Source organism: Triplophysa dalaica, chromosome 15 (genome assembly GCF_015846415.1).
Source record: "Triplophysa dalaica isolate WHDGS20190420 chromosome 15, ASM1584641v1, whole genome shotgun sequence".
Classification (NCBI taxonomy): Eukaryota; Metazoa; Chordata; class Actinopteri; order Cypriniformes; family Nemacheilidae; genus Triplophysa; species Triplophysa dalaica.
Genome location: NC_079556.1, coordinates 7,274,484 through 8,261,711, shown reverse-complemented (window position 1 = coordinate 8,261,711; position 987,228 = coordinate 7,274,484). Strand labels below are relative to the sequence as shown.

At 38.2% G+C, this 987,228-nt stretch overlaps 56 protein-coding genes, 1 long non-coding RNA gene, 5 other non-coding genes and 2 pseudogenes across 104 annotated transcripts; 23 read left to right on the top strand and 41 right to left on the bottom strand.

Annotated features, from left to right (window-relative positions):
* Positions 1–1,326: 1,326 nt before the first annotated feature.
* ccser2a (coiled-coil serine-rich protein 2a) lies at positions 1,327–33,374 on the top strand. 3 transcript variants are annotated; one of them, XM_056767437.1, is made up of 13 exons: positions 1,327–2,365; positions 10,040–11,176; positions 12,289–12,571; positions 12,667–12,875; positions 18,521–18,620; positions 21,249–21,354; positions 22,508–22,676; positions 22,843–22,908; positions 23,340–23,438; positions 23,944–24,054; positions 25,138–25,219; positions 27,131–27,170; positions 29,663–29,857. In XM_056767437.1, the coding sequence occupies exons 2-13, from the start codon at positions 10,082–10,084 to the stop codon at positions 29,721–29,723; spliced, it is 2,421 nt and encodes an 806-aa protein (XP_056623415.1). In that variant the 5' UTR covers positions 1,327–2,365; positions 10,040–10,081; the 3' UTR covers positions 29,724–29,857. The 3 variants fall into 3 exon arrangements, with proteins under 3 accessions (XP_056623415.1, XP_056623416.1, XP_056623414.1); XM_056767438.1 differs by lacking the exon at positions 27,131–27,170 and having other exon boundaries at positions 1,331–2,365; positions 29,663–29,900; XM_056767436.1 differs by lacking the exons at positions 25,138–25,219; positions 27,131–27,170 and having other exon boundaries at positions 1,444–2,365; positions 29,663–33,374.
* Positions 33,375–77,384: 44,010 nt separating this feature from the next.
* grid1a (glutamate receptor, ionotropic, delta 1a) lies at positions 77,385–284,960 on the bottom strand. Of its 3 annotated transcripts, XM_056768187.1 has the most exons (17): positions 284,590–284,960; positions 282,152–282,307; positions 163,031–163,315; positions 144,114–144,319; positions 113,484–113,537; positions 108,851–109,024; positions 102,738–102,899; positions 102,462–102,581; positions 95,237–95,338; positions 94,030–94,227; positions 93,092–93,422; positions 90,831–90,969; positions 85,932–86,127; positions 83,787–83,953; positions 81,868–82,108; positions 80,506–80,641; positions 77,385–78,103 (listed from the first exon to the last, which is right to left on the bottom strand). In XM_056768187.1, exons 1-17 carry the CDS (start codon positions 284,666–284,668, stop codon positions 77,721–77,723), a joined length of 3,129 nt encoding a protein of 1,042 aa, XP_056624165.1. In that variant the 5' UTR covers positions 284,669–284,960; the 3' UTR covers positions 77,385–77,720. The 3 variants fall into 3 exon arrangements, with proteins under 3 accessions (XP_056624165.1, XP_056624167.1, XP_056624166.1); XM_056768189.1 differs by lacking the exon at positions 80,506–80,641; XM_056768188.1 differs by lacking the exon at positions 80,506–80,641 and having other exon boundaries at positions 78,010–78,103; positions 81,724–82,108; positions 284,590–284,805.
* Positions 284,961–317,731: 32,771 nt separating this feature from the next.
* On the bottom strand, positions 317,732–333,373 carry wapla (WAPL cohesin release factor a). The gene is made up of 20 exons (XM_056767119.1): positions 333,161–333,373; positions 332,077–332,510; positions 330,749–331,373; positions 329,694–329,998; positions 329,490–329,596; positions 328,945–329,040; positions 328,682–328,846; positions 328,275–328,411; positions 326,564–326,675; positions 324,625–324,856; positions 324,357–324,467; positions 324,172–324,269; positions 324,010–324,086; positions 323,526–323,689; positions 323,272–323,387; positions 322,956–323,183; positions 322,463–322,670; positions 322,260–322,348; positions 322,040–322,135; positions 317,732–321,932 (listed from the first exon to the last, which is right to left on the bottom strand). Exons 2-20 carry the CDS (start codon positions 332,486–332,488, stop codon positions 321,867–321,869), a joined length of 3,444 nt encoding a protein of 1,147 aa, XP_056623097.1. The 5' UTR covers positions 332,489–332,510; positions 333,161–333,373; the 3' UTR covers positions 317,732–321,866.
* Positions 333,374–335,025: 1,652 nt separating this feature from the next.
* On the bottom strand, positions 335,026–347,613 carry acss1 (acyl-CoA synthetase short chain family member 1). Its single transcript, XM_056767118.1, is given in 15 exon segments — positions 335,026–335,828; positions 336,064–336,185; positions 337,700–337,763; positions 337,880–338,007; positions 338,346–338,472; positions 338,925–339,037; positions 339,131–339,223; positions 339,816–339,953; positions 341,236–341,383; positions 342,335–342,487; positions 344,187–344,362; positions 345,119–345,318; positions 346,899–346,995; positions 347,191–347,214; positions 347,217–347,613. Coding segments are annotated over 15 exon segments (2,061 nt in total). The 5' UTR covers positions 347,518–347,613; the 3' UTR covers positions 335,026–335,651.
* A 4,144-nt stretch (positions 347,614–351,757) lies between these two features.
* Positions 351,758–379,546, top strand: hhat (hedgehog acyltransferase). 3 transcript variants are annotated; one of them, XM_056768407.1, is made up of 12 exons: positions 351,758–351,834; positions 352,617–352,747; positions 354,579–354,646; positions 354,769–354,882; positions 354,973–355,167; positions 357,537–357,797; positions 358,122–358,284; positions 359,684–359,834; positions 367,092–367,127; positions 374,277–374,478; positions 375,985–376,129; positions 378,191–379,546. In XM_056768407.1, exons 2-12 carry the CDS (start codon positions 352,633–352,635, stop codon positions 378,268–378,270), a joined length of 1,530 nt encoding a protein of 509 aa, XP_056624385.1. In that variant the 5' UTR covers positions 351,758–351,834; positions 352,617–352,632; the 3' UTR covers positions 378,271–379,546. The 3 variants fall into 3 exon arrangements, with proteins under 3 accessions (XP_056624385.1, XP_056624384.1, XP_056624386.1); XM_056768406.1 differs by having other exon boundaries at positions 351,761–351,834; positions 352,622–352,747; XM_056768408.1 differs by lacking the exon at positions 374,277–374,478 and having other exon boundaries at positions 351,761–351,834; positions 352,622–352,747.
* A 613-nt stretch (positions 379,547–380,159) lies between these two features.
* Positions 380,160–420,864, bottom strand: kcnh1a (potassium voltage-gated channel, subfamily H (eag-related), member 1a). Of its 2 annotated transcripts, XM_056768764.1 has the most exons (12): positions 420,665–420,864; positions 419,449–419,475; positions 416,090–416,213; positions 415,259–415,365; positions 414,858–414,986; positions 414,535–414,653; positions 413,336–413,728; positions 408,235–408,664; positions 397,823–398,022; positions 395,839–396,091; positions 393,446–393,642; positions 380,160–385,175 (listed from the first exon to the last, which is right to left on the bottom strand). In XM_056768764.1, exons 1-12 carry the CDS (start codon positions 420,735–420,737, stop codon positions 384,321–384,323), a joined length of 2,907 nt encoding a protein of 968 aa, XP_056624742.1. In that variant the 5' UTR covers positions 420,738–420,864; the 3' UTR covers positions 380,160–384,320. The 2 variants fall into 2 exon arrangements, with proteins under 2 accessions (XP_056624742.1, XP_056624743.1); XM_056768765.1 differs by lacking the exon at positions 419,449–419,475.
* A 2,923-nt stretch (positions 420,865–423,787) lies between these two features.
* On the top strand, positions 423,788–437,938 carry plb1 (phospholipase B1). 2 transcript variants are annotated; one of them, XM_056767991.1, is made up of 42 exons: positions 423,788–423,925; positions 424,167–424,223; positions 424,312–424,375; positions 424,909–424,943; positions 426,016–426,067; positions 426,736–426,787; positions 427,169–427,225; positions 427,309–427,377; positions 427,669–427,733; positions 427,825–427,906; positions 428,204–428,308; positions 428,557–428,622; positions 428,860–428,928; positions 429,131–429,223; positions 429,296–429,356; positions 429,449–429,507; positions 429,656–429,729; positions 429,865–429,908; positions 430,350–430,458; positions 430,578–430,629; positions 430,755–430,835; positions 430,955–431,020; positions 431,311–431,411; positions 431,499–431,580; positions 431,755–431,859; positions 431,960–432,055; positions 432,285–432,356; positions 432,452–432,529; positions 432,605–432,665; positions 433,048–433,106; positions 433,185–433,252; positions 433,392–433,435; positions 435,006–435,105; positions 435,182–435,233; positions 435,443–435,523; positions 435,736–435,801; positions 435,948–436,042; positions 436,136–436,217; positions 436,515–436,619; positions 436,840–436,935; positions 437,005–437,079; positions 437,294–437,938. In XM_056767991.1, exons 1-42 carry the CDS (start codon positions 423,847–423,849, stop codon positions 437,564–437,566), a joined length of 3,282 nt encoding a protein of 1,093 aa, XP_056623969.1. In that variant the 5' UTR covers positions 423,788–423,846; the 3' UTR covers positions 437,567–437,938. The 2 variants fall into 2 exon arrangements, with proteins under 2 accessions (XP_056623969.1, XP_056623968.1); XM_056767990.1 differs by having other exon boundaries at positions 428,554–428,622.
* A 733-nt stretch (positions 437,939–438,671) lies between these two features.
* ppp1cb (protein phosphatase 1, catalytic subunit, beta isozyme) lies at positions 438,672–445,984 on the top strand. Its single transcript, XM_056768804.1, has 8 exons — positions 438,672–438,808; positions 441,944–442,075; positions 442,389–442,619; positions 442,792–442,896; positions 443,030–443,101; positions 444,188–444,339; positions 444,452–444,586; positions 444,656–445,984. Exons 1-8 carry the CDS (start codon positions 438,736–438,738, stop codon positions 444,758–444,760), a joined length of 1,005 nt encoding a protein of 334 aa, XP_056624782.1. The 5' UTR covers positions 438,672–438,735; the 3' UTR covers positions 444,761–445,984.
* A 2,318-nt stretch (positions 445,985–448,302) lies between these two features.
* On the top strand, positions 448,303–459,126 carry rab3gap2 (RAB3 GTPase activating protein subunit 2 (non-catalytic)). 3 transcript variants are annotated; one of them, XM_056768802.1, is made up of 35 exons: positions 448,303–448,433; positions 449,233–449,306; positions 449,538–449,658; positions 449,754–449,835; positions 450,116–450,163; positions 450,260–450,335; positions 450,479–450,580; positions 450,697–450,796; positions 450,952–451,050; positions 451,139–451,287; positions 451,370–451,449; positions 451,536–451,625; positions 451,724–451,863; positions 451,991–452,186; positions 452,271–452,414; positions 452,499–452,581; positions 452,698–452,762; positions 452,847–452,937; positions 453,022–453,143; positions 453,446–453,650; positions 453,775–453,872; positions 454,051–454,156; positions 454,232–454,392; positions 454,536–454,710; positions 454,793–454,933; positions 455,021–455,127; positions 455,225–455,291; positions 455,412–455,482; positions 455,550–455,585; positions 455,663–455,725; positions 455,906–456,121; positions 457,166–457,255; positions 457,745–457,945; positions 458,090–458,254; positions 458,331–459,126. In XM_056768802.1, the coding sequence occupies exons 1-35, from the start codon at positions 448,322–448,324 to the stop codon at positions 458,481–458,483; spliced, it is 4,029 nt and encodes a 1,342-aa protein (XP_056624780.1). In that variant the 5' UTR covers positions 448,303–448,321; the 3' UTR covers positions 458,484–459,126. The 3 variants fall into 3 exon arrangements, with proteins under 3 accessions (XP_056624780.1, XP_056624778.1, XP_056624777.1); XM_056768800.1 differs by having other exon boundaries at positions 455,663–455,737; XM_056768799.1 differs by having other exon boundaries at positions 455,663–455,782.
* Positions 459,127–459,662: 536 nt separating this feature from the next.
* iars2 (isoleucyl-tRNA synthetase 2, mitochondrial) lies at positions 459,663–466,914 on the bottom strand. Its single transcript, XM_056768803.1, has 23 exons — positions 466,652–466,914; positions 466,219–466,341; positions 465,987–466,140; positions 465,730–465,878; positions 465,451–465,500; positions 465,238–465,347; positions 465,068–465,158; positions 464,873–464,988; positions 464,629–464,798; positions 464,437–464,527; positions 464,191–464,342; positions 463,122–463,282; positions 462,935–463,037; positions 462,733–462,826; positions 462,530–462,638; positions 462,340–462,442; positions 462,045–462,170; positions 461,766–461,897; positions 461,551–461,657; positions 461,279–461,424; positions 460,974–461,164; positions 460,711–460,855; positions 459,663–460,553 (listed from the first exon to the last, which is right to left on the bottom strand). The coding sequence occupies exons 1-23, from the start codon at positions 466,829–466,831 to the stop codon at positions 460,408–460,410; spliced, it is 2,949 nt and encodes a 982-aa protein (XP_056624781.1). The 5' UTR covers positions 466,832–466,914; the 3' UTR covers positions 459,663–460,407.
* Positions 466,915–467,398: 484 nt separating this feature from the next.
* Positions 467,399–468,668, top strand: LOC130437100 (uncharacterized). The gene is made up of 2 exons (XR_008909136.1): positions 467,399–467,924; positions 468,101–468,668. It is a non-coding gene; the product is annotated as an uncharacterized LOC130437100 (long non-coding RNA).
* A 5,768-nt stretch (positions 468,669–474,436) lies between these two features.
* On the bottom strand, positions 474,437–478,806 carry qrsl1 (glutaminyl-tRNA amidotransferase subunit QRSL1). The gene is made up of 11 exons (XM_056767895.1): positions 478,730–478,806; positions 478,062–478,221; positions 477,884–477,982; positions 477,702–477,798; positions 477,439–477,600; positions 477,011–477,186; positions 476,615–476,727; positions 476,335–476,527; positions 476,135–476,252; positions 475,026–475,231; positions 474,437–474,724 (listed from the first exon to the last, which is right to left on the bottom strand). The coding sequence occupies exons 1-11, from the start codon at positions 478,751–478,753 to the stop codon at positions 474,516–474,518; spliced, it is 1,557 nt and encodes a 518-aa protein (XP_056623873.1). The 5' UTR covers positions 478,754–478,806; the 3' UTR covers positions 474,437–474,515.
* A 77-nt stretch (positions 478,807–478,883) lies between these two features.
* rtn4ip1 (reticulon 4 interacting protein 1) lies at positions 478,884–484,766 on the top strand. The gene is made up of 9 exons (XM_056767256.1): positions 478,884–479,306; positions 480,083–480,234; positions 480,338–480,406; positions 480,515–480,639; positions 480,733–480,781; positions 480,883–481,019; positions 481,249–481,432; positions 482,423–482,515; positions 484,546–484,766. Exons 1-9 carry the CDS (start codon positions 479,063–479,065, stop codon positions 484,666–484,668), a joined length of 1,176 nt encoding a protein of 391 aa, XP_056623234.1. The 5' UTR covers positions 478,884–479,062; the 3' UTR covers positions 484,669–484,766.
* On the bottom strand, positions 484,763–524,976 carry crybg1a (crystallin beta-gamma domain containing 1a). 2 transcript variants are annotated; one of them, XM_056767254.1, is made up of 22 exons: positions 524,626–524,976; positions 510,667–510,814; positions 503,459–504,666; positions 497,136–502,383; positions 495,972–496,010; positions 495,363–495,481; positions 495,096–495,270; positions 494,772–494,911; positions 494,291–494,417; positions 493,370–493,405; positions 492,672–492,853; positions 492,362–492,488; positions 492,040–492,185; positions 490,425–490,551; positions 490,261–490,290; positions 489,592–489,704; positions 488,688–488,820; positions 488,285–488,424; positions 488,003–488,126; positions 487,145–487,303; positions 486,866–487,028; positions 484,763–485,515 (listed from the first exon to the last, which is right to left on the bottom strand). In XM_056767254.1, the coding sequence occupies exons 1-22, from the start codon at positions 524,937–524,939 to the stop codon at positions 485,427–485,429; spliced, it is 9,087 nt and encodes a 3,028-aa protein (XP_056623232.1). In that variant the 5' UTR covers positions 524,940–524,976; the 3' UTR covers positions 484,763–485,426. The 2 variants fall into 2 exon arrangements, with proteins under 2 accessions (XP_056623232.1, XP_056623233.1); XM_056767255.1 differs by lacking the exons at positions 510,667–510,814; positions 524,626–524,976 and adding an exon at positions 506,614–506,748.
* A 998-nt stretch (positions 524,977–525,974) lies between these two features.
* clic4 (chloride intracellular channel 4) lies at positions 525,975–545,483 on the bottom strand. Its single transcript, XM_056767222.1, has 6 exons — positions 545,119–545,483; positions 533,426–533,535; positions 530,727–530,852; positions 530,530–530,636; positions 528,344–528,525; positions 525,975–528,148 (listed from the first exon to the last, which is right to left on the bottom strand). The coding sequence occupies exons 1-6, from the start codon at positions 545,185–545,187 to the stop codon at positions 527,984–527,986; spliced, it is 759 nt and encodes a 252-aa protein (XP_056623200.1). The 5' UTR covers positions 545,188–545,483; the 3' UTR covers positions 525,975–527,983.
* A 941-nt stretch (positions 545,484–546,424) lies between these two features.
* srrm1 (serine/arginine repetitive matrix 1) lies at positions 546,425–555,185 on the bottom strand. 4 transcript variants are annotated; one of them, XM_056767217.1, is made up of 17 exons: positions 555,099–555,185; positions 554,457–554,546; positions 553,717–553,839; positions 551,811–551,981; positions 551,635–551,729; positions 551,315–551,500; positions 550,904–551,095; positions 550,652–550,768; positions 550,387–550,562; positions 550,119–550,199; positions 549,458–549,544; positions 549,148–549,289; positions 548,910–548,999; positions 547,982–548,818; positions 547,668–547,842; positions 547,326–547,502; positions 546,425–547,205 (listed from the first exon to the last, which is right to left on the bottom strand). In XM_056767217.1, exons 1-17 carry the CDS (start codon positions 555,117–555,119, stop codon positions 547,098–547,100), a joined length of 2,868 nt encoding a protein of 955 aa, XP_056623195.1. In that variant the 5' UTR covers positions 555,120–555,185; the 3' UTR covers positions 546,425–547,097. The 4 variants fall into 4 exon arrangements, with proteins under 4 accessions (XP_056623195.1, XP_056623197.1, XP_056623196.1 ...); XM_056767219.1 differs by having other exon boundaries at positions 546,425–547,198; XM_056767218.1 differs by lacking the exon at positions 549,458–549,544.
* A 407-nt stretch (positions 555,186–555,592) lies between these two features.
* On the bottom strand, positions 555,593–559,689 carry tdh2 (L-threonine dehydrogenase 2). Of its 3 annotated transcripts, none has more exons than XM_056768210.1 (9): positions 559,556–559,689; positions 559,261–559,420; positions 558,667–558,709; positions 558,292–558,362; positions 557,910–558,059; positions 557,585–557,757; positions 557,266–557,356; positions 556,884–557,153; positions 555,593–556,706 (listed from the first exon to the last, which is right to left on the bottom strand). In XM_056768210.1, exons 2-9 carry the CDS (start codon positions 559,406–559,408, stop codon positions 556,561–556,563), a joined length of 1,092 nt encoding a protein of 363 aa, XP_056624188.1. In that variant the 5' UTR covers positions 559,409–559,420; positions 559,556–559,689; the 3' UTR covers positions 555,593–556,560. The 3 variants fall into 3 exon arrangements, with proteins under 3 accessions (XP_056624188.1, XP_056624187.1, XP_056624189.1); XM_056768209.1 differs by having other exon boundaries at positions 559,261–559,413; positions 559,556–559,683; XM_056768211.1 differs by having other exon boundaries at positions 555,593–556,703; positions 559,261–559,413; positions 559,556–559,683.
* Positions 559,690–560,016: 327 nt separating this feature from the next.
* Positions 560,017–567,464, bottom strand: zgc:154055 (uncharacterized protein LOC556036 homolog). 3 transcript variants are annotated; one of them, XM_056768559.1, is made up of 11 exons: positions 567,111–567,464; positions 566,834–566,884; positions 566,161–566,269; positions 565,801–565,926; positions 565,066–565,239; positions 562,512–562,729; positions 562,242–562,403; positions 561,978–562,119; positions 561,599–561,819; positions 561,163–561,314; positions 560,018–560,903 (listed from the first exon to the last, which is right to left on the bottom strand). In XM_056768559.1, the coding sequence occupies exons 1-11, from the start codon at positions 567,293–567,295 to the stop codon at positions 560,722–560,724; spliced, it is 1,722 nt and encodes a 573-aa protein (XP_056624537.1). In that variant the 5' UTR covers positions 567,296–567,464; the 3' UTR covers positions 560,018–560,721. The 3 variants fall into 3 exon arrangements, with proteins under 3 accessions (XP_056624538.1, XP_056624537.1, XP_056624539.1); XM_056768561.1 differs by having other exon boundaries at positions 560,024–560,903; positions 567,052–567,252; XM_056768560.1 differs by lacking the exon at positions 566,834–566,884 and having other exon boundaries at positions 560,017–560,903.
* A 1,327-nt stretch (positions 567,465–568,791) lies between these two features.
* On the top strand, positions 568,792–570,787 carry fam167b (family with sequence similarity 167 member B). Its single transcript, XM_056767822.1, has 2 exons — positions 568,792–569,262; positions 569,938–570,787. Exons 1-2 carry the CDS (start codon positions 568,885–568,887, stop codon positions 570,199–570,201), a joined length of 642 nt encoding a protein of 213 aa, XP_056623800.1. The 5' UTR covers positions 568,792–568,884; the 3' UTR covers positions 570,202–570,787.
* A 2,440-nt stretch (positions 570,788–573,227) lies between these two features.
* On the top strand, positions 573,228–589,218 carry lck (LCK proto-oncogene, Src family tyrosine kinase). The gene is made up of 13 exons (XM_056767292.1): positions 573,228–573,433; positions 576,101–576,204; positions 577,208–577,271; positions 577,363–577,453; positions 577,799–577,900; positions 578,645–578,748; positions 579,089–579,238; positions 579,325–579,477; positions 580,707–580,886; positions 584,425–584,501; positions 587,004–587,157; positions 587,757–587,888; positions 588,591–589,218. The coding sequence occupies exons 2-13, from the start codon at positions 576,106–576,108 to the stop codon at positions 588,791–588,793; spliced, it is 1,509 nt and encodes a 502-aa protein (XP_056623270.1). The 5' UTR covers positions 573,228–573,433; positions 576,101–576,105; the 3' UTR covers positions 588,794–589,218.
* Positions 589,219–589,371: 153 nt separating this feature from the next.
* tmem54a (transmembrane protein 54a) lies at positions 589,372–592,150 on the bottom strand. 2 transcript variants are annotated; one of them, XM_056767293.1, is made up of 6 exons: positions 592,031–592,150; positions 591,176–591,375; positions 590,460–590,519; positions 590,186–590,377; positions 589,935–590,069; positions 589,372–589,816 (listed from the first exon to the last, which is right to left on the bottom strand). In XM_056767293.1, the coding sequence occupies exons 1-6, from the start codon at positions 592,080–592,082 to the stop codon at positions 589,694–589,696; spliced, it is 762 nt and encodes a 253-aa protein (XP_056623271.1). In that variant the 5' UTR covers positions 592,083–592,150; the 3' UTR covers positions 589,372–589,693. The 2 variants fall into 2 exon arrangements, with proteins under 2 accessions (XP_056623271.1, XP_056623272.1); XM_056767294.1 differs by having other exon boundaries at positions 591,951–592,090.
* Positions 592,151–592,452: 302 nt separating this feature from the next.
* Positions 592,453–594,926, top strand: zpcx (zona pellucida protein C). The gene is made up of 7 exons (XM_056767643.1): positions 592,453–592,729; positions 592,824–592,995; positions 593,074–593,170; positions 593,278–593,363; positions 593,633–593,718; positions 593,816–594,770; positions 594,852–594,926. The coding sequence occupies exons 1-7, from the start codon at positions 592,453–592,455 to the stop codon at positions 594,865–594,867; spliced, it is 1,689 nt and encodes a 562-aa protein (XP_056623621.1). The 3' UTR covers positions 594,868–594,926.
* Positions 594,927–595,971: 1,045 nt separating this feature from the next.
* Positions 595,972–605,418, top strand: pabpc4 (poly(A) binding protein, cytoplasmic 4 (inducible form)). 2 transcript variants are annotated; one of them, XM_056767291.1, is made up of 14 exons: positions 595,972–596,584; positions 600,330–600,523; positions 600,773–600,888; positions 601,579–601,718; positions 602,023–602,117; positions 602,250–602,387; positions 602,474–602,569; positions 602,671–602,940; positions 603,153–603,351; positions 603,957–604,090; positions 604,336–604,426; positions 604,573–604,703; positions 604,798–604,899; positions 605,038–605,418. In XM_056767291.1, the coding sequence occupies exons 1-13, from the start codon at positions 596,389–596,391 to the stop codon at positions 604,894–604,896; spliced, it is 1,899 nt and encodes a 632-aa protein (XP_056623269.1). In that variant the 5' UTR covers positions 595,972–596,388; the 3' UTR covers positions 604,897–604,899; positions 605,038–605,418. The 2 variants fall into 2 exon arrangements, with proteins under 2 accessions (XP_056623269.1, XP_056623268.1); XM_056767290.1 differs by having other exon boundaries at positions 595,973–596,584; positions 603,153–603,366.
* A 765-nt stretch (positions 605,419–606,183) lies between these two features.
* Positions 606,184–608,614, top strand: ppie (peptidylprolyl isomerase E (cyclophilin E)). The gene is made up of 10 exons (XM_056767687.1): positions 606,184–606,231; positions 606,441–606,539; positions 606,762–606,805; positions 606,962–606,988; positions 607,087–607,168; positions 607,385–607,488; positions 607,581–607,704; positions 607,883–608,068; positions 608,193–608,335; positions 608,462–608,614. Exons 1-10 carry the CDS (start codon positions 606,201–606,203, stop codon positions 608,528–608,530), a joined length of 909 nt encoding a protein of 302 aa, XP_056623665.1. The 5' UTR covers positions 606,184–606,200; the 3' UTR covers positions 608,531–608,614.
* A 432-nt stretch (positions 608,615–609,046) lies between these two features.
* Positions 609,047–614,133, bottom strand: LOC130437386 (kelch repeat and BTB domain-containing protein 11). Its single transcript, XM_056768757.1, has 2 exons — positions 613,649–614,133; positions 609,047–612,917 (listed from the first exon to the last, which is right to left on the bottom strand). The coding sequence occupies exon 2, from the start codon at positions 612,765–612,767 to the stop codon at positions 610,707–610,709; it is 2,061 nt and encodes a 686-aa protein (XP_056624735.1). The 5' UTR covers positions 612,768–612,917; positions 613,649–614,133; the 3' UTR covers positions 609,047–610,706.
* Positions 614,134–614,813: 680 nt separating this feature from the next.
* On the bottom strand, positions 614,814–655,561 carry arhgef10 (Rho guanine nucleotide exchange factor (GEF) 10). 3 transcript variants are annotated; one of them, XM_056767943.1, is made up of 30 exons: positions 655,425–655,561; positions 650,422–650,545; positions 645,760–646,134; positions 644,993–645,295; positions 644,380–644,416; positions 644,143–644,231; positions 643,769–643,825; positions 643,132–643,319; positions 642,413–642,529; positions 641,679–641,790; positions 641,475–641,584; positions 641,293–641,370; positions 640,945–641,124; positions 640,045–640,161; positions 639,218–639,310; positions 638,802–638,972; positions 638,230–638,375; positions 637,950–638,143; positions 635,593–635,708; positions 635,361–635,488; positions 633,619–633,719; positions 633,160–633,281; positions 632,985–633,071; positions 632,016–632,227; positions 631,531–631,688; positions 629,761–629,903; positions 628,489–628,663; positions 617,990–618,112; positions 615,935–616,462; positions 614,814–615,831 (listed from the first exon to the last, which is right to left on the bottom strand). In XM_056767943.1, exons 2-29 carry the CDS (start codon positions 650,480–650,482, stop codon positions 615,969–615,971), a joined length of 4,287 nt encoding a protein of 1,428 aa, XP_056623921.1. In that variant the 5' UTR covers positions 650,483–650,545; positions 655,425–655,561; the 3' UTR covers positions 614,814–615,831; positions 615,935–615,968. The 3 variants fall into 3 exon arrangements, with proteins under 3 accessions (XP_056623921.1, XP_056623922.1, XP_056623923.1); XM_056767944.1 differs by lacking the exon at positions 642,413–642,529; XM_056767945.1 differs by lacking the exon at positions 644,993–645,295.
* Positions 655,562–656,220: 659 nt separating this feature from the next.
* Positions 656,221–660,204, bottom strand: cln8 (CLN8 transmembrane ER and ERGIC protein). Its single transcript, XM_056768825.1, has 4 exons — positions 660,035–660,204; positions 659,462–659,671; positions 659,018–659,377; positions 656,221–658,649 (listed from the first exon to the last, which is right to left on the bottom strand). The coding sequence occupies exons 2-4, from the start codon at positions 659,597–659,599 to the stop codon at positions 658,329–658,331; spliced, it is 819 nt and encodes a 272-aa protein (XP_056624803.1). The 5' UTR covers positions 659,600–659,671; positions 660,035–660,204; the 3' UTR covers positions 656,221–658,328.
* A 1,275-nt stretch (positions 660,205–661,479) lies between these two features.
* dlgap2a (discs, large (Drosophila) homolog-associated protein 2a) lies at positions 661,480–796,592 on the bottom strand. Of its 2 annotated transcripts, XM_056767935.1 has the most exons (16): positions 796,476–796,592; positions 794,778–794,843; positions 786,626–786,680; positions 709,838–710,964; positions 699,544–699,737; positions 692,997–693,065; positions 689,273–689,432; positions 688,133–688,352; positions 677,789–677,848; positions 676,646–676,798; positions 675,477–675,715; positions 669,482–669,567; positions 668,936–669,390; positions 667,217–667,308; positions 666,220–666,372; positions 661,480–665,608 (listed from the first exon to the last, which is right to left on the bottom strand). In XM_056767935.1, the coding sequence occupies exons 1-16, from the start codon at positions 796,491–796,493 to the stop codon at positions 665,408–665,410; spliced, it is 3,348 nt and encodes a 1,115-aa protein (XP_056623913.1). In that variant the 5' UTR covers positions 796,494–796,592; the 3' UTR covers positions 661,480–665,407. The 2 variants fall into 2 exon arrangements, with proteins under 2 accessions (XP_056623913.1, XP_056623914.1); XM_056767936.1 differs by lacking the exons at positions 786,626–786,680; positions 794,778–794,843; positions 796,476–796,592 and adding exons at positions 735,682–735,714; positions 768,338–768,480.
* A 113-nt stretch (positions 796,593–796,705) lies between these two features.
* LOC130436432 (glutamate-rich protein 1) lies at positions 796,706–801,730 on the top strand. Its single transcript, XM_056767077.1, has 6 exons — positions 796,706–796,994; positions 797,183–797,320; positions 798,383–798,523; positions 799,956–800,330; positions 800,460–800,651; positions 801,424–801,730. The coding sequence occupies exons 1-6, from the start codon at positions 796,976–796,978 to the stop codon at positions 801,498–801,500; spliced, it is 942 nt and encodes a 313-aa protein (XP_056623055.1). The 5' UTR covers positions 796,706–796,975; the 3' UTR covers positions 801,501–801,730.
* A 1,482-nt stretch (positions 801,731–803,212) lies between these two features.
* On the top strand, positions 803,213–805,095 carry zgc:193593 (uncharacterized protein LOC564090 homolog). Its single transcript, XM_056768402.1, has 2 exons — positions 803,213–803,674; positions 804,088–805,095. The coding sequence occupies exons 1-2, from the start codon at positions 803,621–803,623 to the stop codon at positions 804,340–804,342; spliced, it is 309 nt and encodes a 102-aa protein (XP_056624380.1). The 5' UTR covers positions 803,213–803,620; the 3' UTR covers positions 804,343–805,095.
* A 207-nt stretch (positions 805,096–805,302) lies between these two features.
* si:ch211-195o20.7 (cytospin-A) lies at positions 805,303–818,675 on the top strand. Its single transcript, XM_056767063.1, has 11 exons — positions 805,303–805,700; positions 806,338–806,399; positions 807,194–807,592; positions 807,679–807,752; positions 812,077–812,486; positions 814,553–814,625; positions 814,808–814,884; positions 815,254–815,359; positions 815,837–815,953; positions 816,056–816,115; positions 816,567–818,675. The coding sequence occupies exons 2-11, from the start codon at positions 806,360–806,362 to the stop codon at positions 816,654–816,656; spliced, it is 1,446 nt and encodes a 481-aa protein (XP_056623041.1). The 5' UTR covers positions 805,303–805,700; positions 806,338–806,359; the 3' UTR covers positions 816,657–818,675.
* A 571-nt stretch (positions 818,676–819,246) lies between these two features.
* On the top strand, positions 819,247–824,634 carry gale (UDP-galactose-4-epimerase). 2 transcript variants are annotated; one of them, XM_056767970.1, is made up of 11 exons: positions 819,247–819,387; positions 819,908–820,036; positions 820,485–820,597; positions 820,869–820,982; positions 821,510–821,686; positions 821,770–821,883; positions 821,971–822,037; positions 823,586–823,671; positions 823,789–823,866; positions 824,026–824,140; positions 824,266–824,634. In XM_056767970.1, exons 2-11 carry the CDS (start codon positions 819,916–819,918, stop codon positions 824,328–824,330), a joined length of 1,050 nt encoding a protein of 349 aa, XP_056623948.1. In that variant the 5' UTR covers positions 819,247–819,387; positions 819,908–819,915; the 3' UTR covers positions 824,331–824,634. The 2 variants fall into 2 exon arrangements, with proteins under 2 accessions (XP_056623948.1, XP_056623946.1); XM_056767968.1 differs by having other exon boundaries at positions 820,482–820,597.
* Positions 824,635–824,896: 262 nt separating this feature from the next.
* On the top strand, positions 824,897–828,716 carry zbtb8a (zinc finger and BTB domain containing 8A). The gene is made up of 4 exons (XM_056768138.1): positions 824,897–825,215; positions 826,150–826,997; positions 827,642–827,811; positions 827,920–828,716. Exons 1-4 carry the CDS (start codon positions 825,151–825,153, stop codon positions 828,229–828,231), a joined length of 1,395 nt encoding a protein of 464 aa, XP_056624116.1. The 5' UTR covers positions 824,897–825,150; the 3' UTR covers positions 828,232–828,716.
* A 301-nt stretch (positions 828,717–829,017) lies between these two features.
* On the top strand, positions 829,018–832,788 carry hmgcl (3-hydroxy-3-methylglutaryl-CoA lyase). Its single transcript, XM_056767871.1, has 8 exons — positions 829,018–829,116; positions 829,226–829,309; positions 829,546–829,653; positions 829,804–829,899; positions 830,165–830,313; positions 830,825–831,077; positions 831,424–831,549; positions 831,763–832,788. The coding sequence occupies exons 1-8, from the start codon at positions 829,018–829,020 to the stop codon at positions 831,862–831,864; spliced, it is 1,017 nt and encodes a 338-aa protein (XP_056623849.1). The 3' UTR covers positions 831,865–832,788.
* Positions 832,789–833,808: 1,020 nt separating this feature from the next.
* gjb3 (gap junction protein beta 3) lies at positions 833,809–836,822 on the bottom strand. The gene is made up of 2 exons (XM_056767707.1): positions 836,322–836,822; positions 833,809–835,808 (listed from the first exon to the last, which is right to left on the bottom strand). The coding sequence occupies exon 2, from the start codon at positions 835,739–835,741 to the stop codon at positions 834,794–834,796; it is 948 nt and encodes a 315-aa protein (XP_056623685.1). The 5' UTR covers positions 835,742–835,808; positions 836,322–836,822; the 3' UTR covers positions 833,809–834,793.
* Positions 836,823–839,004: 2,182 nt separating this feature from the next.
* On the bottom strand, positions 839,005–842,461 carry gjb10 (gap junction protein beta 10). Its single transcript, XM_056768839.1, has 2 exons — positions 842,366–842,461; positions 839,005–841,155 (listed from the first exon to the last, which is right to left on the bottom strand). Exon 2 carries the CDS (start codon positions 841,109–841,111, stop codon positions 840,311–840,313), a length of 801 nt encoding a protein of 266 aa, XP_056624817.1. The 5' UTR covers positions 841,112–841,155; positions 842,366–842,461; the 3' UTR covers positions 839,005–840,310.
* A 1,165-nt stretch (positions 842,462–843,626) lies between these two features.
* wdr43 (WD repeat domain 43) lies at positions 843,627–851,740 on the bottom strand. Its single transcript, XM_056768736.1, has 18 exons — positions 851,511–851,740; positions 850,570–850,704; positions 850,120–850,241; positions 848,114–848,234; positions 847,901–848,019; positions 847,176–847,278; positions 847,023–847,087; positions 846,749–846,911; positions 846,531–846,617; positions 846,276–846,404; positions 846,025–846,168; positions 845,469–845,555; positions 845,357–845,388; positions 845,208–845,271; positions 844,925–845,038; positions 844,777–844,846; positions 844,559–844,617; positions 843,627–844,470 (listed from the first exon to the last, which is right to left on the bottom strand). Exons 1-18 carry the CDS (start codon positions 851,709–851,711, stop codon positions 844,339–844,341), a joined length of 1,947 nt encoding a protein of 648 aa, XP_056624714.1. The 5' UTR covers positions 851,712–851,740; the 3' UTR covers positions 843,627–844,338.
* A 441-nt stretch (positions 851,741–852,181) lies between these two features.
* On the top strand, positions 852,182–854,755 carry trmt61b (tRNA methyltransferase 61B). 2 transcript variants are annotated; one of them, XM_056767057.1, is made up of 7 exons: positions 852,182–853,204; positions 853,268–853,370; positions 853,515–853,705; positions 853,876–853,967; positions 854,061–854,251; positions 854,367–854,432; positions 854,649–854,755. In XM_056767057.1, exons 1-7 carry the CDS (start codon positions 852,491–852,493, stop codon positions 854,681–854,683), a joined length of 1,392 nt encoding a protein of 463 aa, XP_056623035.1. In that variant the 5' UTR covers positions 852,182–852,490; the 3' UTR covers positions 854,684–854,755. The 2 variants fall into 2 exon arrangements, with proteins under 2 accessions (XP_056623035.1, XP_056623033.1); XM_056767055.1 differs by lacking the exon at positions 854,649–854,755 and having other exon boundaries at positions 854,367–854,627.
* Positions 854,756–854,834: 79 nt separating this feature from the next.
* spdya (speedy/RINGO cell cycle regulator family member A) lies at positions 854,835–857,204 on the bottom strand. Of its 5 annotated transcripts, none has more exons than XM_056767060.1 (7): positions 856,984–857,204; positions 856,516–856,756; positions 856,370–856,428; positions 856,174–856,259; positions 855,881–856,052; positions 855,483–855,801; positions 854,835–855,366 (listed from the first exon to the last, which is right to left on the bottom strand). In XM_056767060.1, exons 2-7 carry the CDS (start codon positions 856,718–856,720, stop codon positions 855,308–855,310), a joined length of 900 nt encoding a protein of 299 aa, XP_056623038.1. In that variant the 5' UTR covers positions 856,721–856,756; positions 856,984–857,204; the 3' UTR covers positions 854,835–855,307. The 5 variants fall into 5 exon arrangements, with proteins under 5 accessions (XP_056623038.1, XP_056623039.1, XP_056623036.1 ...); XM_056767061.1 differs by having other exon boundaries at positions 856,516–856,736; XM_056767058.1 differs by having other exon boundaries at positions 856,998–857,204.
* Positions 857,205–863,780: 6,576 nt separating this feature from the next.
* LOC130437286 (antimicrobial peptide NK-lysin-like) lies at positions 863,781–864,901 on the bottom strand. The gene is made up of 4 exons (XM_056768589.1): positions 864,775–864,901; positions 864,435–864,520; positions 864,265–864,336; positions 863,781–864,184 (listed from the first exon to the last, which is right to left on the bottom strand). The coding sequence occupies exons 1-4, from the start codon at positions 864,824–864,826 to the stop codon at positions 863,993–863,995; spliced, it is 402 nt and encodes a 133-aa protein (XP_056624567.1). The 5' UTR covers positions 864,827–864,901; the 3' UTR covers positions 863,781–863,992.
* Positions 864,902–865,353: 452 nt separating this feature from the next.
* Positions 865,354–871,738, bottom strand: LOC130436734 (SH3 and cysteine-rich domain-containing protein-like). Its single transcript, XM_056767677.1, has 7 exons — positions 871,586–871,738; positions 871,314–871,414; positions 870,628–870,714; positions 869,259–869,353; positions 867,527–867,578; positions 867,090–867,227; positions 865,354–866,989 (listed from the first exon to the last, which is right to left on the bottom strand). The coding sequence occupies exons 1-7, from the start codon at positions 871,620–871,622 to the stop codon at positions 866,891–866,893; spliced, it is 609 nt and encodes a 202-aa protein (XP_056623655.1). The 5' UTR covers positions 871,623–871,738; the 3' UTR covers positions 865,354–866,890.
* A 699-nt stretch (positions 871,739–872,437) lies between these two features.
* On the bottom strand, positions 872,438–873,548 carry LOC130436735 (antimicrobial peptide NK-lysin-like). Its single transcript, XM_056767678.1, has 4 exons — positions 873,426–873,548; positions 873,086–873,171; positions 872,916–872,987; positions 872,438–872,836 (listed from the first exon to the last, which is right to left on the bottom strand). The coding sequence occupies exons 1-4, from the start codon at positions 873,475–873,477 to the stop codon at positions 872,645–872,647; spliced, it is 402 nt and encodes a 133-aa protein (XP_056623656.1). The 5' UTR covers positions 873,478–873,548; the 3' UTR covers positions 872,438–872,644.
* Positions 873,549–874,028: 480 nt separating this feature from the next.
* Positions 874,029–895,319, bottom strand: stac (SH3 and cysteine rich domain). 2 transcript variants are annotated; one of them, XM_056767675.1, is made up of 12 exons: positions 895,000–895,319; positions 890,948–891,302; positions 886,784–886,813; positions 885,034–885,134; positions 881,967–882,048; positions 881,774–881,880; positions 880,206–880,287; positions 879,598–879,665; positions 877,935–878,029; positions 876,130–876,181; positions 875,693–875,830; positions 874,029–875,592 (listed from the first exon to the last, which is right to left on the bottom strand). In XM_056767675.1, the coding sequence occupies exons 1-12, from the start codon at positions 895,105–895,107 to the stop codon at positions 875,494–875,496; spliced, it is 1,317 nt and encodes a 438-aa protein (XP_056623653.1). In that variant the 5' UTR covers positions 895,108–895,319; the 3' UTR covers positions 874,029–875,493. The 2 variants fall into 2 exon arrangements, with proteins under 2 accessions (XP_056623653.1, XP_056623654.1); XM_056767676.1 differs by lacking the exon at positions 886,784–886,813.
* Positions 895,320–906,570: 11,251 nt separating this feature from the next.
* mtfr1l (mitochondrial fission regulator 1-like) lies at positions 906,571–910,942 on the bottom strand. 2 transcript variants are annotated; one of them, XM_056767757.1, is made up of 8 exons: positions 910,809–910,942; positions 910,195–910,303; positions 909,998–910,105; positions 909,692–909,801; positions 909,126–909,337; positions 908,596–908,950; positions 908,185–908,319; positions 906,571–908,069 (listed from the first exon to the last, which is right to left on the bottom strand). In XM_056767757.1, the coding sequence occupies exons 2-7, from the start codon at positions 910,207–910,209 to the stop codon at positions 908,208–908,210; spliced, it is 912 nt and encodes a 303-aa protein (XP_056623735.1). In that variant the 5' UTR covers positions 910,210–910,303; positions 910,809–910,942; the 3' UTR covers positions 906,571–908,069; positions 908,185–908,207. The 2 variants fall into 2 exon arrangements, with proteins under 2 accessions (XP_056623735.1, XP_056623734.1); XM_056767756.1 differs by lacking the exon at positions 910,809–910,942 and having other exon boundaries at positions 909,998–910,128.
* Positions 910,943–911,089: 147 nt separating this feature from the next.
* si:ch211-15d5.11 (nuclear receptor coactivator 7) lies at positions 911,090–918,678 on the top strand. Of its 3 annotated transcripts, none has more exons than XM_056768060.1 (15): positions 911,090–911,339; positions 911,915–912,110; positions 912,232–912,395; positions 912,634–912,701; positions 914,714–914,851; positions 915,077–915,208; positions 915,287–915,471; positions 915,574–915,824; positions 915,986–916,130; positions 916,343–916,505; positions 916,620–916,730; positions 916,845–916,997; positions 917,150–917,245; positions 917,334–917,407; positions 917,539–918,678. In XM_056768060.1, the coding sequence occupies exons 2-15, from the start codon at positions 912,049–912,051 to the stop codon at positions 917,672–917,674; spliced, it is 1,878 nt and encodes a 625-aa protein (XP_056624038.1). In that variant the 5' UTR covers positions 911,090–911,339; positions 911,915–912,048; the 3' UTR covers positions 917,675–918,678. The 3 variants fall into 3 exon arrangements, with proteins under 3 accessions (XP_056624038.1, XP_056624036.1, XP_056624037.1); XM_056768058.1 differs by having other exon boundaries at positions 915,574–915,884; XM_056768059.1 differs by lacking the exon at positions 911,090–911,339 and adding an exon at positions 911,353–911,518 and having other exon boundaries at positions 915,574–915,884.
* Position 918,679: 1 nt separating this feature from the next.
* selenon (selenoprotein N) lies at positions 918,680–923,737 on the bottom strand. The gene is made up of 12 exons (XM_056768061.1): positions 923,378–923,737; positions 922,810–922,927; positions 922,553–922,683; positions 922,245–922,457; positions 921,998–922,122; positions 921,638–921,775; positions 921,458–921,539; positions 921,174–921,362; positions 920,827–920,932; positions 920,579–920,691; positions 919,921–920,022; positions 918,680–919,837 (listed from the first exon to the last, which is right to left on the bottom strand). Exons 1-12 carry the CDS (start codon positions 923,567–923,569, stop codon positions 919,673–919,675), a joined length of 1,674 nt encoding a protein of 557 aa, XP_056624039.1. The 5' UTR covers positions 923,570–923,737; the 3' UTR covers positions 918,680–919,672.
* Positions 923,738–924,268: 531 nt separating this feature from the next.
* Positions 924,269–925,613, bottom strand: znf593 (zinc finger protein 593). Its single transcript, XM_056768034.1, has 4 exons — positions 925,508–925,613; positions 925,017–925,228; positions 924,867–924,929; positions 924,269–924,666 (listed from the first exon to the last, which is right to left on the bottom strand). The coding sequence occupies exons 2-4, from the start codon at positions 925,214–925,216 to the stop codon at positions 924,540–924,542; spliced, it is 390 nt and encodes a 129-aa protein (XP_056624012.1). The 5' UTR covers positions 925,217–925,228; positions 925,508–925,613; the 3' UTR covers positions 924,269–924,539.
* morn2 (MORN repeat containing 2) lies at positions 925,568–927,401 on the top strand. 5 transcript variants are annotated; one of them, XM_056768028.1, is made up of 6 exons: positions 925,568–925,667; positions 925,888–925,935; positions 926,032–926,138; positions 926,284–926,420; positions 926,541–926,639; positions 926,887–927,393. In XM_056768028.1, the coding sequence occupies exons 1-6, from the start codon at positions 925,655–925,657 to the stop codon at positions 926,891–926,893; spliced, it is 411 nt and encodes a 136-aa protein (XP_056624006.1). In that variant the 5' UTR covers positions 925,568–925,654; the 3' UTR covers positions 926,894–927,393. The 5 variants fall into 5 exon arrangements, with proteins under 5 accessions (XP_056624006.1, XP_056624007.1, XP_056624008.1 ...); XM_056768030.1 differs by having other exon boundaries at positions 925,612–925,667; positions 926,035–926,138; positions 926,887–927,401; XM_056768031.1 differs by having other exon boundaries at positions 925,629–925,696.
* Positions 927,402–927,756: 355 nt separating this feature from the next.
* arhgef33 (Rho guanine nucleotide exchange factor (GEF) 33) lies at positions 927,757–935,248 on the top strand. 3 transcript variants are annotated; one of them, XM_056768145.1, is made up of 15 exons: positions 927,757–927,883; positions 928,102–928,133; positions 928,554–928,718; positions 928,999–929,096; positions 929,242–929,348; positions 929,456–929,557; positions 930,002–930,128; positions 930,494–930,626; positions 930,807–930,905; positions 931,024–931,116; positions 932,132–932,343; positions 932,575–932,640; positions 932,724–933,339; positions 933,740–933,876; positions 933,966–935,248. In XM_056768145.1, the coding sequence occupies exons 1-15, from the start codon at positions 927,865–927,867 to the stop codon at positions 934,078–934,080; spliced, it is 2,121 nt and encodes a 706-aa protein (XP_056624123.1). In that variant the 5' UTR covers positions 927,757–927,864; the 3' UTR covers positions 934,081–935,248. The 3 variants fall into 3 exon arrangements, with proteins under 3 accessions (XP_056624123.1, XP_056624121.1, XP_056624122.1); XM_056768143.1 differs by having other exon boundaries at positions 930,494–930,905; XM_056768144.1 differs by lacking the exon at positions 929,456–929,557 and having other exon boundaries at positions 930,494–930,905.
* A 949-nt stretch (positions 935,249–936,197) lies between these two features.
* On the bottom strand, positions 936,198–952,518 carry map4k3b (mitogen-activated protein kinase kinase kinase kinase 3b). 4 transcript variants are annotated; one of them, XM_056768304.1, is made up of 33 exons: positions 952,310–952,518; positions 949,811–949,868; positions 949,555–949,645; positions 948,836–948,900; positions 948,662–948,717; positions 948,530–948,577; positions 948,303–948,345; positions 948,144–948,216; positions 947,918–948,049; positions 947,608–947,670; positions 947,402–947,483; positions 947,197–947,313; positions 946,744–946,822; positions 946,584–946,642; positions 946,454–946,494; positions 945,948–945,983; positions 945,714–945,770; positions 944,210–944,264; positions 943,703–943,877; positions 943,168–943,238; positions 943,043–943,084; positions 942,795–942,879; positions 942,638–942,717; positions 942,407–942,467; positions 942,205–942,322; positions 941,939–941,997; positions 941,386–941,489; positions 941,124–941,295; positions 940,935–941,003; positions 940,478–940,570; positions 940,136–940,206; positions 939,669–939,724; positions 936,198–939,594 (listed from the first exon to the last, which is right to left on the bottom strand). In XM_056768304.1, the coding sequence occupies exons 1-33, from the start codon at positions 952,403–952,405 to the stop codon at positions 939,507–939,509; spliced, it is 2,595 nt and encodes an 864-aa protein (XP_056624282.1). In that variant the 5' UTR covers positions 952,406–952,518; the 3' UTR covers positions 936,198–939,506. The 4 variants fall into 4 exon arrangements, with proteins under 4 accessions (XP_056624282.1, XP_056624281.1, XP_056624283.1 ...); XM_056768303.1 differs by having other exon boundaries at positions 936,199–939,594; positions 945,948–945,986; XM_056768305.1 differs by lacking the exon at positions 945,714–945,770 and having other exon boundaries at positions 936,199–939,594; positions 945,948–945,986.
* Positions 952,519–952,881: 363 nt separating this feature from the next.
* Positions 952,882–956,426, bottom strand: thumpd2 (THUMP domain containing 2). Its single transcript, XM_056768307.1, has 10 exons — positions 956,275–956,426; positions 955,762–955,894; positions 955,035–955,303; positions 954,823–954,900; positions 954,397–954,449; positions 954,232–954,319; positions 953,792–953,866; positions 953,595–953,709; positions 953,381–953,501; positions 952,882–953,256 (listed from the first exon to the last, which is right to left on the bottom strand). Exons 1-10 carry the CDS (start codon positions 956,416–956,418, stop codon positions 952,944–952,946), a joined length of 1,389 nt encoding a protein of 462 aa, XP_056624285.1. The 5' UTR covers positions 956,419–956,426; the 3' UTR covers positions 952,882–952,943.
* On the bottom strand, positions 956,166–956,253 carry trnar-ucu (transfer RNA arginine (anticodon UCU)). Its single transcript is given in 2 exon segments — positions 956,166–956,201; positions 956,217–956,253. It is a non-coding gene; the product is annotated as a tRNA-Arg (tRNA).
* A 310-nt stretch (positions 956,427–956,736) lies between the features above and the next one.
* commd9 (COMM domain containing 9) lies at positions 956,737–959,063 on the bottom strand. Its single transcript, XM_056768310.1, has 6 exons — positions 958,963–959,063; positions 958,754–958,879; positions 958,490–958,629; positions 958,368–958,402; positions 958,193–958,296; positions 956,737–957,168 (listed from the first exon to the last, which is right to left on the bottom strand). The coding sequence occupies exons 1-6, from the start codon at positions 959,011–959,013 to the stop codon at positions 957,031–957,033; spliced, it is 594 nt and encodes a 197-aa protein (XP_056624288.1). The 5' UTR covers positions 959,014–959,063; the 3' UTR covers positions 956,737–957,030.
* Positions 959,064–959,234: 171 nt separating this feature from the next.
* Positions 959,235–961,663, bottom strand: LOC130437135 (60S ribosomal protein L13a-like; annotated as a pseudogene).
* LOC130437448 (small nucleolar RNA Z195/SNORD33/SNORD32 family) lies at positions 959,893–959,972 on the bottom strand. The gene has a single exon (XR_008909190.1). It is a non-coding gene; the product is annotated as a small nucleolar RNA Z195/SNORD33/SNORD32 family (small nucleolar RNA).
* Positions 961,583–963,094, bottom strand: LOC130437136 (60S ribosomal protein L13a-like; annotated as a pseudogene).
* LOC130437447 (small nucleolar RNA Z195/SNORD33/SNORD32 family) lies at positions 961,806–961,885 on the bottom strand. The gene has a single exon (XR_008909189.1). It is a non-coding gene; the product is annotated as a small nucleolar RNA Z195/SNORD33/SNORD32 family (small nucleolar RNA).
* A 90-nt stretch (positions 963,095–963,184) lies between the features above and the next one.
* On the bottom strand, positions 963,185–965,358 carry LOC130437133 (60S ribosomal protein L13a). The gene is made up of 7 exons (XM_056768308.1): positions 965,277–965,358; positions 964,616–964,688; positions 964,406–964,471; positions 964,202–964,303; positions 963,923–964,008; positions 963,685–963,744; positions 963,185–963,435 (listed from the first exon to the last, which is right to left on the bottom strand). Exons 1-7 carry the CDS (start codon positions 965,295–965,297, stop codon positions 963,226–963,228), a joined length of 618 nt encoding a protein of 205 aa, XP_056624286.1. The 5' UTR covers positions 965,298–965,358; the 3' UTR covers positions 963,185–963,225.
* On the bottom strand, positions 963,521–963,600 carry LOC130437446 (small nucleolar RNA Z195/SNORD33/SNORD32 family). The gene has a single exon (XR_008909188.1). It is a non-coding gene; the product is annotated as a small nucleolar RNA Z195/SNORD33/SNORD32 family (small nucleolar RNA).
* Positions 964,775–964,860, bottom strand: LOC130437445 (small nucleolar RNA Z195/SNORD33/SNORD32 family). The gene has a single exon (XR_008909187.1). It is a non-coding gene; the product is annotated as a small nucleolar RNA Z195/SNORD33/SNORD32 family (small nucleolar RNA).
* A 618-nt stretch (positions 965,359–965,976) lies between the features above and the next one.
* Positions 965,977–967,689, bottom strand: atp5if1b (ATP synthase inhibitory factor subunit 1b). Its single transcript, XM_056768495.1, has 3 exons — positions 967,548–967,689; positions 966,476–966,588; positions 965,977–966,328 (listed from the first exon to the last, which is right to left on the bottom strand). The coding sequence occupies exons 1-3, from the start codon at positions 967,614–967,616 to the stop codon at positions 966,187–966,189; spliced, it is 324 nt and encodes a 107-aa protein (XP_056624473.1). The 5' UTR covers positions 967,617–967,689; the 3' UTR covers positions 965,977–966,186.
* A 393-nt stretch (positions 967,690–968,082) lies between these two features.
* zmpste24 (zinc metallopeptidase, STE24 homolog) lies at positions 968,083–973,627 on the bottom strand. The gene is made up of 10 exons (XM_056768493.1): positions 973,273–973,627; positions 972,999–973,145; positions 972,628–972,714; positions 972,258–972,374; positions 972,000–972,152; positions 971,468–971,609; positions 971,167–971,345; positions 970,761–970,865; positions 969,630–969,773; positions 968,083–969,468 (listed from the first exon to the last, which is right to left on the bottom strand). Exons 1-10 carry the CDS (start codon positions 973,378–973,380, stop codon positions 969,244–969,246), a joined length of 1,407 nt encoding a protein of 468 aa, XP_056624471.1. The 5' UTR covers positions 973,381–973,627; the 3' UTR covers positions 968,083–969,243.
* Positions 973,628–974,132: 505 nt separating this feature from the next.
* On the top strand, positions 974,133–975,176 carry LOC130436812 (dynein light chain Tctex-type 1-like). Its single transcript, XM_056767775.1, has 5 exons — positions 974,133–974,303; positions 974,455–974,496; positions 974,596–974,719; positions 974,846–974,923; positions 975,044–975,176. The coding sequence occupies exons 1-5, from the start codon at positions 974,277–974,279 to the stop codon at positions 975,112–975,114; spliced, it is 342 nt and encodes a 113-aa protein (XP_056623753.1). The 5' UTR covers positions 974,133–974,276; the 3' UTR covers positions 975,115–975,176.
* An 81-nt stretch (positions 975,177–975,257) lies between these two features.
* Positions 975,258–986,806, bottom strand: rlf (RLF zinc finger). The gene is made up of 8 exons (XM_056767774.1): positions 986,330–986,806; positions 983,127–983,281; positions 982,865–982,946; positions 982,600–982,735; positions 981,473–981,675; positions 980,803–980,939; positions 980,495–980,636; positions 975,258–980,361 (listed from the first exon to the last, which is right to left on the bottom strand). Exons 1-8 carry the CDS (start codon positions 986,540–986,542, stop codon positions 975,442–975,444), a joined length of 5,988 nt encoding a protein of 1,995 aa, XP_056623752.1. The 5' UTR covers positions 986,543–986,806; the 3' UTR covers positions 975,258–975,441.
* Positions 986,807–987,228: the final 422 nt, after the last annotated feature.

Sequence of the window (987,228 nt, the reverse complement as noted above, 5' to 3'; positions counted from 1 at the left end):
GATCTGGGCTATATGATTTTCCAAAACAAAACTCTTCTTTAAACTGGTGTTTTTATTATGTCATAGTTATATACAGATCTTTACACTAAAAGGAAGCAAAAACGTCCTCGAAACATCATTATTTGAATACTTACTGTAGTTTTAAGTGTTTTTCGTGCAGCACATCTGACCTCTGTGCCCTTTGACCCCTGTTGCTACAACATGAAAGAGTTTCACAATACAGTTTCTTTGCCAATCATCCCATTTGCTTTTGTCACATTTGTCTCATCATATGTTATGATTTACGAATTAACCCCCCCACTACACAGGTATATACACATGCGCACACACAAGCACGCTCGCACACATAATGGAAACCATGAATATACTATTCAAGACTAAAGAACAACAATTTTTTTAACAAATTCCATCTTCTACAGCATATTATAATATAAACTGAATTTACAGTAATATTACAGGTATAGAAGACCCAAATTTAGGATGGTTAAAATAGCTGCTGTGTCCCATACACCTATTATCTTCCATCTTTGTTAACATTGTCTAAAGGCTAAAATACACTACAAGACTTTTGCTCAGATTTTCAGTCTGGACTTTTTGCTGAAAGTCTGTGCCAGTCTGTAGATTTGATCATTTAGAGTGTTCTTATCTGAAAATTTCAAAAAGTCTGTTCAGATTTTAAAAGTCTTGTAGTGTATTCCAGCCAAAACATGATTTATTTAACACATACATCCCCACCTGACTTACCACAAAAATGTCTCTGTCAAGCCGTCACAAAGCACTTGTCTCTCCTTAACCGTTGCGGGTGTTCGCCCAACAATGGAAAGGGGATGATTTTAAAACCTTAAAAAGTTGCTATAATAGAATTGTTATGGTTCATTATGGATGAAAGCTGCTGCTATATGTAGAATGTACAGTTTTGTTAAAAGGAAATATTTTGTTTTCTTGTAACATATTGTCCTGAAGATGGCGTTGTTTCATCTAGTCACTGCAATGTATTTTGTAGAACATTATGCATTGGATTTATTCTGTTAAAACATGTTTTAAACCTAACGTTTCATATTCCTTTGTTTGAACAAAGTATTATTAAGTAAATTAACGTAATTAACAATATAAAATAGTTATTTATTGTATTACGAAAGTACCATATACATAAAATATAATGGTCCCTAAGCAAACCAAATGTTTAATGACTACGATTTATACATGGCCTTGAATTAAAACATGACATTAAAAAACAAAACAGCCCTGAAAACATTTAATATGTCCAATATGTCTCTGTACATGTGTCTGTATTTTTTGTCTCCCTTTCTTGTGGCATTAAATAAAAATGTATATATTTAAAAAACATCTGATCCCAGTTGTCAGGTCGAATGTCTAACTACGGTCGTTGGGCTCCGTTTCAGACGTAATTTCCGAGTTTGAGGTAGGAAATACCCTTCGATCACACCTACTTGGCTATGCAGCGACCTCCACTGGGCATGCGCACTTCAAAACCGCATAATGTTTGTAACGCTATCAACAGTTAATTCATATTTGTATTATAACTATAAGCTTAGGGTTGGTGTAGTCATTAGCTAATTTAATTTTTGTTATTTTATGGCAAGATTTCGCCGTAGCTGTATCCCTTCTAGCAACAACCCGCACAACAGGGCTTCATGAATATTCATATTTTCCTCACGGAATGACGTCTTACGTCAGAGTCACACTTTCAACGCGCGTGAGAGAGATCTCGCGAAGGGGGGTCGATAGCTCTGTTGTATCCCGGGGCCAAAAGATGAGAGCACACTTTTCCTATATAGCGAATCAGAATAGAGGCAAACAACCGCCCTGCGTACAAAACGTATGTTTTTGCGTTTTCATACGCGCGTTAACGCAACCACGCGGGTGAAGCGCAGGTGCTGATGGGACACGAAACTGGAATAAACGACGACCATCGTAAACATCACAATGGACTCTGAGTTTACAGCATCACTGTGACATCAACGCTTGTGCTTTTAAACTCATTGCCTTGACCGTAAAGATGCTATATGAAGCTGGATATCGCTCTGCGGCCGTAAACAGCATGCGAACGCTATACTTCTCGATCCTATAATAGGAATGCATTAAAACTTTCGGACTATAGTTTGTGTTGGTAGTAAACAGTCTCAATCAACGTTGTGATATTGGATGCTTTTCTTACATTTCTGGGTTGGTTTAGTGACACGGTTGTTTTGTTACACGAACTTAACTTTAGTGTTTCATAATTTGTGATATTGTGTAATGTGGCTTGTTTAATAAGCATTTAAAGTTGACCGTGAACTCGTCTGAAGCTCCGCATCTCTTGACATTGACCTCATGGGTAGACTCGGCTGATTTCATCTAACAGGTGCGTCAAATCTAATGCATCAATTATTTTTTTATACCGATATGCATTTATTTAGAGCCATATGTTTTCTTTTATATGAACTTTTGTGGTGTAGAATTTATACCATAAGTTGAGTATAAGAACAAAATGATCCTGTATGTTGTTAGTTTTATGTGTGATGCACATGGCACATTGCATTCTTTTCAACTAATTGTAACTTTGAAACCTTCCTCCCAATTCTCGAACTATGTGGGAACATTGATGGAACAGCCACGTTCACTCTGAAGTTCATGTGTTGTTCACTCTCATGATAAGCTGACCTGCTATTTTAAGAACAGACATAACCTTTGCCCCCAGACTGCAACTGCTCTTTTTTTGGCTGATGTCCATCCAAGTTAAAGACAGAAACATGACTTATGCAACACGGAGCCTTCAGGGATATGGAGGATTTACCGGATAAAAGGAAAAAAGTTTAGTCAGAGCAACAACACCCAGTGTGTACATGTGACAAATATCAGCCGCATGCGTATGTAGTCCATGTGATTTAGTACACAGAGGATATTATAGGAAATTGAAGCCTAGAAAAACATAGATCTCTCACATAATGACTTCCTCTGTGTGTATTCCAATAATGCATTAATTCTTCCAGAACCTTACGAGATCTTGTCAGCATTAGGTATAGGAATGAATGCATTAAATATAAGGGTTTCCTGGCACATTTTCACACGTGTAGACTGATTTTAAAGTGAGTATACGCTCATTTATGAGTCATATTGTCATTTGGTGCCGGGGTTAGAACACACACCCAAAACACTTAATACACACACAGTCATTCAGTTGGTTTCTATGGAGCCTGCGTAGCTGTCAGTCACTGGTTATGTTATGTTGGCCATGAACTGTCAGGGATGATTTTGGCTTTACACTGTCTGGTGTGCATTAACTCACCAACTGCCAAAATTAAACTCCTCACTTAACTGTTGATAGACTGCGTGTGTGTCCTCGACAGGTGCGAGGTTCCCCGTGTTTACTGAATTAGTTTGCATGGGTGGCATGGCAAGAGCTGTGGTCTAGCATCTGTCGGGTGTGTGTTCTTATCAAAGAATACTTGCGAGCTCAAAGCCACAGAATATGTGTGGTCATGGTGTACTTTATGTTGTCTGTGTATGTTTCTGAATGAGTGACTACACAACTTACATATGCAATAACAGTGGCACACCTCGATCAAGCTTTCAGATTTTTCTCTTAATGGTTTTTATATCCAGCAGCAGGGGCTATTAGGTGATCATTCTGAACGCTGCTGTCTGCTGATCTAGCTACAGTACCATATTGTATTACAGTGAGTGTAATGTAGTATAATATGAAGGGTCCATGCTATCCTAAGCCCCAGACAGCTGTAATGCGTGGTGTTGGGTTGTGCCTGTGTGTACTTTTATTGTGTGCTAGCTTATATGACCGATATTACATTTGGTTACATGAGTGTGATTATTATTTTTTTTGGACCTGTAACATCATCCTAAATCGTGTTAAGGGTGCTGATGTGTAGTTTGTTCTGCAACAAGATTCTGTGGTTCTGAGTGCAAATGAGTTTTAAGTATGGATATTGTTTAAAGTATGGATATTTTTCCTTGTTTTGTACGATCGGCTGTTATGGCTGCAGTTTTGCCATGAACTATGACTCTTTGATCAATAGGAAGTACTGCTCAATCTAAAATCACTAGGAGATTAAGTTTATGAGTCCTTTATAACGTGCAATTGAAAAAGCAAGACTCGTCAAATATGGAGGACGAGAATTGACTTAAGTGCATTAATACATAAATGAATAATGAATATATTAATACACGCGTAAATAAACAAACAAATAAATAAATACATGCATTAATGCATTAATGCAGGAATAAAGAATTAAAAAAATTAATACATTCATAAATAAATAAAAACATAAATACATGCATAAATGTACAAAAAATTCAATCAATAAATACATAAATGCGTACGTAAATAAATAAAAATATCAACTTTGTACCTTTTTTGTAATTCTACATTTATTTCTGTATATCTAAATTTATTTATAAATTTCTACATTGATTTATACATTTCTACATTTATTTTGTGTCCGTATGTTAATAAGGTAGGCGGTCCTGTTCCTCTCTCAAAACATGATTGTTCTGCTCTAGAAGCGCTGCAGCTACTACTAGCCCTGTTAAAGATGGCGGTGTTTTATGAACGATTGCAAATGATTTAAGATCATTAGTTAATATCAATGATCTTCAACCTAGTGACTACCTTCAGTTTCGTTTGGAACGAATAACAGATGATTAAGTTCAGTAAAGTGATGATATTATCTTTACGAGACAAAGGCAAACAAAGAATGGCTAACAACACCTCTCCCTCAGGTCAAGAAACTCTGCGATAGAGTCATGTTTTCTCAAACGCATTTCCAAATTAATTATCAGAGTAAATATTTCTGCTTCTGTATGAAACATCTCAAATCTGCAACAAAAGTGACTGTTTACTTGCCGCTATCACTGCTTCTTCTTCGGCTCTTGTCTTGTTTACACATGCACCACGTGTGGACACTGACGCCTAGTGGTTATTGCCTGTCGACGCAGACAGTGCCGTAGAAGTATAAATGAAAACCGACATGCAGGCTACGACGTTGGTCCGACGCTCGAGTATAAACTTACCTTGAGTCATGACTGTTCAAAACCTCAGTATGCACAAAACAGTAAGCGAGAAATACCCGGATGGGCTACTGCTTCTGCCGAGTTTGTGATTGTGGATCAGATTGACACTTTTCTATGCCGCAGGAGCTGAGCAACGGTCAAATTTCAAAAGTAATTTGAATAAATAAATCGTGAAACTTTAAGGTGTACGTCCATTTTTAATGTAAAGGCCAATAAATGAATATCTCGTGACTAAATGGTGTATTTATCAACGCTCACGTACAGTTTGTTGTTAATACGTCATAGGTCAAAGAGCATATGGGTCACATGACCATAAAACATGGCGGACGCAGTAAGTCCGAAATGTATTCATACTCGTACTATATACAGTAGAACGTACTGCTTTTAGGTCCGATAGATAGGTACAAATTCAGTTCGTACTGTGACAGAATGTAAATGGTGTAAATGGTACTACTTTTGCTGACCGTATTTGGACCTTCTGTGCAAGAGCAGCGTCTGGATTTTAAGAGGTGATGGCAATTAACTAATTTAATGAGAAACTGTGCATAACAATTGCATGATCTATCGTCCCAGCCCTAGTCTCTCTGCATCTTTATTAACAAACATCTTTGTTTCTGTCAACTTATGTTGCTGTCAAAAGGCGTTTTTACTTAATCTTTAATGATTCTGTTCGTTTGCATCTACTGTCAGTATTCTATTTGTTGTTACATCATCTTGTAGTGTAATAAAAGTTTAATTTATTATTGAACTTAAGTCAGCAGATATAGTAAGTCACTGTTGCTCTGAACAGCTGTAGATTGTTCTGTAGAAAATGTCAAAGTGAGTTTTGGCAGGATTCCTGCTGATTATAGTATTGAACCCTGTGTCAGCGACTTGATCTGTGTGCCTGTGTTTTTTTGTTCTTTTATCTGCTGGGTAGGGGTGGACATGTATTAGGGCATAATAATAAAGCTGTAAATGTTTTTTTTTTGTAAATGTATTAAAGAAGCTGTATATTTGTATGATTAACATAGGGATAATAAAATCAAGACCCATAATTTCAGCTATTAACATATGATTTCCCTTTCTTTTTATCCAGTTGAGAACGATGCAAATCTCCTCTCAGCTGACATGTAAATACTTTTTGCAAATTATGTTTGGCCAGGCTGGGGTTTCCACACTGAACAGATTAGGTTTTTCCCTCGACCGATAGATGAGTAATGTAGTTTCATAACTAATCCTAAAATACATATTTAAATACTTAGTTTAAATGTTGTTATATATGGAAACATACTTTAGCAAGTGGATGGTACAATGTAAAAAGTCCAGTTTTACTAGTCACTTCGATTAGAAAATACAAAAGATAAAAAATCTATATGACCATAAAAATTGTTTCTGCATAAAGGCATACCACTGTCTCTCTCTCTCTATATCTCTTTTTCTATTAGGGACTTAAAAACATTTCTGCTCATAATATAAAGAGGTTGCCGCGGGTCCTTAAAAAGTATTAAATTAAGTTTTACTTATATAAGGCCTTTAAAGTGGAAATGAACTGTCCAGTCAAGTAGACATTATTTATTAAAGAAGTTGCCACTCCAAATCAAAAATGATATAGTAAACCAGATTAATGTCACCATTTAAAAGAAAAAAGGATGCCTTGAAGCAAGGGCGTCACCATCTTGCAGTGCCGCTGATGGGGACGTCACTGGGTTAGTGGCCTGAGACATGTTATGTTAAAGAGACATAGTTAAATACAGGACAATGGAGGACAAATAAGGAAAGATCACCGTGACCGTTCTTTGATTTGATTGGTAACCACAATTGCTCTGAAAACAGTAACTCTCACCTTCTTACATTTGATTGGCCAATGGCCACCTTATTTTGACATTGAGGTCCACTGTTAGACCACGGAGGAAAGTTTGCAGCACCAAAATACAGATGGGCTTTTAGGCATTTATTTCACACATTTTATTACACTCCTCAGAAAAAAATGGCGGGTACGATCCTACGTGAGAGAATGGATGTTTGGCGTGGAAGCGTGAGTAAACAGTCAATTACATGAGTCTCACGTCGAATGCGTGAGAGTTGGTCCCTGTGTGTACACGTTGTGTTTGCTCCTTAGCCCACTGAGATGTGATGTATTTGGAATTAAGTGGTCGGCTTTGAATCTGTTCTTTACTAGTCTGATCCATGATTTTTTGAGTCTCAATGGACGCCACACTTAAGTGGAAACACTTCAGGAGACTTTATGTCATCCTCAGATTAGGTGAATTCTGCAGGATTTCCGGAAGTGTGTAACAGCATTCACCTACTTTTTATATGGAGGATTTTTAACATTCATGCTTAATGTTATATTTGTTTCCCAGTCATTGCTTAGTTCTTTTGCAGGGTAATGTTTTAAGTTATGACCGAAACAAAGAAATTGATGACTAAATTCTAAAACTAGTCCAAGCAGATTATGCACCTGCCCCTAGAAAATGTATAACAGCCTCAGTAGGTGTTTTGTTGAGTTAAAGGGATTTGGCAGCGTGTGCTGTGGTTGACCTGATTTGTCAGAATGAAGAAGATTATAAAGCTCTCCCCTCAATGTGCCTCTCCCTCCCTCTTTCTTTCGATGTCTGTCCGCTTGTCTGGTGTGATTGCTGGTACAGTATAATCTCTATCATAGAATGTGGGTCAGTGTGTGAATAAAGGGTTGCTGTGTTCATATCTGGTTTGCCCTTGTTTCAATGGACGTATTCCCTTTGTTGTTTTGGTTCAAGTCCCTCTGTGGTCTATAATAATAACATTTAAAAGCCTTCTATGAGTGAAAAAGGTTTTTCCTGTGATGATAATTCCTTTATGCCTTAAAAAATCTTGAATGTAACGACATCCCTGTCTCAATAAGTATATCCATGATAATGTGAAATGGTCTCCGTCTCCACTCAATACCCTCGGCTCCAACACTATGCATCAGTGTTAATTTTGACAGCAATTTTTGATTTAGTTTTAGTCATAGTCTTTTGACGAAAATGCAATTTAGTTTTGGTCACATTTTTTTCAACCCCATCGTTTTAGTCGACGAAATATGAAAAACATTTTAGTCTACCTAAATATAAAGGGTTAAGCTTTCCTGTAGCTCAGTTGTAAGAGCATGGCATTAACCATGCCAAGGTAATGGGTTTGATCCCAAGGGATTGCACATACTAAGAAACAAATGTATAGGATATATGCAATGTAAGTTGCTTTGGACAAAAGCGTCTGCCAAATGCTTAAATGTAAATCATTTACTTGGTGTAATTAAATGTTCCATACAAAGATTCAACTATTTTGATATAATTTACTTCACCTTTGAATGAAATAATCCAGTTCATTACCTTTATTTTTCAGGAAAAATCATTAAATAGATATGCATTGTTGGAACACAGAACATTAGACCATGAACGACATGTTCCAGTTCATTCAATCCCATTTGACTCAAATGACTCGATATGTAGGGCGTATTCATGTTCTGAGTGTAATCTGGGCGGAATCTTTGACAAGAACCATTGATTATCTCAGCCGTACAAAATGAAGATGGAAGAATACGGTTTCTTTTGTTTAAAAGCAGAGACTCTGTTCTTTCATTGGATATTGTTTGTCCATATATTCTTTACAGAAACAGTACTGTGAACCACTAAAGTTGGGTGAAAATGTAAAAAAAAACGCTGGCGTAGGCTGGCAACTTTTTTTTAAAAGGCTGGCGAGGAAAGAGTTAAAGAGAGTTGCTTTTAAGAAGACATACATTGTATTACATTTCTTTAGTCATGCAAACAGGTTACATATTTGGTTCGAATGTACAGTTTAACTCACTTTATCACTTCTATAATGAGTAGAGGAGAGTGCTGGTTTTCTTTTGGCTGACTGTTGCATTTAACGTTAATGCAGCAGCTCGTGTTTGCGGATCACATGATCACATGCTACACATGCTGTGTCCCACCTGGAAGACTTCCATCCCTAAAGTTCACGAGGTTTAGTTCGGCTCACTCTGTTGGAGATATCCTGGATTCTCCCCACCCCGTTTTAGCTGTGCTGTCACGTTTCACAGAACTGTCCAATCCGATCACTTGATGGCAGGGGTCCAACTACATTTACTTTGCATTTAGGCATTTAGCTGACGCTTTTATCCAAAGTGATTTACAACAGGCGAGGAAACAACAAAGTGGTAAATCGAAGAGGTAACTATAGAAAAAGAGCTATAATGAGTTACCAGGTTACAAGTTTGCATGCTCCTGTCAAGCGTTGCTGAAAAAGATAACGTTTATATAGGCCATTGCCAAGTGACAACAACAACATTGTTATTGTGAATTCATTTTATTTAAATGCACAAAAGTAACATTATATATGAACAAACCGTCCATGCCATAGGCTTGTCCTTGTGTCTAATGATTGATAATCCAGGGTATAATAATCTAGAATACGTTTTTTTGATGTACAGCTTGAAATCTGGTCTGTGGCCCAAGATGCTGGGATAATCTCCAGTCCACCACGACCCTGCATAGAACACGCAGTACAAGTCGGTTGGATAGATAATCGATTTCTCCGTCTCTCCCTCCCTCTCTCTCGCTCTCTTCCTCTCTCTCTGTATCTCCTATACCCACACACTTTGTGTCTGAGGAACATTGGTTAGGTTTGGTAAAATCTTTGCTTGTTCCTCTTTTTGATAAAAAGCTAAATTAATACATTTAAACTTGAAACGTTACAAAATTATTTTGTTTAATTAGCTGTTATTAAGCTTCTACTAAAAAATTTCATGACAATATTGATCATTTAGACGACTAGTGAGGTGTGAAGAACTGACCCAGTTTCTTGATGTGATGATACAGTAGTTCCATCAGTTGTTGAGTTTTCTATAGGACAGTGTTTTACTAACCTACTAATTAGCATTTATGTTTGGTTGTTATTTGGTTTGAAACTGTGCTAATGGAAAAACAAATTGGTTATGGCTAATAAACAAAGTTTATGGCCAAAAAAATTGACTTTAAATAATCTGTTTTTTGCTGTTTCCCTCTAGGTCTCTGTATATTTGGTCCGTCCACGATTCTGTTATTTGCTGATGGAACAGAAGATTCTCAGCAAGTCTCCCATGGTGTCCAGACTACCAAAATTTGGTGCCCGCCCAGTCAATGGTACCCCCTCACCCCTTCCCAATGGGACAACCCAGACTGCGCCCATACAGGAAGTCAAAAGTCCCCCTGCTAAGCCAAATGGATTCGTCAGAGCCTCTTCCTTTTCTATGAAATGGAGAAAGGAGAGTGGTGGGACAGTGGACCCTAAAAGCCCTGATGAAAGTCGTCCGCCCGAGGAAAAGAGAGACATCCGCTCCCTGCATTCTCCAGCAAACAGGGAGTTAAAAAGCCCTTCTGTTTGCTCAACTAAAATACACAGGTCTGCCTCCTCCATTTCAACTGGAAGCCCCAAACCTGTACCCAAGTCCATTCCAAGTCCTAAATCAAAGCCCCAAAACTCTCGGATCACAACAACCGTCAACACTCAGGACTTAACCCAAAAAATCTCATGCTCCAAGGCAACTCAAAATGGAACATTGCCTGTGGGGTCGACCCCTGGGCGGATGGTTTCTTCAGGGCTCCAGCGACCCAGAGCAAACTCTGGATCTCATGGAAGTAGCTCCAGGGATAGCCTGTCCCATTCTAATGACAGCCTGTCACTGCAGTCTATCGTGCCTGACTATATGGTGCGTTCTCAAAGCTTCACTCATTTTAAGCAGCTACCCTCACCAAGCAATGCACCCATGATACGGTCCTTCTCTTTCAACAAGGCCGTGGAGTTAGCGAAACCACTGGCTAATACACAGCTACGCACTCCACGAACATTTGGTCTCAAATCTCCCCAAAGCCTTAGCAAAGGCAAATTGGCACTCGGTTTCGGGGGCTTGCGGTTTAGAAAGGGGCTTTCAGACCAACTCCCGGCTGCAGCTACTTCGCCAGACAGCTTTACACCCCCTAATGTCATAAAAAGACCTCTTCTATCCAACTCTGTGTTGACAAAGCCCTCATTACAGGCATGCAGGCTTAATCGAACAGTTGCTGCCAAATCACAGTGCTCTCTATTGGTTGGGAGGACACTTATAGAGAATGACGTTATAACGCCTCCACTTACTCCAGAGCTGCCTCACTGTCCAACGAAGAGTGTAAGTATCTTTAATTAACATGTATGATTACCATTTATAATTCAATATTTAGGGGACATTTTTTCAAGAAACATAAAGGTTAAAGGGATTTTTAGATATATTTTGAAGCCTCCTGTCCCTCCGTTTCATGTCATGCCTAACAACACCCTTCACCTGTGATTTATTTACGATAATGCACTAGCTTAGAGTACCTTATTGCTTAAAAAAGAATGCTTAATTCCAGCGCTTGATTTTGATTGGTTAAGTGTACAATTCTGTGCCTCATTGTGCAGCACACTAAACGACATAAATGAAACATTTGTTGCTGTTCACAGTCGATCAGGGACAATTTTTCAATTGGATAGAAGGCTTTATGTGATTTAACTTCATGAACGTTGCATTGATGCATATTTTTTGGCCTTAATATTTGTATTGTGTGGTAACCGTTTTGTAATATTTATTATATCGTTAATACAGTCCTCTTTTAAATTTAAAGGTACAGTGTGTATTTTTTTGGAGGATCTATTGACCGAAATGCAATATAAAATACATAACTTCAGAGGTGTATAAAGACCTTAAATAAGGAAGCGTTATATTTTTATATAACATTAGAACAAACTATTTCTATCTACATAACTCACAGGTCCTCTTGCATGGAATTCCCCATGTTGTTTCTATAGTAGCCCTAAAGGACAAATTGCTCTACAGAATGTGTTTCATAAATACGTTATATCCTCTGGCAAAGAAAGAAAAACTAACAAGAACTTAGCCCTGTGTCAGCCACTGTGGTGCATCGAAAGGGAGGGGTGGAGTGAGCCGTTGGTTGCAATTCGCTACCTTACCACTAGATGCTAGATTTTAAACACTGGGCTTTTGAGTGTTTCTGTTCCAGTTTAAATGATGTCGGTAATCAAAAATGTGTTTATTGTGATATGATTCTTTTATAATTTAACATAATAAAAAGATTATTAGTTGATTAATTGAAAAAGTCTAAATAAAACGGTGTATTGATGGCACCGTGATTAAATTGGAAAAGGTAAATAGTCATTATATTGTGATGAAAAATAGCCGTCACATGGGTACCCTAGAGAAAAGGGAAATTTGCTCTAAAGCTGTATTTTTCTTTTGAAAAGGCATCAACTCATTCAGATTCCCCTGAGGAGGTCTTGATAGAGCAGGGGCTGGATGGGAACCTCCAACGCAAAGTGGAGGGCACAGAGGACATGTCTCTCTCCTCTGCATCCTCTCTGGAGAGGAATGACACCAGTGAGGAGTTCCTTGATGACTTTGACAACATAGGGGACCAATCGCAGAATGGGATCTCGCATAACAAAAGTCTTGGTGTCACATCCACCCAGACACGCCTTCAGAGCTTCTTAACTGAGACCATGGACTGGACTGGGATTGGTCTTGGAGGTATATGCTAGAACTATTGCATTTGTGAAAAGGAGAGAACTAGATGACATATCTTACATATTCTCACCATATGATTCTCCCTTATTTGTTCTCAGGTGGTAAGGCAGATTTTAGGACTGGACCAACGCATGGGCCGTCACTCACATCCCCTGATGGAGATTGTCTCGCAGCTTCTTCTCTGGAGCTGTCACCCTCAAACAGCTCCGGGGGGACGTACATGTGGGATGAGGAGGGAATGGAACCACTGGGACACAACAAGCACATGCACTGTTGCAGCAGCTATGAGTCAGACCTCAACAGCATTGTGAGTACATGCATACTCTTCGCCAAAATGATTATACGTCAAGGTTGACTCCCATTGCTCTCCTACAGAGCAACAGTATGATGGTGGAAGACTCAGACAGTCAAAAATAAATTATAAATTGTTTCTATAATCCGATCTCTCCTTTGCTCCACGAGTTAGCATTTGTGTTACGAATTTGTGTGTGTGCTTTTGCCTTACGACCTTATCCTGCTAATTATTTCCCTGCTTATTATGGAATAGCCTCTATGGTTCTGACCCGTGACTGCAGCGTTCTGACTGCAGAATTTGCCGTTGTGAAGTGAAGTACTGTTTTACCTCAGCTGCTCCAGAGCCCCTTGATCTGGTGCCAGTGCGGAACACTACCGCTTAACATTCCAGCTTCTGATCGGACTAAAACCAGATGGGATATTTTTTATTGAATGATTTCTACTGTATGATTCGATCTATGGAATGAAGAACAGGAATCGTAGAATAAAGAGAAAACACAAACGCCATTCGTTCAAGTTTGCATCATTCCTAAACAGTTTTGACATTGAAATGATTGTGTCTTAAAGGGCAAAAAATAAAACAAAATTCTGTTATTACTTACTCACCTTCAGACTGTTCCAAACCTGTTTACATTTCTTTGTTCTGTTGAACACAAAGACTATATTTGGATGAATGTCAGTAACTAAATAGATCTCATCCCCATTTACTGCCATTGTAGAGAAAATAAATACTATGGGATTTAATGGGGGATGAGATCTGTTTTGTTTACTGACATTTTTCCTAATATCTCTCTTTGTGATTAGCAGAACAAGTAAATGTACACAGGTTTGGAACAATCTAACGGTGAGTAAATGTTGACAGAATTCTCATTTTTAGGTGAACTATCCCTTTAAGTAGTATTATAATAAGTATTCGTAAAGTGCTAGTATAATCTACTGTGCACACTCTTAAATCTGACGTTAACCACAAATCATTGCACAAGTTAAAACTATTGTAAACATCACTTAAGAAATAATGAATGAAGATGTAGCAGAAAGGTGAATAGTTTTTTGTGGTGTCATGTTTGTCAAGTGTAGTCCCAGTATTTGTAGTCCTTTAAGACAGTACATTTGGTGCATTGTACAAGCAGGCGAGCCATGACAAGCATTATGTAATAGGGTTGTGTATAAATTGAAAGTTGTCTGAGTCATTGTTATCATAGTTTTATTGTTTTTTCCACTAATGTAGTTCAACCTAAGTGGCCAGGTTAAACAAGTCTTTGAGTGACATCTAGTGGTGTGCTGACGGTATTGCAAGGAATTAAACATTCTGTCAGTCTGTGTTTTTATGTTAGTATGCTAAACTGCGTTGTAATTATTGTTCATATTTAGGAGTTTGGAATTAAACTCATAATCCCAAGTATTAGAATTAGATTCATAACTAATCCCACAAATTTTGTGTTGTAGAAATGAATGACACCTCAAATAGCTCTGCCTTAGCAACCACCAAAAATACCCAGCAACAGCATAGCAATGTCCTAATAAACTATCACTGACAAACCCTTTTTTAGCTGTGCAACTTTATTCCTGCACCCACTCACAACAGTCAAAGTGTTCTGACAATTTATAATGGAATATATGCTTAAATACATATTATTGTTATGTGAAAAATCATTTTCTGTTACAGAAATAACTATGGCTGCATAATACTCCCTTACATAATATGTCATGTATAATATAGTATTAATATATTGTATAATATACAAAATATTTCCTAACTACACAAGGGGGCTGTATGAACTTTTAAGAGTCCTTCCATGTCTCTTCTTTGTGTGTATTTGTGTGTTTAATCCCTTGGTTGACTTTGACTTCAAAACGCATCCCCTGTTAGGCTCAGTTAAGAGTTGTTTATATATTCTATATATAGTCTGTCTTGCAGGAGGCATTTACAGGCCAATTCATTAGTGAATAAATGAGCTAGGTGCCTAAGCCTTGTGTTCACGACACTAAGTGATTCTGGGACATGGTTTTATCTGCTGCTGTTCCAGCATTAATTAGCTGGGACTTAAAACTCATTGTTTACGCTTTATCATTTACTGACATTGCTTATGCTTCAAGCAGGATTTGAATAATTTCTATAAGTACTTAAGCCCCATAATCACATCCTAATTTATTAGGTTATTGCTTTATTGAGTCTCTTTTATTTTGCTTTAATCTTTTGGAGCCCTACATTTCCTTATGGCCCTTTCAGAGTCCTGTTTTTTTTTTGTGTTTTTTGGATCTCTGGGCGGCAGTGGCAGTTTGAAATTTAATCTATATTGACAGCAAAAGAATATCAAGCGTTAAATGCTGTTTATTCTTAAGGCAGTTATGATGCTTGGCCATTATTGCTTTCTGAGATTTGCTGGTGATGCTGTGAAAGCATTATGCTAAGACACTCTAGACACAATTGTGATATCCTGTAATTGAGAAAAACAAATATGTGTCAAAAATATATGTGTGTGTATGTGAATCTATTTGAGAACGTTTTTGTAATTTTATGCTGAACTGAACTTATCCATAATGCCTACACTTAGTTTTCTGAATAATTTATGGATGACGTAGGTCAGTGACGATGTGAATGAGTGTGGAATGATGGAAGTTGTTGTAAATGAATCTACATGAATCGTAGTTTCTGGAACTGTTTGAATGAAAACAATAACTTAAACTTGATATGCAATGTTTTATTTAAAAAAAGTATTAGATTACTTGATTACAACCTTTTTTGAAAAAAATTCTGTTTAATGATTGAATAATTATTTTCGATCTTGTTCAAATATAATGCTTGATTCCCAAGTGCAGGGCTCAGATCGTGTGAAATGTGATCAGAATTGTGGGCTTGTCTAATAGGACCTTTCTTAAATGTTATCTGAAGTTCTGTCTGTATCAGTCCAGCTCTAAAGGGATCTTTAATCCGATCTGTGCAGGTCTATGTGAAATGAGCTGCGATATGCCTGCTCTTTCTGCGCAGAAGGAGAGGGCTGATGGAGCTTGGGCTGCGTGTCTAAGCTGCCGCCCAGCGCAGTGAAATGTCATTTCCTTTGAAGCAACCTGCCGTGACTAAGCCCCTTTATGGAGAGAGTATGAGATAGTAAGGCCTGGAGACTCTGTGTGTGTGCGTGTAGGTAAAGGGTGTCACATCTTGGTTCTTTAAATGCACTTTGTAGTCACTTTGAGACAAAGAACTGTTGGTTGTGTTGTACATGTGGGTGTTTTTGGGGGCGTGTAGCACCATGTTTTGGCCTGAGGCTTGTTTCTGTTTAAAAAGGTATAAATATGATGGAAGATATTTGAGAACAATGTGTCAGCTTGAAGAGACATTTTGCACATTATCTTTCTGTGAAGGGATAGCATAATTGATCATGTTCTCTGAAGTGTGCTGAGAGCGAATTTGTACCATTGTGCTTTGCCACAGCTGTCCTTTTTACGTGAATATTATGCAAAAAAATCACATTCTGAACAAGAAATCTTCTTGGAGATGTAAATGTGTTTTATGTAGCTCGATAACCTTTATAATGTAACATTCTATATGTGCAGTGCAGATTTAGCTGTTGCATAGGTTAAGGGATAGAAATGCAAAGGTTGTAGCTTTGAACTAAAGGTAGCGCATGAATCATTAACTGGAAGTTTACTGCGACCCATTTGTCAGCATTGTGCCCCTGAGCGGGACACTTACCCCCACATTGATTCATAGGAAATGTCCTTGCAATTAGTGTACCGTTTAAGCATCTGTTAAATGTCAAGTGACCAATTAAAAAAACAAGCCTTTTAAAGGCGTCCTACTTCCACAAAAGGAAGTTCAATTGTTAATGTAAATAAATCAGCAAAACAAGAATGTTGTTTTGTACAAAACTTGGTTAGGAATCTTTACTGAAATAAAACTATATACTAAATGTGCTGGCTTCTGAAGCTTAACAAGGTCAACTTGTAAAAAAAATTGTTGAATGTATGACATTCCTCCGCACCCCCACGCGTCATGCAGCGAGCGAAAGAAAGAGCACGCCCACGCGTCAACCAGCCAGCATGAGAAGGAGTACACCTATCATTGCCACTTCTCTTGGCTGACGGAAGTTCAGCTGTGTTTGTTTTACTCGATGCATTTTGGTGATGAATGTTATATATACGGTGGATATCACGCTGGATTTGGAGATCGAGAAATGGCGCGGTCGCAGCGCTAAAAGATGCCGGACATGACCTGTTTGTCAAAAAGTCATATTTTTGTTCTTTGTTGGCATAATGTAATCAACACAAACTTATAGTGAAACAACAGTTATGCAGGGATAATGCGATGATGTATTGTGTGCTCGTGCTGTAGGTCTGCCTCCCGGAGCTTGACTTTTCCCTGAAACAATCATACAACTATATCGGTCTTTTATAAATTTGATCAAACTAAATAGTCTTCGAAGATACAAAGTATGCAATTCTATGGTATATGTACTAAAGATTACTGAGTGTGTTACGTCATCTTTAATAGCACAGTTTGAAACGACCTCTTTCATAGCAAAAACTCATAGCAAGGTTACAGTATGTTCTAACCTCTGCTCCGCCAGGCGCTCTGCTCACATTACTCCTCTACTGGATGATGTTCACTGGCTACCTGTGACATCATGTATTCACTTTAAGATATTACTGTTATCATTTAAGGCATTGAATGGTCTTGCGCCTCCATATTTGTCTGACCTAGTCTAATCCTACACTACTGCCCGGTCCCTCAGATTAACTGAGCTCGGTCTTTTGTCCATTCCTCGTTTTTGTCTGTCTGCTTTAAGTGGTAGGTAATTTAATGTTAATGCTCCTAAATTATGAAATTTGCTACTCCTTACACTTCATAAGATATAATCTTTGCCTACCCTCAAGACTCAGGTAAAGATGTAGCTTTTCAATATGTATTTTGGATAATGTGGAAATATGTGGCCTTATGTGTCTGTATTATGGATGTGAACGACCTTGAGCTATGGAAAGGTGCTACATAAATAAAATATCTTCTTCTCTTTCATTTTTAATTGAGTTTTATGATTTTCACCTTGACAAGCTTTTGCATTTTCAAATAATCAAATTGCCCCAAAACTCCCGGTTTTGATTTATGAATTAAAATCAAAAACGTAAAGGTCTATTCATGTAGCATTCATCTACTCTCTTTGAGTTATGTCAGCGTACATCTGTGAATTACCATACTGTATTCTTCCCAATATTAGACCGTACTGATTATAACACAACACCCCATTTTCAAGATTTACCTTTTGGAAAAAGCCTTTTTGGAGATAAAATCTTGTGATATATAAAGATAATACATTTATTTTTCACAAAGCATATTTTATTGTAATATGTGTATATTGTATATACTGATAAAACTTTTAAAAACACTATTATAATAGAAATACCATTAGGTGTGACAAAATTTCATTTATATAAAATCTTATTTTAGAGAGAGAAAAACTAAAAAGACTACAAGCTTTTCTATGACTGTTAGCATTTTTAAGCTAATTTTTAAACTAAATGAACAGTAGTTTTACACATATTTTTGAGGATGTATAATTGATGAAATAAAATGTAAAATATTTATAAGAACACTATAGGACTAGATGTTCCCACCACCCAAAACTTACAGCGGTTCTCTGTCTGTCTGTTTGTCATTCTTAGGACATTCTCAACAACTTCGATTACACTGGGTCATGTGACCTGGAGGAAGATGACCTCATGCTTGATGTGGATCTGCCAGAAGACGGGGCCTTGCGCAGTGGTATGTGCTCACAAGCAAGCACACACACACACATACATTCAGTTTTGTAGTTAAACCTGCAATCAACGAACCAAAATTGCCCCTCAAGGTCTAAATGCCTTTCCAAACAACACAACTGTGATTATGGTTACGAAAAGTTTTCTAGAATTACTTTGTAACGATCTTGGTCTGTTTTTTTTTGTGAAGATAGTTACTGAATGACGTCCCCACCATATTTTCTCAAACCTCTGAGTCTGGTTAATAAATGACTGAAATAATGAATCTGATTCTGTTCAGCACTGTTTATCTATATAGCTAGAATAATCCACTTACTAGATTTGTAACCTAATCAACCTTGTGTTGATCTGTCTGTGATCTATTGAATTGCTTTCCAATCGCTTTCTGTTTGCACAGACGTGATAGCTGTTCAGATTTAATCAGCATGCTGATTGATCACAACCAAATGTAATTGTGAATAATGACTGTTCAAATGGAAAGTTTTCTGCAACTTAGTGTCTTTATTTTAAATCATTTGGACATTAATGAAGAATGTTGAGGAGGGATACAGTAACAGAAGATGATGTATTTAATTTCTTATTTCTGTTGTTTGAAAGACATATTGTTTCATTGATCTGACACAGCTGGCTAATACGACAGAGAACAACAGACTTATTTTGCAGCAGCATGTTTATAAGTTTACATGACGGTGGGGAAGGACTTTGCTTATTTTATACCCCATCTGCTGGGTGGGCTTAAAGACTGTAGTGATGCTTTTGTTTGTGGAATTTTTATAAGGGAAAGTGTTTATTTTTGGTGCTGTGACAGATAAAGTATTTTTTATACCATTTTAATCTACTTTTTTTGTGATTTAGCAGGACTACTATGTGTTGAAAATAACATTTTAAAGTTGCTTCTTGAGTTTTATAAACTGTTTTAGTCCCATAAATTGTCTGTTATTGTAACGTTGGGTGTTATAAATAGCAAATGCTTAAATGTTGTACTTTCTGTCTTCACACAGAAGCTATTAAAGACAGTTATTATAATAACTAATGGGGGGAGTTTAGCCAAAATTGTTTCATCCTTTATCCACCCTGTATTTAACTTTTTTTCTGCAGAACAAAAAAGAAGATATTTTGAAGAATGTTGTTATCCATACAACATTGACCCTCTTTGACTTCAATTGAATGAACACAAAATAATTTCTCAAAATCTCTTTTATAATTTTATATGTGAGTCCATTTAAAATGTAATCTGAATCATCTGATTCTCAGTTTTAAGGTTTTAGGCATTGGAGATGTTGTTTTGTGTGGATCATTTCTTGTTCCTGTCAGTCTCTGGGATGTATAACATGTGATGTCATAAGCTTTACAAAGGTTCTGTATTTTCTCAGACACTCTGGTTACGTTCCAATAAATGAGTGCTTCCTCTGTATACAGGAAGGGTGTGGGGCGGTCGCTTCCCACACGGTACTGGTCCACTTGGATCTATCAACAGTTAGTGGTGGATAAAAAAGCTCTTGTTTATTGAGTTTTTTGCTTGTTTTGTGTTTACATTCGGTATTTTGGCAGGCGCAGTCAGAAGGGGAATATAATTCACTCACTTTTACAACACGCGCTGTGCGGTATTTATAGCCCCGGGCGTTTTGCCCCGCAGTCATGTGAGGGGGACAGATTCAGAAAGAGCTTGGAGGAGGGAATATATGACTTGAGGCCCCCTCCCTCTCTGGCTTTCTCCTTCCCTTCTTTATTCCTTCCATGGTCGATCTGCCCTCTTGGCAGGCAGGAAGACCCGCTGTTTTGACGCTGGTTCCCGTGACCAGAGGGAGGCCCTGCCTGAGGGCTGTGTCGACCCTGCCGAAAAACACCACCGTCTTGCCGCCAGCACGTCCAACTCCTCTTCTCTTCTGAAGGAGCTGGGGCTAAGGGATTACAGCTGTGTGTCTGAATGTGTGTCTGATTCTGGTCAGTGTTCCCAGGGAGTTCCCAGAACTCACAAACACACACACACACTCATGTTCCAGCGGGGCGTAAAAGTTATTGGCTCTTCAACTGCTCAGCTGAGAAAGTCGCGAGAAGTTTTACAGGAAAGTTTGCTGCGTACCTTACGAAACACTGGGAATGTTTGTCGAGCTGGATATAATCTTTGTCTTTTGTTAAATTTGAAATGGTGTTTTTCTCTCAATGTGTCATTCAGAATAGACGGCTATTTGTATTCGTGGATGAGTTTTAGGCTGTTTTTTCTGAGGCTTTGGTACGAAGGACAAGTGGAATATAGCAGGTTTGTTTTGAGCTAGTTTAGATTTCTGTTTGTTCTGAGTGCTGTCTTACGTTGTATGTGAGACAGAGAGAGAGATTTAGTTAAAAGAATAGAGTTATACTTTTACAGAGAATATCCAAAGACAGACTGTGTTTTATATGCCTCAGAGTATGTGAATGTTAGTGTGCCCTGGTTTCTCGCCTCAGGCAGTGTAAGTGCTTTGTATCTAAAGTCTAAGACACAGAAAAAAGAACTTTGGATTTGGGATGACGCTGGGCAACCTTTAACACTTTCATTACAAGTGTGTGAGTGTCTGAGTGTAACGGACTGAATGTGTAAATAATATTTTGTTCGTCTGTCATTGACTACTGTTGTTGACCACTCTTAATGCAGATGGAATGGCCCACTTTGAGCGCTCAGAGAGGGGGGGCCGGCCTGCTCACTGGAGGAGGAGACAGCAGAGATGGAGTGGAACGGATCATGCTCAAAATGACAACAGGTGAGTTCTCCAGAACACAAACAACAGGGTGACTGCTTACCTGTCAATGTTATGGCTTTCGAAATACCACATTTTCACTACAGGATTATTGGCCTAAAGACTTCAAGATGATAAGTTAAAAAAATGTATATCTAAACAAAAAAATTGCCCTGACATATCCTAAAATATTGGATTGGAGAGGAAATTTTAATTTCTTAAAGTTTGACATCATCCTCCTCTGTTTAGATCAAGGACAATTAAAATTTCCAGACAGCCCTTTTAATACCAATGCTGTTTCTTCAGGGTTCGTACAAGGTTTTTTAATTTAAGTCCTGGAAAATCCTTGAAACAGCCTAATTAATGAGAAGTTACTTGAAAAGTGCAAAGGGAATATAAATAAAATTACAAAATAATTGTCTCTCTTCAATAAAAAAACTTAAATCCCCATAAAAATAAATTACAGAGTCCCTCTAAATTCAGGCCCTGTTTAGAGGGAAATGCAAAAACAAAAATGGGTTATGTGCCGTTACTACGGAGTTACTTAAAAAAAATAGAAAATTCATGTCCATGTTTAAAAACAGCTTGTAAATAAAAAGCCAATGAGTTTCACTTGTAATAAATGTTTTTATTGATAAATTAGAAAAGGGGGGAGAAATGTATTGAATTGTGGGTCAAGTAAAGATTGACATCTGTACTTTAAATTTTATTGTGGTATACATGTGGTTTTCAATGGTAGGTGTATTGTCTTAATTTTATTAGATGTGGTGATTGATCTGAAAAGTTCAAGACTATTCTTGGACATATGCTTGTTCTTTAAATGGTTAAACTACTAATGTCATTGTAAACTAACTAATTATATTATATATCAAAATAGAAACATAGAAATAACCAAGAATACTTTATTATGACTGAATCTCAGTGGAAACTAAGGTGGCCTTATCTTTTATCAATTTCCAGTTCAATCTGAAAATGTATTGTCTAACGCTACCTTAGTATCCACAGTCATTGTATACTTCATTTACCGCATTTGTTTTATTAGTAAATTTTAAGATCAACAATGAATTTCTTTGATAAATGACATCTCTAGTTGTAGTCCTTCAAAACAAAGAAATGTTCTTGAAAAGTCATGTAGTTTCAGTATACAATATCTGTACGAACTCTTTCTCTCTGTCAGACTGTCTGGATTGCATTACGACGGCTGTCGAACGGTCCACCGGCCTCTGCATCCCTCGATTCAACGCGACGGCCACGCGGCGGCGCTGGACGAGCTCGTTCTCAAACACATGGCTGATGACTGCACTTCTGTCAAATCACAGCTGCTAAAACTTCACAGTCTTCTCCAGGTATCACAAACATTTGAATGTTTCTTGGCAGCTGGGATACACATACGCAGCTGTAGCCCCTGAACTGCTTCGAGTGTGCATGCATGTCACTGTGAAAGACGATGAGATAAAATGAGTTGTAAACAGAAAAGACTCTCTTGAATAGTTTGCGTGTGTGTTTATTTAGATGGATGACGGTGAGATAACACCGGAGATTCTGGACACCAGCGAAGATGAACGTAAAGCCCAGCAGGTCTGTAAAATGGCATGGACAACCTCTTCAGAATTCCACATGTTCACAAATACACATTTAAATACAAATCTGTTATTTATGTGAATGCAAAAGAGCTTTATATTAGGTTGTCGCAACAGCTACAAAAGTGACAGTTGTCAGTGATGAAGAACAAAAATAAAATTAAAATCATTTTGTTGTCTTCTTGTTTTTTTTGTCAATGTTCCTGTTTGATTCATTTTGACAACATGCAGTAATAAACAGCGGCAGGTTTAATGATCAAATCCAGTAATTTGACACGCAGCCTTGTTTAGGTCTCATCTACTTACTTTCACGGCTACGTCAATACATCTCCAAGATTGCATGTTGCTGTGTCTAACAATCATTTGTGTGTATAATTGAGTCCATCTGCATTTGTGTTTCTATATTTTTTGCTTTTGTGTGTTTTTCAGATGGAAGAGATGATGAAGGAGGTGGCGTATCTCAGGGAAGAGCTGAAGAAGAAAGATCAAATCATCACTCAGCTCACGCACCATCAGCAACAGGAATCTGTGAGCCAGCATTCCAGACGCATTTGCGCTCGCCCTCTTTTTGAACATTTTGTATTGATTGATAATACATAATACATGAGAGGCTAATCAAAGCTTTCAGCTTCTGCTAGAAGATACTACAGCCTTGAGCACTCCACGTCTGCCCGTAATCGGGGCGAGCGGTTTCAAAAACACACCCATGCTTGTACTGTTTGTAAGCAGTCCTAAAAACATGCTAAATAGTGCATCAACACATGCCCTTCCACCTTAACTCCGATATAATGTAACTTTTGCTAAGCAATTATATCATTAGTGCTAATGAACTTAAACAGCTTTTATTATGCAACCGGCAGAGCAAAGATGAATGTTAAATGAGATTTCTTTACGTTAGAACAAAATTTCGTGGCAGTTAGGGGTAAAGTAGGTATTAGCAAGCACCACTTTTGCTTATGATCGCGGATAGAGATTTCAACACAAATGCAACCTCTAGTTGTTCTTGCTTTATCTCCTTCTCTTTCTCTCTCAGTTGGTGAGATGTCAGTGTCTTCATCAAAAGTGCGGGGTCAAAGGTGAAAGAAGAACACACCATGATAAATCCACTCAGACGGCGTGGCGGCCGCCCCATCATCACCACACTGTGAGTTCTTTCTCTCTATCCTGCTAGCAGCATGCATGTCAACATGATTGCATCATCACGACTCCCAAAAATTCCCCAAAATGTCAGCGAAGTGAGATGTGCTTATCTGCGTCCTCGCTGAGCTGTCGCTCTCACTCTCATTTCCTGTTCCCCCTAAACCCCTGAAATGTTTTGTAGGTGGTTAGTTGTTTACAAAACGAAGAAGCAAATGTGTTGTCAGGGCTGACAAATCAGACAACACATTCCTTCTGTTCTTTCCCTCTCTTCCGTCCTTCGCTCGCTCGCCTTCGTATTTCACTGCGAAATAGCACGGCGGTCTCGCGGGACGACCGGAGCGGAGTCTAGTTTGCCGAGGTGCCGATTTGGCCAATTTGCTGCTGCTAGGGGAAAGCGGGCATCTACTACAGAGTACAGAATGATTGTCATCTCCTATTTAAGTGAAGCAGCGCGGCACCCACCCAGGTGGCTTAGCTTTCAGAGTTCCAGCCTGGGCTGTTCACGGGGGGACGTGTTCTTATTGAAGACCGGCGCACAATCACTAAAGCTAACAGCACTCGGCGAAAGGCCGGCGTCTGGAGAGATTAGAGAGAGGTGAGATGGGGTAACTCGCTGAGAGGTGGATGAGAAGAATTTCGAAGTGGAAATGAGGGAGGAAGACAAAGTTGTTGTGGAAAAGAAACTGGATGTTTGGTGTGAAGTCATCATGAAGTACTGTTGTTCTTTTTTTGACATCAGCGCATTTAAAAAAATATATACTTCATCACGCTTCAGGTTTAATTTAATCAGCCTATTGTAATAAATCAACGCCTCTGGTTCTCTTTGAAACATTTTTCTCATCCAATGAAAGCAAAAATGCCTCATATCTCCAAAATTGCCACTTCACAGGGAAAAAACATTTGTCATGGTAGTTCTTCTCAGAGAACTGTGTGTGAAATGTGTTTGCCAACAAGTCTCCTGATCTCTGCGTTTGTCTCGGGTTTGCTGGAGTTCTCTCGATCCCCAGCTGTGATTGCCTGTGCACTGTGTGTGTCTCGCAGGGCGGCTGTGTGTGTCATGGTTTTTCTGTGTGTGTGTGTATTGCAGGCTGCATCCACTTCACTCCCCTCTCCCTGGCAGTGCCAGTACCAGGCTGCACCTCGTGCCAGCATGCCTCAACGTCGACAGAGTGAGTCATTAACCCCTGACCTCTGACCCCGTCCCCTTGGCAAACAGTTTAACAGTTAATCACTCTTCTGCTTATCTCTTTCTCTTTTTTTCGTCTTTCGGGGACGCTGTCTCACTGTAGACTTGTAAAAAGGCGGTATATACACAAACAAAACCTCCGTTATATCAAGGGTTGTCAGGCTATGTAAGCATGATATCAGTTCAGTCTATTGAGAGCACGTCAGAGAGATTTCATGTGCGATAGAATGATACTGAAGATGGAAAAGTGAAAGGGAGTATCAAGTTTCTCTAAAGACAATGAAGTGACTCTTTCGGGTCTTGATGGGCTGCCGGCTGGACACACCATCCATTACTCTGCACGTGTATGTGCGTGTGTGAGCGTGCGTGCATGTGTGTAGATGAGCTCTGCTGCTGTGAGGTCTTCAGGTGTGTTTTGTTCAGGGGCTTTGGGTAAACATCTTTGCGCACCAGAGCGGTCAGCCAAAAACTCAACATGTGTTGCTTCAACCAGCTTGACCACACGCAGCTGTTGTAGATTGTGTGTGTGAAAATGGGGATTGGACACAGTTGTACACTCTAACAACACATATGGGGGTAGATTCCCGGACAGGGATTAGATTAAGCCAGGACTAAGCCTTAGTTACATTAGGGCATTAAAAAAGTTTTTACAAACACTCCTTACTAAAAACATTACTTTTTTTAATACTTCCTTGTGTAACATAGAATACGCATTTTAAAACATGGCAGTGCAAACTATTTTCAATTTAGAAAGCGCTTACATTTATTTTAGTCTAGGCCTGGACTTAAACCCTGTACGGGAAACCACCTGCTTGTGTTTAGTTAAGAGCAATATACAAAATCAACTTGTTTGGACCGATTCATTTATTTAATAGGAAAAAATTAACAATATGTTAATATGATTGTTTACAGTGTATTTGCTGTCTTCTCTGAGGTGCGTCCCAAATGAATGTGAACGTTGAAGTGTAATTAGTCTGTTAAAGGAATAGTTCACCCAAAAATGTAAATACTATTATCATTTACTCACCCTAAGATTGTTCCAAACTTGTATAAACTTCATAGTCCATTTACATTTATGCATTTGGCAGATGCTTCTATCCAAAGCGTCTTACATTTTATTAACCTATACATTTATACTTAGCTATTTGGAAGAATGTCACTAACCAAACTAATCTCATTCCCCATTTCCTGCCATAGTGGGAAAATAAATATGGTAGTCAATGGGGATGAGATCTGTTTGGTCAGTGAGATTCTTCCAAGTATCTTACTTTGTGTTCATTAGAAAATAGAAATTGATACGGCTTTGGAACAACTGTAGGGTGAGTAAATGATGACAGAACTCACTATCCCTTTAAAATTGACAATTTTTACAAGAAATGCACTTTATGATAAACCTATTTATTTGAAAAAATGAAGTGTGGAACACATGACATTTCTTGAACTCAACAGTCACAGATACCTTTGAAAATGCATACATCAGATGGTAGAGTACACAGCGCATTGTTTAAGTGCATCGTGTATAGATAGTATGTCATTTGGGACACCACTTGGACTCGATAATGGTTTATGTGAGATTAAGGGATTCATTTAGTTAATCCAGAGGTTTGTGTTATGGCATGAAGCTACTAATAAATTTACAAGTAGTAAGAATATACCTGCCACACAGTTTTCTTTGCGGGATTGTTTTGATATTGTAAACTTTTTTTAGACAGATCTAACTCATTTTCTTCTCTCCCTCCATCTCGGTTTTCACTCATTTCACAAATGTATTCTTTCTATCTTTTCCTCTCATGTTCTTTTTTCAATCTCTTACTTTTTTCCTGCTTCCTAATTGACAACACTGTGCTCTGTGTTGTTTCTCCCCCTCTGCTTATCCCATAATGCCCCTGGACAGGGGTGGAGCATCTTGTACATTACTTCCGTGACACAGCGTGGTACAGTAACGGCTACTAAAAGCCTTTGCATGGTCATTTGACGTGACAGTAATTGACCAGTGCATGCTTGTATTGTTTTCTTTTCGCATGTGCGAATTTGAACAATTCTCATTCACATTCTACACATGCACTCATACACAAATACACACAGCGGACACGACTCTTTCTCTTTTGCCTAGTCCCAGTGTAACTATTCATGTCTTCCTTTGAGGCCTGTGATTGCTGTGGGTATGTTAGATCTGTCTTTGCTTTCACTTAGCTCCAGTGTTTACTGGTGCTTTCTGGGAAAACCACAACTTCTGCCAGCTTGCTTACAGAGACTATCCAAACATTTATCTGTCTGCACAGGTGGACTGGGGCTTAGACATCGAACACACACACACACACACACACACACACTCACACACAAACACACACCTTGGTCCTGTTACTGCCCAGGGACACACAGTTTTAGAGGACAATTAAAATAAAATGATCCGATAAGTCCTGAGGAGTTGGTATTAAAACCTCTTTTTTACAAGCCCAGGATATTAAAAACCCTTCTATTATCGAAATGGCCACATTTTATCACACAGAGCCAACAGTAAGACGAATAACTGAATTAGAGGCAGACTTTATTACAGCTCTTTCTGTTGTAATATTCAGTGAAAGTGTTTCGGAGGTTATCTTGTGAGACATTTCGGAGGTAGTTAATTCTCCCCGCTCGTCTCTGTAGCCTTGGGTGTTGCTCTAGCTAAAACCAAGCTCTGTTGAATAAAGACATATTTGACTCAATTTGACTCTTAATCTCATTATACTGAAAAGATGCTGTTTACCTTATTATTCAGATATTTATAGAGATACTCTTTATAGGGCTCTGTGGAATAACACGTATTGGTGTCCACAAAGGCAGAGCAACTGCCAACGACAAACAGTTTTTCTCTTGTCTGTTTAACATCTTTTTTCTTTTGTTGTTTGGAATGATGCTGCATGTTTGGTTCTGATGATTTCTTAAGCTGCATGAAACAGAAGGCATGTGTTGTGATTTCATACCAACAGCATTTCTTTTGCATAAAACAGCTGTGGCTGTACAGAATTGCAATAGGGTATGTGCACACGGGACGATGACGTTCTTCCGCTAAAATCACTGCCAGCTAGGTCACTTCCACTCTCATAGCACTAAGGGGATTTTTCACCAAATGATAAAGATGTTTTTAGTATGAAACGTTAAAATTTCGGCAAACCGACAGCAATACGGGTGATGATTGTTGTGGTGTTTGAATAATTAGACTCATGTTGTTGATCATAATCCTATGTTCATCCTGAACTAAAACTGCCATTGTTCCCTATGGCTCCGGATGTAACTGGCAGAGATTTTGGCAGAAAGATATCATTGCTCTGTTTGCGTTTATGTGTCATTACATATGTTTAACTTTATCTTGTACAGGCTGTTGAGAGTAATGACTAATGTACTAGTATATATTATTTTTATCAAATTTGTGCAAGATTCCTTTGTAAAAATTCTTAACCTATTGGTTGCTTAAGCAGATGCCCTTCTCTCTCCATCACACAGGGGTCGCTCATGTTATCTGACCTCATTATTAGGCCCTCACAGGGTTTAAAAGTTCACTGTCTATGGGACCTGTCTGTTCTCTCTAAGAGAGAGAGAAACACAAGGATGAATGTATTATGAATGTGTTACCTGCAGGTGTCCGCCTACATCTCACCACCTTAGAGACTTCATGACATCACACACAGAGGAAGTGACTGTCTGTAGCCTTGCGCTTCTGAAGTCCTGGTTGCGTTCCTGGTCGCACACAAGCACTCTGACACACTCACGTACCCCTATCTGCACGTATTATATTCTTATTCAGTTTATGTAAGCGAAGGCCCTGTTCTTCCTGTAGCTATTTTAAAATATAATGCTTTGGTATTTCTTGCTTTTTTCTCTCCGATTGTTGGCTTCTTCACAATGCTGCTTTTTGATGGTATCTGCAGGCAGTATTCACATTACAACGATCACGGACTGCATCGAAATGCTGGATGCAGTATGAAACTAGAGCTGGCCACTAGGGGGTGCTGTGGTCTCAGTACACAGCGCTTTGGTCTTTTTTTAAAGGAAACAATACTTAAGACAGACAGTGAGCGAGAATGAGAGAGCAACAGAAACAAAAACACCTCTTGGCCTGTGTGTCCGGGTGCCCTGATGTATTCATGGTTGAGTGCGTTGCATTTACTCAAACTCGCGAGCATACATGCTCATCCACTCCAAGATTCAGCTTGCACCAGACTTTTGACATCAGAACTGACCTCAATTATGTCATATCCTGTTTGTGTTCACACATCCACAGGAAACAGTTGTCACCCGTGTTTCTGAGTTTTGTGTTTACAAAGTTTAGTTTTCGGAGTGACACATTCACACATTGTTCAAAGTGTCGTATTATATGTTCTCTACTCTAGGATGAAAATCACTTTATTGCTTATTATAATGTTCTGTATTGTGTCTTCTACAGCCTCAAATACTTCAGCCAATCAGCCACATCCCCAACGACTCCCTCATCCAGGGAAGAGTAGCAAGAACAGCCCCCACCGGGGACCGCAGTGATGCCTGCCCTCCACGGGAGAGGACTCCCGTCTACCATTTTCCCGCCCCCTTAACTAGCGTAGTTCCTTCTCCTGCTCCCAGAATGGCTGAAGTCCCTCACAAGCAGTCGAGATCTCAACCTGACCCGGAGGAGCTGAGCCAGTTGCTTAGCACCCACCTACACATCCAAGACAACCGCGAGAGTGACTCACAGCAGAACGGAGAACATATTGTAAGACCAACCCTACATAACCGACACAACCGAGTCCAGAGTATGTCTCTGTCTTTCTTTAGCCCTCGTGTCCTGCAGGGTCCTCGTCTGCACAGGCGGTTCACTCTCTCTGCTCTGCCTCAAGGGGTCACTACAGAGGCAAACCCAAAGCTCGCACCCAATGCGATGAATGCGAAGCAGCTCCCTCCTCCGTCCAGAGGTTTACCGTGCGTCAATTCAGGGAATCGCGATAGGTCTCTGGACGTGTTGTCCCAGCCTAGGCCACCAGTGGTTAGAAGAGAGACTGTCCCCAACCTAGGGGGTGGTAGTGAGGCAAAGCCGGGATCCACGTTGAACCACAGTGCCAAGCCGCTTCCCTCCTCCATCCAGAGGTTTACAGTGTGTCAGTTCAGCTCACAATGAGACTCTGGGTGTGTTGTCCCATGTTAAGAAGAGAGACCCCCAATGAAGGAAACTAGCTCGGTGTCTCTGCAAGACTTGCAAAGCCAAAGATCCACCGAGCGTAAGCTGCAGACACAGATCAGGCTACCTCCCTAAATGCATGCACACAGATGCAGCTTGCACTGGACAGTGTTTTTTTAACGGCTAGGCTCACAGGACAATAATAAATAGATTGTTTAAGCTAAACCAAGCAACTAAGCTATGCATCTAACTATGCAACAAAGCCGTGTCACAATCAGTGCTTCTGTCGCACACAATTGCTCTTTTAGCCAGTGTCCTTATGTTAAGCTGAGGTCATTGATCATCTGTCATTCCTAAACCCCCGAGTAACCTTTGCCACTCACGGCAACTTCATACTGTACGTTTTTTATCCTCTGTTACTCCCGATGGAAAGATTGGAGAAGAATATGAAAGACTCCATGTAATACAGTCAACTTTATTTTTCTGTACATTTAAAAAAAATGTGACATGCGTCCAGTGCTATACTGCCTGTGAAGCTCATTTTAGACCTTCAGTGTCTTGATATTTTCCTCAGTGCTATGTCCTGTGGACACCTGCTGGGATTTGGCTCTCTCATTTAGTGGGTGTTTGTGACATTTACATCACCAAGCTCCCACGTCATTGCCTAGAATACATTATTGTTTCTGTCCGGGAGCTTTTTTGAAGGATGAACAGATTCAGTCTATCACGTCAATCCATTCACGCCTGTTCTTTAGGTACCCCAGCATAATCCGCCAACTTTCAAGTCGTTTTTTTTCACTGTGGTTTGATACATAATCAGCAGATTGTGGTTTTAATTAGACCCATGCCTCCCGTATTGATGAAGTTCTTTTTCTTTATTATGAATTGTGCTCAAGGCATTTTTCCCTAATGCATACATAATAATGCTCCTTAATTATTTAAACATTGTAAAGATGTTTACTGTTCAAATGCCTTTATTAAGCTGCTTCTTTTGCTCCTATACTGCAGGATGCATTTACTGTAAGAAAGATTTTATTCCCTGTTTTGGGGACGAACCTTGAAATATTTATGCTAAGAAAATGTAAGGCACAAAAGACTACAAACATGAGCAAATTCTCAGGTTTTGGTATTTTGAGTTGACCACAGATGCCAAACGTTTGGCTTTGCAAGCGGTAAATTATATTTATTGATGTTGACGGATGAGTGTCAGGGGAAAATTTAATTTATGGTGTAATTTTGAGGCTAATTGGACAGTTTGACCGGTGCCAAACAGGTATAAATACTTGGCTGCTGACCACAGTAGGGGTATTTCAGTGTGAGAAACATTTTCTATATACCATATGTTTTACTTGATCTGGGATGTTGGTTTTGGTTTCACTAAAGAAAGGTTTTCTGTTCCCATTATCATGTCAGATTTCAGAAATGTATCAGCGAGCTATTCTCACGAAGTGGATGGTCAGTACTTCAATGTTTTGTGCTCGCTGCATGTCTTGGCAGACTTCAAATAACATCTTGTTCAGTAATCACACTACAATGCAGAAATATACAGCAAGATCATTTGCATGTAAAAACACGCACGTCTCTACTAATCACACTATTATTTTAAACATAGCAAGAGCCTACGCCTGTATGTTTGTATACTGCAGCCATAGCGTGTGCAGATGTGTCAATATACAGTATAACTCTAACATATATAGTTTAACAGATACTTTACTCTCGACGTGTGAAATAACACCACACCTTGGACATTTAATCTATAGCGAAATTGATTTACTGCCATTTTCCCACAATGCAAGGGGGTCTGAGTGCAGAAACACACCTTGCATGGGCCACATACTTCAAGACACACCCAAAGCCGAAATGGGCAGCCATGTCTAAATCCACCTAAAGAAAATAAATGAAACAAGGATATTTGTGTGTATGCGCTTCTCTCGCACACACCTCTGTGGTTATACTAAGCAGAAAATCAATGCAGGGCTTGTTTTGTAATGCTCTGGAGATGGTTTGTTTGTATTTCTCTCTTTTTCTGTATCTGTGCCGCATGCATGTGCAAGAGTAGAGGTCCTGCGTAATGCAGGGCGGTCTGGCTAATGGAAAGTTGCAGTGAACATCGATTCCGTCTGCTGCGGTCAAAGGTGAATGGCTCGTGTCAATGAAGTGTCTGCTCACAGCTAGTCTGATCTGTCTTCTTTGCCTATTAACACGACACACCTGTAAATGGCTTGAACAGACATCTCATAATTAAAGAGCTAGAGATTTTGAGACACGACAGCCAAGATTGCAAGGAACTGTCCTTGCGTTTCGTGGTATATCAGCGTAGAAGTGTGTTACAAGATCGATATGTTCTAAATGTAAAGTATGTTATGAGTACGTTTTTTGCACTTTTATGTTCAAATATATTGACAGAAACTGAAATGCTGATATTTTTAACACATTGCTGCTCAGTTTCAGTTCTTACACGGAGTTAAGTACAGTTGCCTGGATGAAGAAGATATCATTCAAATAAAAATAATGTACTTCTAGATCCCCAAATCGCAAAAAGAAATATTCTCATACATACTGTTGTGTAATACACTCATGTCTTGCAGCCCATGTCTATGCCTTCCTGTGGATTCTTATCACAAAATAATGTTTAGAGCATGAAATAAAAAGCCCTATTTTTCTATCCATATACTTGTCACGTTGTGTTGTTCACCTGTTGTTATCAAGTGCTGGCGCTATTGTGAGAATGCAACCTTACACGATCTTTGCGAAAACAACAGTTGCCGACTGATTGTGTAGACACAATTTTAACCAACAAAGGAAAGAATTTAAGCACTTTAAATGACCTGTTTCAACCTCCAATATGAGATATTGTTGTCTGTTCTGACCCGGGCGGATGCTGTTTTTTGTAATTTTATTGCGTTTAAATTAATTTTAATTTTTCTCAATTTATGTTTCGATGCTCTGTCCCAGTGTGCTGTCCCGATGAAGGTTTGTGTGACTTTAATAAAGTTCTGAAAAAATATTCATGCGTTTGAAGTGTTTTTTAATGAGTCGTAGATTTTGCCTCCATGTCAAAGACATTTTCTCGCCCCACTTTCCAGCTTTTCCTATAACGTTTTACACACTGCAGTATATCTGTGCAGATTCTAATACATCACTTTCATTATGTTATACCAGATTCCTTGTTTATTATACTATAAATCCACACATTGTTTACAAATTGTGTGACATTCTTAAAGGGTGTCCTGCGAGGGTTTATGAACTGCCTCGCATGTATATATTATACAAATATATTATTTATAGATAGGAGCTGAATATCAGCACTTACTGAAGAAAAGTAATTTCAAGTTTGTTTTTACAACATTATACAGACATCCACTGAAATGAATAGTGTTCCTTTAGGTTTATGGTGTAATTACAGCCAAGGTGCTGAGCTGTAGTATATATTTTGCTACAATGATTTCAATTTAAAAATTTGCATAAAGATGGGGATGAATAGATGGCAAGTCGCTTTGGTTTTCTGGGTGGATGCAGGAGTAATGCTAGGAGGTGGATGGATAAAAACACCGTTGAAGAGGATTTATTCAAATAAACAATATTAAAGAAACAGATCTTTCATTTCAAACCTGTATGACTTTCTTCTGCAGAACACAAAAGATGTTTTGAAGAATGTTGCTATTCGAACTATGGCGTTACCTATTCACTTCTATTAGGTGGACACAAAACCAATGTAAGTGAATGGGAACTGCACTTGTTTGGTTACCGAAATTATAAAATATATTCTTTTGTGTTCTGTGAAGAAATAAACCCATACAGGTTTTAAAGCGGCCCTTACACACAGGGTTTCTGCCAATTTTATATTAATCTTGAGTACCTATTGAGTAGTATTGCATACGTCGTATCTTCAAAGAGTATTTAGTTTGATCACATTTATAAAAGATAGATACAGCTTAACAATTACTTCAGAAATCATATGCTGCGTGTGGGGGGGAGGGGTAGGCTGAACTAAAGCACATTGTCAACAAAACACAGACATCAGTTTCACTCACCGCATGCGGTTCATGTCCGGCATCTTTTAGCGCTGGGACGGCTCCATATATCAGTTTCAAACGATCACCAAATCCAGCGTTATATCCACAGTTTATATAACAATTATCACCCAAATGCAGTGAACAAACAAACAACTGAACTTTGAAAACATATGCTCTCTCTCCTGTACACAAGTGAAAGGGAAGTCTGCGCATTGTCCTTCTCCTGCTATCCATACTGCTGCGTGGGGGTTTCCGGGAGAATTGTCCAATAAAGGACTAAGAAAAATTGTTACAAAACAGTTTTAAATGTTCGAAAACAACTTTCCAAAACCTGTATGATCCCGGGGGAGTGTATTGAGCACAGAAATACTGCGTAATACGCCCAAATCGTTTTTTGACAAGTTGACCATGTTAATTCATGAGAAGACAGCAGGTTTAACATTGTAAAGAAGTCAGAATGCATGACACATCGTTGCAGCACCCCTTTAAATGAGGGGAGTGAGTAAATGATGACTTGTTTTATTCTTTAAAGTTTTAAAGAGCAGTACTTCAGAACAACTGTTTGTCATTCTCAGTTGCATTGCTAAAATTGCTTTTGTCAGCACTCTCTGTGGTCCTGATGATTGTGTGTAGATCCCGAGACGCAGGCTGCTGTGTCCTCTCGTTCCCCCTGTAGCAATACGATATTTGGTAGGGGGCTGTTTCCAACAAACCCCCAAGTCTCTTTTTAAATTCAAGTGATTTTTTTTCGATTGATCTATTGAAACATGTCGGAGGTTAGATTTTGATGCTCGGTCAGCCTGTAGGAGCGTGTACACATGCGTTTGAAGTGTTTTGCTTTGAAGTTCATCGTAGGTAGGTTACCTCCAACAAGGACACTGATTGCTATTGTAACACAGAGTGAAATTGAAAGACTTATTTGGTGGATTGCCAACATAAGTGTTGACCTGTTGACAAGATCATGCTCCGTAATCCAAAGGACAAGACAGTAGATGGGTGCCTTTTTCATTCAGATAGCCTGTTACGGTCTTCTGACTGGGTAAATTGGTGTGCATGTGAGAAAGTGAGACAGACAAAAGAGAATAGAAAATGTGGTCTGAAAGAAATCCGTAATTACATAATTGCATTCTGTGATTATCCAGACCTCGAGTAAGTGTTTGTTTTCCTTATGTTCTTTAGTTTATTTAGACCATAATAGAGGCAATGACAGTCATCTAATTCCCCTGGATTCAACAGAAGGTTCTCATCCAGGCTTGGATTCCCGCACCAGCCCCAATAGAAGTCTGATGTGGCCTAGTAAAGTGTAAATTATAAATCCATTCCTGATATGTGGGAAAACAGTGTTCCAACCCTGCAAACTCAATGTTATGTACAATGGATTTTTAAAATCATTTAAGTAATAGAAAATGTGAAAGCAGATTGTTACGCTGTTGCTTTGAACAATTCTCCAGCAGTGAACTGTTCAGTTGTGTACATTCCTTTCTTTCTTTTCAGCAGTTTTAAGAAAATCATCTGAAACAAAATTCACATTTGAACACTGATGATTCATTTTCCTGTGATGTTACTGCTTAAGCATGTGGTACTTCACAACTGATATTTATCAACATTTATCAAAACCAACATTTGTCTGACTTTATTGATTTATTGGTTAAAGTGTCTTTAAACTTTAAATATTTTGGTAAATATTCGTGCAAAAATTTGGTCCAATATAAAATGAAATGTTTTTAAATGTGAAAATAAAATTTAAATGTTTTATATAAAATACGTTTTCTACCACGTTTCATGTTTATTGAGTTGTTTGGTGCGATTATGGTTAGACGACTTCAAAGATTGTCATGTGATTTTCGGTAAGGGCACATTTTTGCATTGCATTGTGGGAAGTGTTTGGGAACAGACCCGAATGAGACTCAATGAAAATGACTACCTTCAGCTTTCAAAACGTCTATTTCATTACAATTTGTTTTCTTGTAGCTCTGCTGGTAAAGCATGCCGCATGCGAAAGCAAGGTTTGACTTCCATGGACTGAACGTGTATGCCAACTGCATTGAAAGTGGCTTTGGGTAAAAGCTTTTTCCAACAGGTTGCCTTACCCATACCTCTGTACGACAATAGTGTACATTTATTTCTTTATTGGGGAGTCTGTGTTTACTGCAGGGAGATAAGTTGTGCACAGTGATGCAAAAGTTAAAATCACGCTAACTTTATTTTATGGTCCTTATTTTTAACTGAGTTTGACGGTAAAGGTTGGACATTGCTCCAGAGTTTCAAGCTAGTGTAGAATGTATTCAGTTTGATGGATGTAATGACTTCACCTAGGTTTTTGAGATGTTGAGTAGTCTGAAGCAGAATGCAGTGTGATAAATACGCTTTTTCCACAGGGATTGAATGTACAAAAATCTGATGTTTGTGGGCTTGCTTAAGTAAACTCTGGTGAACTCTAAAAAAAGAAAAGAAGAGTTTCACCCACTCAGAAATGCTCACACTTGAACCTTTGGTCTTCATCACGACACAATCATAGAAAAGAGCACTTAAAACCATCATGCATGCAGCACAGAGGTCAGAAAACACTTATGGCTGTTCACTGCCCATTCAAGAAGGTTACTCTGTCCTCGGTAGGAAAAAGATGCTCCGAGATCAGTGGGAGAAGTGTGGGCATTGTGTAGGCCTACTTGTCAAACATTATATTAAATGAAGGACACATAAAAGGGTTAAGGAGACATAAAAAACACCACAAACCGTATTATGGTATACATGTTTCAAAAGAATAATTCTACTTATATTGCAAGTTCGAGCAATTTAAAGGGATAGTTCACACAAAAAATTAAATTCTGTCATCGTTTACTCATCCTCAGGTTGTTTCAAACCTACATACATTTCTTTGTACTGTTAAACACATATAAATATATATTTGTAAGAATGTTAGCAATTTTCAGTTCTTCGATGTCATCCACTATCATAGCCAGAAAACAAATATTGTATATTTTGTTGTTCTGTTGAACACAAAATTTGATATTTTGAAGAATTTAGGGACACAACCAGTTCTGAGGCACCTTTGCCTACCATTTCATTTTCCCTACTATGGCAGTCAATGATGTAACAGAAATGAAAATTGCTAGCATTCCTCCAAATATCTTTAAAAAAAATCTAATAATTCATACAGGTATGAAATGACATGAGGGTGAGAAAACAATGACAGAATATACATTTTTGGGTGAACTATCACTTTAAGCTTTGGTAACAAGTGTTGAATGCAAGTTAAGATAAGTCAACAGAATTTGTAGCACAATGTCAAACTGAACATTACACTGAACCCGAGAAAAAACGTATGTAAATACAGACACAGAAAAGTTGTTAAATGTCCAGTGTATGAAATTTAGTGTATTCTAGTGGTAAGGCTGCGAATGGTAACCAATGGCTCACTCCACCCCTTCCCTTCTTTTTAGAGCACCATGTTGGCTGAAGACATAGTTATGTATATTATATTGCATTTCTGTCAATAGATCCTCCAAAACATTATTTATTTTTTCTTAATTTACCATTTATATAGATATGCGTTTAAGTAAACTGATCATTTTTGTTTCATTCTGTGAACTAGTGATAATTTCTCCCAATTTCCAAATGGAAATATTGATTTTATTTGCAGCAAATTTAAACAGGACAAACTGGTCAAAAGTAACATTTGGAATCTGGAATGCTGCTTGAAGTTCATATTTAAACAACACAATACTATGGTTTTTGTAACGTTGTAGTTATAATCCATCAGTGTTTTACATGTAGCTGACTTGGTAGTTTGCCTGGCTGATGTCATAAATGTTTATAAGAACGCGTGCCTGTCTTGTGTTGCCTGAATGTATTCATCATGTCCAGTGAAGAAAATGTCTGCCTCGACTTGATAAAACCTCTTTTAAAGTACTGACAACACAAACAGACAGTGACAAAAGATTTGGAGATCATCTTGAACAGCAGTCCCACTGCAAAAATAATGATTTAGACAACTGTAGCGTTAAGCTTTAATCATTAGCCAGCCATTACTCCTTTGTCTTGTGCTGCTCTCAGATAGCACAACTGAAGCCAGTAAATTCAATTCAGATCGGTCTCAGTGATCCCAGTCCCAGACTGGCAGGGTGTGTTGATTAAACCCCACTGTTCTACCCATGTGTGCATATTTCTTTCTTTGACAGGATGGCAGTTTGCCAGACGCTTTTGTCTTGTGGATTAGTAACCTCTGCCGTTCTCGACAGATCAGTGCACTTGATGTCTGAAGTATGTAAGTACATGCAGACTGAGTGGTTTTGTTCATTATGAATTCGGTGTCTTGAAGTATTCATGGTTAGATGATTCAAAAGCATTGTGTACCGTAACATCCTACATCAGTTTGGTCTACGGTGCTGGAGTAATGCCATGGACCTCCGCAGTCCAGCTTCACGTAGGTTTCAAAATACATTTGAATGAATTTAAATATTTATGTTGCAAATAAATGCTGGGGATGTGAGAGTAATGTACTCCTTTGTTATCTTTCGTACTTTTTTATTTATTGGTCATTTTTTATTAATGATTATCTCTGCTTTTCTGTTGCATGTATTTTTAATGGGTGTTTAGTCTGATAAATCCTTGTCTAATCAACTGTCATTGTTAAATCGTGTGTCTGCAATGCTGTTTGATTAAACATTAATGATCTTTTGTCCATCCGAAATTCTTAAATTAATATTTTAGTTGTTGTGATCTCGAGTCAATATATTGACTGAGGAATATGGCTGATTATTTCCCCCACGCTTTGTACGTTATGCTTGACAAAACCTATATTTTTTTGGCTGAGGTGGTGTGGGTAGTACTCTTTTAAGGGGATAGTTCACCCAAAAATGAACATTTCATCATTTATTCACCCTCAAGACATTCCAAACCTCTGACTTTCTTTCCTCTGCAGTACACAAAAGGAGACATTTTGACTAACAATGGTTACCTAACAGCACTGGACCCCATTGACTTCCAGTATATTAACACAACCACTGGGACATTTCTTAAAATATCTTTTTATATTCCATGAAAGAAAGAGTCAAATGTAGGTTTTGACATAAAGGTAGATAAATGATAAATAGATTTCATTTTCAAGTGAGGTGTAATAAGAGTTTGCTGTCTATCAGTGTGATCTAAGGCTAAAAATGAATATTTAGTGTGGTATGGACTGGAATACTAATAAAAGCATGTTATTTAAGAAATAATTAATTCATCACCATCTTACTATTAATATTATAATGAGATCAGTGCTGCAGACATCTATTCTTTCTTGCTGATTTTAAGCGTTCTATCACTTTAAGAGCGAGAGCATAACACTCCAACAGTTTGCTAAGGAATGGATACTGCTGTTGGCAAAATAAATAAAACACAAATAAAGTCAGAAAGGTGTAATCTTCTGCCTCTGCTCTCCTCAACCAATATATTTCTACTGGTCTAAATTTGTTTCATTCACTAACCAAGCATGTGGATAAAATGGTTTGGCATATAGGCCTATATGTAGTTTTAATCGAATCTGACGCCCCTGTTTCTATACATCCAACTGCAAAGAATTTCTGATCATATCTGTGTGGTAAATGGCACAAGAAAATGTGATAAAGAAAATAACGGAGTCTGTTTTACCAGAGGTTTTGTAAAATTTAAACTAGTGCACTTGAAATTAAACCTTTTGTCTGGCACTTGAAAGTCGCAGTTCATTTATAGGGATAAACCACCCAATCCACCCAAAAATACAAATTGTGTAATGAATTACTACCCTTACGTTGTTCCAAACCTGTATACATTGAACACAAAGAAAGATATTTGGACAAATGTTAGCAATTGACATTTCTGGGTCATCATTGACTACCATAGTAGGGAAAATGAAAATGGTAGTCAGGGGTTCCCCAGAACTGTTTGCTTTCCTAAATTCTTCAAAATATCAAATTTTCTAATGTAACAGAACAAAAAAAATATTTTTCCTCCTATATAGTAGTCAATATACAGTATAGTCCCATGAATGTCAACTGCTAACATTTTTCCAAATACATTTCTTTGATCTTCAACAGAACAAAGAAATGTATACAGGATTTTAACATCTTGAGGGTGAGTAAATGATGACAGAATTTTCATTTTTGGGTGGATTATCTCTTTAAGGTGTATCAATCAAATCAGCAGCGATCAATCAACAGTTACATGTACAGAGAAAATCACTTAATTCCACTAAAGGGGCTTTGTAATATTTCTGTACTTTTGTTTTAGAATTTTTACAATTTCTCAGATTTGTAATCCACTAACATGTAAATTTTAAATCAATAATCTTTTCCTTTAAAATGTGTGCTCTGTCCTCAGGAGTTTATTGCCTTAGTTTACCAAAGCTATTCTTTACTTATAATTGCTTCTTTCTTTTCTATTTCAAAAGTGCACAGTGAGCGTCTGTTTAATCACAGTGAGCTTGCTCTTGCTAGAGGCAGATTACAAACCCTGTGGCAAAAGCCCCAAAGGACAAAACTTTTTCCTGTTTGTGGATGTTTCCATTCAACACAATCTTGCAGAAATATGTAAATAGTTTATGAGGTAAAGTCATATGAATTCATATGATCAATTTTTCTACTATTTGCTGGGCATGCAGCAGCAGGCAAGTTTGTAGGTATGTTTCCTGGACCATGTTTGTGCTGCATCCACTAACAAAAATAGTTTTGATATCTTTCAGTTGGAAATTTACAAAATATCCTCATGTGACGTAATCTTAACTTAATATCCTAATGATTTTTGCCATAAAAGGAAAATCAATAATTTTGACCCATACAATGTATTGTCGGCTATTGCTTGAAATATACCCTGTGCTACTTATGACTGGTTTGGTTTGTGGTCCAGTATCACATATTTAATCGAAAAATGGCCACTTTTGAACAACGGTATAACCGAGTAGCTACAGCATCTACTGTTTAAACTAAATTAACCTTGAACGAAAAAGTACCAGTTGCAGCCCTCACAGTACAACTAACCTTTAAGACCTATAAAACATGATGTTTTTCTCTTCATGGATTCTAGATTTACTCGCTGGTTTATCCAATTACAGATTATTTTATCCAATCAATAGCAATAAAAGGCTAACTGACTGTTCCAAAACTGGTCAATCTCATTGCACACTGTGTACACCGTACACTCTGTTGCACTTCATAGCCCAGAAATTCCTAGTGCAACTTTTAATGTGTGAGTGGGTTGCTTTTGGATCGAAGATCTGCCGGTTCACTCCCATAAATTTTAAGATCGTTTTTTTCATAAATGCTGATCTCTGACCCCTCTCTCTATTCATGCTTTTTGTACGCGAACACGTTAAACCGTAGGTTTTACTTCCATTCAGAAATCCTGCAATTAAAATACAATAATGTAAGAAATCTTTGCAAAGAGTCTTGTAGCCGTATACAGCAATTGCTCTCAATTCCCAGGATGTTAGCACATCAGTCTGCAAACCCTTTTATCTTGTCTCTCTAAGCGCTGGTAATTTATTAATCCGTCCCATATGTAATAAATACTCATGGCTGTGCAGTCAGAATGACGCTGCTGAGATTGCACTGTGAAGAACCTCATGTTTCAAAAAAATAGACCACAGGTAGTGCCAAAGCTTGTAAACTAACGCTACTGTTTAGCGTGTTGACAAAATGTTTATATGCTCTCCTACTTGTTTGTCGATTTGGATAAAAGTGTCTGCCAAATGAGTAAATGTAAATGCAAAGCCATACAACATTATCCCCCTGAATTTATTTTGCTCTGTGCCCCATACAAATTCAGATAGACATTGCTCATTCTCCAAAGTGCATTTGAATGACTCTCATCCACAAAGCTTTGATGAACTGTCTGTGTTAGGAAGGGTGATGTTGACTCTATCAAAGATATGTAGCAGATTTCCTCCCCCTCAAATAAGCTTCGATAAAAGCACATTTTTACTATTTCAAAGGCTTATAATCTAGATAGTTCATGGTTCCTGTTGACCTGAAGAAGTGGGTGCAGCTTAAGGGTGTCTTTGGGGGAAATCTTCAAACAGCCTTTCAGGACCTCCACGGACTGATAGATCCAGGCACAATAACCGAGGATGCACAACTGCCAAGTGCACTATAAGAATGACCTCCATCGTTTTTATGAACGTCTGAACCTCCCCAACTGCTAATGCGGAGCACAGAAAAACAGAGATAGAGAGAATTCGGCTCTCCCGTCTGAGCCCTCAATGATCGAACGATTGGCCTACTGCAGGATTCAGAGAGCCAGATCAAAGTGCGGACAGCTACCTGTCCCTGAGAGTTTCTAAGGAGATCAATACAAGTTTATAAAAGACTACACACGTGCCGAGTGTGTGATCATGGCAGGCTACTACGTGAATCAGGTACAGATACAGTAGTTCTTTTAAAGATTGACTTTGTCAGTGTCATTCATGTCACAGAAATATCATAGCTCCGCATATCTCATGACCTAGAGGAAGTATAACAGGTTTGGATGTATATAATAAGCACACGACGAAGAGAGTAGAATCCAAAAGGTACTTAAACAACACATAACATAACCAAAGGCAGACAGTGGACTAAGGAACAGACAGGGTTTAAATATACGGAGCTGATGAGCTAACTAGACAAGACACACGTGACCTGAATATGAAATCGCATACTTCCATATTGTATAGTAGACGAAAATGTCATGTCCAAAACCTCAGTAGGCGAGAAATACCCGGAATTGTCTAAAACTTCTGCTGAGATTCGTGAGTGTGAATCGCATGGACACTTTTCTATCCCAGGATGCCATTGGTGCTGAGCAACGTTCAAATTTCAAAATTATATCAAATAAATATATAGGCAGACGTCCGTTTTTAATGTAAGTGCCAATAAATTATGTTTTTATCAACGCTCACGTGTAGGTTGTTGTTAAAACGTCATAGTTCAAAGAGCTTATGGGTCACATGACCATAAAACACGGAGGACGCAGTATGTCCGAAATGTATTCATACTAGTTCCACTCATACCATATAGAACTTACTGTTTTAACGGCCGATAGATAGGTACTTATTCGCAGCACAATGAAACAAACGAGGTAGAACTGAACCAATAAAGACATCAGAACACAATGGACACACCAAATGACAGGAAGAGGTTGCTCTTTCTCAGCAGATTTAGGTTATGTTTTATTTAAGTATCAAAGTCACTTAGTCTCTGGTTAGGGGAAATAAAAATAGATACAAAATAGAAACATTTGAGCTTGTTAAATGAATTTAGAAAAATAATATTTGTATTTGGGTTAGTTTAATAAGACGTGTTTGTTCATATTAAAATCTCAATTCAAATAATGTTGACCGTTGATTGAATCTGAGCAGTTTGTCACATCGTTGAAATCTATTTAGAAAAACTCTAATAGAGACATTTGTGAGATTATTTACTGAAGTCTTTTTCTCTGACATATATTTGGAGATGCAGGAATTATCCATTTGCCAAATCTCTGTGATGTCTAAATTAAATTATTAAAGAGATCTGGTCTGTGATTTTTCTTTTGTAAATGGTCATTGTTTTGAAGAATAATTATAAATCAAAACAAAATTGCAATTTAAGATTAATAGTTTTGACATGCAAAACAAAAATTACAAATACAAGACGTTCTTTGTACATAAAGATCATTCAATAAATCACATAAAAATAAAAACAGTACACAAGAAAACAGAAATCTCACAGAAAATATATATTTTGGCTACCAATTGTACTTTTTGTAGTTAAAATGATATACCTTTTTTGTTTACATATGTAGTGTTAATTCCTTTTTTTATTTCTACACTTCTTTCTGTCACACTTCTTTTTCTATTGCTGATATGGAGATCCTGGGGAATACAACAAACATTCTTAGAATTTGACATGTAATGTTTCCCATTTTTACCATATGAGAAATATTTCCCAGCTCCCAAGTGGAAGGTGTTAAAATGTTTGTGACAGACTTTTACGGTCCATTGAGAGATGCCGTTTTTGGGTCCCTGGGCTGTGATTCAGCTTTCAGATAAACAGCAAGAATAACCGACCGTTGAGCTCTGCTCCTCTCTGAATCGTTTAACACACCCCGAACCCTTGACAGACTGTGAACTTACCACAGACCAAACCCCGTCACCCACTTATGTGTCAAAGCCACCGAGCCTTGTGCTTTGATGAAATAACAACAACTTCCTTCAGCCCTCAGTCAAGAAAGGCCCAGGTGTTGACTGACCCCCGTGAAGTAGTCTCAATTTGGGGATCGGTGAGCAGAAGCAGACAGGTGCAGATACGCCTTCCATATACCCCACACTAAGTCATGACTAATCGATATCGCACTCTGCATGCGGCTGCTACTGTCTGCCAGAATGGCCATTTATAGGTGGTGGGGTCCATCACTAAATCCAGATGGCCCCGGAGCAGACTTGCTGCCAACCGCACACAGCTCTGCGCAGTAAATGTGGCCTTAATGGTGTGGCTGTACTGCTGTGACTGTCATATTTTATAATGAGAACTGGAACTGTCAGGAGACCATAATACTGCAGATGTGACCTGTCATGGCTCTGTCCTATCATAACGAAACTATCCCAAAACAACTTAAATGTCTCAGCAGGTTATATGTTAAATAAACACATATCCTGTGATTTTCTTTCCGTTTATTTTGGTCAATTGTGCATGAAGTTTGCCTGGTCACATATATTTTTCTCCCCTTGTTCTCCATCTTCGAGGAAGGAAAATACCTTCTCTATTCTGCAATTCTGTTGTTTTTGGCATTAAGTGAATGAAAAACGGGTATTTTAAGGGTATTTTCCAGTGACAGAAGCTAAATGTTTGGTTGTTTCATCCTATAATCCAGGGCATTCTGCATGGTTTAAGATATTAGCATAATGAAGAAAAATCCACAATTTAGCAGTTTTTATTATTTTGAAAACCTTTGTTTCCTAAAAAGGCATTCCCTCTTTATTCAAATCCCCTTTACAATACACATTTTTATATAACATTTTAGTATTGTTTATTGTTTTTTAGTGTTTAATCATAATAACATAATATTTCGAGTGAAAGAAAGAAAAAAGGTCACAGCTCACAATTTCAAATCCTCTATTTGATTCCTCCATGTAATTTCCACCACTTTAAAGATCCCCGGTTGTATAACAACTGTTCCAGTAAGCGTATTAATATTTAATGCATCTATAAAGTGGATAAACACCCTTTAATGCTGCAAATTCTTTGCTGAATGCTTAATTTAATAAAGACGCATTGACCAACATTAGGATCTGTATAAAAGTAAAACTCATCGTCTCTTATGGACATTAAACATGTCCTGAAATGCCTTGAATTGAGGCGAACATATGCACAAAATCCCCCATGTGTCCCCACTCTCCAATCCCAGTGGGGTGGATTAGAGTGAATGAATGTGGTGTGAGGTTTGTCTGTCAGATATGAATAAGCGCGGTCCTCCCAGGTGTCATCTCTTCCATCATCACAGCGGAGATCTCCCCTTTCTGGGGCAGTGCTGCTCCAGGGGATGCCCACCTCCCAGGAAAGAAATATAGGATATAGAGAGATGGCCTACCGTGTCGTGCTGGCTCTCTGACAGCATTCAGATTAAAATCTCTCAGACGTTTCCTCCTGGAGTATCAAGGAGTGAGAGATTAAATAGACTCTAAATTTAGCCTCGTTTTTCACTATGCGAAAGCGGGAATGATATATTAGTTTTAACTTAGAGCACTATGGCTCTGGTAACTGTGATGGAAGCATATAGGTCTATTTGCAGCATTGCACATGGATAAACTAAATTGAACTTTGAATTGTTGTTTTGGTGAGTCATGACTGTAGGGAGCGTTCTGCATTGAGGGATCTATTATTTTGGATGGCGGAATTGGGAAGCAAAACAAGTTGTGGGAGATAGTGTAACTTTAACAGTTATTAATATGCATGAAGTTTGCAGTTGATGAATATGCATGTTTCATGTAACATTTTGACTGCTGTTGATGAATATGCATGTTTTAGACCTCTCAGTCACAGTATCATAGCAGTGGGGGCTTTAGGACTTCTTCAGTGAAACAGGTGCTCCTGGGGTGTGCCTGTTGATAGGAAAGCTGATCCAGCCTCTGGCGGTTATTGAGGTCGAAGAACTCTGTAAAACTTCTCTAACCTTGGTTCAGAGCAACAGCCACTTGGTTTTCCAACGACTTTGAACTTAACCTTTCAATGTTCTTTTCATTTTAAGCATTTTCTTTCACATTTTTGGAAATACAAACACAGGGATCGTGTTTTTCATTTGTATCTGTTTTTTATACATTACATTGTTCTGTCTGTTTATAAAATGGTTTAGTTCCATGTTAAAATAAGACTTTTGGTCACACTTTATTTTAAGGTTCAATTATCGCTATAACAAACCATTGACCACGACGTTTGCCTCAATAAACTCGTAATTTGTTGCTTATTAATCGTTAGTAGTTGTTAGTAGGTATTGGGTAGGAGTAGGGATGTGCAATATGTTCATCATGAATATGTGCTTTATAAATACTAATAAACAGCCAATATGCCAACTATACGCATGATAATAAGCAGCTAGTTAATAGTGAGAATTGTTCCCCATACTGAAATGTTTCCAAACATTTTTAGGATGTTGTGAAAAGTCATACAATAACGAAATATTGTAAATATGATTCTGAGATTAAAATCGTAGTATAACTGCTTTTAGACCATTTTAACTTGGCTACTATCGTTATGATTTTTATTGATTTTACATTTATGTTATACAGAAAAATTGATTTATATGGCATCTGATCAAGAGGATTCTGCAACAAGTCAGCCTTCATTTTGCATGCAAACACACATGCATGCACACAGATAGGATGTCTATGATCATGGGCTGGATTCACAAAACATTCTTAAGAAGTAAATTCTGCTTAACTGCCATTTTTTTTCTTAAATCCGATAATTTGAATTCCAGAAAAAAACTTCTTAAAACAGTTCTTACATTTTTCTCAAGATTGATTTTCAAAGAATTTTATTTTATTCTTATGCAAAAATGAAGATCTTCTAAAGAAAATATTTGTACATTTCTTACGACCTTCCATATTTTGTCTAAAGAACTGAGTCCTAAAAAAATATTTTGCATGAAGACTTATTGGTCTAGTTTATACAGTTGGTTGAAGTAATTCCTACTGTATATGCATTTGTGCATAAAGTTGCAGGAAGATTTTAAATGAATACATATGGTCTAACCTGTCTTTATGTGTGGAAAGTAAAAAAAAAAATTCTTGTCATTGTTTAGAATGTCAAACGCAACAGAGGATATGATTTCTCTTTTTACTACGAGATTTTCCCTCAGTATTAAATTCATGGCGCTATATCTATCAATTCCATATGCTTCTTTGCCTCTGCGGTGTAATGGCTTGTACCGTGTCATCGAGTGGTCTGTCATATCTGCAGTGTCCACCTCTTGTATTGATCGGCTATTACTGCAGGCACTAAACGAACACGAGCATTGCTCAGCCACAAGGATTTTATAGCCAAAGTTTTACAAAAATATTGCTACACCTTTTTAGTCTCTTTTCTAGTGTTTTTAAATCCTCTTTTTAACCCTTTGAAAACAACTAAAGCACTATTTGAAGCGGTCTTAAAGAACAATTACGTATATAATTCTAGTGATAATGACAGTTCATACCGCGCGCTCTAAATTAGACAAAATCACTCAAACAATAACTTCTAAACTACACATAATTAGTGAAAATAGCTTGTGTCATATGTTTCTTCTTAAACCATAGGATGTATTTGAACATGCATCTTTAAACATGTCGACCAAAAATGCCTAAAAACACTGACTAAGGATACATTCAGCCAGTGTAGTTAGTACCACCCTAGAGTGAGACAATTGATGAAAGATCAGGGAAAGCTTCACATGTGACGCTGGAGATCGAGTTCCTTTGCGGCTCCAGCTCGGTCCAATTAGGGCACCCATAAGGTGTTATCCTTCAATACTGCTTTCATCTCGCTGAATGAGGTGATGAAGTTAAGCTGGAACGAAAGAAATGCAGTATGTGAGGAAGGTTGATGCTAGTTTAATGAGACAGAAAGTACACATTCAGCGAGGTACTTTGTCGCTAAATATCAGTATATTCTGAATGCGGAGACATGCCTGATGGGAATTCAAACGATGAATTTTATTTATTATGTAAATGGCCAGACATTATCACATACTTTTATAAGATTTTAGGTAAATATTAAATAATCTGTTAATAATTTTCCAAATTGGTTTATATAGACTTCCTAAATTGTGATTGACAGAGATATGCCTTCGGTTGTTTTCCGGGCACTGTTTAGTAGCAGGGGAATTCATTAATTTTATTGAGTTAATTAAGTAGAGGCCAAAGGCACTCAGTATCTGTATCACTGTTACTGCTGCCAGTCTCAATTTCTTTCATCCTCTTTCTTTGCGCTCTGGTGCTCAACTGGGCTAGTTTAACCCCATATAATGTCATCATAATGTAGCCATAAGCTTGCACAAGAAAGCATCTGTTGTTGCATCGACACATGCAATATAGCCATAACCATGATAAAGTAGCCCCTGTTTTTTTTTCATGGCTTGCACAATAATGTACATGAGAAATCCAGTATAAAGTCAAACCAGTTTATTATAATTATCATAATCTGTAAATGTAAATCTGAAAGTTATATTGTTGCTTTCAATAACTTCACTGTAAGATTTAAATGGTTTTAATTTTTTGAGAAGCAATTAAGAACAGTATAGCATCCATGTGCTGTTGTTAAAATATTATTAGCATGTATAAAACTGTATATTAGTTGTATTCTGATGAAGACTTAATGGTCAGGGGCGGACTGACAGGTAGTACATTCTGTCAAAGTCCAGAACAGCCCTCCCACTAACGGCCTACTGCCGTGATCATGGGTGAATTTGCCATCTGGGATAACGTAACTTTTTCCTGTGGGCTACTAATGTATGGGGCCGGAATGGATGCTTGGGCTGGACAGACGGACGTATTATAAACGTGAATGCACGCAACGCGAAGGCATTAGCGAGTCGGACATAAATGCATGTAACCCAATGACATGTTACAACATCCCCCCTGTTGACCAAAGTGGTAGAGTGCTGATGCCATACCCAACACCCCCCCCCCCCCCGTCAACAGAAATGGTGGAGGGCCGAATAATTCAGGGCCGATTTTGCTTCCCAGTCCGCCCCTGCTGATGGTCAAAACAGTGCTGTTGTTTGATAAAATTACCTAGGAGCTGTAAATTCACTGTGCAGACATTATTACTTTTTTAGAAAAAAAAAAACACTTGCATTCAGCCAATGATTGAGCAGCTGTCCTGGAAAATCTATTTTAAATTGATTCATGCTAATGATTGTTTTTGGCAAAGCCGACTTAATTTCAACTAAATCCTCATGTGGTGTCATTGCAAAAATCCCGATAAGTGTGAACAGGATTTCACAGAAGAAGCGAGTTTGAACAGCACAGGCCCCAGATCCCAGAAATCTCCCTTGCTGTTTGTTTTATTTTGAATGAAACAGAATTGCAAACATTTATGGTTCATATCCAGCAAGGCCTACCGCTCCCAGTGGAGCCGGAGTGTCACTAATGGAATATCTCACAGACTGATGCTCTTTTGACGAGCGAGGCTCAGCTGAGAGAATAGTTGATGAGGGTACGTCCATTCCCTTGCTCCTTCTACTCACTGACAGCTTAAGCACACCGAACTAGCTCACTCACTTTGTTACCCTCCATAGGGAGATGAATGTTTTGTGAGGAAAGAATCTGTGCATTGAATATTAGAACATCCCACGTGACAGAGGTGCAGACAGTAGAGAAAATGCATAAAAACATTGAGCTTTGTGGACATCAAAATCACATGAACATCCGAGGATTAAATGTAAGGCTTTGGTTCATTAATACGATAAAAGAAAAATACTAACGCTAATAAACTTAATTTTCATTTGACCTATTTAAGCCAAAACGTACAAAATACTGCAAACAACAATCACATTTTTGTTGGGGGGTATTTCTACCCATCGTTGGGTAAAAATCCAACTGTTGGGTTAAAATAACCAAGAAAATGTTCATATTTGACCCAACAATAAGTTAAAACAACCCAGCATTTATGTTGAAACAACCCTGCGTATAATTTATAACCAAACATTTGGGTTTATCCCTTTTTTTTAATTTATAACCCAATGTTTGGCTTGTCCATTTTTGACCCAACGCTAGGTTGAAATACCCACATTTTTTTGAGTGTAGTAAAGCAAATGGTGCTAGTAATGCTAAATGCAGGAAAAGATGCAGTGGGTTAGCATTACACAACAAGGTAAAAAAAGAATTATCAGCCGTTATTTATTCAGTTGCCAGAGATAAATATGTATAATTTTTCATTCGTGTTTTAAAAGAAAAAAGGAAGTGTTCTCAAGTCTTGTTGCTGGTGCCCATGAATAAAAAGCCGGTAAATTATCTCCTAAGGACCTTAGTGTGCCACAAGGGCTGTTAGAAAAGAACAACTCAACACCCAGCTTGTTTTGTGGCGCAAGGCCATGGATGAGGTTCAAAAGTTAAATTATTAATAATTACATTAAAAATTAATATTTTACACCCCTTGTAACAGTAGTTTTATACTATACGCAGTTAGTGACTGGGCAGTGACTTTGATAGTCTGATATAAGTGTGTGTGTGCCCTTAATGTATCGAATTCACACAAGAGTTGTAGGATTCAGAGCGGTGAGAATTTAATTATACTGGTCTCCAAGTGAATGTATACTACATTTTTAGCATCTCTAATGCTGAGGGACAGAGACTGATATCATTCTGTGTCACATAGTCTCAACCTTAGACATCCCCTCACGGATCGTTCATAATCTGTCCCCTGACCGCTTGATCCATTTTACACTTCGTTTGTCTGCTTTGTATGCAATTTCTTGCAGCCCTGTTGCAATGGGGCCTTTAGATAAAAACTAATTCATCTGGCCTCATTTCAAACATTTTGCAGATTTTACCATCATTTCTCAAAGCGCACATTCATAGAACGAACTGCCTCTCTATCCGATGTGAAATCTATAAATCGCAAATGATTGTGAAATTGTGCGCAGCTGAACTGTTTCAGATCTCCAGCTTTTAATGATATCTAATTAATGTCATTGATACTAAAGAGCGCCTGTCAACGTCCAAATCTTATACAAGCGGCAGGAATGGCTTATTTTTCCAAAAGCCTGTAGCACTCGCAGAAGCAAAAGTGCTTACGTCGGTTTTTCCACGTCAAAGACGTCCAATTTTTATAAATATGAACGTTCACGTGTTTTTTTGCGTATGTAAACTTTACGATCAAATCAGTGCGAACACGCGCTTAATAAATGGATCAGCCAAAATTTTCAATTTGTATCAAATCTTTAAAAGATATTGAAAATGTTAACCAAAGCACTTCTTAGCAAATGAACTAGAATATTATATCAGTATGTGTGTTACCCGTGCTCGAGCCAATGACCTTGGAGTTCCTAAAGCAAATGAACTACCATCTAAGCTACATACTCTGCTTGGTTGTTTATGTCAGTCTTACACTAAATGTTTAAGTGCAGTGGCATTGTTTTTGCAGGCCTGCTTAAATAATTGAACCTCGGTGGTCTAAATTAAAACCAAATTCGTTGTTCTTTTCATTGTTCTTGAGAGTTGTATTCGGCAAAAAAAAACCAAAACTGTTGGAATTGAAGATACAGGGGAGGCTGCTAACTTGAAAACAATCACTTGAAAACAATGTACACCGGACTACGGAGCGCATGAAGGGACAAACATCTTGCGCAGATTTAGGTCAATTTTGGATATGTACGAAGTTGAGGCATTTCTTCTAGCATATTCAGTTAATCCCTAATTATGTATAACCATCAATTACATTGGGAACATGCTAAAGTTAAAAGTTAAAAAGGTCAATAAACATCTAAAAAGATGTGCTAATGTATTTAGGCCATTCTATTTTTAATAAAACTTGATAAGAGGGGAGACTTTCTCGACTTGGCAGTAAACTTTTACTTTTCAATAGTTAAATGTGTAATGTTTTGGACTGCACTCAACAGTGACTCTATTAATGAAACACAATTCAAATAAAATATAGTTCAAATGTCAATTCATGTTTAATGGTAGACTGAGGTGATCTTTTAAAATTTAAGTATATCACAATTCAAACAGAAATGAGATTCAGCTCTTTTTAGCAGATCTTTGCCAAACCCTGGTCCTGCCTTCGCTTAGGTTGTGGGTGGTTACATTTTTAACCTATGATTCTTTGAGCTCTATTAACCTAATATATATATTTAAAGATTAATGAAAGTGTTATGTTTTATTTAGTAAATATTTGAGTTGAGAACTTAAATCAGAATATAAAACTTTTATAGACTAGAATCTTCTTTGTTGAACAAACATAAGTTGGCCAATATGAACATGGAAAAATTATGCTGAGTAAACATATAACTTTAATACTGCTCTGTGGACGGTTCTTGGACAAATTAAGCAGCACTGTCTTTACACATTGAAAGTCTGACTTTGGGAGACCAAGAATGATGGACATGAAATTAGAACACAGTGAATATTTTATCTCATGCAGAACAAGCACATTGTGAATTTTCTTATACATAAAACATATATTTATATATTATTTGGACAGTTCTTCTTACAGCTGTTACTCATTTTTTTCATTTTTATTGGCCACATTCAGAGGCACCATTGGACAAGCACAAATTAAAATCAGATTAAGATTTAAGGTTTTTCAGAAACCTTACACTAATTGAAAGCCAGTCTTGTGTAAAAGCTGAAATTAATTTTATGTGAATTATAGTTTTCTATACCATTTGTAATTTTCTATTTAAAAACTAAATTTGGTCATTCTTTACTTACTGTTTAGTGATAATATTCTCATTAACTTTAGAGCATATCTTAAATGTTTCCCTAAGGATTCATATTTATGTGAGGGAAGTTGATTTGAATCATTGTTGCTGAAACGAAACAGCAAGCCACATTTTTTATGTGCATGTTATTAGTTGTGTTTATTCTATACTGACTACATATTTTTTCAAACACACAATGAATTATCATCACCTTTTCTCCAACAATACCTCAATATTCCAATAGTTCACATAAATCAATGAACCTGCACATACTACCAATCCATAGCAGCGTAGGACCGTCCAGAACATGACCAGACACAATTACAATGACAAAATTTGTTCATGATGGCAAGTAAGTCACGGCCTTTGCCAGGCTGGGAACTATGTCAGAAGTAGTGTGATGGACTTAAGAAGCGTACATGAAATATTCATCATCCTAAACCAGTGTCAAACCTGCCCTCCTCCTCATATGATCTTCAATCAATTGAGTTTCACAGTAAGCATTAAAAATGCCCAGTCTTCTCACAATTTAATATTTATAAAACTGGCCATCCACAGCTATTCTCTGGAGAATTATGGTTGGTCCATCGGGGTGAGCCATTTTTAAACTAAACCAAGGATGACAGAAATTTTTAAGGACAATTTCTCTCTCTCTCTCTCTCTCTGGTCCTCAGTAACAGTGTTTTTTCTAGGACCTGTCTTGTCATTTCTCTGAAGAGAGACATGTCTTCATCAGAGATATGTTGTCATTTCCATCTAACAGGCAAATGACAGAACTTCAGAGTTCATTTCCATATCCCACAATTCCCTTGGGCTGACCCATGTGAGTCTCACAGTTCATGACTGAAACAATTTTCTACTTTTAATTGCTATATTCTATCCTGCATTATTTTTTACATTTTTCATTGAAAGTTATAAGGTAATATCATTAAATGCTATTGGTATTTTAAATATATTAGTATTTGCTTTCAATATACAGAATAGGACGGATCACTTGTTGATCAAATATGTGTGAAAAGAATGACTGTATCGTTGCAGTTAGCTGCAGGGTTTTTATTCTTAATCTTTATTTGGATGTTTTTGTTTACTGCAACACTGAGTCTCAGGCACCTGTCTTTTTTTCTTTTGTTTGGGCTTTCTTAGACACACACATTCTCTCTCAGACCTCTCTTCACACACACAAACACAGGTGAGTGTTTTCAGGCTCAGCAGAGAATTGCCTTTACACTCGGTTGAATTTAGATAGAGAAAACTGGGCTGAACTGATTTTGCTCAAGACACCGGCTATCGGTTCTCCCATTCCATATATTATTATACATTATAATACAATATTAAGTCATGATGGAAGCAATATCGTTTCTGGGTCCAAGCCTCTACTCGTTTTAAGTGAGGTTATTATGTAAACAGCCGTTTATGTGCGCTGTTTATTCATGTCACATGCTAAACCTTTTTTAAACTTGCGGTGCACACTTCAGTCTCTATAGACTAACGGAATCTCCGACATCAGTAATCCCAATAATTAATTGAAAATGAATTGCTTTCTAGCCATCTGGGATTTAGTTTTGAAGATAAAGGTCAGGATCTGTTTTACAGCATGCCATGAGTGTATATTAGCATTTATAGTTGCTAATATATTGGACTCTCACAGTCTGTCTAGACCAGACGCCAGCGGCGCGATGCCATGTGACAAATGCTGTGATCTTAATGGTCTAGTTGTATCGCTTTGCGATGCATCCAGTGTGCACAATGTTACATTATAATAGGTTCTATTGTCTTTTCTCTCATGTCGTGTGCATCCAGTGTAGAAAGGGTGTTAGCGCATTTGGACCCGGTAGCAGTGTGCAAAGTCAGACTTAAAGGCGGCGTGTCTGATTTCCGAAATACGCTTGTTTACACAAAGTCAGGCCGAGTACCAAAACAACCCTTTAGCCAATCAGCAGTAAGGTGCACAGTGCACAGGATGAACATTAGTTGAGCCGAGCGCTGACGAAAGCCAAAGCTTGGGGCAGAAATTACAAAGATCTGACAGGGATTGTTTCCTTTATCTCCTAATGCAGTAAAGCTTTAAATAAGTGTTTATTTATATATAATGTATTTATTGTCCTTGGTGCACTTGCAATTCGCTTTTAATGTGGCTTTGTTAGGTTGTTCCAGGCATCTTGCCAAAAGAAATAAACATCACATATACACATATATAGATTATTCTTTATCTGTCATTGACTTGCTAGAGGATTTCTTTTCTCAGCAGTGTTCACCACAGGAGATTTGTTCTCAGTCTCTGAGTGGAGTTTCGTGAAAGCTGAAGCATATATCTCATTATGCTACATAATTACCTCCATAGGATTATTGGCCTTCTATTATTGGTTTCTGTGAATGTGAGGGGTGGAACGCTCAATGCCACTCAGATATTTTGTGTTTGAGAGTGGATGACAGGTTTTAGTCAAACAATTCAGTTCTTCCTGGAATATACAGTATTTCAACCTGAAAAGTGTGTTGAACTGCAGACAAACATTGTGTAGATTTAAAGAAAAATTGTACGGTTTCATGGAAGCACAACAAAACTATTTTTTACATTTCAAGAAGTTAATATAACACCAATCAACCTTTCATTGTTGCAGATCTTTAATACCCTGTAATAATGGAAATTTTCAGAATCTGTTTTAAAGGCACACATAACAGTTCAGAAAAACTGAAGTATTTTGATGAAATTCAGGAAGGAGCAGCAGTGAAATGTACGTTTGCCGCAATTTTGAAATGCTTGCTCTATGTTGGATTAATTCAACTTAATGATAATTTCTATTTTATATCCATCTGCACCTAGTTTGCACAGAAAGAAAAAGAGCAAAAGCGAGACCATTCAGAAAACATTAAATGCTTTGGAAAATGATCAGATTAAATTAAGGGAAGGTAATGTTCAGAAAACGAATCCAGAGCCCTAAAGTACCTACAGTAGAGATCTTAAATAGAGGATTAATATTATATTACCCTCAGTGATATTACAGTGACTTCATGTGATAAAATGAAGTCTGACAATAACAGTGACAATCGAGTTAAATCCATTTTAAAGCTTTGAAAAATGTTACAAACTAAAGGCTAATGCCACCTTCACATTGTCTATTGTGATCCAGCTCAGCTAACAGTAGAGTTTATATGGGCTTTGAGATAGTGAAGGACTGGGATTGAATGGGAAATATGGTGAGACAAGAGAAAATGGATTTTATGGTGTGTTCCTTCCTCTCTGGCAGATGCTGACAGACCAAACTTCTGAGGTATCAGGAATATAACTGCTAGTGACATTTTAATATAAACAAGCACTACCAGAAATCCGCAGGGAATTGTGTATTTTAGGCAGTCCTCCCATACCTAAAGTCAGTGTCTCTCGAGATTTAAGGTAGTGTTTGACAGGTGCGCGTAAACCATCTACAGTGTCCTTGAGTTTGGAGGAGTTTAAGAGTTTGACGAAAAGATTGTTAAAGGCAACGAAATAAGCACACAGAAAGTGTTATTTCAGATGGATTTGGAAGCTACTGTACACCTGCTTGATATTACACTACCACATATTGACTAGTTTAACTGATTTTTTTACCTAGGGACACATTTTAAACTTTGCCAATTTAAATCTCAAACAAAAAAGCAAACACAATCCATTTTTCAACTTACCAAATGTTCTTCTTCCAAACCCAAATGTTAAAATTCTCATGGAAGATTTTTGTACTAAAGTCAATCTGCCAATAGCAAATCTAACAGATTTAGATTTTATCTCCGAGTGTGACTCTTGTTAACACCGACTGTCAATATTAGCACTGAAGTTAATTAGTTTACCAAAGGGAGCCGTGCACATTGAAATTCTTAATCATGTTGTTTTTAGTAATGTGGGAGAAATAAATAAATGCTATTCATATTTATAATAACTTGTATTATAACTTAATTATCGTGATTGTAAGGTAATTCATTAATCGTTTTCTCAACAGTGTTTTATAAAAATAAATGTAATATACATATTAAAGACTATTTTAACACTTATTAAAATAATAAAAGTAAAATAAGTCTACTCTTTTCTTGTTTAAGGAGAGAAAATAGAGAACATTTTCTTTTGTACCCGCTGAACTGCACCCGCTGTGATTGTATAATAAAGTTCTAATGATCTTTCTCTGGGTTGACTAGACTTTTTTTGACTTGGAAATTTAAATATTTCCTCATTATGAAATAGGCAGTGGAGAATTTTCACTGTGCTTGATGGAATTTAAAAGGTTGCAGAAATGCCAGTGGCTGAATTACACTTCCCCCTTTTAAATAGCCTGCCTTCAATAACTAATGCATGCAAATAGAGACTGAACAAAAAATTACCAACATGTCATTTGGGGTGTCAAACATAAAACTTAAACATTATACCTGGCTTTACACTAACCTTGTAAAGCCTTGTAAAGATATGTGTAGGCCTACTATGACATCAGCTGTCAAATACAAAATGGCTTCCAGGAGCTTCCACATTCCTTGTATGGAAAGTGATTGTTCACCCAATATATATCTGGCAAGCAGAAATCCCTTTGAAACATTCTTATTCACTGATCAAAGAATCTGATCGAAGCATCCACATAGAAGTTTACAAACTGTAGATCAGGCCCAACGACAGAGTGATTTATCAGGACACCTGTAGTTCACTCGTATCTCTCAGGTAACATATTTTGCCATTCAAAAATTGCTTCGAGAAACATTTAAGGAATCAGAAGATGAGAAACTCTTTCTGGCAAGTAATGCATATATTCAACTTTATTGTTGATGTAAAGACACTCAGAAGAACTTATTGAATCAGAAATAATCAAAAGCAATATTAGACATCATCATTCCGGGCTAAGTCGGAGGGATGGGCTTTATTAAAATGTGTGTTTATGCAGGCCACGATCGAAAGACCTTCTGTGATGTAATATGTATTCACAAAGATGTGCGTGTATATATTTGATCATTGGCTGAGAAGTGCTCTCAAACAGCTAAACTTGATCAGCTAAACTTCATGGATCCTGTTCATGGAACTTCATAGATTCATCCTTTACAACATTAGGAAAATTAGACTTATCGTGTCCGAGCGTTCTACGCAACTCCTAGTCCAGACTCTTGTCCTATTATTGCAAAGTGCCATGGCTGGACTCCCAGCTTGGACAGGAAAACCTCTACAGATGATCTAGAATGCAGTGGCAAGATGGTCTTCAATGAACCGAAGAGATATCACGTCACTCCTCTCTTCATTAGGTTACATTGGCAAAGTTCTGCTCTGGGCCTGCAAGACCACCAAAGGTTCGGCACCCCCATATCTTCACTCGCTAACACAGATTTATGTACCCTTCAGATCTCTGGGCTCTGCAACTGAACGTCTTATGGTGCCATCCCAAAAAATGAAAAATAAAATCACTCTTGCGTACCTTCTCTGGATCTGTTCCACATTTGTGGAATGATCTGGCTGCTGCAACAAGATCAGCAGATTCCTTAAAAATCGTCTGAAAGAACATCTCTTCCTTCAACACCTGACCGATTAGTAATGACTTTTGGATAAAGCGTCTGCTAAATGACTGAATGTTATGTGAATGTAAACAAAATTCTTAAGGCAGCTTGACAAAACTTGGAAGGGAAAGTTTTCGGACGAAAGAGTTCTCCTATGAAGTGCAGAATATGATTATTAACCCCTATTATTGAGAGTGTGATTTACACACAGACAATTTATGGACTGATTTATTTTTTATTCTAAATATTTATGTGAGTTTGGGTTATTTAACTGCCATCTGCCTCCTTCCTGTAATCTCGTTGTTGTCATGGGAACTTCATTAATCATCACGTTTTGTAATCTACAGATATGAAGAGGTCAACGCATTAATGAGGTAACAGCATGTGATAAAGATCCGCAGACTTTACCACGCACTTCTGAACGTGTGAAAAGTGCACGCAGAGGTCACAGACTTAAAGAATGACAGATGGCTGGCCTATCTGCTCTTCGAAAGTATGATTATTAAGAGTTATGAGGTCGGAGGTCATGGTCTATCTTCTGCACACGATCCCACCAAAGCTCATTAAGAGGGTCACAGACTTTAGTCTGACCACATTCGATTGAAAAGGTTGATATGTGAAATCTAATGAATAAGTTTAATGAGCCTAATGGAGGGCAGATGCAGAGATCATTAGTTCATAAGTTATTAAAAGTACAAAGTAATAACTTATTTTAGACATGATGTGCTGATTAATTATTTAAAGTTATGGCAAATAATCACATATTACAGATTTTTTTTAAACATTATAAAAAGTGAGTTTGGAAATACATACACATGTTTTTCTGTTTTTTTTTTCATTGGTTTAATGGTTCAATTTAGTTCTCATTATCTATTAGTCATGAGTTTGTCTATCGACTGTGTCTATCTGTAACCTTCACATGTCACGTTGTTGTAATCCGTCTGTGATATTTTTAAGCATATATCTATTCACGCGTCAGAACTGATATATTTGGTCATTGTGTCACATTTCATTGTTCTCCAGCGTTTAGAACCCTGAGGGCCGCACTTTGAAGATGCAACTTTGTGGCATCTTTGCAATCCAGACTCATGTGTGCTGTTTCATTCTGCTTACCGTCTAGTTATTTCTAACAATAATGTGCATTTTATGCTCGATGCGAATTTCTGCCATGGCAAATACAAATTAGTAAATTTCGCGTTTTTCATGTTTACACAAAAAAGTTTAATTTATTAAATAATAATATAGAGGAAAATGAATGAAGCATTTGTACTTATGTGTTCTGTCAGTAGGACAGAAGGAACCCCAATGCAGCATTTTTTTCCTAAATTGTGAGGCCATTTTTGTCTTCATTATGTAGGTCAAACTAATACATTCAAACAGTGTCTGTTTTCTGCCGACATGATTCAGATGGAGGCCCATCCGCCACCTGTATGTGCAGGGCAACAACAAACCTACAACTAAATTGACACATTTGGTTAGAGCCAGATTGAAGAAGAGGCTTTGACATTACAGGCTGCTCTTAGAGGCTTCGCACCGCTTTCCAAAGCGTATTTTTTGTGACAATTTTCTGCATGTCTGAGCCAGGAGTACATGTGAATCTTTGATGCATGTAATATTCTGTTTTCTGTATTCAGGTCGTCCATTGTGGTCTTCTGTTACAACAGAGGCCAGATCTGCTGCAAATGCGTGTGATTTTGTAATAAACTAGATTTCAGAGAATACTTGTGTAAATCAGAGTTTTTCAAGCAATAGTGGGCTGCTTGTTTATTTAACAGAACAGTGGCGGCACGTATTCACTGCTATTGTATATGGAAACAAAACCAATGCAAGTCAATGGGTACCAACATTCTTCAAAATATCTTCTTCTGTGCTATGCAGAAGAAACAAAGTCATACAGGTTTGGAATGACAAGAGCGTGAATAATTGATGACAGAATTTTCATTTTTGGGTGAACTATATCCCTTTACTGGTCAGAATGGTAATAATGTAATCATAGATTCTCCAGTGAAATGCAAAAGGCTGTGCTATAATTTTTCAAGATTTTGTGTCACTAATCAAAACATTTTCATCATCCACCTCATCATAAATTCAGTCCAGTGTTTAAAAAAAATCTTGATTGATTAAATTCCTCCTGTTTCTCTCTATTTCTCTATACTATAGCCTGTCGCCTCAATCAAGCGGATGCTGAGAGTAAGTTTAGTCTTCATTATAAGGCACAGATGAGGCATCTGCGGGGAGATTAGACCTGGTGTGAGATGGCACTTAGTCAAACCCCCTGCTGCTCTCTTCATCAGCTTCTGTTTATGGAAGCAGAGAGCGATGATGGAAGATTCTCTTCTGGCTTCAGGCTCTGCTAATTGTCCAATAGGCCGGAGGTGTATCAGGGGACGGTGTGAAGATATGACACTCCATCTTCATATGGCCTAACTACAGCTTCACACCTGGAGCCATGGATTTGGAGTGATGCTCTCTTTGGCTCTTAGATGCTAGTGTTAATAAAACTTCGAGTTTAGTTTGAGCAACAACATTACATATAAATAAGGTTAGGTTTGAAAAGATAGATGGCTTTATAGCTTATGTTTTCCCTTTACACATTGTCCTCAAAGACTGCCTGCAATTCATCAGTATTTTCTATTAGCATTTTAATGCTATGATGACATGCAGATTTTTTTGTTTTGTTTCAAAGCACCGGGGCTACATATTTTGGTGCACAAATGCATTTTTTAAGTCTTAGTGAAGATTGGATAGCGTAACTGTGTTAAGGTGGATGACCGTTTCACATCAGTTGAAGCATCTTAAGAGAATAATGGAGGAAAAGAAAGAATCACTTTTCACTGTCAGAGATTTACACAAAAGAACCAACATTTTTTCGGCATACTTTTTGCTCGCTGCTTGCGATACACTCTAAGAGATAAAACATTTATTTTACAAATTTAATAAAGACATTTAAGAAAATGAATGTCCTCAAATATGGAATGATCTTTAACTCACATTGTGTACATTGTGCTCCAAACCAATAGTCTAATAAATTGCATATTGTTACATTAATTTCACTCCAAAATGCTACATTCCCAAAGTTGACCAGGTCAAAAGGCTTCAAAAAGACTTACGGATATTTCGTTGTCAGTATAAAAGTTTTTTTGAGAGTAAAGACCACAGACCTTCAGTTTAAGGTCTTTCATTCAGAAAATCTGTAATGTAAGCTTTTAAATTACTAAACCATTTCATTCTTCAAACAGGCTCTTTCAAAATCTATTTCTTGAAAGGCCACTTTCTGAAAGCAACGTTTAAGACAAAATGGCACAAGTATGCTCTTCAAAGAAATGTTTTTTCAGTCTTTCCAAAGGTTTGCCAAAGCAAATGCGGGCTGGACCACAGTATAAAATATCTATTTATAGTTTCAAGACCAATCGATAGTCCATATTTAAATCACAGACACATTTTAGAGCATGCTTGTAAAAGACAGAATTGATAAGAGCAGACAGGTTACACACTTCACTAGACTGCTCTGTGCAGAATCAGCCGCTCTGTGAAACAATACTGTCATTGAACGTTGCAGCAATGACATATTAATTTCAATATTTCAATATGTTTCCATATTTCCTGACTTCTTTACATTATTTGTATTTATTGTTTTTCAGCCAAACATAAAAGTGAATGTCCTGACAGATGCTACTGTATGCTCCATTCACTTCACCCTTGTGGAAATGCAGTCGTTGGAGAGCAAATTCAAACTAAAATTTGCTTCAAGTTTTAAATTGTTAACAGTGTTGAGAGTATGTAGCAAAAATAAGTCACACATTGGCACAAAAGATGGTTGCAGATAATCGAAGTAATCATATTTTGACACTGTTCGGTAGTAGTCCAATAAGTAGAGTTTGTATCATTGCAGGTTCAGTAAAGGGGCACTTGTGACTTCCCTTCAAAATCATTAAACAACAAACCAAAGGCAGGCCTATTCAATAACCTTCAGTTCAGACCATAATCACACACCTATAGCAGAGAATAGAGTTAGAGTTTTAAAAAAATTACTCTTTTTGTTAAGTTTCTGTCTTGGTGTTTTTGTTTAGAAAATGGATGTACTGTATCTGCCGAATAAAGGGAGAGATGGGGAAAACAGCGGCTGATGTTTTTGTTGCCATAGCAACTAGAATAATCAAAGGGCATCTGTGTATTTCCTCTCCAAAAACTCGTATGGATGGAGAAATCAATACATTTGTCTATTCAACTGTTTATTTCTCTTTCACTTCATAATTCCATTTATACATGCATAACGTCTGGTGGGCTGGTAATGTGTATGGCATTCTCTGCTTCATTTCTTTACTAATAATTCTTAACAAAAATTAATGAATAAAGGAGGCATTTCTATAGCGCTTTATTGTGTATTTCTGAACACCCAAAGTGCTTTACAATCATATGAGGAGGATCTCTCCTCACCCACCGCCAGTGTGCAGCATCCACTTGGATGATGCGACGGCAGCCACAGTACAACGGCTGTAGGCGAAGACGAGAGAGAACTAATCAAAAACTAATCAAATGTAGTTTAAGTTAGTAATGAAATTAAAATTTTTATTTAAAGCCTTTCAAGAAGAGATGCTTAAACTCAGATCTCACAAAATGCTCTGAAAGACATGCATTAGCATCCTGCCACCCTGAAAAATGATATATGATTAGCATTTGTACAACATGGCAATAGGCCATGCCGTAACCATTAGTTTGTACAAAGTGCAGACATACAGTTCCTGTTTATGTAATTCAAATCTGTTATTATCATTTTGCATCAATGTCAGGGCATAAATGATTTCAGTGGCTTTTAATAATCATACAGCATGAGTCATGTGAATAGTGATAAAAGCATATGTCTTCATCAAGCCTCAAAACAAATATCTGCAGCCAACAACAGAAGCAGCCAAAGCTTTATTTAATGGGAATATTGCTCTTTTTTAAAGTGTAAATATAAAAGGTCACATCTGGCTTCAAATAATATTATTCACCTTCCTGAGTAGCTCATTTATTTTGTAATATAAAAATTACACGCTATTGGTTGTCATCAATGAAAGTTAACAAGTTAAAATGGCAGGTAAGAAATAAACCCTGACCAGAAAGGAACATGTTATTCATCACAAGCTTAAGTTACACTGTGAACATTCTAAGTAAGGGATGCTTGACACTAATATTCTTGATTACAGAAATATTTTCTTATACAGGTTATCATTTTAGTTTAACATCTAGCTTTGTTTAAAAGCACTAGTTAAAACGCTGAAAGTCAAATGCTTTTACACTGTGTTTCGATGGATCAATGAGCTCTACTGTAGTGGGTACAGAGTGAGCACATTTTGCTTTGATTAAGCTTTAAAAGTGGTATTTCTCCTTTGATATGATGTCGAAAGATTTACTCTGAGTTCATAGTAGTGATCTTTAATAATTATCCTGTCAAAATGTTTACTTTCTTATAAGCATTCAGAGCTCTGAGAATTTCAAAGAGCTCACCAAGAAACTGCGAAGGACGCATAACATAGACAATGTTAACACAACCCTAATATTAAAGAGTTCAGCGTGACATGCAAACATAACAAACAGAACAAAAGCAACCGCAAGCTAAGCTTTTTATTTAATATATGAAATAATCTTCAGATGGAATGCATGTGAAACTACACTCTTAAAAATAAGGGTTTTTCACAATGTCACAGAAGGACCTTTTTACATTTAGTCATTAAGCAGACGCTTTTATCGGAAGCGAGTTACAAATGGAGTTAACAATGGAAGCAATTTGAACAACACAAGGACAAAAAAAACCATAAGTGCAATAAAACTGGTATACATAGCTCAGTTTTTTTTATAGAAAGAGTAGAAAAAAGATAAAAGTTAGAACTGATCGGGCAGGTGCTGACGGAAGAGATGTGTTTTCAGCCGATTCTTTAAAATGCCCACAAAAGCTGATCTTGTAGCGGCGGGCAGATCGTTCCACAAATGTAGAACCCATCCAGAGAAGGAGCATGAGAATGATTTTTCCCTGTCTGGGATGGTTGTAGAGCTAAGGGATCTGGCGGGTCCATAAAACTGCATTAAATGAATGAAGATAAGGGGTTGCCATGCCAGTGGTGGTCTTGTAGGCAAGGAAGAGTGTCTTGAATTGGATGCGAGCGTCCTTTTTTGTCGTAATGTTCCATAAAGAACCTTTACCATTTGAAGAACCTTTGTGCTTCTTTGTGGCGAAATTAAAGTTATTGAGATAATAAAAAGTTAAGACGGACATGTTTCTTTATAGAACCTTTGACTGAATGGTTGTTTGTGGCATCGCTGTGAATTTTTTTTATAATTTATTGTAACAGAGGTTGATCAGGGGAGTAAAGTTGCTTGTTTTTAAACGGTTACAGCCATTATACAAACCAGCAACCTCAGCTAGTAGTTTAATTGATTAGACATTTAGACAGACGTGCGGAAAATGAATATCTGCACATTTATTCATTCTGTTACCCCATGCCGCACAATCTAAAGATGTATGGAGCCATGCAAGGGTCACCAGTGCAGAAATGAGCTGTTGAAAATGATCAAGATAAAAAAATTGAATAAAACAGGCTTGTGCAGCTTAATGTGTAATGATGTTTTGAAAGATTTAGACCAAGACCTCTTCTTTAAGACAGTTGTATAAAGGCAGTACATCTTTGTAAGTGTATTTTGTCTGTCTCACTTAATTTGAGAGACTGATGCTTTCAAATGCACTTATAATCTCCTGCCTTTAAGATTTTATAACAAATTCTAACCTTTTAAATTGAAATTGAAAAACTGAGTGTGACAGACTGTTACGAAGATGTACTGCAAACATCCCTCTTCAAATAAAAAGACACCATTTTCATTCCTTGCTTTGGTGATTTTTTTCCATACCTGTTCAAACAGACTGTTTGCTTGCCTTTCCGGTGATATTCTTTCTGCAATTATGGTTCGGACGGTAACCTGTAATCTGTGGAAAACAGGGAGGGCTGATGCATTTGAAATGTCTGTAACTTTATGTATGAATGTAATTTAAAACACATCATTTTTGTTGACGTGAGCCATGCTCTTTGAAATCATTTTCTGTCTGTTATGTAATTTTCTTTATCAAATGTGTCTCTTCTGCCAGCACCCATATACAGGGCAAATAATGAAGTTGGAGGCCATTTATGCCAACAATACTGTTTAATATGTTGTAATATGCAGCGCGGGGTTTTATAATTGTCTTTTTCAGATAAGCTTTTGGAAAACAGATACAATCATCCCTAAATAGCACTGTAGCTGGTCCAAAACACCGCTTCCCAATGCTTGAGGCATTCTGGGACTTGTACAAAAACCTTATTACTTGACATGCAAGAATTAGACTTTGCCATGTTGCTAAGCTAATGGTGCAATCATCAAATAAACCAGCAAATGTTAGTTCCTCTTGATTTGTTCTCCATACTGTATTTATTTTAATCACTGAGCTCAAACGTAATGCATTATGAGATTGCTTTCTATGCAGACTATAAAAAACAGTATGATGCCACCTTATAATTAGATCAGAATTAGATATCTAAGGAGGATCAATTATTAAGATAATAATTTTTCGTACAGCCTTATATTGAGACCAATGATGCCTAAAAATGCAGCTTCCATAGACAGTTCACTAGGTTTTGGAACTCAACATATGGAAAAGCAATAGATCAATTTCATGGGTTTCTTGTCCTTTCCTAGTTTTAGAAAAAACATTCTGTAGTACTGAGGAAAAAAACAGCAATCTAATGTGACATACCCAGACAGAAGGAAACGCATTCATACAGACACTGTCAGCTGTTTTGACATTGAAGGTTGATAATAGTATCACAGTGATGGGATGTACTTTATATCCCCTGAAAACATTCCTCGCTGTCACCAAAATATTGTATCTGTGTGTGGTTCCATGAGGGTTTGCATAATGTATTTATAATTAAAAGACTAACACTTTGCAATAAGGTTCTATTTGTTAACAGTAAATGCATTAGCTAACATGAACTAAGAATGAGCAATATAGTTTTTAAGCATTTATTCATACTTGTATGTTAATTATTATCAAACAATTATCCATGCCAGCCTTAATGTTTAACATTACAATCTTGTTATAAAGCGTTACCATGGAAATAAAATAATTTGAGGGGTTGGATTGTGTGTACATGCTATCATAGATTCCAGTCTAATTGCGCCATTGAACAAAAGGTAGATTTTCTATTTAATAAAACACACTGAAAAAGACTGCAAAATAGACTCATGAAGGTTTAATGTTGTTCCTGCTCATTTCAAACTGTTTGTGAGAGCTGCTCCATAGTTGGAGTCACTATGACCGAAGGTTAAGATAAATGCACTTATGTAAAAAGGAAAATGGCTTTCAAATAAAAGCTTCCTAATTATTGTCTCTAAATCGTCGCCTTCATTTAATCATTTAAAAAGTTTTACAAAATGTTCCTTTGTGTATCCGAGCATGAAAACAACATCTTTGTCGGGCAACGTGACCTAAAATGACAGGGCAGGTCATTATGTCTACTATATATGGTACAATGAATGTGGCAGTGGGCATATTTTGTTGTTCTGTGTAAATTATAATCTTGCATTGCATTGCATTTGTTGCCTGCTGAGCACATTTGCAGTCTGAACAAGACAAATTTTGGTACCTTACATTGTGGCAAATAATCTTTATGGTTGTAATTGCTTCCCTCTACTGTGCTAAAAGTGTTGCTCTGGTAATTATGGTTAATGAATGTAACTAATGTGGTAATCATACACCTTACATGTTTAAAAGGCTTTCCTTTCAAATACTTAACACTTCACGGGAAGTGGCAAGATTTGATCATGAAGATTTGCTTGAAGATATGGGCACATCATCTATAATCCATATGTCTGTAAACATTCTCATCTGTTTAAACGGCTGTTGCTCGGCTTGTGTGTGACCCCATCTATGCTCATGGGCACATTTTCAGCCAATCAGCTGACACGTAACTTGTCAGGAAAATGACATCTTGACAACGATTCCATGGCACTTAAAGAACATGCTCGGTGCATCCCGATGTAAAGGTTATGCACTTCCAATGCACCTCATGCATCCCAATTCGTTTGCACTATGCTATAAAGTATATACTATATACAAAGTATATACTTTTAGTGTAGTGTGTAGAAAAACGTTACACATTGGGACGAACTGTGACATCTTGGAATTAGTTTAGTGTTCATGGATTTGTACTTTGAATGATTGCCAGTAACGGAAGAACGTCTGGTTTTTTGAGAATAGGCTACTAATTTCAACATGCAAATATTTGGGAAATATTCATGTTATTATAGATTATTTATAGATTTTATAAACCATTTAGGATGGACAGTATGCACATTTGGATGCAGGGACAGTCCTGGGCCTTTCATTAGAAATTGATGTGAGGTTTGAAACCCCCCCAAATAATCAAGTCTCTTGCTTGACAGAAACAGGCACACCTAATGAGATACAGTATGTGCAAATGTACAGTATATTTCAGATTTTATCAAAACACACACACACACACATGTATACATATATATATATATATATATATATATACTTACAACATGTACCAGCAGGGTCTAATTGCAAACCTGATGCCTTTGACTGTCTAAGTAGACATTCATTTTCATGACACTCTGTCATAAAGCTCAATAAATTGCTCACTTCTTGTGTTAACTGGAAAATTACCTTCGATATTCCTGTCATGTCTGTTTCTGTGGCTCCATGGAGACGAGCTAACTATCTGCCAGCAGATTAGCAGGTGCGCTCTCCATCGCCCTCCTTCTCTCTGGGGGGGTAAACACACCAGAGTCACACCATTAACTGCTTATTGGGGCATCATTTCTATCAATTACCTCAGGCCCCGTCCCTCTATGCAAATCAGTCCCCAAGGACATGCTCAGCTGTCACTCTCCGTCAGCCAATCACTGTTTGTGCAATTGATTACCATGGAAATCATCTTAGGAAGGGGAGGGCTCGGAGGTGAGTCTGGTTATTATGACAAACTGAATTCTTATCTCTCCGAAACTTGCAATTTGTCTCCATTTTCTATGTCAGTTCTCTTCTCAAATGTGATGCGTGCTTTTTTAAAGATACATTAGCCTGTCACATAGCTTCTTTATTTAGAATCACCAGTAAAAATAGAAAATTAAAAATGGATGTTCCTTTGAATGTCAAAAGCCTAAGAACTTTCACGGTGGACTGGACTAATCTGACTATGGGGCCGAATCCACCGAGGTTTCTGCAGGCGTACAGGTTTTTTTTTTATTGTTTCCAACAAAACAGATGGCGTTCTTTCACGTAGGCTCACGAGCAGTGCTCAGCATTTTTTTTTCACGCTTATTAACCAATGCACCTCCGCAAAAAAAAGCAGTTTAAGCCGCGTAAAAGCACTTTTGTGGATCTGGAGGCTAATTGTTACTTTTCAAGATTCATTTTACGTAATGCCGTGTTTATACCGGACGCGACGCAACACGACAAAAGACATTAGAAACTCTTTAGAACCGATTTTTATTAAAATTTTGTCGACAATGGATGTGGCGCGGTACGTAAAAAACTATCATCATCTAGTCCTGGAGTTCACAAATGTACTTTCTTCCATTTAAAATACTTTTTGTTTAACTGTCTTTAATCTTTTATATTTGAAAACACAAATATTAACAGGTAAATATAATAAATATTTAATTAATTTTAATTTATTATTAATAAGTTTAAAGGAATAATCTTTTATATTTGAAAACACAAATATTAAAATGTAAATATAATAAATATTTAATTTATTTTAATTTATTATTATTAAGTGTATAGGGACTAAGCACGGTCTGAAAGTAATCTATAAAACAGATAGACAGCTCTTAAAGTCTGTCTAAGAAACATACATTTACGTTTTGTTTGCTTCCTGCAACAAATACGGAGACTTCTTAATGCAGAACCACATTTACGGAGCATTCACCCTTACACAAAGAAACCAATTACTCTGACAAGGTCTACAGAGCACACAGCCTTACCTGCGGTTTTATTGGGCGCCTAACTTAGAGGTGATTTTGTGTATCACTGAGCACCATCTGAAAAGGAGGTTTTTATCAACTGGAACTAAGCACCAGCACAACCCAAAATAAAATGAGAGGGAGGATTTTAAACAGGGTTTAATTCTGAATCTGAAGTTTTTAGATCAGCAGACCTCATCACAAAACAAATGAATTAAGGGGAAAATGGACATAAGAATGAGTTAAAGCTTGAACCGAGAAGCTTGTTAGGAGATTCGTACGTGTCTATTCGACTAAAGCACGACAACTTTGTCCTGAAAGGCGGCCACAGCTGCAGAAGCTTTGTGAGAGAGGAACTGTCACAACACTGAAAGACATAGCAGACAGCTAAAAATGAGGGTCTAAGAGCGGCCACATTATGCTCCTCACTCGACCCCATTCCTAAATGACATTTACTGTCAAAATACAGAATTTGATCTCACTCTTAGGAGATCTACAGTATAACAACACAGATTTAAACTCGTAAAAGCTTATTAAGATGACATTCACTGATTTCTAACTTAAACAGGAAACGCATCATGCTTGCTGGTTGTCTATTCTCTATAGTACCTTTATCATATCAAATTGTTTGTAATTCAATATGCAGAAACATAAGATGCTTGTAAATCACTATTTACGCTAATGCAGAGTTTTAAAAGAAAACAGTGAGATGTGTATGTTTATAGTGCACATTCTGGATTGTTAACTTGCTTCAACCATTTTTCTTTTCAAGATTCATCACTAAGCTGGCAAACGCAGTGACTAGTTCATGCTCCAACATGTAAACATCCAACTGTGGACATCTGTGGTTGGTAGACACATTAAAATTAAAATATCAGATTTCCTGAGGATTCCACTTTTGAACTCTTTTCCAAATTCACATCGATACATACAGACATTTTCCCCAGATACACATTAATCAGAATAGTTGTATCAAACAACAGATTTCATTTGGCGAATTAATAAAGCAAACAGCATTTAAAAATAAAAACGGGTGTTTGAGTCCTGCATAATTTTTCTTCATCAATAGTTGTATTTTTCTGTAAATTATGTTATATTTTAACACTTTATCAAATATAAAAACAGCATTTGTAAGATAGTATATCAGGCATTTCAAAAAGAATCAGGATCACAGTTTGGAATTTTAGAGGACAGCAGGGGTTTATTCTACATCACAATGTCTTACTTCTGCTTTGTTGCCTACTGTTGCGTGCCAACGAGGTTCTGATGCAACTTTAAGGGTAGTGTGACAGCATGTGTGTGACTGCCAGCGTTCTGTGTGTCGAATGACCCCCTGGATATATGTCAGATCGAAAGACATCTATTTTTTTAAATAAAGCTCAGAGAGAGAGAGACATAGGCTTTTATAAATATAGAAGAAGAAAGGACTATGGTATACTAGAACATAGATTACATAATTCTCAAAAAAACACTCTTGGTCGAGCACAAGACCAAAGCAATATGCTCATAATTTAAATAAAACAAAAGATTACATCGGTTCATTAGAGAAAGTGATCTGGCAGCTCACGATAGAGATATCAGAAGCTCGAGTTGAGAGACTGAAGAGCATTTCACAGCTGCCTGTCATCACACAGACAAGACAGAGAATCACACTTAAAAGCTACTAAATTAGAATTCAGTATCAAAGGGTCACAGAAGGTAAAGCTTAGTTAGGTCCGGCTTTTATGTTTGACTACAGAAAGCTTCAAAAGTAAACAGGGCGCTCTGAAGATTAAAACTTACTGTTTGTTGGAACTGCTTCTGGGGACAAATATAAAATATTGTGGCGCTTTTACCAGATTTTCTGTGTAGAATGTAGTTTTTTCCATGGCAACTAATGTTGCCATGTGACTCACAGAGCTGTGTCTGTAATACATTACTGACCAAACGTATTGCTGTGGTTGCCATACTGGTAGCCTTTTTTCTTTTTTCCAAAGGGGATCGTGTGAATTAGGTTTTTCGTTTTATTTTTCAAAACACGACAATAAGGTTCTTCTTTTTAATATTTTTTATGTGAATAAACAAGAAACTTCTACATCCACATAATCTTCTAATAAAAAATTCTAATAAATATTTGAAATAAAACCAGCTAACACAAAAGTACATTAGTATTTGTTCTGGCAAATATAAACAGTAAAAACACATTGATTATTAATTTATGTTAATGGTTATATACAAAGTTAAAAAATGTAACATGTCATCCAGAATGTTACTCAAAGTGTTTCAGTGTGAAGTGATTGGATAAGACAGAAAGGGAGATATAGAACAATAGAGGGACATTTGAAATTCTGCAGGAGTCTGATGCTGTCTTGTTTTACGTTTGAGAGCATAAAACTTTTATTGCTCTGACTCGTGGATTATTTATCAAATGAGGAGCGGCTGTTTATCATAGAGCTAATCCGGTTCAGCACAGGTACAGGTTAACGGCTGTATGCACGCTCATCACCTGCAATAAATCTCTGAGCTCGTGAAGCGCAGCGGGGAGGCAATGTCTCATTCAAAGACGTGTGCTGGGCGGCCCAGAGAGGCAGTGCAGGGGAACGCTCTGTTTGTTCAGGTAGAAAATAATCTGTAACGGTTGCATGCTTGAGAAATCCTAATTTACATGTTATATTAACATGTTATGGTCATCTCAAAAACGTTTTTTTCTCTTTTTTTTCATATTAGTCAATAGGGATGGACCATGACTTGCTGCTTGCCTGTGTGTTGCAAGTAGTAAAATGAGAAGAACGATTCTCATTAAAAGTCCAGTTTGAATGGTCAATTTTTTTTATTGAGCAGGATAAATCATCAATATTTTTGGTCTGTCTGGTTGTCAACTTTTAGGAGTTGCTTTTAGAAATTGTAGGAATCTAGGAATTGGAATAGCTACTTTTAGGAACCTTTAAATATCTGTGATAATTTTACATCTTTGTCTCTTCTGAATGTTTGCTGTATGTCATAAAAACTGCTATAGAACAAAAAAATTTTTTTAATATATTTTGTAAGTATACACTTTTGTAAGAATATTCTGTTATGATTTTATGAGGAAATTTATGAAATTAATTTAAATATCGTAAAAAAAGAAACTCTCTCAAGGTTTGCTCTCAGCAAACTTCTGCAGCCTAAAATTCCATGTGGACCTGTTCACAGATGATCTACATTTATAAAACATACACACTTGTGTCACACTCCTTTTTGTGTTATCAAGTTTATGCTGACCAGTGCTTTAAATAATGCCTCCCAAATGCTATTTATGGTTTCCAAAACACGCACTTGCAGGTTTTTCCACCACCACTTGAAACGTGATGGAGTTTTTAAAAAATGTGATCTGACAGCCGCCATATTTCTTTCTTTCTCCACCTCTCACCTGCGGGCATTGATATTCGCTCCATCTCTTCTGCGCTGCACTGTTCAGCTTGCCTCTCAATCTTTCAGTCTGGCAAATATTGATCTAGCAAAATGACTTCTCAAGGTTAGGGTGCTAGTCTGCGTGCTACAGTAGATAAGGAAGGAGCCGTGTGATTTGCCGCCCTCGTGACTGAAACCTGCTGTTTCACAGGTAGAAGGCCGAAGTTCACCAAAATCAGGTGTATTATATTAACTGATGTAGATAGACATCAAAGGAGGCTTGAACCCCTGGCATATTCATACCACACGTATATAAGTGTCCATAAAAAATCTGAATATCAGGTCGGGAAATGTTAAAAGACTGTAAAGTTCCGCTTCCTTTCTCCCCTCACGTCCCTGTGCAGGTGCGCACGGCGCAAAGCAGTCAGTCAGTGTGTATGATGAAGCACACATGGTATCGCACTGATCGCAGACAGGCACAGCACAGGCAGAGAACCGCAGAAGTGAAGCCCCCTATTCCAGTTGTTTTTGTCTTGGTTTGCGGAGAGTAATGATAAAAAATATTAAGCTACCATTGCCTCGAATTTACAGCTAATTGTCCAAAAGATAAAATCAAATATGAGATATTTGTCTTGACTCATGAGCTACCATGTGATAAGTTAGATAAAGTTAAGCTTATGCAGCCTTACTCAAATCTGATTATGTTTTATTTCGGGTCTAAACTTGGCAGAAAAGGGGATCTCGATTTGAATAACACTGAGCTAAATGCAATATCATGGGCATAAAGGCTAACTTCATCAAAATCGACACATGCATATCATGCAAATCAGGCGTTATGTAATTAAAATGAGATCATTTTCATACATTTCATGCAAGCCACTGCAGATGAATGGATAAACAAAATAACTGAAGCATATCACCACAGAACTTCCAAAGTTATTAGTTAATGACTTATATCAAGAGAATTTTCCCTTTAAACGATGTTTAAATATGCATATAGCTTGTTTTGGTTCATTTGAAAGAAATCTACAGAAACAAACATAAAGTAGGCTTTTAACAAACACCTTAATTTGTAATTTTGCAAAAGAAGAAATGGAAAGTAAATCAATGTAAATAGCCTACCAAAATCTCAAAACACTACAAGTCTCCTGCCTTAAAGGGGTCACATGATTAAAAACATGATTCACTTGTGTTTATGAAAAAAAACACATTTTCTTTTATATACTGTATATGAGTGTAGCTCCTCTATGCCCTGCCTTTCTAAAACGCTTGGATTTTGACAAAACTCATCGCTTTGAAAAGCGCGGTGTGCTAGGATTAGACAGTTGCACAGTTCGTTTCATTGGCTATCGGTTATTGGTTATCTCAAGCGTTTGGAGGAAATGTTACGCCCCCGGACGAGACCGATTGTCAGTGCATCTCTCACTCAGAGACGTCGAAGTGATTATTTTGAAGACATCTGTTGAAAAATGAAACAACATGAAACAATTGGGTGAGGGAATTCAAATAAATTGGTAAGTTAGAGTTGTGTTAATATATATAACATTTTGTTTAAAAAATATGTCAAATAAAACTATCAATAATAAAACATAAATAAATATGTGACTCTGGACAACAAAACCAGTCGCACGGAAACGTTTTTAGTTATCGCCCAAAATACATTGTTGGGGTAAAAATGACTGATTTTTCTTTTTTCCAAAAATCAATAGGATATTATGTAAAGATCATGTTCAATGAAGATATTTAAAAAATTTCTTAACGTAAATATATAAAAACTTTCTTTTTGTGAGTGGGTGGTCTGCTAGAGTGCCTCAGATTAACAACCTCAAAGGCGAGTTTCCCAATATTTAGCTTTTTTGCACCCAGATTCAAGCTTTGTAAACAGTTGTTGTTCCGCCAGATAGTGTCCTATCCCAACAGACACTATATCAATAGAAAGCTTATTTCTTCAGCTTTCAGTTGATGTAAAAATCTCAATTTCAAAATATTGACCCTTAAGACTGGTTTTGTAGTCCAGGGTCACATATGAGAAGTGCCCTTTTATCCACTTGAGCCCCTGCCATTAAAAATGTTTGTGCAAGTCCCTGGTCCTCTGTACTGTATCTTGGTTGAATGTTTTAAAGAAGGAGTGTATTCCTTGTGTTTCTGTTTGCTGTGGAATGGGTGTGTGCGTGCCTGCACTCATTTGTATGACTAATGGCCTCAAATTAGCAAGACTTGAAAGCATCAGTATCATTTTTGGTCATTGAATTGTGTTCACATTCTGCTGCTATAATTAGGAATCTGAAGGAATCTAAAACTATAGAACATTATTGAACATCTTTAAGAGTGAATGGAGATGCAGAAGACTTTTTATCTAAGTGTTTTAAGCCTTATAACGTTTAGGAACAAATGACCTGCTATTTTCATTTGAGCCCTGGATCCCAAGCATTCATCATTCAATTCAGTTTAATATCATTTACATTTGTATTCGCTTGAGTTGTTCATCAGTCCATCACCAACTTTCGATATTAACCTTTTCAGCTGTTGATCACATTAGTTTAAAGATCGGCAGCCATCCGCCTGCATATAAGCATGCTGTTAGCAATGGTTACACATGCCAAGAGAGACCTTTAGAACAAATGTAAATACAAAGGCCTTTTCGCAAATTGGTGTTGACAAAATTTCACGCATCAAGTTTTTGACAGATTTTTTAGTATTTCACGCATGTTGACAGTCATATCACTGTGGCCTTTGAAAGTTTAGTAAATGATGAAAAGGATCACTCAGCCACGAACAAATATCTCTATGAAAACACGGGCTTAATAATATGGTATAAATAAACCTTTTAAGGTTTACAACCAATTTCCTCACTAAGTAACTGTCCTGAAACTATTGACCTTCCCACCTTAGCTACAATATATTAGCCTATCGATATGTGTGTTGAGGTTTTGGAACTGTGAAATGCTTTTTTGTTTACATTTTTCCTTGCAGAACCAATCGTGGCACCTGCCATATATGTGGTGCTCTGGATCTTTTATTATTGACACCTAGCTGGAAAAAGGGTTGAAGAAGTCAATACCGCTCTGGGTCTCTAACAAACAAACAACTCAAAGGGCCCGAGTGCTCGGCTCTGGCTCGAAATCCAGTTTGTTCGTGTAGCCTCAGGGTCAAAAGCAGAAGAGATACAGCCATGTCCATCACTGCGACCTTGTTATTTTGCTTCACGCTTTGGAGAATGGGGTGTTAAGGCCGAGCACCAGTCCTGTGACATACTGAGAGGAGTGGAACAAAGCGAAGTGGAAAAGAGGACAGCGGGTGAACATTGAGAGCAGAATACAGATTTGAAACTTGACAAGTTCGCTGGAGAGGGCCAAAAAGCAGCTGTTTAAAAAATTACAGATGAGCTTAAAGCCGCAGGTTGTATGGTTGTGTTCATTAGTGAAAATAAGCAAGCACTGCTTTTTACAAAATGCATAGCAAGAGGATTTTGCAAATCGATAGTCGTGTAGAGTTTATCTGTAAACAAACTATATAATGAATGCTTTCATTGATTTCCTCCGTAGGGAATGTCATGTGTTGATCATTATTAGTATCTGTGATAGATGGAAAATTAATTGAAGATGAAATATGCGGCTTTATCGCATCAGATATTCCTATTAATAAACACTAAGTGAAAAGTTATTTTTTTAAATTCCTGTGACATTTTCTATTGTACTAAACAGGTTTCTGCAACAAAATAAAAAGGCTTTATATATTTATCTTTATCGTCTTGTGTGGTCATCGATGTAAAAATGCTTACTAGGAGCAACACAAGTCCTCTAACCCAGGAATATTTTGACATTTTCTGTTTCTCTTTCTTGAGCTCTCCAAAAGGATAAAGTTGACCAAATCCAAGTTGGTTTATACTACATTATAAAAAGATTAAGATGAAGTCATATAATGTATGTTCATATAATGTACATATAATGTACATAATGTCTCCCTTTCAGATTTCATATTATATAAAAGATGTGTATCTCTTGTACGAAAACTACGTGCCCTGGGATCAAATACGATGTAATTGTATAAATCCCCCCTCCAACCTTAACAATTAATTTACTTTAAAACTTCTTTTAACATATATTTTTATATAAAAAAACATGCATGAGAAAAAAACTCACTAATTGGTTATTCTGTTTTTTTAGTAAGTTCTTGTCATCTTATATTCTTCAAATGAAAAACAATCTTTAAACGTGGCATTTAGAAAACATCCACAAGGAATTCTCCTTTTTATTTTAGAACAAAATTTACAAAGCCATTCAAACAGTCTGTTTTTATGTAATTACTTTTCTTTTAAACTCAACTTCAAAAAAATCATGAATATTCAAAATACACTTTGACTTCACTGCTGTCTCTCGGTATATACATATATGTACAATCGTGGAAAGTCAGTGTCTCTTTACTCACAGTTTATGTTGTACTGTATCTGTATATGAAATAAAAAGATCTAAATTTCCCTTTCTGTGTATGCAGTTGTATAAATGCATCCAGACCTAATCCAAAATCTGTGATCGGCTGGTTGGCAGTCTTTAGAACGTTGCGATTGGTCAGCTCAAATAGAGGTCCCATGGCTTGAATCAATGGCTTCTGGGATGGGTCCCCTGGGCATTGCATGGTAAGAGATGGGCATTGGAGTCTTTACGGGGCTCTGACGGAAAAGGCCTCCGTTGGGTGCCCGGTGTTTGCAACGCATGGAGGGGGGCAGAGTGGAACTGCTGAGAGGGAGGCTCCGTCCGGGCACGCGCCCGACTCCAGGACCCTCTTGGAGGAAGGAGGTCACGGACAGGGCCCCAGGTGGAAAATCTCTCATTGCTTCCTGAGAGCCCTGCCGTGGCCGCATACTGCCCATGTCCAGGGCAGAGATCTCCAGAGACTGACCTGGTAGCTGTTTGTGTGCTAGATCGTCCTCCATCAGCCCACTCAAACGCTGATGAACCTGCTCCAGATTCATCTCTTTGTCCTGGGAAAGAAAAAAGAAAGATCTAGACTGAGAGAGCGCTGAGCAAAGATTCATGAAAGGATAGGAATTGATTTGTGGGGTGGAAAAAGAAAGAACAAGTGAGACGTGGAAAGGCAAAAAGTGGACAAGGACTCAAGCAAGAAACAGATATGAATGAAATCAAGGAAAAGAAAGTGACACAAGTGAAAGTTCAATCCTCTATAAAATGTTCCAGCGCACTTTTAAGTTTCAAAAATGATATTATTCCAATGTACCATTTAGCAGATCTCTCAGATTTAGCATGACCGCATATCTCGCCATGCGATACCAGATAAGCTAGGGATGCTGTACAGACGTATATCTGATGATTGAGACCCATTACACAATTTACTACTGACACCACAGAATACACTCATAACAATAAAACGAGATCAATGTCTCCAGCAAGTAAAACCTCTGAATATTACCACAGCGCGATATAAAAATTTCTTCGTTCTTTAATTTGCACTGCCGTGAAATAGCCTTGGTTATGCGTCAGTGATGTCATGGCTTGCAGCTTAATAAGAGAATCATGGCAACATTAACAGGGTGCTAACTGCTTCCATTTTCCCCACACACCTCTGATAGTCAATTCTTGTGCAATGCATCATCCATAACTGTCAGTCAACAGTGATAACCATTACATCCATAATTATTCTGTTAATCACTGTGAAGCAGAGAGCATACCATTTGCCTCTTCGTTTGTAAAACACTAATGCCTTAGTAATGCATTCATTCCAGAATAATTCAATAACACAGATCTTCAATGATTTTACTGATACGGTCGATACTGAGAAATCATCTTTGTGTTCTTCTGCTTTGTACCATTTTTTGTTATTAGAAATATCACATTATGAGACTATTTTTCTAAGTCGTGAGATCAATGAAGATATAATTAGATTGCATGAAGCTGTACTGGAAAGCCTTGGTGCGTCTGGATATGTCATCTAATTAAAAATGCATTATTTTGCAATTAAAATACACCCAATTTGGGGCCCTAGCAGCAGTGACAAATAACAAAACTGGAGGCCAATTTCCTTTTTGATTCAAGTCTGTAATATTTTGGGACATCGGTGTGGCCACCGGATAGCCGATCCAATGGATGACAAAACAGATGGATTTGATGAGCATAATGGAGATGCACACAATTAGTGCTTTGGCACAGAGACGCCATGAATAAATCATCATTCTTGTCCGTAAACAGCTAGTACTAAAACATATTAATCCACACAACATGGATAAATAAATCTTTCAGACTCTGCCTGTGTCTCTTCTATCAGTTAGTTCTCCTATGTGATTTTATGCATGGGTAGGTCATAATTGCTCACCACCCACAAGCGCACACATAACCTGATTGATGTAGACATGCAGGCGATCACAGAGCCCTAATCTTTTACAGGAGGATATTTGTCTCTCTCCATAGTTCTGGCATACTGTAGTAAATGATTCTGGCTGAATGTTTCGGCTTATGTTTCTTTGTCTTATGGGGGAGACCAGAGCATGTCGTCACACAAGGAGGTTGTCACAAGGGCTAAATTTAATTAATAAGTCTAATTACACAAATGTCTACGAACTAGTGGTTTTGTATGTTGTGTTCAAACACCTACTGAAGTTTAAACATGTTTCTTAATTATAGACAAATTAATAGTGTTCCCATGAGCGTTGGATATGCATGGAAACAATTTAGTTTTAACTGTTTTGTATTGCATAGGGTATTTTTCATAAATGTCTTAAAGAGATAGTTCACCCAATTTTTTTATTTCCGTCATCATTAACTAATTTATCTAACATGTTCAAAATCAAATGTATAAAATCAAAAAAGAAATTTCTGTCATTTACTAACCCTCTTGTAATTTCAAACATGTATGACTTTCTTTCTTCTGCAGAACGTAAAAGAAAATATTTTGAAGAATGTTGGTAACTGAACAACAGTGGTGTGTCCATAATATAGAAGTCAATGGGTATCGCCGTAGGTATTCAGCTACCAACATTCTTCAAAATATCTTCTTTGGTGTTTCGCAGAAGAAGAAGGTTATAGAAATATATTGAAATGACCAGAGGGTGAGTAAATGACAGAAGTTTTTTTTTCGATTTTATACATTTGATTGTGAACATGTTGGATAAATTAGCCTATATAATTAATAGCCTACAAAGTTAATTGCCATGTTATACCAGATTTCATGGCGACAACTTACAATGTTAACTTTTAGAGCTTGTTGTGTTTAATTGACAACTAAAAAACTCTGGTTAATAACCGTAAATTTGTTCAATAGCCTTTTTATCATCATCAAATTGAAAAGTATGCCGACAAGCCCCGATCTCCCCTACTCTTGACCCTCGTGTTTACCCCGCTGCCAGACATCCCTGCTCAGGTCTCTGCTGACCTGTGTAAAAAGCCTGCGAGTCCTCCCAGTCTCTCTCTCTCTCTGGCCAAACGTCCCGTGCGCATCCTGCAGCAGTCGCAATTTCATTATATGCCAATGACCCAGACGCCATCTCCAGAGCGCAGCCCTTAGTGTCCTGCATGAGACCACAGAGAACCCGTGACTGTCTGGATATTGGCATATAATTGCAATAAGAAGTCACAAGGGAGAATAAAAATGTAAAATATCAATCTGCAGGGTTAGTTATTGTGTGGTTCTTATTGCTTGCCGGAGCAGCGCTGGCTTATATGCATCAATATCTACAGTAAAGCTCTAATCACTTCCCTCATTAAAGCCGTGACAGTACAGCAAGCCATTGAGCTAGGTAATAGGTTTCCCCTTAATAGCTTTTGCATATAAAAAAACATTTCCATTCTGCAGGCGCATGGGGACTTTCTTAAACACCCTAAAGTGAGAACAAGGGGTTGGTGAAAGCAATATCGTCTAAAGGCTGACAGAAGCTACGCTTCTCATTCCTTATCTCCTTGTGCTATTAATTCAAATGCAGTCAAATTTTCAGCAGCTGACAAATGGTAGTCATAATGTGGACCTGTTATCATTATTATTCGATATCTTCAATCGTGTCTTCAGAATTTAATAATGTGGTATCGACAATCCATGTTTCTGAACTATAATATGTGGTTTATGAGCTGCGGCTCTCATCAGTCCACTTGCTTCAGATATCACCAAAGGGAAAAAAGAGAAGGAGAGGAAAACGGTCGGAAGAGTATACTGCAGAACACTTGAACATAAGTCAATAAGTCACTGGCTTTCTCATTGCACACACTTTAGTTTAGGGATCCAGGTACAAGCGTTACTTAAAATCTAGCAGAAGAATCAGTAAATATGTGCTATGCTTTAGCTGCGGGATGATTTTAATAAAAAAATAAAGGTTGCCAATAATAGACCTTTTAAAGGCGAATTCACACTGCCTCAACAAATCCGAACATTTCAATCTACAGTAAAGCTGGCTGTTGGATTTAGAGTCATTTTGTTTTCACACTGACCTACTGTAAGAAACACCCTGATTTGTTGGGGCAGTTTGATCCTTCAGATAGGATTTGATTCAATTATAAATCACTTAATAAATCACTACTCCCTCCCCCTCCACCCTTCCTTCTTGCTTTCTCTTTGGCAACACTAAAGCAAACGGGATTCTGTAAGTTCTTGTTGCCACACCTATAGCTGGGTGTACTGGAGCTCGACTAAATCGGGGCTTGCGTCAGTGGAGTCTGGATCCATAAAGTAGAGTGTGGCAGTGGCTGTACAGTCCTGGGCGCGGTGGGCAGGGGTTGGCCGTAGTTTGGCCGCCTGGGGGGTCACCTCTTTGGGCTGTGCCCGCTGGCAGCGTGGGCCGTTCCACCAAGACTCCAGAGCAGCCACCAGGCAGGCCAGCAGCAGCCCTGCAGCTAAGATGCAAAAGACTCCCGCGAAGCTGTGTAGTCTCAGGGCACGGCCTTCGGGCTGGGTTTCCGCATGCTTGTCCAGGTCGCAGCGACCTTTTCGCGGCCACCATTTCTGCTTGAGAATATCGAGGTCCCCCTTCTCCTGCAGGTCAAGTATCCTGGAGAAGAGAAAAGAAGGGTGGCTCATGGTGAAATCACATAGCCACTATATACATTTTATTACTGAACTCTATAAAAAAATACATCATATCGCTGATGTCCTTCTGAAACAACCTATTTATGAAACCTTTATTTTTTGCCATAAATCATTAATATCAGTCGCTCTTTGTCAATGGGTTTTGCAAATATCTAATCAATAAAAAGTATTAAAAAGTGCTTGTCCACTTTGACAACACAGTATTTAAAGCTACAGTTTGTAAAAAATGCCGCTAGAGGGCGCACGGTTAAAACAACAACAATGCCGTAGCTTGATGACGCTGTGAAGGAGCGTGGAATGATGGGATCTGTTGTCTTCAATTCCACCACTGATGGCCATTTATCAGACGGAACGAGATATCATGGTAGCGGATGAGGTAAAGTTTTATAAATGTTGCATTTGTGGTCCATAAATAAGTGACTGCTCGAAACAAGCTAGTGGCTTGCTAGACGCTAGACACTACTTCCGCATTTGTCCAGGACACTGTTATCATAAAGTTTCTATGTCAGTAAAGGGTAACAAAGGGTAACGCGGATATGACGCCATTGACAGGCGACAGCACAGCCCCGTGTCACTGTTTAGAATGGCAATTTTCTCACGATTTACAACTAGTTGGAAACATTTGAGATATTGTAAGTATTGAACAAAATATATAGCACTAGCTTAGTGGTTTTTGGATAATTTATTGCAAAATTGGACCTTTAACCCTTTGAAAAGCAAACAGTTTTTTTCCATTTCTTTTAACACTGAGTCGAATGATACATGTAATGGTCTACTAACATGACAGTTGCATGTTATCATACAGTACAAGTGGCATTGAACAATTGATCTTTAAAACAACTGTATTAATTGGCTTTCTGTTTATTCGTTGTTTTGTTTGTTTTAAAAAAGCCCCCATACATACATTCTGTCTTTTTAGTATTATTTCATCTCAATGCAGCCGAGATTTAGAAAGTGGATATATTTGTGAAGCATCTAGAAGAAAGGTCAAAAACTAATGATAGAAAAGAAAATGTCAGAGGTTGAAAAAAAATCAACTGTTACATTGTAATCCCCTGGAGTATCAATTTAAACTGCTAGATAAAGAGGAACATCTCATTTTACATGCACAACACATGTAGAGCATGGGCAGGTGATGGGAGAGGATTCTCTATAAAAACGGGTTTAGAAGCCATGATGTTTCTGGGAATATGTGCATTATTAATTGCCTGAGAGTTTTCACCCCTAAAGCATATCTGCGTGTGTAAAGGGTGCGAATATGAAGTACATATGAATGCAAATAACAGTCAAACAAATGAAGAGCTTGAGGGTGGTGTTTCAAAGCCAGCGTATGGAGGAGAACTGAGAGAAATGCACGGAAGAGCAGACACTGGTGACTCAACGCATTGATTCTCCTGCAAGATGTTATGGACGGCATCTGTCAAGCAAATAAATGTGATGTAAATGAGAGAAAGGATGTTTGTTGAAAGGAAATAGGAAGCGACCCATCACGGTCGTGCGCTGCGATGTTTGGGAACCTTGGGAGCTTGTTATTGACTTGAAAATGATGAAAATGATGGTGTCTATCTCTCAGCTGGTTAAAAGACTTGTATCATTCTTCAGGATGGTATTGGGGATACGCTCTGACAGGAGGCACTCACTTCTGAGAGAAGAGGTCTCTGTAGGGGCTGCTGTGCTGCAGAGCCAGGCCATATCCTTTGCTGCTCATGCCGTTTCCTGTGACCACCAGCGTGCAATCGTCATCCGTCAGCGCCGCGTACTCCAGCACCGCCATATCCCACAGCAAGGCGTATGAATCCCGCTTCACCTAAGAGGAGGCACACATACGCACGATAAAATGTTTAATACGGCCATGTGTGGCTGAACATCACAGCGGGTTTTGATGTTTTTGATAAGTGTAACGTAAACACTGCCTGAGGTTTTACTTTCGAGTAACTCGACGCCTGTCAGACGGGTCGCAGTCATCATTCAAAATAAAAGGTGTTTATGTTTTATTGAAAGACAGGAAATGGCTTTGAACCCGTTTCTTCGTTGGAAACTAGCCTTACTTGCTCTCTTTTTCAAGAGATCTGTGTCTCACAAAAAATGACATTTTTTCCCCCACCAATAAAGTGTCTACTCGCATACTCGTCTCATTTCGACTTGGGCTCCATCGCACACACACATATGACAAACTTTCATATGACAAGTAGAAAGGAAAAACATATTATGAGAAAGATGGAATGACAATGGAGCTGGATTCCCCTGACTCTTCCATAAAAACATAACATTTCTCAATGTAAAGTAATTTTATTCTTTTCATACTTTGAAGACAGACATCTATAGAACTGTATATATATTAAAAGTAAACTTGCCAGCGACAACTTGCATGTCTCTCAAACAGGACAAATATGAAAAAATAATTAAAACCTGAAAATATGATATAAAAAATTATAAACCGGATATTGTTCTTCATAAAGAGAAACTGATAAAAATCCTAAAAATAAATAATATCTTAAAAAAAAAAAAAAATATTAATAGAACAATTATTAACATTACTAATGTTGACAATAAATGTAAATGATAATGTTTCTTGACAATGTAAGTGAACTAATAAAAGTGTGAAAATGTGCCCACAGGGTAAAAGTGTCCATAGTTGAAGCAACATCTTTATATGCGAGTCTGCTGGGCAATTAGTGGCAGTTAATCACTTTTGCATAGACGCCCTGACAATAGCATTATTTAACAACGAAAGTGCCAGGGTGCAGCAGCAATTTCTTTCTGTCTTATCTCTTTTCATTATTCTGCTAAGGAAATCAATTCCCACCCTGCTGAATTGTTAGCTTAATAGTCCGTTATGTAACTTGGCTGGAATATGCTCATCGAGATTCATGGTTGTAGTGATATCTCCTGTGAAAAACAGACATCTTCTGAAAAAAAAAGAGTAGGTGTGAAATTACATAGCTGTGAAAGGTATTTGCTTCTTTTAAAAAATCTCATGGCACTGGCAATAGTTTGTATACAAAGTGACTTTGAAAGTTTTACCAAACAAGCAGAAATATATGAAATGTAATTTTCATCACTGTGGGATAGCAGAACATTTTCAGAAGAATAAATATTTATCTAAAGAAGCTGCCTGATTTCTGACAACTTGCATGTTTGGTGAGACATACTGTGGATTACTAAGAAAAATTGATAGCCAATTAGCGTCAACTGCAATGCAAAGCAATGAAAAAGCTCTCAATAACGAAAACAACTTCAGCACCACGGACAGCTCACTTAGTACAGACTACATTCAGTACCATGGACAGCTCTCTTTCAGTGCTACAAAGGAAACATTAGGAACCACAGCTTTCACCACACTGGATTCATTTAGAAACATGGACAGCCCGTTTCAGCATTTCAAGCTCAATTGCATTTCTTTACATCATTTTTTTTCTGCCGATATATAGGAAAGGTAGTCAAAGTTATTTCTTCTTTATATAATCTATTCAAACAGCTATAGGTGCCCAACCAGAATAGGCCAGTCAAGCCAACCTAATACTGTGCCTCATTGTACCATATAAACTAAATTATTATCATCATTTTATTTTTATCTTAATTTTTGCTAGCATGTGATCACAATAAAACAATTCTACCATTCCTTCAGGCAAGGGTCAACTAATGAAAGTCGATTTTAGGAGTACTATGTGTGACCTCTAGCTCCGAGTTCCCCCATAATAATTGAACATTTGCAGGACTCTTATACTGGGCCAGGTAATCTCTGCACCTAATCTTTAAATAAAAGGGTTGTTTGTGTGCGGTACCTTGCGGATTCCTTCAGCGGGAGAGGTCACAGAATTGTCCTGTCCCTGGTTTTTATTGATAGTTCTCCATAGCTCTGCGAAAGTGTTGTCTTGCTCCAGGGGGTTCGTGCCCTTCACCCTGAAGTACTCGTACACGGCTGAATCTCTCACTGTTCCGTAGCTCAAATCCGTCTGCTTGGAAAGGTCTTGGAATGTTCTGGAATTATGGGGGAAAAAATTAAAAGATATATTATAGGTTAAAAAAATGCACACGCAGTAAAAACAGCAAGGGGCAGAAAATCAATTTAGAGAATTAATATATGCTAAGAATTATTGATGCCTGATGTTCAGAACGTGTTTGCTAAATTGCTCCTGTGTTAACAAGCATGTACAGATGGTTTGATTTATTATTTTGGTGGTTAAATAATCTGGAATTCTAGACATGCTTCAAACAACGAAGAGTGTGAAAAGGAGCATCAAACAACAATTAAAATCCCTCTCTCACAGGAAACAAATCACAACACATGGTATGTTTGTATTTACCCACTGGCATAATGTAAAAGGTTATTAAAAGATAATGAAAACAAGGTGCACCAATCAGTGAGGAGTATATTGTAAGATAATATATTGATATCTGAGTCACGCAGTGATCTTTTGCGAGTTTTCAATTCTGATATATTGCAATTCTATTCTTTACTTGTTTCTCTTCGAATCTGCATTTAACATTGAAGCAGTTATGTTGTTAGTTTAACATTTTTGTTTAAATAATGCATATTATTCATTTTCAATAAATTAAAAATGGTTTTAAACTGTTTTGTTTGATTTTTTCATGCTTTCTCAAAATAACAGTATTTTAATGAGGAAATGAATGAACCAAAATTACATGAAAGCAATGTTTATCATGGCACAGCCAGTGTATTATGCACATACAGGCTATAGCATGCTTATATGAATGTCTGTGGTAAGTGTAAAAAAACCTTTCGGCTAATTGGGTGAATTATAACCAGGGCAAACATGTCTGCCATGTCCTTTACTCTTCTAAGACGCTTCACCTCTCAATCATGAATCAAAGTGCTGTGAGGCTGAACCTCTAACACACCGCTTATCGATCTGATAATAATGAGGTTAAAGAAAGACCTTTATCTACGATGGTCATTACTAAAGAACTTTAAATCAGACTGCAGTGCACTAACCAACTGTCTCACCTACTGTCTGAGTTCACATGGGTCTGATATGTGTTACTGCGAAGAAGCTCAGACTCTAGACTCCAGGATTCTGAAGTAAGCCACAATCAATTTGAAAGCAGACTAGGCAACAATAAATATGTCACGAACAATAAACAAATGAGTAAAACTTTGAATTATTTGTGAAAAAAGAACTCCCGTGACAACATAAACTTCTATTTGGTTTGCGTGCAACTACCAGCTGCTCCCCTGCATCTGCAACTTCCAGTTCCACGTACGGTAATGTATTTAGGACAGCCGGCTGCTTTTCCCTCTTGCGTAATGATAGCATGTTGCGTCTCCTTATGATTTTCAGTGGGAAGTGACTTCGTGTTGAGATAAGCATCTTCCATCACCTTTGACAAGGCTATTTAACAGGACTTGTGCAATTATTTGCAGATTCAATGAGTCAGAGAGCGAAGCTTGGGAGAATAATATCAGAACAATTAATCAGGATAATTATAGTGATAGCTTGTCCCACAGCTGGAGGGGAAAATAAAACAAAAGAAATAGTGTGTCATGAAGTTTTATTTATGACTTTGAGTCAACCCTGCTGTGCTGCTTTATAACATATAGATTTCACTCTAATAAAATTTAAATTTTCTTTGTTGGGCAAGTTTGAATAGTATTTGTTCATGTCGTTTAAGACTTTGTTTCAAAAGGATTGCATCATTTGTAATTTATACATTATTTATCTTTATTTAGTTTGAACTTTTTTAGGTTGTTTTATACAGAAACAAAGACAGAATGTGGCTGGCAATGCCAGCTGCCTCATTTAGGACGGAGCGTTTTTGGCCTCAGGCCTAATTTGACTCAAATGTAGACCGACGCACCATGATTTTGCAAAGATGGACCGGACAGAGACATCCCACAGACTAAGAGACAATATTATTCTTTTAACAAAGTTGTCAAATGAACCTTCATAATTCACTACTTTTCCACTTCCGCACTTTAATGTCCTGTTTTTAACTTGTAGAAGGTATCTGGCCTGTCTACTGTGATCTGCCTACTCGAGAACAGAGAGGTGACCATGTTCATTGTGTTACTGTGATTGTTGTGAAAATTGCTCGAACAGCAGACAACTTACATGAGCAGCACAGCTGGGTCAAGCGACCTCGAAGACTACCAGCATAACAAACTTTTGCGTGTATTTAGAAACATGAACATGATAAAAGCATTAAAGATTTATTAAATGAGTTTGCATAGTAACATAAAAGACGTTATGAATATACTTTAGGATGTGTTTTTGTTTGAGAATATTGAACATACTGTACATCCAACAAAGCAAGCAGAATGTTCAGCACCAAGCAAAACTGCATACATTCATTATTAACATAGTGTTGTATTTAAACCCATTCAGGCTGAATCATCCGTTGACTGCAGTGCCCACTGGTCTAAAGCCAAAAAACACTCGATGTTACAGCATCATAAATCATGCAAACTAACCGAGCCACTAAATGCGAATTAAAAATGAGCTATAGCAATAATATTACTATTTTCCCTTAATTTCACAAAAATCTAAATGATAAATGGTATCTCCATGCTTTGCCTGTATGCAAACAATTCTAAAATACACTGTTTTGCAATGTACTATAAATGCAAAATAGTACATTTTACACATTCACTGTATGTTATTGTGAGATCGAACTGAAGCACATCCAGAGCAGCTAATCGGGACAATTTCCGCTGAGTTGCACATCATTTGGACCAGTCGCTGGCTGACAATAGTATATGAAGCATGGCAGTGATGTAAACTTTTGCATGAATTTGAAAATAAGTGTATAATAAATTATTTGTATTGCATAGTGCACGGAGCTAAAAGAAGTGTGACTCTTGAGGCTAGATAAGAATGCTTTTAGTGCTCAATTTTCTCTTAAAATCTTCTCTTCTTTGTTTAGTCAAAAATCTAATAAAATGGAAATTAAATTAATGTTGTACTAATTAACAGTTGTTTTGGCTAATGTCACAGATTGAAGACCTAAAAAGCACAAACGGTTTTAATTGTTTGTTTAAAATGTAGAAGGAAAACAGGTGTGTACAACAGACTGCTGTATCAGGTACATAAGAAAAAATCTTGGTACCAAATAGACTCTCCAGCTCTGTACTGTACAATTAAAACCCCATCAAAATAGCCTTACAGGCGCCCAATTGATTAGCCAATCAACAGCCTTTCCACCAGCCAATCACAGGACACCATTGGGGAACCTTAACCTGAAACCCATTTCACATTTAATGCTGGGGAGTGATATGAAAGATTCCCAGTGGACTCCCAGCTTGCTAATGATCCCATATCATGCACCAGCAGGGCTGCCTGATTTTAATAACAGTTACAAACAAGGTGATTAGCACAACCATAGCAGCTGTGGATGATGCCACTGCGCGGAGAAGAAATAATTCCCTTGGGTCTTTGCACACACACGCACGAATGACAAATGTGATGGTCTGCATTAATGCTCCAAAGCCGAACCCTGGGGAATACTGTGTGAGGCATTTCACTGGTGAACTAACAGGTCTGCCAAAAGTATAAAGTCAGAATTCAGATAGTGAATGTATTAAGCCTCACCTACCTTTCAGCTGGGCTGGTAAACCAAATTCAATGGGCAGGCAGATAACATTTACAGAGTCACGGTGAAACTATTTGCACATCAGGCGGGGCATTATCAGTTTATTTAAGAGCACTCTCTTCGTCAAGAAGGAGGTTTTAAAGCAGAAAGGGAACCTTTATCCTCCTGCAAACAGGTAATTCTCTTTTCTTTAGTGGGGAGAAGGGGAAAAAGTTTCCTAGCGATACCGGGTTTCATTGACTGCAATCTGACGGCTGTGTACCAAAGAAAATCACACTGCGCTGCGGCAGATGAGACTCGGAGACCCGTGTGTTTATAACAACAAGTGCATGAGAATTCTCTGAAGTGGGAGTACCCAAAACACATAAAAGGGGAAATAAAGGTCTGGCATCCACAGAAAGCAAAAGGAAAAAAGGAATTTAATATGGTGCGACCTTTTGTGGAATTTATGGAGAATGTCAGGAGCTGTGAGCTCCACGCTGGGAAGTGAAGGGCCGACAAGATTTCTAAGACACAGCCAGCATGCTGAGACTTCAGTAGAGAGCAGATTTCATTTGGGAAAAAATAGGGCATATTAAGCCAAGTATCATTGTATCCTTGCACTTCTTACGCACATTGAGAATCTGCATTTTAATAGGTGCAAATGACGACATTCGTGATCTGATTTTCTAACCTAGACACAGGTTTAAAAATGTGATAGATCTAATAAAGTACTACAGCACACCATGTGGTCTTTGAACAGCATCTCTTAAACAGGGACCCCAGGGGGTCCTTCTCAAATAGCTAGGGGGTCTGCTTAAAAATCCAGAAAATTTCACCAAAATAGCTCCAAATCGGCGACTATGAAATGAAAAGTAAACTCCTCATTATAAGTATAAGCTATACCTGTAGAAATTGGTTAAAGAAATCTGATTTGCAAAGAGGATTTGTCCCATTTCTATGGTAACAGCGATTTTCTGATTAATTCAAAAGAGTTCTTGACTCAAGAAAAGTTTGAAAAACCCTGGTCTAGAACGCATACAAAAATGCAACGAGTGAGAGTTATTACTGTTCTCCAACCTTACGCATGCATGTGAATGAGCAACTTGCGATGAACTAAGATGCAGAGTTGGACTAGTTAGCATCAGTCTTACCGAACAGCATTGTCCATGCGGGAAACGGTGAGGTAGGCTGCCAGGTTGGCTGTGTAGGATGAACAGACGATTAGGGTGAACAGCCACCAGCTTCCCATGGCAATCCTGAGAGCCACTGAATTCATGAAGGACTCGCCACCTACAAAGACAAGACAGAAGAGAAACATGGCAACGTGTCTGTAATTGTAACTCCGTTACATAAAAACACAATCTTTCTCTTATTTCAAGAATGTTCTTTCCGTTTTATTAAAGATTTTAAAGCTATTTTAACATCATTCGTTTTCTTGAAAAATGCAGACAGGTCTACCACATTTCGTTCCCTAGCACAATTCCTCATTTTTTACTTCATTTTCAAGCTCTTTCACCCATGGCGTTCCACCTCTGTTACCAGGAGAGATCTATAATAACTTAAGATAGCTATCAGCCATCAGTAATACAATGACAATTTGTCAGAACGGCCATCAAAGGAAAAAAGATGCCTTCTGTTCCTAGAAGAGGGTAGTTACAACATCTACCAGCAAGTGTACCGACTGTCCCTTGCAAAGTCTATATCTTAAACCTTTGTGATTTTTCTTGGCGGTGCTTTTTTTGGCAGAGATCGGGTCCTGCATGCAATAAGATTCATTCTTCCATAACAGGATTCCTCAGGAAAGCTCTACACCTTATACCGGTAGAAATGTCAACACAATATTCCTCTCCAGCACACACAGCCTTTATCACTGAAATGTCATCACTGACACCGGGACGGTGAGAAAGAAATGAAAAGATCATGATCACAGCTCATTAGGGATTGAAACTTTTCTTAAGGGACTTTGAGACTAAAATCTATGTCCATTCAGGTCTAAAATGAACTCCACACAGATAGGAAAGGTCAAAGGTTAGGTGGGTCATTCATGGCCATTACTGCTTTGACAGAGCATTAGGGTTTGATATGATGAATGCCCACCCCCAACGACACCTAAATGTGTCAGGTGAGTGAAATCACAGACGAGATTGGAAAAAAATGACCCATCAAATGGGGAAAAAAATCCCAGCATGCGATTTGAACCAATGCAATGTTCCACAACCGCGAGTGAAATAATTTCAGACCGAACTGATTGTGACCAAGGACAAGTAAACAGACTTTGGTCCATGTGCACCTACTTCTAATATGTGTTGAGTTAATGATGTTTTAATGGCTTTCGTCAAGGGTTAGGGGTCCACGATTTCAATTTTCAAGCCCACCTGAAAGCTATCATTTTTGCATCATAAGTGACTAAAATGTTTATTAAAAGAAAGGTGACCCAAATGCAAATATAAGCATCATTTTTTAATTTTGGCTCCAGAGCTTACAAGTACAAAATAACACACAGCCATGGAATAAATCACAGTAAATCTCTTTGTGCAGATGTTGCTATTGCTTGCATCTTGGTTTGACTTGTCACGCACACAATATGCCCCTGCGTGAGATTAACACAAAGGGAATAGTCTCAAAGCCTTTGAATACAAAAACGGCACCTGTTTCAGTCACGTAACAGTTTAAATCTTCTTAAAATGATTTGATGATTCATGAATGGTTTTGAATGTGTGGATCACTTAGCTTAGCTTCAATAAAGTTCAAACTCTGTTAATACTTTGGTTCTCAGCTTTAGTCTTGGTGACCGACAGCACTGCACATTTCACACGCCTCCATAAATTAACACAACTGATTCAATTAAATAAATTGAGGGAGTCATAATCGAGACACGCAATGCCGTTGTTCAGCAGGTAAAAAAGTTGAGAACCAAAGCGGTAATGTAAACACATAACCTTTACAGAATTGTTGGCTTAAGCTTTGAGGCCATGTAAAGATTCAACAGAATAGAAACTTATATTTCATTTGACAAACAACCTCCCAAATGTAGTGCCGACTCCTCGCACGTCACTGCTCTTTATAAGAAGCGTTATTTTCACAGCAGATCCATCTTTCTGACTTTCTGTGCCAAAAGTGCTATTTCATTGTGGGTTGCAAAAATGCTTTAGGATAATTCATTTTGCAAACACAATTCAGACTCCCCAGGGATTGTCTTATAGTGCCTTGACTTTGGAAATTCTATAAATACTATATATGAATTATACAATCCGCTAAAAGAGATCTTAAAAAAAGTATTAAAATGCTGCACAAGCAATACCGCACTAGACGACAACAACGATATCATCTCTCGACTGCACCATCCAGACAGCTACACAGAAATGATACGTCATCCCTCACTTTGATGTTGATAAGACATGACCCAGCTCACCTTGCTGTACAAAAGCTCCGTAGACGATCCAGATGGCACTCTGGAAGGACGTGGTGACAGGAGCAGGCTGGTGGGGCCCAGGAGGATTTTGGGAACGCACAGACTGGATGCGGCGGAGCAGAAAGACCATGACACCCACCACAGGGATGGCAGCGGCTATACAGGCCCAAACGGCCAGGTCAAACGGTGCCAGCAATGAGAAGATACTCAGTCTCTCCTCGGTTTTGCTCATCAGAATTCCCACGGAATAATCCAGATAACGTTTGCTGAAGTCAACCACGTTCTCTCGCTCATGAGTTATGGTGATGGCTGAAATAGCCACATCTGCCCTCTGAAAAGCAATGATTGAATAGCAGGTTATACAGTACTTGTGATATAAGTTACATAATATGTGACCCGGTCAAAATTATAGATTTTTCTTTCATGCCAAAAATCATAAGGATATTAATAAAGATCATGTTCCATGAAGATATTTTGTAAATTTCCTATCTTAAATATATAAAAACTTTATTTTTGTGAGTGGATGGCCTGCCACATTGCCTCTGATTAACAACTTCAAAAGCTGTTTTCTCAATATTTAGATTTTTTTGCACCTTAGATGCCAGAGTTTTAAACGGTTGTATCTCAGCCAGATATTGTCCTATTCTAACAACTCATACATCAATATAAATCTTATTTATTCAGCTTTCAGACTGTGTAAACATCCCAATTTACCCATAAGACTGGTTTTGTTGTACAGGGTCACATATTGTCAAGGCTGGATATTTAATTCACAAGAACCTTCATTTCCACCAATAAAAGGACAGCAGTGTGACGTAATGATACTTATAAAAAAACACATTATTTGAAAACGTATCATACTCTACTTAGAAATCGTAAACAAACAAACATACTGCAACACAATACTACGACTCAATCTTCTTATAAATGAATCTTACCTTCCCAATCAGCTCTCCGATCATTCCGTTCCAAGAACCATTTGCTTGTTGAGATCCGTATTTCGCATCAGCCACTTGATACATCTCATACTTAAAGCCTAGAACTTTGGCCAGGGCGTCCAGGACATCAATAGAAAATCCTTTGTATCTCTTAGGCTGACCAAGAATGTTTTCCGCCACCATTACAAAAGGCTCCTCCTGAAAAAGCAAGCGAAAATTAGGGTCTAATTATAAAGTTACTTACTCATTTATTGATTTTATACTTTAAATGAAAGGGCAGAACACACCTTCTTGTCTTATCTTTACACTTTGCGTTTCACCTCATTGCAATGTTTTAGTTTTTGTAAGTGTTCAAACAATGACTCTTTACAGTGAACTTGAGCTCAACGGACACCATCAAACATGATCGAATCTTTTCATTATTCATTTAAATGAGAAGCGAAGATGACCGCAGAGAAAAGTCTGACATGACATAGCAGCTAATAAGTATGAACATACTTCTGCAAATAAAAGATTTAATATTCATCTCTAAACTTATTTCAGTTTAATAGGTCCGTTCAGGAGGAAACTCGGCTCTCAGATTAGCCCTCTGTCACACACAAAGGTGACGTGAGTTTTATACCGGCGACAGCTGGGACCCTCCAGTCTCAGGTTAATCTAAATGAAGTGTTCTGCAGAACTTTTACACCACGAGCAGTGAAGCGTGCGATGTCTCATCAGACAGAAATTACCTTTTTAAATTCACCTGAGCAAATTGCAGTAAGGAATGTCCCTGCTAAAGACGATTGACTGTTTTTGAAACCAGCCTTAAGACCCAGCCAAATGTAATATCTGAGGAACCCATGAAGGTACTCGTATTTAGAGGGTCCGCAACAGTGATAGACTCAAGAATTAATAAAGAGCAGACTTAATCAATCCCAAGAGGAACCATGAGGAGCGAGCGGGACTACAGCACTGACGCCAGATGATCACGGCACAAACCACGATCAGATTTAGGATCTGTGTTGGAGATTACACACCTTTTTATCAAGCGATCATTCAATCAAGATTTTGGGGGTCAGGTCAATAAACAGTCGACAGGAATGTTGCTCCAGGAGCATGTCTTGCATTTGTAAATCAACTTGTGCTTTATTCGGCTGTGATTCAGAGCTGTCTGTCAATGCGATATCACAGAGACATGACCACAGCGATTTATGGAAATACGTACCAGTAAGGTCACCACTTTCAGAGTTACTCCATGCATGCCTTGCTCAGCCCGGTTCTCCCTCAGACTCCCATTCAGCCCACGATCAGAGTCCCACGTCGCCAGCTGGGAGACGGAGAGAGAAACATTGTGATTGAGTCGAGATCAAGTTTGAACTAATATAAAGTATTGCAAAGAAAAAGCTGATCAAAGTCAGGTGACACGATACAACCCAAGTTCTTCTCTTTAAAATTGCCCTCAAATGCTTATCGGTTTATGATTGATCCATCACCAATGGGTACAAATTCAAGAGTAATCTCGGGCATTTGTGCTACACGGCCAGGTTAAAATGGTCATGTAAGCTTGCTAGGCACTCGTCTAGGCAACAGCTGTCAGCCTGATGACAAATCAGAAGTTCACATTGTTTTCCCCCACTCTTTAAAATAAGACAAAAGGTAAAGTGGAAAATACCCATACACGCACAAACACATATCTTACCTTTATCTATACAGATGGTATTCTTGCTAATATCAACAAAGAAAATAGAACAAAACAAAAACAGCCAAACTTTCCCAAAAGTTTTCTTATTTCCCAAGGCCTCAAAGGTTGAACCCTTGCAACAGAAATAAGAGTTATATTAAAAACTTAATATAAACTGTATTTGCATGTCCGCAAGGAAACACCAAGATTGCTAGGCAGTGAAGAATGTTTCAAGTAAGCTTATAATTTAGGCCTCTGTTCTGTATAAATTATTCATGGCACTCAGCACACATCTTTCTTATGGGTTTGCACAACAATCAACACAATGTAATGCTATACTTGCAGTGTAATAGATGGATGAAGAAAGAATACACAAATCAATATGCAAACAGATATTAGAAAGAAGACAAATCACAATGAGCAAGTATACACTACAATGTCATATGAAAATGTGGCCAAAACATTATAAGTCAGTGTTCACCCAAAGTGGAAATGACAAAGAGAAGTGGAAACTACTTATATTGTCCTTCTACAAGCAATGACATTGCTTATTTCAAAACGTACGGCCATCTCATGAGAAAAGACTTGATCAATTCATCTTCAACTCAAGTCCTATCCATCATAATCCCAATATCCTACGAAATCTGTGATGGATTCAACAGGCTGCAGATCTAATATCTCGGACATGCAGAAACTCTGACCCTGAAATAACACTCGGCTTTCATCTGGCCAGCTTTTGACCCTAAGGTCCTTTTCGAGTGACAATATGACTGAAGCTTTATCATCTGCCCTATGACATATTACTCATTCCTACAGCACACAATCCCTCTCACAGTAACAACAACTCCCCCTCTTTCATTTGTTAAATCCCATTGAGTTCAGAAAGCTTTATTGCCGTTTTGTATATTTAAAAAAAGGAAGCATAATAGAGAAATAAAAATAGACCAGGCTTCAGCTCTGCTGTTTTTCATTTCACATTCTTGAAATTTGTCAATGTTCTGACTGCAAAGGTAAGAAATGTTCTTCTCACATCAGCTAATGTTAATGTAGGTGTTAGAGCCCCCAAAGAATGAATTACAAAAATCACACCAAACAACTTATTTACATCAACATAAATTGATGTTAACTTTATTTATTTGTATTGTGTTTTTTTCTTCTTAAAAAAAACAACTGATTAACCTCATTTAAAGGGACACCCCCCAATGATGTCATCATTTACTCACCCATAGTAGAAAAATTTGGTCCAACAGAACAAAGAAATGTATAATGCAATTTGACTATGGTAGTCAATGGTGACCAAGAGCTGTTTGGTTTCAAGCATTCTTCCAAATATCCTTCTTTGTGTTCATCAGAACAAAGATTTGAAACAACTTGGGGATGAGTAAATGAAGACAAAATCAATTTCACAACTTATCTGTCATAAAATAAGAACAGTTCTTGCATTTTTTTATCCCCATCATCTCAAGAGAGTCTGATGGATTTTCTTTCATGTTTTCCTTACATTTTCCCTTCTAGCTTCTGTCTGTGCTGTTAAATATTTAATCATAAGGGAAGGTGTTGACATAGATAAAAGACAAATGTGGCATGTCCACTTGAGATGTGTCAGAGAGCACTTGAAAGGCAGCATGTGAAAAGCACACATGTGTGTGTTCTACCCTTCAGTTTGTCTGAGTTACAGTATGCGCAAATAACGCAAACCAGCAAATTCCATATTTGTCAAAATAAAAAATGAAAATGTACATTTGACAATTTGCATTTTCTTTTATCCAGTGAATTCGAGGTATGTATTATCATTATGTGTCTTCCCCAAAATTCAAGCCAATGACCTGCTCTACCAATTTAGCCACAGAAACACACTGCACAGGAACACACTGTTACAACATACACCTTCATTTTGAAACATGTCAATCACAAACATCTTGAAATTGAAATGTTGCAACATACAGGGGAATCTTGTAACATACATTACGTCCAATGTGTTTTTGGCGGAATAATATTAACAGCAGCCTCTTCTGCTTTACAGTAACAATACTCTGAATTCTCAACATTACATCGTCTTGTTAAGAGACACAAGGCAAAGAAATTTACACAACACACCCTTGACTGTCTTTTGTCATTTCTCACTGTGTTGGCTTCTTTGTGCCATGATACACAGAGCTGAATTTTGTTGTTTTCAAGCCTCTCTTTTGTTCTCTTCATCTCTAGTTTGTGATATTAGAGCTACAAGCCAACCCGAATCCAGCCTGTGAAGGCACAAACATTTTGTCAAGTAGACTTAAGGGCTATGTGCCAGACTTTCACAAATTGTGTTGTTTGTTACTTTGGGAGTGAACATCTCCACTTGAGCGCACATATTATAGTGGAGAGAGAGAGGAACAGAAAGAGAGACAGAGGATTACAAACAGCCGATAAAGTACAGTAGGTAACAGGATAAGACATAGAGACGTGTGGTGCAAGCGTGAGAGGGGTTTTAAAAGCGCATCGTGAGGGTTGTGTACTGTAAGTTACCGTTTCTCAGCTTGTTTAGAGAGAGATGTGCCTTTTGATCTCTTTATTGAGTCTGTGAGAGAAACTCATTATCGTTCGTCAAATCGAATGAGATTCGCGCTTTGGCGGGTGAAAAATTCACCTCATCGATGCATCTCAAAATACACAGGAACAACTCTGCCACTCTGTATTTAAATCACTGAGGCAATTTGCAGGTCCTTCACAAGATTAGCTGCAAATATTATTGTTAGAAATGTTGGAATCTTCATCATTCTTCGGAGTGGGAGCCTATTTTGGCTGTTTAATGAGATCAATGTAGTTTCAAAAAGGAGAAATAAGATGCCGGTTGAAACTTATTTGGAATAATACATTATATGGAGATATAGAGATTAATATAGAGATTTGTTCAAAGAATTAGAAGACATTTTAATTAGATTAAGCTACATGGGCATGGCTTTCTGTTAAAAAAACTGCAAAAAATGTCAGTTTGTGAGCTGTGGGCTTTGAGATATACAATGATACACAGTGATTTCTTGGAAAAAAGTATTTGAATGAAGAAAAAAAATGTAGGCGCTAGGCTTGTGAGCTGCAAAAGTGAAAAATGTCTCATATGAAATTGGAATATGTATATATTAAGGTTTATAAAAAATACATTATCCTTCCATTTTATATATAAAATTCACAAAAGAATGATGGATGAATTTGTGTAAGCATAAGAAAAATAAGCACTTAGGAAAAAGTCCAGTGTGTGTGTGTGTGTGTGTGTGTGTTTTCTGAAACCAGTGAGGTCCGCTGTATTCTTATTTTCTCCACACCAATTGCTCAGAGAGGTGACAGAGGCTTATTAAGGCTCATTTCATTTCCCCCAGATTCACCTGCAGCCCACATCTCACCCCATCGCCATGGGAACCACTCAGGCAATTGTGCAGAGGTCACCCACGCTTGACTCGCCCAGATGCAAGCATGGTAACTGTGTTCCTGGAGAACTATAGCCTGATGTCACCAGAGTTTCTGAGATCAGCCAGATGATGTATGTTTTTTCATTACATTTACAAAAATGCATTGTAATGCATTTGGCAGATGGTTATATCCAAAGTGACTCAATGTATTCAGGGTTACATTTTTCGTCTTTCCTCGATAACCATATTTATGATGCTACTGCTAGTGCACGCTATTACTTGTAAGACAGTATACACTTTAACATCCTACATGTTTGATTTGTCTGTTTGTTCATTCAACTATAAATACCAACGGGGGTTCTTACTGCTGTCTATTCGAGTCTTAAATTCAACGGATTTATTTTGCTCTGCTTAAAACGTTCTGCTCAATATGCGTAGTTGCTGTCATAAGGCAAGTAACGTAATTACCAAACACACACACACACGCACAAACGCCCACTTTGTCACTCATGCATAAATACAGATTCTATCTCACATCACTGCCACATGACATATCAGTACATCCCCACTAACCAATAATTCTGAGTTTAGTTCACCAACTCTTAAATCTCCATGAGACCATATTTCTTAACACCTGCGCCCTTGTGTGCTTTGTGTTGAATTAAACCGCTTTGATCGGAACTGGGATCCAATCCATCTCGTAAAGATGTTTGGCCCTCCTAGTCCCAGTCCGGATTACAGAATTGACGCTTTAATGAAAAGAGAAGATTAAACGAAAGTGAGAGACACAAGGAATGACACAAAGCGGAACTGGTGAAAGAGACGAAATAACATCTCCATCTTCATTATGGAGCTAGATTTCAGCCGACGTCTGGTGGAAAGATAAATAAATAAATGAAGAGATGGGCGGAAAGAAGAGATAAAAAAGCGGGATGATATGCAGGGGGCCTCTCTACGGGCTTCAGAGGGCCCCGAGGCGGAGACATCATTTTAAAAAACAGATCAGAGTGGAGGAATGCATATTCATGCTGATGGACAGCGGGGCATGTGTGTATGCGTGTATGTGTGTGTTTATTAGCTGTCAATGTTATGAGTGTATTGGACAGTGGGGGTGCTATGTTTGAGCTGGAGGATGTGTGTGTGTGAAGTCATTAGCTCTCAGTGTTTCTCGCCAGAGGGAATGGCCATGTTGACAGTGTTAAACTCACACGCTCACTAACGTTCAGGCAAAAAGATTGAGAGTGTTTGGCACGTTATGGAGCCGCGATAATGACCAGAACCACAACACAAAACACTTCAGCTGCCCTGTCAGCATTTGTGTGTGTGGGTGTACTTGTGCATCAGGGAGGGATAAATGAGAACGAGAGAGAGAGAAATGATAGAATCATCAACAATGACGGGTTTGGTTGAGTGTGTGTGTTGTTGCAGGACGTTACGCAGCTATTTGTATGTCTGTGTTCTATGTCAGTGTATCCAATTTGAAATCACAGCAGGGTCTGTCTCTCTTTCGCTCTGTCCATCTGTTTTCCTCACTTTTCTTTTGCACTCCACTCATCTTTGTCCTCTCAAACATCATTAGCTGTGTGTCATGATTTCTGTTATATACACAACAGACTTTACTTGACCAGAAGGGGGCGCTACTCTGTCCCTGGTAAAATATTACAAAAATTCTATCATTTTCATGCAACACACTCACTGGTGTAAAACATATTCAAACCAGATCTTAAATGTACTGTAGTTTTATTTTAGGACAAGTCACATGGAGGTGTGAAACGTATTTATATGAAAATCTTTAAAAAGGCAAAGACCAAAGAAAGAAGCTTCTAAATAAATCAGTCAAAAAACAGCGATGACAACAAAATCTTGCAACATTTATATATTTTCTTGCCAAAGACAGGTATGATCTTATCTTGCCAACTTTACACTCAATATCACACCTCTGCTTAAAACCTCAGTGAGGGCCCGTTGTGCTTCTAAGAGAACAACAATTTGTCATTATGCCTTAAACGTTTTATGCATTTATAAAGCACATGTACAACTACATAGACAACAAGAAGACAACCACAACTGACACATAAAAACTGAGTTACAATTATATTATTTGTTATTATTATTATCATTTATTAAATTAATGACGTGTGAAGCCTGTTTTCTAAACCAGATATTAAGCTTTGTTACTGGAGCTCTGAGGTCTAAAGGTGCTGAACTAAGGGGGTCATTTTCTTTCAAAGCTTGTTTTTCAGGGCATGGACCCCTTAGAAGAGAGATGCATGGAGCAGGGATCCCCCATACTAAATGTGTAAACAGAGCTATTTAAATAGAAACAACCTTTATTGTCACAGCAATATTATGTTTAGATATTGCATTAGCACTATTATTATTAAAATAGATTGCTTGATTATTTTAAGGGATTTGCAGCATGGACATTTTATCTGTCTTGAATATTAGTTTTTATTAATGCATCTATGAGATGACTGATGTCTTTGGATGCGAAAGAAATCAGATGTGCAGATGTTATGCATTCTATTGTAAAAGCAGGCTGTTTCATTAAGTTTTATCATTTTTTCCGCACACGTACAATAGTTTTTACATCTACATTTAGTCATTTAGCAGACGCTTTTATCCAAAGCGACTTACAAGTTGGGTAAACAATGAAAGCAATTGGGTCAAACATTAGGACAACAAAAAGCATAAGAGAGATAAAATGATCACCCACACACCTACTACAGTGGACAGAGCCAAGTTTAGTTTATCTATGCATGCTTTTTTTTGATATTATAGAAAAGATATAGAAATCAGTTTTGTCAGAGTTTGCAATGCAGAAGCGGTGCGGTGTCATTTTCATGTCAAATTAGTGCTTTACAGATTTAAGAAGTTTAAACAGAAGTTCAGAAATATATGAGACTGCACTTTATTTGCACGCAACTCCTTTCATGCATACTCTGAACTTATCGGAAGGGAGACAATGATGCATATTAATTTTTCTTCTATTGCTTCTGCTCCCTGAATGGATGTCTTTGTCCGTGCACAGGTAGGGGGATCATGTGCAGCATAAAGAGAACGTTGGTTGTGATATTACTGTACTCATGCTTTACATTTTTAACAAAAAGTTGCCTGTGAGTAAACAGTAATTAGCGGACCCCTTTCAATTCCACCGAGGACCCCCTAGAGGCCGCCGACCCCTGGTTGAAGACCCATGCTCTAAAGCAAATATTTAATTTAATCATGTAAAAAACCTGGCAAATTGAACTTTATAATTACAATTTTCTAGAGATACGTTATTTAAAATTAGTTAGGAAATGGAGAAATGCATATTAACACAGGGGCGCCGCCCCCTCTGGCCAGCCGTTAGAACCACCCCTGTCCCCCCAATTTCCACTTACCCGTTTGACGTCTTTCCCAAATGTTTCGCTATAACTGGTTCCCAGGATCTCAAACTGAACGTGGGAGTTTGCTCCATTGCTACGAAAGTCCATTAAACCAGTGAGGCCCGAAATTCGTCCCTGCAGTGAAAGACAAATTAGACTTAGAAACAAATACATTGTTTAAACTAGACCTGTTTTATTGAACTGCACTGAACTTTACTTATGTTGACTTGAGTTGAAGTGCACCAAATCGAATCAGATGCAAGTGACATGAATTGGAAAGTGGCTTCAAACCTTTTGGATGGTATCCAGCATGGACCAGCCTCCGTTCCAGGGCTTGGTTGATTTCCGCATGCAGTTTAAACTAGCCATGCTATGCCATTTTCTGTCCTCTAACTTTCTGTAGAAGGCATTGGCCAACATCAGCACGCTGTCGTACAAGTACAGACTGGAGACCTTGAAACACACATAGGTAAGAAAAAACGGTAAAACCTTATTTAAAGCATATACGTATAATGCATTATAAAAGTCATTTTAATGTATTATTTATGCCTTGATTTGCACCTTATAATGCATTGTAATGTTTCATGTATAATTGTAACTACAGTTATATTATACAATATATAAACACTCATCAATTCATTGTTGCACTTTGCTGTTTTGTGTTTGTTATAATTCTTTACAACATTGAATGTATTACAACACACATTATGAACAATTATAATAGATCACACCCTTTAACAACCCTTTATATGCAAAATACATAAAGGTTATAATTTACTCCAATCTCTTGGTCTTTTTTTATTATATCTAATTGCTAAATTGTGATTGACTTTTTCATTATTTCTCCCTTTACACTTTAAGCATCATCGAGCGTTATGTGTTGATCACACAGCCGTCACACGGAGACTTACACACAGCCGCCTGAACACAAGACACATGCTGAGTATTATGACCATGTCAATTTATTTCATTTACACAAAACTAAAGCTCAAAAAGTAACCTTAAACCATTCATTCCTTGCATGAGCAGTGGTAATTACTTCAAGAAATGCAAATTGAGTTATTTTTCATTACTTTGCTTCAACAGTTCTCTAACTTTCTGAAGGACGGATTGTGTGTATGAATGAGAATGAATCTGGTGTTGCTCTTTGACGGTGAAAAAGAGACAGACAGAGGAAAAGAAAGAGCACTGCAGGAGGTGTTTGCAGGACTCTGTTCCTGCAGAGAGCAGCTATCGTGCTGAGAGACACCACTGTTATCGTCAAGGAGACGGGAGTCTGAGAAGTCGCGCAGCCAAACTTGATGTCCCCCCCTAAAATGTCACTCTGGCACAACCACACACTTCAGAGGAAATCAGCGCACAAAGAGCGACAGCATAGAACGTGACTTACAGAGGAAACCGAGGGATCATCATTGAAAATTACATCTCCATCCACTCTCTTTACAAGCCTTCTACAAGTGAGATGAGAGAGGTTTCACTGCTCTCTCTGCGGGCTTCTTTCGGCAGGGGCCGTGAGACACAGAGTCTCACAGAGACACACCGCCGTCTCACCAAGAAGGAAAAACAAACCCAACAAAGCACAGGCAGGAAGTCGAACAGGGAGGAATTAATCTACCCCTCTATCCTTTCGCCTCATTCCGCTCCAGGTTCATCCATTTTGCATCCCTCCCCAACCCCTCTCATTCACACTGCGTTCACGGTCATCTGGGTTCACAACCAAGCGTGCACAGTGTCAGTCAGATGCCCGGTCTGTTCGCTTGTTTATGCGAAATGCATGCTAATGTGCCTCAGGGCCGCCTCTAAAATTCATGGGGACCTGGACAAAATATTTACAAGTCCAAGGCTCAGTGAATATGTTATAGCTTTGTAGACCGTAGCGGGCACCATACATCACACGGGCTGGAATGACGTTCCCATTGAAGGCGGCCCTGTGCTCTTATGACACAAGGTCAGCAAGTATAGGGTTTCAAAATGCCTCGCTCATCCCATAAGAAGCCCGACCGTTTTTCTTTTAAAGTAAGATGTGCACCCGGTGCCAGCTGTCCGATTCATCCGATGTACCCTTGACATGGATTCAGCTCTGCAAGACTGGAGTTATGAGTCAAAGCATTTTACGCCCGCAAGTGAGACAAAACATGTTATCTGTTTGAACCGCTTCCTATTGCTGTAGAGCTATGACTCACACAGTTACTAAGCAACACAGATAACATGAACCGGTGAATTTACCTTTGTTCATGCTTCTGTGTGACTGTGATCTGGACAGAATACAAATGTTTTAACAGGGCCTTTAATGATTATTGTTATAAACAAATGGCTGTAACTGACAACTTATAATGATGCGTGAAAAAGGCTGTGGTTATGTTTTTGTTAACCAAATAATAACATTTCCTGACGAACATTCTTGATGTAATTGATATGGGAAATCACACCTTTGTGTTTACTTCAAAAAGTGAGCCTGTCATTTTGAATGTTCAGGTTTGCTGCCGTGACATTGGAGGATTACGTTTTGGGGGCGTAAATGTGGTTTTATTGAGGGGTGTACTCAAATTCTAACAAATAATTACAAAACAACTAAATCTGTCTCAGATAATTGGTTCAAATGGTCTATTTCAATTGCTTTGCGAACTGACTTCTGATATAATCTAGTACACTATATATACCATTTCGGAAGATGTAAACAAAGCTGGTCTAACATCGGTCCAGAAGAATAACTTCCTGTTTAAGGTTTTTTAACACTGCACAAATGTTTAAACACAACACAACCAACAGAACATTTAAAACGAAATCCAAATCATAAACAAATATATTTAAGATTTAATTATATATTAAGATTAAAAAATAAAAATGAGATTAAAAGTGCTTATGGACCAGTGACATCTTACAAATTGGTCTATGTACAATGTATTATTATTATGTATAGAAATCATCTGTTCTTTCTTGTCAAACCTTTACATCTTTTTGCCAGAGGATCCGAAACCCCTTATGTACTGTACCACACAAAACATTTCCACCAGTAGACATACAAGGCCACTTAGTTGAATGAAGTCTGTAAAAATGTTACTAAACATCCAGTTGTGAAACATCCAGCGTTGAGCAATTGTTCTGATATCACCAGCTTCAAATCCAAATGAGGAAAACAAAACACCAAAATGAGGCCATCAATTAGATAGATAAAAGCTCAACGCCGCCCACAGAGCTTTTACTCAGCATTCCACAAACTGTCAGCGTGCAGTGCTGAGACCTGTGGCCTGAGGGCTGCGATGCACAATGCCTAAACCTCTCGAGTTAATTAAAACATCCAATCTGTCACAACACTGACTCAATATCTCTCTTCACCCACCACGGTGTCCTTAGCACCGACGGAGGGGGAGGAGCATCCCTGCGGCTGCTAACATCTCAAATATCCCCTCCTTCTTTTGTTACAAGGGACTTAACGCTGCTTTTGTGGTACCGCTATGACATCAGATGGCACAAAACCCTCTTTTCATGAATTATTGAGACAGTAATCCCAAAATAAAATGTACATGGATTCGCAATCTGTTCTTAAAGAGGGAAAAAGACCCAAACAAGGTTTTATTAAAGTCAGAAACAGATCCAGCATTTAAATGTAGTGTTAGTTAGGCGGGGAAAGGTTTCACAATTATAGCCAGCGAATGTGATCTAACAAGATTATATTTGTTAGTGCATAAAAGCATCGGGGCACAGCGGGCTTATCTGGATCAGTGGCGCATGCCCTTGTTTTGAATTAAAATTCTAGAGAAATTAAGTGATACGGCATAAAACAAACATGACACATAGTTACTGCAGTCATTTAACAGTGGCCCGGATACTTTTAATTTAAAGTCACGGCTGTAATAAAAAGACAATTACGAATAAGATTTTAGCCATATGTGTCAGTGAACTAAAGCAGTACTCTTTAGCTTTAGTGAGAAAGAATCTGCCAGGATTTTTAAGGCCACAACTATTAATGCAATACGTATATTTAGAGAATGCAAATTCAAAATGAAGTGTTTTAACTATAAATGACTGTTGTGAGGAAAGTTTATTGTACATACAAAAAAGCAGTGCTTTACATATATATACTGCATAAGTTTGTACCCCTGAAACTATTAAAACCAAACACTGGACCAAACTAAAGGAATAGTTCACCAAAAATGAAAATTCTTCATCATTTACTTCATTACCCAAACTGTCATGATCCTGTCCTAGTAGCTGCTTCTGTTGTTCTGGCTGACGGGATCATAACAGTCCCATGTCTTGTGTCTGTGTTTGGAAGCACATGGCCTTTGTTTGTACCTTTGAGCCATGTGAGTCTTAGCCCCGCCCCCTTGTTTCCTTATTCATTATCCCGTTATCAGGTCAAACCCTTCACCTGCTGTCCTCTGTTATGCCTCTTTTGTTCCTCTCCTATTTAATGCCATAGTGTTTGCTGTCCTGTGCTGGATCGTTTTTCTTCATCCCGTCTTGTCCTGATGCCCCTGGTCTGTCTTTGACTTACCTTGACTTGACTTCCTTACTTTAACTTCCTTAACTTAACTTAACTTAACTTCCTTAACTTAACTTCGTTAACTTTGTTAACTTCACTTACTTCCTTAACTTAACTTCTTTAACTTAACTTAGCTTCCTTAACTTAACTTCCTTGACTTAACTTAACTTAACTTCCTTGACTTAACTTAACTTAACTTAACTTAACTTAGTTAACTTCCTTAACTTAACTTACTTAACTCAACTCAACTCAACTCAACTCAACTCAACTCAACTTAACTTAACTTAACTTCCTTAACTTAACTTAGTTAACTTCCTTAACTTAACTTCACTTACTTCCTTAACTTAACTTCCTTAACTTAACTTAACTTCCTTAACTTAACTTAACTTCCTTAACTTAACTTCCTGAACTTAACTTAACTTAACTTAACTTCCTTAACTTAACTTGACTTAATTTAACTTAACTTCCTTAATTTAACCTAACTTCCTTAACTTAACTTAACTTCCTTAACTTAACCTAACTAGACTTCCTTAACTTAACTTAACTTAACTTAACTTAACTTAGTTAACTTCCTTAACTTAACTTAGTTAACTTCCTTAACTTAACTTCACTTACTTCCTTAACTTAACTTCCTTAACTTAACTTAACTTAACTTCCTTAACTTAACTTCCTGAACTTAACTTAACTTAACTTCCTTAACTTAACTTGACTTAATTTAACTTAACTTCCTTAATTTAACCTAACTTCCTTAACTTAACTTAACTTCCTTAACTTAACCTAACTAGACTTCCTTAACTTAACTTAACTTAACTTAACTTAACTTAACTTAGTTAACTTCCTTAACTTAACTTAGTTAACTTCCTTAACTTAACTTCACTTACTTCCTTAACTTAACTTCCTTAACTTAACTTAACTTCCTTAACTTAACTTCCTGAACTTAACTTAACTTAACTTAACTTCCTTAACTTAACTTGACTTAATTTAACTTAACTTCCTTAATTTAACCTAACTTCCTTAACTTAACTTAACTTCCTTAACTTAACCTAACTAGACTTCCTTAACTTAACTTAACTTCCTTAACTTAACTAACTTAACTTAACCTAACTTAACTTAACTTAACTTAACTTAACTTAACTTAACTTAGCTTAACTTAACTTAACTTAACTTAACTTAACTTAACTTCCTTGACTTAACTTAACCTAACTTCCTTAACTTAACTTAACTTCCTTAACTTAACTTAACTTAACTTAACTTAACTTAACTTAACTTAACTTAACTTAACTTAACTTAACTTCCTTAACTTAACTTCACTTCACTTTATTAACTTCACTTCCTTAACTTAACTTAACTTAACTTCACTTCCTTAACTTCACTTCACTTTCTTAACTTCACTTCACTTCCTAAACTTAACTTAACTTCACTTCACTTCACTTTTATTTTGTTCAAATATATTCTTCTTGTTTTCCCCTCGAGGAATTTTAAATAATGTTTTCTTCAAATAAAAGTATCTTTTTTAAGAGCTTTCTGCACTTGAGTTCTGTTTTCTGTCCGTTTGTTGATAAGAAACTAGCAAAATATTTTAAAGCATTTGATCAGTTTTCAGTTTAGGACATCATTTACTATCTTAGTTTGAAAAATTACAATGATAGTCCAAGGTGTCCCAGAACTGACAATTGGTGATATCCTTCCAAATATCTTTCTTTTTTTTCAACAGAACGAAGAAATGTATACCGGTGTGAAAAAAATAAAATGAGTAAATGGTAACTGAATTTTAATGTTTGGGTGAACTATCCCTTAAAAGTAAATCATAATTTCCTATTTTCGTTGCCAAGTATGACCACTGTCTCACATGCAGATCTTTTTCTGATGAATGAGTCTAATATAACATTGCTTTTGTAAAGGTTGCTAAGATTCACACCTCCAGAGACTGCAGATACCCCTCCTGTGGGTCGCAGAGCAGCGAGGAGATGCGATGGTTGTTCCTCATGCAGCGGACGTTAGTGTCTCTCCAAAGTGGGAAGATCTGCCTGATCACCGTCATTCGGCCCAGAGCACTGTGGACAAGCTCCATGATCTCTGTGTCACTCACCTCCTGCAAAAACACACATGGACATATTAAAACATGTTAATAGAAACAGAATGAGTCCTGGCTTGAATTGCTCTGGGGCAAAAAAATCATAGTTTGGTCCAAATGCATCTGATACCTCTTCTAACGAAATAGATGTAAGGTTTGCTGGTCTTTACTGGTTTAAGATTGTGTCAAGGCCAAGCCAAGAAGATCAATAGTTGGTCATATTGAACTTCCAGTAAAGCTGGTGTTGAGCTGTTTTAGTTGGCTTCCAGTCTTACCAACTAATTCTCAAATTGCTTTAAAATCAGCATAACATATCAGCTATAGGCTAAAATACACAAGACTTTTGCTGCAGATTTGATCAGTTAGTGTATTTCTATCTGAAACTTTCAAAAAGTTTGATGTATGATGTCTAGATTAAAAAATCTATTCAGATTTTAAATCTTGAAGTGTATTCCAGTCATAAGACTAAGAAAAGATGTTCCAAGTACTTTTGTTTTCAGCAACGATATGTCAGAAATAAAGTATTACAAGCATTATGCTGTAAACATGAAGACGATCAGGCACTGCTGCATTATACTTCAGTTAAGGTTTGGTTATGTTTCAAACAGTCTATGAAATGAAATGTGTATTGGATGTAATGCAAGAAGGAAAAACGATAAATAAAAGAACAGCAAAATACTAAAATGTGCAAAATGTCACACAAATGCACTAATACACGGTCCTGCTGGCTAAGGGCGCAGCAGTGAAGTGAGTCTTAGCATCAAAACATATTGATCAAAACTCAGCGGAGCCTAAAATAAACTAAGAAAACAAAAATAAAGACATGAGAAAAATCAAGGTCTGTCTTTTGAAAATATAAAGTCCTTGCATACACTCACACTGTCTAGAGAAAGTAAAGCTGGGAATCCAATTTGAGAAGGCATTTTCCATAATACAGGACTGTGACATAGTACAGGGAATAAACACGAAGAATTTGGCACTAAATTCATTTCTGCCTATACAGATATGTTTATCTGAGACTAGTTTCACCATCTGTTTCTTCATGCTTTCTCTCACCTTTAAATAACCTTATATTAATTTAATCCCCTTTTAGGGATTTCCAATCTATTTTTTAAATTTCAGATAATTAAATCACATAAGGATACCCCAACCAAGAAAATTAATTTTAATTTATTTAGTATGGCATTGGACATCATTGTCCAATTATTTATGAATCATGTTCTCCTTGTGGGTATCTCCACAACTTTGTTTCATCAAGTTTTGCTATTATTGCTTTGTGTACACATCCTCAGGGATTAAGCTCTACCTGAAACGCATGGCAGACACATATTACTGTCTCACCAACTTTAATTAGATTTTTGTATTTAGTATTATTATGATATAACCCTTCAAAGGAACACAACCCCATAGCCATCGTCTCTACTGCATGCTATTACAAAACCACGACCTTATTCATAAACAAATCACGTCTACAGTGTGTCTCTGTGCACCAAGAAAAATCACTGATGTTGTAAATGAGCTTTTGACTAAGTGACCTTCATATCCAGACTTGGTGTTGTTCAGGTCCTATAGTGACTTTGATCTTACAAAATATCTTTCTATGATCCCTGGTAGCAGTCTAATGGAGGGCATTCAGACAAAGAAGCATGACAATATAAGCAAGGAGGACAGTCACAGTGTGGAAAGATGGGAGATCATAGACAACCTCTTAGCATATTAATCAAAACAGCTCTGCCCAACATATACATGATCTCTGGTGCATGTCCCTGTCAGTGCTATTAATTATGCATGTCTATAAGATCTGCACTCATCAACAAGGTGATAACAGACAAAGTCAGGACATCCAATGTCACTATGTAATTAAATCTCTGTGGACATCTGAGCACCTGAACAGGCTGTGTGAAACGTGGATTTTAATTGAAGCTTTGGAGTCTCTAAATATAGCTGTGCCTTACATCTGTATTTGAACATGTGACATCACTGCTAAAACATACAGCACAGGAACCATCTGAAGTGCTTTGTCGAAGTATCTTTAGGGATCGTCATATCTGTGTCTATGCGGTTCATACAAAACCAAGTCCTGGAGCAACCTTAAACACAAAGCTTTAAGGGATAGTTCCTCCAAAGATGAACATTCTGTCATCATTTACTTACCTTCGTGTTGTTCCAAATGTTTATATGTTCTGATGAACACAGAGAAAGATATTTGGAATATTGCTTGTAACCAGACAGATCTCTGTGAAATGCCATTGGCTCTCCTGCTCCGATTGCGTCACACGCTAAACTTGAGCGTATACATCACTGTGTGCGTTCCTTCCAGGAGCGAGCTCGTCTGTGATTAAAACCTGCTGTGCTCACACAATCATGCAGCTATAAAAGACTAGGAATAAAACTTGACCTGTACGTTTTTGTAGTATTTTTGTTCTGTTTTATATATTTTTTCTACAGGTTTTAATAAATGCTGGTAGCTGACTTCTATTTGCTTGTTGCGTGCTTTTTAATTGTGAGGAGGTGGGTAGGTTTAGGGTAGGAGTGGGGTTAAGTGCGCTGAAATATCTATTATTTTATATAAAAGTACAATTAATACGTATGTTTAAAATCGTTTCAGTTTTACAGGTACAAAGAACTGAGGATGTCATGTTCACGGCTAGAAGAGTCTAAGCGTGACACTGACACGCATTTTCGAGTGTACCACAATGTCTGTTACGCAATGGGGGATGAGATTTGTTTGGTTTACAGGAATATCATACTTTGCGTTCAGCAGAACAAAGAAATGTATACAGGTTTGGAACAACCCGAGGGTGAGTTAATGATCACAGAATATTAATTTTGGGCGAACGGCTATCCCTTTAAGAAACAACGTTTATGTCAGAGCTCATAATTGGTTTTGTCTTCCCCATTCAAGGTACAGTAATTAAACTTTTGAATAAAAGTTTTGTATGACTGAAATAGCTGCCTGGAGGCGTTGCAAACATTGCCCTGTCGAGGAGACTTTCCTTAAAGGATCTTAGGTTACACTAACACTACGCAGCATTATTACTTCACAAACTATTGTCCATTTGGCAGACATTGACATACTGTACAATACATCAGGTGTCAGCCGAGTTCAATATTTGGTTAGGATTTGCATTTCTTCAGTTTTGAAACATGTATACTGATAATTTGTTTACAACCAAACTCCCCGTTTCAAGTAATCAAAACAGTGAACTTCAAAAAAATGATATTCAGACTTCAGACATCCTACAATGACCCTGATGGATGAAACCCATTAAGCCTTAATTTGTGAGTTTCATTTCAACTTTGTGTTGAGTCACGGGGAAATTATTCAGCTCAGACTCAATTTCAGAGACTCGGGGATAAACAGAAGCATCACGGTGATGTAATTCAGTTAACATCTAGGCCTACCTCTTCTTTCAAAGCCTAAGGTGATGCGTTGCCTAAGTTTTCTGAATCTCTTGATCTCCCTCTTTTCTCTCACCTTTTTGGATGAGTGCGACTGCTTTAATTTGATCTTGCTGAAACCTGACTACAGTTTGCAAATTAGTAGAGATGAAAAGGGAATTAGGCTCGGTGAAAAATCAAATTACACAACAAAAGTACTATGGAAAAGCTGTATTAACATAGACAGATATAAGGTATATAGTGACTAAGCAATCTAATTTATATTCAGTAAGAACAGCTGACTTCTGACAGCACGCGCCACAGAGAGAGAGAGAACAGTGAATCTGACTTACAGTTGCATACAGAAGGTGATTAGGATCTAGCGACTGTAAGTATTTAAACAAAGGAGTTTTCAAAAAACCATTTTACGTGTGGAAATATTATCTGACACCCCATATTGCAGGATTTCAAGGTAGCAATGAAAGCTAGACAGTGGTGCTACTTCGTAATGTGTGACTGAATCAAAACATAATATATCATATACAGTCTATTATTTTTTTATTATTTATAATAATATACAAATACACAACCCAAAGGACTACACAACCTTAACATTATGCCCAAAAGAACAACCTTAAGCCTGTCAGAAAAATAAACTGTTACCAAGGACACGAGAACAGCACCAAAAGAGCTCGACCAACATCCCCCAAGAAGCTTTGCAAATGATGGAATCAAGACACTGGCTCATGATCTCTATTCTAAGCTCCCAACTTTTATTTAACAAGATGGGAAAAAAGAGAAAAAGAACGAGAGAAAGAGGGAAAGAGAGAGAAAGAATGCAGGGCAAAATGTGGCACTGAGTTTTCTGCCAGTGCAATAATGCACTTTCAGCTTTGCTCTAGCATGGTGACAGCATATCCCATACTGAATGAGATATGTGTCATGCATCAAACGTCGTAAGTTGAAATTGGAATTGATGATGCCAGACTGAATGATTTTGGGCTGTTGGTATCTGAATGGCAAAAGCTTTGAGGTCAACGTATCTTATGAAACAGATAAGAAAGAGTTATGAAACTCATTATGATTGTGTGCTTACCTCATTGGCGTACACCCAGTGACTGTCTTTGGATGCTAGATTCGTTTCCACAGCCTGCAGAAAAGAAAAGGACAAAGGGATACGAAAATTACTGAAATGAATATAAACAGCAATCTTCAGCTCTGCATGCCAAAGTTTTAAGCTTTACTCAAGCTGGCTGCATAACGAGCCAAGGACACAATTGTACAATGTATTTGTAACAATGTATTGTTGTGAAGCACTCAAAGAAACATTGCATATATGTGTTTGATTTTGCACTTCCTAAACGCATTATTTACACATCTCATCAATGATTTTCAAATAGAATGATATAAAAACTGAGATTAGCTCTGCAGGTGGGGGTTCCTGTGGTTCCTGTTAAAACCTTATTCCTTTTTAGATATAGTAAAAAAATTCTGTCATTATTTATTCACAATGATGTAAATTTGTAATTATACATATACTGTATATACATTATTATTATATTATATGTGACCCTGCAAAACCATTCATGAGTAGCACGGGTATATTTGTAGCAGTAGCCAACAATACCTTGTATCGGTCAAAATTACTGATTTTTCTTTTATGCTAAACATCATTAAGATAATAAGCAAAGATCAAGATCAACTGCAGTTTGATTGATTTTAATTGGAATGCACAATAAAAAAACATGTTTTTTTTAAGGAGTCATCTCATTTTGGAAATAATCTCGTAGCAAGTTAACTGTCACCCGTTCCGTATACGGGACACCGAAGTTTGCTTCAATATTGTGCATGTAATTTCTAATTGAATCATGACGAACTATATATCATTGGAAAGGTGTAAGCCTCTAGAATACAGATTTATTTGTTGTTTTTTTAAATAATTTATGTAGGGAGAGTAATTGATTCTTTTTTATAAAGAGTGTGCTTAGATTTTTTGTTATCGTTTTGCGACCCATATTTTTTTAATGTATTTTTTAATCAAAGTAAAACATAATTTATTTTAATTTATTTTTTACAATAATCCTAACAACATACATTTAATTATTTTTTTGTGTATGTGTGATTTTTTTAGCAATAATCAGCTACTTTTCACTTTTCAAACGAGACCAACGGTCTGTATTCCAAAGAATTCATGAGTTACCGCCATTTTAGTTCCAACATGCGTTTTCATGCGTAGGCTCAAAAAGGGCTCCGACAGTTAACAGTAAACTGAATATAAACTCTCTCTCTATATATATTTTAAAGTTGCATGAAAAAAGCATGATATATCGCAATAGTTTCTATTTTCAATTTCTTTTTTAAAACATAATTTACTAAAAAACATTACTGATGTACATACATTTACATAAATGTATTCATTTGGCAGACGCTTATATCCAAAGCGACTTACATGTAGGAGAGCATATGAATATTTTGTCAACACGCTTAACAGTACCGTTAGTTTACAAGGCCATGCTACTAGGAGGATTAAAGCTGGAATGAGTAAAGGAGAGAATGAACAACAATATCTATATTTATTTTGGACAGTCAGAGAGTTATTGCTTAATCAAATAAATGTGGAACGGGTATGTTTTGAGCAGTTTTTTGAAAGTCATGAGAATGCTGTAGTTAAGGTGAAGGCTGGCAGTTCATTCCACCACAGGGGAATGAGTAAAGGTTTTTGCAAGCGATTTGGTGCTTCGATGTGATGGAACAACCAAGTGTCGCTCATTTTCAGACCGAAGATGACGGGGATGTAGACCTGGAGCATTGAGTTAAGGTAAATGGGCGAATTTGCCGTTATTGTTCTGAAGGCCAGTGTCAGAGATCCGGGCGGCAACTGCCAGCCAGTGAAGTTAAATGCACATCTTGAGATAAAACAATCACACTCATATATTTTAAGATATGTCATTGCAAGTTGTTTTACGATCAAGAAAATTCTAAAATTAAAGTTAGTCTAGGACAAGGGTTAAACGCTGTCCGGGAAACGCCCCAGTGAGTATTATTTTACCCAGCATGTGCAGTAGTGTCTGGGAAAACTAGGCATTGTATTCTTTTATCTCAAAGAAAACAAACGTTTTAAAAGTAATACGCTTTTGAGCGTCTCATCACAAGTTTGTTGTCAATCACTCCGGTATGAGCTCCAGAGCTATAAACACAGTGCTCCTCAGGGGCCAGCGCTCACATGGAGTGTCTGTTTACTCACAAACCCTTGCTGATACATACAGAATAGACTGCAACACAACTTGAAAGTAGTTCAACGATTTAAAGTCTGATAAACTTCCACTGTCTCTCTCAAATCAAATAGCGCACCTGTGGTGATTGGTGGATGTCAATAACATGAAATGGCATGGGTTCCAGTGAGTAATGACGTCAAATCAGTATGCTGTTACTGTATTGCAAAATTCATTTATTCATTTTCTATATTATTGGGAAAGATATGCAGTACCGAATTGCAGTTTACAGAATCAGGTTTAGGGAATATATTGGTTGAACAGTAGGCTGCAATATAAAGATACGGTCAAACTGCATAATGGTTCTAATCACCAACTTTTCTGATCAAATATCTGAATTGGGTATACTGAATCTATACTCTATTTATAAAAAGATAGTGAGATTATATTTTCAAACCACACAGAAAGATGAAAAGCAAAACTAATTTTCTTTCATACAGCATTCCCAAGTGGCCATCTCATGCAGGAAAAGATAAAGAAACAGCCGAGGGGCATCTTGGGGGTTTTGTAAATCAACTTGAAAAATATTGATCCAAATCGTATAAACTGCTCTTAGTTATAGTTGCTGCATGTCACATGCTTCTCATGTGATTCAGTGTAGGGAAAGTAAAAAATCATTGCCACGCATGCAATTTGCAAAACAGACCTAATCATCACATCAAGAATAGGTTTGCCATTTAATCACAAAGATTCTCTGCCGATCCTAACATGCAGTATAGAGACCAGGAACACTCTAGATGTCTCACTTGCATGAAATAAATCATATCATCAGGAGATTTAATGACATTCAACCTGTTATTTGGTTAAAAGGAAGAAAATCAAGCCTTCTATATCCAAAAGAAACTCCTGCTTTCGTGAAAAGACAGCTTTTGATCCTGCTATTCCTCATCTCAACCTTCAAAGTCGCTCATGGCCTTTTGTACAGTCACATTTTCAATTGCACAAAACGTAACGTTATTACGCTGAAATTCCTTCCTTCCTGCCTGCTGTTTTATCATGCTTCAGAAAGAGAATATGGCACATGATCTAACTTTAATAAGAATAGGATGGATATATACTGTACCGTCAGCCTATAGGCCTACGTATATTTGCCAACACTGGACGTTCTTTATTTACTGTTTACAGTGGGATCCAAATCTCGAGCTTTAAACAAATGACATTTCAAACCCCAAACTGTTAATATAGTCCCAGACCTTTGAACCCAATACCTTACAAGATCGTTTTGTTTATAGTTCCAACACATGGACATGGATATTAATTTAAGCACTCAAACTTTATCAACAGCCAATCAAATTTATCTCTGGTCTTGTTCAGCAAAGAAAAACCAACAAACAAAAAGACGGACTTAAGACGTCATAAATCAATTCTTTCTGCAAATTGACTAGTTCTTGAGGGATCCACATCTAAGCACAGCCAATGGAAAAACGTAGCCAAAGTCTTGAAAAGATAAATCCTGACCGTTAGTCCGACTGAGTTTAAGCATTGTTGCTTTGCTTTCTTGAGCTCTTGAGCACTGATTGCAGTGTCCAGAGTCTCTTAAGCTGTGGTGAACCTTGTTCAAAATGTTTCAAAAAGGCAAAGGAATTACTTACCGGCCCTTTAACTTCCTCTGCCTTTTAGCTCAACTGGTAGAAAAGAGCACTAAGAACTCCAGGGTCATGAGGCTCGATTCCTCTAAAACGCACACTCAGATAAAATGCCTAGAATAAAAGTGTGCCAAATGCAAACTGTTTTCCTTTAATCAATGCCGTTTTTGCTATGCACAGTTGCTTTCATTAGTGTTTCATTAGTGAAGTTCTAACAAAGAATTACAGTAAGCACTTATCAGCACCCCAGCAATCCCAGCATGCACTGCTAGCAGGAAAACTTGTATGCCTCCCTAAGGCCTGCCCTCTGTAACCTGTGTGCCTCAATGATACATGCCCACCGCAAAGGTGGGTAAAGCCTCTGCTCTGAGGATCTGCTTAGAACTGAGCTGAGATTTGAGATATCCATCATCTTTCTGTTGAATCGCGCTAGAGTTTGGACTTTGAGTTTGCACTGGAGGGTGCACCCAAAGCGGACCACATAAGTGTACCGATACCGAACAGACCCAAATACAAAAAAGTACTGCACTTTTTGGGACTAAACCAGCTGCCATAGTCAGCTGCGCTGTGTATTATGGAATGAGGACAAGTGTTTGTTGACAGTTTGCACTAGCGTGGCAGCTCGCGGACAAACTTGGAGTTGTGAGGAGGTGGGGAGCCTCATAGTAATTTGGTCAGGTGACCATTTTACATCCCAACTTTCAAAAACTCACAAGAACAGCATGATATTTTCATTTTTTAGCAAACAACTCAGGGAAAGGTGGTTTAATAGATCTGTGGAACAATGTCGGGTTAAGGTAAAGAAACTCTGCCAGCAGTACATCCGAGTGCGGGATGTACAAGTTCCCCTGGTACGATGACCTCGATAATATACTTTGGACAAAACCGAAAGATTCTGTGGATGTTGTTGGGATCGCCATCACAGCTTACAATGATGCAACTGATGCTAGCACAGTTGACTGCGATGTTGACGGTGAGTTAATTTCATTTAAAAAGGCAGTTTAGGAAATACGTTCTGTGATGTGGATGTTGTCACGTGACTGCATTTTGGTTTGTTTCAACTGGTTCGGACCAAAACTATTTGTGTGGTTTGAAAATGAACCAACATCGCAGAAAAATGCTACAATGTATAATTTTTTCCATTGGTTCAGACCAAATGAACCGCATTAAAGGTGAGAAAGCACCCTTAGGGTGACCACCACCCAACAAACTAAATGAGGCACACCACTGAAAGGTAGCATGAAACTGGGATACAACAACGGAATGAAACACTTGTATATATTTTTTCTACCTAATATCTCGAAGAAATAATTTGTTATTTGGTTCATTCCAACTAAAACATATTTAAGGCATAGATAAAATGTTATAGAACATAAAGGCCCGGTTTCACAGAAAAGGCTAAAGGGTAGTCACCGGCTAAAATTAATGCTTGAGCTGTATTAAAAGAAAATAACACGCCCAGAAATATCTTTAGATATGTCAGTGCCATTGTTTTGTCTCTCGGTGAACAACAGTAATGTTTTGCGAATGCATTTTATAAATGCGACTTAAATATACTAATTTATCTAAGGCCTAGTCCTGGCTTAAGCTAAGCCTTGTCTTTGAAACCGGGCAAAAAAAAACATTTTAATGCCGATTTCAATTTAAGGTGTCTCTTCAAATTTTGAGCACAGATCAGACTCGGAGACATCATGTTGTGCACATTGAAGATCTTCTCAAAAAGAGAAAAATAAAAAACAAACAGATGACGAAGATGACGTGCAGGACAACACAAAGTGGGATGGGTGGTCACCCTAGAGGAAGTGTGTCTGGAGGGTCAGATTTTGCCTGACAAATATATCCACGAGGGAAACGATCATATTTATGTAATTAATAATCATCTTTACATACTTAAGAAAATTCTAAATAAACCATCAAAAATGTGGAAAGGTTGATGTGAGGGTTTAGCGTGGGGGTTAGAAAGTATCATTAGCTCAATACGAAAACATAAATATATACAATGTTAAAAACCTTGGTGTGAAGGTTAGGTTTAGGAGTATACATTGTCATTACCATTTTAAAAACAATGTTAGTCTATGAAATGTCCTGACTAATATAACATCACATAAATGTGTGTGTGTGAGAGAGTTAAAGAGAGACAAAGAAAATAAATGTGGAGAAAATGGGCAACAGTACCGAAATCAAAGAGAAAGAGGCAAAATTGGATTATTGGGAAGTAACATGCCTAAATTGTCTCAGTAATTTATACACCTATGGCTCAGAAAATAAATATGTGCTTTGTGAGTGAAAGCACGTATATGCTGCTCTCAGATGGCAATAACAAAACACCTCCATAATTCAATTCTCACTGGCAGAAGAACCATAAAAGAGTAAATGCATCAGCTGAAGTGGATCTGCACTTTAAAATGAAAACCACTCTGCAATCTGCTGCTTTTCACTCCAGATTCTCCTCACTACATCACCTGCCTCTTTCTCAGAAACATCTGTTCCATTCCTGCATTGATTTCACCTTTTGCCCTCTTGGCAGAAAATGTCCTACTAGAAACTTATGTGAAAGTGCGAATATTGTGTTTCAATGCCTCAAACAAACTCAACTAACACAAGACAGAGGTTGTACCGGCGATGTTCCCCTTTGCTGTTACCTAATAAAAGTTGTTGATTTTGAGAAATAAACAACCAACAATAAAGGATGCACCCTTAAAAAAATGCTATGCTAAGAGTAGTTTTCAATTTCTCAGCTAGTGGTTCACAAAGGCCAATCACAAAAAAAATCATAGTAAGCCCTGGGAAAATCTAGAGAATCTCATGGTCAATCTTACAAGAAATCCGTCCAATGAAAGTTTGATGTCTAAACACACAGTGAGGTGAAAGCTCCTCACTCAAAAAACGTTTCATCAAAAAAAAGGGTTTAAGGGATGATGACATACAATCCAGGGATACAATACAATTTCATCTGAACGCCAAAAGATTTACTCAATACTTCAAACCCAGGAATGCCTGTCATACAAAACAAACAATGTTTATGAGTTAAAACTAGGGACAACTTAAAATAGAATTCTTTGTGATGTAATATTGCACCATACGGCACAAAGCGATTGGTTAATGGACAGCAATACTGAGCTCCGAGTGGTTCCTTTATTTCTTAAAGACCAAAGAGGATGGAGAAAAATGCACATGGGCACGAACACACATCTCTTCTTTATTGCTGTGAGCACAAGGTGAATGCATTACCATCAAGCCCTATTCGACAGTGTGAGTGTACCCATGACTCAGAAACATATGTCTTCGAAATAATGACCAGCAAAGATTGCAGAAGCAGAATAAAATCAATATGCACTATCCTGGCAAAAGCCCATCTACCAAATTTGGAAAGGAAGAAAGGACACAGGAGCTTAAAAAAGTCATACATCAGAGATGCATGATAACAGACCAAAACTCACCATATGACAATACTGTTTTTATGTGTATTATTAACCCAACAATAGACACTTCCTGTTCTGCATTTTCTTTAAGTATATGGTCGCTTTGTTTTATATAGTATGTACGTTTTTGTTTCATGTCTATTTTACACGCACGATAGCATTCTGACAAAAGCAAAGTTCACTGGCAAGCACCAATAATTCTAAGAGACTACACAGCAAAAGTGCAGCTAGGCATTTTCCATTACTACCTACTGACAGACCAAGTAAATTGCTTTCCACACTAATAGCTGAAGCTTCCCTTTTAAATTAAGCCAGACTACAAACAAAGAAACTCTAAAAATACACAATAGAATTCATTTAAGAACATTGTCACTTTCTGTTTCTTTTTAATGACTTTGGGCCATCCATTAGAGGCAAACATTTGAAAAATGTGTTTCTTTTATCTTCAGGCAAAGAAGAGCCCATAAAAAGAGAAACTGTGAGAAGCTATAGTGTGTCCTTGCATAAAATGTCACTGACAAATCTACAAACAAACAAAAATCTGTAGGGAGATGATACCACCACCCTTTCTGTGTTGTCAGAGCTTTAAGCAGATCCCTTAAGGACAAAGGAAGGAGAGAGAGAGACAGACAGCTCTGTTCTGGTTGTAATATTATACACTGCCACCAGAAACCAATGGTGAGGCTGTATAGATGGTTTCATCGGACACACGCTCACCAGGCCCGGAGTTAACTTCCCATCTGTGTTTGGTTATTAGTCTGGCTAGTGGCTAGTAATATAAAATGTATTTTAGATTTAATTTATATTCATATTCATTTATTATCATGTTTTCCTGTATATTAATTGCTTTTAATGAAATTAAAATTACTCGAGAGTAAATGATGAATTGTGGAGATCTACCGGAAGTTAAGTTTGGGCCACATAACGTTTATGTTGTTGCCTGAGTAACCGTCTATAAAAGCCTGAGTGTGTCTAAAATAAAAGCATTGGATCTTCAAAGTTCAGCAAAACTAAAGCAGATTAACTATATTTTATATTCAAATGTGTTATTCTATAATTTTATAGTAATACTTATTATTATATAATGTTTGCTCTTCTTGAGGCAAAATTTTAAATGTAAATATACTAAATGTATTTATAATGTTATGTTGCTAAAACAAGTGCCTGGCATTTTTTTTTTAATTGATATAAATTTGATCAAGTGACATCTCACTGACTGAAATGAAACCCAGTCTGTTGAATTATGCAAGTACAGTATTATAGCACTAAGCTTCCGACCATCTCATCCTCAGACCTAGGATTAACTCTACGCTCTGGAGCCAGGCAGCGCTCGTAACAACCATACTGTTTAAATTCTCAAACACTAAAAGTTTGAATCATCTTTTCTTGACAGTCATAAACATCTTCTCGCTTTTTATCTCTCTTTCTTTGCCTCTCCGCAGACCCATCGATACGTGCAACAAACAATCAGCTGAAAGCCAATGAGAATTGATTCCCTGACACGGAGATTTGTGGAAGAGCAGGATGTCTTTGATGGGCTAGGATTGAGTTCAGACTCTTGAATCAAACACCTAGTGATTGCTGTCAATCCGCAACAGTATAAACAAGACGGGAACAGAAAGCGATCCATTCCGAATGAGTGGTACAGGTACGTGTACCTTCGACCGTTATGAAATGTGCTTCACTTTGGAAAACAGCTTTTTCTAGGGATATGCAAAACTGCACGTTTTCACTATTTTGGTGGCTAAAGTTTTCCTTATATCACCATCTTTGTTTGAAACATAAAATTGCAGGTTACTTATCTTTATACGAGTTGGAGTCAAATGACGTCAAAAGAGGCCAAATTCCTTTTACATATGAAGAAGACGTCTGTCAGATAACAGCCAGATGGGGCATAAAAAATATATTTACTTCTTTTCAACACTGATGCTATAATATTACAGATAAAACCAAGCATTGAAAAACACAAATCTACATAAACTAATCCATCACATTCAACAAGATGGACGGTTGATCACACTGACCCATGTTAACTTTTCCCTTTTTCATTTTCACGCGCCTATCACTGCACACAGATTCAAAATTTTGTTTCAGCTCTAATTCTGAGCTGGACCTTGTTAAGTGAGAGCCTGTTGCTATGGCAACTCTTATCCAGGCTTCTCACTCAGAGAGTGTTTAATTGAAGATGGAAGGGCTTTAGACAGTAGCACTCCACTCAGGGGGGCATCAGGTATTCATGTGACTGTGAAAATGAACATTAAGAGGGGTGACTATCTATCCACCATTTGAATTAAGAATATGAAATCAATACACTTGAGGCAAAACAAAAGAAAAACAGACATCCTCAGGGAAACCTAAGAAATCTATTAACTTATTTATTACTCTTTCATGTGGTGATATGTTAGGGTCTTTTCTTGCCTGCGGTTATACGCATTTGCATGCATAAACATGTATAAGGTGCAGGATGCACAAGTCAGTCACACATTAATTAAGTCCATGAATCTAAATAAGGCAAACAGGCTCTCCATTTATAACTGACTCCGTCAACTAACAAGGACCTTGATTAAATATTTTATCATTCACAAAGTCCTCCCTGCATTTGCTTACTCTAATACCCGTTGCCATGACGAAAACAATTGACCTCCCTATTTATGTTAATACATGCACTGCCCTGATTCTGAACTGAAGGTTGATGTTGACAGTCTGGAACAAACCAGCACCAACCTCCATTATGTGGAACATCTTGGTTATGTATGTAACCTCAGTTCCCTGATGGAGGGAACGAGACGTTATGTCGAGAACGACAGATGGGGTTCGCCCTTGAGAACCAATCAACTCTGACTACTATAGAAAAGGCCAATGAAATTTGCTGAATGTCCGGTATAAAAGGAAGCCGGCGTGCAGTATTCATTTACCTCTTGTTCTGAAGAGCCTGAGAGCCTCTCATGACTGCAGCTGAATACGATACATGTTTGTGGCATAAGGGACACAACATCTCGTTCCCTCCATCAGGGAAGACGTTCCCTTTTCCTGGGAGTGTCAACTCGAAGCTTTGGCGAAACTGTAACCTTCCAGTGTGGTGGTCGGGGGTTTTCTTTCTAGGATAAAGATGGGTACTGCCCTGACCAGTAACCTTTCACGGACGGAGCCATAGCTCTCTACTGGCAAGAGGCCGTCCGGCTCGGGTTTACACCGGGTAACCGCAACTTCCTTAATCAGGGATGCGCTGCAGAGGCCACCTCCTACCCGTGGGGAGGAATATGGTGGATATAGGTAAGGTCTCGTCCTTGGAGGAGAACGCATGGAACGTGTGGACTGAGTAGTTAACCGCGATGTGGAGGTCCACCTGGGGAAGCTCATGGGTTACCAAGAGTGGGAACCATTCTCATGAGGATATATCAGACGGAACAGACCACGGAGGGGATGTTACAGTGTCAGATAGTACTAGGTCCGGTTAGAGCTATCTGTGATAGTTCATATGGTGTCCCGGCCTAAGGGGGAAGGCTGCTCTGCCCAGCCAACCTCCAGGGGGTGCTTGCTTAGTGATGGATGGAATGCGTGTTCTTCACCAGTGTTTGGGTAAGAAGGAAGGTTGGTGTGGTACCAGTTTCTTAGCCATGCGTTTGGGTAAGAAAAAAGGTAGATAGCACACTGACCCAACCTCTTGGAGGGTGGGAAAGTGCTTTCGCAGGCATACGCCCCCCCCCCCCGATGCCAGTCCTACATGTCGCCACGCAGGTTGTGGGCTGACATCGGGTTTACACGAAGGTTGTTAACCCTAGTGAAGATGTTTGGGCGTAGCCAAACCCGCAGCTCTACAGATGTTTGCTAGAGAGGCGCTTCTGGCCAGTGCCCATGAGGTGGCTATACCCCGTGTGGAGTAAGCCCTCACTGCCAGTGGGCATGGGAGATTCTGAGATCGGAATGCTGTCATAACGGCATCCACGACCCAGTGCGCCAGCCTCTGCTTGGAGACAGCCTTCCTTTCTGCTGTCCTCCAACACAGACAAGGAGCTGGTCAGAGCTACTGAAGCTCTGCGTGCGGTCCAGGACACAACACGGATGGGGTTGGGTCTTCCTCCCAATGAATGCTTGGAGGTCCCCTACCCTCTTGAAGGAAGCGAGCGCCAACAGGAGGGCCGTCTTACTAGTTAGGTTAGGAAGATCGGAACCTCCGAGGGGCTCTTGGACCCACACTAGGGTCTCAAGAGGGTATTGAGCGGAGGTGAGGCGGATTCTGCCCTCTCGCGCCCCTAAGGAAACTTGTGACCAGGACGTGTTGCCCTAGAAACTTTCCATCGACTGAGTCGTGATGAGTGGCGATAGCGACTACATACACATTCAGTGTGGAGGGGAGATGTTGGTCTCCAGTCTCGTAAGAAGGACAACACAATCCTGATAGACCACCTCAGTGGGTCTTTCTCGTTGAGAGAGACACCAGGACGAGAAGAGGAACCGTCTAGATAGTTTTGTACCCGCACAACGTTTTCCCCAAGGGGAGAAAGGGAGGCTTCCACGATCTTCGTGAAGACCCATGGAGATAGGGACAGACCGAAAGGGAGGACTCTGGTTTGATATGCCCGCCCCTCGAACGCGAATCATAGGAACGGCCGGTGTCGAGGGAGGATCGAGACATGAAAGTAAGCGTCCTTCAACTTTCGCCCTCTAGGCGGCCGAGTCGCGGCGCGGTGCTTCTTCACCGTCAAAAACTGCTGGGGGCAGTCCTCGACGGTGTTACCAACAACCCTACCTGCGAGATGGGTGCATCAAGAAAGCGGACTTCCTTGGTGTCACTCTTCTGCACAAGGTATAGCCGGGGGTGTCTCTCCTGGACCACTACCGTGGACATCGTCCGTCCCAGGGCTCGTACCCGGGTCGGCCTCACCCTCATGGAACTCTCTCAACGCCCTGGCCTGGCGGACCTGCAGGATGGCCATGGCCTAGAGAGAGGAGGCAGCCTGGCCCGCAGCAGCGCAAGCTTTCAACACCAGTGATGCCGGAGTCCTACACGCTTTGGACGGCACAGGTGCACCGCAGCCACACGTTCCACCCGGGGGATCTCGACATAGCCTTTGGCTGCCCCACCATCGAGGGAAGTAAGGTAGCCGGAGCTGGTTTGACTGGAGCGGGCCGTGAGGGGAGCGCTCAAAATTTATACAGCTCTTAATGCAATTCCGGGAAATAAATGGCTGCTGGGGTTGGAGCTCTGTTTCGTCAGAGTCGGATGCCAGTCTCCCTCCTAAACTAGCTGCCAGCTATCTAACTCTCACTTAAGCTTAACCTCTGTATTTGGAAAATTCCACACAGAGATTAACCTTTACATAACAAAAATAAAGTTTTGACCAATGGGTTTCAACAATATGGATTGCTCAGTTGTCAATTTTTGGAGATTTAAATACCAGTGTTAAGTCTTCTTCATTGTCAGGTAAGTGTCACATTCTGAAGTCACATCCATAAAAGTCCATACTCTTCATAAATGGGGGCATAAAAATTATAATTTCATGTTCTGTGAAGAGCCAACTCTTCTCAATTTGTTGGGCATTACTGATCCTGGTTTGCACATTTTCATTAACAGAAATCCTACAAGGTATGGGGGGGTGTAGGAAAATATAAACAGACGTTTCAATACAACATTCTCTGAGAGTTTGTGTTTGACTAAAATGTCACATCCATAACGCTGGAATTGCCCATTTGTGTCTGTGTGTGGTAAGGCAGGATAAAAAATAGGTCAAAGGATTAAAACAATAAAAGTAAATGGAGAGTCCTTATAATGCAATTGCAGCTTGTGAATATAATGTATTTGTACTTGAACAAGAAGTGCACAGACCTCCGTTCCTGCAGTGAATTATATTCTGAATTGAATAATTCTAATGAACAGTATTTGTAATTTTAAGATAAAAGATGTAAGGGAATGAAATCACTGACCTTCTGAAAATGTGTGTTCTCAAAAAAACAGTAAAACAAATCTATGTGTCTGTGTGAGTGCATATGTACAAAGGATGCCGTTTGAAGTCTTTGTTACAGCAGCTTTCTATGAGAAAAAAATTAAGGCATTCATGCAACATGACAGACAAATTGCTCATTCTGTGCCCACCTGGACATTAACTTAGTGGGCAGTTAGCGTATAAGTTCTGTTTTCCTTTAAATGCTGCTGTTCGCACTTGACCACACTCTTTGAATCGGCTCCTCCAGAGATTAAGGCTTCTCAATTCACATATGTGCACATGCTTCATTATAAACTCAGATGCTGTCAGTTGAGTTTTATGCCATAACAAGGGCTCTAAATAATTCATAATAAATTCTGCATGTTCAAAGACGCAAAGCGTGTTCATAGCACATGCCGAGGCGGATTCCTCAGACGCTTGACTGTGTTTATGTTGCCCTACACAGCATAGTAAAAGAGGGGAATCTGACCTTCTGCATCTGTGTGATGCTTATTTCGCTCTGATAACAAGCCTGTGGTAGATGGTGATGAGAATTAAGACTATTTAAACTGAAATGTGGTTTTCCAAGCTGGTTTCTGGAATTTATTTTTAAACACGCAACCGATGCTGCCACTGTTTTAAAGAAATGTTTCTTTTTTCACTGACAGCATTATCTTTGGTGGTGCAGAAGTGATCTAATTTACACACTGAGAGATTTATTTAAGAGAAAAAAATGCATAAAGAGAAATTATTCACACGATTTGCTGTTCTCTTGACCTATCGCTTCTGTTTAAGAGGACCCATAAGCAAAGCGCCTTTTATGGGTGCCCTGTTGGCTCCCAAAAGATACATGCAGCGATGCTTTCTCGAAATTGGATAACAGACCTGTGATTATTATGTGAATAATATTTGCAATCAAGATCATTCAATTTAGGAGAGAGTGGGAAAACACATATGCTGAAGATTACTACTAAATGAAGTGTCGATGTGATACAGTGATAGTGCTTATTTGCTGAACAGAACAGTAGCTCACACGCTGCAAGATTCTCCTCACAACCATTTTAATTTCAATAATGGAGAACTTTAGATAAACTGTAAACTGAACAGAATTTTACTATTCTTCAATAGTCAAGGCAACACAAGTGTGAAGCATGGATTATTGTGGATATATAATACTGTGTTTGCTAGGGGTGACTCCGAATAGGTGAAGATTCGATTGGAGGGGCCTGATTCGACTACCGATCTCACAGTCAAACCTTCGCAGAGGTATTATGCAATGGAGATCATGCCATTTTGGTTATATGGGTAGGAACGTAGCAGACGGTCAAGCACTGCGCAGCCAAAAATATGATTTATGATGTAAAGAAATGGGACATTTTAGGGTTGGGTACCGAACCGCCCGGCGCATATGAGCGAGCAAGCACGACGCAGACTTCCGGAACTTGTCATTCTCTGAATTGAAAGCAAGCATGCCCATCAGGAAGACAGAGAAAGAGTGCACAGGGAAAAAGGTGAAAGGGACTTTTTTAACTGTTTAAATGGTAAAATGCTTTATTGCATTCCTCCTTTACATGCGGTAACTTTTTTGGTAGTTCATTTTTAATTGCCATTTGTAAAAAATATTTTATTATTATCAAGTAGTTTAAAAATAGTTTTGAGGCGAGATATAGTCTAGTATTGTATGGCACAGCATTGTTACAATCAGGATGTTTTATTTTCTATTTTACTTCTTCACAAACCATGGTGGTATAACATCTGTACGCTATGCATTGACAATTGACGGTTACATACACTGTAAAACTTTGCTGTAATTGCGCAGCAGGTTTGCCAGTAAATTACTGTAGATTTAATGTACAATTGTGTTTCAAGCATAATCGTAACTAGGCTATATATTTTTATTTCATAAAACAAGACTGGATATCTCGGGTCACTTTTCTTGTTGACCCGAATGTAAATATGTCGTAATTTAAGAAGTTTTTAATATTTCTTCATAAAATAAGAGAAAAATGCTTAGGAAAAATGTTTTTTTTTTGCAGTGTTGCTGTGCTAATGCCTGTCTCTTCTTGCTCATTTTGAATCTCAAAAGTCAAAGTGTTTTAATTTTGGTTAAAGTAGTTGAAAACAGTACTAATTTGATATTAATATTAAGAATATTAAGTAGTAATTTAATCTACAGTAAATTACTGGCAAACCTGCTGCAAAAACGACAGCAAAGTTTTACAGTGTACTGTTTATTTACATCTGGCCCTTTTCCCATTTTTGGATTACAGTCCACACGCTTTAAAACAACTGGAACCGAAAACATATCACAGCATTTCGAAGAAATGATCTTTACCCACCTTGAAACTTTTATTGGCCATTAGTTGCGAATAAAACATTAAAATGCACAAAGTCTTGTTCAGAAAATGAACTCTAAACCTTGGAGTGCCATTTCAGAATCTGAAGAGACAGTGGGTGTGTGAAGCTAATTTGCAGAGGCGTGAATGTTCCTCTGGATAATTTCATTTCCTCTCTTTTTCTCAGACGCTTTGGTGGTAATAACAGGCTTTAGAGAAAAAGAAAAACAACAAAATATAAACAGTGGTTTTAAAATGGCTTAAGCAGATACTCTTGACTGACCAATTTGTGGCACGAACAATTGGAGCCAGCTGTAACGGTGAATAAAACAGCTCTTTATTATTGTTATTGTAAGTCACTTCAACAAAACAAGCTGAAATCTTTCAGTGGGTGGGGCAGATATTCATGCCAATTTTTCACATCAGTTAGAAATGCATACTGAATAGCAAGCTAGCAGTTCTGTACAATAACATCCTTCCATAGATCTCATTAAGTCATTGAAATACTTCTGGGATACTGTTCTTAATCTCAGCAGAAATCAAGAACCTAGTAAAATAACTCAATTTAGCAGTTTACCCACAATTAGGCAAATTGACCCGTCTGAATATGCCTGTTACATTTAATGGGATTGACATATTTAAAGTCAAATTTGACAAAGGAACACCCTCACGCTCTTACAAACACTTATGCACATTATATAAAGTAAAGCGAAGATCGTCCAATCAGCTTCCATTCAGTGTCTGCCTCAATCTCTTTCTCTGTTACATATACTGTAAATAAATTGCAGACACCATTGTCTTCTCACATTTGCTCATGATTATTATTTGTTAGGCTTGAGCAGGTGTTATTAACCTCACTTAGAGGTGTGACATTTTCAATTTTTCGAAAAACTTTGAGCTTTATTGGTACATTAAATACATTGATTTTATAAATAAAACCAATTATGCAGTACAAAATATTAATTGTGTAACATATTAATCATCATATTTGAAATTGGTTTAGAAAAGAGGTTTTAGCTGAGAAGAGCGAGTGAAGAAAATTCAATAAAAATAACCGAAAGGAGCAATAGAATGATTACACGCTGATCATGTAGTTCATATAGTACAACACAAGCTCAAGTGACTATGAGTTTATGGCTTTCTGCTCACCTGCTGTGAAAACTAATTAATTCACCGGTTTTGCGATCAATAAAACCACAGCCTATGCCTGCATTTTGTTTCATAATGCCAACCTGATCTTACAAGAAACTGCCTGGCTAGACCGATCTTTTCAAGGACAAAATCTAAAGATTAAGTCTTTAAATGACACACACATTGACAACTTAAAGAGTTTTTCATGAAAGTCAACCACACTATTTTTGGTAACGTAACAATAAGCTTCCATTCATTTACATTAGTTAAAGCATTAACTAACATCAACTAACAAGCAACATATTTGTTTATCTGTGTTAATGTTTGTTAATACAATGCAATTGGTAATTGTTGCTCTTGTTAGCTCATTGTGCTTTAACTAACATTAACAGATACAAATGTTTAAATGAACATTAGGTATACATGCTTAAGAATTTTTCTTTTCATTGTTAGCTAATGCTGACTAATGTAAAAAGAACAAAATTGTAAGGTGTTACCCTGTTTTTCAGATTGTTGTACACATGCGTCTTTGACTCTTGCCATGTGATATCTCACACCGCTACCCAGTGGTCTCCTAAAGTTTAGATTTCTGTAACAAGAGGAAACTATAGAGTTATATCATTCATTTTGTGTCACACTCATGAGGCTGCCACTTAGTCCCTATCCAGTTCTCTATTCTGGATGATGTCCAAATGGGAAGTAACTACACTTAAAGATCTAGCCATTATTGTACATTTTACATGACACCGATGCAAGATGAAGCTGATTATGTGTGTTTACATACATGGGGTGCTAAAGAGTGATGGGAAAAAGAAGACGACACCATGATCAAAGCCTGTATTTTCCAATCACTCCTTCCTCCATTAGTTTGATGAATGAGGCGAATCCACCCCACAGACAGGGCCAAAGTCCTGAAAAATGATGCAATTACATGTCTTTGAATAGAGGGGGGTGTGTGAAAGAGAAAGAGAGAGAGAAAGAGGTAGGATACGTCTTTGTGGATATTTCCAAAAGAAATAAGAAAGGAACATTCACTCTTTTTCTCTATTAAATGCCCCTGTGCTGGAATCCGTCATACAATCGCTGACCTGGATAAAGCCGTTACGCCACAATAGAAAAACAAACTCACTCGCTATCAAAAAGTGAACAAAATCTTGCTTTATACATAGATGAAGCTGTTTGTTGGCCCACAGTGATCCCGTCTTTTGCGATGTGCACAGATTGATCTTTAATTTGACTTTTAGAGCTGTATGGAAATAAGGTCATTTTGACTTTGTGTTTGTGTAAATTCAACCATTGCTGGGGTGAAGTCTGGCCTGTGAGTAGTTCACTTGTGATCTGCCCATATTGAATACTCTCCATACTTCCTGAATTTTCCTAGCTTCTCATATTGATTAATAACTACAAATAATTACAATAAAGGGTACTAATATATAAATCATCTTAATATCTGAATCGTTTTCTCCTGATGGTACTTTGATGCTCTTAAAGTAATTTTAACACATTGTTACGCGTTTCTTTCAACCTTTTGTATTCAATACTTAAAACTTTCAAAACAGCAGTCACAAACACATTAGTAAAATTATAACAACAGCTGCTCTGATTCTTGTTGACACTGTATATTCCTCATATTACTCAGATGTCTTGAATTTCCACATATTGAGCATTCTTTACATAATAGAGAACATCAGAAAATAATCATGAAGCAACAGCAGTCACATTAACTGTATACAATTCTGATTAATTTGAAGTCAATGACAATATAAGCGTCTAAACAAATTAATTACCAAAAATGTTCTTAATATGCTAATACTTAACCAAACATTATTATTTCAGAAACCAATGAGCTTCATCTATATTTGTAGAACATGACCAAAGGGACATGCTATTAACCACACTATCACATGAAGACTATAAATTAAGTCAAGTATAAAGATAAAATAATGGTAAACTGTTTAACCTTAAGAGATAATTTAAAAAATTCAAAATAGAACTGGAAAAATATATCATTTTCACATGGATATTAAATAAGTTTGACATTGTTCACAACGTTTTGCTTCAACTGCAGGGAATTCGACCTGTCCTTGAAGTTATTTCCAACAAAAATTACATATTTATTATCCCATATTTAGTAAAAGGCTTCTTTTGCTGTCTCATTACCTTTATACTTCCCCTGGTCTGTTTAAAACACTAGACTCTAAATGGCACCAGCGGAGAATATGCAAATCCCACAAAGGACATTTTAATGTCTTTTCAGAGTATACAACGCAGAACTTAGTAGTTTAAGTAGCTTTTAATGACCCTCTAAAACAAAGACAAACCAGCCTAAATATGACTGAAGCTGAAAAGTTTATTTATGCTGTTGCTGCTACAATTTGGCATTTGCTCAACTACAATGCAACACATTGATTTCATTTTTGTTTGACAAAAAAATAATACACTAATAAAACTCTAGCCTCAATGAAATAAAATAACAACAAAATTCTTTGTTGCCACTAAATGGTATAAAATGGATCCAAAGTGAAGAATTAGCTACTATGGATTGTAAAAATGCAACGCATTTGAACTATACATTTCATAAGAAACTTAAATCTCACCAAACGGAACCATCAAAAGCACCAAACTGAACAATCAAAGATTGTCCATAGCACATCATATATCGCCTAAAATGGATGAAACATCTGCATTTGGCAGGCGATTGTCTCCAAAGGGACATTAAAGTTGAGAATTCATGATGAGTAATTGTGAACCATGAGTTAAGTAACATGAAAAGTCTATGTTACCTAGTTCTACAGTGAGCTCGTACAGACATTGTTTATTGAAAAATGCCAGGACTATCAAGGGCTTTTCAAGCACATTTCTGTGACTTATCATCATTCTGAAAACTGATAAAGTCTAAATGCACATTGTTTACCACTGAAATTTTGGGATCCACAGACCACAAAAGAGAAGAGCTTCCAAAAACAACTCTTAATACTTAAGATCAGAAAACCAGGAGACGAACACCATGAGACGAACACCAGGAGACGAACACCAGGAGACGAACACCAGAAGACGAACACCAGGAGACGAACACCAGGAGACGAACACCAGGAGACGAACACCAGGAGACGAACACCAGGAGACGAACACCATGAGACGAACACCAGGAGACGAACACCAGGAGACGAACACCAGGAGACGAACACCAGGAGACGAACACCAGGACACGAACACCAGGACACGAACACCAGGACACGAACACCAGGACACGAACACCAGGACACGAACACCAGGACACAAACACCAGGACACAAACACCAGGACACAAACACCAGATGACTTCCACAGGTAACATAACAAAGACAAGACAACAATGGGAGAACAGAATGAGTATTTATGCAGTCCTGATAACTAGGGGGATGGCTGGCAGGTGAGGCAGATGACTGACACGGAATAGGTGAGTGAGCATGGAGAATGTTGAAGATGTAGTCCAGGGGAAAAACTAGGGAAAACAGGGATGGGTACCTACGAGATTGTGACAATTATTGATTGTTTAAATGTTTCTGTCTTGATAAAATACGTAATTTGTTTGTTAACATTGACATTTTAGTCTTTTGAAGAACAAGCATATATGTGAGATTAGTGGTTCTCCAACTTTTCAGATCAAGTACCACATTTAATAAAATGAGACATTCCAAATACACCTACTCACTGCCATAGAAAATCACTTAAATTATTTTGTAATTTCATTTATAATGCCTTTAATAATTTAGGAAACTTTTCAAGTACCTCTTCATAAATATGGATGTTTTCAAGGGTTTTCCATGACTTGAATTTAAAAAAGGTAAATTCAAGTACTTCGGACCCTGTTTAAAATTGATTTCCAAAACGACCTGTTAAGAATTTTGACAATTTATATCTGCATGTGCCATGCATCAACAGATAAATGGAGTGTAGATTCCACCACATTATGTACACAACATTAGTCTTGGCCTTCTGTCCAGCAGACAATTCATACAGAAGCCTGCAAGGTTTGTTTTGGATTGCTTGCCATGGCATAGTGGAGACCACGACCCCAAGGCCTGCGCTCATGCTGGACCTGCCCTCTGGATCTCATTCATTATTGTGCTGCCATTAGTCTGCAGATACAGGTATCTCCCTCACCACCAACCTCACCATATGTCAGTGCAGTCTACACTAATGATGCCTTTTGTTCCACATCGTTTCTGCTCCACAGCACCACAGATTCACTGCCAATTAATTAGTCCTGTCAATCCAGCTTCTGCAAACCCCCTCCTCCCCAAAAAAACTAGATTTCTTATAATTCATGAATTCAATGTTAATTTGACCTTGTCAGATAGTATGGCTTCGACCGTAAAAGTGTAATGGAGAATGGAGACAACCACAAACAAACTGAGAGGTTAGTTAACTAAAGGTATTTATTTGATGCCGGTTTTTTAAAAGTATGGTTGAAACAAATGATAAAAATAACAAAGCAAATGTTCAACAAACAACTCGTAGTTGAACAATGAAAGAAAAAAAAACTGCTATGAGCAGCAAACCTCACTGACACTAATCAATGTCCTTCAAGTCGTGATTTGACTCGCCCTTTATCACTGACTAACAGGTAAGATTCTACACACACAATTTCAATCCCTAAAATATAACACGAAATCTAATGATTTCAGAAAGCAATGGTTCTTCATAAAGACATAAATAGAGCCGTTTTGTTATCGCGCTCCACTGATGACGTAACTTAACAGTCACGCCATCACAGACCTCAAACTTTGATTTGGAATTTGATCTCAAATGCTGTGTTCCAGTTAGCGTAAGATATATTATGTCAAGGCCTGCACAAATAAAATGAACTTTAACAAAATGAAGTGAAGTGAAATTGATTGCATAAGTACATGCAGAGTTCCTAAAACGACTTTGTAAAAAGCGCATAGTAGTATTATCTTACAAATGATGGCGATCTGTTTCCAAATGGATTTGTATACTGTACATATTCATCAGACAGCTGCCTTTGTCTAAAAAACCCTGGTAAAATATTTATTCAGATCTATCTCCAGGATAGCATTTGAAGAAAAATGCCACATTTACATAACCAAAGCACTTTAAATCTTCTAAGCTCTCTGACTCTGGGGAAGCTGCTTGACTGGAATCTGTATCTTTTCAAGATGCAAACAGCTGCCTTTCAGTGCTTGATGGATATTAAATAACGCACACATAGTATAGATATATATATTTTTAGGGCTGTCAACGTTAACCGTTATGTCATTCACGCAACATCAGTATTTTCTGTCATCATTGTTAAGCATTAGATAATATAATCAAACTTTTATTCATATGAAGGTCTTTAAACTATTCAGGCGCGATTTTAAATGGTTGTATTGAAACGTCCAGTATGGATTGACAGCTTCTGGCTGTGGAACATTGCTCAACGCAACCCGACAGCGGTCCCGTCTGGTGTCAACTTGGGCTTAAGGCTGCATCAGAATCTGTCTCACAGTGCACCAGTTTTAACTTACCTTTCATAGTATTTTTGCAAGCGTAGTCTTCAAGGAGTTAAATAAAATCATAAATGAATTAAAGAGTAGTGAAAATAGGGAAGCGCTTTAGACTTGCTCTGAGCGACAGCTCTTAAGGGGGTCGTGTTCTGAAACCTGTTGGTGGGACTCCTGTCACTAATGTTAATCAACGAACAAAATAAAATAAGAAATCAACGTTATTTTGTAGCTATAATGAGGACTCTTCTGTATTTCATGTATTTAGCAGTTAAGACTGTGTAAAAAAAAATGCTGTGTGTGATTCAGTTGTTATATTCTTTAATCGATCGACAGCACTAAAATAAAAATGTGTGAAACAAAATAAGTAGTGTATGTTTAATTTCTATACGTGTGCGATTAATCGCAGTTATTCACACGAAAAGGGAGTGATAATCGTGATTCATTTTTTATCTATTGACAGCACAAATATATGGTTTCAGACAGATGTGTGATATTATTTTTAGGCAAATAAACAAACTTTCAAAGTATTTGCATTAACATACCTAATACATAAAACCGAGGATGTGACCTAATATTTTTGGGTAAACCTGGGTTTCAATTAACAATTAGACCAACGTAAATGTATATATTTTGATGAGTAAAATAAAATGCTTTTTAAACAAAGTAAAAATGTAATGTTTGTATCATATTGAAAAAAGGATAGGCTGTATTTGCATGTCTTACATGCTATCATGCTAGATCAGTCTATAATAGTTTTCTGATAGCTCTGTCAATCTATTCCTTTACCAAATACAATATAAAAAGTTAGAGAGACGAATGTGGAGGAATGAAAGAGGCACAAAACTCCAACGGATCTAGATCAGTCTATTAAACTACACACATTTGTCATGTCTAATCAGTTTACATCAGAGCTCAGGTCTGCATGTTTCAAAACATCCTACAGCAGAGACACAAATGAGATTTCCCAGAGGTGCAGCAACCAGTGCTGCCAGCTTTTGCAATAGCACAATTACAGTAAAGAGATCTGATTTATGCAATAACTTTTCTCCTGAGCTTTGCACAGAGAGTTGCACACAGTAGGATGGGTCAGATCAATAGATTGTATGCAAAGCAATGCACAGAAGTTCCTTTGTGTAGATTTAACACACAAATCTTTCTTATACAGTATTCTGCGTGATTTATTTACCGTATCCCTGAACTAATCAACAATTATATCCAGATAAATCCAACAATAAAATCCATCTGTACCATATCCAGCAAACGTACTGTGAACGCAATCCCCTGACCTTGAAATATAATATTCATGATTTGCATATGCACTGAATAAACATTTCAAACACAACATTTTTGCATTGACTCCAAATAAAAATAAAAATTGATGATTTGCATTTTGTTTCATTATAACTGTCCAAAATCGAATCTCAGGAAACAATTTCTGAATGGCTCTTAAAATGTCCCCTGACGTTAAGCATAAGCATAAACAAAAGTAGGCTTATAATCATCCATCATGTCAATGAGCTATCAAATGTAACCTTTCTTGATTCTAATCTAGCATCCCGCACATACTGCCACTTTTCATAACTATTTTCCCCTCAGTGCGAAATCTTCAGACTCTGGCTGTGAGCTGGTTGGCTGTTACAACACTTGTTGACGGACACTTTGAAAGAGCCTGCTATCGCAAGAGACAGTTTTATAATGAAGAACGTGAACCCAGCACTCCGGCATATGATTAATTGAGTATGCGATAGCCTTCAGAGGTATCTGCTGAGACACATCGTGTATGAGCTTAGAAACAGCTCGATGAGAGGTTGAGAAACACTGTGAACAAAAACTTTGTCGATGATTAAACTTGCCCCACCTGTGACACGGTGCCGTGAGTTTTGCTGACTCACTAGTGTTTGACAGTAAAAATATTCCCTTTAAAATCTTCTAACAAGAGCCTCTGACACAACAGAGGAGAAGCTTGTAAAATTCTTAATCACATTAACACATTAAGACATTCGCTGGGCGTATATTTGGTAAAAATATGAAATGGCCCGCAAATACAGTTTGAACCTTTAATGCAATATTCAGTGGACTCTTCCATGTAGGTGACGGGTAACTGTGACATTGACGCTTCCTGTTGCTAAGCCCCAAACAATATGCTGTCGGCGCTTTAGCGGCGATGTTGAGAGCAGCAGAGTTTTCAAAGTGATGTCGAAAGCTTCTGAAGCAAGGAAGCCTAGAGGTCAGATTTTTTCTTTACACATTTAAAAACCATCCCCTAACCACATGCAGAAATAGAGCAGGAACTCTGCCTTTGATGTTTTTATCAGGGTTATAGAGATCAAGGGGGAAAAGTGGAAGGATGTTAAAAAAAAGAATAAATGCATTCAGAACTAGAGGAAGATTGAGAGAAGGAGAGACCTAAGAAAGAAAGAGAGAGACTCTTCAGGGTTGATGGAGCATAACTTAAACTGTATAGTCCACACATTTTAAGTACGATTGCAAAGCACCTTAATTAATTTATTTAGCTTTTTATTATATATTTTGTGTATATGGATGATTTGGCAAAATGAAAGGTACAGCAATCATGCCAATAAAGTACTTTCAAAATTGAAATTAAGATAGATGGACCATTCTTCACCAAGCTGAAAGGAGGTGATAGCAGAGTGGAAAAGACAGGCAGAGAAAGAGGGATAGAGTTGAAGAGTATCTTTTAGAGATGAATTAGTTGAAGGGCGATGAGAGATCACGCATCATTTGGAGCATCCAGAGGTGTGTCACGCTGCAACCGGATCTGGAAGCCAAGAACAGGTTCTTATTCAGAACCCGTTCCATTAAGAAACCCGTTTTACATGATTATTTTGATGATGTTTGATTTCATCATTTGCATGATGGATTTGCATCCATTGCGACTGCGTTCTTCATGCTGCGTTTAATGCGGGTGGTCCACATACAGTATGAGACCCTGTCTCTGAAATCCAGGCTCAACACCCTGTCTACACCGGACGCGACGCCATGCGACTTTTGTGTAGTTTTTACATAGTTCTGAAGTAAATGAGGGCAATTACTGACTGACTGTTCATAACAATGACTTTTAATACATTAAAAATGAAACATTACCATTAAGCGCCTTCCAAACCAGAACCGGAGTCATTAAATTCCTCACAATTCCCATCTCTTGTCTTGCCATCTGTGAAAAGGTCATATTGAAGAGCAAATATGTACAGTGTTGACTGACAACCCAAACCGTTAAGCTAAATAAGCAAGGCATCTGCCAGGGTCCAGACATACGCAGGCAGACGCCTGAAAATGATCACTTTTATTTCTAAATTGTGACGGTTAAAGGTATGAGAAGTAACAACAATCAACATCACAGCGAATAGAACAGCGCAATATAGATTCATATAATGAAAGAACTTTCTAGCTGAAACATGTCGTCTGAACGTTTTTACACAAAATACGTAGAAATGTCATTACAAATAAACAAACTGCCATGCTTTTCCATGCCAAGCCTTTCCTATGAAATTGCAATGCTATCGCAGTCTTTTATTTGAATGGTGCTACAGCAGAATGCAAAATTGAATAACCACAGATGTCATCTTGGAGTCTAAGAACAAATCAACCACAAAAAAACATTAGGTTTCCCGAATACCCTGTCATGGTCCAGTAAACTGAGGGCTAAAATTAAATTTCACTTATGATTTGTATATGTTTTCATTAATAACGTCCTGCACACCCACACGTGCACAAAGGATGAAAATATGATTTTACGGCAATATTGCTTTAATTTAAGCAGTCGTAAAGTTATATTTCTGATCTCATTGCATCAGCATATTAGAATGTCATTTCTTTTGTGAATATTATTTCTGCTGAGGCTTTATGGCATCGGAAATTAAATGTGCGGAAGAATCTGCCGAGATAAACAATCGGCTTAGATGAACAGAATAATCAAACAAAAGGCCGCCCTCCAAGGAGTTCCTAATGCACGTGAGGAAAACAGTGAACAATTCAAGGGACTTTCACTTGCTGGCATTCTGTGAACGTTTAATTGGATTCCTCCCAACCCTCCCATTTTAATCAGCACGTCAGAAGCGTTTATTGGCGTTTTAATATTTGAATCCTTGAAACAAAACTGGACACGGGTAATTATCTATAGCATCTCATTACAGCTGCCGCTGAAAGATGGAAAGTGGTTGAGGTATGTGTGTGTGTGTGTGTGCGCATAGAGGAAAAGGAAAACCGCTTACTGTAGCTATGGCATAAGATCAAAATGATAGGCTAAGATTCCAATTGTGTTGTCCACAAATGATCCTTAGTGTTTAGTAGTAAAGATAATAATATCATGAAAAAAACACACCAACACAGTTTTCTAACAGCCGACTAATCATAACATACAAAAGCACGGAAGTCTTAGCAGAGCATTTAATCTTAGCTGTGCATTTAATATTATAATAATTGATTGTGTGGTAATGTATTTAGTATGGCCAGTTGCCAGGGTGATATTACACTATGTGCAATTACAGTTAAATTACTGTTAACTACATGTGTTTACAGTAATATGGGCTAGGGTTAGTTTTATAACTCAACTACTTCAACATAGGTTACAGTACCTGTCAAAAGTTTGAAAACGCTTGACAGAAATCTTCTTTTTTTCTGTATCGTGACGTATATTTGAGTAGAACGGCTTCTGAAATCAGAAAAAAATGAGGGGCGGGGCTTTATTTTACCCTTCCCTTTTTGGGCCTGGAGGGATGGGCTAAAAATGCCTGGCCATCGGACAGTAAGTATAGTAATAACTCTTTTTTGTTGTTGACGTCATTTGAGTTATTGTTAACGTTTTTACAAGTACAGATCAATTAAAAAAGGTGTACACGGATAAATCATATAAAACAATCACTGCAACACTGTGTAAAACACTTAGAATTTTCCTGTTTGATTGCATGTTGACTTTAAATGTTTGAAATGACTTTTGTCAAAACATTATTTTGGAAAGATATACATTTCTTTAATTAGAAAAAAATGCATTCAATTTAAATGGTTGACTTAATAATGAAGAAAAAGCAGTCATTAAGAGCCAATAGAAGAGAACTCGTTCAATAATCTTTGAAAAGCTTGCTCTCCTACTGTACCTATAGTACCTTGATGACTTTACTTATATTCTAAAAGCAGGGAAAAAATATTTCCAGACTTTTTCCATCCGCTTTATGATGCAGCACAAAGTTATTCAGTTCGTCAATAGGACACCACAACTAACCAGGTTGCAAGAACAGAACCACAACTGACACAAATTACTAAATGACAATGCAGGGTTAATGATTCATAAAAAAATCCAAAACAATAGTGTTTATGAAAGGTTGGGTTACGAATTATAGTAGATAAGATTTAAAAAATATTAGGGATGTTTGAATTAGCAAGCAATGCTAAAAATCTGCCTGTTCTGTGTGCATATTCACTTTATAACCTAATATAATGCAGCAGCCCCTATTCAACACCACAAAGGACTTGAAATATAAAACAGAAGTGTGTGCGGAAGCTCCTTCAGGGCCAACAGCAGCCTTTGAGTCTGATGAAACTGTCAAACGGTGACATATTTTTTATTCTTTTCATATCTATCTCCAGTTCGGTCCACCCATCTTTAATACCAATAAATAGAGCTAAAAAACAAAAAAACATTCCTTTGTTATCATGTTACAGAAACAAATAACTACAAAAAAGATTTTTAATTGGAAGATAACAATTAGTATAACATGTCTGTTGTTTGCTGAATTATCCTTCTTTGAGCAGCATAGACTGTGTACCAAAATAGACACACTTCGGCTACATCCAACTAATGGGCTTCTGGCTCTCTGGGATGAACGGGGTCTCGGGGTTGCAGCCCCCAAAACTGTTTTGCTCAGATTTGGATATTTTCATCCAGTTGCTGGTCAATTTTAGAAAGTTTGTGTCCAGGTTCAGCACACACACAAGCGGATGGCTATTAAATGGTAGCGCTATAAATGTGCCTTGTGTCCTTGCTGTTCTTCTCCCGTCTAGCTTCTGGCATGCGGATACACTCGGCCTAATGCACATCAGTGGTAATGGCTGTGCGAATCACACTGAAAGCCGTAGAAGAATCAGAGCACACAAAAAAAAACAGAAAGCAGCTTTCGCTGAACCCAGTTATCTGACCGTGTCTCAGAGCAGCAAATCACGGAGGAAATATACACAAATATAAGACATCCACAAACAAACAAGGTTATTAAGATAAAAGTGAATTACTACCCACAGGGCTTAGAACAAGAGAAAGAATGCAGGACATACTCATCCCCTTCACAACATGGAGTTCCATTTAGACCTTTTAGAAGAACTCACAGGATGCTTTGCTTCTTCTAGAGGACTTTATCTCCTAGCTGTCGCACTGCTAATCACCAGGAGCACAGGGAGGCGATATCAGGGGCAAAACTGACCCCAGATTCCATCTAACTGCAACAATGCGTGCACGGAGAAACACACACACATTTCCGATTTGCTGAATTGCAATATTTGAAGCAAGGTTTTTTTTGAGGTGTAAAAAGTAATCTATTTAGATTAGTGGGACACTTCAAATCCAGCTCAAAATCTGATACACATTGTACATATAACTATTCAATATATACAGCTCCAGTTGTAGTTTAATCAGCATTTATACATGTATTGCGTCCATGCCATTACAGATCATTCCGAAATGACGTGTTATTTACGAATACATTGTTTTATTCTATTCAACATATAATTTGTCATTTTGTGCTAAATAAATGAGTTGTCCTTAACTATACACTTCTCTGTGTTATTTTTGTGAAAACTCGTTTTTGGCGTTATCCCAAAAGCAACACATATTGTGTTGTTTTTAAAAAACATTTTTAGATCGCATAAAGACAGCCAACAGCAATGGCAAGACTCTTTAAAAAGGATCACAGATTTGAAATCAAATCCTCATTTTTGAAATGATCCTAAAATACATATAATAAATATTAGTATTGTGTTTAAAATTATTATAAAAGTTTCTCTTAGAAGTATTCAAGATCAGAGAACATTGCATCTTTCAATTTTGCTGCAAATAAAAAAACTAGTTCACAATTTCAAAGGGTCATATTTCGGTGTCTTTGGCATATTATAAGTTGCCTGTGCATGTATTAGACAAGTAAAATTGCTAAAATTAAAGTGTTGGTACAAAAGATGCATGCTATCACAAAGCAAATGCTTACCCAGACCTGCCTGAAACGGCTCGTGTTACCACACCCCCACAAATCCACATTAGATTTGTGATATGAGTTGACTAAGACTGCCCAAATGTATACGCAAGTAAGATGTGGGTACCGGTCAGTACAATTGCTTTGGAACCTGATGTTCCAAATACAGTTTAAGAAGCGTTACATTTCTGTCACACACTTGCAGTAAAAATCCACGTGTTTTAGAGAGGTAGGGCAAAGAGAAGAAACAGTACAAACATGCACGGTATGTGGAAAATACAGCGTTTTTTTAACCTTAAATCGTGTATACACATTGCATTACATCTAAAGCAATCGATAAAATTTGTTTTAGCAGTATCATATGACTCCTTTAACAACGTTCATGCCAAAGACCTTTTTAAAAAGTATTTAAGGCAAAGAGGTTATGTAAAAACAATAGGTATAATCACAAAATAACATTCTGCAGTAGGTTATAAAACTGTCTTAAAGGGTCTCCAAACATTTTTGCAATAGCTGGAATAATCTTCTGGTTACGTCTCTTGCTTAAGGACCTCGTGGCATTGACCAGTCCAGTGTTAGGGGTTTAGATATAAACCGCCCCCTGCCACTTAATGTGGTTATCCTTTCATATTCCTATCAAGATTCCAACCGACAACCTCCCAAATACTAACACAGCCCTTCATCCCTAAATCACAGCTTTTGCAAATAATTCACACTCCCTTCAATACAATGCATTTGGGAACAGGAATGTTAATATTGTAAGTGCAGACAGGAGTGTTGGGGGGTGCACAAAAAGCAATTGAGTTTAGGCAGCTAATTTCAACACCATTCACTGGTTCTTCAATCATCAAGCGTTTAGATCATTTTACTGAGATTACAGCTTCACAAAATGAAATGTACAGGATGAGCCACTTTAGTTATTTTCCAGTCCATTTGGCACAACAGTCCATGTGCCTTCCTGCCGAAAGCTTCGTTCAAAACTTGTTTTTTTACCAACAAACAATGCTAAATGTCATAGACATGATAAACCACATACACAGTAGCGGTCTTATTTAGCTATCTTTCAGTTCCTGACGTTTTAACTTTAAAACCATGCTTGTACATGTAATGTATTTAGATGAAAGAAGTTACATTTATTACAAATATTATTTATTTCGAGTGACATACCTAAAGACTATTTTTCAGATGAACCTTACTTTTCAAAATATCAGAAAATACAAAGACAGAAACACACATGCAAACACATTAACTCTCTAAAACTCTGGAATCTGTGTGTTTCTATAACCTTATACAATGTGTTTAAATTAATATAGAAATGTTGTCCAAAACCTGCTACACCTGAATTGAGCTGTTGTCATGGCAACCCTCACCTGGTGGATGAAAACCTGGGCAGTGCGGGGACTTAGCAGCAGGATAGCCTTTCTGAGCGTGTCTCGGTACCGATTGAGCTCCTCCATCCTCATGGTGCTGAAGAGGGTGGAGAAGACCATGGTCACGTTCCGGTCAACCTGCTGTAGAGACACGTCCAAACCCATTCGAGATGCCTGGTCCAGAAAGCTCCGTAGGCCACGCACATCTGAAGGAGGGAGAACAAAGGAGAAATCTTGACATTATCCAAAAATATGCAACAGTATTTAAGATGAATAGTATTCAAGAATGAGTTTCATCTGTAACTCGACATTGCAGAATTTATGTTTAAAAGTTGACAGTTCTATCAAATATAAAGCTCTGTCACCATTTACTTACAGTTACAATAAATAATCATTTTTGTGATTAAAAAAGGCTCCATAAAAAGTTCTACTCATGTTATTTGCCAGCAGTGACGCCAAATATCACTGAATATAAACACTATTCATTATCATATATGTGAGAAAAAGGAACCAGTGCCAACATTCTACTAAAGAATAAAAATAATATATCTTTGGAATAACAAGAGGAGTAAATGATGACAGATTTTTTTATCTTTGGGTGAGCTATGTCTTTAAATCTTCAAGACTGCCTCTGTTAGCTGCTGAAGATTGGCCTCAGAGGAACAATAGTGCCATTCGGCGCAAGGCAGCGACACAAGGACAGTTGAGGACGATGAAAAAGGCAAAGAGCCCGGGAGACAGAATCCTGTTTCTTGCCCCTTTGCACATCACGACTGTCACGTCGCGAGAAGGCTGTTTGATGGCTTAATCGTCTTGTAGGGCCTCATGAAACTTTCAAACCATCCTTTTTAACAGAAAGGACACAGAGAAGAACCCTCTTCTAGGACTAAAATAAGATCTATTGTAGCTGTTGTATTAAATAAATGTAATTATGTACGTTTTCTGGTCTTAAGGCTATTATTTTATTTTCACAGCGTGACATTACCGCCAGTTGAAATGTGTAAAGGGCTACACCTTCGTCACTTTTATGCAGCCACGTTTTTTACTCCCCTCACCACAATTCGAGATGTTAATGTGTGTTATTACTAACCACTGACATGTCAAAACCAAAAAAGAATGGTATGGAAAAGATAACAGTAAATGTATAGAGTTTTGGAGAAGCTAAAACGCTAACAGGTCAATTTAAGATGCTGCTCATAGATTATCGCTGCATTTAGCGTTGCTAGCAACGCTTCACTAAATGTGCAGTGAACACAGAATATCCACTACTATTGAGAACTTGTCTTTTAACACAATCATGTCCAGCAGCTGACAGTTGTGTAGAAGCCACAACATATACATTTGACACTTTAAGAGAATGCTAAAGTGCCCTTGAGACAATAACAGGGTGAAATGGATAACGTAGCTTCAGTGCTATTGGCTAAATATCACTCAACCTCCCTGAGAGAAGAAGACTGAACTCTCATCAGGGTCAAAATATCTCTCAAATATCCCCCTCCCGTAAAAACTATTTTATAGCTTTTTCAATAATGAACATAGATCTGTTCTATCCCAGTGAAAATCTATGTTTACGAGCAGCTACAGAAAGGCAACTTTATATTTTTTCTTTTATACTATTTTTATAATTTTATCAGTATCTTGGGTCTGTCAACTTAAAGGAACCAAACAGTACATGTCTGATAAAAATCCTCAATATGAGCAGAAAATGTTTAGCCCATCTGCAGATTTCATGGTGTTCTGACAGCTAATTTTGCTTCACTTGACAACAGTGCAGAATTTACATTTAAAACAGCTTTTCAGTATCAGTCTGGAGAGGTTGCTCAGAGACAGATAGTCTTTGTTGCTTATTCACTTAAATTGTTCATTCAGAGATCTTTAATACAACTTTGGATATAAAACAGTTTTTTAAGGTCAGGGAGTTTTGCTTTACACTTTGTCAATTCATGTTTCTAAAGTCCCAGTGAAATAAAAAATGACAATTCTTGTTATTTTTTCATGAAATGTAACGTTTATAGTAAATAGCTTATCAATGAGTAAATATCTTATCAAATATTTTCTATTTAAAATGAATTTATCCTCATAATCTTCAGATAAAATCTGAAAATGCTCTTCCGCCCAGACATGACTATCCATCTCAAATAATGTAAATTAGATGGCGTGGCCGGAGCATCCGTTAACTCCTCCCCTTCCTTCAACCGTAGGTCTGCTTTTATTTTCGTTTCAAAATCAAGGCACCAGCTGTTTTTACACATCCAAACAATTCGCAGTGAAAAGCGCAAGCCGCGCCAACTAATTCCTTTTCACTCGGAAATGTGTCAGAATAGGCAAGTAAAAACGATCGTAACTTCAGGTTCACTGGGATTTAAAATGTAAACTTTTGAATAGTATCAGCTAAACAGTAAACAGCAAACAGTAGGAACAGTTCAGCAAAAATGTAAATTCTTATGTAATTTTATCATTCTCATGTCAATCCAAACCTGTTTGACATTCATTCTTCTGCAGAACAAAGAATAAGATATTTTAAAGAACACTGAACCCACTTGGCTTCCATTTGAAGACATTTCCCTAAATATCTACTTATGCATTTTAGAAGAAAGAGTCATGGAGGTTTTGATCCAAATACAGTGACGTATTTCTGGTAATCTATCCCTTTAATGAGACACTTCTGTAGAAACTCAAACTGTGTTTCAGCTCAAATCTGCCGCGGTTAATGTCTCTGCCTGTTATAAGCATCATCCCAAAAGCGAACTACAATACATTTGAAAATATCACCGGTATAACAGTTTGGATTTAGAGTATATACGTATTGCAAAATTTTTTTTTTGTTCTATGCGAAAATGAAAAGCACATAACCTCTGTCCTTTCATTTGATAGAGTACTGAGAAATTCTAATGTATATTACTGTCTTTTTCCTGCGGTTTCTCTTTAATTCAATCCTACTGGCACATACATATTTCATTGTCCGAAATCACATATGGTCACATAAAGTCTGAGATAATAAATTGAATGATCAACCATTTTATAAGTTTGTTTGCACGTGTATGCAAGCGCTTGATATTCATGACTGCAACTCATCTTGCGAGCGGACAGAATGCTACAGGCTACAAACTGTTTCCATGACAACTGAAAATTTACCATCAAAACACTCGCTTCAAAAGAGATTACTTGCCCCTCGATGACCTGTAGTGTGTTCTCCAAACAACTTAACAGGTACGAAAGCCCGAGCAGAGCGCATTAACAAACAAATGAAGTACAAGTGGTTCTACAATACACTAATGAAAACCCTTTCAGCATTATTGCCAATGATGTTAGTAGGCCAATATTGGTTTTTGTTATTCTCAATAATCCAAAAGCCTTGATGCATTTTCGCAGGTAAACACGCGCAATATGGAAAACAAAACATTATTGTAAATTATTGAGAAAAACGTATGTTTCATCCACGATGAAAGAACAACATGTCGAAAATGAACAAATCATTAGATGGATAATAATCAAATTCAATTCCTCAGTGTATAATAAAGAATGTAATACTGTAGTTCCATAAAGAGATGAGCATCACGTTGCAAAGGGAATGTTGGTCTTTTGGCATGAAATCATGTCCAGTTCCTGTCAGAAAACATATTTGACAGTTTAAGTGCAGGACTTAACTGTGCTCACTATATTAACAACGTGATCTGAAGAACATCAGATCAGATTTAGCTTTAGTGTTATATGCAGTCGAGCAGGCCAGGTAATGGTATGTCACTCGGCAGTGCTGTAAGTTGATGGGTTAACTCCAGAAAATGAATCTGGGATATATTGAATGTAATTTATTTTAAAGCTGCCAAGCTGTGCCCTTAAATGTATTCTCTCCCTTCAGGAAAGAAAATAATAACATGGTAAATGCTTAATAACATATTCAATAACCCATGGATCATTTATAAACCGCTTGCTGGTTTACACTAGTCAAATCCATGAACATCTGATGTATGAGCCTTTAAGAGTGACCCCACAAACACAACAAATAAAAACACACGCACACAATCGTTTCATTTCCCCAAACTCTCCAGGATTGGTTTCATTGTACCATTGTAAATCAATTATCACAGCCTGAGCTCCAAAACTTAAAGGAAAATGAAAGTCACTCGAGGAAGCCTCAGAAAAGCAGAAATAAACAACATGGAAATTTGCAGAAAGAAAAGACTGAGAGGTCTTTAGAGATATAAATTGGATTTGCTTAAAAAGTGTTATTATATATCTAAATGTCTATTTACTATACAGGGAAAAAAGGTTGGTGCAGGAGATCAATCGAGCTATTTAAATAAAACACTTTGACTTCACTCTGTTTTTTCTGTAATGATGAACATAATGATCTGAAGTCATATTGTGACATAACGACATGTTCTTGGGTTTAATAACTAATAGAGTAGGTGATATATGTTAACATTTACCTTAGTATGCAATTAGCAGGCGCTTTTGCAAAACAATTGAGGGTGCATTCGAGGTATACACACACACGTGCACAGACACTTATATATGCTTCCATTGTTGGATAAAAGCAGCTTGTGTTTAAATAAACCAAGTCTAGATCAAACAACAACTGTTTGTTTATAGAAGCCTCTTAACTTGTAACATGACATAATAAACAGAATATTGATAATGAAACGGCTTCATAACATCCATATAACTTAGTGTTTCATAATGCATCTACATTACAGAAAAGCACATTGTGATTAAAGATCACAGGCCGCTTCATCTTTGCATTAGGGGTCACCGTCAAACCCTTTCCAAAGATCTTTTTAATTGGTTCTACAAAGAGTTAGGAGTTATGAAAGCTCATCGTCTCATCCACCAATAAAAGCTTCTAGACTGTTGCTAGGAGATGGTAAAATCATTTCATGTGTACGTTCTTTTTATGATTCTGCGGTTGCATCTCAACCCACTGCCCTGTCGTACAGAGAGCCGGGGGGCCAGGGTGGGAGTATTGCTCATGCAGACCATGGAGCGTTCTTCCTGGAAAGACTTAGACAGAATACTCATCTTCTATTAAATAAGAGAGGGTTGGCTTGACACACTGTTGATTGGTTCCACGTGACAGCGTTTCAAAATCTACACAGGATCAAAGAGACAGTTGCTCATTTAATCGTCCCTGACATGAATTACCAGAGACACCGTCTGAATCTGAAACAAGGCCACATGTTTCACGTTCTCAGTTATAGATGTGCTCTTCTTTTCTTGAGAAGGCCACATGTTTCACGCTCTAAGTAATAGATGTGCACTTCTTTTCATGAGAAGCCAATTTACAATAGTTCATCATCCTCTTGTTCAAAAACAGGAACTTATGACATGAGCTTTATTATTACACCCAATGTTCTGACGTGAGAGTATCACTTTAATATTAATCACTCATGTTCCAAACAAACATGCATGTCGGCATGCGTGTTCACACAGGCACTCCACACATACAAACCAGTGTAGGGGACCGATCACGTAAAAAGCGTTTATTGCTGTTAGACGCACGTCTTTTTAATTGTTTTCAGTTGGCAGAGAGCGTTTTGCGCGCTGCTTATGCGCGCCGGGCGTCTTTAGTAGTGTTTATTGAATTCTTAAGGGTAAAGAGCATGGATAAAAAGTTGCCAGTACAGCCCGTGGTACAGCCCATGGAGCGAGGGGTTTTGGTTTGCCGACGCAGCACGTCTTTCTATTGGTCTATCTGTGCGGCGACCGGCTGAAAACAGAAGCACATTCAACATACCGAACAAAACGGCTTTTCCAAAGCTCTGTCACTGTTTCAGACTGCCTGGGCATATGAAAATGGATGTAGTTTGTCTGTAAATATTTGCATGGTTTGTTGCCCGGACAGACATTTATGCTACACAATTCACTAAAAGTTACATTGGAGTACTATTTCATAAGCAGAAAATATGTAAATGAGAACGGCTTTTTGAATTGTGTTGTATAAAAATGCAGCACTGTATGTAACAGTTAAGACATTAAACAGAAGTATGACTAGATGACGCCATAAATATGATGATTAACATATGAAGGGTTGATTTGCAAAAATAACTTTTACACAAGATGTTCAAAACAATGTTTTTACTGTGCATTCAAATCAATATCAATGAAACTGCAGTTGGGTTCTTTTCATAAGGTGATATAAAAAATACAGCTAACTATCACAATAAAAATATGATTACATATTTTTTAACAGATTTATCTGTTTTCCAAATAAACTCTTCGTATAGAGTTAAAAAAATATATTTTATGTTCATTAAAAGCAAATTTTGTAATAATAATTTTACCGGACCTTTGACAAGAAATCAGATTCGGACCTTTGAATATAAACATTGAGAACCCCTGCCATAGGGGTTCAGAGGACCCATCACCTCCAGATCATTCAAAATCAAAACAAAACATATTGCTTTCATAAATCCACATAATTTGTGTGATGGTCAAAACGATGTTTAATTATTTAAAAGATTATTAAAATAAAATGTAATCTAAACAAATCTGTTATTTAAATATCATAAATCATCACAGTTTTCGATGTCATCAAAACCACAACAAAAAAGATCCAATGTTTTCAGGTCTTGAATACTACAAATGAATGAAATATAAATACATGCCTTTAAACAACACAATACTACTTATTTTACACAAAAAGCATTTTTGAACAACTCTATCAATAAGTCTACTCGTTATATTTATTTCGTCTCATTAAAGAAATAATGCACATTTGAATAGATTACATTAAAGTATAAATTGTGTTTTACTGATCATTTAATCTGGCCTAGCGGGCCTAGACTAGATTTCCCCACCAACCCATATTACACCTGCCCAAGAAATCTCCCACATAAAGCTATGATTTTAAGATCAAATAGAAGCCTCAGCCAGTTGGTCCCTTTGTGTAAAGTGTTAAGCGAAGTGTTAAGTATTACGGCTAGCACACACTTACCTGCCTAAAAGCAAGGGCTTACTCAGCAGACAAATGACATCTTAATTAATATTGATGAGCCAGTCTAATAACGTGCACCTCCCTCTCCTCATCGTTCAAACATCCCTGATAAATTGCCTGTACGCAGGCAAGGGAGCAAATGAAATTCTCAGAACAGGTGGTGCTTTAGCTTAAAGATGCTATAGTTTTATAGTTCCAGAGTGGTGAGGACATTAGACATTAATCAGTTTTATGTACAAAAAAAAGTTTCTCGTTAACTGAGACCACTCAGCTAAAACTGAATCAATTAAACTGATCACTAAACAACCACTTACAAGCCTGAGGGCTAACTTATTATTGTTAATAAATTACAAAACATGAAAAGTCCCTAACAGTAAGATGCTTTATAGACGTATTTTATAGAGGTTGGTCGTACACAAAAACATGATGATAAAGCAACTCAAGAGAGAATTACTGGACAAGAAAATGACACTCCCAAACTGAAGTTTGTGAACTGATGGCAGAAGGGTTGACAGAGAAAAAAACAAACTTTAACTAAGACTGAAATTGGCATGTTAATATATTGTTCAAATACATTGTTATATAGACATTTTGTGAAAATGTCTCCTTTTTGTTTAAAAGAACTCTGTAATAAATCTCCATAAAATGGAAGGAAGGAGGCGGGAACCGGCAAACATTTAAACATTTAATAACAGAAATAATAAAAGTTATATGCTCCCTATCTCCTACGAGATTCGAGCCCGGTGTGCGCACAGCTGGCGCTAATTCACAATTACTCACCGGACTCGAACCACGGTCTCGCCCCGCCTACTCGACTACAAACTCATTTCGTTTTTAAATGTCATTTTTCAATATAAAATCATTTACATTCTCTTTATTTGACCTGCTAAAAAAATAACAGAATTACCAACTTAATAAACCTGTTAAGATGTTGCTGTAGAGGTATATAAATAGACATAAATAGTGGGAAGATTAGCAATTATTGCAAGTAAAACATATGCTTGACTTCCTGAAGATCAGTAACGTAAAATCAATATATCATACATTCAAAAATATAAAATAAAACAAGCCTTAGAGGGGCTGTGTGTATTTTTGGAGGACCTATTGATATAAAATGACCTTACATGCTACTAGCTTTAACTTAAATACTCTGTTTTTTTTTCCAGCTTCAAGCTTATTAGCGCAGATCTCATAAATTTGGAGGGAGGTGTTTCCAGAAGGCTCAAGGGTGAGAAATGAGAGGAGGTAAGTGAGAAAGACTTATCTTTCTCACTTATCCAACTGAGATTAAACCCTCGAGATCTCTGTAACAACTGATAATTATAAAACTACCACACTGACTTCCGGAACTGATTGCGAATGCATGCACTGCATATGACCTTGTGAGGGCGATGCCAGCTGCTATGCCCTGTGAGTACACAGTGAGCAATTACGTTTGAATGTAAGTTTGAACCAGTTAGAAATACAATTTATTAAATGAAGTACACATACATTTCTAGGAAAATATCCCTTTTTCTACTTACAGAAATATGCTTAAAATGGCCGTAACACACGCAGTTTCTGCCAATCTGATATTTATCTTGAGTACCTATAGAGTAGTTTTGCATACATCGTATCTTCGAAGAGTATTTAGTTTGATCACATTTATAAAAGATAGATACAGATGTAGGATTATTTCTGAAATCATACGGCTCGTGAGGGGGGGAGGGGTAGGCTGAACTAAAGCACATTGGCAACAAAACACAGACATCAGTTTCACCCACCGCATGCGGTTCATGTCCGGCATCTTTTAGCACTGGGACGGCTCCATATATCAGTTTCAAACGATCACCAAATCCAGCGTTATATCCACCGTTTATTTAACATTCATCACCCAAATGCAGTGAACAAACAAACACCTGAACCTCGCGAACGTATGCTCTCTCTCCTGTACACAAGTGAAAGTGACATCTGCGCATGCTCCTTCTCCTGCTCTCCTTGCTGTCGCGTGGGCTTGCCGCATGCTTTTTTCCGGGAGAATTGTCCAATAAGGGACTAAGAAAAATGGTTACAAAACAGTTTTATTTGTGCGCAAAAAACATTCGGAAACATGTACGATCGCTGGGGGAGTGTATCGAGCACAGAAGTACTACGTAATACGGCCAAATCGTTTTTTGACAAGTTGACAATGTTAAGCATGAGAAGATCTTTGCAAATCAACACTTTCATGGCGTCATCTAGTCGTACTTGTGTTTACTGTCTTCTGCTGCATTTTTATATAACAAAATGCGAAAAGCCGTTGTCATTTACATATTTTCGGTTTATGAAATAGTACTTCAATGTAACTTTTAGTAAATCATGCAGCACAAATGTCCATCTGGGCAACAAACTATGCAAATATTTACGGACAAACTACGTTCATGTTCATATGCCCAGGCAGTCTGAAACAGTGACAGAGTTTTGGAATAGGCGTTTGTTCAGTCAGTTGAATGTGCTGCTGTTTTCTGCTGGGCGCTGCACAGATAGACCAAGGGAAAGAAGAGCTGCGTCGGCAAAGCAACACCACGCGCTCGCGGAGCTGCACCGGCAACATTTAATCTACACGCTACACCTGAAGAAGATGATAAACACTACTAAAGGCTGCAAATTTCAACAAATACACGCTTTCTATGTGATCGGCCACGTACACTGGTTTGTGCGCTTGACGTGCCTGTCATACTTTGAAAAGGACTGACATAGAGTATCCTGCGGTTCTAATCTGCACCCATGTTAAAAGAATTGTGACTATCTACAGTAAATAATCTTCTCTCTTTGTCATGGATGATACCAGATTATAAACTCATTTACAGGTTCTCTTCAAATGTCTTTTCTCTAGCCTAAAACCAACTCTATCGCATCTTATTTAAAAAAAAAAGTAGGCATATTTTATAAGGAAATGGCTTTGTCAAAACGCCTAGAAGCCTCTTACCATTCCCAGCAATTCATATCCAATCAAAGCATTCATATCATGAAACACATACAGAGCAACTGTAATCTTTTAGGAGGGTGTGATGTTCAATGCTGATAGCTCTGGACCATCATCAATCATGTTTATGGTCTGGCCTAGGTTTTTCTCTGATCTCAGGGACATTGGCTTTAAAGGGGGGAAACCAGGGGGGTTCGCTCTGAGGAGGCAAGGGGGGCAGTGCATCGCAAAAGCCAAAAAGGACAAGGAAATAATCTGATAAATAAAACAAAAGTAATAGAATAAAAGGACATTGATTTACTTGTTATGAAACAACTCAATTTATTTATAAACTTATAAACTTGAATTGAACTGAATTCAATATTGCTTGTAGATAGATTGTGGTACATCTATCTCCCATATGCCTTTAATTCAAAGGCGGGTAAAATATCCGTAACTTTGCATTGGATTGTAAAAACCCAAATGCAAAAAGGGGACTTTGTCTCCTCATTTCAAAGTCTGCCACCCATCACTGATGTAAACCTATGTCTGCTCCAGGGGTGTTGTGGTCTGACTCATCTCTGCCCATTGTCTAAACCCGCCTGCAGCCCAATTCAGGAGCAGATCCCGCATTAGCTCATAAGCACAAATGCAGAGGCGTTTAAAGCACAGTGCACTTCCATTATTCTGAAATAGATGTAAACCTCATGAACCACAAGGGAGATTTGCCGTGACTGGGGGGACTGAAATGCCCCGTTGTGGCTGTGAGTTACCTTTTTCCACATTTTTTGAATTCGCCCGTTAGCTAAGAAAGAGGTTCACCTCACCTGATCAAAGAGCGAAGAGAAAACTTTGGGCTGACTCTTTTAAAGATAACAAGCCATTGTGGAATGTGAGAAAGAAGTTGTATAATTCAAGGAAATCTTTGTTAAAAGTGCCTGTTTTATAGCCTGCAGCACTGAAGAGGAGGGTGTTATGGTTTAAGTGTTAATTGGTGTCAGAATTAAGTACAAATAATTTTTATGGGAGCGCTTTATGTTTGACCTTCCCCAACATGACCTCCAAATTGATTGTGTTGTTTTCACAGAACAATACATCCGAGAACAAGAGCCATGACACTTCAGCTTGCATAACCAAATTACAGTTAAAGCTTTACTGTATGATTAAAGCTGTATAAATAACACCCTGTATACAGCAAATGCGGTACAAAAAGTAATGTCAGCAGATTCTAAAGGAGGCATTCAAATCCATGAATGCAATTTATTGCCAGACAGGACTAGAAATAGAGATCTGTGATTATCAGCAAATACTGTATGTTCTTAAGGGTACAGGTCAGGATTTGAACACAAAATTTGGGTTCCCACCTGAATCGAATATCTTAGTTACATCTTTGATTTAGCTGATCCAAGCTGGTTATTAGAGGTTATGAAAGCTGGTAAAAAATCCTATTCTTTCATATTCTGTCAAACATAAACATTGAACAAATAAGTGATTTTTAATAAATAACCAAGAAAATAAAAATATAATTATTAAAATGATCATGAATAATAATTATTTAAACAATTGCAATGATTGTAGAGAATACATATAAATATCAGAATTAATTATACTAATGGAATAAATCAATATTGTTTTAATTTTGCATTGTTAGTGTTTCTCTGTTCATTTTAAAATGAGTGGTCATTTTTGGGCTTAGTTTAAATTGTAAATCCAAGAGTTAAGCTTGGTCTGTGCTTCCTTCAAGACAGGACAGGTTCTACTGCAATTCTGAAAACTGTCCATATTTACAAACTTTAGTTTTGTTTCAAACCTGTATGCTGTTATTTTTTCAGTGAAACATCAAATTCATTTGGAGGGATTTCAGTGTCTCTGTTTTCCATACATTTCACACAGCGATGACCAGTCTGACTCCAAAAAGGCAACAAAGGGATCAGGTCAAAAATCATTTAGATAGCTCAATTTAAAAATGAGTCCTATCTTGAAGCGTTAGGTATCGCTGTTAAGTATTAAAGCTGAGCTATAAAAGAAAATTCTGGATTACGATAGCCAAACCTGATTCCCATTGAGCTGAAATGTATTGGTTCAACAAAGGAATGTGGAGGTTATCCAAATCTGTTTTACATCGTTTAAGTTTTATGATTTTCAAAAGAAGACAATACCGGAACTAGTTAACATCTGACAAATTCTGCCTTTTAGCCGGGCAGAGTTCACCTGCTCACATCAAATTTCCAGAACTTAAGAGCCTGAAAGCTGTTGCCTTTGTGCTAGAATGTTTTTTTATTATTATTTTCACTGCTTATGACCAAATCTTTCTAGTCTGAAAAGTTATTGTAAAATGTTGCACTAAAATGCCAGATGAATTCTGTCTTGGTAAGGGATATTTCTTCTTTCACTTCAGTGTAGCTGTGGCCCCTCTGACGCTGCCTGGAGGGGAATAGACGAGACGAGCCATGCCATCACATGCACAGGCCATCAGACCCTGTGTCCCAAATTCAACCGGGGTTCCCTTTCTGTCGGTCTCTCGACGTTGTGTCGAGAACGACAGATGGGGTTCGCCCTTGAGAACCAATCAACTCTGACTACTATAGAAAAGGCCAATGAAATTTGGCGAATGCAATTTGCATGCCGGGCTCCGCCCCCGGAAATCCGGTATAAAAGGAGGCCGGCGTGCAGCATTCACTTACCTTTTGTTCTTCAGAGCCATCGCTCATGAGTACAACTCAGGATTCAATCCTCTACAACTACACGCTGGTGCTACGACGTGTTACAGCGGATCGTCCCTTCCTGCAGCGACCTTCCCCTGGGCGTCTCGGCGGTTCCGGAGGTGTTAGAGATTTTTTCTAAAAGTCCTTTTCAGGACTGACTGAGCATTCTCCAGCGCGGCATGTCCCGCTGTTCTCTTGGGTGCGGCACCCTCATCGAGGAGGGGGATGGACACGATCGCTGCATTAGGTGTCTGGGCGTCCAGCACACTGAAGCAGCGTTCGTTGACACATCTGCCTGCACTGCGGGCAGATTGTCATTCAGAAGTTGCGGTCACGGGTGGCTGTCTTCCTACGGGAACCAGCCACCATTTCGTCTGCTACCCGGGCTGTGACATCTGTGGCTACGGCCCCGATGACCACCCACGTTAGCAGCGTTAGTGATACGGGGAACTCTGCGAACGTAAACCCGCCAGCCAAGTGCTCACGGGCCGATCGCACCCCGATTCGCTCTTCTGAACGTTCCCCAACCGGCGGTGGCATACCGTCCGGATCCTCACGCACACACTCGGAAACGATGTGTGACGTAGATGAGATGTCGCTCGCAGCATCGGAGGGAGACTGGCATCCGACTCTGCCGAATCCAAACTCCACCCCCAGCGGTCGAGTTCAGGAGGAAGCAGAAGTGATGTCATCCGTGCTAACCCGGGGATGCGTGGTTCCCGAGGTCGGTGCGCGGTGCAAACCGCGCCCACCCCGGGTGCCATGTTTTTCCCGGAGGTGCATGAGGAGCTGTGTAAAACTTGGAACGCTCCACTCACGGACCGTTCCAGTGAAACCAGCTCCGGCTCCCTTACTTCCCTCGATGGTGAGGCAGCCAAGGACTGCGTCGAGATCCCCCGGGTGGAACGTCCGCCTGCGGTGCACCTGTGCCGCGGACGGCTACCACCTGGGGGGGGATCGACCACTCCTACCGTCCAAAGCACGTAAGACTTCGGCATCACTGGTGTCGAAAGCTTGCGATGTTGCGGGCCAGGCTGCCTCCTCTCTCTATGCCTTGGCCATCCTGCAGGTCCGCCAGGCCAGGGCGTTGAGAGGGCTCCACGAGGGTAAGGCCGACCCGGGTATAATGCAGGATCTCCGTGCCACCGCTGACAGCGCTCTACGGGCGACTAAGGCGGCGGCACGGGCCCTGGGTCGGACGATGTCCACGGTAGTGGTCCAGGAGAGACACCCCCGGCTATACCTTGTGCAGAAGAGTGACAGCAAGGAAGTCCGCTTTCTTGATGCACTCATCTCGCAGGGTGGGTTGTTGGTAACACCGTCGAGGACTGCGCTCAGCAGTTTTTTGACGGCGAAGCAGACAGTGGCAATTAACCACATTTTTTTCACGCCGCGACTCGGCCGCCTACAGGCCTCCGAGATCTCACGTGACGTCTGCTTCCCTGCAACCCAGGACCCTTTCGGCATCGGCTCCGGTTCCTGTGCCCCCACAGGCGGCACCCCGGAAGCAGAGGTCGAGGGGGAAACCTACACCCCGTCAGCAACCTCCTCGCGAGAAGGGACACTGACGGGAAGACCCCAGGGAGAACAACATCGGGCCCGAACCTTCACAGCCACGGCTCTGATCGGTCGGTACGGGACGACTCCTGCCTCGTCACCAAAGCCGGGCCCTTGTTAGGGCTTGGCGCCCACTTACTCACTGAGTTTTCTGTTCTCCCCGGGTTTACTTGCAGCCGATCGCACACTCCACTGGACTGTGCTCGGCGAACCGACCTCACACCCTGGCGAGGCGTGAGGTCGTACACATACGACAGCCGTCACCACTCTCAAACCGACAGTGCGTGCCGTTGTCCCGCCAGGCAGGTAAGCAGGCGGAGCAAAAACCTTCCCTCCGGGGACTCCCCGCGACATGGTTAGCTCCGCCAGCCGACGAACCACCCCCCGTGGGAATGATGAAGCAGACCGTCCCCTTGGTCACCCTGTCACAGTCCCTGGGAGCTCGAGAGCTGCCCACACTGTCTCGCTGGCTAATGAGGGCGGTCCGTCTTGGTTACTCGATCCAGTTCGCCAGAGACTCACCCAAGTTTCGGGGCATCATCTCTCCCTCTGTCAGAGGCAGGGACGCCTCCGTACTTCGGGTAGAGGTCACCACCCTTCTGGCAAAACAGGCATCGAGTTCGTCCCTCAAAACCAAGATGTTCAGTGGGTCACCACCCGCACTTCATCGTTCCCAAGAAAGACGGCGGGTTGCCCCCAAAGGCTGCGTACCCTGAACAGAGCACCTTCACAAGCTGCCATTCAGGGTGCTCACACAGAGGCGCGTCCTGACATCTATGAGGTGTCAGGATTGGTTCGTGGCAATCGACCTGAAGGACGCTTACTTTCATGTCTCGATCCTCCTCGACACCGGCCGTTCCCACGGTTCGCGTGCGAGAGGCGGGCATATCAGTACAGAGTCCTCCCTTTCGGTCTGTCCCTGACCGCCCTTTCTCCCTGAGAGGAGGAAGGCGAGCGGGTACTAAACTATCTCAGCGACTGGCCTATCTTGGCACACTCGCGAGATCTGTTATGTACACAAAGGGACCTGGTGCTCCGGCACCTAGGTCGATTGGGACTCCAGGTCAACCAAGAGAGGGGCAAGCTCTCCCCAGTGCAGAGCGTCCTCTTTCTCGGTATGGAACTCAACTCTGTCACCATGTCGGCACACCTGTCCGCAGTTGTGCCCAACCAGTGTTGAACTGTCTGAAATGAACATTTTAGGCAGACAGCGGTCCCCCTGAAACAATTCAGAGGCTCCTGGGACACATGGCGTCCTCGCGGGCTAATACCCCTCGAGTTGATGCACATGACACCGCTCCAACACTGGTTTCAGAGTCGAGTTCCGAGGAGAGCGTGGCACACCGGCAGCAGGCGCATGGTGATGCCGCCCTGCTGCCGACGCACCATAACCCCTAGTCTTTATGACTTTTTCGACGGACTCAGGTCCCTCTGAGCAGGTTATGAGGCAGGTCGTGGTGACGACTGAAGTCTCCCTGCAGGGGTGCGGTGTAGTGTGCAACGGGCACGCAGGTGGGGTGTTGGACGAACCCCCGCCTGCGCTGGCATATCAATTGCCAAGAGTTGTGGGCTATGCTACTTGCACTGAGCAGGCTACGGCCTCTCGTGCGAGACATACACGTGCTGTTCCGAGGACAGCACTATAGCTGTAGCGAATACAGATCGTCAGGGTGGCGTTCGCACACAGCAGCTAAACACAACTTGCTCGACGCCTCCTCCGGTGGAGTCAACAGGTGACTCGTTCCCTGCAGGCCACACACCCCGGGCAAACTGAACTAGACAGCCGACGTGCTTTCTCGCCAGTTTATGCCTCGTGGAGAGTGGCGACTCCACCCCCGTGCAGTCCAGCTCATTTGGAGGCTGTTCGGGTAGGCCCAGGTAAAACCTGTTCACCTCCCGTAACACCACCATTTGCCCGCTTGATAGTCCCTGCCCTCGGCACGGATATCCTTGCGCACAGCTGGCCGCGGGATGGGCGGAAGCACACCTTCCCCCCCCAGGAGCCTTCTTGTACAGACTCTGTGCAAGGTCAGGGAGCAGGAGCACCAAGTGTTATTGGTTACACCACACCGGTCTAACCGCACTTGGCCTCAGAGCCGATGCTCTGGATAGCGACTCCCCCTGAACCATTCCCCTGACAGAGGACCTGCTCTCTCAGGGGAAGGACACGTTCTGGCATCCCAGATCAGACCTCTGGAACACCCATGTCTGGTCTCTAGACGGGACGAGAAGATCCTAAGATGGCTACTCCCCCTATACGGCTGAGACCATCACCCAGGCTAGGGCCCCATCTACTAGGCGGTTACACGCCTCTAGACGGTGCCTCTTCTCGTCCTGGTGTCTTTCTCAACGAGAAAGACCCACTGAGGTGCTTGATCAGGATTGTGTTCCCCTCCTCACGAGACTGGAGACTAACATCTCCCTTCCACACTGAAAGTGTATGTAGTCGCTATTGCCACTCATCACGACTCAGTCGGTGGAAAGTTTCTAGGGCAACACGACCTGGTCACCAGGTTCCTAAGCAGCGAGAGGGCGGAATCCGCCTCATCTCCGCTCCATACCCTCTTGGGACCCTAAGTGGTCCTGGGGAGCCTCAGGGCCCCCCAAAGAGCCCCTCGGAGGTTCCGATCTTCCTCATAGAGTAAGACGGCCCTCCTGACGGCGCTCACTTCCTTCAAGAGGGTAGGGGACCACCGAGCATCCTCCGTGTCCCTGGATTGCCTTAAACTCGGCCCTGGAAACTCTCACGTTATCTTGAGACCCAGGCCCGGATGCGTGCCCAAGAAGTTCCCACTACTCCCTCCGGGGCCAAGTGGTGAACTTGCAGGCGCTCCCCATAGGGGAGGAAGACCCAACCCGATTAGTGTTGTGTCCAGTACGTACTGGACCGCACGCAGAGCTCTGAAGCTCTGACCAGCTCCGTGTCTGTTGGAGGACAGCAGAAGGGGAAGGCTGTCTCCAAACAGAGGCTGGCGCACTGGGTCGTGGACGCCGTTACGACGGCATTCCGATCTCAGAATCTCCCATGCCCATTGGCAGTGAGGGCTCACTCCACACGGAGTTTAGCCACCTCCTGGACACTGGCAGAAGCGCCTCTCTAGCAGACATCTGTAGAGCTGCGGGTTGGGCTATGCCCAAACACCTTCGCAAGGGTTAACAACCTTCGCGTAAACCCGGTGTCAGCCCACGTCCTGCGTGGCGACATGTAGGACTGGCATCCGGGGGGGCGTATGCCTGCGAAAGCACCTTTCCACCCTCTAACAGGTTGGGTCAGTGTGCTATTTACCTTTTCTTCTTACCCGAACACATCGCTAAGAAACTGGTACCTCACCAGCCTCCCTTCTTACCCAGACACTGGTTAAGAATAGGCATTCCATCCATCACCAAACAAGCACCCCCTGGGGGCTGGCTGGGCAGAGCAGCCTTTCCCCTTAGGCCGGGATACCATGTGAGCTATCACAGATAGCTCTAACCGGACCTAGTGCTACCGGACGTCTGTAACACCCCCTCCGTGGGCTGTTCCGTCTGATGTATCCTCATGAGAATGGTTCCCACTCCTGGTAACCCATGAGCTTCCCCAGGTGGGCCTCCACCTCGCGGTTAACTACTCAGTCCGCACGTTCCATGCGTTCTCCTCCAAGGACGAGACCATACCTATATCCACCATATTCCTCCCCACGGGTAGGAGGTGGCCTCTGTAGCGCTTCTCTGATTAAGAGTCGCGCTTACCCGGTGTAAACTGATCTGGACGGCCTCTCGCCTATAGAGAGCTAAGGCCCCGTCCGTGAAAGTTACCGGTCAGGGCTGTACCCATCTTTCTCCAAGAAAGCTCTGGAACCCCCCGACCACCACACTGGAAGGTTACAGTCTCACGAAAGCTTCGAGATGACACGCCCAGGCTTGTTACCGTCGCTTCGCTAGAGATTGTGACGCGATACAGCGTTGTGGCGTTTTCCATAGGCAACCCCATCTGTCGTTCTCGACACAACGTCGAGAGACCGACAGAAAGGGAACGTCTTGGTTACGTATGTAACCTCAGTTCCCTGATGGAGGGAACGAGACGTTGTGTCCCTTATGCCACGAACACGTATCGTATTCTGCTGCAGTTTGAGAGGTCTCAGGCTCTTCAGAACAAAGGTAAGTGAATGCTGCACGCCGGCCTCCTTTTATACCGGATTTCCGGGGGCGGAGCCCGGCATGCAAATTGCATTCGCCAAATTTCATTGGCCTTTTCTATAGTAGTCAGAGTTGATTGGTTCTCAAGGGCGAACCCCATCTGTCGTTCTCGACACAACGTCTCGTTCCCTCCATCAGGGAACTGAGGTTACATACGTAACCAAGACGTTGTGTCAGTTCAGTCAGTGCTGTTTTGTTTTGTATTATTTTCTGGATATTCACTTTCTGAATGCTGTCAATCCTGTTGAACTTTATCACAACCCTTTCACAAGCTATTTCTGACCTAAAAGTCTCATTTGTTGCTGGCATACATACAGTATGAAAAATACTCCCTTCACATAATAATAATAATATTTAATAATAACAATAAACTTCAGCTTCGTGTTTCTAAAGTTTAAATCCTTAGCAAGGAATATTCAGACACGCATGTTGAAAGCTATTCTGAAGCTTAGATTCAATAAATGGATTGAATGTTTTGGATCTGGGAGGAAGTTGCAGTATGCTTTCAAAGTACATCAAACTCTTTTATCTCTAAGGATCAAGGAAAACGTGATGTGATTCCTTTGAAATAAAACACACCCAGCGAGTCTGCATTCGTTCACGGCACCTCTGTGCCACTCACCGTACTCGCTGTCATAGAAGATGATAAACTTGTGCCAGCGCAGCTCAGAGATGAGTGTGATCATCACGTCATTTAGACGCACGGGAGGGCGCGCGGCCAGAGTGTAGCGCTCTTCGTCAGGGCTGGGATTGAGCTGACACTCGGCGCGCGGCGTTCCGTCTCCGTTCCTCTGGATGAACAGGTGAGGAATGTGCATGGCATCCGTGAGAGACTGCAGCGCGTTGGCTGCCGCGCAGCCTGTAGACGACACCAGCGCTAGGATCCCTTGATTCATGAGCTCACATGCTGGAGAAATTGACACAAAGAAGAAAGAAACGGAGAAAATGCAGTTAGACAATTATAGTAGACGGAACTCATAGGTATCACTTAAAGTCATGGCACAAAAATGAAAATTCTGTCATCATTTCAAAGCTTTATGACTTTCTTCTGCAGAACACAAAAGCAGATATTTTGATGAATGTGGTGAAATGGCACCCATTGACTTTGACAAAAGAAGTAAATGGGGGCCAGTGCTGTTCGGTCACAAACTTTCTTCAAAATATCTTCTTTTGTGTTCTGCCTAAGAAAGGAAGTCACAAAGCTTTGAAATGACGGGGGGTCAGTAAATGATGACAAAAACATTGGATGAACTTTCACTTTAAAGGAAAGAATTTTGGATAAAAAAATATATTGGTTGATCTTCCATATAATTACAATGAATACTGAATTTAAAATATATAATATAAGTATAATATAAAGGTATACTGTATATGACTAACATTTTTGAATTTGGGTGTACAATCTATATGGATCCTTATGAAACAAATGCTCAATTTTAGTTATCCAGCAGTAATTGATACAGAAAGTCTTAGGGTAATACAATAAAAAACAGATGGCAAAACACATCCAGATTTTAGAGGACAACTGTGATTTTCTTACAATATGCTGGTAATTTATCGCCTTTGTTTAACATAGCTGGTAGATTTCTCAAAGAAATCTTGTTAAAGTGGCCATGAATAATTTATAAGGTAAGACATAGATGTTGCCACCTCGAAGCTGCAGATTGAAAAACATACTCTATAATACATAAAGTAACCCTGAGTTTCAAAAGTGAATTTCAAATCCAAGGCTGTTCCAAGCCGCATACTTGACAATTAATATCTGTATAAAAAGGACATTGTGGCATAGAAAAATTGCATTAATATTAGTAGCTTTTTATGCAGGAACATCTCCTACCCCAGCGTAAGACTGCTTCGGTATTACAACTCTCACAATCTAAACGCATCATGCGTATAATATATGTGACCCTGGATCACAAAACCAGTCTTAAGCAGCACAGGAATATTTGTGGCAAAAGCCAACAATTTATTGTATGGGTCAAAATTATCGATTTTTCTTTCATGCCAAACATTAGATTAGATTAGATTAGATTAGATTAGATTAGATTCAACTTTATTGTCATTACACATATACAAGTATAGTGTAACGAAATGTAGTTTAGGTCTAACCAGAAGTGCAATTAGCAAGTGCAGATATACAGTGTGAATAAATACAGAATACGATATTAGGAAAATAATTTACGATGGGCATGTACTATAAAAATATGACAATCGGTATGTTCTATGAACAATATATACAGAAGGCTATATACTGTGAACATTAATGTACAGGAGGTTATGAACAGATAACAATAAAGACTATACAATAGTGCAAATGACTTGAGTGTGCATTAGTTACAGACATTAGCTACTAAAGTTACAGTGCAGTAGATGAGTTAATGTGGTTATTAAAGGTACGGTGCAATACATGAGTAGATGCAGATATACAGTTACAGTATAAACATAATTAGGATATTAAGTAAAGATCATGTTCCATGAAGATATTTTATAAATTTACTACAATAATTATATAAAAACTTAATTTTTGTGAGTAATAAGCTATGTTAAGGACTTAATTTGGACAACTTTAAAGCAACTTTTAAATTTAGAATTTTTTGCACCCCGAGATTCCAGAGTTTTAAAGTTATATACCGTCAAATCCTAACAAACCATATATCAATGCAAAGCTTATTTATTTAGCTTTTAAATATATTTAAATTCCCACAAAAGACTGGTTTTGATGTCCAGGGTCACATGTGTAAAAAAAATGAAATTCATTTTTCATATATATTAATTTTATCTTTTTGATCTTTATACAAATTCTAATTATTTAGAGCATTTAGTTTTAATTTGCATTGTAATAAATATTTTAGCATAGATCCAAAAAAGAGGGACAGTGCTTATTTTTTCTGTGCAGCAGAAACATTTTTACTGCAAGAGCTAGATAATGTATTATTAATAAAACCAAAACAGCATTTAAAATGCACCAAGCTCATAGTATAGAGAGCAGCTAATGGAGTCTTAATAATATTCCAAGTGAAAAATAATAACGCAGTAAATTGCACACAATAGCCGTTTGTCCATCTGCCCCCATAGAGTCCCTGTGCTCATTCAATTTCAGCAAAGCCTGGATTCAGATTGAATGTGCGCAACTGTTTTAAAGAACAGTAAGATCAATGGATTATAAATTCCTATCAAATAAGAAGACACACAAAGATTTTTACAGCAAATAAACGAAATACTTTTCACCAAGAAACTTGCTTTGGGTCACCAGAGAGATTCCTCATTAAACATCTGAACAAACCCAATTCAGATTGTTATTCCACTGAACCCATCCAGCTATAATTTGATGAGGTACAAAATGCCCTTAAACGCATAATCGACTCTCATAATAGCCTGTAGTATTTTACGATCTTATATTCGATTTTTATGAAAATCAGGTGATTTCAACAATATAAAACGCGTTCGTAAAATCTTAAATGCAACGCAAATACACAATATAATGTTTCAAAGAAAGTAATATGATTCTGATCGGACAGATAAACTTGTCCGTGTGGTTGTCAAGCTTTCTTATCTGTCAATAACTATGCAAATAGAGCTTTTTTATCCTTAAATGATCTGTGAATATAATGGAGCTATGGAAGAATACAGGTGTGAAATACATGAAGGATATTTAAAAGAGCTGATCTGGTGATACACATCACAGAGGGAGAGACAGAGAGAGAGAGAGAGAGAGAGAGAGAGAGAGAGATCCAAGATACGGGTAGTGATAAGGTTAAGGAAGAAAAGCACTGTATTGCAGGTGGAGGAACAGAATACTTTTGCCTCCTATGTAACATTGTCAAGAATGAGTTGAAAGACAATGCAGAAACACAGCAGCAACCCCATCAATCAATCTGACAACATCCACAAACTTCTTTAGAGCGAGATAAACGTGCAAGGCTGCAGAGCACAGTAAAACACAGGACAGCAAACCTGGGCCATGTGAGAAAGGCCATTAAAGCATCTGAGGTGGAAATTCTCAGGCTGTTTCTGTTCGCTGGTCCATGAATGCTACATCGATAGATTCAGAAACTTCCTAGTGATGACAACTAAAAAACTTAGAAAAGGGAAATATTTCTTTTTTTTGCCAAAGGGTTGCCGCTGAGGTTTCTGGGATCCATCTCCATCTATTAGCAATAGAGTTTCCCCTACAGGGTCCACCTCCATCCGTTCACTCCTGGGCCCCCATCACCAAGGTCTGTTTACTCTGTTCCCTCTCCGATGCCCGTTTGTGCCACCTTCACTAAAGTTTGACTAGAATCAGATTAGAACTTTATGGAATAAAGTGGTTACCTCTCTCTCTCTCTCTCCACAAACTGTGTGTATTTTTAATGCAGATTATGCTGTATTATGGACTAATATTCAATTATAGAACAATGGTTTACACTGAGGTTAAACTGCAGCATTCTTTCCCTTTAATCTGATTCTGGGATTTGACGATTGTTTGTCTCTTCAGCCTTGATAGAATGCATTTAAAATGTCTCTGCCATGCAGATTAGAGACCTTTATCACCTGACAGGATTAAGAAACGTATCTCTGCTTTATTTTGAAACGACAAGGCAGATAAGAGAGCTGGAATCGGGCGGCAGGAATAATTCACAATTAGGGATTGCACAAAACCAGCTAAATTAAATAATCCACAGATCATAATCCTCAGAGTCGTTCTGTCATTGTTTCCAGAATCCCCCGCGCCAAAACGTTCACCATATGGCAATAGAGAGGGCAAGATAAGCAGACGAACGATGTTTAATTCCCTTTACAGAAATGACATAAATGGTGGTGTCAGGATGATTTCACACAGGCAGACAGATGTTTTTATTGGTCTTTCAGGAAACAGAGAAGATGTCCTGGACAGCAGGGTGCTGTTTGCCGATAAGGCAACTTTGTCTGTTCAAAAGTCTATATTTGCAGTTCAAGAGTTTGAAAAAGAGAATGACAACCCAGTGTGTGAGGATGTGAATGTGTGTGTTTGCATGTGCGGAAGATGGCATGACCACCGGAGCTTAAAAGATTACCAGACCAAAAACATCAACCCCTACAAAATCCCATAATCCTGCTGGAATTGGCATCGTCAAACTCTTTCAGTGCCCTGAAAGAAAAATTATCCCTCATCTGTTTACGCAAAAGCCTATAATTAGCATTCTATCGGTTCCAAAATAAACTATTTCTGTTGCGAAATGAGCAGGGTTTAGGATTTGAATCATTATGTGTGTCTGAATGCCATTCAAAGAATCAAAAATCATTTTCGAAATGTTTTCGCTAACTTGCTCAGTAGATAAATCCTTTTTGACGTGTCAATTCAAATGGGGGCATTAAAACTAGGCCCTTATTCGTTTTTCAGATTAATCAAACGGCCGTACAATCGTGAAACAAACAAGTGACCTTAAAGACACGTTACAGAAAGATCTAATTCCTAGAAGGTGGTTTAAGATTTATTGTATACATGTAACATACACACGTGTATCGCAACAAATGGAATATGATTATTCAACACTTACAATCCTGATTTCTTAAATGATTTTTCTTTCCATTTATGCGATCATTATGGGATCGCCCTTTACCGCAAAAGATGCACAAAACTGCCCTTTAGAACCTGACTAAATAAGGTTTGATACAGCACAGATCATGTAGGATGCCTATTTTTTTTTAACAGCGTCAGCTTTGAGCAATTACTGTAATGCCCTCAAATGCTGACTCTTAAGATTTTGGGACAATAAAACAGGGACATATATAGAAACGTTCCAATGTCAGCATCATGTCTCATGTGTCGCTCATTTGTAAGGACAAAAAGGATAAGGTCAAGCACCGGATGTGCTCTTTCTTTATTGTTTTTGTGATAATTTGAAAGAACATTCACCTCCATTTATCTTTTGTTACAGTGTGTAAGCAATATAATTCTGAACAATAAAGACTGATCCATTATCAGCACCCAAACAACAGCTTCAAATTACAGCAGAATTAAAAAAATAGATTATTCTTGTCATTTGTGAATAGACGGGTGCTCGAATTTGTTCAAACCTATGATGTTCATAAAAGTTTCAGTTATTCATATTATTATGTTTTCCCTGTAGGTTGGCTAGAGGTTATGAAACAAGTTAATTTACGACTTGAGGTCCCATTTACCTCAAGGGATGAAAAGAAGCACCTTGTTCTCTGTTCGAAAGAGGATGAAGAAGGGGGATGAGAAGGGGGAGGGATGTAAAAGCTTTGCACAGCAAACACATTTTTACAGCAACCCCTTTCTTATACTTGCTACAACCCAGCGCCAACAAAGGACATGCAGTACAGGCTGGAATGAGAGCCTCCCTCAAGCAGACAGCCCGGCACTAAGTCCTTCCTGACTTTGTCAGTGTGAGTTATTCATTTGGCCCGGCCCGTCCTGTGTCCTTCATTAATAGGTAATGCACAGCACCTGCAATTATGCGTAGAAAAGCTATTTAAGGTTTGATGCTCTGAATTACAACAGGCTGTGAAGCAGCCTTGAAAAATATGAGGTTCTTGTCCCAGACGTGTTACATTAAAAATGAGTTATTGACGTTTTGCCTCTGCCCGATATCTGTCTGTTTTCTTTTTCCGGTAAATAGATGTACCGTCTGGATCGCAATTCTATTAATGAAAAATGACGCTTTTTAAACTAATTACAGTTCAAAAAGTTTACTTTTTCTAAAGAAGCACATTTTCAAAGAGAAAGGCTGGAAGAAAAACGCCTCGATATTTCAGCTGAATGAACTGAAGCTTTTTCTGAGGAACTGAAGAATTGAAGGAGGCACTTAAGCGAGACGCTTTTTTTCGACAGGAATCTTCGAAAAACTCCCAATACACCTCACAGTGGAAGTAACAGGACAACTACCTAACATCTTCCACTTGAGTTTTTCTCTCCAGCAATCAATGATGCTACAGCGTCCCACCAGAACAAAGTGCAAAAGTGTTTCAGCAGCGCAACATTGACCGTCCTTGTAAAACTACTAAGATGGGGTCTGCATCGAAAGGGATAGATCAACCAAAATTAAAATTCTTCTGTCATCTCACCATCATGTTGTCCCAAACCAACAGGACTTTTGAAAAATGTTGGTAACCGAACAATATTGTTACACATCAACCTTTATTGTATGAACACAAATTCCTACAATTGAAGTTAGACGGAAGAAAGAAAGTGAAAGAATTAAGAGTGAATAAATGGTGACAGAATTTCGATTTGTTGTTTGAAGTGAAAACTACAGAACCTTGTTGACTGACCTCACTTGTTTGTTTGGAGTTTGCGTGTCTGTTTTTTAAATCGCCACATTGTGGGTTATTTACGTTGTAAATTTTCATTGATAGGCCAGCACAGCTGGATTTTTTTATTGGTCGTCTGGCAGATTTTGTGGTGACGGGACAGTTCTGACTCCTGTAGACGGATCAGCTGAGCAAACTCCCGGTAAAAACCTCTTCAAAACTTCATATTTGTTTTGATTTCATGTTAAAACCACAACCGATTCGAAATTCTAACCATATTTAATAATTTCTGTCTCAGAATCATGTGATAAATCCACAGATTCTCTCTAAAGATTAAGTTCATTAGGAATCTATTTATAAAGCATGTTGGGAGAATAAAACTTTATCTGGTTTATTATATCAATTTATTTTGTATTCATTTACTGTAGCTATTAAACAACGACAATAAGGCTCATACAATACCTTAAAGCTGTGAATGGAAGGAAACATCTCTCAAAAGAAAGATGTTTAATGAAACCTTTGTTCATTAATAAAAAAAGATCTCAATAAACTCAACTGACTTGTGAATATTCTGAATAAAAAATGATTAAGTACTTGACAATATTTATTCCTTAATTGAAAATTCATGGATAACAACAATAATGATAGTTGAGAATTAAGAACTATCCGAGCACATGATAGTGGATTAACCATCACAGAAATATAATGAAATGTAACGTAACTCTACAGTGTTATGATCACAATCATGATCTAATGACAGTTTTACTGAATAAAGTCATGTGAACATAAATAAAGCGAACAGAGACCTAGACATAAAAACATGATAAGGGGAGGGATAGAGAAAACAACAATCACAAAAGGCAGAAATGATGCAGCGGCAATGAGAAAAGATGGCTGTGTGTGAAAAGAACAGAAGATAATGAGAAGTTTTTGTATGATCGATAAATGTCTCAATCAGACCGAAGACCCATAGAAGAAAAGAGCAAAAGATAAATCCTGTTTTGTTTGATTTCAAGTCACTAAAGGCTTGTGTAAACACATCGGTGTTAGAACAAAGATTAGCAATGCCATCTCTCTAATCGATGGCAGAAGACAGTGACATTACAAGTAGTGAAGAGACATCAATAACTACTGTCTGGAGACATACACAATCTTCACACGCTTCAAACATACACACAATAAAAGTAATAATGCATAGAACTATAAAAGCTAATATGTCCAGTGTGAAGAAAGAAAAGTGACTTATGACCTGATGCAGAGAGTTAATATTTAAAATATAAATATATGATATGATATGATATGATATGATATGATATGATATGATAGGATATTGATATCATATGGATATGATAAAACAACAATATATATATAGTGATTTTAGACTCTTTGCAAAACTTATTTTTATTTGTCCTATTATACAAAATTTTATTTCCACCCTTAAAAAATTGTAACAGTTGGCATCCAAATTCTCGAGCGGCAGCGCCAAATGCTTAAAGCATCTACCCAAAATACCACTGTGACATGATCAGGTTTGCTCTTGAGATGTCAAGAGGATTCTCGCTGTCCGTATCTCTTTTAAATGCATGTCATTCCCTATCTCATTCATCTCTGGTGTGACATTAACTTTCAAAAGCTCCAATCCTATCACAGGACGATATGAGGTGTAATGTCACTGAGTGCTGTGATAGAGACCCGTCTTCCATTGTGACAGTAGACAATAGCTCACTCAAAATGCAAATTCCATCATTATTTACTCACGCTCATGCTGTTCCAAACCTACGTTTATTTATTTCCTAGTGGAATACTAGAAATTAGAATGAATCACACATGGCAGGTTTGATATCAATGACATTTGGTTAGAAGACATCGAGTCTGTGTTTGATGATGTCACTGATGTAATCTAACATGATGTGTTGAAAGACACAATTTAAAAAACTACAATTGGGGCCACTGAATAGCTTCTGCTGGAGCTTAACAGACTTGGTCACTATGAACTGTCATGATATGAAAAATAACTGCTTCAAGGTTCATCAGATCAGTGTTCAAAGTCGAAATAACTGCATATGAGTTTGGAACAACACGGTTACAGTAAATAACAAGACAATTAATTTGATTTTAAGTATGTGTTATCACCATCTTTTTTCTGTAATCTTTTTTTAAAAGGATTAAAAGCTTTCATTCGTGTATCTCAATGTTCCTCTCGTTCTGGCCCTGTTTTAAACATTCTTAAAACCCCTTCAGCAGAAGCCTGTGATCAGCAAGACATCTTTTCAGCGAGAAAATCACACTGTGTTCAAAAGACTACCACTAGTGATTTTGAATTGGCCACAGACATTTACAAAAAAGTGTAAAACATCTTATTACAGTTTTTCTCAAATGCTAAAACATAAAAGGCAATCCTCTAAACCAAATGACCAGTTGTCTAAACACAGTTACTAAATCTCGCCATCATTTTCCAATATCATAAACACATTTCACATGAAGACACAATTCACAAAACACAATCCTCCGTTCTCATAAATCTTAACACATTTTTCCTTGCTAAAACACAAGTTGCACTTTGCTCGTATTCTCAAATGAAAGCTCATGTGATGCAAAATGCTTGCCACAGTCAGCAATATTTGAAAACAATGAACACACCTGGCGTCATTCATTACACACAACGCCTCAAAATTGAAGACACTTGTTGCTAATGCTGTGACCACATGTATAAAACCAAGTTCAGAGTGCACAGTTTGTCGAAGATTCCAAACAAACACAATGGATCAAGGCAGAGTCAGGGGAAGAGGAATTCGAGTCAGAGGAGGGAGAAGAGCTGGCCATGGAAGAAGAGGAGCAGGCCAACAAGGGAGAGGAGGAGGCCAACAAGGGAGAGGAGGAGGCCAACAAGGGAGAGAAGGAGGCCAACAAGGGAGAGGAGAAGGTCCAGGAGGGAGAGCAAGACAACCTCGCACCATCATTACGGACGAGATGCGAGCAACAGTCATTGACCTTGTCATTGTCCATGGCATGACAATGGCTGAAGCAGGACTAAGAGTCCATCCAAAACTGAGTAAGTTCACCGTGGCCACCATTATGAGGGCATTCAGACAACACAACAGGTATTGTACTCTTTTGCTTTCTTTGTCACAATACAATTATACAAGCCTGTGAAAGCAGTCTATTGGTTTTAAATGAGTTGTTACTGTATTGTAAAACATGTCAATTGACAACACATGTTTCTTTCTTTAAAGTTGAAAGAATGCCACATAGAGGTGGGAGGTTGCCATATTTACAGCGGCACAAGAAACCCTCATTGTGGATATGGTTCGTGAGAACAACCTCATCAGACTCCGGGAGATCAGAGAAAAAGTCATTGCCGATAATGTCAACTTTGAGAGCATTGATGATGTCAGCTTGGCCACAATAGACCGAGTTCTCCGGCGCCAAAAGATGCAGATGAAACAGGTCTATAGGGTTCCCTTTGAGCGCAACTCCGCGCGTCACAAAGACCTACGTTACGAGTATGTGCAAGTAAGTATACAACTATGTTCACAGTACAGTTAGTGGACATACTGTGTTGCTCAGTGGCCTACAATAGTTTTGGACAATACTGTGCTACCTGATTGACTTACTGCATTTGGTACAAATGTTTGTTTATACATTGTATTAGGTTTTCCATAATGATGATGGGATGGATAAACAAACAATGTCATATTGTATTCTAGCTACTGTCTCCTGGTACCACAACTCTGGTGAGCAAAAACCTCAGCGCTGATCTACTACTTGACTGTTTAATAGACCTAGATACATCCAGTATTAATGCGAGGCATTGTGTTAACTACGACAGCCACACACAAAAATCCTCAATACTGAAAGCAGGAAAATGTGATGTCATGTGAAACGAATATGAATTTATAAGCAATTTTGAGGTATTGTTTTTAAAAATGTTATAATATTGCAGGTAAGCTGCTTAGGAATTAAGGATACTGTAATAAGGTTCAATACAGTTTTTTCCAACTACTTACACACGTTTTCAAAACTATGTCACCTTTTCTCAAAACTCTACACACAATTCCCAAAACTGCACACACAAAATGCAAAATGCCTCATATCTCCTTCAAAATTTAACACTGCATTCAAAATTCCATAAACACATGTCAGGATGAAGCATTTGCAACAAATGGCAAATACTTCTTTCATAAAAGTGAATGTTTCGATATACCAAGTAAACACTGTTGTTCTAAATTTAAAGCTCTTTTGTCTTTCATGTGCTCATATCTACATGTTCTACAGTGAAAGTTATCTGCTGAGGGGAAACAAGTACACTGTAAACACAAATGCAATCTAGATACAGAACATATATATTAGGCCAAACATTACTGTTTATTACAGTAGCATTCAACAAAATCAAAGACATATATAAACCAAAAGTATGTTCTTCAGAATTGTGTGTGTGGGGTCCCGGGGGACAGTCCAGAAATTGGTGGAGGTGCAGCCATCATTGTTGAGCTAAGCTTCATCGCTTCTTTGGGCTGGGGCTGGCCACAATACTTTGTCCACATCACTAGAAACATTTTCTCTTGCCAAACATCGAGGGAAGTATCTCTTAGCATGGCGTATCCAACCTTGGACAGAGGCAAACTCTGTGTCCCCACATGCATCCTCCATTGCCTGGAGAAGCGCCATGCGGGCATAGGGTTGGCGATCATAGACTTTCCAGCGCCTGGCTGAGAAGAATTCCTCTATGGGATTTAGAAAAGGTGAATTTGGGGGTACGTACAAAACTACAAATTGCTGATGGGTGGTAAACCAGTTTTGGACCAGAACAGCACGGTGAAAACTAACATTGTCCCATGTAACCACAAATCTAGCATGCTCCTGATCTGGATCAGGGACAAGCATTGTGTACAAACTGTAGTACAGCATGATAACCAACCTCATTCATTCAAGGCAGTGCAATAAATGGATGGTTTAGAGTTACAAATGTTTTTGCAATACTATGAAGTCATAGGTATTTACTGTACATTACTGTATAGCTAAAATAGTCATTAGATAGTTTCATACCTGTTCTCATTTCTGAAGGTTTGAATTATTGATGCCACTGTAAATCGACTCAAATTGGGCTGGAGTCTCATTCCAGCCTATCTCATGCTCAAACCGTGGTTGATCACAAGATCAACAAGTGTTCCCCTAATCTTATCAGAGATGGCTCTCCTTCCTTCTCTTCTTTGCCCTCGTCCTCTTCTTCCTCTTCCTCCTCTTCCTCCTACTCCTCTTGCTCTCTGTCCATTGTTGGCATGCATTGTTCAAAACAGGTAATCTGACCTTTGATCTATTTATAGGCCAATACTACAGTAAAGCAGTGATTGGATAGTGATCAGTTAAGCAATTAGTGTTTCCACATGTGAGGAGTGTGTGTGTGACCTGGTGAATAAGTGTAGCATTTTGACTGGTTGTGTTTGGAAAAGGAAAGCAAGTCACTTCCTGTTAGATTTTTGTGTTTTAGGTAAATAATTGTGTGTAATGTTTTGAAAAAAGTGTTTTATGCAATGAACGCTGAGTCAAAGGCTGAGAAATAGCTTGTGGTTTTGGAGATTTTGTGTTTAGTTTTGCACTTTGGGTGAGAGGTTTCAAAAAGCATGTGACATGAAAAGATTTTATGTGTAAGCAGTTGGAAAAAACTGTAAAAGGAAAGAGACGGGAACCGGCAAACATTTAAACATTTAATAAAATGACAACAAAGTAAAAAGACAGCCGGCAGCCACTCACGGACGACTGCCGGCGAATTAAACAAACCACTACTCAAATGCAGGCCTGGTCCTCAATCGTTGACGGTCCGGTCGCTCGTCCTCTTATGCTCCCAATCTCCTCCTTGATACGAGTCCGGTGCGCGTACAGCTGACGCTCATATTCACTCACTCGGCGGCCTCGACTCACGGTCTCGTCCCGCCTACTCCACCACAGATACATTTTATTCTTCAAATGTGTATAATTTGCTTTGACAAAAAATGGACCCATAACAAAAATTGTGCACAGTTCAATTGCCAATTGTCAAAAGCCTGAAGCAGACCCAGACAGTCCTGGTAACAGCATGAAAGTATAGTTAGGGAGATGAGTAACGAAAAGAAAGAGACACAGAGTTGTGCTTAGAGGATTGTTGATGGAAACAAAATGCATCAAGGCTCAGAAGTTCTCTACCTTCTCTGCAACTCAAATACGAGTGTTGCATAAGACTGATTCCAGTTGACGTTATGGACTTGAAATCCCCACAGAACAACCTCACTCTGCCGGACAAACACGCCATCTGACATTTAGGCCTGGAGGTAGCAGGAGGCTGCATTTGAAATTATTCATTTTGAGTTTTCCTTAAGACACACAAACTAAAGAACGTAATGTGCTGCTTCCGTTTTGTGCCCCGAGACCCTGTGCCTTGTTATTCCTCTTGATTTCCTTCCGCTTCATATTTCTATGGATTTACAGGCAACATATAGAACGGAAACAAGTTTACTTCATCCTTCATCTGTAATCAATACGATGTGATATAGTGTGTAAAGTGACACCATCTAAAATAAAGGATATCAAACCATATCCACTACATTCTGGGAAAATAATATCATCACGCCTGGATGATTGGCTGACTATTTGGCAGAGTTTAATAAACAACTCCCTGCAGGGGGACGTCTATCTGTGCATCATGATAACTCATGCAACATTATTTTTCTCATTCATTTGCATGTAATAAAGCTTCCAACAGAGATTTAAAAACATTGGAAATGTTATAACATATAAGAGATTCTAAAATAAAACAAACAAACATGAAGTGGTCTATTTGAACGTGCAGAGATTATAATATTACCATAGGTAACATAAATAATTAAGCCAATCAGATTTCCTGAGAAATGTAAACTCTGTGACTTCTGGCTCAACCAATGTCACAAACTTAGACAACCTGTTTGTCCAAATATTAAGAAATGGGATCAGCCAGAGACAATGGTTTGTAGGGAAAAGCATTGCCTTTACAAACATGTTGGTAACCAAACAATGGAGCTACCCGTTCACTTTGTAATAGAAGTGAATGGGAACCGCCTTTGTTCGGTTACCGGCATTCTTCAAAATATCTTCTTTTGTGTTGTGCAGAAGAAAGAAAGTCAAACAGGTTTGATATGACAAGGGGGTGAGTCAATGATGTCAGAAATAACACTTAAAGAAGAGTCAATGTAAACTTTGCTGAGTCAATGTAAACTTTGTTGGCAAACAAGATGTACACTAATTATGAAAATGTAAGTAAATGCATTGAAAAATACACATAAACAAAATAAACAATCATAGGCCAGTAAACTTTGGCTGCAGGCTAAAAGCAGTATGGAATTAAACATGTCAGAAACCAGAATCTATGAAAGACATTAATTGGATGCTGTGAATAATCTCCATTGTCCTTGCCAATAAACGGTCACTTATGTATCCCTACATTAAGACGAACAAATATAGGTTCCCCTAAAATCCTGGCTGCAAAGAACAGCCATATGCTTTCTAAATGTAGATATAATCTAAAGGGACTTCAGCACGGCAAATCAAATTTTAAAGAAGTAAATTAAAACTTTATATATATATTTACTTTATTTAATGTTTTAATAAGCTATGTCAGTAGTGCTCAAAATTGGCTAGAGATGATTTCTTTCACTTCAGAAATGCTTCCTTCTTCGGCAAATAATTATTTTTCACTCCTAAACATTTTTTTACTCCTTTACTTGCCTAAAAAATCCAAAATGGGCACCAAGATTTTGTTTACCCCATCACCCACAAAGATAGCACAGTTAAGAAACAGTAAATGTGATTATGACCGAACATAAAGCGTCTCTTTTCCTTTTTTTGACCCGGCAGATGTGACTCACCTCACCCTCAGTGCAACTTATAAAACATGAATAAGTTTTGATGCGATTATTTATTTCCACCATCCAAAGCCTTAATGGACTTTGTAATAGTGATGGTTGGGCTGATGCCCATTAGTACTGAGGCTTAATGTTTGCTCACAGAAGCATGTGGGCCGCATTTAAAGTCTGGCAGGACGTGAGCGTTGGCTTGACTTTGCTTGGCTAACTGCAGGTACCCCCATTTGAGGCTAATGAATCTTTCTCCCTTATAGCATGTGTGTTTTTTTTTTTAGAGGGCGATGTGGCTTAAAGCAACAGTACTCGGCATCTGTGCACTGTTTTGTGCGTGTGATAATTTATGAAATGATTAAAATCAAATATTAACTTGGGTAAAAACCGCTAACACGTCTGTTAAACTCAGTTAAGATTTAGATACGATTTAAGAGAATCCCCCAAAAAAATTTAACAGCCGGGTAATTCCATGCAAATGTCAACCATAAGATAAAAATATATCTTCAAGCATCTTAAAGTTCTTATATAGCAATTTGGTAGTTGTATTAAAAGCATTGTTTTTTTATAGTCAGTTGTGTGAATTGTCACATCCATAACAGAATAGTTAAATATTCCTTATAGTTTTTCTACATTTTAATTCACTGAAACTCTACAAAGTATGCCTCTCAGAAATGTGCATTATTATTTTCACATCCATAACGCAGGAATCTTTCTCTCTTGGAAAACAGTCAACTTGTGCATTGTCAGATATTTTTTGAATGTCTGGACTCTATCAACAGGGGTTTAGTAAAATCCAAGAGGCTGAAATTGCCAAGCCAATTGTTTTTAAGAATAACATGCATTTTAATCACACAAGCGCTATGTAGATGTCTATAAAAGGTCTTGAACAACCATAATTAATGACACAACGCTACAAAAATAATTTTTCTTACACTCATATAACCAGTATGTCTATCCCCAGTGCTTTGATCAGTCATATGAATATTAATACAATATGTATGACTACTTTGATGAATCTTATATGTCTAAATGGGTATATTTTAAAAGACCACGTGACCTCTTTCACTTGGTACCAGTCTAATTTAAGAAAGCCCTTTCAATGCTCCCCATGGATCTCCATCTCAGGTACTTTTGTTATTGCCAAAACTCATATTTGACCATTAATGTGGCAGTAAGCAGCACTTAGGCGCAGCTTATTAAAGAGTTCAGACCTGATGAGTATAATTAGCTCATCTGTTTACCTCGACAGATGCGCCTGGGACATTAATGCGTCGCTAAAGTCCCTCTTAGATGCGCGCTCATCATTGATTATGACTATATTGTCGTGAACAAATGCAGGCTGCATTTAAACATAAATTAAAGAGGACTCCCTCCATCACCATATTAACAAAGCCGTGAGCTGAGTTAGGACCAAATGACTAAACAGAATTTCATTTATTGCAAACAAAACATCCAACTACGACTTAGAATGACTTGTATTTCAACGCATTTTAATTGTTAGTAATGAGCGCAAACATAAAACAATTATAGTTATCACCCAAATAAATTTAGAAGCTTAGATCTTAATAGGCTCGCTCTGGAATTTCATTAAAAGTGTCGTCATACCAAGCAACATGATGTTTGGTGTGTGTGTGCTTTGGTCTATGTGTGAGCAAAGGAAGCATGAAAAACATAGGGAGAGATGTGGATTCATTCTAACGGCCTGCTGACAGGTGTATCTTATTGGTCTGTTGCGCCTTGTCACTTACTAGTGATCCTAAAACATCACACTTGACTCTTTGGTCACCACCTAAAATTAGAAGCAGAGCTGCTGCTGATCAGGCCACGCTCAGAGCCCAGGCTGATTCATTAAAGAGATGGGTATGCCCTATAGGTCATAGATTCAGACAGAACCCATCACAAAAAACCCCAGAGTCAATGCCTCCATCCTCGCTGCTTCAGAAAATTTAAACACCAAAGATGCATTTCAGAGCAAGGAGAGAATTGAAAGACTTTAATGATTTTGTTGTTGCGGCTTTAGGATTATGCTGACGGCTCTATCAGGGGAGGAGAGCATGGTTGTGAGCTAGCAGCAGTTTTGAGCCTTCTGAAATAGTATTTGATAAGAACAACAACAGCTTTGAACACTATAATCTATAATTCTTTTCAGTGAACTTTTTCGACGTCAGATTATTCATTCATGAATTATTAAATCACAAAGGGAAGGAAGAACAGAAGACTTAATGTTTTTGTCCCGTTCTCAGCTCAGTTGGTAGGTCATAGAACTGGCAAGGTTGTTGGTAACCGAAGAGTTGCGTTTCCCATTCACTTCTATTGAATAGACACAATGCAAGTTAATGGGTGCTGATGTTTTCGGCTACCAACATTCTTAAAAATATCTTCTTTTGCGTTCTGCAGAAGAAATTATGTCATTCAAGTTTCAAATGACCATTCAAAATCCCTTTAGAGTAGAATGGACCATTTAGTCATCCACTAAAAGCTCCCTCACAAACTGGTTGCCCAATAGTTAAACATCTCATGATATATGTGTCGGATGAGACAAGCTTTAAGGATCTCAGTAAAAGAGCAGAACACATTAACCCACTCAATTCATTCAAAAGCATTCCTGCAATTAAGCCTGTGCATTGTACGTCATTTAGGATAAAAGCCTCGGCAAAATGACAAGTAACCATGCAGAAATCAGACAATGGCGCCCTAATTGCAACGCATGTCTCTCATCGCTGGATTGACTGTTGAATGAAACTTTTATGCTTTTACACTTCAGACCTTTCTGTTTGTTCTGTATCATATTGACTCCCGTAGTTAATAAATAGACTGTTTATTACGCTGCATAAACCTTTGGCGTACGAGCATTACTATTGAATTTAATTTGAGTATTACCGAAAGCTTTTAGCATTCTTTGTTAAAACAATAAAATCTGGAGCACTCAGCACATCTCAAATAATCCATCAAAGTAAAACTGCATAGCCAAAGGCCGCCTGATGCCATCATGCCTCTGCTTAAACTCGTCCTGTGGTCACACGCTAAGCTCTCCTTAAAAAAACAGCTCAACTCAGCAAGATACCGACGCTTCTAAACACGCCCGATGAAGACAAATGTTTGCAGGCACCATAAGGTGTCCCTTCATCTCATTTTATTTTTTGGTCAAGCTTAATGCAGCCCAGTGTGATAAATTATTCAAGAGCCAGGAAACAAAATCAAACTGAATCTCCTAAATAAGCTTGTGCGTGGCACTTCAGAAAACAGTTGGGGATTTATGGCATTGAATGGACGCTTACCAGAAGCAGTCTGTCTGGGCATAAAAGGGCAGTGGGCGAGCGCTCATGCAGGAAGGGTAGATTGGAACAATGAAATGGAATTAGAATAAAATAACATTTGAGGGAATGTATAAACAGCACTCGATTCATTTAACCCTTTTACGGTTGTCTCAACGGGTAGATTCCCAGATAAACATTGGGAATCATGCCAATCTGGTTTTCATTATTTATACTTGGGTCAATGAGTCGTAAATGCCACAAATGAACGGAATGCCCCCAAAATTCCAGATAAAAGCTAGGGCAAAAATGGCCATGCAATAAAACTAAACGTATCACAGCTGTCACAATTAAAAGGAATTTTGAGGATGCATTACAGCATTACAGTTTTAATGCAATTAGATCCGATTGCGGTGCATCAGAGATTTATTTTCCATCTTTTACTTGCAGCGTCTTCATTGAGCATTACAACCAATCACAGACGGCGCATGAATGTAATGACCAATCAGAAATTAAAATGAGTCCCCGGCGTACAGAGGTTCTGTTGTGATGCAATACACACTTGCCGACTAAGATAATCGAAAACAACATCCTCATTGGCTCATTTTTTGTGTATTCCCAGTTTGACTAAACATGCTTCATGCCACTAAGAGAAACATACCAAAAATATGTGCACAAGAGTCGTTTTTAACTATGTGTTACTTCTTGAGAATTCGGGATTAAACCAAAAACTCAAAGCAAACGGCCCACAATTAATCTAAGAGAAAGTTGTTCCTCAATAAAACTGTCCAAATCAATCATTGCCAGAGCCCAGATAGGTGTCACAGAGGATGAGGACGCTCCGGCACTCCATTCACCTGAGAATTTTGTCATAACAAACCCCCTCCTTCAAACCTCAGTACTAATTGGGGAATGATTAATGTGCTCATGGGAGAAATGTCCTTGAGTGTGTCTGAGAAAGCCCACGACCGCATTACTCCTCAAAAGAGACTTTGTCATAATAAGGAAAACTGTTTAGAAAGCACAAGTTTAACAGATACAGTTTCAGAAGTGTGCAAATTCAATTTGAGGGAATAACCAATGGCTTTTATGAAAAGAGGGAGGAGCCATTTAATGTGTCGATTCCTAATTTCCTGTTTTAGTGAAAATGACATTAAAGCACCTTAGTGGGTCTTATAATGTAAATGGTTATTTTATGCTGTATTTCAGACAACATAAGGCAATTATTAAAAGCAAAAACAGTTGCAAAACAGGTTGCATTCTTGGTAAATAATTAACCTCATAAATATTCAACAAATGTACAGTGCAAAATCTTAAAAAAATACTACCCAGGATTACAGTACTAACAACCGTAGCCCAGCACAAAATATAATATCTTTTCATTAAACATGCTGTAAACATTTTTCTATGTTCTTTCATTTTGTGATCAATTTCACATCTATTGACTCATCGGAATGTTATTAAAATGTTCTGAACGAGGTCATCTGCATCAGAGCCAGGTGTGTAAAATAATTTCCTAAATATACAGACTTTTAGGGCCGGTAATGGAGTGTTTTTATAGTCTCAGCATGGCACGAATGTGCAGGAGTCACAGTATGAGGATGGAGACAACAGAATGGAAAGGTCACGGTTATAACCGTTATTCGTGACCTTCATCTATTCGTTCTTAACTGCATGTCTCGACTTCATGGACCATAACTCCAGTTTATGGACCACCCGGTCCAGGTCTGATATAATCAAGATGTCCTCACATTCCTGTCCAATATTATAAAGTGGTTCCAACGGACATTAACATTATGGCTATGAAATGATGGGACAGTAAAATATAAATGAAGGAAAATCAAGAATTTATGTGCCATTTATGGACAATTTATTCAATTGGAATTTTATTTTTGGAGGCTCCGGATACACTGGGGATCTACGTGCTTGCGTGCATGTCGAGAGTGCATAAGCAGTTCTGGAGAAACTACACTGCTTCATAAATGCAGGTTGACTACAGGTTACTCATGATTTAAAAGTAATTAAACTACAGTACAAAATGGAGATGAAAACAAACAAATCTAATTATATAATTTGGAGTCGCAATAATGAATAATAAATAAATTAACCGTATTAAAAATAGGGCACTTAGTGTAGTACAGTATGTCTTGTCTACACACTTCACATTTTATCTCGTATTACAAGCTTGGCATTGTACCGAACAGATATTTTTGGCTCCTATGATAAATAGCTTGCGATGTTCCTTGTATCACCAAACAGCTTTGGATAAAAGCATCTGCTAGATGAATAAATGGAAAAAATAAATACAAATTCCCATTTTTACCTTTGAGCTCTTGCCCCTGAGGAACTCTTTGCACATCCCTGATCCATCTAGATGCCTTTGAATCACGCCGTGTCAATCGCATGACTGCTATATTCCAAAAATACTGAATGCTCAACAGCCCTGTAAAAGCCCTACAGTATAAAATTTACAGTTCAAACTCGGTCACAGTCATGTCTTCTACCTCATTCATTCAGAAGATTATCTGTGATATCCTGAGGAACCAGTCAAGAGTGAATATGAATTTAATATTTTAACAAATATATAGATATAGGCCTATGGCCCCAAAGCTTATTATATCAGTCTTCCATAATATCTCATTGCATTAAAATCCGTGATTGTGACCATCTCTCCAGCTGTGTTGTGATTCACAGGGCCTTAACTGCACCTTACTAACTCAGCAGGGGATGTCTGTAAAGTTCACTTGACACAAATTCATTTGGAAATGTCCTGAAATGTCTCTAAACACAGATAACACTTAACTAGGACTGGGCAGAGAATAAAAAAGGAATAAAAACCACCAAACTTTCATAAAGCACAAGTTTAATAGAATGTATTTTTCCACGGGGCTCTGGAATACAGTGTTTGTTTTGTGTCCATTTGATCACACTTATATGATTTCACCTCAGACCTCATTTCATGTCTGTTATGATAAAAAAAACATAAATCCTGCTCACCTGTTGATTATGTGATAAAGAATGGTGACACAAAAATATGTATTTAATAAAAAAAAAATAGAAAGCATCTTATTTGTTTCTTATTGCGTTAACTAAATAAAGCAATGGAAACATAAAACCCACAAAAGTTCTGTAAAAACAAGCCTGGACCAAGCTGGAGTTAAGAGCACGATTAATGTAAAGGACTGAGATTTCACTTGTTTAAGGTCATCCTCACATCGGCCCTACAACCTTTGTGTTAGCGGCTATTATGTTCAACTTCAAAGCTACAACCTGCAGTGCATTCCTTTTACAGTTCTGTGAGTTATCACGTGTCTGTGGAGTACATATTGCACTTAATAGCACTCCTTAGAGAAAGAATCTTAGCTCTGCTTAAGCTAGTGTACCAGTACGATATAACGACCATTACGAAACCTGTTTTAAGCATGTTTTATTCATCAGAGAGCAAAAAGTCAATGCAAACAGGCATCTACACTACAATGTTCTCAAAATACCATAGCAAGAGCTCATAGATTTCTTATTTTTGGGCCATATTGATGAACTGTTATTGTAATCAACTTTATACGATAAAAATAACATAACTGGTATCCACATTTTAATCACATTTTAAGACATTTAATATAAATAGAATAAAAATATCAGTAACACTTAAAACAAAAATGTATAATGCATTATAAAAGCGTTTTAATGTATTAATTATGCATTGTAATGCACCTTATAATGCATTGTTATGTCTTATGAATAATTTTAACTACATATAATACATTATAACACTTATCAAATTATTGTTACATTTTGCATTTTTAATCAGGCTATTACTCTTTACAAGAATATTTAAAGTATTACAACACCAATTATGAACAATTATAATGCATCGTACCCTTCAGTAACCCAATGCATTATGATGTACATAAAGGCTTTAAGTAAAGTGTTTCCAAAATAACATCCACAGGCTCACCTTCCTAAGCCTCAGGTTTGAATGTCCATTTAATGATCTTTGAGACATTTCTTCTAAATATTACTCTGTCACTATTATGTCCTTTAGAAAAGACAGATCCATTAACACATAGGCACAAAACTCGCATGCAATCTATAGTGTCACACGCTTAGAAAATAACACATCTGAACATCTAAAGAGCTCCAACCTGAATATGTCACAAAGGGGATCCAACAATAACAAGCAAAACAGCAGAGAATAAACTGGAAAAAATCTGGTAAAAATAGGTCTAAGGTCATGGTGAAAAGCAGCAAGCTTTCCCGTACTTAACATGTTACACCCTAGACTATGAATGTAACTGTTCTAAACTCTAGTTAAAAACTAAAATATGCCTCAGCTTAAATATGCCTCAGGTTTTATTCTGTGTTATATGTTAGTTGCTTTTATTCTGTAGCAATGTTCATTTTACATGCTTCATTCAGTTTGAGTACAAAATGAAAGGTGTGTTCGAGAGACTGACAAAAGGGTCCAAAATTTACACTCGCCAAGTGCCAAATGAGAGTCAGAATTAGCTGAATTACTCGCCAGCTGGCTGTTCCTGTATTGTAAACAGCAAAATAATACACGGTTTAAAACGAACTGGGAGAATGATAATCACATCTTTACTCACATGAGATTTATTAAATTATCCAGCTTTTCTTTAATGTAAAAAAGGATCATGTCAAATGTTATTCTGTAACGTTATAACCTTTGTGGTTTATCACAAATCCGCCATAAATGCAAAACAACAAAATAATCAATTTTAAGAAGAGAGTTCTGTAATGTATGTTATCTCCAGTAAATAATGAGGAGCTTGTAGTTTAACGCTTCTGCTTCAAAGTAGCTTCACCAACACTGAACATAGTCACCCTGAATGTTAAAGAGATGTACCACACACACAGATACACAACTGCAATAACACATGCTTTACTGCATGTACAGAAATAAATAAAAACAAACAAAAATTGTGAAACAAACTTTATATTCTGGTTCAACAAAAATAGGTAGTTCTCCTCTGCACTCTGGGTATGGATGACAATCAGAATGTCAAAGCATACTGTTTTACATTCACTGCAAAAAAAAAACATCATTGTCATTTCATACATTGTCTTGCTGTAGGAAGCTTGCCTGCTCCTCTTCTCAAAGATCTTTGATGTCTTAGTACAAGTGCAGATACTCAGCTGAGAACAAAATAACCTTCCATCTTTTCTTTTTGCATCACCTTATGTTCAGAATTTCACAAGATTCACTTTTACTCTCAGAAGAACTGTCCCATCTCCGCTGATGCAATCAAAAACATTTTCAAATCAGAAATGAAAGAAAATGCCAAAAAATGAACGATGCTAGAACTTTTTAGAAAAACAGAAAGGTAAATGGGTATGTCGTGGTATGTAAGAAAACAATTTGTGGTGTTTGTGGTGTAATATAATTAAAGTACTTTTATAAAAAAAAAACTCCAAACTTCCAGAAATACGCTCTGGAGAAGCTCAGATACTTTATTGATTGTAGTCAGAATGTAAGCCAGCAGGTAGAAAATAATGACCAATTATTTGCAGGCATGCTTATTTATCACGTTTAATAAAATTATTTATTTAAATGTGTTTATCTCATTCATTTAATCTGCATATACTTTAAAAGTTGAAAAGAACTGTCAACCAGAAATAACATAAGTGTGTAGATTTATATATACATTCGTGGCATAAACGGTCAGTGTCCTCCACCCGATTCTAATCAAGCCGGCGTCTCGTGTTGTATCATGGGAAATAGTGAATGAGATTGGATGTACACTCAAAATCAGAGTGCACTGTGGGTAAAAAAGAGTGAACGAATGTAGGGAATGAAGTAGTTCACTCAGGTGTCAGACACCACTACAAAATAGCGGACGCCAGATATAATGCACTATATTGGAGAAAGGGAGCGGTTTCAGACACAGCTAACTGTATTTGTTCTGTAGGTGTCTCATCAAAATGATGTCACTTCCTAAAGGATGATGTCATGATGGAACAGGCATTTGTCATTTAAAGGGATGCTACACTAACTAGGTAAAAGGTTTCAAGGACAATGAAAAAAAACACAAATTAATTAAAGTAAAAAAAAATTTACATGATAGAAATGTTTGGATTGCAAAAGCGATAACATTAAGAGACAGAAATAGAAAATTGATAGAAAGTTCAGCAAAAAATAACAATTCTGTCATAATTTATATTCACGCTTGTTCCAATTTCTTTGTGCTGATGAACACAGAGAAAGATATTTGGAAGAAACTATTGCAACCAAAAAGTTCTTGGCCACCATTGACTACTATGGTAGTAAAAATTACTATTATAGTCAAAAGTGCCCCAGACTGTTTGCTTTCCTACATTCTCCAAAATGTCTTCTTTAGTGTTCAACAGAACAAATACATTTATAAAGACTTTTAAAAAATATTTTTCCAACTAAAGTAGTCAATGGTAGACAAGAACTGTTTGGTTACAAGCATTCTTCCAAATATCTTTTTTCTGTGTTCATCAGAACAAATACATTTACAGATTTGGAACAACTTGAGAGTGAGAAAATGAGGACAGAATTTCATTTGTGGTTGAACTGTTCCTTTAACTAAAAAATGTTCCTAAGATGTTCTTCAAACCTATGGACAAGGCAAAATGTCTGCATCTAAACCAAACACTTTTAAATAAATCTGTAATAAAAATGTCCTTGAATCTCAGCATAATTATGTCCATACCGTACAGAATTGTCTAAAAAGAAAACTATTTTATCCAATATATTAAGACATATAATGGATGGAGACATAAAAATGTAGACCCAAGAAAGACTCTTTTCTCTTCTCGGGGTTTAATGGCAGTGCCACAGAGATACAGACCAACTTTTTTTTGCTCTTCAGTCATCAATCTTGAACAATCTCTTGAACAACTTAATTACATGCTTTCCCACCAACTGTGCACTATCATATAGATCACAATAAAACAAATTAACAAAGCTGCCAGTCAGAGAACCAGCATCAAATTATAACAAAAGCTTATGAATATTAATGCAAAGCTAAACAGGTGTTTACAACGCAGATATTAGAAGAGATGGGCTTTGATCTCATCCTGAACATAATAAGAACCTGGAAAGGCCAAACAAACAAATGGCCATTATACTGTGACTGATACTTCATCTTTGTAATAACCTTGAGTCGAGACACACCACAATGGAAAAATGCCCTTTTTTATTGAATTTTTCAAACTGCAAAGCCCTGCAGTGTGCACCGGCCCAATTGTGCGGGAACTTCTTGTTTTCCTTTTTCCTCCTCAGTTCTTCCGACATTTTTCTTCCCTCTGGCCAAAAGCCAAATTCTCTTCCCTCCTCCCGTCTTCTCACTCTGCCACACACTCATTCGATTGTAAACTAAAGTTAGTTTCCCCACAAGGAGTCAATTGTGCTGAAACATCTGTTGAAGTGTCGTGAGTATTTTGGAGCTGGTGGATGCGAAACCTCAGGTTTGCATGTGATACAAATAGCAAGTCAAAAATCCCAAGAGTGACCATTTAAATAAAAAAGAACAGCGGAAGAGTGCTTGGCTTGCATTAGGGAGAAATAGAAGGCTCATTTAGGGTGCTATTACTTGAGAAAGACATTTCTCAACAAATTGTCACAGAACAGTTGTAAATCACTGTGTCACACTTGAACTTTATGGGTAAAACATATTGCTGCCTAGAACATCCGTCAAGCACTTAGCGCACATAGCCCTAGCGCAATAATTTATTATAGGGACCAATCTCTGATCATTTCATTCATCAACATTCACCACCAGATCCGTTCTGTATACACTAAAAGCATCAGCTGTCTTTTTTCTATAGACGGTTTCATTTTAACAACGTAAACAAATGTTACTGCGCATTCGCACTTTTGTGACCACAACGTTTTCCGGTACACATTCCTAAACAATAGAGTGCCTGTAGATTATTTCTGATAAGAAGCAAAAGAAGCCGAGAACCGTTAGATAGCTAAACTTGTCTCTCCTATATTTTGGACTTAAGACTGCGATACCAAACTCAAGCGCTAGATGTCAAAGTACCTTACGGTTTGTTTAAATGCGTCAAAACTACAGGACCCATTCACCAAATTATTTATTTGATAAAATAAACTACAACAAGATTCAACAAATCGTTTTCAATACAATTTTTATACAGTAAAATAATAATACAAATTAATATTAACATAAAAATTTAATAAAAATAAAAATAGTTATATTATTCAACACTAGCCAAACACAAAAAAGTTAACTGAGGGTCAGGTGCTCGTTTGTTCGATGAATCGATCTATAGATAATAGTGGATTTACTTTTGGTGTGTCTGATCGGGCCTCTTATTCTGAACCACATGTATCCTCATATGACTTGTCTATAATTACTCCATTTCTTTCTGCCTGGCACAATTATATAGCGCCCAGACCGACATGTCATCCAATGAGCGATCCAATGAGCACACAGCCTGGCTAATTACAACTAATCAATGCTGACCCAACAAAGCTTGCCTTACATTCAACTCTGTGTCTGATCATCAAAAGCATCATCAGTCACATTGATGAAATCTTAAAGCTGAAGCATGTCATTTTATATGTGTTTAAAGGATTGCATGACAACAATAACTCTGTAGAGCTGTCAACATTATTGATCATTGAACACTGGCTGGACCAATGGCAGGGATTTTGAGGCAGTTTGAAAACAGTCATTATTTTTGCAATTCTGTATTGTGACGCTACGGCTGTTAAAATTACATACTTCACCTTTAAAACCAAGAGACTTCAGGAAACATTCACAGAAACAACATTTAAGTTCTAAAACAAAGTGAAAAATGATTGTTCTCTTTTTATAGGACTGCCGTGTTAAAAATTCTTTCATTTGGCTTTTGCAACAACACAGTCAATTTCACATGATTTTAAAGGTCAGGTCAGAAATGAAAGGCCATTGATAAAAGCTGAACGTGAACACTTTTCGGCAACAAATGCCATACTTATTTCAATGCTTATTTTCAAAGACTACTTTTTTGACTATTTTTAAGAGCTATAACAGATAGTTATAGACTCTATAACATAAGTCTCTGCAGGGGCGTAGCACTTTTAGAAACAGGTGATTCTGATCCCCCCACTTTTTTTTTAACCACTGCCTATGTTTCCGCCTTGTGTTTACTGATTTGTTACTTAAAGGCCGCTTACACAAGATCGTTTTCAACTAAAAACGGAAGTCATTTATGCGTTTTGGCTGTTCATTTACATGACAACGGCATTTCAAGGGACTGAAAAGCACAATTTAAAAAAAACGGATCTCAAAGTTGACGTTTTTGCAAACGACCGCATTATCGCCTCCATGTAAAGTCTGAGGTGGAGTTTTTTTCAAAAATGATGATGTGATACGCATGTGTATTACGCATTCAGTCTGTAGGCATTCGCGAGAATTTCCAAAACAATAATGGCGGCTTACATGATGCATTCTTGTACTTCGTGACATTATCATTCCTCCGGCAAAATGTAGATTTGAGGCACCACTACAACCAGCAGAGACACTGTATTTATATACACAAACTATAAAATCACATACATGCCAAGTATATTAAAAGTGTTTTAGCTTAAAACAGGTTTTGCGTATGTGCGCAGGCACGTAGTGTTTCTTTACAGCGCAACATCGCCATGCAATGGCCTGGCATGCATAATACAGAGTTTCTATTTGTTTTACTAGATCCATGTAAATGCGGATCGTTTTGATAATGGTGTCGTGTGTTGTGTACATTAAAAACACAAAGGAAAAACTTTTCCGCTTCTCATTATGTGAACACTCTAAAATTTGAGTGAACTAAAATTCAACCAATCAGAAGCCGAATCATCACTTGGGCGCATCTGCCAAGAGTTTATAATCTACTATTGCTCTTCCGATTTTCTTCATTAACTTTTTTGCTCTTGGTTGTTTTGGGGTAAATTCTTTACTTGTAAGTCACTTTGGATGAAAGCGTCTGAGTCAAATGACCCCTTTGATAGTGACTAATTGCCAATATTTAAAAGAATTAAACATATACTGTATATATTTCATTTTTTGTACAATTTTTTAAATAAAATAGGTGAAATGGTAAAGGATGAGTGATCCATTTGTGTTTCTGTGGTAAATTATTTGCTATTATGACATGTTCCCAAAATTGTCAATAGCATGCTCTAAAATTCCAACTACATGGTATTCCATAAATAATTTATTATATGAACATGTACTTACTTCGTACATTATGTGCATAATTTGTTTGGCCTTTGAGGGTCACATCACCTGACAGCTGTCCCCCCTCATGCCCCTGTAAGTCTGTACTGTATATGAAAGATGAACTTTACACCAGAACTTTGGATATTTCGATATCTAAGGCACTATCCATGCAGACATCAAAGTTATTTTTAAGGTCTGAGGGCTTTTTTAAATTTGAAGGCAAGAAAAAATACATTTCATGAATATCCCTAACACTGTCTTCTTCGTTCATGGAAGGATTAATGGACATGCACACATACTGAATTTTGCATATCATTTTGCACGTGATGAAGAATTTTGCACACATTGTCTAAATAGTAACCAATATGAAACACTGCTGGACCTCAGTATTCAACCCCAGGCTTTAGTTTTTCGATGTCACCCTCCACAAACCCCCTTATTCATGCCACAGGGCCACGTTCATCTTCAACTGGAGTGACAGTGCAAGCTAAAGTCAAGATGAATGCTGCCAAAGATGTTTTCTTGGACTTAAACAGATTACGCGTCTATAAACTTTTAGGTTCGTATTCGTCTTAAGGTTAGAGCTTGTGTCTTCAAGCACTCAGTCTGCAACAAAAGACGGATGAGGTAATGAGAGGAAAAGAAGAAAAGTGTTGTTTTTAACAACGTCTCTGTCTGAAAAATGGTCATTTTGTTCAGACACATCCATCAGTGCCTGCGATTTAGGTGGATGGATCTTGATGAACATGAATGAGGAGATGGTGGAGCATAATGCAGGAGGAACATCATACTATATAAATCTGTAGAATCTGAGATAAATGGTATTGAATAAAATCCACTTTATATATTGACTTATTTCTAAAAGCCATTATGTAAACTTTGTGCATACATGGCATAGAGGTCTAAGAGTGTTCAGAGCGTAACCAGATGTATAAATCCATCATGTGTTGAGACTGCTGAGATGAATCAATATTTCAGCCCCCGGAAAGAAAAATTCTACAACTGGGAGGAATTGAAACACCTAGCTGCATCTCACGAAAACATGCCCAAAAAATATTTCACTCAAGAATCAAAAGACAGAATATAAGAAATTGTATTTTGCCTCTTCTTTAAAACTTAATAATACCAATAAAGACAGGTGACGTCTTATCACACATTAAACTATAGTGCATTTCAAATATTCTAAAACCAAACAATAGATTAATCCAGAAAACAGAATAAAATGTATGTCATTACTTACGGAGTCAAATGTTTTGAAGGAATAGTTCACTTTAAAATTACATAATAATTGACTCACCCATGTCATGCAAGCCGTCCGAGTGTTAATTTCTTCTGTCGAAAACAAATTGAGGATTATGAAAAAAGCTTTCCAGGGTTCTTATCCATATAATGCACTTCAACTGGGGGCTGTTGGTTAAGGTCCAAGCCGTCTATTTATGTATAAAAAGTATACAATTTGTTAGTTTTTTCGGAAAATGTCTAATCGTTTCGACATCACCTTATTCATCGACTAGAGAGTTTTTTAACGCTGAGATGAAACTGAAATTTGGACCTTAACCGACAGCCCCTCGTGAAGTCCATTATATGGATAAGAACCGAAAAAGCTTTCCCTATAAGCCTTCATTTGTTTTCAACAGCAGAAATAAACACACGGACGGCTTGTATGACATGTGGGCGAGTGAATTATTGTGAAATTTAAATTTTAAAGTGATATATTCCTTTAAAACATTTGAATTAACATCTTGGCTTCATTTTTAAAAACAAAGCTTACATCCCATTTATTGTAGAACGTGATATCCTTCGTTTCATAATCCACAGAAAGTCATGCAGGTTTGCGTTAATAACTACAAAATCTTTATTTTTGGAACTATCCCTTTCAATGAATAAAGGCAAACATCTATTATATGAACACACTTGGTATCACAATAGCGCTGTAGGAAAAATCTCCTCTCTTTCTCTACCTCAATCTCTATATGTCCTTTAGAAACACGCACACACTCATAATGGGTGAAGGTCGCAGACAAAGAAGAAAAACATTTGATAACGAAATGTTGTGTTTGTGTAGGTCTGTGTTTTCTGCTGTGACACTGAAGTTCAGTTTTACTTTCTATAAACCGTCTTATTAAAAGCCTCACTATCTGCTCTTGGTAAGGACTTGATTAAAAACCAACAATAAATCTAAACAAAAAAGAGACATGTTACCTTGAAAAACATAAAGGAGTGTTTTTCAGCTCAAATGTTTGAGTCGGGTGCTCATTTTACAAAATATTAAATTTAAATTCCAAGTCTTAATCGAGGTCTAGAGGTATAAGGTTTAAATTGATTAAGTACAGAGGGAAAGGTTATCGGCATTATCAGAAATGTTTTCTAAGTGCATAAGCAAAGTGAACGAGACCTTTTAATTTATTTAGCATACTGTAAGTGAATGACCTGATTTTTTAATCAATTATCAAAAGGAAAGTTATAATTGAGTACACAGATTCAGTCTACACGATTTGTTTGGGAAAACAGATTATTTATCAATTGCAGTAGCTATGCAAACAAATAGTATTTTTTTATTTTGTTTTAGGCTCAAGATATTTAAACACTCTTAAATAAGATACTTACGAGGCCAACAAGATAATAAGAGTGGATTTCAGAGGCTCTACCTTGTTTTAAATGCTTTAATTTAATTGTTAAATTAGTAAGATATATTCTGAAAGAACAAGTTGTTATGTTGAAGTCCTCAACTAACAGCTAACGAATCACTTTTTTATATGTAAAATAGGTTTTGCTGTAGACGTTTGTACTGTGTAATGCAAACAGAGAAAAGTCTTTCATGTAGAGTATTTACACATGTATGCCCTTTTTTTTCTTTTGCTTCTTTTGTTCACCTTATTTGGATGCACACTCAAAAAATTCATTTGTTGAATTTACTTTAAAAAGCTGCATCAAGTGGATAAACGCAACAATATTAAGTATAATTAACACTAGTTGTATGAATAAAATAAATGTACCTTTTTTGAATAAATCCAAACCATTCCGATTGAAGCAGTAATTTTGATCTAATTAAACTCAAAATGTATCCTCTTCAATGGTACTTTTTGTTGTTATATAAATTCTATACAGACTTACTCGTATGAATCAAACCCAATGAGCAAATCAGATTAGAGGCATCTCAGTACTGGCATTAGCACAGTTAAAGCTCATTGAATGATGCAATATACAATCATATAGCGTGCATAAACCTTTCACAGACTAAGCATATGTACTACTCTTCCAAAAATGGCAACCCTAAAACAAAAAAATACGACAAACTCTTTTAAACCAGTCTTACGCAAAACCTGGGAACTGAAAATCCCCCTCAACCAGTCATGTTGAATTAATATTTTTATATTACATAAACTCACCAATAGGTCCAATATTACAGGGTTCTGCGTTTCTACTCAACAATGTTAGGCTGACCAGTCAAACACTTTTTAAGTGAAGCTGACGGATCTAAATTTTTTAGTATAATTAACATAGTCAATTTACGTTAAATTAGTTACCTGCACTCTTTATGTACTGTGAATAAGGATGGGGTAAGTAAAACTAACAGCAACGAGAGTTAATTTTTTTGAGTGAATTGTCTGCTAAATGATTAAATATTTTTTTATAAATCTAATATATGCAATTTCTTTCCCAACTAAACTAATCTTGTGTAAAGGATGTTTAGATTTGTTTGGAATACCTGACAAATCTGAAATAGATTTAACAGATAGAAAAGCTCATTCTCAGGTAAATAAAACATAATACTTCATTATGTAAGGTCTTTAAACACCTCGAAAGACATAGTCATGTTTATTATATTGCATTTCTGTCAACAGATCCTCCAAAAAAATTACACATTGGCCCTTAAATGATTTTTATACTGTGTACAGAGGACCTCTGTTCACTCAAGTCTAACAACCCCAAAGGATGATGGGACTGCATAGGCGACAACCACACAGCAGAAAGATGCCCACAGGGGTTCTTAGGGGGAAAACACTTGCCCCTAAGTGAAATCTGAACCGACAAACCTCTCATTCATGATTCAGGATTCTTGCTCTCTGGGGGACAGCATTGGAGATGTCAGAGGACTCTTATTATGTCCCCGAGCTTTCCAAACTGCGCCAAGAACACTGTTGATGGATGGAGCTTTTGCTCAACACACATACAAACGCAGCTATAATCAATAGCTTTGCTTATATGATAAAGCTATCAAAGGGTCTACATCATAAAACTCACTAGTCCAGCAGGATCTTCTATTTGGTTGCAAAGCAGTAATAAGAACATCAAATAGCCATATCAATCAAAGGATCATCGGCCAGATTCAGGGGAAAAATCTACTCCCTCAGGCAAGCAGTTTGATAGAGAGAACAGATCAAGAGGAAAACGTATAAAGGCAGATTTGAAAAAGAGCAGGTAGAAGACGTGTGTTGGACTGTGATGATGGAAGTTCTGGGCAAGGCAAAAAAACACAGATTCCACTCTACATAAGGGTACAGTAAAACAAAATTAATTTAAGAATTCAATAAAATCCACAGGAATTAAGTCCAGCTGTGAAATGTCACTTTTTGACTAATCGGCAGCAAGAAAGTGACACATTTTTAATATAAGAAATATTGTTCTGGGATGCCCGGTCCCTAGTGAGTCTGAATCTCACATGTTTGTTGGATTTCAATTTGTGAAACACTTAAATCTTAAAGCGACACAAAATAACTTTTGCTCACTGGTTCCACCATGTGGTTAATAACACCAATGGTCTGCTAGCAGTGTTTTAAAGAGTAACCATTAAAACAATGTCATTAAAATTACATTTCCTGCAGTGTGTAAAGTTGCTGTGTGTGAATGTAAGCAGTCTGCCAAGTTGTAAAGCCAAAAGTGAAAGAATAACAAAGTTGGCTTGGGAAAAAAAAGAGTCGACTCTGAATCACGCGAACGAGTCATCTGTCGTTCGAATTTCAGTTCAGGGTCGGATTTGCGTCACTCCGTGTAATGGCCGCCTATGTTTCATTTGCGACACTGCACACGGTAGACCAATCACAGCAGACTAGATCATCTGACCAATCAGATCAGAGTAGGCTGACAGAAAGGAGGGAATTAGAAACATGAATCACCGAACGAATCATTTGAAAGCCAGTCAAGAAGTAAGGTAACAATAACTGCCTTGTATGTACGTAAACTTGTTGTTGGACACTCCATAAACCAAAGTAGGACCATAAAAATGACAAAATATTTACTCTTTAAATAACGTCGATTTGTAAGCTTCCCCGTGGCCAGTGCAATACAAGTGAATTTGTTTACTTAGCTGATGGAATTGGCGAACTGTTTGTTTGAAAACCATGTCAGACTCTTCCGCAGGCAGGGAATGGGCAGGGCTGTGTGCATCGACCCGATCACAGAACTTACCGAGTGTGGATGTTGCCGCTGTGAGGCTGCTCAGGTAGCAAAGGCAGAAGAATTCATCCGTTTTAAGAGTTGTTCTACCACTGAAATAATTTTAGAGAAATAATTTTAGGGTCGAAAAGTGTTGATTTTATTGAATATAGATCTTAATTAAGTGTGAAAGAGCAAAGATTCAAGTGCTGGTGTGCATTTAAAGAGATACACCAACAACAACAAAAAAATTCTGTCATGAATCACGTATCCTCAAGTTGTTTAAAACCTGTATACATTTCTTGGTTCTGTCGAACACAAAGAAAGATTTTTAGACAAATGTTAGCAACTGACATTTCTGGAGCAATATTGACTACCATAGTAATTAAATATTATTGTATCTTTTTCTTTGTTCTGTTGAACACAAAATGCGATATTTGGAGATTTTAGGAAAGCATCAGTTCTGGGGCACCTTTGACTATTATTTACATTCTTTCTACTGGTAGTCAAAGGTGCCCCAGACATGTCAGTTGTAAACGTATTACTAAATATCTTTCTTTGTGTTCAAAAAGAAACAACTTGGGGTGGAGTAATTCATGACAGAATTTTTTTTGTAATTGTTGGAGTATCCCTTTAAGTGTGAAACAGTAGTAACTCAGCATGTCGGTGTTTAGGGCTTAACGTTAAATATTCTACATGTCTTATTATGGAAGATCTTCATGGGCTGCTGTACACAGACTTGTCATTCTTTAAGAATCATTATAAAGTATACTGAAGTAATTTATTACTTAAACAAAGATTTACTGTACATTATGGCTTATCGTGTTTATGACCTGCAGTACGCCAGCTTTAATTAACATTATCTTGTGCTGAATTGCCTGGTTTAATATCCGCAGCACATTCCTAATAGCTTTGTCTGTATCACATTCTATGCAATGCAATAGGGACATAATTAACGCACACAAAACAGTGGCACAGATGTCAAGAAGTCAATCTTTTTTTAACTTTGTTTAACAAAGTTTTGGCACGTAGCCTCTAAACAGAACCTTTTGTCTTCAACATATTCCATTTTATTCTCTATTGGGGTGCGTTGTGTAAAGGGGCCACTTAAGAGTGATTGACATGTCTGGATTATCATAAACTAGCTCCAACCCGGGATCAGTGTAGTCTCTGAGTGGCAAACAGCTTTGTATCTGATACCCAAGGTGTCAAAAAAGTCAAATAAAATAAATAACATTTGACATAATCGTGTTTGGCAGAATTGCATTAAAGCTGTTTAACATGCTCCTGCATGATTCATAAAACAGGGTTAGTGACGGCACAGGAAGGTTCAGATCCTGGTCATCTGAAAGGTGATGGTAAGGTCTCTCTGTTCTGCTTTGTCACGGCTGTACCCCTGAGCAAGACGCTTCATTTCACATTATGTCAGGAGGATGCAAACTTTTGGATTAAATGGCTTAGACATGTTTCAACCTTAGACATGTTTTATGTTAAGGCTGACAAAGCCAGGGGATTTATTAACATTTACTAGTAAGTGCATTGAACCACTGTTCTAATTTCAGATTTCATTTTTTCAAATATATATTTTTTATATAAATATTGGAACACATTCAGAATGCAGCTGAAAATACATAAACTCATTATTTAGATTCTGAAAGGCAAATTCTTACCAAGGTGATCTACAAGAAAGTGGATCCATGAATGGACGCATGTACTGTTCGTATACATTGTATGCGTTTTTGTGGGCGGAGCTCAGGTGGAGGCAGAAAGATCCTCCGACGGCATTGCTAATGCTAGGAAGCATGTTTTGTTTGCTTGGTTTTTGACAATGAGTGGAAAAAAATGTGGTTACTATCTGGTGCAATTCTCACTATTAATTAGTTGTTATTTGCAAGCCTATTATTGGCATGTTGGCTGTTTATTAGTGCTTATGAAGCACTTATTCTGCATGACCGTACATCCCTCATCCTACCCAATAGCTCAACCAAACAACTACCTTACTAACTATTAGTAAGAGTTTATTGGGGAAAAAGTCGTAGTTAATGGTTTGTTAATAGCAAGAATTGCCCCCTATACTGAAGTGTGACCGAATATTGGATACAATTTTAACATTTAAGGTCACTCACTAGGACCGTGATTGTTTTTGAAAAAGTTAACTTTAACGCCAGGAACCTGGCCGACCAGTACGTGCTCACTCAATGAGCCAAAGACGAACTAACAGGGGGATTGCACATACCGATGTACAAATTTATAGGATAATGTAATGTTATGCGCTTTGGATAAAAGCGTCTGACAAATGCATAAATATAAATGTTTGTGGAACATTCTAAAAACATTATCATAAAACTTTATCATTGCATTGTTAATGTAACATTTTCAAAACTTTAACATTATAAACGTTACAATTGCATTGTTAGTGGAGCGTTCTAAAACATTTGCGATAAAAAATTAACATTGCGATGTGAGTGAAACGTTTTAAAACGTTAGCATTAAACATTACCGTAGCATTGTTAGTGGAACATTCTAAAAACGCATAAAAACTTATCTTGAGGTGATATGAAGAAAAGTAAGCAAATTTATGGATGAGTATAATAAAAAATAATAACGCAAATTGAAACAATCTTCGAAACTAGCGTAATTTTTCGGTTCTTGAGGCTGCAAACAAATGTGCTATCAATCAGATAATTAAAACCATTTTAACTTGCAGTGTACTTAAAAGTCACTAGATGAAAATATGAAGTGTCACTTTATTTAACATCGAAGTTTCTTTTGGGCATTTGGGGGATTTGGGCATACGTGAGATATTTTTAGACACATACCCAAATCATAATCCTCTAACAAAGGACAGTAGTTTTTTAACCTTAATTCTTTCCCCGACTTGTCGCGTCACGTTCCCGCCAAAGACGAGTTATTACGGCAATCAGTGATTGTACTGTTATACAGCAGGTGGCGCTGTTACACACCTTTGGAAAAATTACAGAATTTCTGAACCTAGAACGTATATGTTTTATCTGGTTTTAATGATTGTTCTGAGTGTAATCTGGGTGGAGTCTTTGACCTTAAAACGTTAATTATCTCAGCTGTTTAATCCAAGTGGTGGATTTTTGAAGAAACCTACCCACATCTAAGGGGTGATAAAAAAGAACAGAGGGAGATACAAGAATACGGTTTCTTTTGTCTGAAAGCAGATATTCTGTTCTTTCATTTGATATACTGTTTGTCCTTAAATTAATTGCAGAAAATGTACTGTGAGCCATCAATTCTAAGTGCAAATGTTCAAAAACACTGGCGCTGGCTGGCCATTTTTTTATAAAGTCTCGCGGGGAGAGATTTAAGTGTTATGAAGTGAAACGCAAGCTCTTCGCTGATAGTTTCTGTTCAGTCCGCTCGTTTTATTGTGTTTAATTACAGCTGTCGTCAGTGTTCTTGCTTGCCAATGGCAGCAGGTATGTGTCAAAATATGAAATTGGAGACTGTATTCTGTCAATTGTTGCACTAAACAACACAAGATGATATTTTTTTAACTCCGTATGTAGCCGAACCTGTGTTGGTTGGTATTGGTCGCCTCCAGTTTCCCTTTGTTTTGCCTCCAGCTAATGCTGTGACGTAAGCGTGACATTGGCTCAAAAGGGGTCAATGAACAGGTGTATGTACTACAAACAAAGTACAATCCACATCACCAATAGAGCTAAGCATATTATTAAGTGCCTCCCCTGTCAAGACTGGGAAGTAATGTGGTGCCATGGTTCAGATAATGTCAACCTGAGGATTCATGTTTGGCATTTAATTAAGCATCAGGTGGGTGCTGAGAGCAAATTTCTCAGCTTGACCACAAAATGACTTGCCAAGTCAAATTTTGTGGGCACTTTTATGAAGCCTGTATTCAAGCACTGAGAAGTAAATGTTTAAAGCAACTCTGGTCTTGCAAAACTGACTGAGTCTATACAGTGTGGTTTCAAGACCAAGAAGCATCATCCACGCACAAATTGGTATGGAAAAGTACATGGGTAGTTGACAAATATACCGTATGTGTCCTTTGGTGTGACATGGCACATTTAGGGTTTATTAATAATGTAAATGTTCATGTAATATATTCCCACAGTATATCACAAAAAGATCACAAACAGGTTCACACATTCTACAAAATAAGCATTTTTCATATAACAATCTACGAAACACAAACAACTCAAAGTTATGTGTCACACAGAGACATACAGTATAGTACATGGAATACTTCAAAATTTGTGTGTGTGTGTGAGTGTGTGTGTGTGTGTGTGTGTGTGAATGTGAATGAAGCTTGCAGTGGTTTCCAGCTTTGAGTGGCTCAGGATTAAAGGTGGATTAATATAGTTAAGAGCTCTAATCGACCTCAAACCCTCCTGTGTTTTCCCACAAAGCTACACAACACCAAATCCATCACCGTGACTAATGCATCCAATAGAAAATCAAGTATGAGACACATTTACCAACCTATTTTATTATCATGTCGGTTCCAGTGACAGAAAGGAACTTGATATAGGAAACGTTGAAAAAAATGTTTTGCTCTTGCATAATAGATTGCTTGTGATGGAGCCCATTTTTAAGGCGCTTTGTATAAAAGCGCTTTGTAAATGACTAAATGTAAATTTTATTTTGCATGGGGTAGGCTACCGATAAAGAAGGCATTGATCGTTACAGGGTTCCTGTTAGAGAACTCCTACTGTATTTAATGTTAGTGTCGTGGGGTTGTATTTCAATCTGAAAAATTGTGAAATGTTAAAATCCTGCAACTGCTTTAAGGTCGAGGTAAGCGATTTCTAAAAAACAATGCCGATATGTAAAGTTGATAACCACACAAATACACCTCTGCCTACATTGCTCTGCCCTTAAAATAACAAATGCTTGCTTACTTTCTCCCCTATCATGAGTGTATAAGCCTATTGGCTTATGATGCTGTGTGGTGCTCGATTATGGTTATGGTGCTAGGTCTGGTCCATTTACTTTTTTCTCCTGTTTACACACTCAGGACTACATGCAAACACATTGATTGTTTCATACATTGAGAACATATTGATGAAATTGTTTGTTTTGGTGTTAAGCATTCAAGCATTTGTCATAAATAGCCTACTCCGTTTAAGGACCAATGTTGAGATTTATGCGGCATCTAGTGGTGAGGTTGAAAATTGCAACCAATGGTTCACTCCACCATCCCTTTCTTGGGCTGTCATCACATCTTTGCTTCTTTGCCAAAGGAGATAACGTATATACGAAATGCGCTCTGTAGAGCAGTTTGTCTGTTTAGGGCTACTGTAGAAACAACATGGTGAATTCCATGTTAGGAGACCCGCGGTGTATTTAAAAAGAAAAAGCTTATTCTAAGCTAATTAAAACATAACGCTTAATAATGTAAATTCGAAGACATTTATATAATATTACATTTCTGTTAACAGATCCTCCAAAAAATGACAGACAGGATCCTTAAGTGTGAAAATGAATTCTAAGCTGGTCCAGAGACACCAACAGTCTCCCACAAGCCGCAAGCGTAATAATTTACAAACTGCAAAATATGAAATATGAAACCGCAGCATCCGGGCCAAACCATAGGGAAAACAGCCGAATCGAAAAGCAACATTCTAATCCCTCTGTATAGCCCTTAAAGCCATTAAAAAGAACTTCCTCAAGGCATATTTTCAAGGCATGTACATGAGTTTATATTGTGTACAGTAACAAGGGCTTCTGGGTACAGTTTTAGAACTGATCCTACATGCTGGGGCGCTCCTAAAAGTCAACTTTAATTGCCTTTGACCTCATTCATATTCTGCATCTGAAAGCAACACGTCTTTTATTCCAGTTGGTTTGCATTTGCCAAATAAAAGCATTCAAAGTATGTAAAGTTGGTATCTCTGGATTTTGTCTTCCTCTTGGTCTTCTCAGTGGATAATCCCTGACGGGTGAGGGGGGGTGTTAGATAGTGTACTTAGGGGGCTTTTGCTTCACATTCAGCCTGCATAATAAAACAGAGTGGGTCGGAATAGAGTGGCGTGAGATTGAACAGTTCACAGCACCCCAATGCACAAAAGTGAAAGGCTGCTGAGGTTTCTTTTATTGTTTCGAAGAGAGAAATTAGCATCTGCACGCAACCTTTAATTTCCCTCTGACAATTTTACCTTCATTTTAGCATCTCGTCTTTCCATCTTTGAGTCCTAATTTCATCAGCGAGGAGATCCAGCACAGACAGAGGCTCAATTCACACCGCACACCTCATCAAAATGCCCGGCAGGAAGCTGACTGTTGAAAGCCAATCGTCAAAAAGCAAACAATTAATCTTTCTCCACCCTTCAATTGTTTCGCTTTTTCTTCTTTGTTTGTTTGCTGCTTCGAACATTTCATTACACTCGTTCCTCTCAACCACTGTTCCTGTAATCATGTGTCTCTCCTCTCATCCTGGTCTTTATGGGAGGTTTGTGATGTAGTGCCGCTCTGAGTGTCTCCAATTAACAGACAAGGACATGAGGAAAGACCGAAACTTTCATTTCTGCCTCAAGCAATCTTGCATTTAAACCACACCAACGTTAAAATGTGTGTTTGCCACTATATTAAAAAAGACATTTCATAAAATTCATAAAAATTAACGCACAAGCACACTTTTAACCCTCTTGGACACTTCATTGATTTTTGAACGATAAATGTTACAGAAGCCAAGTGTGACCCCTAAATGAGGGGGAAGTCATAGAAGTCGTCAAGTTAACTTAATATGGAGAGTACAAAATATATTTTTGTTTGCATTCCCATTCGCTCAAATAGCAAAGGAAAAACCCCACAACAGTGTTTTCGCGACATTAAATAAAATGAAAAAAACGGCAGTCATAAGAATAATGTCAAATTCACAGACGTTGCATTAGAAACACCCTTACATTAGCGTCAATTAGTATTTTTTTTTGTAATTTGAAACAAAGGTACTATAAAACCAAACGTAGTGTTATCAATATACACGCATTAAAAAAATACAAATATTAAAATCTTTCAAGGGGATTTACGATTCTGTTGACCCTGATCATGTGATAGTATGGGCGTGGTTTTAGAGAGCACGCGTATATCATACAGCTGGAATAATGGATGACTGGTTCAAGCTATAGGGACTTTCAGGTAAACATAGTGAAATTTGTTGATTGAATGAAAAAAAAAAAATTTTCAATGTTGATTAGCTTAATTTTGCAGCAGTTACTATTATTTAAATAAGGTTATTAATCACATGTCACCAGTTTGAGTGCAGCTATGACATGTCAGAGGGGATCTGGCCCTCCCGGTTGAGCCTGGTTTCTCTCGAGGTTTTTTCTCCATTAATCAATCATTGGAGTTTGGGTTCCTCGCCACAGCAGGGCAGTGTTGGCCTGCTCACCGGGAGACTGCATTCATTCATGTATTTATTTAATTAGAAATAAGATATTATTTATTAGAATGATCTTACTTGTTGTATAAATACCATGCACTGTGCTGTGTTTTAACTTTTCTGTTTTTCCTGTTTGCCCCTGTAAAGCTGCTTTGAAACAATACACATTGTGAAAAGCGTTATATAAATAAACTTGAATTGAAAACTTGAATTGAGTTATGATTGGGTTAAAAGTGTACCATAACACCATCGGAGCAAAGAATTTAGCACAACTGCCGCAAACCAGAAAAAGAGTGAAGGCAGATAGAGAGAGAACTAATTAGACTGCCAGCAGAGAGGAGCATTAGAGCTACACTAAGTCCGAATGTAGCACTCCAGGACTTAAAGTTCATGCTATCTGCAAAGCGAGTATAAAAATGCCCCGGTGTGCGAGCGTAAGTGTACCAGAGCAGCGAGAAAGAAGAAAATAACTTGAAGAGAGGACATCAATAAAGCATGCAAAGGTCCATTCTGACTATAGTAATGCAAAGATGTTGGCCTTACAATCTGATCCACGGCTCTTATTATCTCTCAGCTCAATTTCCTTCTGACCTGAAAGCACCTCACTAAAGTGTTGCCACTTCAAAAAGACACAAACCAGGGGGCATTCGTTTTTTTCTAGATTGAGCATTCCTTTTCTATGACAGTTGAACGACATGCCGGTCAGAGCCGTAAAAAGCCCTTACAGCGAGCCTGAAGCTAGAGCAGATTAACAGTGTTTCTTGAATATAGAGATCATCCTCAGAGAGAAACATTTATGAATAAATAAATAACATAAATTGCATGAAGCTGAATTACATCGAAGACTCTTTAGGGAAGTAGTTTCACTCTGCAGCCACATTTGAAATGTTTCAGTCATACAAGCCATATTTTCCTGAAAACTGATGTTTCTGAAATCATAGGCTGAGGCCACAACAAAGTTTACATCAGTAAATAAACATGACATCAACTGTACCATAAAGTTTCTTAACACTTCTTTGTGGAACTTGAGCTTCTGTCACTGAAGTCTCGAAACTAAGGGACGCTTCCCTTGTTTATAGTAAAAACTGCAGCGTCTTGTTAATATTTATTATCATTGTTTACATACTTTTATTTATCCCCGAACAGCCTCTCTCATGCAGAGGAGTTGCTGATGAAGTTATTTTAATGATCCTAGACCGTAACTAAGACATACAGCGAGCAACAATATGAATAAGCCAGCAAATTCCGCTGAGAATTAAGCAAAGTAAAACCAAATTATCTTTGCTCAGACTATTGGTTTAGCTGAGCCAGGTAAAATAAGTTTGACAGAAGTTGGCAGATTTACGTTGGCTTTTTTTTATCTACCTTTAAAAGTACAAAACACTATACTGCTTAATGAAAGTTTAACTCCTATGGAAGGATTACCAAGACTTTTTCAATGTTTATGGTTTACGAGAATCTTCTCGGTGTTTATAATGCAAACAACGATTTTATTATTCGACAGTAAATGTATTTGCAACTATAAGTTTTGGCTAGCCTGTTGTGGTGTTAACACGGTTGGTTGGTTTATTTTCTCCTTTTAGTCTAGTCACATCCCTAGAATCAACATGGTCTTGCTTTTCAAATGTAGCTGCATTTGCTTATTTAAAAGCATTTTGGTCATATTTATCATCATTAAACTGATTAAGGTTGAAACCGAATAATGTTTACGCTCACTTTCTTTTCCTCATATTTCTTTGTCCCTCTATAGCTCACAGCAAGACATCTATTAAGCAGTGAACCTTAGCGACCAACCTAACAAAACAACTAGCATTCTACTGTCCCCACAGTGACACATTTTGTACGAAGCTTTTAAAAATGTTACAGTTAATGCCACACAAACACATAATATATGCCACATTGCTAATATGCTTTTCATCACTTGCACCTCAAGCTAATTTTTGTATAACTTTGGTGCTTTTTGCACACGTAACTTCCTGATTAAAAGTCCCCACAAGACTGGTTTGAGCCGGTAGTTCTGATGTACATTGTTGATCAAGAAACCAGTATTTGCTGGTGACCACCTATGCATGTCTATTCAAAAGAACTATGATGGTTGAATAACAACGGGCTGAACTATGAAAGAACATCATCACAGTGTATTTTTCATTACTGTGCCAGTTCTCTCGATAAACTTCAGGAAAGATCTCAGGGTGAGAGCACAGAGCATAAATGTACCGAAGGCCAGTCTTTGAAATGGCTCTCACATGTCTTTGTTAAACTTCTCTCTGCGTTTGTATTTCTATCTCACAAACCTGTGACCTCTTATCCTGTGCTAACGCTGAAAGCTATTACTCTCTCTTTCTCTCTCTCTCTCACTCTCTCTCTCCTCTTTATCATTAAAGGAATAGTTCATCCAGAAATGTTAATACAGTCCAAACAGTCTGTTCATGACAGAGCAGAGATAATATTGTATAAGTTATGAGAAAACTTATGCAACTGTTATTGAATTAAATAAAGCTATGTCAGGATTCTCTCAAATTCCAAATTATAAACAATATCAGCATATAGGTTAAGAACAACATGTCAGTCCGAATTTTTGTTGTAACTCTAGGTTCACACCCTTTCTATCTGAGGTACATCCTTTTAACTTAAGTGTGACTTTCAGGTATCAGAAATAAACTAAAATCCCTAATCATAAACAGATCCAATAAGTTGTGTGTTGGTGACCTAACTATTTTTCTTCTGGGGAGATCTGTATCATTGCTAGGTGACCTTCTTCTGCCATATTAACATGCACAAATGTTGTTGAGATGCACACTTGAGCACCCACATCCTCTTAACACATACCGGCTTAAATGTTGACTAACCAATTGCACAATTACCTTTTATTCTTGAATTGTGTGGCGTGACGTGTGACCTCTTAGTGTCTAACAAGTTCAGCTGATGTAATTATAGCTTATGTTAGCCTTAAAACACAACCCAATTTAGTTCAGTACACCAAACTTAATGCATCAAACCAAATCAGAAAGAAGTATTAAGTGAGTATTAACGTGTGTAAACTGTTCCTGTATTCTGGAAAAGTTAAAAAGGGGGAAAAAATTCGGAAACATTCCCAAGTCTTGCTGCTTTACAGCGCTAATGTGCTAACAGGCTTCTCCCGCTAGCCTAACACTCATGAAGCGAATACAGTAGCTAAGGTGATACTGAAACAACCAGGAGAAACAAAGGCTTATTTTAGTTTTGAGTCATCACTGTATGTCTTTAATCTGATCCCAGACATGTCCTTTACACAAATATTATTGTTGACATTACAGTTAATAGTTATATATATTCACATGAAATTCATTAGAAAGACTCAAGTGTGTGCATTCAAAGAGTATGCCAATGTAAAAATCATGATACATTAATTATGAAATCTCAGAAATGAATATGAAATGAATATCCTATATTTTGGCTCCAGTGTGGCTCATTTACAGCTCTTTCCATGAGCTTTCTTAAAATATACAGAAAGTATAACACTTGCTCCAAATTCACATTTATAACCAAAATAGTAGTTTAGTTTCTTGCTTTGATTTGTTTGCTTCATTAACTTGTTTTGTACTAGCACAGTGCCATTAGTCTTGGAAGACTTCCTGAGAGGAATTGGTTTCGCAGACCTCGACCACTTTCACAAGCCACTTTAATAGTAAAAGCAAGTGCAGTAGAAAAAAACTGGGAAAAAATAGGATTTATCCATTCACAGCAGAATACCCTAACATTAACACATTTCTTATGTGACCTTATATGACTCGCTTACTAATGTGGTACTGACATTTAAAGAACTTTTATGTGATCACTACAATTATACCAAATAGTGGAGCCAATTCTATGTTTTTTTTTTAAATGAATATATTTGTCACCCAAGCATTTCATAAAATGGTAAGTGTCATTCTAATGCACTTTGGCAATATATCCATTCAAAAGCTCAACATTCTCCGACCTCATTTTTATTGTTATTAGCCTCATAAAAAAGAGAGCTATAAGTGTCCTCATGTCAAAACAAGAGCCATTCTCTCTAATCTTTCGGTCTCAAAAGGGAATTTCTGTACCTCTGATAAATTCAATTCACGGTCTTACGGGAACAATGACATGGTCATCCGGACCTCGATAGATACAGCACCTTTTGTAGAAAATTTATGAAACTACACTGTTCGAAGTCACGTTCAAACACACGGACACACAGCAAACAAGAAAAGAACAGCCAAAGAAAAAGATGCCCTTTAAAGAACAAAATATGTGGCTTGGGTTTTAAATCTGAACGTTTATGGACTCTGATGCCAGCTTTAAATGGACAACGTTTGATATTTCTTTCAGTCATGAGATTTTCTGCACAAATGGTGAATAATTCATTAAATAATATGCACACATCTGTGGGGAAATATCTGCTGCATACCATTTAAACATGTGAACCCAATCAGTTTCACTTCCAGCACCAGAAAATGCCTCACTGGTTAATATATGATGTCTACTGGAGTGAAACAAGACATTGCAATGTGAACCAAATCACCTGCAGATGATAACTGAGTGTTCTAAAACCAGTCTTAAAGAAAATCTTTATTAGAGATTAAATCAGTTATTTGTGAGGATAACATAACAACTAAATGGCCATTTTTCTGAATTCACAGCTCAAAATGACTTGAATGGTCACCTATCGGCACTTTAGTTTAATGTCAAAATATATACTCAACCTGAGACTAAACATATTTTTGACTTTGTATAAAGCATTGCTTCATTCTTCATTGAATTTAAACCCCTGCTTGGCAAGACAATCCAACATTGATCAATGTCAAAAAAGTATTTTTGTATATTGAGCTAATTCAAGTCTATTCCCTGGCAATAAGCTTTTTATTTTTAAATAAACACTGCACATAAAAATGAGCTTGCCTATCCAGAAAATAGCTTTGGTGGGATATAAAAACAATGTATATTGTTAAAACAAAAAGCCTTTCTTGCACTAATGTGATTATTTCTGGAGAAGCTCCGTGCAGGCTGCCAGGACATAGCATTGGTTCCTTTGTTTAAAGTCTCGCTTTTTCATCGTCACCAGTATTACAGAACAGAGTTTAAAAAGGGGTTCGGATGGCTCTTCTCAAGGACAACAAAATCAATCATCACAAAAATCAAGCATGACAGAAACAGAGAGAGAAAGAGAGAGATGATGGAGGAGGAAAGTGGGGGTTAGGGGGCACAAAACGACATGCCCGCAGAGAATGGGACTCCTTAAGGTCACAGCACAGGTGAAAACAATCAATCTGTTTCGATCATAGACAAATGGCCTTTGAGTAGCTTGTGCTCTGCTGATGTGCCACCAGTTCTATTGATGTGTTGTGCTAATGGCCAAAAGGCTTGTGGCTCTACACCAGAAATGAAAGGATTTCTGGTTCAAGTCCCGAACATAACTACCTCCAACTGACTTCAGCTGTTGTGCCCTAAAGCGTGTCACTTTTTACTGTTGGCGGTCCTGTGCATTCCCAGAAATTGTAATGTAAAATTTGAAGGGACCAAGAGATCAAGGTTTGGATGCCATGCATGGTCCAGTTAGCACCTGCTGGTACCTAAAAAGTATGTTTCCCCAATGACATCAATTGTGACCGTGGATCACAAAACCAGTCTTAAGTGGCACGGGAACATTTTTAGTAAAAGACAAAAATACATTGTATGGGTCAAAATTATCGATTTTTCTTTTATGCCAAAAATCACTAGGATATTAAGTAAAGATCATGTTACATGAAGATATTTTGCAAATTTTCTACCTAAAATATATAAAAACTTTATTTTTGTGAGTGGATGGCCTGCCACAGTGGCCCTGATTAACAACTTCAAAGGCAATTTTCTCAATATTTTAATTGTTTTGCACTCTCAGATTCCAGAGTATTAAACGGTTGTATCTCACCCAGACATTGTACTATTCTAACAACTCATACATCAATAGAAATCTTATTTATTCAGCTTTCAGATTATGTAAATATCTCAATTTCGAAAAAATGACCTCTAAGACTTGTTTTGTTGTCAAGGGTCACAATTCATTAAGTAGTCATGAATTGTAACGAAATAAACATGTTAGGCCTTTCCGAGATGAACAGTTGCTGAAAATCTTCTTTTCTTTTACGATCTTCTTTCTAGATCCTTTTTGTTCATGTTCGAACAGACCACATTAGAGAAGTTAAGGTTGTCTTCAAAGAGCCAACGCTCCTGCAGCCCCAAAAAAATAACACGCACACACCTTGAGCCGCCCTCTTGCTGTCCAGTGATTGATAACGCTTGTTGGTTTGATTAGCACGTCTCATAGATTAATTAAAGATAAACGAAAGAGAGCTGTGAGAAATGCCGTCGCTGTTTGCGGAGGAGAGAGGAAGCGTGTAGGTGAGCTGATGGACTGGTGATAGATGAAACCGCAAGATTTAAACTCACTTAATAGCTCACGGAGTCGTGGCAAATTAAAGACCGCAGTTTGTCCGCGTCAGAGCGTCTCACGGCTCGGGACACACTAGCACAAAAAAAAAACAGCATAGTGAACTTTGCTGGAGGTTCAAATTAAATGTAAGTCATTGTTACAGCGTCACTGTTTTGTCTAATATCAAACACTGAATAAAAATGACCAAGCAAGGCAGTTCAGCGGTTTATGTTACATTTGCAAATTAATGCATTATAATCATATCATCATAAAATTGAAAATTTTAGCATTTTGAACCTTGGAGATTACATGTAGTCTAGATATCTACCCATACAGCATATACCCAACTGACATTATAAAGTATGTGGGTAGTGTGGATTAAAGGTTTGAGCACTGCTGCCTGTTGTTACCGAGAAAATTGTCCATTGAAATTCATCAAGTAATAACATCTCCAGGCCAGTGTGTCAAACATAAACAAGGTTAGCTCGCGTACAATCACACACCCGACAGCGCCCTTGATAACTTTTCATTAGATTTATCAAATATCTTCATTTCACGAATGAATACGTGACATGGAAACATACTTACTAATATTACATTCAGTTAACTTCAATTACCGGAATAGCTGCACTATTCCTTTTCCTCGCCATCTCTGTTTGAGACAGATGGTTCCATATTTTTCAAGCGTTTTTGCAAAATCTGACTTGACAGCTCAAACAATAAATCATCACCACAAGCTTACAATTGTTAGGTATTAGGTACAGTGAGAAGACAAGTTTTGAACGCTGACTTTCACTCATCCAAGATCTGTTTTATTGACTAGAAAGCAACACTTGCTGTAAGTAATCTGTGCTAAAATCTGTTTTAGAGCTGAATAGAATGAAAAAATGGCTCGGATGGTGTTGCTGTGACCCCAGACCCTCTTTCACGCTTTAACTTTCCTTGCCTTTTAAAGCAAAAAGTAAATTCAGCCACAGGCAAAGTGAAATCTGAAAACCTTCTTTTAAGCTGTTAGAAGACAAAAACCGACAGACACGGTGACTAATAAAGTTTGAAGTAACAGAATCATTAAGGTGTGATAAGCCCAGTGAATTGTGTGTCTCTTAATTGCCTTTCGCTAATTTTAATTGTCTGTATTTTGTACATAAGCATGAACAGATTTTTATTTTTTGACAGTCAGCCAATTTTTCTTCCACAGTGGATAGCAACATTTGTTTTCTTTTTCTAACCAGTTCCTTGCCATAGAAATGCTTTTCCCTTGAAGAATTGTAGGATGCCTCTAGACCCTCCAAGGGACCCTGGATTTATCCTTTAACATCTTTCAAAGGCCTCTGGACACAGAAGAACATCTGCTCTACAAATCTTTACAATGATCTGTTCAGTACATCTGATAATAAAGCTGACATCTGAGAGATACAACCATTTTTTTAATCATCCATAAACCCAAAGGTTAATGGCATACATGCATAAGAAAGATGCATTTGTGCGTCTTAAAAACAATTATTTCCCTGCATTAAGAAAAATACAACTTATAAGGCACACAATTTATCTATGAAATACAATTGCCACTTTCAATAATTTGAACAATGCTTGTCTGATGTTATGCAACTGTGCAGAAATTACATTCTGAGCGGGTTCGGGGCAAAACAAATACAGCCATAACATACATTAAAGGATCAGATCTCTAATCCTGTACTTAGACAGCGGTTTATCAGCTCTCCCATGCTGTCTCTCCCTACAGCCAGCATGAAGTCAAAACCTAATGAAATAATCCACCGTGCAATTAATATCTTTATGACAGCGCTCTCTAATTAATTGAAATCATCCAGATTAACTCATGCCTTGTAGGGTTACTTTCTCCCTTTCATCCAGACTCGAGAAACAACGCTGTTTACCCTATACAACCGACCCCGCGGTGTGTTGTCAGCTGATCAAAGCAGCCCGGCAGCAGTGCGACTGCACGCAGCACTGACTAACAGTGTCTTCAGGTGGAAGAATGAATCATGTAGTACAGAGGTTTGGTCAGGCAAGAGTCTATTCTGGTCTATCATGAAAAAATTGTGTGGTGAAGCAAGGATTGCGTGAAAAACCAAAAGGATGTCCAAACAAATCAAAAAGTGCAGGTATTCGGCAGCTGGAAGTCAAAGTGAAATGCTTTATTTGAAATTCATTCATCCATCGTTCCGCGCTTGGCAGCATAAACCATCAGTGCAAAAGGTTTTGGCCAGTAAAATTTATGTTTTTCTAACCAAAAATTTGGAACATTTCTTAGTTTTTGCTGGTTGGTTTGGGGGACGGCTATTAAAGGGGTCATATGGTCGGAAATACGTGTTTTTCTGTGTATTTGGTGTGTTATAAGTTGCCCGTGCATGTATTAGACACGAACAGTAAGTGTCGGAACAAAAGTTGCATGCTATCACAAAGCGAATGCTCACCCAGACCTGCCTGAAATGCCTTGTGTAACCACACCCCCTCATGTACGTCACTTTGTGGTATGATTTGACTAAAACCGCCCAAATGTATACGCAAGTAAGGTGGGCAGTCTTGTAAATCTCAATGTACCGTCGACGGTACAGCCTGATGTTCCGAATATGGTAAGAGTCATTACATTTCCCTGCAGTATTCAACCAATCACTACGCACTAGTGAACTGGCCAATCGTAGCACACCTCGCTTTTCAGAGCGATGAGCTTTGTAAAATATCAGCGCGTTTCAGAGAGGCGGAGCAAAGAGGAGATACAAACATGCACGGTATGTGGAAAATACAGCGTTTTTGAACCTTAAATCGTGTATATACATTGTATTACATCTAAAGCTAACAATAATATTCATTTCAAATGACAACTTTAAAAGCATAAAATCATCGTTCTGTAAATGCTATTTTTTTCTTTCATTGATTTACAAAGCAAATGCTTTCAAGTCAGTAACACTTAGGTTTCTCAAGGTGTAATAAACATCCAAATAAACAAATTGCAAACTCAGTACTAAATCCAAGTGCCCGAGCCATAAGTTATACATACTTCATAACACAATCTGGAGAGTTTCATAGAAATGTGGTTCACCACCCCAGGATTCTGAAATAAATATTTGAAAACATGATATGTTGAGACAGACTCTTCTTGTAAAGTGTTAGGTTATGTTTTTCTGCATGGTGAAATCTGCCTGGATATTGTCTGAAAGAAAAATACACACAGAGCCTGGCCGCCTCTGCAGTGGTGTGGTGTCACTCTTTACTAATGGAATGCACACCAGGCAAATGAGATCACGACTTTCTGCAAATGAGGTGTGCAGTAGAGAACAACAGTCTGCTTTAAAGAGCACCGAACAAACCGACCGAACACACACATACACACGCTATCAATACATACAACACCATTCTTCACACACACTTTCAAGCCAGACAAGGCTGTAGGGTCTTAGGCAATAGTAAACAATGCTTTTAATTAAACGTTCAGCATCAGTGGCCCCACCAGTCGGACCACCGCACCTTCTGCTTTCATTTCTCGCTGCCTTTTGTATGTTTGTTGCAGACTAGATATTTGTTTGTTTGTTTTTTCTTTCAGATAACAGACACACTTCAATGCGGCTGTTGAAATGCAATACTCGCTGCTGTGCACGTCACCGATTTGACTGACTTGTGACCAGACAGAACAAAGAGAGAAAGCACACACATGAAAATAGTACATCCAAGACATAAAAACCAATAAATTGAATGAAACATTTTGTCTCTGAATTCTAAAATGTGTATCTTGACCCGTATATGTTCCTCAAGAGTTTAGGAGAGATCTCAACTTTGTCTCCGACTGTGCTCAGATCTGTCAATAAACCAAAATGTGGAATTGAAATATATTTCAATATGAACTCAAACATTCTTCACTCAAAGAATGTTTGTGTGTCACTTGGATTTATTTCTATTTCTCCTATAAGCAATTTCAGACCAAACTGACACTGAAATAACTGAGCTCTCCTCACGTCCCATTCGCTATAAAAAGCAACCTCTGAGAATAGGTTTTATCACAAACTTTTTTAGATTAGATTCAACTTTATTGTCATTACACATATACAAGTACAGTGTAACGAAATGTAAGTTAGTGAGTTTTGTCCACATAATGACAAGCACAGATTACCATGTCCCTAGTGTAGTCATAGATCAGTCATGTTCAATTGAAAAACTACACAAATAACTGTCAAAATATCTGATAAAACTACAGTAATATAATATACGGTTTATGATATAAATATAAAAAGCAGGTGCTAATGATTTGTTTTGTTTAAATGCGTATAACATCATTACCTCACAGGTTTAGAATTTCTCCAAACAGAAACATTAAATATCAATAACTGCTAATGCAATTCATTCATTTATATAACTTAAATGTAACAACAAATCCTTAGTAGTAGAAAAACTGTGAAAGTTATGGTTGCGGAGGTGTGAAATCTGCACCACGCGTATGTAACAAAGCTCAAGTTCTTCATCTCACAAGGTCTGAAGTGTTTTCAGAGTATCTGAATGAATAAATGGCAGATGAGGAGAGGGCACTCGCTCGGCTGCTGCAGAGAACGTAACGCACATACACCAGCTACACATGGGAAATCTGAGTAAAGTGAACAGACTTTGAAGGAATAGATGTATGGCAGAAGATAAATGTGAAGGAGAAGAGCGAGAGAGCAGAGATGAGTAGTCGAGTGGGTCGTGGTCAATTACACGCTCAACTTGCTAAAACAAAATGGCTCCATCTAAGCGTTGTTATGGCAGACTAGATCGCATGGGGTTGGGATCTTTAATGAGCGACTAGTGGTGCGGTGGAAAATCCTCTTCATTGTAAACCCGGAGGAGTTCTCTGGCCAGACTTGAAAGATGTTGTGTAGTGTTTGTGGGTTAAAGGGCAGTTTGGGGTTGGACTGTGCCTGTGTGTTTGTGTTTGAGAGCGTGCTGTCTTGTGCGTAGCTTGCGTTAATGATCCGAAGGCGTTCGCATTTCGTAATGAAGCAATGTTGGTGTCAGACAATGAGAAATCCTTGACCTTTGTTTTTTAAGTGCTGAGTTAGCATTAAGCGTAAACATTCATAGCCTGCATTCTCAGCCTACGCAGGAAAACCAATCTAAACAGCAGAATAAGACGATTCGAATTGCAGCAATGCCCACCAAATGTCCAAGGGCTAGCTTATGCTCACTTGAGATTTCACTGCACTTTCCAGTCTGTCAAACCAACCACTCAGCTAATTTAGACAATTACACAAATTACTGAATATAATTAAGAGAATATCAAGAAAAAGGCTAATGTGTTTTAACGCTGCAGCTGTGGTACCAGGTTTATTCTTGAAATACAGTGCCGTGTTTTGGAAAATTATAGAGATTATAATATTGAAACAGACTATGGCTAAAGTTCAAGGGATTGTTCACCCAAAGAGTTCTGTCATCATTTACACACCCTTGTCACATCAAATCCGTTTGACTTTCTTTCTTCTGAAGAACGCGAAAAGATATTTTGAGGTATGGTGCGGTATTCATGCTCTACCGGATTTTGCCAAGCGGTTGATGTCCTCAGGACAATTTTTTTTTTAAAATAAAACCTAAACCCACACCAAACCCTAACCATAACTTACCCCTGAAATCAGAGGATAGTGATAAGTGAAAAACAATGGTCTAGAAGCACCTAATCCTGTTTGGAAGATTAAACTTAAAATAAACTGTAAATTTATTTCCGAAATCTGATTGGTTGATTTAAATGCTGTCCCAGATCAAACATGATGTTGTCTAAGGATAAAAACCACTTGGCAAAAACAGGAGAGCCCGGTACCCATTGACTTGCATTTGTTTTTGTGTAGAAACAATAGAAGTCAATCGGTGTTGTTCGGTTTCTTCAAAATATCATATTTTGTGTTCTTCAGAAGAAAAAAAGTCAGACAGGTTTGAAATGACAAGAGGCTGCACTCTTAACCCAAATTGTTGACTTTACTAGAAATTTGGGAGGAAACCCATTGCACTTAACCAGGGGTGGGCATGTATTTCAATACATTCATTTTTAACAATTGATATTTGTTTTAATTTAGGTGAAACTCACCATCATGGTGTTCAGTGTTTCCTTGAGGTAGTCTCTCTAGATGTTTAAATGTTGAATTGCTTTTGATATTCTGAAACTGTATGCTATCAAAGTATATTTGTTTTGCCAATGCAAATAAAAATCCAATCAAATGCTGTTGGTTGGAGAAGTAGTTCTCATCTCGTTTAATTCACACATTACATCAGCATTGTGTGCTTATCTTGAAACAACATAATGGTGGTAATATTTTGACATTTGGCATCGCAGCATGAAGTTTTTTGTTAGCATACAGTTACAGAATGCCAAAAGAAAATCAACATTTAAACATCTCGAGTCGAGAGCCTAACTCAAGGAAACACTGATCACAATGATGGTGAGTTTCAAGTAACAAATATTAATTGTTAACCCGCCCACAGGCCCTGTGCATGTTAAGGGTTAAGTATTTTGTATTTGAAAACACATCCCCACCCCTGGTTTAGTGCAACGTGTTTCCACGCAAATTTCTAGTAAAATCAACAATTTGGGTTAAGAGTGTGAGTCTTAGTGACCTGTTGAAATAAACATGTTTATTTATTCTTACGGTCATGCTGAGTATGTTTACATTTACAATATAATATCCCACCCTACCCCACTTCGTGACTACTACCATCTATAATTCAGACATAAAACTCATGCTTCAATCAGCAATAGCTAAACAACATTCAAAATTCTGCCAGAGGCTGTTTGGCAGTAAATTTTATTGCTCTAGAGCTAGATTTTTTTTATGAATCTTTATAGTTATAGTCGTTGTATGAACGTGGTTATACTCTTTAGAACGATTCTTAAAGCTTCATTTTTATAGTTACACTTATCGTCCATAAGGTGAACAGCCTCTAACAATTTCAAATGATGATGATAAAAAGAAATTATCGAAACAGACGTGAAAGAAATGCACTAAAATTTTCCTCCACCAATGGCACACGGCCATTTTAGGTACAACTCAACACACTGGTGGGTAGCCTATAGAAAATAGTGTGTGTTTGATCCATTGAGAGTGAGATCGAGAGTGAGATACAAAGTTGACAAGTGAAAAGATATTTCTCTTTTGGAGTATGTGAAACAGCCCAGCATCTGGTGTAATGCCAGCTTTAGCGTTGCAGTCTCTGACTCTTGGCCGTTCTGACCTGCAGCGTGCTGCTGCCGGCAGATTTCTGACACACTAGACAGCTTCTCTTGCCAAAGTCCTTTGTTAGGTCAGAGAACATCACTGAGATTGCGATTTCATTTTTGGGATGGCGGAGATCCTTCTTGACACGCACACAAACACCTTCATATAGGACGTTTGAGAGAGACGATGCGCTTTTGAAACTGTGACAAATAAAAAGTTGTTGTGCTCAAGAGGTTGCAGATTCGAATCTAGACTGCATTGTTGATCCCATTATCCCTCTCTCCCTTTCCCTATAACTGTATTGTGCATTGTAACGAAAAAATTATTAAAGGGACACTTCACCCAAAAATAAAAATTCGTTCTTCATTTCCAGTTGTTCCAAATCTGTATGAATTTCTTGGTTATAAAATGTTTGCTCATAACAGCATGGTGAACTGTAGCTAAACAACTGACTAGTATACAAGAATAAACCAAGTTTCTCTCCAGTTTGCTGTTTTTAACTTTGTGTCATATAACCATATAATAACCACATGTCATCCATCACAGTATGAATAGATGAATGAGTTTACACCGAGCTCTACCGACATCTTTCTCTCTCTCTTATCCACAAACACACACACACCACAAACGACAGCGACTCATAGTGACAGATAGACACAGATACATGCATTTTTTCACAAACCGAGCTGATACTGCCCAAGGCATCCGCACAAGCCTGAAGGTGTACAGATACGCAGAGCATGTCACCATTTCCTTAATACGACAGTAATGAGAGACATATCACGCGTGTGACGTGAATGTTCAAGCTGACAGACCCTCAGGGCACACTTTCTATGTAAACAATGCGTACAGTGTGTCGCCCAATGCACTGTTCACATAAGCATGACAAAATACACTATGGGTCATAATCTTTATGTGTAATGGATCGAAAGAAAGAAAGAAAGAAAGAAAGAAAGAAAGATGTCATTTTATGTTTGGATGAATGATTTGAAATGCATTGGAAAATAAGACTTGATCTTATCAAATAATTAAGGTTAGATATGTTTGCCAGCCATTCGGCAGGTTATTCTCAATATATTGTTGTATCAAGGATGTAAGCTGCTGTTTTTCCTAACACTAACATCCGAGGCATTTTGAGAAAAAGGGAGTCCATTCCTAAAAAGATTTAAATACGAAAAAAGTAAAAAAATAAAAGATCAATTTCAAAGTAAAACTGTCCAAAAGCAGCAAGGGGCAGCATATCAGTTTCACTTTAGCTTGTTGTTATTCAAGTTTTATGAGAGGAAGCGGCCTGTGATTGACTATCAAAAAACCATCTACTTTATAATGTTCAAACCTGTTTACAGTATGTGGCTGATATCATAATATATTCATACCAAGCACTGTTAAATGTTCTTTCAGGAAAATCTGTAAAAGTCTAATGGATCTGGAACACTGAAGCTTAACCTTTCTGAAAGCTATCAAAACAATGTAGCATACTATAAACATGTTTTTGTTTACATGACTTTATTTAGTCTGAAATGCTTTGAGTATGTATCATGAAGTAGACTATATAGTGGGAAAATGATTAACTGAAATGATCTTCTCATGACTACATTTCTTTTAAATGTCTCAGCTGGGATACAATAAAAAAAAGGAAAACAACCTCTCTTCATTTGTTCACTTGTCACATCGATAATGCCCAACCAAATTTAGCCATGTAGAGAAGAAGATCGGCTGCCCCTGCTTTGGATTTCAGAAAGAAACCTTCTTGACTGATCTTCATATTAAGACTCTGCATAAAATAGCATTTACTAAAATAGAACATCAAGGTTTAGGACCTATTCTGGTTCTGTCAGAGATTCTAGATCCAGACTAGCACCCAGAAGACCTGATCAAACACAGGAATATTTATTATCTCAAGCGGTTCTAGGTCCAAATGTATGGAGTATGCCAAGAGATTAAAGGGCAATAAAAAAGTAGGCCTGTTAATAATTTAGACAGGTCGCCCTGGCACGATCAGAATAGTCTCGAATGGTTAGACCTTTTGTCGGTGACCAGACAAGCCAAACAAAAGGACTAATGCTTTATAAAGCTTACATTGGCCAACAACCGTACATGTAAGAGCATGACTGACTTGTAAAGTGGTTTGCTTTTGCGTGCCATTAAGGGGCAGGGCTACCATAGATTTGTTTCAAAGATATGTTAAAAATGAATCATAAAAAAAAACAGTTGTCAAATATTGAAACAGTAGCAATAGTTAAAGTTGGCGGAATGAAACTGTCCTCGGTAGACTCTCCGCATGTCCATACAGCCTTGCATGGACAGAGTGGGAGCAAAGCAATACATATCGGCCCACCTGGGAAACCAGAACAGTTCATGATGCATAACAGGATTCAATTAAAATGATCCGACAGATGCAGGCAGATATGGAGGAGACGGGGATGGAGGTGGGGTTTGAGTGCTCACAGTAAAGCAGCTGATAAGGAGAAAGAAAGGCCTCTTAAATAGGACGCTGTCTATTATGTGTTGTTTTACTATTGTTTAATGATGCTCCACCTGATCTGATCGGCTGATTCAAGCTTGACTCACGTGACCTGCCAGAACTGACGCTACGCTTGAAACTTGTCCTAAAAAAATCTATAGACATTCATAACTATTTTACAAGGTGGCTAAAACGTATGAATTTTTTGGGAAAAAAACTATGCTCAAGCCCCTCCCCTGACCCCGCCCCTTAACCATAACAGAAATCGTACTAAAACGTGCTAATAAGATTGAACAACTTCATACAAATCAGCCACCTCGTAAAATAGCTTCGAATTCCCGTGAGATTGTGTGGATATGTCTATTGAGTTAAGTAGGTGGGCTGTGGCCGTACAGTCTGAGCATGTGACTAACCCTTAGAAAGTTCAGTTTAAGATGCTGATCTGTAAAACAAACCACAGATCTCTTTCACAAAACTGCTGTCTAAATTTTCTTTCCTTCACCCTGAAACAACTTCACACTGTTATTAAACTGTTGATTGGGCATTTAAAGAAATCAATTAGAGAGCTACAGAGAAGCTTCCCCTCCGGCGTGGATTGGTAGGCGATGTTCTCTTGTATATCAGCAATGGGATCGTCGGATGTCTCGGTGCAGACCTGGCGCGGGTTCACGCTGATCGTTTTCAATTAGAACATATACATCTCCCCTTGGTCTCCCTATCTCCTTGTTCTCATATTTAATTCACAACTATATCAGTCCCTAAAGTCTCCGTTGAGGTTCTGTTAAGATGCATACAAACCAATCGCAGGAGCATCTGCAGATGGGTGTTTAAGGAAATTACAACAAGTATCGACAGGGTTGATTGATGTAAACGCAATGAGCATTCAATTACAGTAGAAGGATTCAGTCTTGGCGAACGAAATGCTTTATGCTTTTCCTTAGCTTATGAATGAGCCACATCTGTCACAATGAGTAAATGATACGAACTGAATTAATGCAACGTTGTCTTACCTGAATTGCAGATGTTGTCCATGGAAAAAGCATGAAAAAGAGAAAGAAAACATCTGTGAGCAAAAATGTCTGGGACGTAGTGTATACATGTAGTGTGTATGAACCCAGGCTGTAAAAACAGCAAACAAAGTTAACACAAGTTAGATGACATAATTTTAGTGATTTATTCAAGCAGTTCAGATTTTTTGAACCATAACAATAGTGCGCTGTCAAAGCAAGCCATCAGGTTTACTTAAATACTTAAAGGAAATCAACAACCGCAATTTCCTTTGAATGTCAAACTTATTTCACTTAAAACTACATTATTGTGCAATGGATTAAAATGCTGTAAAATAAGGACGCTGTCTGCACTGTTTTTGAAACCGATTCACAAAAGGAATGATGCAAATCAGGTGTAAAATGTGTAAACATCCCAAAATGTAGTGCTGAATGCAATTTGCATGGTGTGACTGCAAATCTCGAGCGTGGGTTTTAAGTTTTAGAATGTGTAGGATCTAGCAGACTATTGCAATATTGTGTTTTGGGACAGTACAGCATCCAATGAACTGATTATTACAGGAGCTTAAATTTGCTATTATTTGAATCATTTATAAGTGACATTATCAATAGAGAATGTAAACAAATTTAGAAACGGGAAGTTTCATGGAATTTGCACATTTCACATGTGATCATGTTTTTTGCACATGTGACTTGTCTGTAAGGGATCCAATTTTTCATGAATTTTATTTCGCAAGTGATGCTGTTATTTGCATGTTGTAAAATGTTGGTTTTGCGAATAAGTCAAAAAAACACAATAAGATGAAATTACGTCAATAAGAAAGCAAAACATTGTACTGGGAAGTATGAAATACTCTCAACCATGAGAGGACGAAACATAATTAAATAAATGAGAGAAACAGAATGAGGCCATTATGTTGGTTGGACTCAAACCTGCATTTCTTCATGGCTCAATGTGTTTGCAGCACGTGTTAAGCACTTGGCCACAGCATCAACTTCCCTTCCAGTTTTTCACTTCGTAAGGCTGTCTGTGTATTTCAGTCCATTTCTCCTTCTGTTTTGGGACTGTGATAAAGATGGCCGAGCCATTACATTTATCTTTTTCTCTCTTTCTTTGGCATTATCACTCTATTTCATCAGACGTCTTTAGAGATTTTTCCACTCTCCCCTTTTCTCCAGTGTCTCTCTCGTCGCTGTCAATCTAATCTCCTCGGCTTCTGCAAAGGACAGGCAGGAACACACACAAGCAGCCACTCGCACACTCCATCAAAGACTAAAGCTGCAGGTTTGAGTCTATGATATCATCTAGGCTGTCAGGACACTGTTGAGATCTCTCTTTCCATCTTTCCCTCAACCTCTCTCCATCATTTCTCTCACATAAACATAAACATTTACACAAGCACAGACACATAATTGACACCACTTCTTTCATTCTTGAAAAGAATGCTACTTCTAAATGACTCCATCAGTGAGATCCTCTAATACAGTACTCGGAGCATGTGACGGGGGTCATGAACCGTGTGCCCGCTGGCACATGGGTGAAACAGTCATATTAGGCAGTCCGCGACTGGCGTCATTCGATGAAATACGAGCACGGTCCTTAGCGGGCGGTGGGAGGTACCAAAGGGCATAGCTGGCATAAAGGATTATGTAGGGGGTTGGCCAGCTGGTACTGCTGAATAGACAGGTTTGGACTATCGAGTTGCCAAGTAGGGCTGCGCGGACACACTCATACGCCCACAGATACATCGAGGACCATCTTAGAGCGACAGAGCCAACCGCCTGGCATTGCCAGGGCAGACAGCCCATGGATCCAACACGATCGCTTTAATCCAACCCTGGATAATGTGAGCTGAAGGATGAAGGAATGGAGATGGAACATCACCATTTGTGTGAATTCTACTGTGGTGGACTGCAAAACTGACTCCTGATTTGGACCACGAATACTGAGATCGCTGTAACGTGTCAGTTTAGCCAGCGCAGCATCAATTCTACAATCCGAGTGCGCGTGTGCTTGTGAATGAGAAATGCACTTTTAGGTGACCTACATAGTATTCGGCAGACAAATAGAAAGACAGATAGACAGAAGTGTTCCTTTTTTGCAGCCACCTGAAGGACAACTGAGGGACTTCAGACTCAATGTTCCACTCGCTTACTTACAGCAGAAAAGACTTTAGTCCTGTCCACCGAATGATGTATGAGAAATCCTGTACACGGCAGATAAACGAAACAAGGCGCGATAAGGCGCTCATCTCTTTCCTTCATTTTGACGGGTCTAAAGTTTCCCTCTTCATTTCTGCCATTCACCCATTTGTCCTCTGGTTGCGGGCTTGCTGTGACCTCGGCAGCCGGACAGCTCAGCTCGACTCGCTACTATACCCCGAGGAAGGATGGAATGAGTTTTGGGAATAAAAAAATGACCCCAGAGTCTAGCGAGGAGCAATATTCAACATGGCTCGGCAGTAGTCGTCTAAATGCTAATCCACTATCATGTACACAGCGCCTTATAGACCTGCGGCTCTAAAAGGACAATATCAGTGTGTGGCAGGAAATTACAACAGCTTAATTGAATTAAGTCATTGTAGTCATGCGGTGTGGACGGAGAGGCGATGCTATCGTCGAGGAGCAAAGACCGTGACCTTTCAGAGCGACTTGGCGCACGGAAGTACAAAAAGTTGACATCAGTTACCCAGACGAGAAGAGATAGCATCGTTTAGATTATAAACTTTAGAACTGTGACAATTTTCTAAGGCTATTATTTATCACTCATTATAATTAAGTTCACAAAAAATAAAAACATTTTTCTCATTCAATTTCTTGGCTCTTTTTTCAATCATTTTATATAAAACTTGTCATACTCAATTAGTATCAAATTGGAGAAGATGTTAAAAAACCTACACCCATCTCCAAAGTAATCCAAATCCAAATATTGATTAATGAATTTTATTTAGCAAATATCACATATCCATGGCAACATACTGTACAAAAAGGCACATACCTTACTGTGTGTTCATACCAAACGCGACTTGTGCGATTGAATCACATTATTCGCGCGTAATTGGACACTTCGCGCGTCACATTTGCTTCATTCGCGCGTCAAATTCACTTAACGACGCGAATTTGCATCATGGGAGGGGCTTCTGCGAGATGGTGGTCTAGTGGGTTAAACCACTGAACTGGTAAATCAAAGGTTGCTGGTTCGATCCCAGCAGCCACCACCAGTGTGTCCTTGAGCAAGACACTTTACTCCATGTTGCTCCAGGGGGATTGTCCCTGTAATAAGTGCACTGTAAGTCGCTTTGGATAAAAGCGTCTGCCAAATGACTAAATTAAAATTGACTAAATTCTGCCAGACGGCTTCAGTCTCGTATATATATTGTGTAAAGATCGTTTTTGTCCTACATTTTTTTTTACTTTTATTTGTCAACTATATATGTGCTTTTTGGAGCTTCGCCATGTTGACCCTTATATGAGAAAATAACATTTCTTCAGTTCGTGCTTAAATAAAGAAAAGATGTCTGAGGTGGCATGGGGAAGGGTAAGTTATTATTATAAGAAATATAGTGTTTTGCCAATTCCAGCGTTATGGAAGTAACATTTTGCGTTATAGACGTGACATCAGAGAATGAAATTGTTACGATTATTTTGAACCATCTGTTTATATATTACTGAACGCTTGTCGATGGATTCTAAACATCAAAAAGTGTCAGTCTATAAAAAAAAGGGAAGTAAACACTCGTTATCGATGTGACAAAAAAAATGAGGTGTTTTTGGGAGACTATAAACTTTGTAGGATTTCTGTAAAGTAAAATGCACAATCCTGAAACAATATTACCCAATGAATAGAGAAGGGATGCCTCTATATAGAACTTAAAATAGTTACTTTATATTAATTTTCATGTGTCCATTTATGAGGAATATGTAGAGTTATGGATGTGACAATCCTGAAAACGGCTCTTACCTGACTATGAAAAATCATGCACTAAACATAAAACAAATGCTTTACATATTTGAAGAGAGATCTCGTATGGGTATTTGAACAACCAAATGTAAAAATCTATGCTGTTACCATAGTAAAAACCGCTGGTAAAAACATACTTCTTTGTGGTAAGGTTCACATTTTCACGGAATTGCCCACTTTATAATTTGGGGAATTATTTCTTAATTTTTTCAATTATTTCAGAACATCTATAGACATGCACGTCTCTGTCCTTCTGAAACCTCTGATGTCCAAGTTTTCAGGAACTTATGGTATTTTGGCAGAGTTTATAAGCCAAGAGAAGAAACCTGTGCATGAATCTCGACTTTTCGATTGATTGGACTTTCAAACGCATTGCATGGCAAAACCCCTGCACAGCCCTCAAAACAAACCTGTGGCATTTATTTGCCTTGGCTAATTTGAGTTGCTTAATTTTATTACCTATTTAATAGCATGTTCAACCTCTCTTCAAATGAAATTCAATACAGCAAGTCAGCTCAAAGGATTTCCATATACCATCTGTGCACATGTAACAGCTTGCGTGCAGTGAACAGTACTTTCTGAGATTCTAATGCGAGCAACACGCAAGTAAATTATCGTGTAATTGGTTGATATGCTACCAAACCCGATACAAAAAGGAAAATAACCCCCTTTAGTTCCATTTTAATGATGGTACTCCTGGGTTATATTGAAAAATGGTTTGGGAAAAAATTGTATTCAACCACTCAAAGGTGAGGAGAAATTTGAAGGTCTAAAGCAGTCCTGTAAAAATATAGAAAATGGAATAAATGCAGGTCTGAAGTCTTCAACAACAGTGCAGATGTAGTGGTGATGTGGTCTACGTGCAGACCTTTTTTTCTATTCACTCTGTGGGTTTGTGGAAGTGTGTATTGGCAGATGCTACTCATGTAATCTCAGGTACACAGTTGCTCAGCAGTGAACAAGCTGCTGTTTTTGCTTAGGAAAACACATTACATATTCACCACCACACCAAAGGTACGGCTTTTCTTCTCTCACGCTCTCCTCTATTCACCCTCTCTCTCTCTTCTCGTGGGTATATAACTGAAAACTGGTTTGTATCTCTGTATTTTTGGTACATTATGGCAATGATTCTGAGAAACAGATTCTAATAAATTCTGTTATAAATGGAGAGTTTTTCTTGTGAAACGCATTTCACACCAGTTCATATGATGCAAGGATTGTTAACGTTTGGAAAAAAAGCGGCATGGACGTTTTGATAAGAACTCATTTACTTGGATCAACTGACCTAATGTGTAAATGAGTGACTTCTATCTAACAAATGTTTTTTTTGGAGGCTCCACTCAAAATCCCAAAACTGAAGGCACACGAACAGGCGTGAAGGTTCTGGCGTAGCATTTTGCTTAAGTATGTGCGTTTGATTTCTGCAGCAGGACAGTTATTTTGAAGTTCATCTGTGTGCGTTCACGATCCGCCCTACCTTCTCCCTGGTGTGCGTGAATGCACCGAGGGAGAAGCTGTGTGCTTTTTGAAGTATGACGACTCTGAGCCTGAAGAGAAGAGGTCTCCTGTGCTTTCTAGAGGGATTGTGAATACTCATCTGAATAATTAGAATCACTCCCTTCCTTCTTCTGTCAGTCCAAATGCTTCCACTGCAAACATTAAACAATGCTCCGCACAAAGCTGCCCTAGTTATTAGCTTTGTCTCTTAAAATACAAGTAAGGATGCTGAAATGTGAAAAATTGTCTCAAGTCATTATTAAAGCGATCATCACATCTGAACTGACACGTTTAAAACCAGATACTGTTATTTAACCATTATAAATCCATGAATTGTATTTGATAATAGTCTAAACAAGCGGGTGGAGATTTGCATAAACTGATATGCTAACATAATCAAATTAGGCAACATAGTGCAGTCAGTAGTCAATGCAGTGGATGTAGATTTCTAAGATTCATGTCATACATTAGCGGAATCAAACTGACGATGATGGAAAAGAAAACAATGAACAACACTCCTTGACACTCCTTCCAGTGTCGATCCAAATGTACATGCTTGAGTGTGCGTGTGTGCGGTTCCATCTCCAGCTGTAACACAAAGATCCCGCTTCCCATTACAGCATTTCTATGACAACATAAAGACAAGAAACATTGGCACAAAAAGCTATTTTTTTAAGTGCCTGCTGAACGGGTACTTGTGTTCATGAAAGATTATCAAGCTTGAACAGTTAAACCAGCAGAGAAAATGACCACTGTTTATTAGAGTAGCTTAAAGAACAAAGCTTGTGTAGATTACCTTTCTAAAGTCAAGTGGTTTGTTTCTAGTGCATTAAGATGAAAAGCATGATGCAGTCAGAATGACTGATAGGATGCCAAAATAAAAATTTAAACCATTCCTTTCAGGGACAATTACACATTTTAAGAAATGGAAAAATCCCTGAGCTTGTACACACTGTATATACCGGCGCTTGGATGAGGACGCTCCTTCAGCGACTCTTCTTCCGCGACATTGCATTCATACAGGAGGTTATTTTTGAATGTGACCTGAATGCATTCAGTATCTGCTGCCGTATTTGTGTCTCAGACTATGTGTAAATGCACATTCCTTTAATCTGTTTTAACTCCATTTGTTTTTGTTATTGTCTAGATCTCATGATATCCAATTTAGAGAGCATGAAATGAAAAGCATGTATTACACATAGACAGACATTACAGACACATAATGCATTCACATCCCATTCCAAGATAAATTTCTAAACGAAAGCAATGTCTCGGAAGAGGGGCACTGAGGAGAAGAGACTTCGGCTGTCTGCTTCCGAGTGCGAGACTATATGTACATATGAATCAGAAAACACAATGAGATCACACAGCATATGGAGCTGAACGTGTGATGGATGGCCTGGAGGAGTAATGGTATAAGTATATGAGTATATGTATAAAAGTATATGTTAGTATGTGTCTTTTTTTGCCAAGTTAGCTGAAAACATTGCAAGCCAAATTCAAGCCCCGTGCACCACAAAATAAGGTGTCAACAAATGTGTACTAACTATTATGCCAAAGCATCAATGGGGGCATGCTTTTCTCTTCTCAGAAAGACCGTAGATATAGACTGTATATACTGCCACTCATGCAGAGGAGAACATTGGACATCTTCAGAGATCCACTGCACGAAACCTACCAAAGAGACTGTACACTTATTGAACGTGCCAGAACCGGATTACTGAGCAGATCTCAGTATAACTGCCATTCTCGGGTCACCCTTTCTTTGGGACTGATCCTGAAACCTTTACGAGCGTCAGATCCTGAACCATTAGGCTCCCACCAATCTATTGAGCCATAAAGAACATTGATAATAAGAGGTAGTCTCATCTTGTCAGCTGCTAACACAGCAAGTATTAGAGGATTGAAAGCCAGTGACAAATCATTCCCAAGGTATCATTCATGCCAGTGGAAAAGACCCCTCTGAGAACAGTGAGTCTGCGCAGCTCCCCAAAGATAACACCAGTGAAAATCTTGAAAGTAAAGACTGAGGAATTCATTCAGTAATACAGAAAAGCATGAATATGACCGTGAACCGACAGATTGGTATATAGATAAGGATATATTTGTCCGTTTTATTCATGAGCTTTCAAAATCATCTTTTTTTTAAATACCAGTTAATTTTCAATTAGACAGCCATGTTTCAATTCAGACTAATGCCGGCTGAATTGCAAATTCCATTGACCCAGCCTTAATTGATTCGTACAAAGCCATTAGACTCTGGATTAGAAGAGCTCTAATGAGAGCGACTCTCATCTTCCTGAGGGAGGTGTGATCAGGAGTTTTGGTGTAAGCATAAGCACTACACAAAGACTCCAACAAAGCGTCCACTACAAACCAAAGTCACTGTAAACCACATCCTGAGCCTTGGATTTTCATTTCTCAGCAAGTCTGCATTTTTATTATTTTATTTCATTATTTTATTAAGGTTGAAGAAATAAACAAGAGATGAAGTATACATATCACCGTAGAATATTTGTAGCACTCTGTCAGGGGACAAAAACATTACCCAAACAAACACACGTTTCTTACAACTGCATAACACAAGAGAGTCTGTAACTTTATTATATTCTAGCGAGCTGAAATGAGTTATCGATCACATGATTCTATTACCTTTGTCACTGTGGAGATTGGTCCAAATTGTCAAAATATAAAAAAGTGATCAGTGACTATTTTACAAGGTTATTGTTTAGAAGATAAATCGAAAAGAAACAATCTTCCAAACTTTTACCCGTTGATCTTTATGACGTTTACGTACAATACGTTGTTCAATTGATTTGATTTGGTAAATAAATATAATGAAGAAAACACATTAAGGGAAATTATTTCTTTACACACATAATTATACAGTGTTTCAGATAATTATTAACATCATTTTGCATAATTGTTCTATTTTGCTTTTGCACTGTTTAGGCATAAAGAAATTGCATCCATCTCTCTATCCTCTATGACACATTCACTTACTCAATCTCTCTCTCTCTTCTCTCTCTCTAACACACAGATACATTTGGTCAAAAGAGTAATCTGCATAAATTAGAGTGATAAACAGGATTGCAAATGACTGTCCCAAATTTCAAAGTGAAGTGACCCAGATTTTCCAAAGTACATGAGAGAAATTTAGCACAAAGGACATTAAGAGTCACAAAATATCGAGTGGGAGCATAATATCAATTGTCATTTTTAAATGCTAAATTTATTTAATAGAAGTAAAATATTTGACCTAAAAAGGCGTCTTTCAAAAATGCGGGATATGACTCTCACATTGGACTTCTAACTTTATAGAAAAAAAAGATATCTCAATTGTTGACAGGTGACATCAAAGTAAATTGCAATAGCCTCAAAGTGCCAAAAATGTCCCAGATCACCCAAATTTCACCCTAGTTTAATCCAGTTTTATAATAATAGTTTTTAATAATAGTTTTATTTTACCGCCAAAAGCAAAAAGACAGGATAATTCCTGTGCCTGACTGTTCAATGCCATATAGTGCTAGGGTTGTTTTAACTAGCGTTCTCAGGAGTACAGCTTCCACTTAGTTTTGAAGAATATCTACTCTAAAGCCCGTTTGCCCGATTGCTCTATTGGGAAAGATTGTGTCTGAATGGCTTATTTTGATAGCACATAATAACATAGATAAAGTATCTACGTATCAAGCGTTAAAACAGTATATTCTGTTTAGTATGTGTGGGTCAAGTAAAGCATCCTGGTAAACCGTTTTTTGCATACTGAGGTCAGAAACCCACCAGTGTGTCCCAGCTTAAGCCCTCTAGTCAATTTTTATCCCATTAGCCAAATCAAGAAAGAGGGACTACAAATAAAGTAACAAACACAATTCATGTTAATTAGCTAGTGTTGAGCCTCAGTGTTAAATGAATAGAGTAGACTGAGCTGATTATGTGATTAGGTGAGATGAACTTCAGTCATTAAACTTTTAATGCTTCATACTTTCTTCTTTTCATTTCAAGCTCCGCGGAGTTCCAACAATAATTGATTTTTTCACGATATACTCACAGGAGGGAGATTTGTAATGCTTCTCTACATACTGAGACACGTCCCGTTCGGAAAATAACATTTAATTATAAATTCATCAATATTTCTGCATCTCAATGAGAACCCTTTAACTGAGTTTTGCAGGCATCTCCCTATATTTTGTTTTTAATAAACCGCACATCTCCCGTAGGCTTCATACCTTGACAGACAGCGGGAGAAACAAACAAGATTTCGGGTCCGTAAATATTTTATAAAGCCACAGTGCAATATAGCGCCCAAGCTCATCTGTTCAGGAGTAAGATTTATGCATGCATGAGATTTTTGCTACATGTCTTCGGTCTTACAGATCATCCATCTTTGCTAATAAGAGCCGGAAATCCTCTGAGCAAATAATGCAATAAGCACAGAGTACGAAACCCCAAGACTTCAGGCTAAAGGCACGTGGAACAAAGAGACAAATTTAGCAGCATGGTGTGTGACGTGCATCGTGATGTGATTTGTAGCTAAAGAAATTTTATGCATATGACATGCACACTTGTGTTGCCATTATCTACCTTACTCGAGCGATACAGATGGAGGTACAGATGTTTTTGTCAGCAAAATCCAAATGTGCTTCCCGAAGCTCTTAAGAACTTATTTCACAGTCTATAAAGATCCATGTGATAACTCGGTGGAGCTGATAATGATCTGGAACAAATTAGCTGCGATACTAATAGTGAAATGGATCCACGGACATGGTATTGCTAGTGAGTAAAACCTAAAAAGAAAAATTCACCTGTTCCCTACATTTTCTTGCGCCCGATTCTTTCACGGCGGATTCTGCAATAGAATGATTTTGCTCAGATCAAATCCTCAGGCAAGCGATGTCAGAGTGACTTCAAAGAGATATAAAGATAATAAATATATCTTCTACATACGTCTTTTAAAATCTTAAAGAGTTTAGACATTGCTGCAAACGCACATTACCTCTCATTAAGAACTTTCCAGATAACAGTTTCTTGGAAATTGATTTATTAAGCTTATTTTTCTGTTTAAAAAAGCAACTTTCTTTCATAGCTGGCCCTGGCTTTTTTGGCCCACATCGGCCCTCCACCATTTCTGTTGACGGGGGGGGGGGTGCATGGTCAAGTCTGTCGACCTGGGAGGGATGCATGGTTAAGTCTGTCGACCTGGGAGGGATGCATGGTTAAGTCTGTCGACTGGGGGGGGGCATGCATACGTCTCTTCTGATTTCACATTGTTTGGATTCGTAATCCGTCTGAGTGGCCCGAGCGTCCATTTCGGCCACATACGTTAGCAGCACCCAGGGAAAGCACCCGGAACGCCGGATGGCCGGACCACCCCTGCGTGTCCTCCTTAATACAGAGAACTTCAGCATCTGCTGCTTTATGAGTCGGTTCAAGTGTGATCAGGTTTATGCTATGGTTATAGATTAAATACTGAGAAAGGTCATTACTTTCGAACTATCTAATCTAGACATTACTCCGAACGACATGATAAAAATGGCAACCTATCGATTGCTCATGGTTCAAACGCACATGTTATAGGTCAAAACCCTTTCATCTTTGAGCTTTTAAGCATAACACAAACATCAGCAAACAAACCAGGCATGTTCATATTTTTTCTGGTTAAATGTGGGAGAGAAAAAGCCCTGCTTACACATTGGCAGAAAAATTACAACATTTTACCATTTGCCACCAGTGTCTTAGGACTCTTTACAGGTATAGAAAACATAATGTGTTTAAACATTTTAGAAAGATGAAAATATCACAAAAAAGCTCAAAATTAAGTACTGTTCTACTCCTGTTAAAAATAACAGATGCAAACCTTCATTATGGCAATTTCACATCTTTTTTTAACACAGAACAAACCATCAAATTACAGAAAAAGACTGCACATTTACATGAAAAAAATCTGCCGCCCCAGCTGCCAGAATTGTTTTACAGGATTTTTTTATACTTTGTTGACAAATATGATGTGCAACAGAACTCAAACATCTCAAAACATTTTATTTAGTATGTCATGATGCTTTAAATGTACAGTTAAATGTTTTGTATTCTTAACATGTAACTTTTCAATTTAAGGTATACAACAGGTCCAATAGGTTTGTTTATATGTGGTGCTTTGTATGTCTAGATGTAGCCGTACAAAAAGGAACCCTTAAGGGTATTACCCCTGCAATGGTAAAAAATAATCTGACTGTGGATCTGTGATTTGTAATCTTAGGCCAAATTCTATTTTATACCCCTCAATAAGATACCTATGACAGCGATTGGACTAAATCCATTCATATTTACAAAGCCTCACACTGGACCACGCAGACACTAAACCAAATACTTTCTGGCAACTTATTACATTTAAGGATCATTTACTTTCCTATGCTCGGTCTGAATCCTATGTTTTTGCTCGGTATCACTTGACTCAATCATGTGCTTTATTTTAACTCCACTGGATTTTGGCCGTACACAGAGTGCTGAAAAATCAATATGGTCAATCAAAACAGTTCTGTGTTTTTCAATTTATAGCTGTTCATGTAGTTGTGGCATATTGGAAAAGAAAAAGAAGAGATAAAATAGAAGATATTTGAAAGAAGCACCCGCTTTGGATTTAAATGAATGGGTTTGAATGTTCAGTCTGTTAAATCACAGCAAGCAGCTAAAAAAACATGAAATTGATTTTGACTGACGTGTACATTCTTAAATATTTCTTTTGCCAATACTCTCCTTAATTTTTCTAAGGATTCATTGCAAACTTCAGTAATCTCACCAGAATTTCAAAGCCACCTTTTTGTAGTTAGAAATGCTGAGTGGGCTGTATTTTAAACTAGTACTTACCTTACACACTATTAAACTTTCTCCTCCTGCCATTTCAAGCTCTTCTTTTGCAGCTCTCTAAAGCGTTCTCTCTTTCATTCAGTGTATCCTCTATTCAGACATGCAATGACTTCTCTCATTTTACCGTTACGTCCCCTCTCCTGATCCCCCTTTCATCTCTTCCTGCTTATTTCTCCATCCGCCTGTCTATCTAAGTATCTATCTCTCACCTGGGGTTTATAAAATGACACGCACACGTTTTTTCTTCATTTATTTTGAATTTCTAAGAGACTCGAGTGATTATTTTAACTGGAGGGGGGCACGGATTCCAGATGCGTATGATGCACGGTTTCATTTTTCAGCCTCGCTCTGCTCTGGAGGGATTCTCAGACAGCCAACATAAAACAAACTACCTTTACACTCTCAGAGAAAATGGAAGAACCGGGGCAAGGGGAGGTCAGCCGAGACATTAAGCATGCACGGACCCTTTAAAAAACAAGTTAACCTACAAGGTGCATTGGTGTACAGATAAAACCACACACAAAGTCAAAGATACCACCATATCAACGATAAGCCACACGTACTGTACATTTACGGTGCTATATGAAAGTGAAAACAGAAGCAACGCTGTTATCTGATAAGCTCTGTTCCGTTCGTTCACCACATGGACAGTCGCACCCCAGATCACGCATGGCAGACAAACAGGCAATCGGGCATCATTTCATCTAGACAAGGCAGACTTCACAAGCTTGGTAGATATTTGGAGGTGAAGACGTGAACAGCAGGTGACTATTTCGCAGGCCAGATGGCACTGCTTGCTTAACCCTCCTTTGCTCTGCAACCCGTCACAAGGTGAAAGGGAGAGAGGAGTTAAAAGCAAAAGGAGAAAATTCCAATGTCAGGGCTTCATTAGAGACCGAGCAGCCGACTTATGTGGCTGCAGATGTTATAAGATGAAAGGTGGAAATGTTTGTGGTGCTAATTTCTCACACAGATCAGGGTCAGCGGAGGCTTATGGGTAATCTGCATCACATACGGGGGACTGCCATTTGTATGCATTACTGTGCCCTACTAATACTGAATGGCTTTTGAAATGAGCCATCCAAAGGGCGCTGGCTTTGCAATCTCAAATGTGGCCATTTAAAGCGCCCAACAGAAGGATTAACAGCAATGCTACTTTTTGGAGGATCTGTCATTGCAAATAATACCTTACTATAAGATTGAATTTGTTAACATTAGTGCAATTGTAACCTGCGTGAAGTTGGCCCCTCACCAAGAGAAAAAACCCTGAAAAATATGCTTTATTTCTGTGCTGTAAAAAAACTGTTTGTGCTGATTCAGTTTTTTTAATATTAAGTGAAGAGTCGGCAATATATTATGTGTTGGTGATGTCATCACCTATAAATCAATGTCTCATGTTTTAAACACCAAAGCAGCACAAATGAAATTTTTACCCGCACAAACCAGCACAAATGAAGCACAAACCAACAATATAATTTAATGGTGAATGTATAGTGAAGCAGCACAAACAAAACATATTTTTCAGAGGTTTCGCACAGGGGGGAGGCCGGCTTCACGCAGGTACAATTGTATTGCTATTAACTAACATTTGAAAATATTAATACATGCTTAAAAAACATTCCTTATTGTTTTTTCAGGTTGGGCAATGCATTAACTAATGTAGACAAATACAACCTTATTGTGGAGTGTTGCCATAATTAAACAAACTGCTCTTCAATGTCAAATTGTCCTTCCAGGCGGCATTCAGTAAAAACAACGAAAACAAATGTAAACATAACATGTGTGTTTCAACTGATAATTTCCTTTTTTTAGTTAATTAAATCCATTATCAAAAATTCATGACTATTGCATGCATACTTCTCTAACAACACTGTAAGAGAGCATTTCATAAAGGCGTTTATTTGCCCACTTTGGTTTAGCAACCCCTCCCTACAGAGCTTTTCAATAGCACTCGATAGGTGTTTGGCCTTTGCCCATACAAATAAGGCCTTGCAATGCCATTTCATGCAATATGGCTCTTATTTTGTTTCTGTGTGAGGCAGAGAGCTAGCGAACGAGGTTAGATTTGTTTATGAGTAACAGAGTGGCCTGCTATGTGATGTCATTCCAGTAACTGATGCAATTTGGCTTACAGGATAAATGACTGGTAAGTTGCAGCAAAGGAAAGCGAGAGAGAGAGAGAGAGAGAGAGAGCCTGAAGGGCTTTGTAATTGCAATGGTTTGCAATGAATAAGGCCATTACTGTTAATGTCTTTAGGGTCCGTACGTACCATTTGTCACACCTCTTATCCAGTCAAGCAACGGAGAACCTTTAACACTGCGTGTTCATAATCTAAATCGCTTTTATACTGAAAAGCAACCGCACGTTCAGTCAATCCGTCATTTTGACGCAACTCTGACAGCTGTTACATAAATCACTCCAGGATGAATAATCAATAATCTCTCGGTCAAACCACACAGATGCCTATTATTTAAAGAAATGTTTGACTTTGTCGGGTCAGTGTTGAATCAGATGCAGAGCTTAATTAAAATACGCAAAAAACGAATACATGCTAATGTGACAGATAAGGTTAATCCAACCCTGTTGTCTGTAAATCACACTGAACTAGCAGTTATTAATATAATCATCCCATATACTATTATAATTTTAACAATTAAAAAAAAATACTGTACCATGATACACTTACACCGTGTCTACACCGTGCATGACCGGCACAACACGACATGACAAAAGACATTAGAAACGCATTGGAAACCATTATAATTGTACATTTTGTCCACACCGGATGCGCCACGGCGCGATGCGACAAATCCATTAAGAACAAGCAGGTTGTCATGTAGCGTCTGGTGTAGACACGGTGCTGTGATATAAATACAACAGGTCCTGAATCCCATGACAATATCATGATTCTACGACTGCAATGTATGTAGCCAACAATATTGAAATATAAACCTCAGATTTTGTATTCGTTCACACCTTCCTTCAGATCTGGCTGATAACCTGAACCTCAGGGAAACCATCTGATCTCTCTAACCGAACTAGTGACCCAAATAGAAATGACGCCCTTCTGTAGCCCGGAGCTCAGAGGCCTGCCCAACAACACCCAGCTCCTGACTTGGCTAGGGGATATGGCTTGGGTCTTCAGAGCCATATGTCCCGTGACAGACCTTTCAGCATTGGGAGGCAAGCTCTGTGTCCTGTCATGACTCTCTGAAACAGGCAGCTGAATGTTGAGCTGAGGGTGACGTCACGGTCAGAAGAGTATTTGGGCGTGCACCGTTAGATTCCCCTGCAAACTTCACATGTTCAGATCTAGTCGGAAAAATCGGAAAGACATAAATAGACGCAAAAAACAATTACTTTGGTTACGGGAAAAAAGTATGTGCCTTACATTATTAATGCTGGAGGGTTAAGCACACTGCATGTGAATATAAACAAACAAACTGCACTAAATATAAATAGAAGAAAAACATTTATATTTATTTATAAATTATTAGTTCAGCTTCAGCATGACAGATAACTTAATTAGCAAACTCAATACTTAGTTCACATATTAATTATTTCTAATGGCCTCTGGTAATAAAATACACAAAATTAATATGAATAATTAAAGCAGTTAAAAGATTATTATTTATTAAATGACCCAGAAATGTGTGTTGCAGATGTTTTAATCAAGGTTTAACAAATAAAAAAGGGGTAGTAGTTCACCTTCAAAATGAAAATGCTGTTATCATTTACACGCCCTCTTGTCATTTCAATAGAAGATTTTTTGAAAAATGTTGATAACAGAACAGCACAGCCCCCCATTTAATTCTATTGTAACCAATGCCAGTGAACGGTGAGCTGTTTACAACATTCCTCAAAATATCTTTTAAAGGGTTAAAGGAGTAGTTCACCTTCAAAATGAAAATGCTGTCATCATTTACTCACCCTAACCCCAAACCTGTATGACTTTCTTTCTTCCGCAGAACACAGAAGAAGATATTTTGAGGAATGTTGTAAACAGCCCCCCATTCACTTGCATTGGTTACTGTAGGAAGATTCAAAGTAGGGAGGGAAGGAGACGGGAACCGGAAGACATTAAACATTTATTAAAGTAATGACAGCCGGCAGCCCCTCACGGCAGACCGCGGGGAACAAAACATAAATACAAATACAAACATGTTCGAGCCCGGTCCTCTCTCTTCCACGGTCCGGTCGCTCGTTCTCTTATATGCTCCTGTTCTCCTACGTGATTCGAGACCGGTGCGTGCACAGCTGTGCTCTTTAACAATTACTGAATCCTGAACCACGGTCTCGCCCCGCCTACTCCACAACAGTTACAATAGAATTAAATGGGGGGCTGTGCGGTTCTGTTATCACGATTTTTTAAAGAATCTCCAATTGAAATGACAAGAGGGCGTGTGAATGATGACAGAATTTTCATTTCGAAGGTGAACTACTCCTTTAAGAAAGTGTCCCAGCACAAAAACACTAAACGCAACCCAAATCTGAGTTTGTCACCCCTGTCCCAATAAACCCAATGAATGCATGTCATATATTGGATGGATTCATTCATGCATCGGTCTCCATTCTCCTTCACACACTCCAATGTTCAATATAACACTAAAGAGACGATCTGTCAGCTCATATAAATAAGGACGACTATGAAATTTTCATAACCAGCATTCTATTTGAGAAGGACTGCCTTAATGTTCTCATTGAACAGCATAATTTCTCGACAGCCCTCAAAAATGAGAGTGAAACACTAAGCCAACACTAAACAGTCCCCGTGGGTGGAAAGCTCTTCGCAGAGAGAGCTATCAGCACACCTAAACTGTCCAACTCCTCTCTCATACTTTTGTATAATTGTGCAGCTCTTTTGGTGAAAATAAAGCACAGCGTTTAGCAAACATGGGAGCTCCCCACCCTGCTGCAGTCGAACGCGTAAATTATTATTTCTGTTCTGAGCAGCTCTTTTGTCTCAGACTGCGTCCGAGGTGTTTTTCAATGTGAAACAAATATCCTCCCACTGACTGTCTCGGTTCCCGTTTTCCCAAAACAAGTTCTCTATCCCCTCATTTTCTGGCCCTTACTCTGTTTACGAAGAAATCGCTCCATCATTTACCAACGCCCCGCTTTCGCCCTTCTCTGGCCGGTTCGCTCTATCATTTGCTATCCACCTCTATCCTTTCTTTGCGCAGGAGAGCGCAGCCAGCCCTCCCGGCTTTGTGTTGGTCCCCAGGCCAAGGGAGAGCGGTTCTGATCTATTGCGGCCTGTTATTTCACAGTGGAAACCACAGCCCTTCCTCTCAGCTCTCATTAGTCATTACGAACGCACAGACAGGCCCGCAAGATCATGATGAAGAGATGCTCCAATACACAACAAAAGATCTGGAAACTGCAGCTGGGAATAGGAGCCACGGGAGGAGTCTATCTGTGGGTGTTTGTGAATTTTGAAGCAGACACAAAAACAATCAAGCCACAACGTGAAAAAACATGCACACATGCTCATCCGCTCGCTGGGCTTCTGTTGAAAGATAACCGCACGCTACGGCTCTCGGTCCTGGCAGTCTGGCGCAGTTACTGTGGATCTCTACAGAGGCAAACTCATGTTTGGATGGAGAACAATCAAAATGTTGTTTATTGATTTTGGCTTGTTTATAATTGCTGCCTCTTATCTGCATGACACATGTGTTCAAGTGGTGCTATAGAAATTATTTATTACCTCTAATCTACCTTGTGCACGTAGTGAACTTTCAAATAATAATGAATGCGGTTAGACGTGCTTTACTTCATTGATCAACCATGAGAGGGCTTGTTAACATGCCATTATGATGGTACGGGACAGCGGCAGGTTATCAGCCTTGATCAATAGCGTACCAGAAAATCGGATAAATTAGCCTACTAGCCGTTCATGTTCAGAGAGAAGCTACGAAACTTGAATTATTGAATATCAGATCTAACATGTCAATCATACTGGCTTTTCATACAGAGTGGGGTTATTATAGTTTACAAAACCTGAAACTAAAACGATTAATTAAAATCTAATTAAATAAATCATTTTTAACAGAAACCAAGCTTAAATTTAGACACTAAAATTATTTTAAGAACTGAAATAAATCAAACTTTGACAGTAAGGTTGTATTTGTTAACATTAGTTAATGCATTAGACAAAATGAACTAACAATGACAAATACAGTTTTTCACCATTGATGAATCTTTGTTCATGTTATTAAATGTCAATACAATTCTTCATCTTAGTTCACTGTCAACATTGATTTAAATTAGTGGTGGGCCGTTAATGGTGAGACTCTTATCGCGCGATTAAAAAAATGTCGCCGTTAATCTATTCTCAAAGTTGGGTTGGGAGCTGGGTCTATACTACGCAAGCTATGATGACTTTCACCTTGATATTTTAGCGCGGATGTATACCAGCTTAACTGCACTGTACGGGGCGAGAACGAGATTTTTCAACTCGCGTGATTCGCGTCATTCGCGGAAGCAGAAGCCGCCTCATCATCTCATAACCAGGGCTTCATTCGCGCAGCAAGTAGGTCTATTGGCTCTTTGCATTAACATATAAATCACTCGCGCTTGACACGCCATTCGCGTTTGGTCTGAACACAACATAACGTTACTGTGAAATTACCGCATCAAACGTGACGTGCTAACATGGATGCAGCTATGAAGCCGCCGGGTTTGCTTCAGGGAATATTAATTTTTAAGAAGCTTCCCAATAGAAACATCGACAAGACTAAGGTTGTTTGCACCTTGTGTAATGCGGAATTGGTTTAAAAAAAACACTTTCTCTCAACAGGTAGTGGTCTAGCTTTAGTTGAAACCAGTAACTTTGTATTGAGATCTAATGTATTATGGCTCCTGTATGACATATCGCTTGTTGCTCCCTCACTCTTTGTAAGTCGCTTTGGATAAAAGCGTCTGCTAAATGACTAAATGTAAATGTACTGTAGGAGCTCTTCCAGTCTCAAGTACCACCTAAACGCAAATCATCCCTTAGCTAATGCGGAAGTAAACACAAGTTCATCTTATTGAACATAATTTAATTTTCATCACCAATTATCATAGTAGAACAGCTTTCTCAAGCAGTTTGTGATGCATTTTGGAAACAGGAAATGAGCCCCTGGTCTAATGCGCCACCTGGCTTGAGAAACCCGTTCTCAAAGACTTACTTTTAGTCATTATTTGGGTAGCACACATATTCTGAATGCCTTCGGCAGAATTCAAATGAGCCATTTTAATATAGGTTAATCTAGATTAATCTTGGAATTAATCTAGATTAATCTAGATTAAAAAAATTAATCTATGCCCACCACTAATTTAAATGTATTAGTAAATGCTACAATTAACATGAGTTTAGATTAATAAATGCTGTAGAGATATTGTTTACTGTTCATGTTGTTTAATGCAGGGGTTTTTCGACCCCCAGGGGGCCACCAGAATGTTTGAAGGGGTCCCCAGAAAAATGTTGAGAAACAAAAGACAGGAAAAGTTGTTAAATTTTACTGAAGATTATTACAGTTTAATTTCTACAAACAATAAGTTGTCATTTTAATATTACACGTACTGTTTGTCTTACAGTTTGAATGCTTCTTTATACAAAAAAAAGGATTTGTATTTTAGAAAGGTGGTCCCTCGCAAAAGGCTTGTCATATTAGAATACTTGACCAAAAGCCTGGTCTAATGCATTAACTAATGATAAAGGAGTAGTTCCCTTTAAAATAAGACCCCATTGACTTTCCATATAATTCCTACTATGGAAAATCAATGAGGGCTTATTATAAAGTGAACTACTCCTCTAACAAATACGACCTTATTGTAAATAGTTACCTTACAGCTATATAAAAATAAGCAAATAAATAAAAAAAGATAAAAGGACAAAACAAAATTGCTCAGAGTTAAACTTATAATAACATGCAATGAATATTTCGTATAGACATATTATATAGAAAAATAAAGAAATGAAAGCTAATTTAAAATATTAACAAAGCATGAGATTGTCTGCGAAAAAAACGCTTAGCAAGACCTTCAGTCTGGTTCAGCTAAAGCCTGACAGAGCAATGACCCGAGAGTAGCAAGTGACAAAATAATCTTGGGATATGTAGACTTCAGGGAGAAACGGGTGGCAAAAGTCATTTGGAAAAAGTTTGATAAAGAGGGATTGTGATCAGCGGCTCTGGCAGTCAGAATAGAGGTCACCTTAGGTGGCATAAATACTGATGATTTAGAGGAAATGATTAAGGTGGAGGAGATTCGCTGCCTACAAATAGCTTTATAGTCACTTATAAGGTTCCATTACAGTTAGGTTGCAGCCTTACAAGGAGGCATTAGACAGCAAGGCTGTTTACTCACTTTTAGAACAAAGCTTTTAGAACAAAACTCAAATGTTGAAGCACAAAGTCAAATAGAAATGCATAAAAGAGAATGGGCAAGTAGTTATTTCTGGATTATGAATGACTACGTGCTGTGATGGATCAAGTCGACGCAGCCCAATATAACAATAAAAACGACCACAGCAAAAGAAGGGAGACCGACATCAAAGAACAATCTCGAAAAACAATTCTCAAAGATTTTCTTTCTCTCTCTCGCAGTCATGTGTTTTCACTGTTTGTCAACATTGATCCTCAGGGTGACCGAATTCAAGAATAGCAAAACAGAAAGAGCACAGGTCAAATATTCCAGCCTTTCTTTATTTGGCATGTTCAGCATTTCAAAGGAAAGACATAAATCTATTATTATTAGGCTGGCTGAGGGAAGGGACCGGGCAATTCCCTCTGTGGAGATCTGTTTAAAATGCAGCACATGCAGAGGTGTGAGCACAGATGTGCAGAACGCAAACACACAGGTGAGATACGAGACAGCCTTCAAAGGCCCGGTGTCACATCAATTAGCTTTGTTGAGAACGCATATGTTTAAAGATGCATCGAGCAAAGGACTGTAGTCTTTTAACTTCCCTTTAAATGAAAACGAATTAATGAGAGAGATAAAATAATGGAGAATGAGAGGGAAAAAGAGAACAAATTATAAAGGAAATGAAAGCAGTCTGCTAGATGATTTAATTATTTTGATAGGATTTTGGCATTAAATCCCTTAACAAATATTTTATTCATTATAAAAGCTTTGGATGTACATGGCATTGAAGAGCAGGTACAGGTGTGATGGTGTGTACACATTTGACTATCCTTAGGGATAAATTTGTTCCCAGCAGTGAGGTAAATCTGACAAAAATATCCCTGTGGGGACGCTTGGGATGTCTTCATTTGTAAACGTAATATACACATTATCAATGTCACAAAACACAATAATACAAATGCAATTTCTATTTAGGATAACTGTGGGTTTTGGTTACATTAGTAACTATAATTGCCTAATTATATTTAAAAACTATTTTTTACATTTTTATTTATGACCTTATTTGTGATTTTGTGCGGCTGTGCGTGTATGTACAGGTGTCTTAACCAAATGTCCCCACAGGGGTGGTTAAATCCTGATTAATCTACATTCGCTGCGTTTCCATTACCCTTCATATTGCGCAACTTGTAATGGGGTATATGCACACGGAGGGATGACGTCCTTCGCTAAAATCTCTGCCAGTTCTGTTACATCCGTTTCGCTTCATGATGCACATAGGATTACCATCAACAACGTGAGTCTAAGTATTCAAATACTTCGCCTTACGCCGACAACCGAAAAGGAGAAGCACTTCAGGCTATCCGTTTCAAGGTACATCAACAAATATGAAAAAAAGGAAAAGTGAACTTTTGCACTTACTAGAGGTATGATCACAGAGGCACTTAATAATGACAGTGTTTCCCCTACCATTACCTTTGGGAGGTAATAATATATAACAATACACAGTAAAGTACAGTATAAAAGTCATCTATGTCTAAGGTAAATTCCCACAATGTAGAGAAATCTGATGTGTGTGTCTGTGCACACTGTGTTGGGATTCAGAGTTGTCAGTTTCAGTAAAAGGTCGGCAGTATTTCCCTCTGATTACAAACCGATGTTAGACCGAAGATTAATCAATGTGCAGCAGGACCAATAACCAAACAAACAGAAACTCACTCTCAAAGAACGAACAAAAAACCCATTAAAATAGTCCACACATCCCGTGCATATACCCGACAATTCTTTATAGCGTGTGTCACCTTAAAAAATAAGGCAATATTTGTGCCCGAACAAAATATGAACACACTGCAACGTTATTAATTTTTCCCACACTTTCTACTCTAAAGCACCAAAGCTACAAAAATACTCTGACGAAAGCACGGAAACTCTCCAACATGGCCTAACAGCAAGTGGGTTTAGCGGCTTTGAGCACAGCAATAAGACAGGAAGTGATGCATAAACAGGCCAACCGAGAGGAAATGCTGAGACCTCTTCACATATTCAGGCTTGAACTCTTCCTGGAGTCAAACGCTTGTATAGCATCAGGACCCTGCATTCACGCCTGTAGTCGAGTCCCTCATGCTGAGTGTGTGTACCAAAGAGGATGAAATTGGGGTTAGCCGGTGCATGTGTGTTTATATATATTTAGATGTTTAGTTAGATCCAATGATGTGTGTACGGGGGTCCAGATCTCCTAGAATGTTTTAGCCTTGCTCTTCGTAGACACCGTACCCACAGATATCTTGAAGTTGCTTGTCATGGCCATATGACAGTTCCCCCGTGATGGCAGCCCTTATGCCAGATCTACAAATCCACACACAAACACAGCAAGGTGCCCGTGCGCCACAGGCAGCAAAACACCATTTGTGGGAAACCAAAGGGGGCAAGCTTGGATTCCTAAAACGACCCTGAGATGATATATGCAAAAGCTGAACTGAACTGAAGAGACAATTCCGCCTAAAATAAAAATTCTGTCATCGTTTACTCTCTCGAGTTGTTCCAAATCAATTGTTCCCATGAATACTGTAACACGATTCAAGTTGGGAAGGAAGGAGTCGGGAACCGGAAGACATTTAAACAAACATTTAATAAAGTAATAATAGCCGGCGGCCCCTCACGGACGACCGCCGGCGCAATAACATTAACATAAACATAAATACAAACACAAGTTCGGGCCCGGTCCTCTCTCTTCGACGGTCCGGTCGCTCGTTCCTTTTATGCTCCCATCTCCTACGTGATTCGAGCCCGGTGTGCGCACAGCTGGCGCTAATTCACAATTACTCACCGGACTCGAACCACGGTCTCGCCCCGCCTACTCTACTACATACCCCCATCACCCCTCACAGGCCGGGGGATACCCCCGCGACTGTGCAAGCTCCCTCCCCCTCCCTCGGGGGGGGTGGGGTGGGGGGTATGCAGCGACGAGACGAGACAACGGAGACGGGAGCCCTCGGAGCGACCGGAAAGAGAGAGGGGAGAGAGGAAAAAAAAAAAAAATCCGGTTCCCCGACATGCTGCCGCTCGTTCCTCAACCAGCCGGAGTACTCTCCTTCGCGGTGCCTTGCGGTGGCGAGGACTCTCCGACAGCATGTCTCTCCTTCCTCCCGGGTTTCGGCACCAATGTAACACGATTCAAGTATGGAAGGAAGGAGTCGGGAACCGGAAGACATTTAAACAAACATTTAATAAAGTAATAATAGCCGGCGGCCCCTCACGGACGACCGCCGGCGCAATAACATTAACATAAACATAAATACAAACACAAGTTCGGGCCCGGTCCTCTCTCTTCGACGGTCCGGTCGCTCGTTCCTTTTATGCTCCCATCTCCTACGTGATTCGAGCCCGGTGTGCGCACAGCTGGCGCTAATTCACAATTACTCACCGGACTCGAACCACGGTCTCGCCCCGCCTACTCTACTACAAATACACAGAAACATATTTGAAAGAATGTTTGTAACCAAATAGTTGTCAATGGTGAACAAGAACTGTTTGGTTACAAACATTTTTCCAAACATCATTCTCTGTGTTCATCGAAACAAAGAAATTTGTACAGATTTGGAACAACTTGAGGGTGAGTAAATGAAGGCAGAATTTTCATTTTTGGGTGAACTGTTCCTTTAAGAGTGCTAATGAAATTCATGTTTGCATGCATTTTCCTCCATGAGTGTGCGATCCGGATTAACTCAAGATCCTCAGCTTTGTTAAATGAGAGCTCTTAAATCGGATCAACAGTTGTTATGGTAATATCAGTTTGTATGCATAGATAATTAAGATAACAGCGATGTAAAAGGTCTCAATCCGATTATGTGTGTGGTTGTGCTCTTTTAAACTTCAAGCTCTCTGCATTTTTATCATAATCAATTTTCTGCTTTTCCAGACATGGATTAAAATTAGTCAGAGATGAAACATCCTTATCGAAGGCAAATCTAATGCGGAAAATCACTTTGGGCACAGAACTAGGCTTAATGGTAAATTCATTTGAATGAATGGCTATTTTTTGCCTTCGCTTATTTCGACATATTTCTTTTGTTCCTCTATAAATTATATTGTTTCTCTAAGGATGTTTTCTGTGGGTTACTTTCAGACCGGAGCAGAGGCACAGTATAGAATCAGCTTCTAGCTCCGCTACTAATCTCAATTAACATGAACATAAAACTGGATGTGAAATGGGTTTTTATTCTCCTCCCTCTCTAAAATATACTGGTAACAATTCCCGGTCCGAAGCAGCATATGCCGGCCGTATAAATCTCCCAGACACTGAGAGTCGTAAAGGTAATGACTGTGACGTGGGGTCGCTCTCTAATGAATCGCCCACGGGGGGGTAGTTAGTGTGGTTAAAAGTCTCATGTCCCTGAAGCAGCGCTGACAAAAAAAACTACAGTCAGTCACAGAAGGTCAAACGTCCAATCCTTACTCATTATTCTTTAAGGGTGGAGCCTGACCATATGTTCCACCAACAGCAGTTCAGTGGTTAGAGCATGGCGCTTACAACGCCAAGGTTGTGGGTTCGATCCCAGGGGATTGCACATACTTAGAAACAAAATGTACAGTATAATGCAATCTAACTCGCTTTGGATAAAAGCGTCTGCCAAATGCATACATGTAAATGCACAATTTAAAGAATTCCAATGGGAATTAAATTATTTCATCATTTACAGAATACCATAGAGACCAGCGGACCACCAAGCAACACCCTAGCAACCACATGATAATATGATAGGATAGCAACCTCCTAGCAGCGCCCTGGAAACCACCAACCTTATTTTCAACAGAAATGCAAATTTAGTCTTATTTATGGATGGAACTGACATTCATCTGCATATCTTCACATCATGTGGGTGGTGTGATGGTTGCTGTGGGCGTGTGAGCATTCAAACCATTTAATCTTCATTTTTTAAAGCCATCCATTCATTCATCACCAGCTGAAATGCGCAGCTCCGTTTATAGTGGGAAACATTTATGGACTTTTCTTGTTATCTGCGTTTCGCCTCAGGCTTTGAGCACATCATCTCTGAGTGTCATGTCACTTTTTCTGCAGTCGAGAAAAGACAAATCCATGTAGAGGGTCACTGCGGTTCAGTTAATGTTTTCCCCCCTAAGAGCTCCAAATAATCACTGAAATCGTTCTGTTACTGAATGTTTGGAAAATACTCGCGTTTTCAAGCCCACACATTATGTATAAGCATGTGGAATACATAGGAGGTCATGAACTGTTGTAACATGGGCTGAGCTGTAACAGCAATAGTTTAACAAATGAAAACTAGCTTGAAGGGTTAAATCACTATTGTTCATGACCATCATCCTTCTGAGGAGACAAAAAACACAACACAACACAATACCAACAAAGTACAAACGACAGAAGATGCACAACCTAATCAAAATAGTAAACACACAACTTTAATACTAACTTTGGTTGTGAAATAAAAATAATCTATTCATAAATAAATAAAAGCTGAAACAGGAAGACATTCTGTTACAGTGTTGATTGCGTCTTGCGAAATGGTCTATATGTAAAAAATATATTATAAAATAACATCACATTTAAGTCAGGAAGGTTTTTGGCACAACTTTCTTAATTCCACAATGATTGAACATAATGTGTTTTATATTTGCCAAAATTGAATATTTTAATATAGGTAGACTATTTCATTTTTTCTCATAGTTTTTTTTATAAACGGTCTATTACTGCAACAACCTCCCTACTGTTACACCCTGGAGGTGAAGTTCATTTTAACAGCATTCTTAAAGTTAACCCAAACATAGAAATTCTGTGATCACTCACCCTCTTGTCTTTTCAAACCTGTTTGACTTTCTTTCTTCTGCTCAACACAAAAGAAGATATTTTGAAGAATATTGGAAGCCGAATGGGCCTGAATGGGTACCGCCATTATTCCAAATATATTTGTTTGTGTTCTGCTGAAGAAAGAAAGTGTTGCAGGTTTGAAATGACAAAAGGGTGAGTAAATGGTGACATCATTTCTATTTTTGGGTGAACTGTCCCTTTAATACTCATATCCCTTAACCGAATGAACACAAACTGGAACCTGTTTTGGAAGATTTGGACTTTACTAGGAACAGTAAGTAGAAATAGCGAGATGTTAATTTGAAGCATATTACAGTATATACTGTACATATAAACATTTGAAACACAACGCAAAGAATTAAGTAGTTTGCCTTTAAAGGCCTTTAGACGATCTAAATAAGCCAATCACATACTTTATAAAATACCAAGTGAGTTGTAACCAATGAACTCAGCAAAGGTTAATGAAGAGCATCTGACGTCAAAGAGACAAAATACATGCAGTAGAAACCAGCAGAGCACAACAAAATGAGTATTAAACAGGAAAGAGCTGCCTTTGTTTTTTTACATTTCTCCTCATGCCCTTTGCTCATAATTATGCTCCGGATCTGGCGTGAAAGGTCATAAATGAGACCTGCCTAGAGAGTTTCCACACCTGTCACGCACCTGTCAGCCTGACAGAATACAAACATTCTGTACATTTATGATCATGTCGTTTTACCAGTTGATGCTCTTTATGTGGCTCCGTGTGTCATGTCTGACTGCAACCATGATCTTCCAGCCTTATGGAATATGATTCTCCTCATCTAAATGCAGGAGAGCGTCTCCTCAGTGGGGAGGCAGAAAAGCAGGAGGGGTAGCAAAATGAAACATGTATGAAGCACTACACATCCCTCGATGTGGGATGATCAGCACGCTTCCATATTCTCCGGCAAATTTTTCTCAAAACGTGTTCGCGCCATGAGCTGAAGGCCAAGCATTTGCAGACCTTACACAGAATCCCAAGGATGAACCGCAAAAGGGATCTGCTTCACGTTAACGAGACGGCGAATACCCAACATGCAATGGGCCCATTGTTTTCCAGAGTAGCTTTGAGGATTGCGCACCTGTTTTTGGAAAGTCTAACACTAATTGCTTGTTTGGTACTGCTTGAAAATTCTCTCCCTAAAGTCTGCGTAACCAAATATAACAAATATGTAAACAATGCACTAAAAGACAGAAAATTCTCACTGTCTTCTCAGACCTAATGAAGTCAGGCACTTGAATTATTCAGTTCTCTCTAATGTGAATCACTGAACACATAAGGATAAAAGTGCTAATTTGGTCAATGTCTCTCAGTAGTCGGAATATGCGTAGCACACAAATTAGACAGGAAATGTCTAATTAAAAAAAACAGTTGGCAGCATAAGATGGTTTTCGAAGGTCTTAGATGGTCTCCCAGTCTGTTTAATCCGGAGAGTTTTTAGATGGGTGAGAGGCTGGGAGAGCAGCTAGACCGACTACCCTGCTAAAAACAATAGAAAAATTAATGGATTTAATGGTCATGATGGGAATTTTAAGGGTTTTAATGGAAACTATAATGGTCTCTACTGGTATGTGATGAATTCTATTGGTGGGCTGTTATCTGGCAGACGGGAACCAATAAAACACCATTAAAGGTTCAGTGTATGAAATTGCACCCCTTACTATCCCTTTCGAAGCACTACGGTGGCTGACACAGAACTAAGATGTTGTCACATTTTGACTTCTTTGCCAAAGGAGATATTTATGAAATTTAGGAATACTTTGGAAACAACATGGCGATTCCATGTAAGGTGACCTGCGGTAGATAGAAATAGCCCTTTCTAAGGTAATAAAAACACTCAGTATACTTCTTTATGTTCTTTATACACCTCTGAAGACATGGTTATGTTTATTATAGTGCTGTCAATGTTAACACATGATTACTGTTGTCCGATTAATGCGTAAACAAAATATTTAACGCCATTAACGCAACATCTTTTTATCGGTCAGCCTTGTCTAGCGTTAAATTATTGAATCACGTTTCCTATTAAACTATTAAGGCGCAATTTGAAATGGTTGTATTGACACGTCCAGTATAGATTGACAGCATCAGGGTATGGAACACAGCAAAACGCAGTGCGACAGAGATCCAGTCTGACTCTGGTGTATACAGTCAGGGGGCTAAAGGCTGCGTCAGTGAATCTCTTTCAGACAAGGCACCAGTATTAACTTATAGTTCCTGCTTGAATGAACAAAAACACACAAGATTTTGCCAGAAAGCACATTTTATCTAGTATTTTCACAAGCAAAGTCTTCAACAAGTTAAATAAAGTCTTAAATTAATGCAAAGAAAATGCATTTTCTGTATATTTCTTACCTGTTAGACAGATAGGAAGGGCATACATATTATAATGGGTTTGATTATTAGAAAAAAATTATATATTTAATAAAGACATCAGTTGCAAAGCCAACAATATTAAAATGTGGGTTTTTATTCATAAAATGATGCTTTTAAAGAAAAGTGTTACTTCTATATTAATTTGAAATTATTAGAATGCAAAAGTATATTTAAAAACATGAATGCTGTGTTTGATTAGTTGAAATAAACATGTTAAACAAAATAATTGGTGTGATTAATCGCGATTAAACATTTTCATCTATTGACACCCCTAGTTCATTATATTGCATTTCTGTCAATAGATCCTCCAAACAAATTTCATACAGCATCTTTAAATCCTACCGGAATAAACACATTACAACAAATAATGGTTTAAATGGAAAAATCTAATAACTCATAAATGTTTTTTTAATGAAAAACATTAGAATTTCTGTGATGGCTTCTACAGGGATTCTTTTGTTGTTATTTTCAGTAGGGTAGAATACAAGAAAACCATTTTAGACTGGTTTAAGCTGTTTCTAGTTCAACAGCGTTTGCTTGCTTTCAATGGCCTAGAAATAAAAGGACTCATGTGAAGAAAGAGGTGAAAGTCTCTATAATGACAAAGACTGAAAGTTTGAGGGCATGAGAACAGACAGGAAGTGTCTATGATGTGATGTCTCAAAAGGAATCCAATCTGGAGGTAAACTACAGGCAAAGCAGCAGATTGGAATGGAAATCCATAATCGCAATTGACAGCAGACAAATTCAATGCCTAGAACAAAATAAAGGCATGATTACTGCGGCTGGAGAATGACTAAGAAATGAAGTATCGGAGAGATCCACACAGACCTGCGTGCTCGCAAACAATGAATTTATCACTACTGCGCTATGCTCAATGATGCAAAGGCACAGCGTGTGTTATCACTGTTGTCCAGAAACAGACAATGAAAAACCTCTCACACAGAACACAACAAACTACAACAAAACCCTGAATGCACAAATCGAAAAACTTCAACAGTATTGTTCCTCTAATTAAAGAGGCATTATGAACAGAAAGATTTAAAATCTTGGGTCGTCCAGCCAGAAGCCATATTTCGAACTCTCAAACCTTGCACTCTTTGGAGAGAATGGATATTGGATTCAAGCAATGTTTCACAATCACGCTCATTATTAAAAAGGCAAGAAACCAAGTACATACAAGTGCGCAAGCACGAACGTGACTAGCAACTTACAGCAGAACATTTTCGATATCAGCAATTAACAGATGCCAAATTAAACTGGCCTCAGCCAACTCTTAATCTATTCAGATCATGTTTCTAGGCCCAGATATCAAGGACTGCATCCGACCGAATCACTTCACAAGTAGAAGAAGATTTTTCTGTGAGGAGTGTGAGACCTTCTTTACACTTCACTGAGAGTGTTCATGATAAATCTTGTTAACCTCTTCCCCCTCATCTCCCGTCTCTCTCTGTGCATCAAGTGTAGGGGCCGTCGGGCCCGTGGAGCCCTCGTTCTGTTTAATTGATGATAGAAGAGCTTTGCGCATCTGGACAAATTGGACAACATCTGTGTTGCTTGTGTGTTTTTGTTCGTTTCATTGCAGACGGATTCAAATCCCCCTACATGGGGACATCTGGACACTTCTGGTCATAATGAGCTCTGATGCTGTTGGCAGACACAGTTCGTATCAGTTTCATATGTTAACAAATTGAAACAAGGCAAATTTTTGCAGTATTGGTTTTGTTGGTGACAGTCCATCTGCTAAATTAGTTTCTGTGTGAATATTTCACTGAAATAAACATGATGCTAACTAGCCTAATGTTGGATGGCTGCTCTTACCCAGACAAACATTTTGATTTGGTTTCAGTGTTTATTTGAGGAACAAGTCTGTGAGATGGATTGAACAATTTGTTAAATGGACCAAATATTCTTATTAAATCAAAATTAGCTAAAAACTAATCAAAATTAACTAAAGCATTTATACAAAAATGCAGTCAAATGCTGCACAAAAGATTGTAAAATTTTTGAATGTTTGCTTCTAAATCTACAATTCATAACTTTTTCCTCTCTATCACCAACTCTGTTTGAAACCTTAAATGGCAGGTTCCTCTCATTTTCCCCAAAATCCAACCAGAAATCCAAACAGAAAATCATTTTTAAAAGCTTATCATAGTGAATAAGGGTAAGCACGCTATAAAAAATCCCAATAAAATCTTTGGTTCAAAAGTTATCCTACTGTAAATATTCAAGGTAAATCAAACCGGCTTTAAATTATACTAACCAAACACATGAAATGAAGTTGAAATTGGTTAATCTACACTATCTGCAAGAAATACCCAACATAAAATAATTGTTTTTGTTGATTTTATGAATTTTTAGTTATTTTACACCCAACTTTTACAGCATTTCGAAAATATGTGAAAGCCTGTCAAATAAATCAATACAATTCATTGAAATTACAGTTTTCTACAGTGTAGATTTTCTTAAGTTATACAAAACGCAACAATATTTTCAAGTCTTTATATAAGTTTAATATAATTCAAATTCAACTGATTTGATTTAACTTAAAAACATTAGTTCAAAAGCTGCCTTAAAGTCTTAAACTAAAATAGGTTAAACTTTTTACCATGTAAAGAGACTTTTATCTATTTATGTACTTAACAGATCTTTGTTCATTTTCAACCAAAAAAAGTCACAGATCGCTGTTTTAGGTTCATAGGTTTATGTGTGGTCCTGCAAGTAAGTGATGTGTTTACAGAGCTACACTGAGCAGATAATAACAGCAGCTGTTTCCTTATTCACAGCGTGAATTTCCTGTCAAGGACGGGTCAACAGATTTCACGTTTGCATAAATATGCCTCTCCTTATGACAAATTATCACTTTTCATGCTGATATTCATGACTTCAAACTTCTCAATTTCAGCCACAATATTGTTCCATTTCTCCGTGAGAGAGCCAATCATTTTGAAGAGAGACAGAATGGTCACTCAGTTTGATATATTCAGTTATGACAACCAACAGCCTGCCTCCACAATCTGATGATGTATGTATATATTCAGTGCTGACGAGCACAATAAAACATAGCTCTATTTTTGACATCTATATAAACACGATGTGAGATTTCACTCACCAGAGTGAAAGAAAGAGACCTTGAGACAGCTGCTGCTCAGCTACAGTACAGTAAAAGCGATTTTTGACATCAAGCATGTCTTTTCCACAAACGCCGCATTGCTCATTTTAATTTGGGAAGCCAATGTTTGCCATTTCCACAATTCCTCAGCCATTTCGAAAATAAGCCTCAGATGAACCGATGACATCACGGTCGAACGACGAGGCCTGAGATAAAGGTTTAATTTTGTGGCATTTACACATGAGCCCACAGGGACACTCGGGCCGTCTAATAACCTGGCCACGCCACACAATAGGGCTTTACAATGAGACATCAGCCTTGAGCTGCTTCCACGAAACCCACTGTGTGGTCGAAATAACTGTGACATAACATTCTAAACGCACACTTATTAAAAACGATGTGCTAGTTCAAATCAGCCTGCACAAATATAGGGTAGAATCCATTGTATTTGCTAAACAGGCATCTCAAAACCCATGCCATGTGAGAGGGTAAGGTGTTTGTCACAGGCCTTCTTTCACTGATTCGCAGATTAGAAACATTTTCCATCTTTGGTGCGTTTCGTGCTCCGGCGTTAATGTTGCAGTGTGCCAGTGGGGATGTGGGATTCACAGTCAAGTGTCTGCCTGCTGTACAGCTCTGAGCTGATGCTAAGCACTGAAATCCTGAGGATTTGGCCCATGATTTACACCTTTCATGCCAATCCTGTTCGTTACGTTATAGACCTTTGAGCTCCTCCAGGTGATGGAACCCAGCCGACGATAATTAAACTACAAATCCAGCTCAGATGAGATCCACTGGAGTTTCAGTCATTTCTGATCATGACTGAGACTAAAGATCGAAAATATAGAGATGGTACAGGCATGGTATTATTAAATTACAACTGAATTATAATTAAATATAAATATGTTATTATGATATGATATATAAAGTATGATAATTATTTTGACATTATTATGCAGCCACGGAAGAAAATAAGTGACTATTACAATTATCATTGAATCATAATTTCTAAATGTATTGTGGCAATTCCAGTCCAGTGTCTGTTAAATTTCAACAAAATCAAAGTCATCCAACAGCAATGTGAAACATTGAGTGCGTTTACATGCAATGTTATAAACCGGCTACGCAGACAAACGCGTTTACATGTCAGTTTGAGACCAGTCACAAGCTGTATTTTTATATATCTTCTTAAGTGTGTCCACAGAACCAGCATATGCAAAAATAGTTTTTCATTTTGACGTTTTTACATCAACTGCATGACTTGTATATGTTTATTACAGGTACTTCCGTTTGGGACTGCCAAACATGCGCACATAAACAAAACAGAGAAAAAAACAGGAAAGGCGTTTACCAGCAGCGCGAAATTGGATTAATGGGAAAAAACAACCTCTGTCGAGCATTTTTGCTCATGCTGTTTATGAGCTTTCCCCGATAAAAAAGGCTTTTTACGCGTTTACATGACCTTACTTGTTATCCCCTTATTAAGCATAAAAAGAGAAAGACAGACAGCATGAAATCTCGCATGAAACCTGTGATAAAAAAAGGTTATCCCGTCACTATCAATTGTTCGAACATTTTCCAAATATATGTATGAACATTACTGTTATATTGTTACATTGCATACTGATTTCACAGTATGAAACAAATATGATAATTTTCCCGTACAACATAAAAATTGTAAATATTAACTGAAAACTGATTTTTCTGGAGTATGTATTTCATTCAGACATGATCATGCCTATGTCCTAAGACCATCGAGGGCATCACCTTTACCCACATGGAAATACTTTAAACTGTAATTTGGATCAAATTCGCATGTAATCCCACCAAGGCGAATGATACAAAAGATCAGATAAAACCCCAAAGAAGATTTGGTGAATTAGACTATAGAAAAACCATCAACCCTCCCAATTTTGCTGTAGGAGCCAACCACAGAAGAAAAGCAAAGGGAAAACAATCTCTGTAAGACTCCAGAAACTGAATTCTTACTTTTGAATGGCATCTATTACCTTCACAAAAACAAAGCTACAGGGGCTGATATATATAATGGCATCCGTATTGGAAAACACCAGCATCTTTGGGAGGACCCGCTCTATTTCCAAACTAATGTTGAAGATGATTACTGTGGGGATACTGTTGAGATCCAGCACCGACTTACTGCGACTGAATAAAATGACTGCAAGCCAAGAGATTGAATATTTGGCCCTCCTTAGATTCACTATGGCAGAACTTTTGATTCTCAAATCTGCACTGAACGAATTTAGGCTGCAGAGTGTGATTTGGGCCAACTACTTTTGACTTTAATTGGATTTTGCAATGATGCATATGGGTGTAAATTACTGCGTAAACAGAGTTGGTCAGAATATTTCCCAAAGCTTGAGAACCTTTTCTAAGGATCAGTGGCCTGAAAGAGAGATGTTTCACAAAGAACGTTCAGTGCATTGCGTGGGTAAGTCATGCACACTCGTCCTCGTCCCCCCACACACTCGCCACACACATCATTACGCCAGCTATTCAGCGATCCTTAAACCAGAGGAGGAGAATTCTGAATCCGACCGTTTATCATACATGAAGTAGGATAGATGTAAAACACAATCCTTGAATCTGTGTTTCTGCTAAAACAGATAACATGAAGACAGAGCACCCGCCCTCCACACACACTCATCGGGGTTCAAAGCAGCTTCCAATGATATGGGATTATTGCAGCATTTCATGCATACCGCAGTCAGGTAGAAATTTAATCCGAAGCTCTGGTGGATTTAAAAAAATGTAGGAGGCCTATGCTTTTGTGTCACTATTATGTAATAATAGCTAGCTGCTGGAACAGAGATGCCAAATATTTTGATTTATTGATTCAGGTAAGGATGGATCAGACGTTAAAACAGCATATGCACATCTAAATCGGGGAAGCTGGTGACCTGACGACTTTCTGAAATCGAATTCAATGACAAACATTCGGGGTAAAGGTCAAAAGGTTACGATAAAATATTGCGCTGGAGAGCAAGCGAATTGAAACGTCATTATTGTTTGTTGGCTCCCGTGTAACCTCTTTGTGACGGGTGTAATAAAACGAAAAATCCATGAAGCGTTCGGATGGATTTCTTATTCATTGCCTTGAAGATAAAATGACATCCACACCACAACAGTGAAAGGTCATGATCAATACTTGAGAGATGCCTGGTAAACCCGCTGACGATCTGAGCGTGGTGCTGTCTCAGCACGCATTTCTCAACAGACGAATGGAGAGAAAGTCCAAGGTCATTCGAAATTGCGCTTTTAGTGCTAACGTATCATTCTGATATGCCACCATCACCGAGCATAAATACCGCAGATCAACACGCATTCATTTTCCACAGCCTTTGAACAGAGGGAGAGGGGAAAATAAGAGATACTATCATACGTAGAGAATGAGACAGGCGGTGGATCTACATCTTCACGTTCTGCCATCCTGTGAGGACTTAATGTCCGCCAGACTGAAAGAAAACGTCTATGTCGGAGTTCTGCATAGACGTATTAAAATGAAACAGGAAATAAATGCCTGATTCTATAAGGGAATTTTCTTCTTGTGTTCCGTGGTAAAACTTACAAAAAGATGGGGTTTGTACACTGTAAAGGTGAGTAAATAGTAACAGAATTTATCTTTGGGTGAATTATTCCTTTAATAACCTCTCTTGCCTGAAGCTGTTTTCTTTTCTTAACCGACCTGATTTGTCATCTCTGTGATGTTTTCTTTGCTATTTGTTCTTTGTAGAATAAACCTGTAGTTATCACTGTTTGTGTTTGTTGCCTCTGTTGAAGCTGGGCTTATCTGACTGGATGCATCACATTTACTCTGTAGTTATGTATTAACATTGCTATCAGTGTAATGACCATATTCATTTCAAACTATTTCAATTACTGACCCGTCAGACATCTCTCTCCCCCGAGCGGGTTGTGTGTTCTCTTGCAACATCATCAATGAAGTGTTGTTTTTTCTGAGATCTAAAGATTATTAGGGTAACTGTCACAGAGCAGTGATAATAACAATCTTTCTGCAAACTAGGTTGAGATGTTTCTTCTCGGATGGCTTTCTTAACATGATGCGATTTTACATGTATACTGTATGGTTAAACTCACACTGTCAGTGTTTGGGATTGACACCCACACTTGCTTAGATGTGAGTCTGGAAATGCTGTGTTCACACATCAGATTACTTTGGCAGCGCTATAGATGGTGTCATCTTCACAACATAAACAAACGTGACTGCGCATGCACATTTTTGTGACCCCAACTGAACTTCCGGCACACATTCACAAACAATAGAGTGCCTGTGAATTATTTCTGATAGCATGTTTCTTGGCTAAACTTGTCTCTTCAATATTTTGAATTTAGACTACGATACCAAGCTCAACCGCTAGATGGCAACGTACAATACGACTTCTTAAAATGCAACCGAACTACAGGACACGTTCAACAAACTGATTATTACATAAAATGAACATACAACAGAATTCAACAAATCATTATTTAATACAGTTATTATACAGTAAAATAATATTACTAATTAATATGAATATAAATTAAATTAAATATGAATAATTATATTATTAGACACTAGCCAAACACAAACCGGAAGTTAACTGGGGGTCAGACGCACGGCCGTCTATAATATTGCATGCGTGAACGAAATTAAGTCAAGCACTTATTATGTGTCAACAGAAAGTATATATTGTTATGATTACTTTATCCTGAATACAAGCAACACAGACAGCATATACTGTATCTGATGCTGTCTGTGAAAACCAGGCTTAAAGGAACAGTTTACCCAAAAATGAAAATTCTGTCTTCATTTACTCACCCTCAAGCTGTTTATTTATATTTGATCTTATGAACACAGAGAAAGATATTTGGAGAAATCCTTGTAACCAAACAGTTCTTGGCCACCTTTGACTTTACTTAGTATGGAAATAATGGAATACTTAGTTTCGCTCCCAAAACGAATTGAATCGCTTATGAACTGTATTAAGGACTCAAATACAAAAACGACAACTGTATTCTGCCGCTGTGTGAATGTGGCCTACATGTTTATTTCCATAAAACCTTCCGAGGTATAGCTTGTCGATACCTGTAAGCATTTATCAGAGTGTGTGTGTGGATTGTGCCTGTATATTAACCAGCAGTGCGGTGGGGGCTGGGCCTGTAGGAGCTCATTGTTTTGTGATGTAGTATATCATTCTGTACCTTATTAAGTTAAGATGCACCAGTGTCCCAGCGAGACCGGGAACAGCTCCAGCTACGTCTAATCAATGTCACACCATCCCCAGGACATAAAGCATGTAGTCAATATGCTTTCATAATGACCAAGTGTGCTGCTGCTGCATCCATAACTGTAGTGTTAATATAACCTGTGCTGCTGTTAAAGATTCACCCCCGAATCCAATTAATACGGAATATCTAAACAGGGTGAAGGGTGCAAAACCAGGAAACATGCAATAAATGATTTGGTTATTAACACAAGAAGCTCAATGAAAAAACTTAATACAAGGTCCGCAAAATTAAAATTGTACAAGAGCACTGTGAAGAAATTCTCAATTAAAGGGTTAATAAGTCTTAAAACTTATGATTTTCAGATGTTTACATAAAAATACCTGATACTGTATATGATGTGTGTCCATTTTTTATGGATTCCGAGTATAAATATAAACTGCTCATTTACACAGACCGGCAGAGAAATGAGTCAAAGCCAATCTACGCATCACAAATTATGTATAGTACATTAAACGCTGCTTGTCTAACTAGTGCCAACCCACTGCACCAAATCAGGTGCGTTATTGTAGGGCTCCCAGCTGACAGAGAGAACACTCAACCTTTAAAAGCAAGTGTGGTAGAAAAAACAGCTGTTTCCCAGCAGCTCCATAATATGCCAGTTAAATGTGAGCTGGGATCTGCTTTAAAAGCTACAAGTGAAAAGTCAAAAGAGAGGAATTCGGAGTTGATTCTACACCAAAAATTTCAAATGAGCTCCTTAAAGAAACCCACAAATAAAAATTCTGTTTTGATTTATTCACCCTCAGGTTTATTTAAACCTGTATAAATATATTTGTTCTGATGAACACAGAGAAAGATGTTTGGAAGAATGATTGTAAGCAAACAGTTCTTGGCCACCATAGTAGAAACACTTGCTTTATAAATTTCTTTGTTCTGTTGAAAACAAATGAAGATATTTTGAAGAATGTAGGAAAGCAAACCTTTCTGGGGCACTACCATTGTCATTTTCCCTACTATGGTAGTCAATTGACCCATGCAAGCAGCTTCATTGACGTGTGATAAAACGTCTTGGTTACGTATGTAACCTCAGTTCCCTGATGGAGGGAACGAGACGTTGTGTCGAGAACGACAGATGGGGTTCGCCCTTGAGAACCAATCAACTCTGACTACTATAGAAAAGGCCAATGAAATTTGGCGAATGCAATTTGCATGCCGGGCTCCGCCCCCGGAAATCCGGTATAAAAGGAGGCCGGCGTGCAGCATTCACTTACCTTTGTTCTGAAGAGCCTGAGACCTCTCAAACTGCAGCAGAATACGATACGTGTTCGTGGCATAAGGGACACAACGTCTCGTTCCCTCCATCAGGGAACTGAGGTTACATACGTAACCAAGACGTTCCCTTTCTGTCGGTCTCTCGACGTTGTGTCGAGAACGACAGATGGGGTTGCCTATGGAAAACGCCACAACGCTGTATCGCGTCACAATCTCTAGCGAAGCGACGGTAACAAGCCTGGGCGTGTCATCTCGAAGCTTTCGTGAGACTGTAACCTTCCAGTGTGGTGGTCGGGGGGTTCCAGAGCTTTCTTGGAGAAAGATGGGTACAGCCCTGACCGGTAACTTTCACGGACGGGGCCTTAGCTCTCTATAGGCGAGAGGCCGTCCAGATCAGTTTACACCGGGTAAGCGCGACTCTTAATCAGAGAAGCGCTACAGAGGCCACCTCCTACCCGTGGGGAGGAATATGGTGGATATAGGTATGGTCTCGTCCTTGGAGGAGAACGCATGGAACGTGCGGACTGAGTAGTTAACCGCGAGGTGGAGGCCCACCTGGGGAAGCTCATGGGTTACCAGGAGTGGGAACCATTCTCATGAGGATACATCAGACGGAACAGCCCACGGAGGGGGTGTTACAGACGTCCGGTAGCACTAGGTCCGGTTAGAGCTATCTGTGATAGCTCACATGGTATCCCGGCCTAAGGGGGAAGGCTGCTCTGCCCAGCCAGCCCCCAGGGGGTGCTTGTTTGGTGATGGATGGAATGCCTATTCTTAACCAGTGTCTGGGTAAGAAGGGAGGCTGGTGAGGTACCAGTTTCTTAGCGATGTGTTCGGGTAAGAAGAAAAGGTAAATAGCACACTGACCCAACCTGTTAGAGGGTGGAAAGGTGCTTTCGCAGGCATACGCCCCCCCGGATGCCAGTCCTACATGTCGCCACGCAGGACGTGGGCTGACACCGGGTTTACGCGAAGGTTGTTAACCCTTGCGAAGGTGTTTGGGCATAGCCCAACCCGCAGCTCTACAGATGTCTGCTAGAGAGGCGCTTCTGCCAGTGTCCAGGAGGTGGCTAAACTCCGTGTGGAGTGAGCCCTCACTGCCAATGGGCATGGGAGATTCTGAGATCGGAATGCCGTCGTAACGGCGTCCACGACCCAGTGCGCCAGCCTCTGTTTGGAGACAGCCTTCCCCTTCTGCTGTCCTCCAACAGACACGGAGCTGGTCAGAGCTTCAGAGCTCTGCGTGCGGTCCAGTACGTACTGGACACAACACTAATCGGGTTGGGTCTTCCTCCCCTATGGGGAGCGCCTGCAAGTTCACCACTTGGCCCCGGAGGGAGTAGTGGGAACTTCTTGGGCACGCACCCGGGCCTGGGTCTCAAGATAACGTGAGAGTTTCCAGGGCCGAGTTTAAGGCAATCCAGGGACACGGAGGATGCTCTGTGGTCCCCTACCCTCTTGAAGGAAGTGCGCGCCGTCAGGAGGGCCGTCTTACTCTATGAGGAAGATCGGAACCTCCGAGGGGCTCTTTGGGGGGCCCTGAGGCTCCCCAGGACCACTTAGGGTCCCAAGAGGGTATGGAGCGGAGATGAGGCGGATTCCGCCCTCTCGCTGCTTAGGAACCTGGTGACCAGGTCGTGTTGCCCTAGAAACTTTCCACCGACTGAGTCGTGATGAGTGGCAATAGCGACTACATACACTTTCAGTGTGGAAGGGAGATGTTAGTCTCCAGTCTCGTGAGGAGGGGAACACAATCCTGATCAAGCACCTCAGTGGGTCTTTCTCGTTGAGAAAGACACCAGGACGAGAAGAGGCACCGTCTAGAGGCGTGTAACCGCCTAGTAGATGGGGCCCTAGCCTGGGTGATGGTCTCAGCCGTATAGGGGGAGTAGCCATCTTAGGATCTTCTCGTCCCGTCTAGAGACCAGACATGGGTGTTCCAGAGGTCTGATCTGGGATGCCAGAACGTGTCCTTCCCCTGAGAGAGCAGGTCCTCTGTCAGGGGAATGGTTCAGGGGGAGTCGCTGTCCAGAGCATCGGCTCTGAGGCCAAGTGCGGTTAGACCGGTGTGGTGTAACCAATAACACTTGGTGCTCCTGCTCCCTGACCTTGCACAGAGTCTGTACAAGAAGGCTCCGGGGGGGAAGGTGTGCTTCCGCCCATCCCGCGGCCAGCTGTGCGCAAGGATATCCGTGCCGAGGGCAGGGACTATCAAGCGGGCAAATGGTGGTGTTACGGGAGGTGAACAGGTTTTACCTGGGCCTACCCGAACAGCCTCCAAATGAGCTGGACTGCACGGGGGTGGAGTCGCCACTCTCCACGAGGCATAAACTGGCGAGAAAGCACGTCGGCTGTCTAGTTCAGTTTGCCCGGGGTGTGTGGCCTGCAGGGAACGAGTCACCTGTTGACTCCACCGGAGGAGGCGTCGAGCAAGTTGTGTTTAGCTGCTGTGTGCGAACGCCACCCTGACGATCTGTATTCGCTACAGCTATAGTGCTGTCCTCGGAACAGCACGTGTATGTCTCGCACGAGAGGCCGTAGCCTGCTCAGTGCAAGTAGCATAGCCCACAACTCTTGGCAATTGATATGCCAGCGCAGGCGGGGGTTCGTCCAACACCCCACCTGCGTGCCCGTTGCACACTACACCGCACCCCTGCAGGGAGACTTCAGTCGTCACCACGACCTGCCTCATAACCTGCTCAGAGGGACCTGAGTCCGTCGAAAAAGTCATAAAGACTAGGGGTTATGGTGCGTCGGCAGCAGGGCGGCATCACCATGCGCCTGCTGCCGGTGTGCCACGCTCTCCTCGGAACTCGACTCTGAAACCAGTGTTGGAGCGGTGTCATGTGCATCAACTCGAGGGGTATTAGCCCGCGAGGACGCCATGTGTCCCAGGAGCCTCTGAATTGTTTCAGGGGGACCGCTGTCTGCCTAAAATGTTCATTTCAGACAGTTCAACACTGGTTGGGCACAACTGCGGACAGGTGTGCCGACATGGTGACAGAGTTGAGTTCCATACCGAGAAAGAGGATGCTCTGCACTGGGGAGAGCTTGCCCCTCTCTTGGTTGACCTGGAGTCCCAATCGACCTAGGTGCCGGAGCACCAGGTCCCTTTGTGTACATAACAGATCTCGCGAGTGTGCCAAGATAGGCCAGTCGCTGAGATAGTTTAGTACCCGCTCGCCTTCCTCCTCTCAGGGAGAAAGGGCGGTCAGGGACAGACCGAAAGGGAGGACTCTGTACTGATATGCCCGCCTCTCGCACGCGAACCGTGGGAACGGCCGGTGTCGAGGAGGATCGAGACATGAAAGTAAGCGTCCTTCAGGTCGATTGCCACGAACCAATCCTGACACCTCATAGATGTCAGGACGCGCCTCTGTGAGAGCACCCTGAATGGCAGCTTGTGAAGGTGCTCTGTTCAGGGTACGCAGCCTTTGGGGGCAACCCGCCGTCTTTCTTGGGAACGATGAAGTGCGGGTGGTGACCCACTGAACATCTTGGTTTTGAGGGACGAACTCGATGCCTGTTTTGCCAGAAGGGTGGTGACCTCTACCCGAAGTACGGAGGCGTCCCTGCCTCTGACAGAGGGAGAGATGATGCCCCGAAACTTGGGTGAGTCTCTGGCGAACTGGATCGAGTAACCAAGACGGACCGCCCTCATTAGCCAGCGAGACAGTGTGGGCAGCTCTCGAGCTCCCAGGGACTGTGACAGGGTGACCAAGGGGACGGTCTGCTTCATCATTCCCACGGGGGGTGGTTCGTCGGCTGGCAGAGCTAACCATGTCGCGGGGAGTCCCCGGAGGGAAGGTTTTTGCTCCGCCTGCTTACCTGCCTGGCGGGACAACGGCACGCACTGTCGGTTTGAGAGTGGTGACGGCTGTCGTATGTGTACGACCTCACGCCTCGCCAGGGTGTGAGGTCGGTTCGCCGAGCACAGTCCAGTGGAGTGTGCGATCGGCTGCAAGTAAACCCGGGGAGAACAGAAAACTCAGTGAGTAAGTGGGCGCCAAGCCCTAACAAGGGCCCGGCTTTGGTGACGAGGCAGGAGTCGTCCCGTACCGACCGATCAGAGCCGTGGCTGTGAAGGTTCGGGCCCGATGTTGTTCTCCCTGGGGTCTTCCCGTCAGTGTCCCTTCTCGCGAGGAGGTTGCTGACGGGGTGGAGGTTTCCCCCTCGACCTCTGCTTCCGGGGTGCCGCCTGTGGGGGCACAGGAACCGGAGCCGATGTCGAAAGGGTCCTGGGTTGCAGGGAAGCAGACGTCACGTGAGATCTCGGAGGCCTGTAGGCGGCCGAGTCGCGGCGTGAAAAAAATGTGGTTAATTGCCACTGTCTGCTTCGCCGTCAAAAAACTGCTGAGCGCAGTCCTCGACGGTGTTACCAACAACCCACCCTGCGAGATGAGTGCATCAAGAAAGCGGACTTCCTTGCTGTCACTCTTCTGCACAAGGTATAGCCGGGGGTGTCTCTCCTGGACCACTACCGTGGACATCGTCCGACCCAGGGCCCGTGCCGCCGCCTTAGTCGCCCGTAGAGCGCTGTCAGCGGTGGCACGGAGATCCTGCATTATACCCGGGTCGGCCTTACCCTCGTGGAGCCCTCTCAACGCCCTGGCCTGGCGGACCTGCAGGATGGCCAAGGCATAGAGAGAGGAGGCAGCCTGGCCCGCAACCTCGCAAGCTTTCGACACCAGTGATGCCGAAGTCTTACGTGCTTTGGACGGTAGGAGTGGTCGATCCCCCCCCAGGTGGTAGCCGTCCGCGGCACAGGTGCACCGCAGGCGGACGTTCCACCCGGGGGATCTCGACGCAGTCCTTGGCTGCCTCACCATCGAGGGAAGTAAGGGAGCCGGAGCTGGTTTCACTGGAACGGTCCGTGAGTGGAGCGTTCCAAGTTTTACACAGCTCCTCATGCACCTCCGGGAAAAACATGGCACCCGGGGTGGGCGCGGTTTGCACCGCGCACCGACCTCGGGAACCACGTATCCCCGGGTTAGCACGGATGACATCACTTCTGCTTCCTCCTGAACTCGACCGCTGGGGGTGGAGTTTGGATTCGGCAGAGTCGGATGCCAGTCTCCCTCCGATGCTGCGAGCGACATCTCATCTACGTCACACATCGTTTCCGAGTGTGTGCGTGAGGATCCGGACGGTATGCCACCGCCGGTTGGGGAACGTTCAGAAGAGCGAATCGGGGTGCGATCGGCCCGTGAGCACTTGGCTGGCGGGTTTACGTTCGCAGAGTTCCCCGTATCACTAACGCTGCTAACGTGGGTGGTCATCGGGGCCGTAGCCACAGATGTCACAGCCCGGGTAGCAGACGAAATGGTGGCTGGTTCCCGTAGGAAGACAGCCACCCGTGACCGCAACTTCTGAATGACAATCTGCCCGCAGTGCAGGCAGATGTGTCAACGAACGCTGCTTCAGTGTGCTGGACGCCCAGACACCTAATGCAGCGATCGTGTCCATCCCCCTCCTCGATGAGGGTGCCGCACCCAAGAGAACAGCGGGACATGCCGCGCTGGAGAATGCTCAGTCAGTCCTGAAAAGGACTTTTAGAAAAAATCTCTAACACCTCCGGAACCGCCGAGACGCCCAGGGGAAGGTCGCTGCAGGAAGGGACGATCCGCTGTAACACGTCGTAGCACCAGCGTGTAGTTGTAGAGGATTGAATCCTGAGTTGTACTCATGAGCGATGGCTCTGAAGAACAAAAGGTAAGTGAATGCTGCACGCCGGCCTCCTTTTATACCGGATTTCCGGGGGCGGAGCCCGGCATGCAAATTGCATTCGCCAAATTTCATTGGCCTTTTCTATAGTAGTCAGAGTTGATTGGTTCTCAAGGGCGAACCCCATCTGTCGTTCTCGACACAACGTCGAGAGACCGACAGAAAGGGAACTATTAATGAGCCGTGTCATATGCTTATGAAAACTTTACTGCTTGTAATTGGATAAAATGTGCAGGCATATGTTTAGCATGTCGATCCTAGGCAGACACAAAATATACAAATCAATACAAAATCAGTTCTGGGCCACCACTGACTATCATAGTAGGACAAATTACTGTATACTGTACATTTCCTTGTTCTGTTGAACACAAAATAAGATATTTTGAAGAATATAGGAAGGCAAACAGCTCTGGGGCACTCAGCATTGTTATTTTTTCTACTGTGGTAGTCAATCTGTCTGGTAACAAACATTCTTCTGAACTTCTGTCTTTGTGTTCAGCAGAAAAAAAATATTCATACAGATTTGGTATAATTTGAGAAGATGACATAATTTTCATTTTTGGGTGAACTGTGCCTTTAAGAGAGCAATGTGCTCAATTCTAGCTTGCTATATTATTAGCCTCTCTGAAATCGCCCACGCTTCTTTTAAAATATCTGTAACTTTTGCCTTTTTAACAGATTTTTAACCAAAATGTTAAGAATTGCAGCTTTGAAACTATTAATAAATCCTGGAGTGTATATTCTAGTAGATCATGAGGTGTACATTAAAGTACATTTTTGATTTCTGAATTCCGGATTATTGTGAATTGTTTCAGGGCAAAACCAGCAGAATTGTTCTCGACTGACAGGGGGTGAAAAGATTGTCTATCCACGGCTGAAGAGATCCATCCAATTCAGCCATCTAATAACACACACGCTCATAAAAATGACATTCAGGATTATATTCTACTAATAGTCACTTAATGGATTTAAATCATGGTATAGAAAAAATCAATGCAGATTATCAAATCAGGGTTAGTAGAAAAATCACCTTCTGAATTAGACCCTGGATTATCTTTAATCGGATGTGGAATGACTCTTCCATTTAACAACCTGCTATTTGTTCTCCACAAACTGAGAGCACATTTGCCATTATCTCCTTTAGCTTAAATCCTGCGATTCGTGTATCAAACCAAATCCAGCAGTTTCATTTATCGCTTTATATAGACAGCTTCTCTATTCTGAAACTAATCACCATGTAATCCAACAAACCAGACTCAGGCATTGACTGCCCATAGGTTTTCCAAATCACCCCATCCGTGACATTATTCCCAAAACAAATCCGACCCTGTAATGTCCTCCTTCCCAAAGTTATTCAGAACTTCCTTTAGGGCAACAAAATGCTAATGAGATTACAAAATCTGCTTTAGAAACTCTATATAGACAGAGAGTAAAGAGGAGGGCAGGAGGTGGCATTAACAAAGTCTGCTATCACAAGGGTTTATGAGTAGACATCACGCAAAGATTACACACTTACATGACATCAAACACGCCCAGACAGAAAATTACATATAGAGACGAGGACAGGGAGGATGAAGTTACTCTCAGGGGTAGGATCAGAGGAGTGACAGCGGCGATGTAATAGGGTGATATGAACAGATAAACGATGTTTAAGAACTGATGAAAGCACCCTGAGGATACTGCGAGTCTGTAGCTCTAAAGATCTGTAGAGCTGATCTATGAGTCTATAAAACTGACACACGTAACGATTGGAGAAACTCCTGAAACTCTTCTGAATGAGATCAAAATTGCTCCAATCCCAACCCATCATTACCACCGCATCCAATCGCATATGCAATTATGAAGGAAATCGACCTCATATTCAACACAAACTCAGCCGGGAGGACATTTGGCCATCGCAAAGGTGAGTCTGGGTTCGTGTAAACTTGAGAATGAAAATCCAGATCACTTCTCAGCTCTCTGATTTGGTTTGGACAAATCAAGCGTGAAAAGCCATTCCACTAAATGTCAAAACAAAAATAATGTGTTCTGTGAAATCATTACAAAACACTTTACGGATGGATTCGGAAATCATACCAAGAGATGTTCTCTTCTGACACATGACATTTTCATTTGCGATCAGCCAGTGTTTTATCAGCTATCGGTGTCCATAGTGTTAAAAAGTACTTGGGTGTTGAAGTGGTCTAGTTAAAGCGCATGCATGGGCAGAGAGTCAGTTTGCCTTGAGAATAAAAATAGTTCATCATTCATAATTAAAAGAATATTCAAGCTACCATGCTGGAGATCTGATTCTGTAACAATCGCTCGATCTTAAATATTTTCTAAAACCACGACCAGGTGCAGCAACGGTCACCTTAAATGTGCTTCTCCGCGGCCACAATCTACCGCATTGAGAGAGACATACTTACTGCCTCCATTGTTTCAAAATGTTAAAGAGGAAAAATAATTACATAAAAGAAATAAAAAACTACAATTAAAACAAGAAAAAACGCTTAAGAAACACGATTTTTTTTTGAGTACATGCAAATGCAATAATGAAATAAGGAAAAAAGAAGACGTCTCTCAGAAGATATTCGGTCAGTGAAGCAACGCTCTATTTTCGTCTGTTTCATGTATATCTGCGGTGATAATTCATTGATTCATTCTAAAGATTTAGTGCTGCAAAAACCAAACCTTCCTGTAAGTTATCTGCTAGGCGGAATGGTATTAAATGTTTTAAACAGGAAAGAAAGTATGGAAACCAAAACTATTACAAATAAATTCTAAACATCACTCCCAAACTTTTCTTTAGACTGTACAGTATGAAATGAGATATTCTATGCAAAGAGATATTTACGTTAGTTTCTTTTAATAAGAATATAGAGTTTTAACTCGTCCAGGAGTAAAAAACTGTAACTGCAGCATATTCTCCATTATTTAGGCTACTCTATTACTTACTATATATCTCCATTATTTCACCGCATTCTATAATGTTTTACCCTAAATAACTTCCCTTAAAATGATATCTTTGTGAAATGCAGTTAAGATCAGAGCAGCTTTGGTTTTGTTAATGTAATATAATGTAATTATAAATTAAAATAAAACTGAACACGAGTATTCGTTCTTGTGAATTAATTTGAAATAATCCAGCGCTGTTTCAGGTTATCGACAGATAAATTAAATTTCCTGCTCCTCCGATTAGTTTCATTGACATTTCATATAACTGATCGTTTGGCCTTTCTTCCACTATTTTACGCAACAGCAAACAGAGCACTCTACTAAAGTTACTCCTCACAAATCGCGCTGATACGTTGTATGTTAACTTGTCAATGAACAGTGCTAAAATACACTTTAAAAATACAATTATTCTGTAGATAGGGGATAACGTAGTCACTATTGACACACGTTATCCCAATTTTACACTGTATTTTTTTTTCCTCAACGGAAAAACGTCAAGAATTTCCACTTACGCTTCCCTCTGATGAGACGTAAGATTTACGTAAGACGTACTCTACGCCTTGGTGGTGCAACAGGTCTAATTCTACGCAGGACATAAGGTACATTTTACATCCAGACTTTAGTCTTACGACCGGGTGTACGTCCAGCTGGTGCAACCGGCCCCATGACCAATAAACAAGGGGGTTCAATTTAGCTTAATATCCATAGTTTCCGTTTTTAAGACTCACACAGTTAAATTCAAATAAATATTATTTCCCTATTTAATCACCTAATTACAGGGTAAAACCGATCCATGGCCAGATCTAAAAAATGAGGAAATGGAAATTACTAAGCACTAATTCTCCAGTTCTTTTGTGGTCATTTGACACACACACACATTCTGTAATCACGTCTCATATCTGTCTGAAATCTTTCAGAGCAAAGCCACCTCTTCTATCGAAGAAGAAGCCCCAATCGATTTATCTGTCAGATGCTGAAGAAAGCATTCATGATGCTGTCAGGACACTGTCCTCCACTATTGATTTACAGATTCAGAAATGACAAGGCCCTCATGAATATGTAAAGATTAACATTACTGTTAAATACATGTAGCACCATGTCACTCAAAATATAGGCTACAAGGCTGAATTTTTCAACATAATTTCTCTACAAATTACATTCATCTTTTCATGTTTAAGATATCTGCCTGGATTTGTACAATATGCATTAAATAAGTTTCTTTCTCATGTCAGAATGAGGATACAGGAAGGCATTTTATCTGATGTACACTATTTACCATCTCCTATCTACATGTATATAGATGTGTATAGGAAACCCAGCAGTTGAAGCAAGGCACAAACCATATGAATGAATGGGCAAAATATGCATTTGTGACCCATAGAGTTGAATGAAGGGAAACAAGATTAGACGAGAGCTCATTCTGTATTCCACTACTCAATAGAAGGTTTCGGCAAAGGTTTAGGCAATTTAATTCTCCTTTTTAAAAATACAACACCGGCACAGGTATTACAATTTATATTTAGTTTAAGCTTGTTCCAATGTCTGGAAAAAACATAGTAGACTTTAATTCTCTTCAGCTATGAATTCTCCCTCCCTTTTTTCTTTCTCCCTCACACATTATCTCAAAGTATTTTGCTGCCACAATTGTTACATTTTAAGAGTTTTGCCTCTGTAGCTGGCAGCAAAAATGCCTTTGCCAACCGGATGTTTCAGCAACGGACAAACAAATATGTGTTAAGAGTTAAAAAAAACTACATTTACACCACCTAAATATTATTCATAAGCCAAACTGATATAATATTCAAACCCTCCAGATCATTCTTACACCACTTATAACAGCCACACTTCAGCCTCTTTTTAGTTTAAGCATTTCAGACTTTTCTATTGTTATCATTAACTTTTTTCTTGCTATTCATAGGACTGTGCACATTAGCTCTCTTAGACATCAAACAGATGGGAAACGTTGTATTTATTCTCTTCCCTCTCATGGATTTAAGAGCTAGTGTGTTACTGATAACATACATTCGACACAACACATATAATTTATACTGTGTGTGGACTGAATTTCAAGTGTCCATTTCTGTAAGATTTCCATGATAACTTTTATCTATAATTCAAAAGGCATATTGGTTAAAGATATGGTTAAATTTGGTCATTGTGATGTCAGTGAGGGGTGTGCTATAATTGCAATGCTATAAATATTTTGCTTTTTTTTATTCTATTTAGCACTGTTGTTATCTGTAAAAAAAAAGAAACATTCTTTCAGAAACATTTTTAAATTTAATTTAATTTAATTATTTTAATTATTTAACCTGACGTTTTTATTGTTTAAGAAAGTTTTATATGTTTTGTAAAAATAAAACATTTTGTTCAGTGGAAAAAACTGAGTTTTTATTTAAAATAACACATTGTAGATACAATATGCAATAGTAATACCGTGACACCTTGGTAGGTTTGCTCAAGGTTATCATACCGGCCCATGCCTACACATGTGGATATGCATTAAAAGAAATTTGAATTAAGCCCCTAAAATTTACAAAACAGGTACCACCCCCTATAAAAAGACCCAGTGAGGTAGCCGTGTCTTATTTCCAGCAATGGTTGTTTTATTCATATGCTTATGCATGATGCAGTAAGGGAAATGTGCATTAGACACACTCACTGTTATTTGGGTGGAGTTTACTTTATTAAATAATATTGGGGAAGAGTAAGGAAGTGCTCAGAGGAGTCAGGGTAAAATCGTGAGTTACAAAAATGACCAGCATATTTAAAATGTCTGTTATCCAACATTGATGACATTTCCATTAATTCCATAATTTGCTTGGAGAAAAGCATGTATAAATGTACCCCTATAATGAGAATTTCTAATTTCTTCATCATTTAACCACCCTCATGTCATTCCAAACATGTGTGACTTTCTTTCTTTCTTTCTTCTGCAGAACATAAAGGGAGTTCATAAAAAAAATACCCATTGACTTCCATTCTATGGTAATAAAACAGAGACATTTCTCAAAATATTTTCTTTTGTGTTCCAAAGATATTCAAAGATATGAAAGAATTTTTCAAAATCAAATCGTTTACATGGAGCCTTAACAACACATGGAGTGCTTGAGGTGTAGTCACATTTTGTCTCTCTCGCAAACACACCCACACACAAACTACTGCACACTTTGACGTTCCTTAACCATTAGCACTTCTATAAATCATTCTCTTTGTTAAGGAAAATCTTTGTCACCTCCTGCATCCTCTGTTGGTTTCTGAGGAGCATGGAAACGTTAGTACAAAAAACACACTTAACAAAACTACTAGGCATGAATCTTTTATCTGAACTTGCTCTCAAACAGTGCAAACACAAACAGCTTGTGACAGCCAAGAGGTGCACGCACGCAGCCTATTGTGTTAATGAGCACATCTGGCTGACAGCGAGGAGGCGTGGTCTTCGTCCTACATGGCAGCATGCACATTCAGATGAACGCTGAATCTGAGGGATCACTGCTCCTGGTGAGATCCGGGTCATGAGGGAGATCTGGTTTTGAAATCAAATAGTGCATCTTTCACCAGGCTAATTACTAATAATTGGACACTTTAATCTAATGTGACATTCAGTGCACTTACTGTGCTACAAGGACAACCCTCCTTAAGCAACCTGAGGTTAAAGGCCTGTTACGCTTCTTTTTCTAACCTACGCCAGAGGCTCCACACGATGGTCTGGCTCTTCGTATTTATAGCTCTACAAAAATGTGTACGTCATATTGCAATATACAACCAAAATGCTAAATGATGTGTCCAATGGACATTTTTATCATCCTTGAGAATAAGGATGGTCTCTCCTAGGGGTTTCACAATATCAGATTTCATTACACGGTTATCATGGCCAAAAAAAATTGCCATGACAATATATATCACTGTATCTATTAAAAATAGATGATGCATAAATTATCAAAAACTTGTGTGTTTATCTTATATTTGGTCAATGAATCACACTTAAAATACAAACATAAGGAGACAAAAAAAGGTTTGGGGTCTTATTGTTACTCTTATAATAAGTGCTGAAAAGTTCACAATATGCGCAAAATAACACATCATCAATTATTTTGTATTTAATAGCACAATAATTGTCAGAACTGGTATATTGTGACCCCCAGTATCTCCAAAACCTAACAATACGTTGCATGCGTTACAATTCAATGCATATTGTCTTACGAAACTTCAGATGTCAAAATTTAAACAAGCACTTTTTAATATTTTTATTAGTTAGATATTTGAAAAACCCAGTGACACACATAAAGGATGACTAAAGCCCAGAGAATAGTTCCATTTTTACACGTCAGCAAGGGACAGCGTACTTTCCTTATCAGAATAGTATGCGCATGGTTGTGCATGCGCATTCCATATCTTGCAAACAACCAGGTGGCAACTGGGAGCATCGATACAATGTAGTTGAAGAAAACCTGACCCTTGTAGGCCCGGAGAGAAATTGCAATATGTCGTAATGCGCATGTGTGAAAACCCGTATACGCATATGAGCCAAAAGCAGTACACTTTGCAAGGATGTGCGTAAGCCTGTACGCATACCCTAGCGTACACATAAACAGCAAAGATGGCAACGGGTTTCATAGTAATGATTTATGGCAAATAAATAGAAAAATGGAGACGTGAGGTTTCAAAAGCACATCAGCAATATTTATCAATAGTATAATTAAGTATGCACCAAATTCATACACACGCAGTCTTCGAATGAGAGACAAATTGTTTAGTCAAGTCGTGTAGAGTAAAAGCACTTTTGTAAATCAAATTTAATGACAGGTGTCTGCTAAACGCCTTGTATTCAATTGTAAATGTATATCAAATGTCTAGAAAACACGTTTGCTGTAAAATCTCACAAGAATGCAATTCCTGCTATCATTTTCCCAGCATTTAACACATTATCATACCTAACATTTACATAAAGAGCATTTAGCACACAGCGCTTTGACAGCTAAAAGTCCTGCCCAAACACATCGAAATCCTTCACACCCATCACTCAAATTAACTGCCATGGGGATAAAGGAATTCAATGAGGGGAGGTTGGGGGAGTTTTAATGCTGAAATGTCAGACAGAAAAGCTGATTTACAACACAGGGGTCGAGACGATGAGGATTTTCATAATGAGCCTGCAGATCAAGCATCCAAGAGAGAGAGAGAGAGAGAGCAGATGGCAAGTGTGAGAGGTGTTATGAACAGAAGTGACATGGCCAAACATTTCCTGTCATGTTGATTGGCAGGTTTCCGCTGTAACCGGCTCTCATCCATCTGCTACCATTTTCTATAAATGTAATATGTTAACTATCAATACCAATAGTTATAGAACACAGTTATCGGTGTGCTGCTATGACCATCATGAGCTGTAAATATCAATAGCCTATTTGGACACCTTTGACATTATATGAGGTTTTGTACGTTGTGGGCCATGATCGATCAGATTGCTATTTTATTGATAAACTGATGAACACATCCCCTGGCCGCATACTGTACATTTATCCAAACAAAATTTAAAAAACATTGATATGATATTCTATGAGCTATAAGCAAATATAATGAAGTTCAGTTCTGTGATGATGTTAATGTTCCTGAGGTGCTTTGGTGAGCTGGGTGATTCTCAAAACGAATAATCCACATTTCATCATTTCGCATCACACTGTGGTAACAAGATAATAGACTCAGCGTGTTCCGTTGCGATTGGTAAGAATTTAAAGAAGTAGTTCACTTTCAAAGTAAATTTTCATGATCATTTCAAAGGGCTTTAAACGATACCAGACGACGAATACGGGTCTTATCTAGTGAAAAGAAATATTGTATATGCTTTATAAAGAGAAATGCCCACCTTGCTCAATTCTGCGAGGCGTGTTCATGACTTCACGTAATACGTAATAACGTTGAAATGGTCACGCTTGATGTATGCGGAAGTACCTAGTCAGTGTTTACAAGTTGAACGTGCAAGTTTTTAACATGATTACTTTGAAGCTGCACTGAAACTGTAATTTTGACATTAAACCGTTTGAAGTCCATTGAAGTCCACTATATGGAGAACAATCCTGGAATTTTGTTAATCAAAAACCTTAATTTAAACCTTTTTGACTGAAGAAACAAACAAACATCTTGGATGACATGGGGGTGAGTAAATTATAATGAAAATGTATTTTGAAAGTGAACTATTCTTTAATTTTGCAAACCTGTAGAGATTCTGAGATTTTAAGACAGGTTTGGGATTTGATGGGAAAAAGAAAAGAAGGAAGAGATAACATATGCTAATACTCTGGTGTGCTGGACACTTCACTGGCTGCCAGGTAAACCATGACAGCACTGAGGTTCCCACTCAGCAAACAAGCACAGCTTCAAAATCTCTCAATAGGTACAGCATGCATACATGACAACCTGTCCGCCAGATTTAAACCAGTCTGAAGAGCAGCTTGCCGTGGTGTTTCTCACAGGTTTTCACAGTAGGTCCCTCTGTGGCTACGATCTGGAGGCTTTCTTAAAACTTAAGGAGGCTAAATATAACCATTTTCATGTGTTTCATGAAACTCAGGGCCTGAAAAATCATTCAAATGTGGCAGTTTACATACTGGACACCAGTGTTGCTAATAACAATTCCACATATAGTTTATTAAAAACATAATAAGCATATAGCCTCTGTGTACATTTGGCATAAAGGTGTGTAATTTTTGGAGGATATATTTACAGAAAGACAATAAAATAGACATAACAATGTTTTAGAGGTGTATAAAGACCTATCATAATGAAGCTGTATGTTTTTATTACCTTAGAATGAGTTATTTCTATTTGCATACACCGTTCGTCATGTTGTTTGTTTCTACAATAGCCCTTAACGGACAAACTGCACTACAGAGCACATATCGTAAATACGTTATCGTATAAGAAGCAAGAACGCTATGACATCATAGTCCTGTGTCACCCACCATAGTGCTCTGAAAGAGGGGGGATGGAGTGAGCCATTGGTTGCAATCCGCAACCTCACCACTAGATGCCACTAAATTTCATACACTGGATATTTACAAGAATGAGAAAACGCTCTTTCTGCTTCCATTTCCAAGCCAATTTCTGCTTCCAAGACAATTTGATTTAGCATCCAAACAATTATTGCCCATTAAATAAACTCTAACAAACATGTTAAAATCAGAAACCTTGCTCCACAACTTATTACATCACCAGAATTGTCTTTCATGATGAACCGAATGTTGAGGCCAGAAGAAGATAACAAGATTAGAGATTGATATTATTTTGCTGCTAGACAGGATTTCCCACAAACCTTGATCACCTTCTTTGTTTGAAACTTCATCTCTGGGACTGTTTCCCATGTATCCATCTCCCTCAATCTCAGTAAAGCTGCTTTGTAGCAAGTGCCATTACATAAAGTGCTGCACAAATGAATCGGAATTGAATTGAGTGGAGATTTAGCCGAGGACTATGACTGCAGAGGTTGATTTTATTCAGACACACAACGAGTCTGAATGCAGATGCGGAAGTGTCTCACGGGCAGTAAATGAGAGTGATGTAAGATTACTGTAAGGTTTAACTATGAGGGTTTGATTGACAGGAGAGTTTGGGAATAATCCGAGCAATATTTTAGCTTTCAAACTTAATTCCACTGCAGTTACTGCTTTCATTTTCTCTGGGCTAAAACATTATCGTTCACCCTCCCACACTCATTCAATAAACTCAGAGGTCAAGTAAACAAACCAATAAGAGTGGTAAGAAGAATAGGTTACACCAAAGCAAAAGGCGCATATTGTGGGAGGAGATAGTTTAGGATTCGGGAAGCCAATCATTAGCATATATTCTGGGAGTTCCCAGTGATAAAACCCTTATGGACAGAGATACATAAAGCGGCGGAAAACATACTTAACATAGCCCGTCTCCTGCACTTCTCTACATTATTCTTAGGGAATGTGGATTTTCAGGCAAGACGACCTGATGAATATTTATTTGGTATTTTAATAACTGCTGGTAAAAAAGCGCTCACAAGGTATTGGTTGCTTTCTGAACCCCCCATAATACAATAAGTGGATGGATGTAAATTACATTGAGTTTGTGGAAAGAATTACCTTTCCACTTCGCCTTCAGAAAGATGTGTTCATTAAATTCTTGTCCAAGCAGGTAGAATATAAGACATTTATGACCAGACATTATGGAGGCATATAGAACAAATGTCATTTGATTATTGAAAAATAAATGTCAATGCAATCTCCTTTAAACACTTATTCTCTAATACAAATACAACTTCTAATTAAGAAGTTAGATCAAAATGTATACATCTGACCTCCCCCTTCTGCATTTTCTTCTGTATGGGTGTTCAGAAAACTTCATAGTGAAGTTGTTGTTCTTAAACAAGATCTTTTAACTCCAACTTTAAGAGCACAGATTGCTTTGTGAACCTGTGACAGTGTAAACCAGTCTTTTAAACAGGTTGCGATTGCAGTGGGAGAGCTACAAGATTATATTTGACACAAGTGTTTCCTCAAGTCGCAGAAGCAAAAAAAACTGTTTATATCTTAGAGTGAGAGGATTCCCCCAAAATTACTAATGTTACACCATGCCTACACCGGACACCCATTAAGAACAAGCCGTGGTTGTGTCGCTTCACGCCGGTTGTTATACCCTACTGTAAGTTGGACCTCAAAGAAAACAAATCTGTAATAGAAATTGTATAAGCATGTATCATATTAATGCAAATTTACAGTTATTTGTCACGCCAATTAACAAATTTCAAGCAAACAAATTATTAAGGTGAAAAAAAAGTAACACACAGTGATAAAAAACTCTGTGTTCAATGCTCATCATGTCAGACAGAAGACACAAATTGGCATTGTCACGTTTTAGTACTTCTTGAGTATTTGCAAGCTACTTCCAGAGGTTCAGGAAGCTCAGGGCTAATGTGGGACACACCAATTAGAGTGTTGGTGGAATTCCAAACTACTTGTGACATTTGGAGAGGAACTCTCACTTCGTTTGGAACAGAAACATTGCACTTCTGTTCAACATCTGCCAAACAGTCCCAATGCGAATGTTTTAAAAAATCTGGATTTTGTTTAGAGTCAGAGTTGGGAATTTGAGTACATCGGAACATAAAGTACAAATGTCAAAAATACCCAAACACAGTGCTTAATATTTCATAACATTTTTCTCTTTTTTTGGATGTGGTCAGCATGTGGTTATGAATAATGTCTGTAAGAGACAGAAGGAGTGGGATTTTGAACCCATGCTTGTTTGCTGAGTGCATTATCTTTTTAGTTTGAAGAGTTGCTCAATATGATTCAAACCTCAGAGCTGTCTTGGTTTACCTGGCAGCCAGTGGAGTGTCCAGCACACCCGAGTATTAGAATGTATCTCTCTCTTTCACATCAAATCCCATTGCCGTTTGAAAAAGAAGTTAGACTTTTTCCTGTATAAAAACAGTTTCAAATGCAACAAAATACACAAAAAACCAACCCAGAGTCTATTATCTTGTTACCACAGTGTGAAGCAAAATGATGAAATATGATGTATTCATTTTGAGAATCACCCAGACAGCCCATTATTCAATGTAGGCTGACAAAAATACCAAAGAGCCTCTCAAAACTACTGCTCTCCTTTAAAAGATAAAAAGCAAAGCTCAATTCGTTCCTGATTCAAAAATCCCTTCGTTCTATCCCATTTTGAGTGCATTGTGGGAGTTCTCATATCTGAACTCTACATCATACCTGTGTTGGAAAGTTGTTTTGGATATGATGCAACTTCCCTGTGCTTTTTGGGTTGACCATTTAACAGCACTTACAAAAACATTCATCTTTATGTAGGTGCCTACACTTAAACTTCCTCTCTTGGAATGTTTCCCATGTAACCATCACTGTGGTTTGACAAAACAAATAAAACAAACAAAAATGGTTACTCTGGTTAAAGCATGGTTAGTTTGTGTAAGGTATGGTTTAACTCACAGCGTGGCAATAGCAAAACTGCTTAAAATCCATTTTGCAGCCAAGTTGAGCGTTCACACTCTGGTCTAATTCAGAGTCACTCTGATTGTTCAAAACAAGCAAGTGTAAAAAAAATTACATCAAATTCTCATCCCAGCTATTTGTACTCTCCTAGTCCGGAGAATCAACGCAATGCCATTTCAAGGACAATTTCCCTCATCCAACGGAGTGCACGCTCCACCAGGACTACAATGGAAACTCTCTGACCTTTGACTCTCTCAGCGGTTCTGAAATGACGTCTGATAAATCAAACGTGACTTTAACCGCAAGCTTTTTCTCCTCCTCTAACCAGACCACACCAAAAGAGACAATTATAATCCTTTTATCTTGATAACCATGCAATGCAAATCCGCTTAATGAAGGTATATCAGACGAGGCACTTGTTAAAGGCCGAGACTGAGTGAGAGCAAGGGAGTGAAGGGAAAGGGGTGGAGACCGCTCTTTCTCTCTGGGAAGCTAATTATATGATGTTTTTTTTTTTGCTGTGTGTGAAAGAGCAGTCCACGGCCACTAACCTGGTCACTCAACAATGAGCATAGAGGCTGCAGGGCGACGTCTAATTAAACAGGGATCCGTCTATATTCATCCTTTAATCAAGCGTGCTGTTTACATAAAGCTCACGGTGCAGAATGCCTCGAGAGGCATGAGCTTTGTCCTCAGGTCCGCAGAGGCTGTGTGATGAGCAGGTGGTTATTACATGGACCTTCACGTGTCTCCATGTGGACCACCTTTAAACTAAGCTCACTGCGTTCATAAGCACCTAAGAAAGACTACAGAAATGAGGCTGAGAGCTTGTTTAAAACTCTTTGTTTGATAACGATCATGGCTTTATTTTGGTAACACAAAATGAACGCTTCTTTTCTGTCAATGTTGTATTGCTGTTCCCATGAAACCTATTCTTACACTCCAAAGGATTATATTCTAGTGTTTTCATGTAATGTAATTTCAATGTGTAATTTTTGGAGGATCTATTGACAGAAATGCAATATAATATACACATAAATATGTCTTCAGAGGTGTATAAAGACCCTACATAATGAAACATGGTGTTTTTATTACCTTAGAATGAGCTATTTCACTCTACACACACCATGGATCCCCTTATGTTGAATTCGCCATGTTGTTTGTACAGTAGCCCTAAAAGGATAAACTGTTCTACAGAGTGTGTTTCGTAAATACGTTATCTTCTTTTGCAAAGTAGTGAAAACATGACTTGTCCAATCAAATCAAGGAACCAGAACTAACTGGTGTATAAAACAAAATATAACATTAAAGTGGTATGTTGAAGAGTTTTAAAAGAGAACATTTCTAATTTACTTTCTTTATTGGCCACGGTGGATTCACAAAGTCACTAAGCAGGAAACATGTGCTATTGCACAGTATTGCCCACACTCTCATAGTGAGTACAAGTCTCACAATGGGGAGAATAAACTTCCAGCTCATATGTGCCATAATAAGCCTTGTCATTGTTGTTATTGAGGATATATTGTTTCCCCATTGAGGCGGCACACATCTGCGATCTGATATGAATGAGATGTCCAGTGATTAGAGTCCCAGACTACATTAGGAACGAAAGTGAAATCCTGACAGTAGCCATTTTGGAACTCATTAGTATGAGACACTGGCCGTAGCTGCACTGGGGACCCAGAGTAGACAAGCTGCCATTTTGAAAGGGCACGTCAGAATGTGATTTGCCAACTAAGACCTCCTCCTGACTCAGCTTTAGATAAGAGAGAAAGCTCAAGAACATGAGAGAGAATTATGGCCCGTGGGAAAGTTATCTACGGGTCAGAAACGGGGAAATCCTGTTGATGTCATTTGAATTTATCTGTGTGAATGCAAAAGCCATAAAGTGTGAGAGATTGTACTTTACAAAATTGCAAAAATTGTGAAATAAAAAAAATCATGAAAAAAAGGAATAAATACTGTATTCAAATAATGTCTCAAGCCATATCTAAAATTTGATATATATTTATAAGAAAATTATGAATAAAAGTGTCATTTTAAAGATTAGGGCTCAGAGTACACGCACAGACTCTCTTATTCATCGTCATTTATAAAAACCTTCTCTTAACATTTTTTTTAAAGTGTGTCTGAAGTCAAAGACTGTTCCAGCTAAAAGCTTAGAATTACAGACTTGTATGAAGCTACTCAAAGCATCTGTCATGGAAAATTTGCTGTAGAGCATTCTAAAAGCCTGCCTTGATGATAGCTGAAGCTCAACAGAACTGGATGCTGTGACAAAATTTAACCCATGACTTTTACCTTATACCAAAACATTTCTTTACCGTAATTATATCCCCAAACACAAAATCCAGCCCTGGTGTGCAAACCATCATCAACCTCATTATGGAGAACACCTCTCTTTCATAAACTGATGCTTGACATGGGTAATAATCAATAATCATCCTGAATCTACCGGGAACAAAACGATGACGGACGGAACAAGACTTTGTTGAGCTAAAGAAGTCACAGCAGATCAGAGAGGAGACATGACAGGATTAAAGAGGAGAGAGTAATGTCAAAAATTAAGAAGAAATCTGTGATCTTGACAAGGTGGGAGTTTTGGACCTTTCAGGAGGAGTAAAGAAGGAAAGAAAGGTCAGACAGCTTCCAAACCACCGTTTCATCAACGATCAATTTCTGTGATCTACAACCCAAACAGATCAATTTTTAAGGTGATATTTACAAGGGCAGAAAAGAGGAAAAAAGGAATTGACGGATGTGACAAAATAAAATGAGCAGCTGAAAGGTGGCTAAACGGCCAAGGATCACCCTCAGTGTGACACTAAAGTTATTTATACACAGGACGTGACGCCTCAAGTAATTTCCCCTTCAAGTAGCTCTTTTTTCTGAATATGTCAGCGCTTTTACCCAAAACGCACAGCGGGGACTGACGAGGACACATTTGCCTCTCGAACATTAGCGTGACTGGTCACAACAGGAATCTGCTGTCCCGAATTATTGTCTCACCAAAAACATGTGCAGGTTCATTGTTATGCGATAGAGTCGCGGCCCATCACAGACTCCAGATGAAAAACACTCAGCGCTGCTTTTCATTCGCTACAACGCGCACACGTCCACCTCAGCACCCACATGCTGACCCGCTGCGTGTGTCCGACATCAAGTGCACGAAAATGCGTAGGTGAACGAGAGGGGAAAACTGCGTGTCTATGCAGTTGTTATAAAAAATTAGAAGTAATGCCCGCAAGGGTTCAAATGCAGGTGAGAGAACCTCACAGCTGGTTCCCCATGGATATAATCTTTGCACACCTTTTAAACAATCTCACCCGAGCCACGACGCCATGCTGCGTGTCATCTCTCCACAAACTGGATCTTAAGGTTTTTTTATTGACCGGTGGTTGAAAGGTTGGAACTGTGCTATGCTGTTCAGAAGAGGAGCCAATAGTATGTGTGTGTAGATCTGATGGTGAAGGAGATTAAGTGCTTCTGAGTGTGTGCGTGTATATTTGACAGGTGAGAGTTTCTACTCAGTGGGGTGAGTGTGAGCTAAAGAGCAAAGTGAAAGGTCATCCCCCATTCAGCTGTCAATCAAAACAAGGGAGGTTAATCGATCCCAGAGCCCCTGGAAACAAGACGGAAGCACAATGTCCGCACAATGCTTCAGGATGAGCAATCATTCCTATCCTAATCCCTAAACCCTAGGATTGACATGTTACTGTCAATAATAACTGCAATTAAATTCAATGAAAAATTCAACAACATGCAATTTGACAGATGATGACGCTTCATGCAGAGTGATATTAGATGTCACTGCGGGCCGATGGTAGAAGAAAGACCACATTTTTGCACAACCACGTGTGTCTATTCTGCCACTGGATTCTGATTGCTTTAGGTGCTTCCGCAACCCAGTTTTACTCCCAGAACAAAACATGCTTTCGACTCATGAACTTGTGTTTGTGCTTGAATAGCAAAGAGAGATATTGGAAAACAAGGAGAGAGAAAAAACAGAGATCACTGCTTTAAAAACCCCAGAAGACACATCCAAAGAAATGAAATCCCTCACCTGCAGGTCTTCTATCTGTTGACTCATCCTCCTATTGAATAACTGCTCGACCAAATAGATCGTATATAAAGACAGAGTAGAAGCGAGCGGTTAATCGATTGCCAAAAGACTCGAGTGCCTAACTCACCTTCTTGTACCGCCTGGAAGGGGTTATTGGGCTCGATGAGTTTGATGGAATGGGTAATCCTCTCGCTTTGGAGGATGTCATCGTTCAAACTCAGATCTGAAATCGCGAGCTGAAAAACCTCGTCGTCCCGTATGGCGTTCTGTTCAAAGATAGCACCTGTTGGACCAAACAGAGAACATAGATTATAAGTATAGTGTCATTATTGCACGGTTTTACAGTTGAGGCCCGTTTATACCAAGAATGAACCAAGCACCCGCACCAACGGAGAATAAGGTTACGTTTTCTAAGCTTGTTCGCTGTGGTTTCAATTTTTAAATAAGCCAGTGTTGTAAACTCCAATTAATTTCTCTGCCTATGTTTTGACCTTAATCAGTACAAAAATCACAATGAAAATGATAAGATATCGTTTCATTGTATCGTTATGATGTGGTTATGATGTCAGTGTTGACTATTAAAACTTTAAATTTTATCGAGTCTGTCTTTGGTAAGAATGAGCCTTTGTTGTTAAGTGGGTCTTTCATGCTTTTTAAGCCGTTAAAAGTGCATAACTCATCACACAAACAACAGTTTAGCTTTTCGGGTTATTATGCTACTTCTCCTACGTCTTCACGGCAACTTCCTATCAATAGCCAGCGGCAATTCAGGAGCAACTGAGCTTCAGCACCATGGAGAGCGCACATGTGAGAAGCATTCTAACTATTCTATACGCATCCCTAATTTGCCAAGGACATTTTTACAGCCTGTGGAAACACAGCAGGTTATAAGCCAACGGGAAGATCGTTCATGTCAAGAGGATATAATCCTATACGTGACAAGGTGCATTCGTTACCAATTTTAGCTGTAGCCTATTTATGGTGCATGTGTTCACTGCGTCCTTGCAAAGTCGTAAAATTTGGAAAGGATCGGGCGGAAATATGCTAGACAATGATGGGGAAATTAAATTAGAATACCATTCATAATTAGTTTAGAGTTTAATCTTGGAAAAAACTTTAACTCGCGTGGCTGAGTAAACCCCCAAAGCGCTGTTTCACTAACAAGTCCTTCACACTTGGATATCCAGGCCAGCATTAAATCAGAATGCGTCTGAACTCAATCAATAAGGCTGATTTGTGCGGGGCTATAAACAGTGACCCAGCCATGATATTGGGATCAGGGCGACAGTAATAAAATGCGCGCCGCAGAGGACGTGAGGTGTCAAAAATGCGACAGAAGTAAATAGGGCTTTATTTATTTACATCCGCGGTCCGCCATCAACAAACTGCCACCGAAGCTACGAGGCGCGTTCAAGGCGCGGACTGAGAACACAAGAGCGCGCACATTTTTTCATCACTCCCTCAACACATTCACAACTGGAAAGATCATTATTAGATTAAATCGACATTAAAGCAGAAAAAAGTAACAGAAAGCAGTCAACTGAACTACTCAGGCAAGATTAGTCAATCAATCTATAGGATAACGCCTTTACAAAATGATAATTCACTTAGGGAGAATTTCTAGATTAACAGTGTTGATTTGCATACGAGGTAGAATATATGTTGAAGAAAATTGTGTTTAAAATGTACATTATATTGTGAAGCTTTAAGTAACGAGAGCTGCCTGTGTGTGTTCGGGTCTGATGAGAACTGTCAAGCGCACCGGGTGACTGAGAACGATCATTGCATACAAAAGAGAGGTTCCCCCACAGAGGGACACAAGAGGCACTACATTTGTAAAACGGTATGTTTAAGACATTAATTTGGGTAAACAAGACCGCAAAACATACAGGCTACATTTATAGGTGTATGAGCATTAAAGTGAGAGCTATTCAATAAAGCAATTACATTGCAAGCTTAAGTAGCCAGAAAGCACGGAATGCAGCATACAGCCACAATGCTGCCAAACTGCCCAAGACGACTGACTCTGAACAACCCGATAACGCGTTGCTCTAGTAAACCAACACGCACATGATATAGGAAGCTATGAAAAAATCGGCTCAAACTTTGGTTAAGACAGACAACGCAGTCACAAGAAAGGTCGCGCGCTCTGTGGCTCACTTTACGCAATTAACATTTCCGTCACGTTCAACAGAAAGTTCAGGCTTAAGGCTGGGGAGGGGTGGGCTAGAGTTAACCCTGAATATGCGTCTGAAATTCACTTCTGAATGATTATGCGTTTATCTGAGTAGCTTGGATTTTTTGGCAATATCTAGGACCCTTTGCGCTGCAGAAACGCACTTACTTGGCAGACCTGTTTGATAAGGTTCCCTTGCAAGTTAGAGTCCAAATGCCGAACAAACTAAGGAGTTCGGATGACCAAACACATCTTCTGCATTAAACACAATCTATAAGCCTCCGACATTATCATGCTTTAAATGAGGCTCTCGTTTTACGGTTAGTGGTCTGCGTTAGGCTACATGTGAAACAGCGCGTCTGTCCGAGACGTAGCTCCGGGCGCCTTACCGATGTGGATAATGGAGTCCGCGCGAGCTAAGCGGCACTGCAGGATCCATAAGGAGAGGCTGATCACGAGCAACTCCATCTCCAGTTCTCGCCCAGGTGTATCATCCACGCGTCCACGGCGCTCCAAAAATACAGTTCCAGAGAAAGAAAATGCGCGAGAAAAATCACAACAATGCGGGTAAAGAGGCAATGACGGGTGCGTCACTTCTATCTTTCTCCGAGATCTACTAAAATTGAAAGTGAGAAAGGATATTCGCGGGGAAAAGAAGCTCTCGAGGGAAGGAAAGCAGAAAGGAGGGGTAGGGCGGAATGAGAGAGCGAGGGAAACGACGGGGGTACCACGGTCAGAGGCAAAGCAACGGGTCCGTGCGTTCCAGTTCTCAGTGTGGTTTGGTTACTGCTAACTGCAGCGCACTGAGACCCCCCCTCTCCTCTCTCTCTCTCTCTCTCTCTCTCTCTCTCTCTCTCTCCTCTCGCTCCAGAAACTTGTACTCTCTCAAAGCTCGCAGTCTTTCTCGCTTCGATTCACCACGTGACTGAAAAATCCAAAGATCTGAACGGTACGGCAAAAACCAAGGAGAAATGATATGTGCTCGAGCTGGAGAGAGTCACCGCAACTACAGCGAAGTGACGGCGGCAGGTGTAGCGCAGCCTTGAGCGAATGAAGTTCGTCCGACCATCGAGGAGAATTCCCGGTCTTACAACAGTTTTTCCCGAATGAGAGACACAAGCCTCGCGGATGCTGAAGGGAAAGAAAAGTTACTGCTATGTACTGTTAAGATTCTCCTCATAAGTTCGCCACACAGGCAGCGAGTCTGGGAGCATTCGGGAGCGCTTCGTCCGTCGGATATTTTGCTCTGGGTGAGCCGGCACTGCAAAGCGAGAACATTGAAAAGGAAGGAGATGGAAGCCGCGGCAATAACGCAAGAAAACCAAATGGGTGACCGGAACACAACGCCTATTAACAGTGACTGGGTGATTTATGGTTTCTAAACGTCAGATGTATAGAGCCCGTGTGAATTTATCATTTCAATTCATGGTCAGAAGTTGAATACGAGAATACGAGACTATTAACGTTAGCCTAAATAAAAATGAATTCTGCATCCCTATGGAAGGAAAACGTACAAATTACGTGAATAGCACTGTAGACACGTTTCTTGGTTGTTCATTCATTTTGCATTGCCTAGTTTTCTCTCGGAGTGTCTGAATGGATCCTGCACATGCAACGAAAAATGATAACCTTCACCTTACAATTAAAGGATATTTCTTGAGATGACACTAACGGAAATATCTCTTAATTGTTTGGTTAAGGCTGTCGGTCTTCAGCTCGAGTCAGCGAGACTTGGACAGCGCCATAGCGCCCCTACTGGTGGTCGTGACAGATGCTTCTGCTGCCTGCAAAGTTACTTGATCTGCTGCTTAATATCAAAATCATTTGAAAGTTTTGAATCAATATATTTTATTTTATACTTTGCATGCAGTTATTAGATTACAGTCAAACACAGAATTGTACGTTTAATTTGATGGTTTTCTTAAAATAAATCTGAACGAAAACAACATTAGCTTATCTGACAAAGGCTACTTGAATTTTTCTGGCAGAATGACTGCAAAAGGGTAAAAAGGGGACCAGGCCTATATTTTATCTCTTTATATTTGTGAATAACATGTGGTCAACTTACCATTAGCAGACTACTATATTTAAGAATATGAACGAAAATCCTGAATCTTATCAGACAGATTTCTGAATCTTTTCATAAAATCAGATGATGTGGAAAATGTTTTGCACTATTTCACCTCCTGCTACAATTCTTCGATCTTAATCAAATTTATAAATGCAAATATCTCTAAAATCCAATTAGTGGCTCTCTTTCCTACGTAAAACCCCCGCGAACGATCCTCTCTCATTGTAATTCAATCAATTCCTAATGCTTTTGCAAGCGGGATATCAGCTTGTAATCTGCTGTAATTCTAATGAAGAGCTTTCCTGTGCTTGCTGAATCATGTGGTGAGTACCGACTCTGAATCAGCAATACTGATGGTTAATGTGACCCTCAATCCTCAAGCCTTCAGGTTGCTCATGATCAACGCCATCCGTGCAAGAGGCTAATTGAAAGAGCAGAGGCTAATTGACAATTCAACAGAAAAAGGGTTTTCATAAAATTCTCTATGATTTCCAGGAGGGCTGGGTGATATGCCGGTGCGTGAATTTTTAATATACCACATTACCGGTGTATGTCGCTTAAACAACATGCGAAACACATCACAGCGCGACACTGTTTCCGTGGGGTCCCTTTTCACTGTTGCACTGTGACCGGCCATTCACACAGAATGCGTCTTTATATGCGACGAAACTACTTTATACAAATTTTTCTATACAGATGCCCTAAATGCTGCTCATGCATCGGTAACGTGACATATTTCTTTCACGCCACAATGGGAGCGCACACCTCGCGGCTGAACAGCAGCACAAGTTCGCATTACGTCATATTAAATATACTCACAAACAAACATTTTCAAAAAACGATCATGTTCCCCTCAAATCTGCTTAATTTAAGCACATAATATGATGTATTTTTAGTTTGAACTGTTTCTCTATATCCTATGATGAGAAATAAGGGTCAGTAAGGAAGATTGACAGCGTGATGCGATTGTTTTCCTCTCACATATATAATTTAAGCCTTTGTTTTATGATAAAAAAAATGATTTCAGGAAATCATGAAGGTGGATGCTACTAACTCATGAAGTTGGGAGCACCAGTGCTTCCAAGGAAAAAAGTTAATTTCCAGCCCTGTTCTCTATTTGTTTGCTTAAATAATATGTATGCAAGTTACCTTCGCATGCTATTCAGTTGTTAATGAAGTCTAAACTTTGCAGTTATGATAGGGGATACTGTCAGTTTCACCATGACAGTATAAAATGCCATTTTAAATTATTCAACAGCTCTCTTAATCAGTAGAAAATGTGGTAAAAAAAACCCGCCATGTACCGGGAAACCGGTATAAATCTGGAAAACACCGTAATATAAATATTTGGTCATACCACCCAGCCCTAATTTGCAGGGTCTGTTTTAAATTGATGATGCAGATCGTTATAAATATAGAGAAAAAGATCAGCGTGTAGACTGCTGGATTGTGTCGTGTTTACACCATGAAAACACAAACCACCCCTCAACCCTCTCCTTCCCGGCTACATCTGTATTTCTTTAGCACTCTGATGTTTGTGTGAAACCATATGAAGGCGCCTTCCTCTTCTTCACGCTGCTCAGGACTTCATAAGCGAACGATCATCATTAGGACGATCAAACCACGATGATCAGAGAGCATCAAAAATACAATAAGAGGGGACCATGAAATAACCATGGAAGTCCGATCACAAAGGATGAGAACAATGCCTCAGGCGCAAACCTGATACAAAGAATGCGAGTAAACAAGTAAGCCGCTAGGATGATAAGAAACTGAGATGCTGTTTGACCACTTGTAAGAGATCTCACAACCGTGACATTTACATAATTAAAAACGATCAAAGGGAAGCAGACATGTTTAGTGCCCTCCAGCTCCCCTCCAGCTGTAGCCTCATTAGTTAGACTATTATTGTGAAAGAGGATGAAATTATTATGTTGTTTATTACCGATACACACATTTACTTGGCTCTCTAAATAATTTAAAATACATTTTTAATAAAAAAAAATTAAAGAGGGGTTTCAAAAGTGTTTCATGCATTCTGAATTCATTACCCTGTTAAACGTGCTGGCTTCTCATGCTTAACATGTTCAGCTTGTCAAAAAACGAGTTGAGCGTATGACATAGTATTTCAGTGCTCGATACACTCCCCCCAAGGTTCGTACGCATTTCGTAATATTTTTGAGAATTCCCTAACGTGACAACTTTTCTCAGTCCATTATTGGGCAATTCTTCTGGAAAAGCACGCCCAGGCGTAAACCAGAGAGAGCAAGAGAAAGAGCGCGCCCATCAATGTGCTTCTCAGAAGTTCAGCTGTGTTTGTTTGTTCACTGCATTTAGATGAAGAATGTTATGTGAACGGTGTATATAACTCTAGATTTTAGATTGTTTGAAACAAATGGATAGATCAGTCCCAGCGCTCAAAGATGCCAGACATGAACCGCACGCAGTAAGTGAATCTGAGTCAAATGTCTTTGTTTTGTTGGCAATCGGTGCATACATGCATTATGTAAACAACACAAACTTAGAGTAAATCAACAGTTATGCAGGGATAATGTGATGATGTATTGTGTGCTCGTGCTGTAGTTCCGCCCTCCCCCTGCACTCCAGGGGCTCACCTGTTTTCGAAAATAATCGTACAGCTGTATGTGTCTCTTATAAATCCGCTCAAACTAAATAGTACTCTTTTAATATACAAAGTATGCAGTACTGCAGAACTCTATAGGAACTCAAGATTGATATGAGATTGGCAAAAACTGCGTGTTACCTCTGCTTTAAATAAGCTTCTGCAACATGGTTACATTGATTAGTTTTACACATTTTGCTACTGTCCTTCTGCTACCTTGTATCACCATATTTCGTGATACATAAATCATTATTATTAGTCACCTTTTATGTTTGTCACTGGGTTTTCCAAATATCTATGTGAATAACTAATTAGAAGTATTAGAAAGTGCTCATCAACTTTGACAATACAAGTGTTTTCTCCAAACAGCAAATTTGGACATCCGAGGTATAAGAAGGACAGCCACGATATGTAAATTAATGGCTTTACAACATTTGTGCAGTCTGACCATTATTTTTCCAGTGACACTACTTTTCATTTTCCAAAAAGGTTTCTGATAAAGTTGAAGGTAAGATAAAGTAGAACAATATATCCAAACTAACATGCTACATTGAGCTGAGATAATATTTTAAAGGTTTTATAAATAGCCATAATTTCACTTATAAGTCACTTTGGACCACATCAACAGCTTACTGACAAATCATTAGTAATTGGGTAACCAACTAAAATTGGTTAGATTAAATAGTTCAGGCTTACTTGACATCAACGAGTCTGTTAAACAGGAAGCCTGTCGAGTCTTGTTAGGATTCTTACTGCAGCGGTTCAGCGGTTCTGGTGGCGAGTGAAGCCAGCGATGTGAGCACAGAACGGAGATCAGTGTCACTTCAGCTGAGTACAGCAGCTGTTTAAGGGATGGCAAGTAGTTCCGCTTCTCCATCTTTCTTCAGATGATGGTGTGAAGTCTTGATTTAGATGAAGTGGGACCATCACTCTGAGCTCCCTAGGTTTCGAGGAGACACTAAATAAAACATGGCATTTGGATAGATCAAACACGCATGAACACCCACCACAATATACCAGAACCATTTTTCCAAATTACTTGTCAAGAATTTATTTATTCCATCAAATGAGAGTTTCCCCGCACATCCCGAAGTCTCAAAGCAAGAGAGCTGCAAACAATCATTAATTATCATAAAGGTGAACTTTCTAGAGAGAACATATTTTTTTATTCCTTTGACATTAATGTCACAGTCTGAAACCCTAGTTCTTTCTCATTAGGATCTTTCTCATCACTTAACCACTACAACTAGTGAACACGCTTTAAAAACCGAAGATCAGCACCATGGACAGCTCACTCTAACATTTCTCCTGAAAGTCTGTGGGACTTATTAGGAAATGAATCCCTGTGTTCAAAATCGTGTTCTTCCATACAATAAAATACATGAGTATGAGCAACGGTCAAATTCAAAAGTGAATTAAATAAAATAGCAGAAAACTTTAAGGCGGATGTCCGTTTTTGAAATGTACTGATAAATAAATTTCTCATGACTAAATTATGTTTATACCAACGGCTCAATACAGGTTGTTTCTAAAAGGTCACAGGTCAAAGAGCATATGGGTCACATGCCAATAAAACATGGCAGATGCAGTATGTATGAAATGCATTGATACTTCTCCCACTCATAGGATACTGTATAGAACGTAGTGGTTTAATGGTTGATAGGTAGGTACTTATTCAAATTCAGTCACACCATGCGACTTTGGACGTCTTTTCAATATGAATATCATGGCCAGATCCACTTAGGGTAGCTAGTGGGACAACACATTCTCAAAAAAGCACAGACTGGACATCTCTGTAGGTCATTTACACATTAAAAACACAGGCGCAATATCACATTTCCACAATGATCAACGCAGCTCAATGCTTCTTTGGATGTTAAATGACACAAATACCTGAAAATAGACAAGCTCAAATGTTGGAAAAAACACCAAAAGAGGCATTGGCAGTGGTGCAAGGTGTTAGTGAATCTAGCCTCAGGAACGTTCACAGACATTCACCAAACGACATGTTCATATTTTGTACTTCTATATGCAGTTGAATTACAAAATAAACATTCAGTTTCGCAAACACAAATTCGGTTTTCAAAACCCATAATCATAAACAGCATGTGGGAGGCAAACCGCCAACCATTCTTGCCTAGTCTTGTTTTGACACTTTAGTTTGAATTTCACTTGGGGAAGGTGTGGATTCGAGACCATGTAACTTACCGAACCCATTGTCGCCCATACACATCATTTGGACGAAGCATCAGCCAACCTTTAAATTCCTGCTTGTCAGAAATGTAATGTGTCCACAGAGAAAAGATACGGCTCACCTGTACTGTCAGAGCCCGTAACAAAACCTGACAGAGATCAGATTCACGCACAGCCCAGCAATGGGATGATTGACACACATCTGTCCTCATTAGACTAAAAAATATACTTGTATTCGGTCCTTTTTCTTTTTTTTAAGGAGTATATATAGTCTCCACAGACAGTGGATAGTCATCAGGGTAATTATCATTTATATTCCGCCAAAACGACAGAGAACTCTCTAATCTAATGAATTAAAATGAACTCCTAATAGCTCACCAAGGCTTTGAGAGATTCTTTGACTAATATCTCATATGTAAGCTGTAATGTTAGAGACTAATTAGTTTTCACGGCCTGGGAGAAATTCAGACATGTAGTTCAATGAAAACACTACATCAGGTCCATCTGAATGATGCGCCCTAAAACGTTTCTAGGCAGCCTTGTTTTAAAATAAATAAATAATACCTATGTTTTACTGGTGTATCTCTTGATAAGCAAATGGCTCCTTATGACTGTTAATGATTTAGATTAGAATGAAGGTGATCCAAAGAATGACTCTCTGATGTTAGTGTTCCTGATGTAATTTTTGCAACAGCTTTTGCTCTCCTCACTCCTTCCAAAAATTCTTCCGGCATCTGTTGTTCATCCCTTTATTTGTAATAGTTTATGTCCACATGGGCTCTCCAAGTAATGAGTTGTGTCCCCCATTGAGGACAACTCGCACCTGTCTAATTTTGTCCCCTTCTTCTTCCACATTAACACGGACGTGAGGTTTTGAAACGAGATAAACCCTTCCCACCGGTTTACACTGGAGGAATGATTTACAATGCAAGATGGCAGGGCGCATCTGGCGAGAGATCTCACAGGGAAACCTGACCTTGATGTGTGGATGTCAACGTCGGCATGTTTGATGTGAAGCCATCTTTAGTGCCTCTTCTTTCCATTTTTCTCCTGCTGTTTTTTCCATTTCATGGTGATAAAGCTAATCACTTGATTCTATTCCTACCCCCCACCACCCCCCCCCCCCCCGCCAAATTATACAGGCATGTTTTGTTTTTTTAACGATACAACAAAATAGCTGAAGGCCAAATGGCAGATTTTTCTGAACTTCTGCTCGAACTCTCAGTGTGCTTGTAAATTAAATACCAGTAAGAGACACATGGGAGCCCAATAAAGGGTTGCGGAGGTGGCAGAGGTTGACAAGCCTCACCTGGTGTTAATAGCACCCTGTCAATGCCGCTACCTTGGTATGCAGAGTAATTTATACACAGTTTTCATGACAAGCTCTCGGTAATAACCTTCAATGATCTACTTTAGACTATGGCGTGTCGCTGATGCCTAAAGCAGGTCGTATTGCATTTTTGCGAAAAGTCAGAAAGAACTCGATCGCTGAGCGGTTCATTAATTCACCATGGCAACTCTGGCAGCCGAGAAGAAAGGGAAGAGTAAAAAAACATCTTTGTTTGCAATGGAAAACTGCTGTTTTTTCTCAGTTAAAACTACTGTGTATGCAAATTATTGTGTATATCTAAATTATTGATGAGGTTTTTGCTATTTCTCATTAAATACCACACAAGGTTCAGCGATCAAATACTCACTTTTACGTTTTTGGGAATAAAATACTTTGATGGCTTCACAGCAGAATTCACTTCGGGCAAATGTCTATGATGTGTGTGATTTACACCATCACAAGTGGAGTTTTCTTCTTTTCTCAGGAGGAGTGCCTGAGTATTTGCAGAACACAGCGCCTCTGCTACCTTTACAAGCAGGTCATTTTCTGTTTTCTCTTTGAGGCGCCGTGTCGCTCTGTGAGTTGTCTGAGGGGCTGTGTTTTCTTCAGCAGGCTTTCATTTGGCTCTCCTATGTGAATCTTCTCCAGGTTAGTGTGAAGCTGCTGTTTGGATTTTTTTTTCTCACCAGCGGCGCACTAATGAGTGTGAAATGATAATTACACTTAATGCTCACAAACAAAGCACACCGGCGCATCCTCTCGAAAACACAATGCATTGCACATTAAAGTAAAAGCATGAGATGGGAATCTTATGACGCGGTGAGAAAAGAAAAATGAAACCACATCACACAGACAGAGAGACAGACTCAGAGGGATAGAGTCATTGATTTATTTGTTTATATTTATACCCCATCCTTTTCTTTCTTCCCCATTTTCTTCAACTCATATACTGATAAAAAGCCTAATTAATAGAGTTCATTTAATTGAATATTTGTTTGTTTAAATGTATTTCCTCTTTCATTTTATTGTAATATAAAATATAAAAAGATGTAATTTTTAGGTAAAAAAGTAAATCATTTATAATAATTTATAATAATAACACATTTTTTTTCACTATTTTTGCCTGGGATTCAAACGAAATGTTTCAAAACCTCCTTTACATGTGGCCTTGTGTTTTTTCACATATATGAAATTCATGTAGCTTTTTCAAAAGAGAGTGAGAGCAAAAAAGGAATATAAAAAAAGCAATTTTTTTAATGCTGACTTTCCTAAATGCAAAACGATAACATTAGAAAGGAAATACTAAATGCAGTTGAAATACTATATTATAATAGCAGGAAGACTCTTACAAGCATATAACCTATAGCTACCTGAAGATACAGACGAAAATAAAAACAATAACTTATGTAGGCCGTTCATACACATATTTGACAAGACACCCACACATGAAAACCTGACCTTTACTCTTGTCTGCTGGCAAAGAAAAAATACATCTAGCTCTGTAAGTTTCATGTATATATTCTATAGGGTTTGGCCGCATCAACACAGTTTAAAAAATACAACACAAACATGCAGAAGAACAGTAGCGCACATGCTTGCACCATATGGTCTAGAAAACACATTGCCCCATATACTTTTTTAAACATGTATGACAATTTGTGTTTTGCTAGCAGTAAATGATACACGCTCTGCAAGCATTTAAAAGAAAATGACAATGACAAAAAAAGATGAAAATACAAGAAAAAATCTTCAGAATTGTGTGATAAAGTTTCTAATCGGGCAATATAACAAAAGTGCTGTTGTATTGATTATCAGCTCTTTATGTCACTTATAATATAATATAAGTATCTCATGATGAATTCACTAAAGTACAGAGAAACATATTTCACAGACTTCACAACTATACTGTCATTCTATATCATGCATTATAAATAGTAGAGCATGAGAAACAAAGATGTACAATGGTATAGCGCCATTGTCAAACCTTCTGCTAAGTAGAGCGTAAAGTTAATCTGAGCCCATGAGAATATTTGACAGGTCTTCATGCCATCTTTTTTATTTATTCATTTGATGGTCAGACCTTTAGCACTATGGTTTTATCTTCTCAGAAATATAATTCTGAAATATGGTGTTTTTAAAAAGAGAACCAATTAAAAACATATTTTTTCAGATGCTACAATAAAGCTAAAGATAGATGTATACTGGCTTCAACAAGTGTTTGGACACTGAAGCATATGGCTAAGCTTCATATGGCAACTTCCAGAACTTGAGCAGCAGTCGCCAACGGTCATCAACGTTTTGTAATATTTTCGTACGTTAGTTGATTTCTACTGTAGAGAAAAGGTGTCCAGCTGGGATAAATGGCGTGCCTTCTCACAGTATGTGGCAAAATATGGAGCTAGTGTTTTTCATTACAAACACATTAATAATAGGTTCTCATTCCTGGCAGAGGAAGCTTCCTGCCCATTTCTTATACATTCTAGAGTGATGCTGCTGAAACTGTGAGGATGTATCTGCAAATGAAATTACAAACCTTTTCTCTAGCAATCTTGGATTGTTACGCTACCATGAAATCACACACAAACACTTGACTTTAAACATATCTGTGCAATTTTACCCGCGAAACTGTGATGAGCCCCAAAGTGCAAATCCACGAGTCTACCAAATGCTGCCATCCATGGAATTACAAATGTTCCTTTGAAGATTTATTGTGCATCTGAAAGCGTTTTAGTCAAAGTTACTGTGTAAGTTCCTGTCTATATACCTCTAAGGGTTTGATTATTTATAGAACAGTGTTGATTCAGATTACTTGTTTCTTTGTCACACCTATATTTTCCTCTGGTTAAGTTGACTTTTTGCTATGTTGTTTGACCCTGAGTCACAATATGATTTTGTTTATGGTAAATGCATATCTTTTCCACCCTCTTTCTCTTTTCTCTCTCTCTTTCACTCTCTCTCTCTCTGCTTTTCATACACACATTAATTACCTCTGATAGAATTCCTGAATAAGCTAAACGGGAAATAGTCCAATCATCATCTTTGCTCAGGTATTTACTTACCAATTTGGATTATGCATAATGACTAAATAGATTTCTTGCATAAATAGACAAAATACATGATTTGGCCGTCAAATGCTTTTAGACCTAACCGTTTGGTGATATGATGAAAATTTTGGTTAAAAAAATGCTACAGTTTAAACAGAATATAAATGTACTTTCCATTTCAAAGATATAACAGGCAAATACATGCACACGTGTACATCTGAGAATTGTGTCAGTGCTCAATGGGAAAGTAAACCCTAAAATGAAAATTCTGTAATCTTTTACTCACCCTCTTGCCATTTCAAACCTGTTTGACTTTCATTTCTTCTGCAGAACACAAAAGAAGATATTTTGAAGAATGTTGGAAACCCAACAGCAGTGGTATCCATTGACTTGTACTGGTTTTGTGTCCATTCAATAGAAGTGAATGGGTACCACTGTTGTTTGGTTACCAAGATTCTTCAAAATATCTTCTCTTGTGTTCTGCAGAAAAAAGTCATAGAGGTTTGACAAGACAAGAGTGAGTAAATGGTGACATTTGAAATAATAATTTATTTTTGGGTGAACTATCACTTTAAGAATTTGGGTCCTGCAAAGACATGTACATTTCTGTTGTGGAAATATGTGACCAATAGAAGGCTACTTATTGACCTCTTGGCACAATAAAAATCAAGCTTCAAAGATGCCAGACTCAAAGTGTTGCGGCAAAGCAGAGAAGCCTAAAAGGTTTTGACATTTCAAATTAATATTATTTTTTGTTAGTGACGTATTTATTAAAAACAGAAATGTGACATAATATCTGATTTACCAAAGCTTTAAAAAAAAATGTAGCTTCTGTCCCACCCTATACCTGCTCTTAGAAATGGCATCCCTTTGTTTTCCACAGCAGGCAAATATCCCTTATGCAAACAAATCTCATTTCCTCATTCTTACAACCTCCCAGTATGTCACGCATCCAAACAAAATTGAATTGTTCTTGAGGACACCTCTGAAAAAGAATTTGCTGGGAGTGCAAAACTGCCATTTACCTCACTTAATGAATCATCTGCTAAACGGAGTGTCATTGTTGTGCTGCTCGACATTGGACAGCACTCGTTCACCGTGAACCCTGTCGCTGAAGTATACGTTTAGAGGAACCGGACTTGTACCTTCGAAGTGTCTCCTGTCCTGCTCTGGCGGTCAGTATGCAGATCAATACAGCAAGGCTCATGAGGACTGTTTAATATCTGCGTGTCGATTATGTTTGGCTTTACTCCAGAGACTGAGAGATGTTTGTAACGATAATGAAATACATTATGCATGATGGGAAGGGAGGAATAAAGAAGCTACATCTGTTCTTATATGAGAGAGAGAACAACAGAGTAAAAGGAAAGACTGGAAAGATAGAGAGAGGATGATGGAGAACACTGTAATTCTAATCAGATGTTAGTGATGTCTTGTGTGACATGAGAAATTCTGACACTGACTGATTGTTGATTGATGGTTACCAACAGCTAATATATTAATAAAATCATATATCATACATATGAAGAGCTTGTTTCCAAAATTAGATCACTCCGTATTAAAAGGATCATATGGCGCGAATACGTGCTTTTCTATGTCTTTGGTGTGTTGCGCATATGCATGTATAAGACACGTTAAATTGCAAAAAATAAAGAGTCTGAACAAAGATGCATTCTATCACAAAGCAAATGATCACCAAGACCTGCCTGAAACGCCTTGTGTAACCACATCCCCACAAATCCATGTCAGTTCATGGTATGAGTTGACTAAGACCACCCAAATGTGTGGGCAAGTAAGGTGGGCGTAACTTGCCCGTCAGTACAATTGATTTGGAACCTGATGTTCCAAATATGATAAGAGGCGTTAGATTTCCATCACACTCTTGAAGTATTCGACCAATCACTACGCACTGGTCAACTGGCCAATCATAGCACACCTCGCTTTTCAGAGCGATAAGCTTTATAAAAAATCTGCGCACTACAGCGAGGTGGGGCAAAGAGGAGATACAAACAGGTACGGTATGTGGAAAAATACAGCGTTTTTTAACCTTGAATCGTGTAGACACATTGCATTACTTCTAAAACAAACAATAATATTCTTTTTAGCCGTGTCATATGCCCCTTTAAATAAAATAAAAAATCATGTTTCTTATTATGTTATCATATTTTTATCGTGTTTTATTGTGTTGGTTAGCTGTTTTTTTTTGTTATTATGGCTAAAATCCAAAAAACATTTATTCATTAATTGAAATCTCATTTTTTAAAATAAACTCTTAATATATGGACTTTAAGCATTATTTACATACTTGCTCGCAATTTTTTTTATTATTTGTAACAAAAGTTCTTAATTAAATAAGTTTAAGTCGAGTGGTAAAAATTGGTAAATCAAGGTGCACTGGGTTATTAATATATATATATATATATATATATATATAGATAGATAATAAATCAAATTAAATTGCCTCTGAACTGTAGATTACCATCCATTTGGTTAAAACATAACAGAATTGTCAGGATCTGCACAACTTCATTATCCTGATTATATTTTGTGACTGGGAAACTTTTTTAGGGAATAGGGGTCACGTTCAAAATCTACTGATATGGCACTTTTTCCAGGAGCAAACATCTGATAAACATGAGCAATTCAAGCATTATGGATGTGACAAGAATTTGTTTTCTCAGAGAAGCTATTTCTTTACCAACATATTGAATCTTGTATATTTTACAAAATCCCCTGCGACACTAGAGAAATATCAGTCTTTGCACAAGTTTCCTATCTTAAAAGGGGAAAATGAATGCATTATGGATGTGACAGAAAGCATGCACATTTCTGAGAGACAACATACTTTGCAGGATTTCTATAAATTAAAATTTTCAAACCAGAAGCAATAATACCCAAAAAATGGAGAACGGATTGACTCCTGATAGAACATAAAATAGTATCTAATATACATTTTACACATTTATGAGGAATATGGACCTTTATGGATGTGACAGTTCCATTAAGGATGTGACAATTTATTTAGCCTACATGATAAGGGAAAACTGAAAACATACAAAACGCTTTTTAAGACTTCACATGTGTACCACAAAATATTGTCATCGAACCTATATGGTAAAAACCTTTGGTAATATCTATAAGATATTTTCATTTTAAGGTTGACATTTGCAGGAATTGCCCAGATGATATTCTGATTTTAATCTGTTTACATCTACCATATGAAATATTCTCTAACCATACACTAAAATGCAGCAAACAAATGCTTCTAATAGACTTGCTGCATCTAAGAGCATAACAAAATGATGCTCATGTGCCTTTATAATAAAATATAATTCCAAATACATATCCCTACACTTCTACCTCAGGATCATTCCACGTTATGCACTTTCACTGAGCCAAGCTGCACTCCTCACCCCACATGACCCTTATTTAGCCCCAAGACTCTGAATTCTGTGCTGTGGGAAGCCCAAGGCACAGAACAAGATTTGTTTCGTCATGCATTACACAGTTAGATGTATGAGGCCAAAGAATTACATACTATTTTCATTATAGTGATGCCTCTTCGTGTCTATGCCTGTGCGCCTGAGAAAAGCAAAATATTGCAGATGCAGCGAGCTCTACCCTTCTGTTTCTTCCTTTGTTTTTTAATGCTTCTTCAGGCAGTGATATTTATTCATTTTGTTAGTTTTTTGTTCTTTTATTTATTCAGGGTTGTTTTTCTTGTGAACGGGGAACAATAGGGGAATGAACTGATGTGCTTTTTTATCTGTCCAAGTTAGACACTCCAGGGATAAACTCACCTCACCGAGCACAGAGAGATCCAGCGCATGCAAAAACACACTGCCACCAAAACACATTACAAACTGGCCCGAGAGAGATGGGGGGAGAGAGAGAAGGGGAGAAGAAAGTGAAACAGAGGATGATAGAGAGAATTTAGAATGTAGATTTCCCTCTTTTTGGATTCTGTCAGTGTATATTGATCTAAACTGCATTACCTGAGCTGAACTACAAAAGAGAGAGAGAGAGAGAGACACTGTAATTAAACCGGCGATTTCCCCGAGGGTTTTGTAACCGCGCACTGTAATATTGCATCAATGTTACCTTTCATGATTGGTGAACGACTTTTATTACCATTTATTGTCAGGAAAGTTCAGCATTTATTGCCTTCCGTGATACATTTTGATCCGGTACATAAAATAAGCTCAGGGTAACAAATGTAATTTTCTGTTCATTTAATTTTAATGCAACCTTTAAAGTGGCTCCCTCCACCATATGAAAAGATATTTCGCGTTGCGCTTTTATGTTTCTCTAATGAAACGCTGTGTTTGGATGACATATTTTTATGGTCAGGGTAATGTCAGTCACTTACATCACGTTCTCATGTTCCATTAAGAGCCGAGTTATCCAATTAAATGCAGATGTTTCTGAGGATTAATGATCTTATTCGAATTAATGTTTAATTAAATTGGGCATATTGCATTTTTTGCCTTTTAACTCTCCTAAGAGGTTGTATAATTGATAAACCAAGACTGAATGTTGGTTTACAGTGTGCGCGAGTAAATGAGCGTGAGTGTGTTTTCACAACAGGAAGTGAATGGGTGGGGGAGCGTTGAGAAAACCGAAACCCTGTGACATTACAGCTCAAATACAATCCATTAAAGCGAAAGTTCAACCCAAAACATTTTATACTTATTATTCATTATTTACTCACCCTCTTGTCATTTCAAATCTTTATTACTTTATTATATACACAAAAGATATTTTGAAGAAAGTTGGTAACCGAACAGCACTGGCTCTCATTCACCAGTGAAAAACATTCTTCAAAATATCTTGTTTCATGTTCGTATTCAGCTTTGAAATGACTTTTTTTTATTTGGGTGAACAACCACTTTAAATGGGATCCTATGTAAGCACAGACATTTACATCACACTTATATTAAGCTTTTGAAGTATTCCCCTAAAAAATTGTTAAATGGAAAGAGTTGTCTGGCCTATAAAGCCAGCCTTCCATTTGGCCCTATTTAACATATACGATTCCATGCTGTAAGCTTATGCCTTCACTGTCAAGCTGTTTATGTGGACTGAAAATTCCCCTGATGCAGCGTTCAATCCAACCAACCCTGAAAACATTAATCACGTGCAAGAGGGCTTACCCGAACATATGTTTGCTTGTGTTTTAGCGGATATAAATATATATTTGTACAGTAGCAGCTGTTTTAGCTGTGTACATATGGAGAGTGTCAATCCATTATGATGCCCCCTTCTGACAGCACACCTGTCTAGTGTCAGTCAAGGTGTTCCATCAGAAAATATTTCTCTTATACTGACACCACAAACAAGATTTACACATCCTTGCTTATAGTACTATACTGTGTGTTCAAAATTTCTCACTGTGTGAGAAACAAAAATGCCTCATATAGACCATTTTTTGCAAGATGTAAACAACACAGAAGCACTTCCTGTTGTTAACACTACACAAATAGTAGAATAAAATACAATCAATAGAACATTTAGAACTGAATTGAAATGATAAAAATCTGATTTGGTTAAACAATTATAAAATCATAAAAGAGAAGTGACATACCCAGCCGTCATAACTTAAGGTGGTCAAGATGTTTTTTGAAAAATAGTGGGTGGTTTATTGTTGGTCCAAAACTGTTAGTTCGGACTAGGTACCACATAATACAACTATCAAAACTAGTTTTAGCAGGGGGGCATTATGTGGTACCTGGTCCAAATCAGGGGTCAGACAGGTTAGGACAACCATCACATGTATCCATAAAGTGGATTTGAAGCTAGTGAGTTGAGCCTCCTACTTTATGTAAAGCGCTATTGTGTGTTGCCGCCAATTCAAGCATTTCAGATCAATCCCCAGCTCAAGATTTCAAGTTGTGTGTTTTACATCATGTACTTGGATGTGCTGACAAACATATTTTTTTTTCAGAATTTTAACATCATCCTGCTAACAACAGGCTCTCACAGGACAAAGATGTTGTCGCGTTTTCGACATTCGATATATCTGTACTGTATTTGTGAGTAAATAGATATAGCTCATTCTGAGGTAATAAAGACAAAACACTTCATTATGTAAGGTCTTTATTCACCTCTGAAGACATGGTTATGTATATTATATTGCATTTCTGTCAATAGATCCTCCAAAAAACTACATACAGCACCTTTAAACCTGAAATGTATAGAAAGAAACCTTGATTTAAAACATGGTATAATATCATGAAACGGTTCATCAATTTACCATAATATAAAAAACAATATTGGATATATATCTTCCTTGAAAAAACATATAATACAATCCCACACCGTTTCCTGTGTCTACTCCGTCTGAAAGGTGTCATTATCCCTGATAGCTCCGCCCCTTCTCCCCCAGAACCAGAAGCATCTGCTGTTGCTTGCAATAAACAGACTGGACAGATGAAAGTGATGTTTTAATCAGCACACCTGCAGCTGTCACATCCGTGTGATTTACAGAGCTGCTATGAGGAGCTGTATGAAGGGGGGAGGCAGGTGTGTGCACGGACAACGGACCGGGTTCAGATGGGGATACCCTGAACAGATGCACAGCCTCAATGGATATTCAATCTTGAGCACCTCGGCTCTGAATAAACACTGTGAGGTCAGGGGTTAAATTAGTCTTTTGATGTGTGTGTCTACTCACACACCTAATGTGACAAAGCTTCATGGTGGAGTGTGTCATTTCTACATCACTTGTGTCACTGAATGCAAACATTATAATTTAACAGGTTTACTCATGCGCTCATCTTTCTGCTATTGGTCAGAGAAAATATTATACATCTATGCCAAGCATTGTTTACAAAGATCTGCTTCAGATTCAACGCTTCAAGTAACTGTAAAGGCCATGTCACATTGAGTCCGAAATTTGCGTCCGAAATTTGCGCATGTTAAAAAATAAATAAGACCACACCTTGGGTCAATGACATTTACACACTGCCTCTGATATTTTCGTCCGTCATAAAATTATTTGAAGTGGGTTGGATTTTCTGCACAATATTGATGCAAACTTAAGTGTCCCGTATATGGAACGGGTGACAGTTAACAGGCTACACCTCAAAATTACCACATTAACTGCAAATATGTCACCATCTTAGTGAAGGCACACATACATGTTTGGTGCATAATAGCTCATCTGGTTGGGTCTGTTATTGTTTCAATGCGCAGAAAATCAAGAACACCGTGTAGTCTTCCCTGTGAAATTCTTTTGACAGTTGTGTAATGATGCATGAATTGTGTATGCAGTAAGTAAAATGTTTATGTGTGCTCAGCTTTATAATTTCATGGACATCAAACTGTAAAATAAAGCACCGTTCAATAAAACAACCTCTGGAGAATTTTCCACCTCTCTCTAATGAATGTTCTTCTTGTTCTCTCACATTTCATCTTTCCTCCCCTCATACTTTCTTCATTTCTCTCTCATTGTCGTAATCACTTCAAAACACAATAAAACCAAAGCAATATGAATTCTTCAGCTGAAAAAAATTAAAACTATATGAAGAAAAGAGAACTGAAGAAAAAAGAAAGATGACTTCTAATTACGCTCAAAAAAACGAAGGGGGCACATATTATTTGAAAAGAAGTCTTTGAGTGTGCATGGCTGGAACACACTGTCAATTTCTACTTTTACACGGCTTTGGCATCATCCAAATTTAAGTTCATATTTTTACATTTAAATAAAATGTTTTTCTGTGATTTATAGTGTTAGACAAGTGTTGTGCCCTGATCGTGATCACAATTCATTCTTCAATTCATTAAACAGATAAGAAAAATATTTTACAGTAAATTGCCAGTGTGGTGGACCTGTTTAAAGTCTAACAAGATCTAATTTATTTACCTAAATTTCATCATGCTCGGATATTACATTGATATTAATTTGTTTAATTAGAATTTTGAGGTTGTTTTGAGGTCAGACTGATTGATTACATCATTAATTAAACACCAGGAAGACACGGGAGACGTGACTGTTTCTTTAAATTTCCACACTGAGATCCAATTCTGTTCTGCAGATATTACTAACCATTTCAAGCTATTACATAGAATATTTTTGAATATTTTACGACATAATTAAATCACTGAATTCGCAATCAATGGGACTTTTAGATTTTGTGTATACCACCATTTAATTCACATATAGAGCACCATGTCAGCTAGCTAGTCTCTTTTAACAGATATGCACTTTTACTCTTTTTTCCTCCGGTAATATGAAGAAAAATTATGACTCACGTTGTACTCATTAATTTTGTCCAGTCAACTGATCTCTAGCCAAAGATGATGACTGGGATGTAAACTTCATAGGAACTTTAACAGCATACTTTCACAGCTTAACTTAAAGGGATAGTTCAGCAAAAATCGAAGATTCTGTCATCATTTACTCAACCTCTTTTCATTTTGAACCTGTTTGGTTATTTTTTAAAGATATTTTGAAGAATGTTGGTATTGACTTGCATTGCTTTGCTTTGCGTCCGTACAATAATGAATAGGTACCGCCGTTGTTTGGTTACAAACAGTCTTCAAATACCTTCTCTTGGTTCTCTGGAAGAAAGAAGGTTATACAGGTTTGAAACAACAAGAGGGTGAGTAAATGATGATACGGGGCTGAACTACTTTATTTACACAGCTACATCCAGATGCCATATTTTTTGATGCCCATACATCAAAACAAATATGAAAATGGCAAATGGAATATTCTAGTAGCTCTCTTCAGTAACAAATAGTTTACATTCCCTGACATCTGAACACCGGATCTCCTCTGGAATCTCTTGAAACCTATCTCAACCATTTTACCTCCCTTCGTTTGTTAACCTGTTTCTCTTCCTCCACACATCCTACCCTTCATTCCTGCAGTTTGCTGTGTCCGAGTGCGGTCTGCTAAACAGCAGGCCGACTCCACGGCTCTGCGCGGCTGATATGCGAAGCACCCGCCGTGCAAGACTGTAGTGTAGAGTGCTGCTGATGCTGCCTGTGGGAGGTCAGAAGCTGGACTCCGGCCTCATGCTATCAGAGGCTATTAAAGCACTGAACCCTGCAGGGACAGAGTCAATGAGCCCAACACTCCACTGTCAGACTCTGCTCATCAGCCTGCTAGGTGAAGAGCTGCTGAAGAGATTAACACACACATAAACAAGCACCTGCAGCAGACCGCTTAACATACGCACACGTGCACTTGCAGTAGACCGTTTAATACAAACATGCACTTAAACCGTTTAACACATAAACACACACACCTATAACAGACCATTTGACACACACATGTTTGTTTGGCTATTTATATAAAAACATAACAGATACATCATTTAAAAATAAACTTTATGATAATTAACACAACCGTAACCCTCGAAAAAAAGTTTAATACAAACCGTAACCCTCGAAAAAAAGTTTACTCATCATTTTAATCTCTCCAAAGGGAAGGTTGTTATATTTAATGGACTTCTGCGGACTTGTATTTGTCCCCAAGCAATAGCCACACATATAGAACAGGGCAATTAATACACTTGAAGTATATGAAACACAAACAAACACTGACTGCATATTGCATAACATAATTTGCCAAGGATATGTGAGATAGCACATGCTGCTATGAATATAACACGCATAGGGGGGTTTCATGAACAGGGCCTTAGATTAAAGGGGTCAAATGACACGGCTAAAACGAATAGTTTTTTTTTGATGTAATGCATTGTGTATACACGATTTAAGGTAAAAAAAATGCAGCATTTTCCACTACTGCGCTGAAAAGCGGAGATTTTTTACAAAGCTCATCACTCTGAAAGCGAGGTGTGCTATGATTGGCCAGTTGACCAGTGCGTAGTGATTGGTCGAATACTGCAAGTGTGTGACGGAAATGTAACGTATCTTACCATATTTGGAACATCAGGTTTTAAAGCAATTGTACAGACAGGTATGCCCACCTTCCCTGTGTATACATTTGGGCGGTATTATTCAACTCATACCACGAACTGACGATGGATGACGTGGGGGTGTGGTTACACGAGGCGTTTCAGGCAGGTCTTGGTGAGCATTTGCTTTTAGAGAGAATGCATCTTTTGTTCCGACACTTCATTCTTGCAGTTCTACGTGTCTAATACATGCACGGGCAATTTATAATACGCCAAAGACACAGAAGAAAACTTGTTTGACCCCTTTACGCCAAGAGTAGGTCTAGTTTAATTGAGACACTTAGGTGTTCAACAAAAGAGCCTTAGTAAAAACATTATTTATTGGTGTGCATCTTGAGCAGAGACCATAAAAAAGATGGACGACATGCCCCCCATTGACTTCCATTTTAGAAAAATGAGGTCAAAACCTCTGAGATATGGCAGCTGACATATTGCGCCGATGACGTCCTTCGGAGCCAAATTCTACATAGTAGTGAGCGCAAAGTAGAGAGACACAGTATTAAGAACACGCTCATATTTCCAGATGACTCAATCACAAACAAGCAAATCATGTTGTCGAGCCCACTTTTTAAAACATCTTATAACTACCTAAAACCAAACCTATTTGAAAATAATATAATATATCTTGAGTGTGAGCGAGATGTTGCATTTGATAATGTACGCAATGAGGAAACACAAAAAGCTATAAACACACAGATCAAGAATGACAACTGAATCCTGTACAAGAGGAGATGATATATATATATGGTCATAACACCAACCCTACAGCAAGCAAACATGTAAAACATGCATATGCACAAATGAAGAGGAGCACTAAAAAAAATATTTTCCCAAAAAAAATCAAAAACACTACATAAATAACTTGTTATTACTGTACTGGACAAAGACGCCCGCTAAGATCATCAGATCATCAGATTTAAATGATCTCTCATCTTCTATCACCTAAACTCACTCTCCCTTTTGACTGCTTCATCTTCCTCTGATAGCCAGCTGCAGGGCGTACACTGAACCCTAATGAGTTTTTAGCATGGCAAATTGATTACGTTTATGGAAATGTGACTTCCAAATGACAAGGCTCACTATGCGTGGCTCTGGGCTGTGTATCTAAGAACTACCCATGAGCCTTTGCACGTATGGAAGAAACTAAAATAACCTCAGCCATAGTCATTTAGTATGCCATCAAACCAAGGGGTCAGAATTGGACTGGTTGGCACGGGCTAGTTTGCCTCTTCTGGTAGATTCCACAACTACACAATTAGCGGCATAAAAATAAAATGCTGCCATCATTTATACACAATCATGTCAATCAAAAATCTATGACTTTCTTTTATGGAGCACAAAAGAAGTCTTCCATTCAATGGAAGTCAATGGGTCCCAGTGATGTTGAGTGCTGTTACCCAAATTCTTCAAAATATATTTTGTGTTGTGCAGAAAGTCATAAAGGATCTTGCAAACAACACATTAATTGCTGTGTTTCAAACCATGTATTATGTTTTATGTATACTGTATGCCATATTCCAAAAGTATATTTGGAACAGCAAAACCTTTTACAATCCCTATCTAAACACAGTCACGTGTGATTGTTTAAGAGCTAGATCTCATGTGTAATCCCTGTTAAACACCAGCAGGACACGGAGATTTGAAGATGAGAGCAACAGAAAGATCCCTAAACCACAAAGGAGCGTTTAAAATACACCAGCCTGAGAGAGGACTCGAGAAACCTCACAGTCTCACACACACACACAAGGAGAGAGAGAGAGAGAGGGAGAGAGGGAGAGAGGGAGAGAGGGAGAGAGAGCTTGAACGAGGAACGTAAAACTCTGAGGAATATAAGTTAAAGAGGAACAGATGCACATGATGATGTACTGTTTAGTCAGTGAGAAACTTGAAAGCGGCTCTTGAAAAGCTTTACAGTGGCGTGAATCTACAGAGAATTACCACCTGTTCACTCTACTCAGACTCTAATGGACGATGTTTGATGTACACTCAAACTGTGCCACTGTAAAACCTTTGGGATTTTTCATCTAAAGCACTTGTACTTTCAGGGACAGTCAGCAGGTGTTAAATGTCATGGTCACAGAATAAAAAGTGCTCATATAAGACTGTGATATAAGCAACATTTTGTTCTAACCAGACACAAGGTGACGTTTGATGAGATTTCTCCTGTAGGTCTTTGAAAGCTTTTGTCCAAACACATCCACAAGTTGCTACAAAAGCACTTTCATGTGCTCACAAACACACACACACTTACTTTATGAATGAATTACACATTTTAAGAATGACATCATGTCATTTATGTTGTGTAGAGCAACAGGAATATTCTTCAATTATCAACAACCACTCAACTTATTTTGAATCAATAATAATAAGAATGTCCAATATAACCTGTTAAAATAACATCTCAGGAAATCCAGAAGGAGCTTAAATTCAACTGCAAGATCATACGATTCAAATTTTGTGACTTAAGCATCAACCTTTATGTCAGCAGCCCAGATCCTTGAGCAGGTACCCACCGTGCTCAGCTGCAGAGGATGAAAAAAGTCTTAAAGTGATGACCTCAGTCAGACATCACAAACACCTACCTCAGTTTGACATGTGCGTGTGTTTGTGTCAGACCACCGAGCACATATTTACTGAACTTGAAAAATGAGACATTAACAGAACAAGAACTCAGCATCAACTGGTCATCGTGCGTAAGCTTATTCATTTCAGCTGAAATTATATTTAAAACAATAATGAAGAGTTACCATCTGTCAGACCCTGAATGCGATTCACAACAAAATCACAAAAAAGGCATAAATTATTCATTTGGTAGTACATTTATAAAATCTGCATGACTTCATTTGCTTCTGTGTTTTTATGTGGTTAAAGGTGTGCGGCAAATCTTTTTTGAGTTTTGCTAGAGACAGAAAAATCAGTGAGACGGCTGTAAAATGGAGCACCTTCTAGGAATCCAGATTTACAGTTGTGTTTAAAATTATTCAACCCCCAATGCTGTAAATGGTTTTAGGGAATTTAGTGTACATTTGTAATTCTATTCAGAATGAAATCCTACAAGGACTTCTTAAAGAACCATATGCAACTAAAATGACATCAATTAGTTTTGTAATACAGTAGTAAATGTTTATTTTGTGAATTCTTCATTGACATAATTATTCAACCCCTTAAAGACTACCACTCTGAAGAACAGAGGTTCAATGAAGTGTTTTCAATCAGGTATTGAAAACACCTGTGGATATCAGGGAGCAGCAATAAAGCCTAATAAGCACCAATTAGGCAGCTTTAAAATGACTGTGATACTCAGCTCCTTCTAGACATTTGCTGGTGTGTTACAAACATGGTGAGGTCAAGAGAATGGTCCAGGAAGACATGAGAACAGGTGATTACTCTTCACAGGAAGGGCAATGGCTATAAAAAGATTACAAAGATGTTAAACATACCAAGAGACACCATAGGAAGCATCATTGGCAAATTCAAGGCAAAGGGCACTGTTGAAACGCTACCTGGTCGTGGCAGAAAGAAGATGCTGACTTCGACTGCTGTGCGCTACCTGAAGCGTAGAGTGGAGAAAAGTCCCCGTGTGACTGCTGAGGAACTGAGAAAAGATTTGTCAGATGTGGGTACTGAAGTTTCTGCTCAGACAATACGGCGCACCCTGCGTAATGAAGGCCTCCATGCCAGAACTCCCAGGTGCACCCCCTTGCTGTCCCCAAAGAATAAGAGGAGTCGATTGCAGTATGCCAAAAGTCATGTGGACAAACCACAGAAGTTTTGGGATAGTGTTCTGTGGACTGATGAAACAAAATTAGAGCTGTTTGGGCCCATGGATCAACGCTATGTTTGGAGGAGGAAGAACAAGGCCTATGAAGAAAAGAACACCTTGCCTACTGTGAAGCATGGCGGGGGGTCAATCATGCTTTGGGGCTGTTTTGCTTCTGCAGGTACTGGGAAGCTTCAGCGTGTGCAAGGTACCATGAATTCTCTTCAGTACCAGGAGATATTGGATGACAATGTGATGCAGTCCGTCACAAACCTGAGGCTTGGAAGACGTTGGACCTTTCAACAGGACAATGATCCCAAGCATACCTCCAAGTCCACTAGAGCATTGTTACAGATTAAAGGCTGGAACATTTTGAAGTGGCCATCGCAGTCACCAGACTTAAATCCGATTGAGAACCTCTGGTGGGACTTAAAAAAGCAGTTGCAGTGCGCAAGCCTAAGAATGTGACTGAACTGGAGGCTTTTGCCCATGATGAATGGGCGAAGATACCCGTTGATCGCTGCAAGACACTTGTGTCAAGCTATGCTTCACGTTTAAAAGCTGTTATAACTGTAAAAGGATGTTGTACTAAGTACTAAGATTGAATGTCACTTTGGGGTTGAATGAAACTGATAATGATGTGAGCTCAGAAAAGACAAGACAAGGTTATTTCATTATAAATGTTATGTTATATTTGTCTGACCTACATGTGGAACCACACGTCTAACATAACTCTTTTGCGCGCGCTCTCTCTCTCTCTCTCTCTCTCTCAAATTTTAATAATTACTGGTTAATAAAAACTGGTTTCATCTTAACAACACGAGCAACCGCTGTCATTGTTTGTTTACATGCGACAGAACTACTGGACCCATTTAACAAATTGTTTATTTAATAAAATTAACATAAAACAAAATTCGACAAATCGAATTTATTTGTATAATTTACAAAAAAAAAGACAAATCATGAAAAGGTTTAAGAAGCACATCAGCTTTAAGCAACCATACAGATCTACCTAATATAAAACAAAATAATAAGTAATACTATAACTGCTTCCTTAACCTCACAAAGGAATAAGCAATAAATCTGATTTTTTTTTAAGGGGTGGGATTCACTAACTATATGTTATTTTAATGTACACACTAGAAATGTTTATAACCAATCTTAACAAATCTGTGACATACAGAAAACATAAATAAATACTTTTCATCGATTGCATCCTTTTTATCTTTCAAACCCTTTCATAGACATAAAAGATCTTACATGTTTTTCTACTCAAGAACCAGCAACCTACAAATGAAAGTCTTATGTTTTTGATTGGTGATAACGACGAAGATGACAATGCCCAGGATAATGATGTAAAAAGTTCATTGACCACACTACAGAAATCAATGTCCATGTAAGCTCAGGTCCAAGAACACAAATCCCAAATCTTCCCCGTGTCAACCGTAGTGTTGATACAAAATCACATATGTGGTATAATTCAGTTTCAGGATCCGCAGCATTAAGCCACATGGACTCTCAATTCACTTCATAACTTTTCAGACAAAAGTCCATACAGGCATGTCCGACAGAAAGACAAATCCCACAGAATGTGAAGTCCTTCTACAAAAAATAACCACATTAAGAAAATAACTATTCATACACCAACCAGTCAACATAAGAAAATAAACAATGCTTACTTCCGATTGAGCATCAAACTCTCAGTTTCCCAATCAGGACTAGTGCTTGTCTGGTTTCGTAAGGCATGCTTACTCCTCCATTACAAATCTCCTACTTCTACTCTCTGCACCCATTTTATACCTGAGAGTATTACTCCTTGTTGCCCCCTCAAGGTGTGTAGTATAATTACAATACAAAAAAAAACATGTTAACAGGTTTGACTGTTACAATACATTATAAATATATAAAAAATAAATATAAATAGTTAGAAATCTTACATGTAAAATAAATGATCAGTATATATATATAATAGAAATTAAAATATGAAAGAATAAACACATGCATACGGCTTCTGCTTTAAAGTGGAGCGTTGCAAATCTCAGAATTTTACAAATGCATAAGCCTGCTTTTTCTTGAGGCAAAGGCATCAAGGACATCATACTGTTCCTCCCAAAAAAAGTTATTCACTCTGTTAAATTTCCTATAAAATACTTATTTTAAAATAATTATTAATTTAATATTTTGACTCTGAAACTGAAATTGGAGTGGGTGAGCATTATGTCAACATTTTAAACGTTATATTTATGAATGCACCACTTGTAACTATAGGAATACGCTGTAATTCCCCAAAAATATTGCGAGTTGGTGCCCAGTGCAGTGGCCCTGTGTTTTTATTATATACCAAAAAGTTGACGTGGTTCCCTACAATGAGCACTTTGAGGATAATTTGCCCTGTTAATCGTTTTTATTTATTTATTGCTGTAATGCTATACAACCTAAAGAAGCTTCAAACGTTTTTCTACTTCAAAGTCCTTCTAACACTGCCCCCTCTCTCGTTCACACACACACACACACACACACACACTACTTACCACTCTCTCAAAGATGAGATCACACACTCTTTGGGAAGAATGACAAAGATTCATCTCTTCCTATCTTTCCGTTCCTCTCTTCATTACGGCCTCTGTCTATCTCCAGGGTCCATTGACTACAGCACTCATTTTCCTGCACTTGTCCACCCTGTGCTCCTCTCCTCGTCTTTAAGCTTACCACACACAATGACCCTGTTGTTCTCCTTCATATAGCTCACTTTTTCTCCCTATGTTGTTTACTTCCTGTTTCTCTCTCTCTATGCTCCGGGGCTGCCAGTAGTCTCCTATGGGCACGGGTGACTCACAGATGAAAGGGGGCTCGTGGGTATCGGAAGTAGCGAGGGAGAGTGCAAGACCAGCTGAGGAAATTAATAAAAGAAAAGAGCAGCACACAAGAAAAACAAAGAGCATGTTTGTGAATGAATCTATTGTCAGTGATGTTGTGCGATGGAATGAGACACACTCCAACAAAATAACACACCAAGTACTTAATGTAAGGAAAATCTGGTTGGGCTGGTAACTACTAGAAACTTGAACGTAATACTTAGCTTTAAAGGAAAACAAATATTTTTATGATAATTTACTCACCCCCACTGTGATCCAAGATGTTTATCTATTTGTTTCTTGAAACAAATGAAAACATTCCAGGATTGTTCTCCATATAGTGGACCTCAATGGACTCCATATGGTTGAAGGTCAAAATTACAGTTTCAGTGCTGCTTCAAAGGGTTTTAAAGGATACCAGAAGATGACTAAGGGTCGTATCTAGCAAAACGGTCGGTCAATTTCTAAAAAAAAGATGTATATGCTTTATAAACACAAATGCTCGCCTTGCTCTGTTCTGCGATGCGCGTTCATGACTTCACGTAATACGTAATAATGTTGAAAAGGTCACGCTGCAGGTAGGCAGAAGTACCGAGTCCGTGTTTACAAATGTGGAGAAGGAGGACCGTTCAAAAGTTGTTGAATGTTAATGACACATATTCAAATATTTATCTGTCAGTTTATTGCTTAAAATTGTCAATTCGGGTGCGTGTCCTGGATGTTTTAATAAAAAAGCGTGATCTTTTCAATGTTACTACGTATTACGTGAAATCATGAACGTGCATCGCAGAACAGAGCATTTGTGTTTATAAAGCATAAACATTTTTATTTCAATGACCGATCGTTTAGCTAGATACGATTGTTTCCTTTTGCACAATTGCTTTCTATTCTGGAGATCTTATACATTGTTTTGCATCATCACTACAAGAATAATTTATCGCTCATGTCCTTCTGAAACCTTGTATCCCCATATTTGACTAAATATATTTCAATAAATCATTATTAGTCATCCTTTATGTTTGTCAATGGGTTTTGCTACTATCTTACCAATAAAAAGTCAACTTTACACACATTCTGCCATTTCTTTCTTTCTGCCCAGTAAAACAAGGAGCCGAAAATGTTCATTTCAGCCCGTGCAGTTTTTATCAGATTAAGAACATCATCTCTGCTCTCCTACTGTTGACTTCAATAGTTCCCAATGGAAATTTTGCTCCCGCACATCAAAAGCCAAACAGAGGGTCATATTAAAGGTGAGTTATCAGTCACAGCTAATGCTATTAGATACCTGCATGCACTGACACACCCAAGCATGGAATTAAACACAATGAGGCAAATACATCAACATAACCGCTCACAGATATCCATGCAAACTCAATTCTCTCAGACACACAACAGCTTTTTGTATCAAGGACTTCATAGACCGTCCGCTTATGAAAACAAACATACATGTGCAGAAAGGCAGCATGACGGACGTCATTGATAACGGTCCGGAAATTAAAATCGAAGCACGTCAAGCTATATCTCTCCTTAATGATCACGATTATGATTAAATCAATATTAATCCGCTTTAGAGTGTGGAATAAAGCAGAAATGTCTTCACCAAGCCTTTGATTTCAGGAATGACAATGTCCCTTTGTGTGTTACATTTGCCAAGGCTGAACAAAAGTTCCTCATTCACTTTCCCCACATTTCCAACATCGACTTCATTCTATTCGTGGCCGGATTAATATTTCACAACCCACCTTATGTGTTATTTATTGAATCCTTCGCGACTGTGATTTCAAATTTGGTAACTTTTGTGTTTGGAATGTAGTTGTATTATAGTGGAGGGCTCTCAGACAACCTGTTCACAATCCTACTGAGCTGCCTACCAAGCAGGTAGAATTAGATTGGATTAGAAAAGGTAGAACGCTAAATTATAATAACTCATAAGGTACTAAATTGTGCATTTAAAGAGAATGTTGTCATGGGATCTTTAGGAAAGGAGGTCCTCTGTAGTCTAAACAACTTGTTGTGTTCACCTGTATAACTTTTTGTGATGGTTCTGACTAAACTTCATATCTAAAACTAACACTTTTTGAGAAGTGAGGTGTCGGACTAACCTATGATGCCGCCATCCTTTACTCATATCAAAACCACCCTCATTAAAGAGGAAAGAAACATACAAAGAGAAAAAGGCCAGTCCAAAATGTGATTAAATGAGGGTGAAAGAACGATGGGTGTGATAAAGCCAGACTGAGGGAGTCTGTTTCTGTTTCTTCATTAAAATTTCATCGCCAGACCGCTCTGATTTATTCCCTCCTGCAGGACAAACAACAGACAGCTCGGTCTCTCTCTCTCTTTCTCTCTCTCGACATACACACACACTCCCACAGACATCACCTGTTTAGCCGCACCATTCATGTTTTATTCCCCCGGCTGTCCTTTGGGGAGATCTGTAGTCTTCATTAGACATGCATAGAAAGGCCAGACATTAGTATGATTCTGTGCTCGCAATGCAAAGCCTGCCTCCTTCATCTCAGCTATCATTATAATACATGAAAAATCTGACCTGCCCACACATCTTTCACATCTGCTCTAAGAGGTTTCAACTTGCTGCTTAGTTTCATTTAATTCAAATTAAGCTACGTTTATTCGTTTAACAGGCATATGATAGGGCTGGGAAATATATCTCTGTGAAAATCGCAGAGAATTGAATATGACGGAACATTGTAGAGTTGAATATTGTTGAAAATTAAGACGAATGCCCCAAAGATGGCACAAATGGACAATTTAACTCCTATTTTACATTTTATGAGTAGCATTATCAAAATGGTGACAGCAAGCAACACTGATGTGGAAAGAAGCACTGGATTTGATGAATTATTTAGTTCCCAAAAGAATGCACAGAAAAACAATGTATCATTTGAAAGGTGTACAAGACTATTGCGACAAAAGGACGATAGCACAACTAATGATTTTCATCACCACAGTCATTGCAGTTTTTCACTGAATTTTTGACACTGTAAAAACGTTTTGAATGTTATATCAAATAATGCTTTTCTTCTAAATTTTTGACAAAGAAAATCGCCTTTTTTAATTATTCATCAAAGCAAAGGAGGGACACACAAAATACTTAGAATCTACGTAGATGTCGGTGTCTGACTCTGTATCGCTCAATTTGTCATTAGTAAACAACAACGAAAATTATTTAAATTAGCCATAAAGGCCTTTTAGTTATGATACAGCTTGCCTCATGTTTTAGGATCTGCACTGCCAACACATACAACAAACTTTCCAAATAACAAACCGGCCAAAACATCTGTAGTCATACTGTGAACTGAATGATTGACAGCTGTTTAATGGCTTCTGAACCCTTGTGTCTGTCTCCACAGAACGATTCATTGATCAGTCTGCTTCAATACCTGTGAATCCCCGCCCATAGGCAACTTTAAAATAACCACATCATTAACTCCAATTACGATCAAAAACTACGTTTCTATTCGGGACGACATACCCATTTCAGACCTGCTTTAAAACCATCTATTTGGATGGTTGGAATGTCTTCTGTCTATCAAAAAAGAATGAAACACTATTCTAAACGAACACCTTTTCTTTTCAACTTTCTGTTCAGAAAATGCAATCACAAACTGCAGTCTACTGATAAATGTCTTGTGAATTAGGCAACCATAATTTATGGATCGTAATCGTGTGTACGGAGAGCTGTGTATTCATGCAATGAATTAAACCTGGGACCTGCAGGAATGTCAATACCATAAAATGACCATGGACGTGTTGGTTGAAGGTAACTGAAGCAGAATACCAAAGTAAAAGACAGAAGGACAACTTTGAGAAAAGGTCAAAGATTTGTTTGCAGATGCCAACTGGTTTGATACCGTGTCCTCTAATGTAATAAAGGCACACATTTTAGTCTGCCTTAAGTGCCCAAATGCTTCCTGGAGCCCTGTATCAGCAAATCTTAAAACCACAAGATTCTGTCTTTGTGGGACTTCATTTATTGAGCGCCCAAACTTCCCTCATCCTGCAGTCAGTTGTTTCAGCAACATCCTGGGACATTTTAGTCTGTATTTATCACAGTACAGGATTTAGAATGAATAGATATGCCACATGCAGCCTGTGCCAGATCAAAGAAAGCCTAGAGAAGCTTCATGATATTTGATTTCCAGGAAAGAAATCTCCAAACAGTTGAACACAGATTTAGTCTCACTCCCTTTTTAAGTGAGACATGTTTATACTCAATGTTTATGCTACAGATCAACTCGGGGGCGGACTGGGAAGCCAAATCCGCCCTGGTTTATTCAGCCCACATCGGCCCTCTACTATTTCTGTCAACGGGGGGTTTGATGGCATCGGCCCTCCACCATTTCTGTCGACGGGGAGGATGGGGGGTGTTGTATGTAACGTGTCATTGCGTTACATGCATATGTGTCCGACTCTCTAATGCCTTCGCGTGCGTGCATTCACGTTTATAATACGTCCGTCTGTCTAAAAATAGCCCAGGTCAGTGCAATTTACGATGCACTGCCTGCAATTAAGTTACAACCACTAAAACTGATGAATTAATCGTCACTCACGCCTTCCTGTTGAAAGTTAAGTCCTTAAATAATCATTTGAATTTGAGCTGGTGCAGAGAGTTGCTTTACATCGCCGACATACAGTTCTGCACTAACGTTATTTAATCCTCAGATTTTATTTTGGGGCAATGAGGGCGAACATCAAAAACAAACTATCCAGTGAAATCACAAATGATTATGCGTTATATATTAAATACCGTGTGAAAAATTATAGTTCTGTTTGATGTTGAAATAACAAAAAAAATCTGTTAGCAGTTCAGAAACTAAAGAGCCTGTGAGCATCTGTGGTTCTCAAAACATCCTCAGCTCACCCTAGATCTCTTCTGAGGATGGGTTCTGCAAAACAGAAGCTGTACTTAAGGTCTTATCTATATAAAATGAAAAGTACTGTGCTCATTGACAGGTTTGGCAGCCTTTGGCTACAGCCCTGCCAACAGGAGAAAGCTCTGATCTGCAGCATCAACGTTGGGCAATGACCATGACTTGTAACCACAACAAATACCTCAAATAGGATGAAAGGTTTTTCTTAACGTTTTTATTAATCGTCAAACATATGTTAATATGGAATAATAAAGACAAAATGGTTATAAATTAATATGAGATTATGCATGTTTTAAATGCTTGTGATGGTGACAACGTTAACCCAACATCACCTGAGCCCGTAGTGAACTTGGGACGTAGCGCCCTCTATTGGAAACCAGTTGTGATATTCAAGATTTTCGAGAAAAAACATAAATTACGGAGATTGTACTAAAATGAAAGAAAACCATTAAGAAGCGAAAATTAGTTTCACAAGGACGTGCGTAAAAGTAGAAAAAAATCAACATTTGTAAAGGCCTGTCAGTAGGCTATGCTGGCTCTCACAATTCTTAAAAAGAGCCTTAAAGCTCAAATAGCGCAGACATTATGCAAAAATGTCGATTAATATTCATTTATATCTTAACGGAAATGACCTCAGTCAAGGGGTTATGGTTTTCAGTTGTGAATTATTTTGTTGTTGTTGTCGTTTTACAGCTGATGTTGCGCAGTAAGTTCCAGACTTATGACATCTTGTGCAGATAATAATTGCCTTACAGTATTTACAAACACTGGTTAACAAATACAAACCAGCTCTAAATTCCCTAGAGGTCTCAAAATAAAAAAAGAGTCAACAAGTTGTCAAAGTAGCAAGTATTTATTCAAGGAAAAATTATTTACATTGTAACCAAAGACAACATCTTGGAAAATGGTACAAATCCTTTAATATATATAATATTTATATATTTATTTTAATCGTTTCACTTTATCTAAAATAATGCAACCAAGGGTGGAGGTATACAAAAAATAAGGTCTAGCAGTCTAACATTAAAAAGCAACTATTTACAGAAATATGTACACTTTCAAAGAAAAAAAGCATCAAAATTCGGATCTGTAAATTAAATTATCGTAAAACTCACATCGGTTTTACAAAATAGAACAAGTTTACTCCATATGGCTCCGCTTCAGCAAAGATCTGAAAGAAATATAGGACACCTTTGTTTGATTTAGTTTGGAAAACGATGCTATGGTTGTTTTTACTTTCAGCAGTTATTCTTTGAGCCATTCTGCAGGACCAAGTTCGGCTGACTACACACAGGATGGAGTTCACATGTTTGAAACATAAAAACACTTTTCCCAATGTCACATAACAGATAAAACAATTCATAACATAAAAAAAATCTTGTTCTATTATATTAAAATCACAAGTTTAAATTAACATTTTTGATGGAATCATTCGTGAACACATTAATAGAGTGATGTCTTTTTTGACATAAAATGGGGTCACAGCACATAAAATGAAAAAAAGTAATTAAATCAATGGAAAATAAAACACCTAAATTTCATGATCAATTCAAAATTTAATGGCGGATTCTTAACATAAAATTATGGATGATCAGAAAATGAAACAAAATCACCACAATCTATCAGATGCTCAGGTAAATTATCCATGTGTTATCAACACATCATTATTTAGGAAATCAAACCTAAAAGCTCATTTCGCTGTATCTTTAAGAGTAATAAAAAATGATTTAGACATGTTAAAGGAGATCCATTAGTTTCTTGACAATCTATAAGAATTCTTAAAGAATGCGGCTCCCACTTCTGATATTATAGACAGAATATGGAATTAAACTAGTTTCTGTGCTTCACATGAAACATCTCATTTGGGCCATCAGTGATAAATGTATTTTTCTTGTAGAGCTTAAATGCATGGTTTCACAGACAAGGTCCCAGACTAAAATGAAAGTTTGAGGCGTCTTACCAGAAACCAAATTGCAATAACACATCTTAAAATATATCAGTGCCATTGTTTTGTCTCAAGATGCACACCAGTTATGTTTTTCTAAGGCATTTAAAAAAAAAAGCTACTTAGTTAAATTAGTTTATTTAAGGCCTATTCCTGGCTTAAGCTCACCCCTGTCTGTGAAACCGGACCATAAATTCACAAATCTTTGACCCCGATAAAATCTGTCAATATACATCTATTAATATCAATATATGTATTTAGTTCCCTATCTGCAAGGCATTTAGCCCACTGTCCCTGGTCAGATCGGGGTGCATTTACACCTGGCTTTTAATGTGGGTAAGTGAAATCCAAAAAGCACACGTTAAAGGAGTATTTCACTCAAACATGAAAATTCTCTCAATTTACACTCATGCTATCCCAGCTGACTTTACTTCAGTTGAACACAAATTTGTAAATATTAAAATGCTCTCATGTTTTCTTGTATGGTACTCAAGATAACAAAAGCTTACAAAAAAAGCACAAACATCAATCTATAAAGTCATCCAAATGACGCCGGTGGGTTAATGTACGTTTTCTGAAACAATACATGTATTAAGAAATAAAAATTGAGCTTGCTTGTAATAGATACATCATGTTTTTATGTAAACACACAATCAGTGTGGTAAATACAAATGGCAAACTTTAAATCTCATTGGTTCTTGCCATGTGACAAAACATGCTTTAGACAACTTGTCACAAAAAAATAGAAAATCAATTTACACAAGATTCTAACACGGTCTCTGTGCCACAACAGATGCAATGTGTAACATTTAAAATTTAACGGTTTCTAATGTAGAATCCATTATAGTCCATAGTGTATTGAAGTGGGGGCTGGTGTGGACAAAAACTCATGATAAAGATACAATTTCTAATGTGTTATGACATTGTGTCTTGTATGGTGTAATAAAAAAATTTGTGTTTAACTGAACAAAGGAAGTCATACATTTGGGAGTAAATTGGGAGTTTTTCGGATTTAGGTTAACTACTTATTTTGATACCAGATGTAACCGGATCTGTCTCAGGTTAGTCAGAAATCGTGGATCCCCAAGACTCCCCAAGTCTTTTTATCCATAATTTAGATTTAGTGAAAATCCTTATTGTAATACAGTGCCCTCCACTAATATACCCTTGGTAAATATAAGCAAAGAAGGATGTAAAAAAAAATCTGCATTGATTCTACTTTTGATCTTTTATTTAAAAAAATCTACAATATTCCAACATTTCATTAAAGTAAAACAATTTAAAGTTGGGGGAATATCACATTATGAAAAACTGTTTTTCTCTAATACACCCTGGTCACAATTTTTGGCACCCTTCGAAATTCCCAAGTATATTCCCATTGATATTTACATTTTCTTAGCACACCAAGGTGACTAGAAACATGATGTTGACCAGTAATGATTTCTTGTTTGACAGGAGAATAAATATTAGTAACACAAAGCCCAAACCCCCTCATTATCCATTGTGATAATCATTTATCACAATGGATAAAACCAAAGAAAAAAGTTCTGTTGAGCTACACAGAATACAAAATGTCTTTAAGGAAATAGTTACAACAATAGAAAATCTCATGTCCAACATCAGCGCATTGATCAAGAAGTTTTAATGGATTTGTAAGGTTGAAAATCTGCTCGAAACAGGATGTGTGTCTATATTGCCTCAATGCACAGCGAGGAGAAGAATTTGAGAGGCTTAAGACTCTTCAAAGAGCACAGATGGAAAATTGCAACAGTTGAATTTTAGAGTCAGAAAGCATTTTACAATAATAAAGGAAAACAGCACTTCCATCACCACAAGTTGTTTGGGACACTGTTCAAGAAACAAATCTTCTGCTCTCAAGCAAAAACAAACTCCACCATATTAATCTGCCATTACGAAACTTCAATCAGAACTGGGTTCTATGCCCATACGAAACTGAGTTTTTTGGGTAACAACTCGATAACACAAGATAGGTTTGGTGCACACAGGGATAAAAAAATGCCCCTTGTCCACAGTTAAATATGTCGCCAGATCTTCATGGTTGTGAACCTACTTTTATACCAGAGGTCCTGGACATCTTCAGATTTACAGCATAATGTTTTATATCAAATACCAACAAATCAAAACCTGACTTGCTCTGCTAGAAATATTAAAATGGGTCCCAGTAAGACCTTCCATCAGCACACTGGTTCAAAACAGACATTAAAATAAAAAAATGTCACTGAACGCAAAATCAAGATCATGCCATAGCCATCCCAGTCCCCTGATCTGAACACTATAGAAAATGAGTGGGATGAACAGAAGACAAGAGAGCACCAACATTTGAAGGATCTTAAGAGACTCTGTATGAAGGAATGGACTCAGATGACTCATATATTCTGAAAACTTCATTCATAAAAAAGACAAAAAGCAGTTTTTCTTGCAAATGGAGGTTGCAGAAAGTTTTGAATACAAGGGTGCCAATAATTGTGACCAGGGTATATTAGAGAGAGAAAAAACCATTACATAGTGTGATATTCCCCCACTTCAATTTTTTTTACTTTTAGTAGATTTCTTTGTATAAAAGCTCAAAAAGAGAAACAATGCAGATTTATTTTTACAGCCTTCTTTGCTCATTTTTACCAAGGGTGCCAGTTTTAATGGAGGGCACTGTATTTAAAACAAACAAGTAGTTTAAAATCATTCTTTCTGTCCAAACATTCTTTTGTTCCAAAAACAGAGCTCAGTTTGCAATTAAAACAAGAATCAGTTCTTTAAAACCAAATATTATGGAAACACAGCAGATTGTGTAAGCGAGAGAAAAAGACATCATTAAAAAACACACAATGCGAAAATGAGTAAAAGAATAATGCAAGTCTTTGCAGTAAGAGTCACCCAGGTGGTGTGACTGTAGCGACACTCAACCACCTTTACCACCGGAGCTGCTTCCTCCTGTCCTGAAGGGCCTAAGGCACGTTGCCAGGTCCAGATTTATCCCACGGAGGAGGGGGAACTGTGACACTTCTGCTAACATTGCTCCAAATAATCAATCACCCGTGAGATAGACTTCTGTCCTGTGGTTCCGACAGAACACTGATAGAAAGAAAGAAGGATTTAAATGTCAGCGGAAACAGCAGCGCACCGATCCTGAGCCACAGAGATTACACATACTATTCCTCGATATCCCTGGCTGCCCTTACCGTCAGATTCATGAAATTGAGGAATTTCTTCAGCATTTCCGTCATGATAGAGAAATCTCCCTTAGGAAGGCTGTCTCGCACCATTTTGAGATTCATCTGAGAAAGAGAGAGAAATTGTAAAACATCTCCAAGTTTATAATTTCACAAGTTTCATGTGGAAGGTGTTAACATGTAACATGTGAAGCTATGCATCACTCCTAAATATTAAAGCTTTGCTCACCGGACTCCCCTGGCATAGACACCCAAGGAGAAGAGCTGTATATGATGCAACAATGCTGTCCTCCATGTGTTTCCCAGCATGCTGCAGGGCTGACAGAAAGAAAGACAAAGAAAATATATATAGAAGCAAAACTTGCAAACACTGAGGAAGTCATGACAACCATTTGTGCTGCGAAAACCTGCAGATCTGTGAACAATTGCTACCTTTATTAAGATCAAGCTCTTCCTCCTCTTCCTCTTTCTTGTCATTTGTGTCATTTGTCTCATTGGTTTCCGAGGCGACCCACTGGATCTCTCCAGATGTCTCTTGCCATTCTCCGCTCTGGTCTGCCTGAGCTTTGGGTGCCTCACTGATGAGGTCATCAGTCTGCGCCTCAGCAAACACTGCTGCTCGTTCTCGCTCCAAGAAGAGCTTCAAAAAAAGACACATCAAGTGAACTTTAAAACATATATTAGGCCTGTCAGATCCATATCAAATATTGAACAATTTTATCAAAAGGCAAGTCACAAAATTATAGCTACAAATTTGTAACTTATGCCTCAGCGTCATCTCTGTTTGATACACAAATTTGCAGGTCACATTACAAATCCGTTTTTTGTCAAACATTCCACAAAACTGCACTCAAAACTCCTTGTATAATTATAATCCAAAGGCAAAAGTGTGCAGAAATCTGATTGGCTGCAAGCTGGCACCCACCTTTACCAGAGCCACCAGGCCGTTGGTCGTCTTTGTCGAGGTTTCCTTCTCGCCCTCTCCCTCTTCATCCACTTTAGTCTTCTCCTTCTCTCCCTCCGTCTTGACATCATTCTCAGTCTTCACTTCTGCCTCAGCATCCTTCAAGTAGCTTATGTCCACCTCTATCTCCACCAGAAAGTGTCTGTTTCTGGAGCTGTACTCCACCAGATTTATCAGCAGACCGAGACCCTGTGCACAGGAAGTGTCAAAAACGTCACCCAAACACGGATCAAGTCACACCACACGTCCTGACGATTATACTTTCATGAGCTCTCACCAGCACGCGGATGTCGAATCTCTGCTCCTGAAGCAAATAATGAGGAACCTTGAGAACGCAGTCTAGTGCCGTCAGAAGGAAACCCTCCTGCTCACCCGTTTTAGTGCTGCCCCACTCTGACAAAACCCAAGGAGACAAAACATTGAACTTCTCACGCAAATAGTTATGCTGATTGTATTGCAAAAGGAAACTGAAGCTGATAAGTAGATCTGAGAACGGCGCTGTGTGTTCAGACGTGTCTATTTGTGTCTCACCGTTATCGTGAGTGAGGTTGAGCAGAACCCCAATAACAGCTCTCATACAATCCTCCACGGCCTTGCCCACGTTGCTATGGCTACTCTGTGGGAGGGCGGAGCCGGATGATGAAGTGATCCCTCGACTGTAGCGCTGGATCATCTGTTTACAATGGTGCAGAGCCCTAAATACAAAGTACATTACTATGAGTACATAAGTAAATCTTTACCCAAAGCAATACGCAAACAGGCATCCTACAAAACCTATTATCTCCAATTTCCTTTGAAGTCACCTGTGTGACTTTCTTCTGCAGAACAAAAAAGAAGATATTTGGAGAACGTTGGTACCCAAACAACACTGCCCTCCATTGTATGGACATTAAACCACATTTCGCAAAATATCTACTTTGTGTCTTGTAGAAGAAAGAGTAAATAGAGGTTACGAATGACATAATTGTTAAAAAATTATCCTTACACACAAGTATACATATAACACACACGTCACCTTGCTGAAGACACTATTAGCTGGGACTCCTTGTATGCGATCAGATAAGCCTGGTTCTCTGGGTTGTGGACAGTAACCTGGATTTTAAATACAGATTAAATTCCAGACAGTAAAACCATGCATGTATGATTGTGTAGCACATGCCGTCTAGTGTAAACTCACACTCTCCAGAACCCGTAAACAGCGCTCTGCTCCCCAGAGAGATGCCACCAGACTCTCCTTATCTTCCTCTTTATTTAAGTTCTCCACACATTCTTTCACTGACGACGAGAGAGACGGAAATGTAGTTATTGTCTTTTATCAAATATTTTTACAAATACAGATACACAAACATTCCGATAGAGTACCTGTATCTACAATGTGGTCCAATCCACCCAGTAAACGCAGTTCTTCTTTAAACCAATCTCCAGCTCGCTTTGACGTCAAAGACAGAAGCGTCTCCATCGCTAAATGACCGTCTGGAAAACAAAATAAATCACTTTTTTCTTTCGCTTTAAAAGTCCTCTGAAAGTCGTGAGCTGCACGAGAATAGTTGTTAAATCGTTTAAAACGGCGCATCAATGTTTGGACGGAGTTGATATTTCAGTGATTTTGGTTCAGAAACGTGCTAGCCACTCACTGTGATGTTCTCCAGGTCCAGATGTTTATTGTGGACCGTTTCGCAGAGTTTACGAATCTTCTCTTTAACTTTGCTCATCTCTTTGGCTGTAAGCTGGTCTGGTACAGAGTCATCCTGCTCTAGTTCCAGCAGCCTGATCATCAGCTCCAGACAAGACCGGTCCAGATCCATGTTCAGCCGGTCTCGACTCAGAATGTACATCAGAGATGCTGTGCAAAGAGCCAGGTTCTACAGGAGCAAGAGAAACAAAGTTTCAATTGATCGGCGGCCATATCTGCAAAACCTTCAGGCAGTGATTTCAGTCATATGAGACCAAATCAGATCTACTTTAGATAACTTGCTGTAGTTTTGTCATGATACCAGATTTCGATACTAGTCGGTACTACAGAGCGCTTACACAGATACACCCGGATGCGTTTGAAAGTCTATCAAAGTCAAAATCAAACGCTTCCGTGTGTATCCGTATAAGCGCTCGGTAGAGAGTGTGATGCTATGTTCACATCACACGCTTCCGGGTTTGGTTGGACAAGCACTTACTAAGGAGCCATTCAAAGACATATCGGATGAGCTTTGAAACACAATGGCCAATCAGAGGTCTTTCATAATCTGTTTATCATCGCTCAAAATGATAGCGGGAAATACAAGTATCGTCACATTTAGTACCGACTGGTATCGAAGTTTGGTCTCGTGACAACACTACTGGTCAAAATAAAACATACTTCCAACTAACTAATAAACCTGAGACCTGACATTAAATGTCACGGCGCATACAACGACTTATGAGTTATAAGATACGCAACGACCAATGAGATTCAAAGTTATTAATGTGGAGCCGGCCTGCCGCCATATTAAATGTACATCAGTCATCTATAATATTTACATTCAAACGTGACCTTAAATACATTTTATACTTTATACCCTTATTTACAGTTATTTCTAATACTACTGCACCATCTTAATGTTTATAGTCTTTGGCCACATTCAAAGACTAAAACTAACAGTATATGGACAAATGTGACTGAAACACCAATTGAATTCCTTTGATAATATATACATGGCTACAAAAGAGTAATAAATTACACTACTTCTCTTTTTATGTGTTTAATGATCATTTAATCATTAATCAATTTAACTATGTACTTGAAGGTCACTTGACACGTTTCCTATAACAATAATAGCAGCCAATAGTGTCAGAGCCATGAATCATGATTTGCTACTCGCTGATCGGTGGAAGGCAGTATAATGAGAGCGAGACATTCTCATTCCAGAAAGCTATGGAACTGAAGCCCTTGTATATATGGCTATTTATAAGGATCACATACTTTAAATGAAGTGTCTACATGAAGTTTTGAAGACTACACCAACATAAAGGTGACCTCAAAGCTATCTAAGAAAAAACAAAACATCCATTTTGTTATAATAAAGTATAACTGCATCTTATATTACATCACCTTTGCAGATGTTTTGAAAAACATCGTAAAAACAAGCTTAACTCTGGCAAAGTCACTGTAACACTTGGCCTCTCGTGGCTTACGGTTTAATGCAAAACATCTGCCTCGAGTCATTAAGTGGATTTTTTTCACTGTACATCCTTCAATACGCAAATAAATTCTAGTCAGGCCAAATGAGTCAAGGCAAACATTTTCACGCGCCATCTGTGTAAACCGAACTAACAAGATTTACAGAGTAACGACTCGGCGTCTGTTTGCCTTTCCACCTCGACTGTGAGCGAACATGATTACATCTCTAATTAATCTTCAATAATAAAGTAAACAAACTGCTTTAGAGAGACTGTTATCATTAGGAACACAACTACAGCTTCCATAGAATTATGTTTAGTTAGATAGCTAGCTAGCTGGTTTGTTGGTAGATTAAGGATGGTTGGCATCCCGATCAGTTCGTTGGTTTTGTAGTGGACGTCTTGGGGAAACTCACCGGGTGCTGTTGGGCATCGCTGAGCATCTTAAAGACCTGAGCCACCTTTCCTCTGGCCCTCAAGTGCATGCGGAAACCCGGCATAGCACAGCGTGTGGCCAGACTAATTACACTGAAAATACATAAAAGATGCACAAAAAAAAAGTTAAATGATCTGAGCTGGTGCATGTCACATCTTATTCCAAGTGTCGATGGGTTGAAGGGATCCATCCATCCATCCATTTTCTACCGCTTATCCGAACTACCTCGGGTCACGGGGAGCCTGCGCCTATCTCAGGAGTCATCGGGCATCAAGGCAGGATACACCCTGGATGGAGTGCCAACCCATCGCAGGGCACACACACTCACTCATTCACTCACGCACGCACTCACACCCTACGGACAATTTTTCCAGAGATGCCAATCAACCTACCATGCATGTCTTTGGACCAGGGGAGGAAACCGGAGTACCCGGAGGAAACCCCCGAGGCACGGGGAGAACATGCAAAGGGTTGAAGGGATAGTTCACCAAAAATAAAAGTTCTGTCATGGTTTACACACCCACAGGTTTTTCCAAACCTGTATAAATTTCTTTGTTCCGATGATCATCAAGAAACTTGGAATATTTTTTGTAGGGATGCACCGATATGTAAATTTTGGCCGATAACCGATCATTATTGACCGTTGGAAGTCGATAACCGATATATTGGCCGATATACCGTACCTAAATATTAATATAACATTTTCTGAGACTGAAAATTATTTTTGTCTCCTGAAAATCATGTATTCTTTAACGTTTAAACTTTCCTGGTATAATGTTAATGTAATAAACAAATAAAAGATGTTCTTCCAGAGCAACCCAGAAAATGTTCTCAATAGGCACAAGTCTAATAGGTCTCAAGACAGTAATCATTCAGACAGCAGTCAGATTCAAACAATATGCTTTTGTTCCTATAATATACACGTTCATAAATATCTACATACTACAGTGCATGAACAATGTTTTGCTAAAAACAGTAAGTTAATGATCACAACAGAAAGAAAGTACTGTACCGGATTTTAACTGTGAGCAGCGTGCAGCTGAAGGGGTTCAATTTGAGGAATTTATTCATCATTTATCGGCTATAAAATACCGATAACATTAAATATTTATCGGCCGATACCGATATGACAGATAATTTATTATGCACCCCTTTATATTAGTATTATTATTTTCTTTTGTGTTCAACAAGACAAAGAAATGTATACATGTTTGAAACAACCCGTGGGCTTGTAAATTACAGAATTTTCACTTTTGGATGAGCTGTCTCTTTAAAGCCACCTCAAACACCATTTGATAACGGTTGATGTCACACCTATTCACAGTTTTTGTTCAAATGTCACTCTTATATCTCCAGTCTTTCAAACATGTTTGTTAAAAATAGAAGTGACACATTAAGCAACTCCCACTGAAATTCACATCCCTGTTTCAGATCACAATGCCCCATTTCCATAGAAAATCAATTTCAATATTGACACAAAAATAAGACATTTGCATTGTAAATTTGTGAAATAAAAATGACACATTTGCGTGCATTGTCAGTTCAATAATCCTTTACTTTTAACAAGACAGTGTTTTGTCATCAAATTGGTTACTGTTTTAGCCACTAAAATGTATGCAAACACACACAAAAAAACAATACTTATGCCACCAATATTAGCAAAGACAGGTGTCAGATTGTGTTTATCTCACCTAAGGCAGCGTGTGTTAAGGGGTTGTGTGCTCTTCAAACCCGTCTCCAGATACTCAAAGTCATCTGTAAACTCCTGATTCTCCCCAAACTCCACCACATCATTAAAGTGCTTGACATGCTGGACCACCGTGTATAGCTGCACTCAAGAACAGAGGGGAATAAAACGGTTCAGAATGCCCAAGCTCAATGAGAACATTACATCACAAGTCTTGCAAACATTTGAACTGGGTTTTTTAAATAAACTTGAGTAATAGAAAACATTCATATTTCTAACCGCAATAAAAAATGCTAAATAGATTAACTGAGAATCCCCTTTTTTAAAAACCAAAATATATCATTTGACAAGTATTGCATGTAATAAAGAGACAGACTGTTTATTTTACATTTCCCAGCATACATTGCTCACCTCTTTGTGCTCCTTTCTGCATTTGAGTGCAGTGACAATGTCCTGGTATGGCTCAGTGGGGATAGTGACTGACTTAATGACTTTAGGAGGAGGGGGCGGGGCTTTAAATACTCCATCATCCTTTTGGGGATTCGTATCCTTGTTGCCAGCTGACACACTGGGCTTCTGTGGAAAAGAAGAAAAAAACACTATTGGGTTCACCGGGAGTTGGAATTGTATGGCATACAAGTTATGTGCAAATAGGTTAAATGTCATTTACGTACAGGTGCAACCACGGTTTGTGAGGAAACAGGAGCCGGCACTTCCTCTGGTTCGGGTTGATTCCAGTGACGCGCGTTGTATACAGCTTTAGCAGGAGACTGATTTAAATACACAAACACAAGCTTTAGTTAAAAAAAAGTAGTTTATCAGCAACCATAAACCCTTTTGTATTATAAATAGAGCTAAACAAAACTACATTCCTTGTCCAATATTAAAAGTCTTCTCAATTCATAATGGCATCTTCACAGTGAAAACAGAGGTGTATAGAACAAAGTTGTGTAAAAACGCCTAAAAATCCTTAGGTAAAGATAACAGCATATCTTTAAAAAATATCATTAGAGCTACTAAATAAAAGAATTACCATTTTCAGATAAACTAAAAGCTCCTCAGTCCTCATGTCATGCATTAGGAAGCAGTTTGCACCAATGTGCTTAACAATATTTTTTCATTACGACAAAACAGTTTTATATTGCCAATATACGCCTCAGAAACCACAGTCCCGATCAACGTTCAAGATAACAATGCAATATGAAATCCTTTGGCTTACTTTTTTTGGGCCGCTGAAGATCTTGCGTCCGATCTCCTTCGACTTGTCACTCCCCTTTCCCTGTCGTTCCTTCTGAGAGCCCGACTCATCCAGCGATTCTTGAGAGTCTGACAACAGAGCAGAAACCAAACACAGTGAAAACTAAATGCAAAACAAATTTATGACTGGAACCATCAGAAATCGGTGAATGAGGTGTTTGTGAACCTGTATTTGTGCTGCTTTGGCTCTGTTGACTCTCCTGTGAGTGGTTGCTTTGCGGGCTGTCCGCGCTGGTCGACATGGCTGTGGCTGCTTTCTTATCCTTCTTCCTCTCTTTAGCTGCCGAATTGTCCTCTTCATCGCTGTCGCTTTCGCTCTCGCTCAGATCATCAAACCCAAAGTATTTGATCTTGTAGCTTGTGCTGCCGGACACTGTGGCTTCTCCGTCTGCGCCCAGAGCCTCGTTCTCCTCAAAGCCAAAAAACTCCAGTTTCGTCTCCTTTTTGCTTTTACTCTGGGTGGGCCTGAACCTGTGGAGATGGACAGTGGAATATATCTGTTGGTGTATTAATGTAAATTTAAAAAGCTTATTCGTCATATGTCAGTGACAGTATGTACACCGGAATGCTTTTGTGAGGGCATAGACAGTCTAAACACAAAACAAGAGTAAAAAAATATGTACTGATATAGAGGTTTGGATTTTTTTGTATGTTTTAGTCATAACTGAGAATTAAGGCATAGTTTGCAGAATATTATGCTGGCAAAAACACGAATATATACTAAGTATAATAAACAACTGGAAATTAAATATACATTTTTGTTTTGAAAAAAAGACAGACCACTGTGTAGAACAAAGGACCTGAGAGTAGAATGGAAATTAAAGTGGTTTCCAATAAACAATGAGGAAATAATCGCTATTATACAAATATATTTCAGCACAGAATTTTGCAACTCGCCATTCAAAACACAAATTTTACATTTATACTTCTTCAAACATTTCACACAAAAACTCATCATTGTTTCAACTTTGTTTTTGGTGACAGTCATGTTTATTACAAAAATCTAACTAAATAAGTTGTTTAAGATTCGTTTTTCTTAAAAACTATAAACAAACATTTGGATTATTTGGTTAAAAATTACAGAATAAAACAAGTTCCACACACGGGGTAGACGCGATAAAGACTGTGTTTACTGGATAGTTTATTCTGACAAGAGGAACATTTTGACAAAACAAAAAAAAGTAAATATCAGTGTGCCTATGAGTACACATCATCGCATACCTTGTAGGCTTGGTGGTCTGTGTGTCCGTCTTCCTCCTAAAGGATCCTGCCTCTCCAATGTCAGCTTGCACCGGAGTGACAAGATCATCCACGCTCCGTTCAATCGAGTCCTGAATGGTCACGTTACACACCGACACACAAGATGGGTGAAGAACCGTATAGTCCCTCACCCTTCCCCGACCAGCAGGCTTGACCTCCGAACTCCCAGACACCCCCGCAACGCTGCTCTTCACCGGCTCCGGCGCTGAACTTGCGGCAGAGCTCGATTCCTCGGTTCCTGAACTATCGGGCCCTTTATTCCGACCGGGTCTTTTGTACACCCTGTTGCTGGACGGTTTAATAAGCGGAAGTGGCTCAAAGTCAATGGGTTCCACCACAGGTTCCGGTTCAGCGGGGCACGGCTCCGAGCTCTTGAGTCCATCGGAAGAGTTCCCGGGCTGGGCAGAACTTCCCTCCCCAGCTCCAGGAGGAGAGTCCTCCGGGGGAGAGTCCCAGACATCTGAGAAGTTTCTACTGTGGCTTTTTAAGCTGAAGGTCTGAGAGAGTGGTTTGCTTATCGGAACGCTGGGTTTACTCCGTGCCCCTCCGGATCCAGAGACGTGCGATGAGGCTGTAAATGTTTTAGCTGTATTGGGGGGAAAAGATAGAAATTACAAACTTGTGATTGACCAGTGTAAAAAAACACAAGCATTGAAATGGAATGACTGAAGTCCCAATCCTCACCATTAATGTTTCTACAGTCTGATGTATATATATAATTAACACAACTAGAACTTTGATGATCCTTCGAGGCTCATAACAGCCTGAATTCTTGTTTTCAGCTCCTCTAATAGTCATAATTAACCTTGCTAAAGAGTCGAGGGAAAGTACGGAGCTGCGGAGGGCTGCAAATATCCTACTAAACCCCAGAGCCCACGCCAGCGTGCTTACACGAGCAGCTTCCCTACAGACAGACGACTTCAGCAATCCTTCTGCTATTCTCAGCACAGTATAAAACCCTCCGTCAGTGGCCCTCTATGCCGCTGCAGCACGACTGTGTGACTTCATCGACCCTTACAGCACAATGATGTGAGGTCATAATGACTCAGGACGTTAATATATGCGCCTGATGTCACAGAGCAGCTAGAAGATATCTTGCAACCTGCAATTCGGACCAACCTAGCACCTTAAATTACACTTAACCCAAGGGCTTGGTCTTGTTATAACATTAGCAGAGAACCATAATTGTCATCATGACATCAATGCACAGTCTATAAAGGAAACTACAAAACCTAAAATGGTCATCTGAATGTTCTTATGGCATTAAAGATCAAATAAAGCTTGTTTACCTGTGCTATCATGACCAACAACACCTCTGCTGACGTTGGTGCCGCTCACCAAAGTGGACGTGCCCTCCCTGGCCACTGCTGTTTGGGGTCTAGACTGCTCATTCTCAGACCCTGCTGCATCCGAGCCCGCCTCAGACTGAGGTGTTCCTCTGGACGTGATGGTTTTGGACTCGTCATCGCTGTCAAAGCCGAACGGGTCTTCTGAGCTGTCGTCATCGTCGAATCGAGGCCGTTTGGTCAGCTCCGGAACCTCCGGCTTGAACGAGGGCCGTTTAACCCCCAGTTGTGCTTTATAGGTGGTCTCTCCCCATTTGGTGCTGAGCGTAGCCTTTTTATTGGAGAACACCTCGTCGAACTTCGAGCTGGCCTCTCCTCCCTTCCGAGTGTAAGTTTTACTGAATCTGGACGTCATTTTGACACTTGTTACATATTCTCTAGGAAATCAGAACGCGGGACAGGAAAAACAGAAGCAATGTCAAGATCTCTGAAGAAAAGAGCAAACCTAATATTTATGGTTGACACATCTCTTTGTATATAATTGCAACAATGGAACTTGAAAGGCACTGAAAAGCTTATTCATATCATATTAACCCAAGATAACCTGAAAAAGAAACAGGGACATATTTCTGTAATACAACTTCCTGTTTTAAACACATGACGCTGTAAGAAGGATCCGATTGGACTCCTTTCCATCAAGAACAGAAACATTTGTTCACTTAAGGGATTTCTGGCTCGATGTTAGCAATGAAACTGCAGTCTTAGGTGAATAACTTTAGCAGCAAAACTAAAAAAGTAAACACTGCTGTCTCTTAAATAACGCTGCTTTAACGCACATTTGCACAGAGTAACGTTAAAGCGCAGCTTCATGCACAACAGATGGGAATCGCTGACCCCGGCAGCTTTACTAAGGCTTCCATCGCCGTTCTTAAGAATTCAGACTGTTAAATGAAAGCCAGACTCCCGGTTTAGAGGTATTTAATGGCGATCGGGGGTTTAAATGCATTTAACGGCGATCGGGGGTTTAAAGCGCACGAACGATCTGCGTGTGAGAGTCAGAAACGCTCGTGTTTGTTTGCACACTCACCGATCCGCCGTCTTTCCTCTGGGCCTCTGCGCTCTGAACAGCCGCTAAAAACAAACCCAGCCTACCTGCTCAATGAGCAAACGCGCAAAGCACGGCTACGGCACGGCGCGACCTTTTGGCGCACGAATCGGACACGATCGTAAAGGACTGCTGTTGTTTATTTGTGGCGATCTGGATCAGTAGGGCTGCGATGCGCCATTAGTCGCCCCTCCTTCTCCGGCCCCAACGTCGGCGTAAAGTCTGTCGTCACGTCTGAACGCAGGTCAACCAATCAGAGGTCCGCGCACTCATAGGACGTGCAGGAAACGTGTTTCGGATTGGAGGAAATTAAAAAGAAGGCGTTCTCCGACAACGGAAGGTGGCGGGCGGGACTTGGATAGGTTGTGAATTCGGATAGGTGATGGTAGATGGACGTGAACAGTTTTATTTAGCGGGGTTTGTCGCTCGTCGTTATGCTTTCATACAATTGTGAATTAAACAAAAAGCAGTCGAGCTATTCGGTGACTTGTTTTTTAACCACTTTATATTTCTTTTGGTTCTTCCAAAAGTGTTAATTGGTCAAATATGTGCAATATTGCAAAAAGTACAAATGACATTCCTGTTTTCTGTTTACCTCTCAAACGTCCACAGCACATGTATAATGCGAAAAGCCATTAAATCATGTCAAAACTTAACATAATTACGGCTGTTAATATCAGCTAATATATATATATATAATGGACACATTATCAGAATTCGCATACGTTTTTAAATACACGCGTGTTTCTCATTCTGCCACTTATCTGTTGTTTTATTGTCTAAGGAGAAATAGAAAAGTGCCTACTTCTTGTTGCGTGTGCAAGACGAACTACGTATTTTGCGTAAGTTGTGGGTGACGTCATCATCAAGCACATGTCGACATTGTAGCAAAATAAATCCACACCAACTTCCAAACTTATTAAATGAGCCACTATGTCACAGAAAATTATACAAGGATGTTTAAGTTAGCTACTGCACATTTATGTAAATTTTTGGGACATTGTACAATTTCCCCTCTCTTACCAGGAGGTGGCGACAATGAAGCAAACCCACACAATTTATTTTTAATCATTACTGGGTAGATTCCCCAAGGGATATTTCACCAAAAATAAAATTACGCATTTTCTCACCTTTGGAGTCGTTCCAAATCTGTATACATTTCTTTGTTCTGGTGAACATGGAGAAAGATATTTGGAAGAATGCTTATAACCAGACAGATTCTGCCCTCATTGACTACCACAGTAGGAAAAATACAACGGTAGTCAAAAGTGGCCCAGAACAGTTTGCTGTCCTTTTCTTCAAAATGTCTTCTTTTGTGCTCAACAGAACAATAAGGATAAAGTATTTTTTCCTACTATGGTAGTCAAAATCTATTTGGTTATAAGCATTCTTACGAATAGATTTCTCTGTGTTCATCAGAACAAAGAAATGTATGCACATTTCGAACAATTCGAAGGTCAGTAAATGAAGACCGAATTTTCCTTATTGGGTGACGTATCCCTTTCAGACTAGTCCTTGACTAAAATAAATGTTGGAGGTGTCTAAACTGAAAACCACTTGCACTGACATCTTAAAATACATCAGTGCCATCATGTGGTCTCAAAATGCTCACAAGTAATGTTTTTTGTAATGCACGGTAGTAAAATCGACTTAAATGTCCCAATTTAACTAAGACCTTGTCCTGGCAGCTAATCACTGTCCTGGAAACCTCTCCACAAGGACATTATAGAGCTGCTGGACTTTATATTAATTTCCATTTACCAGGATGTACACTTTCAGGCTAAATCTTTCAACTAAATACATGGCATTAGGGTCTAGTTAAGTAAGAACACAAAGCACGATTAAAAAAAAAAACATTTTAATGCTCAAAATAAATGGTTTGTTTTCATGAGGAACATCTGAAATACTGAACATAAGTTGGAATGCTTTTAGACATTTGTTTTATAAAACGTGATTTATCATAAATTTTAGTTCTGATTGAAAATGTATCACAGTCAATGACATTTGTCAAACATTAGAAAGTAAAGGCTTAAAACGTAAGAGGCTTACAAGATTCAGACAGAGAGGTGAATTTGCCAGATCACATCCAAAATCAGTAGTGTGTAATAAAATCATCTCTTACAAAAGCTGATGCTTCAGAGTAAATTTCAACAGTCACGTCACTCTATCTCGTGATACAAAAACAACACTCTGCAAAATGCTTCATGATTCCAAAGATGTGTGTGCAAACTGAACAAACCCACTTGGTATCTTAAAACATTGTCAGACAAAAGGACCAACTTGTATTTCAGATGGATTTCACGTGTAAGGTTTATCGTTTGAACACTTTATGCTATTAAAAATATCACTGTGATCACAGTTACGTATTCATAGATCCTTGAACTTAACATCTCTTGAATTTAATTTCCACCAGGTGATGTAATACTGAGTTTATTTCACATGACCAGAACGAATTGTCCCAACAGTTCATTTTTCACTTGTTAGTTGCGTGACTTCTGTAGTGCTTGTGGGCCTCAACAATCTCTTGAACAACCGAAGGGTCGTCCAGCGTTGACACATCTCCAAGGTTGCTTGTGTCATTCATGGCGATCTTGCGTAAAATTCTCCTCATTATTTTTCCAGACCGTGTTTTAGGTAGACGTTTCACAACCTTAAAGAAGAGTGGAGATGTTTTTTCACAGTTGACAAAACAAATAAATCCTTATTTAAGCCATCTGTGTAACAGATCCACAGACAGTAATAAATAGACAAGAAGTTTTTACACAAACATTGTAAATCCGTTGTGTGATCAGTATCAATCCTTTTTTGTAAATGCTTTATATAAAAATCTGTCAGAATTAATAATCTACTTCAAAAGCAGGAGACATGTTAGAAACATGATTTACCAGAAAGTGCTCAGGAACGGCATATTTGGCAATTTTAGAAGCCACTAGGTGTCTCAGCTGGTCCACAACAGCCTGTTGGTTCTCAGTTGCGGTTTCTTTCAGAACCACAAATGCAAATGGAACTGGTGAATAAAGAAAGAAAATGCAGAAATTGTACTACGTTATAGTTAATATTCATAGAAATTGTACAGCCATCTGAGTGGCGCACCAGATAAATACGCAAGTCTCGGGTGCAAGAGGTCACTAGTTCGAACCTCCTGTTGCGCAATTATACATTTCAATTGTCCGCAAATAGTGCAAGTATGTCAACAAACGCAATGTAATGTAATTTATGGGCAGTCGTGGTCTAATGGTTAGAGAGTCGGAGTCGTGACCAGAAGGTTGGCAGTTCAATTTTCAGGGCCAGCGGGTAAGACCGAGGTGCCCTTGAAAAAGGCACCTTACCCCTACTTGCTCCCCGCGCGCTGCAGTGATAGCTGCCCACTGCTCCGGGTGTGTTCACCACTCTCTGGATGGGTTAAAAGCAGAGGTCACATTTCGGGTATGGGTCACCATATCTGACTAATAGGTCACTTATACGTCACTTTCAATAAAATCTATGTATAAAGAGAAAAATTGCTTTCACTTACATTTAGGCTTTTGGCAGAAGCTTTTATCCAAGCTACCTATATTGCATTATACTATACATTTGTTTCTGAGTATGTGCAATCCCTGGGATCAAACCCATGACCCAAGACAGAGCTACTTGTGTTTCCGGCACACCCAATGGTGCAACACATTCTCACCATCCAACTGGGCAATACCACAATCACTCCTTCCAAAACAGCCAGGAACCTCAGTGTCATATTTGATGAACACCTGTCCTTCAATCATCACATTGCAAAGACAACACGGTCATGCCGATATGCCTTATTCAACATAAGAAAGGTCAGACCATATCTCACAGGCTGCGGCGGTGATGAGAGTTACAAGTACGTCCACTTTACTTGCGTTTAGATTTGCCTGGTCTTAACCAAGTCATGTTATGAAGTGATGTACATTCGCCGGGGTGTGGTTACACGAGGCGTTTCAGGCAGGTCTGGGTGAGCATTTTACTTCTAGATAGAATGCATATTTTGTTCCGACACTTTAATCTTTGCAATATTACTTGCCTAATACATGCATGGGTAACTTATAACACACTCAAGACTCAGAAAAACACATATTCGCACCATATGACCCCTGTAAAACCCATATCTTCAGTGAATACTTGAAAGACAAATGAGGGGGGAACACCAACCCTCTCTCTTTCTCTCAACAGGTAGTTGTCTAGCTTGTGTTGAAACTAGTAACATTGTATTACCACCTATTGTATTATTGCTCCTGTATGACATATCGCTTTTTGCTCCTTGAACTCTCTGTAAGTCGCCTTGGATAAAAGCGTCTGCTAAATGACTGAATGTAAATGACCTTGGCTTTGCTAGCACCATGTTCTAACCACTGAGCTACAGGAAAGGTTTAATTTATTACGTTGTTTTCACAATGGCCGAAAGGGAAATCAAAGCACAGTGAATGGCTTAAAAGGTGCATTCCAGATGGCTCATGAATGAAAAAAAAAGATGAGACTAACAAATCTTTGGCATGTCAGGGCTCTCACCTTCTCCTTTGATTTCATGAGAGATTCCAATCACTGCAGTCTCAGGGACATCTGGATGTTCATCCTAATACCAGAGACACACAAAATGTATATTTGCTAAAATCTCTGGACTAAAATATAACGGAGTTACACGTCAAAAATACTGAAATAAGTGTATAATATAGGAGCACTGAGATTTACCAGCGAGTTCTCGATCTCAGCGGTGCCCAGCCGATGCCCACTGATATTAATAACATCATCCATCCGTCCTGTGATCTGGTAGTAACCATCTTCTGTTCGATGAGCCCCGTCACCAGTAAAATAATGACCTACGGATGGACATCCATTAACACTTTCTTAACCCCTTATCCCTTCAATGTAAACCTATGATTTCAAACTATGGATAGCCTAAACGAACCTGTTGTGAAAAACTGAAAAGAATCTGATTTTGAATGAAGTAAAACTAACCTTTAATACAACAATAATAGCCCAGTTGGAATCTGAACGAGTTATTTTCACATTTTATCTAACCCTCAGCTCAGACTTTAAAAAATTCCTTTCATACCCTTGGCTTTGAAGAAAAAGTAAGAAAGAATGCTTCAATATTTCAAACAAAAGCCTAACAACTTTTCCCTTCAATGCCAAGAGCCCCAGGGGTTTTACTCACCTGGAAATGGTTTAAAATATGCCTCTGCGAATCTCTTGTGGTCTCCAAATATGGTTCTGGCCATTCCAGGCCATGGTTGGCTAATGCACAGAGCTCCATTGACATCATTTCCTGTTATTATCTGTCCCTGTTTGCAACAGAACAATGATTAAGTTCTGCTACTAAAACTATTTTAATTTATGTCTCTTAACGAAGTGCTCAGCAATGTACACAGGATCTGTCATAACGCTTATATATTAATTCTTTTTTGTCTTAAAAACATCCATATTTGCCATGCAAAAATCCTCTTTTTCCCCATTTCCATAAATTACTCTGCTGACTCTGGTTTCCCAAAAGCTGACTGACGCCATCTTGTGCAACCAGTGAATTATCTTTCTCCGTACTACAGATATTTGTTACTATAGCAACAAATTTAGATAGATTACATATAATGACAACATGGACAGTCAGTCAGGTCAGGACTGATTTGAAATCCAAATCTGATTTATGTTCAGTGTCAACAAAGCTTACACATCCAGCACTGCCAATGAGCAGGGCGTTAAACCTGTAACAAATAAGTGATTTAATAAACAAGAATACCTTGTCTCCCATCAGTGTCGGTTGAATGCCAAAAAAGGGTCTCATAGCCATGGAAGGTCGGATCTCTGCTCCAGGTTCAGCTGGGAGTGGAGCGATACACACACCGCCAGTCTCTGTATATACAGAACTACTCTTAAGACTCCAGATCCTGTTTACCAAGAACAGACACATTGCATTTGCCACATGGCGACTTGATTTATTTTTACCTGTCTGCCACCATGTGTCCACCAGAGGGCATCGTCCTTCTCCGACAACATTATAGAACCATTCCCATGCTTCGTGATTAATGGGCTCTCCAACTGTGATCACAATAAACATTTACAACATCTTATACTTGGACAAATTTGTCTACAAAACTGTACTTGCAAAACTGCTTCTTCAAACGGTACTGGCAGCTGTATGAGAGGCCAATACGACCCAGATGGGATGAACACACAATGTAGTGTCTTTAATGTTTTGGCACAGAGCTTTGCTACACTGGATGCCTAAACTCATTAAAAATCACTCCGAGATCCTCAGCTGACTGAACTTAAACTGTGGATGGACTGTCTCATAAAGACCAGACTCTTTCAGGAGTGTATCTAGTTGGCCCTATAACAATTTCTAATGGTTATTTATTTATTTATACAAAATAGAAGGCCAGAGCAATATACAGTAAGGGGGGCAAAAATTCCCAGTCACGACCTGGTGGTAGTACAGGGGTTAAATATACATATGAGCGGATTACTTAAATGACCAATGAAGTTGATGTGTTTTCCATAATTATGGTCACATTCCCAATGAGCTGTCCCACAACATGTGTGTCAATTGATAACACACACTTATCATACACATTTAATAATCAAGTAAAATGTTGTATTGTTAGATTCAAAGTAGAATGCAGAGCCTCACCAGATCCAAGTGTCTTCAGTGATGATCTGTCATACTTCTTTACCCAACTTTCATCATATTTCAGGAGTAATCTAATGGCAGTAGGAGCTCCATAAAACTGGTTTATTTGTAACCTCTGAACAGTCTCCCAGTAACGACCTGAGAAAATTACATAACACAATTTTAATGAGCGAGAGAGATGTTGTTGTCGTAAAACTTTGTTTACTTTATTTATGTTTTATATATTTCCATAATATTAATTCTCTTTAAGTTTCCACTGCATACATCATACTTTCTATATACTTTTTTTCTATTTGTTTATATGCATGCTATGATTTATACGAGTATTGACTTTGTCATGTCAATAAAGCACACTTAAAGGGATAGTTCAGCCAAAAATGAATGAATCACTCAATCTCTACACTTTCCTTGAAGCATGTATGTATGATGCATTATAAAAGTAGCTTTAAATCTTTGTAATGCATCTTTTAATGCATTGTAATATCTTATAAATAATTGTTATGACAGTTAGTAAATTATAACACTTAGCAATTCATTGTTACACTAAACATTTTAATTTGGTTATAATTCTTTACATCTACATATAATGCATTAAACACACATTATGAAGAATTATAATGCATTTTACCCTTTAATAACTCTTTATAATGCATTATACATACATGCTTCAAGTAAAGTGTGCCATTTTTCCTGCAATGGTAGTCAATGAAGTCCAAGAACTGTTTGGTTACAAAGCATTCGTCCAAATAAGACATTTATACAGATTATACAGAACTAGAATGTGAGTAAATGATGACAGAATTTTAATTTTAGGTGAACTATCCCTTCAAATTAAAAGAAAGAAAGGTCAAATATTATTTACTCAAAGCTAATGTTATTCATGTTTGCTTTTGTGTGTGTTAAAAGGCCCTAATGAAGTCTAATGAAACCTGCCATTACTGACACCCACAAGCACATAAAACCATGTTAAGTGAAATCAGCAGAGGAATGTTTACGATCTGTAGAGGTCACTTTGTATAGAGTAGAATGCTTTACGGCCGCTCATAAGAGCTGATTTCCATATAAATGCATTCAACAGAGGTCATATATCACGAGCCAATTCAACACAATAAAAGCAGATAAGAATCACTGAGCAGGTTAATGTGTCACAAGATAAGTTCACAGAAGAGTTTCCTTCGCTATGAGGAAGTGGGTGGGCAGAAACACCTTCTAGACTAATCTAGAGAAAGTCACCACAGATTTCATAGATATCATTGCATTATAGACTACTGTTATTTTATGACTACACAGTGTAGTTTACAGTCCATAGCATGAATTTTGGGAATATAAATGTACATTATTTCTCAGACCCCAAAAAACAACAGAATTACTGACACCAAATACGTCATACAATCATTAGTGTTGTGTCTTCATATCTCACCTGGATCAGGGTACACAGGTGTACTCTCGAACAGAACAGATGTGGCTCCGTTACACAGCGGCCCGTACACTACGTAACTGTGGCCCGTAATCCAACCGATGTCGGCGACACAGCCGAACACATCTCCTGGTGTGTAGTTGAACACATACTAGAACGACAGACATGTGTGCATCTCGGTTACACCGCTGGACAAATATGACTCTGTATTACGCTGAATGGAAAAACGACTGACCAAAATGTCCTTGAGTTAGGTAGTTGTGTGTTATTGCAAACAGATATTAGATATACTGTAATTAAAGGAATCTAAAAAGAAGCCGATTACAGGCGTTATATTTGTCCAAGGGCGTCAAAACAATCCATACGAAAATCCTTGAGATTGCACAAGACCTTAAGAGCAAAGATATGTTTACTAATAAATGTTAACACAGTAGACCAAAAGATGCTTTAATGTGGGCCAAATGAACCGGATACAATTTTTCAGGAAGTTTAACTATAATAAAGCTTCATTGTTTATTTTCCTGTTATCTCTTTCACAGCCATTGACGAGTTATCTCGTCATTTAAAAAAAAACGCTTCCCCGCAAAAGACGAGTTATTACGGCAATCAATGTTTGTACTGTTTTACAGCAGGCGGTGCTATTACACACCTTTGGGAAAAAGTACAGAATCCCAGAACCTAGAATGTATATGTTTTAGCGTTTTTTAATGATTGTTCTGAGTGTAATCTGGGCGGAATCTTTGACAAAAAACATTAATTATCTAAACTGTTTAATAACCTCCCCACATCTACGGAGTGATAAAAAAAAACTTTCATTTGACATATTGTTTGTCCATATATTCTTTACAGAAAATTTACTGTGAGCCATTAAAGTTGGGTGAAAATGTAAAAAACGCTGGCGTAGGCTGGCAACTTTTTTTTTTAAAGGCTGGCGGGGAATGAGTTGTTCAATAATAAGCACTAAAAAGTACTATGGATATGGACTGCAGTACCATATAAATACCATGGGGACCACTCAAGCTATTATTTTACTTGTAAACTTTGTTCAGAGTTTAAGGCACAGCATGATTACGAGCACAGAAACATGGTGGTAATGACACACCTGATGCGTGAGGGATGCGTAAAGCAGATAACCAGCCTGCGTGTGCACAATGCCCTTCGGTTTACCCGTGCTGCCCGAGGTATAGAGCATAAACAACATCTCCTCACTGTCCATGGGTTCCGGAGCACATACTGATGATTCTCTTGCCATGACCTAAAACAGACAACAGATGAGAGAATTTAGATTTAAATACTGGTTGGCAGCACTCACGTGCTGTAACAATTTGCTGTTTATACCGTGTCTGTTTATGCAAGTCTGTTTTATGCCATAGTCACATTCTTATGTTGTTTTCTTGTTCTGATTTTTTCATTTGTAAATCGACCTTGGATTTCTTGCTGCGTCGATAAAATAGAAGCATGGCTCAACTCAAATTTTCTTCAACCAAATATTTCAGTTTAACTAAATCAGCATTTTACCATCTACGTATTTCCCAGCTTCGAATCATTCATTAGTGTAAAAGATGCAGAAATGGTTATAAATGCTTTGTTTCATCTACCCTGGATATTGTAATGCTCTTTTCATTTGTTCACATTCCACCTTCATTGCTAAATTGCAGTACATTCAAAACGCTGCTGCGGATACTCAACCACACCAAACGTTCTTCCAATATCACCCCAATTTTAGTCGACCAGCACTGGCTACCAGTGGCATATCGTATCAAATTTAGAATTCTCCTGCTGACTTTTAAATGTCTTCATGGTTTGGATCATTAATATCTAAGTGACTTGCTTCTCCCTTATACTGGGTCTCGCTCACTTCGGTCATCTGACTCTAGACTCCACGCTGTCTCTCGGTATTGTTTTTCTACCATGAGGGCAGAGCGCCTTTACAATGAGCTCTTCATCGAACAACAAATGTATAAAGTAGCCCGTATAAAATAATTTCAGTCATTTGGCAGACGCTTTTATCCAAAGCGACTTACAGTGCACTTAATCATTATAAAATCATTATATTTGTTGTGTTATGTGTGTATGATGTTACATCAAATGTCTCCCGGTTGAAATCCGCGTCTCTTTTCCGTTCGCTCTCCCATGCAGTCAGGCAACCCAGATTGTACTGGTTTGTCTGTAAAGTGTCTGCTAGAGATCTGGAAAATATCTACTGTTTAACATCTGCTAAACATCTTACAAAAAGCCATATTCAGATAATAAACATGTCTATATGACATCTGAGAGCAGACTTCTCAGAGACGTTTTGCAGATGAGCAAACAATGTCTTGCAGATGTACATCTGCTAGCAGGGAGGTTTGTCGTCACGCTGACACTATGTGGAGGCTTTAGCTGGCTCCTTCGAATTGTAATTGTTATGGTTTTGATTTCTTCCACACTGTTATGACACAGCACTCTATATAGTCTATATTCTGCTTGTTTTGCCGTAGTGAATACAGAAGGAGGCTGTTTTTCATCACAAACATGCTAACAAGATAAGACAAGCTAACGTTTCACGTCAGTTCAACCACAGTAAAAAACATAAAAAGGCCATGGAGCCCTAGTAGCTTTTTGAGTTTACCGAGGCCTGGACGACTGTGGTACCCAGTGCTTTCGTAACATCTCCCGGAATTGGCTAAATATACCCTGTGACTAATCCTTGACTAGAACAGTCTTGTCTTTGTACAAATTGTGAGATCAACATCACACATTGAGGCATTGTGTCTTCTTCAATCAATAAAAAAACAAATATGTGAAAATAAAGCTGAAACATTCCCCTTTGTTCGTGAAAATGGTTGGATACTTTAATGGATTAATAATTGTACTTTTATCTGTTCATAGCACGGTGTCAAAAAGAGCATTTGTAAAAAGCCTACAATAATAAAAAAATAGTTGAAAGTGTTCCTCCAACTACTGTGAGATACCTCATCTAATGGAATGTCTTGTTTGCCCATTGGCACACTATTGTTGGTCCTCTGGGCCACAAACACATGCTGTATAGACGGACAGCTCTTCACTGCTGTATCCACTGTGGACTTGAGATCGAAGAACCGTCCACCCCTCACCCCTTGGTTGCACGTGATCACAAATTTGCACTGGGCTGTGTGTGTGGAAAAGACAGAACAATGAAACAAACACAGTCCTGCCAAAAGCTTTATACAATAACCTTGTTTAATTTGAAAGATGTATTCATGCATTTGCTATATCTTCAGTCTCTGTTGTAACTGGATCTATTTTCTCTAATATTGCTGCATATAAGATCAGACTAAAACATCTGCTACGTTTCTGTTTCATTCAATAAGATAAGAAAACGCAGGTCTGTCTGAGAACAAACGCCCTTTTAAAGTTATCTGTGCCCAGACAAACACACACAGTCACATGTGGTGTGTACAAAACAGTCACACGCTGGAAACACACCTTACTTTCCAGTTCGAGCTTAACATTTCCTGGAAAGCAAGCAGAATAGCTTTACTATAGGGTGACAATTGGCCGAGGACTTTAGCACGGTTATAAGTCAATATAAAATCAGAACGGGTCTTTGAATTTACTTTCTAAAATCGTGTTTCTGGGATTAATGTGCACATGAAGAAATAAATACATGTTTGGCTGACATCACCTTCTATATTTCTACCCCTCTCCTCTAACACCTGTCATACAGATACCAGTTAAGATGCTCAACTCCCAATGGATAAAACAATTCCAAATGACCTCAAGACAGAATGAAAATAAAAAATCATTAAACAATTTCCATACTGCAAAAATGTTATCATAGTCATATTGTGGTGTTTTTATATATATTTACATCGTGTCGGCTCCAAAGACAAACACTATACAAGGACAACAATATCAGACTCACCATCCTGAATTCTGCCAGCCAGAGCATCTGAGCTGAACCCTGCAAACACCACAGTATGAACAGCACCGATACGGGCACAGGCCAACATGGCCGCCACTGCCATAGGAGACACGGGCATGTAGATGGCCACCCTATCACCTCTCTGGACTCCATGACCCTTTAATGTGTTGGCAAGGCGACAGGTCATTTCTAGAAGCTCCCTGAGATGAAGAAAATATCAAATTGTCGGATTTATTAATAAAATGCAGTTATATTTTATTAGTTCGAAAGACAGGTACAGGAAATCTTTCATAGGTTTCTGTGAGTAAATCTGTGATGATTGAAGTGGTTCAAGCTGTGAGATGAAAGGGATAGTTGACCCCAAAATGAAAATTCTGGCATGAATCACTCACTCCCTAGTTGTTCCAAATCTGTATAAATTCCTTTTTTTGGTAGAACACAGAGAAAGATATTTGGACTTATGCTTGAAACCAAACAGTTCCTGGACCCCACTGACTACCACAGTAGGAAAAATGACAACGGTAGTCAAAAGTGCCTCCGAACTGTTTGCTTTCCTTTACATTATTCGAAATATCTTCTTTTGTGTTTTACAGTAATTTTTCCTACCATGGTAGTCAATGAAGTCCAATAACTGTTTATAAAGATTTGGAACAGCATATTTTTGGGTGAAGTATCCCTTTAAAATGAACATGTATGGAAAAATAAACAAAGAACTTCATGTGACTATCTCTAACATCACATTTGATGGCATTTTACTGTGTATAATGAAATTATTAACAGCATTTTTAGCTTGCGATCCGTGTTGTGCTTTAAGAAAGGACTTCTTCTGAAAAAAATGAGCGTATGCAAATCATAATTCAGCGGAACGGAACGGAAGAGACACGTGTCCAGAAGAGAACTCCAGAGCACAAAGTGTACTTCTCAAATACTCAAGGCCCCAAAGGGTTTCTACTGGATCACCTCCATACTGTAGTGAGTTCAGGGATCAAACACTTTCACTTTCATAACTAATGTGTATCAACGTGTTCTTACTTCCTGTTTACCCTCAGAAACAGGAAATAGAGTTGGGTACATGTAGTTCTCTGCCGTCTATAAAGTGAACATGATTTTGTAGCCTGACTGCTGCAATCTTGAGCATTTGTTCAGGTTCAACACACAGACTAGGTTGAATGATTGCTGACTGTTGTATTGTGGTAAACCTGAGAACACGTCAGCAGGCTTCGAGCAGCAGATTCTGTAAACATTAAACCTACTATGAACAGCAGGGATCTGACACGCAGCCAGTAAAATTCTGAGCAAGTTAGGAGACACAATCCAGCACAAGACCCCTCAAAACCTGCCTTTGTTCTCTATGAAAAAGGGGGCTGTCTTGTATGTGCACCCCTTTCGTCACAGAGGGTTCTCCCCAAACTCTTCAGACGTGTATGGTTTTGATTTCACACTTAGAGGCATTGTGTCTTCTTAAATCAATCAATAAAAAAACAAATATGTGAAAATAAAGCTGAAACTTTTCCCCTTTTTCATGAAAATGGTCGGATACTTTCATGGTTTAATAATTTTGCTTTTAACTGTTCATAGCACTGTGTTAAAAAGAGCATTTGTAAAAAGCCTACAATCCTAAAAATGTGTTCCTACAACTGCTGTGAGTTACCCACAATGTCTTGTTTGCCAATTGGCATGCTTTCATACCATATCTATACTACCTATCCAAGTGTCCCTGTGGGTTAGGAGTGACGATAGGAGCCACATGTGATGTTCTTTTCATGAGCTCTAAACCCACCTGTAGGTGATCCTTACTTCTGATCCAGGTTCATCTCTTTCCCATATTAACGCCACTCTGTTTGGATCTTCTGCCACGTGTACATCCAAACAGTTCACTGTCAATCAATTTAAAAGGAAACGTGTTAGTGTATTATTATTGTTTGAGAGAAAGATGCTCTTTATGCATGTATAAAATATATATATTTTTAAATAAAATGTAGAATTCGCAGTTTTTATTCGTACAGCTAGAACTGAGCGTTTACATAAAGTTTATGCGATCATCCAAACCAGTAAAGTGTAAAACGCATTACCAGAAACGTTCAGTTGGCCCCCGGGAACCAGTTGATTTTCCCGCTCGACAGATCGCAGTCCTTCACATGGTCGAAATGTTTGGTCCATGTCAGCCTTTCCTTGGCGATAGATCCCCAAAAAGTTTCCGGGTCTTTAACTGACAGCTCGTATATTTCTGCGTACGTCTTTCCCGCGAGATACGAGCTGACGTCCGGCTGAACGGCGCAGGATAGAGATCTCGCGTGGCACCGTGAGATAAATATAACACTTTTACGCAGACACTTTTTGTCCCTGAATATGAGTTCCCTGGACAAATTCAGCAAACTTCTGCTCACGCGTCCAGCCATATTTCGCCCAGACTGAAGGTGCTGGGGTGAAGTTTGCTCGAGTTTCTCAGACCGTGACTTTGAAGAGAAGGAGGAGGAGGAAAGATGTTGACAATGAGCTAGAACACTCACTCCAGGACACTTCAGACAAACCGCCCCCTAAAGTTTCATCATGAATTAACCGAGTCATGAATCACTGATGTTCTGGCTTTCACAATGTTACAATGTAATATCTTTATGAGTGGGAATTGTGGATGTTACACAATAATGTACTGTTGTTGTCTTTGAGACAGCCATTAAATCATAGAGTGTTTATTTTAACAAGCATGTACTTAAAAGTATGTTAGAGGCGTAAACATTCTTTTCTTTGCATTTTGACTAGTTTGTATAAAAGAAAATGCCTAGTTTACGACCTTTAAAAAAGTATATCAAAACTTGCTGGTTCCCATCAAACATGTTTACTCATTTTTTTGCAACGCTATTGTATGCGACACGTGATGATACGTCCCTAAAAGGTTGTACCCCAAACTACTTCTGCCCCTAGTGGACGATATTGAGGGGCAATTAAAAAAAACAGGTTTATAATATGTAATACGGAATTATTAAAAATGATCTTCCCATTTCAGAATCGCTCCTTGTCCTAAGTGGCAGCAAACACCTGTACCTCGGTTGGAGAGGATGGCCTAGCTTAATGGATTCTGAACTTTTTCTCCCACCTAACGTTATATGCTAAGACTAGCTAGCTACACAAGTTCTACAAAGCCGAGCTTGCTTTTGTTCAACAAAACACCTGAAAGCTGTAATTTTAAAGAGAGATGATAGGCTCATGGTTATTTCCTCTCTACCCACTATATACAATTTACAAACACCACACAACTCCTTCAGATAGACATAACTAGCATGTTCTGACCATTTCTAAATCTGATATAAACCGTGTTTATCATTCACTTGTAAAACCAGTGAAATTAATAATCCACATTCTGGTTGAATTAAGTAGCACTTTGAAACACAGACCATTGAATAAATCTTTGGAATGGAATTACACTTGCACCAGGAAAGAAAGTTTGTTTTATTCAAAGTTTTTGCATGGTAAATAATTTAATATAATATCCAAAAAATGGAGCATGGATGTATCTTTACAGAACATACCATATTTACTTATTAATTCTGTTACAATTCACTTTGTGAAAAACACCTAAAAAAGCTTTAAAAAACCAAAGGGATATTTTAACCACCAAATATTGACATCTGACTTAAAAGTATAGTAAAAACACTAAAACTGACATTTGCATGGAATTGCCAGTCTGGACAGAGAGGTACAACTGGAGTGGAGAGTGGATTCCTGATATGGGGGTTTAAAAAGGTGAGAAAACAAGTGAGCACATGTTTGACTGACCTATCCCCATGCTCGAGGCCCCATGTTTTAAAAGCATAATCTATTTGATTAACTGTGTTTTTCTTTTTTAGGACCCCACAAATTTCGAATGGAATTTTTTTTACAATTTGCATTGCATCAAAGCAGCTGTACAAGAATAAAAATAAAAAAGAATACATACTAACATACGTAGAATAGGTATAATAAGTGAAAAGATACCATTTGTTCTTTGCTTTATTTTATTTTACTAAAAATATTAAGGTGTACCTATTAAGGTGCAATAGTAAAAGTCTCTCAAAAATATTTAGGTGAGTATAAATAATAAAGTGAACACATGTCAATGATGCATATTAAATCGTTTTATAAATTACACGGTTATATTTAAAAGTATGCAAGAATATTAAGAAGACATCAACAGGCTATGCTAAAGATACAGGGGCAGTTTTCCAGACAGGGATAATTTTAAACCAGGACTACGCTTTAAATCCACAACAAGATTTTTGCCCAGATTTTTAGTCTGGATTTGTTGCAGAAAGTCGGTGCCAGTCATCTTATTTGATGAGTTATCTAAAACTTTCAAAACAATTGCATATGTGTGATGTTCAGATTTCAGAAACTCTTGTAGTGTATTTCAGCCATTTTTAAGTCATTTTTAAAAGCTTACTTCACAAAAAAACATTACTTTGTGCATCTTGAGACACAACTATCGCACTGATACATCTTAAAATATGTCATTCCAGGTTGTTTTTCATCAAGACACCTCTAACTTTGAATCAATGCTTTTAAACACAAGCGATTATTTTGTATCTCATTTTTACATCAGAAGCGTTGTGGTATCGTTTGAGTGTTGATTTAGAACTTCTGCAACTACTGAGGTGCCCTTTTAAATTTTTTCCATTTTCATTTGTAGCGCATAAAGTTTTCCTCCTTTACGCTTGGCGTCCACTCTACTCCAGAATTTTCTCTTGAGACTTTTGGAGACACTGTACACCACATATGAGGGCTGTTTATAAGATGAAAACGGAAAACTTGTAGGTGTTTTGGCTGTTCATTTAAACAACATCACCGTTTTTGAGGACTGAAAACGCAAACTTTTGAAAACGGGTACCAAAGTGCACATTTTTGAAGAAAAAAAATTCACCTCCACACAAACCCCTTCATGCACATGCGTATTATGTGTTCAGTCTATGTGCACGCGCACGTAACGTTATAAGATAACAAACGGCGACCTGCTGTGTGTTTGTGCTACACAACATTCTTACTGACTTCTCTCCAGCAAAAAGCAAGTTTACTAAACAACTATGATTATCGGATACATTATTTGGATACGGCCAATCTTAAACACACGGCCTGGTTCAGATTCCAGGATTCCTGGCCAGATTTGACCCTCCTGGGAATCTTTGAAAAAATCTTATACATGGCCTCGATTGGGTCTGATGTTCGGTCCAGATTATCAGGTAATGTGAGGCGTCTATTAAATCGGATTATTCTCCTAGACAGGAATCGACTCTCGCAACTCCATTTCGACTTTCTAATGTGATCAATATAATATAAATAAAAATGATTGTAAATTATTTTTAAATATGGTAGCATTCTCAGACATTAAACCAGACAACGTCTGGAACAAAGGGGTATTTATTCAGGGCTATTGTCGGCCACAACCCACACAGTACACACTCCGGCTACCAGAGAACCTCCCTTGCACCAGTGGCTTTCTCCTTTCCCCCCAGCCTCTCCTAACTCACACAAAAAAGGGGCGGAGCGTCCTGAACTCCAACTACATAAAATAATATCCTCCTTCAGCAAATACATAAAGTGTAACGCACATTAAGTAGTCTATTGTGACTGTATTAACAACATTGAATTTGAACATGTTAAAAAGAGAGTTTTTTATTAGGTGCAACCTGTGAGGTGCAAGCATAAGACTTCTCAGACACAGAATTTCTTCTATCATTTGTACAAAAGTAAGTAAAGGTGCTTATGGGGTTAAAATCCTAGATATCAAAACTAGATGGCGCATTCAAGCTCTCCCGGCATGTAGGCGCATCCGCCATCTTTGAACGGTCTACGACGTCACTCACCGTTCGTAAGAATGCCACAACACTGCGCCATGGCTGTACATTTTAATTCCCGAAAACATTGACACCCTTTCGTCGTTGCCATGTGTACACAACAACAAATATGTTTTCATAATCATACATAGACAGCTTGGCAGGGTTGCCAGATCTGTAAAACAAAATACTTAATCAAGAGTCTAACATCCCTAGTCCAAATAACAGAACTTAACATTCATAAATAACATAATTAAAAAATTGACAGCTATATAACAAAGTCCTCCCACTCCTAAACTGTGGATAAAACAAAACCCGAGCAGAAGTATAAAGAAACCCAAGTCCACTAGAAAGCCGCAGACTTTGCAACAAAGACCGGCTCGCACCGTTCCAATATGGCGGACGACCTACGTATAACCAAAGATATTAATTTGAACAAGACCCCCAAAAAGATGTTCCACTGCCATTAGTATTGACTGAAGATTCTCTGAGGCAGGGTCTCGTGATGCGCTTACCAGTCTATCCGCATGCACAGTGCATAAAACGATCTCGAAAAATTTGATCTTTAGCGCAATTTAAGCTTAGCAAACGCAAATTATGGTACAGTTTATGTCAGGTTTAATTATTGATAGGACATATGATCATTAATTGTGAATTTAGGCAGCGATTTAAAAAATATCTGCCTTCCTCCATTCAAGTTGATAGGACTGTGGACTTGCTATCCAGTCGAGTGAGTGGCACGAGCAGATTCTTATGCGGCATCTAGTTTTGATATCTATGGTCAAAAGTACTCTATATACGTATTCGTTGGTTTATCCAATCAGGAGCAAGGGGTGTGGTTAGAGCCATGGGAAGCACAATGCAAAGCTTCATGGTAACGTCTTTAGTGGAGACAAGTTTTTAGGCTAATGTGTAAGTAACATGATTTATTTAGTGAACGTTATACAGCTTTTATTGTCATATGAGAATTTAACGTTACTGAATTTGTCGTGGCTGATGGTTTCGGCAGATACATGTCTTGACTCATTTGACGTTCTGAGTTTCAAAGAACATTTTGATCCATAAGAACACATATGTTTATGTCTAGACGTGTACTATGTCTATATAGTAAACCATGGTGTTTATAATATATCTAATACGGAGATGGAAATATTTATCAACAACATTCCCTTATTAGATTTTGTACCTGCACCGGACTCTATATATTCGGAAAGTATATTCATATTATATATATTATATGTGTAGTTCACCCAAAAATTTAAATTCTGTTATCACTGACTTACCCTCTAGGGGTCTAGGTTTGTCATTTCAAACCTTTATGACTTTCTCTCTTCCACAGAACACAAAAAGAATAGATTTCTTCTTTGAATTGGTTTCGTGCAGAGAAAACCATTTCAGAGAAGATTGGTTCTTGCATTCACATGCATTGGTTTTGTGTCCATTCAATAGAAGCAAAAGTGTGCTGGCGCAGTTTGGATACCAACTTCTTTCAAAATATCTTCTTTTATGTTCTGCGAAAGAAATTATGACAGAATTTTTATATTTGGGTGAACTATGACTTTAATCTTACAATCTTACTTCATTGTCTATAAAACATCCTTACAGTTTACCAAAGTAGTGATGATTGACCAATCAGAAGTTTGATGGCTTACTTAATGGTGACCTATGTCTGTTCATCTTCACTTAACCTGCAGTGCAGCTTCAGCGATCATGGCTCCTAAGTGGCAGCAAACATCTCTACCTCGGCTGGAGATGATGGCCTACTGGATTCTTTCATTCGTTTCCCATCTGTATGCCTTCTACCAGCTGCACAAGTTCTCCGAAGGTGAGCTGCCTTGTGTCCTTGAAAAAACTGAGACCTGCCACTTGCAAGAGAGATCATGAGATCCTTGGTCATTTCAAACACTATGCAAACACCCCACAACTGCCACAGATTGACATAGAAACAATATATTTGACCATTTCTTCATATGTCATAACCCTGTATCACTTTTAATAATTAATCTGTCTACATTTATTCAGGATAAGTATTAAATGTATTTTCTTTGCCAGATTTTTTCACAACATTTCAGTTTGAAATGGGTTTCTCAAAGGTGCGAAGAGAACTCATTGTTATCGTGGTAGCTGCTGACTCTAGCTATGAAAAGGTTGTGCTGTCAGTTTGAGGTCCGATAGGATCTCAGGTCAGCAAAAGGCAACACACAGAAGCTATTTTATCTTTTTCTACCAAAACAGGCCACTTGAAGTAAATGCATTTTATTTTGAAAACCAATAACATTTTTGTGTGATGCAGACTGGTTAAATTAAACAGCATTTTGAAGGACCAGTCTATTAAAATATTTATACTCCATATGGACATGCAAAACGTGTAGGTCAGTGTGTTGAGTTATCGTCCTTCCAAGGTTTAGCAGACATGCAGTCATACAGGTCTTGAACAACATGAGTGTACAAATGTAATTGGACCATTCTCTTTTTGTATGAACCATGCTTCTAACATTAGCAAGTATGACATTTAACATTCTGTGTTTGTTCCTAAACCAGACCTATACTGAGAATACTGAAAATTTAATAGACTGGATAGACAAATATATTTTTAATCATAGCTACATTTACTGACCCCCTGCTTTGCAGTATTACAGTTCGATTTAAGGAATTTTCAAGAAAGCCTGCCCTTCTTAAATATCATCTGTCTTTTCATTAATGATTAATTACAAGTGGGCACTTTTACAGCTTGAGACAGAAATTTCTGTCCTCACTGCAATACATCAAAGAAACTCAATCCTTCCTTTTCATATCCAGGTCACATAACTTTGTTGGGAAATAAATCTGAAAAAAATCTGAATGCAATAAAATTTGCACTGGTAAGGAAAGCTTTATTCACATGCTATACATTGTAAAATGATTCAATTATGGCAAATCTGAAACAGCTCATGGCATAATTTAATATAATCAGTCTCAAATATCAAGTTCAGCTAACATAAAGCCCTTATTCCTGGTCCATGTTGGATTTTCTGATTTTCAATCACATTGAATCACATAAGTTGATCTCTACACAAAACTTTGAAGATGCCCATGTCTTGCATCATAACTTGTTGTGACCACCAGATGGCCCTGTGATCTCACTTTTGTGTCTACTCTTTTGTGTGAGAGCGAGAATGACAGTGTTGACGAATCCTTGCCTGCCAGTGCACCCTGCAGGAAAACCTTCTGTCAGGGTGATGAGAGGTCCATCCTGAGAAACTGAAGGAAGAAAAGAGAGGGGCGGGCCGAAAATTCAATACTAAACTGACACTGCATTGCAGGGGAGGATGAGTTTATGAGGGTGTCCTGAGAATATGCAAGAGATCTTTTATTCTTGTATTACATCAAAAAGGGCCTGTTTCCAAAAACCAAACCCAATTTCAAGAACCTTTGATTTGAGTTGTTGTAAAGGAAGAGTTAAAATAAAACCTCTGCCATCATTAACCCTCGCCGATGTATTTAGAAATTTAGCTTTTATCTATGGACACAAAGTGAGTTATTTTTTATGCAGAATGGCATTCTTGTACATACAATATCATTTAACAGTAAGTTAAATAGATGTCATTAGTTTATAATTCCAAGACAGTGATCACTAAAAATAAAAAAACCTGCTATTTTCTGTGTTTTATTAACAGACCATGAATCCAGTCTGGACAGAGAGGTACAGCTGGAGAGAGGATTCCTTATATGGGGGTTAAAGAAGGTGAGAAAGCATGTGAGGACATGTTTGACTGATGTAACACCAAGACAGGATGGTGCTTTTTGTTTTAAAAGCATAATCCACTGGAATAACTGTGTATGTTTCTCTCTGTGAGTTTTTTTTAGGACCCTACAGATTTTGAATGGAGTTTTTGGAATGAGTGGGCATGGCGGTCTCTTCTTTGGTCTCTGATTGGCCATGCTATGGTATCTAGGCTGACAGCTCATTACCTGCCTCAGGTAAGCTTAATTCCTAGTGATCAGCCAATTATTATTGAGTAAAGGATAATGCGATTGTTTATATCTTCACCTCATGCATTTGTGTTACAGTACAGACTGGCAGTCTATATGATATATGGGGTGCTCTCGGCCGGCTGGCTTCTCGGGGTGCGTGGTGTGGTTCTTTTGATGCTGCATTTAAGCATCTCATTGGCTGTTGCTCAGATGCGTAGCCCCGCGCTGTCATGGTGTTGTAGCCTCCTGTTGCTCTCCACACTCAATATTAGTGCCGTCCAGGACTTACAGGTGTGTAAATATGTGTGTGGGTTCAGTAATGCCCGTTGCCCATGTATGTGAGGTACCAAACTCCAGCTGAATATGTGCTGTTTCAAGGACTCTCAGAGTCATCTGCAGAGGTTCGCAGAGAGAATAGAGATGAGACTGAATCTTACCTGCATGATTAAACATCACTGACTTCACACATACACAAAAGTACAAAACAGGCCACATATAAACTCTTATACAACCCCACACAGTCTCACCTGTGCAAACAGGGAAACTGACATTTGTGTGGGTTAGGGGTTAGGGCTGACATATGTGTAATACAACTCACAGAATTTGCATCACTTTGTCTGTGAATGCTATCGCCTGCCTATTGCAAAACAGTCTATGAACGTGATGTGTGTAATTTTGAAATTTTGTGTGAGACACAAAATGAAAACACAGACCTAAAACTTCAGTCAGTTGTCTTATTATTATCTGCTCAGTCACTTGATTGATAGGCAAACACAATGATTGATTCACGGCTGTCATTATATTTCTGCTTAACGGGAAAATATTTATTGTGAATCTTTTATTTTATTATTATTTACTGGACAGTCATTATCATGCTCCGCTTAAAAACAAACCACCGTAATTGAATCTGTTGTGATTTTGAACCACTTTTAATGTTCTCTTTTCGATAGTGCATCCCTATTTACCTCAGCCACTGACAAATAGACTAAAGATTACAGGAAGACCCAGGCGGCGACCGCAGAGTCTTTTTTATAATGACACACAAACTGAAAATAGCATTAACCAGTGACTAATTTCAGAATGATGCCCTGTCATTTAGTGTAATTTAGAGGTGGTTATAGCTTTATTTTTGAGCAGCGATAATGAGATTTTCAAAGTGGCTGCTGCTGCGCCTCCCGGCTGGGTGCCAACTGTCCTCTTCTAAACATGCCCAGTAGATTATATTAGTTTAGTTCAGACCAAGATATAGATCGCTGCTGGGGTGTTAAACAGAGATGCTTTTAAAAAAGGTAAAATACTTTACACTATTAAAGATCATCTCTACAGTGCTAAGCTGTAGTGCTGTCAGTTCACTGAAATTCTAACCTTTTTTTTAGTTATCATATCCTTATCACTTGGTGACAATTACCTCAGCCCAGTGAGAGCGGAAGTGGCTGGACATCATCAGCATGTGTGCATAGTCTATTACTATTGCAATTCCATTTGATGCCAAATAGGGCTGCAAAACACAGCACACACGTGTATACTTTTATTAAAGCGATAGTTCCATTCTGTCGTCATTTACTCATCATTTTGTCATTACATTATCATTATTATTTTGTCATATTATCTTCTTTTGTGTTCTGCAGAAGATGTCATACAGGTTATAAATGATATTTCTTTTTTGGGTGAACTATCTCTTTAAAGTGCTATTTCACCGGGAAATCAAAATTTCCTCATGTTTATTCACCCACAAGGTATAAATATGTTTTTTTTCTTGAAGAATAATGCAGACGAAGTTATAATACCATGTATCGTTTTGCTTCCGAAAGGTAGAATGGGAGTTAATGGGCGTCGACTTTTTAAGGGCCCAAAAAGTGCGTCTGTCGATCAAAAAATTCCTTGACCCGGCTCTGTGGTCTTCACAAAGGTTTTCTGAAGCGAATCGATGCGTTTGTGTAATAACCATATTGACATTAACATTGCTATTAATGTTGATGTCTAGCTTCCGGCTGCACGTGATCCGGAGGCTTGTTTTTCCGCTAAATGATGGTAACGAAAAGTTCCCACACGGATGAGGCGGTGTCCTATTGAAAATGCTGCGCTCGTCACCGGAGGTTACACCACGCCTACATCATTTGCCGGAAAAACGAGCCCCAGGTTCACCTTCAGTCGGAAGATTTTGCACATATTGCTGGTTGAATGCTTTGGAAAGATCAAAAAGTTGACGTCCATTCACTCAAGTAAAATGATATGTGGAATTATAACTTCGACTGCATATTCTTCAAGAAGAAAACCATATTCAGTTAGGATGCCTTGAAGGTGAGTAAAACATGGGGAATTTTTTATTCATGGCTGCCGCTTTAAGCAACTTATAGTTTTTTTCCTGTGTCTATAATGTGCTGTATAACTACATGTCTCTTTAACAAATGTTAAATGTCATAGGCATTTTTATTATCTGAGAATATGTGAATCCATTGCAAATTAATATTTAGTTTGCCCTGAAAGCTATCTGGCACTTAAATTTTACCACCTTTATAGCATCAACTGAAAAACCCTTTTTTATTAATTATTTAATTTAATAATTATTTATTTTAAGGCCTCTTTGCTTTTTATGATGCTCTTTAGTTTAATGTAATATTTAACATTTTGTTTTAATTCGCTTATTTTTCTGTTTCTAGCGTGGCTGGTACGGTTCTGAGGAGCAGTATTTCCTTTTGCTCTTCAGTACTGCCGTTTGTGGTTTGCGCTGCATTAGCTTTAGTCTGGAGCTTTGCTGGAGTCCCCTGGAGGCTGGAGGACCAAACCATCGCCGTTCCCCACTACAAAATAAAGGACTACAGCCACTCATTTCACAGTTATACAAGCTCACAGCCTACTGCTTCTATCATCCTCTGTTCTACAATGGACCCATCATGACCTACAAGGACTTTAGCGAACAGGTGGAGACATACGCTCAAAACAATTCATATAAAGAGGTGCAGGGACTGTGTCTCAGTCCAGTTGATTTTTCAGTAGAAAGTACGCTGCCCAGGGAGTCGGTGATTTCTTAGGCTGTTCCATTGTCGTAACCTTTAAGCAGTGCACTAAAGCACGTTCCCTAAAAATGCCCAGAATGCACTGCAAAAAGCTGTGAACTGATATATATCTTACTGCCAAATCTCTCGAGTCAGCATAAATAAACCCAAATTTAAAGGTTTTTATTATGTAGGAAATTAAGAAGCGGGAAGAGATGTAACTTTCTCTCTTTTTCTCTGTCTCTGCAGGTAGAGCGGCCGGTGTATAAAGTATCCATGCCGTATGCGTTGGGTGGAATCCTGCGTTTGTGCATCTGGTGGTGTTTAGCTGAAATGATGATCCACTTCATGTACATGCACGCCATCCAGGGCAACGAAACCTACCTGGAAGTCCTTCCACCCTGGGCGCTAGGTAAGTCCGTGTGTGAGAGAGTTTATATGCAAATTCTTCTTCATTATATACAAATGAATGTGTCTTTCAAAATGAATAGAAGCTGTTAGGGTATAACTGGTGTTATTTTGGGTTTTTATTCTGCACCCTGGAAGTGTTTATTGCATTATTATAAGGCACAGATGTTCACATTGAAACACACACACACACACACACACACACACACAGACAATTTAATCTGTGTTCTTCCATGTGCAGCTCTCATCTAACTCCTTGCTGTGTATTGATCTGTAGAAGTTGCTGATTTTCGCTGTCTGAACTTTGATTCACAGACTCTGCAAAAGGGAGCAGAGGTCTGTACAGCAGCAGCCGGGAACATCGGGTCATTATTGCCGCTTTGTGCCTGTGATTCATACAGAACGGACTCTCAGCAGAAATGTGTATATTTGAAAGCTTTTAGCTCAGTACCAGTGGGATTATGAGACAAGACAGATACAGTTCTCAGCATCGAACCACAGAGAGAGTGAGAAAGGGAGTGTGTTGATTTAAGCTAGAGATGATAGAACTGAAGTATGTCATTGATTCTAACATCACAACACCACAAAATGTTTTGCTAGACTAGTTGAGGACATCTCATGTAAATATAATGTGTGAAATTAATTTGGTATCTTTTACCATATTTTGAGATGAAAGAAACCATAGACCATTGGGTCATTTATTATCATGCCACAGTTGCTGGCACAGTGTTCATGAGACAAAATGCACCTTTTTCATTCGACATCATGTATTCTAATTTTTTCAAACAACTGAATTCCAAAGTCCCATTTATGGTTTCAGCGGTAACAACATTAACAAGTGTTATGTGGCCCAAGCTTAACTTCCAATAGCTCTCCGCAAAGAATCAGTAACTTTTGAGTAGTTTTAATTTGAATTGATTATAATGATTATACATTTAAATATTCAAATCAATTAATATAAATATTAATTGAATTTAAAATATATTGTTAAATCATAACCAAATCATAACCACAGACAGGAAGTTGCCTTTGGGTCTTAAACTTTCACATAACAGCTCAGAATATTCGCTATAAAGGGGGTTGTGTGTTTTGATGTCATTTTCCTTACGACTCACATGATTGGCTCAAAGACTGAGAGCCCAGATCACAAAATTGAAATCACCTCCAGTATGCTTTCTGTCAGCCGAGCAAGTGGCATTTAGAAAAACTGTAATACTAACAGATAGATATTTATAGAAAATATTCCAGACACACAACAGGAGATGGAGCTTGTCACATAACATCCCATTTATTTCAACTGTTTAAATGGCAAATGTCTCTGTTAGAGATCATACACAGCTGTTCAATAATATAAAACTGTCATACAGTGTAAGTGATTTCCTGTCTCTCTCTTTCACCTGCAGGTGGGTTGGCTCTTGCTTTAGTGCAGTTTTTCTTCGTGAAGTATCTTGTCTTGTTTGGCACTGTGTCTCTGTTTGTCAAGCTGGATGGATTGGACTCGCCGGCATTGCCACGCTGTGTCAGTATCATGTACAGCTTCACCGGGATGTGGAGGTACAACACACACTTTTGTCTCTTACCTTAAAAGCACCAGCCTTTGACTTCTCTGTCTCAGCTGCCACCTGCAGTGTGTCGTTATACCAGCAGGGGGCAGAGCAGCGCTGCATTCACTCTCATTGGTTTATGCCATAAAGTGACTGGCATTGGTGTAGTTAGCAGGACTCACTTACACTTACATCTATATATATATATATATATATATATATATATATATATATATATATATAAGCACATTAAGGCAACATTCATTTAGGCGTTCTCTTGTGGGGTTGTGTGCTCGGCTTCCGAGTGGTCCGGTGTCCCGGGAGAAGACATTAAACAGGCTCATACATGCAAGCTTCCTCTCAGCTGATTGGATTTTACTGTAAATGCTTTGTGAAGTTACATAGATTGCAGGTTGAATGCATTGTAAAGGACTTTAAGTTAACAACAGTCTAGAAGAGCTTTAGATTTTGCTTTGTATATATATTTGATTTTTACTTTATTTTATACCATATGCCCCTTTTCCCTTGAAATAGAGTGGCGAGGGGAAGGGTTAAAAACATTCCCCTAAGAAATAGGACACCACTACTACACTCACATACATCATTATAATACGTCACTGAGCGTACGGATATGCGGCAATGTTTATCACACACTTCCAAGATGCTGCTGTTAGCTGTGCTCATATCAGTTTCGGGAGTACAGCCTAAAAAGTGACCCTGAAATTTTTCATCGACAGCAGCTCACTGTACTTCACAGCGATGCCATAGAAGATCCATTTTAGACAGAAAAGTGTAGGAATCAGGTTCGGTGCTATTTTTTGTGTATGCTTAATTTGTTGTTTGCTTATCTCTATTCGTGTATCTAAACATGTCAGTTTAATTACTAGAAAGAGGGGTGGCATGCTTTCAAAAGGTTTCGATTACCTTTTCGTACTATTATTTTACCATTTACTTTACTCGAACGAGTTGTATTATTTTAAACTTGTTAAATAGCCGATGTGGTTTTTTCATTACTTACAAAAATGTGCCATGGAAGCCATATTTTCTGCCAGAATGCAATTTTTATTATTACTACTACTACAATATTTGTTTACTAAAGTAAAAGCTAATAGTGACAGTTATGATTACTACAGTAATATTTTGCCAAAACTTGGTATACACAGCCACCACTAAATAAAAGAAAGGAAACAACAAAAAAGAAAGACGTTTTGAAGCAGTAATTTGTGACTGTCTGTGAAATCCAGGCTAAAGTCTTATCTATGAATCTAATTATGAGATAATTCGCTTCAAAGTTAGATATCAACCATTAATTTCACTATGATTTCAATCTTGAAAATGGCCTTACTCTGTCAGTATTAAATATAGCAAGATTATATTTCCACAGAATGTTCTTTACATGATTTAGGGTGATTTTATGTAGAAAACAGTAAATCACCAAAGAAGGACTTTGGCTGGATTTTCACAGGCAGGGTCACATTTGTCGCTTCATAATGAAATGATTTCCAGTCCATAGCCAAATAATTAAACTACACTCATTGGCACACACTCTAGCTGTTGGATGGAGTATCTCTTTCCCATATAACCCTGCATGCTTAGTGTACATCAGCAGAACCACGCTCCAGACAGCCGCTGCGACTATGAGAGCCGGAAAGGTTAAGCACCAGTGTATGTGTGTGTGAGTGCTGTTAAAGCTGATGGAGTTTGGAGTGTGATAAATGAGAATTGTAAGGAAATAGACGTGTGCTGTAGACTTCAGCGGGACCTCGTCTGGCCTTCATCCCACACGGAGCAACAGAGCTCAGATGCGCTTGCCCTTCCATTCTAACAACTCAGTAGAGCCTCAGCACACTTGCAATGTGTCATATACCTCAAAACCCCTAGGAAGAACCCCCACACACACACAATTCTCTGTGTTTAATGGTTTAGATCTGCCCGGATGCACCACACCAAGAAGAGTTAGCACCCCATGCTGCGGGACAGCAGGCCGACACTAGTCCCTGATTACAGTACAAATGTCCTACAGAGAGCGAGAAGGCATTAAAACAGAGAGAATAAAAGAGAGAGAAGGTCGCCATTGGATCCAGTTCTAGATTTAGTGTGGGGTTCAGACTAGAGATGGTTATGTGTGTTTATTGCTGTGTGTGCGATTTACTGGCATGGCCTGAGTTTACAGCAGTTGATAGGTTTATAGGTTATGACAAAACCCTGTTCGTTTAGAAAACACACACTGTTTGTGTAGTTCAATACTATGTTGCTGACTCCCATCTATAGTTATCTAATCCTTCTTGCCACACACACATACATTTAATGTTTTTACGTTTTTAATTTTTTTTAACGTTTTTGATAATAATTTCATTTCATTTCATTTCATTATAATAATTTTCTGAGGTAAATAATTATATAATGTCAGACAAGAGCTTTTTGGAAAAAACAGCTCTTGCTTGTATGATAGGCCTCAAATATTTAGGAAATCGTCCTCAAATTTTCCCACGGCAATGTAATATATTTGTTTGTGTAGTTCTATACCATTTTGATGACTCCCATCTGTAGTTATCTAATCCTTCTTACTATACACACACCGTCATTTCTTTGACTTGTGGTGAGGATCCTTATGGAGGAATACAAACAGATGTGTCCACATTTGTAACCGTGTTTCTCGCATGGCAAGAGTTTGTTAAAAAAAATTCTGTCATTATTTACTCACCCTCATGTCATTTCAAACCTGTATTACTTTCTTTCTTCCGTGTATTAAATGTATTAAATGTATTTAAACGAGTTTAACGTTTTATTAATTTTAACGCTTTTAATGTTTTTAATGTTTTAACGTTTTTAATGTTTTTAACGTTTTTAATGTTTTTATCGTTTTTAACGTTTTAAAGGTTTTTAATGTTTTTAACGTTAGTATTTAAACGTTTTTAACTTTTTTTGTGTTTTTAACGTTTTTAATGTTTTTAACGTTTTTAATGTTTTAAAGGTTTTTAATGTTTTTAACGTTAGTAATTAAACGTTTTTAATGTATTTTTAACGTTTTTTGTGTTTTTAACGTTTTTAACGTTTTTAACGTTTTAATGTTTTTAATGTTTTTAATGTTTTTTAACGTTTTTATATTCATCTTCATGTGATTCCGAACCTCTATGACTTTTTTTCTTCCACAGAACACAAAATACGATATTTTAATAATAATAATAGATTTTAGCTGTAATGTGCCTTTCACTCAAGGCGCTACAATAGTATAAAACAATCAAAACAACACGACCAATCCCAATGACAACACAATAACAGCAATGTCCAACAGCAAATGTAAATGATAAAATTATAATTTAACTCAAAAGCTTAACTAAAAAGATGTGTTTTGAGGAATTTCTTAAAACAATCAAAAGACAGAGGATCCTATAGGACAAGGCAGAGAATTCCACAACCTGGTAGCAATATGAGAGAAGGAGCTCACACCATAGTTTTGAGTTTACAACGAGGCCGGTACGGAGTAAGAGAAAGTAAACATAAGAGAGAATAAATAAAGAGAATAAATACGTGATTTTGAAGACTGTATGCATTGTATGAACTCAAAACCGCTGAGACATTTCTCAAAATATCTTCTTTTGTGCTCCAAAGAAGAAAGAGTCACAAATAAATGATAACAGTATTTTTATTTTTGGTCTCCTTGAGTGAGGACAGTACCACACACTTACGAATTGTATTGGCAAGCACAAACCATGCTTACCACTTGAGCAGAGTGCGTTTCAGCCTTAAATGGTCGAGTCACATTGTTTTATTAATGGAGAGCTGAGTGAAATGACTTCTGTATAGTCTGTTCTCCTCGTCTTCCCGGTTGACTTTATTTCCCTGGAGCCAAACCAGATTTCATCAATAGTCGCTAATGAATGCTGAGAAGTGCTGATATGAATCAAATGCTTCTGTACAATCTGATTTAGGACTCATTATACTGTGCAGACCCCAGATTAAACCGTTCTCAAACTGCCTGTCTGTTCAGACGACAGTTTTTGTGAAGCATCATTTGTTGTCTTTAGTTTGTTCAATGTCTGGTTATTTATGAATTACAGATCAGTTTGATTATTTCCAGTCTGTGAGCTCATGAAAACTTAATGTCGGAGCTCTCCAGCCTGTTAACAGCCATCTGCTAGCAAGTGTCAGATTGTCTCCTGTTTTTGGAAACAAACAGCACCACCAGCTCATCACTATTGTGTCTGAGGTCCGTGTGTGTGTAGACTAAATAAGCAACAGAATGAACTGCAGAGGAAAGCCCTATGGCTAGAAAACTTTCTGTCGTTCTGCTTTGTGTTTGCTTTAATTGGATGAGATGATGGTCTCTGTAGAACGGAGCATCATCTCATCCCAAGAGTCTCCAGATAACCACTCACTTCTTCATCATCCTTTAAAATGTTTTGTTTGTTTTGAAAGTTGAAAGCTTATTATACAGTGACTGACTTCATTTTTGACGCTTTAGAGTAGACTGTATTCGGTCTTTATTTTTTATCAGTAAATGCATTACTTGGGTATGGAACTTATGGGCTGAGCTACAAAGTCTAGTTGTTTTAAGTTGTTGTAACTTGAAGTAACACGCTGTTGTCCACCAAAAGTGATGTGCTGAAATGGCACAATGCGGTTATATATACAGGGCAGTAGCCAGCCTTGTGGAAAGGGGTGGTTCTTTTTCTCAAAAAGTGGACCTTTTTGCCCTTTCCCTCCATATTTATTATTTATTTTTGAGGTTTAAATACTTGTATGCTCTAACTCTTACACTGTTTATGTGTATTCCCCTCTCTCCATACAAACGGTAAAATGTGTAATGGGATCCAGCTTCTCATTACACATACTCAGAAGAACTCCTTGTTCTCTATTAAAGCGGGCGTCACACACAGTGTTTCTGCCAATCTCATATTAATCTTGAGTACCTATAGAGTAGTATTGCATACGTCATGTCTTCAAAGAGTATTTAGTTTGATCACATTTATAAAAGATAGATACAGCTTTACGATTGTTTCTGAAAACATACGGCACGTGCGGGGGGGAGGGGTAGGCTGAACTAAAGCACATTGAAAAAACTCCGAAACCTGTACGATCGCTGGTGGAGTATATCGAGCACAGAAATACTAAGAAATACGCTCAACTTGTTTTTTGACAACTTGACCATGTTAAGCATGAGAAGACAGCACGTTTAACATTATAAAGAAGTCAGAATGCATGTCACATCGTTGCAGGGCCGCTTTAAGCGTCCATTTAGTAAGTTTTACTTTGAGGTGTTATTTAATACATTAACTAACAAATATAAATTGTAGTTAACCTGGGCAGTTTTATCACACGAATACTCATGACTCCAGTATTATTAAGATTAACCCTTTTATTGCCGTAGCCACCTTGAAAATTAGTGAGGTCAATAGTTATACCTAATATTACCAATAAATGCTATACATCATTAAACTTTAATTAATATACTGAATAATAAAGTTAACAAATGATAAATGTGTTATTATGTTATAAACGGGGCTTAATGCTTTGGCTAGTTGTTTTCCAAAATGACTAATTGCTCCGAGCGGGTCTCGAACTAGCATCTGTCTGGTATGAGAGACGAGCGCTCTAATGAGGAGGCTAAGCATCTGTTGATAGTGCAATGGTTGAAATCGGGGACACAGCTCTCTCTCACTGGTCTCTGTACGTAGTTGAAAAATAAATGCCTGTACAATATGATATGTGAAAATGTGGAAGTTAACTCGACTCACTCAACTCAACTCACTCAACTCAACTCACTCAACTCAACTCACTTTACTCCATACAAAGTAGAATGAAGTTGGACAGACAACTGTATGGCAAACAGCTGTATGACTTTACAGACTTAAGTGACAGTATGTAGTGCAGACAAACATTGTTAAACAGACTGTACAAAAAAGACAATATACATTATGCACATATGGACAGTATATACACAAGAACATATTAGACATTGAAAATACATATTAAATATGCGTGACATGAACATGAACATGAACTTGTATGTATAATGGACCAATATGATAGTTTGGCGAAAAGTGGATTCAAACTATTACTAGTCATATATCTTACTCGCTGCGCCAATGAAGCAGCAAATAAAGCAGCGGCGTTTTTGCATTCATATTTTTTGTGCTTCCGTTGCCCATGATCATGATTGGCAGTTATTTAAAAGGACACTTTTTCATAACAAAAATCCACAAAATAACTGACATAAATTCTGGATTTTTGACATCCCAACCAAACCCTCCCTGGCTACAGGCATGTTATACCGTTGCTGTCCTCTCGGCAGTGTTAAAAAAGGTCAGATGAACACTCACAGTGTATATACTGGCGATTTTGCTGTCTCCATAAATCATTATTATTAGTCACCTTTTATGTTCTTTTTTGCAAATATCTAACCAATAAAACTTATTAAAAAGTGTTTAATCATAAAAAATAAAGATTTTTTTTTTCTGAAAAGCTGCAAATTTAGATATCCCTACTTTGGAAATACATTGACGATAAATCACATTGTTTTGCACAGTAATATTATCTAGAAATATATATGAGTAAAGATAATGTAGATAAATAGCTTCAGGTAATTTTCTGTTGTTTAGTTGTTCCAGTGTCACGGCTCAAAAAGGAGGACAATAATGGAAGTATAATAAAAAATAACAAAAGTCCAAATAACAAGAAAAAAATATCTGTGGCTATAGCATGGGCTGTGTTCACTTATTGTAGACACATCTGCTCAGAGAAACTGATGGAGGAAAAGAAAAACTGAGTCACAAAAGGGCCGGATCAATATTTTGCTGTTATGATGTTTTGATATGAGCTACAGTACTTGTCTGATACCAGTTATGATCTGAAAAACTGAAAGGAGGTCAGTGTGGCCTTGTCTTGTTTCTTCAGCTTGTTACATCACGTCTCAATAAAAATATGCGACTGATTGTGTGCATCTCAGACCACAAAACTCAGTATCAGGATTCATTTCAACCAGACAAAGAGCAAAACTGTTCTGCGATCAGCAGATTTGAAAAAATAAATGTTTCCCAGTACTGTGACTGTCACCGAAAATGCCAGCATTTGTCCCCAGAGATTCATTAAAACAAGTTTCTCAAGCATCTAGTTTATGCAGGTTTTCTCTTTTTGTCAGTTCTGGATGTAGATGTTGACGTATTAAACACAAATTGTTTGTGTTGTTGTGTTCTTCACAAGTGTGTGTTAGTGCACCATCTGTGTTTAACCCTTGCGTTACTCATCACTGTCCTTTGCCTTTCAGACACTTTGATGTGGGGCTCTACAAATGGCTCATCAGGTAAGATCCATCCTGTTTTTGTGTGAGTGTGTGTCTCAGAGAGAATGAGAGATATTTTGAATTGTTATGGACACACATTTCTCATTACAGATTGAAAAGCAGATGAATAATAATCATAATCAAAAACCATAATCAGAGAACAATTACATGCCTCGGGTACATAATTCTGGCATAATAAGCCGCTGAATATATAGCCTCCCTTTTCTTTTGTTCTAGCTTGATCTGCGCTCACATTCTCTTTTTAAACATTAACAGATAGAGAATATTTAGAGATTTAACTGTAACTCGCAACCATCATTGTATTCAACTTTCAAACGTAGTTTTGACCCAGTTTATGTTCCTAAAGCTATCAATAACTTCTATCGAAACATCTCCGAAAATGCAGATGCACAACAATGCAGGTTACTTTATGTACTTATCAAATTTCATATATTTGTTATTAGCATATAAATGCTTTTTCTTGCAGACTATCTTCAAGTCTCACGGTTGAGAAATAAGCGTGATTTATGTCAACGTTGCTTTGAGATCAGTGTGACCAAACAAAACGGAATGGTCAAATGTGAAAAAGCTGTCATATTGCAGACATGAAATGGTTTTCTCATGCCATTTTGACTTTAGGTTAAAGCTGTAGCTGTGGTCTGAAGTTTCCTAATCAAAAGATTGTTCCTGAACGCCTCTCCTAAAGTTTTGAACGCTTCATTGATCCAAAGTGTTAAGGAGGTTATATGGCTTGCTTAGAGTTTCTGCGCATTAAGCTGTAATTTAATCATTACAAACATTATACACATTATCTTTCTGATGATGGGTACAGAAGACACACTCAGCAGCCGTTGAAATGAATGTTGCTTTTGTCATGTTGACAAATGGACTTTAAACCATTAGGGAACATTTTCTTAATGTACTTTTGAATTTTAAAACGCTATCCACAGATTTGGCGCAGTGGGAGAGACGCTACACATTTAATAGCTCCGTAAGAAAATAAACTCACCAAATGGCTCATTTACATCCAAATATAAATGCAAATCAGTTAATTATATATATTTCGACTCAGTATTATCCAATTTTATGCAAATTAGCTTCATAATGCACACACCCAGGCCATCACCGTTACTGGGACCTGGCTACATATAATGAACCATTTTTATTTCAGCAAGACACAATGGATAAATTTGGCACTGGCCATGATTGGTCACCTAAGAGTCCAGGGACATAGCTCGGCTCAATCTCTCCTTCTGCCGAGATTGTCCTGCAAGTTTTTTAACAAGTCGTTCTCTCGTCTGCTTTTAATGCCAGAGACCATTTGCCCATTGCGGTTGGATTTACGCTGAGACAGTTGGCAGAAAATGATCATTCTGATCACGCCCTGTCAAAACCTATTTTAGTTTTGTCGTAAGGGTTGCATGTACAAATAAGAAATGAAAAAGCTGAATGGCTCTCTAGGAAGGTAATGTTTGAATGCACAGCATTTCTAAACAGCTGTTTAACTGATGAATGTGAATCTTTGATACCCTCGATGGGTTTCTTTCATTATGCCAATAATAGTCAGTAGCAGCAAATGTTGATTCGCATTATATGTGAAGAGATTGCACTGCGTAACGGTTACACAAACAGCACTCACAAATTTATTATAGTTTGTTTGTGGACAATGTGTTTGTGGAAGCTACTGATGCATGTTTGCACATGTCACGTGAGTGCATGCATCAATGTTCACCCAGTTACTCGATCAACCTTATTTATTTATTTTGCATATTATTTATCATATATACAGCCGTGGAAACATTTCAAAATTATTTTCTGAATGTGTTCACGGAAATGTTTTCATTTTTGATTCATTCTGTGAACTACTAATAATATTTCTCCCAAATTTCAAATAAAAATATTGTCTCTATTTGCATTTCTTGCAGAAAATAAAAACTGGAGAAATAGTTAAAAAACACTGAAAAGATGCTCTGTATTTTTCAGATCTCAAATACTGCCAAGAAAAAAAGTTCATGTTCACTTTTAAGCAATGCAACTGTAATATTTTGTGTGTATGTAGGAAATGTTGTGACAGTATGGGATATGTTAATGTGGCTTTTTATCACAGTTTTTGTGTGTCTTGGTATGCTCTCAGTCTTACACATTTGCTGTTGAATGACTTTGTCACTCCTGAGGTTTGATTTCGTTGAAATTCAACAGACACTGGACTGGAAAGGACACACTACATCTAGAAATGCTGATTAAATAAAAAAAGTGGAATGTTTTCTGCGGCTGTAAATGTATAACACAAAGAGCATAGTTATGACACACATTTATTTCTCCAAAATTTAAGGAAGTCAGGCCCGAGCTGGACAGATGTTTCCAATATCTCGCAATAATTAATATTTCAGTATTCCTTTTTCGTATAAATACTCTCAGGGGCTGGAAGAGGTTAATTCAGTCGTAAGCTTTTAAAAAAAAAAGCCTCTTCAGGACCTGGCATACGCTCGTCTGCTCAGCTGTAGCATTTCCTGACACTTTATTCATATTCTAATGTCCTCCTGCTGTATGGGCAGATCATTGTTGTGGTTTTGGAGAGAGTGCCAAGGTTGGGTTTCGTGCTGGATTTGGTATTGTCACTCTCTGGCAGGGCTGCGATCTCCACAGACAAAAGATGTTTGATCGGGGTTGTATTAGCATGTATTTATCACGAAGAGCATTTCATTCTATCACGCTGGAAACTTGCCAGTCTGTGTTAATATGTACATGGGAAATTAATGCTACGCATGATGCTGCTTGTGCCAGTAACGTAGACCCGAGAGTCTGTGAAACTTTGATTTAATATTTTACCATATTAACATGAATATTTCACTAAAAGGAGCATCTAGGACAAGAGACTTGTATCCAGTTTTTATTAATCTGCTTACAAAGAGAAGAAATGGAGCGTTGCATGGATAATGTGTTTTTGTCATAGACTTTGTAAAATATGGATGTAGTGTCCGTGACGTCACCCGTAGGTTTGTGAAGAGTAAAATGAAGCCTGAAGTAGGCGGAGGCGCTCGTCGCCATCTTGGCATCGCGTCATCGTGCGTCACTTCTGGATAATCGAAAATGGGCAAAAAGGCGGGACGTGGATAGAGCTGAGGCGCCCCGTTTGCAGATTTTTGAGGCTTAATAGAAGTTAAACGGGTGAGTTTAAACACAGTTGTCATGAAGGGTAAAATGAGATATTTAGACCAAAATCATTTTTTGTACCAGGCTGTAAACGTTTTTTTTTCTGCTGTAAAGTTGCCCATTTTAACATGGAGCTCAAGAGATTCTGCTCTCTAGCGGCAACCCGATAAATTGCAATTGCAGTCTGTGTAGACTTCACGAGAGAGGTCGCCCTTCGGACGGTTACCCCTCGTTTTATATGCAAAATCCGAGAGAGACTAAGCGTTTTAGCACTTTCGGTTTCATCGACCCGAAGTCAGTTCGTTTTTTTTAATGGGTTTTTGGTTAAATGTCTGGAATAAGGTCTGTGGTTAACAAAAGCATAAATATTTCCTGTACAACATAAAATAGGAATACTCTGCTTGGGATTATTTAAGGGTTTTACACAAATGGCAGATTAAAGAAGTTTAAGGAGTCAAATCTCCTTGCAGTCCCACCAATCAGAAAGCTGATTGGGTATCGCAGCCACACCCCTTCCCAGTATTCTCCAGTATCATTTTCTAACTGCGTCTCTATCCTTTTTAAAAAGAATATTTAAGCCCCACCTTTGCAGGAAGAAAACCAACCCTTTGTCTATCTTCTCCTGACCCGCTTCTCTCTCTCTGTTAAAATGTTTAGTGATTGCATTGTGTCAGAGAGAGCTGATCTGCATAATTGGAGTGTGAATGTGGGCTGTATGTGTGTGCGAGCGAGTGTCGTAAAGGGCACTGGGAGAGATCTTAATGTGCTTTTAAATGTGCAGTAATTGTGAAGAGCTGAGTTTTGGAGTGTGGAGATGTAGAAGAGGATCTTCGCTTTCCTTGCATGTGACTCACCATCGATCTTATAGCATCCACAGCACACCTCTCCTGTTCGGCTATTGTCTGCTTGAACGCCTCGCTTTTAGACCGTTAAGTGTCATCTTCTTTCTTTTGAAATGTGCGCACAACAATCAAATCACAGATGCGATTCATTTGAGTTTATATAAGAGAGAGAGAGAGATGGATGAGATTATGTTGTGGTGGCCACAGAAGCAAGAGATTTTAACTGTGTCTCGGCATATTTATATACTTTTTTTGGTTCCTGATGAAAATAGACGCATGAACACCATTGCAGACTGGCGAGTGTCTAGTCATGAGCTTTTCCAAAACACTTTGACCAAAGAGACAATGGTTGGACGGTATACTAAATAAAGTATCGCGGTACTTACTGCTGTGGTTTCTCTGTGTGATAATCTGAGTGCAGAAGACCGGACAAATTTGGGAAATTGAAGCATCTTGAAGCACAGAGTCATTGCACCTCACTGCGTACTGCAGTACAGATTCAGGATGTGAAGAATATTGAGGATTATACTCTAAAGATAGTACGTTAGTATAATAAGGTAAATAAAATCATTTCTTCAAAGCTTTAGTGGCTATTCAAAGGAATACTTTAAATTAAAAATTTAAATTCTCTTTCATACAAATATGACTTTTTTGTAATAAACGTATTTGTCACTTTATGTACATACATAGGTTTAAAATGTTAAAGCTCCAAAAATTACATGCATCCACCGTAGAGCCCTGTTCAGATCGCAAGCAACACCCATTAACAAAGCAAGGCGATGTCATTCATTTCAATGGTAGCCTAGCGACATCCAGCGACACGAGCGACAGTGACCAATGGCGACAAGAAGTGGGCGTGTCTAGCGACTCGACAAAGTTGAGATTTGCCAAAGTCCGTTTTAGGAAGTCCTGCCACTCGGCGACCATGTTTGCAACGGGCCTCTGGACAGTTAGGGCAGTTATTACATGATTCAAACGAGGTGTGAATTGGGAATACTGATATTTCTACAATTGCAGGTCTAAAATCCCTGTTTCCTGCACTTAAAAACATTATTTTTCATGTTACTTTAGATAGTACACAAAGCTTCGCTAGGGTGGCCATATTGAGCGTTGCGTTCCACTCCATTCATTTCAATGGCAGTGACGCATTTCGTTAATATTAATATCTTAGGATTTTCTCAACTTTATGCAAATGATGACCTACTACCAACAGGAGTACAGCAGCCGAGCTCACGTCAGCCTTCTCTCGTCTGTTACTGCAGGGTTTATTTATAAATGTTTCTAGGACACCATTTATAGCCTATTCTAAGCTTATTTGGTATAAACACAACTAGTGCATGCAAGTGCTAAATGCATGTAAATACCTAAAAATATCTCATGGCAGAAAATCATTAAACATACAAAAGTTTTTTTACTATTATTTACCCACTGGAGTTAATTGAATCACTTTATCAAAGGTGATGCTAAGAATTTTTGATTTCGTTCGCTTTTGTCTTTTTGACCCTGCTGAAAAAAACAAAGGAAACCTGAAAACACAGAAGAAAATATAATGGTTATAATAGAAATCGTATTGGTCATAATGGAAACTACATTGTGTCTGTGATGGATTCTGTTGGTGTGACGCTAGATTAATCCTACTGGAATAATGCCCAAACAATTTTGTAATGGTTTTAATGAAAAAACTAATGATTCATAATGGAATTTTATTATAAATCATTAGAAGTTCCCGCTTCCGACTTGTGTGTGTGGAGTTTGCATGTTCTCCCCGTGCCTCGGGGGTTTCCTCCGGGTACTCCGGTTTCCTCCCCTGGTCCAAAGACATGCATGGTAGGTTGATTGGCATCTCTGGAAAAATTGTCCGTAGGGTGTGAGTGCGTGAGTGAATGAGTGTGTGTGTGTGCCCTGCGATGGGTTGGCACTCCATCCAGGGTGTATCCTGCCTTGATGCCCGAAGACTCCTGAGATAGGCGCAGGCTCCCCGTGACCCGAGGTAGTTCGGATAAGCGGTAGAAAATGGATGGAAAATGTATGGATCATTCTATGAAGTGTTCTATTGGGTTTCTATTGTTTTTTTCAGCAGGGGCATAAGTGCTTTTTTTGTAATGCCTATAATTATCGTTTTTAATTAATATTACATTTGTAGAGTAAACCTCTAGGTTCTCGAAAATGTTATTGTTATTTACTAAACCTTGCTGATGGTTGAATTAAGGGATATTGCAATAGATTTGTTGTCACTGTGAACGACTTCATTCTGGTGCCATTCGGGCTCCACCCCATTTTAGGATCCTGTGGAATGGTCTGCCTGACTCCAATTAATATCAAACATATAAAAGTATTCTCCGAGAGAGAGAGAGAGAGAGAGAGAGAGCAGACAGATGTCTTTCTGGGCAACCAATACGACTTCAAACAATTTCAAATATTGACAATTTACCTAAAGCTAAGAGCATTAGAAATAATTGGCAATAGCAAAGATGTTCCCTGTGAATTCAACCTTAAATGTGTAATTAGAAATTCTCAATATGTTTCTTTTTTTATTAAAGGCTGGTTGTGCTTTTATAATTATAAAACATATTTACAGTTGACTCTAAAAATAAACCACCAGTTTAATATATTAGTGAATCCACATCGAAATCCCCCAAATCCACATCAATCCAAAGGGGACGTTGAGGGGCGTAAACAAGACTGGAGTATTTAAAGCGAGCCAAAAGATTTACTGTATGTTGATCCTGTTTTCTTGAACTCTACACAGACTGTGGCACACACTGTCAGCTGGAGCTGTGGTCAGAGGCTAATCTTATCCTCTTCACAATCTCGCTCGCACACAAGTCAAGTCCTCCACTATCCCAACAGCCTCATTAGAACAGATTGCTGCTCTCTCAGCCCTGAAATGAAAACTATACTACACTGTAGAAAGAAAGAGAGACAGACAGACTTAAAAAGCGAGAGATCTGGTGTATAGAAATCTCTGTCTGCTGTCTGTTATCATTGTTGAGGGGGACCGGTGGCAGTTTTACTCACGGTATTTCATCTAACAAACACATTCTATCTTTACACATTTACAGCATCGTACAAATTCAGAGAAAATCTGTCTCATAATATACGATTGAGTCTGAAGGCAATGTTTGATTACTTAAAAATGTATCTATAATGTGATCTAAACGGTTGGTGATTTTAGGTACATATACGTGCCGTTGGGCGGCGTGCGTCACGGTGTGTTCCGGAAGCTCATGTCTGCGGCGCTGCCGTTCGGGTTTGTGTGTTTCTGGCACGGTTGCCATGACTACCTGCAGTGCTGGGCCCTGCTGAACTGGGTCGGAGTGTCGGTGGAGAAGGCGCTCGGGCTCCTGTTCTCCCATCCTCCTCTTCATCATATTATTGTGAGCATACACTACACTTGTTGAATCTCAACTTTTTTAGTTTTGGGTGAACTGTCCCGCATTTTTACTGCAAATTAAAGGTCCTGTGTGTCTTTTTTTTGGAGGATCTGTTGATAGAAATGCAATATAATATAAAAGCATGACCACGTCTTCAGAGGTGTATAATGACCTTACATAATGCATAGGGTTGGGTATCGAGAGCCTGTTCCATTTTAGAACCGTTCCAAATTGTCGATAGGACATTTCGGTTCTGTTTATCAATTCCTTACTTTTTCAATCACTCGCGAATGGCAGTGAGCATTTTACAGTTGTATCTGTCTGCCATGACCTTCGACAAGTTCATTACCATCGGGCATCGGTACTATGAATGCAGCAAACGTTCAAAAGTTTGGTTAAACTTGGTGTAAAAAGATGATAACATTGCCAAATGCAATACGTGTGGTAGAGATATTTCTTGAAAGGGAGGAAGTACCTCTTATAGGACGAAACGCGCCATATATCTGAAAAAATGCACCGTGTTTAAGTCTCTCAGCCTCGAGTCCTCCTGCTAACGCACCAGATAACTTACAGCTATTAGCAGTCTCACACTCGGGTACAAAATACAGATTGTGATGAAAATGATCAGTTTGGTTAAAGTTACTTAATTTTTTTTAATAATGTTCACAATTAAATACATCCGGGAAGCTACAGGACAACATGTAGTTCATTTAAAATGATAATAATTTGAATTATTAATTCAATCACTTTTTAAAAATGAATTAATTCAGTATTTAATTCACAAATGATTGTTTAGCTAATGGATGATCTAACAGCTGCATGTTATATATTTTAGGTTGTATTTTTGTATAATATTTAAATAGTTTGGTTTTTTATTGCTTCTGATTATTCCTTAGTGGAAGTGTTGTTTATTTCATCATTTGACGAATTTTTCACAGTTAACAGATACAGCCTACTGGTTTTAGCCTAAATGTGGCAAGAATAAAAGGTTAAAACAGTTTTCTTTAAGCATTTGCTATTTTTTTCTCTCCCCAAAAAATATTGAAAATGGAACCGAGAATCGATAAGAATCGGATTCGATAAGCAGAATCGGAATCACTTAAATTAAAACGATACCCAACCCTAATAATGAGGCGTTGTTTTTATTACCTTAGAATGACCTATTTCTATCTACATACACAGTGTGTCCCCTTACATAGAATTCGCCATGTTGTTTCTACAGTACCCCTATGCGTATTTATGTATTCGTAAATGCGTTATTTAATTCGTGAAATAAAACGAAAACGGGATGACATCTTAATCCTGTGTCAGTCAGCGTAGTGCATTGAAAGGGAGGGTTGACCAGTGGAGTGTGCCGTTGGTTGCAATTCGTAACCTCACCACTAGATGCCACTAAATTTCAAACACTGCACCTTTAAATAAACTTTTTTTAGATTTTAACATGGCATGAATAATACAAAATGAAAGATAAACTGACGTTAATACATTTTTTTGTTTTTTTTTCAACAGGTGCGCTGTCTGTCTCCACGGATGCAGAGGCGAGGCTTTGCACTCATCTCAGCCTTTTCCACCGCTTTGCTTATTCTGTCCAATCTGGTGTTTCTGGGTGGGATCCATGTGGGTAGAATCTTCTGGAAAAGGATGTTTGTCCAAGGTTTGTCATTTAAATATGTACACCCCTGTGTTTGAGACTCATATCCATCATTATCGTCTCCATTGAGGTTTCTTCCCTTTGAAACTGCTGAAAATTTAGCTGCAGCTGCTGAGAAAGCTTTTCAACTCTGGGGGAATGTAAAAGTTTTTGGCATTTTAATATTTTGTGGCTTAAATGTTGCAATGTTTCAGAATGTAAACTGTAACGGTTTCATGTGACTCTGCCTGTCATTTTGCTCAAGATCAAACACACACAAGTGGAAATGAATTCTGTCTGAAGTCCTCGGAGCATGATGAGCTGAATCACTGTTTTTCGTGGCACGTATGAGATGTGCTTTAGATCATAAACATAGAGGTTACAAGTGATTTTGTAAGATTATTGTTTTATGCTTCGATCTGGATATCCACAGGGTCATCAAAAACAGAAATTTTGGTTGAGGTCTGGGAATGTAACTTTCTCTGGTTATCCTAAGCCAAGAAATGCGTATTCATCGAAAAAAAAACATTTTTGTGAATGCAATCTCTATAAAATGGGATCCCTAAATTTTGTATATTTATAACAACTTTACGAAAAAATATTTGATCAATTTAACTGGGTGCCTTAAACAGTAGTTGACTCGCCAGGAGGCATCAGGACATTTATCTAAGAAGAGTTTAAAGACAGAGAGTGATGTGAAGGAAGTCAATGGGTGAGATAAAGGAAGGTGAATGTCTTCAGAAGCTTCTGGAAGCTGTTATTCACATTTGCCATCGGGGCACCGTTCAAACCGCAGAGTCTTACCATCAGTCACCTTGGCATCATTCATTCTTGACATCTCAGACCAGCACTCATGCTGATCCCACCCACCGCCCACAGCAGCTGCCAATCAAAACCCAGACAGTGAGGCTTTGTGCTGCTCAGTTTGAGGTGGGCGGAGCTGCTGAATACAGTAATGCAGGAGAGAGAGCAGTCGAGACAGGGACATAAGTTATGAGTGGTTTAGTTTTGGCTCGCTTTATTATCGGAGTCATATCCTAGACTTCTGTTCACTGATTTGAAATGCAATTTCTTTTTTTTTACATTTAAGTGCTTACGATTGTGATGTCATCACAAATATTTCTATTTAGTTTTGGGAGGTGGATTTGGTCTGACGCAGCCATGCAGGTTTAAGTCACGTTGATTGAAATCTGTGTGTGTATGTGTACGCGCACGTGTGAGAGACCATGAAAGATTTTATCCCATTAGTCAGTGTTTAGACTACAGCAGACAAGCACAAAGAGATCAATACTTTTACACATACACATGGATGCAACCGGACATAAATGAAATGTGAGATCTGAGCTGTTGTTAAAGACTATTTGCAGGTTTTCCGTAACCTTTTCACCGCTAAGTGTTTTGTTTCTGTGTGTGCAGTTGGTATGACAAAATACATTAAATACCCAAACACCAGTACCTAAAGGACAATGAGGTGTAACCAGTGTGCACAAGCCCCACTCCCTTTATTCTCTCTCTCATTTCCCTTCTGCTCCATCCTTGTTTTCTTCTCTTCCTGATGCAACAAGGCAAGTCTTTTTAATGAACCCACAAGAGACAGCACACACACACCTGTCCTTTGTGCTTGTTAACAGCTTTGGGCTCTTAGTAGACCCATTGAGAGGCATTAGTGATTATACAGATATATAACGTAATCACTCGGTGTGAGGAGTTTGATGTGTTCAAAACAAAGTTGTTGTTTTATATTTTATATGTTTCTTTATATGTGAAAGACTGACAGCATGACCAAACCAGTGAAATCAAGGTTTTCACATAAAACATAATTTTAAACTTTACCTACACACATGTACAAATATTAGTGATGTTTTGCTAAAAGAATTATATTGAAACTTGTTTTCTTATTTTCTGCAAATAAATGAAAATAAAAACAATATTTTTCTTTCAAATTTGGGAGATAATTTTACCTAAGCAAAAACTATGAATAGTAGAAAAAAATAAGTGATAATTTCTCTTAATGTTTAACATCATAATTGTAAGTATTTCTGTCTATCTCTACCCTAAAATAGTCTTTCTCCTTTTCTTCAACAGACTGGTCCTCTGTGGCCGTTCCAATGCTTGCTTTCCTCTATTGCTTCGCTCAGGTTGGCATCGAGTGGGACATGAGATGATGTCACAGCAGCTCAGTTTGGAATCAATGCAGGACAATGTTTTTTACAGAGACAATAGTATCAAAAGTTTTACCATCATTTTGACCAGTCACGATTTGGAGAGTTTGCCAGCACGTATATCTGTGGATCATACAGACTGAAAACAACAGGTTCATTCCTGTCAACTGCTGAATTGTGCGTATGATGTAGTATCTGTGCTGTATTTGAATAGTGTGTGTGGAAATGAAATGGCATGGCTGCTCCAGGTGTGTGTTTGATGGCTAATCCTGTCACTGCTTTATTTATGAGTTTGTCTGAACACTGACGGTGACACATGTCTCTGATCAGCGGCCAGGATACAGGCGACAACCTGATCATTGGCTCTCTCTCTCTGTGTCCATCCTTCTGTGTGTATTTCCATCCTCTCATTCGTTTTGCCCCTCTGATCTTTCTTTGCTGATCTCTCCGTCTTGTCTTATTTTTCTATCCATTACACTCTATTCGTTTCTCTTGTCCTCTGTGTTGTGTTTTTCACATTGTATCTCCTTACTAACAGCTCAAGCTGCTGCATGTTTAATTGGATTACTGATCTGAGCCTGTTTTGTACTTTCTTAGAGAGTGTTAAGATTGTGCGTGAGTATGTGTGTTTGTGTGTTATAAAGGGGATCACACTTTAAAGAGCTTTGTCAAAGCGGCACCTTTATTGGCATCAGATTAATAATTCATAATCCCTTCATAAAGTCTCTCCCTTTCTTTCTTTCTTTCTTTCTTTCTCTCTCTAAATTTTAGTGTGCTTCATGGTATGACACAACTGTACATTTTCAAAGCTTCCACAACAGAGCAGCAGATCAACTATTGTACAAATTAATTGTGCAAGTAATATTAAACAATAACTATGAGGGCTGTCAAACGATGAATTGCATCAAGAATAAACGTTTGTGTTTACATAATAAATGTCTGTGTACGTGTTTATAAATACAAAATGAATATGCAAAGTACACAGACATGTATACATATTAATGAAATATGAACAATTAATAATGTAAATTATATAAATATTTATCAATTTTAATGTTTCGTGATTGTTTTTGTGAATCCAAACGTAATATGCACAAGACTGTACACAGAAGTATATTGTGTAAAAAATTATTTTGGATGCGATTAATCATGATTAATCGTTTGACAGCCCTAATCCTTAATGTATTAATAAATAAATAAAAATATATGTATAAATATTAATGCAAAAACGTATTAAATGAGTATTAATGTACTAAGTATTAAAAGAACTACGAAGCAAGTTTTGTTTGGACTCTAAATTGCAATTACAAAATAAACTTAAATCAGTCAAGTATTTAAGATGAACTAAAGGTGAAGAAAAAGATTAGATACCACTAAAATCAAAGATGCAGAATCCAGTCAGGCGACTCGCTGTTCTTCTCTTACAAGGAGATTATTATTAATGTTCGCAAAATTTCCAGTGTGTGCTGCGAGTGTTTATTTAAGTGGTTAAACGTCCCCTTGAAGTGTGAGTTTTATGTATTCTTTCAGAAAGTACAGGTCTGCCTTGATCTCTCCCTCTCACTGTCTCTGCCTGTGTATGATGATATTTTTGTAGACGGTATAGAGGTCAGGTGTGACGTGCTCTTTCCATGAGTCACATTGAAATGCACCGCTGACGCCACACACTACACAGGTCCTTGATGTGTTTGTATTTGTCTGTGTGTTTTATAACACGGGTCACTCCACTCTTATTGAACGCTGAATAATTATGCAACATTATACACTCCTCAAAGTGAAAATAATATAATAATTTCCCTCCACTTAAAGCTGATCTGCTGTCATTTACATGTTCATTCCCTTCAGCATTTAAAGAAAAATATCAATTCACACCAAACAAGTCAGAGCAAAAATGTATATAAAATATTTTATTATCATAAATAATATTTTACAGCAACTTTACAAATCTCGTCTTTGTGCTTTACAGTAGTCCATGTGAAGAAATGCTGTTTCAGTATATAAGGACCATGCTGTCTTCAAAATACTGCGAAGTTTTCAATTAGGGTTGTTCTTAAAGAGCGAACCATTGAGGACCTCAGCGATCAAACAGACATGCAGAGAGAAGCCCGTTTGTTCGCACAGACCCTGCAGTGTGATATATAACAGCACAGCTCACTTCAACTTCAGTAGCAGTGTTAAAAATTGCAAAAATAAACTCAGTCGTTCTTCCCCAAAATACTGTACTGTACAAGTTAGCTCGCTATTCATACATATAAATACACACTGATATGACATGTGTGATAGTGTGTTTAGGCTTCTTTGAAATAAAACTCACTATAGAAAAGTCCCTTAATTGTACTAGGTTGTAATCATGTTGTTTAAGAAATAATTCACCTCAAAAAATACAATTCATAAAATGTCAATTTACTCATCCTTACGTTGCTCCAAAGCAGTATCTCCTAATACAGTGTAAAGAATATTATATATTGATCTTGACAAGCTTATCCTATATTTAACATTTTGATATCGTATAATGGCGATGTGTGAGGAACAGACAGAAATGAAAACAGATAAACTTTTATCGGGTTTATTCACTCAAAATTGAAATTTTCAATCTTATATGACTCTCTTTCTTCTGCAGAACACAAAAGAAGATCTTTTGAAGAATGGTGGTAAACGAACAACAACATTGACTTGCATTGGCTTTGGTTACCAACATTCTTCAAAAAATCTTCTTTTGTGTTCTGCAGAAGAAAGAAAGTCCTACAGGTTTGACATGACAAGAGGGTGAGTAAATGATTACAGAATTTTCATTTTTGGGTGAACTGTCACTTTAACGGTTGTTGTGTGCGTACATTTCTAGGTTTGTGCTTAGAGAAATTTTATCAGATTTGGTGCAACATGAGGGTGAATAAACTATGACAGAATTTTCATTTTTGGAATAACCTTTACGAAATGTCCTGTCATGAGACAAACTTTGGCTCTCATATCTGTAGAAACATTCAGGCACCCCGAGCATAAAATCGAATACGTCTAATATCGGTGAGAGTTAATTTTCCCATCCTAAATGCAAATTCGGACTCGCCCACCAAGAATCAGACAGGTCTGCTACAAAGAGCGAATCCATTAGCATCATGGGGTCAGAGGCAAGAGATTATATACTCGTGCAGTAGAGGAGTACTTCCTTTAAAATGGTAATTTATTCACTTTTCCTTTTGTTTACCATGCACGTCTTAACCTTATTTTAAGTGCAAATCAAGCCATGCTGTTGTCGTATTTGATCAAATCAATGTCGGTCTCGATGGGATGGTCATAGATACCTGCAGAGAGTTCAAAAGAGCCCTGGAGTAAAACATGCTAGTATTTAGGGGCTGTTTGTATATTAAGGAACTACATAAATACTGTACAATACTCTTTCGCTGTCCTACTCTATGGGCAAAAGTGCATAACTGGTATTGTTACAGAGGCATGCGGTGACATAAGGGCTGCGATTGTTTCTTGTAATGCTTCGATTACACCGTGTTGTTCAGCTTAAACGTTATATCGGGGTTGGAGAAGCATAATGGGAACAATCAGAGAGAAATTCAGCAGCAATGATTATTGCTTGAGAATCAGCTGGGGCTGACGCTTACATTCCAGTTTACATGAGTGTGCATGGAATTATCGTAACATTCATATGTCTTATTTAAAATCAACTCTGGGATGCTTTGGAATGCTGCTGCTGGGTAAAAACATTTTCAAATATTTGCTCAGTATATGAAGTAAAAGTGTGAGCTAATGACCCGTGATATTAATTGTAATTAGGACGTCACATGCTCCGATTCAAAAACAACACTAATGGAAATTTGACCCTTTTAACATTGTTTTGCTGACAGAAAGGAGATCATCATCCCTTGAGAGCGAAACTAAGGATGTTTTTCTGATATACAAAATCGTACACTGTGACCAAATGAACTGAATAAATCTTTTTGTGCGAATAATGTGACTCTTGGTTCTTTGAAAATCCTTTTGTCTGTCTGTGTCTTTATAATTTTACATTGGATTTTGGGATATGACCTTGGTTGCTGTTTTCATAGTTTTGACAATCATGCGAGTCGTTTCTTTTGTAAAACCCTTCTGCTAGTGTTGTGCTCTCAGGTGGTGGTGAAGCGGGTGTCAGTGAGGTGATATAAACCTCAGCACATCTCCTGTGGACCTGATAATGACCTCTCTAACATCACACAACACAGCTAACACAGCCCGTTTCTTTCTTTCCTACGGCCCGTATTTAACATTCACATCAGTAGTTTAGAATGGATACAGTATATAATGTATAGTTAAATAAAAAATAACCTCACATTCATAATTGAAGATATACAGCCGCAGAAATAATGAAGAGACCATTTCAAAATTGTTTTCAGTTTTTCTGATTTGACTATTTATTGGTATGTGTTTAGGTAAACGGATCAGTTTAGTTTCATTATGTGAACTACCAACAATATTTCTCCCAAACTTCAGATAAAAATATTGTTTCTATTTGCATTTATTTGCAGAAAGTGAAAACTGGAAAAACAGGTCAAAATAACTGAGGAATGATCTGTTTTTCAGATCTCAAATACTGCATAGAAAAACAAGTTATTTTAGTCTTTCACTGTTGGATGACTTTGTCACTCCTGAGGTTTGATTTTGTTGAAATTCTACGGACACTGGAATGGACACAATACATCTAGAAATGCTGATTTATGAAAATTTGGAATAGTCTCTTCATTTTGAATGGGCTGGATTTCATTTCGGTGGAGACTGTGATAATCTTTCACACAGGAGTGAGATTTGCTCTTGGACCATCACTTCTTCCTACCAATACGTTTTGGGCATTCCTGAGATTCTGTGTGTTTCATATAAAAGTTAAAATATACTGTGATTAAACAAATTGAAATCTTGAACAGTTATTGATGTGTTTTGAGCACATCCGGGATTCGAATTCAGAAAGCAAAGCTACAATTTACTACAGCTCTAAAAATAATAATGCGCCTATGGCAATACGTTTGTGCGCTTTCTGGAAGACCCGATCATCAACACCATCTGTGAACACCACCCATGTATATATTCTTTCATTGCTATGAACAAAACTTGGCCCAAATAGTGACTTGTAAACTCTGAAGCGGTGCGTGTTTGAAGATGCCCATTATAGATGTAATAGCTTGAAGGTAAAGGCATCGCTGTTTAAGTGCATTGCACTTTCAGAACAAAGCTTCAAGCTACAGTGTTTCACACAGGTCAAGCATCATAACAGGACGAAAATTTAGCCCTGGTGTTAGTCATGATAGAGGGGTTTAACAGTGCTTAGATATTACACTTCAAACCTCAGTAGATCTTATTAATGTCAGCAGTTACGTGAGCATTTCGAGTGAACAACTCTTGGGGTTGGTATTCATTTGTCATTGTACAAACACATTTATCTGAAGTGACTGAAGCTGCCTGGGGATTCAGATCTGTTTCTTCAGACTGATTCACCGTTCTTTTCAGATCCGTACCAGCGTGCCCCACAGCTCTTCGATTTCTATTAAAGGTGCAAATTAACCAGGATGTTGCACAATGGATCTCAATAACAGAAAGATTGGACTGCTCAGTCCGACATAAGCAGAGCACAGGCAGGAGTGTGCGTGAAAGTAAGAGAGAGGAAGACTTGCTACATGAGTGGGATCTTGAAGGGCCCGCATTTGAAGTTGGGGACGGTGCATCACCATGACAACCTGCAGTCAGAGTGGGCCCTGAGGCAAGAACTCTCTGTCTGTCAGCCTCTCAGGGCTCAAACACCACACAAAGTGTGCCTGCGCGACAACTAACACAGCACCACTTTGGTATCGCAGATGCACAGCCTTGGGATAAGACATCTTCCTCTCCTTTACAGTGTCTCATATTATTTCATCCTTCCGGCTTTCACACACACACACACACACACTCATTTCATGTCTATCACGCTGGCACAGATGTTGAAAGTAAGTCCCTTTTTTCTTAAATCTCCCTTATGAACACGTTCCTCGTGTTATATAGAGGAAACGCTTACCTCGCTCATGTTGTGTTTCTCTTTGTGTTTATGGAAAGATGTCCTCCTTGTCTGTGTCTGGTGATGTGGGTCGTGATACCTGGAAGAGCGAGATGGGAGAGGTCGTAGACTTTCTGCTCCGTAGCAACCTTAACACCTCGGCGACCTGTGTCTCCAAGGCAACCATGCGGTTACTGAGCGCCGACAGCTCCTCTTTTAGTTCACCACGGAGTTCCAGGAGCGACGCGTGGAGCGTATGTTCGGGAATAATAGGGATTAAGGGGATCGGGGGAGCTTTTCCATCTGGCTGGACCGGGCTGCGGTCTACAGGGGTGCGAGCTCCGCCCTCATCCAGGCGGAGGTCGCTTTTGGTGATGCCACTGTCACAGGAATCCGTCTTCTTGAGGCCGTTAGTCTCACAAGACTTACTGGAGCTGCTCCGTTCAGGGAGCGTTTCCATAGATTCCGCTTTAGGAACGTTTCCCCATCCTTCCGGCTTAGCCACGCTCTCCCTGAATCTGGCCCATCCCCGGGCGCGCGGCTCTGACGACCGGGGGACATTTGGGACGGGGGCACTGAGCTTTGCCTGGTCGAACGGACCCAGGGTGAGTTTTTTGTGGGGGTGTGAAGGGATGGGCGTGGCTGGACTCTCCGTTACCGTGACGATGCTTGTGGTGGTGACTACATCCTGACTGATGACTTCATTGTGGATGTGACCCTTCTCGAGATCAGGGTCATGGGAAATGGACTGCCCAGCAGCGAGTCGAGCTTCTTTTTGTTGGCGGAATCGCTGGAACAGACGGCGGACGGGATGATCGGGAGGGAGGTTCAGTGGGGCCTCGTTCTTCCTCCTAAGCCTCTCCTCTTCCTCACGTTTCACATCACTGATCTTTCTGAACACAAGCTGAAAAGACATTAAGGGTTCGTTTAGAGATGTTCTGCAAAACTACGTACTTTCATTCTTATTTTTACTGTTTTATTTTATACATAAAATTTTTTTTTACGTGTTATCTTATTTATTTTAATTTTCTTTATTTATTTTAAAATTTTGATTTTAAACATTTTTGCACAATTTATTTTACATAATTTCTTTCTTATTTTAATTATTTATTTATTAATTTATCCTTATTGTACACATCTTTTAATACTTTTATTGTGTACATATCTGTACAATTTTATTTGACACTTTCTTTCATTTTTCTTTTTTTCTTTTTACAGTTTTGTTTTATACCTAATTTTACCATTTTATTAAAAAAAAAAAAATTCTTTATTTTTACAATTTTATTTTTGACATATTTATACAATTTTATTTTACATATTTTTCTTTTCTGATGATTTTAACAACTTTATTTTTAGATATTTTATAATTTCATTTTTCACATATTTGTACAATGACATATTTTCTTTCTTATTTTTACAGTTTTTTATAATGTTGTTTGGGCCCTAGACTATAAAAATAAAGGTGTTACAAAAGGTTCTTCACAGCAATGCCGGAGAAGAAATATTTTAGTTCCATATCAGTCAAAGGTTCTAGTTTCTAGGTTCTATCAGTTTAGTCTAAAGAACCTTTTTCCACTACAAAGAATGACTTGCGAAACAGAAAGGTTTAGGGAATGTTAAAAGTTTCTTTACAGAACTTTCTGTATTTTCATTATGAAACGTTCTGGCATCGTTTAGGATTTAAACTTTAAGACTGTGTTGTTTCTGAGTTTGAATAATTGTAAACTTTTGTTCCTGCCTATCTTGGCCAGAACATTTCTATAAATCAAATGACATTTCTGGTTAAATAAAAGTCAAATACAATAAATGAAATAAAACTAATTTTAACTTAACATACATCTGTATGGCTGTAAATGTTGTGCTTTTACAGGTATGCTTTTAAATATGCTACTTTAAGATGCAACTGAGAGGGTTTTACTCAACATTAAATACATATATTTATAAAAAGTTGACCAGATTTTTACAGTTCTTCATAAGAACCAAGTAATAATAGCGACAAACAAACTAACCCCCAAGCTACAGTATTTTGTCATATAGCAGCATCTGGCACGCATTCAAGCTATAAACCGCATCCATATGTTATAGTCCGTGACAGACACTCTGAAGATGAAAAGCTTCTCATTATGCACATAGTTATTATCCATCCATCCAACAAATCCATGAGTCAATGCGGAGTCATCTACTCTAGAATCAACCAACTGAAACCAACTACAGAGATTTGACTGCAGTCCGCACATAGCAGGCGTGTTCACACTATTATAACATCTGCAAGCTTCAGATCTACTGTCAGGTGAATACCAGCCAACATATTCTGAGCTTCAGAAGACCCCAGGCCTTTCACAAACCCACTGATGCATGGCTGAAATCATCAGTTCCAATCTACCAAATTGCCAAAGTGTGTTTATTTGTGGCATCAAACTTTGAAAAATATTCAAAGTACTTCATAGTTCCCTAGAACTAGCTACATCAGCATAAATACATATTCTGATGGGTTTTCTGAGTTCAAAATTCCAATCATGTTTGAGTATTTCATGCACTTCTCGTGATTTCTCCACAACTGTTGGTCCAATTTGGTGCCAGTTTTGCAGCATCACATTCTTTTAAATTGTCATCTTTCCTTTTCCTTTTCAACAGAAACAAATGTAATCTAAAAGAACCGAAAGACGACAAAATATACCGTCCCGGACCTCTGTGTTCAGTTTCGTGATTTTTGCGAGATGTTCTAAGTGCCTGACTTATTTATTAAAGCTCATGTATATTTCAGAGTTAAAGGCTTTTATTGAGCAGATTCCCAGAGTCAATGCTCTGATGCATATGTGTTTGCCAGCCTGATGAAACTCCTCCAAACATACTCAAATCGCAATGTGTATGTGTGTCTGAAGGGAGCAATATTAATCTCCACTTAGGCTAGAGATTTTGAAAGCATGTGCTTCTTCTTTACACAAACCTGATACACAGAGCCACTCCATTTCCTTTTCCTGTTTGTATCTCCCTGGCTCTATCCCAACGGTGCACTTGATGTGGACTCCCCACCGTAGTCTCGTTGCCATCATTTGCACGTGTCAGCACAGTCCACGAGACCGTAGGGTGTCCCATTTCTCATTTCATTATTCAAAATACTCACATACATCCTGAAAGTCCATGTGAAACATGGCTAATGTCTGGTACCCAACAACATATGATATATATCCTCTTAACCAATCACAACAGCGAAATGTGGATCTACTATTGGTTTCCATAAGTGACTAAAATGTAAAGGTCCAGTGTTGGAAATTCAGCGGCGGTGAGGTTGCGAATTGCAACCAACGGCTCACTCCACCCTTCCCTTTCGAAGCACTACGGTGGCTGACACAGGGCTAAGGTGTCAACTAGTTTTCACTTCTTTCCTGAAGGAGATAACGTATTTATGATAGGTACTCTGTAGGGCAGTTTGTCCGTTTAGGGCTACTGTAGAAATAACATAGCGAATACTATATAAGGGAACCCACAATGCATGTAGATAGAAATAGCACATTTTAAGGTAATAAAGACATACCTCTTCATTATTTAAGGTTTTTATACACCTCTCAAGACATAGTTAAGTATAGTACATTGCATTTCTGTTAACATAAATTATGTCCAAAATATTACACACAGCTTCTTTAAAGTCAAAATAATCAAAACAATGCTAATCTATATCACATTAAAATATTATTAATTGTACTAGATATAACGGTAATATCTAAAATTTACGGATGATTAATGTACGTGTGCACACAAATACAAGTACACAACGTGGCACACACACACACAAACATCGGCATACTAAGACAGTTTGTTCCTGTCACCGGTCAAGGCTGCATTTGATTATGACTCCATCTTTAAAATGTTAGTATTCATATTGATGTACTGAATACTTATTCCAAGGGGCAGAGTGCCCAAGCATCTGTCCTGACATTGGACAAGGAGAACAGCACACACACACATTCTCAGCAGATAAGAATAATCAGCACATGTTGGTGTGCATGTATCTAAATCCTCTCAATCTCATTTTTCTCATTCTCGAGTTTATCCATTTCAGAACGATCCTTAAGCAATGTGCTAACAGAGGGAGACAGAGTGCAGCAGGCATTTACCTGTCATGTCTAACATAAAATTTTTCATTTGGAGTTTAATATGCTCCGGTTTGTCATATTGCCACTTTCCATCTGAATCTGATGTTTCTCTGTAATTGAACTCTGAAAAACTCATCTTTTCGGCAGCAGGTAGAGAAATATCTGAGGGAATAAGAGAATATCAGATCGACAGATTCAGTGGTTTGCTGTTCTGAATTATGTCAAGGGTCTCAGGTCCATACGGTAAGTGTGTTTCATGTATGATGGACAGTAATGACCAAAACTCTGACCTCCCGTTTAGTTATTCCCATCCCGGACACACACACACAAAAGCTGATCCATGATCCGGAAATAAATGTTACTCTTCCTATATATATACTATAATTATATACATATCCCAGAAATAGTGAGGCCTTGCACCTTTGCAAATTAGAGGAACATTCAAGCATGACGCAAGCTCTATTATTTTCACAGAATTTTCACAGAGTCATCTCTCAGGTGATTATATTGATAATACAGTTTTGAATTTAGATTAGAATTATATGGCCTGAGTTAAACTTTTTACAATAAAGGGATAGCTCACAAAAAAATGAAAATTCTTGTCATTTCAAAACTGCAGGACTTTCATTCTTCTGCACAACACAAAATAAGATATTTTGAAGAATGGCGCCGGTACCCATTGACTTGCATTGCTTTTGTCTATGCAATAGAAGTGAATAGATATAGTTGCCATTGTTCAGTTACCAACAATTCTTCAAATCATCTTCTATTTTCAGTAAATTATCCCTTTAATTCCAGGACAGTACAAAGTGTGATTTAAACTTTACAAATCAATTATTGTCAGTTCATATTTCATGCATTTTAACAAAAATCTTTATTTATTTCTTCGATTTACTTTTCTACCCTTCCAATAAGATCACCACAGATTTGCATGTAAATGCATCACTGGAAACATCACTTGTTATCGCTTATTTAAACCAAATGAGACACAAATCATTTCTTTTGTAACTTACTGCTTTGTGTTTCTCCTTAAAACGCCATTAAAGTAGGAAATCCACATAAACACACAGAAAAGTTCAACTGTCTGTGGGATTTGAGGTGATATTGTGCAGACAGTCAGCGCTCAAACCGACATGCGCTGTATAGAGAACTGTCACCATTTCTGCTGTTTTGTAAACCGTGACCCTTGAAGGGTATACGAGACAGAAAAAGAACAGACATGCAGAGAGGGATTACATAACAAAAGCAGAAGCATTACACAAAGGTGTGGGTTTGTGTGCATAGGGGGTGAAACACAGAGTGTGTTTGTTAGAATCTCTCTGTTGATTCTCATATCTCGCATTTATGCACACGCACGGCCCTTCTGTGCATCCTAAGCTTTTTATTTCTCTTTGTAATTCTTCCCGTAATCAAACAGGGAAACATGAGCATATCCATCGAGTCGTTTGAAACGTGTGCGTTTTTGCGTGTGTGATGTTGGAGGTGGTCGTCTGACTCTGAGAGGAGGTTGGTGGGGACTGAGAGACATACACACGCTCCCATCACTCTTTCATAATTCAAACTAAAAGCTGACTGTGTGCACTCGAAAATCTCTGAAATTTGTGTGTATGTGTGGACCACTACAGTCTGGTTATACGAAAAATTATTAAAATACTCTCCATCTTGCTTTCACTTCCCATAATTAATCACTGAATCACAGGAATTGCCCAGAACAATCTGTACACGTGTAAACTGAAGGATTTATGAAGAGTCATTCCGAGTTTATTATAAGTGGTATTAACCTGAAATGTGTGCTTGCGTATTTATTATATTATTTGAAAAATAGTATAAAATGCTCATTAATGAGCTTTGTGTGAGCTTGATCATCATCTGAACGTCTGGATGCTGTGTAGCGAGTACCTCATACCACGTGCCAGATGCTGACTGACTGATTTTATTTCACTGATCTCCGATCAGATTTACCGCACTCATCACTTCACAGAATCTGATACGTTAGTGATGACTGATTCACTCCCCAAACACACACCACAGGGTCACACAGGTGGAATATTAAGTAAACCACCACCGCTAACCCCCTGAACTTTGACCATCGATCATTTTTAAAAGCAGTTCAACTCAAATCCATGCATTCCGGTGCACACGCATGGTTATGCATGTGTACGGTTGTGTGTGCATGCGGGCATTAGCGCCGGTGTGTTCGAGGGTTATTTAACCACTACAGTTGCATAAATGTAACCTTAATCAAAGCCGAAATAACTCATGACTGTTGACACAGCAGCGGTGAGCTAAAGAGGATTTTTCAGCGTTACCTTGACAACCACAAACACACATAATCAAAAGCAAATTGGACGAGCCATTAAAGTGCTAAAGCAGCTGCGGAGGGTACAGTCGAATGAATCTTTTACATAGAAAGACATCACAGTCGGTGATCCTTTTGAGTTGTTGAAGTGATCGTTCACTAAAAAATGAAATTTCTGTCATCCTTCACTCACCCTCTTGACATTTCTTTTTTTCTGCAGAACATTAAAGAAAATATTTTGAAGAATGTTAGTAACCGAACAATGGCGGTACCCATTGACTTATATTGTATAGACTGTATAGACACAAAACCAATGACAGTGAATGGGTACCTCCGTTGTTCGGTTACAAACGTTCTTCAAAATGTTCGATTGTGTTCTGCAAAAGATGGTTTGATAAATGATAACAGAATTTTCAATTTTGGGTGAACGATCCCTTTAACGCAGTTACCTGTTGCGCACTCAATACATCATCTCCTTTGACCTTAAGAATTCAGCATCATCAGTTTTCCATTTAACCTTAGATAAGATCGGCAGATATCCCTGACTAAGTCTCACTTTACGACTCATGCACTATATTGCAAGTCTTCCAAAGTCAAACAGCTTTCTGTTATGAAAAATGCTGTGGCTCCCAAATCAAATGTAGCGCAGGCTGGATATCAATAACATCAAACATCACCGGCTCTCGGGCATCTCGTAATCGTGAATAATGACTTTACATTTCTATTTGCTCATCACACATTGTTATCGTATGACTTCAGATATTTAAGTTGACAACTTATTGTCCTTTTTAGAAGAGAAAATCACAGAATCCGAATCGTAATCGCTTTTGGGAGATGTTTCTGTTAGGAATGAGGACACCGGCATACGTTAAAACCAGAAAATAGGCCCATGATTACAAATAGGCCATATCTAGTATATTGTTGAATACTTTCTCTCATATATTTTCCATATGTAACATGTTGTTCTATCTGGGTCATAATCAGATGGTAAACATCATGACTAATTCATGGAGAGATAAGCTAATAAAAGTCTCTCGCACGGCAACCAGAGAGTCATATTAATACAATCAGGTTTTTTTACAATTCGTTGTAGTGTCTATGAGGACAGATCCTTAGTGTCGGATCATAATGTCGGGGCAAAGGTTAGTAAATTGACGTCAAACACAGCGGTCTATTTCAAAACAAGTGTAGGCGTGAAGAGTGTCCTCAAAGCCTTACATGTACTTTCTAATAGCTTTACAACTGTTTTTCATCATATATTGGTACAGAAGATAGATTATGTAAATGTCTGTGAATGTGTTACTGAAGTATACCTTATAGTTCAATTTAAGCCGTATGGATATATTTAACTGTACAGTCTCAGCCTTGCCAATAAAGACCAGACGCTTGCTAGGCTATAATTAGTTTTCTTCTCAGACCCAGTTAAAGCACTAAGAAACAGATCTCAAGCAGGGCCCGGATCCAATTTATATAGACACACTGAGGCTCAGTTTATCACACTGACAGCTGTTTTATTATGAAATGCATAGACAAATGCCACTTTGGATCACGTTCATAGAGTATAACAGGTTTATTTTGTTTGCAAACAACACTGTACATTCAAAATCAACCAAAAAAGGAGGATAAGCAGGTAGAGGGACCTACTTACCTAACACTTCTGTATCTTCTATAGAACTCTTCCGAAAACATAAACAACACTAATTCAACGCTGGTCCAGAAGAATTTCCTGTTTCTGTTTTTTAACATTACACAAACGTTTAAACAACATACAACCTACAGAACATTTATAATCTAATCAAAACATACAATAATATTAAACAAATATCTTTAGGATTTAATTATATATGTAAGATTTTAAAATTAACAAATAAAAATGAAACCGGAAGCGCATCTGGGCCAGTGTTTATATCTTGCGAAGTGGTCTGTGGGTTGTAATATAAATAAATATGCCCCGCCCCAAACAATAATAATTGTATATTCCAGTTTCACATTTTTAAAGATATATTTTAGAAACTACAGGAAAGCATTGGATAGAGACAGGGGGAGTAGGACCGGCAAAGGAAGCTTGAGATGGGAATCAAACTCGGGTTAGGCCGCAAGCGAACTAGTACTATATGTCGGTGCACTAACCACGGGGCTATTTCACCAACCAGTTAATTTTTTAAATGTTGGTCAACTTCAAGCTGATCTTACAGGAATTTGCAACGTTTTTTATGAGGTGGCTTAATTCATAGCAATTCATATAAAGTGAATCATACAAAAATTAAGAATAAATAAAGAAGCGAATAAAACCCTTTCCCTAACTCCACCCCAATCCTATCCATCAGTGGCACATGGCCGACCGTATAAAAATGGACTTCACTAGATGAACCAGAGCAATGCTTTGACAGCACCAAAGATCAATGATGTTCATATCTTGCAAAGAAACCAACAACTTGAGTGTCTGAATATTCAACTGGGATAGAAGCTCTCTTTCTCTCTGTCTCAGACTGAATTCTACAGCTAAATTGATCTTAATTTCTCATATATTTCTCAAACCCTTTTATTTCTCATATAAGGGTACGTGGCTTAATTCAGCAGTGACCAACATATTAAGAGCATACACACACAGACACACACACATGCACAGTCTCTTGCTTACATATAAATGATAATTACAGCATTGTCACTCTCATTGAAACACACACAGGCACAAAATGAGAGCTCTCATCTCTTCCTGAAAGACTGCATTAGCCACAGATCCAGTTCTGAGAGAGAGAGAGAGAGAGAGTGTTCACTCACCCGTTTGCGCAGGTTGTATGTAAGCAACAGGTTTCGTGAGAAGTGGTTGGAGAAGGCGGTGTAGAACTCCAGAACTTTCTGAAGCGCGTCCCGTTTGATCACGTGCAGGTCGCAGTATGTTAGCGCTCTCACGTTAGCGCACGCCTGAGCTAGTGTCACCTCCTTCCAGAAAACGTCCCCAAACACATCGCCTTTACCTGCAGTGATACACAAACACCTTTTAACACACACAAGCTTCAAAGGCACACACTGCACACGTGATTTACATTGAAATTCACGCAAACCGGAACCGGCAAAACTAAAAGTAAGTGTGATGATCAGATTATGTTGTCTATTCCAGAACCAACATGTTGGATGGATTTCTAATTTAAATGTGCAGTTTTGGTTTTCTTAGCCACTAGCTGAAAACAAAAAAGATGGAATTGTGGGTTGTTTTACTTTTATGTTTTTTTTACTTTTACGTTTATGCATTAGCCAGTTGCTTTTATCCACGCCGTGGATAATACATTTGTTTTTGACTATGTGCAATGTCCTAGGATCAGACCCACTGAGCCAAAGAAAAGCTTACTCAATTACATGACTCTTTCTTCTGTGAAACACCAAAGAAATAATTTTATAATTTTAACAAAGAAACTGTCTCAGCGGACATGTGTCCATACAATGGAAGTCAATGGGTAGGCCGATGTTTTTCAAAATATCTTCTTTTAGGTTCTGCAGAAGAAAGAAATGCATAGAGGTTTGGAATGACATGAGCGGCGAGTCATTGAAAAGAATTGTAATTTTTGGATAAACTATTGATAACTTTGAAAGTTACAGTACCTGTTCACATTCACATGATATGGCCCCTTGAGGTGTTAAGTGTGTAGTCAAATAAACAATGCTTACAAACACTCAACAGTGCACTTTTACTGTGCACAAAGTCTTTGTACCTTTAAGTGTAGGGTGAAGTTCAGAGTCCTGAAAGTGTATGGAAGGATAGAGCCGGTAATATGTGTTCTAGTAAAAAACTATCATTACAGATCCTAAGGTCAGGCGCAGGACCCTAATGAACACTCACACAGATGCCTGCTGACCTCTGACCATTCTCACAATCTTCCCACTCCAGAGAACGATACAAGTGGTTCGATCGATAATCCTTTTATTCTGTTTTCATGGTCTGATCTCTCTGTGTGAGCAAATTTTAGAGGCAGAAGGGAACATTTGTGGCCCCTCAGACTGGCCCTAAATCAGCTTCATAGAGAGCCGTGGCGGAGAGCCAAATTTAGCGGAGCATCGTTAGTTTGTCAACAGAGAAAAATACGGCTATTAGATGCTCAGCTAGGAGGATTCGCCATGCGTGGCAGCCTAATCTGGTGCTGCGAGACAGAGACACGTTGGAAATGACAAACGCTACATCTAGGGCTTCATACATCGATGTGTGATCTAAGATCAGTGATGTCTTTTATAAACTTTATAACTTTTTGGATTTATTTCATTAAATGATAAAATGCAGTCTGCAAATATATTACACAAGTTATATCATCATGGCATTGGTTCTCTCTTTTTTTTTTGGGTATTTAGGAGGCGTTTAAAGCTTCCAGTTGAACAAACTCTTCCTCTGTGCTTCTGAGAAAGTGTCTTCAAACAGAAGACAAAAACAACTACCACCAACAAGCTGGAGTGCTGCCATCTCAAAAAAATAAAAAATAAAGAAGTACTACTTAAAGATCGTAATGATACTGGAAACATCTTAAAAGAACGAATTGAATTTTCCTTGTGTCGATTTAAATCCTGTACGATGAACACACAAAGATACATTTGTAAGAATTGTACCTTAATAAGACAATTACATTTAAAAAAAGATGCAAAAGCACATTGTGATATTTATAAAGGCCTTGATATATATACCTCACGTGATATTTAAGAATGAACTGGTATGAGAGTATTCAAGCAAATTCCATCCAAAATAATCAGGATTAATTCTGGAACTATTTCAGATGTTTGCCTCAGGGGATGATTTTTCAAGCCACGAAAAGAATGAAGCGTGACAATGAGGCGTCAAGGTAAAAACTATGAATTTGTAATATGTCTTTGTTTTCAAATGCAGCTTTGTTACAAACAGATCAACCTCAATCTAAAACCCCGCCTCCAGAAAGAAAGGTTGTTGGAATGTTCGAAAACAGTGAATCGCTACTTTTCAAACTTCTTTTTCCTCCATAACAAAGAACGAAATTCTTTCAAAGTATTTCGCAACCTTTAAAAGTGATTCAAATGACGTATGGTATTCTGTGTTGAAAGTTTTACCCTGAAGCCAGTCTAACCTGTTACAGCACAGCACACTATTGCAAAGCATCATAGCTCACTATAAACTGAGCATCTTCTGATTAGTTCACAGGTCAAATGTATCCACTTACCCAGAATGGCGACCACCTCGTCGTCTTGGATGACCTCCAGTGACCCTGACACCACAAAACAGAGGCTGTCCACACTCTCGCCAGCGTGATAAATAAGATCGCCTGGAGCGCAGTGGATGGTCTGGAACTCCATGGCCAGAGCTCGCAAACAGCCGTCACTGGCCAATCGGAAAGCAGGATGTTCTTTGAAAACCTTCCTGTTCAGATGAACACAGATATCGGCACGCATGTCTTTTGGGCAAATCTGCAACACCTAAGAAGAGAAGAAAGAAGCGTTTTTACAAATTCATGTAAACACTGTATAGAAAATGAGATGGTAAAGCAAATTATGACATCACAGTGATAAACACACGGGCACGCACATTTGAAACATTACAGACACATACACTCTTGAGAGTTCAGAATCTAGTTAAAGGAGTATTCATTATTTCTCTAACACCAGAGGAACTATAATCTGTGCGATGTATCTGGCTGCGTTAAGCAGCGGCCCCTCCGAGTACAGTTCTGAAGGATCTGAAGGTGTTAGAAATAAGCGGATGGAGTTTATTTTTAACAAGTTCCCTGGACAATTCAGTTGGATTTGAACAGTTTGAGCGATGAAATTGTTTGGTTATCCTGTCGAATGTAATCTATCTTGCATTGAAGGATGGGACACTTAAATATTATTGGACTTAAAGACAAACCTGTATATGTAATATTTTTTCATTAATTCATATTTCCCTTTTTTTTCTACCATTTCGAATTTTATGACCGTCTTACCATAAAAAAATCAAGCTTATCATCATAAAGCGCACAAAGTGAAACACGACAAAAGAGTGAGAAAAAACAGAAAGACAGAACGAGAGAGATACAGGACATGTATGAGTGTCTGTATGTATGTGTGCATCGGAGTGCATTAGTGTATGACGTCTCCCTGAGCTGCCTTTCCCAGCAGCCCCTCACTTAAACAGAGCATCTCCCTTTCTGGATGCGGTTGTCACAGAGACATGGAGACCGGCTCTGGGGAGGACAGTGGGAGTCTGTGTGATGAGATGGTTAAATCACGAGAGAGAGAGAGAGAGAGAGAGAATGAAAGAAAGGAAGAGAATATGAGACAGCTGGAGCATTGTGGCAAAACCGTCTAAAGGGGGTGTCATATCCACAGAGTCATGCTGTTACCCCCCACCCCCTGTGGTTTGAGTGTTCAGGACAGGACGAGTCTAAACACACAGCGGGAGAAAGCATCTTGCTTAAGAATCACACTAATAAAATGCTTAACCGCACACAAACATTTGAGAACCATAGCTAAAAACAAACAAACATAGAGCGACTGCTCCTGAGAGATGACCAGGTGCATTCTAGGTAAGCAGAGTTGGGCATAAAAGGGCTTTCACACTTGAAATTGTTAACCCTGGGTTATTCCAAACCCCAGGTAAACAGAATCATGGGTTTAGTTATAGCATCACTAAACCCTGGTTTAACATTCTTATTTGCATATTTGCGGTGTCAACACTCGTGATTGGATAAATACTGCAGCATCAAACTGACTGAATAAAAACAGTGCGTGGTCACTTTAAATATTTATATTTAGGCATTTTATCCTTTTATCCAAATCGACTTACATTGCATTATCCTATAGATTTATACATAGGTATTTGCAATCCCCTGGGATCGAACCCACAACCTTGCGTTGTTAACGCAATGCTCTTACCACTGAGCTACAGGAAAGCTATATATTACTCCTTACTCAAATAAATGGAAAACTCAAAGGATTGTTTAAACTGCACATGGAGTTTCTGTGACTGTACACAGCTTGTGACATGAGGGAAGCGCTGCTCAGTTTTTTGATTGGGCGTCTGTTGCTAAGCGCCTGGTCGTATCATTTCTACCCCTGCATCGTTTCACACTGCACACGTTTGACACCGCAATGCACGGTTAACCCTGTAAAAGCGTTGCGAGAATAACCCCGCTTCAAAATGACAAGTGTGCCCCATAGAGCATTCACCTTCTCAGTGTCGATACCGTGGGACATAGACCAGGTGGAGGCGATGTAATCCATAACCCTCTCGCTCAGGCCTTTGGGCACCTGGTAGAGCTTTAGGAAGTCCCGCACACTGTTGATCATCTCATGATATCGGTTCGTGTTGGCGTACATCTGCTGGAAAATAGTAGTCACATTACCGAAGATGGTGGCGTAGAGGAGAGCTAAGCAAAAGACACACAAAAGGAGAGATTAACTTTTTTGGTCGACATTAAATGATAAAGCTGCAATCTGTAACTTTTGCCCATGTATCGCCATCTCTGTATAAAACATAAAACTGCTGTTACTTTGCATACTTATCTTAAAAATCTTACAAATCAATATTTGAAGCTTAGTTTGTTTATTTTGAACCAAGAAAAGTTACAGATTGCAACTTTAAATAAAGAGTGAAAATATGCAACATTTATACTTTTCTTACGCGCTGCTGTCCTTCAGAAACCTTGTATCTCCATATCTTTTATTTATTTTTGCCATAAATCATTATTAATAGTCACCCTTCTTGTTTGTCACTGGGTTTTGGAAATATCTAACAAAAAGTATTAAAAAGTGCTTGTCAACTTTGACAACACAGTATTTAATCGTTTTAAAAGTGTAGTGTGTTTCCTTAAGAACTGGACGTTCGAGGTTTCAGAAGGACAGCAACGATATAAAAAATCGATTGTCACAAAAGTAGTTAAATGTTTCCGCACTTATTTCACTCCTAGGATTAATGCCAGTTACGTTTGTATAATTAATAAATGTGCAATAAACTGGATGATGTCACTGGTCTTGTGATGTTCTGGGTTCATTTGTTTTCCGAGTAACTACCGATTAGAGATAAATTGGCTATTGATTAAGAGCTGATGGAGATTTGATGGAGTGTATGTGTACAAGCGTGTCATTTATCTTCTGACAAGCATCTTCTTGTCAGCTGGTCACTAGACAGGTTACATGAGAAAAGTATTATTCAATCAGTCACCAGCTCCAGACAATAGAGAGAGGGAGAGAGAGGGAGAGATGATGATGATGAATAACACAGTAAATTGTAAATGAGTGAGAGCACAGCACAAAAGGAAGATAATTCAATAAAGACGAGTGATTTTCCCTTTTAAACTGATTTAGTCGGCCTGTAATGGCTCTGCACACAGAAGGAAATCTAATTATGTATGTAGGAACCCTGCGTGTGTGTGTGTGTGTATTCCCTCCTAAATGCCTACAGATCAGAAGTGTAAGGAAAAACAACCACAGCTGAGTGCTGCCATTTATTTATGTTACAGGACACCGGAAAACTCACAACACTATACAGCATAGTCCTTATTCCATCCATTACTTTCAACCTTTTTCAACCAAAAACTCTTTCAACAGTCAGATCTCAAATGCATCGAACACAGATATGCAATGTGACAATCTTTGCTGATTTGGGACAGATTTGGCTCCAGGGTGACAAGAATGTGGAGCAGAGCTGACAGCAGCTGTCCTACCGAACACTCAACCTGATTTTGCCAAGTGGTTGATGTCCTCAAGACAACAAATTTTGTTGACCTAAGGACAACATTTTTATAAATAAAACCTAAACCCACACCAAATCCCCACCCTAACCATAACTGACCCCCAAAATCCGAGGGGAATGATAAGTGTAAAACAATGGTCTAGATGCACCTAATCCTGGTTGGAAGATTAAACTTAAAATAAATTTATTTCAGAAATCTGATTGGTTGATTTAAATGTTGTCCCAGGGTCAACATGATGTTGTCCTAAGGATATCAACCACTTGGCAAAAACAGGAGAGCCCCTACCGAACACGCACACACCAGAAACAAACATGGGCAGTTGTATAAGACAGTAAGGTCAGCGGGTGAGAGTTTGTTCACCCTGCCACCTCGAAGTTCAACATAATAAATTGATTTCGGGGATTATAACACAAATTGTCCCGTCAGACCAAACAAACACAGCCATTCAAGTCTTATTCCATAAGAGAAATGGATCAATCTTTATTAGCAAATGAACAAATAAATAAAGCAGGCAGCTCATTACAGCGCTTTGAGATTACACAGCACCCTCCCTCTTATATCAACGCGGCTCTTTAAATGTGTGTATGCAACACAGAGCTTGTCAGTCTGTTTATTGATATAAGACAGCTAAGATTGTCCAGGCTGAACTGAATGATCAGACCCGAACATTCAACAGTGCATGAAGTAAGTTTAAATATATATGTATTAATTAATACAAATGAGTATTAAATGTATTCATTTCTTACAAATAAGTGAGAATTTAACATTGTGTCTAGACAACAAAAAGCACAGATAAGCTACATTTATAAGTAGGAACAGTAAAAAGACCAGTTATATCACAAAACATAGGGGTTTCAAAGTTTAACGGTTATGGGGTCAATAAATGTATTTGTCAAGTGTACGCAGAATAGTTCTGTCATCAATTGCTTTTTAAAGTCGCAATGAAATTCCATTCCATTCCATTTTCTACCGCTTATCCGAACTACCTCGGGTCACGGGGAGCCTGCGCCTATCTCAGGAGTCATCGGGCATCAAGGCAGGATACACCCTGGATGGAGTGCCAACCCATCGCAGGGCACACACACTCACTCATTCACTCACGCACTCACAACCTACGGACAATTTTTCCAGAGATGCCAATCAACCTACCATGCATGTCTTTGGACCAGGGGAGGAAACCAGAGTACCCGGAGGAAACCCCCGAGGCACGGGGAGAACATGCAAACTCCACACACACAAGTCGGAAGCGGGAATCGAACCCCCAACCCTGGAGGTGTGAGGCGAACGTGCTAGTCGCCATGAAATGCAAACTGTAATTTCTTCTTATTTTTTAATGGAATACTTAAAGGTTTATAATAAATGAGATATCCATGTAGGTTATGTCAGTGCCGTAGACGTCTGGGAGTCTCCTAAACGTGTATATTACTGTCTTTGTAACTTTGGAGACAGTCCCTAAATTCACAACAATCGAACGTCTAACGTCAAACTATATAAGTTGCGTAGGGCCCCTGCACCACCAAGGGGCCCCCTTGAGTACCAAATCAAAAACATTATTGTAAACAAGACACTATATTTCTAACATACGGATTCAAAATTACAGAAATCCTTTTGAAATTTCATCTTTAATACTTTATTTAATTACTGTGACATACTTGGACATCACGCAGTGCGCAATGACATGCACTTAATACTTCCTCTTCAATGATGTACTGTATAGGTCTCAGTGTGAGGGCAGGACTGGATGGATTAATGGCCAAGCTTCCTACTTCCAACAATCCATTAAATTCCCATAGGAAATCAAGCTCCATCCTAAATTTTTCTACATTTCGGAAGCATGTTACACCCAGATATATGTCAATATTTGAAAGAAAATAGCGTCGTGTATGTAACGCCGTGACATAGCTTCACATTTTCTATACTGAGCGAGCTGGGCAGTTATAAAGTCAGCCGCGTCTTCTTTATACAACACGAGCTGCGAAGACATGGATCTTTGTATACAGTTATGAAGTCAGGCGGGTCTGCGCAATCTGAGCGTTATCTTTATACAGCTTTATTTTATCTTTATTATGTCTGATCTGTACAGCACAAGCTTATATGCCCCTTTAGCCTTGTTCATATTGGCTATTGTAGCAGAGAGTAGCGAGAGTCATGTGACGAAAGCGAACATTCGTTGAAATGTCTGTTAGCCATTGGCGGTGGAAAAAGACATGGTCTATCGGCCCAACCCTAATCACAACTATATTACCTCATTAATGCAATCTGGGTAATTTTTAACTGGGTCAAAATGGGAAAAACCCAACGGTTGGGTTGTAAGTTATGTTTTAACCCATTGTTTGTAACTCAAGTTTAAGAAATAATAAGGAACTGTCAATATATCAACAACTTTTTATTATACCCATCATTTAATCACATTAACTAGATTTCCACACACTGGATGCAATGCATTTATATTGTATTTACATACATTTAAGTAGCTGTGTTTAAGAATCGGAGATATCAGATCTATTTAATGTTGTTTATACAATACTATACAGAAGTTATTCCAATAAAACACCTTTATGCTTATTGTTCTATTTGCAACTTACTAACTTTAACGATACGCTAAAGTTAAGCTGCTCTAAAAAACGTATATTTAATTTTTTGTGTGTTTTTAAGAGTCACTGTATCATCACAGACACTTTCACACAACCAGCTTCATTCCATTTGACAGAAGGAATATTCTGTGATCTTTCAATGGTACAGTGCTTGACAGTAACAGATCACTAAGGTCACTAAAATAAATAATGTGGTTTCAAGTTTTTTTTTATCATAAAGTGGCTGGTAAATTTAAATTCATCCTCCCAAAAAGAAGACAAACTGTCTCTCTCCTCTCTCTCTCTTTCACACCTTCAATTGCTGTTCAGCTAAAGCTGAGGTTTCATGAATTTAACATCTTTTCTAAAAATAGTTACATTTGGGTTATTCTGTTCCTCCTGAGGTACACAACGACTCAAAGGGAAGAACAGCATCTAGAGAGGCTGAATTACAGTGGAAACGGAGCCATATTTATCTCAGTTTCTTTCATCTACAAGCCTTAAATCTAGTTATCTTTGTGCTTTGGGCTTCATGAAAACATACAAGCATAATCATCCAGCTGTGGTTGTTAATTTTTTGACAGTTCCTAAATCTTCCTTTAAACTTGAGCTTCGCAGAAACATAAAACAACTGCTGAATGGTGGAAGTCTAATATTTGTGCACCCAACCTGCACACAAAGGTTTCATTCTAAATAAGAATGACCCATGAAGTGAAGAGATACCGAGCCCAGCATCTTGCTCATTCAGCAACACTAAAGCCCAGACTGCTCCACAGGGATCGTACTGTAACACCAGCTTCATTAGCAGAAGCGTATACATTTTTCATGAAGTTTTTGCCTTGATGTTTAAACACCTGCCCTGTTGAGCAGAAAACTGCCGCAGTGTTTGTCTCTGCATCTCAGTGGCGCATTCATGACACAAATTCTGAAAAAGACGCATACATCTCGAAGTTGAGATCAGTTGGACCAGTGCCAGCGATGGAGAAAGAGAGGTGGAGTGCTGGAGAGAAGACAAACATGGGGTGGAGAAGATAAATCTGTCTTAGTGTAATTTGATTAGAGCAGATGATTAATTGTACTGCCAGCATTATACAGCACGGTCTTGACTTCACCTCCCTCTCTCCAATTGCTTCGAAAACATATTGCTCTATAAATTCATACTGTGTATACTTCTTACCGACAGTAGCGAACCATAACATTTGTATTCACAACACTCATAATGACCAATGTAAATCTTGCTAAAACGATCTCTCTAACTATATATTTGGTATACAAAGCAATGTAAAAGATATGCTTATATTATTATCAATGAGATTTGATTCAGTATAACGTTTACAAAATGTTTGCGAAACATTTAAAATCCAGATTAAAGAAGTTTGTGTTAGCCGTGCATTTTTTGCATTTTATTTTATTCTTCATTTTGTTTAATTTCTATTTGTATACACATTTTAAAATAAAATTGTGTGTCCTTTTATTGATTTTAGTGTTTTTTTTATATCTTTAAAATAATTAAAATCATTTATTTTTAAAGATCTCCTATTATGTGTTGTTTTTTCTCTATGTAAATCATTTATTTGTATAAAGCACTTTGAATAACCTTTGTTTGTGAAATGTATATTATATATAAATAAATATATAGTATAAAAAAAAAATCTTGCCTTGCTTTGGCTACAAAAGCGAATTTTTATAGACCACTTTGCAATATGTAAACACTGGTTTGGAAGCTCTTCTAATTTCAGTTTTCATTTATGTATTATTAGTATTTTTTAAATCGTACATATTTAAATCTGACAGATATTTGCTTACTATTTTAAATCAGTTGTAAATATTCTGGTACTTGTATTTTGTTAAATCGCTTTTCGTAACTGAAAAAGGAAGTTCTTCTAGAACGGCATTAACACAGCATTGTTTACCTCTTCACTGAGGTCTATAGGGCACATAACGCTAAAATACTCAACAAAACACCATTTGAATGAAGTCTGTACTGTCCCGTTATCAGTAAGTTTTGCAAACCTCTAACCAGACTGTCAATTGCTTTAAAGAGCACTGTGACTATTCACACTTAACAATACGCAACTACATTACACTACTGCACATAAAAAATAGTCAAAAAAATTGGCTTCTATGCTATTCATCACTTATTCAAAACATACCATCTTATAGACTAAACCCGACAATGCATCTGTGTAATTCAGCCTTAACAGTGACCATGCATTCTTATCACCATTCATAGTCCCGATTGATAGCATTATTTGATGTGTTTGTTTAGTGGCGCCAATTCTCCTTATAAGGTCCCATACTCATTACTAAGAGGCACAATCCTGTGTTATGTAGCTGGAGGATAAAAACACAGTTAAAATGTGAACAACTGCAATGGATATACAGTATAAAATAATAAATGCTGTATAATGGTTTATACTTGTAAATGTATATGCACATATAGTATCTAAAACTACTCTCAAATTGAGAAGACGCTGTATAGAACTCAGTAAAGACTTTCTTATACAGTATACTAAGCAGCCCAGCAGGTAGAAAACCGCAAACAGTGAGATCCACTGCTCTTTTTTATTGTATGTGCATTAGAAACATCAGAGAGAGCGAAAAGAGAAAAAAGAGGGGACCAGAGAGCGGAAGTGTATCAGATCAGATGAAACGGGTCTATGTCAAAAGCTGCCACGTGCCTGTGACTCCATTACGCGAACATGTGACAGAATATTTAATACCTTGACATCTCCGCTTCCAATTGAACTCGCATCACTACCTACAAAGGGCCATGTGACAGAGCCGTTCAGGGCGAGTGCGGGCTTACTCCCCGAACAACGTAAATCCGTATCAATGTCAATTTGAAAGGTTAGGATGCCTGGGAATTTAGCCAAGGTAAATTGATTGAGTACCAAATGTACTGGAAAACAGGCTTGGATTATTTTACGCATAAATGAGACTGGCCGTTCAAGCATGTTTCGAGCATCCTAATTCAGATCAAAACATTCTGTTCACACTGATGCTGACTGTGTCAATTATTTTGGCCATTTAAGCACACATCTGGCTGGATACTCTGTTCAAACAGGAACTCTGAAGCATGTGTCCCTGCGGCAGAGCACATGTGAGGGATTTCATCCTTTTGTTCATACTGCACACAAATCCTGTTTGGTTTTCATATCCCATCTTTAGTGGTGACTGTTCACACTGTCATTTTGCAAGTGACGAAATCTGTGATCCGTTTGTTCTGATATCAATATCTGCAATGATGTAAACATCAGCGGGATGCCGAAAGACCTTCTCACACATGACTGAGAGAAGCTGTCAGTCTGGATAGAGAGGATATTTCCCCTCTGCTCGTGTCTATTATAATGACTCTCAACTCATAAATGATATAAAATAAAACAATAAAGCATTCTATGCGCATACATGCATAATGCAAAACTTCAAACACAATCACTCATTTTCTATGTACTTTATGTCAAAAGTTAACTATACTGTCTGTATAAGGAAAGAGCAGAGACAAAAAATGCTTAGAGATTTACAATTCTATCCCAACTGTTCAGACTGAGCCGCAGTTTAAAAATCTGATGGTTTCAAACCAGATGTGATTTAGATCGAGTTTATAAACAGTCGATTTCATGTGCTGTTCAGACTATAAAAAGCTAAATGGATTTGAGTCGGAAATATCACAAAATCGTATTTGTGTTGCCTGTCAGATTATTTCATTAGTGTTCACCGCTCATTCCCCAAAGTAACTCATCTGAGTCCGTGAGCAACTAAATCTGCCGAAGGCCTACCCCTCTTATTCCAACAGTATATTTTTTGTGTAAATAATATAGAGAACCATTGCCGTACAAGACAACCTTAGGCAGATCTTTGACAACCTGCTGGATGATGTGTCATGCGGCAATGTTTAATTCATTCGGCCATAACTGGATGTTAACGTGTAACGGACCTGGCAACCCCGAAATGTATTCAAACCATTCTTAATCTTTTATGACATAAATACACAAAAAAATGCAAACAAACTGCAAAGTGTGTTCACAAAAGAGCAAAAAAATCACTTGAAGATATTCGAACTTAACAGCCGGCATTCATGAGTTGCACCGTAAACAGATGAGGAACTGAGCGATCAATCACATACGCACAAAACAAAGCAGAAAAAAAGTATTTCAGCATCGAGACTCATATACACATATACTATAATATGTATGAAGTCATTAGCTGTCAAAAACTTCGGCAGGAGGAAAGATGAAAGGAGCTTCGTGTTTGTCTGTAACTCAAAAGATTCCGCATCTCACACACAAACCTGCACGTGTACGTCAACGCTCGTACACACATATGAACATATGAACCATACATGTTCAGAAAGCATGGAAGAACACACCATACATGTGTGCGTCTCTACCTGTCCCGATCGGATTTGCATTTTTCTATCAGTCATTAAAATAGTGCCCCAAGCAAGCGGTTGCCACGGCAACAGAACAGGCATTCCAGCACCTGCTCCAGCCCTGTTCCCTGAGCAACCCATGAAATCAGCATCTGCACGTCTTTTTTTTTCAAAGACACATCTCATTCGCTCACAACTTGGCTAGTCTGTGCAACAAACCCCTTGAGTATGATGCAACTGATGCTTCAATCAAGTGTTTACATTCGCTGCTCATTTAACGCACCTCCATAAACATGATGAAACATCAGCGTCTTTCAGAAACCTGAAATGCTCTTATTAGATAAAGTCGTACAAATCACTTTGACGTGGTGGGGAACTGACTACACTGAATCGCTGCAGGCCAGGGGAACATTTGGATTGCGTTTTGCTAAATGAGTGTTTTATGTATTAAACGTTTTGTTTTGTCTATTACGTCTTTTGTTGTTTTGTGTAGAAATATATTTCTTTTAATTATATTTAGAGATAGGCATTTAGAACATTGAAAGATGTAGAACATTTTAAAGAAGGTTAGTTACACAGCTTTGAGTTGAGAAAATTTCTATAAAGACTCAATGTGTTGTTTTAAAGTGATAGTTCACCCAAAAATTATATTTATATCATCATTTACTCGCACTCTTGTCATTTCAAACATAAATGACTTTCTTCCTTCCGCATAAGACAAAGGAGCTTTTTTGAAGAAAGTTGGTAACCGAACAGCACTGGCCCCCATTTACTTCTATTGTATGGATACAAAACCAATGCTAGTCAATAGGGGCAGTTAACAACATTCTTCAAAATATCTTCTTTTGCGTTCTTAAAGTCATAAAGGTTTAAATGATTAGAGGGGGTACACAGTACATAATGACAGAATTTTTATTTTGGGGTGAACTATCACTTTTATTTGGCAGAAAACTAATTTACACCTTTAAAACGATATTATATAATCTAATACACGGTTTCCAGATAGCACCTAATCCCATGAAACTGAGTGTACCGTACAGTATGTGAAGTTTAGAAATAACTGTTTGCGCTAGAAAAACATTTGTAGAGCGAAACACAGCAGCATGTTTACTCTGTAAACAATAAGCATCTCGTGAGGGAGTTTCGCCATATAAATAACCCCATACAGGCAGCTGGTCATGTTTAATGGTACATATAATGGAAACACTGCCTTTCTCTCTCATCACTGACTCATTTTCCTCTGAGTCACAGCTCAATGACATGTGTCGATGACCCTGCAGCATCATACAGTCAACGCAACACTAAGTTCTCCCAGGTGTCTTTTTGCCCCAAAGAAGCGATAACTGTCAGAAACGATCACAAATGCTCAGTGACTTTAATTAGAGAAACAGTATACTGCAAATACAGTAAAGAATGTAAAAAAAATGACTTCAATGAAGCAATATGGTGCCAGCTTCCAATATGTGCCAATATAAAAGTTGTATAAATATTATTTTGATTTTATCGATTTTTTGGGGGGGTTCCTTGATTTTATTTCTATCTTGTTCTTGTGGTAAAATGTGCATTTTGATTAAAACCGATTATTTGGAAAATAAAAGACAGCATTTTGTTTCTATTCTATCTATTTTCAATCTATTAAATTAATGAAAAAGACGTGTGTCTCAAGGTATTGTGTCAATTCTGTTACCATAAAATATTTCCCCTTTTAACGTAATGAGTTGTTCAATAAATCATAAAACAAAAAAGACATAATAACATTGTTGTCTCTTCAGGAAATACACTCTCCAAGGACAAGGCCACTTAATTTGTATGATGGAAAGAAAATCTATATTTTTAAAACCGCCTGTTTCATAACATATCCTAAAAACACTGTTTTCATGGAAAAAACACAGGTGTATGACACAGATGTTAATTAGATATGTGATTTAAATCTAAACTTACACCCAATCATCATCATGGCCACCGCAAAGATCTTCTCTCCATCTGTGGTTGGGGCGATGTTTCCAAAGCCAATACTGGTAAGGCTGGTCATGGTGAAGTACAGAGATGTGATGTAGACCGAATCTTTCGTGGGTCCGCCTTCCCATCTTCCTGTCCCGCTGAAATTAAACCGGTAGGGCATCCCCATGGACTCGCCGAGCATGTAAAGCCAGCTGTCTGTACGTACTGTGTTATGATCCTCATCAATAACCTCATAGTCTCCAATGCTGTACCATATGCAGGCCAGCCAATGGGCGGCCAGCCCAAACACACAAACCAGAAGAACCAGGACAGCCGCACCATATTCAATGTAGTGATCTAGTTTACGAGCCACCCGGCCCAGACGCAACAGCCGGACCACCTTCAGCGAACTAAATAAACTACTGATACCCTGTGAGACAGAGAGAGAGAGGGACAGTTAGACATACTGTATAGCGAAGTGCACTGTTTTGTTCATTGAAAGACATACATGTGTGTGTTGATATGGTTTGCAAAGTTGTTTAAAGGGATGCTTCACCTAACAAATAAACATTCTGTCATCATTTATTCACCCTCATGTCATTTAAATATATGTGTATATGTGGAACACAAAAGATGAAGTCAATGGGGGGCAAAGTTGTTTGGTTCCCTGCGTTCTTCAAAATGTCTCATTTTGTGTTCTGTAGACAAACAAGTACAGTACAGACAGTACAAATAGGAATGACATAAAGGCGAGTACATTTTTGTGTGAAATGTCCCTTTATTTTGTCGATCTATCCAACAAACATTATGTACTATAGGCAGAAGTAATTATACAGGCACTGTTTTCTTGAGTCTAAATAAAGTGCCTTGTCTCCCCAAGTGCAGATGCTCTGTATTTATAAATATGCACTTATAAATATGCACAGGCGTCTGCCAAGCCAGCCCTCTGAAATCAACAATAAAGAGCGCTGAAACAGCACCTGAGCAGCCAAAACAGCTTCTCGGATCTGAATAAACTCGCTGGAATGTTGTCAAAAATAACCTTAATGAACAATTTCTGTGTTGTGCTAAACTATAACAGAAGCAGGTATGTGTAGAAGAGATGGTAAAAAAAAAGAAACATTACTAGCAACCATGTCGAGATCGAGTGTCGTAACTCTGCACAGAGTTAAACAAAAGTGCTAAACTTGGAAAAAAATTGAAACACTTTAAACAAATAGAGATTATACTACAACAATTGTGTTACCATAGTACATCAGGGCCATGTGCATGAATTCTTGCATACCAATCAACACAACCAATGAATAACACACACTAACACAAACGCACACCATACGCTATAATACACACCAACCAAACATCTCAATGTCAGGGATTCAATGTAAAATCTCATAAGATAGGTGATACAGCAGTACGTTCTATTGCTGTATGAGTTATACATCAATGTCTGATTGGCCCCTCGAGGGACCGTATCAATCAAATGGAGGTTTTTGAGATGAAAGGCCTACTTGAGTGACAGCTCGATGGTTCCAGTTCTTCATTCGGCCACAACAAACACAGGCAGTAGAAGAGACATGCAAAAAGAAAGGGGTGAAGAAGACAAAACAAAAACAAAAGAGAGTGAAATGGTCAAAAGAAGAATACGTGAAGTGATTGCAAATAAAAGCAGAGCCTGAACTGTAGTGGCACCGCAGACATTAATAATCAAACATCTGCTAAGGAGAGGTGAAACGATGACAGATGCTTCTGCCAAATCAGAGGAGGGTTATGCAACGCAAGATGATTATGCAAACTAAAGTTTTAAAATGAAACACCTGAGGAAGATTGGGATTATTAAGAACCGCACGGATCGTCCCTTAGGCCACAACAAAATCCACTTCTACAAGATAATGTAACAGATCAAGGAGTTGTGTGTTATGATGTGTATGTGCTCTATGTGTCTAAGACAAACATAGGCTGTTTTTCAGTTTAGTGCTGTGCTCTGAAAGCATGTTCTTTCTTAGTAAGAAATAAACTGATCCCGAGTCCTGTGAGATCCAGGTTATTTTAACCAGTTTTCAAGGAGTACTTGAAACAAAGTTACGCTGTGCAACGTTCTTTCATTACTTCATAGACCACTTCGGAAGAGGTTTCAAATGTTGGTCCAGAGCTGGTCTAGAAGAACTTCTTGTTTCAGTGCACAAACGTGAGTATTGAGTGTAAGTTCCACTAATGTAGTTACTTTGTTTTATTAAACGCCAGCGTTTAAGTACCTGTAATTCATAGCTTCTCATTATATCTGTATAAACAATGGCATACTCTCTTGTGGGTGAGATCATTTCATACATTTGAGCTTCTATGGCAATTAAGTTCCACCGTCCGAAAAGTTTACTTTTGTACAACGTCCAATCTGGATTTTATTTATAAATAACTTCGCAGTCAGATCTTCTTTAGAGAACGTTTCTTTAGGATCGGTCACCTGAACTGTCAAAACTTATGAACGATTAAAGCTACTATGAAGCTACTTAGTCAGTCTCTTTTTTTCTCTCACAGTATCAACTGTTTTTTAATGGTGGTTCAGTGGGGAATGATTGTAATATTGACCTCTCTAATAATGGCAAACAATATCCAGAGTTATTTCCCACCATTCCCTACCGCACGATTTGAACACTGAAAACATATAAATCACCATTAGACACCTATTGCTGTTCTTTTGCTCCTGTTTTTCTTGCAGTAGTTCTACAATAGTTTCCTGTCATGGTCATAAAGCAACAATAGTATAAAGACATCTATTGTGTTTTAAATAGTATAAATCCACTTTTTTGCATATCCATGCATTTTGTTTGTTTTTAGACTTGGCCACCTTTCGAGCTATGAAAAACCTTCACAGACTGATGTTCAACAGATCCCGTTCTCACCTATACAGTCCAATATTTTTATTCCAATTTTCATTTCCAAATGTAAAGAATCTAAAGTGTCTGTTTGTTAGGGTTCACCTAGCCGTGAACTTCAATTCGTCCATTTCCTCCCATGTTTGACACAAATGAAACAGTAAGCAGACACCAGACAGAGCTCATTATTCTCCATCTGAAGGGCATCACCTCGGGATCTTATTCACGTTGAGTTGCGTAATTCTCAGAGGATGCTGTTATTTATGATGGAGCTTTGGGCTTTTTCTGCTGAGCTACAATCCCGGCAGCGTGCGCAGACGGATCTGATGAGCTTGATGTAGCTGATCATGGTAAACTGGTGCTGACAGGACCACTGAAAAGCCATATGCCCAGGGGCGAGATGAAAGCCGCATTCCTGCAGTGACAAGAGTGGCTAAGAGTGCGCCGGTATCATATCAATTGTATTCGCGTGTGAATCTTGCCTTCTGTTGCTGCAGAACATCCGGCCAAAAAATATATATTTCACCTATCAAGTAGAAACAATTGATGACTGCTGTGGAATGCAGGTGCGAGGCAGCAAGAGATTGTTCTCATCCCGTGTGCATTGACGGAAATTGATTGTGAGTTCAATTAAATGCAGACAGACAGCTCAGTATAAATCATTATACGGTCAGAGATTGATCCGGAGCAAAAGCCTTAGCACGCCAGCCCACACCGACCCCAGCTTCACCAGCACAGGGTAGCACGCATCATTGATTCAGTCCCCAATGACACCTCACTATCGCCACAGAGACACAGATAAAGATCTTTTACTTAAAAGCACTTAAATAAAAGTAAAAAGTGTGAATATGATAGCATGGTAGCGAACCCTAAGCCCGGGATCAATGAAAGGGTGCGGATGCGATACGCTCTCACGTGCCGCGGTCGATATTAATTAGCACCAAAGATTTGCTCCATTACGAGCACAAATACTATCAGTCACACAAAGCACTGCAGGCCTGTTATACCAGAACTTGTCAAGCTTCGTTCAGATTTTTATCTCAATTTATTCTGAAAAAGGTGTTTCTTGGTTAGAATTAAAATAATTTTAGTGCCACGATTTATTACAAATATTAATCTTTAGCCCTGGCCATCATTTACAAAACACTTACTAGTATCTGAGTGTCTTAAACTCATGGTATGTTCAACTAAACCATAATTGATATAAAAGAAGTTGAAGGAAAATTTACGAACGGACGGACAAACATTAAAATACACATCTGAGACTTGGAAGACTTCAATAAAAAAGGGTTTATTACTTCATATAGAGGTAGAAGTTTTGAATGAAGTCTTGGGCCCGGTTTCACAGACAACGTTTAGCTTAAGCAAGCACTATGGCTCAGTTTAATTAGGATATTTAATTCACATTTATAAAAAAAACATGCATGTGCACCTTGAGACAAAACAATGGCACTGACATCTCCATATTTTGTGCTTTCTTTTTTTTGCTATAAATCATTATTATTAGTCACTCGGTTTTGTACAGTAAATATCTAAAAAGTATTAAAAAGTGCTTGTTGACTTGACAGCACTGTGTTCAATCATTTAAACAGTACAGTGGCGTTCCATTTCCTGAAAAATAGCAAATTTGGACATCCAAGGTCTTTTGGAAGTACATCAGCGATATATAAGATATGTCAGGGAAAAGTTAATTTCACTTAAGGCAGTTCAAACATCCATTTTAGTCTGGGAGTAGCCTTAAGCCTTGTCTATGAAATCGGGCATTAATGTCTTGGCAAATATTGGGCTTTGGCAAATTTGAAAAAGTCTCCTCCTGTTTTTCATCTCACTGTCTTGTTAACAATAAATATCTCTATTTCTGTACTATAGGAGTAACCTACTGTTTAAGATCCTACACAGACCAGACCAGACCAGATATGCAAATTCTCCATAAAAGCGCTGAATACCATGTAAGGTTCACTCACCTTAAAAACCTTAAAAAGATTACAAAACTAACAATTACAGCATCTATATGTAATATCTGAGTATATGTCCTTTTACTTCCTTAGACCCGTCTTATAATGTCTCAGTGTTTTAACATTGTATGGAACTTCAGCATACTGTAAAAAAACAAATTCATGTTACATACGTGTTGACCTTAAACTGATTCTGTCATTTTGCGTTATTGATCCCCTGGCTTTATCAGTTTTATTGTATTGTGCATCTGAATTGTAATAAATGTGTGCACTGACCTCATCCACATTCTCGAAGGCGTTGATGACATCATAAGGCAGACAAGACAACAGGTCAATCACAAACCAGGTTTTCAAGTAATTCATACGAATGAGTTTCGGGTCTGATATCACTTCCCCGGCCGGGCCCACGAAAGTGGTATGAAAATTCAGCACAATGTCTACTAAAAAGATTACATCCACAATGCTGTCCACAACCAGCCAGGTGACGTTGTTCTGCTTGGTTTTGAACGAGACGTTGTAGGGGACCATGATGGCGGTGTAGAAGGTGAGAATGAGGATGACCCAGTCCCAGGTGGTCTTAAAGGCACAGTAGTGCAGGATGATGTGAGGGGGGGTCTTGGGCGTCTCTTGTTTGTACTGAGGGAGAATATCTGAGCCCAGCTGAAGAACCTGCAGGAGAGAGAGAGGCATCAGTTGGTCGTTTAACTGATCTGATTGATGATAAGAGGAACGATCTGTCTCAGGTCTAATGGGATTGCAACCAAGATTCCAGTAACACTTTACAGTAAGGTTGTATTTGTCAACAGTAGTAAATGCACTAACAATGAGCAATACAGTTTTTCAGCATGTATAAATCTATGTTCATGTGAGTAAACATCTCACAACTGTTCAAGTTAGTTCAAGTCATTTAATGCATTAAGCACAAATATATCGCTAAAGTGTTACCAAAGTCACACACTGTATTTCATCATGTCTGTTTAACAGATACAGATTCTTGGTTTAGAAACAGATTAATGTCTCTGACTAAACTAGATATTTAATGGAGATTTTCGAAATTTAAGTCCAATGTATAGAAATTTTACATAACATGGAAGAAGACACAACATGAAAACAGGCAAAAACATTAAAGCCATTAAAGTTGGGTGAAAATGTTAAAAAACGCTGGCGTAGGCTGGTAACTTTTTTTTAAAGAGGCTGGCAGCGAATGAGTTAATGTCTTTATAAACCTTAGTTATGTATATTATATTTCATTTCTGTCAATGGATCCTCTAAAAAAATTACACACAGTACCTTTAAAGACAACACAATCTGTGTTATTTCTGAGTGTGTGCGCGTATGTGTGCAGTGGGATCATAGTGTGAGATGATTGCTGTCCTAGTGTTAGTTTGATCTTGACATGAATGGATGCTGACACGCACCAGAGTCACTCACGTGTAGTATGAATTTATCAGCTTAACACACACACACAGATGTACCTCTGCAAGGCGCGAGTGTTTGTGCACATTCTCTCCTTTGTGTACCGTGGGCTGCAGTTGCTGTAAGACCCCTCTACTGCTTGTTAGGGCCCTGGTCAAGCGGGCAAACTTCCCCCAGCCTTAAAAAACGACACAATTACATTACTTATTCATGTCTTCTGTTGAACATATTACAGTTAATAGTGGACAAACTATCTAGTATAACATTTTAAGTTCTTTAACAAAAACATTCACAAACACCCCCATAACATACTTCATTCAAATTTGTGTAGCCCACAAATTACACATAAATTGTGCGAAAATTCACATCCATGTCCACATACCTTTTGAAGAGTCGTCCTCGATGGGCTGTTTGAATGCGGTTATGTCACTAAATGTACACAGGAAGAGTACGACCTTCTCTTGTTCGTTCCGAATAGGTGCAATTTTTACAAAAAACCATACAGGTGTTCCTGAGAAAACACATACACACACATTTAAACACTCTGTATATCTGCACGTGTCAGTGTGTGAATCTGACAGATGTCATGACTTCAGAGGAAAAAAGCTCTTCGGTGAACCAATAATTGTCCTCTCTCTGTTTTACACGTTCATGCATATTCATGAAGATATTATCATAGCAAATTTATGCACCAGTGTTGCTGTTTTCCTGCACACAACATTTGCTGCTCAGTTGTGTGTGCATCTGTTTGAGTGTGTGTGTGTGTGCGGCTGTGATGCTTACGGTTTTTCTTGTACATCAAGATTTCAAACGAATTCATCTCATAGTTCTCGAAAGTCAGCTGAACTTTCTCACTCGTATCTTTATCCGTGAGTTCTCCGTACATAAAGCTGAGAGAGGAAACAAATCCAAACAGAGTCAGACACTTCTCCAAAAATCTTTTAATGCAATTTTAAGGATGCTGATGTGACGTCATAGTAATGGTTAAATCTCTAGAGCAGTGATTCTCAACTTGCATTAAATGAGACTTTCAAAGTCCTGCACCTGCTTGTTTGCTTACGAAGCCATGTCAAAAAAATTTGGCTCACAATGCCATATAACCATTTTTGTCAAAATCTTTGTCTGTGGACATTTTCCTCCAGTTTAAAAGTAACTTAACTCCTCTTGATGATATTGCAAAACAATATCCATGGAATATAGAAATCTCTGATTTGGTCGATGAAGGCATAGTTGAGCCTTGTGAGGATAAATCAATACATAAAGGCTGAGAATCACAGTTTTTGGTTGTATCTTTTTGGTTCCACTGGGTAATGACAGGCAGATAAAAGCACTGCACACAAAAGTTTACTTTCAACAAGTTCAGCTTTTAAGATGTAGAGAGTCACTACTCAAGAATGAATGTTCAAACGTGGTTCAACAAACGTGTGGTACTCTAATGAGCTTGTGTTTGGCAAATCAAAGCACTCGCTTTCATCGATCACTAAACTATATCCCACAGAAGACAGGCACTTGTACCATTACAGCTATTCCACCATTACAACTCTTCCTTTCTCCTTCAAATACCATCAATGTGCCCATTTCAGAAAAGCACCTGCTAAAAAAAAAATCTGATACCTGCAAGTGCTGCTCTTCTGCATGACCTCTGCGCGATGGTAGCCGGACAGCTTACAAAAGCCATCATTGCTGTAAACGATGGGCCAGTCTACGATCTGAGCGTTCCCCAGCACAAAGTTTGTGTCTGTAAAGAGAGCACAGAAGGGTGTGGGGGGGAAGCAGGTGAGAGGAACCAGGTACAAGGTTAACAAAAAAGGTCGGTCGCTATGGTAATGTGACATGAGGTAGGATGGATGGATACTGTCACGGCAGCTGAACACCAATGATCTGACAAGTTTATGACAAAGATGGATATTTAGCTTCACTTTTATTGGTCTATAACTGACATGGTTGTGCACAGCAGTGTTGCTATAGGACATAAACCACTCCCGCATTATCCTACAGCCCCATTAAAATGGAAAAAAACAAGCTTCTCTCTAAATCTTTACTTTAACAAGACCCTCCTGTAGACATACAGCGCCCTACCTTATAGGGTCTGACAATTGGTGCTCACAAAAAACGTCAAAAGCTGTTTTAAATGCCAATTCCAATACAATTGATCATCTTTTCAAACAATTATAGTAAGAATGTTCAATAAGTCCACTAGAAACAAATTCATGTCCAAAGAAAAACGTCTAGATTTACAAAGTTAACCCACTAGCATCAAAACAAGACCTACTGGCACGCCTCCATAATGCCGCTGTCCTTCTGAAATGTCCATAATTTGTGATTTTTTGTTGTTGCAAATATCTAAACAATAAAACTTGAAGTGCGGTTCAACTTTGATAACAGTATTTAATCATTTCAAAAGTATAGTGTTTTTTCCATTCCCTGAAAAACAGCAAATATCGACATCCAGGGTTTCAGAAGGACATCTTAGATTTTTAGTTTCCGAATTACATGTCCGAAAAGGTACCTCACCAAAAATAAACATCTGTGGTTGGTCACATATTCTTTCCTTCATGTCTAATTCTTAGCCGGCATAAGGTGTAGTGTGGACAAACACAATCTCACGGGAGTTCGTAATTATTTTACGGATATCGAGTTCATGTGAATTTGTACAATATTATTAGATTTGCACGCCGGTGATGTTAGGTTTAAGGGTGGAGTTAGGAAAGGGCTTCAGCATTGCTTTTTAAGTTACAAATTTAGGATCAAATGAGAATAGGTTGGCCTTAATATCAATAACCCAGTATTTCTTAAAGTAGGATGCAGGAGATCAAAAGTAAAAAAAAAAAATACCGCTGTGACGACACATGCAGTCGAATGATGTGTGTACATGATACGTACAAGGCTTCATATCGTGTTGCACATTGGTGAAAAATCACACACGATTCTTTCCAATGCCACAATTGTTGCATCTGTTTTGCTTGATGAGGTGAGTGTCATGAAATTAAAGACTACTCCGGTGTCTGAAGAAGGTCACAAATTGAACGAGAAGCGTAGCGGTGTTGCTTCTGCAACAACTCACAATGCAAAACGGATACCACACAAAGCTCAGAGTCTAATGATCCATTATAGGCCAGTTTGAACTTGTTTTTCTTCACATTCATTTCTTCATTTATACATAATTGTCGCTGTTTTTTTCTTTGTGGAGTCGTGAGTATGGGGAGGGCAGATTTGTTTAATGGGTTTAAATGGGGAGTGACCAAAAAATATCACTGCACTGCAATACTAACTAACTTTACAGCAACCATCCTTTAAGAAAATGTCTAAAACTCACAACTTGCCCCCTTGATGCCCTAATGGACAACTAAAAACACTCCACTTCTCTTTTAAATCAACCGACAACTTCGAAAAGGTCAGTTTATGTTATTCTGGAGTGTGAGGAATTCACAGTCATTTTCAATAACACTGTCAAATCTCACTTGTGAGTGTAAAGTATGTTGTGTTAAAATCCCTGTGTGCCAGGGTCACCCTCCATCTCCCTAACACACACATTTTCTCTGTGGGCTCCATCCCAGCAACCTTGCTTTAACCTTTCCTGTGACATCTGTCAATGTTTGTGTGTAAGCATCTAGCGTGTTAAGCAGACTATCAAGCCGATTAGCTGACTGTAGTGATTTGGCGACTGCTGAGTAAGCCAGTGGCACTTTTAACAAAGTGTATCTCAAAGCTTAAGCAAGCTCACGGTAACACTATACAACCTGTAATCCGATATAAGAGCATTAAACACATCTAGTCTGTCAGAGTTGAGAGACACTGAGGCCCTTTCATCATGTTTTCAAATTCAGCATGTAACCATTGACCGATCTAGGGGAAAAATATAATAGCATGCAACTTATCAAAAAGAATCAATGCAAAAGAGTTATTTTTTTAAAATGTCAATCTCATTCAGACATAATAACAATTAGATATCATTTTTCATTTGACAGAAACACACACAGGGCCCAAAATTAACTTGCCTCTTATACTGCCTATTTTTAGCCAGCCATTAAACTACATTTTCAATCACAATGTTTTACTTAAAATAGATATTTGCAGTTCTCTTAGATTTAGCTGTTCTTCAATTATTTATCTTTAAGAAAAACTAACTGTACGAGTCGCCATTTAACTGCGAAACAATCCCATTCCAAAATTGTAGTTAGATTTTGTCCCTTTAGATGTTTATTCTTCTTATATAAACTTTTCATCCAAGGAGAAAAGTTGTGAAAAGGCGTGACTAAGGTTTTCTTTCGTGCAGTCCTCATACTGTATGACCTGGATTTGAATTGCTTTTACATCAATGAAGGCTATAATTTGTAAGATTCAAACGAAGTACCACGTGAATTTCTTTACACACTTGATGGGTGTTAATTTTGGACCCCGCACAAACACATCTTTCTATTGCTCGTAAAGGGTAAATATGAGATGAATAAATGTCCTTACAGATGAAAAATAAAAAGAGAGCATTAAACTAGTGATTGATAACTCATTTGCCACAAAGCACAGTTCTCCTCTACTGAGCATAAACACAGGAAGTACACTAAAAAGTGTATTAAACACACACACATAGACTTACACGCAGCACTATGGAGGAAAAACGTTCCATGCCAACATTTGTTATTTTACAGCACGTGCTGTCAGCGCTGAGTGAGGACCGGGGAGAAAAAGCTACATGGTTATTGTCACCATCTTTGACTAGAGCCTTTAAATATCAACAGAATTCTTACCATTTACAGGACCTAAAAAATTCAATGAACCTTTTAATTAGAATCAGACTATTAGTTTGTAAATTAACAGAAATTGGTATAGAACAATCTTCGATGTAAAATAGGAATTATAGAGAGGGAGGGGAAGAGAGGGGGATAAGATAGAAGGTAAGAGAGAAATAGAGGGAATGAGATAATGTAGAAATGGGAGAGTTTAAGCACATGTGTTCTGCTCAGTGAGGTTTATACCTGTGTGTCTATGTGATAATGTCCAAACTGGAAGTTAAAGAAAACAGACAAAGAGTTAAAATAACAAACACACATACCACAGAGGAAAAGCTAGTTTCCATCCTGATTTGAGGTTTTTCATTTGTCCTCTTGGTCTTTTCCAGAAGACTCTACATGACCATGGAGGTCTTACAGACATGCTTTATAAGTTCTGTATATGTGTATATGTATATGCTCTATAATTCGTCCGAGAGCTAGCATTGATCTACAGGGGCAGAGTTGCTCTTCATGGTCTCTTATTTCATAGACTTATGATCATTCTAAGGTGCCTACATATGTTTTTGCTTAATATAAAAAATCTTTTTCTATTTTAAGTTGCTTGCAGAGGTTTTAAAGCACTGTATCTCAGACGGTGATGGTTAAGATGCTCAATCAATGTTTTACCTTTCTGTATATGTTCTGTATGTGTATATGTATATGCTCTATAATTCGTCCGAGAGCTAGCATTGATCTATAGGGGCAGAGTTGCTCTTCATGGTCTCTTATCTCATAGACTTATGATCAGTCTAAGGTGCCTACATATGTTTTTGCTTAATATAAAAAAACTGTTTCTATTTTAAGGAGCTTGCAGAGGGTTTAAAGCACTGTATCTCAGACGGTGATGGTTAAGATGCTCAATCAATGTTTTACCTTTCAGCAGTCATAAATATTCATTATTATTAAATATTCATTCAACAGAGTTGTTCTCTATTCCCGCAAAACATACAGATGACAGGATGTGCAGTGCGAGAACAACAGTATAAAAAACCGTATTTGAATACATATGATCTCAACATAAATCTTTAGAAATAAATGCTGATCCTTTCAAATTTATTTAACCTATTGACAATTATAACAGTCTTTAAGAAACATTTTGCAATATAAAGCGTCGAATTTCCACAATATAAATGAATACATTGACTGAATAAATGTTGAATTCTAGATAGTTTATGACCAATGTTTACATATTAGTCGTTCATTAATTTGTACAAAAAAAATCCAAATTGAATTCGTTAATTGTATTCGCATCACACTTTATCTTTTCTTCGTCACGTGGTTATAGACGCAAAAGTATATTGTCTGTACGTGTCTTGTATACACTAAAACTTTTTCCTTCTTTAGTGTCTGCGACATAAACGTTGATCATCTTGTGCCCTGCTTTGAATGAGCGTCTTCTGGATGTAGAGCTGCATCTTACCGTTAGACCGGCGGACAATGTTTTCCAAAAAAGTGTTTTGTGGAGCCACTAGTCCTCTTCGTCCCCCGGCCATCACGGCGGGTCATGCACTCCAGCGAGAGCCCGGACCGGTCAGCATGAAGTACCCGCAAACGTCTCAGGTGTGTCTGTTGTCCACATACCGCTACCGCATCCAGTGATGTGTGGACCCGGGGCTCCCGAATCCCACTCTCCACCCTATTGATCCATCTCTCGATCGGGTAAGACCGGAGAAACAGCGCCATCTGTTGACCCGTATCTGAAATGGCAGCGTGAATCCAGAAGTGGCGCTGTTTGCATGATATGCTTTACAAGATCTAATTCAATCTGCTCGCCATCTGCTGGGTCGAATGTTTAAAAAATATGTTTGTTTCCCATAAACGTTTATTTAACAAATAAGGATTTAAAATAATGCCAGTCTGATGATGTCTTCAGTAGTTATTTTGGTTGTTTTATTCAACACTGAACTTGTGGGGATACTTCACCCAAAATGAAAATTCGGTCATCATTTACTCTCCTTCGAGTTGTAGACAAATCTGTATCAATGTCTTTGTTTGATGGATTGACTCCCATTGTAGGAAAATAACTTTATAATTGTATTATGTTCTGTTCAACACAAAAGAAGTCCCTTTTGAAGAATGTAGGACAGTAAACAGTTCTGGGGCACTTTTGACTACCGTTGTGTTTTCTCCCACTATGGTAGTTAATGGTGGCCGAGCACTGTTTGTTTACAAGAATACTTCATAATATCTTTCTCTGTGTTCATCAGAACAAATAAATGTATACAGATTTGGAACAACTTGAGCAAATGATGACACAATTTTCATTTTCGGATTAACTGTTCCTTTAAGGCAGCAAAAATGCAGATGTTCAAACTCTTTGTTTAAAGTTAAATTTTTTATAAATAACCTTGCACATTTTTGCAGTTTTATGATTTTTTAATTTATTTTATACTTTTACTTAGTGCTATTTGATGTTTTACTCAGAATCCTGTCAAAAGCCAAAACTCATGTATAGTGGGGTATGTTGTCACAAAAGTCCAAGTGTTCAACAAACAGTTTTTTCCTGGGTAATAACAATCAAAGTGTTGGTAGCTGTAGGCATTTGTAAATTAACCTTTTGTAAACAAACCTACCCGGAGAAATATCATGAAATGTCAACAAGGTGGATGACAGGGCATGCAAGACTTGTGTTATCAAAGTTGACATCCCAATCAGAAACCTGTAATAGTCTAGCCTACATCCCATTGTGCTCTTTGTATAATATGTCTGAACCTGTTCACTAGCCAACATTTGTTCAAAGTAACAAACAGGCTGGATTATTACAACATGTACACAATAAAGTAAATTAACTCTTTACGATGCTTTCATAAATTCAACAACACTGCTAACCAAAAGCCTATATTTTTGGAGCGAACTGTCTAACATAACTGTCTCTATGTAGCCTACGTTATATAAATAATGAAAATGTTGTCTTTAATATGACAGTGCTATTCGTTTAATGGGCTCATGGTGAGATGTTTATCTTATCAAAGTGAGAAGCTGTAAAATCTGCAGAAATCTTATTGACCTCATTATCAACTGTAATTATCTAATCAGATTCAAGTCTAACGTGAATATCTGTCACTTAAAAACGATTAAATGTTGCACCACGCTCCTAAAAAATAAAAGGGTTATTTGCATCAATGCCATACACCCTAATAGTGGTTCTCAAACTGTGGTACGTAAGTTAACTGTGGTCCTTGAAGAGACCCCTGGTGGTACGTGACACGAAAGGAAATTAAAAGCTGTAAATTAATTTAGTGTTTTAAATACAATGTCAAATGTTTAATAGATGATCGATACGGAATACATCTCATAAAGCCTATGTGCTCATTTTATACAGCTGTGTAATTATCGTTTATTTATCATCGGTCGATGTAACACGTAAGGCGCGTGACAGGCAGCTGCATCTGCGCGTGACAGGCAGCTGCAGCTGAGCTTAAACACAAAGCGGGAGTAGACTCTCTCTCTCTCTCTCTCTCTCTCTCTCTCTCTCTCTTCCGATGAGCTGCGTGCAAATTAAGCTTCTTATGTATTCCTGAGGTATTTCTGAGCTTGAACCGCTGTTTAAAGGTGTTTTATACGCTAATTCAACGCGTCTGGATCTCCCCGAGGTTAAATCATCGAAACGCGCTTTAGTTTTACGTTGACGAGCCGCTGCAGGAAAGAGTGTCTGTTATACAGCTGTTCTCTTGATGATAAAGTATATTTCGCTGTTTGTATTTATCTTCTGTGTTAAATATTCTTTCTACATTGTCTATCTTTATTATATGTTTGTAGTCTTTCTGCAAGTCCCCACAAAGGCAATAAATCCCCCATTAAACTCATTTTACAGAGCCCTGTTTGTGCACTACAGAAAAGTGTTTTGTGTCTACTATAACTACTGACTAACTTAAAAAAATATGAAAAAAACTTCTTTATTTTAAAAACAAGTGTTAAGATAAAGTTTTATAGATCTACTTTTAATTTTAATGTTTATTCATGTGATTTTTCTATGGCGGTCATTAGGTGGTACTTGGAACAACTAATTTTATTAAAGGTGGTACTTGATCTGAAAAGTTTGAGAACCAGTGCCATAGAAGAATCATTTTCAGTTCTCCAAAGAACCTTTTGAAGTCAAAAGTTCCTAAAATAATGATAGTTTTCTTACCTTCTTATAGTTTGAAGAACCTTTCTCCACCAGAAAGCACATTTTGTGCAACCAAAAGATGTGGATGTTTAGCATCTTTGTTTTGTGATGCATGTGTTTTAGACTCAAACCACTATGTTTACACAACTTTTCAATTTGATTTCTGTTTTTCAGAAGGAAATAATCTGTGTTGACAAACTGCGACTTTATATCCCTTAGTCCGAAGTGTGTTGTGTCAAAAGACATTAAACCGGGACAATAAACTTACTCAACGTCAGTCCATCTTACCAGTAAACCCTTTGATAAGTCGCACGGCAGGTCTATAAAAAATTAAACTCGTCACTGACCTCGAAAAATGCAAACTAACAGGAGGTGTGTCTGAATGATTGAGGAACAATAAGGTTGTATATCAGAGCAGGTTTCGCTAAAAGAGAAAAGCAGCAAAACAGCTCTGGTCTCCTGACAGCTCCTAACAGGTGTACCAAATTCTTTCCATGATGGGAATAAAAAAGGAAAGGTTCAATTCCTGTGCACAGATTGTGATGCTGACCCTTCTGGCCTTCAGTTTCTCAGGTATTTAAACAAATTTCAGTACTCTTCAATATTCTCTTTCCTGTCAAAAGTAAATGCATGATATGTTCTTGGATTATTTTCCTTATACTTTAATACAGTTGTATTTTATAAATGATTTGATTTCTCTCTTCTGCTTGTACACTTGAAGTACATTTTCTATCACTCTCCAAAGTTGTAGATCCATTACAATACAACTTTGTGTGTCAGTGTATTTTTATGGTTGTTTTCTATTAATGCACAGTGTCGGGATCCCTGTTTTGCACTGAATCCTCTCCTTCACCGAGTACTCCGATCTCTGGTAAGAACAGTAAGAAAGATTAAACATAAAACAACTCTTGACATTATATAAATCTTTACAGTTAATTCCTTTATCATTTCTCTCATAGTTCATGCTCTGAGGCCAGCTGATGTGTCTGTGATATCTGCTCTGGTTTTGTCCGATGCGAAGAGGTACAGTATGTCAAGATTTTTTTGCAGACACATTAAATTGTCAATATGATTGATCGGGAGACTGACACAGAAAAGAACATGAACTGAACTCGAGTTTGAGCCTTATTTGAATTTGGATCATTCTCTGAATTCACTCATTATGTTGCTACAGTATTCAGTAAATGTTTAATGGAAAGTAAACTGAAGATTAATGGCACTGTTTGCTCCTGTCATAGCATCGCAGTCTCTGTGAAGTAGCAACTTTTGCACATATATAAAAGACAACATTATGGAGAATTATACAAATAGATATACACTTATATATTCTGCTGAATATATAGTTATATATATAAAAAGACAACATTATGGACAATTATACAAATAGTTATATACTTATATAGTCTGCTGAAAAGCAAATGTATATTTCTTCAAAATTAAATATATGTATATTTAAGGGTTTATCAAGTAGTTTATTGAAAAAGAATACAGTATTGTGTACCGGATCACAAAGTGTACCAACTTTGTACCAACAAACTTTTTTTTATATACATCAGATCTGATGAAAGTACAGCCCTAAACAGACTGTCAGGTAAGACCTTTCTTTTTCTACAGAAATACTGTAGTTGATGATTGATATCACATGGAAAAATACAGCATCTAATGCATTAACAGATGCATTACACATCTCTCTAGTTGTATCAGAATGTCACTATTAAACTTTCGCTCTCTGCAATTACCCTTTTTGTCACTGAATAACAAAACGCATTGATTGAGCTCAGAATGGCCTTTCACACATTCTGTGTGATTGTCAGGTTAGTTTTAGGAAAGACTCTATAAAGGGTTAGGAGAGGTTTTATCGGAGCACTTTGAAGTGAAAAGAAAGGATGGATGGATGAAAGTCTAGACCACATGAGAAATGATTATTTTAAACCTGAATTTCTCAAAAATGCTTCAATTTGTTTTGCCTAATATATAAATAACGTAACATATTGTAATAATGAGAAATCGTATTTTATAAACAGATTTTTTTAACCTCCGTCGTTTAAAACCGTCAATGGGAACCATAATGACAGTCCTTGAGGCATGTTGTAAAAGGGTGTCCCTAATCGAAATCACATTGACAGTGATGATACTTATCTTAGCATGAACTGTACACTTCTGTTAATGGTTTAGAGTAGATCAAGTTTAGTTGGCCTGATACTATTATTCTCTTCACTACCGTTTGTGATACGGTTATCACACCCGTCTGTGCAGACGATGCCACTGTCCCCTCTAAGGCATCAGAGAGCCTCAACTTCCTTTCTACAGCTCCTCATAAATATCTTTTTACAGTGTTGACTGTTGTATTTGTATTAAGGACATAAATTAGTTGTATAAGTGTAAAGTTATCACTGGCTGATCAAAGGTATTAACAGCAGATAGCAGGAACTGTACAGATAACAGTCAATGCATCAGGTGCACTGACCCCTGCTAAGCATAGAGGTGAAGGTTAGGATTATTATTTAAATCTTTTAAAAATGTATTTAAACAAAAAAATTATACTGATTAAATGTATATATAGAAGTAATTCGCTTAGGATAGAAGTGTCTGCCAAAATGCATATATGTAGCAAATGTACAACAGTAAAGTAAATACAAAACAATGTTTTACTCTTCTTATAGAAATATTCTTCACCTTTAACCCTGATTTGACAATCGTTGTCCCCGGTCAGAGGTAAACACACAAACACGTTTATACTTTTCTATGATTAAATGCAGAGTTCACCCAAAAATGAAAATGTTGTTATTATTTGCTCAAGTTGTTCCAGATCTGTACAAATGGTTTTGTTCTGATGAACATATAGAAAGATATTTTGAAGAATGTAAGAAAGCAAGCAGTCCTGGGGTCAACTGTAGTCAATGGTGGCCAAGAATTGTTTGCTTACAAGCGTTCTTCCAAATATCAATCTCTGTACTCATCAGAACAAAGAAATGTATACAGATTTGGAACAACTCGATGGTAAGTAAATGATGACAGAATTTTTATTTTTAAGACAATGTGATTGGTTTGTGGGGACATTTGAATATCATTGCATACAATATAGTATACAATACCACAGTATACCATAGTATAGTATAGTATAATATAGTATAGTACAGTATAGAATTGTATTGTATTGTATAGTACATTACAGTACAGTACAGTACAGTACAGTACAGTACAGTACAGTATAGTATAGTATAGTATAGTATAGTATATTATAGTATAGTATAGTATAGTATAGCATGCAAAAGCTGCCCCACAGACTCACATGATTTCACAAATTGCTATTTTATAAAGACATTGTCTTTTTACAGTAGGCCTATGTTTGTTAAGTGTTTGTGTCTGTGTTTGTGTGACAGGAGCGTCATGGATCAAGCAGAGGGCATTACACAGTCCTTCAGCTCCACTCAGGTAAACACAGTCCTGTATAAACACTCAGGCAAACACAAGCACAAAAAGAGCTCTCAGGGCACTTTCCACATAAAGGACGCAAACTGGAGCCTAAGAACTCTTAAAAAATGTATTAACCATGGGGTGTGAGATATTTGTGATTCTTGGGGGAGGGATTCAGTAGAGCCAATTTCTTATCATGAAATGATAGTTCACCCAATAAAAGAGATTCTGTCCTTATTTACTCATCATTTACTCTTGTTATTTCAAAGCTGTGTGACTTTCTTTCTGTTTGTCAAGTGCACCGTATTCATACAATAAATCTAACAATATAAAAGTTACAACCAATAACATCTCATTTCTTACAATCGCATCCATCCCTTTCTTTACTCTCTCCACCAGTGGAAGCTGCTCTTGTTTTTTGTACCAGTTGAAGAGCCCTGTGTGTGTGAAGGCCAGGTAACAGCCCATTCATCGCAGATCACATTCAGACATTTATACATTTATACATTATTCTGCATTCTATTTTCCTTTTGCCTTAGGACCTCAAATCAGCTCTTAATGAAACAGTGAGCAGAGTGGAAAATGAACTGGACAGCCTTCACAAGAAGGTACAGATCCTCAGTATCATTCAGACAAAAGTAGTAGCTGTAGTAGCCGGTAACATTTGACAGGCTCCATTTATTAATCAGTTTGTTCACATGAAATCACTAACATTAAATGATAAAAAACATTTATATATTTATAAACTCCTTTTAATTCTACAATGGTTCTTCCCATACATTGTTTTTTAGTCTCATTAGTTCTCATTGTTAATTTTTACCACTTAATTTTAATTCACATTGAGTTAAGGGTGTATAATATGACATTAACCGTTTTCTTTCTTCTCGTTTAATTTCCAGTTAAAGCACACACTTGTTCATGTTGTTGTTTGGGGTCGACTGCCAACTGCTAAATCTCCTAACCGGTCAGTTGTGTTTGTGAATGTTCTCCAAACTCAAACATGATAATATTTAAGATCAAAACCATTATTTTATGAGTTGTGTCTTTGATTGTAGAGTTTGTCAGTGTCAGTGTGAGGAGGAATACAGTATAAAAAGAAGAAGGCTGGACACAGTAATGCTCATGACATCTTTTCAGGTATTTAGTATACTGCACAGTGTGTGAATGTGTGTACTCAAAAGACACACGTAAAAACATACTTTCCTATGACCACTGCATTAACTTTTCTAGTTAACTTTTTACATTAAAGTTTAAACACACAAAATGATTATCCTTTTAAATATTTCCGAACAGATAACTTTTCTAAGAACCTTTTTAAACATATGCGTTCTTCTTCTTCATCGTGGACATCCCAACTGACTGACCTACAGTATATGTTAAAAAGTAATGCATTGAGTTGTTCAATGTTGTACTGTATGTGTGTGCATTGAACAGGAATCTCTCAGTGCTGTTCTAGAGAACAGAGGCTGGTTCGGTGAAAGGGAAGATTTCAGCGTGATGCTTCAGTCCAGGCCAGTACACACTGATCTGTCAGCCCCAGTGAGTATGTTAAACTCAGAGATCAATGTAAACCTCCTGAAAATATAATCAAATATAAACCGAATCCTGGAGAAACTTTGAAACAGGCATCAGACTTGTGTTATTCTTATTTGTATTACTATGCTATGCTGAAAACCACACATACAGTACATGCTGCTCACATGGATCTCTGTAACAACTGTATCATAATGAAAATTATTATTTAAGTGTATTATTATTATTATAAATAGTGTTGAATTTCACAGAAGGAAGCAACTACATCCGACACCACACTTGACCTAAGCAAACTGGCTTTACAACTGTGGATAAATTTGGTAAGTTAATAATAATGCAACAACCCTTGGATTCTTTTGTGTGAACATTGATCCTGCGTTTCAAGGTGAAAAGTTCAGGTATATCAGTTTAAAGTTATAAAGTTTCCCTCAGATTGATGCGACAGATAACAGGTACACATTAGCTCTTGATGATAAACTAATTTAGACCCACGTATCTAATCTAATATGTAAATAAAGAAGAGATCTCCTCATAACTAGTCATCATTATTCTCCCAGCTGCAGCCAATGTCAGACAAGACTGAAGTGGAGGGGAGGGGCTTAATCGACATTCCATGCCCTACTGAGGTGAGAAAGAGAAAGATTTTATTTAAAGGTGCATAAATTGACATTTCTTCCTTCCAAAATGTTCTCAGCCCTTTTTGTCATCTATACTCTCCTGTTTGAAAGGGGTTTGTGTTTGCACATGTAGATGTTTATGTTATTTTGCGCAGACATGCAGACAGCGACAAGCTTACACACCTAAACTAAACTTATACTTTTTACACAGGAAAGGCCGTATTTGCGAACACAACATAACACACACTCCGAACCTGATCTTAAAATCGCACAAAAAGCAGAAATCTCTCCACGTCTAGATCCAGTAAGTCCATCCCCATCATACGTGTCATGTGACACATGTCACACTTGTGTTTAACTTCATTTCACCAATCAGGTGTTAGGAACCGATCTCACCTGTGAGGACCGAGATCCATCTCCCACTGTTCCTACATCAGGTAAATAAAAAATGTGACCGAGCATCTTAAGATATTTATTTGCTGGGGATTATGGGAAATATTTAAGTTTTATCCTCCATGTCTTTCTGTAGTTCATGCCCTGAGGCCTGCAGATATTAAAGTGGTGGCCGCGATGGGGGATTCGTTGACGGTAATAGACTTTTCAAATTTAACTACATTTCTATTAAGAACTGCATTTCAACTTTAATTTACAGTATATACGTACTCCCATCTGTGCATGTTTTTCACGTATAATGGGTCACGGGGTTTGTGATGTCATTTCCTTTGCTCAAAAACAGGCAGGCAATGGGGTGGGTGCAGCACAAAGCAATCTCTTGGGGGTGCTCACAGAGTATCGCGGTCTGTCATGGTGGTGAGTGTCTACATTGATCTGCCACTGGTTCAGTTTTATCCAAATGAATCATAGAAACTAATTCCTAGATGTGAACAATTTCTCTTTCAAGAACATTGGGTGCACAATATTTCTAACTGCCTATTTATGTTTCAGCATTGGTGGAGACAAGAACCTAACAACTGTGACCACTTTGCCAAGTATGTGAACAACGTTACCTAACATTACACTGTCTGTATTAAAACGATTTTAGATTGATGATCATTAATCAGAATTAACGTCATAATCTACCTTATCTCATGCATGCATTATTTATATAATGTAAAATTGGAAGACAACAGCCTTCCCAACTTTCCTCAACTGTTATATTATCGTGAAATTATTCAATAATTATGTCAAATTTTTGATCCCACTAAACAGTTTAAAGTTTTTATTTCTTTTTAAATTGACTTTTGATGTTACGACCAAAAATCTAATTTAGATAATAAAAATCCTATCAAGAGCGCAATAAAATATTTATCTATTATTGTTTTCAAATTGCCCGCACAGTTTATCATTAACTCATTCTTAGAAGTAAATCATATTCACATTGTCTTTAAGACCTTTGGTGCCAAGTTATACAAGATTCATTTTTCCTGTAGATATTCTGAAAGAGTTTAACCCTTCGCTTGTCGGATATTCACTGCAAACGGGAAGTGAGAATTCTGCAGGGAGTTTTTTAAACCAAGCAGTACCAGGAGCCAAATCCGAGTAAGTAGCTCCTCTCAACCAATGAACCAGTGGCTGAATGCTTGAAATTCATAAATGAAATTCTTCAATATTACCAAAAATCAATATTTTATACTAAAATCCAGTTTGTTTTGTTGCAGTGATATGGTCATGCAAGCTAATGCTATTGTTTCAAGAATGAAATCAGATCCAGTAAGTCATTCCCAAAATTTAAAAAAACTCTGACACCTTTACAAATAAATTGGAAAATAAATAGTTTGACCCTTATATCCTAAGTGAAATAAAAAATGTTTTAATGATTTTTTGTGTTATTTCAGCGTATTGATTTCCAGAACGATTGGAAACTTATCACCATCTTTATAGGGGGAAATGACATATGTGACTTCTGCTCTAATACTGTATGTTGACGTTAATATTTATTATCGTTATCACAAGTTATTATCAGAATTACATAATTGAGTAAAAAAATGTATGATCAAAGTTAATAGAGTTGTCCTTTCTCTGTATTTCATCCCAGCTGTATTATTCTCCTGATAACATTGTGAAGCGTATACGTGAAGCTCTGGACATATTACACAGTGAGGTGAGGCTGTCTTTAGTTTTGTTTTCGTACATTTGTTTCTCCAAAGTTTCTCTCAAATTTCCGTAGGAGAAAAAAATATGGATGCAGTTGAGACAATTGTTTAAATGCACTTCATGAAGAAAAAGATCTATAAAATCATTGATGCTTTATCCAGTCAGCATTAGCCCATATAATTTGATCTCAGAAAAACTTGTTGAGGAATGTTTCGTATTAAAATCCTTTTCACCAAATTTAACCATTTACCACTGCTGCCTGTTTCCAGTTCAAAACAGTTCAGTCTTTTTCTCCAGGTACCCCGTGCCCTGGTGAACCTGGTGGAGCTCCTGCATATAGTTCCATTGCGCCGTCTGCATCAGGACCCCAGTATTGGCTGTCCCACCTGGCTGGTCAAGTAAGTTTCTTTGACCCAGTTAAAGTTATTTTTTTTTTTTTTTATATTTTAAGCTAAATACTATATCTTGCTTTGCTTTGCTTTCAGTATATTGTGTCCATGTGTTCTTAAACCTAAAGACGGGACTTCGGAATTGCAAAAGTTGCAGGATTTCAATAAAGCTTACCAGGTAATAAATGCTGAAAAGGGTTTGTTCTTTTTGGGACGATTAACATTGACAACATTGTGCCTACAATTTAAGTGGCAAATACAAAAATTGCGAATTTTTGCAGTATATAAAGTACTTTAAAGTCTATAGTAGTTTATATTTTTATAATAAATATTTCTCCTGTGCATTTTTTAGCGTTCCATGAATCAGCTGGTTGAGTCAGGGCGATATGACACACATGAGAACTTCACCGTGGTCTTGCAGCCATTCTTAAGAAATGTGTTTCTTCCTCTCCTGGAGGTAAAGAACAAACCATAATTTATGAGTCACTCTGTACTTTCTTGATCTCTCACTCTCCCTATGCCATCATCTCTCTTTCTCTCTCTCTCTCAATTTTTAGGATGGAAGGCCTGACCGTTCCTATTTCTCTCCGGACTGTTTTCATCTTGGTCAAAAAGCTCACACTCTAATGGCGCGAGCTCTCTGGAACAACATGGTGGGCATTTACTATATATCTTATGTATATACAACTGTTTAGACGTTGATGAAAAATGCATGATACGTATAATTTTGTGTATTTCAGCCCTATTTAAATATGTACATTTATTTCAATATCTTGTGCCAGTCTTGTAATGTTATGTAGGTTATATCTCCAGCTAACAGATGAAATCTATTAATTTTAATCCATCATTAAAATATATGGATTCTCTCTCTCTCTCTTACAGCTGGAGCCCTTAGGTAATAAAACAGACAGTCAAGATTTTACTGCTGGCATCTCTGTCAAATGTCCTGAAAAGGTGAATTTATTAACATGAATACATATATATCCCTTTTTAATCTGTATAATGTCGTCACACACAGTAATAACATTGTTTTCTGTGTTCTTCCTCAGTCTGCCCCATATTTGAAGACATATCACAACAGCAATTACACATATGAAACAAAGCCTCCCACTCCTCCTCCTCCTACTGTAAGTCACAAAAAAATCCATTTCATAAACAGCATGCCTCAAAACGCTCAACATTTGTTTTCTCTTTTACTTCAGAACTGGGGGAGTGATTTCTCGTGTGTGGATACGGCACCCTCTGAGAGTGTGCCAACATCAGGTAAGAGAAAATAAATCTAATGGATGTGGTTATTCATTCATTTTTTATCGGTCAGTATAAAATCATCAGATTTGTTAGCTTTAAATTTAGTGTGTTTTAATGGCACGGCAATAAAATTGAGTTTTTAAGCTTTTTTTAAAAAAAGGTGCATACAGTTAGGTAAAAAAAGCTCACATAAAGGTACAAAACAGTTTTATTAGGAAATGCAGGTTTGTCTTGATCTTGTTATGATTTAAATTAAATTACAACTTTCTGTCTCAGCTTTTGGTCTTTACATCAACAGGATAGCCTTTGATAGTGTTTTATCTTTATAGGCACAGATATCGTTGTATTTATACTATACTATACTGTTGTGTTTAGTTTTCTTGTTTTTATATCTCAGTTCACAGGCTGCGTCCAGGTGACATTAACGTAGTTGCATCTGTTGGAGATTCAATCACTGTAAGTTTGTGTATGTACAGTGCATGTGTATGATTGTATTTTGTGTCCTTCATTTGACTCTTGTTCCATACCCATCAGGCAGGCTTCGGTGCAAAGGCTAAAAGCCTTCTTGAACTATCAGATGAGGAGAGAGGGGTCTCCTGGAGGTAGGATTCAAATCCCTAAACAACCACTGATCCCTGATCTCATATTCCCTGCTTTCTCAATCTTTATCTTCCTTGAAACAATTGCACTATTACATGTTCTGCATGTTTTCAAAGTGTCTATTTTAAATGTGATTGACAGCATTGGTGGGGATAATACTTTGGAAACAGTTTCCACAGTGCCAAGTGAGTATTTCCCTATCTAACGCTCATTTTATATGCCGGATTGAGAGTTAAAGGTCCAGTGTATGAAATTTAACAACATCTACATCTATAGTGGTGATGTTGCAAATTGCAATCAATGGCTCACTGGCTTACACAGTACCACGATGTCATCATTTTTTCGTTTTTTTGCCGATAACGACACATGCTTTGTAGAGCAGTTTAGATCTTAAGGACCACTGTAGAAACAGCAAGGTGAATTCCATGTAAGTGGACCCTCGGTGTATGTAGATAGAAATAGCTAAATCTAAGGTAATAAATAGTGGTGGGCATAGATTAATTTTTTTAATCTAGATTAATCTAGATTAAAATGGCTCATTTGAATTCTGCCGAAGGCATTCAGAATATGTGTGCTACCCAAATAATGACTAAAAGTAAGTCTTTGAGAACGGGTTTCTCAAGCCAGGTGGCGCATTAGACCAGGGGCTCATCTCCTGTTTCCAAAATGCATCACAAACTGCTTGAGAAAGCTGTTCTACTATGATAATTGGTGATGAAAATTAAATTATGTTCAATAAGATGAACTTGTGTTTACTTCCGCATTAGCTAAGGGATGATTTCCGTTTAGGTGGTACTTGAGACTGGAAAAGCTCCTACAGTACATTTACATTTAGTCATTTAGCAGACGCTTTTATCCAAAGCGACTTACAAAGAGTGAGGGAGCAACAAGCGATATGTCATACAGGAGCCATAATACATTAGATCTCAATACAAAGTTACTGGTTTCAACTAAAGCTAGACCACTACCTGTTGAGAGAAAGTGTTTTTTTTTAACCAATTCCGCATTGCACAAGGTGCAAACAACCTTAGTCTTGTCGATGTTTCTATTGGGAAGCTTCTTAAAAATTAATATTCCCTGAAGCAAACCCGGCGGCTTCATAGCTGCATCCATGTAAGCACGTCACGTTTGATGCGGTAATTTCACAGTAACGTTATGTTGTGTTCAGACCAAAAGCGAATGGCATGTCAAGCGCGAGTGATTTATATGTTAATGCAAAGAGCCAATAGACCTAACTTGCTGCGCGAATGAAGCCCTGGTTATGAGATGATGAGGCGGCGAGAATGACGCGAATGACGCGAGTTGAAAAATCTCGTTCTCGCCCCGTACAGTGCAGTTAAGCTGGTATACATCCGCGCTAAAATATCAAGGTGAAAGTCATCATAGCTTGCGTAGTATAGACCCATCTCCCAACCCAACTTTGAGAATAGATTAACGGCGACATTTTTTTTAACGCGCGATAATAGTCTCTCTGCGTTAACGGCGTTAACGCCGTTAACGGCCCTCCACTAGTAATAAAACATATCACTTCATTGTGTTAAGTCTTTATAAACCTCTGAAGACAAAGTTACAGTATATATATTATATTGCATTTCTGTTAATATATCCTGCCTAAAAAAATTACACATTGGACCTTTAAACTGCAGTTCTTAATGGTTGTTATTTGCGTTATGGTTTTATTGGTCATAAATTAAGGATTATTGAACCTGGTTTGATCTTTTTATATTCTAATATGCATATCTTGTGTTGTAACAGATATTCTCAAAAATTTCAATCCAAATGTTTTCGGCTTCTCACTGGGAAAAGATAAACAAACAAAAGGCTTTAATGTGGCAGTGTCAGGAGCCAAAGCAAGGTAAGAACCACACACATAAATAGATCCTCGCATACAATTTACAACATGTTCTAAGGGTTCTCTCTTTTTTTATCAGTAATATACCAGTGCAAGTGAGGGAGCTCATCACGGCTTTAACCAGTAGCAATGTATGTTCTTCCCTTCTTCCAAACAGTATATAAACTTATTTCATCCATTAGTTTGTGCATTTTTAATATACATATGAAAATAATTGTGACATTTCTAGTGGATATTTTTATGTATTTAAAAGCCTTTCACTGAAAACACTATCCACAATTTTTTGACGATAAAGAATCAAATTCAATAGAATAAATATTTTATTTGATGACCTTCTCAGAAAGTGAATTTTGAAAATGACTGGAAACTGGTGACACTGTTTATTGGGGGAAATGACCTTTGCCAGTTCTGTCATGACCGGGTGAGTGGATGTTCTTAATAATGGCTCTCAGCCTGCTATTATAAATTACGTTTCTACTTGCGTCAGAGGACACAGAAATCATCCGGAGTGACCTTTGAGCATTTTAAAATACATTCTTATTGACAAACCAAGCTGCACTTTTGTTAAATTTTTATGTTTTTCTTCTGAAGATTACTGTAGTAATTGTATAAAAACTTTTTCTCTCTGGTCAGGCCTCTTTGTCCCCTCAGAAGTACATTGGTTACATCCAAGACAGTTTAGACATTCTGTATAAAGAGGTGAGTCACACATGATATTTATTTGACAAAATGCTGCATACTTTCCATAGTTTCATCAGTACATGTGGGTTCTTCCTCACATACACATTTTGAAACAAGATTAAGTGGATTTTCCTTTGCGTATGTGTGTGTATGTGTGTGTGTAGGTTCCTAGAGTGTTGGTGAATTTTGTGGAAATTTTTGAGATCAAGGATCTGCGTCAAGTGAAGAGAGACACGCTGGGCTGCAGCCTTCTGCAAGAGTAAATCAATGAATATGTGATTAAACGATCAGTGAATTTGTTTGTTCTTTTGTACATCAACAGCATCTTCATGGTTGTATGTATTTGTGACAGGAACATTTGTCCATGCTTTTTGAAACCTGGACAGAACTCTCCAGAACTGAGTGAAATGACTAAGATCAACAGGGATCTCCAGGTTTGTGGTTGTTACTTAAATTGGTCATGATTAGCTGAGTGTGAAAGGAAATGTCAAACTTGCCAAAATATTTAAAGGTGAAGTTTGTAACTTTTTGCGCCACTAGTGTCACCTTACGGTATTGTGAAGTAATGAGCAACCTTGCCAAAGAGTCCTATTATTGATCGGACAGATAGCGCAACCCCAAACAAATTTCATTGGTTAAGGCATGGATCTAAGAGAAAGCAAGACCTTGCCTACAGTTTAAGACACATTTCTAATGAACTTCTGTAATCAATATTTTGTTTTCTATGTCAGACAGAGACTGAAAGGCTTGTGTATGGTGGTCGGTATGACGGACGAGAGGACTTTACAGTGGTGCTTCAACCCTTTTTTAAAAACTCAATTCTTCCATTGGTTGGGGTGAGTGTCCCGGGCTTTCGGTCCGTCTAAGATCTGTAAAGCACACACATGTAGAATGAGAATGCTTTATGGTTGAATTTAAATGCAGTGGAAATATATCGGTGTACTATTATATCATTTATGAAGATTGTGCAACCATAATTTACATATTTGAAGAGCTCTCAAAACCTAAAGTATCAGTGTCAAGGCCAAGATTTTAAATTTGTTATCTCTCTCCTAGGACGGCACACCAGACCTGAGCTTCTTTTCTGTGGACTGTTTTCATTTCACTGAACGCGGACATGCAGAGATGGCTATCTCTCTCTGGAACAACATGGTAAATACACACACACATACAATGTCACAGCAGCTCTTATGACCCTAACAACACTTGTTTTTATTGCAGCTGGAGCCGGTGGGAGGTAAACAGAACTACAATAATTTCACCTATGACCGCAGTAAGATTCACTGTCCTACAAAGGTGAGTTGACGGCAGTGTTTCCTACATAGAACATCCAGTGTTTTATTGCTCATACAGTCAACCCTACCGTTTCCGGCATGCCGGGTCATTTTTGTGTAAATATTCAGCTTGCACTATTTATATTACAAAATAGTTGCAGAAAAACTAATTTTGTTAATTACGATGCACCAAAATATGATAAAATACACATTCAGATTATATCTTTCTCCTGCAGGAGCATCCGTTTATCTATACACTAGTTAACAGTGTGAATAGTGACTCTAACATCTCAACCACTGTCATACCCACTACGGTTCAACCGGGAACTCCACTCCCTCCAAAGTCCTCCAGTGATTCCATACCTGCCTGGGGCGCTGCAGTTCTGGCTGTGGGAGGCTTGCTGATTGGTTGGGCCATAACGTGGATCTTCTTCTACTACAGAGAACGAAGAACCCGAAAGAGAAGCCAGAACAATACTGAGAGTGAAATGAAAGGAACTGAATTTTAATAGGCTTGTAGAAAGAAAATGTAGATAAAGAAGACACAAAAAATCATTTGTAAATTGTTGTTGTAAATTATTTATATAAGAATAGTAATGATAGATACTGTAATGACTGTAGTACTGTCAGTGACTGCCCCTGCTTATATCATATCTGACCATGAGAAATAAAGTTCAAATGATTTTATATTGGACCTTAAACTAACATTATCAACACAAAACAGGGTCACATAACAATATTTATATACTTTAAATTGATCGGAATGAAATTCTCTGTAAATGTTTTTTTAAATATATATTTTATACATTTGTTTTATAGAGAACAATGTTTTCAAGTTTAAAGCTGATTTTAAGCTTTTGTCCTAAATTTAGTTTGTTCATTGTTACCCCAAAATAAAAATTCCTCCATTACCCTTATTCCAAACACGAATGGCTTTTTTCTTTAGCAGAACACAAAATAAGATATCTTGTATAATGTGTGTAACAGCATTGAACCTGACTTATGTTTTATGGTCACAAAACCACTGAGACATTTCTCAAAATATTTTTAGAAGGAAGAGTCACGTACAGGTTTTGAACCCAATGAGGGTGAATAAATGAAGACCGAATTTTTATTGTGTGATCAGCTATCAAACGTAAACTGATTTTGAGGGACAGTTGCCTTTTGGTTTCTGACCAGTAGATGGCGCCTTCACCCGTAGCAAATATACACCTCAATGCACCTCAATGCAGAACAAAAGTATTAAACATTACGATGTGCATTTGAAGATGTAGTCAGACTGATGACTGACAAATCATATAGTAAAAAAGAATTGTATTCATAATTTGTAAAGTGTCCTGCTATGCGTCATTAAAACAAGAAATATTGTAGAAAACCTTATTATATTATGATAAGTTCAAATGTAGATTGTATTTATTCTAATAAATTAAGTTGTTATGAATGAAGCTTAACTGTGTTGCTGGTACATCCACCTGGAAAGGAAACCAAATACACAAGTAGCCAGACAATGAACAATAGAAAACACCGCCAACAATTAAGTTGCATTCAACAGGTCAAAAGTTCACACGACAGTAATTAAATATGCATGAAAAAGTCATTAATATTGACGTAATTGCCTGTAACTACGTGAATGACGTCATTCTGAACGCCCCCTAGTGTCGGTTTCTGGAAGCGCCGCATGCAGAAGTCGGAGCTGAAGATGGCGGAGGGGGAATTAAACGTTGACAGTCTTATTTCTCGGCTTCTTGAAGGTGAGCACCGTTGATGCGATGACATTATCAACAGCTACTTTGATTAATGACGCGTTTTGTTACTTACCAAATTGCTGTTTTGTCGTGTTCTGATTCTTTGTCGGTTAAATGGAAAATTGGGCGCGTTTAAAAAGAGCGAGCTGCGGGTCTCGGCGCCCTGTTTACAAACACGGCTGTGGCCGCGGGGTTTGAGCAGCCTTTTTAACAAGACTTGGAGTTTCTTTCAGATTTCATGTAACCTTACTTTTATTTAGCGAAATGAGAAGGAAACATTAGAGATTAAACAGCTGTTATAAGGCAAATAAGAGAGACACACAGGGCTGTGTGGCCGTTGCGGTGTTCGCTGCGTCGTTGCCTTCAGTCTAATGTAACCGACATTACGTCTCTGTACAATTCGTGTATTCAACAGTGTATCATTTTAAAGTGTTTTCTCCTCGTAACCTTACAACGTATTGTTTTCGTAACAAGAAAACGTATCTTCGTCATTTTACATTACAGTGCAGTTAAAACTATATATGTGTGTCTTAACGTTTACCCTGAATCCATGAATCCAATTTTTAATAGATGAATAACATTGTATTATATAGTAATTATTACTTACCATTCACCTATCATGAAAATTAAACTCGACTTTTGTGATAATTATATGTTGTATTGTCTTTAAAACTTTACACTGTATTTCTAAGTTGCATTATAACACTCAGTAGCTATACTCTACAATAAAACGTTTTTCTTGTATTTTTTAAGCATTACATTCACTATATTTTGTTCTCAATGACTCATTCTCTTAATAACGTTAAACTTTAAACTCCAAATAAATACTCTGTTTAAATGTTGTTGTGTTTATACACTTTATTATATGAAAGATAAGGTTTTTCACCCAGCTCAGATGATGATGGACATACTGAACCTTAAATGTGTAACATTGGTTTGTATAGTATTGATAGTATTAATATTTATCTTGGTCATATTGATTTATACACCACTTGGCTTTTGTTGGGTTTAAAATGATTCCCGCTATACTTTATATGCTCGCATGAACATTTTAGTCCGTTTCATTGCATTGTTCATGCAAACAGCAAAATTTAGCAAAAGGTGTATATTTTTATCTGAAAATTTATATTTTACTTGTCAAAAAAAAACATCTCCTCTTCGAAACCCATTAAAACATTTAATATTGATTAATATTTAATTTTGTATGTGTCATGGCATTTACATTTCTGTGTTTTAATGCTTAACATTACATTGTCAGTAAAGAAGGAGAAAAGCAATTATTTATATTTTGGGGAACTCTTTCATGTTGTGTGCTGTAGGTCATCGGTGTACCACATTTGCTCTTTAGGGGCGATATTACAAAGCATTTTCAATGATAATATGGCATTCTGAGATAGGATGTTCTTGTAAACAACCGCATGGCTCATTTCACCACCCTGATCATGATGGCCTTGTGCCCATCCATCTGTCCCAACACCCTCCTGCTGACCCCTCACTCAGCAATGCCATCTCTGATTCTGTGTGACCCTTTAGTCCTGCATCTTCCTTCTTCTCACCTGTTTTAATTTTCTAAAAGTCACACTTTTGTCTGTTTGTCTTACGCTCCAATTTTGCCTCTTAATCGCTTTTGACTTTCTCTGATCTGTGGAGCTCAGAGTCTGCTGTTCTACCCAGAGTGGTCAGAGAGGACTGAAAATAGCTACCCATCAGCATAATCTTTACGATTGTGCATCTGGATTGCTAGTGTAATATGGTTCTTTTGGGAATCAAGTCTAGTTTGTCTATGTACTTTTGTGTTGTTTGTACATATCTAAACAAAGAATCAGATCATGTTTTTGCAATTCATTGCTGCTCTAAACAAGTTGTAATCCAGCTCATAATGCCTTGTCCAACACATAAACGCACAATCAGATTATTTAGTTTAGTCATGCTGCAATAACACAGAAATTTCATCAGCTCACAGACACGCACAAACACACACACTTTAATCTGTACCCATGGCAGCAGTGTTCCATCATGCCTGTAACCACAGAAATTGTTCTGCACTTTACACACACAGTTGTTAGGGTTACAGCGTTTCTTGCAGAGACTCTTCAACATTTCTAAAGCGTGTGGGATTTGTGAGGGTGGATGGCCAGAAGGCTGAAATGGTTCTTGCTATTACGTAACTGCAGATCATGGATATAAGATTAAAACTACATGTACACAACTACATATACTGTATGAATTTTGACACTTCTTTCCTAATCTGTTACTCTCGCTTCTGTACTCTGTCTTGGAGTGATTTACGGCTACAGGTGGTCATCTAGAGAAAGTTCACAGGCAAACAAGAGCTGTGAGTCTGTCGTCAGACACACACCTCTGCTAAATTGCTGTTTAACTGTAAAACATTCCTACAGAATTCCAAAATTCCTACTCACAGAAGCGGGGGTGTTGTATTTCGTACGTCAAACCTTTAAACCGAAAGTGTAAATGTAATGACGGTTCACTTAACAACAAAAATTTGGCCTTCATTTACTCACCCTCGAGTTGTTTCAAGTTTGTAAAATGTCTTTGATTCAATAAACACAGAAGAATGCTTGTAACCAAACAGGTCTTGGCCATGGCCACCGTTGACTGCCATAGTTGGAAAAATTACAATGGGAGTCAAAGGTGCCCCAGAACTTCAAAATATCTTCTTTTGTGTTCAACAGAACGAAGAAATATATTATAATGTATATGTACACAAACTTTAATGTTTAATATATAAAAAAGATTTTGGGGTGAACGGTTCCTTTAAAGAAGCTAAATCAGAGATCAACTTTTATTGTTATTTATGAATCATTATAAATTCAATGGCATAAACGTATGTCACTGTCAGTAAGATGCCAGTTGGTCTCACACGCCCAGACTTTTGATAATCAACAAAGTCTGTTTCACTTTGCAGCTTATTGTCACCATGAATCGGCCACTTCGATAGGATGTAATTTGACTAATTTAATCGGCCACAGTTGTGTTTTTATATGCCATTTAAAGGTGGCATTATCAAACTAGTTACCACAATAATAAACTTATTTGGGAATTATTGAGATTGAAATGTTGTTTAATTGAAAAATAAGCCGAAATGAGCAAATAATAATGTTGTAACATTTGTTCCTGCAGTGCGAGGATGTCGTCCTGGGAAGATCGTTCAGATGACTGAAGCAGAAGTTCGAGGACTCTGTATTAAATCTCGGGAGATCTTTCTTAGTCAACCCATCCTGCTGGAGTTGGAGGCTCCACTTAAAATCTGTGGTAGGTTGGATATCCTCCTCCAGAGTGGAAAGGATCTCGACCGTTTTAATTACATTCCTTCCCCTCAACTCCCAGAAATGTCAAGGTTTTGGCAAATGTGTGTGTGTGTAAGTAGAACGAGTTATAAATATAAATGTAATGAGGATAGGTTTGAGGTCATTTTCTTTCTTTCTGTGGCACACCTGAGACGCTTATTCGCATGTGTGTGTGTTCGAGTCATTAGCCTGAATTGTGCGTTGTGTGAAAATTAATTGGTTTTCCTTTTATTTATGTTGCTTCTTTGATTTCTAATGGCACTTATGTCTTTCTCTAGGTGACATCCATGGGCAATACACAGATCTGTTGAGGTTGTTTGAATATGGTGGTTTTCCTCCGGAAGCGAACTATCTCTTCCTGGGTGATTATGTGGACAGAGGGAAACAGTCTCTGGAGACCATCTGCCTCCTACTGGCCTATAAAATCAAATACCCCGAAAATTTCTTCCTACTGAGGGGGAACCACGAGTGCGCCTCTATTAACCGTATCTATGGCTTTTATGATGAGTGTAAGGGTCATAGCTCATTCATCAAACACTGCAGTTAAAACACACCCACGTAAAGTAAATCTGATATTACATTATTGATTTTCTCACCCACTCATGCTTTGACACACTAAACAAACTTTCAGGTCACGCACCATGCTGCATTGTTATAAATATCTAAATGTATTTGCTGCAGGCAAGCGCAGGTTCAACATCAAACTCTGGAAAACTTTCACAGACTGCTTCAACTGCCTTCCTATTGCTGCCATCATAGACGAGAAGATCTTCTGTTGCCATGGAGGTTAGTACAAGAATGCATGATGGGTAGTTTTACAGGACTGACTTTTGGCCAGATGAAATAGGGTAACAGCATCTAAAAAAACACTTGCTCTCTCTGTCTGTCTCTTTTTGTCTTTCTTTGTCCTTTTTTCTAGGTCTTTCTCCTGATCTGCAGTCAATGGAACATATACGCCGGATTATGCGACCAACCGATGTCCCGGATACAGGTTTGTGGCTGGGCAGGGCACATGTATGTAGTAAACTGGGGTGTCAATTGATTATACATTTTCATCAAAGTAAATACATTAATTGTAATTGTAACTATCAATTATCGATTCCGCATATCGATTTCGATTCTTATCGATTCCCAGTTCAATTCCACAGTTGATGTAAAATATTTAGATATCAACCTGTTTGGTAATTTAGCCTGCTTGTTGACTGGTTTGCAAATATATACATAAATATTTATGAGCACCATTTTGTGTGTATGTACACATAGCAACCATGTTTTGTCTGATTCATTACAATTTGCATTACCCTGGTTTAACTACATTATGGTTAAACTGTATAACTATAATGAAACTATGGTAATTTGTGGTTCCTTTGCTTTACTGCAAATACTATAGTCAAACTATGCTTACTATAGTAAAAAATATTGTTCATTTTCATAATGGATTTTATTGAGATATCAGCAGATCACAAGTCAACACCTGCAGATTTCGCAAAATACGCACACAGGAAACAATTTAAATTTTAGGTGTCTGATTTCTGTTCCTTTAGATTCAGATCCAATTCTTAACCTTCGATACCGAATTAGAATTGATTTTATAATCAGTGACCTTTTACTTATAGCAATCTGTTGTGAAATCAGATTCTGTGTGACGCACATATACATATATTAACATTAATTCATTTGGCAGACACTTTATCTGAAGCGTCTTACAAGTAAGAGAGAAAATAGAATCAATTGATGTTCACATTTGGCCTGTTTTTGCGTTCCATCTGTGGCAGTTTTTTTCTGTCAAATTATATACATATACAGATAGTTGTATTTGGCTAAAGCTGTTTTATTAAATGTCATACCATGTAAACCAAGTAAGATGTCATGAAAAGTGACCGTTTTTTCTATACTGCATTTGCATTCTGTTGTGCTCCATTTAGTATTTTTTATATGATTAAATGTCAGAATTTTATCATATGTCTGAATTTAAACCATGAAGGAAAATTTGTATGTTTTGTAGAAAAAGTTGGGATGATAAATTGAAATATCACAGATAAAATATGTCACATATTCTATGTGTCTTGGTCTGCAGGGCTGCTCTGTGATTTGTTGTGGTCAGACCCAGATAAGGATGTTCAGGGGTGGGGGGAGAACGATCGTGGAGTGTCATTCACTTTTGGTGCTGACGTAGTGAGCAAATTTCTCAACCGGCATGATCTGGACCTCATCTGCAGGGCACACCAGGTACCAATGAACTATCTAGTGACTTAGAGTAGTCAGTGTGTTGCTGGTCCATGGGGATGGTTGTGGGTTTTATGTCTAGTTTGTGGTGTATTGAATGTTGTGTGTTTTGTAGGTGGTTGAGGATGGATACGAGTTCTTTGCAAAGCGACAGTTGGTCACTCTGTTCTCAGCACCAAACTACTGTGGGGAGTTCGATAATGCTGGTGGAATGATGAGTGTGGATGAGTCACTCATGTGCTCTTTTCAGGTGTGTTGTCTTCCACACAAACACAGTGTACTCTCATATTACTTTCTCACTGACTTTTATCTACCACAGATCCTGAAACCATCAGAAAAGAAGGCAAAGTATCAGTACAGTGGGGTCAACTCGGGGCGACCTGTAACCCCGCCCCGTACTGCCCAAGCTCCCAAGAAGAGGTGAACGGCTTACCACCAAGAGTCACATTCTCCGTCACCCCAGGAAACCACCCCGGCTGGGGCATCTGTACCCTTAACTCCCCTCTGGAATTAACCTACCCTGCCAACCTTTTCTGTCTTAAAATTTCTTAAAGTTTGTGTACAGAAATTTTGCTGTGACCGGTTGACGGTTTCTTGTTTAAGTTGCTCTGCTTGTTTGTTTATTGGTATTTTAATAACAATGATAAGGTAATTAATAATAATGCTTAGGGAAGCATCTATTCTTAAGCAAAACACACACATGCTCTCACACAAAGATCTCAGTAGTGTCTTAATATGTTTGCATTTGATTAAACTTTACTTCAGCACTCTTCTATTATTTAAGATTAATGTTGATTCATAAAGAGAGTGAAGAAGTATTAAAAGTTATTTCGTATTTCCCTACACTCTGAAGTATTAACAATAGAGGATTTCATGCACACAAACACACACACACACACTTCAGCCCTGGATCTCAGGCTTATCTGTTAATTCTGTCAGGGTGCTGGATCACAATTCAGCAGACACTTTACATGATCACAAAAGACAGATCCATCGTCTAAAAACTAGGTCAGTGCAGAAAAGCTGGAACGGGGATTTTAACACTAATGTTGTTACAAACACATTTAGAAAGCTGCATTTACAAACTGCATTGCATGTTCTGTTGTCTTAATACCTCTAGGATTTCCAACAAAACTCTATAGTCAGACCTTAACTGTTTAACGTGCTGTTTTCATGTCGTATGATCGTAACAATCGGGAGAAGTGTCAAGACATAGCACTTCTTTGCATGACCCATGTTCACACCAGTAATAACCTGTCTGAAACGTCACGCCCCCACCAGCCATTTTTTTAGCGGATAATAAGAAACTGACACAAGCTGACACAAGTATAGCAGGTAGCAAATGGGAATGGCACCTCCCAGAGGAAGACTTTGGTTCTTCTTTTTTTTTTCTAATAATTGCACTTGTTTGGTGTAGCTCATCCACATTTAGAGGGTGATGATGACTCTATTGGATTTACTCTATTTGCCTTTCAGTGATGGAGCATTTCCTCACAAAGATATACATTTTTTGTTTTATTTATGTGTTGTTGTTTACTTATTGACTTCCTAATTTATTTTCAAAATTTGGGAAAGCTATCAGTGTTCTAAAGCAGTTCATGAGTTTTGCTTAAGTGGGCTTTAAACTTAATAAATGGAAGAAACACTTTGCCTGCCTGCTCTGTGTTTGAGTTCTAAAGTAACCAGATAATACAAAGCAGATTCAACTGGTAGAGACTTTAGTTGCTGAATACAGATTTATTCAAATGCATTGTTGAACTGGCAGACCCTGTAACTATGCAAAATCTGGACGAGTGCAATATGCGGCCTGTTGTCATGGCTACTTCAATGGATTGTTAGAATCCATTTTAGTGTAGCCAAAACCAAACACTATTCGAAATTCACTAAATCACTAAAATGTGAAATTTAATATGAAACAATAATTTAATTATCTGAAGATTTGTTTGTTGCATCACAGTATTACCACTGCTATGGTATTTTGTGTCTCTATATAAAGATTGTTAACTAGGTCATCACATGTCTGGTTGTACAGTGACAGTATACCCCGTATTTAGATTTTACCCAAGGATACAATGTCTATGATTTACCAAATAGCAGTTCATTGAATCAACATATCTATCAACCAGACAGATTTAAGAGGGAGTCTTGTATAACACTTTTATCAACCTTATAGATTTAGCACTTTCTGAATGGGATAATTCACCCCAAAAAATATATTATTTTATCATTTACTCACCCTCATGTCATTCCAACCCTGTATGACTTTCTTCTGAAGAACACAGAAGATATTTTGATAAATGCTGGTAACCAAACATCATGGTCCCCATTGACTTCCATTGTATAGACACAAAACCACTGACACATTTCTCAAAATGTCTTCTTTACATATTTTGAACAATATGAAGGTGAATAAATGATGACAGATTTTTTATTTTTGGGTTGAACTATCCCTTTAAACATTCTTTATTGAGCATTCCCTACGTTTAAAGAACTTTAAAGCATCTATCTTTTTATTTTTAACATAAGTGTGGAAGTCTCTGTGGTGCCTGCAGGTTCTAAAGCATTATTTTAAATCTACCAGCAATAATATTTTTTATTTCTCATTCACACTGCAATCCCTAGTCTGGTTCTCATTGCCCTTTGTGCATCCATCAGCGTGGGGTGTCTGCTCCACTACTCTTCCTCTCACATGAGCCGTAGTCCATGTCCAGGCGTTGTTTACTGCCCTCCTAAGTGGATCATCAAAGAGGCAGCCACAAACAAGAAGCCAGGGCAGGGCCATGTGCAGCTCAGCCAAAAGCCAGACAAACAGCAGGAAGAAACAGGCCTTCAGAAGCTGGACTCCAATGTCAGACCACTGCGTTCCACAGATCCCTCTCAGCCAACAGCCTAGCTGACTTTCTCTGAGAGACTCAATCAGAGAGTTGAGGCAAGTGTTCTTGTTCTGAGAGATAGAAAACAATAAGACATTGTATTGTATTGAATAATCTGCCTTGTCTACTTTTAGTGCCGTGCTTATAACATTATAAATAACTTACTATACCTTTTGGCTTTGAGATGAACGCGGAGAGGGCATTCCACTTGCTGTGACATTGAGTCTCTTATTCTTGAGATCCGCCCTTGTTCTCATAGACTCTTTCAAGGTCAATTTTCTTGTGGTGAACATATTCCATTAATACATTTACTTTACAACTGTGTTCTTGAAATGTTAAAGGGATAGTTCACCCAAACATGAAAATTCAGTTTTCCTTCTATGGTAGTCAATGGTGCCTCAGAACTGTTGGTTGTAAACAATCGTCCATATGAAACAACTACAAGGTGAGTAATTTTAACAGAATCTACATTGTTTGGGTGAACTTAGTTATCCATTTGAGCACTGACACATAGATTTCTGAAAATGGCACCCAGTATTAGATGCTACACTACCTCATTTTTCGTCTAATGCTTCCGAGAGTAACAATCTGATCCAATATCTGTCTTAGATAAGAAAGACGCTGCAGAAGATTTAACAATTTAAAAGAAATTAAAACCGTTCTTAACGTGCACTGACGTCAGCGTTCGTTTTGACATTTATCACGAAACAAAAATGTTTTTAAACCATTGTTACAAAGTGCTTTGCAGTAGACATGTACTTCTATAAAAAACAATAAAAGAACAAATAGTTAACAAAATATCAAATTAACAAAACAAAAAAAGGACGTAAAGCAGAATTTGATAAAAATGTGCATGTCCTCCGCGTCAGCAGGGGGCAGCAACGCTCATCGCGTGCCTGCAGCCGATCTGTATGTGTCATCCCGAACTCACAGCAAAAACAACATACTGACACCTCAGCTGGATCTACTGACCCGTCTGGGTCCAGAACTCATTTAATTCCATCGGCAACCTCACCGACAGACTTATAAACGCACAAAGCGACGGATTCAGTCCCTGTAAGCGAGTTTATGTTGCAGTAACCTACGTTTAAGGGTCTGGTTCCGCCCGAATCATGTCCTGCTGTCTGCTGGATTTCGGCCGGGTCCAGGACCTCAGACAGGTGCGAGACTTTCTGTTCCCCAAACGAGACAACGCAAATCCGGAGGGGGACAAAACGAAAGCAGGTACAGCTGTTGTCAGTACGTGTGTTTTGGTTTGGATCAGTTTGTTGATGTTTTTCTGCACTGCGGTGTTGGTTCCGAATCATTACTAACTGATATAACAGAAATAACAGATAGCATCCCACCAACAGAACTCAACACATTCCCATTAACGTTAGAGTTCCACATAGACCATTGTTTTTTTAAGAAGGGTGGTTTAATATTGGTTCTTAGAGATGATGTAGAATAATATTCATAAGCAAAACTAAGAGACTGTAAGTGCAAGTGATTTATAAGGTTTTTGTAAGAGGAAGGTGGTGGAGTACTAGGGTTAGAGTAAAAATACAAACAGATAACATTAAAAACAATAAAATCCGGCGAAAAGTATGTTAATAAAAGTGGATAATCAAAATGTAATGGAGAGAATGACTTTCTGCAGAGTGAGAGAAAGAGGGAGTAGAGCAAGTAAGAGGGAGGAAGGGAGGTATGTTTGCCCTTGGTGAATGAGTCATCCTGCAGAAGTGTCCTGAAACACATGACTGTCTAAGTGACAACCCGGACGAAACGAAGATAAATAATGAGAGAATAGAAAGCTGTAATAATGGCTTGTAAATTATGTTTATTATTAAATTATTATGTAAGATTCATTCATAGGATTGATTCACAGACGGTGAGTCAGCACCCTTAACCATTTTCTGTGCACTTTGCAGCGTACAGAGAATAAAAAATTAGAGAATGTAGAGGCATGAAGTGACATAAGGTTTATCCTCCCTGACCATATTATTCATAGCTTCTCCAACCATCTCTCTCTGTCTGTCTCTAGAAAACGAGTTAACGTGGGATGACTCAGACTGGGGCTCCTGGGAGAATCCTGAAAGGACAGAGGATGGAACGCAGGTTTGTTTTAAAGGAATTCTGACATTTACTTGCTGCATGTTTACCTGAACTCATGCGCTGTTTTTTTTATTGTGAAACACAATAGAAAAAATGCAATCGGTTATCATTTTATAACCAAATGTAGCTTTTTTAGCTCTTTAATTCAAGAGCTACGTCATTCAGAATGATTTTCAGTGAATAAAGAACTTTCAATCATACAAAACGTTGCAATTATGTGTTTTTTCATCCAAGACTGAAGAGGAAGCACAGCAGCAACAGGACACCTCTTGGCTGCAGGACTGTGTGCTGTCGCTTTCCCCTTGCTCAGATCTGCTAGTCATCGCTGGAGAGCATAAAGCCGCTTTTCTCTCCGGTACACACATACAGTACTGTTTTCTGGTAATATCATTTTTAGTGGAGGTGTATTATTCATTAGTTTGACTTATATGACGATTGATTGATTGACAGCTAAGTGGCGGACGGATGAAAGTGGACATGAGGAAATGACCCTCGCCGTGAGCTGGAGCGGAACACTGAGTGTTGACGAAGGGTGAGAGATGGAAGAAGGAGAAGTGCGGGTCAACTCTAGACGGCTTTTTTAGAAAATGAAATAAAGGGATGTGATCCCTCAGGATCATATGTTGTAATGATGGATAATAGAAACTAGTGATGCTAAAGGAAAGCATTGTTTTGAAGTTGCTTAAGAGAGTTTGTAGTTTATGTGTGTTTAATAATTACCGATTGTGATCAATTAAGATAAAAGGGAGAAAAAACAACGTGTTATATCCACTGTCCGTTTACTTTTGTTTCTCAATGTTTTTTTTCTCCAGGGAACGTATCAGTAGCATTATTTGTATTCCACTGGCCAGCCAAAAGAGGTAGGTACATGTTGGCCTTCCTAGAACTTTGACTTCGATCAAGTCTTTCACATACTGTACATGTTTTGTGTTTAATGAGTTTTTGTTTGTGTTCAGGAGTTCCACAGGCCGGCCTGATTGGACGTGTATCGTGGTTGGATTCAGCTCAGGTTATGTCCGTTTCTACACAGAGGTACTGTTATAATTTCTGACTTACAACCTTACCAGCTATACATTAATATATATTTTTTTTTTTATATGTTGTACATAATCAAACTTTGAGACATACAGATAGTGTACTGGTTTTAGACAGTGTGTGTGTGTTTGTGTATATAGAGTGGTGTTCTCCTGTTGGCTCAGCTGTTGCATGAAGATCCAGTGCTCCGTCTCAAATGTCGCACCTATGAGATTCCACGACATCCTGGAGTAACGGAACAGGTACCAGAACATAGACACGTGTGATGAAAACAAAATCTCGTTCACTCATGTTTGTGTTTGATATTTCTGTGTTCTGATTTGCTTCTGAAGTATCTATCTGCCTTTCATTCTATCAGCATGAGGAGCTGAGTATTTTATACAGAGCAGCCCTGGTCACCGTGGATGGGTTTAGTCTTTTCCAGTCTTTACGTGCCTGCAGAAACCAGGTCGCCAGAGGTAAGAGGACATGTGTGATATGACTGTTTGGTTTTAAAGTAATACGTGCTCTAAGACACATCATTAGCACCTTTTCTCTCACTTTATTTATTTTGTCTTTTATGTCTTGTATGTTGTTACACTTTGCTCTTTGTCTCTGTTGCATTGGCGTTTAGCTGCAGCAGCAGGAAGCGATGTCATCCAGCCTCCACCATTGGCCTATAAGAAGTTTGGCCTACAGGACATGGACACAATTACAGACCACACCAGCATAGGTACGAAAGGCTTATTGAATCCTAAAGCCTTAAATGTAAAATCACAGTCGGAGAATTGTTAATATCAGATAATGTCTATCTCTCTTAGGCATGTCCACTTTAAGTGTATTCGATCAGATGAAAAACGCCTCTGTCCTGGGTGGATTTCAAGCTTCGGTTAAAGGAAGCCCTCCTGCTATGAGTCAGTATATTACAGTGGGAGGAGGGCCATATACAGGCTTCTACTACGCTATTGAGGTAGACACACAATCTCTCTCTTTCTGTTTGAAAGAGTTCATGACCAGTTTTCTTGTATAATTTATCTCTCTCTCACTTTCAGGGCAGTTCTCAGCCTCTCCTCTCTCATGTGGCTCTGGCAGTGGCCAGTAAACTCACATCAGCTCTTTTCAATGCTGCCAGGTCTGTCTCTTGACTTGTATCAGCACTAGCCATCTGTCCTTAAGCTCAGTTTACTCACTCTATGTCGCTGTTTTCCTTCTCTTCAGCGGTTGGTTGGGGTGGAAGAGTAAAAACGAGGAGGAATCAGTGCAGAAACAGAAACCAAAGGTAGAGCCGGCCACTCCCCTTCCTGTTCGGTAAGTCTATATATGGGCGTGCTTCCTCCCATTACTTTACATATTTGTCTGTATTGTGCTTATTGACTACAATTCACAGCACATCATTTTTTCATCAGGTTTGGTCTTCCAGATTCTCGTCGGCATGGCGAGTCGATTTGCCTCTCTCCATGTAACACTATGGCTGCAGTCACAGATGACTTTGGCAGAGTCACGCTGCTGGATGTGGCACGGAGCATCGCTATCAGGATGTGGAAAGGTGAAAGAGAGAAAGACGTGTTTCCTACACGGATATTCTCAGATAAATTACTAATAAATCGCGATCTGACATTTGCTGGGCGTTCTGTGAGAAATAATATTGTGTCTGTGTTATGTTGTGCTTTAAGGTTATCGTGACGCTCAGCTTGGGTGGGTGCAGGTGTCAGAAGCACGCGGAGAAAGAGAAACAGCAACGTCTCCCTCTATGCCCCGCCGCCATGCCCAGTTTCTTGTGATTTATGCCCCGCGCAGGGGTATTTTAGAGGTGTGGGGAACTCAGCATGGACCACGAGTGGGGGCTTTTACTGTGGGCAAACAATGCAGGTAGAAATACACACTCAAACTCTGCTATACATCACATACACTCTTACAATCTGAAAATACATATTTATTCTCTCTTTTTTTCAGGCTACTCTACGCAGGTCACAGGTTAATGGGTGTGAATAGTGTAACCAGTCAGGGCTGGCAGATACACACGCAGCAGATGTGTCTGTTTGACCCTTGTAATGGAGTTCTGAGAGCCATCACCATACCATTCCACCTGGCACTTAGGTATAGACACACACGCATGCTGTATAAATATTCATTAACACACATGCACATAATACAGATCCATGTGTTCCATGTGTTTGTCAGTGATAAGAAGAGCGAGCGTGCCAAAGACATGCACTTGCTGAAGCGACTCACCTCTTTATTGAGGAGCAGAGAGGTGGAGCCAGGTCAGAACTGCCTTATTAATATTCATGAGTGGTCATCCATATGCAGCAACATTGATGAATGTTTCTTTCTTTTGAAATATTAACCAGTTTTGTGTGACTTGATGTTTGATTCTTAGCTCTGCTCGAGAGCGAAGCACAAAGTGTGTTACTGGATATTAAACATCCAGCTATTAAAAAACAGGTTAGTAAAACTCACAATCACACATACCTGTGCTCCAACATTGTGTTGTTGACATATAGATTAAGGAAAGTATGTGATTGACAGGCCTTGGAGTCTTTGCTGTCTAATAAGAATGCACCAGTGTCCTGTTTGACCAACGTTACTCGTGCACTATTGGCCAGCCTGAAAGAACAAGGTAATGCCCTCAGTTCTCACTGGGTGTGGTTTGTTTGTTATATTTAAGTTGATCCATTTTTATCTGTTTTTCTTTTTGGATCAGATCCTGAGGCAACAGACGAGTCTTTGGTGCAGTTCTGTTCATCACAACTCAAACTGCTTCAGCTTTATACAGATGTCCAACTACTGCACACACCAGATACTTCACCTTCTGAGACCGAACATGTGAGAAACACATAGATTCACTATCTTTTAAAATAAACAGTTCACCCAAAAATATAACATTTGTCATCATATACTTACCGTCATGTCAGTTCAGACCAATATGATTTTCATTCACAAAAGAAGGAACCTGATATTTTCCATGCAATGCAAGTGAATGGTGACCACAACTGTCTCTGGTCCCCGTTAACTTTCAGTATAAGAAAAAGAGCAGTATACTAACATCTTATTTTTTTATTTTACTTTTGGAGTGACATTATAGGGAGTCAATTATGATAGATTTTCAATTGTTCTCCTCTCTGCAGCTGTCCGTGTCCGGCATTGAAGAAGATCTTGCTCGAATCAGCCCAGTCTTGAAGCAATACACAGAGATAAACTCACGGCCCTGCGTTTCATTCGCTCAAGACTCCGCTGGGCCGTTGCCTGTCCGAACATTCCTGTCTCAGTTGGAGTGGGTCGACGGAGAGCTGAGAGTGATCAAACAGCCCGATACGGACTGGACCCAACTGGGTATAACAGCTTTTTATACGTCATAAATGTCTGCTTTTCTTTTTTGTTTATTGTTTTACATTTGGTATTCATCCTGTGAGCGGCATGAAAGATCCGAGTGTCTGTGTGATGTTTGTGTTTACAGGTAGTTTTCTCTTTTGGGGTTGTCTTTCGGGTCAGAGTCCTTTACAGAGAGTGTGTGAGACTTTACAGGAGAGCGGCATCAGTCCTCAACAGCTGCTGGTAAGAAAAAAGTGGAGAGAAGCAGTGATGAAAATATAAAAAGGAAAAAAAAATGAATATTTTATATATATCGATATATTGATGTGCAGAACTGAAACATTTGATTTGTTTTTCAAAGATCTCAGATATGTGTGCATTTCTCTCTCTCCCTCTCCTTTTCTTTGCCTCTCTCCTGCAGTCTTTGCTTTTGACAGTTTGGCTGAACAAAGAAAAGGAGGTTCTGAAGTGTTTGGATGCCGTCTCGAACTTGCACACTCTACTCTTCACTATAAGCTCAATGAAAGGTCTTCAATGACATTTACTTTCTTAAATGTATATGTCATAATAATGTTTTTAAAGTTCATATTCCTGTGTGACAGGAGCAGTTGATGAGTCATGGGACGGGCAGGCCGTCTCCCCCTGGTGGCAGCAGGTGCGCACAGCGTGTCTTCACTCTGAGAGCTCGGGTGCTGCGCTACTGGCAGCTCTGGTCGCTTATCATGTAGCCAAAAGTGCCATCGCCAGACTGGCACAGAGCAAAGTGAGTTTGCGTGCTTGATTAAGTTGCATCAACATTGTTACTTTAGCTCAATTGATAGAAGTCGTGGATTCATTCTAGGGTCAGTACTGAAAACATATATAGCATCTGTCGGTCCATAAATATGGATTCAAACAATTCTTCAGTTTCAGGAGGAGTGGGAGTGTGTGTCTCTGGAGCTGGAAAAGTGGGTGGTATGTATAAAGCAGCTGGAGGATGTCCTTGCTTTGCAGACGTTGCTCTGTCTGCCACCCCCTCAGGGCTCTGCAGGGGGCGCTGCTTCACGCTGCTCGGTCAAAACACTTTCAGAAAGTGGCAGAGGTAGGCAAGATGCACACACAGTTCTGCTCTCTGTCAAATTAGGGTTAGATATCTCAATATTTACAATTAATGTCTCTCGTAGGAGGTGTAGCAGATTGTGTGTCCAAGTTGATCTTCAGGCAGGGTGTGTGTCCAGAATCCTTGAAGGATATTTTACAGCGGAGGGTGGAGAATCCATCTACAGAACAGCTGTCACAACGAGGAGGGGATGAGAGACTGGAGGGTAACCAATTATTACTGATCATGTGACGTTAGATTGTTTATATTTAAGTGTGTGCCTTGTGTTTAAACACATTTGGTGTTATTTCAGAACTGCTGGAGTGCGTCTGTCAGCGATTCCCAAACTCACTGTCTCCTGATGTGCTGTTTGCTCACTGTAGCTGGGAACATGTGGTCCAGTGGAACAAAGACCCAGAGGTATGGATGAACACAGTGACAATGGTATAGAAATATCAGCCAATCACAGAGAACTCTTCAGAGAATTTGCTTTCTCAATCTCTCTTTGTCTTTGCAGGTGGGGCAATATTTAGAGTGGTCTGTGGAGTTTTTGAAGATGATCACCAATCCTCACATCCAGCTGGGTAAGAGACATCGCTTAATGGCATGTTAACCATAAGTTTAATGAGTTTACTATTAGAGTGGAATACTATTGAAAAATATTATTAATTAATTAATTATTAATTAATTTTTGTGTGTCTCAGGTATTTCCGCTATGATGTGGCACACGTTCATTGTGAAACGATTTTCAGCAGCTGCCTTCCTAATGGAAAAGGTGCGTGTGTACGTGTCTTGGTTTTTAGCACAGGAAACATTGATTGACTGTGTATTTGTGTTATCAGGTGGGGAAAGCACCCAAAGATCGACTTTGCAGACGGGTAAGAAATACACAGCAGAAAACAAAGAAATACATTTTGTTCTTTTTGGTCATTGGGAATAATGTATGTGTGTTTAGGATGTCGGAATGGGAGACGCAGCTCTAAGGAGTTTCCTGGGCTCCTGCGTGCAGTTACTTCAGGTTCTGATGGAGGTCTCGTCTTCCTCTTTTCTCCCTTCTTTTCCTTTTTTCTCCCGAGTAAGGATTGATCAAACAAAGGATGCATGGGCAGAAATATGTCTATCGTTTTCCACCTGCTCATGCTACAATTTGTTGCATTGCATTAAATGGAAATTAAATAGAACAATTCTGATTTTGCAGGCGGACTCTGGAGTGGAGGAAGTGTCTGCTCCAGACGTGTGTGTGGAGGAAGTATGGAGCGCCGCGGAGGGTCCGGTCTCTATAGTGGAGTTGGCGATGGATCAGCGATCTCTTCACTATCCGCTCGTGCAGCATCACTGCGTGTTAGCATCTCTGTTGCACGCAGCCATGACTTTCTCCCTGCGTTTGAAACCCCTTAGCCTGTTTGACAGCAAGGTACAAATTTACAAACACACTTAAACATCAAAATGAATAATTTATTAATTTTGGATAATGTAAGAAGTGTGATCTTCATTTTGGTGAAGCAAATTCAGTCAAATTTGTATTGACGGAACTCTATTATAAGTCTAAGTATAGTATAAGTTATTTACTATGTATAGAAATTAGGACTGTCAAATGATCAGTCTAGAATAAACGTTTGTTTTTTCATAATATATGTCTATGTACTGTGCATATTAATTTTGTATCTATAAACACAAAAACACACACATACATGTGTATATATATTTAGGAAAATGTTTACATGTATTTATTTATTTTTACCAATAAATTATTTACAAACGTTTATTCATTTTTATATGTACTTAAATAAATGCATGTATGTGTATGTTTTTATAAATACAAAATTAATATGCACAGTACACAGACATACAGCCGATGAAAAATTAAGAGACCATTTTAAAGGACGCTTTTCTGATTTAAAAATGTAGATATTTGTTTATGTAAAAGGATCATTTTTACTCATGCTATGAAAAACTAACAACAGTTCTATCAAATTTAAAAGAAATATATTGTTTTTATTTGCATTTATATGCAGAAAATGAACGGGTCAAAATAAAAAGAAAAGATGCTCTGTATTTATTCTTGAATACTCAACTGCAAAGAAAACAAGCTCATATTCACTTAAGCAATACAACAATATTTGTACATGTATTTATGAAAAGTATTTTTTATGTGATAACCCAAATTTTTGTCTTGTCATGCTGTCAGTCTTGCACATTGCTGTTGGATGACTTTGTCATTCCTGAGGTTCAGAAACACTGAACTGAAATAGCCACAAAACATCTAGAAATGCTGAATTAAAAACTTAATTTGTTCCGCGGCTGTATATCATCTAAACACAAACCTTTTTTCAGGGTGCGATAAATGGCGACTAAGTTAATCGTTTGACGGCTCTAATGAAAATCTGTAAAAAACAAATGAACTAATAACAACCTGCAGATTTGTGCTCATTTGTACTTCAAAATTTTCTATCAACAGGGTAAGAATGCATTTTTCAGAGATCTGACCTCCATTCAGCTGTTGCCTAGTGGAGACACGGACCCCAACCTGGTAGCTCTTAGACAAGAGGTGAGAATGACAGTGACATGGTTTAAGCCACATAATGTAATTAATGGATGCCAGGGGCCAGTTGGATAAACACCTTAGATGAATCATACATGTTAGTCTTCTCACTTTTTTCAAGAATGGTTATAAATTCTTTAAGTCAGTTACATAATAAGGTAGATTGGTCTAATTGAATTTGTTGGTCAAAATGAGTATATCTATATACAGCGCGCCGGGTCTTCTCTCGAACTACTCTATCGATTTTCATAAATGCGTTATCTCATTCGGGAAAGAAGTGAAAAAGTGACATCTTCTTCATCCTCTTTCAGCCTCCATAGTGGTTTGAAAGGGAGGGGTGGAGTGAGCCGTTGGTTGCAATACGCAACCTCGCCGCTAAAAAAAGTTCACAATGGTCCTTTAAGACACAATCTTAATTTAGTTACCGTTGTTTATGCAACTGGCCTCAGAGAAATTCTGGGTCTCGAACTAACAGTAATATGTTTTTGTGTGTAGTTTCTGATGTCTGTATTAACAAGCTGGGTAAAGGCTCTGGCAGAAGCTGAGGAGAATGGAGTCAGACACAGTAGCACTGAAGACATGTGGCCCTCTGTGTGTATGGAGCTCTCGTCTCTACTGCAGGTCAATACTGACATTCTGCGCAGACACCTGGTATGCGAACTCTACAACCAGGGCCTGGACCTGCGAGCAGAGGAGGTAACAGACACACAATGCATTTAATCTCCTTTCAAGAGTAAAAGGTGTGGAGAGCTATTCTGTCTTGGATCTTTAATTAGTTTGTTCTCTTTTATTCATAACATGTTTGTTCGTTCGGTCGTTTATTTTTCTGTTGTCCCTCAGGTGATGATGGAAGTTCAGGACAAGGATGTTTTAGGCTCTCAGCTCTTGGTGTTGATGGGTCAGAGACTCTCCTTCTCTCTGCTCCACTCACAGACACAGACCAAACCTAACATGGAGCTGCTGGCCCGTCTGCCACCCACCCTCTGCACCTGGCTAAAAGCTATGGTAAGAAGACACCCTAACATTTACACTGTTCTCAAGACTCTGGAAGTCTTTAACTCACCCTTGTTATGTTTGTCAGGACCCCAGTGAGCTCCGTTGCCCCTCGGTACCTCTGTCTCAAAGCGGCCAACTCATCAACAAAGTCATCGAAATGCTACCTGAAAACCACGCACAGTACAGCCTTGCCCTCCACCTGCTGGAGGCTGTGGACTCTTTACAGAACGAGCCCTAATAAACAGATGTGCAAGACTAGAAAGAATGAGAATACTTTTATAATCCAGATGCTAAATCTGTTCCGGGTTTTACTCAAACCTGAAAAATCGTCTTCATCAGTAATCTTAGAAGGATTTAATTTCTCCTCCCAACAATCACCAACATAACACCTAGACACTAGAATATCTAGATCTCACATCCCAGAATGCTGTGCACATTGGATCTTCCAATGAGATGCAGTCAGGGATTAAGAGCCTTGGGTCACCATCTGAGAGTGTTAATAGAAGTAAAACAATGATATCATGTTAACTAATTTACATGTTATTATAAAGTCTGGGCTTTACAAAGAAGCCTTAACTGAATATTGTCCTATATCATCAAAACATTACAGTGTATGAACGCCATATGGGAGAGATATATTCTTCTATTTTGACTTCTATGTTAACAATGATGTTTCTCATTTACTCTGCCAAATAAGTGTCTAATATGTGTCTTGTTGATGCTTTTTATTTTAAATGTACAACTTTGTTTCATCACAAGTTCAGACTGAAGATCCATTTTCACTAGTTTTCAAGCAGTCCTGTACTAGTTGGTGCATTGTGGCTGCCCATGTGATACAATTTAACCATGATACCAAATATAAACACGAGTAGTTTTCAAGAGTTTGCTGTTTTGTAAGTGAACTGTTTTGGAAGAACTTTCTGTCATGTACCTCAAGTTGTTTCAAACTTTTATACATTTCTTTGTTCTATTAAACACAAAGAAAGATATTGGAAGAATGTAAGCAACTTAGATTTCTGTGGCACCATTGACTACAATTAAAATAGCAGTCAAAAGTCCTCCAGAACTGTTTATTTTCCTAAATTCAAAATATCAAATTTAATGTTCAACAGAACAAAAAAAAGATACAATAATTCTTCCTACGTTGGTAGTTAAGGGTGCATCAGAAATCTCATTTATACACATTTGGGACAACTTGAGGGTGAGTAAATTAATACAGAATTTTCATTTTTGGGTGAACTATCCCTTTAAACTAAAAGTGTAAAAATGAAGCGTGTTACTTCTCAAACAAGTCTTGAATACACACTTGGTATAAAGGCATCTACCAAATGGTAAACATGTAAATCATGAATATTTAAAACCATATGTATAATTATATACATATATAACATATATATATATATACATATAACATATATATGCATATTGATATCTTTATTGGCTTATACATGCGATGCAATGAAGCACCATGTACACGTAAACAGAAAAACTAAAATTGACATTCAGCCTCATTCATGGAACAAATAGAATCAATTTGTTTAAACAGTTTGGAAAAATTATTCTTGCATAAACTGTATTTTATGTAAGAATAATTGAATTAATGATTCACACAAAATTGTTCTGGTTGTTTTTCACAAATGAATCCCACTGACAGTACATTACAAAGTCAATTCAAATGACGCATTAAATAAAAACATGTCCTTCACAGAATGTGAATTTATAGCCAATAAAGTAAGACGTGTTCAGCAAAACCCCTCACTCACCACACATATAGATATATAACACGTAAATTTTACTTTCCAACATATCCGTTAAATCCACTGGCTTTAACCTCAAAAAGAGCATTGATTCAAAAATAAGCCCTTTCCATTTAATCATATACATTTGGATTCGTCAGCTTAACAAACATCCAAGTGTATGTGAATATTGGCTCGGCCGAGTGTCGTTTATTTGGCTTCTCTTTCCAATTTCTCTTTAATTTCTAACAGTCCATCTCTTCTGACCCCTGAGAGGCATGCTCCACCCACAGCTTCTGTTAACTTTTTGCATTTTACATTAGCAGCTTCCTGTCAGTCCATCGTAGCCCTTGCGGCAATTTTGCAATTATCACCAAAGGAGGTTATAGGCCAGTGGGTGAGCGGTCGTCACGGCAACAGTCAAGTTTACTTGGCATTCTCCAGCACAGTCTGACATCGTGGGCAGAGGCAGTCGGGCTCGTCTGATGTGTAGCGTCGACATCTCGGACAGCGTGAGAGAGAGGTGGGCATCGCGGCTATGCTGTATGCGCTCTCCTCTTGAATCATACCGCCTTGAGAACACACAGAGAAACAGTTACGACCAAAAACAAACCACCTGCTAAGAGTGGACAGTTCTGGTTTCTTACACAATAAATTAAGTCACGGATCTACAAATGTTAACGTCATCTTCATTTTAGTTTTCGGAGAAGAAAGCAAAGAGCATATTACCCTCCAGATTGATGAGGAACTTTCCGGAACTGGTCACCGTATCTGATGGTAAATCACGTGGCAGAGAGCTGGTCAGTGTGGTGCGTGAGGTCATCATGAGTTCAGTCAGCTGAGAGCAGGTGGAGGTGGGATCCTCTTGAAGAGACTATAGAAGAAAAACACTTTGCTTATTATCTTTTGTTTATTATTCAGTCAAAATAAAAATCTCATTTTCATATATTTATTATTATTATTTTAGAACTTTAATTATAGTCACGATTTACCTCCATGAGCTCAAAGAACAGGCCGGGCTCAATGGCAATGATGAGTTCATACTCGGCAGCGTTACATCCCGGAATTGATGACAGGAAGGAATCTCGCACAGCACACGCCCCCTCCACCGCTTCCTCCAATCCCGGTCGTCGCCACACAGAGCTGGTTTTTATCCAACCGCTGCGAAACAAAGTCTCCCCCTCTACAGAAACAAGAGAAGTAGTTGAAAATAAAATAACCCTTGAGCCACTTAAGAGTCTAAATGAATGTAAAATAATAGCAACATTTAATTTATCCGATGTAAAAAAAAGTGTACCGTCATGTCCGGTTGCATTTGAGTACACCTCCTCAGCCAGGTGAGGGAGGACAGGAGCGATAGACCGTGTCACTCCGTCCAGGATCTCTTCTAGAACCGTCTGACATGACCTTCGACCTATAGAGTCCTCAGCATCACAATATAATCTGAGAGAGAGAGTGAGGTTGGGGTAAATGTGTGGCTTAATTGTGTTTAAAGAACAGGAAAAAAGCCTGAAGTAAGTGTTTTGAAATTGACATAAAATATACAGAATTCTCCGGACGAAGTGTTACCTGTCTTTAATGATACTAAAGTAGAAGTTCGATAATTCTCTGGTGATGAAGGCTTGTAGCACTCGGATGGCACGACCGCTGTCAAACTCGCTGTAAGCATCGGTTACCTACAACACACAAACATTCTTTAATCCTGCGTGTATACACGAAATGTGATTATTTTTACATGTTTTATTTGCGATTTACTGTCATCCTGTGTACAGATATGGTCTTACCTTTATGCTGAACTCTCTGAGCTGGTGCAGCATATACTGATCTATGTAGTGCATTTGTTTGGGGTCCACAGCTTGAGAACGAGGATCAAAGCCCTGGAGGTTCCCCAGAAGAAACCTAAGAGTGTTTCTCAACTAGAGAGAGTAGACCAGTGGAGGGAAAAGGAGAGTCAACAAAACATGTACTCATGAATTTCATCTCGATCCGATTAGAGTTTTTTACCACCAATTTTTTTGTTCTTCAACCAGAATTGATTTGAGCAAATAATCAAATAAACACACCTTGTTTATGCTTTCTTTTGCTGAGTTTAGTGAGTTAGATCCGATCTGAATTTCAGAGAACACATTCGACTCGGCAACCCACCATCTCAGAACATCAGCACCGTACGGAGGAGAGACAGACAAGTCCTTGAATGAGTGAAACAGAGAAACAGATGAATACTACAAATGTATTAATGGTTTGGAAATTTACAATTCTGTATGTAATTAAACGCGGCCCTATATACATCATCTTGACCATTATATTACACATTAGATCATGTATTGATACATTTAACACTGGTCTGTCTTTTCTCACCTTCCCCCCATTAATAACAACATCTGGATCGATCACGTTCCCGATAGACTTTGACATTTTTTCTCCTTTTTCACTAACAGCAAAACCATGGACCACTAGCGCTCTAAAAACACACAGAAAGTGAATAAATGTTTGTGCATATGAATATGCTTTTGTATGTGCGCGTGTTAAATACACTTGTGTAACTCACCTGTAAGGAGCTTTATTCCGCACCGCCACACTGGTGAGCAGAGATGACTGGAACCACCCGCCGATCTGATCTTTCCCCTCAACGTACGAGTCTGCACGTGGGTCTGATTCTAAAAAACAGGCCGAGTTACGATCTTTCATTTAAACTGCACTAAACACACCACCTCAAGAGATCTCCGATGTGACAAAACACAGTGAACTCACCCGGTAGAACAGCGGCCCAAGAGACCCCACTGTCAAACCAGATATCCAGGACATCTTCACCCCGCACGTAATCTGACGCTGCACTCGCTTTACTCTAACAAGTACATGTATGATTTCATGATGTCATTTTATTTTACCCTTATTAAAACACTATATATCCTTTGTATAGTCTTAACTCTGTGGCTTAAATGCATAAACATACATTTTTAAGAACTTCCGGAGTGAGAAATGTTTCCACCGGCTCCGCCCACCAGCTGTCACTCCCTTTCTCAGAGAAAACTTGTGCGATGCGGGTCACAGAATGTCTGAGAGAGAGGGAAGGGATCTTAAACTTAGTTCTTTTAATAAGTGTGTTTGAGCAATTGAGTCAATACAAATGTAGTATGTACTTGTTTAAAAGTGGCTCTCCAGTCTCTTTATGGTAGAACACAGGGATGGGGACGCCCCAGCTCCTCTGACGAGAAATACACCAGTATGTCCTTCTGTCCAACATCGCCAACAAACTGGATCTCGCAGATTCTGGTATCACACGCACCTTCTGCAGAGCAGCCTATAAAAACACACACTCACTGTCAATAAGCCCATTTACTGCCACGAGTATAATGCTATGGCACTTTATAGTAGTCTTATGCATATTAATATGATACCTGTCATTTATTAAGATAAACAACTCATAGTCTCTGGAAATTTTTTAAATGTAACATAGTTGTCATCATCAAGTCATTTTTCTATTTTGAAACCGATTATAAACTTACACAGAATTATTTTTACTATCAATATTGCTCATATTCATAAACAATTTAAAACACTTTCTTGCTTAATAGCATTACGAATATAACGGTGACTTATTAATTTTATTTATTTTCACAATTGGTCTGACCAAGGTACATCATATGATAAATAGGAAAATCCAATAATACCATGTATTCTAAACTATTTATTATTTTATGTATTCCTAATGTCTTTCTAATATGCATTTATTAATTGTAAAGCTGCTGTGTATAAATTGTGGAATTATAGACATAAATCTGAATTGAGTTAACGCTTCACAATTTAAATAATATATTGTTGATTATTTTTACAGTAATAAGAAAGAAACTCTGCCTTATTCCAGATATCGGGTTTTTCCCACCAAATGTGGATTCTTTTAAATTGTTCCCGGAGGTTGTTTTATATTCTGTGATTTAAAGGTAGAATGGTTTCTTTGATCAGCGGCCATTTTAAAGATAAGATGAAGTTAATTACAAAAACAAACTATAACTGATAGATAACTTCTATACAGTGATTTTTAAGAAGAAGACATTTTAGAGTTGGCATGTTAGGTATTTGTGCTGGGGTTACAGGGCTAGTTTTGGGTAAATTTTGATTTCCCATTTGGCTGGTTTTGTTACACAGATCTGGCAACACTCACAGTCATGTTCTTGACATATTTGTGACATTCAACCAGTTGACTCTGACCTTAGCTTTGTCTTTAAGACTGGCAGTATTAATGAACCACTGTTTACTGGCTCGGATGACGACCGGCAGTTTGGTCCTCCAGTCATACGGGTAACTGTGGACACAATCTTCCTCTTTCACAACAGCTCCTGCTGCCTTCAGCATTGAGATCACTGTCACATACACACAAACACACCAAAGCATTATTAGTGATATAACATTTTAATCAATCTTAGAAACACATTCAGTTTTCTTACTCTCCCTCACCTGCTGCACTTCCTTCGGTCATCACAGACTTATTCTGCAGTTCTGCTCCGGCAAGTTCTGTAAACTTGCCCTCCTCATCAACCATGCACTCCTAAAAAGAGTAACATGGCATTTAAGATTATGTAAGCAACATATTCTTGCTATTCCAATAAACTGGCATGTGATTGGTCAATACAGGCTTCAATGACATACCACAGGCAGACTGAAGTGCGTGGCGACGCTGTAGTCCTCCATGCCATGGGCGGGAGCTGTGTGCACCAAACCCGTTCCTTTGGTCATGGTCACGTGATTAGCCGGCAACAAAGGCACTTCTTTTGAAGGATTTGTGGGATGCTGGCAAACTCCACCTTCAAGATCTGACCCTGGAGAAAGAGAGAAACTTAGAACAGTTTAAGTCAACTTGTAAAGCGTTTCAGGCCATTAACACCGGATCTACCTGCAAATGTGGCCAAGTTCTCCAGGTTGGTCCCCAGTATAGAAGCTAGGCTGCCGATGCGCTCTGTGGCCACTAGGAAGAGCTGCTCATTATCAGCTCTTTTCACTATAGAATATCTGAGGAAAAAAAGGTCAGATGATCATGCACATCAGATTACGTGCATCGTACAGATTCTAAGGAATGGGTGAGAGTAACTTTGTTTTGGGCATGTAGCAAACAGCTTGATTGGCTGGAATAGTCCATGGTTGAGTGGTCCATATAAGAGCAGACACCTGACCCAAACCTTCTGAAACACAGACACCTCCATCAGGAACTGCCAAGGTTATTTATATGCTGTACTTGTAAGAAATGTGTGTGTCACACACCTGCGTTTGGAGCGAGTTTGGGAGGTAGGCTGAGCAGAGGGAAAGTCACATACACGGCACGGCTCACATGTTCTGGATTATACTCCAGCTCTGCTTCGGCAAGTGCCGTCCTGGAAAGAGAGCACAAAAATACATCCTATATCCTGACATGAGCCATATGCCTAAATTAACAACTAAGAGTCCTTATGTGCGGAAACAGTGAACTTCTTTTACCTGGATGACGGTGACCAGAATACAGGTTTATAATCCTGATAAATGAAACCCTGTACAGACCAAATAGAGAAGAAGAGAAGTGAAATAAAATGTAAAAATGCTCAGATAAAAAGGTAAAAAATTACTTGGATTACTGGAACTGTAGTGTAAAAATATGTAAAATGTAAAACAGACTCAAAATGTATCAAATACACACGCTGCTTAGACGAAGCTGATAGACGCAGAACATGTGCATCATTCAAATTGGAGAAAACATGCATCAGAAAGAGACTCTCTCACCTTGGCGTGCATGTCCTGGAAAACGTTAAGCTGGACTGCTTCATATTTGCCATCAAAAGTGTAATAACAATTCTCCCAATCAGCCATGACACCCCAGCGCTGGAACGATGCACGCTGCCTAGATATGGCTCTCTCTGCAAACTCACGCGCTAAACAGACACGGACAATAACATAAACAGACAAGAAGTAATTGCAGACTGTGTTTTTTGTGCATTTATTCTAAAATAATCCTTGTATTCTATCTTTGAACTACTGACCTTTCTGTCTGATCTGCAGAGGGGTCAGCTCGCTGGTACCCATGTCTCCCAGTGCTTTGAGCTCTATGGGCAGCCCATGGCAGTCCCAGCCGGGAACGTAGTGCACCTGTCTGCCTCGCAGCATCTCAAAGCGATTCCGGATGTCTTTGAGAATCTGCAGGAAGGATTGACAGTTTATTTTGATTACATGGAGTTTAAGTGAGGGTTGTCCACGGATGTGACAAGGGGGTACCTTGTTTAGAGCATGACCCACGTGCGGGTCCCCGTTTGCATAGGGTGGTCCGTCGTGAAGACAGTACTCCTTCTTGGCCTTTCTCTCTCTCTGCCATGTGTACAGCTGATCGAAACCACATTTCTAGGAAGCACACAACAATTTACAAATAAAACCAAATATAAGACACGTATGTTGTTCACCCGGTGATCTTGGTGGTTTTGCAAGATCATATAAAACACTTATTCTTGCAATCCTATCACGCTTTATTTTGTAAGTGTTGTTTATGTCATAATGACAGAGTCCTAAAGTTTACACGAACATGCAGGTAAAGTGGGACGTTCCGGATATGAAATAACACAACAGAACCGTTCAGTACAGATCTTCAGTTTTAACAACCTCAACAATGACTCCGGCAGAGATCTGCTTCTCGATCTGACTCTGACGATCTTACCTGCTGGATCTGGATCTCTCGCTCCAGGAGGTTCGGCCCGTTCACTCTCATGGGGAAGTCAGTGCGGGGCAGCAGCACAGTATCCCGGTACTGGCCCGCAGAGTCTCCGGAACACAAACAGCGCGCTCCCCATCGTGCCACGCCGCCGAAACCTACTGCCGAACGCCGAAGCAGCAGCATGAGGAACTCTGACAGCTGAGCTTCCGACCAGGATGAGAGTTTGTTGTGGGATGTGACCTCCTCCGCAAGGGCGGAACTCTGGTTTTGGCTCCGGAACGATAAAAACGACGGACAACCACGAGAGCCTTGGAGGGACAAACGAAAACGCGTTTTTGAGATGTCGGTACTGTTTTCAAGCGCGAGAGAGCGCTACAGAAATATGTGTGACATGTCTACAGCATGTAAAGGGATAAAAACTGATGCTTTTTTACAAAACGTATTAAACTTAAATAATTAAGTAAAAAGACCGAGTATAGCTTTAAGTAGATGCTTTTTAGAAGAAAAAATGCAAATGGTGTGATTACATCTTTTTAATCAAATATTACGAAAAAACTTACCATGGTTTTTACGCAGTGGGTTAACTTGATTTTTAACGTTAGTATAAGTAATACTAGGTGTCATACAATGTTAAAAAAGATGATAACTATACTTTTTATCATATAACCAACTATGGTTAATTCATATATGGGCTATTTTAATGAACCACATTTGAAGAGGTGATATTTTAAGGGTTAACACATGTTAACACACTTAAAAGCCAGTTATGATCGATCAAAGAAAAATCTTGTTATATAAGTTTTACTAAGAAACGCTTTGTAATGTGTAATTCTCTTCTCATCATAAACACACGATTAGGCTTAATCTAAAAGTCCTTAAAGACGACGCTTTTTTATTCCCCTATGAACAAATGAAGGTCAGATTCATAGCATGTAAGAGCTAACGTTAGAGATAATACACAGATAAAGAAGACAGAGAATTTAACATTTTGTAAACATGGCTATATTTGAAGAACCTTTTAGAAAACTAGAATATGCGGGCAGATTCATTATTGGGGAATTTCCTTCTCTCCTCCCTACTTGTGGGCGGATGTTTTAGAAACACGTCACACGTCAATCATTAAGTATAAAACCCACCCTTTCAGCATCTTAGAGCACAGACTCCCAGTTCAACAGAAGACTTATCCTTAGGAGGAAAAGCAACTGATAAAATGAATTACATTTGGATCTTGTGTCTTGGGATGCTGATCATGACTCTACCATTTTCAGCTTCACAGGTAAGCACTGTGTATTTATTGTTTTTGCCTTAGATTCCGAGCCCTGGTCTGATAATATTGGACTGGTCTAGTCTTTCTCATTTTTGCAATAGGTCAAATAGCATTTATAACTGGAAAATGTAATTGATTTTCTTTATCCTTTGCCTTTATCCCTCAAACTGTCATGTTTGATGTAGGAAAAGAGCAATGATAGCAATAGATCAGAAACCTCATCATCATCTGCTTCTACGAATTCCAGTGCTGTGGGATTGGCTCATGGGTCTGTTGCCCTGTGTCTGCTGATCCCAACGGCCACCCTGGGCTTTCTCTACAATACACCTTAATCTGGATGGAAAAGTCTGCAAAATACACGGTGAAGACTGAAACAGTGGCAGAGATGACAATTCTTTCAAACATAAGATACAACATGGAGGATTGGACACTTGTAATGAAATTAAAATAATGAAAACCAAAGGTCCTTCAAACCGCATTCCCACCAAAACCACTGCACTGAACTTTTGTTGTGGTTTTGTTGGGCTCCTCTACTCAATAGCAATTCTTTTGAAAGTTTCTTTTTGAAAGTCTGTTTCTTAGAAGCCCGAACTTAAATCTGTTATCACCGCATTCATCAAAAATGTGTTTCTTTTTTAAAGTCGGTCTGAGAATTTATTAATTATTATATATATTATATTTGTATTATATATATATTAATTTGGTTTCTGTCATTATGCTATCTGTACATTAAACGTTACTGTGTGAACCTAATCAATGTCATTCAGCTGGTTATTAAGTTATTTATGGATTAGGATGAACTGGTAATTGTTACAATTAAAATGTGAAAGTATGACAAATATAGAGATAATAAAGACATTTTATAAACATATAAAGATATATTTGGAAATCCTGTTCTGCAAAATCAGTATTAGGAGAAGTTGGGTTGTGGTCGAGTGTTTCAGAAGCACTTGACGTCATATTTCAATCATTGACTAAGAAAACCCCGCCTGTCTGCATCACTGAGCAAGACTTGTGGTTCATTTAAAAACTTGTCTTTGGGAGGGAAAATCAGCTTTTAAAATGAATGCCATGTGGCTTGGGATGCTGATCATTACTTTACCATTTTCAGCTTGTAGGCATTTAGAATTTGTCACTTCTTAACTTAGATTTGTAGAAAAACAGATTGGTTAAGATTTTTTATTAAATAAGAAAACTTGCACTTCAAAAGGTTCTTTGATGCCATAGCATAGAATATCCTTTTGGTTCTGTAAAGAACCTTTAACATTCTGTTATACAGTATATCCTTTATATAATCTGAAGGACATTTTCTCGCCACAAAGTAATTTTTGTGAAACATAAAGGTTCTTATGATGTTCAAGGTTTTTTATAGAACCATTTAGACAAAAAAAGCTTCTTCTATGTCATCGTGAAGCACCTTTATTTTTAATAGTGTAACCCACAAGCGTCATGTGGAAACATCTAACTGGTTTCGTTACACCAGATAAAAAGTTACTTGAGGTAACAACTGCACATTTTACCATGGAACAGAATATATGAATGCTACACAATTCATTGTATACTTTACAATATTACACTGTAATATGACTTCTGCCCTTTCTGTGACATCATGCATATGTAGGATGACATTAACTCAAACAATACTGCTTCAACCCTTGACAAAAAAGATGAATCTTCCAGCACTGCAGGATTGGTCCTGTGCCCGCCACACTGTGTCTGCTGATCCCAGCACCATGCTCATTCTTCATCCATGGGAGATCTTGAACAAAATTGAGAAAGTTTGCCATAGACGATGAAGACTGAGACATGAACAAACTTAACAGCAAATGAGACTTTCTTTTCATCCTAAAATGGGATGTAGAGGAGTGAAACACATGCGACGCTTAATTTGTTAAAAGACATTTGAAAAAACATTTTTTAGACTATTGTTCTGGCGAGTTTTCAGGAACTTCCAACCAGTGCTCCAGAGCAAACTAAAGTTTCATATGAGCAACATGTTTTACAATATACAGTATTCCAGATTCTGAAAAGACATTTTTGTAAACCATATTTTATAATACGAACCTTGCCCATTTACAAAATTTTTGTAATGATTGTGAAAAACATTATTGGTTATTATTAAGAATGTGTTGATATGCACAATAAAAGCTGGTGGTTGTGTACACCTGTATGCCATCTTTTACTATGAAGTAATGTCTGTTTTTGTAACTGAGTAATAATAGTTTAGCATCAAAGAGTTTGCTTTAAGAAATCTTTTCTCTTTCTACCGTATCTAGTTATCCACAACAAACTGAGAATCCCTCTCCACACACACGTCACAAAATCATGTCAGCCTTATGCCATCCTTCCCATTAGAACTTCAAGTTGCCAACAATCACCTGAAAAAAGTTGCCATTTTCCAACGGTCCAACCGCCACCTCCTGTATCTCTGAAACAGATGTTTCCTGCATAGTTCTCTCTAAATTTGCATGACTTTCTCAATCAAAAGATCTCACATTTATTCATGTTTTCTCATTTTTCTAACCATCTCTCCAAAGACATGCAATTTATTATTTTATTCAAATAAACACTATCGTGTTTTTCAAGCCATTCTCCTTATAGCAATGCCAAGAAAATGGTAGAGTAAAGAACATGAGGTCACATTTGAAGAATTGACCTCTTTTTGCCGCTAATGCATAACCACTTGTGATATGTGTGATATTTAGAATCACAAGTGAAGGACACTTTTATTTGAAAACAGGCTTCAATTCACCTCTAAACTGTGATTTCCATTTGAGATGTTTGGTCAATAAATGTGAGGCTCTTATCTCTGCTGCTTTAATGACCAAGCTTAGTTTCAAGAAGATGCAACTGTCTGGATCATTAAGCTCAGGGCCCTAGAGGCAAAACTGTGACTGTAACTGTGAATTGAATGACTGGTGTTTAAAATGTACAGTAAACATCACACAGGTCTGCTGCACATGAACAATTGAGGATGTGCGATATTTCGCAGTGCATTTGACCCCTGAATTGATCATTCAGAAGAGATATTAAATCAAACAGTAATGAGCTGATTTACATCAATGCATCTAAAAGTAAAGAATGGTTGTTAGAAGGTAAAATGCAGATTATTAATGCAATACTATGGAAGCATATATGTATGATTTTCAATATCCAATGTCTAGTAACATTGTTACAACATTACATAAAAATTAACAAAAAAGTAATATATAGACTTTGCTCTTACTGGGCTCTCTGATTCTAAAAGACTCCACAAGGGAATATCAAGGCAAACTTGAATCGACAGGATCAGAATAATATGGGTGTTTTGTCCCTGAGATCAGAAGCTACACTATATACATTACACCTCACATACCAGTATGATCCCCGTGTGCCTTGAAGCTATCATTCAGTCTTTATTGGAAACATCTCAATCACTCTTTGTTTTAGTGTTTGCTTGTACAGCCAAAAATAGGTTCCTTGTCTGTTTCCTTTACTTGGACTTTTTCTTAATATGGCCAAAACCTTCAAACAAAATAAGTATAGGACTATTAGAATAATAAAATCCTACAGGTGCATGCACATAAATAAAACAACCAAATCACACAAAATAACATAAATTGAATTGAATTGAAGTGGAACGGTGCAAAGAAAGGTCCAGTGTTTAAAATGATGTGCCGTCTAATGGTAAGGTGGCCAATTGCAACTAAAGGCTCGATCCAACCCCCTTCCTTTCGAAGTACTAGTGGCTGACACAGAACTAAGATGTCATTATTGCTTTCTTACCGAAGTAGATAACATATTTTCGAAACGCATTCTGCTTTGTCTGTTTATTGCAGGGGTGTCCAATGTTGGTCCTGGAGGGCCACAGTCCTGCAGAGTTTAAACTAACTAAACTTTGCTAAACCTAAAAAGCTAAACTTTGCAGGACACAGGACCTCCTGGACTGACTTTGGACACCCCTGGTTTAGGGCTACTGTAGATATAACATGGTGAATTCCATCCAAGGGGACCCGCAGTGGTGCTTGAATATAGAAATAGCTCATTCTAAGGTAATAAAAACATAATGCTTTACGATGTAAGGTCTTTAACAAGAGCCTCTCAAGCTCCATGAAGGTGTCAACGTAGTGGTCTGTGGTTTTATTCAGCCCTATTACATGAACCCACAGCAAGACTCATATCACTCTGCTGTCAGATTTGTCACTGTAGATATTCATATCTTTCTACATTCAATCAACTCCACTCACATCACAGAATACCAAAATTACACCTCGCCATTTATTTTTTGTAATCTGATGTCCAAAAATGATCCTGTCAGTTTATTTCTCTCTATTCCTGACCCGACATGAACAGCTGTGAGTCCATTCTACGATCGTTCATATGTTTACTTATTTGAGACCATCTTCATGTTTTATACCGAAGGACAAAGTGGACTACACATACAGATGGTATTGAGAAACGTGGGCTGTGAAAAGGCTGGACTTTGTGTTAATAATATTATTAGCCCACTGACAACTCAACAATTTTTGCAGATTTCCAAAGAACTGAAAGAGCTCACTACCTTAGATGTACTTTGTCATTAATAAAGCAGGCAAACATTTTTTAAAGTCCTTGAAATATACATTTAAGTATATTATTTAACAAAAATAGTGTAGTATTGTGTAAGAATTAGTTAAATCTAAATTTGCATGTTATTGCTCCTAATTATATAATAATTAATTATTAATTTACAAAGTAAGATTCTTTCCCTATATGCACAAATGTTTATGTGGAATAATTGGCACTCATTTTTTATCTATAATTTTGTGCGAGTTTTTAAACACCCAGCACAGACTTATCCATCGCATCATCCCGAAACCATAATGAATGTAACCATGACTACACATGTGCTCCCACATTATGTGTATTAAAGGGTTAGTTCACCCAAAAATATAAATTCTGTCATTTACTCACCCTCAAGTTGTTCCAAACCTGGATACATTCCTTTGTTCTGCTAAACCCAATGGAAGATATTTGGAAGATTGGTCAGTAACCAAGCATATCATCCCCATTTTACTGCCATAGTAGAGAAAATAAATACCATGCGAGTCAATAGTGGATGATATCTTTTGGGTTACTGATATTCTTCAAAATATATTCTGTTGCGTTTTGTAAAACAAACAGATTCAAACAGGTTTAGAACAATCTGATGGTGTGTAAATGATAGAATTTTCAAATCACTTTAAGATCACGTCTGACAGTTCTGATGTCATTCAAAGCAGAACTTCCATGTTATATAGCACCGCACTTACATTCACAGGCAAGATAAGTTTCTAATGTGTGTGTTTCATTATACTGTAAATCTGTCAATATGGTTAGGATAAAAAATGTCATGGAAAACAGTACACATGGTTTCAACTATTAACACTCCAGAGGGAGAAAGGTTTAGCATGTATTGCATAATCTGTCAAATCTACAACTCATTTAACAGTTTTTTTACCAGATGTATACATAGATCATCTGAGATATACATGACACCCTTAATGGTGTTGGACGTCTCAACAGAACAACTGTTTTGTACTCAAACACAGATCTAATCAGATTCCGATGAACCACTGACTTGCAAGACCCAGCATGGACTCTTAAAGCGAATATAAATGTAAAATGTAAGCAGTTAGTTTTTTGAACAAAGGAATCATATGACTTCAGTAGACCCCACTGGTGGGGCTTCTTTTGAAAACAGAAACATTCCCAGTATTTTATTGGTGTTCAAAGGTATCTGCCCTAATTATTCATGACCATTAATACATACTCCTTTTTAGGGATGGATGTCTTTATTTTAAGAATCATGATTAAAGAACATCTTGTCTGTAGGAGGGTGAATGGCAACACCATTCGTCGGAAACAGGATGTCTGCACGGTTCTACAAGAGAGGATACAATGTTCAGCAAACTGTGTGGTTTTAAACGTGTTGGTGTAGTGCTAGATATGTAAACTACCGCTTTTTTTACAGAACTGAAAAGTGTCGTGGAGAACTATAACATTCACTTTGACTACAAATGTCTATGTTGTCAGACATCATGTTGACACCAACATTTTAATACAAGAGCACTTTAAGCAAAGGGATGAGTATTTGCAGCAAGCTTTTGATTCTATATCAGGCTGATATCATAGATATTCTATTGCAATTCTTCTGTCTTTTTGTGTCTTGTTGGTCAGAACTGTGGTCGAAATGCTTCCCTTGGTTCTTGTGGTTTTGCTGCAAACATACTCTGCAAACTCACCTCACAGATGAGCTCTGTATCCAGTATGCTCTGTATGCATTCTTTTTTGTGGACAGTTTAACTAAGAAAGTTCACTCAAAATAAAAAGTATATTATTATTTATTTACCCTCATGTGATTCAACAACTGAAACGCAAAAGAAAATATTGTGAGAAATGTTCCAGTTTTTTTGTGTCCAAACAATGGAAGACAAAGGGTTCCGTGGTTGTTTGGTTGCCAACGTTCTTCAAAATATTTTCTTTTGTGTTGCACAGATGAAAAGAGTCACTGATTCTTTAAATACTGGTAAAAAGTATTTATTCATTAGCTTTAGTCCCTCTTCATCTTGAATCTTCTGTTTCAGTGTGGTTATAATCCTGTTATATGTGTCCCTTCCCTGAATGATCTCTCCACCTCTCTCTCTCATTTGAGTCTCCATGGAAACGTATCATTGGAAAGTTAACTTGTTGCTCCAGCCAGTGTGCTACTGTCAACAACTTCCAGTCTTGTAGTGTTTGACCAATCAGCTGCAGGCTGATGGGAAGACCTCTGTGTGATATACCTGCTGGCAGGGTGATGGCAGGCAAACCTGTGGCACAGGGAGGGTAAAAATCACAGATTTGAGTCATATTTGAAGGTTAAGAAGAATCTTGTGAAACAATAATGCACTCAAAAATGCTAAGTTTCATTTTTATAAAACTCAGACAGGGTGAGTTTGTTGTACTGTTGTCCTCAGAAGTCATTCATTTGGGAGCGGTCACATGTCCTTTACTTTGGTAGTAAACACTGACATCAGTACAGTTTAATTGACCTGTTTAGACCTCTATGGAAACGTTATTTCCTTTTAGGAAAAGAAAGAGTATGAAATTCATTTCCGGTGCATACTCTACCTGCCATGTTCACAGGCTGGGTAAAGATGTCATCCTGAGTACTCCGTGTTCTGTTGTCTTCCTGTATAAAGTCGGAGTAGCGTGCAGCATCGCTCAGTGTCGTGGGTGTAAGGAGAACATCTACACCTGAGCTAAACACACGCTTGAAATCTTCAGCGATGAGACGCCGGATCTTCTGAGCCTTCACAAAGTAACGTTCATAGTTCCTGTGAAAAAAAGAAGTGAAATCTGCAGCACAAAACAACTTCAGAGATTGATAATATAGTACTTTTCACCCTTCCTGACACAAAACGTAAACTTGAAGTTACAGCAACGTCTCTATTTTCAGATAAAAAAAATAAGATGAAATCATTTTAATAGTTTAGATAATTGTGATGTTTGACTATTAGTTTTTTACATATGATAATATATGGGTAGTTGCCGAATACATCATACATGTGTCATGGTGTGACAAACTGTTAATATAACATTGCTATTAAGTTATTCATATTTTTATATATCATATTAAAAAAACAGTGTCTACCCCCGATGTGGTCAAGCGCGCCACGATAATAGACTATAGAATACATTAGAACCTTTTAGTATTACAATTTTTGTCCACATTGGATGTGGTTGCGTCCAGTGTAGAGAGATCAATCTTCATTTTTTGTTTGTTTTTGTTGTCACCATGACACATTAGCATAATAGTGTGTCTACTACCCATTTATTGTATAATGCATTATGTATAAGTGGCAGAAACCCTTACGAAACACAAATATACTGGAAAATATTATTAAATATATTAAATAAAACATTCCCATATATTGGAACCAAGTGATTGCTTATTTTGTTCAAATTATGAAAATGGGCAATTTCTTATGTATTATTTGATATATTGTAATACATTAACAATGTATTATTCTATACATTTTTTTATATTATATATTCCTATTTATATATAGGAAAATACATTTTCTTCACGCAAGAAAATGCAATTTGTGCACTTTTTATGTAAACAGTAAACAATTTATGTAAACAAAATTTTGTGCATAAATAGGAGGCAATAAAAAACTAAAAATGAGTTAAAAGTGATCTGAGAGAACATTAGTTGTCTTTCGAAAGACACGCACTGTTTCAGAAGAAAGTAGTTCCCTGACAGGGCTCTTCTGCGGACCACATTGTTAAAGCCTTCATGTCTAGTACTGGCATACATGGCATCTGTGGAGCTGTCAACGGCACTGCGATGACCTAAGTAGATAAAATGCATATTTTGTTCATTTTGCTTTCATGTACATGTTATTTGATGTAACCATTAGGTTTTATGGTGTACCGTATTCAAGTCCGTCAAACCGTGCCATGTTAGATGCCACCTCACAGCAACACAGAACGTGATAACAGACAATGGAGTGTTGTGTGTGTGGAAGGGAAACCTCTCGCACCCGCGCCCCCGCCTTTTCAAACATGTCCGCAACACGACTCCACTGGGCCAGAGTTTCTTTAGAAAGGTCTGGGGCGTGATACTCCTAATACACAGAAACTCTATTATAACAACGCACAAACTGTTAACTGATAGTTTAAAGCAAATATTTTTTTGTCTGTCTGAATTTTACCTTTGGTAAGCCGACACATATGTCTCGAATATCAAATTCTTCGGGAATGCTGTTTGGGGTGCTATGTGCCTGGACTGTTGTTGAGTCCTTCTCATCTTGTCCTTGTAAAATCCCTAAAACACCAAACCAGTAGAAAACATAAGAAGATATTTTGAAGAAAGTTGATAACCGAACAGCACTGGCCCCTATTGACTTCTATTGTATGGACACAAAACCAGTGAATGGGGGCCAACAAAATCTTCAAAATATCTTTGTGTTCTTCAAAAATCAGAAGAAAGAAAGTCATACAGGTCAGAACACTGACAGAATATTTTTTTTAGGGGCGAACTATCACTTTAAATTAAAATTAAACAACTTTGTTAAAGAACACATTTGAATGATTGACACTTATCATACTTAAGACTACGGCAGCATCATGAACACTCCTAGTCAAAATTCCAGGCACATCCATTGAGTTGACCAGAGGGATGAGCCCATGACGGGAGACCAGGCCGTACGTGGGCTTCAAAGCCACGACACCACACAGAGAACCAGGGTTTCGTGTAGATCCTCCCGTATCTGACCCCAACGCTCTAAGAGAAAAGAACTATATCAGATATACATTCCCACATAATATTTGAAACCTAAAAGAAATCAAATAAACATCTATCTGTTTCAGTACCTGAAAGTTTAAAATAACCACTTCTGTTGAAAAAAACAATTCTATATTTTTAAACAGTTGTACTAACACGAAGAGTCTATATTCATAAAAAACGGATCAAGCTAAATTTGGAATAAAAAATTGACACTGACATTGACATTTGACATTGACATTTTAGACTCACAGGAAGGAGCTGAGAGATGCAACCGCAGCAGCACTTCCTCCTGAACTTCCTCCAGCGATAACCCAATCAGAATCTGGATCTCCTCTACTCTGTTCACGGTATGACGCTGCATAGCTCCAGGGGTTCCGAACAGGGCCGAAGGCCCCATCTGTACTGCCGGAACTTGAGAAAGAATGAAAAATCGAATAGCATAACCTAATCATTTAAAAATGTGTCATTTATGCTTTTCTATCCAGTATGTGGATGTGTGTTTGCACATTTACCCCATTGCAAACTCGTCTAGATTATTTTTCCCAATGAGAACTGCACCCTGATCCAAAAGCTTCTGCACAACTGTAGCATTGAAGGGAGGCACATAACCTACAATTGGAAAAGTAATGTGAACTATTTAGAAATATATCACATAGTAAGACAAGAATCAGTCTTGTGGTATCGATTGGCTTACCTTTAAGCATGTGTGAAGCACAAGTGGTCTCTATATTCTCTGTGCAGAAGTTATCTTTCACAGAGAAGGGAATGCCATCAAGAGAACCAAGAGGTTTACCTTACATAACAAAAGCATAGAAGTCATTATTATTCAGCCGAAAAGCATATATTTTATTGACTGACACACACACACACACCAGTGCGCAGCCTGTCATCTGCTCTCTGTGCTTGCTCCATGGCTTGCTCCTCCGTGATGGTGATATAAGCATTCAGGAACCTCGTCCTCTGTATTTGATTGATGCATTTCCTGCAAAGTTCAGTGGCAGATAGCCTGCCCTCCTTCAGTGCCTGGGACACCTGCAGAACACAGGAAAGAAAAAACAATAGAAATGTTTTTCATTACAAACACGATTAAAAATCAGCAGTTTCACATTTTAACATTACAATATTATTTTATGAAGTGTGTTTTGGGCCTCATTCTAGTAGGATTTCATTGTGTTGTTTCGGTTCCCATTATTTACATCTTATTACCACATAGACCAATATGGCTTACATTTAAAATAACAGAATTTATCAAAAAATAACATTGATACGTTAGAATGAATTAAATGTAATGTTTTCACCAGAAAGGTTGTTAGTTGACATTGTTTTATATTGAAAATAACACGTGTGAGATTAGAAGAAAGGGATTTAACTGCTCGTGCCATACAATAAGTCTGAAAATTTAAGTGATAAATGTCATAAAACATAGACGACAAAACAGAACACGTTATGTAAAACGTCGCACAGACACTGCAGAAGTTTAAGTTAATTCTGATCTAAAATAGGATGTGTCAATTTATTTAAAATTACAGTAAAAACAGACCTCTCTGATGGACAAGCCGAGCATCGCTGCAGCTGCGTGGAGGCTGACATGACAGTTTCTGTTGACCTCGGTGACGTCCTTTCATCTCCGCGATGTGATTGGTTATTCGCGTAGCGTTCCGGTCTGTGATTGGTTCGACCCGTCATGTGAAAGTTCAAGTCCATCGGTTTGTTTAGGTTTTGTAAGGCATGAGATCGCTTCCCAGGATTTATTCTAGATTCATGATATATTTATTATAAATCGTTGGTTATGGTCAACTTTAAGTGACAGTGAGCGAACTTCAATCGTGCTGTTTGTAATAATAAGCTCGATCCGGCTTATTTTAGATCAGACATGCATCTCATGTGTAGGCGGTGGTTGGTGTCCACGCTGAGGGCTCGCGGAGGTCACTTCAGGGGCTTTAATGTCACATCATCCCGCAACACCGTGATGACCGCATGGGTCATCGACAAATACGGGAAAAACGAGGTGCTGAGGTTTACCAAAAACGCGCCTCTACCGATCGTCAACTATCCAAATGAAGTGATCGTGAAGGTGCACGCTGCAAGCTTGAACCCCTTAGACATCAGCATGAGGGGTATGTGAGTGCCCAGTCCAAATCAATTCTGCTCTCAATCATTTATTGTAGTATTTCATAAATCGTGGCATCTTTCAATATGTCATAAAGTCAATTGTGAACTGTGCCCTGCATATTATGATTCGCTTGGTCATTGGGAGCTGTCATATAGACTGAACCAACCCATATTAAAATGAATAATGTTAAATAAGTTAAAGTATAGTAACTATGTGTGTTATGGATTGATTGTGATTTGTATTATAGTAGTCTATTTTAGTGGTATTGTCCCCCAAATTCATGGTTCAGTAAAACCATGTTTTGGACTGGGCATGTTTTTGTAGCAACATTTATAAAGCAACAGCCCATCAAGGTGCATTACAGCACATTATCAGAAAAAAATACAACAATTGAAGTAATTGTATAAACATTTGACTTATTTGCTGTATGTTGTATCATTAAGTGTATTTAACATTAAAAAGCCAGTAAGAAATAGATGGTGGGGCAGACGTACAGTCATATACAGTGACAGACTGCGTATGACTGTGTATACAGTGACAGACAGAAATGTATATATAACATATACGTTTTTAAAAAGAACATGTTTCGGTTACATGCAAAGTCATGTAAAAACAAGCCACTACTTTCTTTCGATATAATGAGTGATGCAGCATGTGGGGACAGGCGTGGGAAAGAAGGAACATGTTTAGTATGTCGAAACTTCACACTGTATTTATGTTTTAGAACTATATAAGTTGGTCTAAACAAATGTCGACACATGCCCTTAATGTTTCCTGTAGGTGGTTATGGGGCAGCTACTATGGCCATGAAACGTGACCCACTAAACATGAACCAATCAGGCAGCGAGTTTCCTCTCATCCTTGGGCGTGACGTGTCGGGGGAGATCATGGAATGTGGGCTAGATGTGAAGTATTTTAAACCAGGAGATCAGGTGTGAAGCAGTGCATCGTGGGAAATTGCATGAAATGATCATTGTTCATATAGTAGAAAAGCCTGGAGTAAATGTGATGTGCTAAAGTGTCTTCTTGTGTCAGGTGTGGGCTGCCATCCCTCCCTGGAAGCAGGGTAGTCTGGCGGAGTTTGTAGTGCTCAGTGCCAATGAGGTAACATTCAGTCTCACATTTTGTAGACATACAAATCTACAATGTTTATATTTAAGAAGGGTACAGTATTGTAGATTGATACCTTAACAAAAATGATGTGTCATTCAGGTGTCTCACAAGCCCAATACTCTGAGTCATGTTGAAGCGTCATCGGTTCCATACGTGGCTTGCACAGCCTGGTCTGCCATCGTCAACACAGGAGGCTTGAACAAAGACAACAGTGCAAAGAAACGGCAAGTTTGGGTTCGCTCAGTTATTTTGTAGAGTAGATCATCTTCAGGGGAAAATTGCAGGTGTAACTGAGGCTTTTTCTGTCTCTTATGCAGTGTTCTGATTCTTGGAGGATCAGGAGGGGTGGGAACCTTTGCTATACAGGTGAGGATAGTAACAAGATAGTTTTTAGTTTTTTTAATCATCTAATAAGAAATCAAATTTGCAGTCATCTTTATATAACACTATCTTTTACCTCTCTAAAGATGGTGAAGGCATGGGGCGCTCATGTCACTGTAACATGTTCCCAGAATGCCGAGCGGCTGGTGAGAGATCTGGGTGCTGATGATGTTGTGGACTACACTGCTGGACCAGTCGAAAAGCAACTACAGAATTTACAAAAGTGTGTTCAACCAATTTGTGATAAAATTGATTAGATATATTATTTTCACATAAATTGGCACTTAAAGGGATAGTTCACCCAAAATGCCTTTTGTGTCCATTCAATGGAAGTCAATGGGGTAGATGTGAGTAAATAATGCCAGAGTTTTCATTCTTGGGTGAACTGTCCCTTTAAGACCACTTTTTAAGAGCTGTGAATAAAATGTGATGTTTTTTTCTTGCTCTTTCAGGTTTGATTTGATTTTAGATAATATTGGTGGTGATACAGAGAAATGGGCACTGGATCTCTTGAAACCCTGGAATGGAGCTAAATATGTTACCCTGGTCACACCATTCCTGCAAAACACAGACCGGTTAGGCCTTGCAGACGGGATGATGCAGACCGGAGTCACCGTAGCATGCAAAGTGCTGAAGGTAGGAACCTCTAATCCATGTGCTGTTGAAGAAACAGCTAGAATGAGTTTGGGTGGGTTACAAACTAGCGATGTTAAACAATTACAGTCAACGCTTTTATCTTTTGTCAGTATTCGGATGTCTTGAGATGTATGTGTGGGCTAGTTAGCAGCTTGGATGAATCATTTCACAGAAAGTCTTCCTATCAAAAAAAACCCCATTTCTTTTTAAGATGTTTCTGGAAAAAGAAACTTTGTGTCTGTGAGAGAGAATATCCCCAGCCTCCAAACCAGACTTGTCTCCTTTTTAAGTATAAGAGACCACACTTGTGAAATGACTCGCTGGGGAGATGAAAATGGGGAAGACAATGACACGGAAGAGTTTATTTATGCTCACAAAACACAAAAACTGTAACCAGATTCTGCTGCAGGTTTACTCAGGTTTGTCTGAATTGGGTTTCAGTTCTCTAATCTGTAAAGATGATTAATAACACATTTCCCACATGTCTTATTTTGCATTGCATTGGTTTTAATTTACGTACCGTAAATATACAAATAAAAATACACTTTAACTATATACACACTCATATCCTGCATGTGAAATGGCAGAAAACACGATCGAGTAAGATGTCATTAAGGATTCTTGAGGGTATTCGGCAGCTTTTTGAAATAATATGCACTTTGGCCGTGTTTGCTTTGATGACTGAACAATGTAGCTGGGTTGAAGTTCAGCAGGAAATCCTCACCTCTGCTCTTTCACATGAGAGTCACACACAAACCTTTGTGTTTACCATACATATGTTTGTTTGGTTCAAAATCGGTTGCGGTTTAGAAAAGTGTATAAGGCACGAGTCTATACTGTAAAGTAATGATAGAAACAAACAATTAATGAATTTACAGATAATGACTGATGAATGAATGAAAGAAGTGAAGGTGTTAGAGCTTGAAACTAGTTTGACTTTGGTCGAGTCAATTATTAGGCTTGTGAAAATGCTTTCTTTCTCTTTCTCAGCACCTTAGGAAAGGAGTGCATTATCGCTGGGGTTTCTTTGCTCCAAGTGGCCCTGCATTGGATGACATCAGTGAAATGGTTGACGCTGGAAAGGTAAAGTGCTCCAGTACAGTTTTAAATGTGTGAACATGACCAATCTCACAAATGTTCTCACATAATAGGTGACGTTGAAAAATATTTCTAGTTCATTTGACTTTTGACTGAACTGAATTCCTCTCAGTCCAAATTGCAGAAGATCTGCTTTATTTTTAATCATGTTAAAAAAAAGTGCATGTGATTAGAATGGATCTTATTTCAGACATAATACGGATACAAGACTTTTTGACGTTCTATGAAGACACAATTAGTAGCAAAAGTTGCGTGTAGAGTCAACAGTGTGATAACAGTGAGTGAGTGACACATAGCGCAATATAATTATTTTTTTTAGGTTTTAGTTCCTTGGAAACACTGTGCTATTGTGCATGTATGTGCGGTAATCTGGTTTGGTTGACTTAAAGAGTTTGTGTTTTTGGAAGATATATCTCTTCCAAATATGAAACTTCTGTCATGAATTACTCAAAATAAAGCAAGATATTTTGAAAAATGTTAGCAGCTGAGATTTCCGGGGCACCATTGACTACCATTAGATTAGATTAGATTAGATTCAACTTTATTGTCATTACACATATACAGGTACAGTGTAACGAAATGTAGTTTAGGTCTAACCAGAAATGCAATTAGCAAGTGCATATATACAGTGTGAATAAATACAGAATACAATATTAGGAAAATAATTTACGTTGGGCATGTACTATGAAAATATGACAATCGGTATGTACTATGAACAATATATACAGAAGGCTATATACTGTGAACATTTTAATGTACATTAAAATGGTTGTCAAAGCTTGTCCAGAATTGTGTGTTCTCCTAAATCTTCTAAATATTTTCATTTGTGTGAATCAGAACAAAAAACAATGCGACAATTCTTTCTACTATGGTAGTCAAATGGTCCCTTTTAAATCACAGTTGCTAACATTCTTCCAAATATCTTTCTTTGTGTTTAACCAAGCAAAGAAATGTATGCATGTTTGGAACAACTTGAGGGTGAGTAATATGGAGGACGAGAAATTACTTAAGAATACATAAATGAATATATTAACACATGCATAAATGCATAAACAAATAAAACCCATGCATAAATGCAGGAATAAATAATTAAATAGATAAGTACATGCATATATGTGTAAATAATTAAATCAATATATGCCTAAGTAAATAAATAAAAAATATCACCTTTGTACCATTTCTGTATTTCTACATTTATATTTACATTTCTACATTGATCAATTAATGTAGAAATACAGAAAAAGATGTAGTATTACACAAAAATGGTACAAAGTTTATATTTTTTGACAAATTTATTTATTCACGCATTTATTTATTTAATTATTTATAAATGTATCCATGTTTTTAACTGTTTATTTATGCATGTATTTAATTATTTATTCCTGCATTTCTGCATGGGTTTATTTATTTATGCGTGTAATAATATATTCATTTATGTATTCATACTTAAGTAATTTCTCGTCCTCCATAGAGTAATTCATTACAGAATTTGCATTTTTGGGTGAACTATCCCTTTAAAATGTGATCATGTGTTGAATTTTCATCAGAACCTAATGAAACTTGTGTTGAAAGTTTATTATTTTTAATAATTGAATGTGCTACACTAAGTTTATTTTAGTGTTATCCACTAACCTTTGAGGTTAATCCATTCATTTAATATATTTTGTTTTAGTTAAATAATTATTTTGTTAATATCAAAGCCATCAAGCTCTTCTTCACAACACAACCAGGACCAGTAGAATTTGTTTCCATGATATGCATGTTGTGACTCCATTAACTTTTTACGGGTACGATCCCTCAGAGCAGCCTTTCAAGGGCAAAATGTTGTTTGACGGCTCAAACCAGCAATTTTTTGTTTAAACCAATAACACCACTTCCGTGAATAAACCGCTACGCTCACCTGCACCATCTAATGTAGACAAGATGAAAAGTGACAATGAGAAGTAGATCTTTTACAAAAGCTGAATTCAACAGCTCATTTAAGAAATTTTTGAATTTGTAACTTTTTGTTTTAGATCCGTCCTGTGCTGGAAGAAGTGTTCTCAGTTGCTCAGGTGCCAGAGGCCTTTCAGAAAATGGAACACGGCCACGCTCGTGGAAAAACTGTTGTTAAAATCACAGAAGACCTGAAAGAATAACTATGGCAACCAAACAAATATCTTGTGATGGATATTACATGTCTCCAAAAATCCTGGGTCTTTTTCAGTATGTTTAAATAAAAACTTAATGCAATTTACTGTAATCGGCACAGTGTCTTTATTTTGCATTATTTAAATAGGTCAAAGAAAACATCATTAATGTAAATTGTTACATGTAACAGTATGTTTAGGAAATTTGGACATTGCAACACTAAAGCGATATTTATAAAAAAATGAAACCAGACTGTATCTTCAGAAAATAAAGAACACTCTGATTGCAGAACAGCTGCTCTACGATCAGTTATCAAACCAAGAACTGTCAATATGTGAACTGGAGTGAACTGACTTTTAACTGACTGGGAGTGAAAACGGACCCACATTTTGCTTTCAGTCAGTCTGCAGCTTGATACTAAAAAAGTACAAATAAACGTCTCTTAAAGTGCACATACATAATCCAATGCTGCAGCGCCCCACTGTGGTAGTATCATTGAATTGCAGTCATGACAGTTCATTATAGAAGACACATCAGGTCGTAAGGATCCATTTAATGTCCCTGATGCAGTCTATAGACTTGAAATTAATTGTCCACAGAGACGTCCGTCTTGTAAAACTTCTCAAAAAATATAGAGGTCCAGGACGGCACATTAATCCCATCTCTTACGGTCTGTTTGTGCCTTCGATTCTTAGAAACCATCTGTAGAGCAGCTTACTACTCTTCTGTTTATTAGGAGTGACAGAAATGGTGTCTGTAGTTGAATTTACAGGATTTCCACAGTCCACCTCTGGTTGGGTTTCTGTTCATCAAAGGTGTTAAGAATCACCTGGTTTTTATCATACTGTTGCCCACCTGAAAGAAAAAATATTAAAGTGATTAAATACATCTCAAACTTTTACATTTAGTATCTCATATGTGATATTATATGTGATTGTAGAAAGCAAAACTTTTTAAGAGTTCATAAATGACCAACAAGGTGTAATGCACCACATGACAACATGGTGGCAGCAAAGCATAGTTTCCGCTGAGTTCACATGAGTTGACATTAGGTTAGTTCAAGTTTCACAGTAATTTGAACCTCAAACAGCCTCATTCTGAATCCACTGACAAACAAATGAACAATATAGTGATCCTTCATCATAGGGATTATCGTTTCAGGCCAAATAAATCATCTATTATTACACTGACTTGCTAGTTTAGGGCCCGAGAGACCTGTATGCCAAATGTCAAAATATGTACAGTTATTTTAGATAATACATTTATTAAAATTATTTTCCTTTAAACTAAATGTAAACACGATAAACAGATATTACCGATTCGTTATACCGCAAAGGAGACAAAATATTTTTAACAGTTAAATTTGACAGTAGATATGTATAGACTGTACACGCCTGGACCTGAAGTTTGTGTTTGGTTATTATTTAAGCATTTATTTAATATTAATTTAAATTAAAACTTCTCAACAGTTAATGATTCTTTGCGGATGTCTACCAGAATTTTGGGCCACATAACATTTATTTATGTTATTGTCACTGAAACCATCTATAATTATACGTTAAATTCATACACAAAAAATATGTAAGCAGTTCTTAATCAGTAAGTTAATATGTCAATTTTTCTGTTACATGCAGTTTACTTTTTATTATTCTATAAAACATGTAATGTGTTATCTAACATACATCAAATTTTGGCAAATGTTATTAATGTGTGCTTATAAATAATATATATTTTTCTCTGACATGATGGTGCGGAATGTATGTGGGTGGGGTTGGAAGTGTATCTACCTAAGCAAGCAGTTCGAGCACAGCTGTTAATAGGAATATCGCACAAAGGATCTGACATCAGAGTGTCATCGATAAAATCCCTCTGAGACCGTCAGCAGAGGGGTGTGTGGTTATTTTGAATGACACACACACATTCTCTGTATGTGAACAGGAACTATGCAGAAATGCACAAGTATGCCAACCACGATGCACCAGATTCCCAATCAGTTACTGCTTGTGTACAGTTGCGGAATGACGTTGCATGTTTTTTTTTTAAATGTGCTGTATACTAAATGTTTTACTGCTTGCAATAACTACAGTACATTATACCTTGGTTTAGTACAAGTGCCTGCCAACTGCATACCGTAAATGTAAACGTAGTAAAAACCCAAAAGAGGAGGACAGAAAGATTCATCCATATACAAGCACATAAACAGACCTTTGACCTCCAGCACAAGATCAGGCTTAAAGTTGTTCCGTATGATTCCATCTCCTGTGATGCTCCAGAATTGATTGTCCTTGCCTGGCTCAGGGGAGATATTCAGCCTACAACCTGCCATAACCACACCGCCAGAGGTCTCCACACAACAATCCTCTACCAACTGTAGACAGGGAGAGAGAAAGAGAGAGATGTAAACACAGCAATCGTAGCGATCACAAATACACTTGGTTCGGTAATTTTTTTTTTCTATAAATAGCTAAAATGGCGATCAAACACCTTGGAGCGTAACAGTCCATTCTCATAGACCCAGATCTGCTCCGGACCCCCAGATTCCTCCAGCACTTGGACCCGAACCAGCTTTATATCATCCAGGGGTCCAGACAGAGACATCAGCAAGCCCGTCTCAGCGCTGCGCACCCGGAAATAAACACGTTTCTATTGTAGAAGAGAAAGAACATGCACATAAGGTACAGAAGTACAGTGTCATATGGTCAAAAGTAGATTTTTATGTGTCCATATGATGTACATGTGCCGGCTTTGCCTTGCAAACATATGTGCTATTTCTAAACAATTAACTATCACACCTACAGTAAAGTAGGAGCAAAGAAACAACACATCTCTGTATCTGAAAACACACACAGCCCAGTAATGTAAGTGTACTGTAACTGTATTTACTGCAATGAGAACTGGGACTAGTGATGTTGTGTGACTGAATTATTAACTCATAAAAGTGAAATATTTTAGTCATTAGATATTTATCTCTTGATCAGATTCATTATTAAATATACAGTATATAGTTACAGAACTGGTATTCATGAAGCTCAATTGATAAAGGTGCAAGCAACCCCAATAACATGAGTTTGATTCGAAGAGAAAACACTCAAATCTGACAAAATAGATGGACATCTTGAATGTTCTGCAGTATGGCCAAATGCTTAACCGTAAAATTAATACCCAACTTTGCAATTTCAAGTATGATTTTGCTTTTATGAATAAAAAGTTTGACACATAACAAATTGATTGGCCAATGATATGTGGTTCAATTTAAATATTGTAGTTTTTCCATCGATACAGAGACAAAGTGTTTTCACCTATTTAAGCAGATTTCTCGAAAAACTGACTAGAGATTCATACCTGCAATAATGGCCGCAGTGAACCGATCCGGTCCAAGCCTCTGAACTTCTGCCAATCACCAACTTCACTTGGATGAAGCAGAACCTGACGACCACGGAAATTGCTGTATTCATACAACACCCAACTGTGATGACAAAAAAATCGATCAACTCATTTATTTGCACACCCAAATTGCATTGACAACCATTAGGACGTTTAAAAGTGAAGATTCTCAATGAAACAAGACTATAGAGGATATTTGGAATAAAATAACATTTGAGTACTGCTTCAGAAAGCACTTACATTCCTCCGTTGACCAACAGAGAGCTGACCCGCCCATCAAACCCAGCCAGAGACATATTTAGAGAGCCGTCTGTAAAAATTATTTTACGCCCTCTGAAGTTGGATTTACAGAATAGTGTGATGGAGGGCACAGAAAACTCCTGAGGTGAAGAAAGACAGAGAACTACTGTAAAAGAGCACATCAATCTAACAACATATCTTCTCAAAGAGTTTTGTAAATGCCATAATTACATGCAAGTTGTTATTTCTTCACACTCAAAACTACTTTCTTTCTTTATTTGTAATTACAATGAAAGAGCACTTAGAGATCTGAAGGCTGAAATAATCCTCATGCAAAGTTATTATACGTGTGACCAGTTAAATCATGACTATATTTTATATCATCATCTCTGTCAGTACTCACATGTCCTACAGTGTGAACCGAGCTGATCCTGCAGTTTAAGTCGAGTAAGCCCAATGCTTCAGGGTTTGGATATTCTCCTTCCTCCAGCACATACATGTTTTCAGTGAACTGTGGGCCATCGAACACCACCCAGCTTTACACACACACACACACACACACACACACACACAAAGAAATAGAGAATATTTAAGCCACGTTCACACTGCCACCAAAATCCGATTTTTTTCCTTATATGCGACCCAGATCTGTTTACCACATTCCAGTGTGAACAGGACAAACCAGATGGAATCCGATCTTTTTTAATCTGATCTGAGCCACTTCCCTATGTGGTCCTTAATCAGATACAGGTCTGATGTTTCGCAATGCGACCTCAGTCTGAACGGTCATATCGAAATTCATGAGACTTTTGCATCATTGTAGATTGACTTACATCATTTTTCTGCGCTAATTTAAAGATTCACGCACTATTCTGTTGATGGAAGTGGACTTTAAAGCTCAGTTGCCAAACATTAAGTATCAGATTATAAACATAAGCCGTTGCACTGTCTACCGCACGTGAGCCGCACGATGCGATGCAACAAATGACTATAGAATCCATTATAATAAGACATTTTGCAACTGTCACGGCGCGATGCAACGTGCAAACCGACATGTGCACAGCCCGATAGTGGACTGCTCCGGGAATGCTGTAAAAGCATTAAGCATTAAGGCTTGCAGTGTGAACTATATGGCTATAGTGACATCCCAAATATGCACTTTGACCCTCTGAGAAATTCCATGATGGAGTAGGTAACTGCACGCAGTAACAAAGGCTCATAACCAATGAAGCAATCATAATTCTTATTCATGTATTACATCAAGTTAACATCCCTGTGTTATTCTGTTGTATGGCAAATGTTCTCACCTCCCAGCAAGAACTTTGCAGGACATGGGGTGGAAGTCGTCCGGCAGAAACGCTACACTTTCTTCTAAGACCAGAACTTCTCCCTGGAACCCTGGCTCAGAGAACAACTGGACCTGAGAACCAATGACAGGCAAAACATTTCGTTTAAAAAACACAACAGCTACCTCAGGATCACGTCTTCTCACACCATTCATTTAATAGGGTGGTGTGTGTGAATACAAAAATACAGGGCAAGGCCAAACGCCTCAGTGTGACTTGTGTCTGTGCCGGTAGTTACGTGAGTGCATCTAGTTAACAAGAATAACAAGATCTCCATATAGGTATATTAAAAATGGGCATGTTCACACGCCTCTGGACAGAAACAGACACAAACAATACAATTTAAGGCAGGTCTGTCCAAAATGTGCGCTGGCAGAATTTGAACGCCTGTCATTCACAGTGTTACACATTCCTGTTATTCTTAACCCTGCATCCTTATTTTATATTTTTTTAAACTGACAGGACAATGATATTACTCTTACCTGTATTTAAATCTATTCCATCAAATTGTACAGAACCAAAAACCCCCACAATTAGCATATTATATAATTAGCATAATAGCATAATGTTATTAAAATCTGCTTGGTTATAGAAATAACAGACTAGGTAACAGTTATACACCTTACTCACCTTGTATCTTGCCAGATCTTCTGCTCGATCCTGAGAGAGAATAACGCATATCATATAAACAAGTCATAAAGATACAAACGCAAGCGTCTACAGTACTCAAAATGATATTGAATAAAAAAAAGTGAAGTTTAATAGTGTGCAAACAAACAAAATAAGTAAATTACCAAAACAACAGGCTGGAGGGACAAGATCCTAGAGTTTTGTGCACCCCAGTCCAACGGGGTTGCATACAGACCCTTCTCCAAAATATACTGCTCACCTGAGAACTGTGCATTCTCAAATGCTATCCACCTGTGTAAAGTTGGATGTTAAATAGTCAAATGGCTTTCTTTTATCTCATTCCAAACATGAAAAACAATCTTACTGAGACAGAAAAAAACTCATATTAATCTCAATAACAAATAAAACACAGAGATGGAAATCATGCTTTAATCTCTCTTAAATAAACAATTAATTTATTGAGCAGATTTATTCTCCCATTAATCAGAGATTCACTTCAACTGTAGGTTAAATAACGTTTGTTTAATGGGAACAAGGAAGTTTAGAGCTGATTAAGAGATACCATTAATCTACACAGTTTATCTTGTATAAGCGCTGAGCTCGAAAGTGTTTATCTGTATCCTAGACAGCAGTCACACCCTTTATGACTAAAGCAGCACAAGTGTGGCATGTACAGTATGTGTCCTCAACATTTCTGTGAGGCTATTTGGATGTGAAACAGAGGGAGGGGGAGAGAGAGAGAATCATGACTAAAAGTCTTTTATTAGAAAATGACGTGCGTGTGCCTCAGTATATGTGACATGTCTCACACATCAGCATCACCCTGAATTCGTCATGAACTGTCAATATGAAATTCTAAATGCAAGTTAACAATATACGTAGCAAACACAGCCATTATGTAAATTGCGTGGACTACATTAACTTTCTTTTTTCAACATTTGTACTTTGACGTTTTGCATTTTAAATCCTGAATCTGTTTGATCACAGTAGCTGCTTTGTAGAAAGGATGGTTCTGTTTAAAAAAAAGGAAAAAGGCATCATTTTGACCATGATGTGTCAACAGAAGATCACCATGGACCCTGTTTACTTTTCAATGCATGTTCCTGGTCTTATTGTGAATGATTCATTAGCACACGTTATTCAAAACCAGACAAATGTTAGTCTTTGTTATCTATCATCCAAACATAATAGCTTGCTCTTGCTGTGTTCTTTACCTCACAAATCACTTTCATTTTTATTCCTCGTCTCCATCAAATTGATCGCATTGTAGAAATAAAGCACGATTTCACACCGACTTTAAAATACTTAAATATGACAACATGATGTGATTTAATCCAATATTGAAATATTACATTTTGTGGTGATTTATTTACTTTGCGTCGAAAGGGTTTATGATAAAAGAGACGCTCGCATCATAAGACACTGCATCAACCCTTAACTCTGATTACACTTGAGACTAAGCGAGTATCTAGCAAACGTGAGCGGCTCTTTTATTAAAAACCATTTCGACACGCCTGCAGCAGGCACGTATTTTGACATGACGCGTCACACGCATGACGGGCTAAATACATGTTTTGCCGAGCTTCGCATTACTGCTTCCCCTGAAGAGGAGTCACGGATCGCCACTGCTGTTGACTGGTCACACCTGGCTACATGGGCTTATAAACATTTCACTGACAGATTTACTACATTACTAAAGACTAGGGTGTAGAAAAACGTGACGCCTCGGGAATTAAACGAAAGGTTTCGAAATAAATAAACAGAGGATTAGACACTCACACGCCAGAAAGGACTTCCATCGACTGTGTTTTTATTCCAAAACCCGTGCCTTCCATGTTGACGACAGGTTCGAGCAGGTCCAAATTCAATCCTCTCTCGCTGAATTCTCGCTCACTGAAAAGCCTCATGTGAGGAGTCATAAACTCCTACAGGACACAGAACCATAAAATGACTGAAAGGCTTTCTTTTTCAAGAAAACTGCCAAAAAGAGGGTTTATCTGTTTCTTCATCTGATTCTGTGTCAAATAGTGATAATCGCCTTGCTGTGAGGTGTTTATAAATTTCACGTTCATCTTGTGTATTACAGTGAAAGTGTACGTACTGCGAATACAGGCCGTATAGAGAAAAGCCCATCTTCCAGTCCACCCCAGTCTGTGAAGTCAGCGTACTCTCCTTCCTCCAGAAGATGCTGGTGACCCTCGAACCCAGCCACAGAGTAGCCTACCCAGCTTTAAAATAATAATAACATGAATATTTACAAATTAAGGGATAATGTGACTTATATCTATAGTAAACTCATCGGGCATCCGAATAATGACATGTTTTATGGTTGACTTTACGATTCTAATGAAATCAGCAAAGCACCAACACCAGCAGCAGCTGTGTCACCGTACTCATGTAAATACACTCACAGGCCACCTAGGATCTTCAATGAGCCGACCGAACCGAAGCTCTTCCTCTTTATCTCAGAGGTACTGTCCGGACTCTCCTCTTCCGCATTCTTCTCGTGTTCCTCTGTCTCCTCAAAGCTGTAAATGTCTTTTTCGATCTCTATGCACTCCCCCTGGAACATTGGCTTTTCATACAGCACTGCCTGATTCATGACAGAGAGAAAAACTTAATGGATTTCAAAAGCATTCAAAAATAAAGTCTTAGAATATGACCAAACAAAAATCCCTCAGATATCTGAGATATGCTTCATATGTTAAGCATTCGACTTATGTGTGTTTACAGGAGCGCGTCCAGTTGTGCACGGCATATTTGGAATTCAGGGAACTGCTGGTTCATTGTCACTTTGCTTGGGCAGATAGAGCTCGAGGCCGATCTGCTGCTCTCAGAGTCCTTTCTGGAATTTCAGGCACTTTCTCGAGTAAAGCCGGAGGAACTTTGAGTTACAGTTCAACGCTTAATTTTATAATCACCTAAATAGAGCTGAACATGCCTAGAACAATAACAAACCCTTTCTCCGCTGGACATGCTCAGTCTGGTCTACAACCTGTCTGTTAACCTGCCTGTGACAACAGGTAACTTTAGTGCCGGGGTGTTCAAAATGTATTCTTCAGACACATGAAATTTAGGTTTAAACAATTTTCTGTAGAAAAACACTCACCTTCATTTCGTTTGGATTTTCCACCTTAATTTGACCCTGTAATAAAGGCAAAAGGAACAATTTTATATATTGACACATAACATTGTTCCTGAGATGTATTTTCATGTTTTTCCAACAGTATAGCAGAATGCTCTTCTCTATTAATTGAAAGTGAATGGTGACCATGGCTGTCCAGCAAGATTTCTAATGAATAATGACTTCCCTATCAGTTCCTCACACAAAGCTACCGTATCATATGTCTGCAACAGACTAAAGCATAAGTCATATTAATTACCTTTGTGTTAATTTTTCACGTGCTATTTTCTTTTTTTAGAATCTGAATTGCCTAGTTCCTATCTACTTGCATTTGGTGGAAAAGATCCCTTTGAATATTTAGTCTGCCACAGAAAAATCGTACAGGCTGGCAATTGGCAAAACACGGTGAGTAGACGCTACAGTGAAAGACAGTTTCACCCCGACACGGTTAATATTTTGAGGCAAACTGGTCTAAAGTAAATGGCGCAGTATTTTTTTGGTTATTTAAACAGTGTGTTATTAATATACGCATATAGATGCATGTACACTCTGCTTATTACACACAGAGGGACGCGCAGTTGCACACACAAACGCCAAATATTTAAAAAGAAAGGACTACGATGTAGAAGATTATTATTGTGTACATAAAGATAAAAATCCGTCTTGTCCTGTTGATGGTCTGCTCGCTTTAACCTTGCGCATGAGCAGATGCGTTTCCTTGCTAGAGAACTGATAAGTTTTGTCTGCTTGCAAATTCCACCGTGTAAATAGCTAATCTGCCATTTTTCCTGTTGTATAACTTGCCAAAGTGGATTCGAGCATGGCCTTAGTGCGCTTTAGACCATGCGGTTGGATTGTTAAAAAAGGGCCAGAAGAATTTGAGAAGGTATATGTATGTATATTCACCATTTTTAGAGGTCGCAGTGATCCAACAAAGGGGTTAGGAAAGCCCCAGTCCTCAGGACAGAGGTACACACCTTCCTCCAAAACAGCCAACAGACCCTGAAAACCTGGATCACTGAAGACCATCCATCTACAAACATACACAGTTACAATAGGAAAGATTACACTATTGCTTTGGCAAGCTGTTCTGGAAAAGAACAAACATGTCAAGGCAAAACATTTCCAAAATATCTTCCAACACGCAACAACAGCATTCCAAAAGACACTCTAAAACACACACTCAGCTGCAATCATAGTCACATGCTTTAACCTCAAAACGTTCCACTTTATCATGCAGCGAAACCAAACATCCATCATATGATCTAACTGCAACTATTAGATTTGCAGTTTTTTTAAAACACTGTACATGATTTTTCATAGTTGACATTTTGACATAAATTTGATCATGTACTACATTTTCTCACATGTACTACACCTCACTTACACTCCTGAGTGGACTTTAATGGAGCCAGTACTCTGAGGAATGCCATAAGAGCAGATCTCAATCATGTCATCACAGAATGAGGACATCCGGCCCATCCCGTTCGGCTCTGTGAACAGGTCGATTTTTGGTATGCTGTAGTCCTGATGACGAATGACAAAAAAGGTTAGCTTGTAAAGCTGAAATCTTTTTATTTCATGATGCAATTAAATTTATATTTTGAAGAACTTATAAATTTGACCTTAACCAACAGGGTAATATGAGTAACTGTAACTGCATGTGACTTTTGCTATCCTGAATTAACCCAGCTTGATGTTGATGACTCACCCTCAATGCCAGTCTAATGGAGCCGATAACCATGGGTGTGGTTGGGAGTGGAAACTCATTTGGACCCACCTCCCCAATGGGCTCAGACTCCACCCATTCATTGACTAATTCTGTTTGCCCTTCCTCCAGAGCGATGGATCGACCCTGGAAGCCTGGTTTTTCATACAGCAGCCAGCTAAAATGAAAATACAGGAAACATGAGTAAGCTTATTGCACAATGCAAGATTCCATTATTGAAACGAAGAGAGGATGAGGGAAAGCTCTTACCATCCTCTGACAACCTTCAAAGAAATGACTGGAGAAAGTTCCATCGAGGTGGCGTCCTCTATGTCCCTAAATATCTCATACGACTCTCCCCCTAACTGAGCTTGCTGGTATATCACAATCTGCAAACAGAATTCAACAAGAAACATCTTCTTGTTACTCAGTGGATAATATAGGCAAGATTATTAAAGATTAAGTTTAAAAAACATTTCTGTTTAAAATCACTTTTGTAATAAAATATCTGCCAGAAGCTAAACAAAAATGAGAAATTTTCCCTCAGCAACAAACTGAAATAAGTCACTTAATTTATTAACTACAAATAAATAAAGACTAAATTAAACCTGAAAATGATATAGCAACATATAAATAATAACAACAAAGTTACAACAGCACATAAGAAAATTGCTCAAAACTAAACAAAAAGTAACATTATTATAATTATTATAATTAATTAAACTCTAAACAAAACTTAAGTCTACCAAGAAGTTTACCAAAATCTACACAAAATACTTACATTTTACTACAAATGACTATAAGTTTCAATGCATGCAGATTACACAGATATAAATAAAGATAATTAGTTACTTTTAAATGTAAAATTTTGCAAAATACCTTTCCAGGGCGTTTGTGAAAGCCTCTGACAAGTGGTGTCTAAAAAACAGAAACATATTCAAACATAATTTCCATTAGAAAGAAATGACTTCACTTCAAATGGTGGGTGATTTGAACCTTTAGTTTTAAGTGGGTTACTGTTTTTACAAACACAATAAAGCACCACATAAAAAACGAGAAATCTGAAGCCCAGAGGGTTTAACATTCCTCTTCTCTTGTGGCTCATGAACCATCTAAAATTCCACAAAAGAGATGAAAGACCAGGCAGGTAGAGACAACCTGTGTCGTCTGAAAGGTTAAGCAAGACTTGTCTTCAACCTACGGAGACTAAATTACAAAGTAAAACTTGTATACACATGTGTGTATGTAGCACATGCTGTTAATTCAATGAGTCATTTAAAGTTGTATTTATGTATATACAAATAATATGACAAAACATAAAAAACTGATTAATTATTTGAAAGGTCCAGTGTATGAAATTTAGTGGCATATGGCGGTAATGTTGTGAATTGGAACCAATAGCTCACACACTCCTCCTCCCAATCAAAGCACTAAAGTGGCTGACACATAACTTAGATGTCATCACGTTTTCGCTTCTTTGCCGAAGAAGATAACGTATTTACAAAAAGCGCTCTGTAGAGGAGTTTGTATATTTAGGGCTACTGTACAAACAACTTGGGGAATGCCATGCCAGGGGACTTGCAGTGTATATAGCTAGAAATAACACATTCTAAGGTGATAAAAACATACCGCTTCATTATGTAATGTCTTTAAACACCTCTGAAGACATAGTTTTGGACATTATATTGCATTTCTGTCAATAGATCCTCCAAAAAATTGCACAATGGACCTTTTTAAAGTAATTTTAAGAGGTTACTAGATTTATCAGAAAATGTTTCATATATTTTAAAACAGAGCTAATATTTTACATTTTTTACATTTAAGGCATTTGGCAGACGCTTTTATCCAAAGCGACATACATTGCTTTATCCTATACATTTTACATAGGTATTTGCAATCCCCTGGGATCGAACCCACAACCTTGCATTGATAACGCAATGCTCTTACCACTGAGCAAAGTGGTAATATGTCAAAGTATCTGTGCTAAGGGAATCACTTTAATGAAAACTATTTAAGTTTGTACTGTTTTAACAGCAAACTTACCCCTACAGGTGTTGGTGAGAGTCTGGTGGGTGTTTGCACTGGTAGCTGTGGAGTGCTGTTAGATTGAGATGTTAATCCTGGCATTCCTTGCGGGCCCATGTTCGCATTAAATGCATTCGAAGTGGCACTCACATCCAATGGAGGTAAAGAACTGGTGTCAGGCTTCTGCTGGCTACCTTTGCCTTTATTAAGGTATTTCTCTAAAAGGTCTGGCAGCTTGATTTCTGAGAAGCTTGGAATGGGAGGGATTGTTGACGGGCTCTTCAATGAACCACCATTATCGATTACTCCATTGCCTTGAGCTGGCAAATAACCAATTCCTTCTTTCGGAGTTGTGACAGCTTGGGACAATGGGATGTCCTTTTCTCCCGAGACAGTCTGAGTTGGGGTTCTTGAGACTTTCCTGAGGTTTGAGATGATTGACATTCTTTCCAACCTTGAGGAGACTTTTCCAGATCCTTCCGTGTTGTTCTTGTTTTCTCCATCACATTTCTCCTCCGCGACAACCTTTTCAGTTTTGTCTTTCTCCCGTCTAGAGGAGAGAGATTTGTAAAGGAGGATATCTTCAGTTCGTCTGGATGGTGGATTGTTTTTTGCCTCATCGTTTCTCTTTTTAATAATCATGGCTGGAGATGGGTCTTTTGGTCCTGCAGTTTTTCTTGTCCCAAACTGGAATTGCTCTGGATCAAATACTTTCTCGAAGTGATCTTCTTTAATGGCCGGCATCGCAAAAGGGGGTGACGGCATTTTGTTCTGCCCATGTTTTCTAGGTGGGAGTGTGAAAGGGGAGCAGTGCTCCTTGATGTTACGAATGAGCGCTTCAAAATCGTCAGAAGTATCGAGCAGGTTATCGTCACTCGCAGAACAATCCATTCGTCTCTCTACTTTCTTCTTCTCGAAAGTCTGATCCACATCTAACCAACTAGATGGTGCCCTGTTATTTTTAGAGAGGATTTTGGGGTCGAACGGAAGATTCTGCGAAGTAAATTGTTGTAGACTTTGATCAGCTGTTGGATTCAGTATTTGTGAATTAACAACTGGCATTGTATCTGTATTCTTTATAGTTTTCTTAACTTTCAAGTTGGATTCTACATTTTTAATTTGGACTTCTGTCTTTTTGTCTAGTTTGGAAGTCTGTTCTTCAGGAAGTTTAAGTGGTGGAGGTTTCTGCTCTGAAGTTTTGTCACCTCTTGGTTCTGGTTTAGAAACAGCTATTGGATTTGTTATAGCTGCAATAGGCAACTTATTCATTTCATTCTGTTGGACACACTCCAGGTTCGAAGCTTTACTTGAGTCATCTAACTGAACAGTTGTCCCCAAGTTTGACTGCGTCTTTGATACTGTCTGTTGAACACTTTCTTCTTTGCTTTGACCCTCTTTATTACTTGTGGTCTCTATTTTTGCAGTTGCGGCTTTAGTCAGATTTTTTAAATTCACAACATTTTCCACATTCTGTTCTTTGGTCTCAATCTTCTGGATCGTCTCAGATGAGTTCTCAGACATAACTGCAAGGGTTTTTTCCTGAAAAGACCTGGACTGCTCACTAACTTGAGTGCTCAGATCACCGGATGTGTAGTGACCCGTCTTTTTCTTCGCAAGGGTACATTTCTCTTTCTCAAACTCGCTTTTCTCAACAAGAGATTTCTTTTCAACAAGACCCGATTGGACATCTGGCACTACTTGGGCATCTGGGTTTGATGGAGCCTGTGAATCTGGGCATGAACTATCCCCAGACTGTTGTTTTATGGGTTGTAAATTATTTTCTAAAGGTGACACTTGCGACATGACTTTAGTTTCAGCAGCACCAGATGTTTCAACCTTCTTTTCAGAGGTGGCTTTTAATTGTTTTTGAGTATTTTCCAATGTGTAGGTTTTATTTTCAGATTTCAAAGAGGCTTTGGATGTAATGGACAAATTTGAAATCTTGTCACTTCTGTCTACTGCATGGGCATCTGGGTTTGATGACACCTGTAGATCTAATTCTGTCTGTGGTTTTATAGATTGTAAATCATTGTTTATAGGTGCAACTTTCAAAGTTACTTTGGTCTCGGCAGCACCAGCTTTTTCGATCTTTGTTTTAGAGGGCGTTTTTGGTCGTTTTGGAGTTTTTCCAAATGAATCACTTTTGTCTACTGCATGGGCATCTGGGTTTGATGAAACCTGTAGATCTGATTCTGTCTGTTGTTTTACAGATTGTAAATAATTTTCTAAAGGACCCACTTGCAAAGTGACTTCGGTCTCAGCAACACTAGATTTTTCAACCTTACTTTCAGAGGTGGAATTGGTTTGTTTGCCAGGATTTTCTAATGCACCACTTTCACTTTCAGAAGAGGCTTTGGGTTTAATGGGCAAAATTACAATCTTTTCACTTTTATCTTCTGCATGGGTATCTTGGTTTGATGAACCCTTTGGATTTGATTCTTTCAGTTGTTTTACAGATTGTAAATCATTTTCTAAAGGTGTCGCTTGCAAAATGACTTTGGTCTCAGCACCACTAGATTTTTCAATCTTTGTTTCAGAGGGCTCTTTTGGTTGTTTTTGAGTGTTTTCCAATGCACCACTTTCAGATTTCAAAGAGGCTTTGGGTGTAATGGGCAAAATTACAATCTTTTCACTTTTATCTTCTGCATGGGTATCTTGGTTTGATAAAACCTGTGGATTTGATTCTTTCAGTTGTTTTACAGATTGTAAATCATTTTCTAGAGGTGACCGTTGCGAAATGACTTTGGTTTCAGCAGAACTAGAATTTTCAACCTTACTTGCAGGGATGGATTTGGGATGTTTGTCAGTATTTTCTAATGCACCACTTTCACTTTCAGAAGAGGCTTTGGGTGTAATGGACATAATTATCATTTCTTCACTTTTATCTTCTGCGTGGGTATCTCGGTTTGATGAAGCCTGTGGATTTGATTCTTTCAGTTGTTTTACAGATTGTAAAACATTTTCTAAATGTCTCCCTTGCGAAATGACTTTGGTCTCAGCACCACTAGATTTTTCAATCTTTGTTTCAGAGGGCTCTTTTGGTTGTTTTTGAGTGTTTTCCAATGCACCACTTTCAGATTTCAAAGAGTCTTTGGGTGTAATGGACACAATTACAATCTTTTCACTTTTGTCTACTGCATGGGTATCTTGGTTTGATGAAACCTGTAGATCTGATTCTGTCTGTTGTTTTACAGATTGTAAATCATTTTCTAAAGGACCCACTTGCAAAGTGACTTCGTTCTCAGCAACACTAGATTTTTCAACCTTACTTTCAGAGGTGGAATTGGTTTGTTTGTCAGTATTTTCTAATGCAGCACTTTCACTTTCAGAAGAGGCTTTGGGTTTAATGGGCAGAATTATCATCTTTTCACTTTTATCTTCTGCTTGGGTATCTTGGTTTGATGAAACCTTTGGATTTGATTCTTTCAGTTGTTTTACAGATTGTAAATCATTTTCTAAAGGTGACCCTTCCAAAAAGACTTTGGTCTCAGCAGAACTAAATTTTTCCATCTTTGTTTCAGAGGGCTCTTTTGGTTGTTTTTGAGTTTTTTCCAATCCACCACTTTCAGATTTCAAAGAGGCTTCGGGTGTAATGGTCAAATGTATCTCCTTGTCGCTTTTATCTACTACTCGGGCATCTGTGTTTGGCGAATCCTGCGTATTTGATTCTTTCTGTGGTTTTAGGGATTTTAAATCATCTTTTATAGGTACCACTTGCAAAGTGACTTCAGTCTTCATTTTCGAGGTGGCTTTTGACTGTTTCTTAGTATCTTCAGATTCACCACTTTCAGATTTCGTAGAGGCTTTGGATGAAATAGACAAATTTTTGTTTTTGTCTATTTTTGGTTCTGAAGTTATAGTTTGATCTGCTTTTCTTAAATCTCTTCTAGGTTTGGTTTTTGTGGGATTTAGAGTATCAGCAACCTCCTTAACCTGACTTTTTAGTTTGGGTTCTGATGATGGGCTCCTGACCACAGTGGAAGGTTTGCCATCACCAACAGGACCTGGAAAGGGAGATGACTCATTTTTCTCTGACTTGGTAGGTTGTGGTGATGATGGCTGACGTGACTCACTTTCTCCATGGCTAACTTCCGCACTTGAAGTCTGTTCGAAAAGACCCGGTTGTGTCACTCGAGGTGGTTTCCTTCCTGAGGATGACACATCGGTCTTGAATTTTCGTGGGCTTTTCGGTCCACTCAGCTGCGTTTCGTTTGCAGGCTTCTGCTTTTCAACACTGTGCTCAGTTTGGTCTGTGGCTTCTGTTTTGTCACGCGTTGTGGTTTTACTTACAGCATCGCTTGATTTGAATTTTGTCTCAATCGATTTACTCTTTGAGAATTGAAAACTGCTTTTTGATGTTGGACTTCTTTCACTGGAAACTGATGGCTGTGTTTTGGACTTTTGCATATCTTTAGATGCTCTGAATTCTGTGTTCAATTTAGCGGGACCAACATTTCTTGTTGAAGGTGGGGGGGATGGGGATTTATCAACTTTGTCCTCAGATGTTGAACTTTTTAGACGTCTTTCTCTTTTAAAATTCAAAAGCTCTTTGGTGGGTGAAGGTGTTTTTGGCGTTATAGAACCATCCGCAACATCTTTCTCTTCCGCTGATCTAGTCGGTGAGATCTTCTGCTTCGGGCTTATCGATCCTCCTTCGGGAGAAACCTTCAGTTTAGGTGAAATCTGACCCTCAGATTTGGGAGATAAAGAATATACTGTAACAACCTCTACTACTGTCTTTGGTTTCTCCAAAACCGGTGGTGCCGTTCTCTTTTGAACTTTTGTATTAATATCAACTGATTTATTAAAAGAAACGGATTGTTCCTTTGCTGTTGGAGACTTCACCTCTTTTTGATCTGTCTGTTTCTGTGAAACCCTCCCTACAGTAGACAGTTCTTTATTCGCCTCTGAAATGTTTTTAATTCGAGACATCACTGATTTTGTTTTAGGAACAACTGGCGGTGGAGGTGCCTTAACTTTATTTCCTCCATGTGGCACACTGCCTTGTCTGTCCATACTTCTGGAAGGCTTAGATGAGGTCGTCTGACTGCTTAAAGTATTTAACGGTCCTTTAAGACTTGGCATTTTTAGGGAGTCCGATTCCTCCTTAATGTCTGTAGCTTCTGTTTTCTTTGTTGAAGGGACAGTGGGGCTCTCTACGTCCTTTTCCAGAGGTTCTTTTAGCACGGACACAGCTTCCTCTCTCACCGGCTCTTGTGTCTGTTCGGGGGATTGCTTGACATTGAGAATCTTGGGGTTTGGTAATCTGTGAAAAGTTGACATTAACAAATATAACAGCAATGCTAAGAAACAACTACGGAGGGATCAATGCACAATTTTCAGATAACCATATCCTCACATGATTTAACAATGAATTATTATAATCAAAAAGCGCAGATACATCATGTGTAACCATCTCATTTATATACGCACAGTTCCTCTTGACCAGCTTAAATTCCTTTCGTACAAACACGTTTGGCTGCATTTCTGTCCTATCAAGTTTGTCTTAACAAACTGCTTTTGATTCTTAAAACTTTTGTGCATGACATAAAACATGATCACTGAATTCCACAGACCATCATAATTACTCATATAAAGCTAATCATTACAGGGGCACATAGAAGCACACTATTAATGGATACTCTTTAAAGCTGCTCTCAAAGCGTTACGTGCCATCATATCAATTATTCATTACAATAATTCTAAGTAAAGGATGAATCATACAAAGACAGGCACAAACAAAACTGTTATAGAAAAATGATCACCTGCCATAACAGTACAGTATAATTACGTACACTTCACACATAGAATTACATGACCAGTGATTTCATAACTAAATTAGATAATATATTGAATCAAGTACAACACCATGTCTACACTACCGGAGCGATGTGACACGACAAAAGACGTTAGAAATGCATTAGAACCCATTATAATTTTTTATTTTCTCCACACTGGATGCGGTACGGTGCGTCATGCAGGTTATCATGTTGCGTCGTGCCGGTCGCATCCGTGTTGGACATGGTGCTACATAAACACATCAACATTCAAATTTTTTGCTGGCCTTGAGTTTCAAACACTAAAAAGTTTTCAAAAAAGCCAAATTTGCATTACAATAAGGTCAGTTCATTTATGAGCTTTCTTAAATCTTTAACACATAATTTCACAGACCTTTGAACACATATGCAGTAACCTTAATCTATGGAGAGATCTAAGAGTTATTGTTCATCATTTACTAAAATTCATGGGAAACTGAGTATCATATTGCACACTCTAAAGGGTCAACAAAGACAGCACTGCTCAAGAACACACAACACATGATATAGTGCAAGGGTACTCACATTTCCACCTTAAACTGCTGGATATGTGGTGTCACATCCAAGTCCGTCTCACTTCTGGACTCAAATTCACCTCCTTCTCCGTCCAAGCTCGACTGGGGACTAATGTACACTTTTTTCGCGAACACTGTCTCACTCTCTGACAATTTCAAGCTTCTACGTTTTTCTTCATAGCTCTCAGCATTTGGATCATCAGAAAACACGTTCTTTCGAATGTCTGACTGCGGTGCCTCAGGTTTTGACTTCTCAAGCCTCCGTAAGTTGACTGTGGAGGGTGACTCTGGAGCTTGAAAAGGACCAGAAGTGTTAATAGCAGCTCTACCAGTGTCAGAATGACTCTCCGCTGGGCTGGCCTGTGCGAGTTCAACAGAAGAGAGTGAGTCAGTAATAGAGCTCTCGCTCTCTTCTTCTGTCAGGTGAGTTTCCGCCCATACGGCTATGTGCACTTGACCAGGTGAGGGCGGAGGATACTGCCTCTCCTGTGCCTCAGGGGAAGTTGTTATGGCTAGGGCAACCTCATTAGTGCTATTGGTTAGTTTGCGCGATTTTCGCCTGCCATTGTTTTTCTTGCCCATAATATCTGAAGATTCTTCTTCAGCTAGACTGTCAGAGGACAGTGAGCCTCTGGAATGCGATCCGAGGGTCACTCCAACCAGCGCTGTGTAACTCCCGCTGCCTCGAATGCTTGGTTTCAAAACTGTCTTTTTAATTTCTGTCCCGCTGACTGCACAGGATTTTAGAGTATCAGGGGTTGTGTCTTCTGCACATCTCTTTAGAGCGATGTCCGTGATGTCACAACTTGTCTCTTCCAGGTACACCTGGAGCTTCTTGCCCGCCTCCGTCACCAGATGATCGGTTTTCACATTGCTGAAGGCCTCGACTCTGCTGACCTTGACCACTTCCACCTCCTTCACACTACCTCGTCCGCTACTACCACTGTCAGCAAATGGGATATCTCCTCCGTCAGCGACAGTGGAGGCTACACTACAGGTGCTAGGGCTTCGTCTCTGCTCGGGCCAAAACACTAAATTCTCAAACTCGCTGTTTTGAACAACACTGGGTCTCAGTTCATCTGATGCTGTGGATTTGATCGGGCTGCTTGTCTGTGACGACACATTTTCGTCCCTGTCGTCCGATGTGGATCTGCTTTTTCTCCTCCGAGATAAACCTCCAAAGATACGGTTAAAAATTCCAGTCTTCTCCTCAGAACTCTGTCAGGGCAAGAGATAAAAACAGGTGAGGAAGGTGTCAAGATACATGAGCGTAAATGATTATTACAATATGGATGATTTCTGAATGCTGTTAAGTCAAAATACAGTATTAAAGCCATGCTGAAAGTCACACTGGTTTACAACCTATTATTTCTGTTTCATAGCAACGTACTGTTGTGTCATAGATTTTATCTTCCTGCCGAAGATAACACTTTTTAATGTCTTGAAAATGTTTTGTGTCTCTTATATTATCTATATTTTTATATGATACATTATTGTTTTATATTATACAGTAGACGTTGTTATGTTTTGTGCAAAACTACAATCTTTAGTGAGGACTACATAAAGTCGATAACAAGCAATTCAATATGATAAGAGATGCTTGTGAAATTTGACATTATGAACATGCGCATGTCTGCATTAAGTAAATACACTCTGATGAGATTTAATGTCACACACTGAACTCTTGTCTTGATCATATGATATTCGCTTCTCCAACTACGTAAGTAATGACTTTGTTAAAGTAACACCAGAAGACAATACATGATACATGGTCATTCTTGAAATGACTTCAGTATTTTGCTTTAGGCACGCGCCACTGTATCATTTTCCTTCAATAACTTGAAGTCCCAAAAAACACACACACAAACTTGTGAAGTGTTTTTCTTTCTTGCACCTTACTTAAAGTTCATTAAAGTTGAATAATTCACGTTTGTATTGTATTTACATAAAGGCATAACCTTGATTACACTATGTAACATTAATCATACAATAATCACATAATCATAAAGGTATTTAGTTAAATGTCTCAACAACTAGAAACAAGCCCTAAAACATCCTCTTCGTAATCTAAACGAACATTAGACCAACCCAGGCTTGGCACCTACTGAGAAAACGAGTGATGTGCAACAGGACAGGACATACAGTCACCCAAGAACAAGAGGAAACACACCTCAACAGAATGTCAGTACAGCACCCTAATAACACATTACTATAACGGTAACGTTACAACTATTAAACCATTGCAAAAATTTACCACAGTACAATCAAATTACTATAGTACTCTAACGTATGAAAAACAAAGTTGCAAAAGTTACAGAACAAATTCTGTCACCAGACATTTAACGTTAAAGCGTCTTAAACTTTGCCACAATAATATCCTTCAGCACATTAACTATAGTAAGTTTACTAGCCCTACTACAGAGTTATTGCGCTACATAAATCAATATAAATTTATAAGGTTATCAACAAAATAATTTACACATAACGTCAATCCACTAAATGAGAGATTAGTATCGCCACGTTGACAACATCCTTAATTCAAAACACCCACTGCAAGCAATTAAACGCAAAAAATATGCATTTATTAAAACCCACGAGCACCCGAGGTGATATGACTAACCTCATACCTGGCCAAATCCCCGTTAATAATAATCTCTTCCTCTCACAGAACGTGTTCAGAACAAATCTGCTTTCTCTGAAGCATGTCCCTCCCTGTCGTTGTATCTCTCCGCCCCTCACAAACTCTCAAACTGAGGCGAGAGACGTTTGACTGCACGCAGCGCAGCGCAAACCGATCGGAGTATGAAAGAAAAAAAACGATGACATCAGGTATCGCGAGAGCCTTTCAGGTCAAGCTCGGTTCTCGCGATACTTTATATCAAAGGCCGATCGTCCTGCGCAACACCGCATATTTCCATCCGACCTACATATGTGTCAATACCTAGTGTGCTTACTACCTAGATAATATTTTAGCACTTAAACAGCGTATTGCGACACAGTTCAGCACGCGGAAAAAGTCTGTCCGCATTTTTGGACCACAAACGCTGTCTATCTAGACTGCCAATGTATGTTTTAAAACGTACCCTAAAAATATCCACTAGCACATACAACAACACAATACTTTCCTTGTAACATTTATTCGCTTTTAAAGAAATGCCTCCTCACCATTTTACTTCAGCTGTGGATCGAGATGAGAAACGTACTTTTTCACATAAATACTAGATTCAGACCGCAGAAATCACTGCAAACGGCCAAACGTTTCCGCAATAAAAAACATTCTCCGAAAGGAAACACTCAGCACACATGTTATTAATCCACTACTTTCCGTGTGTTCCGTCGATATTCAGTCCTGCCGCGCGCTGCTCCGTCCGGGACTGCAGTCGGCAGAAAAATGACAAACTTTTTGAAGAAGTTGAAATCATGTTTTGTTTACTTTGGTGGCACCTATCCAGAGCTTTTGCAGGTTAGGCCACATATAAGACTGCTCACGTTTGAGCTGTTGTGTAACTGACAAAGTTAAACAAATTCATTCATAGTGAATGTATTGAGACCAAACAGAAGCAATGCCACACCCTTCCTCTCTCCAGCAGAACTCCAATTACTCTGAACTCTGGACATTAATAAATAAATAAATACTAATAAAACACTTAAGTATTATTATTAAAGATAAGTTACCTAATAATAAGCACAATTAAGTGCTTTTAATCATATATTCAATTTTTATTTACATTATTTTTTATTTAAATGTAATTTGAGATACACTCACAAACAAAATGACAACTGCTCCAATAAGTTGCATTTTAAAAAAATGGCTTGTTTTTTATAGTCAACTACATGTTATGTGCCAATAGTCTACAATGAATAGTTCTTTAATATTATTTGTACAATGTCAAACTTGCCTTTCATTTTTGTGCAGGGAAGTAAGCCCGAAAACGTGGTACTACTTGTGCAACACTCACTGTGTTGAATGTTTGCACCACGGTTTCCTAGGAAACTGCATTATTTTTTTCTCTATGCCCTGCAGAGAACAATTACTTTAGTTGTGTCCAAAATGACATGCTATACACTATGCACTTTAACGATGCTCTCAACCATGCAGTGTATGAATTTTATAAGAGTATTTTCCCAAATGGAATAGGGAGCCACAGAGATGACGTGTTTTTGTAGGCCAACCCGGAAGTTAATGTTGCAGTGGTTCCCCTCGACCGAAAGCCTATTCATTTTTCCCATAGACTTTTGGAAGATCGCAAAAAACAAGCTCTGGTTAACAAAAGTTCATGAAGTTTGGACATTTTGTTTATCAAGATTATCTTTACAAATTTACACAACATGTGCTACTTTTGAAGCCGAAATACAATCAGCAGAAGTAAAAAGCTAACACGATGCTATAAACAGACTTCACCTGAAGTCGCTTGATATCAACATCATCACCACCACCAAGCATCCGACAACTCTTCTTAACGTTATTAAAAATGTGTTCCCGAAGTAATTACTCGTGAATGAATCCGCATCTACGTTTAAAGAGATTTGTGCCCATGTTGCATTATTTGTGATTTTTATACGCGATGACGTCTAACGTCCCCGCCAAAGAAAGTAGTCCCTTTTAGCAACACGATAAGGCTTCAAAAAATCACAAGCGGGATATAATTGGTGTGTTTTATGTCATAGAATAAAATGTGAAAATATTTAGAGGTTTTGTTCACCAAAGACCTTTTTTCGAGCGAACCAAAAACCCATTAAAAACCCCATAGACTTTGGAGCGATGGAACCGGAAGTCCTAAAATGCTAACTCGGCTGTCTGCATACAAAAAATACGTCATCTCTGAGGCTCCTTATACTAAACCGTTTTATACTAACCGGAAGTATATCGGTTTCCAAGGCCAGCGCAATCGCGTGTGAACAAAATCTATTTGTACATTATACATTTAATGTAGTTTTATCTGTTTTGCCCAGCAATACTTTACTCATCTTCAGATTGAAGCGTTATCACTCTGCAGGGGACTTCTTTTTTTAAGAATTTTCAATGTAGAAGCACTATTACAAACACACTATTTTACTACAAAATGGCGATTTTGGACGCAACTTTTGACTTTGATGCAGAATGGAAATTGATACAACAGTACCAAATTAGGACACATACTGGCATTTATCCCACTATAAATACTAGTTTATGTGTATTTCTATAGAATCAGATTTAGTAAAATACTTTTTGATTCTGTATTTATTCCAAATTTCAACATTAGTTAGTCATACAATGTCATAGGTGTCCTTGTCATATCACTTCAAATTCTGCCATATTTGGTTAGGGTTTGGCCTGAGACAATTATTTATTGATCATTTGCAGTCATAAATAAAAGGCAATGCTTTGATACTATTGTATAATTTGAGGCACGTACACTACAAAGTGAAGTATCCAGGCTTTGTAGCTCCAGATCTTATTTGCTTCTGTTGTCTGTCGCATAGGAATCTGTGTTTGATCTCTCCCCAAATTTCCCTTGTAAGTTTCCAAATGTCATTGACAGTAGGCCAATGATTTTGACGTGTTTACTGTTTTGCTAAACGAGTTCCAAGCAGATTTGATCCCCTTAAAATTTCTTGTGATCCCACTGAGACCATAAAGGCACAGTTCACCTAAAAATAATAATATTTCATGCCACTCAGAACCTGTATATGACTCTTCTGTGTAGCATAAAATAAGTTTTTTATTTGTGTCCATACAACAAAATGAATGGGGGCCAATGTTGTTTGGTTACCAATATTCGTAGAAAGATCTTCTTTTGTATTCTGCAGAAGACGGAAGGTCATACAGGTTTGAAATGACATGAGGATGAGTAAATTATTATTTTTTGGTGGACTATCCCTAAGCCATGAGTATAACAGAAAAGAGGAGATTGCTCAATAGGGCTTTTAATTTTATAAAGCATATACAGTATTACTTTGAATTATCTGCTCAATGTAAAGTACCTTTACCACAAGCTGACTTACTCTTAAAATAGTTTTTCAAAAGCACAGGCATTTCATAGAGGTTTCTCATAGAGGGAGAAATTCGTAAAGTCTCTCTTTGTCATTGGCAACATAAGGCCAGTTCTCAGACACTTTATTTGACTTTACTGTTATGTAACTTTGACGTCTCCCAACTTTATACGTCAAATTGACCAGTCCAATCATAATCTAAGATCATGTTACCAAAATCTTTTCACAACAAACGGACAATATTTCATTCCTATTGTTTAGGTAATGAGTAACCGGACTGTATGCATAGTAGCCTACATGAATTACCACAGAAACAAAAAGACGCATGCAGGGCAGCGTACTGTAATGTACTTTTTGCTGTATATACTGTGCTGTCTTAAACATAGTTTGTTTAATGTCTGCCACAAAGTTTTTGGGGAAACTATATTTTGATCTTCTTCTGATCTGTACAGCAACAATGAAACTTCAACTCAAACATTGTATTTGCTGCCCTCTATTGCCTTACTAGGGTCATACATTTAAAACTGACACACAGTAAGGAAATTGTATTTAATAATTTATGAATCACCTCATAAAACTTAGGCTCCCTATTTCATACTTTCATCAGTTTTCAATTATACAAAACTACTGATCTCGATGCAATTCCGTTATTTCAAACAAATATTTTACAACAACTTTGACAGTGATCATTTTTTTTGTGTTTACTTGAGCTAAAACAAACAAATTTTATTGCTATTTTAGTAATCATACAATTTCAAAATTTAAAATAAAACGTTGAAATAGGTGTTTAAAATAAAAGACCACAGCAGTTAAAACATGGTACAAAGACCTCTCTCTATTCCTCTCTGTGCAGAATTACAGAAAACATTAATATAAACAATGATAAAATGCTGAAAACATTTCAGACAAGATTCGTCTGTGTTTGTCTCGTTGGGCAGGGATATGTGACTGCTGTAATCTGAGCCACTGATGAAAGCAGTGAAGCAGCTGCCTTAGGCTAAAGTCAACTAGTCTCAGCATACATAATGCAGTCATTCTCCTCCTCCTTACAGTCCATTTAGCTTTAGTAATGTGATGAAGATTTAATAACTGATTTTGCAGGATATGATAGAAAAACTTCATATCAATTCCTTTAAATTAATTCATTTTAGGATGTCAAGACAAACACAGGGGCCTCAACTTAAAGTTAGATCAATAAAAACAGCATCACTTCTGAGCCAAGTCAATGGAAACATTTGTGCTTACCTTCCTTTGCTTGCGAGTGGGAAAGGATGAATCTGGAAGCGAAGCAAGATCCAGGCTGATGGTAGAATTAGTGCGAGAACGCACAGGGGTGGGGCAGGTATCGGTCATAAAACAGTCCTCCGTTTGGATGCTCATCTGATCAAAACTCCTGCAGAACAGAGTACCAATTGTTACTGTAGTTTGGATGAAGAATGATGCCCTACTTTGCAAAGAGAAGAAACGTATCAATGCTGAAGACCACAAGGGGGCTGTGTTGTCTTGAGAGACAATGCCAAAGAGCTTTTCATTAAACTTCACCATAAAATTCTCTAAGAGCACAAACATAAAAGATTAAAAGTGGAATATTATGAAACCAAGAAAATCTCCAGGTTCATTGTGGACCAGGTCACAATGTACACATCGCTGCTTACCTTGAAACCTAGTATATTCATATTATGATACTTTTATTTTTGGCCATAAATCATAATTAGTTTTCTGCTAGGTTTTTGGAAATATCTAATGGATATAAAGATTTAAAAAGTGCTTGTCAACTTTGCTACAAAGTATTTATTAAATTAAAAAGAATAGTGTTTTTCCATATTCTGAATTTTCAGATCCAAGGTTCGAAAGGGAAGGGATGATATATATATAAATCTACATTGTGGTGCAATTCTTAATTCAAATTCTTATAAGACAATAAAATTAACATAATATGCTAATATGCTGCATGAAATCCATTGTGAATCTATTGCATAGTGTGATACATATCGCATAAGAATGTGGTATGTGGTGTCATGTCAGGTTTATAATAATATTATTAAACAGTCTTTATCTTGATAACTCTAATTGGTTTTTAGCTTAGCACTCCACAGCAATAAAAGTTTTTTAGCATCCAAGTGTAAGAAAAAAAGCCCTTGCCAACATCTTATACTAGGGTTAATGGGGTCTTTATGTGCTGCATTGAACTTCTCATAGCCTACTAAGGGGAAAGAAATACTCAAAAAATACATGTATCACTGTAGCAACGAACTTTATGTACAACTTTTATGTTGTGTAATAAAATGTGCGTTTTTATCACATGGCCACCAGGGAGCAGTCAGAGACAGCTTTGCACAAGGCTCTGTTCACTTTGCATTCAGTTCACCTGCAGAAAGGAGTCCTGTGTTTCCCTCAGTTTATTGTTCTGTACTATTGGTCCAAAAAACATCTATTCGTTTTTTTAATACATTTCAATAACATGAGAAATTTCATTTTACATCAGTAGAATGTAGCTGTGGTGAATGTTTTTCAATGGAAAGTTCACAATTACACTTAAGAAACTGAAAAGCACTGATGTGAAAATGGTAAAAATGTTCTCTGACAGGTCTGGAAATCCAACTAAAGATCTTCAGCCTGCAAGCATGTATGTTCAGCGCAGTGGTTGCGACCACAATCCAGTGTTCATACTTGATGTGTTACATTGAATGAGTTGATGCTTAAATATTCACAGTTGCCTAATCCAAGACCTCAGGCTCACAGTTAAAGTTTTGAAACAGATAGCTCTTGCCTGGAAGATAGGTTATTTTAATATTTTTATTAAAAAATTCCTTCATGTTGTTACCGGCACTCATCTGCTTTGCTCAGGCTCAAAACTGAAAAAGGCTTAAACTGCAGTTTCCTTTTTGACTGTTAGTGCCCTCTAGACCAAATTAGCAATACATGATCTGGCATGTGCATGTTACTAAGGTTAGCATTATCTCAAGGATGTGGAGGTTACAGAAAGCTTCAAAGAAGGGGCGTGTCCATTATTTTATACATGCGGTGGCAATGGGGGACAAGAGCCCATTGAGGGATGGCAACCTAAACACATAAATCTTCATTTTCGCAGTTGCACTGTCAAAATGGAAAATATAGATTCCTGATTATGATCCTTATTTTAATCTGGCTCAGATATTTTTTCTGTATAGCATTTCTGAAAAAATAGTTTCATTTAACTTCTACCTGTTTTTGCCTACATAAAAAACGCAGAGGGTTTAGGTGATGATTATGATGATGACTTCTTTCTTACAATAGTAAAGGAATACATAGTGTTCACATAAATTGTTCAGGAAAAAGGTGAATTCTTCTATTAGAGGATTTGAACATGTTGTTTCAAAGCAGTTTTACAAAGGTCACAATATATTGCCTTAAAAACTCTCTAGTAAACTAGATAGTCTGTTTCCCAGCTAAATTTAATCCAAACTATTATATAGTATATAATATTGTTGTTTCTGAAAGACAACTGCAGATACTTGATACAGGCCTAACTACTTTATAGCTGTTTAAACAGTTCTGAATTTGATCTAAAAGAATCATATAGATTCTGTATAAAGAATAAATACGAATATATACTCCAACGTGCATTCAGGTAAAGCTGTTTATGACAGACGGATCACTCGAGGTCAGAATGAGAGATGAAGTCTTCACTTCCTAGCATGCACTTATGCGGCTCTTTCTTGTCCAGCAGCGGACACTTTTTTACTTTAAAAAGATGTGAAAGTTTTATTTTGTACAGCTAGTACAGACACTTTATGGAGTTGACGGCTTACAGCTTTAACGCTACACAACACTAGTAGCCTACTTTAACTTTACACTTCGCCTTCAAATGTGATTTAAAGAAAGAAATAGGCTAAGCGAGAATGCGCTTTCATACTGAATTCGCAGAGGTAGAGAGAAGGAAAGAGATCGCATTTACAGTTAATCCGCGGGTCAGAAGCATTGGAACAGTGGGGCACGTTCCACATGGATCACAGATCAACCTGTGACCAGCCTGCTCTAACTCTGAAAGACAAGCGTCTCTATCAGAATATTCGCAATTTTGAGCAAGAATAACGCTCCAAAAATTGTTTGTACATTACATTAGTATCCATGACTGTATGGTCAGTTGGGGTGGCAGAGGTGGCAAAGCTCATTTTCAGGGTGGAAACTGCAACCCGGTGCCACCCCTGTGGACACGCCACCTACAGGTTTCCTATTTTTTCAAAGGGAGTTCTTATCAACAGCTCGGAGTGATTTTATTTCCCTTTCCTTGTGGAAGAGGGGAATTTATATTTTAACATATTGTAGTATTTGACTTTAATTCATAAAATATATATTATAGATATACCAAACATCTGTTTTATTGCATTAGGTCAGTGCACACAGTTCAATTTCTATTAAACCAAAATCAAACCTCAGGCAGAGCTAAGAATATTTGGGCAAAGCATCAAAATGTACAGTAAAGAATCACAATATTAGAGTACTGTGATCAAAACCCGTTCAAAAATTTCATATTTCTGCTTATTCCCACATGACAGGTAATTTCAACACAATGTTCTATAAATATTAATTTAGAAATGTTTTGGTGTTTTTATTCTTTGTTTAAAACGCTGAACACCACTTTACACTGCACACAACAGACGACAATAAAACCCATTGGAATTAGAAAATTTGCCCACACTGAAAACGACACAACGACACACTTGTTCTTGTTGGGTTAGTCGTGACACGTCGCACTATTCGCATCTGGTGTAGACAGGATGCTACTTTCAATAATATGTTGTTTTGGTAAAAAATCTATTTATCCTGCTGATTCTTGTTAATGTCTGCTGATTCCTGTTCAATTTGGTTGTAACCAATACTCCCACATGAAAAGGGCACTTATGAAAAATGTATATGTAAAATTGCTTTGTGAAATGAGATTTAAACAGTTAATTTATACTGCAGATTCTGTGCAGGTTTATTCATACCGGATCTGTATTAGTCCATGTGCGCTATCCATTTAATTAAGCAGCAATGCTTTCACCATTCTTTCGTTTCTTGGTCATACAGATATTATGAATATAAAATAATGTAAACCAATTTTAACCAATGAAACTGTGACAACCCCTTAAAGTGATGAAGGCTTGCTGCATATTTCTCCTCAAGTTCTTTTCTATATAACGTTTTTCATACCACCAGTTAAAAAAAGTTGGAGAACAAAGAACAGACAAACAGTGGTTCTGGTACTTAGTTGTTGTTTACTGTAAAACAAGTCTTATTCTTAATCTTGAGGTTTTAAAATGTACATAGAACCAAAATTAGGATGTCAGAGCAGGTTTTTAATTTGCATCACTTACAAACAGTCTACAGCTTTTAAGTGCCATAATGTAACTTAAAGGGGTTAGACTGTAAATCTACAATAATCACTGAGCTTTACGCTTTCATTTACTAATAAAACACATTAAGATAGGTCAGAGTACATCGTGAAAGCAAATATTTGTCAATGCTTTCGGCTAGAGCAAAGATCCACATCGGAGACTGATCAGACTGAATCATTAGCCCACGCCCAGAATGACCTACATTCACATGTTGACATCAAAACCCCCCTATTACAACAATAAATAAAACACTGAGAAAATGACTGCCACACAAAAAAAAAACCCTGACATCCGTGTCTCAGGATAAGAGTTCACGTGAACTGTGTGCGTGTGTCCCGGTCATGTGTGCATAAGGGTTTTGTGCTCAGGTGAACTCACAAAAACACCTAATTCCTTTGTGTACAAGGTCCACATTTTATCTTCATGATGGCCTTCTTATGAGAAAATGTGTATTCTGTTCTGGCTAAAGCTGAAACAAGTTTATATAAAAAAATGTCGGCTCTTTTTGACCTTGTGTATAAAGTAATATTGAGCAATAGTGTCAGTAACAATAGGCCGGAGAATGTCGTAACACATTTTGTTTCAACAGCTGACAGTTAAACTTAATATTAATAATTACTAATCTTATCTGATACAGTAGTAATAATATAGTAAAACACAGTTCTAATCTTATCAATGTTATTTATGTTCAACAAATAAATCCGCTGAATCATGCAATCGACATGTTGGCAACTCAATATAGTTTCTTCCTGTGAATTCTTTATTTATTTACACAGAGACTTAAAGGAACATTTCACCCAAAAAGGAAAATTCTGTCACCATTTACTCAAGCTCAAGTTGTTCAAATCTATATAAAATGTATTTGTTCTGTTGAACACAATAAAAGATATTTGGAAGAATGTTACCCATTTTCAGTTTCGGGACATCGTTCACTACGATAGTAGAAAAATGATTGTATATTTTTTAATTCTGAATGAACACAAAATTAGATATTTTGAAGAATTTAAAAAAGCAAAGAGTTCTGGGGCACCATTGACTATGTTTTCTATGTTTTCTATGTTTATTTTTTCAAAAACCTTCCTTTGTGTTTAGGAGAACAAAGTAATTTATACAGTTTGTAACAACTTGAGGGTGTGTAAATGATAGCAGAATTGTACATTTGTCTAATCTATCCCTTTAAATTCAGTGGAAGATTGGCGATATAGTGATGTCACACCTGTGCTACTCCCATTAAACACAGAAAAGCATTAAGTTTGCTTACAGAGCGAATGCTTCCAGTACGTTCATTTAAATTCAGGATACCGGATATGTGGAGTCCATGGCAAGATGCCAGGTGACACGATCTTTCTACAGCATGATGGCACAGACACATGGTAAACAAACAGATTATAAACGTTCTGTAACAGTTTAACTTTCTTATTTATGTTTTCATAAGGTGCAATACTCCGGAATCCAGAATGAAATGAAAGTTTGTTGAGTGAGGTTATGATCATTGGTTGTGATCACAAATGAGTGCTCCAAATATGAATTAGTACTCCAAATATGAGAATAAATTGGCTTTGGTGAATAAGTTGCCACACCATTGGCAGGTGTGTTAAAATGTTAATTTGTGACCTAGTCCTAGATCAGAATATATATTTTATAAACCAGCAATAATGCACAGTTAAATTCATAACAGAAGCCTTTAAATCACTGGACTATGAGAGGTTTGGTTCCCCTTAAAGAGCTCTTCTGGGTTTCTAAAGAGCAGTAATGGCTTCCATGTTTGGGGCTTGATCTACCAGTTAACAGCTTCGGAGGTTTAAGTAGAAATAGCACATAGGCCTCGCCTGAAGCTCCCGTAAACTTTCAGGACCTGTTCATTGGAAATACACACCCACAGACTCAGAATTTAACCTTTAAAAATATGATTGTGGTTTTAAAGCAATGTGGTATAGGCGGTTTGGCCATTTTTTAAAACAAGAAATCAATAATTTTTTACTGTAAAAAGATTTTCCAATATATATATTTATATATATATATATATATTATATTTTTTAGTTATATCTCTACTATCTATACATTTTTTAAATAATCTCATATACATACGGCCAAAAGTAAGTGGAAACGAGCAGGACGAAAAATAAAAGGAACGCTTTATAGTTCTCAGAGCTGATGTGTGGGTGTGCTTTGGTTTTAAAATAAAAGTCATGGAGTAATGAGTCATATAAAAAAAAACTGTTTGTAAGCTTCGCAAGTCATGACCCACCAAGTCGCTTGGTAACTGCAGTGCATTGGACAAAAAGTTTATTCCAAAAAGTAACAATGACATATATTGTGCTTCCTTTCACGGATGTGACACCTGTGCATTTACAGCACTGATGAACCAGGACTTTAAACTGACCATGTTCATTGTTTTAACTGTATTGCACCACAGCCAAGTGACTTGTATGACCCAACTTATTACCCTGTGCTCACTTGAGGGGTGCAATATACAGATTGGGAACCCAAACTTGTGATCTAAAGGTCCCTGCATCGCAAATTATGGCCCCTCTTCAGAGGAAAGGGATGGTTTTACCCTTACAGAAACCCCCAGATGGTGCACAGCATGTTGTATTTCTAGCTCTACTGTTTACACTTTTTTATTTAAAGTATTGTGAAATATATTGCAAATGTTTTTCGTATAGAAATACATAGCAATACATTGTAACATGACCCATATATCGTGATATGTATCGTATCGGGAGGCACTTGCCAATACACAGCCCTATTACTAAGGCTACTTACTGTATACACAATAGATTTTAATATCGGACACAACAAATATGGCCAATTCCATGCAAATATAAACCTTAAAATAAAAAATAGCTTTTATTAAAGTTTTCACCATACTAATAGCTCAGATGGCAATATTTGTGAGGTCTCTCTTAAAATTTTAAAGGGATTTTTGCTATTTTTAAAGCATGATTTTCCGTAGTGAGGTAAGTGCTGCTGTTAAAATTGTCACATCCGTAACAGACAATATTCCTCATAAATGGGCACATGAAAATTAAAATATAATAACTATTTTATGTTCTATAAAGTGTCATCACTTCTCCGTTTGTTGGGTATTATTGCTTTTTGTTTGTGATTTGTAATTCGTAAAAATCCTACAAAGTATGCTTCCCTCATCTTAAGTATACACTCCTATGCACACAGACACATCTTAGTTTAAGCCAGGACTATGCCTTAGTTGAATTAAAATATGTTTGTCGCTTTTATAAAAATGCCTAAGAGGAATATATTACTGGTTTGCATCTTGAGACAAAACAATGGCACTGATATATTTTAAGATATTTCTGGGCAAGTAATATTCAGTTAAAACAGGTCACACATTCCTTTTAATATGAGACTAGCCTTAAGCCTTGTCTGTCACATCCATTACACTGGAATTGCTCATGCGGTCTGAATCATGTATGTTTGAGTTCCTAACCCTTCAACTATAATTCCTATATCTTTCCTGTCAACACGTTTTCCAGTGTTGTCCTTGATGTTCCAATCTGGGATTGTGTCTTTTTGAATGTTTAGGATGGAATCATGTGGTGGTGGAGAGTTTCCCCTCAGTATGTGGTTTTACATACTAGATTCACAGTATAACAGATTCAGTGCAAACTACACAGCTGTGAAAAAACAAAACAAAGTAACTGCACATTTTGTCAAAACTGAATCATTTGTTCTTTGACTGAATAGTTGTTCTTTGGCTCAACTATTCTCTCAGGTTTGTGTAAATCGTCCCTAAATTCCATTAAATGGTACCGTCTAGCATGCCTTGGGGTTGGCAAAAATTAAAATAAAACATTATTCAATGTCTTTCTTTTATATAATTTTGGGCAACTGTATTCTTAACATAGCATGTACATTAAAAACAAGTTACAATTGGTTACAATCCTAACCATTAAATTCCAAATGCAAATGAATGGTATGCAAAAAAAGCAGCATGACAGTACTATACTGAAACAAACACAAAAGAAGCATATTGTAAATCCATTAAACCTTAACGCAACAAGCTAATAAGACCTACATGGAAGTCTTTTCATGATTAGTATGACATCCATATCTCAGTATAATCTCTGTTATTTTCTGAACCTTTAAAAGAAGGAAAGATTAAACCTTCAAATGTTATGCCAGAAACTTTATTCAATCAAATATCTGTCAGATGTGCCTGGGCTGGTTATAACATCTCACCATGAGCATTCAAGCTCGTCTAAGCTTGACTGTCGACAGCATGTCCCAGTGCTTGTCACGCTTTTCTGAAACCTTATAAACACATAAAAAACAACTAAAAAGGATCTGTGATAAGGACATCAATTGCGTAATTAAAATACCACAGTAGAGATCTTTTAATCAGTCAACGAACTGTAACAAAGAGCCATCCATAATTTACAGTGGCAAAAGGATCAGTAACAAACCATAAAAGGATCAAAAGCAGTGATAACAAAATCAAACCATCACACCTATTTATTTTATAATACATCAGACAATAAAAGGTGCTTTACTGGGCAGCCCTATATTTCCAATATCAATAAAAAGAGCAGAAACTCATGAACAGTATCATCTATCCTCCTCTGAGGTGACAGATAATACCTTTCAGATCTGAGCCTTTATAAATGCTAAAAGCAGGTGCATGAATCATATTGAAGTAATTTGCATTTAAACTCACAATGAGGATAACATCCTGTATTCAAAGAAACTTGGTCAGCAAAAAAACTGGTTGCTCAGGTCTTATTAGAAAGCTTAGTAAAGGCTTATAATGAATCATGTTGGCAGACATAAAAAATACAAATAAGTCCATTTGATGAGCTAGAAGGTATGAATGAGTGATCGTTTTCTGCTTTTTCTCTGTTATTGGGTCATTTCTCTTGCCGCATTCTTGCAGCATGAGTCTGTCTGCAGATAGGAACATGCAATCTTCAAGGTGCTCAAGACAAAGAGCTTTTTGAGACAAAAAAGGGGGAAATGTGAAGATAGTGATTGCCCTCCAGCATGTTTCATAAGGTTTTTAAAACTACAGTTACAAAGACAAAAAAGGTTCAAACCCGTTGTTCAAGAATTGAGGTGAGATCTGGGATTTCATTTTTTTTAAGGAGCAAAAACACGGATAGAAAGCAAACTTAAAGTTATAGTTCAAATTATGCCATCATTTACCCTCTTGTCATTTAAAACATGAATGACGTTCTTCTTCATAACGGAAATTAAGATATTTTGAAGAACATTGGTAGCCATTCAACAGTGGTACCCATTGACTTGCATTGGTCTTGTGCCTATATCATAGAAGTGAATGGGTACCACGACTGTTCGGTTACTTACATTCTTCAAAATGTCTTCTTTTGTGTTTTGCGAAAGTCATACCGGTTTAAAATGTCAACAGAGTGAATGATGAGAACATTTTCAATTTTTGGAGAACTATCCCTTTAACAAAATACAGCTAGTACAAACACATATGAACTAACTGAATGATTTTTGAAAAAAAACATGTTCTGGAAAAAACAAGCTAGAACTAGGCAAAGCCAGGTTTGTAGCATGCTGTTTATTTTTCATGTCGCCTTGGCAGCATCTAACTTTAATGGCGAAGCTTAAATCGTTAATCGTGCCACATTTGGAAGGAAACCCCATTTAACAATAATCGAATACAAGCACACGCAGTTCTCTGTGAAACTAATCTTCTGTCGTAAAGACAAATAAATAACACTAGAAAGGTGACTATGAATGAATGCACAAAAGACTTTAATTTGCATGAGGAAAAGTCCAAATGTCTGTTCGGAGTGGAACAAACCTTTTCTATTTCTGCTTTACAAAACCGATCTGTTACACATACAGATGTTGGCCAACCGCAGTGAGTCATCCATCGCTCACTGTTCGTCCAGCACTTTCCAATGTGTGCCAGCTTCAAAGTGAGTCAATGCTTACAATGACTTTCTGCTGAGATCCAATCCATGTAAGATCTACGCCATGTCACACAAAGCATACTGCAATATTGTTGTATACACATAAAAATTATGTTAGCAGAATTGTGTTTTAGCTTCTAGCAGGATCTCTGTAATTATCAACCCCCACCTGCCTGCAACAAACACACACACTTACACCCTGCCTTCAGGCAACTTTAACCGTGAAGCTCACAGCAGGACTTTTCTCCTTCCTAACTGATCAGTGTTAGCACAGAGCTTTCAGTTGAAGTCTTATATTGTATCACTGAAATAATCTGCTTCTCAAGTTAGTAACCCATTCTGAAACAGCTACAGTATTGGGATGTATTGTAGTGGATATGTTGGTTATTCAGTCCACGTTTGCAATCTGTTGTGCAGGGTTGGGAATCGAAAATCTATTCCAATTCAGAATCCGATTCGAAAGGAATTTCCTGTGATTCCTGTCTGTGTTATTATTCTTTACTACAGTAAGCATAGTTTAACAATAGTATTTGGAGTAAAGGAACCACACATTTACCATGGTTTCATTATAGTAAGTACAGTTTAACAATGATGTAGTTAAACTATGGTAATATACATCTTAATTATTTAGACAAAACTTGTGTGTATACACATGCAGAAAATGGTACTCTCAAATATTTTTTGAAAACCAACCAATAAGCAGGCTATATGACTATACAGGTTGTTATCTAAGTCTTTTACTTTAACTGTGGAATCGAAACTGGGAATCGATTAGAATCGGAATCGATAAGCAGAATCGGAATTGCTTAAATTCAAACAATACCCAACCCTAGTTGTGCAAGTGATTGAACGTTTTTGTCTCACTGAACTGAGTGAAGCTTATCCGGGAAATGAATTTCCTGCCTTAACCTGGACATCCTGAACACAGAGGACGACATCTGTTTTTTTTCTTCAAGTTTATACTAAATTAACACTCACTATACAAATGAGTTGGTAACACTCAGCAAAAGTATTCTAAACTGTTAGTTCATAATAAGCTTCCAAAGAAAATAATTACTCTAAACAGACCTAAATATAGAATAAGAACATTAGGTGTGTTGTTCATATTTCAGCTGTAATGTTTTTTTTTCAATGGATGTTCCTCCTGCCCACAACAGCAAGAAATTCTTGCCAGTCTTCTTTATTCGTAGTCAGTGACAGCCTTACTTACAGCCTTACTTACAGCACTACTTACTTTAATATTTCTCTATCACAAATAATACTTGTCGAATCTACAAAATAAATCAAACTAGACTGACATTCAGCATCCTTCTTTTATCAGATGAAAGTTGGGGAATATGACATTATTTGTTTTAATATGCTTTTTCAAGGCCAAATCAAGGTGTTTTTGTAGCATGTCAGGAACTGGTTCTGTGAGGAGCACAAGAGCAGCAGGAATCTGGTCTGGTGAAAGGCTTGTTATGACTCTCCATTTCCCTTTCTGGACAATGTCCTGTCCATTCATTAGATCACACATTGCCCTGTCAAGTGTATCTACATTTAGTTTAATGGATTTGTGTGGTATAGGTAAGGGCCAATCACCAATTGTACACACTGACATTTTTTAATCTAAACTGTTTGTTGTAAAAGCGCAGTCAATATGCAATGTATTTAGAAATTGTAAAACCTCCTTATCTTCACTGGCTAATGGAGACTTATATACCCGCCAGATCCCTACGCTCTGCAAACGCTCTTGTGGTGCCATCCCAAAAAGGTAAATTTCTCTCACGTACCTTCTCTGGATCGGTTGCACATTTATGGAATTGATCTGCCCGCTGCTACAGGATCAGCAGATTCTATAGCTATCTTTAAGAATTGTCTGAAAACACATCTCTTCCGTCAACACCTGACTGATCAGTTCTGACTTTTTAAACTCTTTTCTACTCTTTAAAAAATTAATTAGCTCTGTATACTGTGGTGGGGTTATATGAGACCAGTTTTTTATTGCACTTCTGCTTTTTGTTGTCCTTATGTTGTTTCAATTGCTTCCATTGTTCCCTTCATCTGTAAGTTGCTTTGGATAAAACCGACTGCCGAATGACAAAATGTTAATGTAAAACTGGATGTTTTACACATTCTTTCTTATAATGTTTCCAAAACAGCAGATTTGTTGACTCATGCAAAGTTCTCTGTTTATAGAACGTCATATAGTTTGCTATATCCAGAAACAGAAAACTTGTGTATTCAGCAACAGCTCTGGGAAATATCACACACTTTGCATGTCGATATATGTGTCAATTCCCAAATGATAAGGAAGAATCCGAAGAATCAAGATTTTTATTCGGCTTTCAATAAAACCTTTATGAAAACGGCTTGGATTGTTGTTTTACACGGCAACATGTGGCACAGTCTTCAATTCTGCTGAATTGTTGAAAAGTATGTCACAGATTTGCGGTGTCTTTCTGAAACCATGGAATGTCCAAATTTGCTGTTTTTCAGGAAATAAAAAACACTGTATTCTTAAAATGATTAAATACTGTATTGTCAAAGTTGACAGGGATTTTTTAAATACTTTTATCGGTTAAGAGATTTGCAAAACCCAGTGACAAACATAAAGGGTGACTTCATGGAGAAAATAAAAATCACTAAATATGGAGATGCAAGGTTTCAGAAGGACTGCAGCGATATGATACATTTCCTTATTATACTTGCACTGGGGTTAAAACTACAACAAACATGTGAAAATATAAACAAAAGCCACTTCAAGACCAGCTGTGACACGCAAGGAAACCGACTAAAGAAACGCAGAGAGAGCTTGACTAATGAGTGACACAACATCTCTTGAAAAGACATAAGCACGTTTGCCTAAAACTCCACATCAAATCAAACAAAGACCTTCTTTATATGCAATTATGCAAGATGGAAAATATAAAAAACGCATGTTCCTTGGCTACTTTCAAACCCAAGCCATAGATCATTCAACAGAGATTCATCTCTGTAATTACACTGGAGTTGTAGTATTGTTTTTATGGAGGGGTGGGCAGGTGGTGTTGACATATCAACATTTTATTTTGTGATCTGTCAATCAGATGCTTGTCTGTATGGATTGACTGGTGTTAAGAATGAATAAAACAAACAAAAACAGATGCTTGTCCAATAGTGCTCATTTGTAAATGTAAGTAAGATGAGACAAAACTAACTTTATAGTGTTAAGTTGTGCTATGCCACATCATCCTAAAATACCTAAAATAGATGTCTTTGAGCTGCATACTATACAGTATATACACTACGGTTAAAAATCTCTGCTTATTTCCTCTCTTATTGATCTTTTTTCCACATAAAAATAATAATAGTAGCCTAAACTCGTCAAAACGATGGAATTACACAAATACAACTTCGAACTATGAACTAAATGTTATATTTCATCATTTGTAGTGCTTCTTTGTCATACGTTTTTAAGAATATATTCCTGCCATTTTACCCAAGTCATCTATTTGTAACATTGACATAAAAGTGTAGCTTTGAAATGAAAGAGTGCATTTAAACAAGAAAATACAGTTATATACAGTATAGGCTATATGTTTACAAAAGTCATTTCAGACATCTTAAGCACATGTCATGTGCTTAAATAAAAGTGAACCTTTGAAATGCAATAATGAATTTGAACAAGTATATATATGTTAACTTAATTAATTACAGACAGTTGTAGGTGTATGTTCAGACATTTTAAGCACATGTCTTACTTTTTGTAAACATTTATATAATTGTATATAATTGTTCAAATGCATCAAAAGATTTCTCTCAAGTGACCCTTTTAAATGGTTGCTCATGCTGTGTTCTATGCACCTGTCCACGTATGAAAAGGTGTGTATAAATTAGATCATTGTCTGTACTTTACAACCTACTGGCAAATTTACAAGACATGTGGGTGAAAGAGCAGAAGGAACGAGATAAACACTCACAGGCTGTAGACTGAGTCCAGATCTCCGGTACTGTTAAGAAACGTCTCTCCTTTCTCCTTAGACTTCTTTCTGGACCGCAGACTTAAGAAACGTCTCTTCTTCTTTTTCTCGGTGGGGCTGGTGGGGTTCGGGTAAAACGGCGCATCTTCGGGGCTGCGGAGCTCTGGGCTCGACGGTAAAGTCTTGGACGCGTATCTGAAACTCTCGCGCTGATCTTCGGGTCTATCGCTCCTGTCAGCATCCTCGCATTCCTTATCAAAAGTCTTGGACTTGCCAAATAGGTTTTTTATTTTAAATCCCTTTGATACGCTCATGGTCAAGTAATTTGATAGACGATAGAAATTCTCTGTTTTTCACGCGCTGATGTAGCGCATAAAGGCGTGTTGAGGCGGAGTTTGTCTTTCAACTTCATTCTCCTTATGACAAACGAACCATGGTTTTACTACAGTAAACACAGTTTAACAAAGATATTTGTAGAAAAAAAACAGTACCACAAATTTACCGTTGTCTAATTAGTTCATACATTTTTTGTAAAATTAAGTTACTACAAATAATAGGGATAAAAAAACATGATAAAGAACAATACCATAGTTACTTAATTAACTTGAATCTCTTTCAGATACGAAAACGACATTAATTATTGAAGATGTAGACATAGTCTATTTCTATATATCTGTTGAGTATTTAAAATAAAATCTGCAATGTTTAGGGATACAAATATTTTAACAAAAGTGGTTATAGCGTCCCCTGGTGGAAACACATGACTACAGTTGAGTAAAACTAGGGAGATGTACGATATTTTAACCAATATACTGTAACTTTAATCTAAGAGAATCTAAAATAACGTGTAATTTCTTTTACAATTATGATCTTTTTTTAGATATGATGCCTGCTATGGCACGTGATGCTTTCTTAACTTGAGCACAACTTTGACAAAATAGATGAATATTGGATGTAGCTGTCTTTTGATAATCTTACACAAAGTTGCTGTCTTTCCTTTCAGAGGTTCAAGTTAGGGCAATCGGGGTTTAACATGTCTTAACTTCAGCTTTGTAGTTTTGTTTATATTGTATTTTTTGCTGTATGTGATTTTATAACAATAACAATAAAGTTTATATGGAATTTACATAAGTTTGTATTCTGTTGTTTAATTGCACTACAATTCCTTGTGACCAAGCAATAGCCGTCAAACTCTATGCAATACTGACATGGAACACCTAGGGGTCACCAACTCACTGAAGTGGTCCGCAAGGGGTCACAGCTGACTTCCAAGGGGCCTCAAGATGACCAATAATTTAAAATTAAGACAAAATGATGACTTAAATGCAATTAAAAAAAAAAACAAGATATTTCTGATTATTTGTCCATTTTTATTATGAATAAACATTTATCTTTCAGTTAATGTCAAGCTGTAAAATATATTGGTAGAAGAGGCCTTTGAATTTTATGGAGCACAGTGAGTGCATTGGAGTCAAAAAGATTGAGACGCCCCGCTCTAGAGTTTAAACCAAAATAAACAAACTTCAAATATGTCATAGCTGCCAGCAGTTTATTTAATGAGAGTGCGATGGCATGTGGCAAACATGCAGCGTTTTTATAGTTAAATGTCAAACCGTTTTCTGGTCTTCACGCGCACCCAAAGGTCCATATAGAAAGCTACAAGAGTACATTCAGTTGTTCCAGAGCTACACAAAGCTAAGAGCATGGAAGGAGTAAAAATCAATCGAAGGCACAGTTTTGAAATAAAAAACATGAATATAGAAAATATGAAAGTAAATGATCTCTCTAGTGTTGCTCTGGTCTAAATTTAATCATGTGCTCTGCTCTGAACTGTATCGGCTATAAAATGACATCTCAATGCATCTTCCCGGTTTAGTGGCCAAGCACAAGCAGAAGATGAGCATTTCGGAAAAACAAGCCCCATCGAAAGCTAAACACAACTTCGCTGTTTTTGTTCCCACAGGATATCACCTTGCTTCTGCCAACAACATGTATAACTGTTTTTCCTTTCCCTTTTTCCTTTTCTAATGTCAAGACTGACATTTGTCTTTATATATATTTATTGAATTCATGTTATATGCTGAATGATACACTATTCTGCTACTGTAAAATGTATAAGGCCAGAGGTGTCATTTTACAAATCACTGTCATTCTGTTACATTTTCAGGCCATGAATGTATAACATTACCACATTTATCTCTGAAAAACAAAAAAATATTTACAAAAATATTGGGGGAAAACATGGCAACTAATTTTTCCTCTTTCTAAATCTTTGGCCAAATTATAAACATAACATGCATTAACAATAACAGAGCAGAATTTTACCTTTAATGAAACTTTGTAGTAGTTAAGCGATAAAGCCATTTCACCACCTATTCAGACATTAATTAATTAGTCTTTCTTTGTTAGTATCACATCTTAATTAAAAAACAACTTGTACCCTTTCAATGTGATCAAAATTCGAACCCCTCTTCAATGTGATATCCCAGTCTACATTAACCTTATCCTGCTTTGCTGCTAGTTCTGGAACTGTTAAGGTCACTTCATGTGAAGTGCAAGTGATGTAGTTTCCATCCAGAGCTACACAGGTTTACCCCTTCATGTTTTCATGCCATGAGATGCCTAAGAATGGTGCAGCACTTTAATTTAAATAAACGATTAAAGCTTGAATAAGGCAGATCTATAGTATATCTAAGTGCATCTATAGACTGTTCAAGAGGTCTGTCCTTCATCAAAAGGCTACAGGTGCTGCAAACTGTCATATAAAGACCGCTTCTGCCATTTATCAATGTTTAGGATATGAACTTCATTTAAACGTTGACACAAACATCGACCTTATTTGATATGCACTTCATTTCAAAATTCCTTCAAGAGTCTTGTAAGACATATTTGGGTTCAGGTGCTACATTGCTCTCTGAAAATAAACACTGGAGCTTACAACACTGTTCATTTAAATTTAACCAAAAAACTGCTTTATAAGTTTTAAAAAAAGCATTTTTATCTGAATCCATAATAAAACAACATGGGTGGTGAACCCACTCTGATATTTCTATATAGCGTGGTTGAAGACTTTAGATAAGTGTGTGTGTGTGTATCTGTCTGCATGACCCGCCATTAGAGCCCTTCAGCACACACACTAGTAGCCATTGATACACCATCAGTATCTGCTAAATAAAGATTCAAATAATAATGTGACGGAAAATTAAATATCCTACAGAAACGTAACGAAGGGGTGGGGAGGGAGAAAACATGCATTGAGTATTTACTCTAAATAAAAAGAGAAAGGAATAAGGAGTCCAGAGTTTTTCTCTCTCTCGTGTGATAAACAGTCCCAGCGTGGGGGAATGGGGCAAGTTGATTATTTGACAAGCCGTTTAGCGACATCAGCATAGGCGATCTCGATTTCCTTGTCACTGGGGCATGTGTTGGTGAACTCCTCGCGCTTGTAGGCGTTGTTCAGGTAGCTCCAGATGGCCGTCATGTCTTTGGGGATCTCGAAGCCTCTGTATTTCTTTGCCACAACCTACAAACCATGAAAGAATTGGTGGGCTGTTACTATGACAACCATCATAGTGTGTTTTAACAATGAATCTTAATTCTAGCAAGTTTATGTAATACTGAAAATTATTAAAACAGTAAGTAAAAATTACCAAAAGGATCATTTGAAGCACAAAATGTTTTCAGTGTTTGGTCGGGGTGTAACCATATCATCCGTTACCTTAACAATGTGGAGTTTAGGCAGCAGGTTGCAATCCGCCAGTGTCATGTCATCACCGTCCAGAAACTTGCGTGTGGAGGCCTTCATCTCATCCATGCTATTGTGGTCGATCTCATCCGGTAATGGAGAACACAGGTACTCATCCAACTTTTGCAAGGTCTTCAGCAGTCCTCTTTCTAACGCTGGAGGCCAACACCAGTTTGGAGTTAGTTACCATTATGTATACAGCAGCAGAAAATAATTATATTCTGTTTTTCCGAATTTACCATTTATTGGTATGCGTTTAGGTAAAATGATCATTTTTGTTTCAACTTCTAATAATATTTTTCCAAAATATTGCTTTGATTTGCGTTTATCCGTAGAAAATATCCGGTGAAAATAGAGAAGATGCTTTGTATTTTTTTCAGACCTGAAATACTGCAAAGAAAATAACTTCATATTCACTTTTAAGCAATACAACAGTAATAATATACTTCTATGCATTTGGGTATAGTTCAAATACATGTTTATGGGATATTTTTATCCAAGTATGTATGTGTCTTGTAGGGTTGCAGGGTGTACCGGTGCTACAGTAGCATCGCGATGCTAAAGCTCTCTATGCCTCTCTACGAAACGTTAGTATCGTAGTACAGTAGTTAAAGTTGCATATGCGCATTAATATTCATTTGAACACTTACATCTGCCTTTTTGCAGTGTTTATCTCTTAAATGAATGTGTGTTTTGAATGAATCGGACGAGTTAATGATTCAAATTGGCGTTTGAAGGAGTTGGTTTAATGATTCACTAACTCGATGGAAAATAGACGCCACCTATTGGCCGCCTTAGTTCTGCAATTAAAGTAAGCCTAACATTTCCCTTTATATATACAAGACTGATGTATCAATATATTTTTGTCCCACATTTGAATTAGTTCCCACGTGAAAAAGGAATATAGTGTACTTTAGTATTTACTACAGTAAACGACTCAAACTCATAGATACAAGTATCTTTGAGTCTTATTATAGTACATATTTAAGTATACTACAGTATATGCTACAATTTATCCAATTGCTACAGTTAATACAACAACATATTTAAAAAGCAAAGTATAGTACAGTTCACTACAAATACAAAATGTTTAATCTAAATCTGTGTTTTTGGTATAGATTTGAATTACATGGCACAGCATTGTGATACTACTTGGTATCGAGATACTTCAGCTGGTATAGTATCATAAAACATGATCATGGACCCCTGACAACCTTAGTGTCTTGTAATGCTGTCAGTTTCAAATTGCTGTTGGATGAGTTTATGTCACTCCTGAGGTTTGATTTTGTCAAAATTCAACAGACACTGGGCTGGCCACAATACATCTCGAAATGCTGATTAAATAAAAATTTGAAATGGTCTCTGCTGCTGTATAAACCATTATATGTCATCCAATAGTCCCATCATGAACGTCCGCCCAGAGGCAGGAAGAACCAAACCAGAGTTCGCCTGTACTTTCACAAGCTGCCACATAAGGGCATCATTTCACAACTTTAAAAGCTTCCCTATCAGACTAATGTAGATTGAACTTGTTTACAAAGCAATTTTGTTCACATTCATGGGTTCAGATGCTGTTCTCCTCATGAGGTGTTGAACTATGCAATTTTTCTAATTACGCAACGGTGTCTCCTCGCAACAAGACAAATGTTGAGAGACTCCATCTAGAATTGAAAGCTTGTTATCACCTACAGTCAACATTTCTCTAGGGTGCAGACTCTTGAAGTTAGTTTTATATTAAACTAAAGGTCACGGCCGAACTGTATTATTAAGCCGACAAGACTTTGAGATTGTGCGGTATTGCATCAAGGCAAATTCCTAGCATATTTATCATTGTGATGACGGTTCTGTGAAGCAACTTGAGTTTAATGCTACGAGTATCAGCGTTTACTCTGGAAGATGATCTAACTACCAAATTGTCTCCTGCTCCTGTACTAAAGCATGCAAATAAGATGCTGGATCCAAGTCCTGCGTCTAAACTAGTGACAACACTGTTTACTTTACATAAAATGAGACAAGGCATGACAACCACAATATAGTCTCCCAAACAAAAGCAATACATAACGCTTATCAAACTTTAAATCAAGCTTATCAATTGTATGATAACTCTTCCAAACAAAAATTCGGCCTTATGAGGTGCATTGTTGGAATCTTCTGCTTACCCTCATTGGCATCAGGTTTAGAGTTCTTGATAAAGGCGGAGAACTTGGCGAAAATATCCATCCCTGCAGTGTTGGATTCTGGATGTCTGGCACCGAGTTTGGAGTATCTGAGAGTACAGAAACAATTAAATTAACGTTTGATGGTGTGTTGACAGAGACGTGTGGTGGGGAACAAACGTAAAATCTCATCAACTCACTTTGGAGGGCAGAGGACGTCCTCTAGGAACTCTTCGATCTTGTTGACATCTGTCTTGACCTCTCCATTGTAGGTAATGAAGGGCGGGTGGGTTCCTGGGGCCAGATTCTGCAGGTCGGCTGGTTTTCTATGACAGACGAAAAGTACAGTATTTTTAAAAAGAAACAATAAAGCATACTTTTTTATTTTTCTTGAAAAACAATACAATTTATAGACTGAAAGGAAGTGTGACCCCATAAGAGAAAATCCATGAGAACTAGGAATGTAGGAATGTATTAAAATTGACTTTATAACAGGAAACCAGCATGGCCAAAAGCAATGTTTAAGATTTTTTTGTGTAAATACAACAGGAACGTGTGACGATAAGGCTCCTTAAAGGGTCACACACAAATCACAGCTCTTACGGGAGGTTTTTAAAAGGCATTCAAAGTTTAAATCTAAAGATGCAAGTGAAATTTCTTCATGTTATTTATATAAAGCAATTTCTGCACTACACTGATAATACTTTTTACCCTCTTTCTGAAAATGAGAAACCTTCCTGTATTGGAATCTGATTGCAGACACACACAAAGTGAAAAGATTTGATGACATAACATCTATACATAAAAAAATACAGATAGAGAATAAAGCAAATTAGAGGTTACAGACAACAAGACCTGCAGCAACACATAAAAGCACTTTTGGGTTCAGAAACAATATCTCCCATGAAGCCTTGCAGCCAGGAACAATCTGATCTTACCAACTTCAACAACAGGAAATGACCTCACATTTCTGGCATGAACACAAGGAGCAACCATTCACTCAAAGTGGCACAAAATGGTAATATGGAGGAAAGGAGGGAATAGGGCGGCTTTCACTTGATTTCATTTCAGTGGCAATAAACGTCAATAGCTGAACAATCTTTTACAGCTTAATAAAACAGACAGAGGGTGAGAATCATATAAACGTTACTGCAAGCAGAAGTTTAACTACATGCACGTCAATGACGCAGTATACCATTCCGGGAGTGTTTCCTGGGCATCTGGGCCCGTATGTATAAAGCCGATCAGTGTACAATTTTACTTTTAAGATTGTAAAAATTCTAAGAATTAATTATTTTACTCCTATTCTTACACTTAAGAATAAGAGTGATTCATAAAGGATTATAAGTGTTAAGACTAGGTCTTGGCTCTTAAATTATTTAAGAGAGCTGAAGAGGTCTCCTAACCTAGTTAAGAGCAAAAAGATACATGGACTTTACAAACAAAGAGACAATGTGTTGGAATAATACGGTGACAGGGAGTTAATGAAATAATATAATATACCAAAAAAAGGTTAAATCCATTTTTGCTTTCTTTAGATAGCCTACAGCTATGAGTGTGATAGGTTGTGATCCAGCAGCTTAATTATTTAAAATAACCGTTCATTTAAAAGTGTATGAAACCAAGCCAAAACATTATACATATTTGTAATATTTCTAAATGCATTTTTTTTTTAGTTTTGCATCACTGTCACCATCTCTGTTTGAAATTTGTAGGTTACTTTATGCATTTATCGTACAGATTTATATATCAATCACTGTTATAAGCTTACCTTTGTAAATCATGGGAGGGTAGGCAGACAATACTACATTTTTGTTTATTTTACCCAAATAAGATATGGATTGCAGCTGTATATATGAATTAATAAAAAAAATTGATGTAATATCTGAATTAAGTAATGTCTTAATTCAGTTATGAATAAATGGTGTAATGACTTCACCCGTGCAGGCTCCCTATTGGCTGATTCAGAGGTCAAGGGTGGCCATTTTGTATTTAAGTCATTGTAGTCCTTAATTTACAACATTTAAGTCAGAACTTAAGAATCAATCTTAAACTTAAACTACAGTCTCCTACCCTTAAAAAAGTCCTACTTCTTACTAAGATTTTTTTGACACTTCAAGTAAAGGTATGAGACTACTCTTAAGAATTTTACACATATGGTCTCTTAGAGGACCCTAGATAGGAATTTGCATATCTTTGAATAACTGTATCGTGTATTTCTTCATCCTCCGAGAACTCACATTTACAGACAAAACACACACTTTTCACTGATGAAAAAAAAAAAGATCTATACGAATGACAATTCTGGATAAATCTTAGACCGTGTCCTAAGTAGCCACACCACAAGATTTCAGCAAAATGCAACACAAATTCCAAAGCGCAGCCGATCAGAAAAGCGTGGACAACAGAGTACAAGCTAATAGAATGTTCTCACATGCCACCAAACTAGCATCTTATATGTCTACATTAGAGGGATAGTTCACCCAAAAACTAATTTACTCACCCCATGTCATTTCAAACCGGTATGACTTTGTGTCTTCCGCAGATTACAGAAGAAGGTATTTTGAAGAATGTTGTTGATCGGTACCCATTCACTTGCATTGGTTTTGTTTCCATATAAAAGAACTGAATGGGTGTCAGCGTTGTTCGTTTACCAGCATTCTCTAAAATATATCTTATGTTCTGTAGAAGAACAGGCTTCAAATGACAAGAGGGTCAATTATGACAGAATTTTCCCTTTAAATATTTGGGCTTAAACATGCTATCACATTCCAGAACACAAAAACTCATCTGAAACAGCTGTGAATTTCAGTAAATGTTGTCAAATCCTTAAAATAACTGGTAACTATAGCTTTTAGGTAGCTCACAAATACCCAAGTTGACCCTAACACACACATACCTCTTCAGGTCCACCGTGGTGACATTAAAGACCACACCCTTCAGCCACAGGATCATGAAGAGTCTCTGAGAAAACGGACAGTTCCCGATACTCTCTCCATCACTGCCTGCCTGGAAAGGAGAGGAAAAAATACAGTATTAGAAATGTATTGAGTGCATCAGTACGGTCAACATTGCAATACGTTCCCCAAAACCATGTGAAATTCCAGCAGTGAATATTTTGAAACCACTGGCTTTTACAAAAACAATGAACATCCCGCCATGTATCTGTCGACCAGAAGGGCAAGCTGACCCCTGGCTTAAAAACTGCTTAAGACACTTCCAAAACAATGACTTTAATAGCCCACTACAACATCCTGAGCATTTATAGACTAACCTGACTTTAAACATTCACTCACATTATATAACTTAATGTGCAATCTAAATAAAGAACTGCCTATGTGAATCCATTAAGCTTTTTCTCTCACACCCAAAGAGCGCATGTGCGTGAACATTTTAAAAGTCATGAATTCCAGAGTGGAGATATCACCAAGTTCCCATGAGGCCTCTCTCCTCCTCATCTCCACCGAACACCAGACTCTGTGTGATTCAACACACAGCAGGCCTTCATGTCCATCCATCACTCCCTCACACATAATAAACTTATGACTCAGACACCAGAGAATTTCAGTCAGACATTCAGTAGAGTGTGCAAGTTACTTATGCAAACCGAGCACAGACCTCCCTCGTCCCCAGACTTTCAACTTGTGTCAAAAAGTCGGATCCTGTGTGCAGACACAAAGCTCTTAGTACCACACCAAACTGGCTATAAGCTTATTCTTTGACACATAAGTTTAATAAAAACTCAAATAAGGGCAGCGATCATTGAATCAACAATTTTCTCTCACCATGTATTTTACTTGTTATCGAGTTCGTATATTGAAATGAATCCAGCAGCCCAGACTGTATGGACCACTAAAGAACAGGAGACTTTGTTCTAGAGCTGTTTCTCCATCTCTCTATCATCCAGGCACCCTGCTGCTGGTATCTCTTTTTCACACCCTCTCTCATTCCCGGATGAACAAAAGGTTTACGTCTGTTTGGTTCTCATTGTTGCAGGTCCGTCTGTTTACTGAGCGTCTAATTTGAGTGGTTTCTCTTTTGCACAGTCGGGTTGCAAACATGACCAAATGTGTGCCCTGTTCAAATACAATAACTCACATACCGAGTTAAGCCCTGAAAAAAACACAGGTCACATTCAGAGCGTCTAAATACGCTTGATGATTCAGTGACTAGTGATTCACAGTGCCCAATGAAAGATTCGCTGTAGGAGACACATCCACGGGCGGGAATGGGAACAGGGCATCTCACAGAAGAACGGTTTCTATAGAGACACACGGATGCGGTGTCTCCCCTGTAGAGTTAAGTCTATAAGGGCAGACAATAGACCACACAAAATAACCTGTCACACAAACGCACAGTATAAAGATGGAACACTAGATAGGAAAGATTAGAGTTATAAAAGAGGAAATGATTTCAACCAAAGCTTCATTCGACTGCCTGAGATCTTCCACAAAGACTTCAAATTATTTAAAGGTCCAGTGTGTAATTTTTGGAGAATCTATTGACAGAAATGCAATATAATATATAGGGATGCACCGATCCGATACTCTGGATCGGAATTGGGGCCGATCCAGGTCTTTTTAGCTGGATCGGGTATCGGACTGACGGGTTCTCTTCAGTCCGATCCGTTGCGATACCCGTGGATGTTACTCTAAAGCTTCATAAAGGACTTACTATCAGGAAATTACCATAAACGTTGTCATGCACTGTTTTCGATGTCATGTATCTTGATAGCTTTATGCGAGGAATAAACCAATATAGCATAATTAAAAAACTCTGACCTCCGCTGGTGCGGTCATCTGTCAATCTCAATCCAGCATGGGTGTGTCCGGGAACAGTCAGGACGTTACTCGTTCAAAAGTTTTCAATATTCTTCATAATCACTAGATAATAGACTGTGGTTTTGTTTAAAATGCATTTTGCCGGAGACTGTACTCGCTGAGTGTAACGTTATTAGATTCAAGCACTAGAAGCGGTCTATGTTATGCGTCATTCATACATAACTTTAAACTTTAGGATGGATTCAATGTTCTATGATTTAAACACATAACATATCTCTTCACTTTGGGTTATAACTGTTTTGAACTTGGGAAGCAAAGATCCCCGCGACATCAGGATCATCACTATCCGGGATGCTCGTGAGTGAAGCGGGTGCATTACGCGCATCATTCTGCGTCCAATGCGCATGACTTTAAATAACGTAGAAGCGAATGTATTAAGCGCATCATTTTGTGTCCAGGATGTGCATGAGCGAGTTTGGTGACTTTCATATTGTGATAGCTTTGTGTAATAAACAGATTTATTTGTTAAACATTTTGTAAGTATCTGTGCTTTATGAGACCACATTTTTGTTTTGTATGTATTTTTAAGTTTAATACAGCACTTAATTACATTTAAAAAAATCATACTTTTAAGTAAAAATACTTAAGTAAAGGAAAATGGTAGATTTTAATGTACTCATGGATTTAAAGTAAAAAAAACATTTGTTTATGGACTGTAGTGGAGTAAGTATGATGTGCTTCATACTGTAGGGAAATATTTTTGTCCAAAGTACTCTGATAAAGTACAGATATTTTAAAATGTACTTGAAAGTAAACATGCTTAACTATCCACCTCTGGCAATAAAAGTTAAAATATGGAAGTCTACTTTGATCATGAAAAACAGTGCTAGTATCGGATCAGAATCGGTATCGGCCGATACGCAGAATTCAGGTATCGGAATCGGATCGGAAAGGAAAAAGTAGTATCGGTGCATCCCTAATAATATACGTAACTATGTGTTCAGAGGTGTAAGGGACAAACTGCTCTATAGACATATAAATACGTTATCTTTACGTTATCTGATGACATCTCAGTCCAGAATCAGCCACCGTAGTGCTTCGAAAGGGAGGGGTGAAGTGAGCCGTTGTTTGCAATTCACAACCTCACATCTAGATGCTGTTAAATTTCATACATTGGACCTTTAATTTTTGATATGTACAGTTAAAATGTTTATGTGTCTTCATTATGCACATATTCAGATGCCCTGTTCTGAACATCCAAATAAAAAAAGATCTCTCTGAACCCCAGAGCTCAGACAGATGCTCTCATGGAAAATCAAATTATGTCCTTCTGAATGCATCTTTACCATTGCACACTGCTATTATTTTTATATATAGCAAGGTAACAAGAGTGCAGAAAAAGGGTGACAAAAATTATTAAGCAACAGGTGGGCTTTCAGAAGCTCTAGGAGTCTCTTCTCTTTACAACCCCACCATCTACCCCAACCCCCTTTTTGTTTTTCCAACTCCTTTTCGTCCCTTGCTTTCTCACCTCCCCCATCACAGGCCTCTGTGAAAAGAGGAACAGAATCTATTCCAGAAATGTTGGGCATGGAGTGTTGTGTGTTTTGTTTAGGCTTTGTGACCATGTCTGAGGGCAAGCATTTCCTCCGAGACAGCTGCGCTCACACACAGATAAACACGCGTCTGGTCGATTACATTAAAAAGCATTTTATCAGACCAAAAATCCCACAGCTAGACAACAGTGACAACACACAACCCACACTAAAACTTATGGCAAAATTGTATACATGACTGATGTTGTCCACTTAAACACATGGTCCAGAGCATATTTTGCTGTGAGATGGCTGAACAAAGATCTTTAGGGGGAAATAGACAGCAGCTGTGTGTTTGCATCTGTGTTTTCTATAAAATTGACGATATAATTCTCTCAATTCACACACACAGAACATATGGACAACTCTCCAAACACAAACAGAGCCCTTTTGTTCAACACCTCTTAAAACACGCCGGGGGCATCCAAAAAAAAAACAGATGGCAGTTTGTGTGAGAGATGCAAAACCTCCACAAGGCATAATTCATTTATTAAAACTACTTTTATAAAGCAAACTGTTACCACAAAATTCATTTCTCTGTGAAAGTGGTCATTTCGACAACAGACTCAAACAGATTAAAGACACAGACTAAACAATTCACATCATCATTCACAAACGTCCATGTGTTTTGCATTTTACACCCTTTCTAATGTTTTAGTGGTGGAGCTGAGTGTTCTAGTCACTATCTACATATAGAAAACTACTATCTGTATCTACGCGAATATTTAAGCTTGCCTGTAGCTCAGTGGTTAGAGGCACGGTCATGGGTTCGATCCCAGGGATTGCACATACTTAGAAACAAATCTATAAAAATGTATAGTATAATGCAATGCAAGTTGCTTTGGATAAAAGCGTCTGACAAATGCATAAATGTAAATATGACTTCAGATGTAATTAAATCTCAGAATGCATGTAGGATGTGAAGTATCACAGATGTATGTGAAGTGTTTCCTAATAAACCTCATTCATCACTGTCACAGACAGATAAAGGATTTCTCAAGAGAAGACGCCCGCATAAACACACACGTCTGGTTTATTATCTTCGTGGGGACAGTCCATAGGCCTAATGATTTTAATACTGTATATTTGATCCCCTACCCCTTAACCTAAAGATCATAGAAAACTTTTTGCATTATTATTTTTTTCTGTACAATTAATACGCTTTTTTTTGCCCATGGGGACCTCAATTTTGACACGAGTCCCCATGAGTTGGTGTGCATTCAGGTTTAGGTTTTTTTTTTAAACAAGGCCACACTCACACACAGTGAGCTGTCCATTGGAGACAGTGAGTCATAATACAGTGGCTGGTGAGTGTATAACGGTCTCCATCTCATCTGCAGTCACTGACAATGATCTCATTCCTTCTAGCGCTGAGAAAACATCACACAAGGGCATTCAATCCGAACATATGAAGGTGGACACACACACACACACACACACACACACACACACACGAGTGATGTAAATGAATAGAAACGCTATTTATAAGACACATGCTCATGACACAGCACCCAGTCTCAACATTTCTTTAAGCCTCTCCTTATCCGGACACATTTTGAGAGTCCACATGACAGAGATGTGTGTGTTTGAAGGTGGGGCCTGGGTGGATTTTTGGTTGGAGTGCCCAGTGGGCTAAATTTAGCCCAAACAGCCAAACTCTTCAGAATCACAATGTGCTCATTCTCCAGTTCCTCGACTAGAGAGCACAGTCTGGCCGCAGCATTGCCTTATAAGGGAGAGAACGAGGGAAGGAAGAACAGAAGGAAAGAGAGTAGAAAGAGCGAGAGAGGGATAACCCATTTGAGGGGAATCCTTTTTAAAAGTTGGGGTATACATATTATGGACAAACAGGGGACACCTCCAGCCTTGAGAAAAGATTCAAACTTTTCTGAGTATGCTCCATTGAGCAAGTGCCCGAATGAACATATTCAGCACATACACACTGACTTAAAAGCGATATGTCACCCCAAAATGAAAATTGTGTCACCACACCCTCATGTAACTTCAAACTATTGGGTTTTTTGTTCACCAACATTCTTAGCAATATCTTATTTTGCAGAAGAAAATAAGTCATAGAGGTTTAAATTGACAAGAGAATTTTCATTTTGGGGTGAACTATCCCTATAGGGACTCCAATGCATCCAAAAATTGTCTAGAAAAATTGTATTGCATGTGAATATTCTCCTCTTGTCACAAACACGTTACACCGGCAGAGTACTGTTTACATTGAGCAGACTCCACCCACAGCACATTTTTTGTGCATGCCATTAAGTGCAAATATTTCCAGAATATTCCTGTTGGGATCTGACACAAAAGCAGATCCCAGACTAATGACTCACGGCCAGACTTCAAGCTACCATTGGTCAACAGCACACACAGTCGTGCATGACCAACACTACTGGTTACACAATGTTGCACCAGCTGAATAAACAAGTGTTTTTCAAGTGAACAAAAAACATGGATGTTGCTTTGTTCACAAAAGAGCCTATCAGAAATCCATTGAGATCGATGCAGATTTTCGACAGCCAGCCATACATTAAGGCAAGAATTTTATGCAACACGGGAAAACTGAAGAACTGGTCCATTTCTGGGCCCCAAAAAAGACTTACTTCTGGCATAATACAGCCACTCTCGCAGTAAAATCTCTCCTGTGTGAATTTGCCTACATTTACATTTAAAATGAAATTCAAATCTTGATGTCACAGGTAGAATGGTCCTGTGTGCTCCAATGACATGAGAATGGAACAAGGACACAACCAAACTGTCCTGACCAATCCCTGCAAGGCAACCACAGAGTCGAACAGTAGATCTCAAGAAGATCATGAAATAGGAAGTAGACCATAAAATAGGATAAAAGTGGGTTGTTAAACACAATGTAAAACAATGTTAAAGGCCCAAGGTGTAATTGTTTAGGAGGCTCTATATCAGTGGTTCTCAACTCTGGCCCGGGAGATCCTCTTTCCTGCCAGGTTTAGCCCCAACTCTGATAAAACACCTTAAGAGGCTTATCAGTGACTTCAGGAGCAGACATGTTCAACTTAATGTTGGGCTGCGCAGATTGTTTGGCATGTTGCATTAAAGTACCGCGAAAGCAATTCAAATACATACAGAGCAATCTGTACTTGAATCGCTATCGCAGTACTTAAAAGTCATATGCTGGTAGATTTGCGGAGCGCCACATTTAGTTGAACGCATCTATTCCTAAAGATGCTGATTATCTTGTTCAGGTGTTTTATATCAGGGTTGGGGCTAATCACGGCACGATTAATGCGCCCAGTCAATCAACATCAGGTCACACAGGTGTGTGGTTTGTAAATGAGTGGACTGAAAATTGCAACCATTACCACTACCACCAAAAAAACCCTACTGGAAATCAAAATGGATATACTATAAGTCAAATTGGCCAAGCATTTGATTTCCACTATCTTTAAAGGGTCAAAAATTCGATGGCGATAAAAAACGGCGATATTATGTGCACCTTCAGCTTTCAGAGAGCAGCATTTGCAGTGACATTTTAAGGGATGTTTTTACATTTTAAAGGACATTTTTAAAGGAGAGACTGTGTTTGTTGCATTCAACACAAATAAAGATGTGGACTGTTATTCTTTTCTGTACTGAACTAATATTTTAAAGTTTACTTTCGTTTTCACAAAGGATCTCGGCCGACAAAAACACTGCCAGAAGTTACGATTGTCTCTCTACGATTGTCATTGCTATAAATTTCGGAGAAAATACAAACACTTCATACACACCATTTAGGTTAGCTATACATCCATTTGTGGGACAGTAACAGCCTACAGCATTGCACAAGTTTAAAAAAATTCACGTATCGTTATTGTCTACATGTGTGGGCGCAAATATAGGTAATTATCGTTACAGTTATGTGTCCCTCGAATGCATATTGGAGACCTTACTGTCTGAAATCAGCGTGTCATTTTCACCAGAGTACACATATTTACACTGGAAGCACATGGCTGATATCGAAAATTTGTCGGGACGAAGGGGGCCGGGGAAATTTTAGCTGAACAATTTTAAAAGAACCAAAGTGTCGGCCTAAAGTTATCCCTTAGATGCACAGTCATTTACTTGCTGTTAATTTTCACCATTATAGCTCAATATGCTGAGAAGACCCCAATGCAGGCTTGCGTTCTGATATAAAGGGTGTTATAAATATAAATGCTGATATAAATGCTGCTGGCTGGGGGAAGGTAAAAAAAGTAAGACTTGTCCTTCAGATAATTGCATAAGGACACATCTCTAGCATTCCTGGCATATGACACTGTTTCGACCGAAACCCCACAAGCCAAGAATGTGTCCTTGTGCATCGACTCTGATATTCCTTCGAGAACACCCACAAACTAAGTCTAATCACCAGAATTTCAAGCCAAGTAAACGAACAGTGTTTCCCCAACAATCGCTGGAGAATTGCACATTTATACAGGTCAGTGTATACAAAAAAGTTCATACTTGGCTGTTGATCAGAAGCAGAATTGTCTGCTTGATGCAATCTGACTGCTGGCTTGGGATAAAAATAAAGAAAGCTGTGCGAGATGAAAGGATACGTCAGAGCTCCAGCATCTCACAAGCATCAAAAAGCATCAGAGCCACAGGTGCTCCTCTCTGATATGTAAACCTTTTCGACAAACAGGTTGCTGTGATGCTGCGGTTAACACACTTACACGCTCTTTGTTAACCTATACATTTCACAATACAAAGGTTACTTAAAAAATATAAAATGTCAAACTACACTTAACTTTGTAAACTAAGAGGATTAAAGTATAACCCTACAATGTAACTGGATAACACTGTATGGTGAACAAATGCTTGCATCAGCTCGAATTCAAAACAGAAACAAAGCACCGACTCCACAAGCAGCCTGAACAATAATTAATCGAAACAGCCAATGAAAACAGAGCAAGGGTTACTGCAGGTTGCTTCATCAGCACCTAGACCCAAAAAGCACATGATGGTGTCTTGTATCCTCTACAGAGTAAATATCCCCACTGTCACATGATCTGCCTCGAAGTACAAGCTGCAGGCAATGTGCTGCTTATGTACATGAAGGTGGAGTACTGAGCATGTCATAAATGGACTGTTTGTCATGGTAAAGAGATAACTATACAACATTGGAAAATCGTTTATGGATCACAACGATTTGCAGTAATTCAATGCTTTTAAAGCTTCAAAACGTTCTCTTGATGCAGATAGCATCCCGACTGCAGAGACAAAGACAGTAATGCTACTATAAACATTATGGTAATTCATATCGGATAAAGAAGGCTAATTTTTCTTCTGAAAAATGAACCTATACTTAGGCTTTAGATTTGTTTTCATTAATAGTGATGCTTTAAGAAACAAGTTTGAATCTTGATCATTTAACTCATTCCCGGATGTCAAATCCTTGATCAGATTACATAAAGGAGGAATGAAAAAACAAAACTAATATATGCAAGAGAGGGTTCGCTACGGCGCATCACTCTAGAGAAACCACATCAATTTAACAAACGCCGATCTCATCAAACCGTTGGGTCAGATTTCTCAATCTCAAATCCATTAAACATGATGAACAGACACGAGAAATAGCCCCAGAACAACCACCACCAAGCACTTTCTGATCCGATTCACCTGCACAGGAAGTGTGTTGGGACTCTCTCTTTAAAATGCATCATATACCAGCCTATAATGCACGATGTTGCTGGCTGCTGTAAAGTCGGCCAGCAGGTGTGGCTGTACGGGGGGAGGGAGATCTGCATTATCAGCAGCTAGCAGGGGCAAGGTTTGCCTGGTTTCTATGGCAACAAATGGGCTGGTCCTGTTGTGATGTTGTGCAGTACAGATAGGTGGAACAAAGCATCATTACATGCATGTCCTTAAATATGAATGAGAGAGAAATAAAACGGAGAGAGGTCACCATTATCTTCCTATTGCAGTATGTTTAAACTGTAAAACAAATCTAATGAAAGGCTCTTAACCTAGATGCCATAGAAATAAAACACAGGCGTCCCTATAGCTCATCGGCTCAGTCAGATATCATCAGCTGACTGAGGATGACCCGTGATCTTTCCTCATGCTGTTTGAAATCAAAGCCACTACAGCAGGAGAACCGTTTTAAAAATAATTGTACTGCTTCCGGATGCTGAGATCCTGTGTTATCATTGCTTCTAACAGCTTTGGGAAACTGTGAGATTGGTATCTCAGCTTAAATATATCACGCATGCACTGTGATACAATAATTTCTTGAAAGACACATTTATAGAATCACATCTCATGAGATCATTTCGCTGAGAATAATGTCATGATATCATCCCATTATCAGAAACATTATCTTTAAGCTAAAACAACATCTTTCTTGTTGGATAAAGTGATAGTTCACCCACAAATGAAAATTCTGTCATCATTTACTCACCCTCTTGTCATTTCAAACCTGTATGACTTTCTTCCTTCCGCAGACCACAAAAGAAGACCGAACAGCACTGGCCCCCATTCACTTCTATTGTACGGACACAAAACCAACGCAAGTGAATGGGGACCAGTTATCAACATTCTTCAAAATATCTTCTTTTGAGTTTTGCGGCAGAAAGAAAGTCATACAGGTTTGAAATTACAAAAGGGTGACTAAATCATGACAGGAGTCTTATTTTTGGGTGAACTATCCCTTTAAGTCCTCTGATTTGTAAAAGTGAATTGTGCATATTTAATACTAAAATGCGTCCTCCTATCCCTAAATCCACAAGTAGGCTTCAGGTTGATTTTTCCACGTGTAAAACACGGTGGAAACCTTTGAGTATTCGAATCATCCTGAAATAACAAATTGCTGAAACAATGCTGAAAAACTGATCCGTTTGAAATCCGAGCAACGTTCAAACAAAGAAATTGCAGATTTCGCCATTAATTGTGAGACAGTCTCAATGTTTTTCCAGATCATTTCATCAGAAGGAGGTGACCTATGCAACAGGCATAAACACTAGTTTCACTCGTGTCAAAAGCTGCAGTAATGTTCATAGAATTATTAATCACACTCCATTGAATACAGTCGAGTCATCCTTTAATTAAAACCTCAGGAATCATAAATGCCTGGTCAGCATTTTCACATGACATCCAAAGTCCTCAGAGCTTTCCTGCACCAGCACTTCTGTAAGCATTAGGCTCCACGCCTCCAAACAGAACTCCATCTCAAACCTTCACCATTATAAAGCCCCCTCCTTTCCTCTTTCCGTAATTCACTCCCCTCTTCTGCTCCCTTTCTCTCCTTTCAGTCCAGGAGTTTTCCCGCTCTGCCAGCAGAAGGCCTTTTGGGGGAGAGCGAAGAAAAGAAAAGCAAGGCAAAAACAGACTGCAGGGTTCCCAGCAGTGGAGAGGAATTCGCATAATTCCTGTTTGATTTCTCAGACATCTCTTTATCTCCAGATTAGGACAGCATTTACAGGCTTACATTCTCTAAATAAATATACTAAGATAATTCTTATTTACACTGACAGAGAAGTACTCAGTATTGAGAATAAACACCTATCAGCAGCAAACATGTCAGTCAAGAAACTGGATTCAAATGATTTGCTGGTACAAAATAAAAACATCTTTTATTTATTACATCAAACATCAGATTCTTCAGTAGTCCAAATATGAAACGCTGCCCAAATCATGAAACAAAAGGCTCATTACGTGTGTGCAAAGACATTGACTACACAACAAACGCAAGGTCACGTTCCCCATTAAAGGTTTCTTGAACACATTTGGACTCTATTAACATCATTTGATCAAAGTCTGCCTTACTTTGTATCCTAGACCGCACGGATTTCCTGCAGTAACGTTAACTCTAAACTGCAGCTTTGCATTGTCTCCCATCCCACCTCGAGCCGCTCCTCGAGCACCCCTGTGATTTTTAGTGCCTTTAGTTCGGACGTAAATCACTTTCACGTCTCATGTCTGTCGTATAAAATCACGTGAATGTTTAAAAAACGTCAAGTAATTAATCAGATGGGAACGACTGATATTGGGAATACGCCTCCACCCATCTGACATTTACATGGATAAACACTGTTATGGTCCGCTCTTACGGTAAAATACTGATTAAATAATATTTACAACAATTGTACACATGTAACGTGGTAAAGTAATCGTTTTGACTTCGGATCAATGTCCTGTATTTTGTTATTTAAATGTGACAATTAAAAAGAAAATTTAATTTTAATGACATTTTCTTGCGTCCTTTTTCTTACCTTCACAAAAAGCTCAATGACTGCTTCGTTATCCCCCTTTATACCGTTCTGAGGTACCGAGAGAGACATCCCGAACTTTTGTTTTTACGTAGATCTATATTTCTTCACCTTGGCAAAGTTTTCCAGCACTCTCTTTCAACGCCACCCTCTTTCCCGAGCGCGAATGTAGCTTCTCCGAGAAAGACTGTTAAAACCGAAAACCTGCTTCTCTCCCCAAATCGAGAAACGCGCTTTTTCCACGAGGTCCCGCTGACTAGAAACACACCGAAGAGAGCGACCCGATAAAATCCGCTACGTCTCCTCTGCTGCTCTCAGGATGGCGACGACGAGAGGGAAAATTCAACGGGAGTATTTAAGGCACTTCTGTCATGCGCAGATGAACAGCACGGGAGCGCGCAAGAGAACGAACGAGTGCGGCGCGCGCACATCTGTACCGAAGACAAACCGTTCATCTTTAAAGGGTGAGAATACGTCTCGTTCCTCACGAAAAAAACACAAATGTACTATTGTTTTACCGCAGAAACCACGATATATGCCGCAAACCACACGGTAACAAAAAAACATTGATATACCTTTAATGTTAAAATGATCCCTGACAATTGTGTAAAAATGTGGCATATCTCTTGAATATGGCGGAAATCACGGTTGCTATAGAAATATATAAAAGGTCTGTGCATAGATGACATTTATGGTTAGATGCAGATTACATATAGAAACTACTACTTAGGCAAGGATTCAATTTACGGTGAGTATGACAGCACTGTAAAGAAAAATTATTTGCAAATTAAAAAAGTAGTTTTTTAAATGATTCTCTATTTAATAGTGAACTCACGTTGTGAGAAAATATTTGCTTGGTCATATTTTGCTCATTTGGCCTCATAATCCCTTCATGACACCAATATATAAATAGTTACATACTGCTGCAAATCCAGTTTTAAAACAATCGGTTTCTGCACCCGCTGTTTTCTACAATGCAGTGTGCCGTAAGATCAGTTAGTGAAGTTCTCCATCACCTGGTTTGATCTCAGGAGATAGTCCTCATGTTTATTTCTTAAACACTTATGTATTCCCATGACAGCCTGTGGCCGCTTAAGCAGGTGGCACTTTAAAACAATCAAAGTCAAAAATAGTGTTGCCTTGTTATTGCACATCAGGCCTTGTAAACCATCTTAATCATCATACTGGTTTGGTTTTTGAGTCTCATATTAGATGCGTTTACCTTCAAGCAAAACTAACATTCAACCATTATGAGATGGAAAAATGTCAGAGTAAATCTAGAGCAAACGTAACAATCAAAAGACAAAAATCTTCTTTTAATTTTAATGCGACTTTGTTCAAAGCCAGAATTTACTGCAAGGTTCAACAATTTCCAACACAACTTAGGTTACAAAACATAAAAAGCAAAAATAAAGGATGAAAACAGACGCTTGTGATTTGTTCTCATGTGCACAGCGGAACTTAAGCGAGCCGGCACAATGCTCAGATAAAAAGAGAGCAACCTGCTGGGTCAGCTCTTATAGCTCACTGGGTGTTTTGGTTTAGAGATCTTGCACACAAGAGGACAAACACACTGGGGTCTGCTGTCCATGCAAACAGAAGCCTCATAAAAAAATCTTGCTGAAGTTAAGAGAGAATCCATAGGCTAACTTGTACAATATTAACTCAAAACTGCCAATGAGCTTTCCTTGCGTTTCATCACAGCAGTAAAAACAAAAGACGAATAATGAGGGGTTAGGGACTAAAAAAGTTAGTTTCTGGATAAACAGTTGTTGACAGTATTCAAGGGTGTAGAAGGGGACAAACCTGCTCAATCATTTCTACATCGTAAAACTCCCCACAATAACGTGCCAACAAGAATGAATTCATCAAAAACAAATTCTAGGGTGAATTAGAACAATTTGTACATTCTAAAGCTGAACCAACATCAAACACTTAAAATGCAAAGTGGAGGAGAAAGAATGGTGAGGTGGCGCCAATCATCACTGAGAAGATGGAGACAATTGGGCCTTCCTCATGGATCGAAGAGCTTTTTCACGAAGGTGCTTCTCCAGATCATCGAAACGGTCTTCTACTTCGCTTTCTGATTCCTTCAAGAAAGGTAGCATTAATTATGTCTGACTCATAACAAGAGAGAAAAAAGAGAGATATAAGAGCATAACTTCTTTTGTACTTATTGTTCAATCAGAAAGTTTAAAGTGTAACTTCACCTTTTTCTGGTCTGAATCAGGTTCTGGCTCCTGTCCTTGTCCTACTGTGGCTGCTTCACTTTTCTCTTCTCCGCTCTTCTCTTTCTTCTGTTTCTTATGCTTCTTGTGTTTTTTCTCTTTTTTGTGTTTCTTCTCTTTCTTCTTTTTCTTCTTCTTGCCAGCCTCTACATCGGAGTTCTGCAGAAATAAAGAAATGTTTTTGCTTCTCTCTGTACTAATGACAGAACCATTTAAACTCCATATTAACAGCCATTTTACCAAACAGATGCAAAGGCACAACAAATTAACAACTAACAAAACTTCTGAAGCTTTATGCACTCAAACTGTGAGGTCCATGCTTACCTTGTTAGGTGATGGGCTTGGGGAGCCACTGCTGTTCTTCTTTGCAGGTGGAGGAGGGGAGTGACTAGCAGAGCGACAGGGAGAAACTGAAGCAGGTCTCTTGTGTGCTGCCGAAGGAGAAGCAGATGGTGAACGAGAAACCTGCCTCCTTACTAGCTGGGGACTCAGAGAATCTCTGGAAAAGGACAGAAAAGGTTAATCAAAGATTACCACATGTATAAAAGAAAAGCCACAACCTCTGCTGGGTCAGAGAAAACTACTACTGTTTCTAGCCTTAAAATTCTTGCATTAAACAAGTTGTTCAGTGAGCGTACCGCTGGGGTTTGCGTGGTTCTGGTGTGCGGGAAACTCTTCGAATAGGTCTAGTGCTATGAGACGGGGATGTCTGACGTCTTGGTCGCTGTGGGGATGAACCAGAGGGAGCATATCGAGCCTGAGGACTGGAAGACATTCGAGGAGCATGGGTAGAGGGAGAGGAACGGGTGTCCCTGCCACGTTGGGGTGCAGAGGTATTTGGAGAACCTCTACGATGGCGGGGTGGTGGTGAAGCAGAAGAGGGCGGAGTGCGCCTCTTTCCTGGGCTACTGCCACGACTCTGTTTGGGGGAACGAGAGGAGCGACGTTTGACTACAGGTGAGGGAGACCCTCTACGCTTGCCCACAGGTGAAGGTGACCCTCTGCGTTTAGACACTGGTGAGGGGGATGGTCTACGCTTGGACAATGGCGATGGGGATGCTCTGCGCTTCGACACTGGTGAGGGTGATCCTCTGCGATTGGCTAAGGGTGAGGGAGATCCTCTGCGCTTGGCTAAGGGCGAGGGAGATGCTCTGCGCTTAGAAACTGGTGAGGGGGACCCTCTGCGCTTGGACACAGGAGAGGGAGATCCTCTGCGCTTGGGCAATGGTGACGGGGATCCTCTGCGCTTGGGCATGGGCGAGGGAGAAACTCTGCGCTTGGACACAGGTGAAGGAGATCCTCTGCGCTTGGACACAGGAGAAGGAGATCCTCTGCGCTTGGACACCGGAGAAGGAGATCCTCTGCGTTTGGGAGGAGGAGACCCAGATGGGCGTCTCTTTTGAGCTGGAAGAGGGGAGGGGCTATAGCGACGCTGTATAGGAGGGGAGTAGCGCCTGGGAGGTGGGGATGGTGATCTGAGACAAAAGAACATAAGCTCATCAGTCAAAACATCTTTACAACCCAAACCCACCAGAAACATCATCATCCGTGCAAGAACTCTTTTACCTGCGCCTTGGAGGAGAGGGTGACCTACGTCGACGAGCAGGAGATGGAGAGCGATGCCTACGGCCAGCAGGGGACGGAGAGCGCCTCTTTCTGATAAGACAGTAAGGATGAATTCTTACTTATAGTTCCCCCAGAGACAAAAGACTCACTCTGGCATAAGTCACAGAAAATCTTTGTCGGATAACAGACAGTATTCTTATCAGTTCTGTGCCAAATGGAATCATCGGATTAGTTTTACCTTGGGGATGCACCTCTGTGACGTCTCCTTGGTGATGCAGGTGAATGGCTCCGTCGCCTCCTGATTTCACCATTCCTAGCAGCTGCACCTCTGTTCTGCCGCCTCGGGCCTTCATCTTCAGAGGAAGAGGATGACCCAGTGTCTGTAAGCAACAATAAAAAAAAAACATTATAAACATTTCAAAGCCAGACAACTACAAGTGTACACTATCCACCACCCTGACCACTAGGTGAAGCCCACATGCATGAGAGGAGATGAGAAAAGGGGGGTGAAGGCAAACAGGTATTATGGAATAAAAAACGGTGACAACCTGAAGAGGACTGCTGATTCTGTCTGCGATACTGACGTCGCTGCTGGACAGAATCTGCCGTAGACCCTTTGCCCAATTTCTCCTCCTCTGAAATGCAAAGCAGTGGAGGGTCCTTAAGTGCCCAAGAAACAGCCACAAGCCCACAAACAGAACCATGAAGTGCAAAAACAGCGAGGCACATGCACCCATGATGTTCAAATTAACATAATTGTTTTGTGATTAAACTAAGTGATGTGTATATGTCAGCAGAATAGTCCATTCAGCTGCTAAATGTGAGGACAACCACATTATATGTCAGCAGTGGCACCTTTGAAAATCAAATCTTGAGAGAAAGTGTGATGTGAATTTAATCACACTTGACAAGTACTTGTCTGTTGCTTCATTGACAGACGTATTACATTACGGTGCATTACGGATGTGTATAATACCCTGCTGTCAATCCATCACTTTTATTTAGGCCACCCATATCAGCAGGTAAAAACTTGCTGTTCTAGTGGTCACAAATGAGACAAAACTTCTATGGAGTGTTTGGAAAGAGGGGCTATTTTCCCCTCCTTCCAAACACTCAATAGGAGTTTTTGCCTCACATGAACAAAAATTACACACAGACACTTCTTAATGACACAGATAACTGTAAAACTGAAAGGCCATGAAGTCTCACCAGACTCTGATGCATCTGATCTTCTGGGTTTTGGAGAAAGAGAACGAGAGTTGTTCCTTCCAACAGTCCTGAGTTTCGCAGCTAAAATATACAAAAAGCTTTTCAGTCAGAATCATTTCAATTCTTTAAATGTAGCGTGCAACATGGCACATTATGATTTTAGATCTGCCCAAAACAAAGAAACTGAATATAATCAGAAGATATATAAATCAACAAATAGCAAAACTGTCTTATAGACTGAAAAGTCAAGGAAGAGTTGGATTGTTACCGGAGGGGCTGGTGTCTGGTCCTGAGGGACTCCGGCCTCTTCTTCTGGGGGGACTTGAGGGGTCAGAACGACGTAGAAGTTTTCTGGGTGGTGTACCTGACCCGCGTTTACCGGCTCTCTTATTGGGGGACCGAGAGGAGGAGCTGGCTGAGGAGGATCGGGAACGAGAGCGCCTCCTAGTGGACAAAATTGTATTCGTCAGGTGAGGGGAAGATATATATATATACTCATTTATTTGTCTCTCCAGTGAAAAAAAGGGACTGACCTGCGGACAGGTGAACGGCTGCGTCTATGTCTGGAGGGTGGGCGTCGTCTAGGGGGGCTCCTGCGTCTAGGGGAGATTCGTCTCCTGGGACTCGATCTACGACGAGGAGAGAATGACCTGGAACAGGCAAAATTTTGAGTTAAGTCGAGTATTAACAATAACAAGTGAATTTACTTATGACTAATCATGGATTAGTCGCACACCTTATCCGACCATGGAACACTCCAGTAACAGGGAGAAACGGAAACTCACCTGGACCGAGATCGTGGTCGTCTGCGAGAGCGAGGTGATCGGGAACGAGAGCGGTGACGCGGGCGATCTCTGCGACCGTCCTTCTCTCTGTCCCTTGGTTTAGGCCTGTCTTCTGATTTGGACGTTTTGTCTGGGGACGCCTCTTTCACAGCTTCAGACACAGAGTCTGGCTTCATCTCACTCACAATTTCACTTAAAAAAACAAAACGTGTCAGTCTTAAATTTTATACACCATAGCCTTCCAACATAAAGTCACATCTTGTTGTTTATTACATACCTTATATTAAAAAACTTAATCAGTTGCCATTATAAAATCACAGCACCCATGTTAGATCCTGAGACCTACTAAGGTCAGAGGAAGCTTGAAAGCCAAATACAAAAGAAAATACAGTGTTAGGTTACAATAAATACCTGGTAGAGGATGCCTCCTGAATAAGTGGTTCTGGTTTGGAGCTCTCTGATTGGTCTGGTTCTTCATTAAGTTCTTTTTGATTGGGTGGACTAGAAGGCGGCGAAGCAGGTGGGCTCGGTTTTCGACGAGGAGAACGCAAAGGACTAGCTTTACGGTCACGTTTAACAGGAGAGCGTGATTTCCTCCTGGAGAAAGGTGAAATTGAATAAAATCAGTCAAGGGGAGTATCACATAATCTATAATATAAACTACATTATATATGTTTATCACTTACAAATGCGTTAACCCATATTAAATCAAACCAAGGGTCAAGACCAACCTTTTAGGGCTCTTGGACTGAGCTCTTTCCTTGTTCTCCTTCTCTCTTTTCTCATCATCTATCTTTTTCAGAGAGGCTATCTTCTCCTGCTCAATCTGCAACAGTGTGCAACGTTTCTCAGTAAAACATCAACTTGGTGCAAATCCATATTAAATTTATAGCAAAACTCTAGTCACCTGTCTTTGTTTGATTTCCTCTTTCTTCTGCTCCAGGAAGGCTGATGGAATACCAGCGATGTTCTCCTGAGCACTCAGCAACAGCGGCCAGAGGTCCTTCATGAACTCCCGAGCGTTCTTCCCATTCAGGAACCCGGTCAAATTAATCTGCATCATCTTCCCATCTGGATTCTGCAACACAAACAGCCAAAAGGAAGAGAGAAGGGAGGAAACCAAACAGTTAATACAGCCACATAGTGAGCAGAACAAGACTGCTGAGCTAAAAAAAAATCCTACAACTTCCCTACCTGAACCTTAGTAAAAACCTGCTTTTTGAAAAAACGAGAACCCAGTACCAGCAGACCTCACAGATAGTCTATTACAAACAGCCACTGCTGATTGTTATTTTACTGGTAATCCATGGTGATAAAAATATGATGCAAGTAAAATACAAATGTAAAATTAATCATCTCCCTTTGCATGCACTACATGTTATAATCTGAACTGAGATGTACCCTCCCAGTTCTCAAGGAGCAATAAACACCCTCCCCACTGCTAGGGCTGTCTGTGCAATATCAAACTCTTGAGAGATAGAAACATTACAGTCCCCAAACAGAGTGTTTCAAAACCCCAAAAAGCAAGAACAGTCCGGTTGTCTTCAGTGTGAGTGGCGTAGGCTCTTTGGGCTGGGGGGGCAGAGAAAGGCGCTCCATTGGCTGGCCTCCGCCTCACTACTGCATCACACTCAATCACCTCGAGTTTAATGCTATATCATTTATCTAAATTGCAAGAGACGAACAAGCAATAATCAGTACACAAGGCATGGAAAAGGGGTTTATTTACAACAATGAAGAGGAAAACAAACCATCCATGTCGTATAGGAGGGCTGATCAGTTGTGCTCCTGGAGATCAACCGTAGAGAGTAATTAGGTCCTGTACAAATGTAACTCTCCTGATTCACTTGAAAATTAGCTAGTCCGCAAGGCAGTAGATGTCCAGGAGCAAGACTGAGAACCCTCGTACTAAAATGAGAGCTTAGAAGGTCTTTGCCCTTACGAGAAGTTACAGCACCCAAATATAAGAAGATAAGTTAAGTCAACACCAATCATGTAAATAATAAAAATGATCATTAATATGATCAAATACCTCTCCAAATCCCAGTCAAAGAATCCTGAAAATCAAATCTTAAAGTACTAATGCGGTTAGCCAAACTGGTATGTGTGATTTGTTCTACATTGTGCAACAGATGAGCTTAACATTGTGGCAGAGCCTGTTAAACCCACACTTGATATCCTGGATAAAAACCACCCATGACACACCAACCTGATGCCATACAACATCTCACATGCAATCTTTTTTTAATAGTGTAATGATTGTATGTCATCTCACGATATTCAGGCCTTTGTGTCGTACTCTTAAATTTAAGACTGAAACAAAAAAGAACAAACGATAACGCTGAAATGACTCTACCACTGGCACAATGTCAAGCCCTGCTCATAACTCACCTCGAAAAATAAAGCTCATCATCAAGGGAGAGTTGGATTCAGAGAGACTTTGGACTCAGATGAGATCTAATTAGGAGTTGGTGCTATACTTCAGATGCAAGGAATAAGATCCATATTTGGTTCAGGCCTTTTAAATCATAAATCACATCAACATTAGAACATTGCTGTTCAGAAGCAACGGTGTCATAAATCAAATCTTTAGAGAGAGAATATCATTTCATTACCCCTTCTGTCTTTTTTTTTACCAGACAGACACTTTAAGGTTTTGATGTTAGACGATTTCTGCCCGTTACATCTACGCAACTTTTCTAATATTTGAGGTTGTACATTTCTTCAAACCTTCCTCTCATTCTCCCACATCTAATGTATAAATCCAACATGTTTGAACAGACAACGGGAAGAGCAGAGCCGATGAAGTTTACCTTTTCCTCAAGCTGGTTGAAGACAAACTCGATGACGACATCATCCTCAAAACCAAGGATCTCAGTCACACGCTGGGTAATCCAGGGCTTGATGACTTCCAGGTTGACCTTGGTCATATCCACCTAAGAGCAAATCAGAAACAATAATAAAGATACAGGACACTTCAATAAGCCAGATAAATATAACACAAATATAAAACACTCTGCTGCCATATATTCCATTAAAAAATTAAGTGAACCCTTTCATACCTACTGAACCAATTCATAATTTCATAACCACTGAAGAGGCAATGTGACTTAACTCTTCAGCTGTGATGTAATGTAGGGTGAAACTTTTTGTAATTCAATAATCAATCAAATGTTACAAATATTAAGTGTTCCAGTTTATTCATTTTGATATTTAAAAATGCCACAAAGTTTCCGACTAAAAAGCAACAGCATAGACATAATTCTAGCTTAAAGAGATGAAAGATATTTTGAAGAATGTCGGTAACAAAAACGGAGAGACCCATTGACTTTTATTGTATAGACACAAAACCAATGCAAATTATTGTGTGCCGTTGTTCAGTTACCAACATTCTTCAAAATATCTTATTTTTTTGTTCTGCTGTAGAAAGAAAGTCATACATGTTTTGTGAGTAAAAGACGACAGAATTTTCACTTTTGGGTTAATTATCCATTTAAAACCTTACAAATGGGTCAAGAAGAAAAATGCTGTTTCTCATTAAGCAGTTTGTTACCTTCTTTTCCAGGCATTCTGCAAACTTCAGCTGCTTCAACAGCTTCTTGTGTTTGTTGCTGAAGCGGTTATCCTGCTCCGCACTGGTGCCCTGAAATGATATGAATTGAGAATTAAACTGGTGTTTAAAGCAATGACTGAAAATTCATTTTTTCTTTATCCGAGTTAAATACGTAATATGCAAAGACTAATTAAAATTTTCACATTTCATACTAAAATTTCCATTGTTTTAAATTTTCCAGAGCAAAATAAAACATTAACACATCTTATTATTATATTTAAATTTAATTTCAGTTTATCAGTGCGGCACAGATGCAATAATGTCCATTCAGGAACACCAATTAAGTTAACGTTACCTGAACACAGCTTTTGCAATATCACAATAATGCACTTTATTTAAACAAATAAGAGTTATTAACTTCAATTAAACGATTAAAAGGAGGTTTTATGAATGGACATAGGTGGTTGTTGCCTTCGGATTAATTTCAGTTTCTCTAACGCAGCCGCCATTACGGTCACAATCCGTAAAACACAGAAATACAGGCTTTAAACAGCACAATTCATCAACGAACGGAAAACTATCACGACCAAAACAATTATTCAAAGTTTATAATCCAATAATTGAAGAAGAAATAACACTTACGCGGAAAAACCCCGCGTCCATTTTAGTCGAGTCGCAATATGGCACGATGTCCCACAATCCACTATGGCGCGGCAGCTCTTACCTCACTTCCGGAAGATGGGGGTCATGTGATTAAGACGTCCGCTTGTTCTTCTTCTTGTAACGTTTATCAGCGGTGGGCAAACAAATACGTCCGCTCGCTTATTAGGACCCGCGTCCCTTACCACTTTATAGTAAAATACTGATAATTTATGATCTGAAAAATACCAGACATCCTGTATCATAATATTGATCGATTTATGAATATTATGAGGCTGAAGCGTAGAATCAGAAAACATTCTTTATGGGCTTTTGTCTGTTGTTCTAATTTGGCTAAAATCAAGACCAAACACACCTGTTTCCTATATGAAAGCCGTTTATTAAATGTACACTGCAATTTCTGAACACTTTTAAATAATGACTTAAACCATAAATTATATTAGCAAATTAAGGCAGTTTCTCAACACAATATATATTTGTCCAGAAATCACACCCTAAATTTGAAAATGAGATGAGTCTTTTAATATTGTATTTTTTTGTATACCCTATGGAGAATTTGGTCAAATTATTACAAGGCAGAGTTGGATGTTTAAGATAGAAAAAAATTTGGAATGTTAATGAAAATGTAAAAAATGTCAAGTGTCAGGCTGCTAATGCCATCTTTCATGTGTCATGGGTCACAGTATGAACAGCTCAGTTTAGAAAACGACACCACCAATTCTGAGTCATTTAGTATTCATTATAATATAGTTGTATATGAATTCAGAGACCTTTCATCAATGCCTCTTAAAAAGTAAGCCTATACAGAGAAAGTGGGTTTAACTAACCCTAAATTGTGGCCAACTGATAAATGGCTTTCCTTCAGCAGTAAGGCAATATCATATTTCAATTTTAGACCAGCATCCTCATCCACACAATGCGAGGAATTCTCTAGAGCATTTTGTGAAAAATTACAAATAATCCCTGCAGTACAAATGGATATTGTTTAAATTATTCAGATCAGAGAAAAATCCACCTCTGCCAAAAAGAATGTTCTTTAAGTTTTATCAATAGCATCAGACTAATTAATAGAGTCTAATTTAATGTATGTGTTTCAATTTTTCTTATAAATTCTGGGCGGAAAATACAGTGTTGTTATATTGCTTGTTGGGCTGTGTAGTTGTGTGTGTAAAAAAGTAGAAATACATAAGAAAGAAAGAGACCCCTCAGCAAATCTGACAGTTTGAGGTTTGTGCATTTGTAAGAGTTTTAACTGTAGGTTTACACTTTTTCTTCACAAGCATGTTTATGGACTGACAGTGTTGGTAGATCTTTAACCGATATAGGGGCATGATCTGAGGAAACAGCTTCAATTTAAAATATTATTTGGAAATGTATTTTCCTCTTCTGGTTGCCAAGCTTCTAAAAATGCTGGTAAACTGTGTTTTGTCCTCGAGATGATATGCTAGCTGATGGTTAGTCCTGCATTCTCTCTCTTTTCACGGATGGCGGCCAGCATGTCTGTGACCATCTCTGACAGTCCAAATGCAGGCTTCCAGCCCCAATCCTGGCGTGCATTAGAGTCATCAAATCGCACTGGCCAGCTGTCTGCTATAAATGGAACATAACACTTGAACATTCGGAAATGGTTTGGAAATACTTTTTTAGTTAATTAAGAATCTCTTATTAGATTTTATAAAACGCAAATACATGTCACTCATTTATTTGACTATACCATAAAACAGACAATGTAAATGATTGTCTCTCATTCACACATGCTGCTCTTACCAATAGTCTGTCGGATGATATCAGGATTGTATGTGACCCTCAGGTTGGGCAGGTGCTTGCGTATCTCTCCTGCAACTTCCTCGGGTGTGAAACTCATGGCTGCAATGTTGTAAGTACGTAATGACAATCGGCTTTCAGGGGCCTGCATGAACTCTACAGTAGCCCTGTGGCAGTCAGGGATGTGCATCATGGGAAGCCGAGTGTTGGCGCGTAAATAACATTCATGCTGGCCTGTGCTGAGGGCATCGTGAAAGATCTGGACAGCATAGTCTGAGGAGGAAGAAGGGACATATAAGCTTTCAGTAAGAGAATCAACTAAAATATTTAATGGTAGGAGGTAGGTGCATCTGTTTATTTGGGATAACAATTAGTATGTGGTTACCAGTAGTGCCACCCCCTGGGTTGGTGTTGGCAGAAACCACTCCGGGGTATCGTAAGCATCGGAAATCCAGACCATATTTATGGTGGAGATACTGATCCAATCAAAACACAATTAAAATGTTGAAATATGAGCATTGCATATTACAATTTCAATTCTAGTTTTAATTTAATTCATCCAATTTAGAGACTCTAGTAAGTAAAGGTCCATCTTTCAAATTAAAGATAAAACACCTTCTTTGTAATACAACTGTATTGCTGTTAAATGACAGTGATTTAAAGACTACAATTTTTAAACAAGAGTAGCAAATAATATAAATTACTTCCCCCATCAGCTCAGCATGGACTTTGGAAACTCCATAAATGGTACGAGGCCTCTGGATACAGAGATCAGGGGCTGGATCACGGGGAGACGAAGGCCCAAATGCTCCAATGGTACTAGGCACAAATAGTCGCAAGCAGTTCTCCAGGGCCAAATCTAACACGTTATGCAGACCTATAGGAGTCAGGGAGGGGGTAGTCAGAACAGGCAACAGGAGAAGGAGAGAATGTGGGATGTCAGGGATAATGGAACCCTTATGGTGTAAATTACGTTAGTGCGTGTTCATATAGCATAAATGCATAAAACACATGCAACATTTTTCCCACCTGTGATATTAATGGTGCGAGCGAGCGCTACATTTGCTTCCCCAACAGCACTAAGTAAAGCACTATAATGGACCAGCCATGTGATTCTGTTATTTACAACTAGCTCCCTCAGGTTTTTATAATCCAGAACGTCAGCATACACAAATGGACCTGTGAGATGAATCACATCAGATGTTGGATGATAAATCAGAGCTTAGTGATTGGATACTTTGGGGTGAAAATGTGTAATATGTAGAGTTGTAATTAGAGAGCCACAAATATGATAAACAGTCAGATTAACAGGATCAGTCTCCATAGGATCATCCATATAGCTCTACATATAGCACATGACACAACCACCTTCCCATATTTAAGTCATATATCTCTCTGAAAGTCAGCATACCCATGTTGTAAACCTCATTAGGAGGCCTTCTAATGTCCGATAGGATGACATTCTCCTTTCCATACTGGTGCCTGAAGTGAAAGGTGTTAAATATGAGTCAAGATATTGCTGACAAAATGGGAATGTGTCATTTTATTCATTGTAAAAAAGTCACACTAATGGATTATTAACATTAATGACCTTGAATTCAGTTCACAGAAAATAAAATGATGAAATTAGGTTATTAGGTTTAAACAGTTAAACAGCAAATACGCAAAAGCAAGCATGAACTCCATCTCCATAAATTCAGGCATGTTCAGGCACTTCAGTCTGATTTCACAAATAAGCCTTCTCATGTTGCAGGAAAAATGCTGAATCTTTCAGGTTTTGACTAACCTCAGCATTTGAGCCAGTCCAACTCCAAGCTGTCCCAGACCACCTTTAAACAAAAGCAAAACACTTTCAACTGAAGGAGGTAGCCTACCACCGTCCACACAATACAGCAACCAATATTAATATCCAAATATTCTTATCGATGGTCTATTCCTGTTGATGTCTAACAATAAAAAGGTACTAAGACTATTGTAAATAATTCACACACAGAAAACAAATGAGTCGTCACATGCGATGCACTTAAATCAATGCAGTTTCACAAATAGTGTTTTCAAGTTGTTTGAAGCAGATGACAGTGGCAGTTTTATAATCAGGTATAATTTGCTTCAAAAAGGTGTTTGTTATTTTACAGCTTCACTTCCAATGAAAGTCAATTTACGCCCTCTTTACACGTTGTTACACAAACACAAAACAGCCGCGCGCTCTATTGTGCACCAGCGGAGCGCTTTTAACACTGTTTATTCCCAACCTATTGTCACGAAGATTATGAGGCAGAGGCACTGAAAACCAATGAAGACACGATGTCAATCTGATGGATATTTCCACAAAAATATAGACAGGCAACACGATTAACACAGAGTTAAAAAGAGATGGCACCTGTGATGAGGACGCGAGGACTGTCGGTGGGAGACTCGGATAACTGATCGCTCGGCCATCGGTTGATCTGACGCGGAGACCAACTCATTCCCCGGACCGACCAAGCTTTCCACGGCGATCGGACACACAGCCGCACAACTGACAGCATGTCGTCTGTTGGCTTAAAAACAATCAGTTAGCCTATCTGATCAAAATTGTTTTAAATAGTCTAACTATAACCAAAAAGTCATCACATCACGAAGATGGAGTTGATAAGTACACAATACACATTAAAGAAAAAAGTACACCACCTCACCTTCACTAGTCTATCAGAACTTCAAATCCGCGACGTATCCTGCACCAAAATCACAACATTGTCGTGGTGTTTCCGTAGGTGGAAAAGAAAATAAATAAACGATGCTGCTAAAAGGGATTTGCATAGTATTTCACTGTTAGAATTAAGAGATTACTGTGCGATTGGTCGCCAGAGGAGCGCATCGAACGGCCATTGGATAAAAAGTGGTCGGAGCGGAGGATGCTGGGAAATGTAGTTTTACCCTTTTAGTTCTGCGCTGTGCTGCACGTGCGGCCGCGTGATCATGACTGCGGTGTCCATTAGCACTACAGGGGTGCAAACTTGCTGACGGGCTGCCCTCTCATATTGTGTGGGTGAGTTTAGCTGAGTTGGGGCTTTATTCTGAGGACTCCATTGGCTAGTGAGAGATGTAATAGTTTGTTTGTGTGGGTAGCGTCCCTTGTTATATATCGGCACATATATATATTTATATGAAGAGTTTATTTCCAAAAAGAGATTACTGAGTTTAAAAAAAACATGTTTTTATTGTGTTGTTATCACATGTTCACATTTTTTTTCTTTTTAAAACGACAGGCCTCATAAAATGCATACCAAATTCTGTTCATCCTTCTGGTTACAATGAATAAGGGTTGTACAATAAACAGACCATATATGGTCAGAGCATTGCCGCAAGGTTGTGGGCTCGAAACCAGGGGATTGAAATACTTATGTAAAATATATAGGATAAAACAATGTAAGTCGCTTTGGAGAAAAGCGTCTGCCAAATGCCTAAATGTAAATGTAGTATATAGGAATAAAACATTAAATAAAACTATCTTTTTATTTTCTGGATTTACAGTACTGTATCAGTAGCCTTCGATATATAGGCTATGTGTGTGTTGTCCTGATATTTATGTTTCAATTAAACATGTTTTATGTTGTAGTTCCTTGCAGAACTCGGCTTACTTGCAGTGTCCGAATGTCAAACAGAAGGCAGTCAATATGTCTGATCTTTAAATAGCACTGTGTCTGATTACTCTTTAATGATATTATGTTCGATTGCGTTAATGACATTATGTCTGATAGGTTTTTATATGGAGATCTTTGATAAAAGATTCAGTTGTCCGATATTGGTCAGATTTTGAGCTGTGACTAAAAAGCTTTAAAATGTCCTTTCCACTATGAGGTCACAAGATAGTCAGCTCATCCATGAGATTCTCAAAAGGGGTGAAGGTTTCACAATGTATACTGTTTGTGTGATTGTTCTGGTCTGGTCCAATTCTCTCACGGTGCTCTTTCTTAATGTTCCAAATCTCATCTCGAGCTTCCTCCATGTTCTGTGAGTACTCAGTCCATCTGAGGAACAATCCTGCCCACAAACCCACAAAGAGTGAATAAAGGCTCAGTCACATGAAGGGTAAAGGTTTTTTTTATCAAAAATATCATCTTAAAAAATAGATCCTAATCCTTTTTCAATAATATTTTTTTGCACAGTATCTTCTCTTATAATGTCATTTGTAAGTAATGTGTAACATTGCTATAGATCAAATCTACTTTACAAGTTTACAATTACATTTCAAAATCTTGTTTATTCCTGTATATATTTGTAAACATTGACCTAATCTCACCTGTCCATAGCTGTAAAGACTGAGGATGCACTGAGGGCCAAATGGCCAGATCTGTGTGTTCGTAAAGTGGGTTGAGATATTTCTCTTCTATTTCAGGTTTTAATAGAGACTGAAAAAAACAGTATGTGTTCTCTTTCACTCCTAAGGCACATCTTGGTCCATGAAGCACAGCCAGTGGCATAGAAAAAGAGTCAAAAATAGAAAGAAAAGAGATTTTTATTTAACACAGTAACAAAACCAACAAATGCAACCAACAAATCCTGTGATGCAAGATGCTGTACTACACTATACACTCCATTTGACAAAGCATAATGACCACATTAAAAAACATTACATTTTTGTATTTAAATAAAAATAAAAGCTGACCATTTGTAATAAATATAAAACAAACACTTTTTCTTATCCCATATTTCTTATGCCATCAAACTGTGCTCACCTCTCCTGCTCGCTGTTACACAAAAAAGTTCCATAGTCAGACGCATAAACCTCTCGTGTCAGTCTTAGCAGCAGGGCCTCGCTAAACTCCAACGCCAGCGGAAACTGTCTCCAGATCTGCCACACACAGTCCAGTAGCAGCAAAAAGGATGGGCACTCGTGCTTCAGACGGGTGTGAGAGTGGGCCGAATGAGCGCAGCGCTGCTGGAAGGGGTGTCCAGCCTGACAGAAAACAAACATACAGCGTACCACTGCATCACTTATTGACACGCAAATCTGAGACAGATGCAGCTGTGGTGTCAAACTGCATCTAAAAGCTTATATACAAACCTAAGCTGTTGTCAGTATACACACAAGTACATACAGTAACACACATTCACCTGTATCCACTCTCTTTCCAGCAAGCATAGGAAGCCATAGACAGTTCTAGAGGCGGGATCTAAGATAAGCTGAGCCAATGAAGTCACCAGCAGCGTGCTGTCTGTCCCCTCAGAACCATGCACAAGCACAGAGTGACCATCCCTACAAAACCGACCAGCGCGATACATTTCAAAGCCATGCATAGTCAAACAGTGAAAAAGTTATCAATTTGGACATGTCACTCACTGCAAACATATTCTCGAAGGTTACACATATATGCTCACCTCTCTACACACTCTGCAATGAGACCAGCGGTGGACAGAGCGATGTGAACGTGAGAAAGCCATTTGGAGTTCTCCAGTTTGCTAAGCCAGCGGTCCACACTGTGCGATGAGTCGGCACACGCTTCCACCAACTTAATGAGACTCTCTTGCAGAACCTTACCCCTGTAAATACAAATCACGTATGTTTTCGAAGTACAATCTGTTTTAAGATAAGTTGTATCATACTGCAAATCTGATTTGGGGAGGACAAACTAAACGACTCCCGGTCACCTTTCGTGAAGTCTGTGCAGTCTTTTCCAGTGGTTATAGCAAGATTTAGACTCAAAACCCCCTCCCGTCATCCGGGCCTGCTGAGCTTGCTGGGCAGAGCGCAAATCCATGATGTAACCTAATTCTGAACTGTCAATGACAGCCTGGAGAAGAAGCTCATCTTCCTTACATCGCTTCCTATTGGCTCCTGTTAAAGGCTGACTGCTTCGCATTATCACCTGGGTAGGTACAGATGACTTAAATATTTACAGGACATGAATGAACAATGTTAATCATGAAACGGAACCATTTTGTGTTTGTTTGATATACAGTATAACAGGGTTATTAACAGAGGTCCTGTCTTTATATTTTCTTCCAAATGGAGGTCCGGACAATATGTTAACAAATAAATATTTAATCAATTTAGCCCAGTTGGATTTACTGTATAAAAGATATGATCCTTTATCAGGTCATTTATTTATATTTTGATATTCACAGTATGTATGAATTGTTGGCTCTGTGGGTTAGGGGAATGCCCTCTTAATAGAAGTCTGATAATTAATATTTGTAAATAAAAAAACTACTGACAACATACAAACAACAAATGTAATGTAACAATTAAATTTTTTTTCATCATAAAGAGAAAACAAGGTTATTTGCTAAATTAGCTGTACCATGCCATTCATACCTGATACTTCGATCTTTAAATAATTTCCCATTTGGAACGTTCATTTTAAAATGTGACCCTGCTTGTGAAAACCAAGCATTCTTGTATTTTGTTTTCTACATAAAATCATCCTACAAAATATTCTGTGAAAATTAAACAATAATATCTTCAATGCCATTTTAATGATTGAATTCTTTGTGAAGTTAATGCTTGAAATGAATCTTTGATTATCTAATAAACAAATTAGATTTGAGCCTGGGTTATCGCAGGTTCACAAATGTTTACATAATGATAAATAATGCTAAATGTATAAAAACGTTGTGGTTCATAAAATATTACAAATCTGGTAGAAAGTCTAGAGTCATATAGCAAACAGACAAACAAGCGTGTTTGGCGCTACATAAAGATATAAGTCTCAATTAATTAATCTCAATTACATAAATGGTCCTGACAGCGTGTGTGATGTGATTCTCCATTGTGTAGACGTGCATCTTAAAGGAGGAAATAATTAAACTCACAATTTTAACATCATGTAACGTTAAGTGTCAGAACTTGTTACTGAGATTACATCTGTTATTGACATTGTGCCCAGCGAACGCCAGGTTCTGGAATGCACCAATATATGACGACATTGATAGGTTGAACACCCCCTACGCCCACTGGTTCGCGCATGAAAGAACCAGTGAACCAGATAGAACGAGCAATCAATAAACAAACATGCCTTTAAAGATAGCTAAATATTGTGACACCCCTGGTTGTGGAAGAATACAGAATCCTTCGGATTCCGATATTAGAGATGCGGGGTTAAAGTTTATTTTTAAAGAAGTTCCAGGTCTGGTAGGAAAAACATGAAGCGTTTGTTCGTTTCATTTCTCAGAGGATTCCTTCGTGAACAAGGCACATGTCGACAGTGAATTTGTGGAGAGTTTATAATTAAAAAGCAGTGCTGTGCCTTCATTAGGATCCGATAGGAATGGCGCAGCAATCTTATGTAAAGTAAAACATATTTTACTATGTGTCACTATGATTTGTTAGAGATCGCTTGATGATGCACTATTGGGACGACCTTAAGCCCGTGCGATTCGCCATCTCTGTGATTTGGTGGGCTCATAAGTAATTTATCTTCAAGGTTTTTTTACAACGTTTGCGAATAATGGAGGCTTCTTTGAAGTGTTCTGGTATTATTTTGGGTGTTGGGTTTGTTTATTTACCATGGAAACTCTCGTAACATTTGAGAACCGTGATCGTGGTGATCTTTTGTCCGGTTCGCGATCATGGGTCTCAAATGCTGACAAGGTACGGTCATATAACACTAGACGCAATACAAGTGTAGGCTATACAAACTATATGCAAAGCCTTGCCATCACGTTTGGAAAACAAGGCAGTACATTTGAGTTAAATCATCTCGTGCAATTGCGTCACATGAAATACTGATGTGAGGAGGTCATTTATCAATCACAGGAGGTCTCCAGATAATACTAATGCCATGTAAAAACTGTGAATGGTGATAATGTGTAACCTAACGTTACGTCTCGAACCAAATTCACAGAAGCCTCCAACTACGCGAACTGAGCATTAAACCTACGCCCTTAAAAACCGAGCATTTGCAGAGCCGGCCTCAAAACCTGGGTATAAAATAGCCTATTACTTATTAAATTTGATGTTTCTAGATATAAAAACCCCACGAACCTCATAAGTAGACCTCATATAACAGTATAAAACAATATACAAGCAGAGTTCATGAGACCTTTAAATTAAACAACAAAAATAGTCAAATGTTTTAAATGATGCATTGGGCTATATCTGGCGGTATGGATGGAACGAATCAAAGGTCCGGATCCGGCCCGCCAATTGAGGTTGACTGCAGTATAATGTCTATTTTGCTACGTAGCAGGGGAAACACCTCACCATTTGGTTTCTATGGTGACAGTAGGAGAGCACAGGAAACCTGCCACCGTGCCTGAACCGTGCCGAACGGACCAGCATGTCATCATCCACCTCTCGAGGAACAATGACCGCACGTGGATATGATGGACATACAGAGTAATCTGAATTTGCGTTACTGATCCTCCACCTGTCCCACTGCTCACACACACATAGTATAAACACACATGAACATGGTTACATGTATTTAAAAACCAACAGCAAAGAATGTAAAAGGAAGCATAGGACCAGATACATCATATACTTTATCTGCAGCTATGGAAATAAATGAAAGGCAGTACTGAGCAGTGTTGTGTAAGGAACTGCTGTGAAATTTAAAAAAAAACAGAATTTAATATGAAAAGCCATAGATAAAACATAAGAAACATGTGTAGGTGAAAAGTAGAAACGAATAACAAAGCAAGAGTTGCAAGGGTGCGAGATTAGGCGGTTAGTCCACACTGGTTTATTTCCTGTCACTGTTTAGTGTCACTCATGTCTTCCTCTGGTGAAAAAAGTGCTTCCTGTTTGTCTTTAAGGAAATGATACAATAGCTTATATTAAGTAACATATGACTTAAAAATCATGCATTATATGTGTACTTCAGAATGTGAGAATAATAGAAAAATAATATTGGACTGAAATATAGGGATAGGAAAGTGAAAGAAAAGCTTAGTAAAGAGAGGAAGAGAAAGAGCGTTGTCACCCAAACAAGCTCACCAGTCTTTCGGTTTCCTTGTAATATTGGTCTGCTGAGGACAGGCCCCATGGACCCTTCAGAGAGAGGTGTGAAGGTCTGTAGAAGAAGGGATACATCTCTGTTACACTTTCCAGAGACGAGAGAGTCTACAGAGACATAAAACAATATCAAGGTTAACTCCAGTACTGTGAAAAGTTAACAGCATCATCTCATATTAGAGTACACTGTATATGTGTATGAGAGTACACTGTATAAGAGTACACTGTAAATGTATATGTGTAGCATAGTGGGTTGAGCTAGAATGTTTTGTTTAAAGAAAAAGTATGAGCAAGAGTAACTCCAATGTTCGCCTAGGCAAGCACTAAATTTAAAGTTTGTACCTCTATTGAACTGGCTATGTTCAGACACTCCTCCATTCCAGGAATTTCCAATTGAAGAACAAGCAGGTCTTTACATTTAATAGTAACAGTGCCAGAGGATCCCAGAGCCCTGTGTTAAACACATACAAACGCCCATTCACACATTTAAGCGCATGCCTTACATGTTTATCAAAGTCTCAAGTCTTGTTCTCACATGGGCCTGAAAGGAGACAGAAGAAGGAAGCAGAAATCAAGCCATTTAAGTAAGGCTAGATGTGTCGTGACTCGTGTCACCTGCATCTGTTCTACGCATACCATTTAGGAGTGTTATCACAAACACTCTTATCTGAAGTACGCACACATACTGGATCCATGCAGAGGCTGCAAAGTTTTAAGAGAGTATTTGCTGAACAAGTGTTTGTAAACTAAAGTCTAAATTTGAATATAAAGGCACAAAAAGCACGTCAAAGCCAAACGACACCTAAATGGTCACAGACAAGCACATAAGAACGCACAAACTTTGCAAAACAAGCGTTTTTATTCACTATAAACGTATGCGGAGCACTTTTTTAAATTGCTTTTTTATGCTGATGTCAAATGCTACACCTGCAAGAAGTATAATATCAGAATATTATGGCAAAGTCAAGCCTTTTGCTTAAGAGCTTGCACACAAACACAAGCATGCTGATCAAACCTTGGGCCTGCTTTAGAGTTGTAGCTGGGGTATCCAAAAAGATTCTCGACACTGACACACAGGTGGAAGGAATAGTGATTGAACAGAATTAGAAGAAATCGAATACACAGGTCTGATCTCATCTTATGCAGGTATATGATCAATCAATGACAGTTAGAAAAGCTGAGGTGATTTAAAAGTTACATATCACTGATGAACATGCATACAAAAATAGTTACATTTTCCATGATGAGGGTCAGATTGAACATCCAGCTGATGTGAACAGCTGTCTCTCTACCTTTTCTCGATGGCATCGATGTTCCTGAGGAGAACCAGAAGTTGCCTCGAACCATCTTCCTTTCTATCCGAAAACAATAGGTGGTGACTGGTGACGCACAGGGTTCCTTTAAGCGATGGATGGAAAGGTCGTATCAGAGTTACATCTTCAACATTGGCGGTCTTAATATGTTCCGACAGCTCCATCTGGTACTTTTATGCGCTATGTAAAATCCGCTAAATGGGCTTCCCCCGCCTTCCGCAAACGCTATGAGCCTTCGCAAAACAGTGTCCCACCCCTTGCACTTAATGTTTGTTGTCATAAAGGCACCGGCATCTGGTAAATACAGAAAGTCTTGGAGCGGGTGTGGGCGGGCGAGTGGTACGGGGGCGTGTCTGCTCGCTCGATCGACAAGACGTTTGTTTCTCAACTTTCGCTTCCGATCACAATGGAGCCAGGCCAACCCAACCATTCATCTGGCCTTTATGCAAAAACACCAACATTGAAAATTGACACCAAATTTAGACCATTACTTTTTCATTTGAATTGACCACAATATTCTTGACATGCTTTTGCCACTAAAGTGTAGAATGTAGACATTTGATTTAATATTTACGAACGTTTTCCTTTAGTTCAGTGGTAAGATCATTGAGTTAACAACGCACGGTTGTGGGTTCGATACCAGGGTTGCACATACCAATGTATAAATGTATAAGGAGATTGCAATATAAGTCGCTTTAGATAAAAGCCGAATGCGTAAATGCGTAAATGTCCGCCAAATGCGTAAATGTAAATAGTTACACGTAATCTTTTCTAGACTTTTACGCGTAGGTCCTGTTCTGTGACCTTTTTCTTTTTACTTCTTTTCTAGATCAGTCTATTGGGAATCACTCTCCTGTGTTTTGTTACAAAAAAGAAATACCATTAAATAATACAATTAAAATAATGCTTTTAAAATATTGCGACGAAAAGTTATAAAAATCAAGTTGACCTCTCAAAATGTGTGCGTACACACAGTGCATTATATCGTTTCAGCAACAGGACCTTAACAACTTCATATAAAGTCAGCTGATTTTATCTTCTTTTCAGACTGAGAGACAACCCTTGTTTGTGACTTTCCCAGGCAGGCCATCTATAAATAAAAATATCCATCACGCACTTGTGCATTCAGCAAGCACAAACGCAACAGGGATTCTCAGTTTAATTCCTCACTATCAACGCAAGAGGGAGACCTTTTGTCATTAAACAATTGAAAAGAAGCGCTAGTTTGTGCATTCGCATTGAATGCATACATGTATGAGGGAACATAGTAGTACACAATATAAGTTACATAAATTGTAGTCCTTTATTATAATTTCATATACCTACTTTTTACTTTTTCTGAACTCAAACAGCTTGATGAAAAGTGTCTTGATTCTATAAATCAAGTTTTCACTTTGGGCTATACTTTTCAGAGCAATGTTATATTAAATGAAATATTTTATTGTAATTTTTATATATTTTTGGGAACTCAGATTGATGCAAAGTGACTGTTCTATAAATTAAGTTTTCACTTTGGCCAATATAGCCTACTTTTCAGAGCAATGTTGGGAGCAGTTAATTGTAGCACATAGTAGGTCAAGAGTGTCAGTGACCCTTTGGCTCTGGAATAACTCCACCTGACGAGGAAATGCAGCGTCTGGACGAAACAGGCGAGTCTAAAGGTCTCCACAGCAATACTGATAATCTGTTATTAGCCTGCAAAACGTGGGCGGTCACTTTTCTCTCTATATAAACATTAAGCTCACCTCGTGAGATGAATCACTCGTGCACATACAGCGCGTGTCTGAACAGCCCAGTCTCGTCCAGTAAGAATGAAAGTGGAGCTCCAGTGATGGAGTTTAGAGAGCTGGGCGCAGACGAGAGCTCTGAAGGAGAAACGGAGGATCTGGATAGTGTGAAAGCTCTGACGGAGAAGCTCAAACTCCAGACGCGCAGACCATCGTACCTGGAGTGGAAGGAACGACTACAGACGAGTCCGTGGACTGATGCCACGAACAGCGCAAGTGTCTGTTCAGGATCTGTGGAGAAAGACACGAATGAATCCGATATTTGGAAAGATGGGATGCCTAATAAAAATATATGCGGTTTTGAAACGATAGACGACGCTTTGGAATGGCTCAGAAACGAACTGGTAATTTGTCATTTATGTAGAGATTTCTTTCGTTTTTGTCTGTTATCTGTGTTGGTGCTTTAAGAGTGTGCATTACAAGTGTTACTGTTAACAATGATCAGAGGTTTTATTCCCAGGGACACACATAATAATAAGAATACTTTTTAAAATGTATTAAGATTATGTGTTTTATAAAAAACATTACATTACAGTAATAAATTAACCCACTGCAGGTGCACTTGCTTACATCAATGTATCTTTGAGCAATAACATCCTTAAAACTGTTGGAACAGTGGCAGGATTAAATGCCACACAGGTGCACAACTGTAGTGTGAATGGAGCATAATTCATTGCATTTGAGTGTCGTCTTCTTGCCTTATTGTTTGTTATGAATCATTGTTAGATAAGAATAGTTGTGATTTTCCAAGACTCTTTGCTGTGGTGCATGGCAATACCTGTGGTAATGCCACCATATGAGTTCCTATAAAAGCCCATTAAAATATTCTTAGGTGGTAGTCAGAATAGAATACAACAAATACCCTATCAAAGCGATACTGATTTCTTATATTGTTTGGCAGGGGTCGTGAAAAAGGATTTTAAACCCCTGTTGTATGAAGGAGTTCAAAGAGGTCCCTGGGAATAAAAAATATCTTAAATAAACTTCCTCTCTTCACTCTCTTTCACTCTTGTCCTCAGAGAGAGATGCAGATGCAGGATAACCGCCTTGCGCGTCAGTTGATACGCCTGCGGGGGGAGATCCACCGGCTGAAAGTGGAGCAGGTGTGTCACCGTCACAAAGAGATGCTGGATGATGCCACGTATGAGTTGGAGGAGTGTGAAGAGGATTCCGACCTGCTGTGTGACATCCCCATGAAAGCCTCCTTTGCTATGTCCACCCCTCTCAAACATCTCGGTCTCACCAAGATGAATCTGAACTCGAGACGATTCTCTCTCTGTTAAGAGGTGGGGGTGCCGATGTCTTGGATGTTCCTGTTCCTGCTTAATTGGCTGAGCATTGCACTATAAGATGAGTCATTATTACAGAACAGATATGCTGATTAAAAAAAAAGCATGAATGAATTATAATCTGCTTTGGATAAAAGGATCAGCTAAAATGAATTAATGTAAATGTTCATCAAAAAACTGAACTTAATGAAAAACTTGACTACATTTTTACATGCTCTGGAAATGCAGCCACCACCATTACAGGAACAAATACTTCTTAAGTCCAACCCAAATCCAAAATGTTTAGACCTGCTCTGCTTTTCTTCACTCATCAAAGTGGATGCCAAAAGTTTTCTGGAAAATATTTTTATTTACATTTAAAAATATCCGAACTCATCTGAGAATCACAAGGAGCCTGTTTTGATGTCAAAAGGCATTTTATTGGCACATAGTCCCGTCAGTGTTGCCGACTGCTTAGGGGAGGAAAGAAAATATCGAATAGCAGCCATGCAGGAAGTGTTAGTTTGTATTCAAGCATTCTTTCAACTTATCTCCCAAACCCCAAAATAACCACGCTGGATACATGGATAAATGCACAAGTGGCTGAAAATTTCACATTGAGTTTTTGTGTATACTAATGTGTTTATGTCAAAAAGCACCATGATTGATTGATTGAAAAATACATGAGTTTCTACTGAGTTTTAACCTAATGCTTAATATGCCTTAAGGCTGGAATACACTTCAAGACTCTGCTCAGATTTTGCCCAAATTATTCAGTCTGGACTTGTTGCAGAAAGTGTGCGCTAGTCTGCAGATTTTATCGCGTATGGTGTGATGCCCTGTTTGATGTGTATTGTCAAGGTTTTTTTTAATCTGTTCATATTTGTCTGTTCATCTGTTCAAGACGTGTAATGTATTTCAGCCTTTAGCGTGATTTCTGGGTGTTTTTGAACACTACATTAAAATCAAACATGTTACATTACAGTGCCATTTTAAAGGTATAAAATAGCCATTATATTTAATTTGATTAATAACCTGTTAACTTAAACCTAACACAAAGACTGACTTTTCCAAAGGGCTAACTTTAATAAACCTCGAAACAAAACCACTTCTTTAAAATTGAAGAGATTAAGAACACAGAGGATGAGAGGATGTAAAGAACACAGTTCATTTGCTGTAATTTCGTCACTATAATAAATGACAAATGTTTCAACAGTATAAACTTCATTCATATTTGTAAATAAAACTTTTAATTGTATGCCATTCATTGCCTTATTATCTGATTTATTCAGATTATTTCGGACTGTATTGTGTCAAGTTATGTTTGTGTTTAATACAGGAACACACAACAGCTGTTATCTCGTTTTATTCAAATTTGTCCGATATACCATATTCTGTAAATGAACCCACAGGATGTTTATAAAGTATTATCACAACAATGAAAATAGATGTATATCATGCATTCATCTGTATTTATCAAAATAGCTGCATGTATCTAACAATGCACAAATTGTGACCGCTGTGACAGGACAGGCTGACAAAAGGGGTCAACATAACTGCCAAGAAATGATCTCATGCTGTACAGAAATAAAGTGAATGTGTGAGAGGCTTAGATGTTAGAGGGAAAGTAATAATTTCTAAGGATACAACCATTAGGTCCTTCATGGAACATTTCACCTGAGGGCAGCTTTTAAGGTTTTTTTGAAGATTCCATCTTCAAACAGACAAGTTGTTAAAAATATTTAGGTCACCAGAGAACACACAAAAGGTGTTAGTTGTATTCCAGGTACATATTCCCTTAAGGTTAGTAGATCAGCTTCTTTAACAGGAAACAAACATGATGGCTTTGTAAAGCTAAACTGAAACCGTCTTGATAACCTACTTTGAACTCGTTCCAGCGACTCTCAACAATACAAAGAGTGTTTTTCTTCGGGTGTTAGCATTCTATCTATTTTCTATGCTAAATTTAAATAGGACTCACTGCTCTTTGCTCTGCGTAAAATGTAATAAACACAGCATGTTACTCAATGTTTCATTTATTATTATTGATATGTAACTGTTGCTATGTAATGTCAAGTTAAAATGCTCTGCATCTTGAACCAAACCACAAGACCACCAAAGAATGGAAAAATGTTTTATTGTTTTCAACTTGCAGATTTAGAGTTAAGACATGACAAATCCAGCCAGAATTTGACTTTGGAATCATGGGAGAATTGCATACTATAGGAAAAGCTTGGATGATAGAAATATAGTAATATATAGACATATTTGATTGAAGGAACACCTAAACCACAAAATAGATGTCTATTTTTGTTTTGACCTTTGGACTCACCACAAGAAAGGCCTGGTCAGAATTGTCAGTCCCGCTGAAATAAACAAACCAAAATAAGATACAACAGCTATGAGTTGGTTTGGGTGCAAATGTCTAAATTAAGAAGAATGTTCCTGCAGTAAAGAAGTTGAGAATGTACCTCATTTCCTTTGAATGTTTGGGCTGCGACTTCCTGTGAGAGCATGCTCAATATGCAGAGTGATGCCACAACAAAAGTGTGTGGTCTGCACAGAGACAACAAAAAAGCACAAAGAGAGGAAGATAGCTAATAATCATTATTATGTCATTATAATTTTTTGTCTATGTGCATTCTCATATAATGTATGTACACAGGACTGCTAGAGAACTCCGGCTTAAGAGAACTCCAGCCTTGAGTTTCAACTGAATAAGAGGCCTTTGCAACAGGCACAAATACAGAAAGCAGTTTAAGATTATGTATTGAAGTGTAAAATGTGAAGTACTGTGGTCCTTTTAGCAAAAATAAGCCATCAGTGTCGTTAAAGTTTCCGCTCTTTGGCATCATGGGGCCACAAAACAGGTGAGAAAGTGGAGTCCTGACCCAGAATTCTCAGGTCTAAACCCAACAGCTGCCGAATGCACCTGCTGAAAAATGTTTAATATCAGCTCCAACACCTCAACGACAGGAAACTCTACCATCAGCTTGCTCTGCACCACTGTGGTGTGTGTATCATGTGTGTGCAAGAGCGATGTGTCTATGACGTGACATACACGACTTTAACACTGAGCACATGTCTTACAAACAGGACGAAGCTTCTCAGTTCTTGCGAGTTTGGAATCGTGTTCAGTTCATCTATGAGGTGAAATGTTTTCTCCATAAGATTTAAATCTAAAAGCGTGAGAATGCCTGGGAAACTGGCACATCACTGATATCTGAAGCATCGGTCAACGCAAAAGGTAAGTTTTAGAAATAGGCTTTAGCTTTATTATGCCTTTAGTTGTGGCCTAAAACACAGATTAATAGATTGATCAAGTTAATGCAAAAGAAATTGAATCAGCAAATAATCTCTGATAAGCAAATCATTTCATAACTTAGAACAAAAACCTAAAGTTATCTGGGGTGGAGCAGACAACAGCTACACTTCAACAAAAATTGTTCAAATATGGATTGAGATTTAAATTTAAAAAGTAAAAAAAAAAATCATAGTGTGATTTATGCCGAGTTGTTGAAGATAATATCTGCTAAACTTCTAGCGTTCTTTAAAAACGCAGAGAATAAAACAAACCATAACAAATCAAATTATGTCAAACATATTAAGGCAGACCTAAAATATTAAAATGAGGTCAAAAGTATTTATTTCTGAAACCATACTGTTAATTGTAAATTTACTTTTTGTTCATAAAGAATTTTCTAGAATGCTGTTACGCTGTCAACTCCTTCGCAATCAAATTTATTATATAATGTATTTATCGTATTATATGGATTATAAATTCTAATATATGCTACTGTAATGTTTGTCCATACTGCCTATATGTTACCTATTCATCTTGGTGTTAAAACTATAGAAAAATTCTTTAGATTATGATGAAAAAATATAATTGAATCATTATTAGGGTTTTTGAATATTGGTTATGCTATTTTTTGTTTGTTTAGAAAATACCAATTTTAATGTTATTGTGAAATCTGAAGTATGTTTAAAAAGGTCATCTAGATCATAAATCATCTATATCAAGAAGGAAAATCACTACAGCCTTTCTAGGCCGCCATTTTAAATTTTCATTTCTTTTTTGTTTACATATTGGGGTGGGGTTAACATTTTTTTTGGTTTTATTCTCACCCAAAGGATAAGGATAAAGAGTAAGTGCCTGTATAGTTGTATAATACTGAATAACATAAATGACGGGACAGGTACATTTGAACTTCTATGTGAGATGTTTGATGTCATTTAGTCACGTTTTTCCATATTTGCTCGGGCAAGTTTTGATCGTTTTTCTAAAGTGAGAAGAAGGGAGGAGAATATCTGTGATAGAATCATTTCAGTCATGTATAAACACACCTGCTGTTATCTCGAAAAACAACTGGAGGCCTGTTCTCAGCCTAGAACCCTCAGTGAGAAACTCACTCAAACACAGCATACTTTCAAGACAATAAACAAGCAGCTTTAGTTCTGCACAGTGCATGTGCTTCTTCTTGCTTTTTATAAAAAAAAATATGACGATGAAATCATTTCCCTAGTGTAGCAGTGACGTGATCTTAAGCTGTTTATAGTCACAAATGACACATTGTCGCTAAAACATTGACTATGCTTTCTTCATGGAGTTATTTAAAAGCATTTGACCTTGGTCTTTTTCTCTTGAGGCTCATTCGTAGTGATATCCCAGTAGGTTCAGGTGCTGGCCAGAGGTCAGTGGAAATTCTTGAGTCGAATTTCCTGCTTTGATTTTATATGTGCTTACAAACAGTCCCAAGAGCTCACAGTGTTCTGTTTGACCCAAAGGGTTGAGCATTTCCTGACCAAACAAATCCGTTTCTCACGGCTCCAAAGCCCATAGAGAGATATGCACTTGAGTAAGCACGTCAAAACCTTCAAAAATTTCGTGTATAAATGTGTGTATAAATATATGGTATATACTGGATACCGTATACCTTTTTTCTATAACAAAAACTTCCTCTGCAATTAAAAGTGTTCACTAAACATTGGCGCAAATAAAACAAATAATAATCACTTACAACTCACATGCATGTGAACAAGTCAAGGTACTGTATACACAAATCTTGCCGTTCTTGCAATCTGAAACACAGAGGATTAACCTCCTTTTGCGGATCTGCGCTGAATACCTGACACACAAAAATGTTTGTCACATTCCAGAAGCATTTACCCACAGAGACTGAATCTGCATGACAGCATATATATATATTTTTTTTGAGGGGCAAAAAATATTCTCATTATTTTCCTTCCATTGTGAAGAATCTTATCCGTATCAGTTATTTTAATTAATAACAGTCAAATAAAACAGATGTCTTAATTTAAAAATAAAGAAACATTTATACAATTTTGAAATAATTTTGAAAAAGTGTTGAATAAATAAAAATGATTTAAAAAACATTACAAATAAAAAGAAATTTGGGGATTCTGCACTGTTTCTACGTCAATAATCAAATATTAGTGTCGTCGACAACATAAACTATAAAAGAAGCTAATTTAAAGCACACCTTCATTCTTAAATTTCACTCACATTATAGAAAATAAGGATCATCATGTTTTTCATTCCAGCTCGAGTGCGTGTTGTCTCTAAAGCAAAAGGGGGACATTCTGTTGTCGTAATTTTTTTTTAATTGAAATTGAAAAAATAATCAAAAAGAAAACATAAGTGGCAAATTATCCACTTATTCATGCACGGTTTGTTGACAAGTAACAAATGAAACATTTAAAGCAAAAAATTATTATTATTGGGCTTAAATGAAAAAAATCATGATCAACACAACGCTATACTTGACAATTATTTTTGTTTCCCAATATCTATCTGTGTTTGCACTATTCAGACGGCTCTCTAATAATTCAATGCTCTTAATAAGCAATGATAATCATTGTCTTTGTTGTCATCATTTTGTGTCATGTTTAGTAAATATGGGGAACTGCGGCTCTTTTGATCCTGACGATGAATTTTCCTACCATCCAGACGAATGGTGCGACAAGTGTAACTGCCCAAAGCCACCGCCTAATCAGGTATATCTGTATGTTTGTGTATGCTTCAGTCAATATATACTGTATATCACTACACAACTTACAGCCATTGTCGTTCAATGTTCCCATGCAAACTACTGTGGCAGCTTTTAGAACTTGCCATCACACTTTTAGAAGGTTGCAAGACATGTGAAGTATTGGTTAGACAACAACCTGCAACAGAAAGTAACAAAAAACATAATTGGTATAGTATGTGGAAATAAAAGAGAGGAAGAAGAGAAGAAACAGAGAGAGAAAGAGAATGAGAGAGGGAGGAAGTGGTATACAGTCTCTCTGTGCATATACAAGATATAAAACTCATTTTTTGTGGTTTATAAGTTACACAGACACAAAAAACAATGTCTCACAATGCTTTTGAAATATATCTAGTTGAAGGTTTAACATTGGAAAGTAACGTAACGAAATGTGCTCTCATGTTTTGAGATCTTTCAGTCTAAAATTGCACGACATACAGTAACCAACAGCTTCAACCCACAGGCCTGTTGGAAAGGGGGTAAAAAGTAATGTAATTTTTTTATCTGTTCCTGCTCGGTGTGTGGTTAACATAACTCCTTCTTCAGACATACCCGCTCAAGGTTACATAATTTGGAGGGAAATGAGCATTTGTGTTTGTTATCAATCAGGAACCAAAATGTCTGGCTATATCTGAGGCACATTTCCTCATCTGATGTGTTTTATATGCAGGTCGATAAAACATTAAGGAAAACAGCACATGTTGATTATGACTTAATGTTTGCTTTTATTCTGGTAATTGTTTCATGACAAGCTTTCAATAAGTACATTTGAAACAGTTCCACCCTGATGCGACTTTGTGTGATTTATGACTAAATTTATTATAAAAAAACATTGTTTTATGCCACCAAAAGCACACATCGAAATTTCCAACCTTCCAACATAAGTCACTTCACAGTGCTGTAAATTGTTGATTTTTTTAAATGAAATATATAAATAACATAAAATCTCTCTTTATCTTACATTTATATAGTCCTTTGATCCTCTGATCCCGTATCCATCTCAGTACACACCTCCACCTTCATCTCCTCTACCAGGTGAGACTTCATGTTTACACACCTTTTCCCATATGTGTTTCTGGTGTGTGGTTCAGCAAAGATGCTCACATGGTTGTAATGTATTTTTTAGAGAACCTGGTGGTAGCCATTTACAAATATGAACCATGCCACAGCGATGACCTTGGCTTTGAAAAGGGGGAAAAGATGAAAGTCCTAAATGCGTAAGTTTTTTTAAAACAGAAAAACATCGCTCAGCTAATAACTGAAATGAGTCAACTCAATGTTATCTAATACCTTTCAGAGAACTCAATGAAAGATAGGTTGCCAGAATCAAGATTTAGAAACGCAGCGTTTCTGTAACTCAACTGGCAAAGCATGATGCTAGCAACACCAAAGTCTTGGCTTTAAATGGCAGGATAATAAAATGGATTAAAATGCACTAAGTTGGTTAATAGTGTCTGCCAGCTGTAAAATTTATCATTTTAATTACCATCAAATGTAGTGTTTGAAGAAAACCCACTGTTCTAGTTAAGACTTTTCAGAGCGTTTGTGTGTGTGTGTTTCAGTGATGACACTGATTGGTTCATGGCAGAATCTCTTTCTACCGGACAGAGAGGATACATACCAAAGAATTTTGTAGCAAAACTAAACAGCATGGAGACAGAACCGTGAGTAAATCTGCATCAAGCAGCGCACGCAATCTCTTACACAAAAACACCTCCAGCACACTTAGCACAAACCACATGCTGCATACAAGCAGAGATGCTACAAAGACAAGAAATGAAATAATTTATTTAGACAAAATTGGAAACCAGCATATTTGGTGGAGCACTGCATCAGCAGGTTCAATTTCCTGAACACACATACTAACAAAACTATGACTTTTGATAATATGGCAAATTTACTGTTTAGAAACTGTATTCCATTCCATTCCATTTTCTACCGCTTATCCGAACTACCTCGGGTCACGGGAAACTGTATTGTAAATGTTAATTGACCTGTCCTTAAAAATCCTGAATATTTTGGTATAGTGTGAGCTCATGCAAATCAGCTGCTGTGGGTTTCCAAATAAAGAAAATTTAATCTGCTCCCCCACAATGAGATCTGGGAAATACCACTCAGACCTGAGACTGAAAGTGTGATTCATTTGTGGTGCTCCCTGCCTATTATTTCAGATGATGACAGAGTGTTGGTAATGGAAAGAAATAATCCCACTTGAAAAATTTCGAAGCATCACTTAACGCCAGCGTGTGCTGATTTTGCATATCTGCATATTACTTCAAGGATTTCCAGTTTCTCTATTCTACACAACCTACACCATCTAAACTAAAAACCAAAATACAAATATAATATAAATAGACACAATATTTTATTATTTTGATTTTCACATGAAACTTATGATTCCATTGCAGGTGGTTCTTTAAAGATCTCGCCAGGAACGACGCCATAAGACAATTACTGAACGTCGGTAACACGCAGGGCTCTTTCCTCATCAGAGAGAGCGAGACCACACCAGGTACAAGCGCATTTCTCCGCAAACAACAACAAAAGAGCAAAAGTACAATGTATAGCGCCATCATATATACAGTGGTAGCTTCAGGATTTTTCTTTTCTTTTCTAAAATCAATGTGAAAGTCAAACCGTAAGTGTGAAAATTCACTGTGAAGAATATTATAAGGTTGAATTTGGAAAACGTACAATTAAACTTAAATTTAACCGTTTTTAAATGTATTTTAATTATTATAAATTCCAATAATGGCAATAGATGCTCACATTGTTATGAATGCGTGTAAACTTCGAATCTACACATTGGCGGCCTTCTGACTTTCGATTAACCTCTTGTATTGCCACTTCAGGTAGCTTCACCTTGTCTGTGAGGGACCTGGATCACACGCAGGGCGACGTCATCAAGCACTACAAAATTCGGAGCCTAGACGCAGGAGGGTTCTACATCACCACCAAGATCTCCTTCCCTTCTCTCTCAGAACTGGTCAAACATTATTCACGTACGTTCGTGGGATCATTATTATATTAACAGTATTGAGGGAATTATTCAAGTGAACATGAATAAATGATCTTATCTTCTCTGCAGGAGAAGCCGATGGACTGTGCACTCGTTTGGTAAAGCCAAGTCAGAGCCGAGTTCCTCAGAAGCCCTGGTGGCAGGACGAGTGGGAGGTGCCTCGTGAATCTCTGAAACTGGAGCGCAGACTGGGCCAGGGGCAGTTTGGAGAAGTGTGGATGGGTATGAGTCTTTTCAATCTGTATTATAGCGTTTCATCTTTTTTTTTCATTCCACAGGAAAGAAAAAACACACCCGAAAGAAACATTTATGGAAGATATAGCTTTCTGTTAAGATTTAATAAGTTGTTGCTTAGTCTTTGTTCACAGAATGACTGTCTGAAACAATCTTTCTAGACAGAACAGAAAAGTTCAATAAAGGTTTTGCATTAAAAGACCTGGGTTTGAAATGCCATCCGCACATTGTTTTGAATGGCCAGGTCTGTCTGTTCTTGTCAGGAAATGTTTCTGAGATTAGAACATCATAAATTGGACTGTAATGAATAGAATAGAGGAACATGAATCTGCAGGCTTGTGTGTGTTGCTTTGAGAAGTTTTATTAGTGTTTTTAATAGCGTGTCTCCAACCATCAGACATGGTTAAACTGTATACAGTTAGTTTAGCAGTAAATTAAAAGCCAACTAAAACACTGCAAAAAATCAGAGAGAGACTCACTTACACACTCATCACTTTTTTTCACGTGCTAAAAATGTTAAAATCAATTCATCATTCATTGTTTAGGATGCGGTAATTTGGGACCACAGTAACAGCAGTGCATCCTCATGTGGAGAACACATTCACCAAAAAATATGTCCAGTTTCTAAACAAACTGCAGACGTGAAATCTAGCTCTCTTCAGGTCTAAAAATAGAAGCATGGAAGTAACTTTGGTGCTTTATGTTAAACCACTTCCTGTCCCTGGTTGCCATGACAAACTGCTTGTTTCCCTCCCCGGATGTCAGCTCCATGACCACAAGGAGGCCAATCACAGAAGCCATTTTGTTCAGCTTTCTCAGTAATTTACTTCCATCACTCAAATGAAAAGAGCCGTTTCATTCATTAAACCTATTTACAGCCATCTTCAGTTGTGAAAACGTCAACAAAAGGAACCCCACAGAAAAGAAGCGAACTTAAAACATTTAAACCCAAAGACACTTGTAAACCAAAACATACGATTCAGTCTCCGATTATCTTGAAGAACAATCTTACACAAACACCCTATATTAACACCCTCATGATGTTAAGAACACCAAATTCTCAGACTGCCTTATATTTCTCAATGGTTTAGTTATCGTACACCATTGGTTGAAAACAACCCAGCATTTTTAGTGTTTCAATTTTTAAATGTTAATGTATTAGTATCATTTCGTGCAAAAACCATCTATAATCTATTACACTTTGTCTGTGTGCATAGGACTGTACAACAACAGCCGTCGGGTGGCTATCAAGAGTCTCAAAACGGGAACCATGTCCATCAGTGCTTTCTTGGCTGAAGCAAACCTGATGAAGACCCTGCACCACCCTCGACTGGTGCGGCTCTTTGCCGTGGTAACACAGGAGCCCATATACATCATCACAGAGTACATGGAGAACGGTAAGACATGACCGTACACATCACTTACACAAATAAGGGAGGGATAATGCAATTCAATGGAACCACAAAAGGTTCATATCTAGTATTTACCAAAGCACTCATTACGTATTTTCCACTTAAACTTTCATCAGGGAATGAAATCATGATCTAACAAGTACGATCTGTGCGTGTTAGGCCCACATCAGTGTTTCCTCTATGATAACAAAAGCCTCCTCGTGGCTTTGTACTGTAGATGTGATGTTTGCAATGAAGCGTCCCTTACTCGCCTGAATGATCCCAGGAGAGCATCCTAAAACATCATATTTGAATGCATCCTCAGAGGTATAACAGAAAGGATATCTTTCATTTAACGCAGCATCAGGTGATTTCCAGATGTGAGGGCTTTGTTGTCTGTGTGTCTTAGAGGTGTTAAACACACATACAGTTCTTTAAAAGATTCATTCATCCATCTGTCAACAGTTATTGGGTGTTTAAACAGTGAATGGCTTTCTATTGTGAAGAACATTAGCAGAGAAACATTAAAGCTACAGCTCTGATTTTCCATATAAGAAATTGATGGGGACTGAGGCTGTCCGCCACTAATATTTTACTGCAGGTTGCCATTGCAAAAGGGGTTAGGAACAACAAAAAGGTGAAAAAATTGTTGTAGGATTTTACATAACTAGGGATTTTTAAGATCCTACTTTGGTTTTGGACTGTCCAACAACAAGTTTATGTACATAGGTGTAAAACTAAAAACACTATTATATCTTAATGATAGGCAGTTTTTCTTACCTTACTTCTTGACTGACTCTCAAATGATTCGTTCTGTGATACATCTGTCTACGCTAGCAAAGTCTGATGTGATTGGTCAGATGGTCTAGTCTGCTTTGATTGGTCTAACGCGATTGAGGCTCACGAGCTACAGTGTTTTGGGAAGAAGAGTGACGTTTTCGCGGGCAGTCCTAGCAAAACATAGGCGGGGACTATATGTAGTGACCTAAATCCGTGGTGGTTCGCGAATCGGACTAGGGACGACTCGTGTGCATGAGTCAGTAACTTTCTTATTCATTCACCTTCGGATTCATAACTTGGCAGACTGCTTACTTCCAAACACAGCAACATTACACACTGCATGAAATGTAATTTTCCTGATCTTTAGTTATGTACTCTTTAAATGATTGCATACTGTGTTGTCAAAGTTGACAAGCACTTTTGAAGACTTTTTATTGGTAAGATATTTGCAAAACCCAGAGACAAACATAATGGGTGGCCAATAATAATGATTTGTGGCAAAAAACAATTATCACTAATATGGAGATACAAGTTTTCAGAAGAACAGCAGCAAAATGCATCATGGCCTTCGTTTTATGTACAGTGGGCTACTTAATTTTCTTAAAAAAAGGAGAAAATCCAAATTTAAAGTTTAGGAATGTGCCATTGAGATACACATATCGGTCAAGTGTGTTCAAAACTAAGGGGTGTGGGGTGTGGGGGTGTGTCCTGAGTGTGTACGGCCCTGATGTTGAGTCCAAGTATACTGACAGTTGTTTAATCTGACATGCTGATTCATGCCGTCATTGTTCACTACAAAGTTCTGTTCATTCTCTACCTGCTAGTGAATGGCATACATTATGTTTCATAACAGCCGTTCCCACTAGGAGTCTTTTGGAACATATAATTTACTCAATTTATCACCTTGAATTTGGCATCACATCATCAGCTTTTGTTTTCTTTTGTTCTCTTTTTTAAAATACTCAGGACAAATACACATTCATGACACTCCAAAGACATTTGCCACAAACCCACAAAGCACCAAATCAAAGAAGGTATCTCATAGAACGCAAGGTCATAATTACAGCGTGAAGTCCATTAGATTGACAAGAGCTTGAGAGATAGAGAGAGAGAGAGAGAGAGAGAGAGATAGAGAGAGAGAGAGAGAGAGAGAGAGAGAGAGAGAGAGAGAGAATGAGGGTAGATGCAGAACGGTAGAAAGAAGGTCTTTGTTCCGCTGGCTAGTATCGGCCATCCTTTTTAATTCCGACCCAACCACCCAGAAACTTACTCTAATGAAACTCATAAAATGGTCACCATGGTCACAGGTGTTCACAGAAAAGATCACCACACCCTTGTTTCTCTTTTTAAAGCAACAATACCACATTGGGTTCTCAACACAGGCGTATTCCAAAATCAAGCATGCCGGTCCATGTGTAACACATTATGGATTGTTTGTGTGGTTAAATCGCCTCTTAGGGTTTTGTTAGGCCTCCAGCATGTCACATTGTGATTGGTGGTAACAAAAGCCTTTCACAGGCATGTTACTACAACTTCAACGTCGTTGTGAATGAACCCTCTTTGTATGGCCCAGTAAAGGAAGCTGATGAAACGCTGGGCTCAGCCTGTCGATGTCACATTGCTTTGTTTGGAATCCATGTGTATAAATACAATTGTTGTCTGTGTTGATATTTCAAAGAAGAGGTCGATGTCTCCTTTCCACACCTCTTCTTTAACAATAGAAACTGAGACAGAATGATTCAAAACATGGGAACTTCAAGTAAACATAAACCGTGACCTTGACTTTTACACCCTAAAGTGATCAGAGATGAAAGGAGCACATGGCTGATACCGTCACTGCTACTTGAATTCCTTATAGAGATTTTTCCACTGCCCCATTGTGGGAATTTCCTCAAGGGTCAGTCAGTTTCACTTTTTTCCAACACAACAACTCAGAAGCAAAAACTTTAACCTTTAGCACCAAACATCTTAGCGTCTGATCTAAAATGGCAGCGCTAATTTCCTGCAGTTGTCTCGAATCCAATCTGTTATGTGCTTTTGTTGTAAGTTCCAGAACAATTTAGGCACCAAAACAAGAGGATTGATGTATGTGCTGTTTCCTTTGTCTTTGAACTAAAATGACTAATGGTGAAACGGCACTTCCAGTAATGTTTAAAAAAAGCCAGGGGATGCATCCAAATATCCAAAAATTCATCTGTAAACATCAAACCTATCCATTCAGTCCACACAAAGCCTACTGGGAGCTGAAAATATACTGCCCTAAAATGCGTTGTATCAATAATTTTTTTATAGAATAAAAAACACTATTTTAATTGCCATCCTGAAATAAGTGTGACTTTGTAAATTTTCTACTTACCTTTGTTAAGGGGAAAGTTCACGCCAAAAAAAATCCAGTCTTCATTTATTCACCCTCATGCGGTTGAAAATCTGTATATGACTCGTCTGCAGCAAACGGAAAAATATATTTTGAGGTTTTGTGTCTATACATTGGAAGACAATGGGGGGCCAAAGTTGTTAGGTTGACCACATTCTTCAAAATATCTTCTTTTGTGCTCTGCAGACGAGTCATATACAGGTTTGAATTGACATGAGGGTGATTAAATGATGAGAGGATTTTAATTTTCTATGTGAACTATTTCTTTATCTAGTCACTGAATTAAAAAACCTCATGAACGCATCATGAACTCATTTTTTTGCTAAAAAACTTATTGTATATGTAGTAAAAATGTAGATGCTAATGTATCTGTTTTGGTTCTTATTGTAGGCAGCCTGGTTGATTTTCTTAAGACTACAGAAGGATCGAGTATAGCCATCAATACGCTGATTGATATGGCTGCCCAGGTAGGCTACACATGACCATATCAATGGATGACCTTTGTTCCAATTTGCCTGTGTCTGTTCTTCACTCAAAGTAAGACATCTTAGGGGTCACTAATACGAATAAGACCAGTCTGTATAGAAATTGTTTATTATTTTTGCTAGTTCACTCTTGTTTTAGTAAAATCTCTAAGCTTCTCTAGAAACTCACACAGTATTAGTCAGCTGGGGATCTGCTACTTAATCTCATTCTCTAACAATGAGAATGACTGTGTGTGTTGAAATTAGTCTAGACACCTTAATACAAAAATAACTGTGCTACTAGCAAAGCCAAAGTATAGGAAATGACAACAAAAGACAGGCAAAACACACAAACACCAAACAAAACACAGTAGACGTACACACAGATGGAAAATAGACTATGTTTCATTTTACATAAATTATTATAGGAACACATGGAAAAAATGTGGTCGCCTGCAGGGTCGTTCGTTTCCAAATCATTGTTGTCAAAAGCCACTTGTCAAACTTTAATAATGCCTGACGTAGGTCACAGTTAATTCTTCTTGATGACACGCAGCACTTTATTAAACATATCTAATCATTGTGGGAGCAGATCAGGTCCGACACAGGGCCAGTGTTGTGGAGATTTTGACTGATTTAGACGTCACCATTCAGGTTTTATCCCGAACAGACTGTATTTAGTGAGGACTTTATGAACAAACCGATCAGGTTAATGATATACAGACTCGTGTAAGTTATTGGAGTGGAGATGTGGAGAGTGTAGCAGAGATGTTCCTTAGTAACAAAGAAAACACTGATGTTATTGAACAGTGTTGCTTGAGGGATGCAGGTCAAGGGGTTTGCGGAGATCATGTGACACGGGATAGATGTAAGTTGTAAGATGTTCTCTCTCAAAAGTGAAGAGCAGTTTAAAAACAATGGTGTTGTTTTTCATCTCTGGAGGGATTCGTCGAAAAATCGGGGGTGAAGAAATAAAGAAAGAAAAGAATGTAAGAGATTGGGTGTTTGTGTGTAGTGGCATCAACAACTAAAGTTGTGCTTAGAGGGATGTTTCACCCAAAAAATTTAACTCCGTCATCATTTACTCACCCTCGAGATGTTTCAATTCTGTATACATTCATTTGTTCTGGTGAACACAGAAGGATATTTGAAACCAAACAATTCTTGGCCAGCATTGACTACCGTAGGAAAATTAAAAATGGTAGTCAAAGATGTCCCTGTACTGTTTGCTTTCCTACATTCTTCAAATTATATTATTTTGTTTTGTATAGAACAAAGACATTTTTTCTACTATGGTAGTTAATGGTAATGGTCACGAATTGTGTGGTTGCGAGCATTCTTTCAAATATCTTTCTCTGTGTTCATCAGAAGTCAGAACAAAGAAATTTATAAAGATTTGGAACAACTTAATAATTTTTATTTTTGGGTAAACTGTCTCTTTAAGGGATACAGATGTGTAGATGCTGTGTGATGTCTTGGTTACATTCTTTAAGGCTGTACACAAAGTGAGATCATTCAGTGCTTTTGAAAGGCCTTGGTGAAATACGTACCACATCAGACAATTACCCATAAACCCTTACCAAACATTAGATTAAAGCTTTTATATATATATATATGTATATGTATATATATGAAATACATATATGACATTTCACTGTAAGCCAAACCTGTACACACAAGATATGCATGGACACAAACTTCTAACCCGTTATGCTTGATTCCCCATCCTGAGATAGAACCTTCAGGCACGTTAACCATAACCTGTAACATTTTTTAACTATGACTTGAAGCAGCATTTCAGACACTCGGAATCACAACATGACACTCCCTTGAGCAAACACACTGCCACAGTGCAATATTCTCTGTGAAAGTCTTGCTGCACTACCATCTTCACCCATAATGCCAACATAAGCACAACCACAGTTAGTCTCTAGCCAGTGGTCACAATCACTTCAGTCAGTTCACAGATTACATTCGCATGTAAGAAAAAGTAAGACTGATCTGAGAACACGTGTTGTCCTTAATCTGTCACGATTACGGAGACATCCAACCAAAAACTCAAGCAGTAGTGATCTACTTTATACATACAACTGTCTACGATCAGTTGAAATGAAGAAAATGCACCAGGTTTAGGAAGTATAGCAGGAAATGAACCTTTGAAATTTCGGTGTGCGAAACTTGTGGCAATTTGAGTGGAGGTTAAAAGTCAAACCAAGGGAAGTAAACCTCCCCGTCTCAGGAACTGACCTCTGTCTTTAACTGAGGCTTTAACAATGCCTGCCCACAGTATGATGCCTTCTGCACAGTACGCTTTACACTATATAATGCATATTATTTTTTTATTTAGCACGTGAAACAATATGCAAACACATATTGCACACTACCTACATTATAAAGCGTGCTCATGCTATATTATGGTAATTGCTGTATTAACATTATTTGAATCCAAGCAACTTGTTCACGTTTACTCGTGTCTCGTTATTAACACTGCACTGCCCCCTGCAGGTGGCAGATGGGATGGCGTTCATTGAGCAGAGGAACTACATCCACAGAGACCTGAGAGCTGCCAATATTTTGGTAAACGATGAGCTCATTTGCAAAGTTGCGGACTTCGGTCTTGCCCGCCTCATTGAAAACAACGAATACACGGCGAGAGAAGGTAAATTACATATTCATAGTTGGATGAGTATTAAGTAAATGAGTTGGATATTAAATAAATGTCTTGTTTAAACATTAAGAGTAATGTCTTACTTTATATGTTTTATTACATAATAAAGAGACTACTGTATAGTTTTAACAATTCTATATGAAACAATATTCAATTAAGAAATGATTTTAGGATAGTTATAATAAATTAGAAAGGCATTAATAAAACTTAGAAAATTTGGGTTGAAAAGTGTTTCAGGCGTTGCTTAATTCAAGTTCCTAGTAGACTTCAAAATGTAAAGATTTCATTTCTCAAAACCTGTGACTCCTGTGTAACAAAATACATTTTGAGAAACATCTCAGTGGACGCTATACAAATAGAAGTCATACAAAAGAAGTCTGTGTGGACCGTTGTTGTTTGGATATCATTGTTCTTCAAAATTTATTTTGTGTTCTGCAGAACTGTTCCTTTAACTTACCCAACACTAGCAATACCAGCATCTATTACTTTCAAGTTGTAGACTTCTTTCAATAAGGTCCATAAAGGGTGCATTTTAGGGTACAGTATCCAAAAATGACAAGACTAACATGCTTTTTGCTTAAACCCAACAGGTGCCAAGTTTCCAATCAAATGGACAGCCCCTGAGGCCATAAACTATGGTACCTTCTCCATCAAATCAGATGTGTGGTCATTTGGCATACTGCTGACAGAGATTGTTACCTATGGAAGAATTCCTTATCCAGGTGAGAAAAAATCATGTTGTTTAAATGAGTCATATGACACGGCTAAAACCAATATTATCTTTTGTGTTATGTAATGTGTATACACGATTTTAGGTTCAATAACGCTGTATTTTCCCAATACCGTGCTTGTTTGTATCTCCTCTTTGCCACGCTTCTCTGAAACACATTGATTTTCAACAAAGCTCAATGCGGTGAAAATAGAGGTGTGCTGTGATTGGCCAGTTAACCACTGTGTAGTGATTGGTCGAGTACTGCAAGCGTGTGACGGAAATGTAACTCCTCTTACCATATTTGGAACATCAGGTTCCAAAGTAATTGTACTGACAGTAATGACTTGGGTATTCATTTGTGCGGTCTAAGTCAACTCATACCACGAATTGAGGTGGATTTGTGGAGGTGTGGTTACACGAGGCGTTTCAGGCAGGTCCGGGTGAGCATTCGTTTTTAGAATAAATGCATCTTTTGTTCAATCACAATTTTTACGTGTCTAATACATGCATGGGCAACTTAAAACACACCAAAGACACAGAAAACATGCGTTCGCGCCATATGACCCCTTTAACATCTGACTGTTAATTTTTCCAAACCCAGGTGAAAAAGTGCTCTTCTATAAAGTACATTATGAAAGAGCACTTTTTTCACGTGGGAATACGGGCATGAAGATATTTTTTCACAATGTCTATTCGTCTCATGACTTTTCAGGAATGACAAACCCAGAGGTGATCGCCAACCTGGAGAGAGGCTACCGTATGCCTTGCCCCGATAACTGTCCTGAAGCTCTCTATAACATCATGAAACACTGCTGGACAGAGCACCCGGATAACAGACCCACCTTCGAGTACCTGCGCAGTATTATGGAGGATTTCTTCACTGCCACCGAGAGACAGTATCAGGAACAGCCCTGACCAAATCATTCAACTTATAAACAGTCCAGGGATCCCATTAAAGAATTCTTAAGATGACCTGATTTTGATTTTGAAATACATTTAACTTAAAGAGGTACTAGGATTACGATTTTTGTGGAAATTGAAACAAAGAAGTAAGTTTGCCATTCCAAGCTACACCTGGGTTTTGACAGAAATTGAGTGCTGTTATTGTTTTAATGAATGAGTGAACGCTTCGCTTCATGTTATGTGAGCTTTTAGTATTTCTGCTTTCTGATCTGAGATCTCTAATGTAAAGTTACTTTATTGTATTTTTATAAGAAGCACACATGGCTTCAGCATGAACCATTAAGCCAGTAAACGATCCAAGAACAAAAATGGAACTCATTTTCCTTTTTTCCTCAAGCAGATTCAATTAGCAAAAGAGATCTCTGCGCTGTTCATGTAGTAACAGATCAAGTAAAAAGTTTCACACACACCCTCAACTTCTTTTAACGACTTAAAAGTTGGATGTATGTGGTGAAGAGTTAAGTATCTTTATTATTTAAAGTACACACAAGGAACGAAAACTGTGTGATGAATAGAAAAGAGAATGATAGTCAAGATATTGACCATTTAATTTAGTTTTGACCCAGCACTCCTAGTATGAGGCATTACAGAAATTCAGCTTTGAATAGAAAATACTTTACATAAATGTGTAGAAAACATGTTATAAAACATACATTATAGATACATTGATACTGCTCACTTTAAAATTAAACGAATAACAGTGCCAAATAAATCCAATGAAGTCAGAGCACTGTCATCTCCTTGGCAGCAATAGGCATTGCGGCTTTTCCACATGGTCACCTTGTATTGCTCGGTCCATCATCCAGCAATTGTGTAACTGTGTCTATAGGTCATGTGACGCATGCTTAGGATTTACAGCCAATCGCTTGTCTCCACAACAGAGGTGTCTTTGTCAAGAAGGTCATGACGCTCTGTAGGCTCCTCATTTCCATCACCTCCACCAGTTTCTTCTGGCTCATGGATCTGCACCTGAACCTAAATGTAAAGACACAAAAGATGTCTGATTAAACGTTAATTTTAACATATTCCCGGAGGAAGTCAATGTTTTATATTAGGCTCTGGTTATAAGTTATGCCACGCATCTCTGTTTTACCCTTTTGTTGATATTTTTCCTCCATGGGCAGCGCAGACGGAGGAAAGAGGTGCAGACTAAGAAACAGCGACAAGAGAACACCACCTCGACCACCGACATCAAAATTAACGGAAACCACAGGATTAACGTTGTACCCTGAAAAGACATTTTTTCTTACTTTCATACTTCTTCTATAGCTGTAACAATGGATGCAAGACTACAACATTTGTCACATATCCTCTTAATAAAAGCTCAGAGATAAACCGACTCACATAGATACGTGTGGGATCAAAAGGGCATTCATTTGTGATGCTATAGTAGCTTATGTTTGTAGGCAGCTGGCAGTGGACAAAGAGAGTTTGCCCCTTAAACATTATTGCCCTCGCTGTGGCAACACTGATACCCACTGCAGAAGCTCCACCCAAGAGAAAAGCCAGAACACTCACAACCAACAAAAACCAGCTCTGCAAGAAAAAAAAAAGATAAATTCTTATGACAAAAGTCATTTCAGACAGGGCAGTACCGACTGTGTTTGCCTTTGCTCACCAGTAGCTGGTTCTTCTTGTTTTTGGACAGGACAATAGCGGAGATTCCAACAATGATCGCCTGCATGTAGACAAAGAATTACAGGGGGATTCATTCAGTTTTACACATGAGAAAGTTTTACCAAACAAACTATTTGGCAACACTTGTGATAGGATAATTGTAAGAGCAAGTTAACAGTAGTAACATCCTTTTGAAACTTCTATTTGGGAATGAACTTTTAACGAAAAATGTGATTGTTTCCTATAGACCCTCTGTGCGCCACATGTAACAGAGCTGGCTGAGACAAAAATGCTGTAGCAATCTTGCACAGAGCTTTATTCCAGCTTTATGAATGCGACAAGTACAGACAAAATATTATATATAAATATAAATTCTGTGAAAAAAGGACTTCTGGGAATTAAAAGGTGCCCATTTATGAGAAATTTGGACGGTTTGCAGATGTGACAATTCAGAGAGCAGCACTTACAATGAATCTAATGGAAAACCATGCTTTAAGAATGTATTTAATACCAAACACCGTCATTTGTGAAAACTTGGTAAGGCTGACATTGGCATTAAATTGCGCTGTAAATGTATAACATCGATTATAACACTTTAAGCACATCCACCAAATTAAGATATTTCATCGACCTCACATCAGCTGGTATTTTCAGAGTACTTTTTTAATAATTTTGCAGAATACGGTACTGTACAGTTTGAAAAGAAGACCGACATACCATCAGTCCTGCCACCAGAGAGATGATATTGGAGATGGGGTACACAACAAGTTGCTGGTCGATAGTGATAACCTTTATGTCCCTGAGCACAGCTCCATGCACCAGAGCCCCCAGTAAAAAGTTCACGTGACCGACCAGCACCAACCCCAAGCCCATCTTCATGAGGATCTTATCGTCCTTCAGACTCCCACAACAAATACCTGCAGACACATATGCACTTTCAATACTGTTACTTTCAATAAGCATCTCTGGGCGATTCGTCAAGAAGCTTCAAAGATAACACTTCTATACTTTTGGTCACAACATATTTCCAAAAGGTACATAAGCAAGTTCATATGAATTTACTATTACTCTTAAAATGTAAGGAAACTATTAAATACATAGATCACACCAAACTGTTGAACAATGTTTAAACAAAACATCTGTTGCTAGTTTGCATTTTCAATTAATAAAAACGTCTGGCAAATTCAAAACAAGGACTGAAAAACACGTTCTAGTCTTTTCACATTCATCCATTTTATAAAGATTAATACCATTTTCAACAGCTCAATTTTGTGAATAATCAATACAATCACAATTTACTGTCCATGAAAGACAAACCATTACTCTTTATGCGGTATTCCGGTAGTCTAAAATCAAAAAGGTCAAAACGTGCAAGAACGTACAGTAAACAGTACAGAAGACGTTTTCAAGATTATGACCACACCCAGACAACGTTTGAAAGCCTCTTCGTGTTACTTTCACCAAATATACACGTGAATAAACATCAACTCACCCGAGTTCACCATTTTGAAGCGCTTCTTTTTGTTTTAAGTCATATTTAATCCATTCAGATGTTCAGCGATCTTCTCTTACCGTGAGTTTCTGTTTCTCTTCCGTCTTCCCGTTCACCTGAGCGCACTGACATCGCCACTCCTTCCGCGACAGCTCCGCGCACTCACCTGAGCCTGACCATCCTGCAGATGTCGCTGTTTACTGGGGAAATCAACTCGATTGTTTTAATAAGTCTTAAAATACAAACATTGTGTGACATAAACAATGCTTTCTTTTGTGCCTAATTTCGAATTAAAATCACCTGGTGTCATTGTACTTCACTCTTTTGTACGCCGTGTGAGGTAATGAAATAAACGTGCACACCTGCAGCTGGTCACCTGACTCTCGTTAATGCTTTAACCTAATCAACGCCACATAAATACTATTTAAGGAGTCTGTACCGTTATTTGGAAAACCGTAGAGTAACTTAATTCTGATACACTCTCTCAAGTTAACGCTTAATGATGGGGGTGACGGCTTTTGTAGTCTTTTGTTGCTGTAGTATAGCTTCTGTCACATCTAACGAGGGTGATTTCAATGTGGTCGTTTCATCGTACTCACCAGGAGTCATACAGGATGTCTGGCATGTGTCTGATTTTCCCATCATCACAGAAGATGGGTATTTCCTGAATGAAATTCTTCAACCTCCCACTTCAGATCAACTTGAGTCTGTGTTTCCAATCCCAAATGAAGCACAAGCTCTGCTGGAGAGAAGCAGATTTTCCATAAGGATCTTGAACCGTATGTCATTTAAAAATTCAAAACTGCCTTTTTTAACATCTACACACCACTCAAGTAAATGCTTTAAGGTTTATCTCGTTTTGTTTTACTTTAGCATCTTGGAACGATCTGGTCAACACAAATGTGTTCCACAAAGGAGAACAATTGTATGTACAAGTGTCTGCCTCGTGTGGCCCTGGTCAACAGCTTTATGTTCAGTCCTGTCATGCCTCTGCATCTCCACATCCATCCGACAAACCAAGAGTCTCCTTTATCTTTAATAATGGGTAGGCTATCTAAATTTGCAGTGATATTCTGATCAAACAATCCTGGTTTGATACCGGTCTATTTATGCATGTTGTCAGATGTGTGGCTTCCAAAAAGTCCTTCGTAAAGTTTGTTCACCGGCAAAGCGACAAAGTCATTTTGGTTCTTGGCACATCCAGTTTAAAGTCTTCAGAGGTGAGCTTTCATTCTCTGTTGGGACATTGATGCTAAAGACTTCTGAAAATGTGATTTGCATTCCCTTTTTTTTTTGTTCTGTGCGTGTCTTATAATTAACTATTTAGGTTTATCTTCACTGCCGAGTTTCTCTCTCCTATTTGGGGCTGACACCCAATACAAAATTCTGCAACTATAACCGACTTAAATCCAGGTAAATGTTTGTTTGAAATTAATGCAAGTTAACATTTTCATTTCGGAGCAGCCAGATTTGTTAGACCGTTTTATCGGATGCACATGCCTCGCTCAAACTTAACTTCTGGTCTGTTTGGTAATAGTTTTTTTTTTTGTTTACATTTTTGTGTATTAAATTATGCTTAAACTACTGAACACTGATTCTTTGCAGAGGCCTACCAGAAGAATTCTTGCACAACATTTATTCATAATGACTATTAATTGAGATTAAATATTTAATTATTTTAGATGGGTTGACCTAAGTGGCCAAACTGCTGTATGTCAGTGTTGCGGTAGAAGCTGTAGAAGCCTAGGAGAGCGGGAAGACTTGCTTGGTTGGTGTAGTTATCGTCATTTTAAAATTCTCTTGATTTATTGGATCTTGACATGTTTTGCATAGATCTTAGTTTTCACAGTCTTTGGTCTTTTTAGGATTGACCGCAATAGTAAGCACTGGCCTGCTGTTTATGAAGGAACAACGATCTGAACCTCGGGCCACACCACAAGCTCTTTCAAACCACTACAGCACCACTGAGCCCAGTCCTGCAGTCAAAACGCTGTCAGATAAGCCATGGATTGTGGCTGGTGCCTCCTTCTCTGGTAACCCAATTCAGAACATGGCCAACATTTCACCCTGGCCTGCTCCACCTGGCTTTGGAGGTGGTGTGATGGTCATTAGCCAGGAGTTGGGAGGTGCTATATCAATGTGGCTACCTGATATTCAGTTTAATCCAATGGATTACCCTGAACATGTGCCGGTTGTTGACATTACCCTTCAGAGTGATGACCCCAATAGAGGACTGAAACTAGAGGAAGAATTTGAGAAATTGCAAATGGTACAAGACCAGGTAAAGCATCAGCAGAAGATGCCTGAAGTGGATGAAGGAAAAGCTTCCGACGAAGCTGTCGGTCCCTATGATGGTGCAGTGGACCTGGCCATGTGGAAACTCGAAGATGGTGCCCAGTTGTATAACGTTCAGGGGGAACCATTTGTGGGTACAAATGTTCAGCTGGAGCAGCCCAACCTGAACGAACCTTCCCCAATGTCAGACTTGCAAACAAGTGATTTGTCTTTTCTTGGCACAAGCCCTTCTCCAGATAAGGTCACAAATGGTACAGAAGATGAGGGTGAAGATTTTGTCAGACAGGCTGAGTTGGTCTTTAAAAAGGGTGACACATTATCAGAGCCACTTCACTATTCTAAACTGAGTCTTAACCGAGCTGCAGATGGTTCCAGTTCACTAGTTTATGAAGAACAGAAGAGGTCCATCACGATGAAACCGGGCACCAAGAAACCTCAACTGGAACTGGATGCTTTGAAGCGCCAAAAGGATGAGGAAGTGTATGGGGTTAAAGACTTGATTTCAATCCTTTTAGATCGATTAAGGTCAGTGTTCTGGTGATTTTTAAGCTGGTACAATGTATTCACAGCTCTGCATTTTTAAACTAATTGTTTTTCTCCCAACAGCAAGTTGTGGCGTTGACGCTTCAAGGATTCTCCAGATTTCTTTACTTTAATTTAAATCTAAATAAAAATCACTTTTCTCACTTTGTCCTTATATTGCCTTTTTATTGATGACTGAAATGTTTTTGCGGAATGAATTGACTTGTTTTAAAGGGGACCCATTTTATGGTAAAACTCTTTTGTACCTCGAGATTAAGTTTTTTTTGAAATTTCTAGAAGTATTGGAATGGTTTTAAAGTACAGCAGTCTGTCTGTTTAGGACTATAGAAACCTGGTGAATTCCATGTAAGGGGACCTATGGAGCATGTAGATTGAAAAGCTCAGTGTAAGGTAAAGGCTTCGTTATGCAAGATCTTCATACACCTTTGAAGACTCCATCTATATTATATTGAATGTCCATTGATCCTCAAATTACACACAGCACCCTAAAATAAAAGGAACCGTTAAATGACTACAGTCTGTTACACGCAGGTGACTGTAGTACTGGTTTCACAATGGTTATTCCATAGACAAATCTTAAGTAAACTTGCATGACCATGACTAAAGTTAAGAAACTACTACAGAGGACATGTTTGTGGCAGGTACATTTTTGGCTATGAAAGCATTCAACACCAGGTTGAAGCTATTGCGCGTTTCCCATTCTCTCGTAGGCAAACTTGCATTTACAATTCAATATTGTTGATGCTCACTCAACTAATGATGCTACTAGACTGCGGGAATATAAAGTGGGCTTAAAATGACATGTTTTCTGCTTAAAAGTTCAGATCTGCCAATCCCCAATTGTATAGTCTACATGGTTTGCTTGTAGAACAAGTTGACAATGAAGAGGGCAGCACTCAGTTCTGACCCATAAATTGACACTATGGGCACATCTAGCATGTATATTGACAATTTCTGTGCTTCATTATTTTTTAGCATCTGGCCAGCTAATAACTACAGTAGACATATGCTTCCTCCCCCGCTGTCGCAACCAGGCGTCGCTGTTGACTTTCTCAGGGTGTTGGTGCATGTTCGTCAATGTGCTGTCCTGTCACACCGCATGCTCAGTGTGTATGTGTTTTCTGTTATGCCCAGTGTGACCCTGGCTACTATTTCCACCGCAGCTATAAAGTGTCGGTGCGTTTCCCACGCACCCTCTTTCCCCGGCCACCACACCGTGAGTGTATCACTCACCGTTCTTCAATACCTTTAAAAAAAAAAAGAAAAAAATCTATAAAAAGCACAAAATACCGAAAACCTCAAAAAGAACCGCTATTAAACAAAAAATATTTTACAAAACGGCAAACTTTTTTGTTTTTGAAACGGGCTAGCCAGACGGTTTCTGACGCCAAAGCCACCTTCAAGACGCGACTGGACGCCACATGCTTTAGCTGTCATTTATGCCTACACCATTTATTTGGAGTAGCGTAAAAGTTTTCATAGAAGATTAAGAGACACGATTTGGCACGCAAATTGCAGGACACCCTTTACGCATAGACGGTCTATTCAGCACTAGGTATTTCCCAGACAAACCCTCAGCTCGAAGGCTTGGACCCGAGACATGAACGCAGCGACCGCGGGGAGTTATCCGATGGCATCTCTTTACGTAGGCGACCTGCACCCTGATATCACGGAGGCTATGCTGTATGAGAAATTCAGTCCGGCCGGCCCGGTGCTGTCAATCCGCGTGTGTCGGGATATGATCACCCGGCGCTCGCTGGGCTATGCCTACGTCAACTTCCAGCAGCCCCCGGACGGTAAGACACGACTGACGGCCCCTTGTCCTCCGCCCTTCCTGTGTGTGACTTAACGTGTGCTAGGATAGAGCTGTCAGAGTAACGGGAATAATGTATCATGCTTTCTTTATAGGATTATTATTCTATGGATCCTCGAGGTGATCCGTAGCGCGTGCGCGCTCTGTCTATACCCATTTACTGCGGCACGCATTTGAGTTTCCCCATATCTGGCTTTACAAGATTATTATTCTTTTAATAGTGGGTATTGTGAGAGACTGGGTTTACAAACTGTCGAACTGCGTCTTTAATGTAAAATATATCAGTCAAATAAAATATACAGGTGAAATATATCAGTGTCATGGCATATGCAATGTCATAAATGTCATGCTTTGTGTTGAGGGTCTGAAATCTTGTTTGTCTCAAGCGTTTTCCCTTAAATATTATGACACATTTGATTTGATTATTTTACATTGCATTGAAAAGCTCAATGCACTCCAAAGTAGACTCAATAGGAGTAGAATAGTATAACTTCAAGCAGTTCTTCAGCTAATAGACCAGAATTGAATGTTCTGTTTGACCCACATTATTTAAGTGGCCCACATCTGTACATTTTCTTCATCAGACATGGCTTTCTAATGTATAGATGTGTTCGTACATGGGAGCGATGTGCATGTTAGCCCACATTCTTCAACCCAGCATGACCCATTTACGCTATTTAAAGTGTCAGAAGGGGACAATTCTATTGTATCTCTCACAATAAAAATTTAGACACGAGGATTCTCTTTTGCCTGAGCAAATTCATAATTTTCCGTTAATTTAACTCACTCTGATTTACCTTATAGCAACTTACTAGATGTTTATCTTTTAGCTTATTGTGCATGATTTTATTGTTTTTCATTGTTTTTTGTACAATAACCACAAATTACACAATACAAAATGTATATAATTGTAGTTAATGCGTCACCGAGGACACACCAGCACCATGGTATGTGTCTATATCATAGCCACAACCGCATTTACAAGTGTCATGTGGGATCTGAATACCGATGCTTTCTCCAAAACACTTAATAAAACGTTCCAGACGAAATAAGGTAATTTAAAACTTCTTTGAGCCACTGTTACTTTTTAAGCTTTGATATAAGATCAGCTCTAAAAAGAATAAAAGTTCATATGAGAAACATGATATTATAATTGTCTTTAACACAAACGTTTGTTCGTGGATCCAAGCCGTTTGTACAGTGTACAATATGCTTCACAGCATGTTTCGCCTGCTTCTGCCCTTCTCATTCATAGCACAAAGGTTAAAAGGTCAGAGTTGAACTCGTTCACCTCTATTTGAAATTTCAGATCAGCAACTCAGTCAACATGTTTACATATACAGTACAAAAGCTGTTTGTTAACATAGGTGAAGGATCATGTGACCCTAGTGTGAAAAGAAAACAGACCTGGATAGTATTAAACATGATTCTGCATTATAAAATGACAGTAGGTATTCAATATTTACACACACAATATAGCTTTAAGCCACAGAAAACACAAAAGTGCTAGTTTGCAAGTGCATTTAAGCACCGTTTGGTCTTCAGCTTGTAACAGCTGCATTTGTAAACAGTTGCTGGTGCTGGTAAGCTCCAGCCACACACATTCCAGTGTCTCAGCCCCATCAATGGACACAGAGCCTTGAACACATGCTGCCTGCCAGCACATTGCTTAAAGGACCCAACACTGCTAAATATAGAGGCAATGAGGGCTGCCTGGTCTGTGCCTGTCTTTTCTAAAAGGTGCGTTTGGAGAAACAAACAGACAGGCAAATTGGGTGGTTGGCTACTCCATGTTTCTGATCGATGTCCTATTGAATGATTGTTTGTTTTTAAGTCAGCCTGCAAAGGTTGTTGAGCTGATATTGATGACTTGTCACAGCCTTTACAGCTATATGCTATAAATCAGGGTAGCCTATGCATTTTCATAACAATCAATTGAGATTGTAAATTAAAAGAAGCCACCACTGGTTGTCTTTACTATCCTGTGTTGGCTGAAAGTTGTTGTTTGTAGTGCTCTCCCTGTATGGGTGATCCCACTAACTCTGAGCTCCATGTTCAATACAATCACACTACAAACTGCTGATGGCAGCAAACACAAGGCTGCTCCATTTTGTTCAATAGACATTTTAGTGTGTGTATGTGGGTGGAGGGATATGAGTTACAGTGAGAGAGACAAGTGAATCATAATGCATTATAATAAATTACATCACAGTTTTATATACCACTCATTTTGATAAAGATGCGTTAATAAAAAATTGCACATGAACGCCTTTTGATGTAGCGTTTCCCACTGGGAAGTTGGGAAATCATTTTGATACCCCCTTAAAGCCCCTTTGAACCGGAAGTTGCGATCGTTTTTACTTGCGTATTCTGACAAATTTCCGTGTGAAAAGGAATTCCAAAGGAGAAAGTAGTGGGCGTGGCTTGCATTTTTCATTGAGAATTAATTGGATGTGCAAAAACAGATGTGGCATTGATCTTGAAAAGAAACTGGCAGCAGACTGACAGTTGAAGGGGAGAAGTTAACGGACGCTGCAGCTAAGCCGTCTAATTCAAGTCATTTGATATGCATAGTCATTTCAGGGCAGAAGTGCATTTTCAGATTTTAATTGAAGATTATATGGGTACATGAATTTTGAAAAGAAAATGTCCCATATTGATAAGCTATTTACTATAAACGCTGCAATATTTCATGAAAAAATAAGAATTGTCATTTTTCAGTTCACCGGGACTTTAGATTTTAGACACCGAGAATGATTTCTGCTGTGACAGATATGCTTTATTAGTTTTTTTCCGCAACAGCTTCATTGCCTTTAGTCTTGTTGTTAAATTAGTACATATTTACACACATGAAAAATCATTTCTACGTAGGACGTCCAACCATATTGGAACAGCCGATCTTTATGCGCATGTATTAATATCATGTCACGTGCTCGGCAAACTTTATGTGCTTGTATTAATATCATGTAACATGCTCTTAGTGTAGACCAAAACATTACAATTGCTAAACTAATACAATACAAGACAAGTTTTAGCTAACACAACATTAAAATGTAACCCTATTGAGGTAAACACTAAAAACACAAACCAACAGATTCTCACCTGTGAAAAGTTATTTTCTTTGTGAATTTAGTTTTTGCAACCAGAGGCTAGCTAATGTAACGTTATTTACTGTGACTGAGGACACCAAGTGAAGTGTTGACCATTCCAACATGGCGGACACGTTAATGTGTCGAGGGGTGGAATGTAGCATGTATACCTATCTATGGGGCTGGAGATATCACATAGGTCCAATGGCAATGGGGGAAGGTAAATTCTTATATTAATCTGAGGGCCTTTAGCAAATAAAAGACAAAATTCTGTGTACAAAAAGATGTGTAGTGCTGAATGATTCATCAAATTTGTGTTCCATTTTCGTGGAAGAAAAATGGGTCAATTCTGAATGTACATTATTACAACTTTTGAAATTTGAAGTCTTATTCCTCATATTTGTGAACTTATTTCATTGTTTTTTTTTAATCTGAGGTGTCATTTGAAGCAAAATATGTCCTCTGCATATCGTTCTTGCTATTATACACAGTTTTTGCTAAAAGTGAATTTTGCCCTAGAATATTAACGTCTTTAAAGCAAATTCTTGCAATACAAAAAGATGCAGATTTGTGTTTATTGGATCCTCAGTCAGTAAGCGTGGAGCAGAGATGTCTCACCTCTGTGTTTTTGGTTTCCAGCGGAAAGGGCTTTGGACACAATGAACTTTGATGTGGTCAAAGGAAAACCAATCAGAATCATGTGGTCACAGAGAGATCCATCACTCAGGAAATCCGGGGTCGGAAACGTCTTCATTAAGAATTTGGACAAGTCAATCGACAACAAGGCCCTGTATGACACCTTCTCTGCCTTTGGAAACATCCTGTCCTGCAAGGTGAGGAGAATCTACGATTGAATTCGTATATTATCAGTTGGGTCAATGTTGCTCTGTCAGGCGATGTTGAAATTAACAACGAAATTGCACTTTTTTGAGAAATCAGCTTACAAACATCAGACAACAAAGTTAAACATTAAATGTCAGATCAAGGAATTTGTTATAAAACAGCTGTTAGAGAAAACACACTGTTAAAGAGGTTTTGTAATCGGATTCTTCCTGCGAACTTACCCCGTTTCTGATGAACAGGTGGTGTGCGATGAGAACGGGTCTAAGGGCTACGCCTTTGTGCATTTTGAAACTCAGGACGCTGCCGACCGTGCCATTGAGAAGATGAACGGCATGCTGCTGAACGACCGCAAGGTGTGAGTGTCCGAACGGAGTCATGTGACAATAAGAATGTTGCATGATGTTAATTACCGCAAAAAATCATTTAATTTCATTAGGCTACCCCTCCCTTTCGAAACACTATGGGGGCTGAAACAAGGCTAAGATGTCATCTCGCTTCTTTGCCGAAGGAGATAACATATTTAAGAGACACACTCTGTAAAGCATTTTGCTTGTTTAGGACTACGGTAGAAACAACATGGCGAATTCCATGTAAGGGGACCCACGATGTATGTACTGTAAATAGAAAAAGCTCATTCTAAGGTAATAAAAACATACGTTGAGTCTCTTGGAACAGAGGGGTTGCTTACACGCTTCATTATGTAAGGTCTTAATATACCTCTGAAAACATAGTTATGTTTATTATATTCCATTTCTGTCAATAGATTCTCAAAAAAATGATACACTTGCCCTTGAAAATACACATCTACGCTGTTGTAGTTCAACAATCAAATGCAGACAAATGTGAAAGTATCCATGTAAGGTTATTAGAGTCATCTAACACACATGACATCTGCTGTTTCATGTCTGTCAAAAACGTCTTTGTGTCTTGTAGTGCTGCAGCTGTTTTGTGTCTGCAGTGAGTTTGCAGCTGTTGGTCTGAGTCTGCATTGTATTCCTAAATCAGTCACATTGATCAATGGGTCTGTCTCCATCACTCCTTGTAGTTTTGTGGGGCGTTTCAAGTCCAGGAAGGAGAGGGAAGCAGAGATGGGAGCCAAAGCCAAAGAGTTCACCAATGTTTACATCAAGAACTTTGGAGACGACATGGATGATCAGAGACTAAAGGAGCTCTTTGATAAATACGGTGTGTTTAAGGTTATAAATTCTACATTATAAATCCTAAAATCAGGTTGATTTATTGACTGGTTTGACTCCATGTAGAATAAATGAAATATTTGAACAAGATGTCTTGTAAGGATATCAAGGAATGACTTTGGTAACAATTTGAGCATTAAAGATCCAAATGTGATTGATGTTGATGCTTCAAAGTACAATTAAACAAATTAGTTCTGTGCTTTTTAGGAGTTGATTAAGAGAAAAACAGACTTTGAACACATTCCCAACTTTTTTTGAATATAAAGAAGTTATAATCTTTATTTTAACTGCAGGAAAAACATTGAGTGTGAAGGTCATGACAGACTCCACAGGGAAATCTCGTGGATTTGGCTTTGTGAGCTACGAGAAGCACGAAGACGCTAACCAGGTACAGACAAGCAGAAAGTCTTATTGGGCAACATGAAGTGACATGAGTAATATAAGGATTGGATAATAATATACATTCTGTCTGCAATGGGAACAGAGAAATGAATAAATTACAATGGTGTTTTTACCTCAGGCTGTGGAAGAAATGAATGGCGTGGAGCTGAACGGTAAAATGGTGTTCGTTGGCCGAGCTCAGAAAAAGATGGAGAGACAATCGGAGCTCAAGAGGAGGTTTGAACAGCTCAAACAGGAAAGAATCAGCAGATACCAGGTATTGTACATAAGCCGGTGTCTATATCTCTAGGTGTGTGTGTTTTTTTTAAAGAACATGTTTGTAAAACATATTTGCGTTCACAGGGTGTAAATCTGTATATAAAGAATCTCGATGACACCATTGATGATGAAAAACTTCGCAAAGAGTTCTCGCCTTTCGGCTCCATTACCAGTGCCAAGGTGGGTTAAAGGTCAAGGGCCAGCTGTTCTAAAGAATCAGAATTTAGTAACATGAGAAGGTCCAGATTATTTCTTGAGATCTTGTGTGTTTCTTGCTGTAGGTGATGCTGGAGGATGGCAGATCCAAAGGTTTTGGCTTTGTGTGTTTCTCCTCGCCTGAGGAGGCCACCAAGGCGGTGACAGAGATGAACGGGCGTATTGTAGGCTCCAAACCGCTGTATGTGGCCCTGGCACAACGTAAAGAGGAACGGAAAGCTCATCTCACCAACCAGTACATGCAGCGTATCGCTGGTATGAGGGCCATGCCTGCCAACGCCATCATCAACCAGTTCCAGCCTGCCAGCGGGTACTTTATGCCAGCTGTGCCCCAGGTAGGCCTAAATGCATTAGATGACATGTGCTTTTTAACAGTATAACTTGGGAATAGATACAAATTTTGTCCTCAGATATTTAAGAATGATGTCTGCTTACCAAAAAAGGGTTATGAACTAGTAAAGCTTGATTCAATTATTCGTCTTTATTATTTATCTCTGTATTTTGTATATTATTGATCAAACAAATTTCTGATTCAAATGCACCCCAGGCCCAGAACAGAACCACATATTATGCACCCAATCAGCTCACCCAGATGCGTCCGAACCCTCGTTGGCAACAGCAGGGGGGCAGAGGTCAGGGCGGGTACCAGGGCATGCCCAACTCCTTGCGCCAGCCAGGCCCCCGTGCCAACATACGGCACATGGCACCCAATGCCTCCCCCCAAGGTCCACGTGGAATCCCAACAGGTGCACATAGAGTGGGTGAGAAAACCCACCCACTAACAATGTGTTGCAATGGCCTGTTGTGAGACTTTTTTCAACATAAATAGTCTAACTATGTTTCTGTTGCACAAAAACGTCAAGTGTTTAATTCTCAGGGAAGGTACATATTGACAAAATGTACACCTGTATTTGATGATAGATGTGTATTTCTCTTAAACATAATACATTTGGGTATAAATATTTTTTATTATAATATAAAAAGTGTTATATTGTGCAGGATAAGTACAAGTTTTTAATAAATTCAAAATTTTTGTTTTATTGTTGACCTTATTTATTTTAATGACCGCGTACACTTAAACTGGCATAGACACACAAGTTAATGCAAATCTGATGATCCGTATTGTCCTAGCATGATCTTGCAATGTGATAAAAAGTATTTTGTGTGCTTCAGTGGTAGCAAACATTCTGACCTTTAGTACAAAGGTTAAATAATACACAACCCTAACGTCTAGTCTAATCGCTTATAAATTTTATATCATACCATTTCATTGTTTTAAGTGTTTAAACCCCTTTAAACGAATAACTGTTTAGATGTTGAATTATTTTATTTACATCGTTTTGTCAACTAGGTGGTACTGGCCAACCAATGGGTCCCCGCCCGGCAATGGGGGTGACAGTCCCACGTGCCATGCCCCCATACAAGTATGCCAACCCCATAAGAAACACTCAGCCTCAGGTAGTGCAGCCAATTACCCTGCAACAGGTAATATCTGCTGTCAAACAAACACAAATACACTCACAAAATTCAAGTTAGTAAATGCAACCGTGTAAATATTATATTTTAGATAAAGGTGATGAGTGTAAATTATCTGCTATACGGTGGCAGAGTTTGCAGTAAGGGATGTAAAAGTTTAGGGTTGGGGTTAAAAATTCCATTAAAAAGAGGTTGTACACGAAGAAAATATGAAATCATAGTTTTGTTAAGATGTTGTTGCTTGTGCTTTACAGGCTCAGCCTGCTGTCCATGTGCAAGGTCAGGAACCCCTCACTGCTTCTATGTTAGCAGCTGCTCCCCCTCAGGAACAGAAACAGATGCTCGGTGAGATAAGGAGGCTGGAAGCATGTCCAGCCATTGAAAAACATTTGTTCATTTCTTATCCATATGTGGTCAAAATCCTCTTTGACTATAAAAGTTTACTTGTTTTTTCCTTTATTTTAAACTCTGTTTAAACTCTTTTCTTTCAGGTGAGCGGCTGTTTCCTCTCATCCAGGCAATGCATCCAAGTCTAGCCGGGAAGATCACAGGAATGCTGCTTGAGATTGACAACTCCGAGCTGTTGCATATGCTGGAATCCCATGAGTCTCTTCGCTCCAAGGTGACAGTTGTTAACTGTGATAAAAGCCTCCAGTTATAGACTCTCTCTTCTGTTATTTCCAAAAATGACTGACTGGCTCTTGTTCATTTCTCAGGTGGAGGAAGCTGTCGCTGTGCTTCAAGCCCATCAGGCCAAGAAAGACGCCACACAAAAAGTGGTAGTTAATACCGTGACTCCTGCTGCAACATCCTGACAAGTAACTACTGTTGGTTTTGTCCTTATCGTGTTTACGGTTATTGTTGTTCTATTTTCAGCATTTTCAATGAAGACGATTATGAAATGAGATCTTTTTCATGGTTTTGAAAAGGATGACGTGTGTGTTATTGTTCTGCAGGTAAAGGTGAAAACCTGAAGAGAGTTCAACCTGTCTGGTTTCGTCTGGTGGCATCCAATATCAATCAAAAACAAAATAGAAAAAAAAGAGAAAAATAGAAAAAGATACTTTAACATAAATATATTCTTTTATTGCAGGGTTTATGTTTTTAACTCTGAAATGGTTTTTATCAACAATACCTAAGTTAATTTTAAAGGAGGCTATTCTGTGAGAGAAGCGCTTCTATGTTGTGGCAAGGACTGACTTTTTCTATGAGGAAATTGAAACTTCTTCTATGTTCTTCTGTGAGCTGCGTGTTTGCTGCTTTGATTGGACCTCACTTGTCCCATGACAGTAACCTGAGTGGTGTGGCACTCTGAATAAAAGGATATTTAAATTAAATTGTGTTGTTTTTCACCTTTTTGCTTTGTGATGAAGTAAGACTAAAAGCTAAAATACACTACAAGACGTTTGCTCAGATTTTGGACAGGTTTTCATTGAAAGTCTTTGCCAGTCTGCAGATGTTTCTACCTGAAACATTCAAAAAGTCTGCAAGTGTATGATGTCTAGTTAAAAAATATCTGTTCAGACTTTCCAGCCATAAGACTTAAGTATTATCACTTAAACAACAATGGTACATAACAAAATTAAATTACAACCTTGTTAAAACGCAATAAAAGCAATACTTATCTTGATGGCGTTCTGTTGGTTCCTATCAGTATCCACCACATATTCCACCTATAGAAAGCACCACATTCACAGAGACACCATTAAACTTTCAATAAAAACAAACCCAATTCCCATTAAATCCTGAAGCATGGGTTCATCATCCTACGTCCCAAACATCTCGGGTTTAAGAAACTTCCAGCCTCAAACTCGAGAACAACATCTTGATTATGAAAAAAGTATTAAAAAAGTATTGAAAGTATTTAGCAACCTCAAAACATTAATATTACAATTGATGTAGTTGCAGTAAATGTTCTAATTAACAATAAAAGAGCGCATTTCTTGAAATTAGTTTAGCGTTGAAGTGGGAAATATCTAAATCCGATGCGTCTAGAAAAGCAGGCGTCCTGCTGCCGGCATTGCTCTCCACATCACTAGAGGGCGACCTAGTGCACACTGGCGTTTATAATCCACTGTCGCAAAGAAAATAATGTTATAGGTTAAAGGTCACAAGCAAGATGGCGGCGAGCAAACGTGTTCTTTATATTGGTAAGAAAACATACCAAATGATGAATTAATATCAAGACGCTTCGCTGATTTGGAATGTAGTTTAACTCTGCAGCGGTCGCATGTTTCATTATTTGTTTCTTACTTATAGCTAACGTTAGAGACGCGAGCACTTAAAGATCACATATGAGTTGGGACTTCAATAGTCAATACGAATGAAAGAGTGAAGTTTTAAATGTTGTGTTTTGAAGGTGGTCTTGCGGAAGAAGTGGATGAAAAAGTGCTGCACGCTGCCTTCATTCCTTTCGGCGACATTATAGATATTCAGATCCCATTAGATTATGAAACAGGTGAGAACGCACAACAAAGCACTACTCGAAAATAGTTCATCACAATAACACGGACAGAACAAGAACTGTTTTTTTTTACATCATTTTACAACAATAACACCAGACTCATTTAGCAGACGCATTTAACATTTAGTCTATAAATTACGGAATCGCATACATAGACATTTATATGTATGGAATAGTTATACTGTATGAGTTTTAAACACGGGTCTCTCGCCACAGAGAAACACAGAGGTTTCGGCTTCATCGAGTTTGAACTGGGAGAGGTGAGTAAACTCTTAATCGGTCTTCACTTTAGAATAATTTAAGGAAATCGTGAAACTATTAAAGGGATAGTTCACCTAAAAATAAAATGTCTGTCATTGTTTACAAACTCTTGTAGTCTGTGGAATGTTAATGTACATGTGTTTGTCTGTTTTTAGGATGCAGCAGCTGCTATTGATAACATGGTGAGTGAGTCATTAGGATCTGTGTCTCAGAAATCCCAACATTTCGAATCACAACGTTTGTGTTTCAATGAATATCTGTTTGCCTGTGTGTTGTGCAGAATGAGTCGGAACTGTTTGGTAGAACCGTCAGGGTAAACATTGCCAAACCTATGAGAATTAAAGAAGGCTCTTCTCGTCCAGGTGAGGAGTTTACACACCACATATGCCTTTTCAACGTTCTGCTACATCAAATTCAAAAAATAAATTTCATGTTTTATTGTATCTTGCATCTTTTGTTGAACAAATTGTATCTCTTCAATTACTTTTTAACTAATATTATGCTGTCATTTATAATTTCTCGATTTTTCTCATCTCCGTGAACTATTAATTTATTTGTCATTGTGGTTATGCTCACAGTTTGGTCTGATGATGACTGGCTAAAGAAGTTCTCCGGGAAGACAGCAGAGGAGAACGAGGAGGCGGAGTCAGTTGCAGAATCGGCCAATACAAGCACACAAGAGGTGAGAAAGCTGTAATATAAAATGACACTACAATTACATCATTTGAAGCATCCAAGTATATCTCATTATTCTCTCTTTGTGTTTTTCAACAGGGTGAACCACCAGCAAAGAAAGGCAGAACTAACCCTCAGGTCTACATGGACATCAAGATCGGCAACAAACCTGCAGGCAGACTGCGCTTCCTACTGCGAGCGGATGTTGTGCCAATGACAGCAGGTCAAACGCGCATCATTCATCATGTTTTTTTATTTACTTGAAATCCAAGATCTGAAATGTCTAAGGCTTTTTCTAGTGGCTTGTCAATTTTTATGTAAGATAACATTGGGCTTGCGGATGAGCAGGTTGCCAAGGAAAGCAAGGTACTGATTGGTGGACTTTTTTTTTTTTATTGTAGAAAACTTCCGTTGTTTGTGTACACATGAGAAGGGCTTTGGATTCAAAGGCAGCTGCTTCCATAGAATCATCCCTCAGTTTATGTGTCAGGGCGGAGATTTCACCAATCACAACGGCACTGGGGGCAAGTCCATTTATGGAGGCAAGTTTGATGATGAGAACTTTGTCCTTAAGCATACTGAACCGGGTGAGACAAGTTTATTTTTTGTGTGTTAATATACTTATTTTTGGCTAAAATGTTGTCCCACCTACTGTGTGGGTACAAATATGGCAGCTGGACGTGACAATTGCATTTTTCTATTTTACTTTAGGTCAGTTGTCAATGGCAAACTCAGGTGCCAATAGTAACGGCTCTCAGTTCTTTATCACAGTTGATAAAACTGACTGGCTGGATGGCAAACACGTAGTCTTTGGAGAGCTCATAGAGGGGATGGATGTACTCCGGGCCATGGAGGTAAATGGCTGACGCATTGAATATAATTTGGTTCTGCTCAGTGGCATAATTTTTAATGCTGTAAATTTAATATAATAATTTAAGTAGAAGTTTTGTTCTCCTGATGATCTTAATGTTTCCTCACAGGCTCAGGGAACAAAAGAAGGAAAACCTAAACAGAAAATCATTATCTCTAACTGTGGAGAGTATGTGTGAGATGGTTTTGAGATTGTGGAAAAACTGTATATTTTTTTCATAACTAATTTGTAAATATCCAAATAAAACTTTTATAGAAAACTATTTTGTTTATTTTTCTGCCAAATGTTCGCCAATATATTTTTTTGTAAAATTAGGAAAGGCTGGAATTTGCTTGAACTGATTTATCGATAATTGATTAAATCAGACATTTAATCTAAATAGTTAAATATATAATTTTTTGTGAACCAATACCGCAAAAACTATTTTTTTAATATACAAATCATGAGCAGGATGATTTGGTTAAACCTGTTAATCTAATACACACAATACTATCTCAATATCAATTTCAGAACGATACACAGCATCAAAGTCTCCATCCAGTAGATGGCAGAATTGCTCCAGGAAACCTCTGGAAAGAGATACTGTATAGCTAAAGAACAATGTTCATAAGCTTAGATCTGACCGGTCGACAATATTTAATGCAGATCATTGTTAGCATGTTTTTTAACTTTACAAACTATAATGAAATGACAATTAAAAACCACTTTATTGTAAACACAGACACATTAGTTTGTTAGATGTTAAACCGACAGAGCCAATGAAAAAGTAAAACAATCAAGCAATTTCTTTCAACAGCATATTAGTCTTGTACACGTCACTAAGCAAGCAGTGTCCCACCCATATGATCAGCATTACAACACACTTCAGTCGCCTTGCAACAATATCCCAATCTCAGGTGAATATCTGACAACTGGAAAAATCTTTACTTAGAAGCACTCAGGCATGAAATAAAAACATCACAAAGATTATACTGCTGTACTGTAGCAAGTACAGGAATCATTGCTGCTGGAGATTTACTGTCATTTGTGATCTCCGAGATGTTTACTAGAATGGTGTGATGTTTGTCGGGGTTGGTTAAAAGTGAGTAAAGCACAGTGGGGCAATTCAAGTACTTGAAGTAAAAAAAGTTCACATTTATAATAACGCAACATTCAAGCCTGTATTCATATTTCATTAATGAATGAGTGAATTGAAACAGAATTAAAACATGTTTTAGAGAACTGAAATTTAAAGAAACCTCAATACATTATGAATGAATCTCACTGGCTTAGAAAAAGCTTGGGCAAAAGAGTGTTAAGAAATGTCTTATTGAAACACTTTGACATGCTGTTTTGAAGCATTATGACAAGCAAAGGACACAATGTGACGATACATGTTTTTGGTCAACATGACAGTATCTATCTGATTTGTATGGTTTCTAAATTGATACCCTAAATTGATAAGACTATAAGGATTCTGTGCCATTCACTTTAACAATCCTTAAATATCTGAAACGCTTGACCATGTGTTTTTCAGCAATAAACATTTTAAATTGTATTTGGGATTAAACAGGCAGAAATCTTAAATAACATTCATGGTTGATGGAAATTATGTATAGGTTATGAAAATGTAATTGAATGTTTTCTTAAGGTTTTATCTTTGGCAATGACTCCAAACTGAGGAACAGACCCTCTGTGATTTTTGCCTTCTAGACTGCCTAATAAAAGTGCTTTTATAGTCCCTCTCAAATATAGTAAACTGTAGTATTAAATTGTGATCCAGTACTATCTCTGACAGCAGCAGGAATAGAAGTTAAGTGCTTTGTGCTTATGATGTTTCCCTAATGTTACTCTAATGTAATGGCTTCTTTAGCTGCTTCATAGCCGGTATTTACTGACCCAGTTGTGTCAAAGTTGCCTGTTCTTTTATGCTTCTCTAAGTGGTTCCAAATTTATTTCATAATTAACTTTTACAAAATCTACTTGCATAGAATCTGTTGTTAAGAAAACAGGGTCACATTATAACATCATGTGCTTCAGTTGTTCGTTTGTGCTATCTCCATTTATAACTTTTTTTTCTTTTTTGCTAATTCCAGTTTCACCCAAATCCAAAAGTGCACAAAACAAATGACAGAAGAGGCTGCACAAATAAGCTATGTATACATGATGTTCTTCATCTTCCAAAGTTGGATTGTGGAGGTTTGGTACCAAGGTGCCAAACATCAGTTTGTTCTTCCCATGCAAAGAAAACATTCCAGTATCAAACTGAGCTGACACATTGAACTTCTCTGTAGTTTAAACTTAATCTATACATATTGATCAGGCATTCTGTTTCACCACGTCTAGAGAAACACAGAACGGTCAACCATGGGATGTCACATAAATCTTCCGCCTCTCTCAGGCAAACTGAGAATAAATGGGAATAAGACGCCTTTGGCCTCCACGGGTGCTTTAAGAGTCTCTTCTTTGAATCGACCCCCATCATCCTCGACAATGAACTGAAGTGTCTGAGATTTATTCACACAGTAGATGCAGTTATCGATGACGGCACAGCGAAACGGCAGCGTGCAGCCTTGCTGTTGGGAAGCGCAGTCGTGCCACATCTTTACAATAGTGTTGTACTTGAAGACGCTGATGCCCTGCTCGCGGTTAACGTCGAATCGGTAGATGAAGCTCTTGAGGGCCACCATGTCTGTGGATTTTTTCCTGCTGTTGTTGTAAGGACATTCCTGCCATTCATCTCTCTTAGGGTCATATTTCAGCAGCCGATAAAACAGAGACCCTCCCGAGATGTACAGCTCGCCGTTGCAGGTAGTGGCTTCGTGAGCCACCGCGAAGGCTCCTTTGGGCAGAGGAGCCACCGCAGTCCAGCGGTCCATGCGAGGGTCGTACTTCTCAACCGTAAAGAGACATTCACCACCGATAGCGTATAGATGACCGTCCATTGAGACGAGTTTGAGTTGCGATCGTGCTTGGCTCATGGGTCGGACCTCGCTCCAGCGGTCCGTGATGGGATTGTAGCAAAACACTTTATCGGAAACTTTGCTTTTCTCTCCAGTTCCCCTGATTCCACCAGCCACAAACAAGTAATTGTACATTGTGCATATACCACAGCCTTTTGTGTTGATGTCGTCTGGCATGACGGTCAGGGTGTGCCAGTCCTTAGTGCTCTTGTTGTAGTAGTAGATCATATGATTGTCCTCAAAGGACGTGATGGAGAGGGGGCTCTGGGGTCGGCTGCTGTTCCTGCTGGGCGGTCTGCTCCCCACCCACTCAAACACGTCGTTTATTTCCGCCACCATCAGACACTTGCGGTTCTCCATTCGTTTGCGCAGGATGAGATCTCTCTCCGAGCCCGTGAGGCGGCCGTAAACGGCAGGATCTCTTAGGACTTGGAGAAAGTTGTCGCTCATGAACCGATAAGCTGTTTCTTTCAGTTCATTTAATCGCTGCTTTTTGGCGATGGTAAGAATCTCATAGCAGTTCTCCGGAGTGATCTGCGCGGATACGGTGTCGATTGCGGCTTGCACCGCACAGGGCATTTGCAGAATCTTTGCCCCTGCGATGACTTCCACGACGTTGTCTTTGTTTACATTCATCTGGGAGGAATAAACATAATCTATAAGCACGGATAAGGTTTTATAGCTCATTCCTTTCACCTTCAGAATGTCTCGGGAAAGCCTGGCTTTAAAATAATCACTTTTCTCAGCCAGTACTGACTTGTGTGCTTGTATTTTCTGTCCACCCACTTCGATGACTAAATTGGGCTCTTCTTTCGCTGAGAGAGCCTCTCTTATAGCAGATCCACTAAGCTTTTGTCCTTGACTTGATTCCAGGCCTGTCTGTCCGAAGGATGTTCTGTGATGAGTCTGATTCGCTCCTTCAGAGGAACTCAGAAGGCAACCCAACGTTTGTTCATACGGCCTTGTTTCCTGGGAGCTCGTGTAGGAATTATTTCTGTCAGCTGACCTGGAGTTGACATTTTTATTGTCTAACCGACTCCGAACAACTTCATTGTCTCTGAGAACACTGGATAATTTATCTATTTCATCTTTGTTCTGTGTACTGAAACACAGAGAGGTTCCCATTACTTTGGCTCCATTTGTTTCTTTAATACTTCCTTGACATGAATGTTCACTTATATTTCTCAAACGGAGGTCAGAGTGTTGTGCTTTAGATGAATCCACAGCCTGAATGTGCTCCTGAAATCCACTGTCGCTGGAGACAGCATCTTGTGAGTATTCTGCACCTGTTACTGCAGTCGAACCCCCTGACTCGGATGTATCCCACACACCCTGTTGTATTCCCATTTTCCCCATGGCTGGGACATTGTTGTTCCCTTCAGAAGGAAGACTTGGTTCTGGAGAGTTTGCAGCGTGAAATATGACATCTGCTTGTACTGTGAACATGCTTCTGTCTTGCAGATTGTTGTTCATCTTGCTGTAGTTGCAGTATGCTCTCTACGGTCAATCATTCAGTGCTATTAGACCAATAAAGAAACTGCTCTTTTGATGCTGACAATTTAATCCAACGAGGGCCTCAGGAATGACTGGCAGATGATAGTTATTGAAGGAACTTCTAGTGCGCTATGAACAAATCAGAGAACAAAATTGATGTTGTTATCCTCAGTATCCGAGTTAAACATGGGAAATAAGATCTTGTGTCAGTTCTCAGCCCTGAGTTCAAGACAGGAAATGTGACATACGAAAATAATGTTATTATGCTCATTATAACAACATTACTCCACTTTATACTATTTAAAGAATCATAACATTGGAATTTCAGATGACAGAATGATATATAATATAAATAAAACACAAGCCCTAGATAGACAGTAAGTGGTGTTTTGTTTGTGCGTGCGTGCGTGCGTGCGTGCGTGAGCAGTCATTTACGACACACAATAATCTGCCTGTTTAAATGACATTAATATAAAAACATCTCATAATGAGTTGCTGTTAATAAACCTCTCTCAGATCAACACTGAAAAGCTCCATTTAAGAGAGTCTAATGAGCATGCGCAATACTCGCAAACCCACTGACAGCTTTGACGGATTAAAACTTAATGAGAACGAGCGGGAGACAGATTCCATCGTGCTACACATTAATATTACGTCATTAATATTAAAGACCTTACAATGATCCTTTGAACTGTGTTTAGGGTTTTGATAAACGAACGTACAGTGGAAGACAAAGGATGCGAGATGACTGATAACAGGAAAATAAATAACAGACAGTCTTAGGAATGAGACGAATGACAACTGTAGTAGAAACATCATTAATAAACTCATTACATACATTGCAATGCTCAAGTACTTACGTGTTAAACGCAGGATTTCTGTTTGCTTGCTGTCTCACACAAAGCGCTCTTATGTAACGTTAACGTCAAGTCAGTCAGATCTAATACAGCCCGATGTAGGGAGTCTATAACGTTAAGGTTAAGCTACATGTGGCAATGAAATTCAAATCATTTGGCCACTCGTGGAATTTAACATTTGCACAATCCATCCCATTTTGTAATAGCCAGTTAAGCGTGAACTTCTCGTTCTCCTGCGCGTGTTTGAAAGCGTCGACTGAAGAATCACAGTCCACAAAATGCCATCGTTTCATTAAAGCGCGTGAATCGTCTCCTCACAGGAATAATTTCCGCTAAACCGACCGTGTGCCTCAGATCTAACGACACTCTCCACCCTCGGAGTGGTTTGCAGTATTATGATTTTACCGTAAACTGGGCTGGTTATTGATCCAAACCACACCCCCGTTTGTATTCACCCTCTAACCTATGCATCAGACCTGCTGCTCAAATCCGCGCGTTCCCGCACACGACGAGACGGGCACTCGCGCAGCGCGCGTTCAGAATGATATTGCGCAACGTGGAACGGGAACTCCGACGTTTATTGCAGTGTTGCTGAATGTTTTGCTGAAGCCCTTTCAGGGTTTCAGTAAATGTCCTAAATATAACTGCGATGCTTTACAACGTGGTCATTTCATGAAATATAATGTTCTAGATATGTAATTATTACCAACTTAATTAATACTCCAGATATTATGACACGTCTCTGTAAAAATGGCATCAAAGAAAACAGGTGAATCAAAAGCAGAGAGCATCACATCACATTTACAGCATGAGAAAGCGAGCAATGGCCTTTAAAAACACTTAGCACATTAGTTCATCTAGTAAAACTGTAATGCTTCTGAATCACGCTGAGCACTTCATATTCAATTGTTGATATTTAATTCAGCCCAATTATTTGCAAACATTGAGACCAAGAATGTTTCTGTCCTAACAGTACAAAGAGAAAAATATGAATATCTTTGAAAATACCTAAACTTAAATCATTTACAATCACAGCGAGGATTTAATGTTCTCTTTTTAATTTCCCTTTGCTAGACGAATATTTAGACACCATTTGGAGAAAATCACTAAAACATTCCAACGGGACTTGGCAGGAAAACAACAACGTACAAATTCCTATTCATACATATCTTTTTCCAAGTTATGTTTATTTCTTTCTTTCCTTGCATCCATCTGTCCACACAATTTCCTTTAAGCTTTAAAAGCAGTTGCTGTTGGTAAAGTGCATTTAAACTAAAGCCGTTCAATCTCTCTTCGGTCTCTTTTTTGGGTCTTTGCGTTATGTTTGTATCGACAGCAAGAATCCATTAAAAACAAAATAATAAAAAATAATAAGGACCGATGGATCATGTGTTGGGTAAAAACAGAAAAACAAAACAGAAAACAACAGTTACCACAGATATACAAAATTCTGGTTAAAACAATTGTATATATTCGTTAATAATATACAAACCAGCAATACATATATATCAAGCTTTTCCATAGTTTAAATATTGATAAGCATCAAACTTAAATTAGAATTCTGGAGGAATATCATTTTATCGTTTACATAACTGGTAACAGTGGCGCTTACTTCATTTAAGGACCTACAAGAACCTCTGGCCCGCCAGAGAATCTCATACAAGTCATTCAGTCACAGGTTGTAAATGAACATAGAGGAAGTTCATTTACCTGCTGATTCAGGTAATGTTTTTAGACTTCTAACAAGCACCGTTACTTAATGAAGCAAACTTATTCAAAAAATGTTTTTTTAAAGGAAAACAATTAAATTAACGACAAAAGACTCCCCCGAGCAGGCTTGATTGAGATGTAACAAATGAAAGCAGAAATGCTGCTATAATGAAACATGGGAAGCTGTTTTCCGTTTTTCTTTCTTGAAAATCATGTAGCAGTTAAAAATGCTTACCACAGTTAAATCAAAATTGCATCACATTGGCATCGTATCATGAATGCCCCTTTAAATCAAAAGTTGTGTTCAAAAATGAGTAGAGGCGAATGTGTCTAGTGATAAAACATTTCTGATGCATAAAAGAAAACTTCAGTTCATCACTGGAATACTATTTTTTCTCTCTTATCCATTCTTCTTTTTTCTCTTGTCACACCATGAATCAAAGAAGAGAACGTCTCTCTCTTTGATGTGCAATGCCCTAGAAGAAAGAGAAACATCAGCACTATTACAAAAGCGCGAGAAAGATAAGCATTACAGTCTGCAGTTTAATGTGCAGCTGAGAATCTGCAGATCCTCCACACCTGACAATTCTCTGGTAACCTCCATCTTCCTTCCTCACAAGTTCGGCAATGGTATCTGCCACACCATGATGGTAGACACCATCTCTTCATGCTTGGATTGTTTTGTTTTTCTGTTAACTCTTCTGTGGCCCAGTCCTCCAGACACCACAAACACTGAGCTCACATCAACTCTCTGAGTCTGCTTGGCTTTCTGGAAGTATGCTGGCTCGTTTAGTAGGTCATATATTGCCGCGTCCTCTGGCCCATGCTCTAAAGAGCCTTGAGACAAAGCCAGAGACCCGCACGAGGAGGACAAGGAATCCTGGAGAACGGGTGCATGGGAGGTGGAGCTCATGCTGCTGTTCCCCGGCTGTGTGTGGTTCTCTGTGGGTTTGGATCCTTCCACCTCCTGGGCCCCGGACTGGCACTCGCTGGGTGTGCTGGATGTAAGAGTCGCCTCGGTCACCTGGGAGACGTTACACACTGCTGTTGCCATTGTGAGGAACTTGACTGGGCCGTGGTGAGCGTGAAAAGAGACCATGCCTCGACCTAAAGCAAAATGACAGAAAGAGAGAAATCTAGTTAAATATAAATGTATATTTATATTTGTGACTTACAAGCAAAATATAAAAATATATCATTTAAAACAATAGCGGTAAGTAGAGTGTATTTTCCATAGAAATGTAATACTTTTTGTTTATATTTATTTTGATACAAAAAAATAATATATAATACATCTCTAGTCAATTACATGAATGTGGGTCTGGATCATTCCTAAACATTCAACCCTGAAGAGCAAAGTATTTAAAGGAGCCAGTCTTTGGCTGTTTTGAGGCTTTGATTATGTTTTTTGGGTGTTTAACAATGGATGTTCATGTTTCTAATTTCAAAAAACGCTTTATATTTCACATATTTCAAGTCTATTGTCTCTCTTTTAACAAAACGACAGGATTTCTTCCAGTCTATATAAAGTTCTGATTGGTAACGCTGACCAGGACTGTCGTGATTGGTTCCCTGCTTAGAGTGTGTGAAGATGTCCCGCCCATACCATATCAGCAAGCTTCCGCTTCTCAGGCTGTTGTGATTGGTCGGTGCCCCTCTCAGTGGACGTATATTCATAAACGTTGGCTCTTAGCAATAAACAGTGACGATGGCATCAACTTCACTTTATCAGTTAAAAACATGCGGGTCGATTGAAGTGTGACAGAGGTCTAATAGTGCACGTAAAACGTAAATCTTTTTTAGAGATTGTTTTCCTACTATGGCGAGGGAAATTACACCGGATCGAACGGCGTCAGACAGGTTATATTAATTAACACTAATAACAGAACACTAGATTTGCCTTTATATATTGGACCAGAGTTGGATAATAAAACAAGCAGATTGATAAGGAGACATTTGCAAGCAGGACTTCAAAGGACGTTTCTTAGAAGTGTTTAGGAGGTATGCACACACAGACACAATACCCGTGTATTACACAGAACAGCTTTCACAGCCAATGTTAAAGTCAAAATCAAGCTGTTGTTTGACTGTTGGTTGTCATAGAATGTTTGTAGCTGAATTCTTATTACCAGCTGTAGGACTGTGAAGAAAATTGTAGTAGTTAAGCGCGCAGCTCAGTCAAATGTTTACAATCTCTGATAACCAAACACTACTCACTGGCTCTGCCTCTTCTTTTAGGAAGGCCTTAGCCCTTTTTTGGCACATTTGCTATTGTTTATGCTCTAACAGCAAGATTACACACTAACTAAAGGTTGAAAAATGTGATCGCGTGGAATGGGACCTTTAAAATTACCCACAAGGTACTGGGCACCAATCGTAACCCCTCAGCCATTTAAACTAATAAGATACAGTTTAAGTGTGTATGAGGAGACAGGCCCTTTTACAGAAACTGTTCTGTTAACCATTTTTTTGTTAACCGTTACCTAAAACTGTTCACCATGTGTAGAAAAACAACATCCTCAAGATGGAAAACCATCACATAAAGGGGCGGTTTTACAGGGCTAAGATTAAGACGGGACTAGGTATTAAAATGAGGGCATTTAAGTAACTTTTATAGACATGCCTTACACCCACCTGTGACCTTGGGGATGCCCTGCAGTCGGGGCACAGACAGGGCCACCGTAACCCCCAGATTAGTTCCCACCAACAGTAGACCATGACACACTAAGAGACTGCTCACAGAAACTCTCTGCTGTCCTGAAGGTAAAAACACAAATGTGTGATGAGTTATGTTTACAGCATTACTGGTTTATTAAATTACTTGAGGTGCAAACTAAAACGATACATTCACCATAGGAAAATACATTCTATAAAACGCTTGTGGTGAACGGTTATGACCAGAGGTACTTATTGAAACATTCACCCAGTGGAATAATAACATCCACACATGCTAGGCTGTGTGGGAAGATGCTCGACTGCATGTGTGGGTACGTTACTATGGGGATGATGCTTAACAGCAGTTGGTTTCTGAGGAAACGTGACACTCTTAGAAATGGGAGAGAGGACTGTTTAGAAACAATAGCAAGCCAAATGTTCAGCTCTTTGCCATTAGCTAACTTTAAATCTGCCAGGTACCAGAATCATGTGAATGAACAGGAAAAATTAACTTCATACTTTAAAATGGTTAAAATGGAGGGCTCTATAGTTAAAAACATTTGAAGCCCATTCATTTCACTGTTTTCAAAACACATTTGCATGTGAGTTGATAAAAAACATCTCTGTTAAACTGGTGTTTTATTATAAAATTTTTAAACTTGTTTTCCTAAGTAAAAATTGTGTATGTGTGGCTGAATGATTTTGTATAAAGACTAAAGAGATTTTCTCTTACTGACTGAAATTGGTTGTCTTGTTAATTTTTCAGTGTTCTTTGTGGTGCATTTACTTGCAATCATTGATTACTTATTGATAAATTACCTGTGCATTTTTATGTAAATGTCTTAACATAATTTAATATTGGTATGTACTAGAGATGCGTGGATCAGCTCAAATGTCACCCGAATCCGGTGGTTCAAACAAATCATCCACCTGCCACCCAGCCACACCTCTAATTTTCTATAATCTAGATATCCGCATCTGTCCTGCACCCGATCATCACATTATTCATTAAAATTGAATTCTTTTGTAAATCTTTAAGCGTGATGTCAGTGGATCATTCGTTTTTTAACAGCAGCTTGCGTGATGTTAGAGCTAATTTGCGCATATTGATAAATAATACACTTTTACTTATTAAACAAAAGTTTGGCTTTGCCCAGATTTGCCTCCATTTATTAATAAAATAAACTCAGGTTTTATTAGGCTTCTCCCTTCTGACTCTAATGTGAATATCGCTGTTTCTGTCATTGCAACACAAACACATAAACAGCCCAATCTTTGACTTAATAAATTAATGAACATCGGAGCCAAGTACGGTGCAGTTGACGCTGACTTTATTTAATTCTCCTTTTTTAATTTTCTCTCGGTTTTGTTCGCCCCCGGGCCGTCCCATCCTCACGACGCACCCTTTTTTTTAACTGAGAGTCTTTAAATTAGTGTCTGTCTGTCTGGTGAAAAGGCAGTTAAAACACATTAATATTTTAGAGAATGCAATGAATATTTGCATAATTAATGACTTATCTTATCCACCCATGACCCACACGCAATAAATCAGAATGTACTTTTTTATAACCTTACACACTCGACCTGCGGATTATCCGCAGTGTCGTGGATATAACCACAATCCCCTCATCACTAGTGGGTACTGATGATAATAGAAGCATAAGAAACAGATGAATCCATGCATACTGTTAATGTATCGCACATTACGCATCTTTCTTGGTAAAATTAAATACACGAAACGGTTTAAAACTGTCTCTAACACGCATCAGAATTTTTTGGATTATAAATTGAATCAATTAACATTTATGCATTTTGCAGACCCTTTTATCCAAAGCGACTTACATTGCATTGTACTATACATTGCAATCCCCTTTGATCGAACCAGCCAAAACTATGAGGGGCCGTTTAGGCCATAATTATTGAAATGACTCTTACAAACACTAGTGAAATAAAAACATCGATCGAACTTAGTGAAATTCATTCACACGTATTACTGAAATACCTCTTACAAACACTAGTGAAAACATACATACGTATTACTGTAATCTTTTACAAACACTAGTGAAATGTATGTATATGCATGCTAAAAAGCCTCTTATAAACAATGGTGCACTAATGAGGCAACATATTTCAGGTATAGTTGATGAAAGATTTCAGTGTAGTTGATGAAAGATTTCAGTGACGTTGATGAGAGCATATTTCACTGGAAAAGGAAGCTGCATCCGCACTTCCGTTTAGTTTGGCGCACGTTGATGACGTGCAGATACGCAGCGAACAGGAACCTGTCAGATGCAATTAATTTACGGAGTAATATTTTACATCGCCCCCCACGCTACCTTCGGTTTTTCCTTATACAGTTCCGTTGTCAATGCAATTTTTTTCTTTGTCTAAAAATATATTTTGGATGGCATGGTATGCTTTGAAACAAAAAGTCCCAAAAAGCTGAAGAGTGCGGTTCCGTAATTTTTGGCTTCTGCAATTACAATAGAAATTACACATGCGAAGGAAGCATTACTCCCACTTACCAGGGGTTTAAGAGTGTGTCGAGGAAATAAAAGTTTGTTTAAAGATTTCAAAATGACGCCACAGCGATGTTTTTTGGTTTTGCAAGTGTCTGCGTTATTTTCATTCACGAGTAACAATGACGATGATATTACAGCTTTTCTAAGAAGTGCACTTCAGTGTTTAGAGGACATACAAACGGCGAATGGTGGTACGAATATATGGTTTCGTTTACTCATATACTTATACTGAAAAATCGCACATTGCATAACTTGTTTTTTTGTAAGTCAGACATTAAGTATTAACCATGACATGTTAGCAAAATGCAGTGGCTTGTTTAAATACAAGTTTGAATCCAGTTACTTTATTCTTCATAGCCCATACAATAAAGATCTCGGGACACCGTCGTAACTCTACAAGAATTAAGCATGGTTTTACTACAAATAAAACGAACAAAAAATGGTAACCAAATATTATTAAGGTTTTTTACAGTAAGTTTTACCGTGGCATACAATTAATGTATTTAATAATTCATGTAATTGTAGTGTAATTACTCTAGACAAAACATGGTTGGTTGTTAAATTGTATTATGTAACGTACTAGCTGTTTAAATTCATTATGTACATCAAAAACGAATCAGACAAATTCTATTACCAATTAAAGGCGCTGTTGTATTTATATTTTATGCACCTGAGGGGTGATCAGTGCCCTTGAACTATCACCACTATGTAAAGTATGAAGAACTTTAAGTGTTACAGTAAATTTTAAGCTATCTGGGTTTTAACTTGTTGCAAGAAATTATTAATAATTTTGCACATTTGGGTGATTTGGAGTCACTGTCATCTTTTTGAATGGAAAATAAGAGGTTTTTAATTTATATCAAAATATATATTGATGACTACCCAATAAGTTTAGACCTACAAATGTGTTTTTTAATAATATTATGAACTAAAAAAACCTGATATGACATTATGAACCACCAACGTTGTGTTTATGTACTGTCAACAGGCATATTGATGGAAACCATAAGCTTGTGAGGTGGAGAATGGTGTTCCATGGCTGTGTTGATGGCTACAGTCGAACAATAATCTATCTTGACTGCCTTGACAACAACAGAGCTACCAGTGTTCTGTCTTTGTTTCGTGCTGGCGTGCAACATTTTGGATTACCATCTAGAGTACGTTGCGACCATGGAATGGAGAATATAGAAGTGGGACGCTATATGCTTAAACACTGAAGTGCACTTCTTAGAAAAGCTGTAATATCATCGTCATTGTTACTCGTGAATGAAAATAACGCAGACACTTGCAAAACCAAAAAACATCGCTGTGGCGTCATTTTGAAATCTTTAAACAAACTTTTATTTCCTCGACACACTCTTAAACCCCTGGTAAGTGGGAGTAAGTCTTCCTTCGCGTGTGATATTTCTATTGTAATTGCAGAAGCCAAAAATTACGGAACCGCACTCTTCAGCTTTTTGGGACTTTTTGTTTCAAAGCATACCATGCCATCCAAAATATATTTTTAGACAAAGAAAAAAATTGCATTGACAACGGAACTGTATAAGGAAAAACCGAAGGTAGCGTGGGGGGCGATGTAAAATATTACTCCGTAAATTAATTGCATCTGACAGGTTCCTGTTCGCTGCGTATCTGCACCTCATCAACGTGCGCCAAACTAAACGGAAGTGCGGATGCAGCTTCCTTTTCCAGTGAAATATGCTCTCATCAACTACACTGAAATCTTTCATCAACTACACTGAAATCTTTCATCAACTATACCTGAAATATGTTGCCTCATTAGTGCACCATTGTTTATAAGAGGCTTTTTAGCATGCATATACATACATTTCACTAGTGTTTGTAAAAGATTACAGTAATACGTATGTATGTTTTCACTAGTGTTTGTAAGAGGTATTTCAGTAATACGTGTGAATGAATTTCACTAAGTTCGATCGATGTTTTTATTTCACTAGTGTTTGTAAGAGGTATTTCAGTAATACGTGTGAATGAATTTCACTAAGTTTGATCGATGTTTTTATTTCACTAGTGTTTGTAAGAGGTATTTCAGTAATACGTGTGAATGAATTTCACTAAGTTCGATCGATGTTTTTATTTCACTAGTGTTTGTAAGAGTCATTTCAGTAATACGTGTGAATGAATTTCACTAAGTTTGATCGATGTTTTTATTTCACTAGTGTTTGTAAGAGGTATTTCAGTAATACGTGTGAATGAATTTCACTAAGTTTGATCGATGTTTTTATTTCACTAGTGTTTGTAAGAGGTATTTCAGTAATACGTGTGAATGAATTTCACTAAGTTCGATCGATGTTTTTATTTCACTAGTGTTTGTAAGAGTCATTTCAGTAATACGTGTGAATGAATTTCACTAAGTTCGATCGATGTTTTTATTTCACTAGTGTTTGTAAGAGTCATTTCAATAATTATGGCCTAAACGGCCCCTCATACAAAACAGCTGTCTTCCACTTTCTCTCTTGCTTAAATCCATTCAAACAGACTGACAGTTTGGAACTATTGAGAGCTTCATGACCCACGTGACCACGTGGGACGAGATCAAAATGTGTCGCAACTCTGTTTTTCAACGGCTTTGTGGTTGGCAACCGATAAACAAATGAAAACAAAAATACCACCTTGGAGCTTTTATTCACTACACACTTTAATCCCATAAATCACAAACTCAAAAGTAAGATGGTTTTAATATTTAGTGATGTGACTAAGAAAGAATTTTGTCAGTCTTTTGATGATGTTAACATAAGCAAACAGAATTGCATTGGAAAAGCGCTGACATAACTTGACCCAGACTGAAAATCAGGACGTCTGTGAGTTAACGTCCTCTGAGCACCCGATTGGTCAGAATCGAACTGCGGGTTCTATTCAGCTGCTCTTTACTGCTCACTGACTCATTAGAAAAGGGCTGGCTTGTGTTTCTGAGCATCACAGATCATTAAATTAGTCATGGACACTGCTGTAACCGGCCATAACTAAACAAATGAGGGTTGTGTTTGGCTTAACTTTGCACAGTTACAGTCACAACAAAGGGACTATTTATTTAAAGTGATAAAATGATAAGCAATCTGTAACTCAGGGAAAATCGGTTAGCAAAGAATTAGATTTTCAAGCACTCCTATTTAAACATACAAACTGTTAACTTCATCTTATAACATCATTTGATGGTTTATTTTTATAGTTAAATTCACTGTCACTGTGTAAGAAACACACAAATCAAATTGAATACTGACTGCAAACCTGAATGCTGCAAACTTGTTTATGAGTTTATTTTTATGTTCTACTGTCGGCTGCTGTGGTTTAGCTGAACATCTCTAACATCCAGGAATAGATTTAGCTGTGGGCTGTGTGTCTTTAGCCTGACCTTCTGAAGAGACGCATGTGTGTACTTACAGAATTTAACTAATCCTCTGTGCAAGCCTTCAATTCCTGTAATAATATTAATAATGAACATGTGTTTGAATTTTAATGCCATATGTAGTGCTTTGACCCAGGCTCAGTTATGTGGTCAGTTAATCCACTACTGGATGAATAATACTGTCAGCTGATGTCTGCATCATCACAGAAGAAAAGACACGTCGAGAACAATAAAACTGATTTGACAATAACCTAATGAGAACAACATGTGTAGGGGGGATTCGGTTTTATGATTGATTTAAAAATGACTTCCTGTAATCTCATAATAAACCAAATCATAACCAGTAAAAACATTCCCGAGTTTAATCAGCTATGAGCCAACAAATGACAATTTGATTTGAAAAATTCAGCATGCTCTCTATCCAATAATATAATAATTGATGTATAATGAGCACGTGTCAATACTGCGGTTTGTGGGGTGTATGTTTGTGACATTACTGCACACATGAGTGAGTATTTAGGTCACAGAAGACAAAGACATCACAGACAAAAGCCATTGACTGTACACACACACACAACAGGTGCTTTTAAAGTCCCTCTCTTTCCATGTCCCAAAGAGGATGACTCCTGTATCTCTGATAAAAGATGCTGATTGTATCACAACAATAAATTGATTAAAGCGCTTTAGTACATAAGTAACAGATAAACAACAGCACATTGTACACAAACTAATAAAATATCTGCTCAACTAATCTTTCACAAGCTGTTATAACCATTACTGGAAAGGGAGATCATAAATTCTGCCAATCATTTTGTCAACCGTTACACACGATACCCCACATTAACTAAAGTGATGTGGGACTGTTGTCTGTATTTCAGTGCCATGAACTTGTGATGTCCCAGACTCACCTTGCGAGGCCTTATGCAACGTCACCCTCATCCTAAAATCTGCATACTCAAGTGCCACTGAACTTAAAACGGTTTCAGATTCTCTCTTTGAAGTAACTGCCAACCTTGCAAACCTATTGTATTTAGCACTACAGCGTAACTCAACAACTACAGAAATATGAGAGATTCCATCTCCCTCCGAAACTCTTTAAACAGGACTTGTTCAGAAATGGTTGAAGTGTCAGAAATTGTTTGTTGGGATGAACAAAATGCTTTTTGAACTATGTTGTTAAGACTTCACACACACCTTGAATGAATCAGAAGGATTTTTACAGTCGGATGATTGAGAAAGAAGCAGCAGTTTGTTCACCATGTTGAACGCTTCTCATTTTCAATCATTCAGCAGCTGACTTTTCTTCCAGCTCAATAAAGCTGCACATTACCTTTAGCTAAAACATTCCATTAGTAAATGAAAACCTGAACACTTCATCAGAGACATGCAAAGACAGCACAGGAGGTTGACTGGGAGTGCCTTTGATGAACAAAATCCGACCTGCCCTGACAAATAAGCCACACAGTTTAAGAAACACCAGGGCATGATCCGACACTCAGCAGATTGAAGTTTAAGGATTCTGTGAGCCTGCAGCAAAATAGTGCTGGAAATGAAAGACAATGCCGTGTACTTTAGATACTCAACCAGCACGATTCAGAAAAGTCCCTTCTCTTCAATGGACCTGCTTTTCAAAACCCATATACAGCCTTCATTTGTTGTTATAAAAAAAAAAAGGAAGTTTCTCTAACAATACCAGGTAAGGAGATATGCCATGAGATTTCTTCTGAGAACCGACCAGACTGAGAGAAATTTCAGCAGGACACATCTTGTCCCGTTCCGTTACACATAGATTCAGGAAACAGATGTCAACATTAAGGCTGACAACAGCTCAAAATGTGTCAAACATTTATTGTTTCCACATCAATTGCAGCATAATCCAATGTTTAAAGGAACAGTTCACCAAAAAAAAAAGTTGTTCAAATCTGTATATATTTTTTGTACTGATGAACACAGAAAAAAATATTTGGAAGAACAGTTCTTTGCCGCCACTTACTATTATTGTATTTTATCTTACTATGGTAGTAAATGGGGGCGAAGAATGGTTCGGTTACAAGAATTCTTCCAAATATCTTTCTCTGTGTTCATCAGAACAAAATAAATGTATAAAGATTAGTAGTAACTAACTAAAAACAGATTTTTTATTTTTGAGTTAACTGTCCCTTTAACATTTAACCCAATTTACATGTAAAACTTTGCACCTAATTGTGAATAGCAGAATGTTGTAAGTATCAGTATTTAAGGAAGTAAATCTGTAGTCAGAGACACACACTGATACAGTCACATATGAAGTATTGGTGTCTCCATGCAGGCAGTTTCCTGTGTGGCAAACTACTACATTAGTTCATGAAAAGGGAGTTCTCAACTTTTTTTTGACACATTTCCGTTCAAACATTTTATCTTGGAGAATGAAACTCCCCTTCCACACAAAACCGCAATAGAGCTGACTGAGCATTTTCCACTTCTAATGAAGGTCAGCGTAAATGTTGATATATATAGATGTTATTCACTTTGCTACACCAAGGATGAGCTCATGGGAAAATCCTGGTTTTCTAGCTGTACAGGAACAGGGTAATGCTCCTAGCTAAAGAACAGAATTTATACTTTCTTTATTTTCTTCTGTTTGGATCAAGAAAATATTGATGTGTTCTGCATTCAGGTGTGTTTTAAAAATCGAATAATCTTTTAATAGCAATTTGCGAATGGAAATGCAAATAGACTCATTTTTAAGCCCTGCATGAACAAAGAAACTTTGTTCCGAGTAGCTGGAGTAAAAAGACATGACTGTGCATGATTCCAATGTAATGCAATTGAGAATGATTCTTCCTTTCTATTTCCTGAACTAGCATAACACACATAAATGAGCTTTGGCACAGAAAGATTATGCCAAGCGGCACAATTTAGATCTAACAAGAAATGCGAAAACAGAAAGAAAACAACGGCACTAACTCGACGAGGAACCTCCGACATGCATTCAGAGCGCTTGAACCGTCCTGTCACTATGGAGATTCAAATAAAGCGTCTTCATTCAGCCCTTCAGAAATGACTCTTTTTTTAAAACAACCCACTCATAACAGAGCGCACACACAGCAGGCATTAAGAGCGATGTCCATCGCCTCAAATCCTATTTAAATACTGAATACATACATTTCCGGCTTTCAATTCATCAAACAAGCAATGCACATTCTCTGCAACATTAAAGTGCAAATCAAAATGTATTGCACAGTGCACACGTGAGTTTAAAAGAAACAACCTATTGTAAGATCAATGAGGCTCTTTCAGAATGCATTAAATGTGTTCAGTCGTATTAGACTGCATGTTACCAAACAAAGGGGCGGTCAGCTGGTCTTGGTTATGATGTTCCAACTTGACTTGATCTACTGAGATCAGAACAATCTATCATCAATTGGACATAATTGGAGAAAAAACAAGTAGTCAACAGCAGTGAATCAGTACTGAGGTTATTCCTAGTCTACCCATCTCTGAATGGTTTCCTGAACACACCAGCTTGTGTTAAGCTACACAAGCAGCCCATTCAAATGTCCTTAACACAACCAAATGCTGGATTTGATCCAAACACAACAACGGTTAGAAATAAGAATAGAAATTCCCCTCAAAGAAGTGCACAAAGTTTAAAATCTGCATGCATTTAGTATCACCAAAACACTCAAAGTGTGTTTAGAAAAAAGGCTTTTATGGTTTCCTAGCGATAGGATTCTAAAGTCAATGCTGTAATTCTGTTTCCCCACAGGAATGGAAAATTACGAGACGTGAATAAGTGACACGCCCACTTATGATGTCATGTTTAAACACAGAGCAGTCACAGGCAGATTACAGGTGTCTCTGCTGATGCCTATAGATGATAGAAAACCTTCACCATAAGCTTTTCCTGATTTTAAGTTTGCATCGAAGAGAAGTCTTAAATGAAAATAAAGTTTTAGGATTTCAAGAATGTTAAAAAGCATAAACATTATGAGTATTGCTTTAAGAATGAAATTCTTAAGGAAAGAAAACTGGGGCCTTAAAAAATTTCCACTGAAGCACACGTTGCTGTTGGAACATTCTCAAATCATGAAGGATGACATGAATCATCAGATTTTGGCACCAATCATCAGGTTTTGGCACCACCTTGACTTTATCCCAGCTTGAATGCCCTCTATAAAAATTCTGTAAAAAATATGCAATGTACAGAAATGTACACGTTTCAATTATGATTTTCACTTAAACAGTTATGCTAATAATATATTTTGTAATATTTCTTGTTTTGTTATTAAACTAGAAAAAGGGAGAATAGATTTCTTGGTCAAAGGTATGCAGACACCCCCTTCTAATAAACAAGTAGCTACACCCATTACTGCATACCACAGCCCATGTGCGCACAATGCTCATGTGTACAAAGCAAGGTTCATAAAGAAATGTTTTATTGAGGCTAGTGTGAAAGAACTTGACTGGCCTGCACAAAGTCCAAAACTGAACACTTTTGACTGCAAATAAAAAGTTTTCTATGAATTACTGCTGGCTTCTGTGATACTGGAGAAAGGACAGGAAAATCTCTGATGTTAGGCGTGATATTTTGATGTGACTACTGTAGGTACCTGGTAGTATGTTATTGACTGCTGTGGCGATGTTGATATCTTGCAGGTGGTCAAGAGTCTCTGTATGGAAGAGTCGTAAGGTGGAGCCCGTGCTGAATGATATCCAAATCCCTACACCAGCTACCACCATGTGTGACACGATCATTCCCTCCTCTTGATGGGCCTCGAACTGACGCTGTCAATGGAACCCAAACGCACATACTCAGCAATAGGTTGTGATACCTAAGCATGTTGTACTTCTGTTCAAGCATTTCGTCTTATTTGATAACATCACTCAATCCAGTTTATCTCAGCACTGCATTTACTGGTATAGGACTGTTGGTATTCTATTAATTCACCCATATATAAAAAATCTCATATTTAAGTCCCTTTATGACATTCAAGATGTATATAATAACTTTACATTTATATTTATGCATTTGGCAGACGCTTTCATCCAAAGTGACTTACATTGCATTGTACTATACATGGACTATGTGCAATCCCCTGGGATCAAACCCATGACCTTGGTGTTGCTAGCACCACTGAGCAACAGGGAAGCGTTTAGATTAACTTTTTGATTAACAATTAGATTAAGTTGTAATCTAATTGGTTCTCACATGTCTCATGTCCAGCATTGATAATGTGTGTTTTGTCACAAGACATCTAAGAAACAAGGAGATTCAAAGTGAATGCAGTAAACAGACCCGCTTACAGAATTAAGTTGATGAATTTTGCAAAACATGAACTCTGCCAGTGTAACACACAGAACTATAAATAAGGTAATTTAAAATCTGGCCTAGGAATTTAAAGATTGAGTTTCTATGTCCTGTGATAAAACACGCTTCACTCTCTTCTATTGCAGTGAACATTAGGAGAGATTTCACAGAGTTAAAAGCGTAATGATGTTGTCTAAATAACAGGCCTGTGTGTGCTCATGCGTGACCGTGTGCGTTTAGTGGAGGTGGCACAAGGCTTTAATATTCTGAGATCACAGCAGGTGTTTCTATCCCTGTGTTAAGAGAGAGACTCTTTCATAAGAGTACGTGACATCACAACATTAGATCATAATGATATAGTGTCACACATATCGTAAAATAAGCGAAACCAACCAAAAGCCCTCTGCCTTACACAACCGGTTAGGGGGCCGTTATAGACAGATCCAAAAACACATTGTTATTGTACAATTGTACAAATTGTACATTGTTCGAAGTCAATAATGTAACCAACAATGTGACCAACATTGTTGTTAATGCAGAAATGAGTGTGAGGAGGTAGAAAGTGCTGTTTTACCTCAACAGTGTGTGTCTGTGTGTTGATGATGAAGATCTGCCCGCCTGATGAAGCCCACACATGTTCACCCACCACCAGCACAGCTTTCACCGGTAATACTCCGAGCTTCAGCACATGAGTCGCTGACTCGACCCAGGAGCCGTCTATGAGCAAAAGAAGAGGCATGAGGACAATCTGTTAGCATGCACTTTAAAAAGTTATTTTTAATAACGTGTGATGAATGGACACGTGGTGATTTTCACAAGCTGATTCTCTGCGTCTGTTTCTGCCAATACTATTCTGAGACATTAATGAAATGGTCTTTATTCAGAGGTCGGTTCCCTTCAGAGGTTCTGATTACGTAACACCGGCGCCTACACAGTATTCCCAAACTCCCTCGGTCTCTGTCTCTTTCTCTCTCTCTTTGTTTGTCTCTCTCGGATTCAGAACGGTTTGTGATGAGTATGTTTGAAAGGGGAAAAGCACTGTTTTAATGAGGACACAAATATTACAGACTAAAAATAAATTCTTTCAATACCTTTGTTTCAACATTACTCATTCAACCCAACACAGAATGACATCAAATGGTGGAGTTCCTTCTGATACTGGAACAAAAGCCCAACAATCTGATAATGCAACCCTCTCGTTTTGTTATATTAACACATTCCTCCCAAACACTCCTCCCATCTTCCAGATATTCCTGTCATAAACGCATGCTATTGTTGAGCATCTCTCAAAGTAATGTCGCTTCCTATCAAGCTGCTCAAGAACAACCGGTTTCATCGATCAGGGTGCTAAACTAAAGCAAAAATATTTATTAAATATCAGACCCAAATGCAGCAGAAAACTGAAGAAAGGGTGAAATGGAACATGAGTATTCCAGAGAGAAAAACAGCTGTGGAAAGAATTATTGAGGGCAGAGGAAAAATATTTCTAATGTCTCACTTTCCTTCCAGAGAACTGGATGAAAAGTTTTTAAATACTGAGAAAATCAACTTGACCTGCGGATCAGGTAAATTTCCACAGAATTTTAGACCCAGTTCTCAGATTCAAGCAACATGATGTCGATAAAATGTAAGAATGATGTAAATCCACCATTATTCACAATCAATTTTGTGCATATGACCCAGTTCACAATGTGAAGGAGGAGGTGAATGGAGGAAGATGAGGAGTGTGAGAAAAAGGAAAGTAGGAGTTTGAGGAGGAGTATGAGATAGAAAATAGTACCAAAGAGCTCAGTGCATTCTGCTTCACTTCCTCAGTTTTCAGAAAATGTAAAGAAATATAGGAAAAAACAGAATAAGGGGCAGTGTCCACCAGGGTGTTTCTGCCGGCGCTTGACATGTTTTTTTCAATTGTTTTTAACAGAAACACCGCGTTTTTAAAAAACAGAAGCTGGCATTCTTTTCCGCAGGCTCAACGCCGTTTTTTTCACAGTCAACGTAACATAGTAACCAATGCACCTCCGCTGGAAAAAAACGCTGTTCAAGCGTCCACAATATCTGTTTTCAGCCAGCCCCAGGCGTTTTCAGCCACGTAAAAGCGCCTTGGTGGATCTGGAGACTAAAACAGACAAATCGACATCTCTGGTGTGACAATATTGGCTCCAGCAACCTGTGATTTCCCCATGCATTGATCTTCATCAATTGAACACAATTTCTTATCATGCAAAACAATTCCTTCATTTCGTTCCGAACAAAAATCCCACTCATTAAATCAAAAGTGAATAAGCATAGAATAACAATAACAATAGACAACTGAATCACATCAGTACTGAAAGAAACATCTCACCATTAGATCTGGAGTAGACGACTAGTGAACCGCTGACCAGTCCTGCATACAGACAGCCGCTCCTGTACACCAGACATGTGACGCAGGACTTATCAGGTGAGAAGAAATGCTGCAGTCGGACCTTCTTCGAGCGCTGGCTGCTCTTATATACAGATATACTGAAGGAGACAACGTGATGGATTAACTTTAATAGAGTACAGATTATTTAAAAGTGATTTCTGAGAAACACTGCTGAAACAACAATAAAGCAAACAGTTTTGTCATATTTGCTAGATGTCTATTGTTTTGAGTTATTACGGTAGCGGTATGTACCTACTGCACCTTTATGTACAACAGTGACGATTTATACAGTAAATGAAGCATTTCAAGGCAGTAAAAAAAAAAAATCACACAGTCATCAAACAAAACGGGTTAACAAAGAGGTTAGACAACTGTTTTTTTTTTGTATAAGTGATGCTGGATGTCAACTAAGGGGATGTACACACCTGCCTTCCTCCATTCCCAAACACACAGTCGGCGTGTCATTGGCTTTCCGCTCTTCTGAGTTTTCCTCCCCGCTTTCCAAAGTCTCATCTAGAGGCACATACGTCATGCAGAGAATACGCGACTCGACGTTGAAACACTCCGTCACTTTGGGATTCGAGTTCTGCAAAGCCACAACAGACACCTGGCCCATGTGATTGGTGCAGCTGGCCACCTGATAAAAAGAGGAGATAATCATTTCAGAATCCTATCCTCGAAGTCCTATTGATAAAACCACAAACTTACTGCTAAACAAAGCTTAAATGGTTAATTCTGAAACGTGAGGTTGTCTTGGGAGGAAATGTACATGTCTCAGATTGATGGAACACACCGAGTGCTCTTAAAGGGGTGCAGCTTATCACGGCAGGCTCTTACATGTCTCAGAGAGGCTAGTGTTTTATGACGTTCTCTTCAGTAAATACAGCATAAAAGCTTTTAATGCAACCACACGCTCACAGTGAAACACTGCCCACACAGAAAAAAAGCTTGAGTGTAAAACGGTGCTTTCAGGTTTCAAAGGCCATTTAAAGTGACAGTTCACCCAAAAATGAAAATTCTGTCATCATTTGTATGCCCGTCTTGTCATTTCAAACCTTTATGACTTTCTTCCTCGCGCAGAAGATATTCTGAAGAAAGTTGGGACCCGAACAGTACTGGCCCCCATTCACTTCTATTGTATGGACACAAAACAATTGCAGAATGGGTGCCAGTTAAAAACATTCTTCAAAATATCTTCTTTTGTGTTCTGCGGAAGTCCTTAAGGTTTGAAATGACAAATGGGTGAGTAAATGATGACAGATTGTTTTTTTGGGGGTGATCTTCATATTCCTTTGAAACACAATGAGTTTTAATTTTAGGTGGCCCGTCCCTTTAATATTTAGGGAAATTTTAAGTATTTTAAGTTCAGATTATTAAATGTTTGTGACACTCACCCATACACAGCCGTGACCCATAACAGGCAGATCTGCAGTGCTGTCATTGTTCACATATGGCTCAGGGTTGTGAACAGCACATTCCACCTAACACACACAAGCACACATACACTAACACTTTTCTCAGAACGCTTTTTGAAATTGTAATACAATTTAATAATGAACGTGGCTTCACCTTGAACTCCTGCAGTTTGGACATGACCACAGCCATCTGCATGAGTAAAAGAGGATGATTCTGCTTCCTCCTCTGATTACCGTCATCTTCAGCACAAAACCAGCCCTGAATATTGTCCTCCTCTGGAACAGCAAAGCATTCCTCAAATTCAATAACTCAACGACAATTCCAAACGTGTCCTGTTGCCAGTACATTAATCCTTTTCTAGGCACAGAAGCTTAAATTCTGTCTTGGTTCAACAATGATTCAAGCTCTGAGCAATTTGATTCCCTCAGGCATAAAAAGCTACGTTTATTGCCAAACCTGATCACAAACTTGCACAAAATAAAACAGGTTGAGAAAACTATGTCAAGGTATATTTTCATGCAGCTCTTTTGATTTCAAACCCAACTTCTGATTTAATAAGGAAATACAGGATATGGACATGTGGAGATATGTAGACCAGAATATGATACGTACGTAGCGCCAATTTGGCCATTTGAAAGTTACTGATCCAGGCTTGCTTTATAGATGGACAGAAAGTGTTGAAGACTGCAGTAAAGAATGTGGGTCTTCCATACCTAAAAAAGTAAATCCAAACAAAAAACACATTTTATTGAAAATAGAGCATACAAATCTCTCAACTAGCCTAAATATCTCAGCACGGCATCTGAGCTGGGCCTTCTCAAGACAGCTGGAAAAACACCCAGTGTCTCGTCCTGTTTATCAGTCACACATCACAGGATACGATGTATTACTTGGCCAAAGCTAATGCTATCAATAGAGTTCAGACCATATAACACTTTCAAACATTTTGAATGGGTAAGGAAGAAAAAATTGAGAGATCATTTCCAAATCAGTTTTTCTGATTTTAAAAGTAACTATTTATAGCTATGTGTTAAGGTAAATTGAGCAAATATATCATTTTTGCTTCATTCTGTGAACTACAAACAGTACTTCTCCTAAATTTCAAGTAATTGGTTTCTATTTGCATTCATTTACAGACAATGAGAACTGGAGAAACACGTTAAAATAACAGAAAAGGTGCTCTGTAATTCGTCAGACCTCAACTACTGCAAAGTAAAAACCAGTTCATATTTACTTTAAAGAGTGAGTTCACCCAAAAAGAAAAATACTGTCATAATTTACTCACCCTTTTGTCATTTCAAACCTGTTTGACTTTCTTATGCAGAACACAAAAGAAGATATTTTGAAAAACGCTGTTAACTGGATCCCATTCACTTGGTTTTGTGTCCATACCATAGAAGTGAATGGGGTCCGGTGCTATTCGGTTACCAACTTTCTTCAAAATATCTTCTTTTGTGTTCTGCGGAAGAAAGAAAGTCATAAAGGTTTGAAATAACAAGCGGGCGAGTAAATGATGACAGAATTTTCATTTTTGGGTGAACTATCAATTAAAGCAATTCAAAAGAAATAAGTATTTAGGAAATGTACTAAAAAATTTTTTTCATGTGATAACACTCCTGATGCTTGATTTTGTTGAAATTCAACATACACTGCACTGGAATGTCCACAATACATCTAGAAATGATGATTAAATAAAGATGTGGTATGGCTGTATCCGTTGCTGTTGTTCTGATGGGACAAGTCTTCAAAAGAGGTCTTCAATTGTAATGGCACATAATGAGTGGACTCAAAATAACCAGGATATGGAATGTCTATTCAAAAACGTCAACCTTTTTTAGCATTTACAGTGTGTGTGTGTGTGTGTGTGTGTGTGATTTATATTCTCAGAGGGATTACACAAACAGCTGGTAGTCTAAAGATGCTCTTATAATCCGGACACTAACAACCAAGCATGCTTCCACAATACCGGCAAATCATCACCGTGTGCGTATGTTTGTGACAGCTGCACATTTCAAACCCTCTGATGCAGTAGGAATGGATAATAACAACACAACAATCTATGAGGTTAAAATAGGGACTTTTCCTAGAATATTATAAGAGCATAGATCATGTCAATAAAGGGCTCTAGTTCAAGAAGCAGGACCGAAATAACCTGGATAATGATTCTGCCTGCTTTGTAATTAACTAAAAAGGAAACGGAGGCAAATCATTCAAGACATTTAATGTTTGTCACCTAAGTAACACAAAGTAGAAAAATATTTAACTTTCATTTATATGCACCAGCTTAACATTGTAACATAAGGCACACATCATTAATAAATAAATCAATTAAATAAGTTATTTTGAAGTCATACTTGTCTTGTTTCCCTGGTAACTGCAGTTGTATCCTACAGCGATCAGCAGCCCGAATCTCCTCCTCCTTCTTTAAAATGAGGCGCTGGAGGCCTGAAACCCAATCCTGAGCTACTGCCCCATTAACATTCTGGATTGAGAGAGAGTAAAGTGGACTTGTGCAGTAAGAAGAGCATAATCTGGTTTCAATATCAGTCTGTTAAGTGTTTCAGTGTTACAGGAAGATGAACTCACCTGATAATTTCCCTTCAGGCTGCTGATCATGGTAGAGATTTGGTTCACCAAACCAAGATCATGGATCAGGTTCTGGAGGTCCTGGTACAGCTGTCCTGGACCCATATACAATTTATCTGTAAATGAGATGCATCAACATTAAAAGCTGAAGCTTGTTTTTTGTTCAGTTAAAATATTTGACTATTACAGCTGATACAGAATCCATACAGTGTGCATCGTGCGATATCTATACACTGAAATGAATCATTAAACACAGATTATCATGGGCTATACGAATACTGCGATGTGTGGCTTTTCAGCGACTCATAGATATAGTCTCACACAATAGACTGCTTTGTGCTGCACTACTGCAAATAAAGAAAGAGGTAGGGGGTGGAGAGATAAAACTGTTGAGAAGTGAGAAAGAGAGGAAAGCGCAAGCGAAAAGAATGTCCTAGCCTATACAAAGCTAAAGTTAAAAGTAAAATGTCATGTAAAATGTCAATGAGACCCCTCCCACAAATAGTTCTGTTTAAACCAAATATTGTGCGACCTCTAGACATTTCGTTCTTCAAATAAAGGGCATCTAAATCCAATAGTTTCTGGCAGTATATCAACATGAGGATTCAGTTTGCTTTTGCACAGATACACAAAAGAAACATGTCAAACATGGGGGTCTGGAGAGCCAGACACAGACTCTCACAACCACAAACTACGATTTTATATTTGGTTGAACTAACTCATAACACACTAAAGCGCATATTAGGAGCTTTTCTGTAACACTCCAACAGTGTCCCCTAATAATGACATCATCTCCCCTCCCAGTAACTTCCTTCTTCACGCTTGATTAGATTTGGAAAATTAAAGCGAGAGAGAGAAAAGAAAAAGAGAAGAAAGGTTGGGAATGCAAGAGCTCTAGAGCACACAAACCTTGTTTTCAGTAACCATAGAGACAACATTAGTCTTTTTCAACCTGAGAGGGGACTTTTATCATACAACAGAAAAACAGGCACAGTGGGTCCAGTGTGTTGTGTCTTGTGTCTAACACTGTAAAAGGTTAAACAAGCATCCGGAAGGTAATTGTGTCTAAAGTGTGGGTTTTGCATTACAGTATGTCTCTAAAATCCCATTGTAGTCTCTTCTCCTGTCACTGCAGCTGTGCTGAATGAAGCACACACACAATCATTCAGGAAAAGCAGTCATTTCCTTTTTGTGGGAGTCAGTGTGTCCAGTGTTCTCCAAACCACAAAAAACCAGGGCAGACAACCTCATAAAAAGACATCCCTAGTGCTAGATGATTGCAAAATGCAATTATGCACCATTTTATCGTGTTTCCTGTATGGCAAACTGCAACATGCCTTCATTTAGAAGTGTGATTGCTTAAAACAGAGATTTCAAGTGCAAAATCCAGAGTTTACGAGGTGCCCAAACTACTCAAAGATTACCACAGCCTTATGAATATGACCTTTTTAAAGCCTGACTCATATGACCCTCATTTTCTTTCCCTCCTTTTATTTCTCTCTCTATGATATGTCTGAATTCACTTTTATGACTCCATTGGTTTCTGTCAGAAGTGTCACAATTGGAAAACAGACATTGGAAAGCAGAGTGAACCAAGTCTAACGCCAGTTTCTTTGGAGACATTTTTTCCATGGAATAATCGATGACATCTTTATCTGGAGTCTCGACGTGTTGGAATTCACAAGGAAATCTGACCGCATATTTTTTTCTTTATCTACAGGTTGTTTTAAATGTCTGTGTTTCTCTTTTAAATTCATAAAAACATTAGTGCATTGTTGTATTAAGGGTGGTGCTGGTGCATAATACATTTTTCCAAACACTTCCTCCCCTTGCTACCATTTGGCTATTTTTAGGTTTTCTGTTTATTTTTCATTTAGCTTGCATTTATATCTAAAATAATTTGTAGTACGCTCTCTACAGGAATATTTCCTTTGGAAGATACTTTTTCCAAGGACAAAGTGGTAGTCAGTGCTGTTAAAGTTCACTGGCCAATCCAATTCTTAAAGAGATAGTTCACCCAAAAACTAAAATTCTGTCATCATTTACTCACCGTCTTGTCATTTCAAACCTGCATTACTTTCTTTAGTGCAGAAAACAAAATAAGATATTTTGAAGAATGTTGTTAACTGGGACCCATTCACTTGCATTGGTTTTGTGTCCATTCAATAGAAGTGAATGGGTGCAGGCGCTGTTTGGTTACCAAACTTCTTTAAAATATCTTATTTTGTGCTGTGCAAAAAAGAAAGTCATGCAGGTTTGAAATGACAAAGGGGTAAATAATGACAGACTTTTCATTTTTGGGGTAACTATCCCTGTATGAATAACTGACACTGTCTAGGTAACACAAAGAAACATACTAGGTTTGGCATTGATGACGACTTTTTCCCCCGAATGCGAGGGGTGAAACCGGGAAGAGTCGCCCATCTCCTCGCCAGAGCCAAACTCCACAACCTCCACCAGACTCAACGGCACACTCCACTTGAGCAGAAACCTCTGTCCTGTGGGAAGACTTTCACCTCCGGCTCCCACACTTCCACCATCCTGAGAAGATCTGTAAAAAGCAGTTTGATCAGTAACTTTCTAACTTACACTCATTATATAATGCGTTGTTTTACTGACGTATGTGACGCATCTTACCGCAGGTTGGGGGTGGCACACATAAGCACGTCGTTCAGAAGAAAAACTCGCCGTTCCTTAGTCTTAATGATCTCCCCGCGATCATTATAAACGGTTTCCACCATGTCATCAGAACGAATCAGATATCGACTGCCACTGCTCAGCAGCTGTGAGAGAGAGGGAGGGATGGAGGGGAAAGCAGAAACAGCAATAAAACGATTGAGCTAAAGATTAAATATTCAAGAGTGCTACTTCATCAACATTACTATCACTGGAGTTGGCACAGGGCTTACACAGGAGTGTGGTGAAACGTGTGTGTGTTAAAAAATAAGTTAAAACCTAAGATAAGTATAAACAGTTCAAAAAATATATAATACATGGATGCATGCATACTTGCACATCCACAAAAGCGAACAAAGCAGTAACAGCGTGCCAAGTTAAGAAAATAGATACTGGAGCACCATTAACAGCTATTTCTGTTTACACAACAAGCGAAGTTAAAAAATCAACATTAGTCCAACAGGGCTTCATTTCAGTTTTAATAGAAACTTTGGATACATTGGATTTCATGAAAAGCATGATTTGTCAGATACCTTGTTGAGGTAATGCTCATTCACAGCCTTAGCAATGTGCCTGATCTCACAGCGCTGGTCAGCCTCTCTCTTCCTCTCATTGAGTTTCTCAGCAAGCGTTTCCAGTTCAGTGAGGGCCATTTGAAGTGGAAGGCGGTCTGGATGTCCCACTGGTGTGTTTTTTAACATATTCTACAGATAGACCCAGAAGAGAATAAACATTGGCGGCATCATTAGCACAGCCTGCGCTGGGAACTTACAATAGATAAAATAAAACATCTACGAATTTGTTTTTGCCTATTTCAAACTTACAAGTGACTCCACATGAAAGGGACTGAAATGTGAAGTAAATTCTGATATGGATCAGAAGGAAAGTGGTGCCCCCTTCTGGGATGTTTTGTAGCAAAAAAAGTGTCTGTGTACGAGTAAAGGCTCACCTGCAGCAACAGTATAAACTGAGGGAATCGTTGAATTGGTTTCATCATCAGCCCGTAAAGGGTCAGGCGGTCTTTACTGGTCTCCTGACGTTGCTGTGGACCCAATGCAAACAACATGTCATTACGGACTCTGATTCTAAACAAATATGTTTCCTCTTTGTAATAACATGTATGTTTTATGGTATGTCTAATTTATATTATTACACAGCTCATTTGAATGCTTGATTCTGATTGGGCAGTCGCGACATGTCAAGGGTTATTATTTTCAAATAACAACCGCTCAAAACTAAAAACATCCAGTTACTTGGATGCTGCAAATCATTTTGAGAGGGCCGGTTTAATATTACACAAAAATGTATTATGAATATGTCTTTGTAAAAGTAATATCATATATGTTATTAAAATGATTAAACCAATTTTCCTGAAAGTCGTTTCTTACTTTAAAACTGAAACTAAACGGCTTTTCCTCGCGGAAGGTCTGCATTCGGTAATAATATATTCCAAATTCACACCTTATGTCCTGTTTTTTTCTCATGAGTAGCTGTGTAATAAGCGGGAAAATGTACAAGCAGCCGGCTGTTATCGCATTATAGCCCCTTCGGGGTTCATTTCTGCGACAAAAACCGGCTGCCTGTACATTATCCCTAACTTATGCATTATAAGACCAGGAATTAAATTGTGATTTCAAGTTGACTTTAGGTCAATGTGTAAACGAATCAAGTTTGAACTGTTTTTGCACATATTGTAACACAACAGAAGAGAGCAGAAAAGGTTGACATATAATCACTGTGTCACAGGAATATTCTAGGCTCTGAGGGATGTTTCACCTTGAGGAAGTCGAGGAAACAGGGCTTAGCAGCACACGCCTTCCGCACCACTCCCATCGCCAGGCTGAAGTTATTCACATATTCACTGTATGCATCTAACACCATGGATTTAGAAAACTGCAAGAAAGAGACGGAGGTGAGAGCAAAGACATGACCTGAGATTCACATGACATGAAATGACAGAGGAAATTATGGGACTATTTTTTTCAGGGTCAAGAGCAGACAGTTTGGACTGTTCCAGATGGATTTTTGCAACAAACACCTCTTACAGATAGTTATGGGTGGAGAGGTTTGTGCATGTAAAAACTTAGATGGAGGGTGTGGTGTGTGATTTAGTACGTAGACATTTCTTTTGAAACAAGACTTGCTTGATAAGACTCTTATTAAATCAAGGAAACAAGGAGTACAATTAACATTACAAAAAAATATGAAAAAGATACAAATGTACGAATCTAAAGTCACCATGAAATCAAACAGGAAAAGTGTTTTACAGAGTGTTGAAGTGATTATTATAATTTTTATATATTTAGTAATTTGCACTTATCATCTTTAATCAAAAACATTAAGCTCCTCTCACACTCTCTCAACAACAACTCTTCACCACATGAGGTAAGCAACAAAAAAGAGGTAGGACTTTACTCACTGTCCAATGGCCGGGCATTTTTACCCAACCCTCCAGGCCTAATTTACAACAAATCAATCAAAAAGGGAAGGGCAAAATAAAGCCCCGCCTTACATTTTTTCTCATTTCAGAAGCCGTTTCAATCGGATATATGTCACGATAAGGAAAAGAAGTCAATAGCAACTTCTGTTTCATGGTGACTTTAAGCCTGAACCTCTTAGGTTGATCTGTGCAGAGACTTACCAAGTCAACAAAAATCATAAAATCAGACTTCTCACCGATGCTACGAACACATCCCCGATCATCTCCAGCTGGTCCCAGTCGGATACGCGGCTCGCCAGCGCCATCTGGAACAGGGCGTGGCACTGCAGGATCTCGCGTATCCGATAAAACATCACCGTACGTTTGCGGTCGCTCACTAACCTCGGATCGATCTGTGACAACGGCTTCTCATATTGCTATGATGAACACATATATTGAGTTGTATGAACAGCAGCACGTGCAATATTGTGAATGTAGTGATTCTATCTTTGTAACAACACTATTAACACTATGAAGATGTTACATTGAAAAACACAAACATTCCACTAAATGTCAAAAAATAAGACAGAAAACTTTTTACAAACCTCTAAAATGCTCTTAAGAGACTCCAAATAGTTCTTCTCACTCTCTAGAATCATCTCCAGAATGCACCTCCTTGTTACCTGCTCATACATTCACACAAACAGGCAAATACATTGAGAATTTGTTCAGCATTAGAGAGAAACCGTTATGTATATGTGGTGTGTGTTCGTTTGTGAGACAGTACCTGGTGTTCAGAGAGCCCATCAGGCGCAGGGCTCAGAACTGGGTCCACATTAAAACATTCCACCTCAAAGAAAACATCTGATTGTTCATCAAAGCAGCTGGGCTTCTTCTCTAAAGAAAAATTATAATTTTAACAATTTGATCAGCAGAAGCACTTTATTTAAGATGCCAATAAGTAAGACGGAGATGTGGGTCGTGCTCTTACCTTGACAAAGAGATCTGGTGCGGATGAAAGATCGCCCCTTCCTTACTGCAGCTTTGGTTTTCTGCAGACCGTCTTTAGTTCCATCTTTGGCTGCTTTTACAAGTCTCTGCATCTATAGCACATCAACCATCATTCATGTTAAAGTCTGTACTGCAACCACTTAACAATAAAACTTCATTTATTTATTTATTTTAAAAGCCGTTCGTTGTGCTTTCATAATGAGATGAACCCACACCACTGAGAGAACCAGCTTAGACACCAGATCTCAAAACATGCAAACTGAATGATGTTTTGACTAAGCGAACAAACCGACCAACCAAAATATGTTACAACCGTGACAACTGTGATGGATGGGTAAACGAGGGAGGGAAAATGTGTAATAAATATTGGAAACAGCAACCGCAACTGCAGATTTAAGTTTGTCGAGTCTCTGTCCTGTCCTAATACATTTATGGAAATAATAATACAATTTTTGTGGTTGTGCCCTGCTGTGGTAGTCACATATCAAGACTTTCAATAACAATTACAAATAAGTAATGACATGTTACGTCATATGTTTAACATTCCCAACAAATTAAGACATTTATAATGGCAGCAAAACCATAAGGATAAACAAACGGAAGCTTAGGGGGGACGGAGGGTGACAGGATTTAGGGTTAAACAGGAGAAGCCCCACCACCAAAACCAGCATCATACGTAGCGGAAAGAACTCTCAGTCGATCTATTTCTTTTACCTTCTGCTCCTGTTTGTGTTTGAGCTGTTGCAGCTCTACCGTCCCCACTGTGTTTGCCATGAGATCTCGCATCTTTCTCTCATAACGCTCTTTCAAACGCACCAGATCTTCAGACAGCTGAACGACAACAGAGAGCGAGTTACTGCACACAGCCTTTATCCTTCCTTCATCGTCTAATACTAGTGTTCAAATTCAACCACCATTTCCTGAAAGAAATGTGTTTTTGCCATTTTCTATGCAAATACACTGAAAAGGTCTTTCAAACTTTAAAAAGGACACATCATGCTGAAGAATTTCATGACTGGGCACTTCCTCAATGAATGTGCCAAACGAAACTACCCAACAGATAAACAGATTCACTTAAAAAAAACTTCAAAATTATGACTCAGTCTGTTTAGATTGTTGAAAAATAAACCAATCCATTGAGCAGACTGTGAAATGAAAACACACAGTCAAAGCATTTGCTCAAATAAACACAGATTACCCTGAACTACTGAATCAGAGCCTTCACACACAAGCACAACCAAAATCATTGCCACCATGTCAAAGCCTTTCTTGCGGTTTCTAAATTTAACTGTGGATTCAAATGAAGGGAAGAAACCAAGGCAGCAGACCTGATGACATCTGGTCACTTAAACGCTTCATTGTTATTGGCAAACAGGTGGAGAGGGAGAGAGATTTTAAGTTTAGACGTTTATAAGAGTAGTATAAATACACACATGTGTTTTCTTGCTAGGCGTGCGACCCCTCACATAAGCGTCTGGGAGGCCGTTTTCTCCGTGTCCATTCTCCGTGTCACTTGCTTCCTCATAACTCTCAAACTCACTGGAACTCCAACCGTTGTCCAGAGAGCTGCTGCCACCCTCCTCCCCGAACTCCACATCATCATAGATCATCTCATCAGGGTCTGACACAAATACAGAATATTACTTAGCTTTATTTACATATAAGCAGCCTCTACTCTCATGGCATGAGCTTTAAGTCACATGACATTTATTACAGTTGACTGGTGACTGGGAATTTTTCCTCTCAGTTTCTGTTTCTCTCAAATTCCTCTGAAAATTAATTGCGTCTGCTTATATTGTTGTTCATTTGCATGTACATGCGTCTCATTCAACTGGCAATTATGGAGGTCAGGTAATGATGCAAGCATGCAGCAATAAAACCTATACTGAATTCAATTTACACACCGCAATGAATTTAGCATCTGGTTAAAATACATTGTGGGTGTTTAAAAAATTTAGGATTTTGCACTGAAAAAAAACAGCTCCCATTGGCTGCTAGGAAGAGAAACAGGTTTAGCATTAAACACGTCACACAGTCAGTGAAGACTGACAAAAAATTAGATGAACAGACCTGTTGTGGATCCAGAGCTTTCCCTAGGCACATCATCATAAATCACTTCATCTGGACCTTTGGCAAACAGAAACATACAAACAAGCATGTGAAACAAATGAAAGCACTTCTCTGAGTGTGAGGGAGTGAGTCTGTGCATTTCTTCAGTAAAAGGGAAGGAAATGTCTGGGATTCTCTTCAGAAACAGGAAACCGCGCTGAACAAGGTTCATTCATGCATGCGGATTCACAAAACTCATAAGACAAAAGAATCATGTACACAGAACTACAGGACAGCTGAACTCTCACGACTCAAAATCGAAAGATAACTTTGAGTCTGGAGCTTTGTGAGGCTTTCTTCAACTCTATCTTTTCCCAGCCAAGGAATGAACTTACTTTCCATCCAGGCTGTGTTAGCTGGATCGGACACCCATTTAGTTAGAGCATCTTCTTCTTTGATGACTGGACACTCTTCACTAAAAACACTGGACAATCAACTTGGAATTATGAAAAGAAATTAAGCTCACGACTTTTAAACATTCCTTAAAGTTTTCCATGCATTATTGAAATTAGGGATGTCAAATTTTAACACAAAGAATTAACAGATCATACGAACTGTATGACATCACTCACCTGTCCACTGGAGGGTGTCCTGTTCCCCCCACGGTCACTAGAGGAAAAATCACAACACTTCATATAATTAGCAGATAAGTGCAGGGATATTTGCAAATACAACAATAAGGTCAGACTATAACAAGGCTCAAAACTGTTCCAATTGGTTAGGTTGACGGATGAGACACTAAGACCACAAGGGTTGTCAGAGTGTCCTCAACAACTAAAGAAGAGAACTAGTTTTCTTCCAATATTTCCAATTGTGTAACTGTATTGTTTTAAAGTTCCAGTGTATGAAATTTAGAGACATCTAGTGGTAATGTTGCGAAGTGCAATGTACACCACTCTCACCCTTCCCTTTCGAACCACTACGGTGGGTGACACTGGACTAAGATATCTTGCCGAAGGTAAAAAGCTGCTACTGTTACACTTTAAAGAAAACAGGAAACCTGATCACAGCCAAAGCCAGAACTTTATTTATCCCTTACTTCCCTTATGGCAAAACTTCAGAAAAAGACAGAGGATAAGAGAGAAAGGAAGTTGAAGGGACACAGTTAGGATATGTGTGGTGATGGTAAACCCATTAGACCAGTGAAAAAAACATGAAACGCTTTTAACAATCTCCCTCTTTTACCATCTTCATCCACAGAGAAGTGTCGGATGATGACTGTGGTGTAGGCTGGTGTGATCACTGGCACGTTCGAGGGCGTTGCATAACCACAAGGCACTGGAACTGAATATCCAGATGGCAACCCAGGGCTACTGGGAACATCCTGAATGTCCCCTTCGCTCTCATTGGCTGGAGGGGAAGAGGGAGGTGCACTCTGCTCTGGCAGGAGCTGCTGTTGGATAGGGGCGATGTCAATCACTGAGTAGGGGTTGACTTTGGGTTTGGAGGTGGTTGCCAAGTTGGGAACCGCACTGGCACCACTGTTCCCTAATGATTAAAAAGTTAAAAAGTACAATCAGGAAGCTCTGGGATGGTACATTATGTACAAAAGCTGAAGTTGCATCTATGTCCTGAAGTAGTAAAACTTTTGTAATTTGTTTTCGTTCTACTGTAGTATAATATTCTCTCTCTTACATTACTTTGAGGAGGATTTTCTAACCCATACCACATTTTGAGAGGAAAGATAAAGAAAGGTCAAAAGACAAAAAAAGGTACAAAGAGACAGAAATACAGGATGAAAAAATAAGCAAGAATGCAGGGAACTGCCACCAAGATGGCTGTAGATTTGATTTCCAGTCAATTATGTCAAAATTGCAGTTTGTAGTTTGCATTAAGAAATTTTATCTGCAAATTTGACAAAACCTGTAAAACAATCCGTCTTGGGAACCACTAGTAAAACCTTTAGAAAAAAAATATCTTAGACAAAATCATTGCTTGTAATGTAAACATACCCTCCAACTGACTGTAAACAGCAGCTCCTGTAGTGCCCTCTGCTGTTGGAATAGGTTCACTATCCTGCCCTTGTGTTGCGCTGTAACAAAGATCTGCGGGAGGAGGGGGTAGATCTCCCTGTGGGAACGTTGCATGAGCTAAAGGGGTATTATTAGCAGGGCAGTCCTGAGGTGGTGGGGGCAGATCAGCCTCTGCGGTGAGTAAGTTCTCTGGGTTTGGACTTGTCCCATTCACGGGTGCGTCCCGATCTGCTGATGAGTAAGTTAACACCATGGACGTTCCCTCGGGGTCGGGAGGTAGCAGATCCGCCTCTGGGGCTTCATCACCACTGTCTTCAAACTCAAACCTCCCACCTTCATCTTCATCATCCAACACTTAAAGAGAAAGAAATAGAAGGAGAAAAGTTAGCCCCATGTTTTGCCTTCATGTTTGTTTGGCATTGTGAAATTTAGGTTAAATAAATAAAAAATTACCTAATACAACTAAAAATCTATTGACGGTTTTATCTGATACACGTGCCTGGACCGAAGTTAACTTACAGTATGTGGTTGTTGATCGATCTAATAATATAACCATTTATATTTAATTTAAATTCTTAAAGGGATAGTTCACCCCAAAATTTTAATTCTGTCAACATTTACGTTTCACCTACCATATTAGGAAAAAATATTTTATAATTTTTTTGACTACCATTGTATTTTTTTTCATTGAGGGGCAAAATCTGTCTGGTTATAGCATTCTTCATCTGTGTTCATAAGAACAAAGAAATGTATCCAGATTTGGAACAACTCGAAGTTGAGTAAATTATGACAGAATTTTCATTTTTGAGTGAAATATCCCTTTAATATTTTATTATATAAAATAAACAATTTGTTGAATGTTAATTTTATGAAATAAATATTTTGTTGAATGGGTCGTGTAACTCTGTCACATTTAAGTTTAGCCAAGTAATGGTTCTTCTACAGGACCCCCCGAAAAAACTTGCTAGACATACTTTCTACTTGCTGGTTAGTGTAATTTACTTGTTATTTATTTTGCTTGATATCAAAAAAAATCTGCAGTCACAGATTCTTTGGAGATGTGTACCAGAAGTTCAGTTCGGCCAGTTGCTTTAAAACCGTCTGTCCAAGATCTTTATTATGCAGTTTTAATAAAAACTGAGAAAAATGTTGGGCTAAATTTGTGAAATAAAACAAATGTCTGCATAAATCCATGTGATAAGGTTTATGTTGTTTTCTCCACATTTAGTGCGTGGCAAAAAGTTAATTGTGGGCTTTGAAGTATTTTGGGGCTGAGACTGGTTTCCGCCCTCCTCTCTACCCACCCATGCTTCACAGACACATTCATTCACAGGCTAAGAGAACTCTTAATTCTAGCATACGAACAGGAACCCTCTACTTCATGCTCACAGGCTGTAAATGTTAGAGAACAGAGAAAAATAACCAAATCTGGTAAAAAAGCAAGAGAGGAAGCACACTGAGAGGAAACCGGGTCAAAACTCTGCTTATTTTCCATGGGGGTGCAGCGCTAAAGAGGAAACGTGCCTACTGAGACAAGAGAACAAAAGACAGAGATCGTATATTTAAAAAACAATGATCAAAAACATCTCTTATATTGTAGTTTACAGTAGTTTAGATATGAAAGGTTACAACAAAACTATACAAGACTACGGTTATCACACCAAGTAAGATCACGATACTGTGTCATGCTCATAATTCAAATCTACAAAATAAACCAAAGTTTCCTAAATACACTACTCTCTACAATATTTTGTAGTATTATCTATAGTATTTCAATAAACTGTAACGGATACTGTAGTATGCTATTTACTATGGTAAACTCCAGTGTTGGAATTTTAAAGTTTACTGTAGTTAATACTAAAGTACACTAGAATATTTTGTATGTGGGAACTCAAATGTGCAACACAATTTATTTATACAGCACTGTTTATAAAGGGAAATGTTATGTTAGCTTTTAAATGTGATAATACATTTCCTGAGTCAATAAATAATTCAAACGATTTGTTCAAAACGGTTGATTTTATGATATTACATTTATTGGAAAATGGCTTACAGCTTTACAGAACGCTGCAGACCACACCAAAAAAACCAAGAGGGAACTCCAGTACAGCTATTATGAAGCAAACACTCCATGGATTATCTTGAAACAGTGATTCACTCTTCAAAAATGTGAGTAATGTAAGATTTTTACTGTCCAATCACAGCCTTTCTCACTGAGTCAAAGCACATACAGGGGCCATTATTCTGCACTATGGTAATAAACCCTGTTACATAGTTTTCTTTACAGTTTATTTACAAAACAACATTTTATAACCAAAGTAACTCCATACAACTGAAATTCATTCAATCAAATGTAGTACTTAAAGAGTAATGAGAGGAGTGGTCCTGTACAACTCTGGACAAATGCCAAGGAAACCATGTTTCCACTGTTGGAAATGGTTATCTCTTAAAGTCGATAAATCCACTGTGCCCTGCTGGTACGAGTTTGCTCAGTGAAATGGCAGAGATTCCAAACATAGCAAATACATGCTATCCTCCAACTTGAGGCTGTGGATTCCCAAAGGATCCTTGTTAGACCACTTTCCTTTCTGGCTACCGTTTGTCATTTTTAAGCTGTATAGCTGTGATTTTCATCACAATGACTATTTGAAATCCAAATTCGTAACCAAACAGTTCTTGGCCACCATTGACTAATAGTATGAAAATCACAATGGTAGCCAAACATGCCCCACAAGTGTTTGCTTTTCTTACATTCAGGTATGATTTTATGTTCAACAGAACAAAGAAATTTATAAAGAAATTTTCCCCACTATGATAGTCAATGGTGGCCAAGAACTGTTTGGGTACAAGCATTCTTCCAAATATCTTTCTCGGTGTTCATCAGAACAACAAAATTTATAAAGATTTGAAACAACGTGAGGTTGAGTAAATTATGACAGAATTTTCCTTTTTGGGTGAACTGTTCCTTAGTTTGATGCTCATGGGCCTCCAAAGGATTTCTGGCAGTGTCAGAAAATTTAGAGCATAGTCTTACAGTGCGACTCCAATTTTGATCACCGTCTGGCGAAGAACCAATAGGAGTACAGATGATGATGTACTGAATATGTGTGTGAGGAAGAAATGCTCTGTTAAAAAGACTTATACTCACTCTTCTATGTGACATGCAACTTAAATGTTTTTAGGGTTCCATTACCATCTTTCAGCACCTCCTACCCAGTCGGCAGGTTTGATTACACCTTCACAAAAACAATTGAAACCGTATATGATGTTGAGTACCAAAACTTGAATGATTTTTTGAGACTGGACCAAGATCTTAGTCTTGCTCGCTACAGTATGACACTGTGCACCTGGTCTGAGAGGTCAGAGAAGAACAGGTATGTTGTACACTCCGATGGGCCACATTCATAAATCGCTGAGCATAAAGGGCAAAGGTTAAGAGTTCATTGTTTGGGGGAAGGGTTGTGGTGTGTTGTGCTAATTTGGATCTGCTCTGTGGGAAAAGAGAATCACAGAGGCATGAAGAGAGAGATTTCAAAGTGGCTTTATCAGCCCTCTGTGTTAATGAATGGAGTTAACGCAGATAAAGCACGAGGGAGATTCCATACACTTTAACAGATACTGGCTTTTAAAAAATAACGTGGAAAGCAAGCAGTTTTCGTTTAAAGTTTAAGATCAAAAGAGCTTCATTCCTTCCAATGCCGAGTCCCCATTAGCTCTTTCAGCAAAAGATCTCTGTGAGTTTTCCAATTTAGATTACATAAGACTGTTATTGTAGCACATTTTGTTGTGTTTTAAGGGGGACAGCTAAACCATAAATAAAATTATTTCATCGTTTATTCATCCTCATGTTGTTCAAAACCGGTACATTTATGCTTTTGGCAGACTTTATACAAATCTTTCTTCTGCTGAACAGAAATAAAGACATTTAAAAAAAATTATACAAGTAGAGTAAATGAAGGATCATTCATTTTTGGATACACTAAGTTTAAAGTAGTAGTAATAACCCTGGTCCCAAAAACTACAATACCCAACTGGTCCGCAAAGGTACTTTGCAGTTTTTTGTCCCACATCCAATACTGAAAAACTGACTCCATACACAAATTTACACACTTTTCAATCAACCCATTGTGTTCTCATGCTAAAAAAGTTAAGTATACAAATTAATATTCTGCCTCCTTTGTAGTGTACAAGTGATGTACAATATACAAATATAAAACATTCTATAAGATAACTTGAAATCTCAATGAATGCAATAAAACACATCTTTCGTTTTCTCTTTCACTCTGGAAAAGACGAAGTCTCTGTATCTCTTCCTCCCCTGCGTTCATTCTGGCCTTCCTCTGCTTTGCAACCCACACGGTCAGTGGCTGAGCCATGGAATGTGTTTACACAATTTCATTCTCTTCCCCTCTCCATCTTCCAAACATGTCCAACATTCAAATCTAAATAAAGTCAGGATATCTTTGAAGTTCACCTGATTCTTAAACTTCTACAAGATTCTGACAAACGTGAATTCAGGTAGTCTCTGTGCCAAAAAATCTGTGCCAGTGTCAACATCTGCGTTTACAAACTGTCAGCTTGTCAAAGTAAACACGGCCTGTGTGCTGAGAACATTGTAAAGAAGACAAAAGAGATTCTTACAGTCAGGTGGTGGAGGGGGGAAGTCTTCCAGGTCCATGCTCAGCACGTTCTTCTGAGACATGTGCACACACACACACACCGGCTCCGATGGTAAGGGGGAGATCCTTCACAAACACATACAAACCTACAGGTGCAAAGACAATATAGGTCAACCAATGAAAATGCCAGCAAAACCACCACCAATCACAAACGAGTATCCAAATATTACAACAACATAAAAAATTCAAACAGCATAACTTCTCATTGATAGCGCATGGAAATGTTTGAAAGAAAAAAGTCACAAATTTATATTAGTGTGCTAAAAATTCCTGCAAAGCTCTGTCATCAATGTCAAATCTAATCGAGAGTCATATGACATTGTGGAGTAGAAGCTTGTCACTCATCGCCACCAAACTTGAAACACATACATGCACAGACATGAGATCCCCCATCTGTGACTGTAAGGAATAGAAAAACCCTTTATCGCCTCCTTTATCTCTCTCAGACACACAGAGAGACTAAACAGAGCTTTCCTCTCAGCTGTGTTTCCAATGGAACAGTGAAGTCATTCTGTAGAATACAAGGTTCTTCGTGAGGATTCTGCGTGTGACACCCACAGGGTCACAGGGAGCAGAGGGTGGTCTGACTCATCCGAACGACTGTATTATGTCACACAATAAGATCCAGGCACAGATACATGAGTGCAGACTCACCAGTGAAGCACAAAATACCAGCACAGGGCAGAGCAAGTATAAGTTCCACGTTCCTCCTATAGGTGTTCATTTGAGATCACACAGCAAAATCATTCATGGTGCAAATCTTAAGTGGCTAAAACAAAACAAAACAATCACTCTGTAAATACAGTTTCAAGACTTGTAAGAAAAAAATGTGTGTGCCTGTGTGGTAATGCAATATCATATAATATTCATCATATAGATTGTGAAAACGTATTGCTGTCAATTCAATATTCATTGTTTGAATGCATGTGTGCATGGTCGTCTACTTAACATTTTTCGGGGGACTAATCTGTACCCAAAAGTAAGCAAAAACTGAAAAAGGGTACGTGCTGACTTGTAAAAATGACAATGCTACACAAAATATGGTAAATACGTTTTTTTTATTGTAAAATTTCTGAAAGTATTCTGTTAGGGTAAAAGGAGGAATGTGAAGATTTAAGTGGATTCTAGCAAGGAGGTTTACGAAAACCTAAAGGTTTGTCCCTTTAGGGCTACTGTAGACACAACAAAGCGAATTCCATGCAAGGGGACCCGCGGTGTATGTAGATAGAAATAGCTCATTCTAAGGTAAACATAACGCTTCATGTTAGGTCTTTATACACCTCTGAAGACATAGTGATGTACATTTAATTGTATTTCTATCAATAGATCCTACAAAAACTGAGGTTTGAGTGTTGGTTATGGTTAGGTTGTAATGTATATAACTAGCTAACTATAAAACAATAAGTCTGTGTAATGTCTTTGTTTTTTTTATAATTAAGTAAACATGTAACTGAATGAGAGCAGGTGTGTGTTTGTAAGAAAGAAGAGTCCACAAACACACACAGATCTAGGAAGACAGATCTTTTGAATCTTATAATAACAGCTTACCTGTGCAGAACAACACAAACATCAGAGATGTGTGAGAGGAAACTCTAATTTACAGATCTACAGTGAAGCGCCGGGTATACTTGACTTTACGCGTCCGTGTCACGCACAAACGAGTCCGCACAGCTTCTTGAGCACGATCAATCACAGATACGCTCGGATAGAGGAGTTCAACACACGAGCAGTACATCACCGTGTGAACTCTGATTCAACATTTTGAAGCATACCGCGCACCCTCCAGTTGACGAAAATTGTGTTGTCTTGTTATGTATCACTCAAATGACACGTGCTTTTAACACAAGGAAGCTTTAAATGATAAATCTTAGAGTCTGAGGTTTTAAAAAGGCCACAACCGGCGATTTATTCGTTCTTGTGATAGATGCAAGCTTTCTTTTTCTCTATTCTGATAAACCAAAAGACAGTAAATTTAGCAGATAAAACTCTCAAACACAGCCTTATACAAACTCATAAACACACTGACTGGTGTAAGACAGTTCATCCTGAAACAATAATATATCAAAAATGACTATAAAGCTACAGGAGCACTCGGTTTAATTAAAGACAAACTTGTTGTGCAAGTTGCTTTAAATAAAAGTGTATGTGTGAAATATATAAATGAAATGCAATAATATTCGTTATAGAATGCATGAGAAAAGTTAATGTGCCCAGTCCATAAAGGTTGAGCATGAAACAGGCATGAGGCGAGTTGTTGGTACTTGTGTCAGCATTGACCATGTCTGGCTGATCAATGCTTAGTTTGAGCTTGACTGTTGGGTGTGTAATTATACAGAAGAAAAAAGCCTGCTGTTCAAATGTGCCTGCAGGCCTCTGCCAATCAGAAACAGTTTTCTGAGAGCTGCTATTTCCTGTATCAATCCAGACATGTCAGTGATGTCAGTTCAGATAGCATTAACATCTGACACATTTAACAATGAATGGAACATCAAGGAACATGTGAGACCAGCACCTTGTGTATTGTATATACTGTATTGTCGCTGTTAGGAGGGAAAATTAAAAAATAGCTAATTTGGACATCCAAGGTTTTGGAAGGGCAGCTACGATTTGCAAAACAAAGAATTATGTAAAAACTAATATATGTCACAAAATATGGATATAATAGGATTCTGCCCAACAATGATCACTTACATCTGTGATCAGAAAGAGACATTTCCTTAACCAATGCTGATTAGGAAAATGTATTTATTAACTAACGGTCACGTTATCTGGACCATAAAATTAGCATGTTAAAGAACCCCCACGTAACCCGTTCCATTCAACTAGGGGTGTAGAATATACAGGTAATGACAATAAACGTGATACTAATTTTCATGACCTTTGGTATCGTATCATCATGCAAATGCTATGCATGACAATATGAGTCAACCTGAGAAAACATGAGAGTAAATATATTCAGGTTTAAAAGCCATAAAGATTGTTTAGGTTATTGTTAAGGTTAACAATGTAATTCATAAAGATTTGCTGACATAATATGCATTCACAAACTCTATGGCTACTAAACAATGACCTGTTAGTGAATCCCTGATTCCATCCTTGTTCTATATTCTCCTGTAAACCTAGGAATGTGTGAAATACTGGAAGAACCTGGACTCTCTGACCCAGGTAATACACACATAAGACACACAAACTGGAAAATCATCATGAAAGCCGCACTTAATCCTACTGGGTTAAAGACAGTGATGTCAGAGGGCGAGGGCACAAGAGGTGTTGTGCATAATGTCAATAATATCCTTTAAAGGGATAGTTCACCCAAAAATGTTAATTCTGTTTTCATTTACTCACCCTTAAACCTGAATATATTTCTTTGCTGTGTTGAACACAAACAAAGATTTTCAGTTCTTAGACATCATCCACTACCATAGTAGAAAACAATAATTGTGTTTTTTTGTTCTGTTGAACACAAAATAAGATAATTTGAAGAATTCAGGAAAACGAGTTCTGGGGCACTTCTGACTACCATTTAATTTTTCCTTCTATGGTAGTCAATTATGACCCAGAACTGAAAATTGCAAACAATCTTCCAAATATCCTTCTCTGTGTTCATCAGAACAAAGTTATTTATAAAGATAAGAAATAACATGAGGGTAAGTAAATGATAACAGAATTTTCATTTTTGGGTGAACTATCACTTCAACTGTACATATGTAATATGGTAACATTTGACAAGTGTGGATCCAAACTACATTGCAAGACAACAAAATCTACCCAACAATACACCATCTGTCCGATCATGCTAAAAACAATAAATATTGTCCAAAACAATATTTTTTGTCCTCAGCAAAAAAAGTTTTCAGTTTTTAATCAGTTTTTACCCCGTTCCCAGCAGATTCCTTTGGGAAACCTGTGTCAGTCCACATCAGATCACACAGACATTACATCATTTTTACTACAGTATCAATCTCTGCATAATAAGTAACGATTGATTGTTTATTTACAGAGCTGATCTCTGGGTGGAGAGGCTCTTGCACCCCCAGTGTGGCTATTTGCTAAGCAAATTGCCAGCAGTCTGAGCAAATCTAGCCAGGCTCTCTTCTGATGCAAAGTGAGTTTGACAAGCATGGAGTCAAACAATTCAGTCGCACATGAGAGAGTCCTTCCCCATATCACACACATGCATCAGATACTGAAGAAAAGGCTCTCGGGCCCCAGATTCCTGAAAGCACTTCAACCCCTGCTCCTCCCAGGGAAGGAAATGATGCCGTAAAACGGAGGGGAAGTGGAAATCTCTCCCATTATAAAAGAGCATTCCTTAAATTCTTACAAGCATTTGATCCACGTTGAACTGGGAGGTATGAAGTTTAATACCTAATGAGACAGTGTGAAGGTCTTTCCTAGGACACAGATGGGTTTATCCTTCAGCAATGGTACAGACAGTCAATATTGTGAAGGCCAAGCAAAATCACATTAAAGAATGAGGTGTCAAATTGAATGATTGTTTCCTATTGAAGGACACTGTACTTTATGGGAATATAAGAAATTGTCCTTATTGTAGTTTATTATGTATGTTACTTGTGTTTTTTAAAAGGACAATAATAATTTTCTTTTGGCACAGCATATTTCGAAAACTGTGCAGATAATCATCACACGTTTATTAGTTACACGACTCTTATTTATAAAACAAGGCGTTAAATCTAGTGAGCATGGTTGTCATTGCCACGTAAAACAGATTTCAACAGGACAATTGCAAGAGCAGATGTTGTAAACTCATTAAAAGGATTAAAAACATCTCGACACGACATCAAGTTTCAAGCAATAAACATCGCTACAGGCAGCAAACTGTCACCATTAATATACAAAATAAGAGCACGTTTACAATGACAAACGTTCCCCAGGCATAACAGTGGATATGTTTAAGATAGGACTCGAAATGGTTTAGGAATTTCACAAGCGTAAGCTACTCACCATGTCTCTGGATATTTGAAGATATAAACAAATCTAAGGTAAATTCCGTTAACAGTGTCGCAACACCAGTTACAGATGCTACAGCAGAAATTTTCTCTTTTATTTTTTGGGACTGCAACTTTCCCAGAGAGTTTTTCCCAAACGTTAGTCAAGCGCTCAGTGGCCACACCCAGAATGCATCCTGATTGGTGAAGCCTTTGGACACTCGTTTTTAATTAGTTTAGAGGAACGTCAATCAAATATCCGACTTTTCACCGTATGGTTGAAGACACCACACGCACGCGTTCCAATGTACATCACGTGGTATGCGTGCGCCGCTCGACGGTGTCAGTCACATCCAGAGTTAAATTATATCCAAAACCACAATAATGTCATAAAAGCAAATACACTGTACAAGTTAAAAGTATTTTTATGTATGTAATAGTTATTGAAACATACAGGATCAAAACATCTTACGTTGTTATTCGTTTTCTCCATTTTATTTATTTAAACATCACATTTTACTTTCAGGCTTTACTTTCATGGCTGTCATCTAGTTTTAAATGATTTACACGTTTATGCCTAAAATTTATTTCGTGCATTCATTTCTCGACGACTTTTGCAGTGTTGTGCTGGCATCTAGTGGACACAAAACTGCACAACTCGTTTTGTCGATGTCTTAAAAGTGCTGACAATTTATGCCCCTGACGTGAATAGATGCAGTGAGTGATAATTCTATGAAACCTTTTCTTTTAATACTGGAACATGAAGAGCAAACCTTTGTCTCTTGTTGGAAATCAAAATAAAAACATACCCATTTGGCAAGATTTTATTTTATTGATTGTGTATTTTAGATATTATAACATGGTTAAAATAGATAACATCAACAGCAGCTGGAGCTTTAAATCTTGAGTTCTAGAGCCACCATTAAAATTCATACTAAAGTATTTTCTTTTTTATTATTTTATCTTCAATTTAATGTGTTGTAGATTACCAGTTGACAGACTGGAGTAAATTGTGACAATGCAAGCTAGTTTGTTCTTACATCCTAATAATATTAGCCCAGACGTCAAACTTAATAAAATGTAACAGGAAAGCTTTGGATATACATTACAGAATTGTTTCAAGGGAGCACATACGATTAATAAATACCTGTTAAAAAAAAACTGATGAAATATGCATTCTTTGAACAAATGTCATTCCTGTTCAGAGAGCACAAGTACTTCACAATGGTTTGAATTCATTTGGTTAACCTGCTAGACGTTTCTGCAACAACTTTTAATTTCATACACATCAGCAGTTTTGTCTCCATTACTGTGAAAGACAAGCTGAGAAAAGCTGAAATAATCATTTTAACCTTGAATGCCACAGCAAGAGTGAAAGCATACAGGAAAACTTAAGCAAGTTTAGCAGCGGATGGTAGTTCAACACTTGAGCAGGTTTTAACAGTAATAATGAGTTCAGGAATAAATTAAATTGATTACAACATTTTAAAAAATCTGTTTTAAATAAAATAAAAATAAATTTGATACAAACATTGTATTACACTGGATAAACCTGTATAGTTTTATTTGAGGCAGCTCATGTATTTCTTTACATGTAGAATACTCGGATGTTTTTTTCCACTATAACCTACACGTGAAGTTTCATCAATCATTTAAGATGACCGCTGCAGAGTTATCAAACTCCATTTCCAGTATCGAATACATGAAAAAATAAATGGCAATGCAGAGTCAATGATTAACAATCCTTCTTTCCTAGAGCAGATAATACCACACCTTCACATCATGTATCCTCGCATTACCCTGGTCTGTTACTCAGAGAAAGCTTAGCAATGGTGCACAAATACAGTTTTTCCCTTCATTCATGATCACTAGTATCACTAAGGTATGTCAATTTTTTGTTGTATTAGCTTCTATAGATTTATGTCAATTACATTTGAAGTTGCTGCTGCAATTTTATAAAATATAAAACAAAATACTGCAAAGTATTAAGCATAACACTGTTCAGAAATATATAAACTGAGGAAGACAATAACTAAATCGATATCTAGCCCTCAAATGTAACATTGTAAAACAACGTCTCTTGGTCCCTTCAGTCATACTAGAACACATACACACATTCCATTCTACTCAGATAATTCACTTTGAGTCAGAACAATTCCTGCCTATGCGGAACACAAAGAGCCTAGTCAAACATAAGCAGACCTCAGCAAGGGAAACAAAAACACAGAATACATCACACAGCCTTCGGAAATTATCACTAAACACTCTTGAAAATAATCAACACTCTTTCGTAAAAGAAAACTAAAATAAAGCTATGATTGCGTGAAGCGGACGTTGCCAAAGCAGAAATTTGTTTGTGAAGTAAGAGATCAATTTTGACTGAGCATTGCGATTGTGTTGGGTCACAATGTAGTCACAAATTTACTTATCACATGACACTGAATGTGAACCTACTCAGGTGAGATCTAAACCTGCGATGAAATGGAGACAAACACAAGAATCTCACAGTCTGAGATACGTTGTGCTGCATGGACTGTGAATGGATAAAAGTGAGTGCTTTAAACCACTACCGGAAAATAAATCAAATGATATCCAACTCAAAAAAGAAGTTGAAACGGAAATCATGATGTTTACAACCTCATTTCTCAACGTCACACGCAGTAAAGGTTAAACAAGGCGCCCTCGCAACATGTACCAGTCAGAGCCTGAAACCACAACTGACTACAGATTTATAGTCACTTTGAATACAAAGGCAAACTAAATACTCTTTATGTGTTCTCACAATTTAGTCAAATGGAAATACGAAGTATTAAAACTAAATTCGTAAACCCTTCAAACAGTGCTCACTGTTAAAAATGATCCTTTGACACTTTGCACTTAAGACCCTCATTCAGTTTTCATGGTGTACTCCTTCCATTAATTAGCTGGCATGGGGCTTGCGTCCCGCGTCATCTATGACAGGTCCGTTCTCTTGTGGAGGTTTGTTCACAAAGTTCCAGTCCACTGGATTAAGAAGCTGTAAGGTTTTCTTATGTGTCCAGATTGGGTTGAGAAAGAAAGTGAGCATAGCAAGACCCGTAAAGAACAACAGTCTCTGAACAAATGGGATGTGGGTATTCATCTCTTCCCAGTGATTCCAGCTCACCCACCACATAAAGTAGGAAAGAACCATCCGGCAATGAAACATGTGGATCATCATCCACTGGTTAGCTTTCCAGAAAAGAGTCTTGGACCAGCCCGCCTTGGAGAGAGGAAGGAATGGGGATAGGATTCAATAAACGCAAATACTTTTTTATAAATAAAAAGGACATATACTGTTTCATTACAATGTTTATTCTAATAAAGAAAGTAACAGTTTACATAAGAACTCCAAATAATACCTATAAATTTAGATAATCTTTAAACAAAGTAATTTATGTATTGCTTTCTTTTGTATGTAAAGATAGGTATTGCGATTTAAATTGAAGGGTAGGACATTCTGGCTGTGTGAAATTTTCCACCAAACACTGGAAACTTATCAGTAAAAACAGATGGACATCAGCATCCAAATATAGCATTACCAAAAAAACAGAAGTGAAATTGTACATCCCCATTGACTTTGCATCTCACCTTAAGCAGCATCCAAGAGACGCAAGTAAATGGTGTGCTCATCTCCATTAGCAGGGTCACCATAGGAAGAAAATGGCCCAGCCAGCTCCACACAACTGCCCCAGCGAACCCTGCCAGGGCAAAGAAGTGGTGCACAGCTAACGGCACATCGAAAGACCAGAACACCACATTGGATGAGTGAAGGGCCACGTTTTCAAACAGGAAGAAGCCAGTAGCGGTCAGCACGTTAAGCCAGGACCAGTTTTCCTGCCCAAGGACCTTATCAGAATTCACAGCGGAGTCCTCCAAGAGTGCCCGAACCCCTGCTACTATGCTCTGGATGCCGAACAACGCCCGAGTCGCAGTTAGATCCCAGAAGACCTGCACAGAGGAAGAAAGATCTTTACATTTACATTATAAATGTATAGAGAATTTGCAAGAGCAGATATGCATGTCAACAAGCACCTTTTCTTTGACAGACAGGGAGCGATAGGTAACAAACAGCAGTTTAGATATGAAGTGGGACAGGAGGAATACAACTGTGTAAAAGATAAAGCCCAAACTGATGATCCTCAACTGAACGTCCCGAGATGAGTAATCCATGTTGAAGGGTTAGACTGCAGTGACTTTGTTCCACAGGCGGGTCCCACATTTAACCAATTTAACCGTTACGTCCTGAAACGAGACAGACACGCCTTATAACAACCGACACTGCCCAACTTAATGTGCTAGACACGGAGAATATGGGTTCAGTTTACAGCACCATTCAGTGAAACAACTGAATTAATGTTATAGAAAATAGGTCAAAATGAACCAAATCACTTTCATCGTATCCATAACAGTAGCTAAAACCGGTAACCCAGTAAACTGTAATATTAGACTTGTCTGTTGTTCTATCATTACACAAAGCTGAGGTCACGAAATTATACACAGTTTAGCCTGTTGTATACATTGTACAGGACAACTCAACATCATTTGTTTGTTTGGTGAACGTTTAAAAGCCTCCTCCACCGTTTATATATAATATTTTCCTCTTACCTTTTGTAGATTCAGGCCGAAGGAATCCGTTTTCGCTACAAGACTACAAACCCCATTATTTACAGTGTCACAGACCTAAACTATATTATATTATGTTATGTTGTTGTGTGCTTGGAGCACCAAACTTTCATGCGCCCAACAGACACTGAACTGTATTTTCCGTCATGTGACCTCTTTCAATCACATGACCAAGTTCACTGCCAAACTCTATGTGGCGACCTCTGTTGGCCTCATTCTATAATTGCAAGTCTCATGAGTGTGGGATATACCGCGGAAAACTTTGACCATTCCGATTTTTTATTTATTCAGTATTTCTTTATGTATTGCAGCCATTATCGTGTGGATGTTGAATTTAAACAAAATCAAACCTCAAGGGTGAAGTCATCTAACAGCAATGAGAAAGACTGACAGCTTGACAAGACACATGAAAACAGCATTTTAATTCAAAATTCGGTAGAAATGTTGTTAGTTCACAAATTTTGAAACAAAAATGATAATTTTACCTAAATACTTAACTATAAATAGCAAATTCAGAAAATCTGGGAATAATTTTGAAATGGTTTCTTACAGTATTTTTTCCAAAGCTAGCCTTCAATGTGACCCTGGACAACAAAACCAGTCTTAAGTAGCACAGGAGGTTTTTTAGTAAAAGACAAAATACATTGTGTGGGTCAAAATGATCGATTTTTCTTTTATGCCAAAAATCATAAGGAGATTAAGGAAATATCATGTTCCGTGAAGATATTTTGTAAATTTCCTACCTTAAATATATAAAAACCTTATTTTTGTAAATGGATGGCCTGCCACAGTGCCCCTGATTAACAACTTCAAAGGCAATTTTCTCAATATTTTGATTTTTCTGCACTCAGAATCCAGAGTTTTAGACGGTTGTATCTCAGCCAGATATTGTCAGATTCTAACACCTCATACATCATTATTCAGCCTTTGGATTATTTAAAAATCTCAATTTCGAAAATGTAACTATAAAAATGGTTTTGTTGTCCAGGGTCAAATATATATCAGTATGCAAAAAACATTTAAGAAAAAAACTTCACATTGTCAGTCAGATTTCTTGACGTTTTCAAATGTCAAATGCCAAATGTACCCCTAACTAAAGAATGACCCAGTGTTATTCATCAGAGAATACATACTCTGGAATTCTCCCTGATGTTGGATGGGAAGTCACTGAATGTACATCAATTGAACTCTTGTTATTGTGGTACATCTACCGAAGGACTAAAATAGTACATTATAAGGGTATGGGGCTATACTGTGTTGGAGGTGGGTACACTATAAAGTAACATGTCTTGGTAGTATGTAGAGTGTTTCACACAGTCAAATAATACCATCCACATCCATTTCTTTACTTCCAAAAATTTAATGACTGAATTATTTACAATGTATAATCATAGCAATAATTAGGACATGAAAACAAATAATCCTGATGAGCAAAAGCAAATCTAAACAGGTCAAATCTGTGTTAATAACAATTGAAACATTTGATGAATACATAAAAAATAAAATGAACTGTAATTAACAATAAACAACCTTCAAAAAGTCATTTGGAAAAGCAGTGAAGCAGGAGTTCCCACATTCAGCATCAGAATGGTGCATGCCACCAAAAAATAAATCAATAAACAACTCAACCAATAAGGAAGAGCAGAAAAACTTGCTTCAACAAAGGTTCAATAATAATGTTTTTATATATATATATATATATATTTATATTTATAGAATTCTGTACAAATAATGAATATTTGGTTTTATATTCACCCTTCATATAGATATGATATACAGTATAATAAATGAAAATATTCTCAGCTAAACAACTACCTTCCTCAATTGTTAATTTCACTAAGCTTTTATAATATTTTCACAATCTGAGATCCAGGATTAATCCAGTCCCAAGACAAAGCTTCTCTACAGTAAAAAACAGAATCGGACCAGGTCCATGAGACTCAAGTAGCCTACTGAAAGCCCACTAGCTGTTTAAATACCATGGGTCTGAAGGACAAATCTTTTCGAATAAGTCTTTTTCTAAATACTCACGTATGTGAGATGGCAATAAAAATGTATGTTTTATGAAAGCTTATTTCAACCAAATGAGCACCCAGTGCAACTCTGTTGAAGAAACTGTGGCCATCAATCAATTGAACTGATTTTGTTTTCTTACAGTAAATGTTTTTAAGGAGAAGGTGAGCATTTGTTATGTGTTTAGAGCTTAGCTCACTGTAAAGTAGACAGCGTGTCATGTTGAAATGATGATAATGAGGAAGCATGGGGAAGACATGAGGATCTGTAAACAGCAGAAACTGTTCAAACATGTGGCACATAAACATATTTGGCACATAAACACTGCCTGTGTTACAGTGGGCTTGCATGTTTGCATATTGAAAACTTGACAAGTCGATTAGAAAGGACAGATTTCACAATGCAGCAGCAAAGACACCATCCACCTTTCCTCACTATTTATAGAAAAAAGATCAAATAAATAGAATTTCCCAAAATAAGAAACACAATGGCTCAGTATGATCTCGCATTCAGAAAAAAACACTTTCGGTACAAGCATGCCGATTTTATGTGAGGTTATTGTTTGGAAAGGCCAGAAGAACATCCGTTGTAATCATAAGCACTCATTTAATCTACTCCATTACATACAAACTACAGAGATATAAATGATTTATTCTTAAGAATGATCAAATAAAGCTTTTGATGCTATTAAATCCGAGCTATCACCCAGTGCAATGACACAATGCTTGATGGTTTGTTCTCAAAAATATGCACAAGGATAAATAAAACTAACATTTTCTATAGCTTGAAGACACTCTATTACAAGCCTTTTCCAGATGAAATGCTGTAATTGTGTTTGAGCGATGACATAAAGCAGAATAGGATTACTGCAGAGAAATGAAAAGAAAATATTTGCTTCCTACTACAAGCTCCCTCAAGGTCACACCGCGCAAAGGAAATTGAGACAATCACGTTACAAGAAAGTTGAGTGGAAGTGATAAAACTAATGTCCTTTAATCCCCGGCCTACCCTCCATATAGAGCCCACTGGAGCAGAAAGAAATACAGGGCGGTCTCCTCAGAGAACATAAAATCTTTTTTCATTTGAAATGAGATAGTGAATTAAGACTAGAGCTTGACGACACTTTGCTATACCTGTTATAAGATATACAGTAGTGAAGAAAATGAATGAAAACAGTCTCTGATTGGTTTAACAGAACTTGGGTGAGTTCACAGATCCCACAGGATGTCCAACAACAAAAAAGTTCACTGAAGGAATAATGTCATGGGTGAAATGCCAAGTTGTGCTCAGTGAATTCTGAACACAGTCTTTGGGAAACAGGTTTTTGAGGCTGTCGGCAGTGACACTTCAGAGGCTGTAAATGTTACTGAGATGCAAACAGAAGTGTTCATGTATCTTCGATTAATATTAATAGTGTTCAAAAGTCAAAATGTTAGTGCCAAATGGGTATGTTAACTTCATGAAATCTCTCTCTGGGTATAATGGGTATTTTTAAAACGATGTTAATAAAATAATAATTGATCGAATAACAATTTATAGCAGCATGATTATTTTCCATCTTAATAATTTAATATAATTAACCATCATGAGGTTTCCTTTAACACCTAGACTCTAAATAATCACTTATATTTGATTATAGTCATAATTTCTGCACCACTATTGTTAATAAACTCGGGTCACTGGGTGAATTTTTTTGCATAATTTTCTTATTAAAAAAAAACAATAAAATTGTCTCTGATTGTTAAGTTAAGGTATTTAAAAAGAACATGTTATAACAATGTGAGATTGCAAATGTTAGCTTTAGGTTTGATTTAAATAGTTGAATTTATACTGTTGGAATTGTATGTGGACTGCATGCAACCTTAATAGTACTTTTGATGAAAAAAACATACTTTTCTGAAAATCAGCAAAATTACACAAAAAACAGAGGCATACTGTCTGTCGGAAATACTAACAGACATTAATAGTGTGGTTTCTCTTTCATCAATCAATGTTAGGAGATAAAAAGCTCCCTGAATCTTTAAACTAAAGAAAACATAAACTGACATAAACTAAAGAAACATCCATCAGTAACCTTCAAGGCAGCTAGATAATAGTAGAAACCCTTGGCCTCTGACCTTCTCCTTCAGCTCAGACAGATTCATTGATTCGCTTTGTCATAAACAACAAAATACATGTAGGCACAAAAGCAGGTTTTGTTTAAATCACAGGACAGATGTGTGATAACAGCAGATGGAGAGGAAAATGGCCTTTTCAAAATAAAGAACTTAATAGGATTTTTTTGGACTGGTAATTAACCACGTAAGGTTGAAGGGATGGAACATTCTGAGAGATTAAATCATAAATAGTCTCACAAAACCTTGCAATTCAACTGCAACAGTATCTTTGAGAAGTTCAGTAAATTCATTTCCCTTGGAAATACATACAGACATACTTTTAGAAGAAAGTGCAAAAATTTACGTTTTAAGCAACTGCATCCAAAAACCTAGTTCCTATAGAATGATATAAAGCATAAAAGTATGAATGTGTAATAGGTGTATATGTGCTATAACAATACAAATGAAAACCACCTTTCTAGTTCTTCTAATTGGATAGTGTATACCCCCATAAAGAGAATCACTTCTTTAGGCTGTGACTTCCTGCTCTGACCTACAGCTTCAATCCAAAATGTATGATTGAGGTATTTCAGCACTGGCACATGCAATGAGAACTCATGAGAAGAAAACTCATTAAATAAAATAAAAAGAACATTACTGTGTAGAGAGAAGAGGAATCAATGAGAATGAAACTATAACACCTGAATAAATGGAACTAGATTTTTGTTCATCTTCATTTCTCAAATATTGAAGCTTTTCTCCATTGAGTCCTAATTTTTATAATAACAAGGGAACGGTAACGTTTGAAGTTTGGACTTCACGTGAACTAAATTTTTTAATCATAAAAAGTGCTAAATGGTTCTCAGCGACACTCAGTGAGGGATTCAGATTTGACACGTTATTCAGGTGTGATTAAAGATTATGTAAAATATTACTCTGTGAGGCAACTTCGTTGTCACACTGGTCTACAATTGCGATATGTAATGCAGTATGGTTATTTTGGCGATGTATGGCTCCATTAAGAGACAATTGCAACTCAAACTGGCTTTACATGTTCCAGGCTTTTCCAAAAGAAGGTAAAAAACCCTTTCAACACCATTAAAGTGGTGTTCTAAGATGATAACACTCCAAAAAAGAAAAAAGTTCTATAGTGTTTTGAAAATTTCTGATGACTGCGGTGTGGCATTTTTAACAGGTTTAGTCTCTGAGAATAATGAGGGTGTGATGATGGTGTTTTCTGTGACTCTCAGAGTCGTGTCTGGGCCTCCGGGATGTAGATCTCGATGCTGTCGGCTCGCTCTGATGCTGAGTTTTGGCGAAATGAAGCTGCGCGTTTGGCCGCCATGAGGCGCCGTCTCGCCTCCTGTCTCTGGCGGTCAGGTAGGTCCAGAGATTTTTCTCTCGTCATACTTTTACGCAGGGTTTTCTTTGGTACAGGTGGTGGGAGCTGAAACACATGAGGATATATGAAATATAATACAAATTTGAATGTGTTTGGGAATCTGTACACAAATGTATAGTATTTTTTATTCAGTTAAAATTTGTCTCAAGTAGTTCATCATATTAAAAGTACTACTCTATTTAATTTGTGTGATAATAAAAATGATAATAAAATATCTATGAAACATAATTTGCATATTAAAAATTAATTCCAGCGAAATTATAAATTACAATTCCCATTCTAGTATCCATTCTAGTATTGAGTATCCATCTCAAATGACCTTAGACGGCTTGGGCAGAGGATCGGTAAACTCCTCCCCCTAGACTGACAGTCTGCTCCCAGTTCCATTTCAAAATGTACCAGCGGTTTTTATACATCCAATCAAATTGCAGTGAAAAAACAAGCCGTGCCCACTTTTTTGGTCATTTTTGTTAAATTTTACATGACCATTCTAACTAATCTAAAACAAAGAAACCTATGTTAGGAATAATGATTCTTTTATGATTCTTCGGTGGTGTTTTTGCAACAATTCTTTGCAAATTAAAGAAACTTCTTGTAAAGGTTTTCTTAAATGTTTCAGGACAAATTTGATGGAGGGTAACAAATTCAGCTCTCACCTTTTTCACAGGACTCTCAATAAGTCTCCAATCATTGGACTTAATCTTCTGCAGTTCATTGAATTTGGAGGTAACATCATCGATAGAGAGCTGCAGCAGGTCCCAGAACCCGGCGAGATCCTGAGAGGTGGGTCGAGGCATGGCGCTGGGGTCCTAAAGTACAACCAAAGATATCAAACTCTATACTCTGTATAGTTTGTCAACCCTTCCTGACTTTTAAAGAGCTGGTTTATAAGAGTCTATATCGTGCAGTATGCCAGGTTGTGGTGGGTTTATAAATGCAAACCAAGCACCCAGCACCAGCCTGCAAGCTTGCCAACTGCACAATACAAATTGGGCGAGTTTGCGCGGTTACCTGATTTACAAAATTCCTTAATGGATTGAGTGCTAAAACAACACAGACAGCACATGCAAAAAACAACATTATCGGCGGTCGCAATTCATTGTCAGTGCATTTCCGTCTGCGTGTTTTATCATTTGTGACCCGCTCCGTCATTTCACTTTGACCCAAAAACACATTATGAGCTTCATGTGGAAAAGATGTTCTACAAGTTGCAGAGATTAAAGGCACGAATGACAAGACTTTTTACTTTGGTGTATATAGTTAAAAAAATAAATTGTCCAAGTGATGCGAAATAATGGAGCCGGTTAGATTTGTTATAATTTCAGAAATCTGTGTGTGGACAAATTACTGTAAACTGTAAGAGAGTTTTTGTCATGGACAGAATGTTTTATTTATGAGAATTAAGGTTGTTTGCCAAAAACATCACTGTACTTTGCTTTCTGCTTTTGAGGTCTTGGCATACTTGGTGCAGATGTTATTGTGTATCATAGCTAATGAATATGACAACAGGACTAAAGGCTGCCAAAAACACCTTAACTAGAATAGACAGCCACAGTGAACGTGTGTAGAAGCTGCCATAGCAACAACAAAAAGAACACACATGCACACATACACTGACATACACTGGCTTGTGTGCACTTTTATGTTACTTACTAGGTTTTGCTGGCAAAGCCAATAAAACTGCTGGAATTTCTGAGACATTAGGAGCTGTGCGCTTCCTACAGCGCTCCTGATCTTCCCCAGGACTAATAAACAACAAGAGGAAAAGTAAATATTTAACTACATACTATTTCAGGACAAAATCATTTTTACACAGTAAAAAATTATTTGAACTTCCTGTAGCTGGTACGGTGCATGGTGCTTTAAACGCCAAGGTCATGGGTTCAGTTTACAGGAAAGACAAAAAACTGCCACTTTGAATAAAACGGTTTGCAAACTGCAGAAATGTGCACTTTTATAATAAAGTAATAAATAATAAAGTGTTTCCCCGCATTGTTTGTCTTGTGTTGCCCCAGAGCAAAAACAATTAATATTGTAAATAAAAAGCCAAGCAGATAGCTTCTCTTTAAAAAGACACCTGAGGCTGTTTATCACAAGTTTTGACAGTCAGAGCAAGCAAGGCCAATCATTTCTCCTCTTAGAGAAAAGCCTGTCAGGGATATTATTTATAATTGAAATCCAGATGGGAAGGTTGTTAGTGATCCTTGCATAGTGAAATTTAACTCTCTTCTATCTTAACAAGCATTTCACATGTGAGTGACAGTCAACAAAGTCATTTTATTAAGGGTAATAAGAACCATCACATTTATGCTTGTGTGTTTCTCATTGCATTTAAGGTAAACATTTTATCAGTACATGTGTTCTCTAACCACCACCTTGTCAATAGCAATATATTGCAACAGCCCTAGTTTGATCTGTAAGAAAACTGTCGTAAAAAGTCAAGTTAGTATCCTGCATGGTGTTCCTATATCTCCACAGCTGCCCGGACAACCTTGCCTCTTCAACTCCGTGTTCGTGTGGGGTGTCCCGCTGGATCTTTGCTTCCGGTTCAGCTATACATTGCTGCAGAGGCCGCCGATCAGCCTCCCCTAGGATCCGTGTCCCATGACTTCTCCGCCATCTCCGTATGACCGTGGTTGACTGGGGAGTAACTTGATTCTCACACTGGTGGACTTTTAACATTTGTATTCAGAATCTCTCCCTCAAGAACATTCGAGAGGCAGGACAACTTTTAGCCGAGCGGATTCTTACGCTTGTGGATAACTCACGTTTGTCTTCGGAATCCCTTCCTCGTGGACATTTGAGAGGCAGGACAACCTTTGGCCGAGTGGATTCTTTCTATTGGGGATTTCATCATTGTATGAACTGAGGTAATATTCTCATGTTAATGAGAAACATAGAATATTAATTTATATTGTTTTCTGTGGTTTGTTTCACATAAATCCTTTAAACGTTTCTACATTAATATCCTGATAATGTAAAAAAGTAGAAATTTAAACATTTAAACATAGCAAAATGAACTCCAAAACTGATGTACACCAGTTTAGAACCACTGCTCTAAAAAATTCTTACATATGCTAGAGCTTTTCTACATCGTCTCCCCATCTCTCTGTCGTTCAGAGCCTCAGCGCGTTGTGCCATGGAAACCTGACAGATGTTGACAGATGTAATTGCTCACACCGCAGCTCTCTCAGTGTGAGCCTCTAATAACCTGCAGCTCAGCCAGCGTTTCACCGTTCGATGTGACACCTTCCATGGATTCGTACCTGACACTTTGAAACCTTATTGAAAACTCCATACCAAACAGATATTATATTTATTATATAAAGATTTAACGCAATCAGATCACCAAACTGCAAGAACTGAACTCACTCTCTTCTGACAGGTCGTTCTCTTCTGCCTCTCCCTCCAGCTCTTTGCACCATCCCTCGATCTTTTTCGTCTCCGTGTGGAGCAGCTGCATGAACCAGCTTCCGTCCCTCCTGCACGACGGCGAGGCTCTTCCCGAATCTGATGGTTGGGGCGGCGTCACCGTAACCGCTACCGTGGCAACGGGTTCCCGCGGCGACGGCTCCAGCCAGGGCTCGGGGCTGCGCTGGGGACTCGAGGGCTCTGTGGGGGTGCGGTAGTCCTCACGGTAACTGAACAGGCCCTGGGTTCGGACGGTCCGTACCGCGCCGTATTGCGTGGGTGTGCTGGGCTCACTGTGACGCTGGAAACCTCCACCGAACTGAAGTCCTTTATCCTCCATGAGAGGAAAACCCTCCAACTCGAGATCTGCTTGGACAGAGGCCGTGACGCTGTTGGAGCGCTTAAACCTCCCCTGACTGTATGACAAAGAAAGATTTTAAAGAACTTGTACTTTGGTGTATTGTACCTGTTTACCTTATGAACCCAGAGATACAAATGGATATTTACCGTCTCTCATCTTCCACTTGAATCCCGACTGAATGATATTCTCGGGAGCCTTTACTTTCACACTCAGAATCAGTTGCCGCTTCCACCTGCGAGAGAAATGATAAAACAGACCTCATGACTAACCACATACATCCAAACATCAGGGCTCATTAGGAACAATGGGTGCTGTTGGAACAAACATCATATTGGTTTACATTTCTACTTTTACGCCATTTTACACGTTGTTAAATCGAATAACAGAATTGTTACATCCATTACGCTCCATATTCCGCACAAGAAGATTTAAATATAGTATATTAAATATAGTAATATAGCATCCATTTGATGGGTATTACTGCTTCTGGTTTGCAAATTTTAATTCACAAAAATCCTACGAAACATGTTGTCTCTCAAAAACATGTGTCCTTTTTTGTCTTATTCGTAACACATGAATTTTTAGGAAAAAGTATGAAAAAATACTTTATCATTTTTTTTGTTCTGTTGAACACAAAAGAACACATTTTAAAGAATGTAGGACAGCAAACAGTTCTGGGGCACTTTTGACTACCATTGCATTTTTCCTTCTATGGTACAGATTTAGAAAGACTAAAAGGGGAGGAGTTTTGGGGTGAAGTATCCCTTGCACAGAAACAGTGCTGTGCAACCTGCACATTCTGACAAATAACACATTTACGATTTACGAACTCTGAAATCATTACTCGGCGGTTAAAGCTCAGTTTGATTTACCATAAACACACTGACACTATTTCTAGGAATTTACAACCAGCCCAACATAATTGTAACACTCCGTCGGTCCCTTAGTTTTTGCTCCAGGATGTCCTTTTCCCACGCTCCCTTACGAGTCTGTGATCACTGACTTTTGCACTTGCACCCAATTACCCGGACACTATATGTATTCTCACTTGCCTATTGTTCCTTGTCTGGTATTAATGTTATGTAATGTTAGTTAATGCGAGTTTATTTAACGCTGGTGAATGTCTAGTTGGAGTACCCTGTTCGTTCTTTGCATATCCTTGTTTGTTCCGTAGATTTTATTTTGATTACTTCGTTTGTTCTCTTGGATGTTTTGGATTACCGGTTTTGTTCCTTATATCACCTTTTATTATAAAACCTTTTACCATTCCTAAGTTCCGTGTGACATCGTCCCTTCATCAGTGTGACATCATTACAATAATAATTTGTGTGATATCCAAACATTAAAAAAAATTATAATCTTCAAACATTTCATTCATCCTGTGATCTGTCTCTACGCCTACAAAAATAAAATCCTTATAATATTTTCAAAGAAAAATACTAGAATAGAAGTTAACAGTAACTGAATAAGAGGGCAAAAAGTCAAGCCAGACGTTAATAAACCATTAGAGGCATTAAAGTGACTCCAGAAACTGCTTGAGAGGTAGCGAGTACTTCTAACAGTGAACCGTAGCTCTCAACAAAACTGCAGTGGTATGCCCTGGTAAAAAGACAATTATAACTTTAAACCTTTAATACGTAAGGTGTATTACAAAAGATTCCGGTCACTTAGAAGTGTCTATTAAATGATCTGAAGAAAGTGTGACTCACAAGTGCTGGAGAAGGACAGGTAAAAGGTGACCTTAAGATCACAGGATAAGATGATTCACATCAAAGCTCTGACAAATCAGCTCTCCCTGACCTGACCGCTGAAAATTTAACGAGTGGATAGGGTGAGAGGAAGTATTCTTGCTGAGTGAATCATACTTTCAAGTATTAGAACTAGGACCATAGGATTAGTTTTCTTCAGACGCAAGCCAGTCCATCAGGATTATGGCTAGCAGATACACTGCAGCACTGTGGACGGAGGCACTCTGGGTAAATATGATGAAAAATGGGACTGTTTGCTGATGTGCAATGTGTGTCGTGACAGGAAAAACTAGACTGCTTTCTTGAAAATCAACGGCGCTTCACCGACGGCTTCAATTTTTGCCATCTATTCCAGCTATTTATTTTGCCATCTGAAATAATATGGAAAAGAAATCCTTTTTTTTTATTTGAGTATCTGGCCAAATAATGGGGAGGATGGTTGAGTGCTTTTGTATTAATAGACTAGTGTGTATTTGTCTAGGTCGGATGTTCCGTTCAGTTCAGGTGCCAAAAAAATGATCAGGCGAGAATTTAACGGAACCAGGAAAGAGTGGATTATCACCAGCAGACTGGCCCCAGAAATGAGCTCCAGTCATGCTGGAAGAGGATAAAGTCTCGGCCTGTTTTTCTTTTCTTTAAGACGATCTATGACGAAAGAAAGTCATAAAAAAAGACAGAAAAAAAAAAACAGAAAAATATGTATAAAATGTCAAGGTGATTAAATGAGGACAGAATTGTTTTTTATCCTTTTAAGTTTGCACAAAGACTTCTCTGTAGGTCTTCCCCCTAACAATACAGAGGTAGGCAAGAAACCGTAAAGCCCCAAATCTATAAATTAACCCTAAAGCAAATTCTAAAATTTTTGCAAAACACTGAGAAATATGTGAAAACTCATGTGTAGTGTATTAGACGGGTCGAGACCGTGGTTCGAGAGCGCAACTGTGCACGGTCTCGAATCACGTAGGAGATCGGGAGCATATAAGAGATCGAGTGACAGGACCGTCGAAGAGAGAGGACCGGGCTCGAACATGTTTGTATTTGTATTTATGTTTTGTTCACAGGCGGTCGGCCGTGAGGGTCCGCCGGCTGTTATTACTTTATAAATGTTAAAATGTTTGCCGGTTCCCGTCTCCTTCCTTCCCTACTTTGAATCTCTCTACATCCAGACACTGTTTCCACCCTTAAGGGTAGACAGTCAACCAACATAAAGTCTCTCACAACATTAAAAAAACAATTTAAAACCCATTTATTCTGTGAATACTTGAAAAAAAAAATCTTTCAACAGGTGGTCTAGCTTTTGTTGAAACCAGTAACTTTGTATTGGCGCCTACTGTATTATTGCTCCTGTATGACAAATCTCTTCTTGCTCCCTAAACTCTTTGCAAGTCGCTTTGGATAAAAGCGTCTGCTAAATGACTAAATGTAAATGTAAATCAATTACATTCTTTTTTACAATGTCTACTGGCTCAGACTTTGTCAAAAGAAATCCTGGCTCACGCTTTGTACATTAATTTAATTAAAAATCATTATTCATCTCGTTCAATATATGACTTTCTTCAGTGGAAGAAGATATTTTGATTCTGTGGTTTGGTGTTCATACAGTTGAAGTTATTGGGGATCAGTGTCTTGGGTTGTTAACGTTCTTCAAAATATCTTCTTTTGTGTTCCGCAGAAGACCGAAGATCATGCAGGTTTGCAATGACATGAGGTGAGTTTTCATCTATGCAGCAAATGCAGCAGATTGGCCAGCATTGTGTATAATATAGCATTTTCAACAGTGTACTTTTAACTAATGCATGACCTCCAGGGGGCAGTGCGAGAAAGCAGAGCAAATACACTAAGGGCTGAGTGAGGCAAACCCAATTAACATTATTAGGACATGATCTCAACACAGATATTTACAAGAAAAGACAGATAACCGCTTGCAGCAGGAAGACAGACAGGAAGAGGAAAGAGAGGAAGGACAGCAAGAGTGTACAAAAGAGAGAGAAAGAGAGATCTAAAGGAAAGGGGGGAGCCCATTCAGTGAAGCCTGAGTTGAATGTTAATTAACGGATTGCGGTAGGATGACTCACAGAAAGCTATTTTTAGCACAACAACACAGACCGGAGGTGTGCGTGTGTATATAATTTTGTATTTGGGCTCTTATAATAACCTACATTCCTTTGGTTAGGCGAGAATAGTTTTCATGTGGAGCATGTGTTTGTGTTTAGCACTACTCTACTCAGCAATGTTTGCCGGTGCACTTGTGAATATTTGTGTTTGCTCTCGACAGGTGAAGTGGTTTAGTCTTGATTGTCGAGTGCCAGATAAACACAGCGACAGTGATTGAGAGAAAAAAAGCCGTCAGGTGCCCAATATAGGAACAAATAAAAGTTGAAGAGGAGAAAGGAGCAAAAGATAAAGGTATGCAGCTACGTTCTCTCTGTATGATTACGGTGACGTTATCCATGTCATCAATGAAGGGCTAATGTTAATTGGTGGTAACGTTAACTCTTACGTTTGTTAGCCTTCTTGCTATATGATGCTTGCTATGCTTATACAACAATAATTCGGTTTTAACTCAACAAACACGAGATCTAATTTCACCGTAAGTTTGTGCTTTGCAACAAAACTGTTTCAAGGAAAGTTATTATTTATTTCCATCATTGGGGTTAATTTTGGGCCCTGTAATTAGCCAACGGAATTAACATATGTGTAGGAAGTTTCAAAGACGAACATTTGCTATAACTCTGTTGCGTGACAAAGAATATAATTTGAGGCAGTAACCAAGGAGCTAATTGTTCCTCCCTTAGATTAGATTAATATAGCGTCTAACGAGTCATGACAGACATTTGCCATGTAAGGGCATGTTTATTTAAATTTGCAATTCTTAAGAGTTATATTTAGTGGTGGGCATAGATTCATTTTTTTAATCTAGATTAAAATGGCTCATTTCAATTCTGCCGAAGTTATTCAGTATGTGTGCTAAAATAATGACTAGAAGTAAGTCTTTGAGAACGGGTTTCTCAAGCCAGGTGGCGCATTAGACCAGGGGCTCATCTCCTGTTTCCAAAATGTATCACAAACTGCTTGAGAAAACTGTTCTACTATGATAATTTGTGATGAAAATTAAATTATGTTCAATAAGATGTACTTGTGTTACTTCCGCATTAGCTAAGGGATGCTTTGCGTTTAGGTGGTACATGAGACTGGAAGAGCTCCTACAGTACATTCACATTTAGTCATTTAGCAGACGCTAAATTACAGCGATTTACAGAGAGTTAGGGAGCAAAAAGCTATATGTCATACAGGAGCCATAATACATTAGGTGCCAATACAAAGTTACTGGTTATAACTTAAGCTAGACCACTTCCTGTTGAGATAATTTTTTTTAAACCAAGTGTATGTAAACCAATTCCATACAGAAAACAAATTCCACATTGAACAAGGTGCAAACAACCTTAGTCTTGTCGAGGTTTCCATTGGGTAGCTTCTTAAAAATAAATTTTCCCTGAAGCAAACCCGGCGGCTTCATAGGTGCATCCATGCTAGCACGTCACGTTTGATCTGGTCATTTCACAGTAACGTTATGTTGTGTTCAGATTCTGATAACTTATAATGTTTTGTGCAGAATTGTGTTTTTAAAATGTTCTGTTGAAGGATTTGTGCAATTGAGAAATATAAGCTTGTCTTACAATTATATTGTTATGGTAAAACATGGCTGTTTGTGCAAAATTTTGTTTTTGTTTTTTTCTCGGATGGGTGGGATAGGTGGGGGGACACCCAGAGGGGAGGAGACGAGAAACAGGGAAATGCACAGAAAATAATTCCCAATGCAACCTACTGTGTAAACGTACAACAGCTTAAAGGACCAGTGTATCGTTTTTTGGAGGATTTATTGACCAAAATACAATATAACATACATAACTCTATTTAGAGGTGAATAAATACCTTACATAATGAAGCATTATGTTTCTCTTATTTTAATATGATTATTTTCCATTTACACAGGGCGCGGCTCCCCTTGCGTGGAATATTGTTGACATGTCGACATGTTGTTTCTACAGTAGATCTAAACATACGAACTGCTCTACAGAATGAGTTTTGTAAATATGCTATCTCTTTCGGGAAAGAATCGAAAACGACATATTAATCCTCTCTCGTCCTCCACATTGCTTCGAAAGGCAGGGGGGAGGGGTGGAGTGAACAATTGGTTGCAATTCACACCCTCACCGCTAGGTGCCACTTAAAATACAAACAGCACCTTTAACCATCAACTAACAGAAAATATGACTCAAGTGTTATTTGTTTGACGGTCAGATAACTGCTCCCCCTTTATTTACACTCAACCTGAAAATTCTTTATAAACTTATAGACGAACATTGATGATAAACCTATTGTTGCACTTTACCTGTATTCCTATCGAGGACCTGGGTGTTTTAAGGTACTCTTCGGCCTTGGAAACCAGCACAGCTTTATCGCAGGTCATTACTGAGCTATGGCTATCTGTGGATGGGTGTCGCTTTCCTGCCATTGCCATGGCAGCCGCTTCCATGGCGATGGTTACAGCCTTGGCACTGTCCAGACTGTCTGTGGAGTTATAAAGGGCTCGACCCAAACTCAGGCTTAACCCTTCAGAACCCCAGAGGCCTATGGGACATATATAAAGCTTCTATGTTATTTTGAGGAGGAAGTAAACACAATACAGAGTTCCCAAAACTCATTAAAAAAACGTTAATGGGAGAGATTAGTTTACCTCTTATTCAATAGCAGTAAGAACAAACACGAGTTAGCAGAATAAAACTGTGCCATATATGAATCAGGTCACTGTTATTCTTGTCATCTCAAAAACGCCTTCTTTCTATGCAAATAAGGCTAATTGTAGCTAATTATATTGCGTCTCGTTTACAAAACACATTGTTAACTGCTTTGCCTAACAATCCTCTATTACTACCCGCGGAAACCAAGTGATAAACATTTATTAATTTAAAAGACGTTTGAGTACATTTTCATGGCACCAGTTTATTTATTGAAGGATGTCCAAATCATGGAGAAAAACGTGACAAAAAAGCATATGTCCATATGAGAAGAGTCGATTCATGTTCCTGCATCACAGTGAGGGAGTGACGCTGCACAATAAGCGTATGCTTCTTTGTCGTTGTCTACTGCATCCTCCAAAACATTTGCATAAATCAGAGTATCAGGTGAAAAAACAACAACAATGCATGCAAATGAAAAGCGCTAGCAGCGAGAACAATTTTATCCAAGCAGATTTCCCCCTTAAAGGGATAGTTCATGCAAAAATACAAAAATCTGTCATCATTTATTCACACTCATGTGGTTTAAAACCTGTATATGACTCATATCAAAATCTTCTTTTGTGTCCTGCATAAAGAAGAAAGTCAAACAGCTTTGAAATTACATGAGGGTGAGCAAATGATGAAAGAATAATCATTTTAAACCTATAACGCTCAGTATTAAAATATGAAAATGATGCACACTGTTCCCTATGTTCTAAATCAAAGTAAAGCAGTCAGAAATGTGGCAGGGACAGACACGAAATCGATTAGTTTTACAGACCCCCTCTGGCCAGCTGTCCCTCGTGGTAGGCATCCTGGGTGGACTCTGTGCTGCTTTGGGCTGTGATGGAGATTAGGGGTTTAGAAGTGGAGCGAGGGGGCACAGGCGGAGGGGTCCTCTTGTAGGTGGGTGTACTGGGTGTGTAGGTGACCGCTGTCATATAGGAAAAAGGGAAATAGTTTAACACACTTTTGTATTGAAAACAAACTGAACTGAATTTTACAAACAAACCCTATTTAGAAAAGGGTGCCATAAACATCCCATTGCCAAAAAAATATATTTACTTGTGAACTCAGAACAGGGAGATGAAAAGATAAAGATGTTGTGAGAAAGAAGGAGTGGGAGACAGAGATTATTGAAGGACAGAGACTGAAAGAGTCAAAGAGCAGAGTGATTCAGCACTGGTACAAAAATAGATGTTATAGCCAAACAAATCATGCAACAGGGACTCATAACTCATGAGAGAGAGAGAGAGAGAGACAGAAAGGAAACTGTGATGCTCTGGTCCAAAACTAGATTTGCATTTCCGGAGAAAAACATTAACACTTGCAAGTCCGTAAAATAACAACTTTAAAGTTTTGGGATTTTTAAGTAAACGTAATGATGCATCACAGTTGTTTTGCTGTTGCCATGGCACACAGCACGCATCTTGTTTTCTGTTGACTGCACAAAAGAAACAAGATTTAGAAACTGTGCAGTGTAAAATGGTTGTATGTGCTGCCTTTCAATCGTTGTATTGAAAAATACTAAAAGAAGTGAAAAAGGGATGGAGGCTGCCACAGCTTGCGCACAAGGAGGTGAAAGAGGTCAGAAAATCAGAACAGGAGGAACTGTCAACACATTTAAATACATGGCAGCCAGAAGAGATGCTCTGCCATTTATACAATTATAAAAAAGATCATTCAAAACTCAACATCAGATAAAACATATGTGAAGTCGATTTCCTTCAAGCATTAACAAGCAGACAAAAGCAAATTTTCTATTAAGTTCTTCTCTCATAGAAATTCACGTCATGTGTCACCTTGTGAGAACAATCCGGTTTCAATGAATATGTTGATTTAAAGCTATGATGAAAATAAATCTGTTTGCTGAGAACATAACACAACTATTGTGTGCCATAGATGATAAAGGGTGCGTTTTTACCTGGTGGCTGTTGGGACGGACGGTCCACGCTGCCTGAAGAAGGAAGACGGAACTGAATTCCTACAAGTAAACACACACAGAAACTTGAAGCCCGACCGCACATCATTCAAAGCTGAATCTTAGATCCGTAACTTTGGGTTTTACTCAAAAAAACCTTTACAGTTAAAAATATAATAAATGAGCAAGTAATATAGAAATACCTGATGAAAAGTGATCATCCTTTCAAATTAATCTAGAAATAATTCTTCCACCGTGTATGAAGAGCAAAGAACCTGTACATACTTATAATATTTGCTTAGAACATTGAATCAGACAGATTCTTCATCATTACAACCTTAACTAAATTACTGACGCCAGGAGCCCTGAAAATGAGAGGGGTATCAATTTTAGAAATACAATTATAAGGGCAAAACTGCATCCAGTTTAGTGTGACTTCTGTTCATGTTCTTGTTCAATGTCACACAGGATTATTTGCAATTACCCCAATGTCTACTGTATCTAATTTTGCATAAACTGGAAATTTCCTCAGCTATAAAATAGCTATAGACCTGTAAAGGTTATGTAATGTTATTATTTCAGTCACATACTTCAGAAAAAGGGTTTGTGTTTGTAGACTATGTGAGACAAGAAATAGACACCACACTCATTATCAGATAGATTTAAAATGTTCACACCTACAGCCGTATAGTGAACACCATGTTACGGTCTTAAAAAACAGTTAACGTTCTCATGTAAAAGTTCTTGTTTTATTAGTTCAAGAAATTATTTAACATTCACTTAGTTACAGATCATCATGAATGCCAACGTAGAAGATGATCTCAGCTGACAAAAGTGAAGATACACAGCGATAAAGAGGCTCAATTTCACATAGTTTTCAGGCTTCAGATATCTGTGGATATCTGAAATATTTTTACAGTCAAAGTGCTTTCATTCCAAAATTTTGCAAAAAAAAAAAACATTATCAGGAGTCACAGTGGCACAACAATATAGAGGCTGGGTGGTTAAATAAAATGCCCACTTTTATGAGCCAGACAAGGCACACGACGAACAAGCAGCCAATGAAATGTGCAATACCAGGAAACCCCGCCCCCCAAAGGAACACTACTTTCACTGTACTGTAATTACTCATAAGGCTCTTTCAGCTATTTCCTTCCCACTGAAATGATTGACAATAACTGACCGATGAGCATCTTAAGGTGTGTGTGTGTTGTTGTTGTGTGTTTGCTACAGTCTTTGTAATGCACTTTAAGCACCTGTGGGTCCATTCTAGACACTTACTGTAAGTAAACCCACTTTTATTACTCAAAAAATAGCTCTCCAGCCCAGCAGAGGGCAACGTGTGGAGAATGCTGTAAAATAAGGCCTGAGAGCTCCATTATGGATGAAGAAGGAAGACCTCAGTCTAAACAATTGCTGCGTCCGAAATCACCTACTTCCATACTATATTGTAGGCGAAAATGAGTATGAGTCATGAATAGTATGTCCGAAACCTCAGTACGCAAAGAACAGTAGGCGAGAAATTACTACCTCTGCCGAGATTCGTGAGTGTGGATCGGAGGGACACTTTTCTATCCTATGATGCCACGCGAGCTGAGCAACGGTCAAAATTCAAAAGTAGATCAAATAAATATAGCTGAAAACATTAAGGCGAACGTCCGTCCAATAAATTAATTTCTCGTGACTAAATTATGTTTTTATTAACGATCACGTATAGGTTGTTGTTAAAACGTCATAGGTCAAAGAGCATACGGGTCACATGACCATAAAACATGGCGGATGCAATAAGTCCGAAATGTATTCATACTTCACCCACTCATACTATATAGAACGTACTGTTAGGTAGGTACTTATTTAAATTCAGTACGTACTGTCACATTAAGCGATTTTGGACGCAGCGTACTACTGAATCCCAATTCACAAACAATACATCTATAGCATTCGAGCGATGATTCATTTAGAATTTATCCTAAATGGCGTACTTTGAACAGTGGATTTCTGAAGTATTCGTGCATTTTTGGGTAATATTTGCCACAACCCCTTGCACTAAACACAGAAAGATTGTGATCGTAATTTGCTACGGTTCCATGATGTCTATTTATGTGATCTTTCTCAATATTAATGCTTTCTTTATACTTAATGTACATACACATTAGTAGTATGCAAATTGAGAATTGGCCAAGGCTTCCATTTGTGACACTGGATACATTATTTGCAGTTTGAGACATGATATTATGTTTAATTCAGGTTTGAGTAGGACAACACACACATTTCTGACTAAAGTGTTTAAAGGCTTAAATATATCTAATGTTTGCAGAGCCATTCTCAAAACTCAATGTAGGCTAATTGTTTGTCAGTTGGCTGACTGGCTTACCAAAAAGTCCACATGGTTAAATATGCCCAATCCAAATAAACTAGAACCAGATACTGTACATAAGCTACAATTGCTTAATAAAATAATACATTCCCCACTAACAAAACAATAAACCCCTTAAATGTCCTCAACTACATCAGCTACTTCAAGAACGCCTCAGTTTAGCCCGTTATGACTCGACCATATAGAATAAACAAACTCTTTCCAGCAATTCTTCTGATTGTCAGATTCAAGGCATTCTGTTGCATTTGTCTATACAAACCAAATCTTTACTGTTAGAAATAGTCAATTTGTTTACGTTAGCACCCTGACAGTCCCTCAGATGTATGATCACACATAATGACTGATAATAATACATACAAACTGCTGATTCATTAATAGCTTCAGTTACCATGCCAAAAAACTTTGATCCTTTGTAGTACCAGACAGCACATGTACATCTGTAATGATATCTGCTAAAGATCTGGAGATCTGGAAAGCATCAGCTGTGTAAAAACATCTGATAAACATCTTAGAAAGAGCAGTTTTACATACATAAACATCTTACAGAGATCTTCTAGATGTCTATATGACATACGACAGCAGACGTCTCAGAGATGTATTGCAGATGAGAAAACAATAGAAAAATGACCAGTAATTGCTGACACCAAATAGATGTATGCCAGATGTATGTGTGCTATATTGTATGTCTCCAGATGAGAGTTACATTTGTTTATAATAATATTTGCAGGAGAAATCACAGGATACAATAGGTTGTACATTTGCAGTAATACAGTGAATCTATGGGGATTATATTGTACGTGGGTATTAAGAATACATGGTCATATGCATCTAATTTATATTAAGGTGTGGATTTGTATGAAATGTAAATTTTGCATTTAAAAGGCAGCCCCTTAGGCCATGTTCAGACTTGACTTCTTTTTTGAAGCTGCTAGCATCGGTTTTACATTATAATCCTATGGAGTACACCGTCTTTTCAAAAAATGTCCCAAGCTCTTTTTTTAAACGCCAGCGCCGGCTTCTTTTTCTGCAGCTCAGGGCGTCTTTTTAAGTTGAAAAAGTTAAACTTTTATGAAAAAACGCTCCAGTTCCTTTTCACAGCTAACCAATGACAAGTGAGAAGCGAGGGAGATGATTGGTCGAGCTGGATCAAGCTCAAAAAAATAAAATGGCGGCCAAAACGCTGGTTGGAGCATAGTTTTGTATAAATGTAAGTTGAAATTTATTTTCAATAACTTTTGATTAGAATTATAGTTTTTAAATATGTGATAAGTTATTGCAAATACGCTCTCTGTTTATAATTCATGTTTCTCTGGGCTGCCTTTTTGCACAGACGCAGTCATGGTGTTGGGCTGCTATTTGTTTTTTGTTTTTAATAAAAAAGTGTTTTTTTCAACTTTTTATTGTCAAAAAAGACGTCAAGTATGTTCATGGCCTTACTGTACAAAACAGCCGGCCAGTCAATTCCATGGGCATCTTTTTCTTCACAGGTCTTACATTTCTTATCCATTTTTGTGGGCTTGTTTAAAGCTGACATCCCATTCCCATATTCGAATGAAATTAATAAATATTATGTTAAGAAAACCCCAACAATAACAAAATTATCATTCAAACTAGGGATGTCACACTATCAGATTTCCACAACATGATCATTATAGCAGGAAGAATTAACAATAGCATTATTGTATTATCGCGATATCTATGGCATTAAAACAATATGCTATTAATCATATGCGTTTATTTTGGGTATGCTTTTGGCTATAAATCACGCTCATAATTTGAATTGAGGCAAAATGAGTGGATAACTACAAGCTACTTTGTTGGAGTGTCAACCAGATACTGGCGATAGATTACGATATTATCATATGTACAGTATTAACATAATAACATTAATGACGTTTATGGTCAATACTAGTTAAATGCCACCTCCCTAATTCAAAACTAATTCAGACTAACAGTTAATCAAACCTATAGGTAATCTTAAGTAATTTTTCAATTTTAATACTTAGTTTATCTCCACATTTTAAAATGCCCCCCTCAAAAAAACTTCAAAACATTTCAAGACTCTCAGTTCTCACCAGATCTAAACAAAAAAGGGGTAAACGCAGCATTCACTTCATGTGTAAGCTGCACAGCACTACATCTTCCTTCACATGTACAGTGTACGACTTTGGCTCTGAAGACTCTGAGAAAACTAGAATAAAGGATTCCATTATTCACATACACCAGAGAAACAACCCTTACATTACATTCAGAGTAAAAGATGATCAAAACCAATAAAATTGATCCAAGCAATATGCAGTGATATAAGGTAGTCTTTGGCCAACATTCAATTCTAACTCCATCTTGCTCCCCTCACAGACCATGACCAAGGTACTCCAAAATCATAAAATTTCTGGATGATCCACGACCAACTCGTATAGACAATTTTTACAGTTATCTCGGTAGAGGTTAAAGTATAGTGGAGAGAGTATCTTTCCAGGAAGTCTTTGTTCTCTGCCAGTAAAGAATCACAGTATTTAATAAAATTTAGTCTTTATAATGCCGGAGTGTCAGAGAGAGTGTCCCTGGTGAAGGCGTATAAGTTCAAGGTCACTCACAATTGTGCAGTGTAAAAAAGGTGCTGAATGTCTGAAGTATACTAATGTGGGGCCATAGCCCCCACTTATTTATCCTTTCCACACTTGCTGCTACTTGCTCTCTCTTACACACTCGCCTGTAAACATCTTGCTACATAACCATAACGGTCTTGTGTTCTATTCTCTATGATTTTCTATTGCACACCCCGTCTACTGTAGCTTCACATACTTTTTGAAGAGCTCAGAGTGACAGTGACATGTAAGACATCTCTGAGTTATTTGAGTACTTCTTGTGGTAAATTTCCATACTGGCACTCCGCGACATGGGTAGCCTACCGCGTGCTCTTCGCTGCCACCGAATCCATAGGAAATCCCTACATGATGGCGAACGAGAAGGGCTTCTTATGGCCACTGTTCCCTTCGGTGACCCATTATCGCTTGTTTCACTTTTAGATACGTCTAAAGCTGCCTGGAGCTCCAACAGGGATAAATTAAACGGGTGGACAGTTGCTGGGTCAATGGTAGCAAGTCCCGGTGGACTTAGCTCTGTTTCCTGTGACGTTGGCACATCAAGGTTAGTGGCTTCTGGATCGAAAGTATCTGACTCAACTGAGCAGAGAATGGCACAGAAGAGAGATTCAGACTCCAGGGAAGCTGAGTCCACAGTGTCTGGCTGGAGGGGAAAATTTACCATTGGGTCAGGAGAATCTGAATATTGGGTATCTTGCTCTTCAGAGAGGGATTCTGGGAAGCTTGTGGCACCACCTTCAGTAGGTTCAGATTCTTCAGCACAGATTGTGAATGTTTCTTGTTTGGACCACAAAACAAAAGCTTGAGTATCTAGTTCATGTGCATAAGGTTCAGGGCTTGCTGGATTTGATATGTCAAACTCATTTCTGGACTCCGGTTCTGGAGTAGCTGGCTGCAGATAAATGGTGTCCAGTAATTCCGGAAGGGGTGGTTCTTGAAATATATACTCACAGGAATATTCGTAGACCGTTTCTGGGGTTGGCGGGTTTGGCAGAGCTAGATCTATTGATCTACTTGGGCTTTGAAAGCCAGAAACATTGAGGTCTAAAGATTCTAGACTTGGCCATTTCAATTCACTAACATTCATTGAATCTGGGGTCAATGGACTCAGGATAACTGATTCCAATTCCAGTGCTGTAAAGTCTTGAAAGTCGATGGGTTCTTCATCTGTATTATTTTGAACCAATGGCTTGATTGATTCTTGAAGCTCCTGGGCTGTTGTGCTGCCAAGCTCCATAGGTGATGGCCCTTGTTGACCTTCAACAGGATACTCTTGCGAAAGCTGATGCAAGGTGGTTTTATCAAGACATTCTGGAGGTGGAGAGCTTACGTTTTCTGGATCCAGTTTAGGCCATTGCAAACTGTCCAGGTTCACCAGTTCTACATTTGTAAAATCTAACAATATTGACTCCACCCCCTTATAAGTAGATGACTTTGTAAAGCAATACGGTTCTACCTCTGGCACTGCTTCTGGGGGATCTGGGGGAGTCAAAGAATCGGAATCTATTTCAGGCCAACAAAGCGAAGCCACATCAACAGGATCTGGAGGTGTAAGGTTAGCAAAAGTAGGATCATCCATTTCTGCTAAACTAAAGTTTGGATCAGTCTGAAAAAATGGTGCAGAGGTTGAGACCTGCAGGACATTTATATCTGAGGGTTCTGAGGGAGTCATGGACAAAACATTAGTGTCTACCGGGGAGGGGCAGTTAACGGCTGCATCAGCTGTATTCTGTCTCACCAGGGTTTTGCTTCCTGCTTGGGTGCTAACAGACACTTGAGATGCAGCTGTCTGGGTTTCCCTCACACAGCTAGGCGACCAGGTGCTGTAATGTTGTGTAAAGGTGGAAAAGTTCCTGTTGAAGGCTCTGAGCTCTGTACAAAGATCCTTCCTAAGCTCGGCTAACTCATTCCGCATGGCTGACACATCTTCCCTCCACTGCAGGCTGATTGCCAGAGCCAGATCTGCTGTTTCTTGGACACTTGACTGAACAGGCCGTGGCCTGATGGGCGCACTTGTTTTGAGCGGGGGTAATGAAGGCGTCGTGGCAGGGGAGATATTGTCGTAAAGGGTGCTGGATTCATCTTGTCTCTCACAGAGGCCCGTATCCCCATGGGCCATGGAGGTTAAATCTGGCCTCTCGCTGGGTAAATTGTCCTCATTAAGCAAACCAGTGCCCTCCAGCAAATCATTTCCCTCTGGAAGAAAAATATAAAAATGCCATTGTATATAATCTGCCCAGTGGTGGGACTAGCTGGGGATTTGTGGGGATTTCCATTTCCATTTAGAATTCCACCAAACATTGTGTATGTGAGCCAAAATAAGTTTCAGGGTTACACTTCCTTTCGTGTGAATTCAGTATAATATTAAACAAGTCAAATGAAAATCATAACAAAATCAAACTGAGGGGATACAGGAATTAATTATTTATGGGTAAAGGATTCGGAGTAGAGCCCATAACATATGCTTATATTGAAGGGCTTTGTAAAATTGTACAAATTGTTTTGAAATTTGCTCGGTATGCAGCAAAACAATCTCTGCTCCCTGTGCTTTAGGTGACAGGAGCTGGTTATTTTGAGTTATCGTGTTCACGCTAACAAACGGATCCCATTTTGACTCACAGCTTTTTTTCACTGATATTACTCTGCCTTCTCACTCCATCCTTTATTTGCATATTCATCTCTCAAAGCACAAAACAGAGAAGTCTGAGGACACCTGCAGGGCATAATAACAACAGTACCTCAAAGAGCATCATCAGATCTGTGCTTTGTGCCTTAACAGAAGGCAAGTGCGAGCGAAGCTTTCAGTCTCTTTGTGTGTGTGTCTCAGCAAAGCAGGTATGAACCCTATTGAACATAATAGGTCCACTCTGACCCATCGCTGACCAGGTCTTCACTGGGGAAATCATTGTCTTTAACCGGTACCTCGGCACACAACAGCCAAATTCAAACAAAAAATGATCTCATTGTCAGTCCCAGATGGAATCAGATTTTTGGGAAAAACATGGTACAATGTAAATAGAGTGCATTCAAATTAATTTAAAACTCTTAAATAAACATAAAATGCAAGGCACAGGTGACACATAAACCTTGCAAATAACAGGTATTTTGTGAAGCTGACTCCATGTGGGCCTGCACTTATGCAATAGTTTTACACATGCAACTTTTGTGATCAGTGACGTAAATATTTTCCAACAAAATTCCTATTTTTAGATTTGCACAAGACACGAGACTTACTAAAATGGAACTTGTAAAATAAGTCTCAACATAAAGTGTTTTCAAAGAGATGTCCTTTGTAATAAAGCCAATATTGCTTGTGACTGAATATGCTGCAAGCGTATTGTAGTGAGAAGGCAGTGTAAACATGCCAGAGCATATTTACAGTAAAACCTCTATCTACAATAAAGATCTTCTGCTGTCCACAACCCTGATTCCTGCCCTTAAATCCCACATGTGTCCCGGGTGTTTGGCTCTGATGCTCTCATTTCACCACTGATCCTTATAAAGTCAAAACTCAAAAACTCAATCACGGCTTCAGCTGAGGACCCTGTGGGAGAGAGAACCCGAAACTGATTTGTGTTTGAAAACAGCTAAACACCCGTTTGAGAGAAAGACAGAGAGAAAGAGAGAGAGAGGCAGAGACTAAAAGATGTGCGAAATTGAGAAACAGAAGGTCCACGGAATGACAATCATCCGACTGGGAAACGTTTTGGGATCGGAATACACACCACCTTACAACTCCATCATTGCTTCACACCCTCTCCCTGTCTGTTAGCCAAGAGTCAACTGAGACAGAAAATAGAGAACCAAATTGAGAAACTTACGAGAAAAACACAGTGGAAGAATAAAGATCATATCCTTATTTGGACAAAATATAAACAAATTGGATGTGTCACTATTCACCATTCTATATTTTGCCACAATATTTGGGGTTGGAATTCAATAGGGTTCATATTCTTATGCTCTGAGGCACACCAGCACTTACCTCTGGGTAATGAGGGCATACACGAAAATACAATCACTCTGCTGTAAGCAGTTTACATGCAAGCATGCCATGCCACATGTAATATGATGCATTCATTCAGAAGTAATCGGCTTTCCTCAGATGTACAGTAATTCTGTTTTATGAATTCTGAGTGTTGTTTGTTTAGTTATTCTATCAGAAGGCTCGGTAACAAGGCTCTCATGTAAATCTTTAGTTTCTTGCAAGCTGTAAAATGATTTAATAACTCAGCTAAACACTCAATTTTAAACTACATTTTCTTATCACATCACAAAAATAGCCATTGTCAGTTTTTAAGTTTACATTCACTTCAGTTATTTAAATCGACATAGGTATGCCCTCAAGCCTTGTGGCTATTAGATTTTAACTAGTCAATAGACCATGTACACAATCCCCTAAATTCTAATTCTGTCTATGTCAGGGGTTTTCAAACTTTACGATGCCAAGGACCCCAAAATAGGATTAACCTTTGTGAGGGAAAAAATGTATCAATCTGCAATTTTTCTGTGTAAAGAAACGTTTAAAATGTGTTAGAATAGTAGTAAATAGGATATTATAAAGACAACACATTGTTTCTAAACCTAATTAGTCGGCAACAATTTCACTTACCAAAAAAGAAAATATAGTGAGAAAAACTCACTAGAAAGATTCAAATATAAACAATTCTGTAAACTATTAATAGCAAGAGAAGCAGATAAACACTGTGGACTTTTATCATTTTTCTGGGGGACCCCTTGTAACCTTCTGGAGGCCCCCTGGGGGTCCCCGGACCCCAGTTTGAAAACCGTTGATCTGTGTGACCTAAAACTGCTAAACTGGCATACAGCTTTGATGAAAGACATAATAGCGTCCAGAGATGAATGAACATCCAGCAATTTTTAATGAACCTGTATTTAAATTAAACAGTTCAAATCTGAAATCTGAAACAATGGCACTGATATATTGGAACAGTGCATGCATTTTAATCTGGGACTACACTTAAAGGGATAGTTCAAAGATTGTCGGTTACCAAATACGGTGGTACAAATTGACTTGCATTGTGACAACACCACCATAGAATAGAAGTGAATGGGTACCGCCGCTGTTCCTTCACTTACATTTTTCAAAATATCTACTTTAGTGTTCTGCAGAAGAAAGCAACTCATACAAGTTTAAAATGACAAGAGTGTGAGTAAATGTATTTTGGGGTGAACTATCGCTTTAAGCCTTATCTGTGAAACAGGGGTTCTTTTCAGCTTCAGTGTATATGTGGCCCATCAGATTAAAGGGTACTGCAGGTCAAATCACTTCTACCCAGCGACAGACACAAGCCAAGACAAACAGGTGTGCAAGGTGGCTATATTTCACAAGGCCAGCCAACTTACCTGTGGTGGACCTGATGGTGGAGGTAACTGTGGATGATGTCATGGAGGGAACACACTCGTCGTCCTGCGAGAATCCCGCTTGGATGGCTCTCAGATAACTGTGGCTGCGTGTCCTGAAGCAGCCCGGCAAGTCCAAAGCATCCATGGCCTGAGACTCCACCTCGCTGAATACAGATTCACACACTGATTCAAACTGCCCGTTCACCTCTGTCTCACTCACCTACAAAACCAGAACAACAACACAAAAACATGTCAACTAGGAATGGACAGTAGTGTATATTAAAAATGCTATTAAAATATCTCTGTCTAATGCTGTCATGCCTCTGAGACATGAAGTTCGCAAAGGCTTATGAGAGCAGTTTTAATAGCCAAATTGATTGCAGTATTCAGTATGTCAATATTTGAAATATTACCCAGCCCTAGCCTACCTTGTTTTTAACCACTCTCTATTCCTTCCAACTCTGGCTACTTTCCTCCATTATCTTGCCTTATTTGCTTTTATCCTCTTTCCCTCGTGCAGTTTTATCTTATCTAAACGTGACTGTATGTAAGATAAAAAAATCACAGATTGGTCACAGATAAACCTCTGTGGATCAAACAGCAAAACGTCTGTGCAGCTGGGACATTTCCTTCGAATTCCTCACCCATTTCTCAGCAATACCTTTGGATCATTCAATAAATCTGAGATAAGCACCTCAGTGATGAACCGATAACAGTCTAGTTGAGCTGAACACTGATAGGATGCTATCTCCCCTTCAGATTCCCATTTAGCAATCTCTAAAATCTAAGATTGCTATTGTGTCCCAATGAAGGGAATTATTCTCTAATGACCACAGCCATACAGTGATAAAGCTCAGAAAGAGAGAGAGAGAGAAAAAGAGCGTGCGTGTGTAAAATGGGGGTTCGGGAATGAAAACCATGTTTTAAGACCTCAGGCCAAATCAATACAACCCCCATTACTTCACTTTAACAGAGAGATTTAGATGTTACAGGCTGATAAATTTGACAATTTAAAAACACACAATCACTGTGTTGAGGTAAATGGCAAAGCGGGCTCAACATTTTCAGTGTGAATTGTATTTTTCTCCAGTGTGTCGAGGGGATAAATCCCTGGATTACCTTGAGCTCTGTGCCTCTCACCTGGCTGACCTGGCTGACGCAGCTGGCCTGACTCAGGGTGCTGACCGCTCTCATGTAGCTCTGGTTCCTGGATCGGAACTTAGGCGAGCAGTAGTTGGGAGACGGTTCCAGTGTGATGCTGGGATGGATTTCCCTAGAGGTCTGAAGATGGTAACTTTGACTATGCAGTATGAGATGTACACAGAGCAGATGAAGAAAGGGTGAAAAGAAACAAGTTAATCCATCCATACTATAGTGCTTATTATATGGCAACTTGCCACAAGTAAATTAGTGAAAAATAAATATTGATTTATTGAGTTTCCTATCAGTTTTAAGCAAATACAAGATGAACAACACAAACGTGTAATTTGGTTCCTACTATGTATATATAATATATATATATATATATATATATATATATATAATATACAGTGGCAAGAAAAAGTATGTGAACCTTTTGGAATTTCAATGTTTTCTGAATAAATTTGTCATAAAATGTGATCTGATCTTCATCTTAGTCAAGGGTATTGACAAAAAAATTATTATCTTTCATGTCTTTATTGAAAACACTCGTTCAACATTCACAATGGCAGTGGAAGTAGTAAGTAAACCCTTAGAATTAATAACTGGTTGACCACCCCTTGGCAGCAATAACCTCAACAAGGCGCGTCCTGTAGCTGTGGATCAGACCTGCACATCATGAGGAGGAATTTTAGCCCATTCTTCCTGGCAGAACTGCTTTAGTTCTGTCATACTATTTAGAAGTCTCATGTGTATGGCCCTCTTAAAGTCGATCCATAGCATCTCTATTGGGTTGAGGTCTGGGCTCTGACTTGGCCACTCCAAAAGATGGATTTTGTTTTTCTGAAACAATTCTGTTGTGGACTTCCTCCGGTGTTTTGAGTCTTGTTTTATGACAAATTTATTTAGAAAACCAAGAAATTCCAAAAGGTTCACATACTGTTTTTGCCATTGTAATACAATATAATATATATAATAGTGTTGTTGTCCTTCTGAAACCTCGAAAGTCATATATTTGCAAAACCAGTGACAAACATAAAGGGTGACCAATTTTTTATAGAAAAAATAACAATCGTGAAATATGGAGATACAAGGTTTCAGAGGGACAGTAGCAATAAAATAAAATAAAATAAAAATAGCATATTTATTATGTGTGTTAAACTGCACCTGTCAAAATGATTTTTAGTACCCAGATAAGAGGAATTTCACAACTGACTAATCAAAATCAAGTATTCCAGAGAGCCATGCAATAAAAATATTTAACATTTTGCGCATCATTCAGCCCTCTATGTCCTGATTCATAAATAGAATAGAAGACTAGCATTTGATTGGCCACTGTGCTGAATCATCCAATCAATGCGGGAAAATAAAGCAAAATGCAAATTGGAGGCAACTTAATGTGCCAGTTTTCCTGTTTGCTCAATATCGTCTCAGGCCTGAGATAACCTACAAAAACAGGCTCTCCAAAAGAGAAAGACAGTGTCGAAAAGAGGCGAGGAACCAGAGAAAGAAAAAGTATAAGGACTTCTACGTACAGATTTCAATATATAGCCTGAATCTTAGCAAATATTTTTTATTTTTTATATTGATTGAATACTATATATATAGTATATTTAAAAAGGAATAGTTCATAGGTAAATGAAAATTATTTTATCATTTACACACCCTTGTGTCATTTTAAATCTGTATGACTTTGTTCTGCAGGACACAAAAAAAGATTTTTTGAAGAACGTTGGTAACCGAACAAGACTGGTCTTCATTGACAACCATTATAAATCATTTCTCAAAATATATCTTTTGTGTTTCACATCATAAAAAGTCATATACAGGCTTAATATGACAATAAGGGTGAATGAATAATGACAGAGTTTTTGTTTTGGGGTAAACTATCCCTTTAACTACAGTTGTGTTCAAAATTATTCAACCCCCAATGCTGTAAATGGTTTTAGGGAATTTAGTGTACATTTGTAACAGTATTCAGAATGAAATCCTACAAGGACTTCTTAAAGAACCATATGCAACTAAAATGACATCAATTAGTTTTGTAATACAGTAGTAAATGTTTCTTTTGTGAATTCTTCATTGACATAATTATTCAACCCTTAAAGACTACCACTCTGAAGAACAGAGGTTCAATGAAGTGTTTTCAATCAGGTATTGAAAACACCTGTGGATATCAGGGAGCAGCAATAAAGCCTAATAAGCACCAATTAGGCAGCTTTAAAATGACTGTGATACTCAGCTCCTTCTAGACATTTACTGGTGTGGTTACAAACATGGTGAGGTCAAGAGAATGGTCCAGGAAGACAAGAGAACAGGTGATTACTCTTCACAGGAAGGGCAATGGCTATAAGAAGATTGCAAAGATGTTAAACATACCAAGAGACACCATAGGAAGCATCATTGGCAAATTCAAGGCAAAGGGCACTGTTGAAACGCTACCTGGTCGTGGCAGAAAGAAGATGCTGACTTCGACTGCTGTGCGCTACCTGAAGCGTAGAGTGGAGAAAAGTCCCCGTGTGACTGCTGAGGAACTGAGAAAAGATTTGTCAGATGTGGGTACTGAAGTTTCTGCTCAGACAATACGGCGCACCCTGCGTAATGAAGGCCTCCATGCCAGAACTCCCAGGTGCACCCCCTTGCTGTCCCCAAAGAATAAGAAGAGTTGACTGCAGTATGCCAAAAGTCATGTGGACAAACCACAGAAGTTTTGGGATAGTGTTCTGTGGACTGATGAAACAAAATTAGAACTGTTTGGGCCCATGGATCAACGCTATGTTTGGAGGAGGAAGAACAAGGCCTATGAAGAAAAGAACACCTTGCCTACTGTGAAGCATGGCGGGGGGTCAATCATGCTTTGGGGCTGTTTTGCTTCTGCAGGTACTGGGAAGCTTCAGCGTGTGCAAGGTACCATGAATTCTCTTCAGTACCAGGAGATATTGGATGACAATGTGATGCAGTCCGTCACAAACCGGAGGCTTGGAAGACGTTGGACCTTTCAACAGGACAATGATCCCAAGCATACCTCCAAGTCCACTAGAGCATGGTTGCAGATTAAAGGCTGGAACATTTTGAAGTGGCCATCGCAGTCACCAGACTTAAATCCGATTGAGAACCTCTGGTGGGACTTAAAGCAGTTGCAGTGCGCAAGCCTAAGAATGTGACTGAACTGGAGGCTTTTGCCCATGATGAATGGGCGAAGATACCCGTAGATCGCTGCAAGACACTTGTGTCAAGCTATGCTTCACGTTTAAAAGCTGTTATAACTGTAAAAGGATGTTGTACTAAGTACTAAGATTGAATGTCACTTGGGGGTTGAATAAAACTGATAATGATGTGAGCTCAGAAAAGACATTTGTGGTTAGTGCATTATAAATGTTATGTTATATTTGTCTGACCTACACGTGCCTCTTTGATTTAATTGTAAGCAGGATGACTGAATGATTATAATCAATGTCAAACCGACCAAAACAATCAATTTCAGTGGGGTTTGAATAATTTTGAACACAACTGTATATTTAAAAAGATTTACATTTATGCATACCACAGCAACTTACAGTGCACTTACATTTTGTCAGTACACAATGCATAAAAGTTTTCAAATGTAAAATAAGACCTAAATACCTCCAGCTTTACAGCAATAACATGACATGTGTTTTGAGTTGTCCTAAAAAGTCTAGACTACCCTCAAAGACTTTAAACAGCTTAGTGTGTCTTTGTTTACCTTAAATCTGCAGTTAAATTGGTGAGGTATTTGACCATGTCCCGGCTTGACTTGTCCAAACGGTATGAGCTGTAAAGAAACAGAAGAGGTGAGACACATCTTACAGTAACAGACCGAAACATGGAATTAAATGGAATCTAAGTTAAGGTGAAGTTATTTAAGTTAATTCTCCCTTATACAGCATCCGTTCTCCAAAATCACTTATTTTTCCTCACACAAACTTCACAGCAGCTAGTCCGCTCTGGGAATATAATCACACTCTCCCCAACTCTTAATTCATTTAAATTCTCAACAGACATCTGATGAACTGTGTGCAAACACACTCGTTCTTAAGAAGTTGGATCATGGTGACATTTCTGCCGAGATGAAAGTGATGCGTATTCTAATTTGACAAAGGGGGAAGGAAACACGTTTAGAGCGTTTGCTGATAAAGTCACAGCACGTTTAAGAGGACGAAGGAACAAATCTGACGCCACTGTTGGTGATACTCGAGCTCGGAGCTTTAAGAAAATCAATACGGCCAACGTGTCTCCCTCGGTTTGCACTGCGTGGGTCCTACACCGCTGCGGTGGGACATATTCCTGTAGCTACAGCAGATTCTGAAGCTCCACAGTTAAACTGCACATGGCAGATGTTCAGAATTAGATGTTCATCACATCTCCGCAGGGAGCATCATTAGAGTTGTATCTTGTATTAAGTTGAACCTTTTTAAAACACTGTAGGAAAATGTGTGGGTTTGGTGAATTATTTGTGCCAACACATAGACAAAAGTGATATTTAAATTAACTTCTATAAATGCTCCCATTAGACTGAGCAAAATGCAAGACCGTTACAAACACACCGAGAGCATCCAAAGCATGCTACGAGTGGGCTGCTCTTATTGTTCTGGTTCTGACGCCGTTCCAGAGTGTGGGTGGTCCGCACTGCTTTTTTGCACCGAGCCTCGGCAAACCGACGGTTTTTAATCACAATGATTGGAGATGAGCTGCTTAAAAGGTCAGTTTGTCACATCATTCTGAGGAGCTACTGCTGGCTCCCAGTCTTGTATTCTCTGTGAATTTCAGGTCTCTATTACAGTGAATTGATAAATGAGGCTGTCTTGAAAGATCATCATCACTTTCAAAGCTTATCGTGCTCTGATATGTTGTCACTGCAGACCGGGTCCTGTTGCATGGCCCTGTTAGCTAATTTGCATAATGCCCTCAGCGAACCAGGCGCCATAAAACAATGCAACGGCATGTGCAAATAAACAACACTGTCAGACGTATTAATGCTTACTAAATTCCTCCCCATGTCTTCGCCAAATAAGCCATCGAAAAATGGCCCATTAGAGAGGGCAGTCAGAAATGTTTTAGAATGCATTAAAAGAGCTTTTGAATGAGCAGATTTGAGCAGATTTTTGGCCTCCGACATCATCCCGCACATGTGTTTTGGAGCTCATCAGATGGTCTTTTTGAATCTAAAGCTTGTTTTCTCAAGTCTGCCAAGATTTTGCGTGACAGACGGGTGACCCAACACAGTGATTTCCCTTCTACATTCAACTACTTGATCTGGAGAGATAAAAAGACTAAACGCATCTAAAAACTAACCTTTAGATTTAAAATTCTAAAATTATATTTTGATTGTGTAAAATATGTGACTCTGTTGCACGCTTTTCTTACATAGTGAGTCAATTACTGTCATTCCTTATATGGACTACCTTTCTAAATCTTCCAGCTTGGAAAGAATGCAGCTGCACGGTCATAACTCGTACTCCTACTTTTGAGCATATTACGCCTGTGCTGCTCTATCTACATTTGCTCCCTGTCAAACAGCGTATCAATTTCAAAGTTTGAAGACACTTCACAATCAGGCTTCATCATACTTGTTTGATCTCCTCTGGTTAAAGACTCCTTCTCTACTTTACGATCTGCTTCTGCACTCACTCTTGTCCTTCCATGAACTCGGACAACCTCCGTGGGGTCTCGTGCCTTTGGTTATTCTGCTCCGTACCTTTGGAACTCACTACTGGTGGACATTCGTAATAGTCAAAATCTCATGGTTTTAAAATCCAGACTTTAAATGTATTTATTCAGGCAAGCCTTTTTAATTTCTAGGTGATTGTATGATGCTTTGATATTATTGATGTACGGTCTCCTTAAGTGCCATGAAAGGCGCCCATAAATGAAATGTATAAATAAATGAATACATAAATAAAATAATCTGTGGAGAGAGATAGCGTTCTCAATCAGAATGCAGCTTGCATGGTGTGGGGTAAAAGGTGCGTGACGGGCAACTTTGCTAATTTATTTTGTCTTTAAAAAGCAGTTCCTACCGGTTTTAAAGGTCACTTGCTTTTGTCTGTGCATGTTAAATTGGAAGAGACTCAATATCACAGATGTTTAGATGTTTTCTTTGGTAAAGATTACATTTCGTTGGGATTCAACAACAAAATCTCCAGCACAAATAAATAAACAAGATGAATTTTTTCAAAACTCTTTGCAGCTTTAGCTACTTAAAGGAACGGTTCACCCAAAATCTTTTGTTCTGATGAACACAGAGAAAGATATTAGGAAAATGCTTGTAACCAAACAGTTCTTAGCCACAATTGACTACAAAGTAGGAACATTGCTTTGAAATTTCTTGGTTTTGTTAAACACATAAAAAGATATTTAGAATAATGTAGGAAAGCAAACAGTTTTGGGGCACTTTTGACTACCATTGTCATTTTTCCTACTATGGTAGTCAATGGTGGTTGTTTAGTTACAAGCATTTATCCAAATATCTTTCTCTGTGTTCATCAGAACACTTGAAAAAAGCAACAAAAATATTGCAGCCTATCACTTTTTGGCATTAACTAAACTACCTCAAAATATTACATTCTTAAATTCTAGAATAGTTAAGTTTAATTTATTTTTTATAAACTGAAAACTGTTATATCACTACTTTATTATTTTATATCATGTGTTAAACACAGACCTAAACGTTGATCAAGTAACTGTAAGTAAACAGTTTGTGTTCAATTCATATTCATCCATTTTTATTAGTAGCAGTACTGTGTTGTGCTCTTAGACCTCAGCACTCAACACACAAACCTCAATCGTGATGACAATCATCAAACATCATTGATTAAAAAAGAACTCTTAGGACAAACAGGTGACTCACAGTAACAACAACAACAGCATAAAAGCCTGCAAACACTAATCACATGTTAATCACTAAACACATATTTTATCTGTTTAATATTAACCACAGAATTAAATATGCCACAGTGCTGGGAACTTTCAAACCTGTGTTTAATGCATAATTGTTTGTTTAGATTATACTGATTGGCACATTCTGGGAAAACACTTAGTCACCAAAATACTTTTTATGGTATATGGAAGTGTTTGATATAATTTTTTATCTGTGCAGGTCATTATTTCAAGTTAAATTCATGTGCACTCACAACCATTCATCAAAAACAATGACCTCTCCTTCAAGTCTAGACTCTAAACTCTTCTGTGCGTAATCAAGTCCTACAGTTTCTCATTCTACAAGCTATTTTACTCAGATGTCACAATAAAAAGACCACCACAACTTCAGTTTCATGCCAACTTTAAGTAAATCCTGTCAACAAAATCCTCTAGTTAGCAACATGTTAAGTATAATCTTATTGAGAGTAACAAAACAACTAATGGACCCCTCCTACTAAAACAACCTTTATGCAAGTTACTTAATCACACCATAATAGCGAGATAAAATGTGTTTGTTCTGTACTTTTTGTAACTTTTTTATTGATATGCTGTAGGCCTTCCCTTATTATAACTAATATACTTATAGCATAAAATTGTTAATAACCGGATTCCAGTTTATTAAAAAATATGTTTATATGGTGAGTCACAGCATTCCTGTGGCACTAGGGGTAGAGATTTTAATATTTGTCCATGTAAATTTAAGACTTTGGTTGGGAAAAATATGTTCTTATATACTAGTGCTATAAATGGAATAAATTAGCAGTATCAATAAAGGGAGTAAAAGAATTGTTGAGTTTTAAAAGATTGGAAAAAGATGGTTGTTTGGTGATGGTTGTTAGATGGTAGCTTAGATTTGTTTTGATTGGTAAATGAGTGGTGTTTACTGTACATTTTGTATTTTTGTTTTTTATTGTTCTGTTTTGAAAGTGAGTTGAATATGTAAATGATTTGGAGATTGAAACATTGAGGGCCGCAATGGAAATAAGCCAATGTCTTTATTGTGTTTTTATCCTTGATAGTTTTTTTTAAGTGTATTGGATACTATGTATTTTGTTCAGTTGTTTATAAACTTGTCAATTCAATTTCAATTCAATTCAACTTGTAGTGCGTCATTATTAAAAATGTTTTTTTTCGTTCAAATTTTTTTTCATTCAACATCATTTAAATAAATAAATAATGAAACATTCGGATTTAAGCTTTTAAGTAATTGTTGTTAAAAATGCAAAGTTTTTATGATTTCAGTGTAATAGACACACTTTTACTAAAGTTTAATTTAATATGATTACTAAAAATTTATTGAACTTTTAGAGTCTGAAAAAAATAGACTTTAAGGAGAAAATACAATGTATTTTGATAGGCTAAAAATGTTAGGCCCAGGTACAGAGCAGACAACGCAAACAAATGCTCATCGCGTCACATCTTGCTGCAGCTAAAATTATCCAGTCAGCCAAACCAAAACAACTTAGTACAGGATGGACAAAAGTTAAGCCGAGCACTAATGAAAGCGAAAGATGGGGGTAGGGGTGTGTCTGTCAGCGGCTATGAGAAATCGGACATCCCGCTTTAACTTTCAGCGAGTGGAAAGTAGTTTTTTCTGCGTCTTCTCCTTTCGTTACCTAAAAGCAGCTTAAAGTAACTTAGTTGAAGTAACTTAAGTGAATAAATGAATGATTACAAAACAGCATGTACAAGCACCTGTCATTGTTACTGAATGGACATATGAACATTTGTCTGTAATTAGTATTTTATATCTAACAACAGAAACATTAAATATATAAACGACTTTGGTTTTATTGGGTATTTAAATAAAGTAAGTTCTAAGAACGCTTGCACATTGCGATGACGTCACAAACATTCAAATTGGCACGTTATATCACCTTGCACCATAGTGACGGGTAAAAATAGATTTTTTAAGAGCCTGTCCATCGAAATGACAGGCAATGGAAAAAGTATTGCGCAAGCTCCGGTTGGCGCATCAGCAAATGCAGAAATATCAATGATCATGACGTAAGGAATGTGCTACATGCATAATTAGCAACATTAAGTATTGCATATGAACAGTTTGATTAATAGCCTACATTCTTTAGTCCTTAAAAATGTATTACATAGGCCCTATATGCAAGTTTTTTGGATCATCTTCTGGCCCATTTTTTGTTTGAGACAAGTCGACTACACGGTTACAAAACGTTTGTTGAAACGAACATCCCTAAAGTACAGTCAAATGTTTACTTTTCTAAGAATTGAACAGCGTTTCTTAGCTGAATATGGTGCTGACTAACCTAAACACACACACACACAATAGAACAAATCTGTCTGTGGAATCCCTCCCGCCCTACAATCTTAACACTATATAAATATACTTTTTTTTATTAATAATAAGCAGTGAATACACCGTTCCATGTACCTTCTCAAGGGAAGAGCTCATTTGATGTGCTACGCTCTCTTTCATTAGATGTACTCTGAGAGAGACAGAGTTGGCAAATTTATAACATCATATTTCATCACTTTGCATAATGGTGTACAGGCCCTGTAATGCCGAGCTGAAATAATCCCTACGTCTACGAGAGAACAAAAGCACCAGGTGGTATTGTGTGAGATAGAGGGTGTCGTAACAGAGAAGTAGTTAAACAGGAATATCCCATAATTCAATACTGGCTAAAGATGGAACAATATGTGGAATGAAAGAAACTAGAAAAAAATATTTAAAAGTTTAGTTTTTCTTTTCAGTTTGTGTACCTGAATTTTTTTTGGGGAAAAAATACTCAAAAGGTGTCTTTTTTGTGACTCATTCATTAGTATTCAGAGCCTGACACGACTAGGCTGTAGACCTTTTTCTTTCCCATAGATCAATCTCAAACGCCTGACACAGTTACAGTTTTTGTCTATGATAGACAGTGTCGCTTTATGTTGAAATGAAAACCACAGGCAGGTGTCGGTCTGTATGGAGTCAGCAGGTCATCTCCAAGATAATATTTGTGTTTGTCATTTTAAGTGCTTCGATTTTTAACAAAATTTTACCATCACTACTCAAGATCGATTTCAAGCTGCTTGCTGTTTTCACTTCAGAGAATCTATAATGTACAGTACAATCTGTGATGCGACTGCAGATGTTTAAACTCCAGCTCCTTTACGAATCATTGCATAAATGCATTTGCATTGCCAACAAAATTAATCTCACACATGAAGAGCAAGGGCCTCTGCGAATGCAGATAAATAACTGTTTAATGATTTCATTACGGTTTATGCGTTATGGCTGCGTGTGTTAATAAGTCTGCCGCTATGATCAGATGGGGTTTTAAATGAGGTTCATTGGGTAATAACTCAGCGCCCACCTCTGGTCTGAAAGTTGTCTCTGCAGCACGGATTTGACGAGAGATCCGGGCCGCACGCTTTTCTGCGGGGAATTTTTAGGGCTGCCGTCAGAATCGCCGCTGTCCTGATCACCCATGGCTTTGACGTAACTGCTGCTCCGCATCCTTCTGCATGGGATCTCCTCATCTTTTCCTCCCCATTCATCCTGAGGGACCTGTGCGCACACATACACGCACTCGTTTTATATAATTTTTATACGTTGACATGTTAGCCACATCCAGTGTAGTATACAGTATACTGTTACATGATTGATAGATGAGAGATATGGAGAGAGAAAAACAAAGCCTTTGTTGTAATCCACTCTCTAGTTGTCTATGACGTGAATACACAGTGCATTGTAAACACAATCAGGCACAAGCAAAGACCTTGATCCACAAACATTGATGATTCAATTACCGGTGACACGAGTCCGCGGATCAAAAAACGTAGCTAGAATTTGTCAACAGCATCACCATATAACACACTTTTGTGCATCTACGCTATATTGTAGCGGTACAGTGTCATAATGTGAAATGATAACATCTCGTTTCTTATTAAAGGGAGATTTCACCTCCCCCCCAATTTTTTTCTTATCATTTAAAGGACCTAGTCTTTGGCTGTTTTTGAAGCTTTGATTATGTTTTTTGGGTGTTTAACAATTGATGTTCATGTTTCTAATTTAAAAAAACGCTTTATATTTCAAGTCTATTGTTCATCGATGTCCTACTTCTACCTAAAGTGACTTGATTTCTTCCCGTCTATATAACGTCAATCTTGGCTGAAACCGAATGGCTTCAATCCGGTTATATTAATTAACACTGATAACAGAAATGTTAGTTTTGCTTTTTTATATTGGACAAGAGTTGGATAATAAAACAAGCAGATTGACTAGGAGACTGAAAGCAGGACTTCAAGGGACGTTTCACAGAAGTGTTTTAGAGGTATGCGCACACACACACAATATCAGTGTATTACAGAAAACAGCTTTCACTGCCGATGTTAAAGCTGTTATTTGACCGTTGGTTATCTTAGAATGGTATTGCTGAATTCCTATTACCAGCAGTAGACTGTGATGAAAGTGAAAGTAATTCAAGATAATCAAACACTACTCCAGCGGCTCTTCCTTTTCTCTAAGGAAGGCCTCGCCCCTTTTTGGGCGTATTCCTTTGGGCGGAGGTTATTAAAAGCACTCGGAATAGTGACATCATGTACCCGGGAAGTAGAGGGCTTTAGTCAATTCCAGCCATTCTCTGTAGTCCTTGAAAAGCGAATTCTGTTAAAGACAAAATCCCGCTTGGCAATGAACTTTGAGCTTTATCATTTTGCAGGTATTATTTATGCTCTAACAGCAACATTGCACACTAACTAAAGGTTGACATTGACATGGATTGGTTTTGTGCCCATACAATAGAAGTGAATGGGTACTGCCACTGTTACCAACATTCTTCAAAATATCTTCTTTTATCTTTTGAAGAAAAACGATAGTCATACAAGATTTAAAAGACAAGAGGGTTTTTAAAAATAAGATGCAACCTTATAAATGGCTGGCTCCCTGGGCAGTGCACTTGCTAGTAAACTAAAAAGAAAATTCAGTCACACCCAGTTGTTAGCAAAGGTGGTTCTGTGTAACGGCAATCTTACAACTTTGCAAACCAAAAATCATAAAAAAATCCAAAGAGTCCAAAACTCAGGCGTACCCCAGCATCAGTGCTCTTTTCTATAGGAGAAAAGAGAACAGCTAAAAAAAGCATCTTTATGTTTGTCTGTTTACCATGCAGCCAGCAAGACCAAGGAAAGAAGAGTGTATGCAGTAACGGATGGATATTCATTAAAACAGACTCCTCAGCACAATCCATAACACACAGCAGACACTGGGACACTGTCACAACTGTTATCCATCATCTTTACTGGCTGCCATTTGCTTCCTGGCCCTTTCCCCAAAGAGTGTCAAGGAAACCACTTACCACAGACTATTATTACATGTGGACAGTGACTAATATTACGACTATTGTCATGATCTTGTGTTTTAATGACTCTTTTATGATTGAACAATGCCTCATGAAGAACAGAATGGGCATCTGATAAGTGATTGAGTGATCATGTGACAGGAACAAAGACTGATTGACTTTATGATGCGAGTTTTCCACCAGACTAGCAATTTTGTCACCTAGCAACCAGTCTCATACAAAAATCTTCAGCACACTACTTTAAAACACTACTCTTAAAACACCAGTTTAGAGCAAAACATCTCTGCAGTTGTATTGGCCAAAGGAAGAATTCAATCTAACTTAAAGGGATTGTCCACCAAAAAGTGAATGTTCTGTCATCATTTACTACTGTCCTAGTCCAAGTCATACTCTTGTTATTTCAACCTGTCAACTGTATGACTTAAATTCTTCTGCGGAACACAAAAGAAGAAATTTCTAAGAAAATTGGCAACGAAAAACAGGGGTACACATTACCTTGAGTTGGTTTTGTGTCCAAAGTCCTACAATTATTAACATAAAAGTCAGGTCATGTATTTAATATGTAGCAACTGGACCAGAATGCATGGCATTTATTATAAAATGGCTTAACTGACTTGTTTTTGACAAAACCTTTTGTTTATACGCTAGCCTCTTTTCCAATAAAGGCTACATTCTGTATTAGCCACATTGTGGGTCTTTAGCATTCTGCAAGAGGAATGAATCTGATCCAAGAGTCAATGAAACAGAGTTAATGTCACAGACCCTCCCTCACTCACATGCACGCTCACACACACCTAATCCATACGAGTCCTTAGGTTAATTAAGTCTTGAAGGAGTTTGATATTTTTAGACATTTAATTAACCAAAAACGCCAAAGGACACACACAATCCGTAGAGTAAAACTCATAATAAATCACTAAGATCTGAGACCCCCATCAGTTAAGAGATTGCTAACCCAAATCCAACCATGTTTCTAATTTGCGCAATTTCGTTGTTTTAAATGACGACACGCAGCAGGCGCGTGCAAATTGTGAACGATGCAGTCGTGACGTGCATACGGTGCGGCACAGACATTTTCATAGGTGCGTCGGTGGCACATCGAGATGGAACTACTTTTCAGTTTACTAAGTTTTCAGTGGAGACCATGTCGTATAAATTTGTACGATCTAATGCGTACGTTTGAGTGCGATTTGATTTACCGGCAGTGATGTAAGGTTTAGGGGTGGGGCTTAAGTATTACTTATTTCTAATAATCTTAAATTTTCGTACAATGCACATTGTACGTATTCATAGATATTAGTCACCTCCTAAAATAGTTATGAAATCCAGTGATATCGGGTTGGGAAAACCAAGAAAAACTAATAGCAACTGCTGACACCAACAATTCCTCAAGCACCACACACAACAAACAACATACACTTCAGCCCTGTTTGACCTCTTTAGATGTCTCTCTTCTACTCTTTATTAAGTTGTTGTCAAGACAAACCTGCGTGAAGAGAGTTTTGTTTGGTTCTGGCTGGCTTGGGAACAGCTCTTATTAATTGGTTATTAGATTCAATCCCACTGACCTATTAGAGAATCTATCATAATGCAATTCTCACTATCATGTAACCTTTAGAAGCCAGTGAAAAATACACAGAAGACGTAGGGGTGGAATCTCTGAATTGAAGAGCGTTTAGATACGACAAGTGTGTGCTGTAGTGGTCTGTTCATTAAACACACTTTGATTTTTCGACTCGTGACTCTTTATCATCCTGAGAGTGAATATTCTGATATAACTAAACCTACAAGTGCAGGGGAAAAACCGACTGAAGCTTGTCAACCTTTACTAAAATGTCAATGTCATCTGATGAACTGGCCCAGAAAGAACTTGCAGACATTTATCCATTGAAGGAAATTTTGAGCACCTGCTTTCATTTTTTTATGCATTTCTGTTATTTGAAAAGAAGCAGCTTTGACATTGTGCTTAAAACCTCTTTCTATGTGCAATAAGAAAAAGAGTATCATGAGGGTGGGTAGACGATGAGAAAATTCAGTCATTTATACGTGTGAACAGGTTATCTCTGCCAAAGCATCATACGCAAACACTTTTTCTCCAAACCAAAAACATGCAATTTAATTATCTAAGATGCTTTTTTTTATGCTGCCGTCACTTGGCTTATAAATGTGAGGTGGCACGTGGGCCATACGGGCATGCTTCCACCATCCATCACATCGCTCAGCCTTCTGCTTTCATGATGAAGTGAACTGCTGCTCTCCTCCAAACATGATCAATGATTTATGTAAGACGTGTTGAAACACGGAGGAAACCCCAGCCAAAAGCAGTCATGTAAACTGTTTAGCATTGATTCAATCCAAATCACAGTTTCAGCTTAATCTACTCACGACGTTGACCACCATGATAGACGCGCACCCAAAAATAGACCCTTTATAGCTACAGCTCAGCGGACTCTGCTCCGGATGCCGGACCAGAAGAGCGAGGGGGCGCCCATCCCTTCCAGCAGTGCGTCACAGCAGGCTGCATCGATAACAGCGGCCAAAAATAGCAGCAGCCTGATGGACGGAGAAGCTATTTTTGTTAGGGTCGAGAGAACCTATTAAACGCCTTGACCCAGAGATGCATCACAATCATTGAATGCTGGAGAGTTTTTGTCCCCTTTCCACTGATGTTTAATCCACTTGGACGCATCTGAAATACAAACACACTTAAGATAATTGCTGCGCTGAGAAAGAATGATTAGCGGAGGCCGCTTTCATCCCCATGTGAAACTAAGTCCACAGATGCATTTGAGCTGAATTTAGAAACATAAGTGATGACTGATGCAAACCAATAAGTCAAAAAGGCTAATGAAAAAAGCAAGCGTTTTAATCGGTCTTGTAAGTTCAAGAGCTGTCAGTAAAAGTTTATAACCAACTCACAATATTTCATGTCACCTGGAGCAAACTTCCGTTTTTGGTTTGTTTAAACATCTAGCCAGCGCCTATTAATATAATGAATTTTTATATTTAATTTATGTTAAACATTAATTTATATTTTAATGTATAATAATTATATTAAATAAACGATTTGTTGAATTTTGTAGTATGTTAGTTTTATTAAATAAACAATTTGTTGAATGGGTCCTGAAGTTTGGTCGCATTTAAAGAAAACGTATGGGGAATCGAGTGGTTAAGCTTGGTATTACAGTCTAAATTAAACTATTCGAGAAGCAAGCTTAGCCAAGTAACAGTTCTTCTCAGGTTTCGTTTGCTTGTTATGAGAAATAATATACAGGCACTCTATTATTTGCGCATGTGTACCGGACGTTAAGGGCAGTCCCTGAATGTGTGCATGTGCAGTAACATTTATGTTTGTTTACTGTATGTTGTTGCTTTGAAACCGTCTATAGAATGCGATTCTGGTGGAGGTGTGGGATCTTTGCCTGTATGTGTCTCAATAGCATTTTCGAACAGTAACTAGAAAAAGTCGGAGTGCGCTGGATAGATAAAAAAAGTTGTGTTCTCCTGAGGAGTAACCATAGTAACAGTACAGTAGGGTGCTCAAGTGCTTACCATTAATATCATGGGGTACATAGACAAAACATAAGTACTCTCATTATTCATCACTTTAGAGCACCACAAGATATTCCAGTTGCACTAAAAAACTGAAACCTAAATAGAATAAAAGAAATCATATAAATTTCAAAAGTACGATTTAGGTTCCACATTTTTCAGGCTTCTCAGTCTCTCTCTCTTCTATCTGCATTGACATAAAACATTTATTACTTTTGCAGTAACAATTTCTTTATTTAAAATGTCTTTATTTTATTTTTATTTTTTAAATAAGGAAGAAAAGAGGCCAATACGGGCCCAGAAAAGATTGGAAACTCTTGAAAAGCTTATCAGTGTAAAACCTCAAGAAGCAGGCTTACAAAATCCCCAAAGAACGATTATGCAATTCTAGTCAAAGAGTGGAGACTTTGAAGATGCTAAAATATAACATAGTTTAGTCACAACATAGTTCCCATAGTAACAACCTTTCCTACTCCATAGATTTGACGAGTTTACTATTATTGGAGGAAAACATCTTAATAGTAAGTAAGTGTTTCCAAACATTTGACTGGTAATTCTAGATTGGTAACACTTTACAATAAGGTACTAATAATTAACATAAGCTAACAATGAATATTTATTTTTTTCCCGCTTTTATTTATCCTTTTTAACGTTAGTTCAGGTCAATACAGTTATTCATTAAATGTTGTAGAAGTATTGTTCATTTTTAATACATTTTAGTTAATTCATTAACTAATTGTTAACAAATAGAACCTTACTGTAAAGAGTTTACCACCATATTTTAGTATACACATTATTTAATCTTTATATTTAAAATTGAATATAATACATTTATATTTCAATATAATTTAAATTGATTTATCAAACTTAAAGCATTATCATATTGCATATTGTATAATGCATTAGTAAGCAAGGCATCACATTTTCCTATAATATCGTGCAGCCCTACTTTTTACTATCAGGCTCAAATCTAAAACTGACAGCTAACCACATCAAAGCAACTTCTGGTTAATCCCACATGCATAAATGATTGACACAACGGAACCATTGGATCTGAGATCAGCATTATCCGTGTTTGACACAATCGAGGTCTCCACAAGGCTCCGAAAAGATCTTAATATTGATTTAGGATCTGTTCCTCTCCAAATTCCTCCCTACCCCTGAGGATACACACAGATCCAGATCCATCCATTCATTAATTATCTCAATGGGGCCAACAGCCTCACTGCTCATGCTGTGCTATTGCATAAGTCCAGGACTGCTGAGAGCTGCTGTGTCAGCAGATGTTGAGTGAGGGTGTTTTTGTCATTGTGCACAGTGCATGCTGATCTAACCGCTTGAGTCAGGCATCTGCAACACTAAAACAAAAAAAAACAATCTCAAGTATGAAATGCTGGTGTACTAGTTAAAGTCCTAGTGAAATTAAACATAACAATGCCTATTTTTACGTGAAATATTGCAGCGTTTATTGTGAATAGTTTTTCAATGTGTTTGATTCTTCTTATAATTTGTGTGTCCTCATAATCTTTAAATCTAAAAATTCAAATCTAAAAATGCACATCCTTCCTGTAATGACTATCCATCCTAAATGAAGTATGTAAAATGGCTTGGGCTGAGCATCCGTTAACTCCTCCCCTCCAACTGTCTGCTGCTCGTTCCATTTCAAAATGCAAAAGCTCTTTTTATACATCCAATCAAATCGCAGAGAAAGACTAAAGCCACGGCCACTACTTTGAAAACGATTGCAACATCCAGTTTACGGGACTTTAAAAAGGCCCAATTAGTACCCGAATAAACCAACTCCCTCATCTGTCATCCTACACTGTACATTCAAAGACAGCTGTAAAGGAAAAACAACAGGACCAGGAATTTATTATGAGTTTATCAGGTTATTTCAACGTGACAGGTTCTTTTTCAGTTGTTAAGAACATCAAAAAGACATCAAACAAATACTCTCATTTGATCTAAGCGAAGCTAAAGCAACAGTCAGATTTTAACTTGGGATGAATTAACTCAAACAATATTACAGTGAAGTAGGTCTAGCGTTATTAAAGAGCTGCCTTGGGCACATACTAAAGTATGATAATGATCTCATAAGGACGAGCAATTTCTAAGTTTTCATACAGTAGCTGTACTTTACCATGGTAGGTACAGCACTATGTGATTCATTTAACAAATCCTTTTATTAGGCAATCGTGGCCTAATGGTCAGAGAATCGGACTCGTGTGAATAATAAATTTAATTATATTATTAAAATGTAATAAATTTAATAATAAATGACCAGAAGGTTGCCGGTTCATCAGGGCCGGCGGGTAACGATTGAGGTGCCCTTGAGCAATTGAGGTGCCCTTACCCCTACTTGCTCCCCGGGCGCTTCAGCGATAGCTGCCCACTGCTCCGGTGTACGTGTGTTCACCACTTGCTGTGTGTGTGTGTTCACTACTCACTGGATGGGTTAAAATCAGAGGTCACATTTCTGGTATGGGTCACCATACCTGACAAATGGGTCACTTCTTACTCTTTGAGTAAAAAAACTCTCCAGTGCAGTGTACTTGTTTTGGACAAACACGCTTAAAGCACTCATATGGCATGAATACGTGTTTTTGGTGTGTTATAAGATGCCCATGCATGTGTTAGACACGTTTAATTGCTAAAACTAAAGTGTCTGAACAAAAGATGCATTCTATCTAAAAGCGAATGCGAACCCAGACCTGCTTGAGAGATTAAGACCAATTATAAGTATATTTTAGATTGTAAAAGACTTTGATACGGACTAACACGAGTTGAGTTCTTGTGTGTTTGTGATCTGCAAATGCATGACATGACATTTTATCACCTGTCAGTACAATTGCTTGGGAAAATTATGTTTTGAATATGGTAAGACGCGATACATTTCCCTCACATTCTTGCAGTATTTGACCAATCACTATGCACTGGTAAAATGGCCAATCATAGCACACCTCGCTTTTCAGAGCGATGAGCTTTTTAAAATATCTGCGCATTTCAGAGTGGCGGGGCAAAGAGGAGATACAAACATGCACGGTATGTGAAAAATACAGTTTTTGAGAGTTTTTGAACCTTAAATCGTGTATACATATTACATTACATCTAAAACAAATGATAATATTTGTTTTAGCCGTGTCATTTGACCCCTTTTATTGAAACATCCAAATAGGCTTGAATTTTAATACAAAAATAAATTACAGCTTCCCATTCAGTTGGCGGCACCCTAAATAATGAAACCCGATTAAATGTGATGCATTTGGTAAATCACGAGGTCAATTCTAATCAATATGACTGATTGTTTGCAATAATTCTGTACATAAGCAATGGGAACATACTCGTCTGGTCTGAGTGACAAGGCCAATAAATCTGCTTCTCGATTTAGCACGTGAGACATATAGAACAACACACATATACACCAGCCAGGCCATATTTTCCATCAGTGCAAAACAAACACATTCCTGCCTATAAAACAACCTCTCCAGCAGACAATTACTTTTCACTCTGTTGGGAACCTTTGAATAACAAAGAACAAACACCGGCAACAAGAGGCTGCAGATAACAGAGTAGCCATACAGACACTTGTTTTTAAAACAAGGGTTGTGAATGTTTCACTTTATATTTATGCAGGATAGTAAACCTCAGATCAGGGGCGTATGAAGAGACTGAAAATGGAAGGGGATGCACATTATACACCTTGCATCATGAATATGAATAAGGTGCTATAGATTATCGCTTACAACTGACATCATTCAGCCTGCTGCAAAAGTGACTGGTTGGCAAAGGGTTCACTAGGATTTTAAAGAAATAGTTCACCCAAAAATGATAATGAAAATGTCATCTCAGATGTATATGACTTCAGTTTTTTAATAAAATAGTCATTTTAGACTATTTAGACAGGAAAATATTAAGAGGCCTGTCCAGTTTTCCTTTAATCAGCATTTGTGCATGTATTGTGACCATTCCAATCCAGTGTCTATTCAATTTCAACAAAACAAGCCCCAGGATTGACATAAAATCCCCCAGCCGCAATGTGAAAGACTGAGAGAATGCATGATCATTTTTGGAAAATCTGGTTTATTCCATCATATATTCATTTCTGAGGATTTCCTCAAATTTGTGTAAAAACGTTAGTGTTGTGTTGTTTAAATATGAATAGGAACGTGCATTCATTGCAGTATTCAAGATCTGCACACATTGCATCTTTTTGTTATTTTGACCAGTCTGCCCCATTTCCATTTTCTAAAAATAATTACGAATAAAAATACTTTGGGAGAAAACTTGTCAATAGTTTAAAGAATGAAACAAAATTGATAATTTTACCTTATTACACACCTATTAATAGTAAATTCAGAAAAAGTCAATATAATTTTGGAGACGTCTCTTAATTTTTTCCACTGCTGTATACAGGTCCCAAATTATGGAAACACCAATAATAAATAAATCCACATACATCCTTCATATAAGCAGCCCAAATTACTCCAGTGAGTCTTTTAAAATGAAACTATATGGATATGAAACACATTAGCTAAATTCAAATATGTTTCTGTGAAGACAAAAGCCATTTAATTGTTAATAGAGAATTTTGGGGGGGATTTCGCTGAACTTTTCTTCTAAAGCTGGCATGCCTAAAGTCTTCAAACACAATAATTGGTCTCAAAGATTACGGGGGAGGAACTTCAAAACTAACAGTTTATAATGGTACTTTTCTACAGTTACACAAGCGAGATCATAGTTCACCAGTGGGACTCACCTGTAAATAATGACAAGGCCTCATGGAGGACTTCAGATCTTGAGGCATCGCCGGTTTCTCCAAGTTAAGGGAAGATTTGCGGTAGGCTTCTTTAGCCTGGCTGACCGTCAGCGTCGACCACGAGCTGCGCTTCATAAACTTTCCCTCGGGGGCCATAGAGATGCTCTCGCAAGCCGAGCATTTCACGTCATTGTTGCTCTTAGAGGTCTTGAGTGAAAGGTCACCGAAGTGACTGTGGCCCATGTCCGGATAACAGTGAGTGATGTGATCACCATGGTGACGGCTCATGATGCTGGGAGTCCGGTAGGTGCTGTCGCTGTCGAGGTTGTCGTCGGAACTCCACCAGCCTGCTATCCCTGAGCGTTGCTTGGAGTCCGACTTGCGTTCCTTGCTCTTACTCCTTTTGCTGTGTTTGTGGTTGCCATGGTGATGTCCGTGATGGTGGTGGTGGCCGCTGTCGGAGCGGGAGTCTCCCTTGGTGCCGTTCATCTTGGACGATCCCTCCAGCGAGTGGGATTTAGTGAAAAGCTTCTGGACCGAGTGCACCAGGTGGCGGATGCGTCCGGGACTCTCGTTGCGTTGCTCGCTGCTTGTGGTGGTGGCAGACGTGCGCTGGTACTGCAGTGTGTGAAAACCGTCTCTGTGAATTGGCAGCTGCTTTTCAAACTGGTCCAGCAGGTTTGCAGGTATCCGGTTCATCTTCCCGGACCCGCCGCTGCTGCCGCCGCCTCCGCCACCACCGCCGCCGTGAGAGGCGGAGCCATCATCCCGCGAGCCGTCATGGTGTGAACTGTAGTGCATTCTGGGAAAGGTGCTGCTGGAAACGTGGTCAGATGCCATGGAAACGGGCATTACCATGCATTCCGAGTGGATGGAGCTGCGAGGTGAGCAGCGATGTGGATCGAGAGGGAAGCTCTCAGTCGGACTGAGCAGGTAGGGAGAGCGGGAGTCAGGGCCAACATGCTGGAAGGTGTCGAGGGACTGATCGCAGTCTGGCAGCCCACAGGTGTGTGCTGATGTGAAGGTGAGCTGAGGACGACCACTTGATAAACCTTTCATATTCCTGGGAGGGGAGGGGTAGCTGTCTTCATCGAAGTACGGCGGGGGACACCATGAATCTGGCTGATCTATGAACGAAAACAGAGAGAGAGAGGAGTAAAACATTCTCCAACGGCATTCTGCATTGTTTTAGACCTTTATCCATTCAACTGCAATGCTTCTGCAAACTAAATCTCATGGAAGTGTGGGAAGGACTAATAGGGATGTTTGCAAAAAAGTGGTGGGGGATGAAAACGAGCTGAATGCTGTGTTTTTATGATTTCAAGCGATCTACCGGCAGCAACACAGCTGCCCGGCCATGGAAAACACAACAATTCAGTTCATGAATGAAATGAACTCATGACCGCACAAAAGCACATTGAACAGCCCTTCGACGAATCTTGCCGGCTTCTTCTTCCAGGCTTTATAAGGACAGAGAGTTGCAAGCCTTGCCATTTATCCAATGCAAAGTAAAATAATAGCCTATCATTTTGGAAGCACTGCACCATCCGTCAAAGCCAGCTCTGGACAGAGAGGTAGAGAGAGAGAGCGAGAGAGCACATTGAGGTGCATCAGTGGTTGTCCTTGGGAACACAGCCCAGAGATTAAACATTCAATGTAATCTTTCATCAAAGTCACGTATGGCCAGCCTGTCATTTCACTGAGGTTAAACACTGAGGCGATGTTCTTCTCATACGTTCATTTGGCCTTTCTGACATAACTATTTCATGCTAGCAGATCACATCTGATTTCACACAGGGGATTAATGTGAATTTTCATGTGGTGAAAGAACCTGGGAATTTGTATTCAAAATAGTGTAGACAAATTTTCCAAATGTTTTTTCCAAGAAACAGATGGTTACATAAGTAAAAAAAGTCACAAGCATGGACTGACATTTACTCATAGTGTTCTTTTGTTAAAAGTGAATTCAGTGAATTTATTTGAGGAAAACCTATTTCCTCAAATACCTAAAGCCTATTTCAACGAACCACAAGTAAATAAGCAAGGTAACGTTTAGTTTATTTCATTCATAAGTGTTATGTGCTGGCATCCCTGGGACACAACTTGACAGGCAAACATGGTAATAATACCATGGTAAAGCACACCAAAAGAAAAGCATGGTCATTGTTGAGCTGCGAGAATTAGTTGTAATAAAACCTCTATTATTTTTATTTCAAAGTTACTATTAATCTTTGTAGACAAAATCAAGAGTTAGTTTAAATTTATATCCTGTCCTTACTGATTCACCCTCAAAAATCCATTATGTTATTTTAACAGCGAAGAATTATTGAACAGTTCCAGATTGTCAATTTGTTCAGGCCAGAAACTGTGAAAACAACAACAATAACAAAAAGATTTTGAAAAGGATAGTTATACAAATATTTGTTATTATTTCAAACCTGTGTGACAATTGGCCACTGGCTTTTAGTTGACTTTTCATTTGAATGGACATGAGACCATTTCTCAAAATATCAAAAAGAGTCATAAACAGGTTTTGGAACTACATGATGGTATTTTAATAATGACAAAATCTTCTGTTCTTTTAATCACAACAAACACACAGACCTCCTACATTCATCTGAATAACACCGGCACTCAGCGAACACCATCATGTTTCTTTTAAAACATCACTGACCCAAAGTCAGAAGCCACATATCATGGAAGAATTTTGGAAAGCAACCAGTTGAAAAGCCTCCCGTGTGTTTAATTAGAGCACAAACAAAGCATTGACCCATAAGAAGATCTTTAGCCCAGGTCAGCAGACACCATAATGATGCCAAACATCATCTCGACTGAAGACGACCTGAAGGAGAATGTCAAGTTTGTTTACTTTGAGTGTGCGAAAGAACATTCTAGAGTGATGGTGAATCACAAAGAGGCACTTCATTACAAACAACACAGAGAGAATCAGATTAAAGGAAAAACAAAATCGAATGGTCTTAGTCCAAATTTCTTTTTCAGAGGGTCTGTAAGAACTGCCCAATATGGTTGCGTCTTTTACAATAAAATCATTTTCACTAATTTCTTAAAAAATATTGACTCAAGGCTCTCGCTGGGTTGCCTCATTTTTTTATTGCAAGTTAAAAAGCACTCCAAAAGAATAGGTCACTGACTGGAATTAGAAAATTCACTCATTTACATTCTTCAGTCGAACACAATTAAATATATAACACATACAGTATATTTAATAATAACCTGTCTTTTCCTAGTTTGTAAAGCTATTGAATGGGGCCAAAGCACATCCATCATAAATGTAATCAATACTTATATTCTAGTGTATAATTGTTTTCTGAAGAGAAATAATACAATCATATTTTTAGCTTATTTAGTGACTCATGTAAACAGACATCCCAAGTTCTTTGGTGTTTAGTCACAACACAACACAACAAAACAGACAACCATCATGGGACTAATAAGAACAAATAAAATTCAACGTGTCACCTTATTTAAGATGAATTATACCAATTATTTTAATATACACATGGATAAAAGTGAAAACAATTAGTCTGACTGATTTTTTTCAGGCCGAATCATATTCCTTTAATCGACACATTATCTTAATAGTCAAAACCAATAGCATTTTAAAGGGAGATGTTTCGAAACCACTGTAGCCTATCACTATAACATTTCCATGGCGACGCGGCAGTGCTTGTCATGTGACCGCAGAGCCAGAGCAGCTGTATGCATTGCTTTAACATCGCTTCCAAAACAATACACAAACTGTTAACTATGTCATGAAATATCTGCAATTCCGATTGTCAAATATTTGCATGTGAATGTGTTTTGTTGTTTAAACACTTTTATAATGATCGTTTTAATTAAGCTATAAGCGAGCGCAGCCATGTATGTTTCTTCCGTGGTTTGAGATCTGTCGGATTTATATCACGTGAATTCACCCACTTCTCTTAAAAAACACAAACGTAAATCCCTGGTGAACTGGTAGAAGAATTGAGTGATCTTAACAATTGCTTACGTTGCAGATGCTGTGTCTAAACTAAATAAAACACATCCGTCCAATTACATTCGAGGAGATTGTTATTGCCGCTATATAGACAATCTCTAAATGTATTTTGTGCTTGTAGGCACGTGTATATGTCTGAAGCCTAAATTAAACATTGTGTGCTTGAAAGCACTCCATAGATATGTGACAGGGTTGAGTCTGTCTCTGGCTCAGTGACAGCCAAAGTGCTGAATGTTGTAATCACACCGGTGTGATCGTACACGTCAAATGGTTAACAACGTTATGAAAAGTTATTTCAAACATTAAAGACAGACTGGAACCCTGCAATTGACGGAAATACTATGTAGACTTGCTGCAATGAACGGAAATCCTTCGTAGCGATGGAGAACTTTAATCCATGTATACAGGTAAACTGTTCCTGCTTAAACTATTCCCTTTTGTATTCCATCAAAGAACGGCAACAAGGGTGAGTAAATGATGATGATTCAGGTGCACTCTCTTTAAGTCCCAGAAGTCTCTGCAAACCCGTGAGTTACATTTTTGAGTGATATGCACACAAAAATACTGTCAGAACCAACAGTGCACATGCAGCAGACATAAGTGTTGAGTCTTTGGAAGAGATGTAAGAGTCTTGTGGCAGCATGTTTAGCTATTTCTCCTTCAGTCGAATCCAACACATCTGCACCACAATGTCAACAGCAGAGAAGAAGCACAGATTGCAGAGTGAAATTAAAAGATTAATTTCAAACACTTTGCTTTACAATGAGACCAACCAAAAGAGCTTTTCTAAACCCAGTGGACTGAAGAATATCCTCTTGGGAGGAGAAGAGCCCTGTAGTACTTCACTGCAAAGAATCTCTTAGATGATTACAGCTGCTGACAGCATGTTTTGTATTGCTAATTTCATCTAGCCAGAAAGTCAATTAAGAAAGGCGAAAAATGCCCCTCTGGATTCACAATATACAGTATATGGCTATTTAAATGTCATATGGTATAATATGCAAATGATTATGTATAGAAATAGTATATAAAATGTTAAAATATCTCCACATCAACAACAAACCTAAATCATTTTCTTTTGCTCCTACATTTTTCTTTTATGTAATATCATGCTGGATTGGCATAAACATGGTTTGATGTGCTCAAATAATAAATGTGTTTGACCTGTCAAATATCCATTTTAAACTGCAATGTTTGTTTTATATATTTCACAAGGTAGAATCGAATATCTTTCCAGGCAACCCAGTTTTAGATTCCCTACTAGCATACTGTATATTACAATGTTTGCGTTACAGGTGATGGCATGATGCATACTGTTTTACATTTAGATGAGCTGTACGTATCATGAACTCGTGAGTGACCAATGGCCTGTGAGATGCATCTGCTGAAAGGGAACTTTAAGGTCACACAATTTTTGCCCGACAGGGAGAGGTGACTTTTTTCTGTATCCATTTTACTGCTGCATATTTAAACCAACTATTTATTGGTTACTGCCCAGCGCTTTGAACATAAAATTGCCTTGCGCTTGTATCCTGATGATGCGCTTCCTGTGATGGATAGAGAGGGCCCTTGGTCTCGGTATGAACTCAGATGAGGTCATTAGGAGCCCAGGAGATTTGTAAGAGTGGACCGATGCTCCACAGCCTGAAGCACTTCCTGTCACCTCATCTCATGATGTGAGTCTTCATACCCTGGACGGTCCCTTATGAATGAATACTGCTCGCTGCTGCATCCCGCATACTAACAGTGTGAGTGCACTCAGAAACAGGCACCTTCTCGTATCTCTCGTCCCCTTGTCTTTCTGCAGGGGGCAGCAGGTAGAAGCTTTATTTCTTACTGTGTCACTTCAGGAGTGCTTGTAAAGAGGGATGTTTAATTTCCCACATTAACGGCATGGAAAGCGAGATGTGATAGATATGCCGAACCACATGGCAACGACAAAGAACACGTGTGTTTAAAAAAACTTACGAAAGCAGCAGATATTGCTCTTTTGTCACCCTTTACATGCTTCATTAAGCAAAATGTTCCCATAACGTTCTACTTTGTTCCAGCTTGACAATTAATCCTTCAATTAATCAGCCCCCCACCCTTTCATAGCAGTCCTATTCTTTTCTCTAAACAATCCCTCTTCATTTTATGAACTCGCTTTTACAAAGTGCAGCTTTCCCTCCTGCCCGTGAGAGAGAGATACCCGAGTTCTGATAAGCTGGGCGAGTTCCCGTTAAATGCTTATCGTAAAGGACTAAATTAGCGTCGGGCTGATGAGGGCTGTTATCTGTGTCTGGTTCTGCTCAGCGTGGTAAAACACCCCTAATCCAAGCAGACTAAAGACCAACATTTGGAATATAGACATGGTTTACGGAATGGAAAGACGACATACAACAGCATTTGAAAGGTTATTTAATCAATAATTTTTCGACTTGGGATGTCAATTGAATGTAAAAGCATGAGTTAGGAGGACGGCATTGCATTTCTGTACATCGCTGCAGCAGATTGTGGTATGTGAAGTGTGTTTCATGAATTAAAAAGCGAAGCTTGAAGCTGGTGTGGCCATGTAACTAGAATTTCAAAGGCCCTGTATAGATGCAATACAGAAGAGCATTGCTTCAAGAAATCCTTCAGGAGTTAATCGCTTATGTAACCTTCAAACATGAACTCTCTGGCAAGTCCAATAAAAACTCTTATGGTTGCCACAGTAACAAGTGTTTAAAATGTTTACAATAGTGTCACATAGTTTATTGTGGTTCAATTTCACAATGTCAAAAAGCTACACTTTTGCATGCGCTAAAGACTTAATAGAAATGTAATTTGTGCAGAAATCTGTCACATAAATTGTAAACATTATATTTACATTTATGCATTTGGCAGACGCTTTTATCCAAAGCGACTTACATTGCATTATCCTATACATTTGTTTCTAAGTATGTGCAATCCCCTGGGATCGAATCTATGACCTTGGCGTTGTTAGCGGTATGCTCTTACCACTGAGCTACAGGAAAGCTATAAATTATTGTAAATCTCAAGCCTCATCATACCTGGGTGTTAGTGCATATTGCTGTAAAGAAAGCTGTTTGAAAACTCATCATTTTGTTCCTCAAAGACACCATTTAAACTTCTTCAATTCATATTGTGCTTATATTGTGACTAGACCTCTTCAGGACCATGGTCAGCTCCTCAATGTTCAAATTTTTTTAGTTTAAGAGGTTCTTTGTTTAAGTAAGCAGAACTTTCAAATTTTGATTACTGTTAAGTTAAAGTGCAAGTGCGAATAAAATATAAAATTTCTACTTTTTATGAAATTAAGTAGACAGAACTTAAACAAAAAGTACACCAAAATTGCATTTTTAAGTTAACGAAATTCCATCCATCCATTTTCTACCGCTTATCCGAACTACCTCGGTTCACGGGATTAACGAAATTCTTTCAGTTAATTTATTTTACATATTTCTTAGTCTTAATATGCATAGATCAAACATCTTGACCTATGCAACCCAGAATGAGTAAGAACTGATCTCAGAACTGGCATTAGCACAGTTGCTGCTCACAAGTAACATAACACGTTACAGTTCAAACTTAGCTTCGCAGAAGCTAAGCACATGCACCACTCTTCTAAACAATGGTAACCACAAATCCGAAAAATCTGTCCACTAACACTAACAAGTCTTTAACTTTACTAAAAACATATACAATAATCATGTTTCTTTATTTACTCTCTATTGCAGTCTAACGCAAAGCATGCTGGGAATTGGAAATCCTTCTTGACCCATTGTGTTGAATTAATGTGTTTAAATTAAGTAAATTGAACGAGGAGCAATTTTTTTTTTTAGTTTTAGTCAAAACTTCAAGTCAACCAAAAACAATAATTATACTTTACTCAAAAGTAAGTAGATCTTTTTTATAAAATTCAGTTAATGTTACTTAATCTGTTTGATTATTTTGAACATTTGGGTTTACAGTGTGGAAGTTTGATCACAGATTACAGGGTTTCACCGAAATGGGTTTGTCACAAGCCTTTGCAGATACCAATAATTTACAAAACAGTTAATTTGACAAAAATCATGTTTTTTATTTTGCATTCCAAGTGTTATCAATCAAATTGCAGTTGTGCTGTTTGGATTAAGTTAAAATATGTCTAAAATAGAGCTAACTGACAATATAAAACAAAACAAAAACATCCTAACATCATAAGAAAATGATTTAAAAAATGTGTTTCATATATAAATAATATAATACATAATTTAATGTCAGTTGTAAAACATAAAAATAACAGGTTTAAGATTTTTTTTGCTGGTCTAAAGAAGCTAAATGTTTGGTTAAAGGTACGGTTTACCCTAAATACAAAATGTATTATGTTTTAAACACACTCAAGTCGTTCCAAACTTGCATGACAAAAAAAAAACTTTTAACTAGCTAGCTGTCAACCTCCAAAAAGGATCCAAGAGCACCATACAAATCATCCTAAATGTCAACAACATGCCAATTTTTATTATCTCTAAAAAAAGCACATACGTTATAAGTTTATATAGAAACTACTCAAACTCTTTGAATAAGTAACAGTAGCTGGATTCACAAAAACTATTCTTAAAACAAAATATAAGAATGTTCTTAATATAAATTATATAGTTTATAAGAATATTCCTTTTAAAAAAATTTTTTTAATTTTTTTCATTAAAATAAAATGACACATGCTTTGTAAATCCATCTTCAGATAACAAAATTAAGAACTGTCTAAAGAAGTTAATTTGTGAATACAAAACATTCCTAGCCCTTTTCTTAAATTTGAAATTAAGAAGAAATAAGGCTGTAAAGAAGAATTTTCTTGTTTAGAATGTTTTGTGAATCCGTCCCCAGATTTTTAATTGTTAAGGTTATGGTTGTTAAAGGGGTGCTGCAACCATGTGTCACTCATTCTGACTTCTTTACAATGTTAAACGTGCTTACTTCTCATGCTTAACATAGTCAACTTGTCTAAAAACGAGTTGGGCGTATTACGTTATATTTCTGTGCTCAATGCAGGTACAGGTTTCGGAAAGTTTTTTTCAAACTGATTTGTAACCATTTTCTTAGTCCCTTATTGGACGATTCTCCCGGAAAAGCATGCAGCAGCATGGAGAGTAGGAGACGTAGGCAGACGTCCCTTTCACTTGTGTGCAGCAGAGAGAGAGAGCATATATTTGCGAAGTTCATGTGTTTGTTTGTTCACTGTATTTGGGTGATGAATGTTAAGAAACGCTGGATATAACGCTGGATTTTCAGATCGTTTGAAACTGATACATGGAGCCGTTGCCGTGCTAAAAGATGCCGGAAAGGAACAGCATGCAGTGCGTCAAACTGATGTCATTATTTTGTTGACAATGTGCTTTAGTTCAGTCTACCTCAACCCCCTCCCCGCACGCGTCGTATGATTTCGGAAGTAATCGTACAGCTGTATCTATCTTTTATAAATATGATCAGACTAAATACTCTGCGAAGATACGACGTATACAATACTACTCTATAGGTACTGAAGATTAATATGAGATTGGCAGAAACCCTGTTTGTTAGTGCCGCTTTAACTTGTCAAATAGTTAATCTGAAACCCTGACAATGAACACAAATTTACTACTGCTGCAATACTGACAAGTAAAGAGGTCAAATGTCAAAAATGACAGACCAGCATCTGTGTGTTCCTTGTATATACACATACAGTAAACACCAAGAAACAAGCATATAAATGAGGATACACATACATAAACAACAAATGCTACACACAGGAAAACACATATACACACGGAAAAAAATAAAATGAGTTTGCACCAGCACAAAATGTGAAATCTTGTTCGAGTAAGTGCAATGTCTTTTTTTATATCTTGTTTACTGACACAAAGTTCAAAACAACACAATTGACCTTAACCTCCTCACACTCTAAACCAATCACAACAAAGAGAATTTACACCCTAAACGAATCATAGCCAAAACAAATTAACACTAAACCTTTCAAAGCAAAGAGACTCTCCACTAGACCACAACACATCACAAACTCTGCTCTATTTCATCCGTGTGAGAGAAAAGGACTGTCAGTTCCCTCAATTGAATTTATCTCCGTAATTTCAGACTTTTAGATCTAGCTACCTTGTCATAAAGGCTCCCAGAGGGTACATCAACCGACATGACACAGAACTGATGATTCACCAAATGTTTAGGACGATCTTTTGACACTTTTTTTTAAAGTGAATGCTCAATATACAAAAAAAACAAACATTTATAAGACCAGCATTGCCGTTTGATGTTGTAAAATTCATCCTCTTCATCAAGAACCTGCATGGTGCTGTGTGCTTGTATCTTATTTTGCCTGCAGAGGAAGCTGTCACAACATTAACAGTGTGCCAGACAGAAACAGTGTGACTGTATTTTGTTGGGCCTGAATATAAGAGCAGACTGTAATTCCAACCCAAAATAAGGAGAGGAGTGGAGAAAAAGAGGAAACAGAGAAAATGAAAGGGATAAGAAATGAAGAGTCAAACATCTTCTAGCTGTTTCTTCAAACATAATCTAAAAACTCCTTTCAGGCAACAAATTATGATTTCTTCTTAAATATCTTCTGACTAAATGGGTTATATGTGTTTATGGTTCTCATTCAAATGATCGATAAAACATTTAGTGTGGTTCAATAGATAATTTACATGCTTGAGTAAGCAGGACTCTAGATGCCCCCACACACGATACCCAATACAGGCATTTGTCCGGTTAATTCTGCCATTAGCTTCAAATGAAAGCCAGATTAAAGGAAAGGCCACTGAAACCCATTTAATATGTGTGTCTGTGTGTGTATCACTGTAATAAGGCCATATAGCACATCTGCATCTTTTCTGACAGTGTGCTTATCTGATTCGGGGTGAATGTAAATGTCAGTTGCTGACTTTAGTCATTACGAAACATCTGCTGCCCCCTGCCAGACTGATTAAAGTCCCTTTGATGTCATTTTCACCCTCATTTGCATTTTAACACCTTGGCCAACTGGGAAACTGATGACCTCACTACCCGTCTAATTATCATTGCCCTTCAGAGCTGTTAATGTCCTTCAATAAAATGTTGACTTTAAGTTTGTTGAGTATGAAGACAGTTGTTTTGCTGGTTTGTTAAAAAGTAAAGTTATGACTGCAAGCACTATGCCTAAAATATGTGACTTTCCTACATAATGCATTTTTAATGAATGTAATTTCGGAATAATTTTGACTTCACACTTAACATCAAGAAAAACAATCACAATTTAAGGGTTTATTCACAATGAAACTATATTTATATGAAAACTGAGTTCAAAAGTGTATTTTTTGCTCTAAAGGTACATAAAAGGAATTGTTCACTTTCAACATACATTTTCATGATAATTTACTCACCCCTGTTGTCATCCAAGATGTTTATGTATTTTTTGCTTTAGTCGAAAAGAAGTTACGTTTTTTTATGAAAACACTGCAGGATAATTCTCCATATAGTGGACTTCAATGGACTCCAAACGATTGAAGGTCAAAATTACAGTTGCAGTGCATCTTAAAATGGCCTTAAATGATACCAGACGATGAATAAGGGTCGTATCTAGCGAAACGATCTGTCATTTTCTAAAAATAATAAAATGTATTTGCTTTATAAACACAAATGCTCGCCTTGCTCTATCCTGCAAAGCGTGCTCAGGACTTCACGTAATACGTAATGATGAGGAAAAGGTCACGCTTGACGTAGGCGGAAGTACCGAGTCAGTGTTCACAAGTTGAACTGGTAAATACTTAGTCAATCGCCGTTTACAAAAAAGGGAGTTTAAAGGTAAAACAACAATATTGGACGATTTTGAACTTGATGGCGAAGATGAGATGGATTTCCTCGCCCTGCCCTACCAACATAGTCGTGAGCGCGCTTTGGTATCGTTTAAAGCCTTAAAATACATAAACATCTTGGATGACAACAGGGGTGAGTAAATTATCATGAAAAGGTATGTTGATTTCTTAGCGAACATAAACATAACAACAACAACAACAATTATAAAGTTATTTTAAATATTAATAAGTGTTATTATTACTACTAATTATCGGTATATTAATTATTAATATAAATAATTATATCTATAATTATTATAATAACGACAACAGCAATTGTCATTGTTATTATAATAATAACATATATTTGTATAATATGTTGTATATATTATTATTATTATTTTAAATAGTCATACTAAATAATATTAATACTAATAAATACTAATAAAATATTAAATATAAAAAAAATCATAACTGCTAGGACACAGGACTGGAATTATGGCTGTAGCTCCTGAGAAGCAGTTGAGATTGATTAACGTCAGTGTACTTGAATTAACAGTAAATATATTAAGCATGACTTCTTCCATGGTCAATTAAATGTAATTTAATACCCAATTATGATTGGCCTGTCATATTTTACCCTAAGTGAATCTGAACACTGAGTGATGGAAAGTTAATTGATGCTGGTTTATTTAAAGTGACTGACATACAGAAACCTTCATTATACCTATTGTAAGGACAAAGTTAGTGTTTGACCGATACAGGCACAGTACTGAGAGCTCTTGCCCACACCTCACCTGCTCAGGGCAAGTCTCTAATCAAACCTGGAGCCACACAAATGGAGAGACCTGAATCTGTGAGGCTATGATGGTGCAGACAGAAATCAGATGGGTGCAGGAAGCCGTTAGAAGAGGAGAGTAGTTTCTAAAGAATATTACATTGCTTCATCTTCCACCGGCAAAAGGAGAAAACTGAGCCGCATGTGATTGTATTGGATGTGTTAAAATCGATTGTGTACAGTTTATGGTTTTATCCATTTACAGTGTGTGTCTTTGTGTATGTGGAGATGACTGTATCCTAGTTGGCCGGTAGTCTGCAGTCCAGCTCCCAAAGGGGTCACACACTAGGAGTCTTTGGATTAAACAAAGCACACAACAATAAACACACAAAAACCGTACACACACCAAAAGCCTGCATCTGGTTTTACTGTTGGACATTTTATGTGCTCAGGACACTTAGACTTTGATAATCACCTGGCTGACAGCAAAATGCAGAAAGCATAATGCAGAGGTCAAACACAGGGGGAATTCACACAGAGTTACCCACACCCGTACTTAGCAATATGATAGAATATTAGATTTTATTGTTTTAAAAGGACCAACAAACAAAGTTTTCTTTATTTCTTTAAATTTTATAGCATTTTTACAAATGTGGACATACCCATAAGTGTGGTTTTGCTCGTAGTGAATTAGCTTGGATTATTGACCTTCTTCTGATTGATTGTCCACCTATCAAGTTTTTATAACCATGAAACGCAACTATATCTGTAAAGCCTTGTCCAACCAAAACCATACACTAACTGTAATAAAAATTCACCTTAATGCCTTGTTCATAAATACAAATTAAATGGAAAAGACAAGAACATAGATAAAACAACATATGCTGACCATTTGCTGTATGAAATGCTGGCCATTGATAATGAATCATGTGCATGCATATAACTAGACATAAACATGGATATAGGCATAAACACACATTCAGAGAACTTCTAAATGACAGACAGGTATGTAAAGATCAGCAACCAGGTGTTGTTATGTTGTGAGTAACAATTTCTGCTTAACCTCATTGTATTACAAATGAGAACCCTGTATCTATCCGCTCTAAGTATTGTCGCACTTAGGACATACGAGAAAACACTGAGCTCATCGAGAAAGACACTGCTATAACTTTCTTTTGTTGCAATGAATAAGTTTTACAGAAATTATGTCGGTCACAAGTCTTCTGAACCGATGGGCGCAAAGCGTTTTACCACTAACGTTATGACTTAACACCTATCTTTGGACCATGTCTCAGGTTTAGCAGCGAATAACAGCCGATAACATGCTAAACACATTATTTAAGAAATTTAAGAAAGGCGATTTAAAAACGATGTGTAATACTTACTTCTTCCGGAGATGAAGATTGATCGCGAACAGCTGGTACTGATCCACTCTTGAGAATTTTTTTTTTGGCTAAACCCATGCTATACTGACAGGCCACCGGGTCCCGGAGCTTAGATTTTTCAACCTTTCCGGCAACCAGGAGCTTCCGAGCTAGGGGTCTCTCTGAATCGCAGTCAGCGGCGTTCGAATGCCACCGCAGAGACCTTTCTCTAAGTCTTTCCGGACCGGAGACCGGTGAATGTTGATTTTTCGATCCGAAAAAATGTAATTCTTTGTCTCGCCCCGGACTTTCAATCAATAATAACTCCGACCCCCAAGGTAACAGCGGGACAAACCCGGGCTCGTCGGAAAGGTCTCCTACCGGCTTCCTTTTATGTTCCATTTTACATCCAACAACAGCACACATTTGTTGTTTCTTAGACATTTTTGTCACTGGCTAGTGGCTACATCTGCTCTTGCTTGAAAATGGCTGACAGCGAGTCTCTGGCGGAAGGTGGAACTACGCGTTCATTGGCAGGCGTAAACAATGTGACATCAGAGTGTTAGGGGATCGGCAACAGCCTGTTTTGTGTCACTGTTGTGGTTTAAAGGAGATTTCAAAAAGAGGAATATATGGATTTGTATAATTACAGGGTGTTTCTGCACATACGCTGGCGACTCAATTTCTGGTAGATAAACATTTAAGTGCATTTTATAATAATGATAACGCCCCTTCACATATTACGAAAACGTGAAAATTCAGACTGGCGAGAACACACTATCCTGTACTACATGTTCCTACTGTACATTCCAACAGCTTCATTTAAGTAATTTATAAGAAGCATATCCTGTACGTCTCTCAGGAGGATTTAAGACAGTTTATTCTAGGAAAAGCAGAAGTGAAGCTCGGCTATGAAAGTATAGGAATGTGTGGGTGAGTGCAGAAGACTGTTGGACATCATCGCTCAAATAAACCCGTCCAACAGTTTCCAGACTACTTCCAAAACTCTCCTACACTCGAAGTACCAGGCCAGCACAACCAATAACTCAACGATCTGTCATATTTGGATGCAAGTAAAAATCTTTCTTCCACAAACAATCAATCAAATAGTGGTTCCAGAAACAGTGTCTATATCTTTAAACAACAATGTTTGATCTTTTTATGGTGTTTTTCTTCTGGTGTCTAATCTGTAAATCTGTACTGTTGTGTGGGTATTTACAGTATTTCCCATTTACTAAAAGCAGACACAAGACATGTTATGTTTGTGTGTTTCCCAGAAATCAAACCATGACCTTGGGATTGATTGCACTACGAATTCGGAGCAAGCCAACTTTATATGGGACTTAGCAGTAAACGTGCCCGTCGAGCTAAAGTCCTTGCTGCCAAACAGTTCGTTTGGGTGAGCTGAACTTTTAGTGTGCCCTGTAGCCAGGACCTATTAGAGTAATTGGTTCTCTGTATCTGATTCTGAATATCTAAGAGAAGGCTGCATGATCCCCTTTGGGCTGCAGGGTTGCTGTATACCATTAACAAGCAGTTCAGAGTAACAACACGCATGAGGAACAATAATATCAGGAATCCAACGGCCAATTCCTTGCTTCCTTCAAACATACAGTGAGAACCAAAAGTCTGCAAAAAAACAAAAGACACACAAGTCTCAGATTTGTATACCCCATATACATTCTTACTTTTTTTTAACTGCATCCAACAGACTTTGATAAAAATGACTCAATTTGAGGAAAGATAACTAATAGTCAGAAAGCCCTCATAATAAAAAACCTAAAACTATCCACAAAAATGGTGAAATTGGAAACAAGAATAAAAAACATACAATCAAAGTAACTAACAGGTTTGTTTACCAAAAAGTAGATGATTTCCTCAATTCCTGCACCTCAGTCACCACTTCAATCTTTTTGCTAAATAATGAACGGTGACTGCTAACATTTTATGCGTCATCTTTTGTGTGGTTTGAAAAATACGTACGTACATGTACTACATATTTTGGTCGGTTATACAATTCTATACATTAGTTTGGAACAACATGAGGGGTAATAAATGGTGACCGAATTTTCCTTTTGAGGTGAACAAAGTGCAGTGTGTAATATTTGGGAGGATCTATAGACAGAAATGCAATATAATATACATAACTATGTCTTTAGAGGTGTATAAAGACCTTGATGTCAAACCTTAATGTTTTTTACCGTAAAATAAGCTATTTCTATCTACATACACCACGGGTCCCCATCCATGGAATTCACCATTTTGTTTCTACAGTAGCACCAAATGGACAAACTGCTCTACAGCAAAGAAACAGAACGTGAAGACACCTTAGTTCTGTGTCAACATCGTAGTGCTTCGAATTGGAGGGAGAGGGGTGAAGTGAGCCATTGGTTGCATTTCGCATCCTCTCCTCTAGATGCCGCTAAATCACTTTCACCGAACCTTTAATGCAAAATCAAAAGTCACAAATACCCTCTCGCAATTTTTAAACCGTGTTTTGCACAAACAGACTTTTTAATCTTTCCCGCTGTACCTGACAGGATTAAATCTGCTGTCAACATTTAAACATGTCCCATCAGGCTCACCTCCTGTGTGGCCCACAAAACTCCAGTTGGACGGTGGCCCCAATGGGACATTTTTGATAGTGGCGACACTGCACTGATTGCATTGGGGATCCCAGAACTGTTCCGAGTCCGTCCCTAGACTTCACCCACATAGCCCAAAAAATCACAACGGCAAAACCTTGTTGGTGGAAGGTAAACATTTGGAATAGGGGGTAAATAACTGCTTGTGCGTGTGACATGGGGTCGAATTCAGGAACAGTTCAAAGAAATACAGCTGATGCAGACATTCTGGTCACATGTTATACTCCTTCAGAATCTAGTCATCTACTTTAATCTACTTCTAAATTATACAGTATGTAAATGAAAGTGTGTAACTGAAAGTACAGCATGTACAGTGTATAGTTAAAAATATGGGTGTATTAATTTGGTATCACATCTTTAAAAAGACAATGTTTATGCATGTCCTATAAAACTATAGATATCATATTGTATCTCTCTCTAGACCACATGACCCTCCAAAACAAACCTCAATCCATCCATGCAAGAGTATCACCCATAACCTGTTTGGCTGAGAGATTGATGCCTAGCATGAATCTATAATCTTCATCTCACCATGCGAGACAGATATGTCTCAGCAGGTCCATCACACGGAGTAAAGAGCTGGATAGATTCAATCACAGTAGCAGCGCTGAGGAAAAACAGCTGTCTGGCTAGTATGGCTCAAATCTAGTTAAATACCATTAGACGGCAAAACTGGAAAGGTCACAGATAACATCAGAGAACATCTCGCTTATGAGTCACAGGGAACTGTAACTGACGTATAAGACTTCGAAAAATGCATAAAACAGATTTTCCCACTCTGCACATTTCTTTAAAATGTGTTTGCAATACCTTTGCAACAACATTCTCATTCTCATGATGCGACGGCTGGGGCATTAGGACCCACACAGACCACAGGTTGAACGCCCCCTGCAGGCCTCACTAACACCTCTTCCAGCAGCAACCTAGCTTTCCCAGGAGGTCTCCAATCCAGGTACTGACCAGGCTCAGCCATGCTTAGCTTCAGTGGGCAACCAGTCTTGGGCTACAGGGTGATGCTGATATGAAGTAACAGCTTTCAGCAGGGCATCCCTAACAACACAACTGACAATTCCCTGGTGTGTGAGATTCATGTGGGTGGCCTTCAGCCATCATCAGTTTCCATGGCAATGGAGTTCCAGTGGGCAAAAATCTAAATCAAATCTAAGGGTAATAAAGAGAGCTGGAAGTGAGTGTAAGAAAGGCAAGGTTGACTTTCCATACACATGCCATTAGCATCAACTTCTGTAGGAACTCAAGACATTGTGAGCACACACTAGTAGAAGTATACAGTACTAGCTCAACTGTGAACTCAGGATTTCAGAATATTTCACAAATGTTTGTTGTTATTTTTGTTTGCCATTTTAATCGATGCACTCGAGATTGGTTAAATAAAACCTAAACCTAAATTTTGTTGGTCGATTGTTTAAGTCAGCGGCATCAAAAGTTAGATTAGAACTTATAAAAAGTTGATGTTGGACTACATGCCCAAAATGTTAGTCTTCCTTAAACAACACTAGTATGGAAATGATCATGTAAGACAGTTTCTACCACTCAACTGAGGTGTAAAAGGAGTAATTCACTAAGAAATAAAAATGTCATGATAATTTCCTCACCCACATGTCCGTGTGTGTAAATAGATATTTTGAAGAATTCTGAATCCAACAACACTGCTCCCATTGACTTCCATTGTAGGGACACAAATCCACAGGGGCATTTCTCAAAATATCTCCTTTTGTGTTCCACAGAAAGAAAAGCCATATATAGGATTTGAACAACACACTGTAAGTGTGAATTAATGACGACATAATTTTTGGGTGAATTATCCCTTTAAGATTTTGATTAGGTAACAGAGCTTTGTGCATCAAAGCTTAAGATTTTCAATTTGTGCAAGCCGTATTAAAAACATAAATGAAAAAGTGTTCACAACACAGAGTTAGAAAAGCGTGTGTTGCAAATGACACAAAAAAACTTTTGGAAATGTTACGCTTTGCTTTGGCCCTGATATGCTTTACACCTTTAATAATCTGTGAATTTATCGGCTTCTTCTGTATTTAAACTAGAGGCATGCCAGTTATTTATTTTTTTCTTTCCCTTTTTTTCTGCTGGCTTATGGGAAACATGTAAAATGCATGAAAAAAGTTACATCTATAGCACCACGAAAGGCAGGAATGCAACAGGTCAATGTAAAACCTATACGTTGAGAATTTAACCAAGTGTGTGGATAACCAAGCTCTTAAATAAATTAATAAACGTCAAGGTTTGTAAAAAAAAGCTGTAAAACTAGCCCAAAAGACGTATTCAGATCTCGATTTTAGTCTTTAGTCAGTGGTTTGCAGACAACCTGTCCCATGTCCCCACTAATCAATGTAAATGGATTTTTGAAATAAAAAATCTATGCCGCCCAAATCAGTGCGAGTTGATGTATGTCCCCACAGAGGGACTGTGCATTAGTCTGTAATGTTATTACAGATAGCTTTGGGGCAGGAACAGGCTGAAGGGGACCTGCACGGATATGATGAGAGTAAAAAGTGAAGACAGGATGGACACCAGACCTCTCTCCGCCTCCTCATTACTGTCTGCATGGTGCCTCACAAGAATGCCAGATTTTATTCTTATCATGGAGAACTCTGCATTATGACAAAATACTAATCTCCATTACTTCCCATTATCCCCTAAGGACATTTACAAGTTTATCTTCTTTATAAAAATATATATACGTCATTTATGTCAGTAATGTTCAAATTACACGTAATTGTATTGTAGGCGATTTTAGCTGTTTGTAAACTTCTATAATGCTGCTTTGTAAAAACAAAGCAAATATCAGCAAATCTGCATTTGCAAGATGATTCGTGTCAACATTTGTTCATGTCATATTTTCAATGAGCATCTTTAAAAGCTAGAAAATCTACATCAGGAAGAATTCAGTGTCAGATCTTGTGTGCCAACTTGTTTTCCTGCCAATAAATTCAATAAATGGCCCTGTGGTTCACACGCACAGAGTGTGAACCAGCGCTGGAGAGAGGTCAAGATAAAAAACCCTGTTTACAGTGTAGATGCACGTCTCCCTTGGCAGAGCAGAGGGCATGAATTGTGCCAAACACAACAATAGAGAAAAGCAAAGGGACATTTATTAAAAAAGAAGACAATAAAAAAATCTTCTAATGCTAAATTGAGCTTAAACATATACGCACACATACACAATCTCACAACATCTCTTTAGAGCAAATAATTCTACTTGCCTCTCAATATTCAAAGGCACTCAAGCAGAAGCTCTGTGAAATCTAGTTGGACTCGTATGAATCGATTTTAAACGTGGTGCTCATTGAAGTGCATAAACATTTTTCATGGAGACATTAGCTGATTATTTTCTCGCTGGTTAGATGTCTGATCCTGTAAGCTAAGGATAAAGATTGAGAGAACAGTGACCGAACACAGTGTGGACCAGTAAATAGCTCATTTGAATATTTAATTTAGTGAGCTCATGTCGACAAGATTGAATTAAAAAAAAATGTCATTGCTCTCTGTGTCCAACAAAGACATTCAGTACAGAACACCAGTACAGTTTAACTGCAAATATCATGGAAGCAGGTATAAAGTTATTGATGGTTTCAGTAGTAACAACATAAGCAAACGCTATCTGGCCCAACATAATGTCCGGTAGACCTCCGCAAAGGTTCAATAACCGTTGAGTAGTTTTAATTTAATTCTATAGAATTAGTATACAATAAAACCGACCGGAATTAACTTCGGGCCGGGTACCTGCATCTGATGAAACGGTTTACCAGGCTGCACGATTACGAGTAAAATGATATCCGATATTTTTTCTCCAAATTTTAATCAGTCAATTCAGACGTGCCTTAAAATAAAGAATTTCTAAACTGACAAAATAATTGTAATTATTTTGTCAGTTAAGAACTTTTTTATTGTACAGGTACATCTTAATTTACTTACTGTAAACTTACTGTGACATCATATTTAATAACATGCTATTATCCATGCACTCAGGCCCAAACATGAACCATATATGAATTTATCATATTTTGTGCTTGAAAATGTAATATTACGAAAGTAATGCTTAATTGATTTCATGAGGTAGAAATCGTTATAACAACTAAATTATGAATTGGATTATATTAAATAAAGAATTTGAGGCCTGTATAATGTCATGTCAGTATCACTAACTAAAGGCAGAAGTTTTTAATGAAGTCTGTGCCGTTATCAGCCAAAATGGTTTGACTACATAATGAGGCTGTGCTGGTTTCTATTTGCTGTGTAACTGGATAAACTAAAGTGATTGCCAATACAAAACTTTCAAATGGCTCACAGAAAATGGTTACAGCTTCACTTAACACTACAAGCATATATGTATGAATTATTAAATTAGTTTGAATGTATTAATTACTGTATGCCTTGTAATGCACCTTATAATGCATTGTAATGTCTTATGATTGATTGTAACAACATTATAACGCTTATCAATTAATTGTTACACTATGCATTTTTTATTTGATTGAAATTCTTTACAACATTTCATGTATTACGACACACATTATGAACAATTATAATGCATCATACCCTTTTATAACCCTTTCTAATGCATTATAAATAAAGGCTTTAAGTAAACAATCTTAAACGGGTAATTTTCATGCATTTGGACTTCTTTACAAATGCTTCTCATGCTTAACATTTTCAACTTGTCAAAAAAACGAGTTGGACGTATTACATAGTATTTTTGTGCTCTATACACTCCCCAAAGGTTTGTGTAGGTTTCTGACAGTTTTTTTTCCACATGAAAAACCCCTATGTTACAACTTTTCTTAGTCCCTTAATGGGCAATTCTCCCAGAAAAGCATGCCCACGGCAAGGCAAAATAAATAGCCCGCCTACGCATCAACCCATAGGAAGACCAGCTTAATTTTAAAATTGGCTGCGCTACGTCAAGATTGTATGCGCTATGGGCATGCAGCTGCAGCTCATTACTCTTGCGATAGTGAGAGAAGTTGAGGTGTGTTTGTTTTTTCACTGCATTTCAGTCATGGGTGTAATATAAACGGGTGAGCATAATGCTTGATTTGCAGAATGTTTGAAACTGATAGATGGCGCGGTCCCAGCGTTAAAGATAACGGACATGGAACGCACGTGGAAAGTGAAACTAAGTCAGATGATGTATTGTGTGCTTGTGATTTAATTCCCTCAACGCACACCCCCAGAACTATTTGCTCTTCTGCATTCTTTACAATATCTTTTTTTGTTTAACAGAACAAAGAAATTTACAAAGAAATTCTTCCTACTGGAAATTTAAAAAAATCTTACTTTAGTCAACAGTGGCAAAGAACATGTGGTTACAAGCATTTTTCCAAATATGTTTCTCTTTGCTCATCAAAACAAAAAATATACAGATTGGAACAACTTGAGGGTGAGTAAATGAAGACAAAATTTTAATTTGTGGGTGAACTGTTCCTTTTTTCTTATCCCTATGGCAGATTTTCTTTTGCTAATTTTAAACAGAAACATTCTTTTTTCTTATATGTTCTTTCATTAAACGAAGCTCTTGAGTCCCTTTCCTTGTCAAATAAATACATCTTGATTTGTTATTTTTTTTATATTTGTACTAGAATAAAAGGCAAAAATGCTTAGTAAGAAATATTTTTTTTTTTTGCAGAGAATTTCATACAGACATACTGCAGCTAAATACCAATGCCACACCCCTACCGAGAGATTATACCTGTTCTGTTTTGGTGTTTGATTAAAAAAGTCACATTGGATTTACATCAAATGATGCAGAAATAAATATAGGATTCACACATGTATAGTAACCTGCCACTCCAAAAACATGTCTATGATTATGCAACAAAATATCAAAATCTAAGTCACATACTGTCTGCAAATTCTAAGAATAGCCCCATCAAACTGCAACGACGCACTGGTCTCTTGTCTCACAAAAAGTGTGTTTTCTGTGTTTCCGCAGCTATAGATTTCTTCCAGCTGTTTAACTCCGACCAACGCATGGCCTTTGCCAGCCATCAGCCTCAACTGCCACTCGAATGAACTGCAAATTTTGATGAAAGTCTGCACTTGGATTGAGATTACAGCCTCTGGCCTGATAAACTGACATCATGTTTTCTTTTCCTTTTAAGGGATCCTTCACCTAATAAATGAAAATTCTGTCATCATTTACTCACCTTCGAGTTGATCCAAATCTTTATAAATATCTTTGTTCTGATGAACACAGAGAAAGATATTTGGATTAATGCTTGTAACCAGACAGATTTTGCCCCCCGTTGAATACCATAGTAGGAAAATATACAAGGTAGTCAAAATGCCCCAGAACTGTTTGCTGTGCTAAATTCTTTAAAATGTCTCCTTTTGTGTTCAACAGAACAAAGTAATTTTTCCTTGGGTGAAGTATTCCTTTAAGTAATCCTATCCGTTTTCAGTCTTTCTTGCTGTAAATCGGTTAGATGAGGACACTCAATTCGTCCTGCAGGTCACAGCAAAACCTTTAGCAACGTAAGATAATGAGTCTGGGAGAATATATAGTATTACATATTTACATTACATTCAGAATAATTATGCTGCCAAAATTAAGAAACATTATTATTAATATTTAAAGTAAATTATTAAAGTAGTTTGGTTAAAAATTAAGATTGTCACGTAATTTACTCACCCTCATGTCGCTCAAAACCTTCATGGCTTTCTTTCGAGTGCTGAACACAAAAATATATCATTTAATGAATATCCAGTTGGCTGAATTGAATACAATGGCTGTACATTATGACTCACTTTAATGCTTTATAAAGTATGTGCGGCATACTGATCATTTTCATGACCAAAAAATGTGGTCATGGTAAAAAAAATGATATTAAAAAGTTCACCGCTATTGTATTGAATTTGCCCATCTGGAAATTTATAAAATTATTTTCTTTTGTGCTATGAAGAAGAAAGACATAACAGTTTCTAATGATACAAGAGTGAATACAGTACATGGTTAGAAAATGTTCCTTTTTGAGTGAACTGTTCTTTGAATGGCATTAATATTCATATTGTTAATATCAATGTCAAAAAGTGTCCTAATTTACCAGAATTTGCCCTATATTGAATACAGGTCAGTATATGTTACAGCTATTGCTTAGCCCTACTGTAAGACTACTGGAAGTCGGTTTTCATCATTATATGTCCACAATCTGAAGCTGCTGTGGCCCTTTTGCTGTAAGATTCAATATGCACAATGGGAGTGGTTATAAAAGTAGTTACTCACTTGAATATATGACAGCACACAGGGACATTTTTGGCTTTATTTGATCTGGGCCCGTATTCACAAAACATTTTATCTTACCACTAAGAGCTCTCGTAAACTGCTCTACAAGTTATTAGTGAGAGTTTGTACTTAAAACCTGTTCACAGCGCTGCTGAGAGCAACTTTTACTAAGGAGCTATGAGAAAGGGCGGGGTTGACCTTGTTGCTATGGATGATGTCAGCAAGCTTACCGACTATGACCTCAGTGATTGGCTGATAGAGGATCTCTGTCTGTTATTTATTCATAAAAATATTAAAGAATGCTGTATCATGCTGACATATTTAAATTTAGATCCTTAAAATAAAAAAGGACTCATATTCAAAGAAAATATTTTATTTAAAATACAATTGTTGCCATATTCAAATAAAGATTATAACATTTGTTTACTATTCCTTGAGAATGAAAACAAAGCTTGCCAGACTATAAGCATTTAACCAGTTTGTTCTGGCAGACTTCTTGACATTCTCTGTTTATGCCTAAATACACAAACCATCGATAACACACCTAATGAGCATCCTTTGAATTGTGTTTTCTTGCTGTAGAGCTTAAAATGTTCCTGTATCTGTCGAAAGTTAAAAAAGGATAAAATCACATTCACTTGACTGCACATCATGTCATATCCTCTGAGCTCAAATATAAACAGTCCAAAATGACTTCTACACAAGATACCATAGAAATGATCTGATATAGCTTGCTTAACTCTTGCACATTGTGACCCTGGATCACAAAACCTTAAGTAGTCTTAAGTAGCACACAACATTTAAAAAAGCCAAAAATATCAAAGATCATGTTCCATTTCCTACCCGAAATATATAAAAACATAATTTTTGTGAGTGGATGGCCTTCTACAGCGCCTCTGATGGACTTGATTTTCTCAATGTTTAGATTATTTGCACCCTCAGATTCTAGAGCTATAAACATCTGTATATCTGCCATATATTGCTCTATCCTTAACAACTCATAAATCAATAGAAACCTTAAATATTCAGCTTTGAGATGATTTAAAAATCTAAATTTCAAAAGATTGACCCATAAGACTGGTTTTCTTGCCCAGGGTCACATTTTAGACGGTATAAGAGGGTCTTTAAAGGTTGACTTGCATGCAGAGTACCTGATTTGACAACGTGTGCTGTTCTGTCTTTACTTCCAAGTATGTAACAAGCATGAAGAATACATGGATATACTGTAGATGGCATAGACACTAGGCTATTTAAAATTTGATTATCTAATGGCATATATGTATAGCATAATACAACAACAAATGAATGATGTTTTAATATTTAATATTGTATTAATGCTATTATTAATATATGCATACAATGTACAGTAACTGTCGTCTGTGACTCCAAAGAGAGGGGTATACAAAATGTTCGAAGGGGTACACCATAGTTAAACGTTTCAGAACCACTGCAATAGGCTTTGGAGAACAAAACTGTTTCCGTCTGTTAAAATCTGATTCCATCTGTTGAAGATAATCATCTGTGAAGATAATTGTACCAATCTATCTGACTCATCCTGATTCACAAAAAGTCCTGCAGAGATGTACACTGAAACAACATGCGAAGTACCAAGCATACAATAACACAACATTAGTGCATTGAGAAAAAGAAAGAAAGAAAGAAAGATTCAAGCAGATTAGCTGTATTTCTGCTCAATATGTTTGTGAATCAGTCGTGTTAGCAGAGCAGCATGGACATTGGAGCAAAGCAGAGGGTTGCAGCTTTGTATCTGTGGCAGCACAGCCACCTGTGTTGATGGAAGCAATGAGGAATCACAACACAATGGCCGCAAGCAGCTAAGCATCCTGATGAATTTAAGCATTAAAACAAGACCAGCACATGTGCTTTTGGAGCTCCCTATCGTGCCTTTAAAACACATAAACACACAGTCTGGGTTAAGTGTTAACTACCAGGAACCCACAGAGATATGGAGTTACCAAAAGCTTTGTTGAGGAAATGAAGAATACACTTACCTTCGGTCTCACCACACAACGTGCACTGTGAGTCTACAAAACCAGAAAACAACAAGAGAGAGAGAACTTTAAGGAATTTTAGACATTATAATTGAAAGAATGATTATCTAACAGGAACATCAACCTTTTGGGAAACCTTGTTTTTCAGTTTTCACATTTGTTGTTTTAATTTCCATGTCGAACATTAAAGATGAAATTTCACCATAAATGAATTCATACATCTGTTATTCCCACCTGCGCTGAGATTTAACAGGATTTCCCTACAATCAACCTGAGATGCATTTACAAGTTTTATAAAGTTATTACAAAGATTTTTATTATCTATACATTTCACATTCAGTAAAACAACAAATCTCAATACAAAAATACACAAGCTCGTAAAATTAAGATGTACTGTAAGAAAAAGTTAACACAACAAACCCTGTCATGAATGAATTTAATTGGCCTTTTCCTTTTCATTTCAATGGATATTAAAAATAAGTGCTGTATTATAAAAGACCTTGCGGCGGTACAGCGCCAGTTTAAATTACTGTTGTTCATCTGAATTGATGATTTGACGAGTAGGTCCGTTTGAATATTCATTCAATAGCGCTGTCTATTTAAAATGTCTTATTCCCTTGCCATCAATTAACAAATGCCAGTCATATGTTCATAAGAATTTTGAGAGATTTGTTTCTGGGGGACTCAAGTATTGCCTTACCACCAACTCTGTCAAATATGCAGTGTGATCTGAAATGTCAAATGTTATACCGGTGCAAAAGATTACAGAATAAAGGAAAAAATCACGAGTCAAGGCAGTCATTTAAAACAAAGGTGATTATAAATAATTACTTTCAATATTTTTCCTCCTGCAACAGAACCATTGATGGTCAGATCATTGCAGATGCATGAAGGCAAAGTATTCACAGCAATTATAACGCAGACATGGTCACTTCTAAATGAAACAAGCTGTTCATTAATTATACACTTCATTAGATAACCAGAGAACCTTTGACCAAATTTACAATCTGCAGTCAATCACATATGACCCCTAGCCATCCTTAAAGATCTTAAGACGTGAGAGACATAAGTCTTCCTCTCACAATGAAACCTGCACCCAGTGCAGTGGAAACATACTTTTGAGCTTTTATCCTTTTTCCTTAGTATATTTGCATTTCATTGCCGTTTTTACTCAAACTTGTACTCTAATTTCGGAAGTCTCTCTGAAAGTAGGGCCAGCTCAACCTCTACAAATCTTACCCCAAGGTCTCTCGGACGTAAACTTTCAGAATTGTTTATGTCCTGCTGAGCTCTGTAACTCACCAACTTTCATGTGTCAAAAGAGTTGTGAGTTGTGGCCTCAGACAGTTGTATTGACACCATGTATTTAATGCCTCAGACAGGGTTAGAACATGCATTTACTGTTACGTAACTTTTTTTGGATAAAGACAGAAAAGTCAGTTGTTCTGCAATAAATGCAGAATCAGTGTTTAAAACTGTATCTTTGCTTCACCCTGATTCACATTGATAAGTTATAAATATGTATAAAGTTATGATTTTGTGAGACACGTCGTTTGACATTAACCCACAGAAAGATACTGTAGGTGCATAAATTAGTTTGGAACCTATGTTTAATGGGTTTAATACTTCACCCAAACATGAAAATTCATCATTGCCTCACCCTAAGATTGTTTCAAACCTGTTTAATTTCTTTGTTCTGCTGAACACACAGAAAGAGATTTGGAAGAATGTCAATCCCCCCATTGACTCCCATAGTATTTGTTTTCCCTACAATGGCAGTTAATGGTGGATGTGATCTTGGCCTATATTCATGAAAACTCTTAGCGCAAAGAATTGCTCCTAGTGACAAAATTCTATGAAATGTGGGCATTTCCCCTTAGAATTACAGAAAAGATCCTAGTAAAGAAAAAAGTTATTTATAAAGCATCTTGACCCTTAATAGAGCTCTTAAGGTCAAAAAATTTAGGAGTAGCGAGGAGGACTTTTAAGAGACTTAAGAGTTTCTTTAGCAGCAGAGAAAATGGATGAAACACAAAAAGTGAAAAGAATCTATTGCAATACATGAAAATTTGCATATTGCTTTTAAGGTTTATCCATTTTTCTTTTTTTACTGTTTTTTGTGTATGATTGTTCAATTTTTGATTATCTTGATTTAGTCTTTCTTGTATAGCTGCTTTGATGCACGCAAATTGTAAAAGCGCTATAAAATAAAATGGCATTGAATTAAATGACAGTGAGTTAATTAGACACAACACATTAGATTTTTTTTGACCGATCCTATTAGAGACACGCTAGCATCTCCAAAACAGCACAAAAATGCCATAGCACCAGAAGTAGAAGAAATCACTACATTAACAAATTTTACTTATTGGAGAAATGAGTTACAACCTTCTATAGTGATCAGACAAACAATTACAGCACTTACAGAAATGTATTGTGTCACTGTTCATTTTCAATCAAAGACGCTGACATTTACAGCAAGGTAAATAAAAAAAGAAAGAAAGAATATTTATAAATAATGTGCGCGTGTGCGTGAGTACGGTAAAACTGGAAAACAGACATGTGCAATTTCAAACTAATGACCCTGAAGCAGTATTTTTTTCCTTCTTGAACAACCAACTAATCACAGTCTTTAAAAGAGTGTGTCATACATAGCAACAGGGGTCAGCCCCGCCTCCTCCTTAAGATAAAATTGTTTGTCTTTTCCTTGCTCAGATTTTCTCTCAGATTGGTCCTGAAACTTTTTTAAGCAGAGACTCCTACATAGAAGTTTTTAAGCTAAATTAAGAGCTATCTAAGAGGATTTAGAAGCTTTAAGCATAGAAGCACAGATATTATTCAAATTTTGATTTAAACATGTTTCAATCTGAGGGTGAGTAAATGGTGACAGAACTTTAATTTTTGTGTGAAGTATCCCTTTAATAGAGACTTTAAAATGTGTTAAATAGATTCAGTCATGCTATATATAAGATGTTACTCGTTCATGACCCTAGGAGTTCTCATTTTATGTCAATTGAAGGGATATTCACCCAAAAAACCCCCAAGACATTTCAAACCTGTATGACTTGCTTTCTTCCACACAACACAAAAGATATTTTGAAGGGTGTTGGCAACCAAACAGCGATGGCTAAATTCATTTACATTGCTTTTGAGTCCATACAACAATAGTAAATGGGTGCGGCCACTGTCCGGTTAGCAACTTTCTGAATTTTCATTTTGAGGTGAACTATCCTTCAGTATTACTGTTGCCTTAGATGTTTCCTTAAGAGGCAAAAATACTGAAATAAGACAATTGTTTCAAACCTTAATTTCATAAGAGTTAGATAACAGGGCCCTGATTAAAATACACATATAAGTCGAGGCCGGTGGTTCATGCTCCATCATATGGCGCCGGTGCGTCCCAGGTGACCCGAGTTCGAATCCCGGCTCGTGGTCCAGTCCTCTCCCCGACCCCACCCCGTCTTTCTCATCCACTTCACTTCCTGTCCTCTCTAAATATAACTGTTTGTCCAACAAAGGCCGAATCGCCAAAAAAAATCTTTAAAAAATATACAGATATAAAAAATAAGTAACTTGCCAAATTTGAATACTGTCCCTCAGAAAAACCGGACAGCATGTGACTTTAAGCAGATTTTTAGTTTCTCCCCAAAGAAGTGCAAACTTCCCTCAGCCCAACCTGATCAAGAAAGAAGCGTTTGGTCTCATTCCACAATGAAGCTTTCTATAATTAACACCAGCATTTGCATATTAGCCTCATGTGCTCACACTGTCTGCTTTAGCTGGTGTAGTGTTAACGGCGGGAGTGTCAGGGTGATAATGAGCTTTTTTTGTTCTGGTCTTTTTTCACAGGCACACATAGGCTTTACTTATGCTCTGTGAGTAGACAGGGCAGTAACGGATGATTATTTCATTATGGAAAAGATTCAAAACACTTCCTTTTTGGTGAACTTCTGTTCCCAAACGATGAGATCATTCGACACGAGCTGATGGATCGCCCTAATCTGCGTGCATGAACCACGCTTTCAATAACAGCCCTATTAACACAAGTAAAATAATGTTGTGCACAGCGATAAATAAGTCCTCCGATATTTAATGGAGGTCAATTCAAAGATGATCACAGTGTAGATACAATATATTGACAAGTCCCCTGGCTAGAGTACTATACAGATTCTCATGTTACTCTATTTAGATTGCTATTGATTTCAGTTTCTGCACTCCAAAATAATCCCTCTTCTGCTTGGCTAACTGCTCCTGCAGGAGCTGATAAAGCACTTCTGGACTTTCAGATAGTATCAGACTTTATAAAGAATCTTCAACGGGGATCCACAGCGGTTCTGCAGGGTTTCCGGTAATAGTTGGATTACAAAAATTTTTTTTTGTGAAAAATGGAAATATGCATGAAACAACAAACACAATACAAAGTTAACTTCATTTCAGGTAAATGTTTAAATGTTAAACCCAAAATGCAATATTAAAATGCAATGTAAAATATGTATAATGTCATTATTTTAATTTATTTTATAATTAATGCATTATAGTTATGTAAATACATTAATACAGTAAAGTACTCATGTTAATGTAAACTGTAGGTCAGGTTTGCAATGCAACACAAAAAAATGTATTCATAAAAAAATGTCTCTGACCTGAAAATAAAACCTGAGGACTGTTGATATTACATAACCCCCTGCTTGCAAAAGCTTAGTCTGCAGAAGTGCTCCCTAGAATTTATACGTCATTGTAAAGTTTTAATTTTGAAGTACAGTTCTTCTGCTATAACTGCTGACCCTGTAGCACATATAAAAACACCTCATATTTACCTCAATGTCTGCTCTGAGGCAGAATGCTCTAGATCAGCATAAGGCCTCAATGTAAAGGATCCCAGAGGTGCTATTATCTGCTAGTCAGCAAGATTGAGATAGACTCATTCAAAGCACCTGACAATACAGATCGATTTTAGAGGAGCGGACGTTCAATAATACCCGGCTCAGTATGGGACTATCTTTAGACAGATCGAGACAGCAGTTTTGATGAAGTTATACACTAACTGTTATTACAAGGAACATTTTGTTTAATTACATCACTAGAAAACATGCATCTGTTTTATATCATTTATATCTAACCTCATTTATATCACATGCATATATCATTTTAAAAGAGCATCTTTCATTTGCAAAGTGAGGTTAGTCTATTTCTCAAAGCAGCTTAACATTGAAACCAATATACTAATAAGTGAACTAATAATGACTTACTGTATTCAAAGCTCTATATTTATAAAATGGATCACTTCCTTTTCAATTCTTTTTAAATTTGGTCCCTGCCAAATTCAGTAGTGATAAAGGTGAGATGCAATACAAAAGTCCCATCTCTTACATTAGTTTTGATACGAGTCCTTGACTGTCTTTGCTCTTCTTTTCCAATATCCATTTGCTTAAAAACACGGTGCAATGGGTCCAGAACCAATTCTTTTTTGTCCTCACAAAACTATTGAAGTTTCGAAAAAGATGCGTGTGAGTGTGTGTATGTGTTTGAGAGTGTTGGGAAAGGTGTTAGACTGATGATTATTTTCTTTCTTGTTCTGATATATTTTGCCCGCTCTCTGAGGCACAGAACAGACTTGTCATATATTACCAAAGATCCAGAATCTTAAAATAAACTTGACAAATCACAGGATACAGAAAAGAGCACACAGAACTGTACACAGTGAAGATTGTGCTGCATGTGACTTGTTTTGTGTATTTTAAAGAATAAAAAACAAAACTTCCTGTCACAAATGCCATAATATATTGTACGTGACAATAACATTTTGTTCGTGACGACTGGCATCAGCCTGATTCATCTCTAATGTAACACGATGCCAAATAGGTTGCGACTACTAATGTACACATCAAGTCACTTTCACTGTTGTTCATGTGGTTTAAACAAATACTGTCAAATCAATTTCAATGTTGTTTCTTGTTACTAGAGGATAAAGTCAAATAACATATTATAAACAGTAACACATGTGAGGCTTTGCAAATATCTGTCCATCTTAATTATGTCTCCTCTGAGCACCAGCATCTTGATGTTTTGTCTGTGTGTATGTGTGTGCAAATGGATGAAGTGAAGCTATTGTCCTGAGCAATACTGTGAGGTTTGAGGAGTGATGGAATTCTTCACGGACGAACACCCTCATGTATTATACGAGAATCCTTCACCAAGCGCCTGTTCTGTGGCCTCCACTTTTCACATCTTTAATGACGTTCCCCTCCCCTCTTTTCATCCTGTGTGCTTATAATTCTCAAATTTTTCTTGTACTATCTCTGATTCATCCTTTCATCTTCACCTCTCTGTGCCTCTCTCACTCTGGTTTCATGAATTGGCTCACTGAAGCGTCAAGAGCAGAACTAGACCGTACAGACCTCAGAGACAGGAAAAGAGAGAGAGACAGATGATAGATGAGGCGGAGGAGGGTGAGAGAGTCAGAGTTGACATGAAGAGGTCATTCCAGTTCTTCCTTATAAACTGTGAAGAATCATTGCTGATGGCGATGGCAATATAGCATTTTGACTCGATTTGAACCTCAGTAAAAGACATTGAAAGGTTTCAAGAACATTGATGTTTTTTAAGATGGCTTATTTTGTTGTGGCAAATACTTATCATTACAGCTGAGGAAGTAGACAAGTAGAAGCGGTGGTGAACATGTATTAAGAGATAGATCACCCAAAAAATACAAATATAAAAATTCTGTCATCATTAATTCACCTTCATGTCATTCGAAACCTAGAAAGAAGATATTTTGAGAAATGTGTCAGCAGGTTTTGAGTCCACAATGGAAGACTATTGAGGCTAATACTGTTTGGTTATTATTTTCTATTGTGTTCTTTCTGCAAAAGAAAGAAAGTCATAAAGGTATAGAATGATGTGATGGTAAGTAAAAGATGAAAGAAATTTCGATTTTTGAGGGAACAATCCCTTAAAGGAGCCAGTCTTTTGCACTTTTAGAGGCTATATATTTTTTTTGTTGTCATTGTAAGTTACCTTTAGTATTTAGAGTTCCTTTTTAACTATATGTTTAAAGATGTTTGATGATTGTAACCATGATTAAGGTTCTTGTGCAATGTTAAAGTCTGAAATAAATGACGCAAGTGAGGCCACTACTAAAACAGCTTAAGCAGTTACTAAAGTGGAGTGTGTATATAACAATTATATATAAACGTTATTTTAAACATAATGTTTTGAGTTGAGTCAACTAAGTCATAGTTGAGTGAACTCAGAAATTTGATTGTTGCATATTTATTTTAAGGTGGTTCAACATTTTTTTTTCAATTGACAGTCATGCGACATTACTTACTTAATTGAGTTAGGTGAAATGCTTGGAAAAAAGTTGAGTAAACTCATAAAAGCTGTGCAGCGAGTTGTCTTGAAATTTTAAGTTAAGTCAACTTTAAATTTTTCACAGTGGGGATCTGAAGAGTGCACAAGGAAAGCTGAGCCTCAGACATGGTGCAAATATTGAGTTGTGAGTTGAGTAAGTCTTGCGCCTAAACGGACAAATTCCCACACGAAGTAGGTCAACATGCTCCTCTTGGCGAGTATTTTACCAAACATAGTTGGTTAAGTATTAAGTAAACGGACGAAACAGACGAAAAACAACCCGTGTACAGTATCAGATTACTGGATCTTTTGAATACCTCTTAAAGCGACAGCAGCATATTCCAGCTGTCTTTTAAAAGTCAAGGAGATCCCTCACTGCTTGTGACAATAGCTTCTGTACCTTCAATTATGATTGATCTTTTTTTAATTTGTACATATGCAATGTTATATTATATATATATATATATATATATATATATATTATTATTATTCTAATCCATTTCTATACCTATATACTGTATCTTTTTATATTTTATGCTTATTTGTGCTGTTACTTGTAGCTTGATTATTTGTTCTTATTTTTATTTGTCAGAAGTCCCTTTTCCCTGAACATAGCACATACCGAACTGAACCCATGACCCTAAAACCGTGACACAAAGTGAACCGTGAGTAATTTGAACCGTTACACCCCTAATTGCTAGTGTATACACTTTCTCAGCCTACAATATCGGCACTATTTATTGACATCTAAATGCCCAGTGACATGTAGCCGACTGGCTTGAACACACAATGCTGTCATAACACTCAGAGTGTACTCACATTTAGCCCGGGTGCTCTCAAAAAAGTGAAAGGTCTAACAGGAAATGACATCTGTGCACCACTGGCTCGCGCTCTACCAATTGCATCAGGTTTTCTGTACAGGTGACACAATACTAACAGCGAGTAGAGCAAGCTTCTTTGACACTTCTGCAATCTCAGACAGTGTATAAGACCGGAGTGTGTATGATTTCCTAGTATGGTTTCATTACGGGGAGAGAGAGTGAAGATGTTTGTGTGACTTACTGTCCCCCACAGGTACAATCTGTCTAAAACCAGCTATCAGTCTCTCATTGGCCCTCAGTGTTCTGAGCTCATGTTCTGGTCGAGTCACACAGTCAGAGAGCTGCAGGCGTGTGCGTGCCAGCTTAATGCCTGTTATTTATTTAATACGTTGCTGGTGATTATGAGAGGGACCCTGGAGAAATATGACTGGAATGAGGACGCTGTTCTTTCTCAAAACTGAAGAGTTACAGCAAACCTCCAGGGAAATAAAGACACACAGTTTTTTCAGCATCTTTACTTAGAAACAGAGGTGGTTACACAGCTTTCTAAAATGCTTTGTTCTGATTGGTCAATGATGGCACCATTGTGTCAAACATTTTATGTAATGAACATAAACCTTATATCATATATAGTGGCATAGACTAACGTCCAGTGGGCACATTTCAACAATATTTGCTTTAAATGACCCATGAGGTTAGATGACATCATGAAATATGAGGTGTATGGTATAAAGTTAAGAGAACTTAAATTAGTTAAGGTATTATTTAAATTAACTACAGAAACTACAAAGTATCAGAATATGGATGCACCGATACAAAAAACTTTCTGAATGTAATTAATTCATATAATGACTATTGATATTGAACCGATATATCGGTGCATCTCTACATTATATACATACACATATTACATTACATTGAAATTTTTGGAGTCAAAAAGAGACTTTGTAACACTGTAGCTAAAATAGTCCACTGAAAAATGCACTTGGCCTACAGATTAACAATAATATATCAATATAACATAATATTCTTCCAATATTTATCTTGTTGATGGCTGATTGATTGGTTTTCTTAGCAGAAACTTTAAATTTATTTACAAGAATGACAAAGTAATTTTAACACAAATCAATATTTCATGAATTTATTTATTTGATGAGCAGCCGTGCAATAAGTGAACATAATTGAAAAACTAAACCCCTTCAGGGTGATACAAGACCTAATCATACTGTCTTGGTTTCTTCACTACATTGACACATCTAAAAACTCTACCAAAGACTGGCGAGAAATGCTTCAAATATGTCTAAAACGACAAAATCAAACGACAATCAACAGATTTTGATCCTCCATCTGTTCACATGATTTGGTCCAACCAGCTCTCCCTTAGAGTTTCTTAATGATGAGTAATTGGCACAGTGCACTCACCTGGCTCTCAGTTAATACACCTGCTGCCCGAGTCTGTCAGAAAGAGACAGAAAGAGCAGATGTGAGCTGGCTGGCTACGACCGACCCAATCCACAACGTCACTTAGGACTGACCCAGTTTCAGTTGTTAACTGCTGCATTAATGCTGGTTGGAAAAACAAAACACATCCAAGGATGACTCTTAAATGATTCATGCATTATTTTAGATTGTTTGCCAAGAGTCCATTCTGCCTCACAAAATTTAAACTGGTCTGAGCATTCACTGGCGATGTATTTGATTTGAAAGAAGAAAATGTGAATCAAACGTATTATATATATATTATCACAGTATTGTTTAGTGATGATGTGTTGCCGAGCAACGACTCCTACGTTCATCAGCACTGTACGAATGACAATTTGAATTGAGATAACTATGATAAATGATGGAATTGTAAAAAGGTTCATGCATTCAGGGTCCTGCACACAAATCAGTATTAAGCCATTTAAATGCCCTTCCATGCCTATACTGGGCAAACAAGAATGATTGTAATAATGAACATTTAAAAAGGGAAAAAAAAACATTTTTCTTTCATAAACTAATATTAGGAAGTTCATATTTAACTCAATGCGAATGCATAGGGATTTCATAAAACTTTGCATTTGTCTTGCTTGCACTTTTTATTGATTTTATTGAAAACTAACGCAACCGTCACTAACCGCGCACTCCTCTAAAATGCTCCGCAGCTTTTAAACAAGCAAACAGCGATATCACAACATCACAAAGTTTCTAGAAAACAGGCCAGAGGCAGATGCAGTCTGCTCTACGCTTTCAATCTCAATTTAACAGCCTTGTGCCCGAAATCAGTCCTCCGTCCCTCTTCAGATTCTATCTGGACAGGAACCTCAGCTTCAGTTTTCATACGGATTCGGCAGTTTGGTCACAGGGCATCAATAAAGAGCTCCGAAGTGCTCTTCCACCTAATAACAGACTCTATGTTAAACAAGGGTAGATCAGCCATCAGACTCTCTCGGTCCTTAGTAACCTAGCAACCAACGCCAACACAGTTCGCTTTTTCAACCAATGTGTAAAGCTTCTGGAAGTCCTTAAGTCATACGTAGGTGAGGGGAACTGTGGCTTATTACCTCAGGTGAAGAAAAAAGACGCGTAACTTGAAAGTGTGTTTGTGTAAGTGCTTCTCTTTCACATGAATGGCTTAAGAAGCAAACAGAATAATCCAACACAAAAAACCTTTGAGATGACCGTTTCTGATCTAGTTGCCATGGTGATGTTCGGAGCCGAGATGTCCCTGAATGTTGTAGCATCTCCTATTGCTTATGCTAATTTAACACTCAAATAACACTCAAACGCTATAAGCTGGTTCCTCAAAAGACACCTCTTAGACCTGAATCTGAATCCCGCATATTCAATCAAAATCTCTTCATCTTCCTAGATTGCTGTTTGCACCGGAGATCTTCATGCCTGAGGGAGCTGGACCAGAGCCAGAGGTTAAACCGTACCTGTGTTAGGCTGCCATCACAAGAAACATTAAAGTGAAGTTCATCTAACAGCCGGCGGCGACTGGATTAGTGCTGCACTTTAGCGCTTCATCACACAACTCAACGGAGATCCAAAGCGGGCCCGCTACAGTGAAGCTGCAATAGATTCAGAGATGGATATGCCAGGACAGAAGTGTTTGCAAGATACCCTTGATATATGTATACAGTATCTAACAGGTATATTGACCAAGGGGGTTCACCCAAAAATGAAAATTCTGTCATCAATTACTCACCAGGCTTCTAGACTGCAACCAAACTGCTCGAAAATGCGATCGTTGTTTATGACGTGTGAGGTAAAATCACAGGGTCACATTAGTGTGAGTGCTTAAAACAAAATTTTGCCCTGCCAAAGGTTTATTTTAACATTCAATGTGATTTATGAGTGGTCATTGAATGACACGCTTGTGATAATTGCAGGAAAGAGCGAGCAGAGAGCTTGTGCACTCCCTCTGTCTCCAAACTTAAGCGTGTGTTTGACTTACATTTACATGTTTGGCAGATGCTTTTAAAGCGACATACATTGCATTGTATTATACATTTGTTTTTCTGACTATGTGCAAGCCCCTGAGTTCAAACCCATGACCTTGGCGTTGCTAGCGCCATGCTCTAACCACTGAGCCACAGGAAAGCTTCATTCTGTGTTGCGCAGACAGAAAAGCATAAAAGCACTACTGGACAGAGCGCTCCATATGCTTTTAAAATGTTCTCACAGAACATTGATGTCATATTCCGATTGTTGAACACATCGGTTTCTGAACTGTCTCCCTCCCTCACACGTTAATCAAAAACAAGGTCAGAAGAAAGAATCCATCTTTCACGTAGCACAGTCGGAGAATCTTTCTACCTGAATTACAGCTGGTAGTTGCATGCTCAAAAACATGTTGTCTTTTCATCCCTGACAAGTGTTCCGCACATGCAGCTGACGTAAAGCACTAATCCTATCCAATTTGAAGGGTTTTCCTTGTTAACTTCTGTCTTTTGTGATGTCCTAACAGCTGTGAAAAAACCTGCTAATGTCCGAATCGCGACATAAATACTCATTTGAACAGATTAATTTTGTTGAAAAAATCACTGAGCTCACGAGACTCAATAAATGAACCCATCAAAACAGTTACTTAAAACACAAGCGTGCTTAGACCATTTAACAAGAATGGTTAGTAAGATTAAGTATTAAAAGTTTATTTATGACAATGTGTAGTAAAGTAGCTTACATATATATTTAGTTCTGAGTTAATTTGAGTTTTGAGCTATCTAATTTAATTTAATATTATGTGGTAAAAGTAAAGAAAGCCAGTTGCAAAATTACATCTTGCATAGAGGGCAATAAAGGAAGATTGTGAAGAGTGACGGGTTATATTTGTGTCAGATCGTATCATAGCCAATATATCACTTGAATATAAAACAAAATAATAATAACTTTATTAAATAACAAATACAAAGTTTCTTTGCATTTATTTTGGATTTATTGGGCTCGCAAGTGTAAAATTCTGAATATGAAGCGGTCTATAGGGGACTATTTTAAAAGAGGATTCATCAACTGAGGTCATTAAGCAAGGACATTATGATTACGACCAAATTTTAAGTTGGTGCGACCAAATTGTAAGATGATGTGAAAGGGGAAAAAACGAGTCTAGAGCCCTGCTCACAGTTGTTCAAAACCTGTGTAAATTTCGCTCTGCTAAACTACTAAGATATTTGGAAGAATGTTTGTAACCCAGTAGTTCTGGGGCACTATTGACTTCCACAGTAGGGAAAAACTACTATGGTAGTCAAAAGTGCCCTATAACTATTCAATTTCCCACATTCTTCAAAATATCTTCTTATGTGTTCAGCAGAACAAAGAATTTTATGAATTTTCATTTTGGGGTGATCTATCCCTTTAAAAAATCATTTAACATGTAGACAAAACGGCAGTGATTTAGGAAATACAGTGTTTAAATTGTTAAAAGTGATATACAATTTATATGTAAATTTGCATGCCACAATTGTTTTGTTGCTATTTAATTTCGTCATTAAGTTTCCTAAAAAGTGCGTAATTGCTTGTACTAAATGATACAGACGTTTTAAAAAGCTTTAGTCACAAAACACTGAGTAAACTTACACTAAAAAAAAACTATTTATTCAATACATCAATTATTTCACATTGCATGCAAATTAAAATTCATATAATTCCTCCTTGTGTTCATTTAGTGACAAATGGTACCTCATCATATTAAACCTTATATCGAACATATTGCATGTACTTAAAATGTCTTTCTCCGTCTTGGAAAAAAAACATCACAATTATATTTTGGATGTACTCAAATGGAGGGTATTAGCACTGATGAGAGAGAAGGCTTTTAACACAGCACACACAGCGCAGTTGTGTGGTATCTCCCACTGTCTGTACAGATGTTTACCGGTATGATATCTTTGATCCCTGTGGATGTAGAACTACTGATGTGCAGTGAGCCATAGATTCCCAGAGTTGATCTACCACCTACAAAAACATACACATGCACGCACAGATCAAAGGCTTGCAAGTTTTTTCTCAAGGGCAAGCGCACAAATGCCTGTATATTGAAGTTGCATTCTGACCATTGAAGCCCTAATACGCATCATTATTTCCTGATAATTCTGACCTCCAATGCCTCTGGTGCAAGTCTGCACATGACAAAAACATTATTTATAGAATGTTGGTAACTGAACCAAGGCGTTACCCATTGACTTGCATTGGTTTTGTCTCCATTCAATAGAAGTGAATCGGTACCACCATTGTTCGGTTACCAACATTCTTCAAAATATCTTGAAGGATATTTGTGTTCTGCCGAAGAAAGAAAGAAAGTGATACAGGTCTGAAATTCAAGACGGTTAATAAACAATGACAGAATTTGCATTTTTGATTGAACTATCCCTTTAAATATGGCATCTACCTAGACAACACAAGACTTCAACTGTCCTGTCCTGTCCTGTAATCTTAGTAGTGGCTTGAGTCCAAAACATTCAAACAGGATCAAGTCTACATTAAAATGGTAATAAACATAAAAGAACTGATCCTAATGTAACTCCCCAAAATGTTTAGATCCCCAGCTGCTATCATATTAGCTAGAAATCTGTAAAAGGAAATGGCGTCCATTAGCCAAGGCCCCGGCAGCGGTTCTGTTAGAACAGACCCAAGACAACATCTGTGTGTGCTCAGACAGATCCAAGAGGCCGTGGAGAGATTAGCAGTCTTTGCTCTCTCATGATTAGCGCTAACAGCTACACAGAAACACACAAGGCAAGCATCTGTCTCTCACAACAACATTCAATTCAACTTCAGTTACATTGGTTATAAAGGTTTTTCTTCATAGCTTACGCTTGCTTGAGCATCAAAAATTTCTGGAAACTCGATTTGACTATGAGCAATGCCCTGTTAAAACGCTGGCAATTCACAGACCAAATTGCTCAGTAGAGCTTTACACTAGAAAAAAGTAAAGGGAGATGAAGGGAAAAGTGGGTTTAATATTAAATACAAAGTGTCAGTTTCTGTTGCAAACAGAGGAATAATCCCTTGATGCTGTTAGCCGCATGATAACACGATTTTAAGCCTCTCTCTGTGGGAGTGAGCTAAAAACAAATGGAGTCAAGTCAACTTTTCAGAGACTGTTTGGTGCAGTTTGATCCCAGTGACCAACATTCATTTTCCATTTCAAAGGATGGAATCGGAGTGTCATTTCAATCTACTTTAAAGAGACAGTGCACAAAAAAAGAAGACGGTAAGAACTCACAAGTGTTTCGGCTCATTACGGTTATGCAGCCTTATGAATTCTGCTGCTTTTCAAGGAACAATTGAATGTCCTTTAATTTAAGGAAGTATTTCTAAAAAAGAGGTAAACCCAGAATTTCCTAAAAATTTGCATTAGACTGAGCATTTGTTTAGTGTGAAGCCCATTAGTCAACAATTCAAAGGCAAATGTGATATTTGTGACAATCTTTTGACATTTCAATACCACCATAGTAAATTTGATAAAATGAAATGTAATCTTGTAGAGTGATTCAGACCAACTAAAGGTTAAAAAAAACCCAGAAACCATCAAATCCACTGATAATAATATTTTTACTACGGTATAGTTGCCATATAAATAATGTCACTTCACAGAGAATGATGTTATCAATATCTGTTTTTACAGCGTATAACACAACAGTTAACAGTACAATACACTCACTGACAAAAAAATAACATTGACATGAAAACTGAACATAAAGACAGAACAGATTCCCTTTTCAACGTATAACAGTCTTGACTGGTTGATTGTACAACATCAATAAGTTTCATAGCAAAAACAACACTAGGTGTACACAAAAAAATCTAAATCTTTGTCAATTATAAATACTGGAATGCAGAAGTGCACATTTTCGTATATGTTCTGTTATCATTTAAGCCGGTTTCTACCGACTGACGCAGCACTTTTTTCAAGCGGCTCAATTAAGACTCGACAGAGGCTCTTCGCTGCACCAAACTCATATCGGCTCAAACTGTTCCTGAGGGAGCTCATGTCATCCTCCCATTGGCCACATGTTATGGGAGGCAATTTCGAGTGAATAAATTATCTTTACCCTTCAGCACTGTGCTGAATTTCATTTAACTCAGACACAGCATTGTTGCTTTTCAAGATACAGGCTCCGCCATAGCTCCGTAAATCCATTATCTGTACAGCTGTCTTTTCCCTTCACTATTTAAAATGAATGCTTTCTTGTCCAATCAAAGTACACGGAACACAAATCTAGAACCAATTTGAGTAGATTACCAAGACAAATCAAGATGGAATCACAAAGGGCAAGTCATACCCAGGAGAGACCAAATAGTACTTTTAGACGAATCAAACTTATACGTATAGTATTAGGTGAGTTCTTTAAATGGTTAATAAGGGAATCTTGAAAATGTAAGTGTGATGTAACAAACCCATTGTGTAAAAAGAGAGCCAGCTGCTGTACAAGCACACAGCAAATCCATCATTTTTTGACAGAAAGCAGGATTAGCAGGCCAGAAATAAAGTCAATTTCAAACCACAAAAACTCCATACTGAACTTGCTTTTATCAGATTAACAAAAAGGCAAGTTTGATCTTAAAGCAAGAACTTCCTTAAATTGTGAATATATTTATCTCTTACAGTTTGCTCACAGCCGACAGCAACAAAATATTTTCCCCTCATTGGAAGGGACACGGTGGAGAAGTGTGTCAGATTATGTCAACATCCCACTGTGCCTGATACCCAGCACTAACTTTCCCCTAGAGACACACTACCATCCAGCAGACAGTACGGCCCACAGCCAGGTCGGGTACACACACATACAGTCCACAAACTCAACCCCGAGTCAGCATCTGAAGAGAGGTCAGAATAAGGTTGAAGAAAAATAAGTGATACTGTATCTCATGACGCTCTCATGACAATTTCCAGGGCAGTTTAATGTGACATCATGGATGTAATGAAGAGTGTTGAAAATGACACATGCGTCAAAGAGTTAATCACTTCCTTACTCCATCCTGTGGATATACACAGCCTAATTGGCCTATGCAAGGTCAAGAGAACACCGTGAGCCACAGAGCCCTTATAAACTTCTCAATTTATCAGGTTTCCGTATAATTTGTGTATGTGGGGACTCTGAAATCCTGCAAGCTGCCTTTCCCTGTGTCCATTAGTATTTGCCCGTCTCATAAACATGGCCATGTGGCTCTTGCTGTGCCGCTGCTGCCCCACTCAGCTAACTACTCAGCCTCTTATTTCCCAGCATGCATCTGGCAGCCGTCACAAACTATCTCTGTGAGGGGGGCTCGGAGTGAGATGTCAGAATGTGAGCCAACTCGCTTGTCCTCTCTACTTTCACAAAGAGATGTATATTTTTGTGTTAAACTCACAAACGTGTCTGCGAGCAAAGTGGTAATTAAGAATGAATTGCGCCCACTGATGTGTAATTCATTTGCACACGTCTTCTGCAATGTTTCAGCGCCCAGCTCAGTAATGAAATTACGCAAATCACAGAACACTGCAAATGATGTTTTATAAACAAAGTTCGGGAGGAGCCGGAGCATATAATCAAACCCGGCTGGTTCGCAATCAGCAATCATGGCTTCCACCCTACCTGCTAAGCGAGCCAGCCCATAAATAAGCAAGACCTCTTACCTGCGACATCTCTTCTGTTTCTAACATGTCTGAGACCCACGAATCCGCTGTTAACGACAGCCCAATCATGCAAGATACTCCGGCCTCTTCGAGCGCTCGGCAGCGTTCCATCCTAAGCCCGGAAGCTACATCCCAACCGGCAGAACAAGAACGAGGCCGCCAGCAAAGCCGACCGACTCGTCAAGCCTCTAAACGCAACCGCTCTTCCGTACAGAGCCAGGTTAGGCCCCCGTCCTCCTCACCGGCGTCATCATACGCCTCGGCGCACTCAGTAATCCCAGCCATCGGGAAGTGGACAGTCGCAGGACTGCGACTCGCACTGTCCAATCGGGATGTGAACCTGAGCAGCCGGCTGAGCAAAGCCGAGCTGTACGACATCTACGTCGCGCTGCAGTCAGAACACCCACCAGCCAGATCTTCCCCGCAACAGGAAGTTGCTAATGAGCCGGTTCAGGCTTTCAGGCCTCCTTCAGCCCGGGCAGGGCCTTCCGCCGCATCAGCAGGGCATGTCAGGGAAACCCCAGCCCGTCGCAGAAGGATTTCGGCCAGTCTGGGCCGCGCGCCGGATGAACAGCACGAGCCGCTGCATACTCCTCTCCCCGCGGCTTCACAGGAAATTCGGCCCGCCCCCACCATCTTCAACTACCAACATCCAACGAGCCTGCCTCAGCATGCGGTTCCAGATCGCTTCCAACCTTTTCCCCTCACATCTGCAAGCTCGTGGCCAGCGGCGCCAATGTCATCCACTAACGTGAGACCGCCTCCGTCAGCGACACAGGCCCCGGCTCAAAATTTCCCTTACCTCCCCCAGAGCTTCGGCCATCCCTCCTTCCCTCAAGCCCCCGCCATGGATGCCGCCGCTATCGAAAGGCCTCCTCCGTCAGCTGCTCCAGCGGCCGCAATTCCCTCCCTCCTCGCTCTGCCTCAGGCCCGCCCTCAATTTTCATTGGCCTCAGCAGCTCCTATGCCGGTGCCCATCAACGCCCCGGTCCTGGAACCGCCCCCAGTGTCCAGCAACATCAGGGCACAGATTCTAGCAGGTGCGGATGTCGATTTATTTCACCTTTTATCTCCACTTTCACCTCCGCCCACGGATCGCCAGATCACATACGGCGATCTAGAATTCACATTTAAAAACACTTCCCACAGTCACTCCCGTACGTTGTCCTTCCCAGAATTTACAGTTGCATTTTCACGATTTTCCGATGTCATATGCACGGTGCTCCCTCACAGGAGACGCGAGCTTAGCGATTATCTTGCCATAGTCGCGGAGCTCGCACTCTCTTATGGGGGGGCCCATTTCTACACCTACCACAAGTTATTTTCGGCGAAATGCGCAATTAGGGTGGCTCAGTGGAACCAGTGCCCTTATTGGGGAGCACTGGACACTGAGCTTCACAATAGGGTGTTTTTGGGTTGCAAAAACATTTCATGCGCGGTGTGCCGATCCATGGCACACAGCACCACCGCCTGCCCCTTGGTCACTCCTTCCATACCCCCACGCCCAGTCTCGCCTCATCCCGTTTCAACCGGTCAAATTCCGCGCCTGCTAGATCTAAATACCTCTGCAGCTTCCAACACCCGTTCGCACGAAGTTTGTATCAGCTTCAATACAGGACGGTGCACCAGGCAGAGGTGTCGGTACTTGCACGTGTGCAACCATTGCGGCGGCGCCCATGCCCGCCTTGTTTGCCCCGTTTACAAAGCTGCAAATAAAAAATCAAAAAATTATTTCTCGACTCCTGTCAATGTTTCACATTTGTCTGCCGAACTATTACACCACCCCGACCCTTCCTTTACAGAATACCTTGTGTCCGGTTTCTCATCAGGTTTCAATCCCGGCATTGCGAGTTCCATTTCCCACAGTCTCGTCTGCCCCAACCTTCAGTCCGCGCTAGCCGAGCCCGAGACCGTAGATCTCCTTGTCAAAAAAGAGATCGACGAAAGGTTTTTGATCGGCCCCTTTTCCGCACCACCGTTCACGGTTTTCCGCGTCAGCCCCATAGGCATAGCCACGCGGAAATTCTCGGGAAAAAAGCGTCTTATATTTGATCTCTCATCCCCTCACGGAGCTCCCTTCCCAAGCATTAATAGTCTCATCCCGCTCGAAGAATTTTCGCTACACTACCACGACATTGAGCAAGCCATCACCCTGATTAAAAAAGCCGGTCGCGGAGCTTGGATGGCTAAAGTAGACATTAAATCCGCGTTCAAAGTAATGCCGATTCACCCAGACTTTTGGCATCTATTCTGCATTTGTTGGCGCGAAAAATATTATTTTTCCGTCCGCCTCACCTTCGGATGCAGAAGCAGCCCAAAAATTTTTGACATGTTATCAGAAGCGATTTGCTGGATCCTATCCAACAATTACGACATCCCTTTCCTCATCCACCTTTTAGACGATTTTCTAATCATCTCGCCTCCCGACTCCGTCCCAGCCGCGCATCTCTCTAAAGTTCTATACGTCTTCGAGAAACTCGGTGTCCCTCTAGCACCAGAAAAATCGGCGGGACCCAGCACTTCAATCGAATTTCTAGGCATCAAGTTAGACTCGCTCAAATTCCAAGCCTCCTTACCCAAGGAAAAAATTGACAGGACCATTCTGATCGCCCAATCATTAATAGATACCCCGCAATGCACAAAACGCGAGCTTCTTTCAATACTCGGTCACCTGAATTTCGCGATGCGCATCATTCCGCAAGGTCGCTCGTTCGTAGCGCATCTCCTCTCACTCGCTTCTTCCGCCCACGCTCTAGAGGATTTAATCCAGATAAACAGCGCATGCAGCGACGAGCTAAGTTTATGGATCAAATTCCTTAAATCATGGAACGGCATATCCTTTTTCTACAACGACATGTTGTCTCTTCCCGTCGACATCCGCCTTTTTACCGATGCAGCCCCATCTGTAGGTTTCGGGGGATTTTACCAAGGACGTTGGTTCGCATCTACCTGGCCGCCCCAACTCGCAACATTACCGCAGCATCTCGCGTCATCAGCCCTCTTCGAGCTATATCCATTGGTAGTAGCAGCTCAGTTATGGGGGAAAGAATGGTCCGCCTCCAGCATAATGGTCCATTGCGATAACGAAGCAACGGTACAGTGCATAAATAAAGGACGTTCCCACTCAACCGCCTTAATGCCCCTTCTCAGAAGCCTGACATGGATTTCGGCACGCGATCAATTCGTTCTAACAGCCAAGCATATCCCCGGCTCCAGAAATCAGATTGCTGACGCACTGTCCCGCTTTTCATTTCAGAAATTCAGGCAGCTAGCGCCGGATGCGGACCTCTATCCAACACCTGTACCTCCATATTCAGAATTGATCTTCATATAAATCACCCTTTAAAAGCCATGCTGGACGTTTCACTCGACGCCATCATTCAAGCTGTCTCCCCAAGGACCATACAGCATTATCTCACAGCCTGGAGAAACTTCAAAGTATTTCACCACACCTATAACCTCCCCTTCCCAGATTTCTCTCTCCTCTCCATCACATCATTTATCTCCTTCCTAAGTACCATTAAAAATCTTCAAGCAAGCTCAATTAAAGGATACTTGAGCGGAATCCAATTTTTCCATAAATTAATGTTCAATGCCCCTTCCCCAGTCATAGCCAGCTCCCAAGCTTCCATGCTTATAAAAGGCATCCAGAGAAACCGACCCGCCCTCCCAGATGCCAGACAACCCATCACTATAGAAATTTTGAGCAAATGTATTACAACCCTTCGCAGAGGATACCACTCCAAACATACAGCTCGCACGCTAGATGCCATGTTCATTCTGGCTTTCTTTGGATTTCTCCGATGTTCGGAAATCTCCACCACAGCAAATTACGATCCCGCAATTCATCCCAACTTTTCAGATCTATCAGTGCTCGATTCGGAAACAATCTCCTTTTTCATCAAGCAAAGCAAGACAGATCAAGCCAGAAGAGGACATTTTATTTACATCTTCAATCTTCAAACTCCACTCCAGCCATACCAAACCCTCGTAGCCTACCTCCGTTTTAGAAGATCTCAAGTCAAATCACCATCCGAACCGCTCTTCGTAGACGATTCAAACCTACCCGTCACACGCTTCTGGTTCCAAAAACACCTGAAGTCAGTTTTGCTCCACTCCGGCATTCCAGCAGACCATTTCTCTAGTCATTCATTCCGCATTGGCGCAGCAACTACAGGATCACAAAAGGGCCTTTCTCAACTTCAGATTCAAGCGCTCGGACGCTGGTCATCTGAAGCATTCAAGACTTACATCAGGTCTGACCGGGCCCTCATCAGAGAAGCCCATCGGACACTCATCACCAGACTCATCTAAGTATCAAATAAGAAATCCCCAGCCACCCTCAGTTCGGCCAGAGCCCTGTTTCCCCCCAACGATCCAACGCAGCAAAAGCGTTTCATCAGAAGCCTCAGGGGCCAATGCTTTCTATACTCTCCCGCAGCAAACTCATGCTCTGCCGCAGCAGACACCAATTCTACAGAAGCCAGTATCGCCGCAGCGACCGTCCCCGCAGGGCCCCGTGCTTCGGCCCCGTGCTCTGCCGCAGCAGTCACAACCATAATCCAATCCCTCCCCATGTCACCTTCCCGAAGCCAGTATCGCCGCAGCGACCGCCCCCGCAGGGGCCCGTGCTTCCTCCCGTGCTCTGCCGCAGCAGTCACAACCACCGTCCAATCCCTCCCAGTCTCCATCCCGAAGCCAGTATCGCCGCAGCGACCACCCCCGCAGGGGCCCGCGCTTCATCCCGTGCTCTGGCGCAGCAGTCGCAACCTTTATCCAATCCCTCCCAGGCACCTTCCCGAAGCCAGTATCGCCGCAGCGACCGCCCCCGCAGGGGCCCGTGCTTCCTCCTCGTCCACTGCCGCAGCAGACACAACCTTAATCCAATTCCTCCCAGCCACCTTCCCAAAGCCAGTATCGCCGCAGCGAACGCCCCCGCAGGGGCCCGTGCTTCTTCCTCACGCTCTGCCGCAGCAGTCACAACCTCTATCCAATTCCTCCCAGCCACCTTCCCGAAGCCAGTATCGCCGCAGCGACCGCCCCCGCAGGGGCCCGTGCTTCTTCCTCATGCTCTGCCGCAGCAGTCACAACCTCTATCCAATTCCTCCCAGCCACCTTCCCGAAGCCAGTATCGCCGCAGCGACTGCCCCCGCAGGGGCCCGTGCTTCTTCCTCATGCTCTGCCGCAGCAGTCACAACCTCTATCCAATTCCTCCCAGCCACCTTCCCGAAGCCAGTATCGCCGCAGCGACCGCCCCCGCAGGGGCCCGTGCTTCTTCCTCATGCTCTGCTTCTTCCTCGTGCTCTGCCGCAGCAGTCACAACCACTATCCAGTCCCTCCAAGTCACCTTCCCGAAGCCAGTATCGCCGCAGCGACCGCCCCCGCAGGGGCCCGTGCTTCCTCCAGTGCTCTGCCGCAGCAGTCAACACCATTATCCAAATCCTCCCACTCACCTTCCTTCCCGAAGCCAGTATCGCCGCAGCGACCGCCCCCGCAGGGGCCCGTGCTTCTTCCTAGTGCTCTGCCGCAGCAGTCACAACCTTCCTCAGCCCTTCCCACCCAAGTTTCCCCCCCACAGGGGGCTCGCCTTGTCTACACACCCTCCCACACAAAATAATCAGTTCCCATTTCCAACCCAGCTATTTCAACTCATCAGGCCAGCTATCATCCACGCCACAGCAGGAACTTGCCCTATCAAGAGTGTCATCCCTTGCACCGCAGTTCCATCCGCTCTCGCCGGAGCTCACATCAACTACCCACTCGCACACCACGCAGCCTCTAGCCTCGCCTTTGGGGGGTATGCGCTGTCCGGCTGCTGTCTAGTTCTACGCCTTTGGGGGGTTTGCTCTGGGTTCGGGCCGTTTCCGAGCTCGGGACACTCACCCTAGCAGGGGGAGTGTTCCGGGTTCAGAAGGAACCGGCGAGCTCGGAGCCCGCTCCCCGGACAGCACGCCAAACACGCATACCTTTTACACTTCTGCTAACCGTTTATTATCTGCATAGGTGAACTCGTGAAATGATGTTTTATAAACAAAGTTCGGGAGGAGCCGGAGCATATAATCAAACCCGGCTGGTTCGCAATCAGCAATCATGGCTTCCACCCTACCTGCTAAGCGAGCCAGCCCATAAATAAGCAAGACCTCTTACCTGCGACATCTCTTCTGTTTCTAACACCCACCCCACCTCCCCAGCTCCTTCCCCCGAACTCCCCTGTTAGCAGAATCCGGGGGGTTTGCTCTGGGTTCGGGCCGTTTCCGAGCTCGGGACACTCACCCTAGCAGGGGGAGTGTTCCGGGTTCAGAAGGAACCGGCGAGCTCGGAGCCCGCTCCCCGGACAGCACGCCAAACACGCATACCTTTTACACTTCTGCTAACCGTTTATTATCTGCATAGGTGAACTCGTGAAACACGTATTATGTGGCAAACTTACATAGAAAGAAAATTGCCCTGAAACAACAAGAATGACGTCATTTAAATATGGCACAAATCTGCAGTAGTTTTGCATGTTTTGGGCTTGCAGTTAGTGAGTGGAAAAAAATGCAGCAAAAAATATGAAAATAAGGTAACGGTTTCACCCCACTGTGTCAAAAACGGTGTATCTAGGTAATAATGATGATGATGATGATTATGATGATGATTAATGATCAGATGATTTACCTCTACAAAGTATCTTTGGATGACGAGATGAGAGAGAGAAAGGAGAGAGTAAAGGAGAGATTGAGAAAGTATCTCTTGAAGTTGTTAGGGTGTGTTCAGTCTTCCAAAAAGTTAAAGCTGAATTAAATAAAGAGCCCTGAGATACATGAAATGCTGAAGAGAAAAGCTTTGAAATGAAATGCTTTGGGGAAAGTATAATTCCCAAAGAACAACCACACTGTCTCCCCATAGGACAAAAAAGTAAATATTTAAAACACATAAAACCAATTAAAAGTGTTTTTTTGTTACTGCATATATGGTATATAAACTCACACACACTGGCAGTCAAAAGTTTTAGAACACTTACCTACCTACCAACTTATTCATGTTTTTCAACATTAAAGAACAAATACTAATACTACGAATAACACTAAACAAGTCCATCATCTTTACCCTCAGCTTCTTTTGGGGTCGGTAACATGTTGGAATATTGCCTTGCGGTCCAGTCTCCGAAGGGAGGGGATCATGCTATGCTTCAGAATGTCACAGTACATGTTGAAGATGTTGCCATTCATGGTTCCCTCACTGAACTGTAGCTCCCCAAACATGCAACCCCAGACCATGACACTCCCACCACCAAGCTTGACTGTTGCCAAGACACTCTTGTCTTGCACTCCTCGCCTGTTTGCCGCCACACACGCTTGAAACCCTCTGAACCAAATAAGTTTATCTTGGTCTCAGCAGACCACAGTTATCCATGTCCTTGATATGCTTGTCTTCAGCAAACTGTTTGCAGGCTATCTTGTGCATCATCTTTAGAAGAGGCTTCCTTCTGGGACAACAGCCAATATGATGCAGTGTGCAGAGTATGGTCTGAGCACTGACAGGCTGACCCCCCACCCCTGCAACCTCTGCAGCAATGCTGGTAGTATTCATACTGTACGACCCACTTCTGAGTGGAACCTGTCCTGTTAAACCGCTGTATGGTCTTGGCCACCATGTTGCAGCTCAGCTTCAGTTTCAGGATCTTGGCAATCTTCTTATAGCCTAGGCCATCTTTATGGAGAGCAACAATTCTTTTTTCTGATCCTCAGAGATTTCTTTTCCATGAGGTGCCAATTTGAACTTCCAGTGACCAGTATGAGAAAGTGTGAGATGACACCAAATTTAACACACCTGTTCCCGATCACACCTGTGCCCTTGTAACACTAAGGAATCACATGACACCAGGGAGGGAAATGGCTAATTGGGCCCAATTGGACATTTTCACATAGGGTTGTACTCACTCTTGTTGCCAGCGGTTTAGACATCAATGGCTATATGTTGAGTTAATTTTAGGGGACAGGAAATTGACACTGTTATACAATCTGTACACTCACTACTTTACATTGTAGCAACGTTAAATTTCTTAAAAATATTTATAAAAATGTGAGGGTGTACTCACTCTTGTTAGATACTGCATGTTTTATGAATAAACGAACGAATGAATGAGGCATTTATTTAGCGCTTTATTGTGTTGCTGTACACCCAAAGCGATTTACAATTATATGAGGAGGGTCTCTCCTCACCCACCACCATTGTGCAGGATCCACTTGGATGCTGCGACGGCAGCCACAGTACACAGCGCCTGTGTGCTCATCACACACCAGCTATTATTGGAGAGGAGACAGATAGAGCCAATTCAGAGAGTGGGGATTATTAGGAGGCCATGATTGACAAGGGGCAGTTCAGGGAATCTGGCCAGGACACCGGGGTTACACCCCTACTCTTTACGAGAAGGTTCATGGGATCTTTAATGACCACACGGAGTCGGGACCTCGGTTTAAGGTCTCATCCGAAGGACGAGTCCAAAGCTTATTTCCAAGAAGTCTACAGGTGACAAACATGATCGCTAGTATCTGTTTCAATAAACTGCAAACCCTGTGTACAGTTACCTAAAATGTACCACATGTTCCAAGAAGGCAAATTACAAAGTCCATAAATCCACTGCAGCTTCATGGACTGCTATTATAAACACAATACATGGATGGAGAATAAACTGTTTTACTAACATAATGCAATTACCAAGTGTTTGTGAATTAAAAACTTGTATGTTCAAACACTACCTGTCAGAAATATAAGCGAGATCTTAATGATCTTTACTGTAGTACAATTATGACTAAATCTGAGTGTTAAACTGTAAGGCAGCAGGCTAACGGACATATAACAGGGATATTAGCAGCTTGTTAGGCTTCGAGATCTTTAAATGTCTACTTGTTTCCGAAGCCTTAACACCAAATGGCCAAACAAGCTCAAGTTTATTTCCAATGTTGACATTTTATATTAAATTACTTCATATTAAAGCTGCAATCTGTAACTTATGACTCTCTATCGCCATCTCTGACATAAAATTACTTTGTTTACTTATCTTAAATAGGCTGAAGTAAAATAACGTCAAACTGATATTTCCAGTGAAACCAAACATAATAACTCAAATTGTAATCCTTATTATGAGTTAACCATTGCAAATTGGGATAAGGTAGGGAGAGATTTTTATGTACTTGCTCAATATCTTTTTTGTAAAGAAACAAATTGTGGGTTGCAGCTTTAATATAAAGTTGAGTGGGGACATCTCAAAGAGCTATTTTTTTTAAGGGCTCTTTATGTCAACAGCCATCTTCATCCCACAAAGCATTTTATTGAACAAAAATATGGTTATGTATGTGCATGCAAGAAAAGTCGTCTATATTTGTTGTCCATTTTGCTGGAAAGACTGCACAATGTGTACTAATGTGAACTACTGTAATAGATCACAAAATGTATGTTATCCATTTGTTGTAATGATTGACAGTGATTCATTTTGGCCTAACAGAAGTCCAAATGACTGTGTTCAATATCACTGAAGATAAAAAATGATGTAAAATAAGCATTCTTACGCTTAATAATTTCAGAAATTCAAACAAGCACTCCATGTGCATCTGACTATTTATAACAGAATGTTAAGTTAAGTGATTTTGTGGAAAAAATTGTATTTTTGAAGGCTAACCCGGACGTAAAAGCAGCGCTGATTCCCTCGACCGAAGCCTATTTAATTTTCCCAAAGACTTTTGAAAGGTTAAAAAATAAGATCTGTGATTAACAAGTGCTCATGATATTTACAAATTTTTTCGATCAAGATAATCTTTACAAATTAACACAATATTTGCAATTTTTGAAGCTTAGATGCAATCGGCAGAAGTAATAAACTAACACAACGCTATAAACAGACTACACTATGGTCACTCGATATCAACGTCACTTCCACCAAGCCTCCGACAACTTTCTCAAACTTTATTTACAATGTGTTCCCTGGTAAGTAATTACTCGGTGAATGAACCCCCAAAAATTATTTCAGAGATGTGTGGCCAAGTTGCATTATTTGTGAGATTTATGTGCGCGATGACGTTTAACATCCCGGCCAAAGGAAGTAGTGGCTTTTAGAAACTTGTATGCAAGCGCTGTTTTAAAGACACAATAAAGGTTTAAAATAAATAACAAGCAGGTGACTGGTGTGTTGTTTGTCATAGATTAAACGTGAAAATATTCATAGGCTTTGACAGCCACAGACCCATTTAAAAAATTGGATTTTCATACAAAAATATGTAATAACCGAAGCACTCAATAACAACTAGTATTCTGTATTAGCCTTGCTTGTGACAAAATTCTAGAGTCCCAATCTTTATACATTCAGCAAAGCTACGTTGTATGAAGCATACAGCATGTTCTTCTCAATGGCCCATCATCATTTACTCCCAGGATGTTGTTTGGTGTATCCTCTCTGTGTGTCAGGGAGCGAGCAAAGAGTGAGGTGGGCGTATGAGAGGCAGTGAATAATCTGATGGTCCTCAGGGTGGGCAGCTATGATGGTCTGAAAAGCAAACCAGGAGAAGCTATCTGGCATAACCATTCCTTTCCTTTATCTAACCATCTACTGCATCCAGCTTGTCCCTTTATCTACTTTTTCCTTCATCCACCCACTCATCCATACGTCACTTCTTTATGTCTAACATAACGTCCATTCATATCTTTTATTCCCGGATGAAAAGAAGAGAGGTCACGTCATGGTCTTGTCAAGCTAATGCTAATGCTACAGGGTGAATGAGAGATGTTCCTGCTTCATTAGTAGCTCTGTAGGACTGAGCGATTATACACAGAAAAACAAGCTCCTGTCTCTGTACACACCCACACATATTTCTCTCTCTCTTCTTCAATGTGTGCAAGGATGTGTGACTTAACCACCCACTCTTACACTCTCTCTGTCACCTTCTCTTCTCTTCATGGAAGAGATAGAGTTTGTCTTTTGCTCTCCCTCTCTTGGTTCACTGCATCTCTCATATTCACATACAGCACATGCTGATACACACACACTCCTCTGCCCCGCTTATACACACACCCACTCGCGGCAGTATGCGGTAAGTCCTTAGAAGTACCATCGCTGCTTGGCACGTATGCAGAAGCGCGCGAGAATCGCAGACTCCGCTGCCTAGCTACGTCTCCATGGCAACAAGAGCAGCGCAGCCCCGTGTAGCACTGTCGAATAACAGAAGAACGTAATCCTCGGCTGAGAGAGAGGAAAAGTGTGAGAAATACAGAGATTTGTTTCTCCGCATCCGTGAGGGGAGCAGAGCTGATTACACAGCTCCTCTCTTAACTGAGGGGTTCTGAGACAGACCCGTCCTAAACATCTCTCCTCTCACTCCATCTCACTTTCTCTACACTCTATGAACACCAAGGCAGCAGTTTCCTTCAGCTTGGTGAGTGTTTTTTAATGGAGGCTCAAAAGGAGCTTTTTTGAACTCTCGTGTGCGTTAGACCTTCGACTCGGGTTTGGGGCAAACTCTCTTCCTACTCTTAACATCTCTTTAGAAGTGCGTTGAAGCTATTTCCTTCAAACTATAATCTAAAGCTCCCTGCTGTGCTTCTATAGTCTTAGACACTTGACCTTTGAGAACACTGGTTGCTTTTTTTTATATTTTTTCTTATAATGAAAAGGTTGGGGACTCGGGGGGGGGGGCAAATTCGGTTTGGACAGAAAGCATCATAAAAGTACCATACATGAAGCCGTATATTAGGTCTGACTATTGTTAACTATTACACATTGAAATTCTTGCTCTATGTATGCATTTATATTTTAGCTGGTAATTTTTTTTTCAAAGGGATAGTTCGCCAAAAAAAAATCTGTCATTCACTGATCCTCATCTCATTCCAAACCTGTTTGAATTTCTTTCTTTTGCAGAAATAAAATATTAATTTACGAACGCTGACAACCAAACAACATTAAACCCCACTGACTTCAATTTACTGAACACAAAACCACAGAGCAATTTCTCAAAATCACTTTTTTGAGAGAATTTTTATTTTTCGGGTGAAATTTAACCCAGTTGTTTTCAAACAGGTTGTCGCGGCCCCCTGGGTGGCCCAAGATGGATCAATAGGGACAGTTTTGTGCCATTTTATGAAATATATCAATTTATCATACATTTGTGCAATCAAAATGATTATGTAAATATAATTAAATATGGTTGAATTCAAATCCTAAGTCTTTATTTGGGGGGCCACAAAGTGATAAACGCTACACAAAGGGGGCCTTACAACTAAAAAGTTTGACAAACACTGCTTTGACCAGTTGAGACAGTGGTCAGCATATTCGCATGTTGTGTAAATAAAAGAAAGTCATATAGAGTGTTCAATGGCCATTGAGAACATTGAAACATCTCTGGTGTCGTATAAAGCGTCTCTCAGTCAAAGAGTTCTGCTAGTTAATGCACGGTCTTGACTACCGCTAACAGCCTTTATGTTCTGACTCAACCGCATGTCATTCGTCACATCTCGGAGATGTTATTTAATGTTATTCTTTTTTAGAGCTGCCTATACACATGCTTTATCTTAAAATTAACCTCACATTTCTGGTTGTTATTATTGTGACACCAACTTTACTTTTGTTAATTATAAAAACTATTTTTACGTATACATGAATACAGTGACATAAGAGATCAGGAGTCCCTGACCCCGCCTACAGTCAAATCTTCCTAACGAGCACGTGCATCAGCCATTCGGAGGCTTTCTGATTAGTCAGATTACATCATGCATAGCTGTGATTGGATGAAGCGTGTGAAACATTACTGAGGGAGATGATGACACATCTAGCCATTAAAGGGATACTTCACTGTGTCATCATTTACTCATCTTCGAGTTGTTCCAGATCTGTATAAATTTATTTGTTCTGATGAACACAGAGAAAGATATTTTTGAAGAATGCTTAAGTTATAACCAGACAGATTTTGCCCCCCATTGACTACCACGGTAGGAAAAAATACAATGTTAGTCAAAAGTGCCCTACTTTCTTCAAAATGTCTTCTTCTGTGTTCAACAGAACAAAACAAGTATTTTTTCCTACTATGGGATTCAATGGGGGAGCATTATTTCAAATATCTTTCTCTGTGTTCTCTGTGATTTGGAACAACCCGAAGTTGAGTAAATGATGACAGAATTTTCCTTTTTTTGGTGAAGTATCCCTTTAATAACGATATGCTTGAAGACATTGAGATATGACAGGGAATAAACACGTGTGTGTGGATCATTTTAAGGACACTATTCCCGCTCATTTTTGAACTTGTGGGACATTTCTTGGTCTCCAAGAGGAAAACAGCTTATAAATCAATTATTTGAAATATTAAAAATGTCAAATGTTTGTGTGGAGGTTACTGTATGGTTAGGGGTAGGGCATACAACAAACAGTGTACAGTATAAAAAATATCATTACTAGGGAATGTCTCCATACTACATTGAAACATTTACATTTATGCATTTGGCAGACGCTTTTATCCAAAGAGACTTGCATTCCATTATCCTTTAAATTTGTATATGTAAATCCCCTGGGATCGAATCCACGACCTTGTGTTGTTAACACAATGCTCTTACAACTGAGCTACAGGAAACCCCAAAAGTTTGTGTGTGTACACAGACTTGGCTATAGTATATGTAAGGGGGGAATTCCGTCAAATTTGTGCACATTTCTAAAAGGACTCTATTTAAAAAGCTTATTCTTTGGAATAAATGATGTTCCCTAAAATCGAATAATGTCAAACAGTTTGTGCATAGGTTTGTTTAGGGGACAGGTAAAATAAACCATTATCTTAGTTTGAAAAAAACGTTTCTCTTTGTTGACTTATATGTAGTCTTCTTGGGAGTTCAAACATTTCTACCTACTATCAAATATATATATACATACATAAATACATATATTTATATTTTCAGATATAATAAACGTGTGTTATGGTGTGACAGCAAAATGAAAAAGAATACAAATGAATACTTAATATAATAAATCTTTTTTATTAATGGTTTCTTTTCAATTGTTTTGCTGTCACACCATAGGACACATGAATGGTCAATTTGTCAACTATCCACTATCATAACCCTCTGAAAATCCACATCCATTTTATTCCAAGTGACATCATGGGTTTCACAAAGTGAAAAGACTTTAAATGGAAATCACAAAAATGTCCCATGTTTCTGCACATGTGAAACTCCTGAGGCTTTTTATCATTAGAAAACTGAGATTTATCTGTAGACACACATCAAACCTCTAGTTACTTTAGAGAACAACATTTCAAATGCTTCCTCCAACAAATCACAGTCTTCCTCTCCAGTTCTCCAATCATTGCACACAAACACACAAGCAAACACACTGCAGTTGAGAGAAATCCAGTAATGAAGCCGTCGATCTGGGTCTGGCACTAGTTCCAATGTTTGCCAACTCACAATGAGGCAAGTTTACATTACACCATGCTCATATCTCTGTTTGAGCAAAAGAACTACAGAAAGAGTTTATACATGTGTATGTGTGGTGTGTGTATGGGGGTGCGTGCGTGGGTGCGCGTGACACCTAAAGAGTGAAGAGAGGAGGGGGAAAGCACCGCAGGAGCAAGTGTTTAGACCCGCAGTGCTTCCTCCTCGATGCTTCCTCTCTCCTTGCTGATATATATGATAGGGCCTTGACAGAAAGTGCAGTAAATCTTCATAAGGTAACAGCCAAGAGCACACACACACACACAGTAACAGACGCACACATTTAAAGTCCCTTTGAATGGGACTACCCTCTGGTTGTTAGTCTAGATCCACTTGATAGATCAAACAGTCATCAGTACAAGATAAAACGAATTTACATTTTTATCAAATACTTCCTTGGCACATGCACTTAAACTCCAAAGCTGTAGTTCACAGTGTCCATTTACCCACACACAGTCTAAGAGCCACTGTGTGAATAAACTCTTCTCACCCACTGCGCGCCAGTCTGTTACGTGACTGTGGAGGATGCCGCTGTTTTTGAACGCATGCAAAAAAACGCTTACATAAAGTCACCAAGCCCACTCCTACAAGAGACTTTAACTGGTCGAATTTCCAGTTCAGAAGCAGAGGAAGTGCAGGTACGCTACAGTGAAAGAGACAGCATGCCCAATCCGATAAGGTAGCTAATCCGTGGGTTTGGATATTGTCAGAATCTGTGGATACAAAAACAAGCCCCTCTTGTCGAAATCAATAAAACAACCAAACACCAAATCCGATTTCTGAAGGACAACTGTCCATTACAAACACAAACAACAAACCTACGCAAAGTCTTGAACCAGTTCAGTATGACGTTCTCCTCGGAGAGTGTCCGAGGCGCTCCGGAGCTCCGTGGTTATGAATGTGAGAGTAGAGAGATGAAGCCCCCACATCTGCCTACCTGTCAGGTGAGGACCGAGTCTGTTCGGTTCTGTTCGAATCGATGACAGATAAACGTTCGATCATGGGTGTGGAGAGTTCTCAATCATTCTGTTTGACTCGCTGCAGTACGGCACTTCTGTCACACGCACATTATCTCTTCCTTTCCCCTCGACCTCTTCTCTTTCAGTCAGACCCTCCAAACATGACTCAAAAAAACGTGCGCAAAGTAAAATGAAAACGGCAGGGAGGATGCAATGCCCTCCACAGAGCTGTAGCAGTTGGCTCAGCGAAGGACCCTCTACTGCAGCACAGCGCAGGAGACACACTCACGCATACACACATACACGCGCTCCACACCACACACACACACGCTCTGACTGATCTACTGAAACACAGCGACAATGAAAACCTGGAGATGGAATCTAGGAATCACAGCAAGGATGGCTCTTTCATTCCATCTTATTTGTCCTTTTCTAATTTCTCGTTTTCTCTCTGTGTTCGTAATAGAGAATCTATCATTTTTTGATCTACTCTTGAGATGCAACCAGTCTCACTCTTTCTACCCGTTTCAAATCTACTAATCCACTCCGAGAAGAAACCACAAGTGTCATCGCTTGCATCCTGTCCAAACATGGGCAAGTTCCTAAACTTGGGTGTTTAGATAACATTTGGGAAGGAGGCGTTCAGAAGGACGCAGAAAGTTAACAGTAGCTGTGCCACTGAAGATGAAGAGGAGAAAGGCATAAGTGAACAGAGAAGATAAAATTCAGACCGGAACTGTTGTCCGAGCGGGGTAGTAATGCGTGACCGGATGCATGAATATGATTTATAAAGAAGGTTTTGCCAATACATTGATTAAGCAATAAATCTCAAACGTATTTCTCGTTATTTACATCAATGCCTCAGATCCTTACATGGATTTTTAAAATGCATTTATGTTAAACAAGAAGCAAGTTTTCTAAATATGCAGAAAACTGTGTTTCTCAGAGCTACTTACATTTATGCATTTGGCAGACACTTTTATCCAAAGCGACGTACATTGCGGTTTCCTATACATTTATTCATAGGTATGTGCAATACCCTGGGATCGAGCACACAACTTTGCGTTGTTAACACAATTCTCTTACCACTGAGCTACAGCATACTTCTTAACATTTTAAGAATACAACGCATTTGTTTAAATCATTCAATCCACAAAGCTCTTGTTTTTTTAGACTAAAGTGTTAGATATCGTCGCTGTTCTTCAGAAACCTTGAATGTCTAAATTCACTGTTGTTCAGGAAATTGAAAAACACTGTGCTTTTCAAATGATTCAATACTGTGTTGTCAAAGTTTTTCAAGCACTTTTGAATTATTTCTAACTGGTTAAATATTTGCAAAACCCAGTGACATCAAAAGGTGAGTAATAATAGTGATTTTTGGCCAAAATAAAAATGCTGAATTATGGAGATACAAGGTTTTAGAAGGACAGCAGCCATTCTGATTCAAACACAAACATACTCTTTCGAGGGTTCCATTTCGAGATTAAAAGTGACAAACAGTGAAAGTGATTGACAATTTGACAATTTGACAATCCAAACACGTGTTCAGGCCATGAGAGCAGCATGTGCTGTTCACATTAAATTGTACAGCAGTACATATTTACACTAGCTGCACTCTCTGCAGGCTCGACTTAATACACCCATCCAAACTCATCTTCTGACTATAAATGATATCAGGGCGGAACAGCAGTGGATTATATCGAGATCATTTCTGAGATCAGCAGATCAACCTGTATGATCTGTTGATCACCAATTCATCATCAAAATCAAAATGTGCTCAAATATTTTGGGGGAGGAAAATTGACGGTTAGGAAACCAAGAGTCAGGAAATAAACAATGCTCAATGTTGGTGGACAAATATGCAAAATTGTCACTACAACATTTTTTTTTTAAATATCAAAGTAGTTTAAACAATACATACTGTACAGTATACACTCAAAAAAAAACTATCTAGGCACTTTCTGTTCTCAAAGTTTGCACAGGTGTGTGGACGCCCAGAAAATTGCTCTATACTTTCTTGTACTTGGTTTGATATTTATTTTGTAATAAAATTAAAAGATTTAAGTGTAACCAAATGTCTCTAAATCAGACGATTCTTCACAATACAATCATATCGATTCTCTTATTCTCTTATTAATCGTAAATGATTCACTTCCAGAATAAAAGTTGTGTTTACATAATATACAGTATGTCTACAGTATGTACTGTGCATATTCATTTTATATTCATAAACACATACACACACATATATTTTAGAAAAATATAAACATTCATAAACATTTATATATTATAAATAATTATATACAGCCCTGGTTCAAATCAAAATATTTCAAAACACCTACAGTACACAAGCATACGTGCACAGATTTCAATTCTTAAGTGTGCCTGATATAAACACTCAGTGAAACACAGATCTTGTTGTCTCATATTGTCGGCTCTCTCAACTCTTGCCGACTGCTTCTGTCAGCGGGTGACCGATAACAGCCCTACCAGCGCAACTCCCTGCTCAGTTAATGGCTCTACCAACTCCCTTCACAGCCTCTGAGAACCACCAACAGGTTGAAATTCCCCTGCAGCAACCACTGAGCCATTGTCCTGTACAAAAACTGAATGATTTAGGAAGAATTATTTTTTGTCCTCCTTCAGCAATTAAACAAAATCACGGAGCTAATGGAGACCACAGCACAGTGAGATTCTCTTTCCTCCTCCTTTCACAAGCATGAATACTGTAGAGAAGAGATGTTTTTTGAAAAAGACAGTGATGGATGAGCATCAACATACACATGCTAAAATTACATCTCTAAACCACACAAACATCCAGGAGGAGGCAACTTGAATAATCAGACACTCTCCCACTGCAAGTAGAAGTCACTAGATGATTTGTGATGAAAGATTCTACCATTGATGGAGTAAAAACATGCTGCATCAATGCCCCGTTGGCTCAGTCATCGGATGTAAAAATAGGACACAGGACTGATTTAATAGTTCTGTGTATATCAGCACCAGCAGCATCAGTCTGCGTCGGTGGAAAACTTGAAAGAGGAATTTCAAGGGATTTAAAGCCGTCCAGCTGTGACAAGCAGTTCTTGATTACAACTGAGAAGCTTCTGTCACAGTCTTAATTTTACTGACTAAAAGTTATTCTCAACTGTTATTCAGTATATATAACAATAAATAACAGATGAATGCCACAGGTATCCTTAAAGTTTAGAATAATGAAGAAGCACAAAATAAAACAATATTAATAATCCTGTTTTCGGCTCAACTGTTTTTATTTAAGAGGTCTATAAAGACCTTACATAATGAGCCATTTCTATCTACATACACTGCGGGAATTTGCCATGTTGTTTCGACAGCATCCCTAAACGGACAAACTGCTCTACAGAGCGTGTTTCGTAAATACTGTACGTTATCTCCTTCGGCAAAGAAAGTGTAAACGTGCCAACAAGTTTGTACTGTGTCGGTTGCCGTCAAAAAGTCATTATTTTTAATGAGTTTACCATTCTGAATTATGGAAAAATATAAATAAAGTTTTTCAAAACAATTTAACGTTAGTATATGTATAACATTTTATAAAATATGAAAGGCAAATATGAGCTTAGTGCCCTAAAACTCCTGCTACCATCCGTGTTCACTTATGTAGGATTCACTGTTCTTGCTGATATGAAGATCAAATGCTGATAGAAGAAACCGTACACACAAAACGACATGTTATCTCATAAACCTAAAGACAAAAAACACAGTTGCCTTGCTACCAATAATATTTAATTTAGCTAAATAGTAATAGTAATAGTCTGTACATTTTGGAGCCTAAAACACGGGTAATGGACCAAAATACCTGATACAGCCCATTCCTTTCTCATACAAAAAGTAGAAATGAAGCTGTTGGGTATTTGCTCACCACTTATGCTTTTACCATTACTGTCGATTCTCCTAACGAAAACCTCATGGTCCTGTGTGCACCCTAGAAACACAAGTAATGATCATTTACTGTGCATTCACACTCCCATGCAGACTGGCATCTTACAAAGTCTTTCGGTAAGGAAGCATAATGGTGACAATTCTAACAAAGGGAACAGAATACGATGAACAATAGCAAACTGAGACCTCGGGTAAAATGACAAAGGGGAAAAAATTACTCCACAGGAACAAGCTAACACAAAACACATTCGCTTCCAACTACAGGAGTTCTTCAGTTTGACATGTTATAATTTCAAGGAGTATTACCCTAAAGTATAAGATTTAATGCTTTCGTTTTATGCTATCTATAAACACACGGCAGTGTGTAGACCTGTTTAATGTCCTGAACTGACAACATCTGCCTTCACTGAAAATCACATCTTAGCTGCATGAACCTAAGACTATGAAGTGCCATTACTAAATAACCATTGATAACCCTACAGTACATTTAGGCAGGATCGGTCTTCTTACTTTGTAAACACTTTCCTATTTAAATGGCATAGTGGGTTCTCTGCTTGAATTACGCTTTCCATTAATTTAACAAATGTGCGTCGTTCTGTCTTAAGCGCCAGCACCGGATCGCAGTCGGCGAACCCGGCACAGAAAAAAGACTCAAATCGCTCAAAGCAGGCAGTGATGTATATCTGTGATGCATGACATCAGGGGCAAGTTTACCACAGTGTTTACATTAAGCATTTGCAGGGGATATATTGGGGGTGGGGGGATGCAAGCAAAAAAGGATAAAAAACAATTCGTATACAGTTGATGATCTTATTAAACCATTACATCAACAAGCCATCTGGGCATATCTGCTGTACTGTACAGTCAACTAGCTGCAAAATAAACCCCCCACAGAGTGATCACGTCCGAGATTATGCAATCACCCTGTCGGTAGTCTATTTGGCTACTTACCAAATTCAAAAATGAAATTAAAATATTGATTGGAGTTTAAATAATATGCTTAAATACTGACTAAGATGTCATCATGTTTTCGCTTCTTTTCGGAATGAGATAACTTATTTACGAAACACGCTCAGTAGAGCAGTTGGTTAAGGGCTAATGTAGGAACAACATTCCGAATAACATGTACTGTATGTAGATAGAAATATTTCATTCTAAGGTAATACAAATATAACCCTTCATTATGTAAGGTCTTTATACACCTCTGAAGACATATACAGTAGAAGTGCATATTAAATCGCACGTTATATTAACATTCAAAAACTTTTGACTGGTCCTCCTTCTCCACATTTGTAAACACTGACTCGGTACTTCCGCCTACGTCAAGCGTGACCTTTTCAACCTAATTACGTATATGTGAAGTCATGAACACACATTGCAAAACAGTGCAAGTGCAGTTTTTTCGACTTAAGAAACTAATACATAAGCATCTTGGATGACATGGGGGTGAATAAATTCTCATGAAAATTTATTTTGAAAATTAACTAATCCTTTAAGTTTTTCTGTAGGAATGTTGTGTCATATTCCACCTAAAGCATTTAAGCATTTGGCAGACGCTATTATCCAAAGTGACTTAAATTGCTTTATCCTATACATTTTACATAGGTATTTGCAATCCCCTGGGATCGAACCCACAACCTTGCTCTTACCACTGAGCTACAGGAAATCACTAAGATCGCCACCAGTGTTGTTGATTTAAATCCAGTTAAATAAAACACATTTTCCCACCTGCACTTGTAATGAAAATAAACCAGACGAATTCTCCTGAATTCTTGAACGCACTTTCAGATTTCGTCATTTATTTGCTACATATCACTCACACTCTCTCTCTCTCTCTCTCTCTCTCTCTCTCTCTCGCGCTCTGTCGAAAGTCACCTTAATGAAAGATAAATTGAAATCCTTTGGGAATTTTCTTCATGGTTAACAAAGCAAGAAATGAGTGAATGCAATTACTTTTGAGCACAATTTGATTACAGGGAAATAAACAGATATTGAATACCAACATACACCTGTCAGGTGGCAACTCCTTGAGCGATTCACTTCTATAGGACATCCAAAAACACACTGGACACACAAATACATCCACCTTGAGGACATAAAACTCCAGCAGTAATATTTCAATACGCAAGGCAGCCAGGCACATACAGAGGTTAGATAAGTTAAATAATGAAATTAGCAAATAGAGCAGAAACAGACTTGACATACAGCAGAGGACTTATAAAGAATAAAATTAGGTTTATTTTTGTCCTCTAAAAAGGCGTTTATTAAACCAACGCAAGGAATGTCTTTTGTTGAAATTCCCATTAAGTCAATGGTTTCAGACATTGGCTTTACACTCACAAAGAGAGCCGAAGATTAATGAACATCAGAAGAATAGCTCCTCTGACTTCATTAGAGAGTCTGTGATGCAGCAAACGCCATCGTTTCATGATATTTCCCCTCACATCTGGCGCCATGACAACCTGATGGATTATAGTTAGTGAGTTTATCCTGACAGGGGACATTAAAACAAGAGTTTATTTGTTTATTCGGTGCCACAGTATCTGTGCTGAATCGATCTACGTGTGTTTTACTGTGTGGGAGCAACTGATCTCATGTTATTGCATTTCGCTGCAGGGCTTTTCATTAAAACCTGTTTACTTTTTCTAGAAGCAGCACTGAATACAAGCCCAGAAACATCATAGTACATGGGGCAGCCTTTGGAACGTAGAGTGATGTAGTTTACAGACTATTAAAATAGTGAGGTCTATTTAAATCAACAAATCGATAAAGTGAGTAAAAAAATACATTTTTCCATATTGCATAAGCATATAGAAATGTCGGAGGATAGAAAACCTTCTTTGAAATCTTTATCAAACTATTCAAAAAGGCAAACTAGTTCTCTAGAGAGTCTCATGTGTCTGTCTAGATTACAATTGTCCTCAGTTTATATTCTTCTAAAATATTCTACACTATTCAATAGTACACCGTATCATTTGGTGAAGGCCTTTAGTTGAAAAGGGTTCATACTCGATTGACCTATTGTTTGCTTCAGCAAACACTGTAAAGTTCACACAGAATATTGACCTTCTTCACTGCTTTGGGAAGAGGGTACTGGACATTGTTAGAATGTACACATGGACACATTCTCTTGCTCACATTTACTCAAGATTTTCTGTGTTTCTCTGGAATTTGTATTTATACAACAAGCTTTTAAGATAGCGATTAATTATATTTGAGCTGTCGGGTAAGATTTCACGGAAAATGTCAATTTGATGTCATTTGAATTCAACCCACAAAAAGATATACAATATAACCTGCAATTTTGTTTCAAACAGAGATGATGATATGACGATTTTTTTTATTTAATATGGACTTTAAATTCTTGGGATGAACTAAAATGACAAAGGTATTAATTTGAAAGCTTTTTTAAAGAACACTAATAATCTGTCATTGCAAAAGATATGCAGTACAAGCCCGCCCAACACTCATGTCATTAGTTGAGCCATTGTTGCTATGTCAACCTGGTTGGGATGCAAGAATGATGCTGTGATAGTGCTTAACCTCACAGTATTTTTAATTTTGTGGGCAATCTGTTTGGATAGCTGAATGAAAACTTCTGAAAAAAATGTCAAGCAAGAGAATCTTCCATTGACATTTTCCCTTGGACTCATTCACACAAGCCTGCCATAAAAAATGCAACCCAAATCCTCTTTTCATACCTCACACTGCTACACACTGCTACTTTCAGCCCCACCTTCAACCCTGACATCTCTTACCCAATTGTGTAAAAAACATTATAAAGCTGTCAGTTGTTGTCCTTGATTCTGATTGGCTGAGCTTAGTTCTAAGCCGATATAATATACCCCGATTTATAACGGCTGACTGCACCACATTGCCTTAATATCACTTAATTTACTTTATTTTATCAAACCTTACTACGCATTTGAAATAACCTTATTATAAAAACAATAAGCCACGCAAAGTAGTAGGTTTCAGTGCATTTTATAAAAGTTCAGATTTTTAGCTGACGCCCTTAGATGTTATAAAATGCACTGTAACCCACTTATTGCTCTACTAGAGGCATGTACAGTATGTTTGCAACATTTTGATGTGCACCATGAAAACATATACACAAATCATGCACCTTATAAAATAAAAAATGTAAAGTAATGTTATACGCTGGAGAATCACACCAGGCAAGGGGTTACCATCAGAAAAAAAACTGAAAGAAATACAAACCATTACGAACAACATTAAACCAGTCTCACTGAATCATTTCATAAAAAGATAACTGATGCTATTCCAGAAATTATTCATTTGTGGAACACAAAAGAATATTAGAGACTGACAGCCTCAGACCCCATTTACTTTCAATGTATTAGACAAAAAAGCACCGGCAACATTCTTTTAACGTCTCCCCATGTTCCACATAAGAGAGTCTTACAGGGATATGAATGTAAATAAATTATGAAAGACTCTTTATTATATGGTAAACTCTCTCTATAAGAGCTTAAAAATGTTGGAGTGGAAATTGAAGTTTGAGGTCAGTGCTACAGAAAAATAACTGGCTGTGTTTAGAGGTGGGCGAGTCAATTGTCGCCTCTTTTTTTCCGGCTGTTTGCAGGACACCGGGTTAATGTGGATGGAATTTGGTAAGACAACACTGTGTGAATCATTCTCTCAGTGAGAGCAACACAGAACAATACAAAAATATATCCGAATTGGGAAGTTAAAATCTAAAAGATTTTAAATGTATACTTTATCAAAGAAAACAGTTCACATTTTTGTTTATTATCTAAATATCAGAAAGAGGTACATTTCTGACTAATTTTCGTACTTGCAAATATGCCCTTTTCACAGAGAAGGAGAATCCATTTTCCGTCTGATCTTGCGACAATTTTTAGAGTCCTGAAGCAAATAATGTCCTGAGCCGGGGAAAACACTCATTTTTTTGATCCCTATTAAAAAATGAAACATTCCAATTAGCTTATTAGCTGTTATGTTCACAGATATACAGTGAGTGGATGGTGTGTGCATTGTCACAATTTCACATGTAACTGGTAAAACAAGCATATAGCACCATCTAATGGTACTAATGGTCCACACACGGGACAACGTTAAGGGATATTTTGCCTGTGAGGATCCAGCTAATTTCAGTTAATTACTCTAAGGAGCTCATTTGTGGTTGTTGAATCAATAACACCACATGTCAGGAGTACTTGTCCAAGTGGGGAATGTTTAACAAACTAGCAGTCTGAGAGAATTTGATTTCATTTAAAAGAAAGGAATATCTTCAGAATTCTAAAACAAGTAGCTAAATCATAATGCAACTGAACATTTTATCCGTACAGTACAGATGGAAGCAACATCTACGAGCAAAACCCTGCCAAACACACATGTGCATCTTTGTTGCTGGTAAATTTGGTCCCAGCTGAAGCAGGTGTGAATAAAATCACACTATTCCAACTCCTAATGAGTTTGGGGTCTGTGGCCGGCAGTGAGTGAAGTGGAATCTATTGCTCTCCAACCCATACACCTTCTAATAACTCTCATCTGTCTTCATGACTGTCCACACTATACACTCAGAAGAAGCAGGGGGAAAGAGAAAAAAGAGGAGACAGGGGGCGGTGGCATTTTCAGAAATCATTTTCAACAAAAATGGAACAATATTTTTTAATTATAGTGGTCAGAGACGACGAAAGGCACAAACACAGTCGTGACATCAAACACAGTTGTGACATTTTTAATAATACAGACATACAATGGGATCCAAAAGTCGGAAATCATTTTGTGTGCTTTTATTGCATGCTTCTCTGCAGTTACTTGTATGTTATATTTTATATTTAAAGCATATTACCATGATAATTTAGTAAAATGAAATCAAGACTTTAGTGTGTTTATTTTGCTATAAAAACAACTCGAGCTGGCGTAGTTTCTGTAAAACCTGACAATTAATTTTATCATTACATGATGTGACAATGTTCCAAATAAATTTTTGTAAAAAAAATCTTTTATCTAAATGTTTAAATTAGATTTGAAATTCCAAATTTTCAATGGTGAGCTGGGTGATATATCAGGCAATTCTTATGCTCAGTTTCCTCAATGAATTATGGTTAAATGCCGCAACATTTGAAAGCCAGAGGGTGCTCTGGCACAGAACCTTCGAATATGGGACAGAATAAGAACGATTAACACACACACACTGCGTCCGAAATCCCCTACTTCCATACTATATAGTAGGTGAAAATGAGTATGAATGAGTCATAAATAGTGTGTCCGAAACTTCAGTATGCAAAAAAGCTGAGCAAATGTCAAGTGTAAAAAATAAATCAAATAAATAAAGCGGAAAACTTTAAGGCGGACACCTGCTTTTAATGTTAGTGCAAATAAATTAATTTCACGTGACTAAATTATGTTTTTATCAACACTCCTGTTTAGGTTGTTGTTCAAACTTAATAGGTCAAAGAGCATACTGGTCACATGACTATCAAACATGGCAGACGCAGTCCCTGCGTTCCAATTAGCAAACAGTTCGTCCAAATAGTATTTGTAAATCTAGATATTTCTAAAAAAGATCAGTAAATATCACAATACAATGGTAAATTAAAAAATGAAATGATAGCCGCAAACCTGTGTATTACACTTTAAACACATTTGGGTATATTGAAACAGGACAGGTTATTTTACATTTAAGATACACTATAACAAACAAAATTAGCTGTAAATAGAGGCTGCAATCCTACGAACCGCTGCCTTTTATGTGAAGGTGATGTTAAATTCGACGACACACCCTCATCCGCCATGATAATTAAGCAATGAATGAACAATATGCTTCCTGTTGTAACATTCACCCGTTGTAAAAAGTAAAGTTCAATTCAATTAAATTCAAGTTTATCTATATAGCGCTTTTCATAATGTGTATTGTTTCAAAGCAGCTTTACAGGGGCAAACAGGAAAAACAGATAAGTTAGAACACAGCACAGTGCATGGTGTTTATACAACGAGTAAGATCATTCTAATAATAATATCTAATTTATAAATAAATAAATGAATGAATGCAGTGACTAGTGGATAGTAGTAGCAATAACATTCACGTTAATGAATGTTCAGTACTTGCGGAAAAATGAAAGAAAAAACGATTCACATCTTTTGAGAATCGATATAGAATTTTAAAAATGCAATTTTTCAAATGCACGTTATAAACGACCCAATCTCCAAGTGATTTTAGATCCAGTAGTAAGTCCTACTGACCAAAGTACCATAGTTCCCAGAAGAGCAGCGCATAAAACAGAATCAATATCCAAACTGATTTAAACATAGTCGCGATATATCGCCCAGCCCTTGGTTCCACTGACTGTAACATTTACTAAATTCATTACTGTGGTTAGCAAGTGCTATAAACAGATGTCATGGTAAAGTGTTCATCTAACCAACATCTTCACTATGTCATTGATCCCATACTCTCTCAAAACTGCAGAAGTCAACAATATTGAAGATTAATCACATACAGGTAAACACACATTAGTTTCCTCTCCATGGTGATCGGCACTCAGAGGTCAGCATTGCTGATGAGCTCTGTAATGGGGTCCTGAGCTCTCACATTGTGTGCTATGAGGTCAGAACTCTGACTCAGCCAGTTCAACCACACATCAGCATCAATGTCAGGCCCTCCATCATCTAATTTCCTGCCTGTCTGTGATTTGATTTCTGCCTTTTGTGTAAAAGCAACACCCTGTCCCACCCTCTTCTCTGCATACCTCCTGCCCGCAAACTGTATATTATGCATAAATAAAATACTATGTTACAGCACGTTACAGGGAAAGGATGGAGGGAACGGGGATGGATGGATGGAGGGGATAGACGGACAGACAGAGGGGACGGATGGCCAAAATGAATACATGGTGCTTTCCATGCTTATTCTCTACCTTGCTTCCATGCATATACAAACATATCACTTTGTTTTGTTACATTTCAACTCCCCCAAAAACGTTCTTATTATTTAAATGGTAGCATTCTGCACCCTATAGGCCAGGGGTATTCAATTAAAGGGGTCAAATGGCAAGAATGTGTGTTTTTCTGTGTCTTTGGTGTGTTATAAATTGGCCATGCATGAATTAGACATGTAAAATAACAAAATATGGATTCTATCTAAAAGCGAATGCTCACCCAGACCTGCTCGAAACGCCTCGTGTAACCACACCCCCACAAATCTATATCAGTTCATGGTATAGTTTGATTAAGACTGCCCAAATGTATACTTAAGAAAGGTGGGCATATCTGTCAGTACAATTGCTTTGGAACCTGATGTTACAAATATGGTAATAGGCATTACATTTCCGTCACACGCTTGCAGTATTCGACCAATCACTACACACTGGTTAACTGGCCAATCATAGTACACCCCTCAGAGCAATGAGCTTTGTAAAAAATCTGGGGGCAAAGCGGAGATTCAAACATGAATGGAATGTGGAAAATACAGTGTTTGTGAACCTTAAATCGTGTATACACATTGCATTACAGCTAAAACAAACAATAATATTCGTTTTATGAGTGCCTTATGACCCCTTTAGAGTTCCAAGAGGTCCTGTTTTTATATATTTTTACAGACGATGGGCCGGACCTTTTTTTTTTTTTTATCAATTTAGCCCAGTTGGATATACTGTATAAAAGACATGATCTTTTATTACGCCATTTATTATAAATTTTGATATCCATAGTACTGTATGTATGTATTGTAGGCTCTGTGGCTGTAGGGGAATGCCCTCTTAATATAAGTCTGATAATAATATTTGTAAATAAAAAAAACTACTGACAACATACAAACAGCAAATGTAATGTAAAAATTGTAATGCTCTCATCATAAACAGAAAAAAAAGTTACTTACTAAATTATCGGTCACAACTAATTTTAAGGTCCAATTCTCTGTATTATTAAACCATTAACTATGTGTTTTGCCTCATATAACAATTCATTTGTTGCTTATTATTAGTTAGTAATGTAGTTGTTAGGTTTAGGTATTAGGTAGGATTAGGCAAGTAGAATATGGTCATGTTGAATATGTGCTTTATAAGAACTAATAAATTGCCAATATGCCAAAAATAGGCATCTAATAAGCAACTAATTAATAGTGAGAATTGCTCCCTATACCAATGTGTTACCAGAACTTAATTAGAATGGTATCCATTACAAAATGTGACCCTGCTTGTGAAAACCCAGCAAGTCTTTTAACTGTTTTCTACATAAAATCATCCTACAGAATATTTTCTGTGAAAATAAAACATTTTCAATATTGACTGAATTTTAAAGATGAAATCTTTGTTAAATTAATGCTTGAAATGAATCTAAAGGTTTTCACAGGGACACAAATATTTACATGCTGATCAATAATGCTAATGCTAAATGTAGGTAAACGTTATGGTTCATAAAATATCACAAATATGGTTGAAAGGTTGGAGACATATAGCAAACAGTGAACAGACTGACATACACAAATACTTTGAGTTGCTGCATTTTGTGTGTCCATTTACCTGCTCTGCGTGTCTGCACTACTGTTGTCAAAAAAGCACGTGTCTGCTGCTCTTCATGCGGCGCATCTTTGGCAGAAGAAGTGCGCGTGGAGGGGTTCAAACGAAGCTCGTTAGGCACTAGATAAAGATCAATTATATAGCGGAAAAGATCAATTACAGAAATGTTCCTGAGAGTGCACGTGATGTGATTCTCCGTTGTGTTGACCCGCGGCTCAATTTCCACAAACAAAATAGTCAAATCTTTTAAATGGTTTATAAGGCTATGTCTCGAAGTCCAGATGGAACGAAGCAAAGGTCCGGATCCGGCCCGCGGTCCGACAATTGAGGATGACTGCTATAGGCAAACTACTCACCTAAAGTGCTGGCAATCACAGAGAGAGAGAGAAAGTCTAATGAAATAAAGGGGTTACACACATGCACACACACAGTATAGTTTGTTTCATTTCCTGAATGCCGGCCACTCACTGCATATGGCGAGTGTCACTTCACGCACACCCTCCTCTTTTCACCTCTTCACCTCAATTTAATACTCACATCCTCTCATCCCCCATCAAATAAGAGGAATCAACCACTCCTCAGGCAACGCACCTCTACTCACCTTTCTTTCTTCTCCTTTTCTCCCTTGTTTCGCTTTATTTACTTCATCTTAGAGAAAAGCTACTCGGGCAGGCTTTTGCGAGTTGGCTGGCTATGATACACAGAATTCATTCTTGAAGGCACTAGAATCATTTTGGAAAGACTCCATAAGAAGGTTACGAGAGTAACAAGCACTTTTCCTTTAGAAGTTTTTTGGCCTAGAATATTTGAGGATTTATAGCTGTTGGTTTATGTGTGTTAAATAGTATGATGTTGAGCTGTACTAATGATACATAATGAATGTTACTTGTGATGTCTGTATATACATGTTGGGCGTTTCCAAACTTAAACCAAAAGTTTGTTTTACGTTATTGTAAAATAAAATGTTTTTTACATCCAAGGTAAAAGGGGCCAAAGACATTGATGACTCATCTGTTTTGCCTGGCCATATACAAATTACTGTCCTACAATACTCTCTGAAATGAGAACGTCCATCCTGATAATAATATCATCTCCCAGCAATAGATGATAAATAATCATGATTTTATTTTACTGAGCTGTGATGCTTGGTTAAATTCATGAGGACTTTAAAACAAAGAGAAAATATTGTCCCAGCTGGTCATAGATTTAAGATTATTCCTTCAGACAGACCCAAACACACAACCCCGGCTCAATTCCCACACAGTTTAATCAATACTATGCAAACTATCAAAGGTATTATCTGATTAAAATTCTTGATCAATTAATTGATAAATCCATATCAAAAAAAGAATATAGAGTTCACTCACCATATCAAATCCACATAATAGAAATGTCTGCAACCAAACATGATGCACATTTCTTTTAAGGTTTTCATTATTAAAGCCTTAAAAACCTTAAGATTTAAAGGCATATGTCTGATCAGATGATATAATATGTAACTTATATGCTGGTTTTTCACTATTTGCTCACATGATTAATAAATCCATTTGTTTTGATTAATAGGTTTAATCAATTAGATTATAACAATCCATTCAGTTGTTATTGATTTTCAATATGTCTAATCAATATATAACAGCCCATGAGATTTGAATATGCAACTGCTGGAACGTACTATGTTTTAACTAAAGTAGCCACACTTTAAAAATGCTGGGTTATTTTTAACCCAGCACTGGGCCAAAAGGGAGAACCAAATACTTGTGTAGTAAATTAATTGTGTGCTGTAATTAGCTAATATACATTCTGTATGTGTGTGTAAGAGTGCCAAAACTGGTAGATTTGTTTACTGCATTTAATGGAAAACAATAGCCGTTGCAAAAACATATATGAGAATTATTTCTAGTTGTTTAGATCAGCAAACATAACAACAATCTACTGATGGCCTAAATCCTAAATAATCACAAAATGGAGCATTTTTTACTATCTACCGCAATCCTAATATCTGACTGCAAGACAAAGAGAGTGTGTGCCGACAAACCCCTACAGAGCCTTGAAAAAATCGATACAAACACTCTTCTAAGAATGCAAAGCAGGGTCATGCAAAAAGTTTTGTGGAACATCAGCAATACCAAAAAACGCTGTTAACAAACTTTGCGCCCCTGCAGACATTAGTGAACATCCAAGTCTTTAATAATGACAAATGAAAAGTTCTTTCATTACTAAACACATAAAAAACTGAGATTTTCTCAGACCACAGAGAGCTAATATTGGTCTAAAGTCTGATATGGAGAAACAACACTAAAATATTACCATGGTAACATTAGGAAGAGTACGAGACACACACACTTTGAATCATTCTGTGGTTTGAGGGGAAAAAGATGCTCAAGTGTACGGCATGTTTCACAAACAAATAATATACTATGTTAAAGTCAATAAATGTCTGTGTGTGTCATATCTGTGTGTGTCACTCTTCATACTCTGTAGTAGCCAACTATCGTTTTCAAAGTCACTGCACAACTGTAGCAGAGACAGACGAACTGTGTGGGTGGACTGTTAGCTGTTATGCCCAGAGTAAAAAAAAAAAAGATTTTGCATGTACAACACATTTTTACAAAATTGTATTCATTAAATCTTGAATTAATGGCATTTGTTTGTAGTTCATTGCCAGCGTAAATAGCATAGGTTTTCTCATCATCATCAAAAGCCTCTGAACATCTGCCTCTCGCATCATACCTCGGAAAAAAGTCATCGTCTTTGTACACACAGATGCTGCTTTACATTAACATAGAGCAGGGATAAAATCATGAAGCCAATTTGCATAATGACAGGAAGTTCTGCGGTGGCCAACTTCCATGGCTGGAGTTGATGGAGTTCAAGCTCAGCCTGAAATCGGAGAGAAAACCTGAAATGTAAACCATTGAGAATCAGGAAAATCTCTCTGAATAGTTTACATGCCTGTGATGGATATAAAATGATGGCAGCCGCTGATATCATCTGAACCTATACTGACATCATCTGCATTGTTTCCATAGAAACAGGATGAAACCATGGCCACAGCTTTGCTTCAAATACTATCGTTTCATTCAGATGTAGATCTGATGGGAATAAAATTACTATTCCAAACTTGCCACTGCTAGAATGCCCAGAGCTAGAAAAGTTTTTTCAGCATTTCTTATATATATTATCATTCTAATAGACTACATGTGCACAGTCAATGCTTTTAAATCAATAATGGAGCTGACATCCACTTCTGTAATTATTTAACGACAATATCCACCTCTGGTTACATCTGTATTTAAATTACAGCCTCTATTAAACACGGAGTAAAAATGGCGGACAGACACCACAGCAGAGAAATCCACTTGCCATAATACATCCAGGATCATTTACCAGGTTTTATGGTTTTATCAGGCATTGCACCTTTTACTGTATGAATCTCTTGTCAAGTCCCTGGTGTAAACATTGCAGTCTTAGTCATGCATATATTAGTTTACAGCAGTATCCTGTTTCTTTATTTCGACTTTCAAACATTTCACATTTGTTTTGTGGAACAACTTTGTGTCGAATCTCTCAAAGGACCAATTTTAATTACAACCAGACACTTTCTGGGGAGCTTTCCATAAGACAAATCCCCATGTAATGCAACGATATACAGTACACACAAGTATATACTATGCCAACAAATAAGAATGCAAACAATAATGTGAAAGCTTAAATTAAATTGTTATCAATATGCACTCAAGTACTGCTCAAACTGGGTGCTTGGCCAACACTGCCAACCGACAGTTCTTCTACTAATGCAAAAATACTACTTAAAGGAACAACAGAGTTACTTTTACATTTACATTTTACTTCAAACGTCTAGTGAAGTTAACAGTGTTAGCGGCCCCTTAGTATAATTTTTCAGGTCTTTTTACATGTTCCACAACTCTTAATGGCACACTATTAACCACAAAATTAAGAGTCACCTGTTAACCACAGATACCAAGAGAAGCAGATTTTAGCAGTGCACAGTGTAATGGGGTATGAGAGGCTCCATTCTCGCTTTTCAAGTCTTTTAGCTAATGTTGAATTTTTAAATCAGCTTTATGCTGTCAAGTGCACTTAATCCTCTGCAATGAGTGTAAATTGTATCCATTAAATGGATGAGACTGTCATTATATGAAAGCATGGGTGAACCTTTATTCAATATCAATTTTTATTCCAAATTTTGTTAAAAAACAAGAATGAAGCAGAAGACACTCTGAACTGGGATCAAATTCACATCACATTATCAGCTGGGTCAGATCCAGCATTTTAGTAGCAGCTATCGAGCAAATGCAGCGAGCGTATGAGTAAATGTCCCTGCTAGTCAAGCTCTTTATACTTAAAGCGGGCGTAACACACAGGGTTTCTGCCAATCTCATATTAATCTTGAGTACCTATAGAGTAGTAGTGCATGCTTCATATCTTCGAAGAGTATTTAGTTTGATCACATTTACAAAAGATAGATACAGCTTTACGATTGTTTCCAAAAAACATATGGCGCTTGCGGGGGGGAGGGGTTGGCTGAACCAAAGCACATGCACACCCATTGTCAACAAAACACAGACAGAAATACTATGTAATACGCCCAACTCGTTTTTTGACAAGTTGACCGTGTTAAGCATGAGAAGACAGCACGTTTAACATTGTAAAGAAGTCAGAATGCATGAAACTCCGTTGCAGGGCTGCTTTAACACGTACAGGTACAGATCGAAAAACTCAGTAAGATCTGTTGTGTCAAAACTGCACCGACTGTTTAAACCCTCTGGCTAGGGTCCCAAGCATACAGGTGCGTTTGAATGACAGTTGTGGCTTTACCTGTGTTCCCGTCTGGGAGGAAACAGCAACGTTGGTGTAATAAGCTCAGCAGCACCTGTCAGGTGAGGAAAGAGATAAAGGCATCAGGATGGGAGAGGAATGCAAAAAATAAAGAGGAAAAGAAAACACGCAGGCAAACACATGAATGCACATGCAGTCTAAACAGCCATTAATTACAGGCAAAGGCTGTCAGGACGAGAGCTTTAACTGCAAACCTCGAGCCTCAATGCTGTGATATGTGTGAGGTAAGAACAGCTGTGTAGGTGAATAATTTTATTCCAAGAAATCTCTTTACATGGATGTAAACTAAGAAAAGAGCTAAAAGTGGAGATTAAAACACGCATTTATTCACTGGAGGAAAACATTGACTTTTCTATACACAAACATTTGACAGCCTAAGCAGACTAAAAAGCATGTTACAGTATTCAGATAAATCTCACTACATTAATGCCGATGAAACTAGGCCCCTTTCTGATTCAGTAATTCCTTTTTAACTCTCTCTCTCTCACTTCTAGAAGTTTCTGAAATGTCATGTTGTATTTGAATTTCGTATTATTATATGCATGCAAGTAAAAGTATAATATATAAGGACGTAGGTGATAAAACACGGTTCATATAGGTATGTATCAAAATGCCAGAGGTGAGACCGTTGAAGATAAAAACAACATAACATTTAAAAAATGTGTTTTCTCGTGTAATATTTTAATGAAATATTTATCTAAATGCAATATTTGCACACCTCATCCATCACCCTCGGAGCTATTTTTGTTGCTCATATTTTATGCTTATGTAAATACAAAAATGTTTCCTTTACTATAAATAAATCTCTGTTTGCAAATAGAAGGTAAATTAGTTTCTTGCTTCACAGAATTGGGAAGGCAAAATGACGCTAATTACCCTCATGAAGCAAATTAGCATCACGCTGCCATCTAGTGGCCGGGGCAGAATAGGCACTACATTTTACTCTGCCCTGAACTGATGTACATTTAAAGGAACATTTCACCCAAAAATGAAAATTGTGTCTTCGTTTACCCACCCTTGAGTAGTTTTTAAATCTGTATAAGTTTCTTTGTTCTGGTGAACACAGAGAAAGATATTTGGAGGAATGCTTGTAACCAAAAATATCTTGGCCACCACTGACAACTATTGGAAAAATGGGTTAATACATACTTTGTTCTGTTATCAAAATTATATTTTGAAGAATGTAGAAAAGCAAACAGTTCTGGGGCACTTTTGACTACCATTGTCATTTTTCCTACTATGGTAGTCAATTGGCATGTTTGTGACATCATCGCTATGTACATGCATTCACTCTCCGAACTTACTGTGTTTTATACAAATGATTACCCAGTAAAGTTGAAGTCATTTACATATTTAATGTTTCTGTTGCCAGGCATGAAATAATAATTACAGACAAATGTTTATAATTATATGTGCTTGTAAATGCTGTTTTGTAATCATTCATTTATTCACTTAAAAGTAACTATAAGCCGCTCATTGAACGGAAAAGACGCAGAGATTTTTTTTCCATAACTTAAAGTGAAGGTTAATCCAAAATAATGCTAGTCGCTATATCGCTCTCTGAAGGAAAAAAAAATGTGAACGCGGTGGTCTGATTAAGTGACAGATGCAATGCATTGTAGAATCATATTCAGCAACGCCTCAAACAATGTTATTGCTGTGTTATTATGAAAAGTGTAAAAAGATTTCCAGTTCGTTTTGAACAATAAAGAACTAAATTGGAAGGTGGTGGGCCGTCATAGTCTAATGCCTTGTTTATACATGGCTCCGAACCGCGAGTCTCCCACTGATCCAGCTGGGTTTACATGAATGGGCGAGGCTTTTATGAGCAATGAATGGGAAACATGCGTTGTCTCCTACGGTCACATACGATCAAGCTCTGATGAAAGGAAACGATTGGATGCTACTAATTTGACATAAAGGAGAATAACAAATTGCCCTCATTGTAATCCGGCAAAATGACAGACTGGTAAAAATAATCCGTAGATGACCTCCGTTTCAAATATCTTTCATACAGTTCATACAAAATCATACAGATTTGGAACAACTTGAGGGTAAGTAAATGATGACAGAATTTTAATTTTTGGTTTAACTGTCCCTGTAATTGTTCAACTAGAAAATATTAAGTGTGCCAAGATATACGTTTTTATCTGATTTAAAATCGTTTACCACTGTTAAATCTGAAGCAGATTACAAATAATAGGACAGTGCCATTTAATGTGTTCTTGTCAAAAAGACAGATTCAGACTGATCAAATGTAGTTTTGAGCAGGTTGAGCATTACCTGACAGGTATTAAAAGAGAAGGATTCAGGTGCGCTGACTGAGTTTCACAAGCTTCACAAAAGACAGAGTTATTAACAGTTCAGGTGGCAAATTATGACTCGCAGAGACAAGATGAAGCAGAGATGTAATAGGGGGTTGTGAATTTGTACATGAAAGAAAGGGTATGAAATGATAAAGAGAAAGAAAAGGTGTGTGTGTTGTGGATAAAAATATAAACAGAGAGAAACTGTGTGTGTGTTTGTTTATCACAATCCCTTATTCCTAAAATAAATGTCTTGCATCTTTCATGAATTGTATTCAGGTCATCAGTTTACAGGATCCAGATTAGCATTTCCCAAATAAACTAAATGGGGAATCTGATTAGAGCAACTCACATCAGCAAAGAGGCTGCAGGAGACAAAACACTCATGAATTGTAAAGCTGGGAGTGAGGGGGTCTGAATTTGCTGGTGCTATAAATTAAGATGAATGCTGAAACCAGAGCGGGTCTGAGATTCTCACTCAGTTATTTTTAATTCCAAGGAACTTTCAAACTTTTGTATGCTGATATAGTTCCCTTTGGGAAGAGTGGACTTAATTTTACCCTTGCGTCACCTAAAACTGACATGGATTAAATTGAATCTTGTATGCCTTTCAAAAATAATCATATACGGCCAGATTGCAATGCACCTCAAAAGCATCTTTAGATTCGTTTGAACGGTATGTGCTAATTAATTGTCGAAGATATTTTAAGGTCCTATGTGTAATTTTTTTGAGGATCTATTGACAGAAATGCAATATAAGATACATAACTTTGTCTTTAGAGGTGTATAAGACCTTACATAACGAAGATTTCTGTTTTTGTTAGTTTAGAATGAGCTGTATCCATCTACATACACCTCGGGTCCCCTTGCATGGAATTCGTCAAGTTGTTTCTGCTCTACAGAGTGCATTTCATAAATACATTATCTACTTCGGCAAAAGCGTAAACATGATGACATCTTAGCGGTGTGTCGGCCGTCGTAGTGCTTCTAAAAAGTGAGGGAGGGGTGGAGCGAGTCGTTGGATTGTAATTCGCAACCTCACCACTAAATGCGGCTTAATTTTATACACTGGACCTTTAAAGCATGAAACTGTGTAATGCCTAAATAAAACTGTAACACATCTCAATTAAAAGGAAGGAAGGAGTCGGGAACTGGCAAACATTTAAACATTTAATAAATTAATATAACAGCCGGCGGCCCCTCACGGACGACCGCCGGCGAACAAAACATAATATAAATACAAATACAAACATAACACAAGTTCGGGCCCGGTCCTCTCTCCTCGACGGTCCGGTCGCTCGTTCCTTTTATATTCTCCCATCTCCTACGTGATTCGAGGCCGGTGTGCGCACAGCTAGCGCTAATTCACAATTACTCACCGGACTCGAACCACGGTCTCGCCCCGCCTACTCTACTACAAAAACCAATAATCTACAGTAATAAACAAATAAACTACAGTAATCTCTAATAAACTACATTTAGGTGTACTGCAATTGGTAAACTTGAATAATCATGTCAACCAACTATGCTCAAGCACTAAATGAGTTCAGCTTTTGCTGTACACTCAGCTTGACTTTCGAACTCTAGCAAACTTCTTCCCCCTAAGAATTCTAATGCTGTGCAACATTCCACTGCAATTCAGATGAACACTGAGATAGAGAGAGGGAGTCTGAGAAAGAACTGATATTGAAATCACGAGAGAACGGGAGAGGGAGAAATTTCATGCAAGAGCAACCCCAAGGTTTCCTCGCTTAGCACAGACGTCGCATGCTGCATTCTGAAGTATGGCACAAGAGTCAAATCAAACACAAAGCAGAAAATGAGAGAGAACTGCTGACCACACCGTGCACAAGGACACGCAGGAGACCTGCTGATATTGAACAGGCACAAGCTTGCATTGATTCACATTAAGACGAAAAGCTTTAGAGCAAATCAAAATCAACTTGTGTGGTGAGCTGTGCTTTTGCTACATTATGTTAAAATGATAGTTTACCCAAAAATTATGTCATCATTGATTCACCCTCTTGTCATTAAATGTGTATGACTTTCTTCCGTAAAACACACAAAAGCTATTTTGGAGAATACTGGTAGCTGAACAACATCGGTACCCATTCACTGCTATTGTATAAAAATCAAAACCAATGCTTTTGTGTTCTGCAGAAGAAAGACAGTCATACAGGTTTGAAATGAGTAAATGTTGAAAGAATTTCCATTTTTGGGTGAACTCTCTTTTAAAAGCTCTTTATTATGGATAAGAACCGATTTATGAGTAACAAAAAGTATCAAAAACGAAGTTATTAAAGGTGCTACAACTTTTCTGGTAATCGACCTCAAACATATTAACAATTTCATAAAACAGGCACACAACTTTACATTTCCATCATTTACATTTACATTTAGTCATTTCGCAGACGCTTTTATCCAAAGCGACTTACAAAGAGTTAGGGAGCAACAAGCGATATGTCAAACAGGACATTATTTTTTTATTGTTATTTTTCTTTCAGATGTTCACAGAAGAGTTGGGTTTTAAGTAGTTTTTTGAATGTTGTGAGAGATGTGGTTGACCGGACAGAGTTAGGAAGAATGTTCCACCAGGAAGAAGTTGTGAAGCAGAATGAGCGGGAACACGTTTTACTGTCCTGATGAGAAGGCAATACAAGATGCCGCTGGTTTGCTGAACGCAGGGATCTTGATGGGGTGTAGGAGTGCAGGAGGGTGTGAAAGTAAGCCGGTGCAGATCCAGTGATAGTCCTGTAGGCAAGCGTTAGTGAAGCATGAGCCCTTTTGGGCTGTTGGAAGACGAGGCGTGCTGCTGCGTTCTGAACCAGCTGGAGCGGTTTGATAGCCTTTGCAGGAAGACCAAAAAGGAGAGCATTGCAATAGTCCAACCTTGAGATTACCAGGGCTTGGACAAGGAGTTGTGCCGCATGGTCAGTGAGATAGGGTCTCACCTTTCTAATGTTGAATAAGGCGTATCGGCATGACCATGTTGTCTTTGCAATGTGATCATTGAAGGACAGCTGTCCATCAAATATGACTCCGAGGTTCCTGGCTGTTTTGGAAGGAGTGATTGTGATATTGCCAAGATGGATGTTGAGATTGTGTTGCACCATAGGGTTTGCCGGAAACACAAGTAATTCTGTATTGGCAGGGTTCAGCTGGAGGTGATGCCCTTTCATCCAAGCTGAGATGTCCTCAAGGCAAGCTGTTATGTCATATACTTCACAAAATGAAATTGACCGCTTCCTCTCGGAGTCAATGAACCCCCGAGCTCCCAGTACTGAGGAACAAACACATAGGACCTGGCAACCTCAACCTCATTTTTCTGACGAGACTGAAGCGCACTATCACGTTCAATGTTCTGCTTAGCCACTTTTGACTAAAATAAAGTGAAAAGAGTGCAAACAAAAAACAAATGGATGAACCCACGGGCTTCCCCGCTACGATACATTCCAGATGGAACATGAGTTCACTCAGCCCGTAGCAAAGACAAACAAATCCAATTTAAACCCGTTTAACAGCTTGAGAGAGTCAGGGTGAGAAGCTCACATGATAACAACAGATGCCATTAGAAACATCTGCCTGCTTGTGTGAGAGTCGCCGATCAGAAATGCAACTTATGTTCAATCTTTTTAAGAGCAAGTTTTACTGCACAATAATGGACAAGATAAAAGAATGAAACTTGTACTTGTACTTTGGCCCAGCAAAAAAAAAGCAGGTAAGAACTACCTGCATTGTTATAATTATACTGAATGGGAATCATATTTAATTCCCACTATTTTATTTACCAGAACATTATGGCAGACTCAAGTTTCACATTTAATTTGTAACAAACCTACACGACTGAGAAAGCCTTTCACACTAAATAATTTATGTTTATTCCATATAATATTTATGTGTGCATGTACATATAAAACATATAGTAAGATGGAGAACCTCTCTCCATAAAAGTCATTCACCTGACCATCTTCCTACAAGACGGCGGTGCTTTGATGTTGTGTGAAAGCCCAATGCTCGCTCATTGTGTACACACAGCAGCGTATTTAATCAGTGTGTTCCTAATCGCGCCTCTTTAAATTACTAAATAGCTCTGACTGTCACAATCAGGAAATAAAACACACAACCCGACACCCTCCGAGATCGCTTGCTACGCAAGTGTGCTTCAGACTTTAAGAATGCTTACTTTTCTGGCACCCCATAATTCCCAGAGTAATTGTAGGAAAAGTTCTCATGCTGGAGCTCTAATTACAGCGTTTTCTGGAGAAACGTTTCGAAAGAAAATCCCTGTGAGACTACAGAATTGTAAATCAGAGTGTTAGAAATCACATAAAGGGAGAAAAGGTTTAATGTGCACAAACACATTTTCACAGTGTCGCACATTAGTCTTAAGAATATACTACGCGAGTGGACTCTAGCCAGCATCATTTGGCCATCCAGGGACCTTTTCCTTAAAATTAACATTTCTTCTACCTTGCTAATGTACTTATGTTCAGCAAATTACACTATAAAAAAATTGTATATAAACATTTTATAAGCCATTTTAAACAACATTAGCAAACTCTTTACAATATATTACAATACAATAATTTATTTAATACCATCCTCATGCCACGATCTTGACCTCATGTCAAGATCTTATGTCGAATAAATGCATGCCTGCATTATACATGACTCCACCTTTGAGCTTCTTAAGGAAATATCACTAGTGGACATTATAAACTATAACTAGTTGGGATGCAACACCAAATACAGTATATTACTTAAAGGGATAGTTCACCCAAAAATAAAAAGTAACCATTTACTCACCCTCTTGTCATTTCAAACTTTCTTCAGAACACAAAAGAAGATATGTTGAAGAATGTTTGTAACCAAACAAAGGCAGTACCCATTCACCTACATTTTTTTTGAGTCTATACGAAAGAGGAAAATGTGTACTGCTACCGCCACTGTTTGGTTGCCAATATTCTTTAAAATATCTTATTTTGTGTTCTGAAGAAAGTCATACAGGTTTGAAATGTCAAGAGGGTGAGTGTTAGAAGAATGTTAGCAATTTTTGTGTTCCCAGTTACCTTTGACTACCATAATGGTAGTCAATGATGTCACAGAACTGTTTTGCTTTCTTAATTCTTCAAAATAGCTCACTTTGTGTTCAACAGAACAAAAATAAATATACAATAATTTGTTCTAATATCATAGTGAATGATGTCAAAGTACTGAAAACAGCTAATATTCTTCCAAAAACCTTTTGTTGTGTTCAACAAAACAACAAAGTTTGGAACAACTGGGTGAGTAAATGAAGATAGAATTTTCATGTTTGATGAACTGACCCTTTAACTAATCAGGTCAGAGCTAATACAATTACTTATATTGGTTAGTAAAAAACATGATCACTGATATTTTTCCTCCTATGTTCCACTTATTTTGCATATTTGTTTAAAAGTATTTAATCACTGGTGCTCTATTAAACATGCTGTCTGTCAGTATAAGTGTTAGATAGAGAGAAGGCTGATTCTGCCAGTCTGAGTAATTTCTCTAGAGCTAGTGTTTGAAATTGCAAATGAATACTGAACCCCGCACTTACACTGACAGACAGCTGCATCTGCGAAGCTTTGTACTGCATCTGCTGCAGGCTTATGCAATATGTTTAAAATGGGTGTCTTCGTGCCGTTTTCGAGAACAGCTAGATAATGGGTGCATATATTGTTATAAATTTTCTCTCGTCCTCACTGCGATACAAAAACATGTGCACTGTAGGAGAGATATAAAGCATTACGGTTCACTTACAGCAAAAGTTCCTCAGCACAGGCACAGACGTCCAGACTCACCTTAATAGCATCACTTCTTAACTGGGCAGAGATGTGGATCTTTTTACTTCTCCAGAACTTCGGAGACTACAAACAGGAATATGTCTGACTGAGTGTTTGATTCTAACAGTCGCATTAAATGTCTCCACATTATAAACAAATCATACAATTTTCAACAGGTCTTAAATAGTTAATTTTATATTTGCCTATTTCTATCCTGTTCCTACTGTACACACCCAGTGGCGCAAAAATGGGGTATATAGTATATGGGGTGCCACATTTTTTTTTAAAATAAAACATAATTATATAATACTTTAATTATATACAATTATATAAAACAGCAAAACTGATCTGCATAACCCCCCAGAAAAGGTACAGTTGCGCCCCTGTACACACCTACGACTACTGAAAATAATATGCTTAACTGGTTTATTTACATTTAGTCATTTAGAAGACGCTTTTATCCCAAGCAAAAAGCATAAGCGCAGTAAAGCTAGTCTCATATAGCTTACCACAGTGTACAAAGCTAAGATTTGTTTCCTTTCTTTTTTTATAGAGATAGAAAGAGTTTCAAAGAGATCAGATCTAATCTGTCAGGTGCTAACGGAAGAGGTGTGTTTTCACACGATTTTTAAAGTTTTAAAGTAATTTTGTGTCATGTGATTGGTCAGATGGTGTAGTCTGTTGTTATTGCTCAAACACGTTCATCATTTGTCGCAAAAGGAACACCACTACCATCATTACAGGATTACGGTTTACATGTGGTTGGATGTCATGTATATTATTTGTGTAGCTAGAGATGGAGGCCTAACAGGTCCAAATAGAGTGTGTATTCCCCCTCTTTAAGGATAGCCGTTTCACATATCCTGCAGTGAACGCGTAAAGATTATTAAACCAATTTTCGGTGAAATGACGCGCGCACAGGTAAACCCTGGGGTTATACTCCTTTGGTATCGCTTTAAGAATAATTTGTAACCATTTTTCCCCTCAGACGTTCTTCCTTTGGTTGTTGAAATAAGACCGACTTAGTTTCTCACCGTAGAACACAGGTTGTAGACATGATGCACACGCATCACCAACGAGCGACAGTGTTTGTGGGAGGAGCAATAAGTTTTCGCGTCAGTTTCAGCAAAACGTAGGCGGGGACTATGTATAGTGACGTAGATACGCAGGTGAAATATTCCACGTCTCGTTTGTGTGATTCAGAGTCGACTCCCATTTTAACAAGCAAATAACTGTGTTATTTATTCACCTTCGGACTTACAACTTGGCAGACAACTTACTTTCAAACACCCATTTCAAGATCTAGTGCTACCTACTCTTTAAGAAATCCAACAAACCATCTTTGTTTTTGCAAGTTGTTTATAAATTTGCAATTTGCTTGCACAATAAAATTGTTTACATTTCTACAAATGAACTTCATAATAACCTCGATTTGGTTCAAATTCGTAACAGACTGAGATTTTATACGCTTAAAGCAAACTTTGGTCATAGTTTAACTTTTCTCTATGACAAACCAAGACATGCCAAACTTTTCAAAATGTAATGTCAAGTTTAATCCTTCCCTCGCGCGTCTATTGGCAGGTGAGTGATGTAATGTTGAGATCAGTCTTACGCGTGCAACACACCAGAGGCTCGAAAGAGTACCGTAGACAATACACTTTTGATTTTTAATCTATACGTTTCGACACGAATGCATGCACAATTTGATAGATTTACCTTTCTCCACGTTGACATTCTAGGTATTGCTTGAGACTGCTGCTACATGTTGAGGACAGCAGTGAAGTTGTGAGTGTATACGCTCATCTCTCACCGCCTCGTGGATGCTGTTGCTGCCTGATGCTGATGATATTGATGCGTCCGGTCGGTCCATTGAGTAAAGCGCGTCCCCCCGCCGCTGGATGGCGCAGTGAATCATGACGTCTACTTGCCGCCATCTTGGTGAGGTCGTAAGCTAGGACAACGGCGAGCGGAAGGGTCGTATATTTTTTGGGGGGGAAATACCTGCTATTTTGAGTATCGTGCCGTAGATTAATACAATATTAGTTGTTTGTATAGTCAAAGTTTAAATCCTTGAAGGCAGTTAATTTAATGCGCTTCTTTCCGCAATGCGAGTCTCTGTTTACATCGTTAAACATGAGTTTCTGAATAATTGTAATGATTTTCTATTTTGTATACGCTCGAGATTAGAAACAAGACTATGAATATTAGTTGTCGATATGTCCCTCAGAAAAGAAAGTAAGACTAACCTATTTTATAAATCTATTGGTATGTTTACAGTGCCCACGTGCTACAGTAGCTACTCCAGTAACTTAGTAAACACTTATGCTTGACTACAACAGGGCTTTATTAAGTTTTTGGTTTCTTGATAATAAAACGTGCTCGTTAAACGTGTCACCATTGCTGATTGTTTAATTCTACTTCAGCATTTCAGTCCAAAGTACTGCAGAGACTGTACTCCAGCGAACAGAAGCGGACTGTGCTGCAACCTGCTGCTGCCCAGAAGCAGACCTCACTTGCTCCACCTGCAGAAAAACCTCAGGGCATCCCACAACAGGAGCCAGGTACATGTTTGCTTTTAACCCAATGTTTATAATCTGCCATCATTTACTCACCTTCGAGTTAGTTCAAATCTACAAAAGAAGACATTTTGAAGAATCTAGAACAACAAACAATTCTGGGGCACTTTTGACTACCATTAGATTTTTCCCTACTATGGTAGTCAATGGGGGTCAAAAATCTATCTGGTTATAAGCATTCTTCCAAATATCTTTCTCTGTGTTCATCAGAACAACGAAATGTATCCAGATTCATAAAAAATCGAGAGGTAAGTAACTGATGACAGAATTTTCATTTTTGGGGGAAGTATCCCCTTAAAAAGAATCTTCGGAAGGTTTTTGCGGTGCATGTATTGAACAAGTATTTCTTTGGTCTGATTGTTTTGCATTCTAAATTGCCAGAGCATCATCGTATAATGTTTGTTTAAGAAGTCACTTGACTGAAAAGCATTAGAAATTATTTTTTTGAGGCAAAGATATGATTGCACCAAAATATTTTAAAAGAATCATTAGAACACAATCATTTATTTTTAATGTCCTTAAAATACACGACTTGCACCAAATAATGAAAGCGTAGATGAGAATCAAGATGGTGTTTGATAAGATGCCAAGAGAACATTTTTACAAATTCTAGACAAAGGATGGCTTCTTTAAAGATCCTAAAATCCAATATATAAGATTGATTTATTTTGAATTTTCTCATTTATTGTTTAATTCCCAAAGTTGCGTTGAGTAATTCCATAGTTTTGATCAGTTTACTGTTCTAATATGTGGAAGGAAATATTTGAAACATTAAAACATTTAAAGTAACTCAGAAAAACTCAGTTTAAATATAATTAAATAGATAAAGTATTGTGTGTTATGGTATGGTATGGCTCTTAATTTTATACATTTCAGAGCAGTGGCGGGTTTCAGTGGGTGGCTTTTTGTAATTCTAGTATAAAGTTGAGAAGATGAAAGCTGCTTGACTGTATTTGATCTCTTCTAGACAGTTCTGAAAATGTAGGATGAGAGTTTTCCCTCACCATCAGCTTAGTGCCATTTTCTTTTAATCTCTCCTCCTCTTAGGTAATAAGAAATGTTCAGCTGTACAGGGCAAGAAGCTCTATTCTGTACTTCCTCCTCCTGAAGGCTACCTGATTACCAGCGGGAATGAATCCGTCACACCATCCAATCCAGATTCCATTGGCTCTGAGGACAGCACAGCCGGTGAGCGGGTGACAATGCTAGCATAGCATCTCATTATTGACTCTCAGGTTCAAAGCATTACCATTCCTCACTCCTATACCGTGTCTCTTTCAATCACACGCTCCAGCAGGAAACAAATCCAACTAATTGTGATGAACTGAACCTGGTGTCTACAGATAATCAGCCTATGATGCAGTTTTGGTTTGGCCATTATTAGCCACTCTGCAGCTTTATTAGGATTTCCCATTTGATAGTTTACGCTTGTATTATTTAGTCTAATCACTTGTGTTTTTGAAGTGTGGGTAATTTTCTGTTTGCCTTTGTTGTGGATCAAATGATCAAATCACATGATTCAGTGAAGCACATTATTAAGCCACGGCACCTAAATAAAAGGTTATAATTAACAGCAGAAAACAGTTTGGACTTTCAACCGGAATTTTCTTGAAATACTGTCAAGACTATGTGAGATATTTGATTTGCTCAGATCATTTGTGACATTTCTGGGTTTGTATGTGCTAAGCCATATGAGGCTAGGCATTACATTCATTATACCACAAGTAAATTTTCAATATCAAACAAGAATGCTTTAGTACTGAGCTTGACGACGTGTGCTCCGATCAGAATTTAGGATAAAAAACCTTGCTCTTTTAAAACAGATTTTTGATTTTATAGTAGCTCAGTGTGTTGCAGGTGTTTCTGAAAAAGTTTTGAGCTAATTGAAAGACACACGTTTTCTGTTTTGTTTGAATAGGCTGAGCCTCTCTGGAGACTGTTGAAATTCTATTTCAATCACCAAAACGAGGTACACATCTATAGGAAGCGACATCTTTAGATCTCTAATTACCCCTATGAGTCATTGACAGAATTTTTAGCCTGGCTTAGTGCGTATTTATCCTCCACTGAAGAGCCCTGTACATTTCACAACCTCCTACTGTCTTTTTGTTGCTATTGATCTGAATAGACCTCGCTGGACCTGGAAAGCCAAAATCACACTCTCACACACACATTCATACCGTCTATGTTATTGAGGCTCTCTCCTTTATTGCAAACTGGCCTCATTGTATGAGCTGTATACTGATGAGGGGAATTTTTGCTACCTGCGGCATCACAAAGATGTGCGGTCAGTTCCTGTGCTCGGAATACAAATGATAAAATCAATAGCTCAGTACAACTCGGTGTTTGTATAATCCTGAGCAGCATAAAAACCCTACGAAGCTATTGAAAGGCCAAAGGATGTGTGAACCCCTTGAGTTGAATGCTTTCTAGTAAATTAGTAAAAGATCACTTTTTGGTATCTACCAAGAGTGTAAATGTAATGAAACGAATGCCATTTATTTATTAGAGCGAGCATTTAAATCTACTCGCCTCTTAAAGTCTTCTTTTAAGTGCCTGATCTTTTGGGAAGTCATATTTCTATTAGACTTTTATCAATGAGCTTTTTGGGATCTTTCAGATGCGGATGACCATACCTTACATGCAAAGAGGAAGAGGAGGAGAAAGCAAAAGAAAAAGGCAATTCCTGCTACTGCGATTAAAAATGCAAGGGAAATATCTGCCTCTCCAGCAGAGGGAGCTGTGGAGAGCCAGAAAGATGCAAAGCCCAGTGAAAAAGATGACATCAGATGCTTAGCAGAGAAGCTCAGCAAAAACAAAAGAAGGAAGATGAAGAAGAAACGTCACAAAGAGAAGCTCTTCGCACTTGGGCTGGTTCCTCGTTCGAGAGCTCTTGAATTTACTTACAAACAAAGCGATGATGGAGGAACAGAGGAAGAGTTAGAGGAGGTGCTGGAGTTCCTCCAAAACACTCATGAAATCTACCTCTCTGACCGTAAGTGTTATCAAAAATATCTTATATAGGTCAAAAAAGACAAACAAAATACAATAGCTGATGTGCCCAACAAGTAGTACTGTATATATTTCCATCTCATTACTTAACATCCTCGACTCGTCCACGCAGGCTCCCAAGCTGAGACTGGGCCTCCACTCTCTCTCTCTGCAGTGGAGTCTCTTTTCTCTCATCTCTCAGGGGAGACCCTCCCTCCTACTGAGATCACCAGGCTGTGCGGACTCCGAGCTCTGCTGGTAAAGGGTGAAGCGCAGTTAATATCAAAGCTACAAGAGTTCAGAGACACAAGCACACTACCTGCAGGTAAATGCCATTGTAGAACAACTCACAAATGAACATGCTTAAAGCTTGCTTATTCAGGTTTTATAGTCCAGGCTGCGAAATGAAATTAAAGAAATGTTAGATACATTTAACATTATTCTGTGGACACTTCAATAATAAGTATTTTTGTAAAGAAAATGTATTACACTGTATGTGGTGGCACTTTTCTAAATGATGGCTATTGCATTCATGCCAATTCTCAGTTTCATCAGGTACACATGCCTGACCCAAAGTTAACTTCAACTCTGTATTTGGTTATCGGTCTGGCTAGTGGCTTAACATAAAAATGTATTTTATATTTAATTTATAGAAGTTATAATTGTATTCAATTAAATAAAAATTATTTGCGGAGGTCTACCTACCGGAAGTTAAGTTTTAGCCACATAACATTTGTTAAGGTTCTTGCCGCTGAAACTTTTCTTCATACATACTGTAATAATTACTGTAATAATTGCTGTCATTTTAGAAAGAAAATATCCTTTCAAAACTGATGCAACATTGAAAGCACATTGTTCACTTACATGTCATTGTATTGCGTAGCATTATGATTTATTTTCACTAGAATGTCTGGAATTAACCAAACCTTGTTCTGCTTGTAAAATAAATGTTTTTATTACGTGACTGTGCTATTATGATGTCACAATAAACCTTAAAAAGATGGTCAAAGTTGTATTGTGGAGCTTTGAGTGTGAATTTGACTTGGATCTGATTTTTAAGATTCTTTATATCTGTGAATATTTCTTTTGTGTTACAGATGAAGTTTCAGTTGTCTGTACACTTTTGGAGTATTGGCTGTCAGAGATTCTCCCCATGCAAAGAAAGACGACATGACACCTCTAAACTGAGCACCTGAAAGGAAATGAAACTGTAAACAGCCAGCAGGTCTATGTAAATAACCCAGACAAACCTGCCGACTCCGATTATAAAATCTAATTATGAAAGAGAACTTTAGTCATGCTGTTCAGATTTACCATTAAGGAATTCAAGAAACACTCGACAGTTCCGCTAACCCTAGAATGATACTTAACTTTATTGCTTATTAAAAAGAAATTTTAAACTTTTCTGTTGCTCATTCAGTCTTCGTAGGGCAGTTTCCCGAGCAGGAAGTATGTTTGGGAAAGACAAACACGAGAATATTGCAATGGACAATAATGCTGGTTCACTGGCCACCCTCAGCTCATTATCAGAACTCTGTGGTTTAGCCTCTTAGCTCCTAATTATCTCAACTTCAAATGTCAGCCGAAGCCAGACCCAGTTTGAATCATGACATTTAGACTTTAGCAAACTGGACTGCTCATTAAAACCATCCTTCACATTGACCGGAACCACATTTGTGACCCTGGACAACAAAACCAGTCTTATGGGTAAATTTTTCCAAATTAAGTTTTTTTACATAATTTGAAAGATGAATAAATACGTTTTATATTGATGTATGAAATTTTAGAATAGGACAATGGAACCATCGTTTAAAATCTGAGAGTGCAAAAAAAATATTGAGAAAATTGCCTTTGAAGTTGTTAATCCAGGGCACTGTGGCAGGCCCTCCACTCACAAAAATAAAGTTTTTATATATTATATATATTTATATCTCTTCATGGAACATGATCTTTACTTAATATCCTAATGATTTTTGTCATAAAAGAAAAATCTATCATTTTGACCCAAACATTGTATTTTTGTCTTTTACTGAAAATGTTCCTGTGCTACTTAAGACTGGTTTTGTGATCCAGGGTCACATTTAAGGAATTAATCATTATTTAATGTTTGAGAGAACTTAAGGGTACACAATTAATCGCTATACCCTTAAAAAAAATTGCCCTAGCTAAATATATGTTATTGTGGTGCTGTCAAATATATCTATTAAAGTTGTTTTCAGGATAAGAAAGAGAAAATAGTGTGTATAAGTTGATAACACATATTTGCAACCATGTGTATTCACCGCCTGCTAATGTGTATTGAAACTAATCTAATGGCTTATCCTGTGACATCATGGAGGTTGAGTTGAGCCCACAAGCGTCCTTTGGACTGTCCTATCTGTGCATTGTGCTATTCTGAAATGCACAAAGGAACCCATAACAGACACGAGTTCACGGCCTTATAGAAGCATGTGAATCTCAGTTGGCTTTGTACAGAAAATGTTTTTTTATTGCCTCTCATTATGTTGATAGTGTTTAGAAATAATGACCCTGTTGTTTCTCATGGACCCTTCCTTGTAAAAACATTATACCAGCTGGCATGTGAGGTTGAAGCCAGCAGGTGTAATGATGGAATTATAACGTCTGAAAAGAAAGACTATAATAAAATCAGAAGACTGAAAATAATCTGCCTTTGTCACTGAAAGTAGCAAGCTAAACGCAGAATAAATATTACATTTGCATCCAGACTAGCTCAATAAAGTTTCCTTATTTTTCTTTTTTCTTTAAGGAAAGATAATAGACCTCTTCATTTTAAAATACACTAAACAGGTAGTTGAATAATGCTTGTACCTGGGATCTAAGACGCCAACCTTTTATAGGTGAACCTCTGACCCTTAAACAGACAAATCACCTTTAAAAATATTTTATTATACAATTTTAGTTTACCTTGATATTGGTATAAATATAGTAATCGTTCAGACATTTGTCTGAATTTATTTGAGTTCTAATAAATAGGCTAATCTGGCCGATGTCATGAGGCTTATGCAACTCGTCCAGCACAGAGCTAGGAATATCGTCTTTTACCACAACTTACCCCCTCACCTAAGCTGCAACCTGTTATTGCCATGGCTACCGCGTCCTAGTGCATGCTAGCTTCAACAGTAATCCCATTGAGAAGGAGAGACAGACACACAGTGTATATAAGCTCTTACATTGATAGACGGTCTTACCTGGCTGAACTCTATCCTCAGTAAAGCACAGCGAGGAAGAGCAACCAGCTGATATAGGCCTACTGACTGCTTGAAGACAACCAAAATGTCGTTTGGTCTCCCGCGTAAAATAGCTTCACAATACATCCGCAGCTTGCAGGTGAGTAAAAGCATCTGACAAATTTGCAGAATATCTTTACCACTTACAAACCGATGCACCAGTGTTCCTGCGAGTCCTTTAAAGGCAAAAGCATCTGTCAATTCTGGCATCTGTCACTATAATCTGGAATTAAACCATAAAATATTGAATGGCTAGTATTAATACAACTATTTGATTTGATTGTGATCCATTGATAATGAAAGTATTATGATTCAGTGTAGTGTGTTCTATTAAGTCATTATATTAAGTCATGAATGAGTTGTTCCTGATAATGTCATAATTTACTCACTGATATTCCAAACCCATATTACCTAGACTGTCAGAATTTTATTTTGTGGTTAAAGTGTTTCTTTAATGTAGGTCAGATCTTCCTGCACCGTCTCCTACAGTATTCACGTGTGTCTCTCTTTCAGACTTGGAGCGTGACCCAAAGCGCTCACAGTCACGTGGTGCCAAGGGTGGCTCTTCTTATGGGGGTGCTGGGTATAGCAATGTCAGGGTACAGCTCACGCCAACTCGCTCTTCACCATCGGCCCTCGACACGAATTCTGAGGTGGGCGTCTAGACCTGCCATTGGCGGTGAGATTGTGGATACCCAAACTGGGCGAATCAGTTTGGGTTCTGCCAGTGCTAGTGTGCCATCCAGACAGGATGTCAAGGCGAACTGAAGAGTGACACCCAACAGCTGGTGAGGATGTTTACGTATGTGGAAAACGTTCAAATTTTGGATAGATGTCGGAGAGGCATACGGTACAGTACAAGAAACATCTTAAGGCATACAGATAGAACCTGAGGTCTCACTATCAAAGACTGAGTTACGATACAGTTGATTATTTCACAACATGAAAGACGCACACTGTAATGATTTAGAAAGTGCCTTTTGGCTTTTGTTAGTTCTGCTGCAGGTCCACAAACATACATTGTGTGTTAATGACCCAGGACAGTGTTGACATCTTTTGGCCACATCTGAAGAGTCAACCATATTGTTTATGTCCTGTTGAACGCAATTTACATTACGTTCGACAGATTTAAATCTGTCAAATAGGTACATGGGCGTATTGTCAATATGATGTCATACTTGGGTGCAGTTGCTGGTAATAGTAATACTGTGAAATCCACTGAATTTTAGGACACAAAGTACCATAGAAGGCAATGGTGAATAGTATCCTGATGACTCATTTTTAATTTAGCAATTTTGTTACAGTCTCAAGAACATTTATGACAGGTAGGATCTATGTCTTTATTAGGGCTTGACATTGAATTACGAACATATTGGTATACATGACTGTACATAACCATGCAGAGGCTTCATAGCAGTTTTAGTTTTAAACATAATCCAATACCAATGAGATTTTAATGCATGTAATCTCTACTGCATAAATATAGATTATGTCGAATAACATTATTGTTTACGGAAAATAAAAAACGAACATAGATTTATAGGTGTGAGTTCTGTTATGACTTTTGTTATTTTTGATGGGTCTCTTAAAAAAATCTGTGTAAAAAGTATTTTAAAATGTTATTTTACATTCCTAAAGAGCAATAAAAACCGTGAGAAAAATTGTGTGATAATTCATGCAATAAAGGGTCAAGTTTTGACGTCAAAAAATTACTTAAATTAACCGTATTATCTAGCAGTAATTAATGTAAGAAATCCTTCAAAAATGATCACAATATTTACTGTACAGGTGTCACCGGTTAAACGACTCCTATCCAGCATAAACCCTTAATGGTGATTATGTTAATGAGGAGGATGTACTGACACGTGACGTGACGTAAATTTCAAAGTTATTCACTGGTTATAAAATGTGAAAAATGTAGTTAGTTCGAGTTCACACTATCTCCAGTAGGCTATAAAAAAGACCTCATGAGGGGGCGAAAGGACCGTTTTTAACTGGGTTTAATACCCACATCCTGGAGTGTGGACAGGATCTGCGCCCGTCTCGTGGAGAGGTGCGATTCCGTCAGATATGGACAACATGTAGAAGTTCACACTCAACCCCTGGAATATAAAACCTTTAGAAAGGTATGTAAACAACAAAAAGGATTTTGTTTTACTGTTATATAGAAGTTATACTAAAGTATAAAAGTTATGTCATTTAATGATCATTCGCCGAACTAAACAGTGATGCTCTCTGTTCGAAGAATGTCATGTCATGTTTTTAACATTCTGGTTTATCTTGGCTGTTATTATACTTATTTAATGTATTGTTTTATTTCATGTACGACCGTGTTTGGGGTCAGTCCTCCATTATCTGTCTAAAATAATAAAATACGATGATTTTTTTATCGAAAGCACTACATGCATTACGTGCATTTTATCATCTTTAAAATGACTTTATCTTCCTTAATACTCAATACGATTTGTTGATCTTTTAGTGTGTTTTTGCTTTAATACATCTATGTGCGATCATTCATAATGGATATATGGAATTGTGTGGAGATCGTGTGTTTTACCGCTGCTTTTGCATTTCTATGCAAACTTTGCCTGTTCATTCAAATTGTCCATCGGAGGACAGGAAATGTTCTGCATCTCTGAGCATAGAGACCCGAGTTCAGCTTCTTGTGGCATACGGTTACAGTTTTTAAGATATGTGCTAAAGAGATGGACTGAGAAGATTAACGATTGTTACAGAAACGAAATGTCTTGATTTCTCATATAGATTACAAAAAAGGGCTGGGAACATGGGGAATAACTCTGGGAAGGAGCGGCATGGATCTTCAGGTAATGCACACACATACCTGCAGTGCCTGATGTTTCTTTGAGGGACACCCCAAAATTCTGACCCATTGTGGGATTTGTCCAAAGATCTCAGTCTCACTTTACAAAGGGTTCTTAAAGATAAACACACACAGAGGACCATATACAATTAAAACTAGTGTGATTTCAACAGAAGTAAGAAATGCCTCTCTTCAGTGAGGTGAATGTAATTTACAGAATTTGAGAAATGTTGTGTAAAATGATTCAATATGACTATGACAAAAGTGTTCCTACATGGGGTTAAGATCATGTTCGCGAGTTCTTGCGTCATTAAGATCTCACGTTGTCTAGAATTTGCAGTAAGAATAAGAATGACTGCTTATTCCACTTAATGATAGTAAACGGATGATGTAAAATATGCAGTTTAGTAAATATTTTTAGTTACGAATGAATGACTTCTTCTGACTAGAAGCAGATAAGATGGTGTTGTTATATCTCATGACGGTAATGAAAACCTTGAGATGGAGACGCTCATATCTCCTTGTGAACAGTATGCAACACATAAAAATGATTTTAAACAAAAGCAATTAATAAGAATAAAAAATGAATGTTAATATAATACGTATGAATTAATAAAAGTTTGTAAGTCCATAAATGGGTAGGTTATATTCATGAAATGTATGATGAATGATGAAGCCCCGATGAGTGAAGTTTAACCATACTGAACAATCCCATTTGTCAGGAATCGTGGAAACAAGACTAGCCAAACATATGTTTTCAAGCCATTCTTTACTTAAAGAGTCATCTTCTCTTTGCAGTTATCACTGTTGATCTGTCTGAAGCATCTCCCACTTCACCACATACCCTCACTCCTACCACATGGTCACCAACTACACAGCTAGCGCCCATTATCAACAGCCCTACCAGGACTGGAACAAACATCACCAACTGTGAGTCAGCTCAAGACGTTCTCAGTCCACCACTGATCTCAACCAATCACATTGAGCAGCTAGAGGACTGCAAAACAGGGCTCACTAATCATATCCCAGAGGAGGTACTTACATTGACACAGGTATCTGGGCACATAGCTCAGATCTCAGATATATGTGTGAAGGGAAATACAATAGTGGGCGCCACTGAAGTGGATGCAAAATTGCTACAGAAGTGTTTCAGCACACTGGGACTCTACAATGAAGAGTCTAAATACTCATTGACTGGTGAGGGAGCTTTTTTCCTTAATATGTGCATGCAATGGTTATAGTTTATTATTTGGTATTACATTTACCAAATGTCTATTTGTCAGATCTGTTACAGTGTTTTCTGGTGGAGAGGGAGAAGATGAAGGAGGAATTGAGATGCTGTAAAGAAAAGATTCAGGTGAGACTTACTTTTCAAAACTTTCTGCAGGATTTTCATTTTTTATGACAGTATTATTATCGTCCATGACCATTGGTAAGGCCTTGCAAGTCTTTACCAAGATTAAGTGTCTTCTGCTTGACACTTGGGTTTCTAAAATTGCCTCTTTTAAAGACAGAGGAAAATGAAACAGGAAGTTACATTGTTCCCAGAAGTGCAGGTCAGGGTGGGTCTGATAACAGCATGTCAACTAAAGTTAAAGCTTGTGGGACATGCAATCCTACAAATGATCCCCTTCCTGTTTTAGTTGAGGGATGGACATTGTTTTTGTGTTTGTTAATGTTTTTGTTGTGGTTCTGCTAACATGGGCCTAATCTAGTCATCATACGTAATCAGATTTTAAAAATCTATTTTTAAACTAAGTAAGAGATAGGTGGATCAAAAGGGGACAGGAAAATGAAACACAAACAGTTGCAGTTTTGCATTCTCCGGGATTTCCTTAAATTTCCAAGAGGACAGCTTATGTGTTGTTCCATGCAATTATTCACCCTCATGTCGTTTAGAAACTGTATATCCCTGCTGTACTTCTAAAACCTCTTCATATAGAGGTCCATATTACTTTTTTTTAACCTTTTATATGTGTCAATGGGTATTGCAAATATCTAACCAAAAAACGTACTAAACAGTGCTTGTCAACCTTGACAACAAAGTGTTGAATTATTTAAAAAGAACAGTGTTTTTTCCATTTCCTAATGTATGGATTTGGACATCCAAGGTTTCGGAAGGACAGCAACGATATGATTATTTATCTTGTAGATCTAAAAAGAAGATATTTTGAGAAATGTCTCAGTAGTTTTTGGTCCATACAGCGGAAGTCAATGGAGGCCAATGTTGTTTCTTAATCAGCGTTCTTCAAAATATCTCCTTTTGTGTCCTGCAGAAGAAATGACATGACCTAAAAATGATTTAAATAGGTACAAAGAAAATTAAGTCCAATTGTGTGAAGTTGTGTCTATACAGCAACACTAAAACAATGGAACGAGGATTTGGTCACAATGCAGCTTGACAGAGTGTCGAGCCTAAAGACGGGGGAGTGATGAAGACACAGATGGAAACAGGGAGGGACAGGGAGATATTGACTAAGAGAAAGTGAGGGGGATGTTGGGAATTCTGTTCAGCACTTGCAAGAACAACACTGTTTTGTTTGGTTGGCGTGACAGAAGTCAGCATAACGGTGGCCTATGGAACAGAGTGTGTGTGTTCATTCTTAAAGGTGCAGTCACGATGGACTTTATACATGCGAAAATTCCTCATTGTTGTATTCAATAATACTAAATAACATGATGTCATAGTACATAGTGGTTTTAAATAAAAATGATATTACAAAGACAGATACACCACAGTACTGCAAACAAATCAGCTTGTGTCAATAAGAGACCTCTCTGACTGCTGGGCATTGCTAAAACTTTCATCCATTGCTTTTGTTTCATATTTACACAATGCAAGAAGCTCGTGAATCAGTTCCAGATGTAATACACTGAATGCATGATTCACATACTGCTTAGGTTTGGCAGGAAAAGCTTACACAGTCTATTAGGCTATTGTGTCAGAGGGACATGTCTGTGACAGTGTTGGCGATTTTCTGTGTGTGCAGTGTGGTGTTAAAAGGGTGTAGTTATTGTGTAGTGTGTGTACATTAAAAAGTGTGTAAAGGGTTGTCGAGTAGGGTGAGAGAGTCACCCACACACACAAGCTTTCCACAGCTCAAAAAGGCGCGACTTCTTATCATCTGAGATGGGTGTGGTACTTCCATAGAATTCCCATTGAGCCAATGAGCTGATGTCTAAAACATCACTTTCCAGAGAGAGAGAGAGAGGGGAGGGTAGGGGTCATTTTCTTCTCTGTCTGGGTGCCTGGAAAGCTTTGAGTGTGAACAGAAAAGAGACTTTAACAAGGCTGGCTGTTCGCCAACATGTGTTAATGCTGTGACACTCATCTTTATTCAATCCTAATTCATTACGATATCAAGTGCTTTAAAAATATGAAGTACCTGAAGTTTTTATCAGACACAGACGTATATGAGCACCTGCCAGGGCAAATGCTTTAGGATTGAATATGAACGCTTGAAAACTTTAAGAGGATAACACAACCCTGCGAAGAACATGGTGTGTTTTCCAGCATGTGATGATGGTGAGCTAGTTCCCCACTAAGTTTCTTAACTTGGTTAACCAGCAAGACTTCTTGTGCATGTGTGCCTCAGAAAGAACATCTATAGGTTTGTGTATTCTTTCTATAATCAGTCCCAGATGGGGTCTGGAGGCCTTGCAGTGATGAAAAGGGTCTCTGCTTTCCTCTCAACCTTTCCTGCTTTCTCTCTCTCTCTCTCTCTCTCTCTCTCCTCCTATTGTGCAGTCTTCCAGCTGTTTTTATGTCTCATTGTTCAGCTCCCTGAATGTTTCTTCATGGTTGTTCTCCAATTTTTTTATTTTTTTCCCACTTTTGGGTTCTAAAGATTTTTTTATAGTTTACTTTTTACATATTTAAATTTACATGTATGTACTTTCCAGATGTCTTTATTTAAGTAGTAGTTCACCCAAAATAAAAATTCTGTCATCATTTACTCACCCTCTTGTAGTTTCAAACTTTCTTTCTTCTGCAGAAAACAAAAGAAGATATTTTGAAGAATGTTGATAACCGAAGAGCAGTGGCAGCCATTCATATCTATTGTATGGAGTCAAGTGAATGGCTGCCACTGCTGTTCGGTCAATAACATTTCTCAAAATATATTATTTTGTTTTCTGAAGAAGAAAGAAAGTCCTACAGGTTTGACATGACAAGAGGTGAGTAAATGATGACAGAATTTTCATTTTTGGGTGAACTATCACTTTAAACACTTTATCACTATGTATGTTTAAACAATCTTGATGTTGAAAGTTTTGTTTTGTCAGTTAAGCTAGATAAATATTACCGTCCTTGTTTCCTTTTTATGTTATCTTAGTGATTGCTCCATATTGAAAATGTATTTCCTCTAATGATGTCATTACAGTTCATAGTTTGTTTTCATTTGAGTCATTTTTCTTTTTGACTAAATCATGATGGTGTTTTAGTAAGATTTTAAAAGGAAAAAGTGAGTTGCTGATGTCTCCTAAGAAATGAACTTTTCAGAAACACTTCAGGGTTGTTGATGATAATGATGACAATGCATTGGTTCAACTGAATGCGGGCCAACAGGAGGAGGATATGAAAACTGTCTTTACACAGAAGCAGAATCCAGCTGTCAGTCCTCTGTTAGACTGCTAAATACAGTTTTTCACACACAGTGACGAAGATTAGCTGAAAATAAAAAACTAAGCTAAGAAAATATAAATAAATAAATGTAACTTACATAGCAACATTAAAATAATAAATTAAATCGTAACATTCCAACATTGTTAAAAGTTGGACTGAAATTAACATGAGCACGAAAAATATAATATAGATATATTATATTTATTTAATATAAATATAAAATATAGTTACAGCATACATACATACATACAGCCGCAGAAATAATTTAGAGACCATTCCAAATGTTCAGCTTCGGCATTTCTAGATGTATTGACTGACAGCATGAAAACTCTGATAAAAATCGAGGTTAAACTCTTTTTTTGTACTTTTTTATACACATGTAGAAATATTACTGTTGTATTGCATAAAAGTGAATATGAATTGTTTTCTTATTATATAATATTTTAATACAATATTTCTCATAAGCAAAAGGTTCTGTAACCTATGTGTAACATGTGGATAAGCAAAGGGAAATCACAATATTTCTTCTCATTCAATTAAATTTTTGTTATTTCACTTCACAGAATATTGAGCAATCTTATCTTTGCCAGGACATGTTCATAGTAGCACAGATTCTTGTATATCTGTGTGTGTGTGTGTGTGTGTGTGTAAATATGACAAGTCTCCGGACCACTAGATGTAAATACAACAGATTACGTTTCATGCTTTTGAAGCAGATCTTTTTATTCCTCTCGCTGAGACGTGCTGTACACGCTCACATTCCACATCAGCACAGACCGAAAGGTTTAGTACAATTGTTCACAAACAAGTAAACGGTCTTGCATGACGTATGCATTCTTGAAGCTATGCACGGTAAACAGTATAGCATTGAATAGAGGTTTACTTGAGACAAGGAGAAATATTTTTGTTATGTCAGTTCGTAGCTTGGTTGTTATGTGCAGGGTGTCTCTGCTCAAATTCTGTGAGAAAAACAACAGCATTCAGTTGAAATAGTACAAAACTCCATCAAAACACTCTGTATTAATGTTTCACCCATTTTCCTCACTTTCTTTTGTAGGCCGAACGTGAGGAGTGGAAGCAATTTCAGGATGACCTGAAGGTGGCACTAGTTGTTTCAGACAGACTGAGAGAAGAGGCAGAGGAAGAGCTGAGTGTTCTAAACTCGGCTCGTCAGGACTGGGATAGGCAGCTAACTGATGCCCTCGAGGGCAAACAAAACCTTGAAAGTCAACTGAAGAGTCTCAAGATTGAACTTGAGCAGAGCAGACAAAAAACAAAACTTGTCACAAGAAACCACCAGGGGGCACCACCTCTAAGGGCCCTAGAGACGAGCGCCGATAAGGGAAACCTGGACAGATATGGCAAGGGAATTGAATCAGCCGAGAAAAGAAAAGAGGAGCAACTGTGGACAGATGAGATGAAACGAAAAAGAGAAATGAACGTCTCTAGTAGTACAGAAAGGTCAAGGTGCGTATGACCCTAAGCTTTCGGTGGGAGTCGAAAAACTGATCATGAATAAAATTTTAAAAAAAGAAATTAAACAAAAGCAAAAATATATAATTCTTAGTGATCAAGCCAAAGGAAATCAGAGCACATAAAAACTTGTTAACAAATCGAACACAAACAAAATGAATCGGATTGGATACAAACGCTCTGAGGGAGCCATCTTTTTCATATTATGTTGTATTATGATAAAGATCTGGGCTGGGTTTCCCAAAAGCGATCGTACGAGTGAACTTAATATTACGGACTGTCTCCCAAAAGCATCGTAACTTAAGTAGCTCTTGAAAATCATCGTAGATCTACGGGTGCTCTGGAATAATCGTAAAGCCCTAAGTGCATTGTAAGAAGACAGATTTATGAGGTCACCTGATGGACAACCGGAGAATTGCGCTTAAACACGCCTATATGTCACTTATCATGTTTTAAGTGTTTTGTTTGTTTAAATATTTCGAATAACAAAACAAAATTAATAATATATACAGTACAATAAAAATTCAGTAACTGAACATATATTAATAAAGTAAAGAATAAAAAAATATATAGTATAGGCAAGTTGTTGGTTTCAACAAGGCTATGTTTGTTGCTGGATTGTTGTACTAAAGTGGGTCGTACGGCATGAACACATGTTTTTCTTTGTCTATTGTGTGTTATAAGTTGCTTGTGCATGTAGTTCGTGGTATGATTTGACTGAGACTGCCCAAATGTATACGCAAGTAAGGTGGGTGTACCTGTTAGTTACAAATCTGCGCGTTTCAGAGACGCGGGGCAAAGAGGAGATACAAACATCCAGGGTGTGTGGAAAATGCAGCGTTTTTTAACCTTTAATCGTGTATACATATTGGATTACATCTAAAACAATCGATAATGTTGTAGTAAAAAAAGTTGTGTTTAAAAGAGAAATGGTCAAAATGCTTACTTGGTGGTTGTCAGTGTCTTTCTCCTGCTGCTGCAGCCATGATTTCTTCTTTGAGACTATTGTGAACTATCCTCTAATTATTGAGAGGAACCATGTTTTTAAAGTTTTTCAGGCTGTTACAAACCTTATATATTACACACAGCATCATATCACGCTCATCATATGTTACTAAAACTGAATGCCTGATTTGCTAAGAAATTGCATTGATTTGCTTATCCCTTAATAGTTCTCTAATTGAAAGGTTCATATTCATAATGAACACACTTTGTGCTTATTATTAATAAAGTGCTGGTAATGTATGTGTACACTAAACATTTAGTTTGGAGCTATAATACTAGATAATACATAGGCCGTAATAAAAACTTAACTTGAAATTGACAAGTGAAATGTGGTTGAACAAATACATACAGCATTTTTTTACTTTTGATTTCTGTGTTTTCCCTAGAACGTGCTAAATATATTGCAAAATTACAGTAGATAAGTCCTATATACACATAGAAAGAGTATTACACGTTGCAGAAAAAATATGTTAAACAATATTCACCTACCACATGCAAATCGGGTGAAAAGAATGAGCCAAATTAAATTCAACATTTCAAAAACAAGCGCGTGCTACAAAAATGAGCCATTGTATAAAATGACCATCCAGCACCTGACAAAAGGATAGATACTTGTAAGAAACACCTAAAGCACTGCTACGTGCGGTCACATTTTTTGGGAAACGCACGTGAAACGATGACGAACGTTCGCCAAGTGGCTCATAGAAAACGCTCTTGAGTGCTAAAATCCATTGTTATCGGAAAACCCGGCCCTGATTATTTTGTAAGAATATTTTAAAATGTTGGTTACAATATCTGGGCTTGTTTTTATTTTGGATGTATTTATTTATTTACTTTGTTTATTTGATAAGTTGTTGTGTTTAAAACTAGATAATCAATAAATACTGTTCTTCTTTAATAAGTGAATTGGAGCATAGTTCGGTGACTTGTATATATTTGCCTGGTCCGAAGCTGAACATTGTTTAGCCATTCTGAATGATTTATTGTTTTGAGCCCTCAGTCTGTCAATGAGACAGTGTGACATGACATTCACAGATCATTCTATTGTTTTACAGACTGCCCTCAGATTATCCTGCTGTTGTTGTGAATGGTACCTCTCATCGCTCTGTCACTGGAACAACAGATTCAGTGAGTATCTTCAAAATACTCCTCCTCCTCCCATTTACCATTTTTTACTGTTGATACGATTAATTGAAAATAATAGATCTTATTTATTTAACAATGATAACATTGTTTTAAAAAAACAGATCAACATAACTGGTTCCATCAAAATTGTAAGCGTGAGTTTAATTGCAAAAAACTCTTGACAGGATATTAAAGAAGAGAATTTAATCCTGCAGACAGCTACATCTTCAGTTCTAGATGGGCCAAACAGGGTCAACAGAAGGTACATTTTCTTTCATCAGGCTACTTTATCATTGCTGTCGGTTTGAAACATTGTATCTCCATTTTTTGTCATTTGTATTTTTCATAAACCAAATTGGTCACCCTATGTGTTTGTCATGGGTTTTGTAAATATTTAACCAAAATAAAATATTTATACATACATATTAACAGTTTTTAACTATTTTAAAAATGCTGTTATTTTCATTTCATGTAAAGGGGCAGTTTTGGAGATACAAGGTTTCAGTCCGACAGCGATGTTATGCTTCATCAAATACTTTTACCTTACATCAAATAACATCATCATTGTGCAATAAATAAGAAAATTATATTATTTTGTCACTTTTTCTGTTTCCAATTTTCTACACATAAGAACACAAGAAGATTTCTCTCCAGCACTCAGGTTTTTGAGGCTTCATGGTGGTTCTAAGCGTAACTCACTGCTTCGCTGGTGCCAAGGTAGAACTCAAGGATACAAGGTAATGAACAGAACTTATTAACCTTAAAATAAATAGCTGGTATATGATATTTAAACATCTCCTCCACTGTCAGACTTGAGTTTTGGACTTTCTGTTATTGTGGATTTATTCATAAATGTGTGGACTTCTTGTTGGTAGCTGAAGGCATAGTGATCCCTCATCCACTCTCCAAAGTTGCTTGTCCTCTGCGGGGTCGTGGGATGGTTGGAGCCTATCCCAGCTTCTCGGGCCTTAGGCCAAAAACACCCTGGACGGATGACTAATCAAATTAGATATAATATTAAACAAATATGCAGCGGAGGTAGAGGATATGTGGATATTACAGTTGAACCTGACCCCTTGTTAACCTTCTTTGACCAGAGTCATCGTTTGAGTTAGATACATTTTCAACCCAAAATTGTGTGGGATTTAGTTGAAATTAGAGGGAACTGACTTGCCTCATCCCATTGTGATGTCTCCTTCCTGTTTGTCTTTCAGAATATTGAGATCACTAATTTTAGCAGCAGCTGGGTGGACGGTTTGGCGTTCTGTGCAATTTACCACAGTTACCTTCCCTCTCATATACCATACAACACGCTCAGTCCAGAGAACAAGGTAACACTGATGGACAGTCACATTTATTCACACCCATGCTTGCACACAAATGTATTTACAGAAAGGGTTTTATGATCATGATGATGATATTTTTATTCATAGAAAGAAAACCTTGATTTAGCGTTCCGAACGGGAGAAGGTTTTGGAATCTCTGCATCACTGGTAGGTGGTCTGTTCTTAGCAGTTGTAGTCCTGTACTAAAGACTGAATAGTCCTGTAATAATAACAACCACATCCTGATTCAGCCACCAACATACTAATCCAATGAATGAACACCAGCTTGAAGTAAAGCATTCGGTAAAATAGCACATGACTTTAGAAAATGCTTCAAAAGAGAACGTAAAACATGACTTAATGAATATGAAAATTACTTGAACATGATTGCCAAGACATGAAAATGACATAAATATGATTGGTTGGATATGAATTTCACTCAGACATGATGGATAGGATATTGAAAAGATATGGTTGGCTAGTTATGAAAATAATACAAACATGATTTTATAGACATCAATAAGAATTAAACATGATTTGTTGGATATAAATAGGATTAAAAAATGAATATAAAATATTTTTTTTGTCATTTTACTGATATTTCACTGTTGTTTCTCAGGCAGTAGATGAGATGTTGAAAGATGATGCACCTGACTGGCACAGAGTTTTGGAATATGTGGAGAGTATCTATCGACATTTTGAGATGTGACACTATGATAACACTTTATCATAAATGTAACCATCACAGACCCTCAAAATTCCACCACAGGAAGCATACAAACATGGATTTGAGTGGAGCACATCACCCGCCTATATTTCATTCAACACTAACATCTTAGTGTGGGGGAAGAGAATTCCCTATGTTCATCTTTGTTAAATGGTCTGGGATCAGATTATTTTAATAGCAAATAGGTTTGGGCTGCTGAGAGCAGAGTGTCTAGTGACCTTGGCCACATTTGTGACAGTTTTTGTTTGTTATGGCTACTCTCTGCCCTCTGTTTGTTTGTATGTTGAATTGCAGGGTTTTTGTTTCACCCAAGGACTCAGCACACCCCTGCTGGTATATTCCACAACTACGCCTATTTTCAGGCAAAAAGCATCTTTCTTCATCAACACTTATTACAAAATAGACATGTTTTTCGATGCAGTTATTTTCTCGCAGGCAACATGTAAATTGCAAATATGTCGTTTACAATATTTTATATATTATAATATAATAATAGAGGTTTGCAAGCCTCTTAAAGGTGTTAAATTGACCATTTAGGGTTTGTGGACTGCGCATTTGCTTATATTGGCATCAATCAGTCAGCATTGCCTTAGTAATTTTCCTTCACCTTCAAGCAGATGTCACGTAACATTTACGAATTGCCTTATAGTCACTGATACTGAGGCCCATTAACAAAGATGACAGCAAGCGAGATGCATATTACTGGGAGATGAATTGAGATACTGGAAATGTTATCCGATAGCTTTCTCCAGGTTTTTTTGGGGGGTCTCCTGGTGCACAGATAGTTGGAAGCTATGATCAGATCTGGTCTACAGTACAAGTCTCCATCAGAAAAATCTACTCCTGGATTTGTATCATGCTTCATGTCTCTGTGATCACTGTGAATAGAAACAATCACTTTTGAATAAGAAACACAAAGCTGATTATTTAGCAGCTGTAATATCAGTCTGTTTTATTTTCATTCAGCCCACAAGTTATCACTAGATACTTAAACCCCAAAAGAGTTTCACTTTTATTATTCAGGGGAAAAAGGGTCCCAAGGATTAACCAGTATTGATAGATAAATATTCTCGTTTATACTCATTTGTTTTTATGTTGTACTTATGACTTTTTCAGACATGTACATGTAATATTTATTGATCTGCTACTAGAATATAACTTCAATGAGCCACTCTTTACTGTATGTTCAAAACTTTGGTTGGTAGCCATATTTCTTTGATGTGTTTTAAAATATATTTTATGCCATGAATTCCCATAAAACTCAGTGGCTTTACGACTGTAAATAAAAAAATATTCTGTGACAGAAATGGTTGCTGTCTTGTTTTATTCTCATATTGGTTTTCTCATATTAAATGTGTTTTATTAGTAAAACAAAACAAAAACAGTGGCGGACAAAACCATTTACATAAATGGCTTTGTCCGCCACTGTGTAACGTTAACGTAACTTAAATGTAACTTAAATGGTTTTGGCCGCCACTGGGTTTTTTTCAGTTTTACAAAAAAAATTTAATTCACAATCATGGTGTACACCTATCCTGAAGTGGCTTCTCCCTGTTTTTAAGTTATCGAATAAAAATCAGCTGTATATGGCATGTCTTTCATATGACAGACACGTCAATGTGAAGTTGTGCTGGCAAGATAAAAACAACCTCGCCGTGCTTCTTTATTAGTCAACTTTTCTTTGATGTTTGAGGGTGTCTTATTTGGATTTTATAATTCTGACAAAAATCTAAAAGACAAGTATTTTCTAATAAATCTATTTATTTTTCTAGCCAAGTTTTTTGTACACAAGTGTAAGTTTTTGTCTGTCAAACCTCTTTTATAATTTTTTGCAAAGATCTTAATTGTTATTTGGGTACTATCTCTTCTTCTAACAATGCCAAAGCATTAAAGTCTGTTACAATGTGCACAAAGTATAATATTTCAGCTTTTTTATAATAAAAACCAAAAGGGTCTCAAGGATATTCTCTCTCTCTTGAAATTATTTTAAGTTTTTGTTACCCCTGGCTCAATTTCATTTGTATTTATTTTTATTTGTCTATTTATTTTTATTTTTACTTGCTTTTATTTTACTTCCCTTTACTGGCTTTTTGTCTTCTGAATTATTGTTGTTTGTTTCTGCTTTTAATTGTGACTATGTTTTTGATGTTATATTTTTTCAATAAAAAAAAAAAAACTCGCATGAGGCATTAGGCTTTCATAATAAAAGTCACGTTGAGACCATTACACAGTGGTACCTTCTATTTGCAACAAAAAAAATATTAAAGAATATATATTTAAATATTTGAAAAGTTATTTATAACAATTACTTGATGACAAACGCATTTATACGATGACACTAAAGTTTTACCTTAACTGAGATTTCCAGGCATAAACATCTTATCTTTACGAGGATTTCAACATGATTATCATTTTAAGGAACCCACAAAAATATGTCATAAAAGTCTATCATAATATACCACAAAATATTTTAAGGAAACGGTCCATTTGGAAAGACTTTTCTTTACAAGCGAATAAGGCAGGACGTGTTGTAGCGGCTTCACACTCTTCTACGTGTCAATGAAACCAGGAAGCGAGAATGAATAAACCAAACAGACCTATAAAGCTCAGCAAACTCTACCCGCCTGTCACCGTCCTACCTGTCACACTGCGACCTGACACCCTCGGTTTTATCAGTATTTTTTAACCTCATTGATCCGCATTATTCAAAAGAGTAAGTACATCTAAACGTAAGGTGTAGATTTAGTTTTTTTTATTTTGTGCTATCATGTGATATGTCCCTTTTTCCTCTAGGTGAGGAAGTTCATTGGTCTGAATGCAATTTTTACTTTTGGTTTTTAATTTGTACGCTCAGCGCATTTGTATAATATATACCTCCCTTCAGCAATTTACTATAGATGTAATGCTTTGGCTGTGCAACTAGATGTAAAAGTGACCTGCTGATCTAACTCTAATACTGTCACAGATGAAAAATAATAATCATATATTTTATATCCTTGTGAGTGTTGATTATTTTATTGGTATCAGAGTACAGTTTCTGGTGTAACTGTTTAGGAAAGTGTAAGAGCTCTATTCATATCCTTTGTGAAACAGGATGCTGCAGGTGAAGGGTCTGTAGCCACGTAGATCAGTTTTAAATCCAGTATAGTAAGGGGAAGACACACCCTCATACCAGTCAACAACAATCTAGCCTGCCTACTCACTACAGTGTGTTTCTTTACACTGTGATTTAGGGCTCAACATGCGTCAGAAGATCCTGGTGACAGGAGGAGGCGGATACATTGGCAGCCACTGCGTTGTGGAGCTCATTGAGGCTGGTTATCACCCTGTGGTTATTGATAACTTCAGCAATGCTGTCAGAGGTAAACAGACTTACTGTAAATCACACTACATTTAAGGCACCTACAGAGATATTATGAACATAAAGAGGGTCCTTGTCAATTAAACATAAATTTGTGTTATTATTATTATAACCTAACATATTTTGAACACACAGTGGGCTGTTCAATCACATTTTTCAAAGAAAACCAATAGACGGTGTGAAAAGACAAAGCAAATGTTTTATATATATTGGCTCAAATTTTGTTTCATGTGACATGCATGTAATTCTCAATCTACATTATTAGGGATGCTGTACAACCAATAGCCATTATCATGAAAAATCCTGACAGGGTGATTTTGAAAACCTGATGCCATCATTGTTCAAAAATACTTTATCTCTAAATGCCATGATTGTGCAATCAGAATCAAGTCTTTTCAGAATGCGGTGTAATAATGCCTTCTCATTGTGTTGTGTGTTTTGTTGAGGAGAGGGTGATGTTCCTGAGAGTCTCCAGAGGGTTGAAAAGTTTCTTAACACTCAGATTGAGTTCCACGAGCTGGACCTTTTGGATAAACCTGGACTTGAGAAAATATTTAAAAAGGTTATAAATAATAAACACTCTTGTAAATATCCGTTATTTTCTCTGGATATTCATTAACAGGCAATCTTAAGACATTAAGCCACGGTGAATGTGTTATTTTATTTAAGAGTAATCTATTTATCTTCCGAACTGTGTTTTTCTGTCACTAATATAACAAAAGTTCTGTTTCTTTAAATAAAAAAATCCATGATCAACATATCTTTGTGGTAGTATATGTAACAGTGCCCTCTATTGGTTAAAGAAAGTAATAGTCTGCTCTCTGTGTTTCTAGCATTCATTTGATGCAGTAATGCACTTTGCTGGACTTAAAGCTGTTGGTGAATCAGTGGAACAGCCTTTACGATACTACAAAGTCAATCTTACAGGGACCATCCATCTCCTGGAGGTAAGATGTCTGCCTGTGCTGTAAATGCATCCGTGCATAAATTGTCCTCATGCATTGCATATATCAGGGGTAGTCAAACTGGGTTCCGGGGACCCCCAGGGGGTCTCCAGAAGGTTGCAAGGGGCCCCCCAGTTTTTCTCACTATAGTTTCTTTTTTGGGACTTAAAGTGAAATTGTTACCTACTATTTAGGTTTAGAATCAATGTGTTGTCTTTATAATATCCTATTTACTATCAATCTCACACATTTTAAAAGTTTCTTTACATAGAAAAAATATAGATTGATATATATTTTAGAAAAAGGGTCCCTCACAAAAGGTTAATCATATTTGGGGGTCCTCCATGGCATCATAAAGTTTGAAAACCCCTGACATAGATCATGTTCATGCATTCGGAATCCATACTTGAAACTGAATGTTTAAGATTAGGCTGTGTGCAAATTTTACGCATGCAATCTCATTACAAATGGTATTAATGCTCTGAAAGAAAATTGTATTGCCCACTGTCTCATTTATGTTTATTAACCAGGTTATGCAGTCTCATGGGGTGCGTAATCTGGTATTTAGCAGCTCAGCTACTGTCTATGGAGATCCCCAGAAACTTCCCATTGATGAGCAGCATCCAGTGGGTGGCTGCACCAACCCCTACGGCAAGACCAAATACTTCATTGAGGAGATGATTAGGGACCAATGCACAGCAAAAAAGGTATTTTACCCGTTTGTTATGACACTTTCAATATGGATCCTTGAGTCTCTATGGAAGATGTGAGAGTGATCAATTTTTTTCAGGACTGGAATGCTGTGCTGCTCAGGTACTTCAATCCCATTGGTGCTCACATCTCAGGGCAGATTGGTGAGGATCCACAAGGAATCCCAAACAACCTTCTGCCTTATGTTGCTCAGGTAATCTTTCCCACGGGTTAAAGTTTAGAAGACCGATGTGTGTTTTTGTGTATTGCAATAGCAATATTATTTTTCAATTTGAGGCAGGTTGCTATTGGCAGGCGAAATTTTCTGAATGTGTTTGGAAACGACTACAACACACCTGATGGAACAGGTAATAATAGTTCATTTTTAACTATTATAATTATAAATTAGGGCTGTCAATCTTTAATCACGATGAATCACATCCAGAATAAAAGTGTTTGTTCATAATATACAGTGGTGTGAAAAAGTATTTGCCCCTTCCTTACTTTTGTTTTTTTTGCATATTTGTCATGCTTAAATGATCCGGATCATCAAACTAATTTTTAGATTACAGAAGGAAAACCAGAGTAAAAAGAAAAGGCAGTTTTTAAATGATGGTATTATTTATTAAAGGGGTGAAAAATGTGTTTTTTCTTTGTCTTTGGTGTGTTTTAAGTTGCCCATGCAATTATTAGACACGTTAAATTGCTAGAATCTAGAAGCAAATGCTCACCCAGACCTGCCTGAAACGCCTTGTGTAACCACACCCCGGCAAATCTACGTCAGTTCGTAACACGAATGTTCAAATGTATTCGCAAGTAAGGTGGGCTTACCTATCACCTACAATTGCTTTGGAACCTGATGTTTAAAATATGGTAAGAGGCGTTACATTTCCGTGCAGTATTCGACTAATCACTACATACTAGTGAACTTGCCAATCATAGCACACCCCGCTTTTCAGAGCGGTGAGCTTTGTAAACTATCAGCGCGTTTCAGAGAGGGGGGGCAAAGAGGAGATACATACATGCATGGTATGTGGAAAATACAGCGTTTTTTAACCTTAAAACGTGTATACACATTGCAGTACATCCAAAGCAAACAAGTTCTTTAGATATTGTTCTGGGATCTTTTATGACCTACTAGACGAGTTGTCCTTGTGCTCTTGGAGTAATTTTGGAAGGCTGGCCACTCCTGGGACGCTTCTTGAATTTCTTTAGATCGTGACATGATGTGTTGCTATTTGAGATCTTATAGACTACTTCAGTTTGTCAGACAGGTTCTACTTAAGTGATTTCTTGATTCAACAGGTCTGACAGTAATTAGGCTTGAGTGTGGCTGGTGAAAGTTAACTCGGTTATTAAATTCATCACAGTTAATTCATGATTTACCAAGAGGGGCAATTACTTTTTCATATAGGGTCAGAAATGTTTGGGTTGTTTTTTCCCCTAATAAATAAAACCATCATTTAAAAACTGCTTTTGAATGTACTCTGGTTTTCATTGAGTAATATATATAAAATATTAATATCAAATTTGTTTGATAGGAATCATTTAAGAAATGTCCAGTAGGGGCAAATACTTTTGTCTGTGTGCTCTGCATATTCATTTTGTGTTTATAAGCGTATACATATACATACAGTACATACATATTTACTAAATATTTAGATGTATTTATTTATATTAATCAATACGGAAAATTATATATAAATGCTTATTACATTTTTATATATTTTTTTAATGTATGCATGTATGTGTATGTTTTTATAAATACAAAATTACAGGAAATGGTACACAGACATATACTGTAATATGTAAACACAAACTTTTTTCAAGGTGTGATTAATGGTGATGAATCAGTTGCATGGCCTAATGTAAGTACAACAACATTTTTTTCACTCTAATTTTTTTTACCTTGATAGGTGTGAGAGATTACATCCATGTTGTGGATTTAGCAAAGGGGCACATAGCTGCCCTCAGGAAACTAAAGGACAGTTGTGGCTGTAAGGTATAACATTATCTCTTCCTCTTTTATTCTGTTTGTATGTACAATGTACAACGTTTTTTTGCATGTCTGTCTGTTATTGTCAAGATATAAATCTGATTAGATTTTTTATCTGTGTAGGTTTATAACCTGGGCACAGGTACAGGCTACTCAGTGCTAGAGATGGTGAAAGCAATGGAAAAGGCCTCAGGTCGAAAGGTGAGGGGGGATTTAAACAACATTATGAACAACTGAAATGGTCTTCTTCAATACCTCAGAGATCAAAGTTCATCTTTGCAAATTATGTTTTAACATGCTGATATATATATGTTTGGGGCCAGTGTTCTTTTAAGTGGTAGCATTTCTTTCTGATTCCAGATTGCCTATCAGATTGCTCCTCGGCGGAGCGGGGATATAGCCTCTTGCTATGCTGATCCCAGTCTGGCAGAGAAAGAGCTGAGCTGGAAAGCTGAATATGACTTGGAGAGAATGTGTGAGTGGAAAACGGGGTCATTTTAATTCTGTGGTTTTCCATGAATAGATGTTTTTCTTCTCTAGGCTACATACCCACTATAATGGGTACTGAAAGCTTATTGACTGTTTTATCTGATAACACAGGTGAGGATCTATGGCGCTGGCAATCCAAGAATCCTACAGGATTCAGTAACGGAACAGTGCCTTGAAAGTGAGGATTTCAGACCCTTGCATGAAGGGAATTCCTTCTATGACAAAGATCTGGGCCAAAATGCAACATGAAGTCTTGGTTTTATATATATATATAGTCTTTTATTTTATGTACATTTATTATACTACAACAGATCTGAAGCCGAATTGATTTAATTTCCAGCAAATACAACATTTTGCCTAATAATTTCTAATTTACAAAAGTCACTTCATCTCAGTTTTTATCAATGTAAACTGAATGAGATAACCTATTTATAACCCAAAATAATTTATACTTTCCTATAATAAATTTATTTCATTTGATTTCAATGTGATTCTGTGTTCTCTTGTTTATTGTATTTTGATCCTTTTTCATCCAGCATTGGGTTATTATAATTCTTATGAAGTCTGTTTAATTTATTGTACCTGTAGTTATTTTTCATCTTATAAAGACTAAATAAATATTTCACGACAAAATCTTATAAAATGTACGAAATTGTAAAAAAACGAGCATCGCACCCTGTCATGTCAGTGGCGCTGTTTCCTGTGAGATACGGGCGGGTCAACTATAAGTGCTCAAAAAAACATAATATGATGAGAATGATAAAACTGGACATTTAATAATTTGCACGGCCAGAATCCGGCGAACGGGCTGGGTCGACTGTACGGGGGCGCGTGTGCTTTAAGCAGTTCTCCGGTCCCGGGCGCTCCGGACACCCACGTCAGCAGAACGTTTTTCCAGCACAAACGGGTTTCGGTCTTTCGGGCAAAGCAGGAAGTGAACGCCGTTCGCCCTGATAACAAAATCTGGAGAAATACATCCAAAGTACACACAGAGAAATGGAGATGGTTTGTGAAAGTGGGACATGTAGACCCTACCGGAGCGCGGGTGAAGCAGGGCATGCGTAAGTATTGTGTTTGAGAGATGGGAAACGGTGCCCGGGTAAAAAGAGGGCGGGCTACGGGGACCGACACGAGGCTCAGAGCCGACCTGGGTGTCGTCCTAGCTCAGGTGAACCGACCCTAATACTAAATATGACAAGTGTGCTGGGGGGACTTTGCAAAACCGGGTGTTTTGCGGTTAAAAATCCATCCTGGGAGGTTTTCAGATGTGCTCAGTTCGGTGGGCGGCTCACGGACGACAGGACGACACCCTAATGTCTTTATTCCCTTATCTGTGACTGACAGGTTTATTTTACAGTGTAAGACAATGCTTTGTAAAGGAATTCTACCTGTAGTAAATGTTTGAATTTCGTTTAATGCGTGTGCAATATCTGGCACTACTTTATACTGTTGAATTTAACAGCGGGCGTTTTGCACATAAAGGGCGCAAGGACTTTCATCTTACGACTGACTTTTGAGCATTTACCGTGTTGCTGCGTTATTTGCGGCTTTGTTTTAATTTGGTTATTTAATTATTGATATATGAATGTAACCCAGTTTTCCTGTATTTGTGTATCCGTGCTGCGGGGGAGATGAATGATGGAGAGATGTATAACGGCAAGAAGCTCTTATTATTCGGTAGCGCAATGTTTACAATTTTACCAATCACGCGATTATCTTCTTCACACCCTCTTTCAGTATTTCTCCCTCTCCCTTGTTTCTCTTTCTCTCCCTCGTTGCCCGATGCGCAAAGTCGGGTGTTGCCCCTTCCACAGCGAACGCGTGCGACTGACAGATGTTTCATCCAATCACATCACTGTAGGCGGGGCTTTGCGGCTTTCTCGTGAAGCCGTCACGTCACAGAAAGCAAGAGCATGACGGCATTATAAAAACAAGAAAAGTCGTCATATTTAAATTAAAAGTTATTTGAAGTGACAAAATTTGTTTGTTTTTCAGGTCTATTCACAAATGGACCAGTGCAGATATGTCAGCCATTCACCAGAGTTGTTTGCTAAAACAACTGGACCAGCAGAGGCAACAGGAATTGTTTTGTGACTGCAACATATTGGTGGAGGGTCAGATTTTCAGAGCACATCGTAACGTCCTATATGGCAGCAGCGGATACTTCCGGATGTTGTTGTCTCAGGGAGCTAAAGACACTCTGGAGTCAGTAAATGCTTCTTTTGATGTCTTCAGCTCAGAAATTTTCTCCATCATCCTGGACTTTATTTACTCTGGTCACCTGGAGCTCAACAGCTCCAATGTAATAGAGGTGATGTCAGCCGCCAGCTACCTGCAGATGAATGATGTCATTTCCTACTGCAAGACCTTCATTAAATCTTTTCTCGACATCAGTGCAAAAGAAGATGGTGAGGGGCGATACCTGTGTCTGTCGGACAGCATGGAGCGGTCCCATGACAGACGTGAGAATGTCATCGAGCCCTCCACCTTGTGTGATGTAAACATGAGCTCTCAGACCAGACTCTGGGAGCATCAAGAGGAGGACCATATCAAAGAAGACATCACAGGAGCCATAGCGTCCAGCCCAGAGCCATCAGGGCTACAGCAGAATTCTTCTCCACATCCAAGTCTAGAGTCTCAAATTGATGAGGAGCAGTTCAGCCCTGTGCTTCCTGAATGCAGGAGAAGAGGAAGCAGGAAGAGAACTGCCACCAGTCGCTTGGTAACTGAAGACACTTCTCTCATTGACCTACAGGGGGTTGTATCACACTGCTCTCAAAAAGCAGATGAGCTGTACGCCAGCCTGCCATCCATTGTTGGGGTGGTTGGGGTGTTTAATAAAGGTGAGCACCGATCTGCTGAGATGGCATATGTATACAATAAGTATTGCACATTTCTTATATTTATTTTTGTACTAAGCCTAACAATGTTTTCTCTCTCCTATTCAAACCTACGTTTTAATTTATTTCAATTTAAAGGGATAGTTCACCCACAACGGAAAATTCTGGCATCATTTACTCACTCCTTGGTAATTTCAAACCTGTATGACTACCTTTCAATAGAACAGAAAATAAGATATTTCGAAGAATGTGTAAAAAGTGCCCCAGAACTTCAAAATATTTTTATTTTGTGTTCGACAGAAGTAATTTTTCCTACTATGGTAGTCAATATGGTCCGAGCACTGTTTGGTAACAAGCATTCTTTCAAATACATTTTTTTTGTGTTTTTAGGTGAACTATCCTTTTAAGACACCTGTTTTATGGGTATTAGGGACATTGGCGTTTTTGTCATTTCAGTGTTTGTGTTACTTAAAAGCTTTTTATAAACAGTAAAATAATAGGATGGGATGTTTCTGAAAGTTTGATGCATAAATAGTATACAGAAGGTTTTGTTCACTTGAGGTTTCAGGCTTGTAGCCCTTTGAATGGTTCTTTGATGTTGCAATATCTGAAATGAATCTTTGTCTCATTGTCCATTTCTCTTTCAGATTCCACTCCATCAATGCGTTACAAATGTCCTTTCTGCACGCACACAGTAAAGAGGAAGGCCGATTTGAAGCGTCACCTGCGCTGTCACACAGGGGAGCGTCCGTACCCCTGTCAGGCCTGCAGCAAGCGTTTTACCCGTCTGGAACACCTGCGCAGCCACTTTGAGACGGTGAGAAACGCACTCAACTTCACACATACTTGCTCCAGGCAAAGTTCACCCAAACCCATGTGTGATCTAAAAATGAACTTGTCCTTTTTCAACACTTGTGTTCCAAAGATCCACCAGGCCCGTAAGCTGGTATGCAGAAAGTGCAAACGGCACGTAACTGAGATCAATGGACGAGTGGTGAGCGAGGGAACTCGTAGATACAGACTGTGTGATGTTTGCATTCAGGAGAGCGGTTATAGCGAGTTAGTCACAGATGAAGACGGCGAGAAGGAAGGCCTGTTGTTGGGGGTGGAAGAAGAGACGAGTGAGGACAGAGAAATGACATGGGCCATGGACGATGATGATCTCGCAGAGGATTCAGGCACAGATCTCATCATCCAAGAAGTCGAAGATAGCGATGAGGACACTAGTGGAAAGTGATGATGATGGTGGTGATTTTTTTATTTATGTGTGTGAGGGGTGTGTCCACAAAGAAGAAGGATGAGACTTCTGGACAGTTTCGTGAATTATAATTTCATATGAGAGATGCTTGGGCATTTTGTAAAATAAGATTTTCTCATTAAATATATGAAGTATTAAAGTGCTTTTATAAAAGTATATTTCTGTAATTAAAAAAAGAAAATATATATAGGTTATTTCAAAAGACATGTAGGCCTATAGGAGAAATGGACAGTGTGGTTCAACACAATACAAATGGGACAGAATTTTCTGACGTTCTGATGTTATCGTCATTGATCATACATTTTTACATCAGCTTTCAGTTTTCACACTTAGTTAAGACGAGGGTAAACGTAGCCTATATCATTTTGTGTACTGTGTTGCATGGATTCAAAGTGTCATTTGCCTACTTTTTGTTGTGTGTTTTTCTTATTTATGTCAAAACCTTTCCAAAAACAACTATACAATACCAGTCATATGCTGAACATATTTTTTTCAGAACAATAAAATATTGAATAAGTGTGATTGTCTTACACTCGCTTTTTGATATCACATTTGTTTGTGTGATTATTATTTAGACAAAAGAAAATATATTTTATATTATTAAAAATAATAATAGCTAATTAAAGGGTGATCAATTTAATAAGTTATCTGTCGGTCCTGGGCCGAGATTTTGATTATCGCATCAAAAGAATGACGACGAGGCTCCTGATAGCTGACCCGTAATATCGCTGTAGCTCACGCGTCACGGTAAGGGGGCGTGTAAAGATGGCGGCGATCATGATGAGGGTTGGTGCTGGTCCTTTCGCTTCTGTTCGTGTTTACCCGCCCGTTCTGCGTTCCGCTGCTATCGCTGCGCTCCGAGCCGTAAGTTTATCGTACATGCCTTGTTTTATGGGGTGAATGTGGTGATGTTACGTTAACTTAGTCTGTTTATATTTGCGCTTGTGTCCGTGTATATGTTGTGTTCTGACAGGTCAGTCTGTCTGCGACTCAGTCACTTCCAGAGAGAGTGAAGATTGTGGAGGTTGGACCCCGAGATGGGCTGCAGAATGAGAAGGTAAATACTCCAGTTTGCATTAAAACTTCTTTGAACAGTATCGGTAACACGCATTCAACGGGAATAGCAGTTTCAATTTAAATGCAATTTAATAGCATGATTATGCACTTACTATATTGCCAAAGTGTGTTTGTTTATTTTACAATTCTTCAGCAACATGCCACAACTACGCAATAATAATAGCACTAAGGGTTTATATCAGTTTTGACATATACTGTAAACTCTGCTTCTAACAGACAGTCGTTGCCACCGAGGTTAAGATCCACCTGATCCACATGCTGTCTGAGGCTGGACTTCCTGTCATTGAGGCCACAAGCTTTGTTTCACCTAAGTGGGTCCCTCAGGTAAGATGCAACAAGGCACACAAGCATTTCATTTATTGAAATCGAGGTTAAATTTAAATATTGAATTCTGAGAAAAAGGCATTTGTATGATGTTTCATGTAAACATTCATTGTAGATAATCTTTTCATCTGAATTTACTGTAATTGGCAGATGGCTGATCAAGGGGAAGTGATGCGTGGGCTTCATATGAAACCCGGCGTAAATTACCCTGTTTTGACCCCTAATCTGAAGGGTTTCCAGGCTGCTGTGAGTATATTCTATAAAGAGGCATCCCGTCTCCATTCATTGAGTATTATTGCTTCAGGATTCTGTATAATATAAACAGATGGTTTAATATAATCAAAACAAATTTATAATCTGAGTATTTTTATGTCACGTCAATAACGCTGGAATTGCCCAGCAGTAGATCATTTGGCACTGATATGCACTGTGTTTTTGTGCTACGGGGTACTTGTGTTTTGCTTTGTTTTTCAAGGGATCATGATTTTGTTTGGTTGGTTATATTTATCAGCTGAAGGCTGGTGCAAAAGAGGTGGCAATATTTGGTGCTGCCTCAGAGCTCTTCAGTAAGAAGAACATCAACTGTTCAGTGGAGGAAAGTCTTCTGCGTTTTGAGGAGGTCATGAAAGCAGCCAAACAGGAGGGAATTCCTGTAAGAGGGTAAGAAGACTGCGTATATTAGGCTACTTTGTTACAGAATAATTAGTGAGTAATTTACCTGTCAAGAACATTTATAAAACTGTATTTTGCTTAAAATAAACACGTTATTATTTCTATGACAACTGAATTTTTGACACAAGGCACTTTTCACATATAGAAAAAATAAGAGACCACGCCTACATTTTTTTATAATTTAGTATTTGTAGGTACTGTATGTGTTTACGTAAAATTTGAAGTTTGTTTCATTCCGTGAACATTTCTCCCTAATTCCTCATGAAAAATGTATTGTTTTTTGCATTTATTTGCCAAAATGTAAAACCGAACAATCTGGACAGATTAACAAAATAATGTAATGTTTGCAGATCTGGAATACTTCAAAGAACACAATACTTACGTTTTTACATGCTTTTAGTTTTAGGATCATTTAATAATAGGGTTTTGGTATCGTCAAAATTTCTATTCCTGAAAATTCTTGCTTTGTCTTTTTTTCCCTGGTCTTTTTTTTCCGCAGCTATGTGTCATGTGTGCTCGGCTGTCCGTATGAAGGGAAGGTATCGCCCAACAAAGTAGCAGAGGTTGCTAAGCGACTTTACTCTATGGGATGTTATGAGATTTCACTTGGTGATACCATCGGAGTGGGCACACCAGGGGGCATGGTGGATATGTTGAATGCCGTAAAGAAAGAAGTTCCTGTGGAGGCTTTGGCTGTTCACTGTCATGATACGTACGGACAAGCGCTGGCTAACATACTCGTAGCATTACAGGTGTGTGTGTCAGATCGTGTCTGTAACGACGTGTTTTGTACTTCTCTGCCTGTGTTCTGATGCACATCTGCATAATGTACTTCTTACTTTTTCATTGCCTTTCATAGTTGAGATATACACCTTGTATACACAGTGTGTTTGTTTTACTGTGTTTAGCTCTTCGTTTACTTTTATAAGACGTTTATACCTTTATATGAACTTCATTGACCTTGTGCTCAAAGAGGTCGTTAAAATTCCACAGTCAGAGAAGTGCCATTCATTCCGTACATTCTGACCTATGAATTACAAAAAATGCCTAAAATGAGCTACCATTAAAATAAACGACACCATTTTTTTCTCTGTTTAGAATGGGATAAGTGTTGTGGACTCCTCTGTCGCTGGGCTGGGTGGCTGCCCTTATGCCCAGGGGGCATCTGGGAATGTTTCAACAGAGGATGTAGTCTATATGTTGAATGGACTAGGAATCCATACTGTAAGTTTAGCTTTTTACATTATTAACTATAATAATGAGCTGATGAGTTAAATTGAGTTGAAGTTCATTTGTTGTACTGCCTTTAAATTGTGCTAAAATTATTATTAAAACATGTATTGCTCTAAACAGAAAAATAATTTGTCATATTTTAAAACTTACAAGGGCATCCGGTTATGCATTTAAAATGTTGAAGTCACGTTTTTTGTGTTTCAGGGAGTGGACCTTCCCAAACTAATGGATGCTGGCTCATACATCTGTAGATCACTCAACAGAAGGACAAATTCAAAAGTAGCTCAGGCCTCGTGCAAGCTGTGAAATTAGTGATTCTGGTCATTATTGTATCTGATATGATTAATGCAACCATTGTTGCCCTTTGATAAAAAGTAAAATGTCTTAAATAAGTACAGTGTTAGTCGACACAGCTAGACTGAACAGGTCTTCATCTGTACATTTCTGGTGGGTCACATAAGCAACAATCAGACAGTCCCAAACTATTATTTTGTGCCTTGATTTTTGGTAACAGGCTTCTAGTGTGTATTTATATTTTAAAGAAATGAATTAGATGTTTTATATGGTTCTTGAATAGGATGACTCAACACTAAGGGAACAAATGCCAGATAGATACTGTTTGATTTCATAAAATGTTATGAATGATACATGAACACGTCTCTTTGCTCTTAGCCTCTTGCATTATTGCTAATGCAGAGCTTGACCTTTAGACAATGAAACCTAACACAGTCATAGTTATTAGGCTTCAAGTCATTTGACATGATTAAGAAACGGAAATATCCGTCATTACCAATCACATTCGGTAAAACACGTTAACAATCGGTCATAACATTCCCATTAAGATTAAAGGAACTGCAAAAATGCTTTGTTTTAATCTCTTTGGCAGCATCTATTTTACTTCTGTAGGAAGTAAACTGAAAATTAGATTGGGAGTGTTAATGGAGGATTATGCCCGGTAAAACATTCTCTGTAAATGAATCTCTTAACAAAACAGTACCGGTTTCATTAGTGAGTGAGAGAGTACTGTAATTCCTGGATGCATGTAGACATCCTTTGATATATTCTTGGCATTTGCCACATTGGTGAAATTATATTTTATAATTTCTTTGTTGTGTTGGCTGACATTATTTTGTGAAATATTACTATTTAATAAATGTGAATTGAATCTTTTGTACTTTTGAATTGTACAAAATGATTCATTTCAATGTATTAAAAACAGTTGAAAAATCAGGTGATGTGCAGTGTACATTTTTGTATGGCTTTCATATTGTTGGTGAGGTCACACCTTGTAGCATTAACAAAAGGGGGAAAACGATTTTGTTTGTGATACGGTACTAACTAAATAAAAAAGATTCTTCCCGTTCTAGCACAAAGTACTTCTATTTTAAAGATGGCTGCTAAACTGGTTGAACCGGTCAGTATGTTCACGCAATTTGTGGAGTAGTTGTAGCCCTAACCAACAGGAAAAATTTTTAGAATGAAGTGAAAAGTTAATAACTTAACTCTGTTAAGTGTTTTGAGTTTGTGTAGGATTTCCTAGAAACTTTGAGTTTACCTTGATAAATCACTTGACCTATTTCAAAACTGACCTGTTATTTGTCATGAAGACAAGTAATCATTACAGCTTATTAACGTGCTCCAGTTATTACATTTAATTACACGGTAAATTGTTTTTAGTTAAAATTCTACATTTTCTCTGAAGCAAAAGAAGTGCACTTTCATATTTTAGATTACATACTCAATGTTTCCTTTCGTGGTGGTGTTACTGTAGTTATTTATGTGGTGAAATTAGTTCATCTTTTTACTTTAGGGGGTTTGTTCATGTCACCATTTCTAAGGTTTGTGTGTTGAGCGTTAAAGACTATGTCTGATGTGGACTAAGTAAGGTTGTATCCTATGTTTTATTTGAAAGTAAGCCTCCTTTTGAGAGGCAAATTTTTTTGTACTGTGTAACCATGATGTATTCTATTCACTTATTAATAACAAGGAAACTCAAAAAAATAAAAACAGATGGATATATTGATTTCAATATATATCAGAAAAAATGTATGTAGATCGGCATGATATAAAATCCCCATTTAGATTTAAGTTGTGTAATTTGTGTGACTAAGAGTGACTTTTGTATAGTTTTTAATAATCATCTTCACGTTCCACGCGTGATTTATTCACCTCACTGTAATCTATATGTTTCCTGTTTTGAAACGTCTTTGTTGAAGATCATTTTTGTCTTAAAAATGCCAGCTTAAAATATATATTTATAAACTTTATTTGTACAGTATCAAAATTGACAAGCATTACAAAATTACTGATATCAGAATAATTCAGGGATAAAGACATATAAGTAGAAAAATACACAATCTTTTCAGAATCAAATCCTTAAAAAATAATGTTGTGTAAAATAACATTTCCTGTGTTGTAGGGTGGGTAGTACTTTTTTAAAGCTGATAATAAGAGCAGGTCACCATTTTATGGAAACTGCTACAGTATATCTTTGATCTACCTCTACATTTTCATCAGACTCCATGAATCTGAGCAGTTATTTTATATCGAAACTTTTTGATTTGATCTCTGTAACAAATGTGAAACCCAGACACAAAACATGACGTATGAAATGCGCCACGATTCCATTTTTTGTCTGCGTGTGAAGGTGTGGTTTGCATGTAAGGTGTGTCTGGTCATTTGACAACTCCAGCGGGATTTTCTCTTTAGTTCTTCTTTAACAAAGAAATGCTTTAACCAAAAGAATAACAAACAAAAAGAAAACTCATTTAAAGCAGACAAATTCATTTACTTTACTTTTAAAGTAAATATTCTTATTTACAATGAATAAAAGGCAGTAGTTTGATCTGATATTGGAGCCTATCTATAGGCAGGTATTCAAAAGACTCCAGGTTTGATCCCAGTTGTAGCAGTCATGTAAGAGTCATTAAAAACAATCTTGGTTAATTACAGTCGCGCCACTGGGCAAGACTCATAATCCCTGGTATTTCCGGGACAACACTTCCTGCAAGTGGTATTTCCAAGGCACCATTTCCTGAAACAGGCGTACAGTATTTCACGAACCATCTAAATGACAAGGACCCAACGCCGTTTTCAAGTATGTCAGCACAAGATGAAAGAAACCATTTCCTTTGAGATTCAAAGAGTTAGAAATGCTTGTTTATGCACCCAGATGACTTTGTAAATACTTAATAAAGGAAGCACCCTATTCAGTTCAGCATGACCCTCTCAATTTCTAGAGGATGTCGGACTGCATTTTATACATAGGTAAAGAGAGATTTGGAGCAGAAGCTCTCATATCCACACTTGTAAGCCTGTAAGCTGGCTTGAACGTTGGCTTGAGCTCCGATTTTGACTGTGTTGTAGACTCATGTTTATACTCAGGCCTAAACTCTGATTTAGACTCGGGTTTGTACTCAGGTTTGTATTCCGGTTTGCCGTCCAGCTCATGCATGGGAAGAGTGCAGTTACTGTCCTCATCTCTGTATCGTCCGTGAATTGGCGTGCCGCTTCTGTGGTCCTTTCTTAACTTGTTGGTGCAGCGAATTAAGCGTTTGGAGATGAGATAGATGATCTCGCAGACACTTAGCACGATACACAGCGCTGACGCACCAACCATGAAGTAGGTGAAGACCCTTTTCTCCGTGGGCCGGCCTATGTAACAGTCCACAATGTTGGGACAGGGCAACACATCGCATTTAACCAAGCGTGGCAGGTAGAAACTGTCGTAGATGTAATGGAGAATATAAAGGAAGGTGATCTCTATGCTCGTCTTCACAAAAAGGCTGATCAAGTACGTCCACCACAGTCCGCCGTGCTTCTTCCCAGCATTTTCGTAGAGCTTGGTGTTTTCGCCGTGTTTGGCGCGATATTTCTTTTCGCGCTCCTCGCGGTACTTCACATGCATCACCACCATCAACGACGGACAGGTGACGAAGATGAGTTGCAAGGCCCACAAACGGATGTGGGACATTGGGAAGAAGTAGTCATAGCACACGTTGGCGCAGCCGGGTTGTTTGGTGTTGCAGTCGAAGTCTTTCTGCTCGTCCCCCCAAACTCTCTCTGCAGCTACAACGTAAACCATGACTCTAAACACAAAAACTACAGAGAGCCAGATGCGGCCGAAGGCAGTGGAGTATTTGTTCACCCCGCTGAGCAGGGCTTGAAATGTGTTCCAGTCCATAGCTCAGAGCTCTTGTTGTCTTCCTCTGAAGTAGTGATCTCAGAAATATAAGTACCACTAAAGCATCCTAGAGACAGATAAAAAGAAACGTGTTTTTAAAAATAAAAGTGTGTTTCGTGTACATACAACTTACAGCTTTGTTAAAAGCCCAGACCACGTGGCATTAAATATTGTTCTGCAGAAAGAGGCTGTCAAATATCAAGAAGGAAACTGAATATGTAAAACGTATTCATTATGGTAATGAATTTTAGATTATAAAGACAACGTGAACCATCATTGTACAACAGTTTATATGCCATAATCCGCTGAGTTGTTTTGTGTAAACTTCAGGCAAAGTAAAGCCATATTGATAGTGTCATCTCTCTTTTCCCCTTCTGTGTTGCGCATTACTCCGTTTTTGTAACATTTCGTAAAGCTCGGAAATATTAATGGACATTGCAACATCATTTCCAAACTGTGTCACAAAATATGTGCTGTTACGCGGTCATTATAAAAGCCCATATGTTCATTAAATACTTTATATTTGAAGCAACGCGTATAACATACAACGAAATAGGAAAAATAGGAATAATTGACTTACTTTTGAAGTATAAGTCGCTCAAAAGGTAAAGAAACGCAGCTTTGAAGATCTCCGTTCCTCTCCTCTGTGGATCTGAGCTGTGGTAACACGCCTCGAGAGATCGTGAGGGTGGAGTTCGGGTTTTAGGCTCGAGAACACTGGTTTGTGGAAAACTCACAGAAGTCAGGAGCGTAAAACGCTCTCCAAATCTCTTCCTCGTGATACACAGCGTGTTAAATGCAGAAATAAATGAAGCTTTACAAGTTTGCCTTTGAGGAGACTGTAAACTTTATGAAGCCGAATGACTCCGTGAAAGATTCTTTTAAAACCTATTAATATTGTCGAATAAACAACAGTGTGTTTTGTGGGGCAAACAAAATAGTCTTCCCTAGTAACATTTCCATCTTATGCGATAAATAAGACTCGCTTTGTTTGGACAGCAATGTCAACACACTTTGCGTGTTAGTGGGTTTGTTGTGTTCCTATCTTGTGCCGGCGGCGGCTCTGTTCATACTTGTCCTTGGAAGTCTCTGATCCGCTCTCATGTAATAGACAACACCTAGTACTGAACCAACAACTTCTGGGGTGTTTTTTTGTTGCTAAGAAACAACACTGTCTAGCGGGTCTGTCGGGACAGGATGTTTGTCTAAACAGGAGAAACAGGGTGAACGTTCATACATTTTCCATTTTGCATTCTTTGTCAGACAACTTCGTTGTTTTCTGCCAGGAATACGATTCTAATTGGTGTGTGTAATTCATTTGTTTTCAGTAAATGTTGCTTTAGGTCTATGGATGTTGGGAAATCCCTTGTTTGTTTGGTTAAGGCATTAGATTTCCCTAAAACTTTATTCTCGTATATGAATAGTGACTTGAACTGGAGTTCTTCACCTTCAAAGCGAAGCAGGAGAGATTCTGTTTGAACACGTGGAGAGCCTTCTGACTCATGCCTAAATACCTCTGTAGGATGCCAAGCCTGTGGTGGGGTGGGTTTTATGATTCAGGCGTAAAAAATGTGAACTCTATAGTGTTGAAGGGATACTTTACCCAAAAATTAAAATCAGTTAATCACCTTCGAGTTGTTCCAAATATGTATACATTTCTTTGTTCTGATAAACAGAGAAAGATATTTGGAAGAATGCTTATAGACAGATGTTGCCCCACATTGTAATGGGAGTCAAAAGTGCCACAGAACTGTTTGCTGTTCTACATTCTTCAAAAGTAATTTTTCCTACTATGTGAGTTGATGTGGGGCAATATCTGTTTGGTTATTAGCCTTCTTCCAAATATCTTTCTCCGTGTTCAGCAGAATAAAGAAATCTATACAGATTTGGAACAACTCGAAGGTGAGTAAACAATGACAGAATTACATTTTTTGGGTGAAGAATCCCTTTAAATGTGCTCTGCCATTCGGAAAGTTACTGTGGCCTGTTTTTAATTATTTAGTTAATAGGTATGTCTTAACTTGTTTGTCTGACAAGGAAGCAAGTATTGCAGGAAAGTTTTACAGTTTGTGAATAAACAATTCGGACAGATTTATGTTGGGAAATGACAAACCTTCTTAAAGGGATCATCATTTACTCACCCTCAGTTGTTCCAAACCTGTATGCATTTCTTTGTTCTGCTGAACACAAAGATTTTTGGTAGAATGTCAGTAACCATACATATCTCATCCCACATTTATTGCCATATTTGTTTCTTCTATGGGAGTAAATGGAGCATGAGATCTGTTTGGTTGCTGACGTTCTTTCAAATATTTATATATTTTCTAATATATCAGTTTTCCACTTCCTGAAAAAAGAACATTTGGACAAACAAGGTTTAAGAAGCACTGCAACAATATATTTTAGTAGTAGTTAACGATCCCATCACCAACTACAGCACCAATCCTTCATTTTACATGTCAGTGAATAGTATAGTAAAAAGTTTTAAGAGGGTGTACAAAGGTGTAGCTGATGAAAAAAAGAGAAAGCATAGTGAGAGAGAGAGAGAGTGAGATGGTGTTCAAGATGAAAAGGTTTACCACACCTCAAGAATGTGACTCAACCAGAACGTACTTTGTAAAACATGAACCCAAGCACAGACCCCTTTCATTGCTGTTCATAGTGTACAAAGATATGGAAAAACAGACAGGCTGTTTCATATTGTATAAGGGAGGAATTTTTTTGCCTGAGTGGTGTTCTGAAGGTAATAAAAAGTAAACTAAATACTGAACATTGAAACTGGAATACAATTGAAACACAATCCTGTTACAAAACAGCCCCAAGAGTAAAAGTGGTTTGTCATTCCACTGTGAAACTGGCAAAAAAACACTCAAGACAGCCCTGGTATGGTACTCATTTAAAATCGCACACATACCAACAACTTTGCAAAGGAGAACTTACGTAAAGGTTTTTTTCTAGTAGTAAGGTAAGTCGTTCTAGAAGCACATTGCATACAACTCAATGGTTCCTCATTCCATATCAAGTCTTGACTGATGCCAAGATAAAAATAAAATAATTGTCACCATGACAACACGCAAAATTCTATTTATCTTCCTTTTCATACTTTGTTCTTTTTTTATTCTCGCACAGCACAACAAGTTTTGATGCAGAATGGATGATTTCTAAAATCTAATCATATCTGTAAACAGCAAAGATACACTTTAATGGTATTACTCTCGAAATGCAGTCATCACAGAATCAATCACAGAACCAACACCAGAATGTAAGAAAATAAAAAACAGACTTTAATCTCAAAATGTAAAGTACAACTCCAACAGCAATAACACATTTAAATTACTCCATGTAACAAGGAAAACATGCTGAAAGGTTAACTAGCAAACATAGGAAGTTAAACCCATCAGAATGTTTCCTTAAAAAGCAAATCATGTTTTTTCAGTGAACGAGAACACGCTCTCTCTCTCCCCCTGTTTAACACACACATACACCTGAATTTGATCATCTGGCAGCAGCAAATCTTTGTCAATAAATTCTTAAAGCCTTAAATACTGCAAATGTCTGAACCTGTTTGTCTGACATGAAAACAGTTACAGTAAAAACTGACATGACAGTAGCAACGGATGCAGGTTTTTAAGGTGTGGAAGTTCAGGAATCATATTGCACAGGTTTATGTTGGGAAATCATAAACCTTGTTAAGGTTTGCATCCTAAATTTGATCGTCTGGCAGCACCAAATCTTTGTCAATAAATTCCTGAACGCTTAAATACTGCGTATTGCTGGAAGACATAAAACCTTGTTTTGGGCACCACTGTTTGGAAACATCATGGACAAGGCACACATACACCACCTTATATACAGTACAAAAACCTGATCAAAAAAGAAAAGATTTTTGTCTAATTAAAAAGTAATAAGAAAAATTGACCATATAAAATACCTACACAAATACAGCTTAAACTGTAAACCGCTTAAATGTAAAAATAAAATTTACATTCAACGGGAAGCAAAATTAGGGCAGAAAATGTAGGTGACGAAACAGTTGTAGGAATGCATATATTTGAGGCATTATTTCATGCAAATAAATGTAATTAAATGTGTTACATTTAATTGACTATGTGTTGCAAGTGTTTAGTCATCCTGGCCTGTTCCTGTTTTCATTTTTAAATGTCCATTACATCGTTATTAAGAGGTGAAGGCACGTGTGCTTTAGCAACACAAAAAGGTCATGTTTTGCAAGTAAGTGTAAGTTGTAATTAATGTAATTAACATGTTTTTGATTTTACGCATACAAGTTGTTTGTTGTTGAATAAAAGAACCAACTGCCTGTTGGTGTCCAAGTTACTGGAACTTGGCATAACCGATGCCCCACCTAAATCATGCACCAACTTGCTTTAGTCATGACTTTGAATCCGCACTTTGATTCCCTCACATTTTTGCATATAAGGCCACAACTTTCCAAAATATAAAAACCATTCGAAAGATCCAGTGGATATAAAATAAGCAGTTCCCTCCACTGCAAACTGTCTGCTGAATCAGTGTTTCAGTTCAAAGTGAACATGAAGCCAAACATCCCAGTTATGGTGATGAGATGATCACACTGTATGCTGGGGCTGGCTGAGCTGTGGAGGTCAGTTTCTTGCAGTTTGATACCAAAAGAGCATTTGAGCCTCTCATCTCAGAGATGGACTTTGCCTTGTGTTTCTGGCTTGACCCCTGCAGCCTCCTGATGCATTCAAATAAACGTTTGCCCACCAAGTAGACAATCTCACAGAGGGAAAGCAGGATGCACAACAGACTTGTCAACACCATGAAGATGGTGAAGATCCTTTTCTCTGTTGGCCTTGAGATGAAGCAGTCGACCACGTTAGGGCAGGGAACCTCAGAGCATTTTACCAATGAAGGGAAGTCATAGCCCTCATAGATGTGGTAGACCAGGTACACAAAGGTTGCATCCACACCCATCTTAAATACCAGCGTGAGGACGTACGTCCACCAAAGTCCACCGCGCTTCTTTCCGGTGTTTTCGTACAGCCGTTGACAGTTTTCGCCAAACTTCAGGCGATTCTTTCGCTCTCGTTCCTCACGGTATGCCACGTGCAGCACCACGAGTAAAGATGGGCAGGTGACGAAGATGAGCTGCAGCGCCCACAGGCGTATGTGGGACACTGGGAAAAAGTGATCGTAACACACGTTATGGCACCCAGGCTGAGCCGTGTTACACGTGAAGTCCTTCTGGTCGTCACCCCACACCTTCTCGGCGGCAACAACGAAGACCATGACCCTGAAGAGGAAGACTACGGACAGCCACACACGGCCAAACACAGTGGAGTACTTGTTGACCCCACTGAGGAGACCCTGAAGAAAAGCCCAATTCATGGCGACTGTGATCTCTCAGGGTGTCTCATCTGAATACCGCTCACCTGAAAACAAAAAGAGCAGAGGAGGGGCACATGGAATGTTAGACAAAAGAACTCAAACAAGAAACACCTGAAATGTTACACTGATTTTAAAGACATCATACAAAACATGTCCTATAAACCCTTAGCTGTCAATGGTTTAAATGGCCTCACCCTACTAGATTGTTTTTAACACAAATATCCCTTTTTGACATTATAAGCTCTTTTCGCTCAATACCCAACCCATCCTTATTACACAATGAGTTAGTACGTATGGTCAAAATACATTTTCGACCTAAAAGTAGACATTAATATAATATACATATAAACACACTCTTGCTACAGTATGTTTAAGCGCTTTCACATGTTTAAATACTTTCAGATTTTTACACAAAGGTTTTAAAACGTAGGTTTTAAAGTCAAAGATGCTGTTCTTAAACTTCCTTTACTTTGTTCAGCTGTGTCCCGCAGGCTCTGGTGAGATTTTTGGGTGTTTTTAATCTTTTATAAATATGTCAGATGAATTGTAAAAAAGTTATTTCAATACTTTTAACAGGTTACATTACAACACAAGAAAACAAAATGGCTACTGCCATTTAAAACATGCAAAATAAACTATGCAAATTAGGCCTAGTTTTTTTCTGTCATTGCATAGAATCAAGGTCACATGTTAAGTTAACGGCAAGAAGAAAACATACATTCATCTGTTAAATATGAACAAATAAGGCATTTTTCTGTTTTGTAGCTATGTAAAATCCGTAACTAACTTACAACGCAGTGTTCTGTACTGTCATGCTGTCAATGCCGACTGACACAAATCACAACGTCATTTCTTTCTTTACACTTATAATAAACTTATTTATGTCGTTTTGGTTTTACAAAGGTAAATTAGGCTACACGACCTCGATGAAAAGTTACATTTTATTTTGAGGTATTCAGCATGTAAATGTTTAAGATTATAGAGATAACGTAACGATATTCGATTTTTATAACTAACGTTAAAGTTTATAATTTACAAGTTATATTTAGAAGCATAAATACGAACGATGTGAATTGCGTGATGACATTAAATTCAAACATTTCAATGATGTCTATATAATCCAAACCATTCTTCGAAGTAGACCTTTCAAAATGTGTAAATACGTAAAGGCTGAGCAAATGTCTACATAAAAGTGTCTTGTATGTATTACGAAATGGTGAAAAGAAAGAGAAAGCTTATTAAGTGTATACTTACAGACCGCGAACGCAAAGTTTTACAGTGGATTGGGAGCACCGTGATTCTCTTGTTGTTCTGTGAGGGAACTGCGATGAGATGCAGGCGGAGTCGCGCGAGCTGCCAGCTTCAACCACAACTGTGACACGTGTGGAAAATGTACATATTGTCGCCACCTAGTGGTTCTATACATTTTGTTCATGAAAGTTTTAATAAGTCGGCTCATAAGTAAATACTGTCACCTGCAGGTACAGTGAATGAGTCAAATTTATACTGTAACCAGCATAGACAGGGGCGGATTATGACTTCATAGGGCGAAGGGGCCAGTTACCTCAAAGGGCCACCATCCACAATTTTTCAGTTCTTTCCCTTAGCTGCGCATTCACAGTTTATAAAGTGAAAGTCAAGATGAATAATAAAACCTTTTTGCATCAAATCCTTGCTCTACGCTAAAAAAAATAGCGGACAATAGACATCTAATATTAGCGACAAAGCGTCGTATGAAACACGTCTTTAATAAACTGTAAAATATACTCGTATTTAATGCATCACACAAATAAATACATAATATTTCTCACCATAACATGCCCCGTGACACATAAAACTAGATAACATCATCACGCTAAAGATTCAGAAAATGCAGAATATTAAATATAGATACACGTTTTCATTCTTGTTGGGTTTTATGTACCAAACTGGATGGATTAACCGTGAAGCCCTCAGCATCCTCGGGCTCATGGTAATTAAGGGCCCCGGTCAGTAATAAAATCCATCCCTGAGTATAAAAACAATGGCTGTATGTTGTTCTGAAACGGGCTTTTTGGCCACAAAAATGGTATGAATAACTCAGCATATCATAAATGTTTGATAAAAATGTATTTATATAATAGTTTATCCACAGTATCTTACATTAATAACCGTATTGCCATTAAAGGGGTTATTCAGAATTTTCTCAATGGTTTTGTGTCCACACCATCGAAGTCAAGGGGCTAGTGTTGGTCGCCTTAAAATTGAATACCTCACAGTTTGTTGCTATAGTTCATCACTAAATAAAACTATGATTTAATTTATACATCAAAGGCTACCGAGAGAAAATTTTCATATTTGGGGAAACCTTTTACATGCATGCATTACTTCCCTAATATTTTACCCATTACTTTTGCACGTCTAATCCAGTTAAAATACAGTAACAAACTACATTCTAGCTCTAAATATTTAAAGTTAGGAATAAACGAAATGTCTCATTCACTCATTCCTAAGTGCATTAAAGAAAAACACGATATGAGAACAAAATGGTATTTAATTTCACTTAAACTGTACAACAGTTGGTGATATATTGTTTGCATGTAAAGTTTTGGTTGACACTCATTGCAACCACTGTATAATTAACAAACGTACACGCCTCTGGGATGTTGTTTTCGTTTTCACTGGAAGTTCACATTGTAATCATGCCTGCAATGGATGTAAAAAAACCCTCACATGATATCACACAGGACAAAGGAAACCAAACATAAGAAATGACCATGACAGAGGGCAAAAAAACAGCGATTACTTAAAGATTGTGAGCAGAGGACAGTGATGGACATAATCAGGAAAGTCCTTTCACGATGTCATCATATGGACAAACCACAAAGACATCAGTCAGTTTCAGGGATGTGAAATGATCGGATGATGGGGTTGGTTTGGGAATCACATGGAATTCCATAATTGGTGGGACACAAATCAGAGGCAGTTTCAAGTCGAAGGAACCGTGACCTGAATGGACCTAAAATACATGTGCATTCTCTGCATGTGGGGCTCTCAGTCTGGGTCAGGTGTTACAACCTTTGTGACCATTTTGAATAAGACAACCCCAAGTCCAGGCCGCAATAGTCGAAGCATTTCTATAAAACAACCTTCCGTTTTGTCACAATAAAATTCAAAATAATGGAAAATAAAATGAAAGCATATATAAATGCAAGGGTCCATTTTGCATCCTGCAGCCTGATTGGATACTATTCCTCTTCACTTTCAGGGTCCATATCTGAATCGCCATTAGCTTTTGAATCATCGTTCATATCTTCCTCCTCTACATGGTTCTCTTTGTCCTCTGTCACTTCCATCGCTGCCTCGTCCTCATCCCAGTCCTGAAAGAACAACTCGTAATGAGGACAAGCCCAAAATCCCACATTACATTTTTAAACACACCAGAAAATAGCATGCCGTATGTCTTACATCAGAGTCATCCTCAGGACGTCCTTCATCTCCTGAACCTTCATCCTCATCTGAAGACTCTGCAGAGAATAAACACTTAGAACATTTTAGATGATTCTCCTTCATTTTTCAAAAACATCTAATACAAAACCTCAAAAACAACAGGTTACGTTTATTACGTCCATGTTAAAAGCTGATATAAAACGGTTTCTGTTCATTAAAAAACACAAGCATCTTACCCTCTTCATAAACAAGCTTTGCTGTGTGATCGACCTCACCAACTTTGTTAGCACTGTTGCTTGCTGCCACCTAAAGAAGAAAAGTATTCATTTAAACGTGCACGTACAACCATTGGATGTGCTAAATCCGTTTATTTAAAAAGCTTACCTGGGACATGAGCAGGTACAGTTTGCCGTGGAGTCTGGTGATCTGATGATATAACTTCACTCTGCTCTCGATCATGTGGTAGACTGACCCCAACTGAGACACCAAATCAGGCAGCTATGTGAAACAAAAAACATTAACTGGTGTCAAAACCGAATCAATTCCAATATATTAGATTCTATTGTATACATACAACTTAACACTTAGCACAGAATACTGGTAGAATAGGTCCCTGTACAACAGTACAAATTATCAAGTGTCATGATAGATGTGTACTAATACTTACTGAAGACAAGTATGATGTATGTTGTGTAAGTACAGCCTTAAACCACTGAACTATAAGCAGTGCCCTGCAGAAAAAGAAACGGAATTCTTTAATACAAAATGAAATGCTTTCATTTTATGATACACGAAAATAAAAGAATATTTACTTACGCAAAGGGATGTCCCTGCAGTCTTCTGGACAACTGAGGAATAACATAAAATACACCAGATTAAAAATCATCAACACCTATCGGATATTAAGATAATCAGGGACACCACAAACCTCTTCCACCAATGGCAGGACTGCTGGAGGTGGTATCCGGGCAACAGTGTTCTTGATCAAAGTTTCTTTTTTGGTTTGAAATATTTTCTGTTAGAATGAATTAAATCAGAATGAGAACATCTACAGACGAACGGCAAATGTCAATGATGAGCTTCGCATATTAAAGGTCATAGCATGGTTATTTTAGATTATTAAATTAAAACCTTTAAAACATTCCTGTTTATTGAAATAAAATACAAATTTTTGGAAAAGCTTAACAAAAGGAATAATGTCGACAAAAAATGTAACGCAAGTTTAAAGCACTAAAATTATAATAAACAAAAACAAATAAATGTTCTTATACAGCATAAACAAATGTTCTTATACGGCATAAAAAAATAAACCAATAAATTATAAAAAGTATATAAAAGTATATAACGAAATTGCTAAAACTTTCAAATTAACACAAAAACATAAAATAAAAGGTAATTTAAAATATTGATAAAACTAATGTGGGTCATAGTGATCATGAAAATGATGAGTTAAGAATAATAACGTTTCCAATAAGACAACCTACATTAAGGATCTTCTCATCTTTGCTTTCTAGGCCCTGTACAAGCAACACAGCGAAACTGTCCGTCTGCAGGGAAGCCGCCCCTTTACCAGCACCCTTCCCTCCGATGCTCAACTCAATCTGCTCCAACCGCTCCTCTATAGACATCTATTGAGAGATAACATTTATCAAATCATATCTTTAAAATTCAAAGCTTAATTCTCAATATGTTTTTTGCAATTTAATGACATGCTGGATACAGTATTGACTATTACCTCAGTGGTACTCTGTCCGTTTTTCCTCTTTTGTGATTCGTTTGGTGTTAATTTAATTGGTGCCTTGTGCCCTGGAAGTCCCGGTATTAAAACCTTGCTCTTTTGTTCATTAATAACCGGTGTCCTCACCTAAAAAAAGATGTTCAAATGAATATGAGTTACTATGAAATTTAAACAAACACTTAAAATCAAAACCACAGGACGAAACGGAAAATGTCAAGTTACGTTTAAAAAAAACATGAAAAAGATTGTTACCTTGGAGACAGCTGTGTCTACAGAGATGGAAAGTGTAGCCTGAACATCACGGTTCAAGCACACGTGTCTCTCCGATGTGTTAAATGGCTGTAGACAGAGAAAGTACATTAGCATAACAGATATCTGCTTGCATTATGTAACTTTGAACAATCCAGCAACATGATAGACAAATAAAGAAACAGATTGTCAGCTTGTTTCTGTGAGACTGTGACACTTACTGTTTTCTCTATGACAGGCTGGAGGTGATGTCCATATGCAAGCATTAAGTTCTGTCGGTCCGCGCACAGAGTTGCAGCAAGTAGAGGCACAGGTACAGGTGAGTCTCCCTTTGTGGTGGACACCTGAAGTGAACATGCCGGTGATAGCGGCTTCTTACACGGTCTGAGAGAGAAAGAGAGAGCAACATGTCATTGGTCTGAGCTGTTTCGAAGAAATCATGCATTCACACTGAATAAACAGGGATTCATTCTAAACATGAACGGACAGACTCACCCATTCAGAAAGTGCTCAAAGAGATGAAGTGAACCGTCTTTACACACCACTGATAACCTCACAGCCTGATTTGACAAAACACAGATCCCTTTAAAACACGTACTCCGATACGGTGTTATACCACAAGCACGAAATAGCTCATGGAATTCTCACCTCATCTTTGCTGCTTGATGTCTGAAGGTCTATATGCTGGGGTTCATCTGTCAGAGTAAAAGAAACCACAGAGTTCTTGTCTTTTCCGTCAGACCGCACCTGCCTGAGAAGCAAAGGAACCCCAAAAACCATCAGTGTCTGTCTATTGACAGCTCAATGCCGATCGGCTGAAAGGCAAAGCGCGCAAAAATGAAAATTCTGTCATCACTTTTCTTCTTCTGGAGAACACAAGAGAAGACCAAACAGCAGTGGTACCCATTCACTTGCATTGGTTTTCTGTCCATTAAATAGAAGTGAATGGGTATCCTCTGTGTTTTGGTTACGTTCGTCAAAGTATCTTATTTTTTGTTCTGCAGAAAAAAGTCATACAGGTTTGAAATGACATGAGGATGAATAAATTTGCGCCAAAAAATTACAAGCAGGTTGCATACTTCCAGGAAAAACGCAATGTATTAATCCCTTGTGCCAAAGTGTATTACCAGTTCCTGAATAAGACAGTTTTGACAACATTTTATACATGCATTGTGTACCACAGTGGCTTGTTTCTGAAGATGACCCATTTTATGAAACGCATCTAAAGCTTAAAGCAAAAGCTTTTAAACAAATCTAAAGTTTGTTTATAGTTTTATGTCCCAGCACAAACCCATCTAGGACCACTGTGAGAGCTCCATCTTGCCAAAGATTTGCTCAAAATACTGTAAATTGTTAAAAACACAGTTACATACCACACACTCATGAGCCTATCATGAGCTGCCCCTGACAGGAAGTACAGTCCGTTGCTGTCTGGGGGTCTTGTTGTGGCGAAGCATAGGGTCGTTACCGTGGTGGAGTGACCTGTGAACTTCTGTAAATTGGGGGAAATTATTTCATTGTTTAATCGAACCTTTGCCTTCATTAGAATAATGACAGAATAGAGGGATGTCAGAATCCAGACTCACTCTGTACACTTCCTTAGTCTCCAGGTTCCACATCTTGATGGTCATTCCCGCAGAAAGCAGCAGCTTCCCATCTGGACTCACGCACAGGGAAGTGATGGCAGATCGGTCCGCCTTCCATTTGCTGAACACACAAATGGTTTCGAGTTTGTAAATGAGATACACAACCCACCACCGAGACAACCATTCCATTGTAGATTTTCCTGTTCTTAAAGGGACAGTTCACCCAAAAATGAAAACGGTAATCGTTTACTTAACCTCAGATTGTACCAGACCTGTATAAATGTCTTTGTCATGCTAAACACAAAGCAAGATATTTGGACAAATGTCAGTAACCAAACCGAGCTCGTATCCCATTACTGCCATAGTAGGGAAATTAAGTGCGAGTAGATGACAGAATTGAGATTTATCCCGTTAAGACAAAATATAAGATTCTTCATAAGATAAATTACAGGAAGTCTGCTAAAAAGATTCCTAAGTGTGAATCTCTATCAATTCTTATGAAGTTCTCAAATATTTTTTGAGAACATTTTCATTTTTCATAAGAATATAATGACATGCTTTGTCAATGAGTACACTTGGCTGCTCATGAGTTAACAGCGCACTATAAATATCTATCAAAACAGTATTTTAGTAATATCGTATATCTATTATGATACTTTTTTGCTTGTTACGACGTCATAACATTTGTGACTAGGGATGCAACAATTCTAAATATAAAATTGAACCGTTCGATTCGACCTCCACAGTTCAATACGCGGTTTTGCATTTAAATTATTATTCTGAACTGGTTCTGTCTGTGTTTGACTGTATGTCTGCGGGCTGAGAGAGAAAGACTGATCCCCACGAGTAGATATGTAATGGCGAGTGATGGTCAGGCGGTGAGGATGCCTGCAAAACGAGAAGCAAAGTGCTATTGAGTCCTGACAAAAAGATGCAGGCTGGCCATCGGAAGCACAAGAACCTAGCGGTTTTATTGTATGGCTGTTGTACCTTTGATAATGTCAGAATTTGGCACATCAAGAATGAATTCAGCAGGTGTTTCACACTGCATACAAAAGCAGCATGTTCGCGTTGCTCCCAGCCCATCCAGAGAGAGCGTCTACAGTGCCACATCAAAATCCGTTAAACGAAGGTCCCGTCTCTCAGCGGTGTTTCAGACAGAAGTTTATTTCATAGCAAGAGCGCCTATGGAAGGTTGTTTAGCATTGTATTTCTTCAAATTTATTGTAATTGCACTGGCACAGTGTTAATATATATTATCTTTGGCCTTTCCCATTGAGCGCTGGAGTTTGCAGTGTGAAACACCTCACATTTGTCTTTTTACATAACAGCAGGTGTAAGTTTGCATTACATACTTTTAAATACTTTGATGCGCAAAACCTCGATGAACAGTAAACCAAGTACTGCTGTGAGCTGCAGGGTAAATCTTTACACGTATTTTACTTCTGCTTAAAGATAATAAGTAAAATAAAGAGAATTGCAATAAAATAATTTTTCCTTAACTTTTTACTGTTGTTGTCACATAAGCATAGAATAATAAAAAACACTTTAATGTGCCAAGTCATCAGAACCGAAACAGAGGGTAAAAAAACTGAGGTACGTATTGAACCGTGGATGAGCTCTATTTTTGCATCCCTATTTGTGACCCGCTAAAAGTTAAAATTATTCCGTTTTTAATAAGGCAGCTACACCTTATATCAATTTAAATATTCCTCAATGACAAGTTAACAGCCAAAATTTCTAATCTGGCTCAATACAATAGGTCACATGTGAAACAACCAAATGTGAATAAAACATATTTTGATATGAATGACAACTGTGAGGCTATCTAAACTTTAAAATGAAATTAACGAAAGTTTGTTTTGAGAATTTGTAATCTAAGATCAATCTAGAGAAAAAGTATTTAGGAACTGTCTTGAGACGTTTTTTTAGGAATACATAACATTCAATCTAAGAAAAATTGTGTCTTTTTAAAAGAAATAAAAACTCCAGATTGCATAACTCACCAACGAACTTTTCCTGTCTGCAGGTCCCACTCGGCTATGTGTGTGTCGTCTGAGCCACTGTACAACACAGAATCATCTGGATGCCACTGAACACAGTTCACAGGCCCACTGTGCCCTCCATCCTGACAAAACATCAACATTATTTGACCTGTGATCATAAACCACTCACAGCTATCACAGGCCACAGCAACAGCCAGTTCTTGAAATACAAAATGCTCCAAAGAAAATAGTTTAAGCAAAGAACAACGGTTTTGGCAAATATGAAATAATGTATAAGAATTAGAATACCTAAGGGCGAGAGTTTTACTGACAACTTGAAGAGTGTTTTTATATTGTTAATGTGACATTTTTAGCAAACAGTCAAGTATACATGGCCAATTTTTTAAGACACAAGATTAAGGTAAAATCTTAATTAATTGCTTCAAACAAAAAGCTGGAAATAATTCTTACCAGAGTGCAATGCAGATCTCCCTTTACTGTGCTGTAGATGAGAATGGACCCAGCAGCAGTGCCAAGTGCCAACAGATCCGACTGCTCAGGTGATGATCGGTTGTCACATTTCCTCCTCTTCTTCTGTGGCACCTCCTAACACACACATAGACACACACCTGTTTATAATTATACAAGATACCTCCTTTCTTTAAGCAAGGTACACAAATCTTATCAAAATGCATCAACGTGATAGATAATCTGTACATGGAACAATACATTAATTACCAAGAGCATCATTTCCAATACCGGACAAGACCATTCAAAGATTTATTAGCAACTTTTGAAAGAATGTAACGTTTTTTCTCGAATATGTAGATCAGGTTGACGCTTATGATCTGACAAGACACTTGATTTTGCGACAACTGAAGTTCGCTTTAACATGTTGTGCAGCCATGTGACCATGTGTTAACTCAACCAAGATTCGGTATAGAAATTACTAACACACAAAAACAATTTAACATACTAACACAAACTTGCTGTCATGTTTTTGAGCTGTTGAAACAATATTTTATACAGAACTATTTCTTTAGGCCCTATCGACTAACGTTACTCACTAACCCGCGTTATTACCCACAAATAACTAACCTAATGTTTTTGGACCATGTCACATCCAAACGAACTTATGGGATCAGTTTTAACAGTTTAACGTGAAGTTTCGTGCTGGATTTGTGAGTGCCGCGGCCTGTGTCTGAACATGTGCCCACACACAACATGTGCGCAGCGAACACCGCTAACACAGTTCTAAAGCACCCGGAGTGTATATTCCTGCACGACCCGGTCTCAGTTTGGGACCTAAATCGGGAATAATACCGACACAGCTAAAGCTGAAGACGCTGTGATGGTAAACTACAGTTTAACAGGCCGCATCCACCCGATGCCCCCCAAATACTGTACGGTACCTGAGACGCTCGGCACGGTCCCCATGTCACGCACGTACAGGCTGCGCTGAGATGCGCGGAAGGCACGTATTCCTGTTGTAGGGTTTTACTGTCTGTATTCCAGATTCGCAGTCGTCCGTCTTGTGCGCACAAGGCGAGGAACTGTCGTGATTTTGGACTGAAGGCGCAGGGTAACGCAGATCGGCCTCCATCCGCCGCCATCTTACCATTCCGCGTGCGTCCGTCTGCTCCAAAGGAAACACGTGTGAGAATGCCTAAGCAGAGCGCGCATGCGCACCATGCACAGGCGCTGGAAAGACGACAATTGGCCCCCGCTGGGGCCGTGGGCATGCCATAACAGTTATTAACCAATGACGAGCAAATAAGGAAGTTTTTGGCTAAAAGTCATGCCTGTGTTGCGCTTATTAGTTGGACAGTACTTTGAACTTGGACAGTAGATAAGTCTTCACAATAATTATGTCAATAATTATGTTTACAATAATTACGTCAAGATTGAAGCAAAATATTTAGGTGAATCTGAACAATTGTGAAACATACATAATTTATAGAAACAAATAATGACATACATACAATCATATCGCCCTGTAGTGGTTGTATAAATAGAGATAAAACATAAAAAAATGTTTTTCAGTTGTTTACGATCAGGTAGAATTACGTACGTCAGTGACGTCAGAACGGTTCCTTTCCATCATGGCGCCGCCCTGTCAGAGTCATGCTGTACTTCACGGCTGGTCTGTATTTTTGCAGGTCTTTACAAGATAACAAAAGATAAGTGTATTCTTACGCGATAATTTGTCTGATTACTCGTAATTAATCGAGGTGGTTTTGAACTTAATCGTTCTACGCAAAGTTAGTACTGAAACACAGCGCCGTTGCTACGTCTAACGTACATTTAGCGTAGAAATAATCATGTTGGCTAGAACTGCAATCTAAAAAGATATTCAATCCTAGAGTTAATGTAAACTACAAGGCTATAAACTATGACATTCGGACTGAATTTGGGTCTCTTAGTCGTGACCCGTAAATTTTCTAGAGTGTGTTTCACTTGTTTTGAAAGACATAATGTGGTTCAAGTTAAACCATTTCTTTGTGGACTGAGGAGCTTTGTATCTGACCCTGACGATTCCAAGGGAGACAGTATAAGCTCAGACGAAACACTGACACCTGCCTTCAACTCCCCATCGTTCTCTCATAGAGCTTCTTTGTTGGGGAGGCGTAGACCTTTGTCCCCACTGGAGAGAGTGAGTCAGCTGCTACCTGAAGACACTTTGAGTCAGGAGGTTTGGGATCTGAGAGACAAGAGAAACTCAGAGGTGGAACGTCTAGAGAGCAACACAGAAAATGATGTGAAACAGAACCGTGAAAAGGAGAGGCTGGAGATAGATGAGGCAGCTTCTCATGAACAGCCAACAGCACATGCATGTGTGTCTGGGGAAAAGCTAATATGCTTTGGAGAAAATCTGCTTGCCGAATATCGTCGAAATAGGCGAATGGAGTTCCGGAAAATGTTCCTGCTCAAGGAGGGCCTGAAGATCCATAGCAACTGGGGACTAATAGCTCATGATGACATTGAGGGGCATCCTGCTGGAAGGATTTTACACACTTCAATGGGGATCCCAATTCTCATTCGACGACCCAGTCTAGAGGAATTTACTCTCTTCATGAAGAGAGGGCCAGCTATTACATATCCTAAGGTAAGAAAACAACAAGATCACAACTGTGTGCAGACACAGACACTCACAATTTTTTTTTGGCAGGATGCAAGTGCAATGTTGAACATGATGGACGTCACTGAAGGAGATTGTGTCCTCGAATCAGGCTCTGGATCTGGAGCTATGAGCCTTTTCTTGTCCAGGGCAGGTGTGTAGTTTCTTTTGGGTGTTTATTTACAGAGTCGAGTGATTACCAGATCATTTGCAATCAGTATTTTCCTGCATATGTAGTTATATATACAGGCATGCTAATGTAGTTGTTCACTCTGAACATGTCTGTGTTTGTCATCAGTGGGTTGTAAGGGAAGTGTCTTGAGTATGGAGGTAAGGGAGGACCATCACAGACGTGCTGTATTGAACTACCAGCGTTGGCGCTCTTCATGGAGCATTCGGCAAGGAGAAGAATGGCCTGATAATGTCCAGTTTTACCATGGAGACCTCATATCTGCTGGTTCTCTTCTGTCTGGGAGAGGTTTTAACTCCGTAAGAAACCACAAGCTTTTCATGATTTTTCTATATCAGAATGAAATATTGATTTTGAAAGTCAGTCATGGTTAGTTCAGGGATGCTAAGAGGAGTTATTGGGTCTTGTCATATTAATAAAGGTTTCATACAAGAATGTATCCGAGTTTGATTTTTCATGTTTGTATTAGGTTGCCCTGGATATGATTAATCCCCATTTAGCTTTACCTGCTGTGGTTCCACACCTCCATTCTGGATCTGTGTGTGCTGTTTATCAAGCAAAGTAATACTCTCACCTCTATGCTCACACCAAACAACATTTTAATTTGTTTAAAATGGAAGCATTGATGTAATAATTTTGTACGTTTGGTACCAGTATCACGCAGGTCATTGATCTAATGGAGGGTCTGCGATGCTCTGCTCTTCCACTGGTGTGTGAACGCATTATTGAGGTTCAGTACAGGGATTGGCTTGTGGCCCCCTCACTCAAAAAAGATGGCACATTTAACAGACGAAAATCCCCCTGTGAAGAGGATGATGAATCTGAACCCAGTGAAGACACAGAAGGTAAAGATTTCTGACATGTTTAGTGTTTCTGTATTTTAACTGCATAGAAACAATGTTCTTAGCCTTGTTGGAATCATGGAAAAATATAATAATCATGTTTTTGCCTGTGTGTAAGATCTGACACCATTTGGGGATGTCCCATACATTGCACGGCCGCATCCTGAACAGACTAGCCATACAGGTGAGATACTAAAGAGCATAAATAATGCTTTACAATACTGAAACAAGTACTTTAGCAGCCGTATTATATTATTTTAGCTGAATATGAACACTATCTTTTTAGATTTGCTTTGTAGATAGCTCAATATGGATGTGTAACAGTTGTAGCAATTTGTGTAAATAAATGTATTACGCATTTGGTTGATATGTCTGATTTTAAAATTGCACTTCTTTTCAGCGTTCCTTGTAAAATTACGAAAGATCTTTAAATAGAAGCCAAGATCATCCAACACTGTGCCCCATATGCTTTATCAAAGAACTTTTGCAATAAAATGTTTGCTTCAATACATTTTTCTTCTTTGAGCGTTTCAACTGCAACATAAAAAGCAAAAGGTGTCTCTACATAATGACTTCACCAATGAAATAGATTTCATATACCTGTATTAATTTATTTTTGCTCATTTAGATGTTATACTTATTTCATTAAGACATGCATTAAAGCACATGCATTGCTTCAAGAACTAACACGCCAGCTATAAACATTCAATTTACAAGCACATCCAGGACTCTCCCTCTGAATATTAGAGTTGTGACTGAGAAATCCAGAGATGTAGAAAAGTATTCTGTACAACAAATAAATATTGATGAAGACTATACATTAAAATACATGAATGAACCTTCACTTTGAGCGAAAGGATTTCTACATATTCTAATGATCTTACATGAATGACAAATGTACATGACCATAACCCCATTCAATCTCATGCTTTATATTTCTTATAAACTGGCTTTATAAATCAATTTAGAAGCATGTTGTTCTGCCCCTCAGCCAAGGTGACTCTGATATAATCAAAATAGTAAACAGGCACAGAATATATTTGATGTTATGCAGTTGATCTACTCTTCACTGATCCAGTCCATCGAACGATCTCGACATCTCTCATTGTTCACATTACCTGAATATGCATAGAATTAAAGTAAGGGAAACGTGAAAAATTGGAGCTCACAATGAACTATGCACTGGTGTAGGCCATACAACTCTGCACCACTAGATGGCAGCAGACACACTCACCTGCTATGTTTGTGAGGCTACATGTGTGCGGAGCCTTGATCAGTTTACTGGGCCTGCGTGAAGCTTGGTACTTATGTGGGGTGGTCTCCAGGGGCACAGATGCAGAACGTGCTCCAGCAGATGATGGTCGTGGCAGAGGATGAGCGGTGGTCTTGGCACAGAGAGAACAAGGTTCTGGAGAAGCAGAGGGTCCACGGGGTATAAGGATCTTTGCCCGGTTTCTGTATGGTCTCTGAGCACCACTGTGATGCTCTGCACGCTCCCGCTGCCAGATGAAATGAGATGGCACGATAGCCATCACCTGCAGATTTAAAATAAGCTAAACACCATTAAAAAAGATAAAAGAATTTAGGAGCTACCTTGTAAAACCCGCAACATAGGGGAACAGCATACTGTACCTCCTCACAGCATCTTCTGCTGACCGCAGCTCGGTACTCTATGCGTGTCCACAGTTGGTCTTTTTGCTTCAGGAACTGTGGGAAATGTTTCCTCCAGCTCTTTCCCAGAGCCCAGGGGAAGATCTCATACTTGGGCTCCTCCTCATCCTCTTCCATGGTGTTTGCCAGATAACTAGAGAAGGGAAAAGCAGCACTCACACCCTAAGACAGAATAAACTGATGCCGGACACCTATCGAAAACGTTAAATATTGACACCTTCAAAACATCCACTTGTACAGAACCATAAACTCACAGGGCAACGAAGAAGTTCATTCTGTTGTATTCACTGATACTGAAATGAGCCCTCCTGAAGTACACAAACGCCATAGCCAGCAAATACTAGAACAATTTACAAACACTAGGTTTAAAAAACAGACACAAATAGATGTTTGTAAAATGAAAAACATAACCTGATAAACAATGTATTAAAACACCAGATTACTTCGTACCTTGTCAGAAAGTTTGCAGCAGCAATCCAGCCACAGAAAATCCTGTATGAGATCATCATCTGCGTATCCAGCAAATTGAAGGAAACAAAGACATTAACATTCAATTTTGAGATTGGACTCATGAGCAGTTATTAATCTAAACCTACCGAACATTCTAAAGAAAGCGGCCATCTCCCGCCTTTGGATCAGCAAGGTCGGACCCTGCGTCTGTCTGCGCTGTTGCTGAGAGGCGTCTGCCTGGTTTCGACACGCTTGGTTCGGTTTAGTTCTCCGCGGGCCGCGCCGGATCTGCAGGCTGTTTGCCGGTCCAGACGGGGCGGATTCGGCCCATGGTCGGCTGAGTTTTATCATGTTTCTCAAAGATCAGCTAGGATGATAGATCAGTCACTAAAATGAAGTATTAAAGGTAAGTCTTTTTAATTTACTTTAGTGAGAATGACGTCATCTTTACAGCTCGTTTGTTTGTAGACCGCTGATAATTTCAATTTAACAGTGTTTAAATTAAATAACATTAAGAAAGATCAAAATTACCACATAACAAACCTTTAAGCAAACATAATATATAAGCCATTTTATTTGACTATGATTATTTGTAGCGGAATGTGACTTTGTACCTGTACTTTTTTACCTCAGTTTAAAATCCCGCGGCTAACCTAATGACGACGCGTGCATGATGACATGCGCTCTCAGATAAGTGGGACCACCAATGTAGGCAAGAAGTAACTCTGTTGTTTTAAATATTAATAACAATTTTTCACAAACTAACAAAAAAATGTTTTAAATCTCTCAAACTGGAGGTCACGCTGTTTACGAGAGCGCGCACGCGCAACTGCTTCCTCGCAAGAGGCGCGGAAATAGTTTCAGCAGTCACGTGGTCACATTTTCTTAAAGGACAGATCGTGATACGTATTTAATTGTTTATTTATGTATATCGCGGTCATTCGTGTGTTATCATGCAGATTTTTTTTGCAATTAATTCACAGTGTGATTCTTCATTTGACTTAGGCCTATACATTTGTTATTTCATATTTACCATTATCATATTTATGCATGTAGAATTATCTTTATCCGTTTAAAGCATTAAGTTAAAACAAATGATGAAAAAAACAAAGATACATTAGAGTACTTTGCAGCCTTTTTTATTTGTTCAATTCAATGCTTCTGACAACTTATGAGAGATAAGGGATTGGAAATACAAATGCCTATACTTTTGCTCACAACAAATATACATCTTTTCTCATTCAAATATTGTTTTTGAATGTATACAGAGATCTCTTATAGCACAAAATCCAATAAAGCAAACAGGCTACTTCTGGTGTATTAAAATATGCAAATGCGATAATGCAATCGTGTTTATTATTACAAAGCAATGAGATTCATTTACACACTTTCAAAGCAATGAGATTCATTTACACACTTTCAAAGCAATGAGATTCATTTACACACTTTCAAAGCAATGAGATTCATTTACACACTTTCAAATGCTTACATGTGTTCCTGCTATTGCCGTGGAACAGTAAGTGCATGATCAGGTATTGGTATTTTTTTGCATGTTGCTTGCAGAGGTTTTCAAAGAGATGCATGTGAAGGCAGACTGCCTTTATTTCCTATAGAAAAACATAATTTGTTATATTAATGATTAAAGAATTTCCATGTAAATCGAAAAAACACATTTCTGAAGCTATACGTTTGACCCAAAACTGTTCAAGTATAGGTCGGGCAGATCACATAGAAAGTGTTTATTGCTGAGTCTACCTTCTTAATTTCACGGAGAACAAGGCTCTGCATCTCATGAATTGTCTGCTTGCAAACCCAGCACAAAATCACATTTGTTTCAGACTTCTGAGGGCAGAAAGAAAAGGAAAAAATACAGCGTTATTAAGCCTCAGATCAGTTATGTGTTTTCAATTTAAAAGAGTTACTTCATATTTATAGTATGTATAGCATTGGATTGCCCAATAATATACTTCAATACTCCCGAGTTGTTCAGGAAAGATCATCTCCTTTCTATCCAGCATGCTTTTCCAGTGCATCTCATTAGGAATGCCACTACACCCGACAAGAGCTGAACCACAAAAACAGTAAACACTTGTTAAATAAAATGAATATTTTTAGTAAATGCAAATCAGAGATCAATGTTTAGTTCTTCTAACTTACCTGAGAAAAGGATAAGCAGTCCAAACTGAGTGATAGGTGACATAATGCCTTTAAATCGGGTAAGATTTCAGTTTAAGTCAAACTTTTCACAAAGTGACCTTTATAATCTTTCTACTTGTCTGTCTCTCTGGTTCTCTATTTGTCCATCTCTTTTGCATGTCAGTTTATCGTCGTGGTTCTCTGTGACCATTTTTTTAACAGTTAAGAAAACAGTTGAAGTTAATGTCTACTCAAGTCTTTTAGAGTGCCGATGCTGTTAACCGAGGTATCAAACATTTTCACAGAGCTAAGGTCAGCTTTTTCTACACTCTATTGGGCAGTTTCTCAGAAAGGGCTTAGATAAGGCCAGGACTAGACTTAAATTAAAAAGGAATTTAAAGCCACACTATTGAACTTTGCTCTCGGCTCCCCCATGATGTTGATAAGCACAATTGTCTGTTACCAGTGTCATAAATAATGTCGCTGTATAAGCTTCTCTGTGGGCAGCGCAATACATGTGAATTTGTTGACTAAACTTATGAAAATGGCGAATGCAGAAATGTTGTTTGGAAACCATTTTGCACTCTTCCCCAGGCAGGGCTTGGGTGGGGCTGTGTGTACCGACCTGAACACAGAATTTAAAGTGCCATCTACTCACTTACATTTTCAACATTTATTTTTTAAAACATCAAAATATGCTTGCATTAAATACAATATACATTTTTACATAAAACACTGTTTTATTGTTTCAGTTCATTCAAAACTTATTTGCACATTTTAAACTTGATGCAAGATTTTAGAGGACCTCCACGGAAATATCCTCCGATCACCTTATTCTTGACTTTCATGGCAATTTTCATGCATGTTTTTTTGAGGAACAGATTTGCATTGCAAAATGCTTTTATTTTCTGAGTAAAAAAACAGAGAAATTATAAGATGGTTTTAATAAAGCATACTTGCATATTTGAGATAGACACACAACTGAGTAAACAACAGAACTGTTAGTATAATGTGACCCTGGACAACAAAACCAGTCTTATGTGTCAATAGATGAATAATGTAGCTTTCCACGATATTTGACAGAGATATATACAATTCTGGAATATGAAGGTGCAAAATAATCAAGATACCTAGAAAATCGCATTTTGTTGTCTAATATCCAATGTCCAATTTGTATGTCTTAATATCCTATTGATTTTTGTCATAAAAAAATATTTGATCATTTGGACCAATACACTGTTTTGTTGGCTTTTGCCACAAATATTCCCTTAAGACTGGTGTTGATCCACATTTTTCCTTTTCGGTGTTTAACAGAGGACATTTAAAAAAATTACACTTGAATGCACACACATTATGCTTTAACATCCCCACCATCTAAAAAATGGAGTCATATGAGTAGAAATTTACCTTTACAAGTAGAGCATCTACCATGGGTAGAAATTTATTGATTGCTTTCAGGCACACACAGCATTTTATGTTGAATTTCTAGTAAGAAACATTAAATTGAGATTTAAATTTTTTTGCAATACTATAGATTATTAGACTCCTGACCACACTCACAGATGCTGTTCATTGTTACCTTGGCGTAAATGCAGCCATCTCCCCCATTGCCATTAGAAGTGTAAGATCCAACAGATCCGATATTTAGATCATGTTCATTTCTCACTAGATCTCTCTTTCTTGATTTTTCAGAAGTGACTGCATGTTCAGTGTCACACATGTGATTCGCATTATATGAACATCTCTCAGCAGCTGCTGCATAAAATATTTCAAATGACTTCAGCATTATTCAAAGTGAATCTGTCATGCGCCAAACCAATTCTTAAATAATTCTACTATCTTACCAAAGACAATGCTCAGGAATCCAACAATACACACCAAATGCATCATTCAATAATTCCTTGAGTAATTTATTAATTTTCTCTGTTGTTCAGATGATATCAAGTGACAGTGCACTCAAACCCTGTATTCTTCTCAGAGATTAATGTGAATTTAACTGTGGAGACAGAGTAAGCGAGTCAAGCTAAACCCTCCTCCAACTTTGGAGCAGCAGTAAATTCATATATTTACATGTTTAGCAGATCATTTTATCCATGGCAACTTACAATGCATTCAAGATTAATTTATTATTAGTATGTATTCCCTTAGAGCTAAGATAATGCTTCACCATTCAAAGATATATTGGTAGCACTTCCCAACTTCAAATGGTTTAACAGGTAAAGCAATGTAATAATTCCAAATAATAATAAACAATCATTTTAGAGCATTTGTTTGAACTTTTATTGATTTAATTTGACTGTGGTATGCATGGCATTATTGAGTCAATTGATTTCCCACCATTCTCTTAAACCACTTGGAATAAAATGTTCTATCCATGTATAAGATTATAAACAAATAACAAAGGATTATATAAAAAAAGTAACGACTTTTAAAGGAAAAAGATTTATTTTATAACAAGTTATAACGTGTAAAAAGTTAAATGGAAGAAGGAGAAAATTTGATTTAGAATTTTGCAGATCATTTAATGCATAACGTATACATTACAATGGCTTTTCCAAAATCACAGTGGCATGAGACTCAGCTAAATAATTTACAGCAATTTAGATCAAACAGAACATTCAAAAAGTGCATTCATTGTTTTCACCAAGCTTGCTGCCACATAACCTCAGCGCTCTGCAGGTACGAATAGGTGTGCCTCCAGGAAAAAGTATTCTCATGATTGCATTTTTGTAGTTGTTTGCGACCTTAAAGCACATTGCACGGAAAAATAATTTGTAGGAACCGCATTTGTCCTGGATTTTCTGAAATACGAACAGGAGACTTCATAGCTTTCAGGATCAAAAATTCAAAAGAGTTGTCAACTTAAAATAACAGTTCATTTACTTTTGATTATAAAGAACTTTTGATATTGTGAAAACACCTTTTTTTTAAAAAAAAAGCAGGTAACAGTTGATGTAAATGGAAACGCTGGACAGCTACATTTGAAATGTTATTAGCAAAACTTTATCTTCATACAGGTGCCTCTTGGACTCCCACCAGGGAAGAGCTTGTTTAGTAGAATGTCCCGGTATCTCATTGCACGCTGTAAGCAGACCTTTCGAAATGCCACTATATATTTGTAACAGACACTGTATATCTTCTGCGAAAGAACAGGAAAAAGTGACAGAACATCATGAGTATTTCTTAAAGAGATACTGACATTGATACACACTAAAATGTTTATATTTGATCAATTTTCATCAATATTTAACTTTTTAACCAACATGGTCTGTTTTGTTCAATGTTCCAAATGTTCCAAATGCAAATATTGAGTAATGCTCTTTCTGTTTCTTTAGCTGTCCAGCGGATACATTCACAAATACTCATATTGCTCAGCCTTTCGACTTGTAAGAGTTTTAGCAGTAAAGTTTTTATAAATAAATTTGACCATTGCGAACCTATAAACAGATATGAAGACAAGTGAACTTTACCTTTTGTATTTTAGTATAGATTAATGTCTTAGCCTTTCTTATAATCTCTTGGCAGGCACAGCAGAAGACGATGTTCGGCCGTATGCTCTGAAGGTATGGAACAGGGATGTTAAAGAGAAAGTTACAGATTAAGTGTACATATATGAACCTGGACAACAAAACCTGTTTTATGGGTCAATCGAAATCGAAAATGAGATTTTGACATAATCTGAAAACGGAATAGATTAGACTTCTATTGGTGTATGAGTTGTTAGAATATGACAATATCTGGCTGAGATACAATCTTTTAAAACCCAGTAATCTGAGGGTGCAAAAAAATTACAATATTGAGAAAATTGCCTTTGAAGTTGTTAATCAGGGGCACTTTTGTAGGGCATTTCACTCACAAAAATCAGGTTTTTATATATTTAAAGTAGAAAATTTACAAAATATCTCCATGGAACATGATCTTTACTCAATATCCTAATGATTTTTAGCATAAAAGAAAAATCAATAAATTTGACCCACACAGTGTATTTTTGTCTTTGACTAAAAATGTTCCCGTGCTTCTTAAGACTGGTTTTGTGATCCAGGGTCACATATGTAGAATAACAATATTCCATTATATAAATGAAAGCTTGTTACTTCAATATGGTTCAAGTATATTTCTTACTTAAATAGGTAATCTGAAAATCAATTGTACACACCAGTATGTCTTCGCGGTACCTGTCCTTCAAACTATACATTTCAGATTGTGAAGACTGTTGAGGCTCCAGCCATACAGAATTGCTTTCACACTTTGCCATGACTTTACAAAGAGAACATTATAAACATTACTTCATCCCCATTAAATATACAGTCATACATGAATTTGTAACCATAATACATATAAATATAAATAATACATAAATACATAAGGGTAAAATACTTGCAATACTTGCAAAAATTTGGAATAACTAATAACCTAAATGTATCTCACCTGAGAGAGTGATCAGAAATGCAAGGGAAGCGAACATTTTCGTATGTTATCTAATTACTGTGAAATCAAACATAAGGAGTAATGTAAAAAGGAACTGATTATTTCTGTCAGTTGTTTTACAGTTATTTTTTTCTTCCGTTGTCCTCACACTCCTTTTTCACTTACAAGCATAACAGAACTAGAAGCGTGAAACCCACAATGAACCACTCACGCAAAAAAATGACCCAAAGTTTGGAACACACTACAGTGTTAAACAGCTCAGGCATGTGATGTTGCGTTGTTAAAAGACTCATCATTATCAAGCGATGAAAATGTCATAAATGTAGAAAACAAGCAGCCCTTGCCTACTGTATAACATATAAACTTCACCTTACAGGACAGTGACTTTACAGTAATAAAAAATGTGTGTGCATTATGTGTGTTCAGTCTGTCTGTGGTGACAACCTTCGTATAAAATTAATGTTTGTATAGAACATAAATCAGCCTTCAAACTACAGGAGCGTATATGATAGATTCAACAGATTCAACATTTTCAGATACTGTTTCTGTCGGCTAAACTATGTTGTTGTAGTTTAAGAACGACTGTTTGAGGTTATACATAATTTCATTTACATTTCATTTACATTTATACATATGGCAGACACTTTTACACAAAGTGACTTGCAGTGCATTCAAGCCACACATTTGATCAATTTATTACTATTCTTATTATTACAAAGTACTCGCATAAAAACTCAAGTGTATTTATTTTATGCTGGTCTGTAGGTTTACTAAACCAGTGAAACAGTTACTGTCAAAATCACCTGTAGAGGACACTCTACAGTAAACATACAAAAACAACAGAACAGTTGACTGATTTGGTAACTTTATTGTAAAAATTAGTTTTTGAACGTTTTAAACATAATTTCCATTCTCCATCATTCAATTTGAAACACATCTTTGAGACATTCTTGTAGTTTATTCCAGGAGAGCAAAAGAATATACCCTTACACAAAGCCACATGTAATCCACATGTGCAAAGTACATAAGATGTTTATTAACATCATAAATCGTGTGCACCTAACTTATGATTACAGGTTTTTTATAATTATATACCCGTTTGCACAATTTTAATTTGACACAGGTGGAATGTCCATCACCTCCTGCGGACAGGGCATCTATCAGTTTGGCTCTATATTTTCTTACAAACCTTTTACAAAAAGGTATTTTTAATTTTGCACAGATGTTATCTAGCTTCTGACCAGTTTCGTCCTGCAAAAAAAAGAGGGCACATCAACAACAACAGCAGAAGTTATTAGGTTACCACATGTAAATGTACAGTAGTTACAAACCTTGGAAATATGTTTTCCAATAGTTGCCATCACTTTTTTAACCACAGACTTGCAGACGCCACAAAAAACACCCTGGAAGAGAGATAGCGTGAACGTAAGGATGGATGGAAATAGATTCATTATTTAAAGATCAGTGTTGCATATTTCCGTTCTGAAGAAGTGGATGTCACCTTATTGTTTATCATTGATTGGTTGCCATTCTGACTTAAGAGTTGATCAATGTCCTGGCACGTACCAATCTGAATATCTGAAATGTCTGAACATTGGTAGATCTGTTAAGACTAAACAGTTCTAAATAGACAAAATGAATAACAAATATTAAAGAGCAGTGCAGAATGTTTTACAATCTGGCAGTGCAATTATATCGGTATGCCATAAAAATCACATTTAGGGTTATGAATTCAATTATTTTACGGGTGTTTTGTTATTCTGAGTGCATAAATAAATTCATTTAAATTGACAATATACATATTCATATTAATTGGACTCTAAAGAAAGAGTGAATCTCACCTGACCAGGACAGCAGGGCCATTATAAGAAAGACACATGATACCTTTGTCATCTTTATACCACACTCTTCAATAAATCAAGCACCACATAGACAGACGACTAGATGTACTGCAGTACATAAAAAAACGGAACTTGTATGTCAAGCTTGCTGACATACCACGTCTTTATACCACAAGGTTGGCAAAAATTGTAATGTCAGCTCACATTGGTCAAAACTGTGTAAATGATTATCATGACACAAGCAGACCATGATAGCTGTACGTCCAGATCATATATAAATATACATATATAGAGAGAGAGATGAAAGTGATAGTTTACCCAAAATTGTAAATTCTATCATCATTTACTCACTTTGTAGTCATTTCAAACCTGCATGGGCCACTTTGACCTTCTTTCTTCTGCAGAATACAAGATAAAGATCTTAAAGAATATTGGTAACCGAACACAGTCAACTACCAACATTTTTAAAAGATCTTCTTTTGAATTCTGCAGAAGAAAGTCAAACTGGTTTGAAATGAAAAAATTGTGAGTAAACGTTCATTTTCTGGTGAACTATCCCTTAAACAACTTGCACCTGTCTACCATTAATGTGACACAACTGTAATAAGAGCACAGCACAAAAAATCAATAAATAAACTTTAATTCTGTACATAAAATATCTTCACTGTAATAGCATTGCTGATGCTGTAAAAATTAGACAACTTCATTTATCTCAAGTTAAAATAATATAAATTTACTATAAAGAGTAAATTTATGGCTCTTCAAGACATTCTATTAAGATTATGCATCATTTAAACAGACATGATGCCTATACTTTCATGACTAAAAAAACATTCAATTAGAATCTTTACTGTAAAGACGAAACAAAATCTTCATCCAGACATACCTTACTAGTGCAGCATAGACTATTTTGCAAGACATTAACAACCCTTGTCCAGAAGCACTTCTTTTTTTCTTTTTTTATTCACATATATCATTCAATTAAGATTCAGTTCTACGTGCTCTGCTGGTTGTATTGTATTCTTATGTTTGGGTAGTTTAAAAAATGAAAACTAAACATGCTTCCGGACCAGTTTACATCTTCCAAAATGGTCTATATCACATAATTATCTACCATACATACAGCATATGCAGCAACAGAAAGTTTCTTCAGTGTGCTTCAATTACTTATTAATATTAATAATGCAAACTTCAAAATGATTTTGCATCCCTAAAATAATATAAGATAATGTTTGGTTAACTTAATTATAACATGACAGGTCATATCATAAAAACAAATCAAGATAGCGGTGACATTGAAGACCATTAAATATATAAGTCTTTCCTATATCTTGGCATGTTGTGTTTGATGACATTAGTCAAAGCTCCAGCAAAAGAAAGCATGTCTTTTCCTACAGCTCCTGCTTTGAATTAAAAGCCTTTGTGGCATAATGAAACATCTGAAAACACTCCGAATCTTGACACAGCTGAGATCTGTTCATTGCTCTCGTGTATTTCTTTTCATCACAGCACGGGTGGAGCACCGTGCTCTGCAAACACAGGTTTAATGAATCTTCTCAAGTGTCGCTGACAGCAGCAAAATAGGCAGTTACCAAAAAACCTTCTGCACATTTATTGAAAACAACAGCTAACATACATTAGATCAATAAGACATGTTATCAGACTTTAAAGCGTTTAATGTTTTACTTTGCAATTTAGGATATTTCAAAACAGGCCAAATGAGTTTTGTTGCTACAGTAAACAGTTTGTAATGAAAACTGCTGCAGTACATGACCCTCTAGTCTAGACTAACCTTCAATAAATTAAATACAGTAAGCACAAATTCTCTCAAACGAAGAAAAATAACCAAAAGACGGACGGTTCATGACAAACACGCACAATTCCTTCTTTTGTCAGTTTCCTTTGAAGGAAAAAGGGTTAGAACATGAGCGTTCTGATCCCACCTGAGCGTATGTGTGTGTGTGTGGTTACACTAGACAAATCCATGAATCTTCTTGGTACATGTTTCTCCTGAACCCCAACAGTCACAGAGGCAGCGGTCGAGCCATGACCTTGAAAAGTCCCTTTGTTTTCCATAACCTTCTCATCTACTTCCACATCAGGCTTCAACTACACTTCATTTATTCTCCAGGACATCACAGGGCACGAATCCTCTCTTCTTCCCACTGGCTACACTGATGAAGCCGTTGCTTTCATCCTCACTGCTGACACAAATCTGAAAATATAAATTGTGTTTTATGATGATACAAATGTGTCTGTTTGGTGGTGGGAAACGTAATGATATCTATCAACATCAAGGCTTTAAATATACTCACTTGCCCCTCCTTTAGGGTGATCTGCCCTTGTTCTTTACAGCCAATAAAGGTCCGGTTACATCTGAACACCCTGTCGCCTGCCTTCACCTGTTGTGTATATGACACTGGGAAAAAACCTATTCTGTCGTCGATCACTCCCTAGAAATGTTAGGGTATAGAAGAACAGACATTAAAAAAGTAAAAAAACTGATTTATTTAGAGCGATAACATCAAACACCAAAATCACCAAAACCATTAGTATGCACATATTTATTCTAAATTGTGTGACATGCAGCAGTGTATGTGTAGAATTGTTTTATTTTTGAGCATTGTTAGTTTTTTTTTGTGAGCATCATTGTATAAATAATGTTTAAATAAAGTTTTATGTAAAAAAAAGTTTTATCTCTGTTGCCTGTTAAGGATCTTTTCTAATATTATAGGAATCTGTGATGATTTACCTTCCACCAGTCGTCATTAGAATCATCAGCCACGATTATTCGATCCCCAGGTCTGCAAGCACATTTAAACATATTCAGACAGATTAGGACATGACATTCTTTTTCAATAGTAAAAAATTATTTACTATTGAAGCCTGTGATGATAGGAAATAATGGTATGTTGTGATAACCTCAATACATGAGCCCAAAATAAGACTGCACATGAAAAAGATTTTGAAGCAATAGTCATTTGCAGCCCGTGCTTCCTGGTGAGATTCAGATTCAAAATTGAATCTTAAGAAATTACATTTCTGCTGTGCGAAAAGAAAGAAGTGCGAATGCAGACTCAGAGGATTTGAAGAATTTCATCAGTTTACTGTGCCTGAGCATGTGAGGGGCAACAACACAGCGGTCAGACTGAAGGTATGCTGAACAAACTGTTTAACCTCTGGCAAATGCATTAGTTTATATGTTTGTGTGTGTTTATGGAAGTGAAGGAAAGCACGTGTGTCTTTCGGGGGGGCTGGCAGGGCACCCGCAGAATTATGCAGGAACCTCCACAGATTTCTGAAGAATATGACTGGCGTAGAAAAATATCTAGATATGTTTATCTCGAGTACAAATGTGTTTGTTTGCCATATTTTTAAAGGACCGGTGTGTGATTTTTTTGGGAGGATCTATTGATAGAAATGCAATATAATATACATTAATGTCTTCAGAGATGTATAAAGATCTAACATAATGAAGCGTTATGTCTTTCTTACCTTAGAATGAACTATTTCTATCTACATACACCACGGGTCACTAACATGGAATTTGCCATGTTGTTTCTACAGTAGCCCTAAATTCAGAGCGTTTTTTAGTATATACGTTATCTCCTTCAGCAAAGAAGCGTAAAACATACTGACATCTTAGTCTTGTGTCAGCCGGTGTAGTGCTTTGAAAGGGAGGGGTGGAGTGAGCCGTTGGTTGCAATTCCCAACTGCACCACTAGATGCCACTTAATGTCTTTCAGTGGACCTTCAAGATAGTAATATTGACCTCTACCGAAAGAATCTATTAATCTTAACTGTTTTACACATTTCAACAGAACATAATATAGGGGTCTACCAACAAATGCAACCAATCTACATTTTCATCAAAATTCAGGTCTACGCATGTTGTCGAAGTAAATAAACACACAGCGTGTGTTCTGCACATAAAGAAACCCTGAGCTGGTCAGTAACACAGGAAGTTATCCATACACCCAACAGTGTCCCCATGACAACTAATTGCACATCCTGTGATGGGATGGTAGAAGTGGGCGGGGCAGGAAGAGATGCAAGAATTTGTGGGAGGGATACAGGAGTCTGTTAAAGCTCCTACTGAGTTAAAAATAGCATCTGCTGTTGATGCAACAAATTAAAATAAAATATCATCTGGAAAACAGGCTTTTATCTGCTATAGAAATGATAGTAGTTTTTTAGCATATACCATATATTCTATTTGTTTCCTAATTTACATTTGTGACTACTATCTGTTCTATCTGTTTATGTATTTGCTGTAAATATGCTTTGCAACAATATAAAATTATGATAATTAGAACAGAGCCCTGCATTTGACAGGTACTACAGAAATAAATATGAATTTAATTGTTTATCTGACTCTGAAATCACCCAAACATTTTTAGTATCATTGGTAATATTCCAGGTTAGGTATATTTTTGTCTGATCTGTAAATGTGTAGGTGTGTGTTTTGCTTCAGGGATACTCGCCTCATTTCCAGGTCTTGGCTGTCTTGCGGGGTAAATCTGAACAAAGCCACATAAGTATTGAGCTGCAGAAGGTCCCTCTTTAAATCTCTGTTTGACTACAGTTTAAACATACAGGAACGTAAACAAGAAGAGGATATTTACAACTCAAACCAAATCTCAGATCATAAATGATTCCGAAAATGTGTGTCAGAGATACTGTTGCACGTTTTACTCCAGTGAATTTCTCAGGGTCAAGACTGATAATGGAAAACAAAAAGCTACACTTAATTAAACGCTCCCACAGCTCGTTCTGGAACATACTGTCTGCCTGTATGTGGTAAGTTGTCAAAATGTGATTTTTGTACAGTCAAGTTGTGCTTTGTTTTAGAGGAAAACAATGCTTTAAAGAAGGAGAAAATCTGATTTTGAATTTTGCAGATCATTTAATGCATAACGCATACATTACAATGGCTTTTCCAAAATCACAGTGGCATGAGACTCAGCTAAATAATTTACAGCAATTTAGATCAAATAGAACATTCAAAAAGTGCATTCGTTGTTTTCAACAAGCTTGCTGCCACATAACCTCAGCGCTCTGCAGGTACGAATAGGTGTGCCTCCAGGAAAAAGTATTCTCATGATTGCATTTTTGTAGTTGTTTGCGACCTTAAAGCACATTGCACGAAAAAAAAATGGTAGGAACCGCATTTGTCCTGGATTTTCTGAAATACGAACAGGAGACTTCATAGCTTTCAGGGTCAAACATTCAAAAGAGTTGTCAACTTAGAATAACAGTTCATTTACTTTTGATTATAAAGAACTTTTGATATTGTGAAAACACATTTTTGTAAAAAAAAAGCAGGTATCAGTTGATGTAAATGGAAACGCTGGACAGCTACATTTGAAATGTTATTAGCAAAACTTTATCTTCATACAGGTGCCTCTTGGACTCCCACCAGGGAAGAGCTTGTTTAGTAGAATGTCCCGGTATCTCATTGCACGCTGTAAGCAGACCTTTCGAAATGCCACTATATATTTGTAACAGACACTGTATATCTTCTGCGAAAGAACAGGAAAAAGTGACAGAACTTCATGAGTATTTCTTAAAGAGATACTGACATTGATACACACTAAAATGTTTATATTTGATCAATTTTCATCAATATTTAACTTTTTAACCAACATGGTCTGTTTTGTTCAATGTTCCAAATGTTCCAAATGCAAATATTGAGTAATGCTCTTTCTGTTTCTTTAGCTGTCCAGCGGATACATTCACAAATACTCATATTGCTCAGCCTGTCGACTTGTAAGAGTTTTAGCAGTAAAGTTTTTATAAATAAATTTGACCATTGCGAACCTATAAACAGATATGAAGACAAGTGAACTTTACCTTTTGTATTTTAGTATAGATTAATGTCTTAGCCTTTCTTATAATCTCTTGGCAGGCACAGCAGAAGACGATGTTCGGCCGTATGCTCTGAAGGTATGGAACAGGGAGGTTAAAGAGAAAGTTACAGATTATGTGTACATATGTGACCCTGGACAACAAAACCTGTTTTATGGGTCAATCGAAATCGAAAATGAGATTTTGACATAATCTGAAAACGGAATAGATTAGACTTCTATTGGTTTATGAGTTGTTAGAATATGACAATATCTGGCTGAGATACAATCTTTTAAAACCCAGTAATCTGAGGGTGCAAAAAAATTACAATATTGAGAAAATTGCCTTTGAAGTTGTTAATCAGGGGCACTTTTGTAGGGCATTTCACTCACAAAAATCAAGTTTTTATATATTTAAAGTAGAAAATTTACAAAATATCTCCATGGAACATGATCTTTACTCAATATCCTAATGATTTTTAGCATAAAAGAAAAATCAATAAATTTGACCCACACAGTGTATTTTTGTCTTTGACTAAAAATGTTCCCGTGCTTCTTAAGACTGGTTTTGTGATCCAGGGTCACATATGTAGAATAACAATATTCCATTATATAAATGAAAGCTTGTTACTTCAATATGGTTCAAGTATATTTCTTACTTAAATAGGTAATCTGAAAATCAATTGTACACACCAGTATGTCTTCGCGGTACCTGTCCTTCAAACTATACATTTCAGATTGTGAAGACTGTTGAGGCTCCAGCCATACAGAATTGCTTTCACACTTTGCCATGACTTTACAAAGAGAACATTATAAACATTACTTCATCCCCATTAAATATACAGTCATACATGAATTTGTAACCATAATACATATAAATATAAATAATACATAAATACATAAGGGTAAAATACTTGCAATACTTGCAAAAATTTGGAATAACTAATAACCTAAATGTATCTCACCTGAGAGAGTGATCAGAAATGCAAGGGAAGCGAACATTTTCGTATGTTATCTAATTACTGTGAAATCAAACATAAGGAGTAATGTAAAAAGGAACTGATTATTTCTGTCAGTTGTTTTACAGTTATTTTTTTCTTCCGTTGTCCTCACACTCCTTTTTCACTTACAAGCATAACAGAACTAGAAGCGTGAAACCCACAATGAACCACTCACGCAAAAAAATGACCCAAAGTTTGGAACACACTACAGTGTTAAACAGCTCAGGCATGTGATGTTGCGTTGTTAAAAGACTCATCATTATCAAGCGATGAAAATGTCATAAATGTAGAAAACAAGCAGCCCTTGCCTACTGTATAACATATAAACTTCACCTTACAGGACAGTGACTTTACAGTAATAAAAAATGTGTGTGCATTATGTGTGTTCAGTCTGTCTGTGGTGACAACCTTCGTATAAAATTAATGTTTGTATAGAACATAAATCAGCCTTCAAACTACAGGAGCGTATATGATAGATTCAACAGATTCAACATTTTCAGATACTGTTTCTGTCGGCTAAACTATGTTGTTGTAGTTTAAGAACGACTGTTTGAGGTTATACATAATTTCATTTACATTTCATTTACATTTATACATATGGCAGACACTTTTACACAAAGTGACTTGCAGTGCATTCAAGCCACAAATTTGATCAATTTATTACTATTCTTATTATTACAAAGTACTTGCATAAAAACTCAAGTGTATTTATTTTATGCTGGTCTGTAGGTTTACTAAACCAGTGAAACAGTAACTGTCAAAATCACCTGTAGAGGACACTCTACAGTAAACATAAAAAAACAACTGATCAGTTGATTGATTTGGTAACTTTATTGTAAAAATTAGTTTTTGAACGTTTTAAACATAATTTCCATTCTCCATCATTCAATTTGAAACACATCTTTGAGACATTCTTGTAGTTTATTCCAGGAGAGCAAAAGAATATACCCTTACACAAAGCCACATGTAATCCACATGTGCAAAGTACATAAGATGTTTATTAACATCATAAATCGTGTGCACCTAATTTATGATTACAGGTTTTTTATACTTATATACCTGTTTGCACAATTTTAATTTCACACACGTGGAATGTCCATCACCTCCTGCGGACAGGGCATCTATCAGTTTGGTTCTATATTTTTTTATAAACCCACTACAAAGAGGTATTTTTATTTTTTCACAGATCTTATCCAGCTTCTGACCAGTTTCGTCCTGCAAAAAAAGAGGGCACATCAACAACAACAGCAGAAGTTATTAGGTTACCACATGTAAATTTACAGTATTTACAAACCTTGGAAATATGTTTTCCAATAGTTGCCATCACTTTTTTAACCACAGACTTGCAGATGCCACAAAAAATCCTCTGGAAGAGAGATAGTGTGAACGTTAGGATGGATGGAAATATATTCATTATTTAAAGAACAGTGTTGCATATTTCCGTTCTGAAGAAGTGGATGTCACCTTATTGTTTATCATTGATTGGTTGCCATTCTGACTTAAGAGTTGATCAATGTCCTGGCACATACCAATCTGAATATCTGAAAAGTCTGAACATTGGTAGATCTGTTAAAACTAAACAGTTCTAAATAGACAAAATGAACAATAAATATTAAAGAGCAGTGCAGAATGTTATACAATCTGGCAGTGCAATTATATCGGTATGCCATAAAAATCACATTTAGGGTTATGAATTCAATTATTTTACGGGTGTTTTGTTATTCTGAGTGCATAAATAAATTCATTTAAATTGACAATATACATATTCATATTAATTGGACTCTAAAGAAAGAGAGAATCTCACCTGACCAGAACAGCAGGGCCATTATAAGAAAGACACATGATACCTTTGCCATCTTTACGCCACACTATTCAATACATCAAGCACCACATAGACAGACGAGATGTACTGCAGTACATAAAAAACAGAACTTGTATGTCAAGCTTGCTGACATACCACGTCTTTATACCACAAGGTTAGCAAAAATTGTAATGTCAGCTCACATTGGTCAAAACCGTGTAAATGATTATCATGACACAAGCTGACCATGATAGCTGTACGTCCAGATCATATATAAATATACATATATAGAGAGAGAGATGAAAGTGATAGTTTACCCAAAATTGTAAATTCTATCATCATTTACTCACTCTGTAGTAATGGACCACTTTGACCTTCTTTCTTCTGCAGAATACAAGATAAAGATCTTAAAGGATATTGGTAACCGAACACAGTCAACTACCAACATTTTTAAAAGATCTTCTTTTGAATTCTGCAGAAGAAAGTCAAACTGGTTTGAAATGAAAAAATTGTGATTGTGAAATTTTCTGGTGAACTATCCCTTTAACAACTTGCACCTGTCTACCATTAATGTGACACAACTGTAATAAGAGCACAGCACAAAAAATCAATAAATAAACTTTAATTCTGTACATAAAATATCTTCACTGTAATAGCATTGCTGATGCTGTAAAAATTAGACAACTTCATTTATCTCAAGTTAAAATAATATAAATTTACTATAAAGAGTAAATTTATGGCTCTTCAAGACATTCTATTAAGATTATGCATCATTTAAACAGACATGATGCCTATACTTTCATGACTAAAAAAAACATTCAATTAGATTCTTTACTGTAAAGACGAAACAAAATCTTCATCCAGACATACCTTACTAGTGCAGCATAGACTATTTTGCAAGACATTAACAACCCTTGTCCAGAAGCACTTCTTTTTTTCAGATTCAGTTCTACGTGCTCTGCTGGTTGTATTGTATTCTTATGTTTGGGTAGTTTAAAAAATGAAAACTAAACATGCTTCCGGACCAGTTTACATCTTCCAAAATGGTCTATATCACATAATTATCTACCATACATACAGCATATGCAGCAACAGAAAGTTTCTTCAGTGTGCTTCAATTACTTATTAATATTAATAATGCAAACTTCAAAATGATTTTGCATCCCTAAAATAATATAAGATAATGTTTGGTTAACTTAATTATAACATGACAGGTCATATCATAAAAACAAATCAAGATAGCGGTGACATTGAAGACCATTAAATATATAAGTCTTTCCTATATCTTGGCATGTTGTGTTTGATGACATTAGTCAAAGCTCCAGCAAAAGAAAGCATGTCTTTTCCTACAGCTCCTGCTTTGAATTAAAAGCCTTTGTGGCATAATGAAACATCTGAAAACACTCCGAATCTTGACACAGCTGAGATCTGTTCATTGCTCTCATGTATTTCTTTTCATCACAGCACGGGTGGAGCACCGTGCTCTGCAAACACAGGTTTAATGAATCTTCTCAAGTGTCGCTGACAGCAGCAAAATAGGCAGTTACCAAAAAACCTTCTGCACATTTATTGAAAACAACAGCTAACATACATTAGATCAATAAGACATGTTATCAGACTTTAAAGCGTTTAATGATTTACTTTGCAATTTAGGATATTTCAAAACAGGCCAAATGAGTTTTGATGCTACAGTAAACAGTTTGTAATGAAAACTGCTGCAGTACATGACCCTCTAGTCTAGACTAACCTTCAATAAATTAAATACAGTAAGCACAAATTCTCTCAAACGAAGAAAAATAACCAAAAGACGGACGGTTCATGACAAACACGCACAATTCCTTCTTTTGTCAGTTTCCTTTGAAGGAAAAAGGGTTAGAACATGAGCGTTCTGATCCCACCTGAGCGTATGTGTGTGTGTGTGATTACACTAGACAAATCCATGAATCTTCTTGGTACATGTTTCTCCTGAACCCCAACAGTCACAGAGGCAGCGCTCGAGCCATGACCTTGAAAAGTCCCTTTGTTTTCCATAACCTTCTCATCTACTTCCACATCAGGCTTCAACTACACTTCATTTATTCTCCAGGACATCACAGGGCACGAATCCTCTCTTCTTCCCACTGGCTACACTGATGAAGCCGTTGCTTTCATCCTCACTGCTGACACAAATCTGAAAATATAAATTGTGTTTTATGATGATACAAATGTGTCTGTTTGGTGGTGGGAAACGTAATGATATCTATCAACATCAAGGCTTTAAATATACTCACTTGCCCCTCCTTTAGGGTGATCTGCCCTTGTTCTTTACAGCCAATAAAGGTCCGGTTACATCTGAACACCCTGTCGCCTGCCTTCACCTGTTGTGTATATGACACTGGGAAAAAACCTATTCTGTCGTCGATCACTCCCTAGAAATGTTAGGGTATAGAAGAACAGACATTAAAAAAGTAAAAAAACTGATTTATTTAGAGCGATAACATCAAACACCAAAATCACCAAAACCATTAGTATGCACATATTTATTCTAAATTGTGTGACATGCAGCAGTGTATGTGTAGAATTGTTTTATTTTTGAGCATTGTTAGGTTTTTTTTGTGAGCATCATTGTATAAATAATGTTTAAATAAAGTTTTATGTAAAAAAAAGTTTTATCTCTGTTGCCTGTTAAGGATCTTTTCTAATATTATAGGAATCTGTGATGATTTACCTTCCACCAGTCGTCATTAGAATCATCAGCCACGATTATTCGATCCCCAGGTCTGCAAGCACATTTAAACATATTCAGACAGATTAGGACATGACATTCTTTTTCAATAGTAAAAAATTATTTACTATTGAAGCCTGTGATGATAGGAAATAATGGTCTGTTGTGATAACCTCAATACATGAGCCCAAAATAAGACTGCACATGAAAAAGATTTTGAAGCAATAGTCATTTGCAGCCTGTGCTTCCTGGTGAGATTCAGATTCAAAATTGAATCTTAAGAAATTACATTTCTGCTGTGCGAAAAGAAAGAAGTGCGAATGCAGACTCGGAGGATTTGAAGAATTTCATCAGTTTACTGTGCCTGAGCATGTGAGGGGCAACAACACAGCGGTCAGACTGAAGGTATGCTGAACAAACTGTTTAACCTCTGGCAAATGCATTAGTTTATATGTTTGTGTGTGTTTATGGAAGTGAAGGAAAGCATGTGTGTCTTTCGGGGGGGCTGGCAGGGCACCCGCAGAATTATGCAGGAACCTCCACAGATTTCTGAAGAATATGACTGGTGTAGAAAAATATCTAGATATGTTTATCTCGAGTACAAATGTGTTTGTTTGCGATATTTTTAAAGGACCGGTGTGTGATTTTTTTGGGAGGATCTATTGAGAGAAATGCAATATAATATACATTAATGTCTTCAGTGATGTATAAAGATCTAACATAATGAAGCGTTATGTCTTTCTTACCTTAGAATGAACTATTTCTATCTACATACACCACGGGTCACTAACATGGAATTTGCCATGTTGTTTCTACAGTAGCCCTAAATTCAGAGCGTTTTTTAGTATATACGTTATCTCCTTCAGCAAAGAAGCGTAAAACGTACTGACATCTTAGTCTTGTGTCAGCCGGTGTAGTGCTTTGAAAGGGAGGGGTGGAGTGAGCCGTTGGTTGCAATTCCCAACTGCACCACTAGATGCCACTTAATGTCTTTCAGTGGACCTTCAAGATAGTAATATTGACCTCTACCGAAAGAATCTATTAATCTTAACTGTTTTACACATTTCAACAGAACATAATATAGGGGTCTACCAACAAATGCAACCAATCTACATTTTCATCAAAATTCAGGTCTACGCATGTTGTCGAAGTAAATAAACACACAGCGTGTGTTCTGCACATAAAGAAACCCTGAGCTGGTCAGTAACACAGGAAGTTATCCATACACCCAACAGTGTCCCCATGACAACTAATTGCACATCCTGTGATGGGATGGTAGAAGTGGGCGGGGCAGGAAGAGATGCAAGAAATGATCATGTGATACAGATATGAAGATACAAATGTTGCCACTGAATAACCTGCTGTGTGCATGTTTGTGTGTATTTGTGGGAGGGATACAGGAGTCTGTTAAAGCTCCTTCTGAGTTAAAAATAGCATCTGCTGTTGATGCAACAAATTAAAATAAAATATCATCTGGAAAACAGGCTTTTATCTGCTATAGAAATTATAGTAGTTTTTTAGCATATACCATATATTCTATTTGTTTCCTAATTTACATTTGTGACTACTATCTGTTCTATCTGTTTATGTATTTGCTGTAAATATGCTTTGCAACAATATAAAATTATGATAATTAGAACAGAGCCCTGCATTTGACAGGTACTACAGAAATAAATATGAATTTAATTGTTTATCTGACTCTGAAATCACCCAAACATTTTTAGTATCATTGGTAATATTCCAGATTAGGTATATTTTTGTCTGATCTGTAAATGTGTAGGTGTGTGTTTAGCTTCAGGGATACTCGCCTCATTTCCAGGTCTTGGCTGTCTTGCGGGGTAAATCTGAACAAAGCCACATAAGTATTGAGCTGCAGAAGGTCCCTCTTTAAATCTCTGTTTGACTACAGTTTAAACATACAGGAACGTAAACAAGAAGAGGATATTTACAACTCAAACCAAATCTCAGATCATAAATGATTCCGAAAATGTGTGTCAGAGATACTGTTGCACGTTTTACTCCAGTGAATTTCTCAGGGTCAAGACTGATAATGGAAAACAAAAAGCTACACTTAATTAAACGCTCCCACAGCTCGTTCTGGAACATACTGTCTGCCTGTATGTGGTAAGTTGTCAAAATGTGATTTTTGTACAGTCAAGTTGTGCTTTGTTTTAGAGGAAAACAATGCTTTAAAGTTACACTCTTTGCCTTGCTCTAGGGAAATCACAAGTTTGCGGAACACAGCAGTGTACAGCATGCACAAACTGGCCTCATAATATTACTGATGTGATTAAATCCTGTTGCAGACCCATGAGTGAAAGAAGTACTGCTCGCTGCCTCATCTCAAAATCACACAGAATTGTATTAAAATTGTGACTAAGCTTCATTATTCAATGCAATTTACTCTGCCATGAAATATCCTGATTTCTGTCTCCAGCATCGCAAAAAGATAGAAAAAGTTGACCCGGGGCAAGTTGTCACATGCAGTTGTAACTCAAAGGTTGCGTCAAATGTAGGAAGCTATTATAGGAAGCAGTAGTTTTATATTTTGTTATATGTTGAAGAAGAGAAAAACATTTTGTCATAGCGTAAAACAAGCATTGGTTTGGTTTATATGGTTTATTATGGATCTTTTATAGTTTTGTGTAAATATATTTATAGGGTTTCATAACATGGCTCCAGAAAATAATGAGAACATTTTGTTGTTTTTTAATGTACTTGTTTGTGTGATCAAATGTGTTTAATTATGTGATCAATATTTCTCCCAAATTTCAAATAAAAATATTGTGTCTATTCTCATTTATTAACAAATAAATTAAACTGGAGAAACAGGTAAAAATTCTATGTATTTTTTTAGACCTCAAAAACTGCAAAATAAACAAGTTTATATTTACGTTTAAGAAAACAATAGTAATATTTCTACATATATTTAGGTAAAGTTGGAGATGAGCCTCGATCTTAGTGTTCTTGTGTCTCATCACGTGTCAATGCTTCACATTGCTGTTGGATGACTTTATGCCACTCCTGAGGTTTGACATTCAAGACACTGGACTGGAATGGCCACTGATCATCTAGAAATACTGATTAAATTATTTTTTATTTACAAGTTATTTCCTTTGCTGTGTCTTGTTTTGTTCTTGATAAATGTTTAATTGTTTACATTCTGTCCAAAAGTTGTGGAAGGCCCATTAACATTTAAAACACACTGTGACAAAACACCCCATTGTTACATAAACTACATTGGGTTTTTTTGCACAATAACAGTGAATATTTTTAACCGCCTTTTTATATCCCAAACATCAAGGTTTGTGACTGTACAGAAACCGACGTGCCTACTGACCTCAAAAATAAAATTACCTTGAGAAAATTCACTGGAGTAAAACATGTGCACTTGTCTCCCCTACAAACCAGAGACTTCATAAACCTGAGATTTCATAAAGAAAAGACGAACAACCTTTTGCAGATACTTACAGGTGAGTCTTCTGATTTCATCTCAGCAACATGAAAAGGTTCTGCTCCATTCTCCAAAGATGTAAAAACTAAAAAAACATAAACATTAATTTCCAAATCTGATGTTAGATGTAAGAGTCATGACAGAACAAATCTTGCTTGTTTTTTTATCATTACATGAGCTTAAATGAATAATTGTGTTGTAGTGGGTCATTGTTCAGGGAGGTGGACTGATAAGCCCAAAATACCACCATTTCTCGGTCATGCTGGCAGTTATGTGTCACCAGAGAATAAATATCCCAGCACACAGTCAATGGTTCATGAATTCATTGAAGCTGTGGGTGATGAACTGGACACAGCCTCGATCAAAGCAATTCATCTCTTTGATACCATATCACAGTCTGTCCAAACAGCAGTGTTTCATGTTAGCAAAAATGCTGATGAGAAACAATTTCTCTGATCATGTGCATGCGGTTTGGGATTTAAAGGGAGGGTAATGAGATAGATAATCAGATTTACACAGGTTGTATAGGTTCATTAGGATTTAAGTAGGAATCTTCGACAGTAAAATGCACAAAAATTTCTTTAATAAGAAAAGTGCACGATTTAAAGACCCTAAGCAATCTCACCATTATCGCTGGGTTTCCTGGTAAGTTGAGATTGAAAGCTGTCGGCGGCCCTCTCTTCCTGTACCTGACCCAGATCACTGGTCTGAACAAAAGAATAACAAACATTTATTCTATTACATTGCAATATGAGCACAACATTTGGTAGACACGTGTAAGTTTGGTTGACATTTGAAATTATATTCATTTTATTAATACATATTCCTGAGAATCAAACACACAATCCCCTGTTAGTCAATATACAGTACAGACCCTTAATCTATATTTAAATATGTATCTGTAGCAAAGAGTTATACTTTAATCTTTCTTATTTACCTGTATTTTCACTTTACAGAAGTTATTCAGTTTAAAGGAGCGTTATCCTGTCTTGTTGTGTCTACTCCTTCTCTTTGATCGCATTCTCTCCCTTTTTTGGTTATATTTGCTTTAGAGAGGCATTATCTGACATTGACCATCACTTCCTTTCAGGGCGTGTGTATAAGCATGCGCCTGTGTTTGTTTCAAGCCGTAAAACAGCATATCTGGGTATCTTCAGATGAGCTGGTTCTTTTACAACTGTAGTAACTGCGCATTGGGTGCTTAAACATTATTGAACAATCAGGTGTAAAGACCTATTCAGATTTACACAAATCCTGCTTTAAAATACACTTTAAAAGATCAATGTAAACTCAAACCTGAATTTCATTGCACTGTTTTTAATAATTAAATTATTGATGAAAAAAGTGGAAACTAAATTTTAACATATTGTGCTAAGATGATTGTTGTAACAATGAAAAAACATTTTACAGTGCATGGTTGTTTTTTAACAGATGGCATATGTACAGAAATGGCACCCCTGTGGTTGTACTTTGTCTTCTTTTTATATACAAAGAAAATAATGATGTGATTAAGACTTGAGCAGCTCAAGGAGATTTAATTGAATTATGTGGAGTGTTTTAATAAATTTATCATAATAACCAACATAATGGTTTTCCATAGGCAGTTCATTGTCAGCCCAAGCAGCTGAGAGGAAACCCGTTTAAATGAGTTAAAAGCCTAAATTGATGCAGGTAAATGATGGATGCCTTTTTCCCAAAATCTATTTTTCCAGAACGCTCTCCCACCTACACAGTAAAAAACACACTTACTCCGTGCCAGCACCACAAATAAATACACGTGTACACTCGTTGTTAAGCTTCAGGACCCAGATTAGTCAAAATCCGAGTACTTGCATAACATACAGTACTGTATACAAAAAACAAGAAATTGAAACATTTAAATATGTAGAATTAAAGATAAAAGATAACAATGTGCAAAAAATGTGTAAGTGAGAGAGTTATTTACAGATGTGCGTTGTCAGACAATACATTCGAACACTGTCAGTTATTAATATAGCAATTTTATAATTTGCCACCTTTAAAATTCAATTAAATCGATTAAATCAAATTTGCTTAGATGCATTAAAAATAAGATCCATTTTTGGATAAGAACCCACCCGAGCCGCTGAACTATTGCATTAGATAGTATAAACACTCATTGTAATAATTGAGTTATTCAAAAAGGTATCAAAATGATTGCTCTACGTGTCTTACAGAGTTTCTCTGTGGTGATTCTGATCCACTGGTCCGCTTGTTCTTCTGTGCCAGAGAGGTTCCAAATCTTAATGTCTCGTAAACTGGGTCAACTTTACTGCCACAAGCTAGAATAGAACAAAAGACCTGTCAAAATACTACAAAATAAAACAGCTGATGCTATGAATATTTCCTAATGTAAAAAAAAACTCACCGATGGGCATAACCTCTCGGATGCAGCCAAACTGTTCCTGTATTAGCAGAGGGGAGCTTGAATATCTCCGAAAACCTTTGGGCTGCAATAAAACAGAGGATTGAGTGAGAGGCGTTACTACACACTGTTCATGCAACCAGACAATTTCCATACATGCGGTTAGAAAAGAAACACTTTCAGTATTCAAATCAGCAAGCTGAAGGATGCATGCTCAGCTTTCAGAAAGTATGCCCTTATTTGTATATGCTGTGTTGAGTTACTAATACAGGGTATCTATGCAATCTACATCACAAATCTGCTTTGAAGGATTCTTCATTAGCCACTACTGAGGTTGGAGACCAACATAAGCACCACTCAAACCGGGAGAGAAGCTCTCTCGTGTTCCTACGTCACATTTCTCCAAGTGCGTTTGTATGTAGTGAATGCTATTAATTGCCTTTAACCAACGCGAACGATGCCTGTGAAACACTGAAATGACTCACCCGAAAAGGTTGGTTTATTTAATCACCTAAAAGAACAACAGCTCCAAAGTGCAATGTTTACTTGCACATAATGGGAGTTGTTACGTTTGACAAACAGTCTGGACTCAGCTCACGTCGTGCTGGTAGTAAAACTACTCTTTTGAAAACCACTCGTAGCTCGAAGGTTCTCACTGATCCACCAGGCCAAGAGAAATAAACAGAGTTTAAAAATAGCACCCTGTCCACTTATAAGCAAAAGTGGAATTAGAGACAAATCCTGTGGGGAATTGTTGCCTTTTTTTAATCCTGACCCCCCACAGCTACATTTTCCATTTGTGAAAGCCCACTACATCATCGGGAGACTCGTTGTCCCATCCCACTTAACAATCTGAAGGCAAAGGACAAACATTTTCCATTTCCTGTTGATGATCTCATTCTGGAGTTCTAGTGTCAAAAGCTCTCATTTATCTAATAATAAAGAACCTTTCAAATGGTGTTGCAACCTAAAAATATATTGTTCGTTCATGGCTATATGAACTGAAATGAGTGAATTCTACATATGTTCACATGCATTTAAGTGCAGACGGTTACAGCTGTCTGGCACTGGGCGATCAATATGTTTTTGAATAGCCCATTATGTCTTCCATTTTTGAATAGCCCATTATGTCTTCCAGATGGCATGACAGCTCATATAATACTTCTGATATGTACACAATATAATTCAGTTTTGTTGGTACTGATAAGAAGTACAGCCGCTGCTTTCCTTTTGAAATCATGTATCTCCATTTCTTCTGATTTGTATTTTTTGCCATAAATCATTATTATTAGTCACCCTTTATGTTTGTCACTGGATTATGCAAATATCTAACTAATTAAAAAGCATTAAAAAACGTGCTTGTCAACTTTGACAACATTGTCTTTAATGATTTAAAAAGGAGTGTTTTTCCATTTGGTGAAAAACTGTGAATTTGGGCATAAAAGGTTTTGGAAGGACAGCGACGATACACAAAATTCAGGGTTGGGTCAAAACATACACATTTCACAGTTGGGAAATGTTTGCTTTCCTATATTTTTCAAAATATCTTCTTTTGTGTTCACCAGAACAAATAAATGTATAAAGCAAATGTTCCTACTATGGTAGTTTATAGTGGCCAAGAAGTTTTTGGTTACAAGCATTCTTCCAGACATCTTTCTCTGTGTTCATCAGAACACAGAAAATTATCCAGATTTGGAACAATTCGCGTGAGTAAATTATGATTTTTGGAAATTATGATGAATAACTGTTCCCTTAATCGCAAAATGTTTTTTTTGCCAATCTCATGTTAATCTTGAGTACCTATACAGTAGTATTGCATACTTCGTATCTTCGACAGGTATTTAGTTTAATCACATGTATAAAAGATAGATACAGCTTTACGTTTGTTTTCCGAAAACATACAGCGCGTGCAGGGGGAGGGGTAGGCTGAACCAAAGCACGTGCTCACCCATTGTCAACAAAACAGATATCAGTTTCACTCACCGCATGCGGTTCATGTCCGGCGTCTTTTAGCGCTGGGACGGCTCCATATACTAGTTTCAAACGATCTCCAAATCCACCGTTATGTCCACAGTTTATATAACATTCTTCACCCAAATGCAGTGAACAAACAAACACCTGAACTTCGCGAACATATGCTCTCTCTCTCTCCTGCTTACAAGTGAAAGTGATGTCTGCGCATGCTCATTCTCCTTCTCCTGCTCTCCTGTGGCCGTGGCGCATGCTTTTCCGGGAGAATAGTCCAATAAGGGACTAAGAAAGGTTGCTGCGAAACAGTTTAAAATGTTCAAAAACAACTTTCCGAAACCTGTACGATCGCTGAGTGAGTGTTTCGAGCACAGAAATACTACGTAATATGCCCAACTCGTTTTTTGACAAGTAAACCATGTTAAGCATGAGAAGACAGCACGTTTAACATTGTAAAGAAGTCAGAATGCATGACACATCATTGCAGGGCCGCTTTAAGAACAGGTTTCGGAGCATGCCGTGAACTTTTTCTCATCCACTCATTCTCAGAGAAACCTGAGTTACTCTGTTACGCTAAAACCATGGGAAACCCAATGGAAATTGTAGCATTTTCCTTATTTTAAGTGTGTGTGTGTGTGTGGGATGGCCGTGTGCATATCCCAGAAGAGACTTGTACCTCCCCTGAGTATGCACTAAGGTGTTTACATCAGAAATGCATCCTTCCTATCTGTCTCACTCTCACACACTTAGTCTTGTGCACGCTAGAGAATCATTAGCATTCATACTCACACCTTAATCCACAGAAGAGAAAGACAGACTGATGAATCACACCTTCAAATCGACAGAAATCACACAATCAAGAGTAACATATTCTAAGGCACACAGCACAAACCCACAGCTTCACTTGTAGAGTAATATTAGGAATTTGGTAGATCTGCAACTTGAAAGCGTTTGATTTTTAAACAGTATCTATTTCACTAATCCACTTTATACTGTAAACAAATATTTGCCATCACTGAGTTTCCAACATTAGCAATTAAAAAATATCAGTAGAAACAAACAACGATATACAAAAACTACAGAGTTTGTAACAAAATCTTACCAGTTTCCCCATGCATTTCTGCTGTCCAACTCTATCCAGGCACTTATGGTGGATGCCCATCTTGCAGGCCTTGCATCGGAGACCCAGTTTAGCGTTGGGGCCTGAGATCATATTCACATTTTTATCCAATTAAAAAATTGGAGACTTAATCAACATACAGCAAATGCTCTTTGCACAGTGTTATACTGCAAAACAACAGCGTGATATCAGTTAAAAGACATCATAGAAATGTCTGACAATTTTGTGAGGAATATTATTCTCAAGAACCGTAGTTTGTATTTATTTTAGTTGTTTCTAAGGAGCAGTGTCATGTGTTTTACAGTATGTGCACTCGAGTAAACTCCACAAAGACCTGTGCTGGATATTTGTCAAAGTTATAATGAGGGTTTGAATATTACGGGGTGCCATTCTGCAAGTGTTCCGGTTGTTGGTCATCTCATTATAAAAGGGAAGCTAAAATTCAGTGCCACATTTGTCCAGGCAAGTAAACATTTTCTTTTGTCTAGAGATGAACACTTATGAGTGGATCAGCCAATTATGTCTTCACAGTTGCCAGAAACACCTGCAGAACCTCATTAGCATTATTAGTACTGCTGGAAACAGGCATATGCGGATGTTAATGCTTAGCTGAAACAGTAGAAGACAAACAAAAGCAAAGCATACAGTTAAAAGATGGATGGCATAGACTGTCTAAGAAAGCATCACTTGAATTCCGTTCTTCTGTTTTCTCAGTTGTAACACCTGATATCTCTACACCTGCTGCTCAGCACATTCATAGTTTTATTGATTCAACTGCATTATAGAATGACTTGGAAAAAGGGAGGCCAGTACTTAATGTCCCACACAAGTATTTGATCTAAATAAGATTGAAATCAGAATAAAGTTTACTATGAACCACTAAGCTTGTGACATTTTTCTTGCCTAAGTACGGAGTCTAAGAGAGCAATGTTATATATGTGTGTGTTTGCTCCTCGGATATTTATCAAATGTTTTTTGGTAATATTTGAAACGTTTATGTTCCTTTAAAGGCAGAAATATTGATCTGCTCCTAAAGATTGAAGATGCGTAAACACCAAAACCTGAAATGTTCTCTATCCAACTGCATAAAAATGTTAACAAAATAACAAAGAACGTTTTGTATTGACAAAGAAAGAGCATTTTGGCATTAAAAGAATGCTTTAACCGAGAATTTATACCCCCACACTGACTCCTCCCACTTTTCTAACTCAGGCAAGTTTCTCTATCTAAAAGATCCACATATCAAAACAGGTTGATTTAGGTTTTATATTTAAATATAAATCAGGTTTCCAGGTCCTTGCAGGAAGAATGTGTTATTAACTGTAATCTTTTACATAAGACAAACAGCATCTTCCTGTCACACTCACTGATGCATTTGTGAGTAATCTGCTGGTAAATGAGAATTAATTAGATGCTTTCAGAAATTAAATGACTGTCTCTGTGTGGCATAAACAGGGAATAAATACTAATTACCATAATAACTGTTTAATAAAGTCACCTTCACAAGTTCCTCCCAAGACAGAGGAGCAGAATTGACAGCAATTTATTAAAAGGAGATCATCTATCGATAATAACCCCATGAGATGCTACTTCACCACGTACATTTTTCTGAGAGTGCTGGACAAGTAATAATGAGAGCAGCAGCGGGGCGAGGATGGGTGGGGTGGGTGAGTGGAATTATCTATTTTGATTCTGTTTCTAGAGGAATCAATTCATCATTAAACAGACTTACCAAACACCTTGCCTGCTCCCCCTTGGCAAGCTAAAAATTACAGGAAAGAATCCCTCTAGCATTACAAATATTGCATGCATAAATATAAATTCACTCTATTTTGTAATACTGTACCCAAAACAGACTGTAAAGAAAATATAATGGAAAAAGAGCATTAGAGAGGTTGCAAACACCTAGTGGCTTATAGATGAAAGATGCACTCAGTAATTTTTTTACTTGACAAGTATCACAAAATAAGTGTTAACAATTGTGTACACTCACATGAGATTAGCAGCTAAATAAAAATCAAGAAGAGAGTTCTGTTTTACATAAAGTTTCACTTTTACATACATCACATAACATCAATCATGTCAAATTTGCTAATTTGCCTTTTCAGTCTAGCGCGTCTCTACAATGAGAAAGAATACTTGAAACTATTGTTTGTGTGTGATGCTGCATCCACACCGCATTGTGTCAATATACGATGCCACGTGCCCAGAACAACATAAAAAACTAATGAGTGCACCTTCAATATAGAAAAGACAAAATAACAAGAACTTTTGTGATTCACCATTCATAGCACCTTATGTACCAGAACATTTTTCTCAATAATCCAATGTGTAAGTAAATAATAGAGGTGATAATTAAGAGAGAAAAAATATAATGAGATCATTTTGTTAACATATTGAGTGGCACAAAAACCTAATGTGATAAAAGAAAAGATTGTTTTTTAATAAACCATGAGATGATAAATAGGGTAAAAACATCCAGTCACACTCGTGGGAACAATTTAGCCACAGTGCTCATTTGCCCCGGTCTGCTACAACAAGCTGCTTCCAGCTATCCATCGATTAATCAAACATCACGTGCTCGGTCCAGACTCTCTCATGCATTCCTATAATGCTCACTTCAACCTAAAAAATCATTAATGATTCTTTAATGTGTTTAACTGTTTAGTGTTGAGTTTTTTTCTAGTAGTGACTGATGCACATTTCTAAAAAGAAATCAAAATTTCCTGTAATCAATCAATTCAAATCAATGTATTACTAAATACTAAACTGACACATAGTTCAGTTCATATAATTGTCATTACCAATGTTTTTTTTTAAAGATTGCACAAAATTTCACTTGGACCGAATATCTATTCAAATGTGTCAAATCTCTGTGCACATATATGTGTGAATTCAGTTGTTTTGACATGCATGTGTAAAATCTGATCTCTCTGGATATAACTATAACAAGAATATTATGAGAGATGTGGAGTATTATAAACAATTTTAGTAAATGCATGCAAATGTTTACTATCATAACTTAAAACATTATTTCCCCATACCATCCCACAGCACGTACTGGACTCCTACACAGGCTGTACTCAGCCCACAGGCCATGTGTATGACACCTTCTCCTTAAAGGAACACGGGAACATGATTCCATCCTGTACAATCTTCTAAAGGTCCATGAGATGATGTGGATTTAATTTCAATGTTGTTAATGGCATCAGTCGCCCAATGGGATATGAATCCACCCACATAGCGAGCCAACCGTATTCCAATATGCTAAGCCTCTTTTTATACTTAGCCAAACAGCCAGTTTTTATGTCTTTAGAAATAGACGCCTCAGCTACAGCCAAACATGAGGGAACATCAGAATGTAAAATGTGTTGCCCTGCGATACAGACACTGCTTTGCTGACTGATGCTTCACAATGGGCTTGATATAAAAAATGACTATTACAGGAAACAATTCTCTTTCTGAATAATATCAATGATCACCTTAAAGCTAAAGTGTATGAAATTTAGCATCATCTAGCAGTGAGGTTGCAAAATTGCAACCAATGGCTCGGTCCCCCTTCCCTTTCGAAGCATTACGGTGGCTGACACAGGATTGTCGTCACGTTTTTGCTTCTTTGCTGAAGGAGATAACGTATTTATGAAACACGCTCAGTAGAGCAGTTTGTCCATTTATGGCTATACTGTGTAGACAAAACATGTCAAAATCCAGGCAAGGGGACCTATGGTGAATGTACATAGAAATAGCTCATTCTAAGGTAATAAAAACATAACGCTTCATTATGGAAGGTCCTTGCTCACCTCTGAAGACATAGTTCTATACATTGCATTTCTGTCAATAGATCCTCCAAAAATGTACACACAGCACCTTTAATAGCTAAGAGACATCATCTATGCAATGGAATCAGTATCTGTCTATTAAAACATTTCATATTGTTTAACGGGGGCTAACTTTGTTTAATATTGGTCCAGAATGAATTTAGTTTACCTTAAATCCAGATCTGTTATGACCGCTGCTATTCTGTAGCTACAACAGAATCCCACAGGAGTGAAAACTTTAAACTCCACAAAGCAGCCAGCAACAGGTCAGATCTCTCTTGAGCTCGGTCTCACATAACTAATAACATAGCTGAGGGTCAGTATTGACACAAATGTGGAAAATAAAGGAATGTGATCCTGAAAGCCCAGCTGAGGCTGGTCTACCGATCCCCTGATACCTGATCTAATTGCAGAGATTTGGGTCAATTACACCCGTGCTCATATTTAATCTACCTGTAGAGATTTGGCTCGAACACAGGTGTCCTGATATCTGATCTACTGTGGAGATTTGGGTCGAGCACAGGTGTCCCGATATCTGATCCGTGTGCGGAAATCTCACAGTTTGTTATTTAGTAATGACTCACGAAATTGGGATCGGAGAGGCACACGCAGAAGAACTGCACCCTCCACACATTTTATTCTCAGACAGCTGGTGGGATCTCATAAAATTCACCTTCCTGCATGGCACTCATTACAATGCTGTAGGATAATGACCCAACAAATCATTCTTGATCTAACTGCTCCGCCAGCTCAGGTTTCTCTACATTCACTACAAAGCCGTGTAATGCGTAAATTGGCAACCTGATGTTCCCTGCATGAGGATGGGCCAGGGCTGTATCTGGAGCCCTGCCCTCATTAGTGTGTTCTTCTGAGGGAGTGTGTTAGTGAGGTAAAGAGGTGATGGGGCCTGACAGATCCATATGCCAGCCTGAGACAAGACAAAACACACAATCTCTCACATACGCCCACAAACTCTATTTGCACACACTAGATAACCATACTAATCCAAACAAAAACACAAGAAACCATTCTAGCACCTTTACACATTTTTTATAACACCTATAAGCTTTGAGGCTAAATACAATTCAGATATTGTGTCTAAAAAATACCCTCATTTATCCAGCTTTTGTATTTGTGTAATAGAAAAAGGGATTAACGTTATACATGTTATATTGGTCTGTTGGTAAATCCAAGGATGTGAAGAAAAACCACATACTGTACACAAATTGTACCAAAAAAATGAAAATTCTGTCATCATAAACTCACCTTCTTTTCATTTCAAACCTGTATGACTTTCTTTCTTCTGCAGAGCACGAAAAAGATATTTTAAAGAATGTTGGTAAATGAACAACAGCGTTACCAATTGACTTCTATTTTACGAACACCCGCCATTGTTCCATTACCGACAGTCTTCAAAATGTGTTATTTTGTGTTCTCCGAAGAAAGTCATACAGCTTTGAAATGAGTGAATGATGACAGAATTTTCATTGTTGGTGAACTTTCCCTTTAAAAGCTGCACCACTATCTCTTCTCTGACATACTGTAACATTCATAACAATACTGCAATCCACGGACACCTCTACAGAAATTACACACCAGGTAAGTCTATAGCCTTTGTAAAAGTCTATACCTTCAAACAAGTCTTTACCTTCAAACAATTTAACTATGTCAAATAAAAGAATACATTCTTAATATTAACAAAAATGTATCTGGTTTGATTCTTCCTGAAGAAATCAACACATTCCCAACACATTCATCAAAGGTTTCCTGGACAGATGTAAATTTGGGACGAAATACATAATTTATTTTGTATGAGATTGACATTGTTCGCTGTTTTCTAAATAGTTAAACCATTGTGTGTTTTTTTCAAAACATTAACATGTGGTGGCTGAAGAACAGATTTAATAAAAATATATAACAATATAAAATTCCAGACAATGCTTTCATGTTTTCTCATCTATAATTATTATGTTAGATATCAAAATACTCACTGACCCCTAAATAAACAGAGCTTTGATCATGTTAAGTTTCTCAGTATTTTGCTTGTCACATCAATATCAGAAAATATGTCCTCTTACCTACAATCATGTGGTTGCACATGTCACAAAAGTGAGGTTTCTTAAAGATGTGTTCCAGAAAGGTGTGCGCGTTGGGGTCCATCTGACGCGGGGCCCGGGACGGAGAACAGATTGTGATGGGCAGGTTTCCCGGGATGACTGAGGGCAGCGGAGGGGGTGGCGGGGGTAAGGACATGGCAGGGGGGGTGGAGACGGACAACCCGATGGTGCTCAGGTGACCCGTGCTGCTGCTGACATCAGAGAGCAGTTCCGTTTGAAACTTCACATCCTCGAAGGGGCGCTGGAAAAAATTGTCAGCGCTTTTGCTGCGGAGACTCTTGGTCTTGAAGGAGAGCGAGCGCTTTAGTCTCTGCAACTGAAAGAAACATGGTAAAACAGAAATGTAAAGTGGGGTTCAAAAGAAGGAGAACCTGGAAGTAAACTGAAAGTTTTAAGATTAGAAAAATCTTAAACACTATTTAAATTTGTGATGTAAAACATACAAACTTTGTATGAAGCTCAGATTTCCTATCTTTCATTAAAGCACACAAGATAACATACATCATCACAGTTTGCTATTTTAAAACATGTGTATTACATCAGAAACTACAAAACCGAAGAATTTTTATAAGTGGTCCCAGACTTGTGGACCCTGCTGTACCAATTCGCATCCGATTAAGAGAAAAATTCTTAACCCACATGCCTAAAAACAACCCCTAAAACACTCAGCTCTGCGTGTGGGTGATATGAGACTTTGGCAGGAGTCAAAATAAGGGCATTCACAGAATTTCTCTTCACAATAACACTCACAGAAACAAGCCCCAGATTATTGTAAGAATCTTCATATGCAAACATAAAATTCACACAATAAACAGGTAAAAATCACACAATACTGCGGTCGTGTTAGCACACTGATCATCAAAACACTTAATACAAATGAAAGAGAGAGAGAGATGAAGAGGAGAAAAGAGGGGAGGGGAGAGAGATGGGCTGTCATTTCTCTTGGTACATAACCTCTATGCTCACTGCACATTACCCATGATATCAGTCATACACTGACAGCCCTCTAAATTATCTGACAACACCCACCAGGATCATCTTTGCCTCCTAAAAATGTATTTTATTCCACAACAACCTGCACTACTTGGTGTAGAACTCTGAACATCTGAGAGATTAAAAGTTCCAACATAAAACTCTTACCTTTACTTTCTGTAAACCTCAGTTGTGTGACACAAATCTAAAATAAGTCCATGTGTGTGTGTTTATTTATACGTATGTCTGTGTGTGTGCCAGACTGTGATGTACGGTCCATTTGGGCAGCACCATGTGACAGTTTGAACCGCTCCCATTATGTTTCCACCAATCAGATACGAGAATCAGTCAACTGTGTTTTGCTGGAATCCGAATGCATTCCAGTGTATGATGACCTATTGGCGTGTGATGCCCTGCAAAGAGCGACCGATCGATTTGTCCCTCCCTCACTGCTTCTGTCCGTCGGATCTCATTATTCACTGCCAACTTACCTTGCATTTCCTCTAGAAATCTGTGTGAATCACATCAAATAAATCTCATGTTCTATATATCAAATTAATTCTATAGAGATAAAAAATAAAATATTGTTGCAGACTTTCTGAAACCTCGGATGTCCACATTTGCTGTTTTTTAGGAAATAGAAAAAAACTGTTTTTTAAATGATTACATAGTGGTTTGTCAAAGTTGACAAGCACTTGTTAAGACTTTTTATTGGTTAGATATTCGCAAACCCAGTGACAATCACAAAGGGTTATTAAAAATATTGGTTTATGGCAGAAAATAAAAGTCACAAAATATGGAGATACCAGATTTTAGAAGGAAGCAGCGATATATAATTTAAACAGGGAAGATAAAAACTGCTGAAAAACTACTGTCAGAAGGTAGATTTAAATTCCATGCTGAAAACTGCTTAGTGGGGTAAATATGGCCTAAACTGTTAGGAATAGAACAGAAGACTGAGGCTAATGGTTTAAATCAAGGCCATTTCTGCCAAAAAATTATAAATCTTCAACATCTATTATGCCAATTCTCCTGCTGTCAGCACCAAATGTGAGTCCTGTTCTCCCCTGAAGGACAAACTGAGAGATGGAAGCGATTAAGGTGGAAGTCTGTTTAGTTACTCACTCTACTTAGAGTCCGAGGGACACATTTTATTAGACCTTCTTTCATTGTTTCACATTTTTATCTAAGCAGATAATATTAAACAAAACTTTGGTTTCAAAAGTTCTTGCTTAAGTCGGTTTTAATAGTACAGTACAAAATCTAGTTCAAAGATTTAACTTACAGATGCTTGATGGATTTGAAAATAAAAGTTGATTAAATTCATCAAGAATTGAAAATGAATTATTTTATTATTACTTTTATAATTAGGTTTCAAACAAGGCATAAAACGCATGCAAATGGATGGTCTCAATCTCAATAAAAACCTTTCACATATTAAATATGTGCAAAATGCAATCAGCATTTGAGATTAAATGTTTTTATGAACTTTTTTTTCGTTTACATTGTAATCTCTCATCATTAATAAAAATGTATGATTACACTCATGGGTGTAAATCCCTTCCTTTTTGGTGTAAATCCCTTTATGATAATTGATGGTATAAATATCTCTTCAAAGGGGTTAAAAATAAACATTTACTTGAAAACTTTTAATAAAATTCCAGTATTGAAAAAATAAAATCAAACTCATTGAAGTATGACTGCTCAGAGTAACACTTTATAGTAACACCAATTATTCAACACAATTTTTAACTCTAAAATGCCAGCGAGTGGACACTAAATACAATTTATTTTGAAAATCAAACTTCCTTGGCATTGCATTAGCAGTGCAAATGTCATGTGTTCGATACCAGGGAACAAACATAGCAATAACATGTGTTGAATGCTAATCACTTTGGATTAAATCATCTGCCAACTGCATAAATAAAACACTTCTGTTTTAGAGCACTTAATCTAAAATAAATAAAAAGCGGTTAGTCCCAAATAAATACATTATGATGAAAGAACAAATAAATATGTAAAAAAAGTAATGGGATTGCCTATCAAAAGCACAACGACCCGAACAACATTTTGCCGAACTCAGGCCCAGAGATGACCCAGAAAAGCAGATGAGCTCAAGCTCAGCGCCAATGGTGGTGACGAAACACCCGCCCACTACAATTTGACACAATCACATCCTCACTCATGTACATCTACAAACAACAGGGATGTACTGAAACTAGTCAAATGAATCAACAAAACCTCACATTATCTTTTTGCTGAGTTAAAGTGAGTGATACTTCACCCAAAAAATTAAATTCTGATATAATTTACTCTCCTTGAGTTGTTCCAAATGTGTATAGATTTCTTTGTTCTTATGAACCCAGAGAAATAAAATTTGGAAGAACGCTTATAACCAAACAGATCTGAACACCCATTGACTCTATAGTAGGAAAATTACTTTTTCAAAGAAGACATTTTGAAGAATGTGACGTTCTGGGGCACCTTTGACTAATATTTCCTACTATGGTAGTCAATGGGTGTTGAGATCTGTTTGGTTATAAGCATTCTTCCAAATATATTTCTCTGGGTTCATCAAAAGAAAGACATTTATACAGATGTGGAACAACTCGAAGGTGAATAAATGATGACAGAATTTTCATTTATGGGTGAAGTATCCCTTTAACCTACTGGACTCCCATGAGTCAATACATACGTTTGGCATTATTGTAAATTACATTTATTTACTGATGTAGCTAAACTAATATTTCCTGCATGTGGGATAATGTTTCAGGTTAAGAAATGCTTGCGGTTTTGTTGCAACAGATGTAACGCAACAGATGCGCGTGTACTCTGACGGGACAGCGCGCGCTCACCCATATCCTTGTTTACAATAAATAACCTGAATTAAAAATGTCACTGTCCAGCTATCTCAAAGAGGTTAAAAATAACACAATGTTTACAGCACAGTCAAAGTGAAAGCATGCTGAAATCACGAAATATAAACAGACTCTCCATCGGCGCGCATTGAACGTTTGCTTTGTGAGGTGCGCGTCTCAAACCTTTGACTCCTGCTGGCTGATGGATGTCGGGGACTGAGGCTCACGCTCCTCTCGTTCGTTCTCCTTCCCTATCGTTTCCTCCTGGGTCATGTTGGCTGGCGGAATCATGTTGGTAACAGTTGAAATAGCACCAAATGAGCCGTGCAGTCAGTCTGTCGGGTGAGTCTGGGTACCAGTTACATGTTGAGTTGAGCTGAAAGTTGAAGGGTCTGAATAGAAAATGTCGAGCTCGAAATAAGAGAGCACGCCTCGTCTATCTACTTCCCATCAGTTCAAACGTCAGCCTACATAGTGAAGATGCCACCGCCGGAGAATAACTCACTTCATTACAGTCCAGCAAACTGACTAGGTCCGACTGTCAGACGGTGCGTCAGCCAATCGGATTCCGCTATGGGTGGGGTTTAGCTCGGATGCTTCTTATTTCATACGAGTCCAATTGTGATTTTGGTGAGCAGACTGGCTGTTCTCACCTCTATGCTTAACTTGATGTACTCAGAAATGATTAGGGCCAGAAATAGATGTGTTAATGTTTCGTATTATAGTTGTTGTTATGTGATTATGTAAGATATTTTAAAGAAATGACTGGATAAAAAAATATTGTCTTGTAAATATGAAAAACACTAGAACATATTCCAACTTCAAGGTTGTTGATCTGATTCATTTCCATCGTTATTTAATGAGTATCACCATATGTGAGGTAGATGCTTCTGCATCAATATCCTATGAGCTATTGGATCAGGGGTTTACAAACATCCGGTGGTTTTCAAGCGTTCCAGAATCTCCTATGTCAAATCAGTTAACCCTATCATTTCTTTCCACACACAAGCTAAAAGACCAGAATGACCAATGTTCGTGTTTAATGACATCACATAGAAAAAATAACCATCAGTTATGATGGCAACAGATGGCATCTCATTTATATGAGGGAAAGAATATGGGAGCAGTGGAAGGAGATGAGGAGCAGAAGGAGAAAGGGCTGTAATTTTCACCCCCAGCTGCAGAAGAGACTGAAGGACATTGGGCATGAGAGAAGGGTCTTAATTATAGAGGTCTGAAGGGTCTACTTCACTAGTAAGTTCAAGATCACACAGCGACACCGGTTATTTATAAGCCTCACGACTGGAGCCTTTGCATTAAAAATACGATAAAAGGCATATGAATAGATGTGTCATGTGTGCTACAAGAGTTTAGCTTTTCCAAGAAGTTAACAAATTACTATTATACATAGATTTCCTGATTTAAAACTGCCCCATTTGCAATAATTTAGTTTTTAAATCATTTTTATGCATGGTAATTGTTTAAGAGCTCTTGATAGGTTAACATAATCTTGGCAAGGTCATTTCAATTCTAGAAGAGTCCTACAGGGAGAAAATGAAAAATCGTATACTTTGCCTGAATGGATTGAAAGGCTTTTGGGGATTTTTTTTATCATTTTGTAATAATGAACTAAGATGAAATATAACCAACGTTGAACATGTTGCGGTCTCTTATGGTGCCTAAATTGATCCATGCACTTCAACAATCTGATTTGAGCAATTATATCAAAACGTTGTTTAGAACAATTACGATGATTTCTAAACAAAAATATGATTCATGCTATATATGGATTATGCAAGATCTTTTCTTGTCATGGTTTACCTCTGATCTCGGCTAAGTTTAGAATCGGTGAGTAATGGACGGATATAATTGTATTGACTGCTTGTTTGTCAGATGAGAGAGAGCGAGAGAGAGAGAGAGTACCAGTACCACACTGAATATTTAATGGTATCCCACATAAGGTGTGACAGGCTTCAACAGGAGACAGTTTAGTTTCTTAACAGTCTGATTTCTACAGTGTCCTTGAATTTAAAACCTTGTGTTTATGTCTAAATAATATAACCTCACTGGAAAATTCGTGCCTTGTCTCATCCTCAAATCAATCTGAGGGTGTGGGGACAAAAAATGATGGTTATTTACTGTGATTGATTTTTAGTGGACAGGCTCTACAAGCAAAAAGAAAATCTTAAAATCTCTGAACAAGAATGTGATCAGCCTCTTTTCTGGAGTTTCCATCTGTTTTGTTCAAAGCACCCCATTAATCACGGAGTCACATAACATAAAAGCTGCTCGAAGTTTGTTAAAATGCCTCGAAGGGAAGGGATAACACATATACACCTTTTCCAGTTAAGACATTTTTGTCTAATCGCTTTTACCAGGGCTAGAAGATGAAACAGGCCACGATGCTCCTGCTCTGTACACTTTTGGATCAAACTATAACACACAAGAAGAGAGAGCAAACTAGAATATAAGATACTATATTGGAAATATATGATCAAAAGTCGTCATGTTATAAACTAATGCCATACAAAAAAATGCCACACACACATCCAATAACACAGGGCATTATACTGTGAGTGAAAATGTATTAGTGTTCCTGTTCAAAATGATCTTCTGCTATAAAAAGAAGCAAAGAGACCCCCTCCAGAAATATATCAAACCAGAGTAACAGTTAAAAGAGCATCAATCAAGTGACACGTGAAAGATGCTCATAAAACTATCAGCCTTCTCATAGAAAAAAACTAAGCAAAACACACAAAGCCAGAAAGTTCAACCAGACAGTTCAAAAATGCTCAACCACAAACTTTCCAACATATGATGCACACGTGCAAAACACAATCCAATGACCTCACAATGGAATTCCAACAAATAATAAAACCTAAAAGCACAATGTAGCGACTTCAAAACACAGTAGGAGAAGTAGTGCGGACAATACAACAACCCCAACACACAATACCCTCTAAAGCAGGTGACGGTCTAGATGAGAGATCGATCGAGAAAGTCAGATATAACTGGATCCACCAGAGGGCGCTAGTCTTGTGGACTAAGTCCTAAATGCTGCAAAAACCACAATCTTTGCATCATTAAAAAAATTCTCAAATATACCCATCCCGTTTTGTTTTCCAAAGCATTAAATTAAATAGATTAAAATAAATATGAACTCAATATAAACTCAAAACAAGACACCTATGCAGTGACCGTGACCACTCATATCACTGTTAAAAAGAACAGCAGGAAAACTCTGGAATGTGCTAAATGAATTTCCTGAGAATTTCTCCAGAGCATTAGTACCAATTAAACCGCCCCCTAATGAGGGATTCAAGCAGCATCCCAGCAGGAAAGAGAGCAAGAGAATGAGAGGAAGGGGGCTGGGAGTCATGACTAATACTTTATGATACATCAGGTGAAGTTTAATGCATTCACAAACCATCTTTGATTTCTGGCTGCTTTCCTCTTCTTCTGTCTCTCTGGGAAAAAAACTTTCTAAATTTGATCTGCTTGCCATGAGCTGTATCTCAAATGATAATGCAGAGGTATAGCAACCCCAAACTATATAAATACCAATAATAAAGAATGATATTTTCTTCTGTTTGGGGAGTGTGATGCTCTGATGCAGAATGAACTCTTTGGACCGTTCTGCTTGTTCAGGCTATAACTAATGAGACTGGAGCTAAAAACGGCTTACTGTGTCTACCAGAGGGACAACCTTGCTGTCAGACACACACACACACACACACACACACACACACATGTTTCCTGGCAGTTGGCTATTCACAAACTTGCATGTGTTCACATGCAACAATGTAGAACCGCCTGTGCACAAAATGTTGCTTTATACCTTCTAAAACATTAGTTAATATTCGGTTAGTTAAGTTTCTCTTTAGTCCATTTTAGCTTCATGATATATCCATTATATATATATTTATAATCTAATATGCATTCATGAATCAAACAAGGCCCTAAAGACACTGATGTGAGTGCTGTAATGTCTTTTTATATTATTAGTGCAGATAAGAGTGAAACCCCCAGTTGACTCATTAGCAGCACAGCATGACTGTAAACATTATGCATTCTGTATTACACTGTAATTCCGGGATATTGAATTTTGCATCCTCAGGGAAAATGTGCAGATCTCAAGGTTTTCACCTAAATAAACACAATAAAGGTGGGATTTGGCTGATCAAGACGTAAACTTTAGAACTGAAGTCTGTAATTACTGTAATAATCCATCAAAATTCAATAAGTCTGTTTTTTCGAAAGGTTTGGTGGCTTTTAGCCTGTATATTAGCTGAAACTATTTAAATGCTATTGCACTTTTGGTTAAATCAACCAAAAATACTGATGACTCATCAGCACACAAATTTTTTCTATTGGTTTTAAATTCATTATTTTAGAGAATTTTTTCTACCTTTACTGATTCATCCTTCTTATAGAACCCTGATTTATGACTGTTTCTGAAATGTTCTTTAGCATTATCCATTACAAAGAGTAAAAGTCTCAACACATAGCCAATTTAAATCAACAGTTGTTTTGAATATATTCAGTGCTAATTTTTACAAGAATTAATTTCAGATCTACTGGTTTGGACTGGCTGGTTTTAGTACAAATGACGCTATCAAAATCTCATTAAGTCTCCAGAAATGCCCTATATTGCTAGTGTGGACCAGATTCTGCAGGATTTCCCAGAGTCTATGTGTGTGATATAGAATTACTATTTGTAGTTACATGGGTGTAGTTATACTTGTGATATCCACATTTTTAAAGACATTTTAAGTGATCCACACTTATAGAAAATTGTCCTAATAAGGTTTTACTCATATCTAACAAAGTCAGTTTGGGGATAGGAAATATCATCTATCTGGAATGAAAACAACAGTCAATAAAATGTCCTTTCAAAATGTGGTTTGTGTGTGTGAGAGCATGTGTCTGTGTGTATGGTGGAACTATGTGGGCGACTCTGGGCACATTTACATAATGACAATTTCCTTAAAACTCTGTTACACTTTACTGGTCCACATTTTATTCTACTTGAGAAGTCCAATTATACTGATATTCAGAAAGAACAACGATTAATTCCAAATAGTAAAGCTTTTAAAAAGACAAACTCATGATAAAACAGTCTCTGACAAATCGATTACTAAAGAACAAAATAAAATAACCACTAAAACCAATGTCATTTAAAACAAGTAGGCTAACTGTATTCCAATAGAGCGATCTCAAACAATATCTTCAATGTCTCAATTAAGACTAAAATATAAAAGTATGGAAAGGCAAGACCTTACTGGCATTCTTGCTTTGTCATCTGAGCTGTGGCATTGGTTATGTACATGCTCATACTGTATAAGGTTTTAGTTTCACCACCACCTACTTTGCGTTTACACTCCACAATTACAAATTAAAGAAAATAACCCAGAAAAAATAAACACCTTTTGGTTGGATGGACCTAATGTGGAATGATGACAACTTACTCTTACAGAGGGCTGATTCGTGTGTACCTTTCTGTGAGTCCAGTCGAAAGTCAGTTCAGCCTGATGTTTCAAACACAACAATTTTTTTGTTTTCAAATCCTGGTCTTAAATGATAAAAAAGAAGCCAATAATTCAGAAAAGCTTGAATAACATCAACAGAATCTTCTGTTTGTGCAGCCAGGAAAATCACCCACTCTGTCTATCTTTCCCTCTTCCTCAGATGCATGGGTGGCAAGGCAGATGGCTGTATTGAATGAGGATGAAAGAATGCTGAATTATGTAACGACTGCTAAAGGTCTAAGAGTCAGATTAAGACATATTTTTCAAAGGTTTTGGATCAGAACACTTTACAGACCTGTGAAACTATAGTGTGTATTGTAGCATTTAATATCACTGTCTGGGACTGTTGAAGTGTCTTAAAGGATTTGTTCAGTATGGAACTCTCGTAGAAGCAAAGGGTCTAAGATATCGTCACAGGACACCCACCATTGTTCCTCCGCACCGTAGCCTTCAAAGTATACCAGATACTCTAGCTGAACGTCCCGCCGTCTCAAATCGAGAATGGACTCTACCCGGTGAATCCTCTGCGTGGCGTTGAGGGGAGGAGGAGGCGGCGTGTCGGTCTCTGCAGCAGGCTCTGTGGGGGAAATACATTAAGGGTCAGTGAAGGGTTTGAGTAGTGAGACATGGAAGGAGGGTGATATCTGATAGTGAGGGGGCAGTTGTAGGCGGAAGGTCACCGGGTTGATTTTTTCAGGATGGATATGGTTCCAATTTATTTGGGACTCAGCTTCTTCCAGGCCTGCCGCAGTCGAAGATCCTTAGTCAACAACCAAACTCTTTGCCCCAACCCTCTCGCTCTCCCGGAACCAGTGGTCTACAGCTGGCATGTCGGAGAGTTCCTCGGTCCAGGGGAAGAGGGCAGGCAGGTAACCGAGGGTTTGTCCGGTGGAGGTTTGACGAAGGGAGTTTTGAGCGTATTAGGTCCATGCAAGGTAATGGTTCCCACTTTTATTGGTGGTCATGGCAATAGGTTCTCAGGTATCTCCCAATGTCCTGAATCTTCTAATCAGCCTGGCCGTTGGCTTGAGGGTGATATCCGGATGTGAGGCTGAGGTGATGTTTAGCTGATTGAAGAACAATTTCCAGACTCTGGTTATGAATTGGGGGCCCCTCTCCGCATGATATCCTCTGGAAGACCATAATTCCGGAATACCTGGTTGAGGAGGGCTTTGGCTGTTTCAAAGGGGGTGGGTAGCCGAGGCAGAGATTTCGACATGCAGGACTTGGACAAGCGATCCACTACAACCAGCACGCAGATGATGGGGTATAGGAAAGGGAAGCAGTTTGCATTCTGGTAGCCATTGGGGAACCTTTGAGATGGCACAGACTGAGCATCCTTTCATGAATCAGGAGATATCCTGAGACATGCTCGGCCACCAGTACCGAGGGGCTAAGAGCGAGAGGGTCCGCTGGCTCCTGGGTGTCCAGATCCCTGAACAAAGTGTGTTGAATCCATGAGGGTAAGTCGAAAGTCAGAGGGAACATAGCACCCTCAGGACCTCCCAGCGGAGAAGGCTGGTTCGTGGCAGCGATTTCCTCATCCAACGACCAGTTGATGGGGTTAACGAACACTGTTGGAGGGAGAATGTTCTCTGGAGCAAGATTTTCGGGTTCTTCATACTGCTGGCGTGATAGAGCATCCGCTTTGCCATCCTGGGATCCAGGGCGATAGGTAATGGAGAAGTTGAAGCGGGTAAAGAACAAGTGTGGATACCTCGGGACTCTCAACAGGAGTGGTACTCACAGGTAGGTTCGCAGTAGGGACAGGTGTTTGCTTAATGTTCGGTAAACCATCTCTGAGACAACAGTTACTCCACTTTAAGAATTTTCCAGACGCCCAGTCAATGTGAGGTTGATGTACCTGAAGCCAGGGTCATCCCAGGATGATGTAAGTGGTAGAACCCTCCAGAACCCACAACGAGCGCTCCTCTACATGAGTGTTTCAACCCGACGTTCTGAATCCTTAAATTATTCTCGTTGCGTCTTTTAGGTAGTTGGAGAAAAGTGAGTAATCATCGCCACATGAAATTACCACCTGAACCGGTGTCTATTAGGGCTTTAGCTGAAACGGGAGGTGATGCAGAGGTTACCAGCACATGAGGGAATGTAGTCTGAATGTTACCAACCGCGGGTCGTGCCGGTTGGACGGAACAAGAGGCAATCTGGTGGCCGGATTCCCCACAGTACTAAAACAAATCTCAAGGTAAGGCGCCGCGTCGGTCTTTCTGCGAGAGATGGTATCGATCTACTTGCATAGGTTCGGGTTCCGGAGGGTTTACGGAAGCAGCTGTCATCTGGGGTGGTGGAGATGCAGGTTGGTGGTAGTCACACGCAGCTTGTCCCTTTCGGAGTCGTAACCCTGTTGAAACCCGTTGAACTCCTCCGAAGACCCAGAGAAGTGATTGGGTCTGGTAACTGCGGATGAGCCAGAGGGACTGGACGGCTGAAGTTGTTGACGGAGTGTATTAACCAGATCTTCGAAGTGGTTGGATGTAGCCGCTGATGCAGACGCCTGTGGTGTGGACATCGTTGCGTTAGGTCGGGTCTTCTGTCAGCAGTCTTACTGGACACAAGACGAGCCACACCACTGAAACCAGATAATAGTTGTATTGACAGTCCAGACGCAAACGGGTAAGTGCTCCACTCGTAAAGAAGTAAGTGATCCACAGGTAACAGGTAAGTAATCCATAGGTAAACAAATCCACTACTGGGTCGGCACTAAACAAACCTAAATAAGGAGTAGACCTGAAAAAGAACATGGGCAGAGATGTCTGTTTAAGAAGACTCTGTGTAAATGGTGTATAGGTGTGTGTAATCATGAATGGGGTCTCGTGCAAAGGACTATGGGTAGTGTAGTTCAAAAGTCCGGGGATCGTGAACGGGTGAATCCAGAGAAGGATTTAGGTGCAGGGGGCGTGGTCGACGTTGGTACGGTGTCTGTTCCACTCTATCATTATACTCACCCTCAAGTTTGAGAACAAAGTATGACTTGAGAAGACTTAAAATATGGCCATATGGATAATTTTTAACACTTTTTCCATTTTGACAGCCACAGTCCCCATTAACTTTCATTATGAAAAAACATGGCCAGGATTATCTTAATAGAAACACCTTTTGTTTTCCACAGAAGAAAAAGTTATACAGGTTTGGAATGAAGTGAGTGTGGGTAAACTATGACAGGATTTTTATTTATAGTTGAACAAATTCTTTAATAAGTCACTCCTCCACATCAAGCACAATCTGTTTTAAACCACACTTGGAATGCTTTGAAAGTCAAAGTGTGTTTTTCGTTCTATATAAAGGAGCAGACAAACCTCTTTATCCTCATGTCTGGTGAAGCATCATGGGAAACAAATGCATCACATTCGTGCATGGCAACAATTACCTTTTACAAGCAACATGTTTGCACAGATTGAGTTCAGTCACAGAATCAGTGTTTAAGGAACTCACACAAGGATGCTAACACAGATAGCACTGTTTTCTGGCTGTCAAGGATAGATAACACACACTGGATTCAATCCTACAATGATTTAAACCTTGGAAAACTGTAAATAAGAGCAGGCAAATGTTTTTTATGTGAGCGTCAGCAGACAAAATGATTTACGAAGATAACTGTAACCATATTTACAGTGAAAGCAGAAGCACAATGTTCAATAAAGTATGATGCAAATGTGAAGTGTAAAGAATTTCCATATATACTGCTTCTACTCTGTTGAGCATAATAATGAATTACATAGAAATGTAATTTAAAACTTTGGGCTGGTTTCATTGACAAGGCTTAGCCTAAGCCAGGAGCTTAGCCTAGTTAGTTTAGGCTTTTTAAGTCGCTTTTATTCGAATGAAAATTCTGAAAATCATAACTGATGTGCATCTTGAGAAAAAACAATGGAACTGACTTATTTGAAGGTATGTCAGGGCAAATAATTTTCAGATAAGATTCTGTAGCTCAAAATTCATTTTAGTCTGAGACTGGTCTTAAGCCTTGTCTGTGAAACCGGGGCTTTATTTTCTGCAGAAATTGAATTTAAATTCCAGATTTTCAATGGTCCCCGTCTTTGGCACACCACTGTGTTGTCAAGCAATGCATTTTCAACCCACTTCAATCTTCAACCGAATCTTCTTCTGTAATTCCACAGGGGATGAAAAATTAATCAGCACATATGATGCAAGTGTTTGAAAGTGACAAACGGAAAGAAACAGGGTTGAGGAGAGCATAATGCAGAAGTCTGGAGCATTTGATTTCGTTGGAGCCAAAGTTCTCATTTAGGTTATTCAACAGCTTATATCACAAGTGGGATGGTATCATAGCAACAAGAATCGAATATATCAAAAATAAGACAATGATATTATGGGATGTCACAGGTTCATCAAATCACACATATTAACAAACACATGTCAACCGTTATGCAGCGAGGAAACTCTCCCCTAATGCAACCATGCGAAAGCTTTGAACTGTTCAATCAATTATTAATGACGTCTGCATTTTTTATATGAAAGACACGTTGAGATTGTTTCTTGTCTTCTGGGCCCACAACTCAGACCAGAGTCACAATCATTACTTATAGACCTCTTCACAGCAAAAGCATTCAATCCCCTCTGTTACTAAGGAAATTGTTTTAGTGCGTTCCTGCAGTCAAACTCTAATTTAGATGATAGAGTTTCTGTGTCGCAGATATGTTTTAATAGGAACCTGAATCAACAGCTCATTATGTGAGCATCAAATTCATCAGGATTTTTCTGGGGTTAAACGTAGGAGGGAAAAATACAAGTTTTTTATGTATTCTCATCTGATGGCAGGTTGACTTAGAGATGTATTTTTTTAGTACATTTAAGAACTAAATATCAGTATAATTCAGGTTTAAAACTTTTGCTGTGAAAAAAAATATTTTACGTAATTGTACTGTTATTTTTTGTCTCATTAAAGAGTTTGGTTGTATCTAAGAGTCTAAGTGATTTAATGGGGGTTATAATATGGCACCATGTCATTTTATGATTATCGGATATGATTACTATGGGTTTTGCTAGAAAATGCAATTTATAAGAAAGCATTCATCTTATATTACATTTAACTGTCAGATGCGGTTTTACAGTTATGAGTGCTCTTATTTAGTGGAAACTGTAATAAATGTAGAACATCTAATATTGGCCACATGTTTGCAGATGAAAGTTGTAAAACTTCTAAGCAACATGATAAATTAACCTCATGTGTCACGAAGGTCACTATTTATAGTCTCAAACAATGACAGTGGGCTCTATTAAACATAATCTCCATAGACGTCTAAAAATCCTCTCCGATCTAAAATAGACAAAATCTGCTTTCCAGAGGTGAGGTGTGATAAAGTAGGCCAAGGACTCCCACAAAAAATAGACCGAACACTGAAACTGGCCTGATCAAATCAGGTCTTTGAGAAAATTAAAAAAGGAGGTTAACTAGAATCTTCGAAGTCACGGGCCTCCCAGGGGGTGAATGCGAGGAAGTGGATCCACTCAGTGTTAGGAGGACCGATCTCACCGTTATACCTAACTGGCGGAGACCAAACACAAATGTCAGTTCCACATCCATACAGCTCCTTTAAAATAATACATTATCTGGTGCTTAAGCAAGCAAAACCAAAATGTTTAAACTTAAGATGAGACTTCTGATCACAGAAATGATTTTCCTTTCTCCAGAGTTCAACAGTTTATTACTGTTTAAGCCCAAGACATTTCATTCATGTGACGTATTTCATTTTATTTCTTTATTTGGCAGACACTTTTTTCAAAAGAGACATATCGACTAACCTGCATGTTTAAGATGCTGACTTAATTGAAAAAATTAGCTCTGACATATCAAAATAAATCAATGATATTGTTTTATCTCAAAACACACAGCAGTAAAGTTTTTTTTGTAAGGCATGTTTGTAAAAACTACTTAAACTTACTAATTTCACTAAGGTCTAGTCCTGGCTTTATCTAAACCTTGTCTAGGAATCTGCCGCTATATGTAATGTAACACTTTTGATACAGGTCTGATCCTTTGAGATTTGACAAATGTGCATGGCATGAACATTAATCTATTTTTAGGATTCCACAGTTAAGTTACAAACCATGTGATGGAAAACAGCTGGGATGTAATCATTACAACACCTGCACCAAAAAAGTTCATGTGTTTTAGTATATTGGTGTCAGCAGTACAAACAGTAATGCTACCCCCATGTGGCTGCTGAACAAAATACATGATTCATTTAGCCTTTAAACCATTTATTTCTGCTGCACTCACAAACACAGGCCGTTATTTCCTTGTTCAACGAAAAATGCACAGTATACGAGTATCTTTTTTTTCTAAAATAATCCACAAACTGCATGATTGAAGAAGTCTTCGGCTCTCACTATATCTGAAACTATAGATAAAACCCGGCAGTCATCACACGGTCTGGCATCTGGCAGGTACTAAAACATATCACCATATTCAGTGCATACACTTTTTATTACAGCTCCAATTTCCAATTAGCTTTGATGAAATGTTCTTTTATGAATGTTATAATAATATGTGTACTGTGAATTGTCTATTAAACAGGCTCAGGAAATAAACCTGTGTCTTTAAATTAGATTATGAAGTTATGTGCAAGTATCTACTTTTCTTGGAGTATTGTAGGTTCTGAAAAAAGAATCTGACACAACTGCAACTTATAATAATGTACATGTCGGACACATTGAAAGGCTGCAAGCATGAAACATTTCCAAAAATGTGAAACAAATAAAAAGCAAATGTTGTATTTGGTTCCCATATTTGTGACTGTTCAATGCATGCCGGCAGCATATGCATTAAAACGGCTTCTTGCTACACTTAACAAAACAAAAAACGCATTAATCATCATATAAAATATGAGGGTTCCTCAAACGTAACATCACATATGCCATTCAGTTTAACAGAAAAATGTACAATGTACAGTTTTCCTTTTTCACACACCTCCTGAAGATAAACCACACGCATCATGAGTCCAAACATATTTAACACAATTCTCTTAACCACACTGGTCTTGTGATAAAATACACACTTCAAAAGTCTATAAGGAGAAAGGGAACATCACAAAGCAATAATAACAAGAGAATGTGCACATGCGTACACACACACCCTTTAAATAGAAGAATGTCCTTGCTTGTTTATTTCCTACATGGAGACAGATGTAGCTGCATGTATTGCAACATCAGATCGCTCATCAAATATGGCTTCAAGTATTGCAGGGTTGTATCAGGGAAAGTGTAAGGCAAGATATAAACTTCTTTCATCTCAAAAATAAAAACTGACAATCTGAAAAACTGGGCTCTTCCAGGAACCTCCTGTGGTTTCATGGCTTGAATAATATGTTGGAAAGAATGGGAACTTTCTAAGCAGATGTTACCGTAAATGTGAATGAAACAGGAAGTAACGCATGGATTTCGAAAAGTATAACGTAACGACAAAGGGAAGAGTGATCACCTATCTGCCGAGTAAAAAGACCACCCATATGGAGCCTTATGTACAAACAAACACAGGCATTACAAAAGCATGTACACGGCCCATTTGGCAGCTCAGTGCCAGCTGGAGAGTCTGTGTATGTGTGTGTGTTGACGAAAGCTGCTCCTATGTCTTTCCGCCACGTCACAGCGGTGCGGCATTGTGGGAGCACTAAGGAGCGCAGCAGATCTCCATTTGAATTATTCAGAGGCATTATGGGGTTTCCATGGAAACGGTCCACAGGCCTATCAAGTCAGCAAAAGAAAAAGTAGTTAAAATTCCAGCCATGTTTTATTCACTAGATTTGTGTCTTAAGTTCAAACTTTGGACCGAAGAGAAACATGACAATTTCAGCCTTACAGTCAGAGTGTGCGGAGATGAAATTATTTCCTCACGCTCATGTCATCGTCCTTCAGAACAAATTTCTTCCTCAAGGCTTCAGATATAAGAGAGGTGGAGTCTTCCTCCCTCAATGAGGTGCACCCACGGTTGTATCTAAATAAAACACAAATAATACCCACAATTGTTACTTGCAATATTTATGAGCTTCATCAACAGTAGTGCTCTCAAAACAGTCAAAACAACTATTATTGTTGTTGATTTGTCATATTCTTATATGTCATACTTTTGGACCTTCACTTTTAGAAGCAAGTACTATTAGACGAATGAATCGTCCAATTTATAATTCATGACCCAAGCCAAATTTAAAAGGTATATGACTGCACCTCCGCTTTGTGAATTTGTTCTGTTCCTGGAATCAGCAGCGCTCACCTCTCCTTGCTCATCTTCATGCGGTTCATGTCTTTCAGAATGTCCATGACATCAGCAAAGCTTGTTGACTTTGACAGAGACACCGTGTCTTCCTCTGGCTCTCGGAAGTCCATAGTTGGGTGATCAAGGTCAAAAGTTGCCGACCCTGTCATGGAGACTGGTGGCATTGGATCAGGCATCAGCTCAGAAACGTCCTCATCCTCCTCTTCTACTTCCTCCTCTTCCTCTGTGACATCACTGATGACAAAGGAGGCTGTTGGTGCAGCCTGGTAAGCAGCTGTCTCAAATGGAGCCAAGGAGAAGCCCATACTAGTGTCATCAGGGGACAGCAGGTCAGGGGTGATGGGATTCGAATCTGAGTGAAAATTTTGAGAAGGATATATGACACATATTTGAATGAAAAAAAAACAAATAACGTTTATGCTAATAAAGCTTAGATCAGAGTTTTTTAATATACCTCCAAAATTTAATCAAAGTATTGCAGAGGTGTCAGACCTAACAAAAATTTGACTATATAAAGACTATTCAACCTGAGTCTGAAGCGACTATCTTGGCGATTTGGGCTCGGAGTCGACTCAGCTCATCCTGTAAAGCTGTTGTGCGGTTCATAGCAGTTACACCTGGTTTCTTCAGACCCTCGACCCGTCTGCCTTCTCGTCTAAAGTTGGGTACAGAAGAGTTTCTGTGCATAACCAGCAAGGGTGTAGGCCTCCACTCATGCCTAAGCGGACGTGCGTCACTCCTAAAAAACAGCAAAAACGCACTGGTTAATGTTTTCAATTGTTGTCACTGTAGCTCAATTGTTAAATTCATCAGAGGGAACTGTATTAAATAAAAACAGTCAGCATTGACATTGTTATATATTTAGGTTTGAACAAAAAAATTTGGAGGTGATTTTTCCTACTATGAGAGTCAATGGGGGGCAAAATCTAGTCTGGTTATAAGCATTCTTCCAAATATATTTCTCTGTTCATCAGAACAAAAAAATGTATAGATTTGAAACAACTTGAAGGTGAGTTAAAGATCACAGAATTTATTTTTGGGAGAATTATCCCTTTAAAACAAGTATATCACTTCTGTTGAAGTAATAATTTACCTGACTCTGGCATACGTTTCCTCCTCATCATCTGCAATCCAGGCAATATCTGCCAGCGTAGGCACCATTGGACCATCCCTGGAATTAACTGGAGGAAGGCCTGGGAGCTCCTGTGAAACAAAAGAAGCAAACAACCATTTCGAAAGTTTTATCTTACAACACAAACAGCATCATTCTAATACAGATCCTGGCTCATTAATTATAGTACCTAAGTTGTAACGGTTTTGAAACCTGAAATCGCCATGTGTTTATGACAGTGGATGAGTGTTTATGATCGGTGTATATAAAGCATTTTCCATCCCATACCTGGAAACTTGCCCTGGGACAGGGTTTAAGAGGCAGCGTAGAGCCAATTCGTCTCACCACACTACGTGTTGAGCCATGTGGTTTATTTTGCCAAATAGGGATTACCTCCTGAAGAACAAGTACACAAAACACTTACAATATAAATTACACAAAGACTTAACATAAATACAAGTTGCTTTAGATATTTAACTACTTACTGCCTCTGTTTCCATTTTGCTGGGATGAAGGAAGTCAGTGCCGCCTTGGATTGTATGATGGTGATTTGAGATTACAGCACACTGAACATATTTGACTGCGTTTCTTTGCCTATAAATAAAGAAAAAAAAACATGTAATGTGCTATGCTAAGTCAAGGGAAAAGCTTATCAAGATGTATCGTTTAAGAACAAACAAACCATGACATTTAATGCAGTCACGTTTTTAGTTTGTGTACATTAAGTAAATAAAGCACGTGAAAGTGCGTCTGCACTTATCAGTAATATCTGGCACATACCAACACTATTCAATTTACCTGAGCAAACAGATCATTCATTTATTGAAGTTATTACTGAATACACAAAATTACCATAGAAATAAACAAATTTACGATAAATCCAATTTAATGCATCAATAAAAAGACAGTGGAAAAACGTGAACAATGGAAATCTGGAAAATGAAAATAAATCAAAGTGTAAACAAAGTAAATAAACCAAACGCGTCCTGTGACCCTTCTCTATTTAGCATCTTAGCTAACAAACGACCTCACTGATATGTAGCTTTTAATCATACATTTTGAAGAAATATAGCACATAATGTGTTAGATAAATGTATACCGGCTTCTTCGTGCAGATTATATTGTTTTCCTTTGCGTTGTGAATTGTCAAAGAATCTTTTCTCTGCGTTCTGCTAGCTGTTTAGCCGTTCGCTAAGCGCGTCCCCGGCTACTTAGCATAGAGTGCATGAGTCGGAAGTACGTCTAGTCACTACGCTCTGTGATTGGGCAAAATCCTGCATATATTACTTCACAGACCAATAGAGTTGGACATTCCAAAGAAAACACCATGCGCCTCCGAGATACAGAATAAAAGTCGCCGGATGTCTACATTTATAATTAATACGCCCTCAGTGCCATACTGCAGCGAAAGAAATATAGGCTAAAAATCAAAACATGTCGAGTTATATTTTAAATAGGAGCACATATTGATGATTTTGAATGAAATAAAAAGTATCAGTTGTGGATTGTGTGCTCTTATCTAGTGACTGTTGACTGACAGATTAACTGCAGTAGCATCAAAACACATGACCGCGCATCATGCGGAACGGCCCGATCATCTGGTCGTTACATGGGATAATTAAAGTCCGAGGTAAGTATCTGATGCTGGGGCAAATTTTGTGATGTTAGGTTGTCATATCTTCATTTAGAGATACCCATACAAACACCAGGCACCAGGAGTGATCCATCTTCAGCTATACTGCAGGAGATTTTTAATGTGGAAGATAGTAATGATCTGTCACAGATTCTGCAGATTCAACATTGAGTGACGTAAGATATCTGCGATTTTCTGTTTATTAACATGGTAAATCTACATTTGTTAAGGGTCTGCTGCCTGGCACAGACGTGCGACATTGTTATTCATCTCGGGCCTGGAGGGACTCATCTGTTATTAGCAGAACTTGAGACGTTATCAACCATCACATGCTCTGTTTTTTGGCTTTGGTTAGATATTAAAACACTCTTTTAAAGGAGCTATGAGTGTAAGACCTTGTAATTTTAATCTTATCTTGAGTTTGTGTATGTAAAGTAAGCAATTACTGAATTGGGCATTTAGGCACAAGTAAGCATATTTGCATGCATCTGTAAGCTGTTGGTATTTCCTGACATGTATATTTATTATATCTATCCTCTTCCTCCATTTCTCTCTTCTCACTCATAATGCAGGTGTTGTGTAGAGTGCCGGGAATACTGATGAGGATGGTGAAGAGAAAGAGGAAGATTTCCAGGTGGGGACACTGATTTCTGCACTGGTAAGGTGAAGATCTCTGGCCAGTTCTCAATCTCAGCAGTGAAACCTCATGGACCACACAGCTCATAGAGATGAGAGCAGAACCCGCTGCTTTGGGAATGTTCAGAATAGGTAAGATTTGGAAACAATATAGAAATGTATGGGTCATACTTTGATAAAAAAACAGATCAGATAAGAAATTGGAATGTGTACACCAAGCCCATAGACAGTCCTGTCATATTTTTTTTTCCAGACTTGGATCAAAGCTACCGGCTGGAATTTCGCAGCCCCCTGGCTTCATTATTGCTCCGTGTTCCATTGGCACTCAGGGTGTATTGGGGAAGAGTGTTGGGCAGGAATATGTCAAAGGACATCACCAAATCCGAAACCCCAAACTGAGACAGTACTATCTTAAGGGTATTTCCCATCAGAATTTGATTCCGTATAAGCTGCACTGTTGAGTTTTAAACTGATCCATTTACTGCTTGCCAGATGATTTCAGTGTTGTTGTTTACACAGCTGTGTTGCGAAATCTTAATCATCCTCTTGAGTCTGTAAATGCACTTTTAGTTTATTAACAGAAACAAACAAATCTGCTTTGTCTGTAGTATCTTGTACAGCAAGACTACAAATAACTTGCCTTTTGTGCTTATAGAGGCAGCATTTCCTCCAGAAGTTCCGACAACAAAGACTTTGGAGTCATGCAGAAACACTAATCATGGGGTGGGTAAAGTCTCATATTCACACGATGTCACCATCATAAAGAACTTCAGCCCAGGGGTGTGACTAAGCTATGGCTTTTAGGTTCGAAGCCTGACTGTTTAAGCTTTGGTTAATATTTAATGCCTTTTTTATCAAATAGCAAATTTCTTGAGGTCATTTCCGATTGTTCACTTTAAAATGAAGGATTTGAATGAAGTATTATTTACATGCTTCACGTTTATCAGGGTAAATGATGTACAGTTTAAGAATAAACAGACACTTAATATACCATCATATTGTGTGCAAATTTAACAAAGCAAAATTGATGCAGATTTTTTTGGGCATGATGTAGGTGGGTGTTTCTGTCTGGACACTAGAGTAATGGTGTCACCAGGATGTAGTCAAACTCCTGCTGTTAAATGTTACTTCCAACATGCTACATTATAATTTACTGTAATCCTGATAAATTTGGAACAAAGGTCATTGAAACACCCGGTTCAGTCAAGTCAACCATTCAGACTTTTGTAACGATACAGTTGGATTCTCATATGGATGGATATTTCAAGCAGAATACAGACATTTTACAGCAAATATAATAGGAGAATATCGACTACCAAAGTTTGGGTAACTAATATTTAATTAATATGTAAATAAGGCTAAAGTTGTTAGCTCTCACTGTTTACTTTTACACAATGGGGTTTGCTCATACAACACAACCAAAAGGAATTTCTTTGTAAATATGTAGATTCATGTTTGTGTAAATTGTCCCATTCATTTGAATGTGACATGAACGCAGTCCTTTGTCTCTTAACAAACATACTGAGCTGATTCTATAAGTTATGCTAGTTTAATGAGCCAGCAAAATCATTTTTACTCCTTATGCATCTTTTAAAGGTTGGTCAAAAAGCTAGATTGGAGATTTACTAATGTGATATGACAGGAATAAGAAATATCTTGAAGATGGTAATTTTCTCACCATTATTTTATTCTTGTCTAGGACTCATCTTTTTCTCGCCCACACACACACCGGCATATTGTTTATATCTGCCGTTAACATAAAATATAGGTCACTGGATGTATCTGCCTATGTCTCAGTACTGTTTCTCTTAAAACGATGTAACTCAGAGGGTCTGTCACAAAGCGTAAAACAATCCTCAGCTCTGGAGATTCTCAATTTGACTTGTCTTTTAAACGGATTTCTGTGTGTGTGGTATGCTAAGCATGCTGAGATTGAATCATTTCAGGTCTAGAAACTAAATATTTTTTCATTTTCACATTCTATTTACAGCTATGTAAATGTCTATTTCTCTGCTATTGATTTATAACTTCAAAGGTTATAGGCAAAATTCAATGCAAATCATTTGACTGAACCAAAGATTTGCATTACTAACCAAGTATGCGCAAGGAAATGAAAAATTAGTTTAGAAGGACAGATATTATTTTTGCAGTGTGCATTGTGTAACAATTATGACACAAAAATAATTTGACCTTTCAGTTTATGGCAAGAAAAATTTGATCACACAAGGGTTTGCAGGTTGAATAATGTCCATTTAATTTGACATATTCGATGATTATGTATATAAAATGAATAGTAAGGAATTACAATTCTAAGGAATTAAAACAATATAAAGTGACATATTTTGTTTCTAGAACAGATGAATCCAGATGCAGCAGTGTAAAGTGAGCCTCCTATCCTCCACCTAGAGGCCCATATGTAAATATTACTGTACCAAGAATATACAGTATCTATTTTCTGGTAAAGACCTGTTAAATGCACGGTCATTGGTCCAGATATATAATATAAAATATCAATAACCGATTTAGCCAGTTCATTCTCTTATTCCACCCTATGATCCCATTTGCATGAATTATGTATCCATTTCATTTGTTCTGTTTGTGACGGTTCCTGCTTCATCCAATCAGCTGATGTCACCGGGCTATAAATAAGGAAATGAGGGGCTGTACAGCAGTGTGGTAGAAGGGAAGTGAAACAGTTTGTGACTATGTCTCTCCTTATGAACCGTTTCACACAGTTCCCCAAGAACAAGGCTTCATCTTCACCGCCAACTGCAAGTCAAGAGCAAAGCCTTGATCCTGCGGTCGACAGCATCGTTGGGGTAACCCAGGCTCTTGTGTCCCCATCAACAGATGCGGAATATGACAAGCTGACGGTGAGAGACTGTGTCAGAGGGGATGTTTGTTTACAAACCATTGTTGCTAATGCATGGGTGTGTAACAGTAGTGAACGGCCTGACAAAAGCTCCGTTAAGGAGAAGCGAAGCATCAATTGACAAGCTTTTGCTGTTAAGGAAATTGAACTGAAATGTATTATGTAGTACAGAGCACTTTGAAACATAATTCTGCCGCTTTGTGTAACGTTTATCCGTCTCTCAAAGGACGTGGAGGCGGTGCCTTTACCTGATGGGAAGGTGTGTCTATTGGCTCTGCCTTCTGAATGTTCCCAAGGGCAGGGGCCAGCAGGCATGTCTTGCCTCAAACTGTTCTCTCGCTATATTACAGATAGAAAGGTGAGAATTATTTTGAATGCCTTGTGTCTCCAGTGTCATTTGGAGGATATTTTACTAGCTTTGTTTCTTTCTCACTAGGGTGTAGTGTCTGGAATATTGCTGGTGACGTCCAGTAAGATCTTCTTCGACCCTCAGAAAAGTCACCCACTCGTGCAGGAGAACGGGTGTGAAGATTATGTGTTCTCCTGCTCTGTGTATGATCTTGCTTCTGTGTCTTTCTACAGAGACATCTCCCACATTCACTTCAACAAGGCCACACACAGGTGCTTCCTGTTTTACTCATCATCTAAAAATATTACATTGGAAGAGCAATGAAACGGACACATTTCTTCACTCCATTAATGATGTCTTAAACCTCCTTTCAGATTTAACAGTTTTAAGACATCCTCCCAAAACCAAACCAAGTGCAGCGTCCGTCTGCCTGCGATAGATGCTGTTCTCACTCCTGAGCCCTCCACGCTACACCATCTGCCTGTGACTCTGGGTACAAAGGCAGAGAAAGAGGATGAGGAAGGTATGGAGACTGGCGACATGGCTGAAGTTGAGAGACAGCTGACATTGGAGTCTGGAAGAATTCTGACGGCCGCTGCCACCTTTTGTTGTGGTGGACCTGATGGTAAATATGAACATAGAAGCAGGGTGGAACAGCAGTCGGGTTTGGATAAACAGCTGTTAGGTAATCTAGAACTTGTTGTCATGAATTTTGGATAGAATGTAATCTGTGAATGATTTAAGGAAATAAGACTTAATTCACTAATTTCTTTCTTTGCTTATCAGGTTCCTGTACTGCTACATCAAGTGCCGATACAGTTGGATCTCTAATGTTTGTGAGAATTCGACTAAAACAACAGGGGAAGAGAAAGGCTTTGTTTAAACCTAAAATTACCTCCAGAGACTCTTGGTTCACAATGCAGCAGGAAAGGTACTGTGCCTTACCTTATGGACCTGTTTAATATGCTGATAATGTGGTTGTATGATTTAGAAACATTGAAACCCACAGCCATAAAATACTAAACCATACTGACAGTCATGGAGTGGAAACTATAATAATCTTGTTTTAATAGCCTCCCCCCTCCTCATCACTCCTTCATTTTTATATGGTACAAGTGCTGTCAAGTGTCATTTGTGCCGTAGTTCAGACAAGCTGTACGCGTACCTGAGCCAGCATCGGCCGGACCTGTGCATCCTTGAGGGAGGTCAGGAGGAAGCTGATGAAGATTTTGTGCTCCTGGATGAGGAGGAGCAGGAGGAAGAGGTTGAATCGCCAAGAGAAGGACGGGCAGGGGAGGACTGGGAGGTCAGGCATTTAATGGATTTACATATACTTAACTAAATTCGTTCTTTTTGCTTTTATCGGAAAAATGTGTATAGGTGTATACCTTTTTTTCTGGACCCTTGTTTTTCTGGGCAGATGGTGACAGTGGAGGAAAGTGCACCGAAAGCCTCTATTTCCACTGAACCAGAAGGTCTAAGTCACATATTGAAGCAGAGTGTCATACTGGATCCTCAGCAAGTTAGAGAGGTCTGCACACACTCACTTGTATACTGTAAGCTTTGGAAGCTAAAGGCCAAAATGATGCTCTGGACTATAGGTAATTTGGTATGTTCAAAGTGTTTAGCCTGTGTCTTTTCTTAGATCTCGCAAGAACTGCCTCCACGTACAATCGGATACACGTGGCGTCTGTCTTACAGCATAGACAAACACGGCGCCAGTCTGAAGACTCTCTACAGGAAACTTAGCACCACAGACTCACCTGTGCTGATTCTCATCAAAGACCACAACCAGCAGGTCATACATTATTTCTAGAGCTCTAATTAGAAAAGTATAAAAGTTGAGGCTCATGAATACATGTCAATACTGGGACTACATATATACACAATATTCATGTACTAACCGGGAATTTTTGCTTTTGCAAATGTTAAAAAAATCTTTTTTTTCAGGTTTTTGGGAGCTTCCTCTCGCATCCACTGCATCCCAGTGAGACTTTTTATGGCACTGGAGAGACGTTCCTGTTTCTGTCTCATCCTCGCTTTAAGGTACATTTTAAAAAAGTGGAAATGTTTCCTGGTTGTGAAATCATGACAATAGAGTTCTTCATGGGATTGCCGGTCTGTTTCTTTTAAGTGTTTCCACTGGACTGGAGAGAACTCTTTCTTCATCAAAGGAGATTTGGACTCTTTTGCCATTGGTGGAGGAAGGTACAAGAAGGCTTTGCATGTTCAGATACAGTCTTAATCTGGAGTTTTATATTTAGAACTGGGACTATTAAACTGGGACATGTGCGTTTTATTTTTTAAAGCTTGATTTTTCTCATTCTCTTTTTTCCCAGCGGTCACTTTGGTCTGTGGGTGGATGAGAGGTTGTATGTTGGCAGAAGCAGCCCCTGTTTCACCTTTAATAACTGCAGCCTGTCTGAGACCAACGACTTTACCATTCTCGAGCTGGAGGCCTGGACATTCGGCTGATTTAGCATGCTGTAAATAACTCAAAGTTTCACGATTTAATGGAGAATATGGCCATTAAGAAAAAAGACAACTCTTTAGAACTTGTAAATGAAGAGACAGAAACAGGAACTTCAGGTTGCAGACTGTGTGAAGAGGGATTATTCTGCTTGAAGGTTTATCAAAGAGAGATGAATGAATGCTCACTTTACTTATCATCTCACTGCCATTATCCAGAAGAAAACCTATTTCATCTTGTGATTTAAGATGCGGTTGGTGAAGTCCAGTGTTTTAGGCCACATCAACTCAACTGTATGAAATCACCTTTCATCACTGTATGAGAAATAATATCTAAATTCTAGGACAGTTTGCAGAATGAGCTGTCGAAATTCATGGTACTAGTGAGGTTGACCATGGCACCGAAGTGCCATCTGGTGGTAGGATTGTTCCTAAAAATATGTTTACAGTATGAACATCTTTATGAGGTCCCTCCTCGTATATAGGATATGAAAATAAGTGGAACCCTGTAAAAAGTGTTGATAAAAGCCTCTCTGCTGTTTGAAAGCGATTGATTGGTATCTTTGGTGTCATAAACACTGTTTTTGCATTATTCTGGGCCAACAGCAGCACTTTTACACATGGAAAAGGTTTCTCGTGAGTTAAACCACAACTTAAATGACTGGGCGGAATACCACACATTAAAACTCGCAAACACACAATCCCAGAATAGCATGTTTCATGTCTGACAAACTTATTTGGCATCATCTTAGAAATATACAAAGTATATTTATACTTTGTGAACGAGTCCCTGTAGGATAACATACAATAAATTGTGTAAATAACTTAATATATTAGTGATATTATTGCACAGGTCAATTATCAAAATATCGGTTCTAAAAACTAAATTATAGTCATTCAAGACTAATGCAATATTTATGTGCTGTCACTGTAAAATCTGTGTTAATTTCTAAAAGTGTTAACTCTTGTTACCTATTCAAATATCAGATCAATAAAAACACTTAATAATTACAAAAGCGTCCTTTATTTACTTAAAACAAGTACAGAATTGCTATTACACAAATAGGATGTTATTGCATACATATAGCCAAAATGAAAGATTTCAGTCACAAACCTATTGCACCGTTAAAACAGCGTGTAATACTACAGCCACTTATGTCAACAAATGTAGTGTTCCTGTTTCTAATATTTTGAGTGTAAATAGAATGTATTAGACATAAAAGTAAAAAAACATACATATAAGATGACTCTGCCATTAAATAAAAGTGGACATCAATAATGACGAGTTGTCCATGGCAACTTCGCTGCATCTCTGTTGTCAAAATCCATTGTTTTGTCTGTGTAAGCATGGTGCCAGAGAAAGAAAAGGTTGCATTGCTTCCCCAGACTTAAACAATAACATCAGGTCTGGCCTCACCCATGCTGGGCTTTCAGATCAGACCATCACAAACTGCCAAATCCAGGAAACCATGACCAGCACAGTTCTATCTCCCACAGAACCTTCTAAAACCATACAGAAAATAAAGCAGCGAGTGTATGAAATCAAAAATATAAAGTGGTCAAATATGCATAATAGTTCAAATTATCAGGATGACAAATTATAAACACTGCTTGTTCAGAAATCTTAAATTCAGACAAAACTGACATTTGTTCCACTACAAAATTTAAATTGTGTATAGATTACACTGAGTAATCTTCATTGGAATGACAAGCAGCACTTTTAACTGTTAACTTTAAATGTTAAAATATTATGATAATTTGTGCAAAGTGTCGTATACTGGAGGGTACCAAAGGCTTTAATAAGATTAAATGTGTCACACTAAGGAACAAATAATGCAGTCTTATAAATGAAGTAAAATCTGGCATTTGTGGTGTGTACCAACTCTCTTAAATTTCTTCTCCCCATAATGTATCTAAAAGCACATGAGGATCAAGTTTGGCATTTCCTCTTTCTTATAATCCCCCACATTTCTCCCTGATGTCTTGATTGTCTGGAGAAACGTCTTATTCCAAATAAGGTTTGGCCTTTTCCAGTCCTTCCTGCAGAAAGTGGATGTATGTGGAGGTTGAGGGATCCTCGAAGCCAGTTGAGAAACTGAGACCTGGTCCATCTTCCTCTGGATTCATGGATGTCTGGTCGAGAAAGTTGTTAGCATTGATGTGATGGACCTGCAGAATATAAAAAAATTGTAAAGTGAACGTATTTCCAGTTTACTTCTGTGTTAAATGGTCAAATTAAAAGTCAGGCTTACCACAGTGCCATTGGGCAGTGCCACCATCATCTGCACTGGAAAGGTGTACTTTTCCAAATGTAAATGAGCCTTTTCGCTCAAATCCGGATTCTTTTCATTAGCCTAATTTAAAAAAATTAAAAGCAGTAAGTATTTAAATAAGTCTAAATAGTTACAAAAAGTATTTGTTTGAAACTCTACGAGGTCACATTGTACAGTACATGTAAGCTCTGTTTCCATCACAGTTTTTATTATGCACATTTTTGAAGTATTGCTTCAGAAACATCCAAGTTTCTAAAAAAATGTCTTAATTCGTTTTTATGCTCACTTGTAATGGTTTTCGACAGAGTTAGTGTGAATTACGGGAGATGGGGAAACATTTGCCAAAGACAGTCTAAGTCTGACGTGACTAATAAGCCATTTCAGCTAATTACAACGTTTCCGGGTCTTGTTTTATTTACTAGGTTACCAATGCCGCCCACATTAACAACTTAATGGAAATTCACCCATTTTACATTTGTTTTTGTTCTTCATTTGGGAAAAGATTCCCTTCATGTTTGGATAGAAACCCAGTCATACAAAAGAGATGCATGATCAGCTTTGTGCCTGAAACATAAACACTATATTGATGTTCCTTGTTTCAGTTAAGCTTTACAATCGAATACAAAATAACCCAAACCTGAAGATCTTCTAGTTCTTTGACCAGAGACCAGCTGCTGATGAAGCTCTGGTTGAGCAAGGCCAAAACGGGCGAACTCTCGAGAACCGTCTCCCGAAGAGTCCGCCCCGAACCTGCCGGAGATAAGAATCAATAATGTTCTTATTTGACATAGCTGTATATTTGATACAGCTCTAAGAAATGTATTGGTATTAATTATCCTGAAATATTTGAACCACATACACAGTTCCTCTTTGTGGGTGACTGACCTCAGCATGACTGGTCATCCAAGGCTCCCCAGAGAAGGATGGAGTGAACCAGCTTCTTCTCTGCATCAGCCCTGTTAAAGGCCTCACTGAATGGCAGGTATGGCACCTACCAAAGAAAAATAAGCTCTAATGAGACCATTGACATTCAAAAACACTCCAATCTGCACTCAGATCTAACAACTGAACAACAGGATCGAGCCTAATGCACCAAAATCACCGTCCTCTTAGTATATAATCTAAGAGATGCTCATAGTAACTTTATTATAAATTGTACAGTTACGTTAATGGATCACTCAACTGGAATATGAAGCACAACAACAGGTGAAGAATTGCATTAAGTGACAAACCTTTGTAAACGGGTACATGGTGACCTCCAGTCGCCTGGCTGCTTCTTCTCTGCCGATCTCTGCACTCCAGACAATCTCCTCGAACACAAACTGAATGGGTTCTCCTCCCTCCCCTCGGCTGTCAATCACGTTTCCGTGCTCATCATAGATTACAGAGGGAGTTGACGGCCCTGCCGCTCTGAGCTCCATCTGTTAACATAAAGCACAGATTTATTTATCTTGTTTTAACCAAAAACAAGTCCATCATGACTGAGCAGGGTGTCAGTTTAAAAACAAAAACCAACCTGGGGCAGGTATCCGATATCCACCTCCATGTTGCTGCTCTCACTGGCTCCATACAGCCACTCCATGTCCACGTTTAAAGATCTGCCATTTAAAAACACACATTTCTGAAAATTGAACACACTGTTCTCTTCCTATGGAAATCTGCATTACATGAAAATCATTGAGGAGAGCACACTTACTTGTCATTTGGTACGTATAGGTGAAAGCTTCTGACGTGAGATGCATCTTTGGACAGGATGATGTTACCCGCAAACTGACCAGGAGTGAACCAGAATGGAAAACCCGGCACATCATTTAGCTGGAACTCAGCATGAATTCTGGAACACAAGAACATTCTACTTAATAGATCATGTCTGGATTGGAAGCGAACAGTTGTTGAAAATCATGTTAAAATGAGGGAGAGATTGACATTTACAGTATTTTTATACTGTAAAAAATAACTTTTGTCTGTTTCCCATATGCTGTATTCTAGCCCACACAAACCACCCTAAACCACTATCCAACACTGAAACCGGACCGTTACTGTAATATTATCTCACCTAAAAACAATGTCGAAATAATAGTCGCTTGTGGCACGTATTAAGGCCACAACTCCTTGTGGAGCAAAGCGGGATTTGACAAAGGGCCGCGGGTGGAACATACTCAGTAGAGAGTGGATCAGCACCTGGCAAGACAAAAAAATCATCCAATAAATCAGGGAAAAATCTATATACTTGAGGATTAAAAAAGTCCTTCAACTGAAAGTAAGAATATTGTAAGTTGCTAGTAACAGTTATTGCTATATACCTCCTTTCCCCGTGGTGTGGGAGGATGGTAACGGTTATTAGGAAGGTAGCCAGTGAAGATGTTGAGGTCGCTGGGAACGACCCACCAGGTGTCGCCAAGGGCAGATTTACCGCTGGGTGGCAGGAAGACCTTGAACTGACTGGCATAATATGTGGAAGAAGGAACAGCCGGGCGCTTCCATGACCGCAGGCCACTAAGAGAACTATGAGAAACCTAAAAGGACAAAGATAGAAAATTATCCCATCTGCCTGTATTTTAACTCAGTTTATTGCAGATATTTTGTAAATTATAAATCAAGGGTAAATTACCCCTAAGAAGCCATCTTTGCTCTTAGTCATGCTTTCCAACAGCAATGGCTGCATGGTAGCATGTAGGGTCAACGTCTCTCCATTTGGATCAGGTGGTATCTCCTCCTCAAACTCTGAGGGAGGTGCCACACCTTCAAGCAACAGAGATGGACCATAAGAACTTTTGGCTGGCATTCTGTCTTCTACAATAGTGGTGTCTGTGGCTTTTAAACAATTCAATAGTCAACATCTACCTAGTAAAGGATTATAACCGTTACCTGTGAGTTTTTCGGCAATAGGCTTAAATTCTTCTGGACTAAGATAGAGGTCATGATCAGTGTCCAAGGATGAGAAGAAAAAGAGCCCGTCTGCTCCCAACGCCTTCAGTCCGGCCTCCTACAACACATCTGCACTTAGTTGAAAAAGAAGTGCAGCACACTTGCCCAAGGGCAATAGCACACAATAACAACAATCTACTTTAACTGAATTCCTGAAGCCAGACAGAAAAGAAAGCCATATGGGACAGTAACACTGAGATATGAGGGGGGGGATGGTGTCCAAAGAATCTTGCCCCAGCTGTGGCAATTAAAGCACCCTTGTAAAACACCCCAGGGCTGGGGCAACAAATGAAGCATTACGTGGCAAAGACTGGAGTGTAAAAAATAAATAAACCAGCAGTGTTATACACTACAGAAAAGACTAAAGCTAGCTTGACATAACTGTACAGCCTAATAAACGTTTATTTCTTCCCTGATAACAACAAGTATGAGAGGATCCCTTTGACTGCTTTAAGGAGCATCCCTTCATTACGCTTTAAACTGCAATAAAATACTCTAGTTAACTTACGTGTCGTTTAAGCAGCTGGGTGTCCTGGTAATATTTTATGCAAAAGCCCAAAAAAGGAACAGCAGCGATCATCAATAAAGCGGAGAGAGTCTGCTTGAGACGTGGTCGGGAGACCCTACTGGATGGAGACGCGCGCGCCTCATGATCATCCTTCGGGTCTCCAGCATTAGTTTTATCCACATCTGCGGCCATCCCCTAAGATTCTCGGTATCAATACAGGCACACAAAAATAAGCCACGGTGGATAAAGCTCCTGTTTAGTCAAACTAAAGCCATGAGTTCGTTTTCTGCGTGCGTGCAATGTGCCGCTCCATTGTAGCGGGTCAGAGGAAATGCTCCCGACTCTCCGGCTGAGGTTTATCGCTCTTAAAGGGCCAGTACACATTTATTATTAAACCTCCATGGCTGTGTCCGTAGATCCAGTGAGATGCCGATGATGCACGGAAAGCTTCTAGTTATGCGTTTTAGTAGATTATAAAACATGTTTATGTTTGACCATAATTACACTGTTTAGGGCTAAAGAATGTAATGCCTCTGGATTTTATAGTTTGGGGTTCTTCGTGGTAATAGTCAAACATGCAAACAGTTACATTTGATACGAAGCAGAAATATGAGGTAAAAATACAATTAACAAAGAAAACATTGTAATAAATCTAAAGGGTAACATTTAGAAGAATATAACTATAATATGAAACACATACGTAGTCTTAAAATCATCTGTTTGCTGTTGTATACGATTTATGGAGATGATTACCAAATTAATTGACTAAAATAAATAAAACAATTGTTGACCTGTTGCAGTCCTCTATTTACATATTGGAATTATTATTCAGGTCTGGCACATTGAATATTGTTCTAATATAAGAATGTAAAACATTGAAAGGTTCTCCACACGATTGCGAATTTTTTATTTCCATCATGTCATAATTGCACATCAGTTAACAGCTTTACATGTGCAGCGGGAGTAGGTGATCTTTACAAGAAACTGTGATTCACATCTTTTATGTGTACTTCTTGTTTACATAGAATATCCCAGAAACTGGTCTAAGTTTGAGATTTTGCACACCTTTTCATGAAATAACAGTGAAACAGGTTAAATCATTATTCTGAAGACAAACTGTAAAAAAAGTAAAGATCCCACAGAGGCAGAGCCAAATACTCTTTCAGTCCATATTCTCCTCGACCTCCTGTGTGTGAACCTCTTTTGTTTTGTGTGGGATGTAGGACCCCATTCCCGCTGCCCGTTCTGCTTCTGCCTGTGTGTACGGCTCTTCTCTCAGCTGCTTCAAACTTAAATATAAAAAACATATTTCAGAAATCCTGGACAACCAGAGATATGTTACTGAGCTTTAAACGACTTCATGAAAATCGTAGTTCTGAATTTAAATGGAAGCTGCCAATTGGGTTCTCAAAGAAATCTATTTCATTTCAATCCAAGGGATGGACATCAATTATTATTGTGCAATAAATGAGAGATTATAATCGCTCACCGTTTTTTATGATGTTTGGTTTTAAAATGCTCCTTCAGGGTTTTCAAATCAATAAAGTGTCTCCTGGAGATAAAAATATAACGAAAAGCTTAAATCGAATGACAAGTAAATAGAAAAACATTAGATGAGATGTTGTAAGATGTGACTTACGCGCAGTGGAGGCAGTAATTCTGGGCACAGCCTGTGACGTCAAAATCAACCTCTTGCTTTAGTAACTTGACAGAATTGACGGGGATCATATCAACATGTATCTGGTCAAGGTCCTTCGTCCTGCGCTTAGTCTTCCATTGCTTAGCAATGTTCTTCTTGCTACCGTTTTTGTGGTTTCCCACCTGTTTGGATTTGCCCATGGTCTGTCTTTCCTAAAGTGACAGACAGAAAATAACTATGTTGTATAAGGTCCCTTTAACACAAGTAACATTGAAAAAATAAATCTTAATATATAATCAGAAACGTTTCTGATATTAAATATGACAGTATCACCATTAAATCAAAAAGATGCCATACAAAACATTTTCTAAATGTTTGATCGCTACTTATGTTTGCTACCTCTCTATAAGTAAACTTTCTACATATGTCATTACGAATAACGTGGATTTATAAATCAGAGGTGAACCAAAAGTGTTCATAAATTTACTCACGTTAACACGCAGCTGCCTCGCATAAAACACAAAAGAACAACTTCCGGGTCACGCATGTAATGCACACGTTCGTTCACCTCTAGGTGGTGGTAATGCAACGTATCGCTCATAGCCCATCAGACGAAGTAGAGTTGATGCGTCGTTGTCATGGAGATTCAAAGTGAGTTTGTAAGCGCAGCATCATGTCTGGTAAATATAAAACAATATAAATAAATACAAATATGTGTGTGCTGTAATGTTGTATTGTAGATAAAGAGAAATTATGGTTTCATAGCAAAATCTTTACTTGTCAACTCCGAAACAAGAAATATTCGACTCTTTAGAAATGTCATAGATAATATGTATCTTTATTAGATCATTATACCTGATTTTTGTTACAGAAACAACACGTAAAATGTGTTACATTTTCCCAAATGGAGACAAATATGGTAAGTAAACTGTCACTTTTTGACATGTCCGTGAATGTCCATCACGCATGCGCTTGTGTACAGTCTTATGTGTGTGTGTGTGTGTGTTGCGTTTAGAAGGAGAGTGCTGTCGTACGTCAAATGGTGTGGTGATGAGAAAAGGTTTTGGCACACAAACATCAGTTTCTGGAGTGACATACACAGGGGAATGGGACAATGATATGGTGCGGTCATCTTTCAATATTAAAAAACAATCACATGTGGACCAAAGCGCCCTAAGGGTCAATAGTTTACCAATGAAGTCTTATTTTGTATTTCATTTAGATGTTACAAGTAAATATTTACATTTAATATCTCTACCTTGTGCAGATGAATGGCAGTGGAACTCTTACGCATCCATCAGGATCAATTTACACTGGCCTGTTTAGAGACAACATGTATCATGGACAAGGAATTTACAAATTTCCAGATGGGACAGAATACAACGGAACCTTTAACAATAATAGGTGTTATGCTATGAATGAAATGTGTCTATGGTCTCAGATTTATGTGTTAAAGAATATAATTCAACCCTCCATGTCTAAATCCAATACTAAATAAATGTCAACATCTTTCATGTTTTTCAGATTACAGGGTGATGGAGAGTTCACAGATTTACAAGGACTTGTATGGACTGGATCGTTCCACAACAAAGCAGCACTAGGACTGAAACTTAAAGTCAACATGTAATATGCACTGACACTGTATTTCAGTTACTTTAGTAAATTGCTGGATTCTGAAATGGATTGTGTATCATCCTTGACTGTGGTATATTCAATTTTCAAGTGTTTGTCATTTTTGCAATAGGACAAAATGCAAACTATCAACAGGTTAAACCTATAATAATTAATACGCATTCAATCTTTTTACAAACAAAATCATTTAAGCACCTACTCAATGGGGTGACTGTTTGCATCATTTTAAGAATTACAGGCAATAAAACCATGGATAGTGATCTTGAATGGAACACAATATTACATTAACACAGCAAGCAGCCCAGCGGCATAGACGTGATCTGTTACAGGGATGAGATAAGTCTCAGCTGAACACGGTAAACAACAAGAACACATGTTCATGCACACAACACCTCAGAAAGAATCAGGACTTTGTTTCGTGGCTGTAGTGGAGAGGAATGTGATCTTCTCCGAACTGCACATTTCCCCTTCATTCATTGCTGGAGTGTTTCTCCAAAATACACAAGCATGTGCAAGCAGCTTAGCTCATGACCGCGAAGTCAGGGGTTGGGTGGGACCGTGAAGATCAATTTCCTGTTCTCTGAGGTGCAAACGTGTTTATGTGGATCAGTACTGCTCATGAAGTTCAAACGCCTGAAAGTTTGCCTATACGTTATAACAACTTCAGGAGAGTGGTTGAGCAAAAGTTCTGCGGTTACTCTTGTGCTTTATTAAAACTTTGTCAATGTAATGAAACCTCTTGTTGACGTTTTATTTGTTTCATAATTTGTCACCTCAATAAAAGTTTGAATGACTCAATGTATTCTCTTTGACAATAATTTGTGAGTGTTTTTGTTCATATGTCTTAAGACCACGTTCAAGAGGAAAATGGAAAATTGGTTTTAAAGGTTGAAGAGGAAATTTAATCGTCTGATTAAATCAGACAGATGACTCTGTCTTATTCTCTCCCCCTTAATCCATCCACTTACTGTAAAACAAGGCATCTTTTTGTCCTCCACTTCATCAGACTCACATGTTTCAAAGAGGAGGGGAAGAAAAGAGACCGATGAGAAACTGAAGAAAAGAGAAGGGATAGAAAGAAACAAGTCATTTAGATTCAAAGAGGTCAGATTCTTCCTGTCATTTCTAACAATCTTAGACTTCATCTGCCAAGAAACTTAACTATAGAGGATTTAAAACTGCAATCCTGGATTTTATACTGGAAGACAATAAGATCATGGAGAATGGAAAAGAGGGTAAACAACAACATTGATGACAAGTAAACTACACACATCGGTCTTTTGTGGAAATTATTTACTGGTGGATCTTTCATTTTGCGTTTTTATAACAGTAGTTGTATTACAGTTTAATGAATTATAATTTTCTTTCTTGGTTATTGATTTTGTGTTACATTGTTTCTGTAGAATTCTTTTTACTAGATAAAATGTTTGTTTGTTTGTTCTTGGACACACAGGTGATGACATGGATGCAATAGAGCTTCTTCAGGTACAACGTATGACACATAATACCACGCACAAATACAACCATGAAAGCGGTATCATGCTGCTCTTTGTCTTACTTTCTGTCTCTTTACTTTCTGTGATAGCTTTCACATGATTTTTCACGCTTTGGCATGTGGTGAAATGAGTACATCGCTTCATAAAATGAATCTATTTTTAAACACATCCAAACACACACTGTACTGTTGTTAAGAAACACTGTACTCATGTAGACAAAATTACTAATAGAAAAAGTGTGACTGAGCTCAGGCCATATATAGTTTGACTCTCCCCTTATGTTCCTGAGAGACTAATCTGAAGTTGCTTTTTCTCTTTATGTGTGATTAACCTTTATCATTCTCATTTTCCTTTTCTTTTCCCGTGTTTGGTCTCTCATTGAGCCTTAAAATCTTAACACTTGGTTTAGTTTAAGGCAATGTGGCTGGAGCTGAAGTCGGGATTTGGTAGCGTGGCTGGAGATGTTGCCAACCTACGGCAAAGCTACAGCCTACTGGAGGAGACAGTCTCCACCTATCAACAAGATAACAGCGATAAGATCCTGTGTCTCAGAAACACCCTCAACACCTTACAGGTCTTGAAAGTGTGAAGTGTATGAATGTATAACGGAGAAAAACTAAGAATGTATAACCAATATAATTTAAGAAATGCATGTATTATGCAGTATTATGAAGCCATATAAGAAGTCACACACTTTATAATAATGACATCTAACTAGTCTGGATATTGATCATTGTTGTATTGTTTGTTTTAAAATATGGAATATAAAATGTGTTTATATTAGAAGATTAGTTACATTAAGCCATGGAAATTTTTCTGTTTTTTCTCTATTAACATTTTAAAAATGTGTGCAGGAGGACATAAGCACTGCTCTTGCACAAGTCGCTGAGGTCAAGAGCAACCAGAAAGACCTACATAGAGACCTCGACCGCATACAGGTCACATATCACAGGTGCTACACTGACGTATTTTAAATAATTAATGCCTTTGCATATTTGTCACAACACAGATTTATTTTCCAGGCTTTGGCAATTCAGCAATTACACTACGTATGTGTTTTATTTAAAATATATAAACATATGTTGTATCATTGACAGAAAAGGATCTAGAGGGGAGGGATCAGTGGATGGCCACGCCTCTCTTTGCAGCCAGACAGACCTTAGTGGCATTCAACATTACATCAGCAGCTTGTCAGCCAATCAGAGTGCGTGTTTCATTTGAACACTTTTACATTAAGGGTTTAAATATGTTTGTACTACACATAGTGTCTAATAACCATGAGATATCTAAAGATTATCATTGTATGGTTAGACGCATATCCTGAGCATGACAGTGTTGGCCAAAAGAAGTCTCCCTTGTGGAGAGAAAGAAGAAACAGCAGAGATTTGACCGAGCAGAACATCTCAAGTTTAAGTATGTGATAGTTGGATCCAAATGTCCTGAAATCATTATTGAAAAGACTTATGTTTTGCATATTTCTTTATTAGATACCATTTACATATTATATTGTCATACTAACAATTTGAGACTCAATAATCAATGCATGATTTAACAACTCAAGAAATGCGTTGCTGTAGCTCAGTGGTTAGAGCATGGTGCTAGCAACACCAAGGTCATGGGTCCAATCCCAGGGATTGCCATACTCAGAAACAAATGTATAGTTTAATGCAACGTACGTCGCTTTGGATAAAAGCATCTGCCAAACGCCAAAACATCTAATGCTAAAAGTATTAAACATTTCTGTTTCTTAACAGGTTAAATTAGATATTTGTTTCTAAAGTATTCACAATATTTATATAGTTAAATAAAATGTAAAACAGTTTACATTATCAGTTAAAAATCTATTCTTTCTCTCAGCTCAAAGGCAGGCAGCAGCCCTGGAGCTGTTAGAGTCCGAGAGACTCTATGTGTCTTATCTATCACTCCTCTTAAAGGCCAACATCACTTTTAATGGCTCAGAGAGCATCAACCTGAAGGACAAACGGTAACTACGGACCTCCCACATATACACAGGTCAAATTAAGGTAAACTAGGCCTCAATGTGAAAAAGTGGCCTAATTCACCTCGCTTTACCCTAACAGCAACTCAAGCAATTACACAACAAGACTTAAATATCACAAATTGAATTTCCCCCAATTCTACACATTTAAGTTCATTGAGTCCAGTGCTAAACAAGAATGAATCTGTTTTAAAACAGGAAGCATTTTAAACAGGATTTAGTAATCAACACAAAAAGAAAAAACACAAAAGACGTGGACAAACTTTCTATTTGTTTTTTTAAGCATTTACATATCTTTTTTCATGCTATGCAGTGTTTTAAGATGTATGTTTTGTGTTCTCTCCTCTCAGGTCTTTCCCATCCTCTCTGCGTTTCCTTATTCAGCAGCACCTGGAACTCCTGCACATCCTCCAGGAGAGAGTTCTTAAGAGCCACTGGCAAGGCATCATGGGAGATGTGTTCCTAAGGCTCACCAGCAAAGAAGTAAAAAAACAACTTTGTGACAAAAATGTCTATTTAAATTTAAATCAAAGCTATGGAGTCAAATGGAAAACATCAGTTAGGATGAGATTCTTTCATTGTCAGAGAATTGGTAAAGTTAACCATTGTGTATGTGTGTTATGCATTGTGTATGCATTGAATGTCTGTTATGTGTGTTTGCAGAGTGATTTTCTGGACCACTATGTATCATATTTAAGGGAACTGCCTGAGTGTTTAACAGTTATCAGTTTGTTCTCCTCTTCAAAAGCCACCTTACTGGAGGTACAGATACACACATTTTAAAATTTACATTTACCATATGTTTGGCTCAAATTGTCTTTGTCTCATTTCCAAACCTGCATAGGTGAGGTTCTGATTCGCTATTTGTTTTGTAATCCAGAGTGACATCACCGGAGATGAGACATGCCAGTCGCTGTACTCTCTGCTTCTACAGCCTGTTCAACGTATCCCAGAATACCACACACTCCTGCAAGTAGGCCAACTTATCTTTAGGTCCACACCAACAGTATATTTAGCCATGTTTATTTAGGTATTAGGTATTTAGGAATTCTGAAGTGACACTTGTGAAATAATTTTTGGATAATTTTTTCCTGTTTGGACACCAGTACCATTTTGAGGTTAAGGATTACGTCACTAAAATGTTTTGCATGATCCTTAAAAAATTTGATCTAAAGACACTCATTTGAATGTTTGACATTTATAAAGGAAAAATAATTGTGCCAACATAATTTCCTTCAACACAAAATAAACGTTAGTTAAAATGTTTTTTTAACTGGCTTGACTTTAACCAAGTAATGAGGAGAAATGTGCCAAGAAGAGCCCAAGATAGAGGAGAACTACTTCAACACTGTTTAAAGACCAGGGTGAGACCTCAAAAGCTGTGTCCTAAAATGCACAGATTACATTTTTGTAAATTCAAGGCGAAAGGTGACTACTTTAATTGAACATCATTTGTTATCCTATTGTTTTCTATAGTACTATAGTAGTAACTGTAAAATATAAATAAGTGACCCTATACAACGATGTGCATATATGTGCAATGTATGTGCTGCCTTAAGTCCCAGTGAAATAAAAAACGACGTTGACAATTCTTTCATAAAATATTGCAGGGTTTATTGTAAATAGTTAACCAATGTGGGTCATTATTCTTGTAAAATGTGTGTGCCCTCATAACCTTCAGTTAAAATCAAAAAATTCACATCCTTCCTGTAATAACTATCCGTCTTAAATGACGTATGTTTGACAGCTTGGGCGTAGCATCTGTTAACTCCTCCCCTTCAACTGTCAGTCTGCTGCAAGTGCCATTTCAAAATGCAACAGCTATTTTACACATCCAATCATATCGCAGAAAAAAACGACAGCCATGCCCACTATTTTTCTCATTTGATATTCCATTTCATTAGGAAGTGCCTCAAAATGCAGAAGTAAAAACGTCTCCAACTTCCGGTTCACAGGGACTTTAAAACTGTCAACTGTGTGTGTTGCAGAGTTTGTTGCAGCAGACAGAATCTGAGCATCCAGATTATTACCTGTTACTGGTGTGCGTACAACAACTCCGATCTTTCACAACATATTACAGCCACCTGCTGCAACACAACCAGGAGCTGCTCACGCACAATCATGCCCTGCGAGAACACACACACAACCTGTGTACACACCAACAGGAGCGGCCTTCGCACAGCCGAAAAGAGCTCAGCAGGTAGCACAATGTTAAAACACATAAGTGTGTTCAGTGTGTTTATAGACTTACAAAGTCTACACAGAAGTCTTAAAAATGTAGCTTTATTATTTTTGTCTGAAAGAATAAAGCTTCTATGAAGATTTTAAAATATATTAAAATATATTATATTACTTATATAAAAGTATATATTATATATAATAAATTGTACAATCCTTTTACAAAACTGTATCTACCATCACGTGTTGTTAGGTCAACAGTAAGACAGCTGTATAAAGTTGACCATGAGACCTCAAAAAACTACAGCATCACCAATGCGTGAGTAGATATTACCAGCACCAAGCAAAATATCTCCAAATAAGCTCCCTTTAAATAATATTCCTTCTGTTTTTCTTTGTAAGTGATCCTTCTCAAGGTTTGCGGCGTAACAAACGCTACCCTGACTACGAAGCATCGCCCTACAACTACGATCCAGAAATCCCATCATCTGTATCTCTCCTTCCTGACTCTGATTCTCGTCACAAACCAGTATCAGTTCCTCTGCGCAGCATTCCAGAAAGAGAGGGAGCCGGATCAGCCCTCGCTGAAAATCTGGGTGCACTCCTTTCATATGGAGGTGGAGATGCTCGCTGCTCAAGTCCATCCCATTCCTCTGACTCCAGCATTGATATCGCCTTTGTGCAATGTAGCCCTTCCAACAGCCCCCCTCATCAGTCCCAGAGCAGGGGGCGGAGCAGTGGGGGTGCGGCTTATAGGTCTAACAGAAGCTGTGTGTCACCTGACTCAGCAGACAGTTTGAGACCTCACCCCCTACAGGCAGTACAGAGAAAAAGCAAGTCACTAAATGGCCTGCAGATGGACAGTGTTGAGAGCCACACCCATCACATGAGAAATCCAGCCCATCCAAAGCTGGAGCGTCAGTCAAGTGGCAAGACAAGACTGAGGCCTAGCAGTCCAAAACACAGATATGAGATACACACCGACTTGGAGGACCAACCACGGTCGATGCATCAAAAGGTTAATTCTGTCTCAAACACATATATCAGAAGTAAATGTTTGTGTTCTTAAAGGCCGGGATAGTTGTAATCTGTCATCATTTATCATGTCTATCAAAACCTGACTCTTTCTTCTTTGGAACACAAAAGAAGATATTTTGAAAATATGTTTTGGGTTTTGTGTCCATACAATGGAAGTCAATGGGGGCCAATGTAGTTTGGTAACCAACATTCTTTAAAGTATCTTCTTTTGTGTTGTGCAGAATAAAGTCATACAGGTCTGGAATGACAAAAGGGTGAGTAAATGATGAAAGACTTGTTATTTTGGGTAAACTAAGCCTTCAACACACGCATTACATGGTAGAGGCTGTCACGTTATTGAACACAAGCATATATTGTGTTTGTACTCGTTTGTTCCTCAGGACACCAAAAGCCTTGTGTGGGAGGACCTTAAATTGAAGGGCGTGTCTGATGACTATGACCACACCCCTCTGGGTGAACAAAGTAGGAAAGAAGCAAAAGGATTTAGGAACTCCTTCAAGAAGCTCTTTAAGAAAAAGTGAGTTAGAGGAATAAAATGGCAAAACTAAACGTCACTGCTTTACATATTCAGAGTATCATAATAATGATATATTGTTCATGTGTCAGGTCTAGTGATGGAAAAGAGAAGACAACTGTGAAAGCCGAGTGTGCGAGCAGCGGAGACGTGGAATCTAACAGAGTCACTCACACAGGAGATATTGACAGAGGAACTGCTGTTTGAACAAACTCTTACAGAGGAGACATATTAGAACATACACTGCCTTCAAGTCATACATTGACGTTAATCACTCAAATTATTTTCTGACATTATTTACAACATAAACTCACATTTCTTTGGAGGGTGGGGGGGCTGAGAGAAAAAAAAAACATTGACATGACTACACACAAACGTTCACACAAAACTCCCATGAAATCAAAATGGAAATTTTTTGGGTTTGAGTTGTATTATGAACATTTTAACCCCATCATTTTACGATTGTACCCTAAAACAAGATATACAACTAAAAAAAAATGTTGGGTTATTTCAACCCAACATGGGTCAAAAATGGACAAACCCAACTGGTGGGTTATTAATTAACCTATGCAGGGTTGTTTTAACCCATTGTTGAGTCTAATATAACCATATTCTGGGTTAATATAACGCAATAGTTGAGTTTGTCCATTTTTGACCTAACGATGGGTTCATAATAATCCATAATTTTTTAGAGTGAAGTATTCAAAACTCTCACTTCCAACAGGACAGTCAAACAATTTTATGACATGATTCTGCACTTCAGCGTCTAATCAAATATCAGGCTGTGAAGTAAATGAAATGCTTTTTAAAAAGGGGAGGAGCCACCCAATATGTCCCACCTTAATTTCATATATGTGACTATGGACAACGAAACCAGTCTTAAGGCTATTTTTAAAATAAGCTTTCTATTGATATATGTATTGTTAGGATAGGACACTATCTGGCGGAACAACTGTTAACAAAAGTGGGATCTGAGGGTGCAAAAAAAGCAAAATAATGAGAAAATCGCCTTGGAAATTGATAATCTGAGGCACTCCTAGCAGGCCATCCACTTACAAAATGAAAGTTTTTATACATTTACGGTAGGAAATTTATGTAACATAATCTTTAATTAATATCCAATGATTTTTGGCATAAAGAAAAATCAGTAATTTTTACCCCTAGAATGTATTTTTGGAGATTACTAAAAATGTTCCCATAATACTTAAGACTGTTTTTGTTGTCCAGGGTCACATATCTCTTTAATCTCTTGTACAGCTGGACCACAGTGATGCAGCATGGTATCTGATAAAAACGACAATATTGATTATTTTTTATCAGAATACTTCTAAAGATATAAATTATGTTATGTCTATGTCTTACTTTCCATATATGAAGTGTGCATATAAATGGCTGTAATTAGAAAAATTAAAACATTCAAAAAAAAAAATATTTTTTTATGTGTTTCCAAAAGGAAAAATGACACAATTTAGATATTCATGTTTCCTTTTTTCACTTTAGTTTAATGTGTTAAATCTCATAAAAGAGTTTCACATTTAAAACAAAATATTGGCTTTATACAGTCTGTAAAACTCAAATTATTTTACACTATATACAAGACATGTGTATTACATCAAGAAAACTCAGCTGTAGTGGATTTGGAGTAATATTATAAGTGTTTACACGCTCTGAACTCAAAGCATCATTACATTTCAAACACAGAGTAAATGTAATACGGTGGCCGATAGGTGTCACAGCGCTGCAACGGAAGAAAACACATGCAAATAGAAAAAACACCAGAAAATTCAGAAAGCATCTTCATTCGTTTGGCGACACATGTCCTGCAAATACTCGCATCACAAACAAACATAGAAACGCGCTGCAACTTCTCGCAACACAAACAAATACAAAAGTGTTTGAAAGTGCTGGAAGTGTCACAGACGACAACGGAAGTGTCCTAGGGACACGAAAAACTGATGCACCTAGCGGGAGTGTGGTCTTCAATTTACTGTGTCCATATTGAACAATTTAAGTAGAAATTAAAGGTTGTGCCTACGTTATATTAGCTTAATTCAAAGGGCTTAGGAAATGTATGTTAAGAATGTTAAAACAAACAAGCAAAAACCTACATTTAACGTGATCGACAACCAAGACTATAGAACCCAATATAAATTTGTTATGCTTTTTTGGCTAAAGGTTGTAAGCTTTCCATCTAGTGTCTTTGGTAAAATGACGGCCATCATTTGCATCAGGTGCTTAAGTTTTTAAAGTTTCTCTGTTTGTTTGTTTTGCTGGAATTTGCAGAACATGTGTCACCAAACGAATGTAGATGCTTTCTGAATTTGCTGGTGTTCTTTCTATTTGCATTTGTTTCTTCCGTTGCAGCGCTGTGACACCTAGCGGTCACCGTATGTTACTGTAGATGAGGCTCAGACATGGTTTTATCCGGGTTTGACAAACGTCCGGAATTCAAAAGCTGTAACACAGACATTTACCAGTGACCAAGGTTTAAAAATGACCAGTATAGCATTATCCGATCTAAGCTTTATGAAGGCATGTTAGAGGTAGAGACGACATGCTTAATTTGCCCATTCAGCTAAACAAAACATGATTTTGTTATTCGGAAGAAACATCTTGTACATAGATACATTGTACAAACTGATGAAATGCTATTAATCTTCCCAGACAAGCTACATTCTAAAAACTCCTCCACATTCATATTTACATATACTGCATTCATGTGACATTGTGTTGTGTTTTATCAGATTTACAGTATGCCTGATAAATAGCGTATGTCTGCATTACAGATATCTATTTGTGAAACCCCATCATAAACAGAGCAGAAGTGTGCACTCACTGATTAACACACACAGAGCACATGTGCATCTGAGAAAACATTGTGCAAACCTTCAATAACAGTGCTTGGTAACATGAAAACTTGGATTTTCTGCATAAATATTAAAATAAACAATCTTTCTGGTCTCTACAATTGTTCCATTAAAGAGTGGGTCACAAGACAATAGACTAAACATAATGCTGTTTCACAGATTACAGTTTCAGACAGGATTTGTTCCAACACTTACCAAAAAGGGACAATCATATTATCATACTCCAATTAATTTCTGAACATACACCTTGATAATACCATTCATTTTAAAACATGCACCAAGGTCAAACAGGATGGTTTGTTTGAGGTACTTTAGAGTGCCTTGTTAAGACCATGGTATATGAATATGGTCACAATTCAGTACCAAGGTATTACCATCTGATACCATCACTGTACCATACAGGGTCAGAAATTACTTAATTTCATTTTCATCACGCATTGAAAAATCTGATCAATCTATTAGGTCTAGTGATAAAATAAAATAATACATTGTGCATAAAATAAAGCGAGTAATAAATTAAAAAGTTTGACTGATTGCTAAACCAAAGCATGGGACATAAAATTACTACATTAATATATATTTGTTTGGAAAAAATGACCTCATACAGCTAGAAATACCTCTCAAAATCTAATCCAAAGGGCAGATTTAATTGCCCATAATACAAAAGTGAATTTCTGACACTGTTACCATGATATTACCATAGTACTTGTTTGTAAGGTGGAGAAGACCATGATTAGATACTGTTACATGTTCTGAATAGTTTTTGTTTCAAAGTTGAGATTTATGTTGCCTTCACTTAAAGAAACAGTTCCTTTAAATTAAAATTCTGTTGTCATTCACCCTCAAATTGTTCCTAATCTGTATAAATGTCTGTTATGGTGAACACAGAGAACGATATTTGGAAATATGCTTGTAACCAAACAGTTCTTGGCCACAACTTACAAAACATAAATTTGTTATAAATGTCTTTGATCTGTTAAAGAAGGTAATTTGAAGAATGTAGGAAAGCAAACAGTTCTTCTGCACTTTTTACCATTTTACATTTTCCTACTATGGTAGTCAATGGTGGCCAAGAACTGTTCGGTTACAAGCATTCTTCCAAATATCTTTCTCCATGTTCACCAGAACAAAGAAATGTATAGAGACTTGGAACAACTTTATGGTAAGAAAACTATGACAGAATTTCCATTTTTGGGCAAACTTTCCCTTCAATGTGAAATCTACCAAGACTGGAGTAGATCAGTGCAACAGTGTGAAGGTTAATACAAACGCCTCTGTGTTCCTCAGTTTGAATTACACGAGAGGCAGCATAAAGACAGGATAAGATAGCTACCTAGTTTCTGTAGACTGTAGTCAAGCCATCACAGAAAATGACTCCATTAAACAACTAGAGTGAAAGTAGCTCCATTAGCTGAACTTTAGGAGTTTCAAATAGAATCATTTTTATTTGTTATTTATGGCTCTGTCCTAAATGGACTTCACAGACACATCTAGGCGAAGACAATCAAGTCTACCATTTAGGAAAGAGCCTATAAAAACAGCTGCCCCAAAGCGCCACTATCAGTTCTTGTGCTGTTAAGAAAATGTGGAGCTGGTGGAAAAATTGGATCACTGACTTGCTTTAGGAGAAAGAGAGAGGCCAAAAGAGAAAAGGATGGTGAGATGATTAGATTTAAAGTTATTAGTATGACACAGAGAAGCTGTTTCTTACTGCAGTACTGACGGCTAGGAAGCTTACAAGATGGTCTTACATTTGCAATTCATGCCAGGTATAAAACAGGCTATATGTTTAGATTTTTAGACAACTGTTGTGCATGTGTGTAGTATTTGCATTATGGTTTTCCGATGTTCTGGTGCACTAATTCGGTGTATTTAATTGTTTCTGTAGTGTATTAAAATATATCTGGAGGCTTGTATGGGAAATGACAAAGTACCAAACTGGTATTATGGTACAATACCAACACTTTGGTAATTTTCGTGCCTTTTGCTTAAAATGTGTGACCCTACATATGAAAACCAGGCTTAAGTTTCAAAATCGAATTATCATGTATAAAACATCAACGTTTGATATCAAACATTAATTTCACTTTTTTCAATCTTTGACATGGACTTACTCAGTCAATATTAAAGTTATCAATGTTTTCACAGCATGTACTTTACATTATATGTAGGATGATTTAATGTAGAAAACAGTAAATCACAAAAATTGACTGGGTTTTCACACGCAGGGACACACTTCATAAGCAAATGCTTTGGACGATCTTGCAACATAACCAAGGCCGACAATGAGCAAAGTAGGTAGGCTTATATTAAGTTTGGCTTACAATGTCATTCAAATGTATTTCTATCCATTGAGCAAATTAAGTTAAATGTCTTCTTCTAACAGTTATCTGTTTATTTTATCACCCTACTAGATTTGAAGATAGGATTTATTTGCCTATAAGTGACAGATTTCATGTACATCTAAATGATTAGCTTAGTAAATGCAGAATATGCTAATCCATCAAGCATATGGAATCAATTAAGTATCAATACTGAGTCACCAGGGGCTGGTACCAAACACAAAACTTTGGTTTTAAGCCAAGCTTAATCTAAAGTGTTTGAAATGTTTTTCCATTGAACAGTATCTGTAGTGTTTTGTTATATTGTCTTATGTTCAGTAGCTTTACAAATGAACGTGAGGTGTATATCTCAGTAACATGTACTTTGTAGTGTGCATCATGTAGTGTGTGTTAAGGCAGTGTTTTGCCAGAAGTGCCTGCGTTGTCAGAAGCTGTTCTCGTGGCCCGCGAGGATATACAGATTACTTTGGGCCGTCGGGTCATCTGTCGGTTTGCTTTCCAACACCACCACTCTGAGAAAGAGACAGAAATAATCAGAAAAGCTTTGATGGGCGAGGTATGGGTGCGTGTGCTGGAGATCTCTCACCTGTCTGAACCCAGCAGCTTGTAGGTTCGTGTATTATCAGAAATCTCCTGAGTAATCTACAACATAGAGTATTGATATTGATATTGTATTGCAGAGAGTATTGTAGACAATAGGGGATTAACGATACGGTAAACTCACAATTCAATACGATACACAACACTGGGTTTCAGTATATGATTGCATCACGATTTATTTAAAAAATGATATATATGAAACTGTCAATCAAATGATAGATTTTCCCTCAAACATTAATAGTTATAGTAAAATTCGGAAAAATTGATTTTTCTCTTTTTATTTTTATTGAATTTAATTCAAGCATGTTATGTAAACAAATAACAACTGAATAGATCTGTCACTGCAAAATAAAACTTTAACATTTTAACATAAATTTAATGAAAAAATGTATTGTGTATGTACTTTTATAAACACACATACTGTAATGAATTTGAAAAGATGACATCACACACCTCACTGTTTTTGAAGCTTCGTCCCTGCATTCCGTGCTTCCAGAATGCCAAAACACTGTCCTGCAGACACACTAAAAAAAAAAAAAAAAACTCAACGCTTTTTAAATATAGACAGGCAGACGGAAGGTACTTTATTTATATCCCTTGAGGGAAAATTGGTTTGCTGAAGGAGCCAAAAATATTCATCCAAAACAAAAGTACAAACATGAAGGACAATAAAGACTCCAATATACAAATACACAGAATATACACATTATGTATACGATAAAAATAAAAAAGATATAGCTCGGAACATAAAACAAACTTATAAAAAGCCAAGAGGGGGTTTTTGACCATGATTACCTATTGATTCAATCTGGAAGTTAAAAGTGAGTTCAGTCGACAACTTCTTGTTGGATTTTAGTCTGCCCTGCAAATTCACCAGTTTGATGCACCCTTCAAAACAAACGATTACAAGTAATGACTTGCTTCAGTTGAAACAGGCGAGTTAAATCATAAGTACGATAAATACATGTTTGAACTAAAGTCTGTGCTACAGGTTCAGCATTGATTTAGCCATGAGAGCTTTATTCAGAGGCATTAACAGAACCAAATGAACATTTGTACAGGAATAAACCACAAGAAGCTAAAGAGATTTTACCAAAGGTAAATTAGTAAAATCACTGTACCGTCCACCACCATCCGACAACAATATAGCTCCTTACAGCAAGCTTTATTTGGTTGCCATGCAAAATATAAACTTGAATTGCTGGGCTTAGTGTATGTAGGTGTGTAACAGCATTCAATGATATTTACTCACGATCAAGACAAACAAGAACAGTGTCTCTCTCCAGCTGAGTCACATGAATCACACACGTCTGAGGTGTTTCTGGAAACACAAGACAACAGGTATTCACTCAAAACCCCAGAGCAACATTCAACAATTCCCCACAAACTTTTTAACACAGAGGAAATCATTCGAGTGACAAAGTGAAATGTTGATACTGACCCGGCTCTGTGAAAGTAGGGTTGGCAGCGTTGGGATCGACAGTGCCGAACGTCACCACCTGATCTGGGTGACTTCCTTTACTGACTGCCACGCACAATAACGGGTAATGCTGCTCAGGAACCACTAACATCTCAAAGATTTCTAATGGACATGGCAGGGTGAGGTCTACACTCTGCATAGACACAGATATACGTACATGATTGCACTCTTATGCATGGATGCACCTTTCACTTTATCTATTGATGGATTTTGTTGCGCTCACCTTTATTAACATAAACCGCTGCATGGCCTCCACCCATTCAAACAGCATTACGCTAGACTGGAAAGCTCCACATAAGTATTTATGACCTGTGTATGGGTTTCGCACTATACAGAGACACACATTGGTATATTTTAGCAATGGATCGGTGCAATATTTTCTAATTCAGCACAAACTTATTAGATTTTGATTTAAAAAAAACATTTTTGTAGTTTAGCAAGACTTTTCAAGGTTGTATTTTTTCACACGACTAAATACATTAGCTACCATGAACTAACAAGTAATATAGTTTTTCAGCATTTATTCATCGTTCTTAATGTAAGTTATTGTAAATACATTTGTCCTTGTTAGTTCATTCTGCATTAACTAATGTTAACTATCTTTTGTTAACTTTGGATATTAAAAATGTATTAGTGAATGCTAAAGTAATAATGAACTAAGATAAGTTAGTGATGGAGAAGTAATATGTATTGTTAGTTAATGATATTTAATGCATTAACAAATAAAACATTGATGTATATTGTCATCTATTATTAAATATATGATTGGTACTGACCAACACAGCATTTCTGACACCCCCTTGTATCTGGTATTTTATTGGACACAGTAAACTTCCTGAAAAAGGTATTAAAATGTATTAAAATGACAGCACTGTAATGCAAAATGAAAAACAGATTCAAGAAATACACATCACACATATAGTTTCACACATCGTTTTTTCTTTTACCAGGTTACCGTTGTTCAGAAACTCCGTTTGCTCAAGCAGGCAATACTGTAAGTACAGTAAATTTGTAAAAGGTATATTATTAAGTTGAATCATACCGAGGGATGATTTTGTCTGGGAGCTTATGGGTTGGTATGGCGACGGGTAACTTTTGCATCTGCCGAGCTTGCTCAAACAGACCTGTCAGGTTGTACGAGTACAGCTGGGATGCTTTACCTGTGGAGCACATGTTTACATTACTCTAATCCTCAAACCTTATCCATTCTCTTTTCTTCTTTTCTATATTGCTTCCCCTCTCACCTGATATAGAGAGCAGCCAGTTGTTCATGACATACACCCATGTGCACCTGCGTGAAACCAACTGCAGGAGATTTTAACAAAACTTTATTTATTATCCCATATCATTTTATTTACAAAATCCACATATGGAACTCAAAGTTAAAGTTCAGACAAGATGGAAACTTCAAGCACGCCATGGACCCTTTGATGGATAGAGATACGGAGCATGGATACAATACCATATTAATATACCTGTTCCATACTGCTCTCGTGGATTTCATTCAGATTTAGGGTATAAATTCCTTCCTCCCCTCCAAAAATCAGATACTGATCTGAAGCACAGACACAACAGAAAATCATTAATAAATGACACAATTTATGGATAAACCCTGCATATGCTGATTCTCACCCCTGGTGTTTGGGTTTATCCAGGAACAGGCACAGTGTATCTTCAGTGGACAGCCATTAAACACCTTAGAGAAACAAGCTCCCATCTGAAGAGCAGAGATAAAGATCAACATCATGTTAGGATAACCAGATCTACTCAGGTTGCTATGGCATTTGGGTTATTCCAGAATAGGAGAGAGCTAGAAAGTGAGTAAAAGAAAGATACTGTAGATGCAGAGTTAGACAGAAGATGAGGGCTGGATGACTCACATGAACTTTAGGGGTTGGTGGCAGACCATTACTGAGAGGTTTCTATAAAAAAAGAGAAACATAAACCTTAATAAATAAGTACAAAAAATTTAATAACCTAAAACATTTTTAGAAGTGAGTCAGACCTGTAAACTGGATGCAGGAAGTGAAGCCAGCCTTTCTCTCTCTCCGTTCTCTGGGACAGTCACTCCATTGCCTGCACACACAAGCATGTTTTTACAAAAGCAAACTTGTCTTTTATTCAGAGGATTCTGACTACTTCTTAAACCATGGAAAGCTCTAACTACTATATCATAAAGACCTATCTAAACAGCTCTAAATAATGTTCAAGGACAAGTTCACCCAAAAAATGGTCCCCATTGAAGAAATAAAGGGGACTATGTTCAAGTGAATGGATTCCATTTTTAGGTGAACAATTCCTTTAAAGCTACAGCAGTATTTTCTGGGAGTTTACTACAGCCAAAATATTGGCGATTCAAAGCACATGAAACTCAGGAAGACTGGCACAGCTGTCTACCAATCACAGGAGAGGTTCTCTCAAGTGGGCGGTTCTCAGCTTACTCTGTTCATCCTGTGGTTCAACATGAAGCCACTCCCAGAATTGATATATCCCATCTTCCCCTGCTGGCTCTGTGCGAGTATGATCAGATGATTCGTTACCTAGACTACCACGCCTGTGTGGAGGTAGACGAGGAGGTGGTGGTCTTGGGGGCACACAGGAAGATGGGCGGGCAGGAGGGGTGGAGCTCGCAGAAGGTGGACAACGCTTGATAGTTCCCTCTCCACTACTGTCATCTGAAGCCGCACTGCTCGGAGTGGGTGATAGACACTTCGGCTAGGATGTGAAATAAAAGAAGAGAGTGTGAGATATTAATGAATTAATAAAATTCATGTTTTTATTGTGTTTTGTTGTGTTAGTTAGCTATATTTCTTTAGTTAAAATGGCTTAAATTAAAACAAACTAACTGCAGTTTGAATTACATTAATTGGAACGCACAATAAAAAACATTTTTTTTTTTTATTCTCCTTGAAAATAATATGTTGCGCTGTCACAATTTTTTTTGGTGATGGTACAAGAGAAAAGAATCCTAATGGTTGAACCTTGATATTGGTGAGATTTTGCCAAGGCAGAAATTAGGCATATGACTTGTATGGCAAAACCTTTACCTTGGGTGGTAGAGGGGGCGGTACTATAGGCCTCATGGTTGATGTGGAGTTACAGCTGTTGGCACACACAAACGCACAAAAAAGCCTGTCACAATGATCTACAGAAATATCACAGATCAGGATATGATAATACAGAATACAGATGTATGGAGTTTTTTTGGGGATACTGTAAACACACACACGAATATGATCAGGCGACAAACAGGCCTCATACGCAATGCCAATAAAGTGAAGGAATACCAAGCGAGAACAGTAATGTGTACGCCAGACACAATCACAGTTACTGGTTAATATTCTTACACACACGTTTAATCTTGCCACTATAAACTAAGCAGGAAAACGACAAATTGGAATCTTGCTCAGTTATGATGGTTTAGCTAATCACTAAATTACAAGCAGACCAAAGCAGATGTTCAAATTAAACTGACGGAAAAATGCAAATCAGAATCCACAACATACATAAATATAAAATAAAAAAATGAGCAATTCTACAAATGTATCCTAAATGCGCATATCGCTATGGTTTGTAATAACTGAATGAATTTTATACTTCAAAAAGTATTAAAGTAAAAGATTTAGGTTGATACAGATAGAAGAGACATGTAGAAAAGGTAGAATTTATATTTTATTTTATTTATTTATAATTAATATATGAAGAGTTCATTTGCAAAACTCTGTTCTACTGTTTATTTATGTTCCCAAGTAATATCAATCAAACTGCAGTTGGATCATTTTGATTGAATAATAATAACAAAAAATACAGTTAACTAACACAATAAAAACACGATTTAGATCTGTTATCTGTGTTTGCAAGTAAATTATTATACATATATAATTTAAATTTATATTGTATATCAAGTTATACAATTTGCAGTTTTTAGATTTTTGCAGTTAACAAAGTTACTGTCGCATATTTCATAGTAAATAAAAGCTACCACATTTAATATAGTGCAACCCTGAGAAATATCTCAAATCCATTCTGTAAAATAAGTACATAGAAAGTGTTTCCAGGTAAAAAGCCTGCCTGCTTTAAAGAAGTATAAGCGCAAATCTTTTTACAAGAACAAGCACAAAAGTTGCGGGTACTCTTCATATCCATAGCACAAATGATACGGGACAAAATACGTTCCAAAGTTTAACACTTTGACATTAGGGAGTTAAGCAAGCCTCAAACATTAAGCATAAGCGCCAATACCTAAGCAAGCGTCACTAATAATGCATTCTACAGGATACATGTAATTACATTAATTTGTCCGAGCAGCCAAGAAAGCAAAATAAATACTAAACTATCATGGTTTCAATTGACATTCACGTGAATCAACTCACAAACACACATTTTACAAGGTTCATGCACATCTGAACCAGCAAGCACTAAAAACCAAAAACACGGCACGACACAAACCGAGCAAATCCTGCATCCATTTCACACTAACAAACAGCGAGACACTGATCACAGGTGTTTTGGAACAAAACACATCTCACAACACATTCTCCTCTCACTTACTGCAAATCATCATCACCTTCATCCTCCTCCTCATCCTCTAAATGTGTCACATGACCCCTGAGAGAGATGAAGAGGGTGAGGCTAAAAGTGCATAGCAGCCAAAAAAAGAATGCAGTGACACACATTCTCTCTCAATAACTGTGTGTAGCTTCTTAGTGCAAAGCAGAGGAGACGAGTCTGCAGAGGTGATTAGTTTGCAGAGCAGTTTAACAGACCAATCAAAAGTGGCCGTACCTTTGATTAAGTTCCTCAGCAACAGATTTTAATAGACTTCTAAAAAGTAATAAAAAACAGAGAGAGGAATCCTGTTACAAATACACAATAAACACATCAGTGTAAACAAGAGATGGATCACAACGTGTCTTTAATTAAAAAAAAAACTAGTTAGGAAGGTTGCTTGGCCAGTCATTTATAAAGAATGACATAATTTATAACCTTTTCTGACAAAAAAATAAACAGCGGGCTATTATTGAGCAAGTAATTGAAAAAGTTGAAGCTGTTGGTTAAGATTTTTTTTATTTAATTTTGCCCACAGAATGATAAATAAGTAAAGTAGAGGCAAAAGTTACATACTGCAACTTTAAGAAATCATAAGGGTCAGGTGAACCCAAACCAAACCAGCTAAGATGGATTAGTCGACTAAACTCTCATGCAACCCACTCATTTGTCAATGAAAAAATATGATGCATATATAGATCAACATCCCTACTTAAACTTACGAAGAAAAAAAATAAACTCACTTGTTATTTCCCAGAATGCTGTGAGTCTCTAACGGTAGATCCTACATAAATCATAAAGAAAGGCAAGTCATACAAATTAAGCCAAACAAACGGGGTCAAATAACAGCAAAACAACTTCAATGTCACAAACCAACTCATGATGTGCTTCCGTCTCCTTCCTCAGAGGCGGGTCAAACTTCACCTTATCAACTAAAAGAGAGTCACACACATCTGATTTTTTTAAGTCTGCTAAGAAGTCTTGTGCTCATTACAGTTCAGTAAGTCGAGAGGCTGTTCAAAATATGACTTACAGTTTATCTCAGACAGAGTCTTTCCGTCTCGTGAGCTCCTGCTGGTCGAGCGGATTCGATGCGGAACCGAGACAGGAGACTGCAAACACACAAACATACAGTTTTAAGGTCAAGCTAAAAAAACGTTGAGTAATATTCACTCATTTCTGAATTCTGTAATTCAGCCCATAGCCTTTTTGACACCCTCCAACATTTCCTCAAGACAGCACTGCAAATCACTGCCGTTATTTGTTCAACTCAAAACTCAAATCACATGCGTTCACATACACACACTAATGTATACACACTGCAGTGTGAGTAAACCACACCGGTACCTGCCAGCTGGCAGAGCCAATAGCCTGCCGTCATTTAGGATATACATCTAAAGAAACAACCAATCAGAAATAAGTGCTTCAGTTTAAAGCCCTATAACAGTTCCCCAGTAGTTAAATTGAGAGTAGGTTAATGTGTGACCTCTGGGTCAATGTCATCCTCTTCTGCATCACTGTGTGTGCTGTGGTCAGGGTTGTTGGCCTTGTCCAGTAGCTCAATGGCAAGAGTGCGGCTAAGCGGTTGAGTAACAAATGGGTGCTGTGGACAAAGAAGGCGATGTAATGAAACATAACCAAACGATAGCTGAGCCAATCAGAAACGTTCTCCGAAGAATAGGTGCACTTACCTGCAGTAACCTGTCAGCGGTGGGTCTCTTCTTGGGATTTTTAATCAAAGCTATTTTCACAAAGTGATGGAAATTATTTGTCCTGCATTAGACAAATGAAAGAGGTTTGAATTGATCAACCTTTAAAACTGCTACCTTCAGTTTTCATTCATTTACAAACTGTTATTTTAATTCTTACACACTCACAAATACACATATAGTCTTACCACTTGACTTTATCTTTCAGTTTGGGTGGCTGGAAGTTGCTCTTAGTCATTAGGAAGAGTGCTCTGAGAGAGGGAATCACAAAAATCTAAATAAAACATTGTCCTGGACAAAAGAAGTTGCAAACTAGACCAGATTTCGTATTTTTAGCGAGACTAAACTATTTCGTAAACTAAATATGTGACCCATTATTAAAGCAAACATATTAAACATTATTTTAGCAAAAGATTAAACCTAAGGGCGCAGGTATCACCATGGTAACATAAAACAGGAATGCAGTCATCTTATCAAAACAAGCCACGGGGCACACACCTCATGGGGTGTAGGTCGAACATTGGCGGCTCCAGTTCTGCTAGCTCAATAGCCGTTATGCCCACAGCCCAAATATCACACAGCTGATTGTAGCCCCCCTTCCTCTCCACGGCTGCCACCTCAGGTGCCATCCTACAAACAGAGAATAACATGTTTCAGTGTGAAATTTTAAGTTATAATAAGACTATGATATGAATAATACAGTATGAGGGGATGACTGACATACCAATATGGAGTTCCAATGAAGGACTTTCTTTTTGCTAAAGTGGCTGATATTTGAGCGGAAACCCCAAAATCCGCTGGAGGGAAGAAGATAGCAGATGTGAGAAAGGAATTCATTCATATTTTATAAATGTAAACTTGCTCTTGCGAGGAGTTTCCTTACCTAGCTTAACATAGCCATTGTCTGTTAGCAGAATATTTGCTCCCTATAAACCAAAATGAGACATGTTAACCATGACCCTTGAACCAAGTGGGTCTCATTACTGACCAACTAAAGTTTTTTCTTTATTAGCTCCAGAATTCCTAGAAGAGTGCGTTTATGTCAAAAATGTGAAGAATGTCTCCCTTAATGACCCCCTTAGGAGTTTGTGTGGACACCCAGTTTTTTACCTTTATGTCTCTGTGGATCTTGCCTTTGTTATGGAGATAGTGAACACCCTGAAATGCACACATAAAGCCAAATTAGCCCTTAAATCCTTTAAAGTTTTTTTCTGCAATAAATTTGACGTGCAGTGCATATACCTGCAGTGTTTCCCGGCACATATATGCAATCTGGGATTCTGACAAGGGCCCGGTAACTGTTAGATACAGATATAAACATACAGGTATGTGAGAAATATTGCAGAATACAAAAGTTCAAGGTGACAAATACATTGCACACTTAAGTTTTGGATTATTTTTAATGACAGTGGTTACCATGGTAAATATCCTGGAGTGAACCGCCCCCACAATATTCCATACTGATCCATAATTTATCTCTCCTGAAACAGACACATTAAATCCTCAATTAATCAAGTCTAGTCAAGCCCATTTAGTAATAACAACTTAAAAAGGCGTGCTTTAACAGGTGGTAAAATACACTATTTAAGAACTGAGATAAAGCAACAATATGACATATTTCAGGCCATAAATAAAGGATCTAATCACAGTTTACAGTTAAATAAATAAAAGTTAAAGAGATAGTCCACCCAAAAATGAAGCTTTTGTCATGAACTCACTCTCTAGTTGTTCCAAACCTGTATACGTTTATTTTGTGTGGTTGAACACAGAGAAAGATATTTGGAAGTTAGTCAAAGGTGCCCCAAAACGGTTTGCTGTCCTACATTCTTCAAAATATCTTCTTTTGTGTTAAACAGAACAAAGAAATAAAAACAATTTATTTTACTATGGTATTCAATGGTGGCCGAAAACTGTTTGGTTAGAAGCATTCTTCCAAATATCTTTCTCTGTGTTCATCAGAACAAATACATTTATACAGATTTGGAACAACTCGAAGGTGAGTAAATGAAGGCAGAATATACATTTTTAGGTGAACTATCCCTTTAATGCAGAAAATGATGCCTTTAGATTTGCTGGTTTGGAACGTAAAATGTTTATAAGGTTTATGTGTGTATATGAAAGTGATATATATGTACCTGAGGTAACTGCCAAAGTATGCCACAATGTTTGAGTGTTTACAATCTTTCATCATAATAATCTCCTGCTGCACCACGTCAAAGTCTTCTCCTGTGAATCAATCAACATGGAAACAGTCATTCACGACTTAACCGTGAAAGATTCCGATATCTCGAATTACAATATGCATGAACACACCACAGAAGTAATGTTTAACCTGATAAACATGTAAATAGACAGGGATTGGGAAGCTATCTACAGGTGGTTACAGCCTACCTGGTTCTAGCTTGATGACTTTGATAGCAGCCAGTTCTCCAGTGCTGACATTACGAGCCTGGAAATGGAAAGAAAACTTAAAGCTCTTATTTGCTCAGTTGGTTGGGAATAGCACGATTAAGCCATAGAGTTAAATGCTAATTTTTCTGGTTGTAGAAATGTTCAAGGCATATATATGTTTCTAATGGTTCATATGGACTGAACCCCAAATATATATTTGGGGATATTATTAACTTGTAAATTAATATGTTTGGTATTTAAGCATATTTCACTGGGCTGTCACGATTACGAAATGTGGCTGACGATAAATGGTCTAATAAATAATTGACATTAATTGTTTGTTTTACAGCAATTTGTTTGACAATTATTATGATTAATTTATAAGCAACATTTTTGCGCTTCAATTATTAAATCACAAATTGTGATCATTTTTATGTAATCCCATGTAAATTATAAAATGAATTCAGTATGTTTGTAGTATAAACTTAACATCTGTTAATATTAAAAGAAATATGAAAAATCTATTTTATCTAAATCTATCTATATTGAGATATGAGAATAATCGTGGAATTATGTTAAACTAATAATCAACACAAAAAAAACGGATAAAACGCAAATAATTGAGAAATGTCACCTGAACAAAACAGTAACTGGACATATGGAAAGATGGATGGATGTTGGGGTACTGCAGTCAGATACTAGAATTCCCCTATTGTGTTTTCTAAAGGTATGCAATAATTTATCGGTTATCTGATATGACTACGGTTAGATCAAATTATGGCGATCAGTCGATTATTTCATATTTAATAGTCAATATTTAATATTGTGACAGCCATGTTTAAGGATATATTTTAAAGGATTTACTGAAACACACACACTTGATATTTTATATGCTCATACACACAGACACACACAATGGCTTTGTCTGTAAGACTGAACTGAGAGACATCTGTCTGCCCAGCAGAAGTTGGGATGATGTCATCACAAACAGAGAGACAGAGAAAGAGAGAGAGAAAGAGAGAGAGAATTTCCACCACTTTGTCTTTTCATGGCATATCATTCAGCTTTCCAAAAATACTGGTAAAACAGAGGCTTCGAAAATATGTGTATTTATAGTCACAGTGCTATGAAAGCTGTCAAACATAACACAAGGGGAACACATCAAAGAACTTTCAGGATATACACACAAACACAGTCACACATGGCCTCTCCATGAGTAATGAGGCATTTCGCTCCCCTGTAATAAATAGCTTAGAGCTCCTTTGCTTTATTAAAATATCAAGTTGACAACTCTCATCAGACTAATCGTCAAAGTGTGCGATTAAACAATATTGTAATAATCAACCATTTAAAACAATACTTCAGACTCAATTCTGATATTGTAGGTAAAGTGGGTGAATAGCTTTTTCCCACCTGAGTCATGCTCAAGTCTCCTTTTCTATAGAGCAGGTAGAAAAACATTGTCTGTATAGGCTGGACCTAGATCTTAGACACACTAGACCAGGGGTCTCCGACCTTTCTGTAAGCGAGGGCTACCTGAACAGAGAATATAATCTATAGGGCTACTTATTGATAAAATACTTTTAAACTTTAAACATGTGATGCGTTATTTTTCACTACACAGGACCAAATTAAGTTTTCTTTCACACGTTTTTGCACTCGAATATTATAAAGCTTAAAATACATGCTAATAATAACATTTTCATGATGATGTAGTCAGTCAGATATACTTCATGCGGGCTACCAGGTGCTACAAGGCAGAAGCCCAAAACACACACACACACATTCTCACCCACGCACCATGAAACCCCAGGAAGAGGGAACAATTATGAACAAACAGGATGGACATAGTTGCGGGCAAAACACACTTGCAATTTAAAGTTCAGCTACTTCCTGTCAGCAAAGGAAGTTTGACATGTTAGTTAATTCGTCCTAAGAACACAGACCATGATGGCTCATTCCAATTTTTCAGCATTATCTTTAGCTTACACACGAAACACTTGCCAGAGGTCCCTGACAGCAGCCTTTGCTAGAGACCATCTGCTAGTGTGTGGTTCATTCTGGGGCTGTCTGCAGCAAATGGGTCCATTCTCTCCTTGTTTATTGCACATAATTCACAGAAGCATAAAGGATTTGGCTTTGACAGCCCTGCGCTGGTTCTCTATAGCAAAACAAAGCTGCTGGGCCCTGTTTATTATAAAAAATAACGATCTCCAGAGCCCATATTTCACGACATCAGAGATGCAACATGGCTTTAAACACAGATACACTCACGTCTAATATAAACACGAATCTGTTGTCTACTGTATGTAGGCTACTTGTTAAATCGGCAAATTCAGTGGCTGTGTCAAATCCTAATGAAATTCCTATCTGGACAGCAAATTCGGGCGTGTAACGAACGTATATAACGCGCATCTGATAACTGGAAATGCAGTCTAGGTAAGTACGTTATCTTGCTTGGCTCTGGGATACGGCCAGTGTGTTGATGTAGATCAGTACCTTGTAGACATCTCCATACGTTCCGCTCCCGATCCTCTGGATCAGCTCAAAGTCCTCCTGGGGGTTCCTCCGCGACAGATCCAAACTTAAATTCATCGTTCGCCGTTTGCTCCCACCGGTTTATTTACGAGGTCCCGATGTCATAAACGGGAGCGGGGCGACGATTGCTGAGACATACAGTAGCGGTGGGATATGACGGTCCAGTCCCACCGAACTACAACAACATGGCCTCCTATGCGCATGCGCAATGCGATTGCCTCACACAAACACGAAGCCCCGAAGACACGACAGTGCGAGAAAGGCGACAAACTTTAAATACGTAGATCGAATGAATTTTAAACTAAGCTATTTTTAGGGCTTTTTAAAATTTGGATTATTTTAGTATGTATAATTTAATACTTGATTAATAATTAAATTGAGCATTTAGTCAATTAACTTAATAATACATAAATAATATAATTTTGTGATTTATTAATGGTTTCATCTATAATGAAAAACTTTTCTTAATATGTAATTTGGAGTGGCGTAGTTGTAATTCCAACTCAAAAAACAAGACCAAGGTTACTCAAACATATTTTATTAAAATCACTCATTTATTTTGGATTGTCTGCAAATGTATCAGGGTAAATTATGTTCAGTACGAGCACATTTCAGGTTGTACTTTGGTGAATGTGTGTATAAATGCATCGGTGCTCCCCAAACTAACCTTGTGTGTATTGTGTGCTTGTAATGATGTGATTAATATGGGTGTTTTGGAGCTTGATTTATAACACATTAAGTTTTCTGGTGTGTCTGTGCATTCCTTGTTTGCGTTTGTGGGGTCAGTGTGAACTCTCTGTTTGTCTGAAGAGTTTGCATGTTGATCGTTTTTGCAAATGATCTTCTTTAACTGGGCAGAAAGTTGTAAACTCAGTAATAGAACGAGATGTCCACCAACACGAAGTACCCTAAGAAAGAATAAATAAAGTTTGCTGTAAATTCACAGTGTTATAAAATAAAGTACATGTAAGATGCACACTATGGCAGCACAGCTGTCTGTCAATAAACAACAAAAATAAACATGCTCTCTACCTCTCCATCTCTTTCAGTAAGCGTGGCAAGGCAGTGGGCATGTCAGTGCTACAGCTGAACTTTCTGCCAAAAGGAACATCACACAGAACAGCATCAACCGCTCCATCGTTCAGTGGGATCTCTAAAGTTGATGGAAGTATGGCAAATTATAGGTGACTTTAGAAAGTAGAAAAAAGATGATAGCAAAATACAATGGCAAAGTGTTTGTCCACACCCATAGCAGAACACTGAAGTAGGTGAACTCTTCCTTCCATTCCAGCTGCTTTCACATTCTCTGTAGCTTTCTTCAACTGAGACATGTCTTTATCCATGCCTAGAAACACAGTATTCTGCAAACACACACATTGACATTCATTATTTATGTATACATTTTTATTATGTGGTGCATGTGGTCTTTGAGTGTGTACGTACAGAACACTCTTGGGCTGCTTCCAGCAACACAGCTCCAACTCCACACATTGGGTCTAAAATCACACAATCATTCAACTGGGAAGGGAGAGCGAGAGAACAAAAAACAATGAGACACAATTATGGTTTTGTTTGTCTGAAGGGAAACTAAAATTAAAGGATTTTGGGCAGTTTGTTGTGTGACGAATAAATGGACAAATGTATATTCCAAGTAGCCTCTTAAAATCATAATTGAATAAATGAAAGGTGAAAATATAAGATGACAAAAATAGTTTTAGATGAAGTAGAGCAAACCAAAGTGCATTAGACTGCTTGTCATGTAAACCTGTTTTACCCCCTCAAATGTTCCCTCCCCCCAAAGATAGACCTGGTGTTTTAATCGTCATTTAATGATTCCACCATATGTATGCAGATTTGCCTCTTCTTGTAATTCTAGAGCTTACCTGTTTAGGGCAAAGTGAGGTCATGGCCCAGGCTATTGTAGAACGCAACCCGTTGTGTTTCATATAATGACGACTAGCCAGTGGATGCCTGAATACACACACACGCAGCATTAAATCTAAATTGACATAATGACATAAGTGTGGTTCTATCACAAAGACACTTACTTCAAGAGAGGCATGCCTACAATGCAATGGTCATCACTTAAATACACATTCACCTAGTTACACAGAGAGACAACACAAAAAGCATTTTAATTATGTGTAAGAATTGTGCAAGAATTCCCACACTTAGACCCTTTAATTTTCATAACTTTTTCATAACCTTTCATTTGTGAAATAAATCCATTTGAATTTAATCATTATAAAATAAAGACATCACAAACTATTTATAATACACGAGCCACATCACAATGCCATTTAATCTTAAAATGTTCTTAAGATTATGTCTAAAAACATTTGATGTGGGAACATTTATGTGTCATTATGCATAAACATTTGCATGCCTAAGGGCCTGTGTGTAGCTTCACATGGTTTTGTGTGTCTGTATAAGTATATATATGCGAATCTGCATATATTATATACAGCACTTACCTCAAGTTTAGGCTCTCTGAGATCTACCTTCCACCCAAGCTTTTCTTTGATGGCCATCCCAATAATACGACTCAGTCTCTAACCACACAAACAGAAGATCAGGTACAAACATTACAATATGCCATGACATTTTATATAATAATATCCATTTAGTATATATAATAATATACTCATTTTCCATAAAAAAAAACATTAAATGCCCAAACACACACCTGAGATGTATAAGAGCGAGCAATGAGTCCACTGCAGCGGCAGCTGACTCGGAAAGACGGTGGGTCCATCACCAACTGTATATTAGAATTCATAGAGTTTGTGGAGGTTGCATCCACAATTAAAATCTCATCTTCCTCTCTCTTTCTCTTCTGTCCACGCTGCTGACTGTCTTGAAGCTCACCCTGTAAGGTTGTCCACGTTAAAACGTTCTGTTTCCACATGTCCGCATCTCCCACAATGCTTTGCTGTATAACATCAGCTGCCTTTGCTATTATTAAAACAAAAACAGAGTAAACCCTCAAAATTGGTTTGCCTTCAAGCGTACGATGGTGTTTGTTAAGAGAAAAAAGTTATTTCTCTTGAGAATAAAAATAGGCAAATTATACCGGTGGCTTCTCATAACCTGTCCTGTGGCTAAAACCAAATACTATTCCATAATGCAAATTAGATGTGGAAAATGAACAAATGACATGTCAAATGCTGATTTACAATAAACGGTTAAAGGTTATTATAAATTGAACCAGTTGTTCAAAAAAAGGAAGAAAACCATACAAGTTTGGAATGACAAGGGTAAATAAATTATGAGAGAGGTTTCATTTGAGATGTCTTTTTAAGTTGATTTTGGGGGAATTTGTCACATTCTATGGCATTTCTGACCCTGGTTCATGTTTCATGAAGGGTTTAGGCGCAGCCAATCAGAACACTGAGATTTCCCCTACTACGCACCTGGATTGTTGGGAAGCGAAATAGCTGCAGCTTTGCGTAAGAGAAGAAACAGCCTCTCTGCAGATTTCAGTTGTGTCACAATGAGCAGATGTGCATTGCTGCAGAAGAACACTCTTCCTGAGATCTGCTCCACCTTATCCAAACAAACCACATAAAAAATAAAAAACGTTTGCTTCTTATACAGTTCTATAAAAACTAGTGCACATCACCATCCAGCTGTAGAGGTTCAGCTGGTAATGTTTTAACGTGACATTTTAATGTTAAATGGACAGTGGTGGTTCTCTGGTGTCTGGAAAGTTCAATATAGAATAATTACCAAAAACTTTATATGCTTTTAGGTTATTTGTTAAATGCACAAGATTTGGGGAACAGTTAATATGGTTGAATGCTTGAGAAAAGAACTGCGACTCTGGTGGGACTCGAACCCACAACCTTTGAATTACACCATTCTAATCTAGAAGTCCAATGCGCTATCCATTGCGCCACAGAGCCCGTTACGTCACATGTACTTACTTCAGTAGCAGAGAGATTGTTTTTCACCTCCTTGGCCAGTAAATCCTCCATCCCTGCGCCTGCTGTACAATAAAAGCGTCTCATTATCACCACAACACCTCCTGAAATACCTGCAGTGTGTGGTATAACAAATGCAAGCAGCATGCAACAAGGGGCACTCTTTTTGTCTTCCGGGTTCAAACTGCTGTCAAAATTAAACCTCAAAATAATACCGAGGCAGACTTTTAGCATATGGATCCAAACTTTGAAAGTCTTTAATAATGGATGCTTACTAGATTACTACTGAATATTTTAACATAAGATTAAAGTGGAAATTTCATGATTTCATTTCAAGTGTTACTAACAGGACTTTTATCTAGACAAACCACGGACTGTATATTTAAAGGTCTACAGCGCCTCTCGAGGTTATATGTAAAATTGCAACAATGTTAAAATTACATTTTAGGAGCTACTCCCAAGTCATTTGTGTGAGATACAGAATTTATTTCATTTTCGCAAACATGGATCATGTTTTTACATATACTTTTTTAATGCTCATGCCACTATAAACACTCACGAAATTAGAAATTGTTTGTAAAAGACAACTTGTATGAAAATGTTTCTGTACATTAAACATCAAAACATCAAACACATTATACAGCGTATCCAATAAATTCCTCATTTATTAACTACCATTTACAACATTCTTTTGATGTTCATTCATTCTTTGTCTGAATGTCCATAAACTGATGAGTGTGCGAGATTCTCCCTCATGATCTATTTCCTTGCCACTGCTGTCAGCTGGTCTCTGATGCGACCCAAGCCATCTATCATAGTGTCCAGTGTCTCTTTGCTCAGCTCCACTGTTACTGTGGACTCATTTGGACTGCCAACATTGCATGGAGTGTCATCGAGCTACAGCAAACACATAGAGAGTGACTGTTAACAAGTTACAGTATCTCACAGAAGTGTGTACACCCCTCACATCTTGTAACAACACTGAAGAAATGACACTTTGCAACATTGTAAAGTAGTGCATTAACAGTGTAAATTTGCTGTCCCCTCAAAATAACTCAACACACAGCCATTCATGTCTAAACCACTGGCAACAAAAGTGATTACACCCTTAAGTGAAAATGTCCAAATTGGGCCCAAAGTTTCAATATTTTGTGTTGCCAGCATTATTGTCCAGCACTGCCTTAACCCTCTTGGGTATAAGGTTCACCAAAGCTTAACAGCTTGCCACTGGAGTCCTCTTTGACTCCTCTGTGACTACTTCACAGAGCTGGTGTATGATACGTCTATTTTCCAAAGACAAACCCTCTGGATATGCTTGTTCTGAGTGGAACCTGTCCTGTTAAACCTCTGTATGGTCTTGGCCACAGTGCTATAGCTCAGTTTCAGGGTCTTGGCAATCTTCTTATAGCCTAGGCCATCTTTATGTAGAGCAACACATCGCTTTTTCAGATCCTCAGAGTGCTCTTTGCAATGAGATGCCATGTTGGATTTCCAGTGACCAGTATAAGAGAATGAGAGCGATAACAAATCGCATGACACCGGAGAGGGAAAATGTCTCATTGGGCCCAATTTGGACATTTTCACTTAGGGGGTAGTCACTTTTGTTGCCAGCGTTTTAGACATTAATGGCTGTGTGTTGAGTTATTTTGAGGGGACAGCAAATTTACACTGTTATACAAGCTGTACACTCACTACTTTACATTGTAGCAACTTTTCATTTCTTCAGTGTTGTCAAATGAAAAGATATAATAAAATATTTACAAAAATGTGAGGGGTGTACTCACTTATGTGAGATACTGAACATACTTACATACATCATTTTAACACAAGATTCTTCTTAAGCAAAATACTGTACAGTTTTGGATACCAATTTACAATTTTAAGTAAACCACACATAACAGCATTGATATGACTCTCTTACTTTCATTTGCAGCAGACAGGTTGGCACGGCCATACGACTTAAAGAGTCTGAGGCTGTCTTCATATCTACTCGCCACTGCAGATCCACCAGCTTTGGAAGTGAAACTACAAAAACACACACTCATTAAACTGCAACATCTCCCGGTGATGATTGCTGTATTACAATGTGCACTCACTTTGACTGGACAAAGCTTCATTTCTCCAAGTGACACTAAAAATATTCACACACAAAAGAACTTAACACTTGTCTATGCGTCAGACCAGTACATGTAATGATTTAAAAGAGAAAACAAACTACCTGTTCTCCAAGATAATTTTGGTTATCAGGTTCTTCAGATTTGAGTGGAATGATTCTGGAAAAACATGGAGGATCTGGTCTGGAGAGGTTAAATTATGGTACACAACATGGTGCGAAAGAGCGTGAAATGCTGTCAGGACCTGTTAATGAACAAAAGGACAGAATAACACTGATAAGATTCAGCCTTTTTGTAAAATATATGGTAAAAATAAATGTAAAGTGGTCATTGGTTTTGTAAGAATAACGGTAAACATTAAATCTCACTCGAATAGCTTCATCATTGGACACGGACAGCACACTTGCGGTGTTTTCAACCAGATACTGAGACTTGAGCGCTGCAGCTGGGTAACTCTCTGTGCAGACCTGCCGGACTACATCTTTAGACGGAGCCTAAATGAATAAACTTTAAGCTTTAGAACTAAATCGAGTCTACGAACACATGTCATAGTAATAATTAACCGTCTAAAACATACCTTTAATAAAAGCTGCAAGGCACTGAACTGCTCCTCTGTAGGAAAAGCCATGATGAATTAGCTGAAAGTTGCGGTCACGTGAATGTTAGATTTCAAGTGTCAAAATAAAAGACCCTTTGGAAAATGTTCATTCTAGAAAGTGTTCAATCACTCAAGTTGAGAATTATTTAAAGTGGAGGCTAGATACAAGTATGCCTAACAACTTGATTAAACAATTGGCAAACGTTTCCTAATCTCAAAATGCAGCCATCCGCAATATGAAAATGAATGGTTCAGGACAGCTGTCGCATTGGTGACCTCAACATCGTCTGTTTGTGCTCTAACAGGACTGACGTTCATGAGACTTATCCAACAAAAGATATGTTTGTCCATTAATACAATCCCCCAGAAAAATACCATAAAGCAATGTCCAACCAAATAGAAATCTCAAGTTGTACTCCATTAAAACCTTTGAAAACTTAATAGATGCTGCTTAGCAGAATTGAACTTCTTTTAAGAGAAGCCAGCACTCCATTTTGCATTATAACAAACTTGTGTACCACATCAGAAGGCTATGCGCAAAAACTGTGTACATGACACGAGTCAAACATTTACAAGTGTTCAGAATAAACAAGAAAATTGTTTCTATAAACATTTATTTTGACCAGCTCAAACAAGGACACCATACGGTTTAAGAACATCAGTATATTTTAAAATCTTGTTTTCAACGTTCTTTTCTGCCTGCTTGGTCAGTTTGTCCTCAAGCTTCTTGACAATAGAGCTTGGCCTTTTCCTTGCCCTTCTCCTCCAGTGTGGTGGTGATAGCCTGGTCCTCGCAACCAACCTCATGTGCCAGAACGTCGAACTATAGTAAAAGAAAAACATTTTATAATTGAATGACTATAGACCAGAAATGAAAACCTTAAGTACATTTTAGACAAGGAACTGCTTTTTGTCTCAGTTGGTAGTGCATGTAAAGTGAACTCATGGTCATAAACTCATACTTGTTGTGAAAAAACATCACTGACAAAAAGAACATTTAATTAAAATCCCAATATGAGCAATAACACACCACCACAGTTCAGTGGTTATTCTAAATGGGGATCAAGATCTCACCTTGCGTGTGGGCTTCAGACGCACAATCTTAAGAGCAGCTGGGACAACCATACGCTTCCCCTGCAGAACACATTCAATTTAGAAAACACAAACCAAGGACAATGTTCAACACCAAGAACAGAGATGTCTCAGAAAATATTGACAATATCAGCTTTTATTCAAACAAGGTAAGTAAGGGATATTTAGATGGCATCATTGACATCATTTAACTGTGAAATAAAAATGACTGATAATATACCTTATCATAAGGAGGGGGGACTCCATCAAACACCTTCAGCCTCTCCAGAGCAGCCTGCCCTCGCTTAGTTTTGTGTGGAACCATACCTGTTCAAGAGAGATCATGTTTTTATGATCAAGCCTTCAATTGCTGTGCAATTTATCAATGATTTTGCCACGTGTTTCAAACTCAGTAGTCAGATCCGAAGTATCATCAAAAATAATCAGGATTGGCAAAAAATGTTTTCATCATTGTTTGAAGTGTCGCTGCAAACAGCCAAGAAAAAGGGGTGGTACCTCACCTCTTACGATCCTCCAGAAGATTCTGCTGGGGGCTCTGAAGTGATAGGGTCCCACGGAAGGGTCGGTGTTCATCCTCTTACGGAGGAAAGCCAAGTACTTCACTGCACAAACAAATGATCATATTGGCACCAAACTTCAGCATTGACATTCACAGACAAGGGTATGTAAAGATAACATACTTAAATGTTATAGAGTGGTCATTGGTCTTGTACGATTTACGGTAAACATTAAATCTCACTCGAATAGCTTCATCATTGGACACGGACAGCACACTTGCGGTGTTTCCACCAGATACTGAGACTTGAGCGCTGCAGCTGGGTAACTCTGTGCAGATCTGCCGGAAAACATCTTTAGACGGAGCCTAAATGAATAAACTAAGCTTTAGAACTTAATCAAGTCTACGACTACATGTCAGTGTACTTAACAGTCTCTAACATACCATTAACTAAAAGCTGCAAGGCACTGAACTGCTCCTCTGCAGGAAAGGCTATGATGAAGTAGCTAGCCGAATGCTGCGCCACGTGAATACGCGACAAATTTCAAGTTTCAAAATAAAAGACCCTTTTGGAAAATTATGAATTCTAGAAAGATTCTTCCATCGCTGATCAAGTTTGGAGGCTAGCTACGAGTATGCTTATATATAACTACTTGATTAAACAATTAGCACATATTTTGACAAGGAAAAATACGTTTCCTAATCTCAAGATATAGCCCTCAGCAATATGAAAATGAATGTTTCAGGACACCGGTAGTATTTGTGCTCTTAACATCATTGGTTTTCTCTGTGATCAAAGTACTGAAGTTCATAAGATTTATCCAAAAAATAAATGTCCATTTATACAATTGCACAGTACAAGACCATAAATCAAGGTTCAGGCAAATAGAAATCTCAAGTACAACTAAATTAAAACCATTGAAAATTAAGACATTTTACGTGCTTCGTCACTCACAAGATACTGCTTAGCAAAATTGAGCTATCATTTTTAGACAAGCCAGCACTGTTATTTTCTGCCTGCTTGGTCAGTTTGTTCTCAAGCTTCTTGACAATGCATCATGGCCTTCTCCTTCCTCTTCTCCTCCAGTGTGGCATTGATAGCCTGGTACTTCCAACCAACATCATGTGCCAGACGGCCAAGCAGGACAAACTATAGTAAAAAAAAATGTATAATGTAATCACTATAAATCAGAGATTAAAACCGCAGGTGCATTTTATTTACAAGGAAGTGCTTTTTGTCTCAGTTGGTAGTGCATGTAAAGTGAACTCATGGTCATAAACTCATACTTGTTGTGAAAAAACATCACTGACAAAAAGAACATTTAATTAAAATCCCAAAATAAACAGTAACACACCACCACAGTTCAGTGGTTATTCTAAATGGGGATCAAGATCTCACCTTGCGTGTGGGCTTCAGACGCACGATCTTAAGAGCAGCTGGGACAACCATACGCTTCCCCTGCAGAACACATTCAATTTAGAAAACAAACCAAGGAAAATTTTCAACACCAAGAACAGAGATGTCTCAGATAATATTGATAATATCAGCTTTTATTCAAACAAGGTAAGTAAGGGATATTTAGATGGCATCATTGACATCATTTACCTGTGAAATAAAAATGAATTATAATATACCTTGTCATAAGGAGGGGGGATTCCATCAAACACCTTCAGCCTATCCAGAGCAGCCTGACCTCGCTTAGTTTTGTGTGGAACCATACCTGTTCAAGAGAGATAAAGTAAATTTTTTAATCATCAAGCCTTCAATTGCCGTGCAAATTTTCAACGATTTTTCAGCGACTTTCAAACTCAGTAGTCAGATCCGTAGTTTCATCAAAAATAATCAGGATTGGCAAAAAATGTCTTCATCATTGTTTGAAGTGCCGCTGCAAACAGCCAAGAAAAAGTGGTGATACCTCACCTCTTACGATCCTCCAGAAGATTCTGCTGGGGGCTCTGAAGTGATGGGTTCACATGAAGGGTCGGTGTTCATCCTCGAGGAGGAAAGCAAAGTTCTTCACTGCACAAACAAATGATCATATTAGCGCCAAACATCAGCTTTGACATTCAGAGACAAAGGTATGTAAAGAGAACATACTTAAATGTTATAGCGTGGTCATTGGTCTTGTACGATTTACGGTAAACATTAAATCTCACTCAAATAGCTTCTTCGTTGGACACAGACAGCACATGCGGCACTTTCCACCAGATAACGTATGGAGACTTGAGCGCTGCAGCACGGTAACTTGACACACTTTGCAGATCTGCTGCAATGCATCTTTAGAACAAAATCACGTATACGACCACAGATACATGTCAGAGTAATAATTAACAGACAAACATACCTTTTATAAAAGCTCCAAGGAACTGTGCTCTGTAGGAAAAGCCATGAAGTAGCTGAAAGTTGCGCTCACGTGAATAAGCAACAATTTTCAAGTGTCAAAAGACCCTTTTGAAAATTATGAATTCTAGAAAGAGGTCTTCAATCACTGGTCAAGTTTGGAATTGTTTTAAGTGGAGAATAGATACGAGAAAAACTACTTGATTTAACAATTGGCAAACATTTCAACTAGGAAAAACACATTTCCACAATAAACGACTAAACAAAGACAATAGTTTCTATAAACATTTATTTTGACCAGCTCAGGGACAGCTCAAACAAGGACACCATACTGTTTAAGCACATCAGTATATTTAGCAATCTTGCTTTCAACGTTCTTTTCAGCCTGCTTGGTCAGTTTGATCTCAATCTTCTTCTTGACGTAATGCAGCTTGGCCTTTTCCTTCCTCTTCTCTTCCAGTGTGGCGGTGATAGCCTGGTACTTCCAACCAACCTCATGTGCCAGACGGCCAAGCAGGGCAAACTGTAGTAAAAAACAATACATTTTAAAATGATATCCCTATAAACCAGAGATTAAAAACTTGCATTTTATAGACATGGAACTGCTTTTTGTCTCAGTTGGTAGTGCATGTAAAGTGAACTCATGGTCATAAACTCATACTTGTTGTGAAAAATCATCACTGACAAAAAAACATTTAATTAAAATCCCAATATGAGCAATAACACGCCACCACAGTTCAGTGGCTATTATAAATGGGGATCAAGATCTCACCTTGCGTGTGGGCTTCAGACGCACAATCTTAAGAGCTGCTGGGACAACCATACGCTTCCTCTGCAAAACACATTCAATTTAGAAAACACAAACCAAGGACAATGTTCAACACCAAGAACAGAGATGTCTCAGATAATATTGATAATATCAGCTTTTATTCAAACAAGGTAAGTAAGGGATATTTAGATGGCATCATTGACATCATTTAACTGTGAAATAAAAATGACTGATAATATACCTTGTCATAAGGAGGGGGGATTCCATCAAACACCTTCAGCCTATCCAGAGCAGCCTGCCCTCGCTTAGTTTTGTGTGGAACCATACCTTTTCAAGAGAGATCATGTTTTTATGATCAAGCCTTCAATTGCTGTGCAATTTATCAATGATTTTGCCACGTGTTTCAAACTCAGTAGTCAGATCCGAAGTATCATCAAAAATAATCAGGATTGGCAAAAAATGTCTTCATCATTGTTTGAAGTGTGCTGCAAACAGCCAAGAAAAAGGGGTGGTACCTCACCTCTTACGGTCCTCCAGAAGATTCTGCTGGGGGCTCTGAAGTGATAGGGCCCACGGGAAGGGTTGGTGTTCATCCTCTTGCGGAGGAAAGCCAAGTACTTCACTGCACAAACAAATGATCATATTGGCACCAAACTTCAGCATTGACATTCACAGACAAAGGGTATGTAAAGATAACATACTTAAATGTGTTCAACAAACTTACGTTTGTTGCGGTAGAAGTTGCCGGAGATGTTAATACCCTCACATCTCACCACCACAATTTTGTGGCCTATAAAAATGAAATAAAGTGTCACAGAAATGCATTCAGTTTGTTGGTTAACGCATACAAGATAAGGAGCCTTCAGAAAATTATTTAAGAAATGAACATATATTGCGCAAAAATACAATAACTTAACGTTAACCGTGAACTTACCGAGCAGAATCTGCTTGGCCACAATAGCGGCAAGACGACCAAGCAGATGACCTCGGCCATCAAGGATCAGAACCTTAAGAGAGTGAGAAAAAACGAGTTTCCACAATTAGTTTAACGTGGGTCACCTGGCACACATGTGCTTTATTAGGAGTTCTACTTTTTGCCTCAGATGGAGGTGCACGTAAAGTATTCTCATGGTCGTGAAACTCGAATACTGAAGTGGATGAAAGCTCATCACCGACAAAAAGCTCATCTGACGTTAGTCATGCGTAAAATGGAAGTTATATTGTATTTCAAATACGATGCTGGTTACAATGCTTAAATTACACAAGTTACTAAACTCAAATATTTCTGAACCAGACACCAAACCAAATTATCTTTCATAACATAATTTCATATAAAAACCTATTCAATTATGCTTGGCAGAGTTTCTCGTCAAAACGAGTGTAACGCTCGATGTTGGGCCTGTGACGACAGGGAAAGCATGCGTGATTAGAAGAACGTTTAGCTCTTAAAATGTTAACATTGCCGAATAAAATAGGACTATGCGTAGCCCAAACAAACAACTGATGATGTTACTAATGTTTTAAACCCAAACCCTACGTTCCCTTACTTATAAAAAGCGAAATATTTCAACTTGAATCCTGCTACTTAGACGCACCTTATTGAACCGGTCCGCCATGATGTGGGAAAAGAAAGACACGCGGGGCCGCCCGCAGTAAAAGACAGGGGTATGGGCGGAGCCTTTCGCATCATCGGAAATGATGTCAGTAAACGCTGTCGTTCACGTTCTTCAAAAGACGCGAATATTTATTCACTGCCATCAGCCGGTCGGCAAATAAGCTGCAGGGTGTCTAAAGTTACATTATAAAAGCAATAATGCTTTTGCTCGTGTCTTTATTATCAATGCATTTTGATGCACTTTTAAGGAAATGTTTCACAACCTTGTTCATTAAAGTGGCACATTTTGCATTATTCTAAAACACCACACCTGATTTATCAGCTCGTTAACAGTTTGCCTATTCCTAAAATGGATATGTAAGATAAATTAGACATCTAAAATTTGTATTTTTGTTTGGCTGGACTTCCACAAAAGTGTTGAGGAAAAATGTTATAAATCAAGGGTGGCAATAAATGATTTAAAACATCAAAACAAACAATTAAACAACTAAATATAAATGATTCAAAATAATATTCTTTTGTCATCCATCCATCCATTTTCTACCGCTTATCCGAACTACCTCGGGTCACGGGGAGCCTGTGCCTATCTCAGGAGTCATCGGGCATCAAGGCAGGATACACCCTGGATGGAGTTATTCTTTTGTCATTGCTCACCAAATTATTATATAAAAAAGACACACTTTCATGTTTGAAACAATGTTTCTTGTTCATGTTTATTGTCAGGAGCAAAAGTAGAAGTGAATTAATACAGACATTACGTCAGTTTGCCAATCATTTTATATATTATATCATATAAAAAAAAGATACAATTTATCAGTGAGAACAGAGATCACAAACACAGAGTTTTTTTATGATTTCACTGCTTCTATATTTAGATTTGTCAAACAGTCTCAGTCATCATGTTTAAGTTTTTTGATTTTGCCCTGATGACGGCCGATCTCGTGTTGTAGTCTTTCGATTTCCTTCTTGTGGTGTTCAATCTCATCCTGGTGATGCTTTCTGAGGGCAGCCAACTGCTCTTGCTCTTTTCTCCTGTGGAAGTGAAAGAGGAAAAGGCAGCTGCTTTCAACAAATGTACATACAGTAACTAAAACATAGGCTGATTTTACTCATGCATGTAGTAGAAATCTACAAGTAGGAGAAATGCTGTTTAAACAGAGATTATGCCAAGTCGCTCACTTGAAGTACATCTCCTCCTCAGCCGCCTGCTTTTTACCAAACGCTCCTCCAGCCTCTCTCACCGAACCTCCACCGCCTCCTCCTTTCCCAGCACCTTTGCCCAGTTCTCCAAGCTTTATCGAAGGAAGACACGGCCATAGATTGCACAAGACAGATGTGTTTATAACACCTCAGTTAGTAAATGGTATTGTGTGACAAACAACATACACATGATATACATTTCATATAGACTAATAGAGATAATGCTTTAGATATGTATTCCAAGATTACTAAACATAACATAGTATACATTCTAAAAGTGTGTTCAAATGGTTCTGAGTAGGCTACAGCTGGTTAAATGATAATGTAGATAAGATACTTTGTAATCATGTTAATACACCATTACCATGCATAACACATGTCCCGAAATTTCATCATAACGATCAGATTCTCCTAACAGGCATGCGCACATCAATGCTACGTCCTTTTATTTCATTACGTCGGTTTATTTTTATACTGCTAGTGTATTTTCGTTGTTAAATCATTCTACATATTCATTTTATACTGGTAGTACAATATGATAGGATATTGCGCTGTAAATTAATCCTACATTTTCTTTTATGCTGGTAGGACTATCTGACAGGGTATTTAGCATTGTACAATCTGTTTATTTTGTTGATGTGGTTAAAATTATATGAAGTTTTGCCCTGCGGTAGGAAAATCTGTCAGGGTAGGACAATGCGACAGAACACACATAACGTTAATTGTTGGTCCTGTGTTTTATGCACAAAGTGTGGAAAGACATATCTAACGTTTGAGGGCAAGTTAAACAACAGGGTCATGATACAAGGGCACCCTGAAAGCTCTACTACTGCTTACTGCGCAAAACAAGTCATGAACTCGCCTCGACTAAATACGTAAAAACATATACAAACGTATTTACTCAGATAGCAAACACAGGTGACGAAATTACGTTACATGGCAACAGACTGATAGAAGTTATACACTTGAGCGTGACTAAAATGAAGTGGAAATAATGTTAGGCATAGCCGTAGGAGAAAATCTCTGTCAAATGTTTTAACACAACGTCTACCTGATCAGACGACATCCTGATCTGTGTTGCCAAATACTTCCTTATATTCGGATATAAAAACCTCGCCATTCTGAATTCAGATTGTCAAACATGAACTGCGCATCCGCAACGCTCCGATATAAAGACGGAAACCAGGAAGGTACCATTCCTACAGTAGAACAGGTAAAACCCTGAATTCATTTAATCTCGTAAATAAATTATACAGATTTACAGTGTATATGTCATGTAATGGTATACTGACCACTCTGTTACTTATAATATGTGAACTAAAAACAAGACGGGCTGGTATATTTTTCCACTCATGGTACAGTCGACAATTGTGGTCTAAACTCCCTTCTGTTTGAATCACGTTGCCAGCAAGAGGCAAGTTATATCAAGGTCTTTTACATTACAGAACCGTATGGCAATTACATTTTCGTTTTTTTCCTAAAGAACAACAGATAAAATCTGTGCACATCAATTTAATATTCATAACTGAATATATAAAATAAATGATCCCCACTAAGATGACCATTAAAACACGCTTAACAAAAGCTGTTGCCATAGGTTTTATTCATTGTGATGCAAAGTACAACCTCGGGGCAATCATTTCAGATATCACATAATAACTTAACTGTGGCACAAGTGTTCAATAGCTGGGCACATCTTCAAGTCATTAGTTCCCAGCTTCAGGATAGTAAAATATCAGTTATAGTACAACCCAAAGACCAAGACTTTGGAAATGGTTTGCATGCCAAATATAACATTTTGTTTGTGTATTCCAAATGTGAAGACTAATACCAAAAGTCCTAAACGCAGTTTCATGCCTTCAGCAAAACTTTTATTATCTATTCAGGGTTAAGACCTAAAGAATAATGAAAAAGCTCTCAAAAACACACTCATTGCAACACTCCAGCACACCTTGCACACTCAGGCACAGAGGAAAAAATTACCCAAATAAAAAAAACATATTTCATTAAATACGGTGTCGTTTTTGCCCAATTATGTCGCTCATATGTTTCATATTTACACAAATGTTCAAACTCATTTTGGTAACAAAATTAAAAAAAAGAAACATTTGTATATTTCAGAATGTATTGTAAAAACAACAAAAACCGTATAGGCATTTTATTTGTCGTACAGCTTAATAAAAGAAGTCAAATAAGAAATTCTCTTTTTAGTGAAGTCCTTATAGTCTGAATGTCAAAACAGTGGTCTCTTTGGTTTATAACATTTGTCATCTGCACCACGAGTTCTACTGCAAATAATCTTGCTGAGGGTCTCATTGAGATGTTTTAACCTCATTTCTCTCTCATGGTTTAAAGTGGATTAAACATTGGATGATGCTAAATTAAAGTAGAAACATATGGTTCTACAACAAACAGGAGGGGAGGATCCACAGTTAAAATGCAAATTGGAATTAAAAAAATCAAGAACAAAGGAACCTGATCAAGAGCAAAACACAAAGATCATAAAGCCTCAGATAAATCATGTAAATAATATGACCAGCTTTCTAAAGCCATCAGCAAACTACTTAGATATTCGTTAACACTGATGACAAACAAATAATAAAACCAAACACCTACGAAGTGAAAGGAAAATAGAGAGAGGAGCAAAAAGAGAGAAACAGGCATCGGTTTCAGAGTGCCAACAGTGGCCGGCGGAGACCCTTTCTCGGGGGAGCGAGTGGTGAACGTGGCCCCCCCTTGCAAAGCCGTCAGTCCTGCTTGGGTCCAGTGAGGGCTCTAAGACGCTCAAGCAGTGGAGGATGAGAGTAATGCCACGTAGAGAAGAGCCAATCTGCTACTGGGAAGCCTAGGTTATCCTTATTGAGCTTGATAAGTGCCGAATAAAGCTCAGATGATCTGCCCATGTTGCGTGCAAATGCATCTGCCTGAAACTCAAACCTCCGGCTTAACACTGTCAGACAGAACGACAGTAACTGGGGAAAAGAAAAGGTGAACTGCATCAGAAATGCATAATAACGAGACAACCGTCTTCTAATACAAATGTACTGTAATTATAACACGGGAAAAGTTTCATGTTCGAAAAACAGGAGATAATGTATGTTTTAGAAAGAGAAGTAAAAAGAAGAGATATTACCTCATTGTAAGGCGAGAAGATAAACTGAAAGATGATCATCAGTCCGATGAGGGTGGGTTGAATGTCATGGAAACCAAATGCCATGAAAAGTTCTTTTCGACCAATCAGGACAGCAAAAAGGAAGAAGCAGAGGAACGAGTTCATCTGTAAAGAAATAGAGAAATTTTGTTACTTCGCATATAAAGTACGCGCAGGTTGGGAATGCGCATTCCATCTCTTGCAGTATCTAGGGGTGGACAGATCGATCCAAAAGTATCAAAACTTCCGATGCTGAGGTTGTATCGAAAAGGATTGATTCCTTACATAAAAACATTGCAGTGGGCCTTTGGGGGTAAAAAGCCAAAGATTGAAAGTACTTTATTATTTAAGCACTTTATTTATTCTGTTTTTCAAACAATTGTGTGCACTTTGTCTATGAATTCACATTTAAAAGTGTAATGAAAGGGAAAACAAGTTAATTTGTTCTATTATTGTGTTTAAACATAACACTGAACAAAAAATAGCCAGTTTTAAATCTTTGTTCTGCAGTAATAATGTTGTGTTCTTTTTTTTATTTAAAGCTAGAGAAGTAGTACTGGGATAGGGAGATATTTTTGTTATATATTGGTTTTCTGTTCTGTTAATCTGTTATTGTTACTATTTTCCAATAATATTCTATTAAAGGAGTAAATAACAAATAAATATATTTATTTGATTTAAATTATGTCCACATCTACATTATTAATTAGCCTACAGGCACATTAAGAGCACAAATCACAAAATATTTTAGGGGTCATGAAAATGTATTCCGATTTACCATATTATTGATGCATTCATCTGATAAATCGTGACATGGCCCTGAATTAACTTGGTATCAGATGGATACCCAATTTTACAGTATCGCCCACCACTAGCAGTAACCACCAGGTGGCAACCGCGTCCTGGTAGCATAAATTCAATGTAGTTGAAGAAAACCTGACTCCTGTACGCCCAGAGAGATATTGCAACGTGTCGTAATGCGCATGCGTCAAACGTAGGAGTCAAAAGCAGTATACTTTGAAAGGCTGTGCGTTTGGCTGTAGAGGAGCATAAATAACTAGTTAATTGATCATTAACTTGCATATTCAATAATCATATTAGACAGTAACTTACCTGACTGATAACAATATTCTTGACTGTGTGGCCCAGTTTCCAATGACCCAGTTCATGTCCAAGTACTGCCAGAACCTCATGGTTACTACAGCCCTGTTTCTTATTCTGAATAAAAACAAAAATGCAAGAAAAAAACAAGATGCCATAAATGACAGCATAGGCACATGCTTAATCCACATTGTGGTGCATTTAAAAGTAAAATAAAGACAACTTTGTTGAGGTAATATTTTAAAACTTCTCATTTCACTATTTATTCAAGTCATCAGAAACAACTGTGTGCATAGTCCTATTCTGGCATTAACTGCTTTGTCAGAACCTAGAAAGTTGTCATCTTGTAATGATGGTAAATCCCACTTGTTGTGAACATAAAGAAAACCTTGTTGTGAACATGGCACTGATCTCTGACCTTTGGTTTGGACTTGCTCTCATTTCCTGCCACCTCGTTCTCCTCTCCTGTTGCTGGCTCTGTCCCCCCTGCGTTGTTTAAAGGGGAATAATCTTCCAAAAGCGTGTCAAACAGCACAATGCGCTTGTTTTTGAAAAATCCATAGAAGTAGGCATTACTGTGGGAAGATCGCTTGGAGCCTAGAAAATAAAACATAACAAGACTAACATTAGATCATTTTTAATACAAACGTGAAAACAAAAGCTTTAGCTCAAGCCCTACTGATAAATCTCTCAAATCAGGGATACTACTGCCACTGTACCTTCCACCACATAGACCTTGGTGAGGGGAAAGTTAATGGACTTTGACATGCTCTCAATATCACTCTTCAACTCTCCATCTGGCAGTGGCGTGAACTTATCAAACAGGGGGGCAATGTAGTCTGCGTAGATAGTCACCAGGATCTGAGAGACAAAAAATGGGGACATAAGATTTCATTATTATTTTAGCTACAATTATTTGCTTAAAATCTATATTTCTGTCAAAGATAATGATTTTAGTTAAGAATCTACTTTGGTCCAAACCTGTATGAAATTATAAATGACAATGAATAGGGAGCCCGGATTCCTTTTATATTCCACAGAAGTAAGAAACTCAAACACGTTTGGAACAACATAATGTTGAGTAAATGACTTTAAGATGTACTGTCCCTTTAAGTTTGTGATACATAAAATCCGAGTGATCACGTGAGATCGACCCTGGAAACCAGTACTTGATAAACTTTACTAAGAGACTTTCGTGTCGATATTTTCCCTTACAGACAACATATTTAACAAAAAATGAGGAGAACCGACCAGAGAGACACCAAGAGTGAACAGCCAGGCGTAGATGAAGAAATAATCGCCACCGATCTTGATGATATAGAGGAGTAACGATGTCACTGGCAGCAAAATACACTGAGTCACAGCAAACTTCTTGACAGCATCTTTCAGGAAGAAACCCAGTGTCTATAAGAGATAGAACCACATAAAGAAAGAGCAGGAGAGTCATTATGATACATTTCATCAAGTTTCTGTACAGAGAATAGATAATGATATAGAGGTATACAGTACCTGCTGGTTAAATCCATGCTTTTCCTCAATAACAAATGTGTTATAGAGGCTCCAGGGAAGTCCAGTGAAAGCACTGAAGAGAGTTGCTAACATAAGAAATACCAAAGACTGGGAGATCTAAAAGAAAGGAGACCATGTTCTATATCCATATCTTCGGTTATTTCAATGTGAAGAATAGCATACCAACATTGTTCTGCATTTCTGCAATAAATTATTATACCGTATGCGAATTCGAATGCAACAGTGCACTTTCAATAGGCTTAAATTTCCATTTAAAAAAGACCCAGAAACAATTACATCTCTCTTATTGGATCAATTGTTCAATTGGACTGAAAATACCAGACAGTGGTCACACACATACTCCACTCACCTCATACTCTGGACCAAAACCAAAATGAGCTACAAGATTTCCTGACATTTTCCAAAGGAATGGGATTCCTCCCAGGAGCAATATCAGCTGTGGACCAAAAGAACAAATGATTAAACGTATGCTTAAAGATGCCATTAAAACAGGAAACACTGTTTTTTTTAAATCTGCAGTGAAAAAAAAACAAGATCCAAATAGTTGCTTTTCCTCCAGAGGACACATAGGAAACTTGCAGATGTGAGGTCTAAATATAACACAATGCAGTAAGCATGAGTTCTGCGCGAGACAAATTTATATTAAGTTCATACAATACTGTTGGTAGTAGAAAAGCATATTTATGTTAAAACATTTATTTGTAATGTCGTTAAACTCACCGTGCCCTCTGTCTCAGAGTACAGTCCAGACCAGAAGCCAAAGTTGCTTTTGTCCAGCTGATAGAGACGAGACTTTTCAAAGGTCTCTGAATCCATAATCTTACCCAACTCAGTGGGAACATGCATTGTCGTCCTGTAGACTTTCCTCTATAATTAAAACGGAGATTTGGTAAGTGCTATACAAAGTTAAGACAAAATAAAATATATTTATTTTCTTAATAAATCGTTTCCAAGAACACATGCACACCAAAGAAGCAAACAAGCATCAGATCACCTGTCTATGAGCGAGGTAGGCCTCCCAAATATACACCGTCCATGAGAAGACCAGGACAGCGTAAAAGATTTTATCCTCAATTGGTAATGCAAGAATTTTCTGCAACATTATTAAGGTTTGGTTGGTATTTGTTGATAACTAGTCCGGAAAAATCCAATGGTCTGAAAGGATGATCTGATCGCAAACTTAGTAACCCGAAACTAATACGATACTTGAATCTTTACGACATGTAGGTGATGTGTTCATGTACAAAAGAAATGTATATATTGAAATATTATTTGCAGAGATGCACTACAAGAGGCCATTCATGCTCTATAATTTCCCTTCTCGTTACATGTAAGATGAATGTTACCGGAAACGTGTCCGACCTGACACAAGAGCAGAGCGACAAAGGTTCCTAGATACAGCTCTAACTTACTTTGTCTTTGATCAGTTATACATTGAAACATGTTGAGTACAATGTATTCTTCGATATACTCGGTATATTTTCCGTACAGAAACGCAGTACAATTTGCAGAATAATCTGATGATTCACAAATAATAGTTGGCTACTGCAATAAATATATCACCAGTCAGCCTGATAGATTCAGTCGTCTGACAATGTACGTAATTTTATTCAAATACAAATATTACAAATAACCATACACATAATTATCAGTTCTGTCCCTTACAAAATAAACCTTGGTTACTTCCAGCCGAAATACTATCTAAAATTATGCTAGTGCAGAATAATACAATTTCTTTTAATGTAAACATATTGGTGAAGGTATTTCATTTTATTAAAACATTAACAATGGTAAATGTTTTTTTAAAACAAAAAACATTGACAATTTATAAACAAATTGATCTGTTCATGTTATCCGTTGCGATATGAATTTGCAAATGTAAAACAGACAAAACAAGGTAAAGATAAATCTCCAGGTAGCTGCTGTGATTCGTATCCAGGTAGCGTTTCCGTCGGTCTCCATAGAAACAACAAAATCAACTTTGCTTAAAGTCGCGTAATGGACGAGTTTCAATCTGCTGAGGAGGTATACAACACACTAAAATTGAATAACTATGTTTAATGGTACTATAATGTCTATGATTAAATAACTGTGTGAATTATTCAAACATTCAATTAAATATTTTCTACATTCTATGCACACATCAATTGTGACCCTTTGCATTACTTGTATACAGACTACATTTGTTGTGGACGAGATAACAACAATAATCAAAGAGGTAAGAAATTACAACATTTGCAGACAGTAGCATCTTTAACAATGAACGGTTTAAATATATTTTACGCTGTGATAAATGCAAACTTTTTTTTTTAATAAGACTGTCGAAAGCATCATAGGAAACAGCCCTTTCCAACACAATCGCACCAACAGCTGGACATCAAGCATAATAGAGTCCAGTCTAAACCAGCTATCTAAATTGGGAAAGCCCTTTAAGTACATAGGTATGGTATCAGCACACTCAAACTAAACTAATACAGTAAAACTGGTATTTCTACATATTATGTGTAATACAACACACCTCAATTGCAAATGTGTTGCCACAAAATCCATTCGTTTTTTCCAACCAGTGACATGTATAATAATGCAGAGAAATGGGGCAGGTTTGCACACCGCCAACTCATGTTTCTGGGACAACGCTATAGATGGTAAGACTCAAAAGGACCGAAAGAAACCCAGAATAATATGTACCATTTTTCCTGACAACAGAGAACCTGAAGAAGAAGTATGATCATGAAAACGCCTGACACTTTGTTTGTTTTCTACAGGGAGCTGCACAGTACGCTGGGAGAACAACACTGTGTACTGCATTGTTAGTGTTTTTGGTCTTGCCATTTAAGGATGAATATATTCGTTGACCCTGTTTAATTAGTGATTAATAAATTTATTTGCACAGCTAAATGCGTTTTTCTTTCTAGATGCTCATACATGCAGACTGTCAAGTACAAAACCACAAAATATAAAGAAATGACAGAAAATACATTTTCAAAAGCTCTTTTTTATTTGACCATTTATTTACACTTATAAACATTTACAACTTTATCAAGGTGCCTAACCCTGTGAGCAAAGGAAAAAAATTGTATCATCAATATAAAAAATACTATGAAAGTCTCTCAAATAAAAAAGGTGGGCTAGAGTTTTAACTGCTTTAGCGCCAAGCAGCAGCTTATACTTTCGTTTCGGATGGTAGGAGATCAAGAATAGAAGCAGAGGACTTGGGTCTTTCCAGAACCACCACAGGCTTCAAAAACTGAAGCTGTTTAATAGCTTGGTCACCACAGCCCCTTAAAGCCCTCTCCAATATGAGGCGGAGATTCTGAATGGATGTACAATCTCCTTTAGAGATCAAATGTCTAAGTGGTGATGACCGAAACTTGCGGTTCCGCGAGATTGCAGCTCCACTTCGATTGTTCTCCTTGACAGAGCAGCTCCGCCGGAAACAATCTCGTCGACGTGGTGGATCAGGTTTGAGGCACGGAGTAGTAACAACTGCAGTCCACTGCCTGTCAAATTTGATCTCCTCTTCCTTCTCCTTAATAAACTTTAAGAACGACGACTCAAAGCCCATCGGTTTGTAAGTCCCGATGTCAAAAGATTGTGGAGCTAAACTGTGAGTTAAGGGATCCTTTGAGATTGGCGAATGAGGGGCCATGGGTGGTGGTTCGGAAAGTTCATTCTTCCATCTGAGGGGCTGCCGAGTTGGGTTGGGAACTGAAATTGAAACAGCGGAGGGAATATTAACAGTTTTATTACAATTGTCTTTGACAGAGGGTTCTACTGAATTGTCATCAACAGCTATTCTGATAGTAGAGGGTGGAGACAGGTCAAGCGGTGGAGGGCGTATAAGAGGAGGAGCTGTTAACTCTGACTTTTCTTTGTGGCTTTCACCCTCCTCCAAAATGAGCTCTTCAGGATGCCCACTTGATTCTCGATAGAGCAAGTCATCCGCAGCAATTAGCAAACCGCTGTCAGGACATGGCTCTCCTGAAATCCCGATCGCATCCTGACCCATCGATTCGGTTTTGATCGAATGGAGGCTCATCGGCAGTGACGGGCCACCTGGAGTTGCCGGCTCGGATTGATACTCCATTTTGAGAACACCGCTTGGAATCCTTGTTAAATCGGGAATGGCAGACACTGCCGATTTCGTCTGTATAATCTCCTCTAGCTGCTCAGTAGTGTAACACAACTTGTCGGCATTGTCCATCAACTGTTTGCGTGAAAATTTGTGACACCTGATGTAATGTCGATGCAGACTACTCATCCTCGTCACCACTGAGTCACAGTTCTGAACCATGCAAGGGAAGGCCGCAGGCTGGCAGCGATCTTGGCACATCTGCAATGCCTCCTCATGTGCTCGATAGACAATTTGATCTAATGTACTTTTTCTTGGGGATTTCAGTTGTACAGGTGCTTCATCCGTCTCCTCTTTCGTTTCTTTACAGGGTTCGAAGTTCTCAGACTTCGTCATTGTTGGATCCTCTTGACCGAACCTCAAAGACTGCCTGGGAGGTGAGTCTTTTGACTGTTGGGAGGGGGGTGAGATGATCAGCTTTGTTTGGCATCCACTAATCGACTCATCTTTTTTAGGGTTACTTTGAAGTCGCACAACGAGGGAATCAGATGGATCACAATGTTGATAAAAAACTTGTTTGTTATAGCTTGGCTTAAAGTCAGAGTCAGGAGATTGGTTCTGGTGAAACTGGCTTGTATGACGCAAGAGGCTGCTTTTGAGATGGTAGGACTGGTTGCAGTTAGCATAGGTACACTTAAACATCGGTATGGGCTCCTCCGATGTAGCGGACAGTTTTTTTGAAGAATACAATTTCTGGCTTAGGTTGTGCTCTTTGCGGTAGTGACGAGCAAGACTAGAGTAGATGCTGAACTGCTTATCACATCCTTTTTGATCGCATGGGAAGCACAATTTTGAAGGGTTATAGTGATGTACAAACTTAAGGTGTCTCGCAAGACCTTTTCTAGCAGAGAATGCAGCTTTGCAGTTATTGTGTACGCAGTGAAAGGATTTGTTGTATTTATTTAGGATGTAGCTCAGATTTCCCTTTGTCACCGGGCGGCTACTTCCCCTATCATCAAATGTTGCTTTACCTTCCGAAATGACCGGCTCCTGCGTTGATGAACTGTCACTTCTCTCCGGCCGTGTCTTCTCAGACTTAACTTTGCCGTTTTTCCTATCTACTTTGCCCTCTCTTTTTTGGCATCTCTGTTGCCAAATGTGATTGTCACTTCTTTGGGCTTTAACCTCACCCGTCTTAAAAGACTTTGAGGACGACTTTTCTTTTTCCGATGAGGACAAAAGGGGTGCTTTTCCACCCAGATTCCCTTTAAACGTGCAGCTCATCTGTGCAACAATAGCTTTTTTAATGTGATGGATATTTATATAGTGAATTTTAAGTTGTTTCTTGTTTCTGTAGTTCTTGGAGCAGAGATGGCACTTGAAAGGCCTAAATGTTTGTGACTTAAACACTTCCATCTCTTTAACAACTTCCTCAGAATAGCCATGAATCTTAATATAGTGGTGTCTTAAAGATTGACTTGCAACACTCTGGTATTGGCATGATTTGGCCTCACAGGTGTAAGGTTTTGTTGTGGCCTGCAGAAGAAACTCGCTCTGCGATTGATCCTGCTGCGACACCTTATCTTTACTGTTTTCAGGGGTTTCAGAAGTTTTGAATGTTTCCGACTTAAACAGGTTCATCTCTTTAACATCCTCCTCAGAGTAATGATGAACCTTAATATAGTGCTGCATTAGAGTGCGAATGGAAACACTTTGGTAGCAGCAGCTTTCAGCTTCACATGTGTAAGGCTTGGTTGCGGGCTGATCATGTTGTTCCTCCTGCTTCTCATTAACAGAATCTTTTTTTTCATCAAGCTTTTCTGTTGTCTCCTTGGTTGGGATTCTCTTTGAATCACTAGCTGGTACGTGAGATCTCAACTCAGTTTTGTTGCTTGGTGGTGCTTTGGCAGGTGACTTTACATTCAAGGTAGGGGCCAATACAAACACTGGCAAATTAGAAGCTGAAACAGATCTGTGTGAATTACGTCCAGCATGTCGTGCACTGGAAGAAGTAATGCTTAGCTGACTAAAACCTTGCATGATCTCAGAAAGTGTTGCACTGAGTTGCACGTTTGAAAGGGCTGTGTCACAATCTACAGATTCAGCCACAGGTGACACAGCCTTTTCTTGATTCGATTCCTCTGAAGATGAACCGCTTAGAATGCCATTATGGTTATTTTTATGCAATTTATTGTCTTGAGACTGAGACTCCTTTGTTTGTACTTTTTTCTTGCATAAGTTATCTTCCTTATTAAATTCGTCTTTATGGGCATTTTTCAAGTGCCTCTGAAGTTCTCTGGTGGTAGTGAAGTTCCTTCCACACCTTTTTAAGCCACAAGTAAATTTTTTGCCATCGAAGCAGACAGCCACACAAGTCAACGTGGCCTTAGATTCACTACATTCCAAGCGTGGCGAAGATAGACTTTTTTGGGCATTGTTTTCTAATTCGGATCCCGTATTATCTCCAACAACTGGCAGCAAAACTTTTCTTTTCACCTTCCTCTGCATCTCAAAGTCTTTGTCAGTGAAAGTAATGCCATGGGTGGCTAAGTGCTTTACAAATTCTTTGCAGGAGTAAAAAAACTGCTTGCACCCTGGACCGGTGCAAGTGTAAGCAGCATCGCGAAAGTGTTGTGCCTCATGGTGGTAGAGCTGCCCGAGGTCACAGTAAGAGAAACTACAGCCTTTCAGCTCGCACCTGTAGGACAAACGAAATCCATGACTTTGTTTATGCACGACAAGTTCAGTTGTGGTATCGAAACGAGCCCCGCATCCAGCCACCACACAAATGTAAGGATGCTCTCCATAATGAACCTGCCGGTGCGTGCGATGGTGGTAGGGAGTCATGAAGGTCTTCCTGCAAAAAGTGCACTTCTCCCGACAGTCTTTCATCTGAAGGTAATGTTTAACATTGGGGTCTTCGCTATCATGCTCATTTTTAAGGTGCACACCCAAGTACTTGAAGAGTTTGAAGTTCTTTGAGCAGGCAGTAGCTGGACACTGGTAAACATCACGGTCCTGTAGCTTGAAGTATGTGCTGATGTAGTCAAATGTGATATAGTCATCTTCTACTTGTTTTTTAGGCACACTGGCTGCTTGTTCTAATATATGTTCCAATACAACAGGATCATGGGTGGACTGATAGTACATGGCCAGGGAAGGATCTAAAGGAATCTGACCAGGCTCTAGGTCATCGAAACCATCTTCCCTGAAATTGTTTTTCAGGCCAACCACCTTCTTCTTCACTTTTTTCTTTTTGAAGTGTCGGACCCTTGAGGGCATCTGAATATGTTTTTTGGAGTGTTGCACAAACTCCGGTCTACTTTTGAACTTTTGTAGACAAACAGGGCATGTCCACACATCGTTCTCCACATGTTTTTTAGCGTGATGACAGATTCGTACTTCAACCATTTCTTTATGGCATATCTTGCAGAGAACTTTATACTGTTGTCCATTCTTTTTGTTTAAGCTTTCCTGTTCTTTTTCCATATCCGCATTTTCCGCTGTATGTTCTTGTTCAGGGCTGCCGAGTTCATTTATTTCACCCTTATCTTCCTCCTCCGTTTCCACTTGTTCATTTAAACTTGTTTCTAGATTACATTGCTCCTCAGGCACTGCTTCATCCTCCACCTCTTCCTCAGGTTCCTGCCCAAGTAATCCTACGCAATGCCGCTTCAATGTTTTCCAGTCCCAAAATTCAGGGTCAAAAGGCCAGTGTGCTTTCAGAGAGAGTAGCAACTCGCATCGCAAGAAGTTTGGAATAATGCCATTCTCCTCATCATACTTTTGATCTGGTTGCGCGTAAAGCTCCTCGAGGATGTTAAAGGCTTCCTGACAGGGACTTAAGAGGAATTCTGTGAGCTGGCAAGCACGTCTCACTTCAAGATCCTCAGGAAGAAGACATGCTACTGTTTTGCAGACCATTGTACTAGCATCTAATTCTTCTTGCCGTGGAAGCCGAAAAGCCTTCACACACAGTTCAACTGAAATTGCTAGGCCAAGTTGCATTGCCTGAAAAATATAAAAGACACAGTGAGAAACAGTTTAGACTACACCAGGGGCAAGCTCATGGTACACACTGTTTACACACCATAAGGCAACGCTGACCTTTAACAACTATAAAAAAAAATAGGTATGTAATTACCTCTGTCTGAATTACACGAATCAGGAAAAGGAGATGGTAGATAGTCTTTGCAATGGCTCCAAACTGAAGGCAGCGTTCAAAAAACGATTCAAGAGAAGTATCAATTCTTCTCTGAAGTTTGCTCCAAAGAAGGGTTAACTCCCTGAGAAACACCACAGAAATAAACAGATTAAGACAGACATCAATGGTGATACGTCAATGCGGGACTAAACTTTTTGTTATCAGACTTGAAACCACCCCATGCAGTAAAATCATAGAGAAAACAATGTCATTTCTAAAAACAGGAAAGCATCTAAAAGGTCTCTCACCAGGCGCAATACAAGCTCTCTTGCTGTAGCTGTTGTGTGAAATAGGTTGTGCACAGAATGAAGGCTGTGTTCTCATCCCCCTCAGTTTCCATGTTGCAAATAAGATCCAGAACATCCTTACCATCTATTCTACAAATCTGAAACACACAAGGAGAGGTATTTTATATATATTTTTCCCAACAACATCAATCACATCATTCAAAAAGTTACTCATCGAATGTGCATTCTGTAAATCTGTTGTTTACATTTCCCTGACTCTTCTTCTATTGGTTTTCTCCATGCTTTCCTGTAGCTCAGTGGTTAGAGCATGGCACTAACAATGCCAAGGTCATGAGTTTGATCCCAGGGATTGCACATACTTAGAAACAAACATGTTGTACAATGCATTGGATAAAATGATCTGCCAATTGCATACATGTAAAATGTAAATGGTCTTTAATACTGAAACATTTTTATTACCAGATTAAATTACCAGATGTTATACTCTTTATGGAAATGCAATAAATTCAAACATATCAAAAAGTTAACAGGAAGCACTTTACAAAGGTTCAATTTAACATCATTTTAGCTTTGCATTAAGTACTGTTAACATTGTAAACTTGAATAACATTACTGATTCACCAGATGTTGTTCTAGTTATACCCTCTTAAATAAAAACAGGATACCGTACCTCTATAATTGCTTCCTCACTAGGCAACATCTGGCACAGTTGGGTGACAAAGGTTTGGCGAAAGGTGGCCTGGTTGGGCAGGAGGCTGCAGTTAGCACAGGCTTTGTTAAGAATAAGGGCCTTCTCCACCTCCCCTACTTTCTCAAGATGTTTTATCCGCATTTCCATGAAACCCTCTCCCTCCAGAACAAGATAGTCATTTACTGTTTCAGAAGAAGACAATGATAAGCAAATTACAAGGGCTGGGAGAAAGATTTACATACAAATATCGATTCAGTCTTCTAGCGATTCAAACTGATTCACAAATAAAAAAATTGCGCAGTCATGGGAACAAAAAAGGGGAAGTCAACCGCGAGAGAGGTGCAGCACCCGATCCGGTTAGAGAGTGCACACCTCACGCAGAGATACAGCGAGCATACATGAGCAGTAGAGAAAGAGAAAACCATTCAGCCCCTTGTACTAAACTTCAATATAACTAAATACATGTCAGGATGGTCTTTCTCTGCATCTACCCTGTGCAGTGAGCAGGAGGGAGAAACAGCCTTTAATTCACCAGGCAGCTGAATTGCCAATGAGTGCAATATAGCGATTCCTAAAACCTGTCAATGTTTATTAGACTTAAGTTTTTAAGCCAGCTCACACACGCTGCACAATACAAATACAGTATATTTCCAAAATCACCTCAGTTATGTGTGTAATGATTTTGTCAGAGTATGTGTCAATTCGTGAAAGTGACTGTCGTTTAACATGTGGCTCTAATGAATCGCTTTATTTACTATTATACACTTGTTTTTATGTCTGAAAATAGAAATGAGGTTTTATTAGGCAATCTCTGTTGTTATAAAATACATTATGTTACAGTTAAAAGACTATAAGCGAAAGTGCCAACACTAGTCTGACTATGAGCGCAAACGCAACGTAATGATGTCTTCTGTATGCTAATTAGTATGTCAACAATCTAGTCGGAATCGAACCGTGACAATAAGAATCGATTCTGAATCGATCGTAAGTGACAAAACGATTCCCACCCCTACTAAATACCAATTGCATTTAAATGTTAAAATCTGTTCAAATGTCTGTCAGTAAAGTATTAATTAATGATACGCGAGCAATATGTTGTTACTCACCCTCATCTGGGTCTGTGGGCTGGCCCGTAAGAAGTGAGACCAGGACAGGGTTATTCCATGCACCACCCTCCCCTGTTATGTTTAGCAAGGCTTGTAGATCTGTACTTCCATACTGCAACATGGCCTCGTGAGCTGCCTGTAAATACAGACAAACAGAACACAGATAATTTTATTCTTAGTCCTTAAGGTTCTGGTCTATTGAAATACACAATGTCTCACATAATGAAGTGTCAACGAATCATGAAACCACATTATTTGATCTTACCTGAACTGAGCCATGGAATTGCAGCCAAGCTTCCAGAGGTATTTCATTATGAGGCACTGACAACAACAATTCAAGGCAACTCCTGCAGGCGATAACAGAATTTGGAAAACTTTTATTATTATTGATTCAGTAGGCAGGATAGGATTCCCTATTGCTATATTAAGTGACGCAATTTGTTTTAAGTGTTTAAGAAAAAACATAAATTATTGTAACAACAAAGTAATAACATTATACATATTAGCTTCCCAAAATGATCACTCACAACGCAAGTCTTTTTAGCACAAGGGTAACACTGGGAGAATCAGCTGTGAGATGAGGCCTAGCCGCAGCAAAACAGTTGATTGACAGACAGTAGACTTCCAATAGAGCCAATCCATCTTCCACTGAATTCCTGCTCCCGGCAAAGTGCATTAGAGCCTACATTAACAAGGAGAATAAGAAAGATAAAAATAGATTAAAGAGTAAATCATTTGTGATTTTGAAGGTCCTACTTTGGTTTATGCAGTGTCCAACAACACGTTTACGTACATACATGGTGTAAAAACACTTTCATTGCCTAATAATAGGCAGTTTTTATGTAAGGCAACTTCTTGACTGACTCTCAAATGATTCGTTCGGCAAATCATCTCTTTAATCCTCTCCTTTCTGTCAGCCTACTCTGATCTGATTGATCAGATGGTCTAGTCTGCTGTGATTGGTCGCGTGCAGTGTTGCAAATGGAATGCAGGCGGCCATTACACAGAATGACGCAAATCTGACCAGGAACTGAAATTAGAATGACAAACGACTCGTTCGTGTGATTTGGAGGCGACTCCTTTCCCCCCCAAGAAAATAACTTTGCTATTCATTCACTTTCGGCTTTACAACTCTGCAGACTGCTTACATTCACATACATCGTCATCCTAACAAAGTATACACTTGCACACAGACTCATATGAATTAGTCTATTTTAACAGTTTCTTGGCAGATACTAAAGAAAAAGGTGTATGACGGCTGGGCTTATCTTTTAAATAATCCTTTTTACTGGGTTGCAATTGTGTTCTTGTCATCTTCTTTTTTGTAAAGCTGCATATTTCTTATGTTACTTAATAGAGTCTCACCAAGTGTTGTGTTGCAGGATCCTGGATTTTGCTACTCAATTCAGCTCTTGTAATGTAAAAAATGAACCGACACTTCATTCTTTTGATCTGATCACAAATAGAGTACAGTTTAAATCTTTCCCCAAATCCTCAGGCTCACCTTTCCCCTGATCTTTTCCTTAGCACACACTTTCTTCCCCAAATTTTCGCCGTTTCTTATGCCTTCCTTCTAATCCATATTTGTATATTTTACTACGGGAATGTTACTAAAGTTACGAGAAGTAATAGACAAAATACTTAATTATATTATTTTGAATTTAGAAAAACCCATAAACATTTTTTAATTTGGGAAAAGACAATCTCAAAGTTTAATGCCAACCACTGGACAAAAAAATCTGGCTCCGACAGTTTCTACTGCAAGCCTACAGGTCCCCTAAAGGGACCTTTGGAGAAGCTCCTGATATCGGAGGAGAAACCCCTGACACAAAACTTCCAGGGAACTCCATCTGCACTGGGGCGCTTTGATTGGACCTTAGGGACTAAAGAAGATGCATCTAGAGCACTGAGCAACCCAAGACGACCTCGTCTTGCCTCATGTACACATTCAAATACATGCAAACAGCCCTCCTTTCACTAGCACAAATCAGAAGAACGTTAAATCTCTACGGATGTGTTATTATAGGGAACAAGAGAGGAAATGTCATGCCATATTTAACCTCTCAGCCTAAGATTAGGAGAAGTCCCTTCTGGGTAACTGAATATAACCGTGTAAACCTGATTCAGCTCTAACAGCTGGAGTACTTCCTTCTGAGACTTTAACAGTCTAGAGTGGAGAGAAAATCCTAATGGTTATTCAGTTTTGTAATAGACTAACCACTAATGATACAATCTAGTTCTAAATACTAAAGCAACGTATATGGCTATTAAACAACTGATTACGAAGGAAAAATGCAAATAGCAGTTTTTGACTCGTCTCAAACTAAAGGTAAATTTTAAAATGTTACAAACTGGGCAATATTGCAAAGTTTGTAGATGCAAAAGTATTTTTAACCACAAAACAAAGATATATCAGTGATTTAGAATAGCACAAAAAATTTATAAGATTGCAAACATGTTTAAACTCTTTATTTGAGTAAAATCTGAGCGCTTAGGTGAAAATCGAGACAAAATTCCTTCGGACCTCACAAGCATCTGCACATGTGTTTCATGCTTCATTGAAAATCATTCAGGAGCAGAAAATCTGTGTGGCCCAGAATTGATCAATTGTTTTTTTTATATATTTTTGTCTTTTTAGTTCCATTTAAGTGTACACTTAAAGCAGGCATAATACCTGCAAACCAATTTATTGATAATATTTATCAAATTAACAAAGAAACGTAAGGCAGGCAGGGTGTGGCAGGTGGCACATGTATCATCCCCAACCCCTGACACTCAAAACCTTCTGGAGAAGTTGCCATAGCAACTTAGATTGAGGGCTCATAAATGTAATAATATTTTCAATTAAAGTTAAATGGAAACATGCAATGGGATAGAAGTATTTGCACTTTACCAAACATAACTGCAACACAATTATTTAAAAGATAACTCTTTAAAATGTTATACAACTAAATATCAATTGTTTCAAATAATGAAAAAAAACAACCACAATGCATATATGCACCCACATTACATAATGGTTGAATCGCAACCACATTTAGGATAAGCACAAAATATTTTCAAACTATTGATTCTTGAACTAAACACTTCAAGTTGCTACAAAGTTACCAGCATGAATCAAGCCAAACTCACGCGCCCAATAGATATGTTGCGATTAGAGGAGACACTTGGCAGAGTGGCATCAAAGTTATTAAAGGCCAAGTAACGCTACATGCACAAGATAAACATAACCGAGCCCCACCCCATACTAGCAACTGTACCCCCAAAACTACAAACTGCACACAATATACCTGTTAAATGGTATTGCGTAACAAATTATTTACAAAGGCCGTTTGGAGAGGGCCACCACGCTCGATTCTTCACAAAATGAAGAATATTACAGCTAACGTTACCATTCGCCTGAAACTGGGGCCAAGGGGGACTGTGTACAGACTGGTACGTATAACACGCTAACCAACTCAACCAAATACAGCATGCAATTTGAAATTGCAACGTGAATATTGCAAAGTCTATATTTATGGTGGTTACTGGTCGCGCGTGCCACCACGATACGCCAACAATAGTTTTATTTTCGCTTGCATGGCTCTCCTAAGCGGCCCACTCGTTGAGATAACAAGCATGCTGGTTGCAACCACAACTTGCTTCTGATCAGCTAACGCGAGCCGCCACAGTCTGAATCGATGCATATAAACACATTTTACGCGCATGCAACGATTTTAACGGCACGTACCTGACAGAAGTTATCGCAATACTCGGTGGACGACTGCTCAGAAATGTCTTTCTGCCGAAGCTCGGCCTCGAGTTGCTGAAGGGTGGCTTGGAGACCCTCCATGGCGAAAAATGTGTCCTCGTCGAGCAGGGTTGGTTGGCCGCTCCAGTCGAGCTCCGCTTCTGCGTTCTCATCCGCCATGTTAACTGGCAGCCACGGCGCGTACGCACACATACAGTCATGTGACGCTGGTGAAGGGCCTCTTGATCCTGAGCTTGCTCAGGAGGGACTCCCCCTACACGAGACACGCAACTGACCTGTTTTGTTTCTTTACCTGCATTGTAAATGCACAATGCATTGTAAATTACAAATGCATTTTGATATTCCAACAATTTAAATTTCAACAATTTAAAATGAACAAAACATTGCATCTATTACAGCCTTTTCAGATATGACGATTATGTATAAATTGTTACCATAAGAACATTTGCTGTTTTTAATTTTGTTTTGTCAAATGCATTTTGATATTTCAACCATTTAAATTGAATAAAATAGATCTTTTTATTTTACAGCCTTTTTAGATATTACTATTATGTATAAACTGTTAGCATAAGAACATTTGCTGATTTTGTTTTGTTATGATAGAAGATTGTAGACCTTCATTAACGATACTAACTTCCATCTGGGAACAATAAGGAACCCAGGCAAAAACACAATGAACAATTAAACCTTATACTTGTGTTTCTTTCCGCTTATATCCCTATTTTTGTAAAGCGAGTGATGTTGGATAGATGTGTCTATAACGTTAATTCCTTATTTCTGGTATTTTCTGCTTGTTTATTTTCTGTATCATTGTTACTGTTGTTATTATGTTTTGTATTTATTCTTTCATTGTTGTGTGAATGATATGTGTATCTAAT

Excerpts from the sequence above, each read along its gene's own strand:
- ccser2a (XM_056767436.1), top strand. The coding sequence starts at position 10,082 with ATGGAACAGAAGATTCTCAGCAAGTCTCCCATGGTGTCCAGACTACCA. Across the intron at positions 12,572-12,666 it reads GACTGGGATTGGTCTTGGAG|GTGGTAAGGCAGATTTTAGG; the intron begins GTATATGCTAGA and ends ATTTGTTCTCAG. Across the intron at positions 12,876-18,520 it reads AGTCAGACCTCAACAGCATT|GACATTCTCAACAACTTCGA; the intron begins GTGAGTACATGC and ends TGTCATTCTTAG.
- grid1a (XM_056768187.1), bottom strand. The coding sequence starts at position 284,668 with ATGGAGTTGCTCGTGATCAGCCTCTCCTTATGGATCCTGCAGTGCCGC. Across the intron at positions 144,320-163,030 it reads CTTCTATGACAGCGAGTACG|ATGTGCGTGGCCTACGGAGC; the intron begins GTGAGTGGCACA and ends TCCCTCCTTCAG. Across the intron at positions 102,582-102,737 it reads TGCTGGATACCATCCAAAAG|GGACGAATTTCGGGCCTCAC; the intron begins GTTTGAAGCCAC and ends CTTTCACTGCAG.
- wapla (XM_056767119.1), bottom strand. The coding sequence starts at position 332,488 with ATGACGTCCAGATTCAGTAAAACTTACACTCGGAAGGGAGGAGAGGCC. Across the intron at positions 331,374-332,076 it reads TGTTGGTCATGATAGCACAG|CTAAAACATTTACAGCCTCA; the intron begins GTAAACAAGCTT and ends CCCCCAATACAG. Across the intron at positions 322,671-322,955 it reads GCCTGGTGGCTCTGGTAAAG|CTCTTCTTGGAGCGAGAACG; the intron begins GTGGGTGCCAGC and ends CTTTTTTTGAAG.
- hhat (XM_056768406.1), top strand. Across the intron at positions 355,168-357,536 it reads GTGCCGTCCAGGACTTACAG|CGTGGCTGGTACGGTTCTGA; the intron begins GTGTGTAAATAT and ends TTCTGTTTCTAG. Across the intron at positions 376,130-378,190 it reads GAAAAGGATGTTTGTCCAAG|ACTGGTCCTCTGTGGCCGTT; the intron begins GTTTGTCATTTA and ends TTTCTTCAACAG.
- kcnh1a (XM_056768764.1), bottom strand. The coding sequence starts at position 420,737 with ATGGCCGGGGGACGAAGAGGACTAGTGGCTCCACAAAACACTTTTTTG. Across the intron at positions 416,214-419,448 it reads ATTATCACATAGACACACAG|ACACAAACTTTGTGCTGGGG; the intron begins GTATAAACCTCA and ends CTCTCTTTACAG. Across the intron at positions 393,643-395,838 it reads CGAGGTGGTCGCCATTCTGG|GTAAAGGCGATGTGTTTGGG; the intron begins GTAAGTGGATAC and ends GTATCACTGCAG.
- plb1 (XM_056767990.1), top strand. The coding sequence starts at position 423,847 with ATGATGGGAATAAAAAAGGAAAGGTTCAATTCCTGTGCACAGATTGTG. Across the intron at positions 426,788-427,168 it reads AGTCCTTCAGCTCCACTCAG|TGGAAGCTGCTCTTGTTTTT; the intron begins GTAAACACAGTC and ends TCTCTCCACCAG. Across the intron at positions 429,224-429,295 it reads TCTCTCCACGTCTAGATCCA|GTGTTAGGAACCGATCTCAC; the intron begins GTAAGTCCATCC and ends TTCACCAATCAG.
- ppp1cb (XM_056768804.1), top strand. The coding sequence starts at position 438,736 with ATGCAGAAGTCGGAGCTGAAGATGGCGGAGGGGGAATTAAACGTTGAC. Across the intron at positions 442,076-442,388 it reads GGCTCCACTTAAAATCTGTG|GTGACATCCATGGGCAATAC; the intron begins GTAGGTTGGATA and ends GTCTTTCTCTAG. Across the intron at positions 444,587-444,655 it reads CACTCATGTGCTCTTTTCAG|ATCCTGAAACCATCAGAAAA; the intron begins GTGTGTTGTCTT and ends TATCTACCACAG.
- rab3gap2 (XM_056768799.1), top strand. The coding sequence starts at position 448,322 with ATGTCCTGCTGTCTGCTGGATTTCGGCCGGGTCCAGGACCTCAGACAG. Across the intron at positions 453,144-453,445 it reads CACCTTCTGAGACCGAACAT|CTGTCCGTGTCCGGCATTGA; the intron begins GTGAGAAACACA and ends TCCTCTCTGCAG. Across the intron at positions 454,157-454,231 it reads CACTATAAGCTCAATGAAAG|GAGCAGTTGATGAGTCATGG; the intron begins GTCTTCAATGAC and ends CCTGTGTGACAG.
- iars2 (XM_056768803.1), bottom strand. The coding sequence starts at position 466,831 with ATGCTGCTGCTTCGGCGTTCGGCAGTAGGTTTCGGCGGCGTGGCACGA. Across the intron at positions 465,348-465,450 it reads TTCTGGTCACCGTCATCCAG|GACGGCACTTGCCGAAGCAG; the intron begins GTAAAAGAAGTT and ends CTCTCTTTCCAG. Across the intron at positions 464,989-465,067 it reads TGCTACATGCCCAAAACAAA|ATATTCTATAGTGAAAAGAG; the intron begins GTTACTCTCACC and ends TTTTTTCCTCAG.
- qrsl1 (XM_056767895.1), bottom strand. The coding sequence starts at position 478,753 with ATGCTCGGCTTGTCCATCAGAGAG. Across the intron at positions 477,601-477,701 it reads CTAGACGAGTTTGCAATGGG|TTCCGGCAGTACAGATGGGG; the intron begins GTAAATGTGCAA and ends TTCTTTCTCAAG. Across the intron at positions 476,528-476,614 it reads TATGTGTCGGCTTACCAAAG|GAGTATCACGCCCCAGACCT; the intron begins GTAAAATTCAGA and ends TCTGTGTATTAG.
- rtn4ip1 (XM_056767256.1), top strand. The coding sequence starts at position 479,063 with ATGCATCTCATGTGTAGGCGGTGGTTGGTGTCCACGCTGAGGGCTCGC. Across the intron at positions 480,782-480,882 it reads TGGGAACCTTTGCTATACAG|ATGGTGAAGGCATGGGGCGC; the intron begins GTGAGGATAGTA and ends ACCTCTCTAAAG. Across the intron at positions 481,020-481,248 it reads CAACTACAGAATTTACAAAA|GTTTGATTTGATTTTAGATA; the intron begins GTGTGTTCAACC and ends TTGCTCTTTCAG.
- crybg1a (XM_056767254.1), bottom strand. The coding sequence starts at position 524,939 with ATGAGCGTATCAAAGGGATTTAAAATAAAAAACCTATTTGGCAAGTCC. Across the intron at positions 496,011-497,135 it reads TCTCACCAACACCTGTAGGG|ACACCACTTGTCAGAGGCTT; the intron begins GTAAGTTTGCTG and ends TCTGTTTTTTAG. Across the intron at positions 490,552-492,039 it reads ATGGAAGTCCTTTCTGGCGT|GTGGATAGCATTTGAGAATG; the intron begins GTGAGTGTCTAA and ends AACTTTACACAG.
- clic4 (XM_056767222.1), bottom strand. The coding sequence starts at position 545,187 with ATGTCTCTCTCGGTACCTCAGAACGGTATAAAGGGGGATAACGAAGCA. Across the intron at positions 533,536-545,118 it reads TCATTGAGCTTTTTGTGAAG|GCAGGCAGTGATGGAGAGAG; the intron begins GTAAGAAAAAGG and ends TCTCCTTTCCAG. Across the intron at positions 530,637-530,726 it reads GACGTCCTCTGCCCTCCAAA|ATACTCCAAACTCGGTGCCA; the intron begins GTGAGTTGATGA and ends CTGTACTCTCAG.
- srrm1 (XM_056767217.1), bottom strand. The coding sequence starts at position 555,119 with ATGGACGCGGGGTTTTTCCGC. Across the intron at positions 553,840-554,456 it reads CAGAATGCCTGGAAAAGAAG|GTGGATATGACCAAGGTCAA; the intron begins GTAACAAACTGC and ends ATTTGCTCTTAG. Across the intron at positions 547,206-547,325 it reads CTGATTCAGACCAGAAAAAG|GAATCAGAAAGCGAAGTAGA; the intron begins GTGAAGTTACAC and ends CCTTTCTTGAAG.
- tdh2 (XM_056768210.1), bottom strand. The coding sequence starts at position 559,408 with ATGCTGTCAGTTGTGCGGCTGTGTGTCCGATCGCCGTGGAAAGCTTGG. Across the intron at positions 558,710-559,260 it reads TCCTCGCGTCCTCATCACAG|GTGGTCTGGGACAGCTTGGA; the intron begins GTGCCATCTCTT and ends TTTTGTTTAAAG. Across the intron at positions 558,060-558,291 it reads TAATGAGGTTTACAACATGG|GTCCATTTGTGTATGCTGAC; the intron begins GTATGCTGACTT and ends TTCATCTCACAG.
- zgc:154055 (XM_056768559.1), bottom strand. The coding sequence starts at position 567,295 with ATGGAGCTGTCGGAACATATTAAGACCGCCAATGTTGAAGATGTAACT. Across the intron at positions 566,885-567,110 it reads ATCGATGCCATCGAGAAAAG|TGTCGAGAATCTTTTTGGAT; the intron begins GTAGAGAGACAG and ends CCTGTGTGTCAG. Across the intron at positions 560,904-561,162 it reads GTCTTTACAGCTATGGACAG|GATTGTTCCTCAGATGGACT; the intron begins GTGAGATTAGGT and ends GTTTGTGGGCAG.
- fam167b (XM_056767822.1), top strand. The coding sequence starts at position 568,885 with ATGAATCACTCGTGCACATACAGCGCGTGTCTGAACAGCCCAGTCTCG. Across the intron at positions 569,263-569,937 it reads AATGGCTCAGAAACGAACTG|AGAGAGATGCAGATGCAGGA; the intron begins GTAATTTGTCAT and ends TCTTGTCCTCAG.
- lck (XM_056767292.1), top strand. The coding sequence starts at position 576,106 with ATGGGGAACTGCGGCTCTTTTGATCCTGACGATGAATTTTCCTACCAT. Across the intron at positions 577,901-578,644 it reads AACAGCATGGAGACAGAACC|GTGGTTCTTTAAAGATCTCG; the intron begins GTGAGTAAATCT and ends ATTCCATTGCAG. Across the intron at positions 584,502-587,003 it reads TGATTGATATGGCTGCCCAG|GTGGCAGATGGGATGGCGTT; the intron begins GTAGGCTACACA and ends TGCCCCCTGCAG.
- tmem54a (XM_056767293.1), bottom strand. The coding sequence starts at position 592,082 with ATGTCAGTGCGCTCAGGTGAACGGGAAGACGGAAGAGAAACAGAAACT. Across the intron at positions 590,520-591,175 it reads CTCTGGTGGCAGGACTGATG|GCGATCATTGTTGGAATCTC; the intron begins GTATGTCGGTCT and ends GTCTACATGCAG. Across the intron at positions 590,070-590,185 it reads TTGATCCCACACGTATCTAT|GGTACAACGTTAATCCTGTG; the intron begins GTGAGTCGGTTT and ends ATGTCTTTTCAG.
- zpcx (XM_056767643.1), top strand. The coding sequence starts at position 592,453 with ATGGGGGTGACGGCTTTTGTAGTCTTTTGTTGCTGTAGTATAGCTTCT. Across the intron at positions 592,730-592,823 it reads TTCCATAAGGATCTTGAACC|CATCTTGGAACGATCTGGTC; the intron begins GTATGTCATTTA and ends GTTTTACTTTAG. Across the intron at positions 593,171-593,277 it reads CCAGTTTAAAGTCTTCAGAG|GTTTATCTTCACTGCCGAGT; the intron begins GTGAGCTTTCAT and ends TTAACTATTTAG.
- pabpc4 (XM_056767290.1), top strand. The coding sequence starts at position 596,389 with ATGAACGCAGCGACCGCGGGGAGTTATCCGATGGCATCTCTTTACGTA. Across the intron at positions 600,524-600,772 it reads GAAACATCCTGTCCTGCAAG|GTGGTGTGCGATGAGAACGG; the intron begins GTGAGGAGAATC and ends TCTGATGAACAG. Across the intron at positions 603,367-603,956 it reads AACAGGTGCACATAGAGTGG|GTGGTACTGGCCAACCAATG; the intron begins GTGAGAAAACCC and ends TTTGTCAACTAG.
- ppie (XM_056767687.1), top strand. The coding sequence starts at position 606,201 with ATGGCGGCGAGCAAACGTGTTCTTTATATTG. Across the intron at positions 606,232-606,440 it reads CAAACGTGTTCTTTATATTG|GTGGTCTTGCGGAAGAAGTG; the intron begins GTAAGAAAACAT and ends TGTGTTTTGAAG. Across the intron at positions 606,806-606,961 it reads TCGAGTTTGAACTGGGAGAG|GATGCAGCAGCTGCTATTGA; the intron begins GTGAGTAAACTC and ends GTCTGTTTTTAG.
- LOC130437386 (XM_056768757.1), bottom strand. The coding sequence starts at position 612,767 with ATGAACAACAATCTGCAAGACAGAAGCATGTTCACAGTACAAGCAGAT.
- arhgef10 (XM_056767943.1), bottom strand. The coding sequence starts at position 650,482 with ATGTCTCAGAAGAACGTGCTGAGCATGGACCTGGAAGACTTCCCCCCT. Across the intron at positions 638,973-639,217 it reads AGTTTATACTGTTGCTGCAG|AATATGTTAAAAAACACACC; the intron begins GTGAGCCTTTAC and ends GTCTATCTGTAG. Across the intron at positions 631,689-632,015 it reads TTGGGAATGGAGGAAGGCAG|TATATCTGTATATAAGAGCA; the intron begins GTGTGTACATCC and ends TGTCTCCTTCAG.
- cln8 (XM_056768825.1), bottom strand. The coding sequence starts at position 659,599 with ATGGATTACTCATCTCGGGACGTTCAGTTGAGGATCATCAGTTTGGGC. Across the intron at positions 659,378-659,461 it reads CCCTGTCTGTCAAAGAAAAG|GTCTTCTGGGATCTAACTGC; the intron begins GTGCTTGTTGAC and ends TCCTCTGTGCAG. Across the intron at positions 658,650-659,017 it reads TCTCTTGGATGCTGCTTAAG|GCGGGCTGGTCCAAGACTCT; the intron begins GTGAGATGCAAA and ends CCTCTCTCCAAG.
- dlgap2a (XM_056767935.1), bottom strand. Across the intron at positions 675,716-676,645 it reads GGGACAGCTGGCCAGAGGGG|GCCTCTGGGGTTCTGAAGGG; the intron begins GTCTGTAAAACT and ends TATGTCCCATAG. Across the intron at positions 667,309-668,935 it reads GAACGACCTGTCAGAAGAGA|TCCTGGGGAAGATCAGGAGC; the intron begins GTGAGTTCAGTT and ends GTTGTTTATTAG.
- LOC130436432 (XM_056767077.1), top strand. Across the intron at positions 797,321-798,382 it reads CATCCCACAACAGGAGCCAG|GTAATAAGAAATGTTCAGCT; the intron begins GTACATGTTTGC and ends TCCTCCTCTTAG. Across the intron at positions 798,524-799,955 it reads CTCTGAGGACAGCACAGCCG|ATGCGGATGACCATACCTTA; the intron begins GTGAGCGGGTGA and ends GGGATCTTTCAG.
- zgc:193593 (XM_056768402.1), top strand. The coding sequence starts at position 803,621 with ATGTCGTTTGGTCTCCCGCGTAAAATAGCTTCACAATACATCCGCAGC. Across the intron at positions 803,675-804,087 it reads AATACATCCGCAGCTTGCAG|ACTTGGAGCGTGACCCAAAG; the intron begins GTGAGTAAAAGC and ends TCTCTCTTTCAG.
- si:ch211-195o20.7 (XM_056767063.1), top strand. The coding sequence starts at position 806,360 with ATGGGGAATAACTCTGGGAAGGAGCGGCATGGATCTTCAG. Across the intron at positions 812,487-814,552 it reads AGTAGTACAGAAAGGTCAAG|ACTGCCCTCAGATTATCCTG; the intron begins GTGCGTATGACC and ends ATTGTTTTACAG. Across the intron at positions 814,626-814,807 it reads TCACTGGAACAACAGATTCA|GATATTAAAGAAGAGAATTT; the intron begins GTGAGTATCTTC and ends AACTCTTGACAG.
- gale (XM_056767968.1), top strand. The coding sequence starts at position 819,916 with ATGCGTCAGAAGATCCTGGTGACAGGAGGAGGCGGATACATTGGCAGC. Across the intron at positions 820,983-821,509 it reads GGACCATCCATCTCCTGGAG|GTTATGCAGTCTCATGGGGT; the intron begins GTAAGATGTCTG and ends TTTATTAACCAG. Across the intron at positions 823,867-824,025 it reads AAAAGGCCTCAGGTCGAAAG|ATTGCCTATCAGATTGCTCC; the intron begins GTGAGGGGGGAT and ends TTCTGATTCCAG.
- zbtb8a (XM_056768138.1), top strand. The coding sequence starts at position 825,151 with ATGGAGATGGTTTGTGAAAGTGGGACATGTAGACCCTACCGGAGCGCG. Across the intron at positions 825,216-826,149 it reads GCGGGTGAAGCAGGGCATGC|GTCTATTCACAAATGGACCA; the intron begins GTAAGTATTGTG and ends TTTGTTTTTCAG. Across the intron at positions 826,998-827,641 it reads GGTTGGGGTGTTTAATAAAG|ATTCCACTCCATCAATGCGT; the intron begins GTGAGCACCGAT and ends TTTCTCTTTCAG.
- hmgcl (XM_056767871.1), top strand. The coding sequence starts at position 829,018 with ATGGCGGCGATCATGATGAGGGTTGGTGCTGGTCCTTTCGCTTCTGTT. Across the intron at positions 829,117-829,225 it reads CTATCGCTGCGCTCCGAGCC|GTCAGTCTGTCTGCGACTCA; the intron begins GTAAGTTTATCG and ends GTGTTCTGACAG. Across the intron at positions 830,314-830,824 it reads GAGGGAATTCCTGTAAGAGG|CTATGTGTCATGTGTGCTCG; the intron begins GTAAGAAGACTG and ends TTTTTTCCGCAG.
- gjb3 (XM_056767707.1), bottom strand. The coding sequence starts at position 835,741 with ATGGACTGGAACACATTTCAAGCCCTGCTCAGCGGGGTGAACAAATAC.
- gjb10 (XM_056768839.1), bottom strand. The coding sequence starts at position 841,111 with ATGAATTGGGCTTTTCTTCAGGGTCTCCTCAGTGGGGTCAACAAGTAC.
- wdr43 (XM_056768736.1), bottom strand. The coding sequence starts at position 851,711 with ATGGCGGCGGATGGAGGCCGATCTGCGTTACCCTGCGCCTTCAGTCCA. Across the intron at positions 845,389-845,468 it reads TCCTGCCATTGGTGGAAGAG|TTGTCCAGAAGACTGCAGGG; the intron begins GTTTGTGGTGTC and ends GTTATTCCTCAG. Across the intron at positions 844,847-844,924 it reads TGTACCTGCTCATGTCCCAG|GTGGCAGCAAGCAACAGTGC; the intron begins GTAAGCTTTTTA and ends TTTCTTCTTTAG.
- trmt61b (XM_056767055.1), top strand. The coding sequence starts at position 852,491 with ATGACATTCGGACTGAATTTGGGTCTCTTAGTCGTGACCCGTAAATTT. Across the intron at positions 853,371-853,514 it reads CCTTTTCTTGTCCAGGGCAG|TGGGTTGTAAGGGAAGTGTC; the intron begins GTGTGTAGTTTC and ends GTTTGTCATCAG. Across the intron at positions 853,968-854,060 it reads TGTGCTGTTTATCAAGCAAA|TATCACGCAGGTCATTGATC; the intron begins GTAATACTCTCA and ends GTTTGGTACCAG.
- spdya (XM_056767060.1), bottom strand. The coding sequence starts at position 856,720 with ATGATAAAACTCAGCCGACCATGGGCCGAATCCGCCCCGTCTGGACCG. Across the intron at positions 856,429-856,515 it reads CGCTTTCTTTAGAATGTTCG|ATGATGATCTCATACAGGAT; the intron begins GTAGGTTTAGAT and ends CTGGATACGCAG. Across the intron at positions 856,260-856,369 it reads GCTGCAAACTTTCTGACAAG|TATTTGCTGGCTATGGCGTT; the intron begins GTACGAAGTAAT and ends AAATTGTTCTAG.
- LOC130437286 (XM_056768589.1), bottom strand. The coding sequence starts at position 864,826 with ATGACAAAGGTATCATGTGTCTTTCTTATAATGGCCCTGCTGTCCTGG. Across the intron at positions 864,521-864,774 it reads GGCCCTGCTGTCCTGGTCAG|ACATTTCAGATATTCAGATT; the intron begins GTGAGATTCACT and ends ACCAATGTTCAG. Across the intron at positions 864,337-864,434 it reads AATCAATGATAAACAATAAG|GGTGTTTTTTGTGGCGTCTG; the intron begins GTGACATCCACT and ends TCTCTCTTCCAG.
- LOC130436734 (XM_056767677.1), bottom strand. The coding sequence starts at position 871,622 with ATGTTCGCTTCCCTTGCATTTCTGATCACTCTCTCAG. Across the intron at positions 871,415-871,585 it reads ATTTCTGATCACTCTCTCAG|TCATGGCAAAGTGTGAAAGC; the intron begins GTGAGATACATT and ends CTCTTTGTAAAG. Across the intron at positions 869,354-870,627 it reads TCTATACTAAAATACAAAAG|TCAAACAGAGATTTAAAGAG; the intron begins GTAAAGTTCACT and ends TTTAAACTGTAG.
- LOC130436735 (XM_056767678.1), bottom strand. The coding sequence starts at position 873,477 with ATGGCAAAGGTATCATGTGTCTTTCTTATAATGGCCCTGCTGTTCTGG. Across the intron at positions 873,172-873,425 it reads GGCCCTGCTGTTCTGGTCAG|ACTTTTCAGATATTCAGATT; the intron begins GTGAGATTCTCT and ends ACCAATGTTCAG. Across the intron at positions 872,988-873,085 it reads AATCAATGATAAACAATAAG|AGGATTTTTTGTGGCATCTG; the intron begins GTGACATCCACT and ends TCTCTCTTCCAG.
- stac (XM_056767675.1), bottom strand. The coding sequence starts at position 895,107 with ATGATTCCGCCAGCCAACATGACCCAGGAGGAAACGATAGGGAAGGAG. Across the intron at positions 882,049-885,033 it reads AGAAATGCATGGGGAAACTG|CCCAAAGGTTTTCGGAGATA; the intron begins GTAAGATTTTGT and ends GTTTTATTGCAG. Across the intron at positions 876,182-877,934 it reads AGCCAAGACCTGGAAATGAG|ACCTGGGGATCGAATAATCG; the intron begins GCGAGTATCCCT and ends ATGTGCTTGCAG.
- mtfr1l (XM_056767756.1), bottom strand. Across the intron at positions 909,802-909,997 it reads GTCCCAGGGCAAGTTTCCAG|GAGCTCCCAGGCCTTCCTCC; the intron begins GTATGGGATGGA and ends TTTGTTTCACAG. Across the intron at positions 908,320-908,595 it reads ATGAAGATGAGCAAGGAGAG|ATACAACCGTGGGTGCACCT; the intron begins GTGAGCGCTGCT and ends TGTTTTATTTAG.
- si:ch211-15d5.11 (XM_056768058.1), top strand. The coding sequence starts at position 912,049 with ATGGACCACACAGCTCATAGAGATGAGAGCAGAACCCGCTGCTTTGGG. Across the intron at positions 912,396-912,633 it reads GAGACAGTACTATCTTAAGG|AGGCAGCATTTCCTCCAGAA; the intron begins GTATTTCCCATC and ends TTGTGCTTATAG. Across the intron at positions 916,506-916,619 it reads GGGCAGGGGAGGACTGGGAG|ATGGTGACAGTGGAGGAAAG; the intron begins GTCAGGCATTTA and ends TTTTCTGGGCAG.
- znf593 (XM_056768034.1), bottom strand. The coding sequence starts at position 925,216 with ATGGGCAAATCCAAACAGGTGGGAAACCACAAAAACGGTAGCAAGAAG. Across the intron at positions 924,930-925,016 it reads AATTACTGCCTCCACTGCGC|GAGACACTTTATTGATTTGA; the intron begins GTAAGTCACATC and ends TTTTATCTCCAG. Across the intron at positions 924,667-924,866 it reads ACCAAACATCATAAAAAACG|TTTGAAGCAGCTGAGAGAAG; the intron begins GTGAGCGATTAT and ends TTTATATTTAAG.
- morn2 (XM_056768028.1), top strand. Across the intron at positions 926,139-926,283 it reads GGGAATGGGACAATGATATG|ATGAATGGCAGTGGAACTCT; the intron begins GTGCGGTCATCT and ends TACCTTGTGCAG. Across the intron at positions 926,421-926,540 it reads GGAACCTTTAACAATAATAG|ATTACAGGGTGATGGAGAGT; the intron begins GTGTTATGCTAT and ends CATGTTTTTCAG.
- arhgef33 (XM_056768143.1), top strand. Across the intron at positions 930,129-930,493 it reads ATCAACCTGAAGGACAAACG|GTCTTTCCCATCCTCTCTGC; the intron begins GTAACTACGGAC and ends CTCTCCTCTCAG. Across the intron at positions 932,344-932,574 it reads AGCCGAAAAGAGCTCAGCAG|GTCAACAGTAAGACAGCTGT; the intron begins GTAGCACAATGT and ends ACGTGTTGTTAG.
- map4k3b (XM_056768303.1), bottom strand. The coding sequence starts at position 952,405 with ATGAATTTAAGTTTGGATCTGTCGCGGAGGAACCCCCAGGAGGACTTT. Across the intron at positions 945,987-946,453 it reads AGCATTCTGGGAAATAACAA|AAGTCTATTAAAATCTGTTG; the intron begins GTGAGTTTATTT and ends ATTACTTTTTAG. Across the intron at positions 942,468-942,637 it reads ACGAGAGCAGTATGGAACAG|TTGGTTTCACGCAGGTGCAC; the intron begins GTATATTAATAT and ends AATCTCCTGCAG.
- thumpd2 (XM_056768307.1), bottom strand. The coding sequence starts at position 956,418 with ATGCTGCTTGCATTTGTTATACCACACACTGCAGGTATTTCAGGAGGT. Across the intron at positions 954,320-954,396 it reads GTAGGCATGCCTCTCTTGAA|GCATCCACTGGCTAGTCGTC; the intron begins GTAAGTGTCTTT and ends GTGTGTATTCAG. Across the intron at positions 953,502-953,594 it reads ACTTCAGTGTTCTGCTATGG|AGATCCCACTGAACGATGGA; the intron begins GTGTGGACAAAC and ends CATCAACTTTAG.
- commd9 (XM_056768310.1), bottom strand. The coding sequence starts at position 959,013 with ATGGCTTTTCCTACAGAGGAGCAGTTCAGTGCCTTGCAGCTTTTATTA. Across the intron at positions 958,630-958,753 it reads CCAATGATGAAGCTATTCGA|GTCCTGACAGCATTTCACGC; the intron begins GTGAGATTTAAT and ends GTTCATTAACAG. Across the intron at positions 958,403-958,489 it reads AAAATTATCTTGGAGAACAG|TGTCACTTGGAGAAATGAAG; the intron begins GTAGTTTGTTTT and ends GAATATTTTTAG.
- LOC130437133 (XM_056768308.1), bottom strand. The coding sequence starts at position 965,297 with ATGGCGGACCGGTTCAATAAG. Across the intron at positions 964,689-965,276 it reads TGGCGGACCGGTTCAATAAG|GTTCTGATCCTTGATGGCCG; the intron begins GTGCGTCTAAGT and ends CACTCTCTTAAG. Across the intron at positions 963,436-963,684 it reads GTCTGAAGCCCACACGCAAG|TTTGCCCTGCTTGGCCGTCT; the intron begins GTGAGATCTTGA and ends TTTTTACTACAG.
- atp5if1b (XM_056768495.1), bottom strand. The coding sequence starts at position 967,616 with ATGGCGAGGTTTTTATATCCGAATATAAGGAAGTATTTGGCAACACAG. Across the intron at positions 966,589-967,547 it reads TCAGGATGTCGTCTGATCAG|CTTGGAGAACTGGGCAAAGG; the intron begins GTAGACGTTGTG and ends CCTTCGATAAAG. Across the intron at positions 966,329-966,475 it reads GAGGAGGAGATGTACTTCAA|GAGAAAAGAGCAAGAGCAGT; the intron begins GTGAGCGACTTG and ends TCACTTCCACAG.
- zmpste24 (XM_056768493.1), bottom strand. The coding sequence starts at position 973,380 with ATGTTGCAGAAAATTCTTGCATTACCAATTGAGGATAAAATCTTTTAC. Across the intron at positions 972,715-972,998 it reads ACTCTGAGACAGAGGGCACG|CTGATATTGCTCCTGGGAGG; the intron begins GTGAGTTTAACG and ends TTTGGTCCACAG. Across the intron at positions 969,469-969,629 it reads TCTTCTCGCCTTACAATGAG|TTACTGTCGTTCTGTCTGAC; the intron begins GTAATATCTCTT and ends TCTTTTCCCCAG.
- LOC130436812 (XM_056767775.1), top strand. The coding sequence starts at position 974,277 with ATGGACGAGTTTCAATCTGCTGAGGAG. Across the intron at positions 974,304-974,454 it reads AGTTTCAATCTGCTGAGGAG|ACTACATTTGTTGTGGACGA; the intron begins GTATACAACACA and ends ACTTGTATACAG. Across the intron at positions 974,497-974,595 it reads TAACAACAATAATCAAAGAG|ACTGTCGAAAGCATCATAGG; the intron begins GTAAGAAATTAC and ends TTTTTTAATAAG.
- rlf (XM_056767774.1), bottom strand. The coding sequence starts at position 986,542 with ATGTGTGCGTACGCGCCGTGGCTGCCAGTTAACATGGCGGATGAGAAC. Across the intron at positions 982,947-983,126 it reads GTGCTAAAAAGACTTGCGTT|GAGTTGCCTTGAATTGTTGT; the intron begins GTGAGTGATCAT and ends TATCGCCTGCAG. Across the intron at positions 980,362-980,494 it reads TTCGTGTAATTCAGACAGAG|GCAATGCAACTTGGCCTAGC; the intron begins GTAATTACATAC and ends TATATTTTTCAG.